Below are 1,153,433 nucleotides of genomic sequence, written 5' to 3' on the forward strand. Positions count from 1 at the left end.
CTTTTTTTCCACAGCCTCTCCAACATTTGCTATTACCTGTCTTGCTAATAATAGCTAATATAACAGGTGTGAGGTGGTATCTCATTGCAGTTTTGATTTGCATTTCTCTAATAGCTAAAGAAGATGAGCATCTTTTCATATATCTGTTGGCCATTTGTATTTCTTCCTGGGAGAACTGTCAGTTCATATCCTCTTCCCATTTTTTTTATTGGATTGTTTGTTTGTTTGTTGTTGAGTTTTATGAGTTCTTTGTAAATTTTGGATATTAGGCCCTTATCTGAGCTGTTGTTTGAAAATATCATTTCTCATTTAGTAGGCTTTCTGTTTATTTTGTTATCAGTTTCTCTTGCTGAGCAAAAACTTCTTAGTCTGATGTAGTCCCATTCATTAATTTTTGCCTTCACTTCTCTTCCTTGTGGAGTCAAATTCATAAAATGCTCTTTAAAACCCAGGTCCATGAGTTGAGTACCTGTGTCTTCTTCTATGTACTTAATTCTCTCAGGTCTTATGTTTAGATCTTTGATCCATTTTGAGTTAATTTTAGTACAGGTGGACAAAATGTAGTCCAGTTTCATTCTTTTGCATGTGGCTTTCCAGTTTTCCTAGCACCATTTCCCAACACACATTTCTCCATTGTGTGTTGTTGGCCCCTTTATAAAAATTATTTGACTATATATATGTGGTTTTATTTCTGGACTTTCTATTCTGTTCCATTGGTCTGAGTGTCTCTTTTTCTGCCAATACCATGCTGTTTTGATTGTCGTGGCCCTATAAATAGAGTTTGAAGTCAGGTATTGTAATGCCCCCAGCTTTATTCTTTTACTTTAGGATTGCTTTGGCTATTAGGGGTTTTTTATAGTTCCATATAAATCTGATGATTTTTTGCTCTATTTCTTTAAAAAATGTCATTGGAAGTTTGATAGGAATTGCATTAAATTTGTATATTGCTTTGGGTAATATAGCCATCTTGATTATATTTATTCTTCCTAACCAAGAACAAGGTATATTCTTCCATCTCATTATATCTTTTTCGATTTCCCTTAACAATGGTTTATAGTTTTCATTATATAAGTCTTATAAATTCTTTGTTATGTTTATTCCTAGGTATTTTATTTTTTTTGTTGCAATTGGGAAGGGGATTATTCTTTTGAGTTCATTCTCAAATGTTTCATTGTTGGCATATAGAAAGGCTATTGACTTCTGTATGTTAATTTTGTATCCTGCGACCTTCTGTATTGGCTTATTGTTTCTAGTAGTCTTTTTGTGGATTCTTTGGGGTTTTCGATGTATAGGATCATATCATCTGCAAAAAGTGATACCTTTACTTCTTTTCCGATATGGATGCCTTTTATTTCTTTGTCTTGTCTGACTGATCTGGCTAGAACCTCTAGTACCATATTAAATAAGAGTGGAGAGAGTGGACAACCCTGTCTTGTTCCTGATTTAAGGGGGAAAGCCTTCAGTTTAGTGCCATTTAATATGATGTTAGCCGATGGTTTATCATATATGGCCTTTATCATGTTGAGATATTTTCCTTCTATACCCATTTTGTTGAGAGTCTTAAACATAACATTGTGTTGTATTTTATCAAAAGCCTTTTCTGCGTCTATTGATAAGATCATGTGGTTTTTGTTCTTTGTTTTGTTGATATGGTGTATTACGTTAACCGTTTTACGTATGTTGAACCATCCTTGAGATTCTGGGATGAATCCCACTTGATCATGATGTATTATTTTTTTAATATGTTGTTTTATTCAATTTGCCAGTACTTTGTTTAGTATTTTAGCATCTGTATTCATTAGAGATATTGGTCTGTAGTTTTCTTTTTTTGTGCCATCCTTGACTGGTTTTGGTATGAGGGTTATGTTGGCCTCCTAAAATGTGTTTGGAAGTATTTCTTCTTCTTCAATTTTTTGGAAGACTTTCAGTAGAATAGGAACCAAGTCTTCTTTGAATGTTTGATAAAATTCACTGGTATAGCCGTCAGGGCCTGGACTTTTATTTTTGGGGAGGTTTTTAATGGTTTTTTCTATTTCTTCTCAACTAATAGGTCTGTTTAGGCTTTCTGCTTCTTCTTGACTCAGTCTAGGAAGGTTGTATTATTCTAGGAATTTATCCATTTCTTCTAGGTTGTTGAATTTAGTGGCATAAAGTTTTTCATAGTATTCTACAATAATTCTTTGTATATCTACGATGTCCGTGCTGATTTCTCCTCTTTCAGTTTGAATTTTGTTTATATGAGTTCTTTCTCTTTTTTCCTTGGTAAGTCTTGCCAAGGGTTTGTCAATTTTGTTGATCTTTTCAAAGAACCAGCTTCTTGTTCTATTAATTTTTTCTATAGTTTTTCTGTTCTCTAATTCATTTATTTCTGCTCTGATTTTTATTATCTCCTTTCTTCAGCTGGTTTTGGGTTGTCTTTGTTCTTCTTTTTCTAGTTCCTTAAGGTGTAAAGTTAAGTGGTTCACTTGGGCTCTCTCTTGTTTGTTCATATATGCCTGAAGTGATATGAACTTCCCTCTTATCACTGCTTTTGCTGCATCCCATAGATTCTGATATGTCGTATTGTCATTTTCATTAGTCTGTATATATCTTTTGATCTCTGCACTTATTTCTTCTTTGACCCATTCATTTTATAAAAGTATGTTGTTTAGTTTCCACATTTTTGTGGGATTTTTTTCCTCTTTTTTGCAGTTGAATTCTAGTTTCAAGGCTTTATGATCAGAAAATATGCTTGGTACAACTTCAATTTTTCTGAATTTGCTGATGTTGTTTTTGTGGCCCAACATATGGTCAATTCTTGAGAATGATCCATGTACACTGGAGAAAAATGTATACTCAGTCACTTTGGGATGAAATGTCCTGTAGATGTCTATCATATCCAGGTGCTCTAGTGTTTTGTTTAAGGCCACTATGTCTTTGTTGATTCTCTGTTTGGATGACCGATCTAGAGCCGTCAGCGGTGTATTGAGGTCTCCAAGTATGATTGTATTTTTGTCAGTTTTTGTTTTAAGATCGATAAGTAGCTGTCTTATATATTTTGGTGCTCCTTGGTTTGATGCATATATATTAAGAATTGTTATGTCTTCTTGATTCAGTGTCCCCTTAGCCATTATGAAATGGCCATTTTTGTCTCTGAGTACTTTTCCTGTCTTGTAGTCAGCATTATCCGATATGAGTATCACTACACCTGCTTTTTTTTGGATGTTATTTGCTTGGAGTATTGTTTTGCAGCCTTTCACTTTGAATTTGTTTTTATCCTTGTTACTTAGATGAGTTTCCTGTAGGCAGCATACAGTTGGATTTTCTTTTTTAATCCATTCTGCTTCTCTGTGCCTTTTTATTGGTGAGTTTAATCCATTTACATTTAGTGTAATTATTGACACTTGTGAGTTCCCTATTGCCATTTTATAGATTGCTTTCTGTTAGTTTTGTGTCTTGTTTGATCCTTCTCTTTCGTTTTTTTTATCTTTTGTTTTTATTTGGTTGTATTCCATACATCTTTCCTCTGTTGCTATCTTTTTTATCTCATGTGCTTCTGTGTTAGTTTTTTCAATGGTGGTTACCTTTGAGTAATGCAAAGGGTCCCTACCCTGTTCATTGTAGCAAACTATTTTGTGAGTACTTTTGCACTCCATCGTCCTTTGCTACGGTTAATCTCCATTTTCTCCCCCTTTCTTTTTGTTGTTCTCAGAGTTTAAGTTTGGTTTTATTGTGTTCTTCTTGGAGCTTTTGCTTGTGGCTCTGTTTTTTTTTGTTCTTTGTATCTGATTGTAGAACCCCCTTTAGTAATTCCTGGAGTGGGGTTTTCTGATGATAAATTCCCTCATCTTTTCTGTATCTGTGAATGTTTTTATTTCTCCTTCATATTTGAAGGATAGCTTTGATGGGTATAATATCCATGGCTGAAAGTTCCTCTCTTTCAGGACTTTAAATATTGGGGTCCACTCTCTTCTAGCTTGTAGAGTTTCTGCTGAGAAATCTGATGATAATCTAATGGGCCTTTTTTTATATGTTGTATTCTTCTTTTCCCTGGATGCCTTGAGAATTTTTTCTTTGCTGTTGGTTTGTGTCAATTTCATTATGATATGCCTTGGAGTAGGTTTGTTGGGGTGAAGAAAACTCGGAGTTCTGTTTGCTTCTTGAATTGAGGCTTTAGTTCTTTCCACAGGCTTGGGAAGTTCTCATCTATTATTTGTTTGTGTATGTTCTCCATTCCATTTTCTCTCTCTTCTCCCTCTGATATACCTATTATTCTTATGTTATTCTTTTTGATGGAGTCAGATAATTCTTGTAGGGCTATCTCATTTTTTTTTATTTTTGAGTCTCTTCTTCTGTCTGTTGTGCCTCAAGTTGCTTGTCTTCTATTTCACTAATCCTCTCTTCTATCTGACCTGTTCTATTAACTAAGCTTGTTACTTCGTTTTTCAGCTCATGATTTGAGTTTTTCATCTCTGTTTGATTTGTTTTTATAGTTTCAATTTTCTTGGACATATATTCTTTGTGTTCATTGAGTTGTTTTCTGAGCTCTCTAAATTGCCTTTCTGTGTTTTCTTGTATATCTCGAAGGATTTTTAGGATTTCTATCTTGAATTCTCTGTCATTTTAGCTCCAAGGTTTCCAATATATTAATTTTTTTTTCCATAGATTTTTCCTCATCTAGCTGTGGTACCTCTCTTTCTTTTGTATCCATGATATTCAATTTTTTCTTCCTTAATGGCATCTGAGGGTGGTTTTGTTGATAGTATTAATGAGATTTAATTAAGAATAAAAAGTTAAAAAAATAAAAAATTGTAGAGTTGTTTTTTTAAAAAAAATTAATAATGAAATAAAGAAAAATAAAATTAAATAAAAATTAAAAAAAAAGAAAATTATTCCCCCCCTCCTTTTTTCCTCTCCTCTCCTCTCCCCTCTTTCTTGAGAAAATCTTGTGGTGAACTGTGAATTATAACAAACAATGCCTGTAATGGAGGGCCTGAATTGGGGAAAAGTAATAAAGGGGCAAAAAAAAAGAAAAAAAAAAAGAAAAATACGGGGGTATGGACCCACAAAAAGCAAATAAGGAAAAAATTGGGGTCAAGAATAAAATGATTTCGTTATAGGTGTTGGTTGTCTAAGAGTTATGATGAGAGGAATAAGAGGAAAACAGAAAAATGGGGGGACAAATTAAAAAATTACTATTGTATTTAGTGGAACAAGAACTAGATAAAAATGGAGAGCCAGGGATGGGAGCACTGCTGGTGAGTTAAAAAGGTGAAGTTAAAAACCCCCAAAATGCCACAAACATAAGTTTGAGTCCCAGATAAGATAATTTGTTTGTTATTGAGGTTTGAATGAGAGGAGATGTAAAGGAGAAAGGAAGAAACTAATATAGAGGGAGAAAAGAAAGATAGAGAGAGAAAAAAAGAGGGAACCACTAAAAGAAGAAAAAAGAAAAAAGAGGAGAGAGAGAGAGAGTTAAGGGTTTTGGAGTGCAACCCTCATACAGAGAAAGGAAGAGGAGAGAAAAGATAATGGGAGATGTAACACTTATGGGTAGTGTAGTTCAAGGAGAGGAGAGAGTAAGACCGGCAGAGAGTTAATCGGCCAAATTGGAGGAGGAAAAAAAATATCAAGAATGAAGATAAGAGAAACAAACGAACAAATATAATAAATTGGGATAGGTTATAAAGTCTGCAGATTATTCTTGATTTTGAGAGGTTATCTTCTTGCTTTTTCTTTTCTCTCCCTCTTCCTGGTCGGTGACTCTGTACCCCGGGTTCTGCCCCTTTGGCACGCTCAGGTAGAGGTTTGCAGTTGATAAGTCTCTATGGCAATGTCATGTATTGTGCTTTATTCTCGTTGGCATTCGAGGCTCATTAGCATTTATAGGCTCCGACAGTGAGAGAGTCCATGTTCCTGGAGCTTTTCTCCTAGTCTTTCCTTCCTCAATTAGTAGCCTGATAATCCAGCTATGGGGTTGCTGCTGCCTCTGCCTGGATAGTAAGAGGCTCAAAGAGCTAGAAACTCCCCACTCTATTTCCACTCAGCACAAGGCTCTGGGTAAGGCTCAGTCAGTCAGAGCTGCTAGCATAATCAGGCGGGGTTTCTGCCCACTCAAAGACCTCTGGCTCTGCCACTCTGTCCGGTAACACAGGCGGGCTCCCACTTCCGGGGTGCTTGGAGGAAACTCTCGCTCATTATCTGTGCGTGCAGACCAGGATATCCGGCCAGCAGTCTAACGCTGTGAGTGAAACCCCCAACTGCATGGAAAAGTTGCAGCGTTGGAATTGGCTCTTGCTCCATCCCCATGCGCGGCTTATGCAAGGTGCTGGGGAAGCCTGAAATTCCGCTTTGGCCCACACAAAGGCCCCTGTCTCTGCCCCTCTGTGCGATAACACGGGCGCGCACTGCCGAGGCACTCGGAGGAATCTCTCACTCACTATCTGCGCGCGCAAACCAGGATATGAGGCCGGCCGTGTTTCCCTCTGAGCGAAACCCCCACCAGCACAGAAAATTTCCGCCATTGGAATTAGTTCTCGCTCCCTCCAGTACGCAGCTTTCCCAGGGCGCTGGGGCTGCCCAGAGATTCTGCTTTCAGCCCACAGAAAGGCCTCTGACTCTTCCTCTCTGTGGGGTAACACGGGCACCCACTCCCGGGGCCTAGGAAGAAATCTCTCGCCCACTAACTGCGCACGCCGACCAGGAGATTGGGTAAAATGGCTGCCCCTCTTGTCTTTCTTTGTCTGGGTTTGGTGTGAGTGGTAGCTTGTATTGCCCGGGTTGCCATAGGATCAGTTTTCCCTCGGCTTGGATCTCCGTGCCACAGCCTGCTTCGTCCGTTTGTGCCGCGGCCTGGATCTATTCACCCCCTTTGCCCGCCTTAGTTTCTATATTCACAGTTCCCAGAGAAAGCCGCCCTGTTTAGGTTAGTGAGGAAGGTGGAGCATTTCTTACTCCCTATTTCCTTCAGGGTTTGGTTATATATTTAGCCAATTTTTCACTCGACCATACCTTCGGGTGTATTGCGAAGGATCTGGAGGCTCCAAGTATAGGTTTTTCTGTTTCTGTTTGAAGATCTTGTTGAGTTTTGGGGGAGATTTATCGGTATAGCTTCCTACCCCACCATTACTCTGACGTCATTGCTCATGGTGCACTTTTTTGGACCGGTCACATGAAAGCAACGAAAGATGTTAGAAATGTGAAATCTTCACCAAATAAAAGGAAAACTCTCCCAGTTTCATACCTATTCAGTATAGTTCAATGTGGGCTCACACACAGATTTTTTAGGGCTCTTTAAGTAGCTATCCTGTATAGCCTCTACAGACTCGTCACTGACTGATGGCCTACCAGAACGGGGTTTCTCTTCCAAACTGCCGGTTTCCTTCAACTGCTTATCCCACCAAGTAATGTTATTCCTATGTGGTTGTGCTTTGTTATAAACGCGCCGATATTCACGTTGCACTTTCATCACAGATTCGAATTTAGCAAGCCACAAAACACACTGAACTTTCCTCTGTACCACCCACATCTCAACTGGCATGGCCGTGGGCTGTTCTGCTATATACACAATGTTACGTCATCATCTGCGCATGCGCACATGCTGCCACATCATCCTACAGAAACTAGGAGGGTTTTCCTTTTATTTTGTGATTTCTTTTGTTGCTTTCCTGTGACCGGTCATGAGTTTACAAACACACTGTGTGTGTGTGTGTGTGTGTGTGTGTGTGTGTGTGTGTGTGTGTATATATATATAGAGAGAGAGAGAGAGAGAGCGGGAGAGGGAATTAAAAAAGAGTATATTATATTATACCTCTATAGTTTGAGATCACATATTCAGGTGGACTTCTTTATATATTGGTCAAATCATACTCTATAGAGGGTTTTGTGTTCTGTCTGATGGAGTACATGTTCTTTCAAGAAAAGGTTCATATACAGGAATCTTTAGCACTTAGAAAAATTACAATAGGACAATTCTTTAGAACCCTAATTGCTTTGCTAACTTTTTTTTTTCCCCTCAGAGACATCATATAATGCTCTCTTCCTAAGATGTGTTTAACAGCACATTGGTAAAAGAAGCTATAATCACTTCTGGTATTATTTGTATTTGATAAATAAGTTTTGGAAAAAAATATCCACTTAATTTGCCAAAATACTGAAAGACTCCTGCTTATGCTATCTTTGAATTTTAATCACTATAAAGGTATCATTTAAATTGGCTTTAGCTGTTGTAATTACAATACATAATTACTGCCTACCAAGTTCTAATCATTTTTAGAAATTGAAAGTGCAGGTACATATGAACAAAAATCAGAAAAGGTTCTCAAGTCTTCTCTTTGCAAATTTATTTACTCATGGTATTTTTTATGTGAGGAATGTTAAGCTATGGAAACTATAATAAAATTGGAAGGAAATTATATCTAAATTTTTCTTTTTAAGAATTACAGCTTCAGTTTCCCTGTCATATACTCCCCGAGCATCCTGAATCCCTTTAAATTATATTTTTATGACATGTTTGGTATCTGACTTTCTTAGTAGAGTTTAAACTACCCTAGTGCACAGATTGAGTCCATTATGTTAACATTTTATCTTTAGTACCCAGGATGTTTTAAGTTATTGATAAATATTTGACAAAAGTTTCAAAAACAAAATGTTATTTTAAAAGTAAAAAGGAACACAAACTTCATAACTAAAATTAAACTTCATGTCCATCGTGTCCTTAATTGACTCTTTGAATGGCATTGATGCTTGAGAGAAAAATGTTTTTCTACCCCAATTTATACATTCCTCCTCACAGATCTTCCTCCAGATCTATTAATAAGAAATGGTATTGAATTCTTTTGAGCTCGGATGATCCTGCTTATAAAAAGTGTGGAAAACAACATTAGTGTATAATTTGAAGAACAGAGAAAGGCCTGTCAGTTCCAAAATAGCTCCCATCTGGTTGCCACAGTATTTGGAGTCCCCATCATTAGAGTGTTTTGTTGTTCTTGTTGTTGGTGAGTGTCCCTGGGAGGCTCATTTTAAACTTATTGATGCTGGTGTTGGAATAACAAAATGCTATACTAACTCCTTTATGGGGCAGAACTTTTAATTAAGGGTTATTACTTGAAAGGTTACTTTTTGACCAGTAAAATGTCGTACATTGTGCTATCATTTTGTTATTAAGGCACAAATTCAGATGTAATTCATCTGAAATTTTGAGGAAAAAAAATCTAAAAAGATATGTTAAGCTTTAGGGAAGGACTAGAAGTTACCCCTCGAAGGAGTGTAAGTGGGTAAGAGGTTAAACAATATCAACCACAAGATTATTTGAGCAAAGTTTAAGAAAAAAAAAGCAAGATGAAATATTTTTAAAGCATAAAAAATCCTTTGGAATGTAGAAATTCCATGTGTGACTTATGTATATTTATTATGGAATAGGTAGGATGACCGGGTCAGAGTCTGAGGAGCACTAATGAGTGGGACTGACATGGGTATGAGAAAAAGGAGTTGCTTAGTGCTCCAAAGGCTATCAAAGCCGTGAGACCTTGTTTGAAGAGATGCTCTGGTTTATGGAATTACCATAAGGAGAGGTAGGTCTCGGGGTGGTACAGAGTTTGGTTTTTTTACTTAAGGGTGATTGTGATATCATGAATATAGTGATAAGAAATATATGCAGTAGAGTCCCTTTACCTGAAGTTTTGCTTTCTGTCATGTAAGTACCATATAATGAAAAATATTGAGAGAGAGAGAGACTACACTTACCTATCTTGTATTATAGTGTATTATTGTAATTGTTCTATTTTATTATTGTTGTTGTTAATCTCTTTCTGTGCCTAAGTTATAAATTGTTATTATATAGCTATCTGTGTATAGAAAAAACATAGTCTATGAAGGGTTCATAGTCTATGTGTGGTTTTAGGAATCCCTGAGGGTCTTGGAACATATGCCCTCAGATAAGGAGGGACTACTGTATTTGGTCTTCATCCTCATTTTTGGCTCAGAGTTCCTAGAACCCTTGGAATTTCCTAAGTGATGAGAGTGACTAGGTGTCTTTGGCACTGTTAATGAGATGATGTTTGAACCTCTTCTAAGGATGGGGGCTGAGTGGAGATGGGGGGAAAACGCTGTGCTTGGGGAGGGCAAGGAAGCTCCCAGCCATTTTCCCATGTCCTCTGCATCTCTTCCATCTGGCTGTTCCTGAGTTTCATCGTTTTATAATAAACCAGTGACCCAGTAAGTAGCATCTTTCACTGTAACCTCTAGTGTGTAGCATTAGATCAGAAGCACAGGTAACAACTTGGACTTAGGACTGGCGTCTGAAATCGAGTAAGGGCACTTTTACAGGACTGAACCTTCCCATGTGGAATCTGATGCAATCACCCAGTAGATGGTGCTGGTATTTTTTTTTTATAAATAATTTATTATTTTAATAGGGTGACATCAATAAATCAGGGTACATACATTCAAAGAAAACATTTCCAGGTTATCTTGTCATTTAGTTCTGTTGCATACCCATCACCCAAAGAGAGATCGTCCTCCGCCACCCTCCATCCAGTTCTCTCTGTACCCCTCCCCCTCCCCCTCTCCCTCCTTCCCTCCCCCACCCCCTGTAACCACCACACTCCTGTCCATGCCTCTTATTTATTTATTTTTTTTCTTTTTGTATTTCTCTGAAGCTGGAAACAGGGAGAGACAGTCAGACAGACTCCCGCATGCGGCCGACCGGGATCCACCCGGCACGCCCACTAGGGGCAACGCTCTGCCCCTCTGGGGCGTTGCTCTGCCACGACCAGAGCCACTCTAGCGCCTGGGTCAGAGGCCAAGGAGCCATCCCCAGTGCCCGGGCCATCCCCGCTCCAATGGAGCCTCGGCCGCAGGAGGGGAAGAGAGAGACAGAGAGGAAGGAGGGGGTGGGGGTGAGGAAGCAAATGGGCGCCTCTCCTATGTGCCCTGGCCAGGAATTGAACCCAGGTCCCCCGCACGCCAGGCCGACGCTCTACCGCTGAGCCAACCGGCCAGCACCTGTCCATGCCTCTTAGTCTCGCTTTTATGTCCCACCAATGTACGGAATCCTGCAGTTCCTGTTTTTTTTTTCTGATTTGCTTATTTCACCCCGCACAATGCTACCAAGACTCCACCATTCCACTATAAGTGATCCGATGTCATCATTTCTCCTAGCTGAATAGTATACCATGGTGTATATGTGCCCCATCTTCTTCATCCAGTCCTCTATTTTTTTTTACAGTGATTAGAAGCCTTTAATCAAACTCTTGGCCAATACAGCAAGAATCCATAAAAGAGTAGTGTCCTTAACATGTTCACCAAGTCCAAGTTGGCCCCATCCCCATGCCAAATCCCTGAAAAATGCAACCCAACCACAGTTCAGTCTGTTAGGAGCTGTCACAGGGAGGAGGAGTCCAGGAAAGTTCCCCGCAGGAAAAGTCCTCATGGCACTGGAATTGTTGTCACCATTCTATACTTTGCAGCTCATGTCCAAGTCCCAATGACCGCTGCTTCTAGCTAGCAATGATTCAGGTAGACTGGAAAAATCCATGTGCAGCATGCGTGGATATGGGGCTTCTGTTCTCCTCTGCCTGGAGAGTTAAGACCAGGGTGATTTTCCCTGGAGCTCTGTGACTGTGGCATGGAAAGAAAACCTTGGGATACACTAAGCTGGGTGGCAAAGGTAAATTCATAATACAAGTTGGCAAAAGGAGGAAAGAGAGCTCTAAGTTAGGAGTCGGTCCCAGCCTGAAATATGAGTGGGGCATTAAGGTAGGAGGGATAAAGGAAACACTATATATTAAGCAAAGCAGCAGAAAATAGGACTATCAACACCCAAAACAGAGATCTTTGAGGGAAGAATAAAAAACTTGACTATTCAGGCAAAATATAGTTAAGTGGCCCTTGTGCAAATGAGATCAGTTTACCTGCTTTTTGGAAGAAATACCCCAGGCTCATCGACAGTGTCGTAGATGAGGCCGACAGCCCTGGGTACCTTCAGCCTTCAGTGGCAAACCCCAGCTTTCTGGGCAAGGTTAGGTCACAGGTGGCTGGAGCAGGGCTGGAAGAGACTGAATCCTCCCTTAGAGGAGCGAGGTGGAAGCCCACCTTCCAGTATCCCTGTTTCCTCACAGCAGAGGCGTGTAAGCCTGGCAGGCTTTAGCTCAATGACCTTCCTTTCCACTATTGAAGCAGGACCCAGATGGCATCCTATGAGACCCCTTTGGGGCGTTGGAGCCTTTAAGGGTGTATCCTAAAAGCTGGGAGTTCCCCTGATCTCTATTGGGCTTTTTCTGCCTCTAGGTATCTTAAAAGCCATTCTCAGAAGATCTCGCTGAGGGGTTTGAGGATCCCCATCTGCCTATATAAATCTTTTCCATATATCTGGAGCTATTTGGAAAAAGACAAAACAGTGTTATTAGCTAGATCTAATAAAGAAGGTAGTAGTTTGCAGGCGAAAAAGATTTGGTGTCTCCTGTTCATAAGCATTCAAAAGAAATGTGAATTTTTTTTTAAGTAAAAAGCATGATATGGTAGACCCGACGGAGTCATTGGCCTGGTGTGCAGGATTCCCGGGTTTGATTCCTGGCCAGAGCATACAGGAGAAGCGCCCATCTACCTCTCCACCCCTCCCCCTCTCCTTCCTCTTCGTCTCCCTCCTCCCGCCCGCAGCCAAGGCTCCACCGGAGCAAAGCCACCCTGGGAACTAAGGATGGCCCCATGGCCTCCGCCCCAGTCACTAGAATGGCTCCGGTTGTAACAAAGCAACAGCCCAGATGGGCAGAGCATTCCTCTGTGGTAGGCATGCCAGGTAGATCCCAGTCAGGTGCATGCAGGAATGTGTCTGACTGCCTCCCCATCTCCGAAAAATACAAAAAATAAATAAATAAAAGAAAAAATACTACAAAAAAAGGGGGAGGGCATTACCTTGTGCTAAATAAAGCTCCAGGGAGCATGGAGTGAGCTTGAGTATGTCCTATGAAACATGGAGCTCTATGTTGACATATAAGTCTTTGAAGAAGGAGGAACTGCTGAAATAGTTTATCAGCATTTGTCCCTGAGTCAGCAGTCTTTTTACTGGAAACACCATACGTAAATATTTGCTGTCTGTCTATAGATTAAGGGGGGGATATGGCAAATGCTGAAAAGCCATGATCTTTGTGCCTCTCCCCTCCCCCAAGCCCCTCCCTCTCCTCCCCCAACCCTGTAACCCCAACACTGTTGTTCATGTCTCTGAGTTTCATCTTTATGTCCCACCTCTGTATGGAATCATATAGTTCTTAGTTTTTTTGAATTTACTTCTTTCACTCAGTATAATGTTATCAAGGCCCATCCATGTTGTTGTAAAAGATTCTATGTCATCATTTCTTATGGCTGAGTAGTATTCCATAGTATATATATACCAAAGCTTTTTAATCCACTCGTCCTCTGATGGACACTTGGGCTGTTTCCAAATCTTTGCTATTGTGAACAATGCTGCCATAAACATGGGGGTGCATTTCTTCTTTTCAAACAGTGCTATGGTGTTCTTGGGGTATATTCCTAACAGTGGTATAGCTGGGTCAAAAGGCAATTCGATTTTTAATTTCTTGAGGAATCTCCATACTGTTTTCCATAGTGGCTGCACCAGTCTGCATTCCCACCAGTAGTGCAGGAGGGTTCCCTTTTCTCCACATCCTCGCCAGCACTTATTCTGTGTTGTTTTGTTGATGAGCGCCATTCTGACTGGTGTGAGGTGATATCTCATTGTGGTTTTAATTTGCATTTCTCTAATCATTAGTGATGTTGAACATTTTTTCATATGCCTGTTGGCCATCTGTGTGTCCTCTTTGGAGAAGTGTCTATTCATTTCTTTTGCCCATTTTTGGATTGGATTGTTTGTCTTCCTGGTATTAAGTTTTACAAGTTCTTTATAAATTTTGGTTATTAACCCCTTATCAGATGCTATGTCAAATATATTCTCCCATTGTGTAGTTTGTCTTTTTATTCTGTTCTTATTGTCTTTAGCTGTGCAGAAGCTTTTTAGTTTGGTAAAGTCCCTTTTGTTTATCCTGTCTTTTATTTCACTTGCCTGTGGAGACAAATCAGCAAATATATTGCTGCGAGAGATGTCAGAGAGCTTACTGCCTATGTTTTTTTCTAAGATGCTTATGGTTTCATGGCTTATATTCAAGTCTTTTATCCATTTTGAGTTTATTTTTGTGAGTGGTGTAAGTTGGTGGTCTAGTTTCATTTTTTTTGCAGGTAGCTGTCCAGTTTTCCCAACACCATTTGTTGAAGAGGCTGTCTTTACTCCATTGTATTTCCTTACCTCCTTTGTCAAATATCAGTTGTCCATAGAGCTGTGGGTTTATTTCTGGGTTCTCTGTCCTGTTCCATTGATCTATGTGCCTGTTCTTATGCCAGTACCATGCTGTTTTGAGTACAATGGCCTTATAATATAACCTGATATCTGGAAGTGTGATACCTCCCGCTTTTTTCTTCCTTTTCAAGATTGCTGAGGCTAGTCATGTTCTTTTTTGGTTCCATATAAATTTTTGGAATATGTGTTCTATGTCTTTGAAGTAAGTTATTGGTATTTTAATTGGTATTGCATTAAATTTATAAATTGCTTTGGGTAATATAGACATTTTAATGATGTTTATTCTTCCTAACCATGAGCATGGTATATGCCTCCACTTATTTGTATCTTCCCTGATTTTTTTAATCAATGTTTTATAATTTTCGGAGTACAAGTCTTTAATCTCCTTGGTTAGATTTATTCCTAGGTACTTTATTTTTTTGGTTGCAATGGTAAAGGGGATTGATTTCTTGATTTCTCTTTCTGACAGTTCATTATTAGTGTATAAAAATGCCTCTGATTTCTGAGTATTGATTTTATATCCTTCCACCTTGCCAAATTCATTTATCAGGTCTAGTAGTTTTTTGACTGAGACTTTAGGGTTTTCTATATACAATATCATGTCATCTGCAAATAATGATAGTTTTACTTCTTCTTTTCCAATTTGGATGCCTTTTATTTCTTTTTCTTGTCTGATTGCTGTGGCTAGGACTTCCAGAACTATGTTGAATAAGAGTGGTGAAAGGGGGCACCCCTGCCTTGTTCCTGATCTTAAGGGGATTGCTTTTAATTTTTGCCCATTAAGTATGATGTTGGCTGTGGGTTTGTCATAGATGGCCTTTATCATGTTGAGGTATGTTCCCTGTATTCCCACTTTGCTGAGAGTTTTGATCATGAATGGGTGCTGGATTTTATCAAATGCTTTTTCTGCATCTATTGAAATTATCATGTGGTTTTTCTCCTTTCTTTTGTTTATGTGATGAATCACATTGATTGATTTGCGAATATTGTACCAGCCTTGCCTCCCAAAAATAAATCCTACTTGATCATGGTGTATGATTTTTTCCATATATTGCTGGATCCGGTTTGTTAATATTTTGTTGAGGATTTTTTCATCTAAGTTCATCAGGGATATTGGCCTATAATTTTCTTTTTTTGTGTTGTCTTTGCCTGGTTTTGAAATCAGAATTATGCTCGCCTCATAAAAGGAGTTTGGAAGTCTTCCTTCCTCTTGAATTTTTTGAAATAGCTTGAGAAGGATAGGAGTTAGTTCTTCTTTGAATATTTGGTAGAATTCACTTGTGAAGCCATCAGGCCCAGGACTTTTCTTTTTTGGGAGTGTTTTGATAGCTGTTTCAATCTCATTTGTTGTAATTGGTCTGTTTAGGTTTTCTGATTCTTCCAGATTGATTTATGGAAGATTATATGATTCAAGGAATTTGTCCATTTTATCTAGTTTGTCTAATTTTTTGGTATACAGTTCTTCATAGTATTTTTTTACAGTATTTTGTATTTTGTTGTGTCAGTTGTTATTTTTCCACTCTCATTTCTAATTTTATTTATTTGAGTCCTGTTTCTTTTTTTCTTGGTGAGTCTGGTTAAAGTTTCATCGATCTCGTTTACCTTTACAAAGAACCAGCTCCTGATTTCATTGATCCTCTGTATTGTTTACTTAGCATTTATGTCATTTATTTTTGCTCTGATCTTTATTATTTCCTTCCTTATACTAGCTCTGGGCTTTACTTGCTGTTCTTTTTCTAGTTCTTTTAGATGCAAACTCAAGTTGTTTATTAGAGCTTTTTCTACCTTCTTGAGGTATGCCTGTAATGCTATGAACTTCCCTCTCAGGACTGCTTTTGCTGTGTCCCATAAAATTTGAGTCGATGTATACTATTATCATTCCTTTCTAAGAATTTTTAAATTTCTTCTTTGATCTCGTTGTTAACCCACTCATTATTTAACAACCTGCTATTTAGTCTCCAAGTGTTTGAGTATTTTTGAGTTTTTCTGTTGTGGTTGATTCCTAGTTTAATGCCATTGTGATCAGAGAAAGTGCTCGATATTATTTCAATCTTTTTAAATTTGTTGAGCCCACTTTTGTGCCCTAACATGTGGTTTATTCTAGAGAATGTACCATGAGCGCTTGAAAAGAATGTATATTGTGCTGTTTTAGGGTGAAAGGTTCTGAAGATATCTATTAAATCGACTTGATCTAATATGTCCTTTAAGTCTGCTGTTTCTTTGTTAATTTTCTTTCTTGAGGACCTATCTAATGATGTTAATGGGGTATTGAAATCCCCTACTATTATAGTATTGCTGTTGATCTCGCCCTTTAAGTCCATCAAAGTCTGCTTTATATATTTAGGTGCTCCTATATTAGGTGCGTAGATATTTATAATGGTTATATCTTCCTTTTGGATTGCTCCTTTTATCATTATGTAGTGACCTTCTTTATCTCTAACTCTGGTCTTTGTTTTAGAGTCCATTTTGTCTGATATAAGTATTGCAACCCCAGCTTTTTTTTCATTTCCATTTGCGTGAAATATTTCTTTCCATCCTTTTATCTTCAGTCTGTGTGCATCTTTTGATTTAAGGTGTGTCTCTTGTAGAAAGCATATGTATGGGTCCTGTTTTCTTATCCACGCAGCTACCCTATGTCTCTTGATCGGATCATTTAATCCATTAACATTTAAGGTTATTACTGATATGTAATTGTTTAATGCCATTTTTTTTTCCTTAAAACTGTATTCCTCTTTTGCTATATTCTTTTTTCCTTTGATCTGTTTACAACAGGTCCCTTAGCATTTCCTGCAGTCTTGGTTTGGTTACAGTGAATTCCTCGAGTTTTTTTTTTGTCTGTAAAGCTTTTTATTTCTCCTTCAATTTTAAATGATAGCCTTGCTGGATAAAGTAGTCTTGGTTGTAGGTTCTTGTTCTGCATTACTTTGAATATTTCTTGCCATTCCCTTCTGGCCTCAAGTGTTTCTGTTGAGAAGTCAGAAGTCATCCTTATGGGGGCTCCTTTGTAGGTGATAGTCTTTTTTTCTCTAGCAGCTTTTAATATTTTCTCTTTATCATTTAATTTTGGTATTTTAATTATGATGTGTCTTGGTGTTGGTTTCTTTGGGTTTCTCCTTAATGCTTCCTGAGTTCTCTGTGCTTCCTGAACATGTGAAATGTTTTCCTGCCTTAATTGGGGGAAGTTTTCTGCTATTATATGTTTGAACAAAGTCTCTACCCCTTGTTCTTTCTCTTCTTCTTCAGGAACCCCTATGATGCGGATGTTATTTCTCTTCATGTTGTCACAGAGCTCTCTTAGAGTTTCCTCAGACTTTTTGAGTCTCTTTTCTTTTTTCTGCTCTGCTTCCGTGCCTTTATTTATTGTGGCCTCTAACTCACTGATTCGATTCTCTGCTTCATCCATCCTGCTTTTAATTCCTTCCATTGTATTCTTTATTTCAGATATTGTACTTGTCATTTCTGACTGATTCTTTTTTATTATTTCAATGTCCTTTTTTATATTTGTTATCTCTTTATTTAGGTTTTTGTAATGGCCATCTATGGTTGTTCTAATATCTTTGAGCATCCTAACAATCGATATTTTAAACTCTGCATCTGGTAATTTGGTTATATCTGGTTCACTTTGGTCCTTTTCTGGGGATTTCTCTTGGTTTATTTATGTTGTATTTCTCTGCCTCCACATTTTCTCTTCATGGGAGTGGCTGTGATCACGTGCTCGGAAGCAGAAGGGTTGGTGGCCTTGGCCTTTGCCCTGCCCCTGTGTGTGACGTTATGCTCGGTCCTGAGGGTACTGGCGAGCACCTTTGCTCAGCTGTGGGTCTCTGCCTGTTTCTGAGCTTTCGCCCTACCCTTGCAGGAGGATCCCACTCAAGGAACAGCTGCTAGCCTTGGCTCTACCACTAGGCAGGGCTGTGTGCCCAAGCTCAGCTCCGTAGCAGAACTCTGCCTCTTCTGGGCTTTTGGCTCCACCCCCGCAGGAGGAGCCGGCTACCAAGTCAGATCGCAAGCCTGGGTTGCACGAGCAGGGCAGGGCTGTGCTCCTCTCCCCTTGCTCCGAGGCTGGTCTCCACCCTTTCCGGGGTTCCTGCCCTTCTCCTGGAGGCTGGATTACAGGCTGCCGGCAGCTGAGCTTGACCGCTTTTGCACGCCCTCTTCTCCCCAGCCGGGCAAGATTGAGCTCACACCTGAGCCCAGTGGTGGCCAATCGGCTTCCGCCCCTGCCAGCAGAACCGCACTTTTTTCTCCCGCTGCTGCCCGCTCTCCAGTGCACCCTCAGCTGCGTGGGTGGGGGCTTTGCATCTCGGACCCTAAGACTCACTACTGTAGACCCGAAAGCTCCCTCCTTCTATGTGACTCTGCTCTGAATGCCGTAGGGGAACTTATTTGGCTGCTCTCCTGCTTCCCTTTGCTGGTATTGCTGTTTCCGGGGGAAATATTCACTTCAGCTTTGGGGAGTGACTCGTCCCAGGGGTTAGGGTGGCTATCTCCCAAAATGTTTCTCCCTATGCCTCCTAGATTACACTCCTTTCCTGTTACTGTGGACCTCTCCTCTCTCCTTCCGTCCCCAGGAGCCCCAGGTGATTGTTTTTGAGAGAGATGTTCTGTGCGGTCCCTTTAAGAAGGATCCTGGGTCTGAGAAATCAGACCCTTTCTCACAAACAGTATCCTGACTTGTTTCCAGCTAAATACTGTCCTTACGCCTCTTCTGGGCTCTGGGGCTGCAGGCTGGGGCTTTGTTCCTGGGGCTCAGGACCCTTTCCCCTCTGCTAAACTCACTTCCTGCCATGTGAGTCTCTCCCTGCTGCCGTTTGCTTGGAGGAGCTGGGCAGCCCTCTCCGTGTTTCCACATTTCCGCTTTTTCTACCAGTCTAGCTGTGGCTTCTTCAGTGTTCCTTGGCTGAAGAGTCCTCTTAGTTTAGTCCAAAGTTGGTTTTTCCAGATGATAGTTCATAAAATTAGTTTGTAATCCACTTTGGTTCTGGGAGGTAGATGCTGGTACGTCTGCCTACTCCAGCTCCATCTTGTCTCTCCCAGATGGTGCCGGTATTGAGTTAAACTCTAGGACACCCAGCTCATGTCTCAAGCATTGCTGGGTGCGATGGGAGACTGCCTCCACCCCATGGGACTTGGGTGCTGTTTGTTGATGTGGGAAAAACCTCCTCCAACTTTCTGACCAGAAGTGCAGTATTCTAGGTGAGTGTGGTACCAGTGCAAGGGTAAAAGAGAAACATAGGAGGAAATGCCCAGCTTCTCTTTACACTGGTAGACTGAACTTGGTTTTTTCAGTTTACCTTGCCTTGTTTTATATTGCCATTCTGTTTTCCGCTTTCTCTTTGGTAAAGGTGATACTGTGTTCTGCAGTAGCATTAACAGATGAGTAATTATGCAAAAATAAAAACCACTGAAGGCTCCAAACTGCACCAGGAGGTATCTGCCTCACTGGCTCAGAATTGGGAGGAGGAACCTTTGATTTCTGACAAAAGCGATATTTTATTGAGCTTGTTTTCCTTCTAGAAAATCTGTAGAATAGGTGGCTTATGTTTCACATGAGGCAATTAATAATGAAGTTATTACAGAAATACTATGAACTGTACTTGCTGAGAATTTTAACTACAATAAGCTAAAGAATTTCCTTAACAACAACAACAAAAAAACAAGTCATGCTGGGCAATTTAATTAATTACCGTATTTCCCCATATATAAGACACTTCCATGTATAAAACACACCTTAATTTTGCGCCCCCCCAAAATGTATTACATAAAGTTATTGAACTCAGATTTTATTTATCATAAAATTCATACAACTCCTCATCACTGTCAAAACTCCCATCCATTAGCTTGTCCTCATCTGTGTCTGATGATGAATCACTGCCTTCGACAATGAGTGCAAAAACAAGCGCAAAAAAGTGAGAAATGCAAGTAAAAAAGTCTACAACTACTGTATAAGACACACCCAGTTTTTACACCTCAAAATTTTCGGAAAAGTGTGCATCTTATACATGAAGAAATACGGTACTCACCTTTTGAACTTCCCTCTTGGACTTTTTCTTTTATGGGGTGGGGGTGTCTAAACTCCATCACTGGTTCAAAATTTTACTTGAGAATCTTCTTCTTTTTTTTTTTAAATAAATTTTTATTAATATTAATGGGATGACATTAATAAATCAGGGTACATATATTCAAAAAAATCATGTCTAGATTATCTTGTCATTAAATTATGTTGCATATCCCTCGCCCAGAGTCAAATTGTCCTCCGTCACCCTCTATCTACTTTTCTCTGTGCCCTCCCCCTCCCCCCAACTCTCTCCCTCCTTCCCTCCCGTGTCCTCCCTCCCCCCACCCCTGGTAACCACCACACTCTTGTCCATGTCTCTTAGTCTCGTTTTTATGTTCCACCAATATATGGAATCATGTAGTTCTTGTTTTTTTCTGATTTACTTATTTCACTCCGTATAATGCTATCAAGGTCCCACCATTTTGGTGTAAATGATCTGATGTCATCATTTCTTATGGCTGATTAGTATTCCATAGTGTATATGTGCCACATCTTCTTTATCCAGTCTTCTATTGAAGGGCTTTTTGGTTGTTTCCATGTCTTGGCCACTGTGAACAGTGCTGCAATGAACATGGGGCTACATGTGTCTTTACGTATCAATGTTTCTGAGGTTTTGGGGTATATACCCAGTAGAGGGATTGCTGGGTCATAAGGTAGTTCTATTTGCAGTTTTTTGAGGAACCACCATACTTTCCTCCATAAAGATTTTACTACTTTACATTCCCACCAACAGTGGATGAGAGTTCCCTTTTCTCCACAGCCTCTCCAACATTTGCTATTACCCGTCTTGTTGATAATAGCTAATCTAACAGGGGTGAGGTGGTATCTCATTGTAGTTTTGATTTGCATTTCTTTAATAACTAATGAAGCTGAGCATCTTTTCATATATCTGTTGGCCATTTGTATTTCTTCCTGGGAGAAGTGTCTGTTCATGTCCTCTTCCCATTTTTTTATTGGATTGTTTGTTTGTTTGTTTGTTGTTGAGTTTTATGAGTTCTTTGTATATTTTGGATATTAGGCCCTTATCTGAGCTGTTGTTTGAAAATATCATTTCCCATTTAGTTGGCTGTCTGTTTATTTTAATATCAGTTTCTCTTGCTGAGCAAAAACTTTTTATTCTGATGAAGTCCCATTCATTTATCTTTGCCTTCACGTCTCTTGCCACTGGAGTCAAGTTCATAAAATGTTCTTTAAAACCCAGGTCCATGATTTTAATACCTATGTCTTCTTCTATGTACTTTATTGTTTCAGGTCTTAAATTTAGGTCTTTGATTTATTTTGAATTAATTTTAGTACACGGGGACAGGCTGTAGTCGAGTTTTATTCTTTTGCATGTGGCTTTCCAGTTTTCCCAACACCATTTGTTGAAGAGGTTTTCTTTTCTCCATTGTGTGTTGTTGGCCCCTTTATCAAAGATTATTTGACCATATATATGTGGTTTTATTTCCGGGCTTTCTATTCTGTTCCATTGGTCTGAGTGTCTATTTTTTTGCCAATACCATGCTGTTTTGATTATCATGGCCCTATAATATAGTTTAAAGTCAAGTATTGTAATGCCCCCAGCTTCATTCTTTTTCCTTAGGATTGCTTTGGCTATTCGGTGTTTTTTATAGTTCCATATAAATCTGATGAATTTTTGTTCCATTTCTTTAAAAAATGTCATAGGAATTTTGATGGGAATTGCATTAAATTTATATATTGCTTTGGGTAGTATCCCATTTTAATTATATTTATTCTTCCTATCCAAGAACAAGGAATATTTTTTCATCTCATTGTGTCTTTTTCTATTTCTCTTAATAATGCTTTGTAGTTTTCATTATATAGGTCCTTTACATTCTTTGTTATGTTTATTCCTAGGTATTTTATTTTTTTTGTTGCAATCGTGAAGGGGATTATTCTTTTGAGTTCATTCTCAAATGTTTCATTGTTGGCATATAGAAAGGCTATGGACTTTTGTATGTTAATTTTGTATCCTGCGATCTTACTGTATTGGTTTATTGTTTCTAGTAATCTTTTTGTGGAGTTCTTTGGGTTTTCGATGTATAGGATCATATCATTAGCAAAAAGTGATAACTTTACTTCTTCTTTTCCGATATGGATACCTTTTATTTCTTTGTCTTGTCTGATTGCTCTGGCCAGAACAATTAAATAGGAGTGGAGAGAGTGGAAAACCCTATCTTGTTCCTGATTTAAGGTGGAAAGTCCTCAGTTTTATGCCATTTAATATGATGTTGGCTGATGGTTTATCATATATGGCCTTTATCATGTTGAGATATTTTCCTTCTATACCCATTTTGTTGAGAGTCTTAAACATAAAATTGTGTTGTATTTTATCAAAAGCCTTTTCTGCGTCTATTGATAAGATCATGTGGTTTTTGTTCTTTGTTTTGTTGATATAGTGTATTCCGTTAACCGTTTTACGTATGTTGAACCATCCTTGAGATTCTGGGATGAATCCCACTTGATCATGATGTATTATTTTTTAATATGTTGTTTTATTCAATTTGCCAGTATTTTGTTTAGTATTTTAGCATCTGTATTCATTAGAGATATTGGTCTGTAGTTTTCTTTCTTTGTGCCATCCTTGCCAGGTTTTGGTATGAGGGTTATGTTGGCCTCATAAAATGTGTTTGGAAGTATTGCTTCTTCTTCAATTTTTTGGAAGACTTTGAGTAGAATAGGAACCAAGTCTTCTTTGAATGTTTGATAGAATTCACTAGTATAACTGTCTGGGCCTGGACTTTTATTTTTGGGGAGGTTTTTAATAGTTTTTTTCTATTTCCTCCCTGCTGATTGGTCTGTTTGGGCTTTCTGCTTCTTCATGACTCAGTCTAGGAAGGTTGTATAGTTGTAAGAATTTATCCATTTCTTCTAGATTGTTGTATTTGGTGGCATAAAGTTTTTCATAGTATTCTACAATAATTCTTTGTATATCTATGATGTCTGTGGTGATTTCTCCTCTTTCATTTTGGATTTTGTTTATTTGAGTCCTGTGCCTTTTTTCCTTGGTGAGTCTTGCCAAGGGTTTGTCAATTTTGTTGATCTTTTCAAAGAACCAGCTCCTTGCTTTATTGATTTTTTCTATAGTTTTTCTGTTCTCTATTTCATTTATTTCTGCTCTGATTTTTATTATCTCCTTTCTTCGGCTGGTTTTGGGTTGTCTTTGTTCTTCTTGAGAATCTTCTGACACTAACTTCTTTTCTTCCTGTTTGCTGTTCAACCTCTATAAGTCTGGCTTCCACCTCATTCACTGGAGTTTTCCCACTGGGGACTAACGCCATTCATAGTGTCAACTCGAAAACCAGTGGATATTATTCAATCCTTATTTGCTACTTTTGAGACTGTTGCCCACATAATCTGTTTTTCAAGTTACTTATTCCTTTAGCTTTTGTGATAATAATCTCTACTTTTTCTTATATACCTGTGACCACTGCTTCCTTGTCTGTTTTGCAGGTTTTTCCTCTCCTGTCATTCCCTTGGTGCATTCTGAGGTTCGATGGTGATCTCTTGCTCTTTTCTCTCTACATATTCTTCTTAGATGAGCTCATTCATTTACTGTGTGTGGCAGTCACTCATAACTTTGAATCTCTAGAGTTGAGATTCTAATTTTCTGACATACGTCTGACCGTATGTCCAAAGGGAACACTCACCTAAAGCAGCTCCACCACAAGTACACACAGTCTCCTAATTTCTGCTTCTGCTTGTGGAATCACCATCTGCCCACTCGCTTACACTAGGAAGCTTAGAAATCATTTTCAACTATGCTCCCATTATTCCCCATATCAAACAAAGTCTAGTAAGATTTACTTCTAGTGTATTTCAGTTTGATCTAGTTACCTGTATCTTTACTGTCATGAGTCATTGTGTCTTTATTATATGTCTATTCTTATCCTTTAATAATGATGATAACAAACCTACATGATTACCTCTAACTCATTTGATTCCCAATGCAAGCCCCAAAATAGGTATTCTTATTATTTGCCTTTTCTAGATGAGAAATAATTAAAGTACAGACAGGTCTAAGATCACAGAGATGATAACAAGATGGGTCAAGATGTAAACCCAGGAAGGTAGGCTCCAGAGCCCATCCTTCTCCCTGTTATCAGAGTAATCTGTGTACAAGGAAATTTAACTGCCCATAGCTCTCAGAATCCCTTCAATGTGTGTGTATAGCTTCAGCTGTCATCTTCTACTTCACACCATATTCTAGCTGCACTCAACTCACGCTCCACTCGAGCAATACGCACAACAGCCACGATCTCTGCATATCTGCCATGCAGCTCGGCATTTGTTTTCTTTGTTCTTGTACTGATAAATTTCTTAAACACACAGTTTATAAATGCTTTAACAGTTTAGGTAGTTTGTTTAAAAGGGTATTTGTATCAGACAGAATTTTAAAGTGCTTCCACCCCAAATTCCTGGCCCTTGGTGTACATACACCTTCTCTCAGCCACTAACACGAATCTAGGTACTGTTATGGAGACATATCGCAGTTGTAATTAAAGCACCAAATCATCTGACTTTGTAAAAAGGAGATTATTTTGGTGGGCATGGCATAATCACATGAGTCTTTTAAAAGCAGAATTTTTTTTTTTTTTTGCAATTGGTCACAGAAGAAGTCAAGAGATACAAGACATGAGAAAGATTTGGTGTGCTGTTACTGGCTTGAAAACAGAAGAGACCTCATGGCAAAGAATAAGAGTGACCTTTTGTCACCTAGGAAGTGAAACCAGCTCCTGACTGAGATCAGTCAGTAAATACCAAGATCCTCAGTCTTACAACTGCAAAAACTGTATGATGTCAATAATCAGAAAGCACCTGGAAGCTGTCTTTTAACATACAGGATCATGTCATCTGTGAATAGAGATAGTTTTACTTCTTTTTCTTTTCAATCTGAGTGCATTTTATTTCTTTTTCTGTCTTATTTCCCTGGCTAGAACCTCTAGCACAATGTTGAGTAGAAGTGGCGAGAGTCATCATCCTCGTCTTATTCCTGAACTTAGTAGGAAAGCCTCTAGTCTTTCACCATTAAAGTCTGATGTTAGCTCTGGGTTTTTGTCAATGCCCCTTATCAGGTTCAGAACATTCTCTTCTACTCTTAGTTTGTTAAGTGTGTGTGTGTATGTTTGAATCATAAAAGGGGGTTAAATTTTGTCAAATGATTTTTCTGCATTGATTGAGATGATCATGTGATTTTGTTGTTTAGTCCATTGTTTTATTATGTTAATTGATTTTGTGTTGTTAAGACTATTTATATCCTGGGATAAATCCTCCTGGATCATGGTATATAAACCTCTTTTTATGTTGTTAAATGTAGTTTGCTAATGTTACAATGAAGATATTTGTTATGTAAGGAACATAGGCCTGTAAGTGTTTTTTTTATGTCTTTGTTTAATTTGTGTATGGTAAAATAAGCACAATAAGATAAAATTAGAAATGAATAACAATAAAATTTAGGAAATTCACAAATTTGTGTAAATTAAACAAAAACAGTCATAAGGAACCAATGGGTCAAAGATTAAGTCACAATCAAGCTTGCATTAAAGACAAATGGAAACAAAAACACATAAGTTTTGTGATTATAACTGAAACAGTGCTTAGAGGGAGATTCAATGCTGTAAACAGCTAGATGAAAAAAATCTCAAATCAATAACCTAAACTTATACCAACAGAAAGTAAAGAACTGTAAACTAAAGCCAAACTAAACAGAAGAAAGAAAATGGTCATGAATAGAAGGAAATGAAATACAGAATAGAAAACTTTGAAGGAAAGCAACAGAACCAAAAATTGTGTTTTTTTTAAAAAAATGTATCAACAGGACGTCAGAGTAATGGCGGGGTAGGAAGTGATACTGATAAATCTCCCCCAAAACTCAACAAGATCTTCAACCAGAAACAGAAAAACCTATACTTGGAGCTTCCAGATGCTTCGCAATACACCCAAAGGTATGATTGAGTGAAAAATTGGCTAAATATATAACCAAACCCCGAAGGAAATAGGGAGTAAGAAATGCTCCACCTTCCTCACTAACCTAAACAGGGCGGCTTTCTCTGGTAACTGTGAATATAGAAACTGAGGCGGGCAAAGGGGGTGAATAGATCCAGGCCGCCGCGGCACAAACGGCCGAACCAGGCTGTGGCACGGAGATCCAAGCCGAGGAAAATCTGATCCTGTGGCAACCCGGGCAATACAAGCTAACACTCGCGCCAAACACAAACAAAGAAAGACAAGCGGAGCGGCCATTTTACCCGGTCTCCTGGTCGGTGCGCAGTTAGTGGGCGAGAATTTCTTCCTAGGCCCCGAGAGTGGGTGTCCGTGTTGCCCCACGGAGAGGCAGGGTCAGAGGCCTTTCTGTGGGCCGAGGGCAGAGTCTCTGGGCAGCCCCAGCGCCCTGGAAAAGCCACGCACGGGAGGGAGTGAGAACTAATTCCAACGGTGGAGATTTTCCGTGCTGGAGGGTATTTCACTCAGAGGGAAACGCGGCCGGCCTCATATCCTGGTTTGCGTGCGCAGATAAGGAGTGAGCGATTCCTCTGAGTGCCTCGGCAGTGCGCGCCCGTGTTATGGCACAGAGGGGCAGAGTCAGGGGCCTTTGTGTGGGCCAAAGCGGAATCTCGGGCTGCCCCAGCGCCTTGCAAAAGCCGCGCACGGGGACAGAGCGAGACTCAATTCCAATGCTGCAACTTTTCCCTGCGGTTGGGGGTTTCACTCAGAGCGTGAGACTGCTGGCCGGATATCCTGGTCGCAGACAGTGAGTGAGAGTTTCCTCCAAGTGCCCCGGAAGTGGGCGCCTGCTTCTGTTACTGGACAGAGAGGCAGAGCCAGAGGTCTTTGAGTGGGCAGAAACCCCGCCTGATTATGCTAGCAGCTCTGACTGACTGAGCCTTACCCAGAGAGCCCTGTGCTGAGTGGAAATAGAGTGGGGAGTTGCCAGCTCTTTGAGCCTCTTACTATCCAGGCAGAGGCAGCAGCAACCCCATAGCTGGATTATCAGGCTAATAATTGAGGAAGGAAAGACTAGGAGAAAGGCTCCAGGAACACGGACTCTCTCACTGTCGGAGCCTATAAATGCTAATGAGCTTCGACTGCCAACGAGACTAAAGCACAATACATGACATTGCCATAGAGACTTATCAACTGCAAACCTCTACCTGAGCGTGCCAAAGGGGCAGAACCCGGGGTACAGAGTCACCGACCAGGAAGAGGGAGAGAAAAGAAAAAGCAAGAAGATAACCTCTCAAAATCAAGAATAATCTGCAGACTTTATAACCTATCCCATTTTATTATATTTGTTCATTTGTTTCTCTTATCTTCATTCTTGATATTTTTTTTCCTCCTCCAATTTGGCCGATTAACTCTCTGCCGGTCTTACTCTCTCCTCTCCTTGAACTACACTACCCATAAGTGTTACATCTCCCATGATCTTTTCTCTTCTCTTCCTTTCTCTCTATGAGGGTTGCACTCTAAAACCCTTAACTCTCTCTCTCTCTCTCTCTCCTTTCTTTTTTCTTCTTTTAGTGGTTACCTCTTTTTTTTTTCTCTCTCTCTCTCTTTCTTGTCTCCCTCTATATTAGTTTCTTCCTTTCTCCTTTACATCTCCTCTCATTCAAACCTCAATAACAAACAAATTATCTTATCTGGGACTCAAACTTATGTTTGTGGCATTTTGGGGAGTTTTTACTTCACCTTTTTAACTCACTAGCAGTGCTCCCATTCCTGGCTCTCCATATTATCTAGTTCTTGTTCCACTAAATACAATAGTAATTTTTTAATTTGTCCCCCCATTTTTCCATTTTCCTCATATTCCTCTCATCATAACTCTTAGAAAACCAACACCTAAAAGCAAATCATTTTATTCTTGACCCCAATTTTTTCCTTATTTGCTTTTTGTGGGTCCATACGCTCTTTTTTTTTCTTTTTCTTTTTTTTTTTGCCCCTTTATTACTTTTCCCCAATTCAGGCCCTCCATCACAGGCATTGTTTGTTATAATTCACAGTCCACCACAAGATTTTCTCAAGAAAGAGGGGAGAGGAGAGGAGAGGAAAGGAAAAAAGGAGGGGGGAAATAATTTCTTTTTTTAAAAAAATTTTTATTTTATTTTATTTTTCTTTATTTCATTATAAATTTTTTTAAAAAAAACAACTCTTTTCGATTTTTTATTTTTTTTATTATTTTTTTAACTTTTTATTCTTTATTAAATCTCATTAATACTATCAACAAAACCACCCTCAGATGCCATTAAGGAAGAGAAAATCAAATATCATGGATACAAAAGAAAGAGAGGTAACACAGCTAGATGAGGAAAAATCTATGGAGAAAAAATTTAATATATTGGAAACCTTGGAGCTAAATGACAGAGAATTCAAGATAGAAATCCTAAAAATCCTCTGAGATATACAAGAAAACACAGAAAGGCAATTTAGGGAGCTCAGAAAAAAACTCAATGAACACAAAGAATATATGTCCAAGGAAATTGAAACTATAAAAACAAATCAAACAGAGATGAAAAACTCAATTCATGAGCTGAAAAACGAAGTAACAAGCTTAGCTAATAGAACAGGTCAGATAGAAGAGAGGATTAGTGAAATAAAAGACAAGCAACTTGAGGCACAACAGAGAGAAGAAGAAAGAGACTCAAAAATAAAAAAAAAAATGAGATAGCCCTACAAGAATTATCTGACTCCATCAAAAAGAATAACATAAGAATAATAGGTATATCAGAGGGAGAAGAGAGAGAAAATGGAATGGAGAACATACTCAAACAAATAATAGATGAGAACTTCCCAAGCCTGTGGAAAGAACTAAAGCCTAAAGTTCAAGAAGCAAACAGAACTCCGAGTTTTCTTCACCCCAACAAACCTACTCCAAGGCATATAATAATGAAATTGACACAAACCAACAGCAAAGAAAAAATTCTCAAGGCAGCCAGGGAAAAGAAGAATACAACATATAAAGGAAGGCCCATTAGATTATCATCAGATTTCTCAGCAGAAACTCTACAAGCTAGAAGAGAGTGGACCCCAATATTTAAAGTCCTGAAAGAGAGGAACTTTCAGCCACGAATACTATACCCATCAAAGCTATCCTTCAAATACGAAGGAGAAATAAAAACATTCACAGATACAGAAAAGATGAGGGAATTTATCATCAGAAAACCCCCACTCCAGGAATCACTAAAGGGGGTTCTCCAATCAGATACAAAGAAAAAAAAAAAACAGAGCCACAAGTAAAAGCTCCAAGAAGAACACAATAAAACCAAATTTAAACTGTGACAACAACAAAAAGAAAGAGGGGGAGAAGACGGAGATTAACAGTAGCAAAGGACGATGGAGTGCAAAAGTACTCACAAAATAGTTTGCTACAATGAACAGGGTAGGGACCCTTTGCATTACTCAAAGGTAACCACCATTGAAAAAACTAACACAGAAGCACATGAGATAAAAAAGATAGCAACAGAGGAAAGATGTATGGAATACAACCAAATAAAAACAAAAGATAGAAAAACAAAAGAGAAGGCTCAAACAAGACACAAAACTAACAGAAAGCGAGATATAAAATGGCAATAGGGAACTCACAAGTATCAATAATTACACTAAATGTTAACGGATTAAACTCACCAATAAAAAGGCACAGAGTAGCAGAATGGATTAAAAAAGAAAATCCAACTGTATGCTGCCTACAGGAAACTCATCTAAGTAACAAGGATAAAAACAAATTCAAAGTGAAAGGCTGAAAAACAATACTCCAAGCAAATAACATTCAAAAAAAAGCAGGTGTAGCAATACTCATATCGGATAATGCTGACTACAAGACAGAAAAAATACTCAGAGACAAAAATGGCCATTTCATAATGGCTAAGGGGACACTGAATCAAGAAGACATAACAATTCTTAATATATATGCACCAAACCAAGGAGCACCAAAATATATAAGACAGCTACTTATTGATCTTAAAACAAAAACTGACAAAAATACAATCATACATGGAGACCTCAATACACCGCTGACGGCTCTAGATCGGTCATCCAAACAGAGAATCAATAAAGACATAGTGGCCTAAAACAAAACACTAGAGCACCTGGATATGATAGACATCTACAGGACATTTCATCCCAAAGTGACTGAGTATACATTTTTCTCCAGTGTACATGGATCATTCTCAAGAATTGACCATATGTTGGGCCACAAAAACAACATCAGCAAATTCAGAAAAATTGAAGTTGTACCAAGCATATTTTCTGATCATAAAGCCTTGAAACTAGAATTCAACTGCAAAAAAGAGGAAAAAAATCCCACAAAAATGTGGAAACTAAACAACATACTTTTAAAAAATGAATGGGTCAAAGAAGAAATAAGTGCAGAGATCAAAAGATATATACAGACTAATGAAAATGACAATACGACATATCAGAATCTATGGGATGCAGCAAAAGCAGTGATAAGAGGGAAGTTCATATCACTTCAGGCATATATGAACAAACAAGAGAGAGCTCAAGTGAACCACTTAACTTCCCACCTTAAGGAACTAGAAAAAGAAGAACAAAGACAACCCAAAACCAGCCGAAGAAAGGAGATAATAAAAATCAGAGCAGAAATAAATGAATTAGAGAACAGAAAAACTATAGAAAAAATTAATAGAACAAAGAGCTGGTTCTTTGAAAAGATCAACAAAATTGACTAACCCTTGGCAAGACTTACCAAGAAAAAAAGAGAAAGAACTCATATAAACAAAATCCAAAATGAAAGAGGAGAAATCACCACGGACACCGTAGATATTCAAAGAATTATTGTAGAATACTATGGAAAACTTTATGCCACTTAGTTCAACAACCTAGAAGAAATGGATAAATTCCTAGAACAATACAACCTTCCTAGCCTGAGTCAAGAAGAAGCAGAAAGCCTAAACAGACCTATCAGTAGAGAAGAAATAGAAAAAACCATTAAAAACCTTCCCAAAAATAAAAGTCCAGGCCCTGACGGCTATACCAGCGAATTTTATCAAACATTCAAAGAAGACTTGGTTCCTATTATACTCAAAGTCTTCCAAAAAATTGAAGAAGAAGTAATGCTTCCAAACACATTTTATGAGGCCAACATAACCCTTATACCAAAACCAGGCAAGGATGGCACAAAAAAAGAAAACTACAGACCAATATCTCTAATAAATACAGATGCTAAAATACTAAACAAAATACTAGCAAATCGAATACAACAACATATGAAAAAAATAATACATCATGATCAAGTGGGATTCATCCCAGAATCTCAAGGATGGTTCAACATACATAAAACGGTTAATGTAATACACCATATCAACAAAACAAAGAACAAAAACCACATGATCTTATCAATAGACGCAGAAAAGGCTTTCGATAAAATACAACACAATTTTATATTTAAGACTCTCAACAAAATGGGTATAGAAGGAAAATATCTCAACATGATAAAGGCCATATATGATAAACCATCAGCTAACATCATATTAAATGGCACTAAACTGAAGGCTTTCCCCCTTAAATCAGGAACAAGACAGGGTTGTCCACTCTCTTCACTCTTATTTAATGTGGTACTAGAGGTTCTAGCCAGAGCAATCAGACAAGACAAAGAAATAAAAGGCATCCATATCGGAAAAGAAGAAGTAAAGGTATCACTTTTTGCAGATGATATGATCCTATACATCGAAAACCCCAAAGAATCCACAAAAAGACTACTAGAAACAATAAGCCAATACAGTAAGGTCGCAGGATACAAAATTAACATACAGAAGTCAATAGCCTTTCTATATGCCAACAATGAAACAACTGAGAAGGAACTCAAAAGAATAATCCCCTTCACGATTGCAACAAAAAAAATAAAATACCTAGGAATAAACATAACAAAGAATGTAAAGGACTTATATAATGAAAACTATAAACCATTGTTAAGGGAAATTGGAAAAGATATAATGAGATGGAAGAATATACCTTGTTCTTGGCTAGGAAGAATAAATATAGTCAAGATGGCTATATTACCCAAAGTAGTATACAAATTTAATGCAATTCCCATCAAACTTCCAATGACATTTTTTAAAGAAATAGAGCAAAAAATCATCAGATTTATATGGAACTATAAAAAACCCCGAATAGCCAAAGCAATCCTAAAGAAAAAGAATGAAGCTGGGGGCATAACAATACCTGACTTCAAACTCTATTATAGGGCCACGACAATCAAAACAGCATGGTATTGGCAGAAAAATAGACACTCAGACCAATGGAACAGAATAGAAAGTCCAGAAATAAAACCACATATATATAGTCAAATAATTTTTGATAAAGGGGCCAACAACACACAATGGAGAAAAGAAAGCCTCTTCAATAAATGGTGCTGGGAAAACTGGAAAGCCACATGCAAAAGAATGAAACTGGACTACAGTTTGTCCCCCTGTACAAAAATTAACTCAAAATGGATCAAAGATCTAAACATAAGACCTGAAACAATTAAGTACATAGAAGAAGACATAGGTACTCAACTCATGGACCTGGGTTTTAAAGAGCATTTTATGAATTTGACTCCAATGGCAAGAGAAGTGAAGGCAAAAATTAATGAATGGGACTACATCAGACTAAGAAGTTTTTGCTCAGCAAGAGAAACTGATAACAAAATAAACAGAAAGCCAACTAAATGGGAAATGATATTTTCAAACAACAGCTCAGATAAGGGCCTAATATCCAAAATATACAAAGAACTCATAAAACTCAACAACAAACAAACAAACAATCCAATAAAAAAATGGGAAGAGGATATGAATAGACACTTCTCCCAGGATGAAATACAAATGGCCAACAGATATATGAAAAGATGCTCATCTTCTTTAGCTATATTAGAGAAATGCAAATCAAAACGGCAATGAGATACCACCTCACACCTGTTCGATTAGCTGTTATTAGCAAGTCAGGTAATAGCAAATGTTGGAGAGGCTGTGGAGAAAAAGGAACCCTCATCCACTGTTGGTGGGAATGTAAAGTAGTACAACCATTATGGAGGAAAGTATGGTGGTTCCTCAAAAAACTGCAAATAGAACTACCTTATGACCTAGCAATCCCTCTACTGGGTATATATCCCCAAAACTCAGAAACATTGATACGTAAAGACACATGCAGCCCCATGTTCATTGCAGCATTGTTCACAGTGGCCAGGACATGGAAACAACCAAAAAGCCCGTCAATAGATGACTGGATAAAGAAGATGTGGCACATATACACTATGGAATACTACTCAGCCATAAGAAATGATGACATCGGAACATTTACAGCAAAATGGTGGGATCTTGATAACATGATACGAAGCGAAATAAGTAAATCAGAATAAAACAGGAACTGTATTATTCCATACGTAGGTGGGACATAATAGTGAAACTAAGAGACATTGATAAGAGTGTGGTGGTTACGGGGGGGAGGGGGGAATGGGATAGGGATAGGGGGTGGGGAGGGGCACAAAGAAAACAAGATAGAAGGTGACAGAGGACAGTCTGACTTTGGGTGGTGGGTATGCAACATAATTGAACGACAAGATAACCTGGACTTGTTATCTTTGAATATATGTATCCTGATTTATTGATGTCACCCCATTAAAAAAATAAAATTATTAAAAAAAAATGTATCAACAGAATTTATAAACCTTTGTTTATAGAATGACAAAAAAATAATGGGAGACAAATAGAGAGAAGATTCAAATTACTGAAATCAGGGTGAAAGAGAGACCATGACTATTTGAGTCTTAGTTTCCTAATTTTTAAAATGAAAAATATGTATCATCAACTTCTTGTAGATATTAAATGAGAAACTACTAACCACAGCACCTGGAGTATAGTAAGCAGTTAAGAAAAGTTGTTTCTCCCCTCCCTCTCTTGTGTTTCTAGTTCATTTTACACCATTTACATTCTTTCAAAGTCTATCTTAAAAACCAGAAGTGATTATTCATACTTATTAAAATTCGCTACTCTGCTTATCTTTCAGTGCCTCCCATATTCTAATCTCAATTTATTTTTCTATTTATGGTCCATCCTGCACTGTGGTATTAATGCTTAGCTTTAGCTAAGCTGTTTCATTCACTTTCCTTGGGTTGCAGATGATGCAGGAATTTGTTTTCACGTATTTACCTCTTTATTATCTGGATTTGCTTTCTCTTTATCTCTGCTCTCTTACTGGTACTCTGCAGACTATTCTTTCTCCTCTCCAAATCAGAACAGAATCAATGAATCAAGGCATTTGTAACCTTAGTGAAAGGCAGAAGTATCCGGGTCCTGCTAGCACAGCTGTTTCTTCTGCCCCTCACCCTCTTTTTAAAACAGCATTCAAACTTCTCTCTGTTACACTGTATACCTTCCAAGACCTCAGGTCCCGTCTCCTTTAACTTTTCATTCATGCCTAGTTTGAAGCTTCTTCTATTTTTGCGTGTGACTGCAACCAGGTTCTGTAACTATTTTATCTTTTGGTCCATTTAACTGGTGTATGACCAAAGGTGTAGGAAGGGGTGTGGGTGTGTACCAGCATACAGTGCAACATTACTTTGGGATGAATTACAAACATCAGAAAAAAAAAACCCAAGTTATAAGGAGTTGAGTATAAAACATATACAATAGTTCAGAGAGGGATTATTAAAAGGAGTTTTTATGCAGTTTGTTCCTGCACAATTTTGCCCACAGCATCTAAAATAACTTTAGACAGTATCTACTAACTATTTGCTGTAAAAAAATTAGGAAATCAATGCACACACATTTTCCCACATCTCATCAAACAACTTTATCTTATTTTTCCAGGCATATTAGTGTTTTTAATATTTTCAAGGTTTATATTATATGCATAATTAAACTGGTCTTCCAAACTGAGGAACAAAATACCTACATTCCTTTAAGATGTAAATATAATTTTGCAACATTTGTTCTATGAATGCACAGTGTATTCCATTGCATGGCTGTACCATAATTCATGTAACCTATGTCCTGTATTGGATATGTCTGATATTTTGCTTTTTTCCTACATAATCAATATTCTGATGATTATTCTTAACCTAAATTTTTGATCAGATACTTGCTTTTTTTTCATTCTTTTTTCCCTATTTATGAAGAAAAAAAATAAAGACAAGTTTCAAAATCTAAGTCTGGATAATCATTGGTTATCATGTTGACCAAGCACAAAGGAATTTTAATTAACATATTAAAGCTCACTTGTAAAATTAAAATGTAATATATTTTTCCCTAGGATTTTGAAAGTGCCCTTAAATAGCATCTGAAAAACATATGCTGTCAAGCAGTGCAGTATACACTGAGGCAGTTCGATGGAACCACTGTCAGTACAGCACAGCTTTTATTCTTTATTACCTTTTGACTAAATAACTACTTACAGAAACTGAAAACACTATGAAAATGTCAGAATAGTCCTGAGTTCTACACATCTTTGGCTTTTCAGGACTCTAGCAGGTTTTAATGTTTCAAAGTATGCTATCATTAAGAATTCCTAGCACACACTGGTTTGTAAAAATGCATAACAACTTTCCAAATATTTCATTTACTGACTATACATTTTACTCTAAATTATATATCTAAAAGTTTAATATGCATATTATTGTTTCTCTAATTATAGTACAATACAACCAATTATATTGATAGCACTTTTGTGTTCTTTAAAAAAATGGTTAGAGGTTCTGCACATGTACTGTAAATATAATGTTAAAATAATCACTGTTAGCTAGTTAGTAACTTTCATAATATTTCCAAATGATATACTGAAACACATGACTTCACAAAATAGATTAAGGTTGGAAGAGTTTATTTTTAAGAATCTTCCTGAATATGTACTTAGGTTAAAGGAGAGGTGGAGTGCATTAGTAATTCAAAATGCTACCATTTAAACTTACCTAATTAAAACAAGGCTCTTCACTGAATCTGTTGAGTGGAGTGGAGTGTCTGTGTGTTACGGAAGTCTTTGCATCATTAGCTTTCCTCTCCTATTTAGAAGTGTTTAACAAAGAAGCAAATGCTATTGTAAATATGCCAATGGCTTTGCAAGGGAGAGAGTTCAACAAACTTTTATTATGATTCTATTATGGAGCAGGCACTATGTTGGTGCTAGAGGCACTAAGATCAACGCGTTGTGGTTTCTGTCTTAGATGAGTTTACAGATTAGAGGAAGAAACAGGCACACAAGCAGGGCATCTCAATATAACAGTTTTAAATTAATATTCAGGAGGAAGCATTCAAGGTATTTGGGGGAGCAGACTATTTTCCCAGTCTGGTAAGGTCAGGCAAGTCGTGTGCTAAAGTCGAGCCCTGAATTGCAACCCCCCCCCCCCCCCCCCCCCCCCGTGCGGGAAGTTAGAAGCGGGGAACCTGTCAGACTTCAGCATGCACACGACGGGGATCCACCCATCATGCCCACCAGGGGGCAATGCTCAGGCCATCTGGGGCTTTACTCTGTTGAGGAGCCATTCTAGTGCCTGAGGTGGAGGCCATGGAGCCATCCTCAGCGCCCAGGCCAACTTTGCTCCAATGGAGCCTTGGCTGAGGGAGGGGAAGAGAGAGATAGAAAGGAGAGAGGGAGGGGTGGAGAAGAAGATGGATGCTACTCCTGTGTGCCCTGGCTGGGAATCGAACCTGGGACATCCACATGCCGGGCTGATGCTCTACCTCTGAGCCAACTGGCTAGGGCTGAATTGCACTCTTAAAGACTTTTTAATGATTCATCTATTCAGAGGGGGCAACTTTTTGTGATTCCTCTATTGAGAGTAGTGCCTTTCTATATTTGTTCACCCAGAAGGGGCACTATTTTGCCATTTTTACAAGGCATTGTACTTTTAGCCTTGTACTGTTAACCTCAGAGGGTAAGGTTTCTCTTCTTATCATCATTAACTCACAAACATCTTTTCTAAGCATCTATAACAGCTTCTTCCCTCTCTTCGGGAAGCTTTCAAGTATCCTGACCTTTCTGTTGTCAATAGCTAGTAGATTGAGAAGTGAATGGAGAGGGTTGGGGTCATTCTGGACTGGTTCTCTGTGGTCTAGATCAAAGTGAATACAGACCAAAAGAATATCGGACAACTGGCCGTTCAGGAAAGGGAAACTCAAAAGGGAACAACTGAACACTGTGTGAGTTTCTAGAAGAGCTAGCTCCCAGGGGCTGGTGATTTCTCCATTGTCTTCCTTCTACCTGGTGCCTCCTCATCATTTCACTGGCTGCCTCTATAGTTTCCATCAGTGGAGAATTTCTTCTCCTGTAAGTCTCTGAATCTCTCTGTCTTGCATTGTTCTCAGGCTTTGTTTATGTTTCTGCAGTAGATGAGCCACAGCTACCTGTCTCTGCAGGTTTGGGAGATAGAAGAGGTCCTTGAGAGAAACAACTGAAAGAGATCCCTAAATTCAGGTGTATGGCCAGGGTAAAACAGAGATTAGAATTTAGAAATATTCTATTACCACATGTGTATATCCTAGAAGTCACTGTCAAAAGAACAATTTAGGAATTCCCAGGATAGTGACCAGCACATATAGTTACTTCGTTTAACTAAATGAGGATTTATATAAAACAAGTCTCTAAGAAATGGGTCAGGTACTGGTAATGAACAATGTCCCAGTCAGATATTAGAACTCCAATAAGCAAAAAGATTAGCTTGAGCTTTGAGTTTGTTAGTTAAATATTAACCGCATTGATAAAGGACTGATAAACATATAGTTAAAATTCCTTTTCAGTTGCACGGGGGAGACATGAAGAGGCCCCTAAGTGTAGTAAGTAGCCTGTACATTTTTGATGTGGTACTTTTAAGGAGCTCCAAGGGAAAGGTTGCAAACTGGGAAGCTGACTTGGAACAGAAGTTGTGTGATCTTCGGGGAAGTACCAGCCCAGCAAAGTCCGCTTTTACTTAGAAGTTGGTCCTGCTTTTACTTAGAAGTTGGAGGCAAAAGTATGATCTTTAACCAGAAAACCAGCAGGAGTTGTGCAGCAGCAATGAACTGGCAAGTAAAATATCCGTTTCAAAGAGGCGAAGTGCTTGGATAGAATTATGCAGACAAACTGGAAGATAAATTAATTGGATTAGGGCTCCTGGAAGTGGTAGGTTGAATATTGAGATGTAAGCATGACCAAAAGTGATTGAACAAGTACTGCTCCTTAGAGTAGTCAGGATCAAAGTAATTTCTGGTGAGGTGACCAAAGCCTGAAGACACTCTGTTACCACCTTACAAAGTGCTTCCTAGATGGAAGCTGTGACCACTTGCAGCATGGTCGCAAGGGGGGGGGGAGGGGCTGTCAAATGTCAGGTCCCTGGGTCCCTGCCTGGATTTACAGTCTTGTTATCGCTGAAAGGTAGGCTCACTGATATATGTTCTTGTAACGACTCTGGCTAATTTTCAGATCCATTACCTTTTAGGAATTATTAATTTATAAAATACTATGCATTCAGCACATGGTATGCATAGATCTCTTCATGGGAGAACTATGATATATTGCTATTTCAAAATAGGAGCTTAGATACCAAGCCAATATGGTTTTCAAATGTTTTTTTTTAAACCCTAAACAAAAAAACCCCACTGTTTTAAAAAGAGAGTTGATGAACTGTAATGAACTATAGGTGGATAAATGAGGAAGAAGAAAAAAAGAATTGGGTGTTCACATGATAGCCTGCTTATAATTAGGGCCTTAAACATGGGTAAATAAATTGTACTGAGTATTATGGTGATATGCTGGTAAATGTTTAATCACTTGCTCTTTGGGAAAAAGTCCTGATTTGTAGATTTTTCTGTTTTTTGTGGTGCAAATACTTTTATATTAGTCAATTTCAGTGTACCATTGATTTAACAACTGGCTAGCAAAGTTCCTAAAATTTTAATAAATCAATTTTTGTGCACCAGTACTAGCCATCTTCACTGATTTTATATTATATTTTTACCTAAAGTTTTCAAAGTTAACTTTGTAACTTATTTATGACATTTCCTCTTCATATCACTATTACCATTCATGTGTTGATATTTTTTTTTCCTTTTTTGCTGATCTTCATGCATTTTTATGATTTTGATATGTTAACATGGGCAGGGCACTTTTCATTCAAATCACTCTTCTAGAACTACATATTTTTAATGTGCTTTGATATGGAAAAAAAGAGACTTTACAATAGTAATAAAAAACTAAAACTATTAGATGAAGTAAGTTAAAGTTATTTTTTTAATTTTTTATTTATTTACTTTTTTTAGATTTTATTTATTCATTTTTATTAGAGAGAGAGAGAGAGAGAGTGGGAGAGATAGAGAGAGAACAGGGGGAGGAGCAGGAAGCATCAACTCCCATATGTGCCTTGACCAGGCAAGCCCAGAGTTTTGAACTGGTGACCTCAGCATTCCAAGTCCACGCTTTATCCACTGTGACACCACAGGTCAGGCAGTTAAAGTTATCTTTTTAAAGTATTTACAAAACTAAATGGTATCAATATATCAGATCCTATCAATTAATTGTTTTTCTCCTTTGCAAAATAATTTGGTTTATAGCCTTGGAAGATAAGGAGATATCTGGCTAAGTTCCTAGGAAACTTAAATAACTGCTTGATTTTCACTGGGAAGTGGAAGCTGATTTGAGCTGGATGCCAATGTGTTTGGCAAGAAAATATCTGTTGTATAATTTTCTGAAAAGAAAAAAATGGCTTGGGAGAAATCCAGGGAGATATCTTAACAGTACACGAAGATATCCACATCCAGTTTTTCAGAGCTGGCAAGATCAGTGAGAAAGACAGGTATGTTTTGAGGCAGCTCCCATGGTACTTCTGACTTAATTATCATGTAATTATTATTCATCTGTGGGCTGTGTTCCCTGTCTCTGCCTGACTCATCCTTCCTTAAGAAGCACTTGGGTAAAATATAGGCAAAAATACTGTATTAGAATTATGATTAATTTGGTTCTACATAAAAATACTCTTTATAGAGGAAGTTAGGAAGTAGAAATTTAATGTCTTAAAGTGCCATTAAAATTGTTCTTCTGGTGAATAATTCAGCTGAAGTAATGTGACTTTATTAGTAGGAAGAAATATTGTGGAGTTTTGGTTAAAAATGCTAACCATCTGGATTGTATATTGTTATGGACTAATTGTGTCCCCTTCAAAATTCATAAGTTGAAGACCTAATGCCCAATGTATTTGGAGATAGGGTCTTTAAAGGAGGTTATTAATATTATATGAGGTCATAACATGGGACTTTAATCCAATAGGACTATTGTCCTTATAAGAAGAGGAGCGATGTCAGAGAAATACTGGAGGTCTCTCTTACCTCCCTCTCCAGCACTTTCTACCCTCTCCAGCTTGTGCACAGAGAAAAGGCCATGTGAGGACAGAGAGAAAGGTCACCATCTACAACTGAAGAGAAAGACCTCTCTAGAACTCAATCTGTCTGCATCTTTGGCTTGTACTTCCTCCAGAACTGTGAGAAAATAAATTTCTGAAGTTTAAGTCACTCAGTCTGTTGTATTTTATTATGGAAGACTGAGCATACAGATATATATCTATATACATATATATTTTATTGTATTTATATTTTATTATATATTTTATTTAATTTATATGCTATATAAATATATCAAAATAAAATTATGTATTTTATTATTAATTTCAAACATATAAAAATTAAAAACAATCCAAGTATTTTTTAAATAACCACTACCATAATAATAATAGCTCAAACTACATGAATTTGTCCACTTATTTACTTATGCAAGACATAATCTCAACTATTTCTGCTAGTATCAATCTATTTAATACTCACAAGGCTACTAAGTTGGTACCCAATTTATTGTTTCTCCATGTTACAAAATGAGGAAATGGAAGCATAAGAGTTTTAAGAATTTGCTCAGTGCTATAGACCAAATAAGCAGTAACATCTTTGAATACATCGTTCTGTCTCAACAGTCCCAGCTCTTATTCACTATGACATAAGAATAAGTCATTGTAAAATAGAATTATTATATGCTCTTATAAAATTTTGTTTTATTACAAGAAAATTGATTACCTAAATTGCTTGTCATCCTCCTCCATGAAGTTAGCATTTGGACACATTATTCTCAAGGGGATGGGAGTGAACAGTAATATAAAAAACCTCACCTAGGTATTTAAAAAATACATCCCTTTGAACCTATACCCTCAGTTTAATTATTGTGATTCCAAACAACTGATAGATATGCATTACATATTCTAAGAGTCCAGGAAAGGAAAATGTTTGAGAACCACTGGTTAATGTCATTAGATTAAAAAAAAATATTATTGATTGATTCTAGAGAGAGAGGAAGGGATAAACAGAAGAACATAGATTTGTTGTTTCACTTATTTATGCATTCATTGGTTGATTCTTGTATGTGCCCTGACTAGGATCAAACCCATAACCTTGGCATATCAGGACAACACTCTAACCAACTGAGGAACCCAGCCAGGGCTAGATTTTTAAATTAATAACATGGGGGCCTGAATGAAATTTGAATCCAGAAGTTCTGCCTACTTGATGACCCCACACTAGAATACACAGAGACATTATTATTTAACAACAATAACATTTTGAACATCCGGCATTACCAGGTGGTGTGAGAATAGTGGGAAAGTAAATCAAAATCTGTCTTTATTGAGTTTCCTTCATAGTTAGTGAGAAAATTCTGATACATCTTTTAAAATTTTTTTTTAATATGAGAAAAATATATCTCAAGATAGAGATGGAAATAATTTAAGGAAGGATTCTATTGGTCAATTATATGTGATATTTTATTTTAAATATATATTTTACTTTTCTAAAACAATTGAAAGTGGATTTTAAAACAAGTGCGTAGATGCCTGTGATGGTTCTTGCATACATGCTTATACCTGGGAGCATCAAGGATAAAAAGTGAAGTTGGAGATCACATGGTAAAGGAAAAGTAGTTGTTCTGCCCACCAGGGATAAGATGGTCTGTAGAAGTGCACATTAAATTGACGGCGAGAGTCTTGGTATTTCAAGGAAAGAATAATCTAATAGCTTGCATAGTTCTCCTTGTTGATATTTTTCATTTTATCACTTTCTAGTATATTTATGTTCCAAACTCTGGTTAGCATTTTCCTCTAAAAATGGAAATAGTTGATTTCTAAGAATGGGTAATGATGGATCTGTAGGGTTGCATTGTTTTACTCTGGTGCAGATTTTCCTTATGGCCCTTGACTTGACCTCATAGCTTGGTGATTGCGGTATCTCACGTTCTAATTTCATGGAAAGGAAGAAAACGCTGGCTATTGCCCTGTGTTTTTTTTTTTTTGTGTGTGTGTGTGTGTTTTTTTACTGGATAAAACAAAGAGTGACTTTGGTGATCATCAAGATCTTTCTGTTTCTGTTTTATTGGTCTCTTCTTCCATTCTTCCCCATGGCTCTTCATGTCCTTCAGATCCTGTCTCACCCATTGGCTTGAACTTTGGACCTTCCATTGGCACTTTCTTGTAATAGTCATGCTCTCGTCCCTGACAGTGTAAGATCTTTAGTATCTTTGAAGATTCTTCTTTTCTTTTTTTTCATAGAAAAAAACTATCTAGAGATTTATTTTTGAATCCAATAATTAAAAATCAATTAATTAGACCCTTACTTTAAACTTACAAATCTTGCTATTGTAATTTTTGAGTCTAGTAACTTTTAACCATTGGTTTTAAGTACTTTGAAATAATGTTTGGTACCATTTAAAACTTAATTAATAAATATGTTTAAATCTACTTAGCTAATTTAACTATGAATATGTTCAATATACTTCTTAAGTATTGTAAGTGTCTCTAAGAAAAGGTGTGTCCATAAGAAGATCATCTTTCATCAGAGTAAATATTCCCAATATGACAAATTTATAAATGCTTTCAATTTTCTTAATATTTATATAAAATAATATAACTTTGAGCTCTGTCTTGTGACACCTTATCCCCAAAGACTGCAACTTTGTGCTTGGATTCTACCTGTTTGCATGTGTTGCTGAAAATTTCCTTTAAGGGAAAAGCCATCTAAATATGAATATCACGGCCCTGGCCGGTTGGCTCAGTGGTAGAGCGTTGGCCTGGCGTGCGGAAGTCCCGGTTTTGATTCCCGGCCAGGGCACACAGGAGAAGCGCCCATCTGCTTCTCCACCCCTCCCCCTCTCCTTCCTCTCTGTCTCTCTCTTCCCCTCCCGCAGCAGAGGCTCCATTGGAGCAGAGATGGCCCGGGTGCTGAGGATGGCTCTGTGGCCTCTGCCTCAGGCACTAGAATGGCTCTGGATGCGACAGAGCGACACCCCAGAGGGGCAGAGCATCGCCCCCTGGTGGGCATGCCGGGTGGATCCCGGTCGGGCGCATGCGGGAGTCTGTCTGACTGCCTCCCTATTTCCAGCTTTGGAAAAATGAAAAAAATAAAAATAAATAAATAAATAAATAAATAAATAAATAAATAAATATGAATATCACTCAGTGCAGTTCCCTTCCTCCATTTTTTCCCTGTTTTGGTTTCCCTCCATTGCTTTCAAATAATTTTTTTAAAAAATAGTTTGTCTTAGGTTTTGTTTTCTGTGAAAGAGTTAGTCTGATATGACTACTTGTCATTACCTGAACTGGACCTCTTGAAACAGAGGCTCTTCATTTGTTAACCTGTCACTGAATATAAGGTAAAGTTTGGGGTATAATAAAATAGCATAGATAATTACCCAACAATAAACAGTATCTTCTTTCATAGGTAATTGAAAATTTTAAATGTAGAATTCACCTGTGTCTTTTCATTTGAGTGAACAGCAGTGCTTTGGAGTTGGCATTGGCCCAAAGTTTGCATTTCAAAACTGTGTTCTAACCCAGTGGTCCCCAACCCCTAGGCCACAGACTGGTACTGGTCCGTGGGGCATTTGGTACCTGTCCACAGAGAAAGAATAAATAACTTACATTATTTCCATTTTATTTATATTTAAGTCTGAATGATGTTTTAGTTTTAAAAAATGACCAGATTCCCTCTGTTACATCTGTTTAAGACTCACTCTTGAGACTTGTCTCGGTCATGTGATACATTTATCCATCCCGCCCTAAAGGCCAGTCCGTGAAAATATTTTCTGACATTAAACCGGTCTGTGGCCCAAAAAAGGTTGGGGACCACTGTTCTAACATATGTTGTGTCTTGTTCTTCCTTAAGTGGCTCAGCTAGCCAACAAATACCAGATTATTGACTTTTAAGCCAGCAAAAATAAATGGATATGTTTTTAGCTTATTGAGATACATATGCAGGCTATAACTGTAAATTCTGAATTTAAACCTATGAGAACATTTGTCATCACAACATTTGAAACTTATATTTTGTTAAAATGCCTTATTAAATGCAATAGATAAAAAGTAGCAAGGAACAAGTACAGAGAAGGATGGTGGAGAAGATAATTTTTAACCAAACATTATACATAAAATGTATCTTGAAAAAGAATTAAGAAAATTAGAGAGATGAGATAACTATCTCAAACAAAAAATAACCCTAATCAAAGCCAATTTGACTGACCAAGAGTGTCGCCTCAAATAAAAAGTGAACAGAGATATATGGGTGTAAGGAACAACCTATCTGATCTTGGAACCTCTATTACTTGGATTAAGGAACTTTAGTTAAAAAGCCCTGAGTGTGAATGGTGATGTGAATGTAACTCTGTGCTGCAAACACTGGGAAACAGGTTTCTTGGATGCAAACACCAAGAAACTGTGTGAGTGAGTGACCTTTGTGCAAACACAAAGGAATGCATGTGAAGGGGCTTTATGAAGTTAGCCTAAAGGTTTATAGAATGTCCCTCCTTTTGTGCTTGTTAATTCCCTTATTACCTGATCTCCCTTTCCTGCAATCCCATTACCTTTGTTCTGCTTCTGATCAATAAAAGCTCAGGGAGCAGGGGACTCAGGAGATTAGTCTCTCTTGACTGCTTCTCCCTTTTCTCTTGACAACAGTTTGTGTCTTGAGCAGTTTTTCCACGCAACACTGGTAGTTTTCAGCGGACTGGAGGAAGCTACTTGTTCTATTCTCGTTTTCATATTACCCATTGATATTTTATGATGAAAGCAAGTCTTAGCATAGACCCTTATTCTGCTTAGTATACAAAGATTTATTAGTGAACAGGAGCAAAGTTACAGGCATATAATCTGGTTTTATAACCTCTGGAACATCCATTTCTCTATCCTCTGATAGCTACTTTGCATGATGAATTCAGACTGAGTGCAACACAATATTTTGATGGCAGGTTCAGCTAACATTAATGGAGGTCAACTAACAGAGTTGTCCTTGAAATGGGGTAGTGTATTGCCTTTGGAACTCTGAATCTCAATTGATTAACCCAATTTGGGTTAATGAATTTTTATGCATACTGCATTTAGTCTCACATATTCTTTCTAGCCAATCATATACAGTGTGTTCGTAAAGTCATGGTGCACTTTTGACCTGTCACAGGAAAGCAACAAAAGACGATAGAAATGTGAAATCTGCACCAAATAAAAGGAAAACTCTCCCAGTTTCATACCTATTCAGTGCAGTTCGATGTGGGCTCATGCACAGATTTTTTAGGGCTCCTTAGGTAGCTATCCTGTATAGCCTCTACAGACTCGTCACTGACTGATGGCCTACCAAAACGGGGTTTCTCCACCAAACTGCCGGTTTCCTTCAACTGCTTATCCCACCGAGTAATGTTATTCCTATGTGGTGGCGCTTCGTTATAAACGCACCGATATTCACATTGCACTTTGGTCACGGATTCAAATTTAGCGAGCCACAGAACACACTGAACTTTCCTCTGTACTGTCCACATCTCGACTGGCATAGCCGTGGGCTGCTCCGCTGTATACATGGTGTCACGTCATCATTTGCGCATGTGCACATGCTGCCACATCATCCTACAGAAACTGGAAGGGTTTTCCTTTTATTTGGTGCAGATTTCACATTTCTATCATCTTTTGTTGCTTTCCTGTGACTGGTCAAAATTGCACCATGACTTTACGGACACACTGTATTTTAGAAACCATTCATTTTAGCAGCAAATTTCTTACTAAAATTTCTTGGAAAGGAACAAAACTTTTTGTAAATCTTTGATAAAATATATGAAGTGATTAAATACACTTCCTGAGCTTGGAGTTCTCGTATTTCATATACAAACTGAATGCCTTACCTTCAGGATTACAGTTAATCTACACCTGTATACATTGCACTGCTTACTGAAGGATTTTAAAAGCCATTTATTACAAAGATAATTTAATAGCCTCAATGACAATCAGATATGTCTAAAATCCTTTAACTTAAATGAATAGATTTGAATCACTATCCTTGCACTGAAGGTAGAAATCGCTAATGAATTATTCACAGTCTTTAGCAGCAAAGACAGCCCCTACCAATTAGAATTTTCAGTTGAGATATCACTTACTACTTTAGCCTTAGACTTTCCTCAGTGTACTAGCAAACATTGATTTTATTTAAACATCTAGATAATAACCAAGGTCTCCATTTCATGTATTGTATGGCAGCGGCTTCAGACAATACACATTTGACATTTACAGTCATTAAGCATTTTTTTTTCCAAGAGAGACAAATAAAATGGGAGAGAGTTCAGTCCTGACTATCACAGGGCTAAGAGAAGTCAACTTTGCAGAGTATTGCTTGTACATTGTAGCAGGGAGAGATCACCTATGAGGAAAATAGTGATAATTACAAACAACAATCACAGCTGTTAACGGCAGCACTCATAACACATCCTGAGCTTGAAAAGATTGCAACTAATGCACCAGAGGTTCAGCCACATGCAGTCGCTGTGATGGACCCAGAGTGGAGACAATCTGTAGATAAACCAACCTTAGTAGCAAGAGAGGTCAGAATTAAAGTCCACAGCTTACCTTGCATGAGAAAATTTTAATCATTTTAGAATTAAGTTCCAAAGGTTTAAATTATTTTACATAAGAAATATATTGTCTGAAGTTTACTTATCAATCAACTCTGCAAGATTTCTTACCATACTTAACATTCCTTATAAGTGGCACTTAAATCATTATGCTTGTTTTTCCCAACTAATAATCAACAACAAAAAACAAAAAACTAAAAACACCTGTCATGTAGACATTGTGCTCTGCATTCTGTGGGTCCAAAGCCATTGAGAACACATTTGATTGCTCCTAAACAGTACATAAAAGTTTCAGTAACCAAGGGCTAAATTATTCTGGACTGCTCTCCATAGAAATAATTATAATTTATTCAAGAATATTCATTTTTTGGAGACACTCATTTCATTTTGTGTGAAGCATACTTAATATTGAGATTATTTAGTAAATGTGTTTTTCCCTCTAATTTCTTTAGCATTCATATTTTACCAACCTCACAAAATAATCAGCAATCACAAGCCAAGTAATAAAATAATGCATAAAATTAATAATAGCATAAGACCAATACATTATTCAAATTCTGATAAAATAATATAAAATTTAAACAAACATGTCATAGTACTTTGAAATAAGCAGCATGATAGACTATATTAAAAGTTATAAGTAAGGTAAATAAGATAATATTGCCAGTTACTTTTATTTCTGTCTCAAATCTGTATAACCTGTTAACATGAATTATATGCATTTAAAATGCTTATTGTCACCCACAGAAAGGATATTTGGTTTTGGCAAAATGTTCATATATAATGTGTTTGCTTAAGGGACACCGAAGTGCAGAAAAAAATTTTAATGAATTTAGTTTTTGTTTGAAGCGAATGATGGGTTAGCTGGTCTATAATGAGTTTTAGCTGGAAGTATTGATTTGAGAGACAAAAGAATACAGATTAGTTGCAGCGTTGGCCAGAAATGAGCTTGCATGAGACTGTATACTGAAGTATTTCCTATCCTCAGTACTTGAGAAAGCAAATCATGATGTGTGTAGATTTAGCTAACTTAAAGAGAAGGAGAGATATTAAGGCCATTTGTGCACCATAGCCTCTATTTTCTCTTAGAAGAAAGGTGAGGTCAGTTTCAAAACCCTTTGTGACAATTTCTTAGAAGTCTAGAAAGTAGCTCCATTTTTTAAAAACTCTTTTCCCCCCCAAATCTGTTTTCCCTCCTGCTGATGGGGATTTTGGACAGAACGGAGTTGGAAAACTTACTTTTGCCGTATACCTGGACCCATGTCAATGTGGAGATGTGGCATAAGTGAAGTGATGACAGGGAAAAAACTGACCTCAGCTCTCTTTCTTCCCCATCTTCCATGTGGGTTAAGTAAGCAAATTTTGAATATATCTAAATGTATTCTTTACATAAAATAAATTAAGTTTTTGCCCTGGTTGGGTAGCTCAGTTATTTAGACTGTTGTCCCCATGCACAAAGTTGTGGGTTTGATCCCTGGTCAGGGCACAGATAAGAATCAACCAATGGATACATAAATAAGTGGAACAACAAATTGATGTTTCTTTCTCTCTCTCTTCCTTCCTTTCTTTCTCTCAAGTCAATGAATCAATCAATAAAAATATTTTAAAAATACATTGTTTTCAATTCATTATTATAAGCAATATTTTACTTGACCTGAATACTAATACTAAAAGTAGAAAGGGAAAATATTCTTATTAATAATGTGACACTAAAAGCATCGCATATTTATAGAGCATTTTATAATATGCAAAGTTTTTTCATATAATTTCCTCATTGCTGCCTCAAGCAAATTATCAGAGTATCAGGACGATTTGCAAGAAAATAAATATGAGTAGTTAGTATTCACAGAAATTGGTCAAGGTAACTTATGACCAATGAAGTACAAATTAAAATGACCAGAAAACCTTTTCATCTGTCAAATAATTGAGGGAATGACATACTCAATTTTGTCATGGGCATGTGTTGGCAAAAATGTTACTGCTATATGCTGTTGGTAAATTCATTTGTTAAACTCTTTCTAAATAACAATTGGCACTATAAATTTATTATGAGGAAGAATAGGAAGTATAAACAAAGGTTTACATGTAAAGAAATTCATTAGAGAGTTATTCACCATATAGAATATTAGAAACCACATTCATTTGGGCAAATGTATTTTGAGGCAGTTTTCTTGAACTATGAGATCTTACAAATGGAGATGCTATAAAGTGAAATAAGAGCTGGAAAAGGCTGAGATCAGAGCTGCCCTAATTATTTGCACTGCACATCTCTAGAGTTTTATAGGAGAAAAATAAAATGCATATTCTTTTGGGATTTATTTAACAACTCAGCCCAATTTTAACTGCATAGGTGTACTTGCTGGCTTATGTATGTATGAATGCATTTATTTAATGTCTAAAAACATGTTTTAGGAAATCTCTCAGCCTTTATTATAAGCAAAGAAACTGTATTATTATGGAAATAGTAGATGTAAACCTACATGGGAATAACCGACTTGGTAACCCATTACAAAGCCAAGAGATATTAAAAACTTAAAATTATTTTAAAAACTATTGAAATGTATGTCTCTGATTAAAATAGCTTAGATAATATCTTTTATTCTGATTCTAAGACTTGATGATCCTGAAATTCCGTTTGACTTTATGAGTGCATGGTTGATTTAGCATTCACATTTATTATTTGAAGAAAGCAAGAAAGATGGTGGTAAATGTTCCTCAAAGTGGAATAAAGGTTTTAATTATTACAGTACATATAGAGGAAAGAGACTGGACAGCTCAATTCCAAGCCAAAGAATTTTTCAAGAATATTTAAAAATACAACAGTGTGCCTATTCAATTACGAAGCTGCTGGTGCTTTATTTGTTTGAACTGAGCAAAAATATGACCATTCAAGTTATTACAGCACTTCTAAATTAATAAAGAGAAAACTTTTTGTGACATACTAATTAATACTCCTTAATTTTCATTTAAATAAAATAAATGGTAAAAAAATATGTAACATGTTTGGTTAGTCCACTATGGATGTATATGTTTCATTAAATTAAATTAAAGGCCACCATAACAATTAATAAAGTCTGAAGAGTTAAATTCAGTGTATTCAGATGTAGGACACTCTTAAATTTCTTTTCTTTCTGACTTATTATAGTGAAGACGGAAGGCTTCTTAGCTGTCGAAGAATACAGTGCTTTTCTTCTTTTCAGACCCTTCTCAGAAGAACTTGTTCTTAATTTTTACAAGGGACATCTTTATATTGTTTAAACTTTATATAGAATCTTGCATTATTTATCATTTTCTCCTTTCTCCCGCTCTCCTTCCCTTCCTTCTTTCTTATCTCTTTTCCTGCTCAGTTATTGAGATCTAAATGTTGGAGCTACCACAGATAATAAAGATAATGGAAAATTGTGGCTTTATGTAGGCAGCCAAATGTATCTAAAATACCCACCTGGACACTGGCATGGGTGAGCCTCAAAGACAGAGTCTGTACTTGCAAGCTCACTGCACAGCAGAGAATACTTGTATGTCCCAGGGACATGTGGCTCTTAGGGTAGAGGTCTGCCCTTTTGAAAACACTGCTAGTCCTTGGTTTCAGTGACAGCTCACTGTCCGGTTCTTCTCTTTCCTCTCTCTACACCTCTCATGCATCTAGCTTCTTTCTTCATTGCTGCCTCCTCTTCCTTTGGCTTGTTATCTTAAGACTTGAATACTCCTCAAATCAGTCTTCTTTCTTAAAACCACCCCCTTCAGGGTCTCTTTTACATGTGTTGTTTCACCTATTAACTCTATGAAGACAGATATTAACTATGTTGTTCCAGTTCTGGCCTCTGGGCTGCTCTCTGTACATCAGTACTAAACTTATTTTGAAAATCAAACTCCTTCCCTTTCCCTCCAGACACAGCTTCTTTTGATGTCCACATTTTGCTACTGTATCACACTTTTCCAGTGACCCAGGTGCAGAAGGCTGATATCCTTTTCTCTAAACAGACATTCCTCTGCAGTATCTCCTGCATTGATTCTTTCCTTTCCATTCCCACTGAAACATGCTGGCTCCATTCGCAGTGAGATCAGTTGCACCGAATATGAAAAGGCCACACAGAGATTAGTTAATGTTCCTTGTGTTTTCAGGCTCTACCTCATCCAGTTCACCCTGCATACGTCAATCTTCTTTAAAGTTAATCTCCCTGGCCCCTGGGATAAATCTCTTTATACTGCGTTGGAGAACTCACACGTAATTTACCTATTATATACCTTTTGAACTAATCTACTTTTCTCACACAAACCTTCCATTCTAATCCAATTTAATTAATCACTGTTTCTTTAAGTTGTTTTCACCCCGTGTCTTTACTCCTTCATTTCTCCCTGCCCAGAGGATTTTCAACCTTTCTCTATCAAAATCTTATCCTTTCTTTAATGTCCAATTAAATTAAGGTTCACCCTCTCTCATGAGTTAGTCTCAACATTAAATTATATATACTGCCTTTGAAACTCAACTTGTTTTTATAACATTTTTAGTTATTTATCAGTTTTAAAATGCTTTGTTGCTTAATATCTTTTAATACGTTTTATTTCTAGTTAAATTATAAGCCTAGCGGGCAAGGAGTTTATTTGTATTTTCCACAATTAATAGGAGGATTCAACATGTTGTTTACTGATTGCTCTCTGAAAATTGAAAATTGCCATCTGCTATAAAAACATTTCTCCTCCCTTCTTTCCATGAGTATTTTTGAAAGTTAATATTCAAAATAGCTACCTACATAAAAGAGACTTAATTTTAATTGATGACATCTGTACTTTCTTATTTTCCTCACTTGGCATGCTGATGTAGGTTTCAGTCTATTATTAATTTTATATCACTCTTGGGGGTTCTTGGGGTCTTTAAAGTTCTAGGGCTCTACTTATCTTTAGTAAATAATATCATCATGCACAAAAAGTCAGTCCCAGGAAATCAGCAAAACAAATGTTCTCATTGTATAACCACATGAAAAATTGCCAGATTTAAACTATTAGAGGACAGAGTCTGTCACATAAGAAGGTTTTTGTTTTTTTTTTAATAATCCGTGAAGCTTTGAAGAATTTTCCAAGACTAACAATAACACATAGTCAAGTTGGGGTCCAACATAACTAATAAAAAGGCTTTTCCCAGCAAACAGTTTGGTCACCTTCATCCTGAGAAATGATCCCTTTCCTCTCCCTTAAAAAAATGATGCTTTGACAAGCTAGTAGTAGATTCCTTTTTGGCTTTTGGAAGCTGGCAGTAAGAAAACCAGTACAATGAAAGCAACTGCTTAAAAAAAAGCCACCTTCCTTAAATTTCAGCATGAAATTCAAATGTTTTAAATACATGAAATTCATGTTTGAAAAAGCAGTTTACATAATTTGCAGTGCTTATACTATTCTTTTTTTTTTTTTTTTCAGAGAGAGAGAGGGATAGACAGGGACAGAAAGACTGCAACGAAGAGAGATGAGAAGCATCAATCATTACTTTTTCATAGCATGTTTCAACACTTTAGTTGTTCATTGATTGCTTTCTCATATGTGCCTTGACCGCGGGCCTTCAGCAGACCGAGTAACCCCTTGCTGGAGCCAGCAACCTTGGGTTCAAGCTGGTGCCTGCGCTCGATCTGGTGACCTCAGGGTCTCTAACCTGGATCCTCTGCATCCCAATCCAATGCTCTATCCACTGCGCAACCATCTGGTCAGGCTATATACTATTCTTTTGCAAAAAAAAAGTATAAGAGAGTATGACCAGAAAATGATGCAATTGATAAAAGAGAATGCCCTTTGTTCTCAATTCTGAAGTGATTTTGGCTACTTTTATATATTGAAAGCAACATTGAATTATAGCCACCCTAGAGTTGTAAAGAGCTATATAATCCTCTCTTTAAAATAATTTCTTGATTCAGCTATAAATAGAAATATAAGAAACCAGTGTCTATGAACTGCTTTCATCAGATATTTGTTACAATATTCCATGTATATTTCCCTTAATCTTTTTTGTTTCCTCTTTTCCACGTAAACTAAGCTACTAAATGTTCATTTAGTTTAATTTCCCACTTCTGAATCTCTGCTTTCATTATCTTTCCATCAGAAATTCCGGGGATTGCAGTACACAGACAACTCAACCTCGTGTCAGTTAAGACCTTAAGAACCACACCCTTCCTGTAGCAAACAAATATGGATTCAAGTGCACCCGTAAAGTATATCAAATCATTTAACACATACTCAATTACAGCTATTTGATAAGCATTATCTTATAATTAGAAAAAGGAGGACATCTAAAGTATATGTATCTGGGTTAATATAGTGCGTGCGCAAACCACCCTTGCAGTTCCAATGGTGACCTAAGGAAAAATATCACCATTTGAAATTTTTGGATCTTAAGATATTTGCTGAAAGAGCAAGAACATATATATAGTTTTTAATATATAGATTTAATTTTCAGAACTCCAAATGGTATTTTTATAGGACACCAAATGTGAAATTTCTATGACTGTTATGGCCCTTGTGTCCACCATGTCAAATGGAGATTGAAGTTGACTGCTTTGATGGAGTTCCCTATTTTGCAGTGGGCAACTTTTTGTTCTTTGGTAGTGTGTGACTTTTAGCACTTCAGTGTATTGCTTGCAATTTGATTTTGATTGCTAAGGTTTTCAGGCTTGTTTTGAAATAAGAACTTTTGATTATTTCTTAGAAAGTTGTAACTTTAACTGGTTGTACTTATCATGTGTTTATAAATTAAAGAAATAGTATCTGATTAGATGTTTGAGAGATTGTTGAGCAAAAGGCAAAATATAACTTCCAAGTAAATAGGTGAATTGTCAGAATTGAAACAGCTTATTAATAAGCTTCTTAAAAACAAAATTTCTAATAGTCAATTGCAAATACTTTGCTGAAATTATCTCACGTATTTGTTATGGTGACTGAAATAATGATGTGTAGACCATTTCATGGGTATCTGCTGAATTGCTTTCATTATTTTCTTTCTGAAACTAGTCCACAATGTAATTCTGGTGGTGCAGAAACTAATTGTGCCTATGTCACCTCCATTTGACATAGATAAATTCTGCCAGTCTGTACCTAATCACCGTAGCCAAAGTGACTGTACCATGGGTGAGAACACAACTCAAGAAAAGACATCAAGAATCCACAGTGGAGATTCATGGGACTCTTACGAGAACTATTTAATCTGACTTTTCTAGTATCAAGTATACTTAGGATAGTAAAGGCCCATTTTTGCTACTCCATGGGAAGGAAATCAGAGCCAATAAATTATGTTAGTCAGTATGTTATTATTATTATTATTTCTGCTTAAGCCTGTAAAAGCTTATGGCATTTACAATAAAACAATTATAACTATTATTTTTCTCAGTTTTACACACAAGGAATCACCTGACTACCCTAAATATCTACAACTAGTAGGTGGCAAGTCCAGAATTTAAATTCAGTCTCTCTGATTCAAGAACCACTGTTGATAACATGCTACAGAGAGTAACTTGGGGAAACTTGTGACTAGTCAGTTATTTAAATATCCTGATGCCTTTGGACTCTAATTCCAAATTGTGTAAGCCATTTTCTTCCCAAGAGGTATCTGTGTGCCTTCAAATGATAAGGGGAATAGTGTTTGAAGGGTGGATGTAGCTCAGTAGATTGTGACATATGTCATCTGTTTTTATTAAGACCATCTGGAAGAAAGCTTGCTTATCTTAACCTTGGCAAATCAGAATGTTTTATAGAAATTGCCTTTTTACCTTTATCAGTGTTGGCTTGCACTGCTATAAACCCTAATGTTTATGTTGTACAAATAATCAATATAATCTAGTACTAGCTGATGGGAGTTGCTGAGGACACCCCTGTGTTCTGTAAGAGGCCTCTGCTTGGATGGAATGGGTAACTGTAACAGGGCAAAGTTGTATCTTTGGTGTTTGCAATTTTTTGAAATCTTAGAGTTTGGTAAGTATTCACGGACCACTAAGTATATACCCTTTGGTTGAGATAAGAACAACTACAGAAATTATTTTCAAACAAGAAGATTCTAAAATATATTCTGAAATTTCCTTATATTAATATGACAAAAAAAGAAGTTAAAATTTTGGATAGAAAGCATAGTTCTTAGTTGTAAGGAGAATTGCCTTCATTTATTTCTAAAATGTAAATCTTTTCATAGTAATTTATTGGGAGAAGGTTGCAAACATTCAATAATTTAAGTGTATTACACCCAGTGAATACAATAAGAACTTGTGAATGGTAGATGTTTTTGTCTCAGATATTCAAGTTATTGTTCTATTTTTTGCACTCTGTTTTGTTCACTCCAAAGCAGAAATAAAATCTTCAGTACACTAATTCCAAAAGTTAGGATTCAAATATTTAATATTTAAACTCAGTTTACTCAAGAGAGAAGCTGAGTCAAGTACCTTATCAAAATTACTTTAACATAGATTTGTCCTACCTGATCTCTATTTATATTTAGTTTAAAACTATTTCAATTCTGTTGTTAGACAATCTAGTGTTTGGCAAATACAGTAAATAAACGAATATGGTTAACTTAACCTCAATTTTTAAAGTCTTTAAAAAATAAATATATATTATAAAATGCAAATTAGGAAGTTCAACACAGTAATTGAACATGTGTTCATCTCTGAACATGCTCTCTTCTGATGAACAAAAATAAACAAACAAATGACAGTTGGGTATTTTTGAAGTTTATAAATAAACAAGGACAGAGAGAATGGAGAGGATATCAATAATGAAACATTGGGAACAGATCAAACGGAAGAGTGATAACTGACTTAACAGATCCCAGAAAGCTGAGTCCTAAACACACAGTGAAGAAAGCAAAGGAGCAAATTGATTGACTCTGTGGCACCTCTGAAAGGCTGGAGAGCCACTTATATATGTAGTGTTAGACGTGGAGATTAAAGTGGGCAGAAAGCAAGTTTTTGTTGAAAGTCTTTTAAAAAGCGTGTCATTGGTTCTCGGCTCTACTCCGGGCAGCTCGTTGCTGTTTCTCCCCAGTGCTGGCGGGTTTGTTCTTTGGAGAAAGGCTCGGTCTGTTTCTGTTCTAATGCACGTTTAGAACAGAATTCTCCACTGTATAAGGGGAATAAAGTGGAGATTTATGTACTCTGAGTTGACTCTCCAAGTCTAGCTCTTAGGATTCCATCCTCACATAGGTATTGAAGAAACTGTCTCTGAGGAATCTGATTGGTTCCACCTAGTAAGACACTGAGTATCCTCAGCGGATTAATTTAGGCTGACATTACCAAAAGGATCCATATTCAACACCCATCTTCCTCCACCACATGTAGACCTCCTAATCAAATTTACAACTGAATCACAAATTTAGGCAGACAATCAAGGCTCACCAAGTGTGTGAGAAACTTCCAATGTGAAAGACAGAAACCAATATAAAGAACAAAATAAGTAAATTGAAACAAAAACATAGTAACCTGGAAGAAAGAGTTAACTATGAAACAAGGAGAAAAACAACAATGACAAAACCCCAACTATTCTCAAAATACACAGAGATAAAAAAAAATTGTCCATAAAATAAAAAAAGAATTCTTATAAAACAAACATTTTTATGGAATATAAAAGATCTCTTGGAAATTAAAAATACCATAAAGAAACATGAAGTGAATAAAATACATAGTTGAAGTGTTGAAAAGGTGTAAAAATTTCTCCCAGAAAATATAGCAAGAAGAAAAAAAAAAAGAAGCAAGAAAGGAACAAAAAATAAAATTAGAGGACCAGTATAGGAAGCTCAATATCAAAGACGTTTGGGGGTTGGAGAAAGTAAGAGATGATAATAGAAGAAATAATTCAATAAAATTCTTAGCAATGAAAATTATGAGTTCCTAAGTTTAAAATCTGTAAGGACTAGACTTGAGGTGGTGAACACACAATACAATACATATAAAAATGATAGATATTTGTATACCTGAAACCTATTTAGTTTCATTAACCAATGTTACCCCAATAAATTCACTAATTTTTTTAAAACTATAGGGTATCTAATACAAGATATAGGGAAAAAATTCTCATATTAAGACACATTATCTTGAAACTTTATAACATTAGATACAAAGAGAAAAGGCTTAAAACTACTTTCCAAAAAACAAACAAACAAAAACTACTTTCCAAAAATACTGATGGAAAATGGTTTCTAATCTAAAAATCTGTTGTTCAGGCAAACTATCATTCAAATTTGAATATAGATTAAATCTATTTTTAAAAATGTAAAGTCTTAAAATATTAGCATCAATGTTTCCTTTCTAGAGGTATTAGTGATGTGCTTAAAATAAAGGAATAAACCAAGAATCAGAAAACATGGGATCCAGAATAGACATCCAACATAATTCAGAAGCAAAAGGAATCTCCTGGAAAAAGTTCAAGGGAATACTTGGTTTTTATTGAAGCATATTAGCAGACTCTAGGGGAAACTTCTTCTGAAAAATAAATTTGAATACATAACATGATTGAATTAATTTGGAGATTTAAATAATGGTGGGAAAATAGTTTAGGAATTGATTAATGAAGTTATTAGGAAGCAATATATACAAAAATAAAATATTTGTTAGCAACAGGAATAATAAAATGTTCTGCAGAAAAGGAAAAATAATCATGGTATACTAAATAGTATACTATAGTTGAAAAATAAATATTGATATAATAAAAATTATGTTTTAATTATCTTGTGAAAATGGAAGATAGTATTATGAAGAGCCTTGTCTTCATAGCAGGAAGTCAACAGTGTCTAAAACTCAAAGGTCAAGAGGAAGCAATTCAAGTAAAATACTCAGAATAATAAAAATTAATAAATTTTTAAAAGTAGTTGCCTCTGAAAATCAGGAAGTAGTGGCATATGGGAGTTCAGAGGCATGCTGTTGTTGTTTCTTTTTATAAAACTAGAGCTATTAACTTTAAACCAAATTAAAAATAAAAATATGACCCTGGCAGGTTGGCTCAGTGGTAGGGCATAGTCCTGGCATGTGGATGTCTTGGGTTCGATTCCCAGTGAAGACACACAGGAAAAGCAACCATCTGCTTCTCAACCCGTCCCCCTTCTCTCTCCCTCTCATCCTCTCCTGCAGCCATGGCTTGACTGATTCAAGTGCATTGGCCTTTGGCACTGAAAATGGTCCCATGGAGCCTCCACTTCAGGTGCTAAAAATAGCTCTGTTGCAAGCATGGCCCCAGATGGGCACATCATCAACCCCAGACAGGATTGCCATTTGGATCCAGGTCGAGGTGCATGCAGGAGTCTGTCTCTCTATCTCCACTCCTCTCACTTGGAAAAGGAGAAGAGAAAAAAAAAAAAAAAAAAAGATATGAAAATGAAGATACAACATGCTGCAAAAAATTTCAAAGGATATATAAGTGTTTGGAATATTATTTTCACAGCTGCCTCACAATTTAATGCTATAATATGTAGTCATTAATGAGCTATGTGTACATATGCACATATATACGTGCAAATGTATATATTTCACATTTCTTTTTACTAATGAAAATAAAGCTTCAGTGAACATTCTTAATCATTGATTTTGTTCATATGATTTTTACGAAGTACACACATACAAACACAGAGAAATACACATAGCTAAATAATTGTCTTGTAATTTGGAAAAGAGAATCTCCAGAAAGAAAAACAGGAAACTTCCAAAATTGCATCAGAGCATCTCCCAGCACACATAAAGCATGAGTGTTCACCTCTTACTCCTGAGCTAGAGCTCAGCTGAACTGACACTTCAATGACTAACTGTTCCTGATCCATCTACCCTGAAAGTCTGCTTGCTCCCTTAGCTCTTTTTGATCTTTCGGCTCTTGTCACAAACAATTGTCTTTCTATTTCTTGCCTCTGACTTCTATTGTCACTGATCGCTTCCTATCTTTACATCTCACAAATTCAGTCTCTTGTAGCTGCTGCTTGATTATTTCATTGGTTCCAAGTCCAGGACTAGCTTGGGTCAGGTACTTGTTTCTTTGACCATGGCTTATGCCTCTATGTTTGTTGAACAAAATGACTCTTCAGATATCCACGTATATGGAGATAAAGGTGGTTTCCATGTGAAGGTGAAGGTACTGAACAGATGCTCCCTCAAGTGTTTCTACACCAGTGTTTATTATTTGCTTTGGGAAAAAGGATGAGTAATTATTAATAAAATGTACTGGGTCAAAACTGTTAGAATAAGAAGGAAAAGGTATCTAGAGATTTGGTAAAGAAACAATCTCCTCATATTCTAGCCCATGCTGCTCTATTGATTAACTTGATCCTTTGTTGGGTTAAATTAATATTGCATATCATTATTTTTTAATAATTTTCATTTATCACATGTAAATATGGTAGTCATGGTAATAACTTGATGAACTATTAATTCTCTTTACTAATAAAATTTATCCAGCACTGGAATCTTCAGTAGCATATTCTAATGTGTTTAATTTGCCTGACCTGTGGTGGCGCAGTGGATAAAGTATCGACCTGGAAATGCTGAGGTCGCTGGTTTGAAACCCTGGGCTTGCCTGGTCAAGGCACATATGGGAGTTGATGCTTCCAGCTCCTCCCCCCCTTTCTCTCTCTCTGTCTCTCCTCTCTCTCTCTCCCTCTGTCTCTCTTTCTCCTTTCTAAAATGAATAAATAAATAAATAAAATTAATGTGTTTAATTCTTAATTCTATAGAAATTCGAGTGGAAAGTTTAAATGAATCATTGTGGAAAAATTAGATTAAACCAGAATCTGTTTAATAGAAAAAGGGATATGACTGTAGGAAACAGAAAACAGCAGGGTAATGTACTTACCAGTTTAATGTAGCAATAAAATTATCCAGCACAAGTCATTGATTCAGGTATTGTCATTGCACATTCTGTAACCGAGCAACGGAGTATGACAAGAGAGCTTTTGGAAAATCCATGTGAGGTTTAGATTATAAATTGAAATATTGAGTCATAAACATCAACTCATTTGAGGGTTACTCAACTCACTATGAAATGTTTCATGTGAATAACCATACTCAGATGTGCTGGGGTTTCATGATTCAGCTGTTCAGAATAAAAACGCCTTGTCCTTTCTTTCCCTAAACCATGTATATTGTTAGTCCTGAGCAGAAAAAGAAAAAAAGACATAAGAAATACTATGACTTAAATATCATAATTTTCTTTAAAGAATGTATTTTTTGGGGGGAGTTGCATTTATGCTTGATTCTTTTTTAATTAATGAATTAATTAAATTTGTCCTGTTACTTCTGTATAAATGGGTGTCTGATTGCTTCTGTACTCAGAATACATATTCTTAATTTAAAACACAGAACCAAATAATCCTATTTCTCTTCCTTTGGGAGCCTTGCTCTCCTGGCTAACCCTTCATCACTGGCCTCTAAGTTGCTGTAAGCAAGCTGAAAAGGACTTTTCTTCTTACATTTTCTTATTATGTTTAACAGAAAAATATGAATAGAAATGTAAAAGACTCCCTGAGAACTTTTGTGGCCACTGCAATTTAGAAATGTAATTAAATTGGTAAAAAGGTATGAAATAAAAGAAACAAAAAATTAAACTAAAGAAACTAATGAAACTTGCAGTTTTGCTTTTAAAATTATCTCTGTGAATAACAGGGAAATATTAAGGTTCAGGCTGTCAACCATAGAGCTTCAAAACCTACATTGAAGCAGGAACTGATTCATTCTCATACATCATCTCACCAACAATATTGTGAGATGATGGTGGCAGATGCAGACACACCCAATCTCAGTCTTAATGAAAGACAAGTACATTACAACTTTAATGAAATACTGCTTCCAGCCTCAGACTGACAATGATAAAAAGGTTTGCTAATATGACTGGGTGTGAGGAAAACAGTTTTCTACATTCACATACTGTTGGTGAAAGTATAAGTTGGTATGACCTTCCTAGAGGGCAATTTGGCAATATTTACCAAATTTAAAAGTGCTCATGGATCTTAGCTTATATTTATATTTTTACTTCTAATAATTTACTCCTCAGCAAATATATCTATAGGTACAAGTATATTTACTGCGACCTTTTTTTTTGCAAATAATAAACATTTATCAATAGACTACTGATTATATAAATTATGGTATATTTATGATAGGGAAAAGTCTGCACCATATTCAGGAGCCTTTATTAAGTGCAGAACAGTCTGTAAAGGTGGAACACTACAACTTGTTTTTTTCTCTTGATTTTTTTTCTAAAGATTTATAGAAGGCTTTAAAAAAGCTCCATAAGAAGCTGGTTACAGAATTTGCTTTGGGAAGAGTGGCTCAAGCAGAATTGGGGTGGTATGTTTCCATATATCTTTTACTATTGTGAAAAAATAATTATGTCAACACTACATTTTTCTACTGAGTTTAAAATTTAAAAGCAAAATGACAAGTCCAGTTTCACAGGCTTGTGTTTTACTGACCACTGCAGCTTTAACTTGTCACAGATACCCCTAAATGTGCATTGCAAGGCTCCAGAACTGAAGGAAAAGTGGAAAACACTTGGATGGAGAAAATACTGTGATGTGAGTAACATTATAAATAATTATATTATCTCATATTTTTTAAGTACGGTATTTACCAAGTGCCAGGTACTGGTCTAAGCATTTTCCATGTGTTAGGGTAACCTGTTAATTCTCACATCTGTCCTAGAAAGTATGTATTGTCATCTTTATGTTACAGATGAGGTAGAACTGACAGAGAGGCTGAGGAACCTACCCAAGATCACATAATGATCTGAGTCCCACAATTTCAATGACTATAGCACTGCACTCAGCAAAGCAAAGAGCTCTCTGCATTCCCACCGGAACTGTCTTGCTCTTTATGGCCAATTGGATCTCCAGTACAATAGAAAAGGTATTTTTCTCTGCTCATTCTCAAAAAGGAAGACCAGTTTTCGTTCACTATTTGAGTTTGCAAATATTTTCAGAGACTGTGTGGACACTATTAAAACCAGGTAGTTTCTTGGAAATTGAATAGCTAAACAAACAAAAGAGTAAGTGGAAGTTGCTCCAGGTGAAAGGCCCGAATGATAGTAGTTATTGACATTAATATTGGAAGGCACCAAGCAAAAGTCATAATATAGAAGGAAGATTTTTACAAAAAATATTGAAAAAATATTAAATTTTGCCTAATCTGTGGTGGCACAGTGGATAAAGCATCGACCTGGAACACTGAGGCTGCTGGTTTGAAACCCTGAACTTGCCTGGTCAAGGCACATGTGGGAGTTAATACTTCTTGCTCCTCCCCACCTTCTATCTCTCTTTCTCTCTTTCCCCTCTCTAAAATGAATAAATAAAATTAAAACAAAAACAAACCCAAAACATTAAATATACACAATGAGTATATCACAGCCATAAATGTTAAATTATTAAATAAGACAAACTATATACAACCAAAGATATTAAAAATTCAAGAAGAAATGGACAACACCACAATCAGAGTGGCAGGTTTTAACATACACCCCACCTGTCTCTGTCACATCACATAAACCAATACAGCGTCACAAAGGGATGATTCACATCCCAGGTGGAACAGAGAGATGTTGTGAGATTTCATAAAAATAATCAGAACAGGTACACAGGTACAATTTCAAACTTATGAATTGATTATTTGTAAAATTTTTTTGGGGGGGACCACAGTTGATTTCTCAGAAACTGAAATGTCAGAAAGCAAATCCATGGATAAGGCAGAACTACTGTGATGATGATGATGATATAAATAATAAAAGAATAAAAGAAGAAAACATAATAAAAATAAAATAAATTTATTGGCTTAATAAAATCTGGATCTCATAATATGAAAAATTTATTTTTTGAAATTTTTAGAAATACTAGGATCTTGGTATTAATGTGACAGGGTGGAATTCCTTCTTGTTGGGCAAATAAGTTTGTAAAATTCGTGTTATTTGGATTTGCTCACTTTTATTGTTAAAAATGGCTGCTGCCCAGATATGTAATCTGTGAAACTGCTAATTGGGAAAGGCAATTGTTATGCTAATGTTGCCAGAGGGGGGGTGCGTTGTGCCAAAAAGTTTTAAGAAGAAGGAGGAAGGAGAGTAAGGAAGAAGGAAGCACTTTTGGCAGAGAAGGAAGCCAAGATGGCCGGTGCTGAAGGAGAAGCCAGTTTGTGTAGAGAGGAGAAGGGAGAATGTTGGCAGATGGAGAATCAGAGGTGACTGAGCTGGTGGGGGCCTTTGATTCTAGGAAAACTCAGATGTGTCGGTAACTTTGTGAGTGCTAAATGACTGGGTTTTGGAGCTCTGAGTGTTTTTACTCACCTGTCACCTGCCAGATGCGAGGCTAGAATAAAGAAATAGCCCACCAGTTTTTGGCTCCAGAGTTCCTTTATCATCTGTCCAAATCTAATGGGAACCTGCACATGTAAAGCAGTGATGGTGGTGGCAATTACTGGCCATACACTTTCCTAAATATTTTTTGATGATAGAATAGGTTATTTTGTAAGGTAAGAAAAAATATATTAACATATCATAGGAATTGTGCTCAGATGCAGGCAATAGTAGTATTCCAATTAAGGTAGAGAAAAAAGACTTTGCTAATAAAGTAACTGGAGTCATGCCATAAGATACTGTTAATGGTGGAAGTAGAAAGATATGCTTATCTTGTAGCTCTTTAACTTTATATTGGGCTAGCAATAGTAGAATTTCTTTAATACCCTCCTCCTAAAAGCAGGGCATGATGAAATCATCAGGGGGATCAAATGACTGACAACCTGGGCCAGAGATAACTTTAAAGAAGCAGCAAGATGCTGCTGGTAGGACAGAAGGGATACAGGACTGTGGAGGAAAAGACCACACTTTTTTATGTTTGTGGAGCAGTAAGATTTCTTCTTTCAATAGTCTAGTCCTTTTCTTAAATTCATTTTTAAATTAGGCTATTTATGTTTTGCTTATTGTTTTACAGAAGCTCTTTATTTATCGATATTAACTCTATTTTATATTTAAATTATAATTAAATATTTTAATATTTTATTTAACAAATTATATAAATTCTATTCAGATATAATATGTATTACACTAAGCTATTAGTTTTTTTATATTTGAATGTATCTATACTATAGTTATATACAGTACAGTATTTTCCAGTGAAATTTTTGCTTATTTTTTGTGTAGTTATCTTTTCTACAAATGTTAGTATTTGATATACAGTAGTGATGTGTGTAACGTATTTTTCCCTACTGAGAAGGAAGGAAGGGGCTGGAGCCACAAAGTGTGGAATAATAAAAGGCTTTATTGAGTACAGAGTGCATCCGGTCCGTCTGATGAGTTTCCCTGGCCCCGGGGACACAGAGGCCAGAGGAGTTGCAGGGGATGACCCGCGTGAAAGATATTTAAAAGATCCCTGGGGGATGACGTCAGAGTAATGGCAGGGTAGGAAGCGATACCGATAAATCTCCTCCAAAACTCAACAAGATCTTCAACCAGAAACAGAAAAACCTATCCTTGGAGCCTCCATATGCTTTGCAATATACCCGAAGGTATGGTCGAGTGAAAAATTGGCTAAATATATAACCAAACCCTGAAGGAAATAGGGAGTAAGAAATGCTCCGCCTTCCTCACTAACCTAAACAGGGCGGCTTTCTCTGGGAACTGTGAATATAGAAACTGAGGCAGGCAAAAGGGATGAATAGATCCAGGCTGTGGCACAAATGGCCGAACCAGGCTGTGGCACGGAGATCTAAGCCGAGGAAAAACTGTTCCTGTGGCAACCCAGGCAATACAAGCTAACGCGCCAAACCCAGACAAAGAAAGACAAGCGGGGCAGCCATTTTACCCGATCTCCTGGTCGGCGCGCGCAGATAGTGGGTGAGAGATTTCTTCCAAAGCCCTGGGAGTGGGTGCCCGTGTTACCCCATGGAGAGGCAAAGTCAGAGGCCTCTGTGTGGGCCAAAAGTGGAATCTCTGGGCAGCCCCAGCACCCTGGGAAAGCTGCGCATGGGAGGGAGCGAGAAAAAATTCCAACGGTGGAACTTTTCCCTGCTGGTGGGGGTTTCACTCAGAGGGAAACGTGGCCGGCCTGATATCCTGGTCTGCGCATGGAGACAGCGAGAGATTCCTCCGAGTGCCTCGGCAGTGCGCGCCTGTGTTATCGCACAGAGGGGCAGAGTCAGGGGCCTTTGTGTGGGCCAAAGCAGAATCTCGGGCCACCCCAGCGCCTTGCAAAAGCTGTGCACGGGGATGGAGCGAGAGCGAATTCCAACGCTGGAACTTTTCCATGTGGTTGGGGGTTTCACTCAGAGCGTGAGACTGCCGGTCGGATATCCTGGTCTGCGTGGGCAGATAGTGAGCGAGAGTTTCCTCCAAGCGCCCCGGAAGTGGGCACCCGCCTGTGTTACTGGACAGAGTGGTAGAGCCAGAGGTCTTTGAGTGGGCAGAAACCCGCCTGATATGCTAGCAGCTCTGACTGACTGAGCCTTACCCAGAGCCCTGTGCTGAGTGGAAATAGAGTGGGGAGTTGCCAGCTCTTTGAGCCTCTTACTATCCAGGCAGAGGCAGCAGCAACCCCATACCTGGATTATCAGGCTACTAATTGAGGAAGGAAAGACTAGGAGAAAGGCCCCAGGAACACAAACTCTCTCACTGTTGGAGCCTAAAATTCTAATGAGCCTCGACTGCCAACGAAACTAAAGCACAATACATGACATCGCCATAGAGACTTATCAACTGCAAACCTCTACCTGAGCGTGCCAAAGGGGCAGAACCCGGGGTACAGAGTCACCGACCAGGAAGAGGGAGAGAAAAGAAAAAGCAAGAAGATAACCTCTCAAAATCAAGAATAATCTGCAGACTTTATAACCTATCCCATTTTATTATATTTGTTCGTTTGTTTCTCTTATCTTCATTCCTGATACTTTTTTTTCCTCCTCCAATTTGGCCGATTAACTCTCTACCGGTCTTACTCTCTCCTCTCCTTGAACTACACTACCCATAAGTGTTACATCTCCCATTATCTTTTCTTTCCTCTTCCTCTCTATGAGGGTTGTACTCCAAAACCCTTAACTCTCTCTCTCTCCTTTTTCTTTTTTCTTCTTTTAGTGGTTCCCTCTTTTTCTCTCTCTCTCTTTCTGTTCTCCCTCTATATTAGTTTCTTCGTTTCTCCTTTACATCTCCTCTCATTCAAACCTCAATAACAAACAAATGATCTTATCTGGGACTCAAACATGTTTGTGGCATTTTGGGGAGTTTTTACATCACATTTTTAACTCACTAGCAGTGCTCCCATCCCTGGCTCTCCATTTTATATAGTTCTTGTTCCACTAAATATAATAGTAATTTTTTAATTTGTCCCCCCATTTTTCTGTTTCCCTCTTTTTCCTATCATCATAACTCTTAGTCAACCAACACCTAAAAGCAAATCATTTTATTCATGACCCCATTTTTTCCTTATTTGCTTTTTGTGGGTCCATACCCCCTTCTTTTTTCTTTCTTTTTTTTTTTTTTTGTCCCTTTATTACATTTCTCCAATTCAGGCCCTCCATTACAGGCATTGTTTGTTATAATTCACAGTTCACCACAAGATTTTCTCAAGAAAGAGGGGAGAGGAGAGGAGAGGAAAAAAGGAGGAGGGGAATAATTTCCTTTTTTAAATTTTTTATTTTATTTTATTTTTCTTTATTTCATTATTAATTTTTTTAAAAAAAAACTCTTCGATTTTTTATTTTTTTAACTTTTTATTCTTTATTCAATCTCATTAATACTATCAAAAAAACCACCCTCAGATGCCATTAAGGAAGAAAAAATTGAATATGATGGATACAAAAGAAAGAGAGGTAACACAGCTAGATGAGGAAAAATCTATGGAGAAAAAATTTAATATATTGGAAACCTTGGAGCTAAATGACAGAGAATTCAAGATAGAAATACTAAAAATCCTCTGAGATATACAAGAAAACACAGAAAGGCAATTTAGGGAGCTCAGAAAACAACTCAATGAACACAAAGAATATATGTCCAAGGAAATTGAAACTATAAAAACAAATCAAACAGAGATGAAAAACTCAATTCATGAGCTGAAAAACAAAGTAACAAGCTTAGCTAATAGAACAGGTCAGATAGAAGAGAGGATTAGTGAAATAGAAGACAAGCAACTTGAGGCACAACAGAGAGAAGAGGAAAGAGACTCAAAAATTAAAAAAAATGAGATAGCCCTACAAGAATTATCTGACTCCATCAAAAAGAATAACATAAGAATAATAGGTATATCAGAGGAAGAAGAGAGAGAAAATGGAATGGAGAACATACTCAAACAAATAATGGATGAGAACTTCCCAAGCCTGTGGAAAGAACTAAAGCCTCAAGTTCAAGAAGCAAACAGAACTCTGAGTTTTCTTAACCCCAACAAACCTACTCCAAGGCATATAATAATGAAATTGACACAAACCAACAGCAAAGAAAAAATTCTCAAGGCAGCCATGGAAAAGAAGAATACAACATATAAAGGAAGGCCCATTAGATTATCATCAGATTTCTCAGCAGAAACTCTACAAGCTAGAAGAGAGTGGACCCCAATATTTAAAGTCCTGAAAGAGAGGAACTTTCAGCCACGAATACTATACCCATCAGAGCTATCCTTCAAATATGAAGGAGAAATAAAAAACATTCACAGATACAGAAAAGATGAGGGAATTTATCATCAGAAAACCCCCACTCCAGGAATTACTAAAGGGGGTTCTCCAATCAAATACAAAGAACAAAAAAAACAAAAACAAAAACCAGAGCCTCAAGTAAAAGCTCCAAGAAGAACACAATAAAACCAAATTTAAACTGTGACAACAACAAAAAGAAAGAGGGGGAGAAGATGGAGATTAACAGTAGCAAAGGACGATGGAGTGCAAAAGTACTCACAAAATAGTTCGCTACAATGAACAGGGTAGGGACCCTTTTCATTACTCAAAAGTAACCACCATTGAAAAAACCACCACAGAAGCACATGAGATAAAAAAGATAGCAACAGAGGAAAGATGTATGGAATACAACCAAATAAAAACAAAAGATAGAAAAACGAAAGAGAAGGATCAAACAAGACACAAAACTAACAGAAAGCAAGATATAAAATGGCAATAGGGAACTCACAAGTATCAATAATTACACTAAATGTAAATGGATTAAACTCACCAATAAAAAGGCACAGAGTAGCAGAATGGATTAAAAAAAAAATCCAACTGTATGCTGCCTACAGGAAACTCATCTAAGTAACAAGGATAAAAAAAAAATTCAAAGTGAAAGGCTGGAAAACAATACTCCAAGCAAATAACATCCAAAAAAAAAGCAGGTGTAGCGATACTCATATCGGATAATGCTGACTACAAGACAGGAAAAGTACTCAGAGACAAAAATGGCCATTTCATAATGGCTAAGGGGACACTGAATCAAGAAGACATAACAATTCTTAATATATATGCACCAAACCAAGGAGCACCAAAATATATAAGACAGCTACTTATTGATCTTAAAACAAAAACTGACAAAAATACAATCATACTTGGAGACCTCAATACACCGCTGACGGCTCTAGATCGGTCATCCAAACAGAGAATCAACAAAGACATAGTGGCCTTAAACAAAACACTAGAGCACCTGGATATGATAGACATCTACAGGACATTTCATCCCAAAGTGACTGAGTATACATTTTTCTCCAGTGTACATGGATCATTCTCAAGAATTGACCATATGTTGGGCCACAGAAACAGCATCAGCAAATTCAGAAAAATCGAAGTTGTACCAAGCATATTTTCTGATCATAAAGCCTTGAAACTAGAATTCAACTGCAAAAAGAGAAAGAAAATCCCACAAAAATGTGGAAACTAAACAACATAGTTTTAAAAAATGAATGGGTCAAAGAAGAAATAAGTGCAGAGATCAAAAGATATATACAGACTATGAAAATGACAATACGACATATCAGAATCTATGGGATGCAACAAAGGCAGTGATAAGAGGGAAGTTCATATCACTTCAGGCATATATGAACAAACATGAGAGATCCCAAGTGAACCACTTAACTTCACACCTTAAGGAACTAGAAAAAGAAGAACAAAGAAAACCCAAAACTAGCCAAAAAAAGGAGATAATAAAAATCAGAGCAGAAAAAAATGAATTAGAGAACAAAAAAACTATAGAAAAAATTAATAAAACAAGGAGCTGGTTCTTTGAAAAGATCAACAAAATTGACAAATTCCCTGGCAAGACTCACCAAGGAAAAAAGAGAAAGAACTCATATAAACAAAATCCAAAATGAAAGAGGAGAAATCACCACGGACACCGTGGATATACAAAGAATTATTGTAGAATACTATGAAAAACTTTATGCCACTAAATTCAACAACCTAGAAGAAATGGATAAATTCCTAGAACAATACAACCTTCCTAGCCTGAGTCAAGAAGCAGCAGAAAGCCTAAACAGACCTATTAGTAGAGAAGAAATAGAAAAAACCATTAAAAACCTCCCCAAAAATAAAAGTCCAGGCCCTGACGGCTATACCAGCGAATTTTATCAAACATTCAAAGAAGTCGGATGACGTCAGAGTAATGGCAGAGTAGGAAGCGATACCGATAAATCTCCCCCAAAACTCAACAAGATCTTCAACCAGAAACAGAAAAACCTATACTTGGAGCTTCCAGATTCTTCGCAATACACCCAAAGGTATGATTGAGTGAAAAATTGGCTAAATATATAACCAAACCCCAAAGGAAATAGGGAGTAAGAAATGCTCCGCCTTCCTCAGTAACCTAAACAGGGTGGCTTTCTCTGGTAACTGTGAATATAGAAACTGAGGCGGGCAAAGGGGGTGAATAGATCCAGGCCGCCGCAGCAAAAACGGCCGAACCAGGCTGTGGCTCAGAGATCCAAGCTGAGGAAAATCTGATCCTGTGGCAACCCGGGCAATACAAGCTAACACTCGCGCCAAACCCAAACAAAGAAAGACAAGCGGAGCGGCCATTTTACCCGGTCTCCTGGTTGGTGTGCAGTTAGTGGAAGAGAGATTTCTTCCTAAGCCGCGGAAGTGGGTGCCCGTGTTGCCCCACGGAGAGGCAGGGTGAGAGGCCTTTCTGTGGGCTGAGGGCAGAGTCTCTGGGCAGCCCCAGCGCCCTGGGAAAGCCACGCACGGGAGGGAGTGAGAATTATCCCAACGGTGGAGATTTTCCGTGCTGGAGGCTGTTTCACTCAGAGGGAACCGCAGCCGGCCTCATATCCTCGTTTGCGCGCGCAGATAAGGAGTGGGCGATTCCTCCGAGTGCCTCGGCAGTGCGTGCCCGTGTTGTCGCGCAGAGGGGCAGAGTCAGGGGCCTTTGTGTGGGCCAGGGCGGAGTCTCGGGCCGCCCCAGCGCCTTGCAAAAGCCGCAAACGGGGACGGAGCGAGACTCAATTCCAACGCTGCAACTTTTCCCTGCGGTTGGGGGTTTCACTCAGAGCGTGAGACTGCTGGCCGGATATCCTGGTTGCAGACAGTGAGTGAGAGTTTCCTCCAAGCGCCCCGGAAGTGGGCGCCCGCTTGTGTTACCGGATAGAGTGGCAGAGCCAGAGGTCTTCGAGTGGGCGGAAAGCCCGCCTGATTATGCTAGCAGCTCTGACTGACTGAGCCTTACCCAGAGCCCTGTGCTGAGTGGAAATAGAGTGGGGAGTTGCCAGCAATTTGAGCCTCTTACTATCCAGGCAGAGGCAGCAGCAACCCCATACCTGGACTATCAGGCTACTAATTGAGGAAGGGAAGACTAGGAGAAAGGCTCCAGGAACACAAACTCTCTCACTGTTGGAGCCTATAAATGCTAATGAGCCTCGACTCCCAACGAGAATAAAGCACAATACATGACATTGCCATAGAGACTTATCAACTGCACACCTCTACCTGAGCGTGCCAAAGGGGCAGAACCCGGGGTACAGAGTCACCAACCAGGAAGATGGAGAGAAAAGAAAAAGCAAGAAGATAACCTCTCAAAATCAAGAATAATCTGCAGACTTTATAACCTATCCCATTTTATTATATTTGTTCGTTTGTTTCTCTTATATTCATTCTTGAGACTTTTTTTTCCTCCTCCAATTTGGCCGATTAACTCTCTACCGGTCTTACTCTCTCCTCTCCCTGAACTACACTACCCATAAGTGTTACATCTCCCATTATCTTTTCTTTCCTCGTCCTCTCTATGAGAGTTGTACTCCAAAACCCTTAACTCTCTCTCTCTCCTTTTTCTTTTTTCTTCTTTTAGTGGTTCCCTCCTTTTCTCTCTCTCTCTTTCTGTTCTCCCTCTATATTAGTTTCTTCGTTTCTCCTTTACATCTCCTCTCATTCAAACCTCAATAACAAACAAATTATCTTATCTGGGACTCAAACCTATGTTTGTGGCATTTTGGGGGGTTTTTACTTCACCTTTTTAACGCACTAGCAGTGCTCCCATCCCTGGCTCTCCATATTATCTAGTTCTTGTTCCACTAAATACAATAGTAAGTTTTTAATTTGTCCCCCCATTTTTCCATTTTCCTCTTATTCCTCTCATCATAACTCTTAGAAAACCAACACCTAAAAGCAAATCATTTTATTCTTGACCCAAATTTTTTCCTTATTTGCTTTTTGTGGGTCCATACGCTCTTTTTTTTTTCTTTTTTCTTTTTTTTTTTTTTTCTTTCTCTCTTTTTTGCCCCTTTATTACTTTTCCCCAATTCAGGCCCTCCATCACAGGCATTGTTTGTTATAACTCACAGTCCACCACAAGATTTTCTCAAGAAAGAGGGGAGAGGAGAGGAGAGGAAAAAAAGAGGGGGGGAATAATTTCCTTTATTAAAAAAAATTTTATTTTATTTTATTTTTCTTTATTTCATTATTAATTTTTTTTAAAAAAACAACTCTTTTTGATTTGTTATTTTTTTATTTTTTTTAACTTTTTATTCTTTATTAAATCTCATTAATACTATCAACAAAACCACCCTCAGATGCCATTAAGGAAGAGACAATCGAATATCATGGATACAAAAGAAAGAGAGGTAACACAGCTAGATGAGGAAAAATCTATGGAGAAAAAATTTAATATATTGGAAACCTTGGAGCGAAATGACAGAGAATTCAAGATAGAAATCCTAAAAATCCTCCGAGATATACAAGAAAACACAGAAAGGCAATATAGGGAGCTCAGAAAACAACTCCATGAACACAAAGAATATATGTCCAAGGAAATTGAAACTCTAAAAACAAATCAAACAGAGATGAAAAACTCAATTCACGAGCTGAAAAACGAAGTAACAAGCTTAGCTAATAGAACAGGTCAGATAGAAGAGAGGATTAGTGAAATAGAAGACAAGCAACTTGAGGCACAACAGAGAGAAGAAGAAAGAGACTCAAAAATTAAAAAAAATGAGATAGCCCTACAAGAATTATCTGACTCCATCAAAAAGAATAACATAAGAATAATAGGTATATCAGAGGGAGAAGAGAGAGAAAATGGAATGGAGAACATACTTAAACAAATAATTGATGAGAACTTCCCAAGCCTGTGGAAAGAACTAAAGCCTCAAGTTCAAGAAGCAAACAGAACTCCAAGTTTTCTTAACCCCAACAAACCTACTCCAAGGCATATCATAATGAAATTGACACAAACCAACAGCAAAGAAAAAATTCTCAAGGCAGCCAGGAAAAAGAAGAATACAACATATAAAGGAAGGCCCATTAGATTATCATCAGATTTCTCAGCAGAAACTCTACAAGCTAGAAGAGAGTGGACCCCAATATTTAAAGTCCTGAAAGAGAGGAACTTTCAGCCACGAATACTATACCCATCAAAGCTATCCTTCAAATACGAAGGAGAAATAAAAACATTCACAGATACAGAAAAGATGAGGGAATTTATCATCAGAAAACCCCCACTCCAGGAATCACTAAAGGGGGTTCTCCAATCAAATACAAAGAACAAAAAAAAACAGAGCCACAAGTAAAAGCTCCAAGAAGAACACAATAAAACCAAATTTAAACTGTGACAACAACAAAAAGAAAGAGGGGGAGAAGACGGAGATTAACAGTAGCAAAGGACGATGGAGTGCAAAAGTACTCACAAAATAGTTCGCTACAATGAACAGGGTAGGGACCCTTTTCATTACTCAAAGGTAACCACCATTGAAAAAACCACCACAGAAGCACATGAGATAAAAAAGATAGCAACAGAGGAAAGATGTATGGAATACAACCAAATAAAAACAAAAGATAGAAAAACGAAAGAGAAGGATCAAACAAGACACAAAACTAACAGAAAGCAAGATATAAAATGGCAATAGGGAATTCACAAGTATCAATAATTACACTAAATGTAAATGGATTAAACTCACCAATAAAAAGGCACAGAGTAGCAGAATGGATTAAAAAAGAAAATCCAACTGTATGCTGCCTACAGGAAACTCATCTAAGTAACAAGGATAAAAACAAATTCAAAGTGAAAGGCTGGAAAACAATACTCCAAGCAAATAACATCCAAAAAAAAGCAGGTGTAGCAATACTCATATCGGATAATGCTGACTACAAGACAGGAAAAGTACTTAGAGACAAAAATGGCCATTTCATAATGGCTAAGGGGACACTGAATCAAGAAGACATAACAATTCTTAATATATATGCACCAAACCAAGGAGCACCAAAATATATAAGACAGCTACTTATTGATCTTAAAACAAAAACTGACAAAAATACAATCATACTTGGAGACCTCAATACACCGCTGACGGCTCTAGATCGGTCATCCAAACAGAGAATCAACAAAGACATAGTGGCCTTAAACAAAACACTAGAGCACCTGGATATGATAGACATCTACAGTACATTTCATCCCAAAGTGACTGAGTATACATTTTTCTCCAGTGTACATGGATCATTCTCAAGAATTGATCATATGTTGGGCCACAAAAACAATATCAGCAAATTCAGAAAAATTGAAATTGTACCAAGCATATTTTCTGATCATAAAGCCTTGAAACTAGAATTCAACTGCAAAAAAGAGGAAAAAAATCCCACAAAAATGTGGAAACTAAACAACATACTTTTAAAAAATGAATGGGTCAAAGAAGAAATAAGTGCAGAGATCAAAAGATATATACAGACTAATGAAAATGACAATACGACATATCAGAATCTATGGGATGCAGCAAAAGCAGTGATAAGAGGGAAGTTCATATCTCTTCAGGCATATATGAACAAACAAGAGAGAGCCCAAGTGAACCACTTAACTTCCCACCTTAAGGAACTAGAAAAAGAAGAACAAAGACAACCCAAAACCAGCCGAAGAAAGGAGATAATAAAAATCAGAGCAGAAATAAATGAATTAGAGAACAGAAAAACTATAGAAAAAATTAATAGAACAAGGAGCTGGTTCTTTGAAAAGATCAACAAAATTGACAAACCCTTGGCAAGACTTACCAAGGAAAAAAGAGAAAGAACTCATATAAACAAAATCCAAAATGAAAGAGGAGAAATCACCACGGACACCGTAGATATACAAAGAATTATTGTAGAATACTATGAAAAACTTTATGCCACTAAATTCAACAACCTAGAAGAAATGGATAAATTCCTAGAAAAATACAACCTTCCTAGCCTGAGTCAAGAAGAAGCAGAAAGCCTAAACAGACCTATCAGTAGAGAAGAAATAGAAAAAACCATTAAAAACCTCCCCAAAAATAAAAGTCCAGGCCCTGACGGCTATACCAGCGAATTTTATCAAATATTCAAAGAAGACTTGGTTCCTATTCTACTCAAAGTCTTCCAAAAAATTGAAGAAGAAGCAATACTTCCAAACACACTTTATGAGGCCAACATAACCCTCATACCAAAACCTGGCAAGGATGGCACAAAAAAAGAAAACTACAGACCAATATCTCTAATGAATACAGATGCTAAAATACTAAACAAAATACTAGCAAATCGAATACAACAACATATTAAAAAAATAATACATCATGATCAAGTGGGATTCATCCCAGTATCTCAAGGATGGTTCAACATACGTAAAACGGTTAATGTAATACACCATATCAACAAAACAAAGAACAAAAACCACATGATCTTATCAATAGACGCAGAAAAGGCTTTCGATAAAATACAACACAATTTTATGTTTAAGACTCTCAACAAAATGGGTATAGAAGGAAAATATCTCAACATGATAAAGGCCATATATGATAAACCATCGGCTAACATCATATTAAATGGCACTAAACTGAAGGCTTTCCCCCTTAAATCAGGAACAAGACAGGGTTGTCCACTCTCTCCACTCTTATTTAATGTGGTACTAGAGGTTCTAGCCAGAGCAATCAGACAAGACAAAGAAATAAAAGGCATCCATATCGGAAAAGAAGAAGTAAAGGTATCACTTTTTGCAGATGATATGATCCTATACATCGAAAACCCCAAAGAATCCACAAAAAGACTACTAGAAACAATAAGCCAATACAGTAAGGTCGCAGGATACAAAATTAACATACAGAAGTCAATAGCCTTTCTATATGCCAACAATGAAACAACTGAGAAGGAACTCAAAAGAATAATCCCCTTCACGATTGCAACAAAAAAAATAAAATACTTAGGAATAAACATAACAAAGAATGTAAAGGACTTATATAATGAAAACTATAAACCATTGTTAAGGGAAATCGAAAAAGATATAATGAGATGGAAGAATATACCTTGTTCTTGGCTAGGAAGAATAAATATAATCAAGATGGCTATATTACCCAAAGCAATATACAAATTTAATGCAATTCCCATCAAAATTCCAATGACATTTTTTAAAGAAATAGAGCAAAAAATCATCAGATTTATATGGAACTATAAAAAACCCCGAATAGCCAAAGCAATCCTAAAGAAAAAGAATGAAGCTGGGGGCATAACAATACCTGACTTCAAACTCTATTATAGGGCCACGACAATCAAAACAGCATGGTATTGGCAGAAAAATAGACACTCAGACCAATGGAACAGAATAGAAAGTCCAGAAATAAAACCACATATATATAGTCAAATAATTTTTGATAAAGGGGCCAACAACACACAATGGAGAAAAGAAAGCCTCTTCAATAAATGGTGCTGGGAAAACTGGAAAGCCACATGCAAAAGAATGAAACTGGACTACAGTCTCTCCCCCTGTACAAAAATTAACTCAGAATGGATCAAAGATCTAAACATAAGACCTGAAACAATTAAGTACATAGAAGAAGACATAGGTACTCAACTCATGGACCTGGGTTTTAAAGAGCATTTTATGAATTTGACTCCACAGGCAAGAGAAGTGAAGGCAAAAATTAATGAATGGGACTACATCAGACTAAGAAGTTTTTGCTCAGCAAGGGAAACTGATAACAAAATAAACAGAAAGCCAACTAAATGGGAAATGATATTTTCAAACAACAGCTCAGATAAGGGCCTAATATCCAAAATATACAAAGAACTCATAAAACTCAACAACAAACAAACAAACAATCCAATAAAAAAATGGGAAGAGGATATGAATAGACACTTCTCCCAGGAAGAAATACAAATGGCCAACAGATATATGAAAAGATGCTCATCTTCTTTAGCTATTAGAGAAATGCAAATCAAAACGGCAATGAGATACCACCTCACACCTGTTCGATTAGCTGTTATTAGCAAGTCAGGTAATAGCAAATGTTGGAGAGGATGTGGAGAAAAAGGAACCCTCATACACTGTTGGTGGGAATGTAAAGTAGTACAACCATTATGGAAGAAAGTATGGTGGTTCCTCAAAAAACTGAAAATAGAACTACCTTATGACCCAGCAATCCCTCTACTGGGTATATATCCCCAAAACTCAGAAACATTGATACGTAAAGACACATGCAGCCCCATGTTCATTGCAGCATTGTTCACAGTGGCCAGGACATGGAAACAACCAAAAAGCCCATCAATAGATGACTGGATAAAGAAGATGTGGCACATATACACTATGGAATACTACTCAGCCATAAGAAATGATGACATCGGAACATTTACAGCAAAATGGTGGGATCTTGATAACATGATACGAAGCGAAATAAGTAAATCAGAAAAAAACAGGAACTGTATTATTCCATACGTAGGTGGGACATAATAGTGAAACTAAGAGACATTGATAAGAGTGTGGTGGTTACGGGGGGGAGGGGGGAATGGGAGAGGGATAGGGGGTGGGAGGGGCACAAAGAAAACAAGATAGAACGTGACAGAGGACAATCTGACTTTGGGTGGTGGGTATGCAACATAATTGAACGACAAGATAACCTGGACTTGTTATCTTTGAATATATGTATCCTGATTTATTGATGTCACCCCATTAAAAAAATAAAATTATAAAAAAAAAAAAAAAATTGCATTTCTCTAAAAAAAAAAAAAAAACATTCAAAGAAGACTTGGTTCCTATTCTACTCAAAGTCTTCCAAAAAATTGAAGAAGAAGCAATACTTCCAAACACATTTTATGAGGCCAACATAACCCTCATACCAAAACCAGGCAAGGATGGCACAAAAAAAGAAAACTACAGACCAATATCTCTAATGAATACAGACGCTAAAATACTAAACAAAATACTAGCAAATCAAATACAACAACATATTAATTAAATAATACATCATGATCAAGTGGGATTCATCCCAGAATCTCAAGGATGGTTGAACATAGGTAAAACGGTTAACGTAATACACCATATCAACAAAACAAAGAACAAAAACCACATGATCTTATCAATAGACGCAGAAAAGGCTTTTGATAAAATACAACACAATTTTATGTTTAAGACTCTCAACAAAATGGGTATAGAAGGAAAATATCTCAACATGATAAAGGCCATATATGATAAACCATCAGCTAACATCATATTAAATGGCACTAAACTGAAGGCTTTCCCCCTCAAATCAGGAACAAGACAGGGTTGTCCACTCTCTCCACTCTTATTTAATGTGGTACTACAGGTTCTAGCCAGAGCAGTCAGACAAGACAAAGAAATAAAAGGCATCCATATCGGAAAAGAAGAAGTAAAGGTATCACTTTTTGCAAGATGATATGATCCTATACATCGAAAACTCCAAAGAATCCACAAAAAGACTACTAGAAACAATAAGCCAATACAGAAGGTCGCAGGATACAAAATTAACATACAGAAGTCAGTAGCCTTTCTATATGCCAACAATGAAACAATTGAGAACGAACTCAAAAGAATAATCCCCTTCACGATTGCAACCAAAAAAAATAAAATATCTAGTAATAAACATAACAAAGAATTTAAAAGACTTATATAATGAAAACTATAAACCATTGTTAAGGGAAATCGAAAAAGATAAAATGAGATGGAAGAATATACTTTGTTCTTGGTTAGGAAGAATAAATATAATCAAGATGGCTATATTACCCAAAGCAATATACAAATTTAATGCAATTCCTATCAAACTTCTAATGACATTTTTTAAAGAAATAGAGCCAAAAATCATTAGATTTATATGGATCTATAAAAAACCCCGAATAGCCAAAGCAATCCTAAGGAAAAAGAATGAAGCTGGGGCATTACAATACCTGACTTCAAACTTTATTTATAGGGCCACGACAATCAAAACAGCATGGTATTGGCAGAAAAATAGACACTCAGACCAATGGAACAGAATAGAAAGTCCAGAAATAAAACCACATATATATAGTCAAATAATTTTTATAAAGGGGCCAACAACACACAATGGAGAAATGTGTGTTGGGAAATGGTGCTAGGAAAACTGGAAAGCCACATGCAAAAGAATGAAACTGGACTACACTTTGTCCACCTTTACTAAAATTAACTCAAAATGGATCAAAGATCTAAACATAAGACCTGAAAGAATTAAGTACATAGAAGAAGACATAGGTACTCAACTCATGGACCTGGGTTTTAAAGAGCATTTTATGAATTTGACTCCACAGGCAAGAGAAGTGAAGGCAAAAATTAATGAATGGGACTACATCAGACTAAGAAGTTTTTGCTCAGCAAGAGAAACTGATAACAAAATAAACAGAAACCCTACTAAATGGGAAATGATATTTTCAAGCAGTAGCTCAGATAAGGGCCTAATATCCAAAATTTACAAAGAACTCGTAAAACTGAACAACAAACAAACAAACAATCCAATAAAAAAATGGGAAGAGGATATGAACAGACAGTTCTCCCAGGAAGAAATACAAATGGCCAACAGATGTATGAAAAGATGCTCATCTTCTTTAGCTATTAGAGAAATGCAAATCAAAACTGCAATGAGATACCACCTCACACCTGTTATATTAGCTATTATTAGCAAGACAGGTAATAGCAAATGTTGGAGAGGCTGTGGAGAAAAAGGAACCCTCATACACTGTTGGTGGGAATGTAAAGTAGTACAACCATTATGGAAGAAAGTATGATGGTTCCTCAAAAAACTGAAAATAGAACTACCTTATGACCCCGCAATCCCTCTACTGGGTATATACCCCAAAACTCAGAAACATTGATACGTAAAGACACATGCAGCCCCATGTTTATTGCAGCATTGTTCACAATGGCCAGGACATGGAAACAACCAAAAAACCCGTCAATAGATGACTGGATAAAGAAGATGTGGCACATATACACTATGGAATACTACTCAGCCATAAGAAATGATGACATCGGAACATTTACAGCAAAATGGTGGGATCTTGATAACATGATACAAAGCGAAATAAGTAAATCAGAAAAAACCAGGAACTGCATTATTCCATACGTAGGTGGGACATAAAAGTGAAACTAAGAGACATTGAGAAGAGTGTGGTGGTTATGGGGGGGAGGGGGCAAAGGGAGAGGGAAATGGGGAGGGGGAGGGGCACAAAGAAAACAAGATAGAAGGTGACAGAGGACAATCTGACTTTGGGTGATGGATATGCAACATAATTGAACGACAAGATAACCTGGACTTGTTATCTTTGAATATATGTATCCTGATTTATTGATGTTGCCCCATTAAAAAAATAAAATTATTTAAAAATAAATAAATAAATAAAGGGTCCCTAAGGTGGTCGAGCTAATATGATGTGGTGAAATCTCACTGGCTGATGGACAGTTGTTCTTTTCCAAAGGGTTCCTCGAAAGTTTCTTTTGGCATGCAGGAATATGGGCGGTCGTAGCCAAAGTTTCCAGGAGGGCCTGAGTTTTCCACATGACCATCCCCCACTATCCACCGACCTTACATTCTGACCTTTTGTGTTAAATAGAATAGGGCCACCGTTTATTCGTCTGGCTACTTCCTGCTAATTAGGGGCATCATGGGGAGGGGGAGATCGGGAGGTGGTGGCTTTGAGGGGTGTCAGGAGCAACATCTGTTTGGCCGTGAGTTAAGAAACTTCGCGGATGTGGTCCTGTAAGGATTTAAAAAAAGGGGAGTAATTGGGGGATTTGTAAGGTCCAGCCTTTTGGTGAGCTGGAGATGGATGGAGTCCAGTGGTTCTGACTGCCAGTGTTCCTGTAAGGAGGCAAGCTGGAGGCAAAACTGCATGTCAGGAGTGGTGTAAAAAGAGGAAAAGAAAGGGTGTCCCATCCGTTCCCATAACCAAGACCCATGAGGGAACTAGAGGTTTAGAATGTGATGGCAAAAAGAGAAGGCAGCTCCCGTGTCCACAAGAAATGAGACGGACTTACCTACTAGTTGCAGCATTCCCTGGGTTCTCCGAGACCAGGCCGTGTCCTAGGAGTTTGAGCAACGTGCCCACCTGGCTGGATTGGCCTCCCATTTAGGCAGCTTGTCCTCCATGTAGAGGCACTGAGGAAAAGCCTGTTGCCCAAAGGGGCAATTGCTTCACCAGTGACCAGGCTACTTGCAGTCAGGGCAGGGCTCAGTGGGCATCTGCAGGCAGGGGCCCTGCCAGGACCAGTGGTCCTGCTTGTCACACTTAAAACAAGCTGCTGGTGGGATTTCTCTTTGTGGCTTGGACTTGGGTTGGGCACTTCCTGTGCCTTGCCTCAGGGTTGCCACAAGAACTGGAGTTTGGAGTGTTACCTTCTGCTGCATTCGGGCCTGGTGAACAGCCTTGGCCTGTTTCTACTAGTTGGGACCATTAAAAACTTTAAATGCCATGTTCACAGGTCCCAGATAGGGGTTTGAGGGTTGAGAATAAGAAGAGGGGGCTCATGGGGAGCCCGGCACCCATTTCTGGCAGGAAATGCTGGAGCCAAAGGCAGGACAGGGCCAGAACTTTCTGCAAGAATATTGGGGTTGGGCCTTCGGGTCCTGCAAACCAGTGTAAGAGCCAATAGTAGGCAGAGACAGAGGAGGGTCTTAAGAACACAGTGGAGAAGGGAGGGGTCCCTGGCCAGCAGGGGAGGAGAAAGAGAGACTGGTATTTGCAGGTGAATAAGAAATGGGATTTTGTGAAGGGAGGGGAGGAAGCTCTCGGAGGGAAGAGACTTGAGCAAAACAGGTCCTCAGAGGAACCAGAGAGAAGTCCCGAGAGAGGGGCACCCCTGGGGGTCAGGCAGGAGTGGGAGAGAGTTGGGAGTCTGCAGAGAAGGAAAGATCAGGAGTGGAGGTTTTAGGTGAGGTTTCTCTGGCCAGAAAAAGGGCCTGCATGGTGGAACAGGCGGCACAGAGGTGAAGGACAGGCACACGAATAATTAGAAGCTGTGAATGTAAGAGATCTCCAATCAGTTCCCAGCTTTTTTGACAATAGTTAAATTGGTGAGGGTGTTAAAACTGAAAGTCCCTTCAGGAGGCTAATTCAGTGGGTTTTGTGGCCTGGCCACAGCGGAGAAGAAGAACAGTTTCTTCTTCTTTAGGGAGGGAGATTCCTGTGCCCCCCAGCTGCCCTCAGTCCTTGGAGTGGTCAGATTTGAGTATCAGCATCCCAAAACTCAAGCTCTGGCCACGAATGGAAAAGGTAAAGTGGATGTGCTCAGGACATCTCCACGGGCACACACACACTCAGATGGAAAGAATTCCCTGATGTAGCTATGGTTTCCGGACAGGGAGTTTTGGTGGAAAGAACTCAAGGGTGGCTGGAGGTAGGGGGCTCACAGCACCATGCACCGAAGTGGGTGGAAGTTCGGAGATCCTGATTCTTTCTTGGAGGGGATGGGGAAGAGGAGCAGTTCTTGCGGACTTCAAATTCCTCCCAGGTTTTCAGCACCAAAATGTAAGGTATTTTTCCCTGCCAAGAAGAAAAGAACGGGCTGGAACCACGAAGTGTGGAATAACAAAAGGCTTTATTGAGTACAGCACATCCTTTCCAATGAGGTCCTCTAGCTCTGGGGACAGAGGCCAGGGGAGTCGCAAGGGGTGACCCACGTAAGAAATATTTAAAGGGTCGCTAGGGTGCTCGAGCTAATATGAAGTGGTGAAATCTCACTGGCTGATGGATGGTCACTTTTTTCCACAGGGTTCCTGGGAAGTTTCTTTTGGCGTGCTTGGCCGTGGGCAGTCCTAGCCAAAGTTTCCAGGAGGGCCTGAGTTCCCCACATGACCATCCCTCATTATTCACTGACCTTACAATGTGTGCTTATTATCCCCTTTATGGCTCCTGGGTCCTTGTTTTATTATGAGATTATTTCATATTTCTTAAATGTAATTTTTTTCTCCAGAATTGAAATTTCTAACCTATATCTTTGTAGCTCAACTTACTACTTCTTAGGTATTTTAATCATAGACCTCTTTTAACCCCTGCATCTGTTACTTGCATTAACTTTAGGGTCAACCCCTCACAAATTCTCTAGGCAATTCTTCCCTTCTTTGGCCCACTACCCAGAGGCTTCTCCACCCTCAGGCTCCCTTTGCTTCACATGTGATGCAGTCTGTGCTATGCTTTGATGCTCGTTTCCTAAAACCTTCCAGCAAGAAAAAGAAAAAGAATCCTAATGGCCTTAATCAATAAGGAGATACAGAATATATTCACTTCTGTCAGATTTTATTTCTATTACAATTTATAATTTCAAAATGTCCACTACCTAACCAACACATTAGCAAAAATACAATCACATCAATTTCCTCCTTCTTTATCCCTCCTGTGAAATGTCCAACCTGCATAGCACCTGTTTCACCAAAGGGGAGGTGAGTGCTGTCTGCTCTCACCTGTTTTGGACCTCAGCACTTTTCAGAGCTCGGTCCTCTCACTCCTCTATGAGGCATGCAGTTCTCTGCTGGTCACACCTCGAATCTTCACAATACCAGAGTTTAAGTGGTTCAGCAGAGTAGTGCAAAAGAGTCTTTTCTCCCTTTGCATTGTACAGGGTTTTTTTTTTTGTTTTTTGGGTTTTTTTTTTGCATTGTACAGTTTTAATGGAGTTGGAAAGCTGAATTATTGCACCCAACAATAAACTAAGTTCAGGGAGTATCTTAAAAGAAGACTTTGGGACAATGACTTGGGAGCAGGTGATTTATTTGTGAATCATTCAGGGAAGTGTGAGTAAAGAAGCGGAGAGAGAGAGAGGGCAGGAAGAAGCACCAATAAAGATGCATCCAGAGCTGGGTGTGTGCAGGGACAGTGAGATGGAGGAATAGTGCTCCATCTCATGAGGGGCTGTCTGAGCTATTGGGTGGAATTCATCTCAGAATTGTTCACTGGGTGTCTGGGAAGCATGGGCATTTATCGCTTACTCCCATTTCTCATCTGTTGAAGAGTGCTTCTGGGGATGTTTAATCTCCAGCATTTCTGGGCTACCCTGTCTTACCAGGCAAGCTCCCAAGGCTCTGGAGAAAGCCCTAAGATTGATAAACAGAGGGATGTAGGCTCTGAGGGGAGCTGGCAGCATGTATGGGAGTGTCCACAGTGTTTGCCAGGGAATGAAGCTGTCTCCACAACACCTGCTGCTGAGAAATTGTACTTTTGTTTTATGCTTAACACCCCTTTGGCCCTTTGCCAGAATGTTTCTAGTCCAGCATGTTTTCTCTGAGCCCAGTTTAGCATGAATGCTGGTGTCCACTTTGGAAGACACTCAGCTGTCTGCACTTTCTCCACTCTTTCCTCTTCTCTCTCTGATCTTCTCTGTTAGCACCTGCATTTTCCAGACAGACCTGAGGATGTCCATAACTGGATATGGGTTTAGTTATTTCCTAGAAGTTCCATCAGACTTTCGTGCAAGTAGGTTTCCCAGTATTTCCCAAGCTATATGCCAGGATATATATAAACTCTCCCTAGCAGACACAGCCATCCTCAAGCTGAGAATCAAACCACACAATCTTAAAATAAAATTATATCTTTTGTCTTTTTCTCTTTCCTGACTTCTGACCAACTGTATTTGAGTTAGTCTATATAATGTAACATAGATTTACTTACAAACATTTAACTGTATTCTTAAAACTTGACTTACAGTGACAGTATTCCTTTAAAAAGGACAAGAAGTTAATGGGTTCTATCCACTTAGAATGCTGTGTAATTGTTGCCTCTTCTTTGTTATATACAGCTTTCTTCATTTACTTATTTACAATGATTTTGGAAGAAATATCTCAAAGAGGTTTAACTTTGGCAAGTAACATTTTGTCAGAACCTTTCCAAGGACAGAAGAGAGAGATGATTAGTGAAATCTTATCTCTTCAGTTGATTTATCTTAAAACTTCAGGCAAGTAGGCCAGCTCTGTGTTACATTTCCCTCAGTCCTAAAGGACTCCGGGGAAGGAGAGCCGGAGGGCAAGCTGCCCATGGCAGAAGGGGAAGGGGGACCACTTGACAGAAGGACAGAGTAGCAGAGTTTATGGACTTTTGTTAGCCATTGACATTAGGTGAGATTAACTTGTGTGGGAAACACCTTTTCAATTAGCCATACATCTAATGTAATATCTTGTAGGGTTTACGCACTTCCTGACTGGGTTGTATGAGTTCTAATATTGTTTCATATGGGTTGAAATCTAATTAATGTCTCTCCAAAGAGCTTAGTTTAGTGCTTTATCCATCGTGTACTTAATAAATCCCGAGTGGTGCACAGTGATACCTCGGTTTTTGTTGATAATCCGTCCAAAAACAATTGGCAAAATCTGAAACCGATGAAAACCGAGGCAATTATTTCCATATGAACCAATGTAAATCCAATTAATTTGTTATAGACACTCCAAAATATATACCAAAAACACATTACACCAAATTTAGTATACACAGTAATCACTTACATGTAATTGTAGTATTAGCACTCACAATAAAAAAAAAGCATGAAAACACTGGAAAGCAATGGAATTGTTTGGCCAGAGTGTGGGGTGATTGATGCTCACACAATGAGAAACAATGCCACACTGAGCAGGAGAACGCATGGGTCGCCCTTTGTTTTCACAAAATTAGCAGTGAGGTCACATGGGCACCCTGACAAAATCTGAGGCAGCTGACAAAAACCGAGACAAATTTTCACAGAATAAATTGATAAAAACTGAAACTGATGATAACTGAACTCAACGAAAACCAAGGTATTACTGTATTGCCAAACTTTGAGACTATATTGACCCTTTGAATTGTGTAAACATTTACGTATATCCTTAGTCAAAGGGTTAAAAAAAACTCGCTACTCAAAGGGTTAAATATCTTCAAACTCTTATTTGACATTTTTCTCCATATTCAAAGGCAAGATATAATTAATTCATGAAGAAATATAGAATTTCTTCTGTAACTTTAGAACTGAGGAAAGATTAAGAAATCAACCCATTTTCATTTCTTTAGTTCACATCTGTGTGTCTGTCTACCTGTCTCATCATTATTTCATACATGTACACACATGATCTATCTTGCCGGCACTGATCTGTCTTGCCCTTTGAGACCCACAAGAGGGGCAGTGTGGTACAGCATAAAGAGGCCAGGTTGTGACAACAAGCAACACAGTTTTGTGTCCTGTCTCTGCCACTCAGCTATGTGGCATGCAAGTTACAGAAACTTTTTTGAACTTCAGTATTCTGAAGATCCAAATATTTGCTACCCTTCATATTGAGAGAATGACAATCCTTTTCCATGCACATGGCTTCTGGTACATCTCCCTGAGAGAGAGTCGGATTCCCAACTATTATATCACATTTGGCCATGTGACTTGCTTTAATCAATATAACGTGACAGAAGTTTTAAAAGCCACATTATAGTGTCACAATTAATCTTTTACTCTATTGTAAGATTGGTGTGTTCTAATAAGGTTTGTCTCTTCAGCTTTAGATCAGAAAACAGAGGACATGGAACACAGACATAGTTAATCCACAGTGGAGACCTATGTGAGCAAGAAATAAACCTCTATTGCTATAAACCACTGACCACACACAGTACAGTACTTTAGCCTACAGTGGTTTATACGTTTCCTCACATAAAGAATGGATATATTAGCCATTTTGTAAAGCTAATGTATATGAGAGCTCAGCAATTGATAGTCAACACAAATCTGGGAGATGACAGTTTAAAAGTTTTGAGGGCTAGAAAGGAGGGCTTTCTGGGGTTTCTCTTCATTATTTTTGTGGTGCCTCTAATGAAAAGAAGGCACTTATTTCCTAAATAACCTCTTTATTTTCTTCTAGGAAAACATCTCCCTTTAATCTGAATCACAGTTCTGATTTCACGTCCTCTCTAAAGTTGTACTCAGCCCTCTGTTCCTACACAAAATCAATGACATATAAATGTTTACATATTGAATTTCCTACTAGGTTGTGTAGGCCTTTAGGGTAGAAACTGAGTTTATATTCAAACATCCAAAAGCAATGAGACAGAAATTATAGTGCAGCCTCATCATGGAAATAATTTTAATTTATGCTAACACACACAACTAAAATTGGCATGATTCTATTATCTTGTACCATATAAACATATTCAGTAATGTGCATTCAAATGATCAGGCTAACATTAGAACAGAATGGAACACACACTGCACATAAATAGGATGCCTTAAAATGTTTCACTCTACACTTCTCTTTATCACTGGGATTAGAAGCTGACTGGTTTGAGTGTTATATTATAAACACTATTCTTTTGTCCTTTTTTACTCTGTCCTCATGACTCTCTCAGTGTACTTTGTATAGCAATGTCTGTGCTGTGTGTATAATATATGTATGTTTACAACATAGGGATAAGTTCATGGGCTTTCAAAGGAAAATTTCAAATAGCTTCATTGAGGTAAAATGGACATGCAATAAGTGGCACAGATTTAAAATGTACTATTTGAAGAGTTTCAATATAGGTATACATCCATGAGAGCATCACCACAATTAAGGTAGTGAACATATGTGTTGTATCCAGAAGGTTTTTTGTGTGTTTTGATCATCTCAATCCCATTTCTTCTCACTGGCCCTTTCTTCCTTAGAGAACCACAAACTGCTTTCTGTACTGTAAATTAGTTTGCTTTTCCTAGAGCTTTATATAAATGGAATCATACAGTCCGCACTCTCTTTTTTTGGTTTCTTTCACTCAGTATGATTATTTTGAGATGAACATTTGGATTGTTCCCAATTTGGGCCTATAGCAAAACAGAGCTTCTTTGAACGTTCATGCACATGTCTTTGAGTGGGCATATGTTTTTATTTATCTTGGGTGAATACCAAGAAGTGGAAGGGCTAGATCATTTTATAAGTTTGTATTTAACTTTTTAAGAATCTGCCCAACCATATTCTAACATGGTTGACCAATATATATTCTACCAGCAGTACACAGAAGTGCCCATTTGTCTATATCCTTGTCAGTACTTGGTATATATGGTCAGTTTTTTTAAGTATAACCATTTTTTGAGGTATATATCTCATTGTAGTTACAATTTGCCTTCTCTGATAACTCACAATATTTAACATCTTTTAATATGCTTATTTGTTTTTTACATATTTTTATTTAGAGAAGTGTTGGTTCAAATGTTTTTTCCCACTTTTTATTGGGTTATTTTCTACTTGTCTCTCTATTTACTTAGTTCTACTCTATTTTCTCTCAGAAACACCTTACAGTTTTTGGTGTATAGATCCTTTACAGTTTGCTAATGTAAGTAATATATTACTTATATATTACTTATATATTACAAACAAAATAAATTTAAAATATATTTAAAAATATATATTTAAAAATTTTAATATCCAATGCTTACTGATAATATATAAAGCAATAAAATTAGCTCTCATTAAATTTATATTTTTTCCACCTGGCTGATCTCATTTATTCATTCTACTAACTTTGGGATAGATTTAATTATGTTTCTTACCTCATGACAATGACTAGAATATCTAGTACAATGTTGAACAGAAGTGGTGGAGATGAACTTCCTTGTCTTGGTCCTACTTTTAGAAGGAAAACAATCAGTTTTTCTTCATTAAGGATAATATTAGCTATATTTGTTTCATACATATCTTTTACCTAGTTGATAAAATTGCCTTCTATCCCCATTTTAACTGAGAAGTGTTTTTTGTTTGTTTGTTTCTTTCATTTTTTTAAAAAATCAGGAATAGATGTGTGGTTTTGTCAAATGCTTTTTATACATTATTTTGGATGTCACATAATTTTTATATATAAAGTACATGAACAGTTATGGTGAATTGCCCTGAATGATTTTTTTTGACTGTTAATCTTACATTTATAGGATAAACTCTACTTTGTAATTTTTTTTTATTTTTTTAATGTATTGTTGGCTTTGATGTCCCCAGATGTTAACTGTTTCTATCTAGAATATCCTTGAGAGATATTAAGCTCTGTTTGCTTTGTTTTGTTTTTGTTTTAGTAATGTCTTTGGTTCTGGTTTCAGAGTATTGCTGCTTCATTGAACCATTTAGGAGGGCCACCATTCTCTCTAGTTTTCTCAGAGTTCATGTAATATCAGGATTATTTCTTTTTTACATGTTTGCTAGACTCCACAGGAGAAGACATCTTGACCTGGAGTTGTCTTTGTACAAAGGTTTTGAGCTACCTTTCAATTTTTTGAATTGATATGTGGTTATTCCCACTTCTATTTTCTTTGTCTTGCATCAGCCTAGGCAGTTTTCATCTCTCAAAGAAACTGTTCATCTAAGTTATCAAATTTATTTGCGTGTTTTACTATTTTCTACATATATGTAGAATCTTTAATGATGTTATCTCTCTAATTTCTAGTAATATTTTCTCCTGATCACTCTGACTAGAGATTTATTGATTTTATTGATTATCTCAAAGAACTGGTCAGTTTCACTGATACCTAATCTGGCTGGTGGGAACAAGCAGTATTCCCCTGTCTTCTAAGAGTTTCAGGAATTGTTCTGTCTTATCTTTATAGTTGATTCTGTCTCTGGTTTGAGTAGTTTCCTCACATGCATGCATTGATATAAAAACTCCTGAATATTTAAGGCAGACCTTCTGCAGATATCCAGAGTTCTTTTTCTATGCAGCTCACTTCTTTCCAGTACTCTGTCTTGAGAACTGTATCCTTTTGGTCTCTTATGATTCATAACTCCATCTTTTCATTCCTCAGGGAATCCATAAGGTTATGCATGGGTTTTCTCTCTATGGTATCTTCTGGAAACTCTCTCTAGGCAATAAGCTGGGCAATCAGAAGAATTACTTCATTGGTTTTAGGATTGTTTCAGGCAGAAGGGTAAGTCTTATCTCTGTTACTCCATCTTGGAAGTCATTTTTCCAAGATGACAGAAGTCCCTTTAAGCTAATTTTAATAATGTGATTGTTTACCTTATTAAATTAAATCTAAAAATGTAAATTGATGACTCATATTGCACTCCTAATAAATAAAATATAGCTAGGAAAATGTAGGCCTAGAACTGACAATTCAGTCTTTATTCTATGCAGCATTCAATCTCCAATAAACTTTAGTTTACAAAATTTATGTTTAGTCATATGTATGTTTTAGCACCTGTCCATTACTATACCAACTTTTGATATTTTGTAATTTAATTTCAAATAATGCACTCATATGCCAGTAGGAAATAGTTAATACAATAATAAGATTTTTGGCAAAGAAGATTTATTTCTGTCTACATACCTACTGTTACTTTAGAGAAAATTTACCATTATCTAGTACGTTATGAAGCTAACAGATCTAATATTATGGAGTTTTTTCCAACCCAGATCATATAAAGCTGTCAGCTGCCAGCTATGAACTGTGTGTTTATGTGCATCAAATATAGCCTAGAAGCCGAAAACTTGCACACATATATACCATGATTTTTATGCAGAGATAATGATTAAATGAACACATAGGGAGATTTTACTTTACTTACATATTTTAACATTATGAGGAATTATAAATGGCATATTTATTGGTAAAAATGATATTATAGATTGATCATTCTAAAAATAGAGTTGGTTTATTTTTGTCATTATTGACAAATACATAATATTAATTTCTTTCATATGGTAAAAGCCTTTAGTGCTGAATGAAGTGCACAATTGTAGGAGAGTTTCAGGCATGTGAAAAAAATATATATATATATATATTTACTGAATGAACAAATGACTACTTGAATGCTCTTTACGCTCATGACTATACTTTTTATTTTTTAATTTTACAAATATTCACTAAGTTTTTGTTAAGTATCACACTCTAAAGAAGTCACAACATGTCAGTTGTTACATTTTAGGAGTTGATGGCATTAGCCAGGAGGCATATATAATGTAATACAGGTGTATGAGCACCATTAATGACATAAAAGTAAAAACCAGTTTCATAGGCACAGGTTACCTCACAATCAGGGAGTAGTCACTCTGCCTGAAAGAAATTGGGAAAATAAACAAGACATTGAACATGGATATGGAAATACAGATTATGTTTTATAGGTGGAAATAAGCATCAAGAAAATTCTCAGTAGGAGAATAACATACAAAGATGAACCTGTTTGGGTAATCAAAATGTTTCACTTATCCAGTGAACCAGAAAACTACACAAAGAGTCAGGGATAAAGGTGGAGTTGTAGTTATGTTGTTAGCAGCAGTGAAAATAAAGAAGATGAGTTTGTATTTAACGACATTAGACAATAAGAAGCCATTCACATATTTTGGTAAGGGTTTGTTGTGCCTGAAACTGTGTACATAAATATAAAAGGAAACTAAATGTGGGAAAGAAATGGGCAGTAATAAGAAGGGTGGAAACCAAGGGCATAAATGAAATAATTCTGGGAATGAAGAGTTGAAATACAAGTTGGGGAAAGTTGTAAAGATATTTCAGAGGTAATAATCTAAGAAATTTGGAAACTAGTTAAATACAGATTATTAAAGTGAAAGGGAATGAAGGGATTTTTCTACAGAGAAGGAATCTTACTCAATTTGTTTTTAGCTAACATTTCTAAACAAGAAACTACTGAATACTGAACATGAAGAAATGTGTCTGAATACATGGTAATTTGAATGTAAGCTGTGTTCTTAAGAGCTGTACACAGAAATTGAGGCCAGAGGAGTTAAACCAACACAACAGATTAAATAAAGTTTTGAAAATTACTCCCTTTAGTAGTTTCTATTTATTTGTTTATTTATTTAAACTAATATTTGAAAGTTCTGAGCTTACATTGCTAGTGGTATAGGTATACTATTAATGGAATCCAGGAATCCAAGAAGCAAGCTTATAAATTGATAATTACCAATCATGTCCTTTGATTCTGAATGTATTTGAACCCCCAAATCAAGGTAAAGAAACATCTGTTTTTTAAAATTCTTTAAGAAAAAAATTGTACTCAAGTTACCAGGTCAAAATATGACAGGGAGCTGCAAATGTTTATAACAAAACTAACATGAAAGCATTTAAAGAACAAATTATGTTTCAAAAGACCATATTTATGTCTATTTATCACAAGGTCCAAATAAAACTAGGCTAATACCCTAAAGTTTTACTGAATTAACATTGAGTATACAGACATCTGATACTGATGCTCAAACATTTTTGAAATTTTTTTTTTAAATGCTTTAGTACTTATTAACCCTTTGTATTTTTTTTTATAAATTTTTATTAATGGTAATGGGATGACATTAATAAATCAGGGTACATATATTCAAAGAAAACATGTCTAGGTTATTTTGTCATTAAATTATGTTGCATATCCCTCGCCCAAAGTCAGATTGTCCTCCGCCACCCTCTATCTAGTTCTCTGTGCCCCTCCCCCTCCCCCTAATTCTCTCCCTCCCTCCCTCCCTCCCTCCCTCCCTCCCATGTTCTCCCTCCCCCCACCCCTGGTAACCACCACACTCTTGTCCATGTCTCTTAGTCTCATTTTTATGTACCACCAATGTATGGAATCATGTAGTTCTTGTTTTTTTCTGATTTACTTATTTCACTCCGTATAATGTTATCAAGATCCCACCATTTTGCTGTAAATGATCTGATGTCATCATTTCTTATGGCTGAGTAGTATTCCATAGTGTATATGTGCCACATCTTCTTTATCCAGTCTTCTATTGAAGGGCTTTTTGGTTGTTTCCATGTCTTGGCCACTGTGAACAGTGCTGCAATGAACATGGGGCTACATGTGTCTTTACGTATCAATGTTTCTGAGGTTTTGGGGTATATACCCAGTAGAGGGATTGCTGGGTCATAAGGTAGTTCTATTTGCAGTTTTTTGAGGAACCACCATACTTTCCTCCATAATGGTTGTACTACTTTACAGTCCCACCAACAGTGAATGAGGGTTCCTTTTTCTCCACAGCCTCTCCAACATTTGCTATTACCCGTCTTGTTGATAATAGCTAATCTAACAGGGGTGAGGTGGTATCTCATTGTAGTTTTGATTTGCATTTCTCTAATAACTAATGAAGCTGAGCATCTTTTCATATATCTGTTGGCCATTTGTATCTCTTCCTGGGAGAAGTGTCTGTTCATGTCCTCTTCCCATTTTTTTATTGGATTGTTTGTTTGTTTGTTGTTGAGTTTTATGAGTTCTTCGTAAATTTTGGATATTAGGCCCTTATCTGAGCTGTTGTTTGAAAATATCATTTCCCATTTAGTTGGCTGTCTGTTTATTTTGATATCAGTTTCTCTTGCTGAGCAAAAACTTTTTATTCTGATGTAGTCCCATTCATTTATCTTTGCCTTCACTTCTCTTGCCATTGGAGTCAAGTTCATAAAATGTTCTTTAAAACCCAGGTCCATGATTTTAGTACCTATGTCTTCTTCTATGTACTTTATTGTTTCAGGTCTTATATTTAGGTCTTTGATCCATTTTGAATTAATTTTAGTACACGGGGACAGGCTGTAGTCGAGTTTCATTCTTTTGCATGTGGCTTTCCAGTTTTCCCAACACCATTTGTTGAAGAGGCTTTCTTTTCTCCATTGTGTGTTGTTGGCCCCCTTTATCAAAGATTATTTGACCATATATATGTGGTTTTATTTCTGGGCTTTCTATTCTGTTCCATTGGTCTGAGTGTCTATTTTTCTGCCAATACCATGCTGTTTTGATTATCGTGGCCCTATAATATAGTTTAAAGTCAGGTATTGTAATGCCCCCAGCTTCATTCATTTTCCTTAGGATTGTTTTGGCTATTCAGGGTTTTTTATAGTTCCATATAAATCTGATGATTTTTTGTTCCATTTCTTTAAAAAATCTCATAGGAATTTTGATGGTAATTGCATTAAATTTGTATATTGCTTTGGGTAATATGGCCATTTTGATTATATTTATTCTTCCTATCCAAGAACAAGGAATATTTTTCAATCTCATTGTATCTTTTTCGATTTCCCTTAACAATGCTTTGTAATTATCATTATAAAGGTCCTTTACACTCTTTGTTATGTTTATTCCTAGGTATTTTATTTTTTTTGTTGCAATCGTGAAGGGGATTATTTTTTTGAGTTCATTTTCTAATATTTCATTGTTGGCATATAGAAAGGCTATGGACTTTTGTATGTTAATTTTGTATCCTGCGACCTTACTGTATTGGTTTATTGTTTCTAATAATCTTTTTGTGGAGTCCTTCGGGTTTTCGATGTATAGGATCATATCATCAGCAAAAAGTGATAGCTTTACTTCTTCTTTTCTGATATGGATGCCTTTTATTTCTTTGTCTTGTCTGATTGCTCTGGCCAGAACTTCTCGCACCACGTTAAATAAGAGTGGAGAGAGTGGACAACCCTGTCTTGTTCCTGATTTAAGGTAGAAAGTCCTCATTTTTATGCCATTTAATATGATGTTGGCTGCTGGTTTATCATATATGGCCTTTATCATGTTGAGATATTTTCCTTCTATACCCATTTTGTTGAGAGTCTTAAACATAAAATTGTGTTGTATTTTATCAAAAGCCTTTTCTGCGTCTATTGATAAGATCATGTGGTTTTTGTTCTTTGTTTTGTTGATATGGTGTATTACGTTAACCGTTTTGCGTATGATGAACCATCCTTGAGATTCTGGGATGAATCCCACTTGATCATGATGTATTATTTTTTTAATATGTTGTTGTATTCGGTTTGCCAGTATTTTGTTTAGTATTTTAGCATCTGTATTCATTAGAGATATTGGTCTGTAGTTTTCTTTTTTTGTGCCATCCTTGCCAGGTTTTGGTATGAGGGTTATGTTGGCCTCCTAAAATGTGTTTGGAAGTATTGCTTCTTCTTCAATTTTTTGGAAGACTTTGAGTAGAATAGGAACCAAGTCTTCTTTGAATGTTTGATAGAATTCACTAGTATAACCGTCTGGGCCTGGACTTTTATTTTTGGGGAGGTTTTTAATAGTTTTTTCTATTTCCTCCCTGCTGATTGGTCTGTTTAGGCTTTCTGCTTCATGACTCAGTCTAGGAAGGTTGTATTGTTCTAGGAATTTATCCATTTCTTCTAGATTGTTGTATTTGGTGGCATATAATTTTTCATAGTATTCTACAATAATTCTTTGTATATCTATGATGTCTGTGGTGATCTCTCCTCTTTCATTTTGGATTTTATTTATTTGAGTCCTGTGCCTTTTTTCCTTGGTGAGTCTTGCCAAGGGTTTGTCAATTTTATTGATCTTTTCAAAGAACCAGCTCCTTGTTTTATTGATTTTTTCTATAGTTTTTCTGTTCTCTAATTCATTTATTTCTGCTCTGATTTTTATTATCTCCTTTCTTCGGCTGGTTTTGGGTTGTCTTTGTTCTTCTTTTTCTAGTTCCTTAAGGTGGGAAGTTAAGTGGTTTACTTCGGCTCTCTCTTGTTTGTTCATATAGGCCTGAAGTGATATGAACTTTCCTCTTATTACTGCTTTTGCTGCATCCCATAGATTCTGATATGTCGTATTTTCATTTTCATTTGTCTGTATATATCTTTTGATCTCTGCGCTTATTTCTTCTTTGACCCATTCATTTTTTAGAAGTATGTTGTTTAGTTTCCATATTTTTGTGGGTTTTTCCCCCTCTTTTTTGCAGTTGAATTCTAGTTTCAAGGCTTTATGATCAGAAAATATGCTTGGTACAATTTCAATTTTTCTAAATTTGCTGATATTGTCTTTGTGGCCCAACATATGGTCAATTCTTGAGAATGTTCCATGTACACTAGAGAAAAATGTGTACTCTGTCGCTTTGGGATGAAGTGTCCTGTAGATGTCTATCATATCCAGGTGTTCTAGTATTTCGTTTAAGGCCACTATATCTTTATTGATTCTCTGTTTGGATGACCGATCTAGAGCCGTCAGCGGTGTATTGAGGTCTCCAAGTACGATTGTATTTTTGTTAGTTTTTGTTTTAAGGTCAATCAGTAGCTGTCTTATATATTTTGGTGCTCCTTGGTTTGGTGCATATATATTAAGGATTGTTATGTCTTCTTGATTCAGCTTCCCCTTAATCATTATGAAATGACCATTTTTGTCTCTGAGTACTTTTTCTGACTTGTAGTCAGCATTATTAGATATGAGTATTGCTACCCCTGCTTTTTTTTGGGTGTTGTTTGCTTGGAGTATTGTTTTCCAACCTTTCACTTTGAATTTGTTTTTATCCTTGTTGCTTAGATGTGTTTCTTGTAGGCAGCATATAGTTGGATTTTCTTTTTTAATCCATTCTGCTACTCTGTTTCTTTTTTATTGGTAAGTTTAATCCATTTACATTTAGTGTAATTATTGACACTTGTGGGTTCCCTACTGCCATTTTATAAATTGCTTTCTGTTAGTTTTGTATCTTGTTTGATTCTTCTCTTTTGTTTTTGTATCATTTGTTTTTGTTTGTTTGTGTTCCCTACTTCTTTCCTCTGTTGCTACCTTTTTTAAGTCAAGTGTTTTTGTGGTGATTTTTTTAAGGGTGGTTACCATTAAGTAATGAAAAGGGTACCTACCATATTCATTGTAGTACCCTATCTTATGAGTATTTCTGCACTTCATCGTCCTTTGCTACTGTTAATCTCCATCCTCTCCCCCCTTTTTTTCCTTTGTTGTCACAGTTTAAGTTTGGTTTTATTGTGTTCTTGGTGGAGCTGTTACTTGTGGTGTTGTTTTCTTTTGTTCTTTGAATCTGGTTGGAAAACCCCATTTAGTATTTCCTGGAGTGGGGGCTTTCTGCTGATAAATTCTCTCATCTTTTCTGTATTTGTGAATGTTTTTATATCTCCTTCGTACTTGAAGGATAGCTTTGATGGGTATAGTATTCTTGGCTGAAAGTTCCTCTCTTTCAGGGCTTTAAATATTGGGGTCCACTCTCTTCTAGCTTGTAGAGTTTCTGCTGAGAAATCTGATGAAAATCTAATAGGCCTTCCTTTATATGTTGTACTCTACATTTTTGAAATTTAATAATCATTTTTGTCTCTTATATTTGAAGATGGCATAGGCACAATATTTTTCTCATACTGGACGCAAACCCACTTTGTCTTTCAGAATTGTTTCTGATTTTAAATGTTACACCCCCTACTGGACCATCATCATGTTTTCACCACTTTCAAAATTTTATCTTTACTTTTATTTTTATTAAAACATATCTCTTCTTACCAGCAAACACTTTTTATATTCCCACTGAATTTTGATATATCAGAATTAATAGGATTTATGTTTATATAAAGTACAACAGCAAATACACTGTAGACTGAGATGTACCGTGACAAACACTAGAATGACTGCACATGATTGCTAAAGTCCTCTGTTGTTTATGTGCAGAAATGAAACAATTTATGTTCTGCCTGTAAAAGTCAGAAGGTTGTGAAGCTCATGAATACAGGAGATCTGTATAATCTGTGGCCTCAGGCCTTCTATCTCCTGGGTGCTTATTAGAATTGAACCTTTCTTTTCTTGTTGGTGAGCCATGACCATATTTGTTTAAGAAATTCAAGACTTTTCTTTGTTAAGACAAGAGGCAGGCTCAGGATGATGAATACTTCATTACCATTTGAACAATACCTGAATTTTTCTATATGAGAAAATCACAAGAAATATTTTTAAAAAGATTCTTACTAAAGAACTTTTCAATAAGAAAATGTGCATGACTCACAGCTCACCAGCTTCTCTTGCACTATTTTATTTGAGGAGATCTCAGGATTTGGGACCTTTCCAGCTCCAATAGATGCCATGTGAGATTGGGGAGGGTACTTGCTTCTCATCTCACCAGGTCTGTGCTGGGATGAACTTGTGCCATCACAACACTTTTTCTACCCAGGAAAAGAAATAGATATCTTAATATTATTCTCCTTGATTGATATTCCTCTTTAAAAATTCCTTTTTCTTTTTCTCCACTACTTAAGCTTTACTTTTCTTTAAATTGCACTGGTCTTGATGTGTGCAGGAAAGGAAAGTATAGTGGCAACTTCTGGGTCTTAAAGGCATCAGTTAGAAACCTGAAAATTAAATGACAACAACAACAACCAGAACAGAAACAAAGAAGGCAAATTGTGAAGCTGGAGATAAAAATCTATAGAGATTAATTTGAATGCAATATAGTATTGATTAATTGTCCTTTGTTCTTGAAAGCAAAAATTTAAAAAGTTAGTTCTGTATTTGGCTCAATGGAAGTTGCGTTTTTCAAGTCCAGTATTATTGATGGTTTCAGAGAATTGGGTGAGGATCAATATTTAATCAGATTTCATTTTCCCTATAAAGTTCAACAGAAAATTAAGAAAATGTTTCTTTACTAAAAGCTCAGATAGTTAATACAGAAAGAAAAAACAGTAGGAAAACCTATTTAAAAATAAAAATTTGTCTAGATAAATATTTCATTTCCTAAATCATATATATATTGAGTAAAATTTGGATGACATATTAACTACTGATAATGGCTAACATCTTGAGGTCAAATAATATGTGTAGTTGTGGCATTGTTTTGGTTAATTACTGTATATATATATTTTAATGTTTACAATTAAGTGACTAGTAAGCATATGTTCAGGATTTTGTAGAACTCTTTTGCTATGAAACAAGGATTTTCAACAGAGGATGATTTGGACACTTCCCGCCCACCGCCCTCACTGTCCTTTTCAAGAAACTGTATGTAGAAACATTTTTGGTCGTCACAATTTGGGCAGGGATGGTAGTGGTGGTGGAGGTGATTGCTATGGGCATCTTGTGGGGAGAGGGAAGAGATTCTGGTAAATGCATTGCAATGCATAAGGCAGTACCCACAACAAAAAATCATCTAGTCCCAAATGTTAGTTAAAATATTTTCTCATCCTTCTGCATGCTTACCAGCATGTATTCTGATAGTCCTAATTTGGAGTTCAATAAGTATTATCCAGTAATATTATTCTGTAGTGGTCTTCATTTAGATCAGGTTTTGCAGTAAGTGTAAAAGTACTTTAAAAAGTTCATCCTTTATATTATATATAAAATGACTGCCTACTCTAAGTCATAAATGTACATTTTGTCTTATTGCAACTCTGAATTAACATTTTAATTAATATTTTGTGTAAGCTTTAATAGGCCAATTTTTCCATAAAAAAAAAATTCTAAATTGACAACAAAACCTTTCTGTAAAGATAAGTTAAATATCAAGTTAATAACTTTTATTACAAGGAAATCTCAAAAATTTAAAACATGACTGTCTTTCATCAACCTTTCATTTGCTCTGGCTTTCACAAATGTATAGAATATGGACTAACATCCTTAAACTTGGACTGAAGGTGAACTTTTTACCCAGTGGTTGCATAATGACTGCACATACTGTCTCTCCCTTCTAGGCTGTCCTGTCTTACAAAGGAGCCCTTTTGGGTACACTCATACCTGATGGTGGGGGTGCAGCTGGGACCTATGAATGGGTGTGAATAATCTTTCTGTGGGCTGAGTTTCACCCAAGAACAAAGTAAGACCTGAGTCTCAGAATGCAGCCTCTGTACTCTTTTTTAAAGAGTTTTATTTATCTTTAGGTTAAATAACATTCTAGAATATGTAAGCAAAGTCCCTGAAGTATATGGTATAGAGGTCAGAACAGATTGTACAAAAACGAATCTTGTGTTAAGCATGTTGTTTGCTTGGTGGTCCATGAACATTCCATTATCATATGCATTTTGAGAAAAAATTAGTATTCCAGGGATACTATAATTTTTTGCGGGGCCATAAAGATTATAATTCTAGAAATATAAATGTAGATTCACATGAAACATTGCTGGTCTGTTAAAAGGTCAACGGAATTATTACCCCCAACTTTTGCCATCTCCTTGTCTTTACGATCAAGGAATACTATATACTGATGTTTAAAAAATAAGTGTGGCAAAAATTTATTTTTCTACTATTCTCTGAGTTTCTATTCTACAGGGAAAACTAGATACCCATGGTTGCTATCTTTTGATTCATGATGCAACATTTTCATTGCAATTGTTTTTTTTTCTATTTATTTAGTCAGTGAGGTGATTGAAATGTTTAACCTCAGAAATATCAGTTTTACTATAAAATGCACTTAATCAAGGCTAAGCCATTTCATTGTTATTTGTAGAGAAATAAGTCACATACAAGTTTCAAAATATGTGTATAAAATTGAAAATATAATGTAAGTTTTTGCTTTTTAATTCTAGATCATTGTATTTTTGAAAATCATTTAAGATATTTTAAGAATTTTACCAAAACCAAGCATGACTTTTTTGCCTGGAATAAGCAGAGATTAAGTTTTATATATGATGAGTTCTCTTATTGTCCTTAAGACCAATAGTTTTTAAATTAAGCTCATTGTCATTATAGGGTGAAAGAAAGAATCCTAAAGAGAGAGGAAGGTGCTGAGGAAATAATGGAGTATTAAAGTAACAGAATTTACAATTTTTTGTGGTCCAATATTTGTCCATTTTTTATTGTCAATACATTATACAGATCTTTTCTTGTTTTTGTCCTCATTTGGGCTCACAACTTTATTCTAGTTTGACACATAATAAAACACATACCTAAAGTAAATGTCTTATATTTTTCTAACTTCATTCAAGTACTTGAATGTAAGACAGTGTATAAGGCCTTGTGGAGACAGAGATATGTGGCCTTTGTACTTGTTTTGAAGAGAACTTGCATATCTGCAATATTGGCCTACTAGCAATTAGAGAGAAGTGCTAAAAGAAAGATCTCTCTTAAAATATCACCTTCACTTGCTTGCTGCCATCCCATTCTTGCCTGACTTTAATTTTCTACCTTGAGAGGCTCACTATCATTCAGAATTGCAAATTTATCTAAGCCAATTCAGCTGTTTAATAAATGTCGTGTTGTTTGGTAAATGTCAGAGTTAAGGGTAGGTACTGGTTTTCTGCCACCATCTCTATGAACTAATGACCAGATAGTTACAATGAAAGCAAGTCTGAGAATAAAATCTGTCAAAGGTATCTGCATTTAGAGGCTGTTCTCTAATTTGGGGAAACAGCATATTCATCCTTCAACCCTCTGAATAGTTCTATGCATGAAAATTTCTTGAGGAAGATGCAATGATAATCTCTTATTTTTACTATTCTAAGACATAATTAAAATATAATTACAACTGTTAGTTTGTTGAGTTTTGATCATTTTATATACTCCTGTAACCACTGTCTCATATAAGATATAGACCATTTTGTCTGGTTTATTTCCAATTAATTCCTGTTCCCAACAACTCTTGGGTTTTCATCCTCATAAATGCCTACATTTATCTCTTCCTTTTATTAAACTTATTAAATTATTAGGATGACACTGATTAATAAAATTATACCAGTTTCAGGTACACAATTCTATAATATATTATCTATACATTATATATTGTATCCACCACCCCAAGTCAAATATCTGTCCATCATGATTTATCCCCTGACACCCTCATTCACCTCTCCCCACTCCCCACCACTCTTCCCCCTGGCAATCACTACAATGTTGTCCATGTCTGTAAGTTTTTTCCTCTGTCTTTTTTTGCTCAATCCCTCTACCACCACCCTCTCCATCTGCCACAACAACTGTCAGTCTTTTCTCTATGAGTCTCTCTCTATTTTGTCTTTAGTACATTTTGTTCACTAGATTTCACATGAGTGAATTCATATGGTACTTATCTTCCTCTGACTGCCTTATTTCACTGAGCTTAATGCTCTTAAGGTCCATCAATGCTGTCACAAAGGTAAGATTTCCTTCTTTTTTTTTTTTTACTGCCGAGTAGTATTTCATTGTGTAAAATGTATCACAACTTTTTTTATCCGCTCATCTACTAATGGGCATTTGGGCTCTTCCAGATCTTGACTATTGTAAACAATGCTACAAGAAACATAGGGGTGCATATATTCTTTTAAATTCATGTTTTAGATTTCTTTCAATAAATTCCCAGAAGTAGAATCATTGATTCATAGAACAGTTCTATTTTTAATTTTTGAATTCCATACTTTTTTCCATAGTGGCTGTACCCATCTGCATTCCTATGAACAATGCATGAAAGTTTCCTTTTCTCCACACCCTTGTCAACACTTGTCGTTTGTAGGTTTATTGATTATAGTCATTCTGACAGGGGTGAGGTTATACCTCATTGTGATTTTAATTTTCATTTCTCTGATGATTAGTGATGTTGAGCATCTTTTCATATGTCTAACTATTGACCATCTATATGTCCTCATTGGAGAAGTATCTATTTAGGTTCTTTGGAAATGGTTTAATTGTGTTGTGTGCATTTTTGGTATTGAGTTTTATAAGTTCTTTACAAATTATGGTCATTAACCTTTTATCAAATGTATTGGCAAATATATTCTACCATTCAGTGGGTTGTCTTTCCATAGAGAATTCTTAAAGATTCCATAAAAAAACCGCACTAGACTTGATAAATGAATTTAGTAAAATGCAGTAGACAAAATAAATATTCAGAATCAGTTGCATTTATATACACCAATAATGAAGTATAAGAAAGGAAAACTAAGAAAATAATCCCATTCAAAATTGCTTCAAAGAGAATCAAATACCTAGGAATAAATTTGACCAAGAAGGTAAAAGACCTGTACTTGAAAAATTATTAGACACTGAAGAACAAAATGGAAGATCCAAATAAGTGGAATCATATACTATGTTCCTAGATAAGAACAATTAATATCATTAAAATGTCCACACTGTCCAAAGCAGTTTACAGATTCAATGCAATTCTTGTCAAGATAGCAATGATGTATTTCACAGAACTGAAACAAATATTCTAAAAATTTATATGGAACCAAAAAAGACCTCAAATAGCAATAGCGATCTTGAGAAAGAAGAACAAAGTTGGAGGAATTATGCTATGTGATACTAAATACTATAAGGCCATAGTAATTATAACAGCATGGTCCTGGCATAAAAACAGATATACAGATCAATGAAGTAGAATAGAGAGCTCAGAAATAAGCCCACACCTTTATGGTCAAGTAATACTTGACATAGGAGGTAAGAACATACAATGAGGTAAACCTAGTCTATTCAATAAATGGTGTTGGGAATATTGGACAGATACATGCAAAAAAAATGAAACTAAAGTACCTACTTACACTGTACACAAGAATACACTCAAAATGGATGAAAGGCTTAAATGTTACACTTGAAACCATAAAAACCTTAGGAGAAAACATAGGCAGTTAAGTCTTGGACATTCATTGTAGCAATATTATTTTTGACACATTTCCTCAGGCAGCAGAAACAAAAGAAAAAGTAAGTAAAGGGAACTCCATCAAACAATGAAACCTTTTCCCATCAAAGGAAAACATCAATAAATTTCCACCTTTAGATTTCATATATGGAATTGATTTCTAAAGTAAGTTTGTTATTGAATCAGGATAGAATCCCTGTGAAGTAGAGGGATGTGCTGGTGGATGGACTGGGCCCTACTCTTTTTAAAAATTTTTTCTATAATTTTAATTCATTTTGCTAACATGGTATCAAGTGTCCCACTCAATATAACATTCTGACCCCACACCCATATATCCCCCATTACACCCTGTTTACCCCCTCCCCCTAATTCCCTAGCCTTTCAGAAGCTTTTAACTTTTGTCATTGACTGCTTTCTCATATGTGCCTTGACTGGGGGATACAGTGGACCAAGTGTCCCCTTGCTCAAGTCAGTGACCTCAGGGTTTCAAACCTGGGTCCTCTGTGTCCCAATCTGATCCACTGTGCCACGTCCTGGTCAGGCTGTATGATCTTTTTGATGTATTGCTGGATCTGGTTTGCTAAAATTTTGTTGAGAATTTTAACATTTATTTTCATCACAGATATTGGCCTATAGTTTTCTTTATTTTTAGTGTCATTATCTCATTGTGGAATGAGGATAATGCTTGACTCATAAAAGGAACTTGGAAGTCATTCTTCCTCTTCAATTTTTTGAAATAGTTTGAGAAGGATAGGTGTTAGTTTTTTTTTGTTTTGTTTTGGTTTTTTTTTGAATGTTTGGTAAAATTCACCTGTGAGGCCATGCTTCCAAGATTTTAGTTTGCTGGGAGTTTTTTGATAACTATTTCAATTTCATTTTTTGAAATCAGTCTGTTTAGGATTTCTGATTCTTCCAGATCGAGTTTTGGAAGATTGTTTGTTTCTAGAAATTTATCCATTTCACCTAGGTTATCCAATTCTTTTTTGGCATATATATCTTCATAGTATTTTCTTATAATCCTTTGTATTTCTCTGGTGTCAATTGTTATATCTTCACTTTTATTTCTAATATTTTATTTGAGTCTTCTCTCTTTTTTATTTTTTTGATGAGTCTGGTTAAAGGTTTATCAATCTTGTTTACCTTTTCAAAGAACCAGCTCTTGTTTTCATTGATCATTTGTATTTTTTTTATTTTAGCCTCTGTGTCATTTATTTTCACTCTGATCTTTATTATTTTCTTCCTTCTACTTCCTCCGGGTTTTATGTGTTGTTCTGTTTCTAGGTTTTTTAGATGCAGGGTTAAGTTGTTTATTTGAGCTTTTTCTTGTTTCTTAAGATATGCCTGTAATGCTATGAACTTTCCTCTCAAGGATGCTTTTTTTATGTCTCATACATTTTGAGTTGTTTTATGTTCATTTTCATTTGTTTCAAGGAAATTTTTTATTTCTTCCTTGATCTCATTGGTAACCAATTGTTATTTAATAACATGCTGTTTAGTCTCCAAGTATTTAAATGCTTTTCAGTTTTTCTACTGTATTTGATTTATAGTTTTATGTCATTATGATCAGAGAAGATGCTTGATATGATTTCAATCTTCTTAACTTTATTGAGACCTGTTATGTGTCCTAACATGTAGTCTATCCTAGAGAATATAACATGAGCACTTAAGAATATATATTCTGCTGCTTTAGGGTGAAAGGTTCTGAAGATCTCAATTAAATCCAGTTCATCTAGTATATTATTTAAGACCACTGTTTCTTTGTTAATTTTCTGTCTGGAGGATCTATTCAGTAATTTTAGTGTGGTATTAAAATCCCCTACTATTATAGTATTGTTATTGATCTTGCCCTTCATATACATCAAAATCTGCTTTATATATTTAGGTGCTTCTATATTAGTTGCATTGATATTTTCAATGGTTATATCCTCCTGTTGGATTGCTCCTTTTATCATTGTGTAGTGACCTTCTTTATCCCTTAATATAGCCTTTGTTTTAAAGGCTATTTTGTCAGATATAAGTATTGCTACCAAAGCTTTTGTTTCATTTCCATTTGCATAAAATACTTTTTTCCATCTCTTCACTTTCAGTCTATGTGTATCTCTTGTTCTGAGGTGATTTTCTTGTAAACTGCATATGTACAGGTCCTGTTTTGCTACCCATGCAGCTACCCTATGTCTTTTGATTGGAGCATTTAATCCATTTTCATTTAAAGTTATTATTGTTATGTACTTATTTGTTGCCATTTTGTTTTTTAAATTTACAATCCGCTTTTTCTTGATTCCTTTCTTCCTTTGCTCTTTTTACAGAGGCCCTTAACTTTTCTTGCAATACTGATTTGGTTTTAATGAATTCCTTGAGATTCTTTTTTTTTTGGTCTGGGAGGCTTTTTATTTCTTCCTCAATTTTAAATGATAACCTTATTGGATAAAGTACAATAGTTTTGGTTGTAGGTTCTTGATTTGTATCACTTTGAATATTTCTTGCCAATCTCTTCAGGCCTCAAGTGTTTCTGTTGAGAAGTTGGATGTGATCCTTATGAGGGTTCCTTTGTAAGTAATTAACTGCTTTTCTCTTGCAGCTTTTAGTATTCTTTCTTTGTCTCTTAACTTTCACACTTTAGTTATGATGTGTCTTGGTGTAGGCCTTTTTGGGTTCATCTTTAATAGGACACTGTACTTCTTGAATTTGTATGACTCTTGCCTTCATCAGTTTAAAGAAATTTTTAGCTATGATTTCTTCAAACAGTCTCAATTCTTTGTTCATTCTCTTCTCCTTCTGAATGCCTATGATGCAGACATTGTTTTTCTTCATATTGTTACAGATATCTCTTAGATTTTTCTCAGACTTTTTGTGCCTCTTTTCATTTTGCTGCTCGGCTTCTGTGCTCATGTTTATCTTGTCTTCTAAATCGCTGATTCAGTTCTCTGCACCGTCCAGCCTACTTCTGATTCCTTCTAGTGCAGTCTTCATTTCTGATATTGCATTTGTCATTTCTGACTTTTTAAAAATAATTTCAATGTCCTTTTTGATGCTTGCTATCTATTTAAGTATTCATTCTGACCATCCATTGTTGTTCTAATATCCTTGAGAATCCTAAAAATCAGTATTTTAAACTCTGTATCTGGTAGTTTAGTTACTTCTATTTCATTTTGTTATTTTTTCTGGAGATTTTCTTGTTGATTCATTTGAGTCACATTTCTTTGTCTGCTGATTTTGAATGTGTATTACGTAGCAGTGTATGACTTTGAAATTTTTGTTTGTTTTTAGGAGAATGATAGGCTCAATGGTACTGGCCTCTAGGCCACCTGTTTTCTTTGTTCTAGGAATACTTCTTAAGGATATTGTTTTCCCTCCTTTTGTTTGTGAGTATTGAATGCAGTTAGTCTTTTCATGGGTATGGTTAGTCTTTCAGGCTGACTGATTCTAAGGGTCAGCCTTGATCATGTGTATTATACATTGTGCAATGTCTGTCCTGTTGGAGGTTTTTATTCTCCATAGTGTCTGGTGCCTGCTAGACTCCTTTTTTGGGTGTGCTGCTTGTGTATCTAGCTGAGTCTAGGGTTGGTGCTGTCTGCCACGCAATACCAGTTGTGTTGGTTCTAGATCTTCTTGGGTTGGTTTCAGCTGTTGTTTGTAATCCACTGTGGGCTACCTGTCTGCAGCTATAGCTCTTTTTGCTGTTTGTGTCTGTGTTTTCTCTGCCTGAGTAGTGTGGGAGGGGCCAACCTGTGTATAAGGATCAGCTTCTTCCTGCTTAGAAATGACGGAAGCTGTATAAAAGCCCTAAGTTCCATAAGATTTGCCTCCACTTTTCAGCTGTTCCATCTCATCTTGCAGCTGCTTGATCTTCCCACATAGTCTACTGTATAAAGACTGTAATGTGGGCTCAGAATGGCCTCAGCCAACCAACCTCTCTACAGGTTGCAAGCTTGTTGGGTTAGAGCAGCTGATGTTGGGAATACAATGTTAGTGAGACCCCCTACTTCAGGGGTCTCTTGGTCAGTAGCTCAGTATGGGGAATGTGGCCCCTACTCCAGAGTCTAGTCCCTCAGTTGCTTCTGGATACTCAAATTTTATTTCTCCCCAACAAGGAGAGCAGTCAGTTCAGATTGAGTGGTGCCAACAGTCCCTCTCTACAGAAGTTCTTACAGCTGGTGAGACTCTGATCTCAGAGAGAAAGACTGAGAGAGTCCTCTCTTGGGACTTGACTGTGCCTCCCCAGAAAGTAGCTAAGCCCCTAGACCAAATCCAACAATAGGCCCAAAGGGACTCACACTTTAAATATCCATGTTCGAAGCCTCTCTCCCTTTTCCCTGTGGAATCTAACCCTGCAGAGAACGATATCCAGCACCCAGGCTGGCTGACTCTGAAGCTCCACCCTATTCAATGTACATAAGCTGCTGTGCCAGTGCTGATCACAGAGTGGAACTTGCCTCAGCTAGGCCTGGTGTGAGGAGCCCTTCCTTTGGATATCACTCTAGCACGGGTTGTTAGGTCCTGAACTGATGCTCTCTGCAGCCTGCCCCTGGATATGCCAGCCTGAGCATCCCTGGATGGAATCCAGCACAAACCAATGGGAGACACTGGCCGTGACTAGCCCTCAGCAACCTTCTTGGAGTTACAAGCAATTTAGAGTTTGTGGCTGCCTCTGTTGGGCCCAGGTGCACATAGAAATACTAGCTGCACACCAAGGCTGGCTTTTCACCACTCAGAGGGAACTGCTCCACCCAAGAAAGATGGGGCCTGCAGTATTGAGAAATGACTCAGCACAGGGTTTCTAGTGGCTGTCCCCCACTTTGTCTTTCCCTGGGCCTCCAACTTTACACTCTCCTCATGCAACTCTAGTTCTCTCAGCTCTCCCTCCACTGGAGCCCTGGGTAAGTGGCTGTGAGCAAGATTTTCTGAGCTGGACGTTTAAGACGGAGCCTGCACCTCCAAGAACTCTGGCACTTTCCTGCAGACAGTAATCTGGCTCTTTTCACTGCAAAATGCTGTGTGGTTGCCTCTTCTAGGCTCTGAGGCTCTATGCTGGGGTTCCAGGTCTGGGGTGAGCACCCACTTCTCTCAGGGCAACCCTCCTTGCAGTGAGAGTCCCTCCAGACCCTCTGCAGCTGCTGGCTTCTGGGAGCAGGGCAGCCCTCTCTGCATCTCTGCCCTTCTTACCAGTCTCGGTGTGGCTTCTTCTGTGATCCTTGGTTATAGACTCCTTTTCCTTTAGTCCAAAGTTGATTTGTCAAGATGATTGTTCTTAAATTAAGTTGTAATCTAATTTGGTCCACGGAGGTGGCAGTTGGAATGTCTGCCTACTCCGTTGCCATCTTGAAATACTGGATTCTACTCTTCCATCACACAGGGAAGTAGTCTGTGAAGTCTTTCTTAGCAATGGTACTATCTTAAATATCACTTATTTTTCAAATTAAAAACAATTTTGCTTACATTCCTTATACCTCTGGCATAGAGTTCAATAACAAATGTGAAGCAGCTATTTGGAAGATTGCATTAAGGTTTCCTCACCCACATCACATACTCAGAGACTGGGGATCAAAAGAGGAAATAGTTCTCTGAAGATGTTCCTGTGGTTGCCTCCCCTTTCTAAATAAATCCCATTCATCCTTAAATGCATAGTTCAAAAGCCCCTTTTCAACTACTATGGCTAGGTTTATTTTATTTTATTTTTTACTTCTCATGGTTCTTTGTTTGAGCAATTATTATATCATATATAAACAGCAATTTTAGCACAGAACATGCTCTATCTTCCTTGGCATATTGATTTTTTTCTTCAGAGATCATCTCTTAGATGTTTCTATGTTTTCTATATTAATCACACTATCCTCTAGGACACAGGACTAAACAAATATTTGTTGCAATGATATATGGATGGATGGCTGAAAGGATAGATGATGGATGAATAGTTAAAATACTAATATATTATCTTGGGGTTTTTCAAAAAGTAGTTTATCAAGAACTCATGACATTGTTTAGATGTTGGGAATAGAATATTTTCATTGGGGAGATTTCAGCCACAACTGCTGTCTGGGTGGGTGGGCCAGAATGATGCTACCCAATCAGGAAATACACCTCCCTGGGACACTAAACAGAGATGGATGATGATGAAGTCTATAAAAATAGATTCATCGTTTTTTTTTCTGACCTTACTTAGGGTTTGCATTACTTCTTTGCTATGACTTCTTCTTTCCTTCTTTAATTTTTATATGAGATTTATTATAAGATCTAAGAGGATAATTGTGTCAGTGAATCAGTTAAAATTCTTTGTGAGATTTGTAAGATTTCTGTCTCCAAAATATTGAGATGACTGGCTTAGAAAGAAAATATTACTGGAAAATAATGATCTGGATACCCCTAACCATGTTCTTTCTCACTATGACTTTTGTTTTCTGAAATTATAAATAAAGCCTTTTTCTGAATAGAAGGGCTGATGTACTGATATATCTTACTGGAAAATAAAACTCAAGTCTGAATTTTATTTGATTCATGATGCATCAGAAAACATTGAAATCCTCAATGTCTATCAAAAGTTATCAAGTGATAGATTTTAAGGTGGAGTAGTCAAAATTAATTTTTTCTTAATTTCACATGTAGGACATGTGCTCCTCTGTAACTAGAGAGAAAATTTGCTATTGCTCAATGTATTATTAGCATTAATTACAGTTATGCAATTTTAATTCAGCAAACTGAACAAGAATGTTACTGAAAAATTAGCATATCAGTTAGGGTTTTAAATAAGAAAAGGAGAAATGCCTTTATTTAAAGAAAACTCTTTTATCTCCCCTTCTAACTCAGGGAAGCACTACATTTCAAGCTACATGCTTCTTCTCTGCCTCATCTTTCAATCTTATGACCCCCATCTGACCTGGTCTCCTTTGATCTATTTTTAATCCTCAGAAGCCAGAGTGATTCTATTAAACTGAAAATTAAATTATGTCGCTCCTTTGCTGAAAATCTCCTAGTGACTTTCCATAAGAAAACCTGCCCTCACTCTGGAACAGGAGACTATACCCTCAAAATCTCTTCATTATATAAACATTTTTGAGAAGATAGCCCAGAACAAGGCAATCAGCATCTACCTCTGATTACAAGACGTGAGGAAATACGGGATACTGTGGAGGATTGCTTCTTAGCCACTGTATTTCATTTGTCCTGTTGGTTGTCATTCTCTCTCATTATATTTGAACGCAGTGAAATAAGGATGTTTCTCTTCCCTGCCCTCCACTGGTGTATCCCCAGCACATAGAAAAGTACCTAATACTAGATAGTTAGCTATACTAATTGTAGACCAAATGAATGAATGGCTAGTCCTTCTTCACCAGAGATTACAAAGGAAGTGGGCTAGAGAACCATTCTCGGTTCAATGTTGTGAGTATATGACTTGCTTTGACTCCATCTAAAGATATTTAACTACCAATTCTATCTCCTACCACTTAGAACACTGTCAGGCTCATAGAAGGAACACAGTATTGTTAAGTGAGTGCATGTCTGTGTTAAATATACACATAAAGACATATGAATATATAAAAATAGAAATCCATAATCACATGAGCCAAAACCTTATTCATATATACATATATATTCTTACACACACATATATTCATGTATACATATATACATTCATATATACCTATGTACAGGTATATATAAATAAGCATTTGGTTTATGTGATTATGAAGGCTGAGAAGCACAAGATCTAGTGTCAGCAAACTGGAGACACAGGAGAACTGATATAACTTCCATTGTAAGTCCAAGGGCCTGAGAACTCATGGCCCAGCTCAAAGACAGCCAGAGAGAAAGAATTCTTTCCTATTTAGACTTTCACTCTATTCAAGCCTTCAGTGGGTTGGATGGAGACTGCTCACATTGAGCACAGCAATCTGTGCTCAGGCTGCTCAGAGAAGAAAGTGGGGCAAAGGTCGGAAGATAGTACTTTGCAGGGTCCTAAGTGTAGCCAGGAAGTAACAGGATAAAAGAGATGGGGTGGGGGTAGGGAAAAATATCCTGGGGTTCCCTACCTGGTCTGAGTGATGTGGAAGCCTACTGTGCCTCCCACGGAAAGTTCTGGGTTCTTTGCTTCTGCTAACCTGGTGAAGGCCCTGAGAGAAAAGAGACTTCCTCTCTCAGTCGGTTCTTAACTCCCACTTGTAGATTTAAGACCTGAGCCCCTTCTCTCCTGCAAGCTACTGCTTTCTTCTTGACACCCATTAGTCCAAGGGTATAATTAAAACTTCTGTATTAAGTACTTGGTCCTAAATATATCACAGAAAGGAACATACCAGAAATGTAATACATATTTAAGGTTGAAAGTTAAAATCTGGTTTGGAAAAAAAATTCTTATATCCAGAAACACCCTCTAGAAACATACCATATTCAGAAATAATGTTTAACCAAACATGTGGTAATTGGACCCAAATTAAGCAATTTCTGATAATTAAGGTGTGAAAGAAGGGAAACTGTCCCCATAGAAGCACTGTAGGGTGTAGATTCAGTTGAGATTGAAGAAGAATGGGCAAAACTATAGGGACCATCCTGGGCTCATTCAAATTAACACATAAAATTAACTGTTATAATTGCTATAGTTCCTGTAATTATTTTTTTATTGATTTAAATTTATTGTGTTTACATAGATTCAAGATCTAGCAATTCTTAATAGGTACTAATAAGTATGTAGAACAGTTTTAATGATCCTCTGATATGTTCAGACCATTGTATTCGGGTTCCTTACCACACACAAAGAAACAGGCTAATTCTCCTTAGCAGATCCAGGGCATAGAGGGTGATGTGGACAACCCTCATGCTAAACTCACTGGAAATAAAGAATTCTGGAATGGTGAACACAAAATACAGTGTACAGGTGGTGTGTTGTAGAATAGTGCACCTGAAATATGTATAATTTTGTTCACCAGTGTCACCACAAAATTCAATAAAAATAAAAAAACAAAAGTTCAGAAATATAATGAAGACAGAACAATTATCTTTAAAATGTAGAAAAGATGCTAAATCTTGACATGTTTGGTCACCCATGGAGTTGGCATAAGTGACAGAAATAGAAGCATTATATACCAAAAAACAAAAATCTTGGTTTGTTTTTATTAGATATTTGAAATATTGTAAAGTTTCTGAAGGTAACAAGACCCAAAACAGGTAAGTGCTGGTCAGTTGGGAGTGTAAAAAGGGAGATTGTCGCCATAGAATTAGAGTACTGTGGAGTGTACCGCTGAACTTAGAGGAAAATGGACAGAGTTCATAGAGACCACCTGTGTGGTTATTAACTCTTTTGGTCATAATCCAGCTCTCTTATTTATCTATTTATATAAAATGCAATGAAATCTGCTTTTTCAACACCTCTTTTTAATTTTTTAATTATGGACAAATTAAATTTTTAACTCCTTAGTTATCTCCAGAACTGAATCTTATTTTATTATTTTTCTTGTACTTACAAACATAGAATATTAGGTTTAAGATTCTTTTAAAAAGTTATTTTGAATGTGATGCTCTTCAACATTTGATTCTTTTTTTCTCACATAATAAAACACTGCCAAAATATAAGTCAGACTGAAGCACAAAGTAAACAAATTATTTGACCTGTTTAATATTTTTAATTAAAATATTTGGCAGATAAATTTACAGCTTCATATGTACAATGCATTTTTTGAAAGAACTTAATAAATTGCAGTCATTTTTCCAGGTTTCTTCTAATAAAAAGTTATAAAAAGTTTTCTCTGTTGCTTTTTATTTTGAAAGAATCAGAATTTCACATGTTGAAAATTACCTGAGGTTTTCTTTGGAAAAAAATGGCTTTGAACTTTTGAAAAAAAATCAAAATCTCACAAGACTTCAATTTATTTAAAGCTTTAACTTCCCTTTTGGTGACTTCTTTACTACTTCTGCAAGTGGAGAGCGATCAATCTCCTAGGTAGAAGTGACTATATTTGTAGAAATGATGCCTCAGAAATTCATCATTTTGGTCTGAAAATCCCATTTCTGGGGGTCCAACCACATGCATAGTGGCATGCCCATTATTAGACCTATGTGAGCAGAACTGAATCATTAATGCATTAAAGAATATTTTCTAAAGGTTTGAATGTAAAATAGAGAACTGTAACTAATTTAGGGAGTCAATCAGTGGCTGTAGTCTTGACTGTTTTACAAACAGGATTACTTAACCGTAAACCAGCAGGACTTCAGGACTTGATTCCCTAGGAAGGGTTGGTCTAGGCCAGGAGGTTAGACCAGAGTTCAGAACTCGCCAAGGCCAGTTACTACGGATCAGAAGTGAAAATCCCAAGAGTCAGATGAGCGGATTACAGAATTAGAATTGTGAATGGGCACTAATAATTGGAAACTCGATGAAGCAAATTAGGTACTCAGGAAGTAAATATAAGATATTCTAATGAAATCTGGCTAATACTGACTTGCTGGCTGAGCTTACTAAAAAAAGTAAAATGGTTTCAGATGGTCTTCATAAAATTCAAATAATACTTGTGTGTATAAATTGAAAAATCAAAGGGATAATTGACATCTTTGCAATATTAAACCTTTGCACCCATAGATAGATCTCTATGTACCCAAGTCTGTTTTTATGCTCTTCTTTATTTATTTCTCCAAAAGTTTTTCTTTGTCTTTTCTTAGGTCTATTCCTGCTTTCATGGTGATTTTGTTGTTGCTGTTGTTTTCTATAATGGACAGAAATTTTTTGTTACATTGTTTAATTCATTACTTTTAGTGTGTAGAAAATTTAATAATCTTGATGTTGAATTTATAACTGCATACCTTATGAAATCTCCTAGTAGTGAATATTCCATAGTAATTACCTATATAGCCAATGCATATAATTTTGTTTCTTCCTTTCCAATACACTGCATGGACTAAGACTTACAATCCAATAGTGGACTACTCTACATTTGTTTCATAAATGTGTTTTTTAAATCATGTGTTGAATTTAGTGAAATTTTTTTATTTCTTCATCTCATTCTTTTTTTCTATATGTTCACTAATGTAATACTTAATAGTTTTCTATTATTGAACTCTTTTAGTTTTCTCAGGATAAACAGAATTAGGTCATAATTATTTTGAACACAACTTTACTTATTTAGATAATATATTTAAATTTTGGCATCTATGTTTATATCAGATTGGTTCCTAAATTAGATTTGGTTTAAACTTAAAAAAATTATTTTAATTGATTTTAGAGAGAGAGAGGAATGGAGAGAGAGAAACATTTATTTGTTGTTTCATTTATTTATGCATTCATTGGTTGATTCTTGTATATCTAGAACTAGGTCATAGAGTTATGGTTTAAAGCAGTGTTTCCCAACCTTTTTTGTGCCATGACCCACCTTAACCTTTCTAAAATTTTTATGTACCCCCCCTATGTAACATACATAACTTTTAACATTAAAAAATTGATTTATTCACTTAATAAACATAAATGATAGGTTCTAGGAAATCTCTATGAAATTGTTAACAAAACACAGTAAGTAAATTTCAAAACATATAATGAAAAACAGAAATTTAAATTCCAAATAATTTTAATACAGATTTTTCTATATTAATTTATTATTTTAATTTAGTGTGATCCTTGCACTTGATGCTTGCTGCACAGAGATTTTATATTAGGTTCCAATTTGGTTAGCTTTAGTCTCAAGTCTCCACATTGTGTTATATCCAGCCAATTTCTTTTTTTTACCAGTAAATCATTTACAGCACTAAATCCACATTCAGCTAAAAATGAAGATGGAAATGGTAGCAATAGTTTTCTTGCATATTTGGTTGAATTTGGATATTTGATTTCTGTTTCCTCACAAAGCCATGCCATCGCTCCTTTGATATTAAATAAAGCTTTAACTGACTCATCATTTTGCAATTCTGCGAGTTCTTCTTGATACTGCATATTGGATATATCAGACAAATCCACTAACATTGGCTACATCATCCATGTTGGGAAATCAAGTTGTTTTAAACCAGAAAATCTTTCTTTTAAATCAGCCGATAAAATATTCAAATGATTGACAATAACAAGTAAAGCGGTATCAGTTACTTCACATTTTTGGAGCCAATGAAACTGTTTAAAGTTTTTGTTGTTAATATGTTTCTGACATAACTCAATATTGGTAATGAAACTAAATATCTTTGCTTTTGCATCGACAAGAGTTTTATTTGTTCCTTGAAGTTGCTTATTTAATATATTTAGTTTTTCAAAGATATAGGCTAAATCACTCACAAATGCTTTACCATGTATTGTTAACAGATACTTCATTTCAGGTTTGTCGCTTAAAAAATCACTAAGAGTATCAAACAGTTCCATAAATCTTTTCAAACAGTTTCCTTTAGATAGCCATCTTACTTCAAAAGTCTCACATGGTCTTCATTTTATTCTTCACAAAATAGCTTGAAAAGACGCTCACATTTGGCACTAGCTTTAATAGCATTAACACACTTTATTACTGTATCTAATACTTCATTCAGAACAGGCGAGATGTTTTTAGCTACCAAGTTTTCCCTATGAATAACACAATGCACAAGAATCATTTCTGGATTCACATCTTTCATCAATTTTAAGCAGCCATTTTTCTTGCCCATCATATTGGGAGCACCATCTGCAGCACAAGATGTTCTATTTTTCCTTGGTATATCATTGACATCTAAGTAGTTTTTTAGCTTATTATATATATCTTTGGAGGTAGTGGTGCTTTCTAATCTTTTACAGAACAACATTTCTTCAGCAAAATGTCCTTTATCAATATATCTTACGTAAGTTATCAATACTGCCTCACTGTCTCTCAAAGTTGATTCATCCATTTGCAAGGAGAATTTTCTTGTTTTCAGCTTTTCAATAAGTTGTTTTTCAATATCCTCACTCATTTCGTCTATTCTTCTGCTAACAGAATTGTTACTGAGTGGCATAGCTTTTACATCTTTGTCATCTTTTTCAAGAACCGTTTTAAGAAATGCTGATATTGACGGTTTTATTAAATTCTCTCCTATAGTGTGATTTTCTCCAGTTTTAGTGATGAATAAAGAACTTTGATAACTAGCCTCAAGAACACGATTATTAGTTGAAGTATGAGCAGTAAATAGAGACTTTAATGTTATTCTTTTTTCAAAATTTTTCTTTAAAGTTTTAAAGTAACTCAAATCTGAATTAATATGAGCACTATGTTTCGCCTTCAAATGCGCCTCAAGACGACCTCATTTCATTGATTTGTTGGTCAAGCATTGCTGGCATAAAAGACAAAAAGAAATCCGCTCATTGTGAACAGCGGGTATGAACCCCAATTTTAAATATTCCTCCGAATATTGACGAGTTTTTTTCCTCCTTGCACCACTCATTTTACTATGGGCTATAATAAAAATAAGATCAATTAAAAACTAATATTAAAATATGTGTTAAAATATATTCAATGTGACATAGAGTAAATGTATACTAAAAATTCATATTTGTTTAAATGTATATAACACATTTACTACACTACCACTGCAAATCAAAAGGTATCTATATTTTTTCCACTTGACAAAATTTTCTGGAAAGTTATGCTTCTAAAATTAAAATTGTCGTGCATGCACTATTATAGCCCCAATAATATTTATAAAATATTATTGCTTTCTAGCCCCGATGCAAGAAGTACTTAATAAAGAGTTTAATATTGATAAAAATAAAATCAAATACTTACCAATTATATCTATGCAATATATATATGTATATTTATTAAATCAACGAGCTTTTACAACAGTTTTGACTGACACTTATTTCAAATTAACACCAACTGAATGATGTGAAACACTACAGAAGTTGCGATGGGCCAATTAGGTGAGAATAACTGCGTTGTTTAGTGAGTTTTTAAAACGTCCGGGGTTCCCCGTGGCAGACGGCACGCTCTGCAGTGAACCCAGGACGAAGTTTACTTGACGACGCCAATCACCCAGTTGATATTTTGGTCTCGTCAAACGAAATTATATTTAATAATTATTTACCGCAATTATTTAAGAATTGCATTTTTTGTTAAATTTGGCACCGATATCTAGCATTGCATTTAAATGGCCCCGGGGCGAAAGAGTTAAAGTCCTGTCGAGTCCATTTTCAAATTGCCCCTCTTAACTATCGAATTGCCCCCCTATGGGGCGTGGGCCCCACGTTGGGAAACACTGGTTTAAAGTGTCTTTCCTGGAGTGATGTTGGAGAATAAGAAAAAATCTGGTGACTAATCCCACAGTTCTCTTGATTTAATATTGAATACTAACTATATCTGTTTTCATTGACCTTTCTAAGTTTGCTGCACCATAGAAACAGTAACCCTAGGGCATGGTTGTGAGTAGTATTTTGTTGTTTTTTGGTGTGTTTCATGGACTCCTTTCTTGTCTATCGCTTTAAGCAGTGATCTCTGACACACCTGGACTAGTTTTTGGCTCCCTGCTCACAGGAGCTGAACTCTTGGCCACTATTTCCTGCTCTTAGACAGAGTTCAGATGCCCAACAGCTTCGGGACTCAAAGCTATTGCCAGAGTGTCTTGCATTTTTTTCTGCTTTTAATTCAAGAGAAATTTTGTTTTACTCTTGATCTTGTTTGGTTTTTCTATATTTTATATCTATGTATTTGGGTCAGAGGAAGTTCATCAATGCATAAACTTTCTGTGCTCTATTGACTTTTATCTTTAAATTTGAAATTATTTTTGTGTACAGTATGAAGTAAATAACTCCTATTTTTCTTTCTTACTCTCTCTTTAAAATGGAATAAAATATTTTATTTACTCAATGATAAATGCTAACTCAGTCCATCCTCTGGGATTTAAAATATCACAAGTTTGTGGCATCTGTTTAAAACTGATTTTTAACTCACTAAGCTTTTTATTTCCCTATTGTCCTATAACCTACTTGACTCATTCACATAACTTGCCAGGCTTTAAAAGCATCTGGTCTGCAAATTCTTATGTAAAATAAAAGTATTTTAAGTTTTAAGCTCATGATGTTATTATTTTTGACTCATGATTAGAAGGGGTTTTGAAAATTTTACTTCACAAATTTTTTTCTTCCCAATTTTGCTTGCACTTAGCATAACTTTTTCAGATTGCAAATGAGGTATCTGCAGAGGAAATGGTTAATGACTAGTCTCAAATTTGGTAGTAAATATTCAGAGCAATAAATGATTTTTTAAAGATCGCTGGACCTTGCTTGGCCTGCATGCGTCCCCAAACTACGGCCCGCGGGCCACATGTGGCCCCCAGAGGCCATTTATCCGGCCCCCTGGAAGGGGCACCTCTTTCATTGGTGGTCAGTAAGAGGAGCACTGAATGTGGAGGCCCTCCAACGGTCTGAGGGACAGTGAACTGGCCCCCTGTGTAAAAAGTTTGGGGACCCCTGGTATCAGTTGAAATAAGAGTAATGGATTATCTGACCTTCAAGATTCATGTAGGAATACATCTATGTCTATATCCAGGGTCTGAATAAATAAAATAATAAGAATAAATGGCATTTGGGAGAACCTACCATATGGTGTGTAACTAGGTGTGATACTATGTCTAATCCTGTTAATTTAATATTCTTTTTTTTTAAAATTATTTATTTATTTATTCATTTTTAGAGAGGACAGAGAGAGGGAGAGAGAGAGACAGAGAGAGAGAGAAGGGGGGAGGAGCTGGAAGCATCAACTCCCATATGTGCCTTGACCAGGCAAGCCCAGGGTTTCGAACCGGTGACCTCAGCATTTCCAGGTCGACGTTTTATCCACTGCGCCACCACAGGTCAGGCTAATTTAATATTCTTAAAAAACCATTAGTGAGTTGGAAGACAGGATAAATAACATTAATAACATAGGTAAATAATGCTATATAAGAAGATGTTACAAATATGAAGGACAAGAGAAATTATAGGTGTCTTTTTTACATATGCACAAGAGAGACCACATGGCTTGCTTACTGATGCACACATTATTGTTTGTTATTCTAACAAGAATCTTTCTTAAGAGCTAGATTTTCCCATTGTTTCAATTGTTCCCTTAATTCTACATGGCTGGAGTACTATGCCCCGGGGGTACAAAACTGCCTTTGATGCTATCCTAATGTCCCAAATGTTATACTTCTCAAAGTGTAGTTCACTTTGAGAATATCTGACTCAATTTAATGTTTAGCTTTAGGTACCAGGAGCTTTTGCATATCTTTTCTCCCTAGAGGGTTATATTAATTGCAACAGGAACACCTAAATTGTAACACACTTAGCATTATTTATCTCTGAATTAGGCACACTAAGGACCTATTTCGCTAATAGGAGCTTCAGAAGTATCATTTTCAGTTTCTAAAGAAATTAATTTTTATTCTCAATCCTTTACATTTCTAAGCAAGCCTCTCTATTGCCTTAATGAGCTATTCACCTTGCCCAAAGGGACCAACATTTTGTTGACTTCTAGTCTTCCTAATTTTTCAGATTCACTGACTTTGGCATAAAGTTGTTTACTTATTCTTTCATAATTTTTGGTGTCATTGTTGCTGCTACTGCTGCTAAACATTAAAGAAATTTTATAACTCTGACTTGACTACTACTTTCTGTTGTCCTGAAATGTTTATTTCCATATATTACAGTATATACTAACAGTAGCTACAGCTCAAGTTCAAGACTAATATACCATAATGTTGTCAAATATTTATATTTTAAGTTTCTACTCTTCCCAAGGTTTTGTTTTGGTTTATGGTTTATTAACATGAACTGAAGTTACCCCTTGAGACTTTTTGGCTAACCTTCTTTCTTTTCCCTTTGAAAGATAAACAGAAAGCCCTGGCCGGTTGGCTCAGCGGTAGAGCGTCGGCCTGGCGTGCGGGGGACCCGGGTTCAATTCCCGGCCAGGGTACACAGGAGAAGCGCCCATTTGCTTTTCCACCCCCCCCTCCTTCCTCTCTGTCTCTCTCTTCCCCTCCCGCAGCCAAGGCTCCATTGGAGCATAGATGGCCTGGGCGCTGGGGATGGCTCCTTGGCCTCTGCCCCAGGCGCTAGAGTGGCTCTGGTCTCGGCAGAGCGACGCCCCGGAGGGGCAGAGCATCGCCCCCTGGTGGGCAGAGCATCGCCCCTGGTGGGCGTGCCGGGTGGATCCCGGTCGGGCGCATGCGGGAGTCTGTCTGACTGTCTCTCCCCATTTCCAGCTTCAGAAAAATACAAAAAAAAAAGAAAAAAGGAAGATAAACCAAAAGATTCTTTTCATTTCAAAGTTTTACAGCTACTCACCATTTATTGGAACCAAAAGGAAACATTGGGAGACAAAAAATGAAAGTACATTTAAATATATTTTCACACATTGTTATCTGTATTCTTCTCTTCAAGGATAGAAGAGAGCAGATCTTTTGCATTGCTATTTTCTTACTTTCGTCTTTGAAAATGGCCATCATCAAACATCCTGGTTTCCATTTTCATACATTAAACCAACATTTATTTCATAAATAATTTTTTCTTTTTTATCTATCTTACTTTTCAGAATACAAGAAATGCATACACCCTGTATATATTATCTATATTCCTAAAGTATATGAATTCCTAAAAGTACAAAAAAATCAAATTAAAAACAATAAAATAATTTTTACTACTTCGATGTACCTATTGCATCATTTTGCAACCTTATATACTGTTTTTTACAAACCATTTTGCATATATACAAAGTTCACAGTGCTTTTGATTGACATTGCTATTTCCTTTGGAGAATAGTGACCATTGTCCACCAGGACAATGAATTTTACTACTACTATGAATTTTAAACACTTGAATTTCATTTAAAAAGCAAAATGATGTTATATATAATTATTTGCTGGAAAAGTGCCACCAAGGCCATTGTCATCAAGATAAGGCTTCTAAGAGCTGAAAGCTGCACCAGACAAGTTTTCCATCATCACTTTTGCCCAAAGGTGGCAGTCAGAGGGCTTACTGCATGTGGACACGGCATGGCTCAGCTGACAATGGAAATTAATAAAACAGCGTTTCATTCTTTTGGCATCAAACAGTGCATTTAACTGATAGTCATGTAATTTATAATTCTAAAAATGATATGATGGCATTAAGTAGTCTCTGGGGAAAAATAATTTTAATTTCTTTCTACTTGTGATTTCTGGAATTAGTGGCTGGCCTCCTGTTACGTCCAGATTATATGTCATTGTACAGATATTTGAACTGCATACAGAATTTCATTAATTTAATCTTTGTCTTCTGCCTCCAATCATGTTTTATATGACTAAGACTCTTGATTTTGGTGTCAACAGTATGTCTACTAACATTCTCCTGGATGAGATCAGAGGACCCCAAAGAGAGAACAATGGGACAGACCTGGCTCATGGCTCTATTCTTTTAGGTCTGATTTTTTTTTAATCAAAAAACTTAAAAAATCAGTTACTGACATTTAAAAATTTGTAGAATGCACATAAAGATGTGGATTCATTGCTTTTTTTAATTACTAAATCGGCAGATCCAGCAGGCAATCCGGGGCCGTATTAAAGTATAGCGACAACTGGTTTGAGCCCAGTAGTTTGCCCTCTGGAGCGTGCGGTGCTGCAGCTGTTCCCAGGCCCTCCCCGCCTGGCTGCTCTCCCCCACCAGTTGCTCTGCATTCACACGTTTGACTTCTTTTTCCTTGTGTTGCTATTGTTCCCCCTCAATATAGAAGCTCTTCATATGCTGATAGTCTAACCACATAACTTAATTATTCATTTTTACTTAGACTGTTTTCTACACCTAGAAGGTTCTATGTCATTGTTGCAGTTTTTTTCAGTAGGTTCATTCCCTGCCTCTTTTAATAGTCACCTCTTGTCATATTTCCACATTCCAGATAAATCATTTGTCATTTTGAAATTTCATATGATTTTACACCTGGCAGAATTCCTTCAGCCTCTTTTGTTTTCTCTTCTCTAAAGGCACTTGTTCTTATTTGCCCTTGGATATCACTTAGTCTTCTTCTGAGAATCAGTATCAATGCTACATTTTTCTAACACAGCCTGTCCTGCTATCAGCAAAGTTAGAGGTATCTTCCTCTGTGTACAACTGAAACCTTGGGTACAGCTCTATTAAAACATTTATCCAATTTATTATCCTAGAGCAGGGATAGTCAACCTTTTTATACCTATCGCCCACTTTTGTATCTTTGTTAGTAGTAAAATTTTCTAACCACCCACCAGTTCCACAGTAATGGTAATTTATAGAGTAGGGAAGTAACTTTACTTTATAAAATTTATAAAGCAGAGTTACAGCAAGTTAAAGCATATAATAATAATTACTTACCAAGTACTTTATGTCAGATTTTCACTAAGTTTGGCAGAATAAATCTTTATAAAACAACTTACTATAGTTAAATCTATCTTTTTATTTATACTTTGGTTGCTCTGCTACCCCCCACCATGAAAGCTGGAATGCCCACTAGTGGGTGGCAGGGACCAGCTTGACTACCACTGCTAGAGTGTATTTGTTTATCTATAGCCCCTCAGTGTCTCCACTTCCCAACTTGTTCTTTGAGGTCTAGGATGGTGTATTATGCAGGCTCAGGTGTTCACACGCAACAATGTGCTTAGCACATAGTAGGAGCTAAACAAAATCTGGTTGAATACATGAATGAAAAGTAAAATATGCATTTATATAGTTCTCTGTTTCATTAAATTGTGCTTTATTTGATAACTTTCAATAAACTAGCACTTTTAATCTTTAATGACATAAAATTTTTTCTATTCTTTTTTCCCTTTTTTCTTTCCTAGTTTCTACTGCTACAAGCATGAGCACACATGCATATACACGTGCACACGCACACACAAACTATGACCACCACCATTTCCATCACATAACAGATGAATAATACTTAATAAATATCCACTAATTTGGAAGGTTCAAGTCTCATAGAAATATAGGTTTAGAAATTGCAATTTAATATCAGACTTGTTATATGTCACTGTGTCTTACATAGTTTATTAAACAGTATTTTTTAGTTGCTCTAAAAATAAATAATAAGAATAATAATAACATTTTGTAGAGATAGAATTAAAAGAAGAGAAAATTCTGAAAGCTTGAAGGACTCTGCTCTTTAGTATGAGTCGTGCAGATGTGGTTGTTTTTAGAAAAGAGGTTAGGAACCTTTGGATAAGCTGTAAAGAACTTGACTACAGAAAACTTCTTCAGATGAGATGCTTCTTCTATAGCATCTTGTCTTTTTGCAAACGCGGGCCATGAATACCCTCATCCCTGTGCCTACTGCTGAGTTGTTTGTCTTGAAGGGACTTGAAAACAGTTAAGAACTAAAGCAGACTTTTAAATGCAAAATTTGGCACTGACGTCCCCCCCCAATGACATTTCAATTCATAAATATATGAATATGGGTAACACTATTCATTTATAAAATAATGCAGCCATCACATAGTAAGGCAATTCAAAATATTTTTCATTTTATTTAGCCATTTCCAGCCCCATTATATGTGACTATGAAAAGAATAAAAATTGATTAGACAAGGAGGGAAAAGTAGACAAAGCATTTCCCTGCATGTTGTCTACCTCGTGGCAAGATGATGGAACCATAGCTTTTTATTTCCAATTGAGGAAATGTTTCTTGTTTAGGTGGCCTCTATCAGATTAGAAGCATCTTTGGAGTCCTGCTTTCACTTCCCTAGAAAGAAATATGCTCAGTGCCAAGAAAGAGTCCAATAATAACTCAAACAAACAAAAAACGCCCAGAAAAGTTGTTACTGTGGCAAGACAGGCTATTTCTGGTTCCAAAGCCTATAGGGTGGTGTGTTCTGAAAATGTAGCAAGTTGTGTCTCTTAGCTTCTAATGTCTCTTTGTGTATCAATGATAAAAAAGAAAACAATGTAACCGCTACTTGCCCTTAATGTAATGGTAACAGCTATAATTTTTTGAGTATTTCCTGAGTACTCTTCCCCTTAAATATATTACCTGTAATTGTCAAGACAACCTGGAAATATAGAATTATTTTTCTATTTTACATATGTGGACTCTGAAACTCAATTGTTAAGTGACTTGTTTGACATTGGCAGTGGGCGCCCCAGTCCTGGATGCTGATGTCAACTCCTTATCTCTCATTGTCCTACCTACATAACTTTGGGTCTGTAGTGCCTCTTCGGGAAAAGATAGGAGGTTCCAATTGACTGTCTTTACTTTTTTTTTTCTTACTATTTAGTGAAAGGAGGGGAAGCAGAGACAGAGTCCCACATATGCTCTGATAAGGATTCACCCATCAAGCCCCCAATGGGGCATTGCTTTGCCCATCTGGGGTCCTTGCTCCATTGCAACCAGAGTCAATTTCTAGTGCCTGAGGTAGAGGCCATGGAGCCATCCTCAGTGCCCGGAGCCAACTCACTCCAATCAAGCCATGTCTGCAGGAGAGGAGGAGAAGAGAGAGATAGAGAGATGGAAAGAAATGAGAGGGGGAGGGGTAGAGAAGCAGATGGGTGCTTCTCCTATGTTCTCTGGCTGGGAATCAAACCTGGGACATCCACACTTCCAGCCAACACTCTACCACTGAGCAAACTGGCCAGGGCCATCGACTATCTTTCTTAATGTAGCTCATGGATCTGTGTGATAGGAACACTCTTTGCTTGCTTTCATAATTTTTATAGAGGTCTAATAAAAATATTTTGCTGTTTAGGATTTTCCTTTTGAATTATGGGATCTGTTCTGGATGCAGATCTGCTCTATTTCCAGAAGGACAGAAAGAATAAATACATCTGTCTTTATGGTGGCACTTGGGGGTGTCATCCTGGTGGGTCATCTACCTTCAGTGAGCTCAGGACACACGTTGCTGTACTCATTTACAGATGCTGACCAAGAAGCAGCTCAAATTAGAGTTCAGTGAATAATAGCTTGTCCAAGGACAAGGGAAACATTTCACATTTACTTTTCTGATATGTCATGTTACGTATGAGGATCTCACATTTTGAGCAGAAGACTCTTAATTTCTCATGTGATTTTTATCAAGTACAAAACCAGTGAGCAGAGTACAGCTAAGAGTAATGATTTTCAACCTTTTAATCTCAAGGCACACATAAACCAATTACTAAAATTCTGTGGCACACTAAAAATATATTTTTTGCTGATTTGACAAAAAAATAAGTATAATTTTGATTCATTTACACCAATGGCTATTGTTGTGTTGGCTGTTATCATTTTTTTTTTTTGACTAAGGGAAAACAAGCCAGTGCTCCAGACTAAATAGTCAAGGATAGCATGTTTTAAAAATTCTTATGGCACACTGGATGAAAAATCGCTGAGCTAGAGGAACAAGTCTCAGGTGGATTGTGAATTATATAGCCAGATGGCCTCACCTCCCCAAGGACTATTTCAAAGCCATATACATTCTTTATTCATCAATTTCAAATTTTGCCTAACATTTTTATAAGCATAAAGCTTTTCTGCAAGAGAAAAAAATTTATTTTAATGAAAAGGAAAAAATAAATTTGGACATTATTTATTTTGCAGGAAAATACAATCCTATACTTACAAAAAAAAACAAAAGCTAAGATAATATAGGTATTTGTGTTCAAAATATATTCACAAAGTGTTTTCAAACCACATTTATCACATCTATTTAAATCTTGCTATTTTTCTCTTACAAAGGTCATATGCCTTATTAGTGGCAAAGGTCTGTAAACTGTATATATGTTCTATTTTAAGTAGTAAAACACAAAAAGCATATGGCATAAAAGTGTTTTCCTTTTTCTCTTTTGGTTTATATCTTTTTCCAAATCCTATATGAGACTAATTTTGTGGTTTTTGTCATCTGGATGCTTTGACAGTTTTATAAGAGAAGAAGAATTAGGTAGTGATCCGAGGTTGAAAATTCAATAGCTGACAATAAAGAAAAGGATTTAAGTGGCCATGATCAACACAAGAAAAGCCTTCTGCTCAATATGGACAAGAAGATTATAAAATAATGAGTTAAATTAGAACATGTTTTTTATCTTCAAAGCACTATCACATGCCTGATGCAAGTAACCATAGTATAATAGCCCAATTTCTGCAACAACTGTCATGGGGACATTATGGAAGGATGAAGCAAATGAATTACATATCTTTTGCAAATATATATATGTATTAACATATTTTTCCTTCTGTTTTGAAAATATTAACAGAGTCCAGATGATCTGCTTTAATCAGCCTGGCCTCTTCACAGTCCATGTGTGTTTCACCTGCAGAAGGGTCATTCTGTTTCTGTCCCTTCACCTGTCCTTGTTCCTGCCTTCCAAGCTCCCTTCTCTTAAGAAATCTCTGAGGAGCCTAGTTTTCTTGCCTTAGAAAAAGTGTAGCACTGAGTTATACATTGTTGAGTCCTCTGCTAGGTCGTTCTTTTGTGTGAGTTTCTTTCCACAACTAGATTGTGTGCCCCTTGAAGATAGGGAACCTGCATTTGCATCCCTCAGCACAAAACCAAGCTTGAGCACTCAGCAGGAACTCCTTGACTGAGAGCCTGCATTCTGCTACTTTATTTTTATTATTGAATTGAGTGAGATTCTACAGGGCATAAACTACGCCCTTGAAACCAAGGCACCCTTGGGAGCTATATTAACTTAGGGCACATGGATTCTATTTATTTACTGTTTCAATATACTGAGTTAGCAGTATTATCAATCACACAATCTGATAGTCTTTTAAAAAATGTAACACTTCTGCATCTTTTGGCCTTGCTCTTTCTCCGATAACCTTTTGGAAGCAGTGGAGTGGGACCAGGGGAAGAGACGGGCTTGTCATGCGCTGTCAACTTCTAGAACCTAAATTGGAAACTCAAGGAGAACAAGAATTTCTTTTGTCATTTTTTCTCCATACAAGTATAGAAAAGCATAGTATTTCTATTCACTCTTAAAATTATAGACAAGAAGTGAGAGGGTGAGTGCTTTCCTTAGGGTGGCATTTGTCAAGGTAGACTTGTGGTTATATCGCTGTATTTTTCTTTTTAGTTTGAGGCCATCTGGTTCCAATGTTTCTGAGATATCATGGATGAGTGTTTGGGTGCCTGTTTAGAGCTAAGCCCCCAGAAGCTCCTGGCCAACAATATATCCAATAAAGTATTTTAAATATGTTTCCCTGATCATCCAGTTTTCTGAGAGTTTAGTTAGGGGGATGGATCTAGTGGTGATGAGCCCAAAGGAAGAATGGGAAGGACAAATTAATCCCTGGACAGAACTACTACCTAAATAGGCAATCTAAAGAAGTATAAAAATTCTAAATGTATGCAGGTTTGAGTTGAAATGCCCATTGTTTAAAGGGTAACTGAGCAATAATAATAATAAAAAAGGTCAAATCTGCCTTGTGCAAGGAATACAGAATGCTGGATCCAGCCCAAGAGAAAGGAATTGCTAAGAACTTTATGAAAAAGCTAGAATTGTGGCCACTTTGGTTGAAGTGGGCCAGACGTTGGTCCCAGCAAAAATTGAGAACCAAAGACTTGGCACGATATTCATAAGGTTGATCAGACGCACATGAAGGGATCTGAAGCTCTCACAAGTATATACCTTTAAAGCTAACTGTATCCTGAAACTGCGGGCCATTTGTCGGTTAGAATTCCTGACGTTCCTTCCTGGAGGTGATAGCTCTCCTGCTATTACCAGACCTGGCTCTCTTGTCTCAGTACTCTGCACTTACACACTTTTGTCACTGGCCTCAGAGCAGGGCAAGTGTTGATGGAAATTCTCATAAAGAATCCTGAGAAATTAGGTCAGTTTTTGGCTCTCCCCTGAAATGGCTCAGGATGGCCCAAGACTATTGGGCCAAACCTAGTCCTTGGGTCTGCCCTAGAATGAACCCAAAACCTTAGTCTCTGAATGACTCAGATGGGCCTTCTGGCTTTTAAGACCACAAGGGCCCTCTCCAGGCAATAGCCAACTTCAGGATTAGCCTCAAGCAAAATGTATTTCTTTGGAATCCATCTAGCATGAAAATAGCCTCCCACCAGTTGGCAGTCTGTGTGTGGTACCACATTGCTCCACACAGAACATTCACTTTCATGTGTGACTTCAAAGGGAAGGTAGGGCTAAGCATGGTGGGCAGAGGTTTCTCAGAAATACCTGCCTCAGAAAGAGCTCTTTTTCTCGGGTGACCAACTTTGAGCCTATTACTTTCTTACTTTTTTTTTGGTCAAACATCTATCAAGGTTTTTTTTAACATAAGAGCAAACAAACTGAAACAAAGCCATTTTTTTAAGGTTAATTTTATATTTGGTGCAGGATTAGAAACTGTGCCCTGTTCACACACCATCGATAGCCCGTAGCAAAGAAAGTGCGAGTGCTATTTGGTTAGATGGGTATTAAGAATAAAAAAAAGAGAAAAGGTCAGTTTCTATTTGTAGGTAATTCCCAATGTCCTCCCACAGAATCTCAGTTACTTCTCCCGTGTTTTCTTTTCCACATGTGTCATGGCCTTAAGGCTTGTTGGAAACACTCAAGGCCTAGTTCTCATCAACAGCCAGGGACCGTCGCGCCACTCAGTGATGTTTTACTGCAGTGTCCTGAGCTGCCCAGGCTCCTCAGCTAAATTTAGACTTAAATAAATAAGGTATTTGAGTTGCAGTGCTACTAGAAAGCAGCTGGAATAAGAAAAAGCAGACCTATATTGCTTTTCTATTGCTGTAAGGTAAAGGATAATTTTGAGAGTTTTTATTACTTTTTAAAACCAAACCTTATATAAAGGCACTGATCCTTTTCTTGAGCAATTTTGACTAAATTAAATGTATATTCACATCTAATTTCCAATCCAAAAGTTTCAAGTCAAAACAGTTGTCAGCCTCTTAGAACTCCAGACTGTTCATTTTTACATTTCAGGTGTCATTCTGTGATGGCTCACATGAATGCGTCTTGCCTCCCTGACAAGTCGCTCCATCTTGAATGGAAGGACCACTGTTAGCCTTCTCAGACTCTCAGAACACCTGCTGTGGACTTGAAAGTACAGGGAAGCTGGCAGAAAACATTTCCTGAAGAGATTTGCCCTTAATATGAATTTAATGTTATAAAATCAAGACTGTGTGTGTGTGTGTGTGTGTGAGAGAGAGAGAGAGAGAGAGAGAGAGAGAGAGAGGGAGAGAGAGACAGAGAGAGAGAGAGAGGGGAAAGGAGAGATATGAGGACAGCAACTTGTTCATTGATTGCTTCACATACGTGCCTCAACCAGGAGGCTCCAGCTCAGCCAGTGAACCTTTGCTCAAGCCAGAGAGTTTTGGGCTCAAGTCAGTGACCATGGCATTATGTCAAATGTCAATGATCTCACACTTAAGCTGGTGACCTTCATTTCTGAACCTGAGACCTCAGTGTCCCAGGTCAGTACTCTATACACTATGCCACCATAGGTCAGGCAAGACAGTTTTTAAAAAAATTTATTTTGAACATGTACAAAATACAAAAGCTGCTACAGGATATAAACTTTAAAAGTTAAGGCTACTCTTACCTTTCTCTCTGTCTCCTAGTTTTTTTTTTTCCTGAGAGACAAACAGAGGCTTCCTGTGTAACTATGCAAGGTGTGCATAGTTTTTGTTTTTTTACCTGAAATATATCCTGTGGGATTTTCTTTTAACATATAGGAAACTAATGCATTTTTTTAAAAGATGCATTAGATATAATCTATGGATGAACATTTTCTTAAACTTTTTGCTATTATAAGTTATATAGCAAGAATATCTCCATCATTTTGTAAACAGATAAGTGTAGCTAAAGAATAATACCTAGAAGTATAATTGCAGTATAAAGGCACTGGCAAATTGCTCTCCACCAACTTTCTCTCTAGCCAATTTATAATGCATGCAATGACTATTTCCTTGGCATGCCCTGGTACGACCAAGTGAAGAAAGTGACATTGTTAATGGCAAACACTTACATAGCATTTAGTCTGCATCAGGCCCTGATCTATCTGTTTTACATATATTATCTCAAGCAATGCTGACAACTACCTTGTAAGAAAAGAGAACTTTCATTATCTCCTATTCACTGATGAGATAAGACATTTGGCTCAGCTCATCCAGCTACTAGTAGATTGACATCAGATCCCAGCCTCTCTGGCTCCAGGAGTCAGTTCTTATAACTATGACCCAAAATTGTGCTAATCATGATATTTTATCTAAAATATACTTTATGGAATATAAGAAAAAATTTCCTAAGACATACATGTTTATCTGTTGAATAAGGAGGATTCATCAAACTTTACCACTGCAATCCTCCCCATCGTTTCTAGTAAGTACTGGCTATGTTCTACTCTTGCTCTGTCATAATTAGGCAAAATATCAGTGTTCATGTAGACCAGGGGTAGTCAACCTTTTTATACCTACTGCCCACTTTTGTATCTGTTAGTAGTAAAATTTTCTAACCGCCCACCGGTTCCACAGTAATGGTGATTTATAAAGTAGGGAAGTAACTACACTTTATAAAGTTTATAAAGCAGAGTTACAGCAAGTTAAAGCATATAATAATAATTACCTACCAAGTATTTTATATTGGATTTTCACTAAGTTTGGCAGAATAAGTCTTTTGAAAACAACTTACTATAGTTAAATCTATCTTTTTATTTATACTTTGGTTGCTCCGCTACCGCCCACCATGAAAGCTGAAACGCCCACTAGTGGGCGGTAGGGACCAGGTTGACTACCACTGCTGTAGATGAACTTTGAATTGCCCTGACCTATCAGTTCCCCAGTCCCCTTTCCCTCAAAGACCTTACTCTCCACCTTATCTCAGCCTTTTCTCTGCTATCAGAACTAAGATCTAAATCTTTCCTACTTACTCCCTCTAATACCCCATTCTACTGATCCTATCACTTTTTTTACTGTTCATCCCCATATGGATGTCCTCCCTGTTTCCTTACCTAATAGCTTAGATTTCATAGTTCATAGCTACAGTCTGTTTTATCTAGATTACTGCCTGATAAATCTCTCTACTCCTTTGCCCCTTTTCAATGTATTCTCAAAACAGCAGGTGAGTCTATTAAAACAAAGTTAGATTAAGTTCATGTCAGTTTAAAACCCTCCAATGTCTTCACATTTCACTCAGGAAAAATCAAAGTATTTTAAATTATTTATAAGACCCTATATATTCTCTCAGACTATTTGATACCATTCCCCTTCTTTCTTATGCTTCTTCAGCCACGTTGGTTTTCTGTGCTTCTTACACCACCACATTTATTTCCACCCTGAAGTATTTGTATTATTTGTTTTGTGCCTTTGCTTGCAGCATTTTTCATCCAGATATCTGCATGGCTCCCTTCTTCACTTCCATGATCCCAAGAAAAATAGAGTTTCAAGTATGATAATTTAAGTCACAAAAGTCAAGTGTGTAAATATTATCTTTACTCCTTGTTACTACTGAACTCAACAGTATATTTTTCTTTATTAACTAAACTTAATTAAACTTTACTCACTTACTGTTAAAACTTTGCATTAACTTAGCATGTCTCATGTTCTTTCTCATGCTCTTCTTCTTATATGTAATGTATATCATTGGTTTTAGAAATGGAGGTTTACTTACAAGATGTGACAGGGGAATAAGGATACATTTGTTCCAAGAATGGTCGGTTCTGTTGACACAGATTTTTACTTGAAATACATACTTTCTATTTAATAGTTTGAAGCTTTGTTTGTAATAACAAAAAAACTGGAAAGAACTTTAATATCTATAAAGAGAAGATAGTGTTTGGCACATTTATACAATGTAATATTATGTAGCTATTCAAAAGGAATAGAATATTATCTGAAAATGTTCACATGGAAAGCTCATGACAAATAAAAAATGGGAAGATCATTTAACTAAGAGAGAAACAAATGTAAGTGAGAAAAAGTTATAGAGAAATATACTCAGTGTGATTCCTATATGTTTTCTCTACATATAGGTGTATGATAGAGTTCTAGTTAGTATGATATCAGTAAATTAAAATATTTCTTTTAAGTATACATAAGGACCCACTAAGAGAGAATACTTTGGGGAAAGGGAGGCTAAGAAAACTTTTAGTTTTCATTTTATTTCTTTTTTTATAGTTTTATTTTAAAAGCATTCACACATTTAAAATGTATGTATTTAAATTTTAAGTTACATTAAAATATTGAACTGAGTCATCTAGCATAAACTTATTTGTAACACTCACAGTAACAGATCCCTGACTTAATGGAACTTAAAATATAAGAGATGAGGGAAATAGAGTCACAGAAATAATAAAAGAAAAGTATAAAACCCAAAATGTAGGCAAATGTACATGAAGTAGGTGATAGATATTATATGAATTGGAGAAGGAGATGATAAGTTGCCATGTATCATCAAATAAAGAAGATATAATCTAAATTTGGTATTAAAGAAATGTAAGAACTAAACTTGGGGGGGGGATAAAGAAGATAGTCCAAGCTGGAGTAACATACATTAGGCAGCTTTGGAAAGGTAAGAAACCAGCAAGGTCAAAATGTTCTAGGAAGGTGACTTGATACCAGCATGAAGAATGATAGAAATAGGGGGAAAAAATGAGGAGGAAATACATTTGAAGACTAACGTAGATAGTAAAGCATGAGTATTTCAAAATTAGTCAAAAGAATAAAATTGGGGTGGGGAGAAAAAGATGAACCCAAAATACGCTGGAAAATGAAAGCATTCCCTTAGAGAGCCTGACTGAATTGTAACACTGATCATATTTAGACAAATGCTTCGGAAAAAAAGTTTTCTCTGTTTTTACTTTGGGCACATATTGCTATAATATATATTGATATAAGAGCATGACTATTTAATGCACAATAGAAGTACAGTTTCATGAAAGGATTGTCATAATTACTGAGAGAGGTAAACATAAGTATAAATCTGTTTAATAAAACTAAATCTAAATTCACAACTCAAAAGATAAGATAAAATGAAGACTTAATCTACTAAGAAAAGTATGAATGCAAAATTTAGATATAACAGAAAATATTGAAAAATTGGGCAGACAAAATGTGAAAAGTAAAATACATGCTAACTCATTGTGTCTAGAAGGACATGATTGGTAATATAGAACTCATAATGTTTCAACATGATTTCAGTCATTGGGAAATAAGGTATTGTCTCCATGCTACTTCCTCGGATTGGCCCTGCCCTCCAGGTTGATGTTAAGAGAAGGGAGTGTAACCCAAGGTCTACTAGACTGACAAGGCCAAGCAGTAGAACCTAAGGCTTAGGCTGACTAGGTTGCCTGAACCCCTACACAGAGCACCGACAGACTAAGCATCTGCTTTTCCTCCGAGAACATTTCCTGATACTAAATAAGGGCCCCTTGAAAGCAGCCATGTCACTAGATGAGACGACTTAGATGTACAGCTACATGATTTGTCACTTCACATCTTACTCTAACTTGAGTCAGAAGGAGTAGCAGCAAGGGTGCAATGCAAAGGTCCCTCATACTTCTTTCTTACAGGTATCATGTTCTTTCACTACATTGACATTGTTTTTGGTCTCCATTAAAAAGACCAAAATTTCTTCAAAACTCAGCACAGATTCTCTTATGTGTGACTCTTTAGGCTGCCTGTGGTCTCATCTCTAATTGTTGTCCATTTCATTTGCATGTGGTTTTATTATTACAGTTTATTCTTATGAGGTAGAATTCTGTTGTCAGGTCAATATAATGAAGCTTTGACCAGAACTCTTAATGGTACCCGATCTGATTTCTAACATGTTCTTGTTAACTCTTTTGTGACAGGCCGTAGAAGGGCTCCTTGAATCATTGAGAAATTTTAAAATCACTTAATATCAAGTTGTTCAGAGTAGAAATGTCACTACAATACAGAAGAACATTTAGAATTCATCAACCATAAGGAAGCTATATAGAATTTGGCCAAGAGACTACTAGAAGAAAAATTTAACATTAATATAAATGTGTAAGATTAAATAAAAAAAATAGAAAACAGCAGCACTGCTAAGGACCATATAATAAGCAAATAAGAAAGAGTGATAGACATGCATGTTTTTCTAGGGAAATACAAGTTACAAAAATTAATAGAAAGAATATATGACTAAGGTAAAAAAGATGAAAGCAATTTTTAACTTATCAGAAACTTACCTCTGTGGAAGTTCTCTTGGCCCCTTCTGAAGACCAGATCTGTTCTGTTAATACAGAGTCACAATGACATTCCACCAAGAGGGTGGGAGAAACATATGTGTATGTGTAGTAGCTGGTTCCCATTGTTATCAGTTCTAGTCAGTACTGAGCAGGCTGTTCTGATAGAAATATGTCTCCCTAAAATGCACAGTATCCCACCATAAGAGAAATGTTTTTCTTTAGAAGCTCAGCCACCCCTAAAATATATAAACCATTAAATCCCCTTAAATCTAGCCGGGTTTGTCAAGTTACTTTGTTGTACAATGACAAGAGAAATGAGTCCAAACGCACCATTGATGTGGTTTCAGGAACATGTGTCTCTGTCGGCTTTCACTCCTTGCATGTCTCAGGTCTTCTGTTTCTGATCCTTCTCCTGGGATCACAGCCCAAGTAATCCACCTGCACTGAAGCCTTTACAGACTCAGCTTTCTGGAGGAGCTGAGCTTAAAACGTGAAAGAAGAAATGGGGATGCCTTAAAAGGAAAGGTGAAATTGTTTTTGACTTAAGTTCTATCTTTTGATGTAGATGCTAAAAATCATTGAAGAGGTAAAATTTAAGGACCTAAAATTCTACCATGTGGAATCTTACCTACTTTTGGTGAATGGAACAAATTGTAGAGTGAAAAGACTACCCTTGCCTCACTTCACTTCTTTGCTTTCAATTGTTGCTTTAAGTAACAAGACTAACTTGAAAACCTTACACATCCATAATAAGCTGTTTCTTGTAAGAAAACACTCCCCTTCAATTTTTGAAGATCTATCATCTCTGATGCTGTCAATGTACATGAATTGAAGCACTATTCAGGTACACTGACAGCATCAGATATGTGTACGAGAGAGAGAGAGAGAGAGAGAGAGAGAGAGAGAGAGAGAAAGAGAGAGAGGGAGAGAGGGAGGGAGGGAGGAGGATGTAGGTTTAGCATAAAAGATTTAAAAAACAAATTTCAGGAAAGTCAGGGAATACAGTGGTAGAATCTTTGCATAAAATCTCTTTGGCACTCTTTCAAATATTTTAAAACATTCAGCAAAAGAAAGTCTATGTTAACACCCTCTGTGCTTTCAGAGAAATTAGCACTTCAGCAGATGTCAATGATGCTTTTTTTTTTCTTTAAGTGATGGCCTTGTTCAAATTCAAGCTTTAGAGCAAATTTTCTAAAATGCACACTCTAGTGACCTATTGAGGAAATGTTTAAATTACACAGTTTGGGTAAAGAAATAAAAAGCAAAAATTAAATGCAAGGGGATGAAAAGATGAAATGCCTGTGGTTCACATTATTGTTCACTGATTTTTTTTATGCCTCAGATTATCACTTTCTTTAGAGCATGACATAAATACATATTTCTGTTTTATAATGTATGTGCTATTGCACCCTGGGTGACCAAAGAGAGTTTTCCTGACAACTGCTCACTGTCCATCTGGCTAGATTAGATTAGATTAGATTTTACTCTGAGCTTCAATTAGATTTTACACGCAGCTTTAACTTGAATGTAAGATCTAATCAGATTTCTTGCCCTTTTCCCATAGCCAAAATGGAGACTTGCAAGTGTATGCTATACAATTAAAATGTCTCTTCACACTCAAAGAAAGAAAATAAAGCAGTTATCAAAGATGTTGTTCAAGGTCAGAGCATACAACTGTTTCTGAGGTCTGAATTTGTCTCCAGCTTCGTGCTTCTTTACCCTCTCCTGGGATCTAGACTTCCCTTTCATGGCTTCCAATTGACCTTCCAATTGTATAGACCCAGACTGATCTCAGAGAAATGGACACCCTCAATTGTGAGCAGGCTACTTTCCCACAATTGATAGCCTGTGTCAGGTCTGCAACCCTGCTCTGCACTGCCAATCAGATGGACAGTGGGCAGTCAACAGGACTAGAAGTACAACCTATTTTAGGGTCCACACTCTATTCAAATTTTGCTTTGTGTGGAGAGAGCAAATTGATGGCATAAATTAAAATTCTTGATTCACAAAGAAAACAATGTCCAAGAACCAAATTTTTTTCTTTGATCACTCAAAATAATCAATCCCAGCTGGTTGATTTTTTTTTTTTAATTTTTATTTTTCGTACTTTTCTGAAGTTGGAAACAGGGAGGCAGTCAGACAGACTCCCGCATGTGCCCAACCGGGATCCACCTGGCATGCCCACCAGGAGGCAATGCTCTGCCCACCTGGGGCTTTGCTCTGCTGCAACCAGAGCCATTCTAGCACCTGAGGCAGAGGCCACAGAGCCATTCTCAGCGCCCGGGCCAACCTTGCTCCATTGGAGCCCCGGCTGTGGGAGGGGAAGAGAGAGACATAGAGGAAGGAGAGGGGGAGGGGTGGAGAAGCAGATGGGCACTTCTCCTGTGTGCCCTGGCCGGGAATCGAACCCAGGACTTCTGCATGCCAGGCCGATGCTCTATCACTGAGCCAACTGGCCAGGATTTTTTTTTTTTGTATTTTTTCTGAAGCTGGAAACGGGGAGAGACAGACAGACTCCCACTGCGCCCGACTGGGATCCACCCGGCACGCCCACCAGGGGCGACGCTCTGCCCACCAGGGGGTGATGCTCTGCCCCTCTGGGGCATCGCTCTGTTGCAACCAGAGCCACTCTAGCGCCTGGGGCAGAGGCCAAGGAGCCATCCCCAGCGCCCAGGCCATCTTTGCTCCAATGGAGCCTCGGCTGCAGGAGGGGAAGAGAGAGACAGAGAGGAAGGAGAGGGGGAGGGGTGGAGAAGCAGATGGGCACTTCTCCTGTGTGCCCTGGCCGGGAATAGAACCCGGGACTTCTACACGCCAGGCCGACGCTCTACCACTGAGCCAACCGGCCAAGGCCTCAGGATTTTTTTTTTTACAGAGACAGAGAGAGAGTCAGAGAGAGGGATAGATAGGGACAGACAGGAATGGAGAGAGATGAAAAGCATCAATTATTAGTTTTTTGTTGCAACACCTTAGTTGTTCATTGGTTGCTTTCTCGTATGTGCCTTGACTGTGGGGCTACAGCAGACCGAGTAACCCCTTGCTCAAGCCAGCAAACTTGGGTCCTAGCTGGTGAGCTTTGCTCAAACCAGATGAGCCCGCGCTCAAGCTGGCGACCTCGGGGTCTTGAACCTGGGTCCTTGGCATCCCAGTCCGATGCTTCATCCACTGTGCCACCGTCTCGTCAGGCTTCAGCTGGATGCTCTTTGTTATAGATTTCTCTCCTAATGCAAAATCTGCCAGAAGGGAAGATTTAAACATAACCTAGGATAGAGGCATCATTACTTTGAAGAACACTGCATCCACAGGACAGCATGTGAATGTTGTTGCGTCTCCTCTACATGGTCAGAGAGTGCTTTATGGCAGCGAGCTGATGGCACTTTTTAATTCCCTACAATATGCAATGTATGGGGCTTGCTTTTCTTACTGCTTTATATTGTAGACCAAAAATCTAAATAGCCTGGCAGTTTTCCAGTTAATCTGATTATTTTGGACAGCCATATTAAATAATTCAGTTTCCAGATGAAATATGATTGACCCATGTGACCTGGTTTGGCAGTATGCAAAATATATAATTATATAATTGAGACACATAATGCCAAATCTCCATTTCATGGCAATATAACAACATCTGGAACCAATGCTTTAAGTATCAGTCCCTTGAGACTGCAGCTGGATTTTGCTGTTAATGAGTTTAGCTACACTCAAATTGCCTGCTCAAAACCTCCTTTACAGAAATAAATAAAAGACAGTGAGATTGTTAAAGACAATGGGGTTAGATGGCATTTCGAAAGGGTTGTGCAAGGTCATGTCTTCCTAGTGCAGAAGAACCAGGAATATTTCAGGAATTAGGAAAAAGTGATAATTTTTGTTCTCTCCTTAGCTTTACTGAGGACTTGAGTTAAAGTAGCCAATAAATTAACGTGGCATCAGCAATGACTGAGAGCACTCTTTTTGTAGAGAACACTGATTGGGTCCAAGGTTTCTCAGGAATCCTAACAGAGTTTTCACTTGCAGAGTTCTGGGGAGACAGCAAGGCTGAGTGAGCGACCCCCTCCTTAGCACATTCTGCTTGGCAAGTGTGCCCAGACTGAAAGCTGCCTTAGCTTGGCTATGGGCACAAACCCAGTCTGAAACTCAGCAAAGCCCTGGTGCCAGGCATATTTAATCATGTAGATTTAATTTCTATTCTAAAAAATATCCCCAAGGCAGCAGTGAGCAATCTATAAGAGTTCTGTATCTTTTTTTCTCTCCTTGTATGTTTTCCACATCTAAATAAGAGGTAGTTTACCCCCATAGTCTTAATTTCAAGTAGAACTCTCATCAGGGAAGTAAAGTTGTGACACAAAATTGTTGTGAAAACTGAATATGACTTGGAGAAAGCAGGTCACAGGATAAGTTTTGACTTCAGGAATTTTTCTCATTGTCACTCGTGGTATTGTGACTACCAAGGACACACCACATCAAGAAAAAGTAGAGTATCACTCTTATTCAAATATTAAAAATGAAATGCGGTTCTAAGTACTTTTAATATCATAACTAAGGTAAAAAAATCCAATATTTTAATTTAACCCTTTGAGTAGTACGAACGTTAATGTACATCCTTGTGCCTTCTGACCATCCAGAGTACGATTGATTTATTTTAAAAATGTGTAAGGCAACATTAAAAAAAGACAAATGTATGTTCTTCTTGTTTCTATAAGTTGCTTATCAAACAAACATGATTTTAAGTTAATAAAATTGTAACTAGAATTAATTTCATTTTTTGAAAATAAACTCACTCTTGGGGATCAGCAAGCATGAAAAACACTTGCTACTCAAAGGGTTAAAATATAACAGAAGATATTCATACATATGTATAAGAAGAAAAGCAATATAAAAATGGCAAAACACCATAGACACAGAGGAATAATCTTAAATTGCAGCCAAACAAAACTTTTTTTTTATAAATAACTTTTTATTTTAATGGGGTGACATCAATAAATCAGGGTACATATATTCAAAGAAAACATTTCCAGGTTATCTTGTCATTTAGTTCTGTTGCATACCCATCACCCAAAGAGAGATCGTCCTCCATCAACCCCAAACAAAACTTATATTACATGTTAGAAAATATCTAATTCTAGCTAGGATATTTTATTGAGGAAAAACTACATGATATGATTGTCAGAAAATTTTTTATTTAATTTCACCAATTTATTTATTACAAATTTTTCAAAATGACTTATGTGGAACAGGGGTGGGAACTAAATGGGCTTCCTTTGTGAACCTGTACTTTTATCGTCTCTGTCTTGATGGTCTACATGCTTTGTACAGCTGAGACACTAAAACACAAAAGGCACATTAGTCTCTTACTACTCTTTCTGCACTCTTTAATATTAGGAAAGCCCTTCCTGGAGCCGTCTAAGAGGGGTAAAGTGCTAAAGTTCAGAGGGATACAAGAATCAATAGTGATGGCCACACTATAGAGGCATATTAAGGATCACAGACCTTGGTCTTCATTATAATTATCTTTCTCTTTTGTCCTCATTTTGCCTTTTCTGCTTAGTCTTATCACAAAATCTCAACCCCATCATAATTAGAATAATAATTCTTAACAGAAGTTTAGACTTCAAAATCTTGAAAGGATTCTTCCACTGTCAAGGTGAAGAAGAATGTTGTTTGGTGCAGGAGACAGGGACTTCTAAGCTCTTGAGAGTCAGAAGGCCAGCAGTCTTTAAGACACACAATTGTGAAGGCCTCTGAGAGTGGGATTCGTCTAGAAAATACCACTCAAGTGAAGGGCTTTTGGAGAGATGACCTAAGTGGTCCCAGACATAAGCTTCTTTCTGACTGAAATATCTATCTCTTCCATCTGGGTCTTAAATAAGGCTTATCGCTCGTGTCAGACAGTTGTCTCTTTCTGGAAGGTCAATAACTACTTAATTTTAAAAAAAATTTCTTGTTTCCGTGTTTCTGCAGACCTCCGGAATGTGGGTCAACATAATATTAATTACACACTCACAAAGATTCAGCAGGTTGTGTGTGTGTGTGTGTGTGTGTGTGACAGAGATAGAGAGAGGGACAGATAGGGACAGAGAGACAGAAAAGGAGAGAGATGAGAAATATCAATTCTTTGTTGCAGCACCTTAGTTGTTCACTGATTGCTTTCTCATATGTGCCTTGACCAGGGAGCTACAGGAGAACAAGTAACCCCTTGCTCAAGCCAGGGACCATGGATTCAAGCTGGTGACCCTTGCTCAAACCAGATGAGCCCACGCTCAAGGCTGTGAACTCAGGGCCTTGTACCTGGGTCCTCCACATCCCAGTCTGATACTCCATCCATTGCACCACCGCCTGGTCAGGCTCAGCAGGTTCTTGAACTTCATTTTCATCTTAAGCTTTCTCAATGATAGTGATAAAAGACAAAGAAAATATAAGTCTCTGAAAAGAGGAAAACACTGGGCTTGAGTGAGGACAGATCTGCTGGGAACTAATACAAGACACAGAACAAGCACTATTATTTAATGTTCAACCTAGAATATACCAGAATACTCAAAATATAGGAACCAATTTTCATTGTATTGTTATTTTATCAAAATCAGACTGAGACTGTCAGAGCTCAGTACCCTCTCAGTAAGTGTACATGCTAACTATACTGTGATCCTTAGCACAGGTTGTTATTGTTAAGTATAAGTTACATGAAGTGTTCAGAGAGTTCCATATTGTATGGGTATTTTTAAAACATGGGCTTTCCATTCTTGCATCAAATAAATAAGCAAAAAATTATATTAAAAAAACATCAAAAACAAGCAAAACCTGTTATATTAACATTCCTGAACTGTCGTTGCTCTTCATGTTTGAAATGCTAGTGTTTCGATAGATTCCATTTGCTATTTTATACTCTTCTAGATGCTGTTCCTAACACTGGGTACCATTGTTCATTTGCGTGAGTGTTCTCTATATGAACTGGGCCCAAGGAACAACCTTATAGACTTATTTTCTCCTGGGGATGGAGGTGAGGTGTAAGCTACCAACACTTGACATGTGCGTAACTGTCCTCTCCTGCTTGATCCCCCAGGTCCAGCTCCAGGCAAAGATGTGAAGCAAGTGACATGTGCTTTTGGTGCTCAGAGCTTTCTCATTTTTATTCTTCCCAATTCACCAGCATTCAGTGCTCTTAGCTTCTTAACCCTGTCAAAGTTTACTTTCAGAAAAAGAGCTCTTTGAAACCTTTTTCAGTCTTAGAATGAAATTCTATATGTCATCTCTCCTAGAGAGATTTGTATTTTAATTTCTAATGCTAATTATAAAATAAAATGCTCTGCCCCTTTTGAGGAATTCTATGCATCATTGGGAAGGTTCAGAGATTCTGGAGGGACACTTCAGAAAACCTTCTTAACACTTAGGAACACACTTTGAGTTCAAACATGCACACACACACACACACATTGGTGAAAGTTAATATGAACACTTATCACCTCTCTAACATCTCTTAGGAGGCACAAAAACCATCATTGTTTGTTTCTCACTAAATTCTGTACTACAAATAAATAAGACTAAAAGAGAGGTCAAATTGTTCCATTAAAGTCACACAACTATTCAATATCAGACCCAAGATAAAAGCTCAGCCAATACCTGCTCTCTTTTCTCTGTACATTGTACTTACTTTGTTAATTTGAGTTTGTAATGAAAGTGTTAATGGAGATTTTCTGGGCTCAAATAAATCCACATGAAAATACCAGTGAAGCCAAGTGAGAAAACTTAAATGTACAATCCTCTCAGAAATCCCAGGAGAAAACCAGACCAATTTTAATGTCTGAAGTCTTCATTTATTTTTTTCCCATTTCTAAAGAGACACTTCATTTATCACTTTTGTGTCATGTCTTGTTTTGGTTAACGGATGGTGTCACTCTTTGATTGCTGACTGATATCTCATAACTTCTATGCTGTGAGGCATGAAACATTTCATATCAAAAAACATGCATTCTTACTAAGGAGTAACTAAATATTTATTTCCCTGGAAGTGTTCAGCAGGTTCTGGGTGCTTGGTTTTTACATTTCCCAACTTTTCCCTTTTTATCAATTTCATCATTACTAAAAATATTTTGTTATAATTTTTTTTGCAGATCATAGGGAAAATAAATATAGTGTCCTTTCACAAATACTACTGCTTTCTCTACCCTCCCCCATCTAAATATCTAAATGAGTGTTCTAACATTGGATAGACTTCCAGGTATTTAGCACAGGTAAGAAGTACCTAATGTTGGTATTTCTCAATATTTGACATTCTTCTGCATTACTGCTTTTTAGCTACCTATGTACATAGTAACAAAGAAAGGCCATAAACATAATTTTATACCTCAATTATTGCTGTATTAAGCAAAGAACAGTTTAAAACAATAGCTGACTCCATTTGCAAGACAAATCATGTGGTTTGAAAATTGTTTGATTTCATTCTTGTACCAAGTATCAGTGACCCCTAGTACATATGCTAGACACTGTTCTTGACTTAAGAAAACAAATCATGAGTTTCTGCTCTCCTACAGACTAGTTGGGGGGGGGGAGGTATTAATCAAATGAGAATGCAAAAAAATGTATAATTGCAAATAAATATATGTGCTCTAAAATAAAGAAAAAAGAAAGAGAAGAAGAAAGTAGGGAAAGAAAGAAAAAAAGAAGAAAAAATGAGGGAAAGAAAAAAGAAGGAAGGAGAGAAGGACAAGAAAAGGAAGGATAAAAAATGAATAAAGAGAAGAAGAAAATAAACCTATAATTGGAGCCTATAAGAAGGGGACCCACCTTCCAATGACAACTTGAGGAAGGAAAAGTGAACTCCCAGAGAGCAGGATCTCAGAGCTGAATCTGAAGAACTATTAGTGTTAACATGAGGGAGCAGGGTGAAGAAGAGCCTTAGAGACAGATGGCCAGATCATCAGCCTGGCATTGGAAAGGGTATGGAGAGAAGATAGTTTGGTGTGAGCTCACAGACAAAGTAAGAGAGGAGTGATTAATGAGACCAGGGAGATAAGCAAGGGTCAGACCAGTGGACATTGAAACAGTGTTGAGGATCTTGTTCTTCACTTTAAGAGCAATGGGAAGCTTCTGCAGCGTTAAGCAAAGGGGTAACATGATTAATTGGCTTTATATTTTGAAAAGATTTCTTTCTGTTCCTGGATGAGTTTGGGCTTGGTGAAAGAGAACTTGTTTATCAGTATTGTTCTTTAATGTCCCATTATTTATAAGATTTGATGGGAGACAAAAATGAGGAACAGCTCTATATAATTATTAGAGAATTTATTTATGTCTTTCCTTTCTTCCTTCCTTCCTTCCTTCCTTCCTTCCTTCCTTCCTTCCTTCCTTCCTTCCTTCCTTCCTTCCTTTCTTCCTTCCTTCCTTCTTCCAACTGATACTATCAAAGCTGGCTTATGCAAATAGAAAAAGTTACTTAGAAAAAAGCATTCACCAACCTTCACTTAAAAAGATGTGTAGAAAAATTTGACTTCCCAAATGGAGTGTTAAGAAAGAGCAAAAAATGATCCAAGTGGCACAATACAGATTTATAAACTAGAAGCAATTTTTTTCTCTATTAAATATAATATTGTGCAAGAAAGACACAATATATTGTACTTCCTTATATACAAAGATATTCAAATCATCTGTGGAGTTTTCTTTTAAGAAATGTGGAATGATTTCATCGAGAGAAATGGTGCCATGAGGAGTGCTTCCAATATCTCTCCATGAAACTTCAACAAATTCAACAACTAGAGACAGAAAAACAATCTCAAGAGCATTTGAAATACACATACATCAAACAAAGGTATGATTGGGTGAAAAAGTGGCTGAATATATAATTCACTCTGAAGGAAATAAGACAGAGAACAGAGTATTCCACTTTCCTCACTGACCTGAGCAAGGGCTGCTTTCACTTGGAACTGAGAGAAAGTGAGGGCTGGGGGCATGGAAAAAGCTGGGTTAGGGCAGAGGTATTCAAGCCGAGGAGAGAGTGTGCCTGTGGCTCAGCCCACATAGAGCTAACTCCAGCAGCAGACCCCAGCAGAGGTGGGCGAGTGGTTGCCTTTTTTATTCCTGGTATCCCTGTCAGCGAGCATGGGCAGTGTGCAAGTGGATCTACCTGGTGTTTCGGGCATGGGTGCTGTGTTCCCGGACGGAGGGGCTGGGTCGGAGACTATCAGTAGTGACCATCTGTGTGGGCTATGACCAGAGTTTCTGAATAATCCCGGCTTCCCAAACAACAGTGCAAGGGAAGTGCATGAAAGCCGGCTTCCCTACACCTGGACCTGTCTGGGCGCAGTACATCCGCCAGCCATACAGGCTAACAGAGCACAATCCTGGGGAAGAGAACTGTGGAAGTGGTGGGGGAAGGGCACACAGGCAGCTTGCAGACAGCCTCTGGAGAGCAGACCTGTGGAGTGCTGAGGCATACTAGACATGCCCGGAGGCTCATAGAAAGACACCTGAAAGGCAATCAGCTCCCAGCCCTGCCTGATTATGCTGGCAGCACAAAGCCTTACATAGACTCTGTATTGAGTGGGGATAGAGGGGGGGATCTGGCAGCTCTTAGAGCCTCTTGCTCTCCAGGCAGTGGCTGGGCAACTTCACAGCTGGGTCCCAGGCTGCTGGTTCAGGAAGAAGAGATTTTGGGAGAGGCTGTGGGAAAACTGACTCTCCCATTGTCGGAGCCTGCAAACGCTAACAAGTCCCACCTACCAACAGGACTGAGGCCTAGTTTATGTCATCACCATAGCGACACAACAGCAAATCTCTGCCTAAGAGAGCCAGAGGGGCAGAGCCTGGGGTACAGTGCCACTGGCCAAAAAGAGAGAGAAGAAAGAAAAAGGAAGAAGATAACTTCTCAAAACCAGAAAAAATCCACAGTTTTTATAACTTTTTCCATTATTTTCTTGTATTTTTATCTTTTTTTTAAATCTTCCACCTTGGTCATTGTATCCTCTTTTATTTTATTCTTTTCTTTTCATTTTGAACTGTATTACCCATAGGTGTTACATTTTCCATTCTTTTATTTTTCTATGAATGTTATGTTCCAAAAAACTTAACTCAATTTTTTTCTCTCCTTTTGTTTTTTCTTTTCTCTTTCACTTTTTCTCTCATTCAAATCTCACCCACAAATTATTTTATTCTGGATTCAAATTTTTTCTTTGTGGCATTTTGTGTGCTTTTTACTTTGCTTTTTATCTCTTTAGCATCTCCCCCAACTTTGGCTGTCCATTCTACAGTTTTTGTACCACTTAATACAATAGACTTTTTATTTTTCACTGTATTGTTTTTTTTTTCTCTTTATCTTTTTCTTTTCTCTTACACTATTTCTCTCATTCGACCATCATTTACAAAAAAATTATTTTATTCTTGATCCAAATTTTTTCCTTGTGGCATTTTGTGGGTTCTTGCCTTGTATTTTGCCTCTGTCACTCCCCCCTAATCCAGGCCCTCAGTTCTACATATTTTTGTTCCACTTAGCACAATAGAATTTTCAGTTTTTCACTGCATTTTCGAAAAGAAAATTTTTTATCAACTCTTATTAGTGTTATTAACAATACCACTCTCAAATGCCATTAAAGAAAAAGAAATCAAATATCACAGATACAAAAGACAATGATGTAGCTCTAGTAGATGAGAAATAATCTATAGAAAAAAATTTCAATAGCTTAGAAACCTTGGAGTTAAATGACATAGAATTTAAAATTAAAGTCCTAAAAATACTCAGGGATATACAAGAAAGCACAGAAAGGCAATTTAGGGAGATCAAAAAATAATTCAATGAACAGAAAGAATACTTCACCAAGGAAATTGAAACTATGAAAATGAATCAGAGATGAAAGCTCAATTCAAGAACTGAAAAATGAGCCTGACCTCTGGTGGCGCAGTGGATAAAGCATCGACCTGGAAATGCTGAGGTTGCCGGTTTCAAAACCCTGGGTTTGCCTGGTCAAGGCACACATGGGAGTTGATGTTTCCAGCTCCTCCCCACCTTCTCTCTCTGTCTCTCTCTCCTCTCTCTCTCCCTCTCTGTCTCTCTCTCTTTCTCTCTCCTCTCTAAAATGAATAAATAAAATTAAAAGAAAAAAATTAAAAGAAGGACTGAAAAATGAGGTAACAAGCTTAGCCAATAAAACAGGCCAGATAGAGGAGAGAATTAGTGACATAGAAGTCAAGCAACTAGAGGTAAATACAGAGAGAAAAGAAGAGAGACCCATAAATTAAAAAAAAGAGATAGCCCTTCATGAATTGTCTGACTCCATCAGAAAGAACAACATAAGAATAATGGGTATAACAGAAGAAGAGAGAGAAAATGGAATGGAGAAAATTTTCAAACAAATAATAGATGAGAACTTCTTAAGCCTGTGGAAAGAACTAAAGCCTAGATTTCAAGAAGCAAACAGAACAGTGAGTTATCTTAACTCCAACAAACCTACTCCAAGCCATATCGTAATGAAATGGGCACAAACCAATGACAAAGAAAAAATTCCCAAGGCAGCCAGGGAAAAGAAGAACACAACATATAAAGGAAGGCCCATTATTATCAACAGATTCTTCAGCAGAAACTCTACAAGCTTAAAGAGAGTGGACCCCAATATTTAAAGTTCTGAAAGAGAAGAACTTCCAACCAAGAATACTATACCCATCAAAGCTATCCTTCAAATACAAAGAAGAAATAAAAACATTCATATATACAGAAAAGATGAGGGAATTTATCACCAGGAAATCCCCATGTCAGGAAATACTAAAGGAGGTTTTCCGACCAGACACAAAGAACAAAACAAAACAAAACTACAAGTAAAAGCTCCATCAAGATCACAATAAAAATAAGATTAATTTGTGACAGAGAAACAAAAAAGAGGAGAGGACAAAAATTAACAGTAGCAAAAGAGAATGGAGTGCAGCAGCACTCATGAGTTAATTTACTCATGATATGTATGCTTTTCATTACTTAATGGTAACTACTTCTGAAAAAGCCAACACAGATGTACATGACTTGAAAAAAGAAGTAACAGAGAAAAGAAGTATGGATTACAACCAAGCAAAAACAAATGATAGAAAAATAAAAGAGAAGAACCAAAGAAGATATAAAACTATCAGAAAGCAATATATAAAATGGCAGTAGGAAACCCTCAAATGTCAATAATTACACTAAACGTAAATGGATTGAACTCACCAATAAAAAGACACAGAGTAGCAAAATGGATTTAAAAAGATAATCCAACTGTATGCTGCCTATAAGAAACACATCTAAACTACAAGGAGAAAAACAAATTCAAAGTGAAAGGTTGGAAAACAATACTCCAAGCAAATAACGTCCAAAAACTTGCAGGTGTAGCAATACTCATATCTAACAATGCTGACTACAAGGCAGCAAAGGTAATCAGAGACAAAAATGGTCATTTCATAATGATAAAGGCGATATTGAATCAAGAAGACATAACACTTCTTAATATATATGCACCAAACCAAGGAGCACCAAAATATATAAGACAGCTACTTATTGACCTAAAAACAAAAATCTACGAAAATACAGTCATACTTAGAGACCTCAATAAACCGCTGGGGCTTTAGATTGTTCATCCAAACAAAAAATCAATAAAGAAATATTGGCCTTAAATGAAAAACTAGAACAATTGGATATGATAGACATCTACAGGACATTTTATCCAAAAGTGCCATAGTATACATTTTTCTCTACTGTACATGCAACATTCTCAAGAATTGACCATATTTTGGGCCACAAAAATAACATCAACAAATTCAGAATGATTGAAATTAAACCAAGCATATTTTTGACCCAAAAACCTTTAAACTAGAATTCAACTGCAAAAAAGAGATAAACAAACCTACAAAAATGTGGAAACTAAACAGCATACTTCTAAAAAATGAGTGGATCAAAGAAGAAATAAGCACGGAGATCAAAAGATACATACAGGCAAATGAAAATAACAATACAATATATCAGAATCTCTGGGATGCAGCAAAAGCAGTTATAAGATGGAAGTTCATATCACTACAGGCTTATATGAACAAAACAAGAGAGAACCCAAGTAAACCACTTAACTTCACATCTTAAGGAACTAGAAAAAGAAGAACAAAAAACCCCAAAACCAGCAGATGAAAGGAAATAATAAAAATCAGAGCAGAAATAAACGAAATAGAATAGAAAAACTATAGAAAAAATTAATGAAGCAAGGAGCTGGTTCTTTGAAAAGATCAACAAAATTGACAAACCCTTGGCAAAACTCACCAAGGAAAAAAAAGAAAGGACTTATATAAACAAAATCCAAAATGAAAGAGGAGAAATCACCACACATATCATAGATATACAAAGAATTATTGTAGAATACTATGAAAAACGATATGCCATCAAATTTAACAATCTAGAAGAGATAGAAAAATTCCTAGAACAACACAATCTTCCTAGACTGAGTCATGAAGAAGCAGAAAGCCTAAACAAACCCATAAGCAGGGAGAAAATAGAAACAACTATTAAAAACCTCCCCCAAAATAAAAGTCCAGGGTCAGATGGCTATCCTGGTGAATTCTATCAAACATTCAAAGAAGACTTCATTCCTATTCTACTCAAAGTCATCTAAAAAATTGAAGAGGGGAAAAAAAATTGAAGAGGAAGCAGTATTGTCAAACACATTTTTATGAGGCCAACATAACCCTCATACCAAAACCTGTCAAGGACAACACAAAAAAAGAAAACTACAGACCAATATCTCTAATGAATTCAGATGCTAAAATACAAAACAAAATACTAGCAAGTCGAATACAACAACACATTAAAAAAATAATTCATCATGATCAAGTGGGATTAATCCCAGAATCACAAGGATGGAAACACACGTAATCACAACACATGTAAAACAGTTAATGAGTTAACGTAATACACCACATCAACAAACAAAGAACAAAAACCATATGATCTTATCAATAGATGCAGAAAAGGCATTTGATAAAATACAACATCATTTTATGTTTAATACACTTAACAAAATGGGAATAGAAGGAAAATATCTCAACATAATAAAGGCCATCTACAATAAACCATTAGCTAACATCAACATCACATTAAATGGCATAAAACTGAGAACTTTTCCCCTAAAATTAGGCACAAGACAAAGTTGCCCACTCTCTCCACTCTTATTTAACATAGTGCTGAAAGTTCTAGCTAGAGCAATCAGACAAGAAAAAGAAATAAAAGGCATTCCTATTGGGAAAGAAGAAGTAAAGGTTTCACTGTTGGCTGATGATATGATCCTGTACATCAAAAACCCCAAAGACTCCACAAAAAGACTACTAGAAACAATAAACCAATACAGTAAGGTCACAGGATACAAAATTAATATACAAAAGTCCATAGCCTTTCTATATGCCAACAATGAAACATTAGAAAAGAAACTCAAAAAAATAATTTTCTGCATGATTGCAACAACAACAACAAAAATACCTAGGAATAAACATAACAAAGAATGTAAAGGACCTGTATAATAAAAACTACAAAGCATTGTTAAGGGAAATCAAAAAAGATATAATGAAATGGAAAAATATTTCTTGTTCTTGGATAGGAAGAATAAAATAATCAAAATGACTAAATTACCCAAAGTGATATACAAATTTAATGCAATTCCCATCAAAATTTCAATGTCATTTTTTAAAGAAATGGAAGAAAAATCATGAAGTTTATATGGAACTATAAAAAAAAACCTCAAATAGCCAGAGCAATCCTAAGGAAAAAGAACAAAGCTGGGGTCATTACAATATATTACTTCAAATTATATTATAGAGCCACGGTAATCAAAACAGCATGGTATTGCCCTGGCCGGTTGGCTCAGTGGTAGAGTGTCGACCTGGCATGCAGGAGTCCTGGGTTTGATTCCCAGCCAGGGCACACAGAAGAGGTGTCCATCTGCTTCTCCACCCCTTTCCCTCTCCTTCCTCTCTCTCTCTCTCTTCCCCTCCCATAGCCAAGGCTCGATTGGAGCAAAGTTGGCCCGGGCACTGAGAATGGCTCTGTGGCCTCTGCCTCAGGTGCTAGAATGGCTCTGGTTACAACAGAGCAATGCCCCAGTTGGGCAGAGCATCACCCCTGGTGGGCATGCCAGGTGAATCCCGGTTGGGTGCATGCGGGAGTCTGTCTGGCTGCCTCCCGTTTCCAACTTCAGAAAAATAGAACAACAACAACAACAACAAAAATACAAGAACAAAAAAAACAGCATGGTATTGGCATAAAAATAGACAGTCAGACCAATGGAACAGAATAGAAAGCCCAGAAATAAAACCATATTTATATGGTCAAATAATTTTCAAGAAAGGGGCCAACAACACACAATGGAGAAAAGAAAGCCTCTTCAACAAATGGTGCTGGGAAAACTGGAAAGCCACATGCAAAAGAATGAAACTCGACTACAGTTTGTCCCCTTGTACTAAAATTAATTCAAAATGGATTAAAGACCTTAATATAAGACCTGAAACAATAGAAGAAAATATAAGTACTAAACTCATGGACCTTGGTTATAAAGAGTACTTTATGAATTTGACTTCAAAGGCAAGGGAAGTGAAGGCAAAGATAAACGAATGGGACTACATCAGACTAAGAAGTTTTTGCACAGCAAAAGAAATTGACAACAAAACAAATAGACAGCCAACTAAATGGGAAATGATATTTTCAAACAACAGCACAGATAAGGGCCTAATATCCAAAATATACAAAGAACTCATAAAACTCCACAACAAACAAACAAACAATCCAATAAAAAAATGGGAAGAAGACATTAACAGACACTTCTCCCAGGAAGAAATACAAATGGCCAACAGATAAATGAAAGGATGCTCATCTTCATTAGCTATTAAAAAATGCAAATTAAAACTACAATGAGATACCACCTCACACCTGTTAGTTTAGCTATTGTCAAAAAGACAGGTAACAAGTATTGGAGAGGCTGTGAAGAATAAGGAACCCTCATCCACTGTTATTGGGAATGTAAAGTAGTACAACCACTATGGAAGAAAATATGGTAGTTCCTCAAAAAACTAAAAATAGAACTATCATATGACCCAGAAATCCCTTTACTGGGAATATATCCCCATAACTCAAAAACACTGGTACATAAAGACACATGCAACCTCATGTTCATTGCAGCATTGTTCACAGTGGCCAAGACATGGAAACAACCAAAAAACCCTTCAATAAGTGATTGGATAAAGAAGATGTGGTACATATATACTATGGAATACTACTCAGTCATAAGAAGTGATGACATCAGATCATTTACAACAGCATGGATGGACCTTGATAACATTATCCTGAGTGAAATAAGTAAATCAGAAAAAACTAAGAACTATATGATTCCATACATAGGTGGGACATAAAAATGAGACTCAGGGACATGGACAAGAGTGTGGTGGTTACCGCAGGATAAGGGGGGAGGTGGGGAAGAGGAAAGACACAAAGAAAACCAGAAAGAAGGTGATGGAAGACTATATGACTTTGGGTGATGGGAATGCAACATAATCAAATGTCAAAATAACCTGGAGATGTTTTCTCTGAACCTATGCACCCTGATTGATTAATGTCACCCCATTAAAATTAATAAAAAAAGAGAAATGTGGATGTTTTGTAGAGGCATGAAATCAAAAGAAGCCTCTATTTACCCAGACAGAATCACTCCAAAACATATTGGAGAGATGTTTATATTTCTCTTAAAGGTAAAAAGGTCACATTTGATTGATTCATTAATTCATTTATTCAACACACTTTTATGGATGTTAAGACTGCATCAGATACTGGTTCTAGTGATGTAACAGGGAAACCAAAGAAATAGTTTCTGTCCTGATAAGGCTTATAGTTTGAGTGTGGTGGATAATAAAGAGATAAGTAAATACATGACATGTTAGATGGTGCAAACAAAGGGGGTGGTATTTCAAGACTGTAATTGGAGGGTGTAATATAAATAAATATATATATATTTATTTATAAAACATAAATATTCATAAATAATTTCTAAAGTTTAGTTATAATTTCACCACCAGTAAGTTTTTCTCTTAATATACGTATACATGCACATACCTATATGTATGTATGTATGTATGTATCTATAGATATACATATTTATGTATACAGACATATATGTGTATGTACATATGTACATTGAGAGAAAACCTTAATGACAAGGTGGCACTTGAGTGGGTCAAAATGGTGACTCCAAAATCAAAGAAAAATCAAAGAAAGCCATTTTAAAATTTTCTCTTCACCCACTGGGGAAAGATACACAGAGTCACCTTAGGGGTTAATTGTTTAAACATTATTATGAAATGTTTTCTTGGTGTTTGATATTGGAAAATCAGGCCAGTGCTACACAACTCCAATCATCATCTCTTCTACTTGTTCTTAATTGTTTGTGGCTGATCTACTTCTGTCTCTGCCTGGAGGGTCTGCTCTTTGATGACTATGGATGCCATGAATAGCATGTTTGGGAGAAGATCCATTTCATTTGCAAACAGTTTAATTATAAAAGAACTTTTGATTCTAATGTTTCCTTGTTAATTTCTTTCTCAAACTTGGTTTCTCTTTTTCGTTTAGCAGATGTGTTTTCATCACATACCTATTTGGCAATTTTGAAACAAGTTCTCAGCAGAGCCCATTTTCTAAACAAATCTGCACCATCATGCAAACTGTGAAGTTGACGTTCGCCTTTACAGTCGCAACAATAAAAGATAAGTAAGGATAAATAAGAATTACCATTATGAGGCTGAATAATTAGATTTATTTTCAGGACAGTATCATCAAACACTATTACTTGTCTTGATATCCAGAAACAAAATGATATCATACTTATTTATATAGCAGTGATTTCAAAGTATTTATTTAGGAATGTACTTTGTCAATGCAGCAGTATGAAAATAAATCAAGTCAAATCTAAGCACATTTTAAAAATTGCTTTTATGTAAATACTTTATGTTGTAAGCCTGTCATTGGCTATAATTTCTCACAGAATTATTTTTACATGGATTGAATTATTTGAAATAAATATATATATACTTTGAAATATAATTATTTGAAGTATATGTATATATGTGTGTGTGTTTGATATGAGCTGTATCTACTTTGTTAATAAATAAATTCATTGATAATAACAATGTGAGTGAAATACAATAATGAAGTTATTTCCATGTAGAGTACCAGAATGAGGAAGCGAAAATACAAGAGAAGAATGTGGCAAGACACATGCACTACTGGCTTTCAAATCCTCTGACTGGATGTTTCTTGAGTAAAACAAGCACTCAACTAGTACTAAGATTGATATCATAGGGCCCCACACCCTTCCTGCTGAAACTTAAGGTTCAAAAACATGTGGAAATAGTCCACCTTCAGGTTTGCCCAGCTTTCAATAATGTTTGCTATGTTAGGCAATATATTCACAACAATCAATAAAATTGACATCTCACTATGGCAGTGATGATTATTTATCACATGAAATTCAACTCTTTTATTTTGAAAGGAGTATATGGAAGTTTTAATGTTTTACTTATTTACTTTTGGTCTATCATAGAATTATCCAAGGGGCAATTCAAGATGTGATTTAAATATGTATTTTTTTATTTTGTGGAATTCTGAGTAGCATAACATAGAAAATTTGATTAAAAGACAATTGTGAAATATGGTATGAGAGTCATAACTAAAATTAAGTTCACTCAAGGATTTATGAAAGATAAATCATGAAAGGTAAATTGCACATACAAAGCTAATCCACACGTACAAGTTTTTTTCCCCATCCTTTTACCACCAATGTCAGAGTGTAAGGTAAAGTCATATTGAAAATATTACTATTATCCCAAGATTAAAAATATGGGAAAGAGGTAAATTTTAGTTCATGAGTTATATTTAAAATTAAGTAAGTGCTTGACTCATGGAGAGTCACTTTCCTTCCTTATCCACAGGGTCTACAAAAATGTTATAACCTACCGTTTAATGTCTATTGAGTTATTAATTATTAAGTTTTCCAACTTAACTATAGGAAACTGTATATACTAACTATAGGAGTTAGTATATACTAACAGCCCCTGGTTATTTTTTTATATTAATTTCCATTACAGTATAATTTTATCTAAGCTGAATGGAATCACTCACTTGGGTATGATATTTTTTAAAATAAGTCTTAAAATAAAACATAACATGCTCACAACTAATTTATTAAATGTGATTGAGAAAAATCTAAAGCAATAATAATTCAGGACACTCTGTAAGTTACTCTTTGTGACTGTGGTCATGTACTTTCAAGTTCCTTTAGGTGATTAATAATGTCGCCCTACCAAATTCTGCTCTGTATATGTGCACTAAGCCTTAACCAACATTCATTAGCAAACAGACACTTAAGTTTATACAATCCCTTCTATGAACTTTCTGTCTTTTTTGGACATCTAATTATCAGTTTGTGTAATTTATCACCCACAGCAAAACCAAGACTCTAGCGTCAGAATTTTCATACTCTCTGGTTGCATTAGGCAACTACAAATCTTTTGAGTTCAAATGCTTAGATTGGTAAAGACAAGATGTGTCTCAGAAACATCACAGCCAAATTATAAATACGCTGAACACTGTAATTAAGCTCATTTCTAAGATTTATGATGGTGACTGAAAAGCCACTGCTTTCACCGATTAAAACCCATTTCTAACCTGAAAGCGCACATATCATATAAGCAGATTTTTGGCTGTTGATATCTTAAAAATACTATGATTTCTTTCTAAGGTCAACAAAAATAGTCATAACCCTTCTACTTATTAATGCAGTTTGTAATTTGTTCTTATATTTGTTTATTTGAAGTTTTGTTTGTAATCTAACATGAAACATTTTTTTATACTTTTTATATCCATGATGAATTTTTATTAGAAAAGCCTCATAGATTTGCAAACTGAAGATATATGTAATGGAATCTCCAGTTCTAGATCTATAGTTCTGAAACTATTTGTTTATAAAAATCCCTCAATAATCTCAAAAGTCACTGAGGACTTAAACACCTTTTGTTTGTATAGGTGACACTCATCAATTTTATCAGATTAAAAATAAAAATGGGGAGGAATTTAAAATTATTTATTAATTTAAAATCATGTTACCATTACCTATTTTAAAATAATATTTTAATAAAATAACTATAGGGGTGGGAAAAAGTAGGTTTATATTCAATAGTTTTTCATCTGAAAAAAGACATACAGGTTATGATTATTATAAAAACTTCATTAATTCTGTTTCACATACTTACAACTATTAACCTATTTTTGCCAACCCCTGTATGTTTTATAAAACAAAAGTTGCCTGACCAGGCAGTGATGCAGTGGATAGAGCATCGGACTGGGATGTAGAGGACCTAGGTTCGAGATCCCGAGGTTGCCAGACCCAAGTTTGCTGGCTCGAGCAAGGGGTTACTCAGTCTGCTGAAGGCCCACGGTCAAGGCACATGTGAGAAAGCAATCAATGAACAACTGAGGTGTCGCAATGAAAAACTGATGATTGATGCTTCTCATCTCTCTTCGTTCCTGTCTGTCCCTATCTCTCCCTCTCTCTGACTGTCTCTGTCTCTGTAAATAAATAAATAAATAAATAAATAAATAAATAAATATAAAAATAAAACAAAAATTAATGAAAAGAAACAGGAAGGGAGAGAGATGAGAAGCATCAATTCTTCGTTGTGGCTCTTTAGTTGTTCAATGACTACTTTCTCATATGTGCCTTGACTGGGGGGCTACAGCAGAGTGAGGGATCTTTTGCTCAAGCCAGAGACCTTGGGCTTAAGCCAACAACCTTGGGCTTCATTGGGCTCCAGCCAGCGACCATGGGGTCAGGTCTATGATCCCACCCTCAAGCCAGCGACCCAGCACTCAAGCTGGTGAGCCTGCACTCAAACTGGTGACCCTTGGAGTTTCAAACCTGGGTTCTCTGTGTCCCAGTCTGATGCTCTATCCACTGTGCCACTGCTTGGTCAGGCACATTTTGCATTCTTGATGCCATATATTGTTTTGGTTGAAGTATGGACAAGAAATCTGACCTCACACAGACATGTATTGGTAAATGAAGGAGTATTATAGTAGTTTTTCCAGAAAATTGTGAATATTTTTTTAATGTATAAATACTGTGCCAACATTTGATATTAATTGGTTTTTTAAAGATCAGTTGCAAGTGTAGAATTTGAAATCATGTCAATAAGTTCTTTTTGTTGTTATGTTAAAATACAGAGGTTTATTTTTTCCTTTAACTGAATCTATTACACATGTTTGATTGATTTATAATATCATACATTAGTCATTTAAAAATATCATTTCATTAAGTTATGTAGATTTCTCAAATGCTGATGTTTTCATTTTAGAATATATAAAAAGAATCACATTTACTAATATACCCACCAATCCCATCAGAAATATCTTGAAGTTTTATGACACTCTCAAGTTCAGAGTGGTGGACACAGTTTTTAAAATCCTTTTTACATTCAGAAATCATATTTTATTACTTGCAACAAATATAGGGAATGTTGCCTGAAATGACGGGTTCAATTATTTCATTTTTGAAAAAGCATATGCCAAAAACTCAAGTCTGTGTAACCATAATTTGTCTTTACGTATTCTTTCAGATAAATAAAGTATAATTCCACAAAAATGTTGCATAAGTTCTTTTCCTAGAGAACATTCTATATGCAGCAGGAATGCTTTATGTGTACTTCATATTCAGGTGCACAAAATATTAAAAATATATGTGTACTTAGGGATAGAACTTCAGTGAAAAAAATTAATTTTATTTATGAATAAACTTAAGTAAAACTGACTTTAAATAAAAACTAAGAGAGTATATATAGATGAAAAATACAATGACTAGTACAGTTCAGTGTTGTTGCCTTGATTTGTGCCATACATACATACTTATATATTTATGCCAAGAAGGTTTACCTTCAGTTGTTTTTTCAACAGCTGTGCAGGTGTCAACACTATGAAATAACATTGTAGTACTACATACAGCAATAGCTTTTACGAACTCTCAGATACTCTGAAATGGTCTCGGGGGGGGGCGTGTTGAGGGCTCAAAAGAAGAACTACTAGTCTGGATCAATGGTTCTTACCTTTCTTTCTTTTTTTACATATAAGTTGTATTTATTTATTTTTTAATTGAATTTATTAGGGTGACATTGGTTAATAAAATTATACAGGTTTCAGGTATACAACTTCATAATGCATCATCTGTACATTGCACCGTGTGTTTACCACTCCAAGTCAAGTCTCCCTCCATCATCACCATATTTGTTTTTAGAGTAAAAACAAATAACATTGTAATATCGAGAAATTGATTTTAAAAATCTATAGTGAAATTAATTGAACTTATTTAGAGCATCTAATGTGACAAGTATATGCTAAATACTTTAGACACATTATCTTATATAACTTGTACCAAAAAACCAAAAAGAGATGTTATCTTGTCCTTATTTTATAAATAAAAAAATGAGTGAATCTGACAAGGTTAAGTAGTTTTCCAAGATCACCTAACTTGTAATTTGTGGAGTTGAGACTAGAACTGGCATTTCTAATATAAAACCTTAACTATTCTCCACCACTAGGTTAACTGATTTTTCAACAAATATATATTTGAATATAAATTTAAAGTGAATCAGAAACCCTGAAAATCAATTTATATAAATAGTTATTGTTCTGGAATCTAGATCACTTATAAATATTACAAGGAAGACTCCCCAGAACGATTGAGCAATACTGTTTTTACTTTTTCCTAGAAAAAACATCAATTTTTGTCTTAATCCATTGACTCCTATTTCTACATCACTTTCCACTCTGAAAATTTTGTATTCTATCTAATGGAAATTTACTTTTAAAATTCTGGTGAAGAATATTGACAATGTTCCTTTTAAAGTCTTGATACATTTTTGAGACTGATGAAATTTCAATGATTCCATTCATATGTATGCTGACTTGAGACCCTTATATCACTCTAATCAGGCATAACTTCCTTTTCCAGAGTGTGTTATTTTCTTTCAGATGGTAAGTCTATGGGAACAGGAACTCACTTCACCCTTAGATTGTCTCTTGCATGACCTCATTGGTGCTAATCCTGATAAGCAAGACATAGAGATGAGGGGGTGTTCCCTGCCAGCGATCGATAACCTAGCAAAGTCTATTCATTTCCTAGTGGAGTTGATTCTTCCTTCTCAGATAACATGGTCTTGAAATCTGTGGAAACTCTATTCCAAGAGTGGTAACCAGGAGTCTAGTGAGTCACTGACCTTTGAGCCAAGGGACTTTGGCGGGCCGTGAGTGCAGCAATGCTAGCTGTGTGTATGCTGCATTTTCTTCATTGTGCTTGCAGCCTGGTTTTGCATGGCTACCACTCACACCCACTCCAGGACTTGAACTTTCAAAAGAGAAGCATATATTGCCACTGAAAACACCCGTAACCCCATACTTTTACATAATTGTTAGTATTCAGACTTTTTTTCAACAACTGATTCCCAGACACTGCAGGCACAGGGTTAGGAGCAGGGTTAACAGTCCACAGCACAGTCGTTTCCAGCCCTCGAAGCTTGCCGTCTCTGATAAAGTCAAATAGTAAATGTTTAACTATACACATGGTTGTTGTCTAGAAGCAAATACTTTAGTGGGTTTTTCTTACTCTTGCTTGGTTACAGAAACTAATTATCTCATCAACCAGGAAGTCTTTTTTTAGGTCGAGGCCTGTGAAAACCCCTGTCTGGTCTGTCTCAGGACTCGGTTGTAGGTTACTGAGTTCCAGCCACACAAAACTTCCTGAATGTACTATGCTTTCCTTGGTTTGGAATGACTTTGCCCCATTCTCTTCCAGGAACCACTCATTCTTTCAATCTCAATTCAACTGTTACCTTCTTTGTGGAGACTTCTTCAACTTTCCATACAGAGCAAGCAGGCCATCTGTGTGACCCTCTGAGTGCTGAGGAAGCCGGAATGCACAGCTTCCCTTCCAGGGAGTCAGAATTCAGGATGCTCGGGTTTGAAGAACAGCCCTGCTACATCTTGCTCTGTGCTTTTGGGCCAGTTATGGAAACTCCTCTGTTTCCTGAACTAAATTATAGGATAGGTTAACAATGTACAATTGTTAAAAAACCTGGTGTACATTAAGCACTCAGAGTTTATTAGCCAATTTATATTAGTGACTGCACTCATTTTTTGATAGTGTAATTACTTGCTGTATATCAGTTTTCTTTATGAATCTGTGAATGAACATTCAAAAACCTTGTTAAGTATTCTCACTTCTGCTTCAACTCTTATAATGGCTTCCCTCTCACTCAGAGTTACTAATGATAAGGTTCTAAGTAATTTATTCCCTCTTTCCTCTGTCCTCACCTCATACTACTCTTTCTCCCTCACTCTCTGCTCCAGCCACTTGGCTTCCTTATTGTTTTTGCACTTCAGGAATCTCCTACCCAAAGCTTTTGCAGCTGCTTTCCCGAGAGTGACCTTCCCTCAGATGCCCCTGGGGTTTCTTGTTTGTCTCCTTCACCATCTTATTGAAGAGTCAGCTGTGCCAGTCACCTACTATCACTATGCTCCTCCTGCCATCACTCATCCTATTTTCTTGCTTTATTTTTCTTCACTGCACTTATTATGACTGTGAATCTTGTTTATTGTCTATCCCTGTACTAGAAATTTCTGTCCCTTTCATCCAGTCCATGCCAAATCCTGAACACCAAGAACAATGCCTGGTATCTAGTAGGCGCTCAAGAATTATTGTTGGAAAAAAAGAAAGAAATGGTTTTTTTTCCTACCTTGGGGTCCCTCTGTAGTTTCATTCACAGGAGGTAATCAGTAAATACTAATTAACCTTAAGCAAATACCTGGCAGTAGGTACTGAACTAATAGGTCAAGCTAATCAAGTTTTATCTTTAAAAGTAACTATGAAAGATGATTTCCTATGTGAACAAGTCCTTTTACTCCATGGAACTATGAATTTTCACTACTCATATCAGAATCATTTTTAGAACCCCCTTATAAAGACATGTATTATTTAATACTCTCCCCACAGCACTCTATATCTAGAAAGTGTGGAAACGTTTGGCATTCATGTATGTATGCTTGTTTGTTTGTTTTCTGAGTCTGGAAGCTTGGAGAAAGGTAAAACTTTTCTGTGCAGTTGTGAAATTTTAATCTGGGCTTCCAACCAGTTTTCACTCTCAAGAAGCAGTGTTGTATCTGCAAGAGCTAAAAGTAAATTATGAATTATAGTGCAGTGTCAGATTGCAGCCAGCATTCATAGGAGTTGGCTTCCCCATCACCCCGTCACTATTAGCATTCAATAATTAAATTTATAGCCAGGTTGCTATGTCATTCTTTTCACTTGCTCCACATTTTAAAATACAAATTATGTAATCTGTTTTAAAAGATTTTCACTTGTATTCTTTCAGAACATATTTTTTACTCTTAAAACATCAATTTTTATCTTAATTATGTTATTGAAAACATTTTTCTCAGAATACAGCTGTACATACATCCTGCACAGAACTCTGAAAATACAAATGCATGATTAGAAAACATGAAATCATGCAGATGTAAGATTTCTTATATTATAACAAGAAAATTGAATTAGAAAAATTTTAGTGCTGTTTAAACTAAAGTTACTCCAAGAGATACATGTCATTATTAAAGTGGACACAAAGGCTAGTGGTAAATTGTGAAGAAACCAGGTTCATTTTCTATTATTTTTTCTTATATTTATGAATTTTTCTTTGATCACTGAAATAGAAATCTTCTTTTACTGATTTAATGGTGTGCCACCAAATAAAAACCAAGTTATAAAGTGTAACTATGTGGGTAGGGCATTGCAAAATTTAAAAGATTATAATCTCAAAGGAAAAAGCAAGAAGTACAGAAATGAGGTTCCCTTTGGTTTGGGAAATTTGCAAATGTGAGTCTGTTCCCACTCACAGCTCTCTACTTTCTACTGTCCCTTTGGTGAAAGAAGTGAGGAGCCACTGAGCCATTTCACCCGCAGGTGTTGTAAAGTACCAAAGGCTACAGAATTAATATTAATATTTTAGGAGGCTTGGAGAACATTTTATTAATTTGGATTAAGGTGTGCAGAGAAATTGTGAGAATAGTCTCAGTACTGTGTGATTGGCATAACCAGGATGGCTCTTGGCATTGTATTGTAAATGCAAAGGGAGGAAAACATGGATTCCCAGACATTCCACCACACCTGTGGGGAAAGGGGTGAATGGCTAGCCAGGTGCAGGAAGAGAAAAGCCAAAATAAACCTTTTCTTATAGCAATGAGTCATTTGCGGGCATTTGTCCCCACCGAAACTACCTCTCCTATGTAAATGTGTGTGTGACTCTGGACAGAGAGATAGCAAATAAACACTAGATAATATAGGAATGCCTTTAATATGTAAAGAGACATCTTTCTACCATTGTGTTGGCTTGTAAACTTTGTTTTCTCCAAAATGATGTATAGCTTGCAAATTGAACGTGGTCCTATCATGTTAAAGGACATATGACTATAACCAATAGTGGTAAGGGGCTCCTAATTGCAATGTTTGCTTCTGTACTTCCCACTTACAAAATTATAAAAACTAAGTAGAACAAAGGGCCGGCGCGCTCTCCCTCAGATTTCTGTTGGAGCTGCCGCCGCATGGCCAAGCTAGACAATAAAGCTTCAATGTGTAAACGACGGACCTTGCTCCTGTCTTCCACATTTCGGGTCCCTCCGAATTTGGATTAACAAGAAGTGCTACTGATTTTCTGAGAAGCAGGTTTTCCAGATAAGGTCTCTGCTTAGCCTGAAAGTGAACCTAGAGGGTGATTTAATAAAGCTGGCTTTCCCACCAGGCTCCGAACTAGTTCAGCATGTCAAGAAAGATTATATGTGTATGATGGTTGTAGTTTTGTTTATCTGGTTTGTTCCATAGGTATTGTCATTAGTGTTACCTAGTTACATGAGTGATTTTATAAAGAATTTTGTTTCATTTTAAAAAAATCAGAGAATGTTACATACATGTTTTATTTTTCCATCCTAATTTTATCATCAGTTGAAGACAAGAAAAGATGTTTCAGGGAAAATAGTCATCCACTTTACTAGCTGTGGAATTGTGTACAAATTACTCTCTGGGATACAGGTTCCTCACTTGTAAAATGGGAAATGTTAAGGTGATGTGAAGAGCGAATGATTCCATAGATGTAAAACACTTAGAACTATGCCTATCTTATGGAATAGATTCAATGAATAATTAGCTATTTGTGTGGGAAAGGGGGTTGTGATTTTCTGTCCAGTGAGCTTGCTCTACAATTCAGCATCACAACTAAGGGCATTGTGATAGGCTAAATGAAGCAAATGAATACTTTTTGGAGATCAAATTAGTGTCCTTGCCACTCTACCCAAATCCAGTCCTCTAACTTGATCTCTGGACAGGACTGTCACATTTTAGTGAGCATATCTAGAGTCTAAAACACATTTCATTATTCATTGGAAGAACTATGGTTAAGTGGTTCTCAGACTTCAATCTGCATCATAATCACCTCAACTGCTTGTTAAAATACTGATCATTGAACCCTGTCCCCAGAGTTTCTGTTTCTAGAGTAACACCTACTAATTTCCCTTCCTAACAATTGACCAGTTGATGATGATACTGCTGGGACACAAACCACACTTTAGAACCAAAATGAAATAAAGAATTTGTTTAAATGACTAATTCCCTTTGCATCCCCGCCCCGCTAATCTGTGTGTTTGTTTTTACTTGTTTATATCTGGAGCTCATGGTAGTAGGCTTCAGTTTGGAAACTGGTGAAGGTTAGGTCCAAGGAGACATTGAAAGAGAAGCAATGACATAAAGAAGAGCACAGAAGACAAAAGAAATATTGACAAAATGGCATTCTTTACACTTTCAATATTGCATTTTTAAGATCAAGTGAAATTTACTTTCCATTTTATAGCTGCCTTGAAAAATCTTACAAAGGTTTCAACTTATATCCATCTTGTGAGTTATAAGGCCACCATTTCTAGCCCTGTGGAGCAGTAGAAAATATTAGCAATAAGAACAATTCACTCTAAGTGTCTCCTTCTAAAAAGATTAAGGAATACTTTGCTTTATTATTAATCTTTCACTTGTTTTCATAGAATTTGAGAATCACATATTGCCTAACAAGTCAGATTTGGAATATAATGTGATGTAGCACATATTAGACCCATTATGTGAATGGCAATTTTATTTTTAATAGCTGTTTTCTAAAGCTGCTTTGTCATATACAAACATTATTAGGAGAAATGGCAGCATCTCAATTGTAAGAGCACTTTTTTAACTTCAGCACTGGATGAGTACTTCTCAGCCTGAATACTACAATCTCAAAATGAATCACAATGTTCTTATTTTTTGAAAATTAAAAGAAGAACCTTTCCAATTGCAGAAATTCAATAAACTTTGAGGCACTTGAAATGAGCAATTGATGGGTGACAGAGGATCTATTCAGCTAATCCTAGGCAGTATCTAGAGACTGTCTCTTATTACAAGTAATTTGCTATTTTGCGATCTTTTAAGATGTAGCCATTAATACAAACTGCAAACAAAGTCCTTTCAAATCCAAGAATAATTTTACTCATTTAACATCAAAAACCTTCCCAATATGGGTATGTACAATTTTCATCACACCTGCAACTAAATTTGACCTTGTGTTGGAAATACTTCACTTTGTTGGTATATGCATTTACAAACTCTCATTTTAATCTAAAATAGCTAAATTATTAAATTTAACCTGACTCTAAGACATAGTGATTCAGGAGATACTCTGCTAAGTACCTCAATCAGGAGGCCATTTGTAAGACATCCAAACACAAGTGACCACAGGCATGAGGCCTGGGAAAGGGTTTTTAAATAGCAGCCAAAGAAAACTGTATCGTGTTAAATGGGCATGTTATTTAGAAACAAAGTTGCCCTTTTGAGAACTGTGCTTTGGGAATATTTCCAATTTTGGGGTGACAGTAAGCAAAATAAGAGTTAAAATGGAGTCCTTCAACCTTATTCTCTAATGATTTTGGAAGCTAGGCACCAGGCTCTCCAATGGAGGTGCCGTTTTAGAACTGGGATGGAGAAACAGCTGAGGAAGAGAAAGGATAGCATTTTGCTAAGACAGAAGGTGCCCACAGCTGCGTCCTCTAGGTGAATAAATGATTAATCAATCAAGAGGGGTCCTACACACAGAAAAAGCTCTAATCAAGTTACTCAGATGTTTTGGTCTTCGTGCACAATCTAATTGCCTGGACATGTGCCTTCAATTCGTAGACTTGGCCTTGGACCTCTCTTGTGAGTCCAGCCAGAATAGCAAGGGCCGGCTCCCAAAATCCTTCTACAGCCAGAGTGTCGGATTCTTTTTTTTTTTTTTTTTTTCTGAAGCTGGAAACGGGGAGGCAGTCAGACAGACTCCCGCACACGCCCGACTGGGATCCACCTGGCACGCCCACCAGGGGGCGATGCTCTGCCCATTTGGGGCGTCGCTCTGTTGCAACCAGAGCCTGTCTAGCGCCTGAGGCAGAGGCTATGGAGCCATCCCCAGCTCACGGGCCAACTTTGCTCCAGTGGAGCCTTGGCTGCAGGAGGGGAAAAGAGAGACAGAGAGGAAGGAGAGGGGGAGGGGTGGAGAAGCAGATGGGTGCTTCTCCTGTGTGCCCTGGCCGGGAATCAAACCTGGGACTTCCGCACGCCAGGCTGATGCTGTACCACTGAGCCAACTGGCCAGGGCCCAGAGTGTCGGAATCTGATGCATTCAGCTATCGCTTACTGAATTTGCCAGAAAGAAAGTGGCTACCAGATTTTAAGTGGCTGGAGAGACAGAACTGGGAATGAAGTGGTGGAATATCCCATCTTTCAGAAGAGTCTTAATTACTTAGTTTGATTTATCTCTCCTCTCTCACTCTCTTTTTACATTACATGTAGATTGCATTTTCGGAGGAGATATGTTAATTTCCACATTGAACAAATGTCAATGAGTGCAAATCAGCTTTCAGCTGAGTTCCTATGAGCCTTAGACAAGAGCTATTTCTAGTTCGAAGTGAGTTATCAGAGAAAGCTGTGCAGTGGGATTCTTCACAGCAAGACTTTATTATTGAAAGACAAACTCAGACAAACTTTGATTTGGTGTGCTGGTGGGGCTTTAGCCTCAGTCTCTGATCTCACTCTTTGCATTCCCTGAGAGTGAACAGGGCTGATGAGGGGCAATGACCTGCAGAGGTAGTACATCCAAGACTAGTTCCTAAAGGTTTGGGCTCTCATTTATAGTGCTTCGGTTTGAAGTGAATATCCAGATCACTCATTTCAAATGTAAGAACCAAAACACACTCTGAAGTAAAGATGAAGGATTTCCCCCAGAACATTTGCTTGCTTTGTCTTTATTAAGAATAGTTAAGTCTTATTTATAATGTATACTTAAAAAAAGGAAAGGGAGATTAAGACAAATGCATATCTATCCTGTAGGTATATGGATAAATAGCATTACTTCAGTAAGACTTTAAACAGAAATTTAGAATACTAATAAATTAGTTATGCTCTGAATTTTATGTCATGGTTAGGCAAGTTGTGAAGAAGATGGGTTTGGTTAGGGACTGAGAAGAGACAAGACTTTATTATTAAAATCGTCTTACCCTCTTGCATGTATGTGCTTCAGTTCAGCTCCCTGCACATGACAAAGGTGTTCTTATATCCTCTATGTCATATAGGCAAGCACCTGAGGTAGGGCTGAATCTCTGTCCTTTGGACAAGGGTTAGCCTCTGAGGAGCCACTGCGCCACCTCACCCGCAGGAGTTGTAAAGTCCCAAAAGCTACAGAATCAATATTCATATTTTAAGAGGCTTAAAGAACATTTTATTAATTTGGGTTAAGGTGTGCAGAGAAATTGTGAGAATAGTCTCTGTACTGTGTAATTGGCATAAAACCAGGATGGCCCTTGGCATTGTATTGTAAATGGAAAGGGAAGGAAAACATGGATTCCCAGACATTCCACCACACCTGTGGGGAAAGAGGTGAATGGCTAGCCAGGTGCAGGAAGAGAAAAGCCAAAATAAACCTTTTCTTATAGTAATGAGCCATTTGCGGGTATTTGTCCCCATGAAACTACCTCTCCTATGTAAATGCATATGGTTAATACATGTGACTCTGGACAGAGAGATGGCAGATAAACACTAACAAATATAGGAATGCCTTTTAATATGTAAAGAGCCATCTTTCTACCATTGTGTTGACTTATAAATTGTTTTCTCCAAAATGATGTATGGCTTGCAGATTGAACATGGTTTTATCATGCTAAAGGACATATGACTATAGCCAATAGTGGTAAAGGACACCTAATTGCAATTTTTACTTCTGTACTTCCCACTTACAAAACTATAAAAACTAGGTAGAACACACACACACACACACACACACACACACACACACAGAATTTGTTAACTTGTTACCATCTTGCAATTGAATTTGGAAGACTTGCTTTCCCCTGGGAAAGGTCTCAGCGTGACAGAAAAGAATGCAGAGTGTACCTCTGCAGATTCTAATGCAAATGAATAGATATTTGACACAATGGAGCAGGATTCAGAAATGTGGTTTGTTTTAGAAGTTTCCATGACTTTTACCTTCTTAGCAATCAAAATTTATAATCTCTATAATTTGAGAAATTACTATATATTGAATGCAGGCTTACTAGTGCCTCAAAGAAACAACAGTATGAACAGCACAACACACATGAATAAGCCCCAAGGCTAGTCGCATCCATAGAGATCAATAGATTGATTGTGGGATGAAGGGGTTGAATGGTTGTCCTCGGCAATTTAGCACCATTCCATCCCACTTTTTAGACCTATCTCTCCTTTGCTGTCAGCCATTCTTGTTTGCAAAGATAGGCTTTTGAGATTTTAGCATCGCTGGTGGTAAAGTTTTGGGACAAAAACTGAGAATGTTAAGTAGTTTGGCAGGAAGCACGAAAGTTCTGGGATGGGCCCGACGAGGGCTGGAATGTACTGTACTATTTAGAAGGGAGAACAGTGAACAGGCTGGCCCGGGCTGGCTCTCTGAAGTACAAGCTTCCTTCACTACCTGAAAGTAGAGTGTTCCTAAGAAACCTGTTATAAACCTCAATAGTATAAAGCGAAGAAGCAATTACCATTAATTTATATGGGTTTTTTTGAGGTTTTCAGACCCAAAATTTAACATATATACAATGTCTGTACTTTGATCACTAAGACTGAAAGTGATCACATCCTGTTTTGTGCTAAGTGTAATACCCTTGGGGGCTCTCTCAGGTTTTTCTGAATCCTTAAGCTATAGATTGCTAAGGGATACACAACTTAAGTTGAGACAAAGCACAGATGCTCACAGACACAGTTCAAAGCTATGCTGGCTTGATGCTGGGATGCTCAGTATGGATCCCAGGGAAGGAGCTTGGGATGTTGCTCTGCTCAGCGTGCATGCTGCTTCTATAAGGGCTCATTGCAAAACAAACACCGAATGATGTTTGCTTTTACCTTTTTTCATAAGAGCAAAATTCTCTTCAGATTTCTTTTGGTTAGCAAAAGCAGGTAGTAATTAATGTAGGTTCTTTTTAAAAGTGCATGGTGCAATGTGAACGTTTGAGAAGTGGAGGAATACCTATACCACTCAACTCAGTAAGTGAGTTTTGGGCCAAACTCTGGGTTTGGGGGAAAAGATTGTCTTTATGAATTCTCATTTTTTTAAATTTTTTAAGACTTTATTTATTCATTTTTAGAGAGAAGAGAAGGAGGAGAGAGAGAGAGAGAGAGAGAGAGAGAGAGAGAAGAGGGGAGGAGCAGGACGCATCAACTCCCATATGTGCCTTGACCAGGTAATTCCAGGGTTTTGAACTGGTGACCTCAGCATTCCAGGTCGACGCTTTATCCACTGCTCCACCACAGGTCAGGCTGAATTCTCATTTTTAATGCATCTTCATGGTCAAATCTTTAATATTAATAACTTCTGACTATATTGAAAATTATAATAGATATTTCTTTTGTTTAAAAATAAATATATGTTCATTGTAAAGTCTTTACTGCCTATTAGTCACATAAATACGTTTTCACAGCCATGTCTGGGGGTACTGATAGGAAAGGCTTTCCAGGGTTCAGGCTATCAGGGATCCGTTGTGTGTGGAGAGTTTAAGAGCAATAATAAAATATTTAGTGGATCTGCTTTTTATTAACACCATTTATTTACATTTCTAAACAATGTCAGTAGTAAAATATTTCTCCTCTCCAAAGAGGCCACGCTCATGTCTTATCGTTGGTATACTACTCTATTTTTGCTTTGACAAGATCAGTTCATTCTGGAAATATTTTTTCAAACTTAAAATAAATTGCTAACATTTTATCAATAATCAATATTATTCTGTATAAAATTTCATATTTGCCTGTCATATCATCATTTATTTAAACAATTCTTTGGTTTTGGTTAATTTAGATAATTTTTAACTTTTCTCTTCTATATTTAATTACTTGTATTTTAAGAGTGAAACTGAATGGAAAAACTTTAGGCTTTTTTTTTTTCCTGAAAACTTTACTGTAGAATTATAACTATTGACAGTCCCACCAGTAGAATGAGAAAGTGACATATCTCAGCAGGTGTGTCCACACTGGAATTTATCTTAGAACAACACAACACAAAAATACAAATAAAACTTTGGTCACTTTGATAGACTAGTTATTGTGCCTTACTATTGTAATTGAAATTACTACTAGAAATGGGTTGATAATTTTTGTGAGTATACTGACTACTTTTATTTCTGTTCCGAAGCTGGAATAGAAATGGGGAGGCAGTCAGACAGACTCCCGCATGTGCCCAACCAGGATCCACCTGGCATGCCCACCAGGGGGCGATGCTCTGTTGCATCCAGAGCCATTCTAGAGCCTGAGGCAGGGGCCACAGAGCCATCCTCAGTGCCCAGGCCATCTTTGCTCCAATGGAGCCTCGGCTGCAGCAGGGAAAGAAAGAGACAGAGAGGAAGGAGAGGGGGAAGGGTGGAGAAACAGTTGGGCGCTTCTCCTGTGTGCTCTGGCTGGGAATCGAACCCGGGACTCCTGCACACCAGGCCGATGCTCTACCACTGAGCCAACTAGCCAGGTCCTATTTCTGTTCTTATAGTCAGCCTGTCAATGTCTTTTAATGATCTCTCTTCTCTTTTTAAGTACTGTATACATATAAAAATATTTTATGTTAAGAGTGTTACCGTCTGTTTGTTGTATATGTTGCAGCTATATCTATAAAGTTCATCATTTGCCTACTATTTTGCTTCTAAAACTTTGGATTTACCTGAAATTGTTAAATTTAATACTGTTCCATTCTATTTTTAATATTTACCAAAATCAACAGTAGAATCATATTCTCTCACATTTTCTTCTAGCATTATTTTCTTTAAATTTAATGTTATGCTGTATTGGGACTATGTTTGGGAATATAAAATAGTAAAATCATTTAAGATGCTTTGTTAAATAATTATTCTCTTTTATTCCTTCTGATATGAAATGACAACATAAATAAATAAATAAATAAATAAATAAATAAGATATACAAAATGGACTTTGCGGCTTTGTTTTATATTCCATCTATTTTATACTTATGCCAGTGTCGTGCTATTTTAATTATTGATCTTCCATAATATAATTCTATGTAAAGTACAGAATGTTCTTTTCATTAATATTCTTATAAAATATTTTCTTGAGTTTTTCCATTATTTAATACTTCAAGATATCCTAGAAAGTTATATCAATACATTCATAATAGAATTACTGTTAATATTTATATTGGAATTATTTTAATTTATAAGTTTATTGCTTCATAATTTTATGAATTGAATGATTTGTATTTTTTTAATTTAATGAGCTTTATGCTATAAATGCTTTGTCATTATTAATTCTCTTTCTCAAATTTTTGTATTTTCCTCTGCTCTCCCCTCCCACTTCTTAGTTTATTATTCATAATCTCTGTTATGTTTGCTGTTTTGATTTCTTTTCATCTCTTTATGAGTTGCAACACTTTATCAAATAATTTTTCTAATTTTTTTAAAAAGCCAGGGAAACATATATAAGCTACATTGACCCTTGTCATAATTGTGTTTTATAAATTTCTTGTATTTCTGGCAGTATAATACCATTATTTTGGTATTTTATTAAGTGATATATGTCAATTATTATTGTATATTTATTGAAAATTATACCTATTAGCAATATAAAATTATAAACATATCTCATAATATTTTTTTCTTGCAATTCTATTTTTTTTCTTTGTAATTTTATTTTTTTAATGGGGTGACATCAATAAATCAGGATACATATATTCAAAGATAACAAGTCCAGGTTATCTTGTCATTCAATTATGTTGCATACCCACCACCCAAAGTCAGATTGTCCTCTGTCACCTTCTATCTTGTTTTCTTTGTGCCCCTCCCCACCCCCTATCCCTTTCCCATTCCCCAGTCCCCCCCGTAACCACCACACTCTTATCAATGTCTCTTAGTTTCACTATTATGTCCCACCTACGTATGGAATAATACAGTTCCTATTTTTTTCTGATTTACTTATTTCGCTTCGTATCATGTTATCAAGATCCCACCATTTTGCTGTAAATGTTCCGATGTCATCATTTCTTATGGCTGAGTAGTATTCCATAGTGTATATGTGCCACATCTTCTTTATCCAGTCATCTATTGATGGGCTTTTTGGTGGTTTCCATGTCCTGGCCACTGTGAACAATGCTGCAATAAACATGGGGCTGCATGTGTCTTTACGTATAAATGTTTCTGAGTTTTTGGGATATATACCCAGTAGAAGGATTGCTGGGTCATAAGGTAGTTCTATTTTCAGGTTTTTGAGGAACCACCATACTTTCTTCCATAATGGTTGTACTACTTTACATTCCCACCAACAGTGGATGAGGGTTCCTTTTTCTCCACAGCCTCTCCAACATTTGCTATTACCTGACTTGCTAATAACAGCTAATCAAACGGGTGTGAGGTGGTATCTCACTGCCGTTTTGATTTGCATTTCTCTAATAGCTAAAGAAGATGAGCATCTTTTCATATATCTGTTGGCCATTTGTATTTCATCCTGGGAGAAGTGTCTATTCATATCCTCTTCCCAATTTTTTATTGGATTGTTTGTTTGTTTGTTGTTGAGTTTTATGAGTTCTTTGTATATTTTGGATATTAGGCCCTTATCTGAGCTGTTGTTTGAAAAAATCATTTCCCATTTAGTTGGCTTTCTGTTTATTTTGTTATCAGTTTCTCTTGCTGAGCAAAAACTTCTTAGTCTGATGTAGTCCCATTCATTAATTTTTGCCTTCACTTCTCTTGCCATTGGAGTCAAATTCATAAAATGCTCTTTAAAACCCAGGTCCATGAGTTGAGTACCTATGTCTTCTTCTATGTACTTAATTGTTTCAGGTCTTATTTTTAGATCTTTGATCCATTTTGAGTTAATTTTTGTACAGGGGGACAAACTGTAGTCCAGTTTCATTCTTTTGCATGTGGCTTTCCAGTTTTCCCAACACCATTTATCGAAGAGGCTTTCTTTTCTCCATTGTGTGTTGTTGGCCCCTTTATCAAAAATTATTTGACTATATATATGTGGTTTTATTTCTGGACTTTCTATTCTGTTCCATTGGTCTGAGTGTCTATTTTTCTGCCAATACCATGCTGTTTTGATTGTCGTGGCCCTATAATAGAGTTTGAAGTCAGGTATTGTTATGCCCCCAGCTTCATTCTTTTTCTTTAGGATTGCTTTGGCTATTCGAGGTTTTTTATAGTTCCATATAAATCTGATGATTTTTTGCTCTATTTCTTTAAAAAATGTCATTGGAAGTTTGATGGGAATTGCATTAAATTTGTATACTGCTTTGGGTAATATAGCCATCTTGATTATATTTATTCTTCTTAGCCAAGAACAAGGTATATTCTTCCATCTCATTATATCTTTTTCAATTTCCCTTAACAATGGTTTATAGTTTTCATTATATAAGTCCTTTACATTCTTTGTTATGTTTATTCCTAAGTATTTTATTTTTTTGTTGCAATCGTGAAGGGGATTATTCCTTTGAGTTCCTTCTCAGTTGTTTCATTGTTGGCATATAGAAAGGCTATTGACTTCTGTATGTTAATTTTGTATCCTGCGACCTTACTGTATTGGCTTATTGTTTCTAGTAGTCTTTTTGTGGATTCTTTGGGGTTTTCGATGTATAGGATCATATCATCTGCAAAAAGTGATACCTTTACTTCTTCTTTTCCGAAATGGATGCCTTTTATTTCTTTGTCTTGTCTGATTGCTCTGGCTAGAACCTCTAGTACCACATTAAATAAGAGTGGAGAGAGTGGACAACCCTGTCTTGTTCCTGATTTAAGGGGGAAAGCCTTCAGTTTAGTGCCATTTAATATGATGTTAGCTGATGGTTTATCATATATGGCCTTTATCATGTTGAGATATTTTCCTTCTATACCCATTTTGTTGAGAGTCTTAAATATAAAATTGTGTTGTATTTTATCGAAAGCCTTTTCCGCGTCTATCGATAAGATCATGTGGTTTTTGTTCTTTGTTTTGTTGATATGATGTATTACATTAACCGTTTTACGTATGTTGAACCATCCTTGAGATTCTGGGATGAATCCCACTTGATCATGATGTATTATTTTTTTAATATGTTGTTGTATTTGATTTGCTAGTATTTTGTTTAGTATTTTAGCATCTGTATTCATTAGAGATATTAGTCTGTAGTTTTCTTTTTTTGTCCCATCCTTGCCTGGTTTTGGTATGAGGGTTATGTTGGCCTCATAAAATGTGTTTGGAAATATTGCTTCTTCTTTAATTATTTGGAAGACTTTGAGTAGAATAGGAACCAAGTCTTCTTTGAATGTTTGATAAAATTCGCTGGTATAGCCGTCAGGGCCTGGACTTTTATTTTTGGGGAGGTTTTTAATGGTTTTTTCTATTTCTTCTCTACTGATAGGTCTGTTTAGGCTTTCTGCTTCTTCTTGACTCAGGCTAGGAAGGTTGTATTGTTCTAGGAATTTATCCATTTCTTCTAAGTTGTTGAATTTAGTGGCATAAAGTTTTTCATAGTATTCTACAATAATTCTTTGTATATCTACGGTGTCCGTGGTGATTTCTCCTCTTTCATTTTGGATTTTGTTTATATGAGTTCTTTCACTTTTTTCCTTGGTAAGTCTTGCCAAGGGTTTGTCAATTTTGTTGATCTTTTCAAAGAACCAGCTCCTTGTCCTATTAATTTTTTCTATAGTTTTTCTGTACTCTAATTCATTTATTTCTGCTCTGATTTTTATTATCTCCTTTCTTCGGCTGCTTTTGAGTTGTCTTTGTTCTTCTTTTTCTAGTTCCTTAAGGTGGGAAGTTAAGTGGTTCACTTGGGCTCTCTCTTGTTTGTTCATATATGCCTGAAGCGATATGAACTTCCCTCTTATCACTGCTTTTGCTGCATCCCATAGATTCTGATATGTCGTATTGTCATTTTCATTAGTCTGTATATATCTTTTGATCTCTGCACTGATTTCTTCTTTGACCCATTCACTTTTTAAAAGTATGTTGTTTAGTTTCCACATTTTTGTGGGATTTTTTTCCTCTTTTTTGCAGTTGAATTCTAGTTTCAAGGCTTTATGATCAGAAAATATGCTTGGTAGAACTTCGATTTTTCTGAATTTGCTGATGTTGTTTTTGTGGCCCAACATATGGTCAATTCTTGAGAATGATCCATGTACACTGGAGAAAAATGTATACTCAGTCACTTTGGGATGAAATGTCCTGTAGATGTCTATCATATCCAGGTGCTCTAGTGTTTTGTTTAAGGCCACTATGTCTTTGTTGATTCTCTGTTTGGATGACCGATCTAGAGCCGTCAGCGGTGTATTGAGGTCTCCAAGTATGATTGTATTTTTGTCAGTTTTTGTTTTAAGATCAATAAGTAGCTGTCTTATATATTTTGGTGCTCCTTGGTTTGGTGCATATATATTAAGAATTGTTATGTCTTCTTGATTCAGTGTCCCCTTAGCCATTATGAAATGGCCATTTTTATCTCTGAGTACTTTTCCTGTCTTGTAGTCAGCATTATCCGATATGAGTATCGCTACACCTGCTTTTTTTTGGATGTTATTTGCTTGGAGTATTGTTTTGCAGCCTTTCACTTTGAATTTGTTTTTATCCTTGTTACTTAGATGAGTTTCCTGTAGGCAGCATACAGTTGGATTTTCTTTTTTCATCCATTCTGCTACTCTGTGCCTTTTTATTGGTGAGTTTAATCCGTTTACATTTAGTGTAATTATTGATACTTGTGAGTTCCCTATTGCCATTTTATATCTTGCTTTCTGTTAGTTTTGTATCTTGTTTGATGCTTTTCTTTTGTTTTTCTATCTTTTGTTTTTATTTGGTTGTATTCCATACATCTTTCCTCTGTTGCTATCTTTTTTATCTCATGTGCTTCTGTGGTGGTTTTCTCAATGATGGTTACCTTTGAGTAATGAAAAGGGTCCCTACCCTGTTCATTGTAGCGAACTATTTTGTGAGTACTTTTGCACTCCATCGTCCTTTGCTACTGTTAATCTCCATCTTCTCCCCCTCTTTCTTTTTGTTGTTGTCACAGTTTAAATTTGGTTTTATTGTGTTCTTCTTGGAGCTTTTACTTGTGGCTCTGTTTTTTTTTGTTCTTTGTATCTGATTGGAGAACCCCCTTTAGTAATTCCTGGAGTGGGGGTTTTCTGATGATAAATTCCTTCTACTTTTCTGTATCTGTGAATGTTTTTATTTCTCTTTCATATTTGAAGGATAGCTTTGATGGGTATAGTATTCATGGCTGAAACTTCCTCTCTTTCAGGACTTTAAATATTGGGGTCCACTCTCTTCTAACTTGTAGAGTTTCTGCTGAGAAATCTGATGATAATCTAATGGGCCTTCCTTTATATGTTGTATTCTTCTTTTCCCTGGCTGCCTTGAGAATTTTTTCTTTGCTGTTGGTTTGTGTCAATTTCATTATGATATGCCTTGGAGTAGGTTTTTTGGGGGTTAAGAAAACTCGGAGTTCTGTTTGCTTCTTGAACTTGAGGCTTTAGTTCTTTCCACAGGCTTGGGAAGTTCTCATCTATTATTTGTTTGAGTATGTTCTCCATTCCATTTTCTCTCTCTTCTCCCTCTGATATACCTATTATTTTTATGTTATTCTTTTTGATGGAGTCAGATAATTCTTGTAGGGCTATCTCATTTTTTTAAATTTTTGAGTCTCTTTCTTCTTCTCTCTGTTGTGCCTCAAGTTGCTTGTCTTCTATTTCACTAATCCTCTCTTCTATCTGTTCTATTAGCTAAGCTTGTTACTTCATTTTTCAGCTCGTGAATTGAGTTTTTCATCTCTGTTTGATTTGTTTTTATAGTTTCAATTTTCTTGGACATATATTCTTTGTGTTCATTGAGTTGTTTTCTGAGCTCCCTAAATTGCCTTTCTGTGTTTTCTTGTATATCTTGGAGGATTTTTAGGATTTCTATCTTGAATTCTCTGTCATTTAGCTCCAAGGTTTCCAATATATTAATTTTTTTCTCCATAGATTTTTCCTCATCTAGCTGTGTTACCTCTCTTTCTTTTGTATCCATGATATTCGATTTTCTCTTCCTTAATGGCATCTGAGGGTGGTTTTGTTGATAGTATTAATGAGATTTAATAAAGAATAAAAAGTTAAAAATAAAAAAAAATAAAAAAATAAAAAATCGAAGAGTTGTTTTTCCAAAAAACAATTAATGATGAAATAAAGAAAAATAAAATAAAATATAAATTAAAAAAATGAAATTATTCCCCCCCTCCTTTTTTCCTCTCCTCTCTTCTCCCCTCTTTCTTGAGAAAATCTTGTGGTGGACTGTGAATTATAACAAACAATGCCTGTGATGGAGAGCCTGAATTGGGGAAAAGTAATAAAGGGGCAAAAAAAGAAAAAAAAAAAAAAGGAAAAAAAAAAAAAGAAAAAAGAAAAAAAAAGAGCGTATGGACCCACAAAAAGCAAATAAGAAAAAAATTTGGGTCAAGAATAAAATGATTTGCTTTTAGGTGTTGGTTGTCTAAGAGTTATGATGAGAGGAATAAGAGGAAAACGGAAAAATGGGGGGACAAATTAAAAAATTACTATTGTATTTAGTGGAACAAGAACTAGATAATATGGAGAGCCAGGGATGGGAGTACTGCTAGTGAGTTAAAAAGGTGAAGTAAAAACCTCCCAAAATGCCACAAACATAGGTTTGAGTCCCAGATAAGATAATTTGTTTGTTATTGAGGTTTGAATGAGAGGAGATGTAAAGGAGAAAGGAAGAAACTAATATAGAGGGAGAAAAGAAAGAGAGAGAGAGAAAAAAAGAGGGAACCACTAAAATAAAAAAGAAAGGAGAGAGAGAGAGAGAGTTAAGGGTTTTGGAGTGCAACCCTCATAGAGAGAAAGGAAGAGAAGAGAAAAGATAATGGGAGATGTAACACTTATGGGTAGTGTAGTTCAAGGAGAGGAGAGAGTAAGACCGGTAGAGAGTTAATCGGCCAAATTGGAGGAGGAAAATAAAGTATCAAGAATGAAGATAATGACGGAAATGGCACTGTGAGAAGCGCGTCCGACAGCTCTCCCCTAAATCACAACAAATTTATCAACTAGAAACAGAAAAATTTATCCTCGGAGCATTCCGGAGTTCCACACAAACTGATAGCGAAAGGACTGTTATCACTTGAATCTGAGAGACAAGGGTGTGGAGGAAGCTACCGCAGCGACGCTCATTCAAGCTGCGAGGGAGTGCGCCTGCAGTGAGTCAGCCCATATACTTGGGAACCGCGAGCCGTCGCAAGCAGCCGCGCGCGCCTGGTCCGGTTGAGCACCGCTGACGTTCCCAGCGGCCCGCACACTGCGAGTGGGGGTCGCCGGCCACCGGTGCCCGGAGCGCCCCATTCGCGCGTGCCTTGGGCATTCCACGCGCCCAGGGCGCCCTGCTGGCCCGCACACCCAGGGGGCTCCATTATCCTGCGCCTGGTGCGGTCCAGCCGCCAGCGGCAGGGCGAGCGGGAGAGGCTTGGGAGATTCTCTCCGTGGGCGGGGCACCTCACCCAGCCATTCAAGCTAACAATCAAGCGTTGGGGGAGGGGCGCGTGCAGGCAGCCTAAAATACCTTCAGAAGCACAGCTGCGACCCAATCACTGAAATTAGCTTAACCCATATAATCTGCGCACCCTCGGTTCTAATTGATAAGATCTCTCTCAGTTCAGCGATCCAAGACAACAGGCGTGATATTTTTTAGTGCCTCTCGCTAAAGGGGCGGGGGCAACTTCTGATTGATAGAGCCTCCATATTCAGGGATAAACGCTAACAAGAAGGACTTGGCAGATAATAAGGTCTATACTACACTAGTCGTAAGCAGAGACTAGTGCCTCTTCTTCCCTACAAAAACAGGCTACAAAGTGTGGAAAGTCTGGGTTGAGAGGTCAAACTAAATGATAGGCGCTGAACAGTCACCTTGACAACAATTGACTCCCACCCCCGCCTGATTACACTGGAGGCCCTGACTGTCAGAGCCTTTCCCAAAGCCTTGCACTGAGTGGGGATAGAGTGGGGATTTCCCAGCTCTTTGAGCCTCTTACTCCCCAGGCAGAAGCAGTTGCAGCCTTATAGCTGGATCACCAGGCTGCTAATTCAGAAAGGGGGGACTAGGAGACAGAATCCAGGAAAGCAAACTCTCTCATCGTTGGACCCTGCAAACGCCAACAAGCCTTTACTTCCAGCAAGACTAAAGCCAATTATATGACATTGCCATAGAATCCCATCAACTGCAAATCCCTACCTAAGAGTGACACAGGTGCAGAGCCTGGGGTACAGAGTCACCGACTAGGAAGAGGGAGAGAAAAGAAAAAGGAAGAAGTTAACCTCTCAAAATCAAGAAAAACCCACAGACTTTACAACTTGATCCACTAATTTTTTTTTTTGTTTGTTTGTTTCTTCTATCTTTTTGCCTTTATTTCTTCCACCTCGGTCTTTCTATTCTCTGCCCATCTCATGCTTCCCCTTTCATGAACTACACTACCCATGAGTGTTGCATTTTATTTTTCTTCTTCATCCTCACCCTCTTTTAAGGTTATACTCCAAAACACTTAACTCTCACTCTCTCCTCTTTTGTTTTTTTTTTGTTTTTTTTTGTCTTGCTTTATTTTTTTTTCTCCTCCTATTTTATTTCTTCCTTCGTTTTTCTCTTTTTCTTATTTTTTCCTTTCTATTCGTTTTTTCTTTTCTCATTTTACTTTCCTCCCATATAGTCCTCAATCACGAACAAATTAGTTAATTTGGGACTCAAAGCTTTTTTTTGGCTTTATTTCTCTTTTTTGCTTTTGTTTTTATTTTTTTTCTCTTGTTTGTTTATTTTTGTGGCATTTTGGGTCCTCCCAACCCAAGGTCTCCATTGTATTTAGTCTTCGCTCCACTTAATACAACAGATTTTTACTTATTATTTTTATTTTTTCTTCTTTATTATTCTTTTTTGGTCCTTTTTTCTGATTCCCTCTTATCCCTCTCATTATATCTCTTAGTTGACCATCACTTACAAGCAAATCATCTTATGCTTGTCTAAGATTTTCTTTTTTTTTTTTTTGCATTTTTTGCCCCTTGAACTCTTCACCCCAAATCAGGCCCTTCATTATAGGCACGATATTTCCCTGAGGAGGGGAGAGGAAGGAAAGAGAAGAGAGAAAAAAAGGGGGAAATAATAAATTATTACTGTTTTTTTTGTGGGGTGTTTTACCCTTTATTTTTTCTTTATTTTTTTTATTTTTACTCTTTATTAATTCTAATTAGTGCTATCAATAAGACCACCCTCAGATGCCGATAAGAAAGAGGAAATCGAATATTATGGATACAAAAGAAAGAAAGGTAACAAATAGATGTGGAAAAATCTATGGAGAAAAGACTTAACATATTGGAAGCCTTGGAGCTAAATGACAGAGAATTTAAAATAGAAATCTTAAAAATACTCAGAGATATACAAGAAAACATAGAAAGGCAATATAAGAAGATCAGAAAACAACTCAATGAAAACAAAGACTATATTACCAAGGAAATTGAAACTATAAAAACAAATCAAACAGAAATGAAAAACTCAATTCACGAGCTGAAAAACAAGGTAACAAGCTTAGCTAACAGAACAGCCCAGATTGAAGATAGGATTAGTGAAATAGAAGACAAACAACTTGAGGCACAACAGAGAGAAGAAGAAAGAGACTCAAAAATAATAAAAAATGAGAAAGCCCTACAGGAATTGCCTGACTCCATCAGAAAGAATAACATAAGAATAATAGGTATATCAGAGGGAGAAGAGAAAGAAAATGGAATGGAGAATATACTCAAACAAATAATAGACGAGAACTTCCCAAGCCTGTGGAAGGAACTAAAGCCTCAAATTCAAGAAGCAAACAGAATACCAAGTTTTCTTAACCCCAACAAACCCACTCCAAGGCACATCATAATAAAGATGACACAAAAAAATGACAAAGAAAAAATTCTCAAGGCAGCCAGGGAAAAGAAGAGTACAACATATAAAGGAAGGCCTATTAGATTATCATCAGATTTCTCAGCAGAAACTCTACAAGCTAGAAGAGAGTGGACCCCAATATTTAAAGCCCTGAAAGAGAGGAACTTTCAGCCAAGAATACTATACCCATCAAAGCTATCCTTCAAGTATGAAGGAGATATAAAAACATTCACAAATACAGAAAAGATGAGAGAATTTATCAACAGAAAGCCCCCACTCCAGGAAATACTAAAGGGGGTTTTCCAACCAGATTCAAAGAACAAAAGAAAACAACACTACAAGTAACAGCTCCACCAAGAACACAATAAAACCAAACTTAAACTGTGACAAGAAAGGAAAAAAAGGGGGGAGAAGATGGAGATAAACAGTAGCAAAGGACGATGAAGTACAGAAATACTCATAAGATAGGGTACTACAATGAATATGGTAGGTACCCTTTTCATTACTTAATGGTAACCACCCTTGAAAAAATCACCACAAAAACACTTGACTTAAAAAAGGTAGCAACAGAGGAAAGAAGTATGGAACACAAACAAACAAAAACAAATGATAGAAAAACAAAAGAGAAGAATCAAACAAGATACAAAACTAACAGAAAGCAATTTATAAAATGGCAGTAGGGAACCCACAAGTGTCAATAATTACACTAAATGTAAATGGATTAAACTTACCAATAAAAAAGACACAGTGTAGCAGAATGGATTAAAAAAGAAAATCCAACTATATGCTGCCTACAAGAAACACATCTAAGCAACAAGGATAAAAACAAATTCAAAGTGAAAGGCTGGAAAACAATACTCCAAGCAAACAACACCCAAAAAAAAGCAGGGGTAGCAATACTCATATCTAATAATACTGACTACAAGTCAGAAAAAGTACTCAGAGACAAAAATGGTCATTTCATAATGATTAAGGGGAAGCTGAATCAAGAAGACATAACAATCCTTAATATATATGCACCAAACCAAGGAGCACCAAAATATATAAGACAGCTACTTATTGACCTTAAAACAAAAACTAACAAAAATACAATCATACTTGGAGACCTCAATACACCGCGATGGCTCTAGATCGGTCATCCAAACAGAGAATCAATAAAGATATAGTGGCCTTAAATGAAATACCAGAACACCTGGATATGATAGACATCTACAGGACACTTCATCCCAAAGCGACAGAGTACACATTTTTCTCTAGTGTACATGGAACATTCTCAAGAATTGACCATATGTTGGGCCACAAAGACAATATCAGCAAATTTAAAAAAATTGAAATTGTACCAAGCATATTTGCTGATCATAAAGCCTTGAAACTAGAATTCAACTGCAAAAAAGAGGGGGAAAAACCCACAAAAATATGGAAAATAAACAACATACTTCTAAAAAATGAATGGGTCAAAGAAGAAATAAGCGCAGAAATCAAAAGATATATACAGACAAATGAAAATGAAAATATGACATATCAGAATCTCTGGGATGCAGCAAAAGCAGTAATAAGAGGAAAGTTCATATCACTTCAGGCCTATATGAACAAATAAGAGAGAGCCGAAGTAAACCACTTAACTTCACACCTTAAGGAACTAGAAAAAGAAGAACAAAGACAACCCAAAACCAGCCGAAGAAAGGAGATAATAAAAATCAGAGCAGAAATAAATGAAATAGAGAACAGAAAAACTATAGAAAAAATCAATAAAACAAGGAGCTGGTTCTTTGAAAAGATCAACAAAATTGACAAACCCTTGGCAAGACTCACCAAGGAAAAAAGACACAGGACTCAAATAAATAAAATCCAAAATGAAAGAGGAGAGATCACCACAGACATCATAGAAATACAAAGAATTATTGTAGAATACTATGAAAAATTATATGCCACCAAATACAACAATCTAGAAAAGATGGATAAATTCCTAGAACAATACAACCTTCCTAGACTGAGTCATGAAGAAGCAGAAAGCCTAAACAGACCAATCAGCAGGGAGGAAATAGAAAAAACTATTAAAAATCTCCCCAAAAATAAAAGTCCAGGCCCTGACGGTTATACTAGTGAATTCTATCAAACATTCAAAGAAGACTTGGTTCCTATTCTACTCAAAGTCTTCCAAAAAATTGAAGAAGAAGCAATACTTCCAAACACATCTTATGAGGCCAACATAACCCTCATACCAAAACCTGGCAAGGATGTCACAAAGAAAGAAAACTACAGACCAATATCTCTAATGAATACAGATGCTAAAATATTAAACAAAATACTGGCAAACCGAATACAACAACATATTAAAAAAATAATACATCATGATCAAGTGGGATTCATCCCAGAATCTCAAGGATGGTTCAACATACGCAAAACGGTTAACGTAATACACCATATCAACAAAACAAAGAACAAAAACCACATGATCTTATCAATAGATGCAGAAAAGGCTTTTGATAAAATACAACACAATTTTATGTTTAAGACTCTCCAAAAAATGGGTATAGAAGAAAAATATCTCAACATGATAAAGGCCATATTTGATAAATCATCAGCCAACATCCTCTTAAACGGCATAAAACTGAGGACTTTCTACCTTAAATCAGGAACAGGACAGGGTTGTCCACTCTCTCCACTCTTATTCAACGTGGTGCTAGAAGTTCTGGCCAGAGCAATCAGACAAGACAAAGAAATAAAATGCATCCATATCGGAAAAGAAGAAGTAAAGCTATCACTTTTTGCTGATGATATGATCCTATACATCGAAAACCCGAAGGACTCCACAAAAAGATTATTAGAAACAATAAACCAATACAGTAAGGTCGCAGGATACAAAATTAACATACAAAAGTCCATAGCCTTTCTATATGCCAACAATGAAATATTAAAAAACGAACTCAAAAAAACAATCCCCTTCACTATTGCAACAAAAAAAATAAAATACTTAGGAATAAACATAACAAAGAACGTAAAGGACCTATATAATGAAAATTACAAAGCATTGTTAAGGGAAATCGAAAAAGATACAATGAGATGGAAAAATATTCCTTGTTCTTGGATAGGAAGAATAAATATAATCAAAATGGCCATATTACCCAAAGCAATATATAAATTTAATGCAATTCCCATCAAAATCCCTATGAGATTTTTTAAAGAAATGGAACAAAAAATCATCAGATTTATATGGAACTATAAAAAACCCCGAATAGCCAAAACAATCCTAAGGAAAAAGAATGAAGCTGGGGGCATTACAATACCTGACTTTAAACTATATTATAGGGCCACGATAATCAAAACAGCATGGTATTGGCAGAAAAATAGACACTCAGACCAATGGAACAGAATAGAAAGCCCAGAAATAAAACCACATATATATGGTCAAATAATCTTTGATAAAGGGGCCAACAACATACAATGGAGAAAAGAAAGCCTCTTCAACAAATGGTGTTGGGAAAACTGGAAAGCCACATGCAAAAGAATGAAACTCGACTACAGCCTGTCCCCGTGTACTAAAATTAATTCAAAATGGATCAAAGACCTAAATATAAGACCTGAAACAATAAAGTACATAGAAGAAGACATAGGTACTAAAATCATGGACCTGGGTTTTAAAGAACATTTTATGAACTTGACTCCAATGGCAAGAGAAGTGAAGGCAAAGATAAATGAATGGGACTACATCAGAATTAAAAGTTTTTGCTCAGCAAGAGAAACTGATATCAAAATAAACAGACAGCCAACTATATGGGAACTGATATTTTCAAACAACAGCTCAGATAAGGGCCTAATATCCTAAATTTACAAAGAACTCATAAAACTCAACAACAAACAAACAAACAATCCAATAAAAAAATGGGAAGAGGACATGAACAGACACTTCTCCCAGGAAGAGATACAAATGGCCAACAGATATATGAAAAGATGCTCATCTTCATTAGTTATTAGAGAAATGCAAATCAAAACTACAATGAGATACCACCTCACTCCTGTTAGATTAGCTATTATCAACAAGACGGGTAATAACAAATGTTGGAGAGGCTGTGGAGAAAAAGGAACCCTCATTCACTGTTGGTGGGACTGTAAAGTAGTACAACCATTATGGAGGAAAGTATGGTGGTTCCTCAAAAAACTGCAAATAGAACTACCTTATGACCCAGCAATCCCTCTACTGGGTATATACCCCAAAACCTCAGAAACATTGATACGTGAAGACACATGTAGCCCCATGTTCATTGTAGCACTGTTCACAGTGGCCAAGACATGGAAACAACCAAAAAGCCCTTCTATAGAGGACTGGATAAAGAAGATGTGGCACATATACACTATGGAATACTACTCAGCCATAAGAAATGATGACATCAGATCATTTACAGCAAAATGGTGGGATCTTGATAACATTATACGGAGTGAAATAAGTAAATCAGAAAAAAACAAGAACTACGTGATTCCATACATTGGTGGAACATAAAAATGAGACTAAGAGACATGGACAAGAGTGTGGTGGTTACCAAGGGTGGGGGGTGAGGGAGGACATGGGAGGGAGGGAGGGAGAGAGTTAGGGGAAGGGGAGGGGCACAGAGAACTAGATAGAGGGTGACGGAGGACAATCTGACTTTGGGCGAGGGGTTTGCAACATAATTTGATGACAAAATAACCTAGACATGTTTTCTTTGAATATATGTACCCTGATTTATTAATGTCATCCCATTACCATTAATAAAAATTTATTAAAAAAAAAAAGAATGAAGATAAGAGAAACAAACGAACAAATATAATAAAATGGGATAAGTTATAAAGTCTGCAGATTATTCTTGATTTTGAGAGGTTATCTTCTTGCTTTTTCTTTTCTCTCCCTCTTCCTGGTCGGTGACTCTGTACCCCGGGTTCTGCCCCTTTGGCACGCTCAGGTAGAGGTTTGCAGTTGATAAGTCTCCATGGCAATGTCATGTATTGTGCTTTAGTCTCGTTGGCAGTTGAAGCTCATTAGCATTTATAGGCTCCGACAGTGAGAGAGTCTGTGTTCCTGGAGCCTTTCTCCTAGTCTTTCCTTCCTCAATTAGTAGCCTGATAATCCAGCTATGGGGTTGCTGCTGCCTCTGCCTGGATAGTAAGAGGCTCAAAGAGCTGGCAACTCCCCACTCTATTTCCACTCAGCACAGGGCTCTGGGTAAGGCTCAGTCAGTCAGAGCTGCTAACATAATTAGGCGGGCTTTCTACCCACTCAAAGACCTCTGGCTCTGCCACTTTGTCCGGTCACACAAGCAGGCGCCCACTTCCGGGGCGCTTGGAGGAATCTCTCACTCACTGTCTGCGACCAGGATATCCGGCCAGCAGTCTCACGCTCTGAGTGAAACCCCCAACCGCAGGGAAAAGTTGCAGCGTTGGAATTGAGTCTCGCTCCGTCCCCGTGCGCAGCTTTTGCAAGGCACTGGGGCGGCTCGAGATTCCGCTTTGGCCCACACAAAGGCCCCTGACTCTGCCCCTCTGTGCGATAACACAGGCGCGCACTGCCGAAGCACTCGGAAGAATTGCTCACTCCTTATGCGCGCGCACACCAGGATATGAGGCCGGCCGCGTTTCCCTCTGAGTTAAATACCCTCCAGCACGGAAAATCTCCACCGTTGGAATTAGTTCTCACTCCCTCCCGTGCGTGGCTTTCCCAGGGCGCTGGGGCTGCCCAGAGACTCTGCCCTCGGCCCACAGAAAGGCCTCTGACCCTGCCTCTCCGTGGGGCAACACAGACACCCACTCTCGGGGCCTAGGAAGAAATTCTCGCCCACTAACTGCGCACCGACCAGGAGACCGGGTAAAATGGCCGCTCCGCTTGTCTTTCTTTGTTTGTGTTTGGCGCGAGTGTTAGCTTGTATTGCCCGGGTTGCCACAGGATCAGATTTTCCTCGGCTTGGATCTTCGTGCCACAGCCTGGTTCGGCTGGTTGTGCCGCGGCGGCCTGGATCTATTCACCCCCTTTGCCCGCCTCAGTTTCTATATTCACAGTTACCAGAGAAAGCCGCCCTGTTTAGGTTAGTGAGGAAGGCGGAGCATTTCTTGCTCCCTATTTCCTTCGGGTTTTGGTTATATATTTAGCCAATTTTTTACTCAATCATACCTTTGCGTGTATTGCGAAGCATCTGGAAGCTCCAAGTATAGGTTTTTCTGTTTCTGGTTGAAGATCTTGTTGAGTTTTGGGGGAGATTTATCGGTATCGCTTCCTACCCCGCCATTACTCTGACGTCATGTCGCAATTCTTTATTGAAGGCCATTTATATCACTTTTTTTTTTGCATTTTCTTGACTCTTTCAACCTAATGTTATTTTACATTCTTCTTAAATAGTATGTTTATGAGAGAGAAAAATAGTTTAATTTAAAAAAGAGACTGAAACAGCACCAGTCTTGAGAAACTGAAAAAGAGTATGGGAGCAGGTGATGGTGCATTTATATTTGTAGGAGTGTAAAATCTCTAGCTCCTTTGCATTTACATAGGCTTATAGAAAGGAAAATTGAATTCTGTTGTAAAATTTCAAAGCTCATTCTCTGGGTTGCTACAAGGTGAGAACCAAAGTAGGAGAGTTGTTTGAGTAGTGCTATTAATAAACTTTGGGAAAACTAAGGCAGGATAGGAGACTATTTGTGGTTCAAAAGCTAAATAAACTGCTCTGCTTAATAAAGGTAAAATTATTGAATTTTCTACCAGCACAATGGTGAGGTATTCTTGAAAATCTCAGAGGCCTGATGATATTCAGGCAGTCTTAAGGATGAAAGAAAAACAGAAATAGGGTGATGAAACACATTCCCATGGTCCCAGAGCATCAGAGATTTCTGCAAACCACAGTGTTGCCTCTCTAGGGAGTTGGGGTTAATGAAGCCCAGGGCAGGAGTAAGAGCAAGAGCTGGAGAGAAAGGAGAGCAGAAGTGAGACTTAGATTTCAGAAGTTAAAAGACCTGGATTACAGCAATGACAGTGGAAATATGCCACCCCAGAGAATTATTCTGTAAAATGTGAGATAACACAGTGAATGTTTGTTTTAATCTCATGGGAAAATATGAATCCGCCTGACATCTGAAGTACATATGTAGGATTTTTTGTTTAACCTAACCTGGAAATCTTTGTCTTTTAATAAAGAGCATCGTCTACGTGTACTAATCATCATTTTGGATGTATCTCAGCTTATTATCCTCACATTATTTTATGTCCCTTTAATCCTTACTTGTTATCCCATCTTTCCTTTCTTTCCTTATACTCAGTGGGCATTTTTTTTAATCTAAAGTGTGTTTTCTTGCTTTCATGTTTTGAAAATTATTGTGTTGTATTTTTTTAACTAGTGGTTGTGCTTAAGAATAAAAAAATATTTGAACTTATTTTTTTCTACAATATTCAATATGAAGAATCAAGCATTAGTTAAACATTTAGTCTTTATTTTCATCTCTCCTGTACCACTTCACAGTTTGTTATTATTAGCAATTATTTTTCTTTTTATTTTTTTAATTTTAGTGAGAGCAGGGGAGTCAGAGAGACTCCCACATGCGATCGTTCCGACAGAGATCCACCCCGGAAGCCCACTAGGGGGTGATGCTCTGCCCATCCGGGACTTGCTTTGTTGCTCAGCAACTGAGCCATGTTTTTAGTACCTGAGGTGAAGGCCACAAAACCATCCTCAGTGTCTGAGGCCAGCTTGCTGGAATCAATCGAGCCATGGCTGTGGAAGAGGGAGAGAGAGAGAGAGAGAGAGAGAGAGAGAGGAGGGAAGAGGGAGGGCGGAGAAGCAGATGGGAGCTTCTCCTGTGTGCCCTGATGGGAATCGAACCCAGGACTTCCCATCCACACTCTGGGCCAATGTTCTACCACTGAGGCAACCAGCCAGGGTTACTTGTCAATCTTGCTTTGTTTAGATTCCTTTTCTTCAATCTGTGAGTTGGAGCACAATAACCAAAAAAAGGGTATGTGGGCGGATATATTTTTTGACCCATGAATGACTGAAAATGCCTCTATAGCATTTCTACATGGACAAAATGAAGAATGGATAAATAATTCTTGGGTTAAGTTTTTGTTGATGTTGCTTTAATTTTGAAACCCCAGTGCTTAATTGTCTTTTGGCATTACTGTTGAGAAGCAGATATCTGAATCTAATTTGAATTTTTTTCTTTTCTAGGTTATCTGCTTTCTATGTTGTAGTTTAATGATTGCCACTCTCTATTTTTTAAAATGTAAGAGTTATAACTATGATACATTTAAAGATAATCTCTTTTTATTATTCACATTTTATATTTGCCAAATCTCTTTGATAAGGATTCAGGCCTTTCTTCAACTGAAATTTAAAAAAAAACAACTCATTATTGATTTTGTGTTTTTTTAAAAAAATATTTCCCTTTTTTTGGGAATGTTTATTATAATTGGAATTCTTGCTTTCCTTTATGTTTAGCATATTTCATTGCATTATTTTCATCTTCTTTCTTTTCTAAATTTTAGATTGATGTCTCAAGTTTGTCTTCCACTATACGAAAATAGCTCTGTAGAATCCAATCTACTGCTCACTCTCATGATCAGGGCTTCAGGAGCCAGTGATTGGGAAGCACATTTTTATCAACAGAGACTTTAAAAACAATATGAAGACAACTAACTTTTAGTTGCTTTTTTATTATTATGATATGCTCAGAACTATAATAATGCTGGCTTAGAGTCTCCAGTTCTGATTAGACTACATATTTTTGCATTAAAACAATGATTATAAAAATTAACAAACAGAGCTGTAATTATTTGAAATCTGTCTTTCTCTGTTGCCACTGGAGTTTTTAATTTGTGTTTAAAATTTAAAGCACTGAAACAAAGAGTGAGCTGCAGATGCAATGATTTTGATTGCTAAGAGCAAATTTAAATTTTTTTTTTTTTGTATTTTTCTGAAGTTAGAAACGGGAAGGCGACCTGTGGTGGCGCAGTGGATAAAGCGTCGACCTGGAAATGCTGAGGTCGCCGGTTCGAAACCCTGGGCTTGCCTGGTCAAGGCACATATGGGAGTTGATGCTTCCAGCTCCTCCCCCCTTCTCTCTCTCTGTCTCTCTCTCCTCTGTCTCTCTCCTCTCTAAAAAATGAATAAATAAAGTAAAAATTAAAAAAAAATTAAAAAAAAAAAAAAAAAGAAAAAAAGAAACGGGAAGGCAGTCAGACTTCCACATGCGCCTGACTGGGATCCACCTGGCATGCCCACCAGGGGTCGATGCTCTGCCCCTCTGGGGCGTTGCTCCGTTGTGGCTGGAGCCACTGTAGTGCCTGAGGCAGAGGCCATAGAGTCATCCTCAGTGCCTGGGCCAACTTTGCTCCAATGGAGCCTTGGCTGTGGGAGGGGAGGAGAGAGACAGAGAGGAAGGAGAGGGGGAGGGATGGAGCAGCAGATGGGTGCTTCTCCTATGTGCCCTGGCCGGGAATCGAATCAGGGACTCCTGCACGCCAGGTCGATGCTCTACCACTGAGCCAACCGGCCAGGGCCGCTAAGAGCAAATTTTAATTTAGACATAAAGTATTATATTGCATTTAAATAATGTTTTAAAAATAAAATTGTTTTAAATTATAATTATTTAAAAATTAAAAATAAATCAATAAAATAATGATTATTACTGATCACTACATGATTGTTGTTTTTGTCATGTAGAGGAGAGTTAAAAAAATGATCTGCTCTGGTTATCAAATATGCTAGTTATGTCATTGCCAACCATGATGACTGTTAGTTTTCTGTAGCAGCTCACTCTATGAGGAAGTTTAATTAATTAGATTTTTTTTTCTGGGGATATCAATCTGGTCTTCACGGAACTCCTTGTTTGCTGATATTTTCTCCTCTGGCTGTCTGCTTGGGGATAACAATCCTGTTTTATTGATATTTAGCTGCTGTGCCCATCTGGTCTGTCATGACCTCCTTTCTCTCCCTGTGCCCCAATCCGGTATAAATGGAACTATTTAAGATATTTTAAATTTTTCCTATCCGTATTTCCTAGACAAACTAAATTTTTGCAGGTCTTCATGCCTCTTTTAGTCTAGTCTTATTCATACTACATCTTCAAGAAATATATCTAAATTTCTAATTTTTGATGTCATCTTTTTTAGTCTCCAAATGGGTAGTTATCCTCTATTTTATTTTTGTATTTCCATGAACATCCATGTGGGTGGTAGGAAGTTATCTATGCTCATATCATTATCTTGACTTAAATTCTCTGCTTCTTATTGATTTAAAATATTGAAACTTTTACTCTCATTAAATACAATTCTGAAGGAAATGTTAATAAGCAAGTGATGCAAGTGTTGTGTGGGTATGTTTGTATGTATGGGCGCAAGTGTGTGCAATGGTGTGCATCTGTAATATGTATGTTTATATTCATTGTAAAGACTTGCAGCTATTAGAAGGAAACTCTGGAATAATCCTATAACTACAGTATACTGAATAATGTTAATTAACTCATGCAGTTTTATTTTACTTTCTTTTAAAAGAAATCACGTAAGAGTTTGAATAAAAGTATAGTTATGACAAATTCTTGAGTTAGAATTTTGAAGTTTATGCACGCTTGCATTCATAAAAGAGGAGGTTTAGAAAAAAAATGCTTTGACCAATTCAAGATATACAGCTTTTATGGTCCCAAAGAGAACATCTATATTAGCTCACAGAGGTAGCAAAACAGGTTAAGAATTATTGTTTTGAAGCTGAAAGTTCAGAATCAGTTCAGGGAATAGTGTTATACCTAGGACTTTAAAACTTTATTTCTACCCTATATATTTCAGAGCTGATGTTTTCTACTTTTATATTTATCCAATGTAATGTAACTTTGATAAAAAACAATCTACAAAATGTGACGGAATCCCTGGCTTCTGAGGGAGTACTAGCAAATCCATAGTACTGGCTGCAGATACAGCAAAGATGGAAAACTCCGGGAAACGTCATAGAAATTTAAACAACTCGGTACTGAGGTGAAAGCCTGAGACTAATGGGTAGAATCATGTTACTAAGATAGTGTAATTTGCCAAGATTAATAGTTGATTTACTTGAAAATTAATATTTATGATATTTAAGAAGTCTATAAAGAAGGGAGATGAAAGGCTATTTCACAATGACCAATTTTGATGAAAACAGGGAACAAAACCAAGTTATTTGTGGTGGAGCACAAAAAGACATTTAAAATTCTGGTCTCTCTGGTTTACCTTCTAAGAGTGAGTCTCCCATTCTACTTTACTACTTCATATGCATACCCTATACTATATCTCCAATTAACTGTGTATCTTTTCCTGAACACACTTTTTTTTTTTTTTTTCAGAGGCAGAGATAGACAGGGACAGACAGACAGGAACGGAGAGAGATGAGAAGCATCAATCATCAGTTTCTCGTTGCGCGTTGCGACTTCTTAGTTGTTCATTGATTGCTTTCTCACATGTGCCTTGACCGTGGGCCTTCAGCAGACCGAGTAACCCCCTGCTGGAGTCAGCGACCTTGGGTTCAAGCTGGTGAGCTCTTTGTTCAAGCCAGATGAGCCCGCGCTCAAGCTGGTGAGCTCGGGGTCTCGAACCTGGGTCCTTCCGCATCCCAGTCCGACGCTCTATCCACTGCGCCACCACCTGGTCAGGCCTGAACACACTTTTTTTTATAGCACTATTTCTTTGTAATGCTAATCCCTCTGGTTGGAATGCCTTTTCCATTCTTGCCTGGAAAAACCTCCTTACACATCAGGGCCCAGTCCACATGTCCCCTCTTCTGTGAGAGGCAGCCAATGAATGCATGGATGGGTGGAACAACAAATCAATATTCTCTCTCTCTCTCTCCCTCTCCCTCTCAAATCAATTTTTAAAAAACCAAGTATAAGTAAACAGTGAAAGTTTTACAGTCCCTGTGCTCCTAACACCCATCACCTTCACCAAGCCTAACAGTTGGTTTCCCAGCACCTATTTCATTGTTTGAATGTTTGATTTTTCATATCTCTTCCCACTGGACTGTAGTTTCCTTGAGGCCTGAAGCATGTCCTATTCCTCTCTGCATTTCCAGCATCTTAAGTAGTGCCTGCTCTCTAGTAGATGCTCCAATAAGTTAAATGGATGAAGGACTAAAACAGAACAAAATAAAACAATTTGTAATGTTATGTTTACATTCTTTACATAGACTTAAGTTAACTAAGAAATAATGGACATATAACTGCATTTATTGAACTCAGAGTTAAAGAAAATGAATGCTATACTTTCTTTGGGAGATAAGCTTTCTAGAACATTGGAATATTGGAAACACATATATTGTTCAAGGGCACCTGGACACTTTACGATACTTCTTTGTGGATTAGAAAGTCTCTGTGTTTGCTAAGTTTGTATCAGGAACAGGTTATTTGTAAATAGTCCCTTCTAAGTAAGTATATAAATTATTGGTGTAGGTTTTTCTGAATTTATGATGAAATACTGAACGCAAAAAGGGTACTGGCATAACTATATTTTGTTTCTTTCTTAACACTCACAAGACCTAAAGGCTAACCTGGATGTCCAGGTGGAGAGACAGAAACCCACACTAAAATCTATTCCCCTCGCAGCATGCTCTATAAAGCCACTTGTTAGTGCCTTATGAATGAACAGTCATAGCAAGTGCACAGATCTGATATTCCTTGCCATCTGTGATCCACCTGCAGTACTGCAAATACTGCAAATTACTTATACTGATTGCATTGATCACTCTTGTCAGCACTGCACTTACCACAGATCGTATACCAATGATTTTCAAACATTTTATATTTGAGGTCTACTGAAAATAGAATATTTTGGGGACTACTAAGGCAGAAATTACCCTGAGCATAAGCAAATTTGACTAACATCATTGGGTCTGTAATCTTCATACAACATTAGGGTGCTTAACTCTTTCACAAACCAGCACTGGTCTGTGGACCAATGGTTGCAAAACATTGCTATACAACGAGGAATTTTTTGATTTCACAGAGAAATCATTCAGGTCCCCAGTTAGGTATTACTGAAAATGAACTGAATATGCATTTAATGGGTATCTGGAAATAGGTGTCTACTCAGAGTTCTCACAAACATGACTGTGGGCTGCTTAAGATGATATTGAGTCAAAATAGGATAGCTGACCCATGACCGAACTGATCTTATCTGTCTGTGAACTCATCCTCTTAGGTTTTTGCCCTTCCTTCTCTATATTATATAAGAAACTCTTATTTCTAAAGTTAGTAGCAATTTAAATGGAATACTTTAGGGTCTGCCTCTACCTTGAAAACTGGTAGCTGGTTATGGAGCTATATTAGAGCCTCTTGACCATTGTGTTAAGGAACATTTGTGTATCTAGAATACCATAGTACTATGTTGAGATACTGATTCCTTCAATCCCTCGGGTAGCCAGAGAAAGCCCTAGGATGGTAGCTTTGGCCACAAGCAGTCTCATACTTTTATTATAGTCTGCTGGTCAAAAGTGATCATTTTGTGTGTGTGCCATGATGTGAAAAATTTCAGGAAGCACTGAGTTGTAGCGTGTGGGTATAAAAACCCAAGAGGTGTATCTGCAGGAGAATGACAAGAACACTGAGAGGGTTGTAGTGTAGTGCTCAGGAGCACGGCCTGGGTGAATAGGAATCCTTATTCTGTCTTTTATCAGTTGTGTGGCATTAGGCAAATAACTAAGTTTCCTTATACCTCATTTCTTTTATCTGCAAAATGGAGATAAAAATAGACTAAAAAATATAAATAAGATTGAAAAATATAAATTAGTATGGCCAGAGTGCTTAGAACATGCCTGATATATAGTAAAGGTGATAAAAATGTTTACTATTATAATTTATTTTCTTGGTGAGGAATAAGTTCAATTATCATATAATTTGTTAAAAAAACTTGTCTCTAGCATTAAGTATGCTATCATTAAGATGCATTCATCTCCAATACAGCACAAGCAAGTACAATATATTTATAGTTGTTCATGTAAAATCAATACTACTAAGGACTTCTCTTAAAATTCTCTTTATCTTGCTAACATCACTCTGCAAGCAGAAATTGCTTATTCTGGATGAGTTTTATAAACATTCAAAATAATTTTTCTTGGGCCTGATTTAATGACTTTAATAACTAGATAAATTGCAGGAAGAAAAATAAACAACATTGGTAAATTATAATAGTTTGTTACCCAGATTATTTAGCTAACCAGAATGTTTCGCTGGGGAATATTTAGGGAATAAACAGGACACTGGAAGCTCCATCGTACCTCTAAGGTAGTCAGGTTGATAGATCAGGGCATGTGTTTGGGGAAAGAACAAGGAAATGAATTCCAGAGCTTTAATACGTTTAATATGTGGGCCTGAAGGTAAACTCTGGTTCTACTTAAAAACTCAGGACATACTCACGAAGTCTGATGTTTTCCTCATCTAATCATTCTCCTACACTAGGGGTAGTCAACCTTTTTATACCTACCTCCCACTTTTGTATCTCTGTTAGTAGTAAAATTTTTTTTTTTTTTGTATTTTTCTGAAGCTGGAAACGGCGGGGAGAGACAGTCAGACTCCCACATGCGCCCAACGGGGATCCACCCGGCACGCCCACCAGGGGTGATGCTCTGCCCACCAGGGGGCGATGCTCTGCCCCTCCGGGGCGTGGCTCTGTTGCGACCAGAGCCACTCTAGCGCCTGGGGCAGAGGCCAAGGAGTCATCCCCAGCGCCCGGGCCATCTTTTTGCTCCAATAGAGCCTCGGCTGCGGGAGGGGAAGAGAGAGACAGAGAGGAAGGAGGGGGGGGTGGAGAAGCAGATGGGCGCCTCTCCTGTGTGCCCTGGCTGGGAATCGAACCTGGGACTTCTGCACACCAGGCTGATGCTCTACCCCTGAACCAACCGGCCAGGGCCAGATTTTTTTTTTTAATTCAGATAGAGGAATAGATAGGGACAGACAGACAGGAATGGAGAGAGATGGGAAGCATCAATCATCAGTTTTTCATTGTGACACCATAGTTGTTCATTGATTGCTTTTTCATATGAGCCATGACTGTGGGCCTTCAGCAGACTGAGTAACTCCCCTCTCGAGCCAGTGACCTTGGGTCCATGCTAGTGAGTTTTTTGCTCAAGCCAGATAAGCCCGCGCTCAAGCTAGCAACCCCAGGGTCTCAAACCTGGGTCCTCCCCATCCCAGTCTGATGCTCTATCCACTGCGCCACTGCCTGGTCAGGCAGTAACAGATTTTTTTTTTCATTTTATACTATCAACTCAATGCTCTAGTTCATTTCAAACCAATACACATCTGATAACTGCTCCCTCCCTGAAAATTAAGTCTACTCCTTAACTAACAGTGCAATCAAGCTGTAAATTAATCATGCAGTTTATTAGCCCCCCTGCTGCAGTCATTCCCTAGTAGCAACTTGGATGCCTCAGAGAATATGTTGACTATGGAAGTGCACAAAATGGCATCTTAATGACCTGAAGGAGCTAATACACTTCTGTAAGTGCCTAGCTAAATGACAAGAGTGACTTGGACACTGGAGAAAGGTTGGCTCATTATTCCACTCTGCTGAGCTAAATCATTTGGGTTCTTTTTATTTGCTGTTGGCCTTTCTCTTTTCCTTTCTTTGCTCATGCATAAAGAATATTGATTTAAATAAAAGATACTGTAAATATGCACTTTGTTAGGGAAATCTGACTGTGCAAGTATAATTTCAAAGGTCAGAGTTCTGGCAATGCTTAATTTACATTAATTTGTGCTTGAGAAAAGTGCTACTTGCCTAACTAAAAAAAAATGATTCATGTATTGCTTTGTGCTCTTCTATCATGTTCTCCTAAAATTCATCATAAAGGAAAATTATATTTACCAGAAAATCTCATACTAGGGATTACCCAATATAGTACAGTACATTCAACCTCTGGGCAAAATATATAACTTGAGTTGAAGTCTCAAAGAATTTGTACCTCCATTCTAAAATGTTTTGCCATGGTGAAATAAACAGTTTTTATTTTTAAAGATTATTTTATAGTTGTTTCTAGGACAACATACTTTTTTTAATTTCATAAAGAAACTTGAATGACATATCTTTATTGACCTGAAACAACTGACAAAATAAAAATAGATGGTCATATGCTCTATATATTACAAAAATGGCAAATAATTTAACTCTTTTGCCTACTCTTTTAGAAAATCTGCCTTTCAATGAGCTTGTTTTTGCACATAAATCCACTTTTCAGTACTGGTTTACTTCTATCAAAAAGTGCTTTTAAGCCCTGGCCGGTTGGCTCAGTGGTAGAGTGTCGGCCTGATGTGCAGGAGTCCCGGGTTTGATTCCCGGCCAGGGCACACAGGAGAAGCGCCTATCTGCTTCTCCACCCCTTCCCCTCTCCTTCCTCTCTGTCTCTCTCTTCCCCTCCCACAGCCAAGGCTCCATTGGAGCAAAGTTTGTCCGGGCGCTGAGGATGGCTCCTTGGCTTCTGCCTCAGGTGCTAGCATGGCTCTGATTGTGGCAGAGTGATGCCCCAAGATGGGCAGAGCATCGCCGCCTGGTGGGCATGCCAGGTGGATCCTGGTCGGGCGCATGCAGGAGTCTGTGTGATTGCCTCCCATTTCCAACTTCAGAAAAATGCAAAAAAAAACAAAAAAACAAAAAACAACAAAAAAAGTGCTTTTAGATTAACAGATATTTTCTTAGGGTGCTGCTACTCCTATGTATTTTCAAAATTGTTTACTTATCATTATATTACTTTAATTTTCCCACAGAGCCAAAGAGGAAAATGAATTAAAGCTTTGTAAGTTAATGACCAAATGCAATTGACAATAGTGTCATAAGCACAAGACTCCCTCAATTATATAATAGCATACATTTTGGTTTTTAACCTTGGCCTTTTTTTTTCTTTTTTGCCAAACAGATTTGGTACTAATTTCCAGATGTACCTCTTACTAACTAAATTGTGAAATGGAGATGGTAATTACTAACCTATAAATTGTTGAGAAAATTACTGATAATAAAAGTGATCACTTAGTAATGATTTTATTGTGTTCACTTTTCCTACAATATTTTGAGAACCATATTAATCCATTTTACTCTTATGACAAACCTTTAGGGTAGGTGGTAATATTATTATAGTTATAGATACAAAAGTGAAGTTAAGAGAGTTATGTAATATTCAAGATCATATATAAAATTGCAGAAACAAGATTAAAATGTTGCCAGTCTGATTAAAAGAAAAACGTACTGCATTATCTTGCTGCTAACTATAAATAATGTTTTAAAGAACATGGACTAAAAGAATTTGATAAGAACTCAGTTATGGTTATTGACTGCTAATTACATATCATCATTGCTTTGTCAATAAATTATATCTGGCCCTGGCCGGTTGGCTCAGCGGTAGAGCGTCGGCCTGGCGTGCGGGGGACCCGGGTTCAATTCCCGGCCAGGGCACATAGGAGAAGCGTCCATTTGCTTCTCCACCCCTGCCCCCCCTCCTTCTTCTCTGTCTCTCTCTTCCCCTCCTGCAGTGAGGCTCCATTGGAGCAAAGATGGCCCGGGCGCTGGGGATGGCTCCTTGGCCTCTGCCCCAGGCGCTAGAGTGGCTCTGGTCGCAGCAGAGCGATGCTCCGGAGGGGCAGAGCATCGCCCCTGGTGGGCGGTCCGGGTGGATCCCGGTCGGGCGCATGCGGGAGTCTGTCTGTCTCTCCCCGTTTCCAGCTTCAGAAAGAAAAAGAAAAAAAAATTATATCTGAATAATCAAAATTCAAAATAATACTGTGCTTAGTAAATTTTTACTTATCTTGGCAGTTGAAATTCAAGATTGCCATTGGCTTAGTTTACTGTTATATTAGTATCTTTGGTGATGTGATTTTTTCATTTAATTTTGACTTTAAGTGCAATACTTCCCTTTACTGTTAAGTCTTCTGGAAGTAGAAATACTTTTGACAGTTTTATCATCTTTCAATAGTCAGATGCTAATACTGTGTACAAAATAAATTCTATTACTATTTTAAGTATATGTGGGTCATTTACCAGTCCAGAACGATACATTTCCTTAGGCTTTCTGTGCCTTGTTTCATGAAACTTTTCATTCATTTCAATTCACATCTTTATACATTTTTGAGGCTTCTTTTCTCTTTGACTTCATTTTCATTTTTCTTCATTAAACTCTTATACTGTAGACTATATCAAACTAAAAAGCTTTTGCACAGCTAAAGACAACAAGAACAGAATAAAAAGACAAACAACACAATGGGAGAACATATTTGACATAGCGTCTGATAAGGGGTTAATAACCAAAATTTATAAAGAACTTGTAAAACTCAATACCAGGAAGACAAAAAATCCAATCAAGAAATGGGCAAAAGAAATGAATAGACACTTCTCCAAAGAGGACATACTGATGGCCAATAGGCATATAAAAAATGCTCAACATCACTAATGATTAGAGAAATGCAAATTAAAACCACAATGAGATATCACCTCACACCAGTCAGAGTGGCGCTCATCAACAAAACAACACAGAATAACTGTTGGCGAGGATGTGGAGAAAAGGGAACCCTTCTGCACTGCTGGTGGGAATGCATACTGGTGCAGCCACTGTGGAAAGCAGTATGGAGATTCCTCAAAAAATTAAAAATCGAACTACCTTTTGACCCAGCTGTACCACTTTTAGGAATACACCCCAAGAACACCATAGCACTGTTTGAAAAGAAGAAATGCACCCCCATGTTTATGGCAGCATTGTTCACAATAGTGAAGATCTGGAAACAGCCCAAGTGTCGTCTGTCAGAGGACGAGTGGATTAAAAAGCTTTGGTACATATATACTATGGAATACTACTGAGCCATAAGAAATGATGACATCGGATCATTTACAACAACATGGATGGACCTTGATAACATTATACTGAGCAAAATAAGTAAATCAGAAAAAACTAAGAACTATATGATTCCATACATAGGTGGGATATAAAAATGAGACTCAGAGACATGGACAAGAGTGTGGGGGTTACAGGGTGGAGCAGAGGAGAGGGAGGGGGTTGGGGGGCGAAGGGCACAAAGAAAACCAGTTAGAAGGTGATGGAAGACAACTGGACTTTGTGTGATAGGAATGCAGCATAATCAAATGTCAAAATAATCTAGAGATGTTTTCTCTGAACATATGTACCCTGATTTATCAATGTCACCCCAATAAAATTAATTAAAAAAACTCTTACACTGCAGAACATAAATAATATAAATTTTATGTTACTTTAGTATTTACCTCTGTCTCCACATATTACTAAAATATAGAACAACATTTCCCAGCAACATTTCTGGGGAGGAGAATCTTAGAGCCCAGATAGTTCATATAAAATGTTTCTTGCATATTCTTAATCATTATTTAGGTAGTATAGCAATTTTGTTCCATGGTGAACATAGCTCTTTATTGTCTTGTGTTATGGGTAATTTTTTTCTTATAGTTGCCCAGAATATTGTACACAGACTTAGAATCATGATGAAGTTTTATAAACTTTAAGTGTACTTGGTGTTTTCACAATAATGAAAGTGATTCTATCCTAGGGATAGTCTTGGTCATTCTTATAAAAGTGCAGTGAATAGTCATCACTTGTTCTGGTGCTCCTTAAATTATTGTGTCTTGATGTTTTATTTTTTTGGAATAGAGGGCTGGGAGAAAAGGTCAAAAGAAAATTTGTTTAATCTCTTTAATGACATTATTCTGTCAGTTCCCACTACACATCAAAGTTTTATTTGTTAAAATACACATGTGCAGCCTGACCGGTGGTGGAGTAGTAGATAGAGCATTGACCTGGGATTTTGAGGTCCCAGGTTCAAAACCTTGAAGTAGCCAACTTGAGCATGGGCTCACCAGAATGAGTGTGAGGTTGCTGGTTTGAATGCGGGATCATCAACATGTTCCCAAGGTCTGTGGCTTGAGCCCAATGTCACTGGCTTGAGCAAGGAGCCACTGGCTCAGCTTGAGCCTTCTGATCAAGGCACATATGAGAAGCAATCAATGAACAACTAAACTGACACAACTATGAGTTGAAGCTTTTCATCTCTCTCCTTTCTTGCCTTTCTTCCTCTTGCTGTCTCTAAAAAAACAAACAAAAATAAAAACAAACAAGAAAAAACACATGCATAAAAAACATAATTATATAAAATAGGTATGTGTAAATACATATCTATTTTGTATCACATATAATTATGTATAAATTGTATATATTTTGTTATTTATATTTGTATATATATGCATCTATGCATACATGTATGTATATATACACAGTCAAATAAAATCTAGAGGAATAAATATTTACTATACATACTATATATGATAGAATATGTTATATATGTCTAATTCAGGTGAAGAGTTTCTTTTGTGGTAGGCAATTAGACAGACATGAGTAGAGCAAGAATGTGGGCCAGGTACAGATGGTCATCAAGGCAGAAAGTCTGGGCATCTAGCAATGGGTAAAACTAGGAAAACAAGGTCCTTATACCCTGGGTAACCTTTTCTCCCCCCAGCATGTCACTGGTCATGTGGTTTGGACTCTCTCCTGACCTTTCAATCTCTGGCATGTCACTAACCATGTGGTAGGTTGTTTTTTTTTTTCTTTTCTTTTTCAAATATTGATTTTAAAGAGAGGAAGGTAGAGAATGAGAGACAGGAACATCAATCTGTTCCTACATGTGCCCTCACCAAGGATTGAACTAGCAATCTCTATGCTCTAAGATAATGCCCCAACCAACCTAGCTATTCAGCAAGGGCGTGGTAAATTTTCTCAGAGTAGGAATAAGGGGCTGAACAGTGGCCTCACGTTACTCCGAAGTGGGCCCTGCATTACCACTCTTTTAAGCATTAACCCTAAAGGATAGCATCTAGGCACAGTTGTGTTTCAGCTCTAGACCCAGAAAATCATCAAAATCAGACAAGTGATGCCATGACCAGCTGTACTGACTAATGACTCCCTGCCGTGGTATCAACCAATCAGCGGAGACCAAAACTCTGAAAGGTACATCTGGAAAACTGAGGAATATTCTGCAGAGATTCTCCTCTAGGATCTCCCCTAAAATCTGCACCCTTTAAAAGCCCTTAGGATGGAGGATCCAGTTCGAGCTCACTACCCTCCCCCCTCCCAGGAGCATGCCTGGGTCTTTCTTCACCCCCTTATCTACTTTACTTTTCTTTTCCCTAAGCTCCAAGGCCCCCCCTTTTTTTTTTGCCTCTGTAACTTGTTTACTAAGACCATTTTTTTCTATAGCTCATTTATTCTACCTCTGAAAAAATTTTTTTAAGTGAGAGGCATTGAGGCAGAGAAACAGACTCCTACAAGTGCCCAACTGGAATCCACCCAGCAAGCCCCCTATAGGGGGTGCTCTGCCCATCTGGGACATTGCTGTGTTGTTCAGCAACTGAGCCACTTAAGCGCCTGAGGTGAGGTCATGGAGCCACCCTCAGCATCCAGGGGCTAACCTGCTTGAACCATTCAAATGATCCCAGCCACGGCTGCAGGAGGAAAAAAGAGAAAGAGAGAGAACAAAGGGGAGGCGGTGGAGAAGCAGATGGTCGCTTCTCCTGTGTGCCCTGACCAGGAATCAAACTTGAGACTTTCACATGGTGGGCCAATACTCTAACTCTGAGCCAACCGACCAGAGCCTCTTTGTAACTTTATAAATTCAGTTGTCCCTTGCCATATCACAGTTCACTTTTTGCGTTCTCACTGTATTGCAGATTTTTAAATTGTATATATCTGATTTTGTATCATGGATTTTTCGCTACATCTTGGAATTTTGCGATATATAGGTATTTTTATATATTTATGACCTTAATTATTTAGAAAGTGTTTATAAGAGTGTGGGAAAAGTTTATAAGGGTGTTTATAAAGGAGGGTTTATAAAGCCTTAAAATATATATAAATAGTAAAATAAATATAAGGTTGCTACTTCACAGATTTTTGCTTATTGCGGGGGGGGGGGGTCCTGAACCCCTGTGATAGACAAGGGTCCACTGTAAGCTTTTTCTTATAGTTTGAGTCTTGTCTCTGAATTTTTTCTTAACCAGAACTCAAGTACCAAAGTTGTAGAACAGAGGTTCAGTCTGATTACACAGGTCTAACATCTGATATTGTTTTCACCACTGCCAACACTATTATTTTACTTTGTAAAAAACTAGATAAGTAACTGTATTTTTATTTAGCTTCAATTATATAGTGAATAGCTCTAGTTTTCACTTTTCCTTTGTGCATTTGTATATGTGTGCATCTCTAGAGTCTTTCACTTTATTTAATGCAATACAACCTTACTATAAAATGTTTTGCTACACCATCTTTTCAACTATATCAATGCAACAGAATATATTTCTAATGTTTATTATGATGCCAAGTAGTTCTTTTGCATTTTAAAAGTGATACCCTGAAGAATGAATCCATGCCTATCAATATCACATATATTTTTTATAATTTTTTTCTTTTAAAATGATTTTAAGAGAGAGGAAGGAGAAGAGGGGGTACAGATCTACGGTTTCTCTTATTAATGCCAGCATTGCTTGACTCTTGCATGTGCCTGACTGAGGGACCAAACCAGCAACCTTGGCGTGTTGCAACAATGCTCTAAGCAACTGAGCTACCTACTCAGGGCTCACATGTATTTCTTAATTATTTATATTGAATCTTTGAGTTTAATTTTATCATTATCCCCATTTTCTTAAGTAAAACAAAGGCTCAAAAGGAATTCCCAAACTGCAGTTTTTCAGTGAATCTGACAGGTCATTAAGCCCAGATTCTTCATGTTATATAATTTTTTTATTGTAAATGATCTTTGTGTGTATTTCTATTTTTTATAAATGAAAAGTTAAAACAAAGTGCCTGACACAAAAGTGTTGGAATTTTTTTAACTTTCAGAATTTTCTATGACATTTCAATGAGAAATAAAAAAATTATCCATTACTTGGTTTTTAGGACTGCCTTTAAAATTTTATCACTGCATCATTTTCTGAGAAAGAATCTCCTAAAATAGCTGAGGTAACCTCTATGAAATATGGTTTATAAATATATTCTAGTTAGTTTAGTGGCAATTAGTAACACATGAGTAAAGAACCATATTTTAAGGTCATGGAGACTGAGCTTAGTGAATGATATTTTGCTTTATAAGAGTCTGTTGGGGGATGTTATGAATAACAATAAGGAAAGAACATGTATTTGCATCTATAGTGAATGCCCCAGGATCATGAGGCCTTGAGAACACTCCGTGCCCAATTTCCACTGCCTGAGTGACACCCCAGACTACCCTCCCCAGCAGAGCAAAGCTGCAAACAGCCTCTCACTGCAAGGATCATTATCTATTTCACACCACTTTCATTGCTCTTTTCATCCTAAATTTCTCAGAATGAGTTTTATTCATTCTATAACTATAATACATCTAGTTTTGACACTTTTTATCAGTAATTACAAAAGAATCAGTAGACTGAAATTTGGAGCAATTCAGATATTGTTGAACTCAACTGTGACTCAATTTTGTAGAACTTTCGATATAAAATATGACAAGCAAACTTTCCTCCTTTGTACAATTAAGACCAGAAAAAGGGCATCTGCTCAAAATCCTCTCAGTGGAGGCAAACTTTAGATACACTTTCTAAACCAAAACCATTCCCATCTTTCTCTATTTTCTTTCCCCAGTTTATGTTCATTCTAGTACACATCACTCCCTGACATTATAATATCTAATTATTAAGTCACTCTCTGTCTTTTCAGTGGAATGTAAGCACTATGAGAATAGGATTTTGTTTATTTATTCACCTTTGTATCTTTAGTACTAAGACAATGCCTGGCACATTTTTATTGGATAAATGAATGATAGGACTATAAGGTCCTTGAAGGTGCATAGCTGTACAAATATATATGAGTGTGTGTGCATGTACATTCACCATTGACAGTTTCAAGGCCTTAGATTTCAGCATTTAATCCATACTGATTAATTTCTGAAAAAAAATCTAAGTGCTAGGTGTTAAGAGAAGTGAATATGAATAAGATAGAATCTCTGCCCACATAGAACTTAGCAACTTACAGAACATTACAATAATCTAATATCTGGGGGTGGATTTTATGATTTTATTTTTTTAATTTATTGACTGGTTTTAGAGAGCGAGTAAGGGAGAAAGAGACAGAAACATTAATCTGTTTCTGTATGTGCTGTGACCAGGGATCAAACCTGCAACCTCTGTTTATCGGGATGACACTCTAGCCCAGGGGTCAGGAACCTTTTTGGCTGAGAGAGCCATGAATGCCACATATTTTAAAGTGTAATTCTGTGAGAGCCATACAACAACACGTTACACATTATCCAATAAAAATTTGGTGTTGTCCTGGAGGACAGCTGTGATTGGTTCCAGCCACCCACAACCATGAACATGAGTGGTAGGAAATGAATGGATTGTAATACATGAGCATGTTTTATATTTTTAATGTTATTATTATTATTTTTATTAAAAATGTCTGCAAGTCAGATGCAGCCATCAAAAGAGCCACATATGGCTCATGAGCCATAGGTTCCTGACCCCTGCCATAGCCAACCAAGCTATCTATCTGTTCAGGGCTGGGTTTTAAGACTGCATAACCAGAAGCGTTGAGTTTTCTTTACTTACAGAGTGTAAGGCTATATTTAAATGTCATAAAAGACAACCAATGCAGATCTCAGGACATAGCCACTCTTATGAGTTAAGCCACTGTTTCTATCAGCAATATTTGAATACAAACATTTTAGCAGGGATTGCTAATTAATTAAAGCAATAGCACTTTTGATAACTTATTGTCATTAAAAATTTTGATTGAACCTCCTATATGCTAGGTTTATCTATATTTATATTTCCAAAGTGCCTAGAAGAGACATGGTAAAAGATCAAATTTGTGGAAAGCCGAGGCTAAGGACCAAGAGAGCAAAGGGTTTTGTCAGGACTCTTGGTCTTTCCAAGGTGAGGACCTGGGGTAAGCAGAGAAGAACATAAGAGGCAGGCATTAAAGGAAAGCAGAAGTCAAGTACAGAAATAAAGGTTTGCCAAAAAATAATAGTTAAGACTTATAACTTTTCATAGAACTTTAAGGTAAATTCAGATATTATACATTATCTAGGTCAATCCTTCATTTTAGAAATGAAGAAAATGAGGCCTAAAAATGTATGATGACTTGCCTATTGCCAGTTGCTAGAACTGTATTTAACTACTATGGTTTCATAACTATTTGTCATCAATTATTTTCTTTTGTTCTTTTGGTAACTAGCTTTGAGTTTTGTTTAGGGATCTGACTCCCTTTCATTCCCAGCTTTTGTGGCATAGTGAACTTCATTCACAGACTTCAGGGGTAGGGAATGAGACCTCAGCCTCACCCAACCAGAAGAAGCCATAACCTTAGACACATTGATGGTCTCAGTGTGACTCCAGCGATGCACTCAAGTGACACATTGCTACTTCCAGTTTTTTTCCCAGTCCCAAAAAGCTGTGTTCTCTACTTCTAGCTTGACTCAAACTTAAAAGGAGGAGAAACTAAAGCTCCTCCAACCATCTTGCTATTCCCAGCAAGAACCTGTCTTGGACTGAAGCCAGGGCAGAGGATTTGGGGCCCAGGATGATGGAGGACTCAGGGTCTGGTGTCATTGTTGAAATCTCTGTATCAAGCAGTGTCTGAAATGCCACAGTGTCTCTTGTATGTCTCAGCTTCCTGAGTCATTGAACTCCTTTGTCCATTTTTCTTTTTCTTTTTTTCTTATACATGTTTGGAATGAAGTTTGCACTTTTATTTGTTGATTTATTTCAATTTAAACGCTCTAACTAGTACACTGGTGGTTCCTGCTTCATTCACTTTTGACTCGTTTGGTGTTTGGATGTGTTTCTTGTGTACTGCCATAAGGATAGTCACACAGGTGAATGTGTCTTCTGGCATGATTTGGTAGAACTAGTGTAGATATGGCTACAAAAATTTAGTATGGGATACAGATAAAAAATATCAGATTTTGGGATAGAAGACCAAGAGCTTAAGTCCCCTTTCTATTTCTAAGACCTTCAGTAATTTCCTTTGACTTTCTTCTCACCAGCTCTTTCAGATACAAAATGGAGACAATAGTTCTACTTGACTTATGGAATCATTCTGAGAATAAAGTGAGATTATTTGCCTTTAGCATTAACAGAGCCCAGCACATGGTTAAACACTCAGAGGTGTATTATGGTGATTACTGTTATGTTGTGTTAACTGGTTAGCATCGGCCCAACATAGAGTCATTGCTAACTAATGGTGGGTTAAACATAGAGTGTTTTAATTTGGAGTCAGAAGAATTTGATCTTACTATTTCCTTCAAAGATGTTATTTTTAGAATATATTCTAGTCCTTTTTCCATATTACCACTTGTATATAGGCAATGATTTACTTAGGACTCTCATTTCTTCATGTTGTTTTCAAAAGACCCTTTGTAGGTTCTGTTTGCATCCCTGATTTCCTCCTGCACAGCCAGGCTACTTAATGATTTAATGGACAACCTGCCTGTTAGTTAAACATGCTAAGAGAAATTGTGACTGATTCATTTATTTTTATTTCTAATTTGTTCTTATGCACTCTCTAAAGATGCTTCTTATATGTTTTATTTTCAGAGACCCCAGTCATTTTTTGGCCTAATATATACAACTTGATGTTTTTGAAATATGTTATAATAGGTAGAAAAATAGATCTTTTACATGTTTTCAATTATAGTGGTACCTTGAGATACAAACAGACCAACATATGAATTTTTTCAAATACACGCTGTTTGGAGTGTGAGACGGCCAGCCTGATATCCTGGTCGGCATGCATGGAGAGGGGGAAGATACTCCTCCTAGTGCCTCAGGAGTGGGCACCCATGTTCCTGGACAGAGGAGCAGAGTCAGGGGCCTTTGTGTGGGCCGAAAGCGGAATCTTGGGCCTCCCCAGCACCCTGAAAAAGCCGCGCACGGGGAGGGAGCGAGAGCTAATTCCAACGCTGGAATTTTCCGTGCGGGCGGGGGTCTCATTTGGAGTAAGAGACGGCCTGCTCCATATCCCAGTCTGTGCACACAGATAGTGAGCAAGAGATTCCTCCGAGCACCCCGGGGAGTGGGCGCCTGCCTGTGTTATGGACAAAGGGGCAGAGTCAGAGGTCTTTGTGTGAGCAGAAGCCTGATTATGCTAGCAGCTCTGACTGATTGAGCCTTACCCAGAGCCCTGTGCTGAGTGGGAATAAAGTGGGAATTTTTCAGCTCTTTGAGCCTCTTACTATCCAGGCAGAGGCAGCAGCAACCGCATAGCTGGATTATCAGGCTACTAATTGAGGAAGGAAAGACTAGGATAGAGGCTCCAGGAACACGGACTCTCTCATTGGCAGAGCCTACAAATGCTAATGAGCCTCGACTGCCAATGAGACTGAAGCCCAATATATGACATCGCCATAGGGACTTATCAACTGCAAACCTCTACCTGAGTGTGCCACAGGGGCAGAACCCGGGGTACAGAGTCACCGACCAGGAAGAGGGAGAGAAAAGAAAAAGCAAGAAGATAACCTCTCAAAATTAAGAATAATCCACAGACTTTATAACCTATCCCATTTTATTATATTTCTTCATTTATTTCTCTTGTCTTCATGTCTTGATTAATTTTTTCCTCTTCCAATTTAGTTGTTTAATTCTCTGCTGGTCTTACTCTCTCCTCTCCTTGAACTACACTACCCATAAGTGTTACATCTCCCATTATCTTTTCTTTCTTATTCCTTTCTCTCTATGAGGGCTGCACTCCAAAACCCTTAACTCTCTCTCTCTCTCCTTTTCTTCTTTTTTCTTCTTTTAATGGTTCCCTCTTTTCTCTTCTCTATCTTTCTTTTCTCCCTCTATATTAGTTTCTTTCTTTCTCCTTTATGTCTCCCCTCATTCAATCCTCAATAATGAACAAATTATCTTATCTGGGACTCAAACTTATGTTTGTGGCACTTTGGGGGTTTTTTACTTCACTTTCTAAACTCACTAGCAGTGCTCCCAACCCTGGCTCAATATTTTATCTAGTTCTTGTTCCACTAAATATAATAGTAATTTTTTAATTTTTACCCCCATTTTCCTGTTTCCTTCTTATTCCTCTCATCATATCTCTTAGTCAACCAACACCTAAAAGCAAATCATTTTATTCTTGATCCAAATTTTTTCCTTATTTGCATTTTGTAGGTACATACCCCCTTCTTTTGCCCCTTTTTTACTTCTCCCCAACTAGGCCCTCCATTATAGGCATTGTTTGTTCTATTTAGCACAATATAATTCACAATTCACCACAAGATTTTCTCAAGAAGGAGAGAAGAGGAGAGGAAAAAAGGAGGGGGGAAATAATTTTTTTTTAATTTTTTAAAAAAATTCTTTTCTATTTTTATTTTTATTTTACTAACTTTTTATTCTTCATTAAATCTCATTAATACTATCAACAAAACCACCCTCAGATGCCATTAAGGAAGAGAAAATCGAATATCATGGATACAAAAGAAAGAGAGGTAACACAGATAGATGAGGAAAAATCTGTGGAGAAAAAATTTAATATATTGGAAACCTTGGAGCTAAATGACAGAGAATTTAAAATAGAAATCCTAAAAATACTCAGAGATATACTTAAGAAAACACTGAAAGGCAATTTAGGGAGCTCAGAAAACAACTCAATGAACACAAAGGATATATGTCCAAGGAAATTGAAACTATAAAAACAAATCAAACAGAAATGAAAAACTCAATTCACGAGCTGAAAAATGAGGTAACAAGCTTAGCTAATAGAACAGGCCAGATAGAAGGTAGGATTAGTGAAATAGAAGACAAGCAACTTGAGGCACAACATAGAAAAGAAGAAAGAGACTCAAAAATTAAAAAAAAAATGAGATAGCGCTACAGAAATTATCTGACTCCATCAAAAAGAATAACATAAGAATAATACGTATATCAGAGGAAGAAGAGAGAAAAAAATGGAATGGAGAACATATTCAAACAAATAATGGATGAGAACTTCCCAAGCCTGTGGAAAGAAAGCCTCAAATTCAAGAAGCAAACAGAACTCCGAGTTTCTTAACGCCAACAACACCAAGGCACTACTCCAAGGCACATCATAATGAAATTGGAACAAACCAATGACAAAGAAAAAATTCTCAAGGCAGCCAAGGAAAAGAAGAATACAACATATAAAGAAAGGCCCATTAGATTATCATCAGATTTCTCAACAGAAACTCTACAATCTAGAAGAGAGTGGACCCCAATATTTAAAGTCCTGAAAGAGAGGAACTTTCAGCCACGAATACTATACCCATCAAAGCTATCTTTCAAATATGAAGGAGAAATAAAAATATTCAAAGATACAGAAAAGATGAGAAAATTTATCATCAGAAAACCCCCACTCCAGGAATTACTAAAGGAGGTTCTCCAATCAGATACAAAGAACAACAAAAAAAAACCCCAAAAACAAAACCACAAGTAAAAGCTCCAAGAAGAACAAAATAAAACCAAATTTAAAATGTGACAACAAAAAAAAAAAAAGGGGGGGAGAGGATGGAGATTAACAGTAGCAAAGGATGATGGAGTACAAAAGTACTCACAAGATAGTGCACTACAATGAACATGGTAGGAACCCTTTTCATTACTTAATGGTAACCACCATTGAAAAACCACCACAGAAGCACATGATTTAAAAAAGATAGCAACAAAGGAAAGATGTATGGAATACAACCAAATAAAAACAAAAGATAGAAAAATGAAAGAAAAGAATCAAACAAGACACAAAACTAACAGAAAGCATCTCTAAAATGCCAATATGGAACTCACAAGTGTCAATAATTACACTAAATGTAAACGGATTAAACTCACCAATAAAAAGGCACAGAGTAGCAGAATGGATTAAAAAAGAAAATCCAACTGTATGCTGCCTACAAGAAACTCATCTAAGCAACAAGGATAAAAACAAATTCAAAGTGAAAGGCTGGAAAACAATACTCCAAGCAAATAACATACAAAAAAAAGCAGGCATAGCAATATTCATATCTGATTATTTTGACTACAAGACAGCAAAACTACTCAGAGACAAAAATGGCCATGTCATAATGGCTAAGGGGACACTGAATTAAGAAGACATAAAAATTCTTAATATATATGCACCAAACCAAGGAGCACCAAAATATGTAAGACAGCTACTTATTGACCTAAAAAAAACAACTGACAAAAATACAATCATACTTGGAGACCTCAATACACCGCTGACGGCTCTAGATCAGTCATCCAAACAGAGAATCAATAAAGATATAATGGCCTTAAACAAAACACTAGAGCACCTGAATACGATAGACATCTACAGGACATTTCATCCCAAAGTGACTGAGTATACATTTTTCTCCAGTGTACATGGATCATTCTCAAGAATTGACCGTATGTTGGGCCACAAAAACAACATCAGCAAATTCAGAAAAATCGAAGTTGTACCAAGCATATTTTCTGATCATAAAGCCTTGAAACTAGAAATCAACTGCAAAAAGGAGGAAAAAATCCCACAAAAATGTGGAAACTAAACAACATACTTTTAAAAAATGAATAGGTCAAAGAAGAAATTAGTGCAGAGATCAAAAAGATATATACAGACTAATGAAAATGACAATATGACATATCAGAATCTATGGGATGCAGCAAAAGCAGTGATAAGAAGGAAGTTCATATCACTTCAGGCATATATGAACAAACAAGAGAGAGCCGAAGTGAACCACTTAACTTCCCACCTTAAGGAACTAGAAAAAGAAGAACAAAGACAACCCAAAACCAGCCGAAGAAAGGAGATAATAAAAATCAGAGCAGAAATAAATGAAATAGAGAACAGAAAAACTATAGAAAAAATCAATAAAACAAGGAGCTGGTTCTTTGTAAAGATCAACAAAATTGACAAACCCTTGGCAAGACTCACCAAGGAAAAAAGGCACAGGACTCAAATAAATAAAATCCAAAATGAAAGAGGAGAGATCACCACAGACATCATAGATATACAAAGAATTATTGTAGAATACTATGAAAAATTATATGCCACCAAATACAACAATCTAGAAGAAATGGATAAATTCCTAGAACAATACAACCTTCCTAGACTGAGTCATGAAGAAGTAGAAAGCTTAAACGGACCAATCAGCAGGGAGGAAATAGAAAAAACTATTAAAAACCTCCCCCAAAATAAAAGTCCAGGCCCAGATGGCTATACTAGCGAATTTTATCAAACATTCAAAGAAGACTTGGTTCCTATTCTACTCAAAGTCTTCCAAAAAATTGAAGAAGAAGCAATACTTCCAAACACATTTTATGAGGCCAACATAACCCTCATACCAAAACCAGTCAAGGATGGCACAGAAAAAGAAAAATACAGACCAATATCTCTAATGAATACAGATGCTAAAATACTAAACAAAATACTAGCAAATCAAATACAACAACATATTAAAAAAATAATACATCATGATTAAGTGGGATTCATCCCAGAATCTCAAGGATGGTTCAGCATACGTAAAACAGTTAACATAATACACCATATCAACAAAACAAAGAACAAAAACCACATGATCTTATCAATAGATGCAGAAAAGGCATTCGACAAAATACAACACAATTTTATGTTTAAGACTCTCAACAAAATGGGTATAGAAGGAAAATATCTCAACATGATAAAGGCCATATATGATAAACCATTAGCTAACATCATATTAAATGGCACAAAACTGAAGGCTTTCCCCCTTAAATCAGGAACAATACAGGGTTGTCCACTCTCTCCACTCTTATTTAATGTGGTACAAGTGGTTCTAGCCAGAGCAATCAGACAAGACAAAGAAATAAAAGACATCCAGATCGGAAAAAAAGAAGGAAAGGTATCATTTTTTGGAGATCATATGATCCTATACATCAAAAACCCTAAAGAATCCACAAAAAGACTACTAGAAACAATAAGCCAATCCAGTAAGGTTGCAGGATACAAAATTAACATACAAAAATCCATAGCCTTTCTATATGCCAACAATGAAACATCTGAGAATGAACTCAAAAAAATAATTCCCTTCACGATTGCAACAAAAAAAATAAAATACCTAGGAATAAACATAACAAAGAATGTAAAGGACTTATATAATGAAAACTACAAACCATTGTTAAGGGAAATCAAAAAAGATATAATGAGATGGAAGAATATTCCTTGTTCTTGGTTAGGAAGAATATATATAATCAAGATGGCCATATTACCCAAAGCAATATACAAATTTAATGCAATTTCCATCAAACTTCCAATGACATTTTTTAAATAAGTGGAACAAAAAATCATCAGATTTATATAGAACTATAAAAAACCCTGAATAGCCAAAGCAATCCTAAAGAAAAAGAATGAAGCTTGGGGCATTATAATACCTGACTTCAAACTATATTATAGGGCCATGACAATCAAAACAGCATGGTACTGACAGAAAAATAGACACTCAGACCAATGGAAGAGAATAGAAAGCCCAGAAATAAAACCACATATATATGGTCAAATAATTTTTGATTAAGGGGCCAACAACACACAATGGAGAAAAGAAAGCCTCTTCAACAAATGGTGCTGGGAAAACTGGAAAGCCACATGCAAAAGAATGAAACTGGACTACAGCTTTTCCCCTTGTACTAAAATTAATTCAAAATGGATCAAAGATCTAAATATAAGGCCTGAAACAATAAAGTACATAGAAGAAGACATAGGTACTCAACTCATGGACCTGGGTTTTAAAAAGCATTTTATGAATTTGACTCCAAAGGCAAGAGAAGACTAGTGACGTCACGGAAATGGCGCCATGAGAAGCGCGTCCGACAGCTCTCCCCTAAATCACAACAAATTTATCAACTAGAAACAGAAAAATTTATCCTCGGAGCATTCCGGAGTTCCACACAAACTGAAAGCAAAAGGACTGTTATCACTTGAATCTGAGAGACGAGGGTGTGGAGGAATCTACCACAGCGACGCTCATTCAAGCCGCCAGGGAGTGCGCCTGCGTGCTATCAATAAGACTACCCTCAGATGCCGATAAGAAAGAGGAAATCGAATATTATGGATACAAAAGAAAGAGAGGTAACACAAATAGATGTGGAAAAATCTATGGAGAAAAGACTTAACATATTGGAAGCCTTGGAGCTAAATGACAGAGAATTTAAAATAGAAATCTTAAAAATACTCAGAGATATACAAGAAAACACAGAAAGGCAATATAGGGAGATCAGAAAACAACTCAATGAACACAAAGAATATATTACCAAGGAAATTGAAACTATAAAAACAAATCAAACAGAAATGAAAAACTCAATTCACGAGCTGAAAAACGAGGTAACAAGCTTAGCTAACAGAACAGCCCAGATTGAAGATAGGATTAGTGAAATAGAAGACAAACAACTTGAGGCACAACAGAGAGAAGAAGAAAGAGACTCAAAAATAATAAAAAACGAGAAAGCCCTACAGGAATTGTCTGACTCCATCAGAAAGAATAACATAAGAATAATAGGTATATCAGAGGGAGAAGAGAAAGAAAATGGAATGGAGAATATACTCAAACAAATAATAGACGAGAACTTCCCAAGCCTGTGGAAGGAACTAAAGCCTCAAATTCAAGAAGCAAACAGAACACCAAGTTTTCTTAACCCCAACAAACCCACTCCAAGGCACATCATAATAAAGATGACACAAACCAATGACAAAGAAAAAATTCTCAAGGCAGCCAGGGAAAAGAAGAGTACAACATATAAAGGAAGGCCTATTAGATTATCATCAGATTTCTCAGCAGAAACTCTACAAGCTAGAAGAGAGTGGACCCCAATATTTAAAGCCCTGAAAGAGAGGAACTTTCAGCCAAGAATACTATACCCATCAAAGCTATCCTTCAAGTATGAAGGAGATATAAAAACATTCACAAATACAGAAAAGATGAGAGAATTTATCAACAGAAAGCCCCCACTCCAGGAAATACTAAGGGGTGTTTTCCAACCAGATTCAAAGAACAAAAGAAAACAACACCACAAGTAACAGCTCCACCAAGAACACAATAAAACCAAACTTAAACTGTGACAACAAAGGAAAAAAAGGGGGGAGAGGATGGAGATTAACAGTAGCAAAGGACGATGAAGTGCAGAAATACTTATAAGATAGGGTACTACAATGAATATGGTAGGTACCCTTTTCATTACTTAATGGTAACCACCCTTAAAAAAACCACCACAAAAACACTTGACTTAAAAAAGGTAGCAACAGAGGAAAGAAGTATGGAACACAAACAAACAAAAACAAATGATAGAAAAACAAAAGAGAAGAATCAAACTAGATACAAAACTAACAGAAAGCAATTTATAAAATGGCAGTAGGGAACCCACAAGTATCAATAATTACACTAAATGTAAATGGATTAAACTTACCAATAAAAAGACACAGAGTAGCAGAATGGATTAAAAAAGAAAATCCAACTATATGCTGCCTACAAGAAACACATCTAAGCAACAAGGATAAAAACAAATTCAAAGTGAAAGGCTGGAAAACAATACTCCAAGCAAACAACACCCAAAAAAAAGCAGGTGTAGCAATACTCATATCTAATAATGCTGACTACAAGACAGAAAAAGTACTCAGAGACAAAAATGGTCATTTCATAATGATTAAGGGGAAGTTGAATCAAGAAGACATAACAATCCTTAATATATATGCACCAAACCAAGGAGCACCAAAATATATAAGACAGCTACTTATTGACCTTAAAACAAAAACTAACAAAAATACAATCATACTTGGAGACCTCAATACACCGCTGACGGCTCTAGATCGGTCATCCAAACAGAGAATCAATAAAGATATAGTGGCCTTAAACGAAATACTAGAACACCTGGATATGATAGACATCTACAGGACACTTCATCCCAAAGCGACAGAGTATACATTTTTCTCTAGTGTACATGAAACATTCTCAAGAATTGACCATATGTTGGGCCACAAAGACAATATCAGCAAATTTAGAAAAATTGAAATTGTACCAAGCATATTTTCTGATCATAAAGCCTTGAAACTAGAATTCAACTGCAAAAAAGAGGGGGAAAAACCCACAAAAATGTGGAAACTAAACAACATACTTCTAAAAAATGAATGGGTCAAAGAAGAAATAAGTGCAGAAATCAAAAGATATATACAGACAAATGAAAATGAAAATACGACATATCAGAATCTCTGGGACGCAGCAAAAGCAGTAATAAGAGGAAAGTTCATATCACTTCAGGCCTATATGAACAAACAAGAGAGAGCCGAAGTAAACCACTTAACTTCACACCTTAAGGAACTAGAAAAAGAAGAACAAAGACAACCCAAAACCAGCCGAAGAAAGGAGATAATAAAAATCAGAGCAGAAATAAATGAAATAGAGAACAGAAAAACTATAGAAAAAATCAATAAAACAAGGAGCTGGTTCTTTGAAAAGATCAACAAAATTGACAAACCCTTGGCAAGACTCACCAAGGAAAAAAGACACAGGACTCAAATAAATAAAATCCAAAATGAAAGAGGAGAGATCACCACAGACATCATAGAAATACAAAGAATTATTGTAGAATACTATGAAAAATTATATGCCACCAAATACAACAATCTAGAAGAAATGGATAAATTCCTAGAACAATACAACCTTCCTAGACTGAGTCATGAAGAAGCAGAAAGCCTAAACAGACCAATCAGCAGGGAGGAAATAGAAAAAACTATTAAAAACCTCCCCCAAAATAAAAGTCCAGGCCCAGACGGTTATACTAGTGAATTCTATCAAACATTCAAAGAAGACTTGGTTCCTATTCTACTCAAAGTCTTGCAAAAAATTGAAGAAGAAGCAATACTTCCAAACACATTTTATGAGGCCAACATAACCCTCATACCAAAACCTGGCAAGGATGGCACAAAGAAAGAAAACTACAGACCAATATCTCTAATGAATACGGATGCTAAAATACTAAACAAAATACTGGCAAACCGAATACAACAACATATTAAAAAAATAATACATCATGATCAAGTGGGATTCATCCCAGAATCTCAAGGATGGTTCAACATACGCAAAACGGTTAATGTAATACACCATATCAACAAAACAAAGAACAAAAACCACATGATCTTATCAATAGATGCAGAAAAGGCTTTTGATAAAATACAACACAATTTTATGTTTAAGACTCTCAACAAAATGGGTATAGAAGGAAAATATCTCAACATGATAAAGGCCATATATGATAAACCATCAGCCAACATCCTATTAAACGGCATAAAACTGAGGACTTTCTATCTTAAATCAGGAACAAGACAGGGTTGTCCACTCTCTCCACTCTTATTCAACGTGGTGCTAGAAGTTCTGGCCAGAGCAATCAGACAAGACAAAGAAATAAAAGGCATCCATATCGGAAAAGAAGAAGTAAAGCTATCACTTTTTGCTGATGATATGATCCTATACATCGAAAACCCGAAGGACTCCACAAAAAGATTATTAGAAACAATAAACCAATACAGTAAGGTCGCAGGATACAAAATTAACATACAAAAGTCCATAGCCTTTCTATATGCCAACAATGAAATATTAGAAAACGAACTCAAAAAAATAATCCCCTTCACGATTGCAACAAAAAAAGTAAAATACCTAGGAATAAACATAACAAAGAACGTAAAGGACCTATATAATGAAAATTACAAAGCATTGTTAAGGGAAATCGAAAAAGATACAATGAGATGGAAAAATATTCCTTGTTCCTGGATAGGAAGAATAAATATAATCAAAATGGCCATATTACCCAAAGCAATATACAAATTTAATGCAATTCCCATCAAAATCCCTATGAGATTTTTTAAAGAAATGGAACAAAAAATCATCAGATTTATATGGAACTATAAAAAACCCCGAATAGCCAAAACAATCCTAAGGAAAAAGAATGAAGCTGGGGGCATTACAATACCTGACTTTAAACTATATTATAGGGCCACGATAATCAAAACAGCATGGTATTGGCAAAAAAATAGACACTCAGACCAATGGAACAGAATAGAAAGCCCAGAAATAAAACCACATATATATGGTCAAATAATCTTTGATAAAGGGGCCAACAACACACAATGGAGAAAAGAAAGCCTCTTCAACAAATGGTGTTGGGAAAACTGGAAAGCCACATGCAAAAGAATGAAACTCGACTACAGCCTGTCCCCGTGTACTAAAATTAATTCAAAATGGATCAAAGACCTAAATATAAGACCTGAAACAATAAAGTACATAGAAGAAGACATAGGTACTAAAATCATGGACCTGGGTTTTAAAGAACATTTTATGAACTTGACTCCAATGGCAAGAGAAGTGAAGGCAAAGATAAATGAATGGGACTACATCAGAATTAAAAGTTTTTGCTCAGCAAGAGAAACTGATATCAAAATAAACAGACAGCCAACTATATGGGAACTGATATTTTCAAACGACAGCTCAGATAAGGGCCTAATATCCAAAATTTACAAAGAACTCATAAAACTCAACAACAAACAAACAAGCAATCCAATAAAAAAATGGGAAGAGGACATGAACAGACACTTCTCCCAGGAAGAGATACAAATGGCCAACAGATATATGAAAAGATGCTCAGCTTCATTAGTTATTAGAGAAATGCAAATCAAAACTACAATGAGATACCACCTCACTCCTGTTAGATTAGCTATTATCAACAAGACGGGTAATAGCAAATGTTGGAGAGGCTGTGGAGAAAAAGGAACCCTCATTCACTGTTGGTGGGACTGTAAAGTAGTACAACCATTATGGAGGAAAGTATGGTGGTTCCTCAAAAAACTGCAAATAGAACTACCTTATGACCCAGCAATCCCTCTACTGGGTATATACCCCAAAACCTCAGAAACATTGATACGTGAAGACACATGTAGCCCCATGTTCATTGCAGCACTGTTCACAGTGGCCAAGACATGGAAACAACCAAAAAGCCCTTCAATAGAAGACTGGATAAAGAAGATGTGGCACATATACACTATGGAATACTACTCAGCCATAAGAAATGATGACATCAGATCATTTACAGCAAAATGGTGGGATCTTGATAACATTATAAGGAGTGAAATAAGCAAATCAGAAAAAAACAAGAACTACATGATTCCATACATTGGTGGAACATAAAAATGAGACTAAGAGACATGGACAAGAGTGTTGTGGTTACCAAGGGTGGGGGGGGAGGGAGGACATGGGAGGGAGGGAGGGAGAGAGTTAGGGGGAGGGGGAGGGGCACAGAGAACTAGATAGAGGGTGACGGAGGACAATCTGACTTTGGGCGAGGGGTGTGCAACATAATTTGATGACAAAATAACCTAGACATGTTTTCTTTGAATATATGTACCCTGATTTATTAATGTCATCCCATTACCATTAATAAAAATTTATTTAAAAAAAAAAAAACAAAAAACAAAAAAAAAAAAACAAAGGCAAGAGAAGTGAAGGCAAAGATAAATGAATGGGACTACATCAGACTAAGAAGTTATTGCTCAGCAAGAGAAACTGATAAGAAAATAAACAGATAGCCAACTAAATGGGAAATGATATTTTCAAACAACTGCTCAGATAAGGGCCTAATATCCAAAATATACAAAGAATTCATAAAACTCAACAACAAACAAACAATCCAATAAAAAAATGGAAAGAGAACATGAACAGACACTTCTCCCAGGAAGAAAACAAATGGCCAACAGATATATGAAAAGATGCTCATCTTCATTAGTTATTAGAGAAATGCAAATTAAATCTGCAATGAGATATCACCTCACACCTGTTAGATTAGGTATTATTAACAAGATAGGTAATAGCAAATGTTGGAGAGGCTGTGAAGTAAAAGGAACCCTCATTCACTGTTGGTGGGAATGTAAAGTAGTACAACCATTATGGAAGAAAGCATGGTGGTTCCTCAAAACCTGAAAATAGAACTACCTTATGACCCAGCAATCCCTCTACTGGGTATATACCCCCAAAACTCAGAAACATTGATATGTAAAGACACATGCCGCCCCATGTTCATTGCAGCATTGTTCACAGTGGCCAGGACATGAAAACAACCAAAAAGCCCTTCAATAGAAGACTGGATAAAGAAGATGTGGCACATATACACTGTAGAATATTACTCAGCCATAAGAAATGATGACATCGGATCATTTACAGCAAAATGGTGAAATCTTGATAACATTATATGAAGTGAAAGAAGTAAATCAGAAAAATCCAGGAACTGCATTATTCCATACGTAGGGGGATATAAAAGCGAGACTAAGAGACATTGATAAGAGTGTGGTGGTTATGGGGGATGAGGGGAGAGGGAGAGGGAAAGGGGGAGGGGGAGGGGCACAAAGAAAACTATTAATAGATAGAAGGTGACAGAGGACAATCTGACTTTGGGTGATGGGTAAGCAACATAATTGATTGACAAGATAACCTGGACGTGTTTTCTTGGAACATATGTACTCTGATTTATTGATGTCACCCTAGTAAAATTTATAAAAAAAAATACAAGCTGTGACTGGATCCGTATTTTTGTTCGAGATCCGAGTGAAATTCTGAGATACGAGTCGTGATTCGGGAATCTGCCACTGGTTGGCGCGTTGGCGCTCGGGTTCAGTATCGGCAGTTTGATATACGAGTTGACTGACTTTCGAGCTCAGTTACAGAACAAATTAAATTTGTATCTCAAGGTTCCACTTTGTATGTTATTTTCTTCACAAGGGAAAACTCCTTTTGCACTGATAGAACAATTTCATATATATATATATATTTTGTGTTTAAAGTTTATCTTTACTTTTGGCAATTACAATATGCAGGGGGTTGAATTTCTCTGATTATAGGTTAACTATTTTTCATTACTTTGTGTGAGCATGTTTTAGTGGCACAGTTTTAAGTTAGAATGGACCACATGCTGAGGAGAATGGGATAAACCAGCAGTGAGAATTTAATAAGTACAGTAACCTTGGACTCTCCTTGTATTCTCCTTACTGGGTGGATAATGAGAATCTGTTTAAACAAGATAATTCCAAGGCAATATTTTCCAATTACTTTCTGTGTTGTTGTTGATCTCTGTAATATAACTTTTTGTGTGTGATGGTTGCCTTTTTATATACCAGCAAAACTTCAATAATGTGGAATCATTTTGAAGAAAATAATGTTCTTTATAATTCTTTTTTTAAAATTATTATTATTATTTTTAATTTATTCATTTTAGAGAGGAGAGAGAGAGAGGGGAGAGACAGAGAGAGAGAAAGGAGGGAGGAGCTGGAAGCATCAACTCCCATATGTGCCTTGACCAGGCAAGCCCAGGGTTTCGAACCAGTGACCTCAGCATTTCCAGGTCGATGCTTTATCCACTGTGCCACCACAGGTCAGGCTATAACTCTTTAAACAGAAAAGCTTCTATTGTACTTTAGGGTCTAAGTTCCCAAGATCTAAACAGGTCTACAACTGACTCAGAATACAAAAAATATTTTTAGAGCATGGGAAAACCAGTGGGCCAGACAGCACATCTAACAACCAATGCCTTGAGTGGCCACTTGGGTAAAAGTCCTTTAAATGTTTTTGTCAATGCTACATAAAAATATAATTTTTCTAAGATCGTAATTTCTCTGAATCAATGTGACCCCGTAGCCTGAATGATAGATTTTTATGAACGTAATGCAATCTAGTTTGGGAATTAAGATGGTGACACCCACAGTTGTATAGATTTATCTGCTAGTAAATTTCTTATTAGCATGAATGGAGTGGCTGTGAGAGAAAAATATACTAAAATAGTCTGGTTGCTTCCCATAGAATCGACTTTTTTCTTTCCCCTTGTTTCTAGGTCCTACTATAAAACAGAGCAAGTTTATCTGTCAGGTTTTCAGCTCAGAAAAATAAATCTATTTTAGTTGTTTTAAACTCAAGGGGTTAGTAGGGCTCATATAATCATTGATAGGCCTGATGAACAGTCACTCGGTGTTTGCAAAAATATTTTCACAAACTGTATAGCAGAGCTGGACTGCAAAGGCAGCAGGTGACTCTTCAAAAATCTGATGAATCATGAAGTTACTGCCACAATGTCGACTTCAGCCGCATGTAACCTTTGCCACTGCCTACACCAGAAAATGTTATGCTACACACTCGTTCCTCTTCTGTCAAATTCAGTTTAGATGCAGAGTCTCCTGGGATTAGATCTGATCGACAGAACCTAAATTGTCTGGAATTTTACCCACAACGGAATGAGGAAAATCTAGTTCTTAGGGTTCAGGCCACTGCAGACAGGAAGGCAGGCTAGAAGAGGGCTGAAATGATTGCTGAATGAACCAGCCAGAGATCTGTCCAGGGGTTCAGCATGTGTGCATGTTTTAATAATTTAAGAATCTGATGTGTGACATCCTTAGGGAAAAACATTCAGATTAAATTCCTTATATGTTTGGGTTATAAATATCTGATGATTTGGCAGGGATGCACAGAGGGAAGGGAGAGAGATAGGAAGGAACAGGAGGTCATTAACCAGAAGCCAGGATCCTAGGATCAGAAAGATGCATGTTGGTGAGACCTCTTTCAGATTCTCAGGGTTCTTCATACCACTATATCTGCCTTGCTTTCTTCATAGTCAGTGGCTTCCATAAATCAGGTCTTTGCCTCACTTCTTTATCTTGCTCATTCAATCTCTTAGCAGAAGACAGAAACCACTTATCTCCCTGGGCAAGGCAGAGGCTTTTGTCTCTGAGGGAGCTATAAATGATTTTCTGTGAGGCCTTTTCACTTTCTATATGACTAACATAAAATATATCATTAAATATACTGGCATCTTCCTATAACGCCACGACATAAGAAGAGGGTTAAACTTGTTCCTTACCAGAGGTGAGCACTTCATGCATTTGAATCTTCCTTTACCATCAGTGTCTGTTTGGGGACTGCTTATAGACGAGTGGGATCTGGCACTGGTACAACTACAGGGGTGGAAATCTGAGATTTCTGCTAACATTGTATGGCCCCACATGAAACACTCAGTTCTCAGCCCTACCGAATTAACTGCTTCTTTCCTCTCTTTAAGTGGCCACATCTGGACAGTCTTCAAGATGAGGAGCATCTGTTCCCACCCTTAAATTTTCAGTTTCTCCCTAAGACTTGGACCTAAAACCTAGTGCATGGCAGAGACAATACCAAGCTGTGTGTTTGCGTGACAAAGCAGAGTGCAAGACCCTCTCTGAGTGACCCTGAGGCCTCTCTTCTAGTTACGCTGCACATCGTGTCTGTTGTCTGGGGCTCTCTCAGGCTGGATCCTGACGGCAGGGCTGCATTTTGAAACAGAGTGAGTTTTTCTAGAACATCATTTTGATGCTCATTTAATTCTAATTGTCTTTAAATATGAGAAACTAAGATATGAGTAAGAATGGAAAGCTCACCCACTTTTCACTCTCTCAATTCAGGCAACTTATTGGGAGATGGCTCCTTAGGCTTCACTGGAGTGGTTGGGACTATTTTCAAAGAATTACCTAGCAGCTCTTAGTAGACAACTTGCATATATTTTTGTTTCTCTCAAAAAGACACGAAATCTATGTCAATTGTTATTTCAAAAATCCAAACTCTTCTGTGAATATTTTTCTAAAAGACTTGGCATTATCAAAGGTCTATGGAAATGGCTATCCCCTCATTCACAGAGATGTCCTTTTCCTTTCAGACAACTCAGCAATCGGCTGGTGAGCCAATCTTATTAATGTCTGTCCTTTGGTAGAAAGTAAATGGTCATTTGAGTCTAGTAAAGAACATTAGTAATATAATAAGGACTGGAAATACTAAATGCTGGATTTAATTGCTGGAAGTGTCAACTGTGTGTCAATTGGATGAGTGCTTTTGAAGTGAAAGAAAAATTCGGATTGTGAGATGTTTTTTTAGATTCATAGTCCTCAAGTTATTAAAATTTAAACTTAAAAAAATATATTGCTACATGAATGTAATGCTCAAACTGCTCACATTTTACTATCAACTCTAAGGGCATTTGTGACAAATATGTATTAATTAAAATGTTTCAAAACAATTTTTTTTGTCTATTAGTAGTAAATGAATTTCCTTTAAAATAGTCTTTGTCAAGGAGAACTGGAAGGTTTATTTGCCATAGTAGAATGCCATTAATATAGTAGAAAACCTACAGATTTAAAAATTTTGAATCCTGTTCACTTGGTATTTGGACAATCATTCTGTATCTGTATTATTTCTCATTGTTAATCTGAGCATAATTACTCTGAAATTAATTTACTCAATAACAATCTATTGGGCACCTGTCTATGCCAGGCACTAAGCTACTATTTTGAAACAAAATCTATCACTGCCATTAAGAAGCTGTAATCCTGGGTATAAAAAAAACATTCTGGAAGCATTAAAGGTGTTTGTAGTTAATATTAAAATATGTAAAGAGGGAGTCTTTCTTTGAAATAAATGTTATTTTTGAAATAAAATATTATCTTATCTTTGAAATAAAATATTCGATGCTCTAGTTTCTAGTATCTCTTAGTATTTTCTTTCCCAAAATCACAGTGGCAAATTTCTAACATACTCTAACTCTCTAACATAAGTTATTTTTAAGTGGATAGGCCACTTTCTGCCATGAGTATACAAATTCCAGAGGTTGTCTCTCTCAGCTCCACATGGCTTTCTAGTTAAATGTTTATAGCCCGGTCCCCTGACAAAGACTGCTGAAGGACAAACATCTTTTAACATTGCCAATCGTCTTGAAATGCTGTCTCATTACTAGATACGTAGGACTATTAAAGCAACTCATTTTCTTGTGTTGTTTTTTATTTCTATAATTCTCCTCTTGGTGAACATATATTCTTTTGTATTTGCTTTCAGTGTGACAGCAGTAATTCTATCTTATTGTATGTGAGTTGGTGGAGCAGAGATGCTGATTGATAATGCCTGTCAAGTATCACTGCATTTCATTTTTGACCACCCATTCCTGTGGAGGGGCTATTTTGATTTTTGTTAAGTTAGTGGTTTGTTTGGAATGGTTATCATGTTATGCATATGGCTTACATTTTCTTTTTCTGAAAGAGGAGTATTGCGGTTAAGAATTACACTATTCACCTGACAAACTAGAAATGTCAGAATGGAAAGAATCCCTCTGCCCCAAGAGCACTGGAGGCCCTGGGTAAACCCATGAGGAACCTGGGATTGTCCATGATTAACTTTTAATTTATTAAAATAGATTAAAAAGGTTATTTTATGTTTAAATAACTTACTAAAACAATTTTTCTAGTTATCAATTCCAGCTGTTAACAATTCTTACTCTGGGGCAGTTGTTTTATTTATAACAAAATGGCCCAATATTGAGTTTTGGAAAGGAATACAGGTAGCTCATAACAAAAACTCTCCACAGGTTGCCTTCAATTAAAGCAATAATCTTGAAGCTGAAAATTTTGAAAACCTCCAATGAGATAAAGGCTCCAGATACGCAAAGGACTCCTATTAAGACGCTGGAATTTCACAAAATTGTAAACATTAATTAAGCCCCTCTTACATCAAATGCAGCCACACCTCCACTTCTCAGTAATGCCTTCGTCCACATTCAAATCTCTCTGCTATCCTTTGGTAAAATATTTTATTCTGTAAGCATTTATTTATTTTTTCTTTAACATACTTTTTCATTGTCCCTAGCAATGTTCAAGTAACACTCAAAGATCCTCAGTCCCTGAACTTAATTTAAGGAACTCAGGCTAGGAAAATCAACATGAAAATATGTGTGAGAATTGTTGTGATGTAATTATGTCCACACAGAGTAGAGCATTATCAAAAGATAGCACTAAATGAATAAATGTAGAGATTTTTCTCATTCTTACAACACTGGCATTTTAAAACAGCTTTTTACTTTAGGAAATAGAACACTTAATATCCCAGGGAAGTCGGTTCCATTAACTTACATATCCCAAGCCTAATTCCAGGAAATGGATAGCTGAACAAGAAGAGTCATGAAAATAATTCTTTCCAGACAAAGTTACTTTCAAAGTCAGATTTCCCTGTTTTACTAATTGACTTATAGGAACTAAATTCTTGGTAATGTTGTAATGGCTAGTTGATCTTTTCTTCCAGTTATTAACACTTAGAAAATATTGAGATCTAGTCTCACAGCTGTATGAATAAAAAACAACTAATAAGTCAAAACATAAAGTTTAGAATCTATTAAAAATTGACATGTGGCCACTATGTGATGAGTGGTAGTACAAATTTCAAGAATGTTTCTTGGGTCTTTGAAAGAGACTGGAACATAATTAGAATTGTATAAAGAGCAGTGATCCTCACTCTTTTTATATTATTGACCTCTTGAGAATTTGATGGAAGCATGGAACCTCTTAGGAAAATGCACATCAACAGTTGTAGAGTTTTCATTGAAACTTGTAAGTGAAATCTGCATCACTTTTGGGGAGCCTTTCAATGTCTGGGACTTGCTTTTTAGCGCTTCTTTCATCAAGAATCCACATTTCTAATAATTACTGTTAGAATATAAGGAACACTTGAGAGTAAAGGAATCACATAGTTAAATATTTCTGAGTTTCATAAACTTTGGGGTTTGTTCTTAAGAAAATCAAATCTTATATTTCGATGCCACTGCCTTCCCATGGCATGGTCATGGCATGGTCCTGATTATCTGAGTAGACTCTTCCTGTTGAATCTGTCACAGTTCCTGCACCTCTCACTCCTCTGCCATATGAGTTGCCAGAGTGATTGACTCAAAACATGTTACATGATTGAAAACCTCATTGGCTCCTCCAGCCCGGTTGTGTGAGCCCTGCATCACGGAGTTGAGTACCATATCCTCTCACCTCTATGTCTCCCCAGCTTCCTGCGCCCAGCTCCATCTCTTACATACTTCTCAGAGGCCTCGTTGTTCCCCTCTCCACAGCGTCATGGTCTATATCACCATACTCTGCCCTTTTGCTTGAAACCTACTTTTACCTCTGCCCTCTTGTGAACCATTTCTCATTCTATAAAATTCAGTGCAGAGGTCAATTCCCATGGGAAACCCACCCTAACACACTAATCATTTTTCCTATGATTTATGACACCTTGAACAGGATTCTACTGATGCTTTTACTATATCATATTTAAATTTTATTTTTCATTTATTTGAATCACCAACTAGATACAAGATTTCTTGTGAGTAAAAAACTTTCTGTCTTTAGAGCCCAGGATCATAGCCAGCACACCGTGCAAGTCAGTTGAATTGAGAAATACAAAGTCAATCTTTTAAAAATCTTATTTTTAATAGTAATTCATTTATATGCAGAAAAAAGACTTGTGGTATTTTAATTAGTTGTCTATTAGGGCATTCAAGTGGTAATTTGGCAAGAGTCTTTTAAAATCATCCAAAAGCCAATGTTATAAAATGAGCCTTAGAGGGAAGATCAGGGATTTACATAACAGTAGAGCCAGCCCTAAAATATGGGCAGAAAGAGCAGGAAAAACACATTTAGATGAGCACTTTGGTACAGTAAGTTGACAAATATTTCTAAATATCATCAGGAGGCTGGCCCCCAATTCTCAAGGTCAATTTAAATTGCAGGAAGTTGGGGAATTAATGCTATGACTTTTATCTCAAAGAATGGCAGACTTGACCTACTAAAGCTGGCAAATATTTCAAAATAACCTTTGAGACACTTTGGAATTTAGTTGCTCTAATTAGCAACAACTACATATAGAACTAGATAAGCATATTACTTTAAATTTAAAGGCTATACTTTGTCTTCTAAGTATTTCCTATTTATTTATTCATCTTGTACCATTTTTTCAAGAGGTCTTTGTTTTTTCTTTGAAATGTAGCCATTGTTAAAAAAAACTTTCCACTATAATAAAAGGCATTCTTGATATTGTTGAGTAAATATCTCTACAATGCTATAATTATAGGATAGATACCATTTTCTTTTGTAGTTAATTGCACTCTTATTTTGACCTTTTCCTCTTTCTTTGGGATATATTTATGCATTGTTATTTTAAGGATAATATATTAAAGAATTAAAAATTTTAAGTTCAAATCAAAAAACAACCAGAGCAGCAGAAGAAATATTATGCACATGCATTAGTGAGGCACTTGTTACTACTTTGTTTTTAATACCCATCTTGTTATATTTTTTCAGTATATATGTTAATTACTTGATTCAAAAACTCCTTAAGTATATCAGTAAGTAGAGAACTAAAATTGACATTCTCTAAAATTTAAATTGCATATATTTAGGAAGTAAGGTTAGTAACAACAAATAAAATATGATTATAAAATAAATATAGGAATAGTAAAAGAATGAAACTTTTAGAGTTTCTACCACTAAGCTAAGGAAAGCAGGTTAGCTTTTGGAATGAGACATCAAATTGAATAACTGACTTTTCATATACATTGTTGCTTAAATGATTTGTATCTGTGTATATATGTTGCTTGTATATATAACTATGTATATATACATGTTATATATATGTATGATTATATAAAATTTTGTATGTATAAGTAATTTTAATATATATTATACATAAATATATTGTTTAGATATGATATATAACATACATAAATGATCCATTTTATGTAATAAAATTTATATTAATATTATCAATATATTATATATATTATCTATTGTGTATAGATATTATGTATATGAATATAACAGTAAAATTTATAAAATATTTAAATTTTTAACATTTTAATTTATTATTATATATAGTTATATTAAAATTATATATTTCCAAGAAAATAATCAATGGAGTCATTAAACTTTATCTGAGTAGAAGCTATTTTTAAAAATTTAAAGAAATTGGCCCTGGCCGGTTGGCTCAGCGGTAGAGCGTCGGCCTAGCGTGCGGAGGACCCGGGGTTCGATTCCGGCCAGGGCACACAGGAGAAGCACCCATTTGCTTCTCCACCCCTCCGCCGCGCTTTCCTCTCTGTCTCTCTCTTCCCCTCCCGCAGCCAGGGCTCCATTGGAGCAAAGATGGCCCGGGCACTGGGGATGGCTCTGTGGCCTCTGCCTCAGGCACTAGAGTGGCTCTGGTCGCAACATGGCGACGCCCAGGATGGGCGGAGCATCGCCCCCTGGTGGGCAGAGCTTTGCCCCATGGTGGGCGTGCCGGGTGGATCCCGGTCGGGCGCATGCGGGAGTCTGTCTGGCTGTCTCTCCCTGTTTCCAGCTTCAGAAAAATGCAAAAAAAAAAAAAAAAATTTAAAGAAATTGAAGTATGCATTTATATCTTAAAGTAATACAATTGAACTATAGTTACTTGATTTATCAATTTAAGTAATCCTTATTGATCTTTTACTATAAATGTGGTCCAGTCAGGGCACTAAAGCTTTGTTCCACCTTCTTCCCACCCTCCATTTCCTGCTTCTTTTTTAGTGACTTAAATTATCTCTACATCTCAGAATTTCTATTGTTAGGATTTGCTTGGTAACATAGCCCGAGTCAAAAGCTGTTTTACTTCCCAGGAGTGCTTTTGTCCTGCTGTAAAACATTGTTTTATTCCAGAGAAGGAGAAAAAATAATCTATGCTTATAGTAAAAACAAGCAAAACTCACGAAACAAGAGAAATGAAAATAAGCACTTCACAGTAACAAAGCATTAAACATGGCAACAGTTTTGTAAAAAGCAATGTTCTTAGAGTCTTCTGGAAACATCAGTGTTGCTGACCTGTAAAGTATTTATTTACTCCCTAAATGGCAGCAGGTCTTTTTCCTTTGAGGATGGGTTGTCAACAATATATCTTTGAATCAATACCATTTGGAAGGAGTCATCAAGTTAATTTATCCCTTTAGTGTCTTCTCTACCTAGATCGACAGCTAGGCAGACAGCAAGAATGAAAACCCATGTTTCTCAAGATGAAATAGTTTGTAGGGAATTCTAGGGCACTCTAATTACTATCACTCTAACTAAAACATAAAGGCAGGTTGCCTTTCAATTCAAAGTCTGATGGTGTAAAGGGATTTGAAAAATGAAACAAGCTTTCAGTCCAGTGTTCGCAGAGGCACACATGGCAGAAACAGGGGCAAGGTTTGCATAAAGCCTATAGAAACAATACGTCTGCATTTTCATTTTCCCATAATTGTGACCATCATGCTGATTAATCATAGGCTATGTCATATTGTATCTCAAGAATTAGGGACAGATGAAATTAGAATAATGCCTATGATCAAGAATTGTGTGCTAATGGTTGTAAATAGAATCTATACTCTTGAATCCTCCCTTGTCGCACAGGATAAAGGTTCCTGCTTGAGTCTATGGAGCCCTGTTTGGTTGGAGCATCTGCTTCCATTGGCTCTGACAGGAGCACTTTCCTAAGGGAATCCCACTCTTCTCTCTTCCCTTCTAATTATTCAGAATACTTCCCTCCTTCCATGGCTACCTTCAGGGGATCAAAACCATGTTCGGTGATTTCTCCAGAGAAATCACTCAGGGGCAACCCACCACAGACAACACAGAGATGACAGGGAGTCATCTAAGAATGTGAAATCATGAAGAACAAAATACAAACCACTTAAGCAAACAGTTTATCCACGTTAATAGCTTTGCAGTGCTTCAAAAGCTTCTAGAAAAGGAGCTTTTATTATGTTGTAAACAGTGGGAGCTTAACCTGCTGAGAATGGCCTGACGGAGGAGGGGATTAAGAACACAGTGGAGAAGGGAGGGGCCCCTGGCCAGTAGGGGAGGAGAGAGACTGGTATTTGCAGGTGAATGAGAAACAGGATTCTACAAAGGGAGGGGAGGGGGCTCTTGAAGGGAAGAGACCCAAGTGAAGAGGTCCGCAGATGGACCAGAGGGGGTCCCGAGAGAGGGGTACCCCCAGAGGTCAGGCAGAAGGGGGAGAGAGTTGGGGGTCGGGCAAAGGAGGAAAGATCAGGAGTGGAGGTTTTAGGTGAGGTTTCTCTGGCTGGAAAAGGGCCTGTGTGGTAAAACAGGAGGCACAGAGATTAGGATGGGAACATAAATAACTAGAAGCTGTGAATGTAAAGGATCTAAATGTAGGGTGGTCAGCAATGGGGGGATGGTGACGTGAGGAACCCAGGCCCGGGAACTTTGGCTAGGACCGCCCACACTCGGGTGCGCCAAAAGAAACTTCCCAGGAGCCCTTTGGAAAAAAGTGACTGTCTGTCAGCCAGTGAGATTTCACCACATCATATTAGCTCGACCACCCTAGAGACCCTTTAAATATCCCCCACGGGGTCACCTTATGCGACTTCCCTGGCCTCTGTGTCCCTGGGACCAGGGAACATCTTAGGCCAGGATGAGCTCTGTACTCAATAAAGCCTTTTATTATTCTACACTTCGTGGCTCTGGCACCTTCCTTCTTCCTGGGGGGGGAGGGGGGAATGCCTTACAGATAATAAAAATGATAACTGTTGTAGCTGTGCTTCTTTAAAAGGAAATACAATACAATAATGAAAGCTATCTACCTGCTGAATTGAAAGTTCTTGAAAATTTCTTAGCTGTTTGCTCAGTGTTTGTAACATGAGCTTCCCGTGGAATAACTTGAGCAGGTTTAAAGTATTGATGCCTGGATTCCATTATCAGAGATTTTAGTTTATGATGGCTAGAGTGTAGCCTGGGTCTTGGGATTTTGAAACCTTCCAGGTGATATGTACATAAGGTTGAAAATCATTTTCTAAATTGCATGAGCTGCATATACTGGGTGCTTATTTTGTTCTGGCCCTACGCTAAATGCATTACATATGAAATCTTGTTTGTTCAGCAAAACAACTCTTTGAAGTTGCAACTGGTACCTCCACTTTACAGATGAGGACACATTACTCAGGCAGGCTAAGTGAATTTCTGAAAGTCACATGGCTGGTGAACAGTAGAGAAAGGATTTGGACCAGATCTGTTCACAATCCTGTAGTGTTGAGCACTCTCTTTGGCAGTTTTGAGGCCAATGCAGAACAAATGGCTGATAACTTGTTAAGTGTGTTACAAGGTTTCTTTGTTGTTGTTTTTTTTTTTTAATTTTTCTTTTAGAGTAGTTTTAAATGTATAGAAGAGTTGCAGAGATAAAACAGGAATTTCTCATTCTCACCTTGGTGGACTGAAAAGATGGCAGCGGAGTAGGCAGATGCACAGATGCCCAGCTCTCACCAACAAACTGGAATACAAATCAATTTAGGAAAAATCAGCATGAAAAACCAACTCTGAACTACAAGAACAGCTCTCAAAAACCAAGGAGCAAAGAAGAAGCCACAACAAACCTTGTAGGGAGCGCCTGAATCTCCCCTGCTTACAGGAATGGAGGAGGGGGTGAGGCTGAGAGCCCAGAGGGGATCTCACACAAGGGAAAAGGGCAGAAACTACTGCTCACAGCCACTTGCCTGGCGACCAGAGAGCGAGGTGTGTTGAAAAGACCAGCTTATCTCCCAAGTGGAAAGGACAGGGAGAGAGACAGACTGTGAGGGGCTAAAAATGCAGGAGACGAACTAAAAAAGCTGACTCATCTGTGCTGGAGGTGGCCATAGCTGGGGGAGGGACTGAACCTTTCACAAAACAGAGCTGAATTGCTTCCGGATCAGAGATCTCCGGACATGTATCCAGCTCCAATCAGCGTAACAAGACACAGCTGAAAACAAGAAGTGGGGAGGAGGGGCAGTAACTCAGGTCTCCATGGAGATCTGAGATACACCTCCCCCTACTGAAGCTGAGAAAACACCCTGCCCCCAGAGAGATTAATTGGCTAAAGAGGCCTTCAGAGTCTCAGGTTACACCCACCGCATTCCTGGACACAGTTTTAAGGAAGCCCCCTGCTGAGATCAGTAAAAAGACTATCACCTGTTAAGAAAACAAACAAATCAAGACTTCAAAGCTGCCCAAATCCAAAAGTGGATTACAGATAACAGCTCATACCAACCCAAGAAGACCTAGAAATAACTGAAAACTGGACGCAGACAACACCAAACCTAGACTCAACCAACTCTACAAATAAAAAACCCCAAAACAGACAATGAGAAAACAAAGAAGTGCAATCCAAATGAAACCACAAGAGACACCTTCAAAAGATGAACTGAGTGATATGGAAATAATCATTCTCACCTTGGTGGGAGATTTTTACAACACAGAGTCAGCAAATGCTAAAACCAGACCTCTAACCCCGCCCCTAGCCCCACCTCCAGCCCATGTTAAACTTTTAGCAGCACACTATTGCTTAAGCATCAACACTGCTTACACGGATTGTGAACATTTCTGACTAGAAAAACAGTTTTCACTTGAGTATTTCCAAATTTTGATAAGATTCTCACTCAAAAATATTTGTATGTATGAGGTGTATTCTCAAGGGTTGAAAGATGGAATGCAATGTTATTTCTTCTGGATAAATTTTAAGTGTTAGTGAACTTAATGAAAAAATAAAAGAAAATGATATCTGTATTTTATATCTCATATATCCAGAGAGACATGCTTGTTAACCTTCTACAAAACTTTTCAGGTTGTATGAGCTTTAAGGTATAAATGTATGGAAATACATTTATTTTTTATAAAGTTTTTATACAGATAGAAGTCTCACGCAAATCATAATAAAAATTAGCTTTATATTTATTTCATTATAGTTTAATATTTTTAAATTTTTATCTTAAAAACTTTATGACCTAATCAAATAATTTTAAAGTTTTAGAAAGTTTTTCTATTTAAATACCAAAATGTATGCCAATTATAAAAGCCATATTACAAAGAACAAATGCCATATTACAATACTACATGTGAAAGCAATGTGAGTTTAGCTAAACCTAATTCCTCAATCAAAGACAAAGCCACTTTTTACTCTATTTTTTAAAATTTATTAATTGGATTTAGAAAGACTGAGAAAGGAAAGGGGAGGGAGAGAGAGAGAGAAGCATTCATTGTTGTTCCATTCAGTGTGCACTCACTGGTCACTTTCCGAATGCATCCTGTTTGGGGACTGAACCTGCAACCTTGTTGTTTCAAAATAACACTCTAACCGATTGAGCCAAATGGCCAGGGCTCACTTATTCTAAAATAACATCTTCCTACTCCAGTTAAGAATAATCCCTCCTCCTTCTGATTTATTCCAACTATTTGTTTGACACTTAACACCAGGAAACCTGCATTTGCAAGGTTGGTTTACAGGTTCTCTCTCTTAAAGGATCCCCTCTTTTGTTATGAATGTTTTGCTTGGATACTCTTCTAACTAGTTCTTTTTATTTCTCTTGTACATATTTCTCAGAAACTCAAATTTCATAGTATCTTGTGGTTTGAAGAGATGTTAAATATCTTTCCAGCACCTTATAGGTGATATCCCTCAGAAAATCTCCTCCTTGTAACGATGTCATCCCTGAGCCAGAGTGACTTGGAGGGAGTGTGACCAATGCAGTTACCCAGGACTCCATGTCAGAAGGACCTCGATTTGGTTTAATTCTCTGCTGCTGTGTATTAAAATTTTTTATTTTTGAAAAATGGGCCCTGAATTTTATTGGCAGTAGGGCAGTAAATTTTGTAGTCAGTTCTACATCCAGCTTTCGATCATTTGTGTGCACTGTCTACATCTTTCCTTTCCTGAGAGTAATCCATTGCTTCGATTGCAGTTGTTGTACAGCAAATATTTGCTGCCTGTATGAAAGACTCCGCCCACCCTGCTGATTCCACCAAACAAGAGCCAGGGTCTGGGTGGGGGGTGTACAAACTCTGTGTAGACTGTTTTCACAGTGGTAATGGCTTTCATTATGTACTAAAGTGGCTGAGGATAGCCTCAAAAAAGAGTCTTTGGGGATAAATAGACATATTACAATATTTCATAAAGTAACTAACATTAAAGACTTTTTTATGACACAAAAATTAATGTTTTAGGCTTTGTGTATAATGTTGGTAATAATAATATATGTTAAAATATAATAACATCAGAAAAAATTCAACTGAGATTTTTTGTCTCATTTTCACTGAAGCCTGAGGTATTTAAAACACCATTTGGCAAATGTAGGTTTTGAATAATCAGTCAGCAAAACCTAAATCATTTCTTAATGTTACATGAAAATTAAAAAAAAAAAAAAGATAAAGAGAAAAGAAAGAAAGATTTTTACCAGAGACTCAAACTGCTCTTGCCCTGCTCAGTGGGAAACCTTATTCAATTCATTATTGTGCTATTTTATTTTCCTTCATTAGGCAAATGAACAACATTGAAAAGTAAAATAATGAATGAGAATGTGATCTTAGGTCTGTACTTTGAAAAACCAACAAAAGATCCACCAGCCATTTAAAAGCTAGCAAACTCTAATAAAACAGGAAATTTTAATTATTGCATTTTAATATTTGTATGTAGAAGTGGCGAGCATGCATGATTTAGAAGATAAATGCTCAGTGTTGTTTAAGGTACTACCTCAGACACTAAGTGGTTTTATTTCTGTCATACATATTAATAAAACATCTCTTATAATTTATAGTTGGGTAAATGAATGGACAGAAAGGCTTCATTATATAGTAATATTGTTGTAATATTGCATTGCCTTCTTAATGTGGGTAATAATACTCTATTATGTTTGGAGAATGAACAAAACTAAAATCTTTGTATCTACTGATTTAATATAGCCTACCCTGAAATCATGTAACTGAAGGAAGCAGCATTGCATTAAATTTTGAAGACTTTTTTTAAGAGAAGAAATATTTATTTTATTTTTTAATTTTTCAATTACAGTTGACTTTCAATATTATTTTATATTAGTTTAGGTGTACAGCATAGTGGTTAAACATTTTTATTGATTATGAAAATGTGTATGAGAAAACTAATTCATGGTTTGCATTCCAGTTATTCTTAAACCAGAAATATTGTCAAAACCTGGCATAGATCACTGGTTTTCAGCTGGGGGCAATTTTGCTCCCAAGGGACATTTGGTAACGTCTGGAGACAGTTTACGGTTGTCACAATAGTAAAGGATGGGGGAGCCCCAATACGATGGGCATCTAGTGGGTAGAGGAAAGGAATACTGATAAACACCTGCAAATGCACAGGATATACCCCCACAGTGAATAATTATATGACCCAAATGGCAGTACTGCCCATGGTGAGAAATGCTGGCATAAATCAACAACTATCTTTCATCTCCGACTCACTTTCCCACTGAAGAACACTCAGCTGCAGGCTTTACAAAATAAGCATTTAAACCAGGAAGTCCAGCATCATTCCAGTGATCCAGATTCACTTAATTCTTCTTGGTAACCTTGCATAGTAAATGGCTTTCATATTACCTCAAATCAAGGGTAATGAAAGGGCTTGCTTTCTTCTGGCTTAAGGACTTCTAGGAGGTCTTAGCTTCATTTTTTTCCTCTTTATTGAATTCACTGGAGTTATATAAGTAAGTAAAATTAAGTAAGTTTCAGGTGTACAATTCTACAACACATCATCTGTGTTTCGTATTGTGTGTTTACCACCCCAAGTCAGTCTCCTCCGTCTCCATTTGTCCCCCTGTGCCCTCTTCTGCCCCTCCTACCTCTCTTCCCCTCTGGTAATCACCATGCCTTGTTTGTGTCTAAGAGATTTTTGTTTGTTTGTTTGTTTGTTTTTACTTAATCATTTTATCATTTTCACCCAGCCCTGCAACTCCCCTTGATGCTATCTATACATAATATTGAATAGTAAACATTGTAAGCACAAATAGGTATTACACTAACAATGACTACTTTAATATTGAAAACTTGACCTTTCTGATTGAACAGGTTGTTTTCTATTAAAAATTCAGTTTACTAAATGGTTGGTCAAATTCTCCCTTTGTCATTTTTATTTATTTAAATTCCATGCTGTGAAATATCACAGGGTAAGTGTTCAACAGTAAGCAAAATAATCGTTTCTATCTAGATGTATACTTTACCTAAAGGAAACCATTTATTTAGCACTGAAAGTAGTAAAATTTTCAGAAGTTAGATTGGCTGTATTGTTCCTGTTACTAAGTGAATTGAAAGGTGCAGCATACTGAATGTTTAAAAGTATGAGAGATTTATTACATAAAAACATGTAAAATGTATTGAAAAATAGTAGCTTTTGAAATGTTAGTTTCTAAATAAGCAAATTTTAATTAAATCAAAATTATTTTATTTTAAATATGCAAAGCTTCTAAATAGACCTTAGAAATAAGCTTCCCAAAGAAATATCACATAGTTTTAAATAATTATGACTCACAAATAACAATTAATTTGGTAGACCCTAACTCCTACTGAGCAGAAATAATATTTGTGCATTTATTTGCATGTATTTGTTAGACATATATTTGTGAAAGGAATTGTTGAATTATTATAGATATAATGAAAATTGTGATAACCTGATGCAGTAACTGCACGAATCAACAGAGAAAAATAAAAACCATTGGCAACGTGTGAGGAAGATGCCTATAGAAATGTTAAAATGTTCATTTTGGTCAATAGACACATCACAGTAGTATATGAAATATAGTAAATGAAACTTTGTTATAGTTCTCTTAAAAATCTTTTTTTCTAGAAAGCCTCTTCAACAAATGGTGTTGGGAAAACTGGAAAGCCACATGCAAAAGAATGAAACTCGACTACAGCCTGTCCCCGTGTACTAAAATTAATTCAAAATGGATCAAAGACCTAAATATAAGACCTGAAACAATAAAGTACATAGAAGAAGACATAGGTACTAAAATCATGGACCTGGGTTTTAAAGAACATTTTATGAACTTGACTCCAATGGCAAGAGAAGTGAAGGCAAAGATAAATGAATGGGACTACATCAGAATAAAAAGTTTTTGCTCAGCAAGAGAAACTGATATCAAAATAAACAGACAGCCAACTATATGGGAACTGATATTTTCAAACGACAGCTCAGATAAGGGCCTAATATCCAAAATTTACAAAGAACTCATAAAACTCAACAACAAACAAACAAACAATCCAATAAAAAAATGGGAAGAGGACATGAACAGACACTTCTCCCAGGAAGAGATACAAATGGCCAACAGATATATGAAAAGATGCTCAGCTTCATTAGTTATTAGAGAAATGCAAATCAAAACTACAATGAGATACCACCTCACTCCTGTTAGATTAGCTATTATCAACAAGACGGGAAATAGCAAATGTTGGAGAGGCTGTGGAGAAAAAGGAACCCTCATTCACTGTTGGTGGGACTGTAAAGTAGTACAACCATTATGGAGGAAAGTATGGTGGTTCCTCAAAAAACTGCAAATAGAACTACCATATGACCCAGCAATCCCTCTACTGGGTATATACCCCAAAACCTCAGAAACATTGATACGTAAAGACACATGTAGCCCCATGTTCATTGCAGCACTGTTCACAGTGGCCAAGACATGGAAACAACCAAAAAGCCCTTCAATAGAAGACTGGATAAAGAAGATGTGGCACATATACACTATGGAATACTACTCAGCCATAAGAAATGATGACATCAGATCATTTACAGCAAAATGGTGGGATCTTGATAACATTATAAGGAGTGAAATAAGTAAATCAGAAAAAAACAAGAACTACATGATTCCATACATTGGTGGAACATAAAAATGAGACTAAGAGACATGGACAAGAGTGTGGTGGTTACCAAGGGTGGGAGGGGGAGGGAGGGAGGGAGAGAGTTAGGGGGAGGGGGAGGGGCACAGAGAACTAGATAGAGGGTGACGGAGGACAATCTGACTTTGGGCGAGGGGTTTGCAACATAATTTGATGACAAAATAACCTAGACATGTTTTCTTTGAATATATGTACCCTGATTTATTAATGTCATCCCATTACCATTAATAAAAATTTATTAAAAAAAAAAATCTTTTTTTCTAAGAATCCTCGGACAAAGTCCTCCATTATAGGAACCTGAGAGACCATAGCGATCTCAGTACATCCAATCCCTGGACCACTCCTAAACTGCCCGTCGAGCATGCCTTCCCATTGTTCCACATCTGTGATATGGATCCCCTGCACAGTGTTGGAAGTGTGTGGGCTGCCAATTATGTCTGTAATGCCCACAGTTAATTTCCAGTAGTCACACATTAAGTTAGGCTCAAAGTACAATGTTGCCCGTTGGCTTGCTGCTTTAGGAATTGACCCACACTGCGGGTCCTTGCTAATTCTCAAGGGAAGTTGACCCACACTGAGGCAGCATGGAGTCCAGACCCAGCCAGCAGGCACCGGGGCGGTACTCTTCTCCCTCTCCTGGCAGGCTCAGGGGCGCGTCATTTCCCCTGCAGAGCAAGGAAGGACAAAACCCGAAGGCAAGATTTTTGGAAATGTTATATGAAATTTGAAAACAGACTTTCCGTGAAATGTAACATTTTCTCATTAAACTAATGACTGAAGAACAGCTGTTGACTTTAGTTCAGTGAGCTTTGGGGCTTTCTCTTATTGCATCTTTTTTTTTTCTTCAGAATGTGCAAGTGTTAGTGTAAGGATAAAGTCTAGGACTTGCAGTTAGGTGACCTGAATTCAATTCCCTTTCCAGTACCAATAAGCTATATGATCTTCATCTAGCCTTTTCTCTGTCATGCTTCATTGCCACTTATGAAATAGAGGTAGTAATATAGTGATTTTAGAGATTTTACAATTTTTGTTTTAGTTACAATGTTGAAAGGGAAACAGATCCACTACTTTTGTTAGATGATTTCTTGTCTTTTTCTTTCTTTCTTTTTTTTTTACAGAGAGAGAGAGAGAGGGAGGGAAAGATAGTGACAGACAGGAATGGAGAGAAATGAGAAGCATCAATCATTAGTTTTTCATTGTGACACCTTAGTTGTTCATTGATTGCTTTCTCATATGTGCTTTGACCGCAGGCCTTTAGCAGACCAAGTGACCCCTTGCTCAAGCCAGTGACCTTGGGTCCAAGCTGATGAGCTTTGCTCAAACCAGATGAGCCCGCGCTCAAGCTGGTGACCTCAGGGTCTCGAACCTGGGTCCTCTGCATACCAGTCTGATGCTCTATCCACTGCGCCACCGCCTGGTCAGGCTCTTGTCTTTTTCTTATATTTCAAATTCTAATAATTTCTTATCTCACGATGTGTACACGTACAAACACACACAAACACACAATCTTTGTGGCTAAATCAGCGGTTCTCAACCTGTGGGTCGCGACCCCGGCAGGGTTGCCTAAAGCCATCGGAAAATACATAATGCATATCGGGTATTTACATTCTGAATCATAACTGTAGCAAAATTACAGTTATGAAGTAGCCACCAAAATTATTTTTTGGTTTGGGGTCACCGCAACATGAGGAACTGTATTGCAGGGTCATGGCATTAGAAAGGTTGAGAACCACTGGGCTAAATGAAAAAATACTGATGGCTAACCTAAGGAAAATTACCTCAGTGTTTAAGAACATCTAAAATGACTTTGTGTAAGTCTCTTCATACAAGTTTTTTTTTCCAGTCACGGTGAGTTTATTTGATTTTTTAGTTCATATTCCCTACTCTGTATTTATAGGCATATACTGCACACACCCTTTGGTTAAATCTCAGTTTACAGATTATTTTTGCTCAAATCAGAGAGTCTATTATTGTGCTTTGCTTCATAAAAGTCTGCATTTAGTTTGTAGAAAATATTTAAAGAATGTGACCTTTAGAATTAAGTTTACTTTGAGCTAAAGGTAGTATGTCAATAGATCCTTTTCCTATGGTTGGTTACATGATGATTTTCTTTTATAAAAAAATTAATCTATTTAATGTAAACACTTCACTGACTTTAAATTGCATATACTCTATTTCTGTTACTCATAAGACAGCCTGTGAAAGATACTCTATGCTCATTGGTTATTATTGATTAACCTCAATTTACATTGGAGTTGATATGGTGAGTTGGAGAAAATTTGGAGAATTTATATTTTAACAGAAGGTAAATTTTGAAGATCTTTAAACAGCCTTGTTACTAGATTTAAAGTCAAGTCTCCTGGATATATTGTGCTGTTTCTATTTAAAAGAGCTCAATGGACTCCATTATTTTAAATACATGGTTTCTTCTTCCTGTATTAATAAAACTGAACTTATTCCATTTTTTTGCTGTCACAAAGCTTAGTGCTGGGTTGAGATAGTAAGTGCACTTACTTAACACTTGAAAGCTGAAAAAAACCCAAAGTTAGAATAATACCTAAATTGCAACAAAAAATTCACTGGTTTTACCGTGCATATTCCTTGTTTTTCTGAAGCAGCTGATTTGGCAGAATGGTAAAATGACCATTTGAAAACTCATTTACATCATCACCTAAGTGGCCATACCTTTCAGAACCGGGGGAAGATTTTTCCAGACCATTGTATATACTCTGAATGAGTATCCAGTGTAGTGTGCTGTTTCTCCTATAGCCAGGAGTTATGGATCCAGAAATAGAAGGGCAAAAATGGGAAATGTAATGCTCACTATACTTAGTAATCCACTAGCAAAATCTTTGCTTCTTATGTCTGGAATCTTATGCCCTGCTAGCCTAGCAACCTTAGTTCCAAAGGGAGGAATGCCTCTACCAGGAGATACAACAAAGATTCCATTGAATTAGAATCTAAGACTGACACCTGGCATTTCTCTGAATTAACAAAGAAAAGGAGTTACTTTTCAGCCTGAGGTGATTGATCCTGACTATCAAGTGGAAATAAGACTACTACTTCAAAAACAAAGTAAGAAAAAATATATCCCATGTGTGTCTCTTAGTATTCAATGTAAATGCAAAACTAAAGCAACTTAATTTAGCAGGACTACCAATGGCATAGACCCTTTAAGAATAAATGTGCATGAAATAAAGGCAGTATCTAATAAATGGTATTGGGAAAATTGGACAGGTACATGCAAAAAAATGAAACTAGACCACCAACTTAAACCATTCACAAAAATAAATTGAAAATGGATAAAAGACTTAAAATGTAAGTCATGAAACCATAAACATCTTGGAAGAAAACATAGGCAGTAAACTCTCCAATGTCTCTCGTAGCAATGTTTTTGCTGATTTATCTCCACGGGCAAGTGAAATAAAGGACAAAATAAACAAACGGGACTATATCAAACTAAAAGGCTTTTGCACACCAAAAGACACTGTTAACAAAATAAAAAGACAACCCACACAATGGGAGAACATAACTCACCAATATGCCTGATAAGGGGATAATAACCAAAATTTATAAGAATTTCTAAAACTCAACACCAGGAAAATAAACAATCCAATTAAAAAATGGGCAAAGGAACTGAATAGACACTTCTCCAAAGAGGACATACAGATGGCCAATAGGCATATAAAAAATGTTCAACATCACTAATCATTAGAGAAATGCAAATTAAAACCACAATGAGATACAACCTCAAGCCTGTCAGAATGGCGCTCATTAACAGATCAACACATAATAAGTGCTAGTGAGGGTGTGGAGAAAGGGGGACCCTCCTGCACTGCTGGTGCGAATGCAGACTGGTGCAGGCACTGTGGAAAACAGTATGAAGATTCCTCAAAAATTAAAGATGGAGCCGCCTTTTGACCCAGCTATCCCACATTTAGGAATATACCCTAAGAATATCAAATCACTGATTCAAAAGAAGATATGTACACCCATGTTTATGGCAGCATTGTTTACAATAGCGAAGATCTGGAAACAGACCAAGTGTCTGTTAGTGGATGAGTGGATTAAAAAGTGGTGGTACATATACACAATGGAATACTACAGGGACGTGAAGAAGAAGGAAATCTTACCTTTTGTGATGGCATGGATGGACCTGGAGATTATTATGCTAAGTGAAATAAGCCAGGCAGAGAAAGAGAAAGATCATATGATCTCACTTATATGTGGAATCTAATGAACAAAGTGAACTGAGGAACGGAATAGAGGCAGAGGCAGGGTCACAGGGACCAGAGGGACAGCTATCAGAGGGAAGGGGGATGAGGTGATGGGACCAGAGAAGGTGAAGGGATTAGTGAAATTATATATACATAACATATAGATACAGATAGCAGGACAGCAAATCCCAGATGGAAGGGGGGAGGGAGTTAGGGGGAGAGGACAAAGGGGGTGTAATGAGGGACACGTGGTGGGGTGAGGGTATTATATTTAGTGGGACACTTGAATCCATGTTAACACAATAAATTAAAATTAATAAAAATAAAAGAATAACAGTGTGGGTCATTTCGCCAGATACAGAATCACCACAGCCAGCTGATGTGTTTGTTAAGGGCAAAGGGAATATGAATGAATCATGAAGAAGGTGGTTGTAAATACCAGTGTTGACCATATGACCAGTTATAGAAGCAAGGGCTCTAATTGTCATGAGGATTTCCTTCTTTTTTGTGTGTGAATATGTTTGAGTGTATATATTTCTTTTTCTTCCCTTTCTCCTGATTATGTAACATAATATGCTTTCACTTTGTCTCAATCTATTGTTAACTTTATGTCATAGTATTTAATTTACAGAATATCAAGAAGAGTAAACATTACCCCAAAACCTTGCATCTTCATCTGGGGAAAGATTTAGTGAATTTTCAGTTGTATTCAGGATGCTTATATCATGTTAGGTGGAAGTATGGCCTTGGTATTGTCTTTACTTGGAGATAAAATGTGGATTAAGGAGATTTGTTTAGGTCAGCGATTCTCAACCTGTGGGTCGTGACCCCGACGGGGATCGAACGACCAAAACACAGGGGTTGCCTAAAGCCATCGGAAATAAAAATGTATATGTATTTTCCGATGGCTTTAGGCGACCCCTGTGTTTTGGTTGTTCTACCCCCGCCAGGGTCACGACCCACAGGTTGAGAACCGCTGGTTTAGGTGCTAGGTTGACAAAGTGTGGACTTGTGGTGGTTAATTTTTATGTGTCTAACTGACTGGATCACAGCATCTAAATATTTGTTCAAATATTTTTCTAGATGTCTCTGTAAAAGTATATTTTACATGAGATTAAAATTTAAGTCAGTATACTTTGAATAAAGAAGACTACTCTTTGTAATATTAATGGGCATCATCCAAGCAGTTGAAGATCTTTTTTTTTTTTTTTTTTTTTTTTAAATTTTTATTAATGGTAATGGGATGACATTAATAAATCAGGGTACATATATTCAAAGAAAACATGTCTAGGTAGAAAAGACTGACTTCTCTGGAAGAAGAGGGAATTCTTCCAAAAGACTGCCTTTGAACTTCAAGCGTAATATTGACTCTTTCTTGGGTCATCAACCTTCCTGCTTAACATGCAGATTTTGGACTTGCCAAGCCTCTAAAATTACATGAGTCAATGCCTTAAAATAATTACAAATATTATATATATATGACATATATAGGACACATATAATATATATAATATATTATTAGAAATAATAATAGCTCATTTATTATATGTTTGGTGTGAGCTAACATGTATTAGCTGCTATAAATATACATATCTATATATATAGATATATATATATATATATAGGTTCTGTTTCTCTGTTAAACCAATACAGATTTTCAAGACAACTTAAAAACCAATAATAACAATATGCTATCATAAGCAATATAATAGGATTTCACTAGAATTAAGCTCAGTGAAAACAGACATTTGTCTCTTGATCACTGTTCTATCATCTAAAACATTGACCAGTAAAAAGTAAGCAGTCAATAAATACTTGTTTAATGAATTAATGAGAAACTTGAAGAGTATTAATCATTTAGCAAATGAAAAAAACTACATACAAAGTTTATTTAGAGATTAATCAAATGTGTTAATTACAGGCTGGATTTGATGATTATTGATAATCATTAATAAAAAAGTGATCAGAGTGAAGTGGTAGACAGATGCCGTTTAACAATAATTTAAGACCCAGTTAAAAAATAAAGAAATAGGTATAAATTTAAATAACCTTTAAAGAGTTTGCTCATAATTCTCTCCCTGTCTCTTTCTTACACACATACATGCATGTATATACATACAATGACAGGTTTATAATGACATAACACTTTAAAAAAGAAGAGGAGATTTAGTGAGAGAAAAACTATAGAGAAGAAGAAAGATTAACATCTTGCAAATAATATTTAATATAAAGGGTTTTTAAAAATCCAGATTTAATTACTAACTAGCTATTTGACCTCAGAGGAGTTCCTTTACCTTGTTCAGCCTCAATTTATTCACCATAGAATAGATATAACAATAGCTACCTCAGAGGGTTTGAGTTGGAGTTCAAAATGTATAAGTTCTCAGAATTTTCTCAGTAACTAGTGGGTGTAGCAGTTTTAAAACTTGGACATTCCTTGAGATGTTCTATCCATTCGAATCTGAAGTTATAACTACTTCAAGCAATCGAATTCATTGAAACTGATGATATATGACTTCTGTCTGACACTAGGTCAAAAAATGCCATGCAGCTTCTGCCTTGTGTTGTTGGAATAGTGAACCATGAGGTAAGGTCAGCTACCCTGAAAACACCCACCATGCTGGAGAAGCCATGTGTATGCAGTCCTGCCAGTGGCTCAGCCAAGGCCTCAGTATGTCCATGACAAAGGCATATTGGTAGAAAATTCTCCAGCCTCAGCTTTTCAAAGCACCAATCCCTCCAATTTCAGTCTTTTTCTTTTTTTTTTTCTTTTTTTTTTTTTTTTTTGTATTTTTCTGAAGTTAGAAGTTGGGAGGCAGTCAGACAGGATCCACCTGGCATGCCGCCTGATGCTCGGCCCCTCTGGGACATTGCTCTGCTGCGGCTGGAGCCATTCTAGCACCTGAGGCAGAGGCAGTGGAGCCATCCTCAGCACCTGGGCCAACCTTGCTCCAATTGAGCCTTGGCTGCTGGAGGTGAAGAGAGAGACAGAGAGAAAGAAGCGGGGGAAGGGTGGACAAGGGCGCTTCTCCCGTGTGCCCTGACCGGGAATCGAACCCGGGACTTCCACATGCCAGGTCGACACTCTACCGCTGAGCCAATCAGCCAGGGCCAATTTTAATCTTTTAAACTACTACCTCTACATCATGAAACAGAGACAATCCCCACTTGCTCTGCTTTATTCACATTACTTATCTACCAAGTAGGTGATCATAATGAAATGATTATTAGTTTACAGCACTAGGTTTGGGGTAGTTTGTTAGGAATAGTAACTGGAAAGCAGGAGTGTTGGTGGTTGCTAACATGCTCAAGAAGGTAATAAGCACATTTACTTCAGCTATTGAATGTTGTCCTCACAGCAAACATTTAATGAATGAGCTACTCTTATTATTTCCAGTTATCATATAGGGATCTCAAAGCACAGGTGTGGTGAAAATTCTTTCTGATGTCACAGAATTAATAAACATAAAATTTGTATTCATACTCAGGTCTTTTCATTGTATAACTAAGAAGTTTAAGATGAGGAAAATAAAAAAAATAGAGAAAAGGAGAGATAGAGGGACAGTGAAGAATGCTGATGAGTGTGGGTCTATCTACTTAGAACAGTGAGGGAGGGGCCAGTTTTGCTTCTGAGAGTGAAGGGCAGGGAGGCTGTAATGATGGGAGCCTTGATGGGGCTGAAGGACCAGGGAAAGTAGCAATGGTTTATATTTAGGCTACCACCACTGTGGTACATAGGTGAGGGAGCTGGCCATGGAGGGGAAAAAAATTCCTGAAAACATTGCATGAGAAATCCATAAGGAATTGGAGATGAGAAATTTTTCATGATAGCATTGTGACTTCCCCATAGGGTGACATCAACCAAATGTAATTCTTGAAGAGGCATCTTTGGAGATTGGTCAAAGGTTAGAAATTTGCAGAATCATTGTGCTGGAGGCAATACAATAAATATAGTTTCTACCTACTCTGTTCTAGGTACTCAATAAATACTGTTTGGGGAGTCAGAGATGCTGGTGAGGTATGGTCTGGATTAGGGAAGATGAGCCTGCTCAGTCTAGGGAGTGAAAGTCTGAATGAGAGGAAAGCAGAATGATACTGAGAGTAAGAAGGTGAGAGAGCATGACAAGTGAGATTGTGGTACAGAGTGGGAGCTTAGAGTTTAAAATGCCAAAGAAGTAATATATTTTGTTGGGACAAGGACTTAAAATGAAGTATTTATCTTTATTAAAGTGAAGGAAAAATTTGAGGAACTTTGAGGCCAGACTTTTAGATTTATCAAATCTTCCCGCACCTTCAATTTGCCTGACATAAAGATAAGGTAACTGTTGCAGACTGAATATTTGTATTTTCTCAAAATTCCTATGTTAAAATTCTAACTTCTAATTATATTAGGTGATGATATTAGGCAGTGAGGCCTGTGGGAGACAGTTAGGTCATGAGAGTGGAACCCACACAAATGCGAATCTGAAACCCGAGAAAGCGTGTTTCTCTCCCTGTTTCAGCTGCAGGAGGATGCAGGAGCGACTTCCATCTGCAGTGTCCCATGAGGAAGAGGGCTTTCACAGACACCAGATCTGCCAGGGCCTTCATCTTGGACTTCCCAGCCTCCAGAACTGTGAAAAATAAATGTTTATTAAGGCACTAGTCTATATTATATTTGTTAAAGCAGTGTGAGCTAAGACAATGACTGTTGCAATAGGTCTTAAGGATGAGTAGGATGTTTCAAGATTAAAAAAAGAAAAGTGAGGATGGTAAAAGTTTCAAGAGAGGATCAGAGATATGTAAACCCTTTGAGCCAAGCCCAGCTATTGCCTTAGAAATAGTGATAACAGGAACTGTTTGCACAAGTGATGAGTGAGTTCAAGCCCTGTCCTAGGTAGAAGTCCTCTATCTCTGAGTGCCAGCTTTTCAGTATAGTTAACAATATTAAATGTTTGAATGGGAACAATCTCTGCTTAAAATAACAAAATAACTTAATTGTGAATTTAAGAATATTGGTTGTAAAAATATACATTAAGATTTTGAGAAGTTATGTGAAAGTATTTAACACTTTTAATATAGTTGTATTTTAAATTCTTATTTTCATGCACATATAGAGGGGAAAAGAAGTGTTGACTTGTAGCCAAATATTATTAGCAGTAAAACATGAATGCATGTGCCTAATTCAGACCCTGGGAATCATTAGACAGCTGGACGAAGGTTCCGCTTTTCCTTTTGTACACTGAAGAACATGAGCAAATGGCTTTATGAGTTCAAAATTCACAGTGTATTGTATCAGCCAGTCTGAAAAATAAAAACATTAGTAATAGTTGGGCTAAAATCACTGGGTAGAGTGAAGTGTTCCAAAGGCAATGATGCATACATCTCCTACTCCTAATCACCACCCCATCCAACATGCTCATCAAGCAAGGCAGAGCCCGTTTGCTGCTCTGGACTCAGGAGGGCACTGTGTTGCTGAGCAAAGGGGGACAGCCACTGAACTCACAGTGACCACAAGAGAGAACAAGTTAATTGTGGATCACGAAAGAGGAGTGAATAAGGGGCTGTTCTCAGGCTGCTGATCAGAGGGTGATTTAATGAAGTCGACAGAAACCATGCTCTGAGCGATGCTTTCCCCAATTCTGGAAATGCCTGGTGCTGCTTCTTTCTGACACATGGCTTCCAGCATTATCTTCTTTTTTGCTACTTCTGTAGCCACTGCTTTAATTCAGCTCATCAGCTTACATCTAGGCTGCTTCATATGCTCCTAACTGATTGCCTCCTTCCCTCCAGATATTTTGCTCACTTTTTAAAGAATATTTCTCAAACACAGTTATGATAATTTCATTTTTTTGTAAGGTAGTGATCAATGTGTAGCTGAGAACACATTTCCCCTCCTTTCCTTAGGAGGTGTGGCCATGTGACTAGATTTTGTCCTGGGGATATGCAAAGAATTAATGGGTTTACGCTCTGGTTTCTGAACTTGAAAAGAAAAAGTCTCTGTCCTCTTCTGCCTCTTTCTTTCCTCCCAACTGACCAGATGCCCAAGTGATGGTAGAGATTGGATCAACCTGTTTAAGAGAGCAGGGCAACAAGATCCAAGAGGTCTGGGCTCCAACAGTGTGCCGCTGCCCTGTCAGCCCTGGACTGCATCAGGCTCAGGTCTTTATGTAGGGGAGGAGAGGAATCAACTTTTGTGTTTCTTAAGACACTGTTATATTTGGTCCTTATGGCAGTAAAACCTGTATTATAAGATACTTTGTTTAAAAAACCTTCACTGGCTCCCCATTGCTTAAAGATATGCTGTAAAGCCAGTAGTCATGGCTACCATCACAGCCGCTTGACCCGTGCAGGTTCTCATTAGATTCAGACAGACGGTAAAGAAACAATAGAGCCAAGAACTGGTGGGCCATTAGCTTTAATCTTAGCTTGCACCCAGCAGGCAAGAAATACACACAGTGGGAAAACACTTCCCTTTCCATTCAGGGCTCCCAAAGCCACTAACTCATCCGAGTTTCCTAGAATCAAAGGTTTCTAGCTCACCAGACTTATTCACCTCTGTTCCCCATCTCCTTCTCTCTGCACAAACTCTGCACTAACTGGCTTCTCCCTCAGCACTCCACCATCTTGGCTGCTTCTCCTGACCTCCTTTATGTGGCTGTTCTCTGCTCTCCTCTAGCATGGGCTCCTCCTAGAACATAATCACTCTTCTCTGGAACAATGTAATCTCTCTTCCTTTTAAAACATTTTGGTGCAAAAGCCCTCCCCCAACACATATTAACATAATCATGCCCATCCCAAGCAAAAAGGGCAACTAATACCATCACCTGGGAGACGGGCTTCCACGTGGGCAGTGCCATCTTTAACAAAGTGAACATAATATATTTTATCTTCCCAACATATGCCCATATCTCCAAGGGCAGAGTACGGCCAGTATACACGGCACTATCACAGCTGCCTGGCCCATGCAGGTTCACATTAGATTCAGAGAGATGGTAATGAAACAACGGAGCCAAGAACTAGTGGGCCATCATCTTTAATCCTAGCTTGCACACAGCGGGCAAGTAAAAACACACACACTGGGCTCCAAAACCCACTCATTCAGTGCTCACAAAGCTACTGACTTATCCGAGTTTCCTAGAATCAAAGGTTTCTAGCTCACCAGACTTATTCACCTCTGTTCCCCATCTCCTTCCTTCTCTCTGCACAAACTGGCTTTTCCTTCAGCACTCCACCATCTTGGCTGCTTCTTCTTGCCTCCTCCACGTGGCCTCTCTCTGCTCTTCTCTCTGCTCTCTCCTCTAATGCTAGTCTCAGGAACTGAGAGAGTAAGCTTCTGGTCTGCCCCACTTTATAGTGCAGAAATCAAAACCTTTAATCCAATATACAAAATAGAGAAGTATCTGATACAAAGTCCACCCCACATCAAAAAGGATGGGAAAGGCTTAGTCTTAAAACCAAGCCCAAGGCTACAAGGATACTGCCTGCCCACAGGCCGCCCCCAACACACATTAATATCACCTGGGTGACAGGCTTCCATATGGGCAGCGCCATCTTTAACAAAGTGAGCATAATATATTTTATCTGTCCAAAAGACAGCATTTAAGGTTCTTTCAATTTAGGTTCAGTTCAGCTTTGCAGGTTAATTCCGTCACTTGCCCTATAAATACACTTCTCTAGCCACATTAGTTCTCCCTTTTCTCCAAACATACCTTCATCTGATACCTTCAAATATGCTGTTTGTTCTCTTTTTTTTTCCATTTAACAAAAAGCTTTGCAGTCACCCTTCTAACTCTGAAGGTTTAGTTCTAATGTCACTGCGCCTTCCTGAATTCTTGAAATAATTTCCCCTGGGTGATTTAACTTTTTCTTCCTCAGGGTTTCCAGAGTACTTTCTGGTGTGTGTATGTGTGCATGTCACATTTCCTTATAATTTCTTGCATTAAAATTTGTGTTAATTCTTTCTCTAAAGATTATTTCATTATGTCATAGTGGCCAGAAGTAGACTATACTCCAGGCCTCCCTCCTCAGTCTTGTCATAGGCAAAGTGAACAGTGAGTAATCAGGATGAACAAAAAACAGAGGAATCTCTTTTTCTGGAGGCATGGAACCCTAAATAAAATTGAAGTTCTATTAGCAAGGAGGAATGGAATGAGGCTTTGGAGTTGCTTTATGTACTTTTCAAACTAAAATGCCTGACAATAGTGGGCAGACCAGGAAATCAAACATCAGATGCCTTTGCTTACTGGATTCAAGCTGGAAAAATAGTCCCTGACAGGATACAGTCTGTGTTGTGTGTCTCTAAAACTTTGAAAGATAAGGAGAAAGTCTGCAGAGTACCTCTCTAGGGATAGGAAGTAATTAGGTCAGTGTAGTCCCTGAGAACAGGCATGTCTTGTCTCACTGGATGTGGAAATGCCCTCCTGTGTATCTGACATCGACAGCTGCCCTTTGACACTGTTTCTGACAGATCTGACTAGAGCAGGCCCACTTGGTCTGAAATGCAAGAAGTCAGAGCCAGGGCATCTGGCTTCATCTGCCTGCATCCCACACCCAGCCTTAACCAAAGAATCACGCCATCTCCTCAGTCTTCAACGTTTGTGAGTGAAGGATCTCTCTGTTTAGTGCTTTAAATTTTCTTTGAAAAACACTCCTTGCTCCTATGTGTACTCTTAACATCCAGCCCGATGAGAGGGTTTTTGGACTATAATTTTATCAACACGAGTTCTGTGAAAACAGGACTGTATGGCCAGTAGCCATTGCCATTACAGCCAAGCATGTGCAGGTTCCCATTAGATTTAGACAGACCGTAAAGAAACAGCAGAACTGAAAAATGGTAGGCCGTTCCTTTACTCTAGCCTTGCAACTGGCCAGCAAGTAAAAACACACTGAGCACCAAAACCCAGTCACACATTCTTCAGTTATAACCAGGAGAATCTTTTCCATTTATTCCTAGAATCAAAGGTCCCCCACCAGCCTCAGTCCCCTCTGGCTCCCCATCTCTTTCCCTCTGCAGAAACTCTGCAAAAACATGGCTTCCTTCCTCTTCTTTCTCCTTCTTCTTAAAACTTTTTTGCACAAAACCCCTCCACAGGCACACATTAGCATAACAAAGCTCCTTCCCAAGCAGGAAGGTAATAGCAGTTTCACCTGGCAATGCCATTCACATGGGAAGTGGCCATTTTTAACAATAAAAGTGAGCAAATGTAAAAATTACATTTTACAAACTGATTTGCCAACAAGGAGATATTAGGGGGAAAATGCACACATCTAAAGTAGTGTTGGGCAGATAAAATATATTATGCTCACTTTGTTAATGATGTTGATGCCTACCCGGGAAGCCCGTCACCCAGGTGATAATATTAATTGCCCTCTTGCTTGGGATGTGCGTGATTATATTAATGTGTGTTGGGGGTGGGCTGAGGGTAGGCAGGATCTTGGTTTTGGACTTGGTTTAGCCTTGGGCTTGGTTTTAGGACTAAGCCTCTCCCACCCTTTTTGATGTACGGTGATGCACTCTCATGAGGAATCCCATTATGCCTCAGATAAGAGACTTACCTTGTATCAGAGACTTCCATGTTTGATGTTGGATTAAAGGTTTTGATTTCTACACTATAAAGTGGGGCAGATTGGTAGTTTGCTTTCTCTCGGTTCCTGAGATTAGCATTCGAGAGGAGAGCAGAGAAGGCCACGTGGAATAGGCCAGGAGAAGCAGCCAAGATGATGGAGAACAGAGGGAGAAGTCAGTTTGTGCAGAGTTTGTGCAGAGAGAAGGAGATAGGTAACAGAAGTGAGTGAGGCTGGTGAGGTAGAAACCTTTGATACTAGGAAACTCGGATAAGTCAGTAGCTTTGTGAGCCCTGAATGAGTGGGTTTTGGAGCCCAGTGTGTGTTATTACTTGCCCGTCGGGTGAAAGCTAGGATTAAAGCTATTGGCCCACCAGTTTTTGGCTCCGTTGTTTTATTACTGTAAGGTATTTTTCCCCGCCGAGAAGGAAGGAAGAGGGCTCGGAGCTGCAAAGTGTGAAATAATAAACGGCTTTATTGAGTACAGAGCGCACACTCCGCCCGGCAAGGTTCCCTGGCCCCGAGGAAAGAAAGATAGAAGAAAAGATGGAGATCAGGGAAGTTGCAAAGATTAAACCACGTGGCAGATATTTAAAGGGTCCCTCTACAGAAGTGGAGCTACTATGACGTAGTAAAATTTCACTGGCTGGCAGACGATAGCTTCTTTCCAAATGGTTCCTGGGAAGCTTCCCTTGGCGGGCTTGATTGTGGGTGGTCCTAGCCAAAGTAGGTGGGTCTGAGTCCCTATGTCACCATGCCCCCATCCACCGACCTTACATTCTGACCTTTTGTGTTAAATAGAAAAAGGGGCGCCGTTTATTCGTCTGGCTACTTCCTGCTGAATAGGGGCATCATGGGGAGGGGGAGATCAGAAGGTGGTGGCTTTGAGGGGTGTTAGGAGGACCATCTGTGTGGCTGTGACTGGAGAAACTTCAGTCCTGTAAGGATTTAAAAAAAAGAGAGGAGTAATTAGGGAATTTGCAGGGTCCAGCCTTTTGGTGAGCTGGAGATGGATGGAGTCCAGTGGTTCCGACTGCCAGAGGTCCTATAAGGAGGCAAGCTTGAGGCAAAACTGCATGTCAGGAGTGGCGTAAAAAGGGGAAAGGAAGAGGGTCCCATCCATTCCCATAACTGAAACCTGTGAGGGAACTAGAGGTCCAGAGTATGAAGGCAAAAACAGAGAAGGCAGCCCCCATGTCCACAAGAAATGAGGTGGACTGACTTACCCACTTGTTGCAGAACCCTGGGTTCTCTGAGTCCAGGACATGTCCTAGGAGTTCGAGCGATGCACCCACCTGGCTGGATTGGCCTTCCATTTGGACGGCTTGTCCTCCACGTAGAGGTGCTGAGGAAAAAACCTGTTGCCCAAAGAGGCAATCTCTCTGCCAGTGACTGGGCTGCTTGCAGTCAGGGCAGGGCTCAGTGGGCAGCCACAGGCAGGGGCCCTGCCGGGACCGGTGGTCCTGCTTGCCACACTTAAAGCAAGCTGCTGGTGGCTCTGCTGGTCTCAGGGTTGCCACAAGAGTCGGGGTTTGGAGTGTTACCTTCTGCTGCATGAGGGCCTGGCAACCAGGCCTGTTTTTACTAGTTGGGACCGTTAAAAACTTTAAATGCCATGTTCACAGGTTCCGGATAGGGGTTTGGACTTCTGGAAAACCGGTGTAAGAGCCAATGCCAGGCTGAGAAATGCCTGACGGAGGAGGGACTAGAGAGCACAGTGAAGGGAGGGGTCCCTGGCCAGCAGGGGAGGAGAAAAAGATGGTAGTTAGTAAATGGCGAATAAAAAACAGGTTTTTTGCGAAGGGAGGGGAGAGAGAGTTTGGAGTTCGTGGAGAAGGAAAGATTAGGAATAGAGGTTTCAGGTGAGGTTTCTCTGGCCAGAAAAAGGCCTGCGCGGTGTGGAACAGGCGGCACAGAGATTAAGGACAGTTGTGCAAATAATTAGGAGCCGTGTATGAAAGAGATCTCCAATGAGTTCCTAGCTTTTTTTGGCGATAGTTAAATTGGTGAGGGTGTTAACACCGAAAGTCCCTTCAGGAGGCTAATTCAGTGGGTTCTGTGGCCTGGCCACAGCGGAGAAGAAGAACAGTTTCTTCTTCCTTAGGGAGGGAAATTCCTGTGCCCCAACAGCTGCACTCAGTTCTCGGAGTGGTCAGACCTGAGCATTAGCTTCCTAAAAACTCAAGGTCCAGCCACGGATGAAAATGGATGTGCTTGGGGAGGTCTCCACAAGCACACGCACTTGGACGGACGGAAAAGACTTTCCCTGACATAGCTACGGTTTCGGACAGGGAGTCTCGGAGGAAAGAACTGAGAGGAAAGCTGGAGGCAGGGGACTTACCGCACGGTGCACCGAAGTGGGTGAAAGTTGGAGATTGGAGATCCTAGTTCTTTCTCCTGGGGGAAAGGAAAGGAGCGGTCCTTGCAGACTTCTAACTCCTCCCGGGTTTCGGCACCAAATATGTAAGGTATTTTTCCCCCACCGAGAAGGAAGGAAGAGGGCTCGGAGCCGCACAGTGTGAAATAATAAACGGCTTTATTGAGTACAGAGCGCACACCCCGCCCGGCAAGGTTCCTTGGCCCCGAGGAAAGAAAGATAGAATAAAAGATGGAGATCAGGGAAGTTGCAAAGATTAAACCACGTGGCAGATATTTAAAGGGTCCCTCTAGGGAAGTGGAGCTACTATGACGTGGTAAAATTTCACTGGCTGGCAGACAATAGCTTCTTTCCAAATGGTTCCTGGGAAGCTTCCCTTGGCGGGCTTGATTGTGGGCGGTCCTAGCCAAAGTAGGCAGGTCTGAGTCCTTATGTCACCATGCCCCCATCCACCGACCTTACAATTACCGACTGTCCAAATCAAATGCGAACCTGCATGGGCCAGGCGGCTGTGATGATGGCCGTGGATACTAGCTTTACAAGTACTAAAATGATTTTGAAAAGAAACTTTGAAATGAAAATTAATGATACAATTTCTGTTCTTGTCTTTTCTTCTTTTCTTTAATGTCTGAATAAGCTTAGGAGAGCAGAGAAAGCAGAATGTTTAAGCAATGAATAGGAGCTTGTCACTTCAGCATAGTGGTTGAGAACATGAGTTCTGGGGTCTGAGTTGTGGGATGATGATCAGGATCCATTCTATGGGAGCAGAGAATTAAAGCTGCCCTACTTTAGATTCCTCAGGTATAACAGAGAGATAATATCACTGTCATCCTGGACACCACTTTTTAGGAATTAAATAAGTATATGGTATATTTAGTGCTGGCACATGGTATGTGCAATAAATATCACAGCTTTCTTTTATTTTTTTTATGTTACATTCATCTGTCAATGAATACTCCTTTTCCTTGACTTTATCAATGCAAGAAATGTCCAAACCTGTAAGAACTTTATGAGTTTGAGCCAAACTGTCTATAATTGTTGGGAACTAAAATCTCAACAAATTGAGAAAATTCTCTGGAAAATTACCATTTTACCACTTTTTTATACATTAAAATCAAAGGGGAAGATGTAAGGCAGGGGTCGGGAACCTATGGCTCATTAGCCAGATGTGGCTTTTTTGATGGCTGCATCTGGCTCACAGACAAATCTTTAATAAAAAAATAATAACGTTAAAAATGTAAAACATTCTCATATATTCTCATCCATTCATTTCCTACTGCTCACGTTCATGGTTGCAGGTGACTGGAGCCAATCACAGCTGTTCTCCAAGACAACACCAAATTTTTATTGGATAATGCATAACATACACAGGTCATTGTGAGGTCAGGAAGTAAACTTTCCTCCTTTTAATTAAGTAGTCAGCTAGCTAACTGCAGAAACCCTTTTGTTTGTTTGTTTGTTTGTTTGTTTTTTATTGAATTTAATGCAGTGACATTGATAAATCACAGTACATATGTTGAGAGAAAACATCTCCAGATTATTTTGATATTTGATTATTCTGTATACCCCTCACCCAAAGTCAAATTGTCTTCTATCACCTTCTATCTGGTTTTCTTAGTGCCCCTCCCCTCCCCCACACCCTCTCTTCTACCTCGCACCATCCCCCCTCCCACTACCCCCCACCCCCGTTACCATCACATTCTTGTTCATGTCTCTGAGTCTTATTTTTATGTCCCATCTATGTATGGATTCATATAGTTCTTAGTTTTTTCTGATTTACTGTTTCACTCCGTATAATGTTACCAAGGTCCATCCACGTTATTGTAAATGATCCGATGTCATCATTTCTTATGGCTGAGTAGTACTCCATAGTATATATGTACCAAAGCTTTTTAATCCACTCGTCCTCTGATGGACACTTGGGCTGTTTCCAGATCTTCGGTATTGTGCACAATGCTGCCACAAACATGGGGGTGCATTTCTCCTTTTGGAGCCATTCTATGGTGTTCTTGGGGTATATTCCTAAAAGTGCGATAGCTGGGTCAAAAGGCAATTCGATTTTCAAATTTTTGAGGAATCTCCATACTGTTTTCCACAGTGGCTGCACCAGTCTGCATTCCCACCAACAGTGCAGGAGGGTTTCCTTTTCTCCACATCCTCGCCAGCACTTATTCTGTGTTGTTTTGTTGATGAGTGTCATTCTGACCGGTGTGAGGTGATATCCCATTGTGGTTTTAATTTGCATTTCTCTAATGATTAGTGATGTTGAGCATTTTTTCATATGCGTATTGGCCATCTGTATGTCCTCTTTGGAGAAGTGTCTATTCATTTCTTTCTCCCATTTTTTGATTGGATTGTCTTCTGGTGTTGAGATTTACAAGTTCTTTATAAATTTTGGTTATTAACCCCTTATCAGACGTATTGTTGAATATGTTCTCCCATTGTGTAGTTTGTCTTTTTATTCTATTCTTATTGCTTTAGCTGTCCAAAACCTTTTTAGTTTGATATAGTCCCATTTGTTTATCCTGTCTTTTATTTCACTTGCCTGTGGAGATAAATCAGCAAATATATTGCTCCAAGAGATGTTGGAGAACTTACTGCCTATGTTTTCTTCTAAGATGTTTATGGTTTCACAGCTTACACTTAAGTCTTTTATCGATTTTGAGTTTATTTTTGTGAGTGGTGTAAGCTGGTGATCTAGTTTCATTTTTTTGCAGGTAGCTGTCCAATTTTCCCAACACCATTTGTTAAAGAGGCTGTCTTTACTCCATTGTATTTCCTTACCTCCTTTGTCAAATATCAATTGTCCATATAGCTGTGGGTTTATTTCTGGGTTCTCTGTTCTGTTCCATTGATCTATATGCCTGTTCTTATGCCAGTACCAGGCTGTTCTGAGTACAATGGCCTTGTAGTATAACTTGATAGCAGGAAGTGTGATACCTCCCACTTTATTCTTCTTTTTTAAGATTGCTGAGGCTATTCGTGTTCTTCTTTGGTTCCATATAAATTTTTGGAATATGTGATCAATATCTTTGAAGTATGTCATTGGTATTTTAATTGGTATTGCATTGAATTTATAGATTGCTTTGGGTAATATAGACATTTTAATGATGCTTATTCTTCCTAACCATGAGCACGGTATATGCTTCCATTTGTTTGTATCTTTCTTGATTTCTTTTATCAATGTTTTATAATTTTTCAAGTACAAGTCTTTAGTCTCCTTGGTTAAGTTTACTCCTAGGTACTTTATTTTTTTGGTTGTAATAGTGAAGGGTATTGTTTCCTTAATTTCTCTTTCTGACTGTTCATTGTTGGCGTATAAAAATGCCTCTGATTTCTGAGTATTGATTTTATATCCTGCCAATTTGCTCAATTCATTTGTCAGGTCCAGTAGTTTTTTGACTGAGACTTTAGGGTTTTCTATATACAATATCATCATCTGCAAATAATGATAGTTTTATTTCTTCTTTTCCAATTTGAGTGCCTTTTATTTCTTCTTCTTGTCTGATTGCTGTGGCTAGGACTTCCAGGACTATGTTGAATAAGAGTGGTGAAAGGGGGCACCCCTGCCTTGTTCCTGATCTTAAGGAGATTGCTTATAATTTTTGCCCATTGAGTATGATGTTGGCTGTGGGTTTCTCATAGATGGCTTTTATCATTTTGAGGTATATTTCCTGTATTCCTACTTTGCTGAGAGTTTTGATCATGAATGGGTGATAGATTTTATCAAATGCTTTTTCTGCATCTATTGAAATTATCATGTGGTTTTTCTCCTTCTTTTTGTTTATGTGATGAATCACATTGATTGATTTATGAATATTGTACCAGCATTGCCTTCCTGGAATAAATCCCACTTGATCATGGTGTATGATTTTTTTAATATATTGTTGGATCCGGTTTGCTAATATTTTGTTGAGGATTTTGGCATCTATATTCATCAGAGATATTGGCCTATAATTTTCTTTCTTTGTGTTGTCTTTGCCTGATTTTGAAATCAGAATTATGCTCGCTTCGTAAAAGGAGCTTGGAAGTCTACTTTCCTCTTGAATTTTTTGAAATAGTTTGAGAAGGATAGGAGTTTATTCCGTAGAATAGAGTTGTGAAGCCATCAGGCCCTAGACTTTTTTTTGTTGGGATTTTTTTGATAACTGTTTCAATCTCATTTGGTGTAATCGGTCTGTTTAGGTTTTCTGATTCTTCCAGATTGATTTTTGGAAGATTGTATGTTTCAAGGAATTTGTCCATTTCATTTAAGGTTGTCTAGTTTTTTGGCATACAGTTCTTCATAATATTTTCTTACAATATTTTGTATTTCTGTTGTGTCTGTTGTTATTTCTGCACTCTCATTTCTAATTTTATTTATTTGAGTCCTCTCTCTCTTTTTCTTGGTGAGTCTTGTTAAAGGTTCATCAATCTTCTTTACCTTTTCAAAGAACCAGCTCCTAGTTTCATTGATCCTCTGTATTGTTTCTTTAGCCTCTATGTCATTTATTTGTGCTCTGATCTTTATTATTTCCTTCCTTCTACTACATTTGGGCTTTACTTACTGTTCTTTTTGTAGTTCTTTTAGATGCAGGGTTAAGTTGTTTATTTGAGCTTTTTCTAGCTTCTTAAAGTGTGCCTGTAGTACTATGAACTTCCCTATAGGTACGTTTTTGCTGTGCCCCATAAATTTTGAGTTGTTTATACTCATTGTCATTTGTTTCTAGGAATTATTTTATTTCTTCTTTGATTTTATTCGTAATCCATTCGTTATTTAACAACCTGCTATTTAGTTTCCATGTTTCTGAGAATTTTTGAGCTTTTCTGTTGTGGTTCATTTCTAGTTCATGCCATTGTGATCAGAGAATGTGCTTGATATGATTTCAATCTTCTTAAATTTGTTGAGGCCACTTTTGTGCCCTAACATGTGGTCTATCCTAGAGAATGTACCATAAGCACATGAAAATAATGTCTATTCTGCTGCTTTAGGGTGAAAGGTTCTGAAGATATCTATTAAATCCAGTTGATCTAGTATGTTCAATAAGTCTGCTGTTTCTTTGTTAATTTTCTTTCTTGAGGATCTATCTAGTGATGTTAGTGGGGTATTGAAATCCCCTACTATTATAGTATTGCTGTTGATCTCGCCCTTTAAATCCATCAAAGTCTGCTTTATATATTTAGGTGCTCCTATATTAGGTGTATAGATATTTATAATAGTTATATCTTCCTGTTGGATTGCTCCCTTTATCATTATGTAGTGGCCTTCTTTATCTCTTACTATATCCTTTGTTTTAAAGTCCATTTTGTCTGATGTAAGTATTGCTACCCCAGCCTTTTTTTCATTTCCATTTGCATGAAATGTTTTTTTCCATCCTTTTACCTTCAATCTATGTGCATCTTTTGTTCTAAGGTGTGTCTCTTGTAGACAGCATATGTACGTGTCCTGTTTTCTTATCCATGCAGCTACCCTATGTCTTTTGATTGGATCGTTTATTCCATTTACATTTATGGTTATTATTGATATGTAGTTGTCTATTGCCATTTTATTCTTTAAAGCTGTATTCCTTTTTTTGCTATATTCTTTTCCCACTTTGATCTTTGTTTACAACAGACCCCTTAATATTTCCTGCAGCATTGGTTTGGTTGTAATGAATTCCTTGAGTTGTTTTTTGTCTGGGAAGCTTTTTATTTCTCCTTCGATTTTAAATGATTGCCTTGCTAGATCAAGTAGTCTTGGTCGTAGGTTCTTGTTCTGCATTACTTTGAATATTTCTTGCCAATCCTTTCTGGCCTCAAGTGTTTCTGTTGAGAATTCAGAAGTCATCCTTATGGGGGCTCCTTTGTAGGTGATAGCCTTTTTTTTTCTCTTGCAGCTTTTAATATTTTCTCTTTATCACTTAGCTTTGGTATTTTAATTATGATGTGTCTTGGTGTAGGTTTCTTTGGGTTTCTCTTTAATGGAGTTCTCTGTGCTTCTTGAACTTGTGAGAGTTTCTCCTGCATTAATTTAGGGAAGTTTTCCACTATGATATAATTGAACAAAGTCTCTATCCCTTTTTCTTTCTCTTCTTCTTCAGGAACCCCTACGATACAGATGTTATTTCTCTTCATGTTGTCACAGAGCTCTCTAAGAATTTCCTCAGACTTTTTGAGTCTCTTTTTTCTTCTCTGCTTTTTTGCCTTCATTCAAGTTGTCCTCCAACTCGCTGATTTGATTCTTAGCACTATCCATCTTGTTTTTAATTCCTTCCATTGTGGTCTTTATTTCTGATATTGTATTTGTCATCTCCCACTGATTCTTTTTTAATATTTCAATATCCTTTTTAATACTTTCTATTTCTTTATTTAGGTGTTCATAATGACCATCCATTGTCGTTCTAAGATCCCTAAGCATCCTCACAATCATTATTTTGAACTCTGCATCTGGAAGTTTGATTATTTCCGTATCACTCAGTTCATCTCCTGAAGGTTTCTCTTGTGATTTCATTTGCATTGCACTTCTTTGTCTTCTGATTGTCTGTGTTTGGGTGTTTTGTTTGTAGAGTTGGTTGAGTCTAGGCTTGGTGTTGTCTACCTCCAGTTTTCAATTGTGTTATTTCTAGGTCTTCTTGAGTTGGTATCAGCTATTATTTGTAATCCACTTTCAGGTTTGGGCAGCTTTGAAGTCTTGATTTGTTTGTTTTCTTAACAGGTGATAGTCTTGTTTACTGATCTCAGCAGCGGGCTTCCTTGAAACTGTATCCAGGAATGTGATGGCTGTAACCTGAGACTCTGAAGGCCTCTTCCTCCAACTAATCTCTCTGGGGACAGGGTTTTTTCTGAGCTTCAGTAGGGGGAGGTGTATCTCAGATCTCCATGGAGACCTGAGTTACTGCCCCTCCTCCCCACTTCTCGTTTTCAGCTGTGTCTTGTGCTGATTGGATCTGGAGAGATGTCTGGAGATCTCTGCTCCGGAAGCAGTTCAGTACTGTTTTGTGGGGAAGGATCAATCCCTCCCCCAGCTATGGCCACCTCCAGCATGGATAAGTCAGCTTTTTTAGGTCGTCTCCTTCATTCCTTAGCCCCTCAGAGTCTGTCTCTCTCTCTCTCTACTTTCCACTTGGGAGATAAGTTGGCCTTTTCAACACATCTTGCTCCCTGGTCACCAGGCAAGTGGCTGTGAGCATTATTTTCTGATCTTTTCTCTGGAGTGAGATCCCCTCTGGGCTCTCAGCCTCACCACCCCTACTCCATTCCTGTAAGCAGGGGAGATTCAGGCGCTCCCTACCAGGTTTGTTGTGGCTTCTTCTTTGCTCCTTGGTTTTTGAGAGCTGTTCTTGTGGTCCAGAGTTGGTTTTTCATGCTGATTTTTTCTAAATTGATATTTATTCCAGTTTGGTGGTGAAAGCTGGGCGTCTGTGCATCTGCCTACTCCGCTGCCATCTTCAAGTCTCTGCAGAACCATTTTGATGAAGAAGATGGCTAAAAGAAAAGAAGATGAGAAGTATTGTACTTTTCAGCAGGAATGGATGGAGGAATTTGCCTTTGTGGAGAGAGCAGGTTCTGCACTGTGTCTAATATGCAATGATAAAATTGCATCGATGAAACGGTCATATATAAAGCAGCACTTCGACACATGCCATAGTACATTTGCATCAAAATATCTAGCAGAAGACAGCAGGAAGAAAGCATGTCAAGAGCTACTGTGCAGAGTGCAAGCTAGTCAGTAGCAACTCTGTGTTTGGACCCAAGTGGAATTCAGCTAGCTTTCCTGGTGCTTTAGCAATTCTGAGAAACAGAAAGCCATTCACAGATGGGGAGCATGCCAAAATATTCATGCTTGATGTTGCCAATGAACTTTTTGGATAAAGACAAGATAATCAAACGAATAAAAGACATGCCTCAGTCAGCAAGAGCTATTCACGATTGTACCATCATGATGGCAAATCAAAATGAGGCAACACAAGTGAAGGACATAAATGCAGCACCATTCTTTTCTCTCACTTTGGATGAGTCAACAGATGTAAGCCATTTATCCTAGTTCAGCGTGATTGCAAGGTATACAGTTGGGGACACACTATGTGAGGAAAGTCTTGCTGTTTTGCCTATGAAAGAGACAACAAGACTTATTCAAGTCTTTCACTGAGTTCGCTAAAAAAAATATCTACCGATGGATAAACTTATTTTGGTGTGTACTGATGGTGCTCTGTGCATGGTGGAGAAAAACAGAGGATTTGTAGTGCTTCTTCATGGACATGAAGAGACCCATCCTAAGTTTTCACTGCATCCTACATCAGGAGGCGCTTTGTGCGCAAATGTGTGGCGAGCAGCTTGGTGAGGTGATGTCACTGGTCATTCGAGTGGTCAACTTTATTGTTTCCTGAGCTTTAAATGATTTCCAGTTTAAAACACTCCTGGATGAAGTTGGGAATAATTATTCTGGTCTGCTTCTGCACAGCAGTGTGCATTGTTTGTCAAGAAGGAAAGTGCTCAGCCGTTTCATGGCTTGTCTGAGCAAAATCCGGACTTTTCTTGAAATGAAAAACGTCGAGTATCCTGATTTAGCTAACACTGAGTGGCTCCTGAAGTTCTACTATCTCATAGACATGACTGAACATCTGAACCAGCTCAATGTGAAAATGCAAGGTGTTGGAAATACAGTCTTATCCCTTCAACAAGCAGTATTTACATTTGAAAACAAGCTGGAACTCTTCATCACTGATATTAAAAAGGTCATTTGCTACACTTTTAATAACTGGGAGAGTTTAAAGATGCATGCACAGCAAGTGACCTTGCTCAACATCTTGATCTCCGAAAGCTAGTGGGCTTCACATCTAATCTCCTGCAGTCATTCAAAGTGCGCTTTGGAGAATTTCATGAGCAGACTCATCTTTTTAAGTTCATCACTCATCCACACGAATGTGCAGTGGATAGCGCCGACCTGAGTTTCATCCCCGGTGTCTCCATCAGAGATTTTGAGCTACAAGCTACTGACCTGAAGGCCTTAGATATGTGAGTGAATAAGTTCAATTCACTGAATGAAGATTTGGAAAGACTTGCACGACAGCAAGCAGATTTGGCGAGCAAACACAAGTGGGGAGAAATGAAAAAACTTCAACTGCAGACCAGCTGATTGTGAACACTTGGAACGTGCTTCCTGTCACATACCACACACTGCGGCATGTGAGTATTGCTGTACTGACAATGTTTGGCTCTATGTATGCATATGAGCAGTCTTTCTCACATTGAAAGAATGTTAAGACCAACCTACAATCACATTTAATGGATGGAAGTCTCAACACCTGCATGAAGCTTAACCTCACCACGTATCAACCAGATTACAAAGCCAACAGCAAAACTATGCAGCACCAGAAGTTGTACTAATGGTAAGAAGTACTTTATTCATCATTGGTTAGCAACAGCATAACAACGTTATTAAAAAGAATTCAGAGACTTATTGTACTTTAAATGTGTTGGTCTTACATAAAATGCACACATTTACTTGTATTTAGTGTTAAACATATTGTATGGCTCTCACGGAATTACATTTTAAAATATGTGGCGTTCATGGCTCTCTCAGCCAAAAAGGTTCCCGACCCCTGATGTAAGGGGAGAGAAAGCAAAGTAGAGAAATCTCTGGGATTGGATAAAAAGTAAGAGTGTATGTGCTGACACTTCTTTTACATAAGCAGGAATAAGAGAGTAAACAGTTAGTTAAGGTGGTAATAACAATGAGCAGTTGTTGCTTCCTGCTCTGGTGGGAGGCCTGCCCTGGGAGGCAGGGAAAGAAGGAAGATTACCTTTACATTTCAAAGGCATGTTCTCAGGTATGTTATTGTAGATACAAAAGTTCTATCAATTTGATTAATGTAAGCATTGACCTCTGTTTAGAGAGAAATACCTCCCTAAGACAAGACTAACCACCATGAACTGCATTTAGTTAGGCAGTTTTTATTTCAGATCATTCTGAGCAGTTAGTTTAGGTCTCTGAGTGTGCCAGGCCATCGTGCAGGGCTCACCTAGGCTTGTCAGATTTAGTCTGTGGCCCAGTCTTTCATTTTTGTGCTCAACCTCCTACACAGCCTAAGAAAACTAACTGTTTAAAAGTCCTATCATATTGCCAGGATTGGCAACCTTATGAAAAGAGAATGTCAAGAACTCAATATATTTTCTTCATGGCATGCTGGAATATTAATTGGGAGACTATAAACCAATGTGTAAGTAATGATTCTGGACTGGATTTAGATTAGATAATGGTTCTTGTTAAAGTGTGGATAGGACTAGCATATGGTGGAATTTTGTAGGTAGGTTTTTATAGGATGTAGTGAAATATCATAAATGTGGTGGAGGAGAAGAAGTCTTAAAATTAACCCACACAGCATTTTTGGCACATATCTATGTCGGCCACCCCTGAGACACTCCAAGGGTTTGAAGTGGATTTATGCCCAAATTCTTTGTGGCATAATTTAAAATATTTTTAAGCAAAATATGCTGCACAGTGAACACACACTGTGTGCATTATAAATGGTCTATGTATTGCTGTGGTTCAGCACAGATAAAACAAACTGGTCTGCCTCAGCCAAATTTATGCAGTCATGAGATTGTGCTTTAAATCTAATCCTGCATTCTAAATCCACTTTCAACCCCATTAATGAGTATGTATCACAATGAAATATACTGGGTTTTGCACCTTTTGGATGACCTACAAGTGTCACCATTTAATGTGGAGTGAGAAGGGATCAATGTGTTCTCCCAGCCTGTGTGGATCTGACTGCAGGAAACTGCAACTCAATCTTTGAAGCAAAGACTTTCCTCTGCCTCTCAGAGTAAATAGCCAGAGAGAGCTTCCTCAATCCGAGGAAGCCTAGATAAGTGTGTGAGAGGAAGGGAGAAGGCTGTTTGTTGTGTCTGTCAGATGGCACCTGAAGGAAGGCAGCTGGTTCCTGCTGAGCGATAACTCCGAGGTTACTGAGGCAAAGATAAAAAGCTCACTCGGTCAAAACACATTACAAACCAAAAGATCCCCAATAGCAGTTTTTAGCAATGCTTCCCAAGCCTTTCTGTGAACAAAAGGGAAGGCTTTTTGAAGGGATATAAGAACTGTACTTTACTAAGTGAAGCAAGTGTAGAACAGGTGCTCAGGCACACACATGGACACACACACACTCCGTAGAAACCAGGTCCATCAGCTGTAGGTGGCTAACTCCTTCCTAGGTAGAACACTTTAAGAGAAGAAATCATTGCAAAGGATCAGAATAATCAGAACAGAGAATTTCAATGCTTGAAGCAGAAACTGTTATGGCTCCGGATACAGACAGTGTTAGTGGTGGTGCTAGTGGTGATGTTAGAAGTCTGTTAGGAAGCATGAGGAATGAAACACCTAAATTTATAGGTCAGTGGAAAACCTCACTAACTCAATGTTGCAGTTTGTGTCTGACAAGCATTTTTAAACTCTGACCTGCTTTTGATAAACATATCCTTCTAGGATATATTCTTCCCATCCTCACTCAGGGGTATTTCCCTTCCCTTTACAGTTTCTTCCTTCCACCCCACATATGCCTTCACCATGAAGATTTTTATGGGGATTTATTTTCTATAGTTTCTATTTCCCCTAAATTAGTTTCCTTTACCCAGAAAACATAAAACCATATTATCATTGTGACCCAACTATTTTTTAATATAGAACTCTCTCCTGTACCCTACTGATGAGGTTACCACCCTGACCTCTCCTCACCTCATGTATTCTCCCAACCACTTTTTAGGTGTTTTGACATAATTTTCCAGGCTAAGGCACTGAAATAAATAGTGAAATGACTAGCCTTATCTAAAAGATATCTGATAAAGTATGTGCCGTAGGATGTGGCTTAAAGTGAGATACTTATTAATTATATCTTTTAAAAAACAAACAGAACTTTTCTCTCTTGCTTGTTTCTTTCACATGCCATTTCAACATCTATATATTTTTTCCAATCATTCCAGCAATAGTCCATTATGTAGCAAGAAGTCTTGAACAAAAGCTTGTCCTTTGTTTACCCATTGATGATTCAGGCCTGTCTTAATGAGCAAGGACATCAGGGGAAGCTCTTTGAGTGAGCTTCTGCAGTTGCTGAGAAAGACAAGGCAAGACCTGAAGAGGGTAGTAGATTTGTTGGACTAAGTCCCTGCATCCAAAAGCCACAAAAGCCACCTTTTCTCTAAGTTTGCTGGGTTGGCAAAGGATTGGCCCAGCAGAAGTAAGAAAATGGTCAAAGTTTCAAAGGGGATCCTGGGAGCAATGCTTGATGGTTGGATGGGAAGATGACTTTTGCGTACACACTAATAGTCACTCCTGTCATCTCTAGGCATACTTTTCAGGAATCTAGACCTGGAAACATGGATTGAGAGGGGTTCCAGCAAGAGACGGTAACCTCAGAGTGGGATTAGCACAAGATGGTGGTATACCATAGGAAGAAGTCATGAAGTTAAGCAAGAAATATTATAAAACATATTTTGGTTGTCCCTAGGACAGGGTTTGTTTGAACAGAGTTGAGAGGCAGCTATAGTGATACTAATGTAAAAGACTAGTTTATTTGTTTCAGAATGATGGAGAAAATATCAGATGCCACAAGCTAGAAGGAAAGAAATGAAGCATATATGATAAATCATTCTATAGATCTCTTTGAGCCAGAAAGGTGGGATTTGAAGAAACCAGAGGTTCCCAAGATTTTGCTCATAGTAGGACAGTTGGATTTATTGGTCTGATGCCCTATTAAAATTCTGTCATGTAAGATGACTTGGGAAAATTGTCTTAAATATTTTGTTTGTACATACATACCATCTGTCACAAAAATATGATATTGATAGTGTCAAATGTGATCACTTTCCATTTCTAAAATGTTCAAGACTTTTTCCTCATCTAAACCATGTTTTCTTTGGTAAAACAAGAGTGAAAAAAAACAAGAGCAAAATATAAGGTGTAGTTTTTTTCTGTTTCAGACTTCCGGGAATTCTGCCATAAAAGCCCATTTACCTGTAGCTGAACTATAGTAAATACTGTCGACAATCTCCCACAAAGATGTTTTCTAGAGAACCTTTGCTTGAAACTAAGTGCTAGCCTTCTGTGTGGTGGAGCAGGCACATCAGTGATGGCTCTGACCGTAAGTTCTGATTGGCACAGCTCTGGAATGGTGAACGTTAGGAAGATACCGCCACAAGGCACACTCCTGCAGCCCCTTGAATGGCTCCTTGAAAACTCAGCTGCTGCCCCTGGAATAAACTGAACTGAAGGAGTTCTGTGTGCAACCGGCTTCTCCAGGCTTGTGGGCTGAAGTAAAAGCTGCATGCACCTTTTATGTTGTTGTTTTTATATATTAAACTTTCCATTTAGATTTTGACACCCTTTTTGAGTACAGTAGGACAGTTGAGCCACATTAATGATTTCTTTCAAAATGTTTTCTATACTAAAAAGGTAATGAATTCAGAGACTTAAATGAGTTAAGCCCTTAAAAGTATTATTTGATTTTTTTTAGCCTAACCAGCTGTTTCTGAACGTACTAATGAAAAAAGTTCTCCTTCCAAGAAGAAGGAGAGGTGAGAAAAGGAGACAGAGAGAGAGGGAGAGAGAGAGAGAGAGAGAGAGAGAGAGAGAAAGGAGAAATAGATAATAAAGGTAGGAAAAGAAAGAGTACAATTAAAGGGAAATTTATGGAAATACTTTAAAGGCAAGTGTTTTTACTTTTTTAGTTTGTCAACTCCCACTGCGTTAAATTAACTATAAAAGTAACAGTAATTTATTTCAGCAATTAGGAATAACTTTTCATATCTTTTCCTTACAAAATATAATTACTAAGAATTTATTTCAAAAAATTGATTTTAGAAAGAGAGGAAGGGAAAGAGAGAAAGAGAAAGAGAGATATGTTGTTCTCCTTATTTGCGTTTATTTGGTTGTATGCGCCCTGACTGGGGATTTAATCTACAACCTTGGTGCATTTGGCCAGGGCAAGAATTCTTACACATATTTTGAACTATTTAATCTTACATATAGTCACTAAATATAGTTTAATACCAGTTTCACTTAAAATTTTCAAATAAAGAAACAAAATGCATATTGTGTATAATTCATTGTGTTTTAACTTAATAAATTTTTCTGAATGCTAGGGCTTTACCTATATGCAAATTACTTAGCCCCTTAATTTTCTTTTTTAATTCAGTGAGAAGAGGGGAGGCAGAGCCTCCTGCATGTGTCCCCATTAGGATTCACCCAGCAAACCCACTAAGGGGCAATACTCTGCCCATCTGGGGCATTGCTCCATTACTCAGCAACCGAGTTCTTTTTAGTGCCTGAGGTGGAGGCCATGGAGCCATCCTCAGCTCCTGGGGCCAACTTGCTCTAATCGAGCCATGGCTGCAGGAGAGAGAGAGAGAGAAAGAGAAAAAGAGAGAGAGAGAGAGAAAGAGAGAGAGAGAGAAGTTGGGGGGAGGAACAGATGGGCATTTCTCCTTTGTACCTTGACCAGGAATCAAACTCGGAACATCCACATGCTGGGCTGATACTCTACAACTGAGCCAAAAGGCCAGGGCTTAGCTACTAAATTAAAAAAAAATTTTTATTAATTCATTTTTAGAGAAAGAGTAGAGAGAAAGAGAGAGAGAGAAAAAGGAAAGGGAAGAGCAGGAAGCATCAACTCCCATATGTACCTTGAACAGGGAAGCACAGTGTTTCGAACAAGCAACCTCAGCATTCCAGGTTGATGCTTTATCCACTGTGCCACCACAGGTCAGGCATTAGTTACTTAATTTAAATGGAAGAAAAACTGAAGATGCTCATACTTTTGCTTATGCAGGTGGCTAAAGATACATGAATTAATAACCCGAACTTTGGAGGGAAGAAATGGTGGAAGGAAGAATGGCTCTCTTTTGTTGGTACATGAGCTACACAGTCTCTATCTTCCCTTGGTGGTGCAGAAGACTACCATCACAAGCAGAAGGGACCTGTGATCCACTGCCAGCCCAGAATTCTGGGAATTGGCAAATGTGCGTATGTTATACTATCTTGGGTGCTGGGAGTGGATGTGGCTGAGTCAGGCTGCAGAGAGTTCTGAGAACAGCTCCATGTCTTCTTCCCTACAGAAAAGCTCAGGAGAAGCTCTGTTTGTTCACATTCATTTGCTTGTTATTCATTCATTACTCAACAAATATCCCAGAGAATCGATGTCTCTATAGGATTAGCAATACACAAAAACTCTAATGGAGCTTGTATTCTAGTGAATCATACCAGTCACCCAAAGAAGTGTCAGTGTCAGCTTGGACAGAGGTCAGTAGCTTGAGGGGTCAGGGTAAAGGGGAGTAGCTTCTGATAGCAAGATGGAGCAACAGTTGTCCCAATGAGGAAAGGCTACCACTGTGGACAGCAGCAGAGATGTCATCTACAAGATAGAGTGATTCTACGCATCCCAACAGATTCAGCTCCCTTAGCTCACTAACTCACATGGCCTTCTATATATCTGAAGCTTAGGCTCAACCCCAGGCTGAAAGATTGGCAGGGGAAAGGTAGTGGATTTGAGGACAAATGAATAATTTTATAAAACAACTTAGCTTAGTTTTCTTAAAAAGGAAATAATTAAATTATATTTGTTTTTGAAGGAGGAGGCTATAAGGGAAATATAAAGTACTATTTTGTATACCTAAGTTTTGACTTGTGAAAAGTATATCTATATAAGTAACAAAAATAAAAATTACACATCAAAACCCTGGAATTTATGAAGTGCCTGTACAGTTGAACTTTGAGAAACATAGGGTTTAAGAGTGCCTATACAGTCAAAAACCCACTTATAACTTTTGTCTTGCCCCAAATTTAATTAATGTCCCTTGGTATCTGATGAATCAGTTCAAACCTGTGTTGTTTAAAGATCAACTGTATACATATTTCCAGAAGAAAAACTATCCAAACAAAAAGCTTCCAGTAAACTTCTCAGAGAGGATTTGGGATTTGAACTTAAGTCTCTTTAAATTTGACATTCCTTTTTTGAGAGTTGGGGAGGGAGAACCCTAGGTTCATTAAGTAATGATACTAAATATTTGCACATATGGATGCCTCGAACATATCAATATAAAGAAGGTATATCCACCAAATGGAAGGAGTTGGCATTTGTCAGCAGATGTTGCAGAATCCTGGATATGACATCTGGCACATGCCTAGGGATGCACTAGGAAATTGAGATTTGCAAATAGAATTTATAATTTAAAACACCAAACTTAGAATGTGCTAATAATATTCAAGTTTACATATTCCTACTCTTTGAATAATGTCAGTGTTTGAACCTATGAATAACTAATTCATTTTTTGGAAACCAAACAGGTAGCAGAGGTAAGAATACAACTTTCAAATGTATTACTATTTTTATTACAAATTAACACATAATACTGAAACCATGCCATTGGAATTAATTTATTCTAATAAATGTTCTCTAAACCATAGTAAATTTCAGTGAGCCATGGTTATTGTTTCAGGACTTGATTTTGTGATGAGGCCAATTACATTTTTGGGGGGCAGCATTACAGAAATGCTGAAAACACCTAAGGATATGGCAAAAGAAAGAAATAGGACATATAAATGCAAAAAATTGCTTTTATTTTTGTGTGATTATGAGGAGTAAAATTACTGAAACTAGAAGCTAACTTAAGAGACATGCATTTAAAAATATTTTAAAAATCATTTTAGACTATAAATCAGTGACTCTCATTAATTTATGGGACTGTTCTAATGAAAGTTTCTGTGGAATCACCTATCAAATTAAAACTTGCAAAAACACAATACTGCTTTCCAATTTATGCTTTTTAGTAATATGAAATATAGACCATAAACTATAACGAATGTACAAACATGTAGTTTTATTTGAATTATTTTAAAATTTTGGAATAAAATTTTCTAATGAACATATTTTGAAGGAAAAAAGAAATCAAATATTTTTTAAATAAAATGAAAAGGTAAATCTTGGGAGATTTAATATTTTACCAACAATGATTTTGTAAAACATTATTTTTGAGTTTGCTCACTTTTATTGTTACAAAATGGCGCTGGGCAGCACCAGGCAAATATATGTGGTCTGTGAAATTGCAAATTACCTTCCTGCTTGGGAAGGGCCATTGTTTTGCTAATGTTTGCTGGGGGACAGATTTTCTTGCCAGAAAGTTTTGAAAAGAGAGAGAAGAAGAAAGAGGAAGAAAGAAGCCATGTTTGCAGAGTAAGAACAGAGAGAATGCAGAGTATTGGAGAAGAAGCCATGTCCAGAGAGAATAAGGTGTGCAGATGGGGAACCAGAGCTGAGGGATTTTTGTTAGCTCTGCTGAGATTGGTGGGGCCTTTGATTCTAGGAGAAACTGGAGAAGATTCTCCTGGTTGAGGAGCTGGATAATGTGTCAGGGCTTTGTGAGTTCTCAATGAAGAGGGAAGTGTTTTTCCTGTGTGTTTGCTCATTGGCCGGTGTGAGTCTTCAATAAAAAAAAATGGCCCACCATTTCTTGGCTCCACTGTTTCTTTACCGTCTGGCAGAATCCAATGAGAACCTATGTGTGCATGGCCACGACACCTGGCCATACAACCAACTAAAAATACTTTTGTTAGAAAGAGTCAGAAATAAGGTCTTAGGCACTTATGCAAAGGTGTCAATGTAATAGAGAGGTTTTTTTTTATATGGTGGGCAGCAGCTTGTATCAGCTTGGTATTCTGTTTTTTTTTATATCTCAATTCCACCATTATTAACAAGCCCTTTGAATTCAGGTTGAATTTTGGCTTAATTATGTTGGACCCAAGTCCAAGCAAGCCACAGTGAGTAGTCACTTAATAGAAACTTATTCAACTCTGGAGAGTGGCTCAGTGGATAGAGCATTGGCCGGCATATAGGTGTCCTGGATTCAGTTCCCAGTTAGGGCACACAGGAGATGCACTATCTCCTTCTCTTTTCCTCCCTCTCCTCTTTATCTCCCTCTTACCCTACCAAAGCCAGTGGTTTGATTGGTTTGAGTGTGGCCCAGAGCTCCATTGGAGGACACCAGACTCAGGTGCTAAAAATAGCTCAGTACTCGAGAATTAGCCCCCGCAGGATTGCTGAATGGATCCCAGTCAGGGTGCACTAGGGAGTCTGCCTCACTCTCCTCTCCTCTCGCACATAAATAAATAAATAAATAAATAAATAAATAAATAAATAAATAAACAAAGAAACAACCTTACTCAGTGAATAACAAAGATTCTAGAATTATTGTTTTTACTTTTTTGGTTGAATATACAACTCACCCAATACATCCTTAGTGTATCTATTCTAGCCTTTTGCAAAGGCAGAAATAAGAAGTAGGAAGGATTTCCATTCTCATTTTAGGTACAACTTTCAGTTCTGAGCACCTTCAGTGGAGGGGAGATGGCAGCAAAAGTTTATGCTTAGGGTTTCTTAGGGTAGAACATTTTCAGAATATACCAAATGTATTGCAACATTCTAAAATATTGATAGTCACTTATACTCAAAGTTTGCCTTTAATAAAAACAGTAGACAGGCACTGGAACTAGTCAAACCTCTGTCCCCAGCTAATAAGATGCTAATTATAATTAGCAAAAGAGGCCTCTCCTAGCAATATGATACCACTTAGTTTGCCAACTGGGAAAGAGGCTGGGTCTAACCTATGCTCACGTGCCCTGGCCTGTCAGCTTCATTCATGGCACAATCTGCTTGACCACACACAGATGCCCTAGAAATCAATTTTGTCCTTGATATTTTCATGAGTTCTTTTGTTTTGCCTTTAGTAGACACTAAATAAATTTCCTAGATGAGAGAGTACTTGGAACACAGATTTCAAATCATTATTTACTGTGAAAATAGTTTTAAAAAAGAAATAGGAATACATATATGGCATTGTGCTTAAGAAGGAAAAGGATATTGGCCTAAACCGACTCAGAATAACGTACTGTGCAGAAATACTGTAGAAATAATTGGGCACTCACAATAGGCTACAAACGGAATGTTCTTCAAGATTACAGGTTCTTCTCTAAAATAAGCCTCCTACAGGATATACAAGATAAAGTTTGTAAATGCGATCACTACATTCCAAGTGTCCTACCAGTCTGATAACTTACATTTCTCAGATTATTTAAAACATTGAATAGGTTTTAAAAAATTAAAGAGTGATAAGAAAATCAAGGATGTTTTTTATTTCTGTAAAGAACAAGAACAGAATAATTGTAAAAAGACCAGTTTTCCGATTTTAGTGAAATAAATGAATTCAGCTTCAGCAAGGATGTAATGCAAATATTAGGGGGAAGATTGGCCATTAAAATTTTAAAGATTTAGGCTAGACTATCCTTTCTTGAACATATTTAGATATTGTATGAATACAACCTGGGGAATTAAACATTTAAACAAATGCATCCCAGAATTGGCAGTCCTTTAATTCCAGTTTTCAGAAACTTCTCTCAGTTTATTTTGGCTCACTGATGAATAATTGACAGGGAATTGACTATTTAAATCAAGTTATAGAAATTTAATTTACTGATTGCATGTGGTTGCATAAGGTTTAAGCCCCTAATTCTACTAATTGAAAATTCATTGGAGGATGATAAAGATAATGCCATTTATTTATTGTTCTTTGCATTGTGTTAGTACCTATACTATAACATAATGTCTAAGATATTATTCACTACTCAACTTCTTTTCTAGTCAAGAGAATGTTGGTTCTTAAGTATTGGAAACCAGCACCCAAGAAGGGGTAATTTTTTGTTTTCTTTACATTATTTGGGATTTAAAATTTTTATTTTTTTATTTATTATACTCACAGTTGTAGCTTATTTATATTTCTCAGCTTTATAAAAATATATTTGACACAAAATATATATATAAACTGATTTGATACAGTTACATTTTGTGAAATGATCATCAAAGTAGGGTTGGTAATACCTTCATCTTTTCATATAATTATCATTGTGGTGTGTGTGTGTGCGAGCGTGCGTGCGTGAGAAAAACATTTAATAGCTACTCTCCCAGCAGCTTTCAAAAATATAACATAATATGGTTAACTATAGTTACTATGTGGCACATTAGATCTGCAGAACTTATTCAGTTCATGACTGAAATTATGTACATTTTGACTGACATCTCTCAATCTCCCCACTCTCCCCCAACTCCTGGCAACCACCATCCTACTTTCTGTTTCTATCAGTTCAGCTTGTTTAGATACCACATATAAGTGATACCATACTTGTATGTGTTTGTTTTTCTATGTCTGACCTCTTTTCATTAGCACCATGCCCTTTAGGTCCATTCATGTTGTCTCAAATGGCAGGATTAGTTTCTTTCTCATGGCTTAATGAAATTCTTTTTTAAAATTGGAAATACATGTGGTTCTTCTTAACAATAGAGGATATTTTCAAAAATTTTTAAATGTAATTTTTTTTATTATTGCATTAACTATCTAAAGCTTTCTACATGAGGATCAGCCATTTATTGTGTCTAAAGATAGCAGATGCATTAACATTTTGGGTTTATTGCTAACTTTTTAAAAAATATTAACACATCAGATTCCTCACAGTAGTCACTTATTTTTCAGTAATTTATGGATCTTTCTTCATATGTTCATAAGATTATCAACACTTTACCCACTGATTAATTCTTTCAACTATATTAATACTGGTGTACTAAATAATTTAAGACAATTTGATAAATTGCAGTTAAGCAATGCATTCTCAGTTGGAGGCAAGTCATTCCTGTTGTTAATGTACTGGGATGCAATGACACACATTTTCAGCACCCTTTGACTTAAAAGAAGTAAAAGAATATGGAACTGGATGGCAGATGTCATAGATCGAGGTGCAAATGATAGCCCTGCAACCTGGGACCATCTAACTGCCTTCAGTTTCTCTTTCTCTTCCTACAAAGAGGACGTGTTAGTCCATTCTTTCTAGAGTTGTCATAATAGTAAATTGGATGCTTCAGGTGTCATGTATATTAAATTGGACAGTTTGATTTCACTTCAGTTGTCCCCTCCCTCAGATCATCTTCCCTTACCTACTTCATTTACTTTGTAGGTGCTTTTATTCTATGTCCTTTTTGTAGCTTGAGCATAATTTTGACATAGCATCCAATATGATTGTTACTTTCTCATCTACTCCCACCACTGCTCTCAGGCAGTGCGCTCCTAAAAGCCAGCCTTATCATGCCTGTATTTTCATAAACTTGCATAGTGCTTAAATTTTTCTAACAGAATAATTTTTAAAAATAAGATTGGTTAATGTTAATATTAATATAGCACAGTTTCTTCAGTGCTATAAAGGAATTGAGCTTTTATTTATATCTCCAGTGAAAATGGAAACTTTTTAATATGTTACAGGACCTGAATTATAGTCTAATGCTCTAATTTAGAATCATAAGTATTATGATTATATTAGGTTTAGTTAAGACTCTCAAGTGAAAATAAATTAGTAGTATGAGTTTATAAAAAAAAAAACAGTTTAGAAGGTTAGAATGAGGGTGTGTAGGGAATCACTATATGAGTTTTTCAACCATAAGTGATATAGAAAAAATCATTAAAAACAATCAAGCATCAGTCTATTAAAAGAAAGAACCAAACAAAACAACACAACACAGGGTTCTGCATTATGTTCAACCCTAAGTGGCCCCATAGGTAGCCAATGCTCATGCTGCAAAACCATCTTGAGGCTGTAATCAATGAAATGGAATAGGGTACAATTTGTTTTTCTACATATTTTATGGTGAGAAGGGAAAAGAGCTGTATTCAACACACACAAAAAAACAAACTCACAATTCTCTATGTAGTATTTTTGTTTTTTAAAAAAGCCTCTCAGGCCTCCAGCACCACATCGCTTTTCTGTCTTCACCAAGCCCATGAAAGCTTCGTATTGACAGGATCCATCTAGTTCTGGCTCTAACTCACATTGGTCACCAGCATACCAGGCAGCTAGGAGTCATTGCCAGTTTAGAAAACTGTTCTAAAAATGACCAAGTAGCAGTGGTGTTTAAAATTTAATATCTGTGTCTCAGAGTAAGAAAAATAATTTACACTGTAATGTAGAACACATATACTCAGGAATATAACTGAAATAATATCTTATGAAAGAATTTTTATAATGGACTGTTGTGGACTGTTAATGGCAAAAAGCCATTATAGATTCGAGGCTTAGCAAAAGGCTAAGTTCTCCCCCCTCCATCTCCATATTTGGCTTTGATGCTGAGTATTTGCACCCAATCCACTTGCTTCCTTGGGTTGCTGGAACCAATATACATGCCCTTTCTCTGACTCTTTGTTTGTTTCAGATGTTTGTAAATTTCACTAATGTATCCTGTTTTTGCCTTGGGAGAGTTCCTGTCTTAGCCTTTGATGTGCAACTTTGTATCAGGGTCCCTGATTTGCATATGTCTATATAATAAAGTGAACTGGGGCTATGAGGCACTCAGATACTGCCAGGCAGTTTGAGGAGTCCTCCCGGTCCCATCGGTTTTGTTCTGACAAAGTGTGTTTCCTCAATTCTGCACTGTTATTAGGAGCTGCGCTGGTCCGCGGCAATGGACCAATTTTTCCCTTCCTCCCCTCTGCTCCTTTCCACCCCTCTTAGTACATTTAATTAAAAAATGAGTACTAGTCCTAACCCACACTAATTTCTCTTCACAGAAAGTATAAAATATTTTTACTATTCTTTAACCCTTTGAGTAGTATGAACATTCATGTATGTCCCTGTACCTCCTCACCATCCAGAGTACGATCGTACATGTACATCTTTGAGCTGGAGCAGTAAAGGTGTGCATGCACGCCTCCCTTTCAGAAGCATTGCAGCACGTGTTGCCGTCTATCCTGGAGGCTGGTGAGCCCAGTTATCACTATAAAGCATCTCTGAAGAGTGCTACCACCTGTTCCATAATGCTAGTAACTACACTCAGCTTTGAGTACGTGCATACCACATGTAGCTGCTGTAGTTCTGCTGACAGAACTTAGAGCACTCACAGCTGGTTTTTGTCACTTTATAAGTTACTATTATTGCTCTAATACCACAATATTCAGGATCTTACATGGTACAACTGTTGTTTTTATAATTTTTTGCTTTTTTCTCAACATATACATCGTTCATTCATCTAAAAATTTTAGCTCTTCCCCAGAAAAGTCGAGACATCATCAGGCAGGAAGGCTAGATCCAGAAGATATTCCTAATATCTTGACAAATGCAGAGTCTGATGATGAATATTCATCTTGCAGTGATAGTGATTTCAATGATGAAATAACCAATTCTTCATCTGATGAAAGTTCTTCTGATCCTGGGCCAGCAACACAAGCAAAAGCCTCATTTGACACCAGATAAACCACCTGTGTTGAGGAAGTGGATGTTTGCAGGAAAATTTCTTCAAGCAATTTCTCCTGTTTTTGATTATTTAAATTCAGGTATTTTCAATAGTTTTTCTCAGAAACTGAATAACACTGATGACAACAATAGACTGGAAATTTCAATTTTCAAAGAGATTGTTGACAAAGGTTTTCTGAGCAAAATTGTGATTGAAATGAATAATTATCACGAATTTATTTTTGAAAATAAAGCCATGAAAGAAAAATCAAAGTTACAGAAGTGGAAAGGAATTACTGTAGAAGACATATGTTTTTCTAGCTCTTGTTATGTTGATGGGACATATAAAAAAGAACAGACTGAAGGACTACTGGTCAAAAAATTCTTTGATTGAAACACCAATCTTTGGAAAAATTATGTCATTGGATAGTTTTCAGCTATGCTACAACTATTGCACTTTTATGATAACAATTTCCAACCCCAAGGTGATTGACTGTATAAAATTAGGGCTGTTGTAGACCATATCAGAAGAAAATATCAATCTATTCTTTATCCATTTAGAAAATTGTGCATTGATAAAAACATAGTGGCTTGGAAAGGGCGCCTTCAATGAAAACAGTTTATTTCATCTAAATGTCATAGATTTGGGATAAAGATGTTCCTTCTTTGTGACTATGAAACAGGATTTGTCCTTGACCACATAGATTATACAAGGAAGGAAACTGAGATTGAGTATGATGAAAAAGTTGCAATCTCAGGTTCTGTGGTGAAGACATTACTTACTCCTTACACAGGAAAAACCATAACGTCTACCTTGACAATTGGTATACAAGTCCTAATTTGTTTGAATATTTACATGAAAATGGAACTGGTGCTTGTGGTACAGTTAGAAAACACCAAAAGGGAATGCCCGAGTTTCTTAAGAATATAAAAAAGGGTGAATGCATCTCAAGACATACTACAATCATGTTAGTTCAAAGATGGCATGATAAAAGAGAGGTCAACATGCTAACTACAATTCACGAGGACTTGATGATTGAAACTGGCAAAAGTGATTATACTACTGGGTAAAGCATTACCAAGCCACTAAGTGTGGTCAGGTAAAATGAGAATATGGGTTTGATTGACAAGGCTGATATGCAAATAAGTTTCACAGGAAATGTAAGAAAAACCATGAAATGGTATATAAAATTATTTTTCCATGATATTGACATTGCTGTTTTGAACTCATACATTGTGTATCAGATAAAGTCTGGAAGAAGACTTCAGACTGAAGCTAATTGATCAGCATTTGGAGGAGTTTGTGAAAGAGAGGAAATCACCCAGAAGAGCTGACCATCATCAGTAGGAGACAGCCTTCCTCTTTCAGGGCATCATTTCTCAAAGCCAGTCCCTGCAACAGCCTCAAAGGATAAACCACAACAAAAATGCTTCGTATGTCAGCACACTACAAGAAGGGACGTAAATGGAGGGACACAAGGCTGATGTGCATTGAATGTAACAAACTACTTTGCTGCATCCATGTTTTGAGGAATACCACAGTTTGAAAATTTTTTAAACATAAGGGACAAATAAAAATACCGATTAATTGTCTTAAGAATATCATTGTATGCAAATACATATTTGAGACTCTGCTAATAACAATACTTCTTTATTTACAGCTGGGAGGTATGCAAAAATTGCATGAGATAACAAAAATTGTATTTTAAAAATGTGTAAGGCAACATTAAAAAAAGGCAAATGTATGTTCTTCTTGTTTCTATAAATTGGTTTTCAAACAAACATGATTTTAAGTTAATAAAACTGGAACTAATTTTATTTTTTGAAAAAATACTCCCAGGGGTCAGTGAGCATGAATAAAACTCACTGCTCAAAGCGTTAAGCATGTCATTTGGAGTCTCAGTCTACAACCCAAGCAGTTTATAAAGTTACTTATAATACTAAAAACAGGTTCCTTTTTGGGATGTATCTTAGTTCATTCAGGACACTATCATAAAATACTACACACTGGGTCACTAATAAACAACAGAAATTAATAAATATCTCACATCTGGAGGCTGAAAAGTCCAAGTTCAATGTGTAAGCATGGCCAAGAAAAGCCTGCTTTCTGGTTCATAGCTAGTGATTTTTGCTGTGTCTTCACATGGTGGAAGGAGCTAGGAACCTTTCTGGGGTCTCTTTTATAAGGGCATTAATCCCTTTGTGAGAGTTTCACCCTCAAGACCTAAGCATGTCTCAAAGGTTCCACTTACTATTCCATCAGTTTTGGGGGTTAGAATTTCAACCTATGAATTTGGTGAGGGCAGTGCACAAACATTCATACCTTAGCAGGATGCTTCTGCTGTTAAAAAAAAAATAGCATTCTTCCTGGGAATGATGTTAGCATAATGTTAGCATGAGAGATACCCTTGATCTCTCCCCTTGAAATTTCAACAAATTGAATAGCTACCCAATGGACTAAAGGTAGAAAGGGTAAAAAAATAAAGGTGGAAGATAAAAAGCACTTTTGGTCTGCTTAGGAAAAGGGAGAAACGTGCAGTGACTAGGTCTTTCCCTGCCTGGAGGAGCAGAGACATTGGGGGAAATTTGGTGTGATATTGAACCACAGCAGAGGTGGAGTCACCACCAGTGTTCCTAGGGTCCGCCTGCAGTCCTCACTCAGAGACACAAAACCCCAAAGTGTGCCCCCTCTACACCTCCAGCCTCCCAGATCCTGCCTCCCTCCCCTTGTGGTATGGAGAATGACAGAGAAATACTGCACAGCTAAAAAAGCAGAGGTGCTCTCTGTCTGGTCCCTTGCTCTGTAGGGATGCAGGGATGAGCAGGAAGTCTGAGATCACCATTGTTAATGCCCCAAACCCCTCAAAATTCCCACCCATCATCACAACTGCAGCCCTGCCTCAATCTTTGCACAGCAGATTATTAGCAGAGTTCAACCTGGGATTTTACAGAGCTAAAACTTATAATCCATCACCACCTACTGGAAAAGATAGAAAAACATCTTGGAAATATTTTTGAACATTGTTTCTTTTTTTAGTTGTTTTATTTGTGCTCGATTATTTATTTATTTATTTATTTATTTATTTATTTAGGGTTTTGTGTTTTTCATTTTTTCTTTAATTTTTAATTTAATTTTTAAATTTATTTTTACTTTTATATAATTTGTTGCTGTTCTTTACTTGATTTTTTTTCTACAAACTACTCTCAAATGCCCTCAAAGCAGAAGAAGGAAGACCATTACTACCCAAGAAAATGACACAGTTCAGAAAAAAATAAAAAATATCTAGAAAGCAATCTTAATCATACAGAAACTTTGGAGTTAGACAACAGAGAATTCAAAATTGAAGTTCTGAAAATACTCAGTGAGATACAAGAAAACAGCAATAGGCAACTTAATGAGCTCAGAAAACAAAATAAATACCTCTCCAAGGAGACTGAAATTTTAAAAACAGAGATGAAGAACTCAATATATGAATTAAAAAATAAGACAGTAAGTATATCAAATAGAACAAACCAGAGAGAGGAGAGAATCAGTGACATCAAAGACAGGCAACTAGATGTGATACAGAGGGAAGAAGAGAGAGATTCATAAATTAAAAAACCAGAGAGAGCTCTATAAGAATTATCTGACTCCATCAGAAAGAGCAATATAAGAATAATTAAGGAGAATTTCTCAAGCTTATGGAAAGTGTTAGGTTCTCAAATCTGAGAAGTAAACAATGCCTAATTACCTCAACCTAAACAAGCCTTCTCCAAGGCATATTGTAAAAAAAAAAAGTAAAAAATCAATGACAAAGAAAGAATCCTCAAGGCAGCTAGGGAAAAAAAATTAACATATAAAGGAAGGCCCATCAGGTTATCATTAGACTTTTCAGCACAAACTCTACAAGCCAGAACAGAGTAGACCCAAATATTCAAAGCAGTGAAAGAGAGAAATTACCAGCCAAGAATACTATTATCAATCAAAGTTATCCTTCAAATATGAAGGAGAAATAAAAACTTTTCCAAATATACAGAAGCCAAGGAAACTTTTCACCAGAAAACCCCACTGTAAGATATACTGAAGTGGGTTATTCCACTAGATACAAAGAACAAAACAACACAAAGCTACAAGTAAAAGCTCCAACAAGATTACAATTTCAACAAGGATAATCTGTTTAATTTAACAAAGGATGTGAAGGACCTAAATACTGAAAAGTACAAAGCATTATTAAAAGAAATTGAAAAAGATACAATGAAATTGAAAAATAGTTCATGTTCATGGATTGGAAGAATTAACATACAGTAAAGTATTTCCCCATGTGTAAGACACACCTTAATTTGGGGGCCCGAAATTTGAAAAAAAATGTATTACATAAAGTTATTGAACTTAAGTTTTATTCATCATAAAATTCAATGAGTGAAAAAACAAGTGCAAAAAGCAGAAAATGCAAGTAAAAAAATCTACAACCACTGTATAAGATGCACCCAGTTTTTAGAACCCAAAGTTTTCAAAGAAGGATGCGTCTTATATATGGGAAAATATTGTAGTTAAAATGCCCATATTTTCCAAAGCAATATACAAATTTAATGCAATCCCCATTAAAATCCCAATGAGGTTTCTTTTTTTTTTCTTTATTCATTTTTAGAGAGGAGAGAGAGAGAGAGACAGAAGGGGGAAGGAGCTGGAAGCATCAACTCCCATATGTGCCTTGACCAGGCAAGCCCAGGGTTTCGAACCGGCGACCTCAGCATTTCCAGGTCAACGCATTATCCACTGCGCCACCACAGGTCAGGCTCAATGAGGTTTCTTAAAGCAATAGACCAAAAAGTCACTAGATTTGTATGGAGCCATAAAAGACCCCAATTAGCCAAAGCAATCCTGAGGTAAAAAGAATGAAGCTGGAGGTATCACACTACCTGACTTCAAATTATACTATATAGCCACAATAATCAAAACAGCATGGTATTGGCAGAAAAACAGACAAACAGACCAATGGAACAGAATTGAGAGCCCAGAAATAAAACCACATATATATAGACAAATCATCTTTGACAAGCAAAAAAACACACAATAAAGAAAAGAAAGCCTTGGCCCTAGCCGATTGGCTCAGTGGTAGAGTGTCTGCCCAATGTGTGGAAGTCCTGGGCTTGATTCCTGGTCAGGACACACAGGAGAAGTGCCCATCTGCTTCTCCACCCTTTCCCATCTTCTTTCTATCTCTCTCTTCCCCTCCTGTAGCCAAGGCTCCATTGGAGCAAAGTTGGCCCGAGCGCTGAGGATGGCTCCATAGCCTCTGCCTCAGGTGGTAGTATGGCTCCAGCTGCAACAAAGCAATGCCCCAGATGGGTAGAGCATCACCTCTTGGTGGGCGTGCTGGGTAGATTGTGGCCGGGCACATACTGAAGTCTGTCTGACTGCCTCCCTGCTTCTAACTTTGAAAAAAATATAAATAAATAAATAAATAAATAAATAAATACCTCTTCAATAAATGGTGCTGGGAAAACTGGAAAGCCATATGTAAAAGAATGAATCCTGATTATACCTTGTCCCCATGCATAAAAATTAATTCAAAATGGATCAAAGACCTAAATATAAGACCTGAAACCATAAATCATGTAGAAGAAAACATAGGCAGTAATTTCTTGAACCAAGGGAAGTAAAGTCTACAATGAATGAATAGGATTATATCAAATTAAGAAACTTCTGCACAGCAAAAGAAACTGACAACAAAACAAACAGGCAGCCAAACAAATGCGAGTTGATATTTTCAAACAACAGCTCCAGTAATGGGTTAATATCCAAAGTATATAAGAAATTCACAAAGCTCAACAACAAACAAGCAAACAATCCAATTAAAAAGTGAGGAGAGGACCTGAAGGGACACTTCTAAGAAGACATATAAATGGCCAATAGATATATGAAAAGAGGTTTATCTTTGCCAGTTATTAGAAAAATGCATATCAAAAGTACAATGGGATACCACCTCACACCTGTTAGACTGCTTGTTATCAACAAGACAAGTTATAACAACTGTTAGAGAGGCTGTGGAGAAAAAGGAACCCTCATCCACTGCTGGTGGGAATGTAAACTGGTACAACCATTATGGAAGACAGTATGGTGGTTCCTCAAACAATTGAGAATAAAGTTACCATATGATCCAGCAATCCCTTTACTATTTCCTCACACAAAAAACTCAAAAACATTGGTATGCAAAGACACATGCAGTCTCATGTTCTTTTCAGCATTATTCATGGTGGCCAGGACATGGAAACAACCAAAGTGTCCCTTGACTGAGGATTGAATAAAGAAGATGTGTTGCATATATACAATGGAATACTACACAGCCATAAGAAATGACACATTGCCATTTATGACAACATGGGTGGACCTTGAGAACATTATACTGAGTGAAATAAGTAAATCAGTAAAAGCTAAGAACTATATGATTTTACACATAGGTAGGATATAAAACTGAGACTCATGGACATAGAGAAAAGTAAAATGGTTACCTGGGGGAGAGGGTGAGAGAGACAGGAGGAAAGAGGGACAAATATATGGTGATGGAAAATGATTTGACTTTGGGTAGTGGGTACACAACACAATGAACATTTTAAATGCTATAGAGATGTTCACTAAAACCCTATGTATTTTTGTTGATCAATGTCATCTCATTAAATTTAATTTTAAGATAAAATAATTAAAAATAACCAAAAAATAACATTCTTCCTATTTATACCTAAGAAACTTGAAAACTGCTAAGTTAAATGGCTTCAGGTTGATTATTTTGTGCTTCCTTTGTGATATGCCATTTAAAACAAAAAAAAAAATTTGATTGATTTCAGAGAGAGGAGACACACATACACAGAAACATCAATATCTTGTTTTATTTATTTATGCATTCATTGGTTGGTTCTTTTATGTACCTTGACCAGGGATTGAACCCACAACCTTGGTGTATCCGGACAATACTCTAACAAACTACACTACCCAGCCAATGCTGTGATATGCCATTTTGAACCTCTCAGTTTAAATCTTCTTTCCTGGAAAATGTCACTGGCCTTGAGAAGAGGCATACTGACCATGTCCGCCAGAGTTGCTGGCCTGCTATCATCGTTTTACTAAAAAGTAAGGCCTTTTTAGTATTTTTTTTTTGTTTAAATTACTGCTAAATTCTAAGAAGTAAAAAAATTATAAATTTTCTGTAAGTCTATGTGTAATTTGTGATTTACGTCAGTTATCACTGAAAACACTCCTTTTCTGTCACAATCCTGTCCTCCAGTCGCAGCTGTCTTCCTGTGAGTTCTCTTCAGTGGTTTGGCCTGTTGCGTATGTAAGTTATCACAAAACTGTTTCCATATTGGCCATGGGGGATGTAGTGTTTGCATGAACCATTAGTCTCTTTGTCACCAGTTCTTTTCCAGGTGGCAGCAGGTTGAGTTTATGTTTCAATTCATCATTATCAATATATTTATCTGTGGGCAAATGAATGGTACTATAGAGATTTTACAAAAATATAAAAGTGTAGTTCATGCCTTTGAGAACATTAAAATAAAATTAAATCAGAGGCGGTCACCATATGCAATGTTTAATATGCTAATATGGTGGCTATCTGCTGATGCCACTATACCATATTTCCACAACATGACTGTTTTCAAATGATTCAATCAACTGCCAAGATGTGCAAAAACAACTAACTTTTTCAAAAATATTTTCCTATTTCTGCTACCAAATTTATCTAATAGAATATCTCTTGGAGTAAGTGGTACTTGCCTAGTGTGGAAAACACTTTATTTGGTAGCAATGTTGAAACATCCAATGTGAATTATAGCCACTTACTGCACAGAATCAAGGAATCCTATTCTCCTCTTCACAATCAATAGAAAATGGTACTCACACTAACTATTTTTTCTTTTTAAAGAAACGTGACAATACAGTTAGTTCCAGGACAGTTCAGACATCTCTCAACTATGGTTTAGTTAAGCCACATCTCTCAAATGTGGTTTAATCCTCCATTTATTGGCTCAGGTGAAAGGGTCCTTTTGCATCTCAAGGGCTAGAAGCAATATTGTTCACAAAAAAATAACTACCTAACTTGGTTGTTAATATTGTTTAAACAATATTTCAGGAAGAGATAGAGAACATTGTATTTCTGATAGTAAAAATTCATGTATCTTTACCAAAATGTTTACTTAAAATCATGTGTGCAAACCTGAAGAGCTAGATTTGTTAAGATTTTAGGTTAGAGAGTATTTTCTATTTATAAAGTTATCTTTACAGATTTTTTTTAAAAAAAAACAAGCTTTAACATGCTCAGACTTTCTTCCTTGAAATTCTAAGTGTTTATTATTTTTACATCTTGAATCAGTGTTGGGCAAACAGGTGTGTTAAGCTTGCTCACCTTGTACTTTGCTTGATTGGTGTAAGAGCACGGGGCAGTGCCATGTGTGTAGTCTATGTAAGGCTGCAGGTGCTTGCCCTCAGGGTGGCAGATTGTAGACTGTGGATTGCTTGCCATCATAGGGAGGGGCCGTTTTTGCTTTGGTTTGCAGGAGAAGGGGTTCCCCTGTCCTCCTGTTTTGCTTGTTAGCCCTGAGAGAGGGAAGCAGTTTGCCCTGCTTGTCAGCCATTGCGAGACTCTAATAAACAAAATGGCCCACCATTTTCTGGCTCCACAGTTCCTTTACAATCTGCCTGAATCCAATGTAAATCTGCATGACCATGGTACCAGCCTTACAATCAGTAATTTTGAATGCTTCATAGTTGAACATTTTCTGTTGAATAATTATTCTGCTATCATAATGTGGTTATTCTGTATACATGTTATCATGATTATTGGTCTTATTGAAAAAAAAGTATATGTATATAATTGGTTTCATTTAGAAAAGGCATATTTCTGTACACTTTTGTGTGTGTAAAAATTAGGCAAGGAATGGAACCCCACGGAACCATTCACATTGAAATGCATGTAAGTAAGAACACGTATGGATACATAAACACATACAGTGACTAAAAACTATGAGAGTTCTACTGAGGCTCAACTAAGGAGTCAATACTTAATATCTTAAGTTGTGAATTCTAAGAAAATATCTAAATAGTGCAGTGACTAAAAACTATGAGAGTTCCACTGAGGCTCAACTAAGGAGTCAACACTTAATATCTTAAGTTGTGAATTCTAAGAAAATATCTAAATAGTGAGAAGCACACAGACTTAATATTTTTACCAGTGACTTTCAGAGAGGCAGAAACATGTTTTGTGAAGAAGCTAAGTGTTATGATTATCTTTAAGCAATAGCTGAAGTTACATGGCTAAATACATACTAATGTTTGAGTTATTGCTTACTTGATTGTATCACTTCATTATATTTCTGAGAATCATATACCTAAAAAAAAAAAGAAATAGAAATAATAGCATCTGGTTAACAATAAGCCCCATCCTGGAACATAATATTTTAATTTATTGTTTTAGGTAAAAATATGACTTTGGATTATTAGAATTACAATAAAAATTCCTCTGCTAAATTGAAAGGGGAGAAATGAACACATTTTAATGCTTTTGGATAGGCTAATTTTGATAATATTAATATATATTTGGAAGTTATTGTAATTTTTTTCTGTATTTTTAACTGTTTTATATAGATAAATAATAAACAAATTAAGCAAAAAAAATTTTTAGGGACAGAGACAGGAAGGGAGAGAGAGGAGAAGCATCAATTCTTCATTGCAGCTCTGTAGTCTCCTCAGTTGTTCATTGATTGCTTTCTCATATTTGCTTTGGCTGAGGGTGGGGTGAATGACCCCTTGCTCAAACCAGCAACCTTGGACTCAAGCCAGCAATCTTGGGCTTCAAGCCAGTGACCATGGAGTCATGTCTATGACCCCAAGCTCAAGATAGTAACCTCATGGTAAAATTAGTGAGCCTGCGCTCAAGTTGGTGACCTCAGGGTTTCGAAACTGGATCCTCTGCATCCCACTCCAATGCTCTATCCACTGCGCCATTGCCTGGTCAGGCCAAACCAAGCAACTTTTAAAAATGGTAGTGTGCTGGCTCAGCAGTAGAGCGTCGGCCTAGAGTGCGGAGGACCCAGGTTCGATTCCCGGCCAGAGCACACAGGAGAAGCGCACATTTGCTTCTCCACCCCTCCGCCGCGCTTTCCTCTCTGTCTCTCTCTTCCCCTCCCACAGCCAAGGCTCCATTGGAGCAAAGATGGCCTGGGCACTGGGGATGGCTCTGTGGCCTCTGCCTCAGGCGCTAGAGTGGCTCTGGTCGCAACATGGCGACGCCCAGGATGGGCAGAGCATCGCCCCCTGGTGGGCAGAGCGTCGCCCCCTGGTGGGCGTGCCGGGTGGATCCCGGTCGGGCGCATGCGGGAGTCTGTCTGACTGTCTCTCCCTGTTTCCAGCTTCAGAAAAATGAAAAAAAAATAAATAAATAAAGCAGATAAAAAAGGTAGTGTGCATTCACATTCAGACAATTTATATATTCTTACAAATGTGTTTAATTACAACTGCTTCAAAATTATCTCAGATTTTCAAAAGTTTTATTTTAAGTTTGAAGACTAGACAAGATCATACTGACTTTACAACATCCTACATGATTTAAGTATATATACAAAAAAAAAAAGACCCAACATTGGAATATTACACAGCTTGATTGTTTGCAAAGGTTATTTGTGTCTTAGTTATTCTGTACTTAATGACACATCAGACACCAGCAGTATTATATTTTATAATTTGTGAATAGCAAAGATACAATCATTAGTACCCTCAGTCTTCAAAATTCATACCAATCCTTATGAAGTCATACAGAAAGAGAAAGTCAACCTTAAAATTAGAATTAGTGACTATGATATATGCTTTTAATAAGACATAGATAAAGTGGAGATGTTTAAAATTTTAATTTTATAGATTATAAAATTAACATAGTTACTCAGTGTGGTGAAGACTAGGAGATTCTTTGTATTCTGCTTATGAGATTTTACTTGTTTTGGTGTGAGTTTAAATAGAGTAAATTTGATTCAATTTAATTTCACTGATACAAGTGACACAAAAGCTACATGCAATAATTAACATTTTGACATGTGGAAATTCCTTTACTGTCATGAATTTTGGGCATCATGGGACAAATAAATATTCTGTTCATCATGGCATGTTGAGCATTTTGAGCAGAGGGAAAACACAAGCAAGAGAAATTTGTTTCATTGTATTTCTAAAAGATAAATAGAGTTTTAACTTTGTTTAAACACTACCAATGGAATAAAATTTAAGTGTCATGATAAGACATGAATAATTTAAAAAAACTAAATCATTACAAAGAATTACTTATAATTTTTAAAACATAGTCTATTAAGAATGAAGAATTATGCATTATCTACAAGGAAAAACAGTGATATGATGGGATGATAAAACTTTAAAGAAGTAAGGGCTACTGGCTAGCAGTAAGTGTGTATGTATTTTTGAACTTAATTATTTTTAACATGACTTTAAAATTTAGCAAGTTAAAAATATTTCAATTTTTTAAAGTTATCTTAAAAAGACAATATTGAGAACAACAGTTTTGTTTATGAAGGAACAACTGATCACCATTTCAGATACTTCAAATCAACAATTTCATATTAGGAATGTGAAGTAGAAAGCATGTGGACATAGGACAAGTTTGTGGCCAGTCCTGATTTTGTTCTTATTAAAAATACCATTATGATTGACTTTCTCTTTAGATTCTTCACTATAATTGAAGACCACTTCATATATATACATCATTAAGAAATGCTAATAACACATGAACAGACAAGACAGTAACAGTCTCGTGGCTTTTGTTATGCAGCACAAATAATAATGGGAAAAACAACTTAGCTGTGTTGCACAGGGCCTCAGCACTTTGTACACATACCGTGCTTTTTATTCCAGAACCTTAATTTAAAACTCCAGTAATTCTGTCTAAGCCTTATGAAATAAATAATTTTAAAGCTTATAAATTAGATGTTGAGGACTTTTATGGAGGCAGTGTAAGCTTTAATTTGAGAAACATATCAAGAAACCTCCATTATCAATAACAAATTGTTATGATAATTGTTTTTTTAAGACCTTTGAAGCAAAATAAGTAGAAATCAATTTTCATCTTTAAAATAGTTTACTACTTTGTCATTAGCGTAAGTACTTTTCTTCCACAAATAACTACACAATGTGCTTAAACCACCACCAGTTTCAAATCTTAATAAAATTCTGGTTTCACAGGAAATGCAATGTTGAACATAGAAATGAGTAAGATTGGCCAAGCTATGCAATGCTATGTTAACATTTGTTTGTTAAAATAGACAAACAAAGCCTTCATTATTCTATTATGTTAAAGTAAAGATAAAGCTATATAAATACCATCAAAATGAAGATAGAAATTTTGATTTAAAGGAACATAATACAATTCTGTTTTTGTTTATTTTGCAAAATGGTAGTATTAGGTTCTTTATAAAGGAAATATTTGGAATTTACATAGTTATAACTTCATTCAAAAAAATAACTTCTGATTCACTCTACTGATATTAATTATTGTCAATCTACTAATTTTCAACCATGTTCCATATATCAACAAACATGATATTTATTTTAGGCAAATAATAGAAAAAACTCAATTGAGAAAATATGAATTCATTCAGGCAATATACAATATAAAAATATAAAACAGAACAAAAGGAAAAAATCACATAATGTCTGATTAGAAATAATAAAAGTAAAATGAGAATTATAACATTAATTAGTACTGCATGTTAGAAATTCTTCAAAATTCTGTTATAAACACTGGCAGTATTTGGTAGGCACAGGGAAACAATTAGGATAATGTAAAGTCACTACAGAAAAAAAAAACTTATTTCTATCATTGTAATATTTCTTTTATAAGATCTGGTTGAGTATTGATTATAAAAGCTCTATCAATTCTTGCTTTTATTTGATAACTGTGAGGGTTTTTTTTTTTACCCTTGCTACTTTCTTTCCCTAATATATTTTAATCAGTGTAAATAATTCAGAAAACCATGTGAACAGTAATTCACAGTTAATGTGATGTTAAGAAATTCAAATGATAAAAATCAAAATAAACTATTGAAAAGGCAGGCTTAGACCTCCTTAAAAATACAATTAGTGGCCTACCACAATTAGAGCACTTTTTTCATGAAAAATCCCTTTCAGTGTCCTACAGATTTCGCATAGTTCATTCCATGGAGTCAGAAAGGGGGGAAATAAAGGGAAGGGTTGTAGGGAGTTGGTCTCCTCACTCCTCCTCTGTGCAGCCCAGCAGCTCCGACCGCAGAGTGATCCTCCCGTACCAGGACCAAGGAAGGATTCTTACCAGCCGTGCATAAATGGGAGGGTCGATGACGTTTTTTCTGTGGGTATCATTGTCAAAATTGCCCTGGAAAACCTGGTAAAGGAGAGTGAAGAATATCAATCATATAGCCTTCTTTTTTTGGGGGGGAGGGATTATTTTAATGTTCTTGTTTCAAGTTATTTTCCCCAAATGTGATATTTGATAATTAATCATGTATGTTTTTAAAAATACATCGTAGCTTCTTATTAATAATTTTTTTTTTTAAGACAGAGAGAGTCAGAGAGAGGGATACATAGGACAGACAGACAGGAAGGGAGAGAGATGAGAAGCATCAATCATCAGTTTTTCATTGCGCATTGCTACACCTTAGTTGTTCATTGATTGCTTTCTCATATGTGCCTTGACCGTGGGCCTTCAGTGGACTGAGTAACTCCTTGCTTGAGCCAGTGGCCTTGGGTCCAAGCTGGTGAGCTTTTTGCTCAAATCGGATGAGCCTGTGCTCAAGCAGGCAACCTTGGGGTCTTGAACCTGGGTCTTCTGCTTCCCAGTCCGATGCTCTATCCACTGCGCCACCATCTGGTCAGGCCTTTTTAATAATCTTTTAAAAATTAGGTTGTTAATTAATGTTTAAATCATAGGAATATTTGTTGCATAATGCATGAATACATAGATCTATCATTTCTATCTGCTAATCAGTGTTTTTTAATGCAACAAATATTTATTTTTTGCTTTTGTCAGAGTGACATTGGTTAGTCAGTTTGCTGACAATGCTGTCTTCTAAAGGTGACTCAGAGATCCAAATTGCTGGCAAATTGTAGCCACATCTGAAATATGTGGCCTTGACATTTACAAGGGACAAAGGGAGAGTCAGTTTTTAGATTGTGTAAGATATTTGAAAGAACAAGGTATGGAAGTAGCTTACATCATTTCTGGATACATTTCATTGACTTTAACCCATTATGTGACCCTGGCCCAACTGAAAAGGAGGCAACAGAGAGCAGCACATAGAGAGCTGGTGAGCATCAACCATCTATCAGTGTTTTCTCTCACTTCTCACATAGAGAACAAGATTAATCCATCTCCAAGAGAGACAACCTAATCAATGCTGTTTTTGAACTACACTTCTTTTGGCTCCTCTATTAATTCCTGGATCCATACAAGTCTGCTGTAATCATTGTGGATTACTCTTAGATACTGCCATTGTATGACTGTTCTACTTTATTATTCTGTTGTTTCAAACTTTTTAAAGCATTTTTCTCCCATGAGACCTTTATAATAATTTTATGAAGTTTCTGCTTCAGAAAAAAATGAAAATCAAAATCCTAACATTGGGATCTTGTCAAGAATGGCATTAAATTACATAGTACTTTTAGAGAAATTCATGTATTCATAATATTTAGTCCTAAAAATTTACTATTTTAAACCCATAGATTCTGAACATTTATTATTAAAGTACTTCTAACTATTTCATATTTACATTTTTGTTTAGTACAATTAGGATAGTAAAAATTGCTCCAAGGTTTTCCTTTTAACTTTATGAAACATATTATAATTGGAAGATAATTTCTTTCTTGTTTGAGATCAAAACTTGACTATATGGCCAAAGGGAGGCCTGAAAATATTTCCTAAAAGCAGGGGAAAAACTCCATCATATGAAAATATTTAGCCCATATTTTGAACATCCTAAAATTAAAGGGAATGTTTTTAAAATGGTCTTCCCGGATTAGTCAGTTCAGTCCCACACAATCACAAAAGGTTCTCTGGAAAGAAAAAAAAGATATTCTTCTTTAAATCATTAAACAGTATGGCACTGATTAATAGAAGCAACAGACAATATGGAGTACTCTTTTTGCTGGTTACATGGAAAGACTATGAGGGGAAACACAAAGTGCTATTCTCATCTGGTGGGGAATAATTTTCAACTTGACCCCAAATATATCTCAAAGGTTATTTTGGAATAAATATTTGCTAAAGAGGAGAATACTGAACTATAGCAAATCTAGAATTCATTTTCCTGTAATGTCTGAATTCACATTCATTTCATAGGAATTTTATCCTCAGCAATGTCCTGGTTTGTACTGGCCAAGGAGGAACTAATTCTGGATTAAAATGTGGTACTAACAGTGTTTCTGTTAGCAAAAGCTCACATGTATAGGACATACCATGCAAACTCTCATCAAAATCTTGGGAGAGGTTGTCATTGCAACAGCAGGAAATAGGAGAATACATGCTAAGGCTTCTTGACATTATATCTGACATATGATATTGGATTCAAATGCTTCACTGCGACTGTGGTGTTACAATTTAATATAGAATCTGAAATCCAATTTCATACTCTTGCTAGAGAATTTAATGTATATATTTGGAATAATAGAGTTTAAATTCATTAACTTTCATCACAAGATCTGTGACAGTCTAAAATATAGTGTTATATTAGTTGTTGGGAAAGGAATAAGGAAAAAACAATTTTAAGCGTCTGGTCTTCAGCACATTTCCATAAGAAACTATCAACCCACAAACCAATAGTTGACTTATTAGTTATCTTTATCTCTGTATAAAAGAGACCTCATATAAAGAGATAACATCAGCTCTGAAACTGCATACAGCTAGGACACTTCTGATTTAATGTGTACAAGTCATAAATATTTGAATGCTCATTAAAAATTAAATAAAGGTTCATAGAACAGGATGATTTTTTAAAAAATGTTACAGGAAAACAGTCAAAATCTACATTAGAATCACCCAAACCATGATCTAAAAGTATTGAAAATATAGTTTTATTTTCAGAGTGCTCTCGGTAATGACACAGCACAGAACACAAAGCACACATTTGCAAATTCTAGCCTAACACCTTGTACATGCAGTGCAAACACGTGGCACACAGGCTGTTTTCTTGCTCTAGCACTAGGAAGATCCTGCTTAAGGAATGCTGTCTCAGTGTTCTCTGGGTGAGAAAATGCACACTCAGTATTTCTAGTTAGCTTTACATAATCAGTAAGAACTGAAGAAGAGTGCTTTCACATACACACTTTAGAGATAATAGGCACCTTGATTGAAATCAAGTCTAAAAAGGCTAATGGAGAACATGAATCTCCATATAGAAGGGAAAACATATATGAAATAGAGACTTTGATTTACAAGTATTTAAAAAGAGTATGCACGAGTTTCAGTTTCAGGAAACTTAATTAGCCAATGACAAGTTAGCTGAGGTACTCAACATGATAATGTTTAGGGGTCTCTTAGGCTTTTCCTAGCATATGAGGTCTCAAGAAAAAGGCACTCAAGGTAGTTTGGAGAGGTTTCCACAACTACAACCAAGAGAAGATAGGAGAAAATGGAGAAAATGCAGCTGCCACAATATGGCTGAGATCTTGGATTTTGTTTCTAATATCAACTCTTCTATGATACTAGTTAAAATTCAAATCAGATTCAAGCGAGAATGCAAATCTCAATGCAGAGAGACTATTAGATAAAATAAAAGTTAGACACTGGTAGCAACATTTAATATTTTTTGTTAATATTTTTTGTAAGGTGACATTTGTCATTCTTTGTGAGAGACAATGTCTATAAGGCCAGAGTGGATGACATCAATAAGAGGTGCCAGGGATCATGGGAAAAGGCAATATTCTTCATGACAGAGCAGGGCATATCTGTTTCCTTTGCCAGTCACGGACTATGACTCTGCCTTCCACAAAGATGAAGAAATCCTTTGGGGATTTCTTACATATACTACTTAAGTAGCAAGTCATCTGATTTGTGAAGATGTAATTCTTATTTGTTTTAAATTTAACTCATGAAAAGTTTTAAAGAGAATCTCATTGTTCTAATCTTTTGGAAGTCATGTTCATATCATCTAAATACTGATTAGTTTTAAGCATGTTTATACGATTTTCCTAAGCTCTGCAAGGCCAAGTTAGTATTTTAGCAAGGTCTCAAGTGACCATCAGTTCCTTCCTTTGGCCTTTTAATCACACCCTTCTAATTTCATGATTTCTCTTCTGATATGTGAATACTGAAACTGTATGTAGGATTTAAGATACTAAGGAAGTAAGTGTTGGCTTTGACTATCCATGTGTACTGATCTTATACCCTTAAGAGAGAGAGAAAGGACAAAGATAAAAAATCCATTTCTCTAGGGTAGCATGTTGTAAGTGTGTGTGTGTTTGTGTGAAGATGGGGTAAAGCAGGGCAAAAGCTATGAATTCTTTATTTAGCAAATATAATTTTAATTATTTATCTTCTTTATCGAGAGTGTTTATAAAGCAGTTAGAACAGTCTTTTCTAGCTCTGATTCCTGAGAAACCCTGTATAGTATTTATTTAATTTACTCAGAAAATGGAAAGAACTGAAACTTAGAAGAGTAGGCACAGCACCAACTCCTCTCTAATATTTTGAACATGGACCATTCCATCTATGGATGGTAATATAACCTGGCAGGTATGAATTTAGACACTTTGAAAGTTGGCCTTTTTATTAGGCTGAAATATATCCTAGTTGATTTATTTTTTTTTATTTTCCTAATGCTTTATTATTTATGTATTTATTTATTAAGTGAAAGGCAGGGAGGTGGAGAGACAGACTCCTGCATGTGCCTTGACAGGGATCCACCCAGCAACCCCCTTCTGGGGCTGATGTTTTGCCCATCTGGGGCTGCTACTCTATTGTTCAGCAACCAAACCTTTCCAGCAACTGAGGCAAGGCCATGCAGCCATCCACAGTGCCTGGGGCCAACTTGCTTATTTGAGCTATAGTGGTGGGAGGAGAAAGTGGGGTAAGGGGTGGAGAAGTTGATGGTCACTTCTCCTGTGTGCCCTGACCAGTATTGAACTGGGACTTCCATACTCTGTGTGATGCTCTACTGCTGAGCCAACTGGCCAGGGCCCTATGTTTTATTCTTAATAAACACAGAAACCTAGCTATCAAAAACAACAAGAACACCACTGTTGACATATGTAATAATAACTAACACTAACCTTCAAACTCAAATTCAATGCTTGGCTAAATATTCATGATTCTTTAAAAAAACTCCTCATGTAAGAGGATTTTCAAACTTATCTTGATTTCATTCCATTGGCATTTGTTTGGACACTGCATATAGTTATTATCTGATTGGCTCAAAAGAGTGCACCTTTGTTGTAGATGTAATATTTCTATTAATGCAGTCAAAGTATTAAAACTATTATACTACATTTGGGTCATGGTTCATTGATTTCTGGTCAAATAAACTCTGAACTTGTTCATAAAATTTCTCTTATGCCAGAATTTTCCTCTTTTTTTTACTGTAAGATGGATTTATAGTAAATGTAGAAATTTATATTTATCCTCATTTCATTTCATTTTATTGAATTCATAACATTCTTAAAATAGCAGTTCCTAGTTAAAATTATGATTGATTTAAAAGGTAGTAGAAATGTAACAGACATTAGAATCTAAGTATCTATTTTATAACATAGCCATTTACGTATTATGTGAGTATATAATAGAATTATTATGGGTGACATAAAGGACTTATTAGTTTATGGTTAAGCATCATAAAACTCATTTTAATGTACTTAGTATCAAAATTACTTAAATTTTTTTAATTGTAAAATATTTTAGGTATAGCTTGAATCAATGTTTTAAGTGACTTAAAGTCATAAAATTTTTCACAGAATGAGTATGTACAAATGGTGTTAAACATAATATTTGTCCATCTGAATAAGGTTTATTAAAGAGGCTTCATTTTTTTCTAAGTCTATCATTAGATTATCAATATATTTTAGACTAAGTTGAAATTTAATTTATATCCTACTTTGCCTTAACTTGACACATTTTAAAAATCAAAACTTTCATTAAAAAATAAAATGTATTATCTTAAAATATATAGGAAATAGTTTTTGAAAAATATTTCAGTTAATTGTATAAATCTACATCACATTAAAATTTTTTTTGGCAGGTTTGCATGTGTGAAACTTCTGTTAGGGATTAGATCTAAAAAGTTTGAAAACAAAGTTTGATTCTTTTAGCTGACATAGACTCTAGCTATTTGCAGTGAATTCAATTTTCTAGGAAAATTTACCAGCATCCTGAAACCATTTCATGATTGAATGGCTGGTATATCAATCTTGATGGTTTTCTCTACAATCAATTCCACTAAACCAATGAAACTCTGTAACAAAATTAGTCTAACTATAAGGACATTCTTTCAGATGTAATAAGGAAACAAAAAACCAGTTTTCAGATAATTTTCAATATTCTAGGAAATGTTCCTTGGAAAATAGTATATATTGAGAATCACATTCTAAGAGGTACAACAAACAAACAAACAAACAAACAAAAAACACAAGGCTTTTGTAGAAGATAGAAGATTGTATTAACAAGGGTCTACACAGATGATTAGTATGCAGAAGAATGAGTTGGGGGCTAGCCATCACTATAGGATATCCTAACAATGCTGCAGCAAAAAGAGTGAGCAGCAGAGAGGAGCAGGGAGTTATCGCAGTGCTTTCCAACCCAAAGCATCTTGAGTAGCACTATTTCCCTCCAATGTTGCTGGTGAAGCAAGCCACACCCACCTGAAACAACTTGCTAGCAGGTGGAAACTTCTGCTTAGTTCCTGCTGTGTTGAATCTAGTTTAGTCATAGTATCTGCAGATACACGTCATTCCAATGAGCAGTGTATAGTTCTTACAACTTTGTGCAGTATGAGTGTGCAGTAAGACTAATCTTACACAAAGGGAGGTTTGTACTTTGTTTTCAGTTCCTGGAAAAGAATCTCTAATCCTTTGGGAAGTCCTGTATGATAAAAATGTATTTGTTGGGAGATGACGTCAGAGTAATGGCGGAGTAGGAAGCAATACCGATAAATCTCCCCCAAAACTCAACAAGATCTTCAACCAGAAACAGAAAAACCTATACTTGGAGCTTCCAGATTCTTCGCAATACACCCAAAGGTATGATTGAGTGAAAAATTGGCTAAATATATAACCAAACCCCGAAGGAAATAGGGAGTAAGAAATGCTCCGCCTTCCTCACTAACCTAAATGGGGCGGCTTTCTCTGGTAACTGTGAATATAGAAACTGAGGCGGGCAAAGGGGGTGAATAGATCCAGGCCGCCGCAGCAAAAACGGCCGAACCAGGCTGTGACTCAGAGATCCAAGCCGAGGAAAATCTGATCCTGTGGCAACCCGGGCAATACAAGCTAACACTCGCACCAAACCCAAACAAAGAAAGACAAGCGGAGCGGCCATTTTACCCGGTCTCCTGGTCGGTGCGCAGTTAGTGGAAGAGAGATTTCTTCCTAAGCCGCGGAAGTGGGTGCCCGTGTTGCCCCACGGAGAGGCAGGGTCAGAGGCCTTTCTGTGGGCTGAGGGCAGAGTCTCTGGGCAGCCCCAGCGCCCTGGGAAAGCCACGCACGGGAGGGAGTGAGAACTAATCCCAACGGTGGAGATTTTCCGTGCTGGAGGCTATTTCACTCAGAGGGAACCGCGGCCGGCCTCATATCCTGGTTTGCGCGCTCAGATAAGGAGTGAGCGATTCCTCCGAGTGCCTCGGCAGTGCGCGCCCGTGTTATCGCACAGAGGGGCAGAGTCAGGGGCCTTTGTGTGGGCCAAAGCGGAATCTCGGGACGCCCCAGCGCCTTGCAAAAGCCGCACACGGGGACGGAGCGAGACTCAATTCCAACGCTGCAACTTTTCCCTGCGGTTGGGGGTTTCACTCAGAGCGTGAGACTGCTGGCCGGATATCCTGGTTGCAGACAGTGAGTGAGAGTTTCCTCCAAGCGCCCCGGAAGTGGGCGCCCGCTTGTGTTACCGGATAGAGTGGCAGAGCCAGAGGTCTTCGAGTGGGCGGAAAGCCCGCCTGATTATGCTAGCAGCTCTGACTGACTGAGCCTTACCCAGAGCCCTGTGCTGAGTGGAAATAGAGTGGGGAGTTGCCAGCAATTTGAGCCTCTTACTATCCAGGCAGAGGCAGCAGCAACCCCATACCTGGACTATCAGGCTACTAATTGAGGAAGGAAAGACTAGGAGAAAGGCTCCAGGAACACGGACTCTCTCACTGTCGGAGCCTATAAATGCTAATGAGCCTCGACTCCCAACGAGAATAAAGCACAATACATGACATTGCCATAGAGACTTATCAACTGCAAACCTCTACCTGAGCGTGCCAAAGGGGCAGAACCCGGGGTACAGAGTCACCGACCAGGAAGAGGGAGAGAAAAGAAAAAGCAAGAAGATAACCTCTCAAAATCAAGAATAATCTGCAGAATTTATAACCTATCTCATTTTATTATATTTGTTCGTTTGTTTCTCTTATCTTCATTCTTGAGACTTTTTTTTCCTCCTCCAATTTGGCCGATTAACTCTCTACCGGTCTTACTCTCTCCTCTCCTGGAACTACACTACCCATAAGTGTTACATCTCCCATTATCTTTTCTCTTCTCTTCCTTTCTCTCTATGAGGGTTGCACTCCAAAACCCTTAACTCTCTCTCTCTCTCTCTCCTTTCTTTTTTCTTCTTTTAGTGGTTCCCTCTTTTTTTCTCTCTCTCTCTTTCTTTTCTCCTTCTATATTAGTTTCTTCCTTTCTCCTTTACATCTCCTCTCATTCAAACCTCAATAACAAACAAATTATCTTATCTGGGACTCAAACCTATGTTTGTGGCATTTTGGGGGGTTTTTACTTCACCTTTTTAACTCACTAGCAGTGCTTCCATCCCTGGCTCTCCATATTATCTAGTTCTTGTTCCACTAAATACAATAGTAAGTTTTTAATTTGTCCCCCCATTTTTCCATTTTCCTCTTATTCCTCTCATCATAACTCTTAGAAAACCAACACCTAAAAGCAAATCATTTTATTCTTGACCCAAATTTTTTCCTTATTTGCTTTTTGTGGGTCCATACGCTCTTTTTTTTTTCTTTTTTCTTTTTTTTTTTTCTTTTTTTTTTCCTTTTTTTTTTTTTTTTCTTTCTCTCTTTTTTGCCCCTTTATTACTTTTCCCCAATTCAGGCCCTCCATCACAGGCATTGTTTGTTATAACTCACAGTCCACCACAAGATTTTCTCAAGAAAGAGGGGAGAGGAGAGGAGAGGAAAAAAAGAGGGGGGGAATAATTTCCTTTTTTAAAAAATTTTTATTTTATTTTATTTTTCTTTATTTCATTATTAATTTTTTTAAAAAAAAAAAACAACTCTTTTCGATTTGTTATTTTTTTATTTTTTTTAACTTTTTATTCTTTATTAAATCTCATTAATACTATCAACAAAACCACCCTCAGATGCCATTAAGGAAGAGAAAATCGAATATCATGGATACAAAAGAAAGAGAGGTAACACAGCTAGATGAGGAAAAATCTATGGAGAAAAAATTTAATATATTGGAAACCTTGGAGCTAAATGACAGAGAATTCAAGATAGAAATCCTAAAAATCCTCCGAGATATACAAGAAAACACAGAAAGGCAATATAGGGAGCTCAGAAAACAACTCCATGAACACAAAGAATATATGTCCAAGGAAATTGAAACTATAAAAACAAATCAAACAGAGATGAAAAACTCAATTCACGAGCTGAAAAACGAAGTAACAAGCTTAGCTAATAGAACAGGTCAGATAGAAGAGAGCATTAGTGAAATAGAAGACAAGCAACTTGAGGCACAACAGAGAGAAGAAGAAAGAGACTCAAAAATTAAAAAAAATGAGATAGCCCTACAAGAATTATCTGACTCCATCAAAAAGAATAACATAAGAATAATAGGTATATCAGAGGGAGAAGAGAGAGAAAATGGAATGGAGAACATACTTAAACAAATAATTGATGAGAACTTCCCAAGCCTGTGGAAAGAACTAAAGCCTCAAGTTCAAGATGCAAACAGAACTCCAAGTTTTCTTAATCCCAACAAACCTACTCCAAGGCATATCATAATGAAATTGACACAAACCAACAGCAAAGAAAAAATTCTCAAGGCAGCCAGGGAAAAGAAGAATACAACATATAAAGGAAGGCCCATTAGATTATCATCAGATTTCTCAGCAGAAACTCTACAAGCTAGAAGAGAGTGGACCCCAATATTTAAAGTCCTGAAAGAGAGGAACTTTCAGCCACGAATACTATACCCATCAAAGCTATCCTTCAAATATGAAGGAGAAATAAAAACATTCACAGATACAGAAAAGATGAGGGAATTTATCATCAGAAAACCCCCACTCCAGGAATTACTAAAGGGGGTTCTCCAATCAGATACAAAGAACAAAAAAAAACAGAGCCACAAGTAAAAGCTCCAAGAAGAACACAATAAAACCAAAATTAAACTGTGACAACAACAAAAAGAAAGAGGGGGAGAAGACGGAGATTAACAGTAGCAAAGGACGATGGAGTGCAAAAGTACTCACAAAATAGTTCGCTACAATGAACAGGGTAGGGACCCTTTTCATTACTCAAAGGTAACCACCATTGAAAAAACCACCACAGAAGCACATGAGATAAAAAAGATAGCAACAGAGGAAAGATGTATGGAATACAACCAAATAAAAACAAAAGATAGAAAAACGAAAGAGAAGGATCAAACAAGACACAAAACTAACAGAAAGCAAGATATAAAATGGCAATAGGGAACTCACAAGTATCAATAATTACACTAAATGTAAATGGATTAAACTCACCAATAAAAAGGCACAGAGTAGCAGAATGGATTAAAAAAGAAAATCCAACTGTATGCTGCCTACAGGAAACTCATCTAAGTAACAAGGATAAAAACAAATTCAAAGTGAAAGGCTGGAAAACAATACTCCAAGCAAATAACATCCAAAAAAAAGCAGGTGTAGCAATACTCATATCGGATAATGCTGACTACAAGACAGGAAAAGTACTTAGAGACAAAAATGGCCATTTCATAATGGCTAAGGGGACACTGAATCAAGAAGACATAACAATTCTTAATATATATGCACCAAACCAAGGAGCACCAAAATATATAAGACAGCTACTTATTGATCTTAAAACAAAAACTGACAAAAATACAATCATACTTGGAGACCTCAATACACCGCTGACGGCTCTAGATCGGTCATCCAAACAGAGAATCAACAAAGACATAGTGGCCTTAAACAAAACACTAAAGCACCTGGATATGATAGACATCTACAGGACATTTCATCCCAAAGTGACTGAGTATACATTTTTCTCCAGTGTACATGGATCATTCTCAAGAATTGACCATATGTTGGGCCACAAAAACAACATCAGCAAATTCAGAAAAATCGAAGTTCTACCAAGCATATTTTCTGATCATAAAGCCTTGAAACTAGAATTCAACTGCAAAAAAGAGGAAAAAAATCCCACAAAAATGTGGAAACTAAACAACATACTTTTAAAAAATGAATGGGTCAAAGAAGAAATCAGTGCAGAGATCAAAAGATATATACAGACTAATGAAAATGACAATACGACATATCAGAATCTATGGGATGCAGCAAAAGCAGTGATAAGAGGGAAGTTCATATCGCTTCAGGCATATATGAACAAACAAGAGAGAGCCCAAGTGAACCACTTAACTTCCCACCTTAAGGAACTAGAAAAAGAAGAACAAAGACAACCCAAAACCAGCCGAAGAAAGGAGATAATAAAAATCAGAGCAGAAATAAGTGAATTAGAGAACAGAAAAACTATAGAAAAAATTAATAGAACAAGGAGCTGGTTCTTTGAAAAGATCAACAAAATTGACAAACCCTTGGCAAGACTTACCAAGGAAAAAAGAGAAAGAACTCATATAAACAAAATCCAAAATGAAAGAGGAGAAATCACCACGGACACCGTAGATATACAAAGAATTATTGTAGAATACTATGAAAAACTTTATGCCACTAAATTCAACAACCTAGAAGAAATGGATAAATTCCTAGAACAATACAACCTTCCTAGACTGAGTCAAGAAGAAGCAGAAAGCCTAAACAGACCTATCAGTAGAGAAGAAATAGAAAAAACCATTAAAAACCTCCCCAAAAATAAAAGTCCAGGCCCTGACGGCTATACCAGCGAATTTTATCAAACATTCAAAGAAGACTTGGTTCCTATTCTACTCAAAGTCTTCCAAAAAATTGAAGAAGAAGCAATACTTCCAAACACATTTTATGAGGCCAACATAACCCTCATACCAAAACCAGGCAAGGATGGCACAAAAAAAGAAAACTACAGACCAATATCTCTAATGAATACAGATGCTAAAATACTAAACAAAATACTAGCAAATCGAATACAACAACATATTAAAAAAATAATACATCATGATCAAGTGGGATTCATCCCAGAATCTCAAGGATGGTTCAACATACGTAAAACGGTTAATGTAATACACCATATCAACAAAACAAAGAACAAAAACCACATGATCTTATCAATAGACGCAGAAAAGGCTTTCGATAAAATACAACGCAATTTTATGTTTAAGACTCTCAACAAAATGGGTATAGAAGGAAAATATCTCAACATGATAAAGGCCATATATGATAAACCATCAGCTAACATCATATTAAATGGCACTAAACTGAAGGCTTTCCCCCTTAAATCAGGAACAAGACAGGGTTGTCCACTCTCTCCACTCTTATTTAATGTGGTACTAGAGGTTCTAGCCAGAGCAATCAGACAAGACAAAGAAATAAAAGGCATCCATATCGGAAAAGAAGAAGTAAAGGTATCACTTTTTGCAGATGATATGATCCTATACATCGAAAACCCCAAAGAATCCACAAAAAGACTACTAGAAACAATAAGCCAATACAGTAAGGTCGCAGGATACAAAATTAACATACAGAAGTCAATAGCCTTTCTATATGCCAACAATGAAACAACTGAGAAGGAACTCAAAAGAATAATCCCCTTCACGATTGCAACAAAAAAAATAAAATACTTAGGAATAAACATAACAAAGAATGTAAAGGACTTATATAATGAAAACTATAAACCATTGTTAAGGGAAATCGAAAAAGATATAATGAGATGGAAGAATATACCTTGTTCTTGGCTAGGAAGAATAAATATAATCAAGATGGCTATATTACCCAAAGCAATATACAAATTTAATGCAATTCCCATCAAAATTCCAATGACATTTTTTAAAGAAATAGAGCAAAAAATCATCAGATTTATATGGAACTATAAAAAACCCCGAATAGCCAAAGCAATCCTAAAGAAAAAGAATGAAGCTGGGGGCATAACAATACCTGACTTCAAACTCTATTATAGGGCCACGACAATCAAAACAGCATGGTATTGGCAGAAAAATAGACACTCAGACCAATGGAACAGAATAGAAAGTCCAGAAATAAAACCACATATATATAGTCAAATAATTTTTGATAAAGGGGCCAACAACACACAATGGAGAAAAGAAAGCCTCTTCAATAAATGGTGCTGGGAAAACTGGAAAGCCACATGCAAAAGAATGAAACTGGACTACAGTCTCTCCCCCTGTACAAAAATTAACTCAAAATGGATCAAAGATCTAAACATAAGACCTGAAACAATTAAGTACATAGAAGAAGACATAGGTACTCAACTCATGGACCTGGGTTTTAAAGAGCATTTTATGAATCTGACTCCAATGGCAAGAGAAGTGAAGGCAAAAATTAATGAATGGGACTACATCAGACTAAGAAGTTTTTGCTCAGCAAGGGAAACTGATAACAAAATAAACAGAAAGCCAACTAAATGGGAAATGATATTTTCAAACAACAGCTCAGATAAGGGCCTAATATCCAAAATATACAAAGAACTCATAAAACTCAACAACAAACAAACAAACAATCCAATAAAAAAATGGGAAGAGGATATGAATAGACACTTCTCCCAGGAAGAAATACAAATGGCCAACAGATATATGAAAAGATGCTCATCTTCTTTAGCTATTAGAGAAATGCAAATCAAAACGGCAATGAGATACCACCTCACACCTGTTCGATTAGCTGTTATTAGCAATTCAGGTAATAGCAAATGTTGGAGAGGCTGTGGAGAAAAAGGAACCCTCATACACTGTTGGTGGGAATGTAAAGTAGTACAACCATTATGGAAGAAAGTATGGTGGTTCCTCAAAAAACTGAAAATAGAACTACCTTATGACCCAGCAATCCCTCTACTGGGTATATATCCCCAAAACTCAGAAACATTGATACGTAAAGACACATGCAGCCCCATGTTTATTGCAGCATTGTTCACAGTGGCCAGGACATGGAAACAACCAAAAAGCCCATCAATAGATGACTGGATAAAGAAGATGTGGCACATATACACTATGGAATACTACTCAGCCATAAGAAATGATGACATCGGAACATTTACAGCAAAATGGTGGGATCTTGATAACATGATACGAAGCGAAATAAGTAAATCAGAAAAAAACAGGAACTGTATTATTCCATACGTAGGTGGGACATAATAGTGAAACTAAGAGACATTGATAAGAGTGTGGTGGTTACGGGGGGGAGGGGGGAATGGGAGAGGGATAGGGGGTGGGAGGGGCACAAAGAAAACAAGATAGAAGGTGACAGAGGACAATCTGACTTTGGGTGGTGGGTATGCAACATAATTGAACGACAAGATAACCTGGACTTGTTATCTTTGAATATATGTATCCTGATTTATTGATGTCACCCCATTAAAAAAATAAAATTATAAAAAAAAAAAAATGTATTTGTTTACATGGAGGCCTTGGGCCATCAGAGAGTACATGACAACAGTGTGAGTTGTTTGGGGACGGTTTCGGGCCAACTTAACTACTAGAGGGGCTGGAGACCAAAGACAGACACACAGACATTCAATCATGTCTACGCGACTGAGCTTTAATAAAACCGCTGAGCATCAAAGCTGAGTTGAGTTTCTCTGGTTGGCAATACTGTACTTGCATATTGTGACACATCATTGCTAAGAGAGGTTAATATTCTCCAAGATGCCACTGAGAGAGAACAGGAAGCTCATGCCTGGAACTCTTCTAGATTCTGCCACATATGCGTGGCTAATTTTTATTTGAATCCTTTAATTGTAATTGTGAGTATAATACTTTTAAATGAGCTGCAAGTCTTTTTAGTGAATCATCAACCCTAATGTGGTCTTAGGGACCTCTGAACTTGGAATTGGTGTCAGAAATAAGGGTGAAATTGTGAACTCCCAAATTTTGCAATGAGCAATTGATGTTGAGGGTTTAGAAGACTTTTTGATATTTGTAATATTGATTAGCCTGAAAGGGATCTCAGTTATCTGGAAAAATTGTCACTTAAACTTCCTCGTATTATGCGTCAGCCTTGTGACAAAATTAATTATTAACTTAATCTTTCCTGATTCTTTGAGTAAATCCTGACATGACAACCTATTGACATTTTTAAAAAATTATAACCCTAGAGTCCTCTTTCTAAGTTCTCTACTCTTGGGCTCTACTCTATTTTACTTACTTGATTGTATGTTTATTTTCTGGATAATATTCATTGTCATGGACAAATTTTTAAATATATCCAACAACTAGCATTACTTGTTCTGTTTCATATTTCAGTAACAAAATAATTCAACAGCTTTAGTCTTCTGTATTTCTTTATTGTCGTTTTTGCAAAGGTTTACACATTCTTTGGGGAATATTACTTTGGCTATCTACTGAGGAGTACCTAATTTAAAATCTCCTAAGAAACTGCAGTCAGGTTTTCTGAAAGCTGTAGAGCATGGTGACACGTATATAAATAATTCTCCACCATATTTTGTATTGTTTGACAATTTTTCTGTGTTCCTTTCAATATGTTGTTTTGTTTCATAAGCCCTTTTAAAAGTCTGGACCCTGGTTGCTTCAGAGATTTCTCTGCTTCCCAAGCTCCCTCAGTGAAATTGCATAAGGTTTCACACTGCCTACCCAAAGATTTCACTTCAAAGGTCCAATTAGGGAACAATTTTGTTTGATGGGGGAGTGCAAAGAAAAACCTGAGGACAAGTTTCCTGTCTTTCTTCCACCAGTGCATGATGATTTTCAACCATTCAAATTAATATATGAATTCTCCGAGAAAATTATTTCCACTCCCATTGTTGCTCTCAGGAGATTTCTTGGGATTCTGAAATTGGCTCTTTTGTTATTATGTTAAAAACTAGGTCTTTGGCTTCAGGGAATGCTACATTTCACTGAACCAATCTGGCTTTGCTTCATGCTCCAACTGTATAGAAATCTCTGATTATATCCCAAGAAATTTTTTTACTAAACTACAAATTTAATGTTCAATTAGAATTCGTGCAGTACTATTTTGCACTGTATTGTTCTTTGTTAGACCTTTTTCCCCCCAAAATGCATCAATAGGAGATTTTCATATAATTGATCCCAAATGCAAAAATGTTTTATTTTTTTCTACCCTGGTAATAAAGGCTACTTATTAGTTTTCAAATTGTCATACATTCTCTGTCATTTTCCTGTACTAGATGTGAAAGCTCATTGGCTGATATATAATTCTTGATTGGGAAAGTCAGCTGTGACCTCTTTCTAAAATTCATTCTTTTCTGGGTACACAGGGTTTGGAGTGTCAGGAAGGAGGAGGAAATGGCACAACTTTGGGAGTGTTTTTGAGAACTTTTAACTCTGGCCTCACACAGAAGGGGTAAACTGACTGGAAAACATAAGATTAAGGGATCCACAGTCATATCAACTTCTCTGTTAGTGGAAAGCTGGCATAGATTAAACTTGTAATTTCCCAGTCCAGTGTGAAAGGGACAAGCTGAACTAAGAATTTTCTAAGATACAACCCAGCCAGATGAGGGTGGAAAGAAACTGGAGATAAAGCAGCCACCTGCATTCCTTCTGTGGTTTTCTTCCATAACCTGGACACCAAGTAGCTGGAGTCCTGCCAGCTTCCTAGAAAGAGCCAGAACAGCCTCACTGAGAAATGCATATGGTGTTTGTTATTAGGTGATGATCTTGAAAGACAACTCAGAGAAAATCAAAGCAAAAGACACTCTGTCAACTGTTATCTTCCTTCTGCTAAACAAGCTGGGATTTAGAACACTTGGTCTAAAAGTCAGTAGGTAGGACACACCACTGTATTTAACTTCTTTTATAATGAAAGTTTCCTTAAGTAACAAGACTATCTTAGAAAATATATCACATAGGATGATTGCCTATAAAGGTTTATGGAACATACTATATGCCATTCTAAACTGTGGTTATATGTTTAAACTACGTGCTTTCTTGCATTAGATTTTAACTGCCATAAGAAATATTCTTCCAGAAACATTAGAACTAGAAAATCATCTTTTCAAAGATTTTTCCAGGAGATATTACCAGGAGTTGTCAGAGACTAAGACCATCAAAGTTTTTTCTTCTTAGTCTAACATCAGAAATGCAGAAATGCCTTTTTTTTTTCTTTTTTTTATAAAAGTACTGAGTGGCCTGCCTCTCCTTTGAAGCTCAATACTCATCTCTCAGAAAATCCTCAATCACACCAGGCATTTGCGTTTTATCAGAACAGTCTATGCTCTGACTCTACCCCTTCATAGCAGATATGTAGACGATGGGGTAGTAGAGAAATTGCTGTCTGCTAATTCACACCCCACTAGGAAACTTTTCATCTCTCAGTGTCTCTGAAGGGTTTCATGATGTCTTGTGCAGAAACGATTTAGTACAGAGATGTATGTATGAGCACAGCAGTGATTTAAGCACTCGACCATGTGTCTAAGCCAAACTAGTGCTGAGGAAAAGAGAGTGTTGGGGAGTGGCAGAAGATAATGCTGGAGATGAGAGCGGAGACGGAGGATGTGGGTGTGTGTGCATTTGTGTGTTTGCCTAGGCTTAAAGGAGGGCAGTATCTTTTATCCTCTCTCCTTCCGTGTATTCTCAGGAGGCCAGCTGGAAGATCGGGGAGATCTTTAATGGAAATACGGTTGTAAAATGTAAGGTATGGCATATACTTGCTCTTAAAAATTATTCAGTGTTAATCTGCACTTTAAATTTAACAGGGTGGCCTGTATTTTATTTGCTATATCTGACAGCTGTATGTAAAGAGCATAGGAGATCTTAGCCCTGAGCTGAGCATGTGCAAACTCTGCTTTGGTCTGAGCTGAACCCAGAGAACCCAGAGTCATTTTGTCTCAATGAATTGAGGGTATATTGGTTAATGAAATATACTTGTTATCAGGAGAGAAAAGTCAACTATGTTATTACTTATAGATATTGGTAAACTACAAAAAACAAACAAAAGTGCTATTTTGCTATATAATAGTAACATTATTTTCACTCTTATGAAAAATGCCTTTCTTTAATTATTATTAACCATTTAACATTTCATTTATCAATACAAATTAATTTTGTCCCTAGCTTTACTGGAAAGCAGGAAATTAATCCTGTGTTCAGTCTTCTGTGTTTTGGTCATCTGCTCACAGTTTCAGAAAAACTAGAAGAAATGTTCCTTCATGCAGGTATAATCACTGGATTCATATTTTACTTACTGTATTTTTTATTTTTTAAATCTTTATTGCTTTTAATTTATTGTGCTTACATAGATTCAAGTGTCCTACAGAATATATCTCCCCCAACCTGAGTGTTCCCTTCACAGCCCCTCTGCCCCTCCTCCAACCTTCTCCCCCCTTCCCTCCAGGGTTTGCTGTCCTGCTCTCTATAATGCTGTGTTATGTGTATATAATTTCACTAATCTTTTTCCCTTCTCTGATCTCATCCTCTCATCCCCTTTCCCTCTGTCTGCTTTCCCTCTGGTCCATTTGATTCCACCTTTACCTCTATTCTGTTACTCAGTTCACATTGTTCATTGGATTCCTCATATGAGTGAGGTGATAGATATTTTTCTTTCTCTGCCTGCTTATTTCACTTAGCATGATAGTTTCCAGGTCCATCCATGTTGTCACAAAAGGTAAGATTTCTTTTTTTTTTTGTGACTGTGTAGTATTCCATTGTGTATATGTACCACAACTTTTCAATCCCTTCGTCTACTGATGGACACTTGGGCTGTTTCCAGATATTGGCTATTGTAAACAATGCTGCAATAAACATGGAAGTGCATACCTTCTTACGAATCAGTGATTTGGTATTTTTAGGATATATTCCTAAAAGTGACATAGCTGGATCAAAAGGCAGTTCTGTTTTTATTTTCAAGGAAACACCATCCTGTTTTAAACAGTGGCTGCACAAGTCTGCATTCCCACCAGCAGTGCAGGAGGGTTCCCTTTTCTCCACACCCTTGCCAGCACTTATTATGTGTTGTTTTTTTAATGAGTGCCATTGTGACAGGTGTGAGGTGGTGTCTCATTCTGGTTTTAATTTGCATTTCTCTAATGATTAGTGATTTTGAGCATTTTTTCATCTGCCTATTGGTCATCTGTATGTCCTCTTTGGAGAAGTTTCTATTCAGTTCTTTTGCCCATTTTTTGATTGCATTGTTGAGCTTCCTGGTGTTGAGTTTTAGAAGTTCTTTATAAATTTTGCTTATTAACCCCTTATCAGATGTATTGTCAAATATGTTCTCCCATTATGTGGTTTCTCTTTTTATTATGTTCATATTCTCTTTAGCTGTGCACAAGCTTTTTAGTTTGATATAGTCCCATGTGTTCATCCTGTTCTTTATTTCACTTGCCTGTGGAGACAAATCAGCAAATATATTGTTGCGAGAGATGTCGGAGAGTTTACTGCCTATGTTTTCTTCCAAAATGATTATGATTTCCTGACTTACATTTAATTCTTCTATGCATTTTGAGTTTATTTTTGTGAATGGTGTAAGTTGATGGTCTAGTTTCATTTTTTTGCAAGTACCTGTCCAATTTTCCCAACACCATTTGTTAAAGAGACTGTCTTTTCTCCATTGTATGCTCTTACCTCCTTTGTCAAATATCAATTGTCCATAAGGTGTGGGTTTATTTCTGGGTTCTCTGTTCTGTTCCACTGATCGGTATGCCTGTTCTTATGCTAGTAGCAAGCTGTTTTGAGTACAATGGCCTTGTAGTATAACTTGATATCAGGAAGTGTGATAACAGCCACTTTATTCTTCTTTTAAAAGATTGCTGCCTGACCTGTGGTGGCGCAGTGGGTAAAGCGTCAACCTGGAAACGCTGAGTTTGCCGGTTCAAAGCCCTGGGCTTGCCTGGTCAAGGCACATATGGGAGTTGATGCTTCCAGCTCCTCCCCCTTCTCTCTGTCTCTCTATCCTCTCTAAAAATAAATAAATAAAAAAAATTAAAAAAAAAAAAAGATTGCTGAGGCTATTCATGTTTTTTGGTTCCATATAAATTTTGGAATATTTGTTTTATATCTTTGAAGTATGCTATTGGTATTTTAATACAAATTGCATTAAATTTATAGATTACTTTGGGTAATATAGACATTTTAATGATGTTTATTCTTCCTATCCATGAACACGGTATATGCTTCCACTTGTTTGTATCATCCTTGGTTTCTTTTATCAATGTTTTATAATTTTCTGAGTACAAGTCTTTAACCTCTGTGGTTTAATTTACTCCTAGGTACTTTTGTTGTTGTTGTTACAATAGTGAAAGAGATTATTTCCTTAATTTCTCTTTCAGACAGTTCATGATTGGTGTATAAAAATGCCACTGATTTCTGAATATTAATTTTATATTCTGTCACCTTGCTGAATTCATTTATCAGGTCCTGTATTTTTTTGACTGAGACTTTATGGTTTTCTACATACAGTATCATGTTATCAGCAAATAATGATAGTTTTACTTTTTCTCTTCTAATTTGGATGCCTTTTATTTCTTCTTTTTATCTGATTGCTGTGGCTAGGACTTCCAGGACTATGTTGAATAAGAGTGGTGAAAGGGGGCACCCCTGGCTTGTTCCTGATCTTAAGGAGATTGCTTTTAATTTTAGCCCATTGAGTATGAATTTGTTAAAATATCTTGATATTTGGCTTTGGGTTTGTCAAAGATGGCTTTTATCATGTTGAGGTATGTTCCCTGTATTCCCACTTTGCTCTGAGTTTTTATCATAAATGGGTGCTGGATTTTATCAAATGCTTTCTCTGCATCTATTGATATTATCATGTGATTTTTCTCCTTTCTTTTGTTTATATGATGAATCACATTGATTGATTTGTGAATATTATACCAGCCTTGCCTCCCCAGGATAAATCTCACTTGATCATGATGTATCATTTTTTTTTTTTTTTTTTTATGTATGGCTGGATTCAGTTTGCTAATATTTTGTTGAGGATTTTAGCATCTAAGCTCATCAGGGATATTGGCCTATAGTTTTCTTTCTTTCTAGTGTCTATGCCTGATTTTAGAATAATGATTATGCTCGCCTCATAAAAGGAGCTTGGAAGTCTTCGCTCATCTTGAATTTGTTAAAATATCTTGATAAGGATAGGGGTTAGTTCTTTTTGGAATATTTGGTAAAATTTGGTTGTGAAGCCATCTGCTTCAGGACTTTAGTTTGTTGGGAGTTTTTTGATACCTGTTTTGATCTCATTTGTTGTAATCAGTCTGTTTAGGTTTTCTGATTCTTCCAGATTGATTTTTGAAAGATATGTTTCAAAGAATTTTTCCATTTCACCTAGGTTGTCTAATTTTTTGGCATACAATTCTGAATAGTATTTTCTTACAATCTTTGTATTTCTGTAGTGTCAGTTGTTACTTCTCCACTCTCATTTCTAATTTTATTTATTTGAGTCCTCTCTTTTTCTTAGTAAGTCTGGTTAAAGGTTCATCAATTCGTTTACCTTTTCAAAGTACCAGCTCTTGGTTTTATTGATCTTCTGTATTTTTTTTTTAGCCTCTGTGTCATTTATTTCTGCACTGATGTTTATTATTTCCTTCCTTCTTCTTCCTCTGAAGGAAAAGAACTTGCTGTTCTTTTTCTAGTCCTTTTAGATGCAGGGTTAAGTTGTTTATTTTAGCTTTTACTTGCTTCTTATGGTATGCCTGTAATGCTATAAACTTCCCTCTCAGAACTGCTTTTGCTGTCCTATAAATTTTGATTTGTTGTATGTTAATATTCATTTGTTTCAAGAAAAATTTTAATTTATTCCTTGATCTCATTGTTAATCCATTTCTTATTTAATAACATGCTATTTAGTCTGTAAGTGTTTGGATGTTTTTCAGTTTTTCTATTGTAGTTTATTTCTAGTTTCATGGCATTGTGATCAGAGAAGATGCTTAATATAATTTCAATCTTCTTAAATTCATTGAGACTCATTTTGTGTCCTAACATGTGGTCTATCATAGAGAATGTACCACATGAGCACTTGAAAAGAATGTAAATTCTGCTGCTTTAGAGTGAAAGGTCCTGAAGATATCTGTTAAATCCAGTTGATCTAGTGTGTCCTTTAAGTCTGCTGTTTCTTTGTTTATTTTCTTTCTTGAAGATCTATCCATTGATGTTAGTGGAGTATTAAAGTCCCCTACTATTATAGTATTGCTGTTGATCTCACCCTTTATGTCCATCAAAATCTGCTTTATACATATATTTAGGGGTCCATATACTAGGTGCATAGATGTTTATAAAGGTTATGTCTTGCTGTTGGATTGTTTCCTTTATCATTATGTAGTGACCTTCTTTATGCCTTACTATAGCTTTGTTTTAAAGTCTATTTTGTCTACTACAAGTATTGCTACCCCAACTTTTTTATTCCTTTCTGTTTGTGTGAAATATTTTTTTCTATCCTTTCCCTTTTAGCCTATGTGTATCTTTTGTTCTGAGGTGGGTCTCTTGTAGGCAGCATATGAATGGGTCCTGTTTTGTTATCCATTCATCTACCCTATGTCTTTTGAATAGAGTATTTAATCCATTTACATTTAAGGTTATTATTAATATGTAGTTGTTTATTGCCATTTTATTCTTTAAATCTACAATCCTCTTTCTCTAGATTTTTTTCCCCTTTTGCCCTGTTACAGCAGACCCCTTAACATTTCTTGCAGCATTGATTTAGTTGTAATGAATTCTTGCAGTGTTTTTTTTCTGTGAATCTTTTTATTTCTTCTTCAATTTTAAATGATAGCCTTCCTAGATAAAGAAGTCTTGGTTGTAGGCTCTTTTTTTCATTACTTTGAATATTTCTTGCCATTCCTTTCTGGCCTCAAGTGTTTCTGTTGAAAAGTCGGATGTCATCCTTATGGGGGATCCTTTGTAAGTTATTGACTGCTTTTCTCTTGTAACTTTCAGTATTCTTTCTTTATCTCTTAGCTTTGGTATTTTAGTTATGATGTGTCTTGGTGTAGGTCTCTTTGGGTTCTTCTTTAATGGGATTCTCTGTGCTTCTTGAATTTGTGTGACTTTTTTCTTTTTTGTATTTTTCTGAAGTTGGAAACAGGGAGGCAGTCAGACAGACTCCCACATGTACCCAACCAGGATCCACCGGCATGCCCACCAGGGGGTGATGCTCTGCCCATCTGGGGTGTTGCTCTGTTGCAACCAGAGCCATTTTAGCACCTGAGGCACAAGCCATAGAGCCATCCTCAGCGCCCGGGCCAACTTTGCTTCCAATAGAGCCTTGGCTGCGGGAGGGAAAGAGAGAGACAGAGGAGAAGGAGAGGGGGAGGGGTGGAGAAGCAGATGGGCGCTTCTCCTGTGTGCCCTGGCTAGGAATCGAACCTGGGACTCCTGCACACCAGGCCGATGCTCTACCACTGAGCCAACCGGCCAGGGCTGAACTTGTGTGACTTTTTTCTTCATCTGTTTAGGGAAGTTTTCAGCTATGGTTTCTTTAATCAGGTTTTCTATCTCTTGTTTTTTCTCTTCTCCTTCAGGAATCCTTTTGATGCAGATGTTGTTTCTCTTCATCCTGTCACAGAGCTCTCTTAGAGTTTCCTTAGACTTTTAATTTATTTTATTTTATTTATTCATTTTTAGAGAGGACAGAGAGAGGGAGAGAGAGAGACAGAGAGGGAGAGAGAGGAGAGAGAGAGAGAGAGAGAGAGAGAGAAGGGGGGAGGAGCTGGAAGCATCAACTCCCATATGTGCCTTGACCAGGCAAGCCCAGGGTTTCGAACCGGCGACCTCAGCATTTGCATGTCGACGCTTTATCCACTGCGCCACCACAGGTCAGGTTCCTTAGACTTTTTGAGCCTGTTTTCTCTTTGCTGCTCTGCTCCTGTGCTTTTGTTTATCCTGTGCTCTCAATTGCTGATTTGATCCTCTGCTTCATCCAGCCTGCTTTTAATTCCTTCTAGTGTAGTCTTCATTTCTGATATTGTATTTGTCATTTTTGACTGGTTCTTCTTTATTATTTCAATGTCCTTTTTGATGCTTGTTACCTCTTTATTTAGGTTCTCATAATGTCCGTCCATTGTTGCTCTAAGATCCTTGAGCATCCTAACAATCATTGTTTTAAACTTTGTATTTGGTAATTTGGTTACTTCCATCTCATTCAGTTCTTTATCTGGGGATTTCTTTGGTTGATTCATTTGGATGGCATTTCTTTGTCTTCCCATTTTTTCTGTGTATAGACTACTCCTTTGGGTTTGCTGTTTGAATAGCTAGCTGGGTCTAGGGTTTAAGTTGTCTGCCTCCAGATATCAGTTGTGTTGGCTCTAGATCTTCTTGGGTTGGCATGATCTGTTGTTTTTAATCTGCTGTGGGCTACTTGTCAGCAGGTACTGCTCTTTTTGCTGTTTGTATTGGTGATTTCTGTACCTGGGTAGTGTGGGAGGGGTCAACCTTTTTATAAGGATCAGCTTCCTCCTGCTTAGGACTGTCAGCAGCTCTGGAAAAGCTGCAAACTCTGAAATATTTGCCTCCACTTTTTGGTTTTTCCACCTTTTCTTGCAGCTGCCTCGTCTTTCCAGAGTCTTTTGTTTAAAGACTGTAGTGTGTGCCCAACTTGCCTTACCTAATCAACCTCTGTACAGATTGCAAGCTTGTTGGGTTAGGGTAGCTGAGGTTGGGAATATGTTAATGGGACCCCCTAATTTAGGGGTCTCTTGGGCAGTAGCTCAGTACAGGAACTGTGGCCCCTACTCCAGGGCCTAATCCCTCAGCCTCTGCTGGAAACTCAAATTTTATTTCTCCCCTTCAAGGTGAGCCATGGAAAAGTCTGAATTTCCTTTAATTACTTTTTCTGATGCCTCTTACTGTTGGCTATTTGCTGGGCCTGGCAGGAATCCAGGGGTTAGGATGAGTACTGGGCATGGCCTGGTTCTTGGTCCTAGTTGTCACTCTATCCAGACTTTTTTTACAAACCTCCATAGGGTGTGGCTACAGTAATGCAGTGGGTGGGCCTCTGAGAATCAGAGGTGGGGTTTGCCTGCGGGCTCTCTGGGGTTGGGTGTGTTTTTAGCATTGGAAGGGGGAGGTGTAGCTCAGGTCTCACTGAAAACCTGAGTCACTGACCTGCCCCCTAATTCCTCGCCTTTCCAAACAACCCTATGCTTTGGCTGGAGCTGGAGAGATTTCCGGGGGTGAGGCAGCTGCCTTTCCCCCAGTGGTGTGGGACTAAGGGAATGCTTCTCCCATGAAAATATCCACCTCAGTATTGGCGAATGACTCAGTACATGTGTTCCAGTCACCATCACAGTGTCTCTCCCTGGCCTCCAACTTTACACTCTCCTCCTGCAACTCCAGTCCTCTCAGCTCTCCCTCCCCAGGAGCCCTGGGTAAGTGGCTGTGAACATGTGTTCTGAGTGGGCCCTTTAAAACTGAATCTGCATCTAAGAGCTCTCTTTCTCGCAGACAGAAACCTGACTTTTTCACAGATAAATGCTGACTGGTTGCCTCTTCTAGGTTCTGAAGCTCTATGCTGGGGCTCTGGGTTTGGGGTTGAGGACCCATATTTCTCAGGGCAACCCACTCCACCATGAGAATCCCTCCAGGCCACCGCTTGCTCCTGGGAGCAGGGTAGCCCTTTTGTGTCTCCGCCCTTCCTACCAGTCTAGGTGTGGCTTTTTCAGTGATCCCTGGTTATAGATTCTTCTTAGTTTAGTACAAAGTTGGTTTTTCACAATGATTGCTCTTAATTTGAGTTGTAATCCAATTTGGTCCTGGAAGGTGGCAGTTGGAACATCTGCCTACTCCGTTGCCATCTTGGAATCTCATCTGTTATTTTTAAAAGTTCTCTTGTAATCAGTTTTATGTCTCAAATTGTACCAGAAGCTTTATAATGATGAGAAGTGTGTTGACTTTTTAATAAGATCCCCAAGGTGCTGAATCCAAATATGTGTCTCAAGAGAGCACCATACATATACATAACAATATTACTTTGAGATTCAGTAAAAAGAAATATATCAGAAGTACTGTCTAATGCAGGGGTCCCCAAACTGTGGCCCCCTGAGGCCATTTATCTGGCCCCCACCGCACTTCTGGAAGGAGCACCTCTTTTACTGGTGGTCAGTGAGATGCATCCTGTGCTCCTGGAGTACTGTATGTGTCGCTCATGTACAGTACTACTTCCAGTGATGCAGGACACACGCGTCACGGCTCCGGAAGTGCATCATATCACTTGTTACAGCTAGCAGTGACAAATATGGAACCGGACATTGACCATCTCATTAGCCAAAAGCAGGCCCATAGTTCCCATTGAAATACTGGTCAGTTTGTTGATTTAAATTTACTTGTTCTTTATTTTAAATATTGTATTTGTTTCAGTTTTGTTTTTTTTACTTTAAAATAAAATATGTGCAGTGTGCATAGGGATTTGTTTATAGTTTTTTTATAGTCTGGCCCTCCAACGGTCTGAGGGACAGTGAGCTGACCCCCTGTGTAAAAAGTTTGGGGACCCCTGGTGTAATGGGTCACTTTAGAGGGTGTGACAAAATCAGAAATCTTACTATATTTTTTCATAAAAATGGAGCTATAATGAGTATCTTGTATTCTTCAGATTCAAAGTATGAAAAAGAAAAAGACGAATATTAATTCTTTTTTGAAAGTGATAGAGACTTTTAATTGCTGAACATACTGCAGCTGATGGTATGATGGTGGATAGTAAAAAATGGCATATGTACTACACATAACTAGTGTTCTTGAATGTTTTTTATCTTCAAAATATATTAAATAGGCCTGACCAGGCAGTGGCACAGTGAATACAGCGTCGGACTGGGATGCAGAGGACCCAGGTTTGAGACTCTGAGGTCACCAGCTTGAGTGCGGGCTCATCTGGTTTGAGCAAAAGCTCACCAGCTTGGACCCAAGGTTGCTGGCTTGAGCAAGGAGTTACTTGGTCTGCTGTAGCCCCACGATCAAGGCACATATGAGAAAGCATTCAATGAACAACTAAGATGTTGCAACAAAAAACTAATGATTGATGCTTCTCATCTCTCTCTGTTCCTGTCTGTCTGTCCCTATCTATCCCTCTCTCTGACTCTCTCTCTGTCTTTGTAAAATATATATATATATTAAATAGTCAAAATATTAGTTTTTTAGAAATTATATAGAAATGAAATGGGTTTGTATTTTTTGCTATATTCTACCCAATAGTCAATGCATTGTTTCAACAACCAAAATAATGACATGGTTTCTGAATTATTTAGACTGATCAAGGACTCATCTCCAAAGTAGGACTAAGACTCTGTAATATTTCCAACAAAAATATTAAAATTTTTTCTTAGCTAACTTTTTAATCTGGTTCATTACTGCTATTTAATAGATAATAAAAAGATACTTAAATTTAAACAAAATTTATTAAAGTTTGATTTCTATGACTATTCTCCTAGGGAACTATTCACAATCAACATATTTTATGTATTAACAGTTTTAATTAGAGGGTTATAGTTGGGCTTAACACCTAAGGGTCCCGCACAGTCGTAATACAAGGGTGATCTAAATAAGATAATGAGTAACTCTTTTCCATTGAGGAATATTGTTATTATACAGTTGTATCTAATAATATATAAGTCAATCATAAATGTGATATATTTATAATATTCAGTGCAGACATTTTTACTACTGTCTAATGACTAATAACTAGGAAGACAAAAATTAAGAAATTTTAAGATTTTCAGTGTTTGAACCTTGGGAAAGTAAGGTATAAAGATGTAATAATAAATGTGTTATTTTTTATTTACAAACATTTTACTTTTATAACTTTGTTATACTACACATTTCTTGTGCTTTTCATACCTATCCTTTTTTATTCACTCAGAATATGTTTACTAGAAAAACTATAAAGTTTCATATTTAAGGTAGTTGTCAAATTTTTGAAATTAATATGTGGGTTTGGGGGACATAAAATAATGAATACAAAGAAACACATATTCATTCCTCATTGTATTTCCCTGCATTGTTTTTTCCTGTGTCCATAACCTTATTGAGAATGATGTATCATAGTACCTGTGGCAGGATGTTATCTGTAACTAAATATAAATCACAAGAACAGAAAGATTATCTCACCCTTTTTGCTCCCAATCCACTACCCAAATTGTTGTATTTGTTGGATTTGGTGCTTGATGTTTACTCATTTACTTTAGTACTTGATGGTGTGTCCTGAGACAAGCACTTTGGTTTTATTTCTTTTTTGTTTTAAATAGAGAAGATTAAAAATTCTAAATATCGAAGAAATATAATGTCTTCTTTGGTCAAAATCAATCATATATTTCACACTGCTAATCTTGAATATTACAGAATGAAAAATAGCATACGAAGAATTTCCTCTGCAACTTTAAAATCCATCCTTGAAGAAAGACAAATAGTTTTTTATTACTTCCTCCAAATAAACCAAATGACTTTTTAAAATTAATGAGCTCCTAAATATGCAATGGCCTCTGATTTTTCTTGTGGCTAGCCTGTCACTCTAGGTTGTCTTATTTCTAGCATGTGGGTAGTTACTGGATTCTTTGGTTGTCTTTATTTAATTTACTAATCCTCTCCCTGTTCAACTTCTTCCCATAAACCCACTTCCTGTTCCTCTCTTTCTTTTGTGCTCTTACATCCTTTCATACACTAGGTTCAGGTACAAATATCTTAAGGTAACTAGGGTATTTGGAGTACATGTTAACATGAAAATAGAAATACAGTCCTGCCTATTTTCTTCGGAAGTTAGGGTGGGTCTTCTGCCTTGTTTCTGATCTCAAGCCTTTACTTCAAAACTGATTCTGTAAGAGAGTCCCGATCATGTTGTTTTCTGTGTATGTAACAACTGCTATTACATTACTCATTGGTGACAGTGTGCTGCTTTCCAAATTTAAACTTGTTCACTGTAGTTATCCTTCTCAATCCAATAGTCAGATCTAGAACTGCAAACAACTTTCACTTTGGTATATCAATTCTACACTGAGATGCTTACCTTCTTGCTCAGAGACTTTGGCAAAATCTACAGAGGTCCCTTCTATTTTTGGCAAGAGCATGAATTATAAATGTTAAATAAGGAATTATAGGATATCTTTGAGTTATGTAGTTGTTATACTATATATATTATGAAAATAACTGAACTTATTTATTTATAGTTTTCACGAAATGTTGTTCACATGTTAGTAGATCCCTGTTCAGTCTTGATTAACACATTAGCTCCTAAGACAGCTACTTTTTTAAAAGTCTTAATTCTATGTAGTTCTTACTGAATTAAAAGTCAAATCATAATATTAACTATTATTATCTCCTTCTCTCCGCTCTTAGACAGGACTATTTATTTTATTTATATTTGTTTGGGCAGACCAATTTAATATAGTTATTTAAAACTAAAAAGGGTGAGTTTGTCATTAAACTTTACATTATGCCTGAATAATAACATTCTCAGATGGTATCCTAAATTTGAAAATAACACCTATATTTATGTAAATATAGGCAATTTTGCATTATTCACACCAACTATATCCTAGTCTGGTCCCATCATATTGAATTACAACTAGGAGGAAAGCAGATAAAATTCTAAAGAACATTTGATACCTGATAGTTTTTATTTAAATAAGACTGTCCTTATTTTTAGAAAACTCTGAACCTATATCATGTTCTCCTTGACTTAATTCTGATTAAGTCAGTCACCAGATACCTAAATTAAGTAATCTACTGTGGCTACATATAAATCTCCATCATGAAAAGGTACAGCTCACCATTTTTGAATTTGAGTGTTTTCTGTAGTCAACTAGTTATTGAAAGTTGCTTTCAGAAAAGAAGCTACTTTTCTTTCCTCCCAAGCCTTATTTGAAGACAGTAGCAGGACTCTTGAGTACTAATGGTCTCCGACTAGGACAGAGAATCTTTCCTTGATCCTGCTGCTCAGAAACTCGTGGCTGCTCCACCTTGAAAGACTAATTTACCCCCTTTCATTTTCTGCCTGCTGATTGCCACTGAAGATTCCATTTATTTACCTCACAAGAGATTCTTCAGGTTTTAAGTTTCTGAGCCAGGTCAAACTTCAAAAGAATAGCATGGCTACTGACTACTGGACTGACATCTCATTCAGTCTGCTCACTGATGAGCTGGACTTTCCAGGCTCTCAGTATTCAAATTCAGTTTCAGCTAATTGGGAGTGCCAGCTTCAGTAGGAATGACAGGATGCCCTGGGGCATGTGGAAGCACTGTTGAATTTGAATATATCCACCAGTACAGATTATGGCAGCTTTATATATGGCAGCTTTATTAATGAGAATTGTTACGTGGCTGCTTCTGTTTTTCACATTAATGTTGAGAAAAGAAAGGAAGTCGAGAAGAACCAGGAATTTTGTTTTTCTATTGGAAAGTCACAGACTTTTATAATTTCTGGTCTACTTCTTTCCTAGAGTTGTCAGATAATACACTGGGTAGGTTATACTTTTATTCTTCAAAATAAGCTGACTAAAAAATAAAGTTCTTCTGTCTATCTTGAGGTCCTCATTAGATTAGAACTGAGATTTTTTTCCCCCATACATCTGGCAGAGTAGACAGTAACTGCTTGCTGAACACATAACTAAACGAACAATCTGTGTTCCTAACTACTTAAATCTATTAGTTAAATTTAAAATTCATTTAAAGCTAATTCATGTCTACCTTCTGGTGTTCATAAGAGAACTGGCAAGCTTATTAAAATCAAAACTTACTTTTGGAGACACTGATTTATATTGACTTCTTCTGGCAAATGAGAGGCTAACGAAAGTCCTAAAGAATTATAATATTTTCTATTTTAACTTAGAAAAATACAAAGTTACAGTTAGTTTCAAAAACTTAATGTTGGTTTTGCTGTCCATTAAAGACATCTTTCCCACACCTATTTATTATTCAAATTAGCTGGGGCCTCTGTAAACATTTAGGTTCTTAGCTCATCTGCAGAGTCTGAGGTGGGGCCCAGAAATCTGTATTTCTTAACAAGCTCTGGCATGAGTGTTATGATCAGACAGTTTTGATAAACATCGAATTAGAGATGCACAAAGGTGTTGTAGATTGTTCTTGATGAACATATGCCATTAATTTTTAGTCCCAAAAAAGCTTTTTGGAAATGGAGTTTTGATTTTCTTTTATAGATAATCTAGAGTAAAGTTGTAATATTTTTGATTTGTGCTTTTAAAAAACCTGGATAATTTTTCAGGGAGCAAGACAAAATAGACTATTAGCAGCTTCTTTTTTTTTTTTTCCAAAGAAGAAAGCTCCCATGGTGTGAATTTATGTTTATTTAAACACTGTGATATTATGACTAATATGCTGGATGAAAAATCCATCTTAATTTCTAATTTTTCCATATAAGCACTTTTCCTAAAATTTATTATTGTTTTTACTTTGGCTTATAACCTTAAAAATTAAATACTGAAAGTGTCTGTCAAATTTTGCAGTTTTCCTGCTAACTGCAGTAAAAAACAGCTCCAAAAGTATAAAACAAATGTTCTTTTCATGAGAGCAAAGGAACATTTGACTTTCAAATTAAAAATGTATCTGAATCCATGTTGTAGAGAAATATAAAAGTTGGTTAAATGTTAGAAAATACATATTGTGGACTAGAAAAAGTAAGAATGCACAGACTGTAATTATGAAAGATTTAATGTGGGATTTTGTAAAAAATATAGAATACTGAAGTAAACTGCAATTCTTCTGAAAGCTCTGTGACGGTAGTGAAAAGCCGACATCTCAAAGAAGAGAACAAAGCATCTATTTTTTTTCAATTGACTTTTGGGGTACAAGTATACACACAGACACATACATACACATTCATGCGTATATTTAGACACTCTTATGCACATGTATAATTTTTTCCTTGGCATTGCTTTCCTGAGGCTTAGTCAGTTATGACTAATAAAAAACAGAAAGGGCATTCATACATTTTTAGAATTTCATTTACACCACTTATAATAAACCTAAAATATTGCTATATTTTGATATTGTTTTGCTGAAGTAATAATCTTGTTTCTGGATTTACATCAGATTCACACCCACACACCCAAAATATATGAGAGTAAGCAGTCAAAAACAAAACAAAACAAAAACCAAAAAACCCATAAAACAAAGAAACAGAAAGGCACAAATAAAGGAATTAGAAAACTTTGTAAATACCTATTTCCTTTTGAAATGTGCACCAGTAAAACATTTTGCAGGCACATGATTTTCCCTGAAACATAATTCACATATTATATTTATTCAGATGAAAGTTTGAAGTTGAATTTGTGCTTGTAAAGAATGAGAATATTTTTCCCTTATGGAAAATAATTATGAAAAATAGAACACAAATAATACTAAGAATCAATAGGAGGTGACTTGTTCAAGTTTAGAAAAATTAATTGCTAAATTGTTTAGGGACTCTCTAAAGAGGAAGGGCATATCGATAAAGGATATATGAAAATGTAGGTAAAATACTTAGTAATAAGAGTAATAATAACATCGAAAGACAACATTTGGATATATAAGATATATGTGTGTGTATAAATGTATATTAGTATATATATAAATATCTATATTCACAAATGTTCAAAAAACTTATGTAATACATTTTCTCATTTATTTATAAAATTGCCTTCTCTTTGGTAATGGAGATGCTTATTGCCCTGCAGTTTCTTCTCATACATAAAGTATTTCTTTATTATAATAACAATTGCTACATTCTAATCTACAGTTTATTGGTGTTAGGTTTTTCAGTAATACATAGTAAATTTATCTAAGGCTTTTAAATTATATCAATTAGTTATAATACAGGTATTATAATAAACTGGCTATATTTGAGTTTAAAACTACCAGTCATGTTTGTTGAGTTTGGGTTGGCAAAAAAGTAATTTCGGTTTTGTAGTGTAAAATAAAACTCATTTTTTTATACAAAGAATAAACTTTTATCAATTATATATTTTTCCATTTTGTTCAATGACCCTTTCCCATCTTTCTTGTAGCTTCATGATTCCACACTCATAGAAATTTTGGTCCTTATTGTCAAAAAACTGAACCAAGTGCGATTTAAGGTCATCATCATTTGTGAAAGTTTACCATTCAAAGAGTTTTGCAAACTTTATAATAATTGGTAATCAGATGGTGCCAAGTCAGGGCTGTATGTGAGGATGCGACATCACTTCCCAACCAAGCTTTAATAATTTCCCACAAGTTACTAAAGATGTATGAGGCTTTACATTATCATGGTGGAGCACGAATTCCTTGGCGATTTGCCAATTCTGGCCATTTTTTTTATTTTTATTACTGCATCCAGTTTCATTAGTTGTTGACAGTTAACATCTGAATTGATCATCTGGTTTCTTGGAAGCAGCTCAAAATACACAAGACCTTTGTAGTCTCACCAAATTGACAGCATGACCTTTTTTTGATGTAATTCAGCTTTAGATGTGGTTTGTGCAGGTTCATCACTCTTGGACCATGATTGTTTTCACATGATGTTATTGTAGATGACCCATTCTTCATCACCAATAATGATTCTTTTCAAAAAAGGGTCGATTTTATTGTGCTTGAGATGCATATTGCAAATATTGATTTGTCGTGTTAAATGGATCTCTTTCAATTCATGCAGAACCCAGATATCGAGCTTCTTAGCGAGTCCAAGACATTTTAAGTGATTTTCAATTGTTATGTGTGATACGCTTAACCTCTCTGCAATCTCTCGAACAGTTATATGACAATTCTCTTCAATTATGGCTTTGATTTGGTCATCATCAACCTCAGTAGGTTGATCAGAATGTTGGTCACCTTTGAGTGAAAAATCTCCAGAATAGAATTTTTAAAACCGATTCTGACCCATGAATTCTGTTATGCAATCCACACCATAAACTTCACGTATCTTTCTGTGAGCCTCAGCAGCTTTCTTTCCTTTACAGAAATAAAAAAGTAAAATATGCCAAAAATGTTTGTTTTTGCACTCCATGTTAAAATTGACCCGAAACTAACAGCTACAAACAAAATTACGCACAACTTGATTCTAAAGTAACCTAAATGTGTGTGATATCAAATGTTAAAAGGAAAAAAAACATAACACTGATAGAGTCCTTCAAAAACAATTACACTGCTATGTGTGAAGATCAAAAATACTTTCTTGCCAACCCAAAGTATAGCCAATAGTCCTGTTTATAAAATTAAAATAGTTTAATTTTTCAGAAATTTTAACATTGAATAGATGATACTGTGACATTGTCTCACATGAGAATTCTAGTTTAGATGCTTTTCACTGACTATGTCAATTTACACTTATAATTTCATGACTTACCTAGTGGGTATTTCTTTTTTTACATTTAGACTTATTTTGGAGATATCAAAATCAAGATTGTACCATAATATATGTAGCTCCTAATTATACAAATGTATAACTATAATCTGTTTTGCTTGTGTTTATGGAAGTAAGTTTTTGGGTTCTAGATTAATGTGAAGGTAGTCTTGATGAGTTTAAAATGCATGCCACAAATCCTAAAGCAATTGGTAAAATTAAAAGAAAATGTTGTATCAAATAAGTCACCATCCCATAACAAATGGAATCATTAAAAATTCAATTAATCCAAAAAAGGCAGAAAAATAGAAATGAAGAAAACACATCACAGCCAAGAAAATAAGTAGCAAGATGATAGATGTAAACTCAATTACATTAACATTCATTTCAAATACAAATACTCCAGTTAAAAGCAGAGATAGTTGGATTTAAAAACAGGAGACTCAAGTATATGTTGTACAGAAGCAATGCATTTCAAATATAAAGTACAATTAGGTTAAAAAGGAAAAGAATGGATATAATGTATACTCACATATCACTAATCAAAAGAAAACTAAAGTACTTTTATCAATACTGGCAAAATAGAATTCAGAGTAAAAAATATTACCAGAAATAAAGAAGGTAATTTTTGAATGATAAAGGAGTTATTTGATCAAGAGGACATTACAATCCTATTTGCTCATGCATCTTTTAACAGAGCTTCAAAATATATCAAGTAAACATGGATATAACTGCAAAGAGAAATGGAGAAATTTCCAGTTGTAGTTGGAGATTTTGACATTGCTCTCTCCACGTATGAGAGTATAAGTAGATAGGAAATCACTAAAGATATGGGAAACCTGAACAACACTGTCAAGTAACTTGGCCAGCTTGTTATAAAAGTTTTATATACAGTTCATCTAAGATAATGAAATAAAATATATTACCATATTTTTTGTTCCATAAGACGCACTTTTTTTTCTCAAAAGTGGAGGGGAAAATGCCCGTGCATCTTATGGAGCAAATGTTCATTTTTTTTTTAGCTGCTGCGGGTTCCGGGACAACTAGAAGAGTATTTGAACATTAAAGTCTCTTCTCATTTGTTAATAACAGTGCTAATGGTTGTTCATACTGTTGTTGAGTTTACATTGTTGAGATATTGTGGTATATTTTATTAAATATTTTAACATACCATTTGGTTCAGAATACTTTTTTTCCTAATTTACTCCTTAATACCCTAGGTGTTTCTGATGTTCAGGTGTGTCTTATGGAGCAAAAAGTATGGTAATATGCAAATTTCTATTAAGGGAAATGTTTAAAGTTATTAATATGTAATCAATAAATTGCATGCTTATTGTAAATAAAAACAAAGAAATATTTCACTGCTACAATGGTTTAACAATATTTTTCTTCACACTTCTTTCCAAATCCATCTACATAAGGAATTCACCATTATAGATGTGCTTTCTTAGTAAATATTATACATGGGTAATGAATAAAAATAATTATCTACTTTAAAATTAATTCCAAGAGTTGTAAAATTTAAAAGTTTAAAATCCCCTTATGGAACTACACTTTTTATGCATCAGAATGCCTACTGTGAAAGGTGATAGACAGGAACTGAAATAATTACTTGCAATACATAATGGCAGATATTTGTTGACAGCTCAAAAATAAATTTGAATACAGTTTTACAAAACACTCAATATTAAGTCAATCTAAGATGCCACTGATTATAATATATGGCATTATTTTATGTTCTTCTGGAAAATAATAAGTGCTGCCAATTAAAATATGACATTGTCAGATGCAGCAGTTTCTGAGATGGTAGAGTGTAAAATGTGTGTATGTTCTGAGATGTTAAATGAATGTATTAAGAAGCTAAATAGTTGTGCTCTAAAATGTTAAAAGGTAAATAGGTGTAGCTTTCATAATCTAAACTTAAAAACATGTCTGCTCTAAAATGAATTTTGTGTGAACTGAATTCAGACTCTGTTGACCTACTTTTAAGCCATTGTAAGCTTTGAATTTCTAAAAATATATATAAATTTTCTGTCTGGATACTTGAAGAAAAAAGATATTGCCAACTCTCTATTGGTTAATAGTACAGTAAGAGTAAGTGAATAAAAGAGCTACATAAAATAGAAAAAATTATTATTAACTCAGAAATACTTAATATGTATAAAATTATGTTATATGATCTCCCAAATCCTTGAACAATGAGATTTTGTTTCTGTTGTTATCTTCAGAAAGATAGAGTTCTTTGCAAAAAGACTTTAAGCAATGACTTAATATCAATTTTATTAGTCCAGTTGAGGACATTTTTTAACGTCTGACCCAACTAATTATTGATATTATCCTGGCTCACTTCCATTCACCAGGGTCTCATAGAAATTTAGACTTGTAGTTACTAGGGAAAGATGTTCAAAACAGTAAGAGTTTTTAGAAAAAGAAGTAGAAATTGTATATTGCATGATTGTATGGTGCATGAATATCTATTATTGTAATATTAAAACAGATTATACAGGTTAGAAAATTAAATGAATCTATGAATTAAACACAATCAAGAAAATTGAGCACACAAATATTTTATATTTAAATTTTGACAAACCAGTACAGTAGTCAAAATTTGTATATTTCTGAAATTTCTAATTGTTAAAATAATCAATGAAATACAAATATTTAAATATCTTTCAGTTAATCTTTGAAATATTTTCCCCCAAAACACATTTTTTCTAATACCAGTAATGTATTTTAGTAATAAAAATATAGTATCACACTTTGAAACAATAACTATTTGTATGTGCTTTATAATAAATTATTGAAGTTTCTATTAGCTTTGTAAAATATAATCTGAATCCTAGTTGGATCTCAGGAAATGATAATATAGAAATTGTTATTAGTAAAGCAATTTGTTTTTCTACAGGTTACACCTTACCTTATTTGACTAAACTTCTTTATAGTGCTATTCTTTGAAATTTTTCATCTAACATACATTTTCCAATGCATGTGGTCCTTGTTTTCATTACGGATGTATAAGCAGTGTATTTAATCAAACTTGTGTACAATTTGATCCTCCACTTCTGCATATAAACCACATGACTTACCTTATCTTTTCTTTGTTTTTCATCTTGGTATACAGTCCAATGTTCTCCATCGTTGCTGTAAGCTAGTTTGTAGGAGCCTACAAACTGTACATGACCAAAATCTTTAGCTCCTTGTGTAATAATGCCAGTCACTTTGGTAGGGACCAGAAGGTCTACCTAAAAAAAAAAGAGAAGACATAATTTATTTATTTATTTAAGTTTTAATATTTTTCTGAAGTTGGAAACGGGGAGACAGTCAGACAGACTCCCACATGCACCCAGCCAGGATCCACCCGGCATGCCCACCAGGGGCAATGCTCTGCCCATCTGGGGCATTGCTCCGTTGTGGCTGGAGCCATTCTAGCACCTGAGGCAGAGGTCATAGAGCCATCCTCAGCGCCGGGGCCAACTTTGCTCCAATGGAACCTTGGCTGCGGGAGGGGAAGAAAGAGACAGAGAGGAAGGAGAGGGGGAGGGGTGGAGAAGCAGATGGGCGTTTCTCCTGTGTGCCCTGGCCAGGAATCGAACCCGGGACTCCTGCATGCCAGTCCAACACTCTACCACTGAGCCAACAGGCCTGGGCCAAGAAGACATAATTTAAATGCCAAAATAGAGTCTATTATAAATTTACAAGTTTCTTCAACTCAAGAAATTAATTAAGAAACATATATGCTAAAAGCTAAATTCCATTGATTATTTATAATATGAAACTATGCCTGAGTCTGTTTATTGACTTGAAATTTTGATTTTGCCATTGGAGTAAACAGTTTAAGACTTGAACAATCATCGTGACCATTTTAACATAAAAATGATGGTCATTTCAGCATACCAGTCAATTTTATATTAAACTGATCATCCAATTGTGCAATTTTGTGTAGCTGAGATAGTACAGAGCTGGCAAGCCTCACCTTCTTGACACTGGTTATTATCCCCCAGAAATTATATTTTAATTTAACTTGCTGGCTTTACTGGTCAATTCATAATAATAAAAATAAAATTATTGCTGTGTATGCATCAGAAACAAAAATGGTAATAGATATTTCATAATTAAATGTTACATAAAATATCAACCCTGTTTTCATGAATTTAATCAGTTCAGTAATGTATTGTAAAGTAAAATAATCATGGTCCAATCAAAATCCTCTTTTGAGCCCTGGCCAGTTGGCTCAGTGGTAGAGCGTCGGCCTGGCGTGCAGAAGTCTCGGGTTTGATTCCCGGCCAGGGCACACAGGAGACGCCCATCTGCTTCTCCACCCCTCCCCCTCTCCTTCCTCTCTGTCTCTCTCTTCCCCTCCCGCAGCCAAGGCTCCATTGGAGCAAAGATGGCCCCAGGCACTGGGGATGGCTCCTTGGCCTCTGCCCCAGGCGCTAGAGTGGCTCTGGTCGCAACAGAGCGACGCCCTGGAGGGGCAGAGCATCACCCCCTGGTGGGCAGAGCATCGCCCCTGGTGGGCGTGCCCGGTGGATCCCAGTAGGGCGCATGCGGGAGTCTGTCTGACTGTCTCTCCCCGTTTCCAGCTTCAGAAAAAAAAAAAAAAAAAATCCTCTTTTGAAAACTAAAAACATTGAGAAGAAAGTCAAATATTCTTAAAAAATGAAGGATGATTAAAATATGCATCCATGACCTGTGGGATCTGTGGTCATAATGTATTCATTCCTGCAAAATATATACTTAAAGGACAAATATATAGTTAAATACCTATGGTGATTTAGTAAGCATTAAATTCATCAAAATGTAATTGAAATACAAAAGATAGGGATGATTTTTATCAAAGAAGAAAACATAATATTGAATAGTTTAGTATTCTTCCTCTTCATTCCCTAATTTATGAATCTTTTCTTATATCTTATAATACTATAAGAAAAAACTATGGAAACATTTTTTTTTTCTGTGGGTACAATTCTTACAAGACTTTATTTTTTGTTTCTTAAAGGTTCTTGATCTATGACTTCCTTTCTTCTCTTAGAATACTGCCTATATTCTTTTACTTCCTATGACCAAGTGCCCTGTTACATCCTTGATTTTATCATCTTTAACTGTCATGATCCCATGTGTGACCTCTGTGGTTTTCAACCACTATATCCTTTTGTTTCTATTTCAGGTTCTCCATCCTGTGACATGTACATAGCCACAAATAGACAGTCATGGGTCAGATTCAGGCCATGAATGAGAATAAGAGAGCTAGGAGGATGCAGTGAATAGAGCATATTTACTGACATAATGCTCAACAAATAAAGATATGAAAGAAAGTCCCAATGTTTCACAACCTAGAAATATTCCTTAGAAAAATAACAAACTTGTTGCTCACTTTCTGAAACAGTTTTAAATAAAAACATTAGCTCAAATTGGACAATGAATTAAGACAGAAAGCCACCTTTAATGCTTTATTAAAATATTTTAGAAAGTTTCACAAAAACTATAAAATGCTGGGCTTCTATTTTTGCTATTTTCCAAACATATATTATCTAAAAGTTTTATGCAGGATGGCAAAATTCTAATATCCTGGAAAAGAAACTGTCGTTGTCTCACACTATACTAAGTACTTTCTTGTATGTCCTTATTTAATATTCCCTCAACAACCTTGTATGATGGGCTATTATTTTCACTTTTGAGATTAGGGAATAGATGCCTAACATAACTTGATGTGTGATCCAAAGATAAATAGTGATTAAAGAAAGAACCTCACATTCAAATCCATGTCTTTTTGATTCAATGTTCTGCATACATATAGATTCTCAGTCAATGAGAGCCCCCACCCCCATTCTCTGTGACTAGTTGAAGAATTTCTGAGGAATTTCAGAGCTTTCTCACCACACTCATCAAATTTACAGCAACTCTAAACCCCAGACAAAAACAATCCTGCTTTTACAATACGGGGAAAGCAGCCTGCTTTTACATAAATTTCCCCTCTGTTATTCAGCTGTCTGGACTTGTCCTAAATCCAAATCTAATTACTCAGTGACATCTAGGCAAAGCCTCTGGTCTTCAAATGCTCTTGATGTTGCTAACACTTAATAAATGGGAAAATAAGAAAGAAAAAATCTCTTAAAAAGAGAGAGAAAGAAAAAAAGTCCTGGTTTGCCATCAAGGCTGTAAACACATAGGAACTCAAAGAATATGAACACCCCCTGGGCTAGATTCTTCATTCCCTAAAGTTCTATACAATTGTTACTAAGATGATGTAATGAGGAATCTTATAGAATCTTTTTTTCTGTGGCAGTTCTTAAAGTCAGCTGGGTTTCCTGCTGGGTGGAGATGTTTTCTCCTTAAGTGTGTGTCTTGGCTCTTCATAACAGATATGTTTTTCTCTTGCTTTAACTACTCCCCTTCTCCAGGTTGATTTTTTTTAAATCTAGAAATGGGGTTTTTTTACAGTTAAGTCAACTTCTTGGCTTAAATAGTCAGCAATCTGTTTCAAGTTGGATTTAGTCCTAAAATTTGTCACATGAAACAGTATATGAGACCCAAGCAAATCTCCATTTTTTTCAGTGTAAAAATAACCAGCATCCTCCACTTAGCGTGAGATAGCTGTGACAGGGCACATACAGATCTCACTCTGAGACACACTTATGGGTGTGGCACTCTCGTTTCAGAACAAAGGTGAGCCCAGAAAAGCCTATTCCTCTGGACCGGTGCTAAACTTAGCCCAGGATCACTCTGAGCTCTTATAGATCTTCTGAGCTCAAGTTGTATTGTAAACATGTTGGACAAAATGACTTCTGCTGTTTTAGGCTGTTACCTCCCAAGGTTTGGCTCAAGCAGAGCATTTTATTTAGGGCAGTGAACTGGCACAGGAGTACTTTTAGCTTGGTGCACTGCGCTTCCTATCCCGATCTGTATTAAATATGCCTACATGTAACGGTCCCTCAATAAAGCTTTTGTTAGATTGAGAGAGAACTATTTCCTAAGCATGTTCTATGGGAAATAATTAACCCATGGCTAAAAACGTTTCAATGTATCATAGCAGAAAATGCTAACTGCTTTTCTTTCATTTCTCTACACAGGATAACATTACTAGTCAAGGAAACACAATGTCATGATGGTAACAACCGATTTTTACTGGGAAAACATCTAGTTAAAATTCTCTCTGATTTTCAGGAAATGTGATTTTGAGAAGCAGCATAGTCTCAGGGAGCTGGATGGTCTGGGTGCCCAATCTGGCTAACTGGGTGCCCAAAGTGGCTAACTGCCCTTGGGCAAGTTATGGTACCTCTCTACATCCCACTTTCTTCATCCAGAAAATGAGGATAATAAATAGCCTTCCTAGGATTTATGAGGATTAGACATGTTAATATCTATTAAGTGTATAAAACAAAATATAATTCGGGCTATATAAGATTTTAACAACAAACAGTAAATAAATCTGGGGGGAAAATCTAATATTGGTCATAGAGCACCTGATTAGAAGCATAACTATAGAAATAGGAAAATCAGTTGGCCAGATTATTCTAGAAACAACTTCTGGATCATAGTATATTTTGGTCACCTTCTAAGTACAGAATATACAGAAAGACAGTCATTTCACTTTTGTTTAAAGTAAAGGAAATTTGAAACAGCTAAAATTCCCATTCATGGATGAACTGCTTAATTAAAACTAATATAATTAATTGTGTGGAATTTTGTGCATCCCCACTTGAATATTAAGATTATTTTACAATAGAGAAATGGTCCTAAAATAATATTAGAAAACCCCATTACAAATTATACTGATATTCCCTTTAATTGCAAGAGTGAGAAAAGAGGGGTACATATAGAGAGAGGTTTAAATGATATGTAAGAAAAAAAAGTATTGCAGGTGGATGATGTAGGAATATAACTTTTTTTGTTGTACAATACCCTGTAATGCCTGACCTAATGGCTCAGTGAATGAAGCGTCGACCTGGAATGCTAAGATTGCCAGTTTGAACCGCAGGCTTGCCTGGTCAAGGCACATACAAAAAGCAACTAATAAAGGTTGATGCTTCCTGCTCTCCCCATCCCCTTTCTCTTTCTCTTCTCTCTAAAATTAATAAATAAAAATATTTAAAAATCTTATCTCTTAGCAAAGCATAAACAGTTTTAGAGTGTCTAACAGAAGAACAGTGTAGAATAACTCAGAGCATTTGTTTGAGAAAGGTCTAGATAAGCTACATTTCAGATATCTGCATACTGCCCTGACAGATGGCTCCCTGGAAGGAGATAGAGAAGAGTAGAGAAGTCATGATTTTCATGGAGATGTTCCTAGAGGAATGAGGAAAATGAAAAGTGATGTAGATAAATACATGTGCAGAACAGTGAGCAAAAAGACCAAAGAGATTTATCACAGATATATGCCACTCCACTGCATCTAAAATGCTCTAGTTTTTGCTTTACCATGCATCAATTATTTTGGATTATTTATTTTATAACTTCATGGAGATCTGTAAAATTAACCATTAAACAGGAATAACTTTGAAGCTAATATAATAATATAGCATTTAAAAATAACTTTATGGATAAACTATTTAGATATTTTTATTTAAAAGAATTTTCACCGTACTATTACCTAATTCAGTAAGTAGTACATAATCCTGTCTACTTCAAGGCACATCATTAATTGTACTTGACATTTGAACAATATTGTTGGTTATTAGATGTTGGTTATACTTGGTGCAACTATTTCCTTGATGGGAAGGACATGCCATTTGAAAGATAGTATACTTTGTTTCATTTGTCATCAGAAAGACTATACATCTCCACTGGCAATATCTGGTAATTTTTTTCTCTTCGTATTCACTACACATTTGTTTTACATTTTTTATAATAGAAAAATGCAATTTTTTACATTTAATATATATATAAATATGGTGATTAGTGAAATTTAAATTTACATATTTCTAATTGTTCAGTCTCTCTAATAATAGATACATATATTCTCTTTAATGTTGTTTATCAAGTACCTATTGGAGATTTTCATTTTGTTTTTATAAGCACTTTTTATAGAGCATAAATACTGGCTTCTATTTGTTGCATTTTTCCCTAATTTGTTGTCATTAATTTTATATTTGACACACAATTTTTGAAATTTCCTATACTCAAATCTATCAATCATCCCCTCTGTGAGTGCATATTTGTTTATGACCAAAAAGACCTTCTATTTAACTAAATCAGTTAAAAATGATTTACAGCCTGACCAGCCAGTGCAACAGTGGATGGAATATTGGACTGGGATGCAGAAGACCCAGGTTCGAAACCCTGAAGTCACCAGGTTGAGCGTGGGCTCATGTGGTTTGAGCAAGGCTTACCAGCTTGAGCCCAAGGTTGCTAGCTTGAGCAAGGAGTCCCTCGGCCTGCTGTAGCCCCCCAGTCAAGGTACATATAAGAAAGCAATCAATGAACAACTAAGGTGCTACAACAAAGAATTGATGCTTCTCATCTCTCTCCCTTCCTGTCTGTCCCTCTCTCTGTCTGTCACACACACACACACACACACAAAATAATTTACATCTTCTCCTATAATTTTCTGTTTTCTAAATTTCCTTCCTTCCTTCCTTCCTTCCACATCTAAATCCTTTTGGCTTTATGTCTATATATCATGGGACATATGTCTATATATCATGGGGCACCTATATATCATGGTACATAGAGTTCATACTTAATTACTTTATAAGAATGTAATTTTCTCAATAATTTTTGTCAAATAAAACATTTCTTCTCCCCCTACCTAGCTAATCATCATTGTCATCATCAACATGTACTAGACTATATCTTAATGAGATTCTCTTTTATTCCTTTTGGATAAAGTGGGCCCATTTAAGCTGTGCACTATTCTGGAAGAGACAGGTGAGCTCAAAATGTTTTCTTGTCTTATATTTTAAAATACTGTTTCTGCTTCTTTTGGTGCCTCTCACTGGAAGTTCAGTTATCCAAAGGCTAGCTCTTCTGATTTTCCTTATTCATAGTGTTTCTCACTGTTTTCATTTTTTTTAATTTTTACTATTCTCTTTTGCATTCTCAGAGTTTCACCATTTTGCTCTCAATATTGCTAATTTTATTTTTGATAATCCAATTTCTATTGCTAAACTTTAAGTTTTCCTTGAAATACATGATTATTTAAGATAAATCCTTCATCATGTCAGCATTTATTTTATTTCTCATGGAGAAACTATCTTTATATAAATTCTAGTAAATTCTTGTTTCCATAAACAAATTTCTATTTTTATAGTTTTTCTTCATACTTTTAAAATACTATTATTTTGTTACCTTGCATGTGTAAGTATAAGCCCCACCTCATCTTGTTTTATTTTCTTTTATTTGCACAGAGACTGGTATTTGCTAGCACACTAGTCATAACGTTTCCTCTTTATGTCCCACTATCAGGCAGTTGTGACCTTTCTGACCTTGAGATAGCCACATTGCTTCCAGCCTTGTTACTAATCCCCCATGGGCGTTTCAACAGTGCAGTTTAGCTGGTCTGAAGAACAAGCTGCTCCTACTCTTGCTGTTTTTCCTTTTAATATAGGAAAGATAACTTATTTTCTTCTATTTTTTTAGATTTTATTTATTCACTTTACATAGGAGAGAGAGAAAGAGAGAGAGAGAAAGAAAGAAGGAGCAGGAAACATCAACTGCCAAACCAGGCAAGCCCAGGGTTTTAAACCAGTGACCTCAGTGTTCCAGGTCATTGCTTTATCCACTGTGCCACCGCAGGCCAGGTGTTATTTTATTAATAATAAAAAATCCAAAGCATTCTCTTGTCAAATGTAAAATCACCGGGCTATGCAATTTGGTTTCCATCATTCACCATCCACCTGGCATATACAAGGTCTCTCAAGAAAAACATATTGGGTGAATTAATGAGCCAACATATAGCCAAAGATATCCTGTTCCTCTTTGCCAGGTTTGTTTCATGGGGCAAGTGGGTGTGATGGGACATTGGGAGGTATAGTACTGGCCATACCATGCTGTTTGTGGTTGGGATAAAGTGACTGTTGGGCCCTCCAGGCCACGGGGCTGGCTCGAGTCTTGGCCACCACTGTTCTGCTTCAGATGTTGGAAGCCCCATACTGAAATTACAGGGGACCCTGCTGAGATAGCCTGGAAAGTTATCATTTGACATATATTTCAATATGGACAATGGGAAGGAATCAAGGGCCGTGCAGTCACGATTTAGAAGTTGAATGTGTTAGAATAAGGTTAAGTGATAGTATCATAAGCTCAACATAGACATACTTAAAATCAAGTCTTATTTCTCAGCTCCAGGGAGACTTTCCAAATGTAGTTCTCAGGAAAATAGTTGAGAAAATCAATCAAGCTTCATTAGAACTTTTTGCATAAAATAGTTCTAAATAAAAATCTGTCAAGATTTTCTCATTAAATCTCAAAGATGTATAAAATCTAAAAACTACTGACATTATAAACACAAGAGGGAAATTTTTGGTTTTCTATTCTTTTCTTAATGAGCATATCTGTAATATTCTATATAATTTTTATTTTTTTAAAAATTATTCTCAAACAATTATAGTTACAAGTAACTAAACTTGACATTAACCTAATGGGTAAACTCTTAATTTCTCCAAGTTGTATGTCAAAAGAGTAGAAAAAAATTCTTAAGATTCTTAAGGAAAAGAATGATACTGTTTCTTTAAATTATTGAAAATGATTTTCTGCTGAGTTCTTCTAAAATAAGATCACCCCAGGAGAGTAGAATTAGTATATTTATGTTCAAGCCTGATTTCGATTTGGCTGAGAACTTTGACAATATTTCATTAATAAGAATTCAGAGCAGTGGCTAATCGAATTATTTTGAAATTGATAGTCATTTTTAATTGGTTAATGGGGACTTCTTGGATCAATGTACATGATGATATTGAATATATAATATTAAAATATTTTAACTGTAAAGCCCAAATGAAGTAGTAAATGATTTGCATGTTCTTTGTTAAGCCAAATTCGGAGGGACCCAAAACATGAAAGACAGGAACAAGGTCCGTCGTTTACACATCAAAGCTTTATTGTCTAGCTTGGCCAAGCGGGGGCGGCTCCAACAGAAATCTGAGGGAGAGCGCGCCAACCCTTTGTTCTACTTAGTTTTTATAGTTTTGTAAGTGGGAAGTACAGAAGCAAAAATTGTATTTAGGAGCCCTTTACCACTATTGGTTATAGTCATATGTCCTTTAACATGATAGGACCATGTTCAATTTTGCAAGCCATACATCATGTTGGAGAAAACAAAATTTACAAATCAACACAATGGTAGAAAGATGTCTCTTTACATATTAAAAGGCCTTCCTGTATTTTCTAGTGTTCATCTGCCATCTCTCTGTCCAGAGTCAGACATATTAACCACATTCATTTACATAGGAGAGGTAGTTTCCATGGGGACAAATGCCCGCAAATGGCTCATCGCTATAAGAAAAGGTTTATTTTGGCTTTTCTCTTCCTGCACCTGGCTAGCCATTCACCCCCTTCCCTACAGGTGTGGTGGAATGTCTGGGAATCCATGTTTTCCTTCCCTTTGCATTTACAATACAATGCCAAGGGCCATCCTGGTTATGCCAATCACACAGTGTAGAGACTATTCTCACAATTTTTCTGCACACTTTAACCCAAATTAATAAAATGTTCTCCAAGCTTCCTAAAATATTAATATTAATTCTGTAGCCTTTGGTACTTTACAACACCTGCGGGTGAAATGGCTCAGTGGCTCCTCATTCTTTAGAAAGGGATAACATAATTTAAGAAGAAATTAAAATAGTTTGTTTTTTAGAACTTTTTATAGCACAGTGAGAGGAGAACCTAGGTAAAAACTGAGGCACAATCTTTTATAAAGCTAAAGAGTCACTGAACTGTGGATTAAACCAGTTTGTATTTCAGTACTCAGAATTTGGTTGAAGGTTCACTTGAAAAGCTGTTTGAATATGTATCTTTGACAGGTACTTTACTTAATATAATTTTCTCAACGGAATTGTATTTTGTGCAACCATTATATATTTTTGAGACTGACATTTACAAACACAAAACATCTATATGCAAATATGTATGTCAATATATATATTTCCATAAATTTTCTTGTTCTGTGAGTAAATGAAAATCACAAAAACTTTGAAAATAAAACATCCATATAGTAAAGTACACTGTAGTGATGGCAAATCACATGGCAATATTTTAAATATTAAGAGGCCCTTGACAGGTAGGAAAGTTGACAGAATGCATAATGTAATTAATTCTATGCACCATGCTTGCTGGAGGACATGTGCATTTTATGTTAATATAAAACATTGCCAGTCTCACAATTTGTAAATCATCTATGGAGTCCTATACATCATTTAGTTTTATTAGACCATGTAAGCCTTAATTCTAGATTTTACAGTCTTAACTAGATATGTACACATTTTATGGTGATTGATTTTAAGCTAAAACAATGCCACCAAAGAGATACAACATGCAAAAAACCTCTATGTAACTTTTTCCTCTTGTCATTACAAAAGGAAGCAGAAAGGGGCATAGACTCCGAGGAACCAGGAAGGAGGTGATTCCTCAAATTGCTTTGGGAAATTGTACCATCACTGTCAACAGCTGAAAAACAGCCCAGGTCAGCATGTTGTTCTGAAGAGATTGCTGGGGAAAGTAGGGACAATGGCCCGGCAGGAAGAGAAATAAATGCCTTTGGATTACAGGGTTAAGAAACACTGACATAGAAAGCGAAATACTCTAGGGAGACTTTACAAAACAAACTTTTGTCCAAAGGACAGAGTATACATATAGTATGAATAAAAAGAATAGAAATTACTTCCATTCAGAAGCATGGTCAGTAACACTGTCAGCATTTTATTAGCATAAGAAGGACAAGTCAGGCTGTGGATCTGGCAGGGCTATCTAGTTCATCAGTGCTCTAGTCACCACAGATTCTAAGTGTCATCTGAGAGAGCCTCATTAAAACCCGTGGTTATAGATTTCCTCATTGAATGCCCATAAAATTAGCATGTTTTATTTATGTGTATTAATTTATTTATGGTATATATATCTTATCTATATTCTTCTGCTGTTCTTGATGCTAATTTCCTCGTGTTTTGTTGCCAAGTAGAAATAAGAAGCAGCTGTTGTACACATGAAACTCCAATCTCATCAAGCTACCCCTTAGGCCTCAATATTTATCTCCCGTTTATTTTCCTTAATATAGTATCCAATGTCTTTTGAGATTAAGTGGTAGAATATAAAACTAGATGTTGGTTATTTATAAAATCTTAATACTATCTAATAAACATATTTTAATTAAGTCCCACAGTACAATATGCCGTGGATATATCTATCATGAAGCTCCAAATAGGAATATGCCTAAAAGTTATAATGTTATGGCTTGCATATAGAGTATATAACTTTTATCACATAACGTTCTTCTTGATTTCATATGAACAATAAGATGCTCATTTTTTACTTCTTTAGAAAAGTGGCACTATATTTAAGGGACTCTTGTATCTATGCTAGTCTCAGAACAAGGACTCATTTCTTTGTGCAAAAAATCTCATATGTTAAAAATCTCATTCTTTAGCTCTAAAACTGTTCATGCACTATATTTTCAACTACTATAAAATAGCTCATAAACCACAGTCTTAAATTAGGTATGGAATTAATAAATCACTTGAAACAAACTCATTATATTAAACTTATTTATTTTTTTGCATATATATTCAAGATTTTAAACACTCTCTGAGTTACAGCTCACTTCACTGAAGGTTCATTTATTGATTTAAAAGAATTTTCTGAGACACCCACCAATTGACCATCTCTGCAGTAACTCTATGATATCCCATCTGGGACTTAAGACACAAAACTTCTGATATTTTAAATATAATTTAAAAAAATATCAGAAGTGAAATAAACAGAAAATAGAAGTATAATTCTTTTCACTTGATTTGATATTATAAGCACTTAACAATCCTGGTATTCAAATATATTTTAATGAAAGTTTAATACTGATTTAAAGAAAAATCATGTAGAAATTATCTAGAATGACACTAAAAGTATAATTTCAGAAAATTATTTATAATGAAACAAATTAGCAAGGAAATATAAAAACAAAAATAAAAAACTAGTCATCCTCATGAACTATACTCACAAGATTTGTCCTTTGATTTTGTGGCTTGTACTGAAAGTGGTTATTTTGGCTTGTCATTCCAATTATAGAGAAATCAGGTACATTTTAAAAATGCTGGAATAACTGCTAATTTTGGAATCAGAATATGAGCTTTGACACATCTCTATGTTGAACAGAATTACTATAAGATCAACACAAATTAGTTTTCAATGTCTCCTTAAGGGGAGAGGGGACATTCAGGACAGGAGTCACACACATTCTTTACTACCTTCTAAATCCTGGTTTTCTGAAAAAATAAAAAACAAACAAACCAACAAAAATGTGACCTGGCAACGCTTTTTCTCTACTCTTTTGTTTTTTTTTTTTGTTTTTTTTTTTTTTTTTATATTTCTGAAGCTGGAAACAGGGAGAGACAGTCAGACAGACTCCCGCATGCGCCCGACCGGGATCCACCCGGCACGCCCACCAGGGGCGATGCTCTGCCCACCAGGGGGCGATGCTCTGCCCATCCTGGGCGTCGCCATGTTGCGACCAGAGCCACTCTAGCGCCTGGGGCTGAGGCCACAGAGCCATCCCCAGCGCCCGGGCCATCTTTGCTCCAATGGAGCCTTGGCTGCGGGAGGGGAAGAGAGAGACAGAGAGGAAGGCGCGGCTGAGGGGTGGAGAAGCAAATGGGCGCTTCTCCTGTGTGCCCTGGCCGGGAATCGAACCCGGGTCCTCCGCACGCTAGGCTGACGCTCTACCGCTGAGCCAACCGGCCAGGGCCCTACTCTTTTGTAAAGTAATACCTTTCTAAAAAAAATAACAGCAACTAACATTAACTGTCATATAGAAACTATGCTTTAGGAACAAGAAATATCACTGTTGTTGGGGACATTGATGGTAAATTGTGATGAATAATTCTGAAATAAAATATTCTTTTTTAAAACTTTCAGGTTATAATAATTAATGTGGTTGTATGTCCAAGACAGAAATAATAATTTAAAATAATCCAACAACAAAAACCCAGACTTTAAAAGAATGTGCTTATCATTTCTGCACTGAAAATGCCTTTATATATAGCTTTTTTATAGATATATTTTATTAGAGTAAATCTTTCCCTTCTATTATTTATTTGCTACATAATTTAAAGCCATAAATAGGTTTTAAATTTTATTAAATTATATGTGTTTATATTGAGATGCTCACACATAATGAACACAACAAATAGCCATAAGTTCAATATACAACACTGACAATACCTACATGCACATATGCCATTGTCTTCCTTCATTTCCCAACCAAGGTTACCCAGTACTACATTTTCATTATTTCCTTCATTGGTTGATTGATTTAATTTAATATGTTTTGGGGGGAGAGAGAGAGAGAGACAGATGAATGGACAGACAGGAAGGGAGAGAAATGAGAAGGATCAATTCATAGTTGAGTCACTTTATTTATTCATTGATTGCTTTCTCGTAGGTGACTTGACCTGGGGGCTCCAGTTTAGCCAATGACTTCATGCTCAAACCAGCAACCTTGGGCTTCAAGCCAGTGACCTTTGAGCTCAAACTACTGACCATGGGGACATGTCTATGATCCCATGCCCAAGTTGATACTCTGTACTCAAGCTGGTGAGCCTGCTCTTAAGCTGGCTATTTTGGGATTTTGAACCTGGGTCCTCAGCATCTCAGGTCAACACTCTATCCACTGCATCACCATCTGGTTAGGCAATTTTCTTGACTTTTAAAACTCAGTTTTATTACATATAAAAGGATCCCTAGATAAATTATATTTATTTTGACCGCTGTGTAATTTTCCATGTGTGCATATGAGAAAATATATTTACTCATTCTATTCTCAGGAGTATTTAAATATTTATAGGTTTTGCTTTCAAAATCAATGCTATAAACTTTTTATACTTGAATCCTGCTATATATATATGCAGATATTTCTTGTGATTATGTATGAGTGCAATTCTTTTGGTTGTAGAGTATGTGAATGTGTAATTTTATAAGGTAAGGCCAAATACAAAACATACATTCTTCATTCTTAATTTTCTATCTTGTTAATTAACATTAGATTTTTTAAATGTGAGCATTTATTCCTGGAATAAATTCTTCTCTATTAGTAAACCTATTTAAACTTTGATGGATTCTATTTAATATTCTATACATAAGACTCTTGCATCTCTCTGTTCACAAGTGAGATTCTAAATCATTTTTCTTTTGCCCAGCTTTGGTACCAGGAAACCAAAGTTTCATAAAAGAATTTAGGAAGCCTTCCTCTCTCTGTTTTCTGTGGAATAGCTTGTATAACACAGAGGGTATATATTTTTTGAAGGCTGTTAAGTATTTAATGATGGTAGGTCTTTTTAGGGGTTTTTTTTTCTCTCTTTTTTGAATGTGATCTTACAGGTTTCTATCTTTCTTTGAGAAAGTACGTTTTGGTAATTGTAGGGCCAGGGGCTGCAGCTGTTGTGGCCATTCACGTGCAGGTTCTCATTGAATTCGAGCAGATGGTAAAGAAACAGTGGAACCAAAAAATGGTGGGCCATTCCTTTAGTAAAGTCTCACATCATCGGATGAGCAAGCACACAGGGAAAACACATCCTTTCATTCAGAGCTCCCAAAGCCCTGACACATTCTCTGGTTCCACAACCAGGAGAATATTCTCTGGTTTCTCCTGGAATCAAAGGCCCCACCAGCCTCAGCAGGGCTCCCAAAGCCCCTCAGCTCCGGTTCTCCATCTGCACACCTTCTCTTTCCCTGCCCCATTGCTTCTCTCCCCTTCTGCAAACCTACTTGGGCCCACAAAATCCCTCCTCCAGCCAACATTAGCAAAACAATGGCCCCTCCCAAGCAGGAATGCAATTGGCAATTTACAATCAACTGCCCTGATCTGAGGGCAAGCACACACATGGCTGCCCAGCGCCATTTCTTGATATATATAAGATATATATAAATATAAAGTAAATAAGGCAAGATGTTAACTTTTGTTAAATTTGGGTATTATATTGTTCTCTACACATGAGTAAAAATAGTTTATAACTTAAAAAAACACACAGTATATTGTGAACCCATGGGAAAGGACTTAGCTAATCTTTGTATTTGATTTTTTAGAAGTATGTGAGTGTGACAGAGGGAGTAGCATCTTTTAAGATATCTAATTTTCTCTATTAATACTTATACTTTATATTTAGTTTTACAATATAACCCCAAAACATATTCTACCTTAGGATGAAAAATAACATAACTAGGTAACTTCTGAATGTTTTTAAAAAAATTCTGCTTGCCCACAATTTTGTAACTCAAGGCCTAAAAGAAGCTAGTATAAATAAGTGTTTAAAACCAAAGCCTATATATCATTTTTTTTGGTATTTCACATGACTTCTTTTTATTATTGCAGCCATAGTACTAACATTGTGCCATTCATTTAAAATAATGACTTTGTTTTGCTAGCTTTGTTTTTCATATTCATGCAATTTTGCAGCCTTTGGCATAAAATAATGATGGCAAAATCCTGTAAGCATAAAACTATAATGAAATCTGTAATATTTCATAAATTATATTACAAAACTAAGTATTCATGATGACAGACAGGTAAAAAACTAAATGTATTCACATTATCTCCTATAAATTTTATCATTTTCTAGCTATAAGTTTTACAAAAAAACACACCTTAAAGATTTTTTAAAACTATGCATAAGAGTAACAAAACTTAATGAAAGTAACTAAAATATATTTATCACCTTCCCAACATGCTGCATCCCCCTCTTCTCCCAGCTTTTCTTGTTACAGATGCCTAATGCAGAACTAAATGCTCAACAAACTTTGTTATCATTTTTCATTACTGCATGAAGCCTAAATTAATATATCAATTAATAAATCAAAATTAATAAGGAATCTATATTTGAGGTTCATCTGCAGCTCATATGTAAAGGGCTCTACGCCTTCTTTCTCAACTGTCAATCTATGCTCTCTTTAATATATCCCTCCATGAGAGTAGGAATCAAATTATGTTCACAGTATCTGTTTATGGATGTCTGAGACTTTGAGTTTTTTCTGTGATTTATCTTTGTTTTAGATCTATGCATCTTTCAAGTTTATTGTAAGATTTGCCTCGATGTGGCCTCCAGGAACATGCTTATTAGACAGGTATACAGTTAAGATGGAAAGTGATTAGGTCAGAAACACAGGTTAGAATCAGTTTCTCAAAAATAGCAGGCTGAACTTTTCTTCATAGGTAAGCAGCAAGGAAAAATAATATGTAAATATTTATGTAATTTTTGAGTAAAAAAATATTTTCCTGAGAAAGTCATTTTAAGGTGATATATAGTATTACGAATTTCATGTTTATACTGCATGGCACTGTGAATTTGGCAGCATTGTACAGTACATATCAACTTTGACTGGAAAAGATTAAAGTTAGAATAACTTTAATGCTTTGTCAGTAATGCAGTCTTTCACCCCAGACTAACTAAAAGGAAGTTACCTAGATTCATAGACTGGTGTTGAGAATGAAAAACCCAGGGATAGTCAGTCTGACAGGTGAAAGGACAGAGACTGTTGCTTTTCTTTTACCCCACTGTTCATTTGATTTCATCAGAGCTTAAATCAAGATAAAGAGTGCCAAACTGACAGCCAATGACAGACCTCAGGAATAAGAGTGGGTTACCACGTTCAGGTCAGAAATTGGTAGATAAGGAGCTAGGGACTAGCAGAAGTTAGTAGAATATCAAGTCCAATGTCATTTTGCCAAGTAAGTTTCAGAATTAGGAGGCCGAGGGAAATGGTATGGTTTGAATTTTCTTGTTAGGGCTGGAAATGTTGTTTATGCAAATCTGAACTCAACACTGGCTAAAGAGGTCAGTCCAGAGGAATGTCAGACACAAGAGCAGAGAAAATAGGCTAAGTTAGGCCCGTTGGTCCAGATGTCTTGAAAGACAGGATGTTAAGGTTGATGGATGGGATTTCAGGGACCCAGGAGTGATGAAAGGAAGAAGAGCTCCTGCAGAAAGCTGCAGATTTCAAGGAAGTCTGGTGAGAAGTGTTGTATAGGAAGCAGAGCATGCGTGAAAGACAGGGGTTCAAACAGGGACTGTGGGCAGTTTTGGAGATGTCTGGCAGACAGCATCAGGTAAAGTACCAAGCACATAGACACTGCATTTCAGAACAGAGACATGTACCGAAGTCTATGTCCTCTCAGTGTTTGGATTCTCTTCTTGGGGAATATTGATTGGGAAGGCTACATTTGGTAACAAATGAAAATATCAGGCAGGGAATGAACTTGGAGGTCAAATAGGGTTGTTGTCTAAAGCAGCAACTGGGAACAGAGAGGAATAGCAGCAATTCTTATGATGCTTGACCCAGAGCTCATGTGACTGGGCTTGTTCACATGCTGATTGTCTTGGCATAATATTAACTCCAAAGTTTGTGACTGTACGATGAACCTGCAAATATGAACAAGGTGCCATCTACTGTGGGGACTGGGGGTAACAGAAGTAAGAAGCCAGAAGGGTCATTATGTTAATGAATTCCAACCAGGTCACTGAAGAGCTGAGTGTCCTGAGAAGCACTGCAGCTGATGTCATCTGCTCTTCCACAGTCCTGTGTAAAATGCAGCCCGTTCAACGCTCAGGCAGCTTCCACCAGTGACAAACTAGTTATGGCAGTGACAGGCCAGCATGAAGCAGGGTTTATATGCATGAGTAACACATCATAGCACTAAGCAAAGATTACACACACACACATGCACACACACGCAATATACAAGCATAGTATGGTTTCTATAATTTCAAAATTTCCTTGATTTGCTCCTCAAACTTTCCCGTGATTGTCTCTTCTTTCATCCCAGACTAACTAAAAGGAAGAATTCAGGGAAATGCAGAAGGCTTTTTCTACTTGATTTCTGTAGATTCTTTTCTGCACTAATATGCTATATTTGCTTACATGCTGATTACTCCTAAGAAAAATAATCAGAAATAAATATAATTAAAATCTTTAATGATCAATATAGGCCATCGCATCAGTTCTCTATTATGGCATAATAATTTCTATAGTTTATTAACTCTTGGTATGACCTATCTACTAGGAAAAGTATAAGATATTCTTCTGGTTAGACAAAATATTCTTTAAGGATTCTCATTTATTTCCTTCATGCTTGGTTGTGAATGTGAAGTGTGGGCTTTTAGAGACTGGATTTAATTGAATTTAATTGTGGTGTCTGAATGTTGGTGCAATGCCCAGAAAGCTTTGTGGAATGGAAAATTTTGTATACCAAAATAATAAATAAGGGCCATACTATGCTCTGCTCTAAAACCTCTTGCGTCTTCTTGTTTCTAAAATCAATTTTTGGTTGAAAAAGAGAAAATCCTACCTTTTAAAAATGACTAAATTGGCCTTGATTATATGTCTTCCTAAACTTCTTACTGATTGTTCAATGTATTTAACCTGTCTAGTGCCAGGTAAATTATTTTAAAATTCAGTAAATTAATTCATGGAATTTTAAATCAGCTTGAACAGGTTTATATGATTATTTTAAATACTACGATTTGACCCATTTTTGTTAACCTTGATTTTGGGACCAATGAATTTTTTAATTTTTTGTGTCAATCAAGGTTTATAGTGAAATATGAAAGTCTGTATTAAAAAGTATATTGTTGTGCTGGATGGTTGGCTAATTGGAGAGCATCAGGCGGGGTATGGATGTGCTGAGTGTGATAATCAGTCAGGGCACAAAAGAGACCATCTGCTTCTCTTCCTCTCCCTCTCCTGGTGGCTCGACTGGTGTGAGCATAGGCCTCAGGTGCTGAGGGGATCTCCACTGATTTGAGCATCAGCTCCAGACAGGGGCTTGCAGGGTAGAGCCCAGTCGGGGTGCATGCGGCAGTCTGTCTCTCTATCTCCCCTCTTCTCACTTTAAAAAAAAGTATATTGTTGCAATGCACATTAAACACATAAATCCTGGAAACAAGATAAATGCCAATGGAAAGCCATGAGGGAGAGGCTAAGTGCCCTGAGTTAAAAACGAGCATGCAAAATATTTACTACTACTTCCTTTGATTTAAAAAGAAAATAATTAGAAAATCATTTCAACAATAAAGAAAAAAAAAACTTGTATAAAAAGGGCAGTCATCAAGTACTCTAAATACTCATGGAAATTTTTATATTTTGATAAAATTCCAAATAAGCAAGAAACATTCTTTATATAACAAAGTTTTTTCCATCAAATGATGTAAATCTAAAACTATGTAGATCTAAATGATGTAGATCTAAAACTAGACAATATGGATTTAAATCTTGAATCTGTTTTGCATGAGCTTGATAACCTTTAAATAAGTTAGTTAATTCCCTGTACCTCACTTGTAAAATGAGAGGCATAGTTTAGAATGTTTTTGAAGTTCCTTTCCATTTGAAAATCTCTGGGATTCCCTATGCTACAGGTTGATCAATGCATCTCTGTTAAATTTTCTCTTATACTCTATTTATTCAAACATCAATCCAACCTTCACTGAGTGTCTATTATGTATTGGGCCCCAGGTTACTAAACTTCCGCTGGAGCTTCGCTGTCATGGGAGAAGCAGACCCGTGTATGTACATTAGGGCACAAAGGTGTGGTCCCCTTGAGATATGGGAACAAAACATCTGCAGGGTGTGGAGAGCCAGCTGGGCTCAGGTGAACCTGAACGTTACAAGATTGGCAAGAGTTAACATGAAGAAAGGAGGGAAGAACATTCCAAATTAGAAGTACACTTGCAAGTGCACAGTATTTCAGAAGAGCTGTATTTGGAAATGGAGGGAAATTTCCTTGTGGGTGGAAGATAGGGCAGAAGAGCTGGAGGGAAAGAAGGCTGGAATGGAACTTTGGAACTGACTTGCTAAGGGCTTTTCTTAGCCACTAGCTGGAGTTATTAAATGGAGAAATTTACAGTCTAAGAAATTAAGATTTTACCTGAAATGTGCTATTTTAAAAGATTTAGTAATTAGGTTTACATCATGTATTCCACTGTGCAAATCCTGACCCTCTTTGGATTTTAGGTTCTTTGTAAAATGTCTATGCCTAGCCTTCAACACCACATTTCTGTTCTAAATTTGGGCAGTCTTTACATGCCAATTTTTATGCAGAACACCCCATTTGCAAAGGGCTTAATCTATTACCAGTACATCAGGTGAGCCCAACTGTGCACTTCCATAGCATTTTTTGCCTTTTTAAAAAGTAGCATTTATTCATATAGTATGACGTCAATTTTTTTTTCCTTAGCCAGACTACCAGATAGTATTCTATATTTAATATCTAGTGGCATTAGTATACTGTCTTTTTAATGTTTACTATTTGTCAAAATATGTAGCCAATTTTTCACCTAGGGAGAAATTTCCTATATCCCCCTTTAGGTGTACTAGAAAAAAAGAAGCTGCTAAAAATCAATTTTTCCATTTCTGAAAAGTGAAGAGCCTTTGTGTATCTGCAGTTTCTATTTCAAAGTGTTTGCTCTTCCAGCTTAATCTTTTAAATGGTCATTGCAACTTTGCCTCATTATCCATATATATGTCCAGTATATGCAAACTCATCACTTGTGCTGAACCTCCAGCATTTTGTTATAAGCTCTGAGGAGAATCATTACATATTCAACAAAGAGTCTGAATATAATGGTGTAATAAATTCTTTTCCATATTTTTTGGCTTAAATTTTTTGTTTCACAGATCATATGCAGAATATATATTTAGCTATTACTAAATATCACATGTAGCTTATTGGATGTAATATAATACTTAACTATATACCATACATATATACATAGTTCATTAAGAAAATCTCAAATAACTTGTGTTGTAATGTAACCAGTGTTGATGAGAAAGAAAATGGAAACTGGGCTGAGGAAGCAAAATGGAACACAGTGAGTATCTCCGGACTCTGAGATACGGTATGGTCTTCTGAGCACACAGGATATCCTGGTCTGCAGCTTGCTTTTCCCCATGGAAAATGACTCTCCTCGTCTAGATGTTACCATTTCACATCTACACTAAAACTGTATGTTGTTCCTCATATTCGCAGAACCTTTATAGGTTTTTTTCTCATATGTGAGGAGAAGAGTAATGATAACAGTAAGTAAGTAGCCAAAATCAACACATTTATATATTGACATTTCAAGTGATTTATGTGCTTATCAGAACGCTCAATAAAATATTTGCATAATGACCAAATTTACTAATGCATTAAACAACTAACCATCTCTTTCTGACTCAGGCAACTTTGTTTTTAAAGCTGAATGGCATTCAGTGAGATTTATATTTATTAAATTTAAATACATTTTCCTTTGAAATGAAAAAATATATAATCAATTAAACTATGCTCCCATAAGAGCAAGAGGAAAACAGCTCTTCTTTAACATTTCCTTTTAGATTTAGTGTCTGTCTCATTTTGCACCAAGCTCATCTGTTCTGTTTGGGAAGGAAGAGGAAGAGCTCTCTCTGGGTAGCTGGCAGCCGGGACTCAGTGGGAATGCAATCCTTTCTTCTTGCCTGTGTATCTCTGGAAACCAGTGCTTTTTCTCTGAGACTATTTCCTCTTCTATACAATGGGGTTCAGAGCAACTGTCCTCAATCTTCTTATATAATTGTTCTCAGGGTCAAATGAGAAATAAAATTATTTCTGTAAATTTCCTATAAAATGTTGTGCTAAAATATATTTTAAATCATATTTATTCTAAAACATGTTTATTCTTAAAGAGCTATATGAGCTAAGTGTCTTAGAACAATGTGATCCAAATTAAAATTCAACATAAAGATGTAATAAGGAGCAATAGCAGCTATCTAATGACAACCAAGGAGGACATTTCACAACCCTACAACAGTCACTGCTTGTAGAAGTGGTCAGCTATTTGGGTTGGTAATCTTTTGATAAGAAGTATTTTTAAGTCGTTGGAAGATGATTTTAAGGAAAAACAAAATCAGTTATTAAGGCTTTTATTCACAAATTGATTTAAGTTTACAAAGTAAATTTCAAATGGCTCACTGTTGCTTTCATGTGGTTTCAGATAATTGAATAAATCCCTAGTACCGGGGTAATGGTTTTTCCTTAGGTACTTAAAATCTTGAAACTGAGCTTGTGGGGAAATATAATTCCTTTTATATTTTAACAAGTGCTAGGCAGAGAGAAGCAGCTCCTCCCCATCCGTTCCTCCAGATATAAGCAAAGATTAGTCCCACTAGAGAAAGCTCTGGACTCTCAGTGACTTTCCTTACACTCCCCCCCAGCTCCCCTTTCCACCATGTGTTTGGGTTCCCTCTGTTCCCACTGTCCAAATGCAAGGCTTACTAACAGTTCTGCAGAATGGAGATGGCTCCCAGGTAGAAGGGCTCCACTGGCCAGAAGAATATTCTGATTTTTTCCTTGTTGATGCTATCTTGAAATATGTATTAGTCCTTAACTTTTGGGAAGGGGAGATGCAGTGTCCCTGATGGCTGCTTTGGAAGTTTCTCGAATGTGCTTTAGTATCACTCCTATGAGTGAAAGTAGACAAAAGACAGAGTAGGATACAGAATGGCTAAAGAGATAAATAGATCTCGTAAGACATACTTGACTAAAATATAGACTTTAGGTGTGACATTTGGATTGCAGTGTAGGCCTGTGATTTCAACCTGCCTGCTCTCATATTCTTGTATATTCCCTTCCCCTGAGTGCAGGCAGGACCTGTGACTTGCTTGTAACCCATCAAATATGGCAAAGTGAGAATTTAGTTTCTTGATCACTTTACATTATATAAGACTTTGTCTTGCCAAACTGAAGCCGAGTTTCTTCCAGCTGGCTCTAGAGACCGTTCTGTGAAATCCATGTGGCAGGAAACTATACGTTGCCTCCAGAGAAAAACTGTGACCTCCAGCCACTGAAGATGTCCTGTAGAACATGAGGGCAGCCTCCAGCTGGCAGCCAATAAAACAGCTGGGCCCTCATACAATAACAAAAAAATGAATTCTTACAACAATAGAAATTGGCTTGGGAACAGATTATTCCCCAATCAAGCTTTTAGATATAAATACAGCGCAACTGATGCCTCAATTGTATCTTTCGGAGACTCTGAGCAGAGGACCTAGCTAAGCCCTGGCTGGATTTATGATCCAAAAAAACTGTAATGTAATAAATATGTATTGTTTTAATTTGTAGTAATTTGTCACACAGCAATAGGAAACTAATATACCAAATAATAGGAGGAAATTAGAAAGATGACTTGGTTAAATGATTAGAAGTCAAGGAATATGTAAAGTGAAGGACACGGCCACATGGGGAACGGCTAGCAGAAGAGTGTTCTGTATTATTTACACAGAGTGAAGCCCTCATTTATAAATGAAATATGAAGCATTCCTGTAGAGTGTATCTTTAAAATGCAAAGTCATTTCAACTTATCTTATATCTTTTGGGTTCTAAAGCTTTTCTTTCTAGCAAACATTTGTGTTGCTTACTTAAGTGTTATCCCTGTATTGCATATTTCATTCTCACAGCTTTGTTTAGAATCTCCATAGCAACAGGCCTACTCCCACTTCCTTTCCTTAACTAGTTGTACTGCAAGAAACTCTATTTTTTATCATAACATAAACAGTGAATTTGACACCTTTTATTAAGGGTAAAGGTACAGTGAAGTAGTTAAATCTTTTTAAATTAGGAATAGCTAGAGTACTTTCTATTAACCAATTACTTTATCCTACTGTATTTTGCTTCATTGATTCACCATCTGCTTCAAATTTCATCCAACATGTTTTCCTTCTTTGATCACATCTCTTATTTTCTCACTTTTACTTAAATTCACATGAATCTTATGAAAGTTAACACATTAATAGTTTCCACATGGCACGGTCTCTAGGTCATTCATTGCCAATTAATCTTGGCCATTATTTAAACAGCACAGGGAATACCTTATATGGACAATGTGATATTGATGGCACTGGGGAGTGAGGGGAAATGGGGCTTATATGTATTCTCACCCACAGTTACAGACAGCATCTCAGGATTTGGCAAGATGCTGACATACTTTGACTATCTGCCACTCTTATCACAGGCAGAATGTAGGTTTTTCTCATCGCTCTCTTTCCCCTTGCTATCTTGCTAAAAGGCCTCTATCTTTCCAAAGTTTTCTATGTAAAAATGTGAGCACATTCACATCTTCTGTTTCATCCAACCTATTTATCATTCACATTTAGAAAATTTGTGGATTCAGATCATTTCCATTTTATGTTCTAGTGTCTATTAGTCTGCATTGGGAGGTTTCAGAAAGTGTAGCGGGTGAACAAGTAAAGATATGATGATGAAAGAATGATGGTAGATAGTAAGAGCTGTTGTCACAGTGCTGCATTTCTAGATGGCAATTCACAACATACACCTATAAAAGCACCTAAACATAGACTTTGTGTATCTCCAAGCCAGTTCAGAACAGCAAACAATAGCAAGGATATAATAACTGTGTATAGAAGTCCACCCTATAAATTCTTTGGATTAAAAATATTTAATTATTCCATAGACACCAGTAAAACAAAATATGACTTGGCCATTATCAAGTTGATTTAGACAATGTGCCCCATGAGCCTTCATAAATAAAGCTAAATGCACTCTTACTTTACAAAAGTATCTTCATAATACAGGCCATTACAGTGATCATTTCAACAAAGATTCAAAGCATTTCTATCTAGAAACTGGTTAAAAAAGTAGCAATAAAGAGATAAAGGCAAGTAAATAAAGAGTTGAAAAGGAAATTTATATAAGCACTCAAGACTTAGAGCAGGGGTCCCCAAACTTTTTACACAGGGGGCAGTTCACTGTCCTTCAGACCGTTGGAGGGCCAGACTATAAAAAAAAACTATGAACAAATTGCTATGCACACTGCACATATCTTATTTTAAAGTAATAAAACAAAACAGGAACAAATACAATATTTAAAATAAAGAACAAGTAAATTTAAATCAACAAACTGACCAGTATTTCAATGGGAACTATGCTCCTCTCACTGACCACCAATGAAAGAGGTGCCCCTTCCGGAAGTGCGGCGGGGGGCGGATAAATGGCCTCAGGGGGCCGCATGTGTCCCGCGGGCCGTAGTTTGGGGACCCCTGACTTAGAGTATGCTTATAATCAAAGTATTAAATTAAGCTCATATCCAATCCAATCAATTTATATTGATAAATTACTTTATCAATACTGTGATTTCTATATGTATTTTAAACAAAGTACAAGCTGAAAAAATAAAAGATGCTTTCCAAAAGTGTTTTTATTTTTTAATTTTATAAAATATTATTGTAGATTAATATATTATCATATATTATATTCTGAAATTTATGACATTAGAGTGTTTTTAAAATGAGATTTTAATTAATTAGGTAATAATTATTTACTTTAGTTTTCATTTCTGGATTAGTAAAGTACATACATCAAGTTTTAAATTTTGGTTTAGATTAAGTGTTTATTCAAATCATCAAATCATCTACTGCTTAATCATGTGTGGAAGCACAAACTGTTATTTCAGAAGATCCCATTTACCTTAAGAAGAGAAAATCTTAAAATATTCACTACTATAAAACATTAGAATAAAAAATTCCAGTAAATAAGAAATAAAAGAGCCCAACTGGTTCTCAACTGCACTGTAAGCAAAATTGTAATTATCGTAAGATAATTTTTTTCTTTTTTTGTGTGACAGAGAGAGATAGAGAGAGGTACAGATAGGAACAGACAGACAGGAAAGGAGAGAGATGAGAAGCATCACTTCTTTTTTATGGCACCTTAGTTGTTCATTGACTGCTTTCTCATATGTGTTTGACCAGGGGCAACAGCAGAGCAAGTGACCTCTTGCTCAAGCCAGAGACCTTTGGATCAAGCCAGTGACCAGTGGGTCATGTCTATGACCCCACGCTCAAGCCAGTGATCCTGCGCTCAAAATGATGAGCCCCGCTCAAGCCAGATGGGTCTGTGTTACAGTTGGTTCCCTTTGGGTTTCAAATCTGGGTCCTCCATGTCCTAGTCCAACACTCTGTCCACTGAGCCACCACCTGGTCGGGCAAATTTCTTAAATTTATAAAAAACGTGCCTTCCTTCATTTAACATAAAGACTTCACAACCTTCTTAATATTATTTAAAATTTTAAATAAACTATGAATAAAACAAAATCAAAGCAACTTAAAAATAATAATGTTTTATTTATAAACCACACATATTTTTCTCCATCATACAATAAAATAAGAAACACACATACATGAACTACTTTTTCTTATCTAAATCCTTACTCTTGCATTCTGTAAATGTCATCCTTTAATCATATTAAGGGAATATTGGACAGAATTTTCAGAGAATAAGTTTTGAATCTCCTAGTCTACCTGCCACAAGACCTTGTTCTTAAATTCTAAACAAGTAGTATTCAAGCATGTCAAATTTTAAGTAATTCTAATGGGAAATTAGTTTCCATGAAAATCAAAATGAGGAATTATTTCTTTGCAGATTATTTAGGTTACACCTTGCTTTTGTAAATGTAATTTTCCATGGACCTTGAGTGTGCAAGATGGTGAAAGTTGGAATATGAAGACTGACAGGAATAGACAGGGCTGACCCAGATGCATTGGTTGAGTCTTCTCCTCTGTGCTTTAGTACTCACTTTACACCCCAAGTCCTCTAAGTTCTGAGTTTCTAAGGAATATAATTAGAAAACTACCAACTTAAAATATTTCTGACATATTATATTATTCAGTACCTACACCCTTTCACTTCTGATTCAATTTTTGGCCATTGTACTACCTAAAGTTTATCCATCACTATGTGTAGTGTGGTTCAGGGGACTGTGGTAAAGGCATATTATAACATGTTTTCTTTAAGTCAGGATATAGTTGGAAGCCTAGCAAACTGTATATCTATCTCCATTATATTTGTATTCAAATATTGTATACATTCTTTGTGCTGCAAACCATTCTTTGGTCATCCCACAGAGCTAGAGGTATTAAATTAATATAGAAAATATTTTCAGATAACTATATTCTTTCTCAATAACTATAGCTGTTATATCATCAGTAGACTAAGTTAAATAGAAGAGATTTTGATTACTATATCAAGTTACTTTTTGGAAGAGTACCTAAAACAAAACTTACAGAAATCTACTGGGAAAAGTTTCACATTTTTTAAATTAATTTATTAAATTTAATGCAGTGACATTGATAAATCAGGGTACATATGTTGAGAGAAAACATCTCTAGATTATTTTGACATTTGATTGTGCTGTATATCCCTCCCCCAAAGTTAAATTGTCTTCTGTCACCTTCTATCTGGTTTTCTTTGTACCCCTCCCCTCCCCCAACCCCTCTCTCCTTCTTCACCCCCTCCCCCCTCCCCCCACCCCAAAAAATCTCAATTATTTTACCATTTCAGGCTATTGTGTGAAGGTTTTTATTAGAAAAAAATATGTTTTAACAGTTCCATTTTATACTCTCTACTCAGGCAACAAATGTAAGTTGTTTTAATAGAACCTATTTAATAACTTTTTTTAAATCTTTTTACTTTTTTTATTTTAATTTTAATTTATTCATTTTTTAGAGAGGAGAGAGAGAGAGGGAGAGAGAGAGACAGAAAGGAGAGAGACATAGAGAGAGAGAAGGGGGGAGGAGCTGGAAGCATCAACTCCCATATGTGCCTTGACCAGGCAAGCCCAGGGTTTTGAACCAGTGACCTCAGCATTTCCAGGTCGACGCTTTATCCACTGCGCCACCACAGGTCAGGCCAATAACTTTTTTTTATTGGATGATTGAAGGAGAGATCTGAATAAAAGTCTTAAATTTGACGTTTGGTAATAGTTATAGATTCTTTTTTTTGGCTGGCATTTTATGAGAGAGAAACACTATTTACCAACACCATATTGCTTAGTTCTTTCCAAATTACTTCTTGCCTGGAGGAAAAAACCTGGATTTACTGGATGTATTTCTACCTAAATTATGTGCAGAAAAATAATTTCTCATTTCGTTTTTCAAAACAACTTGTTTTCCTTTGGAATTACTTAAAATGTAGCCCAATTAGAAAATATAATTATGTGTTCAAAGCTCTTTATTTCACATTTCTTAACTCTTTACTTATTTCCTTTTTAAACTTTTCTATCTTATATGTGTTTGTCTAGGTGGCTGGTACATGAAAGATATCCCTCTTTCATTGCAGGAGCAATTCAGATTAAATATGCACACAGTTTGGATTCCCTTTTCTTTCCCTTATACCAATAGTACTTATAATACCTGTTTATTAACAAAATATGCATGAGCCTGAGCAGGTGGTGGCGCAGTGGATAGAGCATCAGACTGGGATGTGGAGGACCCAGGGTTGAGACTCTGAGGTCGCCAGCTTGAGTGCGGGCTCATCTGGTTTGAGCAAGGCTCACCAGCTTGAGCCCAAGGTCACTGGCTCCAGCAAGGGGTCACTAGGTCTGCTGTAGCCACTCCCACCCCCCCCCGTCAAGGCACATATGAGAAATCAATCAACGAACAACTAGGGAGCCACAGTGAAGAATTGATTTTTTTTATCTGTCTCCCTTCCTGTCTGTCTGTCCCTATCTGTTCCTCTCCCTGACTCTCTCTGTCTCTGCTACAACAAAAATAAATAAAAAAAATACACATGACAAAATAAGTGTTTAAAAATTCAGTGACACTTTTAAATGCATTTTTAATTCCTAACAGCAGTACCTATACAGATTTATTTATTTATTTCCTGGAAACAACGCAGTATGTTAGGAACCTACAATACCCTAGCAAGTCCTCCAGCTCTTCTATCTGCTCTTCTGTTCCAAACATCAGGGGTTTGAAGAAATCTGGTTAGGAGTTACTAGTATGTAAATAAACATGTTTCAGGGAAGAAGAGTGAGGAAGTAAGGAAAGGCATTTATTCCACAAATGTCTCTTTCTATGGTGTTCCTTTCTGTCCTTCCTATTAGAACTAGCATACAATTCATGAACCATTTGCAAAGTTATTTTTATATCAGTCCAAAGAGTAGAGTTATCTGGCAATAATCATTAAAACTACTGAGCTATTACATGCTAAAAATGAATGTGGAATGTACAAAGTTGAAACTTTAGTTCATTTTCATATACAGGTACTCTTAAAATTTTAATAAAATCCAAACTCTATGAGACATCACATAATCACTTTAGAGATTAAAAATATCATAATCTTGCCTAGTGAGTCATTTTAATGGTCAGTGAAATTGGTATGCTATCTGTGATCTTACTTAGTGGATATGTCTCAATTCCTGCTTTATTGCTTTCCATTACCATGTTTTATTCATCTGCCTATTTCTCTCCTGCTCAAAATTTCAAAATGAGAACAGAAAATACCTTAACTTTTATGAAGGCTCATTCTCCCTCCTACTCAATAAGCAAGGCTATGAGTCAGATATATTCTTGACAGACATATTTTTATCTATAATGAGCTAAGACAATATGTACCCTAAATTTACCTGGGTTTCTGTAATTGATCAATTAGGAGGCATAAAGTATAGCCACTGTGTTCACATTTTCCCCTGGCCTATTTATGAGTAATCTTAAGCTTCTTTCATTTCAGTAGTCAAATTTAATGATGCCTGGTAAATCTGAAGATAGTTCCAGATGAAAAGAGAGCAAGGTGTTGCTGATTAACTTTATAGTTGTTCCTACAATCATGTCAGCCAACATATTATGTAAGTGCCATTGGACAACTGCAAACTTTTCTAATAATATTAGACACAGAGTGAAGGAATTGTAAAATCTCACACTACAGTACTGAAAAAGAATTTTCATGATGCCTATATTTCTATATAATTATAGCTATGTTTTCCACTTTGGTATTCAAGCAGAAAGAATCTACTGTGACTAAAAGGAAATTCAAGAACCCCCCTTTCATCTCAATGTGTGCAAGAACACAGAACAGCAGAGAGAGCATGGTAGTCAGCAGCAGAAAACACTGGTGGTTCCAGAATGGGCAGTCACCATAGGAAATATGAGCATTCTCCCACTGAGAGCTGGCCTTGTGGGTGATGAAGGCTTGTTTGTTCTTTGAGAAAGAAACAGAAATAGCAGCAGTGATAGCCAGGAGCACTATCTGTATAAGATGCCAATATCAGTATTGGACACATTACAGAGTCTCCAGGGTGTTTTGGGGGGTAGAGTGATGTAAGATAATGTTAGTACATTCGATTGTGGTAATATTACAATAAACAGGCAATTACAACACAGGGTCATGATGCTTTGATATGGGAAATGTTCCACTTCTTTGTTACAATAAAAGCAGCTTTATAACCTTGGAAGGTCAGGCAAGTCTTCCCAGAATGACTGATATCTGAAATGAGCTCTAGTACTTCTCTATATAGAGAGTAATCCACAGAGCATTGCCATCATTGAGAAGCAATTGTTAGAAATCACAAATCTTGTGCCCTGGCATGAACTTACTGAAATAAATTTGTATTTTAACCAGATATTCAGGTGAACTGAATACACATTAGAGTTTGAGAAGAAGCAGTGTTCTGGAAGATGACTTGCTAGTGGCCAAGTGAACAAGCAGGAAGACAGCCTTCCAGAAGGAAGGAAAAACATGGGCAAAGAGCTAGAGATAGGAAAAACTTTTCCCTTACTGGAAACATAGGGATGTACCAGTTAGCATTGCCAGAAGGCAGAATTTACTGGGAGAGGTCATTGAGAATGAGATAAGAGAAATGTTCTGAGACTGGGTAAAGGCAGGTAGTAAATGCTATGTAGTGGAGTTGAACTTTTTATAAGGTAATGATTGAGAGGGTCAATATTATATTTTAGTAAGTTTTTTTTTAGCTGTTTCATGGAAGAAATTTTTGGCAGACAGCAAGTATTGAAGTAAGGAGATCATTCAGGACCCTATTTTAGTAGCTAAGGGAAAAAAAGATGACTTAAACTAGACAATGGCAATGATGGTGGAAAGAATTGCACTAATTTGAGGAGTAGCAATGTGAACAATTTGAACAGACTTGGTAATTAATTAAATACAGAAGACTGTGATGTATGAGTAAGGGGGAAGAAATCACAGATGTTTCTATATTTCTGGCTTGGGCATTTGGATAGTTGGTGGGACCAATCCCTGAAAATAAGGATTGACTTTTGATAAAAAAGATAAGCAACTTATTAAACATGTTGAATATCTATAGGGTGATAATACATGGTAGTAGTTGGATATGTAGGTCTAGAGCTATACATTTGGGAGTCATCAATATAGAGTTGTTAACAAGGGATGAAGAGTAGATTATACCACCCAGGAAGAGCATATAACTTGAATGGAAAAGAAGGCAGAGGAGTATTGGGCAATAAGAACAATAGCCCTAAAACATATCCATAAAGATTAGTCAAAAGGTTGAAAGAAAAATAATATTACTATTTCCAAAACTAGAGGTAACTTTCTAACAATGTCAAATGTAAAATCTTTATTGCTGATGTGATCTTGCTAAAAGCAGTTTTAGAGAAGTGATAGGGCAGAAGAGTCAGTAGGAGGGTAAGGATGTGAAAAAGTGAAAATAATGAATAGGTCATTGACTCACTTAATGGAAAGGGAGAGTGGAGCTATTTAATGCAGTCCCACATTTAAAAGCTTCTTTAGAGATTTCTAAATTTATATATGTGAACTTTGTGCCTCCCACCCCCACATCACTTGTTTGTTTGTTTTGTTTCACTTTAATTTTTACTTCCCAAAATGGGAAAAAGAGAGTCAGCCATGTTCTTTACAAAATTCTGTTTAATGAAGCTTATTTTTATTGAGTTCATTCATATTGTACAAACATCATAACTGGGAAATTATGAAAGTGATAACCATTAACCTGATGACTGCTTTGCTATAGGGCCAAGAGCAGATGGAGCCAATAGGAACTCCCAACATTCTTTTCTAAATTTGGAAAATCCAGCCTGCAATATAATGAGATGGCATTTTCACTCCCTGGGACTTATTCAAAGCTTTTGTTCTGAATAATAAATATCTCTAACACACTGAAGTCACCATCTATCTGTGATATGATCATCTTCAGAAATATCTTAACATGCTAACATTATTGGTATGCAATTAAGCAAAATTCCAGGTATATTAAGGTATAATAAGACTAACATTTGAATTAGGAAGTTGCTAGATTAATGACACTGAGAAATGTCAAGAGTAAAGAACACTCTTACAAATAAGCTGCTGCACAAACATCAAAGTGAGACTTTATAAAAGTAAAGGGGAATCTGATGGCTGGAAACCTGGAAGGTGTCTAGAAATTGATGAAAACTGTGCCTATAAGCAGACACCTGAAGTACTGTAGGTGGTGGGAAGGAAGAACTTTCCACTGACCAGGCAAGATGGTCATCAAATGGCATAGACAACCCTTTCCTTTATTGCATTTTCCCTGATCTTGGCCCAGATGGCGACCACTACCATCAATTCAGGCACAGGATTGACTTCTTTGCTAAATTCTTTAAATCAAGGACAATAATTTGTTAAGACTGATGTGATTATTCATATTCAACAAAGATAGAAACTGAGCTTAGTGAGGATAAGCAAGTCATACAGCTAACAGGTGTCTTACTCGAGACTCAGAGTCCAGCCTGGCAGATGCCAAGGCTCACACTGACAAGAGCAAGGCACCTGTCTCCAAGAAATCCATTAAATACTTACTTTTCACAATTGTGGTTGAGGTTGTGATGAGACATAACATTTAAAATCCAAACTTCCTGTTTCTACTTCTTTCTTGGTACTTGTGTAATGTTTATATCAAGGTGACATTTTTTCTACAATTATATATAATTTTAATCAGAAGTCTGGGGACATTATAACAATAGCTTTTCTACTCCTTTAATCTCATTCTTTGTAATATTTTGCTTGCATATTTCACTCATATGTCAGGTTGCTAATTTTTTCCATCTTTGTTTTATTTACTGCACCACATTCTCCTCTCCTTCAAAATTATTATTAATTCTTCTAGATTACCTTCTATACAGGTTCCATATTTTCCAAATTTTTATGTTATTTGTCCTTGGTTTTACAAACATAAAGTATGGTTTTATGTATATTTTTGTCTAGTTTCATGGGTGATTTTAATGTTAATAGTGCTGTGTACTGTTTCGTGCTTCTGAGTTTACAAAGCATTATCTCAAATAATTATACTATTCCATATATATAATATCCCCCATTGTATTGCCAATTCCATGTTCTTCATGAACTGAATAAATCTTTGGTCAGCTAGTGATGGGTGTTGTATAAATAACTGTCTAATAGGCTGTTCACATTTACGTTTAATCACATTTTCCCACACAGGAGAGGATTTCAGATAGGTGTCAAGTCTAGGGCAGTTGAGGGTTACTTCTGGGAAACAAACTTGGACTTCATTCATTCAAAAGTCAATCCACTGAGTTAGCAGATAGCATATAGCAAAAGTGTCTTTAAAAGGGTTGCAGGGGGTATCATATGTATGATGGCTCCCTATCACCTCTCCAAAGGGGAGGCATTGTCTATAATACCCCAGTGAGAACTTTGGAGCCCTGTGGCATACTCTGTTACCTACTGCTTTGTGTAACATATCTTTTAGTTTCCATATCCTTTGCCATCAGTAACATTGCATATCATCTATGCCTGTATGCTTCTTTAGTCGCTATGTCACCGTTTTATACAAACCCACAGAACTCTAAACCTGCACTTTCCCTAATAATCTTCCCTATCTCAGTCATCAGCCAAAAAGCTAAAAATTGTACTTGATTTTTCTTTGCCCTCATGCCTTACACTCATTCTATCAAATTTTATAAAATCACCTTCAAAATTTAAACTGACTCTACTTATCTCCTTTGCTATCTCCCATGTTCAAAACCCTGTCTCATTTCTCATTTGAATATTGTACCACTGTCCTAATGTCTAATTGGTCTTAATGCTTCTATTGTTGCCCTTCTATAGTCAATTCTCTTTGTATTTGTCAATGTAATCTTTTAAAAACTTAGACAAATAATCCATCCTTGTTTAAAATCTCTAATGACTTGTGTGTGTGTGTGTGTGTGTGTGTGTGTGCGTGTGTGTGTCAGAGACACAGAGAGAGAGGCAGAGAGTGGGACAAATAGGAACAGACAGGAAGAGAGATGAGAAACATCATTCATTTGTTTTGGTATCTTACTTGTTCATTGATTGCTTTTTTATATGTGCCTTGACCAGGGCACTACAGCAGAGCAAGTGACCCCTTGTTCAAGCCAGCAACCTTGGTTTGAAGCCAGTGACCTTTGGGTTCAAGCCAGCAACCATAGGGTCGTGTCTATGGTCCCACACTCAACCTAGCGACCCTGCACTCAAATTGGTAAGCCCACACTCAAGTTGGTGACATCAGGGTTTTGAACCTGGGTCTTCTGTGTCCCAGTCCAATGCTTTACCCACTGCATCACTGCCTGGTGAGACTCTAATGACTGCTTATTGTCCACAAAGCAAAGCAGATGAACTGGGGTGGCCAGGGCTCAGACCATCTCTTCAAACTCAACTACGGTGTGTCTCTGCCTTGTTCCCACTGCTCTGGCCACAGTGCCCTTCCTTTTTCTCTACTATGCCAAGTTTATCCCTACCTTTGGATCTTGGCTTTGCCTTTGTCCCCCAAAACTTATTTGCATGATTTGCATTCCCACTTCATTCTAGTAACTATTCTAATTTCAAGTCTCCAGAGATGTGGCCCATCTGACTACCTTATTTAAAATAGCAACCTCATTTTCATTAATATACATACACACATTCACACAGTTTTATGTATTTTGCCGTGTTCTGGGTTAACTTTATGGCAATTTCATCACCTGCCATTAGCATTAGATTAAAGTATTTGTTAATTGGTAGCTTCTCTACTAGACTATAATAAGTTCCATGAGGGTGTGGAGGTATCTTGGTCTTCCCTCTACTCCCAGTGCTTAGCATGATGCCTACCTAGAACATGGAATGCACCCAGTAAATGTTGGTTGAATAAACTGTTATTATTCATTTTTATCTTTGCAGGAAGGAATTGAAAAGAGAAAGTGAACAGGGCAGCCCCTCTAAGAGTCAGTATGATAGATAGAAGAAAGAGGGTGTGTTTTGGAGTTATACAAGTGTGGACTCAGACTGGCTGGAATAGCTAACCTGTGTGATCTCAGGCAAATGACTTACCTCACTAACCTGGTGGGTTTTTTTTTCTTTTTTGACACATAAATAACAACTGTAGTGTCTATTTTGCACAGTTTTTTTAAAGTCCAAAGATAACTTCTATGGAATTCCTAGCTTTTTGCCTGCCACTGCAAGTCATACAGGACTAGCACCAGACAGGATATAGTCCTGAGGTTAGGACATTGATCTCACTGTGAGTTCTAGTTATAAGTATCAATTCAGTAACAAAAACTATTTGGATTTAACCAAATGTTCATGCTCACATTGGAAATACAGTCCAGTGGTGTTTGGAATAATGCCTGCTTAATATTGACTGTACAAGGCTTTGTTAAACCTTGCATTTAAAAAAATTTACAAAGATTTTTCAACAGAGTAGACCAACTTACCATTGCATTGAAAATATTTTATTTGTAACTGTAAACGGAGCTTCTCAAATTACTCTTCTTCATGGTTTGAGGCATACTTTTAAATATAATTACTATGCCCTAAACTATTGAAAGGCCTAATAAAGTAATCAAAAAAGTTCCAAATCTTTCCAGATACATTTTAATATTTTTTTCCCTGACTGAAGAAGCCAAACTTATTACCCTCTAAATAGCTTTAATTTTACATGATTCTAACTGAATGCATAAAATCTATTAGGTACATTTCCATTAGCATGAAGATTTTTACTGTGCTTAGATAAAATGTGCTCGTCCAGCCTTACTAGTTTCTTCCTAATTAAATAATATATAGCTAGAAGATTTAAAGAACCTAAAAATGTTTTAAATTGCTATACATATATAATTTTAAATATTAAGAAATCCTTTCCATGCTTTTTGGGAAGAATTTTTTTTTTACTTATTATGTTTATTTTATTTATAAGAAGAGAAGCTAAAAAATGTATACCTTCCATTTTTAGATAATCTCATATACAAGTATAATATACATTAAGTCAACTTTGAAATTAAATCTCAAACCTTTAATCTAAAAACAATAAGGGATAGTGTTCATTTAAAAAGAGCCATTCTATTAGGTAATCTCAGTCTAAGTAGTAGGTGTGATTTACGACTTAGAGCAGTGTGATTAAGAGCTAAATGTCTAGTTTTTTTAAAAAAAATTCTTTAATCATGAAGTCTGAATTTATTTAAAATTAAAAAAAAAGGCTCAGCAATATTATACTACCAAGCAATAATGATTCTTTCTTTGTGGGAGGTGATTGTTAATATGTTAAATGAAGACATTTTGAGAAATATGAGATATAAACATCATTCTCTTATTCATTTATTTAACACATTTATTGAGTGTTAACATTGTGGTAAGCATGTTTATGAAGGTTGGGATGCAGCAGTGAGAACAGAAAAATGAAATATGTGTAAGTACATGTTCCCATTCAAGTTTAAAGTACATGTTCAACCCAAGCTAATGATGCAAATTATACAAATATATCTCTCAGTATATAAACAGTTTGCATATTTTATCTATTTTCTGGGGAATAACCTCTAAAGTAAAAAATTACTTTGTTCGAAAAATTTGTCCATGCAATAATTCATCATATAGACTGCATTATAGATAAATCAAAAGCTATTATTTTATTTTTCTCTTTTGTTTTTATTGGGCCATAGTGCATCTTATAATTAGCCGTACCTATTTAAATTGCATTTGACTTTCCAATCTTTAAGTTCTGAAACACTAAGAATTAAACCAGCACTATCAACTTACAATGTATGATAATAACTTATTTTGTTTGAAAAAATCATGACTCCATTATGTTTCACAGTATTTTTCAATGAGCTTCTTTTACAACTTTTCCCAAGATCATGGACTGGCCATAGCAGTTGTCTGGAACTGGAAAGTCATTTTTAAAAACTCTTTGGTCACATTTGTGATGAAAAGTTGCAGACTATTTAATAAAGTATAATGTGAAATGAAATGTCATTTTAACAAGAAATCCAGGAGAAAAAAAAATAAAAGGATAACTAACTCACTCACTCAGGCAATCATTTTTCTGTGTCTGTGGGTAGTTGGCTGTGAATTTGAATATATAAAGAACCGATAAGTTGCTCTGGATAACCAAATAGTACCAGAAGTTGATGAGATCTACCTTTTGTCTGTATATGGCTTGCAATTAAAAACATTAAAAAGCTAGACAGAGTGCACAGTGATCTCGGTACCTGTAAGCAACTCTGTAGATGTGCTTCTCCTGGTGATTATAATAGAAACTGTTTCATTTTATAAATGAATGAACCAGGACACTTCCATGAGCTGAGGAGTGATTTTAGTATGTGGTTCACTTGGGACCTAACAGGATTTGGCTACTGACTGTTTCGTAACCATGACTCCCTGAGAAGGAGACAATACTGTGAGTGAAGCTGCATGGACTCCGAAGGGTGATATCAAAGCTGCAGCATACAGCAGCTCCATTGTAGTAATATAATGACACCTTTAGAGACGGGTAAGTGGTACAAATCATCTAATCCAAAGGGGGAACAAGAAATATGTATTAAGTAAGAGGTGGCATAGCTTTGACTGAAATTCTTTCAACTCTTGTTCTTAGGCCAGTAGTTTAGGTATAGATTCATACTGTCATTCTAGAATTATTCATAAGTTTCTCTTCTAGGTAACATTCTACCATTTTCTCAAAGATCACACATAAAAACTTGGTATCAAATAAAAAAATATTTGCTTCTTAACATGGAAATTAAAATAAGTAAAAAATTAAGATAGTATTTTTATATAAAAAATGTTTATTTTCCTAACCAAACTCTCAGTATTGGATGAAGAAAATCACTTCACTGGGATGATGCTGATAAGAATGTATAGTATCAATTTATCGTGAGAAATATCACAGGAATACATGGATGGAATATGGCTGTCTGGTATTGAAATAAAGTGAAAAAATAAGGTTTTCATCAGCACTAAAATTGCATAGAAATTCTATCAAAAATGAACTGAGAAGTCTCTAAGAAGTAAAAAGATTCATATAAGTAGCAGAAGCACTCTCGAGAAGTAAATGTTAAAGTTGTGGCAATAACCCTGAGAGTTTTCATTTAGAGTTACAGCTTAGAGGACTGCATTTCTTCTATGTCTTTGTTATCTCATAAATCTGTTTATTACCATGTATGTTACAGCTTGTGGAGTAAATTTGCTCTAAGTGGTGTGTGATGAGATTTCTAACTAAAGGAGAATGTATTGTGTAAGCCAAATTTCAGTATAAGTCTAGTTTATCTTTATGTATACCAAAACCCTGGTTAGCTCTAATAATTATAGTTCATCTTACTTCTTTCTTGTTCTCTGCTGATCCCAGTGTTGTAAAATGCATAAAAATTAATGTTTTGAATTTATATCCTCTTTTGTATTTCATATTTGACAGGTGCTATAATTTATTTAGTTCAAAAGATATTGACGGCCCTGGCCGGTTGGCTCAGCGGTAGAGCGTCGGCCTAGCGTGCGGAGGACCCGGGATCGATTCCCGGCCAGGGCACATAGGAGAAGCGCCCATTTGCTTCTCCACCCCTCCGCCGCGCTTTCCTCTCTGTCTCTCTCTTCCCCTCCCGCAGCCAAGGCTCCATTGGAGCAAAGATGGCCCGGGCGCTGGGCATGGCTCTGTGGCCTCTGCCTCAGGCGCTAGAGTGGCTCTGGTCGCAATATGGCGACGCCCAGGAGGGGCAGAGCATCGCCCCCTGGGGGGCAGAGCACCGCCCCTGGTGGGCGTGCCGGGTGGATCCCAGTCGGGCGCATGCGGGAGTCTGTCTGACTGTCTCTCCCTGTTTCCAGCTTCAAAAAAATGAAAGAAAAAAAAAAAAAAAAGATATTGACAGCAAAGGCTTTGTATTATGAGATATAAGAGATCACAGATGATTTAAAATTCATAATATTATTACAGCTGAAAGGATCTTAGATTATTTGTCCAGTATTTTTATTTAAAAAATAAGGAAACAGAGAACTTGGCTAAGATATTTGTACTTGTTGGTGGGGCTAACACTAAAACTGAGGTCCCTTGGATCTGATCTACTTACCATAACTTAATATTGCAGGTCACTAGGCTGGATCACTGAACTTCTGAAGCTTACTATTTGTAAGAACCATAAACTTCTTTTTAATGGTTTAAAAAAGGTAAATGCAAGATATTATGCTGGAAACAAAGTACAACTCAAACAAACAAACAAAAACAAACAAAGCACTGTAGACTTCATTATGGCAAAGGTGTGATGCCTATAGTCTTTGTTATCTGGACTCATGTAATCTCTTGGTTATAAAATGATCTTTCACTTGGATTGCTAAACTACCCAGTTACTGCTATAGATGTCAAACTGTGAATCAAGATAAGTAGTATTTGTAGAGGGAAACAACAACAGAAGGCTTGATACTATGTTAAACACTTCTCATATAAAAAAAAATCAAATTTAATCCTCTTCAGGGTCCTATGAAAGAGCTAACAGATATATTCTTTTAAAAATTACAAATGAACAGATGAGAAAATGTAATCTCTATGAGATTAATTTGGCTACATGGAGTGAAAACTTCTGTGAAAGAATGCAAATTCAGACCTTGACCTTTCTGTTCAAAAAATCTATGTCCTTTCTCAATAACACCCGGTGGAAGGGAGGTCTATGTTCTTTCCATGGTGTCATCTTGTTATTCAAGCCTACTTAAAGTTATTCAAAAACTTCCTTCCCTTGGAAAGCAGCTGTGTGTGAACCCTGCAGAAATTCAGCGTCCATGTAGGTTGATTATTTTGCTGTCAGTGTGGGAAGGACAACAGAAGGGCACTGGGTTTGAATATTGAAAGACCAACGTTTAATCTTTCTCAGTAGCTCTGTGACTTTGAATCTGGTCCTTAACCATAATTAATCTCACTTTGCTCATTTACAAAATGGTGAAGGCCCTGGTGAGTGGCTCAGTGGATAAAGCACCATCTTGGTGTGCTGAGTTCACAGGTTCCACCCCAATCAGGGCATGTAAGAGAAGCAATCAATAAATATGCAACTAAATGGAACTAAGTGGAACAATGAGTTGATCCTTCTTTCTCTCTTTCTCTCCTTTCCTCTCTCTCTCTCTTTCCTCTTCTCTCTCTTTCTCTTAAATCAATGGAAAAAAATTTAAAAACTGATAAGATGATATGTACCCAATATATTTCACAGTTTTATAACAATCAATTCAGAAAGTGCTCAAAAACCTTCTCTCTATTAATGTTCCTCCTCTCATATTCACCCTCACACTCAACCTAGTTCTACTGAAAGATTTACAGCATTCTTTTTAAAATCAAAATTACTAACAAATATAAGGTATTATATTTTGTATCAAGCTATTTTGGGTAGGATCCATAGAAAGGTTCAGTGAGAATAATTATTATTTTTAAAGGCAGTTTCACTTTATAATGTGTAAACAACACTCTGTACCTTCATAAGAAGCACAGTATTCTGAGTTTTAAAATAAATTTAGAAGATCTTTCATAGGAAGCTATATTTACTCTTGTGAAACTGAGAGAGGATCAAAATAATTTTGAAATTCATGGTTTATTTTTACAGTTTAGGAATAGAAATACTTTGTGGCATACCAGTAAAATTTTTAAGTTTTTTAAAGTTATATTTTTTAAAATAAATGTGGAACACATGTAGAGACTGCATTCATTGGATATGATGAAGCATAACCTGGAAAAATGACAGCATGTAGTCACTGGGTAATATGATATGAATTAAAAATAGAACAATGTGAATTCATTCTGTTGTTTTCTTTCTAATAGCCACTTATTCTGTCATCTGTTAGTATTGATCATAAATTGTGTCAATTCCAAAAAAGGTTCTCTATAAATGCAGAGGAACAAATAACACAGTCCCAGAGAAAGTTTGCTTTATTCCACTCTGAGTCATCATAGATGTCACTTTTCCTTGACCATTATATAAAAAATTGTCCATGAGAGAACAAAATTATTGACTTGTGTATTTATTGGCCCTACTCTGCAATATATTGGCCTTACTTTTCTGTGTCTAACTAAATCTCCTCCTTGCTGAAGTCTAGTTACCCAAGTTCATGGTCAAGTCTCTTTTTTGTGAGCCCTTGTGGCATGGTTGTCTCAAGTAGGCAGTAGGCAATCAGTATAGAGTAGCACACATTGTTTTTCAGGTTTTTAATTATACATTCTGACTCTACATCTAGATGTGAGACTCTTATATATGATATTCCTATGTAACATTTGCCTCAATACAGCATCTGCTTTATTAGACAATCATACACATTCTTGATGAGATTCATGAAGAATGAATGGGTAAGAAATCTTCCTGAAGTTTTAACTTCTGTTTCCACAAGCAGATTTATTCCCTTAATGACTAATAAGAGAGATGTTTGTTTCTTCAAATCTCTCTCTGGGTTTAATATATCGATAGACCAGAAGGGCATGAAAAAAATGTTCAATAAATCTCTCCACAGCTGACCTGACTCTCACGTTTGCTCTCTCACTCAATCTTTGTTCTACTCTGGAGAATCACAAAGTGCTATCAGTCCCTTGCAGACCTTCACTCCTATAACATCCTTAGTTTTCAGTTGGAGCAACCCTGGAAGCATATAAATTTCCCTATTCAAAAGAAAAGCTGAGGTCTTCTGAGAATAGCCTTGCTCTAGTGGTGTTAAAAAGTCATGAATCTGGCCTGACCCATGGTGGCACAGTGGGTAAAGCATCGAGCTGGAATGCTGAGGTCACTGGCCGGAAACGCCAGGCTTGCCCAGTCAAGGCACATACAAAAAGCAAGTATGAGTTGATGCTTCCTGCTCCACCAAACCCCTGCCTTTCTCTCCCTCTCTAAAAATCATTTTAAAAAAATCTTTAAAAAGAAAAGCAAACATAAAAAAACAAAAGTCATTAACTGGAATTACAAAACTTCAACTCTGTGACCCCCATGAAAGGCAAAGAAAAACTGACCCTGAAGCTGGCAGTAATCATACTTTGCAGAAACTCTCATTCTCCTCTTGAAATGTAAAGGACAAAAATAACATAGGGAGAAAAACACACCTTTTTTGGGCTTTTAAGTATTTGTATCTAAAGGGTTGGATATGCAAGATCTATTTTCATCTTACTTCCTAGCAATGTAAGTTTGAACAGAGGACCAAATTGGGCTAATTATGCTGGTTCTAGCTGAGCCCTTGGTTCCACTCCTTAGTTGTTAAAACTTGTCTTCTACACTAGTTTAGTTCTTGCTTTCTGGTAGGACTGCGCTAGGGGACACTGGGGCTGCCCATAGTGCTCTGCAACTGAAGGGCTCCTTGGCCAAATCAGTGTGGGAACAATGCAATTAATGGCCCTTCATGAACATTCAGAATTAGTATTAATGCATTAAAATGTAGATCTAACTTTGTGCAAAAAAATACCTTCCTTTTATAATTTTATGTATTCCCTCCAGTTTTAGTCTTTTAAAATTAACGTTTTGTAAAATGCTGTTTTAGTATACAATATACCCTTTTCTATTATACATAGAAGGCATTTCTTACATGTTTAAAAAGATTTTACCTTCATGTGAGCCTTATACTCAGCTACTAATTTCTTAAATAATTTAGGGTACTTGATGGATTGGGAATGGCTCAAATTTATATTCACCTAAAGGAAATATGGATTAAGAAGATTGCTTTCTTACGGGCCATTTCTCCAGAGATAGTGGCCTGAATTAAGGAATAAAATGTCAAGTCAAACTATTTCTCATTACAATCTAGCGATCTAAATGGCAGCCATTACGATAAGTCCAGAGGGGTTACATTTACAAGGGAACAGGTTTATTGACTACTGAAAATCAATCTTTCTTTGCATCCTTTTAGCTTTCAGAGCAATATTTTTTACCAAATAAAATAGTCACTCTCTTTAAAAAATTTTTTATCTCAATATAGCTAACTAGACAATGGAATATAAATTGATTACATGCGTGCGTGCACACATGCGCGCGCGTGCACACACACACACACACACACACACTCACATACACACCCCCATATATCTGTCCCAGTGACTGAACTATCTATATTACTAGCTGCTTTCCTCAGCAAAAACAGTACTATTTCATGGGAAAGAGTAAATATATAAATAAATTATTTTCTTCATCAGAACATAGTTTTACAGAGAAATACCTTTCTACTTCTCCTTTGCATTTCCTCACAGAAGAAACGGCTACATAAGTACACAGCTAAACACTCTTCCGTCCACAGCTATATATGTGCCAACAGTTTGTACATTTAGGCAGAACAAAGAAAAGATATTGCTTGCACTTTTAAAAGGTATTAAAAGTTAAGGAGAAAAAATGAAAAAGAAGCGCATTAGAACTAAAGATAAAAATATAAGTGAAAATTTTAAATGAGCTAAGAAATGACTAACAAATTAATTTTTTTCTGTTTTAAGACTGAGTAAATTGTGGAAACTATTGATGCTCTTTAAATTGTGCAGCAAAATCTGAAGTAGAATACTATCTTTTGCAAATATTTAAGTTTATTTTAATCATATGAATTTAACAAGAATTAGATATTGTACAGCATAAATTTAGTCTTACCTTAATGTATCATAAAACCTTATCCCTTGGAATAGTGTAGCTTATTAAACAACATTTTGATATTAATATTTCTACTAATTTAACATTTTCAAAATTGTACAGAAGTTAAGTATAGGCTATTTGTCTGCATATTGGCCCACATACTATGTAATAATATGCTTATTGCGAATGCTAAAATGTACTTGACTACTTAAATTTTATTCAAATTTTAAGCTAAATAGATGTGTTTTTTGATAAAAAAAACAAAACAACAATTGGGTGTCGAGGTTACTATTAACCTGTCTCATTAGGCCTTTTTTCTTTATTGTATATTGTGGACCCTACTACTGACTGACACAGAGCAAAATGATAACCATCCTATTATCAACCACCCAAAACTCCCAAAATTATTTCAATATTTAAATAACTTGCAAGATTACAACTCAAATGACACAATAGCACTGCTCCATTTAAACTTACTTTTTCCGTACAGCTGAAAAGATTAAATTTGAATAATTTATTTTAATGTTTTCATTTATATGTGGTGCATTAAAATTTTACTTGTTCTGAGCCATTAATGGTGGACTACAACCCAATTTCCAGGACTTAGAGATTATTTCCACACAAAGTAGCCTTGGTGTTCTTACTATGCAAACCTTCTCAGCAGCATGCAAAACCAGAACTCTTTTTTTTCTCCTAATTGGCCTGACTCAGGCATGCTTTAACTAAACAGACCCCTCATTCTATGCTATTGAAAAAGAGAGTAAAGCTGTTTTCTGGAAAATATCTTTTGTCACCCATGTTAGAGTCCTTTGACATTATTACCAATAGTCTACTTAAAATCAAACATCATTTAAAATGTTTTAGTAAACTGTCTTTAGCATCAGTGTTTTATTTGCTTTTTCCTTCTATCCTGTAATACCTCAAGTTTTCAACCATTTATTCATTCATTTAATGACTATGTTCTGAGCCTGGGTGCTAGGCACTTTTCAGGATATAGATGTCTACATTCAGAACATGGTTACCTTGCAGTTTACTCTATTGCAAGGGTGACAAGTTATTATGCAGCTGTTAAAACCTGTAGTAGAAAGAAAGAAGGCTGAACAGGGTGTTAGGCTCTCCGGGTTCAGATTCAATTATGAATCTTCTACTTTCTAGCTGTGTGATGCTTTGTGCTCTAAGAAGTAGAAAAACTCAATCCATAATGGCTTAAATATTTAGTGAAATTTATTATTTCATAAAACATGAAGTCTTAAATTAGGGAAGCTCCAGGGTTGGTTAACGAAGGGGTTTATTATCTGCCAATACATAAGTTCTTCCCATTTCTTTACTATTTTCAAAATATTGATTTTATCCCTCCATCAACATCCCGAAATGGCTGCCACATTACATACCAATGCAACCACATTTAACATTCAGTATGCAGCAAGAACACGTTTTACTAAATAAGAAAAGTCGTCCCTTCCTTTGTAAGTATTATATATACAAAAGACTGGGGTTTTGTTTCCATGAGTTTACTCTGTCCCTTGCAATTTTGTCACTTTACTCAAACTAGGTTAATCAGATTATCTCAGAAGAATTTGGACTGAGCAATGGCTCATAAACTTGGACTCTACCTGACGATGACATTAATTTGATTCCATGAGAAATCTTAGTACCTTGCTACTTCAAATGGTGCTCCCTGCTCCAGTTACATCATGTGTATTAACTCTGTGATGGTTAGAAACACAGAGTATCTTGTTTTATCCCAATACACCATTGTATTCAGAATCTGCATTTTGACAGGATGCCTAGGTGATTCATATGCATACTAAATTTGGCAAGTCATTACTCTTGTTAAAATGCAAGGTTTCTGTTTTCGCTCCGCAGATGTTTTGAATCCAAATATTTCATCAGTTATGCTAACACTGATGCTTCAGACGAAAGCATTATCTGAGGAAAACTACATTGCCCCAATTTAATTCTTTAATCAATTTCCTTTACAGAAATAACATTTCCTTTTTTTTCTTTAAATTATTTTATTGGATCAATTATTCTCTAAGCAAGTATTACAACAAAAAGTCAATTCACTTTTCTTTTTCATATAAAATTACTGTATAGTGTTTAACCTGCTGTCACTATGTCTTCTTTTTTGAGTGGGGGTACATTTCTACTAAGTCCAATTTCCTGCCTTTAATTGAGCAATTGTAACTTTTGATTACTGCATTAATATTTAGTCAGTACAAATTCTACTCAACTTTGTTTCATCTATAGCCAATTTAATTTCCACTTGATTATTTATAACTGTCTTTTTGAATTAGAAAAAAAACTATAAATGTTACCTTCAAATCAATTAAATATTTGCAGCTATTTTGATGTGTTGCCTACTCAAGTCTTAAGTTAAAAAAAGTCTTGACATTTAGGTTCAAAATGGTTCATGAAAAAACATCCTACTTTAGTTTTGTCTCTTTTGAGCTCAAGGTAGTTTATGTTTGTACACTATAAAGACATTACAGGAGAGAATAGTGTGTGTTGGTTATACTATAAGAATATCCACAAAAAAATAATCAAATAATTCTACTGAAATACAGGCTGGGGAAAAAGTAGGTTTAAAGTTACCCTTATGAAAAATAACTCAAAAATTAATAAATAAGACAATAATAAACTCTGTTTTGCATACTCATAACTGTAAACCTACTTTTGCCCCATTTTGTATAATCTCCTAAAAGATAAAATTTATGTCTCATTCATGTTTATTATCCTGGAAGAATCTGTAGTACCATCACAAGTGTTCAAAATATTTGTTACATTAGAGAGAGAAATAATAAATATACTTATCTTCAAACATATGTTATAAGAATTCAGAGAAGAAAAACTTGCTCCTAGTTATAAGATTATAAGATGTGACCCTGTCATGTAGTAGCTGGTATTCCTTCTGGAGGGTACAGCACAACCAGATATGGAGATGAATACGCCTAGAGCTTTTTTTGGGACATGGTTCATTACAATTAAGAGTAAAATGTTTATGAGCTAGCATTGGAATGTAATTTGGAAACATAGAAAGACTTTGAAGCAGAGTCACTATTCTGATCAGTGAGATAATTAATGTTGGTAGTCAAGAACAAATCAGAAGAGGATAGAGAGTGGGGAGTGGAACGAGGAGAAGAAAATTAGTGCATAGTCTACTGTAGAGGGAGCAGAGCCTGCACCTGGAGAATGGGAACTGGACAGGAACAGAAGGCAGGGATCCTGAAGATGCTTTGTAGCAAAGGTGTCTCCCACCCTTGGACCCTCTTCTCTTCTCATGCTGCACATTCCTCCTGAAGAGATTGTATCTTTTCTCAAGTTATTTGCTAATGCCATTCAAATTTTAGCTTGCTGCCTCCTGAACTACAGATATTTTAATCACTTCAGACTATCAACAGGAAATTTCTTATTCCATGTTTCATTTTTTTTTTCCTGGTGAATGTCCTTTTAATTGCAATCAGAAGGTAAAACTTAGATGTCCTTGCAAAAGAATAAAAAAGGTAAATATTTTAAGTTATTGAAAATACATTTTTATGTACATTTTTGTATGTGTGTATTTATAGTTCTTTGGTTTTATTTATTATTTTTTGTCTGTTAATTTTTTTTAATAATTTTATTTTTTTAATGGGGTGACATCAATAAATCAGGATACATATATTCAAAGATAACAAGTCCAGGTTATCTTGTCATTCAATTATGTTGCATACCCATCACCCAAAGTCAGATTGTCCTCTGTCACCTTCTATCTTGTTTTCTTTGTGCCCCTCCCCCTCCCCCTTTCCCTCTCCCATTCCCCCCTCCCCCACCCCCCCGTAACCACCACACTCTTATTTTCTTAGTTTCAATTTAATGTCCCACCTACGTATGGAATAATGCAGTTTCTGTTTTTTTCTGATTTACTTATTTCGCTTCGTATCATGTTATCAAGATCCCACCATTTTGCTGTAAATGATCCGATGTCATCATTTCTTATGGCTGAGTAGTATTCCATAGTGTATATGTGCCACATCTTCTTTATCCAGTCAGCTATTGATGGGATTTTTGGTTGTTTCCATGTCCTGGCTACTGTGAACAATGCTGCAATGAACATGGGGCTGCATGTGTCTTTACGTATCAATGTTTCTGAGTTTTGGGGGTATATACCCAGTAGAGAGATTGCTGGGTCATAAGGTAGTTCTATTTTCAGTTTTTTGAGGAACCACCATACTTTCTTCCATAATGGTTGTACTACTTTACATTCCCACCAACAGTGTATGAGGGTTCCTTTTTCTCCACAGCCTCTCCAACATTTGCTGTTACCTGTCTTGCTAATAATAGCTAATCGAACAGGTGTGAGGTGGTATCTCATTGCCGTTTTGATTTGCATTTCTCTAATAGCTAAAGAAGATGAGCATCTTTTCATATATCTGTTGGCCATTTGTATTTCTTCCTGGGAGAAGTGTCTGTTCATATCCTCTTCCCATTTTTTTAATTGGATTGTTTGTTTATTTGTTTGTTGTTGAGTTTTATGAGTTCTTTGTATATTTTGGATATTAGGCCCTTATCTGAGCTGTTGTTTGAAAATATCATTTCCCATTTAGTTGGCTTTCTGTTTATTTTGTTATCAGTTTCTCTTGCTGAGCAAAAACTTCTTAGTCTGATGTAGTCCCATTCATTAATTTTTGCCTTCACTTCTCTTGCCTGTGGAGTCAAATTCATAAAGTGTTTTTTAAAACCCAGGTCCATGAGTTGAGTATCTATGTCTTCTTCTATGTACTTAATTGTTTCAGGTCTTATGTTTAGATCTTTGATCCATTTTGAGTTAATTTTTGTACAGGGGGACAAACTGTAGTCCAGTTTCATTCTTTTGCATGTGGCTTTCCAGTTTTCCCAGCACCATTTATTGAAGAGGCTTTCTTTTCTCCATTGTGTGTTGTTGGCCCCTTTATCAAAAATTATTTGACTATATATATGTGGTTTTATTTCTGGACTTTCTATTCTGTTCCATTGGTCTGAGTGTCTATTTTTCTGCCAATACCATGCTGTTTTGATTGTCGTGGCCCTATAATAGAGTTTGAAGTCAGGTATTGTAATGCCCCCAGCTTCATTCTTTTTCTTTAGGATTGCTTTGGCTATTCGGGGTTTTTTATAGTTCCATATAAATCTGATGATTTTTTGCTCTATTTCTTTAAAAGAAGTCATTGGAAGTTTGATGGGAATTGTATTAAATTTGTATATTGCTTTGGGTAATGTAGCCATCTTGATTATATTTATTCTTCCTAGCCAAGAACAAGGTATATTCCTCCATCTCATTATATCTTTTTTGATTTCCCTTAACAATGGTTTATAGTTTTCATTATATAAGTCCTTTACATTCTTTGTTATGTTTATTCCTAAGTATTTTATTTTTCTTGTTGCAATCATGAAGGGGATTATTCTTTTGAGTTCGTTCTCAATTGTTTGATTGTTGGCATATAGAAAGGCTATTGACTTCTGTATGTTAATTTTGTATCCTGCGACCTTACTGTATTGGCTTATTGTTTCTAGTAGTCTTTTTGTGGATTCTTTGGGGTTTTCGATGTATAGGATCATATCATCTGCAAGAAGTGATACCTTTAATTCTTCTTTTCCGATATGGATGCCTTTTATTTCTTTGTCTTGTCTGATTGCTCTGGCTAGAACCTCTAGTACCACATTAAATAAGAGTGGAGAGAGTGGACAACCCTGTCTTCTTCCTGATTTAAGGGGGAAAGCCTTCAGTTTTGTGCCATTTAATATGATGTTAGCTGATGGTTTATCATATATGGCCTTTATCATGTTGAGATATTTTCCTTCTATACCCATTTTGTTGAGAGTCTTAAACATAAAATTGTGTTGTATTTTATCAAAAGCCTTTTCTGCATCTATTGAAAAGATCATGTGGTTTTTGTTCTTTGTTTTGTTGATATGGTGTATCACGTTAACCGTTTTACCTATGTTGAACCATCCTTGAGATTCTGGGATGAATCCCACTTGATCATGATGTATTATTTTTTTAATATGTTGTTGTATTCGATTTGCTAGTATTTTGTTTAGTATTTTAGCATCTGTATTCATTAGAGATATTGGTCTGTAGTTTTTTTTTTGTGTGCCATCCTTGCCAGGTTTTGGTATGAGGGTTATGTTGGCCTCATAAAATGTGTTTGGAAGTATTGCTTCTTCTTCAATTTTTTGGAAGACTTTGAGTAGAATAGGAACCAAGTCTTCTTTGAATGTTTGTTAAAATTCGCTGGTATAGCCGTCAGGGCCTGGACTTTTATTTTTGGGGAGGTTTTTAATGGTTTTTTCTATTTCTTCTCTACTGATAGGTCTGTTTAGGCTTTCTGCTTCTTCTTGACTCAGTCTAGGAAGATTGTATTGTTCTAGGAATTTATCCATTTCTTCTAGGTGTTGAATTTAGTGGCATAAAGTTTTTCATAGTATTCTACAATAATTCTTTGTATATCTACGGTGTCCGTGGTGATTTCTCCTCTTTCATTTTGGATTTTGTTTATATGAGTTCTTTCTCTTTTTTCCTTGGTAAGACTTGCCAGGGGTTTGTCAATTTTGTTGAACTTTTCAAAGAACCAGCTCCTTGTTCTATTAATTTTTTCTACAGTTATTCTGATCTCTATTTCATTTATTTCTGCTCTGATTTTTATTATCTCCTTTCTTCGGCTGGTTTTGGGTTTCTTTGTTCTTCCTTTTTTAGTTCCTTAAGGTGTGAAGTTAAGTGGTTCACTTGGACTCTCTCTTGTCTGTTCATATAGGCCTGAAGTGATATGAACTTCCCTCTTATTACTGTTTTTGCTGCATCCCAGAGATTCTGATATGTCGTATTGTCATTTTCATTTGTCTGTATATATCTTTTGATCTCTGCGCTTATTTCTTCTTTGACCCATTCATATTTAGAAGTATGTTGTTTAGTTTCCACATTTTTGTGGGTGTTTTTTTCCTTTTTTGCAGCTGAATTCTAGTTTCAAAGTTTTATGATCAGGTAATATGCTTGGTACAATTTCGATTTTTTTGAATTTTCTGATGTCATTTTTGTGGCCCAACATATGGTCAATTCTTGAGAATGTTTCATGTGCACTAGAGAAAAATGTATACTCTGTCGCTTTGGGATGAAGTGTCCTGTAGATATCTATCATATTCAGGTGCTCTACTGTTTCATTTAAGGCCAATATATCTTTATTGATTTTCTGTTTGAATGAATGATCTAGAGCCATCAGCTCTATATTGAGGTTTCCAAATATGATTGTATTTTTGTCAGTTTTTGTTTTTAGGTCAGAAGACTATACTTTCAGGGATCATTTCTATAGTTTGTTTGATTTTAGGTCAGTAAGTAGCTGTTTTTTATATTTTGGTGCTCCATGGTTTGGTGCACATATATTAAGAATTGTTATGTCTTCTTGATTCAGTGTCCCCTTAATCATTATGAAATGACCATTTTTGTCTCTGAGTACCTTTGCTGTCTTGTAGTCAGCATTATTGGATATAAGTATTGCTACACCTGCTTTTTTTTGGATATTATTTGCTTGGAGTATTGTTTCTTAGCCTTTCACTTTGAATTTGTTTTTATCCTTGTTGCTTAGATGTGTTTCTTGTAGGCAGCATACAGTTGGATTTTTTCTAATCCATTCTGCTACTCTGTGTCTTTTTATTGGTGAGTTTAATCCATTTACATTTAGTGTAATTATTGACACTTGTGGGTTTCCTATTGCCATTTTATAAATTGCTTTCTGTTAGTTTTGTATCTTGTTTGATTCTTCTCTTTTGTTTTTCTATCACTTGTTTTGGTTTGTTTGTATTCCATACTTCTTTCTTCTGTTGCTACCTTTTTTAAATTATGTGCTTCTATGGTGGTTTTTTCAAGGGTGGTTACCATTAATTAATGAAAAGGGTACCTACTATATTCATTGTGGTACCCTATCTTATCAGTGTTTCTGCACTCCATTGTCCTTTTCTATTGTTAATCTCTGACCTTTCACCTTTTTTTTTTGTTGTTGTTGTCACAGTTTAAATTTGATTTTATTGTGTTCTTGGTGGAGCTTTTACTTGTGGTTTTGTTTTGTTTTGCTCTTTATATGTGATTGGAAAACCCCCTTTAGTATTTCCCGGACTGGGGTTTTCTGATGATAAATTCCCTCATCTTTTCTGTATGTGTGAATGTTTTTAATTCTCCTTCATATTTGAAGGATAGATTTGATGGTATAGTATTCTTGGCTGGAAGTTTTTCTCTTTTAGAACTTTAAATATTGGGGTCCATTCTCTTCTAGCTTGTAAAGTTTCTGCTGAGAAATCTGATGATAATCTAATAGGCCTTCCTTTATATGTTGTATTCTTCTTTTCCTTGGCTGCCTTGAGAATTTTTTCTTTGTTGTTCGTTTGTGCCAATTTCATTATGATGTGCCTTGGAGTAGGTTTCTTGGGGTTAAGAAAACTCACTGTTCTGTTTGCTTCTTGAATTTGAGGCTTTAATTCTTTTCACAGGCTTGGGAAGTTCTCGTCTATTAGTTGTTTGAATATTTTCTCCATTCCATTTTCTCTCTCTTCTTCCTCTGATATACCTATTATTCTTATGTTTTTCTTTTTAATGGAGACAGACAATTTCTGTAGGTCTTTCTCATTTTTTTTTAAATTTTTGAGTCTCTCTCTTTTTTACTCTGTTGTGCCTCAAGTTGCTTGTCTTCTATGTCACTAATCCTATCTCCTATCTGGCCTGTTCTATTACCTAAGCTTGTTACCTCATTTTTAAGTTTATGAATTGAGTTTTTCATCTGTTTGATTTGTTTTTATAGTTCCAATTTCTTTGGTAATATATTCTTTGTGTTTTTTGAGTTGTTTTCTGAGCTCCCTAAATTGCCTTTCTGTGTTTTCTTGTATATCTCTGAGTATTTTTAGGATTTCTATTTTAAATTCTCTGTCATTTAGCTCCAAGATTTCCACTATATTAAATTTTTTCCATAGATTTTTCCACATCTATCTGTGCTACTTCTCTATTTGTTGTATACATGATATTCGATTTCCTTTTTCTTAATGGCATCTGAGGGTTATCTTGTTTATAGCAATAATAAGAATTAATAAAGAATAAAAGGTAAAAAAGGAATGGAAAAAATAATTTATTATTTCCCCTTTTTTTTCTTCTCTTCCCCTCCTCTTCTCTCCTCCTTTGGAAAATATCATGAAGAACTGTGAATTATATTATGCTAAGTGGAACAAAAACTGCCTATAATGGAGTACCTGAGTTGAGGGGAAGTGTTCAAGGGGCAAAAAAGGAGATAGGGACCCACAAAATGCAAAATGTAAAAAAATTGGGTCAAGTATAAAATGATTTGCTTGTAAGTGATGGTCTACTAAGTGATATAATGAGGGGGATAAGAGGGAAACAAGAAAAAGGAAAAGAAAATTACTATTGTATTAAGTGGAGCAAAAACTAGATAGAATGGAGAGCCACGGTTGGGAGGAATGCTAATGAGTTAAAAGGTGAAGTAAAAAGCACCCAAAGTGCCACAAAAAAAATTTTGAGTCCCAAATAAAATAATTTGTTCATGATAGAGGATTGAATGAGAGGAAAAGTAAAAGGAGAAAAGAAGAAACTAATAGAGAGGGAGAAAAATGAAAAAGCGGAAAAGAAAAAGAAGAAAAAAGAAAAAGAGAGAGAGAGAGTTAATGGTTTTGGAGTGTAACCCTCATGGAGAGAAAGGAAGAAGAAAAGAAAAAAAAGGGAAATGTAACACTTATGGGTAGGGTAGTTCAAGAAGAGGAAAGAATAAGATGGGCAGAGAATAAAAGGGCCAGGGTGGAGGAAAAAGAAATAATAATAATAATAAAGGCAAGAAGATGAAAGAAACAAAAAAAAATAGTGGAACAAGTTATAAAGTCTGTGGATTTTTCTTGATTTTGAGAAGTTAACTTCTTCCTTTTTTTTTCCTCTCCCTCTTCCTGGTCGAAGACTCTGTACCCCAGGCTCTGTCCCTGTGGCATGCTTAGGTAGGGATTTGCAGTTGATGAGACTCTACACTGATATCCATTAGGCTTCAGTCTCGTTGGTCGTCAAGACTTGTTAGCGTTTGCAGGCTCTGACAATGAGAGAGTCTGTTTTCCCAGAGCCTCTCTCCTAGACTCTCCTTCCTGAATTAACAGCCTGATGATCAAGCTATGAGGCTGCCACTGCCTCTGCCTGGAGAATAAGAGGCTCAAAGAGCTGGCAAATCCCCACTCTATCCCCACTCAGTGCAGGGCTCTGGGTAAGGGTCTGTCAGTCAGAACCGCCAGCATATTACAGGTGGGGCTGGGAGCCAATTGTTCTCAAGGTGACTTTCTATGAGCCTCCAGGCGTGTCCAGTATGCCTCAGCACTCTGGGACCACTCTCCCCAGGCTTTTTGCACTTTGTAACCTGTTTTGGCTGGGAAGAAGATGCCCTAGCCACTGCCTGCAGAACAGGAGGTCTTAACATCTGCCAAGTCCCTCTTTTTAACATATAGCCCTGAGTATGAAGCTCTGCCAATCAGAAGTTGCCCCCACTCCTATGTGCATAGCAAGAGGCACTAAAAAATATCACGCCTCTTGTCTTAGATTGCTGAACTGAGAGAGATCTTGTCAGTTAGAGCCACGTAGGTCAGTTGGGAGGTGAGCAGACTGTGGGTTAAGCTAATTTCAGTGATTGGATCCGCTGATGTGCTCCAGACAGGACTGCAAGCTGCCCGCATGCCCCTCCTCTGACGATCTGCTCCAGGAAGGACTGCAAGCTGCCCACTCACCCCTCCCCCAATGCTTGATTGTTAGCTTCAATGGCTGGGTGAGGCACCCCACCCACCCAGAGAAACTCAGGTGTAGGAAAGTTCGCTTTGGCACACTCCCCGTGCGCTGCTGGCAGCTGCTGCTTGCCCTTTTTTTCTGGGGTTCGGTGCGGGTATTAGCTCACGTGGGCTGAGTTGCCACAGGCACACCCTTTCCTCGGCTTGAACATCTGTGCCGCAGCCTAGCTTCCTCCACACCCTTAGCGCCCCCTGACTCTCAGTTCCAAGTGAAAGCAGCCTTTGCTCAGGTTAGTGAGGTAGGTGGAGTGTTCCTTTTTCCATCTTATTTTCTTCAGGGTTGATTATATAGTCAATTTTTCACTCGATCATACCTTCATTTTCAGTGTGTGGGACTCCCAGATGCTCCAAGGATAGATTTTTTTTCTCTGGTTGATGAACTTGTTGAAATTTTGGAGAGGTTTGTCAGTCACACTCCTCATGGAGCCATTTCTCTGATGTCACTTTATTATTCCATGTTTTATATGAACAATGTTTTTCCCCAAATTAAGATTTCCCTTCTTGGTGACTACATTATGAAATGTAAAATTCAGATTTATATACTACTAGTCATGGGGGACCACCAATTTTATGTCTAAATTTGCTCCTCTAGTTTTCTCCCTGTAGCAGAGGCCTGTTCTAACTGCCTCTGCTATAATCAGGGGCCTTTTCCGTGTTTCCCTAACTTGTCTTCTTATCCAGTGTCTTTATTCTCCAGGTCTATCATTCACACAGCTACAGAGGAATCATTCCGCTGTGCATATCTAACTACACCATTCCACAACTTAATATGCATCAATGACTACTAACTTCCGCCGTTGAAAAATGTAGTAAGTTGCAATGAAAAGGCCAATGTAAATTTTAATCAGAAACGTAAATGTAAAGTTTGATTCTACAATATATTAGTCATGTGGACTTGAGCAAGTTATTTAATTTAGCTGGCCCTCAGTTTCAAACATTTTCTTTATAAGACTTTTATGAAAATTAAATGGAATTGTTGAGATAAATTGCTCAATACAATATGTAGTAGACATTGAACCAATACATATTAAATAAAAATTACCATTAAAATGACAATAAAAACTGGCCCTGGCCGGTTGGCTCAGCGGTAGAGCGTCGGCCTGGCGTGCGGGGGACCCGGGTTCGATTCCCGGCCAGGGCACACAAGAGAAGTGCCCTTTTGCTTCTCCACCCCTCCCCCTCTCCTTCCTCTCTCTCTCTCTCTTCCCCTCCCGCAGCCGAGGCTCCATTGGAGCAAAGATGGCCCGGGCGCTGGGGATGGCTCCTTGGCCTCTGCCCCAGGCACTAGAATGGCTCTGGTCGCGGCAGAACGATGCCCCGGAGGGGCAGAGCATCGCACCCTGGTGGGCAGAGCATTGCCCCCGGTGGGCATGCCGGGTGGATCCCGGTCGGGCGCATGCGGGAGTCTGTCTGACTGTCTCTCCCCATTTCCAGCTTCGGAAAAATACAAAAAAAAAAATGACAATAAATACTTTAAAAATATTTAGGCAAAACCAAGATTGAATATTCCCTTAGCCTAACATCAATTTTTTAATAATGAGGCAATAAAGTTACTATTAAGATCCATGTTAATTGTTTAGGAAAGTACATTTCAATTTAACTGTGAAATGAATATTTTCAGCAAATCTTGGCTCATGTTATGATAAAGACACATATAAAGAAATTCTCTTGGTATACTGGTCTCTGGACAAAGTGAACTTAAGTAATAAATGCTAAAGAAATCCTGATGTCCCATGCCAGCACATGAGATTGATTTTGCTTTTGGATTAGAATGCGAAGAAGTAACTTTTCTAGCTGAGCCTGCCACTTGATAAATGATGGAGAGTGAAGTCACAAGATATGTAGCCACCATTAGAAGGAAAGAGAATTGGAAATAATAGGAAAGTTAAAGTAAATAAAATGAGATTTATCTTTTGATAGTGGGAGGCAAATAAGCATAGGATTGTGATTTATTTTTTTTCTAGAATTAGGAGAGACCTAGCCTCTTTTATAGACAATGAGTAGGAAGAAGTGAGTGACTCAACCTGTAGTACAGAAGCATATAACTGAAGCATCCAATGAGGTAGGACATTATATAATTAGAGGATTACATGGCAAAAATGATAAAGAGTCCTTGAAAAGTAAGCCTGAATAAAGTTAAATCTTGATAAAAAGGAAGAGTCCTCCTCTATGAAATAGGAAGAAAGGAAGAGAGAATAACTGCAGCTGAGATAAATTTGTGGCCCTTAGTGAGTTCCATACTTGTGTGAATATTAGCATGATCCAGGGGACTCCTATAAAATGATCAATACAAGGTCTGATCAAATACCTCTCAACAGGGAATTCTTTGCAGCCCTCAGGTGATTTCAATGTTTAACCAGGACTGAGGTCCATAGAGTTGCTTTGAGGCAAAGAAAACAAAAATGGAAGATAAATGACCTGAAGGAGTTTATCTCAATATCACTAGCTATGAAAAATGTACAGTATTTTGCAGGATGAGAGAAGTGTTTATGGAATGGGGGCTGTAAAATCACTTAAAGTTGTGTAAATGTCCTCCACTTCTCATCATACTACTTCTGTTTACATTAATACGTGGTAAGTGATAGTTACAGACGTCCACCCTAGCTACTTAGCTCAGTTGGTTAGAGGGTCATCCCAAAACACAAAGGTTGCAGGTTGAATCCCCAGTCAGGAAATAATGCATGTCCAACTAAGTGGAATAACAAATGAATACTTATCTCTCTCTCTCTCTTTCCCTCTCTCTGTTTCTCTAAAATCAATCAAAAATATTTTTAGAAGTTACAGACATCAAGAACACACCATACAAAGCAGCGAAGCTTCATGGAGCTATCTACTGCTGTCAAATTCCCAAGGTGATGGTTAGTGGATGTGAGGGTGACAGATTCAGAAAAAAAGATGACACAAGAAATATAATGTGCCTTAGTGTCATCTACCTTAGAAAAAAAGCACAGAAAAAGAATAACATGTAGCCTTGGCCGATTGGCTCAGTGGTAGGGTGTTGGCTCGGCATGTAGAAGTCCTGGGTTCAACGGGCCAGGGCACACAGGAGAAGCACCCATATGCTTCTCCACACTTCCCCCTCCCCTTTCTCTCTACCTCTCTCTTCCCCTCCCACAGCCAAGGCTCCACTGGAGTAAAGTTGGCCTGGGTGCTGAGGATGGCCCCAAGGCCTCTGCCTCAGGTGCTAGAATGGCTCCAGTTGTAATAATAAAATGCCCCAAATGGGCAGAGAATCGCCCCCTGGTGGGCATGGAAGGTGGATCCTGGCCGGATGCATGCAAGAGTCTGTCTCTCTACCTCCCTGCTTCTCACTTCAGAAAAATTCCAAAAAAAAAAGAACAAGAATGTAAAAGAACAAGAGCACTGTAAAAAATGTATGTGTGTAGCTTATACTTTTGATGTATATTATAAATCTATACTTTTATTCAAAAACTTGTTATTCTGCTATAGAAATCATCTAATAAAGGAGAGCACAATTAGGTAAACATGAATAGAGAAAAATATATAATCTAATAAATAATTTATTGGAATTTTTAAATTTAAATAATCTTTTTTATTCAATTACAGTTGACAAAAGATATTATATTAGATTCAGGTGTACTCCGCAGCCTCTTGACATTATATAATTAACTAACTAATCATCCTGATAAATCTCAAACCCATCTGATTATAGTAAATAATAGATTTAATATATTATATAATACAATATTATTTACTATATTCCTTATGCTGTATTTTACATTCCCTTACTATTCTGTAATTACCAATTTCCTCTTCTTAATCCCTCCACCTTTGTAACCCCCATTTTATATGGCAACTATCAAAATGTTCTGTGTTTGTGAGTCTGTGTCTGTTCTGCTTATTTGTTTTTCTTTTATTTTCTTTTTTAGATTCAATTATTGATAGATATTTTTTGTCATTTTATTGTTCATATTCTTTCTTTCTTTTTTTTTTTTTTTGTCTTTTTCCAAAGTTAGAAGTGGGGAGGCAGAGAGGAAGGAGAGGGGGAAGGGTGGAGAAGCATACGGGCCCTGTGTGCCCTGGCCGGGGATGGAACCCAGGACTTCCACACGTTGGTCCGAAACTCTACCGCTGACCCAACCGGCCAGGGCTTTTTTTTCTCTTTTTAAAGATGTCCCTTTAACATTTTATGTAAACCTGGTTTGCTGATGATGAGCTCCTTTAGCTTCTTCTTGTCTGAGTAGCTCTTTATCTGTCTTTTGATTCTATTGTAGCTTTGCTGAATAAAGTAATCTTGGTTGTAGGCCTTTGCTTTTCATCACTTTGAATATTTCTTGACAATTTCTTATGGCATGCAAAGTTTCTGTTGTGAAATCAGCTGACAGTCTCATGCAAGCTTCCTTGTAGCTAGCTAACTGCTTTTTCTCTTGATGCTTCTAAGACTCTCTCTTTGTCCTTATCCTTTGGCATTAAAATTATGATGTGTCTTGGTGTAGACCTCTTTGGGTTCATCTTGTTTGGGACTCTCTGCACTCCCTAGACTTGTATATCTATTTCCTTCACTGGGTTAGGGAAGTTTTCTGTCATTTTTTCAAATAAGTTTTCAGTTTCTTCTCCTTCCAGCAGCATCCCCAATATGCTAATGTTGGTATGCTTGAAGTTGTTCCTTACACTATCTTTATTTTTTTGGATTCTTTTTTTTTTTTTTTTTGCAATTCTGAATAATAATATTGCTTACATATAATTTTAAATTTGCATAAATAAGTCCCTCTGTTTTGACATTCTGAATATAGACATATATTTATATGAATAAAAAAGTTATTTGAATGTTTTTATCAAAAAAAAGTATTTAAATTTCCTAAGGCTAAAGTGATCTTTTTTAAAATTTATTTTTATTTTTCTTAAGTGAGAAGTGGGAAAGCAGAGAGACAGACTCCCCCTTGTACCCTGCCTGGGATCAACCAGGCAAGCCCCCAATGGGGGATGCTCAGCCCATCTGGGGCCTTTGCTCTGTTGCTTGGCAACCGAGCTATTTTAGTGCCCAAGGCAAGGCTATGGAAGCCATCCTCAGTGCCAGGAGCCAACCTGCTCCAACTGAGCCATGGATGCAGGAGAAGGAAGAGATAGAGGGACAGAAGGAAGGGGTGGAGAAGCAGATGGTCACTTCTGTGTGCCAAGAATCAAACCCAGGACATTGACACAGCAGGCCCGATGTTCTACTGCTGAGCCAACTGGCCAGGGCCTAAAGTGATCTTTATCACAGGTATTTCCTTGGGAATTGCTCTGGTATCCTGCAGTTTGATGAAAGAATAAAAACAAATTTTAAGACTTTATATTGGGGTATTCTAATAGCATGCAATAACTTCTTTCATATGTTTCCTATAATAAACATAATACACTGCACCAATGTGATAATACTAAAAGAACAACAATGATAACACCTTCCCTAGTGCTAGGTTGCATTAATTAAAATCTACAATCTCAGAGGCAGAAACACTCTCACAGGCTACTCCCCCTATTTGACTCTATACTGATTAGAATATTTATGAAGCATTGTGTTCACTTACGGGGACCACTTTTTAAAAGCTACGAAAGACGGCACGTAGAAAAGGACAAAAGAGTTTGCTAGAGGTGTCACTATTAACAATGTAAGGTTAGGAAGTGACTAAAAATTCAGTGAAGCATGTTTAAGAAAGGGAAATTTAATAATCCCGGGATAGAGTTTCCTGTAACTGGAATTATATATATAGGTATAGGCTCAATGATCATACATCTAGGGCTCCATTGAAAGGATTCTAAATATCAAGTCTGGTTTTTGATCTGGATGATCTTCAAGTCCCTTTTTAAATCTGTAACTCAATTATTAGAAAAAACAATGTATACGTATACAAATAGTTGATGCTATTAAGGTATTAGTGTTTTACTTTTTTGTTTATTTAAAAAATCTTATGTGACATACTTTATAATTACACACATATTCTCATATCTAATAGTAAGTAATAATTTTTAAAAAATACTAATTACATATTTTAGAAAGTTCAAACCAATTATCTACATTATTTTTAAACTTTCAATCTTGTAACCTCTAATTCATAAACATCCAAAATAAGGTTAAATGGCTTTCCTTAAGGAACAGATGCATCAGTAGTTCTAAAAATATCTACTAAGCAAAGCAATCTTTTAAGTTATAGCTGGGATAAGATAAATAACACAAGAGCATGTATGTTAGATTTTTGTTTATTCCTAGGTAGTTATATATTTATAATATAGAGTGGCTCAAAAATATTAATTTAAGCATATATCTTGAAGCACCTAACAGATTATTTTACACTGTTGTGATTTTCAACTTCTAGGAACTGATTTTAGCATGAATTATGAAGTATTTTATATCTTCTCCAGGTTATATCCATAAGAAACACTAGAATACCAGTTCTGATCTCTGTAGTAGCAGAATCAGAAGAGGCTTAACGACTAGGGAGCAGCCAGAGTTATGAACTGTGGCAGCCTCCACCTCCTTACGCCTGACTGTACCTTCCTCAGCCAGAGCAACTGCTCTACTTCTCCCAGGTCTGTCCCCTCACTAAACTCCTGTCATAGACTGACTGGATTCAGTAACTACATTTGTTTTCTAGAGTGGCCATGCAGACTAGTTGGCATAAACAACAGAAATTTATTTTTTCATAGTTCTAGAGGCTTTAAGTCCCAGATCAAGATGTCAGCATATGGCTGATTTTTTCCTGTATCTCCAAATGGTCTTTCTGTGCATGCTTGTGCCCTAATCTCCTTGCCTTGCAAGGGCACCAATCGTATTTGATCAGGGCTTGCTCACACATGTGGCCTCATTTCACTTTCTTTGCCTCTGTAGATACTATATCTCCAAACACAGTCACATTCTAAAGTACCAGGGGTTAGAACTTCAACATCTGGATTTGGGGGGCATAAATCAGCCCACAACAGTGACTTCAAAAAGTTATATGTTCCATATGAAGTACTTGTTTGAGACATTATTATTAAGTTTTGATGGACTAGTTTTGGATTAAGAAATTTTGTTAAGTTAAAGAAGATAACTTAAATAACAATTTTTATTTTAGCCTACTGCATTTTCAGGCAAAAGTCTGGAAACTATTGTAGAGTTGTGATTTATTTGCTAATTCTATTCATTTACTACTTATTCCCAGAAAAACTAACTCAGATGACACAAAAGCCTTTTCAAAAACTTAAAATATTACAGAGGAATTTCAGTTATAATTTTAGGTTTGCTGGACTTATTAGCATAAAATCTCATTGAAGTTTGTTAACATAACCCCTGAAATATAATAGAGAAAAGTGCAAAGTAGTATTTGAAAAGCATACTTGTTCTTTACATATGAAGAAATCAGTGCTTTTTCTTATGAAAGAGCTTTTCAGAAAAGAATTCATGTAAGATTTCTAAATGGTTTTCCTATTTAATTAAAAATAAGGTTTTATCTGAAATGGATTAAATTCAAATACTGTTTAATTAAACCAAAATCTTTAAGAGGATCACTCCAATAAGATCAATTAACATTCTGTTCCATATTGAACATAATTAAAAAGGCAATTCTTATAATTCCCTGGCATAACCTTTAAAATGTGCTTGGCCTTTACAACATATCTATATGGCATTTCCTTAAATATATAAACAGTTAAATAGAAAAATTATATACTAAGTTTAATGTTAGTATTTGTTAAAATTAAAATTATTTTTAAAAATAGAATATATCTTATTTGATAATTGATACTTCCAATTTACTTGTGAATTCTACATGAAAAATAAATTCTTATAGAAAAAAAGAATTAAATCTTATATTAGGGAACTGAAATATTGAGCAAATATGAGAGGAATTTGAGGCTACACATTCCTTCTGAAAAACTGAATAGTTTTCATTCAGTGTTTTTGAAATATTTTTTTAAAAATTTTGGAGTCACACAGCTTATGTAGACATAGCAAAATTTTATTAATGCCAATAATAATTTGTAAAGAAAGCTTATATTTTCATGTACTCGTGAACTACTAGCCAGGAAAATTTTTAGAAACAGAAATAAATATATCAAAGTGACCTTTGACCAATGTTGCTTTGTGATTTAGTGATTATTAAAGGGAATTTTCAAGTAAGCTCTACATTTTAATATACATGTATATTACATATATACATATTTGTAATACATACATATATAAAATATACATGACACTGTTTGCTGTCAAAAATATGCGGTTACATTTCTCCCGTCAAACAAAAATAATTTTGAAATGTGCTTTAAGACAAGGTGAATGAATGAGAAGATGTTTAAATGTAACAGTCAACAATGTGCAGGAAGGCTAAGCGAACCTTCAGAGCAGTCTAGTCTTGGGCACGCTCACAGGGGAAAGCCACGCCCCTAGACATGGTAGAGCTTCAGAACCCTCAAGTTAAAAGAACTTCTTTGTTCCGAAGGTCATGTCTTCAGGTTTTGTGGCTGTCTGCCCCCACATAGACTTGCCAGGACTTTAATTGGGCTCTTTTCTCATAATTTGCATCTCTGATTCATTATTCCAGTGTAGGTTGTTCCTCTGGAGAAAGAAGTCCTAACTCCTACACTTTCTTTTACTACCTGCTCACTGCACTGCTTGTTTCTTGCTGCTCTTGTGATTTGTTTTAACTTGATTATTTCCTGACTAAAACCCAATTTTGCATATGAAATAGCTGAGCACTTAACCAATAAGAATTATTGTTTATTTTCTTCATCTTTCCCATACTTTATTTTTTCCTTTGGTATTATTTTAAAATTGATCTACAACAACCTACAAGATACATATAAGTTAAATATATGAAAATACTAGCCAGGTGCTGTGTAACACCAAGAAAAGTAAGTGAGGTTTAGGAAAAATGCAAATAATCTGATGTGTCTAGAGTTCTGGTGGACTTTCCTGTGAACCAGCAGTTATCTCTGGACCACCATACTTTCTGTGGGATACGCTAGCTTAGTGATCTAGACTTTAATTTGTACTGGAACTACATTTTTACTACGGCAGCCAGAAAAAGGGTCTGTTTTCTTACTCACCACAGATACCTTTCTGATACAAAAACAAAAGTTCCCTCTCTTCGCATGTCCTATTAGGTGGGGAAGCTCTTCAGAGAGGGAAGAGAGGTTGCTAGCTGGCTAGTACCCACTTTAACCCAGCAGAATGCAGGGCAAGATTCTGAACCCACCAGAAAGATTCCAGACTGTCTTCTCAGAAACAAACCTGAGTGCAGCCACTGCACTCAGTAGAAGACCAGAAATATTACATAGTTAAAAAGACTTTAGCATTTGAATTTACTCATTTTAAGAGTAATTGGTCATGTATTTTCTAAATAGTTGAATCAATTTTACTAAAATTAGAAGAGCCCCATGTGACAGGTGCATAATTATGCTTGCCATTAAACACAAACACAGATGCATGCGACAAAATTAGAAGCCATTACTTCATTGAGAAAAGAATGAAACTTGTTTTCCATTTCTCTTTTTTTTAATTGTGTAGGAATTTTTGTTGGACATCTTTTTTTAGATTTTATTTATTCATTTTTAGAGAGACAGGATAGAGAGAGAAGGAGGGAGGAGCAGGAAGCATCAACTCCCATATGTGCCTTGACCAGCAAGCCCAGGGTTTCGATCTGGCGACCTCAGTGTTCCAGGTGGATGTGCTATCCACTGCGCCACCCCAGGTCAGGCCCCATTTCTCATTTTTGATTTAAAAATTTCAACTAAGCTTTGGTTTTTCTCAAAGACCAAAGGATATGCTGTTCTCAGTGTTTTAAAAATTTTCCACATTTTAGTGGAAATTAGTGGTCAGGTCATTCTAGAACAGCGGTTCTCAACCTGTGGGTCGAGACCCCGGCGGGGGTAGAACGACCAAAACACAGGGGTCGCCTAAAACCATTGGAAATACATATTTTATTTAAAAATGTATTGTATAATAAATATGTATTTTCTGATTGCTTCAGGTGACCCCTGTGTTTTGGCCGTTCGACCCCTGCTGGGGTCGCGACCCACAGGTTGAGAACCGCTGTTCTAGAAGTAATGGAGAAAAATTTTTTTTTTTTTGTATTTTTCTGAAGCTGGAAACGGGGAGGCAGTCAGACAGACTCCCGCATGCGCCTGGCCGGGATCCACCCGGCACACCCACCAGGGGAAGATGCTTTGCCCATCCAGGGCGTCGCTCTGTTGTGACCAGAGCCACTCTAGCACCTGGGGCAGAGGCCAAGGAGCCATCCCCAGTGCCCGGGCCATCTTTTGCTCCAATGGAGCCTTGCCTGTGGGAGGGGAAGAGAGAGACAGAGAGGAAGGAGAGGGGGAGGGGTGGAGAAGCAGATGGGTGCCTCTCCTGTGTGCTCTGGCCGGGAATCGAACCCGGGACTTCCGCACGCCAGGCCAACGCTCTACCACTGAGCCAACCAGCCAGGGCCTGGAGAAAAATTTTATCAGACCACAGGGTAGATCTCCTTTACTGCAGTCATAATAACCATCACCATGTCATGATCAACTCTACATGAAAGACACCACAAAAAGCAAATTTGCCTTTGACCTACCTAGAATGACCCTGGCTATAATTTTGCTTACTGTACCCACATGGGTGAAAAGACATTGCTTATGTTTCAGGAAGGATGGTAACATCTTTCATGGATGTCCTTTCATTTAATTTTTACAAATATCCTTTGACATAAGTTTGGTGTCATTTTGAAGATGAAAAGTGCTGGATGGTGAATTTATTTGTCCCACTAATAAGTATAGTGATAAGCAGAGCTAGATTTTGAACCACAGTCATTGAAATCTATTCTTGTATTTCATCTCTTCACCATTCAATAAGTGCTCTGAAGATAAAGTCTTTTCCAGCTTCAGTCGGACTGGCCACGTAACTAATATCAAGTCCCACATTGTAAGTCCAGTAGGTGTCAGTGAGCGATGCCTACTTGAACTTTTGGAAGACAGACGTTATAGTGATTTATTTTTTATTTTTTTGTGACTTTGCCTTTTATTATAGATGTCTCTTAAAATGGGCTTATGAAATCGGAATTTCTCAAACCCATACGAACTTAGGAATGATTAAACTGAATTTCACATGAGAATTGTCACTCATATTAGCTATATATAAAAATAGTTCATTTGAGCCTCTGTATAAATAAAGCTTTTTATTCTAGACTTGAAGAAACTTTAGGGCAACAGGGAACAAAGTTCACCCTAATATGTTGGTATAAGTAAATCTCAGCAAAAGTCCAGCTGATTAATTCAACTCTCTCATGCTAGAATTGTAATCTCATTTCCTTTCTCTACAGCTCCTATTACAGAAACTTTTCAGTTTTAATATTAAATATGTTTTCAATTTTTCTTAGCTAGGAATTAAGAAATAAAATCAGTTTCATATTTGAAATGATTTTCTAGAATTTAATTCATTATAAATATTTATGTGAATACATCTTGAAATGAGATCATTCCTCGGTACAACTGTTTCATTAAACATCTTAAATTTCATTTTACTATTATGCCATCACTTTAATTAAAATTTTATGCAAAGAGTATATTGCATAATATACTTAAACATTTAAAGTTTCAATCACATTGTAGGAACTTAACTATTTTCAGTTTCTCAGATATGCTGTGCATGGTTTTTTATTTTTAATATCAAGGACTACACATATGGTTTTTTCTGAAATATTTTTACTCTACCTCCCTACTTCTATTTTCAGACAAAACTAACTGCTGCTTATATTATAGGTCTCTGCTCAGATATCACTTTCATAGGATGTCTTACCTGATCCCCAGAGCAGATTTATACTATATATTCTCATAGTTTCATCTTTCTCTTTTTTATTTCTTGTTTATAGCTCTGTCTTTATGAACTAGAATCCTCATAAGAGCAGAAACCTGTCTTTTTTCTTAACCTCTGAATGTCTTTTTTCTTAACCTCTGAATCCTCAAAGTGTGGACCTAGAATTTATTCAATAAATATTTGCAGACTGTGTGGGCGATAGTGAGTAATATTGCAAAAATGTGCAAATTTTGTTTAAAAATCTCAAAGGATATACCATAATAAAAATTATTTAACTGTGAACCAGTGAACACTCTTTGTTTCATTCCCTCCTGAGTAATCTGAATGGAAGGTTCTGGATGATGATGTTAAATACCCAGGAGACCTATCTCTCTTGGGAATGGCAATGGCAAACACAAAACGTGGCCCTTGTGTGGGAATGTGTAGACACAGTGCAATCATGTCTGTGCTTCTCACTAGAGAGGACCATTCGAGGATCTCTCTGGATAAGCTAGGATTTTAAGATACACTCGTAGGCACTATCCCTTCTCTGGATGCCCAGTAGGTATCAACAAGGAACACAGGCATTTATATTTCCATTTATGTGATGATATCTCATCTACTTTAAAAATATAGAAACAGGACCCCAAAAAGGCAGGTAATCTTCTCAGGGATTTACCATAAATCAGTAGCACAGACAAAAACTCTACTTCTTTGTACATTTTAAAGATAGCCTTTCTAAATACCTCATTTTAACACATTTCTTTGGAGTCTGATACCTTATTGCCCTAGACCAACAAATCTTAGACAGGTAGGGATTTTAATAAGTCCTGTATTGGATATTGATATAGAGGTGATTCTAAAAGCCGCTAAGGAACTTGAATTTTAGTAAAATGCAATTGCAAAGTTGTAAAAACCTGAGTTCTCTGTGAGAACTTTCCTTATTCAGAGCTGCTTGAGAGCTAACAGTTTCTTCACTCATTAAACTGCTTCTTCCTCTTTCTGATTTTTAGTCTCTGCTTGTCAGCAGGTCTTTGACAGAGAAGTTTGCCCTATGCATACTTTCATGATCCTGCTTTCTCCGGTCCCCTAGCTGAACCCCACCTCATTGAAAAAAGGATGAAATCTAACGTGAAGCAGGAGGCCTCACTTCCCATGTGCCTCACGCTTGCCTCAGATCACTCACTGTCCTGTGTGTCCCATACAGTGTCCTCAGCTGAAAGGGTGAGACAGGGCTGAAAAGCTTACTGGGTTCTGCTCACTAAAGGCCTTAGAATCACTGGTTTGTTCAGAGAAGGAACCTCTTTTTTATACAAGCATCTTGGGGACATGCAATGAACCACACTCAATCTTTTTCCTGGCCTGTGATGTTTCTATTTCTCCACACAGGGCTCCCATTGTGTCCCTATATGTCAGCCCCCCGTGTGAGACTAAACTGTGTGTCACTCACTCTTAGCTTAGAATTAGTGCTACTCCTCCAATTGCGGTTCCACAGCTGAGGTCCTACTCAGGATCTCTCTCTCTTAATGAACATTGATTCTTACTAGACTCATGCTACGAAATTGCCACCAATAGTGTTTTACTCACTGGGTCTATTATTTGCTAGTAGCTGAGCTATGGTGTGTGTACATGTGTGTGTGTATATAATCATCACAATTATTTGTCTTGAAGTTTAGTTGAACATTCTTTGCTTTCTCCCTTACCTGAACTGCCTAATCATTTTCCATAGCTGAGCAGACTCTGCAGCAACCCCCAGTCAAAGGCACCCAGCTTTAGCTCTTAGATACCTCTACTTCTCTCTGCCCTATGTTGTAAAATAGGACAGAATGATAGAAGTAAATTATGATTAAAGTGCTTTGTTTTCTCTAAGTCATATCTGGGGGACTATTTCTTCCTTGAGGTTCTTTTTTTTTTTTTTCCTTTTTTTCTTTATTCATTTTTAAAGAGGAGAGAGAGAGGGAGAGAGAGAGAGAGAAGGCGGGAGGAGCTGGAAGCATCAACTCCCATATGTGCCTTGACCAGGCAAGCCCAGGGTTTTGAACCGGCGACCTCAGCATTTCCAGGTCGATGCGTTATCCACTGCGCCACCACAGGTCAGGCTTGAGGTTCTTATTTTAAAATAAACTAAGAAAAAACTTTTTGATTGTCATTAGCAAATTAAACATCTTCACGGGCTGATAGGGAACATAGAAAATAACAATTTTGGATTTAAAAGGTAAAAGGGAGTGGTGCATGCTGGGAAATTAGAGGGCATATGCTTCATTCACTTAGGGCCTTCAAATTATTATTCAAATTAAATTCTTTTTTTTATTATTCATTCAATGAGAAGAGGGGAAGCAAAGAGAGTCCTGATACTCTAACCAGGATCTACCTGATAAGCCCACTAGGGGGTGATGCTCTGCCCATCTGGGGCATTGCTTTATTGCTCAGCAACCAAGTTCTTCTTATCACCTGAGGTGGAGGCCATGAAGCCATCCTCAGTGCCCAGGGCCAACTTGCTCCAACCAAGCCATGTCTGGAGGAGGGGGGGAGAAGAGAGAGAAGCAAAGCAAATGGGGGAGGGGTGGAGAAACAGATGGGTGCTTCTCCTGTGTGCCCTGACAAGGAGTCAAACCCAGGACACTACACGCTGGGCTGATGCTCTACCAGTGAGCTAAATGGCCAGGGCCACTCAAATTAAAAATTTTAAAATCACTCTACTGTCTTAAGAACCCTGGCCTAAATTTGAACCCAGACCACTGCTACTAATCTGCAGTCTTTGTTGAAGTATTCTTTGCAAAGCTAGCCAATTTTGCGCAATTGTTATTGTTAATAATATATAATGTTTGCTTTCTCATCCACTTCCTATCAATTCTACTCAAGGGACACATCTCTCTTTTTGGGTGAGGTCCAGAGTAGCATTGCATTGCTATAATTACCACTATCATTATTCTCCTTATCATTAGCTACCTGTGTTTAATGAAGGCTCACTATGAGCAAGGCATTTTGCTGAGTACTACACCTGCATTATATAATATAAAGCTTAGAACACCCACATCAATCAGTAAGTACTGTTATGCTTATTTTGTATATTCTTTAACCTCTGGCTTCCAGACATTTAAAGAAGTTTCTGGTTGATTTCCTTTTGGCTTCAGGAGACTACTGAAGCTGTCAGATGAATTTCTGTGACAGTGACATGCTCCTGTGTCTAGTTTTATAATGTAAATCAGGATCCACTCTCTGTTTTTTCTATTTCCCAAACCTCCCACTCAAAAGGGGAGCATCACTTTGGTCACATCTTCAGTCAAGCTAAGTCACAGAGCAAAGCACAAGGCCAGCTGGTGAGTGGGTTCATCCTCTTTCAGAAGAGAGCGATAGGGAGGAGCAGCAATGAGTCTTTCAAACAATAACATAATTCTCATACTACAGCTCTTCAATACGTATGATGCATCATATACTCGTGGGCTGGTATCAATACCTTTTCATTGAAAATTTTGTAAGTAAATTCCCATGTAAAAAAACAAACTATAATTTAACATATGTGTGTTTTACATTCTTGACATATTACTATCATAGTATCACAAGATGATTGAAACCTGAAGGTCATAGAGAGAGTTGTCTCTAAATAGCATTAATTGGCCAGTGCTTATTTTTCAATATTCTTTGTGATTTTTTGTGCATTCAGTTGTGTGAAGAAAAATAATAAAACTGATTTGACTTTTACTAGAAAATAACTGTTGCTTCTAGTCTATTTTGTAGATATTGAAAAGTAGGTAAACTTTTAAAAATTAGAAAGAAATACTAAGAAATAAGATAGATTTTTCTAATATGGTTTGCATTTATTTGATCCATTAATAAACCTACCTTAGAAAGGAATATATATGCTCCATATAAACAAATTTTAGTATATTAAAAAATAAGGTGAAAAAAAAACTTCCTGAAGAGATTTCTAGATTTTTTATATTTAAACCTGATAAGCATTTTAATTCATGATATTATCTATAGTTAAAATTTTCAATTACTATATTTTTTACTTGCATTTTTTCCCAAGACCTGAGTTATAGATAGAAAACTGTTTTCTATTATTGTGTTCTCATAATTCTCCAGGGACAAACAAATCAACAAATAAAAACAACCCCCCAAATGATCAGTGGATAGACTTTTTATAAAACTTAACATCTTTTACTACTAATTTTTGTTAAATATTTGGAATTCTGTACCTCTTGTTGGTTAGTCTGGTCTGGAAGGTAGAAAAAATATCCATTAATATGAATAGTAAGTTCAAATAACAGCAAAGCATGTCAGAATTCTCTTTTTTACCTTATACTCTGGGAGAAGTTCTCCCCATGCAGTATGTTGGGGAAATTGTCACCCAGCCTGTTTCCCATATTTCACCTGAGTGATGGGTCTGTCCAAGCAGATGGTGGCTTCAAGGTGGCTAGAAATTTTTGGTTTCTCCTTCTGCTCTCTACAAACCTTTCTAAATAATCATTTGTGATAAGTTATGGTGTACTTTCTCTCCAAGTGTAGCTTAAAGGTGTGTCCCCTACCTCTACCTCTACCTTTTCCATGACAATTCCAACAAGATGCCTTTCTTCTACAAGGAAGTTCTAGACTTTCCCCTAAAAACTTGGCTGTGTTGAGTGAATGCATGACTATATTGGCAGCTCCTATTACAAATACCTGGTTAGATTGGAGTAACTTTCCAAGCGGAATGACTTTCCAGAAGAAGAAAAGCTGAACTGATACAACTGTGGGTATTTCACAGCAGAGGCTTGGGGAGAGGTTTATAGCATTGTCACATAGTTAAATAGAACTTTTCTGAAAAAATCCAGGTGTCTAGGCAACATTTGAAACATATAAAAAAAACCTGACTCAAAGCTAGAAATACAAAGTGGCTTGTGTTGCCTCCTTGTCTTTTGTCTCTTGGTTTAATATAATGTGGCCATAGGATTTGAGATCAACATCAAGTCTAGTACTGCTAATCTGTGGAGTTTATGTTTTAATGCTGAGGAGGAGGCAGGGAAGTGAACTCACATAGGGCATTTACCCTGTTCCAGGTACCTTGAAAAATGTTTATATGCATGACCACATTCAAACTTCTTACAGGCCTGTGGAGTGGGCATTTACTGCATTTCTGAGGTGAAGAAACTGGTGCTCAGAAGGAAAATGCCATTCGCAATGTCATACAGCTACTACATAAGTAGAATTAAGATTTGAATTCAGATCCTAGACTGTGGGTATCTTTTTATAGTTTGAATTCAACTGAGCCAAAACACTTTGAGAATCCTAAATGCTATCCAGTGGCAATGTCTACAAACTGTAGATATGAAATTCTAAATGTCATTAGGAGTCAATAAAGGAAATTCCTGGAAACTTCAACCCATTCCCATGATGGAAAATATTATATTGAGTTCCTATATGTTGAAAAAGACTGACTTCTACAGTTTATCACCCAGCTGCATGTGTTGATTCTAAAGGGTTCACCTTAACTCCAGAAATTCACTATATACAAAAGGTCAAGAAGAAAGATATGCTTGTTTTCCCCAGAATAATTATATTGAAGTAGAGGTCAATTTAAGCATATTTGTTTGAGTTTTAATGAGTTATTGCCTTTCTAATATCTATTTATCTGGAATATAGGTATAGTATAAGACAATTACAGATGACCTTTTTTTTTAAAACCATTATTTATTGACTAAATCATCATTATATTAGCATCATAACCTAGTTCAATTAGAAATTTTGTGGTGGACAGAAATGAGTGAGATGGAGTGAAAATGGGGCTGCTGGATTTAGCAAAATAAATCGCAGGATGCTCAGTAAATTATTAACTTTAGATAAATAACATTATTTTTTTGTACATACATGTATGTACTCTGAAACATTTGGGCCACACTTATACTAAAAAAAAAATCATCATTTATCCAAAATTATTAACTTAGTATTCTGTATTTTTATCTGGCTAACTTAAATAAAAAAATGTGTCTGTAGTTTCACTGGTTACTGGGTTATTCTGATTAATAAAAATAGTAGTAACTAATAATATTATAGTAATAATTTTCAAGCATATTACTTATGTTAATTCATTTCATTCTTAACACAACCCTATATGGTCGATATTATTATTCCTATTTAGAAAATGGTATGTTGAGAAACTGACTGGTAGAGTGGTTTGTCCATAGTCAAACAGCTAGTTAGTGCGGAAAAGGAGTTTAAACCCTGAGAATTTTGTTACAAATTTCACCATTCTAAGTTATGAAAATACTATTTTTTATCAATATATCAGTTAATTTAAAATTACTCTAGACCCTGGCTGGTTATCTCAGTCAGCTAAGAATACTATTCCAAAACAACAAGGTCGTGGGTTCCCTCCCTAGTTAGGGCACACACAGGAAACAACCAAGGGTACACAACTAGTGGAACAGCAAATACTTCCCCGTCCCTCTCTCCTTTCCTCTCTGTTTCTTTAAAAATCATTTCCAATCCAGCTTTAGCTGGACAGCTCATTGGTTGGAGCATTGTCCTGGAGGAAGAAGGTTGCTGGTTTGATTCCTCACTCAGGGCACACACAGGAGCATCTTAATGTTCCTGTCTCTCTCTCTCTCCCTGTCTCTCTCAAAATTAATATATAAAATAAAATAACTCTATAAACTGCTCCCACATTGATACTTTATTTTTTTGGTTACTGAAGCAGTTATATTTTTCTGTCCATTGTTTTTTAATTTTTTTAAATTTAATTTATGGAGTGACACCAGTTAACAAAATTATCCAGGTTTCAAGCGCTCAGTTCCACAGCACATCTCTGTGCACTGTGGTGTGTTCACCCCTCCAGGCCAAGTCTCTGTCCAGCCCCGTTTGTACCTCCTATCCCCTCCTGTCATTTCCTTGCAATTGCTACACTGTTGTCTGATCCATGAGTTTCTTTCTCTCTTTTTGTTGGTTTTTACTCAATTCCTCAAACCCCCTCACCCAGTCCCCCTTACAGCTGTCAGCCTGCTTTCTATCTATGAGTCTGTCTCTATTTTGTTTGATAATTTTTGAAAATATTTTTAGAAGACTTTTAACTTACATCAAGTACCTATTTTAAACAAGGCCTCTTCATCAGACAAAAACAGTAAACTTAATATTCCATCTTCTCTGAACATATTTTACTTTCTTTAATCAGTATTTCACAAACTGATAGTGTCTCATGGTGACTTTTAGAAATATCTGTGATTATGATATACATATCAAAAAACAAATTAACAAAAATGTTGGGTTCATTTATTTAATAAATGATCAAAAATATAAGCCTAAATTTTGAATTATGCATATATGACATTTCTCTAATTCAAACTATCCTAATACTTTACTCCTGAACTGCAATTAGATTCATACTGAAGTGTGTGAATACACTTTGGCAGCACGTGTATTAGATTCGTACTTAAATAATTTTCTATTTGACATGTCTAAGCTAGTCCCATTGGATTGGTTGCCTCTAACTGAATATGCTTGTCAGTTAAGCCATAAATTACCAATTCCCTTTCTCTCAAACTTTACCTTGTGCAAGAATCCTAGGATATCTATACAAAAAATGAAACCCTTCTATGTGTATGGGATTCAGGAACTGCATTTTCAGTCAGCTCATGCCAGCAGATTTTGAGTTGACACCAACATGCAAGGAGGTACAAGCAGCTGGTGGTTTGCTGTTCCGCAGAGGGCTTTAAAGCTGCTTTGTGTTTAGAATTTCCCCTATTTCCCATTGCAGAGCTTTGAGGCAGCTGTAGAAACATACGTATGTATACAGTTAGTGTTACGTTCTAAAGTACTCTTAGATCTATTTTCTTGTATACACCGCTCCACTCACATCATCAGGCATATGCCTAACAGAGAGATGAGTCCTGCAGTACTCATGAAAGGCTATCGAATCCTATAGCTTTGGGGATTAAAAGTCTACAGCACTTGTCATGAAAGAAACAATGGCTGAGCCTCAAATAGGTGGTAGGAGAGGGGAGTAAAGTAACTTGAAATTTAATTAGAACAATAGCTATTCAATTATCCTTGTTTTTATTTTATTCATTTACTATAAACCCTCCTAACCATATTGGTTTTGTTAATTATGTTGCATATAAATGTAATAATAATCATATACTATTTTGCATTAATAATGTAATTGTGAATGCAATCTGAAAAATTTATTCCATTTTTAAAATTTTAAAACTGTAGAATAAAATATATAAATAGATGCTAATTAATAATGGCTATAGGTAAATATTTCTTGATTTTTCTCATATAGATAATACTACATAAAATACTTTTTATATATAATTTAGCAGCATAAATAAAATAATGCAAAAGGACACAAGAACCTATTCTATTGAATATATATACACAGACAACCCTGCCTCTTTTAAAGATTTTTTCTATCAAAAGCCACTGAACATATTGAATAGGAAATGTAGGGAACAACAGGAAATCATATTATCAATAAGACTATAGTCTGACTTCTTAAATAAGAAAAACTTCATTTTTGTAAAATATTTGTAAAGTAATGCTTTTATAGTTCCACGTTTCTGTGGCTCAACAGCAGAGAATGCTACAAAATGTCTATTGTTTATCTTTTGTGTCTCATTTTACTGTAAAACAGTGACTATCTTAATATGAATTCTACATTAAAATTTAATGCGTGTTAGTTATTAAAACCTCTCTCATTAGAATGAAGAGAGAGAACTTTACACCATGAATGCAGAGAAAGTAAAGCCAACATGTATAAACATTCTGACAAAAAACTTTATAATTCATATATTTAAGGATAGAAGTTTCAATGATGATTCTCTGTCATTTTCAGTGAGAGGGAACCATTTTAAAGAAAATTATCAGATGTTCTTTTCAATAAATGAGAAATTTTTCTACCACTTGAGTAATGAATAAGTATTTATGTACTATTGTAAACTTCTCTAGCTAAGCCCTTTATCTCAGAGGAACTGTTTCTTACAGGCAAACTGTCCACACATTCTCTCCTTGCTCAGAGTAGTCACTGTAGAGAGCACATTTGATTCATGTCATGAGTTGACTATTCTTCAGGTACTAAAGTAATTCTGGGCTAACTTTAACTTATGTATGACATTCTTTCTAAAGATGAAATGAAAATAATACTTTGAATTCTTTAGGCAATTTAAATGCTTGGCTTGTACAGATACGGACATAGAATTGATAAAATTGTTGGTGATACTGAGTAGGTCTATTACAAAATAGTAAATGCCCTGAATTGAAAAATCTATTTCCAAATGCATGTATTTTGCATATATTTTGCTGTATTAAAAGAATTATAAAATATTTGATAAAAAAAAGACTGCTAAGGTTAGATTCATTCAACATGATAGCAGATGCAGAGTCGTAAAAGTAGCACTCAACAGAAAATAGAGAAACTAGGTTTTAGGATGAAGTTCTGACATTTATATGATTAAACCTTATAGCCTCTATAAATTGTTTTTTCATGTTTTGAGACAGAATATTTTATACAAATAATTACATGTACCCAGATTATAATGAGAATACAGTGAAAATAACTATAAAAGCCCTTTGAAAACAACAAAGTGCTACAAAATACAATGTAATTAATACATAATATTCAAAAGTGGTTCATAGGGATGTTAAAATATGATAAAATAAGTTTAAAAATTACCAAATAAAATGAATCCCTTTATTATAGGATGCTTAAGAATCCTATGTTAATATCTATCTGAATCATTAAGAACAGAGAAAAGGATACACACTTGACTAAATATATTTTAGCACAAAATATTGGGTATTATGGAAGAAGTGTTCTTCAGGACACACTTTGGAAAGTGGTGATAAATTGATAATTTGAGGAGGAAAGCAACCTAATTTGTTTTAGAAACCTGCCTTTTTAGGATGAAGGAGTGATATACTATGCTCAATTAGGTCATGAGCAGACTTAGAAAAAGAGGGCAGGTAAACTCTGGGTCTATAGTCAGGAGGACTGAATTCTGGTAACAGAAATACCTAAAGAAAAAGAACATCTAAAACAAAAAAGAAATTGTGCGTCTAGATCAGGTACCAAGAAAGCTAAGATTTAGTTCAGCTATGACAGCCAGCTGAACGCAGGTGAACTGAGACGCAGGCCGTCAAAGTGCCATCAGGTGGCTCCGCGAGCAGGGTCAGGGTGAAACTTTGAAACTTCCTCAGGGATGAAAGTGAGCAGATGATAAAGAGGCAATGAACCTTCTGAGGGCAGGCTGAAGCTGGAATGTAAGGCCAAAGAGTGAATAAACCAAACAGCAAAGACCTGAGAAATCTCAGGTGAGAAGAGGGCATGAAAGAGGGACAGTCAAGAACGCACCAGGATTCATAGGAAGTGAGCTCGGTCAAAAGGAGAGAGCAGCATCAGATATCCTGACAGAGCCAAGCAAGGGGCCTACGCGATGAGTTAAGAAGTGAAAACTTTGGTCGGTCTTGATCCTGAGGCCACAGTCTGTCTCACATAAGGAAACTGATAGCTATTTTTTTTCTCCTAAACTACACACTAATTCCAGAAAGCAATTATTTGGAAGCTGTAGGAAGATATGTCCTTAGGCACATCTTAGAGAATCTCAGAGAATATTCTACCCAAATGTTAATACAGAAACTGGTGTGCTTAAGTGGACCTAACATTTCCAGGAGACATACTATGCCAGTGAACTACAATAGCAGCATAAAAGAAAGGCACTAGAGATATAAAATTCGCTTCGTCGAGGCATGTTTTCCATACAGAAATGTTATTTTAATAGTGAAAGAGAAAATAATTGCAATGCTTGCTACAAATAAATTTATTTTATGTTGACATTAGCTGGCAAATAATTGGATGACCTACTCATCATAGCATCACTAGCTTTAAAGAAAAATGACAGGTCTTGGTCTGACCTGTGGTGGCGCAGTGGATAAAGCGTCAACCTGGGAACACTGAGGTCGCTGGTTCAAAACCCTGCACATGCGTGGTCAAGGCACACATGGGAGTTGATGCTTCCTGCTCCTCCCCTTTCTTTCTCTCTCTCTCTCTCTCTCCTCTAAAATGAATAAATAATAAATAAATAAATTTTAAAAAAGAAAAATGACAGGTCTTTAGGATACACCAAAGCCACTGGACCAAGTGAGCTGAACTCATCAGATTACTGGGCAAAGCAGCATTCTCTTAAATGTGGTGTGTACATAAGAGACAATCCATCAAATTGTAGAAAGAAAAAAAAAAGAATTTACATCCTGTTTCTTATTTGTTATAGAAATTACATTTTCTAAATATTTCTTGTATGTTCAATGTTCAGTAACACTGTAAGGGTTATACAATTTTATAGTGTGGGACAGCAGATTTAGAGCAGTGGTCCCCAACCTTTTTTGGGCCATGAACTGGTTTAATGCCAGAAAATATTTTCACGGACCGGCCTTTAGGGTGGGATGAATAAATGTATCACGTGACCAAGACAAGCATCAAGACTGAGTCTTAGACAGATGTAACAGAGGGAATCTATTCATTTCTTAAAAATAAAACATAGTTCAGACTTAAATATAAATAAAATGGAAATAATGTAAGTTATTTATTCTTTCTCTGCGGACCAGTACCAAATGGCCCACGGACCAGTACCGGTCCGCGGCCCGGGGATTGGGGACCACTGATTTAGAGGGCAAGCTGGATCCACAGATATTACAGAAACATTCCATCAAGACAGGCATGGCCAGAACTGTATTGGTCAGCAATACAAGGGCTTCTTCATCTGCAAACATGACCGTGTGAACGAAACCACCTCACTCACTAAATGGTCTTTAAAATAATGTGGTAAAAATCATATGAGCTTTCTGGCAGGTGTTGAGTTCCCCTTCCACTGCTGATTGGCTGTGCAATCTTTAGCAAACCTCTCACACTTTCCAAAGCCTCATAAAACAGACATAATTTAGTCAATGAGGGGGTTACTCAAGAAGACAAATTGAGATCACTGGTTACTGTTGATTCCCTTTTTATCTGAAAGACTTTACCAATGCTCAACTTATTTAAAATAGTATTCCCCAATTCTAAATTTTACCCACTGGCGTATTTTCAGACCATACTTTTTAGAGAATAATGGTTATCATCCTTATAACTATATTTCATTAATACAAAGATAACTAATATGTCAAAAAATAAAATTCCTTTGTACACACAGGTATCAGAAGCTTTTAATTCTCATTATCATAAAAACATGAATGGACCTACTGTGCACATGTAATTCTTATAAGTCCTGCTGTTCAGTTTTTCAATGGTTTCAAATACTGGTTCTGAGAGGAAGCACCCAACTCTGCACATATCTGTTTATTGTTTTTGGATATCAACTCCATGACAATTAGGGCATCAGTAATCATAAACGCAGACACAGACACAGTGTCAAATGTATCTTTCAGTTCCTTGCACCTGGCATTATATTTTGTTATAACAGGTTATCTCAAAAATATTTATTTGAATTTCAAAGGTTATAAAGCCATTTAAATAACCTCCAAACCACAAACCCTCCATCTAATTTTTAAGTACCTTTGCAAAACTGCTCTGTGTACTAAATTTAATATTTATTCCTTCCTATAGCCACTATTGCTTTGTGTATTTTTCATGATTTGTTATATGTAAGTTCTAGTTCATTAATACTTCACAATGGTTAACATGTCTCACTGTTTCATTTTAGAGAATTCTTTTTTAAAAAGTTGTTTATAGAGGAGATGACGTCAGAGTAATGGCGGGGTAGAAAGCGATACCGATAAATCTCCCCCAAACCTCAACAAGATCTTCAATCAGAAACAGAAAAACCTATCCTTGGAGCCTCCAGATGTTTCGCAATACACCCAAAGGTATGATCGAGCGAAAAATTGGCTAAATATATAACCAAACCCCGAAGGAAATAGGGAGTAAGAAATGCTCCGCCTTCCTCACTAACCTAAACAGGGCGATTTTCACTGGAAACTGAGAATATAGAAACTAAGGCGGGCAAAGGGGGTGAATAGATCCAGGCCGCGGTACAAACGGCCGAACCAGTCTGTGGCATGGAGATCCAAGCCAAGGAAAAACGGTTCCTGTGACAACCCGGGCAATATAGCTAACACTCGCGCCAAACCCAAACAAAGAAAGACAAGCGGGGCAACCATTTTACCTGATCCCCTGGTAGGCGCATAGTGGGCGAGAGATTCCTTCCAAAGCCCCCGGAGGGTGCACCCATGTTACTCCACAGAGAGGCAGAGTCAGAGGCCTTTGTGTGGGCCGAAAGCCTCCGGACCGCCCCAGCACCCTGGGAGAGCCGCACACGGGGAGGGAGCGAGAGCTAATTCCAACACTGGAACTTTTCAGTGCGGGCGGGGGGTTTCACTCAGAGGGCGAGACTTCTGGTCTAACATCCTGGTCGGCGCGCGCAGACCCACCCGTGTTACCGGACAGAGTGGCAGAGCCAGAGGTCTTTGAGTGGGCGGAAGCCCCGGCTGATTATGCTAGCGGCTCTGACTGACTGAGCCTTACCCAGAGCCCTGTGCTGAGACGGAATAGAGTGGGGAGGTGCCAGCTCTTTGAGCCTCTTACTATCCAGGCAGAGGCAGCAGCAACCCCATAGCTGGATTCTCAGGCTACTAATTGAGGAAGGAAAGACTAGGAGAGAGGCTCCTGCAACACGGACTCTCACTGTCGGAGCCTATAAATGCTAATGAGCCTCGACTGCCAACGAGACTGAAGCACAATACATGACATCGCCATAGAGACTTATCAACTGCAAACCTCTACCTGAGCGTACCAAAGGGGCAGAACCCGGGTACAGAGTCACCGACCAGGAAGAGGGAGAGAAAAGAAAAAGCAAGAAGATAACATCTCAAAATCAGAATAATCCGCAGACTTTATAACCTATCCCATTTTATTATATTTGTTCGTTTGTTTCTCTTATCTTCATCCTTGATTTTTTTTTTTTTTTCCTCCTCCAATTTGGTCGTTTAACTCCCTACCGGTCTTACTCTCTCTTCTCCTTGAACTACACTACCCATAAGTGTTACATCTCCCATTATCTTTTCTTTCCTCTTTCTTTCTCTCTATGAGGGTTGCACTCCAAAACCCTTAACTCTCTCTCTCTCTCTCTCTCTCCTTTTTTCTTCTTTTAGTGGTTCCCTCTTTTTTTTCTCTCTCTCTCTTTCTTTTCTCCCTCTATATTAGTTTCTTCCTTTCTCCTTTACGTCTCCTCTCATTCAAACCTCAATAATAAACAAATTATTATAGCTGGGACTCAAACTTATGTTTGTGGCATTTTGGGGGGTTTTTACTTCACCTTTTTAACTCACTAGCAGTGCTCCCATCCCTGGCTCTCCATTTTATCAAGCTCTTGTTCCACTAAATACAATAGTAATTTTTTAATTTGTCCCCCCATTTTCCTGTTTCCCTCTTACTCCTCTCATCATAACTCTTAGTCAACCAACACCTAAATGCAAATCATTTTATTCTTGATCCAAATTTTTTCATTATTTGCTTTTTGTGGGTCCATACCCCCCCTTTTTTATTTATTTATTTATTTTTATTATTTCTTTTCTTGCCCCTTTATTACTTTTCCCAATTCAGGCCCTCCATTACAGGAATTGTTTGTTCTATTAAATACAATATAATTCACAGTTCACCACAAGATTTTCTCAAGAAAGAGGAGAGAGGAGAGAAGAGAAAAAAAGGAGGGGAGGAATAATTTCCTTTTTTAAAATTTTTATTTTATTTTATTTTTCTTTATTTCATTATTAGTTTTTTTATAAAAAAAACTTTTTTCAATTTTTTAAACTTTTTATTTTTTATTAAATCTCATTAATACTATCAACAAAACCACCCTCAGATGCCATAAAGGAAGAGAAAATCGCATATCATGGATACAAAAGAAAGAAAGGTAACAAAGATAGATGAGGAAAAATCTATGGAGAAAAAATTTAATATATTGGAAACCTTGGAGTTAAATGACAGAGAATTCAGGATAGAAATCCTAAAAATACTCAGAGATATACAAGAAAACACAGAAAGGCAATTTAGGGAGCTCAGAAAACAACTCAATGAACACAAAGAATATATGTCCAAGGAAATTGAAACTATAAAAACAAATCAAACAGAAATGAAAAACTCAATTCATGAGCTGAAAAACGAGGTAACAAGCTTGGCTAATAGAACAGGCCAGATAGAAGAGAGGATTAGTGAAATAGAAGACAAGCAACTTGAGGCACAACAGAGAGAGGAAGAAAAAGACTCAAAAATTAAAAAAAAATGAGATAGCCCTACAAGAATTATCTGACTCCATCAGAAAGAATAACATAAGAATAATAGGTATATCAGAGGGAGAAGAGAGAGAAAATGGAATGGAGAACATACTCAAACAAATAATAGATGAGAACTTCCCAAGCCTGTGGAAAGAACTAAAGCCTCAAATTCATGAAGCAAACAGAACTCCGAGTTTTCTTAACCCCAACAAACCTACTCCAAGGCACATCATAATGAAATTGGCACAAACCAATGGCAAAGAAAAAATTCTCAAGACAACCAGGGAAAAGAAGAATACAACATATAAAGGAAGGCCCATTAGATTATCATCAGATTTCTCAGCAGAAACTCTACAAGCTAGAAGAGAGTGGACCCCAATATTTAAAGTCCTGAAAGAGAAGAACTTTCAGCCACGAATACTATACCCATCAAAGCTATCCTTCAAATATGAAGGAGAAATAAAAACATTCACAGATACAGAAAAGATGAGGGAATTTATCATCAGAAAACCCCCACTCCAGGAATTACTAAAGGGGGTTCTCCAATCAGATACAAAGAACAAAAAAAAAAATAAAGCCACAAGTAAAAGCTCCAAGAAGAACACAATAAAACCAAATTTAAACTGTGACAACAACAAAAAGAAAGGGGGGAGAAGATGGAGATTAACAGTAGCAAAGGACGATGGAGTGCAAAAGTACTCACAAAATAGTGCGCTACAATGAACAGGGTAGAAACCCTTTTCATTACCTAAAGGTAACCACCATTGAAAAAACCACCACAGAAGCACATGAGATAAAAAAGATAGCAACAGTGGAAAGATGTATGGAATACAACCAAATAAAAACAAATGATAAAAAAACGAAAGAGAAGGATCAAACAGATCCTTCAAAACTAACAGAAAGCAATCTATAAAATGGCAATAGGGAACTCACAAGTGTCAATAATTATACTAAATGTAAATGGATTAAACTCACCAGTAAAAAGACACAGAGTAGCAGAATGGATTAAAAAAGAAAATCCAACTGTATGCTGCCTACAGGAAACTCATCTAAGTAACAAGGATAAAAACAAACTCAAAGTGAAAGGCTGGAAAACAATACTCCAAGCAAATAACATCCAAAAAAAGGCAGGCGTAGCAATACTCATATCTCATAATGCTGACTACAAGACAACAAAAGTACTCAGAGACAAAAATGGCCATTTTATAATGGCTAAGGGGTCACTGAATCAAGAAGACATAACAATTCTTAATATATATGCACCAAACCAAGGAGCACCAAAATATATAAGACAGCTACTTATTGACCTTAAAACAAAAACTGACAAAAATACAATTCACCTCTGATGAGACCTCAATGGAGACTCAATACACCGCTGATGGCTCTAGATCGGTCATCCAAACAGAGAATCAACAAAGATATTGTGGCCTTAAACAAAACACTAGAGCACCTGGATATGATAGACATCTACAGGACATTTCATCCCAAAGTGACTGAGTATACATTTTTCTCCAGTGTACATAAACCATTCTCAAGAATTGACCATATGTTGGGCCACAAAAACAACATTAGCAAATTCAGAAAAATCAAAGTTGTACCAAGCATATTTTCTGATCATAAAGCCTTGAAACTAGAATTCAACTGCAAAAAGGAGGAAAAAAATCCCACAAAAATGTGGAAACTAAACAACATACTTTTAAAAAATGAATGGGTCAAAGAACAAATAAATGCAGAGATCAAAAGATATATACAGACTAATGAAAGTGACAATATGACATATCAGAATCTATGGGATGCAGCAAAAGCAGTGATAAGAGGGAAGTTCATATCACTTCAGGCCTATATGAACAAACAAGAGAGAGCCCAAGTGAACCACTTAACTTCACACCTTAAGGAACTAGAAAAAGAAGAACAAAGACAACCCAAAACCAGCCGAAGAAAGGAGATAATAAAAATCAGAGCAGAAATAAATGAAATAGAGAACAGTAAAACTATAGAAAAAATTAATAGAACAAAGAGCTGGTTCTTTGAAAAGATCAACAAAATTGACAAACCCTTAGCAAGACTTACCAAGGAAAAAAGAAAAAGAACTCATATAAACAAAATCCAAAATGAAAGAGGAGAAATCACCACGGACACCGTAGATATACAAAGAATTATTGTAGAATACTATGAAAAACTTTATGCCACTAAATTCAACAATCTAGAAGAAATGGATAAATTCCTAGAACAATACAACCTTCCTAGACTGAGTCAAGAAGAAGCAGAAAGCCTAAACAGACCTATTAGTAGAGAAGAAATAGAAAAAAACATTAAAAGCCTCCCCAAAAATAAAAGTCCAGGCCCTGACAGCTATACCAGTGAATTTTATCAAACATTCAAAGAAGACTTGGTTCCTATTCTACTCAAAGTCTTCCAAAAAATTGAAGAAGAAGCAATACTTCCAAACACATTTTATGAGGCCAACATAACCCTCATACCAAAACCTGGCAAGGATGGCACAAAGAAAGAAAACTACAGACCAATATCTCTAATGAATACAGATGCTAAAATACTAAACAAAATACTAGCAAATCGAATACAACAACATATTAAAAAAATAATACATCATGATCAAGTGGGATTCATCCCAGAATCTCAAGGATGGTTCAACATACGTAAAACGGTTAACATAATACACCATATCAACAAAACAAAGAACAAAAACCACATGATCTTATCAATAGACTCAGAAAAGGCTTTCGATAAAATACAACACAATTTTATGTTTAAGACTCTCAACAAAATGGGTATAGAAGGAAAATATCTCAGCATGATAAAGGCCATATATGATAAACCATCAGCTAACATCATATTAAATGGCACAAAACTGAAGGCTTTCCCCCTTAAATCAGGAACAAGACAGGGTTGTCCACTCTCTCCACTGTTATTTAATGTGGTACAAGAGGTTCTAGCTGGAGCAATCAGACAAGACAAAGAAATAAAAGGCATCCATATCGGAAAAGAAGAAGTAAAGGTATCACTTTTTTGCAGATGATATGATCCTATACATCGAAAACCCCAAAGAATCCACAAAAAGACTACTAGAAACAATAAGCCAATACAGTAAGGTCGCAGGATACAAAATTAACATACAGAAGTCAATAGCCTTTCTATATGCCAACAATGAAACAACTGAGAAGGAACTCAAAAGAATAATCCCCTTCACGATTGCAACAAAAAAAATAAAATACTTAGGAATAAACATAACAAAGAATGTAAAGGACTTATATAATGAAAACTATAAGCCATTGTTAAGAGAAATTGAGAAAGATATAATGAGATGGAAGAATATTCCTTGTTCTTGGTTAGGAAGAATAAATATAATCAAGATGGCTATATTACCCAAAGCAATATACAAATTTAATGCAATTCCCATCAATATTCCAATGACATTTTTTAAAGAAATAGAGCAAAAAATCATCAGATTTATATGGAACTATAAAAAACACCGAATAGCCAAAGCAATCCTAAAGAAAAAGAATGAAGCTGGGGGCATTACAATACCTGACTTCAAACTCTATTATAGGGCCACGACAATCAAAACAGCATGGTATTGGCAGAAAAATACACACTCAGACCAATGGAACAGAATGGAAAGTCCAGAAATAAAACCACATATATATAGTCAAATAATTTTTGATAAAGGGGCCAAGAACATACAATGGAGAAAAGAAACCCTCTTCAATAAATGGTGCTGGGAAAACTGGAAAGACACATGCAAAAGAATGAAACTGGACTACAGTTTGTCCCCCTGTACTAAAATTAACTCAAAATGGATCAAAGATCTAAACATAAGACCTGATACAATTAAATGCATAGAAGAAGACATAGGTACTAAACTCATGGACCTGGGTTTTAAAGAGCATTTTATGAATTTGACTCCACAGGCAAGAGAAGTGAAGGCAAAAATTAATGAATGGGACTACATCAGACTAAGAAGTTTTTGCTCAGCAAAAGAAACTGATAACAAACTAAACAGAAAACCAACTAAATGGGAAATGATATTTTCAAACAACAGCTCAGATAAGGGCCTAATATCCAAAATATACAAAGAACTCATAAAACTCAACAACAAACAAACAAACAATCCAATAAAAAAATGGGAAGAGGACATGAACAGACACTTCTCCCAGGAGGAAGTACAAATGGCCAACAGATATATGAAAAGATGCTCATCTTCTTTAGTTATTAGAGAAATGCAAATCAAAACTGCAATGAGATACCACCTCACACCTGTTAGATTAGCTATTATCAACAAGACAGGTAATAGTAAATGTTGGAGAGGCTGTGGAGAAAAAGGAACCCTCATCCACTGTTGGTGGGAATGTAAAGTAGTACAACCATTATGGAAGAAAGTATGGTGGTTCCTCAAAAAACTGAAAATAGAACTACCTTATGACCCAGCAATCCCTCTACTGGGTATATACCCCCAAAACTCAGAAACATTGATACGTAAAGACACATGCAGCCCCATGTTCATTGCAGCATTGTTCACAGTGGCCAGGACATGGAAACAACCCAAAAGCCCGTCAATAGACGACTGGATACAGAAGATGTGGCACATATACACTATGGAATACTACTCAGCCATAAGAAATGATGACATCGGATCATTTACAGCTATATGGTGGGATCTTGATAACATTATACGAAGTGAAATAAGTAAATCAGAAAAAAACAGGAACTGCATTATTCCATACGTGGAATAATGTCCCCACCTACGTGGGACATAAAAGTGAAACTAAGAGACATTAATAAGAGTGTGGTGGTTACGGGGGGAGGGGGGAAAGGGAGAGGGAAAGGGGGAGGGGGAGGGGCACAAAGAAAACTGATAGAAGGTGACAGAGGACAATCTTACTTTGGGTGTTGGGTATGCAACATAATTGAAAGACAAGATAACCTAGGCTTGTTGATCTTTGAATATATGTCACCTGATTTATTTTTGTCGCCCCATTAAAAAAATAAAATTATAATTAAAAAAAAAAAGTTGTTTATAGAGAGCACTGACCCAAAAAAAATGAGTCATCATTAGAAAGAAAAGGTAAGAAAAATAATTTGAGTATTAAGGAGATATACTACGAATATATGAGTTAACTTTTTTTAAAGATTATTTTTGAGGTTAAGTGGCCAAATCTGTACTACTCATTAAATTATACAATGTCTTTTTTGTTAACATCAACAGATATTAGCACCCGATAATATTCTGATTACTTTGGATCAGACCAATCATCATTGAGATATTATTAGAATTTTAGTTGTGTGAGAGGCTTTAAAAGAGGAAGGTTCCCTGGGATGTTATCATTTTTGTAATATCCATATTTTAGATAAAAAAGAAAAAGCTGTGTTCCAAAATATTAATGTGATTTCTCAGCCCTCAAACCAGATTTTTGGAGTTCAGCTTACACAGTCAGCATACCACATTGATGCTGGGTGTTTTCTCCTTGCCCTGTGAGCAGTTTCCCTATAAATATCCTACTCAGTTTTGCTTTTTTTATTAGTTTTTGTATCTTGAAAATGCATGTTCCCTTTGATATTGTGAAATTATTTTTTAAAGAAAGATCATTTACATTCCAAGCAAAGTATGGACATCTTTAGACTCATTTCATTCACTCTACAATACATTAACATTATGAAGGATGGAAACTTTCACAATCATCCATAAATTAAATTTTATTATTTGCTCTCTTTTAGATCTTCTTTATAACTGAATCCTTCATGTAGGTTTATTGTTTACTATATTTAAAATTTTGGAAGAGTAACTTGGAAATCAGACTATTCTTTCATATTGACAAGTGCTTCCCAGTGGCCTAGAGGTCCCTTGATCTTTGAAAATTCTTCCTCTAGCTCGAATGTAAGTAAATTGTTCAGAGGGCAAGAGAAGTTAATAGCTCTAAGGAAGTTATATATTTTATGGCTAGAATATGCCCTTTTAAAAATCTGAAACAAACTAAATTAAATATGGCTTATTTAATTAGAAAGCTTAAATTCAATTACTTCCTTACACATTTCTGTAAAATCAGTATTGAAGTAAAGTTGTATAGGGTTAGCTGCAATTTTGACAAAGGTCAACACTAATATGTATAGTTTAATAACTCATTTAATTCTACTGATTTTGATGAAATAACATGCAGACTATTTTAAATTGGCAAATGTTTCATGAAATAGACCAAAAGGTCATTTCCTAGGTGACACTGTGACATTTCCTTCCTGTTAGTCATTTATATTATACTTTCATTTATGAAATCTGAAAGGCTTTTCAATAGACTCAATTATAGATGATGAATTACCACCAATAAGGCAATGAATACACACATAAGTGTATTCACTATAAGAGAATTTATGTCTTTAACTATAATACATTTTAAAAAAAAGTTGGTTAGTTAATCCAAGTTAATTCAAAGAGTACTCATTTTTTATTTGCACCCATTATTCTACAATATTTCTTCATAATTAATGATTATCATCTGTAGTGCTTCTACCTCTGATAGAATGTCATTAAATACAACAATTTTGTGCTGAATTTTAATCAGTGTCTCTGAGTATAAATATAAAGGGAATTTACTCAACGTGCTGTAGCCACTGAAAATGGACATAAAAACACATAACCATTCTAATAAGAATATTATTTCAGTAGAGAACATAGCCAAATAACATAATGTTCATTTTTTAAATTATTAATAATATTATTACTATTCCCAGGTAAAGAGTTGAAAATTCTAATGCTACCTAGGTAAAAAAATAAATTTTTGTTTGCCAATGCAAATTTATATATTTTATCCATAATTTTCAGTTTGCAACTGATCTTACAATATATAACTTTATATATTTCATAGTTTTATTGAAAATTTCCCTTTGAAAGAAGCAAAGAATAAATATGTAGATCTTCACTCTTGGTTAAAATTGGTGGCTGCATAAGCCGCTGGATGGAGAAAGAAGGAAGCGACCAGTTGCTGGGTGCCTAGCCGTGCTTCTTCTGTTCTGTCTTTCGTCTTATTTAATCTGCCTTAAAATCCAACAAAATTTCTGGGTCTTTTGTTTAGAAACTAGCCCAAGAAGATTAATAGTCTTCTTCTAAAATAACTAAAATGTTATCTTATTTTATAACATGGATTAAAATCTTGTCCAACCACATGTAAGAAATGTCCAGCTATTAGTCATAAATGATTGGTTTATGATCATTCACCCTAGATGTAAGATTTTTTTTAAAAGGCAGAAAATGTAATTTAACTTAAAAAAAAAAAATCCCGTGTTTTTGAAAAACACTTTGGGGCCCTGGCCGGTTGGCTCAGTGGTAGAGCGTCGGCCTGGCGTGCAGGAATCCCGGGTTCAATTCCCGGCCAGGGCACACAGGAGAAGCACCCATCTGCTTCTCCACCCCTCCCCCTCTCCTTCCTCTCTGTCTCTCTCTACCCCTCCCACAGCCGAGGCTCCATTGGAGCAAAGATGGCCTGGGCGCTGGAGATGGCTCTGTTGCCTCTGCCTCAGGTGCTAGAAGGCTCTGGTTGCAACAGTGCAATGCCCCAGAGGGGCAGAACATCGCCCCCTGGTGGGCATGCCGGGTGGATCCCGGTCGGGTGCATGCGGGAGTCTGTCTGACTGCCTCCTGGTTTCCAGCTTCGGAAAAATGGAAAAAACAAAGAAACAAAAAAACACTTTGGTAGGGCTTCTTGCTCAAAATATTAGAACATCAAACACATCAAAGCGATGAGATATTTTATCAGAGGTGTAAGAAATGCATGTCATTTAGGGCTGCCTGTGTACTTAACACTTTTTGCCCTGTATATGTAAGAAATAGCATAATGATTTCACGATTAAAAGTAGCACAAGGAAGTTGCTAATCAGTTGGGTAAGATCACTTCTAAAAAATAATGCAAAGACATTGCTTAAGATACTTAAGAAACTTCTGATATTTAGACTGTATAAAAAAGACAGGAAGCATCTTCAGAGTAATAAGAAAAATAAAATGTTAAAGTGATATTTGAATATGTATTTCTTAAAAATATTTTTGGGGTTTCATTGAGAACAATTGTATTTCCAGACATTATCTGTTGAGTAAGTTTTGGAAACACTACATTGAAATAAAACTCACATCTTTAGAGGGTTACTATATAGGTAGTATATAGAAGAAATTTCTTTATTTTGATTTGATTTGATTTGATTGCATGAGAGGCAGGAGGCAGAGACAGACTCGTACATGCACCCTAACTAGGATCCACCCGGCAAGCCCCCTATAGGATGATGCTCTGCCCATCTGGGGCCGCTGCTCTGTTGCTTGGCAGTTGAGCACTTTCAGTGCCTGTGGTGAAGCCATGGAGCCATTCTCAGTGCCTGGGGCCAAATTGTTCGACCCATTCTAGCCATGCCTGGCTATGAGAGGGGAGGAGAGAGAGTGTGGTAGAGAAGTGGGGGGAAGGGTGGGGTGGAGAAGCAGATGGTGGCTTCTCTTGTGTGCCTTGATTGGGAATTGAACTGGGACTTTCACATGCCAGGCTGATGCTCTACTGCTGAGCTAACCAGCCAGGGCCAGAATTTTTTTTAAATCGATAAACAAGAGATTAATAATGAAGTAAGGGAATTTAAATGACAGACATGTTTTCTCTTATGAAGAACTATTTCTCAGAATTGATACATCTTAGTTAAAAACAAAACTAAAATTTATAAATTCAGGAACCTCAAATAAGGATAATAATTAACTCTATATCAACAATTTAAAAATAAAATCACCCCATGCATTATCTATAAAAATGTTAATCTCATTTTCAACAAAGACACTAACAATCATAGCAATGTACAGTTGAACAGATACTTTCTTGACAAGACAACACTAAAAATAGTAACAGTTCTGTAGCACTTATGTGATGTCAAGAGAAAAACATAAGTAAAGATGTCAATTTACCTTGCCTTGGAGATTCTGAATATGTTTTGACAACAAAAAATAGATATATACTGGAGGAACTGGTCCTTGAATTTATAGAAAATCTGTCACCAACAAAATGAGTGAATTTCAGCATGCAAGTGACTTTAAGAAGACGATTGAAAAACCATCTTAAAAAAATGTGATGGGTGGAGGTTTACATTGAAAAGTACACCCTGATTCCTGTAAAAATATTAGTTTGATTCTATCCTTCTAAAGAAATCTGTCATTGATAATTGCTACATGTGGATATGTTTAGAGTCTACCAGTGTGCCTGAGTTACTTACAGAGTGTAAAATATTTTGTATTATTCCACATGACGTTTTGACTCACAGATGATATTTAATCTGAAGTATGACTAGAATTTTTCCAATTAAAAAAATATACAGCAATAAAGAACAAGTTTAACTTTACCATTCAATTATAACAAACAGAAAGGAATGTTCCCATGGCTTCTTCAAACTGTCTCTGGGTGATGGGCACACAACACAATCAACAGTTCAAATGCTATAGAAATATTTACCTGAAACCTATGTACTCTTACTGATTAATGTCACTCTGTTAATTTAATTTTCTAAATAAAAAATTAAACTTAAAAATTTTTAAAAAGATTTTAAAACTTCATAAAGGCTATACATTATAGTAATTCAGTTCCTGTATTATAAAAGCCAGGTCTCTTTTTATTTTTTTCAGTGAGAGGAGGGGAGGCAGAGACAGACTTCTACATGCTTCCCAAACGAGATTCAACTGAAAAGCCAGATCTTTAATATGAGGCTTTGGTTTTGTTCTTAAATATTATTTTAAAATTTGAGGAGATTAGCAGTTGGCCTCTTAAATCAGGCATCAAAATCATGTTGCATAGGCCCAAATTAATAAATTCAATTATACTTTGAACTACATATTTATGTATTCATTAATTCAACAAATATTTATTGAATGTCTGCATGTGTCATGTATGGTGACAGGTATTTAGTTAGGTGCTGGACAACAAGTTAAGAAAGTCAGAAAGACAAATATGATCCCATCCCTCCATGAGCAAATGATGAACCATGAAAACACAATTTCCAACATAGTGTGATAATGCTATGAGGAATAACAGGTGACATGGTGGTATACAGCAGAGAACTTAAGTCAGATCTGGTGTGGGAGGGTGCTGGTAACAAAGCCTAATTAAAATTGTAAGTGTGGCTCACTTCAGATGCACCCAGAGAAACACATAACCAAACTGCCGCTGAAGGATTTCACCAATGAATGGCCAGGATGCTGTGGGCAAAGAAGCTCTTTCCATTTTTTTCTCTAGGGAGGGGCATTTATAAAGAATGGGAAGAGAGTGATACTGTCTGGTTTAAGAGACTGAAGAAAATTTGTAAGAGTGGGGTAAGAGAGAAAACGGGGCCAAGACATGCACACTTTTAGGTTATATTTAAAAATTTGTACTTTATTCTGAGACTCATAAGAAGCAATTGAAAGATTTTCAAAAGAAAGTAAAAAATATATTTGCATTTTGCAAAAAAAAAAATTATACTGTTAGAATTTGGCAAATAGATTATTAAAGAGTAAGATGATAAACCAGAAAGCTGCAATTACCCAGATGAAAGAGGGTGGCAGCCAGGGGTGACAGTGCCATGAGGAGGGGAGAACTGCTCTGGGTTAGAGTGGTTACAATAGCAGTGCTGATTGAATAGTTGATGTGTGTGCAGTTAGTGAAAGTGCGGTTGGCAGAAATATAATAGGCAGAGGAAAGGTGACCTGAAGTCCTATAGGGAGCACTGGCTAGGAGGATGGAAAAAAACCAAGTATAATGTCATACAAATTAAATAAAAGAAATGGTCTACAAAACAGGTAATATTTTAAGGACATGAATAGGGTGTTGCTCCCTTATGTGCCATGGCGATTTTTCATGCTATGTAATGCTTTCCAGATGCATCACAAATAAACATTTGTTAAACGAATGATTTAATTTCATAAGTACAGGGTTCTGGGAGGATAAATATATTTTAAAATAAAAAAGTTTATAGACTAGTAAAAAGAGAAAGACATATATAATTATCTATAAAGCATGGTAGCTAATGAAAGAGCTCAGTAAAGATCTAGATCAATAGACAATGTAAGGGAAAGAAAAGTGAACATTTCTAAATGTGAGAATAAGGAAAAATGAGGCCGTTAGAAGAAAAGACTGCCTCTGCTTTCCTCCTATAATGTAGCTCTCTTATGAGAATGTAATCAAATTGCTCTATTGCCTAGCAACCACAGGAAATGAGCTAGTAAGTCGTGATTCCTGATTCTATGGGAACAATCTGCAGGTCAGTGGCATGATTTCCAGGTGATGTAGATTCCTGCTGTGACGCTTTCAACCCAATATTGACTGGAAGCATTAGAATGGAGAAGAATTAAAATGCAAATGATCTCCTAATCAAATTGATCTATACATAGTATGATCTGGTACAGCCTGCTGCATCAATCTGACAGCAGCATCTACAACAACTCTGGAGAAAAAAGAGCACAGACATGGCTTACTAGGAATTCTTGTTTTGCCAAATTAGTTAAGCCAAACAGGTAGGCTCGTGTAAATTAGTATGAAGGTAATGACTCTGGCATTCACCTAACCAACAGGAAATCTTTGTAAAGAAGAGACTCAGTGGGTAGTGAATTTTGAAATTTGAAAATATTACCTGTAACCATTGCGACTGGTCGTTGTGGCCGGAGGTCCAGGCATTCACTTTGCCCTGCTTGTCCAGCCGCGCTTTCCTTGGCTCCCAAGCGAACATGTCCATGTTCAGAGTCCGGAAGGTGCTGGAGGCAGTGAGCTGATGGTCTTGTATGTGTCCTGACTTCATCCCCAGGGGCTCAGAGCAGCCTAGGGGAAAGGGGAAGGGCTCCATGAGAGACCGTTTATCACCCGGGAAGTTTCCTGTCTTCATTTTAGACAGGCAAGAGAAGAATAAACATGATATTATTCATTCCCCCAAAGAGAGAGCATCTAATTTTTTCTTTAAAGGCTATAATCAGAAACAAGTCTGCAACAAAATTGAGAAACAAAACAGCCAATTTAGGTTATTTTGTCTGAATATATTTTGGAAAAATTGGAAGCAAGACAGACAATTCAATACTTTTCTGTGATAGATGATTTTGCAAAAATGAAAACAATACTGAAATACTTTCTCCTGTCTCATTAATGATAGCCTCATGACTGTTCCTTAGTTGTCAACAGTTTCATAGTCTTTTTAAAAAATGGAACATTTTCTCACAAAATATGTTTCGTTTTCTTTTATTTGTTTCTGTAATACTGCAAATGAAAGTCTCCTTAGTACAAAGTCATTTTCACAAACGATTCCAATGGTATATTCTAAACTGGACAGCATTTTTTTTTTCTAAGAAATATCTGTTAATCTTTATCACTGATTCTTACAGCACCAACATGGCTTCTTCTGGAAGGCAGGATGCTAATATCTATTCCCTGTATACCATGTGCCAGGCATTGTAGAAGTGTAGGATTTAAACAAATACATTAAAGAAGAAAATAAGCTAATTCTAGCAAGCCTTTGTATATATTCTTATATTTCTATTATACTCAATTACTTCTAGTATTAGGTATTTTTGGAAGATTCTCAAATATGCCACATATGTGTTCACATTTGACACACTGCAAATTTTGGGTTATCTGTTCTTGAAAAAGTGTGTTGTGCTTGTGTATGTGTGTATTAATTCCCAATCTTGAATTACAATTGTGACAAAATTTCATCCACAAAGCCTGTAACAGAAAGTATGATCCTGTCATCACATTAGTTAGAGGTTCAGTTTTCCATATGTAAGACTTATATTTTGGCCAAAGAAACACAACGTAAGTTTGATGATCAAGAAAGTCAAGATAAAAGGAAGCTTTCTCCAATCAATCCCATTTCCTCATAGTCATTTACTTTCTGTGTGGATTTGTACCCATTATTTAATCACATTGTACCTGAGTTTGCTCATCTTTAAAATAGTGATAATAATAGAAACTACTTTAAAGGATGTGTTTTAAGAAAATACTTAATAAACAACATATTTAGAAACAATGCCAGTATATAGCTAGCGTTCAGTAAATGTTAGCTATTTTTATTATTTCTGTAAAGCTCATTCCAACAGAAAACACTGGTAAGTCCACATTTCAGCAATCTATGAGTGCTAAGAAATCCTTTAGGACTGGCTGCAGTTTCTAAAACTAGGCCATTTTAGGTCAGGGTTCTAAAAGAAGTGGCTTAGAACTCCTCATTGATAAAAATTCTTAAGTATAATTACTTGTTTTCAGTCGATCTAAATAACTTATTTCTTCTTGAGACTCTTTCATGTCTGCCTTAAACTCCACCTTCTAAGACAGGGGTCCCCAGACTTTTTACACAGGGGGCCAGTTCACTGTCCCTCAGACCGTAGGAGGGCCGGATTATAAAAAAACAACTATGAACAAATCCCTATGCACACTGCACATATCTTATTTTAAAGTAAATAAACAAAACGGGAACAAATACAATATTTAAAATAAAGAACAAGTAAATTTAAATCAACAAACTGACCAGTATTTCAATGGAACTATAGGCCTGCTTTTGGCTAATGAGATGGTCAATGTGCTCCTCTCACTGACCACCAATGAAAGAGGTGCCCCTTCCAGCGGAATTGCAGTGGGAGCCAGATAAATGGCCTCAGGGGGCCGCATGCAGCCCATAGGCCATAGTTTGGGGACCCCTGTTCTAAAAAATGCCCATCCTATGCAAACATAACCAAAACTGTCATGGAGGGTTAGCCAATTATTTCTTAGTACAAGTCCTGTTGGGTTTCAGGATAGGATAAATATACTGTTAAGTCCCATGATAAAAATAGCCTTAAATCCTCAATATAAGTTCTGGAGGAAGAAAGTTTTATAACAAATCTCAAAGACTATAGGAAATTCTAGTCTTCATGACATGCCGTTTATCTTTAGACAGTTCTATGGTAACATACATTGTCTATATTATAGATTTCTGACCTGTTCTTCTATTGATCCTACCATGTCACTAACCCCATCCTGCCCTGTTATTGGAGTTTTTATAAAGCTGCTTGACTTGCAGAAGAGATACAAAGGAAAAGGAAAGGTGGTGATTTTTTCCTTTTGTGATGTAGCACAGTATATATATGGGATAGGATGATTTTCCTTTGACCATTTTTGCTAAGTCATAGAAATCACTTCCCACCCATTTTGTTGTCTAGTGCTTAGCCCAGAGGAAGTTTTGAATTATTTATTCAAAGAATGAATGAATGAGTATTCACTTAATTATGGTCATGATCCATTTTATTCTAAACATCTTAAATCACATCTATTTCAGAGAATTTAGTGGATTTTCTGTTTAAGTATTTGGGAAAGATTACTGATTTTCTAGGCAGGCTTAAAGATCTTGTAACAGTTTGTTGAATACAATAAGGCATTCTTGGGCTTTGTAGTCTTGCATTGGGTTGCAGGAAATAGTTTGGTTCATTATATTACTGTTTATTTCCAAGTGTAATAGTTAAACTCTTCCAATTTGCCTCACAAATTTCCCTTCTTATCCATATGATTTCATTGGTACAAATTAATGAACACATTTACCAGCATGGATAGCACCTGAATAAATTGAAATATTAACAATTAAATTGATTATTTTTTATCATGAGGTGTCCTAGCCTTTAAAAGTATACATCAAGTAATATTATTCTCTGCATGCATGTTCAAAATAAATTTGTGGGGTAGGGAGATGAGTATGGCTTCTTTCTGAAAACATAAAATCTGTGAAGTGTCAGGTGTAACCTCTTGTCAAACTTGAAAGTAAAATACAATCACCTTTTTGGGGTGTAACTGTGCCGTGTATGAGAGACTGACCCTCATGAATCAAATGACTGAAAAAAATGGGGAAGGTGATATTGTGCAACTGAAAACCACAGGACTTGCAGCAAACATCATCATAGTGTGGCTTCTTCTTGATTGCTTTATGATGAATGACTTAGTGTTGACACCAGCCTGTGGTGATAGAGTGACGTGCAATATAAACACTGGGTAGCAATAATTCTGCTGAGATTTACTGGTTGTCAGTAAGCTGGTTTGAATTAGCAAAATAAGGAAAAACACTCCTGTTGGGAAAATTAATAGAACTAAAACCATATGTTGGCTGCTTCATAAAAGGCACCCATATTTAATGTGAAATATGATTCTTAAAAGAGTCACTCTGCTAGTTAAACGTCTCTAATTCCTTTAAATGTAATGTGTTCATCTAACATTTGTTTTTTTTTTAATAGCACCTTTTATTTGCTTAAAAATCATTGCTTTTCTCAGTGTCACAAGTAAACCTAAGATGGAAGGAAATATAAAGTATACAGTTTACCTGATATGCAACCTCTTGAAATGAATAAATAGTTCTCAGTTGTTCTGTTGCAGGGATGTGTCCTTCTCTTTTTGAAACTAAATAGTACAGCATGTCCGTAAAGTCATGGTGCACTTTTGACCAGTCACAGGAAAGCAACAAACGATAGAAATGTGAAATCTGCACCAAATAAAAGGAAAACTCTCCAGTTTCATACCTATTCAATGCAGTTCGATGTGAGCTCACACACAGATTTTTTAGGGCTCCTTAGGTAGCTATCCCGTATAGCCTCTACAGACTCATTACTGACTGATGGCCTACCAGAATGGGGTTTCTCCACCAAACTGCCGGTTTCCTTCAACTGCTTATCCCACCACGTAATGTTATTCCTATGTGGTGGCGCTTTGTTATAAACGCACCGATATTCACATTGCACTTTGGTCACAGATTGGATTTTAGCGAGCCACAGAACACACTGAACTTTTCTCTGTACCATCCACATCTCAACTGGCATGGCCATGGGCTGCTCCGCTGTATGCACGGTGTTACATCATCATCTGCTCATGCGCACAATGCTGCCACATCATCCTACAGAAACTGGGAGGGTTTTCCTTTTATTTGGTGATTTCGCATTTCTATTGTCTTTTGTTGCTTTCCTGTGACCTGTCAAAAGTGCACCATGACTTTACGACACACTGTATTATTGTTAAGTTTGATAAAGCCTTCATATTTGAAGTTTATATTAAAAATTGGGGCAAATTTGAATTATTTTTTCAAAACACAGTTGTTTGAACAAAATACTTTCAGGTCACAGTAGCAAAGATTGTTTATAAATGTTGATGCTAGAATTATAAGAACCACCACCAAAAATATAACTCAGTGAAATGCCTAGACAAGATTTTCCATTTAGGTCAGAGTCTAGCTGTTCTGAAATGGGACCACTGTGAGATCCACACATTAAGTTTTTATCTTTATATCTAACAGTGATGCTCTTGGTAGACAAGGATTATTTAACACTGAGTCCTTTGATAGATTATCTTTGATTTGGTTTATCACTATTTGTACAATAAGCAAGATGGTAGTAGATAAGAATGATTCAAGAATGAATTTATAGTAACAATCCTGTTATTGAAGAATTGTCTCCTTGGGAGAAATGATAAATTTACATGTTTCATTACAAAAAGAAATACTCCAAAAGCCAAGTTGATACAAGTAGTTGGACAATGATAAAGCTTATTTTTCTATTGCATATATTCTAAATGTAACTGCAATTTATGAAATCAGTTTATTAAATTTTTGTAACAAAATATAAATCATAGGTACTATTAAAAATGAGACATTTAAGTAAATAAAAGTTTCTGGGGAGAATTTGTTGTATTTTCATTGACCACTCAAAGAAATGCACTACTTCTTCTGTGTCTGTTCCCTTCTGTTTTAGAACTTTTTTTCTACACACACACACACACACACACACACACACACACACACACACACAGTTTCTCATTGAACCATGCCCTAGACATTTTAGAAGAAATGAGTATCTACGGATGCTGAAAAACTGCAGGTTCATAGTAAACTACATACTATTATATGTTTTATCTTTAAAGAAAATAATGAAATAGCTAATATGAGACTCACCTGTTAGTTCACATCCAAGAAGCTCCATTCTCAAAGTACAGTGTCTTCGACATACTTGGGGATAAAGTCTTACATACTGAGCTTTTATGGGGGGTGTGAAAGAGTTAGCATAGGGTGTGTTGTTATCAACATTTCCACGAAACACCTGTGTAAAGAGATAATACAGAATTATAATTATTAATCATAATAGTTCCTTTACCTATTTTTATATATTGATCTTATATCCTACCCAATATAATCTTTCCAAAAAAATAGATTAAATAATTTGGGGGTCTGGAACATTTAGGAATCACCTAGCCATCAGCTGAATATATAAAACCTAAGATAAACTATTAAAGTTAAAAACTACTATTGTTGACAGTATGAACTATGTTTTACTATGAGTGTATTGCCCATTTTAAGCCCAGTCTTTCAGAGCCAGGGGTATGCTTTTCTTTTTTCTGAGCAATGAGAACTTTAAGCCTTTCAACTTAATCTGGGTCTCCCTATCTTGCTATTAGTATCTATCCCTTTATTTCCTTTAGGAACTCATCTTTCCGAGGACTCTACCTCCTGTTCACTCAGGCTCTCTAATGCTATGAGCAAAAAGAAGTATGATGCTTTAAGGTCTGATTCCTAAGATTACTTCCTTATTATCCAGTCCCAGATCACTGGATAAGAGACTCATAATTCTTTATATCTATATCTCCAGGGGAAAATTATATTCCCCTCTAAAAATTAAAGGTTAAGTATGTTATTTTTAATTTCTTTAAGTCTCATTTTTATTTTGCCTTTTATATAACCTGGTAATCAGTATTTTTATTTAAACTCACTTAAGAAAGTAATTTTTAAAGCCTGTCATTTATAATTTGTTAAGTCTAGTCTAATGAGTTCTTTTTAAATAGCATGAGATACAGGTTGTGATTTTTTTGAATTAAAAAATTTAATAAAAAATTGGGAATATCATAAAAGGTAAAAGAAACATTGAATATTTATTTCCTTTAAAATACATTATTCTGCTAAATGATAATATTTTTCTTCTAATATTAAGTGTATAAAGCAATACATCTTTTCTATCATTTGGTATTTTTCTTTTAAAATAATATTTTTTTCTTTACAAATAATAGTTTTTTTTCTTTTTTTAATTCATTTTTAGAGAGGAGAGAGACATACAGAGAGAGAGAAGGGGGGAGGAGCTGGAAGCATCAACTCCCATATGTGCCTTGACCAGGCAAGCCCAGGGTTTCTAACCAGTGACCTCAGCATTTCCAGGTCATCACGTTATCCACTGCGCCACCACAGGTCAGGCACAAATAATAGTTTTAATGTATAGTTATTTGGTTATGGAAAGTGCTAATCTGTCAAAGCAATAAAGTAAAATTGAAATTGACTATTGTTAAAAGAAAACAAGTGTCACACACACATTGTTAACTATGTGATAAAGTGTGATAAAGTGTTCATAAGATCACTAATGAAAATCAGAATAAGTCTTAAATGGTAGCCAGTGTATATTTTTAATTTGAAAAAACACCTTACCCTTTTTACCTCACTAGTCTAAAAGATCATAAAATTCTTTTCAACAACATAAAGCTTCTGCTGAAGACTCAGTATTCATTTGGTAATCAATGGTTATTAGTGGAATTTGAATTTTAAATTAGCATGTTAAGTCATTCTTACCATGTCTTCATTGGTGCCTTTCATTTTGTACATTGTCCAACTCTTTCCATCATTACTGTAGGCAATTTTGTAGGATTTTATATATTCTGGGCTCCCAATCCTCTTGGCACCTTGGGTAATCACACCAGTAACTCTCATTTTTCTTTGTAAATTTATCTGAGGATACAAGATAATTAATGGTTATCTCATTGCTTTCCGGATAACAATATGGATATTATCCATTTTGAGAATGAAAGATTTTTATTTTTTAAATATATACTGTATATATTAAATATCAGTATATATTAAAAATGATATTAATTTTCTTGTACTTTTTAAAAAGTAAATATTAAATATATATCAAGTTTAGGTTCAAAATCTTTCTCTAATGGAATACTCTTTCCAAGGACAGCAGTATTTGTGAATAAACTTTGAAAAGGGCAATGGGTCCCAAAAATGTTACGTATAGAAACATTGGTTGGTTATGAAATGAAGGTGTGACTTAGTAAACTGAAAAAGGGGAATATCATTTTGTCAAATAACCTCAGTGATATTACAATAAAAATCAAAGGTCAACATAATTGTAAATGTGTCTCAAATGTCTTAGGTTTCAACAAATTCTATTAAAAGTAAAACATGAAGATTTCCCTGAGATCTTTGAGTGCTAGAATCAAAAAAAAAAAGTAAAGGCAAAAATATTGACAAAATTCCCATTCAAAGAGAAATATCTTCAGTTTCTGGATCTTTACAAGGTTGTCTCCACTATAGGTTTTAAAGAGTTTTTCATCAAATACTTGCTCTTCTCATTTCTTCATATGGAGACTTTCTAACTGGTATTTTCTCTTCATATTTTCTCTCCATTTCAATCACCCAACAAGTGTTTCCTACAGGAATAACAGCCATCTAACAAGAATTTTAATATTCTTCTCATATTTAAATAGGAGAAGTTCCTTTTGTCACTTAATATATAATAATAAAATGCTCAATCAGAAGAAAATATATTTTCAAGTATGGAAAATATTGTTTCATTCACTTTAAAATGCCTTTATGCTGTATGCAAAATTTATACTTAGTAGAAAGGTATTGTTTCAATGTTCTTAAAAAATTGTTATACAGTTCCCCTCTCCACTAACTACAAATCCAGAGAAAACCAGAATATCTTCAGATTCATGTAAGTGATTAGAAGTTTTCACTTTCTAATAAAACTCTGAGAGTTAACATTTGAAATGGTACATGATGAGCATGACAAAACCAGCCTCTCTGTAATCAGTTATCTATCATCTATCTATCTATCTATCTATCTATCTATCTATCTATCTATCATCTATCTATCATCTATCTTCTATATATCTACTTACCTACCTAGCTATATATCTATCTTTTTAACTATCTTCATGTCAAATATTCAAAAAGTTAAAAATGAGAACTAAGAAAGTTATCCTTAAAGTTTTCCCATCCCCTACAAATACAGTGACTGATGAAAAGGCCTACAATGTTTTATTTCCCTGGATTTATAGATTTTAAATGTGTTAACGTGTTATGGGAAATCCTAAATCCTGCATGTAAGCAGCACCCTTTTTTCTTTGGCTTTTTAAAGTGTGCCAACATAGCAAGGTCTACATTCCTCTCCATTCTGAGCTTCCTAGTCTCACCTTCTTTCTCTGAATGGTGTGAGCTTCCTCCCTGGCTGCTGCTCACAGAGCAATTTTCAGTTTTACTTAAGAAAACCTGAAATTTTGATGAGTTAAAACCTGAGGTTGGGTCATCCCCATCTCTGACAGGTGAGCATGCCCCCTTTTCCCTCTTGCAGTGCAAATCTTGTAAACAACACTTTCGCTTTTGAGTTTTGTGTCTATGGTTAGTGAATTGAGTCTGAGATCCAATATTGCTTTTCTCACTTCAATATACAGACATCAAAATTACTCACATAAATACATTTTATGACCCATTCTTGTTTGAAGGCTCAAAAAAGACAATGTCTCCCATAAAGAAAACTTTTACTTATAACTTTTTTTTTGACAGAAACAGAGAGAGATTCAGAGAGAGGGACAGATGGACAGGAAGGGAGAGAGATGAGAAACATCAATTCTTCGTTGTGGCACCTTACTTGTTTATTGATTGGTTTGCAGATGTGTTTTGACAGGGAGCTACAGCAGAGTGAGTGACTTCTTGCTCAAGCCAGAGACCTTAGGCTGAAGCCAGCAACCTTGAGCTTCAAGCCAGTGACATTTGGGTTCAAAGCCAGCGACTATGGGTTATGTCTATGACCCCATGCTCAAGCCAGATGAGCCCATGCTCAAGTTGGCGACCTCAGTTTTGAATCTGGGTCCTCTGAGTCCCATTCCAACTCTCTATCCACTGTGCTGCCACCTGGTCAGGCTTACTTATTACTTTTAAAATTGATCTTTGTTAGTTTATTTAAAGATTGATTTTTAGAATTTTAACTGTGGGACTTGGAATAGATAACCGCTGAAAGATGCTTTATTTTATTATGTTAGATAAATAACCACATGGTTACGAAAGAATAACATTATTTTAGTATCTTGTGTGACATTCTTTTTCCTTTTCTTTTTTAATCTGAGACTTTTCATGATCTGAACCTTTCTAAAATATACAACATAAAGAATAGAGTTTGAATTATGTTTCTTCCTAATTTGGAAGTCAAATTCAATACCTGATAGTGCTGAACAATCCTTTTTCAATTTTTTTTATGTCATTTCAATTATCTTGTTTACATATGTTATGGATAGCCAAATTGCTAGAGTTTAGCTGATGAACTATAGACTAATTTTCTAAAGCTTAAATTATAGAATCATAAGAATCAATTTTTAAGAGAATTTTTAAGTGATTTATAGAATAGTGGTCCTGAGATTATTAAGAGTTACTAGCTTTTGAGTTTTCATGTTTCTAGTACTATTAAGCTTGAATGATAAGGAATACAATATAAAATGGCTAAGATTTCACCATCATAGTCATACTCAAATTTAATACCAGAAATCTATATTGCTATAAGAAACAATTTAGTCAGGGAAGAAGGTTATAGAGTGATTTGAGAAACATCTCCACCACAAAACCTGCTACAAGTAAATCCTTTTTATTCCATTTTGACATTATTTTATAATCTCTTGTAAAATAGCATTGGCTAAAAAGTGGTCGGCCTTTTATTTTGTCTATTCTGCCTGTACTAACCACCCCAGACACTATGTTAAAGTTCTACTATATTGAAGTTGCATCAGTATAACAGAAATGAAAATTAATTAGTAAACCCCACTATGTAAAAATGTTTTGTATTTAAAATAAGGAATTTTCAAATCAGTGAAGAAAAGATAGAATATTCAATAACTTGATTGGGACAATTTAGTAGACATATTAAATAAATAAATTTAGCTCAATCTCTGTCCTTTTATTCCAGAGTAAGTTCTAGGTAAATTAAATATTTAAATAAAAAATGAAACCACAAAAAGACTAGAGGAAAATATAGAAATAAATATAATATCAGAGTAGAAATGATTTTGTAATTGTGGCACTAATTTTAAAAATTTTATTTTATTAAACTAAAAATTTCTTTGAGATAAAAGGCAAAATAAAGTCAACATACAAATGACAAAGTGGGGTTAATGTTTTTTTTTAAGTTAAGCAATTTCATTCTAGAAATTTAGTTACAAGTATAATCACACATAGGCAAATTGATATAGATACAAAGTTGCTTCACGTAACGTTATTGTATAATAAAACACAATTTCAAATAGCTTAAAATGTCTATCAATAAAGGTCTAAGTCATTTCATTATGGAAAAGTCCAGAAAATAAAATACTATTCTGTTGTTAAACAAATGAACAAAAATAAGGAGGGAAAAAGGAGAAGAAGAGGGAGAAGGTGAGAGAAAGAGAGAGAGTGTGTGAAAGAAAAATATTTTGGCATAAGATTTTAAAAATTATTGATTATCAAACTTTGGTGTGGTATCAAAGAATTGAGTCTACAATTATCTGGAAATTATGTCAGAATGAGCACTAAGACTGTAGCAACAGAGCAGTATATACTGCATACTTCTGTTTATACTATTGTAAGGGACAAATAATGCATCAATAATGAGATGTTATTCATAATACCAAAAGTAATGATAAAAAATTTAGAAATTAACTTAATAGATAATTCTTATGATCTTATGAGAATTTTTTAACTAAAAGATATAACAGAAAACCAATAATAATTTTAGTGAAGGCAGATTAATAAATTTGTTTCCTCAATTTTATCTGTAAATACTGTATAGTTTTCACCAAAATCAAGAAGAATATACTTTCCTGTGTCATGATAAATATATTCTAAGAATCCATCTTTTTTTAGTTTAAATTAAACATTGAAAAATAGCTAAAGGAATACTGGAAAGAAGTAAACAATGGAAGAAATATTGCCATGTATTAAGCCATTACAAGGCCATTTTAAGGAAAAATGTAAACTAGCAGAGACATGTTATCTATGTAGAATTGGAAGGGGCATTCATTCAGAAAGAGGCTATGTAATAATAATTATTCATACTTGAGACAGCATTACCAGTCAGTGGGAAGAGGATAGATTATTTAGAAAATGGTTGGAAAATTGATTTCTATGTAGAAAGAAATGAAATGGGATTAGAATGTACTAAAGACCAAATGTGAAAAGTAACACTATTCACCTAATCAAAAAAAAAAAAAAAATGTAGAAGCATATCTTTGTGACCTCAGAGATGAAGAAGCTGTTTTTCTAAAAAAATCAGAAAAGCACAAAATGTGAAGGGAAAATCAAATTGGCTTTAAAAAAATTTCAAGATTTATATTTAACCAAGTACAACACAAGGGAAGTTAGCAGAAAGGTGACAGACAGCCTGGGAAAAGATAAGTGTAATGTCAAAACTGACAGGAGCTAAGTGAGTACACTAGTCCTTAAACTTTTAGGTCTCCAGACTCCTTTAATAAAAATTATCAAAGGTCTCAAAAAGCAAATACACTTACACAAGGCTTTATGGGAGTTTATATACATACATACATATATATATATAATATATATAATTATATATGGACTGCTCACAAAAATTAGTGGATATTTGAAAATGAATATGAAGCGATAAAAAAAGCATTTGATTTTTTTAATTGAACAAGAATATCAGAGAAGCAAATGACAAATCAAAGAAAGTTGTTTAATTATGCAAATGAGGTACAAAACCAACTTTTATTTTATTGGTGAAAATAAACTATACGAAAGGCTGAAAGTACTGGGGTGTCTGCATGTTCCCTAGTCCCCTAACTTTTGTGAGCAGTGTGTGTGTGTGTATAAAATTATAAATTAATGCATACATAATTACACATTAATTCTGATACATTTTAGAAATGTTTATTTCATTAAAAATAATAATAAACCAATTAAATGTTAACATAAACACATATTTTATTTCCAAAAATTTAATTTTTACTTGAAATTTAAAATTTTATCACTAGCAATAATTACTACCAGCAATTTTTCTTAATATTGCAAGAGTACTTTATTCATTCTGAAGAAAATATCTGCCATATATCTAGGTATGAATAACCACTTTATCAGCTGTACTTCATACTAAACATTACATACAAAAAGGGAGAAGGTAGATCAAATCTTAACTCACACAATCTCCTAAGTATTTTTCCTTGAAATAACCATTATACTCAGTACTCAGCAGAAATGCTTTATGTGTAATTTTCATTTCATAATGCTGAATATTAAGTATAGACCAACTATTAGCATTTAATAAAAATAATAATCATTAGTGCTTCATTAAAGACATTCTTAAATAAAGTGGATTACTATCTTTTTTTGTACTACAACATGTGTGCGATGAAAATGAATACAATGACTACTGATACAGTTTGGTGCTACTATCTTGATTTGTGTTTAGGCATGCACAGTTTTATTCACCTTTGTTTTGTTGCATTGGTGCTAATGTAAACACAAAAATAGCAAAGAAAGTCTTAGAGTTATTATGGAAATAGTGTTGACTTGTGAAGCTCCTGACTGGTTTTTTGGGACTCCTTGCCTGCACAGCAAATATATGGATTGTGCATTCCGTTGACAACTCCTGATCTGAAATACACACAGAGGGGAGCTTACAGACACACAGGTGTGCGGGTGTGGCACCAAAGACTTAGAAACCAAAGGAAAACAAAGCAAAACGAAAGGAGAGGTCAATAGCTAAACTTCACTAATTATTAGATAAATGTAAATTACATAAGAAGATAGCAATTTACAATCAATAAAATGGCAAAACAAAATAGAAAATAATATTAAGTAATGAATCCTCCAATAATGGTGGGAGTATAAACTGGCATAGTCACTTCAATCTGTTAGTTGTTAGTAAAGCAAAGAAACTTGTTCCTGGATATTTTTCCTTAAAAATTTGCATAATAGTTCAATAAGAAATGTACACATAGCCCTGGCCGGGTGACTCGATGGCAGAAACATTGTCCTGGGGTGTTGGACATACAACCGATGACACACAACTCAGTGGGATGGCAAGTCCATGTTTCTCTCTCTCTCTCTCTCTCAAATCAAGGGAAAAGTTTTTTTAAAATGTACACATATATTTATTGTAGATGTTTTTATGTTGGCAAAGAAGAGCAGCTTAGGTAAATATCCACAGAGAAATAGAGAGTTTAAAATATAAAATGTGCATGTGTGTGTGCTCTTGCGTACATGCAAATAGGCATATTTTTTAAGAGAAGTGATTGACTAGATTTATACATTGCTATCTAAAAACATCAGAATGCGAGAAAGCAAACAGAATTAAATATACACAATGCCACTTATATAAATTTAAAAACACATATGTATAACATAACATCAGGCACTTTTTGTTAATTCATTTGAATATATCAACACGGAGAAGGTAAAATGAAGGTTGCATATCAACTCTAGTAGTTTGGGTGTCTTTATGTGTGAAGACAAATGGGAAGGAAGGTAAGAAATGAATAATAATGCCATGAAATAAGGAAGTTCATCCTCAAATCAGTGCTGGCAGATGATGTCCAAAGTGGAAGAAGGGTTCGTTGGTTCCTCCCAATTACTCCTCTCTTTTCCAGGTCAGGAAAATGATGTAAGTGAGGCCATCTGATACTGTAGTTCTGTTACATACAAAAGCATTTCCTGAGATTTATTCCCTAGTGTAAAATACAGTGCATAAGCACTTTAAACATACTTATTTAATACCATACTTAAAATTATTTATGGTTGTAATTTAGGTAAAAGATAATATTAAGCAGGTAATTAGCTTTAAGAGTGGCTCTACAAATAGCTAATTGTTTTTCTCTACCTCTAGCTTGTTACCAAAACTTGTGAAACGTTTACAAAGGGCATCCAGGCTGGGTCTGAATGGTAGCTGGTCTCAGTCTACATATACCCTCCAAACATAACATGCAAATAAATATTGTCTGCAAAGCTGAGCTATTTTTTATTATATTTAATTGGAAAACAATCATTCAGTTTTTTAAATTTTGTAATACATGGGATGTTGAAGGGGAAGAATTAGTTTGTTAAGAAAATGTAGGAAGCATTTGCCAGTTCAAGATTTTGAAAATAAAAACTGGAGCATATTAAAATTTTTAAGGGTTTATTTTTACAAAAATCTATTTAAAAGAGCCAGTCCAAATCAAAAGTGATTAGGAAGACTCCAGCAACAGGAACTAGGGGAGAAACTTTTATGTAGAAGAGATGGAAGCAAAGAAAAGAAATTAGTTGATTGGCTATGGCTTAAGTGGCTGCATTATTTTGAAAAACCTAGTTGGCTGTTTGTGATTGTCCTTAGGTTTTGACTTTTTAATCTTGAGACATTATAGGCTTAGCTTTTGGTTTGCTGAAGTAGCTTGCTAAGGTATTAAAGCCAACTCAGTCTAATGGTCTCCTTGTTTCATTAATGTAACAAGATCAGTTAGTAAGAAAAATATGTATCTGATTATAATTTAGTCTTAAAAAAATCATGTTAAAATCTAACAAAGTGGTTATTTCTTTAATGATTATTGAGGCAAAAATACAAGCAGTAGTTTGTGAATTGCTATTTAAAAATAAAGATTTGAAGATAGCATATTACATTACACTACCATATAAAAATACAGTACTTAATAATCTATAGCAATAATCATGTATACCAATGTTTTCACTATTTGCACAAACCACAGGAAATTTGTTTAAATTGAATATTAAAATTAGTGAATAGAGGATTTTGATGTATTAATTTTTCTCTTTTAATAAGGATTATGGATTACTATATAAATAATAAAGTACTAGTTAAAAGATTAAATAACAAAAGGAAAAACCTGATAGGCATATGCCATGGATATACAGATATATATATTCCATCACCAGAATTGCTAAAGATATACCTTATGTAATGCTGGTGGCCGAGGCCAGGCAGGTTCACTTTGAATTCGGGCAGATGGTAGAAAAATTGCGGAATAAGAAAGCATTGGGCCATTCCAAGTAATAAAGTCTCACATGGTGGACAAGCACACAGGCAGGGGAAACCCTCTCTCGAGCAAAAAAAATCACAAAATGGCCCCTCACAGTGGTGGGCAGGCAATCTGCCATCTGCAATCCCCCTGAGACAAGCACCCGTAGCCCTTACATAGGCCACACACACGTGGTGCTGCCACACTTTGATAAATTTGCTGTTACTGTATATTAGATAAGCACGTATTCATGCATAAGTTAAAAGAAAAACACATTTCTTAAATAAAGAATGATCAAGCTACAACCACCTTTTAATTTCAGGAAATGAGTATTTCATTTGAACATCAGAACTGTCCTTCTAATGAATTAAAAGCAAAAGCAATAATTTTCATGAGATTATTTGTGGGGCAGCTGTGTTAGGCTTGCTCGCGGGTTTACCGGCTGCAAGCACTTTGCTTGATTAGTGTGTGTGAGCACATGGCGGAGGCACACGAGTGTGGCCTATATGGGTGCCTCCCCTGGGTGGTGATTGCTCTCCTGCCACCGTGAGATGAAGTTTTCCTTGCTCCCTTGCCCTTACAGAGAATAGCAGATTTTCCTTTGTTTATTAGCTCTTTCTCTTTTGTTGTTTATTTGCTTGCCTGTCTTTGCTAGTTTCCAATAAACAGGGATGGCCCAATGCTTTCTGGTTCTGCAGTTAGTTCCTCTACCATCTGCCTGAATTCAGTGGGAACCTGCCTGGCCTCAACCACCAGCATTACATCTGGCATAGTGGGCAGGATTCAGAGCAGACTTTATCAGCTGCCTACATCTGTGAAGGGTGGTGTAGAAAAGTGGTCACTGTTCTCCAGCATATATGATTCCCCATATGGTTCTAGCAGGGGCCAGCCCCATGGCTATACTTATGGGGGCTGTAGGCTGGGTGTTTTTTATAGCCCTGTGAGAGAAAACTGAGAGCTCTCTGTGGGAAGCGGCGAGAGGTCAAGAGCTCCAGGGTGAGCTGTGGACCTAGCTGCAACAATGGCAGGGCATGAGCTGGAGAAAGAGCTGCAGAGAGTCGAGACCAATTTGCCTTCACTTGGGAAGAGCGGACCTTTACAGTATTACCACAGGGCTATTTGCATAGCCCCACCTTGTTCCATGGGCTGGTGGTTGCTGACCTGGCTAAATGGAAATAGCTAGAGGCGGTTCATATGTATCATTATGTTCATATGATTACATTATGCTAACTAGTGACACTCTTCCAGAACTGAAACAAGCAGTCCCTACCTTGCTATCCTATATGAAAGCATGTGGCTGGGTGGTCAAAGAGGGCAAATGACAAGAACCTGGGTTATCTGTTAAGTTCTTGGACGTTGTCTGGTCGGGTAAGACAAGGTTATCCCTGACGCGGTTATAGATAAGATCCAAGCACACCCTGTGCCCACTACGGTAAAACAGTTACAGGTATTTGTAGGTTTGTTGGGGTATTGGTGAGCATTCATACCCTATTTAGATCAGTTACTGAATCCCTTTTATCACCTTATTTGGAAGGGGGTTCACTGGGACTGGACTGAGCAGGCACAAGGTGCATTTGTAGCCGCTAAGAGAGCTGTCAAGGTGAAACAGGCCTTGAATGTGTTTGATCCTGCCAGGCCCTGTGAGCTTGATGTCCATGTAACCTCTGAGGGGTTTGGATGGGGCTTGTGGCAATGGACAGAGCGCCTACAGCAACCTATTGGCTTTTGGTACCAATTGTGAAAAGGCGCTGAAGTTCATTAGTCATTAGTGGAAAAGCAGCTGGCGGTTGTGTATGCTGCCCTCCTGGCCACTGAGAGTATTATGACTACAAGTTCAGTTATAGTCAAGATAACCTACCCTGGCCCTGGCCGGTTGGCTCAGTGGTAGAGCGTCGGCCTAGCGTGTGGAGGACCCGGGGTTCTATTCTCGGCCAGGGCACACAGGAGAAGCGCCCATTTCGCTTTCCTCTCTGTCTCTCTCTTCCCCTCCCGCAGCCAAGGCTCCATTGGAGCAAAGATGGCCTGGGCGCTGGGGATAGCTCTGTGGCCTCTGCCTCAGGCGCTAGAGTGGCTCTGGTCGCAACATGGCGATGCCCAGGATGGGCAGAGCATCGCCCCCTGGTGGGCAGAGCGTAGCCCCTGGTGGGCGTGCTGGGTGGATCCCGGTCGGGTGCATGCGGGAGTCTGTCTGACTGTCTCTCCCTGTTTCCAGCTTCAGAAAAATTAAAAAAAAAAAAAAAAAAAAGATAACCTACCCTATTGCAAGATGGGTGAGAGATTGGGCGACCAAACCACATAGTGGTATGGCCCAAATGTTCACCCTGGCCAGCTGGGGTGCCTACCTGAAACAGTGCTGTGCTCTTAGCACCAGCCTGTTGAGGGCAGAACTGCAGGAAGTCTTGGGTCCAGTCACCTATGTGACCTTCAAGTCAGGTGTAGCTGGGGCTCAGGAGGCAGAACCTGAAGTCAGTCCCTACCAGGAGGGGTGAATACCCATCCTTGAGGATGCCTGGTATACTGATAGTTCCAGCAGGAGCCAACCTGCCAAGTGGACGGCTATAGCCTTCCATCCGGCCACTGAGACTATTTGGATGGACACGGGTACAGGCCAAAGCAGCCAGTGGGAGGAATTAAGAGGTGTATAGTTAGTTGCCTATAATGAATCTTCACCTTTGGTGATCTGTACTAACAGCTGGGCTGTCTATCGTGGACTGACCCTTTGGATTGCTACTTGGCATATTAACCAGTGGATGATAATGCACCGTCCACTATGGGGTCAGGCCATGTGGCAGGACTTATGGGCAATAGGACACCAGAAGCAAATGACAATATACCATGTCACAGAGCATGCCCCTCTAGCCCACCCTGGGAATGATGAGGCAGAAACTTTGGCAAGGGTGTGATGGTTGGAGACTGTGCCTGCAGGTGATGTGGCACAGTGGCTCCACAGGTGTCTGCTTCATGGGGGACAAAAAACTATGTAGGCTACGGTTAAGGTGTGGAACTTGCCTGTGTCCTATGCAGAGATACTTGCAGCCTGCGAACAATGTGCAGTATGTTCCAAGGAGCACCCATGGAGACAACTGGCATCACCTGGACAGATCCAGAGAGGTCGTGTTCCAATGATGCAGTGGCAGACAGACGTCACTGGAGCCTTACCAAAGTCAGACGGGTACCAGTATGCAGTCACATGTGTAGATACTAACACTGGTCTGCTTGCTGCTTACGCTGCCTGTAACCCAGACCAGAGGACAGTCATACAGGCTCTGGACCACCTGAGTGCTGTGTACAGGTGGCTGCTGGTCCTTGTACGTGACAATGGTACCCATTTCATGGGTTCTATGGTGAAGCAATGGGCTCAAGACCTAGGAGTGGAATGGAAGTACCATGTCCCTACCACCCCCAGGCTGCTGGTGTCACTGAGCGGTATAATGGACTCTTAAAGCAAGGCCTGTGACAAGAGGGGGCACTAGCTCCCTTACTGGATGGACATGCCATTTGTGGACAGTACTCCGGATCTTGAATGAGAGACCTCGACGGGGGGGTTGGGGTGGGGGCAGCTCCGGTGGAGGCCCTCCTGCACTGGCAGCTGCCCCCATCCAGTTGCAGATACGAGCCAAGGATGCTTTGCTCAAACTGGACTTTGGACGGCAGGGCAATGTGCTTTTGTCCCAATAGCCCTCCTTAAAGGCCAGCAGCTTCAGTGGACATGGCTCTGGATGGTACAGGCCCCCACCTAAAATGGGCAGCCTTGTTGGCACTGTGGAATAGGGGGCTAGAGGTGGACCTCCAGGTAACTCCTTGGGCAACCAGCCCCTGGCCGCCTAAGGTAGAAGTGTATTATCCCTTGAGTGCTCAGGGGGACAGCATTATGAAGGGCACCTTTGTAATTTCTTTATGGCCCATAATGAGTTGCCCATTTTGCTGCACACAGAACCAGCAGATCCTGGTGTGCAGGCCAGTTAGGTTTGGAATGCCCACCCAGGTGGCCTCTGGTACCAGCTACTGTGCTGTCTGCAGACAGAACTCTGGTCTGTATTCTGCCAGAAAGGAAAGATTTGCCTCTCTTGGTGCCTCTGACCATTCTACATTTCGCCCATAGCTTGTGTTTGTAATTTTGTTACCATCGTCTGCACTGTTTTGTTTTTGTAATATACCTCACTCCTCGCACAGGGACCATCGCAGAAGAGACCTGTCACCCAGATTATGAGGTGAGCAACCCTAAAGGGATGGAATGTGGGGCAGCTGGTAGGCTTGCTCACGGGTTACCGGCTGCAAGCACTGCCTGATTGGTGCATGGATGTGTGGCTGTGCCATGTGTGTACGGCCTGTGTAAGGCTACGGGCGCTTGCTCTCGAGAGGGGTTGGGGACTGTGAATGTGTGGATTGCCTGCCCGCCACTGTGAGGGCCCATTTTGCTGTTTGCCTGAGAGGCAGTTTCCCCTGCTTGTGTCCTTGTCCACCATTGTGAGACTTTATTAAACGGAGTGGCCCAACCCTTTCCGGCTCCACAGTTTCTCTACCATCTGCCCAAATCCAGTGTGAACTTGCCTGACCTTGACCACTGGCATTACATCATATAATTAATATAAACTATTTTGTCAAATGCATCTTTTAACATTTTCTATGGAAATCTGGATGGTGGGAAGGTGTCTCAGGAGGAATCTCTCTTAAGCAACCTCCATATCACCAGCAACCTAATCAATGAGCACGCTTTACTCCCACTGTTAAACACCCTCACTGCTCCCTACACCCTGGTACTTTGAGCTATTCTGTGAGGCCCACTCACTTAAGTTTTGCCAAATGAACTGCACACTAACCGTGAGTCAGTTGTAGTTGCTCCCCAACATGTTTTATTCCCAGTTGTCTTGTCATTTTAATCATGGATATAATTAAACACAATTTCTGAAAGATGACTAGGAAAAGAGACTGTTTTTTACCAACAAAAAAATTAAAAAAACTTTGAAAAACCTTGAACACAATCAATAATATTGGGGAAAATTATTACTGTAGAATCTATGCTTGAATAACTTTACCAGCATGAATTAAGCAAAGAAATAAAAACTAAAGTATCAATAATGCTTCATGGGTGTGGTTCATCCAAGAAACATGAAACAATTTAAATGTTTTTTTTCTTTTAATCGGTTTTTCTCAACTAATTCTCAAACTACTGATAAGAGGGCTTCTAAACTATTTTCACTCTTTGGAATGCTGGTCTGCCTGTGACATGTGTTCAGTTAACTGTCTTCTTGGAAGAAAAGATGGGAAAAGAACACGTGAAAGAACCTAAAAATTGTAATCATTGCATGACTTCTTGTACTTGGTAAAACTTCCAATCAAAGTGAAACACCTCATTCACAAAACAGCATGTAGCAGAAACAATGCATAATCTTGGGTCTAACTTGTTGGTTGTTCTGTCCTGGCCCGCCGTAACAGTTTCTTCTGAATGCCACCTGTTTCTAAAGGGCTTTCACTATTGTGTACTCATCAACCCTACAGGTTCTTGCAGCGATTTGAGTTTCTTCACATGTTTTAACATTCACAGTTTCACATTCAGGAATAAACTGAACTATGGGTAATTTGTTTAAAGACTTCAACCTGTATATTAAGTTATATAGAAAAGTATATATTGGTAGTCTAAAACCCTCATAAATAAGATGTTATGGTCTGAGGTAAAGATTAAAATTCATATGCTCAGAATTTTTTATTTTTCTTGTGTTTTCCTGATTACTTTATATGGCTAGAATCAGAATGAGAGGAGTCAATGTTTGTAAAAAGCCTGGCAATCTGAATGCATTCAGTAAAAAGCTGGAAGGAAGAAGGAATAGAAGAGGGAGGGAAGAAAGGGGGAAAAGAGGGAGGAAGGGAGGAGGGAAGGGAGGAGGGAAGAAGAAAAATGAAGAAACCATGAACAGATAGAAGAAACAAGAGAAATAGAGAAAATGGTGTCAGTACACAACTAGAGATGTTGACCCCAATTAAAATACACTAGATATAACAAAAATATAGCTTGACAAAGCTATATTTTTCAAAGAAGCCTGACATGTTACCTAAAAGAAAAAAAATCCTTGATGTACAAGCATAGGGGCAGTGGGTATGCTAGGAAGGGTGGAGGCTGTGTGGGCCAGGGATACAATTTTCTTGAATTTCTGTAGGTGGCCAATGTTGACAGAGATAGGTTTTATAAGGATATGAGTGGGCAATTGAAATGCACATAGCAAAAGAAGCATCACAAACCTGTTCTTTAAAAAATAGGAGGAAGAAAGGAAGGAAGGAAGGAAGGAAGGAAGAAAGGAAGGAAGGAAGGAAGGAAGGGAGGGAGGAAGGGAGGGAAAGAAAGGAAGAAAGAAAGAAATTCAAGCTCTGTTGGGAAATTTTAAGTATTATCAAACAATTTTAAAGACAGATTTCAGGAGAGGTGCATTATTTCCAATAGCTGGCCCAGGAGCAAGGGGGTGGGTTTACTTCAGGATGCACCTGCAGGCTCTCTTCTGCTTCAATCATCTCACCGAGTGGACTCTAAAGTAAGTGTGGTTGAGGACAGTGCTGAATGCATCAGAGGAGTCAAGTCAGCATGTCTAATTAATGTAATTAAAATTCCCTGATGCCTGTATCTCTAGCCAGGACAGTGAAGGATTAGCTAAAAGAGGAGAATACATTATGCCCCTGTGTTCTCTAATTTTTTCTGTATTATTTGTAGCATGCAAATAACAGATCATTTCCAAGTGTTGCTATAAAAACACTCTATACGTTTCCATTTATGAGAATATTATTGGTAGTGGCAGCAAGCGACCTAAAATTTTAAATGCTGACATGGGATCAATTAAACATCAAGATATAAACAAATACCACATAAGAACTTGAAAGGTACTTCTGGGAAGCAGAATTCTGTGTATATGGGCAATTCTTTGTTTATATGGACTGAAAAAAAAAAGAAGTCTGCAAAGCAAACATGCTTTAGCACTAAAGGTGGCAAATTTTCTAGGATATTATTTCCTAACATTGTGCAACATGAATGAATTAAACAAAAAGACAAATGAGGAATAAATAGAAGGAGCTGAAACCTCTGGGACATATGCAACAGCTATTACTGAGTAATAACTTAGCTTGCTATATTCTTTGTGTTCTTCCGGCTTTATTTTAAAATCTCACATCTGTGATTCAAAAATAAAATAAAATAAATATATTTTAGAAATAAAATAGCCTTGTTAAATTGGAAGTTATCAGCATATGCTCTGATAAATAACAAACAAAGATATTTTATGGCTTTTTTTGAGAACTTCATGATTCACAAATTTTGCATAAATAGACAAACAAAATAGTACTTGGTTATTTCTCCTCTAGACCTAATAGTAGCTGCTAGGAATGTTATTAATTGAGTTAACCAGATTATCTCATTTCAGACTGAATTAAGTTTTCTAATATGACTCCAAAATTGGATACATAGTGGAGATAATTCCATAGTCTCTTAAAATGCTACCTGATATAAAAAATTCATTGCAGTTCATAGTAAATTCTCCCTAGAAAAGCAAGTATATATTTTAATCTTTCTCTCTTCTTACACATTTCTCTTGTAAGGATTAATTTGTAATTTGCCTTATATTTTTATGGAAATTATGGGTACTACACTTAAATAATAAACTATTTTTGAATAACATATGGAAGGTAAAATTCCCTAAGCTGTTTTAACATTTTGGATACATTTACAAGCAAATAAGTCCTGAAAATTGAAGTCAGAGTTTTTCAAAACAAACACCTGGGACTAGGTTTGTTGGGTTTGGGACCCTGAGCAGGAATGAGCAGGCCAGAGCTTGCACAGGACGTCCTGAACTGCGAGTCCGGGGTCTGCAGACAGTCTCTCCTTTCTCGTGCTGCTCAGCCATAAGCACCACTAAGACTTCAAAGTGTCTGCCTCCACCCAGGCAGAGTAGAAATGACAACAGAAGTTCTGTTTTTGTCAGGGTGGGAGTAGATCACTGGACTTAAGAGCAAGATATTTGTTTTCTGAAAACCCAGGCTGGTAACCTTGTTGTGCCACTGTCCTTCTTAACATGGCGTTGGGCAAGTTCCTCAACCTTTGTAAACCAGAATCTCTTCTTTGTATTAACCTTAAGAAATAAATTGAACAATTTTAGTCTTTTGTATAGGCCAACAAGGGAATAGGGTGGGGAAACTTTAGTCATCTCTGCTCCATTAAAAGTAATAAGAAGAATACACAAAGAGCAAAACCAATCACAAAAAAATATTTTACTCCCTACATTACCCTCTTGTACAACATCTACTTCTAAATTAAGTAGAAAAATAATACTTTTACTAGTGTTCAAAGAAACAGTTTAATCATACTAAACAATTTTAATTAGCAAAATTACAATTATTTGAAATTTATAAGGAAGAAAATATATAATTTTGTTGACTAGATGTTGGCAATTAGGAAATTTTAAAATATAACTTACTGATGATATTATTGTAAAATTTATTGCTATTTCCCCTAACTAAACACTATAATACAATTTTATCTAACATTTTCTAAACTTTGAAAAATAAATTGTTTTTAAATAGAAGAATATTATTCCTTTATTTTTGTAATGTCATTACTGTGTTGTTAGGCAGGATAGGCAGTTATCAGAACAAGAGAAGGGGAAAGAGAACAAGGAGGCTTTATCTCACTCACTGAATAAGGGAGTCAGCAGTCCTGAGACCAGACGAAACAAGATAACCGGGTGTCCCGAAGACTACAGGTAAAACTACAAAGAGAAACAAAGCCTAGAAGTTGAGTATATAAATACGAAGACGCCATCAGGCATGGGCACTCAGACTTGGGGAGTTTCTGCTTGTGCCTTGTGACAAATGTATTGCTTTGCTTAATAAACTGATTGCTTTGTTTGAACGCTGCACCCTGTCTCTTGCCTAAATTCTTTCTCATGAGTGTGACAAGAACGAAGGAGAGAGAAACCCCAGGGACTCGGATCTTCTCTTTGGTGTCATGACTGGGATTACAATGAGTTTATTGCTTTCTGAGGACTCTTCTGCTTCTGTTTATTGCTTTTCTGTGAACAACCAGAAAGGTGTAATTACAGTAATTTAATTGGACTTTGATCAGGGTTGTGTGCATTGACAGCAATAATAACAGTTTATAATAAATGCTTGAGTTTGCCTGGGCTCTGAAGATTGAAGAGTCACTTTCTCTCTCTAGTTCAGACCCTGTGAAACATGACCTCCAAAAAGAGAAATTTAAGCCATAAATTGGCTAGTAAATTGCTACAGCTTTCCTGCCCCCTTGGCTTTGACAGCTGCAGCTGTACTTACACCCATCTTGTAGAGTGTGCAAGCAGGGCTCTTGTTGTTTCTGTCCAGCGGCAAAGAGGAGACCTCCACAGGGACTTCATATACTTCTAAGATGTTACCCAAGTTTGGATAAGGAAATTTCCGCTTTAACTTGCCTATATCTTCACTCAGGGCATACATTGGTAGGAGGACCATTAACCAACAACGTTTCTTGGACAGAAGAGCAATAACTCGCAGTAAAGATTAAAAGTTCGTCCCCCTCCCTGAGCAGGGAAAGGTACTAGAAGGTTTTCCCACTTACCCCTCTGTTACTGCTGGTGTGAGTTTTCTGGTTCTTTTTCTACTACTTCAGTTAGTTTCAAATTTAAATCCAGAATCTCTCTCAGCCCCAACTTCAAGCAGCTTTACACTGTTGCCTAGCAACCACCCAACAGCTTCCTCCAGGTGCAGCAGTAAGGGTGGTATGGCTGAGCCTGCAAGACTTGTCTGTGCAGTTCAGCCTCGGAGCAGAAGAGCCAGGGACAGGAAGATTTATATTAAACTAATTGGAAAATAATAATTTTAAAGGAAAGCTCCATAAAATTAAACTAATCTAAAAACGAGCAGGAAACACAGGGGGTTCCCTCCCTACATCTATTGGTGGGAATAGACTGATTACAATTTTTACTTTAACAAGAAATCTGGCAGGAAACAAGAGTTAACTATTAGTGGGGTTATCATTTGCTTAAGACTAGTGTGACACTCGAAGGAGTTAAAATTTCTTTTAAAGGCTCTCCACAGGAAAGCCAGAGGTAGAGGTCAATGAGGTAGATTTCCATTGTTAGAACAGAGACGTAAGGGGAGCATGAGGTGCTGGGCTGGAATTAAGGGTTACAAAGTGTATGGCCAGCAGTTGTGGCCACCATGGCTATTCACCTGTAAGTTCTCATTGAATTCGGGCAGATGGTAAAGAAACAGTGGAGCCAAAAAATGGTGGGCCATTCCTTTATTCAGGTCTGGCACCAGCCAATGAGCAAACACACAGGGCTCTCAAAGCCACTGACACATTCTCCGGTTCCACAACCAGGACATTATTCTCCAGTTTCTCCTAAAATCAAACACCCCACCAGTCTTAGCAGAGCTTGCAAAAGCCCCTCAGCTCTGTTTCCCCATCTGCACACCTTCTCCTCTCTGCACAAACTGTTTTCTTCTTTAGCACTCTGCATTCTCTCTGCTCTCCCTGCAAAACATGGCTTCTCTCTCTCAGCAAACATTATTAGCAAAACAATGGTCCTTCCCAAGCAGGAAGGTAATTTACAGTTTCACAGTTCACATAACTGGTGCTGCCCAGAGCCATTCTATAACACTAAAAGTGAGCAAACTCAAAAAATACAAATTTTACAAACTCATTTGCCCAATACAGTAAGACTAGCTAATTCTAGAAATCTATATCTGAGAGGGTCCACACTCAACAGATGGTCTTAGAGGAGCTGTCCTCTCCAAAGGGTCTGAGAAAGGTTGCCCCCCCCACAAGGTCTGAGAGGGGACGCCCTCTCCAAAGGATCAGAGAGGTGACACTCTTTCCAAATGGTATATAAAACATGGAAATAAAAATAGAGGATGCCCAATGTCTCACATGATCTCCTCCATTCTCATTCAAATGGGAAATCAAGGCTCAATACCACAAAATATGCCTCTAGGATGCATCCTTAAGGACTAGAATAAATTTGACCCACAAACCTTAAAGAAAAAAGGATAAAGATTCATCTGTAATATAGCATGGTCGCAATATAAATTAGGATATAGTGAGGTTTGGCCTAAAATGTTAATTTAATTTATAACACTATCATACAGTTAGATTGGAGACAAAGAAAATGGACAGAGATGCCACATGTACAGGCCTTTATGGCACTAAGAAATAATTTTAGGTTACATAAAAATTGTAAAATAGATTCTACCCTCTTGGCAATTATGAATAAATAGGCACCTGACTCAGGGATATAGGAAAGAGTTCTGTGCCCCCCTCTATGGTACCACAGAAACCAGTGGACCCCTCAGCTTCAGAACCAGCACCACCATATACAGAGTTCACAGACCTTGGAGAAGATGAAGCAACTAAGCCTAAAAATGAAGACAGACCACCACCGCGAGCAGTGCCTCTGGGATCCTTCCCTATGGTAAGCCCAGGATCACTGGGGACAGTAGGGTTCAGGTGCCATTCACCATACGGGGCTCATTAAGCACTAAAGATTAGATAGCTTCACAAATGATCCCAGAAAATTTATAAATGAATAGAAAAAAAAATAACATTAACCTTTTATCTGTCCTGGAAGGATGTTAATTTAGTCCTCCAGGAGGCGTTAACTTTTGAAGGTAAAGACATTAAGCCAAAGGCACTAGCTTACGCCGAGTTACATCTACAAAATTAAAATTAAAATTACCCATCAGGAATGGATGTGGCACCCTATATAAACCCTCATTGGAATTATTACGCAGACAATAGAAAATGATGAAGGAATCACATAATCTGTCTCTTATAAGAAATGAAAAATTTTCAAAAAACCCCAGTTAATTATAGTAAACTAGTATGCACCATGGAGGCTATGCTAAGGGTGGCTTCCTCAGTGTTTTATAATAGAGATCAAGAAGAGAAGGAGATGGCCTTAGAAAAGAAAAAACCCAAGAAGAAGAGGCAGGCTCAGTTAACAGTTGCCCTACAAGGGCAATGGCCTCTAGACCCACACAGGGGAAAGCCCAAGGGCACTCCTGGCAACTGTCATAAGTGCAGAAAGCCTGGACAGTGGAAGTGGGACTACCTGGGACAGGACCTCCCTGAAAACTGTGCCCCTTATGCCAAAAGTTTAGCCATTGGAGGAAGGACTGTCCCGAGGGCCAAAGGGACCAGGCTGGAACCTCTGGGTACCATGGACTTGAACTGAGAGGGTCCTGTGCTCCCAGGAGGCTCCCATTGGATCACCCTCATAGAAGGGACAGAGCCAGGAGTTACTCTTAAAGTGGAAGGAAGGCCTATGAATTTTCTTTTACACATGGCAGCTGCCTTCTCTGTGCTAACTAACGTCTTATCGTAGACTCTCTCTTCTGATAAGACTGTCATACAAGGAGTAGATGGCACACCCTGGGCAACACATTTTTTTTACTCTACTCCCAAAAGGCCTCTGAAGAATGCCACCTTTGCACACCAATTTTCAGTTATGGCAGAGTGCACTAGTCCATTGTTAGGCAGGGATATTTTAAGTAAAATTATAATTTCAAGTAATTTTCTCCCCTATTATGGAATTATTTGTTAAGAGAGGATCAACTAAAACTGATATAGATAAGGAACAAGAACTCAGCTCTCAAGTTTTGGCAACATGAATTCCTAGATGAGCTCACAAAACCAAACCAGTTATAATCAAATTAAAAGATCCAACCAGTTCTCCTAATAGAAGACAGTTCCCCATAAATTTAGAGGCCAGGGAAGGGCTACAGAAAATCAATTACATCCCTTGGGCCATAGATTACTAGTAGCTTGCAATTCTCCCTGTAATACTTACCAAGTTAAGAAAAAGGATGGAACCTATAGACTGGTTCAAGATTTCAGGGCAATCAATGAGGTCATTATCCATATACATTCTATAGTACCAAACCCTTATACAATACTATCTTGGAACAAATTCCTCCTCAAACACAATGATTCTCTGTACTAGATTTAAAGTTTATCTTCTTCCGCATCTCACTAGACCAAGCCTGACAATTTTTATTTGCTTTTGAAGGGAAACTCACAAGGACATGAGCAAAAACTGACTTGGACTGTTCTCCCTCAGGAATTTAGAGATAGTCGACATTTACTTAAGTAGGCATTAGTAGAGGACTTAAGGGACCTATCACTTGAGGGAGGACAGCCAAATAATACAATACCCCAGCATGCTGTCATAGAAGCTCAAGCTTTGCCCCCATGAACCTCAGCACAATTAGCATAACTAATAACTTTTCACAAGAGCCCTATAAGTAGGAAAGGATAAAAGATTAAATATATACATTAATTATAAATATGCATTTTTAATATTACATACTCATACAGCTATTTGTCAAGAAAGAGAATATCGAAACACAAAACAGAAACCAATACAATGTGGACTTTACATCTCTCAACTCCTAGAAGCGATTAAATTGCTCCAAGAAGATTAACAGTAGCAAAGGATGATGAAGTGCAGAAATACTTATAAGATAGGGTACTACAATGAATATGGTAGGTACTCTTTTCATTACTTAATGGTAACCACCCTTGAAAAAACCACCACAAAAACACTTGACTTAAAAAAGGTAGCAACAGAGGAAAGAAGTATGGAACACAAACAAACAAAAACAAATGATAGAAAAACAAAAGAGAAGAATCAAACTAGATACAAAACTAACAGAAAGCAATTTATAAAATGGCAGTAGGGAACCCACAAGTGTCAATAATTACACTAAATGTAAATGGATTAAACTTACCAATAAAAAGACACAGAGTAGCAGAATGGATTAAAAAAGAAAATCCAACTATATGCTGCCTACAAGAAACACATCTAAGCAACAAGGATAAAAACAAATTCAAAGTGAAAGGCTGGAAAACAATACTCCAAGCAAACAACACCCCAAAAAAAGCAGGTGTAGCAATACTCATATCTATTAATGCTGACTAAAAGACAGAAAAAGTACTCAGAGACAAAAATGGTCATTTCATAATGATTAAGGGGAAGTTGAATCAAGAAGACATAACAATCCTTAATATATATGCACCAAACCAAGGAGCACCAAAATATATAAGACAGCTACTTATTGACCTTAAAACAAAAACTAACAAAAATACAATCATACTTGAAGACCTCAATATACTGCTGACGGCTCTAGATCGGTCATCCAAACAGAGAATCAATAAAGATATAGTGGTCTTAAACGAAATACTAGAACACCTGAATATGATAGACATCTACAGGACACTTCATCCCAAAGCGACAGAGTATACATTTTTCTCTAGTGTACATGGAACATTCTCAAAAATTGACCATATGTTGGGCCACAAAGACAATATCAGCAAATTTAGAAAAATTGAAATTGTACCAAGCATATTTTCTGATCATAAAGCCTTGAAACTAGAATTCAACTGCAAAAAAGAGGGGGAAAATCCCACAAAAATGTGGAAACTAAACAACATACTTCTAAAAAATGAATGGGTCAAAGAAGAAATAAGCGCAGAAATCAAAAGATATATACAGACAAATGAAAATGAAAATACGACATATCAGAATCTCTGGGATGCAGCAAAAGCAGTAATAAGAGGAAAGTTCATATCACTTCAGGCCTATATGAACAAACAAGAGAGAGCCGAAGTAAACCACTTAACTTCACACCTTAAGGAAGTAGAAAAAGAAGAACAAAGACAACCCAAAACCAGCCGAAGAAAGGAGATAATAAAAATCAGAGCAGAAATAAATGAAATAGAGAACAGAAAAACTATAAAAAAATCAATAAAATAAGGAGCTGGTTCTTTGAAAAGATCAACAAAATTGACAAACCCTTGGCAAGACTCACCAAGGAAAAAAGACACAGGACTCAAATAAATAAAATCCAAAATGAAAGAGGAGAGATCACCACAGACATCATAGATATACAAAGAATTATTGTAGAATACTATGAAAAATTATATGCCACCAAATACAACAATCTAGAAGAAATGGATAAATTCCTAGAACAATACAACCTTCCTAGACTGAGTCATGAAGAAGCAGAAAGCCTTAACAGACCAATCAGCAGGGAGGAAATAGAAAAAACTATTAAAAACCTCCCCCAAAATAAAAGTCCAGGCCCAGACGGTTATACTAGTGAATTCTATCAAACATTCAAAGAAGACTTGGTTCCTATTCTACTCAAAGTCTTCCAAAAAATTGAAGAAGAAGCAATACTTCCAAACACATTTTATGAGGCCAACATAACCCTCATACCAAAACCTGGCAAGGATGGCACAAAGAAAGAAAACTACAGACCAATATCTCTAATGAATACAGATGCTAAAATACTAAACAAAATACTGGCAAACCGAATACAACAACATATTAAAAAAATAATACATCATGATCAAGTGGGATTCATCCCAGAATCTCAAGGATGGTTCAACATACGCAAAACGGTTAACGTAATACACCATATCAACAAAACAAAGAACAAAAACCACATGATCTTATCAATAGATGCAGAAAAGGCTTTTGATAAAATACAACACAATTTTATGTTTAAGACTCTCAACAAAATGGGTGTAGAAGGAAAATATCTGAACATGATAAAGGCCATATATGATAAACCATCAGCCAACATCCTATTAAACGGCATAAAACTGAGGACTTTCTACCTTAAATCAGGAACAAGACAGGGTTGTCCACTCTCTCCACTCTTATTTAACGTGGTGCTAGAAGTTCTGGCCAGAGCAATCAGACAAGACAAAGAAATAAAAGGCATCCATATCGGAAAAGAAGAAGTAAAGGTATCACTTTTTGCTGATGATATGATCCTATACATCGAAAACCCGAAGGACTCCACAAAAAGATTATTAGAAACAATAAACCAATACAGTAAGGTCGCAGGATACAAAATTAACATACAAAAGTCCATAGCCTTTCTATATGCCAACAATGAAATATTAGAAAACGAACTCAAAAAAATAATCCCCTTCACGATTGCAACAAAAAAAAATAAAATACCTAGGAATAAACATAACAAAGAACGTAAAGGACCTATATAATGAAAATTACAAAGCATTGTTAAGGGAAATCGAAAAAGATACAATGAGATGGGAAAATATTCCTTGTTCTTGGATAGGAAGAATAAATATAATCAAAATGGCCATATTATCCAAAGCAATATACAAATTTAATGCAATTCCCATCAAAATCCCTATGAGATTTTTTAAAGAAATGGAACAAAAAATCATCAGATTTATATGGAACTATAAAAAACCCCGAATAGCCAAAACAATCCTAAGGAAAAAGAATGAAGCTGGGGGCATTACAATACCTGACTTTAAACTATATTATAGGGCCACGATAATCAAAACAGCATGGTATTGGCAAAAAAATAGACACTCAGACCAATGGAACAGAATAGAAAGCCCAGAAATAAAACCACATATATATGGTCAAATAATCTTTGATAAAGGGGCCAACAACACACAATGGAGAAAAGAAAGCCTCTTCAACAAATGGTGTTGGGAAAACTGGAAAGCCACATGCAAAAGAATGAAACTCGACTACAGCCTGTCCCCGTGTACTAAAATTAATTCAAAATGGATCAAAGACCTAAATATAAGACCTGAAACAATAAAGTACATAGAAGAAGACATAGGTACTAAAATCATGGACCTGGATTTTAAAGAACATTTTATGAACTTGACTCCAATGGCAAGAGAAGTGAAGGCAAAGGTAAATGAATGGGACTACATCAGAATTAAAAGTTTTTGCTCAGCAAGAGAAACTGATATCAAAATAAACAGACAGCCAACTATATGGGAACTGATATTTTCAAACGACAGCTCAGATAAGGGCCTAATATGCAAAATTTACAAAGAACTCATAAAACTCAACAACAAACAAACAAACAATCCAATAAAAAAATGGGAAGAGGACATGAACAGACACTTCTCCCAGGAAGAGATACAAATGGCCAACAGATATATGAAAAGATGCTCAGCTTCATTAGTTATTAGAGAAATGCAAATCAAAACTACAATGAGATACCACCTCACTCCTGTTAGATTAGCTATTATCAACAAGACGGGTAATAGCAAATGTTGGAGAGGCTGTGGAGAAAAAGGAACCCTCATTCACTGTTGGTGGGACTGTAAAGTAGTACAACCATCATGGAGGAAAGTATGGTGGTTCCTCAAAAAACTGCAAATAGAACTACCTTATGACCCAGCAATCCCTCTACTGGGTATATACCCCAAAACCTCAGAAACATTGATACGTGAAGACACATGTAGCCCCATGTTCATTGCAGCACTGTTCACAGTGGCCAAGACATGGAAACAACCAAAAAGCCCTTCAATAGAAGACTGGATAAAGAAGATGTGGCACATATACACTATGGAATACTACTCAGCCATAAGAAATGATGACATCAGATCATTTACAGCAAAATGGTGGGATCTTGATAACATTATAAGGAGTGAAATAAGTAAATCAGAAAAAAACAAGAACTACATGATTCCATACATTGGTGGAACATAAAAATGAGACTAAGAGACATGGACAAGAGTGTGGTGGTTACCAAGGGTGGGGGGGGAGGGAGGACATGGGAGGGAGGGAGGGAGAGAGTTAGGGGGAGGGGGAGGGGCACAGAGAACTAGATAGAGGGTGACGGAGGACAATCTGACTTTGGGCGAGGGGTTTGCAAAATAATTTGATGACAAATAACCTAGACATGTTTTCTTTGAATATATGTACCCTGATTTATTAATGTCATCCCATTACCATTAATAAAAATTTATTAAAAAAAAAAAATTGCTCCAAGAAATAGCAGTAATTCATTGTAGGGGCAGTGGTGGGATTTTAACTGGTTCGCTCCAGTTTGGCAGAACCGATACCTAAGTTTTTGTTGAGTTTAGTGAGTCGATTGTTAAAGTGGCACTTGTAATCAGGGTTCTCTCTGAGGTGGGTGCCTGGGCAGTCGCCCAATGTGGAAATCACAAATTTACATTCCTTACTTTTTTTTAATGTTCATCTGCATAACAGTGTATTTGAAGTGCCTGTAGTAATATTTATTCCACCCATAGGTGAAAAAAATTGCAAGTGAGGGTGCCAACCAAGAAGCAATATGAAATATCTTAAATAACAGTTTTATTGGTTTCTTTGTTGAGTATTATTTAATATTTTTCCTTAATATTTTAAAAGTCCTTCTTATAACATAATCTAGTTTTGTGTATTACTTTTATTTATCTTATTTAAGTATTAAATGCATGAAATAATAAACTACCTTTCTGTATATTGTATTTTTATACTTAAAACAGTTATTAGGGCAGAGATCTGGTTGTTAAATTATTTGTATAGCTTTGCTTAATAAACTGCTTATTTGCTTAAATGCTGCTCCCTGTTTCTTGTCTGAATTCTTTCTCACAAGCATGACAAGAACAAGAGAGAAGCCCCAGGGACTCAGGACTTCTCTGGTGACATTGTGATCTGAATTTAGAAAACAAGTTATTTTTAATAAGCAAAAACTACTGCATACTTATCACTAACCATATGTAATCATATAAAAATTTCATTCATAACTTCAGTTTTACCGTTAAATTTATGAAAGGTGAATCTATTTTTAAGATTCATGAGATTATAAAAAAACAGTAACTTTCTGATAACAGAATATTATTACTATTTGATTAGGACATTCAAAATTAAGTAAACTAAATTATCCTTGACTTTTTTTTGTTTGTTGTTGTTAGCTTGAACTATAGATTTTTACCATTGTTAGATCACTTTTTATTTTTCAAACCTTTAGTGGTTTCCCTCTCTTACCGAATTAAAGCATGTGCATTTTCACTCTGGCACGCACAAATTCCTACGAGGTCAGCCAAAACTATTTTTTCAGCTGTGTTTCTGATTATTTCCACACATGCAGTTATGCTTCTACATTATCACTAAATATATTTAATTCATCCAATATTTCTTGCAGGTCTATAAATCTACAAATGTGATGATAGATACAGTGAAAAATGTAAAAACAGAAAGATATTTGCACTTATCCTATGTAATGTAAAGAGGAAAAGACACAAATAACTGCAATATAAAGCAGGATTTTATAAATGGTAAACAGAAGGACAAATGGCTTATCATAGCAATAATGAGTGAATATCAATTATACTGACTGGAAAGACAGACCCAAGACCTATAAAGGTCAAGTGGTGTGCCCAAGCCCACATGCCAGGAATAAATGTTAATCCCAGATCCAGAGGAGAGCAAAAGAGATAGCCCAAAAAGTAGAGTGCTCACTATGCTTGGGCAGTAGGAGGGGTCTGGTAAAGCTGGGAAAAAAAGGTAATTATTTTGCTATGTTTGTTTACCTGAACATCCCTTTTATCTATTGCAATAACTAGAAACTTGCCTGTTCTTTATACCTTATTTTAAATGGCTTCTTTCTCACCTACATGTTCACTTAAAATTACTCTGGCACTAATATATTCTGCTTTAATATACTACTGAACATGTTATCTGCATATTCATATTAGGTATGATTTGGTTCAGCTGTGAGTGATAAAAATCCAAGTTAACAGTGGCTTAAATAAGAAAGAGGTTGGTTTCCCCCTTGTGTAAATATGTGAGTAGGCAGAAGAGGCCAACAGACCCAGGTCCCCACACTTTCTATCTTGTTGCCACTACATGTAACCATGATCTCATGATTCATGATGGCAAAATATAGTTGTAGGATAGAGGAAGAAATGAAGAGAGAGAAGAGACAGGTAGATGCTGCCTCTTAAGAAAGGTTCCCTAAAAGCACCATGTGAACTTTGCTTATATGCCTTTGGCCATTTGTGAGTCATGTGGCCACAGCAAGTGGAATGGGAGGTTGGAAAATATAGCCCAAAGCCTACATTTTTATATAGAACATATAGAATTTTATATAAAATAAGACTATGTCTGAGGTAGAACATGCTCTCACTATTGGAATGGGTGAAACGGATGTTGGGAGACAAATGCTTGGCCACAATTCTCAATATACATTTGATGAACAAGAATGTAAACACTCACTGTATGACCAATTAATGACTAAACATCCATAATATAAACCTCACAACAATCCTAAGAGGTCATTGGTTTTTTGTTGCCACTTTCTACCTAAAGAAGTTATATCTTAGAGTGGTTAGGTAGTTATTCAAAGAGACTGGCCAGCTGAATCCAGAACTACTCATCTTGATCATCATATCACTTCACCATAGAATATAACTGCTTATGCGAATGTGTTTTACTTGTATTAGATTTACAGGTGATGTGGTTTATTTATATCCACACTATTTATCAGTTTACTTAATAGATATTTATTAAGGGAATAAAGAAAATGTTCTACATTCTGGGGATATCAAAAGAATTATGACAGCATATTTGTTCTTAATTATTACCATTTAGTCACTGGGATTGGTAAGAATATAAACCTAGCTAGGAGACAGTGTCCCTACCCTCACACAATTTACATAATAATAAAATAAACTATGAGAAGAGCTAGATAAGAAAAGATGCTATAAGGGGGTGGGGTGAAGTTGGGGAAGGCTTCCTTGAGAACGTAGCACATAGAACAGCAGTTGGCACATGGGAAATACCCAATGAGTATATTTAAAAATTAATTAATTTATTTATCAGCTTAAATGAAGTTGAGTTTCACTTCAGAAGATGTTTTTTTCTAAGCCTGGGAAAGCAGAAGAGAGCAGCAGGTCCTGTGGGGCTAGAACTCAAATAAATCCTCCACCTTCCCCGTAGCACATGGGTGTGGACTCAACTGTTTATTGAATTAAATCAAACAGCTTTTCACCCTCTCAAATGTTCACACAATAAAGTAGAAATATTTCACATAAGATAATTTAAAATTTTATTTGCTTAAATAAGCTCCATAAGAGCACAGGCAACTAGTCTATTGCCCAAAGAGCTCTCTGCAAATAGCAGCTGCTCATTAAATACTAGTTCATCTATGGCAGGCTTGAAATCAAGAAAAATATTCTGAAAAATAATAGAAAATGTACTCTTCTTTCAACGTTTATGTACATTTTACAAACCTGGATTAATTTGCCTAACAAGAGCTAAGATCTGTTGACAATATTAAAATGTTTTACTTGCTTTTTGTTCTTCAAGATATTTAAGTTTAAGAGCTTGAAAGCTGCCTTTATGTAAAAATACTAGTTGACATTAAATTCCTGCTGGGTAAACTAGAAAATCACACCTACTTCTGAAATTCAGCACTCTAACTTTTTAAAAAATATTTTAAAAATTTAAAATTTTTTTATTTTTCTAAAGTGAGAAACGGGGAGGCAGAGAGACAGACTCTTGCATGTGCCTAATTGAGATCCACCCGGCATGTCCACCAGGGGGCGATGCTCTGCCCATCTGGAAAGTTGCTCTGCTGCGATCAGAGCCATTCTAGCACCTCAGGTGCATGAAGCCATCCTCAGTACCTGGATCAACTTTGCTCCAATGGAGCCTTGGCTGCAGGAGGGGAAGAGAGAGACAGAGAGAAAAGAGAGGGGGAAGGGTGGAGAAGCAGATGGGTGCTTCTCCTGTGTGCCCTGGCCAGGAATCAAACCCAGGACTTCCACACTCTGTGCTGACGCTCTACTGCTCAGCCAACTGGCCAGGGCCCAGCACTCTATCTCTTAATAGCACTAATAATAGCAACAAAGGAGACCTGAGTTTAATGTAATTTTTTAAGTCTGAGAAATAATAATATAGCTTATGTATCATGAACTCAGAGAAGTAATTCAAAACTATTGAAGCATTAGATATATAGTAGAAGAAAATAAGTGTGAGTATATTTGTGGAAAAAAAAGAGGCTTTTATCATTTTTCAAGAACCAAATTCAGAACAAAATTAATCAATGTACACTAAGCCAATGTTAGGCTGAAACAGCTACTTTTTAAATTAAATTTATCAATTCTGGGGAAAGTAGCAGCAGTAACAACATTAAAAACAAAGATGTGGAAAAAAGGTAACCAACATATGGTACAATAACAAAGTGTCCTGATGAAGATGTCAGCATAGAATGGACTTCCTCAGAAGTTTAGAGTTCAGTTCTTTTCTTCCTAAGGGTCCTGCACAATGGTGCTCCTAAGAGGCTATTGCATTGTGCACTATTTTGACAGAAATGAAAATGGAAGGAAAAGAAACATTCCACACTATGGGAAGATATTCTATTTTGGAGTTCCCATCTGTCCCCTAAATATTTAGTTCATGTCTAAGTGGATACCACCCGACCTCCATTCCATTAGGTGTGGCCATGTGACTTAAAAAGGGCAAGCATATAGGTGTCACCTGGGGGCAGTGCCCGCTCCATCCACTGCAACTCCCCATGCACGGCAGCAAACTCTCTCTTCCAACTTTGTTCTGGACACTGTTATCAGGATTTTCTCCAAGTAAATCAAACATTAGAAACCAAAATAAATTCATCATTTTCCTTGATTTTTATATTTCTGTTAATGGTACCAAAAACATGCTCAAGCTCAAAACCCTGGAATTTAATTTTTATTGTTTTTCTCCCTCCCCTCTCCTAACACACAATTCAATCAGTTGTCAATGCTTCCCCCTCAGGCTCTCTTAAATTTTCTTTTTTCTATTTTGATTTCAGCAGCTACCAGTCTATTTCAGGTCCCCCTCCAGTCAGTTAGTAATAAACGTCTCCTAACTGGTATGCCTGCTCCTAGACTTACTTCGGCACTCAGCTCAATACTGAGTCAGTGACATTTTACCAAATGCTTTGTAAGCAACTGGGCATTGTGTTGAATACTCACAATGCATACTATGACATGTCATCTTCCTAAACTCTAGTCTGACAGTGTCAATAACCTGCTGAAAACTCTTCAGTAACTATGAAGTGCCACTTTAGTGAGCACTGATGTATTTCATATTCTGGAGTCTCTTTATTCTCACAGACATTTACCCTCTTGTTCCTCCTACCGATACCCAACTTCTCAGTAGAGCAAGACCAGTCCCTGATGTACCCTGAGTTCCCTCCATCTCTCTCTGACTTTCTTTATTCTAGTTCCTCTGTCTGGAAAAATTTCTTCAATGAATGACATTCTCAAAAAATGGTGAATATGTTAAATTATCTTTCAATAATTGAAATGTAAATGGTTTTGCCATGTTTTCATTATATTAAAGTTGTATAGAAAGTAAGTATTTCTTTCTTAAAGATTGCTAAGGCCAGGCTGAGGATTTAACAATAAAATATTTAAAGCCTGGTTTCATAAGGATGTGGATATTTCCATAATTCTTTTGCTATTTAATTTTGAAAATTAGTGAAGGACTCATGTTATAGGCTAATGTCCCTTGTAAACAATTAAACATTACTATATATATCCAGTTCATGGAGGAATGGGGATCCCAGTTAGGGCAGACACTGATGCAGGCAGATTAATACTAAAATGTCACCAAAGCAGCTGTAGTAGTTAGGTATTGGATTTGTGAATAATTAATGCCTTCCATTACTTTAAAATGTTTCACACTGATGTCTCATTTTGAAGAGCAATATGTTCTTCACCAACATCTTAATTTATTTAATGAAGTTGCTTCTAATAATGAAAAGGGCACATCCATGATGAAGTATGTCTCTCTTGCTAGACTGAGCTCTTCATCAGGGTAGCGATTTCTACTCTTTCTCAGGATCAACACTATTACAATCCAACTGTGGTGGCTGCTCATTATATAGTCCTCTGGGTCCCAATTCTGACTTATTAAATCAGAAACTCTAAAGATGGGGACTACATTTAAAAAACTGGCCAGGTAATTTTTAAGTAGCTGCGTCTGAGAACCACTGTCTCAGGCTAGAGGTGAACTGCTTGCTTATGATCAAATATGAAATTTATAAGATACAGTAGTCACTTTATAAAGCCTTATGAAAATCTGAGACTTCACCATACCAAATACCAGTATACCAGTAAAGGAGAATTTCTAAAAGCTGTAAAAGAAGGAATAGTACAGAGGCTACAAATGGTTTAGTGCTTGCTGGACTCTTACACAAGTTGCCTACAATTAAATCTCAACTCTGCAATTTTCCAAGTTACTGAATTTGGACAACTTATCTTTCTATGCCTAGATTTCCCCATCTGAATAAATAGGGTAATAACAATACCAAGTACATGGAATTATGGAATTAATATATGTAAAGCAGTTGAAATAGCATATAGTGCTAGCTTTTAAAATATCTTAAACCCAATACATAATACTATGTATGGATAATGACACTCACTTGTCATATATATACACACACACACACACACACACACACACCCATGAATCCAGTAACTTGTACTAAATACATTCAGTTAATTTAAACAACAGTAACAAACTTTTCTAAATGGAAGTGTTTCAAATTAATTACTGTCTTAAGAAAATAAAGCTTTCAGAATCAGGCTAGGTAGCTTGGTACTCGGTCACATTTTCAATACAAGGAGGTTTTCATTGAGTCATTCGGGCAGAACAAATCCGTTCAGTGTCTGCAGTGGAAATAAGGAATTCCTTCAGCCCAATCCAAATAGGAATCCCACTAGTTACCAGAAGATAAACACAGAGACAATCAAACCTTTAGCCAGACTCACTTATCCCCCTACTTCTCTGCATTTCTCACCTCTAGGGACTCAGGACAGACTGTCAATAGACTCTCTCTGCCTTGAGGAGGTACTTGCAGTCCTATTAGGATGAACTGTTGCATTAGATGGTGTAGCAGACTAATTCATAAGCAGCATCTCTCTATAGGCTGTTCTAATAGGCAGGTTTCACACCTTTGGTGTAGGCTGGGTTCACAGTCACGGGAATACTGTGGAGTGCACTTAACAATATAGAAAAAAGTTACAATAAGAAACTGAAAACTATAGGAAATCAGTGTGTTATCTCCTTTAGTTGTATGTGCTAAATATTGAAATATATGTCCCAGTGGCTATGTAGATGGTCATGTGAAGAGATAAGAAGAGGGAACAATGGATTTAATCAAAATAAGTTATAAAAGCAGAGATTCTGAACTTTGAATGTTTAAATTATTTCATAACAATAGTGACTTATTACTTTCAATCAATTCAGATTATCTTCATTTCACTCCATCAGTATCATAATCTCAAAAAAAATTATGCTGGTAATATTCATGATACAATAAAAATGAAGCACAAGGAATTTAAAGTCTCAATGTTTGTAAATACAAAAGTTGTATAAAAAATGTTTTTCTCATGGCCAAAATATATATCAAGTATAAGAAAATGCCTTTATATAGGGGTTTGACTGAATTATCCACTAAGAGTTTAATAGACATTAAAAATCAGGTTAGCCCTGGCCAGGTGGCTCAGTATATAAAGCAACATCTTGGCACATAGAGGTTCCAGGCTCAACCTCTGGTCAGGGCATGTATGGGAAGCAGCCAGTGAGTGCACAACTAGTGGGACAACTAGATGGAACAGCAAGTTGGTGCTCTTCTCTCTCTCAAGTCAATGAAAATTATTTTAAATTAAAAAATTTTATTAAATGCCTGTAATCTTTACATTCTTTATTTTATGAATAATAGTAACAAAAATCATATTATGGTAGTGTGATGATGATAACAAATTTATGAAAATGTGCAAGGCATTAAAACAAACATTTAATTTTTAACATTTCAGGAACACATCATAAACGGAATAAAGATGAATATTTCAGTGTTTGGCACTCAGGATTTAATTAGCAGACCTCCTGGCAAACACCTTACAGATAATACCCATGCCCATTTGATGTTGCTTGTAAAAGTGGTTTGAAGTGACTACCGAGGGAAATATGAGACATTTGGATTTGCAGAAAGTTTGAATTTCCTGCTGCCCAGATGGATAAGGCATATTCTATACTGTGGAGAAATGTACCACATATGGCACCAATAGTATCGTGCTTAGATAGCACAATCCAAATGTAAGTATGTAACAGTTGAACGTAGACAGGGTACTGAGTTGTTCGGGCATTTTCATATCACTCAGTACAGTATAATAATCATAAAAGATGTTGTGAAAATAAACACCACCTCTCTTTCATCTATTGTGTTCAATATTCTCCCTTCTCCTCCTCCTCCTCCTCCTTCTTCTTCTTCCTCTTCCTCTTCCTCCTCCTAATCTTCCTCCTTTTTCTTTTTTTCTTTTTATTCTTATTCATTTATTTCTTCTGACAGAAAGAGAGACTGGGATGGACAGACAGGAAGGGAAAGAGCCAGTGACCTTAGGTTCAAGTTAGTAATCTTGGCCTTTGAGCCAGCAACCTCTGAGCTCAAACCAGCAACCATGGGGTAATGTCTATGATCCCACAGACAAGCCGGCGACACTGAGCTCAAACTGGTGAGCCAGCGCTCAAGCCAGTACCTTGCGGTTTCGAATCTGGGTCCTCAGTGTCCCAGGTCGATGTTCTCTCCACTGTGCCACTGCATGGTCGGACTCTTCTTCTGATAATCAATAATCTGCATTTATCCAACATACATTTTTTAAAAAAATCAAGCTGCTATAAAAATCAACTTAAATCAAGTGTTATTACTATTTGGTACAGTGTAAGAGAGAGAAAGATAAACGGTGACTATAAAGGTATGTTAGTTGTTATGATTGCAATATATAGTTGGTAGAATGGGGAAAAAAGACCCTGTTGTTGCTTCTATCTTTGGAAATAAAAATCAGAAATTCCAGGAATCACTCTATAGAAGAGGGTCAGGTATATATGCCTAAATTCAGGAGCAAAAAACAGCCAGATGAATTTGAGAATCAGCAGGAATTTCAGACCAATGAGGCCTTGGATGCTGAAGTTGTACAGGAAGTAGCTTAAAAGAAAGAAAAGAGGTTCCCAATACAGTCTTTTAAATTAGGGATCAACTGCAATATGCTTAATCACATGTTCTATAGCTCATAGAATCTGAAGTTAAGATCCAAAACACATCATTTAAAGCTAATAAGTAAGCAGTATACTGTTAGTATAAATGTGGTAAATGACCAAATAGAGACTAAATATATTATTTTCAGTGCAGAGACATCAAATCATTTTTACCTAATGCTAAGTGATATTTTGTTTTTAAAAATAAAGATGGAATTTTTAAAACACACATGCCTATTTCTGAGAGTTCACCTCTAATCAATAACTTAAAAAATAGTAATTTTTCATTCAGGATTACTCTATTTTTTAAAAGAGATATTAGAAGAAATAACATATTAATGTTTAGATATATATACTTAGCTCTATAGAGATGTTTAATATAGATGGGAGTGTACAGGAGAGTGTAGCTTTTTTTCTTTTTCATTTTTTTTTTTTTTTAGGAAAAACCAGGCTAAAATGTTTTTCACTTGAATGAAGAAGCAGTAAAAATCGATTAGATTCTATACATACACATTTGCATATAGAATTCATATACATATGTATTTATAAATAGATACAACCTGAAAATAAAAGTTTCTTAAATTTTGTGTTTTTAAAAATGGTTGTTATGTCTCAAGGAACTCTAGCTATGTATCAGTATCAAAAAAGTTTTCACACATATTATATACAGGCTTTAGAGTGAAATAAATAATTGTTCTCTTTTTCACATCATCTTGAATTCTACTGGTCACAAACTTAAGAACAAAACCTCACCATATATGGAATTTGTACTTCAGAGATGTAAATTTGTAACATTATTTGCAGTCAACTACTTCTTTTTGGGGACCATGTTTTCTGTACTATTATTTTGTTGAAAAATGCTCAAGTCGGGTGTTGTCGCTTTGGGATATTTTAAATTTTCCAACAGTTAAAACTTAATAGCTATTTAGGAACATTAACAGTTAAAAATACTTATAAATGTATAATTAATGAATAATGCTTACTTATGAATTGTTATACCAAGTGAGATGCACATCTGAGCAGGGGACATAATGTGGTTCCACCTCCATATACTTTAGAGATTTACTGGCTTACATACTTTCCACAATCCTTCCTCATTTTTCTTCACTGTTTTTCCCTTCTTTCCAACTATCCACTTATGAAGTGATTACTACCTGCAGATTCAACAATAAAGTGCCTCACATCATCAGAAAAAAAAATGTTTTAAATTTTACATATATATTAAATTTTTATTAATTTTAATTTATTGTATTAAAATGATTCAAGTGTCCCACTCAATATAACACCCTCACCCCCCACCCACGTGCCCCATGTTTCACCCCCTTTGTATCCATCCTCCTAACACCCTCCCACCTTCCCTCTGGGATTTGCTGTCCTGTTATCTATATCTCTGTGTTATGTACATATCATTTTACTAATTCCTTCACCTTCTCTGATTCCATCCCCTATCCCCCTTCCCTCTGACAGCTGTCCCTCTGGTTCCTGTGACCCAGCCTCTGCCTCTATTCCATTCCTCAGTTCACTTTGTTCATTAGATTCCACATATAAGTGAGATCATAGGATGTCTGTTTTTCTCTGCCTGGCTTATTTCACATGACATAATAATCTCCAGGTCTATCCATGTTTTGCAAAAGGTGAGATTTTCCTCATTTTTTATGGCAGTGTAGTATTCCACTGTATATATGTACCACTGCTTTTTTTTTTTGTATTTTTTTTTGTATTTTTCTGAAGCTGGAAACGGGGAGAGACAGTCAGACAGACTCCCGCATGCGCCCGACCGGGATCCACCCGGCACGCCCACCAGGGGGCGATGCTCTGCCTTTCCGGGTGTCACTCTGCCACGACCAGAGCCACTCTAGCGCTTGGGGCAGAGGCCAAGGAGCCATTCCCAGCGCCTGGGCCATCTTTGCTCCAATGGAGCCTTGGCTGCGGGAGGGGAAGAAAGAGACAGAGATGAAGGAGAGGGGGAGGGGTGGAGAAGCAAATGGGCACTTCTCCTGTGTGCCCTGGCTGGGAATCGAACCCGGGACTTCTGCACGCCAGGTCAATGCTCTACCACTGAGCCAACCGGGTCAATGCTCTACCACTGAGCCAACCAGCCAGGGCCTGTACCACTGCTTTTTAATCCACTCATCCAATGACGGACACTTGGGCTATTTCCAGCTCTTGGCTATTGTAAACAATGCTGCCATAAACAGGAGAATACATATCTTCTTTTAAATCAGTAATTTGATATTCTTAGGACATATTCCTAAAAGTGGGATAGCTGGGTCAAAAGGCAGTTCCATTTTTAATTTTTTGAGGATACACCATACTCTTTTCCACAGTGGTTACAGGAGGGTTCCATTGTCAACACACCTCGCCAGCACTTTTTGTGTGTTGATTTGTTAATGAGCGCCATTCTGACAAGTGTGAGGTGGTATCTCATTGTGGTTTTAATTTGTATTTCTCTGATCATTAGTAACATTGAACATTTTTTTATATGCCTATTGGCCATCCGTATTTCCTCTTTGGAGAAGTATCTATTCAGTTCCTTAGCCCATTTTTTTTTTTTTTTGTATTTTTCTGAAGTTGGAAACGGGGAGGCAGTCAGACAGACTCCCACATGTGCCCGACCGGGATCCACCCGGCATGCCCACCAGGGGGCAATGCTCTGCCCATCTGGGGTGTTGCTCTGTTGCAACCAGAGCCATTCTAGCACCTGAGGCAGAGGCCATGGAGCCATCCTCAGCGCCCGGGCCAACTTGGCTCCAATGGAGCCTTGGCTGCGGGAGGGGAAGAGAGAGACAGGAAGGAGAGGGGGAGGGGTGGAGAAGCAGATGGGTAATTCTCCTGTGTGCCCTGGCCGGGAATCGAACCTGGGACTTCTGCACGCCAGGCCGATGCTCTACCACTGAGCCATCCAGTCAGGGCTCCTTAGTCCATTTTTTAATTGGATTGTTGAGCTTCCTGGTGTTGAGTTTTAGAAGTTCTTTATAAATTTGGGTTATTAAGCCCTTAGCAAACACATTGGCAAATATGTACTCCCATTGGATGGGTTATCTTTTTATTTTAATAATGGTTTCTTTTGCTTTGCAAAAACTTTTTAGTTTGATATAATCTCATTTATTTATTTTGTCCTTTATTTCACTTGCCCAAGGAGATAAATCGGCAAAAATATTGCTATGAGAGATATTGGAGAGTTTACTGCCTATGTTTTCTTCCAAGATGTTTATGGTGTCTTGACTTACATTTAAGTCTTTTATCAATTTTGAGTTTATTTTTGTGAATGGTGTAAATTGGTGATCTAGTTTCACATTTTTGCATGTACGTGTCCAATTTTCCCAACACCATTTATTAAAAAGACTGTCTTTACTCCATTACACGCTCTTACCTCCTTTGTCAAATATCAATTGACCAAAAAGGCGTGGGTTTATTTTTGGGTTCTCTGTTCTGTTCCATTGATCTGTATGTCTGTTCTTATGCCAGTACCAAGCTGTTTTGATTATAATGGCCTTGTAGTATACCTTGATATCATGAAGTCTGATACTTCCCACTTTATTCTTCATTTTCAAGATTGCTGAGGTTATTATGGTTCTTTTTGGTTCCATATAAATTTTTGGAATATTTGCTCTTTATCTTTGAAGTATGCCATTAGTATTTTTATAGGAATTGCATTGAATTTATAGATTGCTTTTGGAAATATAGATACTTTAATGATGTTTGTTCTTCCTATCCATGAACACGATATATGCTTCCCTTGTTTGTATCCTATTTGATTTCTTTTTTCAATGTCTTATAATTTCCCCAATATAAATCTTTTACATCTTTGGTTAAATTTACTCTTAGGTACGTTATTTTTTGTTGTTGTTGCAGTAGTGAAAGGGATCATTTCCTTAATTTCTCTTTCAGACAGATTATTGTTGGTGTATAAAAATGCCCCAGATTTCTGAATATTAATTTTATATCCTGCCACTTTGCCGAATTTATTTATCAGGTCCAGTAGTTTTTTGACTGAGACTTTAAGGTTTTCTACGTACAGTAACATGTCATCACCAAATAATGATAGTTTTACTTCTTCTTTTCCAAAATGGATGCCTTTTATTTCTTCTTCTTTTCTGATTGCTGTGGCTAGGACTTCCAGAACTATGTTGAATAAGAGTGGTGAAAGGGGGCACCCCTACCTTGTTCCTGATCTTAAGGGGATTGCTTTTAATTTTTGCCCATTGAGTATGATGTTGTCTGTGGATTTGTCATAGATGGCCTTTATCATGTTGAGATATGTTCTCTGTATTCCCACTTTGCTAAGAGTTTTGATCATAAATAGGTGCTGGATTTTATTGAATGCTTTTTCTGCATCTGATAGACTCATGATTGATAGACTCGTGATTTTTATTCCTTTTGTTTTTGTGATGAATCACATTGATTGAATTGTGAATATTGTACCAGCCTTGCCTCCCCTGGAATAAATCCCACTTGATCATGACGTATGACTTTTTTCATGTATTGCTGGATCTGGTTTGCTAATATTTTGTTAAAAATTTTAGCATCTATGTTCACCAGGGATATTAGTCTATAATTTTCTTTATTTGTAGTGTCTTTACCTGGTTGTGGAATGAGGATAATGCTTGCCTCATAAAAGGATCTGGGGAGTCTTCCCTCTTCTCAAATTTTTTGAAATAGCTTGAAAAGGATAGGTGTTAGTTCTTCTTGGAATGTTTGGTAAAATTCGCCTGTGAAGTCATCAGGTCCAGGGCTTTTGTTTGCTGGCAGTTTTTTGATAACTCTTTCAACTTAATTTGTTGTAATCAGTTTAGGTTTTCTGAATCTTCCAGATTGAGTTTTGCAAGATTTTATGTTGCTAGGAATTTATCTATTTTACCTAGGTTGCCCAATTCTTTTTTGCATATTGATCTTCATAGTAATTTCTTTCAATCCTTTGTATTTCTGCAGTGTCAGTTGTTACTTCTCCACTTTCATTTCTAATTTTATTTATTTGAGTCATCTCTTTCTTTTTCTCGATGAGTCTGGTTAAAGGCTCATCAATCTTATTTTTCTTTACAAGGAACCAGCTCTTAATTTCATTGATCATTTGTATTGTTTTTTTAGCCTCTATGTCATTTATTTCCACTCTGATCTTTATTATTTCCTCCATTCTACCTCTTCTGGGATTTATTTGTTAGTCTTTTTCTAGTTCTTTTATATGCAGGTTTGTTTATTTTAGCTTTTTCTTTGCTTCTGAAGGTATGCCCATAATTCTATGAACTTCCCTTTCATGATGCTTTTGCTGTGTCCCACAAATTTTGAGTTGTTCTATGTTTGTTTTCACTTGTTTTAAGGAAATTTTACATTTCTTTTTTGATGTTATTGTTAACTCGTTTGTTATTTAATAACATGCAATTTAGCCTCCAAGTGTTTGAATGTTTTTCTCTTGTATTTGATTTCTAGTTTCATGGCATTGTGATCAGAGAAGATGCTTGATATTTCAATTTTCTTAAATTTATTAAGACTTCTTTTGTGTCCTAACATATGGCCTATCCTAGAGAATGTACCATGAGCACTTGAGAAGAATGTATATTCTGCTGCTTTGGGTGAAAGGTTCTGAAGCTATCAATTAAATTCAGTTGATCTAGTGTGTCATTGAAGGCTGCTATATCTTTGTTAATTTTTCTCTGGAGAATCTATCCTTTGATGTTAGTGGGTTATTAAAATCTCCTTCTATTTTGATATTGTTGTCAATCTTGCCCTTTAGGTCTATCAAAATCTGCTTTATATATTTAGGTGCTCCTATAATAGGCACATAAATATGTACAATGATTATATCTTCTTCTCGGATTGCTCCCTTTATCATTATGAAGTAGCCTTCTTTATCCCTTACTACAGCCTTTGTTTTGAAGGCTATTTTGTCAGATATAAGTATTGCTGCCCACTTTTTTTTTTCATTTCTATGTGCATAAAATATTTTTTTCCATCCCTTCACTTTCAGTCTATGTGTATCTTTTGTTCTGAGGTGGGTCTCTTGTAGACAGCATATGTTTGTGTCCTGTTTTCTTATCTTGCAACTACCCTATGTCTTTTGATTGGAGCATTTAATCTGTTTACATTTAAGGTTTTTATTGATATGTAGTTGTTTGTTGCCATTTTATTCTTGAAATCTATAATCCTCTTTTACTTGATTTCTTTTTTTTTTTCATTTGCTCTTTTTATAGCAGTCCCTTTAACATTTATTGCAGTATTGGTTTGGTTGTAATGAATTCCTTGAGTTGTTATGTGTGTGTGTGTGTGTGGTTTTTTTGTTTGTTTGTTTGTTTTTTGTCTGGGCTGCTTTTTATTTCTCCTTCAATTTTAAACAATAGCCTTGCTGGATAAAGTAGTCTTAGTTGTAGGTTCCTGTTTTTATCACTTGGAATATTTTTTTCCAATGCCTTCTGACCTCAACTATTTCTTTTGAGAAGTTGAATATTATCCTTATAGGATCTCCTCTGTAAATAATTAACTGCTTTTTTTTTGCAGCTTTTAGTATTCTTTCTCTGTCTCTTAATATTGACATTTTAATTATGATGTGTCTTGGTGTAGGCCTTTTTGGGTTCCTCTTTAATGGGACTCTCTGTGCTTCTTGAATTTGTGTGACTTTTTCCTTCATAAATTTAGGGAAATTTTCAGCTATGATTTCTTCAAACAGGTTCTCTATTCCTTGTTCATTCTCTTCTCCTTCAGGAACCCCTATAATGGGGATGCTGTTTCTTTTCATGTTGTCACAGAGGTCTCTTAGAATTTCCTCAGTCTTTTTGCACCTCTTTTCCTTTTGCTGCTCTATGTCTGTAGTTATGTTTATCTTGTCTTTTAAATCACTGATTTGATCCTATGCATTATCCTCCCTACTGTAGATTTCTTCTAGTGTAGCCCTCATTTCTGATATTGTATTTGTCATTTTCAATTGGTTCTTTTTGATGATTTTAATGTTCTTTTTGATGCTTGCTATCTCTTTATTTAGGTGCTCATTATGTCCATCCATTGTTGCTCTAAGATCCTTGAGCATCCTAAAAATTGTTTTAATGTCTGCATTCAGTAGTTTGGTTACTTCTTAGTTATATTTCTGGGGATTTTTCTTGTTGATTCATTTGGGTCACATTTCTCTGTCTGCCCATTTCATCTTTGTATTAGGTAGTGCTGTCTGACTTTGAAATTTTTGTGGTGTCTTTAGGAGGAAGATGGGCCCGGTGGTACTGACCTCCAGGCTACCTGTATTCTTGTTCTAGGAATGCTTCTTGAGGGTACTATTTTCTTTCCTGTTTTCTGTAAGTATTGAATGCAGTTGGACTTTTTGTGAGTACTATTGTTCCTTTAGAATGGCTAGCTCTAAGAGTCAACCTTGACCGTGTGTATAACACACTGTGCAATGTTCATCTTGCTAGGTGTATTTATTCTCCACAGTGTGTGGTGCCTGCTAGACTCCACCTTTGGGCATGCTGCTTTTGTAGCTAGCTGAGTCTAGGGTTGGTGCTGTCTGTCACCCATTACCAGTTGTGTTGGTTCTTGGTCTTCTTGTGTTGGCATCAGCTGTTGTTTGTAACCCACTGTGGACTACCTGTCTGCAATTACTACTCTTTTTGCTGTTTGTGTCTGTGTTTTCTTTGCCTGGGTAGTGTGGGAGGGGCCAATTTGTGTATAACAATCAGCCTCCTCCTGCTTAGGATGACAGCAGCTCTAGAAAAACCCCAACTCTGTATAATTTGACTCCACTTTTCAGCTGCTCCACTTCCTCTTTCAGCTGCCTGGTCTTCCCACAGAGTCTTCTGTAGAAAGACTGTAGTGTAGGCTCAGATTGGCCTCACCCAACCAACCCCTCTACAAGTTGCAAGACTGTTGAGTTAGGGCAGCTGAAGTTGGGAATACAATGTTAGTGAGATGCCCTACTGTAAAGCTCTCTTGGTCAGGAGCTTAGTACAAGGAATGTGGCCCCTACTCGAGAGCCTAATCCATCAGCCACGCTGGATACTCATATTTTATTTCTCTCCAACAAAGTGAGCAGCTAGTTCAGATTGAATGTGGCTGACAGTCTCCTCTGCAGAAATTCTTACAGCTGATGAAACCCTGGTCTCAGGGAAGAATACTGAGAGAGGCCTCTCCTGGGGCTGACTGTGCCTCCTCAGAAAGAGGCTAAGCCCCTCAACCAAATTCAACAATAGGCTCACAGGGACCCACACTTTAAATGTCCATGCTCTAAGCCTCTCTTCCTTCCCCCTGTGGAATCTAGCCCAGCAGGGCAGGATATCCAGGACCCAGGCCAGCTGACTATGAAGCTCCGCCTGATCCAATGTACATGAACCGCTGTGCTGGTGCTGATCACAGATCAAACTGAGTAAAATTCACTTCAGTTGGGCCAGGTGTGAGGAGCCCTTTCTCAGGATACCACTTTAGCAAGGGTTGTTAGGTCCTGAACAACCCTTGCTAGAGTGGTCGACAGCTGGCCTCTGAATGTTCCAGCCCTGGCCTTCCTGGCAGAAACCTGGTGCAGACCAATGGGAGACACTATCCATGACTGGCCCTCAGCAACCTTCTTGAAGCTACAGGCAATCTAGAGTTTGTAGCTCCCTCTGCTGGGCCCAGGTCCTCATGTAAATACCAAGCTGCACTGCTAGGAGGTTTTAACCCAGAATGGGCCTGGGTGAAGGTCTACTTTAAAGTCCAAGATTCCCTGAGCCCCGCCTCCTTCAGCCTCTGTCTGCTGGCTGCTTATTGGGCTTGGCCGCTGAAAAAACCTCTACTAGAGCCTAGAGCCTACAGCAATTCAGTGCGTAAGAAGGGTGGTGCATGTGGTTCTGCCCTTCAGACCCAGGTGTCAGTCTGTCCAGAATTTTTCATAGACTGAAGTAGGGTGTGGCCCAGGAGTGCAATGGGTGTGACCCCTGAGACCCAGAGGTGTGGTCTGCCTGCAGTCTGGACAGTTTCTATTGAGTCTCTGGAGAGGCAGAATCACCAGTCTTAGACTCAGAAGCATGTATAAGAAAGTGCCAGTCTCAACACCAGAAAACTGAGTCACTGATGCAACCCCTGCCTCCTGGCATCTCAGAACAGCCCAGTCTCCACGACTGGGGCACAGGGACTCCTGAGCACAGAGCAGTTGCTTTTCCTCAGGCTGATGTCTCTCAGAGGGGACTGTTCCACCCAAGAAAGATGGGGACTACTGTATAATGACTCAGCACAGGGCTTTTGCTGGCCAACCCCCAGAGTGTCTCTCCCTGGGCCTACAACTTTACACTCTCCTCATGTAACTCTAGTCCTCTCAGTTTTCCTTCCACCAAGGCCCTGGGTAAGTGGCTGTGAACAAGATATTCTGTGTGGGCCCTTTAAGATAGACCCTGCATCTCCAAGAGCTCTGTCTCTTTCTTGCAGACAGAAACCCAACTCTTTTCACTGCCAAATGCTGTGTGGGTTCCTCTTCTAGGCTCTGGAACTCTAGGCTGCGGCACCCTACCTGGGCCTTAGGACCCACACCTCTCAGGGTGACCCTCCCTGCAGTGAGAATCCCTCCAGACCCTCTGCTGCAGCTTCCTTCTGGGAGTAGAATGGGCCTTTCACATCTCCATCTTTCCTACTGGTCTTGGTATGGGTTCTTCTGTGATCCTTGGTAGGATCTCTTCTTGTAGTTTATAAGTAGTTTATTAAGATGATTGTTCTTAAATTAAGTTGTAATCCAATTTGGTCCTTAGAGTTGGCAGTTGGAATATCCGCCTACTCTGCCGCCATCTTGGAATCTCCCTATTTATATATTTTTTAAAGTAACACAAGCAGTACAAACCCAGGCAAGGAGCTGATGAAACATATTACAGTGCAGTGTGAGGATGACCTACAGCAAAAGCAATCCAGACTTTTTTGTTTTTACCAAATGATCATGTGATTCCCATGCACATTAAAGATTGAGACATTATTATCTCTTCCTCCCAAAAACTCTGTGGCATACAGGAAAGAAACATATTAAGATCACATTAATATTTTTTAAAAAAGAAAATAAACTATTTAAAAGAGAATTCTCAAAACTTATTTTTCTCATTGATAAAATACTAGTACTGAAACTACTGGTAAAATTAACTTTTTTTTTTTTTTTAAATAAATTTTTATTAATGGTAGTGGGATGACATTAATAAATCAGGGTACATATATTCAAAGAAAACATGTCTAGGTTATTATGTCATTAAATTATGTTGCGTACCCCTCGCCCAAAGTCAGATTGTCCTCCGCCACCCTCTATCTAGTTCTCTGTGCCCCTCCCCCTCACCCTAACTCTCTCCCTCCCTCCCTCCCATGTCCTCCCTCCCCCCACCCCTGGTAACCACCACACTCTTGTCCATGTCTCTTAGTCTCATTTTTATGTTCCACCAATGTATGGAATCATGTAGTTCTTGTTTTTTTCTGATTTACTTATTTCACTCCTTATAATGTTATCAAGATCCCACCATTTTGCTGTAAATGATCTGATGTCATCATTTCTTATGGCTGAGTAGTATTCCATAGTGTATATGTGCCACGTCTTCTTTATCCAGTCTTCTATTGAAGGGCTTTTTGGTTGTTTCCATGTCTTGGCCACTGTGAACAGTGCTGCAATGAACATGGGGCTACATGTGTCTTCACGTATCAATGTTTCTGAGGTTTTGGGGTATATACCCAGTAGAGGGATTGCTGGGTCATAAGGTAGTTCTATTTTCAGTTTTTTGAGGAACCACCATACTTTCCTCCATGATGGTTGTACTACTTTACAGTCCCACCAACAGTGAATGAGGGTTCCTTTTTCTCCACAGCCTCTTCAACATTTGCTATTACCCGTCTTGTTGATAATAGCTAATCTAACAGGGGTGAGGTGGTATCTCATTGTAGTTTTGATTTGCATTTCTCTAATAACTAATGAAGCTGAGCATCTTTTCATATATCTGTTGGCCATTTGTATCTCTTCCTGGGAGAAGTGTCTGTTCATGTCCTCTTCCCATTTTTTTATGGGATTGTTTGTTTGTTTGTTGTTGAGTTTTATGAGTTCTTTGTAAATTTTGGATATTAGGCCCTTATCTGAGCTGTTGTTTGAAAATATCATTTCCCATTTAGTTGGCTGTCTGTTTAATTTTATATCAGTTTCTCTTGCTGAGCAAAAACTTTTTATTCTGATGTAGTCCCATTCATTTATCTTTGCCTTCACTTCTCTTGCCATTGGAGTCAAGTTCATAAAATGTTCTTTAAAACCCAGGTCCATGATTTTAGTACCTATGTCTTCTTCTATGTACTTTATTGTTTCAGGTCTTATATTTAGGTCTTTGATCCATTTTGAATTAATTTTAGTACACGGGGACAGGCTGTAGTCGAGTTTCATTCTTTTGCATGTGGCTTTCCAGTTTTCCCAACACCATTTGTTGAAGAGGCTTTCTTTTCTCCATTGTGTGTTGTTGGTCCCTTTATCAAAGATTATTTAACCATATATATGTGGTTTTATTTCTGGGCTTTCTATTCTGTTCCATTGGTCTGAGTGTCTATTTTTCTGCCAAGACCATGCTGTTTTGATTATCTTGTCCCTATAATATACTTTAAAGTCAGGTATTGTAATGCCCCCAGCTTCATTCTTTTTCCTTAGGATTGTTTTGGCTATTCGGGGTTTTTTATAGTTCCATATAAATCTGATGATTTTTTGTTCCATTTCTTTAAAAAATCTCATAGGGATTTTGATGGGAATTGCATTAAATTTGTATATTGCTTTGGGTAATATGGCCATTTTGATTATATTTATTCTTCCTATCCAAGAACAAGGAATATTTTTCCATCTCATTGTATCTTTTTCGATTTCCCTTAACAATGCTTTGTAATTTTCATTATATAGGTCCTTTACATTCTTTGTTATGTTTATTCCTAGGTATTTTATTTTTTTTGTTGCAATCGTGCAGGGGATTATTTTTTTGAGTTCGTTTTCTAATATTTCATTGTTGGCATATAGAAAGGCTATGGACTTTTGTATGTTAATTTTGTATCCTGCGACCTTACTGTATTGGTTTATTGTTTCTAATAATCGTTTTGTGGAGTCCTTCGGGTTTTCGATGTATAGGATCATATCATCAGCAAAAAGTGATACCTTTACTTCTTCTTTTCCAATATGGATGCCTTTTATTTCTTTGTCTTGTCTGATTGCTCTGGCCAGAACTTCTAGCACCACGTTAAATAAGAGTGGAGAGAGTGGACAACCCTGTATTGTTCCTGATTTAAGGTAGAAAGTCCTCAGTTTTATGCCGTTTAATAGGATGTTGGCTGATGGTTTATCATATATGACCTTTATCATGTTCAGATATTTTCCTTCTACACCCATTTTGTTGAGAGTCTTAAACATAAAATTGTGTTGTATTTTATCAAAAGCCTTTTCTGCATCTATTGATAAGATCATGTGGTTTTTGTTCTTTGTTTTGTTGATATGGTGTATTACGTTAACCGTTTTGCGTATGTTGAACCATCCTTGAGATTCTGGGATGAATCCCACTTGATCATGATGTGTTATTTTTTTAATATGTTGTTGTATTCGGTTTGCCAGTATTTTGTTCAGTATTTTAGCATCTGTATTCATTAGAGATATTGGTCTGTAGTTTTCTTTCTTTGTGCCATCCTTGCCAGGTTTTGGTATGAGGGTTATGTTGGCCTCATAAAATGTGTTTGGAAGTATTGCTTCTTCTTCAATTTTTTGGAAGACTTTGAGTAGAATAGGAACCAAGTCTTCTTTGAATGTTTGATAGAATTCACTAGTATAACCGTCTGGGCCTGGACTTTTATTTTGGGGGAGGTTTTTAATAGTTTTTTCTATTTCCTCCCTGCTGATTGGTCTGTTAAGGCTTTCTGCTTCTTCATGACTCAGTCTAGGAAAGTTGTATTGTTCTAGGAATTTATCCATTTCTTCTAGATTGTTGTATTTGGTGGCATATAATTTTTCATAGTATTCTACAATAATTCTTTGTATATCTATGATGTCTGTGGTGATCTCTCCTCTTTCATTTTGGATTTTATTTATTTGAGTCCTGTGCCTTTTTTCCTTGGTGAGTCTTGCCAAGGGTTTGTCAATTTTTTCAAAGAACCAGTTCCTTATTTTATTGATTTTTTTTATAGTTTTTCTGTTCTCTATTTCATTTATTTCTGCTCTGATTTTTATTATCTCCTTTCTTCGGCTGGTTTTGGGTTGTCTTTGTTCTTCTTTTTCTAGTTCCTTATGGTGTGAAGTTAAGTGGTTTACTTCGGCTCTCTCTTGTTTGTTCATATAGGCCTGAAGTGATATGAACTTTCCTTTTATTACTGCTTTTGCTGCATCCCAGAGATTCTGATATGTCGTATTTTCATTTTCATTTGTCTGTATATATCTTTTGATTTCTGCGCTTATTTCTTCTTTGACCCATTCATTTTTTAGAAGTATGTTGTTTAGTTTCCACATTTTTGTGGGTTTTCCCCCCTCTTTTTTGCAGTTGAATTCTAGTTTCAAGGCTTTATGATCAGAAAATATGCTTGGTACAATTTCAATTTTTCTAAATTTGCTGATATTGTCTTTGTGGCCCAACATATGGTCAATTCTTGAGAATGTTCCATGTACACTAGAGAAAAATGTATACTCTGTCGCTTTGGGATGAAGTGTCTTGTAGATGTCTATCATATCCAGGTGTTCTAGTATTTCGTTTAAGGCCACTATATCTTTATTGATTCTCTGTTTGGATGACCGATCTAGAGCCGTCAGCGGTGTATTGAGGTCTCCAAGTATGATTGTATTTTTGTTAGTTTTTGTTTTAAGGTCAATAAGTAGCTGTCTTATATATTTTGGTGCTCTTTGGTTTGGTGCATATATATTAAGGATTGTTATGTCTTCTTGATTCAACTTCCCCTTAATCATTATGAAATGACCATTTTTGTCTCAGTACTTTTTCTGTCTTTTAGTCAGCATTAATAGATATGAGTATTGCTACACCTGCTTTTTTTGGGGTGTTGTTTGCTTGGAGTATTGTTTTCTAGCCTTTCACTTTGAATTTGTTTTTATCCTTGTTGCTTAGATGTGTTTCTTGTAGGCAGCATATAGTTGGATTTTCTTTTTTAATCCATTCTGCTACTCTGTGTCTTTTTATTGGTAAGTTTAATCCATTTACATTTAGTGTAATTATTGACACTTGTGGGTTCCCTACTGCCATTTTATAAATTGCTTTCTGTTAGTTTTGTATCTAGTTTGATTCTTCTCTTTTGTTTTTCTATCATTTGTTTTTGTTTGTTTGTGTTCCATACTTCTTTCCTCTGTTGCTACCTTTTTTAAGTCAAGTGTTTTTGTGGTGGTTTTTTCAAGGGTGGTTACCATTAAGTAATGAAAAGGGTACCTACCATATTCATTGTAGTACCCTATCTTATAAGTATTTCTGCACTTCATCGTCCTTTGCTACTGTTAATCTCCATCCTCTCCCCCCTTTTTTTCCTTTGTTGTCACAGTTTAAGTTTGGTTTTATTGTGTTCTTGGTGGAGCTGTTACTTGTGGTGTTGTTTTCTTTTGTTCTTTGAATCTGGTTGGAAAACCCCATTTAGTATTTCCTGGAGTGGGGGCTTTCTGTTGATAAATTCTCTCATCTTTTCTGTATTTGTGAATGTTTTTATATCTCCTTCATACTTGAAGGATAGCTTTGATGGGTATAGAATTCTTGGCTGAAAGTTCCTCTCTTTCAGGGCTTTAAATATTGGGGTCCACTCTCTTCTAGCTTGTAGAGTTTCTGCTGAGAAATCTGATGATTATCTAATAGGCCTTCCTTTATATGTTGTACTCTTCTTTTCCCTGGCTGCCTTGAGAATTTTTTCTTTGTCATTGGTTTGTGTCATCTTTATTATGATGTGCCTTGGAGTGGGTTTGTTGGGGTTAAGAAAACTCGGTGTTCTGTTTGCTTCTTGAATTTGAGGCTTTAGTTCTTTCCACAGGCTTGGGAAGTTCTCGTCTATTATTTGTTTGAGTATATTCTCCATTCCATTTTCTTTCTCTTCTCCCTCTGATATACCTATTATTCTTATGTTATTCTTTCTGATGGAGTCAGACAATTCCTGTAGGGCTTTCTCATTTTTTATTATTTTTGCGTCTCTTTCTTCTTCTCTCTGTTGTGCCTCAAGTTGTTTGTCTTCTATTTCACTAATCCTATCCTCAATCTGGGTTGTTCTATTAGCTAAGCCTGTTACCTCGTTTTTCAGCTCGTGAATTGAGTTTTTCATTTCTGTTTGATTTGTTTTAATAGTTTCAATTTCCTTGGTAATATATTCTTTGTGTTCATTGAGTTGTTTTCTGATCTCCCTATATTGCCTTTCTGTGTTTTCTTGTATATCTCTGAGTATTTTTAAGATTTCTATTTTAAATTCTCTGTCATTTAGCTCCAAGGCTTCCAATATGTTAAGTCTTTTCTCCATAGATTTTTCCACATCTATTTGTGTTACCTCTCTTTCTTTTGTATCCATAATATTCGATTTCCTCTTTCTTATTGGCATCTTAGGGTGGTCTTGTTGATAGCACTAATTAGAATTAATAAAGAGTAAAAAGTAATAAAAAATAAAAAAAGGTAAAACACCCCACAAAAAAAAAAATAATAATTTATTTTTTCCCCCTTTTTTCTTTCTTCTCTTTCCCTCCTCTCTCCTCCTCAGGGAAATATCGTGCCTATAATGGAGGGCCTGATTTGGGGTGAAGAGTTCAAGGGGCAAAAAAAGGGAGTAGGGACCTACTAAATGCAAAAAAAAAAAAAAAGAAACTTTTAGACAAGCATAAGATGATTTGCTTGTAAGTGATGGTCAACTAAGAGATATAGTGAGAGGGATAAGAGGGAACCAGAAAAAAGGACCAAAAAAAAGAATAATAAAGAAGAAAAAAATAAAAATAATAAGTAAAAAATCTGTTGTATTAAGTGGAGCGAAGACTAAATACAATGGAGACCTTGGGTTGGGAGGACCCAAAATGCCACAAAAATAAACAAACAAGAAAAAAACAAAAACAAAAGCAAAAAAGAAAAATAAAGCCAAAAAAAGCCTTGAGTCCCATATTAACTAATTTGTTCGTGATTGAGGATTAAATGGGAGGAAAGTAAAACGAGAAAAGAAAAAACGAATAGAAAGGAAAAAATAAGAAAAAGAGAAAAACGAAGGAAGAAATAAAAAAGGAAGAGAAAAAATCAAAATAAAGTAAAACAGAAAAATAAAACAAAAGAGGAGAGAGTGAGAGTTAAGTGTTTTGGAGTATAACCTTAAAGGAGGGTGAGGATGAAGAAGAGAAATAAAATGTAACACTCATGGGTAGTGTAGTTCAAGAAAAGGGAAGCATAAGATGGGCAGAGAATAGAAGGACCGAGGTGGAGGAAATAAAGGCAAAAAGATAGAAGAAACAAACAACAACAACAACAACAAAAAAAATTAGTGGATCAAGTTGTAAAGTCTGTGGGTTTTTCTTGATTTTGAGAGGTTAACTTCTTCCTTTTTCTTTTCTCTCCCTCTTCCTAGTCGGTGACTCTGTACCCCAGGTTCTGCCCCTGTGTCACACTTAGGTAGGGATTTGCAGTTGATGGGATTCTATGGCAATGTCATATAATTGGCTTTAGTCTTGCTGGTAGTCAAGGCTTGTTGGCGTTTGCAGGGGTCCAATGATGAGAGAGTTTGCTTTCCTGGATTCTCTCTCCTAGTCCCCCCTTCCTGAATTAGCAGCCTAGTGATCCAGCTATAAGGCTTCAACTGCTTCTGCCTGGGGAGTAAGAGGCTCAAAGAGCTGGGAAATCCCCACTCTATCCCCACTCAGTGCAAGGCTTTGGGAAAGGCTCTGGCAGTCAGGGCCTCCAGTGTAATCAGGCGGGGGTGGGAGTCAATTGTTGTCAAGGTGACTGTTCAGCGCCTAGCATTCAGTTGGACCTCTCAACCCAGGCTTTCCACACTTTGTAGCCTGTTTTTGCAGGGAAGAAGAGGCACTAGTCTCTGCTTGTGACTAGTGTAGTATAGATCTTATTATCTGCCAAGTCCTTCTTGTTAGCGTTTATCCCTGAATATAGAGGCTCTATCAATCAGAAGTTGCCCCCGCCCCTTTAGCGAGAGGCACTAAAAAATATCATGCCTCTTGTCTTGGGTCGCTGAACTGAGAGAGATCTTATCAATTGGAACCGAGGGTGCGCAGATTTCATGGGTTAAGCTAATTTCAGTGATTGGGTCGCAGCTGTGCTCCTGAAGGTATTTTAGGCTGCCTGCGCGCGCCCCTCCCCCAATGCTTGATTGTTAGCTTGAATGGCTGGGTGAGGTGCCCCGCCCATGGAGAGAATCTCCCAAGTAGAAGACCACCCTGGTGCCTCTCCCGCTCTCCCTCCCGCTGGCGGCTGGATCGCACCAGGCGCAGGAAAATGGGGCACCCTGGGTATGCGGGCCAGTAGGGCCCTCTGGGCGCGTGGAATGCCCAGGGCACGTGCAAGAATGGGATGCTCCGGGCACCGGTGTCTGGCGACTCTCACTCACAGTGCGCGGGCCACTGGGAACGTTAGCGGTGCTCGCTCTGCAACCGGACCGGGTGCGCGCCGGCGGCTGCTCGCTGCTCCCGAGTGTGGGCGGTGCTCGCTCTGCAACCATACCAGGCGTGCGCCTGCGGCTGCTCGGGGCTCCCGAGTGTGGGCGGTGCTTGCTCTGCAACCGGACCTGGCACGCCGGTGGCTGCTCGCGGCTCCCGAGTGTGGGCTGACTCACCACAGGTGCACTCCCTTGCGGCTTGAATGAAGGTCCCTGCGGTAGCTTCCTCCACACCCTCATCTCTCAGATTCAAGTGATAACAGTCCTTTCGCTTTCAGTTTGTGTGGAACTCCGGAATGCTCTGAGGATAAATTTTTCTGTTTCTAGTTGATAAATTTGTTGTGATTTAGGGGAGATCTGTTGGACGCGCTGCTCACGGCGCCATTTCCGTGACGTCACTCAAAATTAACTTTCAAAGGCAAATTATAGGTTTGCCATCAAGTAGATCAGCAGGTAATAATACAGCTTTGTAATATATAGTGTAATCAGGATTTCTCTCCTCTCATAGTCTATATATTATGTTCAGCAATGTTTAATTTAACAAGAGTTCAATTAAACATAAACTCTGAATATAGTAAAATGCAATGGTTCAAATATAATAGTTTGTTGATGATTTAAGACCAGGCCACAAAAGTTGTATTATTATGTTTACCCTTCTTCTTTTTTAATATTTTATATTAAGAGAATTTGGAAGGCAAGCTGTTTTTCTTCTAGTGCTTAGTAGAACAAAGAGATGGCATCTGTTCAGTATATGTTTGTTGAATGGATGAAAATAATAAAGCTTGAAATATACCAAAACAAAATCACCTAAGAAATTTTGAAAACTATAATATTTTACTGCATGTAGCTATATAAAACATAACAGAAAGTAATTATCTTTAAAAATAAATAAATAGTTATCCTTACTGACATATCTCCATTAGCCAAGTACCCACACGGAGGGTTTAAATAAGTTTTTGCATTTTTATATGAGATAACGCAAGACATATCTCCATAACTGTGCATAGTTGCTATTTCTGTCAAGTCAGCCAGAAAGAGAAGTTGATATTCCAGGATTCTAATGAGCTAGTGTTTGAAGTGTTGATTTATTAGTTGAAAAAAAGTCTGTTTGAGGAAATAAAGCTCAAAAAAACTTGGGGAAAAAAACCCAACAGGATTTTGTTTAACTGTATTCACTTGATCAATCTTTTAAATCCAGAATCAACTACGAACATTACGGTGCTGTCAATAATTGCATACTGAATGTATACATTTAAAATGGCCAATTTAATTTTAATTTTCTCAAGACAAGGAATAAAGTAAAATTGATACTAGTTAGTTCACGTGTGTCACACACTTGAAAGATGAGGGGAATACTGTGCTCATTTTAAGTGAGTTTAACTGAAGTACTCAGATGTTTCATTTGAAGAACTGATTATAAATTAAATAATTAAATGACAAAGGAAATTAATAATGTTCAGCACAGAAAATTTGGTAAATGATTTTTTTATCAGAGCCTCTTAATATGATTTTCTTTAAGAAAGAGATAACTTTTAATGTTTTAGAAAAATAACTTAAGTAAGTTATTAATGAATACAATAATGTAATTTATACTCTGAACACAATACTATTGAATAACACAGTATTTTTGAATAACAATGGTGTATTGTTGGTTTTCCTCCCATTATCTGCAACATATCTTCATCTAATATGGAACCCTTTTAATTTACTTTTACTGTTTTTCTCTAAGAGCTCATTATCATCGTGACACTAATAGTAAAGTAATAGTAGTAATCATAATAAACTGCCCTTAAAAGTAAAAAGAATATTTAATGTTTCTACATAAGCTTATTAAAGTCATATTTATCTACCTATAATCATGGGATAAACAGAATTTAAAGTTCATTCATATTTTGAAAGGCAAATGATGCATTAGTGTTAAGTGTGCAATACAATGGGACTAAGCAACCTGACATATCAGAACATGAGGCTTTGATGCAGTGTTTCTCAGTATGTTGTTTATAGTCACAGAAACATGGTGGTCACTGAAGTTCACAAACATAATCTGTCAAACAGAATCCATGATGCAAACTAAGACATATTCTCTCAATTGTTCTGTAATTCCTGCTCTAAATCTTAATTTCTAAAGTTTTATCATGACCCCAATTCCACAAATGCCTTTCATAATAGTCAAGTGAAAAAAAATGGTTTCAGGAATAACTTTCAGCAAATAGAATGCAAACACTTTTTTGGGTCTATTTTAAACTGTAAATGGAAATTCATTAGCCTATGATCAAAACTATACAGATGTGCCATTTCCTTGTCTGAAATTCCCATGGCACATGTGGCTATAGATTAGAAAAATCATGTGTAATTTAAGATGCGATTTTTGCATATGCATGTAAACAAATGCATAAAACAAAACAAAAATACCAGGTAACCACATGGAGTTATATAGATCAGTGGCCCCCAAACTTTTTTGGACCACGGACTGGTTTAATGTTAGAAAATATTTTCACGGACCGCCTTTAGGGTGGGATGGATAAATGCACAAAATAAAATTATGTGACCGGCGTAAAAACTGTGGTATTTTTAAATATAATTGTCGAACTTACGAGACAAGCATCTAGAGTGAGTCTTAGATGGATGTAACAGGGGGAATCTGGTCATTTTTTAAAAATAAAACATCATTCAGACTTAAATATAAATAAAGTGGAAATAATGTAAGTTATTTATTCTTTCTCTATGGACCAGTACCAAATGCTCCACGGACTGGTACCGGTCCGCGGCCTGGGGGTTGGGGACCACTGATATAGATGAAAGAAATGTCTGTAGGATATGCAAAACTCCACAAGAAGCCTGAGAACAAGGAAAACCTCTGAAGGAGATTGTGGCCCTTTTCCTAAAATAAGGAAGTCAATATTTTTGGCCATAAATTAATTTTTCTTTCTATTAACTGCATGTAAAGTAGCCCTTATACATTGTACTTAATAATGTCACATCAAAAATTCCTGTGTTAAAAACTACCTTGATACAAAATATGTAGTAAACAGAACAGATCATATACTTAAACAAATCAAAATTCTATGATAGTTCTCTATTCCAAAGGAATAAGACCAAACCTTTTAGTTTGTTTAAATCCTAAGGCACACCAAACTCATACACTGAAAGTGAACCCATTCCTCCAGCAACCATTACACAAGTCCTGATTTTCTATGATGTCCCCCAGATTCCCATTTAGTATCTTTGATCAGGCTATTTCCTTGGCTTCTAATCTCTACTGAAAGCCATCTTTCAAGGACTACTTCAAAATTTACCTTTCCCATGAAGCTTTCTCATGATAATTCATTGCTTCTTCTTCTGACCCCATTGTGGATTGGACTTTCCTTCTCTTTAGCATATACCAGTGACTGGTTAGATGTTATTAATGTGCTCGTCCCTCACTCTAACAGAGGTATAATGTTTTCACAGAGAACTGGTTTGAAAAACTTGTGTTCTCCTACTATATAGTTGACTGTCTCACTTCAGTTAAATTCTCAAAGAACATTTATTTGAATTTAATATACAATACTGGTAGTGCTACCATCCACTCCACCTTTGTGAAATCACTCAATATCTGAGTCTACCATTGTTTTCTCCTGTTTTTAAAAAAATAGGTGACTGATGATAACAAATGAAATTATATATTGAATCATCCTTATTTATTGTAAAATTTTCTTTCTTTGATATGCACCTTATAATAGTGATATTTCTAACCAAGAATTAAACATTTTTTTACCCTCATAACATACTTTCAATGGAATTTATGTTTTCTACAGTTTCAGAGCTGATAGCCTATTTCGACTCACCTAAATTATCCTTTCCTCTGTGATCATGAAAAAAATTCATATTTGGGCTCTCACTCTCTTCTTTCTGAAATGACTCTGGTTATTTTTGGGCAGTAACCTTGTCCCGTCCCGTCTGTTACCTGAATCCATGACCATCTGTCATTTTCTGCAGCTGTCCAGGCATTTATAAGCCCCTTCTTATTAAGACGAGCATAGTAGGGATACCACTTTTGGAGTCCAAAAAGGGCTCGGTGAGTAGATGAAGCTGTGATTTGCTGATTTGATATGATTCCACCTTCAATTCCCAATGGGCCCGAGCATTCTGGGAACAAATCAGAAAAAAATGTGAATGTTATTAAGAATAATCTATATTTAAAATGTGGCTAATAGATTTGATGAGAGTTGATTTTTAAATGATTTTGATTTGTACTGTTATACCACTTAAGCCTCAGGTACTTTATAGATGTTATGAATCATTACATGAAAAAAATAATCCTTGTTCCTTATGACATTCTCTTTTTCTTTCTCTGAGTGCAGCATCTGAACATTTTCTTTCTGCATTGTGATTCTGCATTATGTACAATTATCCTTTGGCTGTGGATCACGTCAACAAAAGCACAATGCCCTTAAAAGGCCTATCTCATGTTTTATATTCCTAGGGATTAGCGTGCCTCATAAATAATAAGTTCTCAATAAATATCTGTTTATATATTATTTCCTTTCTAGCCTTCCTCTGAGGTTGAATCAAAATGATTTTCATGCTGACTTAGCATTTTTCATTAATATAAATTTTTTAACTTAAATTTTTATAACTAGTGTCAGTTATGATTGCACAAAAAAAAGCAATGTGTAAATCTGTCAACATTTAAAAACATTATAATAATAACTGGTGATATGGTATACATAACAGAAAATATGTTGACACTTTATTTATATAAAGTAAGCAAGTAAACTCTGACATTATATACAAGAGTAGGCATAGCATTTAGTAAATAAAAATATTAAAATTTATATTTCCAATATTTTTATTTCAAAATTCACAAGTACATATTGAAATTCTGCACTTGCATTTTAACATTTTTATTTTTCTTTAAATTTGTGACTTGAATATTTAAGAGAAATTTTCTAATAAAAAAACACTATGATTAAAAACATAAAAGTAAAATGCATTCTCAGATAACAATTTGTTTAGGTTTTAAAAGTAGAACTGGGGTGTCAACCCATCCAAAATTTATATATATTTGTATTAAATATATTTGTGTTTCATAATTATTTTATAAAGTTTCGCCAAAGTGTACATTTATTTTAAATTCAATTTGAAAATTTATAAATAATATAAAAACGTAACATCTAGTTTTCTTAATTTTATGAACATGTCATACACTATACTGAACTTTGTGTCAAATTAGATTTGTAAAGAAAATATAATAATCCTACTATAAAATATGCTTCAATAATTTATTTAAAAATTTTAAAATATAAAAGTACCACATTGCCATTATTAAATGCCACTCTATAGATGTCAACTTGATCAGTGATTGTTACCCAGTGCATTTTATAGATTTTAATTACTATTGAAGTCCAACATTTGTCTGTAATTAAATGTTTACATCAGTTTGACGTTAAAAATATGAAAGAAAGAATTCTGCCCCTGGATTATAATATTTTTAAAATTTACAAAGATGTTTCCTATTGATATCCATTTTTTTTTTCATTAAGCATAAACATAACTCTTTTTTTTCTATTCCATGAACAGAGACAAAGTAGCTCTAAGCACATTACTAACATTTCCCCAAATGCTTTAAAACCCTTAAACACTTTTTATAAAAAGAACAAAAATATGTGGATAAGTAATCATCTTAATCAGACTTTATTAGTAAAATGATATTAATAAACCAAAGATTACCTCTGTGTGACTAATGATTAATAAATCTTTCACTTGTCAAGTTAAATTTAAATACTAAGAACTTTTCTAAAACACAATTAGAGCTGTTTAGCACTTTATGAAGGTGCACTGTATCATGTTGAAGTCATTAAATTAAGAAGACATTCATTTTGATGATTGCAGTATTAGGAGTCACAGATAATCTGGTTTTCACATTCCAAAAATATTAACATCGAGAACTCAAATGCTGAGTCTTCTGATTCTTGCTTTACTTCTGTTTTATAGAATTTTTACAGACTTCATAAACGCACAAAGACTTTCACGATGGCACTGATTTAAACAATTTCAGGAGGCTGACATTTTAGGAATATTGCCATGAAAGGAATTTCAAGTATCCTTGTCCTTGATTTGTGCAATGTTTGGTGGGAAGATGCAGCAGGCAGGAAGGCCATATATTGTAGGCCTGTCAGTAGTACGGCAGAGCTAGAGAGCCAGCTTTAATTAATTAAACTCTGTGACAGCCTTAGAAAGAACTCTATACATTTAGTTATGTACTTCTAAAAACCTTATTTTGAATTGAACATCTTCACCAAATCTGTAACTATTTAAAAAATGATTAGTCCTCAAACCACACTATTTAATAAGTCTCCTTCATCAGTACTCTTAACAACCAACCTCCCCTTTTTAGCTAACACTTCAGAGAACACATTGGCCTGGAACTGTTGTATCATTATATAAGTCAAACACCAATTAGAGATTTAAAAAGTAAATATTTTAATATATATTTTTTTACTCTGCCATAAGTCTCATAATCTTTGCCATGTCCTCACTGGTCATTTTTTCAAACAAAATATAATTCAAAACATATATATGTGAGGCTATATATATATATATATATATATATATATATATATATATATATATAATGTGAGGCAAGCCATATATCCATATATATGTGTGAGGCATCATCAGCTTACTTCCTTGCTGGTTAGTGGTCCTCAATTTTTCTCATTTTAAAAATTAGGGGTTATAATAAAACCTAATTTACCAGTTGTGAGGGAATAAAAGATAAAAAGTATTTTGCCATTGTAAGTATAAATTGTTTAAAAAAATAATAAGCTTCATTCTGTAAAGTCACATGCAGACTTCTCTTTAAGTTGAGGAGACTGTGACTTCAGCTCCAACAGAGGAGGCACTGGGTCTTCTCACTGTTACCTCCTTCAATGCACACAGAGGCTCCTACACAGACAGAGTTCACAAATATGTGCTGAACACTGGTATTGGGGCCTTGTTTTTCTAAAAAGTAAACTAATATGCAAACCCAAATCTTATACTTTATTTCACACTGGAAAATTGTCATGACAGCAGCTTTTTCTGTCACTGATCATTTGGACCACAATCAAATGGATGTCATCATAATAAAAGGTTCAAAATCCAATTTCCTTTGCCTGTGCTATCCATCTCCCCAATGTCCTATTAAAATTAACAGTTATAAAAACGAATGAAGGAGATGCAATTCAGAATGCAAATGATTATACACCTAAGATTAAGTGATCTTAAACAGTGAACAACAGATGCTTAAAGGAAAGATAGTATGGAGCTATACATTGCTATCATTATCAAATAAATGAAAGAAGGTTATGAAATACTACTAGTTGAAAAACTTAGTATCACATGAGCATTCTGAAGTTTGAAAAGAGTATCCACTGTATTTTCTTTCATTATCAAAATAATATTTTAGGGATAAAAAGACTATCATGACTATATAATAAATGAGAAGGAAGGAAGTTAAGCTCCGTAAAAAGTGAGTCTGAAATATAAGTGATCTGCTTCAGAAACAATAAGTAGTACCAACTGATAAAGAGTTCAGTAATTCTTCAAAGGTTGATTCTGAATCTCTTTCCTTTGCTGTTATTTTATATGACAGATGTGTACTTACAGATTCCTAGGAAAGAAGGTCAGAGAATTATCATTAAACAAACATGTAGAATATCACTAGTGGCATTCAGGATATGACAGAGCTTTCACAAATTGGTATACTTTTAAATAAGTAGGTGACCATCAATGTCAGTGAGTCACAGAAATAAATAGTGATGAGCATCGTGTACCTTTAAAGGTTTTAAAAAATTAACCTACTACCAATATTAGCTTAGTATTGCTTATCTAATATAAATAAGTTCATTCAATGTTGACTAATGTAATGACCTTTATTATGTGTCCACCTCTCCATCAATCCCCCTTCCACTTATCCTCCATTCATGCATTATATCTCAGTTTTGAAAAATACACACTTATTAAAGATATATTATATATCAAGCACTTTTTAGGCAGTGGAGATACAGGGATTAAAAATTGAGAAACAGTCTCAAATCTTATAACTCATATTCTAGTCAAAAAAGAAACACAGATAAGTAAAAAATACCATAAAGTAGTATGTAAAGAATGAAAGATGCTGAGGGTGTGTCAGGTGATCAGTGATAGCCTTTCTGAGAAGTGACATTAGATGTGATCTCTGGAGAAGCAGGAGTTGGCTGCTGTGCTAGTTTTACTGTACTGTTGCTTTCAGTACAGTGAGAGAGACACACACAGAAATAAAAACATTTATTATAATGTAATATGTGATGGTGTATGCACAGGAGTCAATGAGAACCAAGTGGGAATCATAACCCAGCCTGGGGGTCTGGGAAGGATTAGCTGGAGAAGAGTAGGAGCTAACACAGTGAAGAAGGAAGGGAGGCAGACACAGACAGGAAACAGCTGGCGTGACTGGGGAAGCAGACGCAGGGCAGTATTACGAGACCAGGAGGTGTTGGTGGAGGATGGTCAAGAGGGGGTGAAGAAGTAGAGAAATTTGATTATTTTGCTGAAGAGCTTGCTGAGGGGTCGTGATTCATTTTGTGAAGGAAGCTGTTCAAAGATTCTAACTATGGTTATATTTTCATTTCCTGTTGGTCATTCCTGCTATATCATGGAGAACAGATTTAAGGGGGAAAAAACTAATGCCAAATAGCAAGTGACCACAATTGTCCAGGTGAAAAATTATGTTGGTCAAAAAGAGATTTAAAAAAGAGGAAGAGCACAAAGCTTACTTAAAAAGTAAAACTATTGCCTGACCAGGCGGTGGCTCAGTGGATAGAGCGTCGGACTGGGATGCGGAGGACCTAGGTTTGAGACCCCGAGGTTGTCAGCTTGAGCGTGGGCTCATCTGGTTTGAGCAAAAAGCTCACCAGCTTGGAGCCAAAGTTGATGGCCCGAGCAAGGGGTTACTCAGTCTGCTGAAGGCCCACGGTCAAGGCACATATGAGAAAGCAATCAATGAACAACTAAGGTGTCGCAACGAAAAACTAATAATTGATGCTTCTCATCTCTCTCTGTTCCTGTCTGTCTGTCCCTATCTATCCCTCTCTCTGACTTTCTCTCTCTCTGTTTCTGTAAAAAAAAAAAAAAGTAAGACTATTTTACAGAGCTAGTAATAATTAGACATAATGCAGAGGAGAGACATGGAGTATCATCAAAGGCGATAGAGAGCACAAAGAATGCTCTTTTTATTTGGGATTGTCCATGCCTCACAAATAACACAATTGAACCTAATTTTTCCCTTTAAATTTTATCAAAATTATTCTTGCTGCTGGTTTGCAATTGGGAGGACCTGTTTTGTTCCAGCTGCTAATGCCATGATGACCCTGCTGGGCTACAGTCACACCCACCAGGCTGCAGGGACAGGAAAGGAAAGTAAAAACCTGCTTCTCTACTTAAGCTGCACCCAGAACATTCCTGCCCCACAAGTCACCCACGTGTATCACATGGGTTCATCTATTGTCCCACAGAACGGGGAGCCCCTTTGTGGGCAGGGATTACATGCCTCAGTATCTAGCAGCAAGCATTGATCTTTGCAAATACTTAATAAATACTTATAGAGAAAATTACTTTTGAAATAAATGTGAAAGGTAAATAAACAGTAAAAATTACAGTTAACATTGTAATATTCTATTTGCATAAATTATTTTTTAAGTTAAAAAAATCATTTCACCTACTCTCTCAAGAATATATCAATATAGACGACTTTAGAAATCATTCATATGCTGAGTGAAGAGGAAGAGCACTTCTTTACATGAAAAAAAAAACAACAAACAGTTGAGTGTATTACTTGTCTTTCAACTAGTTGCCACTCAGTCAGCAGATATTTCTGAAATTGTCCATGTTATCCCTACAGTGAGCCCAGTGGCAATTTGATCAATACCAAATATGGCAGGAGAATATGGGAGTCAACATTTCTGATCGTTATATGTGTATGTATGCATCTTTGGCATTGTGCTTGCTTTTGTCAGGTTTACAATATTCCTAAATTAAGGAGTCCAGTCAACACCAATTACCAGAGGCTTTTGGGCATTATTTACACAGTTAGAAAAAAATAACTGCATTGCCTGCATTGTCTGAGTGGCCTGGAAATCCCTCTGACATGAGGCCCCACTGTTCCACTGTTCAGACTGAGTCGGTGAGTGAAGTCACCTGGTAGGTTGAGCAAGAAGAGCAGCTGGGCCGCTAGGGCCAAGCCTCCCGTGTCCTTCCTTGAGCATATATCTCCTTTTGCCAAATCCCTGTGAGTAAAACAGCTTCAAAGCCAAGTGCTTCTCCCTCTGCAAACTTATTCTCTGGAGTATGGCAAAGAATGGCATCTGCATTTTATTGATCTAGCAGCTGACAAATGAGCAGTACCTCAAAATGTCTCACATTTTGTTCCTGAGTGTGCCAATTAAGCCTTTCAAATAAGTGAGATGCATGGCTGAATCCATAGCAGGACCGCACTGCTTTCATTTGCTCTATCTCAATATCCAGACCTTTTTAGAACGAAAGGATTTCAAATTAAAACCATGTAAGAAACAAATCTCCTTTAAACATCTTCAGTCCTCTCTTTTTCCGGTCATCTCATCTTCTTGCCGGAGTGTGAGTCCTCTGCTGTGCATGATAATTGTGCTGAACATGAGTGCTGGCGAATGGATTACTGATGATCTCCAATACTGCAGAAATTAATGCTGATTCAAGCACAAACCTCCCCCAGCGCCACTTGGAAGGCAGCCTTTTCTTTATTCCTAGTGCTTGTTTTATTTTAGGGTTGTCTTGAGATCAGGCTCTAAAATGGTGAGGGAGAGATCTGAGCCACTCACAGTTTCTCACATTGTGGCCTAAGGGTTAAAAGGAGCCCTGAAGATTTCTTTTTCTTGTAAGAATTGTCACCTACACCCCCACATGTGTACTGATCTCTCTTAGGCAATTATTTTGTTGTTGTTGTTGAGTAATATCAGAAGAAAGAGGACAAAGGAGGGAAGGAAGACAAGATGCGTAAGAAAGGCTGATCGCAAGTATAGAGCTTAGTTGTACAGCTTTGTCTTTGGGAGACAGGAGACCGTAATGGAGCCACCTGGACACAGGGAGAATGTGAAGGTGGACACGCATATCCCAGCCTTCCCTTCACACACTCGCTCACTCACAAGTCCCCATAGAGCAACCCCTGGGGTCAGCCTCTTGTCATAGCATGGGAGGGATCACCTTAAAAGGGCTTAGAGTGACAATTCCATTTGGTGATGACTGTTTCTCTCCACACCTAGAGATGACTTTTTTGTATGAGAGCTTGAGCTTCACATACGGCCACAGTAACCTTGCTTAGGGAAATTAGTAATTGCAAAATCATTAAAAACAGTTTTCAATGATTAGTTAAGCTGATTTGGATTGTGCATAAAATGCATGTATACTTTAGAGAAAAAGCTATTTCTTTGTATTCGATGGGCTGCTTAGCCTGGAAAAATGCTAATTTTCTTTACAATTGTGAAGACTGACTGTGATATGTGGCCCCTAAAGAATTTTCTTCATCCTATTAGAAACTGTATTCTGTTATTTTCTATAGTAGAAAGCTTAGACATGTTCAAGATAAATGATGAGAAATAATTATTTGTGTATATATTTTCTCTTAGATAATAAACTTTTTAAAGGTATAAACCATGTCTTTGCATTACTTATGTTTCCAAATCACTTAACTCAGTGACTTTTAAATTTGTTCTCAATATTGTGGGTTAAAGTAAATTGAAATAAATCATTGCTTTTTGTGAATTACTTCTCTCTGTTGAAACTGAATTAAACATTGAATATAGATAAACATACTGGGTGAGGGTAAAATTCAGAAATTCTTTCTTGGTATGCTGAAATGCTGGAACTATATAGAAATTAGCTCTTGGATGTAGGGGAAATGTGTTTGTAATAAAAACCAGCATTCATAAAATTACAAACTCAATTATCAGCTATGTAGCTATTTTCCTGTAAAATGTGGTTATGCTTTTCTTCACACTCTGTTATCTCAAGTCAATTATGATATATTATCAGTTTAAATTAATTGTTTTGATTCAGAAAAAAAATTAAACCCATGAATAAGCTAAATTATAATAGCAAAGTGACCAATAGTATTTCCCAAAGCTAGTTTTTATCACACTGATGCAGAATAATGGTGTTGGCATTATTTACGTAGTAGAGCCTATGGACTCTAGTATTCAAAACCAAAATTCTTACTAAAATAATTCACAAGCCGAACAACTTAATAAGACTATAATCCTATCACAGTGCTCAGTGTTGCTATGGGACAAAAGAAGAGTGCATTTTAATTACTTAAGATGCATTCTTTCTAAAGAGAGAAGCATATCGGTTTGTCAAGTGCCGCTTGCACTTTTGCAGCCAAGCAAGAATTCAGTGACTTATACTTAGGCTTCCACTTAAACTGCACAATTCATCTTCGACCAGCTATAAAGACAACAACATGGTTTGATAGAACATTTGTCTGTGGAGTCAAAAGTCTGCGATTCAAAAACCTGCAGATGCATTCTTGATTCCAACAAAAGATTTACCAGCGCAAGAAAAAGCAAAAAGGGTTTAATGCCAAGGTAAATGCTAAAGGTGAGATTCAGTTGTTTCAGGACACATGAGTTGAATACCAAATGTAAATATTCAAACACTGCTATGCAGAAGACACATTTTATATTTATCAGTTATTTGCAACTTTTAAGCTTTTTTTTTGTAAATGTATATCAGGATAAGTACCACAAGGCACTACTTCTGATATATTTCTTAAGTAATAATATTGGCACATCAAACACTGATTTTACTTGAGAGATAAATCACAGACACAAATCCAATTGTTAAGTATCTACACAATATTTCCGTACAATGTGTTATGCTTTTCTTCACACTAGATGTTATCTCAGGTCAAGTGAGACTCAGTGTTCTAGAGGTCAAAAGGAAGTCAAGAAAATAAATAGGAAGCTATTGCAGATGGCAAGGTGTAATGAGCCCTTGTTAATGCTGGGACACTTCAGAAAGTCAGTGAAAATAAGGTAAGGAGCAAAACAGAACCTGGAAGTACACATCAGATGATTTACTTATTTGAACTTTAGAGAAATTTACATTATGCATTCACTCCTAAAATTATAAAGAAATGATTGTCATATAGAAAATAAATAGGTATACCCATATAGTCAGAGAACTATTGAAGTCAAGGAAGGAAATTAAAAATACCTGCAAATGTGTGTGTGTGTGTGTGTGTGTGTGTGTGTGTGTGTGTGTGTATATATATATATATATATTAATTAAGTGAGGGGTGGGGAGGCAAAGAGGCAGAAAGATTGACTCCTGCATGTGTCCTGATCAGGGTCCATCTGGCAAGCCCCCTACAGAGCAATGCTCTGCCCATTAGGGGCCGCTGCTGTTGCTCAGCAACCAAGCCGTTTCAGTGCCTGAGGGGAGACCATGGAGCCATCCTCAGTGCCTGAGGCCAAACTGCTCAAACCGTTGGAGCCAAGGCTGTGGGAGGGGAGGGGAGAAGAAAGGGATGAGGAGGAGAAGCAGATGATCACTTCTCCTGTGTGCCTTGACCAGGAATTGAACGCAGGATTTCCACACACCAGGCCAACATTCTACTGCTAAGCCAACTAGCTAGGGTGTAAATAATTTTTTGAAAGCTGCTCCCTATGTGATAATCTGAGCTCCATAGTATTTTTCTCTTCTAAAATAAAAAAAAAAACCATGTATTTTGCCAGTGTTTCCAATATAAAGCTGAGACAGATGATGAAGTCTTGATTATAATGCATTTACTAATCAAGCATTCCTAGAGAAGAAAGTATTATAAACACTTTGCATCTAGTACTGTATTTGTGATGGCTTTAGTAGATCTAAAACAGTTCAACATAGAAATTTTAAAACAAAACAAGTGTAAAGCTACTAAAGAAAAGGATGATTTATAAATTTTATAGAAAGGAAATCTAGGAGAGTTTAACATAGTAACAATTTTATTATAAATGTAGAAACTAAGCCAGCTTTCCATACCTTACTGTTCAGTCAGAAGAGAGTCATACAAGGCTTGTTTTATAATATAATGACTACAGGTCAGACTATTAAAATAGAAAATTTAACTTCAGCTTATTTTCAAATTTATTATAGTTACTGATAAACTAGACCCTGATATTATGCACTTTCCAGTTTAAATGTTCATTTTCATTGGAAAATATTTGTAGAAAATAAAAACTTCTAAAGTTTGTATCAGAGCTACTTAATAATGCATACATACATTTTAGAAAAGTGAAACTATTTAAAACTCTTATATCTGGATTTAAATCTTCAGCTGCTGAAATGAGTGTAGAATATTTGCTGTGTTCAATAAAATACCCATAATGGGATAAATTGCTATTTTCTGGTCTGCTGAAAGAGAATATTATTATTATGTGGTTCGGCCTAATGATTAAGTGAATAAATATGCTTTTTATAAACTTATGTTAAAAATATATGATAACTATACAGATAAAAAAATCTTATGACTGTCCATTAGGAATTTGTAAGTTTTGCAAAAGTAGTTAAAACAAGTTCCATGCTTTTCTTTAAGCTTTCTTTATATTTAATTTTTAATTTATTGTGTTAACATGCCCTTAGTGAATGGTAGCTTTTATGTTGTTGTTATTTATTGTTTTTTTTTAATAATTTTATTTTTTTAATGAGGTGACATCAATAAATCAGGATACATATATTCAAAGATAACAAGTCCAGGTTATCTTGTCGTTCAATTATGTTGCATACCCATCACCCAAAGTCAGATTGTCCTCTGTCACCTTCTATCTAGTTTTCTTTGTGCCCCTCCCCCTCCCCCTTTCCCTCTCCTTTTCCCCCCTCCCACCTGTAACCACCACACTCTTATCAATGTCTCTTAGTTTCACTTTTATGTCCCACCTACGTATGGAATAATGCAGTTCCTGGTTTTTTCTGATTTACTTATTTCGCTTCGTATCATGTTATCAAGATCCCACCATTTTGCTGTAAATGTTCCGATGTCATCATTTCTTATGGCTGAGTAGTATTCCATAGTGTATATGTGCCACATCTTCTTTATCCAGTCATCTATTGACGGGCTTTTGGGCTATTTCCATGTACTGGCCACTGTGAACAATGCTGCAATAAACATGGGGCTGCATGTGTCTTTACGTATCAATGTTTCTGAGGTTTTGGGATATATACCCAGTAGAGGGATTGCTGGGTCATAAGATAGTTCTATTTTCAGTTTTTTGAGGAACCACCATACTTTCTTCCATAATGGTTGTACTACTTTACATTCCCACCAACAGTGGATGAGGGTTCCTTTTCCTCCACAGCCTCTCCAACATTTGCTATTACCTGTCTTGTTAATAATAGCTAATCGAACAGGTGTGAGGTGGTATCTCATTGCAGTTTTGATTTGCATTTCTCTAATAGCTAAAGACGATGAGCATCTTTTCATATATCTGTTGGCCATTTGTATTTCTTCCTGGGAGAAGTGTCTGTTCATATCCTCTTCCCATTTTTTTATTGGATTGTTTGTTTATTTGTTTGTTGTTGAGTTTTATGAGTTCTTTGTATATTTTGGATATTAGGCCCTTATCTGAGCTGTTGTTTGAAAATATCATTTCCCATTTAGTTGGCTTTCTGTTTATTTTGTTATCAGTTTCTCTTGCTGAGCAAAAACTTCTTAGTCTGATGTAGTCCCATTCATTAATTTTTGCCCTCACTTCTCTTGCCTGTGGAGTCAAATTCGTAAAATGCTCTTTAAAACCAAGGTCCATGAGTTGAGTACCTATGTCTTCTTCTATGTACTTCATTGTTTCAGGTCTTATGTTTAGATCTTTGATCCATTTTGAGTTAATTTTAGTACAGGGGGACAAACTGTAGTCCAGTTTCATTCTTTTGCATGTGGCTTTCCAGTTTTCCCAGCACCATTTATTGAAGAGGCTTTCTTTTCTCCATTGTGTGTTGTTGGCCCCTTTATCAAAAATTATTTGACTATATATATGTGGTTTTATTTTGGACTTTCTATTCTGTTCCATTGGTCTGAGTGTCTATTTTTCTGCCAATACCATGCTGTTTTGATTGTCGTGGCCCTATAATAGAGTTTGAAGTCAGGTATTATAATGCCTCCAGCTTCATTCTTTTTCTTTAGGATTGCTTTGGCTATTCGGGGTTTTTTATAGTTCCATATAAATCTGATGATTTTTTGCTCTATTTCTTTAAAAAATGTCATTGGAAGTTTGATGGGAATTGCATTAAATTTGTATATTGCTTTGGGTAATATAGCCATTTTGATTATATTTATTCTTCCTAGCCAAGAACAAGGTATATTCTTCCATCTCATTATATCTTTTTTGATTTCCCTCAACAATGGTTTATAGTTTTCATTATATAAGTCCTTTACATTCTTTGTTATGTTTATTCCTAGGTATTTTATTTTTTTTGTTGCAATCGTGAAGGGGATTATTCTTTTGAGTTCGTTCTCAATTGTTTCATTGTTGGCATATAGAAAGGTTATTGACTTCTGTTATTTATTGTTATAAAGCAAAAATCAGTGTTTGTCCCTGGCCGGTTGGCTCAGTGGTAGAGCATCGGCCAGGCGTGCGGAAGTCCAGGATTTGATTCCCGTCCAGGGCACACAGGAGAAGCGCCCATCTGTTTCTCCACCCCTCCCCCTCTCCTTCCTCTCTGTCTCTCTCTTCCCCTCCCACAGCCAAGGCTCCATTGGAGCAAAGATGGCCTTGGCGCTGGGGATGGCTCCATGGCCTTTGCCTCAGGCGCTAGACTGGCTCTGGTCGCAACAGAGCCACGCCCGGGATGGGCAGAGCATCGCCCCCTGGTGGGCGTGCCAGGTGGATCCCGGTCGGGCACATGCGGGAGTCTGTCTGACTGCCTCCCCGTTTCCAGCTTTAGAAAAATACAAAAAAAAAAGAAGAATCATGGGGTGAATGGCTTGCAATGTGACTACCCAGAGACCAAGGTTTAAACATATGTTTAGCCAGTTTTACATGAATCCACTTCTTGTTCAAGAAATAATAGGGAAGTAGAATATTTCTCATTTTCCACACAAAATATTATTTAATAAAAATTAACACACAATAAGCATAATTACTAATCATAGAAAGTTACTGAAAATGAGTCAAAATGTCACGCCACTTGCCATTTCCTTAATATCACATTCATCATCAAATAATTTTGTCACCAAAGCATTCAAATTGTCAGATAAATTTCTGCCTGGCGGAAATATAAGGTATGGCTTCTTGTAATAAAATAAACACTAAATGATTCCTTACAGTAAATTTCCAGACTCACCAGAAATAAAAATTACTAATTAAATAATCTCTTTTAGAATAGGTCTGTGTCTGGCAGGCACTGTCCCTCATTGTGGTATAAAATGGGGATCTCCTATGGAAAAGTCTCATATGAAATATTTTTATTTTCATACGAAATCTTTGATCAACAAGATTAGAACCCCAAGAAGCACCTTTATAATCAAGTTTCTTTCTCAATTTAATATCCGTGTTATCCTATCTTTAGGTTAGATGGAGATGTAGTTTTAGCTGGTGGCAATTTTGTTACAATAATCAAAGAAATCTCATTTCCTCAAGTCTATAACTGAGAGTAAAGTAACAAACCATTTCCCCCCAAACTGAATAATACCTGGTTCCCATATCTTCAGCATGACCTTTTCTGTTTCATCATGACTTATTTTTCCAATCAATCTGAGAAGAATATTAATATTCATTGTCTCAGATTTTCAAGGACATAAAGGGGATGCATGAGAAGAAAATCATGAAATGTCACTTAGCACCTAGCCTACTCTTTTTCTGATCTGATTTTGAGATATAAGAAAACCATGCATAAATACTGGTTTCTTATGAAGTGTCATATAAAGAGAGTAAAACAAAAAAACTCTGCTCTAAAGGTATGAAATCTTTCTTTTCTCTCATAGATATTCCTGAAGAATAAAAATAAAGCCTGTGCATATTTATTGCAAAGAAATATGTCAGGCATTGTATCCTCAAAATAACCCCATAAAGTGTAGGTTCATTCCCAAAATTAATTGAGGTAACTGAGACACACAGAGGTTAAATAACTCCCCTACAGACACAGAGCCAAGATTAATTCCCAGATATATCTATTAGCAAAATGTCATGATAAACATTGTGATATGAAATGCTAGAGGTATTATGTTTGCTATGCATGTCTTAAGTAGTGTAGAAAAGTGATGAAAAATGACAAGAAAGGCACTTGGCCACCCTGTTTATAAAGATAGAGAGTAGTAATGTAAATTAGGTTGTGTTCATCTTCATTGTTGTTTCTGTCATAGATAGTGGACTGAATAAAAAAATAATACAGCCTCTTATTCACTCAACATTTAGCAAGTATATTTTGAATCTCTTCTTTGTGCAAGGCAGAGGCATTACATTTCTTATCTTAGTCTTTTAAGGATCAAAATGATGATCAGCTGGGAGTAGCACAGTAGAAACTAATTTGAAGTTAGAATCAACTTATAACTAGAAATGTATAGAAAAGGACTACGGTGACTTACGTACCTCAATGATTTAGACAGCTTTAATTTTCCTTTCTTTTACTGTTTATTTTTTTATCTACAACCTAAGAACTGTTTTATATCTACACTTTTAAAAATGTCAATATGGCACAGGCCATTCTTCTCTGTTAAATAAAATGCTTCAGCATAAACTGTGCAAGTAATTGTTTCCAATGTTAACATTTTCAAACATAAAATTAGCATCTAGGTATCACATTTGTCTAAATTAGGATACACAAGTAAAAAAAAAGCTTATCTATAATTTCCAAAATTTTTATTATTAATTTATTGAGAACTTTGAGTCCTAATCCAGGGTTGTTTTTGTGGTTGATGTTAATTTTTGTTTCTAATAGCTTTGTATTTTAGATGCACAATAGTCTTTAGAACAATTAAGCAAACACCAGTTGAACATTCTTGTCCACATTAACTTGCATTTCCCTTGTATATTTCTCTTTTCTGTCATCTTTAATTTAATGTAGATTCAAGATCAATTACTTGTTCTAAAAGATTAAAAAGTAAACATAAGAAAATAAGTAAATTGATATGATTACTCCACATACCATGTAATCATTTTAAAATTCAGTTTTATGTTCCACTTCTCAAAAGCACGACTAATTAATAACTTGGAGTTATTAACTCAAAAATGATATTGGCAAGTTTTAACTTGTATTAATACTCTCTGGTTAGCCCTGCCTGGTTTGCTCAGTAGTAAGTGTTGGCCCAGCGTGTGGGTGTCCTGGGTTTGATTCCTGATCAAGGCACACAGGAGAGACATCCATCTACTTCTCTACCACTCCCCCTCTTAATTTTCTCTCTCTCTGCCCCTCCTGCAACCATTGCTCAATTGGAGTGAGCTGGCCACAAGAGCTAAGGCCTCCATCTCAGGTACTAAGAAGAACTTGGTTGCTGAGCAATGGAGCAACACCCCAGATGGGCAGAGCATCACTCCTTAGTGGGCTTTCTGGGTGGATCTTGGGTGGGGCGAATGTGAGACTCTGTCTCCTTGCCTCCCCTCCTTTCACTGAATAATAATAAAAAAAAAGTCTCTGGTAACAGGTGGAACATTAAAATATCTATTTCTACTAGTAATTAAAGTAGCCTTATAGACAATTTACTTGGCTGATTAGCTCCTGAAGTTTTAAATCTGAACTGTGGTGGTGCAGTGTATAGAGTGTGAACCTGCAATGCTGAGGTTGCCTGTTTTAAATCCCCAGTTTAGCTGGTCAAGGTGTATATAAAAAGCAACAACTATGAGTTAATACTTCTCACTCCTAACCTCTTAACCTGCCTTCTCTCTCTTCTCTTCTCTCCGAAAATCAATAAATAAAGTATTTTTTAAAAAGCTAAAATTAAAGGAAAATAAAACTATATGAACTATTCTTGGAAATAAAAAGTCTGGGACTAGAATGTAAAACAGTAACTACCTTTTACTTAAATGCTGTTAACAAATGTAAGGACAATCCTATAAAACCTTTCTGATATATTTGTGTGTGTGTGTGTGTGTGTGCGTGTGTGTGTTTGTGACAGAGACAGAGTGAGATGGAGAGAAGGACAGATAGGGACAGACAGGTAGGAAGGAGAGAGATGAGAAGCATCAATTCTTCATTGCGGTTTCCTAGTTTCCTTAGTTGTTCATTGACTGCTTTCTCTTATGTGCCTTGACCAGGGAGCTGAAGCAGAGTGAGTGACCCCTTGTTCAAGCCAGTGACCTTGGGCTCAAGTCAGCAATCTTGGACTTCAAGACAGTGACCTTTAGGTTCAAGCCAGCTACGATCATGTCATGTCTATGATCCCACACTCAAGCCAGCAACCCTGCACTCAAGCTGGTCAGCCTGTGCTCAAGCCAGATGAGCCCTCACTCAAGGTGGTTTTTGAACCTGGGTTCTTTGTGTCCCAGTTTGATGCTCTATCCACTGTGCCACTGCCTGATCAGGCGGATATTCTTGTTTTTTAAATTCAGTTTAAATTCAAATTAAATATATATATAGTAGTCTATTCATTATATTTAAATAAGTGATACTCTACTTTCCATTTATTATTATTATTTTTTTAAATTAATTTTAATGAGGTGACATTGATAAATCAGGGTACATATGTTCAGAGAAAACATCTCTAGGTTATTTTGACATTTGATTGTGCTGCATTCCCATCACCCAAAGTCCAATTGTCTTCTGTCACCTTCCAACTGGTTTTCTTTGTGCCCCTCCCCTCCCCCAACACCCTTCCTCTCTTCCCCCCACCTCGTAACCATGTCTCTTGTCCATGTCTCTGAGTCTCATTTTTATGTCTCACCTATGTATGGAATCATATAGTTCTTAGTTCTTTCTGATTTACTTATTTCCTCAGTATAATGTTATCAAGGTCTATCCATGTTGTTGTAAATGATCCGATGTCATCATTTCTTATGGCTGAGTAGTATTCCATAGTGTATGTGTATATATATATATATATATATATATACACACACACACACACCAAAGCTTTTTAATACACTTGTCCACTGATGGACACTTGGGTTGTTTCCAGATCTTCGCTATTGTGAACAATGCTGCCATAAACATGGGAGTACATTTCTTCTTTTCAAAAAGTGCTATGGTGTTCTTGGGGTATATTCCTAAAAGTGGGATAGCTGGGTCAAAAGGCAGTTTGATTTTTAATTTCTTGAGGAATCTCCATACTGTTTTCCACAGTGGCTGCACCAGACTGCATTCCCACCAGCAGTGCAGGAAGGTTCTCTTTTTTCCACATCCTCGTCAGCACTTATTCTGTGTTGTTTTGTTGATGAGCACCATTCTGACGGGTGTAAGGTGATATCTCATTGTGGTTTTAATTTGCATTTCTCTAATGATCAGTGATGTTGAGCATTTTTTCATATGCCTATTGGCCATCTGTGTGTCCTCTTTGGAGAAGTGTCTATTCATTTCTTTCACCCATTTTCTGATTGGATTGTTTGTCTTCCTGGTATTGAGTTTTACAAGTTCTTTATAAATTTTGGTTCTTAACCCCTTATCAGATGTATTGTCAAATATATTCTTCCATTGTGTAGTTTGTCTTTTTTATTCTGTTCTTATTGTCTTTAGCTGTGCAGAAGCTTTTTAATTTGATAAAGTCCCATTTGTTTATCCTGTCTTTTATTTCACTTGTCCATGGAGCTATATCTGCAAATATATTGCTGCGAGAGTTGTCAGAGAGCTTACTGCCTATGTTTTCTTCTAAGGTGCTTATGGTTTTACAGCTTACATTTAAGTCTTTTATCCATTTTGAGAGTATTTTTGTGAATGGTGTAAGTTGGTGGTCTAGTTTCATTTTTTTTTTTTTTTTTTTTTTTTTTTTTTGCAGGTAGCTGTCCAATTTTCCCAACACCATTTGTTGAAGAGACTGTCTTTACTCCAATGTATGCTCTTACCTCCTTTGTCAAATATCAGTTGTCCATAGAGCTGTGGGTTTATTTCTGGGTTCTCAGTTCTGTTTCATTGATCGATATGCCTGTTCTTATGCCAGGACCAGGCTGTTTTGAGTAAGTACAATGGCTTTGTAGTATAACTTGATATCTGGAAGTGTGATACCTCCCACTTTGTTCTTCCTTTTCAAGATTGCTGAGGCTATTTGTGTTCTCCTTTGGTTCCATATAAATTTTTGGAATATGTGTTCTGTATCTTTGAAGTAAGTCATTGGTATTTTAATCAGTATTCCATTGAATTTATAAATTGCTTTGGGTAATATAGACGTCTTAATGATGTTTATTCTTCTAAACCATGAGCATGTTATATGCTTCAACTTGTTTGTATCTTCCCTGATATCTTTAATCAATGTTTTATAATTTTCCAAGTACAATTCTTTAATCTCCCTACTTAAATTTATTCCTAGGTACTTTATATTTTGGTTGCACTGGTGAAGGGGATTGCCTCCTTAATTTGTCTTTCTGACAGTTCATTGTTAGTGTATAAAAATGCCTCTGATTTCTGAGTATTAATTTTATATCCTGCCACCTTGCTGAATTCATTTATGAGATCCAGTAGTTTTTCAACTGAGACTTTAGGGTTTTCTATGTACAATCTCATATCATCTGTAAATAATGATAGTTTTACTTCTTTTCCAATTTAGATGCATTTTATTTCTTCTTCTTGTCTGATTGCTGTGGCTAGGAATTCCAGACTATGTTGAATAAGAGTGGTGAAAGAGGACAGCCCTGCCTTGTTTCTAGTCTTAAGGGGATTGCTTTTAATTTTTGCCCATTGAGTATGATGTTGGATGTGGGTTTGTCATAGATGGCCTTTATCATGTTCAGGTATGTTCCCTGTATTCCCACTCTGCTGAGATTTTTAATCATGAATTGAGGCTGGATATTATCAAATGCTTTTTTTTTTCTGCATCTATTGAAATTATCATGTGGCTTTTCTCCTTCCTTTTGTTTATGTGATGAATCACATTGATTGATTTGCGAATATTGTACCAGCCTTGCCTCCCCAAAATAAATCCGACTTGATCATGGTGTATGATTTTTTTCATATATTGCTGTATCCGGTTTGCTAATATTTTGTTGAGGATTTTAGCATCTATATTCATCAGGGATAATGGCCTATAATTTTCTTTCTTTGTGTTGTCTTTGCCTGGCTTTGAAATCAGAATTATACTTGCTTCATAAAAGGAGCTTGGAAGTCTTCCTTCCTCTTGAATTTTTTGAAATAGCTTGAGAAGCATAGGAGTTAGTTCTTCTTTGAATATTTGATAGAATTCACTTGTGAAGCCATCAGGCCCAGGACTTTTCTTTTTTGGGAGTTTTTTGATAACTGTTTCCATCTCATTTGTTGTAATCAGTGTGTTTAGGTTTTCTGCTTCTTCCAGATTGATTTTTGGAAGATTATATGTTTCAAGGAATTTGTCCATTTCATCTAGGTTGTCTAGTTTTTGGTGTTTTTTTTTGTTTTTTGTTTTTTTGCATTTTTCTGAAGCTGGAAACAGGGAGAGACAGTCAGACAGACTCCCGCATGCGCCCGACTGGGATCCACCCGGCACGCCCACCAGGGGTGAACACTCTGCCCACCAGGGGGCGATACTCTGCCCATCCTGGGCATCGCCATGTTGCGACCAGAGCCACTCTAGTGCCTGAGGCAGAGGCCACAGAGCCATCCCCAGCGCTCGGGCCATCTTTGCTCCAATGGAGCCTTGGCTGCAGGAGGGGAAGAGAGAGACAGAGAGGAAGGCACAGCGGAGGGGTGGAGAAGCAAATGGGTGCTTCTCCCATGTGCCCTGGCTGGGAATCAAACCCGGGTCTTCCGCACACTAGGCCGATGCTCTACCGCTGAGTCAACTGGCCAGGGCCGGTTGTCTAGTTTTTTGGCGTACAGTTCTTAATAGTATTTTCTTACAGTATTTTGTATTTTTGTTGTGTCAGTTGTTATTTTTCCACTCTCATTTCTAATTTTATTTATTTGAGTCCTCTCTCTTTTTTTCTTGGTGAGTCTGGTTAAAGGTTCATCGATCTTGTTTACCTTTACAAAGAACCAGCTCCTGATTTCATTGATCCTCTGTATTGTTTACTTAGCATTTATGTCATTTATTTTTGCTCTGATCTTTATTATTTCCTTCCTTATACTAGCTCTGGGCTTTACTTGCTGTTCTTTTTCTAGTTCTTTTAGATGCAAGGTCAAGTTGTTTATTAGAGCTTTTTCTACCTTCTTGAGGTATGCCTGTAATGCTATGAACTTCCCTCTCAGGACTGCTTTTGCTGTGTCCCATAAAATTTGAGTAGATGTATACTATTATCATTCCTTTCTAAGAATTTTTAAATTTCTTCTTTGATCTCGTTTTTAACCCACTCATTATTTAACAACCTGCTATTTAGTCTCCAAGTGTTTGAGTATTTTTGAGTTTTTCTGTTGTGGTTGATTTCTAGTTTTATGCCATTGTGGTCAGAGAAAGTGCTCAATATGATTTCAATCTTCTTAAATTTGTTGAGACTGCTTTTGTGCCCTAACATGTGGTCTATCCTAGAGAATGTACCATGAGCACTTGAACAAAATGTATATTCTGCTGTTTAGGGTGAAAGGTTCTGAAGATATCTATTAAATTGAGTTGATCTAGTATGACCTTTAAGTCTGCTATTTCTTTGTTAATTTTCTTTCTTGAGGATCTATCTAGTGATGTTAGTGGGGTATTGAAATCGTATACTATTACAGTATTGCTGTTGATCTTGCTCTTTAAATCCATCAAAGTCTGCTTTATATATTTAGGTGCTCCTATATTCGGTACTTAGATATTTATAATGGTTATATTTTCCTGTTGGATTGCTCTCTTTATCATTATGTAGTGACCTTCTTTATCTTTTACTATAGCCTTTGTTTTAAAGTCCATTTTGTCTGATATAAGTATTGCTACCCCAGCTTTTTTTTCATTTCCATTGGCATGAAATATTTTTTCCATCCTTTTATCTTTAGTCTATGTGCATCCTTTGTTTTAAGGTGTCTCTTGTAGACAGCATATGTATGGGTCCTGTTTTCTTATCCGTACAGCTAACCTATGTCTTTTGACTGGGTCATTTAATCCATTTACATTTAAGGTTATTATTGATATGTAATTGTTTATTGCCATTTTATTCTTTAAAATTGTATTCCTCTTTTGCTATATTCTTTTTCTCCTTTGATCTGTTTACAATAGGCCCCTTAGCATTTCTTGCAGCCTTTGTTTGGTTGTAGTGAATTTCTTGAGCTTTTTTTTTGTCTGGAAAGCTTTTTATTTCTCCTTCAGTTTTATACGATAGCCTTGCTGGATAAAGTAGTCTTGATTGTAGGCTTTTGTTCTGCATTATTTTGAATATTTCTTGCCATTCCCTCCTGGCCTCAGTGTTTCTGTTGAGAAGTTGAAAGTCATCCTTATGGGGGCTCCATTGTATGTGATAGTCTTTTTTTCTCTAGCAGCTTTTAATATTTTCTCTTTATCACTTAGCTTTTGTATTTTAATTATGATGTGTCTTGATGTAGATTTCTTTGGATTTCTCTTTAATGGAGTTCTCTGTGCTTCTTGAACTTGTGAGATGTTTTCCTGCCTTAATTGAGGGAAGTTTTCAGCTATGATAATTTTGAACAACATTTCTGTCCCTTGTTCTTCAGGAACCCCTATTATGCAGATGTTATTTCTCTTCATGTTGTCACAGAACTCTCTTACTGTTTCCTCAGACTTTTTGAGTATTTTCTTTTTTCTGCTGTGCTTCTGTGCCTTTATTTATCTTGTCCTCTAACTTGTAGATTCAATTCTCAGCTTCATCCATCCTGCTTCTAATTTCTTCCATTGTGTTCTTCATTTCTGATATTGTATTTGTCAATTCTGAATGATTCTTTTTTATTATTTTAATTTCCTTTTTTATATTTGCTATCTATTTAGGTGTTTGTAATGACCATCTATTGTTGTTCTAATATCTTTGAGCATCTTAACAATTGTTATTTTAAACTCTGAATCTGGTACATTGGTTATATCTGACTCATTCATGTCCTTTTCTGGGGATTTCTCTTGATTCATTTGTGTTGCATTTCTCTGCCTTCTCATTTTTTTGTGTAAAAGAAGGTTTTGGCCACTAGAGTCCACTGAGTGTGGCCTCTGTGTTCCCTAGGTGTGGTCTGTCTGCAGGTCTGCCACCCCCTCTGCTGTTGCTGCCTAGGGCATTCGGGTATGGGCATTGCTAGTGTCTGCTCACTGGGGTTTTTGCTGTGGTTTTTGCCTCTCCTTCACGGGAGTGCTTGTGATCACATACTTGGGTGTCCAATCCTTGGTACCCTTGGCCTTCACCCCGCCCCTGTGGGTGGTGTTATGCTCTGCCCTGAGGGCAGGGGTGAGCACCTTTACTCAGCTGTGGGTCTCTGCTTGATTCTGGGCTTTTGCCCTACCCCTGCAGGAGAAGCCTGCTTGTGATACAGCTGCAAGCCTTGGCTCCACAGGCCAGGTGGGACCGCGTGCCCATGCTCAGTAGTGGGACTCTGCCTGTTCTGGGATTTTGGCTCCACCTTCGTGGGAGGAGCTGGTCCCAAGTCAGGCCGCAAGCCTCGGTTCCACTGGCAAGGCAAGGCTCTGCTCCTGCGCCCTTGTTCAAAGGTGGGTCTCTGCCCCTTCCGGGGCTCCTGCCTTTCCCCCGCAGGCTGGATTGCAAGCAGCCTGCAGCTGGGCTTGACCACTTTTGTATGTCCCCTCCTCCCCAGCCAGGTAAGACTGAGCTCACACCTGGGCCTCAGTGGTGGCCAGCCAGCTTCTGCCCTTGCCAATGGAACCGCGCTTTCACATCCGCCCTCCAGGAGCCCTCAGCTATGTGGATGGGGGCACTGTAGCTCAGACCCTAAGACTCACTACTGTAGTCTCGAAAGCTCCCTCCTTCTAAGTCACTCTGCTCTGGGTGTTGTGGGAGAGCCTGCCTGGCTGGGGTCCTGCCTCCCTCCACTGGCACCACTGTCTCCAGGGGAAACATCAACTGCAGACCCAAGGAGTGACTTGTTCCAGAGGTCAGGATGGCCATCTCCCAAAACATTTCTCACTGTGCCTCCCAGACCACACTCTCTCCCTGCTACTCTGGTCCTCCCCTCCCTCCCTGCCCCATGGAGCCTGGGCGAGTGGCCACAAGAGAGGCCCTCCGCATGGTCCTTTCAAGAAGAATCCTAGGTCTGAGAAATCAGTCTCCCCTCCACAAACAATATCCTGTCTTGCCTCCAGCCAAACACTGTCCACACGCCTCCTCAAGGCCCTGGGGGCCGTAGGCTGGGGCCCCGCTCCAGGGACTCAGGACCCTAACCCCTCTGCCAAACCCACCTCCACCCACGTGAGACTCTCTCGGCTTCCACTCGCTCTGGGGAGCTGGGAAGCCCTCTCTCTGCCTCCGCCCCTCCCACCAGTCTCAGCATGCCCCCCTTAGTGCTCCCTGGCCAAAGAGTCCCCCCAGTCAAGTCTAAAGTTGGTTCCTCCAGATGATGGCCCCCAAAGTCAGCCTGCAATCCACCCTGGTTCTGGGAGGTGGAAGTTGGCACATATGCCTACTCCATTGCCATCTCATCTTCCTCTCTCCATTTATTATTTTTTAATATTATTTTTTTCTTCTTCTTTTTCCATGTGAGAGGAGGGGAGATAGAAAGACTGACTCCTGCATGCTCCCTGACTGGGATCCACCAGGAAGCCCCCTTCTAGGGTCAATGTTCTGCCTAGCTAGGGTTATGCTTGCAACCAAACTATTTTTAGTGCCTGAGTCAGAAGCTCCATGGAGACATCCTCAGCACCAAGGACAGTGCACTTGAACTAATTAAGCAATAGCTGAGGGAGGGGAAGAGAGAGAGTGAGAAAGGGGCAGGGTGAAAAATAAATGTTTGCTTCTCCTGTGTGCTTTAACTTGAAATGATACTTGGGACATCCATATGCTGGGCCGATGCAGTACCACTGAGCCAAACAGCCATTGCTGGTTTCCACTTTTTATGTTATTCAAATTGATAAAGGCACATAGTTTCCTCTCTGTCTCTCTAAAGAACTCTTACTAAACTCAAAGAAATTTTAGCCATTTAAACGTCCAGGTTTGTCAAATGTCTGATTTATCCATGCAGAGATTTTAGGTGTTACAGACAGTGGTAGAATTCAGCTGGTTCACACTGGTTCAGCAGAATTAAGATCTAATACTTTGTTAAGTTTAGCAAACTGGTTGTTAAAATGGCACTTGTAATCAGGATTCTCTCCAAGGTGGGTGCCTGGGCACCTGATCAATGTGGAAATCAGAAATTTACATTCCTTACTCTATTTTAATGTTCATCTGTGCAACAGCATACTCTAAGTGCCTGTAGTAATGTTCATTACATCCATAGGTAAAAAAATTGCAAGTGAGGACACCAATCAAGAAACAATATGGAAAAACAAAACAAAAAACAAAAAAAAAACAAATCAACTTTGGGCTAAACCAAGAGGAATCTACTACCAAAGATCACCAAAGAAGCCACACTGAGACTGGTAGGAAAAGCAGAAACACAGAGAGGGCTTCCCAACTCCTGGGAGCAAGTGGTAGCCCAGAGGGACCCACATGGTGGGGTGGATTGCCCAGAGAGGGGAGGGTCCTGGGCCCCTGGGCCAGAGTCCCAGCCTGAAGCCCCAGAGCCTAGAAGAGGTATACAGATAGTACTTAGCTGCAAAACAAGTCAGGATACTTTTTGTGAGAAAGAGACAGATTTCTCAGACTCAGGATTCATCTTAAAGGGACCACGCAGAAAACCTCTTTCACAACCACTTACCTGGGGCTATGGAGAATGGGGAGAGAAGAGAGGACCCGAGTAGCAGGATGAGACTGTAATCTAGGAAGCACAGGAAGAAATACTTTGAGGGACAACCACACCAACCCCTGGGCTGAGTCACTCCCCAAATCTAAAGTGAATATTTTTCCTGGAACCAGCAATACCAGTAAAGGGAAGCAGGTCACCAGTCAAACAAAAACTCTCCTGCTACAGTCAGAGCAAAGAGTCGCTTAGAAGCAGAGAGCCCATCAGGGATACAGTATTGAGTTCTAAGGTATGAGTTGCATTGCCCCCACCCACACTGCTGAGTGCTTGTCTGAGGGAAGGTGGCTATGGGACGCAGGAGTGTGGTCCTGTCTGCAGGGGCAAAGGTCAAGGGCCAGCTGTGGCTGCGGGCCGGGCATGCAAATGTGCTTCTGCCTGCAGTTCTGCCTGCAATCCTGCCTGTAGGGGCAAGAAAAAGCCAAGGAACCAGCCAAGGCTTGTGGCCAGGCAATCACGAATGCAGTCCTGCCTGCATAGGTGGGGCAGAAGCCTGGGAACTGAGGGAGGTTTGTGGCCGGGTACAAAAGTAAACTACCACCTGCAGGGGCCGAGTAGAGGCCAGGGGCTGGCTGTGGTGGTGGCCGGATGTGGATGAGCAGTCCACCTGCGGAGGAAAGACAGAAGCTACAGCGGTGGGCCAGAACTGGCAATGCCCATTCCCATATGCCCAAGGCAGGCAGCATCAGTGGTGGTGAGCCTGTGGACAGACCACACCTCAGGAACACAGAGGCCATATCCATTGGACTCCTGTAACCACACCCTTCTGAGGGCTGAAAAAGAAGAAAAATATAAAATAAAGTAAAAAAAAAAAAAAGAACTCTGGATAGAATGATACCTGAGGCTAACAGGCAAGCCACATTCAATACTCTACCTAACCCTTGATTTATAGTACTGAGCCCAACAAGCAGCCATAAATAAGAGGTGGCAGAAAGTGGATCTCAGGGGAATCTGAACATTGAAATGAACATCCTCCAGACCAAAAGTAGATAAAAGCTAGCCTAAAAGTGCACTTGATATTAACAGTGGCACCTGGGCTCAGCAGAGGCGGCCACAAGATCTGGATCACCTGTTGCTCCAAAAAAGTAGATAAGGAAAAGTTATAGGCAGCAACCCCCAACTGGTCTGAGCTAGGCTTCAGTCAAGAAGGTCCAAGGCACCTGACCAGGTAGTGACACAGTGGATAGAGCAGGGATCCCCAAACTTTTTACACAGGGGCCAGTTCACTGTCCCTCAGACTGTTGGAGAGCCGTACTATAAAAAAAACTATGAACAAATCCCTATGCACACTACACATATCTTATTTTAAAGTAAAAAAACAAAACAGGAACAAATACAATATTTAAAATAAAGAACAAGTACATTTAAATCAACAAACTGACCAGTATTTCAATGGGAACTATGCTCCTCTCACTGACCACCAATGAAAGAGGTGCCCCTTCCAGAAGTGCAGTGGGGGCCGAATAAATGGCCTCAGGGGGCTGCATGTGGCCCGCGGGCTATAGTTTGGGGACCCCTGGGATAGAGTATTGGACTGAGCTGTGGAGGACTCTGATTTGAGACCCTGAGGTCGCCAGTTTGAGCACGGGCTCATGTGGTTTGAACAAAGCTCACCAGCTTGGACCCAAGGTTGCTGGCTCAAGCAAAAGTTTACTTGTTCTGCTGAAGGCCCATGGTCAAGGCACATATGAGAAAGCAATCAATGAACAACTAAGGTGTTGCAACATGCAACGAAAAACTGATGATTGATGCTTCTCATCTCTCTCCATTCCTCTCTGTCTGTCCCTGTCTATCCCTCTCTCTGATTCTCTCTCTGTCTATGAAAAAAAAAAAAAAGGTCCAGGGCTGGTACATCCAGAGACCAGATAAGGAGCATAATTTCCAGATCTAACAACCCTTGTTAAAGTGATATCTTAAGAAAGGGCTCTTCACACCTGACCCAGCTAAGATATAGAAAACACCAGTAAAAATAACAAAAAGAACAGTGACCAGACAAATAGCTCATAGCAGTTTACAAACTGCAGCTGATGCCAACCCAAGAACATCTAGAAACAACACAACTGGAAACTGGAGGCAGACAATACCAACCCTAGACTCAGCTAGCTACACAAACAATACACAACTAATAGAAGAATCTATACACAGACAAAATAGGAAGACAGAAAAATGCAACCCAAATGAATCAACAGGAGAAATATCCAGAAAAAGATCTGAATGAGATGGAAATAATCAAATTACTGGATACAGAGTTTAAAATAATGATTGTTAGGATGCTCAAAGATCTTAGAGCAACAATGGATGGACATAATGATCCATAATGCTAAATAAAGAGATAGCAAGCATCAAAAAGGATATTGAAATCATATAAAAGAACCAGTCAGAAATGACAAATACAATTATCAGAAATGAAGACCATACTAGAAGGAATTAAAAGTAGAATGGATGAAGCTGAGGATTGAATCAGCATTTAGAGGACAAGATAAACAAAAGCAGAGAAGCAGAGTAGCAAAAAGAAAAGAGACTCAAAAAGTCTGAGGAAACTCTAAGATAGGTCTGTGACAACATTAAGAGAAACAATATCCGCATCATAGGAGTTCTTAAAGGAGAAGAGAAAGAACAAGGGATAGAAAACCTGATTAAAAACATCATAGCTGAAAACTTCCCTAAATTGATGAAGCAAAAAGTCAAACAAGTTCAAGAAGCACAGAGTCCCATGAAGAATGAATCCAAAGAGGCCTACACCAAGACACACCATAATTAAAATACAAAAATTAAGGGATAAAGAAAGAATACTAAAAGCTACAAGAGAAAGCAGTCACCTACAGAAGAACCCCCATAAGAATGACATCTGACTTCAACAGTAACATTAGAGGCCAGAAGGGAATGACAAGAAATATTCAAAGTAATACAAAACAAGAGCCTACAACCAAGACATCTCTATCCAGCAAGGCTATCATTTAAAATTGAAGGAGAAATAAAAAGTTTCCTAGACAAAAAAAACCCTCAAGGAATTTACTACAACCAAACCAATGCTACAAGAAATGTTAAGGGGCCTGTTGAAAACAAAACAAATAGAAAAAAAATCAAGAAAAAAAGGAATGTAGAAATAAAGAATAAAATAGCAATAAACAACTTTATATCAATGATAACCTTAAATGTAAATGGATAAATGCTCCAATCAAAAGACATAAGGTAGCTGAGTGAATAAGAAAACAAGACCTGTACATATGCTGTTTACACATACACAGATTGAAAGTGAAGGGATGGAAAAAAATATTTCATGCAAATGGGAATGAAAAAAAAGCTGGGGTAGCAATACCTATATCTGACAAAATAGACTTTAAAACAAAGACTATGGTAAGAAATAAAGAAGGTCACTACATAATGGTAAAGGTAGCAATCCAAAAAGAAGATATTACCACTATAAATATCTATGAACCTAATATAGAAGCACCTAAATTTATAAAGCAGATTTTGATGGACATAAAGGGTGAGATCAACAGCAATGCTATAATAGTAGGGGATTTTAGTACCCCACTAACATCAATAGATAGATCCTCAAGGAAGAAAATGAACAGAAGCAGAAGCCTTAAATGACACACTAGATCAACTGAATCTAAGAAGTGTCTTCAGAATGTTTCACCCTAAAGCAGCAGAATATATATTCTTTTCAAGTGCTCATGGTACATTCTCCAGGATAGACCACATGTTAGGAAACAAAATGAGTATCAATAAATTTATAAAGATTGAAATCATATTCATCTTCTCTGATCACAATGCTATGAAACTAGATATCAATTACAATAGAAAAACAAAGAACATTCAAACACTTAGAAACTAAACAGGATGTTATTAAATAACGAATGGGATAACAATGAGAGCATAGAAGAAATAAAAAATTTTCTTGAAAGAAATGAAAATTAACATAAAACAACTCAAAATTTATGGGTCACAGCAAAAGCAGTCCTGAGAGGGAAGTCATAGCATTACAGGCATACCTTAAGAAGCTAGAAAAAGCCCAGATAAAAAACCTAATCCTATATCTAAAAGAACTAGAAAAAGAACAACAAACAAAACACAGAGGAAGTAGAAGGAAGGAAATAATAAAAATCAGAATGGGAATAAATGACATAGAGGCTAAAAAAACAATACAGAAGATCAATCAAACCAAGAGTTGGTTCTTCGAAAAAGTAAACAAGATTGATGAACCTTTAACCAAACTCACCAAGAAAAAAAGAGAGAACCTCAAATAAATAAAATGAGAAATAAGAGAGGAGAAGTAACAACTGACATAACAGAAATACAAAGGATTGTAAGAAAATATGAAGAACTGTACACCATAAAATTAAGACAACCTAGGCAAAATGGACAAATTCCTCAATATATATGTCTTTCAAAAATTAATATAGAACAATCAGAAAACCTAAACCGACAGATTTCATCATATGAGAGTGAAACAGTTATCAAAAAACTCCGAACAAACAAAAGTCCTGGGCCACATGGCTTCACAGGCAAATTTTACGAAACATTCAAAGAAGAACTAACTTCTATCCTTCTGAAGCTATTTCGACAAATTCAAGAAAAGAGAAGACTTGCAAACTCCTTTTATGAGGCAAGTGTTATTTTCATTTTAAAACCAGGCACGGACACTATAAAGAAAGAAAACTATAGACCAATAGCCCTGATGAACTTAGATACTAAAATTCTCAAAAAAATATTAGCAAACCACATCCAGCAATACATGAAAAAAATCATTCATCATGATCAAGTGGGATTTTTTCTGGGGAGACATATCTGGTACAATATTCACAAATCAATCAATGTGATTCATCACATAAACAAAAGAAAGGGTGAAAATCACATGATAATATTAATAGATGCAGAAAAAGCATTTGATAAAATCCAGCACCCATTTATGATCAAAACTCTCAGCAAAATGAAAATACAGGGAACATACCTCAACATGATAAAGGTCATCTATGACAAACCCACAGCCAACATCATACTCAATAGGCAAAAATTAAAAGCAATCCCTTAAGATTAGGAACAGGGCAGTGGTGCCCCATTTCACCATTCTTATTCAACATGGTTCTGGAAGTCCTAGCCACAGCAATCAGACAAGAAGAAGAGATAAACGGCATCCAAATAGGAAAAGAAGAAGTAAAACTATCATTATTTGCTGATGATATGATACTATACATAGAAAACCCTAAAGTCTCAGTCAGAAAACTACTGGACCTGATAAAGGAACTCAGCAGGTGGCAGGATATAAAATCAATATTCAAATTCAGTGGCATTTTTATACACCAACAATGAACTGTCTGAAAAAGAAATTAATAAAACAATCCCCTTCACTACTGCAACAAAATAAATAAAGTACTAGGAGTAAATTTTACCAAGAAAGTTAAAGATTTGTACTCGAAAAATTATAATATATTGATAAAGAAAATCAAGGAAGATACAAACAATTGGAAGCATATATTGTGTTCATGGATAGATAGAATAAACATCATTAAAATGTCTATATTACCCAAAGCAATCTATAAATTCAAAGCAATTCTTATTAAAATAGCAATGACATACTTCAAAGATATAGAACAAATATTCCAAACATAGATATGGAACCAAAAGAGAACACGAATAGCCTCAGCAATCCTGAAAAGGAAGAATAAAGTGGGGGGTATCACACTTTTTAATATCAAGTTATACTACAAGGCCATTGTACTCAAAACAGGTTGGTACTGGCATAAGAACAGGCATATAAATCAATGGAACAAACAGAGAACCCAGAAATAAATCCACACCTTTATGGACAACTGATATTTGACAAGGGTGGTAAGAGCATACAACGGAGTAGAGACAGTGTCTTTAACAAATGGTGTGGGCAAAACAGGTACTTGCAAAAAAAAAAATGAAACTGGATCACCAACTTACACCATTCACAAAAATAAACTCAAAATGGATAAAAGACTCAAATATAAGTTGTGAAACCATAAACATCTTAGAAGAAAACATAGGCAGTAAACTCTTCCATATCTCTCGCAGCAATATATTTGCTGATTTATCTCCATGGGCAAGTGAAATAAAGGACAGGATGAACAAATGGGACGATATGAAACTAAAAATCTTTTGCACAGAAAAAGACACCATTAAGGAAATAAAAAAAGACAACCCACACAATGGGAGAATATATTCGCCAATAATCTGATAAGGGGTTAATAACCAAAATTTATAAAGAACTTCTAAAACTCAACACCAGGAAGCTCAAAAATCCAATTAAAAAATGGGCAAAGGAACTGAATAGACACTTCTCCAAAGAGGATATACAGATGGCCAATAGGCATATGAAAAAATGCTCAACATCACTAATCATTAGAGAAATGCAAATTAAAACCACAATGAGATACCACCTCACACTTGTCAGAATAGCACTCATTAATAAAACAACACATAATTAATAAGTACTGGTGAGGATGTGGGGAAAAGGGAACCCTCCTGCACTGCTGGTGGGAATGCAGACTGGTTCAGCCACTGTGGAAAACAGTATGGAGATTCTCAAAAAATTAAAAATGGAACTGCCCTTTGACCCAGCTATCTTACTTTTAGGAATATATCCCAAGAATACTAAGTCACTGATTCAAAAGAAGAAATGTATCTCCATGTTTATTGCACCATTGTTTATAATAGCCAAGATCTGGAAACAGGCCAAGTGTCCGTCAGTGGACAAGTGGATAGTATTCCATATGTACAATGGAATACTATGCGGCCATGAGGAAGAAGGAAAGTTACCTTTTGCGACAACATGGATGGACGTGGAAATTATCATGCTAAGTGAAATAAGCCAGGCAGAGAAAGAAAAATATGATATGACCTCACTAATTTGAGGAATCTAATGAACAATGTGAACTGAAGGACATAATAGAGGCAGAGGCAGGATCAAAGGGACCTGAGGGAAAGTGGTCAGAGGGAAAGTGGAAGAGAAGATGGGATCAGAGAAGGGAACGAGATTGGTGAAATTATATATACACAGCACAGCATTATAGAGAGCAGGACAGCAAATCCTGGAGGGAAGGGGGGAAGGTGTTGGGGGGAGGGAGCAAAGGGGGGCCTGAGGGGAACATTGGGGTGGGGGGGAGATATACTTGGTGGGACACTTGAATCTATGTAAACACAATAAATTAAAATCATAAATAAAGAAAAGAAACAATATGGAAGGATCTTAAATAAGAGTTTTATTGTTTTTGTCAGGTATTATTTAATATTTTTCATTAATATTTTAAAACTCTTATAACATAATCTAGTTTTATGTACCTCTTTTGTTGTTCCTACTTAAGTATTAAATGCATAAAATAATAAACTACTTTCAGAATATCACTCTTTTTATACTTAAAATGGTCATTAGGACTAAGAACCAGTTGTTAAATTATTTTAATCCCACCACTGGTTACAGAGACAAGGAAAGATACATTGAGGAAAAGTCTATTCATAAAAAAACTTTAGATCTGAAATGGGATTAGGATAAGTAGACAGATGAAAGGTAGACTCTGGAAAAAATAAAGTAACAATAAATAAATGTTGTAAGCATAGTCTTTGTAGTATACTGCATGTGGTGGATTTTAGAGAAAAAAAATTAGAACGGTAATTTTGTGTTTTCCAAGTGTTCACTTCTAGATACAGATTACTTTTGTAATCAAAAATAATATTTCAAAATTACAAAGGGTCATTCAAAGCAAGAAAAAGGCCAACAGTTCTTGAAGTGGACTTCTGAGATTCTATTGCCTGTTGCTAAGTGGTGCAGAGATCCTCACTGGAAACTGCTTGAGAGGTAATTGTGCCGAGAAAAAGATAAATGAACTACTTTCTAATCAAGGTAGGGATCTATGTGTGAGTGGGTTTGAAACGTTGTGTACTAATCTTATTGCTATTGAATTATTCTAAACACATCTCCACATTTGCGTAAAATAATCTGTGGACAAATACATGGACTTCTACAAATAGAGCCTGACATAAATAATGGTAAAATATTCATACTCACCATGGAAAATACAACCAGACTACCAGAATTTATGCATCATATGCCTTAGTATCAATCCATATTTTTATTCTATAGATTTAAAAATAATTACCTGGATGGCTTAGCCTAGTTATACATGCTTGCTGGCAGTACATTTTTTGAGGATGGTCATGTTACCTAAATTTCTGTGTTATTGTTATAGACTCAGGTGAGATAAACATCTCATTATTGTGTACCATGGTGTATATCATCTTATAAATTTAAGATGCCTTCTGATTCAGAGACATTAATATGTTCAAATAAAGGCATGCATTTTAGAATAGAGGGGATGAGGAAAGATATATGATTTATGTTTATTTTGGGCTTTTTTCCTTTCCCCTAAATAATTTTTTAACTTCATATTTCTGGTATTACCAAATATATTACAATTAGGCAATACCACAACTGGTACAGGTAAACCGTAACAACAAAATTCTTTCTTTTAGGTCATATTAGAAAAGAAAATTTGAGCATTTTATTACCAGATTGAAAGAATGAAATAATGTTTTATTCTGCTAGATTTACTTACCCATATCATTGGACAAAATTTTATGTTTCTTTATAATATTTTCAGGCACCTCCAGAATATTGATTTTTTTTACTGTTTATGATTAGACCAAACACTAGAACACAGTTACTAAACAATTCTTGGAGAACTTTTGCAGTGTTCTACATTATGAGTAATCTCACCTAAGCTCTTACAGTAAAATCCATCTGACTACTCAAAAGGTTAAATGTTTATAAAAAGTTTGTATTTTGCTATGCTTGGCATAAGACTTAAGAGGCACTAAATGAATTGTTTTTCCTTCTCAGGTACAATTATAAGCGGATTATTTTTTGTGTTAGAAGTAATCTCATTCTCTAATCCATAGCTCTACTTATTTTTCTTCAAAGGAAGTCACCCCAAGTAAAATATTGTTATAATGGAGAAATAAGATAAGTTGAAATTCATCATTCATGTAAAGAAGAAAACAGACTAAACACATAGAGAAAAGCAAAAATTCTATGTGTAAACCTAAAAATAGCCCTCTTGAATGATATTAATTATGTGGAACTGCTTTCCTGTAATAAAAAAAAATAAGGAAAAGAAAGTATAAAAGAGCAATATGTCAAATGTCTTGATATCAATGACTATAGTTGTCTCAGCATCTACTATTGTCACTGTTATATTGCAAAAAAGCTAAGTTGTTAAATGACTAGTCATTTTCACTTTTTTATTCCAGTCTGATAACCAGAGATATGTGCAAACTTATCCTCTCTTTAAAAAAGAAGGCAAAGCCCCGGCAGGATAGCTCAGTTGCTTACAGCATCGGCCCAAAGTGCAGAGGTTGCCAGTTCGATCCCCAGTCAGGGCACATACAGGAACAGCTCAAAGTTCCTGTCTCTCTGTCTCCTTCCTCTCTTGCTAAAATCAATAATAATAAATAAATAAGTTTTTTTTTAAAAAGAAGGCCAAGTAAGTGATAAAATTGTACCAGTCAGGGGAGTGTACACTCTTGAAAATAACTCTAGGTACAAGTATATACAGTCATAAGAATTAATTTAAATAAAGACTAAATTATATACTTAGTGACAAAACTTTCATCTTGATATTGATGCTCTGAAACTGATGTGAACACCAACTGAAAATATCATGAAGTTAACAGACTGACTTTTTTGTTTGTTTGTTGTTTTTTAGGTAATGAGCAATCTGCATTTACTTTGTATTTGTTACCATGACTTTGATGATGCTTTATGGTTAATTCATAAACTAGCTGCATTATTCTAAAGTGACTGTGTATATGGCACTGACAACCCAAATAACTAAATTAATTATAAAATTTTATGTAGATAATACAAGCAGTCCCAGGGTTATATATGTAGGTTTGAAAATATGGCCCTGGCCGGTTGGCTCAGTGGTAGAGCGTCGGCCTGGCGTGCGGGGGACTCGGGTTCGATTCCTGGCCAGGGCACATAGGAGAAGTGCCCATTTGCTTCTCAACCCCCTCCCCCTCCTTCCTCTCTGTCTCTCTCTTCCCCTCCCGCAGCCAAGGCTCCATTGGAGCAAAGATGGCCCGGGCGCTGGGGATGGCTCCTTGGCCTCTGCCCCAGGCGCTAGAGTGGCTCTGGTCGTGGCAGAGCGACGTCCCGGAGGGTCAGATCATCACCCCCTGGTGGGCAGAGCGTCGCCCCTGGTGGGCGTGCCGGGTGGATCCCGGTCGGGCGCATGCGGGAGTCTGTCTGACTGTCTCTCCCAGTTTCCAGTTTCAGAAAAATACAAAAAAAAAAAAAAAAAAAAAAGAAAAAGAAAAAAAAAAAAGAAAATGTGTAAGTATTTTTATGCACAGAAAGGTAAAAATAAATACTATGTTTAAGACAAACATCTGACTCCATTGCATTTAATAGGTAAATGTACCTGTTCCAACTTATATACAAATTCAACTTAAGAACAACTCTACAGTCTGACCAGGCGGTGGCACAGTGGATGGAGAGTCAGATTGGGACGCAGAGGACCCAGGTTCGAAACCTCAAGGTTGCTGGCTTGAGAGCAGGATCATAGACATGACCCCATGGTTGCTGGTTTGAAGTCCATGTCGCTGGCTTGAGCAAGGGGTCTCCATCAAGGCACATATTAACTAAGATGCTGCAACAAAGAATTGATGCTTCTCAACTCTCTCCCTTTTTATCTGCCTGTCCCTGTCTTTCTCCCTCTCTTACTAAAACAATAGAAAAAAAAAGTATCATCTGCTATTTTACCTATATTATTATCGCATGGAGCTAGAGTGAAAAAACCGGGGATAGTAGACATTCAATGAAAGAGGCTCATTAATCCCTTTCATTTCTAAAAGCTTCATCCATACTAGACTGAAGGGAAAAAAATCTTTTGAAACAGGTTCTGAACCTTTTCTATACTGTGGATCCTTTCATCAGTCTAGTGACGCTTCAACTCTTTTTTCAGAATAGTGCTTTTACAGAAGCACAATGTAACTATCAAAATATTTAAAAATATGTGATATAGTAATATATTCTTTTGTCTAGTAACATTTTAAATAATAGAGAGAGTGGCAGGTCTATTATAGTTTTTCATGAGTAAAACATGTAAATTATGTTTTCAGATGTGTGTAACACATATAATAACAATTTATATTAATGATTGGTACTGTTAACACAGATTCATTGTTGTCTACATTTGTAATAGAGAGTTTTAATACCTAATACCTAAAAATTCTAATTTGCTAAGATTTTTTTCCCTTCAGTCTAGTATGGATGAAGCTTTTAGAAATGAAAGGGATTAATGAGCCTCTTTCATTGAATGTCTACTATCCCCGGTCTTTTCACTCTAGCTCCATGCGATAATAATATAGGTAAAATAGCAAATGATACTCTTTTTTCTATACCTAAAAATTCTAATTTTTAGGTAGTCATTAGTAAAAATAACATAATTTTTTATAAAAAGATACAGACACCCTAAATTCTTTTTTTTAAAGCTTTTATTATATATATTTTTTATTTATTCATTTTTTAGAGAGGAGAGAGGGAGAGAGAGAAGGTGGGGAGAAGCAGGAAGCATCAACTCCCATGTGTGCCTTGACAAGGCAAGTCCACGATTTCAACCCGGCAACCTCAGCATTTCAGGTCAACATTTTATCCACTGTGCCACCACAGGTCAGGCCAGACACCCTGGATTTTATTCACTTATCCCTTGATGGCCCTGTATACTAGGTTCAAACTTTGCATTAAACATTCAAGGGTGGAACTGAGAATATATTAATTCCTGTTGGAAAGAGTTCGTGTTCTGTTACACTGAAAACAATTAACAATGATAAAATTTAGGAATAATTCTTTTTTAGTCAGAGAGAAATGGAGAGATAGAGGTGGGTGGGGGAACATTGATCTATTCCTGTGTTTGCCCTGACCAGGGATCGAACTGGCAACCTCTGCTTTGGGACGATGCTCCAACCAAGCTATCTGGCCAGAGCGAATTCAGGAATGATTCTAATGGGAAAGAAAATAACATTATTAAGTTAGTTAACATTATTAAGTGGATATAATGTGATATTTTTATGCCAAACAGTCGCTTTATGAATGGTTAAGAAATTGTTAGGTGCATACATAAAATGGAAAACCACTCAACCATAAGAAATGATGAAATATTGCATCTGTGACAACATGGATGGACTTGGAGAACATTATGCTAAGCGAAATAAGTAAATCAGAAAAAGCTAAGAACTAAATGTTTTCCCACGTAGGTGGATATAAAACTAAGACTTGTGGGTATAGACAAAAGTGAAGTGGCTCCAGGAGAGGGGAGTGGAGGGGAACAAACGGACAGATACGAGGTGCTGGACACGGATCTGACTTTGAGTGATGTGCACACAATGCAATGAATAGTTCATGTGCTGTGGAGATGTATAATTGAAACGTGTTCCTACAGACCAATGTCACCCCATTAAATTTAATTTCTAAATAAAAATTTTAAAATAATAAAAAATTAAAAAAGAAATAGTGTGTCAGTTGGAGTGAAGTATACCAGAGAAAATGTAAAGTGAATTGTATTTTGAGCAAAGCACTACAGATCTTTGGATTTCTTGGAGCTATGAGCTGCAGTTACAATATCTTGCTGTTTTGTACTTAGATAATAGTGCTGAGTATTTATAGGCTTCCTTATATAACTGTAGTTCTATCATTTTTCTTGTCAGAATAGTTTATTTTCTGTCCCTGCTCCTGTTTTCCTTGAATTTTAGTATTGGATTTACTGACTTTGCTCTGGCTCTACTTCTTTTTATAAAATCTTATTCCTCAAGTTCAATTTATTTTTAAGTTGGATACTTTATGTGTTTATTCTCTTTGGAGCTCTAAAAAGAATGTGTATTATTGACCAGAGAAAGCTATTAAGGTAACTATTATGAAATTTAGTTTTAGGTCCTTGACCACTTGAATGTCTTGTTGGGGTTTAAGATTGCTCAAAGTAGAGTGCGTAGTAACCTGGGAGGAGCGGTCTGTGGCTATTCTTTCTTATTTAGCACCTGCTCAGTCTGGAAGAGTTGCAAACTAGCATTCTCTTCTACCACCCACTGCAACTATTTAGGGGCCATCAATGATTGGAGACTCCAAATTAAAAAAAGTCTTCTCTTAGATATCCATTTCCTTGACCAGCTTCAGTTTTTGGAAATATATTTTCCCTTATTTCAGTTTTTGTTCTTTATTTCTCGGATTATTCTGTTATATTTTTGCACCTTTGCAGATAACATTCCTTTACCTGCCTTAAATTCTATCGTTAGGAATCTTAACGCTCTTTCCATTTTTTACTCTCTCCCTTAGCACTAACACTCAAATTTGCCACTTCACTCTTCTCATCTGATCCTTAAGTCTAAATCTCTTTATTACCAGTGTTTTCCTGAGCTATCAACTGCCTTTCAATAACTAGCTGTACTACCCTATCAGGAATGTGCCAAATGCACCTGCCATTCAATATGTCTCTGCAGGAAGGACATTTGTTGTGACCCTGTCCTTCAGTGGAAGGAGATTGCTTTGAAGATGAAATTCAGAACATGTGCATGGCTCTCTGTCCTATTGCAGCTGGAAGCCATCACGTCCAAGTCTGCTGCTTTGACTGAAAACTGCAACAAGGGGTGTGCAACTAGGTGTCGCTGACCAACTTATCTCCATGGAGGCCAGTAACATTTTATTGCAACCTTTGGGTTTTCAGAGAATCATAAAAAAACTGTGTACATTTAGTACAAGGTCAGAAACCACCGATATGCTTTCCTTTCTTGTATTTGAGAAACACATTTATCTATGCTGTTCTGTGGAGGTGGATGAGATAAAAGCAGATACTACTGTGGTTTGTGCCTCATATTACTGCATTATAAAACAGCCATTTCAGCCGCAGATGATATTCATATTCAAAATTTCACCTAAATATCCCACAATGCTCTGTATTGTGCAATGTAACAAAGTGCAGAGGGTAACTGCTGGCCCAGAGGTTACTTTCACCATGTTCCCACTACAAAGTCCTAGGGTGACTTATTATCTAGTAGTTTCCTTATGAAGAGAATTTTATTTTTCTTTATTGTTCATATTGTATCTGGGTTATTTCCCCCTCTTTCTTTAAGGTTTAATAATGGAGTGATGATTGAAATGATTGAATTTTCAGTGTGAGAAAATGACAATATTTTTCAATCATTACGCTACAATTCTAAATTTTATGAGGGGAAATCAAGTTGTCCTACGTCGTCCCTGGACTCTCTTACTCTCTTTATCTCTGCATATTTTATCGTTTGTTTTTTTATCTTGAAATAGGAAATAGTAGGATGAGTTTTAGCCTGAAGAATAAATGTAAGACTAAATATTAATCCCTGAGCATTTGCAGTTTAGTGCATAATGGGAATGAGTTCATTTGAAAATCAAGAAGGTCTTACTAGATGTTTCAGTAATTATTTGCAATCAACTACAAAACTGTCAGGTAATGAGAATCTGATTCAATTTATTAGAAGTGTTAAGCAAGTCTTAGGGGATCTATTTGAGCATTTTGCTGATATTTTTTTTCTGTCTTTCCTTTATAAGGTATCACTTTAAAGTCTAGCAGGTGAACTTTTAAAGTGTGATGTGTCTGTACAAAAGCATTGGGCCACATTTGGAATAATATACCTGGAGGCATCTGATTGAAGATGAAATTTCTGTGTCAGACACAGAAAATCCATTTTGGTTTTGTCATTGAGTCAATTTTTTGTGTGTTTATTGTTGCGAAGACTTCATCCTGCAGTAATGTTGGAATCATTTTGTCCCTTGAGGGATATTGATTAAATGGCATACTATTCTGTTTGTTCATTTTTTAAGAACTTATATCTTTTTTTAAAAATGTGAGAAATTAAGTTACAATAATTATCTATCCTCAAATATTTATAGTTATGGTTATTTCCATTTATATCTGTATATATTTATGAGAAAATTTTAAATATTATGAATCTTGAATTTAACATTATACAGTTAATCCTAATTGTAAATCATTCACCAATCTGTAGTCTATTTCTCTATTTTATATTATGTTCACAAAAGGTGAAGAAAGAGGTAAAGAGTTCTTCTCCTATCCTCTTGTGTCCTGGATTAATTCTTATTTCTCATTTAAGGAAAGTAATCTTAAATTTACACTAGACAATGTTCTCAAAGACAAAAATTGTGGAAGCATGTCATTTTAAATTTATAAAACACAGATATTTTTATCTGAAATGAAAATAGAAGGATTAGAGTTAATGATTACTTTTCTTTGTTTCTCCTTGATTTCATGAAATATTTTCAAAAGTTAGAGCCTATTTTGGTGTTTTAAAAGTTGCTGTGGTTGCAGATCAAGAGAACTTATGAAATAGATTTTTAAGATATAAATATTCCTTGCCATTGACTAGTCTTTTTTAAATGTATATTTATATTTATTGTGAAATGATCACCACAATTAGCCTAGTAGCATCCAACACACATTGGTCTTGACTCCACATTGTCAAAACCTAAAAGGTAAATGATTATCCTAAAAACTCTATCACACATGAGAATTATGCAGCAATAAAACTCATCCACTAAATATTAAGATTTCATGGACTAACAATTTGTTTATGCTTGAGCATATCATACTTCTCATAAAATTCTCATCTCTACCACCTTTCCTGTTTTTGTTTGGTACCTACTATACATTCTTCTGGTCTCAGCAGAAATGTCACTTTCTTAAATCTCCCAAACAGAAGAGGTACCTCTGTCATGACTCCCTCTTCTTTTTATTCATGGCACTCATCATGTTTTATAATTAAATATTGAGTCAGTCCTATTTTTCTCTCCCACTCATCTTTATATTCCATACAGCAGGAGCTGAATTTATTTAATAATCAATGTTGCTCCAACTGTAGAAGGTGGCTACTCTTTGACATAATTTTGTGAATGAATTAATTCATTCATATTTGGTCTCAAATCCCCTATGTAATCATGTTAAGAAAAAAATCAATACATATTTGCAGCTAATTTATTTTATCACAAAATTGAATACATTCACAAACTGAACTTATCCAATTTTTATATTAAATTTATGTGTGTAGTAATTCTCAATTTTACTCTCTTATAAATATTTATTTTATTTTTCAAACTTTTTGTTTTATATGAGAATCTCATCATATTTTGCTTTGAATCTATATCATACCTGGATATAGAAGAGTACAAGTTCAATGTCTTGTAATATAGAACTATATATAATCTTTGACCACCTATATAGGGTAAGAAAATACTGAAATTGTTTCACAAGTTAATTTTTCTTCATCATCCACTAAAAGACTCGATCAGATAACAGTGGCAGCTTACAATAATTACAAATACAAAGATATAGATAAAAAAGTTGGTCTTTGTGATTCAGAAGTTATGTTATGATGTCATATTTTTAAAAAGCCAAAACAATTCTTATGTCTTATAATGGTTTTTGGTTGGATTAACAATATTTCTTTTTTGAAAATTATATTAATACCACAGGATTGCCTAAAGTTATGTACTTATAAAACACAGTATACAAGGCATTAGAGCTGATTTCTACACAAGGTGTTTTCAAGTACAGAGTCAGTTGCTAAAGATAGGAAAGTTATTTGAGTATATAATAAAATTCTTTTTTTTGTGGCAGAGAGAAAGAGAGTCAGAGAGAGGGACAGATAGGGACAGAAAGACAGAAAGGGAGAGAGATGAGAAACATCAATTCTTCATTGCAGTTCCTTAGTTGTCCATTGATTGATTTCTCATATGTGCCTTCACCGGGGGGCTACAGCAGACTGAGTGACCCCTTCCTTGAGCCAGCAACCTTGGGCTCAAGCTGATGAGCCTTGCTCAAACCCAATGACCCCTTGCTCAAGCTGGCAACCTTGGGATCTCAAACCGGGTCCTCCACGTTCCAGTCTGATGCTCTATCCACTGCACCACTGCCTGGTTAGGCTATAATAAAATTCTTAAATTACACAAATTTATAACAAAATAAAAGGTTAGATATGTTAACACTGGCTTTTCAAATAACTCTTGTGACTATTTTTTATTTATGCAATTATTTATTAATTTACATTTATTGATCTATGTATTTTCCTAAGTACTTTATATATGTTATTAATTTTAATCTGCCCATCAATGTAAAGCAAATGGTATTATTAATTCCACTTAAAGATAAGCAATCTGAGGCTCAGAAGTGCAACTGATTTGTTCAGACATATAGTTTCAAAGAGAAAATGAGCAGAGTTTACATCCAGTTCTATTTGTACGCCAAGCCTGTGCTCTTTCCTCCTACTGTCAAGTACAAGTGTTCTTACAGTGTAATCAAGTGTTCCTTTCACCCTACAACATCCAGGCTCATCATCCAGCTGCAATGGCTGGACTGCAGGCCAGTTTCTGTAGTTTACTCACCACGTGAAGCTATGCAAATCATTTCATTACTCGGTAGCACAGTTTTCTCTGTTAAATAGAGCCAGTGATAAATGAACCTACTACAAAGAGTGTTAAGAGGATTAAATGAATTAATGTTTAAAATATTTAGGATAATGCTTGGCACATGGTAAGTTAAAAAGTTTAAATTGACATCAACATTATCAATTGATGATTAGTTGGTGGCAAAGTATCAAGGTATAGATGAGTGTTTGTAGTTATTTAAAATTTGTCTTTACAAAAATAGTTATTGTGCGGAACATAGAAAAATACCAATCACATAATTTATTTATCTCTAAAATGCTGTAGCAATTTTCACTCAGCTTGCACTTACACAAGTGTACTTGGCAGGGCACACTGACATCTAAAGAACACATACATTTATACAGCATATGTTGTACATGCTTGTGTATTTGTAAGTATCAGCTCACTTATAATGAAGGCTTAGGAGTTACAGCTCTTCACCTGACCAGGCGGTGGCACAGTGGATAGAGCATCGGACTAGGATGTGGAAGGACCCAGGTTCGAGACCCCGAGGTTGTCAGCTTGAGCACGGGCTCATCTGGTTTGAGCAAAAACTCACCAGCTTGAGCCCAAGGTCACTGGCTCAAGCAAGGGGTTACTCGATCTGCTGAAGGCCCACGGTCAAGGCATATATGAGAAAGCAATCAATGAACAACTAAGGTGTTGCAACTCGCAACGAAAAACTAATGATTGATGCTTCTCCTCTCTCCATTCCTGTCTGTCTCTGACTCTCTCTCTGTCTTTGTAAAAAAAATAAAAAAGAGTTACAGCTCTTCAACAGATGAAGGTAGAAAATTATTTATAGTTTTCAAAATATACTCACATGTATCATCATCTTTTGTCCTTATAACTTTGTAGACAGAATTCTTGAAGAAGGTATAGAAGCATCTAAATAAAACCTCATTTTATTAAAATTTTAAAAATCTGGATAATTTTTGATGTTTAGAAACATAAGTTTTTTCCTTAGCTGGAGATTTAGTTTTTATTTTTTATGAAAACCCATTAAAATCATTCAAGTCATAATACTTTTTGGCATTAATAATTTGGGGATGTTGCATTATGAGAGCTCCCTTAATTTCCATAAGTAACAATAGCAATGGAAATGAATTTGAGTGCCATTTCTGAAATTTAATCATGTCATATTTAAACACCCTGGAGGGAACTGTAGATGGCTACTGTGAGCTAGATAGTCCAATAAATGAAAACAATCTTAGTTATTTTAGATTAGTTAACTAAAGTGCTATCAATTTCCACTCTACTTACTTTGCTTTAAACATCATGTTCTGTTAAATACACATGGCAAAGCATAGCTGTTCTCATGAGAATAAGTTTCCATTCCAGTTCATCATCATTTTCCTTTCAAGCTGTTTATGAAAATAGCTGTCTGAACATTAGAGTGTATATCATTTAAAAGTAAGAAGAAAATATAAATTAAAAACTTAATTAGAAAAATTGCTGTAATACTGTAATAAAGACTGTGGAGCATTTAAATGATTTTTACATTTAATCAAAAGTAACTTTAATAAAAATAAAACTTAACCAAACCTAATTGAATTCCTGATAGCAAACAAATAAAAAATAAAACAAAAAAATAACTGAGATTTGCCAACGACAATGGTAAGTTGTATGAACTTTATCTAGATATCTAAACTGAAATTTTTTAAGTGAAAATATTATTATCTTCACTCACCTATAAACATAATTAGTAAATAATTAGTGCAAAAATTATAGGTATACTTTTAACAAGTATCAAAACATTTTTAATATCTTTTGATATAATCATATTATTGTTAAAAATGTTAAATAAATGATTTACATAATATTATTGCCACATAATTGGGCATCATGTTATAATAGATAGGGTTAGATATAAATTTATTCCTTATGAAGTAAAGTGCTTAATATCTACATTAATTAAAGACATTAATTATACTAAAATTTCACAAAGACTTTTACATAATATTTATTAAAGTAGCATCTCAACATAAACATCTTGTATTCACATATCTATTGATTTAATTGATATGGATGAGAAATAAGTTATCTAAGACCAATTATGAAGATTTTTGCATGCAGAATTGGCATTAAAAAAGAAACAGGATCTCTTCCTGCCTCTCTTATTATAAATCCATCTCTATAACCCCATTGCAAAATAGAATTATAAAAGGTTTTATTAAGTCAAAGGAAAGCAATTCAACTTGCAATACTACTTAGTGAGTACCAACTAAAATAACAGATTACATTTTATTATTCTGGCAAAAGAAGCTTTATAATACTGCTTAAAAATAGAAAAATAACTTGATAATAGTTGAAGACATTGAGAAATCAGACATCAATCCTATACCTAAGAAACTCAAATGCTAGGTTCATTCATTCATTTAGCAAATATTTATTGAGCACTTACTGTTTGTCAGTTCCATTTAGGCAATTGTGATTAAAATAGTCAAATCTCTTCTGCATGGAGTACATACTCCATTGGAGAATTAGTCAATCAATAAACAATATTAAAAGTAAAAATATATGTTCGTGATTCATGTTAGGGAGAAAAACTATAGCAGAGAAGGATGCAGGTGGAGATGTCAGGGAAAACCTCATTGAAGAAGTGTTTTTTATGCAAGGACCTGAAGGAGATTTGGGAGTATTTATAGCAGATACTGTGGATGATAGGAGGGAGAAAAAGAACTGCTCCAGGGCAAGAATGTGCTAGCTATGTGCTAAGTGTGTACTAGGTGTGTGCTAAGTGTGTGCCAGGGCCCAGCAGTGCATGCAAAAGTCAAGAGTCCTAGGAGAGGAGGTCAGAGAGGTCCTGCAGGGCCCCGCAGACAGGACTGTAATTTTCGCTGTCTGAAATCAGGAGCCAATAGAAGATCCCGAGCTGCAAGGTGATGCACTCTGACTTTTGTTTTCACAGGTTCCCTCTGGCACCTGAGCTAAGATCAGCCTGTGGAAGAACCACAGGCAGACAGAGGGAGTGACTTCTCTGAAGTAAAATTGTCTAGCAAAACTTTCAAGCCTGTAAAATATTCTCTCTGGGGTGAGTGAGTGTGTGTGTGTGTGCGCACGCGCGCCCTCATGTTGGAGCTTTGGGGAGCCTTGTGGTTAGTATGGAGCCCTGATTTATCAGCTCTCATCTCCCTCCCATCTCTCTCCTTTGTCTTTTCTATACATAGTCTTACTAAAGATTGCCAGCTAGGCTCTGCTGCTCTGTATGCCTCATCCTTTTCTGTTTATATCTGTTTGTTTCTGCCATTCATCTTCACACTTGTGAAATGAGAGGAGTTAGAGATACAATGTGAGAAGCAGCCCAGAGAGATGTGTGGTCAGTCCATCATTTTCTTCACTTATCCCGTGCTCTCATTAAATTGTCATTTGATATCATTATTCTTTTAGATCATAAAAGTACTATGTCTTTTCTAAAAAAAATAAAATAAAGTATTTCCTGGCCGGGTGGCTCAGTTTTTTAGAGCAGTGGTTCTCAAACTTTTTGAAGTCAGGGAGCATTTAAAATCTTACAAATAATTGTAGGCACGCTGTATACAATGTTCTGAGAAATACGTTATCATAATTAAGTCAAATATTAAAGAAAAAAATATAAAGTCCAAGCATGCTCTTATGGTAATTAAATGAAATAAATACTTCAAAAATTAAATTTATTCTGACATTAAAAAACATTTTATGTTACATTTTTTGATTTATGTTTTTTAGAATTCATAAAAAAGAGGGGTTAAAAATTAAAAAAACGACAAAAAATTATCTTTTTATATATATAGATACATTCTTAGTAAGATTTAGTAAATTCGGCAGGTCCTGGCACAAATGTGTTAAGTTTTTTCATTCTTATGTTTATGAGAAACATGAGCCTGATGTGTCCTAGCAATTTCTTCAATGTATGGGCATATATTTGAAAGGCAAACTCTCTCATTTTCTCATCAATACATTGAAGATTTCCTCTCTTTTTACTCTTAATTGTATTGAGGGTAGAAAATCCTAATTCACATAAATAGGATGTTGAAAATTGTAGTAAAATGTTCAAAGCTTTTTTAGGTATTGCCACATATTCTTCTTTTATAGAAACCCAAAAGGCTTTAAGAGACAATTGCTTATGTTTAATCATCAATCAAAAACCCCCACCATACATATCATCTTAACTTCACACCAAACAAAGGACAGAAGAAACTCGCCTCCAGTCTTTCCGGGGACCATGGAGGGTAGTGTAAACAATCCAACACCAGAGCTTAACATCCTTTTGCAACCTAATCAGGCAAGTTAGGTGGGGGGTTGGGCAGACTGTCAGTTTACAGCCAATTCCCCACACCTCTGTCCCCCAAAAATCTAAACTCCAAAAACTCTGTTGGTTTTTTGGTCTGCAACAGGCACATATTTCTCTGGACTACCATAGGGCACACCTGGAAATCTTCTAGGGTGCACCAGTACACCCTGGCGCACACTTTGAGAACTACTGGGTTAGAGTGTTGTTGGATATACCAATGTTGTCGGTTTGATACCTGGTCAGGGCACATACAAGAATCAACCAATGGCCTGACCAGGCGGTGGCGCAGTGGATAGAGCGTCGGACTGGGATGCAGAGGACACAGGTTCGAGACCCCGAGGTCACCAGCTTGAGCACGGGTTCATCTGGTTTGAGCAAAAAAGCCCACCAGCTTGAACCCAAGGTTGCTGGTTCCAACAACAACAAGGGGTTACTTGGTCTGCTGAAGGCCCGCAGTCAAGGCACATATGAGAAAGCAATCAATGAACAACTAAGGTGTTGCAACGCGCAATGAAAAACTAATGATTGATGCTTCTCATCTCTCTCCATTCCTGTCAGTCTGTCCCTGTCTATCCCTCTCTCTGACTCACTCTCTGTATCTGTAAAAAAAAAAAAAAATCAACCAATGAATGTATAAAGTGGAAAAACAACTTGATCTTTCTCTCTCTCAAATCAATAAATAAAAAATTTAAAAAATCAATTATTTAGAAAAATAATGAAGACCCAATTATAATATAATAAATATTAAACTACTTCCTTTGTGGGAAGGTTTTGTTCATGTTCTTGTTGGTTTTCTTTGCCTGTTGTATTTATTTAATTTTATTGAGCTGAAGCATGTAATAAATTAAGGATAAGTAATATTTGCTTTATATGATCAATGTAACTATTTCCCCAGTTTATTGTTTTATAGTTTACCATTATTACACAGATATTGTAGTGTTCAAGTCATTTGTATCCCTTTGCAATATATGTAATTATCTATTATTTTGGAGGGTGTTGAGAAAGATTCCATCTTAAAATATACCAAAACTTCATTAACCCATCAGTAGAAATAAGAGAGAAGTGGGACAAGTAAAGCAAATGTGAGTGTAGGAGCCGAAGAGTAGACTGAGGCAGTTTGGATCTGAACACAATGATAACAGCATTTCAGTGCAGGCAAGCCCTGACCCACCATGTAGTCAGTCCCTATCATTCTCCCTTCTCTTTCCTTCCTGCAATATCTGCCAAAACAAATGGCTTCCCTACCATTACTACAGGATAAACCCACCCAATGGTGTCCCTGTGAAACATTATCCAAAAATTTATCAATCCTACTAAAGAGTGGAAGCCAGCCCGACCTGTGGTGGTGCAGGTGATAAAGCATTGACCTGTAGTGCTGAGGTTGCCAATTCAAAACCCCAGGCTTGTCTCCTCAAGGCACATGACAGACACAGCTACTAGAAGTTGGTGCTTCCCATTCCTCCTGCCTCTCTCTCTGTCCCTCTCTCTCCTCTCTAAAATCAATAAATAAAATCTTAAATTAAAAAAATAGAATGGAAGGCAGTACACTGAATATAAACTATATGTATAATGCCAACTCTAAAGATTGTACCTTTAATCAGGTTAGGGCCAGCACTACCTGGAGCCCACAGGTGTTGCTATGTGCCCTGTCATGAATGAATGCTCTGAGTATTCAATGTGCAGAAATAAATCATCATTATGGCAGAATATACTTTCTTACTCTCAATTTTTAAAATTCTATAAAGCCGCAGAAAAACGCAGAACCATATCCCCAGAAACCCAGGCAATAGCAAGAATAAGAATCTTAATTTATTAAAAACACTAACCAGCCTGCCATAAGTATTCTCTTTGTTGGAACACAGAGGATGAACAGAGGAAGTGGTAGGGTCAGAGCATATGATAGGGTAAGGGAAATACCTTATTATAACCGTCATTTTCAATGAGAAGTCAGCATTTAGTAAAAAATATTATATAAATACTGCCTGACCTGTAGTGGCGCAATGGATAAAATGCCGACCTAGAATGCTGAGGTCACTGGTTCAAAACCGGGTTCTTTCCTGGTCAAGGAACATATGGGAGTTGATGTTTCCTGCTCCTCTCCCCTTCTCTCTCCCTTCTCTCTCTCTCTTTCCTCTCTAAAGTGAATAACTAAAATCTTAAAATAATATATAATTATAAAACCAAGTCAAAGAAAAACAAAGAATTTCATTAAACACAATATCAAAAACTGATTGAAAGACATTAGGCACAAACTGAGGACAATTAAATTCAAAGTCTATTGCAACATAGCCTTCCATAATCCATCAGGTTTTTTATCTTAAGGCTATTTTCAGATGTGGTGAGTTCAGCAAAAGTCTCTGATGGGAGGATGAACAGGCTTTAGCTATTGGTTTCAATGTCTACTTAACAGCCAGGTCTCCTTTTATTTTTAACATAGAGGCAAGCAACTGGCGGTCTAGTTGCTCCCTGGTCAGTATGGGGAACAAGGACATATAGATATCACCAAGTCCTAGGTCTCCTCTACTATGGCAGAGGATTGTTTACAACCACAGATGTCACTTCTTAGGGTCACTCAAAAGCTAGGGTTTGAGCACCTCAAGAGGCACTCACCCTTAGATAGGATTCTCATGACATGTCCCCTAGACAGTTCTCCTGAAAGTCTCATTCTCTTCTCGCTCCCTGAGCAGGCCCCCTATTGGTCAGAGCTGGCCTTGCCATGTGTAGACATGGTCTTATCCAGACATTGCTTTAAGCTCACCAATGTTCTAGTTCTGCCTGGAAGTCCTTTATTCTGGCACTAGGTCTCTGATTTTGCTGCATGAAAGTCAAGTAGACATTTCCATCAGCTTTTTATTCTTCATCATATTACTTAGGTGTTTCTTTTCAGATACCTTAGAAGGATTATTGACTGGGCAGCCATCTTTAAGACATGAATCAGAGTAAAAAGGGTGCAAGAGCTGTGCCTGGTCAAGAGCCAATTGAACCCAAATTTAATTTAACTTAGTGGGTAGTCAGTTAAATGTTTTGTAGGATGGTTGCTAGGTTACTTGACTGGGTGGCTATTTTTCTGTGGTCAACCTATTTACTCAGCTGCCCTTTCTTTCTATCCCTCAGTGCCTGCAGCTTCTTTTCAATTCATTAGCAATGTCTTTCTCCAATAATTCTTTTTAAAAATATTTTATTTTTATTTATTTATTTTTTTGTGATAGAGACAGAGAGAGTCAGAGAGTGAGACAGACAGGAACAGACAGACAGGAAGGGAGAGAGATTAGAAGCATCAATTCTTCATTACGGCACCTTACTTGTTCATTGATTGCTTTATCATATGTGCCTTGACTGTGAGGCTACAGCAGACTGAGTGACCCCTTGCTCGAGCCAGTGACCTTGGGCTCAAGCTGGTGAGCTTTGCTCAAACCAGATGAGCCCACGCTCAAGCTGGCAACCTTGGGGTCTCGAACCTGGGTCCTCTGCATCCCAGTCTGATGCTCTATCCACTGTGCAATCACCTGGTCAGGCTCCAATAATTCTTAAGGTTAAAAAAATTTTTCCCAACCCAAGGTATCTTTGATATTAATAATTTTATTGTTTTTGGAAATGACTAGGTTAATGAGCATTCCTGGATCATTATTTTGTTTATATATATAACCCAAAGGAACTCTTAATTTTCCCTTTTTATGTTATAAATTACCATTGTCAAAGAGGAGGAAGAGAAGGAAAATGAGAAATAGAGTTGTTACTATGGCTAGAGAGGAAGGAGTGTGTATAAGTGTGTGTGTATGTGTGTAAGTATGTGTGTGGGTGTGAGTATGTATAAGAGAAAGGTGTAGGGTTATTTTGTGTTGATCTTGTTCAACTCTATATGAAGAGATATCTCAATGTAGAGGGAAATAATCTGAACTGAGAATCATAGGACCCAATTCTAGATTTTTTCTAGCCCTGCTTCTGTCACCAACTATTAGAGTTGGGTAAGCCACATAGCCTAGATGTCTCAGTTTCGGCATCTGAATTCTAATCTGCATTTGCCTTCTGAATTTCTATAGTGTTGTGATGCTTTAATAGCATAATGTACATCAAAACAGCAGCATTATCAAGCACATATAATTGCCCAACTATCATTATTATTCTCATTAGTATACATTTGTGCCCAATTCTAACCTCATCCCATGGACTCCAACCCTGTTACTATATTTTCCCAGTATTTTGTTTGTTTTGGAAAGAGAGGTGCTTTGTGCTTCTTTGTTTAATGTGGTAAATAGATTATTGTTCTAACATTTGTTCCATAATCTCAAGACTGCCTTAGGCTAAGAAGAAAAACTGTGTGTCAAATTGCTACTAATGGGTTTGCCAACTCAGCATGAATTCTCCCTTATTTTTACCTTTTATTTTTTGATAGAGGCTATCTGGCTATGTTATGCTGAATGTATTGTCTCTGAATATTTACTCTGGTGAAAATTTAGGTCATACACATACTCAAAAGCCATAATTGCGATTTATGAAAGACATGAACTTGGGGTCTGGGGAGCTGTGGCACTATGTTCAGACCACAAGGTGACCACTCCTGTGCCTGTCATGCACTGAGACCTATCCTGGAGAATCTATGTACATTAGCAACATTAAAACAACAAATGTTAAATGTGCTATTTCAATAAATTTTGAAGTCTGGAAGTAAACTACATTGATGTCAGCTCAAATTCAATTACAAATGCAGGCTATGCAAATTAAACTTTATATGTACATATATATGAATACTTACTGTATTGACAGTTTCTTCCCATGAATTCACCTGGGCACTCACAGGAGTAGTTAGCAACAAGGTCTGTACATATTCCACCATTTTTGCAAGGCTCAGTTTCACATTCATTTATATCTGAGGAAAGCAAAAAGAACATAGGAAATGAATTTTTGGTGAATGGTTTGGGCATTACAAATAAAGTCTAAGTATGCAATTACATTTTGTGTGTCTTAATCTTGAGTCAATAATACAAATGCTGCTTCAATTTATTAACAATTAAATTAAATCAAATACAAATAGAATTGAAACTCTAAATCAGAGATCAACAAACTGAACTACTCTCTGATCAGAAAATATGAATAGTGTGGGGAAATAATCCGTGTATTCTCAGAATCAAATCAAACAACTTAACCGTGATGTATTGGAATCACTTGCAAGATCTAGAAACCTCCCAGCAGCAACAACTGCCAATTAACACTGTTTCATTTTATCTTAATTCATTAAAATTCAAACAGACAGAGATGTTTTAGTTTCTAAGTAGTTTGCCTTTGATAAATGCGATGAGAAGCAAATTAGAGTTAAAAGCGAAAGCTCATTACATGCAAAGTATAATAAATGTAAATGATGATCACTTCCTAATCTCATTCAAGGGTTTCTAAAGTTAGGATGACTAAAGGGACTTACCTTTTGATAAATTATTATTATACCTGATGGAAAATTATTGGTAATATAAAACATTCAGCAAATTATTTTAAGTTCTATGCTAATTTTGGACAACAGAGATAACAAGTATGGTTTTAAGTGAAAAAGAGATAATGTCTAACTTAGTCCAATATCAGTCACTAATATTTACAAATTATTCTAAGCACAGCCCCACAGTGGGTTCCGTGTCAGCTAGTGAAATAGCAGGAGGACACACACTGCTCCCAACGCTTCTCTTCTTATCATTCATTCCAAAGAACTCCTTCTCAGTCTTTCTCCCACAACTCTGTTTTCATTCAACCTTCTTATACAACTAAATGATGTTACTTAGGAATTGTTTTGACACACATCTTTCACCTTTTCACCTGGTCAGCCTGTTCTTTATAGCTCTGCAAATGATACATACTGTCTTCTGGCCATTAGTACCCCAAAAATGCTTCCTGATATTTCTAACATAAAATTAGAAATAGTGGTTCAGACAATATAATATTTTTAGTATTTCAGATGTGTGTCCTGCCTTCTGATACACTACAATGTATCAAATGGTATTTCTGAACTCATGGGTTTTCATAGTTCTTAAAGCAATATATATGGTCATTAAATTACCTCCTCAAGACCAAACAAGGGCAAAATACTACAAAAATCTCTATTTTTCCCTTTCTTTTATCATTTTCTTTCGAACAATATCTCCTCCTGGAAGTAAAGCTGTCCATCTTTCATTCTCAGTTTACAGTACAAATTTTGGTCTAAGTTTTCTTAGGCAGATGATGACTTTCTCTGAAAAAGCTATCCTTTTTGTATCTGGCTGACTGTCACAGCATAAGAATAAAATAATTCATGATATTGTTTAGAAAAAACTGAAATAATTTGAATATGTTATTATATCAAATAATAGAATAAAACCAGAATCTGATAGTCTCTAAAAGTAGCTATGCACTAGAAAATATGACTCCCAAATATTTAACACTAAAACTTTCCAGAAGTAAAGAAAAATAAAAAGTCATTTATTTTCTTATCTGATGTAATATTTAGCTTCCTTTAGTCATATCAAAATTTCCCCTAGCCTTTATATTGAACTAACACAAAATATTTTCATTAGATTTTAAAAGTGGCACAAGACTCGCTGTGCTGTTTACTTTTCTACAACTCTGGAACATGCTTAATATGTCTTTCCCTTTATTATATCTACTAAAATCGGTTTTAGATGAGAATATGTCAAAGGCTGATAAGTTAAACCTTTGTTTCTTAGAGAGTGCATTGCCTTATTTTGTAAGTTAGTCATAAAAAGATATTCTTTTATACACTGATACAGGAGAAACTGAGTATTGATGTCTGAAGATCACAAGGAAATATAATTTGATCTGGGACATGAAGGAAATATTCAATTAGTATTAATAAGGACAGGATGAAAATGGTGGTATATTTCCAAGCAGGAAACCAGAATGAGTCACAACTTTAAAGAGAAGTGTTCATGGTATGAAGGTGCAGGAATAACCCAGCTTTTCCAGAGCAAAGAATGGGAAGAGGAGTGCTAGCACCCACATCTGAGATGTAGATAAGGAACAGATTACGAAGAACCTTTCGAGCCTGCTAAGAGGGCTGCCCTTTATCTTTTAGCATTCAAGTCCTGGACCTTGCCAGGGTTCCAGGGTACTCTCTGCATCCTTGTACTTTAGAAAGATGTAGCAGAACCATATGTGGGATAGGCTTAAAAAAATGAGTAAAGGAAGGACAGAGAGTCACACAAGATTTGATGTTAATAGGTATAACATATATTTTAATTTTTAGGTAAGAGGCTCTAAGCATTTTCCTATTTAAAGATTGAACCTACCTCATGAGTAAAATCAAATCTAGCCTTTGCTACTTTGAAATGTCAATAGTAAGAAGTTTCTACATTCATGATGTAAAAAAATCAAGAGTTAAAACATATCCATTTAGCATATGAGGACATCTTTCTTAGCATTCTTGCGTCTTCCTAGCCTTTACACCAGGGTTAATCAACTGCCCACTTTTGTATCTCTGTTAGTATTAAAATTTTCTAACCACCCACTGGTTCCACAGTAATGGTGATTTATAAAGTAGGGAAGTTTACTTTATAAAATTTATAAAGCAGAGATACAGCAAGTTAAAGCATATAATAATAATTACTTACCAAATACTTTATGTTGGATTTTTGCTTAGTTTGGCAGAATAGATTTTTATGAAACAACTTACTATAGTTAAATCTATCATTTTATTTATCCTTTGGTTGCTCCGCTGAAATGCCCACTAGTGGGCGGTAAGGACCAGGTTGACTACCTCTGCTTTACACAATAAATTGTATTTATATATGTTAATGTGAATCTAATAGAGATTAATCAACCTTTAAACCTTCTGTTTGTTCTTCAAGACAAATCTACAATAGTCAACAAAGGAAGTTGTAATTAAGAATATCTAATTCAGAGTAATGGCGGGGTAGGAAGCGATACCGATAAATCTCCCCCCAAACTCAACAAGATCTTCAACCAGAAACAGAAAAACCTATCCTTGGAGCCTCCAGATGTTTCGCAATACACCCGAAGGTATGGTCGAGCGAAAAATTGGCTAAATATATAACCAAACCCCGAAGGAAATAGGGAGTAAGAAATGATCCGCCTTCCCCACTAACCTAAACAGAACGATTTTCACTGGAAACTGAGACTATAGAAACTAAGGCGGGCAAAGGGGGTGAATAGATCCAGGCCGCAGCACAAACGGCCGAACCAGGCTGTGGCACGGAGATCCAAGCCAAGGAAAAACTGATCCTGTGGCAACCCGGGCAATACAAGCTAACACTCGCGCCAAACCCAAACAAAGAAAGATAAGCGGGGCAGCCATTTTACCCGATCTCCTGGTCAGCGCGCGAAGATAGTGGGCGAGAGATTTCTTCCTAAGCCCCGGAAGTGGATGTCCATGTTACCCCACAGAGAGGCAGAGTCAGAGGCCTTTCTGTGGGCTGAAAGCGGAATCTCTGGGCAGCCCCAGCGCCCTGGGAAAGCTGCGCATGGGAGGGAGTGAGAACTAATTCCAACGGTGGAACTTTTCCATGCTGGTAGGGGATTCACTCAGATAGAAACACGGCCGGCCTCATATTCTGCTCTGTGCACGCAGATAGTGAGCGAGAGATTCCTCCGAGTGCCTCGGCAGTGCGCGCCCATGTTATCGCACAGAGGGGCAGAGTCAGGGGCCTTTGTGTGGGCCAAAGCAGAATCTCGGGCCGCCCCAGCGCCTTGCAAAAGCTGCGCACGGGGACGGAGCAAGAGCCAATTCCAACGCTGCAACTTTTCCATGCGGTTGGGGGTTTCACTCAGAGCATGAGACTGCTGGCCGGATATCCTGGACTGCGCATGCAGATAGTGAGCGAGAGTTTCCTCCAAGCGCCCCGGAAGTGGGCGCCTGCCTGTGTTACCGAACAGAGGGGCAGAGCCAGAGGTCTTTGAGTGGGCGGAAACCCCACCTGATTATGCTAGCAGCTCTGACTGACTGAGCCTTACCCAGAGCCCTGTGCTGACTGGAAATAGAGTGGGGAGTTGCCAGCTCTTTGAGCCTCTTACTATCCAGGCAGAGGCAGCAGCAACCCCATAGCTGGATTATCAGGCTACTAATTGAGGAAGGAAAGACTAGGAGAGAGGCTCCAGGAACACGAACTCTCTCACTGTGAGAGCCTATAAATGCTAATGAGCCTCGACTGCCAACGAGACTAAAGCACAATACATGACATCGCCATAGAGACTTATCAACTGCAAACCTCTACCTGAGCGTGCCAAAGGGGCAGAACCCGGGGTACAGAGTCACCGACCAGGAAGAGGGAGAGAAAAGAAAAAGCAACACAATAACCTCTCAAAATCAAGAATAATCTGCAGACTTTATAACCTATCCCATTTTATTATATCTGTTCGTTTGTTTCTCTTATCTTCATTCTTGATATTTTTTTTCCTCCTCCAAATTGGCCGATTAACTCTCTGCCGATCTTACTCTCGCCTCTCCTTGAACTACACTACCCATAAGTGTTACATCTCCCATTATCTTTTCTCTCCTCTTCCTTTCTCTCTATGAGGGTTGCACTACAAAACACTTAACTCTCTCTCTCTCTCTCCTTTTTCTTTTTTCTTCTTTTAATGGTTCCCTCTTTTTTTCTCTCTCTTTCTTTTCTCCCTCTATATTAGTTTCTTCCTTTCTCCTTTACATTTCCTCTCATTCAAACCTCGATAACAAACAAATTATCTTATCTGGAACTCAAACTTATGTTTGTGGCATTTTGGGGGTGTTTACTTCATCTTTTTAACTCACTAGCAGTGCTCCCATCCCTGGCTCTTCATTTTATCTAGTTCTTGTTCCATTAAATACAATAGTAATTTTTTAATTTGTTCCCCCATTTTTCTGTTTTCCTCTTATTCCTCTCATCATAACTCTTAGTCAACCAACACATAAAAGCAAATCATTTTATTCTTGACCCAAATTTTGTCCTTATTTGCTTTTTGTGGGTCCATACCCTCTTCTTTTTTCTTTTCTTTTTTTTCTTTTTTTTCCCCTTTATTACTTTTCCCCAATTCAGGCCCTCCATTACAGGCATTGTTTGTTATAATTCACAGTTCACCACAAAATTTTCTCAAGAAAGAGGGGAGAGGAGAGGAGAGGAAAAAAGGAGGGGGGGAATAATTTCCTTTTTAAAAAATTTTTATTTTATTTTATTTTTCTTTATTTCATTATTAATTTTTTTAAAAAAACAACTCTTTTCAATTTTTTATTTTTTAACTTTTTATTCTTTATTAAATCTCATTAATACTATCAACAAAACCACCCTCAGATGCCATTAAGGAAGAGAAAATCGAATATCATGGATACAAAAGAAAGAGAGGTAACACAGCTAGATGAGGAAAAATTTATAGAGAAAAATTTAATATATTGGAAACCTTGGAGCTAAATGACAGAGAATTCAAGATAGAAATCTTAAAAATCCTCCAAGATATACAAGAAAACACAGAAATGCAATTTAGGGAGCTCAGAAAAAAACTCAATGAACACAAAGAATATATGTCCAAGGAAATTGAAACTATAAAAACAGGTCAAACAGAGATAAGAAAACTCAATTCACGAGCTGAAAAATGAGATAACAAGCTTAGCTAATAGAACAGGCCAGATAGAAGAGAGGATTAGTGAAATAGAAGAGAAGCAATTTGAGGCACAACAGAGAAAAGAGGAAAGAGACTAAAAATTTAAAAAAATGAGATAGCCCTACAAGAATTATCTGACTCCATCAAAAAGAATAACATAAGAATAATAGGTATATCAGAGGGAGAAGAGAGAGAAAATGGAATGGAGAACATACACAAACAAATAATAGATGAGAACTTCCCAAGCCTGTGGAAAGAACTAAAGCCTCAAGTTCAAGAAGCAAACAGAACTCCAAGTTTTCTTAACCCCAACAAACCTACTCCAAGGCATATCATAATAAAATTGACACAAACCAACAGCAAAGAAAAAATTCTCAAGGCAGCCAGGGAAAAGAAGAATATAACATATAAAGGAAGGCCCATTAGATTATCATCAGATTTCTCAGCAGAAACTCTACAAGCTAGAAGAGAGTGGACCCCAATATTTAAAGTCCTGAAAGAGAGGAACTTTCAGCCATGAATACTATACCCATCAAAGCTATCCTTCAAATACGAAGGAGAAATAAAAACATTTACAGATACAGAAAAGATGAGGGAATTTATCATCAGAAAACCCCCACTCCAGAAATTACTAAAGGGGGTTCTCCAATCAGATACAAAGAACAAAAAAAAACAAAGCCACAAGTAAAAGCTCCAAGAAGAACACAATAAAACCAAATTTAAACTGTTAAAACAACAAAAGAAAGGGGGGGAGAGGATGGAGATTAACAGTAGCAAAGGACGATGGAGTGCAAAAGTACTAACAAGATAGTGCGCTAAAATGAACAGGATAGGAACCCTTTTCATTACTCTAAGGTAACCACCATTGAAAAAACCACCACAGAAGCACATGAGATAAAAAAGATAGCAACAGAAGAAAGATGTATGGAATACAACCAAATAAAAACAAAAGATAGAAAAACGAAAGAGAAGGATCAAACAAGACACAAAACTAACAGAAAGCAATATATAAAATGGCAATAGGGAACTCACAAGTGTCAATAATTACATTAAATGTAAACGAATTAAACTCACCAATAAAAAGGCACAGAGTAGCAGAATGGATTAAAAAAGAAAAGCCACCTGTATGCTGCCTACAGGAAACTCATCTAAGTAACAAGGATAAAAACAAACTCAAAGTGAAAGGCTGGAAAACAATACTCCAAGCAAATAACATCCAAAAAAAAGCAGGCATAGCAATACTCATATCTGATAATGCTGGTTACAAGACAGCAAAAGTACTCAGAGACAAAAATGGCCATTTCATAATGGCTAAGGGGACACTGAATCAGGAAGACATAACAATTCTTAATATATATGCACCAAACCAAGGAGCACCAGAATATATAAGACAGCTACTTATTGACCTTAAAACAAAAACTGACAAAAATACAATCATACTTGGAGACCTCAATACACCGCTGACGGCTCTAGATCGGTCATCCAAACAGAGAATCAACAAAGACATAGTGGCCTTAAACAAAACACTAGAGCACCTGGATATGATAGACATCTACAGGACATTTCATCCCAAAGTGACTGAGTATACATTTTTCTCCAGTGTACATGGATCATTCTCAAGAATTGACCATATGTTGGGCCACAAAAACAACATCAGCAAATTCAGAAAAATCGAAGTTGTACCAAGCATATTTTCTGATCATAAAGCCTTGAAACTAGAATTCAACTGCAAAAAAGAGGAAAAAAATCCCACAAAAATGTGGAAACTAAACAACATACTTTTAAAAAATGAATGGGTCAAAGAAGAAATAAGTGCAGAGATCAAAAGATATATACAGACTAATGAAAATGACAATACGACATATCAGAATCTATGGAATGCAGCAACAGCAGTGATAAGAGGGAAGTTCATATCACTTCAGGCATATATGAACAAACAAGAGAGAGCCCAAGTGAACCACTTAACTTCCCACCTTAAGGAACTAGAAAAAGAAGAACAAAGAAAACCCAAAACCAGCCGAAGAAAGGAGATAATAAAAATCAGAGCGGAAATAAATGAATTAGAGAACAGAAAAACTATAGAAAAAATTAATAGAACAAGGAGCTGGTTCTTTGAAAAGATCAACAAAATTGACAAACCCTTGGCAAGACTTACCAAGGAAAAAAGAGAAAGAACTCATATAAACAAAATTCAAAATGAAAGAGGAGAAATCACCACCGACACTGTAGATAAACAAAGAATTATTGTAGAATACTATGAAAAACTTTATGCCACTAAATTCAACAACCTAGAAGAAATGGATAAATTTCTAGAACAATACAACCTTCCTAGACTGAGTCAAAAAGAAGCAGAAAGCCTAAACAGACCTATTAGTAGAGAAGAAATACAAAAAACCATTAAAAAACCTCCCCAAAAATAAAAGTCCAGGCCCTGACGGCTATACCAGCCAATTTTATCAAACATTCAAAGAAGACTTGGTTCCTATTCTACTGAAAGTCTTCCAAAAAATTGAAGAAGAAGCAGTATTTCCAAACACAGTTTATGAGGCCAACATAACCCTCATACCAAAACCAGGCAAGGATGGCACAAAAAAAGAAAACTACAGGCCCTGGCCAGTTGGCTCAGTGGTAGAGCGTCGGCCTAGCGTGCGGAGGACCCGGGTTCGATTCCCGGCCAGGGCACACAGGAGAAGCGCCCATTTGCTTCTCCACCGCTCCACCGCGCTTTCCTCTCTGTCTCTGTCTTCCCCTCCCACAGCCAAGGCTTTATTGGAGCAAAGATGGCCCGGGCGCTGAGCATGGCTCCTTGGCCTCTGCCCCAGGCGCTAGAGTGGCTCTGGTTGCAATATGGCGATGCCCAGGATGGGCAGAGCATCGCCCCCTGGTGGGCAGAGCATCGCCCCTGGTGGGCGTGCCAGGTGGATCCTGGTTGGGCGCATGCGGGAGTCTGTCTGACTGTCTCTCCCTGTTTCCAGCTTCAGAAAAATGAAAAAAAAAAAAAGAAAACTACAGACCAATATCTCTAATAAATACAGATGCTAAAATACTAAACAAAATACTAGCAAATCGAATACAACAACATATTAAAAAAATAATACATCATGATCCAGTGGGATTCATCCCAGAATCTCAAGGATGGTTCAACATACGTAAAACGGTTAACGTAATACACCATATCAACAAAACAAAGAACAAAAACCACATGATCTTATCAATAGACGCAGAAAAGGCTTTTGATAAAATACAACACAATTTTATGTTTAAGACTCTCAACAAAATGGGTATAGAAGGAAAATATCTCAACATGATAAAGGCCATATATGATAAACCATCAGCTAACATCATATTAAATGGCACAAAACTGAAGGCTTTCCCCCTTAAATCAGGAACAAGACAGGGTTGTCCACTCTCTCCACTCTTATTTAATGTGGTACTAGAGTTCTAGCCAGAGCAATCAGACAAGACAAAGAAATAAAAGACATCCATATCGGAAAAGAAGAAGTAAAGGTATCACTTTTTGCAGATGATATGATCCTATACATCGAAAACCCCAAAGAATCCACAAAAAGACTACTAGAAACAATAAGCCAATACAGTAAGGTCGCAGAATACAAAATTAACATACAGAAGTCAATAGCCTTTCTATATGCCAACAATGAAACAATTGAGAACAAACTCAAAAGAATAATCCCCTTCATGATTGCAACAAAAAAAATAAAATACTTAGGAATAAACATAACAAAGAATGTAAAGGACTTATATAATGAAAACTATAAACCATTGTTAAGGGAAGTCAAAAAAGATATAATGAGATGGAAGAATATACCTTGTTCTTGGCTAGGAAGAATAAATATAATCAAGATGGCTATATTACCCAAAGCAATATACAAATTTAATGCAATTCCTATCTAACTTCCAATGACATTTTTTAAAGAAGTAGAGCAAAAAAATCATCAAATTTATTTGGAACTATAAAAAAACCCCAAATAGCCAAAGCAATCCTAAAGAAAAACAATGAAGCTGGGGGCATTACAATACCTGACTTCAAACTCTATTATAGGACCACGACAATCAAAACAGCATGGTATTGGCAGAAAAATAGACACTCAGACCAATGGAACAGAATAGAAAGTCCAGAAATAAAACCACATATATATAGTCAAATAATTTTTGATAAAGGGGCCAACAACACACAATGGAGAAAAGAAAGCCTCTTCAATAAATGGTGCTGGGAAAACTGGAAAGCCACATGCAAATGAATGAAACTGGACTATAGTTTGTCCCCCTGTACTAAAATTAACTCAAAATGGATCAAAGATCTAAACATAAGACCTGAAACAATTAAGTCCATAGAAGAAGACATAGGTACTCAACTCATGGACCTGGGTTTTAAAGAGCATTTTATGAATTTGACTCTACAGGCAAGAGAAGTGAAAGCAAAAATTAATGAATGGGACTACATCAGACTAAGAAGTTTTTGCTCAGCAAGAGAAACTGATAACAAAATAAACAGAAAGCCAACTAAATGAGAAATGATATTTTCAAACAACAGCTCAGATAAGGGCCTAATATCCAAAATTTACAAAGAACTCATAAAACTTAACAACAACAAAAAAAATCCAATAAAAAAATGGGAAGAGGATATGAACAGACACTTCTCCCAGGAAGAAATACAAATGGTCAACAGATATATGAAAAGATGCTCATTGTCTTTAGCTATTAGAGAAATGCAAATCAAAACTGCAATGAGATACCACCTCACACCTGTTCAATTAGGTATTATTAGCAAGACAGGTAATAGCAAATGTTGGAGAGGCTGTGGTGAAAAAGGAACCCTCATACACTGTTGGTGGGAATGTAAAGTAGTACAACCATTATGGAAGAAAGTATGGTGGTTCCTCAAAAAACTGCAAATAGAACTACCTTATGACCCAGCAATCCCTCTACTGGGTATATACCTCCAAAACTCAGAAACATTGATACGTAAAGACACATGCAGCCCCATGTTTATTGCAGCATTGTTCACAGTGGCCAGGACATGGAAACAACCCAAAAGCCCGTCAATAGATGACTGGATAAAGAAGATGTGGCACATATACACTATGGAATACTACTCAGCCATAAGAAATGATGACATCGGAACATTTACAGCAAAATGGTGGGATCTTGATAACATGATACGAAGCGAAATAAGTAAATCAGAAAAAACCAGGAACTGCATTATTCCATACGTAAGTGGGACATAAAAGTGAAACTAAGAGACATTGATAAGAGTGTGGTGGTTACGGGGGGAGGGGAGAATGGGAGAGGGAAAGGGGGAGGGGAGGGGCACAAAGAAAACAAGATAGAAGGTGACAGAGGACAATCTGACTTTGGGTGATGGGTATGCAACATGATTGAACGACAAGATAACCTGGACTTGTTATCTTTGAATATATGTATCCTGATTTATTGATGTCACCCCATTAAAAAAATAAAACTATTATAAAAAAAAAGAATATCTAATTCTAGCTTGATTAGGCAGTGGCTAAGTATACAGAGCGTGGAACTGGTATGCGGAAGACCCATGTTCAAAACCCCGAGGTTGTCAGCTTGAGCACAGACCCATGTGGTTTGAGCAAGGCTCACCAGCTGAGCCCAAGGTCGCTGGTTTGAGCAAGGGGTGACTTGGTCTGCTATAGCACCCCCCACCCCCGTCAAGGCACATACAAGAAAGTAATCAATGAACAACTAAGGTGATGCAACAAAGAATTGATGCTTCTCATCTCTCTCCCTTCCTGTCTGTCCCTATCTGTCCCTCTCTGTGTGTCTCTCTGTCTTTGCCACAAAAAAAAAGTCTAATTCTAAAAAAGAAGTTAGACCTTTACCCTGACAGGAACATGAAGTAAAATAAACTGGAATTCCATTGCTAAATGAAAATGTTTTATAGCCACACTCAGTTTGTGATAAAGAAGAACATTTTATACTTTGGGCATTTTTCAATATTTTTTTAACTTAAAGAACTATTTTAAATCTTACTCATAAAAATGAAAATGTTATACTGAGTTATTTTTTTAATATAGCACAAAATGAGTAAAACATTTCTACATATGTATGTATCCAGAAATATGTAGGCTCAGAGAACAGATTTAAATAACACGGATGCGGTTATATATTAGTATAATGTAGGGATTCTTTCAGCAGTGAAGGCTATTTGCACTGTGACTAACACAAGTAATCAAAATGGAAACAGATCTCAATTTGAATAAATCATGTTTAATTAAAGACTAGATATAAATGTTCATAGAACAGAATGCAATGAAATGAAAATTAAACATCTTTGTAATAAATCACATACATTTCTCTTTTTCACAGATCAAGGCATTATCACTTCCAGAAAAAAGTTCACATCTAGTGCAAATATACTACTATATTAGATTATTTTTATAACTAAAAAGAATTTGAAACAGCTGTTCCCAAATAAAATAGAAATTCCCATATTTGGTCATATTTATAGTTCATTTATAATAATAATTGCTAATATTGTTTGAGATCTCTATTGTACTTCTATTGCCTAATGAGAACTGTTTTAAAAAACAACCTCACTAGAAATTCGATTTTATAATCAAAACACCCAGCTGAGTCTTGGTTTCTCACTCTTAACACATAAAACTTTGCTGCTTAAGTAGGACCAGGATACAGAAACAAGAGCTCAATCTGGATGTTCAGATGTAAACTCAAAACACACTTTTTTGGAGAGGAGGCAGTGAAGAAAAAGAAAATAAGATAAAGACTGAAAAGGAAGAAATGTAAGAATAGACAGATTGTCACAACAGTATGAATTTCTTAGAAGCAAGGAAGTGCCCTATGAGGAATTCCATGTCCTTTGCTCTGTTGTAAACATACTACACAGAGTCATTCACTGTATATGTAAAAGTTACACTCTTTAACATTGCCACTATGTCACGCTTAGCCCCTTTTACACAGATTTGTAAAGGTGTGTTCCTTGTCTATCTTATTTGTCTTGAGTTTTAGCTAACAAATAATTGGCCAGAAAGTTACCATTTCTTCTTTGTGGTAAGGATATTATATTTAATGCTTGCTTTTTTAGACATATTCAAGTATATGATATAGTATTATTAACTATAATCACCATACTGGACATTAGATTCCTGAATTTGTTAATCATATAACTGGAAGTTTGTACCCTCTGACCAGTATTTTCTCTTTTTTATCTACCCATGGAAACTACTACTCTACTCTCTATTTCTCTGAGTTTGTCTTTTTTAGATTTCACATAGAAGTAAGATCATGCTCACTTTGCCTTTCTCTAACTTAGCATACTGTCCTCAAGATCTACCCAAGTATTACAAATAGCAGAATTTCCTTCTTTCTCATGGGTGAATAATATTCCTCCTCTCCCTCTGTGTGTGTGTGTGTGTGTGTGTATGATGCTTATTCATTCATCTACTTATGGACACTTGATTGTCTTCAAATCTTGGTTATTATGGGTAATGATATAAAAAACAGTATAGACATTTCCCACCAAAATTAAAAATAAAACTACTATATACTCCAGCAATCCAGCTCTAGAGATAAATCCAAAGAAACTGAAATCAGGATCTTATAAAGATATTGGCTTAGACTCAGTGGTGGGATTCAGCCAGTTCACACTGGTTTGGCAGAACCAATACCTAAGGTTTTTGTTGAATTCGGCAAACTGGTTGTTAAAATGGCACCTGTAATTAAAGTTCTTTCCAAGGTGGGTGCCTGGGCAGCTGTCCAAAGTAAAAATCACAAATTTGCATTCTTTACTCTTTTTTAACATTCATCTGCACAACAGTATATTCTAGCACCCGTAGTAATGTTCATTCCATTCATAGGTGAAAACCAATTTGATGAAACTATGCTTGTAGTATTTATTTTATAAATTCACTAGAGTGATGTCAGAGAAATGGTGCTGTGAAAGGTGCTTACAGTCTGTCCCCTTGAAATTTCAACAAATTTAACAACTAAACACAGAAAAATCTTAGGATCACCTGAAATATACACACACCAGACAAAGGTATGATTGGGCAAAAAGGTGGGTGAATATACAATGCACTCTGAAGGAAATAAGACGTAAAATAGGGTATTTCACTTTCCTCACTGATCTGAGGAAGGGGCACTTTTGTCTGGAGCTGAGCGAAGCAGAAGGTGGAAGGCAGAGGGATGGAGCTGAGTTAGGGTGGATCCTCAAGCAAAAGAAAGAATATATCAGCTCTGCCTGGGATCACAGAAGCAGGGCTCGTGCCCAGGCAGCAGTTCCACCTAAGGTTACTGGTACGGGGTGCTTGCATGAGCTGGCACCAGCACCAGCAGCTTTGTGCATCCCCAGCTCTGCGATCACGGGCAGTGTGCAAGTGGCTCTACCTGGCACCACTGATGTGGGCACATGTGCGTGTGCATGGGCTGGAGGGCATAGCCTGAGGTTATCAGTGATACACATCTGTGTTGCCAGAATCCTTGGGCCTGGGACTGCCCAGGCAGGTTGCCTCTGCGGGGCTGATGCAGGTTTTGAGTGCATTTCCAGCTCTGACTGAGACCACAGGCCTGGAGTGCCTGAGTGGGCAGATGCAGGCCTCTTTGTGCATTGCTGCAGTCACAGGTGCTAGGCGTGCACGTGACTTGCTGTGGGCTACCAAAAAGTGAACGAGGGAGAAGCCTGTGGAGATTAGACCTGCAGCTTGCTGAGGCATGCTAGACATGCCTGGGAGCCCTTAAAAAGGTGCTTGATCTGCCATCATCTCCCAGCCCTGCCTGCTCTCGCTGGTGGCTCTGGTTGGCACAGTCTTACTCAGAACTGCACTTTGCGTGGTACTGGAGGAGAGACCTGGCAGCTCTTGGAGCCTCTTGCTCTGCAAATAGTGGCTGGGATGAGCCTCATAGCTGGTCTCCAGGTTGGTAACTTAGGTGGCAGAGATGTTGGAAGAGGCACCTGGAAGGCTGAGACTCCCATCATCAAAACCTAACAAGCCCCACCTACCAACGGGTCTGAGGCCCAACCTATGTCATTGCCACAGCAACAAACCAGCAAACCTCTGTCCAAGAACCCCACAGGGGCAAAATCTGTAGTACAGCACCACCTGCCAAAAAAAAAGGGAAGAAGCTACCACTCAAAAACAAAAAAACCCTACATTTTTACAACTGTTTTTGATTTTTTTCATTTTGGTCATTTTATCTTCTTTTAATTCTTTCCATTTCCTTTTGAACTTCATTATCCACAGTTATTACATTTTTCATTCTTGTTTTTTTATGAGGGTTTAATTTTAGAAAACTTTACTTTTCTTTTCTTTTACTTTTTCTCTCATTTGATCATCATTTACCATCAATTATTATATTTTGGATTCATATTTTCTTTATGGCATTTTGCATGTTTTTTACTTCATTTTTTATCTCTTTTGTCATTTTTCCTCAGTTCCTGCTCCTTGTTCTCTATAGTTTTTGTTCCACTTATCATTATAGAATTTTAATATTTTCACTGTATCTTTTCAATTTTAACTTTATTTTTAATTATCTCTTATTAGTGTTATTAACAATACCACTATCAAATGCTATTAAGGAAAAAGAAATTAAATATCATGGGAAAAAAAGACAGAAATGTAGCTCACATAGATGATGAAAAATTTCTCTAAAAAAATTCAATTACTTGGAAACATGGAGTTATATGATAGAGAATAAAAATTGAAGTCCTAAAATTCCTCAGGAAAATACAAGAAAGCATGAAAAGGCAATTTAAAGAGCTCAAAAAACTATTTAATGAACAAAGAGAATACCTCACCAAGGAAATTGAAACTATAAAAACAAATCAAACAGAGATGAAAAACTCAATACATGACTGAAAAATGAGGTAACAAGCTTAGTTAATAGAACAGGCCAGATAGAGAAAAGTAATAGTGGCATAAAAGACAGGCAACTAGAGATACTACAGAAAGAAGAGGAGAGAGACTCATGAATTAAAAAAAATGAGAAAGCACTAAAGGAATTGTCTGACCCATCAGAAAGAGGAACTTAAGAATAATGGTTATAACAGAAGGAGAAGAGAGAGAAAATGGAATGGAGAACATATTCAAACAAATAATTGATAAAAACTTTGAAAGCCTGTAGAAGGAACTAGAGCCTAAAATCCAAGAACAAAACAGAACACCAAGTTACCTTAACCCAAACAGACCTACTTCATGGCACACTGTAATAAAATTATCACAAAACAATGACCAAAAAAATCATCAAGGCAGCCAAGGAAAACTAGAATACAACATATAAAGACTCATTAGGCTATCATCAGATTTTTCAGCAGAAACTCTACAAGCCAGAAGAGAGTGGACCCCAATATTTAAAGTACTGAAGGAGAGAAACTTCCAGCCAAGAATAATATGTCCATTAAAGCTATCCTTCAAAGATGAAGGGGAAATAAAAACACTCACAAATATACAAAAGATTAGGAAATTTATCACCAGAAAACCCCCACTTAAGGAAATGCTAAAGGGTGTTATCTGACCAGATATAAAGAACAAAACAAAACAAAATCACAAGTAAAAGCTCCAACAAGATCACAGTAAAACCAAGATAAATCTATGACAACAAAAACAAAAAAGGGGAGAGAACAAAGGTTAGCAGTAACAAAGGAGGATAGAGTGCAGAAGCACTAATGAGATAATGTACTACAATATTATATATATCCTTTTTAGTACCTAATGGTAACCACCCCTGAAGAAACCACTACAGAAACACATGACTTAAAAAAAGAAGAAACAGAGGAAAAAAATATGGAATACAACCAAACGAAAACAAATGACAGAAAAACAGAAGAGAAGAACCAAACAAGAAACAGAGCTATCATGCCCTGGCCGGTTGGCTCAGCGGTAGAGCGTCGGCCTAGCGTGCGGAGGACCCGGGTTCGATTCCGGCCAGGGCACACAGGAGAAGCGCCCATTTGCTTCTCCACCCCTCCGCCGCGCTTTCCTCTCTGTCTCTCTCCTCCCCTCCCGCAGCCGAGGCTCCATTGGAGCAAAGATGGCCCGGGCGCTGGGGATGGCTCTGTGGCCTCTGCCTCAGGCGCTAGAGTGGCTCTGGTCGCAACATGGCGACGCCCAGGATGGGCAGAGCATCGCCCCCTGGTGGGCAGAGCGTCGCCCCTGGTGGGCGTGCCGGGTGGATCCCGGTCGGGCGCATGCGGGAGTCTGTCTGACTGTCTCTCCCTGTTTCCAGCTTCAGAAAAATGAAAAAAAAAAAAAAAAAAAAAAAGAAACAGAGCTATCAGAAAGCAATATATAAAATGGCTACAGAAACCCCTCAAGTGTCAATAATTACTTTAAACGTAAATCGATTGAACTCACCAATAAAAAGATACAGAGTAGCAGAGTGGATCAAAAAAGAAAATCCAATTATATGCTTTCTTCAAGAAACATATCTAAGCTACAAGGATAAAAACAAATTTAAACTGAAAGGTTGTAAAGGATTCTCCAAGCAAATAATATCCAAAGAAAAGCAGGTGTAGCCACACCCATATCTAACAATGCTGACTACAGACAGCAAAGGTAATGAGAGACAAAGATGGTCATTTCATAATAATAAAAGGGACATTGAATCAAGAAGATATAACACTTATTAATAGATATACACCAAAACAAGGAGCATCAAAGTATATAAGACATCTACTAACTGATCTAAAAATAAAAACCAACTAAAATACAATAATACTTGGAGACCTCAATACACCACTGACAGCTCTAGATCACTCATCAAAACAGAAAATCAATAAAGATATATTGGCCTGAAACAAAACACTAGAACAATTGGATATGATAGACATCTACAGGACATTTCATTTTGAAACGTCAGAATATACATTTCTCTCCAGTATACATGAAACATTCTAAAGAATTGATCATATGTTGGGCCACAAAACTAATGTCAACAAGTTCAGAAAGATTGAAATTACACCAAGCATATTCTCTGACCATAAGTCTTTGAAACTAGAATTCAACTGCAAAAAAGAAATAAAAAAACCCACAAAAATGTGGAAATTAAACAACATACTTCTAAAAAATGAGTGGGTCAAAGAAGAAATAAAAGCAGAGATCAAAGGATATATACCAACAAACAAAAATGACTACATGACATATCAGAATCTCTGGGATGTAGCAAAAGCAGTAATAAGAGGGAAGTTCTTATCACTACAGGCTTATATGAACAAACAACAGAGAGCCTAACTAAACAACTTAGCATCACATCTTAAGGAACTAGAAAAAGAAGAACAAAGGCAACCAAAAACCAGCAGAAGAAAGAAAATAATAAAAATTAGGGCAGAATAAATGAAATAGAGAACAGAAAAACTATAGAAAAAAATCAATAAAACTAAGAGCTACATCTTTGAAAAGATCAACAAAATTGACAAACCCTTGGCAAAACTCACTAAGGAAAAAAAAGAAAGGACTCATATAAACAAAATTCAAAATGAAAGAGAAGAAATTACCACAGATTTTATAGATATACAAAGAATACAATGATAATCTATATGCCACCAAATTTAACAATCTAGAGAAATGAATAAATTTCTAGAACAATACAATCTTCCTAAACTGATTCACAAAGAAGTAGATAGTCTAAACAGACCCATAAGCAGAGAGAAATAGAAACAGCTATCAAAAACCTTCCCAAAAATAAAAATCCAGGGCCAGACAGCTATCCTAGTTTTAATTATATCAAACATTTAAAGAAGACTTGGTTCCTATTCTACTCAAAGTCTTCCAAAAAATTGAAGAAGAAGCAATATTTACTAACACATTTTATGAGGCCAACATAACCCTCATACCAAAACCTGGCAAGGACAATACAAAAAAAGGAAACTACAGACCAATATTTCTAATGAATACAGATACTAAAATCCTAACCAAAATATTAGCAAATCAAATACAACAACACATTAAAAAATAATTTGTCATGATCAAGTGGGATTTATCCCTGAATCACAAGGATGATTCAACATACATAAAACAATTAAAGTAATACTCCATATCAACAACAAAAAACCATATGATCCTATCAATAGATGCAGAAAAGACATTTGATAAAATACAACATCATTTTATGTTTAAAATGCTCAACAAAATGGGTATAGAAGGAAAATATCTCAACATAATAAAGGCCATTTATAAAAAACCATCAGCTAACATCATTTTAAATGGCATAAAACTGAAAACTTTCCCTGTAAAATCAGGAACAAGACAAGGCTGTCTACTTTCTCTACTCCTATCCAACATAGTGCTGGAAATTCTAGCCAGAGCAATCAGACAAGAGAAAGAAATAAAAGGCATTCATATTGGGAAACAAGAAGTAAAGGTTTCACTTTTTTTCAGATGATATGATCCTGTACATTGAAAACCCCAAAGATTCTATAGAAAGACTATTAGAAACAATAAACCAATATAGTAAGACTGCAGGATACAAAATTAATATAAAGAAGTCTATTGCCTTCCTATATGCCAATAATGAAACTCCAGAAAATGAACTCCAAAAAATAATCCCTTTTATGGTTGCAACAACAATAAAAAAAATATCTAGGAATAAACATATCAAAGAATGTAAGGACCTATATAAAGAAAACTACAAAGCATTGTTAAGGGAAACTAAAAAAGATACAAGGAAATGAAAAAGTATTCCTTGTTCTTGGATAGAAAGAATAAACATAGTTAAAATGACCATATGACCCAAAGCAATATACAAATTTAATGCAATTCCCATCAAATTTCCAATGTCATTTTTTAAAGAAATGAAACAAAAAATCATCAGGTTTATATGGAACTATAAAATCTCCAAATAGCCAAAGTAATTCTAAGGAAAAAGAACGAAGCTGGGGGCATTAAAATATCTGACTTCAAATTATATTACAGAGCCACAGTAATCAAAACAGCATGGTATTGGCAGAAAAATAGACACTCAGACCAATGGAATAGAATAGAGAGCCCAGAAATAAAACCACATAAATGGTCAAATCATCTTTGATAAAGAACACACAATGGAGAAAAGAAAGCCTCTTCAATAAATGTTGCTGAGAAAACTGGAGAGCCACGCGCAAAAGAATGAAACTTGACTACAGTTTGTCACCTTGTACCAAAATTAATTCAAAATGGATCAAAGATCTAAATATAAGATATGAAACAATAAATTACATAAAAGAAAACATATGTACTAAACTCATGGACCGTGGCCATAGAGAACATTTTATGACTTCAAAGGCAAGGGAAGTAAAGGCAAAGATAAATGAATGGGACTACATCAGACTAAGAAGCTTTTGTACAGCAAAAGAAATTGACAACAAAACAGACAGCCAACTAAATGGGAGTTGATATTTTCAAACAACAGTTCAGATAAGGGCCTAATATCCAAAATATACAAGGAACTCACAAAACTCAACAACAAACAAATGAACAATCCAATAAAAAAGTGGGAAGAGGACATGAACAGACACTTCTCCCAGGAAGAAATACAAATGGCCAACAGATATATAAAAAGATGCTCATCTTCACTAGCTATTAGAGAAATGTAAATCAAAACTACAATGAGATACCACCTCATGCCTGTTAGATTAGATATTATCAACAAAAGAGGTAATAACAAGTGTTCAAGAGGCTGTGGAGAAAAAGGAAACCTCATCCACTGTTGGTGGGAATGTAAAGTAGTACAACCATTATAGAAGAAAGTATGGTGTTTCCTCAAAAAATTAAGAATAGAATTACCATATGACCCAGCAATCCCTCTACTGGGAATATAACCCCATAACTCAAAAACATTGGTACATAAAGACACATGCAACCCCATGTTCATTGCAGCATTGTTCACAGTGGCCAAGACATGGAAACAACCAAAAAGCCTTCAATAGATGACTGGATAAAGAAGATGTGGTACATATATACTATGGAATACTACTCAGCCATAAGAAATGATGACATCGGATCATTTACAACAACATGGATGGACCTTGATAATATTATACTGAGTGAAATAAGTAAATCAGAAAAAACTAAGAAGTGTATGATTCCATACATAGGTCATATACAAAATTGAGACTCATGGACATGGATAAGATTGCAGTGGTTACCAGGGGGAGGAAAGGGAGGAGAGGGAGGGGGTGGAGGGAGGGGAGGGGCATAAAGAAAACCAAATAAAAGGGGATGGAGGACAATTTGACTTTGGGTGATGGGTATACAAAATAATCAATGTAAAAATGATCTGGAGATGTTTTCTCTGAATCTATGTACTCTAGTTGATCAATGTTATCCCGTTAAAATTAATTATCTAAATAAAATTTGATAAAATAAATTCACTATACCTTTGATAAAATACTACGTTTTAAATTGCTCCTGTTTGTTACTTCAGTAAATAACCATATAATGTAAAAAAGTGTCAAACAATAAGGAGATGACAAGCTGTCATTTGTTTCAGCTTTGTGTTATGCAATATATATATATATATTTGTATTTTTCTGAAGTTGGAAACAGGGAGGCAGTCAGACTCCCACATGCGCCTGACGAGGATCCACCCGGCACGCCCACCAGGGGGCGATGCTCTGCCCATCTGGGGCATCGCTCAGTTGCAACCAGAGCCATTCTAGCGCCTGAGGCAGAGGCCACAGAGCCATCCTCAGCGCCTGGCCAACTTTGCTCCAATGGAGCCTTGGCTGTGGGAGGGAAAGAGAGAGACAGAGAGGAAGGAGAGGGGGAAGAGTGGTGAAGCAGATGGACGCCTCTCTGTGTGCCCTGGCTGGGAATCGAATCCAGGCCTCCTGCACGCCAGGCTGACGCTCTACCACTGAGCCAACCGGCCATGGCTGCAATATCTTAAATAACAGTTTTATTGTGTTTTTTCAGGTATTTTAATATTTTTTTATTAATATTTTAAAACTCATAACATCTAGTTTTGTGTACCTACCTCTTTTATTGTTTTTATTTAAGTATTAAATGCATGAAATAAATTAACTTTTGGTATATAATTTTTTTATACTTAAAATGGTCATTAGGTCAGAAAACTGGTTGTTAAATTATGTGAACCCACCACTGCTTAGAGTATTTTGAACACTGACAACAATTTATACCTAGACACCTAATCCTTCTTGGAACAAAAATCCACATAATCTCCTTATTAGTGGAGACAAAGGCAAACTAATTCAATCATGAACATACTTCCTTATTTATTTATTTTTTTTCCCGGGGATTGGGTGGGGGAGAGGAAGTGGAGAACCGCCTCGGAGGAGGGGGTTAGGGAGACCAGGCAGAAGAAGCCTGAAGGAGCGCCTTTCCCCAGGGGCTGTGGGGGGTGGTGGTGTGTGTGTGAGAGGCCTGTTTTGTGTTGGTGGGGGGTGAGAATCATGGGAATTGTGGGCCCCAGCCCGGGGTTGGGGGAGGAGGCACGCAAATGTATTTAGGGCTGCTTAGCTGCCTGTTGCTACTTGTGGAACAAGCCTGACCTCATGCTGTTAACTCCAACCCATCTCTCTGCTTTCCCCAAACTCCTGGAAGACACGTCCAACTACCTGCAGCCAGTGCTTGACCCCTAACACTGTGGAGGGGAGGAGAGAAGATCCTTGTCTTGATCAAAAGCTCCCTTGTTCCTCGCTTCCCACATTCACTTAATCCTGTAGATTCTACTTTCTACAAATGAGGTTCCTCTTCAGCGTCTCTGGGGTTTCCTTGGGCAGTTACTTTTACCTCCAGCCTGAATCTGTCCATACTTTCTTTTTATTCCCAAGTACATCCAGGTCCCAGAAACATCAAGAAGGAATGACTAATTCTCAAGTTGAGCAGCCTTATTTTTACATATTAAAAGAACATGATGATAAATTCTTTTTTTTTTTTTTCCTTTGCAAAGAAATAATTTTTTTTACTTCCTTGTTCCTTCCCCTGGGCTGTCTTTTCTCACTGCAATATTGTTATTGACTGTTAATTAGCCAACATGAGTTATTTTCAAGAGCCTGCTCTATTTGATCCTTACAGCACATCTTTCCTGGGCTCCCCATTAGCTATTAAATATTCCTTAGACCTCCTGTGAGGGACTACTTTTAAAATTTGACCTTTTATTTTTGTTTTTATCTAAAACTTATGGTTTTTAAATTTTTCTTTTAAGTATGAACAAATTATAATGAATTTTTTGGAATTCATTTTCCCACTTAGATATTTAATTTAGTTATATCATAAGCAGTATTACCTATAGGTTTGCCTAGTTTTTTTCTGGGACCAGTTCAATAAATTCTTTTTTTTTTTTTTTTTTTTTTATTTTTCCAAAGCTGGAAACAGGGAGGCAGTCAGACAGACTCCTGCATGCGCCCGACTGGGATCCACCCGGCATGCCCCCCAGGGGGCGATGCTCTGCCCATCCGGGGTGTTGCTCTGTCACAATCAGAGTCATTCTAGCGCCTGAGGCAGAGGCCACAGAGCCATCCTCAGTGCCCGGGCCAACTTTGCTCCAATGGAGCCTTGGCTGTGGGAGGGGAAGAGAGAGACAGAGAGGAAGGAGAGGGGGAGGGTTGGAGAAACAGATGGGTGCTTCTCCTGTGTGCCCTGGCCGGGAATCGAACCCGGGACTCCTGCACGCCAGGCCGATGCTCTACCACTGAGCCAACCGGCCAGGGCAGTTCAATAAAATCTTAATCTTGTGTGCTTGAGGTCCCTTTTGACCTGGCATGTTGTTTCATTACTAATAAAATTATGTTAAAGTAGAAAAGTAAAATCAGCATTCTTCAATCAGAATATATCACACACAAACATTTTATTATAGTTTATTGATAACCTTCATTTACCAAGAACAATAATATTTATTCACTGATTTTTAAAATTAACTTTATTGGTGTGACACTGGTTAATAAAATTACATAGGTGTGGCCCTGGCCAGTTGGCTCAGTGGTAGAGCGTTGGCCTGGCGTGCAGGTGTCTTGGGTTCGATTCCTGGCCAGGGCACATAGGAGAAGCGCCATCTGCTTCTCCACCCCTCCCCCTCTCCTTCCTGTCTGTCTCTTTCTTCCCCTCCCACAGCCAAGGCTCCATTGGAGCAAGGTTGGCCCGGGCACTGAGGATGACTCTGTGGCCTCTGCCTCAGGCGCTAGAATGGCTCTGGTTACAACAGAGCAATGCCCCAGATGGGCAGAGCATCGTCCCCTGGTGGGCATGGTGAGTGGATCCCCATCGGGAGCATGCGGGAGTCTGTCTGACTGCCTCCCTGTTTCCAACTTCAGAAAAATACAAAAAAAAAAATTACATAGGTATCAGGTGAACCATTCCATAATACATCATCTGCACAGTGCACTGCACATTAACCATATTAGCATTAAAACAAATCAGAGAGGTATTTATCATCACAACTTTCTAACAGACATCATACTCTCTGCCCATCACTATCTTAGAATATTAACATTTATTTTAATATTTCAATTTAGATGTAAAACCTTTTTGAGACAAAGAATTTTGACAGAGCCCTATTCTCTACAATGTCTCTGTATAAAATTATCCCTATAAGGCTTTATTTGCCTTAATCAGATATTGATCAATAAGATAAGATAGCTATTTCAAGGTACTAATAAAGCCCAAACCAAAAGAGATAGAGAAAGAGTTGAAGAGAAGGTAATAAGGGTGGTACTTTAACTCAAATATTTAAGGCCTTAAAATACATACATAGCCTGACTAGGTGGTTGTTCAGTGGATAGAGCATTGGACTATGACGTGGAAGACCCAGGTTCGAAACCCTAAGGTCACTGGCTTGAGCAAGGGGTCACTTGATCTGCTGTAGCTCCCCGGTCAAGGCACATATGAGAAAGCAATCAATAAACAACTAAGGTACCACAACGAAGAATTGATGCTTCTCATCTCTCTCCCTTTCTCTCTGTCTCTCTCTCTTTCTCTGTCTCTGTCACACACACAAACAAAAAGACATAAATAAAAGGTATAATGAAAAATATATAGTAAAAGCTAAAAAGAATGAATATTTCCGATAAAAAGTTTTACCAAAGAGCAAACCATTTCAAAGGAAATTTCCTTTGCGGCATGTAATATAGTAATTGCAATAAGTATTTGTTTTCAGGAAAGAAAAAACTGGGAATATTGGACACATAGGGAATCATTAACTGTAAAATTAGAGCAAGTCTCTTGATTGGGGCAGTTATAGCAGACTATGCCTCTAAAGGGGCTCTATTAAGGAGAATGGAGTGCAATAATGCTCATTTCAAATGTCAGAACTTTAAAAACATACCAATGATTGGTTTAAAAAAACAACAGCATTGATTTATGTGAAATATGGCATTAAAGTAGATACCCTGAACCACCAGGAAGACAAACACATGTGTCCTAAAATAAATTAAGTCTGAAACATTTCTGGAGGCAAAAATGACAAAACAAAAGCTGTCTTACTTCCAGGCACATCATGAGAAGGCAGCATGCTGGGGAAAATAGAAGTCACAAAGAAACGAGGAAGACCACATAGGAGATTTACTGACTTCATAAAAGAAGTCATAAGTATGAGTTTATAGGAGTTGAGCAGGGCTGTTAAGGTCAAGAAATTGTGGACATCACTCATTCATAGGATCACTAGGAGTTAGAGTTGATTCAGTGGCACATAACAACAACAATGCAAGGGACCCACAACAGAGATTCTGATTTAAATGTACTGGGATGAAATGAAGGTGGTGATATTGTTTATATAGTAGTCCAGCTGATTCTAAGTGCAACCAGGGTTGATAAACACTGAATAGAACCTTATGTGTGAAGCCCATCCATCCATCTGTTCATCCATCCTTAGTTTCTGTAGTAGGTACTAAGAATGTTAAGATTAATATATATATATCATGGCCACTTACTTTCCTTAAGTCTCTTGCAGTATGTAGAAAAGAATATAATCACTTAGAATGCAAAGAGAAAAAATCTCTAATGGGAGAATGAGTGCAAAATTTCTCAAAGGAACTCTGGTTACCAATAACTAAATTAGTCTAGCAGGCTAGAAAGCATTGAGTTTTAGGGGAGGAGTCTAGCAAATTAAGGAAAATACATCTGAGTCATATGGAGTTATAAATAATTAACTCTTTAATGTTTTTTATGAATTAATATTAATCTCTTATTCTGAAGATCTGAGACTGAGTTATATATTTTCTGGTTTCCTACTTTTGCTATGGTATGTTATCATTTATATTTTTTGCATATTTTAATGCTTTATCCAAAATTAACTACCCTATTCTGTAACTACATGTTAAATTAGTTCACTAGTACATCTCTATTGTAAGTGGTGAATATTAATGATCAACTATTTTCAGTTTGTTTCTATATTGAGTTATCAGACCCATAACTGGCTAAGATGGAATTCACATTCATATGGGAAGCAGAGCTGTAATTTATATGGTTGCCTTCGCTCACTCACTCATTAAACTGTTCATGAGCACATTTTATGAATTAAGTTCTAAAATATACGATTGGCTTATCAAAGGTCAGTAAATAGAGATAATCTCTGTTCTGAGAGATCTCACTTTCTGTAATACCATTCAAGAGAGAGATACTGTAGTTTCAATAAAATATAATGAAGTATGTCTTCTATATGAGTGGTCCACAACCTTTTTTGGGCCACGGACCGGTTTAATGTCAGAAAATATTTTCATGGACCGGCCTTTAGCGTGGGACGGATAAATGTATCACGTGACCGAGACAAGCGTCAAGAGTGAGTCTTAGACAGATGAAACAGGGAATCTGGTCATTTTTAAAAAATAAAACATCGAGCCCTGGCCGGTTGGCTCAGTGGTAGAGTGTCGGCCTGGCGTGCAGGAGTCCTGGGTTTGATTCCCGGCCAGGGCACACAGGAGAAGCGCCCATCTGCTTCTCCACCCCTCCCCCTCTCCTTCCTCTCTGTCTCTCTCTTCCCCTCCCGCAGTCGGGGCTCCATTGGAGCAAGGTTGGCCCAGGCGCTGAGAATGGCTCCGTGTCCTCTGCCTCAGGTGCTAGAATGGCTCTGGTTGCGGCAGAGCAACACCCCAGATGGGCAGAGCATCGTCCCCTGGTGGGCATGCCAGGTGGATCCCAGTCAGGCACATGCAGGAGTCTGTCTGACTGCCTCCCCGTTTCCAGCTTTGGAAAAATATAAATAAATAAATAAATAAATAAATAAATAAATAAATAAATAAATAAAACATTGTTCAGACTTAAATATAAGTAAAACGGAAATAATGTAAGTTATTTATTCTTTCTCTATGGACCGGTACCAAATGGCCCACGGACCAGTACCAGTCCACAGCCCAGAGGTTGGGGACCACTGCTCTATACCATTATGTACAAAATGTACTATGATTATAGAAGAGGCCATGGCTTGCCTAGTGGAGATGTGGAAAATTATTTATCAAAAGTAACATTGGATTGATGTTTAAAGAATCAGTAGGTGTTTTTAAGATGTGTGAAAGCGAGAAGGAACATAAAAAACACAATGTTTTCATAGAAACCTGAACATTTTTAAATGTCTGGATATTTATAGGGATTGTATGTGTAGAACTACTAGGGATACTGGTTACTAGTTAGGCTGGAACCAGATTTTTATGGTCTTATAAATAAAGTTAAGGAGTTTGAACTGTAGTCCTTGGGTACTGGCAAGTTAATAGAGAATTCAAGATGTGTGAAGGGAATACAGAATTGAATTTTTAGAAAGCTCATTCATATGTTCTAGAATTTCATTACCAGTAACATTTTGGAAAAAGTAATTCAAAACATCACAAGAAAAAATTATGTTGACTCTGTAACACTCAGGCCACACAACATAATGACTATAACCATGTATCTTAAAACATTTAGCTTTCTTTGAAATGCATACAGACTTCCTAATACTTAGGGTTGCCAATATTTAGCAAATAAAAATACATGATGCCTATGCAATATTTAGAACATACTAATACAAAAATAGTTTACCTAAAATTGAAATGTACCTGGACGCCCTGAATTTTATTTGGGGATCCAACTTCAATTGTCAACTAGAATCTGATTTCTCCATATTTTCTTTCTTGTCCTTTATATAAGCATTTTCATTTTCAGTGTATGGTCAAGCTTTTCATTTTTTATTTTTAGTAGACCCCAAAAAAAATTGCAGTAAAAATCATTACTGACAAATGAGTGTTTCTCAGGCTATTGCTCAAAATAAAATCCATTGCTTGCATTTTGCAAATTGGTTCATAATCTTCAGAGTTTACTTCAATGTAAGCTATAATAATACAAGTATGGACAAACAGTACTTTGGGATGATAACTGATGACAACAGTTAGTATATCCACCCTATTATAGAGTATTTAATATATGCCAAACATTATTCTAAGTGTTTTACACTTAACATCATACTCTCTGAGGTAGTTACTATTATTATATTGTTTTACATACAGGGAACCGAGACATTGAAAATGTAAAAATCTTGCCGAGTCATAGAGGTGGTAAAAATTGAGATATCCTTTCTCAGATATCTTCTCTAAGATATATGTTTTAAGAATCTATGCTATTCACACTTTACCACCAATGTAAATGATTAACATTTCCTCTCACTTTCACTTCCTACTTGCCTTCAGCCTATGTGTTGAGTACAACAGATATGAGAAAATAAATGGTTCTTATGGGAAGAGGACATGAACAGACACTTCTCTCAGGAAGAAATACAAATGGCCAACAGATATATAAAAAGATGTTGATCTTCATTAGTTATTAGAGAAAGGCAAATCAAAACTGCAATGAGATACCACTTCGTACCTATTAGATTAGCTATTATTAACAAGACAGGTAATAGCAAATGTTGGAGAGGCTGTGGAAAAAAAGGAACCCTTATTCACTGTTGGTGGGAATGTAAAGTAGTACAACCATTATGGAAGAAAGTATGTGGTTCCTCAAAAAACTGCAAATAGAACTACCTTATGACCCAGCAATCACTCTACTGGGCATATACCCCAAAAACTCAGAAACAGTGATATGTAAAGACACATGCAGCCCCATGTTCATTGCAGCATTGTTCACAGTGGCCAAGACATGGAAACAACCAAAAAGCCCTTCAATAGAAGACTGGATAAAGAAGATATGGCACATATACACTATGGAATACTACTCAGCCATAAGAAATGATGACATCAGATCATTTACAACAAAATGGTGGGATCTTGATAACACTATACGAGTGAAATAAGTAAATCAGAAAAAACCAAGAACTATATTATTCCATACGTAGGTGGGACATAAAAACGAGACTAAGAAACATTGATAAGTGTGTGGTGGTTACGGGTGGTGGGGGGGGAGGGAGAGGAAAAGGGGGAGGGGGAGGAGCACAAAGAAAACTAGATAGAAGGTGACAGAGGACAATCTGACTTTGGGTGATGGGTATGCAACATAATTGATTGACAAGATAACCTAGACATGTTTTCTTTGAACATATGTACCCTGATTTATTGATGTCACCCTAGTAAAATTAATTTAAAAAAATTTTTAAAAAAAGCAAAAAAAAACCCTTTAGATTAAAATGAAAATAAATAAATGAATGGTTCTTGATCTTAAAATGTTTATAATGTTCTACAAATATTATCAATGCAGCTTTTTTTAAAATAAATTTTTATTAATGGTAATGGGATGACATTAATAAATCAGGGTACATATATTCAAAGAAAACATGTCTAGGTTATTTTGTCATTAAATTATGTTGCATACCCCTCGCCCAAAGTCAGATTGTCCTCTGCCACCCTCTATCTAGTTCTCTGTGCCCCTCCCCCTCCCCCTAACTCTCTCCCTCCCTCCCTCCCATATCCTCCCTCCCCCCACCCCTGGTAACCACCACACTCTTGTCTATGTCTCTTAGTCTCGTTTTTATGTTCCACCAATGTATGGAATCATGTAGTTCTTGTTTTTTTCTGATTTACTTATTTCACTCCTTATAATGTTATCAAGATCCCACCATTTTGCTGTAAATGATCTGATGTCATCATTTCTTATGGCTGATTAGTATTCCATAGTGTATATGTGCCACATCTTCTTTATCCAGTCTTCTATTGAAGGGCTTTTTGGTTGTTTCCATGTCTTGGCCACTGTGAACAGTGCTGCAATGAACATGGGGCTACATGTATCTTTACGTATCAATGTTTCTGAGGTTTTGGGGTATATACCCAGTAGAGGGATTGCTGGGTCATAAGGTAGTTCTATTTGCAGTTTTTTGAGGAACCACCATACTTTCCTCCATAATGGTTGTACTACTTTACAGTCCCACCAACAGTGAATGAGGGTTCCTTTTTCTCCACAGCCTCTCCAACATTTGCTATTACCCGTCTTGTTGATAATAGCTAATCTAACAGGGGTGAGGTGGTATCTCATTGTAGTTTTGATTTATCAATGCAGCTTTGTGACAGACTCTAGTTTTACAGTCTTAGTTTGTAATACTTTTTTCTTTATTCGGCTCAGTATTTTTCTCAAAACCTTAAAAAGTTTGGGCTTCATGAACATCGGTTTTCTTTTATTCCTGAAATCTACAACTGCTGCTCCATTTAGAAATAGATTTGATTGCCTCTTACATTCTTTTATACATGCCTTTTAACTTCACATTCAGATGAATGGCATACATTTGGTTTTGTTTCTTTATATAGGGTATGAATACATTTTACATCTGTACAATTGAGATTTTTATTTTTCAGAGGTGACAATTCATGTTATTGTAAAATTTTTATTTGCAAGCATATACACAAAAAATTACATAAAATAATAAAATTAAGTGAATAATTATTAATATATGAATTAAGTTATATTTGGCAGATTTAGAGAAATTACCTTAAACGTTTTCTGTGGTAGGACCAAAACTAAAATCCATAATTTAAATTTTTCCATGTATAGACACTTTGTCTAGAAAAAATATAGATATACGCTAAACTAACAAATTTTGCATTCAATTTTAGGGTGTTTACGACCCCCTGAACCTTATCTGTGTCCCTTTCTGTTGTCAATGGCATTTGTGTGGTGTCTGAAAATAAAAACAGTGAGTGTGCTTGTACATGCACTGCATAAGAATATCAGTTCTTCTGGGCATACCTGCAAGTGAAATGGCTGAGTCATTCATACATCTGTAGATAATCTGAAAATGATTTCTAAAGTGGCTTTACTAGTTTGCACTCCATCAACAATGTAAATCTTAATATTTTTAAAAATACAAACTGCTTGAAACTTAGAGGTAACCACTTATTTCACTTCATACGCAAGCTGTAAGTAGAAGGGCAGAACACCAATATGTTTTTTAATATATATATATATATTTAAGAGAGGCTTTTAAGGGGATAAATGAAATATTACAATTCATCAGGTTGAATTATTTTTTTCTTAAATGACCATACCTTTACAAAAGTAGACAATTAACTTCTAAAACACTGAAGCACTGAATGCATGTAAGTTGTGGCCCATTTAAACAACAGGCACTGATACAGTTCAATTTGTACACGCCGACGAAGAATTTCACTTAACTCTAGAATTAATTTCTTCAAATGTACTCTCTAAATCAATTATCACCTACAGGTACATGGAGCCCAGATAATAAAATAGAAACACTTTCTGTTCTTATACTTCCATATCTTTGAACTTTTATAAGTATGATTAAAAGCGATGTTGAAAATTAATGGATTTTATTATACTTCTAAAGTTACTGCCAGGATTAAATGGGGTAATTTATAGAAAATTTTTCTTGTAAACTCTCAGATCTGAAAAATTTTTTTCACATTATTATAATATGGGTTAATCCATAGTCATATTGTTCTGTAATATGTTTCATAGTTATGTTACTGAATGAAAATGTAGGTGTAGAAAAATGGTCAGAGATTAGATGCTGTCCTGAAATGGGTCTTTGGTGTGGACCTTGGAAAGCCAAGTCCTCTGGGGGCAGAAGGCTGCCCTGCAAGCACTGATAAGATTGTTTAAAGGAAACAGCTGATTCCTACGGCCTTTTCCCTAAATCCCTGAAAGGTATTAGTTAATCATCCTTCTCTGCACCTGTATCCATTCTAGGCTAATTTGACCCAAGCTCTGCTAATTTGCTTGATGAGTAAAGAAGTGAATGAATGCGATGAGGCTGCAGAGAGCTGGGCTCTCAGTCCTAGAGGCTGGGAGTCCTCTGCACCCATCTTTTCTCTATGTTGTGTCTTGTGGGTTTTTTCTTAAGTCCTGCAGCTCCCTCCTTTTGTGCACACCTATTGCTGAGCTGGTCTCCCTATGTAGGTACTTTTTTAATGAGAATTCTGTATAAAAATACCTCTATTATTGGGTTACCATTGGAGAAAATAAATGGGGATCATTTACATAAATATTCTACAGACAAGCAGCCTTGCCCTGGAGAAGCATAAAATATGGCATATTTATTTCCATAATTGCAAAGCCCATGAAAATTTTGATCTACTGAATGGAATAACTCAGTAGATACTCTCGAATATATTTCATTCTAAAGTGGTATTATTTTTCTTAAAAAACTAGAACATCAACCCTCTATATGTTTTGGCTGATAGATAACTGCGATCCAGGACTGATAGTCATCAACAGCCAGTAAATACAGAGAATGCTCCTTCTTAAATTCTAGGCATTTCAGTTCCCATCAAGGTGAAAAAGTAGTGGTGGCTCCATTCTCAATTCCGGAATCTCATCTACATAATTATACCAGTCTTCATGGATTCCCGGCAGAGCCGGAAGCTATGAAACATCACCAAAGTCAAGGCCACCATGGACAAATTGGCTTTAAGCAATCAATTCACTACTCAGTGCCAAAAAAAGTGTTGCTGACAGTCCACTCCTTTTTATAGTTGTCTCTCATATTTATTGTTAAGTATGCCAAATGGACATATTTTCTTCATTAAAAGTGATAACATTGGCACTGAAGAGAATTTCTGCTTTTGGCCAAGACGTAACACCAGAGACCAGACTTGCCCTCTTGCCTGAAACAACTGAGGAAGTAAAGCAGACAAAACATATGAGACAACAGTTTACAATACACTGAACATTAGGAAAGGAAGAACAATAATTAATGGGATGGGCCCTAATATTGCCCAAGTTTACTGCCTTAAGAGGCATTCCAGACAAGAGCACAGAGAGAAAGAATCCAGGTGGAGTCTGGAAAAATGTCTGAGTTGAAGAGAGCTGAGAGGAGAGAGTTACACAAGACAGCCCACAGCCATCTGCACAGTAGGTCCTGGACATGGGAGAGCTCTTGGGACTCAGCAGAACAAGGATCAATTCAGGCAAGTGATGAAAATACTGAGGAGAGAACCATCTCAATGCACCAGAGGGAGAAACACTTGGAGATCAACTAGGAAAACTCCCTTCAGTTAGACTGGAAAATAAACTAAGTCATGGGGTTCTGAGCAGAGGACTCAGAATGGCCTCCCTTGCACAGTGGGACATAATTGGTCCTGGACTAAAGACCTCATTGGTCCTGCCTGGCAATCTTATCAGCAAGATCCAGAAGGATCAAACTGTTTCCAAGTAACTTAACTCTGTAAGAGAACTAAGCTCAAAAAGATATACAGGGCTACAGAGTATCTAGCACTCAGTAAGGGAAAATTCATGTCTGGAATCCAGTTGAGAATAGTAGACATGAAAAAAAGCAGGAGCAAGCCACATATTGGATTTAGCAGACAAGGATATTAAAATGTTTATCATAACTGTAATCCTTATGGTGTCCCTAATTACAACACAATTGCATTCCTATAGCAGTGACAAAACCCAAATTTTGGTGTAAGTTGAAACACACCCTAGCTGAACACAAATGGAACATTTGCACATTTAACAGTCCAAAATGGTATAGATAAGCACACTGGTATAGGTATAGGACACCAACTCCCTCATATGCCGCATTACTGTGTATTCTTCTAGAATACACTGCCATGTGCAACCAAACTAGTTCACCCACATAATCCATAAATATGATGCTAATGGCATAAGCCAAAACATTCATATCTCAATTTTTTGAAGTTTTTATGAACATTGTAAACATCATATGTTGAGGCTGTCATAACCTGATGACCCCCTACATATTAAAAGTGTTAAGTAGAAACATGGAAAATATTTGAAAAATATACAAATTTAACTTCCAAAGGTGAAAATTATAACGTGAAATAAAAAAATACACTAGACTAAAGCCAAATAGACATTGCAGAAGAAAAGACTAATGAACATTAAAGACATGTAGAAACTATACAGAATAAAACAAAGAAAGTTGGGTAACATTCAATAAGTAGCCTAAAATAGAAGTGATTAGGATCCCTAAAAAGGAGAAGGCAGAAAAATATTTGAATAAGTAATGGCCAAAATTTTTCTAAATATGATAAAAACTATCACCATAAATCCACACAAGTCGACAAATCTCTGACATCAGAAATATGAAGAAAAGTACACAAAAGCATGCTATGATTACAAAAAAAATGTAGAATTAATTCTGCAAATAAATGTAGTCTTTAATAAATGGTTTAGAACAAAGAAATATCTATGTGCAAAAAAAAAAAAAAACACAACCAACTAAACAACTATTACAATAACTCATATAAATTTTTAAATCTTAGCCATTTTAATAGTTGTTTAGTGATATCATTTTTATTTTAATTATCATTTCTCTAAGGACAAATCCTGTCAAACATCCTTTTCTGTTTGTCATATAATTACATATATTCTTTTGTGAGGTGGCTCTTCAAATCTTTTATCTAGATTTTTCTTTATCATTTGTTGTATTCCTGTTGAGTTTTGATAATTCTTTTTTTTATTATTTACAAATTAAATGTAATGGAGTGGCATTAATCAATAAGAGTACATAGGTTTCAGGTAAACATTTCTATAGCAATTAAGCTGTTGAATATGTTGTATACCCATCACCCAAAGTCAAATGATTTTTCATCACTGTAAAGCCAGTAGCCACAGACACCATCACAGTCACCTGGCCCATGCAGGTTCGCATTAGATTTGGACAGACTGTAATAAAACAATGGAGCCAAAAACTGGTGGGCCATTATATTTAATCCTAGCATGCACCCAGTAGGCAAGTAAAAACACACACTGGGCTCCAAAACCCACTCATTCAGTGCTCACAAAGCTACTGACTTATCCAAGTTTCCTAGAACCAAAGGATTCTAGCTCACTAGCCTTATTCACCACTGTTCCACATCTCCTTCTCCTGCACAAACTCTGCACTAACTGGCTTCTCCTTTAGCACTCCACCATCTTGGCTGCCTCTCCTATCCTCCATGTGGCCTCTCTCTGCTCTCCTCTCTGCTCTCTCCTCTAATGCTAATCTCAGGAACCAAGAGAGAGCAAGCTCCTGGTCTGCCCCACTTTATAGTGTAGAAACCAAAACCTTTAATCCAATATTCAAACAAGGAAGTCTCTGATACAAAGTCACTTATCTGAGGCATAATGGGATTCCTCATGAGAGTGCACCTCCCCACATCAAAAAGGGTGGGAAAGGCTTAATCCTAAAACCAAGCCCCAGGCTACAAGGATCCTGCCTGCCCACAGCCCGCCCCCAACACACATTAATATAATCATGCCCATCCCAAGCAAGAAGGGCAATTAATATTATCACCTGGGCGACAGGCTTCCACGTGGGCAGGCCATCTTTAACAAGGTGAGCATAATATATTTTTATCTGCCCAACAATCCACCACTATGCTCACTTTACTACCCACAATCTACACCACCGGCATCCCTATGCAAGGAAATTAGGCACATTACACAAATTACAACATGACAAATCATACAATTTCAACAATTACAAAGATACATTTCACCAGTCTCTGAGCATTTTGCCAAAAGTGCAAAATGTCCTCTGTCTTCTTTCTAGCCATGGGAAAAGCTTCCCGGGGAAGGGGAAGGGCCTCTGACAAAACCGCCCCTAACCCCATCAGAGTATTTCACATTGTCCAAAATCCATAAGTCTATCCAACAAAGGAGCCAGTGCCCACTCAGGTCATAGTTCAGGAATCAGTCCAAGTACATGGGGCCTCAGCCACCCCCCTCATTCCTGCCATCCTGGCAGGTCTTACACTGTCCCAAGGAGGAGCATGTAGCAATGGCAGTCAGCATTTCCATCTCTGCTCCAGAGAGCATGATGGTGTTCACCCTTATGTCCCCAAAATTGCAAACCTACCAGGGGTATAGTAAGTACTCCTTGCTGCTGGGCTTTCACCTTCTGGAGACTGCAGATTGCAACTCCAGCCCGATTCTCCTCATCCTCCAAAGAGGAACTGAAAACACCAGCTCCCACTGCTGGGCTCAAGTCCATGGCCACTGCCACCTTCTGCTCTGCAGGCCTTGCAGCTCCAGCCCTGGCCTCCTGCCGCTGCTGGCCCTCGTCAACATCTAGGGAAAGCTGCAACTCACAAACGTGATCGACCTCCTTCTCTGGTGCTTGCTCCAGCTCCAGGGTTGGTATCTCTTTCTCTCACATTTGCTCCAGCTCCTTCCACTGCTCAGTTTGCAGGTCCCAGGCAGCCTCTTCCACAGAGCTCTGTTTCCTCACACATGGTTGTAAAAGTCAGCCTGTCTACAACCCCCAAAATACAGCCATGGGGAACCATAACAGCAGCCAGTCCTCTACTCCACTATTCAAAGGTGGTGGTGGCTCCATACTGAACTGTATTGAATCCTGCCAGAGACTAAGCCAAATGTAAAGTCAGTAGCCACAGCCACCATCACAGCTGCCTGGCCCATGCAGGTTTGCACTAGATTCAGGTAAACGGTAATGAAACAATGGAGCCAATAACTGGTGGGCCATTACTTTATCCTAGCTTGCACTGGCAGGCAAGTAAAGACACACACTGGGCTCCAAAACCTACTAATTTAGTGTTCATAAAGCTACTGATTTTTCTGAGTTTCCTAGAATTGAAAGTTTCTAGCTCACCAGCCTTATTCACCTCTGTTCCCCATCTCCTTCTCCTCTATGAACTCTGCACAAACTGGCTTCTCCCTCAGCACTCTGCCATCTTGGCTGCTTCTCCTCTCCTTCACATGGCCTTTCTCTGCTCTCCTCTCTAATGTTATTCTCAGAACCCAAGAGAGAGCAAGCTCCCGTTCTGCCCCATATTATAGTATAGAAACCAAAACCTATAATCCAATATACAAGGAAGTCTCTGATACAATGTGATACAATGTCACTTATCTGAGGCATAATGGGATTCCTCATGAGAGTGAACCACCCCATATCAAAAAAGGTGGGAAAGGTTTAGTCTCAAAACCAAGCCCCAGGCTACAAGGATTCTGCCTGCCCATAGCCACCCCCCCTGCCAACACACATTAATGTAATCACACCCATCCCAAGCAAGAAGGGCAACCAATACCATCACCTGGGCGACGGGCTTCCAGGTGAGCTGTGCCATCCTTAACAAAGTGAGCATAATATATTTTATCTGCCCAACAATCACCATGTAAGTTTTGATAATTCATTATAGCAACTGGTGGTGAGGATGTGGATAAATTAATCTCTCATACATTGTTGGTCAAAATGTAAAATAATACCATCATTCAGAAAATAGTTGGACAGTTTCTCAAATATTTAAACATGCATTTACGACATAATCCAGCCATTCAAATCTTAGGTATTTACAAAAGGTAAATAAAGATTATGTCTTTACAAAGACATGTATGACATTTCATAGCAGCTTGATTTGTAATAGCTCCAAACTTCAAACAGCTAAAATATTCATCAATCAGTGAATAGATAATCAAATTGTGATATACTCGTACAATTGACAACTGCTCAGCAATGAAAAAGAATGAACTATTGATACAAGCAACAACATGAAGGATCTCAAAATAATTATGCTGAGTAAAAGAAACCAGACAAAACAGGAGCTATTTTTCTTATTCTATTTATGTCAATTTCTAGCAATGCAAATTAATCTGTAGAGACGGAAAGCAGATCAGTAGTTGTCTGAGATGAAGTGGCAGACAGATGGGAGGGATTATAAGGGGGTAGAAAAAAACATCTATGAGTGATAAAAATGTTCAGTATTTTGATTAAAATGATGGTTTTCTAAGTGCACACAAAATACCAAAATGTGTCACATTGTACATTTTAAATATGTATATTTTATCACATGGTAATTATACCTCAAAAATGATGTTGAAGAAAGTGATCATGTCAGTATCCTTTTATAACTCATTTATCAGCTGTGCATTTACATACACTCACATACACACACATGTCTACATGCACACGCACACTATGCATACAAGTTGCAATACTAATGCAGGCCCACAAAGTTAATCAGGAACATTCACTTTCTCAAATTTACATCAGAGAGGGTTTTTTTGTTTGTTTGTTTTTTATACTTGGTCAAATAAGTTTGTAAATATAATATATGTTTTCTCGCTTATAGTTTGCATTGGGTGTGGGTGACAGGTTGTAAGCAGGCAGGGTGGTTATAGCCTAAGGCTTAATTTTAAGACTAAGCTTTTCCCCACAACCTTGACTGATTACATGATGTGGGGTGGTGCACTCTCATGAGGAATCCCATTATGCCTCAGATAAGTGACTTTGTATCAGAGATTTCTTTGTTTGTATATTGGATTAAAGGTTTTGATTTCTACACTATAAAATGGGGCAGACTGGGAGCTTGCCTCTCTTGGCTTCTGAGATTAGCATTAGAGGAGAGAGCAGAGAAAGGCCATATGGATGAGAGGAGAAGCAGCCAAGATGGTGGAGTGCTGAAGGAGAAGCCAGTTAGTGCAGAGTTTGTGCAGAGAGAAGGAGATGGGGAACAGAGGTGAATAAGGATGATAAGGTAGAAACCTTTGATTCTAAGAAACTCGGATAAGTCAGTGACTTTGTGAGCACTAAATTAGTGGGTTTTGGAGCCCAGTGTATGTGTTTACTTGCCCACTGGGTGCAAGCTAAGATTAAAGGTAATGGCCCACCAGTTCTTGGCTCCATTGTTTCAGTACCATCTGTCTGAATCCAATGTGAACCTGCATGGGCCAGGCTGCTCTGATGGTGGCCGTGGCTACTGGCTTTACAATACTTAGACCAAAAAGTGAAAACCATGCAGGCCAAATGAAATAAGGGAAGTCTTATTGAAAAGATTTAATAGTTTAATAAAACATATTAATAGAAGGCACTGTACTCCTAAAAATGACAAAAATACTAATTTTTTAATGGGAATTCACTTCCTACTAAGTGGGTTACTTTCATCATTCATGAACTGCTTTGCAGGAAGCCTTAAATAAAGACAAATGAAAAAAAAGTACAATAACTGCAAGATTTTCTATTGCTCATATATTTTGTGTTTTGGATTAAATTTATTTCTGGTGTGGCTGACTATAAGAAATCTGAAGGTTATTAAACTATAACTGGAATTACTCATACCTTCCCTAATAGTTCTTATTTCCTCATAATTGTTTTGAAACTCATAAAGTTATTGATGTGTATGTTTCCTCATAGTATCTATTTAAGTGAATGTAATTTTTCTCTAGTTCTCTTTACTCTCATATGAGATATATGGCTTTAAATATATATATTTAAAGGAGAGTTTTATTATTAATTTCTTTTAATATACACTAAGATGAAAATACCAATTACAGTCATTGCTTATCATTGTAATTTCACATTGTAAAAGTAAGCCTGCAGGGCAACAGTTTTCATAATGAACCTGATTAAAATATTTGGTTATTTCCATAACAAGAGCTTTAACAAATGGCCCTAATCTGTCAGAAAGGAATGGGTCTGATTAGAAACTGCATTGCTGTATTGTGCTATTGTAAGATTAATGTAGAAAAATGTTTAGTTCCTTTTAATAAAACCTAATGACTTGTGAATTGACTCAATATCTGTAAATAGTAAGTGTAAGTGTAACCCCATCCACTTAATTGGGTTGTTTAATTCGGTCCTGAGTATAATGATTTGAGTTTATGCAGCAACTTACTTCCCTACTTCATTAAATCTCTTCCTGTGTTTCAGGGATAAAGTAAGGATTATGTGGTCTCAAACAGATGGACTACAGCGTTTCTTCAGAAGTAATATTAATATATTTTTCTAAAGTAGAGCCCATCTACAGATATTGCAAACTTTAAAATATTTTGGTGACAGCAATAGAGTGTCAGCCCAATGTGTGAAAGTTCGGGTTCAATTCCGGGTCAGGGCACACAGGAGAAGCGCCCTTCTGCTTCTCCACCCCTCCCCCTCTCCTTCCTCTCTGTCTCTCTCTTCCCCTCCTGCAGCCAAGGCTCCATTGGAGCAAAGTTGGCCCAGGCACTGAGGATGGCTCCATGGCCTCCACCTCAGGTGCTAGAATGGCTCCAGTTGCAGTGGAGCAGTGCCCCAGAGGAGCTGAGCATCACCCCCTGGTGGGCATGCCAGGTGGATCCCGATCGGGGACATGTGAGAGTCTATCTGTCTGCCTCCCCCTGCTTCTCACTTAGGAAAAATGCAAAAAATAAACATAAAAAAATAAAAATAAAATAAAATATAAGGTCTAACAGAAAGTTCTGTCCATTTTTGGAATAAAACAAATACAAATTTTTCTTACTGTCAATAAACTTTATTAAATAATATAGTTGCCATTATTATTAATGATTTCTTGCCAGCATGAGGGCAATTTGTATATCCCATTTTTGAAAAATGTTTTATCTTTTGATGTGAAAAATTGAACCAGTGTTTGTTTGATATCTTCTTCATTTTTGAATTTTTTGCCCTTCAAAAAATTTGCTAAGTCAGTAATATACATTAAGTGATGAAAATAGAGAGGCATGCATGCGCCAAATAAATATGTGCTTATGTGTCGAAACTTGTTATGATAGAAATGGACAGAACTTTCCGGTAGACCTTATATTTTGGTGAAATCCTGCACAGATAAAGGACCAAGATCTATTGATGATCTATTCTACTAACTATGCAGGTATACTTTTGAAATCCATAGAGTTCTTTATATGAACACCCACCAAACTAAACTAAATTTATATGCTAAAAAATATAGAGGTTATTGTAATTGTTCATAATTAAAATAACTGATACTTTGTTTTTGTTTAACTGCTATATATATATATAATAATTATAGGGGTACAATAATTTAATGCATTGCTTTTATTTCATTATTTGCATTATCAATAGATAACTCATTATAATCTTAAATGAGAATATGACCTCCAAAAACTACAGCCTTTCACTCTGTATTTTTTAATGATTTTTTTATTTATTCATTTTGGAGAAGAGAGAGAGAAGTGGGGGAGGAGCAGGAAGCATCAACTCCCATATGTGCCTTGACTGGGTAAGCCCAGGATTTTGAACTGGCAACCTCAGCATTCCAGGTTGAGGCTTGATCCACTGTGCCACTTTCACTCTTTATGAAGTGGTCGCCTTTCACTCTTTATGTTCTGAATTCTTTAGTTATTTAAGTATTTGAGTTCTTTTTTTGATTATTTTTACAAACTTAAACATATTTAAATCTGCTCTTTGTTCATCAGCTTTAGGCATTCAGGCTCTTTATCACTCATCATATCTCTTTCCTACCACTACAGCCCTGCTTCTTTTAATTCACTTTCAAAATAGTTTTTAGGTTTATATGATACATTCTGCCTCATTGTGGTAAGTATATCAGTCAATGAAAGTTACAGTTAGTCTGTGTAACAATCACCAACCTCCTTGGCACCAATATTCATATGATATTAATTTCTGCATCGTCTGAGTGTCAGTGAGGGGTGGTGGTTTCAGAAGATCTTGGGTGGGCTTCAGTGAGGTGCTCTGCTTTGAACTAAAGATCCTGCCAGGTTTGGCTCTTTGCTGAGGCTTAGGCTCAAGTCTGCTCCCGTTTGATTATTCAGAAATCCTAGCTGAGGATGACAGCAATATTTTGCACCTCTCTGATTGTGACAACAAGTAAAATATGCAAGCCTTCTTAAGGCTTAGTCTTAGAACTGGCTCACCTTCCTTCCACCCCATTCAATTGCCAAACCAAGTAAGATTTCCAAACTCAATGTTGAGGGGTAAGATAAATATATTTCTCCCTTACAGGAAGAATTTCAAAGTCATATGACAAGGGAAAGAATGTAGAGAGGGATAAAAAATTAGGGCAATAATTCCATCTGTATATTAATACTTTAATGTTTTGTATAAAATTGACTGCAAAAATCAGAAATTGAAGAGTATTTATAATATCGTGATTATAAAAACATTATTGACTATAGAACCAAGTAAAATCATGGTTCAGCAAAACTGTGTCACACTATTGAAGCTGTTCTAGCAACACAGTCAAATGGGCTTCCTTTTGATATATTCTATTAATTGTTCAATTATGTTACCTTTAGATGCTTTGTATTTATAAAGGTTTTTTTTCTCTGTCTCTTATTTTTTTCCCCACACTGTCTTACTGTGTTTTTGTTGTTTTTGAAATAAGTATAAATTTATTCAGCCTATGATCATAATCTCCCCAAATTTCCATTGAAATGCATTCTGTTGCTTCTTGAGGATGTCCCCCTGCCCTCTGATTAATTCTGCAGACTTGCACTGATTGTTACCCAGGCCTGCTGCCAGCTGTGTCCTAAGGTTTCTCTCCTTGTCTTCCATGGGCTAGCCTAGTCTTTCTTGGATCCTATTTCTTCTTTTTCAAATCTCCTTTATATTTGCCATAGAATATCTTCAGATGATTTTCATAAAAAGGGTAAGAAAAATATTATTTGGATCCTTTCTCTTAAAAATTATCACATACTTGAATAAAATTTGACTACTAATAGAAGTCTAAGTTCAAATTCATCTATCTGAGAAGTCTGAAGCCAATATCAATGTTGCTTTTTCAGGGTTATTTTTATGGTTAATTTTTGCTTCCTTTGGAGATTTTGGAATTATCTCTATTCCCATATTTTATTAGAAATTGTCTGGATGTATCTATCTTGCTTTTTGTTCAATGAGTTGGTATTCATTAATTTATTTCAGTATTAAGACTCATTTGATATTACCTGTAATTTTTCTATTCTCCCTAGAACTACAAAATTAATCCTATTTTAAATTTGTTAAATTGATTCTCCATGTTTGTTAAACATATATGTCATTCTTTTTAGTTTATTATACTTTAAATTGAGTTTTGGAATATTTCTCTGATTTTATTTTTCTATTGTTCTGATTTTATTTTTCTATTGAAAATTCTTCTAGTCATATTTTTCATAACCATGAACTGTTTTACAAAGTGACATTCTTTTTCATGGATATTATATTTTCTTTATGCTTCTAATTAAGATTATTTTAAAAGGTTTCTCTGTTCCATGAATCATTCTTGCTCCTCTTGTATCAGTTATTCTGTGTCTGTTAGGGATCTTTTGTATTGTACTTTTTACTTCAAAGGACTAGTGATCCTTGATTGTATATTTGCATAAATGAAAAAGTAGACTAATTAATATACTTAAACACTGTGGTTGTCCCATTCTTTTTATAAGCTTATTTTCATCAACAGTCTCCTCTCCTGCATAGAAGGACTGACACAGACTAGATGCATGTGGAGCATAGATAAGAAACAGGCAGCATGGCTACTTCTATCTTGCAAAATAAGAAAGATTTTATCCAGTTATGCCTATTTCCATGTTAGTAACCCGATCCCCCTCCAAGGGAACTGTTAAGGTTTTTAGACCTGTCTTCCAGTTTTAGCCTTGAAAATCATGCTTTGTATGTAGGGGGATAGCAACAGGCATTGCTGTTTAACAAGTCCTTAATTAACTAACCTGATTTCTGTCAACTCACTTCCCTTCACCAGGTGACTCCTAGCTTGGACTCTTCCACTAGAAGAACAGACTTTTCTAGGTCAGGGATGTAGGAGTCTCTTGGTCCCCTTCTCTATCAACATGATTCTTTCCCTATTCCTTCAGCTAGAAATGTAACAACTGGCTGTTAATAGTCCCTTCTCACTATTTGTAGATTATTAAAAATGTATTCTTTTTTCTTTATTTTCTTCTACTTCACTGTCACTTTAATAAAATTTGAGACAAGTTATGATAAAGTTACATATGATCAATGTGCCATCTTGAATGGCTAAATTTAAATTATATAGTATATAATATAAAATTAAGTGAAAATATGAGAACAAGGAGACAGTCTATTAGGGCATCCTTTTTTTCATGTATTTGAACTAAAATTTTTACTCTTTATTCCAAGATTGTTAATAAAGATGCTTTTAAGCAATGGGAAATAAGTCTTTTACCATAGCCCCTTGACTTAAAGATGGCCCCTGGGAACGGTGGCAGCCCCTACACAAAAGCATTTCTTTTGACTGTCAGTGAAGTTCCAGGACAGCATAGTCCCTGAAACAGCAATAAGCTCAGTCCCAGTGACTGTTTAGGAAAGCTTCAGGAGTAGTAATTCTTTTTTTCAAGCCTAGCATTTACTAGATAAAATCTTTCTCCAGTTTATAATCATTTGAGACACCAGACCAGAGTATTATCACCACAGGTCATAAAGACAGAAAGAGAAGTTAAACACAATTGGGCTTGCTCCTTTTCCAGTGCCATCAGTATCAATATTTTTATGCCAAGAATTTACCATAATCAATAAGTTTTTTGAAAACTCTCTAGAAGAAGAAGAGAAGATTTTTAATAAAGCCCTAAGAAAAGCTCTTTTACCATTTTGATTTTACTAAAAGGCTGAAAAGCATTTAACAAGGATGTCTAAATAAACTTTTGGGTTTTTTTTTCTTTAAATGAAGTAAATATACTCATATTATTAATTCCAAAATAATTTTATATACATATACATTCTAAATGTGAAACAAGGTGCCCAATCAGTAACATTCAATTACTAAAAGAAATTAAGATAAAGAAGGGGTTGGTGGTAGGTAAGATGCCCAAACTCTTCAACAGTATATACCACACACACACAAATACTCTCTCACACACACTTTTTTGGCATATCTACTCAAACTTTCTTGAATGTTCATATTCTGCATATATCAGTATAATTTTAAAAATAACTGTGTGGTACTATGTTTTTTCAAATTAATTTCTTGGGCCTTTTCCATTCTGCCCACATTGTATAACTCAATGTTTCTGACAGCGACAGGGCTGCCAATCTGTGTGATCTCTGTAAGGAAGCCAGTGGAGAGAATAATACTGAAGGTGGTGAATTCTTTTTTCTTTTCTTTTCTTTTTTAATTTTTTTTTATTTTTCTGAAGTGAGAAGCGAGGGGGCAGAGAGACAGACACTTACATATGCCTAGCCAGGATCCACCCAGAATACCCACTGGGGTGATGCTCTGTTGCAACCAGGGCCATTCTAGCGCCTGAGGCAGAGGCCACGGAGCCATCCTCAGTGCCTGGGCCAAATCTGCTCCAATGGAGCCTTGGCTGCGGGAGGGGAAGAGACAGACAGAGAGGAAGGAGAGGGGGAGGGGTGGAGAAGTAGATGGGCACTTCTCCTGTGTGCCCTGGCCGGGAATCAAACCTGAAACTCCTGCACGCCAGGCTAATGCTCTACCACTGAGCCAACTGGCAGTGATGAATATTTTTAATTCTTCTGAACTCTTGTTTGCAATTTTTTTTCCATTGAAATTTCTTATAAGGATGTGTTATAAATTAAAAATAATGGCATATACTGTTATAAATTACCAAAAGCTACAGAATTAATATTAATATTTTAGAAAATTTAAAGAACATTTTATTAATTTGGGCTAGGCTGCAGAAAGATTTTGTAAGTGTGATTTCTATGCTTGTGTGATTAGCATCAAAACTAAGATGGCCAATGGCATTGTGTTATAAATGCAGAAGAGGAAGGAGACTTGGACTCCCTGACCTTCTGCCATACCTATGGGAGGAGGGGTGAACAGCTAGCCAGATACAGAAAGAAAAAAAGATTAAATTAAAATCTTTTCTTATACTCATGAACCATTTACAAGTATCTGTCTCTATGGAAACTACTCCTCCCCTCCTGAAAGCATGTGATTAATGTATGTATCTCTAAACAAAAGGTATAAACTTATGCCATGATGTCAGGTTTTCTCCCCTCCCATGTATAATTAGGAGTATATAAACTGCCCCAGAACTGTTTTGGGGGGCTGCACAATCTGGGACTGTTGCCCTGTGTCAGCCATATGTGGCCGGCATATTTAATAAATTTCCTCCTTTAATAAAACTTTTCAAAGACTTATTTGGACTACATGCCTCTGTGAACACCGGCGGATTTGTGGATTTAGATACTTTACAACAATATAAAGCTAAATGCATAAGTTACTAAATGCATAAATATTCAGAAAAGTTAATTAAAATTAAAAATCCTTCAGTTTTAGAATATTGCAATCTTTGATGACAACAAAGAAGGATTGGAAAATTTTCTAGACAATGATACCTAGAATATATTATTGAATAAAGAAATGTTGACATAATGAAGTGGCATGCTGCATACAATTAAAGTGTTAACAGACAGACAGAACTGTTAGGCACAACAAGCTTCATTAAATATGAAGAAATATATTTTAAAAATATTATATTTATAAAACCAGATGTCCTAGTAAGTAAAAATAAAAATAAATTAAAATCTGACTGGTATATAAATCTATCAACTATATTAGACAGTCAAGAAACATTTTGTCATTCTCATTTCTCTATTTTTATACAGCAATTCATAAAAAGAATTGCTTTACCAATTCTTTTTTTTTGGTAAAAAAATTGGTAAAAATTGTTTTACCAATTTCATTCTTAACTCTGAAAGTGAACCCTACTCAGATATTTTAAAGAATAGTATCTGCACTGAAGAAAATTAAAGTGAATACTAGAAAAATAATTTATCCAGTTCCTACTAGCAAAACACAAAAATTCAACTGCATTCATATATATCTAAATATGTCAGCTTTTTCTCAGAAACATTCCCTGAATTATGCTACAAAATAGAATACCTGGGAGATAAAAGAACATTTAAAACATCAACATAGAAACACATCAGTTACTAAAACATAATTTTAAAGTGCTTCTAGCATATACAGGACACATTTACATTTCATTGCTATGTAATGCGTAGAAGTACCTCATTATAGAGAAAGTTTTGCATATATTTGTTATTTATCCCTCAATCACATAGTAAAATTATCAATAGATAGTTACAAAAGAATACATAAATATAAAAATCTTTGGTTTTATGTTCTGAAATCTTTCATCCTAAGACGTATAAAAAAACTATTACTTTAGGAAAAATGTATTTTCAATAAATTTTCTACTTTCTGTAATAGCATGTTTACCTTAATTTTTGTAACCTTCAGGTCAAAGAATTCAATTATGCCATCCCATACTTTTGTGTTTCAATTTCATTTTCATTAGATGGGGTATTGATCTAATAATCATATGTCTACATTCATTTTCCCCCAAATGCATTTATTACAAAACATATCAAATTAGCCTCTCTGGTACCTATAGCAAAGGAACAAACAATAATAAAAAAGAAACAATGTACATTTTTATTATACTTTAATGTTATTTCAGTTGCATACACTTGCACAGTCAAGTGGAAACATTTTAGCCAAGAGCATCTCCAGAGGGCCACTTTCTGCCTCTCTGCAATACAAATTAATGGGTAGAAACTTCCATTAACAAAAAGATTTAAAAGACAACTAACTATCCATTATAAATGAACAGTGCATTTATAAGTAATCTCACCTTAAATCACTGTATGAAAGCTAAGGTGCTGTCATTGTCAAAAGTATTTCTCTTGGGGTGGCATAAATCTCTCTTATTGAGGTTTTATACTGTTTCAATAATCATAAGTAGATTATAAATTTATAGGTAAATATGGTGCCTTTTGGGTAAGCTAGCAGTGGAGAAAATAGGTTAACATAAAAATAATAAAACATTTATTTTTTTTGGTTGCTCTTACAAGTCCAAGCTTATATGAGCTATATATTGTAAATTTATTTTTTCTTTCAAAAATTTCAGTCTTTTTAGTTCTTTCTCACCATGGTCTCAAAACTCTTAAACATATATTTCTAGCAGTAAAATTTTACAAGTGCTATGCACTCCCAATATATGTATAGCTAAGTGTTTTTAAATTATATACAATTATTACTAAATAAATGCATTAACATACATAGTGTAACATGTAAAATATTTCTAAATGAGAAAAAGTTACAATAAATATTTTTAAGCATCTTCCTAATTGTGATGGCTGGCTTCTTATTCTATTAAAATCTCAAAACATGATATGCAGTCTGGATGAGTTTATCAGTCATAATGGTAGATATAAAAATATGTCATATATCATGTTGATAATTTCAATTTGTGGAGCCAATATTCTGTTAGATATAATTAGTTTTGCACTGCTTTATCTCATAATGTTTGTGTTTAGCTCATAATAGGGAAAAAACATTAGCTTCTTCTCTTACTGCATTCCTGGTAATTTATCCAATCCCACATTTCTCTGCAAGTTTCTTTCTAGGTTAATTGTACTTTTGGTGAAAGTTAATTTAATGGAAAATAGATAGTAAGCAGCCCCACTGTGCTGGAATTGTGCTGCCTGTGGAACTCTTACTCTTCCCTCAGTACCTCGGCCACGGTGTCCTTTCTACACACCACCCACTAAGGTGCCTTTGTCAAGCAATGTGGCACACAGAACAATTAATACATGTTCTTGTTAACAAATAAACATACAAGTAAGTTTTCTTATTTTCTCTGCACCTGTCAGAGAACTGTTTCTTGCCCTTTTCTAATGTCTACACACACATCACTGTGTAGGAAGATGGACCTGGGAATTTAACTTATGTCCTACTTGTTTTTAAGTATAAAGCCATGCTCAATTATTTATGACTCCTAGAGAATAACTACTAGTCTATAGAATTAGATTTGTCTTGTTTGGATCTTTTCAAATCGAATGGAGAACTCTCGACTGAACGAAAGGGGAAAAAACCATTTCTTAAGCTAGTTTCAGGACAATTACTTCTTCAGAAGAGGTTAGTATCACACATCTTGTACTCAAGTTTATGTATTTTGGTCAGATGCTAGGACCACAGTGTGATAGGATGATCCAAAGCAAAAAATTAATATTGGGTTCTTAAATAACCAAAAAGCTTCCCAGTATATAAGATATAAACAAGCAAAAACTTTTTTTTACCTAATGTTAGATATTCATTTCTACCTATCATTGAATCAAATCTTGAAGCAACTTCCAGAATTTTCTGCTTACTTTTAGGTAGTAAAAATATCCTTAGTTTACTTTCAGTTAATAAACAACAATAACATACTTTACATACTATAGTAAGTTTAGTCTTGTAGCATCTAAAAACTGAAAGTCAAATCCCATTTGCAAATGTCTTCCCAGCTTTGGTCTGCCTTCTTTAGGCTGGGAAACTGCAGCGGGGGAGAAACAGACATTCTCCTAACATGTGCAGGGTCTGAAAGAAACATTCCAAAGTTATGATAAAGCTAATAAATTGTAAAATCTACATACTCTTCTGTGTTTCTAACAATGTGGAAGCCTGGTTTGAGATGAAACTGCCAGATATGACTGAGCTTCAGGAAACAAGGTGAGGCCCATGGTAGAGAGGGGTTTCAACCCACCCTCTCAGGGGATCCCCAGCCTGAACCCCGGGCTCTGCCTCCCCACCCAGCAAATGGTCACTCCATGGTTTGTCAGTGCGCTGTGAGGTGTGCACACTAGTGACACAGTCCATCAATGGCAGAAGAGATATGGAGAAGAGGCCTACATACATCCTGTAATTAAGTTGGGTGCCGTTAGGACAGAGTACTTGGGGCTTCTAGGTACTTTGAGCACAGTCTGGAAGGGCATCTACCATCAGGTGGACATGCTCCTTCGTTACCATTGACTCCTTGCCTGTTGGAGATGTTGATGCAAGACAAAAGCCAGGCCAGAACAAAGTCTTCAATATGAGAGACATGGGGCAGGGCACCCTCCTGGCAGTGTCCAAGGAAGAGCTGGAAAGAGTTGGGGTCAGAGATACTCTCTCATTCCAATGCATCCTTCACTCTCTAACTGCATTTTGACTTCCTATTATCAGAGTGAATGAGGTGAAAATTTTCATTGATGCTCAGAGTGAAATGTGGCATTGGTAGCCCCTGGAGGGCAGATGTGCAATTGTCGGTTCATTCTCTCCTGGAGTTTTGTAATTTTGTTACTTTTGTTTTTGAAGACATCATGACTGGAATTTCTTGCCTTCTGCTGCCATCTGTGGTAGGTCAGTATGCTTTGCCCCTGGCTCCCCATGGACCACTAGCCAGGTAGGTCAGAGAGCTTTGCTAGGCATTTCCATAGGCTCCATCCCTCTTAAGAAAACACAGCTGCTTAGTTTTGAGTCACAGCTGACTCCCTGGAAATACCACACATGTTCTTTCTCTGACAAGTTCTAGAAGTGCGGTTCGCTCTTCAAACAACCCCTTGCCTTTGTGTATCAGATGGGCACAACTTAATTCACAGCCTCTTGTCTTTGGACCTACCTAGGAAAGATAAATCACCAGTTTGTATGTAATTCATTATACAAAGTCATTACAAATAATAAGAGAAAAAAATTAATGTTTTATTTTTTTCTAATCTCCTGTAGTTTCTTTTTCCTTACTAATGAACTTAATATCAAGGTTTTAAAAGGAAATGTTTAGGGAAAAGAGACAGTCTAATTTTAAAATTCATCAAGGCTCTTGGGTTTTTTTTACTTAGGAATAATTTAAAATTAAAAGTTGGACAAAATTTTTGAACCTCAAAAAGTGACTCTACTTTTGAATGATAAAACCAATTATGTCCAGTCTCTGAAAAAGAAAAAAAATGTCCAGGAGGTCCATTTAAAATATATTTATTGAACCACTTGAGAATGGCAGAGTATAAGCTGCAGCAGAAGAATAACTGGCAATAAATATTTTTCTTCAGTTCAGTTGCTCTGAAGGGGAAAGAAAAATACTATGTTCTCATGTAAAAATGCCATTTACACTTTACTGGACGATACTCAGAGAGAAATGAAATAACTTATTTAACTCTTGACTTTGAAGTATCAATTAAAAACATAGAGCACATTAAGAGTTAAACTATCCTTGAGGAAATAAGACCGTTTCAGGTTTCTTTAGTTTTTGATATATAAGATCATCAACACTATAATACACTAAGTACCTTAGATGACTAAACATTTTTTTAAAATGATAGTCCAAGAAATTAGTTAAGCAAGTTTAAAAGATGAACCAGTGATCTACAAATAATAATCAGCCATCCTGAGTCAATTTATACAGTATATAATTTAGGGTAATGTTGGTAGCAACATATTAACAAGAATATTGTCATCTTTTACAGAAAAATGCACATGGAGGATTTTAGCACACAAACATACATACACACACTCATACACGTGTAGACTTGTAGATATACAATGAATTTCATCCAAAATGAAAACAAGAAAATGATTCTAGAAAAATGTTAGGCACATTGTCACCAAAATAATACCTTAACAACTTCTAAGTGGACTCTGTTGCTCACTCTATTCAAGTGTGGTGAATCATTTACACATAGTTCCATGGAAATCTGGAGTGACTGACTGCCTCTACAAAGGCTGACTTGGACCTCTGGTGACCATAAAGGAGTTCTTTCTACCGCTGTGCATGCTGCACTGTGTTTTGCTGTTCTATTAAAGATGCAGAGCCATTCGGGGAGAATTTGAAATAATTATTTATTTTTAATATATATCTCACTTATTCCACAAAGCTGTTAAACAGCTTGCAGAAAAATCCCTACATCTTAAGATATTGGAAAATAAAAATAGATATTCAAAGCCATACAGGAGAGTGGAAGCAATAGGAAGCTAGAATAGAATAGTTACTGGCATTTGAACATTAAGTTTTTCTATGTCATAGAAGCAAAACAGCTTTTATAGTTCTCAGTACCTGATAACACTGGAGAATCTTTGTGTCTCAGAAAAGAGAAACATGTGCTCCCTGAATCTGTATAAAATGATTGAAGTACACTGATAAGATAATAAACTCATTCAGCAGATATTTATTGTGCACCCTTGCTAGATATAAGGAATACATTGCTATGTAAAACAGACACATAATGCTGCCAAACAAAAAAAGAAACTTCAACAGGTCCAGTGCAGAGACAAAACAACTGGAATTATCTCTGTTGAAATTGACATGGTTTCCTCTAAGTTTCTGTTTTGGTTACCAAACATAAGTAAGTGTTTACTGAGCTCTTGCTGGCCATTCATTTACTCATTCGTCTATCAAATATATTTGAGTACTCACTAAGTGCAAGGGACAATTCCAGGTTATGATCAAGGATGACTCAGGTAGTAACTGTTTTTAAGCTACCTGGGACGATGAGAAATATCCAAATAAATAGAAAGCAAGGTACAAAGAAAGAAGATATAAGTGACATTGAAGGAAGTCCTTTACTTGAGGAAGGAGGGGCTCCCAGACGTGCTCCTGGTGGGTCTGGTCTTGACAGGAGGGCCAGGAGGTAGAAATGGAAAGCACATGAGCAAAGGCAGCAGGATGAACAGTCCAGGAACATAGAGGAGGACGGCAAGCCACTTACTTGGCAAAGCATTTGGTATATAAAGAGGAATATGGAAATAAAGTAAGAAAGTTAGGCCAGGGCCAGGTTTTGGTAAGAGATCAGGTGCAGCTTGCAGAGCTGGTGCCCTTTACTGTGCCTCTTGCTGTGCAGGGTTAGGAAAGCAAGCATACAGGTAGGCTGCTGCCCTGAAGAGCTTCGGAAAGTGATATGCAATATATAATATAATCTAACATAGCAAGGCAAATGCAAGATCCTTGCATTTAATTATTCTCATGTACCTTTCTTCTACCAGATGATGTACAGCTTTCTATAAAGAAAATAGCTATACAGCTAGCATAGTTACAGGAAGATCACTGTAAAGCCAGTAGCCACAGCCACCATCACAGTCACCTGGCCCAAACAGGTTCACATGGAATTCGGACAGACGATAATGAAACAATGGAGCCAAGAACTGGTGGCCATCATCTTTAATCCTAGCTTGCACCCAGCGGGCAAGTAAAAACACACACTGGGCTCCAAAACCCACTCATTCAGTGCTCACAAAGCTACTGACTTATCTGAGTTTCTAGAATCAAAGGTTTCTAGCTCCCCAGCCTTATTCACCTCTGTTCCCCATCTCCTTCCTTCACTCTGCACAAACTCTGCACAAACTGGCTTTTCCTTCAGTACTCCACCATTTTGGCTGCTTCTCCTTGCCTCCTCCACATGGCTTCTCTCTGCTCTCCTCTCTGCTCTCTCCTCTAATGCTAATCTCAGGAACCGAGAGAGAGCAAGCTTCAGGTCTGCCCCACTTTATAGTGCAGAAATCAAAACCTTTAATCCAATATACAAAATAGGGAAGTCTCTAATACAAAGTCACTTATCTGAGGCATGATGGGATTGTACCACCCCACATCAAAAAGGGTGGGAAAGGCTTAGTCCTAAAACCAAGCCCCAGGCTACAAGAATCCTGCCTGCCCACAGCCCGCCCCCAACACACATTAATATAATCACGCCCATCCCAAGCAATCACCTGGGTGACGGGTTTCCACGTGGGCAGCACCATCTTTACAAAAGTGAGCATAATATATTTTATCTGCCCAACAGTCACATATTCAGAGCCTTCAGATCTGTGACAGAATCACCTTCTACTGTGTTTACCATTTATGTGTGACTGTGGGTTCTCAGGATGCAGTTATCCCACAACAGTTAACTCTTGTGCTGTTGTCTTCTCTAAAAGCTACTGCCCCCTACCTTAGAATACTGCTCTTGAAGGATTCACTGCCTAGGCTGTGCGAATGTAGCTCAAAAAGATTCCACTGTAAAACAATGCAGCATTGAAGCACACACAAGTGGGAAAAGGTGGCGGACAATGGGCCATGCTGGCACGAAAGTGTACATAGAAAAGCAACTTAAAGAAAAACAGTGTGCTGCCTGGCAATCGCCAGAAATGGCTCAGTCTAGTAGGAAAAGCTGCAAACGGCTTTTCAGATAATCTTGATGCAAAGCATTGCTTATCACTTCTTTATCTCTCAGACAAAGAGGTCACCACAGGCAGCACCACATTACTATAATCACTATTTCTGGAGAGAATTATAAATGCTCAATCAATCAATGCTTGTAAACCCTGTAAATCAGATGCAGGGCTGGACATTCCTCCTTATGTGCACTTGCATTAGGATGCGCACATGTGCCCGATGCAAAAGATCCCCTAATTACTCTTCAACCTCGCCCTGCCCTTGCCTCCAACATATTCACCATTCATTTGCCAATAATTCCCTCACCTCCCCAGTTCTCTGCTTCACTTTGTTTTCAACTGTCCTCTCACTTTTGCCTCAAGATTAAGCTCTCCATATGATCTTATGAGGTCATTCGCACATGCCTCTCTTCCAGGTAATTGAGTTAAGTATTATGAAACAAGTTTTAAAATTATCTAGCAATTATTCATCTAGCTTTTTCAACTGCAGCATTCCTCAGAGCCTTCAATGGCTAATAAACATTGACAGTCTCCAAAAGGAGGAAGTAATGTACAATGTTCTTAAACTTATTTGGCCACAGGACTCTTGTTAGACGAAGCAGTATTATTCTTCACACTAATTTCATAAGCTATTGAAGGCATACATCATTTCCTAGAGGATTTCTGTTCATTTGTTTGTTTTTTTCTTTCACAAAGCCCAACATCATAAAAGATGCTGTGCTAGTAGATGATACATTAATGGGTTAATTTGTTAAAAGATTAATGGTTGAGTTACTTACTTATTTATTTAACAATTATTTATCAGGCACCTAGTATGAGATTTTTAGGCATAGAGAATAGAACAAAACTAAACAATTCAAGTTCTTGCTCTTAAGAAGCTTACTTTCTTAAGGAAAGAATAATAATAATAAATACATATGTTTAATGGTGAGGAGTACTAAAAATAATAAAGCAAAGAAAGGGAATTGGATAGTAAAGAGATGGTGGAGGAAGGGTCACAGAATGACATTGTACTCGAGGTAGTTGGAGAGGGCACTCTGGAGAATTACCAATTGTTCAAAGATCTAACAAAAAAATAAACGAGTGAGTCTGACCAAGCAGTGCACAGTGTTGGACTGGAATGCAGAAAACCCAGGTTTGAAACCTCGAGGTCACTGGCTTGAGCACGGGCTCATCCAGCTTGAGCTGACTCACCAGCCAGAGTGCAGGATCGCTGGCTTGAGTGTGGGATCATAGACATGACCCCATGGTTGCTGACTTGAGTCCAACAGTCATTGGTTTGAGCCCAAGGTCACTGGCTTGAGCAAGTGGCCATTTACTTTGCTGTAGACCCTGGGTCAAGGCACATATGAGAAAGCAATCAATGAACAACTAAGGAGCCACAATGAACAAATTGATGCTTCTCATCTCTCTCCTTTTCTGTTTATCTGTCCCTATCGTCCTTCTCTTTGTCTCTGTCTCTGTCTCTGTCTCTGTCTCTCTCTCTCTCTCACACACACATACACATACACACACACAAACACACAATGAGTGAGTGAACCTTGCAGTTATCCAAGAGAGGCCAGTAGGGAGAGGCCCCAGACTGGAAGTGAGTTCAATATATTTGAGAACAGTGTAACAAAAATGAAACAAACAGGATGGAGCAGGGTTGGGATGAGGTCAGAGTTGGTGGGAACAGAATGCATCAGGCTCTCTTGGTCAGTATAAAGCTTTAGATTCTACTCTATGTAAACTAGAAAACCGTGAAGGGTTTTGTACACAGAATGACCTAGTATCAGCTGTATTTTAAGAGGATCACTCTGGCTGTTGTTTTGAAAACAGACTGGGGACAAGTGTGAAGACAACACAGCCATTAAGAGTATGTCATCAATAGGGCCCTAGAGGAGAAGTATAAGTAAGAGCACCTCTCTCTCCCTTCCTTCATCTGTGCCTCCTTCTTATCCTACTTATTGATAAGGTGTACACTCTTATTATAGAACTTTGCTTTTTAAGACATCAAGTGTTCCATCCTCCTTGTTGCAAAATTAGCTCAGATACAATGATTATTTTAGTTTTATTTTTAGTACCAATTTCTCCTACCATAATTAAAGAATAAGTAGTTTAAAAACCAATCATAGAAATAATGATAGTTTATAATGTATAGATATTTTAATTATACATAACACCACATATATTAAATTTCCTGAGCATCATCAACCTAAATCTAAAAATAGGCAAAAGTCCTGGTTATTTATATTTTATACTAGAGAAAACTAAGGCTTAGCATAAACATTAGTTCAAGTTCCAATGACTCATTAATAGCACAGAAGGAATTGAGGTTGTTGTTTCCTCTACATTTCTGTTTTCAACCCACTTTATGTCTTCATTTTCCAAATAAACTGTACTTGTTTTATTTAGAAACAGAAGCAAATTATTTAATTACCACTAAAAAAGCCTTTTTCATATGTTTGGGAAGAAGAATTCTCTTTGAAATGCTCTAATTTAAGATATATCTTATAAAACCTCTTGAATATCTAAGGACAATTTATTTCCAAAGGATAAGACCTTAAGTTTCTCTAAACATATAGTTTAAAGCATGATTGCAAAGTCAATTAAGAATCCTGAGCGTAAAATCAATCACATTATATTCTAAAAGCTGCTGTAAGTAAATATCATATATGTACTCAATGTAATTGTGATATGCAGATATCTATTAAAATGTAAATGATGTTCTCTTTTTCATAATTATTATTGTATTTTAATATGTAATTATATTACTCATAATATACATATCATTTCTAAAATAACATTTTCTTTAAAATACATTTTATTGGAGTGACGTCAGAGAAATGGCACTGTGAGGGGTGCTCCCGAAACCTCTCCCTAAAATTTCAACAACTAGAGGCAGTAAAACAATCTCATGAGCATCTGAAATACACATACATCAAACAAAGGTACAATTGGGTGAAATGGTGGCTGAATATAAACCACTCTGAAGGAAATAAGATGGAGAACACAGTAGTACGCTTTCCTCACTGACCCGAGGAAGGGCTGCTTTCACTTGGAACTGAGAGGAAAGGAGGGCTGGGGCCTAGGGCAGAAGCTGGGCTGGGGCAGAGACATTCAAGCCGAGGAGAGAGTGAGCTGGCGGCTCAGCCCACATGGAGCTAACACCAGTGGCAGACCCGGCAGAGGTGGGCAAGCAGTTACCTTGTTTACTCATGGTATCCTGTTTGGTGAGCACGGGCAGTGTGTGAGTGGATCCACCTGGTGCTTCAGGCATGGGTGCCTGTGTTCCTGGACAGAGGGGCTGGGTTGGAGACTGTCAGTAGTGGCTCTCTGCATGGGCTGTGACCAGAGTCTTTGTATAATCCCAGTGCCCCAAACAACAGTGCACAGGAAGTGCACAGAGAACCGGCTTTCCTACAGCTGGACCTGTCCAGAGGTGGTGCCTCTGCCAGCCATATAGGCTAACAAAGTTCATTCCGGAAAAGAGAACTGCGGAAGCACTGTGGGGAGGGCATGCAGGCAGCTTGCTGGAGCAGGCAGCCTCTGGAGAGCAGACCGCCTCTGGAAAGCAGACCCATGGAATGCTGAAAGGAGCCTGGCCTGCAGTCTGCTTACGCTGGTGGCTCTGGCTGACAAAGCCTTCTTTCCCAGGGCTGCAATTTACATGGACCCTGAGGAGGGACTTAATAGATCTTAGAGCCTCTTTCTCTGCAGGCAGTGGCTGGGGCAACTTCCTGACAGCCGATATAGGTTAAAAAGTATAGTCCCATGGAACAGACCTCAGAGAACACTGCGGAAGTTGGACAGGCTGGGTTGTAGGCTTCTCAACAAGGGAGAAGCCTGTGGAGAGCAGACCTGCAGAGCGTTGAGGCAAATTTAACTAGACATATCTGAGGAACCATAGAAAGGAGCCTATCCAGAAGTCAGCTCACTCCCCTGCCTGCTTGAGCTGGTGGCTCCAGTTGGCAGAGCTTTCATACACAGAGCTATGCTTTGAACGAACATGGAGGAGGGACTTGGCAGCTTTTAAGACTTCTTCCTCTGCAGGCAGTGACTGGGGCATCTTCCTGCCAGCCGATACAGATTACACAGTGTAAAAAGCCTGAGGAGAGTAGACCCGAGAAGCACTGAGGCATACTAGACATGCCCAGGGGCTCATAGAAAGACACCTGAAAGGAAATTGGCTCCCAAACCTGCCTGATTATGCTGGCCGCTATTGCTGGCAAAGCCTTACACAAAACCCTACTTTGAGTGGGAATAGAGGGGGGATTTGGTGGCTCTTAGAGCCTCTTGCTCTCCAGGCAGTGGCTGGGGCAACTTCACAGCTGGAGTCCAGGCTGCTGGTTCAGGAAAAGAGATTTAGGAAGAGGCTCAGAAAAAAACAGATTCTCCCATTGTTGGAGCCTGCAAATGCTAACAAGCACCACCTACCAATGGGACTGAGGACTAGTTTATGTCATCACCATAGTGACACAATAACAAATCTCTGCCTAAGAGTACCACAGAGGCAGAACCTGGGGTACAGTGACACTAGCAAAAAGAGAGAGAAGAAAGAAAAAGGAAGAAGATAAATTTTCAAAATCAGGAAAAAACTAGTCTTTATAACTTTTTCCATTTTTTTCCTTGTATTTTTATCATTTTTTCTTAAACCTTGGTCATTTTATCTTCTCTCCATTTTATTCTTTTCTTTTTATTTTGAATGCTATTACCCATAGGTGTTACATTTTCCATTCTTTTTTTTTTCTATAAGTGTTATATTCCAAACAAATTAACTCAATTTTTTTCTCTCTGTCTTTCTTTTTGTTTCTTCTTTTCTCTTTCACTTTTCTCTCATTTGAATCTCACCCACAAGCAAATTATTTTATTCTGGATTTAAATTTTTCTTTGTGGCATTTTTGTCTGCTTTTTACTTCACTTTTATCTCTTTAGCATTTCCTGAACTCCAGCTCTCCATTCTATAGTTTTTGTTCCACTTAATACAATAGAATTGTCATTTTTCACTGTATTTCTTTCTTTTTTCTCTTTTTTTCTTCTCTTCTCATAAACTATTTTTCTCATTTGACCATCATTTACTAACAAAGTATTTTATTGATCCAATTTTTTTTCTTGTGGCATTTTGTGGGTCCTTGCCTTGTTTTTTTTAGCTCTTCATCACTTCCACCCAACTCAGGCCCTCCATTCTATGTATTTTTGTTCCACTTAGAACAATAGAATTTTCAGTTTATCACTGCATTTTCTCAAAAAATATTTTATTTTCTTATTAACTCTTATTAGTATTATTAACAATACCACTCTCAAATTCCACTAAGGAAAAATAAATCAAATATCATGGATACAATAGACAGAGATGTTCAGATCAGTGAGAAAAATCTACAGAAAAAAAATCAATAGCTTGGAAACCTTAGAGTAAAATGACAGAGAATTTAAAATTGAAGTCCTAAAAATGCTCAAGGATATACAAGAAAGCATAAAAAAGGCAATTTAGGGAGATCAAAAAATAATTCAACAAACAGAAAGAATACATCAACAAGGAAGTTGAAACTATGAAAACAAATCAAACAGAGATGAAAAACTCAATTCATGAACTGAAAAATGAGGTAACAAGCTTAGCCAATAGAACAGGCCAGAAAGAGGAGAGAATTAAGGACATAGAAAACAGGCAACTAGAGGCACTAGAGAAAAGATAAGAGAGACTCATGAATTAAAATAAAATGAGAAAGCCCTACATGAATAGTTTGACTCCATCAGAAAAAACAACATAAGAATAATGGGTATATCAGAAGGAGAAGAGAGAGAAAATGGAATGGAGAACATATGCAAACAAATAATAGAAGAGAACTTCATAAGCCTGTGAAAAGAACTAAAGCCTTGAATTCAAAAAGCAAACAGAACACCGAGTTATCTTAACCCTAATACACCTACTCCAAGGCACATCATAATGAAATTGGCACAAACCAATAACAAAGAAAAATTCTCAAGGTATCGAGGGAAAAGAATACGACATAGAAAGGAAGGCCCATTAGATTATCAGCAGATTTCTAAGCAGAAACTCTACAAGCTAAAAAAGAGTGAAGCCCAATATGTAAAGTTCTGAAAGAGAGGAACTTCCAGCCAAGAATACTATACCCATCAAAGCTATCCTTCAAATACAAAAAAAGAAATAAAAACATTCACAGATACAGAAAAGATGAAGAAATTTATTACCAGAAAACACCCCACTACATGAAATACTAAAAGGTGTTTTCTACCAGATACAAAGAACAAAACAAAACTGCAAGTAAAAGCTCCATCAAGATTGCAATAAAAACAACATTAATCTGTGAAAACAAAAACAAAGAAGGGGAGAGGACAAAGATTAACAGTAGCAAAGGAGGATGGAGTGCAGAAGCACTCATGAGATAATGTACCACAATGAACATGATATGTATCCTTTCCATTACTTAATGGTAATCACCCGGGAAAAAAAACACCACAGAAGCACATGGCTTGAAAAAAGAAGTAACAGAGAAAAGAAGTATGGATTACAACCAAATAAAAACAAATGATAGAAAAACAAAAGAGAAGAACCAAATAAGATACAAAACTATCAGAAAGTAATATATAAAATGGCAATAGAAAACCATCAAGTATCAATAATTACACTAAATGTAAATGGATTGAACTCACCAATAAAAAGACACAGAATAGCAGAATGGATTAAAAAAGAAAATCCAACAGTATGCTGCTTAAAAAAAAAACACATCTAAGCTACAAGGATAAAACAAAATTCAGAGTGAAAGGTTGGAAAACAATACTCCAAGCAAATAACATCCAAAAAAAAAAAGCAGATGTAGCAATACTCATATCTAACAATGCTGACTACAAGACGGCAAAGGTAATAAGAAACAAAAATGGTCATTTCATAATGATGAAGGGGACTTTGAAACAAAAAGACATAACACTTTTTAATATATATGCATGAAACCAAGGAGCACCAAAATATATAAGACAGCTACTGCCTGACCTGTGGTGGCACAGTGGAAAAAGCGTCTACCTGGAATGCTGAGGTTGCCAGTTCAAAACCCTGGGCTTGCCTGGTTAAGGCACATATGGGAGTTGATGCTTTCTGCTCCTCCCTCTTCTCTCTCTCTCTCTCTCTCTCTCTCTCTCTCTCTCCTCTCTAAAATGAATATTAAAATCTTAAAAAACAAGACAGCTACTGACTGACCTAAAAACAAAAACTAACAAAAATACAATTATACTTGGAGACCTCAATACACTGCTGATGGCTTTAGATTGTTCATCCAAACAAAAATTCAATAAAGAAATATTGACCTTAAATAAAACACTAAAACAATTAGATATAATGTACATCTACAGGACATTTCATCCCAAAGTGCTAGAGTATACATTTTTCTTCAGTGTACATGAAACATTCTCAAGAATTGACCATACGTTGGGCCACAAAACAAACATCAACAAATTCAGAAAGATTGAAATTATACCAAGCATATTTTCTGATCAGAAAGCCTTGAAACTTGAATTCAACTGCAAAAAAGAGGTAAACAAACACAAAAATGTAAAAACTAAACAACATACCTTTAAAAAATGAGTAGATCAAAGAAGAAATAAAAGCAGAGACCAAACGATACATACAGACAAACGAAAATAACAATATGACATATCAGAATCTATGGGATGCAGCATAAACAGTAATAAAAAGGGAAGTTCATATCACTACAGGCCTATATGAAAAAACAAGAGAGAGCTCAAGTAAACCACTTAACTTTACATTTTGAGAAACTAGAAAAAGAAGAACAAAGACAACCCAAAACTAGCAGGAGAAAGGAAATAAAAATCAGAGTAGAAATAAACAAAATAGAGAACAGACAAACTATAAAAAAATTCATAAAACAAGGATTTGGTTCTTTGAAAAGATCAACAAAATTGACAAACCCTTGGCAAGACTCACCAAGGAAAAAAGAGAAAGAACTCATATAAACAAAGTTCAAAATGAAAGAGGAGAAATTACCACAGATAATATAGATATACAAAGAATTCTTGTAAATACCATGAGAAACTATATGCCACAAAATTTAACAATTGAGAAGAAATGGATAAATTCGTAGAACAATACAATCTTCCTAGACTGAGTCATGAAAAAGCAGAAAGCGTACACAGACCCATAAACAGGAAGGAAATAAAAACAACTATCAAAAACCTCCCAAAAATAAAAGTCTAGGGCCAGATGGCTATACTAGTGAATTCTATCAAACATTCAAAGAAGACTTGGTTCCTATTCTACTCAAAGTCTTCCAAAAAATTGAAGAAGAAGCAATACTGCCAAACACATTTTATAAGGCCAACATAACCCTCATACCAAAACCTGGCAAGGATGACAAAAAGAAAAAAAAGAAAACTACAGACCAATATCTCTAATGAAGACAGATACTAAAATACTAAACAAAATAATAGCAAATCGAATACAACAACACATTAAAAAATAATTCATCATGATCAAGTGAGATTTATTCCAGAATCACAAAGATGTTTCAACATACGTAAAACAGTTAACGTGATACACCATATCAAAAAACAAAGATTAAAAACCATATGATCTTATCAATAGATGTAAAAAAGGCATTCAATAAAGTACAATATCATTTTATGTTTAAAACTCTTAACCAAATGGGTATAGAAGAAAATTATCTCAACATAATAAAGGCCATTTATGATAAACTATCAGGTAACATCATATTAAATGGCATAAAACTGAGGACTTTTCCCCTGAAATCAGGAACAAGACAAGGTTGTGCACTCACTCCACTTATTCCATGTAGTGCTGGAAGTTTTAGCCAGAGCAATCAGACAAGAGAAAGAAATAAAAGGCATTCATATTGGGAAAGAAGAAGTAAAGGTTTCACTTTTTGCAGATGATATGATCCTATACATCAAAAACCCCAAAGACTCTTACAAAAAGACTACTAGAAACAATAAACCAATACAGTAAGGTCACAGGATACAAAATTAACATAAAAAAGTCCATTGCCTTCCTATATGCCAACAATGAAACATTGGAAAAACAGCTCAAAAAAATAATCCCCTTTATGTTTGCAACAAGAAAAAATAAAATACCTAGGAATGAACATAACAAGGAAAGTAAAGGACCTATATAATGAAAACTACAAAGTATTGTTAAGGGAAATGGAAAAAGATGTAATGAAATGGAAAAATATTCCTTCTTCATGGAGAGGAAGAATAAATATAGTCAAGATGACTAAATTACCCAAAGCAACATACAAATTTAATGATATTCCCATCAAAATTCCAATGTCATTTTTTTAAAGAAATGAAACAAAAAATCATCAGATTTATATGGAACTATAAAAAACCCCAAATAGCCAAAGCAATCCCAAGGAAAAAGAATGAAGCTGGGGGCATTACAATACCTGATTTCAAAGTATATTATAGAGCCACGATAATCAAAACAGCATTGTATTGGAAGAAAAATAGACACTCAGACCAATGGAACAGAATAGAAAGCCCAGAAATAAAACCACATGTATATGGTCAAATAATTTTCGATAAAGGGGCCAACAACACAAAATAGAGAAAAGAAAGCCTCTTCAACAACTGGTGCTGGGAAAACTGGAAAGCCAAGTGCTAAAGAATGAAACTCGACTACAGTTTGTGCCCTTTTACTAAAATTAATTCAAAATGGATCAAAGACCTAAATATAAGACTTGAAACAATAAATTACATAGAAGAAAACATAGGTACTAAACTCAAGGACCATGGATATAAAGAGCACTTTATGAATTTGACTCCAAAGGCAAGGGAAGTGAAGGCAAAGATAAATGAATGCGACTACATCAGATTAAGAAGCTTTTGCATAGCAAGAAAAACTGACAGAAATAAAAAAATAAACAGACAGTCAATTAAATGGCAGATGATATTTTCAACAACAGCCTAGATAAGGGCCTAATATCCAAACTATACAAAGAACTCACAAAACTTAACAACAAACAAGCAAATAATTCAATTAAAAAATGGGAAGAGGACATGAACAAACACTTCTCCCAGGAAGAAATACAAATGGTCAACAGATATATGAAAAGATGCTCATCTTCATTAGCTGTTAGAAAAATGCAAATCAAAACTACAAAGAGCACCTCACACATGTTAGCTTTGCTATTATCAAAACAACAGGTAATAGCAAATGTTGGAGAGGTTGTAAAGGAAAAGGAACCCTCATCCACTGTTGGGAATGTAAAGTAGCACAAGCATTATGGAAAAAAGTATGGTGGTTTCTCAAAAAAAATTAAGAATATAACTGCCATATGACCCAGCAATTCCTCTACTGCAGTGGTAGTCAACCTGGTCCCTACCGCCCCCTAAAGGGCATTCCAGATTTCATGGTGGGCGGTAGCGGAGCAACCAAAATATAAATAAAAAGATAGATTTAACTCAAAAGTGAACTTCTCTATGCCCGAACTTTTCTGGGTGGGCAGGGCGCCTCACTCAGCCATACAAGCTAAGAGACCCATGAAGGATTAGCTTAACCCACAGTCTGCTCACCTCCCAACTGACCTATGGTACTGTAACTGACAAGATCTCTCTCAGTTCAGCAATCTAAAAAGAGGCATGATTTTTTAGTGCCTTTTGCTATGCACGTAGGGGTGGGGACAACTTCTGATTGGCAGAGCTTTTATACTCAGGACTACATATTAAAAAGAGAAATTTGGCAGCTTGTAAGACCTCCTGTTTTTGCAAACAGCGACTAGGGCATCTTTTGCCAAGCCAAATCAGGTTACAAAGTGCAAAAAGCCTGGGGAAAGTGATACCACAGAGTGCTGAGGCATATTTAACATGCCTCAAGGTGCATAGAAAAGCACCTTGAAAGCAATTGGCTCCCAGCCCCACCCAATTATGTGAGCGGCTCGGACTGACAGAGCCTTACCCAGAGCCCTGCACTGAGTGGGGATAGAGTGGGAATTTGCCAGCTCTTTGAGTCTATTATTCTCCAGGCAGAGGCAGCAGCAACCCCATAGCTGGACCATCAGGCTGCTAATTCAGGAAGGCAAGACTAGGAGAGAGGCTCCGGGAAAATGGACTCTCTCATTGTCGGAGCCTGCAAATGCTAACAAGCCTTGACTGCCAACAAGACTGAAGCCTAATATATGACATCACCATAGAGACTTATCAACTACAAATCTCTACCTAAGCATGCCACAGAGGCAGAACCCGGGGTACAGAGTCACCGACCAGGATGAAAGAGAAAAGAAAAAGCAAGAAGTTAACCTCTCAAAATCATCAAAACTCCACAGACTTTATAACCTTTTCCATTTTATTTTGTTTGTTTGTTTGTTTCTTTCTTTCTTTCTTCTTCTTGTCTTGATTATTTTCTTCTTCCACTTTGGTCATTTTATTCTCTGCTGGTTTTACTCTCTCCTCTTCTTGAACTACACTACCCATAAGTGTTACATCGCCCATTTTCTTTCCTTTCTTCTTCCTTTCTCTCTATGCGGGTTGCACTCCAAAACCCTTAACTCTCTCTCTCTCTCCTTTGTTCTTTTTTCTTCTTTTTCTTTTTTCCTCTTTCTTTTTTTCTCCCTCTATATTAGTTTCTTCTTTTCTTTTTTACTTTTTCTCTCATTCAATCCTCAATCATGAACAAATTATTTTATTAGGGACTCAAATTATTCTTTGTGTCACTTTGGGTGCTTTTTACTTCACTTTTTAACTAATTAGCAGTGCTCCCAACACTGGCTCTCAATTCTATCTAGTTTTTGCTCCACTTAATACAATAGTAATTTTTAATTTTTCCCTTTTTTCTGTTTTTCTCTTATCCCTCTCATTATATCTCTTAGTCGACCATCACTTACAAGCAACTCATTTTATCCTTGACCAAAATTTTTTCCTTTTTTGCATTTTGTGGGTCCATACCTTCTTTTTTTCCCCTTTATCACTTCTCCCCAACTCAGGCCCTCTGTTATAGGTAGTTTTTGTTCTATTTAGCACAATATAATTCACAGTTCATCACAATGTTTTCTCAAGAAGGAGGGGAGAGGAGAAGTGAGAGAAAAAAGGGAAATAATAATTTTTTTTTTACTTTTTATTCATTAATTCTCATTAGTACTATCAACAAAACCACCTCAGATGCCATTAAAGAAAAGGAAATCAAATATCATGGCTAAAAAAGACAGAGATGTAGCACTGGTAGATGAGAAAAAATCTATGGAGAAAACATTTAATATATTGGAAAACTTGAAGTAAATGACAGAGAATTTAAAATAGAAGTCCTAAAAATACTCAGAGATATACAAGAAAACACAGAAAGGCAATTTAGGGAACTCAGAAAACAACTCAATGAACACAAAGAATATATGTCCAAGGAAATTGAAACTATAAAAACAAATCAAACAGATGAAAAACTTAATTTACAAACTGAAAAATGAAGTAACAAGCTTAGCTAATAGAACAGGCAAGATGGAAGGTAGGATTAGTGAAATAGAAGACAAGCAATTTGAGGCACAACAGAGAGAAGAAGAAAGAGACTCGAAAATTTAAAAAAAATGAGAAATCCCTACAGGAATAATCTGACTCTATCAAAAAGAATAACATAAGAATAATAGATATATCAGAGGGAAAAGAGAGAAAAAATGGAATGGAGAACATATTCAAACAGATAATAGATGAGAACTTCCCAAGCCTGTGGAAAGAACTAAAGCCTCAAATTCAAGAAGCAAACAGAACACCGAATTTTCTTAATCACAACAAACCTACTCCAAGGCACATCATAATGAAATTGGCACAAACCAACGACAAAGAAAAAATTCTCAAGGCAGCCAAGGAAAAGAAGAATACAACATATAAAGGAAGGCCCATTAGATTATCATCAGATTTCTCAGCAGAAACTCTACAAGCTAGAAGAGAGTGGACCCCAATATTTAAAGTTCTGAAAGAGAGGAATTTTCAGCCAAGAATACTATACCATCAAAGTGATCATTCAAATATGAAGGAGAAATAAAAACACTCACAGATACAGAAAAGATGAGAGAATTTATCATCAGAAAACCTCACTCCAGGAATTATTAAAGGGGGTTTTCCAACCAGATACAAAGAATAAAACAAAACAAAACCACAAATAAAAGCTCCACCGAGAACACAATAAAACCAAATGTAAACTTTGACAACAACAACAAAAAAAAAATAAAAGGGGAGAGAACAGAGATTAACAGTAGCAAATGACGATGGAGTGCAGAAGTACTCATAAGATAGTGTACTACAATGAACATGGTAAGAACCCTTTTCATTACTTAATGGTAACCACCCTTGAAAAAACCACCACAGAGATACATGACTTAAAAAAGATAGCACAGAGGAAAGAAGTATGGAATACAACCAAACAAAAACAAAGGATAGAAAAACAAAAGAGAAGAATCAAACAAGATACAAAGCTTACAGAAAGCAATTTATAAAATGACAATAGGGAACTCACAAGTGTCAATAATTACACTAAACTCACCAATAAAAAGACACAGAGTAGCAGAATGGATTAAAAAAGAAAATACAACTGTAAGCTGCCTACAAGAAACACATCTAAGCAACAAGGATAAAAACAAATTCAAAGTGAAAGGCTGGTAGACAATACTCCAAGCAAATAACATCCAAGACAAAGCAGGTGTAGCAATCTAATAATGTTGACTACAAGACAGCAGAAGTACTCAGAGACAAAAATGTTCTTTTCTTAATGATTAAGGGGACACTGAATCAAGAAGACATAACAATTCTTGGCCAGAGACCTGAAGACGGTAGCAGAGTAGGTAGACATACAGACTCCCAGCTCACACCACTGAACTGGATTATAAACTAATTTATGAACAATCAGTGTAAAAAACCAAATCTGGACTATAAGAACAGCTCTCAAAAACCAAGGAGCAAAGAAGAAGCCAAAATAAACCTTGGAGGGAGCACCTGAATCTCTCCTGCTTACAGAAATGGGGGGAGGGGTTGAGGCTGAGAGCCCAGAAGGAATCTCACTCTAAGGAAAGAGCAGTAAATACTGCTCACAGCCACTTGCCTGGTGTCCAGGGAACAAGAGGTGTTGAATGAGCCACCTTGCCTTCCAAAAAGAAAGGGGAGAGAAAGAGACAGATGGTGAAAGGCAGAGGAATGCAGGGGACGACCTTAAAAGCTGACTCATTCAGTGCTGGATGTGGCCATAGCTGGGGAGGGGCTGATCCTTCCACAAAAGAGAATACAAAGTGCTTCCAGGTCACAGATCTCCAGACATCTCTCCAGCTCCAATCAGTGCAACAAGACACAGCTGAAAACAAGAAGAGGGGAGGAGGGGCAGTGACTCAGGTCTCAATGGAGATCTGAGATACACCTCCCACTACTGAAGCTGAGAAAGCAACTCGCCCCAGAGAGATTAACTGGCAGAGCTCAGGTTACACCCACCACATTCCTGGATACAGTTTCAAATGAGCCCCCTGCTGAGATCAGCAGACAAGACAATCACCTGTTAAGAAAACAAACAAATCAAGACTTCAAAGCAGCCCAAATCCTAAAGTGGATTACAAATAATAGCTGATGCTAACCCAAGAAGACATAGAACTAAAACAATTGAAAACTGGAGACAGACAACACCAAGCCTAGACTCAACCAGCTCTACAAACAAAACACCAAAATACATAGATATGAGAAGACAGAGAAGTGCAATCCAAATGAAACCACAAGAGAAACATACAGGAAATAAACTGAGTAATATGGATATAACCAAACTTCCGGATGCAGAGTTCAAAATAATGATTGTAAGGATGCTTAGGAATCTTAGAACAACAATGGATGGTCATTACGAACACCTAAATAAAGAAATAACAAGTAAAAAAAAGGATATTGAAATATTAAGAAAGAATCAGGCGGAGATGACAAATAAAATATCAGAAATGAAGAACACAATGTAAGGAATTGAAAACAGGGTGGATAGAGCTGAGGATCAAATCAGCGAGTTGGAAGACAACTGGAATGAAGGCATAAAAGCAGAGAAGAAAAAAGAAAAGAGACTCAAAATGTCTGAAGAAACTCTTAGAGAGCTCTGTGACAACATAAAGAGAAATAACATTCACATTATAGGGGTTCCTGAAGAAGAAGAGAAAGAACAAGGGATAGAACTTTGTTCATTCATATCATAGCTGAAAACTTCCCTAAATTAATGCAGGAGAAACTCTCACAAGTTCAAGGAGCACAGAGAACTCCATTAAAGAGAAACCCAAAGAACCTACACCAAGGCACATCATAATTAAAATACCAAAGCTAAGTGATAAAGAGAAAATATTAAAATCTGCAAGAGAAAAAAAAGGCTATCACCTACAAAGCAGCCCCTATAAGGATGACATCAGAGTTCTCAACAGAAACACTTGAGGCCAGATGGGAATGGTAAGAAATATTCAAAGTCATGCAGAACAAAAACCTACAACCATGACTACTTTATCCAGCAAGGCTATCATTTAAAATTGAAGGAGAAATAAAAAGCTTCCCAGGCAAAAAAAACCCTCAAAAAATTCATTACAACAAACCAATGCTGCAGGAAATGTTAAGAGGCATGGTATAAACAAATCAAAGTGGGAAAAGAATATAGCAAAAGAGAAATACAGCTTTAAAGAATAAAATGGCAATAAATAACAACATATCAATAATAACCTTAAATATAAATGGATTAATAATCCAATCAAATGACATAGGGAAGCTGCATGGATAAAAAAACAGGACCTGTACATATGCTGTCTACAAGAGACATCCCTTAAAACAAAAGATGCACATAGACTACTGAAGGTAAAAGGATAGAAAAAACATTTCATGCAAATAGAAATGAAAAAAAATCTGGGGTACCAATATTTATATCAGACAAAATGGACTTTAAAACAAAGAATAGAGTAAGAGTTAAAGAAGGCCCCTACATAATGACAAAGGGAGCAATCCAACAGGAAGGTATAACTATTATAAATGGATGGACCTTGATAACATTATACAGAGTGAAATAAGTAAACCAGAAAAAACTAAGAACTGTACGAATCCATAAATAGATGAGACATAAAAATGAGACTCAGAGACATGGTCAAGAATGTGATGGTAACGGATTGGGGGAGAGGGGTTGAGAAGAAGAGAGAAGGAGTGGGGGGAGGAGAGGGACACAAAAAAAAACAGATAAAAGATGATGGAAGACAATTTGACTTTGGTTGAGGGGTATGCAGCATAATCAAATGTCAAAATAATCTGGATATGTTTTCTTGGAACCCTGATTTATCAATGTCACTGCATTAAAATTAATAAAAATAAGATAAAAAAAGAAGACATAACAATTCTTAATATATATGCACCAAACCAAGGAGCACCAAAATATAGAAGACAGCTATTGTACTTATTGACCTTAAAACAAAAACTGACAAAAATACAATCATACTTGGAGACCTCAATACACTGCTGACAGCTCTAGATTGCTCATCCAAACAGAAAATTAATAAAGATATATTGGCCTTAAACAAAACACTAGAATATATGTTTGTTATGATAGACATCTATAGGACGTTTCATCCCAAAGCGACAGAGTATACATTTTTCTCTAGTGTACATGGAACATTCTCAAGAATTGACCATATCTTGGGCAACAAAAATAACATCAGCAAATTCAAAAAAATCGAAATTTTACCAAGCATATTTTCTGACCATAAAGCCTTGAAACTAGAATTCAACTGCAAAAAAGAAAAAAATAAAACCACAAAAATGTGGAAACTAAACAACATACTTTTAAAAAATGAATGGGTCAAAGAAGAAATAAGTGCAGAGATCAAATGATATATACAGACAAATGAAAGTGACAATATGACATAGCAGAATCTATGGAATGCAGCAAAGCAGTGATAAGAGAGAAGTTCATATCACTTCAGGCCTCTATGAACAAACAAGGGAGGGCCCAAGTGAACTACTTAACTTCACACCTTAAGGAACTAGAAAAAGAAGAACAAAGACATCCCAAAGCCAGTTGAAGAAAGGAGATAATAAAAATCAGAGCAGAAATAAATGAAATGTAGAACAGAAAAACTATAGAAAAAATTAATAGAACAAGGAGCTGGTTCTTTGAAAATATCAACAAATTGACAAACCCTTGGCAAGACTCGTCAAGGAAAAAAGAGAAAGGACTCATATAAACAAAATCCAAAATGAAAGAGGAGAAATCATCACAGATATCATAGATATACAAAGAATTATTGTAGAATACTACAAAAAACTATATGCCACTAAATTCAACAATCTAGAAGAAATGTATAAATTCCTAGAACAATACAACCTTCCTAGAGTGAGTCAAGGAGAAGCAGAAAGCATAAACAGACCAATTAGCAGGGAGGAAATAGAAAAAAACTATTAAAAACCTCCCCAAAAATAAAAGTCCAGGCTCAGATGGTTATTACTAGTGAATTCTATCAAACATTCAAAGAAGACTTGGTTCCTATTCTACTCAAAGTCTTCCAAAAAATAGAAGAGGAAGCAATACTTCTAAACACATTTTATGAGGCAAACATAACCCTCATACCGAAACCTGGCAAGGATGGCACAAAAAAAAAGAAAACTACAGACCAATATCTCTAATGAATACAAATGCTAAAATACTAAACAAAATACTAGCAAATCAAATACAACAACATATTAAAAAAATAATACATCATAATCAAATGGGATTCATCCCAGAATCTCAACATACGTAAAACAGTTAATGTAATACATCATATCAACAAAACAATGAACAAAAACCACATGATCTTATCAATAGATGCAGAAAATGTATTCGAAAAATACAACACAATTTTATGTTTAACACCCTCAAAAAAATGGGTATAGAATGTTCCATCTCAACATGATAAAGGCTATATATGATTAACCATCAGCTAACATCATATTAAATGAGTAAAACTGAAGGCTTTCCCCCTTAAATCAGGAACAAGACAGGGTTGTCCACTCTCTCCACTCTTATTTAACGTGGTGCTAGAGGATCTAGCCCGTGTTTCCCAACGTGGGGCTCATGCCCCACAGGGGGTCAATTCGATAGTTAAGGGGGTCAATTTGAAAATGGACTCAACACGACTTTAACTCTTTCACCCCGAGCCATTTAAATGCAATGCTAGATATCAAGGTGCCAAATTTAACAAAAAATGCAATTCTTAAATAATGGCGGTAAATAATTATTAAGTATAATTTCATTTGATGAGACCAAAATATCAACTGGGTGATTGGCGTGGTCAAGTAAACTTCATCCTGGGTTCACCGCTGAGCGTGCCGTCTGCCGCGGGGAACCCCGGACGTTTTAAAAACTCGCTAAACAATGCAGTTATTCTCACCTAATTGGCCCATCGCAACTTCTGTAGTGTTTCACATCATTCAGTTGGTGTTAATTTGAAATGCGTCAGTCAAAACTGTTGTAAAAGCTCGTTGATTTAATAAATATACATATATATATAGTATAGATATAATTGGTAAGTATTTGATTTTATTTTTATCAATATTAAACTCTTTATTAAGTACTTCTTGCATCGGGGCTAGAAAGCAATAATATTTTATAAATATTATTGGGGCTATAATAGTGCATGCACGACAATTTTAATTTTAGAAGCATAACTTTCCAGAAAATTTTGTCAAGTGGAAAAAATATAGATACCTTTTGATTTGCAGTGGTAGTATAGTAAATGTGTTATATACATTTAAATAAATATGAATTTTTAGTATACGTTTACTCTATGTCACATTGAATATATTTTAACACATAGTTTAATATTAGTTTTTAATTGATCTTATTTTTATTATAGCCCATAGTAAAATGAGTGGTGCAAGCAAGAAAAAAACTCATCAATATTCGGAGGAATATTTAAAATTTGGGTTCATACCCGCTGTTCACGATGAGCGGATTCCTTTTTGTCTTTTATGTCAGCAATGCTTGACCAACGAATCAATGAAACGAGTTCGTCTTGAGGCGCATTTGAAGGTGAAACATAGTGCTCATATTAATTCAGATTTGAGTTACTTTAAAACTTTAAAGAAAAATTTTGAAAAAAGAACATTAAAGTCTCTATTTACTGCTCATACTTCAACTAATAATCGTGTTCTTGAGGCTAGTTATCAAATTTCTTTATTCATCGCTAAAACTGGAGAAAATCACACTATAAGAGAGAATTTAATAAAACCGTCAATATCAGCATTTCTTAAAATGGTTCTTGAAAAAGATGTAAAAGCTATGCCACTCAGTAACAATTCTGTTAGCAGAAGAATAGACAAAATGAGTGAGGATATTGAAAAACAATTTATTGAAAAGCTGAAAACAAGAAAATTCTCCTTGCAAATGGATGAATCAACTTTGAGAGACAGTGAGGCAGTATTGGTAACTTGCGTAAGATATATTGATAAAGGACATTTTGCTGAAGAAATGTTGTTCTGTAAAAGATTAGAAAGCACCACTACCTCCAAAGATATATATAATAAGCTAAAAAACTACTTAGATGTCAATGATATACCAATGAAAAATAGAACATCTTGTGCTGCAGATGGTGCTCCCAATATGATGGGCAAGAAAAATGGCTGTTTAAAATTGATGAAAGATGCAAATCCAGAAATGATTCTTGTGCATTGCGTTATTCATAGGGAAAACTTGGTAGCTAAAAACATCTCACCTGTTCTGAATGAAGTATTACATACAATAATAAAGTGTGTTAATGCTATTAAAGCTGGTGCCAAATGTGAGCGTCTTTTCAAGCTATTTTGTGAAGAACAAAATGAAGACCGTGTGAGACTTTTACTTCATACTGAAGTAAGATGGCTATCTAAAGGAAACTGTTTGAAAAGATTTTTGGAACTGTTTGATACTCTTAGTGATTTTTTAAGCGACAAACCTGAAATGAAGTATCTGTTAACAATACATGGTAAAGCATTTGTGAGTTATTTAGCCGATATCTTTGAAAAACTAAATATATTAAATAAGCAACTTCAAGGAACAAATAAAACTCTTGTCAATGCAAAAGCAAAGATATTTGGTTTCATTACCAATGCTGAGTTATGTCAGAAACATATTAACAACAAAAACTTTAAACAGTTTCATTGGCTCAAAAAATGTGAAGTAACTGATACCGCTTTACTTGTTATTGTCAATCATTTGAATATTCTATCGGCTGATTTAAAAGAAAGATTTTCTGATTTAAAACAACTTGATTTCCCAACATGGATGATGTAGCCAATGTTAGTGGATTTGTCTGATATATCAAATATGCAGTATCAAGAAGAACTGGCAGAATTGCAAAATGATGAGTCAGTTAAAGCTTTATTTAATGTCAAAGGAGCGATGGCATGGCTTTGTGAGGAAACAGAAATCAAATACCCAAATTCAACCAAATGTGCAAGAAAACTATTTCTACCGTTTCCATCTTCATTTTTAGCTGAATGTGGATTTAGTGCTGTAAATGATTTACTGGTAAAAAAAAAAGAAATAGGCTGGATATAACACAATGTGGAGACTTGAGACTAAAGCTAACCAAATTGGAACCTAATATAAAATCTCTGTGCAGCAAGCATCAAGAGCAAGGATCACACTAAATTAAAATAATAAATTAATATAGAAAAATCTGTATTAAAATTATTTGGAATTTAAATTTCTGTTTTTCATTATATGATTTGAAATTTTACTTACTGTGTTTTGTTAACAAGTTCATAGTGATTTCTTCCTAGAACCTATCATTTATGTTTATTAAGTGAACAAATCAATTTTTTAATGTTAAAAATTATGTATGTTACATGGGGGGGACATAAAAATTTTAGAAAGGTTAAGGTGGGGCATGGCACAAAAAAGGTTGGGAAACACTGATCTAGCCAGAGCAATCAGACAAGATAAAGAAATAAAAAGCATCTATATCGGAAAAGAAGAAGTAAAGTTATCACTTTTTGCAGATAATGTGATCCTATACGTCGAAAACCCCAAAGACTCTAAAAAAGATTACTAGAAACAATAAACCACTACAGTAAGGTCACAGGATACAAAATTAACATACAAAAGTCCATAGCCTTTGTATATGCCAACAATGAAACATTAGAGAACAAACTCAAAAAATAATCCCCTTCACGATTGCAAAAAAATAACCCACCTAGGAATAAACATAACAAAGAATGTAAAGGACCTATATAATGAAAACTACAAAGCATTGTTAAGGGAAATCAAAAAAGATACAATGAGTTGGAAATATATTCCTTGTTCTTGGATAGGAAGAATAAATATAATCAAGATGGCCATATTACCGAAAGCAATATACAAATTTACTGCGATTCCCATCAAAATTCCAATGACATTTTTTAAAGAAATGGAACAAAAAATCATCAGATTTATATGGAAGTATAAAAAAACCCCAAATAGCCAAAGCAATCCTAAAGAAAAAGAATGAAGCTGGGGGCATTATAATACCTGACTTCAAAGTATATTATAGAGCCATGACAATCAAAACAGCATGGTATTGGCAGACAAATAGACACTCAGACCAATGGAACAGAATAGAAAGCCCAGAAATAAAACCACATATATATTGTCAAATAATTTTTGAAAAAGGGGCCAACAACACACAATGGAGAAAAGAATGCCTCTTCAACAAATGGTGCTGGGAATACTGGAAATCTACATGCAAAATAATGAAACTCGACAATAGTTTGTCCCCTTGTACTAAAATTAATTCAAAATGGATCAAAGACCTAAATATAAGACCTGAAACAATAAAGTACATAGAACAGTGGTTCTCAACCTTTCTAATACCGTGACCCCGCAATACAGTTCCTCAGGTTGTGGTGACCCTTAACCAAAAAATAATTTTGGTGGCTACTTCATAACTGTAATTTTGCTACAGTTATGATTTGGAATGTAAATACCTGATATGCATTATGTATTTTCCGATGGCTTTAGGCGACCCCGCCAGGGTTGCGACCCACAGGTTGAGAACTGCTAACATAGAGGAATACATAGGTTTAAACTCATGGACCTTGGTTTTAAAGAGCATTTTATGAATTTGACTCCAAAGGCAAGGGAAGTGAAGGCAAAGATAAATGAATAGGACTACATCAGACTAAAAAGTTTTTGCTCCACAAGAGAAACTGTCAACAAAATAAACAGACAACCAACTAAATGGGAGATGATATTTTCAAACAACAGCCCAGATAAGGGCCTAATATCCAAAATATACAAAGAACTTATAAAATTCAACAACAAACAAACAAACAACCCAATAAAAAAATGGGAAGAGGACATGAACAGACACTTCTCCCAAGAAGAAATACAAATGGCCAACAGATATATGAAAAGATGCTCATCTTCATTAGTTATTAGAGAAATGCAAATCAAAACTACAATGAGATATCACCTCATACCTGTTAGATTAACTATTATTAACAAGATAGGTAATAGCAAATGTTGGAGAAGCTGTGAAGAAAAAGGAGCCCTCATTCACTGCTGGTAGGAATGTAAAGTAGTATAACCGTTATGGAAGAAAGTATGGTGGTTTCTCAAAAGACTGAAAATAGAACTACCTTATAACCCATCAATCCCTCTACTTTTGGTATATACCCCCAAAACTCAGAAACATTGATACGTAAAGACACATGCAGCCCCATGTTCATTGCAGCATTGTTCACAGTGGCCAAGACATGGAAACAACCAAAAAGCCCTTCAATAGATGACTTGATAAAGAATATGTGGCACATATACACTATGGAATACTACTCAGCCATAAGAAATGATGACATCGGATCATTTACAGCAAAATGATGGGATCTTGATAACATTATACAGAGTGAAATAAGTAAATCAGGAAAAAACAAGAACTGCATTATTCCATATGTAGGTGGGACATAAAAACAAGACTAAGAGACATGGACGAGAGTGTGGTGATTACCAGGAGTGGGGGGAGGGAAGGAGAGGGGAAGGGGGAGGGGGAGAGACACAAAGAAAACTAGATAGAAGGTGACAGAGGACAATCTGACTTTGGGTGATGGGTATGCAACATAAGTGAATGACAAAATAACCTGGACATGTTTTCTTTGAACATGTGTACCCTGGTTTATTGATGCCACCCCATTAAAATTAATAAAAATTTTAAAAAAGATAGATTAACTATAGTAAGTTGTTTTATAAAGATTTATTCTGCCAAACTTAGTGAAAATCTGACATAAAGTACTTGGTAAGTAATAATCATTATATGCTTTAACTCTGCTTTGTAAATTTTATAAAGTAAAGTTACTTCTCTACTTTATAAATCACCATTACTGTGGAACCGGTGGGCAGTTAGATACTTTTACTACTAACAGAGATACAAAAGTGGGAGTTAGGTATAAAAAGGTTGAGTGCCCCTGCTCTACTGTGTACCCCCAAAACTCAAATACACTGGTACGTAAAGACACATGCAGTCCCATGTTCATTGCAGCACTGTTCACAGTGTCCAAACATGGAAACAGAAAGAAGTCCTTTAATAGAGGATTGGATAAAGAAGATGTGGTACATATATATTATGGAATACTACTCAGCCATAAGAAATGATGACATCGGATCATTTACAACAACATGGATGGACCTTGATAAGTAAATCAGAAAAAAACTAAAATATATTTTATTTTACTATTAAGACTCAGCCAATGTACAAATTAAAGTGACAGCATATCAAAAGGCATAGTTTTTTGGGTCCTTTAAAAATACCAGAGTTTAAAAATTAACTTTCTTAAGTAATATATATATTTAAGGTATTAATTATATATGCATATATGTATATATGTGTAAATTATATATTTTTTCTTTAAAACTCTTGATTCTATCCTAATGATGCTGGTAAAATCAGGAAAGAAAAATCAATAACAATGCCTACTGGAAATTATAATACTGCCTAAAACTATGACAAGAAGTAAATAAATATATATATAATGCTACTGAAGTTTATTAGTATGGGCCCAGTATAATTTACTTTAAGTTATTTTCCAAATCTGAACATTGTTCAGCTTCTAACTCTTCATGACCACCTCAGTACAAGTCACCATCATCTCCCAACTGGTCTTAGGTGTTCCACTCTTACCCCTAACAGAGCCCATTCTCCATCTGTGGCCACAGTCATTCTCCAAAAAGAAGTTAGTTCATGTACTCTCCACCCTCCTAGGTGTCCTTCAGTAATTACAATAAAATAAAGTCTTCTCTATGGCTTATGAGTCCATACATCACCTGTCCCTTGACTACTGCTCAGTCCCTTGACTCCTTTTGGCTTCCTTTCCTCATTATTCACCATGTTTCACGCATACCCCTCTTTGGACTTGAAGCTTGCTACTCCATTTGGTTAGTTGGCTGGCCCCTGGACTTCTTTCATGTCTCAGCTCAAAGATTACTTGGTGGGAGAAAGCTTCTTTGGCCATGCTCTAAAATAGCACTCAGATAACTGTTCTATAGTCCCTATCCTTCTAACACATATCAGTACTTGAAATTATATACTATTACTGTTATCTTTGTAAATTTCATTTTCTATTCAGATAATTGTAGATTCATATGTATTGGTAAATAAAAATAACAGATCTCATGTACAATTTACCAAGTTCCCCTCAATGATCACCATTTTGCAAAACTCTGATATGAAGCACAACTAAAATATTAATATTATAACACATCAATCTTATTCAGATTTCTCTAGTTTGAATTTTATTCATTTGTGTGAATCTAAGTAATTCCATAAATTCTATAAAAGGACCACAATGTGTCCTTTTATAACCACACTCACCTTCATACCCTCACTCCCTAACACTTGGAAAACACTAATCTGTCCTCTATTTCTAAAATTTTGTCATTTAAAAAAATGTTATATGATTGGAATTATCTTGGGATTAGCTTTTTTTATTGGCTGAGTTTTTCTGGAGATAGCTCTTTACTTTTCATTGCTGAATAGTGAGTATTCCATATATATTGTATAATATATATATTATATATATGGAATACACACACACACACATATATATATATACACATACACATACATACATACATACATACATATCACTGTTCTTTAAACCATTCACCTGTTGAAATATATCTGGGTTCATTCTAGTTTTGACTATTATCAGTAAAACTTATGAACATCCACAATCAAATTCTTATGTGAACTTCAGTTTTTATTTCTCTGGGGTAAATGCCCAAGAGTGCAATCTCTGGGCTGTATGGTAGATATTTGTATCATAGTTTTATTATCATTTTTCCACATTAGAATGGAATCCCTTTGAAACCAGGGCTTTGTTATTTTGGTTCAGTTCTATATCCATATGTCCAAAACAGTGCTACCATATACTTGTTAAAGTACACTTGTTAGATGAGTTACTTCAGAGGCTCATGGAGATGTACTCTCACATGCACAGGTGGTATTGCTTTTATAACTGATTGCAGTTAAATGAGTCTGCAAAGAATTCCCTGGGAATGATGGTAGATTTGAGAATAAGGGAGCTCTGGACATGGTACCTGTCCCCCAACATGCCTGAGGTAGTAGGTACAGCCCTGAATGCAAGAGCAGTTAGGGCAGGAAGCAGGAAGGCTAAGGAGTAAAAGATGTGAGTAAAAGGTTGTATGAGTGTCTGTGAAAAGCCACAAGACTTCCAATCTCCAGAAACACAATAAAAATCAAAGTCATTATGGCTCAACCTGCATGACCCATGGTGGCACAGTGTTTTTGCCACTGATTTAGCCACATGATACACATCTTATCACCCTTTTCTGGGTCTGAAGCTGCTGTCCCTAAAAGTGCCATCTCATTTGCACTTTGTATCAGTTAGTGCTGGAGAAATCATGAATAGTTGATGTACAAAGCTGTTTTTAAATTTTGTATTATATAGAGCAGCGGTTCTCAACCTGTGGGTCATGACCCCAGACGGGGTCGAACGACCAAAACACAGGGGTCACCTAAAGCCATCGGAAATACATATTTTATTTAAAAATGTATTGTATAATAAATATGTATTTTCTGATGGCTTTAGGCGACCCCTGTGTTTTGGTCGTTCGAACCCCGCCAGGGTCGCGACCCACAGGTTGAGAACTGCTGATGTAGAGGGTCAATCTGGGATGCAGAGTTCTCAGGTTCGAGACCCCAAAATTGCCAGCTGCAGTGTGGGCTCATCTGGCCTGTGCGCAGGCTCACCAGCTTGAGTATGGGATCATCAACATGATCTCAAGGTCATTGACTTAAAACCCATGGCTGCTGGCTTGAACCCAAGGTCGCTGGCTTGAGCAAGGAGTCACTGGCTCAGCTTGAGCCCCCCCCCCCCCAATCAAGGCACCTATGAGAAGCAACCAATAAACAACTAAAGTGATGCAACTATGAGTTGAAACTTCTCATCTCTCTCCCTTCCTCTCTCTCTCTCAATCTTTATCTCTCAAAAAGAAAAGGCTCAACTGCTCTGGTATTTTCTCTGATCATGGTCAGCCTCAGTTGCCTGGTGGCCACCGGGGAGGACTTCAGGGGAGAATGAGGTTCCCCATAGGCAACTGCTATGGAAAGTGGCAGCTAACAGCAATTTGGAAATCAATGTTAACCTCAACACAAGCTGGGAGGCCTGGGAAATCTGAATTACATGCAACCGTTTGTTTAAAGATGGTATTTGTGGTACCAATACTATTCCTGCAGAGATCCTTTAGAAAATCCTAGGTGAATCAGTTCCAGAGAGTCAATCCTATTAGTATAAATACACCATCTTCGTAACTATAACCTTCTGGCAAAATTGTTTAACATATTTCTGTTCAGAGTTTATGTTTTTCTTATCACCACATTTCTTTTAATAAGTAACAGGAAAAAAAACATTTAACTGTTATTTTTTTGTTTGTTTGTTTTTCCTGTATTTTTCCGAAGCCGGAAACGGGGAGAGACAGTCAGCTAGACTCCTGCATGCGCCTGACCTCGATCCACCCGGCACGCCCACCAGGGGGCGACGCTCTGCCCACCAGGGGGCGATGCTCTGCCCCTCCGGGGCGTCGCTCTGTTGCGACCAGAGCCACTCTAGCGCCTGAGGCAGAGGCCGAGGACCATCCCCAGCGCCCAGGCCATCTTTGCTCCAGTGGGGCCTCGGCTGCGGGAGGGGAAGAGAGAGACAGAGAGGAAGGAGAGGGGGAGGGGTGGAGAAGCAAATGGGTGCTTCTCCTGTGTGCCCTGTCCGGGAATCGGACCCGGGACTTCTGCACGCCAGGCCGATGCTCTACCACTGAGCCAACCAGCCAGGGCCAGTTAACTGTTATTTAAATAGCAATTTTCAAATACATATTTTGAGTTTGTAAGTATCTGAGTATTTCATTGCAAAAATCACAAATAGTCTGTACTGTATTTGAATAGTGTCTCCATTTAAATATTCATTACATACATCTGCCAGGACAGTGTTCTTTGTGAGAGTCCTGCAAAGGATGAAAACAAGAAAGTAAAAATGCCTTGGAATTCTAGTTACTGAAGATAGATTGAGGGATAAATAGTTTAAGAACTGACAGTTAAGCCTGGCCAGGCAGTGGTGCAGTGGATAGAGCATCAGACTGAGACACAGAGAACCCAGGTTTGAAACCACAAGGTCGCCAGCTTGAGCATGGGCTCACCATCTTGAGCACAGGGTCACTCGAGGCTTGAGTGTGGGATCATAGACATGACCCCATGGTTGTTGGCTTGAGCAAGGGGTAACTCACTCTGCTGTAGCCCCCTGGTCAAAGGACATAGGAGCAAGCAATCAATCAGCAACTAAGAAGCCACAACAAAGAATTGATGCTTCTCATCTCTCTCCCTTCCTATCTGTCTATCCCTCTCTCTGTCTCTCTCTCTGTCTCTATCACACACACACAAAAGGAACTGGAATTTAATATGTTCCTCTGGCTTGATTGATTGAAATAGTTAAGGGTTCCTGCTATAAGATGATTTCCATTATATTAAACAAAGGTTGAATGGCACAATTCAGTAAGGTTGCCTGATTATATGTTTAGTGTGCAATGACATTTGTATATTCTAAACTTGGTTTCTCTTTGAGTATTTCTCTACTTAGTGTCTTTAAGATATAGCAATTTCTCACAGTGTGGTTCTAGAACACTGACTGCGCATTAGAATCATCCAGGGAGGTTTTAAAGCTCCTCCTAGACCATACAACAGACCAATTAAATCAAAGTCTCACGTGTGGGAGCCAGGCACCAGTGTTTTTTTATAGTTTCCAGATAATTCTAATGTACAGCCAAGACTGAGAACTAATGTTCCAGAATCATTAGTGTCAGATTCAGAGGGTAATCATTAATAGTAAGACCTGGGTCCAAAATTAAATCTATTAAATTGGATTATCTATGAATGAGCAAGAAGAATCTGAATACTTATCAGCACTGCCAGATAATTTATATTTATATAAGTTGAAGAACCTATGGCTTTTATAGTTAAGGGGACTAACACCAACCAGCAAAAACATCAGTGAACAAGAAAATATGAAATCTCAATCCACAGTCAGTAAAGTTTTGGGGTTTGGAGAAGAGTCTATTTTGAAAGTCTTCTTAGAGGTCTTTATATTTAACCTGTGCAAGTTACACAGTTTGCTAATGTCAGTGATAAGTCCAGGTAAAGTTTCCACAGTATTGAAATGCACACTTTATTAGGGAAAATTTATCCTCTAGTAGAAAATCTAAAATAAAGAAGCCATCAATTTAAAATTAGAAAGAGTAGTTAAATGAAATAATAATTACCTATTATAATTAAGGATGTTTAAAAAGGAATTCTTATACACAAGCATAAAGCTCCAAAAGAAGCTTCCCACTCATTTTTTTAAATTACAATTAAAATATGTTTTGAAAATGAGGAAAAATTAAGAACCAATAGATATTCCTAACAATATTTAAAAATATTAGTCTATAAGGAAGAAGGAAATAAGGCAAAGAATTATCACCTTCAATTTTATAAGCCTATTATTTCCCGAATATAACACAAGGTAAAGTTCTCAGGGCTTCTGGAATTGAATTATATTGAATTGAATTATTGTATGAGAACACTGAAGCACAGAACCATTAAGTGCTAACAGACTCTCCATCAGTTGATCAAAACAGAACTGCATAAAAAACCCAGGTCTAGTCCAAAATTATTCCCCTAAAAGCATGCATCCTTCAGTATAATTTGGAAATTAAAGGTATTTCTTTAAGCTAGTAGTCTTCACACTTGGTATACCTAAATATCATATAAATGCTTTAACATATTCAGGATACCAACCAAAGATATTGATTCAATAGGGCTGAGATTCTATATGTTTAACAAGCACCATGAACTGGAAAAAACTTGAATTGCCAAATATGTAATTAATCCAATTATCAGTGATCTTCAAAAAAGCAAATTTTATTGGCTAACTCTGAGAAAAGTGAAATATATGTTACAACACGACTCTAAAAATATTTTGTTGAATGTATAAATCCATTAATCAATAGTATAAAGTTAAGAACAAACTGGTTTACAAGAGTTGACATACTATACAAAGAGGAAAGTTTTAGACTACCAACTTTCTCAGTGGGCAAAAGGACTAGAAAGCATATCATCTTGAGCTAATCTGATAAAATGTGCCATTTCTTTACAGCAGTCCATTTTTTGTTTAGGGATTTGTGGACACCTAAAATACTCTCCTTCCTCAAAGACTAGAAACCTAAGAAAGGTGCTCTGGAAAGGAGTCAAAGGCTGAGAGCTGTGCAGAGGTAGGAAAGAATGAGCAGAATGCCGTCCTTGGTAAGAAAGGCAGAGTTCTGGGAACAAAGTGATGGTCTTTCCCTAAGGCACTGTATTTGCTACTAGGCAACAAATAAAATAGGTTAATTCTAGCCAGTCTCAAATGTGATTCCCAACAGAAAACCAGTTGCTTAAAAATGCCTTTCAAAAGTCTAAACTCTAGGTAATTTTGGTTTTTAACTAATCCTATAATTTATCTTTTATAATTATACTAACCCACATACACACACATATACACATACATGTATATATATGCATATGCGTATATATATATATATTTCGCATTATGGTATAGCATTTTAAGAACATGTATAATTTGGTAATTCCATATAAAACCAATACTGATCATTATTAGTTTTATAAAATTATAAACTTATGCTAATTTCATTACCACAAAAGTGTATGTAATGGCTAAAATCCCAAACGCTGACAAAAACGTTACTGAGAATACAAAACAACAAAAGCTATTGTTTAGTGCTGATCAGTATGCAAAATGGTACAGCCACTGTGAGAGGCATTTGGGCAGTTTTTACAAAACTAAATGTATTCTTACCAAATGATTTAGCAATCACACTCTTAGATACTTATTCAAATGAGTTGAACACTGAGGTCCACACAGAAGCCTGTACTTGAATGTTTATGGTAACTTTACTCATAGTTTCTCCAAAAAGCAGCAACTAAATGTTCTTCAATAGTTGAAAAATAAACAAACTGTGATACATCCATAAAATGAAATATTATATCACAGTTGTTTTTTTTTTTTTTAAAAAGAGCTGTCAAGTCACAACAAGACGTGGAAGAACCTTAAATGCATTTTGCTAAGTGAAAGAAGTTAGTCCGTAAAGTCTACATGCTACATGATTCCAGGTACATGCTGTAGGATTCCAACTGTGTGACATTCTAGAAAAAGGCAAAACTATGGTGATAATAAAAAAAAAAAATCAGTGGTTGCCATGGTGGGGGTGGAGGAGAAAACAGGATGGGTACGTGGAGCATTTAGGTCAGTGAAACTATTTTACATGAAGCTATAGCAGATACCTGATATTATGCATTTTTCAAAAACCAAAGAACTATACACTATAAATAGTGAACCCAATTATTAATTATGGGCTTTTATAATAATTTATTAATACTGTTTTATCAATTATAACAAATATACCATATTAATGCAAGATGTTAATAATAGGGGAAACTATGAAGGAAGAGAGATATACACAGACTCTGTTCAATATTTCTGTAAACTAAAAACTGTTCTGAAAACCAATAGTTACTAATTTATAAAAAAATGTATATGAGTAATATTAATGCTGGCACTAAAAACATTTTTTCTAATTTGTAACATATTGATAAAATAGTTATTAAACCACATCTATTAACTATGTATTTGTCATTCCTGTATCATGAAACTTAAAATTCTTTAACTATTTAGCTATATTCCAAAAGATATTTAATTCATATGCTGTCAATAGAAAAAATTAAATAGCTCCCCCATATAAAGTCTGAAGAATTTTTTTTTTAATATTCTTTTCCCAAAGAAATGTTCATATACTGGTATAGCTCTCATTTTCATTGTAGTTTTGATTTGCAAAAGCCACAGTAAATATTTTGTCTCTAATTATTGTTATATAAATGAATGCAGAAGTTGCTACCTTAATCTACGAAATCATTCCCTTTAGCTATTAAGAGGCCCAGGCAGTATTTGTCAAATTTCCATATGCAATCACTTCAGTTGGTGTGAGGTGCACCTGATCATCTGCGTTTCTAACAAGCATCCAGGCAATGCTGATGCATAGCCACACCATGAATAGCAAGGTTTGTAGAATTTCTAGCCCATGAAACTATTATCATTGATAAAAACAAACCCAAGTACTGAGCAGTTCTTTCAGGGATTAAAAATTCTTTTGTTACTACCTACCTGGAAAAGCTCTCAGTGCTCCCAGCATTTTGAAATCTACTTTCCCAATATATAATCCTTTTCAATTTCATCTATAAAAGGGAAGCCTTGATAATCTTTGTACAGTAAGCAAGCTACCCATGTAATCATAATACTTTCCTAGCTGGTGTGAAACAAAGATAATCTATTTCTAGCCCTAGATTTATATATTTTCAGTTGCAGAAAGGTCAAGTGACTGGCTCAAGGTCATTTATCCAATAACTGGAAAGGTCAGGTGTCAAATCTAGGTCTCTGATGCCAAACCCAGTTCTTTCCCCTCTATTGTCTGTTGCTTCTTATAGTGATACACTTCAGGTTATCAGGACCAGCTTACTTAGACCACAAAAACCCAGTTCTGAATTGAATAGCTCAGCTTCGGGCTTTCCATTACAATCCCTGACATGGGTTTAAGGTTTTGTGGGGCATCAGCTGCTGTATGGGGGAGGGTTTCTTTGTGTTTCGTAATAAGCTTTGAAATTCAGCACAATTATGGGGATTGATGAGCTTATTTGAGTATAGAGTAAGCTATGAGAGAAAAGATTTAGTTGTTCTACTGTGTAGAATGGGGATAAAAATGATTTGTCTATTTCTCCAAACCTAATGTTTCTTTTGAGAGAACTCACAGCCAGCAAATTGTGTGGGAGTCAGAGGCAGGTGGATACCTTCCACCTGTCTAAACCAGTCTCACTTATATTGGGATAAAGACATGGCTTGATGCCTTCAGTGAAACTTCCAGGCTTTTAAAGATAACTGGAATAAATATTTCTTTACAATATGAAGAAAACAAAGCCCAGAGATGTGAAAAAAATTTGTGTTTTTGTACAGATATTATTAGTTAGAATTAAGATTTGGAGTTTCTCAACCTCTGGTTTAAGGGCCAGCCCTAATTTCACCCTGACATCAGCAGCAGTTCAGGGTGAAAGGGATCATAAATATGAAATATAAAGTGACAAAAGGATCTACATTTATCTTCCAGATGCTGTCTTTTGAAGGATTGTGAACAGTAAGACTGTTTCTGTGTACTTTATCCTCTTCCTCCTGATGCCCTGCAGCCTAGAAAGAGGAAGTTAGGATATCATGCATTACCTGGGGTACAGTTCCTGCCTCTGCACACTGGATAACAGCCCATCATGGAGATCCTGTTCTCAGTTCCAAGGAGTTTTCCTCTGTCCCTGTGTGTGCTGTGTGCCAGCAGCTCTGCGCTGAGGCGCTCGGGTTGGACAGCCAGGCTTCTCCCTCTGGGCACTGCTCTGACATACTTTGCAGTGTTGTTAATAAGTTAGATATATTGTTTTCATGAGGTTAAGTGAATGTGAACTAATGAAAGGCAACCAGGAGGCATCTATGCTACCATCTTTGTCTTTCTGCGCATGTGCTAAGGTGTTCCTGTGTGAAGGCTGAGTCGTGAGGGAGAGAATCAGTAGTGAAGGAGAATCAGCCTCAGCAACTCAGGCAAAGAAAAATAGCCTCCCAGTTCCTTCTTGGTGACCTGAGCTCTTAGAGATAATTACAAATGCCAGTTGTGAGGAGTACAAGTGCCCTTTGTCCTCTAACAGGCTTCTACAGGAACTCCACAAACTCCTAGGGATGACAAGTCTTCCGACAAGGATGAAATGCCTCCAAAGTCTCAGAGCAGGGGACATACTGTCTTTTTTACCAGCAGTTGTTAATCTGTCTCTGGCTGACACGCCCAGCTTTGGCTCACTCATTCCTAACACCGTCCTCTTAATTACCACTCTTCAGGGCTCCTATCCCCATGTTTCCGACCACATGCCATTCATTCTACTGATCTCCCTCTAAACAACATCCTCTCCCTCCATCAAGACTCAGCTCACGCACTGCAGCCTCTGTAAGAGCCTTCCCCCACAGTTTACAGTCCAGTGTGGCCTCACTGCTTGTTGACCCCCTACACAGTCAATGGCCCACCCCACTTATTTGGCATTTATGCTGAGTCATACTTCTGAGAAAAAAATCATCACAAGTGGACATATTTTGTTTAACTTACCAGGATAAATAAGAATGGGAATAAAAGAGAGAAATGCAAATACCACACTTATTGAGTTTTCAGAGATTTTCATGCTAAAAATACAAACATGTTAAGAAGGAGGAAACTGGCTTATAGATAGGGTGGGGGTGGGGCGCTGTTTTCTTTCCCGGGTATCCCCTCTGAAACTACTGCACAGAATTGTATCTGGAAAGCTTGAAGAAGGTAGCTTCAGGGCAAGTATAAAAAAAGAGATAAGTTTCAGTTTAATTTAAAGAGTAAAATTTTGCAAGTGTGGCTAAACAATAATGAAAAGGTCAACAAAAGATGGATAGCACCGGTGTCACGGGGAGGACTGAACACAGCCTAGGAGTCCGTGGCCAGAGAGGTGGTCTATTCCTTGAGAGAGAAGCAGTGTTAGCCAACGTCCAATGCTCTTTGTTGCTCAAAGATTCTATTGTTCCACTACAAACAAGAATGATAATGACTTGTATACTCTGCACTCAATAATAATAAAAGCACAAAGATCATGGATAACTTACTGTGCTGACAGTGAATCCCATTAAATCCTCGGGGACATTTACAAACATAGCCTATGAATGTGTCCCCTCGGTACGCTGCACTTATTTCACAGGTTCCTCCATTATGGCATGGGTTGGGAATGCAAGGACCTGAAAGACAGATAACAATTCTTACCGATTTATGCATATACTTTAAAGTAAACATTGGGTCAACATTTTACAATTAACTGCTTTATAGAGAAGTGCTTTGAATATCAGTGGTACAGGAAATGGGCTAGTTGTGTGGGCTCTGGAGACCAACGGGTTTGAATCTTGGTTTAACTGCTTCCTAGCCTAGTGATTGTGAAGGATTTATTTAACCTGTCTGTGCCTCAGTATCACCTTCTGTTAAATGTCAATACTAATAGATCTACCTCAAAATGTAATGATACAGATAAAAAAATTCATACATATAAAATGGATATTTGTGTGACACATACTAACTGTGCAAAACATATTAGCACTATGTAAAGTATTGTTATTAAGGTCTTCAAATTGTAAAATATCTTTTGCATGTTTATAACTTAGTATTGAATGACAATTTCTGCAGTTACAACGACTGAAGAGCTTTATACCCTGCTGGTAAATGAATAAACTTGAAAATGACTGTAACCATATAGGCCAAATGATGTGAATAGCTGGTTGCAATACTTTTATAAACTATTTATTAAGAGTTTGTGATGAGCCACACTTCTGGAGAACCATTCATTTTTGCCTATCAATAAGAAGTAGCTCATAAAAAGTTGCATATATAGTCTGACCAGGCAGTGGCACAGTGGATCGAGCGCTGACCTGGAAACACTGAGGTCGCCGGTTTAAAACCCTGGGTTTGCCTGGTCAAGGTGCATGTGGGAGTTGATGCTTCCTGCTCCTCCTCCCTTCTCTCTCTCTCTCTCTCTCTCTCTCTCTCTCTCTCTTTCTCTCCTCTCTAAAATGAATAAATAAAAAATATTTTTTAAAAAAGTTGCATATATAGAGAGAGCTTATAATCATTTGTAAGCTTTAAGAAAGTAACTTCGCCAGAGTGACTGATGCCTGTGACACCCAAGGTAAGTGTGCTGTCCAATGTCCCTTGGAGCAAACCAGCTGCCAGCATAGTGCAGGTGGGGCACTGGGCTAGTCCCCGACCCAGAACTTTCCTTGTACACATTCTTCATTCTGGGTGCCCCTTTAAGATGGCTGGGCTTTTCACAAAAAGTATAATGATCTAAGGCTTTTTCTATACAATTTTCTTTCCTTCTTTTTCTCCTTTCAGAGGTGACAGCCTTGTGTCACAGCCTGAAGGTTAATTCTGCTTCCTATTGCTCCTTCCCCTCTCCATACAAACATTTTCCAATAAACCTTTTGTACCTTTAATTCTGTCTTATAGTTGGATTTTTGGAAGATGCTAATTGACTCAGGGCAGAATTCAGAATGGAGACTGTGAAGGGAAAAGGCAATCTGAAAAAAGAAAAAGCTCACCTTGAGCAATGAAGAAAGAACACCAGAAAATATAAGGTATGCTCTAATTTTGTCTTTTTTTTATTAGAAAGAGTAAAACAAAATACCTTAATAAGTGAAAGACAAATTACTAAAGAGAAAGTGAAGATCTATATATTAGGGAAAAAAAGTAGAAGTAATTAAATCAAGTTTTTGATTATGTATGAAGGGTTGAATCCCAGAATCCTGGAGGAAGGTTAGTTAAGAAAAAGAATAAATAGTTTCAGCAAAAACTAAAGGGAAGGGAAAAGAATTGGGCACAAGAATAGTGATAACTTGAGGCAAGTGGGTGGAATCCACCAGGCAAGGCTTTTGAAAGAGTGCAATAGGAGATGGTCTTCAAGCATGGGTCATTGCTGGAAAGGAAATTCACCATCATTATTCTGAGCAGTGAAATAGGAGGTCAATAACAAGAACCATTTAGGATTTGGGCAACATTGCCTTGCATTGAGGCAAGACTTTATAACTCTAACATTTTGTAAAATTTAATGATTGAACAACTGAACAAAAAAGATATTCATGAAATAAGAAACAATGTGGCTACTCAACACCATCTGGTTCCTTACTTCCTGATAAGTCTGATTTTAAAAAGTAAAAAGAAATCAATGTATCTGTGTTTTTTTTCCATATTCTTCATACCAGCACACTTACTTAAGTAAGCATTTTTATGCTGTACAATACATGTCAATTATACAAACCAATACATGCCCTGGAAGTGCTATGTTGCCAATGATTGAGACAGGAAGAAAGTCCATTATCAGTGATAAATTTTGTGGTGACTGAATTATTTACTTTTATAATTAAGAGATGCAAATCATGCTACAGAATACATCTCTCCTCTTCTCAGTTTCTACACGTTCTGTCCTTTCAAATGAATTAGCATTTCATGATGGCTTACAATTTACAAATTCTTTTCACATAAACAATCTCATTTAATCCCCACAGTAACTTGATGAGATGGTGGTCATTACTGTTCTCTTACATTTTAAAAAAACTGAAGGTCAGAAAGATAGAATGTTTCTCAAATAAATGTCTGTGAATAATGCATTCAGGTCACAAACTAAGAATCTGTTATTCTAAAACAATAATTCCTTAGAGAATCAACTAATTAAGAAAAAGAGAATAAAGTAAAAGTGATATTAGAGTTCTGGTTCACTTTAAAATCAGAGAAATGCATTCCTTCATCTTTTTTATTAAGTGGAAACTGAAAACTATACATATAACTGCAAAAGAAAAAATAAATCTAAATAATCATGGTCAAAGAATTATATAATTTTGAACAAATAAGAAGTCTTGAAGATACCTACTCTAATCTTTCAATTTTGCCAATAAGAAAACAAAGCCTAATAAGAATTCAGTGACTTCCCTCCCAAAAAGAACAGCTAATGTGAGGAAAATTGGGTTTAAGGAATTATATCTCTTAGGATAAAAGTGATTAAATCTCAAAATGATTAAGCTATTCCTGATCCCTTAAGAGAATAATGCAATTTATATGAGAAAAAAAATAAATCTTTTCCATGCTTCCTTCCACAGAGTTAAGTGAGGGAGAGGTTAAAAAAATAAACAAACAAAACTGAATAAGGCTTCTGTACTTTTTGGAAGCAGTTAAAGCTGTGAAGCCAAGGAAGATGGTTGATAGAGGTATCTTTGAAGAAGAAGAGGCGAATATGACCCTGGGATAGATGATATTGTTTACTCAAGTTTACTACAATTTTGGAGAAGTAGAATTTGGCTAGAAGTTGAGTATGTGTTAATGGGTCTGCATAATAAAGGGAAGAGTTTAGGAATAGATGGGAAAGCCCAGGAAAGGTGCTCCTAAAAGCAGAGATGAAAGCAGAATTCAGGAGGAGAGGGGGTCAGGCTGTGTGTTGAGAGGCTACAATATGTGGATAAAAGTAGCTGGTAAGAAATTGACATGTCCATAGTTTAAATTGACATATTTTTGCACAGCTGTCATGTGAATGGTCTCAGCTGGAGTATTCAGATCTACACTCGCACCTACTAAGTACTGACCCGAGTGTGGTGTTTGGGAAGTCAAGAAATAGGGCTGTGCTGTCCCTCATTTTGGCAGAAGGGAAGGAGTGTTACAGCACATGACACTAAGGGATTCAAGAGTCCGTGAATACAGGAACCTGAAGACAGAGCTGACAGAGGTATCTAAAGTCTTAGATACTCTAGATATTTCCTGAGGGCATAGGTGAAACTTGTCCAGCAATTTTGGTGCAGCCTCTGGGATTCCCAAAAGACATGAGTTAGAGAGTTGGAGCTCATTTTATTTACACCCCAAAGGACATCATGACCTCAGCTTACATCTAGTCTCAGAAAAAGATTACCTATTACAGAGGTTGTGACCACTGTGTCTTACCTCAAGATATTCAGTGATTTTTATTTAAAAGGGTAAGGATAAGGGAAGGCAAATGGAACTAAGATTTAATGTCTGGAGTGCCTTGTATGCTAGGGAATATGAAATATACATAGCATTTTTTTAAATGCTGTGTAAAAATAGGTATTTAAATTTTTTTTTTGTTTTAGAGGAAAGAAAACAGCCTTGCTGGAAGAGGTTTAATAACACATCTAACTGGAAAATCCAAGATTTTTATACAATCTGCCTTACTGCAAATCTATGTACTTTCTATTAAGCCATACTTCCTGCCATGTTGATTTGTGTATTTATTTATATGTTAGTCTTGACAGATGCAAATAGAATCAGCATGGATTCATTAAACAGATTCCTATAAATAATAACGGAATCCAAAGTCTTCCTAAATGGAAATATTTCAGAGTATTCTCAGGAGAAGGTTAGAGTATATTAGATATTATGAATATAGATAGATAAGCTTTGCTATATGCTAACAGTACTCTAGTTCAGCTATGTTTGAAATCAACTGTCAAACATGAATATTTCCCCAATATTATTTTGTAATAATATATTTTGGGTTCATAGAGTGTTTCTTATACTGTGAGAATAAGTAAGACATGGACCCTGCCCAACATACAGATTTTTTTTGTTCACTTTTGTCCCTAATCATTATACTGTGGGATGATATTATATGCCTTGCACAGACTCTTCTGAGTACTCATGATAGAATGTTGAAAGGTGTGGTTGCATGTTGCTCTTCCCCCATTAGCCTGTAAATTCTCTGTGGGAAGAGTCATGATCAGCACATAGTAGGTGGCTGATACATTTTGAATAAGCAAGGGTAAGGCAATAGAGTTACAACCCTTATATCTTTTGCCTAAACCACCTTCAAATTCAGGTTTATAAGATATTAGTATCCATTATTGTTATTATTATTATTATTATTATTCAGTGAGAAGAGGGGAGGCAGAGACAGATTCCCACATGTGCCCCAACAAGGGAATTCACCTGGCAAGTGCACCAGGGGGTGATGCTCTGCCCATCTTGGGCATTGCTCTACTGCTCAGCAACTGAGCTCTTCTTATTGACATGAGCCTAAGGCCATGAAGTCAATCTCAGCAACTGGGGCCAACTCCTTCCAATCAAGCCATGGCTGCAGGATGGGGACAGGAAGAAAGAGAGAGAGAAGCAAGAAAAGGAGGAGTGCTTCTCCTGTGTACCCTGACCAGGACTAAACCCGGGGACATCCACATGCCAGGCCGATCTTTACCACTGTGCAAATGGACCAGGGCCATATCCTTTGTTTATTCACTCAGTAATTAATTAGGACACATTCTGTAAATTTTTTACAGCTTTCAAGATTCAAATTCTTTACATTTATAATTAGGTTCCAATATTTTTGTCCCTAATACAGTTTAAGCTTCAAGAGTATTACATCTGCAATAGTATTACAATTATAAATAACAGATCATTAGAATGTATACTTTTTCATAATGATTACATGTATCTTAACTCTAGCAAATATGATATATAATCAAGAAAAATGTAATATTGTATACTTTCCTTAGTAATGTTTTGATCTTCTAATTTAACAATTCCTGTTTAAATAAAGACATTTACTTAAAGTACCAACAACATGAAATAATCAGAATGCAAGTTAGTACAGAAAAATAACATAATAAATAAAGCCCAATATCTATCTCTCAACTTCCAAATTTACTTGCCAGACAGAAAGTTTTGTTTTTGATGTTAGAAACATTTAAAACCTATAACAGTTTTCAGGTTTCTATCTCCATTGATAAGTGAACTAATCATATGGGAATTAAAGATCCTAGTAAACTCTTGTTTGGGTTTGTGTTTTCCCCACTCCAATAATCTTCTCTCTTTTGATACTGAAAATAGTATTTTAGGGTCTAGGCACACTAATAAATTATAATCATCACCTATAGCAAATACTGTTGCTTATACTGTGAAGATAGTAGCAAACTGACCCTAAACCTGTTTAGCAACAATTTTTTTTTCTTTCAAATTTCAGGTTGAATATAATTTATTCATTTGGTGCCTATTATGTGCTGAACATTCTGCTAGTAATTTGTGATTAATAATTTAAATGAAATTAAGTTGTCAGCAGCTGGAAGAGTAAGTTCACAATACAAGAAAATACTGAGTTATCCAGTTTATGTACCTCATTTTTTAAAGGTAATTTAAATGACTATCCTTTACTGTGAATATACTATACTCAGAATTAATATTTTTTTTGTTTATGTAATGATTTCTGGAAATTTCGTTCTAGAATTTCGTTATTACATAGGATTACATTCTTAACTTTTGTGATCAAAACTTTGGTGTATTTGGGGCAGCTCATGTCTTCTGTAATGTCAGCGTGTGTGTGTGCGCGCGCGTGCGCGCGCGCGCGTGCGCGCGTGCGCACACACACACACATCTCAAACTTATATATAGCTTTGAAAACAATTTAATACCAGAGCACAATTTGAAAACAAGTAGGGATTACTTAACCAGTTAGAGCTTGTAAAAACAAAATTAAGACAAAGGCAATGTGAATTGCTTTCCATTCTAAAAGTCTCTTTTTAAAAGTTTGTTGTTTTTGGTGTTACAGATGTAGGAAAGGAGTCTACTGAGTGGTGATTACGAGTTTCAGTTCTAATTAGTACTCAAAAAAGTCCTTATCTGATTAGACAACAACACTTGGTAATATCACTCTTCACAATGAAAATGTAAGTGGACTTTCAAGATACAAGAGACTTTAAGGAGTTTTAAAATCGATAATGCTGTAATACTTTTGTAGGTAATCTTTAAGTAGCTCGTCACACAATGGGGACAACAGATGATCAATATTAATGAAAAACTGAATTCGAAGCATGCTTTCCAGGCATTTTTATGCAAGTTCTTGTAAGTGTGTCAATAAGATTAACTGCTCACAAAAGCACCAGATCTGTATGGTCTGTTTCTTTTCTGCATCCCTTCTCACAATGCCCACAGTAGAGAACTGATGCTATTCCCATATGTGTAACATGGTTAGCTTTTCACACATTTAGAGACTATACCCTAAATCATAAATTTTTTACAGCATGTAATCAGATTACTAGGAAGTAAATAGGTCAAAGTTCTCCTGTGATTATGTATATACAGCCTTGGTCAATTTTACAAATTAAACTGCTAAAACATTGGTAGTTAGATATTAAAAATGGTTGTACATTATAATGTAATAAGAACATGCCAACAAGGCAAATGCAAGAACTAGTCTAACAAACTGTTCTAACAGTACAATGAAATAGCAATAGTGGTGACCCAGAAGTCCACTCCACATTCTGGTCTGCGAGTTACATTAACATTGTCATGCTATAGTATTGGTTTAACATTTAATAAGTTTTAAACATTTTGGAGGTTGCTATTTTGAACCATTACCACTTTATTTTAAAATCAGTTGAAGAAGAAAACATTATTTGGGGGGAACATGCATATGATTGATGCTTTTTTTTTGTATTTTTCTGAAGTTGGAAACAGGGAGGCAGTCAGACAGACTCCCGCATGCGCTCGACCGGGATCCACCCGGCATGCTCACCAGGTGGTGATGCTCTGCCCATCTGAGGCATTGCTCTGTTGCAACCAGAGCCATTCTAGCACCTGAGGCAGAGGCCATAGAGCCATCCTCAGCTCCCAGGCCAACTTTGCTCCAATGGAGCCCCGGCAGCGGGAGGGGAAGAGAGAAACAGAGAGCAAGGAGAGGGGGAGGGGTGGAGAAGCAGATGGGCACTTCTCCTGTGTGCCCTGGCTGGGAATCAAACCCGGGACTCCTGCATGCCAGGCCGACACTCTACCACTGAGCCAACCGGTGATTGATGCTTTTAAAACCGTTTTTACTTCTCTCTCTTCCTCTTTAAAATATAAAGGAAAAATTCAGCCATTTGAGGAGGAAATTGTGTATTTAGTGTTTATATAGAGGTAGATAAACTACAAATAAGTATAAAACACTTACTTCTAAAAAAGAATCAGAAAATCCAACAAATTCTTTCTTTGGATATAAAAATATTTGAATAGATTATGAAAATTTAAATCTGGGACTAAACACACCAATAAACTTTCCTCTCAAGAATTAAGATCAGACTCTCTCTACACAACTGTCTATAGAATGGCACTGAGATGACTAGTGGCTAATAAGGTGTTTTGGAAACCCTGTATTAGTTTCCCAGAGCTGCTATAATAAATTACCATAAGTTTGGTGGCTTCAAACAACCAAAATTTATTCTCCCACAGTCTGGAAGCCTGAAGTCTGAAATCAAGGTGTTATCTGGGCTACACTCCCTCTGAAGGTTCTTAAGAAAAATCGTCCTTTCCCTTTTCTCTTCCTGCTACTGGTGGTTCCTGACATTCCTTGACTTGTAACAACATAACTCTAATCTCTACATCTCTACCTCTGTGCTTTTGTGTGTGTGTGTGTGTGTGTGTGTGTGTGACAGAGACACACAGAGAGAGAAAGACAGAGGGAAAGAGGGGCAGATAGACAAGGAAGGGAGAGAGATGAGAGGCATCAGTTCTTTGTTGTGGCTTCTTAGTTGTTCATTGGTTGTTTTCTCATATGTTCCTTGACTGGGGTGGTGGGGGGCTACAGCAGAGTAAGTGACCCCTTGCTCAAACCAGCAACCTTAGGCTCAAGCCAGCAACCTTGGGCTTTAAGCCAGTGATCCCACGCTTAAGCTGGTGAGCCCATGTTCAACTCTGATGAGCCCACGCTTAAGCTGGCAACCTCAGGGTTTCGAACCTGGGTCCTCCACATCCCAGTCTGACACTCTATCGCAGGCATGGCCAACAGTTTTTGCCCCCAGGCCAGATTAGAAAGAAAACGTTTTTCACAGGCTGGAAAAAATATTAAAATTAAAAAATGTTAAAAGCAAAACAATTCATTTAAGTAAAAAAAAATTTATTATGTCATTTGTTTATGACTGTGAGTGAAAAAAATTTTAATATACAATATTATTTTAATAAAAATATAATTACATACCGTATAAATATCCAAACTGTATCACAATCGCCTGACCAGGTGGTGGCACAGTGGATGGAGCATCGGACTGGGATGTGGAGGACCCAGGTTGGAGACCCCAAGGTTGCCAGCTTGAGCGTGGGCTCATCTGGTTTGAGCAAAGCTCACCAGCTTGGACCCAAGGTTGCTGGCTTAAGCAAGGGGTTACTCAGTCTGCTGAAGGCCCACGGTCAAGGCACATATGAGAAAGCAATCAATGAACAACTAAGGTGTCGCAACAAAAAACTGATGATTGATGCTTCTCATCTTTCTCCGTTTCTGTCTGTCTGTCCCCATCTGTCTCACTCTCTGACTCTCTCTCTCTGTCTCTGTAAAAAAAAAACAAAAAAACAAAAAAACAAAACCCAAAACTGTATCGCAATCGAAACAATATTTAATTAATAGAATGAGCTTGAAGGGATATATCGCAATCAAAACAATTAATCAAAACAATTATTTCGTTTTATAAACAACCTGGACACGTTTTCAGTTATCAACTGCAGCTATTGTCTATGCTCCAATGCCACTGGATTCAGCACACTTGATCACAAAAATAATGAATTATTTGACCTTGGGTGCACACTGGCAAACTCCGCCTAAAAGAATGTGGGTTTCACATCACCGCTAAATGTTAAATAGCTCATATCGAGTACAGACAAGGACAAAAGTTGTAAATCTTTATAATGGATTTTTTTAAAAAATAAAGAAGTATCATGAATCCATTTGACCAATTGGAAGTTAACCTTAGATTAGTCACACGCGGAGTTCTTTTCCGTGTATCACTATCTTCTTAAATATCTTGATTTCCATTAATCAAAGACACTTTTGCTTCTCAGTAGCTGAGATCTTAAAATAGTGGAGGATATTAAAAATTTAATCGCGGGTGGCATAAACTCATTACGCGGGGCAAATCTGGCCTGCAGGCCATATGTTGGCCATGCCTGCTTATCCACTGCTCCACTGCCTGGTCAAGCTCTGCCTCCATCCTTACATATCTTCTTTTCTGTATTTCTCCTTTTCTTATAAGTAAACCAGCCATTGGATTTAGTGCTCTCCTTGATCCACCATTTCATCTCAAGGTCTCCATTCAGCTCGCTGGAAAGCCATGATGAGCTGAATTCTGCTCCCTCTAGATTCCTATGTTGAAGCCTTATCCCCAAGTACCTCAGAATGTGACTATATTTGTAAACAGGACCTTTAAAGAGGTAATTAAGATAAAGAGGCCATATGAATGGGCCTTAACGTAATCCAATTTCTCTTATAAGAAGAGGAGATTTAGATACAACAAAAAGAGACACCAGTAATGTACACACACAGAAAAGAGTCATGTGAAGACAAAACAATAAGTTGTCTATTGACAACTGAACAAGAAATGCCTCAGGGGAAACGACCTGCCAACATCTTGATCTCACACTTGGAGAACTGTAAGCAACTTACTTTCTATTGTTGAAGGCACCCAGGGTGTGGTATTTTGTTATGGCAGCCCTGGCAAACTAGTGCTTATTTCCAATAGGGTCACATCATGAGATTCCCTGTAGAGAGGAATTTTGGGGAGGTATTCTTCAAACCACTATAGTTCCTGAGTAGTTGTTTTCTTATAGCAATGGAGTTCATGAAAGAAACCAGAGCCCTCATTTATTGTTAGAGTTGGCTGACAAGGCACTCTTATGTATCAACAATTAACACCTTAATTAAAAATATTTTCACTTGGCTCTCATCACAAAGAATGGTAAATATATTTTAATGGTTTCAATGGATCAAAAAGAACAGTCTAAATTTAGAGTAGTGCTTAGAAAGAGTACCAAAATGCCTTCTTAGGTGGCACCCAGGGTTATCAGTCACATCAGGATGGAAGGAAAAATGAAGAAAGAATGTAGATTTTTTTGGAGTTGATCTCTTTTTCACTTAAAACTTTTATTTAAAGTTGGGCTTGCTAAAAGGAGTATGTTTTTTAAGTGGTCAGCCAGCATTCTGAGAAAGTCTTTATGTGAATTATTTCTGTAACATATATAATCATTTTGGATACATTAGTTGGTATTCCCAATAAATAAATATATTATCAAAAATTAGGCCCTGGCTGGTTGGCTCAGTGGTATAACGTCAGCCTGGTGTGTGGAATTCTGGGTTCAATTCCCTGCCAGAGCACACAGGAGAAGCAACCATCTGCTTCTCCACTCTTTCCCCTCTCTTTCCTCTCTATCTCTCTCTTCCCCTCCTGCAGCCAAGGCTCCATTGGAGCAAAGTTGGCCCTGGCACAGAGGATAGCTCCATAGCCTCCACCTCAGGCGCTAGAATGGTTCCAATTGCAGGGGAGCAACACCCCAGAGGGGCAGATTCTTGCCCACTGGTGGGCTTGCTGGGTGTATCCCAGTCAGGCGCATGTGGGAGTCTGTCTGTCTGGTTCCACTTCCCAATCCCCACCAGGCTTCTCACTTCGGAAAAAAAAAATTAGAAGAACTTTAAAATATAGCAAAAGGGTCTATCATTTCACAAAGTGACAAGTATTGCTGTAGCTGTCTTTTGTTATGAAAAAGTTTCCCATTCTCTCCCATGGCTGCTCATCTCACACACCAGGGCCAAAACAAGCTTCCTAGGCAACCACATGCCTAACGGAAGTGTTCAGCTCAGAATGTTTTATTACCCAAATAGTAATCTGTCTCATTACTCTGTAATTGCCATGCATACACATTTCTTTTTTTAAATCCTCTAAAACATTCTTGTCTGTTTTGGGACATCACTTAGCTAACCAATAACATTTGCTGACTGATTGTGGGATATTATTGTTAACAGAGCAATACGTACATGGTAAATACAAGACAAAAGACAATCTTGTCTTCTGATTTTTTTTCTTTTTTATTAGCTTTTTTTTCCTTAAGACAAAGGGAAATCACAGTGACAATGTGACTGTGAACATTAAGGATAGTATTAGAGGCCTTGTGGAAAATAATAAATGTCATATGAAATTGAGTGATTATTTATTGTTGAAGTTAGTAATAGAAGGCCCACAATTTTAATAGGTGCATCTTAAAATTGTGGGTCAGTGAGCTAACCACTTTCAAAATCTAAGAGAAATATGGATATCAAAAATAATCAGTGTCACACTTATATTTTTGCAGATGGCCACTAAAATAAGAATAATGGCTTCTCTGTGAAAATTACTGTGAAACTTCAGAAACCATAAATACAATTCAAGCTAGTGGATAAAACTGACATTCAATATTTTTTTATCAATCTAAAGAGGAAAAAAAATCTCTTTCTACTTCTAGTAATTGCAGAAAATCAGCTCTGGTTGACTATAGTTCAACGATTTCTCTCTAACTCCTTAAAAAGCCCTGTTTAATCAGGGAGCTGTTTGTAAACAGATTTCTGCAAATCACTTGTTTGAGAGGTGCATCTGTCAGAACTCACATGCCATGGGTGGCAAAATACAGTTCAAGCTTGAGAATACACATCAGCAGGAGATACAAAGTGATAAGATATTCAAGTCTGTCATTAGCTAAGGAAGTTTGTTTCCTCTTCTACACGTCAATAGGATAGGCCCTATCCGATGGGCATAGATTAAAGACAGAGCAGAGACCAATATCATCTATGTGTATTATAATAAGCAAATATCTGAGACCAAGTTTCAGGAACATCAAACAATTTTACACAGCATCTTTAAACAGCTACAAAATTTCCACGTTCATCATCAATCTTTCTCTGAGAGCTCTTCACCTTTTTCAGGCTCCTACTGAACTTGCCACCTGCATGACGTGGTTACCATCTTAGCATCTAACTATACACTATTTCCTTTTTTATTTCCCTAATGAGATTAGAAATTGTGTGCACACAAACTCCTACTCCTCATATTTTTTAACCCCAAAGACCCTGATAAAGTGGCTAGATGGTTTGATGTTTCTTCATAAAAGTGTGATGATTAATGGAAAATTATTATTAATTTTAGGAATATTAGCATATAATCCAAACTACTAATAGCCTGTAAAAAAATATGAAGTTTAGTGAAAAGATACATTTTCATCTGTAGCTTTTCTCATCGAAACAGCAGGTTTCAATGACCCCAATTTTAAGCCTGGGACGAAGTCTGAATTTTTTTTTTTTTTTTTTTGCTGATTGCTCTGGCACTTCGTAATCTTGTAATTCCAAGAGATGTTAAAAACAGGAGTGCTGTTTCTACAGAACTAGAGCTCTTTCTCTTGAAGTTTAGCATAGTGGTTTTTGATTGTGAAGGCAGTGACAGAACGTGGGGAAAAGATTGTTATTTTTACTTTTGGAATCTGCCCTCTGTGACTGCCATCTTAATCTTACAGAGCAATATCCCTGCAGGAGATACCCCAGCGGCGCTGAGCTGGGGAGAGCGCCCACGCAGGCTTCCCAGCTGAGAACGTTGGACTCGCAGCGCGGCAGGCAGGTTACTGTTTGGATTGCCTCCTTGGATCTCACATGTGACTTGTTTGTGACAGACTTGAGGAAGCATAAAACAAAGCAGGCATAGATTCTGGCCAGCTGGCCATCTGTTTCCTCACCCACTGTGATAATTTGGTCATGTAGGATTTTGTTAAGTGAGCATTAAGTAATGACCATGTCAAACATAGCACATAATGGATGCTTCTTAATCACTGCTAAAAGCTTTGGGGATGCTTGCCCAAACACAGATTGGGTCACCAAAATAAACCTATATATATATATATATATTTTTTTTTTTTTTTTAAAGGAAGAGCAATGAAATAGATGCAAAACAGCAACCATTGACTTCTTTTTCATTTTTACTTTTCATCATTTTTATTTATGTCAAATAGAAGGTGTAGGGCTCACAAGGAAGATAGGTAATATTACTATCCCATTATGCATGTGTCAATTTATATTGGCAAAGTAAGAAAGAATTATAAAATTAAAGAAATAGTGAGCGACTTTATTATCTTCACCCGAATTGAAACACTTAAGATTATAGCCATTATCATCAAGCTTTTCCAAATAATTCTCCAGAAAAACACCAAGTAGTTACTGATAGGTCAAAATACTTTCTTGCTGTATTTTTAAAGATCAATCAAGTTTTCTATTCTTAGAAAGCAGATTTTCTATTATAAACAATACAAAATTGCTAAACTTTTTTAAGCCCCTAAATGGCTAGGTAATCATGTAGTCAGTACACTATTTTATTTGGACAAGCTCCTACTGCCTAGAATTCCAAAGTCTATAAATTTGAACTAAAATCGTATGGCCAATGTTGCCTTTACTGTTGACAAAATGAAACCAAAATGTTCCACCTAAAACGTTATTGTCCCTTCACCTAAACAAGATCGTTTTTATTCCTAGGATTCTAGTCAAATGGTTCCCCAATTCAGGAAACCTTTCTTCAACCCACTTTCTCTTCCAAATCTCCCCTTTCTTCCAAGACAACCCAAGTTTCATATCCTCTTATCTATCATTTATTCTTATTCTCTTCAACAATTTTCTATCTTCTCTGTTACAGCCCCTGTTTGTTACTCATTAATCTATCCACTTATAGAATCACTCATTTCACATTTAAAGCTCCTATTTCAGACATAGTGCTAAGTATACTGGAGTTTTGATAGTAAGCAAAACAGATAGTCTTTCTGCTGTCAGTTAAATGGAAGGACTTCAGTCAAATAGAAGGACTGAAAGCAATCAAATAATTGCATAAAGTAATGTAATTATTTAATGAATCATGAAGAAAAGGTATAGAAAATGATGCAAAAGCTAGGAGCTAAAAACCAGTAAGAGGTAAGATAAAAAAATGAGTTTATACTCGTAGATCTGTGGAAGAGAGAGCAGAGCGAGAACTAGGATCTTCATGAAGGGCAGTGTAACTGGAGCAGACAGAGCAAAGGCAGAGAGATGGACTGAGACCAGGGCAGGCAGACTGTCAAAGGTCATATATAAAAAAAATTTGGCTTCATGACATACAAGATGAAACAAAAGTAGGTTCATAGTTGTTTATGTAAAATAATACAAATAATAAATAATAATACAAGAATAAACTTGGTGTTTTGCATACTCACAACTGTAAACCTACATTTGCCACACCCTGCATACTGACATGTGATGTACAGACAATACTTTGAAAAGAATTGGTGAAGCTTGATAGGATGACTGCATTAGAAAGGTGACTGGTAGATAGAAAAGAAGTAGACAGAATTGAGAAATAAAGGTCAAGAAAAACGATTAGGTTTCTAGATTTTACACTTCAGTGGATGAATGTTGGTGCCATTCCCTAATACAAAAAGACTGCCAAAGTTTCTAGATTGGAAGTAAATGTCATGATCCAGTTTCGGATCTGTTATGGAAGAGGACATTTCAAGAAGGCCGAAGAATGTGGCCTTAGAGATATACATGTTAGTGTCCTTGGTTAGTGGTAAAAGTTAATGGGTCTAGAGGTAGTTGTCTACTGAAAGACTAGAGGCAGTACAGAGAATCCAAGACCAAGACTGAAGAAATGCCATCATTTAATATTTAATGGCCAGATAGGAAATGTAATGGTTCAGAGAAAGCAGCAGCCAAAGAGGTTAGAAAAAATATTAGCAGGAAAGTGAAATAATTGTAGCACTTAACATTATTGCTTTCTTTTATTAATAAACTATATAAAATATCTGTATTTTTATCATTCTGAATAGATTTTAAGGTCCCAAACCATGGGATTTCTGTTTTATATTAATTTTATAACTCACCCTGTTTTTTATATTCTCTCTAGCACACAATATGTGGTTGCTGAATGGATAAAAAATGCTTACAATTTCATACACTGAATATTTTGGCAATGTACATTATAAAAATGTCCTCATTTAAGTAACATTATTTTGTACCAAAAGGACATTCTAAGTAATTCTTCTGTTTATCTAGGGAGTCACTTTCATGTACCTAAAGGAAAAGCCAAGTTGGAGAAACTGCCAATACTTTTGCTTCCAAAGGAAGGCTTATTTGGCTAATAAGAATAACAAATTTTTCAATAACCTCAATTCCTTTGGAATCTATAGAGGAAAAGGAAAAGCAGAGAGAAGGATGAAAGGAATATGAAAATGAAGAAAGATAGAAAAAGTAAATGTTGAGAAAATAAACAAGTTTTCAGATTTACTTCAAGTCTTTTGGCTGCTTTTGTTTTTGCTTTTTCATGATTGTCTCTGGTGTTACTCTCAATGTTGTACTGTCATTTAACTAACCCTAGAAAGTCCTTTTGTTTAAGTACACATTACAAATGGTTCCTGTATGAACATTCTGACTAGAGAAACTTCCAAGATTTGCCTATTAAAGATAAGCAATATGTTGGTGGGAAAAAAAAGAAAAACATTTAGAAATAATAACATCCTATTTTATGTAAAGTACTTATCTATACTTTCATGTCTGTGCTTCCTCATAGACATGAAAATGTAGCAGGTAGTTAAATATTTGAGAAATCAGGAAATCCACTTAAAAATGTGTATAACAATTTATTATCACTGCAAACCCAATTAAAATTGTTCAGCTATTAAATACAATTCACTTTCTAACCCATTAGAGAAAGTATTTAATGTATGCAGCACAGATTTGCATTGCTATAAAAATCTTTATTTCTACTTTTCCAGAATTATGCATTTAAATTTGTAAATTCCATGTTACATTAATCACATGAATATAGATGGGCAATTTTTAGTTATGAAGCTACGGTAATCACTGTATTCCCTAGAAAGGAAATAACGGTAAAATTTGTGGTAAATTTTGATCAAGAGCGTCTATAGTTCATAAAATGGCAAGGTTTCTTTCACAAAAGTTATTAGATGTTTAAATTCTCCTCAGTTTCATGAAAGTAATAAAAATAAATATTATACTTTAATATTATTGTTTCAGGACTCTGATTGACATTGTCTCTAATACTACACAGAATATGGTCATATAGTCATTAAAAGAAGTGGCAATAATCCAGGTTTGACTGCACTGTGATTTAACATTTACAATGTTTTCATGATCCAAATAAAATATACTGATTAAAATGATCAGGATGAAACCATCTGGACACAGAAAAAAGCTGAGTTTCCCATCCTCAGTACAAAATGCTTCAGGTTATTTCTGCTATTACCCTTTCTTATTTCTTATTCTATAATATTTACATAAAATATTATAGGACAGAGAAATTATATTCAGTAGAGAAGCCTTTAGTTAATAAAAACTTTAAATAATTAACTAGAGAAGTTATTACCAACATGCTATTTAAATATAGTAGGTTTGAAATTTAAATATACTGTTACATTTTATGATCAGTTTATCAAGTATAAAAGATTTTCTTTTTTTAATTTTAATTTATTGTGCTAACGTGGACTCAAGTGTCCCACTGAATATAACACCCTCATCCCCCCACCCTCATGTCTCTAATTACATCCCCTTTCTACTGTCCCTCTAACTTCCTCTCTCCTTCTCTCTGAGATTTGCTATTCTGTTATCTGTATCTATGTGTTATGTTTAAATAATTTCACTAATCCCTTTACTTCTCTGATCTCATCCTTTCATCCCACTTCCCTCTGACTGTTGTCCCTCTGCTCCCTGTGACCCCACCTCCAACTCTATTCCATTACTCAGTTTACTCTGTTCATTAGATTCCAAATAGTATAAGTGAGATCATATGATATTTGTCTTTTTCTGCCTGGCTTATTTCACTTAGCATAATAATCCCCAGATCCATCCAGGCCATCACAAAAGGTAAGATTACCCTCTTTTTCATGGCCACATAATATTTCATTGTGTATATGTACCACTGCTTTTTTTTTAATAGTTTTATTTTTAATGGAGCGACATCAATATATCAGGATACATATATTCAAAGATAACAACTCCAGGTTATCTTGTCGTTCACTTATGTGGCATACCCATCACCCAAAGTCAGATTGTCCTCTGTCACCTTCTATCTAGTTTTCTTTGTGCCCCTCTCCCTCCCCCTTTCCCTCTCCCTCACCCCCTCCCCCCGTAACCACCACACTCTTATTAATGTCTCTTAGTTTCACTTTTATGTCCCACCTATGTATGAAATAATGCAGTTCCTGGTTTTTTCTGATTACTTATTTCACTTTGTATCATGCTATCAAGATCCCACCATTTTGCTGTAAATGATCCGATGTCATCATTTCTTATGGCTGAGTAGTATTCCATAGTGTATATGTGCCACATTTTCTTTATCCAGTCATCTATTGATGGGCTTTTTGGTTGTTTCCATGTCCTAGCCACTGTGAACAATGCTGCAATGAACATGGGGCTGCATGTGTCTTTACATATCAATGTTTCTGAGTTTTTGGGGTATATACCCAGTAGAGGGATTGCTGGGTCATAAGGTAATTCTATTTTCAGTTTTTTGAGGAACCACCATACTTTCTTCCATAATGGTTGTACTACTTTACATTCCCACCAACAGTGGATGAGGGTTCCTTTTTCTCCACAGCCTCTCCAACATTTGTTATTACCTGTCGTGTTAATAATAGCTAATCTAACAGGTGTGAGGTGGTATCTCATTGCAGTTTTGATTTGCATTTCTCTAATAACTAACGAAGCTGAGCATCTTTTCATATATCTGTTGGCCATTTGTACTTCCTCCTGGGAAAAGTGTCTGTTCATGTCTTCTTCCCATTTTTTTATTGGATTGTTTGTTTGTTTGTTCTTGAGTTTTATGAGTTCTTTGTATATTTTGGATATTAGGCCCTTATCTGAGCTGTTGTTTGAAAATATCATTTCCCATTTAGTTGGCTGTCTGTTTATTTTGATATCAGTTTCTCTTGCTAAGCAAAAACTTCTTAGTATGATGTAGTCCCATTCATTAATTTTTGCCTTCACTTCTCTTGTCATTGGAGTCAAATTCATAAAATGCTCTTTAAAAGCCAGGTCCATGAGTTTGGTGCCTATGTCTTCTTCTATGCACTTAATTGTTTCAGGTCTTATGTTTAGATCTTTGATCCATTTTGAGTTAATTTTAGTACAGGGGGACAAACTGTAGTCCAGTTTCATTCTTTTGCATGTGGCTTTCCAGTTTTCCCAGCACCATTTATTGAAGAGGCTTTCTTTTCTCCATTGTGTATTCTTGGCCCCTTTATCAAAAATTATTTGACTATATATATGTGATTTTACTTCTGGACTTTCTATTCTGTTCCATTGGTCTGAGTGTCTATTTTTCTGCCAATACCATGCAGTTTTGATTGTCGTGCCCTATAATATAGTTTGAAGTCAGGTATTGTAATGCCCCCAGCTTCATTCTTTTTCTTTAGGATTGCTTTGGCTATTTGGGGTTTTTTATAGTTCCATATAAATCTGATGATTTTTTGCTTCATTTCTTTAAAAAATGTCATTGGAATTTTGATGGGAATTGCATTAAATTTGTATATTGCTTTGGGTAATATAGCCATCTTGATTATATTTATTCTTCCTAACCAAGAACAAGGTATATTCTTCCATCACATTATATCTTTTTCGATTTCCCTTAACAATGGTTTATAGTTTTCATTATATAAGTCCTTTACATTCTTTGTTATGTTTATTCCTAAGTATTTTATTTTTTTTTTTGCAATCGTGAAGGGGATTGTTCTTTTGAGTTCATTCTCAAATGTTTCATTGTTGGCATACAGAAAGGCTATTGACTTCTGTATGTTAATTTTGTATCCCGTAACCTTACTGTATTGGCTTATTGTTTCTAGTAGTCTTTTTGTGGATTCTTTGGGGTTTTCGATGTATAGGATCATATCATCTGCAAAAAGTGATACCTTTACTTCTTCTTTTCCGATATGGATGCCTTTTATTTCTTTGTCTTGTCTGATTGCTCTGGCTAGAACCTCTAGTACCACATTAAATAAGAGTGGAGAGTAGACAACCCTGTCTTGTTCCTGCTTTAATGGGGAAAGCCTTCAGTTTAGTGCCATTTAATATGATGTTAGCTGATGATTTATCATATATGGCCTTTATCATGTTGAGATATTTTCCTTCTATATCCATTTTGTTGAGAATCTTAAACATAAAATTGTGTTGAATTTTATCAAAAGCCTTTTCTGCGTCTATTGGTAAGATCATGTGGTTTTTGTTCTTTGTTTTGTTGATATGGTGTATTACGTTAACCGTTTTACGTATGTTGAACCATCCTTGAGATTCTGGGATGAATCCCACTTATCATGATATGTTATCTTTTTAATATGTTGTTGTATTCGATTTGCTAGTATTTTGTTTAGTATTTTAGCATCTCTATTCATTAGAGATATTGGTCTATAGTTTTCTTTTTTTGTGCCATCCTTGCCTGGTTTTGGTATGAGGGTTATGTTGGCCTCATAAAATGTGTTTGGAAGTATTGCTTCTTCCTCAATTTTTTGGAAGACTTTCAGTAGAATAGGAACCAATTCTTCTTTAATGTTTGATAAAATTTGCTGGTATAGCCATCAGGGCCTGGACTTTTATTTTTGGGGAGGTTTTTAATGGTTTTTTCTATTTCTTCTCTACTAATAGGCCTGTTTAGGCTTTCTGCTTCTTCTTGACTCAGTCTAGGAAGGTTGTATTGTTCTAGGAATTTATCCATTTCTTCTAGGTTGTTGAATTTAGTGGCATAAAGTTTTTCATAGCATTCTACAATAATTCTTTATATATCTACGGTGTCTGCGGTGATTTCTCCTCTTTCATTTTGGATTTTGTTTATATGAGTTCTTTCTCTTTTTTCCTTGGTAAGTCTTGCCAAGGATTTGTCAATTTTGTTGATCTTTTCAAAGAACCAGCTCCTTGTTCTATTAATTTATTCTATAGTTTTTCTGTTCTCTATTTCATTTATTTCTGCTCTGATTTTTATTATCTCCTTTCTTCGACTGGTTTTGTGTTGTCTTTGTTCTTCTTTTTCTAGTTCCTTAAGGTGGCAAGTTAAGTGGTTCACTTGGGCTCTCTCTTGTTTGTTCATATATGCCTGAAGTGATATGAACTTCCCTCTTATCACTGCTTTTGCTGCATTCCATAGATTCTGATATGTCGTATTGTCATTTTCATTAGTGTGTATATATCTTTTGATTTCTTCACTTATTTCTTCTTTGACCCATTCATTTTTTAAAAGTATGTTGTTTAGTTTCCAAATTTTTGTGGGGGGTTTTCCTCTTTTTTGCAGTTGAATTTTAGTTTCAAGGCTTTATGATCAGAAAATATGCTTGGTACAACTTCGATTTTTCTGAATTTGCTGATGTTGTTTTTGTGGCCCAACATATGGTCAATTCTTGAGAATGATCCATGTACACTGGAGAAAAATGTATACTCAGTCACTTTGGGATGAAATGTCCTGTAGATGTCTATCATATCCAGGTGCTCTAGTGTTTTGTTTAAGGCCACTATGTCTTTGTTGATTCTCTGTTTGGATGACCGATCTAGAGCCGTCAGCGGTGTATTGAGGTCTCCAAGTATGATTGTATTTTTGTCAGTTTTTGTTTTAAGATCAATAAGTAGCTGTCTTATATATTTTGGTGCTCCTTGGTTTGGTGCATATATATTAAGAATTGTTATGTCTTCTTGATTCAGTGTCCCCTTAGCCATTATGAAATGGCCATTTTTGTCTCTGAGTACTTTTGCTGTCTTGTAACCAGCATTATCAGATATGAGTATTGCTATGCCTGCTTTTTTTTGGATGTTATTTGCTTGGAGTATTGTTTTCCAGCCTTTCACTTTGAGTTTGTTTTTATCCTTGTTACTTAGATGAGTTTCCTGTAGGCAGCATACAGGTGGCTTTTCTTTTTTAATCCATTCTGCTACTCTGTGCCTTTTTATTGGTGAGTTTAATTCGTTTACATTTAGTGTAATTATTGACACTTGTGAGTTACCTATTGCCATTTTATATATTGCTTTCTGTTAGTTTTGTGTCTTGTTTGATCCTTCTCTTTCGTTTTTCTATCTTTTGTTTTTATTTGGTTGTATCCATACATCTTTCTTCTGTTGCTATCTTTTTTATCTCATGTGCTTCTGTGGTGGTTTTTTCAATGGTGGTTACCTTAGAGTAATGAAAAGGGTTCCTATCCTGTTCATTGTAGCGCACTATCTTGTTAGTACTTTTGCACTCCATTGTCCTTTGCTACTGTTAATCTCCATCCTCTCCCCCCCTTTCTTTTGTTGTTGTCACAGTTTAAATTTGGTTTTATTGTGTTCTTCTTGGAGCTTTTACTTGTGGCTTTGTTTTTTTTTTGTTCTTTGTATCTGATTGGAGAACCCCCTTTAGTAATTCCTGGAGTGGGTGTTTTTTGATGATAAATTCTCTCATCTTTTCTGTATCTGTGAATGTTTTTATTTCTCCTTCATATTTAAAGGATAGCTTTGATAGGTATAGTATTCGTGGCTGGAAGTTCCTCTCTTTCAGGACTTTAAATATTGGGGTCCACTCTCTTCTAGCTTGTAGAGTTTCTGCTGAGAAATCTGATGATAATCTAATGGGCCTTCCTTTATATGTTGTATTCTTCTTTTCCCTGGCTGCCTTGAGAATTTTTTCTTTGCCTTTGGTTTGTGCCAATTTCATTATGATATGCCTTGGAGTAGGTTTGTTTGGATTAAGAAAACTCAGAGTTCTGTTTGCTTCTTGAATTGGAGGCTTTAGTTTTTTCCACAGGCTTGGGAAGTTTTCATCTTTTATTTGTTTGAGTATGTTCTCCATTCCATTTTTTCTCTCTTCTCCCTCTGATATACCTATTATTCTTATGTTATTCTTTTTGATGGAGTCAGATAATTCTTGTAGAGCTATCTCATTTTTTTTTTAATTTTTGAGTCTCTTTCTTCTTCTCTCTGTTGTGCCTCAAGTTGCTTGTCTTCTATTTCACTAACCCTCTCTTCTATCTGGCCTGTTTTATTAGCTAAGCTTGTTACCTCATTTTTCAGCTCGTGAATTGAGTTTTTCATCTCTGTTTGATTTGTTTTTATAGTTTCAATTTTCTTGGAAATATATTCTTTGTGTTCGTCGAGTTGTTTTCTGAGCTCCCTAAATTGCCTTTCTGTGTTTTCTTGTATATCTCGGAGGATTTTTAGGATTTCTCTCTTAAATTCTCTGTCATTTAGCTCCAAGTTTTCCAATATATTGAATTGTTTCTCCATAGATTTTTCCTCATCTAGCTGCATTACCTCTCTTTCTTTTGTATCCATGACATTCAATTTTCTCTTCCTTAATGGCATCTGAGGGTGGTTTTGTTGATAGTATCAATGAGATTTAGTAAAGAATAAAAAGTTAAAAAAAATCAAAAAGAGTTTTTTTTAAATAATAATGAAATAAAGAAAAATTAAATAAAAATTAAAAAAAAAGGAAATTATCCCCCCTCCCTCCTTTTCTTCTCTCCTCTCCTCTCCTCTCTTTCTTTAGAAAATCTTGAGTGCCATTGTTTTTTAATCCAGTAGTCCACTGATGGACACCTGGCCTTTTTCCAGATCATGACTATGGTAAACAATGCTGCAATAAACATCGGGGTGCACATCTTTTGAATCAGTGTTTTGGTATTCTTATGATATATTCCTAAAAGTAGAATAGCTGGGTCAAAAGGCACTTCCATTTTTAATTTTTTGAGGAAACCCCATACAATTCTCCAAAGTGGCTGCACAATTCTGCATTCCCACCAGCAGTACAGGAAGGTTCCCTTTTTTCTACATTCTTGTCAGCATTTTATTGTGTGTTGATTTGTTAATGAGCACTATTCTGACAGGTGTGAGGTGGTATCACATTGTGGTTTTAATTTGTATTTCTCTACTGATTAGTGATGTTGAGCATTTTTTCATACAAATGCCTATTGGCCATGCATATGTCCTCTTTGGAGAAAAGTCTTTCGCCTTTTTTTGTTTTTGTTTTTGTTTTTTTTTTGTGACAGAGATAGGGAAAGAGACACAGAGAGGGACATATAGGGGCAGACAGACAGGAAGGGAGAAAGATGAGAAGCATCAATTCTTCATTGTGACACCTTAGTTTTTCATTGATTACTTTCTTATATATGCCTTGACTGGGGGGCTACAGCAGACTGAGTGACCCCTTGCTCAAGCCAGCGACCCTGGGCTCAAGCTAGTGAGCATTGCTCAAAACAGATGAGCCCATGCTCAAGCTGGTGATCTTGGGATCTTGAACTGGAGTTCTCCGTGTCCCAGTCTAAAGCTCTATCCATTGTGCTACTGCCTGGTCGGGCTCTTTTGCCAATTTTTTAATTGGTTTGTTTACTTTCCTGGTATTGAGTTTTAGAAGTTCTTAATAAATTTTGGTTATTAACCCCTTATCAGATGTATTGGCAAATATGTTCTCCCATTGTGTGGGTTGTCTTTTCATTTTGTTCATGGTGTCTTTTGCTGTACAAAAGCATTTGAGTTTGATTTGTTTATTTTGTCTTTTATTTCACTTGCTCGTGGAGATAAATCTGCAAAAATATTGATACAAGAGATATCAGATAGTTTGCTGCCTCTGATTTCTTCAAGGATGTTTATGGTTTCATGACTTACATTTAATTAAGTCTTTTCTCTGTTTTGAATTCATTTTTGTGAATGGTATAAGTTGATGGTCTAGTTTCATATCTTTGAATTTACCTACCCAATTTTTCCAACATCATTTATTAAAGAGACTCTTTACTCCACCTCCTTTGTCATAAATCAATGGACCATAAAGGCATGGGTTTTATTTTGGGTTCTTTGTTCTGTTTCATTGATCTGTGTGCCTGTTCTTATGTCAGTATCAAGCTGTTTTGATTACTATGGCCTTATAGTAAACTTGATATCAAGAAGTGTGATACCTCCCACTTTATTCTTTATTTTCAAGATTGCTGAGGCTATTCATGTTCCACATAAATTTTTGGAATATTTGTTCTATATCTTTGGGGTATGCCATTGGTATTTGATAGGAATTGCTTTGAATTTATAGATTGCTTTGGGTAATATAAACATTTTAATGATGTTTATTCTTCCTATCCATGAACATGGTATATGTTTCCTCTTGATTGTATCTTTTTTTATTTCTTTTTTTCAATGTCTTATAATTTTCTGAGTACAAGTCTTTTACCTCCTTGGTTAAATTTTCTTCTAGGTACTTTATTTTGTTGTTGCAATAGTGAAGGGTATTGTTTCCTTAATTTCTCTTTCGAACAGTTTATTTTTGGTGTATAAAAATGCCACTTATTTCTGAACATTAATTTTATATCCTGCCACCTTGCCGAATTCATTTATCAGGTCTATTAGTGGTTTTTTTGTTTTGTTTGTTTGTTTGTTTTTTGAGACAGAGACAGAGAGAGATAGAGGGACAGACAAGCAGAAAGGGAGAGAGAGAAGTATTAATTCTTCATTGAAGCCACTTAGTCTCCTTAGTTGCTCACTGATTCCTTTCTCCCAGGGGGCTACAGCAGAGCAAGTGACCCCTTGCTCAAGCCAATGACCTTGGACTCAAGTCAATGACCTTGGGCATCAAGACAGCAACCTTGAGCTCAAGCCAGCAACCCCACACTCAAGTTGATGAGCCCCACCAAAGCCAGAGCAGTCCACACTCAAGTTGGTGACCTATGGGTTTTGAACCTGGTCTCCGCATCTGAGTCCAATGCTCTATCCCAGGGGTCCCCAAACTACGGCCCGCAGGCCACATGCGAGCCCCTGAGGTCATTTATCCGGCCCCCGCTGCACTTCCAGAAGGGGCACCTCTTTCATTGGTGGTCAGTGAGAGGAGCATAGTTCCCATTGAAATACTGGTCAATTTGTTGATTTAAATTTACTTGTTCTTTATTTTAAATATTGTATTTGTTCCCGTTTTGTTTTTTTACTTTAAAATAAGATATGTGCAGTGTGCATAGGATTTGTTCATAGTTTTTTTTTTTTTATAGTCCGGCCCTCCAATGGTCTGAGGGACAGTGAACTGGCCCCCTGTGTAAAAAGTCTGGGGACCCCTGCTCTATCCATTGCATCATTGCCTAGTCAGGCTCTAGTAGTTTTTTGACTGAGACTTTAGGGTTTTTTATGTACAGTATCATGTCATCAGCGAATAATGATAGTTTTACTTCTTTTCTAATTTGGATGGTTTTTGTTTCTTCTTCTTGTCTGATTGCTGTGGCTAGGACTCCTAGAGCTATGTTGAGTAAGAGTTTTGAGAGGGTGCACCTGTGCCTTGTTCCTGATCTTATAGGGATTGTTTTTAATTTTTTGCCCATTGAGTGTGATGCTGGCTGTGGGTTTGTCATAGATGGCTTTTATTATGTTGAGGTATGTTCTCTGTATTCCCACTTTGCTGAGGGTTTTTGGCATAAATGGGTGCTGAATTTTTATCAAATGCTTTTTTTGCTTCTATTGATATAATCATGTGATTTTTATCCTTCCCTTTTTGTGTGATAAATCACATTACTGATTAGTAAATATTGCGCTAGCCTTGCCTCTTCAAAATAAATCCCACTTGATCATGATGTATGAAATTTTAATGTATTGCTGGATCTTGTTTGTTATTTGTTTAGAATTTTAGCATTTATGTTCATCAGGGATATTGGTCTATAGTTTTCTTTCTTTGTAGTATCTTTTTCCTGGTTCTGAAATGACAATAATGCTTGCCTCATAAAAGGAGCTTGGAAGTCTTTCCTCCTCTTGAATTTTTTGAAATACTTTGAGAAGGAGTGACGTCACGGAAATGGCGCCGTGAGAAGCGCGTCCGACAGCTCTCCCCTAAATCACAACAAATTTATCAACTAGAAACAGAAAAATTTATCCTCGGAGCATTCCGGAGTTCCACACAAACTGAAAGCAAAAGGACTGTTATCACTTGAATCTGAGAGACGAGGGTGTGGAGGAAGCTACCACAGCGACGCTCATTCAAGCCGCCAGGGAGTGCGCCTGCGGTGAGTCAGCCCATATACTTGGGAACCGCAAGCCGCCGCGAGCCGCCGACCGCGAGCTGCCGCGAACCCCCGAGAACCCCCGCGAACCGCCACCGGCACCGCGAGCGGCCGCCACGACCCCGCGCGCGCGCCCGGTCCGGTTGAGCACTGCTGACGTTCCCAGCGGCCTGCACACTGCGAGTGGGGGTCGCCGGCCACCGGTGCCCGGAGCGCCACATTCGCGCGCGTGCCTTGGGCATTCCACGCGCCCAGGGAGCCCTACTGGCCCGCACACCCAGGGGGCTCCATTATCCTGCGCCTGGTGCGGTCCAACCGCCAGCGGCGGGGCGAGCGGGAGAGGCTTGGGAGATTCTCTCCGTGGGCGGGGCACCTCACCCAGCCATTCAAGCTAACAATCAAGCGTTGGGGGAGGGGCGCGCGCAGGCAGCCTAAAACACCTTCAGAAACACAGCTGCGACCCAATCACTGAAATTAGCTTAACCCATAAAATCTGCGCACCCTCGGTTCTAATTGATAAGATCTCTCTCAGTTCAGCGATCCAAGACAAGAGGCGTGATATTTTTTAGTGCCTCTCGCTAAAGGGGCGGGGGCAACTTCTGATTGATAGAGCCTCCATATTCAGGGATAAACGCTAACAAGAAGGACTTGGCAGATAATAAGGTCTATACTACACTAGTCGTAAGCAGAGACTAGTGCCTCTTCTTCCCAGCCAAAACAGGCTACAAAGTGTGGAAAGCCTGGGTTGAGAGGTCCAACTAAATGATAGGCGCTGAACAGTCACCTTGACAACAATTGACTCCCACCCCCGCCTGATTACACTGGAGGCCCTGACTCTCAGAGCCTTTCCCAAAGCCTTGCACTGAGTGGGGATAGAGTGGGGATTTCCCAGCTCTTTGAGCCTATTACTCCCCAGGCAGAAGCAGTTGCAGCCTTATAGCTGGATCACCAGGCTGCTAATTCAGAAAGGGGGGACTAGGAGGGAGAATCCAGGAAAGCAAACTCTCTCATCGTTGGACCCTGCAAACGCCAACAAGCCTTTACTTCCAGCAAGACTAAAGCCAATTATATGACATAGCCATAGAATCCCATCAACTGCAAATCCCTACCTAAGAGTGACACAGGGGCAGAGCCTGGGGTACAGAGTCACTGACTACGAAGAGGGAGAGAAAAGAAAAAGGAAGAAGTTAACCTCTCAAAATCAAGAAAAACCCACAGACTTTACAACTTGATCCACTAATTTTTTTTTTGTTGTTGTTGTTGTTTGTTTCTTCTATCTTTTTGCCTTTATTTCCTCCACCTCGGTCCTTCTATTCTCTTCCCATCTTATGCTTCCCCTTTCTTGAACTACACTACCCATGAGTGTTGCATTTTATTTTTCTTCTTCATCCTCACCCTCCTTTAAGGTTATACTCCAAAACACTTAACTCTCACTCTCTCTTCTTTTGTTTTTTTTTTGTCTTGCTTTATTTTGTTTTTTTCTCCTCCTATTTTATTTCTTCCTTCGTTTTTCTCTTTTTCTTATTTTTTCCTTTCTATTCGTTTTTTCTTTTCTAATTTTACTTTCCTCCCATATAATCCTCAATCACGAACAAATTAGTTAATTTGGGACTCAAGGCTTTTTTTTGGATTTATTTCTCTTTTTTGCTTTTGTTTTTATTTTTTTTCTCTTGTTTGTTTATTTTTGTGGCATTTTGGGTCCTCCCAACCCAAGGTCTCCATTGTATTTAGTCTTCGCTCCACTTAATACAACAGATTTTTACTTATTATTTTTATTTTTCTTCTTTATTATTCCTTTTTGGTCCTTTTTTCTGGTTCCCTCTTATCCCTCTCATTATATCTCTTAGTTGACCATCACTTACAAGCAAATCATCTTATGCTTGTCTAAGATTTTCTTCCTTTTTTTTTTTTTTTTTTTTTTGCATTTAGTAGGTCCCTACTCCCTTTTTTTGCCCTTTGAACTCTTCACCCCAAATCAGGCCCTCCATTATAGGCACGATATTTCCCTGAGGAGGGGAGAGGAGGAAAAGAGAAGAGAGAAAAAAAGGGGGAAATAATAAATTATTACTGTTTTTTTTTGTGGGGTGTATAACCCTTTTTTTTTTTTTTTTTTTTTTTACTCTTTATTAATTCTAATTAGTGCTATCAATAAGACTACCCTCAGATGCCGATAAGAAAGAGGAAATCGAATATTATGGATACAAAAGAAAGAGAGGTAACACAAATAGATGTGGAAAAATCTATGGAGAAAAGACTTAACATATTGGAAGCCTTGGAGCTAAATGACAGAGAATTTAAAATAGAAATGTTAAAAATACTCAGAGATATACAAGAAAACACAGAAAGGCAATATAGGGAGATCAGAAAACAACTCAATGAACACAAAGAATATATTACCAAGGAAATTGAAACTATAAAAACAAATCAAACAGAAATGAAAAACTCAATTCACGAGCTGAAAAACGAGGTAACAAGCTTAGCTAACAGAACAGCCCAGATTGAAGATAGGATTAGTGAAATAGAAGACAAACAACTTGAGGCACAACAGAGAGAAGAAGAAAGAGACTCAAAAATAATAAAAAATGAGAAAGCCCTACAGGAATTGTCTGACTCCATCAGAAAGAATAACATAAGAATAATAGGTATATCAGAGGGAGAAGAGAAAGAAAATGGAATGGAGAATATACTCAAACAAATAATAGATGAGAACTTCCCAAGCCTGTGGAAGGAACTAAAACCTCAAATTCAAGAAGCAAACAGAACACCAAGTTTTCTTAACCCCAACAAACCCACTCCAAGGCACATCATAATAAAGATGACACAAACCAATGACAAAGAAAAAATTCTCAAGGCAGCCTGGGAAAAGAAGAGTACAACATATAAAGGAAGGCCTATTAGATTATCATCAGATTTCTCAGCAGAAACTCTACAAGCTAGAAGAGAGTGGACCCCAATATTTAAAGCCCTGAAAGAGAGGAACTTTCAGCCAAGAATACTATACCCATCAAAGCTATCCTTCAAGTATGAAGGAGATATAAAAACATTCACAAATACAGAAAAGATGAGAGAATTTATCAACAGAAAGCCCCCACTCCAGGAAATACTAAGGGGGGTTTTCCAACCAGATTCAAAGAACAAAAGAAAACAACACCACAAGTAACAGCTCCACCAAGAACACAATAAAACCAAACTTAAACTGTGACAACAAAGGAAAAAAAGGGGGGAGAGGATGGAGATTAACAGTAGCAAAGGACGATGAAATGCAGAAATACTTATAAGATAGGGTACTACAATGAATATGGTAGGTACCCTTTTCATTACTTAATGGTAACCACCCTTAAAAAAACCACCACAAAAACACTTGACTTAAAAAAGGTAGCAACAGAGGAAAGAAGTATGGAACACAAACAAACAAAAACAAATGATAGAAAAACAAAAGAGAAGAATCAAACTAGATACAAAACTAACAGAAAGCAATTTATAAAATGGCAGTAGGGAACCCACAAGTATCAATAATTACACTAAATGTAAATGGATTAAACTTACCAATAAAAAGACACAGAGTAGCAGAATGGATTAAAAAAGAAAATCCAACTATATGCTGCCTACAAGAAACACATCTAAGCAACAAGGATAAAAACAAATTCAAAGTGAAAGGCTGGAAAACAATACTCCAAGCAAACAACACCCAAAAAAAAGCAGGTGTAGCAATACTCATATCTAATAATGCTGACTACAAGACAGAAAAAGTACTCAGAGACAAAAATGGTCATTTCATAATGATTAAGGGGAAGTTGAATCAAGAAGACATAACAATCCTTAATATATATGCACCAAACCAAGGAGCACCAAAATATATAAGACAGCTACTTATTGACCTTAAAACAAAAACTAACAAAAATACAATCATACTTGGAGACCTCAATACACCGCTGACGGCTCTAGATCGGTCATCCAAACAGAGAATCAATAAAGATATAGTGGCCTTAAACGAAATACTAGAACACCTGGATATGATAGACATCTACAGGACACTTCATCCCAAAGCGACAGAGTATACATTTTTCTCTAGTGTACATGGAACATTCTCAAGAATTGACCATATGTTGGGCCACAAAGACAATATCAGCAAATTTAGAAAAATTGAAATTGTACCAAGCATATTTTCTGATCATAAAGCCTTGAAACTAGAATTCAAATGCAAAAAAGAGGGGGAAAAACCCACAAAAATGTGGAAACTAAACAACATACTTCTAAAAAATGAATGGGTCAAAGAAGAAATAAGTGCAGAAATCAAAAGATATATACAGACAAATGAAAATGAAAATACGACATATCAGAATCTCTGGGACGCAGCAAAAGCAGTAATAAGAGGAAAGTTCATATCACTTCAGGCCTATATGAACAAACAAGAGAGAGCCGAAGTAAACCACTTAACTTCACACCTTAAGGAACTAGAAAAAGAAGAACAAAGACAACCCAAAACCAGCCGAAGAAAGGAGATAATAAAAATCAGAGCAGAAATAAATGAAATAGAGAACAGAAAAACTATAGAAAAAAATCAATAAAACAAGGAGCTGGTTCTTTGAAAAGATCAACAAAATTGACAAACCCTTAGCAAGTCTCACCAAGGAAAAAAGACACAGGACTCAAACAAATAAAATCCAAAATGAAAGAGGAGAGATCACCACAGACATCATAGAAATACAAAGAATTATTGTAGAATACTATGAAAAATTATATGCCACCAAATACAACAATCTAGAAGAAATGGATAAATTCCTAGAACAATACAACCTTCCTAGACTGAGTCATGAAGAAGCAGAAAGCCTAAACAGACCAATCAGCAGGGAGGAAATAGAAAAAACTATTAAAAACCTCCCCAAAAATAAAAGTCCAGGCCCAGACGGTTATACTAGTGAATTCTATCAAACATTCAAAGAAGACTTGGTTCCTATTCTACTCAAAGTCTTCCAAAAAATTGAAGAAGAAGCAATACTTCCAAACACATTTTATGAGGCCAACATAACCCTCATACCAAAACCTGGCAAGGATGGCACAAAGAAAGAAAACTACAGACCAATATCTCTAATGAATACAGATGCTAAAATACTAAACAAAATACTGGCAAACCGAATACAACAACATATTAAAAAAATAATACATCATGATCAAGTGGGATTCATCCCAGAATCTCAAGGATGGTTCAACATACGCAAAATGGTTAATGTAATACACCATATCAACAAAACAAAGAACAAAAACCACATGATCTTATCAATAGATGCAGAAAAGGCTTTTGATAAAATACAACACAATTTTATGTTTAAGACTCTCAACAAAATGGGTATAGAAGGAAAATATCTCAACATGATAAAGGCCATATATGATAAACCATCAGCCAACATCCTATTAAACGGCATAAAACTGAGGACTTTCTATCTTAAATCAGGAACAAGACAGGGTTGTCCACTCTCTCCACTCTTATTCAACGTGGTGCTAGAAGTTCTAGCCAGAGCAATCAGACAAGACAAAGAAATAAAAGGCATCCATATCGGAAAAGAAGAAGTAAAGCTATCACTTTTTGCTGATGATATGATCCTATACATCGAAAACCTGAAGGACTCCACAAAAAGATTATTAGAAACAATAAACCAATACAGTAAGGTCGCAGGATACAAAATTAACATACAAAAGTCCATAGCCTTTCTATATGCCAACAATGAAATATTAGAAAACGAACTCAAAAAAATAATCCCCTTCACGATTGCAACAAAAAAAATAAAATACCTAGGAATAAACATAACAAAGAACGTAAAGGACCTATATAATGAAAATTACAAAGCATTGTTAAGGGAAATCGAAAAAGATACAATGAGATGGAAAAATATTCCTTGTTCCTGGATAGGAAGAATAAATATAATCAAAATGGCCATATTACCCAAAGCAATATACAAATTTAATGCAATTCCCATCAAAATCCCTATGAGATTTTTTAAAGAAATGGAACAAAAAATCATCAGATTTATATGGAACTATAAAAAACCCCGAATAGCCAAAACAATCCTAAGGAAAAAGAATGAAGCTGGGGGCATTACAATACCTGACTTTAAACTATATTATAGGGCCACGATAATCAAAACAGCATGGTATTGGCAAAAAAATAGACACTCAGACCAATGGAACAGAATAGAAAGCCCAGAAATAAAACCACATATATATGGTCAAATAATCTTTGATAAAGGGGCCAACAACACACAATGGAGAAAAGAAAGCCTCTTCAACAAATGGTGTTGGGAAAACTGGAAAGCCACATGCAAAAGAATGAAACTCGACTACAGCCTGTCCCCGTGTACTAAAATTAATTCAAAATGGATCAAAGACCTAAATATAAGACCTGAAACAATAAAGTACATAGAAGAAGACATAGGTACTAAAATCATGGACCTGGGTTTTAAAGAACATTTTATGAACTTGACTCCAATGGCAAGAGAAGTGAAGGCAAAGATAAATGAATGGGACTACATCAGAATTAAAAGTTTTTGCTCAGCAAGAGAAACTGATATCAAAATAAACAGACAGCCAACTATATGGGAACTGATATTTTCAAACGACAGCTCAGATAAGGGCCTAATATCCAAAATTTACAAAGAACTCATAAAACTCAACAACAAACAAACAAACAATCCAATAAAAAAATGGGAAGAGGACATGAACAGACACTTCTCCCAGGAAGAGATACAAATGGCCAACAGATATATGAAAAGATGCTCAGCTTCATTAGTTATTAGAGAAATGCAAATCAAAACTACAATGAGATACCACCTCACTCCTGTTAGATTAGCTATTATCAACAAGACGGGTAATAGCAAATGTTGGAGAGGCTGTGGAGAAAAAGGAACCCTCATTCACAGTTGGTGGGACTGTAAAGTAGTACAACCATTATGGAGGAAAGTATGGTGGTTCCTCAAAAAACTGCAAATAGAACTACCTTATGACCCAGCAATCCCTCTACTGGGTATATACCCCAAAACCTCAGAAACATTGATACGTGAAGACACATGTAGCCCCATGTTCATTGCAGCACTGTTCACAGTGGCCAAGACATGGAAACAACCAAAAAGCCCTTCAATAGAAGACTGGATAAAGAAGATGTGGCACATATACACTATGGAATACTACTCAGCCATAAGAAATGATGACATCAGATCATTTACAGCAAAATGGTGGGATCTTGATAACATTATAAGGAGTGAAATAAGCAAATCAGAAAAAAACAAGAACTACATGATTCCATACATTGGTGGAACATAAAAATGAGACTAAGAGACATGGACAAGAGTGTGGTGGTTACCAAGGGTGGGGGGGGAGGGAGGACATGGGAGGGAGGGAGGGAGGGAGAGAGTTAGGGGGAGGGGGAGGGGCACAGAGAACTAGATAGAGGGTGACGGAGGACAATCTGACTTTGGGCGAGGGGTGTGCAACATAATTTGATGACAAAATAACCTAGACATGTTTTCTTTGAATATATGTACCCTGATTTATTAATGTCATCCCATTACCATTAATAAAAATTTATTTAAAAAAAAAAAAAAAAAAAAAAAGAAATACTTTGAGAAGAATAGGTGATAGTTCTTTGAATAGTTGGTAAAATTCACTTGTGAAACCATCCAGTCCAGGACTTTTGTTTGCTGGGAGTTTTTTGACAACTGTTTCAATTTTATTTGTTTTAATCAGTTTATTTAGGTTTTCTGATTCTTCCAGACTGAGTTTTGGAAGATTGTATGTTTCTAGAAATTTATCCATTTCACCTAGGTTGTGCAATTTCTTGGCATATAGATCTTCATAGCATTTTCTTACAATCTTACATAGTATTTCTGCAGTGTCAGTTGTTATTCCTTTAATTTCTTTTCTAATTTTATTTATTTGAGTTCTCTCTCTTTTTTTTTCCATAGTTTGGTTAAAGTTTCATTAATCTTGTTTAGCTTTTCAGAGAACCAGTTCTTGGTTTCATTGATCATTTGTATTGTATTTTTAGCCTTGTGTCATTTTATTTCAATTCTGATCTTTATTATTTCCTTTCTTCTACTTCCTCTGGGCTTTATTTGTTGGTCTTTTCTAGTATTTTTCTAGATGCAGGGTTAACTTGTTTTTTGAGCTTTTTCTTGCTTCTTAAGGTATCTTGTAATGTTATGAACTTCCCCTCAAGACTGCTTTTTCTGTGTCCCATAAATTTTGAGTTGTTATATGTTCATTTTCATTTGTTTCAAGGAAATTTTTTTATTTCTTCCTTGATCTCATTGTTAACCCATTCATTATTAAATAACATGCTATTTAGCCTCCAACTGTTTGAATGTTTTTCAGTTTCTTTATTGTAGCTGATCTCTAGTTTCATGCCATTGTGATCAGACAAGATGCTTGATATGATTTTAATCTTCTTAACTTTAGTGAGACTCATTTTGTGTCCTAACATGTGGTCTTTCCTAGAGAATGTACTGTGAGCACGTGAAAAGAATGTAAATTGTGCTGCTTTGGGGTGAAAGGTTCTGAATTATCTATTAAATTCAATTGATCTAGTGTGTCACTTAAGGCCACTGTTTCTTTGTTAATTTTTTGTCTGGAAGATCTATCCATTGATGTTAGTGGGGTATTAAAATCTCCTACTATTATAGTATTGCTGTTGATCTTGTCCTTTATGTCCATCAAACTCTGCTTTATATATTTAGGTGCTCCTATATTAGGTGCATGAATATTTACAATGGTTATATCCTCCTTTTGGATTGCTCCCTTTATCCTTATGTAGTGACCTTCTTTATTCCATTGGTTTTAAAGTCTATTTTGTCAAATATAAGTATTGCTACCCTAGCTTAATTTCATTTCCATATGTGTGAAATACTTTTTTCCATCCTTTTACTCTCAGTCTATGTGTATCTTTTGTTTTGAGGTGGTTCTATTGTAAACAGCATATGGATGGGATAAGTTTTCTTATCCATTCAGCTACCTTATGCTTTTTGATTGGAGCATTTAATCCATTTACATTTAAGGTTATTATTGATATGTACTTATTTATTGTCATTTTATTTTTTAATCTACAATCCACTTTTCTCAATTTCTTTTTCTCCTTTACTCTTTTTACAGCAGGCCCCTTAACATTTTTTGCAGTACTGGTTTGGTGGTAATGAATATTTTTGGGTTCTTTTTTTGTTTGTTTTTTTGTCTGGGAAGCTTTTTATTTCTTCTATTTTTAATAATATCATTGTTAGATAAAGAAGTCTTGGTTGTAAGTTCTTATTTTGCATCTCTTTGAATATTTCTAGCCAATTCCTTCTGGCCTCAAGTGTTTCTGTTTAGAAGTCAGATGTCATTTTTATGATGGCTCCTGTGTAGGTAATTGACTGTTTTTCTCATGAAGCTTTTAGTATTCTTTCTTTGGCTCTTAACTTTGGCACTTTAATTATGATGTGTCTTGGTGTAGGCCTCCTTGGGTTCCTTTTTAATAGTACTCTGTGCTTATTGAACTTGTGTGATGTTTTTCTTCTTCAATATAAATTTTCAGCTTTGATTTCTTCAAATAGTTTCTCTACCTCTTGTTCATTTTTTTCTCCTTCAGGATGTGGATCTTGTTTCTTTTCATGTTGTTACAGAGGTCTCTTAGAGTTTCCACAGTCTTTTGAGCCTCTTTTTATTTTCCTGCTCTACTTCTGTGCTTTTGTTTATCTTGTCCTCTAAATCCCTGATTTGATCCTCTGCTTCAGCCTGCTGTTAATTCCTTCTACTGCAGTCTTCATTTTTGATATTGTATTTGTCATTTCTGGCTGATTCTTTTTTATGATTTCAATTTCCTTTTTGATGCTTGCTATCTCTTTATTTAGGAGCTCATTATGTCCATCCGTTGTTGCTCTAAGATCCCTGAGCATCTTAAAAATCATTATTATAAATTCTGTGTCTAATTGTTTGATTTCTTATATTTCATTTAGTTCTTTTTCTGGAGATTTCTCGTTTATTCATTTGGGGTATATTTTTCTGTCTGCCTATTTTGGCCGTGTATTAAGTAGCACTGTCTGACTTTGAAATTTTTCTGTATCTTTAGGAGAAAGATGGACTTGGTGGTACTGACCTCCAGGCCATCTGTTTTCCTTGTACTAGGAATGCTTCTTGAGGTTACTATTTTTCCTGCTGTTGTCTGTGAATATTGAATTCAGTTAGTCATTTTGTGGGTACTGGTATCCCTTTAGGCTGGATGGCTCTAAGGATCAACCTTTATGATGTGTATTACACACACTGTGCAATGTCTATCCTATTAGCTGTATTTATTCTCCATAGTGTCTGGTACCTGCTAGACTCCTCTTTTCAGCATGCTTCTTGTTTAGCTTGCTGAGTCTGGGGTTGATGCTGTCTGTCACCCACTACCAGTTGTGTTGGCTCTAGATCTTCTTGGGTTGGCATCAGCTATTGTTTGTCACCCACTGTGGGCCACTTGTGTGGAACTACTGCTTTTTTAGCTGTTTGTGTTTTCTATGCCTGGGTAGTGTAGGAGGGGCCAACCTTTGTAGAAGAATCAGCTTTCTCCTCCTTAGAGATGACAACTCTGTAAAAGCCCCAAGCTTTGTAAGATTTGTCTCCACTTTTCAGCTGCTTCTTCTCTTTTTGTAGCTGCCTGTTCATCTTCCTACAGAGTCTACTTTAGAGAGACTTTAGTGTGGGCTCAGACTGGCCTCACCCAACCAACCCCTCTACAGGTTGCACACTTGGTAGGTTAGGGCAGTTGAGGTTGCTGATACAACATTAGCGTGACCCCCTATTTCAAGGATCTCTTGGTCAAGAGCTCAGTACCAGGATTGTGGCCCCTAATCCAGAGCCTAATCCTTCAGCCACTGCTGGGTAGTCAAATTTTATTTCTCTCCAACAAGGTGAAAAGCAGGTTCAGATTGAGTGTGGCTGACAGTCCCTTCTGCGGAAGTTCTTACAGCTGGTGAGACCCTTGTTTCAGGGAGGAAGACTGAGAGAGTCAACTCCTGGGGCTGACTGTGCCTCCTCGGAAAGTGGCTAAGCCCTTGACCAAATCCAACATTAGGCTTGCAAGGATCCACACTTTAAATGTCCGTACTCCAAACCTCCCTCCCTTCCCCCTGTGGAATCTAGCCCTTCAGGGCAGGATATCCAGCACCCAGGCCAGTTTACTGTGAAGTTTCCACCCTATTCAATGCACATGAGCCGCTGTGTTGGTGCTGATCACAGAGAGTGGAGCTTGCCTTGGCTGGGCCAGGTGTGAAGAGCTCTTCCTTAGGATAATCCACTAGCAAGGGTTGTTAGGTCCTGAATCGATGCTCTCTGCAGCTGGCCCCTGGATGTGCCAGCCCTGGGCTTCCCTGGCAGGAACCCGGTGCAGACCAGTGGAGACACTGCCAGTGACTGGCCCTCAGCAATCTTCTTGGAGCTACAAGCAATCTAGTTTGTGGCTGCCTTTGCTGGGCCCAGGTGCACATAGAAATACCAAGCTGCACACCTAAGCTAGCTTTTACCCATAATGGGCCTGGGGATAATTCACTTAAAAGGTCAAGTTTTCTTGAGTCCTGCCTCCTGAAGCCTCTATCTGCCACTGAAAAAACCTCTGGTAGAGTCTAGAGCCTGTGGCAATTCCAGGTTTAGGAAAGGTGGTGGGGATGGCTCTACCTCTCTGCCCCAAATGTTAGTGTATCCAGACTTTTTTCATGACCTCAGTAGGGTGTGGCCCCAGGAGTCTGATGGGAGGTAACCTCTGAGACACAGAGGTGTGGTCTGCCGCACTTTGGACATTTTCCACTGAGTCTACTATGAGGTGGAATTACCATTCTTAGACTCAGGAACATGTGGGGGAATGTTTCAGCCTCAATAGCAGAAAACTGAGTCACTGACATGCCCCTTGTTTCAGAACAACCCAGTCTCCATAGTTGGGCAGGAGAGTCTCCTGAGGGCAGGGCAGTTGCTTTTCCCCAGTTTGATGTAGCACAAAGCAAATGTTTCACCCAAGAAAGATGGCAACTACAATATTGGAGAATGAGTCAGCACAGGGGTTCTGGTGGCTGTCCCCCACTGTGTCTTTCCCTAGGCCTCCAACTTTACAATCTTCTCATGAAACTCTGTTTCTCTCAGCTCTCCCTCCACTGGAGCCCCAGATAAGTGGCTGGGAACAAGATTTTCTGCACTGGCTCTTGAAGACAGAGCCTGTGTCTCCAAGAGCTCATCTCTTTCTTACAGACAGAAACCTGGCTCTTTTCACCTACAAATGCTGTGTCAGCACCTCTTCTAAGCTCTGGGGCTTTAGGTTGGGGCTCTGCACCTGGGGCTGAGGCCTCATACCTTTCAGGGCTACCCTTCCCATTGTGAGAGTCCCTCCGGACCCTCAGCCGCCACTCGCTCCTGGGAGCAGGCAATTCCCTCTGCGTCTCCACCCTTCCTACCAGTCTCAGTGTGGCTTCTTTGATCCTTGGTTATAGACTCTTCTTTGTTTAGTCTGAAGTTGGTTTTTCAAGGTGATTGTTCTTAGATTAAGTTGTAATCCAATTTGGTTCTGGAACATCCACCTACAGCATCGTCATTTTCTGAAACCATATTTTAACTCAAGTATAAAAGATTTTCATAGTAACCAATAATTTACTAGAAGTGACAGAATGTGTCTGCTACTTGGTCAATATAACACAACTCTGAGTGATTTTTTTTCTGCAAAAAGAGTTTTAAAACAAATTATGCCTCTAATTAAAGAGGTCACAAACAACAAAGAGATTTATGATTAGTTATTTAGTGCTAAGAAAAAGTCAGTTGTAAATGTACAGACATTATAATTCCCAAAGTAGCTGAATAATGTCCATCTACAAAGCAGATGTATAATGTACATCATTGTACAAGACATGGTGGTACTTTGATAAAGAAGATTTTGTTAAATTCTAGTGAAAGATAGTCAAATAGCTAACTTGTCTTTGGCTGTTTAAGGATAACCATAATATTCAACATTAAATATTTTCTTGATATATTTTACCCCCATAACTTTAGGAAGAATTTTATTAAATTTCTTTAATACTTTTTCTGGATAAGTTAATTTGACCATGCTTATGTCATACGACTTGAGCGCTCCAAATTTTTTTCATTTATGTGCCAAAGGGGGACTTAAAATCTCAAGGAGAATCCCAGCTCTTTTCACAGGAGCTACTTTAGTCCACCTCTGTGCTGAAAAGCACAGTCTTTGATTCAGATCATTGTGTTTATCAGGTGTGTCAATTTTCTGAAGACGATGTCATTCCTACCTTTGTCTAGGCTGGCCTTGTAGCACAAGGGTATATATACTTGTACCATAAATCCAAGTCATTAGGAAATGTTAGCTCTACATCCAAAATGCTGAGTGGCTATAAAGCCAGGAAACATAGGAGAATACTCACCAAAAAAAAATGATTTATTTATATTTCCCTGGAAAGCAATGAAAGACTTGGGTCGACACAGCCCCTGTTGCTGTGCTGCCATCAAGCTTTTGTTTCATCGACTTGCACTGGCTGTTCCCTCTACCTAAGAAGTTCTTCTGCTAAATCTTTCACCTCTATCAAACCTTGAATCAAAGTCATCTTATTTATTTGTTTGTTTATTTTATTTGTCAGAGAGATCCCTGATAGAAAGTAAGCGCCATGAGGGCACAGAACTTCATTTTGGTCATTGATAAATCCCAAATGCCTGGCAATAAAGTACTCACTTATCTTTGTAGACAGAATATAATTCTGTATTTGAATGGCTAAGGTTTCCAAGGACTCAGCAGGCAATACAACATTAAACCTACTAAATACTGGGCAAAAGTTGGATTCATCCCTGTATTGTGTCAGAACACCAGTTATCCATGCACATCAGATCATTTTGATAAATACAGAAGTGCTTTTATAGGATTATATTTTACTGTTATACCATTGACTTACATAAAAAGACTTTAGAAAAAACACTTTATTTTATTTACTATTAAAAGTTATGTTATCCAGGACCCTAGAAGCAGTATCTCTGAACTTGAGATCAAAAATTATTTTCTTTTAATGCACAACAGATCTAGTTTATTATTATAGCCATTTGAATTTTTAGCATCATTCTGTCTTCGGAAACTCATTTAGCAGCTACTATATGCCAGGCACCGGGTCCAGTGAATAATATCAAAACAAAATCCATGACTTCAAGAATCTTATATGCCAATGAAGATTGCAGACATGTAAATAAATAAATCAATGTAATAAAATAATGCTAATGCAAGGCAAATAAAGAATGTTCTGAAAGAATGTAGAAAGAACACCTCATCCAATACCTGGGACTCAGTTTCGACACCCTGAAATAAGTACCGTCCAAAACTGAGGTCTATAGGATAAATAGAAGTTGGCTAGCAGGGTGCAGGTTGGTTATCACCCTTCAGGCAGAGGGGGATTATAGCATGTTTAACTATCAAAGAATGGCTAATTTGTACAGCTGAAACAAACAAAATATAATTGCATCCTGAAGTAAAAGGGGAAAAAAATTGGCAAGAATAAAAGACAGATTAGCAGAGACTGATTATGAAAACCCTCACAGCCAGATTAGAGATTTAGACTTTATCTTGAAGGTAACAGGAAATTATTTAGGAGTTTTAAACAAAGAATGACTGGAGGTGTAGGATTAGTTATTTGATGGAGTTACTAAAAGATGGTTTCTATTTCCAAATCATTTATATATCTCATTAGTAGAAAGAATAGTGAGCAGTAGTGTAATAGGAAAAGAAGCAGAAATATTTGAAATATCATCTGGTGGGGCACAGGAGCTGTCTGAGTAAGTCAGTCAAAGGATTTGTAGCTAGTGTTGATGTTCAGCTGCTGTTGAAGACAAGAAAATTGTAATGGTACCACTCTCTTCTGCGTGGTGTGACATTTCTTCTTTGCTTAACAGAAAAGGATGATGATATCATTAATCCAAAGTTAGGAGTTTTCTAGATGCATACAGCTCAGGAAAAGTAATGCAAAGAAAATGACAATGTGCAAGAGAATGTTTTTGATTATAGACCTTGGTGTCCTGGCTTAGTAAAAGGCTTCAAGGAGTGAAAGAAAAGGGAGCAGGACACAGAGATAGGAGGCTTAAGATCAAAGAGCACGTGTAGTTTAAAAAACTAAATGAGCCTGTCCTGCGGTAAGGCAGTGAATGAAGTGTCTACCTGGAACACTGAGGTCGCCGGTTCAAATCCCTGGGCTTGTCCAGTCAAGGCACATACAGGAAGCAACTATTATGAATAGATGCTTGCCGCTTCACCTCTCTCCTTCTCACTCTCCTTTTCCCTCTCTTGCCCCCCCATCTCTCTCTCTCCAAAAATCAATAAATAAAATCTAAAAAAAAAAAACCAAATTAGTTCTGGGTCTGAAAAAAAATGTGAAACCACATATTAAATGCATATATATACAATCTAGATATATATTTATAAAATGTTAGAGAAGTCTTAATGCTTAGCAACATACTGAGCTATTCTTCTTGACATGTTCAGAATGAATAAAGGAGTATTAGCAAGAAAGTAACATTCTGTGTAGGACTACGTCATTCAAGGTTATGTCTGCCCACCGCTTAAAGTCATCCAGCAGGAAATACCATACTTTTAGAAACACTGTGTTAAGACAAAAATAGTTGTCTGGGAAGATGATGAGCACATCATAAAATATGTATGCCACGGATTCGGATCCTTCAATTTCAAGATAAACATGAGCAGCAGAAATTTGTATTTGACCAGATAAGCAGAGATGAATGAGAACATGGACTAAAGAAGAGTGTATCCAGACTGGAGTTCCATTTTAATATTTACCCAAGATATTACAGTTTTTAAGATGGAATGAGATTGCCTGGCTGTAAGATTTCCAGAAAAATTAATTTCCAACAGTGTCCTACTTGATAGAGAGACTCAAACTTCTGTGTAAAGAGCAAATTGCAACAAAAATTAATTTTGTTTCTGAAGATATCTTTGTTCTGGTGGGTAGTGATGAAATGTCAGTGTGTTAGGACCTTTGATAGTTTGAAAACAGTAGAACCCCTTAAGAAAGAGGTTTAAAGTCAAATTTATGGCTCACCTGTATTATGCAGGCCTATGCTACAAGTGTGCAAAAACTTTATACACAGACTTCACCCAAATTTCACCTGAATTTGACTACTTCACTATATTTCTTTTGTCCTTTTCTTCTTTTCCAGTCGCATGTAACCAGAAAAAAAATAATCCTTCCTCACTCTTTCTAACCATTTTTAGAAAGAGATGAAAAATCTTATACTGCATAGATGGAATGTTCAAACATCAGTGAAAGGAACACAATAGCCCCCAAAATGTGTATGCGTGATCCAACCCAAAGTGAAAATGGCTTAGTCAGTAACTTTTTTTTGGCTTGGCAAAGTTTTTGAATAAACTTGATCTCTTATATTTGGATGTCTCTGCCCTTACTTTGCAATGGGATATTTAAACAATGTGATAGATATCAGAGCAAGAAAAAAACCAAAAAAAAAAAAAAAAACCATGGAGACTGAGATAGAGGAGCAAATCTTGGAACAGAGTATACCAATGGAGAGAAAATAAAGGAAAAGGATCAACTTTCTGTTTCTTTTTCCTTAATATGAAGAATAGTCATATTAAACATCAAGTTTATTTTTTATTTGTTGTGTCATTTTTATTTCTTACAGGCAGCTTCAAATCTCCAGTAAAATCTTTAAAATAGGAAGCTTTGTGTCATTGGGATTGAGGTCCTTTATGGTAAGCAGTAAAATGAAATACAAGCATTCTCTTATGACAACTCAGTTGTTCAGTGAAGAGTTTCATTAGCTATAACATGTGGCAGAGCCCTGGAAATGTGTCCTCTGACCAGCTACAAAGTAAGCAAGTGGTGATAGCCAAGCTGAGAGCAACTAAAGCAAATGGTGTGTTATGACTGAGGACAACAAGCTTTTAATTTCTAATAGTATATTAATACAGTTCTCCCAGAAGCCTGAAATATTAGTAAAATCCAGGTGATTGCAATTAGGATTACATTTGGGGTTTAATTTTCTTGAATGAGCTTATTTAGAATATGAATTATAAATGTTGTATGATTTGTATCTGAGTTTGAAGATGCCTCTGTAAAATCACTATGAAAAAAGGCAGAATATTAATTAATCAACCCAACTGAGTTCAAACTTTTTCAGGGATTAATCATGATTATGAAGATCTTTAGTATACATAAGCAATGACACATATTTTTTCAACAAACCAAACTGGACATAGAAATTAATTAATATTAATAAGTAACCAAAAATATGGTATGCTTTCTTTCCAATTGTTAAAAATAATTACGTTTCAAGATAAGAATTATAACATATATAAAAATAACTATAGCACCCTAATTATGTAAATATTTTCATTGATATATGATGAAATTTAAGATTTAGAAGTAGAATTATATTTTTATTGAGACACACAAAATATTAAACTTGTTACATACATTTGTGATATATTATACTTGTCTTAACAAAACCAAAGTGATTAGTTATATAATTATTCCAATAAAACTCAAGCTCATTTTAAAAGAGACAAAAATAAAATTCTCAAGTTCAAATAAGTCTGATGTTAGTAGCAGACAGGCATTACTAATAGCTTAGACATTGATAGTAAGAAAACAACTTCTTTGGAAAGTACTGGCATAATGGAAAAGAAACTGGAAGACATCTACCAGGGAGAAAGGCAGAGCGACAGATCTTCCAGGTCACATGGTTTCCACTAAAGCTCTTCCTCATAGGGTAGCCTAAGTTTACATATCAAGCATAAGGCACCCAGGCATAGAGTGGGGTAAAATTGGATGTTGTATAACATTTTAAAAATATATATTTGTTTGAGTAATACAAATTTTGAGTTGTTTGTACTTTAAATCTCAAAGAAATAATCTGAAATGTGAATACTAATTCCCAAATATACATCATTTGACTCTTGTGTAGAAAGCAGTTTAAAATCCATTTCTGTCCTTTTATCAGGGGTATGATCTAAGAAAAAGAGAGCAAGGTAGATGTTTCAGTGATTTGCAAGCACACTGATAGCTAGATCTGCTAGCAAATATTTTCTTAGGAGGAGAAATCTTATCCATGAATATTTTTAGCAGGATGTCTTTAGTTTATAAATGTTTATGCTAAACAAATCTACAATCTATAAATTGATAAAGCACAGTACTATGGCAAATTTCATATAAACTATACAACTATATAAAGACAACATCATCCAAACACTTTCCATAGACATGGTATCCACGTACCAGACTTAGAAAACTCATTTGTTTTTCCGTCTCAGGGAGCATGTATCCAGTGCACAAAATAGAGACCTGGGGAGCTGTCCACAATGTCCTAAAACTCCCTTCTTTACCTGTGCCGCGTGGCTACTCCTATCCTTGAAATCAATAATAAGGTTTGATATTGGCTAAAGTCTCTGATTTGTGTAAGTCTGATTCCAAAATCCACACTTTAAATTAGCTCAACTATAGTTAGTTACCTTTTCAAAAATTTTGTATAGACTAAAAATAAAATATCTGATGTGGTCCAAATTTCCTCAAGTTGAGTGGTTAAGTGACCTTTAATATAACATAACTATGAAGTGGAGTAGAATATTGTGATTAAGTTTAAAATATAAAAGCAATTTAACTGTATGCAAAAATCTGCAAGGAATTCTATAAATGCAAAATGAAAGCACACAGATTATGTTACAACTAAGTAAAATGTGGTGTACACAAAATGATAGGCACTAAAAAATAAACAGACTTTTTTAATAGCAGTTATGATGGAGAATTTTTTTTGTAAAGAGTGTGGGGAAGGGAGTTGGCAATGTAGGCAAGAGAACTAACTAGTGTGAAAGTCTTTAAAATTGTCAGAGTATGGTCATTAAGATTTCCCAAATGTACCAGTTCTCACAGACACAAAGTAGGATTGCACTTCTCCATTTTTTACTATTTTTTACTTTTCTGAAGTGAGAAGCTGGGAGGGGGAGGTGTTGGCAGACAGAAAGACCCCCACATGTGCCTGACCTGGATCCACCTGGCAAGCCCACCAGAAAGCGATACTCAGCCCATCTGGGGTGTTGCTCCACTGCAACCAGAGCCATTCTAGTGCCTGAGGCAGAGGCCACAGAGCCATCCTTGGCACCGGGGCCAACTTTGCTACCATGGAGCATTGGCTTCGGGAGGGGAAGAGAGAGATAGAGAGAGAGGAGAAGGGGAAGGGTGGAGAAGCAGATGGGTATTTCTCCTGTGTGCTCTGGCCGGGAATCGAACCCGGGACTTCCAAATGCCAGGCCGATGCTCTACCGCTGAGACAACTGGCCAGGGCTTACATTTTTTTCAAGTTAGTATTGGTCATCTGAGTTTGTTTAATAACATAAGAAATGATGTGCATCATTTCTGATACAGGTTTTAAGAACTAATGAGTGATTTATCGTGTTTGTCCCACACTGCTTTGGTGACTATAGAAGCAACTGTTGAGATATAGCCAACGTTAGCCTGGGTTATTGAGTGTTAGTTGGGCATACATAATGGGAGACAGATTTAATAGTATTGCAGAGTAAGAAGGAAATGACTGTAGGAGGTAATGTTGAAGAAGAGAACAGAATTAAAGGTGACTTGGATGTTTTGTGCCTGCCATAGAAATAAGCAATGCTATTGAGAGTAAAACTACATGAAGACAGAGGGGAAAAAGTTAAGAATATCGCTTCTTGCCTGACCAGGCATGGTGCAGTGGGACGTGAAGGACCCAGGTTTGAAACCTCGAGATCTCCAGCTTGAGCATGGGCTCACCAGCTTGAGCGCGGGGTAGCTGGGCTGAGCGTGGGATCATAGACATGACCCCATGGTGGCTGGCTTGAGCCCAAAGGTCTCTGGCTTGAGCAAGGGGTCACTCATTCTGCTGTAGCCTCCAGTCAAGGCACATATGAGGAAGCAATCAGTGGACAACTCAGATGCTGCAACAAAGAATTGATGGTTTTCATCTCTTTTCTTTCCTGTCTGTCTGTCCCTATCTGTCTCTCTCTGTCACACACACACAAAAAAGAATATTGCTGCTTACATGTAGGTCATTAGATGTGTCTCGTTGATGTGTGAAAATAGAAATGAACTTCAGGAGTGAGTCTAGGCTACACAGAAGAGGGAGAAGAGAAATCATCCTCACATATCTTCTAAACTTGTTAGTCCCCTCAGGCCTTTTGCATATAATTTCTCAATAATTATAATGTAACCATTTCAGTATGAGAACTGAATCCTTAAATTTTAGTTATCCAGATTGGGAGTACTATCCATAAAGGAACTAGAAGAAGCTAGGGAAGATTTCAGAAAAGAGAGATGAGGACATAGAAAAGACTACATACAGAAGGAAGACAAAGGAAGCAGGGCACTAAATAGAAACAAACATTTTTAAAGATAATTGAGAATACAGTGTCCCTGAGGTCAAGGGAGGAAATGTTAAGAAGTAATGGATGCTGCAGAGAACACTAGATCCATCATCTTCAAACTCTTGAATTTTACCTCTAATAATTAACTAGTGAGAGGCAAACTGAAAAATACTCTTAATAGCTTTTAATATAGTAATATTCTGAAGAACAATACTCTGAGCAAATCTTAAAGATGGGGTGTTTTATGAGCATCACACTACATGTTTGCCTAAATTAGAATCTATGGAATTATATAAATACTAGTACTAGGAATATTTTTTATTTCTTCAGATAAAAATGCCCAGCAAAGATAACCCAATAGATGTTGAATGAAACCCTTAACAAGCCTAAATCATATATGTAGATTAATTCTACAAATTGCTCTCAAAAGAAATTTGGATCTCAGCCATGAATGGGTGTGCCAACAGCTCATACTGCTGGTGAGTCATAATGCCTGATGAGAGTCATGGGAACCTCTGAAATGGATATATGTTCAAAGGATCTTCAGGGAAATCTTAAATGAGAATGCATTTTAAAAATTTAACTGATAGGTCACAGAGATGTGTGACTATTATAAAATCTACAACATAATGGAAGTTTTATTCTCTCCAGTGTCATTTCAGAACGTTAGGTCATGGGCTCATTACATGTCTAGACATAACAGGTGATATTCGTTAAAAATGTCACTATTTCTTTAAGAAAAAAAGCTCCCCTTTTAATATAACTTAAGAGAAAATACTTGAATTTTTTATATTAACTATCTCAGAAAAAAGGTAAAAATTAAAGAATTGAACATATATATCTATAGATATGTTATTTTTGAAAAAAATTCGATTGTTATATGCTTTTGCCAATTCCCTAGATATAATCAACAATTCTTACAAAATCTGAATTCTGTCATTAGAAAACACCTTTTATTTATCTGTTTTTAATCTAAATTTGTTTTAGCAACTTGGGAGTCAAAGCTTACTGCTAAGGTTTATCTGTTTTATCTACAAAAATTTCCACTTTTGTTGCTTGGCACTTTCATTCTAAAACAGCTAGTGAAAGCAAAACATCAAGTGCAATTTTATCTTAGAGAAGAATATTTACAGCATTTATTGAACAAAGAGTGATTAAACCTAATTACAAATATTATAAAATGTATTTAAAATGCTTCATTAGAAAATAATTGGTTGTCCAAGCAAATACTACGCTTTGGTATAGCCCTTTTAGTCAAATTCACTTTCATATACTTCAGGAAGTAATGCCCTCTGAACATACACCTTGAAATTAACAGTACAGAGAACAATTTTAAAATTAAGATATTTATAACATGTCTATTTTAATTATTTCCATCAAAATATAGGTAAAATAAAACTAAATTTTTCCAATCAAGGTAACATTTTTATAACCCAATTTCATGTTTTCGATGCTCAATCCATTCTTTAATTATTCTGCCCTTTCCTTCAATTTTATTTAAAAATTTGCATGCATCTCTATTAAACACCTAGTTTTATTCATTATTCATTTATTTCCATCTCTGGGTCTACAAGTAACCTGTTCTCCCCTTCTTGTCTGCTTGAATTCCAATTAACTTTGAAATTCAGCAGGCTGCTTATTACTACAGCATTAGTATCCTTCAAAGAGTCTTCTACTCTTCTTTGAAATAACACAGTAGTGACCTCAAAATAGTTCTTTAAATTTTCTTTTTTTATTGTGATCATTTATAAGCATAAGCTAATTGACCTAAGGTCACTTATCAAAACATAGTCCCATGACCTAAAAGAGAAATTTTAATTTTGTATATTTTTTTAAATGTAACACGTTCTGTAAGTTGCCTTGATAATTAAAATGGTAACTTTTTACATAGTCACATATATATGTTGGCCCCATCTGTGTTTCACTTTTTACAAGGAAAATATTTAGATAGCCTCAAAATATGTGAGGAAAAAAAGAAACATTCAAATAACCTACAAAATAAGGATGAGCAGTAATTTGACAAGGAGCAAGAAAAACAATAGTCAGATGTGTTATTGCAAAAGACTGCATTTCTTTCACAAAGGGAATGTGTAACAGCCATAATATTTAAAATCTTTTAAAGTGTGCTTGAAGAACCTGAACTACCTGACTTTTCAATGATAGATGGTGAATAGTAAGGCTGTGCTTAACTTCTATCAATCATGGAGTAGAGAAGTTGGCAGTGTTATAACACTCAACAACAAAAATACATGTATTTATTGAGTATCCAATTCACTAGTAAATAAAGTGGAAGAAATTCCATTAAAATGATTCCTGACACATTTTTCACAGCAATCTACTGGTATTTCTGGCTCTATCCCTTATGTTACTCCACATGATGATTTCCCAGGGTTCTTTCCACATCACAGGGAGACACTTGCCTTCTGTTACCTGAATCTAGAAAGAGCTTAGACCTGTGTCTAAACACATTCCAATTCACTGATTATCACCATCCCCCTCGAAGAACATCTTCCAGGTATAAAAAATAGATAGGTGTACCAAAGAGATTTATATGTAAAAATTATCAGGAAAGTTAAATTTTAAGTAATAGAGATTAAAAATTTCTATGTGCATTTCAGTAAGGTTAAACTTTGACTACTAAGTTGCTAAAACAAATTTGAGTAAAAAATTGTTCTCTTTATCAAGACAATGCTTCTGTTTTATTCAAAACAGATCGCTCATATTCAGCTAATTTTTTTTCTGCCTACAAATGATAAAATTGAAATGAAAATAAGTCCAGGAGGACAAACAATTCCAATTCACATTTGGTACATACTAAAAGGAACACAAATTTCTTGAAGGATAGAAAGAAACTATGGCTCCTCAAGCTCTATTCAATCCTCTTTCATACTAAACATGATTTATTTGAAAGACAATAAGAAAGATCCTGTGATCTCAAGATCTGGATACCTACCTCAAGCATGCTAATATCAACTATCTGCTACAGAGAACATTCCTAACAGATACACAATCAGTATTTGGAAAAAAGATAATTCAATGAGTTACCGATGAGAAATTTAAGACTTGAGATGGATATAAAAAGGATAGATTTTGGAAATAGGGAAAGAAAAGCATCTTTTAGATCAGGGGTCCCCAAACTTTTTACACAGGGGGCCAGTTCACTGTCCCTCAGACCATTGGAGGGCCGGACTATAAAAAAAACTATAAACAAATCCCTATGCACACTGTACATATCTTATTTTAAAGTAAAAAACAAAACGGGAACAAATACAATATTTAAAATAAAGAACGAGTAAATTTAAATCAACAAACTGACCAGTATTTCAATGGGAACTATGCTCCTCTCACTGACCACCAATGAAAGAGGTGCCCCTTGGCCCTGGCCGGTTAGCTCAGTGGTAGAGCATTGGCCTGGTTTGTGGAAGTCACCGGTTCGATTCCCGGCCAGGGCACACAGGAGAAGGGCCCATCTGCTTCTCAACCCCTCCCCCTCTCCTTCCTCTCTGTCTCTCTCTTCCCCTCCCGCAGCCAAGGCTCCATTGGAGCAAAAGATGGCCCGGGCGCTGAGGATGGCTCCGTGGCCTCTGCCTCAGGTGCTAGAATGTCTCCGGTCACGACAGAGCTACGCCCCAGATGGGCAGAGCATCGCCCCCTAATGAGCATGCCGGGTGGATCCAGGTCGGGCACATATGGGAGTCTGTCTGACTGCCTCCTGGTTTCCAGCTTCAGAAAAATGCAGAAAAGGAAAAAAAAAAAAAAAAAAAAAAAAAAAAAAGAGGTGCCCCTTCCGGAAGTGCAGCAGAGGCTGGATAAATGGCCTCAGGGGCCGCATGTGGCCCACGGGCTGTAGTTTGGGGACCCCTGTTTTAGATAGACAAGTGTGAATTAAAGCTTCAAGTAAAAATGAGCAAAATATATAGGCTTGGAATAGAAAAGACTATTATTCTGTTCCTAGGGAGGAAAACATGGGTGTTACGGCTTATACAACCAGGCACAGGCTTCATGGAGTGAAACGAATGAATGCCTTAAGGAACCAGCTTACTGCTTTCTTCATTTCCAGAATAAGGATAAAATTAGTGTGAATCAATAGTTTTATTTCTCAGCTTCCCACTGCCTACCCAAGTATCAACGAGCACAAAGTAACTGGATGATTAAACAACCACAGTCCAAAAACTTAAGTTAACTTAAAAACATGCTAATTTCCCTTTCCTATAGCTCTATAAATCCTCAGAAACCTTCCAAGTTGGACAACTTGCTTGAGCACTCTGTCTAAAGAATATCAGTAGAAATTCAATATAAATCAGAATTCTCAGCAGTTTCTTCATGATCTTACAAATAAAACTTGCTGTAAACTTAATGTGTTTCAGTAGGTAAAATGTAAAATGCTAAAATTCTGGAAAAAATTCTATATGTAGTCAGTTTTTAATTATTTATATTTTAGTTTTATTTATATTGGTAGCTTAGTACTTGCTTGACTTTTCCCAACACATTTAAATACTAAATTATAGGATGAAACTACTTCAGGGTATCAGTCACTTATGAGGATAATAATGTCAGTTGAAGAACATCTAAAGCCTGAGTACAAAGCTGGCTGCTTGTATAGTGGTTTTTATTCTTTTTTGAGAAATGCTGTATTCATTCTTTTTCAAGAGCCGCTAGTCAGCTATCAAAACAATAAAATATACTGTAAAATATTATTTAAATTGGATAAGAAGTAAATACTAGATATTTTATCATTTAGATTTATGTCTAGAGTAGCAGAAAATTAGCTGAATAGTTATGAAACGTACTTTTAAATCTTGGTGAAGTCTAGCAGTTGAAAATGTGTTTTGTGTAACATTTTTAAAAAAATGCATTCCAGGAATACTATACCCAGGTTTATTTTATTTTATTTTAAAATGCATTACTCCAACTTAAAAATATATACTATCCATGCAACTTTGAAAATACAATTTGAAAATGCCTGAGCTTAATAGATATGCATCAATAAGACTGCAATAATGAGGAAGTTATTGTACAAAAAACCACAACAAGAAAAAATGCAGGTCTTTTCTTTTCCTTCTTTCTCCTGCAGTCTGAACTCAGGAAGCCCTGTGGCATGCAGGCCTGTGGGCCCCTGTGGGCAGGGCACTGCACTCTGAGGCCTCCCTGCAGGGAGCCAATCCAATCCTTATCATGGCCTGTGGACAGTGATTGTTGTCGGGTTGGAGTTTCTTAAACCGTTTGCTGTGGTTTCCATTCAGTAATTATGAACAATGGCTATATTATTGATATTGCTAGACTCCCACACAAAAAGAATCACTAAGCAAAACATACTCTTTTTTACTGCAACAAAAGCAGAAAAGCAAAGAACAATGCTATAGCCTTTTCTCTGCTAAGGGATTTAAGTAATCTTAAAGCATCAAGATTTTTATCAAATTATCAGTATTATCTTTTTTATTAGTTAGTTCTTAAATTGGAAAATATATCTGTCATCAGCTCTCTCTTTAGATTATCTCATAAGAAAGAACTATGTATGTTCTTTTGGGTTGATAAAGCTTTAAAATCAGCATAAAGTCATTGTGACTTAATTTATTCATTAATTCAATCATGCAATAAATATTTATTAAGCATGTACCATGTACCTAACATTTGTTCTAACTTCTGGAGATTCAATAGTGTATAAAATAAGCAAAAAAAACAACAACAAAAAACCAGCCTTCAGGGAGTTTATGTTTAGCCTGAGCAGACAGTAAGTAAACTATATAGGCAGAGTGTGCTGACAGTGCTGACATTAAAAGATAAAGCAAAGCAAGGGACCATGACCAGTTGGAGAAGATGTGACCTTTTTAGGAATAAGAGAAGGTTTTCCTGAGAAGGCACCACAGGATCAAACACAGGGATGTGTGGGGTAGTCATGCCGATACCTGCAGGAGAAGCCCTCAGACAATAGGTCTGTTGAGTGCAAAGCTCAGGTAAGACAGTAATGTGTCCAGGATCTGTGTTTGTGTTTGTTTTGAAGAAATGGAAGGACGGCATGGCATTAATAAGAAATGCAGCCAGGGAGGTAATGGAAAAGGATGAAAATAATATCTAGTTTCACTCATAATACTTGAGGATTAGATGAGAGCTATGAGAGGGCTTGGGCCAGAACAGTGATGGGATCCACAGACTTTGTAAGAGAATTGCCCTGGCCTCTCTGTTGAGAAGGAAGTGCAGAAGGTCTGGCCATACAGCAAGAACACCAGTTAGGAGACTAATGCATAATCAACCACACGTAAAAAGATGGTGCCTTGGACTAAGGTGATGGTAGAGGTGATGGCAAGAAGTGATTAAATTTTGTATATATTTTAGAGAAGCTGAAAAGATTTTGTATATATTTTAGAGAGGTGACAATATTGTTCTAGGTATCATCAAAGTTGACCCTGAAGGTTTCAGTTTGAGCTGAGGAGATGGAGAAGATCTAAGAGCAGCTGGACTGTGGTAGAACATTTTTTTAATACAAATGTTCAATGTGGATGAAGGCAGCAGGGGGATTTTCTTTTTCTATCTTTATTCCTTTCAAAATGTCACATGATCTATAAAGTATAACAGTGATCAGATTGTTATTTAAAATAATAGTAAGCTTTTGCACATGTAATTATGTACAGCTTTGTAATACATGCATAACATAAATAATTCTGTAAGTTTTATAATTAAAACATACATATGCTATTTAAAACTCTTTGTAAGTGAAGCAAAGGCAGAGTTTGCTGCAGTAGAAAAGCACAAGGTTTTCCCAGAGAAATCTGAATTTCATCCTGTCTGTTACCTGTTTGTCATATTACCTTTGGGTATATTTCTTCATAATTTAAACTTAGTGTTTTCCTCTTTAAATATACATATATCACTATCTTCATTGTTTTATTGTGGAATTAAATAAAATACTGTACATAGTATATTGCTTTACAGGTAGGAGGTACCTATTTTTTTTTTCTATTAAATTTATTGAGGTGACACTGGTCAGTAAAATCATAGAGGTTTCAGGTGTACAACTCTGTAATGCATCATCTATATATTGTGTTGTGTGTTTAGCACCCTAAGTCAAATCTCCCTCCATCACCATTTAACCGCTCTTTACCCTCTTCTACCTACCCCACCCCCTTTCCCTATTGTAATCCCTGCACTGTTGTCTGTTTCTATGAGTTTTCTTTCTTTGCTTAATCCCTTCACCATTTTCACCAGCCCCAATCTCTTTTCCTCTGACAGCTGCCAGTCTGTTCTCTGAATCTGTCAGTCTGTTTCTATTTTGTTCATTAGATTTGACATATTAGTAAATCATATGGTATTTGTCTTTCTCTGACTGGCTTTTTTTACTTAGTATAATACCATCTAGGTCTATCCATGCTGTTGCAAAGGAGAAGACTTCCTTCTTTTTTATGGCTGAATAGTATTCCATTGTGTAAATGTATCACATCTTAAACATTTCTCATAGCAATATGTTTTTTGATATATTGCCTCAGGCAAGAAAAACAAAAGAAAAATAAACAAATGGGACTACATAAAACTAAAAAATTTTTGCACAGCAAAAAAACCCATCAACAAAATGAAAGACAACCCAAGGAATGGGAAAACACATTGATATATCTGATAAGAACTTAATATCCAGAATTCATAAAGATCTTGCAATACTCAACACCAAAAAAATGCAATTAAGAAATAAATGGGCATAGAACTTGAATAGACACATCTCCAAAGAGAACATACAGATGGCTAATAGACATATGAAAAGATGTTCAATGTCACCTAAGATCAGAGAAATACAAATTAAAACCACAATCAGATATCACCTCACACCTACCAGACTGGCTATCATTAATAAATCAACCAACAACAAAGGTTGGCAAGGGTGTGGAGAAAAGGGCACCCTCCTGCACTGCTGGTGGGAATGCAGACTGGTACAGCCACTGTGGAAAGCAGTATGGAGTTACCTCAAAAAATTAAAAACAGAACTGCCTTATGACATAGCAATTCCACTTCTGCGACTATATCTAAAGAAACCCAGAATACTAATTCGAAAGAATATATGCACCCCTATGTTCACTGCAACATTATTTATGATAGTCAAGATGTGTAAGCAGTACAAGTGCCCTTCAGTAAATGAGTGAATATTGAAGACAGTTATTTATCTGAAGATAAAAGCACCTAAAGTCATAGGTTCAAGGCTTCAAGTCCATGGGGTTTTAGCCTACCCATCATGAAACAGAAAGTTTAATGTTGTCTTTGAATCAACGAATTCCTGGAATATTAAATAAATATCTCAGTGCTCTATTCCTATTAAACTTAGAGTTGAAACTCGAGCAGAAAAAAAAAATCGACCCAGACAATTGGAGATGGCATTTAAAATGAATCTAATCAATGCAGGGAGAGCTAGAACTGAAAGAGGCCTGAAGCTGAAGTGTAGATAGTAGGGCAACATGCTTGGTTATTAAACATTGCAAATTATTTTTTTCTGAAGTAGACTTGCTGAAAATTAACTTAGTTTGTGTTTATATAATTTTTATTAATTCTTTATGATGGCTAAATACAAAAAATTTTAAATTTAATATGTAAAATATAAAATTATATTTATCTATATTGGCTACACTATGGTTTGCCACTCTAGAAGTTGCTGCAATTTCCTAAGAAGAGCTTTGCCTCAAGACTGTACCTCAGAGCTCCTGCTGGAGTTGCCAGCAGTCTGCCCGGCCTGACTGATTTTGGACTTGCCAGCCTTAATAATTGCATGAGTCAGTTCCTTATTATAACCCTTTTAGTTTTATATATTTATACATGTACATGCATCCTTTTGGTTCTGCTTCTCTAAAGAACATTGATTAGTACATTGTCTTTTTCTATTTATATACCTTTCTTACTTTTTTAAAAAACACTGATGCTTTTTCAATACTTGATCTTCTAATGAACCTGGTTTACTATTTGGTTTGTCTCTCAGCATTCTTAAGGTCAACAGCACAAAAACGATTGTTAATTGAAATAATATAAAATTTCTAAAAACATTAAAGTTTGATTTCCACCTCAGGAATTATTTTTTAACATTGTGATGAGGTGACTTTCAATAAGTTGAATTTTTAATGCTCTAGAAACTTATATGAAAGATTAAGTCATTTATTTTTTCCCAAGCTTAATAGACTAAAGTTGAATGGCCATTTTCTAATATTTTAAACATGAAATTATTCTGATTTGGCATAAGTTCATGATAAAAATTATTTTATCTATGATAAGATAATATCAACCTAAAGTAATTTAACCAAAGGTGTTATTTAATACTCTTAGGAATTTTTCTGGACAAAAAAACTTAACATGACTATCACTCTGAAATCTGGGAAAGGAAGATTATAGTTAGCTCTAATAAATAGAGCTGAGTTAGTTTTATTGTTTTTGTAGAAATAGATCAGTTCAGTACAGGTAATGTATATATAAATACATAGTTTTGGCAAACATGGAAAATATGTGTATGCACATGAGAAAAAAATAAAGGATATGGTGAAGTTAGAATTCTAAGAGTCACAAATGTACAATACTGCAAATACAAATCCAGACTTTAGTATTCCTAAAATGTGCCCCAAGTTTATTTTTTCACAGTTTTCTAAGGCCTCATAAGAATTTTTAGGAAATAATATGAAAAACATACCAAACTGAAGGAAAAAATCTAAGAAGATACTAAAAAGTGAATAAAGGGGATGATATTGATTTTTTCCTGTTGGCTTTACTAATCATCCACCTAGAATGCGTTTCACCTTTTCCATTCCTATAGAATATGATGTCCTTCAGCCACACAGCTTCTGATCTTGAGAGAAAGCTAAAATCAGCCTCATGCTTGAGGGGAGGACCTTGGCTGGCTGCCTATTTCATAGCTGGCAGAAGGGATCTGAGCCTGTCCAATTAGAAGGGATCTCAGGACACCTGCTTTGAAGGCTGTGGAACAAATGTCATTTCTTTGTCCTCTCTGGACATGAATAAAGATGCATACAGCCACAGCAGCTGTTGGCAGATATATCACACCACAAGGGAAACCAATTTGAAGATAAAGATAAATTGTATATCACAGAAGACAAAGCAGAAAATCAGGGAAAGAAAAACAAAAACCAGATTTTTAGTGACATCATTGAACACCTCATTCTAAATTCTGTGAGCCAATAAAATCCCTTATTATTTAAGCAACATTAAATTGGCTTATCTGTTACAACTAAAATAATTATGTCACAATACATAACAATTTTGAATGTTTTCATTGCTAGATATGAACATACATTACTGAAGAGGTGACAGCATCAACCTTTATTATGAGGGATTTTAGTTATTTTACATATTTCTTGACAATAAGATCATAAGATTTTTAACTATTTATTTCCAGTCCAGTTGTACACTTTTGAGAAAAGAACATAGTATAACTATCTCTATATTCATAAATATATAAGTAAAGGTATAAAGATATTATTTCTCCCTCTTTTATTTAATTTTTAAACTTACTTAAAAATAAAGATATGAAGTCTATAATATCCTACTGGTATCACTATCTGGGCAATAAAATTTATCTTGGTAAAGATATAAAAAAATACTATCTACATATAACAGAGATTTCAATCACATTTTTTTTCACAGTTCAAAATCAACATCACACACCTATCAATAAGAAAGTTTTGTTTCAAAAAGAAAAGTAAGCACTATTTGGTCTTTTCTCAAATGCCTTTTAACAAACTGACCAAAGTCAGGGCCCACAATCTCAAATATTCTGAAGAAAATTTCAAAAGAGAGCTTTGAAAAATCATTTGAGCAATAGTAGCATCATTGGATTACATCTATCAATTCTATGTGTGATTCATTCAGAGGCATTGTATCTATTTACTAAATATTAATCTCACTTGCTGATAATTATATTTTAGGATATAGCCTAGTTTGAAGAAACTTTTTGTATAGTTCATAGATTTTTACAGTCAATGAAATAAGATGTTTAAGTACCTGAGTATAAGATTGAACTAATATAAAAGAAGCTTCTGATATTACAGAAACAGGTGTCAGGTGAAATTGCCCTAGTAACTCAGTTATTACCTTTAAAGTATGCACCTCATTAGAACATTCAGAGCTGAAAATGATTAACAAGTGGATGTTCCATGTTCAAAAATGGGATATATCTCCATCAGGACATATTTTGTACCTTCTCTACAAATCAACACAAAATATAGCATCTCTTTTTTTGCATGGCAATTTAGACGTTTAAATGAAAAGAATTAGGCATGTTCAGAAAAATAGCTCAAGACAGAATAAAGTGTGAAAATATTCTAAACAGACACATAAGAAGAGAGTGACAAAATAACTTCTTTGTTTTAATGATGGCAGTCATTACAACTCTAAATATAAGACAATTCAAAGAGGCTCTGTCCAAAAGAGAAGCCATATCATTTTGTAGCATTATAACACAAACAAAACAACTATCTAATATCTCATTAATTTTCTCAAGGTTATATTTTGTCTTCTTGATTTTTCCACATTATATGTTATTCAAGATAGAAACCTATTGTTTCATTTAAAAATAGTTCTAAACAGTGAGAATTTGTCATGATTATTGAATTATAATTAATCCAATTCTGTGTACTGTGGGGTTAAAAGCAATCTAGATTTTTTATATCATATTTATACAGGTAGCAGAGTTGAGCAGCAGAAGCTTGCTGGGCTCATAATATCCATATATTGAAAATATATAATAAATCATTCACTCAGTAGTAGTATTCATTAGGACCTACACATTTAGATAAATCTTGTATATATTTGTTTTTAAAATAATTATTTTAATTCATAATTTATACATTAACAAATAGTAATCAGGAACTGGGGAGTATTTGGTAGTAATAATATCCTCATTAATGTTATAATTTCTTCTATTATTGAACTTTAAAGGGTAGCAGATATCCTACTACAAATATAAAAGTCATATAATTTAGAGAAATTAAAATATGAATTTGAAGGAGTTATTGTCCAATTATGTTGTGAATTGATGGAAGAATATGAATTTGATAATGATATCATGTGGGTATATATAAAAGATTAATTTAGGCATAATTTTTGTGATAAGAAAAGATTGTATTTCATTGATCATTTAAATAAAATAGAGAAATAACAAGAAAGAAAGATAAATTTCAGGAGGACCACAGAATGAATCTGAAGTAGGAAAGGATCATTCATTCTAGGTGAATTCTACTGATGGAAGGAGATGAAAATACAAACAGAACATCAATCATGTATTAACTAAATAAATCATAAATAACAATTTAGAATAAGATATATTTTAATATATATTACTAAAAAGATACAAATAAAATAATAGTCAATTAAAAAGAATTGTTGAAAAATTTGGGGTAAGGGGTACTAAAAAGGACTAAAAAAATCATAATCCACTTTCCACAATTATTCATATAACTTATGAAATCAAGTCCTTACAAATCTTGTAATACTTTTCTTTTAAAACTTTTAGTACAACTACATGCTGTAATTCTCTTTATCTACTTTGCTAACATCAAAAAGAAAATAGCTGGCTTCCACTGGCCGTTTTTATATTGAAGATGTCTGCTTTAAATTACAAATTTTCTCAATGTTAATATAATCTCTATGTGAAATTATTTTGTTAAAATATTCCTTAAGAATACATTTGTTCTAAACATTTATGCTAAAATCACAACAAAAACATCTGATTATTTCTGAAACAAAAATATTTTTAAAACAAAATTTAAATCTATATTCAGATCACTCTAACATATTTATTTTTCAAATAAATATTTATTCATTAAATAAATGTATGAAGAAAAAATTCAGTTATATTTATCAAAACACATTTTCAGTGAGCAGAAAAATTATTAAAATAACTTTAGAATAAGAAAATTACACTTGGAGATGACGTCAGAGTAATGGCGTGGTAGGAAGCGATACCGATAAATCTCCCCCAAAACTCAATAAGATCTTCAACCAGAAACAGAAAAACCTATCCTTGGAGCCTTCAGATGTTTCGCAACACACCCAAAGGTATGGTTGAGCAAAAGATTGGCTAGATATATGGTCAAACCCCGGGGGAAATAGGGAGTAAGAAATTCTCCGCCTTCCTTGCTAACCTAAACAGGGCACCTTTCACTGGGAACTGAGAATATAGAAACTAAGGTGGGCAAAGGGAGTGAAGAGATCCAGGCCGTGGTACAAACGGCCGAACCAGGCTGTGGCATGTAGATCCAAGCCAAGGAAAAACCCGGGAAATTCAAGCTAACACGCGTGCCAAACCCAGACAAAGAAACACAAGTGGGGCAGCCATTTTCCCCATCTTCTGGTCGGCGCGCGTGGATAGTGGGAGAGAGATTCCTACGAACACCTCAGGGGTGGGCGCCGCCTGTGCTAACCCACAGAGAGGCAGAGTCAGAGGCCTTTGTGTGGGCCAAAAGCAGAATCTCCGAGGAGCCCCAGTGCCCTGAGGGGGCTGCGCATGGGAAGGGAGCTGGAGCCAATTCCAACGCTGGAACTTTTCTGTGTGGGTGGAGGGCTTTCTCGGAGTGAGAGGTGGCTGGCCTGATATCCTGGTCAGTGCACACGGAGAGTGGGCAGGAGATTCCTCCGATCACCTCAGAGGTAGGTGCCCGTGTTATCCCAAAGAGAGGCAGAGTCAGGGGCCTGTGTGTGGGCCAAAAGCGAAATCTCCAAACCGCCCAGCGCCCTGAAAAAGCTGCACATGGGAACGGAGCTAGAGCCAATTCCAACGCTGGAACTTCTCCGTGCGGGCGGAGGGCTTTCTCAGAGTGAGAGAGATGGCTGGCCTGATATCCAGGTTGGCGCGCACAGAGAGTGGGCAAGAGATTCCTCTGAACACCTCAGGGGTGGGTGCCCATGTTTTCCCACAGAGTGGCACAGTCAGAGGCCTGTGAGCGGGCCAAAAGCGGAATATCCGAACCGCTCCAGCACTCTGAGGGGGCTGCGCACGGGGAGGGAGCGAGAGCCAATTCCAACGCTGAAACTTTTCCATGCGGGCAGGGGTTTCACTCAAAGTGTGATGCAGCTGGTCTGATATCCTGGTCAGCGCACACGGAGATTGGGCAAGAGATTCCTCCAAACACCTCAGGAGTGAGCACCCATGTTATCCCACAGAGGGGCAGAGTTAGAGTATGGGCGGAAGCCCCGCCTGATTATGCTAGCAGCTCTGACTGACTGAGCCTTACCCAGAGCCCTGTGCTGAGTGGGAATAGAGTGGGGAGTTGCCAACTCTTTGAGCCTCTTACTATCCAGGCAGAGGCAGCAGCAACCCCATAGCTGGATTATCAGGCTTCTAATTGTGGAAGGAAAGACTAGGAGAGAGGCTCCAGGAACATGGACCCTCTCACTGTCGGAGCCTATAAGTGCTAATGAGCCTCGACTGCCAATGAGACTGAAGCCCAATACATGACATCGCCATAGAGAATTATCAACTGCAAACCTCTACCAGAGCGTGCCACAGGGGCAGAACCCGGGGTACAAAGTCACCGACCAGGAAGAGAGACAGAAAAGAAAAAGCAAGACAATAACCTCTCAAAATCAAGAATAATCCGCAGACTTTATAACCTATCCCATTTTATTATATTTGTTCATCTGTGTCTCTTATCTTTATTCTTGATTTTATTTTCATTTTTATTTTTATCCTCTTCCAATTTGGTTGTTTAATTCTCTGACAGTCTTACTCCCTCCTCTCTTTGAACTACACTACCCATAAGTGTTACATCTCCCATTATCTTTTCTTTCCTCTTCCTTTCTCTCTATGAGGGTTGCACTCCAAACCCTTAAATCTCTCTCTCTCCTCCTTTTTCTTTTTTCTTCTTTTAGTGGTTCCATCTTTTCTCTCTCTCTCTCTCTCTTTTCTCCCTCTATATTAGTCTTTTCCTTTCTCCTTTACGTCTTCTCTCATTCAAACCTCAAGAACAAACAAATTATCTTATCTGGGACTCAAACTTATGTTTGTGGAATTTTGGGGGGTTTTTACTTCACCTTTTTAACTCACTAGCAGTGCTCCCATCCCTGGCTCTCCATTTTATCTAGTTCTTGTTCCACTAAATACAATAGTAATTTTTTAACCCCCCCCTTTTTCCTCTTTCCCTCTTATTCCTCTCATCATAACTCTTAGTCAGCCAACACCTAAAAGCAAATCATTTTATTCTTGTCCCAAATTTTTTACTTATTTGATTTTTGTAGGTCTATACCGCCCCCCCCTTTTATATATATATATATTTTATTTGTTTATTTTTCTTTTTCTTTTTTTCTTTTTCCTTTACCCTTTATTACTTCTCCCCAATTCAGGCCCTCCATTACAGCTATTCTTTGTTCTATTTAGTACAATATAATTCACAGTTTACCACAAGATTTTCTCAAGAAAGAGGGGAGAGGAGAGGAGAGGAAAGAAGGAGGGGAAGGAATTATTCCCTTTTTTTCCCCCTCAAATTTTTATCTTATTTTATTTTTCTTTATTTAATAATTTTTTTATTTAAAAAAAACCTCAATTTTTTATTTTTATTTTTTTAAACTTTTTATTCTTTATTAAATCTCATTAATACTATCAACAAAACCACCCTCAGATGTCATTAAAGAAGAGAAAATCAAATATCATGGATACAAAAGAAAGAAAGGTAACACAGATAGATGAGAAAAAAATCTATGGAGAAAAATTTTAAGATATTTGACACCTTGAAGTTAAATGACAGAGAATTTAAAATAAAAATCCTAAAAATACCCAGAGATATACAAGAAAACACAGAAAGGCAATTTAGGGAGCTCAGAAAACAACTCGATGAACACAAAGAGTATATCTCCAAGGAAATTGAAACTATAAAAACAAATCAAACAGAGATGAAAAACTCAATTCACGAGCTGAAAAATGAGGTAACAAGCTTAGCTAATAGAACAGGCCAGATAGAAGAGAGGATTAGTGAAATAGAAGACAAGCAACTTGAGGCACAACAGAGAGAAAAAGAAAGAGACTCAAAAATTTAAAAAAATGAGATAGCCCTACAGGAATTATCTGACTCCATCAAAAAGAATAACATAAGAATAATAGGTATATCAGAGGGAGAAGAGAGAGAAAATGGAATCGAGAACATACTGAAATAATAGATGAGAACTTACCAAGCCTGTAGAAAGAACTGAAGCCTCGAATTCTAGAAGCAAACAGAACTCCAAGTTTTCTTAACCCCAACAAACCTACATCAAGGCACATCATAATGAAATTGGCACAAACTGCAAAGAAAAATTCTCAAGGCAGCCAGGGAAAAGAAGAATACAACATATAAAGGAAGGCCCATTAGATTATCATCTGATTTCTCAACAGAAACTCTACAAGCTAGAAGAGAGTGGACCCTAATATTTCAAGTCTTGAAAGAGAGGAACTTTCAGCCACGAATACTATACCCATCAAAGCTATCCTTCAAATATAAAGGAGAAATAAAAAGATTCACAGATACAGAAAAGATGAGGGAATTTATCACCAGAAAACCCCCACTCCAGGAAATACTGAAGGGGGTTCTCCAATCAGATACAAAGAACAACAACAACAACAAAAAAAAAACAAAGCCACAAGTAAAAGCTCCAAGAAGAACACAATAAAACCAAATTTAAACTGTGACAAGAAAAAGAAAGGGGGGGAGAGGCTGGAGATTAACAGTAGCAAAGGACGATGGAGTGCAAAAGTACTCACAAGATAGTGCACTACAATGAACAGGGTAGGAACCCTTGTCATTACTTAATGATAACCACAATTGAAAAAACCACCACAGAAGCACATGATTTAAAAAAGATAACAACAGAGGAAAGATGTATGGAACACAACCAAATAAAAACAAAAGATAGAAAAATGAAAGAGAAGGATCAAACAAGACACAAAACTAACAGAAAGCAATCTATAAAATGGCAATAGGGAACTCACAAGTGTCAATAATTACACTAAATGTAAACGAATTAAACTCACCGATGAAAAGGCACAGAGTAGCAAAATGGATCAAAAAAGAAAATCCAACTGTATGCTGCCTACAAGAAACTAATTTAGGTAACAAGGATAAAAACAAATTCAAAGTGAAAGGCTGGAAAACAATACTCTAAGCAAATAACATCCAAAAAAAGCAGGTGTAGCAAAACTCATATCTGATAATGCTGACTACAAGACAACAAAATTACTCAGAGACAAAAATGGCCATTTCATAATGGCTAAGGGGACACTGAATCAGGAAGACATAACAATTCTTAATATATATGCACCAAACCAAGGAGCACCAAAATATATAAGACAACTACTTATTGACCTAAAAACAAAAACTGACAAAAATACAATCATACTTGGAGACCTCAATACACCACTGATGGCTCTAGATCGGTCATCCAAACAGAGAATCAACAAAGATATAGTGGCCTTAAACAAAACACTAGAGCACCTGAATATGCTAGATATCTACAGGACATTTCATCCCAAAGTGACTGAGTATACATTTTTCTCCAATGTACATGAATCATTCTCACGAATTGACCATATGTTGGGCCACAAAAACAACATCAGCAAATTCAGAAAAATCGAAGTTGTACCAAGCATATTTTCTGATCATAAAGGCTTGAAAGTAGAATTCAACTGCAAAGAGGAAAAAAATCCCACAAAAATGTGGAAACTAAACAACATACTTTTAAAGAATGAATGGGTCAAGGAAGAAATAAGTGGAGAGATCAAAAGATATATACAGACAAATGAAAATGACAATACGACATATCAGAATCTATGGGATGCAGCAAAAGCAGTGAAAAGAGGGAAGTTCATATCACTTCAGGCATATATGAACAAACAAGAGAGAGCCCAAGTGAACCACTTAACTTCACACCTTAAGAAACTAGAGAAAAAAGAACAAAGACAACCCAAAACCAGCCGAAGAAAAGAGATAATAAAAATCAGAGCAGAAATAAATGAAATAGAGAACAGAAAAATTATAGAAAAAATTAATAGAAAAAGAAGCTGGTTCTTTGAAAAGATCAACAAAATTGACAAACCCTTGGCAAGACTTACCAAGGAAAAAAGAGAAAGAACTCATATAAACAAAATCCAAAATGAAAGAGGAGAAATCACCACGGACATCATAGATATATAAAGAATTATTGTAGAATACTATGAAAAAATCTATGTCACTGAATTCAATAATCTAGAAGATATGAATAAATTCCTAGAACAATACAACATTCCTAGACTGAGTCAAGGAGAAGCAGAAAGCCTAAAGAGACCTATTAGTAGAGAAGAAATAGAAAAAACCATTATAAACCTCCCCAAAAATAAAAGTCCAGGCCCAGACGGCTATACCAGTGAATTTTATCAAACCTTCAAAGAAGAGTTGGTTCCTATTCTACTCAAAGTCTTCCAAAAAATTGAAGAAGAAGCAATACTTCCAAACACATTTTATGAGGCAAATATAACCCTTATACCAAAACCAGGCAAGAATGGCAGAAAAAAAGAAAACTACAGACCAATATCTCTAATGAATACAGATGCTAAAATACTAAACAAAATACTAGCAAATCGAATACAACAACATATTAAAAAAATAATATATCATGATCAAGTGGGATTCATCCCAGAATCTCAAGGATGGTTCAACATACGTAAAACGGTTAATGTAATACACCATATCAACAAAACAAAGAACAAGAACCACATGATCTTATCAATAGATACAGAAAAGGCTTTTGATAAAACACAACACAATTTTATGTTTAAGACTCTCAACAAAATGGGTATAGAAGGAAAATCTCAACATGATAAAGGCCATTTATGATAAACCATCAGCTAACATCATACTAAATGGCACAAAACTGAAGGCTTTCCCCCTTAAATCAGGAACAAGACAGGGTTGTCCCCTCTCTCCACTCTTATTTAATGTGGTACTAGAGGTTCTAGCCAGAGCAATCAGACAAGACAAAGAAATAAAAGGCATCCATCTCGGAAAAGAAGAAATAAAGGTATCACTTTTTGCAGATGATATGATCCTATACATCAAAACCCCCAAATAATCCACAAAAAGAGTACTAGAAATAATAAGCCAATACAGTAAGGTCGCAGGATACAAAATTAACATACAGAAGTCAGTAGCCTGTCTATTGATATATGCCAACAATGAAACATTTGAGAATGAACTCAAAAGAATAATCCCCTTCACGATTGCAACAAAAAAAATAAAATACCTAGGAATAAACATAACAAAGAATGTAAAGGACTTATACAATGAAAACTATAAACCATTGTTAAGGGAAATTGAAAAAGATATTATGAGATGGAAGAATATTCCTTGTTCTTGGTTAGGTAGAATAAATATCATCAAGATGGCCATATTACCCAAAGCAATATATAAATTCAATGCAATTCCCATCAAAATTCCAATGACATTTTTTAAAGAAATGAAGCAAAAAATCATCAGATTTATATGGAACTATAAAGAGCCCCAAATAGCCAAAGCAATCCTAAAGATAAAGAATGAAGCTGGGGGCATTACAATATCTGACTTCAAACTATATTATAGGGCCACGACAATCAAAACAGCATGGTATTGGCAGAAAAATGGACACTCAGACCAATGGAACAGAATAGAAAGCCCAGAAATAAAACCACATATATATAGTCAAATAATTTTTGATAAAGGGGCCAAAAACACACAATGGAGAAAAGAAAGCCTCTTTAACAAATGGTGCTGGGAAAACTGGAAAGCCACATGCAAAAGAATGAAACTGGACTACAGTTTGTCCCCCTGTACTAAAATTAACTCAAAATGGATCAAAGATCTAAACATAAGACCTGAAACAATAAAGTACATAGAAGAAGACATAGGTACTAAACTCATGGACCTGGGCTTTAAAGAGCATTTTATGAATTTGACTCCAAGTGCAAGAGAAGCGAAGGCAAAAATTAATGAATGGGACTACATCAGACTAAGAAATTCTTGCTCAGCAAGAGAAACTGATAACAAGATAAACAGACAGCCAACTAAATGGGAAATGATATTTTTATTATAAACACCTGCTCAGATAAGGGCCTAATATCCAAAATATACAAAGAACTCATAAAACTCAACAACAAACAAACAAATAATCCAATAAAAAAAATGGGAAGAGGATATGAACAGACACTTCTCCCAGGAAGAAATACAAATGGCCAACAGATATATGAAAAGATGCTCATCTTCTTTAGTTATTAGAGAAATGCAAATCAAAACTGCAATGAGATACCACCTCACACCTGTTAGATTAGCTATTATTAACAAGACAGGTAATAGCAAATGTTGGAGAGGTTGTGGAGAAAAAGGAACCGTCATCCACTGTTGGTGGGAATGTAAAGTAGTACAACCATTATGGAAGAAAGTATGGTGGTTCCTGAAAAAAACTGAAAATAGAACTACCTTATGACCCAGCAATCCCTCTACTGGGTATATACCCCCAAAACTCAGAAACATTGATACGTAAAGACACATGCAGCCCCATGTTCATTGCAGCATTGTTCACAGTGGCCAGGACATGGAAACAACCAAAAAGCCCATCAATAGATGACTGGATAAAGAAAATGTGGCACATATACACTATGGAATACTACTCAGCCATAAGGAATGTTGACATCGGATCATTTATAGCAAAACGGTGGGATCTTGATAACATTATACGGAGTGAAATAAGTAAATCAGAAAAAACCAGGAACTGCATTATTCCATACGTAGATGGGACATAAAAGTGAGACCAAGAGACATTGATAAGAGTGTGGTGGTTACGGGGGGAGGGGGGAGAAGCGAGGGGAGGGGGGAGTGGGAGGGGCACAAAGAGAACTAGATAGAAGGTGACAGAGGCCAATCTGACTTTGAGTGATGGGTATGCAACATAATTGAATGACAAGATAACCTGGACATGTTATCTTTGAATATATGTATCCTGATTTACTGATGTCACCCCATTAAAAAAAATAATAAATAAATTATTAAAAAAAAAGAAAATTACACTAAGAAATAGTTATATTGTACTTAAATATCACTTACCTTAGGTTAAAATTAATCTTCATCATTCAAAACTAATAGTTATTTTGCAATGGCACCAAAATTGCTTGGCAGACAACACAGCAAGGCGTCGGGTAACAGTATAAGAGAAATGGGATGGGTTAGAAAAGCATTGTTGTTCCCAAGGTTGGATACTCACAGAAAAAGAAAATTCAATTAAGGTTGAGAAATAGTCTTTGACCAACCTTGTAGACACTAAAGCCTCAAACCAGGGCAAGAAAAAAAGTCAGAAATTAGGCAGAGGAGAATAATAACAACAGATGAGTTTGCTATTAAGTCATATTATTAGATTGCTCCTAAAAATAGGCAACAGAAACTGACTAGAGTGGGAGAAAAAAAACAAAACAGTGAATTCTTACAATCTAAATAAGGTTATAAACAATCTAATGATATTATGGAAGTGAGGCTATACCTAATTCTGTGATTCCATTAATAAAGCAGTTATAATTATGATGAGTATACTGCAATATGGCATCTTTACAATCCATCAAGATAGTTGAAAGATATTTCTTTTCTTTTCTTTTATTGAATTTTAGATATTTTGAACTTACTCATAGGTAAAAATCTCTGCTCAGTTCTAGAGGATGGTAGAAATTAAGAAATCTTCTGCCAGTTAAAATAAGTTAAGTCTATGAAATGAATTGATTCTGCCTTGTATCTGAGCTCCAATAACTGGGCTAGATTCCCTCCGGCTTGAAAATTAAGTCCCACTTTTTTCATTAGTTTTAATAACTATTTCCTGCTCTTGTCTCTCAAGCCTAACTCTTTTCTTCAATTACTTGCCTAAGACGGAACCTAGTGCTGAGGTCTAATCTTTTCTCATCAGACCAGCCTCTAATTCCTACGTCTCAGGGCTTGATCCCTTTTTTCTTATATTGCTGCTCTGCTAGCCTGGGACTTTTATTAACTACTAATCAGATTGGCTGAGCTGCCTACTTTATCCTTATAAATGTGTCTGGTCTTTGCACTGCTGGCATCTCTCTTTGACCCATTCCATTGTGCTAGAGCCATGCTGAAAATATCATGCCTTCTCTGCGATTTCCATCCTTCATAATACTTAGTTCTGACTTCACCCTGTGCTTACTAAATGATGATTAGCTAAATGAGGAACAGAACCATGATGCCAAGTTTTAATATTAAGTTACATATAATGGTAAACATTATAGTTTTAAATAAAGTGAGTGGTTGAAGCAACAACATAATTTTTATCCTTAAATATAAATGTTCAATTTTGGTTATATATGTGATAATGCAATAGTCTATCATAGAAGGTCATATTTTTGAAAGGGTGTTTTACCACTTTGTTCTCCCCATTTTATGATTTATTCTGCATTTTAACATTTTAGTATTTTTCTGCTCATTTATTTTTTTTGGCATTTTATTGAATGTTTTAATTTTCCTTATTCTTTAACGTTGATGTGATATTTTGTGTTATGTTTTCCTTTGTTCCTTTCTATTTCTATTTAAAACTCCAACATCATTTAGTCTAGGACAACAGATTCAAGAAATGAAAATATACATAAATAAATAAAACTGTACCAGTTTTCTGGTTGAAACCTTACAATATACACTTCAAAGGGTTGTGTCTCCATTACTAAGGGCATTAAATTAAATAAGAATAATCTTTACAGAATAGGAACTTTACCTGCAGAAGTTGGCTCCTCTTCATCCGATGCTACAGTGGGTGAGGGGGGGGTAAGGAGAGAGAGAGAAAGGGAGAGAGAGAGAGGGAGAAACAGAGATTGAGATTTCGTATTTCTAAACAATGACTATAAGCTTTTGTAATATTGTTTATACATTAGAAATCTGTCACTAGTTAATTAGATAATGACAGATTGAGTATTTACATTAAATTAAGATTTATATATTCATATTTCAAAATATGTACATATATATAAGTAAAGACCATTCAGATGTCCAAATTTGATTTTTCTTTCCTTTTGCTAATAAGAGGAACCTTAATTAGTTTGAAAGTAATTATTATAATTATTATAAATAATACCATTTCAAATATGTTATATATAACATAAAAACATTCCACCATCAATCACTTTGTGGGAATATTTTATTAGGGAAGAGGAATTAAGAGACATTGTTGATAGTCAAAATATTGTTCCCTGAGGTAGAAGTTACAAATAAAATACAAGTTATTAAGTCTTAGAGTGACTCAGAATCACACTGGATGTTAGTTAAGCACAAATATTCTAGTTCTCCCTGCCCCCCAGCACTTTCTCTCTCTCTCTCCCTCTCTCTCTCTCTCTCTCTGACACACACACACACACACACACACACACAAATTCACTCTCACGTGCATCACATATTTCAGGATTCAGTAGTGGTGATCTTGTGGCGAGACTACAGAATCCGCATTTTAAAGTTACCCAAAGTTGTTTTGACACAGGTGTTCCACAGCCCACACATGGATAAACAGGGATATTATGAAAAGAGAGGCCACAATATGAAAGTACAAGTTTATGTTAGACCTGTGGTTCTCAACCCGGAAACTATATTAGAATGCCAAACTCTGGGACTCACCTCACACCAAATAATCAGAATCTCTTTCAGTAGCACAACTTGTAGCCAGGATTAAGACATTGCTTACTGATATTAATATAAGGTAACATGAACTATAACCCAAAGTGTGAATCATTTTGATTCCTGTTTTTAAAGGGAGGATATTTTGAGAGCAGCAAAACTCTAAGGATAAGAACCTACGGCGGGGTGTATGTGGGGGATAGCACATGGTAATTACAACAGTGAAAAAAGAACTTATCTGAAGTAACTTCCCAATTTTTCCTAGAACACACCTCATCACCTTTACATTAATAGACTCTCAATGAGGAATTATTTTTTCTCTGTGCACAAGTATAGCTTACTCAGAATATTACTGCTGAAATGTATGACACAAGCCAGCAGTATTTCATTTGATTCATGGAGGGTGGGTTTTTTTTTTGTATTTTGTATTTTTCCAGAGTTAGAAGCAGGGAGGCAGACAGACAGACTCCCAGATGCATTGACCAGGATCCACCCGGCATACCCACCAGGGGGCGATGATCTTGCCCATCTGGGGCATCACTCTGTTGCAGCCGGAGGTATTCTAGTGCCTGAGGCAGAGGCCATGGAGCTATTCCCAGTGGCAGGGCCAACTTTGCTCCAATAGAGCCTTGGATGCTGGAGGGGAAGAGAGAGATAGAGAGAAAGGAGAGGGAGCAGGGTGGAGAAGCAGATGGTCACTTCTCCTGTGTGCCCTGACCAGGAATTGAACCCGGGACTCCTGCATGCCGGGCTGAAGCTCTACCGATGAGTCAACTGGCCAGGGCTGATTCATTGACTTTTAAAATAGAGGTTTATTCAGCTGAATTGCCTATAAAGGAGCTCTGTTCCCAGGTGATTCGTTGATCAAGGTGTCACTGTGCAACCAGGGAGCAGTTTCCACTCTTTCCATTAAGGTCCAGCTGCACAGAGTTCACTCTGACAGCTGACTTTGTGTCCTCACAGTGCTTTTCTCTCACACTATTTAGTTTATGTCCTTGGCACATAAAGAAGTAGGGAGAGAAAACACAGTTGGCATGGATAGTGTAGGGAACATAAATATTTAAAAAGCTGTAAGCTCCTTTATCATGTCCAAAATATATCGTTATATGTTCATAGAGGAAAAGTATAGCTTACAGGAATTCCCTTTTAGGAAAATACCATAGGGGTTGGTAGAAGTGCTGACTTCGATGGATCATTGTTAGTAAAAGTCTAGAGATTCAAAAGGGAAAATAAAAAAACCCACTTATGACTAGTTATTTTGTGTTTCTGAACTCAATTTATAAAGCAACTGATGAGATGAAAATTACTCTTATTTGATAGATGAAGACAGTGATGTTCAGAGTGACTGAGCAATTTGGCTAAGGTCAGTTGCATTTGAGCTCATGCCACTGTGATTTTTAAAAGACAAAACTCTTTCCATTATTCTTGCTGTCTTATAAAGTGCTGATTCCATATTCACTAAGAGAAAAACTGAAACAGGGAGAAGCTGTCACAGAACCAGGACTGGCTTACAGCTCTGATAACATCAGTCAAAATTAAGCATAAGGGGAGAAAAAACTGGTTGTAGAGGTTGGGAGAGGAAACCCTTTACAAACTCTAAAAAAAAGTTCTTCCACTGAAACTTCAGGTTCCCTACAGTCCAGGGATAGACATAGGCACCTGAGATCCTGACTAGGTCATTAAACAAAGTATCCTAAGTATGTGATGCTTGAGGAAGAAAGATTAAGTCTAAGATTTTATTTGTTAGTTATACAGTTATGAATAAGCAAGGAAATTTAGGAAAGGACAAACAAGCACTGAAATAAACATAATTTCAAATGTATAGGAGTTCTAGCAATTAAAAATGTCTTAAAACTGATAGATGAGTGAATTCCCAACTGCCCTCTTGATGTTCCGCTTATCTGTCAGACCTCACTCTTACTGGACTATCATCCCTGAGAGAGAGGAATTCCAAGAAGCTGGCAAGCCGCTCCAAGGAGGAGCATTCCAGAAAGCTGAAATTCTAAAACCATAAAAGAGAACATACCAGAACTTTTGACGCAGTACCCCCTCAGGCTCTCCCAAGCACTATATAATTCACCCCTAGTCTGTCACCAGCACTCTTCCCCCCTCCCCCAGAAGTGCTCGGCAGGGTTCCTTTCTTCCTTAAAATAAAGCCTGTTACTCTGGTGTTTTCAGACTCCCATGGATTCCAACATTTGGTGCCAAAACCCAGGACAGGGTACTAACTGCCTGGACAATCCCTCTTTGCCGTCCAAACATACAACCAGGAAAGCAATGGGCAGCAGCAGCTCATCCCAGGCTTACTCCCTGATTTTGTTTAGATGTGTAATTGTAGGTTGATTGGCCAGCAGTTTAACCCTGTCCTGAACCCCTGCTGAACCAGAAAGGTAAGGAGTTTCTCCCTTCCCCTTCCCTGGTTGGCCTCCAAATTTCTCTCTACAAACACTCCTTCCTGGTCAGACGGTTTTGACTTTGGACCCCATATCTATGGGTGGTCTTCCTCTACTCCTTTATGGACTTCTACGAAAGTCCAGGAGCGCCTAGCCAGGCCCTTCTCCTACATCCGGGATCTCAGCCTTGGGGTGACGACCTCCTGTCTGAGACTCTCTTTCTACGGAGATTTTCTCCTCTCAGAACTGTGACTGAAGGCGGGGACACCCCCTTCTCTCACCAGTCTCCTCTCAGTCCAAACCGTCCAGACAGACTCCCCTCGGAACATGGGCTCCTCCCAATCTCAGGCCTCAGAGACTATTCCTCTACTCCTTCGGGACTTCTCCTTCGGGACTCATTCTACTCTCTGAGGTTCACAGTTTGGGAGGTTTCTACTCCGAGCGGCCTGCTTCTATGGATATCCTGGAAAGTCTAAGCACCTAGCCAGGTTGCTTTCCACTACCATTACAATATCCTAAGAGATCCTGACAATTTCTGCCACCAGATGGGGAGGGCATCAGAAATTCCTTACGTGCAAGCCTTTCTTTTCACTTTGCTCCTGTCCTTAATTTCTGTGCCACCTGTTCTACATGCAGGTCATTTTTGGCCAAAGAAATCTCACCTAAAACCTCCACTCTTTTTTTTTAAAATAATTTTATTTTTTTAATGGGATGACATCAATAAAACCTCCACTCTTAATCCTTCCTTCTCCATGGACTCCCAACTCTCTCTCCCTCCTGCCTGACCCATAGGGACACTGCTCTCTTGGGACCCCTCTCTGTACCCTATGCACAGCATGCAATCTCAAAACTAGTAGTCTCTTACAATATGTAAATAACCTACTCCTCTGCAGCCCCCCCTGCCTGCCTCAAGGAGACACACCACCACCTTTCTTAACTTCCTCACCATGAAGGGGTATTGTCTCTTCTCTGCTAAGGCTCAACTTCATTCTCAGTCCATAGTTTATCTAGGCATCGCCTTAACCCCCACCACCTGAGGTCTCGCCCTAGATCGAACTCAGACCCTCCACAGTCTCCAAACACCTAAAATCGTAGATCAATCTAATAGGCTTCTTTAAACACTGAATTCCCAATTTTGCTCTCTTAGTCAAGCCCCTCAGTAAGATCTTCTGAGCATGGCTTTTAAGGTCTATAATGGCCAAGGAAGTAACAGAAAAGGCAAATAAGGCCCCAAAGTAGTCAGGAAATACCAGCTTTTGGCATATGCTCTTAAAGGCTCCAGTGCCCTAAAGGGCTTCATAGGATTCCATTAGGGCTCTGCTCCAGAGTGGAAAGAAAGGTCATTTGAACTGATGCCTTCCAGGCTTCCCGGCCTCATCAAGGGACATATCATTGCTGTGGTAAAGGGACACGAGAAGGTAAGCTTCCCCCTTGCTCCATGGAGAGAGGGTTCAGTCTCTTCTAGCCCTGCCCCAGCTACCTGTGACCTGACCTTGACCAGCATACTGGGAATTGCCACTGAAGGCCCAAGGACATCATTCACAAGCCTAAGGTATTTCTTCCAAGTAGCAGATAAACTAATCTCATTTCTTGTAAACACAAGGGCCATCTACTATGCCTTGCCTGAATATTTGAGTTTTATTTATCCCTCAAAGATTTCTACTGTGGGTATTGACAGTCTGATTTTGTTACTTTATTTAATGTATAGCATCTCCCTTATTCCTCTTGTCTCAATGTCCCATGCCTATTGTAGGCTGGGACCTGCTGCTAATTCCAGCTAGAAGCAGTGTTTACTAGGACTTAAACTCTAGCTGAAAATTGTAGAAATGTAACCACCCTTTCCCTAAGCACTTGCAGGATTTACAGGTTACTCAGAAAACTATTCAAAGACTGTTCAAGAGGCACTTCCAGCAGTACATCACCCAAGGACTGATTTTTACATGGACAGGTCCACACACCGTGATCCTGACAACTCCCACTGCTGCTAAGGGCGGTTCTTTCCTCCACTCTGACCATCTGGAGCTCAGAAACAGAGAAACAAACCCGACCCCTTGTCCTTCCATTCTCTATTCATCTCTCAACCTGCTTCACCCAATCAGGGGCTTTCTACTCATGTAGATACACCTATATGTATCTCCCTACTAACTGGACAGAAACCTATACCCTAATCTATCTCATCCCAAATATCAACCTAATCCCACCCCATAAGTCTCTTTCAACTCCTAGTACACTACCCATCAATCTAAGAACCAAACAAGCTATACAGGTAATTTCTCTTCTTTTGCTTTAGGAATTTCTGGTCTAGGGGCAGGGGGACTGACCACCTCCTTGTCTTATTCCTACTGTCTCTCTCTCTGAAGCCCAGTGAATTTGTAAACATAGAATTAGTGGTTTCACAAAACTGGGTGTCTTGACAATTGCCTTTCATTAGTCCACTCACTTTCTTATTTATTTTTCTAACTTTTGGACCCTTCCTCTTATGTTTGTTCACTAGTTTCTTACAGAACCACATGCAGACTTTCGCCAATCAGAAAATTAAAAAAAATCTACCTAACCCTACACACCAACCCTAAAACCTGCCCTCGTGAAACAGAAAAATCTGAAACTCAATATCAGCAAACCTCCTAAATCCTACCTTTCAACTCCTACAGGTTCCCTAACCCTAAAGCTCTCTGGTATCCCTGAAGAACTATGAGAATTAATAGCATTCACCTCTTAACACTTCTCAGTCTTTTTACCCTTCACATAGTAAGGGGACAGGATCACTGAGTCTTCTTGGCTGAAGAAGAGCCTACAAACAGACATGAAACATTTCTTTTAGCTTAAGCTAACTTCTCTCTCCAGGGCTGCCAGAAAAGAATATCTCTAACTTTACCATGGAAGAACTTTCACCCCCACTATACAACCCTCCTTATCTCTGCATTCCTGATCTCCAATTTTTTGCCTCTTTCTTTATCAAGTTCCTACAGGCCCGGATGAGAGAAATCTCTAGAATTACCTACAATCAAATGCTCCTACACTCTTATTCCCAATACCCCAAGGAGAACTTCACGAGGGAAATATCAAATAGGTAGGGATGACAGCAGGAAGAAGCCACCCCTCCATCGAAGAAGTTCTCTCCTGAATGTTCTCCAAACCCCCTTCCTTTTAACCACACATATTCAGTCCTTCTAAAACTTACACCAACAAGTTTCCTGTCTCTAAAAATCTCCACATGTCCTCCCACTTGAGAGGAACCAGACCAGCACATCTTATGAGGCTCATCCAGGAGACCATGTATCACCATGGCACCCTTTTCAAACAGCACTTGTAGCAAGCAACTAACAATTATTACCTCACAAATTTTTTTTTTTTACTTCCTCACTCAGGTTTTCGAAAACATCGCCTGGTTCAGACCTCATAACACGGAAATTGATGACCTCCTTAACTGGATGGGGGAGTTGGCTTGGCAAGGTTCCCTTCCTGAGTTCTCTTCAGAAGAAACAATAATTTTCCATTTTTTTCTCCTTGTCACCACTCACCATATATTATAAAATTAATAACTGCCTTTCTTTTATATGTAACCACAGAGTTGAGAAATGATAGATACATGAATTCCAAACAGCCCTTTTGATGTTTTGCTTATCTGTCAGACCTCACCCTTGCTGGACTATTGCCCCTGAGACAGAGGAATTCCAAGAAGCTGGCAAATCCCCCAAGAAGGAGCATTCCAGAAAGCTGAAATCCTAAAACCATAAAAGGGAACATACCAGAACTTTTGACTCAGTACCCCCTCAGGCTCTCCCAAGCACTACAGTGTGTCTGTAAATCATGATGCACTTTTGACTAGTCACAGAAAAGCAACAAAAGAGAAATGTGAAATCTGCACTAAATAAAAAGAAAACCCTCCCAGTTTCCATAGGATGATGTGGCAGCATGTACGCACGCGCAGATGATGACGTAACACCATGTATAAAGCGGAGCAGCCCACAGCCATGCCAGTCCAGATATGGACGGTACAGAGGAAAGTTCAGTGTATTCTGTAGCTTGCTAAATTCAAATCCGTGACCAAAGTGCAAGGTGAATATCGGCACGTTTATAACAAAGCACCATGACTTTACTTAAAACAGAGAATCACAGATGTTATTCACTCTGTTACACCAGATGTCCTTACCTGTGTGAGGCAAGAACTTCACTATTGTCTGGATGTGTGTAGGGCAACCAATGGAGCCCACATCGAACTGCACTGAATAGGTATGAAACTGGGAGAGTTTTCCTTTTATTTGGTGCAGATTTCACATTTCTATCATCTTTTGTTGCTTTACTGTGACCGGTCAAGAGTGCACCATGACTTTATGGACACACTGTGGATAATTCGCCCCAGTCTGTAACCAGTGCTCTTCTCCCCAGGAGAAGTGTCCGGCAGGGTTCCTTTCTTCCTTTCAATAAAGCCTGTTACTCCTATCTTTTCGGACTCCCATGGATTCCAACAAAAACCAAAGTCTCTGGGGCAAGTAGTGCACTAATCTACACTTGACCTGTAATACCTGAAAGCATCTTTGTTTCAAATTATCAATACTAGAGTCAGCAAGTGCACAAGTTGCATAGAATTCTATTTTTATGCAACATCTCCAAGGTGGTGGTTCTTCATAATACATAGATATCAGTAACCAATATTTATACCATTATAACACACATTTGTACCCACAAACTCACAAAAGCACACATATAAGGTAGCATTGGTATTAATTCACTGTTTCAGTTATCTCTGACAAAGATGGCTTTGTAGGCTAACAGTATTACCAAACAAAGCATTATGAACTGTTACCAGATGGCAGTTTGATCTCCATAAGTACATATAAGCCTCAAAATGGACATTAGCATTATCTCCTTTGCTGATAGTTAAGTGAACTATTCATCACAGAGGGAAGTCTCAAGTTACGCAAATGATTCTTTACTCTTTGTATATGCTTCTTAGAATTATTAAAATCAGCATATCAAATACATACATATGTCTGTGTCATATGCAAGTTCCTCTAATACTAGAGATTAAGAAATATACAAATGGGTCCTGCCCAGGAGGCTCGGTGGATAAAGCATCAACCTGGGCATGCTAGTGGTCGCAGGTTTGACCCCCAGTTAAGGCACATATGAGAAGCAATCAATGACTGCATATCTAAATGGAACAAAGAAGTGAAATAAGTTAATGCTTTTCTCTCTCTCTCCCTCCCTCCCCTGTCCTTTCTTTTTTTCTCTCCTTTTCTTTTCAATGAAAAAAAAGTACATGCCTCATGCAAAATAAAAATAAACAAACTAACAAATGATTTTGTATTGCTCTGTCTGGTCAAAATGCAGAAGGATGTATGGAAATTATGATGACAGAAAAAGAAGCATTAAAATATATACTTATATACAAAATTTAGCTAAGTGTGACCTTGTCATTGCCTATGAGGGAATAACCCTGGGTATTTATTAAAATGCCCCAGATCCACTAAATTTGAATTTGGGGTGTCAGTATGGGTTTCTGCTTTTCTACAAAGCTCAGCAAGAGACTGTTACGGACACTGCATTTTCAGAATTATAGCTTTACCCATTAAAATTTGTGCAAGTGGGAAAGAGCCATGGTCCCAGTTGTTGGAACTTCAGGAGTAAACTAGCTGGCCCTACGGAAACCTTTGCAATGTATACTGCATTTCTTTACCAGTTTTCAATGTTCTTTCTTTTATGTCTTCAGGTTTATTGAGTCTCTATCAATCCTTGGGGGAAGATGACTTCTCTTTTGAATTCAAGAGGAAGTTTGTATCTCTGAACTAAATAAATCTTTTTTCCCTTTCTTGACCACAGTTATTGTTCTAGATAGCTATAGCACCCATTTGGGGACAATAATGTGTAAGAACAGGTTTGTGTGTGTTTAAATGAGGAGAGGCTCTTGGAAAGAGGGCTCCTTATTCTTCTGAAAAAGTGTCTGTAAAGAACCCTCTTTCTTTCTCCTTTAGATATGGACAAGGAAGTTTGTGGCCAGAGGTAAACTGGCAGTCATCTTACAACCATGATGGAAATCACCTTTAGAAAGAAGCCAATCTGACTCAAAGGCAGTGGAAAATTAGGAAGCAATAACATTATTGATGATATTGTTGAGCCTTTGAATCATATTCTGTCTTAACTCTGAACCCTTGTTCTAAGAAAAAGTACTTCTTTATTGTTTATTTAGTTTTAGTAGAGTTTTTTCTTATTTGCCACTAAATAGCATTCTGCTACAACCTCCATTTAAAATCTATTAGAATGTATAAGGAATTAATACTGTCTCTGAGGCAGATGAGACCTGGAATACAGAGTCTTGGGCTGCAATCTCAGAGGGCAGCTGTGATTTTAAGTTCACTATAATATTTTTGGTACAATAAACCTATTTATCTGATTTTGAAGCTGGTCATTGTTTTTCTGGAGTCAGGCAGTGTACATGTTCATGAACTGGATTGTTGCTTGGAAGAAGTAGGAAAAGGCATCCTATAAACTTTCTTCAAGTTTATTTTAGTATAGGCCTTCTTTCCTTCCCCTTCCATCCTTCCTCCCTCCCTCACCCATTTGTTTCACAGGATCAACTGTCAAGTACAATAACTACCCAAACCCAATGGGTTGTATATTACCCTGATATACATATGATATTAAAAAGCACATACTTAATCATGGACAGGCTCTAGTTTCTTTATATGGTCTCAATAATGCTTATACCTCCCGGTTTTGTCTGTACTATCCTTGGTGTTTTAAGTAAACTTCAATAACTGAGAAATTCCATCCATTTACAATAATGCTATACCCAATACGGTTCACCTTCAAATAAGATATAATCATTATGAAATATATGATACATTTTTTAGCATTATTATCTATTTTATATATAGATGCTACTTAATTCATATTGACGGATGGATCATTTTGTTTGCTATATTATAAAACTAGTTAATTATGGCCTGACCAGGTGGTGGCACAGTGGATAGAGCATCGGACTGGGATGCAAAGGACCCAGGTTCGAGACCCCGAGGTCGCCAGCTTGAGCGCGGGCTCATCTGAGTAAAGCTCACCAGCTTGGACCCATGGTCTATGGCTTGAAGGGGTTACTCAGTCTGCTATAGCCCCACGGTCAAAGCACATATGAGAAAGCAATCAATGAACAACTAAGGTATCGCAACAAAAAACTGATGATTGATGCTTCTCATCTCTCTCCATTCCTGTCTGTCTGTCCCTATCTATCCCTCTCTCTCTGTCTCTGTAGAAACAACAACAAATAAACCCCCCCAAATTAGTTAATTATGTACCAAATGTGCTTTTTAAGTATAGAATTATGAATGTGACTCATTATTTCCATAAGCAAAGCAGCAAGAAATATGTAGTTCTGTATTCTGACAATATTTTAGAATATTTTTATTCAACTGCAGTGATGCAAAAATAATAATGATAATATTTATGTATGATTATTCATGCCTGCCCAGATGTTAAAAGCTACAAATGTCTGTGTGGGGGGAATTACTAAAGCAAAGAAGAGTAAATTATCATTTCAAATTTGTGAACTCAGTCATTTAAGTAGGTTGTAGAGTTGTCTCTGGAAGTATTCAATGAAGTATTTAGAGAGAAGTTTTGGATTATATACTCTATGTTTTATTGTTTGTTTCTTTGTTCAATTGTTTGTTCTTGGTCAATGGCCCAATGAAGACATGCCTCAGGTCTTAAAAGTTGCAATTGCCAACTTCTTCCTCCTGAAATCATGAAGAGGAGTATAAGTCTCTCTTGGCCAAAAACTTCAGACAGCATATTATGTGTTCAATTTTTCACTCTCTGAATTGCAGATTATTTGGGTCTCTGTGAGGAGCAGCAGACAATGTTACTTTCATAGAAAATGTTCTGAAGAACAGAAAGTCTTCTTTATTCTATAAGTTTTTATATGCATTTTGATTCCTGTGTTAAATTAGGAGGTGCCATATATTTGAGTACAGTTAATAACAAGCAATACATAAAATATAATTATGTACACATGTAGTTAGTATATAAGTATATTTAGTAGTCTCTCCGTTAGACTAAGAGTTTCCTAAGAGCAAGGATGTGCTGTTTTTGCTTACTATTATAGCTACAGTTTTTAGAATACTGCCTACATAACTGTAGGGATCAACAAATATTTGTTAAAAGAAAGAAAATACATATTCATTTAATGTAGTCCTCAGATTTTGGTAATAGCAACTTTTAATTCCTGTTACTCAGTAAAATTCAGCTGCTTCATTATATTACTATATTACTTTACTTACCAAGAAAAGCCTATATCTTCATTTAGGTTTAAGTTATACAAATCTATATATAATGATTATATATATAATAATTTATATAACTATACAAAGCCATATAAATCAGATTTTCTTTCTGGGCAGGAAAGGAAAGAAATAATGGTTAAAAAGACAATGGTTGCTTTAATGACCATTTGATCATCTCAAGAAAAAATAAACCTGTGATTTTAAACTAACTCAAAATCATCAAATGATAGTTTATTAATTAAATAGATTCATTAAAGTAGAACTGTAAAATGTACTTTCTAGGGTTAGTGGTTATATAGCTCACATGGATTTTACAACCTACTTATATTGTGAATCATGTTAATAGCAATTAGCAATGCCACTGTGATTTTCTCATTATAGAAAGTGGGAAAAATGGGGAAATAATAAAAAACAAATAGGTATTATAGTTTCATTTTTTGCCATTGAGTTAAAAAAATAAATAGTTTATCAAACTAAGCCAGTGTTGGGAAGCTGAGAAATAATAGGACTCAAGTAACTTACATTCATATCTCAGCCTGTATTAAAAAGACTCTGGGGACATGACTAGGTCACATTTGTCTACATAAAGGAAGTACTAAGAATATTTAAGCTAGGTGATTTGACATTACAAAGGCCTTATAATTCACATTTTTATGTAGCTATTCAATTGTTCTCAATACCTTTTGTTTATTCAATGTGCCTTCCCTCCCTATCCAAACTCATCCCATCCTTGTGGACAGAGTTTAAGTCTCAGCACCCCCAATTCCTCAGTATTTACTTTAGCATCCAGCTCTATATACAAGTCCCACTGAATTTTAAACTATAAAAAAGCCAATTTAAAGAAAACTGCACAACTATTTTCCGGTCTTGTTCCCAAACTGGACATTATCCATTTTATATTATTTCAAGGGAAATGAAAATGTATAGTGAATATAACTGGTATTGAGTAAATACTTTTGGAAAGTTATCCAGTTTTACAGACGAGAAAATGAAGTTCAGCAAATGAACTTAATGACTGTTTTTACATTATTGTGAGCCATGTAAAGTGAGAATTAGAAATTAATGTATACAAAAATAAATTCATAGATAATTAGAAAAAAAGAAACTTGTGAGACATAAAGCAGACAATAAGTTATATAAGTGATTGCTTAGATTTATCAATTTCAACAAAATTAATTTGTAATCTATTTGAAAATTTAATATAGGAAAGGGAATAATTCTGCAATGACGGTGTTGTTTAATGTGACTAGAGAAACCATGAGACTGAGGTACTTATCCACCACAAGTGAATTGCAGATGGTCAGAGCACCCATACTATTGTCCTTCACAGCATTTCTACAGAAGGATGCTGACGCCATCAGGCTGATGGGCTATGGATTTCTGTTTATTTATGTGAGAGACTGCTTATTCCAACTTCAATTTATTCCCATAAGTCTGAACAAATGAGCTAATCTAAAAGCAGATCTGCTAAAATAAAAAAAACAAAAATACTAGAAAGTATTGGGTAGATCAGCAATATTGACACAAATCTCAGTGACAGCATCCTCTTAAGGAAACCACAGAAAATATTGTCAGAAGAAATCTTGTGATTAAGGGTGTTGGCAGCAAAATCATTGTTACAATGGGTTAAGGTTTGCAATAGAAAATAAAAGTACTATTTAATAAATCATCTAAATAACAACTCAAAACTTACTTCAAACAGAATTTTGAAATAAAATTATTAAACATCAGACTACATGTAGGGTGGGGCAAATATAGGTTTATAGTTGTCAGTACAAGAAACAGTTTATTCTTGCATTATTATTGCACTATTTTCCATACAAACAATTGTGAACCTACTTTAGCCATATCCTGCATACATACATAGCATACAATTATTGACATTTATAATATAATAAAAATAAAAGGTGATTATATAACATATCATGTTTGATAACTTGCTTTTTTCTTTAATTTCTTGCACATTTTCCTATGTCAACATAATGCTACTAAAGAAAGTAGTGAAAAAATATTTTATGGAAATAACATAACATTTAATTCTCTACTGAGTGATATTTGGATAGACTCAGAGATTTCTTTCCTATAAATAATATTTCAAAGAATAATCATACTTCATTTGAATAGTGGTAGAAACACAAAACAAAACAAAACAAAACAAAATGGCCATATTATTTCATTAAATAAACGGGAGTCCATAACCCTAAACACAGTATTAAATATTTACTCTTTGTAAATAAGGTTTCTAAGTTATCTTTCTTTCTAGGCCATCAACCTATCTTTAGTAATAATTCTTCTTAAATATTTTGGGCTTATATTTCTGTCTTCCTCCTATCAAAGTTACACCCTGCAATAGTTATCAATAATGGAGATCAAGTAAAACTTCTAGTGTCTGAAGTCTAAATAGCACCAAAAACAAAGAAATTGCTGAGATCTGGGCTTGTGCAGATGCGGCCTTGGACTTACAGATTTCCCTGTCCATGACCCCTTACCCCACTATGGATGGACCTTTATTGGTCGAACACTGAATATATTTGTGCCTTTGGCAATTATTATCCACTATTCTTTTTTCAAGAAAAATGGTTATATTTTAATTTTTGTATAATGCATATAACTGGTGATGAGTTAATACTTTTGGAGAGCTATTTAATTTTACAAACAAGAAAATAAAGTCTCATATGTGAACTTAATATTGTTTTTACATTATTATGAGTAAAATTTAATTTTTTAAAAATATATGATGACAGAAATTTACCTTATTACAAAATATAATGCATGTATAATTATGTGTACAGAAGCAAGTATTTAATACGTTCAAGTTATTATAACATGACGTTTTTACTACTTTTGAAATTTGTGAAACCTTTTTCACTGCTTATATTCCAAAGATGAATTCAGAAATTTTATGATGGCTTTGAAATGATGTATTACCAAAATATAGATCCACACACTGGCTTAATTAAAGTATCTTTTGAAACTGAAGAGATGAAGGAAAACAAATACAGTGGGCAGGTCTGACTTGAGGGGAGCTGAGATATCTCTGATGGGTCTGTTTCTCTTTAGTCAGGGTTTTTTTTTGTTTGTTTGTTTTTTCATGTTTTTGAATTCATCCCAAGGACACTAACTCCAAGAGATAGATCACAGTCTCTTGTTGCCTATATGAACTCCACTAATCCAACATGTCACTTACTTAATTCAGCAATGAGTTAATGATTGCTATGGAGGATTTCTTTTACTATCTGTTAAAACAGAAGCTAAAATGAAATGCTTTCTTTTCAAAATTATTAGGACCTTCTTGAAGAGAAAAGAGTCAGTGTACCCACATTTAGGTGTTAATCAAATGACATTGACCATGTAATTTCCCTATCTGCAAAACATGTCTCCCAGGATTAAATTTCTCCTTAACTGGAATGTCTTTAAAGAAGTCAACTGATAAAAATGGGGACAAGTCTAAATTTAAAACAGTGAAATTGAATAAAGTTTCAGGGCTAGTCAAGGAGGGCTCAAGCACCATTCCTCTTATCTTTGAGGTTATTTTCATATTGTGAATGTACAATATTAACTTTTACTCTTCCAAAAAATAAAATGTTAAATCCAATCAAAACTTAAAGAACACTTAGTTCAACCTACAAACCAAAAATCTAAATATTGCTTCAAAACTTGTAGTGACAGAGAATCCATCACCTCAGGAAGAAACATGTCACATCACTCTCCCAGAGATAACCTCTGGAAAACAATGGGATAATGTGGTTCTTTCTTTGATATACCAGCCATTCAAATATTTGAAGACAGCGATCATATTTCCCATAATTCTCTTCTTAATTGAGATGAACATCTTCACATAATTTTATATATCACAGCATATACCCTTTGGTCATCAAATTTGTTAATCTTTTCTTGATAAATTTTGTCAAGTTCTTTTAATATAGCGACAAGAATGAGATCTTATAACAAAAATTAGTTCCCTAGATAAGCTCTAACTAATACAAGAAAACAATGGCATTATTACCTGCCTTCTTTAGGCTACTATATCACAACAATTCAGCATTGTATTATTAGCTACTAAAAGAATAAAGAATTAACTTCTTTCTCCTCGTTCCTCTAGTCCCACATTGTAGACCAATTCCTAGGACAATGAGGACTACTAAATCTTATCTCTCCTTCCTGTCTTAGGGAAAGAATGGGCTGGAATAAAAGGAGGGGCACAAAAAGAGACCACGTTTAAGGTGGGAGGAGTCAAAGGAGACTATGGTTGAATGCAAGCGATGTTAAAAATATTTCAGCAATAGGAAAAAATGCAAAATTTTGAAATCAAGCAAAGCCTTAGAGGTATTCTTCAAATTCTGCACTTTCTAGCAAAGGATATAGTTTGCATGTATTTCATATACAGTTGATTAAGACCATAAGCAGTAAAACCAAACTTCTGTCTTAACTGCAAAACTTTCTTTCCTGTCCAAGACTACATGTCCATTCAGGTGAATATAAATATTTTATGTTTTCTCATGGGAATTTCTACATGTCAACTGACATTTTTAGTCATAGAAAGGTATCCTAGAAACTCTATTTAAACCTTATAATTGTTTCTCCCAAAAATTAAATTCTAGTTAGAAATCCTAGATTAGAGATTAGCAATAATTTCAGTCAATAAACCACACTCAACCTCTTCTCAATCAATTAACCTATTAGATCAAGTCTTATTAAAAACAATCATGGAGAGACGTCACGGAAATGGCGCCGTGAGCAGCGCGTCCGACAGATCTCCCCTGAATCACAACAAATTTATCAACTAGAAACAGAAAAATTTATCCTCGGAGCATTCCGGAGTTCCACACAAACTGAAAGCGAAAGGACTGTTATCACTTGAATCTGAGAGACGAGGGTGTGGAGGAAGCTACCACAGCGACGTTCAATCAAGCCGCGAGGGAGTGCGCCTGTGGTGAGTCAGCCCACACTCAAGAGCCGCGAGCAGCCGCGGGCGCGCGCCCGGTATGAGCAGCCACCGGCGTGCCCGGTCCGGTTGCAGAGCGAGCACCGCCCACACTCAGGAGCCGCGAGCAGCCGGGGCGCATGCCCGGTCTGGTTGCAGAGCGAGCACCGCCCACACACCACACTCCGGAGCAGCGAGCAGCCGCAGGCGCGCGCCTGGTCCGGTTGCAGAGCGAGCACTGCTAACGTTCCCAGCAGCCCGCGCACTGCGAGTGAGAGTCGCCAGCCACCGGTGCCCCGAACACCCCATTCGCGCGCGTGCCCTGGGCATTCCACACGCCAAGAGCGCCTTACTGGCCCGCACACCCAGGGTGCCCCATTATCCTGCGCCTGGTGCGATTCAGCCGCCAGCGGCAGGGCGACCAGGGTGGTCTTCTACTTGGGAGATTCTCTCTGTGGGCGGGGCACCTCACCCAGCCATTCAAGCTAACAATCAAGCGTTGGGGGAGGGGCGCACGCAGGCAGCCTAAAATACCTCCGGGAGCACAGCTGCGACCCAATCACTGAAATTAGCTTAACCCATGAAATCTGCGCACCCTCGGTTCTAATTAATAAGATCTCTCTGAGTTCAGCGACCCAAGACAAGAGGCATGATATTTTTTAGTGCCTCTCGCTAAAGGGGCGGAGGCAACTTCTGATTGATAGAGCCTCCATATTCAGGGATAAACACTAACAAGAGGGACTTGGCAGATAATAAGATCTATACTACACTAGTCGCAAGCAGAGACTAGTGCCTCTTCTTCCCAGCCAAAACAGGCTACAAAGTGTGGAAAGCCTGGGTTGAGAGGTCCAACTGAATGCTAGGCGCTGAACAGTCACCTTGACAACAATTGACTCCCACCCCCGCCTGATTACACTGGAGGCCCTGACTGCCAGAGCCTTTCCCAAAGCCTTGCACTGAGTGGGGATAGAGTGGGGATTTCCCAGCTCTTTGAGCCTCTTACTCCCCAGGCACAAGCAGTTGCAGCCTTATAGCTGGATCACTAGGCTGCTAATTCAGGAAGGGGGGACTAGGAGAGAGAATCCAGGAAAGCAAACTCTCTCATCGTTGGACCCTGCAAATGCCAACAAGCCTTGACTACCAGCAAGACTAAAGCCAATTATATGACATTGCCATAGAATCCCATCAACTGCAAATCCCTACCTAAGTGTGACACAGGGGCAGAACCTGGGGTACAGAGTCACCGACCAGGAAGAGGGAGAGAAAAGAAAGAGGAAGAAGTTAACCTCTCAAAATCAAGAAAAATCCACAGACTTTACAACTTGTTCCACTAATTATTTTTTTGTTGTTGTTTGTTTCTTCTATCTTATTGCCTTTATTTCCTCCACCTCGGTCCTTCTATTCTCTGCCCATCTTATGCTTCCCTTTTCTTGAACTACACTACCCATAACTGTTACATTTTATTTCTCTTCTTCATCCTCACCCTCCTTTAAGGTTATACTCCAAAACACTTAACTCTCTCTCCTCTTTTGTTTTTTTTTTATTTTCTTTATTTTGTTTTTTTCTCTTCCTTTTTTATTTCTTCCTTCATTTTTCTCTTTTTCTTATTTTTTCCTTTCTATTCGTTTTTTCTTTTCTCGTTTTACTTTCCTCCCATTTAATCCTCAATCACGAACAAATTAGTTAATTTGGGACTCCAGGCTTTTTTTGGCTTTATTTTTTTTTTGCTTTTGTTTTTGTTTTTTTCTTGTTTGTTTATTTTTGTGGCATTTTGGGTCCTCCCAACCCAAGGTCTCCATTGTAATTAGTCTTCGCTCCACTTAATACAACAGATTTTTACTTATTATTTTTATTTTTTTCTTCTTTATTATTCTTTTTTTGGTCCTTTTTTCTGGTTCCCTCTTATCCCTCTCATTATATCTCTTAGTTGACCATCACTTACAAGCAAATCATCTTATGCTTGTCTAAAATTTTCTTCCTTTTTTTTTTTTTGCATTTAGTAGGTCCCTACTCCCTTTTTTTGCCCCTTGAACTCTTCACCCCAAATCAGGCCCTCCATTATAGGCATGATATTTCTCTGAGGAGGGGAGAGGAGGGAAAGAGAAGAAAGAAAAAAAGGGGGAAATAATAAATTATTACTGTTTTTTTTTGTGGAGTGTTTTACCTTTTTTTTTTTTTTTTTTTACTCTTTATTAATTCTAATTAGTGCTATCAACAAGACCACCCTCAGATGCCAATAAGAAAGAGGAAATCGAATATTATGGATACAAAAGAAAGAGAGGTAACACAAATAGATGTGGAAAAATCTATGGAGAAAAGACTTAACATATTGGAAGCCTTGGAGCTAAATGACAGAGAATTTAAAATAGAAATCTTAAAAATACTCAGAGATATACAAGAAAACACAGAAAGGCAATATAGGGAGATCAGAAAACAACTCAATGAACACAAAGAATATATTACCAAGGAAATTGAAACTATTAAAACAAATCAAACAGAAATGAAAAACTCAATTCACGAGCTGAAAAACGAGGTCACACGCTTAGCTAACAGAACAGCCCAGATTGAGGATAGGATTAGTGAAATAGAAGACAAACAACTTGAGGCACAACAGAGAGAAGAAGAAAGAGACTCAAAAATAATAAAAAACGAGAAAGCCCTACAGTAATTGTCTGACTCCATCAGAAAGAATAACATAAGAATAATAGGTATATCAGAGGGAGAAGAGAAAGAAAATGGAATGGAGAATATACTCAAACAAATAATAGACGAGAACTTCCCAAGCCTGTGGAAAGAATTAAAGCCTCAAATTCAAGAAGCAAACAGAACACCGAGTTTTCTTAACCCCAACAAACCCACTCCAAGGCACATCATAATAAAGATGAAACAAACCAATGACAAAGAAAAAATTCTCAAGGCAGCCAGGGAAAAGAAGAGTACAACATATAAAGGAAGGCCTACTAGATTATCATCAGATTTCTCAGCAGAAACTCTACAAGCTAGAAGAGAGTGGACCCCAATATTTAAAGCCCTGAAAGAGAGGAACTTTCAGCCAAGAATACTATACCCATCAAAGCTATCCTTCAAGTATGAAGGAGATATAAAAACATTCACAAATACAGAAAAGATGAGAGAATTTATCAACAGAAAGCCCCCACTCCAGGAAATACTAAAGGGGGTTTTCCAACCAGATTCAAAGAACAAAAGAAAACAACACCACAAGTAACAGCTCCACCAAGAACACAATAAAACCAAACTTAAACCGTGACAACAAAGGAAAAAAAGGGGGGAGAGGATGGAGATTAACAGTAGCAAAGGACGATGAAGTGCAGAAATACTTATAAGATAGGGTACTACAATGAATATGGTAGGTACCCTTTTCATTACTTAATGGTAACCACCCTTGAAAAAACTACCACAAAAACACTTGACTTAAAAAAGGTAGCAACAGAGGAAAGAAGTATGAAACACAAACAAACAAAAACAAATGATAGAAAAACAAGAGAAGAATCAAACTAGATACAAAACTAACAGAAAGCAATTTATAAAATGGCAGTAGGGAACCCAAAAGTGTCAATAATTACACTAAATGTAAATGGATTAAACTTACCAATAAAAAGACACAGAGTAGCAGAATGGATTAAAAAAGAAAATCCAACTATATGCTGCCTACAAGAAACACATCTAAGCAAGAAGGATAAAAACAAATTCAAAGTGAAAGGCTGGAAAACAATACTCCAAGCAAACAACACCCAAAAAAAAGCAGGTGTAGCAATACTCATATCTAATAATGCTGACTACAAGACAGAAAAAGTACTCAGAGACAAAAATGGTCATTTCATAATGATTAAGGGGAAGTTGAATCAAGAAGACATAACAATCCTTAATATATATGCACCAAACCAAGGAGCACCAAAATATATAAGACAGCTACTTATTGACCTTAAAACAAAAACTAACAAAAATACAATCATACTTGGAGACCTCAATACACCACTGGCGGCTCTAGATCGGTCATCCAAACAGAGAATCAATAAAGATATAGTGGCCTTAAACGAAATACTACAACACCTGGATGTATAGACATCTACAGGACACTTCATCCCAAAGCGACAGAGTATACATTTTTCTCTAGTGTACATGGAACATTCTCAAGAATTGACCATATGTTGGGCCACAAAGACAATATCAGCAAATTTAGAAAAATTGAAATTGTACCAAGCATATTTTCTGATCATAAAGCCTTGAAACTAGAATTCAACTGCAAAAAAGAGGGGGAAAAACCCACAAAAATGTGGACACTAAACAACATACTTCTAAAAAATGAATGGGTCAAAGAAGAAATAAGCGCAGAGATCAAAAGATATATACAGACAAATGAAAATGAAAATACGACATATCAGAATCTCTGGGATGCAGCAAAAGCAGTAATAAGAGGAAAGTTCATATCACTTCAGGCCTATATGAACAAACAAGAGAGAGCCGAAGTAAACCACTTAACTTCACACCTTAAGGAACTAGAAAAAGAAGAACAAAGACAACCCAAAACCAGCCGAAGAAAGGAGATAATAAAAATCAGAGCAGAAATAAATGAAATAGAGAACAGAAAAACTATAGAAAAAATCAATAAAACAAGGAGCTGGTTCTTTGAAAAGATCAACAAAATTGACAAACCCTTGGCAAGACTCACCAAGGAAAAAAGGCACAGGACTCAAATAAATAAAATCCAAAATGAAAGAGGAGAGATCACCACAGACATCATAGATATACAAAGAATTATTGTAGAATACTATGAAAAATTATATGCCACCAAATACAACAATCTAGAAGAAATGGATAAATTCCTAGAACAATACAACCTTCCTAGACTGAGTCATGAAGAAGCAGAAAGCCTAAACAGACCAATCAGCAGGGAGGAAATAGAAAAAACTATTAAAAACCTCCCCAAAAATAAAAGTCCAGGCCCAGACGGTTATACTAGTGAATTCTATCAAACATTCAAAGAAGACTTGGTTCCTATTCTACTCAAAGTCTTCCAAAAAATTGAAGAAGAAGCAATACTTCCAAACACATTTTATGAGGCCAACATAACCCTCATACCAAAACCTGGCAAGGATGGCACAAAGAAAGAAAACTACAGACCAATATCTCTAATGAATACAGATGCTAAAATACTAAACAAAATACTGGCAAACCGAATACAACAACATATTAAAAAAATAATACATCATGATCAAGTGGGATTCATCCCAGAATCTCAAGGATGGTTCAACATATGCAAAACGGTTAACGTAATACACCATATCAACAAAACAAAGAACAAAAACCACATGATCTTATCAATAGATGCAGAAAAGGCTTTTGATAAAATACAACACAATTTTATGTTTAAGACTCTCAACAAAATGGGTATAGAAGGAAAATATCTCAACATGATAAAGGCCATATATGATAAACCATCAGCGAACATCCTATTAAACGGCATAAAACTGAGGACTTTCTACCTTAAATCAGGAACAAGACAGGGTTGTCCACTCTCTCCACTCTTATTTAACGTGGTGCTAGAAGTTCTGGCCAGAGCAATCAGACAAGACAAAGAAATAAAAGGCATCCATATCGGAAAAGAAGAAGTAAAGCTATCACTTTTTGCTGATGATATGATCCTATACATCGAAAACCCGAAGGACTCCACAAAAAGATTATTAGAAACAATAAACCAATACAGTAAGGTCGCAGGATACAAAATTAACATACAAAAGTCAATAGCTTTTCTATATGCCAACAATGAAATATTAGAAAATGAACTCAAAAAAATAATCCCCTTCACGATTGCAACAAAAAAAATAAAATACCTAGGAATAAACATAACAACGAATGTAAAGGACCTATATAATGAAAATTACAAAGCATTGTTAAGGGAAATCGAAAAAGATACAATGAGATGGAAAAATATTCCTTGTTCTTGGATAGGAAGAATAAATATAATCAAAATGGCCATATTACCCAAAGCAATATACAAATTTAATGCAATTCCCATCAAAATCCCTATGAGATTTTTTAAAGAAATGGAACAAAAAATCATCAGATTTATATGGAACTATAAAAAACCCCGAATAGCCAAAACAATCCTAAGGAAAAAGATTGAAGCTGGGGGCATTACAATACCTGACTTTAAACTATATTATAGGGCCACGATAATCAAAACAGCATGGTATTGGCAGAAAAATAGACACTCAGACCAATGGAACAGAATAGAAAGCCCAGAAATAAAACCACATATATATGGTCAAATAATCTTTGATAAAGGGGCCAACAACACACAATGGAGAAAAGAAAGCCTCTTCAACAAATGGTGTTGGGAAAACTGGAAAGCCACATGCAAAAGAATGAAACTCGACTACAGCCTGTCCCCGTGTACTAAAATTAATTCAAAATGGATCAAAGACCTAAATATAAGACCTGAAACAATAAAGTACATAGAAGAGGACATAGGTACTAAAATCATGGACCTGGGTTTTAAAGAACATTTTATGAACTTGACTCCAATGGCAAGAGAAGTGAAGGCAAAGATAAATGAATGGGACTACATCAGAATTAAAAGTTTTTGCTCAGCAAGAGAAACTGATATCAAAATAAACAGACAGCCAACTATATGGGAACTGATATTTTCAAACGACAGCTCAGATAAGGGCCTAATATCCAAAATTTACAAAGAACTCATAAAACTCAACAACAAACAAACAAACAATCCAATAAAAAAATGGGAAGAGGACATGAACAGACACTTCTCCCAGGAAGAGATACAGATGGCCAACAGATATATGAAAAGATGCTCAGCTTCATTAGTTATTAGAGAAATGCAAATCAAAACTACAATGAGATACCACCTCACTCCTGTTAGATTAGCTATTATCAACAAGACGGGTAATAGCAAATGTTGGAGAGGCTGTGGAGAAAAAGGAACCCTCATTCACTGTTGGTGGAACTGTAAAGTAGTACAACTATTATGGAGGAAAGTATGGTGGTTCCTCAAAAAACTGAAAATAGAACTACCTTATGACCCAGCAATCCCTCTACTGGGTATATACCCCAAAACCTCAGAAACATTGATACGTGAAGACACATGTAGCCCCATGTTCATTGCAGCACTGTTCACAGTGGCCAAGACATGGAAACAACCAAAAAGCCCTTCAATAGAAGACTGGATAAAGAAGATGTGGCACATATACACTATGGAATACTACTCAGCCATAAGAAATGATGACATCAGATCATTTACAGCAAAATGGTGGGATCTTGATAACATTATAAGGAGTGAAATAAGTAAATCAGAAAAAAACAAGAACTACATGATTCCATACATTGGTGGAACATAAAAATGAGACTAAGAGACATGGACAAGAGTGTGGTGGTTACCAGGGGTGGGGGGAGGGAGGACATGGGAGGGAGGGAGGGAGAGAATTAGGGGGAGGGGGAGGGGCACAGAGAACTAGATAGAGGGTGGCGGAGGACAATCTGACTTTGGGCGAGGGGTACGTAACATAATTTAATGACAAAATAACCTAGACATTTTTTCTTTAAATATATGTACCCTGATTTATTAATGTCATCCCATTACCATTAATAAAAATTTATTTTAAAAAATGTAAAAAAAAATAATAATAAAATTGAAAGAGAAATAAAGAGCTCTGTAGACAAGGAAAAAAAAACAATCACAATGATTAATGAATTGAAAAATAAATTTATCTCGGAGGCAGAATAAAAATGTAATAGAAAAAATAATACAACTTAATTCTAAAAATAAAAGAGCATGAGGTAGTACTCAAATATTATTTCAAACATTGTTCTGTTGGGAGTTCCGTGTTGTTTTATTTTTATACTGTTTGCATGCTTCAATTGTGTATTACCAATACAGGTTACAAAATCATGTTCCCGGGACAATTTTAATAACATTGAAAATTATATTATAGAACTAGTTCAAGAAGATGACTAGAGGTCCTATACAATATAGGTTCAGCCCACTCTCCTGATCTGGCCCCGATAAGCACCAATAATCTGGACAACCATTAATGCTAATTCTTCTAAAATGTTCCCAAGTTTCTCATCTTTGTATTTATCATCTGTATTTTGCTTAAAATGTTCTTATCTAATAACTTTACTGGTGAACTAGACTTTCATCCCAGACTATCTCAAAAGCCAACTGAGCCATCAAATCTGAACCCCAGAACTAGAAGTGTCCTTTCTTCTTCTTGATATCTAATAGCACTATGTTTTTCTCTTATGACCACTGTGTTTTTGCATTGTGTGTGTGCAACTATTGATGTGTGTTTTTTATAATCCTTTCCCAAATGTAAGTATCTGAAGGGCAGGCTCTTCACCTTCGGGTCATAGGCAAAGGAGAGATTAGCCTCTGGTGGCCAGAAATAGCTTTCCAGAGACCCTCAAATATATTTGTTACGTGGAAGATCCTATTGTCCTTTTCTACTGTGTGATTCTATTATTATGCAAAACCACAAAGAGTTTATTGTTGATCTATTTCATATAAGAACTCAATATGAATATGTTGTTATGAATTTCAACTTAGTATTTATTAGGCCTTTACAGAATTCTATTTTGCAATCTTATAAAGAAAAAACAATTCATAAGTTATTTGCTATGAGTGTAAGAAAAGTTATATTCATTAAAAGCCAATTTCTAATTATGCAAATGTTACTTAAGTTACTCATAATTTTATATAATAAAACATAGGGTTGATTTGTCAGATTGTATGTTGAAGAAAATAAATTTTTGAAAAATTAAAAGCTGACAGTTAAATTGCCCCCAGTTTGCACATTCAATCACAAGCAGAAAAAAAATCCTGACATTCAGGGCCACAGAAGCTCAATTTCTGTATGTGGTTTTTGAATTGTCTATAGGTTTATTTATATTTACTTATTTTATAACTCCTATATAGCTCAAATTATATGCAAAACAGCATTAAAAGCTTTATACATATTAATTTGTTTAATTTGAAAAAAAAATCCTTGTGAAGTTGGTACTATTATTATGCCAATTTTACAGAGAAGAAATTAAGTAGAAAATTGAGGGGTAAGCAATAGAGACAGTAAGCAAACAGCCAGGATTTGAATTCAGTGTGGCTGAGTTTTCAACCTCTACACCAGGATGAATTCTTTGATAATGTGTTTTTACAGAATAACAAGAAGGCATGTGCTAAATGCTGGAATTAGGTGTATTATTATTATTATTATTATTATTATTCCAAGTTTTCTCACTGTTTCAAACCATCCATCTCCATATGTGTAACCAGCACATTCTAAATTGAACACACAGTCAACTGTAAAAACCATGAAACAGATTTCAAGTCTAACACCTGTTTTTCTTCTTTTAAGCAGGAATCTATGACCTTGTTCTAGTCATTATGTTTTTCACAGAATCACTTTCCTATTTAACATTGAGATTGGTATTAGCTCAACTGTTTATTTCAAGGTTATTACAAGAATAATATATGTATTAGCACTTTAGTAATAGAGTATTCTAAAAATACAAGACACTGTTAAAGGAAAAAAGGTGATGAAAAAATGTCCTTGGCGTTATGGTGATTAGTAAATTGTATGTATACACTAGCTACCCTTTTCAATGTTTATTCCATGATGGCCTGATAACAGCCTGCCTAGTTGTGAAATAAGACTTACCACGGGAGTTTTGAGTCAGAAAATCATCGTGGAGACTAACATAGCTCAACCTCCATAGTTGAATAATTAATAGAGGCTGACCTTATTGGTCAGAACATGCTATGTGATGCATCCTGATTTACCCATTGTCTGTGGAGCCAAAATCATTGATTAAAAGAGAGCTGAGCTGACACAAACAACACCTATCTTCGTGAAAATGTTTGGCTGCTGCTGTGTTAATGAGTAATAGAATTAAGTTCTGCACCAATCTCTCTATGATTTGGATGAAGCCATTAGGGTCTAATTACTCAATTAAAATCTTACCAGATAGGCCCTGGCCGGTTGGCTCAGCGGTAGAGCGTCGGCCTAGCGTGCGGAGGACCCGGGTTCGATTCCTGGCCAGGGCACACAGGAGAAGCGCCCATTTGCTTCTCCACCCCTCCGCCGCGCTTTCCTCTCTGTCTCTCTCGTCCCCTCCCGCAGCCAAGGCTCCATTGGAGCAAAGATGGCCCCGGCGCTGGGGATGGCTCTGTGGCCTCTGCCCCAGGCGCTAGAGTGGCTCTGGTCGCAACATGGCGATGCCCAGGATGGGCAGAGCATCGCCTCCTGGTGGGCAGAGCGTTGCCCATGGTGGGCGTGCCGGGTGGATCCCGGTCGGGCGCATGCGGGAGTCTGTCTGACTGTCTCTCCCTGTTTCCAGCTTCAGAAAAATGAAAAAAAATAAAAATAAAAAAATAAAATAAAATCTTACCAGATAAAGACATTGTAGGATTATCAGTATGTTATGTGAGAAAGGTGTTCATTCTTATTTAAAATATGCTTTATTTTCCAAGGATTAGTATTAAGAAAACAACTTTATCTCAGTTTTATCATTCGCTAAGGACTAAAATTTTGTTCTCCTTATTTATTTCCCAAGTTTTAATTTAAATAAAATCAACATAACAATAAATATTGGTTATTATTCATTTAAATTCATAATTTGGTAAATTTTACACTTTTAAGGGGAAAATTAAATATGTTCTGAAAAGAATTCTGCCCAAATTCTCTCTCATTATTTGACTCATTATGTATTGCCATTGTCCTTTAAATAATATGGATTATAGAACTTGCCCTCACATAAATACTTTGATATATGTTGGACAATAAATTATCTTTTAGAGTACAAAGTTACCTTGAAGTGTCAACCAGTTTTCCTATGACTTCAGGTACTGTGGCCAAAAAAAACCTTCAACACAGTGACATCTCCTTGAGAAAAGATTCAGTTTCTGTTGCATTTTAGCAATGCTTGTACTCTCCTCTAGTAATTGCTCATGACAAATAGCATGATTCTAACACATAGTAAGAGCCAATAGAATTCATCAATTAAATAATCTATTTATTTATATTAAGTTCTACAGTAGTTATTAATAGTTCTAAAAATACATTTTAACTTATCAAAATACTTATTTTCAATAAAATTTTAATGTTTCATCTCTTTCTCTTCATCCTATCATCTGTGTAATTAATGATAGGAGGTAATTCTCTGTCATTCATCCAATAGGCTTTCACTTTCCACTGTAGTGATAGTAATCATTTTCCCACTTCCTACCTTTATCTAACCTTTTTAGGCTTTCTTTATCCAGTTATCTTAAGTCTGCTCCGTACTGTGCTCTAGAGTCAGTGTTTAAGATTTCTTTGATTAAATTCCTACTACCTCTCTTGTTAGTCTTAATTTTAGAAGACAGCCTATTTCTCATATTTTATCAAACTGGACTTTATATATACCTGTTTTAAGTTTTTCCTCTTAAATTGATTTATAGCCTAATATAATAATTAGTAAGTAAAAGTAAAAGAGGTTATAGTCTTCATGTTATTCAAAAAAATTTGATGAGTTACCAGTTTATTTTTTTGCTCTCCAAGTACATATTTTCTCCTCCAACTGTATAAACCAAATAACTATAAACCCAAATTCATTAGACTTAGGCCTACTAAGCTTTTCTTTAATCATAAATTAATCATGATAAACTATTTAGCCATTGTTATTTATATATAAAAATTTAGTCTAAGGATACAGTGGTGAATATACACAAAATAGTTACCAGTGTATATATGTGGAGTCTAAAATAAGAAATGAACTAACAAGCAAAAGAGACTCAGACTTTATTTTGATAGAAAGCAGGCAGACAGTTGTTGGAGGGGAGACAAGGTTAGTGGGCGGAGGGTGGAGGGATTGAACTAAAGAAGAAAAACTACAAGACCACAGACACAAACAGCAGTGTGGTGATTGCCAGAGGTGAGGGGGTGGAGGGAGGTGGAGGAAGGCACAGGAGAATACATGGTGATGGACAGAGACTTGACTTAAGGTGGTGAACACACAGTACAGTGCATAGATGATATGTTGCAGAATTGTGCACCTGAAACCTGTATAATTCTGTTAAACAATGTCACCCTAATAAATTCCATAACAAAGGGAAAAAAAGGTTTATAATAGAGAAAATTTGCATAAAATTTAAATGTCCAAAAAATAGGGGCTGGTTGAAAAAATGATGGTAAATGACAGAATGTTAGCCTGACATTTTAAATAATACCTGAAAGAACTAGTAATGAGTGGAAATATATTAATTTTATAATAAAAATAACATAAGTGGTTATCAAAGGACATACAGTATATACAGTATAAGTTTTATACGCATGTTTACACAAACATGCAAGTACACTATTTTAAATAAAGGGTTCAATTTAAGTTGCTATTATGCTTTATATGACTGTATATGGCTGTAGAAACATACATCATATACAGATAAATGATACAGAAGGATAAAATATATGTAACTTAATATTATAATGTATTTATTTTGCCTTATAATTTCTAAATTTTCTTCTTTATTACTTTTGTAAAGAATAAAACAAATAAATTCTATACAATATATTTACCAATTCTACAACAAAACCAGTGCATACTGTTAACTTCTCTTCCTATTAATGGTATTCAGCAAATCAATCAAAATATAATTATTTTTTATTCTCTTGATCTATTTTAATCATAGGAAGAACATTTTGCTCAATCTCAAGAAACATATCAATTTTCCTAAAATGATAAAATGTTAACACCTTTCACGGTTACCTAAAAATTATGTTATGTTTTAGTAACCTGCTCTGTTTGTGATATCATAGATTTACATGTAATTTATTCAATTAAAAGAAAACAAATAATAGGTTTAGTTGTCAGAATAAAAAACAGATTTATGATAAAAATCAATGAAGAAGATAAAATCAAGTAACTGTATGAAAAGTTTGAAGATCGTTGGTACGTTTTGACTATTTTATGTCATTTGTGAATCACCTGTAGACCCTCTTTTACATAATAGTGCTCAACTTGGAAGAGAATATTTTTCTAGAGATTGATGCTAAATTTGCCACTTAGCCAATCACTTTAAAATAGTAATTTTCCTTTTTATAAATGTGTAAAATTTCACATTTTGGCAGTGGCATAACAAATTTAATGCCATTTTATTGAAAATCTAAATGAAAGGACAATTTAATGTCACTTTCCATTTTCACTTATCTAGTTTTTTAATGTATTTTCCTGACATGAACAGTAAATAATCAAGTTTTTTCATTTTAAAGTTTTTATTTTTTTCCCTTGTTAAAAGTTTTCATTGTATTCATAGCTAATAACCTAAAAGTAAAAATCTACAAATATATATGTATTTTTACCAACTTTTTGTGTTGCCAATAAAAACTGTTAAAAAGTCAAATAAGAGAATTAACTAATATTCCATGGTATATTGTAACACTAGCCACAAATTCTTTACTTTTTGCATAATTCTTTACTTCTTGCATCCTCACCTTTGCAATATGAAGTGACAGATCCACTCATTAAAGTGTTGTTAGTGCCTGACCAGGTGGTGGCGCAGTGAATAGAAAGTTGAACTGGAATGCAGAAGACCTGGGTTGAAACCCCAAGGTCCTGCCTGGAGTGCGGGCTCATCTGGTTTGAGCAAGGTTCACTAGCTTGAGCCCAAGGTTGTTGGCTTGACCAAGGGGTCATTCAGTCTGCTGTAGTTCCCCAGTCAAGGCACATATGAGAAAGCAATCAATGAACAACTAAGATGCCACATGAAGAATTGATACTTCTCATTTCTCTCCCTTCCTGTCTGTCTGTTCCTATCTGTCCCTTTCTCTGTCTCCCTCTGTCTCTGTCACAAAAATAAAATAAAGTAAATAAAGTGTTGTTAGCTAATATGACACAAGTTGAGATTTGAAAAATGTTTGTAATTGGATCTTGATCTTTTTTCTGCTCTTGGGATCTTTCCACCATCACTACATAAGGAAGCTTGATCTAGCAGAGAGACAAGCCATCTTATCTTCTACTGTATGGCACCAGTCAACCAGAATACTTATCTAACTTACAGAATTGTTAAATAAATGTTTATTTAAATATTTTAAATATGTAATGATTTGTTAAGAAAAAAAGCTTAATGATATACATCCATTATCACTTTATTCAGAAGAGTAATCATCCCCTATCAATAAGAAAGGTAAAGACTCAGAAAAAAAGACTGATTAAAATGATAGGCCCTGGCAGACTCGCTCAGTGGTCGAGCATTGGCCTGTTGTGTGGAAGTCCCGGTGTGATTCTCAGTCAAGGCACAGAGGAAAGGCAACCATTTGTTTCTCTCCACCCTTCTCCTTCCCCTTTCTCTATCTTGCCCTATGAAACCATGGATCAAATAGTTTGAGCAAGTTGGCCCCAGGCACTGAGGATGGCACCGTGGTCTCACCTCCGGAGCTAAAACAGCTTGGTTGCTGAACAATGGAGTAACTCTCTCAGATGGACAGAGCATCACATGATAGGGGGCTTGCTGGGTGGAAAATAATTCACTTTTCTATAACAACCTTGCATCCTACAACTGTGCTCAATTTGTTTATCGTTTCAGGAGTTTTTTGGTTGATTCTCAGAATTTCTTGCCACATAGATGATCATGTCATCTGTAAACAGACTGTTTTATTTCTTCCTTCCTAATCTGTGAACCTTTTGTTTCTTTTCTTGTCTATTGCATTAGCTAGTAGTTCTAGTACAATGTTGAAAAGGGGTAGTGAGAGAGAGAATCATCCTTGTCTTGTTTCTGATCCATGTGGGAAAGCTTTGAGTTTCTCACCATTAAATATGACTTTAGCTATAGTTTTTCTTTGTAGATATTCTTTATCCTGTTGAGGAATATCCACTGTATTCCTAGCCATCTTTTAAAATCTTCCTTGAATTCTTTCATGTACCATAATCGAGCTCTTTCTCCAAAACTATAATAAAAATGACCTTAGCAATATCATTTATTAAATCACATGTGATCAACGTGAATGTTATTTCAATTAACTTTTCCACAATGTTTGAAACTGCTGATCACTCATTTATTAAAACACTGTTTTACCCTTATCTATTGGGGTGCCACATTCTCCTGGTTTCTCTTCTATCTCTCTGACCACTCTTTCTCAGACTCCCTATGTATTTAACTTTCTCTACCTACTCCTAAATTATTGAACTTCTTATCAGTTTCCATTTCTTTGTCCTCATATATTTTCTAAGTTTTTGTGCTTCTGAGCAGATCCATATATTCCCTGGGCATTGAAAACTATTTGTATAATTTGACTTACAAATCTATATCTGAATTCTTAACTGACATCTAGCATTTTCCTCAAATTCAATACATGAAATAGTGAACACATTTTCTGCCTTCTGATTCAGTGTACCCTCAATTTGCATTATATCAGTAAATGGCACCCAGTTGCTAAGGTCAGAAACTATTGATGTTTCTTCTTCATTCTTTACTTTCTCTAAACGCATACTCAATTACCCCATAAATATCCAATAATTATCTACTATATCTTTTAAATATTTATTTGCACTCTTCTTTCTATTCCCTTTGTCACCACACTGATCCAGGCCAAGATAATCATGTTTGACCTGGTCTCTTGCAATATCCTTCTAACTGTATCCCTGACAAATCTATTCTATTTTTTTCCCCATATGATAAAGTACACATTCTCCACTGCTCTCTGCATAACTCCAAATTCTTTAAAAATGTTTGCCACACAGCAGAGTCTGCCATCAGCACCGTCTCCAGACTCAGTGCTAGAAACAATGTCTCCATCTTCCAAGCTCTAGGTACACTGAATCTATTCCACACTGAATTATGACTTTTCTTATCTCTTGGCTTTTCTAACAATTATTTTCTCTGCCTTGAATACTTTTAGCTTTCTGTCCGTTAGATTGAAATGATCTTGAAAAGTGCTATCAAGATTCAATTTTTTTCCCAGTAGCCAAGCATTTCCTGACACCTCACTTAAGATAGAATACCTGCTTTATATTCTTATGGCTCCACATGCTTCTCCTATTACAACACTCATCATATTAATATATTTATTAATTCATCTGCTTTCCTTGCTAGACAACAATTTCTGTAGATTTGCTTAGCATTGCATTCTACCGTTTAGGTAACTATTAGTAAGTACTCAATAAATATTTAAGAATTACTGAAAACTAAGATTGCATTTTTTCAAAAGAGCATATCTCTTATTTTTTTCTCATTGGTTGTACAATACACTGTGTTTGTGTAGTAAAAGTTTATATTTATCATTAGTTTACTGAATTAGGCTGATAGCATACAGAGAATTATGCCACGAAACTTAAACAATTTAATAGTTCCCCCAAATTTTATGTGAACTCAAGAATATTCAATAGTAATAGAAATTCCTATATAAAATCAATATGTCAATAATTGGCTCTAAATTACACAGTATTATCCAGGAAGGTGAGGGAGTAATTGGGAAGTAATTTGGGGCTTAACCATATGGGTGTTTGTCCATAAGTGTCCCAGAGGAGTTAGCATCATATGCATACCTGTGCAAACACTGGTTAATCTGGCCAATGTCTTTCAATCTGAAGATGTATAGAGTGGTTTTTTCTTCTTTCTTTTATGCTGAGAGATGTTTTATTTATTGCTTTTTATGAATATTATAAGTGAGTCTTAATAACACTAAGAGGCTGAGAACATTGAATTTGGAGACAGGTCTGTATAAGGGTGTGTGTGTGGTGGAGAAAAAGAGAGAGAGAAAAACAGAGACAGAGAGAGAACTGGGAGTGACAGACAAAAAAGAGGTAGAAGACAGCTAGTCGAATATACAGACAGATTAAGAATTAAGGTAAAGAAAAGCAACGTTGCTAACAAACGAAGTTCTCAAATCTAAGCAAGTCAGTATCTCCAAGCTTCTACACATAATATAGGAATGTAAGGAATGTGAGAATTATTTGCAGATGTGGTGAAGAGTTTTGTACTTATCTGAAACTAGCTACTTTGAGAGAGAAAAATTAAACTGCAAAATTGGATGAGAATCTCTTTGGAAAAAAGTAGCATCTAGAACTTCAAACAAGGCTACCACAAAGTAATGATGTTTGAAGTAAAATCAAAAAGCAATTTTTACCTCTAAAAGTATAGCATGTATTTGAAGTTCTTCTTTCCAGATATACCATGATTGAGCAAGTATATGTTTGATTACAGAATAAACAGAGCAAAACTAATTTTTAATTGAGATCAAAACAACTTTCCTAAGCAAATATAAACAAGATTATTTTCTTGCCTTTGTAAATTAAAAATAAGAAGATTTAGAACTTCACATAATCACAAAATTCATATGGCTCAAAAGGTTAGAAAAAACCTTAGACATATTTCCATCTTTGAGTGATTAATGTAGAAGTAAAGATAGCAACAATATCAGCTCAAACTTTTGTCTTTTAAAATCTTACATAAAAATACGTATAGCTTTTTTTTAAAAAGTAAAATTTTAGTACACTGTGCTTTCTGCATTAGTTCTACCTAACAGCAGGGAAACAACAACAAACAGATCTCAGTAAAGGAGGAGATTTTTTTAATCTAAAAGAAAGGAACGGGAGTCCCAGGTTCAATTCCCGGCCAGGGCACTCAGGAGAAGCACCCATCTGCTTCTCCACCCCTCCCCCTCTCCTTCCTCTCTGTCTCTCTCTTCCCCTTCCGGAGGGAGGCTCCACTGGAGCAAAGATGGCCCGGGCGCTGGGGATGGCTCCTTGGCCTCTGCCCCAGGCGCTAGAGTGGCTCTGGTCGCAACAGAGCAACGCCCCTGGTGGACAGAGCATCGCCCCCTGGTGGGCAGAGCTTTGCCCCCTGGTGGGCATGCTGGGTGGATCCCGGTCAGGCGCATGCGGGAGTCTGTCTGACTCTCTCTCCCTGTTTCCAGCTTCAGAAAAATACAAATAAAATAAAATAAATAAAAGAAAGGAGGTCTTTAAAGGCTTAATATTTTATTTATTTTGTTCCAATAATTAGTTTTTAAAATATATATAAAAAAAATTAAGGTTGGTTAAATATAAGGGCATTGTTACTAAGTGTTTTTATTCTGTAAATATTCAGTATGCCATTATTATATGTAAAAAACACAAAGTTGAGAAAGAGGTAGTAGAAAGGCAAATAAGGTAAATGTCTGTCCTGAAGAGTTATCTAACCTGAAAATTATACTTGGTTTTTCTCTATTCTCTCATTTTTAAAAAATATTATTTTACAATATAGCAAATTGTATTTAAGGAACTATAGACATTTGAAACTGTTAGGACACCTTTTTCCATTATTTTAATTTTATAATACTAATAAATTAAATCAGAAATGGCATAACAAATGTGCTATGCTAAATGGTAAAGCAAATAAAATCTAGAAAATTTTCTTCCAAGAACTCCTAAATATAACTATGAAAGAATGAGACTGCTTGAAACATATCATAAAAATGTCCAGCTTAAGATAATATAGTATAACTACCCCAATTTTGAATATCAAACTTTTTAATAATATATAATAATAAAACTGAGTAAAACTTAATTCTGTAAGCATTTGATCTCCAAAGTCTTACTGAATCACATGAAATATTATAGTGCATTTAGTTTTTAAAATGCTGCTGCTAATTTTATCATCCTTCTGATAAAATGATGACTATGCAGTAAATTTTTAAAAATATGGCTGAGAGTTTAATAAACTTAAACATAAAATTTTTAAGTTTATTAAAAATTATATGAAGATATTATTTTTTAAATTATTTAAATACATTTGATTTTCAATTATAGATTTGGATCTTACAAAGTAGCAAAAAAATGTTATATATTACAAATCTAAGGCACTGCTATGTTTGGGTTTAGTGGGCTTAAAATGTAACACTAAATTTTAATTCTATTCATATATTCCTGTTAGAAATGTTTATGTCTATAATTTTCTTCAGAGCTATAAACTTTCCTAAGAATATAATTCTCATATGAAACTCTGAAACTCACTGTACATATTTGAAGAATGGGTCAAAGTGGTTAGAACAGTGCAATTTTTATGGCATTGTATCAAATCCACTTAAACAGCAGCAAGTTAATAAAAGCCTTAAAAGAGAATTATCTTTGAAATGAATTAATGAACATGGTACTTTCAAGCAATCATATATAATTAACATTTTTAGATATAATAGATTTATATTAATGTAATATAAAAAATACAAGAAAAAGGCACTTAAAAAATAAAGCAAGCCCTAGCTGGTTGGCTCAGTGGTAGAGCATTGGCCAGCATATGGAAGTCCTAGGCTGAATTCCTGGTCAGGGCACACAGGAGAAGTTACCATCTGCTTCTCCACCCTTCCCCATTCTCTTTCTCTCTCTTTTCTCTTTCTCTTCCCCTTCTGCAGCCATGGTTCAAACTGGTTTGAGTGAGTGGGTCTCCGGTGATGAGATGGCTCCATGGCCTCTGTCTCAAGCACTAAAAAAAAAAAAAAAAAAAAAAAAGGCTTCTTGCTGAGTGATGGAGCAATGGCCCTGATGGGCAGGGCATTGCCCCCTAGTGGGCTTGCCTGGTGAATGCCAGTTGGGGCGCATGCCAGAGTCTATCTCTCTTCCTCCCCTCCTCTCACTAAAAGATGATAGATAGATAGATAGATAGATAGATAGATGAATAAAATTAATAAAGCACACAAATCCAATAATTAGTGGCCAAAAATGGCTGTTAATAGTTTTATTTAATCATTTTATCAATCATTCAACCAGTAATGATTGGGCTCCTACTATACATAAAGGTGCTTCCTATAACACACTATTACTTTCCTTCTTCAAAGCTATTTTTCAAGTCATAGAAATTTCCAACTTGCCCAATGTTTGTGCTGGTTGACAGAACTTTAATCAAAATATGTTTGGTTTTCCTACATAAAGCAGATACTTCCTATTCTTCTTGGTACTGATTTGAAAAAATGTAGAAATCTGTTCAAACTTAATTATGCTATTACCTTTAATCAGAGAGAAAAATCTATATACAAGTTTACATAGTGCTAAATTATTTAAAGTACAGCTATTTTTTTAATGGGGAACTATTCGGAAATTATGGAAGTTACTCTGAATCCAAAATTATACATGCCAATAAAGTACTTCACAGATGGTAAAAAACATTGAAATGTAACCAATGAATATTTAGTATCTGCAAAGCAAACTTTTTTGAGAAGACTTTGAGAAACAATGTAACTGGTATACTGTCTGCTTTTATATGTGTCTCAGAAAAGTAAAAATTAGAGCAGTTATGAAATACTGATGAATATCAGTCACTAAAATAAGTTCTATTTTACTTAGAGTGACAATGTAATTTGAATAAATTGACTTACACATTATTTTCCACTGTGAATGAAAATTTGAATAAATGTATATTAATATTAAAGAGATAAGAAATTTATTATATCCTACTAGTACTTGTAGTGCCCTTAAAGTATAGTGTTAATCACTAGAACACTTTCAATTATTTGTTGAGAACACCACTAATAACACATAATTTAAAGTAAAATTGAAATTATAAAATTGAGAGTGACGTCACGGAAATGGCGCCGTGAGCAGCGCGTCCGACAGCTCTCCCCTAAATCACAACAAATTTATCAACTAGAAACAGAAAAATTTATCCTCGGGCATTCCGGAGTTCCACACAAACTGATAGCGAAAGGACTATTATCACTTGAATCTGAGAGACGAGGGTGTGGAGGAATCTACCACAGGGACGTTCTTTCAAACCGCAAGGAAGTGCGCCTGTGGCAGAAGCAGTTGCAGCCTTATAGCTGGATCACCAGGCTGCTAATTCAGAAAGGGGGGACTAGGAGAGAGAATCCAGGAAAGTAAACTCTCTCATCGTTGGACCCTGCAAACGCCAACAAGCCTTTACTTCCAGCAAGACTAAAGCCAATTATATGACATTGCCATAGAATCCCATCAACTGCAAATCCCTACCTAAGAGTGACACAGGGGCAGAGCCTGGGGTACAGAGTCACCGACCAGGAAGAGGGAGAGAAAAGAAAAAGGAAGAAGTTAACCTCTCAAAATCAAGAAAAACCCACAGACTTTACAACTTGATCCACTAATTTTTTGTTGTTGTTGTTGTTGTTTGTTTCTTCTACCTTTTTGCCTTTATTTCCTCCACCTCGGTCCTTCTATTCTCTGCCTATCTCATGCTTCCCCTTTCTTGAACTACACTACCCATGAGTGTTGCATTTTATTTTTCTTCTTCATCCTCACCCTCCTTTAAGGTTATACTCCAAAACACTTGACTCTCACTCTCTCCTCTTTTGTTTTTTTTTTATTTTCTTTATTTTGTTTTTTTCTCTTCCTTTTTTATTTCTTCCTTCGTTGTTCTCTTTTTCTTATTTTTTCCTTTCTATTTGTTTTTTCTTTTCTCATTTTACTTTCATCCCATATAATCCTCAATCACGAACAAATAAGTTAATTTGGGACTCAAGGCTTTTTTTTGGCTTTATTTCTCTTTTTTGCTTTTGTTTTTATTTTTTTTAATTTTTTCTTGTTTGTTTATTTTTGTGGCATTTTGGGTCCTCCCAACCCAAGGTCTCCATTGTATTTAGTCTTTGCTCCACTTAATACAACAGATTTTTACTTATTATTTTTATTTTTTCTTCTTTATTATTCTTTTTTGGTCCTTTTTTCTGGTTCCCTCTTATCCCTCTCATTATATCTCTTAGTTGACTATCACTTACAAGCAAATCATCTTATGCTTGTCTAAGATTTTCTTCCTTTTTTTTTTTTGCATTTAGTAGGCCCTACTTCCTTTTTTTTGCCCCTTGAACTCTTCACCCCAAATCAGGCCCTCCATTATAGGCACGATATTTCCCTGAGGAGGGGAGAGGAGGGAAAGAGAAGAGAGAAAAAAAGGGGGAAATAATAAATTATTACTGGTTTTTTTGTGTGGGGTGTTTTACCTTTTTTTTTTTTTACTCTTTATTAATTCTAATTAGTGCTATCAATAAGACCACCCTCAGATGCCGATAAGAAAGAGGAAATTGAATATTATGGATACAAAAGAAAGAGAGGTAACACAAATAGATGTGGAAAAATCTATGGAGAAAAGACTTAACATATTGGAAGCCTTGGAGCTAAATGACAGAGAATTTAAAATAGAAATCTTAAAAATACTCAGAGATATACAAGAAAACACAGAAAGGCAATATAGGGAGATCAGAAAACAACTCAATGAACACAAAGAATATATTACCAAGGAAATTGAAACTATAAAAACAAATCAAACAGAAATGAAAAACTCAATTCACGAGCTGAAAAACGAGGTAACAAGCTTAGCTAACAGAACAGCCCAGATTGAAGATAGGATTAGTGAAATAGAAGACAAACAACTTGAGGCACAACAGAGAGAAGAAGAAAGAGACTCAAAAATAATAAAAAACGAGAAAGCCCTACAGGAATTGTCTGACTCCATCAGAAAGAATAACATAAGAATAATAGGTATATCAGAGGGAGAAGAGAAAGAAAATGGAATGGAGAATATACTCAAACAAATAATAGACGAGAACTTCCTAAGCCTGTGGAAGGACCTAAAGCCTCAAATTCAAGAAGCAAACAGAACACCAAGTTTTCTTAACCCCAACAAACCCACTCCAAGGCACATCATAATAAAGATGACACAAACCAATGACAAAGAAAAAATTCTCAAGGCAGCCAGGGAAAAGAAGAGTACAACATATAAAGGAAGGCCTATTAGATTATCATCAGATTTCTCAGCAGAAACTCTACAAGCTAGAAGAGAGTGGACCCCAATATTTAAAGCCCTGAAAGAGAGGAACTTTCAGCCAAGAATACTATACCCATCAAAGCTATCCTTCAAGTATGAAGGAGATATAAAAACATTCACAAATACAGAAAAGATGAGAGAATTTATCAACAGAAAGCCCCCACTCCAGGAAATACTAAAGGGGGTTTTCCAACCAGATTCAAAGAACAAAAGAAAACAACACCACAAGTAACAGCTCCACGAAGAACACAATAAAACCAAACTTAAACTGTGACAACAAAGGAAAAAAAGGGGGGAGAGGATGGAGATTAACAGTAGCAAAGGATGATGAAGTGCAGAAATACTTATAAGATAGGGTACTACAATGAATATGGTAGGTACCCTTTTCATTACTTAATGGTAACCACCCTTAAAAAAACCACCACAAAAACAATTGACTTAAAAAAGGTAGCAACAGAGGAAAGAAGTATGGAACACAAACAAACAAAAACAAATGATAGAAAAACAAAAGAGAAGAATCAAACTAGATACAAAACTAACAGAAAGCAATTTATAAAATGGCAGTAGGGAACCCACAACTGTCAATAATTACACTAAATGTAAATGGATTAAACTTACCAATAAAAAGACACAGAGTAGCAGAATGGATTAAAAAAGAAAATCCAACTATATGCTGCCTACAAGAAACACATCTAAGCAACAAGGATAAAAACAAATTCAAAGTGAAAGGCTGGAAAACAATACTCCAAGCAAACAATACCCCAAAAAAAGCAGGCGTAGCAATACTCATATCTAATAATGCTGACTACAAGAAAGAAAAAGTACTCAGAGACAAAAATGGTCATTTCATAATGATTAAGGGGAAGTTGAATCAAGAAGACATAACAATCCTTAATATATATGCACCAAACCAAGGAGCACCAAAATATATAAGACAGCTACTTATTGACCTTAAAACAAAAACTAACAAAAATACAATCATACTTGGAGACCTCAATACACCGCTGACGGCTCTAGATCGGTCATCCAAACAGAGAATCAATAAAGATATAGTGGCCTTAAACGAAATACTAGAACACCTGGATATGATAGACATCTACAAGACACTTCATCCCAAAGCGACAGAGTATACATTTTTCTCTAGTGTACATGGAACATTCTCAAGAATTGACCATATGTTGGGCCACAAAGACAATATCAGCAAATTTAGAAAAATTGAAATTGTACCAAGCATATTTTCTGATCATAAAGCCTTGAAACTAGAATTCAACTGCAAAAAAGAGGAGGAAAAACCCACAAAAATGTGGACACTAAACAACATACTTCTAAAAAATGAATGGGTAAAAGAAGAAATAAGCACAGAAATCAAAAGATATATACAGACAAATGAAAATGAAAATACGACATATCAGAATCTCTGGGATGCCGCAAAAGCAGTAATAAGAGGAAAGTTCATATCACTTCAGGCCTATATGAACAAACAAGAGAGAGCCGAAGTAAACCACTTAACTTCACACCTTAAGGAACTAGAAAAAGAAGAACAAAGACAACCCAAAACCAGCCGAAGAAAGGAGATAATAAAAATCAGAGCAGAAATAAATGAAATAGAGAACAGAAAAACTATAGAAAAAATCAATAAAACAAGGAGCTGGTTCTTTGAAAAGATCAACAAAATTGCCAAACCCTTGGCAAGACTCACCAAGGAAAAAAGACACAGGACTCAAATAAATAAAATCCAAAATGAAAGAGGAGAGATCACCACAGACATCATAGAAATACAAAGAATTATTGTAGAATACTATGAAAAATTATATGCCACCAAATACAACAATCTAGAAGAAATGGATAAATTCCTAGAACAATACAACCTTCCTAGACTGAGTCATGAAGAAGCAGAAAGCCTAAACAGACCAATCAGCAGGGAGGAAATAGAAAAAACTATTAAAAATCTCCCCAAAAATAAAAGTCCAGGCCCAGACGGTTATACTAGTGAATTCTATCAAACATTCAAAGAAGACTTGGTACCTATTCTACTCAAAGTCTTCCAAAAAATTGAAGAAGAAGCAATACTTCCAAACACATTTTATGAGGCCAACATAACCCTCATACCAAAACCTGGCAAGGATGGCACAAAGAAAGAAAACTACAGACCAATATCTCTAATGAATACAGATGCTAAAATACTAAACAAAATACTGGTAAACCGAATACAACAACATATTAAAAAAATAATACATCATGATCAAGTGGGATTCATCCCAGAATCTCAAGGATGGTTCAACATATGCAAAACGGTTAACGTAATACACCATATCAACAAAACAAAGAACAAAAACCACATGATCTTATCAATAGATGCAGAAAAGGCTTTTGATAAAATACAACACAATTTTATGTTTAAGACTCTCAACAAAATGGGTATAGAAGGAAAATATCTCAACATGATAAAGGCCATATATGATAAACCATCAGCCAACATCCTATTAAACGGCATAAAACTGAGGACTTTCTACCTTAAATCAGGAACAAGACAGGGTTGTCCACTCTCTCCACTCTTATTCAACGTGGTGCTAGAAGTTCTGGCCAGAGCAATCAGACAAGACAAAGAAATAAAAGGCATCCATATCGGAAAAGAAGAAGTAAAGCTATCACTTTTTGCTGATGATATGATCCTATACATCGAAAACCCGAAGGACTCCACAAAAAGATTATTAGAAACAATAAACCAATACAGTAAGGTCGCAGGATACAAAATTAATATACAAAAGTCCATAGCCTTTCTATATGCCAACAATGAAATATTAGAAAACGAACTCAAAAAAATAATCCCCTTCACGATTGCAACAAAAAAAATAAAATACCTAGGAATAAACATAACAAAGAACGTAAAGGACCTATATAATGAAAATTACAAAGCATTGTTAAGGGAAATCGAAAAAGATACAATGAGATGGAAAAATATTCCTTGTTCTTGGATAGGAAGAATAAATATAATCAAAATGGCCATATTACCCAAAGCAATATATAAATTTAATGCAATTCCCATCAAAATCCCTATGAGATTTTTTAAAGAAATGGAACAAAAAATCATCAGATTTATATGGAACTATAAAAAACCCCGAATAGCCAAAACAATCCTAAAGAAAAAGAATGAAGCTGGGGGCATTACAATACCTGACTTTAAACTATATTATAGGGCCACGATAATCAAAACAGCATGGTATTGGCAGAAAAATAGACACTCAGACCAATGGAACAGAATAGAAAGCCCAGAAATAAAACCACATATATATGGTCAAATAATCTTTGATAAAGGGGCCAACAACACACAATGGAGAAAAGAAAGCCTCTTCAACAAATGGTGTTGGGAAAACTGGAAAGCCACATGCAAAAGAATGAAACTCGACTACAGCCTGTCCCCGTGTACTAAAATTAATTCAAAATGGATCAAAGACCTAAATATAAGACCTGAAACAATAAAGTACATAGAAGAGGACATAGGTACTAAAATCATGGACCTGGGTTTTAAAGAACATTTTATGAACTTGACTCCAATGGCAAGAGAAGTGAAGGCAAAGATAAATGAATGGGACTACATCAGAATTAAAAGTTTTTGCTCAGCAAGAGAAACTGATATCAAAATAAACAGACAGCCAACTATATGGGAACTGATATTTTCAAACGACAGCTCAGATAAGGGCCTTATATCCAAAATTTACAAAGAACTCATAAAACTCAACAACAAACAAACAAACAATCCAATAAAAAAATGGGAAGAGGACATGAACAGACACTTCTCCCAGGAAGAGATACAGATGGCCAACAGATATATGAAAAGATGCTCAGCTTCATTAGTTATTAGAGAAATGCAAATCAAAACTACAATGAGATACCACCTCACTCCTGTTAGATTAGCTATTATCAACAAGACGGGTAATAGCAAATGTTGGAGAGGCTGTGGAGAAAAAGGAACCCTCATTCACTGTTGGTGGAACTGTAAAGTAGTACAACTATTATGGAGGAAAGTATGGTGGTTCCTCAAAAAACTGAAAATAGAACTACCTTATGACCCAGCAATCCCTCTACTGGGTATATACCCCAAAACCTCAGAAACATTGATACGTGAAGACACATGTAGCCCCATGTTCATTGCAGCACTGTTCACAGTGGCCAAGACATGGAAACAACCAAAAAGCCCTTCAATAGAAGACTGGATAAAGAAGATGTGGCACATATACACTATGGAATACTACTCAGCCATAAGAAATGATGACATCAGATCATTTACAGCAAAATGGTGGGATCTTGATAACATTATAAGGAGTGAAATAAGTAAATCAGAAAAAAACAAGAACTACATGATTCCATACATTGGTGGAACATAAAAATGAGACTAAGAGACATGGACAAGAGTGTGGTGGTTACCAAGGGTGGGGGGGGAGGGAGGACATGGGAGGGAGGGAGGGAGAGAGTTAGGGGGAGGGGCACAGAGAACTAGATAGAGGGTGGCAGAGGACAATCTGACTTTGTGCGAGGGGTTTGCAACATAATTTGATGACAAAATAACCTAGACATGTTTTCTTTGAATATATGTACCCTGATTTATTAATGTCATCCCATTACCATTAATAAAAATTTATAAAAAAAAAAAAAAGAAATTATAAAATTGAGATTTCTACAAAGGAGTAAACTAATTAACAACTTGCAGGAATCTTATACAGAATACTCACAATGCACCACAGTCAAATTTGTCAGTCACTCATCAAAACAAAAAAAGATAACTTAAGATGCTTAAATCTTGCACTTACCAACCTCCACAACACTAGAACAGTTGGGATCTGTGAAGCCGTCTGGACACTCACAGGAAAAGGAATCTTCAGATAATCCTGACAAACAGATACCTCCATTTTCACAGGGATTGGGATCACAAATATCACCTGAAGAATAAAGAAACAGGTCTTGTTTTTTTGTTTCTGTGTTAGCAGTGAAATGTACTATCTCACACACCCCATGTATCTTCCTTTGGTAAAGTCATCATGCAATTTAGATGTACACATAAGGTATGGTAGACCCATTTGAAACCTTGTGCTTTTAAGAGATGGTATGTAACATGGTAAAAATTAAAATTTATAATTCAAACAGTTCATACTGTATTGCATACTAAAAGTTTTTAATGCAGTTTGGGGTTCCTTTATCACATGTAAATCAACTGCTATCTAACTTGTTAAAGATTAACTGAAATATCTATGGAAAACAGGTTTATTAATTACTTCAATAAATAACCTTTCAGTAGCACACACTGTGCTTTTTCACTTTCCAGTTCCTCCCACTTAATTGGTGTGGTTTGCTTCTGGATCCCTAGATTCTGGGCTTGTTCAGATGACTTGCTTTGGCCAGTAGGATGTTAGCGGACTTGAGGAAAGCAGAGATTTGGTAAGCACAAGAGTATTTCTATGTCCTTTTGGAATTCTGCTGTGTCATGAGAATAAATTCAGGCTACCTTATTTAAAAGAGGTAAAATAAAAAGAGGTAAGATAATCTTGTAAGGATAAGAGAGAAACTGCTATCAAGAAATAAGCTGTTCCACAACAAAGATCTAAACTATGTGTCCCTGGCTTTGGTACTGGGTGGCAAGTAAAATATGGGAAGGCACTGAAGGAATGGCTGTGAGCAGCTAGAGAAATAGCTATCTGTGCAATGCACAGAGGTGCAGCCAGTAGAGCTGGCACCTGAGGACACTTCAGTGACCAAAAATGTACCTAATAAACTTCTGTTTCCAAGTCGTGAGATGTCCAGGCAGAATGTGGAAGTGTGAGCTGGCTGGCTCTTCATAGCTTAATTTGATAAGAAAATGACATGCTAAATAAAGAACTGATGAGTTTCAAATTGAAGAGGAGCACGAAGGGACCAATGCTGTAGCAGATAAACAGCTGTTTCTCGACTCCAGCCTCTCAAACAGTGACATGGCCAATCCAGAGCTTGGTCAGAGAGACATGGCCTCAACGTAAATATCAAATCAAGGATGTGGCCATGAGACCCTTTGCAAAAACATTTCAAATAATTTAGGTGCAACCTGAAAGACTCTCTCAGGTAATTCAGAGTGTCTAGAAATCAGAAGGCTATTATCCCTGAGTAGCTTAGCAGACCCCAAATAGCATTTTCCCAAGTGAAAAGCAGGCTTCAGACAGTCCTGGGTGTAGCTTTATTACACAAAGAGGATGTAGATCAGATTCAGAAAAGCTCATACAGGTTTTCTGTTTTTGTTTTTTTCTAAGTGAGAGTAGGGGAGATAGTGAGACACACTATTATATGCACCCCAACCAGTATTCACCTGGCAACCCCTGCCTGGAGCCAATGCTTGAATCAAGTGAGCTATTTTAGCACCTGAGGCCAACACTCAGACCAACCAAGCTATCCTCAGCACCCAGGGCCAACCCTTGAACCACCTGAGCCACTGGCTATGGGAGGGGAAGAGAGAAAGAAAGGGGAGAGGGAAGGGGGAGAGGAGCAGATGGTTGCTTCTCTTGGTGCCCTGACAGGAATCAAACCTGGGATGTTCATACACCGGGCTGACACTCTATCCACTGAGCAAACCAGCAGGGCCCCATACAGTTCTAAAGAGCTTCACAGGTGAAAGTACCACCTCCTAGATTAAGAGAAAGAAGCTTTTCCAAAGTTATAAAAGCATCTGGGCCCCAACTCCCAAATGCTTTGTATTTGTTAAGTAGCTTTATAAAAGTTTTCCCTTGAATTATTATATTTCTTTTCTAGACTACTTTAAAATGTTTGAAAAATAAAACTAGCCCTGGCTGGTTGGCTCAGTGGTAGAGCGTCGGCCTGGCGTGCAGAAGTCCCGGGTTCGATTCCTGGACAGGGCACACAGGAGAAGCGCCCATCTGCTTCTCCACCCTTCCCCCTCTCCTTCCTCTCTGTCTCTCTCTTCTCCTCCTGCAGCCGAGGCTCCACTGGAGCAAAGATGGCCTGGGCGCTGAGGATGGCTCCTGGGCCTCTGCCCCAGGTGCTAGAGTGGCTCTGGTCGCAACAGAGCGACGCCCCGGAGGGGCAGAGCATTGCCCCCTGGTGGGCAGAGCTTTGCCCCCTGGTGGGCGTGCCGGGTGGATCCCGGTAGGGCGCATGCGGGAGTCTGTCTGACTGTCTCTCCCCGTTTCCGGCTTCAGAAAAATACAGGAAAAAAAAAAAAGAAAAAAAAAAGGAAAAAAAAATAAAAAGAAAACTGAAGGTTAAGATTTTTGTAAAATTTATAAAGCAAGCCATTAGCTAGACTAGATGATACATAAAAATACCAAATGAACACTGGAGCAGATATGAGAAAAGAGTCATGAAATAAGTGGATAAATGAGCAAATGAATATGTTCTGAGAATAACACAGATTGCAGTATGGCTGGCTCATGGAGTATTTGATTAGAAACAGCTGAGAAAGTGTAAATAGATCAGATCAGAGAAGATTAAAAAGAGATATTGTAAATTAGCATTTGAAGAGCCGGTGAATGTTTTTGCATGTATTTTAAAGTTATGACATGACTATATCTATATTTTAAGAAGACTATCATGACATCATTTGATAGGGTACATTTGAATGGGGAGGTTGATAACTGGTAAAGATATTTCAATACACCTTTTGTCTACCTCATTATGTATCTAGCTACCTAGCAACAGAGCTATCCCTCCTTTTGTCCATCTCTTTGTCCAGCTACCTTTTTATTCCTGGAGTACCTATTTTATGGTAAGGCACTTAGGTAAGCTCAGCATACAGAACTAAAGAGATACTTTACCATGAAGAAGTACAAAGCCTACTAGGAGAGATTAAAAAAGAAAAGCATTAGCGATTACAGCACAGAGTGATACGAGCTGTGACTAGTGTACATGATCCAAACTGCAGGGTCAGTGGAGACTTGTACCAGGATGCAGTGCTGTCAGGTGATGTAGAAGTGGATCTACGTTCCAGACAAAGAAAATAACATATGCAGAGGGAAATGAGCATGGCTCATTCTAGGACTTCAGTCAGCCCCGAAATTAGAGCATAGATGTGCATGAGTAACAGAGAGAAATCAACTCAGAGAGTGGCACATTGAGCCAAAATTTCAAAGTTTACCTTTAAGCAGTGGAAGATCATAAAAAAACAAAGAAATAAACAAATGAAAAAGAGACTGTCCAGGTGGGGAAGTCTGTGGTCATGTTTGTGTTTTGGAATGATGACTCAGGCAGTACTGTGTTGGATCAAATGAGCAGAAATCCCCTAAATCAGTACCACCCCTTCCTCCAGACAATTCCTCTACAAAGGCAAAATTGTCGACATTTTCCAGAAAGACTCACATACCATTTTAAAAGCGACACCATGCCTCTCTGCCTTTGGTGTAAGCAAAGCAGCACAGCTTTGTACAGCCAGGCCTGCAACACTATCATCTCCTAACTCCTCATATTGCATGAAGATGACTATTAACACCCAAACTTTTTTTGGTGAGGTATCAGTCATAATTGTGTATATTGTCAATATTACAAAAAAAGAGAGAGTTCTATACTGCCCAGATTACACTCTGTTGTGGTGCACTCTCACCAGGTCAAAGCATGCTGTAGATGTCTCTGCTGTTTGATTGACACTGACAGAAGCAATGTCTCCAGGAGAAAGGCAGGGAATGAACAGAATCTTAGAGGTTCTTAAGCATACTACCTGTATGTGTATTTTTATTCAAAATCAAGAACCTCTCATGCTGACCTCTCTTAAACTCCTCCAGCCAAGTTCTTGCACAGTTTAGTAACTGAAGTGGTCTTACAGTCCAGAGATAGCAAAGGCCACAAGAGGCTGCAATGGCTGATTCCTTTGATTAGCCCATCATGATGGAGAGTCCTGATGTCCTAAGAAACCTTTCTTGATACTTTGCTGCCCTTTGTAAGAGAATAAACTTAACCTAATCAGTTTTCTGCCAGGTGTGTATGTCAGTCAAATGATGTTTCTGTGGTCAGAATGAGACAGGGTGATGTGTGCATCTTAAATTATATCTTGTAGATGCCAGCTACTACTTATCTGACTTATTTTTTCCTCTCATTTCTAATACATTACATACTTGTAGAAACTCATATTTTATCCCCATTATTTGATATTTACTTAGTATCTTTTTGAAAAGTAGATAAAATGTAATAGAATTGAACAAAGTGATGTATAAAGTAGTATCATGATGGCATTGTGACCAAATTCATGTGGATATTGAGGGAGAGGAAGAAATCTGGCTTGATGTCTGAAGCTCCTTCCTGGATGATGGAGTAGCCTTTTATAAGGAAATATGCTAGGTTTAGTTTTAGAGGAATTATTGTGTTTGAGAAGTCTATGAGATATTTAAAATAAAAATATTCTATAAAGCTATTAATTAGGCAGATATAAAAATGAAGAGATTTTGATACAATGTGCATTGTTAAGTATGAAAGTGGAAACTGTATCTCACTGAGTCTTTGAAGGGAAGGCAGAACCTGAGAGGGGATGGGAGCAGAGGAAAAAGAGGAGAGGAGAGGTCCTTGGGCACACCAAATAATAACTAAATAAGGAGAAAAGAAGAAAGATTCTTTTTTTTTGTGACAGAGACAGAGAGAGGGACAGACAGGGACAAACAGGCAGGAAGGAAGAGAGATAAGAAGTTTCAGTTCTTTAGTGTGGCACCTTAGCTGTTCATTGATTGAGTTCTTATATGTGCCTTGAATGGGGGGCTGCAGCTGAGCCAGTGACCCCTTGCTCAAGCCAACGACCCTGAGCTCAAGCCAGCGATCCTGGGCTTCAATCCAGTGATCTTTGGGCTCAAGCCAGCGACCATGGGGTCATGTCTATGATCCCACCTCAAGCCAGCGAACCTGCCTCAAACTGGTGAGCCCGCACTCGAACTGGATGAGCAGGCAACCCTGGGGTTTCTTTTTATTATTATTATTATTATTATTTATTATTTATTTGTATTTTTCTGAAGCTAGAAACGGGGAGAGACAGTCAGACAGACTCCCGCATGCACCTGACCGGGATCCACCCAGCATGCCCACCAGGGGGCGACGCTCTGCCCACCAGGAAGTGATGCTCTGCTCCTCCGGGGCATCGCTCTGCCGCAACCAGAGCCACTCTAGCGCCTGGGGCAGAGGCCAAGGAGCCATCCAACCCTGGGGTTTCAACACGGGTTCTCTGCTTCTCAGGCTGACACTCTACGTGTTGTGCCACTGCCTGATCAGGAGAGAAGAAATATTCTTAAAAAAAAAAAAAAAAAAAAAAAAAGAGGAATATTCATATTAGGCCTTTTCCATTCTAGTATAAATATTCAGTCTGTTCACTTAGGGTCTAATGTGTGGAGATCTGCCGGAGGTTAACAAAGGTCCCCGCATGTACCTGTGGTAGATGGACAGTGTCAACAGAAACAAAGTTTGGGCCCTGGATACAGTATAGGCCAGACAACAGAAGCCTACCAAACATAATAGAATTATAGGCTATACTTTAAATCTGTTTGCCTACACCTAATTATTAATAGTCACCCTGTATCAGCTCAGTTCTCCACGAGGTAAATGCTAAAACAAGGTTAAGAGTGCAAGAAGCTTACTGAGGAGCAACGCTTTTGAAAGATAAAATGAGGAGGAATCAGAAGCAGGCAGGAAAGTTTTCATCTGGTGATGCTGATCTGACATCTTTGAAAAGAAATGGGGGTGATGGGTGGTGAGAAAAACATTGAGCAGGTGAGTCTCACTCTGTAAGGCGGACTTGACAAAGTCTTAGCTAATTTACCAGAAGCTGCAGAGCAAAGATGACTCCTTAGAGGAATCCCCTGAAGACAAAAAGGACCAGGTACTAGTGCCCTTACCATGATCCATCACTGGCTTGAGGTGGCTCAGGTGCAAGGAAGCCCTCAAGCTCAAGTGGGATCCTGAAAAAGCTGTAGAAGGGATGCTAGGAGCTAACTGCATTTCCTGTTTTTTCTTAAAGGGAGATTGGAATTCTGCACCACCATGGGTGCTGCGGTCCCCATTCACTCTCACAATTGTCCAGGTTTGGATAAGTTACACACCGACTATTTTCAGTGTACACCCACTATGGTATAGATGAAGGCTGATACCTTAACCAGAAAGAAATCCTCTCTTGCTGGAATTTCAAGTACAGTTAAAATGCACTGTAGGGACTTCTGATTCTCTATTATTTCAATTAATTGGAGAAAGCATTAGTTAACATTCCTGATTAAAATGTAACAGACTTCTAGGCCTGACCAGGTGGTGGCGTAGTGGATAGAGCATCAGACTGGGATGCAGAGGACCCAGGTTTGAGACCCCGAGGTCGCCAGTTTGAGCGCAGGCTCATCTGGTTTGAACAAAGCTCACCAGCTTGGACTCAAACATTGCGGCTTGAGCAAGGGGTTACTCGGTCTGCTGAAGGCCCATGGTCAAGGCACATAGGAGAAAGCAATCAATGAACAACTAAGGTGTTGCAATGAAAAACTGATGATTGATACTTCTCATCTCTCTCTGTTCCTGTCTGTCTGTCCCTATCTATCTCTATCTCTGTCTCTGTCAAAAAAAAAAAAAAAAAAAAAAAGAGAGAACAGACTTCTGGACTTCAAATCAGTGTGTTTTTTTTCCATTTGTTTGTTTCCTGCCCACTAGATGTGCTGGTACAGTCTTTTAAAGCAAAGACGGCAGCCAGTGCAACGAGGCAGGCTCAACCAGGGAAGATAGGGCAGTATGCGATTCTATGATTCTGTACTCCACTGTCAGCAGGCTCCTGAAATAGACCTCTGCATATTATAATCTGTGTGCAGTGTTATATCTTGACACTCCTGGGCTGGCTAGCCTCACCTGCTTTAGATTAGGACAGATGTGTTTAATTTAAACCTAACTATGTTTTATGATTCCATCTGCAGTTTATGGCAGACTCAGGCAAATTAAGCTGATGCCGATTTGCCTTTTGGCAATAGAATGAAGCAATTATTTCTCCCAGGGGCAAGAAATCATTGCAGGCTAAATTTAACTTCCTGTTTGCCTGCTCTTTTCATCCCAACTCCCCAGTTCTGCTTGGACTGGGACCATTTTGTCTGTGTTCAGTGTCCACTTCATTTTTCTCACTTGTTGCCAGTCATCTCCTATTCAAGGTAATTCAGGGTCTCATTTCACTCCACTATCAATTTGCAATCCATTCTGTTCTAGCCTACACAGCAAAATGTATAGGCATCTATAAAATATCCCATGGCACTGCAGAAGACAAGCAAAAAAGTAAAATCCCATAAAACATAAAATTTGTATCTTTATGCTTGAGTTTGTATTTTTTTCTTTGAGCTCAATATACAACTATGCAACTTTGAATGCTAGGGAAAGGAGAGGATTCTACGCTGATACCACTCTGGGAATTCGGTGGACCTAGTGATAAGCAAGACAATAATGAATTCAAGAAATAGGAAGGAGGCTAGTGTACCTGCAACACAGTAACAAAATGTCACTAAATGTTTTTTGTTGGCAACATAATTTTAGTAGGAACCAATTTATAATTTAAAGTTCCACATTGGATTCTCTGTCCTGATATTCAAGGGAATATCTGCTAAGTTTTTTCTCAATATGCATCAAACATCTACTGAAAATTTATTATATTTGCATGTTAATGTAGTTACCTCATTATTTATGAATATCTTTTTACATATGAATATATTTAGATAGTACTGCTCTCATGTATTTACACAGTAATGTAAATAGGTTAATAATTTATTTGGGGGAATGCATTCCTCTTCACTTTCTGCCCTTCCCAGAAGCCACCTAAAATACTCTGCACCTCACACCTGCTCTTCTCCACTTCTTATAAAACTTTATATACAGGTGCAAAGTAAAAACAAAAAAGTGATAAAATATCATTCAAGCACATTATTTCACTAACACAAGGTATTATTTAATTCTTTAATAGCTCTATAAACTAAATGTGAAGGATATTACAATATATAATTATATGTGGAAAAGTCAAACACAGAGACCACCTAAATTTATGTTCCACAACCATGACAGTGCAGGTTTGTGTATTATAACCTCACCTTCAACTTACTGCTCTCCCATTGACTTGGCAGCTATACTCTTATCATTTCATTTAAAACTAAAAGAAAATAAAAGCTTTGTCTTTAGCTGCACAAGTTAGTATTTGAGCCAACCTGTAAACAAAGTAGTTGGCAAAATGAACCAATTCTAGTTCACAAGTGAGCAATAACCCTAGTTAAAATGACATAAATTCATAAGAATTAGCATACTCAACTTGGTACAACTCACAGAAAATGTTAGCACTCCTATGACTTACTGCTGGTGAAATTGTGCAGAACAAAATAAATGTCACTTTTTGAACCAACAATAGGTCCCTTAATTTACTTTGGTGCCTCTTGAGAGTCCATTTGTGCTAAACATTGAGATTTTGTTTGTCATACATTCTAATGAGTTTGATGCATAGATTTTAATTTTAAAACCTTCTTTCACAAATTAAAAGTTAGGACTATAATCAGTTTACATTTCTTTAAAAAGTTAAAAAAGTTTGATTATTAGTTTTATATGTTCTTTATAAATAAATTATAGTTGATATTTTAGAAAATCCTGCTATTTGGATATAGAAATACTGTAAATAAAACAAAATGCTAATAAGTTTATCTGCACTGACAGGACGTATCTTCCACTCTATTGGAAAATTATTAGGCACAATTTTAATACAAGACCATCCCATGCTATGCTTTGTTGTTCAGAGGACCCCCAAATGATCATATTCAGCCTTGAAAGACAGAAAGACAGAAATGAATGAACATAGAAACTTAGACTTACTTAGAGCCACACTAATGCTAATTTAAAGCAAGATGTCTCTCAGCTGTTAGCCAGTGGTTTATCCCACCATTTTAAAATAACTTTTAAAAAATAAATAATTTTTAAATACTAAGGGAATACTGGGCTAAGGAAAGTTAGGAGAAAATCAGCAACAATTGTTGAGTGTTGACTATTTGAGTTTTACATCCCTTAACTCACAGCTTCAATGAAAGCTAGTTAACTGATAAAAATGACAAATTTCTGGGGCTCTATATTTTGAAAGAAAATCTTTTGGCATATTCTGTATTTTAAAACACACTGGAGAATCCCTTAAAATAACAATATCTACAGTTTTTAGAATTGAAAGGGACATTAGAGATGATCTAACCCAGTGGCTCTCAAGCTTTGATGTATATGAGAACCACAGGGGAGCTTTTCAAGTTCCCAATGCCCAATCCAATCAGATCAGAATCACTGGGGCTGGACCCAACCATCACATTTCCTTCAAGTTCATGTGAAGATTTCAATCTATTAAAGAAGAAGGAAAATGAACAGGAGAAAGTAAAGAAGGAAAGAAAGGAAGAATTTGTATTTTCCTTCCTTCAAATGAGAGGAAGGTAAATGAGGAAAGATATTTATTTGACCAGCTTTGTTAGTACACTATAAATTTTGAAAATATAGTTTTCAGGAAACTAGAATAGGCAAATTGAAAATAAAGGCAACTGATGTTAATATAATAGGTAACACTTAACACTAACAACATCTATTGAATTTCTATAAAATAATTAGTTGAATTTTATAAATTACCAGAAAATTCAACCATAGAGTAGAGTTCCCAATAACATTTTGACTATATTATTTCTACTTATAAAGAATATCTATCTAGTCATTCAGTTAATATTTATTTAAGCCCATCTAGGTACCGTTAAAAGTATAATTATTGTACAAATATGGGACCATAATAGACAATGAACCATTCTCTGGAGTCTAACAAAAGAAGCAGATAAATTGGCAGGTACTTATCATTATATTTCAAGTGTAACAGAAAGGAAATGCCTGGTTACAAAGGATCATAAGACTGAGTTACCAAATTAATAACTATGAATTAGAAAGCCACCTCAAAGCAAGTGACTTCTAATGTAAGACTAGAGGATTAGTTGAACCAGATAGACAAGGAGGTGAAACAAGAGATTCAAGACCAAGGGAAAAGCATGTGCAGGTGCAAAGAGCAGAGCCAGAGCATGTATTCAAGAAACAGGTGCCACTCACATTGGCTACAGAGAAGAGGACAAACAGAAATGGCGAAAAGTAGGACTGAAGAGTAGGCAGTGGCCAGGACACGCAGGGCCGTTAAGACACTCATAAAGAGTCTTAGCATCTCTGAGTGTACAGGACAGCCATTTAAGGGTGTTAAGCAAGAGAGTGACATGATTTGGACAACTAGATAATTCACCTTGGATGCATTATGGAGAATGGATTATAAGGGGTCAAAATATAAGTGCAACAGACCAGTCAGGAAGCAGCAAAGGTTATTCTGAAACAGGAAATGCTGGCTTGGATTAGAATACCAACAATGGAAATGGAGAGAAGTGAACTCCAAGAGGAAGAATGAGACACATTTACAGGTCTAATGTGATATTGTGTAGGAAAGAGAAGAACTAAGGATAAATTCACAAATCAAACTTCACAATAGTTCTGCCTTTCATTTTGAAGGAAAATATGATCTCAGGTGCAGTAAAGGGGGTGAGTACTTCCATTTTGGAAATGCTTGGATGACTACCCTATATATAGTCAGTGAGAAGTTGGTTTTATTAATTTGAACTTGAGGAGAAAAATTCAGGTTGGAGATGGAGAAATTAGCACAAAGCTGGTGTTTTTTTAAATCAAGGAACAAAATAAATTCTGAGAAGAGAGTTCGGAAAGGTAATTTATAAGCAGACATGTGTCCCTACATTGTAAACTCTAAAGTTTGGAATCATTTCGATTTACTTTCTCCCCAGTGCCAGAGATAAGTGCCTCGAGCATAGGCATTGTTATCTAAATAAAGTGTTATCCTAATAAACATTGTGTGGGAGACAGGTTGGAAAAGCATTTAAAATGGCAGAAACCTGATAGTGTATTGGTGTTCATGGGAAGGAAGCAGGAACTAAAAGAAGGGGTTAAAGATAAAATACAGAGGGAATTCTCAGAGGGTAAGAGGTGTGAAAACAACATGTCAGAAGACAGAAGGGCTTCAGGATCGATGTTAAAGATTACCTTTGGTGTGAAGAAGACCATCCTAAACAGGGAGAGTGGGCCGGATGCCGGTCTGTGTTAGGGAGTTCCCACCTGATGCTTTCTCTGCGTAGGACACTGCTGCAAACACGATGGTATTAGAGGCCTGAGAAATGGAAAGTAACATGCACCTGCACTAAGTGGAAGGTTGCTGCCTGGAAAAAAATAGAAGAAAGATGGAGAGAAAGAACCTGAGCCCAGCTGGGTTTGAATACAAGAATTAGTAGTGGCAACATGTAACCAACTATGTATCTCATCAAGGTCAACAGCAAGGCTTATGCAGGAAGTAGGAGGCAGGATTCAGGTTTGCTGTTTCACCAGATGGCTCTGGTGAGGGTCACCACAGCAAAGAAGGGACACCTGAAAGCTTCAGACTTCTTAAAAAATGCATAAAATAGCTTACTGAATTTTATGCTCTAAGATTATATGTTTTTATAATTATGAAAAAGATGAAAAAACCTGTGAATTGTCCTTTCAGAAAAGCATGCAGTTCTTTAGTAGACAGGAAAGGACAAACTAAAAGATAGAATTTGGCTGCTGTACATAAATAATGCAAAGATCATCATAGTAACACCTAGTCCATCGATCCTTGTCAAGAACACAAACTCACACTGACTTTATAAAACCAATTAGGTAATACTAAGAAAATAAAGTTCAGTGTCCTGTCCAACGGTGGAGGTTTCCTATTGCCTTCTTATTTAGATTATACATTGGAAATTCTGTCTTTTCTAAATGTGAAGCACTCAGCCACTGATAGATATGTAAATTCCAAACTGCCCTCTTGATGTTCCGCTTATCTGTCAGACCTCACCCTTACTGGACTATCGCCCCTGAGACAGAGGAATCCCAAGAAGCTGACAAGCCCCCCAAGGAGGAGCATTCTGGACATACCAGGACTTTTGATTCAACACTCACTTGCTCGAGATTCTCCTTTACCCTATAAATTCGTCCCCCCAGCTTCTCCCCTGGAGAAGTGCCCGGCAGGGTTCCTTTCTTCCTTAAAATAAAGCCTGTTACTCTGGTCTTTTTGGACTCCCATGGATTCCAACATTTAATGCCGAAACCCAGGAAAAATACTAACTGCCTGGACAATCCCTCTTTGCCATCTAAACTTACAACCAGGAAAGCAATGGGCAGCGGTAGCTCATCCCGGGCTTACTCCCTGATTTTGTTTAGATGTGTAATTGTAGGTTGATTGGCCAGCAGTTTAACCCTGTCCTGAACCCCTGCTGAACCAGAAAGGTAAGGAGTTTCTCCCTTTCCTTTCCCTGGTTGGCCTCCAAATTTCTCTCTACAAACACTCCTTCCTGGTCGGATGGTTTTGACCTCGGACCCTATATCTATGGGTGGTCTGCCTCTACTCCTTTATGGACTTCTACGAAAGTCCAGGCTCGCCTAGCCAGGCCCCTCTCCTACATCCCGGGATCTCAGCCTTGGGGTGATGACCTCCTGTCTGAGACTCTCTTTCTACGGAGATTTTCTCCTCTCGGAACTGTGACTGAAGGCGGGGACACCCCCTTCTCTCACCAGTCTCCTCTCAGTCCAAACCGTCCAGACAGACTCCCCTCAGAACATGGGCTCCTCCCAATCTCAGGCCTCATAGACTATTCCTCTACTCCTTCGGGACTCCTCCTTTGGGACTCACCTTACTCTCTGAGGTTCACAGTTTGGGAGGTTTCTACTCCGAGCGGCCTGCTTCTACGGATATCCTGGAAAGTCTAGGTGCCTAGCCAGGTTGCTTTCTACTACCATTACAATATCCTAAGAGATCCTGACAATTTCTGCCACCAGATGGGGAGGGCATCAGAAATTCCTTATGTGCAGGCTTTTCTTCTCCCTTCGCCCCTGTCCTTAATTTCTGTGCTGCTTGTTCTACACGCAGGCAGTTTTTGGCCAAAGAAACCTCACCTCAAATCTCTGTTCCTATTCTTTCCTTCTCCACAGACTCCCAACTCTCTCCCCTTCTGCCTGACCCCTGGGGGCATCCCTCTCTTGGGACCCCTCTCTGGTCCCTCTGCAAATCTCTTCATTTAAGTCTCTTCCCTCCAGGAAGCCTCCTCTCCTCTCTTTGCTAAATCCTCTTTCTCATTCACCTGCAAATACCAGTCTCTCTTTCTCCTCCCCTGCTGGCCAGGGGCCCCTCCATTCTCCACTGTCTTCTTAAACCCTTCCTTCCTCCTTACAGACTGGCAGCTCTGTCTCTTTTTCTTCTTTGACCCATCCGTCCCCCTCCTCAGAGACTGACTGTGCCTTCCACTACCTCTGGTCCTCTCCCCTCTCTTCAGAGCTCCAAATCTTTTTGACTCCTCTAACCACGTGGCACCACCACTAATACCTCATACTCTCCCTCCTCCTGCAGATTCTGACCCTTCTTTTTTTCCTTCCAGCTGCTCACCTGTCCATCCATCTGCTTTCTTTCTTCCTCCCCTCTATGCTGACAACTCCTTGCCATCTTGAAAAGCTTAAAAAAGCAAAGTTGTCTATTGAGCTGTGTGAGTGAGTAATCCATCTTGTCTTTTGGTTTGTCGAAAAATATCTCTAGTATAATTTGAATTGAAACAAGTAAAGCACACTCATTTAAATTTCTCAATTTATAATTTGTGTGAAGTCTTTGTTTAATGTGTAACTGTGTCTGTTTCTAAGGCTTTAAACCAATAATTTTCCACCTCTTAAACTAGGCTTACTCATCCCCATGGACTCTCCCTACAATATCCCCATCCTTCCTATACAAAAACCTTCAGAGACTTACCACCTCATACAAGGCTTACATCTAATCAATGAGGTGATAATTCTCCTCCATCCAGTAGTCCCTAATCTAACACATTACTGTCACACATTCCCTCAAACACCACTCACTTCAGGGTCCTAGATCTCAAGAATGCCTTCTTTACCATTCCTCTACACCCTGACATTTACTTTCTGTTTGCATTCACCTAGACTGACCTGGGCACTAATGCAGCCAGCAACTTACATAGACTGTCTTACCCCAGGGGATCAAAAACAGCCCACACCTGTTTGGGAAGGCACTAGCTCAGGATTTAACAGCATGCAATCTCAAAACTAGTACTCTCTTACAATATGTGAATAACCTATTCCTCTGCAACCCCTCCCTGCCTGCCTCAAGGAGACACACTGCCACCTTTCTTAACTTCCTCACCATGAAGGGATATTGTATCTTTTCTGCTAAGGTTCAAGTTCATTCTCAGTCCCTAGTCTATCTAGGCATCACCTTAACTCCCACCACCTGAAGTGTCACCCTAGCATGAACTCAGACCCTCCACAGTCTCCAACCACCTACCACCACATACCAGATCCTTTCTCTCCTCAGTCTTTCTTTAAATACTGGATTCCAAAATTTGCTCTCTTAGTCAAGCCCCTCAGTGAGATCTTCTGAGTATGGCTCTTAAAGTCTATAATGGCCAATAAGAAAGAAAAGGCAAATAAGGCCCAAAAGAAGTCAGGAAATACCAGCTTTTGGCATACGCTCTTAAAGGCTCCAGTGCCCTAAAGGACTTCATAGAATTCCCTCAGGGCCCTGCTCCAGAGTGGAAAGAAAGTTCATTGAACTGCAGCCTGCCAGTCTTCCTAGCTCCATCAAGGGACACATCTTTGCTATGGAAAGAGGGACACGAGAAGGTAAGCTGCCCCCTTGCTTCATAGAAGGAGGGTTCAGTCTCTTCTAGCCCTGCCCCAGCTACCTGTGACCTGACCTTGCCCAGCATGGCCACTGAAGGCCCAAGGACATTGTTCATAAGCCTAAGGTATTTCTTCCAAATAGCAGATAAACTGATCTAATTTCTTGTAAACACAAGGACCACCTACTATGCCTTGCCTGAATATTTGAGTATTACTTATAGCTCAATGATCTCTACTGTGGGTATTGACAGTCTGATTTTGTTACTTTATTTCATGTATAATATCTCCTTTATTCCTCTTGTCTCAATGCCCCATGCCTATTGTAGGCTGGGACCCTCTGCTAATTCCAGCTAGAAGCAGTGTCACTAGGACTTAAACTCTAGCTACAAAGTGTATAAATGTAACCACCCTTTCCCTAAGTACTTGCAGGATTTTCAGGTTACTCAGCAAACTGTTCAAATATTGTCCAAGAGGTGCTTCCAGCAGTACATCACCCAAGAACTGACTTTCACGTGGACAGGTCCACACACCGTGATCCTGACAACTCCAGTGCTGCTAAGGGCAACTCTTTCCTCCACCCTGACCATCTGGAGCTCAGAAACAGAGAAATGAAACAGATCCCTTGTCCATCAATTCTCTATCCACCTCTCAACCTGCATCACCCAATCAGGGGCTTTCTACTTGTGTGGGCAGAAAACCTATATGTATCTCTCTACTAATTAGACAGAAACCTGTATCCTAATCTATCTCACCCTAAATATCAACCTAATCCTACCCCATGAGCTTCTTCCAGTTTCTAGTACACTACCCATCAATCTAAGGACCAAAGGAGCTATACAGGTAATTCCTCTTCTTGTTGCTTTAGGAATCTCTACAGAAGTAGGTCTAGGGGCAGGGGGACTGGATACTTCCTTGTCTTATTCTCACTCTCTTTCTCTCTCTCTCTGAAAACCAGCGAATTTGTAAAAAAAACAAACCAAGACATGGAATCAGTGGCTTCACACAAACTGGATGTCTTGACTATTGCCTTTCATTGATCCACTCACTCTTCTATTTATTTTTCTAACTTTTGAACCCTGCCTCTTACATTTGTTCACTAGTTTCTTACAGAACCACATGCAGACCTTCGCTAAGCAGAAAATTGGAAAAATCTACCTATTCCTACACACCAACCCTGAAACCTGCCCTCTCAAAACAAAAAAATCTGAAACCCAATATCAGCAAACCTCTTAAATCCTACCTTTCAACCCCTACAGGTCCCCTAACCCTAAAGCTCTCTTGTATCCCTGAAGAACTAGGAGAATTAATAGCATTCACCTCTTAACGCTTCTCAGTCTTTTTACCCTTCACATAGTAAGGGGACAAGATCACTGGGTCTTCTTGGTGAAAGAAGAGCCTACAAATGGACATGAAACATTTCTTTTAGCTCAAGCTAACTGCTCTCTCCATGGCTTCCAGGAAGGAATATCTTTAACAACAAGAAGAGGAATTACCATGGAAGAACTTTCACCCCCGCTATACAACCCTCCTTATCTCTGCATTCCTGATCTCCAAATTCTTGCCTCCTTCCTTACCAAGTTCTACAGGCCTGGATGAGAGAAATCTCTAGAATTACCTACAATCCAATGCTCCTACACTCCTATTCCCAATACCCCAAGAAGAACTTCACGAGGGAAATATCAAATAGGTAGGGATGACAGCAGGAAGAAGCCGCCCCTCAGCCTGAGAAGTTCCCTCTTGAATGTTCTCCAAACCCACTTCCTTTTAGCCACACATATTCAGTCCTTCTAAAAACTTACACCAACAGGTTTCCTGTCTCTAAAAGTCTCCATATGTCCTCCCATTCAAGACAAACCAGACCAGCATATTTCATGAGGCTCATCCAGGAGACCATCTATCACCATGTCACCCTGTTCAATCAGCACTCGCAGCAAGCAACTAACAATTTTTACCTTGCAAAATTTTTTTACTTCCTCACTCAGGTTTTCAGAGACATCGCCTGGTTTAGACCTCACAGCATGGAAATTGATGACCTCCTTAACTGTATGGAGAACTTGGCTTGGCAAGGTTCCCTTCCTGAGTTCTCTTCAGAAGAAACAATAATTTTCCAATTTTTTCTCCTCTTTCTCCTCTTCACCCCTCACTGTATATATTAAAATTAATAACTGCCTTTCTTTTATATGTAACCACAGAGCTGAGAAATGATAATTACATGAATTCTAAACAGCCTTTTGATGTCCCGCTTATCTGTCAGACCTCACCCTTACTGGACTATCGCCCTTGAGACAGAGGTATTCCAAGAAGCTGGCAAGCCGCCCCAAGGAGGAGCATTCCAGAAAGCTGAAATCCTAAAACCATAAAAGGGAACATACCAGAACTTTTGACTCAGTACCCCCTCAGGCTCTCCCAAGCACTATATAATTCACCCCTAGTCTGTAACTGGTGATCTTCTCCCCAAGAGAAGTGCCTGGCAGGGTTCCTTTCTTCCTTTTAATAAAGTCTGTTACTCTGGTCTTTTCGGACTCCCATGGATTCCAACACCACAATATAAAAATAATCTCCAAAGAAAATTCATCAAAAACAAGTCGCCTAATTTGATTACTTAATAAACATAGTAACGACAAGCAAGTGCATTTTTTAAATCCCTACATAATCCATTTTATCAATTTTTCATGCAGGAAGAATATGTTATGTCAAAATGACAAAAAAATTGTAAAGTCTACTTTTGTGTTTTATTTAGAATCTTGTTTAAAAAGTCATACTTTAAGAGAGTAGTAGAATGACAGTTTCACACTTAAGCATGTAAAAATTAAAAGATTATATTTTACTGATTTAAATTCAGCCTCAATTATTTATTGCTAAGCTGTACTGATATATGCTAATTGATATATACTAAATGACAAATTAGTATATCATTGCATTGAACAATATATTTGCACACTATACCACTGAAGCTGACTGTATATGTTTATCTATTTGGTGGATGGAAAGAAATCACAAAAATTAAAACTAGCTTTTTCTTACAAATGTGTTGTGGAGCTGTGTACCTGAAACCTGTATAATTTTATTAACCAGTGTAAATTTGATAAATTCAATAAAAAAAAGTCCTCTTGCAAGTAGAAATAACCAAGAGACACCTATTTAATTTGTGAAATAAAAGTCATATTTCTAAAATAAGATATAGAATTTGATTACATTTTATTAAAAAATTAATAATTTCTATTTACTTTTTGTAGCAATATTTTCACATAAGAGCAACGCTTCATCAAATAGCTGTTAAACATGCTCTAACTTCAATATTTTTTAATATATTTTTAAAAAGTAGAAACCACTTTGATAGGCCACTTTTTAAAGACAAGGTTACTGATGTGCCAAAAATAAACTCTTTAATTCTTTTAACAAGCATAGAATGTGTTATTCAGATTTAATGGCTACATGGCCAATGTGTTTTCTTAACACAAGGAAATTCCTGACAAGAAAAGACATTTAAGCAATTAACTCAGTGGAAGTTAGAAATTATTTGTGTTCTTCCCATTTTCTTGATTTTCGGCAGGTATTAGGTTATGGCTGTAGGTACCCCAATTTGTATCTTTATAGGGAACAACCTGAATGTAAGTAAGGTAGGAAGCAAAATGTTCTTTCTTTAGTAGTTCAATAGATCTTAATGGAAGTCTATTTAGAATATTAGTGCTTTTATACTAAAAAGACCAGGGAAATATTTAGGTAGTGGGACTATCTTATCCCTGTGGCCGACCAAGTAGAAATGTGACTTGCTAAAGGAAGCCATTAAGCACTAAAAAGGACTTTTTGAGAACTTGAGTATACTAAAACACACATTGCCTCTATTCCATAAATAGTCTTTATTCTGCATTAGGTCACACACTATGAGCTTTAGTTGGTAGTGACCCTCTGTATTTCTCCTGTCTTCATTTTTATGATCATTTGATAGTTCCCAGTCCATTCCCAGTCTCTAAACCAGCCCTTATTTGAAAGGGGAGTGTTTATGCAGCTCCAGCCCAATGCTCAGAACTAAACATGTTTACTCTGCTGTTCTCTTCCCTCATTGGTTGAATTATTGTTCATGTAATCCTGTCAGTGAATCTTAAACAAGGGTGGTATGAGTGCAGTTTAGAATAACCTGGGGTATAGGGCTTCAAACACAACCTTTGGGAAACTCCTTGCTCCAAGCCTTGAATTGCTCTGTTCTGAATAATTGTCTTGGTGACAATATTCCGTTTAGGCCTGAGATCATGTAATCTATTCCTGAAAATCTTTTCTACTACAAATTACCTGCTTGCTCAAATTTCCAAATTTTATATACCCCTTAGATTCTTCTATTCCATTATTTAGTCAGTTAGATAGAACATTTTATTTATTTTGTAGTAATACTAGTTAATTTTTGTGTCTTAAATATGTGCCAAACTTTATACTAAGTACCTTATGAATATTGTCTTATTGTATTTCCTTAATATCCCTATAAGAAACTTTGCTGATATTAATAAGCTTTCATTTATATACAAAAATTAAAATCTACTAAAGTGGCAGAATTTACTCAAAGTCATAAAAGAACAATAGTAAAGTGAGATTCATACATAGGCGACTTTGCTTCAGAAATAAGTAACTGTGTGCATTGGGATGTTTACCCTTGCCCTCATCCTCCTTTACCTTCTTTCTTCATTTCTTCATTTCTTCAATTCTTCAAGTTCTTTTCCTTCTCTGACTAGTGGTCAATTATTCAGCATTGTTGTATGCTGCCCACCTTCTATCCTTTTGATAATAGCACCCTCTTGGGTTTTTTCCTCTATCATTTGCATATCTGATCCTTCCTTTACTTAAAGGGGAACAACTCTGAGTTATACTTGACAATTAACATTGGCTCATTATAAATTTTCTCCTCCTAGTGTGGGCAATGCTTCCTTAACACTTACAAGCAATGACAGACAGTTGATATTAGGTCTAGTACTGGAATAGATCACACTGTAAATATATACTATGTTGATACACTGATTTCTTGATACTATATTTATTCCCTATTACAGAAATTGTTAATAAATAGGTCTCTAGGGTTTGAATATTATAAAACAAGTTTATTTATTACTCTAAATAGTACTTGGAATAGTAGGTGAATCACCACAACATATAAATCATTGTTATACACACACACACACACACACACACACACTTATTTAAAAAATACAATGATGACAAAACATGTGAAAATTTCAAAACAGCTCTAATGTAGCTTTTAGAAGCTTGAGATAGTACATCTCAGAAATACTTTGGCTAGAAATAGTTTGTTGTCGTTCCTATTGAATGGTAGCAGTAGATCAATGAGTCATAAAATAGAATTATTAGTGGAGTAAAGAACAACTTCTGCTCTAAGTGGCTTATGACTACATTTTTCCCCCATTGTTCAGAACACTTTAAGCAACAGAGTCAGTTATGTATTTTCTCTGGGTAAATACCAATCCACTCTAAATCCATGTCAGATTTACAAAGATGAGATTATGGCCAATTTATATGTGAGAGTAAAATGGTTTTTTATTGGAAACAAGTATAAGATCATATAGATTAAAAATAACACAGTGAGCACTTGGGCATTGATTTTAGTAGTATCATCTAATGATGCAATCTACAGTGCACATAAAGCTACTCAGAACCTAGGTTTCCCCTTAGGTTTTAGATAACACATCTGTTTTACTGAGTATCTACTATAACCCAAGCACTTTTATTGTCTTCTTGGAAAAAATTTTGGAGATTTTATACCAAAGCAAAGCCTACAAAAACAAAAATAAACAAGTGAAACTATGTCAAATTTAAAAGCTTCTGCACGCAAAGGAAACCACCTACAAAATAAAGAGGAAAACTATAGAGTAGAAGAAAACACTTTTAAATCTAAGGTGACCAATAGTTCTCCTTTAGGGAGGACAGTCCTTCTTTTGTAAGTTCTGTCCTCCCTCAAAAAGTGTCCTTCTACATGTCCCCCTTTTTGATATTGAAAGACTAATCTGTAAATATCCATATTTGATCGATGCAGAGTGGATCCATTGAGTGTGATGTGACATATTTGTATTTGACATGACGAATTGTCAAGGATCAGTATAGCGTAGCGAGACTTGATTATGAGATGCATGCACTCCGCATGGGAGACCTTGAGAGAGTACGTGATATACCGAGTGTGCAAATGGCTTTGTGTACTTCTTACTGAAACACGACACAGCACATATGACATTGTAGACTCACGATTATTTCTTTCTAAGTGAATATTCAATCATAGACAGGTAAGCACAATTCACATTTTATTAATTCATTATCTATTTAATAATCTCCAAATACATATCATTTTATTTATAAGTATTTCCCAAAATTTGAGTTTTAAAGTGGAAATGTAACCTCACACCATATCTATTAATAATGTATTTTGATTAAATAGTTGCATAAAACAGATGTTTTTTAATTAGAAAATGATAAATACAACTGAATATCACTCCAAATTTGTGATTTTGTTTGATATTTAGTTTTGTTAATTTAGCTTTTTCAATTGCTAATGATTTTTGGACAAGTGAGAAATTGAGGTTGAATGTTGATATTCTAGCTGCAGTACTTGCTATAAAATTCAATAGGAAGGATATTTCTTGTTCAGATATTTCCAGTATTGTGTTACAAGGTGATACATTGACAAAAAATATTTATTCAATGAAAAAGTATTCCTTTAGATAATATTATCTAAAGGAGTACTTTTTTCTTACAATTATTATTAAAATTAATAAGCATGTAAGCATAATTATAATATAAAATATTATAAATATTTTATTATGCATTTATCATATTATAGTATATTATTGTTGCAATGAATAAAATGTTTCTTTTATTTATGATATTGTTTTCATCAATTTATTTTTGTCCTTTTTTTCACTGTAAAAACGTTGGTCACCTTAGTAAATCATATGTCTGATAAAGGGCTAATATCCAAAATATATTAAGAACTCATACAACACAGTAGGAAAAAGCAAATAATCTCAATAAAAATGAGAAGATAAAATAGACATTTAACAAGAGGACATACAAAAGTCAATGAGTACATAAAAATATGTGCCATATCACTAATCATCAAGTAAATGCAAATCAAAACCCAAAATAAGACATCATCTCACATCTTTCAGAATGGCTATCGTAAAAAGACAAAAGAAACACTTGTTGGTTAAGTTGTGGAGCAAAGCTAAGACTTTTGCACTACTGGTATATATGCTATGAAAACAGTATGGCGAGTCCTTGAAAAATTAAAAATAGAACTATCATATGATCCAGCAATGCCACTTCTGAGTATAGGGCCAAAGAAAATGAAAACAGTGTACATCAATCCATCAATAAATGAACAGAGAAAGATGTGGCGAGTGCGCGCACACACACACACACATGCACACACTGCTCACAAAAATTAGGGGATATTTTATCGCTTCCTATTCATTTTGAAATATCCTCTAGTTTTTGTGAGCAGTATATATATGAATATTATTTAACTATGAGAAAAGATATCCTGCTATTTGCAACACCATGGATAAAACTTGAGGGCATTATGCTAAGTGAATTAGTCAGACAAAGAAATACAATATAATGTACAGTATGATGGTTTTTGGCAAATTTCCCAGACCTAGGGGGAGGAAAACTAAGGGAGGTATCAATAGACACTAAAGTGTCTCCAGAGGACCTGCCTGCCCTCTCTTCCCTTTTTCTCTCCCAGCCCTTGAGATTGGAATACCTCTTAAGAGTAGTTCATTAGAATTTGTAAGCCTAGGTTCATATACCAGTGCTGCTACACCTTGATGAAATATATATGCAAGGAGATCAACATAGGCTTTCTCTAGATAGTTTATGAGAGTATTTAATCATTCTTCATGTACTTATTTTGTAATGTTTTCTAGATTTATATACACTTTTTTGTAATAAGAAAAGAAACTTAATTTAAAAAACATTTAAAAATCAAATTAGCAGCTATGTAGGAGCAGAAAGAGATACCAAGGTTAAATGAAAAGAAACAGAGGTTAGTGAACAGTAGAATGGGCGATGAATATTAAAGTATACTTAATACAGGAAATACTAAAAACTTTAGGAACTCAGCCTCTTCTTATTATAGGCATATTAGAAACCCTTAAGGTTTATCATAGCTATTAAACTTATGAACCTATGGATATATAAGTATTAGTCAGTGAATAAGCTGATATTGTTTGCTTCAATTAATGTATAATTCAATTCTAAGTCATTTTTAAATTTTTGATTGATATGTACCCTGACTTGAGAGTTTAAAATTTGTATTTCTGGTTTAGTTAATTTTCAAAATTAATAATACTTATATAAAGCAGTAATGATATACCAAACATTTTTCTAAGCACTTTATAGATATCTCATATAAACTTCACAATAACCATACGACATGAATACTACTATTAGCATCATTATGCAATTTAAAAAGGTTAATAAAAACTAAGTTTAAATAAGTCATTCAAGTTTCCACATCTAATAAGGAATGTCATTTATATTCAACTTCACACAATCAGATTTTTCATTCTCTGATTTAGAACCTGACAGAGGAACAAAGTGAGATCCATAGAGTAGGCAGAAATAAAAATATTATGGAAACATAAGTAATGGTCTAGATCACTTATACAGCCCAATCCTGGAAAAAAGTCATAGTTATTCATCCATCTCTGATTCATTCAAATGTAATTTGTGCTCCTAACTAGATTCAAGGCACAGGGTTAATTTCATATGAGAGTTAAACTGCAAATTTATGAGACTCCTCGTATGCCTAATTTGTCATTCAAATTCTATCTAGATACTTAAAATCCACCTTTTCTGGATTTTTTGAAAAGAAGAGAAATACACAAAATTGACTGTATTCTAAAATATCACATCATTAATGTGAACTTTAATGTGAAATAATAATGCTTGTTTCACTGTTACTTTAAAAGGGGACTTCATTTATTACAGAGGGAAACTATAATGTTGATGTTCAAGTATCTCTCATGAATGATTTATGTGCCTTTGATTTTCCCCGTGAAGCCACTAGTTACTGATGTGTTGAAAGCTTGTAAGCTACTGAGACTTAGTTTACCTCTGGATACAGAATCTATTTCATGTTCATTTCAAATCCTTATCAGGTTTTTCACTTTAATAAAATCATGTCTCTTGCTTTTTAAAGTAATTACTTAATTACTAAATCAACTACATTCTAATACCATGGGGAATAAAATTTAATTTTAGTCACTTTATTGGCAATGATAAAATCTAGATGCATTTCCAGAGTTAAAATGGAAACTCTTAAGGAAGCATGACATAATTCATAGCAGTCAAAGGAATTACACACCATATCCTCAATTGGAAATGATTCATATTTGGATACTCCGCTATCATCTTTTGCTCAGGAGACATTCTGGTAGTTTTTCTTCTTGATTGATTGATTGATTGATTTTTTAGTTAGTCTTGTTCTTTAACAAAAGGAATGAAAATCTAAAACTACTCACAATTCATATTGTGTAAGAGCATGTCGTTAACAGCTCAACAACCTGTGGCTATAACAGCATTTCACAGTGGGGCTGCAGAGGGCCAGTGGCTCTACCTCTCTTTCTCTATGGTTGTCTCGGCTTTGCTTGTCTCTAGTATCTGGTTAGGCATCTGAAGCGTTTCTTGTCTAGTACCCAAAAGACCAAAGTAGTGGTGGGATTTAAAGCTACACACTGTGATAATCAGAAGAAAAGAGTCTCTGAAAAGCACTTTTTATTCAGAGCAAGAGGATTTATTTCCAAGAGGACTTGGGGATTTCCCCCACTACATATTGGTCTTAAATATGTATGTACAGTGCATATTTCTCAGATGCCTTGTGCTGATGACCTTAAGAGTTCCTGAATGAATCAGCTAGAAAGGAGGACTGTTTCTTTAGAACAATCAGGTCCACTTGTTGGCAGGCAGAACAACATGAATATACTAATGGTGAACTCAGTCTGTCTGATTCCTGGGTTCTAATGTAGCTTTTTGCATGCTTGTACAATTCACTTAACCTCTCTGTGCTCTACAGTTTCCATATATAGAGAGTGGGAATGATAATGGTACTTACCTGATAAGGTTGTGGTAAGATTTAAATGAGTTTTTATTCATAAAACACTTAGAAAAATATCTAGCATATAATAAGCAGTACTTAAATGTTAAAATGGCCCATAAAATCTATTTGAATCATGAGAGATACAACATCACTGTAAGGTATTTTTCCCTGCCGAGAAGGAAGAAAGAGGCCAGAGCCACAAAGCGTGGAATAGCAAACGGTTTTATTGAGTACAGAGCACGCATCCTGCCCGGCAAGGTTCCCTGGTCCCAAGGTAAGATGGAGGCTAGGGAAGTTGCACGGATTAAACCTCGTGGGAGATATTTAAAGGGGTCCCTCTAGGGAAGCTAACATGACGTGGTGAAATCCCACTGGCTGGTAGATGGTTGCTTTTTTCCAAAGGGTCCCTGTAAAGCTTCTTTTGGCGAGCTTGGTTGTGGGTGGTCCTAGTCAAAGTTCACTAGTCTGAGTTCCCCATGTGACCATCCCCCATTATCCACCGACCTTACAATTGCCACAGTGCCCGGAAGTTCTCAACCACACGTTTTTATGCGTTAGTTACCTACTGATGCAACTGCAAATTTTGCCTTTTTTTCATTTTTATTTTCATTTCATCAAGGCTTCTACCACAATCTTTACATACAGTGGTTTCCCACAATAGTAGTCCCATGGCACTGCCTTCTGTCATGCCTTTAAATAGTTATACATACACATCCATCTCCGAATATTTCCAGGTCTTTAATATATGAGAAGAGGTTAGGCCACCTCATTTTATACCTGTACAATCATTTTGTTTGATTATAACTTTGATACTAATTACTGTTCATCCTAATATGTATACAAGTATGCTTTATGGTCAAAATAAGGTCGAGAGCTTGATAAAAGGTAGAGAGGAACTGATCTATTTGGCATTGTCTTTGTACCATGACTTCTGTTCTTGGTGCGTGTCTGCTCTTCTCAGAATGCTATATTTCTGATTTTAAAAGTGCTATTTGAACATTCTAAAATATTTTAGTATCATTTTTACACCTCAAAATTTAATTTCATTACATTCACCATTTTTCAAATATTTTATTTTACTCAGCTTTATACAAAATAAATAAGTGTATAAAATATACTTTACAAATATTATTGGTAACTTTAAGTGAAATGTAAGGTAATTTTAAAATATTAATTTTTATATAAAATGATGATTATTTGAAACTTTATACATGAGTGAAAATAAATAACAGCAGCAACAACTACACGTATACACACACACACTCAAAGAGAAAGATCTTAGAGCATAAGAGTCATCAGAGTGGTAATTATAATTTATTGCATTTTATCAAAATTTATTTCTTTTATCATATACTCAAAAATATATTTTATATTCAATCTCACATAACAACCACTTGACTTCATAAAGAATACACCTATCAAATTTTAGAAACAAAAAGGACTCCAAAGATGGTTTAACCGTCCTCCTTTGAACTTTAAATGAGTAAAGAGAGGTCTACAAATACAGTGAAATCCAGCAAGTAGAGCACATGTTGGATTGGAATCTTAGTCTGCTGCTCCCTTACTCAGTGTCTATTTTTTACTGTACTATGCCATCTATTACATTGTTATTATTTTTGGTTGAAGAAAAACTGAGGTTTTAGTGCGAATGAATGACAAGAACTGTTTCAATGAGTCATTTCCATACTACTGCTACTATCTGCCAAGCCACAAAGATGAGAACACAACAAAATCAACTTTCCATTTTGCATTTAGACCTTTCTTTTTATCAAATGTGAAAAATAATTAATTATTACAAACGTCTTTCTTAGATTTTTTTACGGTATTTCTTACTTTAATCATGTATTGATATATAGTCAGTTCATTTAAGAGCACAGAAGTCTGCATGCATGAAGAAATCACAGGGATCGATATAAACTGTATTAAAATACCCTTAGCAATCATTCTCAATTATGTAATAACATAATTTGTTTGATTTTCTTTACAACATTAATTTCTATTGAATATTTTTTCTCTAATTCTCAACTAAATTGATTTAACTAGAATGTTTGTTAGACATGAAAAGAAGACTATGGAAGATTTTAGTTTTATTCCTAAGGCAATCTAAAGAGTAAAAGGGATTATAACCTAGAATATTTGTAGCTAAAATAAGTGATTAAAGAAGCATTATTATTCAAAGACAGTGGATATGAGAGAACTGTAACAACTAGAGAAATATATCAACTAATTCCCCAGAGGTAGGTAGTAAATAATTTTGACAAATGCATGATCACAAAGATCTGATAGGTAAAATGCAAAAGTTAATCTTAAACACCAACATTTTTCTTGTTAAATGAAACTGTTAATACTATCTCAAGGTTTCATTATCAAAAGAGTAAACTATATTTTATTCATTGAAGTTTTTTATTTGCTGCATAGTTTTTTCTAGTTTGCATTTTTCATTCATGTATACTCAGTAAGTTTCCCCCTTGTATTGGTGGGATCTCATTTTCTTCCTGCCCTGAATCTTTAAAGCCAGCTAGGAGTCATCCACTTTTTTCTTTTCAAACACATGTTTAGGCCTTTACAGGCTGTTCCTTTGCTTTCTAATCCTATTGTAAGACATTTCTTTTGTTGGCTGCTCATTCATATGCTTCTATACAAAAAATTTTTAGTTTGCTCAAAGTGATAGTGAGAATTCCAAGATAAAAAAAAAGGTGGCTCTCTACCTCAAATCCAGTTTTAGAAGATTATAGTGTGAAGCAGTGGTGGAATTCACCCAGTTCACATTGGTTGGGCAGAACCGATACATAATTTGTTGTTGAGTTTGGTGAGCTGGTTGTTAAAATGGCACTAGTAATCAGGGTTCTCTCTAAGGAGGGCAGCTGCCCAATATAGAAAACACAAGTTTACATTCCTTACTCTTTTTAAATTTTCATCTGTACAACAGCATATTCTAAGCCCATAGTAATGTTCATTCCATTCATAGGTGAAAAAAAATGGCAAGTGAGGACACCAGTCAAGAAGCAATATGAAAATATCTTAAATAACAGTTTTATTGTTTTTTTGCTAGGTATTATTTAATATTTTTAATAGTTTAAAAGTCTTATCTAGTTTTGTGTACTTTTATTGTTCTGATTTAAGTATTAAATGCGTGAAATAATAAACTACCTCTCAGTATATTGTTATTTTATATTTAAAACAGTCATTAGGGAGAAGTTAAATTATTTGAATCCCACCAATGGTGTGAAGGTATGCCTAAATTAAAGTTATATGAATTTTAGAAAATATTTACATTTTCTTGCTGATGAATTAGCAACACAAATTTAAGATAGATGTTGAGAATTTTCAGCTCTTGTTGTTATTTCTTTCTGTACTTAATCTCAAAGTGTGCTTTTCTGTAATTTTTTAATCTTTCTCTTTATAATTTATAAACACTAATTTGTTCCTTTTTTCATCTGTTTATTTTATTGATGAATGTTTTTATTTCTTCCTTGGCATTATTTTGCTGATATACCTCTTGACTTTACGTCCAAGTTGTTTAATATTGGTTTTACATAGCACATAAGAATAAGTAAACCAAATTAGGCAACTTTCTAAACATTTAGACTTTTAAATATACTATCTTTTTATGATCACAATGTTGTTATTCTCTAACGTTGGTCTATTAATACCAGGAGCCTACAAACTACTACCTGTTATATAAAGTAAAGCTTTTTCTTTAACGAGCTGATGTCTCTTTTGCTTAATTAAAATTTTAATTATTGTTTATTTGTTATTTTATGTTAAAGAATTGCATTTACTTGTAAAAATGATTACCATTCATTTATCTTCATTTTTATATATGTAGTTACTAAAGTTACATTCAGAAATTAAAATATCTCTTTATGTGTACTTCTTAACACTTATTAAACATAGTTCAGTATGACTGTCATAGTTTTAAAATTTATTCATTAAACACATATTTTTTATATTGATTAATCCACAAAGAGTGGATGAGGGAGAGAGAGAGAGAGAGAGAGCACTCATTTGTTGTTCCACTTAGTTATGCACTCACTGGTTGCTTCCTGTATGTGCCTGGACCAGTTGACTGAGCTTACCAGTTAGGGCCTCCACATGCATATTCTATGAATCTACTTGTGCCTTATGTAGTGAAATAGCAATTTATAACATCACAAGTATAGTTTCTATCATTTACAGGGAGGTCTTGTAATATATAATATCATTTAAAAAAATTGCACAAATAAAAGCAAAATGAATTCTTTTAATGTAGAAATCAATTTCAAAGCATGAAATTGAACCTCTTACTTTGAAAGTTAATTCACATTATAATGTAGTTATTGAAAATAATGTATGCCTTTCTGTTAGGGCTATCTTCCTGAAGTAGCATCCCTGAAAACTCAACCTTTTAATGTTTCCATCAGTATGACTAGAATTCTAATAATGCCTATTTATGTATAGCATATTTTCCCTCAAATAATCCATAGCAGTTATAAAACTGTATTTTTCCCAATAGCTCATATTAATCACATGGTTTAGGTTGTCTTCTCAATTTTATAGATAAAAAGCTTTATGCAAATTGACATAAAAGTTTATAAAATAAGAGTAGATGGAAAGGGAGAGGATTTTAAGCAATAATTGCAAATAAATAGAAGCATAATATAACAGGGCATGTGTCCCTCTCATGTGTTCTCACAGTGTATTTCATTTATTTATTTTAATCACTGCCTCTGTTACTAGAGTATATGTACTTGAGCATACCTTGTGATAAAATAGTATCTTAAAAATTATTTGGACTCCACACATAAGTGAACAAAATAAACTAATAAACAAAATAGAAACAGATTCATATATAGTGAGAACACACTGACAGCTCAGAGGGGAGGGGGGTTGAGGGCTGGATGAAAAAGGTGAAGGGATTATGCAAAGAAGAAAATCTCATAGACAAAGACAACGGGGAGAAGGGACATGGAAAGAGGTAGACGAGTATGAAGGAGGAATAAATGGTGATGGAAAGAGACTTGCCTTGGGTAGTGAACACACAATACAATATACAGATGATGTATTATAAAAATTGTACAACTAAAACTATGTAATTTTATTAACCAATGTCACCCCAATAAATTCAATAAAAAACTTAAAAAGATAAACATTAAATAATATTTACCTTGACTTCTACAGAATCAAATGAATGAAAATTACTTCTTGAAAGTCACAACTTACATACTAATGGCTGAAAACACAGATCTTTATATTTTAATTCTTTCCACACAAATCAGCACATTGAGAATGTATGGTGTGCCCCATATTCTGTTAGGCATAGGGGAAAGGAGGTAAGAATGACTGCTCAACTTGAGTCTTGCATTGAGAAAATGAACAAATAAACCATTAACATACTTGTGAGTCCATTGTTACTTCTTAGATTCTAACCTTACCAGAAAGAGAATGAAATTATTTATGGAATGAGAAAGAACAGTGCAGATGTCAGTGTGTAACACATTTGCCATGCTCAAATGCCTTTGCATAAGTAAATGCAGACCTGCTAACTCCTCTCCTGGAGGAGCAGGAATTCCTCATCCTTCTCCCTCCATTTACCTTGACATCTCTTACAGATAGTGGCTAATAATTTTCTACCCAGGTTCCCTGCTCTTTTGGAGAGCACATGGCATGGCTCAAGGGTTGTAGGAGCCAGATCAACCTCTTTCACACCCCAGCTCTACTACTTTTAGCCTTATCACCTTGGGAAAACCCTCTCTACCTCAATTTCTTTTACATTCTTAAACTGGGAGGCTTAAATAGGATAACAAAATAAAGCCTGTATAGCAACTAGCACAGTGCCTAATGCATAATAGATATTCTTCCTTTCTCCTTTTTTTTTTTTTTTTGTGAAATAAGTTATTCAAATCTTGCTCAAGAATAAAGGTTATTAAGTTCAACTCCCTCCAATGGGAAGAAATAATTTAAATTTATGTAAAGTAATCACATTAAAACTTTGTTTAACGATTAGTCAATCCTATGAATAAAAGGAAAAACAAACTCTCTTTAGAAGAGCTCCCCCTGCATTCCACTAACTTGCTAAAACTTGTTTTTCTAGACTTTCCTTAAGAATCTTGCTACAAAGATTAGCATAAAGACTGCAGTCTGCATTCTACTATGCATTCTTTATTTGTATGCAATGGTATTTACTGAGATCACTAAAATTTTCTGCTGCTAAACCTACAATGGCTGCTATATTTTGAACAGATTACAATATATTGTGCATATCTTGAAGTTGTTTCTTTTCTTTTTCCTTTGTAGTCAAAACCACTATTTGCAGAGCACTTTGCTCTCTGTAACACTGCCTCTCCCATTCTAGTTTGGATGCATGCTTTGGTCAGAAAAGAGCTTTACCCTTTCCTACTGCTCTACCTTGTTCTCCTTGCCCACAGCGAAATCACAGCCTGAAGCTTCTGTCAGATATTTTTCCTGTTCTCTCTGGTGACATCTTCTATTTTCCAACTCCCGTTTCAAAATTGAATACTCTACGGCTGTACATTCTCTTGACACTGGGGAATTCTGTGCTAAAATAAGTATTCCTTTATTGGCTGTGGGTGATAGAGGCCAGTACTTAATCCCCAGAGCCTCTTTCCTGCTATTTAATGTATCACTGCGCAAGATTTGATGCTGTCCAGTTTTCCCAGAAGGTGGAAAGCCATACATGTCCATGGGTTATGTTGCTTGACCCTTTGGCCATATTGCTTTTCATTCTTCCCGCATGACTTGTATCACTGAAGGGCAATGACTGAGGGGCGGGAAATGGGGGCAAAATGTAATGTCTTTGTGTCTTCACTCTCTACAAACGCCTAGAAATGCGTTATTTTTTTGTGGTGTCCAGGACTCATAACGCTCTTTGCACTTCCCTCTACGTCATCTTTACTGAGTAGTAAGGGCTGTAAGTGAAAAATGTAATAAAGGATACAAATAGCAATTCACAGTATTTCTACCAGAGACAACAAGTACATGACTGCCCAAATAGTGTGGTGTGATACAAAGACATGGATCTGTGGTACACAGACCTAGGTTCAAATGCCAGCCACACCAAGTATGAGTTGGATAACTTTGCACCAATTCATTAATTTTTTTAGGGTGTAATTACATGTCCTTGAAATAGATATTAAATAAGATAGTGACCATTCAGCAGGCTTTCATTTCATGATAGTTGCTATTTCACTAGTACATTCTAACAGCTCAGCTTTTCTACAGTGTTTGATGTTCATTGTCTATAAGTTTTTCTTACTAGTTGTCTGTATGGGTTTATTTTAGTAAAGTATATTCCTATGGCTACTAAATAATAATATCTTCTCTTTACTTGGAAGGGTATTATTATTTCTATTGCTTTTACAAACCTGACTGTCAGCATTGCTTTGTGGACGGGATTGAAAACCTGGAATTCTGCCCTCATCACAATTTTGTCCTTTTGGAAAAATCACTTAAAATTTGTGTTTTGGCAGCGGTAGAGCGTCGGCCTAGCGTGCGGAGGACCCGGGTTCCATTCCCGGCCAGGGCACACAGGAGAAGCGCCCATTTGCTTCTCCACCCCTCCGCCGCGCCTTCCTCTCTGTCTCTCTCTTCCCCTCCCGCAGCCAAGGCTCCATTGGAGCAAAGATGGCCCGGGCGCTGGGGATGGCTCTGTGGCCTCTGCCTCAGGCGCTAGAGTGGCTCTGGTCGCAACATGGCGATGCCCTGGATGGGCAGAGCATCGCCCCATGGTGGGCGTGCTGGGTGGATCCCGGTTGGGCGCATGCAGGAGTCTGTCTGACTGTCTCTCCCTGTTTCCAGCTTCATAAAAATGCAAAAAAAAAAAATGCAAAAAAAAAAAAATTGTGTTTTGGTCATCTTTTTCATAAAAGAAAAAAAAAATCTAAGTATATTTACCCTAACTCACAGGGTCATTGTGAGAGAAAAATGAGTTAATGTTTATTGATCACTTAGAACAGAAGCTGGCACAGAGAAGCACTCAATAAATGACCACTGGCACTGACTACTGACTGTCCGTGATCTATTTCAGGATTTGTATACTCTCTGAAGTGTTATATATTACTTTTTTTTTTTAAGTGAGAGGCAGGGAGGTAGTGACACAGACTCCCTTATGTGCCCCTGATTGGGACCCACCCAGCAAGCCCCTGACCCCATGATGCTCTGCCCATTTGAATTCACTGCTCCATTACTCAGCAACTGAGCTATTCTAGCACCTTAGGTAAGGCCATGGAGCCATCCTCAGTGCCTGGGGCCAACTTTGTTTGAACCATTCAAGCTATGGCTCCAGAAGGGGAAGAAAGAAAGAGAAGAAGGGACAGAGGGAGGGTGGAGAAGCAGATGATGGCGTCTCCTGTGTGTCCTGACCGGAATTAAACGTGGGACTTCTACATGCAAGGCCGATGCTAGACCTCGACTGCTGAGCCAACTAGCTAGGGCCACTTTATCTTATTAATTAGTCTCATTCAATTCTATTTCTTTCCTTTATTGTGATCAACAGAATTCTAATCTGACTTTTAAAGGTTTAGATATTTTATACATAGGCTACCACCTAAATCACTTTACAGTGGAAAAGAATTTGACTGCAAGTAGAAGAAAATGGCATTTATTTTTCTGATATCATTTTCTCTTAAACATATTATTCATTGGTCTTTTGAAGGCCTTTGCAGCCCATATTTTCATTCAGTAATGTGTAGTCTACCATAAAGTATTTTAGGTCTCATGTAAATATGATTCTTGTTTTCATCTATCAATTTCAAGGAAGTGTTCTAATCCACATTTAAAAATTAGCAAAATATCTAAATTGGTGCTATAAAAAGTTAGCTATTAACACAATTTCTGAGTGACATCTGTGATCACATGTGGAAATGGCAACTGCACACTTGGTTTTCTTCTGCTTGGGCAGTTATGTGCACCTACACACTTGACCCATCTTGTTCTTTTCTGATTATGACAAGTAGACACACCTAACCCTGGCTCTGCTAATAGTAACCTCAGGCACTTCTAGTACTTTTTTTCAAGTTATAAAATATTTCAAATAAACAGGGAAGCATAAGGATGAATATAATGAAACATGTGTACCTACCACATAACTGCACCATATTTTAACATTGTTTTCCGTTTCACTTTTATTTTTAAAGAATCAAAGCATTGAGGACATAGAGGTAAGTCTGTGTTCACCCCTCCTTAATTCCATCCCTCTTTCTTGCTCATTCTGCAGAGGAAACCACTGGTATAATTTTTCTATTTATACTTTTAATACATGATTTATATTTTTTACATCAGTATGGGTCCATACAAATCTAGAGTTTTCTTTAACTCTTTCAAATTTACATATAGTATTATATTCAACGTATGCCTCTACATTTTTTCCTTAAAATTGTATTTGTGCAATTTATTCATGCTTACCCACAAAAACTCCAATTTTCACATTTTAATTATTTTGTAACATTCTATTCTGCATGCGTGTGTGTGTGTGTATACACACACAAACACACATGTTTTTCTATTGATAGATGTTTAGAATATAAGGTTTTCCTTTTTTGTGTGTTCTGTTTATTTGATTGATTTTGCTATTACATTTTAGTATGTGTCTCCTCACATTGAGGTAGAGTTGCTCGGTCAAATGCTATGCATTTACTAAACTATTTTCAAGCCATTCTTCAAAGCAGTAGCATCTACTTATATTCCCTACATCAGTGTGTGAGTCTCTGTGCTCCACATTCTTGTCAGCATTTTGTGCTGTCAGTCTTTTTAGTCTCTGCAAATTGATAGATTTGCAGAGTAAATTGTTTTACTTTTCATTTCCCTGATTACTGTTTTCTTCTACTTAAATGGAGGAAATTGGCATTTACAGTTAATTATTCAATATTGATTTATAATGACTCATTATCTATTAAGTATTTATTAATCTGTTTTATATAACTTTTGAAAACCTAGCAAATATTGATTTTCCTTGATCAATAAATTTCTTTTTGGGATTATCTACTCAAATGTCCTCTAGGAAAAATAGAAGATAAAAGAAATTTTTCTTTCCTTTTTTTTTTTTTTTTTAGCCAACATGTCATTGTGAAAGAAGACAAGCTGGTAAAATTTTATATTGATTTGGTATGTTCAGCAATCATTTATAAGAGCAAATACAGAGTATAAGATACATATTAAAGAACTGACTAAAAATAACTAAGCAAGACTACAGTTTTTCTTCCCATTATGTCATTTCATATGAATATTTAAGAAATGCCTGCTGATGATACAATAATGATAATATTATAGTTATAATTATTTAAAAATTATATGATCAGTTAACTATTCATAATCTAAGAGTTAGAAATTGCTGTAATTATTGTTGACAGGTCTCTTTTTAAATAAACCTTTTTCTTCACTATAACTCAACTTTTATTTTATAAGGACAAACTAAACTTACTTTATTTTGCAGAGCTATCTTTACAGACTCCTTTTTTTTAAAACTAAATATGACCTCAGTTTTCCTTCAAAGACCATAGTAAACTAAACCATATTACAACTTAAAAATCCATCAAAGGTGTGCCATTGACTTTAATAAAGAAATCTCAATTATTTACAATGAAACACAAATTGCTATCCACTTTTTTGACCATATTGAACTACTACTTGAAATTCATAGATCTTCTTTAGTCTCTCATCATCATTCAGCAACATGAGCATTATCTCTTCAGGAAAACCATTTACATACATTCTAAGTTTCCTAGCATATACTTATATTCCTTATTTTTTTTCCTACTTCTGTGGCCATTTGCCAACTGGTGATTTCCATTTATATATGTCTATGGCACCACAAGTTTATTATTAATTGAACATCTCTCTTACCCACTATTGGGCAGATAAAATATATTATGCTCACTTTGTTAATGATGGCACTGCCCTCGTGGAGACCCGTCTCCCAGGTGATGGTATTGGTTGCCCTTCTTGCTTGGGATGGGTGTGATTACATTAATGTGTGTTGGGGGAGGGCTGTGGCAGGCAGGATCCTTGTAGCCTGGGGCTTGGTTTTAGGACTAAGCCTTTCCCACCCTTTTTAATGTGGGATGGTGCAATCCCATCATGCCTCAGATAAGTGACTTTGTATTAGAGACTTCCCTATTTTGTAAATTGGATTAAAGGTTTTGATTAAAGTTTTGATTTCTGCACTATAAAGTGGGGCAGACCGGGAGCTTGCTCTCTTGGTTCCTGAGATTAGCATTAGAGGAGACAGCAGAGAAGAGAGAGCAGAGAGCAGAGCAGAGAAAGGCCATGTGGAGATGGTCAGGAGTAACAGCCAAGATGGTGGAGTGCTGAGTGAGAAGCCAGTTTATGAAGAGTTTGCAGGGAGAAGGAAGGAAATCGAGAACAGAGGTGAATAAGTCTGGTTAGCTAGAAACTTTTGATTCTAGGAAACTCGGATAAGTCAGTAGCTTTGTAAGCACTGAATGTGAGTGGGTTTTGGAGCCCAGTGTGTGTTTTTACTTGCCCGCTGGGTGCAAGCTAGGATTAAAGATGATGGCCCACCAGTTTTTGGCTCCATTGTTTCTTTACCAACTGTGCAAATCCAATACAAACTTGCATGTGAATGGCCACAATGGTGGCTACTGGCCATACACCCACTAATACCTGGTTCTTCAGTGAAGAGCATGACTTCTCATTCAGTTGCACAAAACAAGACCTGGTACCAGTGCTTTTTCCTCCCTCATCCTCAGCATTAAATTAGTGATCACCAAGTATTTATACTTTTCACATTCTACTTCTTATATTACCTAGAAATCTATTCTCTTCTCTTCACCCCCACACTCAATACCATCATCATACCATCTTGACATTTTTTGCCAAGAGTCCTCACCTCCACCATATTCAATCTTCATCTCTAAACTATGACCTCATTTTCCCAAGTCTGAGCTACATGCCCTGCCCTCCTTCCACCCCCATTTCTGGTGAGAGAGCACCTCCCAGAAACACCATAGCACATCTTATGTACCAGTGTCACCAAATTCATGCACTTTTTCTATTTATTAGTTCTTCCCTACCAGGCCATGGGATCTTTAAGGACAAAGGCCCATCCTTCATGATTTTATCACCAACTCCGAGAATGGTATACGGTGCCATCATTATATTCAGGAACTATTTGCTAAAAAAATCTATTAGAAGCCCTGGCTGGTTGGCTCAGTGGTAGAGTATTGGCCCAGCATGTGGAAGTCCCAGGTTCAATTCCCAGTCAGGGCATACAAGAGAAGCAACCATCTGTTTCTCCATCCTTCCCCCTCCTTTGTGTGTGTTTGTGTGTCTCTCTCTCCTCCTCCTGCAGATGTGCTTCGAATAGTTTAAGGAAATTGCCCCTGGGCATTGAGGATGGTTCCATGGCCTTGTCTCAGGCACTGAAATAGCTCATTTGCTGAGCAATGGAGCAGCTGCCCCAGATGAGCAGAGCATCATCCTGTAAAGGGGTTTCCAGGTGTATCCCAGTAGAGCCACATGCAGGAGCCTTTCTCTCTGCCTCCCCATCTCTCACTTAATAAAAGAAAGAAAAGAATCAATTAGAATAAATCTAATGAGATGGACATTATTAAGAAAAATAGCCTGAGGGTTACTTGGTTACTTGTCCTCTTTTGTTGTTTTTAACTAAGAAATGTTTCTGACTGATATGACAATAATTTTAACTTCTAGAAATTTTTAAAGAGTTTTAGTCTAACATTGCAATTAAGGGCAATGCAATAAAAACAAGTCTTTACGAACATTAGACCATAGTACATAATTAGAAATAGATGCTAAAATTTGTTGCTTCAATGCCACCTTTGTTCTAACACAACAAAAAAAAACGCTGTCCCATTCCTTCCTGAAAGATATGTTTTTTATTTGTAGCTAAGTATCAGTTACCATCCAGAAGACAATGGAAAAAAATCTATAAAAACTATTATTTTCAGTGACATTCTGTGTACCAGAGAAAGCACTGTGATGGGTTGAGATTTAATTTAACAAACAAACCAAACAACTGTCACAAGAAGTCGATATCTACAAGAATGTTTCTAAAGGCACACAAAATGAATCTGTGTTAAACAACATTATGGTGAGAAAGTATAAACTATATGCATAAATACATGAATCTGTATAGCAGTGAATGTGAACATTTTTGAATAAGCAGGCTCAATTTAAATGTCAAAAAAATCAGGAACTGATATAATCTGAGTTGCAATTTTAAGTCTCATTAGGAAAAAGCTTAATGACACAATGCTACCAAAAACTAAGTACTGTACCCTAAATTTAAATGTCTTAATCCCAATAGTACCCACATATCTTTCAAAAAAAAATATATATATATATGTATGCGAGTGTGTGAACTACATTTAGTCTTCAAATGCTTTTACTGTGTTTAGTCTTCAAATGCTATTTTATCTACATATAAATTTTCTAATTTGAAGTTAGTTGAGAGCTACTGATGCCTCTTATATAAGAAGCATTACTGGTTAGAAAACAGAGACCATGCTTTGTGGGCTTTGCATCCCTTATGCTAGGTACAATGTCTGGCATATAGTAGGTATGCAATACATGGCCAGTTGAATAAACCAAAACATTTTGTCTTTACAGTATTAAAGAGTTAATGTTGTTGCCTGACCAGGCGGTGGCACAGTGGATAGAGCATCAGCTTGGGATGCTGTAAACACAGGTGCAAAACCACGAGGTTCCCGGCTTGATTGTGGGCTCACCAGCTTGAGTGCGGGGTCATCAGCTTGAGTGACGGATCATAGACATGACCCCATGGTTGCTGGCTTGAGCCCAAAGGATACTGGCTTGAAACCCAAGGTTACTGGCTTGAGCCCAAGATCGCTGACCTGAGCAAGGGGTCACAGGCTCGGCTGCAGCTCCCTGGTCAAGGCACATAAGAGAAAGCAATCAATGAACAACTAAGGTGCTGCAATGAAGAATTGATGCTTTTCTCATCTCTCTCCTGTCTATCTCTCTCTCCTTGCTAAAAAACCAAAAAAAAACAAAAAAAAAAAACAAAAAAAAACCCCACCAAAAAATACAACATTTTTTTTCAGATTTTCAATTAATTCACTTTTTATAGTGAAAGAGAAGGGGTGGGGGAAGGAGCAGGAAGCATCAACTCCTATATGTGCCTTGACCAGGCAAGACCAGGGTTTTGAACCAGCAACCTAAATGTTCCAGATTGAAGCTTTATCCACTGCACCACTACAGGTCAGGCGACAAAATAGAGTTGTAAAAGAACACTAATAAAAAGATCATCATGTTATACTGAGGTTCCCAGGTTGCTGAAAGAAATTCTGCATGTAGCTACCAGGACGTCTGAACCCACTTGGTATGTATGCATTGCCATACTTTCAGTGACAGCTGCTGCTTTCGCCATGGGTTTAATGAAGGGAAGTGATGGACTGTGGAAGATCTCAGATAGAAGACGCCTTTACAGGAAAAGAGTCAGGGTGAATGGTTCTGTCAGTGGCATGAAGGATCCAATGGCACTGATTAATTTCAGTGACAGTACTATATATGGAAATGGGAGACACACAGAGCTCAAAATGGAAAATATGTTATGTATGGAGTTCTTTTTACCTGTTTGAACATAATTGCTGGCAGCTAGAATTTCAGTCTTTATTAATTCCATGAGAATTTTCTCCATGGATTTACCTAAGATGAAACTCTTGGCCTGTATCTTTAAATACTTACTTTAGCTTTAGGCTTACTGTGACTCTAGTCAGACCGAATAAATATTCTTGAGCTTTGCTTTGTGCATCGAGCTCTCCTGAGGATCTCGTAGGCAATAGATTGTAGTGCAAGATACTGAAAATGGCTTTAATTCTGTGATATGATGTATTTTCCCAAAAACTGATGTGTGTTTTAGCTTGTTGAACTCTTCATCTATACATCCAGAGGGAAGTGGTAGTAAGGAATAATAATATGTCCCTGGTTTAAAGAAAAATACATAGATACCCCCATGAACATAGATTTATTAATTAAGTCTAAAAAAAGATGACTTAACAATAAATCTTGCAGGGTAGGCTGATATGCGGTGCTTAAGATCTTACTTATCAAGCCTGTATTGGAAGAACTCAGCAGACAGCCACCGTAAGAGTTAATGCAATGTATTTAGCATCTATTCTTGGTGTACTTGCTTGTTTTGATAAATTAAGCCAGAAATCTACATTATACATTTAGTTGGATTATTACTTATATTAAAGCCTCTTGGTTGCTTTTCTTGTATATTTTATAACAGCTTAAATAAGACAACAGAATATACAAAATAATATAGAATTTATTTGTTCTTATGAAGATTTAAGATTCAATGTTTTCTCCCTTTATGGATTTTTTCTCCTGCCTTCATAAAAGGGCCCTGTGCTACAGGTTGGAATCAGGCTGATCCTCCGCTGTTCAGTTTTCAGGGTTTGCAGCGGAGCATCCTGGACGGCACCAGCTCTCCCCACTGAAGTCTGTGCTGAACTCTGGGAACACTGCCCAACGAGTCTCAGCCTCAGTCACATTAATGCAGAAGGCTAGGGAGAATTATAAGAATCCTACTTTATAGTTTACAGAACATTTTATTGGTGCTCTTCTGAAAACAACCTCCTACCAAAGATGTCTGTGACCAAAGACTGATCCTGGTAATGAGATGAGAAGGTGGCCACTTAATAGAAGACACAGAGACTTTTGGCTTGTGACCATTTAGATAATATTGTTAAATGATGTAATATATGCATATATTTTATAAAATTGTAGAGGTCTATTAATTTAAGCCTGTTAATTAATTTGCCACACACACACACACACACACACACACACATATATTTGGAAGAATGTACATATACTCTCCCAAAAGTGCCAATTGATATAAGAATGAAAGCTTAATGTTGTATGTAATATACTATGTAAGATTATTTTAAGAGGAAAACTTTTTTTTGAGAAATCATGTCACTTTATTTGTAAATATCCATAATATAAAATGAACTTTTAAATTTTTCATTCCATTTTATGTATTTTTATTAAATTTATTGGGGTGGCCTGACCTGTGGTGGCGCAGTGGATAAAGCATCAACCTGGAATGCTGAGGTCGCTGGTTCAAAACCCTGGGCTTGCCTGGTCAAGGCACATATGGGAGCTGGTGCTTCCTGCTCCTCCCTTCTCTCTCTCTCTCTCTCTCTCTCTCTCTCTCTCTCTCTCATTCTCTCTCTCTCTCTCTCTCTTTCTCCTGTCTGAAATGAATAAAGTCTTTAAAAAAATTTAAAAAAATAAATTTATTGGGGTGATATTGGTTAATAAGATGATAGGTTTCAAGTGTACATTTCTATGATACATGTTCTGTATTATTGTACTATGTGCCCGCCACCCAAAGTCAAATTATCTTCTGTCACCATATATCATATTTGGACCACTTAATTTTTTTATTATTTAATTAATTGTGTTACATAGATTCTAGTGTCGCCCCAAATGCATCCTCCCTCCTCCTTATTTCCCTCAACATCTCCCTCCCCCCCCAACAGCGCCCTCCCCTTCAAGTTTATCCCATCATATCACCCCTTTTCCTCTGTCCTCTTTTAAGAGGAAAACTTTTTACTAAGCATGTCAGATGTTGGCATTTGGCTTCCAAGGGTGCTGGCATTTTTTGTGGCATCTCTTTGATCTTTAGCAGAACTGAGTTGAAAAAAAAAGAAAATAATAATAGGTCTTTTTAGATTCTAAATATTTGGTATATTAAATTCGGAGGTCAGATCACCACCTAAATATTTGTCAGAATGATTTCCACTGCTGTTTAGAATTCAGGCTGGATTTTTATAGTAATCAACAAAATTACATAAGCTTAATGAACAGTGAGGGTTAATGTGCAAGAATGTCTGTGTCCTACCACACCGTCACGGGCCTAGTGATTATATGAGAAATATGGGTCACGTTGGAAAATGTAGTGAACCCTTTGACACTGAAAATATTGCTTAACACAATTGTCATTTCTTAGTCTTCATCTTCCCTGCTTGGTCGTCAGCATTTGACACAACCGAGCACCGCCTCCTGTACACTATTTTCTTAGCTTCCAATATGTTTTCCCCCTGGCTTTCCTCCCACTTCTCTAGTCATTCCTTCTTTGCAGGCTCTCCCTGTTCCTCTTGAACTCTTAATTTTACAGCACTCCAGGGCTCAGTTCTTGGACTTCTTCTCTAGCAATACTCCCCCTTTGTGATTTCATCTGGCTTTAAATACCACCTAGACTGATGACTCTTAACATTTTTACCTCCAGCCTGTATTCCCTTAAACTCCAATTTATAATTGCAAACTCACTTGGATGACTAATGGGCATCTTCAATTTAATGTGTCCAAGCTCCTAATCATCTCCCGCAAGCCTACTTTTACTGCTGTCTTTCTCATTTCAGTTAATGTCAATTTCACTCTTCCTATTGCTCAGGCCAAAAGCCTCGCAGGCAGTCCTGACTCGTTACTTTCTCTCATACCCACATCGTCTCTGTCAGCAGCTCCTGTTGGCTCTAACTTCAAACTACATCTAGAATTTGACCACGTCTCACCCCCTACTGCTAACATTTGAGTTCAATCCACAGTCAAATTTGCCAGAATTGTTTTTGCTAACCTCCTAACTGGTTTCTTTACTTTATTTCTTCCTCTTTTCAGTATTTTATCACATGTCAGAAGATTGGTTTTGTCAAAACATGTCAGATCATGTTACCCTTCTGCTCAAAATTTTCACTGTATGGATGATACTCGAAAACTTTAACATGAAGTATAACTTGGCCCTGACAGTTGAAATGAATTCCGGCATCAACCTAATAAGACTGGGTAATCCCTACTAAAATGATTCTAATACTCAATTCCAATATGGGGATGTGTTAAGGGTGACGTGGGATCCCCATACCAACAAGCAATTTTGGAGAGCAGCTGAGTTTTCTATCATTCAATTCAATTCTGATACTATCTACCCTGAGATAGCATCAGATCTTACAGGTTAAGGGTTCATTCCTACCAGAGTGTCACTCCCTGTGACATACATATACTTCAGAGGACACAATTCCAGGTTGTCACCAGTGCTAATGATAAACTGGCTATAGGTATAGGTTCTAGTGACTCTACGGGTTTGATTAATTTACTAGAGGAATTTATAGAACTCAAAGAAACATTTTACTAAATACCTTACAAATTTATTATAAAATGATAAAACTCAGAAACAGCCATATTGAAGACATGCAGAGGGCAAGGTGTGGAGAAAGGACCAGGAGCTTTCTGGCATCATTACATGGCATGACTAAGTCATTGACCACTGAAGATTGATCCAACCTCCTTCTCCTCTTCCCTCCCTGGAGATCTGGGAGTAGGACTAAAAGTTCAGACCCTTTGATCAAATGGTTGATTCCCCTGGCAATGGGTCCATATCTTCTGGTTACCTAGGGACTTCCAAAAGCAATTTCATTAGCCTAACAAAAACACCTTTTCTCTTATCACAGGTAATTCTATTAGTTTTGGCAACTCTGGATCAGAAATAGGGTTAAGAACAAATGCATATTTCTTTTTTTAATTTTTATTAACTTTTAATTTATTGTTTTTACATGGATTCAAGTGTCCCACTGAATATAACTCCCTCACCCCCACCCGTGTCCCTTTTTTATAACCCATTTGCTCCCTTCCCCCTAACTTCCTCCCCCATTCCCTCTAGGATTTGCTGTCCTGTTATCTATATCTCTGTGTTATATATATATATAGTTTCACTTATCCGTTTAACTTCTCAGATCCTGTCCCCTCATCCCTCTTCCTTCTGACTGCTGTCCCCTCTGGTCCCTGTGACTCTGCCTCTATCTCTATTCTGTTCCTCAGTTCATTTTGTTCATTAGATTCCACATATATGTGAGATGACATGATATTGACTTTCTCTGCCTGGCATATTTCACTGAGCAGAATAATCTCCAGGTGCATCCATGCCATCGCAAAAGGTAAAATTTCCTTCCTTTTCACACCTGCATAGTATTCCATTGAATATGTGTACCACTGCTTTTTTAATTAATTAATTAATATTATTATTAAATTTAATGCAGTGATATTGATAAATCAGGGTACATATGTTGAGAAAGAACATCTCCAGATTATTTTGACATTTGATTATGCTGTATACCCATCACCCAAAGTCAAATTGTTCTCTGTCAGCTTCTATCTGGTTTTCTTTATGCCCCTCCCCTCCCCCCACCCACTCTCTCTCCCTCCTTGCCCCATCCCCTCCACCCCCAACCCCCACCCCGTTTCCATAATATTTCTATCCATTTCTCTGAGTCTCATTTTTATGTCCCATCTATGTATGGATTCATATGGTTCTTAGTTTTTTCTGGTTTACTTATTTCACTCCGTATAATGTTATCAAGGTCCATCCATGTTATTATAAATGATCCGATGTCATCATTTCTTATGGCTGAGTAGTATTCCATAGTATATATGTACCAAAGCTTTTTAATCCACTCATCCTCTGACAGACACTTGGGCTGTTTCCAGATCTTGGCCATTGTAAACAATGCTGCAATAAACACAGGCGTGCATTTCTTCTTTTGAATCAGTGATCTGGTATTCTTAGGATATATTTCTAAAAGTGGGATAGCTGGGTCAAAGGGCAGTTCCATTTTTAATTTTTTGAGGAAACCCTATACAGTTCTCCACAGGGTCTGCACAAGTCGGCATTACCACCAGCAGGGCAAGAGGGTTCCCTTTCTCCACACCCTCGCCAGCATTTATTGTGTGTTGTTTTTTTAATGAGCGCCATTCTGACTGATGTGAGGTGATATCTCATTATGGTTTTAATTTGCATTTCTTTAATGATTAGTGATGTTGAACATTTTTTCATATGCCTATTGGCCATATGTGTGTCCTTTTTGGAGAAGTGTCTATTCATTTCTTTTGCCCATTTTTTAATTGGAGTTTACCTTCCTGGTGTTAAGTTTTAGAAGTTCTTTATAAATTTTGGTTATTAAACTTTTATCAGACGTATTGATGAATATGTCCTCCCATTGTGTGGGTTGTCTTTTTATTTTGTTCATGGTGTCTTTTGCTGTGCAAAAGCTTTTCAGTTTGATATAGTCTTATTTGTTCATCCTGTCCTTTATTTATTGCTGTGAGTGATGTCTGAGAGCTTATTGCCTATGTTTTTCTCTAGGATGCTTATGGTTTTATGACTTACATTTAAGTCTTTTATCCATTTTGATTTTATTTTTGTGAATGGTGTAAGTTGGTGGTCTAGTTTCATTTTTTGCATGTACCTGTTTAATTTTCCCAATATCATTTATTAAAGAGACTGTCCTTACTCAATTGTAGCTCTTACCTTCTTTGTCAAATATCAATTGACCATAAAGGCGTGGGTTTATTTCTGGGTTCTCTGTTTCATTTCATTGATCTGTATGCCTGTTCTTATGCCAGTACCAAGCTGTTTTGAGTACAATGGCCTTGTAGTATAACTTGATATCAGGAAGTGTGATACCATCTACTTTATTCTTTATTTTCAAGATTGCTGAGACTATTTGTGTTCTTTTTTGGTTCTATATAAATTAATATTTGTTCTATATCTTTGAAGTATGCCAGTGGTATTTAAATAGGAATTGCATTAAATTTATAGATTGCTTTGGGTAATATAGACATTTTAATGATGTTTATTCTTCCTATCCATGAACATGGTATATGCTTCCACTTGTTTGTATCTTCCGTGATTTCTTTTGTGAACGTTTTATAATATTCAGAGTAAAAGTCTTTTACCTCCTTGGTTAAGTTTACTTCTAGGTTCTTTATTTTTGGTTGTTGTTGCAATGTCTGATTGCTGTGGCTAGGACTTCCAGATCTACGTTGAATAAGAGTAATGAAAGGGGACACCCTTGCCTTGTTCCTGATCTTAAGGGAATTGCTTTTACTTTTTGCCCATTGAGTATGATGTTGGCTGTGTGTTTGTCATAGATGGCTTTTATCGTGTTGAGGTATGTTCCCTGTATTCCGACTCTGCTGAGAGTTTTGATCATAAATGGGTGATGGGTTTTATCAAATGCTTTTTCTGCATCTATTGATATTATCGTGTGATTTTTATCCTTCCGTTTGTTTATGTGGTGAATCACATTGATTGATTTGCAAATATTGTGCCAACCTTGCCTCCCCAGAATAAATCTCACTTGATCATGATGTATCATTTTTTTCATGTATTGCTGGATCCGATTTGCTAATATTTTGTTGAGAATTTTAGCATCTATATTCATCTGGGATATTGGCCTATAGTTTTCTTTCTTTCTAGTGTCTTTGCGTGATTTGGAATGAGGATTATACTTGCTTCACAAAAAGGGCTTGGAAGTCTTCCCTGTTCTTGAATTTTTTGAAATAGCTTGAGATGGATAGTTGTTAGTTCTTTGAATATTTCGTAAAATTCACCTGTGAAGCCTTCTAGTCCAAGACTTTTCTTTGCTGGGGAGTTTTTTTTTAACTGTTTCAATTTCATTTGTTTTAATCAGTTTGTTTAGGTTTTCTGATTCTTCCAGCTTGAGTTTTGGAAGGTTATGTGTATCTAGGAATTTATCCATTTCATCTAGGTTGTCCAATTTTTTGGCATACAAATCTTCATAGTATTTTCTTACAATCCTTTGTATTTCTGTGGCGTCAGTTGTTACTTCGCCACTTTCATTTCTAATTTTATTTGAGGCCTCTCTCTTTTTTTCTTGATGCATCTGGTTAAAGGTTTATCTATCTTATTTACCTTTTCAAAAAAAACAGCCCTTGGTTTGATTGATCTACTGTATTTTCTCTTTTTCTTTAGCCTATAAATCATTTATTTCCGCTCTGATCTTTATTATTTCCTTCCTTCTACTTCCTCTGGGCTTTTACTTGCTGTTTTTTTATAGTTCTTTTAGATGCATGTTTAAGTTGTTTATTTGAGCTTTTTTTTTTAGCTTCTTAAGGTATGCCTGTAGTGCTATGAACTTACCTCTCAGGACTGCTATTGTTATGTCCCATAAATTATGAGTTGTTGTGTGTTCATTTTCATTTGTTTCAAGAAAATTTCTGATTTCTTCCATGATCTTGTTGTTAATCCCTTCATTGTTTAATATTATGCTTGTAAAGCCAGTAGTCATGGCCACCATCACAGCCACCTGGCCCGTACTGGTTTACATTTGATTTGGACAGATGGTAATTGAAACAATGAAGCCAAGAACTGGTGGGCCATTACCTTTAATCCTAGCTTGCACCTGGTGGGTGAGAAATATACACAGTGGAAAAACTCTTCCCTTTCCATTCAGGGCTCCCAAAGCCACTGACTTATTCAAGTTTCCTAGAATCAAAGGTTTCTACCTCACCAGTCTTATTCACCTCTGTTCCCCATCTCCTTCTCTCTGCACAAACTCTGCATGAACTGGCTTCTCCTTAAGCACTCTGTCATTTTGGCTGCTTCTCTTCTACAATGCTAATCCCAGGAACTGAGAGCTAGCTCCCGGTCTGCCCCATTTTATAGTATAGAAATCAAAACCTTTAATTCAATATACAAACAAGGAAGTCTCTGAAACAAAGTCACTTATCTGAGGCATAATGAAATTCCTCATGAGAGTGCACCACCCCACATCAAAAAGGGTGGAAAAGGCTTAGTTCTAAAACCAAGCCCAAGGCTATAAGGATCCTGCCTGCCCACAGCCCTCCCCCAAAACACATTAATATAATCACATGCATCCCAAGCAAGAGGGCAATTAATATTATCACCTGGGTGACGGGCTTCCCCATGGGCAGCAACATCTTTAACAAAGTGAGCATAATATATTTTATCTGCCCAACGGTACTTTAGATGTGTGCATTTTCCCCCTAATATCTCCTTGATGGTCAAATAAGTTTGTAAAATGTAATTTTTACATTTGCTCACTTTTATTGTTAAAAATGGCCACTGCCCATGTGAATGGCGCTGCCAGGTGAAACTGCTATTACCTTCCTGCTTGGGAAGGAGCTTTGTTATGCTAATGTGTGCCTGTGGAGGGGTTTTGTGCAGAAAAGTTTTAAGAAGAAGGAGAAAGAAGAGGAAGGAAGCCATGTTTTTGCAGAGTTTCTGCAGAGGGAAAGAGATGGGGAGCCAGAGAGGACTGAGGCTGGTGGGAGACCTTTGATTCTAGGAATAAACGAAAAAAGATTCTCCTGGTTGTAACCGAAGAATGTGTGACTAGGTTTTGGTGCTCAGTGTGTTTTTACTTGCTGGTCAGTTGCAAGGCTAGAGTAAAGGAACGGCCTACCATTTTTCGATTCTGCTGTTTCTTTACGGTCTGTCTAAATCTAATGGGAACCTGCACATGCTTGGCTGTGATGGCAATGGCTACTGGCCATACAGTCCTGTTTTCACAGAACTCGTATTGATAAAATTATAGTCCAAAAATCCTCTCATCGGGCTAGATGTTAAGAGTACACATAGGAGCAAGGAGTGTTTTTCAAAGAAAATTGAAAGCACTAAACAGAGAGCTCCTTCACTCACAAACGTTGAAGACTGAGGAGATGGCGTGATTCTTTGGTTAAGGCTGGGTGTGGGATGCAGGCAGATGAAGCCAGATGCCCTGGCTCTGACTTCTTGCATTTCAGACCAAGTGGGCCTGCTCTAGTCAGATCTGTCAGAAACAGTGTCAAAGGGCAGCTGTCGATGTCAGATACACAGGAGGGCATTTCCACATCCAGTGAGACAAGACATGCCTGTTCTCAGGGACTACACTGACCTAATTACTTCCTATCCCTAGAGAGGTACTCTGCAGACTTCCTCCTTATCTTTCAAAGTTTTAGAGACACACAACACTGACTGTATCCTGTCAGGGACTATTTTTCCAGCTTGAATCCAGTAAGCAAAGGCATCTACTGTTTGATTTCCTGGTCTGCCCACTATTGTCAGGCATTTTAGTTTGAAAAGTACATAAAGCAACTCCAAAGCCTCATTCCATTCCTCCTTGCTAATAGAACTTCAATTTTATTTAGGGTTCCATGCCTCCAGAAAAACAGATTCCTCTGTTTTTGTTCATCCTGATTACCCACTGTTCACTTTGCCTATGACAAGACTGAGGAGGGAGGCCTGGAGTATAGTCTACTTCTGGCCACTATGACATAATGAAATAATCTTTAGAGAAAGAGGTAAACACAAATTTTAATGCAAGAAATTATAAGGAAATGTGACATGCACACATACACACACCAGAGAGTACTCTGGAAACCCTGAGGAAGAAAAAATTAAATCACCCAGGGAAAATTATTTCAAGAATTCAGGAAGGCACAGTGACATTAGAACTAAACCTTCAGAGTTAGAAGGGTGACTGCAAAGCTTTTTGTTAAATGGAAAAAAAGAGAACAAACAGCATATTTGAAGGTATCAGATGAAGGTATGTTTGGAGAAAAGGGAGAACTAATGTGGCTAGAGAAGTGTATTTATAGGGCAAGTGACAGAATTAACCTGCAAAGCTGAACTGAACCTAAATTGAAAGAGCCTTAAATGCTGTCTGTTGGGCAGATAAAATATATTATGCTCACTTTGTTAAAGATGGCTCTGCCCACCTGGAAGCCGTCACCCAGGTGATATTAATGTGTGTTGGGGGCGGGCTGTGGGCAGGCAGGATCCTTGTAGCCTTGGGCTTGGTTTTAGCACTAAGTCTTTCCCACCCTTTTTGATGTGGGGTGGTGCAATCCAATCATGCCTCAGATAAGTGACTTTGTATTAGAGACTTCCCTATTTTGTATATTGGATTAAAGGTTTTGATTTCTGCACTATAAAGTGGGGCAGACTAGAAGCTTGCTCTCTCGGTTACTGAGATTAGCATTAGAGGAGAGAGCAGAGAGGAGAGCAGAGAGAGGCCACATGGAGGAGGCCAGGAGAAGCAGCCAGGATGGTGGAATGCTGAGTGAGAAGCCAGTTTGTGCAGAGTTTGTGCAGGGAGAAGGAAGGAGGTGGGGAACAGAGGTGAATAAGGCTGGTGAACTAGAAACTGTTTGATTCTAGGAAACTCAGATAAGTCAGTAACTTTGTGAGCACTGAATGAATGGGTTTTGAAGCCCAGTGTGTGTTTTTACTTGCCCGCTGGGTGCAAGCTAAGATTAAAGATGATCCAGTTCTTGGCTCCAATGTTTCATTACCATCTGTCTGAATCTAATGTGAACCTGCATTGGCCGGGCAGCTGTGATGGTGGCCGTGGCCACTGGCTTCACATTTGGCTTGTCTGTGGCAGGATTCTATACAAATGAGTATGGAGCCACCACCACCTTTGAATGGTGGAGTAGAGGACTGGCTACTGTTATGTTTCCCCATGGCTGTATTTTGGGGGTCATAGGCTGGCTGACTTTTACAGCAATGTGTGAGGAAACTGAGAGCTCTGTGAAAGAGGCTGCCCGGGACCTGCAAACCGAGCAGTGGAAGGAGCCGGAGCAAATGTGGGAGAAACAGATGCTGAACCTGGAGCTGGAGGAAGCGCTGGAAGAGGAGTTCTACCAGGTTTGTGAGACTCGCCTAGAAATGGAGCAGCCGGTGGAGGAATCACAGGTTCATGAGTTGCAGATCACTGTGGAGCTCCTTTCTACTTGCAGGATGTACGCTTCCCAATTTATGAATCATTGAGTCATCAATTAGATCTTCAATTTTTCTCAGTTGATTTTTTTTTGTATTTTTCTGAAGTGAGAAGTGAAGAGGCAGAAAGACAGACTCCCGCATGCGCCCAACCAGGATCCACCCGGCGTGCCCACCAGGGGGCAACGCTTTGCCCATCCCAGTTGTTGTTCCATTGTGGCCGGAGCCATTCTATCACCTGAGGGGAGGCCATGGAGCCATCCTCAACACCCGGGCCAACTTTGCTCCAATGGACCCTTGGCTGTGGGAGGGGAAGAGAGAAATAAGAGAAAAGAGAGGGTGGAGGGTGGAGAAGCAGTTGGGTGCTTCTCCTGTTGTCTGTGGCCTGGAATCGAATCCGGACTTCCATGTGTGGGGCCGACGCTCTAGCACTGAGCCAACCAGCCAGGGCCTCAGTTGATTTTTATAATAGTACAAAAGCCATTCCAACTTTAGAGCTGCCGTGATAACTGAGCTTTCTTTCGCAGCCTGCCTCATCATGAGCAACTTTTCCTTTTACCTATTGCTGCTTCCCTTCTTCCTGCAAGTGTTCTTCTTACATGCAATCTCCATTCCAGTGTCTCCTGTAGGGGGAGTCCCAGCTGAATATACATCATCTCTAACACATAAGATATTGAATACCTGTGCTATTTCATGTAGTTGTGTTTTAATCCTTGAAGAGACCTCTCACTAAACACTTGCTTTACTCTGACTATACATTTAAATTAAGTATTATCCAAAATGGAACATTATAACCAGAAGAATTTGCTCATTTTATAACCGGTCTGATAATCCAATTTAAAATTTCAATATGTAGTATCAAAAAAGCAAGGCAATGTATGCCCAAGAGTGAGGATATGTGATAGTTAGAATCATACGCATTACTCCGTAGCTGCTTGTAGAATTGAACGGAACTAAAAAGAGAAAGGGGCTCACAGTTTTATATTCAGCTAAACCAATTAAGGGTTACTATTTTTCTGTACTAAATTGATTTTCATTATCTGCACAGAGAATGTTAACCAAATGGTATTGAGACATTTAATTATATTTTAGTTATATTCATACACCTGCCACACACACACACACACACACACACACGCTCAATTGGCTTGCTCAAATATAGTCAAAGTACTAAAACAAAGGAATAATCTCATCTTTTAAAAAGCAGAAGTTATCAGATTGAATTTTTAAAAATCTAATTATATGCCCTTTTCAAAAGATACATTTAAAAGCAAACAACCTAAAAGAAAATAGTATGATGGAATATAATGTATACCAAAGGCATTCTATTTTTAAAAATGCAATATAAATATCAAACTGAATTTATTTTCAGAGAAAAATCTATACAAAGATTATAACATAAGTGATAATCAGCCAAGAAGTTAGAACATTTATTATCATATATACACATAAATACATACCCTAGAAATATAAAAACAGTAACTGAACAATCATATAGAACAAATTATAGTGAAATTTAATTATATTTTATAGCCCCCTTCCCACACATAAACACATATACCATTGGTGTCTCAGATTTAGTTAAAAAAAATAATAAAACTCAGAAAAAGTACTAAAACCTAACTGTCCTAGGCAGTAGCTGTCACAACAGTGTTTATCTATATTAAAATCAATTAAAGTTAAAAATAAAATTAAAATTTCAAATTCAATTCTTCAATCATACTAGCTACATTTTAAGAGTCCAGTTAACCATGAGTATTGAGTGACCATCTTATTATCCACCTCAAATATGGAACATTTGCATCATCACAGAAAGTTCTATTGTACAGTGCTGTTCCAGAGCAGAGATCAAACTTGTAACAGAGAAGAAAAACAGGTGGAGGACAGTAAGTAAAGACAGAATTGTTTTTTAATGTTCCTTAATTTTTTTAAAGAACTATATTTGTAGATTAATTATATATCTAAAATTACTTTTAAAAAAACCCACCACTCCTCACAAAACAGGTAACTTTAATAATTATTCCATGAATGCAAGTTTCTTAGATATTCATATTTATAAAAATTTCCTCTATATCCTGTCACAGCTGAAAGAAAATTTACACAGAGCAGTCCAGCTAAGTGTCTTACTGAAATCTCAGTGTTACAGGAATACAGAGCCAGAAAGGTTGAATCCCTGACACTGAGGTGTTTGGGGCTGATTTGTGTCCCCCAAATCCACATGTTGAAGTCTTTCCCTTCAGTACCTCAGAATGTGACTGTATTTGGAGGTAGAGTCTTTACAAAGAAAAATAGGTTAAAATACATCATTAAAGTGGGCCCTAATCCATTGATTGAAGTTCTTATAAGAATAGAAAATTAGGGTGTAGAAATGTTCAGAGGAAGGAACATGTGAAGATAATGGGAGAACTGGCCACTTACCACCCTCAGAAAACATTAACCTTGTGGGCACCTTGCTCTTTGATTTGTACCCTCCAGAACTGTGAGAAAATAAATTCCTGTTTTCCACACCCTTCAATCTGTGGTATTATGGCAACCCTAACAAATTCATACAACATGCTTTATATCTTTCTTTGACACAAGACTCTGTCTCACACCTGTCTACTGACAATGATCATAAATTTCAATGTGTTGATCACATTATTAAAAAAAAAACCTCAAAATTATAGCATTCATAATTTAGAGCTTGTTTTCTGAATCAGATATTAAAAGGCACTCAGACTTCAGAATGTGGTTCATGCTGAATAGGATGCACTGTTCTGGAGCCAGGAAAGCATCCACTCTTTATTAGTGTTTTTCGCTTGATTCTCTCAGCTGTGCACAGAGGAAACAAGAAGAGAGCATGGCACAGACCTCTGCAACACACTGTCAAGCCCATGGCGATTATACACACTGTCCATGGCAGACAGGAGGCTGTGTTATATTTAATGGCTGAAGATAAAAAGATCAAGTATGATGCTACAATTGCATCCTCACTATTTAAAAATATTTTTGAAAAATATACTACCATAATAATAATTGGATCTCATAGTGTACACTCTTGGTGATTTCACAAACTGATGGAAGCATTAGACATTAGAAGCTCATGGGTGCATGAGTCAACCAAGGGTTATTGCTAACAACACACTTTACAAATAAATTAACTTAATTGGCCTTGTAACCCTAGAAGCTACAACTATTATTACCCAATTTTACAGTTGGGGGACTTAAGTTACAGGGAGACTGAGCAAAGTTGTCAAGGTCCCGAAAGCTGCCCCTGGTTCGGAAGCCTGGTTCTCTGTGCTCTGAACCATTGTGTTAACAGTTTCGTTGCAAAGATCTCTGCTAACATTTGCTTTCAAGCATAAATTTGCCCACATATAGGGAGAAATGAACCATGTCAGGTTCAATCCACATGCGTCCCAGTTAATACTTTACATAAAGAAAAAAAATATAACTGGCAAATCTATAGCCTTTAGGGATACGTAGATATTCAGGTTGTAGTGTTGTAAAACAATCAAAGAAATGATTACTGTACAAATAAAGATAATGTTTCCTTTGCCAAATGTGGGAAAGAAGGAGGGCGGAGGGGGCGCTGTTCTAAGAAAAGGGAACCAGAAATAACACATCTGGGCTGGAGTTTTTTAGACCTGGTGAAGGTTACATGAGTTTCCTCTTTCAAATAACTCATTCATTCAAATATATATATATTCACTATTCTGTGTGTACATAATTTTTCACAACAAATTCTTAGTATATTTATACAGACATATAAATACATCTTTTTTTATTTCCTGGAAACAGAAAAATGTCATATATCTTATCTACAAGTATTTATATAAAATACACGAAGTATGACAGTGTGAAAAATGTAAGTCAAAATTACATGCTTTAAAAATACCTTTTAAAAATTGCATGTATCATAGTAACCATAAAGTAAGTTGTCATTCAGATGGAAATGCTGTGAAAAGTTTCCACTAACCATCTATAACCCACAAATATTCATGAGAAATAAAAGAATTTGGAACTCTTATCACAGTTTAATTTTTTGGTAGATGTATGTATCCACCCATCTATCTATGTATAGCTCACTCAAATACTACACCAACTAAAGGGATTCCTATATTGTAACACACACACACGTGTGTGTGCAAAAAAGCAAAAACAAAAACAAAAGTACCCTAATACCATAATCCATTAATTAAAAGTATTTTTAAAAGCCATGTAGTTTTTTTACGTAGGAAATTTATTAGCCAGTATTTACTGGCTAGTCTTTATTGGGTGCTTACTTGGTTTCTGATGCTGAACTCCAACAATAAATTAAATTAAGTACCATTACGATCTTCACCTTACAGAATCCAGAGGTTAACACGCTGCCCAGCTACACTGCTGGTACATAGTGACCCCAGGACTTACACCAAAAAAGCCCCGCTTTCAAAGCTTTATGTCACTACACAGAAGCACTGGCAACATTGAGATGGGCCAATAAATTGAATGCAGTGTACATTATGGTACAATATGTTTTAATATTAATACATGTTGATAAAGTATAAGTTTATCTGGAGTAGTTTTTCAGTTCCTATAGATGTTGCACACGGAATTCAATATAAGAATACTGGCAAGAATAGAAAAAGGTAGAAGAATCAACAGTCATGAGAAAATGGAAAATTTTAGTATTTTTTTCTTCCTATGCCATACATAACAACATAAAGGAAATTAAAAGAAAATATTATTGTATATACAACCTTTAAAAATAACAACTCTTATGCGTGAATATATAGATGTGTCGATTTTAGCATACATATTTGGTTAATGTGTCATTTGAAGGAAGGCTGTTACTCCACCCTAAAATAATGTTAGACCTCATTCATGCTTTAAGAACATGAACTACCAATGGAAATCATCTAAAGTATTCAGAAAATGATGTTTATACTTAACAAATTTAGCCATTACTACACAGCAACAGGAAAGTTTGTCATTATAACAGTGGGGTATTAAAGCATGCATATCATAAAAATTAACTAAATTAAATTGTTAGACTTTAAATATTTTTTTGAATATTGAAAAAGATTTTGTGTGTAAAGTGGGAAAAAAGTAGGCTTACTAACTTTTCCTAAATTTAATGACTAATTTCTGAAAGCTATAATTAGAATTAATTGCTTCATTTAAAAAATATCATAAGAGACATGATTTAAGACACAGCCCTTTAAATATATTTCTCTTAAAAGATACAACTACACAATTTTCCTAAATTACCATATTTTCCCATATATAAGACACACTTTTTTTTTTTTTTTGAAAACTTTGGGGTCTAAAGCCTGGATAGGTCTTATACAGTGGTTGTAGATTTTTTTTTACTTACATTTCTAGCTTTTTTGACAGGGATGAGTTGTATGATTTTTATGATGAATAAAACCTGAGTTTAGTTAACTTTATGTAATACATTTTTTTTTCAAATTTCAAGCCCCAATATTAAGGTGTGTCTTATACATGGGAGCATCTCATGCATGGGGAGATACAGCACTTACAACACAATAAGGCAGAGGATATTCACTGTCATTAATTATTACACAAAAACTTGGATTGAATTATTCTTAACTGCTATATAAACACCATTTTCTATATTGTAACAGAAACAGTTTGAATGCCCCAAGACTTTGTTTCCAGGTGACACTGATCCATGATGTTAGCAGCCAGCCACAAGGAGGGAACACTTGCGAATATATACATGAAATAAAAGTTAGTGTATCTTTATTTCAGAGCTGGGTTTTACCACTTTGTGGCTGTGCCACATTCATAGCAATTGTACTTTACCTCTTCTAGTTTTGGCTTTCTCACCTATAAAATTTGCCTCAATTTGCTCTAAGGATAAATTCACACTACACAAAAAGCAACAAACTTTGTATCTGACACATAGTAGGCAATTTATACCTGTCAGTTACTTTCTTTGTTTTCCAACTCTAACAAGCATTAGATAGTTACAGTAAAGATATTGAATTTCCCCCCTTCTTTGCTTCAGGGCATTCATCTTCCTTTCCAGCTCCACATGCTTGGAGCTCCAGGCAGTAAAGTTCAGACTAGCTTAGTAGGTACCTTATTACTCTTGTAACAATGTTCCCCTTTAGTAAGGTATTTTAATGATTTTTATGGATAAAATTTACATTCCAGAATAAGTCTGTTCTATTCTGTATTTCCCATAAGGTCTATGAGAGTGACACATACGCAATGAACATTATATACATATTTTGAAATTAAAATGAAACTATTTCTGTATTGGAAGACCACAGTGTGTTTATTTTTAGTAAGTTAATGTGCTTTTAAAGTGATAAAAGGAACAATAAAATCTAATTTTAATGTCATTCAAATTTGAAACAGAAGTGACATTTAGGTCGATGTTTTAGACACAGGTATTTAAATGAAACTTGTCACCACTATGTGATATCTGCCCTCTCTAACTCACTCATATGGACTGACGGGCTACAGGACTCTACAGAAACTGCTCTTTGCTTTCTGAGTTCATATATAATTTATCATTGTGAAAGCAATGGTCACATACTTGTCTTCCACTCAAACTGAACATAATTGACCTCTCCACTCTGAAACCACTTCCTCTCAAGGTTACTACCATCTACTGGGTCTTTTCTTGTCTCACTGAATATTGATTCTCAGTCTTTTTGTTTAGGGTGCTTCAGGGTTTAACCCTGTGGCTGCTTCACTCATCTACTACATTCTCTCTAGGTCACATCATATAGCCTCATTTGCAAGCTGCCTACTGATGATTATAACATCTAAATCTCCAGCAGAGAGGGGAACCAGTCTGGAAAACCTTTGAGCTGGTGCTGAGAAATTAAATACCAAGAAGGACAACTAGGTTCAAAATATTCTATTGACAAGGTGCCACGTAAGTAAGGAGGATCTGCCTCTGGAATTCACTAACAGGTAGTAAATAGAAAGATAGTCACAATCCTCATCACACATGGTGGGGCTCCAAATCCCAACTTGTTGAACTAAGGGATAGTAGTGAACATCTTTTTCTTTTTAAAGTATGAACAAATAGGAGAAGAAGAAGTTAAAGCCAGTGATACTGAGAGCAGCAGGAGAGGGCTGGGTGGCAGGGAACTGCTGTTTCTTCTGTTACACATTAGTTGCAAAAATATATATCTATATATGTTTGCTTCATATATATGGAAAACCAGTTAATAAAAGTAAAATGCTTCTTGAAGCTGTTGAGATCCCCATAAAAATTTAAATTATTAAGCCTGGCCCAGAGATTTTACTTTCTTAAATTGATTGTTTTTCCTACAGCAGATAATCTTCTATCTTTTGAATCTAACCCTCATTATCCCAAAATAAATTTAATAAAGTTATATGGAATTGTTTCTTTTTTATGACTACAATTACTATTTTCTGCTATTCTAAGTAACCTTTATTGGTATTTCATTTTATGTACAAAAATCAGTTTTTCTTAATTACCATATTTTCATATGTTTAATGAAAGTTGTATACTTCCATTTCAATTACATCTCAGAAGAGATAAGAGGTGAACATGTATGATCAGTAACCACTTTGACCCTACAGCACCTATATTTATGTTTTTCTATAGAGCGTTAATTATTTAATTTTAATTTTTAGTTTTAGTTTCTTTTTGAGAGAGAGGAAGGGGGAGAGACAGAAAAAGAGAGAGGGAGAGAGAGAGAGAGAGAGAGAGAGACCTCTTGTTCCACTTATTCATGTCATCATTGGTTGATTCCCACATGTGTCCTGACCTGGGATTGAACCCACAACCAGCATGCCAGGATGACTCTCCAACCAACTGAGACACCTGGCCAAGTCCTAGAGCAATCATTATTACCACTGAATTTGGAACATGATATATGTCACAACATATTGGAAATTTATGATACCACATATGTACGGCATCTACCTTTTCTGGTCTGAATTTACCAACATTTTATAGTATGTCAGTTTTCTATTGTTGCCACTGGATTATTTTTACTGGATTAAAATCAAGGTGTTAGTGGGTTGCAGTCCCTCTGGATGCTCACAGGAAGAATCTGTTCTGATGCCTTTTTCAGTTTCTACAAGAAGGATACGTGTGTGTGTGTGTGTGTGTGTGTGTGTGTGTGTGTGTGTAATATTATATTGCTTTTGGCCTGATCCTCTATCTTCAAACTCAGCCACATTGCACCTCTCTGGGCATTCCTTTGCAGTCATATCTTCTTCTCTCCTGAACTTAACCAGGAAAGTTTCTCTGATTCAGAGGGCCCATGGATATTCCAGGATAGTTTTCTCATTACAAGGTCCTTAACCTTACTCACATATGCAAACTGCCAAGTGAAGTAACATATTCATATGTGCTGTGATTTAGAAAGGATATAGACATCTTTGGGAGGTCATTATTCAGCCCACCACACCCATTATTATGAATGTAAGCATATCAGTTAAAACTCTTAATAACATTGGATATGTTGTATGATCCAAGGGAATTATTTTATTTCCTGAGATAAATGTGTATAACATATAATGAAGTATAACTATATAGAAAATAAACTTCTATTCTACAAAAGAGTATAGAAAGAAATCTATCTTTAAGAAATATTTTTAATTTAAAATAAATTTAAATAGTAACTCAATTCCACAATGCATCTATTTATAAAATAATTTTATGTGTCACTTCAACCAAAACTACATTCTCAAGTAAATGGTTTTATATCCATTCCTTGTCTATGAGACAAGGAAACAGCATACATAACACACTTAAAATCATATGATTATCAGATGGCGATATTTCGGGGCCATACACAGACATACACACATACAGGGACCTTATAATATTTAAGAAATTTTACAGAGAATCGTATAGAATCAGAAGTAATAAAAAAATCAAATGCAAAAACATGAAGTAAAATGAATCCAACAATATGTGCTACAAATGATAGCTATTATGACAGGACAAATTTTAGACTTGCCAATCTCAAAATAATCCTGTTAAATCAAGTCATATGTAACACATTATACTTTTATTCTTGCAAGCCTTAGCATTTGCTGCTGTAGTGAGCCAAACACAGAAATAGAAAGGTCAGATCCTTTCCTGCTGAAATATGTCAACCTCTATCTTGTCATCTAAATCACAATTATCATTATTTTAACAAAATACTGTCACACTTGCACTAAAGAATAAAACTACAGTTGTAAATCATCAAGTTGCAGGCCATGGTGACTTATGACTTTGTGAAGCAATCATTAATCAAATAAATGATTCTTTAAAAAAATCAACAAGACGAAACTCTTCCTTTCGTGATGGTTTTTACTGATCCTCTCAGGTGTGGCTCAATGATTCCTTAGCACGGATAGGTCCAAAGCAGATAAAGAGGACATGAAGGAGAAGAGGAAAAGGAAAAGGATTTCTAAATGTTTGTTCAGCTGGGTTCCAGATGTGTGTTTTTCTCTTCTATTTTTTTCCTAACTAGAGATTCCATAGTTTTCAGCATATTATCAAAATAGTGAGAGACACAAGGAGCTGTCTTCTGCTGACTGGAAACACAGAAGCAAACGTTACATTAATATTTTTAATTGGCACAAATGTTTCCTCTATATAAACAGTATTGACTCTAGAGAAAATATATTTGTAAAATATCTGTCTCAAAAATCAGTGTTTTAGAGCAACCATAAATCTGGTAACTTCCTGAAAGATTTAGTATCAATTAGAGAATCTCAATTTTATTCTTTTCTCAGTTCCATTTTAATGTTTTATTAGTTTTTTTCCCTGCAGCTTATATTAGCACATTAATAACTTTACATGATTTTTAAAAAACTTGTAATCTCAAGTACTTTATTTTAAATGAATCTTTGCAGCCTGTAGAAGGTTCAAGCTGAATTTATCATCTGTTTTTCAAAAAAAAAATCCATAAAAGGTCATTTTTCAAAGTATTTTCTATTTTATCTATCTTTATTATATGTCTTCTATTCTATGCAATATCATCATCCTACCTGCTGGGGATTTTGAGCCTACAAGGATGATAGTATAAACTAGTTCAATCAGAATAGAAGGTAGCTATTGGGAAGATAAAATATATTATGCTCACTTTGTTAAAGATGGCGCTGCCCACGTGGAGGCCGTCACCCAGGTGATATTAATGGGTGTCTCTGTGGGCTGTGGGCAGGCAGGATCCTTGTAGTCTGGGGCTTCATTTTAGAATTAAGCCTTTCCCACCCATTTTGATGTGGGGTGGTATAATCCCATCATGCCCCAGATAAGTGACTAATTAGAGACTTCCCTATTTTGTATATTGGATTAAAGGTTTTGATTTCTACATTATAAAATGGGGGCAGAACGGGAGCTTGCTCTCTCGGTTCCTGGGATTAATATTAGAGGAGAGAGCAGAGAGGAGAGAAGAAAGAGGCCATGTGGCCAGGAGAGGCAGCCAAGATGGCGGAGTGTTGAGTGAGAAGCCAGTTTGTGCAGAGTTTGTGCAGGGAGAAGGAAGGAGATGGGGAACAGAGGTGAATAAATCTGGTGAGCTAAAAACCTTTGATTCTAGGAAACTCGGATAAGTCGGTAGCTTTGTGAGCACTGAATATGAGTGGGTTTTGGAGCCCAGTGTGTGTTTTTACATGCCCGCCGGGTGCAAGCTAGAATTAAAGCTGATGGCCCACCAGTTCTTGGCTCCATTGTTTCATTACCGATTGTTCAAATCCAATGCGAACCTGCATGGGCTGGGCTGCTGTGATAGTGGCCGTGCCTCCTGGCTTTACAGTAGCCAATCCCCCAAAGTTACAAAAAGGATAGATTGTTGAGCAGAAAACCAATGAACATCATTGTTGGGCAGATAAAATATATTATGCTCACTTTGTTAAAGATGGCGCTGCCCACGTGGAGGCCATTGCCCAGGTGATATTAATGTGTGTTGGGGTCAGGCTGTGGGCAGGCAGAATCCTTGTAGTCTGGGGCTTGGTTTTGGGATTAAGCCTTTCCCACCCTTTTTGATGTGGGGTGGTACAATCCCATCATGCCCCAGATAAGTGACTTTGTATTAGAGACTTCCCTATTTTGTATATTGGATTAAAGGTTTTGAATCTACACTATAAAATGGGGGCAGAACGAGAGCTTGTGCTCAATTCCTGAGATTAGCATTAGAGAGCAGAGAGGAGAGCAGAGAAAGGCCATGTGGAGGAGGCCAGGAGAAGCAGCCAAGATGGCGGAGTGCTGAGTGAGAAGCCAGTTTGTGCAGAGTTTGTGCAGGGAGAAGGAAGGAGATGGGGAACAGAGGTGAATAAGTCTGGTGAGCTAGAAACCTTTGATTCTAGGAAACTCGGATAAGTCAGTAGCTTTGTGAGCACTGAATGTGAGTGGGTTTTGGAGCCCAGTGTGTGTTTTACATGCCCACCGGGTGCAAGCTAGAATTAAAGCTAATGGCCCACCAGTTCTTGGCTCCATTGTTTCTTTACCAACTGTCCGAATCCAATGTGAACCTGCATGGGCCAGGCTGCTGTAATGGTGGCTATGGCTTCTGGCTTTACAATCATTTACTATTACTCAGGGTAATAGTGTTTTGCACTGTGCCATCATGATGCTCACAATATAGTGAACCATCTTTCTGTTGGGCAAATGAGTTTGTAAAATTTGTGTTATTTGAGTTTGCTTATTTTTATTGTTAAAAATGGCACGGGGCAGTGCCAGGTATGTAATCTGTAAAATTGCTAATTACATTCCTGCTTGGGAAGTGCCATTGTTATGCTAATTTGTGCTGGAGGGGAGGTTTTGGCACCAAAAAAAAAAGATTTAAAAGGAAAGGAAAGGAAGGAGGAGATGGAGAAAGAGGTCAAGATAGCAGGGAAAGAGAGAGAAGCCAGTTCTGCAGAATAAGAAGCCATGTTGGCAGATAGAAAACAAGAGGTGAGGGGCTTTGGGACTACTGGGGCCTTTGATTCTAGTTGAAACTGGAAAAGATTCTCCTGGTTGTGGAACTGGATAATGTGTCAGTAGCTTTGTGAGCTCTGAATGAGTGAAAGGGAAGTGTTTTTTCCCTGTGTGTTTCTCGTGTTGGCCAGTTTCAGACTTGAATAAAGGAATGGCCCACCACTTTCTGGCTTCACTGTTTCTTTACTGTCTGCCCGAATTCAATGGGAACCTGCATGTGAATGGTCACAATAGTAGTGGCTAATGGCCAAACAGAGAAAGAAAGGGACTTTTCTTCTCTGTAGAGAATTCCTCCACCTGCATCCTGGATCTCATCTTTTGCCATACCTGCCAGACTTTTATTTCTGCCATCATCACCTCTAACCCTTTAGGTTCTGTATGGCCAAGGGCTGCCATTGAGGAGCCACTGCACCACTTCACCCGCAGGTGTTGTAAAGTACCAAAAACTACAGAATTAATATTAATATTTTAAGAGGCTTGGAGAACATTTTATTAATTTCGGTTAAGGTGTGCAGAGAAATTGTGAGAATAATCTCTGTACTGTGTGATTGGCATAACCAGGATGGCTCTTGGCATTGTATTGTAAATGCAAAGGGGAGGATAACATGGATTCCCAGACATTCCACCACACCTGTGGGGAAAGGGGTGAATGGCTAGCCAGGAACAGGGAGAGAAAAGCCAAAATAAACCTTTTCTTATAGCAATGAGCCATTTGCGGGCATTTGTCCCCACAGAAACTACCTCTCCTATGTAAATGCGTGTGGTTAACACGTGTGACTCTAGACAGAGAGATAGCAGATAAACACTAGATAATATAGGAAAGCTTTTTAATATGTAAAGAGACATCTTTCTACCATTGTATTGACTTGTAAATTTTGTTTTCTCCAAAATGATGTATGGCTTGCAAATTGAACATGGTCCTATCATGTTAAAGGACATATGACTATAACAAATAGTGGTAAAGGGCTCCTAATTACAATTTTTGCTTCTGTACTTCCTACTTACAAAACTATAAAAACTAAGTAGAACAAAGGGCCGACGCACTCTCCCTCAGACCACTATTGGAGTTGTCGCCGCTTGGCCAAGCTAGACAATAAAGCTTTGGTGTGTAATTGTCGGAATTTGTTTGTGTTTTCAATGTTTTGGGTCCCTCCGGATTAGGATTAATACCATCGTGGCCATTCACAAGTAGGTTCTCATTGAATTCGGGAAGACGGTAAAGAAATGGTGGAGTCGAAAGATGGTGAATCATTCTGTTTATTGGTGTCTCACCAAGACAGGCAAGCCACAAGAGAAGCCAAGGGAAAAGCAGAAAACCTGCTTTACCTATAGAGGGCAAGGGATCAGGGAGGCCTCTGCAATGCTGATAGCAGGAACCGAGAGAGTGGGGCCCCGGTTTGCCGCACTTTATAGTGTAGAAAATTAAAGCACTTAAGCCAATATACAAATAAGTCTCTGATACAAAGCCACTTATCTGAGGCATAAATGGGATTCTGTATAAAAGTGCATCACCCCCTACCATGCAACAGTCAAGGGCATGAGGAAAAGCTTTGTTTTGAGAAGACATTAGGGAGAAAAAGGCTTAATCTTAAAACTAAGCCTTAGCCTATAATAACTTTGTCAGTTTACAGCCTGTCTCCCACACACAAAACGAGCAAACATATACATCATATTTACAAACTTATTTGACCAACAGTTTCTTATTGTAAACTTTGTCTTTTGAGCTTTCATTTGTGCCCATGTCTTTCTTAATCATAAAAATGAAGAACTTTACTCAAGCCTCATATCTCATCATTTTCTCTACTGATATCTTCAAAATTGAGGTCTCTGTAGCCTTCAGTACATCTCAGATCTTTTTGTAGTATTCCAGCCCACTGGGAACTATCAATGTCGCGTAGAAAAAACCTACTCAAGATACAAATTTATGTCAAGAGGAAGAGAAGGGGAGACCTGCCAAGGGAAGCAAAGAGAGACCTCCTGAATCTTCTCCCTTAGTTTTTATTATCAGAAGCAGAACAGAGGTAACAGGATTATAAGGGAGAGAGATCATGTGACAAGGGGAAGAATGATTAGTGGTTGTTTTGCTGACACGGAGAAAGGGCTAAATTGATCAGAATATTCTTTTCTTTTGCTAATTAACAACCACAAAGGAAGGGGCAATCCAGAACCTGCAGGCTAATTTTCTAAAGCTTCACATGCATCCCTTTGTGTCTGCATAAAGGTCACCCACTCACATTTTCTTGGTGTTTGTATCCAAGAGACTTTCACTCAGGGCTTTTAACTAAAGTTCCCCAATCCAAGGCTTAGGAGGTTCAAGGTTATATGGGTGATTCCTTACACCTTTTGAATGAAGCAAAATCATTTATCATCTTTTAATTTACTTTTTCAGTAAATACAGTAAAGTTTGTGTTTATTAGAGCTATTTTTTTCATAATTTGTGGTATGTCACAGTGTCTTTAATTTTTCCTAAAAGCAATTCTCAGATCAAAGCATGAAGAGGTCATTCAAGAAAATGTGGACTGCTGTATAGGTTACTTTATTTTCAATGGATGCAAATTCATGTATTCATTGATGTGGACAAACCGTAATTATTTAAATGATCTTTGACCCTAAATGCTATGATAGTAAATGTATGAAGATACACAGGATTAAATGATCCAATAAACAATATAGCTCATTCTTAAGGTTTTCACCATTGAGTAACAAGGATGTTTTCTAGGTAAAACGGAATTGACAACAGAGTATCTGGTTTTAACATAATAAAACAGGCTTTATTACATTTTGTGGTATATGTCAATGAACTGACAAGAATGTCAAACTTAAGGTTTTCAACTCAAAAGCTATCGAGGGTGTGCCACTTGTATTAGTTGAAGTATGGAGCATTTTCAGTAGTAACAGAACATCTGGGCATTGTCTGTCATTTAACTGTCATGAATAACAGACCACAAAATTCTGAATGCCAGCTTGTAGTTGTAAACAAGTAGCTGCTATTACACTCTTCTTGCTTACTAGCATTAATATAAAAATGTAGAAGAGAAATAGATCCTATTTTATGTACCTTTAATGAGAATTTGGAACCAAATCTTAGAGCATACTGTTGTAAAGATCAATTAAGTGTTCGAGGTAAAATTATGTTTTGCATATCATATTGAGGGTCTGATAACTTATATATATTACATTGGAATAAGCTTCACTGAAATTCACTAATAGCATTATATCTTTATTACTAAGTCCTCAAAAAGTTATTTCAATATTAACAAATTTATGCAACTCCAAAATACAACCAATGGATATGAGTCAAGGAATACTAGGAATGATGAAAACATCATCTTTTAAAACACAAAAATAGAGCCTTCACTTTGTATGTGTATGAAGAAATGATCTCTCAAATGAAAAATAAAAAATAGCCTCTCCAGGCAGTGGCGCAGTGGATAGAGCATCGGACTGGGATGCAGAAGGACTCAGATTTGAGACCCCGAGGTCGCCAGCTTGAGCGCGAGCTCATCTGGCTTGAGCAAAAATTTCACCAGCTTGGACCCAAGGTCACTGGCTCGAGCAAGGGGTTACTTGGTCTGCTGAAAGCCTGCGGTCAAGGCACATATGAGAAAGCAATCAATGAACAACTAAGGTGTTGCAACGAAAAACTGATGATTGATGCTTCTCATCTCTCTCTGTTCCTGTCTGTCCATCCCTATCTATCCCTCTCTCTGACTCTCTCTCTGTCCTTGTAAAAGAAAAAAATAAATAAGTACAAAAAAATTTAAAAAAAATTAAAGCAGTATTCATTAATATAATCCAGAGATGGAAAAATTTTTACTATAACTTTAATGTAAATATAAATAAATGTAAAGCTCTTAGGAGTCCAAAACATGATATTAGATAATGACTTCAAATATTTTGGATTAACTAACAAAATAAAACTATTCTTAGTATTTAAGAAGTGAATAATATTAAGCAGTCAAACAAAATAAATTGAGAATTAACAAATCCAGGGTTTAAGGAGTAATTAAATAATCCTGATTTCATCATTCTTTAAGACTATAAAATGTTCATTTAAATGTGTAAAGCCAGAAGCCAGGGCAACCATCACAGCTGCTTGGCCCATGCAGGTTCGCATTGGATTTGAACAGTCAGTAAAGAAACAACGGAGCGAAAAACTGGTGGGCCATTACCTTTAATTCTAGCTTGCACCCAGCGGGCAAGTAAAAACACACACTGGGCTCCAAAACCCACTCACATTCAGTGCTCACAAAGCTACTGACTTATCCGAGTTTCCTAGAATCAAAGGTTTCTAGCTCACCAGACTTTATTCACCTCTGTTCCCCATCTCCTTCCTTCTTCCTGCACAAACACTGCACAAACTGGCTTCTCACTCAACACTCCGCCATCTTGGCTGCTTCTCCTGGCCTCTTCCATGTGGCCTTTCTCTGCTCTCTGCTCTGCTCTCTACTCTAATCTCAGGAACCAAGAGCGTAAGCTCCCGTTCTGCCCCCATTTTATAGTGTAGAAATCAAAACCTTTAATCCAATATACAAAATAGGGGAAGTCTCTGATACAAAGTCACTTATCTGGGGCATGATGGGATTGTACCACCCCACATCAAAAAGGGTGGGAAAGGCTTAATCCCAAAACCAAGCCCCAGACTACAAGGATTCTGCTTGCCCACAGCCCACTACCAACACACATTAATATCACCTGGGTGATGGCCTCCACGTGGACAGCGCCATCTTTAACAAAGTGAGCATAATATATTTTATCTGCCCAACAAAATGCTATTATTAGATATATATTTTTAATTCTAGAAATATCCCAGCGGGTACATATATGAACAATTATATTTACTACCTCCTCTCTTGCATACGGTGAAATGGTTTCCTTGGATCACCTTGCAACTATTTTCTGTGCCTACTTTGTATATAATTTGTTCTACAAAATTTAGCTCTTATCAGTTGTTATGTAATCATTCCCAAAGGCTTATATCAGCTCTGTCGCCCTTGGTCTCAGGAGCCTTTTTAGAAGGAGGCTGTAATCTACCAGCCAAATGAAGCAAGGTCTTCCTTACACTGTCAGCAGTATTTGATTTGGTGCTATGTGTTCAATTCTAAGCTGTGAGTTCTATTACTTATTAGTAAAAAAATAACTTCAAGATACACTGTGTACATATTTTCTTTACATTCATCTTATGTCTTCCAAAACATCTGACCTGTGAATTTAAGCACATTCCTTTTCAGGTTTATTTAAGGAATAGAATTTCCTTCTTATTTGGGATGAGTTGTCATTTTCCAACTTTCTATTTCTTTGGATGAAAGCATCAAAGCAAGCTCAAGAAATTATTCTAGCAATAGTCACCAGGCACAAGTGAGCCCTTTTCTTCTTATATTTCTTTTGCTTTTGGCAGAGCAGTATTAGAATCAACTGCCATGGAAAAATGTCATTGACTTAGGCCGAGCCCTGGCTTCTAATATAGAAAGAAGACCAATCAAACAGCAAATAGCCTGATGAGGCATTTGGAATTGTACTCTTTTAAAGCCATAAAGGTTGGTTAATATTAGGAACCAGAACATGAACTAATTAAAATCTAAAGTTCATAATATATTTATAAAATTAGGCCATACTTTATTGATAACACTATACTGGTAAACATTATTGTTGTAAATAATAATGACTTTATTCTCATCTCCAACCTTCTAAGAACTAAATAGAATATTCCTTGATATATAATATTATGGAAAATAGGTAAATTCTGTTCTATAGTTAAATTATCTCTTGACCAGTATTGCTCAGATGGCATTCAGAAAAATTTTAGAGCTTAGTGAGTAATTTAGCCCTAAATCATGAGTCAAATGCTAGACACATATATATATATATAAAAATATATATATATATATATATATTTTTCCCCCCCTGAAGTGAGAAGTGAGGAGGCAGAGACAAATTTCCACATGTGCCCGACCGGGATCCACCTGGCTAGCACACCAGAGAGCAATGCTCTGTCAATCTGGGGCATTGCTCCATTGCAACCAGAGCCATTCTAGCTCCTGAGCCGGAGGCCATGGAGCTATCCTCAGTGCCCAGTCCAACTTTGCTACAATGGTGCCTTCGCTGCTGCAGGAAGGGAAGAGAGAGATAGAGAGAAAAGAGAGGGGGAAGGGTGGAGAAACAGATGGGCATCTCTCCTGTGTGCCCTGGCTGAGAATTGAACCTAGGACTTCTACACACCGGGCCAACACTCTACCACTTAGCAAACCGGCCAGGGCCCACAAATCTATTTCTAATGAAAATATTTTCCCCAGTGCCTCTGTTTTGTTATTTTGAGTTGTTAACGTTGGTGGCAAAACTTTCAAAGTTGTAAGTCATGCTTCTTGAACACATCATTTTCTGAGCAGATTTAATTAGAAGGATCTTATGTAGCCAGCCTTTTTGAGTCTTGTTTTCCACAATGAGTTAGTGATTACTTGTGTACGCAGCCTTCAAACCCCAGATTTACTACCTACCAGCCATATGACTTTAGACAAATCATTTTACCTCCTTGTTCCTCAGCTTCCTTATCTACATAATGTGAGATATAATAGTACCGATTCAGAGGAGTTTTATAAAAAATATATGAGCTGACTCATGAGCAAAGCTTTATACAATACCTGATACACAGTAACTATTCAATAAGTTAATTATTATTCATATACTCTTCCAGTTAGCATCAACTAAGTATCCCTCTCCCATGTATTATGTGCTAGAGATCTAAAAGGCAAAAATGACATGATCATAACAAATATATAATCTAGTTAGGGTGGTATATTAAAATACAAAAATAAATATCAGAACACATTAAAAAAAAAGATAACAAATCATTCCATAGTAAGTGATGGAAGCAAGGTCAGTCAAGGTAAGTCTTATGAAACAAGTGACTCCAACCTGCATCTTGAGGTAAATGATGTCTGTGAATTACTGCAAAGTTGGTAAGAAAGAGCTAGCCAAACATACCAGTAATAAAATTTAACAGAAAAAAAAAAATAACAAGATATGGTAAGATCAGTGCTGAAGTAGTTTGGATAAAAAAATAAATAAAAAGGTTGCACTAAAACAGAGAGGTCATTTTTAGGAACGTGATAGGCTACAGTTATTAGGAAAAAATAAAAGTGTTTAGATATGTTTTATCCATTACAAAAGTGAGCAATAAAAAAAAATCATTACAGCCTGACCAGGCGGTGGTGCAGTAGATAGAGCATCAGCCTGGGACACTGAGGATCTAGGATCGAAACCCCGAAGTCACTGGTTTGAGTGTGGGCTCACCACCTTGAGTATGGGGTTGCAGACTTGAGCATGGGATCATAGACATAACCCCATGGTGGTTGGCTTGAGCCCAAAGGTTGCTGGCTCTAAGCCCAAGGTCGCTGACTCAGCTGGAGCCCCCCCCCCACATCAAGTCATATATGGGAGTAATCAATGAACTAAGGAGCTGCAACTATGAATTGATGCTTCTCATTTCTCTCCTTTTATACCTGTCTGTCCTGTTTGTCCCTCTCTCCTTATCTCCCTCTCTGTCGCAAAAAAATAAAATAAAAAAAAAAAATAAAATAAATTACTATATGTTCTTGAAGAGTATAATAACATCAAAATTATGCTTTGAAAAAGTTATGCCAGCATCTGTAGGCTGCATGCTCCAGGTTGAAGAAACACCGGAAGCACAGAGTTGGCAGTTGAGGCTTTGAAAACAAATGAACTCTCTCTGAGGGAGTTATTAGAGGGAAAAAAAAGCAGAGGGCAAGGCCAGCTTTGACGAAAGTTCACAATTAGCTAGTGCTTCTATAGGAGAGAGATATAAAAAAGTTTGGTCCTGGGTGCACAAAGCAGTGGAGAGGTGGAGAATATGGATTAGGAGGGGGTTGGGGGAGACAAATTTGGGTTTGAAAGAAGTGGCTGGGGTGAAAAGGTAAACCAGAAAGAGTCAGAGGCTAGAACATGGTGGGATTCTTACATTATTCTTTTACCCACAAAAAGACTGGAAACAATTATGATTAGATCTATATTTTAGAACAATGAGTCTGGCTGAATTGTGTGAAGGAAATACTGGAGGGCAGAGGAGACTAAAGGCAGGGAGACAACAGACGGGTCAACTACAAAAGTCAGTGTGAGAGAGGTGGCCAAATAAATGAGGAAGAAAGGAATTTAAGACAACTGGGATGCACAATCAGTATGCCCTAATGGCTTCCTAGCTTCCTGACCTTTATTATCAATAATGATCCAGTTTGGGCAGACAGAAGAGAGATTGCAAAGTGTATTTTGAAAATGCTGACTGTGAAGGGCTTGTAAGACATGTTGTAGGTGGGCCTGACCTGTGGTGGTGCAGTGGATAAAGCGTCTACCTGGAAAGCTGAGGTTGCAGGTTCAAAACCCTGGGCTTGCCCAGTCAAGGCATATATGAGAGTTGATGCTTCCTGCTCCTCCCCCTTTGTGGCTCCTTCTCTCTCTCTCTCTCTCTCTCTCTCTCTCTCCTCTCTCAAATAAATAAATAAAATAAAATAAAAAAGACATGCTGTAGGCAGTTACAAACTTGTATCTGGAATTTGAAGAGAGCAGTAGTGGCTATTTGTAGGACCACAAGCTTAGGGCGATTTGTCCATAGGAATATTCCTAGTGTTCATATGACAGCTTCCCAAATGAAGTCTACTCCTAATCATCTGCAGAGCAGCCAAGCTAGTGGCACCTTAACTGAAATTGGTTTTTAAGTGATGGGTACATGCCTTCTATTGTACAATATCTTAATTTGATTCAGTTTTATTGGGAGCCATTATTTTCTTGGCCATGTAGAAAGGTAAATTTAGAACTCTTCTGCGTAACAACTTTTAGAAATACTAAAATCAAATACAAAGTAAATCATTAATTTAGAACTGAGATTTTATAAGACAAATATATTTGGCATTCTAACAGGACAAGATGATTCATATTATTAGAAATAAGACTAAAACACATTTTTAAAAATAATATCATTTTCATTAAAAGATCAATTTATTGGTCTGATATATATTTAATAAGATTTTTAAATTTAATATTTTTTAATTTAATATTTAAAAAAATTAAATTGATATATATTTTTCTAGTTATATATCATATTTTTCAAATAAAGATTCCTTGGTATAAATAATACAATCTTTTGATCATACAACTGGGCAACATTCTAGCATCAGTCATTCAGTTGCTTTATTTTGGACCCATGAGAATTAGTTAACAATAACTTATGTAGGCTGAGTGCTTTTATAATTTCTTTTCATAATTTAAATAAAGATTTAAGACTTAATAAAACACACATTTCCTTTCATGAGCTACACAAGTGGGGATACATACTGAGAACACAATTTTCACCTTACTTCAAACTCACATGTCATGATTATGTTCAAGATCAGCATCTCCAACAGATTTTTCCTATTTACCCTCTCCTGTCCATTTATCTAGCACCTTTTTTTCTTAATGTTGCTGGTTTGTCTGTTTTTCATGCTAACAATTTTGTACTAATTCGGTAGTGATAAATTATTTCCACAGTCCCTTAAACCCACACAGTCTCCTCATTGCTTCCCCTCAATTCCAGAGATGCCTTACAAATTTGAAACAGCAAGCCTCTATTAGGGGAGAAATCTTCTTATGGAAAACAAAAAACTGAATTCTAACACTGAGACCACACGCTTTTCAATGATTCTATTGACAAGGAAAATAACTGAAACTTGTAATTGAGGCATTCTTTCAGAAAACACTTCTCAGCTCACAGTGGCACTTAACAAACTGTCACTGTCTGAAGATGCTTATGATGTTGTTGAGGTCATATTAGAAATCTTTGGATTAATGGAAGCAATTGTTTTACCCAAATAAAGTATAAGAAAAAAGTATTTTTTAAAAAAATTTTATTTTAATTATTTTTATTTATTTATTCATTTTAGAGATGAGAGAGAGAGAGAGAGAGAGAGAGAGAGAGAGAGAGAGAAAAGGGGGGGGGAGGAGCAGGAAGCATCAACTCCCATATGTGCCTTAACTGGGCAAGCCCAGGGTTTTGAACCAGCAACCTCAGCATTCCAGGTTGATGCTTGATCCACTGTGCCACCACCAGTCAGGCGAGAAAAAGGTATTTTTAAATACGGGGGAAATTATATTAGTGCAGTGTAAAACTTCAGGCCTTGCTGTAATTATGTAGAAATCACATATTCTAAAAATAGTATGCTCATTTCCTTTATGTCAAGACTACAATTTTAAATTATTTGAAGAATTTAAAGACAACATAATTTTACTGTTCCCCAGAAGACAGACAAATGTTGAAAAATAGATCACTTAAATCTGCAGTAACAATTTTTCTTCATATGAGTATTTGCTGCGTCCTATTTGCTCGCTTAGGACGCAACTTAAAAAAGCAGATTCACAAACACAAGAATTTACACATATACCAAATATACTTTGATGGAGTTACAACTTGCCTACAATAAAGTATACAAATCATGAGTGTACAACTTAGTGTCTACATATATGTGTTATGTGCCATTGAGTCAGCTTCAACTCTCGGTGACTCTATGAATGAGTGATCTCCACAATGTCCTGTCCTCTACAACTCTGCTCAGTTCCTCTGGATTGAATCCTATGGCTTCTTTCATGGAGTCACCCATCTCATATTTGGTCTTTCTCTTTTCCTGCTGTCTGGTATATTTTCCCCAGCATTACTGTCTTTTCCAAAGAACCTTGCTTTTTTATCATGTGCCCAAAGTAGAACAACTTTAGTTTAGCCATTTTTGCATCCAGTGAGATTTTCAGCTTAATTTGCTCTGACACCCACTTTTTTGTCTTTCTGGTGGTCAAGGGGTCTGTGTAAAGCTCTCCTTCAGCACCATACTGCACATGGACCAATTTGATTTTATCAGTCTTTGTCAGTGTCCAACATTTCCATCCATACATAATATTTGGGAATATGCGGTATGGATCTTAGTTTAGTCTCTAATAACACATCTTTGATGTCGGTGATCTTCCCTAATTCTTCCAATGCTGCTCTTCCAAGCCTCAGTCTTCCCTTGATTTCTGGGCTGTACTCTCCATTTGAATTGATGACTGAAGCAAAGTAAGCAAAATCTTTAACAATTTCAAAGTTTTTATTGTCTATGTTAAAGTTGTGTATTTCTTCTGTAGTCATAATTTTCATCTTCTTGATGTTCAATTGCAGCCCTGCTTTGGTACTTTCTTGTTTCACTTTCATCTGAAGTTACAAATTATTGCCACCTTCTGCCAATAAGATGATGTTATCTCCATATAAGTTATGGATTTCTTCTACCAATTTTAACTCTTTCCTCTGAGTCTAGCCCAGTGTTTTTTTGAATGACATGTTCTATGTACAGATTAAACAAATATGGAGATAAAATACACCCTTATCGGAACCCTTTTATTGTAGTAAACTATTCTGTCTCTCCATGTTCCCTGTTGACAGTGACTTCCTGTATACAGTACAGGTTACATGTCAGGACACTCAGGTGTGAAGGCAGAACATTTTCTCTCCGAGCACCCCAAAGCTATTTATGATCCATGTAATCAAAAACTTTATTGTAGTCTATAAAACACAGACTAACTTTCTCTGAAATTTTTCAGTGCACTCCAGTAACCAGTGATTGCATGCAAATAGATTTCAAGTGTCTCTTCCTTATCTAAAACACAGCTTACAGAGGTATGCTTTTTTATAACTTCCCAGATAAAACTGGGTCGTTTTCACACTCCAGCATGCTTCCTTGTGTTCTCATCCACTCAATCATCATTGCAAAGGTAAATATTTTTTACCCACCATGATTATAGTTTAGTTTTTGCCTGCCTCTGAATTTAATATAAATGAAATAAAATGTGTTATGTGTATATAATTTCACCAATCTCTTTCCCTTCTCTGATCTCATCCTCTCATCCCCTTTCCCTCTGTCCACTTTCCCTCTGGTCCCTTTGATCCCTCCTCTGCCTCTATTCCGTTCCTCAGTTCACATTGTTCATTAGATTCCACAAATGAGTGAGATCATATGATATTTTTCTTTTCCTGCCTGGCTTATTTCACTTAGCATAATAGTTTCCAGGTCCATCCATATTGTCGCAAAAGGTAAGATTTCCTTCCTTTTTGTGGCCACATAGTATTCCATTGTGTATATGTATCACCACTTTTTAATCCACTCGTCCACTGACGGACACTTGGGCTGTTTCCAGATCTTGGCTATTGTGAACAATACTGCCATAAACATGGGACTGCATTTCTTCTTTTGAATCAGTGATTTGGTATTCTTAAGATATATTCCTAAAAGTGGGATGGCTGGGTCAAAAGGCAGTTCCACTTTTAATTTTTTGAGGAATCTCCATATTGTTTTTCACAGTGGCTGCACCAGTCTGCATTCCCACCAGCAGTGCAGGAGGGTTCACTTTTCTCAACACCCTCACCAGCACTTATTGTGTGTTGTTTTGTTAATGAGCACCATTCTGACAGGTGTGAGGTGATATCTCATTGTGGTTTTAATTTACATTTTCTAATGATTAGTGATGTTAAACATTTTTTCATATGCCTATTGGCCATCTGTATGTCCTCTTTGGAGAAGTGTCTATTCAGTTCTTTTGCCCATTTTTGATTGGATTTCCTGAAGTTGAGTTTTATAAGTTCTTTATATATTTTGGTTATTAACCCCTTATCAGACTTATTGTCGAATATGTTCTCCCATTGTGTGGTTTGTCTTTTTATTTTGTTCATCTGTATGTAGCTGTGCAAAAGCTTTTTAGTTTGATATAGTCCCTAAATGAAATGAATTCTTTGAAAGCTGGTTTCTTTCATGTAGTATCATAGCTGTGAGATTCATCCATATTTTTATGTGAAGAAGTTTTTCATCATTGCTGTAGAGTATTCCTTGAATGAATATACTAATTTTTGTGTCCTTTCTGCTGTTGGTGGACATTTGTATTTTTTCTATTTTTTTTAATTCATAAATGATGCCACTATAAAATTATTCTTCAAGCCATATACTAAAGTTTGAATTGCTTGGCCTTGGGTTGTGTTTAGTTAGTTAATATATACAAGCTTCCGTAGATAATGACAAGTAGCTTCCAAGAGGTGGTATCTATGTGCCCTCCCACCATTCAGTGTACTTTTTTTTTTTAATCAGTGGGAAGAGGGTAGGCAGAGAGACAGACTCCCACATACATCCTGACCAGGATCCAACCGGCAAACCCACTAAGGGGCTATGCTCTGCCCATCTGAAAGTTGAAAACTGTCACAAACTATCATACCTCCCATCCCTTCTTTTAAGGACCTTTTTATCCTTTCTAAAAATCCTTTACTCCTCCCTAAAAGACCTACATCCTTCACCCCCAGTCCTTCTTTTTTAAGATTGTATTTAATCCTGAATTCTAAATCCACCTGTTTGAGTTTTTTCTCCCCTCTGGGTTTCTCCCGTGCATTCACAAGGTATCGTAGTAGTAGTAAGCTTCTGTTTGTTTATCTGTTGTTACTCTATCTTTTATCACAGTGGTCTTGACTAAGATCTCAGAAGGTAAAGAAAAAATATTTTCCTCTCCTACACCAGCCATTTAACCTTTGTGCTATTTCATTTCCCTATTTTCTACAAAGTACATAATATTTATCTAAAAGGATATTCTAAGCATTAAGTATATGATTATTCCAAAGAAACAAGTAAACTTCCTAATACACTCCAGTAGTTCTCAGATTATACTTCAGTCACCTGAAAAGCTTTTTAAACCCCCACTGTTCCAGCCACACCTCACAATAATTAAATCTAGAGTGTAGGACCTAGGCACCAGTACTTTTTAAACCCCTGGAAAATTCCAAAGCTGTAACCAAATTGCAGATACTTACAAATGACCCACATTCTATAGGTATAATACAGGACAGGTGCCATTTAGTCAGGTCCAGTATTTGAAAAAGAATGGAAGATCCCAGGGGAAACAAGAGGGCGGCTGCATTAGAACAAAGCAAGCTGAGATGCACAGCTCATGGGCAGAGGTTAAGGAGTGACTCCAGTGACAAATCTTCTCCATCACAGCTGTGACGCACTCTGCTAGGTCTTCACAGTGTCTGGGAAACATCTGCTTTACCTTCACGCCCAATTTGCTTCACTCCTTTTCCTTTTTAATTCAGTGTTTGACTTTTATACAATAAATGCATGCTGAGGAAAGTCTACTTTAAGCTACAGGAAGAATTTTTTATTAATAACAGATGTACAGAAATATGTTAAAAGGTTTCTTAGATTTCATAAATTTTAGCATGTTAAAATTATTGAACTAATTTATCTTTGCAGGAAAGAATATCAATTTTCTTCCAAAACATTTTTTGATAAAATGTCATCATTCAATCTTTTCCACTATATTCCTCCTGTTCTACAATGTGAAACATTTAAAACATATAATTTTTTATAATGTCCAAAACAATACATATAGAATATATATTTTGAAAACTCTTCAAGATATTACACTTTAAAATCCACTTCTGATTTAATGGATATGCGTGCTTATTCAGTTTTTTTATTGAATATGTCTCAAAAATCAAAGAAATTTCAAGAAATTTATTATGTTTAATGAGTGGGACACTTGAAACCATGTCAACACAATAATTAAAAAGGAAAAGAAAATTATTATGCCAACCCCATTATTTCAAGTAGTTTGAACAATTTAAAACATAAATACTTTTTTCTATTTATTGTAGTTGTACAAACTGAATAATGAGGAGTGTGATGTGATGTTACCAATGTTCACAATACATGAATACTTTTCTATTGCAATTTTTCACTTTACTCAACTCTGATTTAATAGAATTTATGGCTATAACTACAAAGATAAAAAGTGAACTGGTATATTTCCAGTGAATTTCATCATCAAATACTAATGACCCAACTGAAAATACTCATATGTTTCTCAGTGATTGAAATAATTGTCTGCACTCAAGTCTACATTTTTCTGCTTACCTTACTTATAAATTATTTGAAATTTAATTTGTGAGTTACTGATAAACTTCTGAAATTATGCAAGTTTTATAATCATATCAGTCTTGAGCTTCAGCAATCTAGATAAATCACAAAGTTCATTCAACTTCTAGTTCTTCAGATTAAGAAACTGAGATTTAGATAATTTAAATCACAAGTACAATAGTTGTAGAGCCCAGATTAGCATACAAGTCTCATGATTACCAAATCCAGAGTTTTTCATTTTTTATTTTCTGTTATACTAGAATTTAAAAAAAAAAAAAACATTTTATTGATTTCAGTGTATCTGTGATGTGAACTATACCAAACAGCTGATTAAAGAAATTTAATGTAATATTTCTGAAAATATTGTCTCATTTTCTTGTAATTGAACCCCTTTTTAAGTTCAATGCAGTATACTGTTTGAAAGAATTATCATAAAAATACCCTAAAAATACTTTGCAATCTGAAATGCATTACTTAAAAATGCAACAACATAGGCATCACTAAAAGCTTGTTGAAAAGGCAGAAACTAATGTCTTGCCCGAAATTCAATTAATCAGTATCTGCATTTTAACTAGAGTCCTGGGAACTTATATATCTATTGAATTTGGGAAGAATGGTAGCCCCACCCAGGGAAAAAGACAATACATACAATCTAGTCAATAGTTGGAATTTCAAAGCAGAAATGGAAGTTGAGAGCTCTAGGTTTTATTAAGATCTCATTGCTAATGTGGGGCTGGATTTGAACTGAGGTATTCTAAATCTCTTGCTATTTACATTGTGTTAGTGTTATGTAATATTGACAGCCTCCAAGCAGATCCAGTCTTCCTTACTGATAAGAAGTCTCAGACTGCTTACAAATGCTCTGAATCCAAGCCATCTTACACCAAATGTAAGAAATAGAATAAAAGAACTTCCACCAAAAGTCTTCTACATAAGAATGTCAACAGGAAGAAAGCTAAGGCAGTATATACATACAGTTGCAGCATTTCTTGTGAGCAGACAGTTTTGCTAAAGTTTCTGGGTTTTAATTTTTAATTGAATGTATTGGGGTGACATTGGTTAATAAAATTATACAGGTACAGGTGCACAGTTCTACAGCACCTCATCTGCACACTGCCTGTGCATTCACCCCCCCGGGTCCAGTCTCCTTCCTTCCCCACTTATCCCCTTTGCCCTCTTCTACCTCCCACCAACGTTTTCTTTGGTGATCACCATGCTATTGTATGTGTTTATGAGCTGAATTTTTTTTGTTTTAGTTTTAGTTTTGTTTTGTTTTTTTGCTTAATCCATTCACATTTTTCACTCGATCCCCCTGAAGTTTTTGGTGGGGAAACCTTATCCATTAAAAAATTCTATTTTATTCTAGTTTGTTGAGAATTTTTGTCATGATGTTTATTAACTATTACTTTCTGCAACTATTTAAATATCTTTTTCTTTTTAACATGCTAATATGGCAAACCTATTTTAAAAGTTTGAGCCAGATTATATTCATAGAAAATAAATTCAATTTTGTGTTATGATGCATTATCTTATTCTCTCACTGTATTAAACTTTGCTAAAATTTTGTTTAGGATTTTTGCATTCATTTTTATGAGTGAGACTGACCTGCACTTTTTTTCTCCAATTGTTTTTATCGGGTTTAGTTATCAAAACTTAAAAAGTCTCATTAATTAAGATGAAACTTTTTTTTTTTAGAATAATTTCTCTAAAAGCTATACATTTCCCTCTAGTTATTTTTAACAGCTTAAGAACTGTGAGTTTCTATTTCCCTCCCAGTAAATTTTGGTAAATGTATTTTTCTAGGAATTTGTTCATTTTATTTCTCTAAATATCCTTTTATTGTCTGTAGTATCTGAAATTCTATCCATAATGTGCCTCCAAAAAGCATTTATTAGGACCTTATCTCCTTTAGCTTGATGCATCATGAAAAGTTTTTGGGTTTTTTTTTGGCATTTTTTCTTTTGCATTTTTCTGAAGCTGGAAACAGGGAGAGACAGTCAGACAGACTCCCGCATGCGCCCGACCGGGATCCACCCAGCACGCCCACCATGGGGCGACGCTCTGCCCACCAGGGGGCAATGCTCTGCCCATCCTGGGCGTTGCCATGTTGCGACCAGAGCCACTCTAGCGCCTGAGGCAGAGGCCACAGAGCCATCCCCAGCGCCCGGGCCATCTTTGCTCCAATGGAGCCTTGGCTGCGGGAGAGGAAGAGAGAGACAGAGAGGAAAGTGCGGCGGAGGGGTGGAGAAGCAAATGGGCGCTTCTCCTGTGTGCCCTGGCCAGGAATCAAACCCGGGTCCTCCACACGCTAGGCCGACGCTCTACCGCTGAGCCAACCTACCAGGGCTCATGAAAAGTTTTAACACCTTATTTCTTAAATGTAAGATCTGAAACTATAAATTACATAGAAGGAAACATAAGTACTAATCTCATGAACCTTGGCCATAGAGAACAATTTATGAATTTGACCCCAAAGGCCAGGGAAGTAAAAGCAAAAATGAATGGATTATATCAAACTAAAATGCTTCTGCACAGCAAAAGAAACTGACAACAAAACAAAGAAGCAGCCAACTAAATGGGAGATGATATTTGCAAACAACAGTTCTGATAAAGGATTCATTCAAAATATATAAAGAATTCACAAAACTCAGCAACACACAAGCAAACAATCCAATTAAAAAATGGAGAGAGGACTTGAACAGACACTTTTCCCAAGAAGACATACAAATGGCCAACAGGTATATGAAAAGATGCTCATCTTCACTAGCTATTAGAGAAATGCAAATCAAAACTATAATACAATGAGATACCACCTCACACCTGTTAGATTGGTTATTATCAGCAAGACAGGTGACAAGTGTTGGAGAGGCTATGGAGAAAAAGGAACCCTTATTCACTGCTGGTAGGAATGTAAAATGGTACAGTCATTATGGAAGAAAGTATGGTGGTTCCTCAAAAAATTAAGACTAGAACTACCATATGACCCAGCAATCCCTCTACTGGGTATATACCCCCAAAACTCAAAAACATTGGTACATAAAGACACATGCAGCCCCATGTTCATCTCAGCATTGTTCACAGTGGCCAAGACATGGAAACAACCAAAGTGTCCCTTAATAAAGGATTAAATAAAGAAGATGTATACTATGGAATACTACTCAGCCACAAGAAATGATGACATCGGATCATTTACAACAACATGGATGGACCTTGATAACATTATACTGAGTGAAATAGTAATTCAGGAAAAGCTAAGAGCTGTATGATTTCATCCATAGGTGGGATATAAAACTAAAGCTCATGGACACAAATAAAAGTGAAGTGGTTACAAGGGGTAGAGGGTGGGGGAAGGGTATAAAGAGAGACAAATATAAGGTGATAGGAATTGATTTCACTTTGGGTGATGGGCATACAATTTAATCAACAGTTCAAATGGTATAGAAATGTTTACCTGAAATCTCTTTACTCTTATTGATTCTGCAATAAAAACATAGACCTCAGGGGAAATTTTTTTTTAAAAACCCCAAATATTTACCTTTTTGACACTATTATATATTTTTTAAATTTTATAAATTTTTACTCTTATCTTTATTATATCTTCAGCTTGAATTTGCTTGGATTTATTTTTTAAGCCTAATCTAGTAAGTATTATGTTTACATAAATTTCACATTTTTCTTCCTTCTTAATAACTCTAATGGTTACACATTTCCCTCAAATTCTTGCTTTAATTCATTCCCCAGGTAGACATATATTTTTATTTTTATGCATTGCAAAGTGTTTTACCTTTCACACTATTCTTTTGATGCATGAGGGCTTTTTCATTTGTTTTAAAATAAATTCCAAACCTATGCAGTTTTGTGGTTAACTTATATTACTGATATTTAGCTAAAATTAAGTTCTGAAAATACAACCTCATAATGTCAGTTCTCTAAAATATGTGAGAGTTGCTTTATAATTTAGAATGCTGACAATTTTGAATAATGTTTTATGTATTTCTGAAAATAACATGTATTCTGTGTCTGCTGGTGACAGTTTTCCCTTAATATTTCCTATACACATTAATGATGTTTTTTTGAATGGCTTGGTATATCAATTACTGGAATATAAAGTTTAAAATCTATCTGAAGTTAACTTGTCAATTTATCCTTTTTTTTTTTTTTTTTAGGTGAGAGGAGAGAGATAGTAAGGCAGACTCATGAATACGTCCCAACAGAAATCCACCCGGCAAACCTGTCTGGGGCTGATGCTCGAGTACTGAGCTATTTTTAGCACCTGCCCTCAGACCAATGTAGCTATCTTCATCACATGGACCATGCTGAACCAATCGAGCCATTGGCTGTGGGAGAAGAAGAGGGAGAGAAGGGGGACAAGGAGCAGAAGCGAAGCAGATGGTTATTTCTCTCTTGTGCCCAGGCTGGGAAGCAAAACCAGGACTTCCATATGACAGGCCGACACTCTATCCACTGACCCACCAACCAGGGCCTCAATTTATCCTTTTTAAATTTTGATTTTGCATATTTTGATCTGTTATTAGTTGATAACAAGACCAGAACTCATATGTTACTGAAGACTTAAACATTTATTTATTTATGTTATAGCCCCCAATCTCTAGTAATACTTCTTAAAAGTCTATTTTATCTAATTTTAAAAAATTGCTTCATTTTGATTTTTGTCTACTTTATATTTTTTCTATTCTTTTTTCGACTTTCAACATTATTTTCTTCTTATATTTTAAATGTATCTCCTGTTAATATATTGCTTTATTTATTTACCTTTTATTTAACAGACTTTGTCTTTGTACTAGAAAATCCATATATACTGCTCACAAAAATTAGGGTATATTTTATAGCTTTATATTCATTTTTGAAATATCCCTTAATTTTTGTTAGCAGTATATATTGGCTGAGAACACTGATGTGGTTTTTGTTTTTTGTTTTGGCTTTTCATTTGTCCTGTTTTTGCTAAAAAGTATTTTTTCCTCTCTTTGTATTAACCAAGATTCCCCTCATCAATACCCTCATTCCATCCATTCCCCTATAGTACAGCATATATATTTCTTTCATTTGTTACTATTCAGTTGTTGCTTTACTGTAGTTGACTAAAATCCATATTTTCCCCAATGTGTTTGGCTAACCAATATCTCTGTCCTTTTCCAGAATAATACAGTGATCTTTAAATCTTTATCTATGATCATCCAGTTCAAAAGCAATTGATCTACAAAACATTGCTTGTAACTTGATTTTTCTAACCTGAAGGAGACTGCATATTTTTATTATGATTTTCATACAGTCAACATTTGATTAGATTTTTGTCCAGTTTGTTTAACTTTTTTTTGCTCACAATCCCATCGTGCAGACTGTCCTGACGTAATTACTATGTTCCTTCTTCTGTAAGGTCAAGTGTGCATTGTTAGTGTTAAATTCTCTCAGTTTCTATTTTTCTGAAAATATCTTTCTTTTCCCTTAGTTTTGAATAAGTTTATATGATATAATATAGTTCTAGGTTGGAAGAATTTTTAGGTCTTAAAAAATACAAATCATTTTCTTCTGACTCCAATCATTGCCATCAAAAAGCTAATAATAAATTTAATCTTTATTTTTGTGTTGGGCCTCTGTATTTTCTCTTTGGTTACCTGTAAGATCTCTTTATCTGTAGCATCCTGTGTCACTATACTGTATTTCAGCATGGATTTTTATTCTTATTCTTTTATTTTTTGCTTTTGTTTCCAGTGTATACCGAATCATTCATTTTTACTCTTCACTCTTCTTCTTTTAATATATTTCTTTTTACTCTGTTCTGCAATCTAGATAATTTCTTTAGATATAGCTACCTATTCTGTAAATATCTTTTCTTTTTATATATATATATTTTTCTGAAGCTGGAAACGGGGAGAGACGGTCAGACAGACTCCCGCATGCGCCCGACCGGGATCCACCCAGCACGCCCACCAGGGGGCGATGCTCTGCCCACCAGGGGCGTTGCTCTGTTGCGACCAGAGCCACTCTAGCGCCTGGGGCAGAGGCCAAGGAGCCATCCCCAGCACCCGGGCCATCCTTGCTCCAATGGAGCCTCGGCTGCGTGAGGGGAAGAGAGAGATAGAGAAGAAGGACGGGGGGGGGGGGGGTGGAGAAGCAAATGAGTGCCTCTCCTATGTGCCCTGGCCAGGAATCGATCCTGAGTCCCCCGCACGCCAGGCCGACGCTCTACCGCTGAGCCAACCGGCCAGGGCCTGTAAATATCTTTTCAATTGAATCAATACTTGAGTTTTTCAGTTTAATAAGCTCACTTATTAAAAAGAATTTCAGTAGTTATGTTTTTCATTTCCTTACATTCAATTTAGTTTGTTGCAATGTAACTGGCCGTTTTTTATAGTCACTTGTCACACTTTATATTCATATTCTCTTATAGTTACTTGTCATGTAGCTTTTGTCATACTTCCAACTCCATCTGTTTTGGTTTATTTGTTTAAAGAGATTAAAGTAAAGATGTTTATACTCCTCATATAATAATTTTTGTTGTGTACAGTCATTATAAACTTGGTTCTGCATTTTAAAAATGTTTTTCATACTGACTCACTTCTCTATATATTTTGTTTGTATTTATTGTATATTCTTTGGAACTGTTTCTGTGAGAACACATAGTGTTTGTACTTAATATTTCTTTTTTCTGCAGAGAGATTTTGTATTTGGTTCAGTTATACACCTGAGACACCAATATTTCCCTAGATCAGTTTCTGTTAAAATTTAGGTGTAGAGGTTTGGGAGCCACGCAGTTAGTGTGAATAGCAGTCATAATTCCCTATGAAGGAGCTCCTGCAACTAGGATTTCTCCAGGAGATGCTTTTTTTTTTTTTTTACTATTATCACTTTGCCTCTTTCTAACGACTGGAAAGATTAAGCAAGCTGGGTTTCTTTTTTCTTCTCCCTTTGAGGGTATAGACTTAATTTGTCTCAATTTTCTATGGGGATAGGTGTGGCACCCCATCTAGGAAGTAATCTATAACTATTTGCAAAATGAATGAAAGAATGCTTTTCAAAGAGCATTTATTTCCAATATTAAATTACCACTTAAATAAGGTTTATTACTGTTTTCTACAAGTAATTTTTTTTTGCTTCATTAGAGTGAAAAAGAAGCCAACAATAAACAATATTTTTTTAAAAGAGGGTAACATGGAAAATTTCCTGAATCACAGTTTGTAGAAGTATGTCATGTGCAATTAAACATTTTAGCCTTTCTCAGTAATCCACTGCTACAGAACTGGAAGTTCTATATATAGAATTTGCTTCTTACAGCTGTGTCTTAAAAAAGAATCAGTCCAAGCATATAAGACTTTGTGCACATTTCTGCCATGGTGATATTGGCTATAAAGAAAATCCTTCCCAGGACTACCACCTTCCTGTCCACCATCTCTATACTGCAATTTCTCTAGAAAGATGTGGTGGTTATCATAATGGATAATAACTCTCAAGAGAATAACCCTTTGTATAGCCACAATGAATATGATCTACAATGATGTAATTCATCTAGAAACAAGTGCCTTAAGTGATTTTAGATCTCTGAAACTTGAATCAAACATTTTTGAAATGGATAGATGATTCTTATATACCTAGTCTCCTAATGCATATTACAAATGGCTCTACAGAAAGACAAAGTTCATCCCACTATCTCCTTATCATGCTTCAGTGCAGGAAATAGCACATTTCTTCATTTCAAAGAACACCAGAATTTAGCTGAGATAAATGCCTCCTATCATTCCATCAGTAAAAGAAATGCAGTATCCTGAATGAAGTAAAATTCAAGTAACTGTCAGTGGTTCATATTATCTTTCACTGAGTCTGTAAGATTATCTCAGTTGGGAAAAGGAGAAGACACAGATACTCGTAAAGTTTTCTACAAATACTTAAAATTTTCCTCAGGGAACTTTCCGCTTCAATGTCTGACCTTTCAGAGAGAGACTGTCTTCTAAAAGAACTGCAGCTCTTTGCACAGACCCCTCAGTCACACCAGTTTTACAGAGCAGTCAGCCCTGAGTCTCTCACCACTCAGGAAATTTCACTATCTGCATACTTCATGATTATATGCTAAGTATCCTTATTCTGCATATTTTCTTCCTATAATAAATACAAAAAAGTATATCTGCTTTGAGAACAGAATAATTGCTATTAAGTTTCTTTCTTTCTTTTTTCTTGATAATAAGAGAGAAAGACATGAAAAGGAAAATGACCATTAGTTTTTCTCTTCCATGGCAAGTATACTTCGTTGGAAAACCTGAATGCTGTATTGCTGTTTTTACCAGCTGCATGTTATCAACAGCTTATACTACCAGGAAAACAACAAAAATGAAGTAAAAGTTGGAAAATTTCCATTAAATAAATACTGATGTATTTCTGTGATACTAAGATTTCTCCTGTATATTCAAGATAAAGACAATTATATTTTCCAATGCTGTGAATATAAGAGAGTTGTTCTTTAGATGCCTTACTACAAAGAATACAGCTGGTCCTCCTACACAGTGCTTGCGCTGTGGGCTCCCAGAGTTGTATAGCTTATCTGCTGCATTCTATGACACTGCCACATTATTAGTTTATGTGAGTTTATTAGAAGTTAGCATACCGATACCACTTGTTTGCAATGCTTATCTCTATTCCTCTGTTTCTGTGAGAATACTTAGTGCTGAGCACCTAATATTTCCCTTTCCTACAGTGGGGTTTTATACTACTTTTGATACAGGTTTTGTACATCCTGTTGTTATTTCAAAATTCATATATTATTGTTGCTATTATTTTGCTTCTTTATTCCACTGTTTTAATTATTTGCCAATTTATGTTATGCTTATAACAATTAACAATTTCTAAGGCATTTTCACAGATATTGCTTATAACAATATTGTCAAATAAGAAGAGAGGTTATTATTACCTTGGCATAAAAGAAAAAAATAGAGATTTAGAATTATCAGCTATCCTATCAAAAATTACATAATTTGTAATTTTTTATAAAAGTTACTTATCGATTTTTTAGAAGAAATCCCATTTCAAAGAGTACAAACTTACAGATTGATTTTCAAATATGAAATCAAAATATCTAAATGTCTAAATACAGTACTTAGATATCTAGTTACCTGAAGTTATTTGATAAAAAGTGAGTATATAATTTCCAGAGCTGTATTTATATAAGATTAAATTCTAATATTAACCTGCAAATAACTAACTCATCCCAAACAAATATGAGTATGATGATGAACAGATAGCCTAAGTTCCAAAAAACTACCGGTTTCTCCTAGAGTAACAAGTGCTTTTTTTTCAGTGCCAAAATAAAAGGTTTAGGGCTAAAACTAGTCTGTAATCCTGGAACTGGAAGTGTAGAAGAGTACATTTTGCTTTTATTTTAACGATGATGAAGAAGTAAGAGTAAGACATAACAGGTATAAGCAGGCTACGTGCTCACTGTACTGACTTGCCAATGGAGTGTGAGTACCCAACTACTTTATAGAATAAAGCCTCACAATAGTTAATTTCAACATTTAAATGGGTACAATCTATATTTTCTTACATGTCTTTAATGTCAGGACACTTTATGAAAATGAAAGTGGAATTGTTAGTTTATACAATTGGATTGATAGATTTAGTATATTTATAGCTCTCAATCATATTCTTAACAATTTATTTTTAAATAAATTAAAGATATGTATTTTATATGTTGTCAAGTCAACTCCCAGCAGGATGAACTAAAAGAGATAAATTTTAAAATATTATTCTTAATAGGATGTGTTCTAACATTCAGCTATCTTTTTTGATCTGTGTTTAATGAATAAAGTGAATTGAAATATCATTTAGATCAGGGACAGTCAACCTTTTTATACCTACCTCCCACTTTTGTATCTCTGTTAGTAGTAAAATTTTCTAACCACCCACTGGTTCCACAGTAATGGTGATTTATAAAGTAGGGAAGTAACTTTACTTTATAAAATTTATAAAGCAGAGTTACAACACATTAAAGCATATAATAATAATTACTTACCAAGTACTTTATGTAGGATTTTTGCTTAGTTTGGCAGAATAAATCTTTATAAAACAACTTACTGTAGTTAAATCTATCTTTTTATTTATACTTTGGGTGCTCCGCTACCACCCACCATGAAAGCTGGAATGCCCACTAGGGGGCGGTAGGGACCAGGTTGACTACCACTGATTTAGATGAACATATAGATTAATAGAAAATGTGGTCAACACTTACAATAGAGAGAGCAATCACCAATAAAATTTCTTAGTTCTTTTTATTTAATTTGTAATGCAACCTCCCAGGTCTGCTTATCTTTAAGTGCTTAGTGAGGGCTCTGGAAGGGCTGCACACATGCCTGTGGTCCAGCTCTCCTTCCTAGGTGGCAGCACTGACTGCAGCCAAAACCACCACAGAGCACACTTGGCTCTATGCTCCTGGAATACCGTTAGGTAAAGTAAAATGGATCAGGAAGGGGCTCGCGTTTTAGCCTTTACAGAAACTTTTCTGTTGTTTTAACTTCATTTTGTTTTCTCACATTTATCACCAAAGATTTTTGTGTAAGAACAGTTTAATAAATGTTTCTCTGAATACTTTCTTTAACAGTAGGATGCACGTACAAGGCTTATTCATTTATATATATATAATATATATATATATATATTTATTTATTTATTTTAAGTCCCCTCATTGAAACCTGGAATGATGAATTCTCAGTCAACATTTAATGAATAAAGAAGTAAACTTATATGAGCTCAAAGAAATATCAAATTATTGGCCTCTAGAGTTCAGGACAAAATGGCAACTATGTTATGCAGGTAGATACATTCTTCCATTAGAAAATGCCCCCAAAGCCTCTCCAGCCAAACTTGAATGTGTAGTGTCTGCCTGACTGACTGAAGGGAAAATCTAATATCAGATCAGACTCAGTGTAGGAAAATAACGTGAATAGAGAGTACTGCAATAATTAGTTCCCTAACTTAAGTTAAAGGTGAAAGCCACTGCAGGGTTCAGAATAAAGTACTTTGTATTTATGAAATCTTGCACTGAAATTAACCTTCTATAACAGGGGTCCCCAAACTTTTTACACAGGGGGCCAGTTCACTGTCCCTCAGACCATTGGAGGGCCGGACTATAAAAAATACTATGAACAAATCCCTATGCACACTGCACATATCTTATTTTAAAGTAAAAAAAACAAAACGGGAACAAATATAACATTTAAAATAAAGAACAAGTAAACTTAAATCAACAAACTGACCAGTATTTCAATGGGAATTATACTCCTCTCACTGACCACCAATGAAAGAGGTGCCCCTTCCGGAAGTGCGGTGGGGGCCGGATAAATGGCCTGAGGGGGCTGCATGTGGCCCGCAGGCCGTAGTTTGGGGACCCCTGTTCTATAACCAGTACTTTTCCTCACTGGGATTAACAGGACCCCTCTTTTTGCACTCACATGGAAGAGATGCCAGGACCTCATTGGCAAGACATAATGTCCTGTGATAAGAAGGTCCAAGGACAGTGTTGCTATAATAGTGTTGGTATATGTCATTGATTCAATAAAATGTTTAATGGCAGAGGTACAGATTCCATAAGTAAATCCATGATTTCTCAAAAGGCTAGTATGAACACAAAGAGCTTCTACGGTAAAGATCACCTTGAAACTCACATAAATACATTGCAGAATGGAGGGGAAATTGACCTTGTACTGCTTATTGCACTGAGGAGAGAAATAATCAGGCTATTTTAAATGTGTGTCTACACATTAATAAATAGGTGATATATTGTTAAGTAGGTGATAGATATAAATAGATAGATACATATAGATACATAGACAGATATAGATATACAGTGTGTCCATAAAGTCATGGTGCACTTTTGACTGGTCACAGGAAAGCAACAAAAGACGATAGAAATGTGAAATCTATACCAATAAAAGGAAAACCCTCCCAGTTTCTGTAGGATGATGTGGCAGCATGTGTGCATGCGCTGATGATGACATAACACCATGTATACAGTGGAGTAACCCACGGCCATGCCAGTCCAGATGTGGACGGTACAGAGGAAAGTTCAGTTCTGTGGCTTGCTAAATCAGATCTGTGACCAAAGTGTAATGTGAATATCGGGGCGTTTATAATGAAGTGCCATGATGTTAATCACTTAAAACAGAGAATCACAGATGTTATTCACTCTGTTACACCAGACATCCTTACCTGTGTGTGGCAAGAACCTCACTATCTTTTGGATGTGTGTAGGGCAACAAATGGAGCCCACATCGAACTGCACTGAATAGTATGAGACTGGGAGAGTTTTCCTTTTATTTGGTGCAGATTTCACATTTCTATCATCTTTTTTTGCTTTCCTGTGACCAATCAAAAGTGCACCATGACTTTACGGACACACTGTAGATGAAGAAAATAAGAACAATTGAGAAGTATAGAGGACAAGGAGGGTAAAAAAAAAACAGAAAAATACTAAAATTAAAAAAAAAATACTTGTGAAAGCAGGACCCAGAATTACACTAAAGCTTAGGGCTAACCTCCTGCTAACATATGATTATGTAGTTTGGTACTTCTTACTTCAGATTGTGAATTATTAATAATTATAATCTATTGCTTATATTTAGGTTGCAAACAATATGGCTGATCACCAAGAGCTGAACCTATGATAAGAACTTAGCAGCAACTAAAGCTATGCATTTTCCTTGCTTAATGAATGTAATGTATCCCTACTTGAATTTTAACATAATTTGCCTTTTGAAATTGGAGTTGAGAAGAATTCAGTTTTTAACAGAAAAATTTAAAAATAATAAATGACTTGAGTGAAAATTAATAAAAGTTTTTAACAAATATATGAATTAATACATATTTTGTTTGCTTAATCTCAAAGAACAAGCTAATTATGTAACTACATATAGTAAGAAAAATCTGTGCAATATTCTTAAGATCTCAACCTTTTCTAAAAACAGTTATGAGATAAATGTATTTTTTAATGAGACCAGTAACAATTATTTCTATAGGGACTTTTAAAGATAAATTATTATATGCACTCACAAACCATTAAAATTCAATAGTGAAATAATTTTAAATATGAGAATATCACTAAATAGTATTAATTACTATGTATGTAAATTGAAATTTATGTACAATAAATTAGAAAATAAAAAGAAAATTCATAGCTTCTTAGGGAAAAACAAAAGGAAGGTTTTAATGGATACAAAACTGAAATTTCACTAAGAAACATTTTAGAAAAATAGTCCCAAGAAACTAAAATATTCACAACAAGATGATTACCTGTGATTTCATTAACATTCAAACAACTAGCAAAAATATCAAGGACAGCCTGACCAGGTGGTGACACAGTGGATAGAGCGTCTGACTGGTCTCACGAAGACCCAGATTTGAAGCCCAGAGGTCCCTGGCTTGAGTGTGGGCTCACTAGATTGAGTTCAGGATCACTGGCTTGAGCATAGAATCATAGACATGACCTCATGGTTGCTGGCTTGAGCCCAAAGGTCACTGGCTTGAAGCCCAAGGTCACTGGCTTGAACAGTGGTCACTCACTGTGCTGTAGCCCCTCAGGGCACCTATAAGAAAGCAATCAATAAACTACTAAGGTGTCTCAATGAAGAATTGATGTTGCTCATCTCTCTCCCTTCCTGTCTGTCTGTCCCCATCTCTGTCTCCCTCTCTCTGTCTCTTGTTACAAAAACAAACAAACAAACAAAAAATGATCAAGCACAAGCTTAGTAGAAGAGTTACTTCATATTGAAAGATAAATTTCTGTCAAGAGGTAAATAACAAATTAAAGACTTCAACTTTTTTACTTATGTTTGTTCTACTTTAAAAACAGGACATTTTAATCTGGGACTGTAAGTAGTAGATAGTCATAACGTGACAGCAGACATACCTAGCACCTCCCAAACTCCCCAGTGTTTCTTTTTTAAAAATTAAATTTATTACAGTGACATGAGTTAGCGTGCTTAATGGATTTCAGGTGCCCAATTCTACAACACCTCTCTGTACACCCTGTCGTGTGTTCACCCCCACCCCCAAGCCAAAGAAGACTGCAGACAGAGCATAAAATTCTCTCATGCTAAAATTTTGTTCTTTATCTTGTGTGTTTTTTAATATTTGAAGCATAATAACTCATTAATCAGTAAGACCACAAGGCCTTATGCTATACAAATAATCAAGTATAGTATTAATATATAAATGTTATACCAATATATGCCATTTCCTCCTATAATCTACTCAACAGGAAAATGGTATGGACACAAACTTCTCTTTCAAAAATGAATCAACAAATATCAGTAATTTATTAGATTCAGATTCATACATATAAGAATTTCTGCCTAATGGAAGATAAAGAAAACAAAGATATCAGAGATATAACCGTTCAGGTTCTTGGGAAAATGGAGCAAGGGCCTTAACTTAAAAAGTGCAATAAATCTGCGATGTTTCTTCCTGCCCAGAAGAACAGTAGAGATATCAGTAGTCACTGAATTTCTTTCATTCTCAATCTTTTTATGTTAGAGTGCTGCCCTTGCACAGGGACCATGTGGAAAAAGTGTAACACTTTATTTATCAAATACTGCAACTGAAAAAAAGAGAGAAGAGTTTACTTCAAGTTTTTATTTATTTATTAGAAACCATCTTCTACTACCTTCTTCATTTTACATTTAATCTAAGCATCCCCATTCAGAATTTGTTGCTCATACACCCTGACTCATTGTGCCTTTTTAACCTTTGTTTTTTGTTTTCCTACTTGCCTTTCAGAGATACATACCTATTGATTAATTTGGCACATACTAATTGAATGCATTTTATGAACTGGCAGAAAATGGTGAAAACAAACTTGGATTTACTGACCTGAAAGTGTCATTATCATAAAATACTATTATTTTTAATGATACCTTTAAAGGTTTTTAAATTTATTTATTTTTATGCTTTTCTTTTAAATATCACCTTCTATATGTCTTCCTAAAATCATCTATTCTTTTAAATTCTTTGTTAATAGATACTGTTTGTTTTCCTTTTTTAACATTCTAACTAATGACTGAGGGACATTTGGTTCACATGCCTTAGCCTTTTTGTGCAATAACATTTTTTTTTAATAAATTTTTATTAATGGTAATGGGATGACATTAATAAATCAGGGTACATATATTCAAAGAAAACATGTCTAGGTTATTTTGTCATCAAATTATGTTGCAAACCCCTCGCCCAAAGTCAGATTGTCCTCCGCCACCCTCTATCTAGTTCTCTGTGCCCCTCCCCCTCACCCTAACTCTCTCCCTCCCTCCCTCCCATGTCCTCCCTCCCCCCCCCCACCCTTGGTAACCACCACATTCTTGTCCATGTCTCTTAGTCTCATTTTTATGTTCCACCAATGTATGGAATCATGTAGTTCTTGTTTTTTTCTGATTTACTTATTTCACTCCTTATAATGTTATCAAGATCCCACCATTTTGCTGTAAATGATCTGATGTCATCATTTCTTATGGCTGAGTAGTATTCCATAGTGTATATGTGCCACATCTTCTTTATCCAGTCTTCTATTGAAGGGCTTTTTGGTTGTTTCCATGTCTTGGCCACTGTGAACAGTGCTGCAATGAACATGGGGCTACATGTGTCTTCATGTATCAATGTTTCTGAGGTTTTGGGGTATATACCCAGTAGAGGGATTGCTGGGTCATAAGGTAGTTCTATTTGCAGTTTTTTGAGGAACCACCATACTTTCCTCCATAATAGTTGTACTACTTTACAGTCCCACCAACAGTGAATGAGGGTTCCTTTTTCTCCACAGCCTCTCCAACATTTGCTATTACCCGTCTTGTTGATAATAGCTAATCTAACAGGAGTGAGGTGGTATCTCATTGTAGTTTTGATTTGCATTTCTCTAATAACTAATGAAGCTGAGCATCTTTTCATATATCTGTTGGCCATTTGTATCTCTTCCTGTGTGCAATAACATTTTAAATGAAATTTTCAGCTCTATTCTCCAGGTCAGAGAACATAAAATAACTGGTAGATAAGATATATAAGAATTTTATATAAAGTAATTCTCATTACCTTTCTTGGTAATTCTCACTCATGATTCTTTCACTTATACCAAAACTGAGGAGAAGTTTTCAAATTTCGTAGTAATTTTAGTCCACAATTGGTCCTTCCTAATTGTATCTCAGGATATCAGTCTGTGAGGTGGTCAGAAAAAGAAGTTGTGACTGAGCGGGGGGCCTGTAGTCCGAGTGCTCCAAGAAAAGGCTATTTTGTAGCCACAGCCTGGTCAGCAGTCACTGACTCCATACTCACAATGCAGTCCATCACTCTGAACTTCAGTGTAACAGGGCTTCCCAGGCAATAAGCATCTTTGAGGCCTAATGCAAAATCAAGTAATTATTTCATTCCCTAATGTATGGTTTTCTAGTACAGCATATTGGTTAATTGTTTGGGCTCACCATGAAGATCTGAATGTTGTTCCACAGATACTATATGTTTGGGAATAACATGGTTTGCCTTGTCTAAACTTCAGTTTCTTCTTCAATAAATAGGAACAATAATGTTATCTACCATGGAGAGTTGTTATGGGAATTAATGAGAAGATTCGTGTCAACATCTAAATGCAGCTTCTAACATATAAGTCTCTGGTAACTGTCAAATCTTATCATTGTAACATGACTCCTTTCCAGTCTTCTGAGTGGAAGGTGATTTGTTTGGGGATATTTTTTTCTCCAGAATCTGTTAAACTAGTCATTTTCAGATATATTTATATAACAAATAATAACTATTTTAAATTATACAAAAAAATTAATACATGCAAAATTACTTCACTGAGAGAACAGTAATGATGACCAGCACTCAGATGTTGAACCGCCAGAATCTGAAGATATTAAAAGGAAACTATGACTCCATCCTCCAGCTCAAAGTCTGCAATATCAAACGGAGACCACAAATTGTACATAAGTAATTACAAGGCAGGCGGCATTAATTGCTACAAACAAGAAAGTGGTGTATGCCCTGAGAAGGAACTGAAGAATACAAAGCAGGGTTAGGGAATTTTGAACTGAATATTTGATATAGAAATAAAGTCTTAATGAATAGATAAGAAAACAGAAACTGTGAGTATAGCTTTTGAGATAGTGAGACTAGCGTGTTCAAAGGCACAGAAGTGTAAAAAAAAGCCTCCTGTTTTCAGTCCACAGTTGAAGAACAGGAGTTGGAAGATGAGACTGGAAAAGCAAACGGGATCAGATAATGAATCCTTATGCACTAAGGCAGGGGTCTCAAATTCGCGGCCCACGGGCCGCATGCGGCCCGCCGAACAATTTTGTGCAGCCCGCAGACTAATCCACGAAGTTCAAAATATTTTGGATAAAATTAAGTAAACCTAGGGGCCTACTTGTATTTTTCATTTCTCTAGTATCTTAGCTAGATATTAGCTTAGTTAACAGCAGTTGTGATGTGAACTACAGTTTCTGGACGTTTTGTGACACTGAGTAAACTGCATGTACGATTGTGCTTGTTGTACTGATTTATTTTTGTTTTCAACTGCAGTGAGAAAAGTGTTGTGTAACAGTTGCCTTTTGTAGACCTAGTGCGGCCCGCCGAACGGCTGTGATCTTGCTCTGCGGCCCACAGGCTGAGTTGAGTTTGAGACCCCTGCACTAAGGTCTGTCACTGAAGGATTCAGCAGAGAGACTAGCTCAGTGTAAAGGTCATTATTGCAATGGTACGGAGGATGGACTAGAAGAGGTTGAAACATGACTCAAAATTAATGGGAAGTATTTACAATAATATAGAAAGGTAGAATGAGAGCTGGGATGAAAGCAGTGAGAGTGGTAGAAAAGAAGTAAAATATAAATAATTGTTTAAGAAACAGCACTGGCTCAGTAACTATGACTGGAGGGGAAAGAGGGTGAGGGATGCAGTTCACAAAGAATTGTTGGATTCAGCCTTGGTGCACAGGGTCGATAGCAGTGTTTTATACATGTATATAATTTACAGTACAGTTGAGAGAATGTTAAATATCACTATAAAAATAATATTTTATAACTTTCTCTTACATAATGCAAATAGAGATATGAAACATGATGCCAAGGACATATCTCTCCTATTTTCCTTTGAAGTGAGATTTTTATCTCCCAACTCCAAGATAAATTAAAAATAAAAATCTTTGAAGTTGAAGGGACTTTCTCAACGTCCCTTTTATAGTAAGTAGCACAGCAGCAGAGCCAACTTAATTCTTGCCTAGACTGAGGTAGTTTTTTAATCACAAGGACTCCATAGAGTTGCACAGGTTGATTATGGCATAAGGGTGTCAGAAAAAGTGACTACACTCTGGTGTTCAGAGGGCTGACTTTCAGACATAGCCCTGTACACTGACCCGAGTCAGTACATAAACTAATTCACAGAAAAGTCCTTTTGATAACCAGAGCTGTGCACCCTCAGAGCTTTCTCTTTATAGAGGAAGAAATTGTTTGAATTTACATAAAGGTGCCAAAGTCACCTTGGCCTTGATGCAGCTCTCTTTGCCCATTATATATTAAGAACTTTATCTATTTAAATGTTGATCTGCTTTGGAAAACAGTAACTGGAAGCTACCCCAAAGCTGAAGAAGAGGTGTGCGAGTAACACTGAATATCTGTGTAAGACACTATTTAGTTGGGAATTTCCTGCACTCCATTCCAAATGGTAAGTATAACCTCAAACTATAGAACATGAGCAACTAATAAACACTGTAATTGTTCTAGCATAACTAAAATGAAATACAAGTATATACACGGCAATATAATGTATACAGTGCTGTTTCAGGGAAAAACTGCTCTGAAAGTAGAGAAAAGAAACATCCACATGAGGACATGGATCTAGAGCAAATACACATAGGATATGATTCAGATTGAAAAAAAAAAAAAGAAAACCCTTTCTCTGGTATCATGTAAGTTTCATTTTACATTACCTAAAAATTTATAACTAAATGACTAGAGTCAGGCTGACCTTCAGTATTTTCCATAATGTTTGGTAATGGTAAATAATGAATCACAATCAGAAAAGTGATTTCTTCTACATTCATGCAAATATTTCACTTTTACTATAAAAACATAATCTCTAATTTCATACTGAACAAGAAATCAAATCATATGCAAAACCATGCAAAAGCCATGAAGTTGCCCTTTTTTGTACCATAATAAAATAAGAGGCCATCAATCATCAACTTTATAATACACATTTTCTATTCTCTTTGCATCATGCTTCTGTGATTCTCTTTTGTTAAACACTGACTTACATACATATAATCATTAAAAAATTTGACAAAGAAACATATTTAGAAAACTACCTCTAGTTTTATTAAAATTCTTGTTTTAACATTATTTAGGCTAGTATCTCCATTGCCAACCACCTATACTAGTTCTGGAAAGGATAGGAAGAACTAAGGAGACTATTCCTTAAGAAATCCATTTCTGACTAAATATGGCTGGCCCTGTAATTTGTTTTGACCAACAGAATGCAACCTGATGTGAGGTAAATAGAAACTATACAATCTGTTTATACTGTTTGGTTGGTTTCATAAACTCCTGTCATTTGCCAGAAGAAGACCATGAAAAATAAAAAACACGTGAGTAAATACAAATAGAAATTGTAGCCTCTGGTCAAGCCCAGATAACCTACAGCAGGAAAAGGAGATACTTAGTTAAGTCCAGTATAGATTTGGACACCAGTTGATCTGTAGTCATGTGAGCAAAAAAACTAATGTTTCTTTGTTTAACCTGCTGCATTTGTGTTTGTTATGCACCATGAATTTGGCAATAGCTGACTGTTACAACAGCCATATCACCTTGATCAAAATTTTCAACTTCTCTGAATCTCACTTTCTCCATTTGTACAAAAGAGAAATAGTTGATACATAATGATAATACCTAATTTAATGGTTGTGAAAACCAAATGAGATAAAATATGTAAATCACTAGCATAGTGCCTTAAATATATTACTTCCTATAAGCAATTTAATAGGCAGATTGGTTCTGCTCCATGCTGAAACTACTGAAACATTCATTTTATCCAAATACCTTTCCATCTTTTCTTGGTATGCAGTTATTGAAGGCAGTCAAATTGATTAATTTTTTCCTCAACTGTTGTAGCTTCAGATGCACCTTAGGAAGAACATGCAAGATGGGAGGGCTATTCTCAGATGAACTGACCTGGGAGATTTTTCTTTTCTTCTCTTTTGCTTCCTACCTTCCTAATACTTTTAATAAAGAAAACTGACACGATTCACCATGTGAGGCAGCTATTTCTTCTCATATACTCCCAACCCAACCCTATTGCTAAATTTTTTGTTATTTATTTGATACTCATTTCATACAACACACTGTTACTAACTATATGGATTTAGTCTTATTTTCCATTGCAAGAAGAGCACCTCATACTTCCTATTACCAGCCCTGTCCAGCCAGTGCTCAGAAGTATAGTAGATATTCAATAAAATTTACCTCTAATTTTACCCACATGTTACTTTCAGTAGATTAGTCAACCAGATGATATCACCCACAACTCATTCAGTTTTCAGTTTTTCTCCCTCCATCAACATCACAACTATATATTCATCAGTTATTGTGAAATTCTGTATTAAAAGAAAATCAACCCAAAATTCATTGGCTTAAAATGATGCTTTTTTTCCTGATTTTTTTTTTGGGAGGGAGGGAGCAAGGAGAGGCAGCAGATTGCTCAAGATTAGGCTGAATAAAGTCCTAGACCTTTGGCTTCAAACCGCAGGCTGCCGATTAGGTTCAGGTTGATTTATATGCCTTTAAAGGCTTCCTCAGCCACCTGCTATCAGAACTCTCAGAGCATGGTTCTCTTACTGTGGACCAAGACAGGCCTGTCTCGGGGCTTTCGTTAGGAACCAGCACACTATCCCTTCTACCCTTTGGCTAAATGTTTCATGACAAAACCCAGCATCATTGTGGGGGTGGGGGAGTATAAACTCTTCTCACTCTCAGGCATTTTAAGGTCACGTGAAAGAAGAGAGTGAAGAATTTAGAACAATAATCCAATCTACTAAGACCTTTCTCTAGGAAAGAAAATAACTTTTTTCCAATATTAATGCAGTTCCCCAAGTCTGGCTACATGGACATGTGACCTGTGAAGTCATACAGGGACCCACACTTTAAAGTGCTTCTCTCATGGTTTAATGTTCTCCATTGCTGTGTTAAAACTCTTAATGAGGTGTGAACAATGAGTACCATATATTCATTTTGTACTGGGCTCTGAAAATTATGTGGCTAGAGCTATAGCTCTCTACTCCTCCCATCCCCTCTCTTTTCTCCCTTGCTCTTCTATCTGCTAAGAACTGTGGTAGATGCTGGAGGACAGTAGAAATGACTGACCAGAACCCACTCTCCTGTCCTGTACTGTACAAGAGACTGCTTATAATAATATATAATCATATATGTTTATTTTTTATTTTCCACATAGCTCCATTTTTACACATAGCATACCCAGGACACACTGAACTCCAATTATGTGCAATGTACTAGACAAGTCAACAAAAGACACAAATACTTGCTCTGATGGACTTTATATTCTAGTTGAATGAATAGTTGTTTGGCCACTGTGACTGCTTAAAAAAAAGTTTACAATAATCTAAACAGAGCTGAGCCTCATAGAAACAAAGGAAAAGTAAAATGAAAACAACAAAAAAACAGATTAACATAAAAGATAACTGTTCCTGATATTTCTATAAGGTTTTGTTACAAATCTGTATGCTTTCTTCCAAAGTAAGTCTGGACAGCTTCTATTGTCATGTTATTGTATAGATAAGAAGTGTCACACAACCACCTAAAAGCTTTCTGAGACTAGATACTAAAAAAATTTTGATGACAAGAGCCAACTAATATAAACAGAAATAAGATCAACCAGAAAATCCATCCCTTGTCAATTAATTACTTTTAAAACCATTTTAACTTTTTAATGGAAAAAGACATTTTGAAAATGTACTTTTTGCCATTGGCAGTCACATATAATATAAAAAATACAACTGAGTATCCAAATGTCCTTTCTTTGTATCCATATGTCCCTTTGTTGTAATGAGGACTTTACTGCAAATATTATAACTTATTTTTAGATAGCTTCTTTCTCCCTAAAATCTCAAAATGCATCAAATGCATTATCAATGCATGTTTCTCCTTATGCCACTCGTTCTTCCCATTTTTAAATGAGAAAGGTATACAATCACTATGTGCTTTCATTAGGCCCTAAGCGGTGAATTGATTTCTTTTTCTGAATAAAATTTTATCAAAAAATTTGTGGACCACCATCATTCAGTTTTCTAGAACCAAATAAGCATTTCCTTTTTGAATAACAGAACAGCAAGTGAATCTTTGTATGATGAATTTTCTATCCTTCGTGATTGTTCAGTACTACACTTCAATTTTAAATTCAAATACTGACTTAGAATCAAACTGTTGGCCAGAGTGTTATTCCTCTTTTTTCACTCTTCCCCCCTTATTTCAAACTTCTAGAGCTAGAAGCAAACTTATAAATTCATCTTTCTGTATGCTTGTAATCAAGTTTCCTTCAAATTTTGATAGTTCTTTTTATAACAAAAGAACATTTTCCTTGAACTTCTCAGCAGTTAAGTAGTCATGAGTTCTTTTTATACAGCTTCCCTATTCAAGGAACCTAACTGTTGTAAATCAAGGTGTTGATAGTAAAATCAGGACTAAATCCCTCTCTGAATATGCTGTCCAAACTCTTTCTACTGTCTCGTGCTACTTTAAATCTCCATGGTCCCTAATCTAATCTTTCTACATTTTCAAGACTTAAACTCATTGTAAATATATGTTATGTCTTGAAATTTTCAATGACAAAAATGCACGAAACAAAATATTCTTCTGTTTTCTATTTTCTCTAGAGAGAAAGTAAAAGGAAGAAGTCATTTAAATTTGGCCCACTTAAGATTGTGGTGTGTGCCTTCTCTGTTAGCTAATACATTTTTTTCTCAGTTGAAAACTTTCATCTGACAAAATTCAGCACTTAGAATACTTATTTTTCTTTTATTTAGCATTAGCTGAGTTCTTAGCACATTTAAAACTTAAAAAAAAAAAAAATATGGTTGGCATAACTTCTATTCTTGGCTATGTTCCTGAACTTGCTATACAATGAGTCAGGTCTTTAGGTCTTTTTAATTTGAAGTAAAAATGGTTTCTTGACATTCATGTTATGATGTTAATAAATAGCTTTATTTTCCGTAAAGGAGGGATAAAACTGTCTAGCTTATCTATTTTCAGATGGGCCAGCTCATCTGTACTGTGGTAGAAAGTATACTTGAAATTATTTAATTTGATAAAACTGTGAGAATTACCAAGTGATGTAATATAGTGGTACCTTGAGATACGAATTTAATTTGTTCTGTAACCGAGCTCATAAGTCAGTCAACTCATATATCAAACTGCCAATTCTGAACCTGTGCACCAACGCGCCAAACTAGTGGCAGCTTCCCAAATCACGACTTGTATCTTGGAATTTCGCTCAGATCTGAAACAAAAATACGGACTGAGTCGCAGCTCATATCTTAAAAATTCATATGTTGGTCTGTTCATATCTCAAGGTACCACTGTATTTCCATTAGAACTTGTTCTTACTTAAGGACTTCAGAATGCCAAGCTGAACTAAGCACCTATTAAGGTTTATTCAATATATACAACATGAGTAATTATAAATTTATTTTTACTTGTATGTTAATAAGATAAGCAGAATCAAGATTGCTCTCTGTGGACTATTGTTTCACTCTAACTCATATTCACTAACAGGACCCTTTGACTTGAAAAGGAATCTGGGAAATGAATAGGGTCTTCTCTCCTATGGGAAATGCTCTAGGGTTGGTACCAAAGACCCCAAATTTCAAGGTCTTTTACTGAAGTCAGTCAGTAGCCAAGGCTAGGAAAAAATTTCAGACTAAGATTCCAAAAGGATTCTAAAATGAAACTATTATATCTTTAATATTTGGAAAAAATGAACTATACACTTCAGAGAGGTGCTCCTCCAATAAAATAATTCTATCTTTTGGGGGGAAAAAAGGTAGTCCATCTATCTCTGGAACTTGTGTGGTAACAGAGGCTCTGTAAATGTGGAAGAGAAGCTACTATTTGGGAAAAAAGATAACAAACACAATGTAGATCCAGAGTTAGGAAAAATCCAAGATGCTTACAGAACATGAGCTAACCAATTTTGAGTGTGAAAATTCATTTTCATATATTCTGTTGTAATTGGCATACTGTAGATATTCCTCTACATGTCTCATTATAAGCAAACAAGTTACAAGTATTTGAAAACTCTGGCCTGTGTGACTGAGGACTGCGCTACACTTGCACTGCCCCACAGGAGCCATTAGTTAACAGTAGCTACTGAGCACTTGAATGTGGCTAGTATGGTAGCAAAACTAAATGTTTACTTTTTTGATAATTTTATATATTTTAATTTAAATAAATTCTAATAATGCAGCTATGAGAAAAATTTAAACCTGTTAAGAACTTGAGTATGTGATTCTGCTTTTTCAAAAGTGAATTTTATGAAATCTAAACAGATAAAGTATCTCTGTTAAAAATTTATCTAGATTGAGATATACTATTAATGTAAAACACACACTAGAGTACAAATGCTTAGAATAAAACATAGAATGTTATATCATTAATAATTTTATACTGTTAAGTTTTTCAATGAGAATATTTTTGACATATTGGATAAAATTAAATAAAATATATTTTCACAGCTTTTTTGAGGTATAACTGACAAAACTGTAAGCCATTTAAAGTATAAAATGTGGTGATTTGATATACATATACATTGGAAAGGTCCCCACTGCCACAGAGTTTTCCATCTTGTATATTTACCTTAGGTTTTGTTTTGGTGAGAACATTTCAGTTTCACTCTCTTAACACTACAATGTTAGCAAACACAGTTGCCATTAAAATATATTATTAAAAATAATTTAATGTATTTTTAATATTTTTTAACCTAGCTACTAGAAAATTTTAAATAACACATTTCTATTAAATAGAGCTGCCTAAGACAATGATCATTTACATGTTAAATGCTAGGGCTCTTGATATAAACAGTTTATATTGCTTCAAAATTATAATTCCATTTTCAAAAAATCAGTCAGATATATCACTTACACTTAAAGCAAACTGGTGGTAACATTATAAAAATTCTTGTAATTGTTTACAAAGCAGTTTAAAAGATTATGTATTTTCACATAAACATTTGAATCACTTAGTGGTTATTCTCTTATCTTTTCCTGTGGCTTGTTTTCTTGATTCACACAGATAAAATTTTGCAGGACAGTATAAGTCTCTTTTGTAATATCTCCCATCCACTACAGAGGAAGAACATAACCACATAAATCCTTCTGGAATTATAATACAGGGTAACATTTTCCACATCATTTTGCCATAAAGAGATAAAACCCTACTGATTACAGATCTCTGAAGCACATTCTGCCCAGTGAAGTCCCCTTGAGTTCAACTACTTACAGAAAGAAAGATTACTCAAATATTCTTTTCAAAATATCTATTATTCTTGGAGTAGTTTGCAGGGGGACAAAAGTAAACAGCAATAATAAAATATAAGATCAAAAAAAGTCAGATATGCTTCCAATTTAAAGCTACCAATTAGGTTCAATTCAAGAAGTGGATTAAAGTAGAACTCTGGCTCTCTAATTATAATGTTGTCCCCGAGTCACCGTGTAACAAAATATCTACCATCTGAGCATGTCCTAAAGATGTCCAACTTTAAAATAATATCATAACATTATTAATTGCTCCCTAATTAGGTATGACTCAGGGAAGTACAGAAAAAGATAATGTGTTTATGCTTTAATTTTAATTAATATACATAGATGAATAGAGGCCAGAAAAAAAGCATCTTTGTGCATTATAATAATTTATATACTGCCATATATAAACATAAAAGTAACTGAATATTTTGTAAAACTTTCAATAATGAAATGTAGTCAAATAAAAATACAAAGAAAAAGATATATTTTAAGCTTGTAAAAGCTGGTTCAACCTCTAAAAATAGGTACAGATTGAATAACCTCAATTGTATGGAAGAATCTCACTCAGCAAATCCCTAGGCAACCGCAGCAACGTCCGCACTACAGAGCAGATGATTTCAGAAAGTCCCTACTGGAATAAGTTAAAAAACACAATGTCTGTTTTGTTTTTTAAAAACTGATGCTTGTACAAATTATATTTACACTTAATTCTATCATTTTTCTCTTAAATCTTTAATTCAAGGTCAGCAAATGTTTTGTATAAAAGGCCAGATAATGAATATTTTAGGCTTCTGGGTCATACACTCTCTGTCAATATTATATAATCTTTCCGGTTTAGTATAAATGCAGTCAGAGACAATACATAAACCAATGGTTTGACTGCATTCCAATCAAACTTTATCTACAAAAACAGACTTTGGGGACTGATTTGGCTCAAGGGTCATAGTTGAGCGATCCCTGCACTCTCTTTAAACAATTGAATTTGTTAATTTAATTTTGCTAATCATGGTATTTTCATGAATATGCGCCTTAAGTAGACAGTAAAACTGTGAACTTATTCCAATTGCATGAAATACAAAGCTCTATTTTTATCTATTCTCTTGTTGGAAAAGTTACTAATCTTATATTGCTCTAAAAATTTAAAAATCTTTCATAAGAAGAAAGAATTGTTATGCTCCATTTGGGAATAGCTAATTGACATTTGCAGTAATATTTGTCTTTAATTTTATTATAATTAATTATATCATTAATTACAGCAACTAAAGCTAAGTGTAGGTGACTTCTCTATTGATCTTTACTTAAATATATCAATACATAACTATATTTTGGGGTTTGCCTTATAATCTCAGATATAATTTACTAACTTTTAAAGACAGGGTTGGATTAAGATTAATTTTGGAGGAAAATTCTAGCCACATAATAGAAGTAGTTGTTTAATCTGATTTTACATATCACACTTACAGTCATCTTCATATTCACCTTCTCTCGCAATATTACATTGCAGCTTTCTTAATGGTAGATATGTGTCTCACTAGTTTTAGCCCTTCCAGTTTTACCATAGTTTCTTCCATTTAGAAAGGAGTCAATATCTACTTTCTTGAACTACTTTTCTTTTTGTGATACATTGATACATTTACCCAAATCTGTATCATAAAGACTTGGAAAGCAGGAATGCTCCCTTTGAAGGAATGAGATAAAATCCCCTGGCAGTATGCACTGTCTCCGTCAGGTTCCCCAAGGACAGAACTTGATAGTAGGTTCAAGGCCAGGCACAGGAAGTAGTGGTGAAGGTGTAGGAAAATAATTCATGGAAGAAAGGGCAGGCAGTAAAGAGTGATTACTAAACCACTGCAGAAGTCCATGGGAGAAAACTGGAAAAGGTAGAAAACACACTTCAGAGATTTATACCATATGGAGCACGAGCACTGGAGCTGGTGTATTTATACATCAAATCCCTACAGTCAGTTTGAACTGATCCATAGAGGTGTTAATTATTTGTCATTTCCACTTGAACTGTTTTAGAAAAAGCCTTTAGGTAGAGAAATGGTCCAGTAGCTGGCCATCATCTGAGCACCCCAAATGCAGGGCCTGGGGATACAGGGCGAGGGATTGAGTGTTTGCTATTGTTATATTCATCTTTGTCTCCTGTTCACTCTTCCTGTGCAATATTCTAAAAACAAACAAAAAGAACCCTATTTTATCAAACTTTTTTATTCAATGATTCTCTCTCTTTGGCTTGACAAAATCTAAAATCTCTACCTGATATTCCTTTTTCATTTTCTATGTTCCTGTGTAGCAAAACAAACAAAACCAAAAGGAAAAAAAAATATTCCACACACACAAAATTGTAAATTTGAGATGCATAGCTAGTTGGATTAAGGATGCATAAATTAAAACATATTAATGATTTTCCAATGTGTTAAGTTTTTCTCTTTGGCCTTGATAGTCACAAAACTCACCAATTCATGTAACATCATTCTTTATTTATTATTATTATTTTTTCTGAAGTGAGAAGCTGGGAGGCAGAGAGACAGACTTCTGCACGTGCCTGACTGGGATCCACCCAGGAAACCCACCAGGGGGCGATGCTCTGCCTATCTGGGGCATTGCTCCGTTGCAACCAGAGCTATTCCAGTGCCTGAGGCGGAGGCCATGGAGCCATCCTCAGCGTCCAGGGCCAACTTTGTTCCAATGAAGCCTTGGCTGCGGGAGGGGAAGAGAGACAGATAGAAAGAAGGGGGGGAGGGGAGGAGAAACAGATGGGTACGTCTCCTGTGTGCTCTGGCTGGGAATCAAATCTGGGACTTCCACATGCCGGGCCAACACTCTACTACTGAGCCAACCAGTCAGGGCCCATGTAACATCATTCTTAATGTCTATTGAAGGTATAAGTATCCTAATGTTTTCAAAATATTTAAAGTACTAGCTTAACTCTTTCAAAATTCCAATTTCTAGCTAGTGTTTGTACAGCAACATTACACTAGAAAAAATTTTCATGTACTAATAAATAAAAATCATATTTTATGGCTCTGGCCAGGTGGCTTAGTGAATAGTGTGTCGCTGGCACCCTCATGTCACAGATTTGTTCCCAGTTAGGGCATACATGAGAAACAACCTATGAGTGCACAACTAAGTAGAACAACTAAGTGGAACAACGAGTTGATGCTTCTCATTCTCTCTCCCTTCCCTTCTCCCTCCCACTTCCTTTCTTACTTTTTCTTTTAAATCAATGAAAAATTTTAAAAAATTGTATTTCATTACCTCTTTGATTCTGGCAATTAAAGTATTTTAGACAATGACTTTTAACAAATAAAAATAACATGATTTCAACTTATATGCGTAGCCCTGCCTGTAATTCTAATGACTCTTGCACATTATACCTCAAAATTTTACCTAAAATATAGCTTCTTTTTTTCTTTTTTTTTTTTTCTGTACTATGTCACATACCAGCCTTTTAAGAGCTAAATAATATTCTTGTTAACTTCTGTGGCCAAATTTAGGAATATCTTCTACTATCATTATTTATAAAGAGAAACACACAGCTTGTTTTCCCAAGCATGGGTCTCAATGCAACGATGCACTAGATATTTCTGCAGCCCTGTACTGTGGAAAATTCATGTTCAGAGGAAACTGTCCACCGTGTTCCCTGGACCTGCTCTACCTGCAGTAGCTTGTTTCTTCTTCCTAGAGCTACAGTTTAGGAAGGACTTAACAAAATGATCTACTTTGTAGATCAACCAGCTAACCTTTTTATCCTAAGAGTTAACTTATAGTAGCCATACACTTAACCATTTCCTGACTCAAAATGTACACAATTGATTATTGAAGAAAAGAACTATGGTTTCATGACTTAAACATTTAAATACATTTTTAGTAATAAAAATAATTTGGGGTCATTTTGAAAAATTTGAACATGCAAAATTTTACAAAGCAACATTGCATTTTCAAAGAAATCATGTTCATACATTTCTAGTCATTTTTCATTAATAAACATAAAATAAAATAAAACTACCTATTAAGTTGTTAGGTGATGACCATCAACCCACTTCCATGTCAATAAATATAGCTCACATCATTTTAATAACTGCATATTATATAGCACAGTTATACCAGTCATTTAAATTCCTACTTTCTAATTTTATATTATATGCAATGTTACGATTTTTTTTATGTCCACATATCTTAGCAAATACTGTTAACTAAAAAATATTATTTAATTTACTATGTGTCAGAAACTGTTTCAGAAATTTTAGCAATATTAACATATTTAATCCTCATAACAGCTCTATCAGATAGCTATTTTTATTTCCTCAATGTCCAGATGAGGACCCTAAGGCACAGATAGAGTAAGCACACAGCAATATCACACAGGTGGTAAGTAGAAAATCAAGGTGTCTAATCCAGGTTAGCTCTAGGATTTGTGTTCTTATCCACTGAAATAAGCTATATTACAGTATTTATCTCTCAATATTATGTAATTAGTGCAATTCTTCTTCAATAATATGGTTCACCTTTAGTTAGTATGATATATTAAATTCTTTAAACTTCTGTATCTAATGTCTATTTCTCACCAAAAAATTTGGACCAATTTATATCTCTCTAATAATCCATGACCAGAAGAATAACATTAGATATTATTAAAGTTTAAATTTTTACCTTACTCACTCAAAAGCTGTATCATGCAAGTTGAATTTCTATTTACCTACTAGTGAGGTTGAATATTCTTTAATGTTTCTTCTTCTTTTCTTTCTTTCTTTTCTTTTTTTTTTTTTATTAAGTGAGAGGCAGGGAGGCAGAGAGACAGACTCCTGCATGTGCCCTGACTGGGATCCACCCGGCAAGTTCCCTACAGAGTAATACTCTGCCCATTTGGCAGCCGCTGCTCTGTTGCTCAGCAACTGAGCCACTTCAGCTCCTGAGGCGAGGTCATGGAGCCATCCTCAGCACCGGGGTCAACCTGCTGGAACCACTTGAGCCATGGCTGCAGGGGTGGGGGAGAGAGAGACAGAGAGAGAAAGGAGGGGAGTGGAAGGGGTGGAGAAGCAGATTGTTGCTTCTCCTGTGTGCCCTGACAGGAACTGAACCCTGAGATTTCCACATGCCGGGCTGACAATGCTCTACCATTGAGCCAACTGGCCAGGGACAAATATGTTTCTTAAAGGTATTTGAGATGAATGCCATTTGTAGAAAATGAGCACCTAACCTAAATGAGTTTTTTAGCATTTAATTAAAAGACTTGGATTTGGCCATGGCTGGTTGGCTAAGTGGATAGAGCTTTGGCCCAGTGTATGGATATTTCTGGTTCAATTCTGGTCAGGACACACAAAAGAAGGGACCTCTGCTTCTCTCTCCCTCCCTCTCCCCTTTTCTCCCTCTTCCCCTCACACACCAGTGGCTTGATTGATTCAAGTGAGTGTTGCCCTGGGTGCTGAGGATAGCTCAGTTGATTTGAGCATCATCCCAGACAAAGGTTGCCAGGTGGATCCCTGTTGGGCACATTGCAGAATCAGTCCCACTGTCTCCCTTTTTCTCACTTAAAAAAAGATTTAGTTTTAAGACAACTAAATCTTAAAATTAGTTGTATGTATATTTAAAATTCTCAAACTTGTATATACTTGTATATAAACCATAGGACAACCATTTATCTGACAATTCACAAGAGACTAATAAAATTTAACTCTTGCAATAACAAAATTATTATTAAAATAATAGTATGAGATTAGCTACATTTTATATAATAATGATCCAGAATTGTCTTTAAAGGGTGGCCATACTATATATCATTTAAACTTACAAACAAAAGTACTCCTGGACAGATATTTCATTTCTGTTTTGAATATTCACCTTATTATCGCTTACTCTAGCCCAGCATTGTTCAATAGAAAAATATAAAGTGAGCTAGCACAAGCAATTTAAAATTTTCTCGTAGCCTTGTTAAAAAGAGGAAAAATATGGGAAAATTAATTTTAATAAAATTATTTATCATTTAAACATGTAATCAATATGAAAATTAATGAGATACTTTATGGTTTGTTTTATACTAAATCTTTGAAATCCAGGGTATGTTTTTTATTCCCAGCACATATCAATTCAGACTGGCCACATTTTACATATCCAATTCCTATAAATACACTACTGAATTTGGGCATCATAGCAAATAGCCTTTGTCAATTAGAGCATCTCCCTCCCCTACCCTTTTTATCTTTCAAATCAGCTCTTCCTGGTTTTAAAAATATGTTCATAGGTCAGCAAAGACAAGTGCTTTTAGAAAACTGTATGCTCTTAAGAGTGTTATTACTCATTTTTATCTATTTTGATTCTTTAGGATATTGTTGAAACTATACATTTGCAGCATCATTTCTGTTTTTGCAAGATTATCTGATCCAAAATCTACCTACAACTTTGGCATTATTTGAAGACATCTTGCTGAGAAACACTGTGTTCTAGCTCTGGGCATGTTGCTAATCACTTGTGTAGATTTAAGGAACCCTTCTTTCCATCTCTGTGAAGGCAATCAAGGAACTCTGTTTAGGCTTTTTATCTCTAAATCCTGTCAAGACCCAAAGCCCATTTTCATGATGATGAGTGGGGTGACCTTGAGAAAGTCAATGAAGGTCTTACTTTCTTCTTCCATCAAATGAGGATAATAACACTTACCTAACAAAGGTGTGATTAGGCCTAAATTGTATACTGTTTACTCCACATTAAACACTCAATTACATTTAACACTTAACAATTATTAAATGTAAATATTCTTATCTACAAAATATTGATTTGAACTAAAATGTACTCCAAGATTCTTTCCAATTAAAATATTCAATAATTCAGTGAAATTTATAAAATCATAGCATGTGGATAATAGAGGTAAATTTAAAGGGAATTTACTCACTCACCTCCCCATAGAGGGAGTGAGTAAACCTATTTCTTTCCCTGGTAACTGTGCAAAGACAGCATGAGTACATGGGCACATTGCATCAGGCCTACCTGGATTGAGTACTTCTTAGAGGCAGCAGAGTCAGGGGTGATGTCAACATGTTTAACAACTGGCAAAACATGAACCGAATCCCAGCCTTGGCCAGTTAGCTCAGTGGTAGAGTGTCGGCCTGGCGTATGGAAGTCCCAGGTTTGATTCCTGGCCAGTGCACACAGGAGAAGTGCCCATCAGCTTCTCCACCCTTCCCTCTCTCCCTCTATCTTTCTCTTTCTCTCTCTTCCCCTCCTGCAGCCAAGGCTCCATTGGAACAAAGTTGGCTTGGATGCTGAGGATGGCTCCATGGCCTCCACCTCAGGCACTAGTGTTGCTCCAGTTGCAATGGAGCAATGCACCAGATGGGAAGAGCATCATGCCCTGGTGGGTTCACTGGGTGAATCCTGGTCAGGTGCATGCAGGAGTCTGTCTCTCTGCCTCCCCACTTCTCACTTCAGAAAAATACAAAAAACAAATGAACAAAAAACCCCCACGAACCCCAACAAATCAGACCAGTTGTCACAAATAACCTCAAGGAAAGGTAATTCCATGTAAACCAACTAAAATGGTCATCCTGGTATCTCCCAGCAAGTAGAGGCACTGGCAGGCAGGCAGAGCTTAATATCTGAATACTTATTTAATATATGATCTTGGGTAATTAACTTAAACGCATAGGCTGCACCTTTTTTATCTTTAAAAAGAGGTAAGTTTATAAGAGATCTCTTATCTAAGGATAATTAATTCCAAGATAAAAGACTTTTAAATGAATCTAAGTAAATAGTATTCAAAATATCTTACCATTAATGCAAAAAAAAAAAAAGGTTTGATTGAGACTTATCTTGAACTAAAAACTATGGAAGAAAATTTATTTTCATCTTACATGTAGCAAAACTAAGTTATAATTGATCTAGTACTCAGAACAAAGAATTGATCAAAAACTAATGAGGGAGCCTGACCAGGCAGTGGCACAGAGCATTGGACTGGAATGCAGAGGACCCAGGTTCGAGACCTCGAAGTCGCCAGCTTGAGTGCGAGCTCATCTGCTTTGAGCAAGGCTCACCAGCTTCAGCACAAGGTCGCTGGCTCGAGCAAGGGGTCACTCAGTCTGCTGGAGCCTCCCAGTCAGGCATATGTTAGAAAGCAATCAATGAACAACTAAGGTCCCGCAACGAAGAACTGATGCTTCTCATCTCTCTCCCTTCCTGTCTGTCTCTGTCTGTCCCTCTCTCTGGCTCTCTCTGTCATTGTCACAAAAAAAAAAAAAAAGAACTGATGAGGGAGAAATATGGAGTTATTGTTCCCCCCAAAATTGTCTGATAGTATATTTTTCATTTTATAATGAAACTGACAGCACAACCATAAAGAGGGTCATTTTGAAAAACAAGTTTATAGGTAATCATCAGTTATCCCAAGAACTTCTTAATTTTTTTTAATATCATTTTCATTTGAAGCCATATTGCCATGGGTTAGCATTATATTTATTTCTGGTAGCTGACTACTGGTTAGTAAACAATCCACAATATATAGGTTCAGGCTCTTGTGTTAATCAGAGTGTTTTTAAAATGACTACTTATGATTTTAGTCATCTTTCACTAGTACTTTCTTCTCTTAAAAATGTTTGCTTCCCTGCCAAACTTTATAACTTTGGGCATGTGTGTAATGAATACATATGCAGTAAGAACCTTGTAAATAAATCATGTGTGTTCTAATGAGGGTCAAATAAAATAATGTCAAATAAAGCATGGCAGATGAATAAATAAATGCCAAAGCCTAGTCTAGTTTTCCATTTGACCTCACTGGGCAGGAAGGACAAATGCCAAAGTTTGAATAGAAGCATGCACAGTGACCCTGGGGAGCAAGCCATGTGGGGCCACATCCATTGCTCTTTCTGTGGTGACAATGCTCGGAGACCAAGAAGGGAAGAAAGTATATCTTTTATTGCCAGTGACTCAGCTAAAAATGTCCAACTAATTGTTTACAGTTAAATAAATACCGCATAGAAAAGTATTTTAAAAATCAGTTTTATATTTTCTTAGGTTTACATGTTACAATTCCCCACATATATATAACTTAACTACATTGAAGACATAATTTAGTGTAGAATTCTATTTTATATCTTATATCATTTCTATATTTTAACAATTTTCGTCATTTCCTTATGAGAAATTTTATATCATTGCATTACCTCTAGGTTAAGGTTTGCCTCATATTTTTAAATCACCTCCTTAAAAATTACCTATGAAATTATGTTAAAATAAGACTCTAGATATATACATCTCTGTGTAAAACATAAAAAAAATTTCCAAACCTGAGTAAATAGTCCATTTATCTCTAACAATATTAAACATATTATACTTTAGTTCTGTTAAATTATATATATATAGACAATCTTAACAAGTTATGGAAGTATTAGAAAGTATAATTTTACATTAAAATTAAGAAAAAGAAACACCCTTAGGTGAAAATCATAATACAGTTCACACCATTTTTAAGTGAATTGATAAACTTATTTTTAACACATATTGCTTTCTAAATTAGTATTTAATTCAATTTTAATTGGATTTTTATTTATTTTGATGTTGAGTCTTATAAATTCCTTATAAATTTTATATATTAACCCTTTATATTATGTTCAATTTTTTTTCAATGTCTTATACTTTTCTGAGTACTGGTCTTTTACATCTTTGGTTAAATTTATTCCTAGGTATTAAAACATTTGTAGGCCCTGGCCGGTTGGCTCAGCGGTAGAGCGTCGGCCTAGCGTGCGGAGGACCCGGGTTCGATTCCCGGCCAGGGCACACAGGAGAAGCGCCCATTTGCTTCTCCACCCCTCCACCGCGCTTTCCTTTCTGTCTCTCTCTTCCCCTCCCGCAGCCAAGGCTCCATTGGAGCAAAGATGGCCCGGGCGCTGGGGATGGCTCTGTGGCCTCTGCCTCAGGCGCTAGAGTGGCTCTGGTCGCAATGTGGCGACGCCCAGGATGGGCAGAGCATCGCCCCCTGGTGGGCATAGCGGCGCCCCTGGTGGGCGTGCCGGGTGGATCCCGGTCGGGCGCATGCGGGAGTCTGTCTGACTGTCTCTCCCTGTTTCCAGCTTCAGAAAAATGGAAAAAAAACAAAAAACAAAAACAAGACAAAACATTTGTAAAGGACCCGAATAGACACTGAACCAAGGGCATACAAACGGCCAATAAACATGAAAAGATGCTCAATATAACTAATCATCAGAGAAATGCAAATTAAAACCATAATAAAATATCACCTCGCACCTGTCAGAATCATCATCATCAATAAATTCACAAACAAGTGGGCGAGGATGTGGAGAAAAGGAAACCCTCCCGCACTGCTGGTGGGAATGAGGACTGCTGCAGCCACGTGGAAAGCAGTATACAGTCACCTCAAAAAATTAAAAATGGAACTGCCTTTTGATCCAGGATTCTACTTCTAGAAGTTTATCTGAATAAACCTGAAATGCTTATTTGAAAGAATGTATGCACCCTTATGTTCAGCAGCATTACTTATAATAAGCAAGATTTTGGAAACAGTCCCAATGTCCATCAGTAGATGAGAAGATAAGAAAGCTGTGGTATATTTACAAAATAGAGTAAGATTTTCTTTTTTTACTCTTTGTGACAACAAAGATGGATCTGGAGAGGATTATACTAAGTAACATAAGCCAGTCAGAGTAAAACAAGTACCATATGTAGAATCTAATGAACAAATGAACTAACAACAAAAGAGAGAAAAACTCATAGATAGCAACCTGGACAGCTATAAGGAGGTGGGGGAGTTGAGGGATAGGGGAAGATGAGATTGAGCAAAACAAAAAGAAAAGAAAAAAAGCTTATAACATGGACAACAGTGTGTGATTAAGTAATTGCAGGGGAGAGGAGTATTGTGGGAGGTGGAGTAGGCTAAATGATGATGGATGGAGACTTGACTTGGGGTGGTGAACACAATATAGTGAACAGAGATGTGTTGTAGAATTGTATGCCTGAAATCTTCATAATTTCGTTCAACAGTGTCACCTCAATAAACTCGATAAAAAGAAAAAAATTATGCCTGACCAGACAGTGGCGCAGTGGATATAGCATCGGATTGGGACGGAGAGGACCCATGTTCGTAACCCAAGGTCACCAGCTTGAGCATGGTCTCATCTGATTTGATCAAAGCTCACCAGCTTGAACCCAAGGTCGCTGGCTTGAGCAAAGAGTCACTTGTTCTGCTGTAGCCCCCAGTCAAGGCACATATGAGAAAGCAATCAATGAGCAACAAAGATACTGCAACAAAGAATTGATGTTTCTCATCCTATCTGTCCCTCTCTCTGTCACAAAAATAAATAAATAAATAAGTAAATAATAAATACTTTTTAATTAAGATGAATTCACTCTTTGAGTGTTCTAAAAATCTTAACCAGCTTGACAGGTGGTGGTGCAGTAGATAGAGTGTGTTAACCTGGGATGCTGAAGACTCAGGATTGAAACCCCAAGGTTGCTGGCTTGATTGCAGGCTCTTCCAGTTTGAGTGTGTGGTCTCCAACTTGAGTGTGGGATCATAGGCATGACTCTATATAGGGTTGCTGTCTAGAAGCCAAGGGTTGCTGGCTTAAAGCACAGGGTTGCTGGCTTGGGTATGGGGCCTCTGGCTCAACTACAGTCCCCTGGTCAAGGCACATATGAGAAAGCAATCAATGAACAACTAAAGTGCCACAACTTCAAGTTGATGCTTCTCTCCCTTCCTGTCTGTCCCTCTCTTTGTCTCTCTCTAGCTAAAAACAAAGCAAAGCAAAACAAAACAAAATACAAAAAACCAATTGCATAAAAAAGGATCAGGTAAAAATAAACATTTTCAAAATTTAAGATGTCAAAACAAGAATGCTAATAAGGGGGCGTGTTCTTATATCAGAGTATTAGTCTCCTACTCAGTGATGGCGAATGTTTTTTTTTTTTATAAAAACCGCCCACTTTTGCAGTGCTGGTCAACCTGGTCCCTCCCGCCCACTAGTGGGCGGTAGCAGAGCAACCAACGGTGCCCCGATTGGTCCACCATGAAAGCTGGAATGCCCACTAGTGGGCGGGAAGGACCAGGTTGACGAGCACTGCAAAAGTGGGTGGTTTTTATAAAAAGGTTCACCATCACGGCTCCTACTGCTACTAGAAGACTGAAATATGAGTGGGTCTCCCTGGAGTAAAATCAAGATTTCAGCAGAACGCATTCCTTTCTGGAGGTTCTAGGGTTAAATCTGTTGTCTCGCCTTTTTCAACTGCTAGAGGCTATCTGTGTGTTCCTTTACTCCTGTGGTTTCCTCTTTCATCTTTAAAGTCAGAAATGGCCACTTGAATCTTTTCCACAATCGCCACTGTGACTGCCTCGGTCTTCACATCACCTCTAAATGTCCAGCCACTTTCTTTCACTTTAAGAATCTTTAGAGGTCCTGGCCAGTTGGCTCAGCGGTAGAGCGTCGGCCTGGCGTGCGGGGGACCCTGGTTCGATTCCCGGCCAGGGCACATAGGAGAAGCGCCCATTTGCTTCTCCACCCCCCCCCCACCCCCGTCTCTCTCTTCCCCTCCTGCAGCCAAGGCTTCATTGGAGCAAAGATGGCCTGGGCGCTGGGGATGGCTCCGTGGCCTCTGCCCCAGGCACTAGAGTGGCTCTGGTCACGGCAGAGCGACACCCCAGAGGGCAGAGCATCCCCCGCTGGTGGGCAGAGCGCGCCCCCTGGCGGGTGGATCCTGGTGGGGCACATGCGGGAGTCTGTCTGACTGTCTCTCCCTGTTTCCAGCTTCAGAAAAATACAAAAAAATAAAATAAAATAAAGAAAGAATCCTTAGGCCCACCAGATAATCCAAATCCAAGATAATCTCCCCATTTCAACATTCTTGAATTACATCTGCAAAATTTATTTTTTGGAGGTTCAGGATCTTAAACCTTGGCATATTTGGGGGCCTATTATACTGCCTACCATATCAGATAAATACAGTGCTGCTAGTTCTTCTCCATATAATATTGGATCTAACCAATCATACTCATTTTCTTCTTATGTTCATTTTACCAGTAATTCAGGGGTGGATTCTTCAAGTATCATATGTAAGCTCTTCAGCCCTTGTGAGAACAATCGTTCTGATGTCTGTTCACACTTCTAGTTGCAGCCTCCCATCCCCCTCCCAGGACTCTGATCATGTTCTTATCTTTTGGTGAATAAAATGGAAATATAGGATTGCTAGGGGATACTGATTGAATAATCACCATTTCTTTCTCTCCCAGGTGGCTAAATCAGTGGCAGTAACCACAAGAAAAGCAGAACTCACAAGAAACCTCAGACTAACCATAGGAATCCTCCACACAGCCAAGGGGTTTTCTGCACAAACAATAGTTAGCTCGAATACACTGAAACCTCATAATTTGGGGGTTTAGAAGATAGTCTCTTTGAATGCCTTACAGGAGGATATTGCATTCTGGAAATATACCTGATCTTATCTAATTTTTAATGCATCTTTTATTCTCCTTAGACTCTAAATGGAGTAGTTTTCTATAATCTTATGTAAGCCAAAAGGCCACAGAAAAGTGTTGTTCATAATTGTGAATGTTGACAACAATGTGATGTGAGCAGGCGACACAAGAAGTTGTTCTAAAAGAACAAGAAATTCCCCTTTGAAATTGCTTTCACGTATTGGTCTATAAAACATTTAAAGATGTAAACAGTGGTAGTTGTTTTCCATCTGAGATTATATACAATTTTTATAAGAAGTAACACATCTCTCAATATCAGCCAGTAAACTAATAAAAGATGAAGCTGAGCAAGGAGCTTCGGGGTAGAAGCTAACTGTGGCATAAGGAAGATGGTACCCATTTTTATACAATAACTGCACAAGCAGTTTTAAAAGGAGTTTGAGATACCAACTTAACAATCATGGTGTCATTTTGAAAAAAGGAATAAACCTCTCAGTGTGATTACTTTGAAGAAGAACACTCATGTAGTTATGGGAATTTGGGTTTGTTTATTAAAAACTGCAATTTTAATATTATTGATGTTCTACCTTATATAAATTAAGATTTACATTTTATAGCTGTGATTTCAATCTAAAATGACCTAAATATAAAAAATAAAACATTTTAGGTCAACCTTTTTATTTATTAAAATATTACCAGGCATGTCTGGCTCTATGGCATTATCATAAAATGTGCAAGGCAGCTATACTCAACACAGCAAGTGTTTAGATAAATGTCCTTGCTAATATACAACTTTTGCCCAAAATTTAGTCAGATAAGCATTTAATTAGATAAATAATTTATTATAACAGATTGCTAATCATTAAATATAAAAGTACAAATTGCATTTTTAAAATATTCAATTTTACTTCTGAAATATATAACTAACCCAAGACAAATTCCATCATTATGGCCCTCTAGTTATACAGCTCATCCATATTGATGTTACAATTTTAAACAAGTTGGGAATCCCATAAAAACTTGGCAATATGAAAAATAAAATTGCCAGCTGATGGTTAAATTATAAAATCTCAATGGATATAAAAGATTGACTTTTCAAGACAGCAAGAGTTGACTGGAAATTAAGGAAATATATCATGATACCCAAGGAAAGAATATGTCAATCAGAAGTGCTTCAGTAAGTGAGCAGGATGGGAAAAGAATTTAGTCAGCTGTTTGGATACCCAAACTGAAAAGCTAAGCTTGTCATTGGCTATCCAAGCACCAGACATGGACTAGGAAAATGAAGACTGTGGCTCAGGCTGCGGGACAGATGCGTCCCTGTTGTCAGTACATGTCTGTCTCTGACCATTAAACATTCATTTTGTTCAACTATACCTCTCTTCTAATTCCATGGTCAATAAGGAGTGAATGATATGACTAGAAGTTTTGTTTGTCTTTTGTATCGTCAGTGATAATTACAAAAATTTATGTTCAGATTTAATACTTTTCAAATTATATATCCTTAGGAGTTCACATCTAGGAGATAAATCTGTTTTTATTGTATTGACCAAACCATGTTTGCAGGACTGAGAGACTAAACTATTACTACTCGATGAGCCTCAATGATTACCAAGTAGGAGAAGCTCAGGGCCAAATGGTGAAAGATACTGGAGTCATAAGGCAGTGGGTCATGTAGGGCAAAATGATATAAGCTGAGAAGAAAAGGAAGAGAAGGGTTAATAGAGTGGAAAAGTGGAGATTTTATGAGGTCAAAGAACAGGTGTTGTAAGGATAACTGAGTAATTCAAAATCTAATTACTTTCTAATAGTTTGGACCTTACAGAAATGTGTGAGAAAATATAGGAACAGCTATTTGTACAGCCTTCTCTGAATTCAATTAGTACATTCAGAACCCAGCTAATTCACTTAAAGACTGAAGTTTGACAAATTAAAGGCCAAGATATTTGAAGCCTGAGAATAAATTCACTGCCCCCAGAACATCTCCCAATATAAAATGAGCAGATAAGCTGAATGCCCTTTATCAGTCATTTCCTATTAGTTTTGTAAAGAAGAAATAAATAATGCCATCACTTGTGTAGGTTATAACCTCCAGAATGGTAATTATCTCAATGAGAACCTCAGTAAACACTGAAAGTAAAAGAGACCGAAGCAAATTTCAAAGCAGAGCTTGGTACAGAGCTAAGAAATCTTACCAGATTGCCACGGCAAAAAGTGGTCCCTTACGAGGATTTTGATTTTATTTCACTGTAATCATGTATGGTATATCTAAGTCATGGGAGGAGTGAGTGAGTATAAATATACTGTTAATAATGGCCTCTCATGCAAGAAAAGTGCAATCTATTTTCCAATCACCCAATCTAGTGTTTAATTAAAAAACAGCAAAAATAGTATACATGGGCAGTGGCTTACAGTTGTTTAGCAAGATTCTTCTAAAATATTTTTCCTAAAATGTTGTAGGCACCATATTAACATATTACATATTTTTGTATGTGCTAGAAAAGTGTCAGCAATGAATAGGTCAAACACAGATATCTTGCCTCTCAGTATAGCTTTGGTCCACTTTCCTAAGTCAATTCTCCAACAAAAGTAGTAATAAAAAAAGATAAACAATTGATAGATTTTACTTAACCTGTTCAAAAGAAAATCTCATTAGTCTGAACTTGGTTCAGGTATACAACAGAAAAGATTTAGTCAAAGCAAACGCTTTCTGATGATAACACCTTTCTGGGATATAGTCATCAACACACACACACACACACACACACACACACACACACACATTCTTTAAGCCTTAAAGCAGGATGAAGCCTCTGTACATTATCTTCTTGTCTTGTGAACCTGACTATTCTGTAAAAAAGCTAGAAATAAGTGTAACTACCAATATCCTTAAAACTAGAAGTCACATATCTATTCAAAGTGGCAATCTTTACATCTAGGAGAATTAAGTGAGTATAGGTATTTTAAACTTCTCTGATTCTGTTAACACCTCCATTGTTTTAAAGGTTTTGTTATCTCAGCTTTTAAAGGGTCTGATGTTAATAATCTGTTTATTTTTCTTAAAACTGGCAGATTCACATATTTATTTTAGTTTAAAAAACTTCATTATTTGAAATGCTGATTTTTTAGCAGTACTGTTCATCATGTTATAAAAATATTAATAAGAGGTTATAAAAATATTAATAATTCAAGTAGCTTATCAATTATATCCTATGTGCAAAGAGCTTTTGTAAGCACTGTGAAATATATTAAGGTATTGAATGACCTTACTATTTATATTAATTCTTGTTTTAAAACAAGGTAAAGTCTGAGTAATGAGATAATCTATATAGAAAGGCTTTATATTTTATAAAACCATATAAAGCTAATATTGTTAATATGACCATTCCCTTCAAAGTGACCTATAAATTGAATGCAATTTTAATAAAAATTATAGTAAGCTTTTTTGAAAAAATTGACATTTCTAAAATGTATACAAAATACAAAAGATATAGATTAGAATAAATTCAGAATCACTACACTACCTACATACAAGCTAAAGTAATTAAGACATCTGTTATTGGTATAAAGATAGAGGAACAGACTAAAGATATGGAATAAATACAATCAAGCACCAAGACAATTCAATGGAGAAAACAGTCTTTCCAAAAAGTAGTGCTGAAATAACTGATTCACTTTATAAGAAAACAAATCTCAACCTGTTCCTTGTATACATACAAAAATTAATTGAGAAAGGATGATAAACTTAAGTGTAAAACTTAGAACTATGAGAGTTTTAGAAGAAAAAAAATGACAATATATTTGTGACACTAGATTGACAAAGACCTTTTAGGATATCAAAACAGTATAAAAGAAAAAATCAATAATCTATACTATCAAAATTAGACATTATCAAAAGGCACAATTAATAAAAAATATATCAAGCTATAACTAGTAAGAATATCTGCAATATATATCCAGCAAAATACTCATCCAGGGTATACACAGAACCCCTACAAATCAAATTTAAAATATGCAAACAACAACAAAGAATTAATATTTGTAAAAGATTGAAGGCTTCATAAAAGAATATATATGTATGGTCAATAATCTCATGATAATGTCCTCAACAACCTTAGTCATTAGAAAAAAAGTTAAAATCACAGTGAGAAAGCATTTTATATCAAGTATAATAACTACAATCAAAATGCTAATAGTGACAAATTTTGATGAGGATATGGAATGACTGAGGCCTTCATGCACAGCTGATGGGACCACAGAATTATAAAATCATTTTGAAGTTCTGTTGAGTAGGTTTTCATCAAGTTAACATATATCTTACACAAGAGAAATTAAATTTTATATCTATTAAAATTTTTTATAAGATTTTTCAAATTATATTTATTCATAATAGCTAAACACTGGAAACAATTCAATTTTCTATCAACTAAAGAACAGATAAACCAATTGCAGTATACTTATCTGAAACACTAATCAGGAATCAAAGGAATGCATTTAAGATATGTGCAAAAACAAGGATAAATAGGAAGCCAAACCCATTATGTTGACTGCATGATGCCAGATTATAAAGTATACACACACACTCACACACTATTAGAACGACATGAAGTCCAAAAATAGCCAAAATTAATCTATGCTGATAGAAATCAGAAGCAGATATTGGAGAGAGGAGAGATAGGATGGATTTGACTGAAAATAACGTGGGAAAACTTTCTAGAATTATGAAAATGTTCTACATCTTGTTTAAGGCATGGTTAGATGGGTACATACAATTTTGAAAACTCACTGAAATAAACACTTAAAACTGTGTGTTTTTGTCTATCAATAATGCTTCTAAAAATTTATAGTACTCTTTTGTCATTATAAGTATATCACTAATTTTCATAAACCAAAAGAACTAATATTGACCATCTCAACATAATAGTCTAATAACCTAAATTGGAAGTGATAAATAGACTGGTTACACAAGAGTTTTCTGTATATTATTTCAGAGCTGCAATCTAGGTAACAACACCCTAGAATAACAAGCATATATAGATATATAATAAAATGAACTTAATGTAGAATACATATAAAACAAATTCCCAAATAAGCAGTAATACCAAAGGAACCGAGTTTTAATTATAAACACGTGTAAATAAGTTCACTAAAGTGGTTTTTATTTTAATTTCTGGATTATCAGCTTTGAAAATGCATAACAATATATTTTTTACTACACACCTGTATTATTACTGTAACAAAAGAAACAACAGTGTTTTAAGTTCCTGTGGTGCAGTCAAATTATTCATCAATTCATTTTGTTTTAATTTCCTTTTTTTAGGAGTCAGGGAATCGTTAAACTCTCTGAATAAGCTCTAAATTTTTTAACTCTATCTTCCCCCTAGTCCGTGTCTTTCTATAATTTCTTGGCTCAAAAATATGGTTGATCCAAGCTACACAGCATAAGTATGATTTTATTTTATTAAATGTTATAGCATGATGGTTTGCATTCCTAATATTGCCAAATTACCTAAATATTAAGTTCTCTATAATTCAATTACACAATAAAATTCATACTTTCAGATTGATACAGCAAGGTAAACAAGCCCAAGAAATCACCGTTGAAGTTTGTATGCTCCAATTGCCTGGGCTCGATTCAAGGCTTTGTGCACAGTAATTGCCTTCACAATTAATCCTGGAAAAGTTCTTTATACTTCTCATTATTACAAAGTCAACTGATTTAATTTATTACATATTCCCAATTAAAGTTAAATCAGCAATCTGAAACCTCAAACATTAGATTGGTTTTCTATGTAGCTGTTATCTGCAATAACATTTTAAATATTTCAAGGCACTCTTAAATTATGGGGAATACAGAGCAAAATAAATAACCCCTATAAAAATAAGAGGAGTAAAAACGAACAAATATATGGTGACAGAAAATGATTTGACTTTGGGAGGTGGACACCAAATGCAATCAACAGTTTAAATGCTATAGAAATGTTTACCTGAAACCTATGTACTCTTACTGATCAATGTCACCCCACTTAATTTAATTTCTAAATGAAAATAAATAAATAAAATAAAAAAATAAAAAAATGTTACTTCAAATTGATCTATGCCACTTCCCAAAGATCATGCAGAAATTATTTTTAGCAACAAGTTTGCTTTTCTTTTTGTTTTATTTGTAATTTTGACTTCCCCCAAATTTTTATGTTTAAAGCAATAACCATATGAATTCTATCACTAACTAAATATGTTATTTAATTAAGGTATTTATTCTTCTAATTTATTTAAATAGTTTTCTTTATAATAAATCAGTAGAAATTCATAAAACATATACATTACTATTACCAAGGAGAAAAAAAATCCCAATAATGTGATTGCATTTTGGTGTTGGAATCTAAGCTAATTTTTGTTTTGAGAGGTATAAAGAAATTGCTAGTTCAAAAATAAATTATTGTCCATAAGTAATTTTGAAATTGAGCTTTATAGAAACAAAATAAACATGCTTCTTAGGAATAATTCAGTAATACTAACCAAAATATTTTAAGTATTGAGGAAATTTGTGGACTCACTTTGGGACTAAAAGTTGAAGTTTTGGGCTGCAGGAAATAGCTGAAAAAAAGATGACCCTGATTCCTCTAGAGGTGGCAATTTCTTCAGTGGGGTGTGAAATAAAAACTTTTTAACTTTCTATATTTTCATGAACAAAAAAAAAAATTTCTTAGCCAGTCACTCTAGATCAGGGGTAGTCAACATTTTTATACCTAATGCCCACTTTTGTATCTCTGTTAATAGTAAAATTTTCTAACTGCCCATCGGTTCCACAGTAATGGTGATTTATAAAGTAGGGAAGTAATTTTACTTTATAAAATTTATAAAGCAGAGTTACAGCAAGTTAAAGCATATAATAATAATTACTTACCAAGTTCTTTATTTTCACTAAGTTTGGCAGAATAAATCTTTATAAAACAACTTACTATAGTTAAATTTATCTTTTTATTTATACTTTGGTTGCTCCACTACCACCCACCATGAGAGCTGGAACACCCACTAGTGGGCGGTAGGGACCTGGTTGACTACCACTGCTCTAGATCTTACTTTACGGTTAAAAAAAAGAGTGAAACCATAGACACTTAGGGACATCAGATGTGAATATGCCCATTTTAACACGTGAGAGCTGTCCATAGTTTGATCATCACCAGTTAAGTTCTCACAATGCAGTGACTAACTGTGACTCAGATTTGTCATTATTTATTAACTGTATATGTTTTTTTCCAAATAATTATGAAAAAACATTTTCATGGCATCTGAATGTGTTTAGTAAAACAAACAAATATATATGAATGGAATATTGCATAAAAATTGTAAATTGTCATGACTTCAGTACTATCTGATTTTATAAATATATAAAAAACAAAGCAAGAATTTGTAGCTACTACCAAAACAGGCAGTTTTATATGACAGTTTCAGGTTTCAAAATCATGCCCCATATATTGCATAATTTCCATTCAGATCATTACAATAAGCGAAAAAGACAAATAGTGTAGAGACTATTATTTCTATTTTTGTCAGAAAAGGAAATTAAGGTTCAGTGATTAGAGTCTGCTCATAGTTGCAAGGTGAGTTTTTTATAGAGCCAAGATTAAGTTTTTTGATACCTAAACTTGTGCATGGTGTTAATATGAATGAAAAGTTATAAAAAATCCTATATCCACATGACATTGTGTATATAAATAATAATAGAATTTTGGTCCCATGATCTTTACTCCTTGGTGTTATACACATTAAATATGTTATGCTATATGGTGAAAGGGACTTTGTAGATGCAATTAAAATTGCTAATCAGCTAATCTTAAAATAGGGAGATAATCATGAATCTTCCTGTCACAATTATTCCTTCATGGAGACATTCATATAATACAGAAATTGACATAGTAGTCTTCTACTCTGAATTATTGTCTATTCTTAATTTATCTAGACCATTTGATTCATTCTGTAGGACATCAAATAGTTTTATTATAATCCTTAAAACATGTTTGTGTATCTATATCTTGTGTTTAACCTAAATATCTTGTCTTAATGGAAATATTTTTGTTTTGTTTTGTTTTGTTTTACCTGAAAAAAAGGAAAGGGACAGTGAGCAAGTAGTAATAGTCACTTCTTTAAAATACAAACATAATTCTTTATTTTAAAACCTTTAGCCCAACATCAACTTAATTTATCCACTTTTTAGATAAAATATAGAAACAATTTTGAACTGCTGAAAGGCAAGACTTACAGTTTTCTGAGTATTAAGTATTAACCACATCACTACCAGTCATGAATAAGTAGATGACAAAAGGCTTTCATGCTGTTAGCTTCCTTATATTCAGTCTTTACAATTGAAACTACTAGGCAAAAATGTAATAAAAATAACCTAAAATAGCTTCAAAGTTTCTATTATAGGTTATAAATCAAGACATAACTCACAGTCTATATTCAGAAGAAAGAATAAGTGCGATTAGGTGGGAAGAATATACAGGAAGCTAAGACCTCCTGGTGCATTAGGAGACACTGAGCAATGGTCTATTAAAGACAATGCTATAGATGTATGCTCAATTCCGTCCATATACTGAAACCTAATACCTAATGTGATGTGCTTTGAAGATGGGCCTTGGGGAGGTAATTAGGTCATGAGGCTGGTGGCCTCATGAATGAGATCAGTGCCCTTATAAATGAAGACTTCCTTGCCTTGTTGCCCATGGGAGGACACAGGAAGCAGACTTCTTACCAGACATTGAATCTGCCAGCATATGATCTTGAACTTCCTAGCCTCCAGTACTCAGAAACAAATTTCTATTTTTTATAATTTACCTAGTTTATGGCATTTTTATTATAACCTTAACAGACTAAAGTCCAAATTTAAATAGCCCCAAATTAAGTAATGTAATGCCAGAAACATAATATTTATGTTTATATTATTTACATTTAACATATAACATATGTTATATTTACATATAACATATATTTAACATATATTCAAGGATTGACAAACTTTGTTGGTCAGCCAATTTGTCAAACTGATCCAGGTTCCCATCTTTTCCCTGTAACATTCTCCATTGGAATGTGTCCTAGGGTAACTGTCCTCTTTATGGGAATAACCACAAACACAATTAAGAAGATAATATCTAAGGGTATTGAGGGTTTATATTGTGCCAGGATCTGGAAGCATATTACATGCATTATGTCTGTTCATCATTATAATAGTCCATCTTGAGTCACAGACATTGTTCTAAGCACTTAACCTGTATTAAATCCTCACAGTGACACTAGGAGTCAGGCCCTATTATTATCATCACCGTTTTGTATTTTACATTTTTGAAATCAAGGTTAGTCATCTGTTGAATTTGAAAACTCTTACTCCTGAGCCTGGGAGCTTTATCTTGCTTTATGTTTACTTATTTTACTTTCTAATTATCACATTATCTATATATTACTATAATATGTTTTGTTTTTATATAAATATAAAACTTCACATTTTAATGCTATATGTAATATACACTAATAAATTCAATTCTTAAAGGATCCTATTGCAGGAGTTGAGAACCTATGGCTCGTGAGCCAGATGTGGCTCTTTTGATGGCTCCATCTGGCTCGCAGACAAATCTTTAATAAAAAATAATGTTAAAATATAAAACATTCTCATGTATTTAAATCCATTCATTTCCTACTGCTCATGTTCATGGTTGCGGGTGGCTGGAGCCAATCACAGTTGTCTTCTGGGACAAAGCCAAATTTTTATTGGATAATGTATAACGTACACGGGTCGTTGTATGGTTCTCACAGAATTACATTTTAAAATATGTGGCGTTCAGCCTAACCAGGTGGTGGTGCAGTGGATAGAGCGTTGGACTGGGATGCGGAAGGAACCAGGTTAGAGACCCCGAGGTCGCCAACTTGAGTGTAGGATCATCTGGCTTGAGCAAAAAGCTCACCAGCTTGGACCCAAGGTTGCTGGCTCGAGCAAGGGGTTACTCGGTCTGCTGAAGGCCCACAGTCAAGGCACATATGAGAAAGCAATCAATGAACAACTAAGGTGTTGCAACGAAAAACTGATGATTGATGCTTCTCATCTCTCTGCATTCCTGTCTGTCTGTCCCTATCTATCCCTCTCTCTGACTCTCTCTCTGTCCCTGTAAAAAAAAAATGTGGCGTTCATGACTCTCTCAGCCAAAATGGTTCCTAACCCCTGTCCTATTGTATCTGAAATGATAAATTAACAAAAATGGAAAATAGATAAGTGAGTGCTCTATTAATTAATGAAGGCCCTAGAAGTGGATTCATAAAAGTACCCAACAAAAAAATCAGACTGCTTAGTAGGTACTTAGTTATTTCAAAACTTAGAAAAACAGAAAACTCTAACAATATTTAAAGTGCTCCAAAGAACAGAGCTTCCCAATTATTTCTACAAATCTAGTATTGCTCCAATAACAAGCTTGATAAGGATAGCTCAAAATATAATTTATGAAAATAAATGCAAGTCTCCTACTAAAATATTAGCAAACTACATTCAGATATATTTCTAAATAATTGTGCATGATGGCACAAACATATTACAAAATTAGAAAAATTAAAACTATGTTCTATTGTCACACTAAGGAAAGCACTCCAGTCAGTCTCTGAACTAATGCAAGTATATCATAGAATGTAGTATATAATACAAAGCTCTTTTTCTAACAATTGTTGTAATTTGTGTTGGGACACATAGCTAATGGTTTGGTGGGAAAAAAGAGCAATTCTTAATGCACTTAAATTTGATACCAGAAGCAGGCCATAAAAAATATATGTAAATATATTTTACAAAATGAATTTGCTTTAACATTGTATAACAAACATAAACACAATATAAAGACAAAACTTGAGACAACATACACCTCACTTCTTTGATTTTCTTGAACAGTGAGGCTGTACCCGAGCACCATACATAAAAGTAAAACCCACTTCTGAAATGCCCACCCTCTCTTGGTAACCCACCAATCTCCTGTGTTTATTCTCTCTTCCCTTTCATTAGAATATAAGCTCTCTTTGAACAAGAGACTTGAGTCTGTTTTGTTTACTGTTGTAATTCCAAATTCAGAACAATTTTAGCATCTTTCTCTGCTCAATAAGAGTTGTTGAATAAATAAATTATGCAACTATGAGGTATGGTCCATCTATGGTTAAAAATATTATTTTGAGATATTTACTCATTGTAACAAGTCTCTAAATACAGACACCAAAATGTCACCAGTATAATTTTTCTTCAATGTATGTATACTTAATGGTTCAAAAATAATTAAAATTTTAAAACAAGAGCCTGACCTGAGGTGACACAGTGGATAAAGCCTAGACCTGGAACAATGAGGTCGCTGGTTAGAAAATCTGGACGTCCATGGTCAAGGCACATATGACAAGCAATCAATGAACAACTAAAGTGAAGCAACTATGAGTTGATACTTCTTGCTGCCCCCCTTCAAATCAATAAAAATAAAATCTAAAAAAAACCTTTAAAAAAGAATAAAAAATTAACAGCCCCACAAAATAAATTGCCAAAGGTTCTTTCTTGTCACATAAAAAGAGGAGGAAAGCATTAGGTTTTGCAATTTTTTTACTCTACACAACCCTTTGTTGTATGCACCTTTTTTAGAAAGACACATAGCTCAGAGCTTGCCAGCTAGGAGTAGAAATCATATAATTACTGAGGACACAAGCATACAAGTTGATTTAGAAAATTGATTTTAAAAGGCATTTAAGAAAGGTAGAAGTATAGTCACCTAAAGGGAATAAACAGTAGTTTGCCATGACATAAACATTGTCACTACACCAACAATTCTAAACAGAGCTGCTTTTCAGGCTCCTGAGCAGACACAACTCCCAGGTGCTGTCTTTTTTCTTCTGCCCAGTGCATCTGGGTTCAGCAGGTGTGACTGCATGGTGGCAGGAGGGAAAGAAGTTATGGTTGAAGGAAAGTTATTGCTGATACAGTTTATAGGCTTGATCCCAAGAGCTCTGGGAAAATTAGCTGATCAAAGAGCTAGCTGCAAGTCTTCCACCTGACAATTAAAAATACCAAGTGCTTTGAGTTTCTTGTACATATTTTCTTGTCAACCCTTGATCATAAAGTGACAGTCTAAAGCTTACTGTCAATATTTGATATATAATTACAACTATTTTGTTGAATTTGTTAATTTAAGGTAAAACCTGAATCTTGCTTTTTTAAGCATTTATAAATTAGACAGCTGTGGTGACTAGGAGGTCATTTATTTAACCAGTTCTTAGAATTTGCCACTACTGCTTATTGCTTTTGAAAAGTATATCACTTGTGCCATAAATCACATGTCAATGCATCAGGGCATCAAGTAGATAAGAATGTATTAAGTAGGTTAATGGATCTATAAATGGAATAAGTTTTTTTAACCAGAGAAAGATTTATATATCAGCATAGTTGTTTATATTCATGTTTTTCATTCATTAATGCATGCATAAATTCAGTCAGCAAATACCAACTGAGTATCCACTATGTGTGCAACAGTATGTTTGGAGTTGAATATATATTAGGGAACAAAAGAGATGCCTGTTCTGCCCATGTGGCACTTACAATACATTGGAAACAGATAGAAAACAAATAAACCAATAAAAAAAGTGGTTATATCACTATGATTTTTGAAAAACAATGCTATAATTTTTTAAGAAGTATAGCATGATAGAGAATAAAGGGTATTTGACATGTCTATGTGCATGCATTGAAGCATTGATTACCGAGAGAAAGTGATCAGAGAGACCAGATTATGTGAAGGTGTGCAGTTTCAATTTAGAAAGGAGCTAAGGGCAGAAAATGGCAATGTACAGAAGATAGCTAGAAATAAAGAACTTGAAAAAATAGAAATAGAGATAGATGATAGTTTCAAGAAGAGAATAAACACTTAAAGGCCCAAAAAGAAATAAATGTTTAACAAACCCCCAAAACTCAGAAAAGGAATATGTACATTGCTTTATTATTGAGCAGATATGTACATGATATAAAAACACTAATAAATAGTAGTAACATATTAATATAGTTTGTAGGAAATAAAATTAGGTTATTCTGAGTCTGTGACCAGAGCATACACCATACAATAGTAACAACCATTATACTAAGTACAAAATTAAATTCCCAGGGAAGGCAAATGCAAATAAAATTATGAAAAAAGATGTAGATAAAAATTCTTTGAAAAAAGGTGTTCTTCTAAAAAAACAATTAGCAAGGCAATAGATTAAAAATTAAGAATGTATTTTTAAAATAAAACCATACAGACTAATGGGCATGACATTATTTCAGGAAAACACATACCTAGAATTCTTTGTTGAGATTTTGGCAAGCCTCTTAAATAAATACGTAGGATACTTGGACAGATTCCAAATGAAACAACTAAAATGATGAAAGGAAGGATTTACAAGGACAGATTAAAGCATGTTGGACACTGAAGAAGAAACATCATGGTTTACAAATATTTGAAACATGTAAATTTGAGGGAATTCTTTGTTTAATAGGTTACACAATTATGAGTATGTTAAAATTGCAAAGGAAATATTCCCCTAGTAATAATGTTGTTTTTCAGTCAGAACTATTTATACAGTGATTCAAACATGGCCAAGGGTTTAGGCCACCAAGCAGACATTGAGATTCCCAGTAACCTAAACTATGCAGACCTCAAAATACATAGAGGCCAGTCTGAATAAGGCAAAGTAGGTCAGGACACAACTACAAAAATCTTCCAGTCCCCTAGCTGAGCTTTAACTGTGGAAGGGATTCTCCCATAGATTGGGCTTTTCTCTGCAGCTGTGCTATAGTGAAGCATCTTGAACATGGATCTGTAAGATATAGGGGTTTTATTTTTGAGTGAGAATCATTCTGTTCCTAGTCTATACCTGTCAATGGGGAAAATAATAACCTGAGGTAGTTAATAAGGTTGAAAAGAGCTGTTGTATATGAAAACATATTTTATGTGCTTAAATGTGTTACTCTTAGTGAGACATAGCAATTATTATAATGAAGACTGTATAAAAGCATGAAGCCTGGGACTGGGCTAGTATATGTGTTTCTGCTCTAGAGGAATTCAGCTCTACTCTCTGTCACTGTTTATCCTAGAACACTTTCAAACTGAATACTGTTTTCTCTCCCATAGCTTCTAGACCTGAGATGTGGCACAAGTACCTCTTGCTTCTCTATGAGACTGCCTGAACATTCTCTCTCCCACACAGTTTTAATTTCATATCATATTTATTCCTCAATAATACCCCCTATTATAGTTATATCCTGATTTCTGTACCATATGCCTTTACTCCTTGAAGATTTCTGTTCTTGCTTCAGTGTCATTCTCTCTGACATTCGGGTATTAAGCTGACTAAATTTTTACAATGAAAAGGACAAAAATAAATGGAAGAAAACAATATTGTAAATAAAAGAAACATTTATTCTTTGCAACAATTACACTATCATATAATAAATGCATGATAAAACGCTTGTATATTTTATATTGTAATTATGCTTACATGCATATTAATTTTAATATGCATTCTATTGAATGAATATTTTTGTCCATGTATCATCTTATAACAATATATTAGAAATATCTGAACAAGAAATATCTTTCATATTGAATTTTATGGCAAGTATTGCAGCTAGAGTATCAACATTCAATCTCAATTTCTCACTTGTCCAAAAATCATTAGCAATTAAAAAAACTCTTTCAACTGTTGCATTAGTTCCAGGGCAGCACAATGTGAACTGAACAAGAATAAATAAATTTTCACATGGAATATGCTCATTTTTGAAATGGCTGAATATTTCCACCCATCTTTTATCAATTTTGACATGTTCATTTTCCCATTGTATTAATTTTTCATAATTTAAATATACATTCAGTCTTCCAATTTCTTCAAAGACACAATTGTCATCTATTTTGATGTCTGGCATTTCTTTAGATAAAAACTAAAGATAAGATTCAATATCTGTTCAATATATTTATGATGAAGTAAAAAAACACCATTGAAAACTGTTATGTCCCGTGATGTTTGTTTCAGAACATTCTTCGATATATTGAAAACATGTCTGGTAAAAATTCTGCATTTCTTTGATAAACTTTTCTGTTATGCCTGGATTTGATTCCTCTAAGTCTGACGATTTTCTTTTTATAATTAAAGGTAGAAATATTTCTTCAAAACGAGATTTATATTGAAGGATAAAGTCATTCAAAATAAGACTAACTTCTGTAGCTGAAATGTGTTTACCTTCAATGTTTTGAATCATTTCGTGAAAAATTGATGCTTGATTATGTACAAAATACATTAATATCTCAGATATTTTATTATTGAAAAATGATTCCAGGATTTTAGGACATTTGTCTAAACTTAAATAATATGAATGGAGAGGCTCAAATAATTGTAGAATACTCTCTATAGTAGGTTAGAGCAAGCCATTTAACTTTTGAATATCCTGAAAGCTTTTTGTATTTAATATCTGCTTCTTCACAAAATGGTTTTAAAGTAGCAACACAAATGGTAAAATGACTAAAATGCAAATAAATTTTAGTTATTGTTACTTCTACATCAATTGGCATAACACATGATGCTGTGTTGATTGCATTTGACAAAATATGTGCATTACAACCTATTCCTAGTATTTTCTTTTGGAGAAACTCTTGTAATTTTACATACACATTATTCATCCCTTTGTATCTTTGCACACCAAAATTTGTATTTGTACTATCAGCCGTTAGTACAACAACTTTGGATTTCTAATTGTTTTCATTTATTACTCTCTATAGATGGTTTGACAAAATTTCAGAAGTTTTGCCCTCAATGGATTCTAAATTTAAAATTTTTATCTGAATGCCCTTGGTAACATTAAAATATTATACTATTACTGTATTGAATACAACTTAATTTCATTATGATTTGATTCATTAGATTAAATTGTTACAAATGCTGCAGTTTCCAAGTCCTCTGTAAGTATTTTGTCAAAATAATTTTTAAATACTGATTTCAAAATAGCCTCACATTTTGTCCAGGCACATAAAGATTTTGCATTGTGAAACTTTTTCAATAATTCAGTTGTACAATCCATACTGTGAAAACTTTGTGAATTCTGGTATGAAATACAAATGTTCCCTTCATTGCAGCCAACTGTTTTTCATATTCAGAATAGTTTAAATTTTTTAAAAAACTTGTTATTTTACAAGTGGAAGCTGATGCATCTAATGATTGCTTATGTTTGTTGGTGGTCAAGTGTTTTGTTATCACTGCTCTGCCCCAACTGCAATACAAAATTCTCTGCTGCAAATATTGCAGAAAACAATGGCATCTTTCTTTAATATGAGGAATGAAAAACTAAAAAGTTTATCATTGAACTGGCATTTTCTATTTTGGAATTTTTGCACCCCTTAAATGAAATTTAAAATAAAAAATAAAATATAGAGCTACACAAACAATGAAAGCACATTAGAAACTGAAAACATTACATCATGGTAGGCAAATTTTCTAGAAGCTAAATTAACAAAACTAAATATCAAATAAAACCACTAATTTAGAGTGATATTTAGTTGTATTTATCATTTTCTAATTTAAAAATATCTGTTTTATAAAACTAGTAAATCAAAATAGGTTTGAGGTTAGATTTCCACTTTAAAATTCAAATTTCGGGAAAATACTTGTAAATGAAATTATATGTATTTGGAAGTTATTAAGTAGATAATGAATTAATAAAACGTGAATTGTGCTTACCTGTCTATGATTGAATATTCACTGAGAAAGAAATAATCGAGCGTCTACAATGTCATTTGTGCCATCTTGTGTTACAGTAAGAAGTACACAAAGCCATTTGCATGCTCGGCATATCGCATGCTCTCCCAAAGTCTCCCGTGCGGAGCGCATACATCTCATAATTGCGTCTTGCCACACTGCACTGATTCTTGATGAATCGTCATGTCAAATACAAATACGTCACATCACAAGCAATGGATCGACTCTGCATTGATCAGATATGGACATTTACAGATTAGTCTTCCAATATCAAAAAGGACATGTAAAAGGACACTTTTTGAGGGAGGACGAAACTTACAAAAGAAGGACTATCCTCCCTAAAGGAGGACGATTGGTCACCTTACTGGTATAATTTTTGGGGATTTCAATACCTATATAGATGATTTTTCCAAAACCAAGGCCATTTATGCCTTGACTCTTTACTTCTAATAATCTTGTCTGCTATCCTCCTGCAACCATAACTCTTATGGTCATATTCCCAAATTTACAGTTATCAATAATTGTAACTATAGTGTAGTTACTTCAATGCTGCTATATATACTCTTACTCATACCATCACTTTCTATCTTTATTACTTACTTCCTTTAGGACCCCTACTCAATCCCTCACCTCCACCAGGATCTCCAGTGGATCCTACTACCTTTAGACAGCACTCCACTTTTCTTAGTGCCAGGAATGGAAAAGGAACTTTGGAAACTATCTTAGTTTGGGACTTAATGAAGCAAAAATTATGAAAGAATCATAGCTGAGGAATTCATAAATGGTTAAATCCCTCATGAAATGGATAGGTACAGAGGCCAGGTTTAGAAAAAAAGAAAGAAAAGAAGGATGGAAAATTAGAGCACTAACAAGAATGGGTTCAATGGGAATAAAGAGCAAAGAGAGATAAAAGAAGATTCTATTAAGAGATGGAAAGTCAGAGAAATTTACAGTATTGGTACCTGAGTAAGTCACATGATTAAATCAAGTCTAGTGAATAACATTGCCAGTATGTACTTAAAAATGAATATGCAAATCATTATGTTGGGTACTCTCATGAAGTTTAATGCCAAGATGTTATAAGGGTCACAAGTTCATGTGTTAACTTTTTTCTTTTTCATTTTTTTCTTTTCTTTTCTTTTCTTTTTTTTTAGAGAGAGAAAGAGGAGAAGTATCAACTTGTAGTTGCATCACTTTAGTTGTTCATTGATTATTCCTCATACAAGCCTTGAAGAGTGCTCAAGTCAAGCCAGTGGCCCCTTTCTCAAGCCAGCGATCTTGGGCTCACACAGTGACCATGGGATCATGTCAAAGACCTCATACTCAAGCTGGCTACTCTGTGTCAGATGAGCAAGTGCTCAAGCAGGGGGCTTCAGGATTTTGAACTTGGGATCTCAGCATCTCAGGTAGACACTCTATCCTCTGAGCCACCTCCAGTCAGGCCATGTGTTAATGTTTTTAAGGGAACAAATGTTAGAGGACAAACAAGGTTTTGAAATCATTGAGGAAGTTCAAGGTGTCATGATGGTTACTTAGGCTCCAAGGAGGAAAGGAAGTCATATATGCTGATGATAAGAAAGTGTTAATATTGGGCTGAGAAGCAGTTTGAAATAGTTTTCAAAAAAGCACGCAGGAGCACACCAACTCTTCCTTTTCATTTTGTGAGTCCAAGAACCAAGGAAAATAAACACACACACACACACACACACACACACAACTTTAATTCTCTGAAGCAAAGAGGTGTACAGAAAAGAGTAAAAAAAAAATTGAAATCAGAAAATATAAAGTCAAGCTCCAATTGTCATTCGTTGCTTGAATTACAGGCCATACTGAATTATAGGTCATATGACTTTTTGAACCTCAGATTTCCTTGTTAAATGAGATTAAGAATGACTGCTCTGCCTATGTTTCCTAGTATAGTGGCAGAAAATGCTTAAGAAATTTTAACTATTGTTTTGTTATTATTATTTTAGAGGAATAAATATAATAAAATGTATAGAAGTATATTTTAACTACTATATATTGTAGAGATACACAGAAGATATTAATAAAGTGACCTAATATGAGATGGTGTAATTTTAACTATTCTGTAAAATATTTAAAGTTTATTTAATTCTAGTTTTAAAAAATAAACCATATTTTAGTTAAATAATTGTTCAAATAAACCAGAAAACATAATTTTCTAGCTGATGTGGTTTGAGACACTTTGGTATTTTTGTTTGGCTAAAATTTCTTAATAAATTACACAGAAATAAAATTAAATAAGGATGGGATGCAAGATAAGTTTAAAACCTTCATTAAACTAGCAGAAATAAAACCTCCTTAAATTTTAAGATTACTTTGTCTTATATTTTATATCTGAAAATTATAGAGAAAGCAAGCTCTAGTGCAAGGTATTGAATAGCAATGGAACGACACAGAGGAGAAATGGAATCTTAGATAACCAAAACAAAGCAAAAAATCATGCTGAAAAAAAATTGAATAGCAAGATTTTGAAGATAATGTGTTTTGAATTACTTCCTAACTACTCCTCTTCTCTCTCCCATCTTCACTGTTCTTACTAATGTTACATTATTCTGATAGACACATTAATTCTTTCTGATCAGGATCTAATCCAGCCTTTATTTCTTAATGTAAAAAGAAAAAAAATATGACACTTTACCCACTTAAATTTAAAAAATTTAGGTCTGGCTGGTTGGCTCAGTGGTAGAGTGTCGGCCCAGTGTGTAGATGTCCCGAGTTCGATGCCTGGCCAGGGCACACAGGAGAAGTGCCCGTTTGCTTCTCCAACGTTCCCCCACCCCATTTTCTCTCTCTTTCTCTCGCTTCCCCTCCTGCAGCCAAGGCTCCATTGAAGCAAAGTTGGCCCCAGGCACTAAGGATGGCTCCATGGCCTTCACCTCAGGTGCTAGAATGGTTCCAATTACAATGGAGCAACTCCCCAGATGGGCAGAGCTTCGTCCCCTGGTGGACATGCCAGGTCGATCCCGGTTGGGTACATGCGGGAGTCTGTCTCTCTGCCTCCCCGCTTCTTACTTCAGAAAAATACAAAAAAATATATATATTTTTGAAAAATTTAAAAATATTGTCCCAAGAGAATAAATACAATTTACCTCTTCCAGAATATCAACCAGTTAAATAGTAGAGATAGTGTGTGTTTTACAATAAGAAAATTATTTAACAAAATATGTCCATGACACACAGGTTCTGTCACATAGTATGATTTAGTAGTTAAGAGAACAAGCTTAGATTTAAACTGGATTCTTATTCTAACAAGCTACTCAGTAGTTGTGCTATTTTAGGAAATTATTTAACCTCTCTGTATCTTCACTTTATCACTCATATGTAAATAATAATAATATCTGCCTCAGATTGTTGTGAGAATCAAAGATGGTACTTAGAACAGTAAAACACATCGCATGTACTTTAAATACTGCACTTATTAATAGTACTTATAAAGATATCAGAATGAATGCCCCTTGTTAACTTTTCTAGCAAGATACCTTAAACTGATATGTTGGCAGTCCCCCAAGTAAAAACAAGGAAGGAAAAAAAATGGTATCTAAAAAATTGTTGTTAGGTCAAAATTAAAATTAGCTGAAATATCAGAACCTTGTATCTAACAAGGTTATCTATCACTTAGAAGGTAGCTTTCTTCCCCCCCTTTTTTCTTAATCAAATTAATTGGGGTGACACTGGTTAAGAAAACTATACAGCATTCAGGTGCACAATTCTACTACATCTTCTGTACACTTTAATGTGTGTCCACCCACCTAAGTCAGGTCTCCTTCCTCACCAATAATCCCTCCTCCACCCTCCTCCACGTCCAGCCCGCCCCCAGCAATCACCACGCTGCTATCCGTGTCTAGGAGTTTTTTCCTCCTCTATTTCTGTCCGGTAATTGATGATGCATCACAATCACAAAAAACACTCTCTATCATGCTTGCTCATTAACATTCTATTTCAAACTAAAAGAAGCATTTTCAAAGTAAGTTCATCTACAACACAGATTGTAAAAAGTGAAAAACAAAGTCCTTAAAACTTTTTTGACTTTTTTTTTTTTTTAAATACAGAAGACACAGTGCTGCTTAAATGAGTGGGTGATTCTTCGGGAACACTGATTTGGGGCAAGAGGAATAGCTCCGTTCATTTCAGTATAGAGACTTTCTCTTTTTGGTTTTGTTGTTGCTGTTTAGTAGTGTTGTTTCTTTTGTCTGGTACTAAGCTCTGGCTACGTAGGAAGCACAAAATATGAAGCAAGAACTTGGTATATAAATATTAAAGCATTTTAAGTGGCAATTTGCTTTTTGTTTGTCTATGGAAAACATTTCAAAAAAGCATATGTTTACAATACAAAAGTTAAACTATGGAAAGATAAAAGGTAAATAAACAAGTGGGAAAAATAATGTGGCTAGAACTGAAGTTCCATGCACATTTGGAGAGAAATGGGAGGACAGAGGGCATCAAAGATATGAGAACAGACAGAAGATTCATGCTCATAGGTGGGATTGCCATTACCAGGAGGGATTTGTCAGCTTCCTTCAGATACAAATAGCCTCCAATACTCATTTAAATGTTCTAGTCTTTTTTGCTCAAGAGTCATGTACCCATTTTACCCTGGCTGTCTTCACAATAATCTCCAGTATTAGTAAAATGTAAATATTTATCCTGAACTCAGTACAAGAAAGGATTTTAAAGGATTATTTTGCATTCCCAAAATAAATTACTTTATCAAATAACAAGCATAAACCTTAAAGAATGCAATGGTGGCCTAACCCCATTTAGAGATTACTTTCAAATCAAGCACACTATCGTCTAACAAGATTAAAACCTTGGTCTTCCCATTTATGCACTGTTATAATATATTAAATTATTTTTAAAGACATCAATCAGTTTGCTACAGACCCATTTTAGAAAATAGACAAAGTAAAGCTAAGATATAGAGTCAGTCTTTCTCCATAGTAACAATCACTTTCAAAAATGCTTTAGTACTTTAAAAGCCCTCACTTAAATTCTTGTACATAAATCCACCATTCCACTTCATGCACTATTAAATCTTCTGTTGAACAAATCCTACTCAATTACTACCAATATAATAATGTACATTTTAAAACAAAATAACAGTACTTTTTCTTTTAAAGCATAACCAAATAATTGCAGGACATTTTATATGCATTCTGAGGTCTACTTCTCAATCACAAAAAAGCATATGGGAAAAAATCAACCAAAAATATATAATAACATTTTCTCTGGCATGGTGGGAAAATAAAGTTTTTAAACAAGCAAATTCTTTAGACTTCAATCACTTTCACCATTAGATTCAACATAAAAAATATCTTCAATGATGCATAAACTTCACTAACTTGTACTGCAAAATGTTAAACATATTGCAGTAAGTCTGTGTCTAGAATGAGAGACCAATATTGGCGCCAATTACTATAACATTTTGTCACACAACAATGCCTTTTAGCTTTATATTTAGCCAAACCCACTCTCCAGTAAATGTGCCCAGTTTTTTACCCTGTAAGCTATCACTGATTTTACATGTCCTTTCACTGCTTTTGCATATTACTTTTCCAGTCTCCTCTTTGTCTAGCAGCTGCCATGTTTTATTGCTCTGATTAAGTGTGACCTATTACTTCATATGCTCTTCCTTCTCTGGAACTAGTTTAAAGAGAGACCAGAAACACAAAAACCAAGAGCGATGGATATTTCTATATGATCTAAGGCCTAACTGTTCTATTTATTTTAGGTGATCAGAAGTTTTTGATGTGTCCTTCTAGGTTCTCAGCTGTGTGCTGCAGTCAAAGCAAGAGACTTTGCTCTGAGCAGAGTGGCTATAAATATTTGCCTAGCTAATAGATTTAGGCAGGTCACTGTGATCAAATCCTGAGTTGCTCCAAAATTGAGATTCTAATTTATTTCCATTTATGTTTTAAAGCTCAGGATTTAGTAGTACAGGTTTTACATTGTCATCTTTTTTTTTCCTAACAAGAAAATAAATCACAAATTCCAGTTTTGAAGATTTGCAACCTTTTTAGAATGATGACAGAATTTTACAGTGAAAGCTGTGCCCTAGATGCTATCAAGCAAGAAAATGTTTGGTGTGTGCCAGGGGAGGATGGAAAAAGATGGAAAGAGAAAGAGAGATTTTTATTTGAAGAGGACTCAGAAAGGATGCTGCTAAAGACAGACTTTTTGGCATGATGTCAGCAACTGTATAAAAAAACTAAGAGAACTTATAGAAATAGTGTAATTGTGAATCTGTAGGTTTCTTAAAACAATATCAGCAGAAGGCAGGACTACTTTGCAAGGAAAGGCCATCAGTTAAGGATCACTCTGAAACTCATAAATGATTTTAAGTCACTGACAGCTTGATACACAATAAGCACATAGATAAGGATTAATAACAGGTTGAAGTGGGTAATAAAACTTTATGTCATTTAATCATTTATATAACATAACACAACTTATGTTATTGAGAAACTTGCAAACTCTAGAAAACATATATTTTACCATCATAGAAAAGGATATGTAGTCATCTCTTTCAACTACTATAGATATGCATATATATAGTCAATATATATTTCCATGTAAATATATATATTTCTGTGATCAAATCAAATATATATATTTACATAGATATGTATATCCATGTAAATCAATATAACAGAATTTCCATTTATAAAACATAAAGTTGGTATAAAGAATAAGCTTAAAAGTATGTCAAACATTTCAATAATAATTGTTTTACTGCAAGCACCTCATAGTTCTATATGTATTTCCTTAAAAGGTACTCAGGAGACCCCTGAGAAATAATGGATCAACCTAGCCAGGCGCTTGTTTGTAAGAGCGATACTGTTCCTACATGAAAATCTGTGGTTCAAGCCGTGGGTCCTCTTTTTTTCTGGGGAGCAATGAAAACTAAGTAATAACATGAGTTTCATCCTGAGTAAAAATTCACTTTATGTGGATTTGCAGGTTAGTATTTACTAGTTTACTTCTTTTATTTTTTCCATCTTTCCTTTAAAAGATCTCCACTGACTATCCTGACATCTGCTGGCAAGGGCAAAGTGTTGTTGAGTCTAGTTTCTCCTCAACAACAATTCTCTCAAATCAGACCTTTTACAGGTATTTTAAGTGAGAATTAAATGGTAATTCATTCAGGTTAAATATTTATAATACTTAATTACTAGCACCATCACACAACTGTGAGAAAATTATCAATACAGTAGTAACCACTGGACTACTGTATATGAATACATGCTTGCTTTGATTAAACAACAAGCATTAAAATCATTACATGGGCAATTAAAAACAAATAAAAATAAAACAAAAACATGCCAGGCATCTTCATTAAAACACCACCAGTAAGAATTAAATAATGGGAAAGTCTTGGCTTTGATTTTCTACTGTTTTCTTTATTTTATAATAATGTCAGTTTACAAACTACTTAGGAGATAAGCTCAACTATATAAAGAATACATTTATTAGCTCTGACAGAAGCCATACCATTTTCATATACCTGTAAAACTTGCTATTTTTTTCTCGGTACTTACTCATTCTGATTTACTATGGCTTGAACTGAGTTCCGAAGCCTGCATTGTTTTTGTTGTTGTTTGTTTTGCTTTATTTTGGCAAGGGTATAATAAAGCCACTACATCATAAATCATACTCAATGCTATTGTACCTGGGAGTGTGTTCAGTAAACAAGCATTGGAATTTGTTTTTTAGGCTTTAAGCACTCTCAAATGTAGCAAGTTTTTAAAAGTGAACTGATAACATATACAATCCATCCTATTATTCAAAATCCTGCAAAAGATAAAAAGTTTTAAAAATGAACTCGTTAGTTTATAATTTTCTTAATATCAGTGAAATTAGGAGTTTGGGCTATGAATTTAGACTATCAAAACTGTCAACTTATATTTTATAATTAGTGTGAGTAACCAAGCTATTTTATTTTAGTCATGTATACTTTAACCCTTTAAACTGCTATAATTTGTGAGAAAAAAATCATAATATCTAGCAATGAAAACAAATTTTATTAATAATTTATTAAAACTCTTAGATCCTGAGTTCATGTTTTATATAAATAATGATTTTAAGATATTTGAGAAAAATACAACAGAGTTCTAATTCAGAGAAGAGTATAGAAGTGTTACATTTACCTGGTTTTGAAGATCTTTAATACTTCAAGACCATAGAAGGATAAGAATAGACCATTTTGATTTTTCAACCATTAATTTGTGTTATTATAAATTTTTCTAAAATTATATAAATTTAAAACAATTTTAAGGAAACATTTCAAGAATAATCAGAAAAATAAGATTCATGACTGGGGGGGGGGGATGTATGTTGTACCATGACAGTGTATGTATGATATGGCCAAGATTTTGTATTAATGCCAAATAGTCACCCTTAAGTATTACTTTCAATTCAACATCTTAAAACTATTTTTAAATGTTTCACCAGGTATCTAAAGTTAGCACTTATTTTTTAAAGTATAAAATTAATGTTCATGTAAATTAAGTAATAAAGACACTAATGTACAATAACTTAAAAAAACATAAAAAACCCTGTTACTTCAGCATAAATATTACTATACTAATCACAGAAGTGTAGTGTTATCTTCTGTGAGATTCTTTAGGTAGGTACTAATTTATTTTCACATAGAATTAACTAAAATTGTTATTGATTTAAAAATGCAAATGCCAATGATTCATAGTATTTAGGACATGTCTAGACATTTTTAGACAGTGCCATTTGCTAAAGACCAGGCACAAACTGCAGGCGCAGGGACAGAGTGCATAATATGTCCCGTGCTTGCTGCAACTGTATGCATATTATTGGATTTTTTAGAGTAACCCATAAAGATGAATAATTTAAAGGTTAATTAAATATTCAATCTGACTGATCCATTGGTTTAATTTTAAAATAAAAATGACTAATAAAAGGAATTGTATGTCCTTATCAAATCCCAAGCATTAATGCATGGAAATTGTAACCCATACAGGGAAACTTCAATTTCTAAAAGGCATACACTGGATAATGATGTGGGGGGGGGGGGAGTGCAGGGTACAGGGGATTTCTGAGTGTTGACAGTGGCTACAGTAACTTTGCTCAAAGTTTAATTGTTTGGAGCTGTCACGCAGCTGCGCTCTGCCTTCTGCAGAGCTGTGGAGAACAAAGTGGAAAGGTGTAAGTTTAACATAAATTATTCATGGAAAATATTGTTTCTTCCTGAAGCCCTCTTTCCCTCTCCCCACAAGCTGGCAGAAAAATGAGAAAGCTACTTAAGAATATGAAGTACACAGCTGCTCAAGCACTGTCTAGGAGCCTGAATGGGGAGGCCGGCAACCTCACTGTGGCTGGTCTGTCCAGAGGAGTGAGCTGTGCCTTGAGCGTGGTTATCTTCAGGAGTCAGAGCTTAGGACTGCAGCGAGATGGGACTCACCGCGTCCCAGGGCTCCTGTAATCAGACCAAGCAAGGCTACAGAGGAGGCCACACACACTATAACATCATCTCTTCCACCCTTGATGCCCTCCACCTCGGAGCGGGGACAGATGGTGGCGGTGGCATACTGTACGTGCTGTGAGTGGGTGTGTGTGTGTGTGCTTTCGTGTTTGGGGTGGGAACGGAGGCGGGGAAGGGAGGAGAAAAGGAGGAGTGCCTACAGTTCTCCCTTTCCCTTACCAGCTGACGGGTAAAGTGCAAAAGAAATTCAGAAGGGAAAAAAGAGAACTGAAAAATATCGGTGGTGGGAGCCCTATATTTATCGTATCGCTGGGGGATTCTGCCAAGCAACTCCAGAGCCATTACCATTCTTCCATGACCTCCAGTGGAGAGGCTGCCTCTGCCTGCTCGCTGGAAGGGCACTTTGTAAATGTAGGCGAGGCACACACCTACATACAAGCCTACACGCTGGAGAAAATCGCTTCATTTCGGGGGCAGGGAGAGAGGCCGAAGAAAGGAGAGGTCACAGAACACTACAGGCAGGTCATTGAGGGCCTGTGGCCAAGAACAGCCGGCTTCTTGGGCGAATAGTAGCCCCAGAGTACACAATTTTTTTATGAAACAAATACTAGATGAATGGGTGCATGCATGGATGGTGCAGAATATTCATGCAGTATCTAACCTCAAATGGAGTCTAGGCAACATATTTTTTAATCCAACTACCCATTTTTAGAGGCACAACATTTTACACCCTGTAGTCATTCAGATCTCCCCGTGAAGCAGCACGAGGACCCCTTAGAAGGGGCCGCTGGCATCCGTGAGCGCAGAAGGGGCGCAACCCCCTCTCCCGGCCTCCCCAGAGTCCCTGCTCCTCTTCCTGCCCTCTTTCCGTGCCAACTTCAGCCTCTAGCAGCGCAGAGACCGGTTACAGCACAACTAGGGCTCGTATTGAAAAGCCTCTCCTCGCAAAGGACCGGAAAGTCACCTGAACAATTCAGGAGGAGACTCATCTAAGTCCTCTATTTTTTATTTTATTTATTTTTTTAACAGGGTGGTTTATTTCACACAAGTTATAGAAAACACCGCTAGACCAGCTCTTAACAACTTTTCCGCTTTCGGGCGGGGATGCAAGGGCCGTCAGGCCCCTCACAATGTTCTATTTCCAGAGTTAAGCTTGTATGGAAGGGACTGCAAAGCTGGAGGCCCCTAGGATTAGAGGAGAGGCAGATTCCCGGGTTTTTCCTGAAATCGATGCTGCCTTCGTGGATAGAGAGTCAGAAGAACGCCGAATTAACTCGTCAGACCTTTTTCCATCCCACCCTCGTTCAAAACTCCCAGCGTTAGGTTTGGATTCGCAAACTGCTCAGCCCGGCCCTCATCCAAGCCACCGCACCTCAGGGGCAAGCAGTCCTGCGGCTCTCTAGCCTCCTCTCGTTTCAACTAGGTGACTCCCCGGGCACGGCGCCCAGGAAATGCCTGCCCTGTGTCCGGAGAGGGCTTTGAGAGTACTGCCCAGGGAAGGTTGGAGCGTCCATCCGATGCCCAGTGAGCGGAGAAATCTCTGGTACCCAAGAGCGCCCTTTCCTCCCGCCTCCCTTTCTTTCCCCGTCTTTCTCCAATCTCACCTCGTTATCCCGCACCCTTTTTCCCCGCTCAGCCCCGCGCACTCGCTCTGACTTTGCTAGCACTTTTCCAGGTAACCCAGAGTGTGCGCCTCCTCCACGCAGCCCGCGGTGTTCATCCCCCTACCCGTCCGGAGGACTGCCTCCAGCCCCATGCACAGCGTTTCCCAGAGGACTACGCTCCGTCTCGCACCCAGCGGCGGGACCCCCGCCGTCTCACCTTCGCAGAACTGGGGGACACTGAGGCTGAGCACGACCAAAAGCCAGGCGGCCACCGAGCGCTCCATGGTCCCTTCTCCCGGACTTGACTCTGGCTGGTCTGTGGTGGTAGCTGGGGGCAGTGTGGCCCAGGTGACTCCGCACGGCAGCAGCAACCCCGCCCCTGACAGTGAATTCAGAAAGATGTCTTCTTCCCGCAGCGCTTCCTTAAACAAATTCTTGGAGAAGGCGAGAAAGAGTGGATGGCCAAAAAGAGGAATCTTTCTTCTCCCTTTTCCTGCTCTCTGGCGCAAAAAGGTGGGCGTGCTTTGGGGAGCTGCCGGGCTCAGCCTCCGCTGCGGGTGGGTCCCGGTTGAGGCTCGGCAGGCGGGGCGGGGCGCGGGCTCCGGGCTGGGCTCCGGTCGCCGGCACCGGCAGACCGCAGACGGTGCGCTCAGCTGGCGCTGCTAGCGCCGCTCTCGCTGCTCGCGGCTGCGGGGCTTCTGACTTGGAGAACAATGAAGCGTGAGCAGGCGGGGGAAGCTATCCAGCAGCTGGGAGCAGTGTGTACAAACAGAGGCGGCGTGCGTGCGTGCGAGCCTGGGCCTCCCAGTGCGTTCCCCCGGCGCCACCCACCCCCTGTCCTCCCTTGTATTCCCACCCTCAGTCTCCTCCTCCCTACCCCGTCTCCGTCTCTCTCTCTCTCTCTCTCTCTCTCTCTCTCTCTCTCTCTCTCATTCCCTCCCCCCCCCCCCCATGTGGCTCTTTCTGCTGGAAAAGAAAAGGGAGACAACGGCAGCCACACCCTGGCACCTGCCATCGCCTCCGAAGTTCCTACATTCCTACGTTGTTTGTCCCTTTTCCACACGGGCCAGAAACGCTGGGGTTAAGGGAAGCACCTTTGCTATCTGAGATTCTCCTGATTTCCAGCATTGACTTTATAATTAACCACATTAAGGATTCCCCTGAAGTCCAGTTCTCGGCACAGCCAGGAAAAGAAGTTAAGAGATTTTGAAAAGTGGCCCTTGGGGCACAAAGCTTCAAGAGAGAGAGAATCCTGCAAAGCAAATTGTCCTGGGTTCTCAGGATTGCAGCCTACTCAGCAGCCAGACTGATGAGCTAAGACAGAGCTGCTCTACTGTTCCATGGTTCTGTCTGCACTTTTCTTAGCTTTGGGGCTGGGACAGAGAGTTGTAAGCTCATCTCTTCAAAAGGGCAAAAAAGTGAAGATGAATAAAAGACATGCGACTTGTTAAGCAGGACATCTGTTTCAGATGGGAAATATTGGGGCAAATTTGGGGACCGTGCAAGAAAAGAGAAAGAAGGCAATGACAGATTCTTCAAGCATCACTAACGTGGATCAAATTACCCTGATACCCAACAAAACAATATAAATGGACTGGTTTTTGCAGTGAAAGTGGCTGAAACAAAATATAGCAGATGGCTTACAATACTGTTCTCTTTTTTGGGTTAGAATGATTGCTTAGTGTACATGGATTCAATCTCGGCAGTTTCAGGTACCAGAATGAAACACAGCCTCCCCTCTCCCCTTTTTGTAGAGAGGATAGTAGAAAGACACAGAAACATAGACATAGAAAAACTGAAGGAAACATTCTTAATGACAAGGATTTGAAAGGAGAATGCACTAAGAAAAGTATAATAGGACATTTGACCATGCATCTTCATCTTCTTTTGCCTCCTTGAGTTCTTTAAACTTTAAGTTCCATCTTCCTTTTGGAATTTGAAGTAAGATCAAGGATGTAAGACTGGTGGAAAGTCATACGTGTATATAACTATCAAGGAGTTCAGGTATTGTACCACTGGCAAACAAAAACAATAGCAACAGAAATTATTTCAAAACAAGGTTTGTTCAGATCTCATGTTTGGTGGGAGGATAAAAGAATATTGTTTTCTGTTAATAGATTTCTAAATGTGTTATGTTTTCAATTACAGTTTACATTCAATATTATTTTGTATTAACTTCAGATGCATATCATATTGTTTACACAACTGTATATATGTTACAAAGTGTTCCCTTTGATATTTTCAGTACTTAACTGGCACCATACATAATTACAGTATCATTGACTGTATTTCATATGTTGTACTTTATATCCCCATGACTATTTTGTAACTATCAATCCGTAACCTTTTAGTTGGGAGACTAGGTGAAAGAAATAGTTTCTAAAAAATGACTTTCCTAAGGGAAAAAGAGAGAATAATTTATTTACTGACTATTTTCATCTTTAAAGCCACTGATGTTGAAAAAAAAAGAAAGACACTGTTTAGAGCTGGAGCAAAGAAGTTTTAAACAATCAAATTTCAACTTTCTGGCACATCATTATTACTTAATTTTGAAAATGTTCTTTCAGTCATGCTGTGGCATGTCTACCATAAGGTACCCATTTATTTAGAAAGGAAATGTCTAGTATTAGTGTTAAGGTATTAGTATTTCTAAAAGATAGTAATAAATGTCAAAAATATAAAATAAAAAACCAGTGTCTCTGTGATATATTATTTTCTTATTAAATTCTCTATTTCTACACTTCTGATGATATATGACCTTAATAAGCATGTTAGGAAGCTAAATATTTTTTGACAATAGTATGTGTTACTAAATTTTTTTTTTTAATTTATTTTCTTAAAAACTGTCCTGGCCAGATAGCTTGGTTGTTTAGCATTATCCAGAAGAGCAGAGGTTACCAGTTCATTCCGTGGTCAGAACACATACAGGAACAAATTGATATTCCTGTCTCTCCTCTCTTTTCCTCCTCCCTCTCTAAAATCAATAAACTAAACATTAAAATAAGAAAAGCTCTTAAAAAATCTCCAGATGAGCATAAAACTACATTAAAATGTATATTCTGTGACCAGATACCTGGAGTTGTGACTATAAATGCCATCCTGTATTACCTGGTAGAGAACTTGTAAAATATGTTGCCAGTTTAATACCTCTACTTGCATAAGTCCCATTTATGGTCTAAATCTGATACATAGCCTTAAATCATAGTTCCCTGTGACTAGTTACCCCTTCTATTTTTACCCTCTTATTGATCATGATCATGTACCAATAAGCCTTTAATTTCAAAGGTTCAAGGCAATTTACCCAATTTCCATGTTTAAGACTCATTTTACTCTTGCTAAATTCAGATAGAGCCTGTTCAGAAGTGAAATATAAGAAATGTTAGAAGACCAAAAGAAATAGATTTATTTTAAAAAGAAGAAAAAATAAAAGGATGAAATTCTATTATGAATCCTTTACCTCACATGAAGTGCTAATCATGTATGAGCCAACCCACAGTTTTATAACCTCTCCACATATGTGTCTAAAGTGCCCCAAATGAATCAGTATACCACTTAAAGATAGCACTTCTCAAAATATCTTCTTCAGGCTTACTTTCCCCTAGATGTTAATAGGTTTCTGGAAAAACAAAAAAATTTATATGGTCAAATAATTTAGGTAATATTGCACATCAAAGCAGCATCTTGAAGATTCTTGCTGAATGATAGCATATAAAACTTTGAAAGGTTTTGTGATTAAGAAACTTTTCCAAAGGTGTTTAATCCAGAATATTGTAAAATTTTATTTTATCACTAGGACAAGCTTTTTCTCAGAACACTTGTTAACATACTGTACACTTAGTGATACAAGAAAAAGAATTTGGAAAACATTGTCAGAAAATAAAGCAGAATAAAATATCAGCAAAATGAACAAAAACAGGACTCTGGAAAGATTGCTGATTTTTAAGGATTGTTCCTATTTGCTTAGAGTTTGGACTCTGGAGCAGAATATTTCTGAATTGGAATACTGTCACTACCCCTATAACTTGTAACATAGGCAAGGTAGTTATTGCCAAGCCTTAGTATTCTCCTCTGTTAAATGGAGTTCATAAAAGTACAAAACTCATAGTAATAGGTTATTGTGGTGACCAAAGGGCTTAACCCAGTAGGGGGTTCATAGTGATGAGGATGATAAAGAAAATGAAGAAGTAAGAGGAGGAGAAAATAAATAAGAAAATAATAACCTATGGAATTCCAAAAAATTTTTCTCAATAGTTGGATTATCTCCATTCCCCATCAATCATCCCCATTTAAAACAGAAAATAATACTAAATGCGGCATTTCTTATTATTTCTGTTACTATGTAATGGTATTTACAAATAAACTAGGTATAGGCAGAGTCTTAAATTATTTTATCAAATTGTACTCAGTACTATTTTTTTTTTTTAATTTAGTGAGAGGAAAGGAGGCAGAGACAGACTCCCACATGCTCCCCAACCGGGATGCACCCAACAAGCCCACTGGGATGCGATGCTTGCCTATGTAGGGCCCTTGCTCCCTTGCAACCAGAGCCATTCTAGCACCTGAGGCAGAGGCCATGGAGCCACTTCAGTGGAACCTTGGCTGTGGAGGGGAGGAGGAGGAGGAGGAGGAGGAGGAGGAGGAGGAGGAGGAGAGAGAGAGAGAGAGAGAGAGAAAGAAGCGAGAGGGGGAGGGGTGGCAATGCAGATGGATGCTTCTCCTGTGTGCCCTAGCCAGGAACAGAACCCAGGACATCCACATGTCAGGCTGACGCTCTGCCACTGAGCCAAATGGCCAGGGCTGAACTCAGTACTATATACTTTTATCAATTTGCATTAAAAAATTTTTTTTGTTGTTTTGCATTTCAAGTACTTTACTTTCTTTAATAACCAAAATGCACTGGATTAAAATTTCGATTTCAGCCTTGTGTAATTCAAAGCAGAAAATCCAGTCAAGCCCCCACCTGGACTTCAGGCATACAGAACTGTGAGCTAATAAACTGTTGTTTTGAACTGCTAAATTTGCAGTAAGCTGTTAAGCAGAAAGGGAAAAATAACACAGTTTATCATTATTATTATTCTATTTTATAGAGAGGGAATAGGACATGGATTGCCTAGGGAGAGTGCCCATGGTTTCATCTTAGTGTTAAAGCAAGTAATTTTACTTAAACAATCTGAATTCAGAGTCCACTGCACTCTACTAGCAACAATTATGAAGTGTCAACTGTATACAAAACATTAATGCGTTTTCACCTATATTGCTTCGCTAAATCATCCCAACAAGCTTTATGAGGTAACTATTATTATCTCCATTTAACTGTTCAGGAAACTTACGATCAAAACATTGAAGTAATTTGCCTAAGATTAAGGCACTACAAAGGAATGGAGCGAGGAGCCAGGGTCTGAGCCCTAGTTTAATTCCAGTAGTGATTTTCATAACCATTATGTTGTAGCTTCTATTTTGATACTTACTTTATGTATTTATAACACAGGTAGCTATAATAGTAATTGTCATTTTTTAGTATAGTCTGCATTCTCTCTGATCTTTTTAATTTATCACTTTAAAGTATACTCTGCTTGAATGTAGAGTTCCAAGCACATTTAAAAATTCTCCAATATATTTGCATAACTCAAAACAGTTGTTTCATTGCTCTCCATAAATACCAAGCTGATACTTTCTTCTCCAATCTTTATTCATGCTGATGTGATCACCTGAAATGACCTCTCACAAATTCTACTATCTGAATTTGTGTCTCCCCATAAGACCACAACAGAATCATAATTCCTTATAATTAACACTTTTTATTTTTATCTAGTTGTTTCACTGGTGTTATAAATGTTTCTTGCCAAAATGATAATTATATGCTTTAGACATAATTGAACTTTTAAACTTCTTTAGTCCTCCCACCATGCACACTAAGGAACATCCATTATTAAGACTATACATTTTGGGCCCTGGTCAGTTGGCTCAGTGGTAGAGCATACACCCAGGGTGTGGATGTCCTTGGTTTGATTCCCAGCCAGGGCACACAGGAGAGGAACCCATCTGCTTCTCCATGCCTCCCCTTCTTGCTTTTTTCTCTCTCCCTCCCTCCTGCAGCCATGGCTTGAGAAGAGCAAGTTGGCCCCAGGCTCTGAGGATGGCTTCATGGCCCCCACCTCAGGTGGAAAGAAGAGCTCTGTTGCCAGCCTGGCCCCAGATGGGCAGAGCATTGCCTCCTAGTGGGCTTGCCGGGTGGATCCCAGTTGGGGCACATGCAGGAGTCTGTCTCTACCTCCCCTCCTCTCACTAAATAATAATAATAATAATAATAATAATAATAATAATAATAAAGTACACATTTTATACTAAATTCCCAGTTCCCAGTATATTTCCCTGATTGATTCTCTAATGGATGCTGTTTCCAGAAAATATTCAGGGTCATTACACAAGAGTAAGCCTTTGCCTTCAGAATCCAACCCTGGTAAGAGAAATTTCTAGTACCTCTAATTCATTCCCTTCCAGTGACTTGATTTTTAGCTCCCTAAACTATTTTTGAGTAATTTATACTTTTATACAATAAAAGTTTAAAGGTAAAAACATACAGGAAATAAAAGTGTCTCTCAGTGTCATTTCCTTCTTATACAAAGTTTCCTCCCCAGGAGTCACTGCTAGCAGTGGCTATCGTGGTATAATCTTCTAAAATATGCGTGGACACACACACACACACAGATAAACATACAGATGTGTGTGTATTGTATATGTGCACATATATATACATACATGTTTTCCACAACAATTAATATAAATATGCATCTTTTTTCACAAAATATTAAATTTTTCTGAAATTATATCAAGGGCAGTGTATTATTTCTAGAACATAAATCTCTTTTAATAGACACTTGTTTTCAGGCTTTTGCTGTTGCCAAAAATGTTCAATGAGCACACATTATCTTGCACACAGGTGCAAGATAAACTTGTTGGAAAATATTGCTTAAAACAGCATTGATGATTGAGGGTATGTACATTTAAAGTTGTGGAAGATCTTGCCATATTGCATTCATAAAAGATGTATGAATTCACCCTTCCACCTGTAATGCATCAGAGAGCTTGTCTCCTACATTTAATGCAATGTATTAGCAATTTGGGGCTTGTCAATCTTGTTAATGAAAACTGGCATCACGTGGTTTTGAATATCTCATAAGTAGGTCTTAGTGACTTTCACATATTTAAAAAAATTTATATTTTCTTTATGCTACTTGATGTCATGATATTTCATGTCTTTCACTCTTTGTTTTACTAGATCACTGACTTATTTCTTGACTGGTAGGACTTTTGAATGTACGAAAGAAATTAGTCCATTGTGTGTTATATTTATGTCAAAAAATTTCCCAGCTAGTTTATAGATAACTTGTTTGATTTTATTGGGCTAAAATGTGTTGTGTATGGAGTGATGAAATTTAACCATCTTTGGTTATGATTTTATTGGTTTTTATTTCTGATAAGATAGGTTCTTACTATTCTGCATTTATAAACATTATTTTTTATTTAAATACATTTTTATTAATGTTAATGGGGTGACATTAATAAATCAGGGTACATATATTCAAAGAAAACATGTCTAGGTTATCTTGTCATTCAATTACGTTGCATACCCATCACCCAAAACCAGATTGTCCTCCGTCACCTTCTATTTAGTTTTCTTTGTGCCCCTCCCCCTCCCCCTAACCCTCTCCCTCCTTCCCTCCCGCGTCCTCCCTCCCCCCACCCCTGGTAACCACCACACTCTTGTCCATGTCTCTTAGTCTCGTTTTTATGTCCCACCAATGTATGGAATCATGTAGTTCTTGTTTTTTTCTGATTTACTTATTTTACTCCGTATAATGTTATCAAGATCCCACCATTTTGTTGTAAATGATCTGAAGTCATCATTTCTTATGGCCGAGTAGTATTCCATAGTGTATATGTGCCACATCTTCCTTATCCAGTCTTCTATTGAAGGGCTTTTTGGTTGTTTCCATGTCTTGGCCACTGTGAACAGTGCTGCAATGAACATGGGGTTACATGTGTCTTTGCGTATCCATGTTTCTGAGGTTTTGGGGTATATACCCAGTAGAGAGATTGCTGGGTCATAAGGTAGTTCTATTTTCAGTTGAGCAACCACCATACTTTCCTCCATAATGGTTGTACTACTTTACAGTCCCACCAACAGTGGATGAGAGTTCCCTTTTCTCCGCAGCCTCTCCAACATTTGCTATTACCCGTCTTGTTGATAATAGCTAATCTAACAGGGGTGATGTGGTATCTCATTGTTGTTTTTATTTGCATTTCTCTAATAACTAATGAAGATGAGCATCTTTTCATATATCTGTTGGCCATTTGTATTTCTTCCTGGGAGAAGTGTCTGTTCATGTCCTCTTCCCATTTTTTTATTGGATTGTTTGTTTGTTTGTTGTTGAGTTTTATGAGTTCTTTGTAAATTTTGGATATTAGGCCCTTATTTGAGCTGTTGTTTGAAAATATCATTTCCCATGTAGTTGGCTGTCTGTTTATTTTGATGTCAGTTTCTCTTGCTGAGTAAAAACTTTTTATTCTGATGTAGTCCCATTCATTTATCTTTGCCTTCACTTCTCTTGCCTGTGGAGTCAAGTTCATAAAATGCTCTTTAAAACCCAGGTCCATGAGTTGAGTACCTATGTCTTCTTCTATGTACTTTATTGTTTCAGGTCTTATATTTAGGTCTTTGATCCATTTTGAATTAATTTTAGTACTCGGGGACAAGCTGTAGTCGAGTTTCATTCTTTTGCATGTGGCTTTCCAGTTTTCCCAACACCATTTGTTGAAGAGGCTTTCTTTTCTCCATTGTGTGTTGTTGGCCTCTTTATCAAAAATTATTTGACCATATATATGTGGTTTTATTTCTGGGCTTTCTATTCTGTTCCATTGGTCTGAGTGTCTATTTTTCTGCCAATACCATGCTGTTTTGATTGTCATGGCCCTATAATATAATTTGAAGTCAGGTATTGTAATGCCCCCAGCTTCATTCTTTTTCCTTAGGATTGCTTTGGCTATTCGGGGTTTTTCATAGTTCCATATAAATCTGATGATTTTTTGTTCCATTTCTTTAAAAAATGTCATAGGAATTTTGATGGGAATTGCATTAAATTTATAAATTGCTTTGGGTAATATGGCCATTTTAATTATATTTATTCTTCCTATCCAAGAACAAGGAATATTTTTCCATCTCATTGTGTCTTTTTCTATTTCTCTTAACAATGCTTTGTAGTTTTTGTTATATAGGTCCTTTACATTCTTTGTTATGTTTATTCCTAGGTATTTTATTTTTTTTGTTGCAATCCTGAAGGGGATTATTTTTTTGAGTTTGTTTTCATAATACACCATATGAACAAAACAAAGAACAAAAAACACATGATCTTATCAATAGATGCAGAAAAGGCTTTCGATAAAATACAACACAATTTTATGTCTAAGACTCTCAACAAAATGGGTATAGAAGAAAATATCTCAACATGATAAAGGCCATATATGATAAACCATCAGCCAACATCATATTAAATGGCATAAAACTGAGGACTTTCCACCTTAAATCAGGAACAAGACAGGGTTGTCTACTCTCTCCACTCTTATTTAACGTGGTGCTAGAAGTTCTGGCCAGAGCAATCAGACAAGACAAAGAAATAAAAGGCATCCATATTGGAAAAGAAGAAGTAAAGGTATCACTTTTTTGCAGATGATATGATCCTATTCATCGAAAACCCCAAAGAATCCACAAAAAGACTAGTAGAAACAATAAGCCAATACAGTAAGGTCGCAGGATACAAAATTAACATACAAAAGTCCATAGCCTTTCTATATGCCAACAATAAACATATTCTTTTATATTTTATTTTAGTACTTTTATGGTGTTATGGTTTCATGTATGTATTTACAATTTTTATTGAAGTAAAATTTGTTTTTGTATAATGGTATATAGCATTTACTTGTTTTCCAGAATACTACCAGTTACATTAAAACAACAACAACAACAAAACACTTATTAAATAAAATCCATGTCTGCTTTACTGACATGGCATGCCAACCCAGTCACTTAGTTATTATGTATTTGTCTCCACTGATTATTTTTATGAACTCATCCATTGGGTTATCTATTTATGGGCCAGTACCACACTCTTATTGTTTAAAAATGTTTTTAATAACTTCTAGGATAAAATACCTTTATCTACTTCTCTTAAAAAATATATTCCCACTACTGTTGTACATTTGTTTCTCCCATATGAACTTTAGAATGAGCTTATATAGTTGAAATGGTAATAAACATGTTTATAATATTAGTATTCCTATCTCTATATCCAAGTTTTCCTTTATGTTTCTCTTGTTGGTTTCTATTTAGGTATTTGATTTTTTTAGTACCCATCTAGATGATTTTTCCATTATATTTTGTAACTGATTATTTTATGTTTATATATGTGTGTATGTGTGTGAACTAATGTTATACCTAGTCAATTTATCAGTCTCTTCCTATTTATATTCATTTTTCAGTTCATCCTTTGGAGTTTTCTAGATATACAATTTTATCACTTGAACATATGATAATATTAGTTTTACCTCCTGTGTTCAGATTTCCATATTTACTTATTTTCACCATCAAATTATTTTAACTGCTGCCCAATAAATGCTAATCAAATGCACATCCTTGTATTATTTGTGACTCTAATGTGACCAGTCTAGTGACCTTTTACAGACACAGCCATGTGTCAGGTTCCCTGAGTCCAATAAAAGCGTTACAGTAATTTTCTATATACCAGAATTTGCTTAAAAAATAATGAAAACGTGACTTTAAGAAATCAAGTTACTATTATTAGTGTAGAAAGGGAGTAAGTGCTCATGAATGTACAAGATAGAAAAATGTTTTCTTTACAGGAAACTGAGATGCTTGGGAAGATTCATCAGGATAGGAGGCTATGAACTTTGAGGTTGCATTTGACTGAAAACTGGAAATCAGTGCCTTCTGTCTTAAAAAAAAAAGATAAACACTTTATGCCCACCATAGTCATAGTTATTTAAGTATATGATTAACTGGGGAAAAAATGATATTGTAAATTTCCAGAAAACAATCTTGGACTATTTCCTCTTTTATTTTCACTGACATTTCCCCCTCCATTTAGAGCATGGCTGAAAACTGAGTCAGAGATTTGTTCAATTAAAACATAGAAAACTTCTTGTTTTCCATATCAAGCATAGTAATTGGACCAAACCTAAAGAAACATAAAAAAACCCAAAAACATTTATCTATAAAAAAATGGCAAAGACTGTGAATAAACAACATCTTTTATTTTCCAGGTTCCAAAATGGACTGCAACTTAAAGAGAAAACTCTGTCAATAAAACATTGTTTCCACAATCACTATTTTATTTTTAAAAATTAAATATGCAAATAGAATATATTTCAATATTTGATATTGTGGTAAGTGTAATTTAAAATATGATTTGTTTTTCCAGCCAAGGAAAGAATAACATTTAATTTCATGTGTTTAATGCTTATATTGATTCTGTTACTGCTGTCAATAGATAAAATACTGCTAGAACAATTTTTCTTACAAAGTAATTTAACATACTTCACTAAAATAAAATATCATACATGCCTTATAATGTAGTTGTAATTTGTCTTATTATTATATTAGCATAATATAAGATATTTGATTAAGTGCTTTAAACTCATATATTTCTCATACAAACCAATACAAAACCATAGTGCCTGTACAATGGGAGAATGAAAGAAATATCATTGTCCTTATGAAGAAAATTATAATATCTTTTTTTTGTGTGTGTATGTATTTTTCTGAAGCTAGAAACGGGGAGAGACAGTCAGACAGACTCCCACATGCGCCCCGCCGGGATCCACCCTGCATGCCCACCAGGGGGCGACGCTCTGCCCACCAGGGGGCGATGCTCTGCCCCTCCGGGGCATCGCTCTGTTGCTACCAGAGCCACTCTAGCATCTGGGGCAGAGGCCAAGGAGCCATCCCCAGCGTCTGGGCCATCCTTGCTCCAGTGGAGCCTCAGCTGCGGGAGGGGAAGAGAGAGACAGAGAGGAAGGAGAGGGGGAGGGGTGGAGAAGCAGATGGGCGCTTCTCCTGTGTGCCCTGGCCGGGAATCAAACCCGGGACTTCTGCATGCGAGGCTGACGCTCTACCACTGAGCCAACAAGCCAGGGCCAAATTATAATATCTTTATCTTATACTTTTGAGAGTGAACAAAACAAAATAAATTTTAAAGCAAAAGATTTTCTTTTGTAATTTAAAATTAAATTTTTATTCTGAAAAATACACTGCTTAATAAAATAATAAAACAAACCACAGACTGAACAAACATATTTGAAATAATATATTTAATATAAGGAGTTGTTTTTAGAATATATAAAGAACTCAAAAGTCAATATAAAAATGTGAAATAAGAGGACAATGAATCTGAACAAACACCTCAACAGAAAAGACACAAATGGCACAATGGTGTATAAGATGCTCAACATGATTTATTAGGAAAATGAAAATTCAAACCACATAGTAAAAGCACTGCACAAGTATCAGAATGGTAAAAAATAGAGAACTAAACACACTAACCAAATGTTGATAAGGGCACAGAGCAATAGGAGGCCATCTCTCCCACAAGCCTAAAATATTTACTATCTGATCGCTTACAGAAAAAGTTTAAAGATCTCTGGTATATGATAACATCAGTGTACTATTTTTTGTCAGTCATCCTTAAGTCTAAAATAATTTCAATACAAAATACATTAAAATGCCCTTTGATTTATGTCATCAGTATAAACTTCCAGTTAAGATGGCAGGGTCCGTGAACAGTACTTGCTTCCTCCCACACCACATCAATTCTAGAACTTTCATCATTCAAATTACCTGAGATCTGGCTGAATGGAAGTCCTACAACTAAGAAATTTAAGAAGCCACATCAAGATTGGTAAGAGGGGCAGAGACGTGGAACGAGTTGGTACCACACTCACGTGTGGTGCATAAAAATGAGGAGAAATACCTTGATTACATTGGTCCCCTCTAAGGAGCAAGGGGTCCCAGCCCTACACCAGACCCCCCAGTCCAGGGTTCCAGTGCCAGGAACAGAGGTTCCCATTACTTCTGGCTGTAAAAACCAGCATGGATTGAGGCTCAGTGAAACAGAGGGCTGCTGGAGTCCCAGGCAGTTTCTCTTAAAAGTCTTTACATGTACTTACTTAGACTCACCTCCTCTGAGATTGAGCCTAGGGACAGCAGCTTGAAAGGAATCAGAGGCATATGCGGAAGAAATGAATTGCTCAGCATCAGTGTAAGCACTGCAGGACAGCTTTCTCCTAGAGAGACGTGCTAGCAGAGGCAATTGATTCTTTGAGCCTTTCCTGCACAGAGCCAACAGATGGGCACCATATCTGGAGCTCCATCCACCTGGCTCAGGCTCTCTGCCCTGCACTGGAGAGTCCCTGAGGCTGTGCCCTGCCTAACTTTCAGGCCCACCCAAGCTGTTTCCAGTGGCTTTTCCAAATGAATGGCCTATCTTGGCCCATGTTTCAGATTTTCCTAAAATCTCTCAGATAAGCAGCATCTGGACTCAGCATGCCCAGCACTAGTAGCAGCTGGACTTGGTTTGAAGCTTGGCTTCACCTGGACACCTTCAAACCCAGCATAAGTAGTAGCCATCTGTAGATTGCTTTGTAGCTAATGCCAGGCGGCCCCTGGCAGAACATAGGTGGCAGCTAACCTTGGCTTGTACCTTCCAGAAGGCCCCAGAGCCAGCACTCTCAGTAGACAGCTTTAGGCCATGTTGAAGCATTACCACTCAACCACCTTCACAGGCAACACACTCAAGCGGCAGACTCGGCAAGCGCCAGAGCCCTGCTGAAGTAAGGCCTGCTCTGTGGGGTGGCTCCCTACATAGTTGATCCTCCAAAGAGGTTAGATATCAGTGTTTGGTGGTCACTTTTCTTTTGTAGTTTATTTATCATTTTATTATAAGAAACACATCTCAGAATGCTCACTACAAAATAATGTAATGACAAAAATTAACATGAATTTGAAAATACAGATTAAAAATCAAACAAAATTCAGTTTTTTAAGTAAAATGATGAATTTAGAGGATCTCTTGGACTAGCAAATTGAACATGAGTAAATTAAAAGTTCATCCAAATGTAAGATAGGTAGGTACTCTTGACAAAAATTTTAAAATTGCATTCTTCTGCGGAAGTCCCGGGTTCGATTCCCGGCCAGGGCACACAGGAGAGGCGCCCATCTACTTCTCCACCCCTTCCCCTCTCCTTCCTCTCTGTCTCTCTCTTTCCTTCCTGCAGCCAAGGCTCCATTGGAGCAAAGATGGCCCAGGCGCTGGGGATTGCTCCATGGCCTCTGCCTCAGGCACTAGAGTGGCTCTGTTCGCAACAGAGCGATGCCCCGGAGGGGCAGAGCATCGCCCCCTGGTGGGAGTGCTGGGTGGATCCCTGTCGGGCGCATGCGGGAGTTTGTCTGACTGCCTCCCCGTTTCCAGCTTCAGAAAAATACAAAAAAAAGAAAAAAAAAAGAAAAGAAAATTAACATTGATATTGATATGCAAACTATCCTGTAGTTGTGTTTATGAGAAGACATCATAATTGTGTTTATGGTGAGGAATAGAAGTGTTTCCAGTGTCGCCTAAGATGATCTGACTCAACAGTAGCTGAAAAAACCTTGTACTATTTTAACATTTTCCTTCCCTCTATTAAATAATGTGTCACTCTGGGCTATGACTCAAGCTGGTGACTCATTTCTGCCCAAGACGCTGCCTGTGGATCTTGAGTAATAACTGAAAACACCAGAAAGTTTTCCCCTTAGAATAGACTTGATTTTGATAACAAGTATCATAAATAATTGATCCACAACTTTTAGCTGCTTTACTTTAAATAAAGGAAGTTGCTAGGCCCTTTTTCTACTTTTTACTGCAGCAAAATCTTTTATTGTTTTATCTGCTTTATATTCTACTCTACTTATATTTTTATTACTATATTTATTTCAGCTTTTTAATTTTTAATATTTACTTTTTAAATGCAGAAAATAATTTTTTGAATTCTCTGACTAGCTTACATTCCCAACAAGGGAGATAGACAGCTCTTTTGCTACTAATCAGTTCTGTAAAATACCTATTAATGTTACAAAATAGATCTCCTTTTTCAGTCCCAGATAGCACCTTTGCCCTAAAAGCGGTCTTGTAGGGGAAGTGGTTAGTGCAGAGCTTAAATCATTGTTTCTGGCAGTCAGTGGGACTGCTGGCTGAAGAGTCACTCCCACGAGAGCAATAAGCACCAACTCAGACAGCTCAGGGCAAATGACTAGAGTATTGCTGTTTTCTAAATCCTAGCTCATTCAGTTCTTAATAAATATATCCAGGAACTAAAGGTAACTTTCTGGCAATGACTAAGCCTTCCATTCAATCCATAATATGGGATGAAAAGGAAATTGGAAATCATTATAATATCTTTTGTTTTATTTATTTTTCTAGTTGCATAGTTTAGCACTTCCAAAACTAATGTAGATAACTCTTCAGTGGTTCAAACTTTTGGTGGCATTCTAACCCAATTAAAATGCCAGAGGTGTGCAAATAGGAGCAGCATATAGAAGCATATCTTAAGTTGGTAAGCCACATACAGAAGTGAAGTAGAATACAATAAGAACAAGTAGAATACAATAAGTGATGATGGCAAATTGCAAAATTCATGTCCAGTCTAAAGGTGATAGCAGCTACCCAACTATAGTCAGTTTTTGTCTTGTGGGACTATGAGCCAAGCAGGGCCAGGTTCCAATTTTCAACACCTGAAATTTAGTAGGAAATTCCCAATTTCAACATGCAGGTGTAACTCAACATTTCTGCAAATCAAATAAAGTAAGCATATTTCTTTTTTTTTTCTTTTCTTTTTTTTTTTTTTCTTCTTTCTGAAGCTGGAAACAGGGAGAGACAGTCAGACAGACTCCCGCATGCGCCCGACCGGGATCCACCCGGCACGCCCACCAGGGGTGATGCTCTGCCCCTCTGGGGCGTCGCTTTGCCGCGACCAGAGCCACTCTAGCGCCTGGGGCAGAGGCCAAGGAGCCATCCCCAGCGCCCGGGCCATCTTTGCTCCAATGGAGCCTTGGCTGCGGGAGGGGAAGAGAGAGACAGAGAGGAAGGAGGGGGTGGAGGGTGGAGAAGCAAATGGGCGCTTCTCCTATGTGCCCTGGCCGGGAATCGAACCTGGGTCCCCCGCACGCCAGGCCGACGCTCTACCGCTGAGCCAACCGGCCAGGGCAAGTAAGCATATTTCTAGTTACTAGATTTTTTTTAAAGTAAAATATTTTCTATTTGAATAATTAAATTAAAATAGATTAATAATCAGAGAAATATAAATTAAAATCACAATGAGATATCACCTTACACCTGTCAGAATGACTATCAAGCTCTGGCTGGTTAACTCAGTTGGTTAAAAGTATTGTCCTGGCTCTGGCCGGTTTGCTTAGTGGATAGAGCATCAACTTGGCATATGGATGTCCCAGGTTTGACCCCTGGTCAGGGCACATACAGGAAGCAACCAAAAAAACAAAAACAAACAAAAACACGGCTGAGTGAAACAACAAATGCTTCTCTTCTCCCTCCCTTCTCTCTCCCTTCCTCTCTCTTTCTAAAAATCAATAAAGATTAAGCCCTGGCTGGATAGCTCAATTGGTTGGCATGTCAGTTCAAGTCCCCAGTCAGGACAAATACGGTGGCAGCTCAATGTTCCTGTCTCTCCCTGTCTCTCTCAAAAAAAGAAACAAACAAACGGCTATCAATAAATCCACAAACAACAAGTCTTGGAGGGGATGCAGAGAAAAAGGAATCCTCACACACTGTTGATAGGAATGCAGATTTGTGAAGCCACTGTGAAAAGCAGTGTGGAGTTACACCCTCCCCCCAAAAAACCCCAAAACAATGGAACTGTCTTATGACCCAGAAATCCCACTTCTGGGAATATATCAAAAGAAACATAAACACTAATTTGAAAGAATATATTCACCCCTAGGTTCAGAGCACTGTTATTTATGATAGCCAAGATATGGAAGCAGTGCAAGTACTCATTAGTAGATGAGTGGATAAAAAAACTGTGTTATTTTTACACAATGGAATACTACGGAGCTGGGAAAAGGAAATCTTACACTTTGCTACAGCAGATGGACGTGGACAGCATTATTCTAGTACCATATAATTTTACTCATGTGTGAAATCTAATAAACAAATTAAACTAAAAGACAAAATAGAAATAGACTCATAGAGAACAGACTGACAGCTGTCAGAAGAATAGGGCTGTGGGGCTGGGTGAAAAATATAAAGAGATTAAGAAAAAAAACTCATGGATACAGACAACAGTATGGTGATTACTGAAGAAAAAGAGAGTAAAGGGAGGTAGAAGAGAGAAAAACTGAGATAAACTGTGGTGGAAGGAGTCTTGACTTGGGGTAGTGACCACACATTACAATACACAAATGATGTATTATAGATTTGCACACCTAAAATCAATATAATTTTATTAACCAATGTCACCTCAATAAATTTAATAAAAAATAAATAAAATAAAAAATTTAAATGTTATACTAAGTAAAGAATTCAAAGACAAAAAATCATATACTGTATAGTTCCTTTTATATGAACTTTTAGAAAATGCAAAAGTATAGTAGTAGGAAACACATTAATGGTTATCTAGACTGGAGAAGGGATCTACTGAAAAGAGACTTAAGAATAATACTTAGGGTATTGAAATTATACTAGATCTTGACTACAGTAAAAGATACATAACTATGCAATTGCCAAAATTCATCAAACGGTACATCTAAAATAAAAGAATATTATATGTAAATTGTATCTCAATAAAGTTGTTTTTTAAAATTAAGATTTTTGCCCTGGCTTGTTGGCTCAGCAGTAGTTTTGGCCCAGCATGTAAAAGTCCTGGGTTCAATTCCTGGTCAGGGCACACAGGAGAAGCAATCATCTGCTTCTCCACCCCTCACCCTTCCTTCTCTCTTACTCTCTCTCTCCCTCTCCCACCACCATGGCTCATTCAAGCAAGATGACTCTGGCTGCAGAGGATAGCACCATGGCCTCGCATCAGCTCAGTTGATGAGCAATGGAGCAATAGCCCCAGATGGGCAGATCATTGCTCCACAGGGAGCTTGCCAGGTAGAACCTGGTCAGGGCACATGTGTGAATCTGTCTCTCTGCCTTCTCACTTCTCACTTCATAAAAAAATTTAAAAAAGAAAAAAATTAAGATTTTTTCTTAAATTAGAGAAAAATTTTCTTATCTACATAAAAAAATTCTGTACAGCTTGACCAAGTGGTGGCACAGTGGATAGAACGTGGAACTGGGACGGGGAGGACCCAGGTTCTAAACCCTGAGGTTGCTGCTCGAGTGCGAGCTCATCTGGTTTGAGCAAAGCTCACCAGCTTGAGCCCAAGGTCACTGGCTTGAGCAAGGGGTCACTCGGTCTGCTGTAGTCCCCCCCACCCATCCGAAAGGCACATATGAGAAAGCAATCAATGAACAATGAAGAACTGATGCTTGTCATCTCTTTCCCTGTCTGTAACCATCTGTCTTTCTCTCTGTCTCTGTTACAGAAAAATTCTGTACATCAAAAAATCATAAAATAATTAAAACTTAAATATCAAAGCAGACAGAATACTTCCCAGTGATGACTGACTCTCATGTACACTGATGAGAATGTTCATTGCTTCCAACTTCTAAGAATAATTTGGCAATATAAATGAGGAACCTTAAAAATAAGTATAGACATTGACCAAGTAAAATAATTTCTAAGAATGTGTCCATAATTCATTTAATATAGTTTTATATATTATTATAATTCAGTTACAAGGGTGGTTATTTTATAATATTTATTATATTAAGCATATGTATCATATTACTTACTATATCTAATATTCTATATGTTAAATAGCCATCATTAACTAAAAGGTTAAGTAATCTTAACTAACTAAATAAAAACAGTTTTATGTTCCTCATAACATGAGGTTTTAATTAATTTTTAAGACATTAAGGTGAATTCTTACATTTAATCTAGTTTTTTTGAATGTTAAAAAAATTCACCCATAATCCAATACTACTTCTTAATGACTGCTAACATTTGGAATATACCTTTCCAGAATGTATTCTAAATATATATAAACAGAGTACATAAATATGTATATATTATTTCCTCCCTTCCTTTCTATCTTTATACTCCTCTCTTTCTTCCATTATACATTAATAAATGTATCATTGATTTATTTATATTTATGGTTCATTACATATTTAAAGGTAATTTAAAAATGTTTATATATTATTCTTTGTTGACAAATACAACACAATTATCTGATCCCATATCAATTGGTTTTGAGGTTGTCTGTAGTTTTGGTTGTTGTTGATTATCTTACTATTACAGACAATGCTGTGACAAATATGTTAGTAAATATATCTATATAAACTCCATTAATCACTTCTTTAGGGAAGATTCTTAGTTGAGAGGTTTCTGGATAAAAAAGTGTGCATGTTTTAAATTCTAATCTATACTCCTGAAATATTCCAGAAAATTTGTCCAAGTTAATCTTTCATTAGTATTGTATCAGAATACTCACTCATTTCCTCCAACAATACTACAGTAGATATGAGCAGGCTTTTTGAGTTATGCAAGTCTGATAGTCAAAAATGCCATATTATTTTGTATTACTCTAATAGTAAGGTTAAAGATCTCCATTTGTTTTTTTTTACCTATAACTGTCATCTTCTTTGAATTACCTATTTATATTCTATGCCTATTTCTCATTGTAAGATGTTATTTTTCCCACAAAATTCCATAGAAGTTTTAGGTTAATATAATGGTAATATGTTTTCTTAAATATTTCTCAATATTTTTTCAGGTTGTCTTTTAAATTTGTTAAACAGAAGTTTTAAATATTTTATGTAGTTTATCAGCCTTTTCATTTGCTTGATATTGTACCATTTTTGTGCACAAAATTTAGTGAAAAATACAGAGTACCAAATTTTATTCCTGACTCTATGTATTTTATACAATGATATAGTCATATGTACATAGATTATCAAATATGCATATATAAGAGAAAACAGAATATATGTATATATACTATCTTTTGCATCCATTCTGTATTTAAAACCACTTACAAGAGCCTACATTACATTTTTATTTAGAAGAAACGTATTTTCTTCTTTGGAGGTAAATTGCCAGTTGTTCATACATTACCATTTTGTCATAGGTCCTTGCATCTTTCCAACCAACAAATCTTCTAAAAGCATCTTACTTTCCATGGGAAATTGACAATGTCTGTTTATCTGGAAAGCATGGTAATTCTTTGCTATACTCTTCAGCTGTGCATTTTAGCACTTAATCATAATTCCTTCATTCATGAAATAAGAAAGGAATGGAGAAGGACAAGAGTACTGTGTTGTTATTTTCAGTCAGTATTTTCTTCTTGCTTACACTAGTGGGCAAGTGCTTGCAGTAGATTCAGATTTTGTGAGACTTTTAAAGCTTATGTGATGTAGCTGTCTTTCTCTACAAAACATAATACAAAGCTGTAAATAAAAATTTAGATAAGTGAATATTCATTTAGAGTGACGAAGATTATTTTTAAATCTTAAAAATCTGAGATACATATCAGAGTTTCAACCATCACAAAATAAAACATTTTAATTTATTAATAGCCTGTTGTTCCGTCATTTCTTTTGTATATATACTTTTTTTATAAATAAATTTTTATTTTAATGGAGTGACATCAATAAATCAGGGTACATATATTCAAAGAAAACATTTCCAGGTTATCTTGTCATTTAGTTCTGTTGCATACCCATCACCCACAGAAAGATCGTCCTCCGTCACCCTCTATCCAATTTTCTTTGTACCCCTCCCCCTCTCCCTCTCCTTCCTTCCCTCCCCCCACCCCCAGTAACCACCACACTCCTGTCCATGTCTCTTAGTCTCATTTTTATGTCCCACCAATGTATGGAATCCTGCAGTTCTTGTTTTTTTCTGATTCATTTATTTCACTCCGCATAATGTTATCAAGATTCCACCATTCTGCTGTAAGTGATCCGATGTCATAATTTCTTCTAGCTGAATAGTATACCATGGTGTATATGTGCCCTATCTTCTTTATCCAGTCTTCTATATATTTTTTACAGTGATTAAAAGCCTTTAAGCAAACTCTTGGCCAATACAGCAAGAATCCATAAAAGAGTAGTGTCCTTAACATGTTCACCAAGTCCAAGTTGGCCCCATCACCATGCCAAATCCCTGAAAAATGCAACCCAACCACAGTTCAGTCTGTTAGGAGCTGTCATAGGAAGCAGGAGTCCAGGAAAAGTCCACATCCAGGAAAAGTCCACATGGCACTGGAGTTGTCACCATTCTATACTTTGCAGCTCATGTCCAAGTCCCAATGACTGCTGCTTCTAGCTGGTAATGATTCAGGTAGACTGGAAAAGCCATTTGCAGGATGCGTGGATATGGAGCTTCTGTTCTCCTTTGCCTGGAGAGATGAGACCAGGTTGCTTTTCCCTGGAGCTCTGCGACTATGGCATGGTAAAGAGAACCTTGGGATACACTAAGCTGGGTGGCAAAGGTAGATTCATAATAGAAGTTGGCAAAAGGGGGAAAGAGAGCTCTAAATTAGGAGTAGGTCCCAGCCTGAAATATGAGTGGGGCATTGAGGTAGGAGGAATAAAGGAAACACTATATATTAAGCAAAGCAGCAGAAAATAGGACTATCAACACCCACAACAGAGATCTTTGAGGGAAGAATAAAAAAACCTGACTATTCAGGCAAAACATAGTTAAGTGGCCCTTGTGCAAATGAGATCAGTTTACCTGCTTCTTGGAAGAAATACCCTAGGCTCGTCCACAGTTTCGTAGATGGGGCCGATGGCCCTGGGCACCTTCAGCCTTCAGTGGCAAACCCCAGCTTTCTGGGCAAGGTTAAGTCATAGGTGGCTGGAGCAGGGTTGGAAGAGACTGAACCCTCCCTTAGAGGAGCTAGGGGGAAGCCTAACTTCCAGTGTCCCTGTTTCCTCACAGCAGAGGCATTTAAGCCTGGCAGGCTTTAGCTCAATGACCTTCCTTTCCACTATTGAAGCAGGACCCAGACGGAATCCTATGAGACCCCTTTGGGGTGCTGGAGCCTTTAAGGGTGTATCCTAAAAGCTGGTAGTTCCCCTGATTTCTATTGGGCTTCTTCTGCCTCTAGGTATCTTAAAAGCCATGCTCAGAAGATCTCGCTGAGGGATTTGAGGATCCCCATCCGCCTATATAAATCTTTTCCATATATTTGGAGCTATTTGGAAAAAGACAAAACAGTGTTATTAGCTGGATCTAATAAAGAAGGTAGTAGTTTGCAGGCGAAAAAGATTTGGTGTCTCCTGTTCATCAGCATCCAACAGAAATGTAAATTTTTTTAAGTAAAAAGTATGATATGGTAGACCCGTAGGAGTTCCAGGATATGACTACCCCCTTTAAAAAAAATTTTTTTTAAATTGACCTTAAAATGTTTGCTGAGTACACTTTAATAATACCTTAACTTTAAAGATTGTAAGCATGACAAAATACAGTGAATGCTTTTGCTCCATATGCAGGAGCATTTTCAGTTTAGGAAATCCAATAATAGAACAATGCATACAGACAATGAGCTATAACATGCTTAGCAGCCTCTCCTGTTCTGACAGATTACTATAGATCCGGAATATGTATCCACTGTAATGTGGACATATGGCTGTTTGCCAAATGAAGGTATATGAGTATATGTATATATACTTTTTGATTGCTTCTTTAAGAACATTTTTAAATATAAGTTTCCATGCAGAGAAAGCTAATTTGACCTTTTCTCTAGCATGATTCATCAAAATAAATTTTAATTAATAATTTGTTGTGTTATTTGTCACTACTTCTAGTCAGTAATGTGAAAAAAATTTTAAATCAGTATTAATATTCATAAAACTTTATCCATTTTCTTTTTTAAAAAAAGGTGTAACAATTCAAGGAGTATTTCACAGACTGGATCTCTGGATCTATAGTTGTCAAACTATTTCTCTTCCACAGTCTACAAAGAGTTGGTGCTGGTCACCTCCAGATGATCTAGTCCTACACCTTGCTGTCACAGCCATTGGTCAGTTAAGTTAGTCAGTGGTGGGAACAGTCAGAGCCATTGCTACTGTAGGTAAAAGTGACTGCAAATCATATAAATTATGTGCCACTAAAGCCAAAATAAATGTATCTTTGATTCAACTTGTTATGATCATATCTCCAAAATTCCCATGGTCCCTCCAATGCCACCCCTTATAAAGGACAGAAAGAATGGACAAAAACCTTTTTCAAAATTTTAAAGAGCATATGACCGTATGAACACATGGCCAGGTACTTGGAAGAAACTGGTACAAAGGAGAATCCCTAAAGCTTAACCTTCACTAGCATCAACATGAATCTTCCTCTAGTGAGAACTTCAATCAACCTATAGAACTGCTTTGTTCTTCCCCAGAATAAATTGCTCAGTAATTGGTGGAATAACCTGAAATTTCTGTTATCATTTTGGAAAGGAAAAGTAGAAAAAGGGACAAACTTATTCTAGAAATTCCTGTTCATGGTGGCCACCAGCCAAACTCCTTAACAGAGTTAAATAAATGCAAGCCTTATTAATGAGAGATGAAAACATCATTCTTTCATTCATCAAAGTTCTGTTTTCAGAATAAATAAATGTTTTATTTATTTATTAATCATTAATAAATGTTACCAAAATCTTTCCTATATTTATAGTTGTATAGGAAATATTTTGGAAAGTTTCCATTAAAATATTAGCAAAGTTTATCTCTAAGGGATGTAATTATGGATATTTTGAAATTTAATTTAAAATATTCCATTAAAAATTTTAAGTATTACACATACTGCTTTTTAAAATATGTTGTAAAATTATAAAACTATTTCAAAAGCAATGAAATATATGATGTTCAGTATGTAAGCTACACAATAATATAGAGGTTTCATATAATAGTAATCAATTTTAGTTCATATAAACCTCGTGTTATTCTGGACTTATTTTTATACCAGTTATTTGACTTCAGCATCAGTGATACAGAATTTCTGGATGTCCTGATAAACCCATGGGTTTTACACTTTTTTAAGCTAAATCTTGATGAAACAGATGATAATCTCAGGCTTTCCTGCTACACTGTAAAAATACCTCTGTGTTTGTAATGAAGGCTTCATCTCTCCTCTACCAAAAGTGTGTGTCAAGAATGGATAAATGGAACTCTTTTTAAACACAGACTAACATATTTATTAACTAATTTTTTTTATTGTCAGACATTTAAATTTTTGTTAAATTTTGAGGAACATGGACTACTGCATTGTTCTTTTAATTTGCATTTCCATAACTTTTATGCAGCTAAATCACATTTAATTTCTAGCTGTTTTCCAACTGTAGGCTATAAACTACACAGGAGCAATAATAAAGCTGTAGTTATATTTGAGGATGCGGAGAAGAACCTCCCACACCCACCTAGGAATCATTTTATTGTCCCACTGCCTTAACTGTCACCATTAGGGCTTTTTTTATTATTGTTGTTGAACACCAGAATATTTTTAAAAATTTTTATTACTTTTTAATTTATTGTGTTTACATGGACTCAAGTGTCCCACTGAATATAACTTTCTCACCACCCACCCTTGTGTCCCTTTTTATACCCCCTTAGCCCCCCTTCCCCAACTCCCCTCCCTTTGCTCTAGGATTTGCTGTCCTATTATCCATATCTCTGTTATGTATATATAGTTTCACTAATCTCTTCACCTTCTCTGATCCCATCCCCTCATCCTCCATCCCTCTGACAGCTGTCCCTCTGCTCCCTGTGATCCCTCCTCTGCCTCTATTCGGTTTCTCAGTTCACTTTGTTCATTAGATCCCACATATAAGTGAGATCATATGATATTTTCTTTCTCTGCCAGGCTTATTTCTCTTAGCATAATAATCTCCAGGTCCTTCCTGGTGTCACAAAAGGTAAGATCTACTTCTTTTTCAGGGATGCGTAGTATTCCATTGTGTATATCATTGGTAGTCAATATGGTCCCTACCACTCACTGGTGGGCATTCCAGCTTTCATGGTGGGCAGTAGCGGAGCAACCAAAGTATAAATAAAAAGATAGATTTAACTATAGTAAGTTGTTTTATAAAGATTTATTCTGCCAAACTTAGCAAAAATTTGACATAAAGTACTTGGTAAGTAATTATTATTATATGCTTTAACTTGCTGTAACTCTGCTTTATAAATTTTATAAAGTAAAGTTACTTCCCTACTTTATAAATCACCATTACTGTGGAACCGGTGGGTGGTTAGAAAATTTTACTACTAACAGAGATACAAAAGTGGGCGGCAGGTATAAAAAGGTTGACGACCCTGGTGTATATGTACTACAGCTTTTTAATCCACTCGTCCACTGACAGACACTTGAGATGTTTCCAGATCTTGGCTATTGTAAACAATGCTGCAATAAATATGGGAGTGCATTTCTTCTTTTGAATCAGTGATTTGGTATTTTTAGGATATATTCCTAAAAGTGGGATAGCTGGGTCAAAAGGTACTTTCATTTTTAATTTTTTGAGGAAACCCCATACAGTTCTCCACAGTGGCTGCACCAGTCTGCATTCCCCCCAGCAGTGCAGGAAGGTTTTCTTTTCTCCACACCCTCGCCAGCATTTGTTGTATGTTGTTTTGTTAATGAGCGCCATTCTGACATGTGTGAGGTAGTATCTCATTGTGGTTTTAATTTGCATTTCTCTGAAAGTTAGTGACATTGAATATTTTTTCATATGCCAATTGGCCATCTGTATGTCCTCTTTGGAAAAGTGTCTACTCATTTCTTTTGTCCATTTTTAAATTTTATTTACCTTCCAGGTGTTGAGTTTTAGAAGTTCTTTATAAATTTTGGTAATAAATCCCTTATCAGATGTATTAGTGAATATGTTCTCCCATTGTGTGGGTTGTTTTTTTATTTTTTTCATGGTGTCTTTTGCTGTGCAAACGTTTTTAATTTGATGAAGTCCCATTTGTTCATCCTGTCCTTTATTTCACTTGCTTGTGGAGATAAACCAGCAAAAATATTGCTACGAGAGATATCAAAGAGTTTACTGCCAACGTTTTCTTCCAAGATTTTTATGGTTTTGCGACTTACATTTAAGTCTTTTATCCATTTTGATTTTATTTTTGTGAATGGTGTAAGTTGGTGGTCTAGTTTCATTTTTTGCATGTACCTGTTTAATTTTCCCAACACCATTTATTAAAGAGACTGTCCTTAGTCAGTTGTGTACTCTTACCTCCTTTTTCAAATATCAATTGACCATAAAGACATAGGCTTATTTCTGGATTCCCTGTTCTGTTTCATTGATCTGTATGCTTGTTCTTATGCCAGTACCAAGCTGTTTTGAGTACAATGGTCTTGTAGTATAACTTGATATCAGGAAGTGTGATACCTCCCACTTTATTCTTCATTTTCAAGATTGTTGAGGCTATTCATGTTCTTTTTCAGTTCCATATAAATTTTTGGAATATTTATTCTACATCTTTTAAGTATGCCATTGGTATTTTAATAGAAATTGCATTGAATTTATAGATTGCTTTGGGTAATATAGACATTTTAATGATGTTTATTCTTCCTATCCATGAACACAGTATATGCTTCCACTTGTTTGTATCTTCTTTGATTTTTTTTTATCAATGTTTTATAATTTTTTGATGACAAGTCCTTTACCTCCTTGCTTAAATTTAATCCTAGGTACTTTACTTTTTGTTGTTGTAATAGTGTAGGAGATTGTTTCCTTAATTTCTCTTTCAGACAGTTTATTTTTGTTGTATAAAAATGTTACTGACTTCCAAATATTAATTTTATATCCTGCCATCTTGCTGAATTCATTTATCAGGTCTAGTAGTGTTCTGACTGAGACTTTATGGTTTTCTATGTACAGTATCATGTCATCAGCAAATAATGATAGTTTTACTACTTCTCCAATTTGAATGCCTTTTATTTCTTCTAGTCTGGCTGCTGTAGCTAGGACTTCCAGAACTATGTTGAATAAGAGTGGTGAAAGGGGGGCACCCCTGACTTGTTCCTGATATTATGGGGATTAATTTTAATTTTTGCTCATGGAGTATGATGTTGGCTGTGGATTTGTCATAGATGGTCTTTATCATGTTGAGGTAGTTCTCTGTATTTCCACTTTGCTGAGAATGTTGATCATAAATGGGTGCTGGATTTTATCAAAAGCTTTTTTTGCATCTATTAATATTATCATGTGATTTTTATCCTTCCTTTTGTTTATGTGATAAATCACATTGATTTGCAAACGTTGTACCAGCCTTGCATCCCAATAATAAATCCCACTTGGTTATGATGTATAATTTTTTTTCATGTATTGCTGGATCCAGTTTGCTAATATTTTGTTAAGAATTTTAGCATCTAAGTTCATCAGGTATATTGGCCTACAGTTTTCTTTGTAGTGTTCTTACCTCGTTTTGTAATGAGGATTATGCTTTCCTCATAAATGGAGCTTGGAGTCGTTCCTTCCTTTTGAATTATTTGAAATAGCTTGAGAAGCATAGAAGTTAGTTCTTCTTTGAATGTTTTGTAAAATTCGCCTGCAAAGCCATCTGGTCCAGGATTTTTGTTTACTGGGAGTTTTTTGATAACTGTTTCAATTTCATTTCTTGTATTCAGTCTGCTTAGATTTTCTGATTCTTCCAAATTGAGTTTTGGAAGATTATATGTTTCTAGGAATTTATCTATTTCACCCAGATGGTCTAAATTTTTGGCATACAAATCTTCATAGTATTTTCTTGGACTCCTTTGTATTTCTGCAGTGTCAGTTGTTACTTCTCCAGTTTCATTTCTAATTTTATTTATTTGAGTCCTCCCACTTTTTTTCTTGATGAGTCTAGTTAAAGGTTCACCAATATTGTTTACCTTTTCAGAAAATCAGCTCTTGGTTTCATTGATCTTTTGTATATTTTTTTAGCCTCTCTGTAATTTACTTCCACTCTGATCTTTATTATTTCCTTCCTCTACTTCCTCTGGGTTTTACTTCATGTTCTTTTAGATGTAGGTTTAAGTTGTTTATTTAAGCTTTTTCTTGCTTCTCAAGGTATGACTGTAGTGCTATGAACTTCTCTCTCAGGACTGCTTTTACTGTGTCCCATAAATTTGGAGTTGTTGTATGTTCATTTTCATGTGTTTCAAGGAAATTTTTTATTTCTTTTTTGATTTCATTGTTAACCCATTTGTTATTTAATAACATGCTATTTAGCCTCCAAGTCTTTGAATGTTTTTCAGTTTTTCTATTGTAGTTGATTTTGAGTTTTATGCCATTATGATCAGAGAAGATGCTTCATATGATTTTAATCTTCTTAAATTTATTGAGACTCTTTGTGTTAACATATGGTCTATCCTAGAGAATGTACTGTGAACACTTGAAAAAAAATCTATATTCTGCTGCTTTGGGATGAAAGTTTCTGAAGATATTAATTAAATCCAGTTGATCTAGTGTGTCATTCAAGGCTGCTGTTTCTCTTTTGTTTGTTTTTTGTTTGTTTTTTACAGAGACAGAGAGTCAGAGAGAGATAGATATGGACAAATAGACAGGAAGAGAGAGAGATAAGAAGCATTAATTTTTGTTATGGCACTTTATTTGTTCATTGATTGCTCTCTTATATGTGCCTTTACCGGAGAGGCCACAGCAGACCGAGTAACCTCTTACTCAAGCCAGCAACGTTGGGCTAAAGCTGGTGAGCTGTGCTCAAACCAAATGAGCCCATGCTCAAGCTGGTGATCTCAAGTTTTTGAACCTGGGTCCTCCGCATCTGAGTCCAATGCTCTGTCAACTGTGCCACTGCCTGGTCAGGCTAAGGCTGTTATCTCTTTGATAATTTTCTCTGGAAGATTTATCAATTAATGTTAGTGGAGTATTAAAATTCCCTACTATTATAATATTGCTGTTGATCTTGTCCTTTATGTCCATCAAAATCTGCTTTCTATATTTGGATGCTCCTATATTAGGTGCATAGATATTTACAATAGTTATATTCTCCTGTTGGATTGCTCTCTTTATCATTGTGTAGTGACATTCTTTATCCCTTAATATAGCCTTTGTTTTAAAGTTGATTTTTTCATAAATGAGAATTGCTATCCCAGTTTTTTTTTCATTTTCCTCTGCATGAGATACATTTTTTTCATCACTTCACTTTTAGTCTATATGTATATTTTGTTCTGAAGTGGGTCTCTTGTAGACAGCATATGTACAGGTCCTGTTTTCCTATCCATGCAGCTACCCTATGTCTTTGCATTGGAGCATTTAATCTGTTTACATTTAAGGTTATTATTGATATTTAGTTTTTTATTGCCATTTTATTCTTTAAATCCACAATCCTCTTTTTCTAGATACTTTTTTCCTTTGCTCCTTTTACAGCAGGCACCTTAACATTTCTTGCAGTACTGGTTGGGTTATGACGGGTTCCTTGAGTTTGGTTTTTTTTTTATCTGGGATGCTGTTTATTTCCCCTTCAATTTTTTTTTCATTACTAATTTCAAATTTTTATTTACTTGAACATAATCTTGCTTTCTCTTTCCACCTCCCCTCACTTTTTTTCCCTTAAAAAACATAGTAGCATTATGAGAACATTAACTAACATTCCTCAATGTAGCTTGAGGAAATTTCACATCTGCAGTTATTTTATCAAAGTTATGACTGCAACCAAATATTCAATTATCTCTCCACTATATTTTGCCTTTTTATTTTTTATTATTAATTTTAATGGGGTGACATTGGTAAATCAGGGCGCATATGTTCAGAGAAAACATCTCTAGGTTATTTTGACATTTGATTATGCTGCATTCCCATCACTCAAAGTCCAATTGTCTTCCATCACTTTCTAACTGATTTTCTTTGTGCCCCTCCCCTCCCCCAAACCCCTTCCTCTCTTCACCCACACCCTGTAACCCCCACGCTCTTGTCCATGTCTCTGAGTCTCATTTTTATGTCCCATCTATGTATGGAATCATATAGTTCTTAGTTTTTTCTGATTTACTTATTTCGCTCAGTATAATGTTATCAAGGTCCATCCATGTTGTTGTAAATGATCCGATGTCATCATTTCTTATGGCTGAGTAGTACTCCATAGTGTATATGTACAAAAGCTTTTTAATCCACTTGTCCACTGACGGACACTTGGGATATTTCCAGATCTTCACTATTGTGAACAATGCTGCCATAAACATGAGGGTGCATTTCTTCTTTTCAAACAGTGCTATGGTGTTCTTGGGGTATATTCCTAACAGTGGTATAGCTGGGTCAAAAGGCAGTTCAATTTTTAATTTTTTGAGGAATCTCCATACTGTTTTCAACAGTGGCTGCACCAGTCTGCATTCCAACCAGCAGTGCAGGAAGGTTCCCTTTTTTCCACATCCTCGTCAGCACTTATTCTGTGTTGTTTTGTTGTTGAGCGCCATTCTGACTGGTGTGAGGTGACATCTTATTGTGGTTTTAATTTGCACTTCTCTAATGATTAGTGATATTGAGCATTTTTTCATATACCTATTGGCAATCTGTATGTCCTCTTTGGAGAAGTGTCTATTCATTTCTTTTGCCCATTTTTGGATTGGATTGTTTGTCTTCCTGGTGTTGAGATTTACAAGTCCTTTATAAATTTTGGTTATTAACCCCTTATCAGACGCATTGTCAAATATATTCTCCCATTGTGTAGTTTGTCTTTTTATTCTGTTCTTATTGTCTTTAGCTGTGCAGAAGCTTTTTAGTTTGATAAAGTCCCATTTGTTTATCCTGTCTTTTATTTCACTTGCCTGTGGAGACATATTGGCAAATATTTTGCTGCGAGAGATGTCAGAGACCTTACTGCCTATGTTTTCTTTTAAGATGCTTATGGTTTTACAGCTTACATTCAAGTCTTTTATCCATTTTGAGCTTATTTTTGTGAATGGTGTAAGTTGGTGGTTTACTTTCATTATTTTGCAGGTAGCTGTCCAATTTTCCCAACACCATTTGTTGAAGAGGCTGTCTTTACTCCAATATATGTTCTTACATCATTTGTCAAATATCAGTTGTCCATAAAAGTGTGGGTTTATTTCTGGGTTCTCAGTTCTGTTCCATTGATCTATATGCCTGTTCTTATGCCAGTACCATGCTGTTTTGAATATAATGGCCTTGTAGTATAACTTGATATCCCGAAGTGTGATACCTCCCACTTTATTCTACCATTTCAAGATTGCTGAGGCTATTCTTGTTCTCTTTTGATTCCATATAAATTTTTGGAATATATGTTCTATATCTTTGAAGTAAGTCATTGGTATTTTAATTGATATTGCATTAAATTTATAAATTGCTTTGGGTAATATGGACATTTTAATGACATTTATTCTTCCTAACCATGAGTACAGTATATGCTTCCACTTGTTTGTATCTTCCCTGATTTCTTTTATCAAAGTTTTTTATAATTTTTCAAGTACAAGTCTTTAATCTCCCTGCTTCAATTTATTCCTAGATATTTTCTTCTTTTGGTTGCAATGGTAAAGGGGATTATTAATTAATAATCTTTATTAATTTCTCTTTCTGACAGTTAATTGTTAGTGTATAAAAATGCCTCTGATTTGTGAGTATTAATTTTATATCCTGTCACCTTGCTGAATTCATTTATCAGTTCTAGTATTTTTTGACTGCTACTTTAGGGTTTTTTATATACAATATCATATCATCTACAAATAATGATAGTTTTACTCCTTCTTTTCCAAATTGGATACCTTTTATTTCTTTTTCTTGCCTGATTGCTGTGGCTAGGACTTCCAGAACTATGTTGCATAAGAGTGGTGAAAGGGGGCACCCCTGCCTTGTTCCTGATCTTAAGGGGATTGCTTTTAATTTTTGCCTATTGAGTATGATGTTGGCTGTGGGTTTGTCATAGATGGCCTTTATCATGTTGAGGTATGTTCCCTGTATTCCCACTTTGCTGAGAGTTTTGATCATGAATGGGTGCTGGATTTTATCAAATGCTTTTTCTGCATCTATTGAAATTATCATGTGGTTTTTCTCCTTCCTTTTATTTATGTGTTAAATCACATTGATTGATTTACGAATATTGTACCAGCCTTGCCTCCCCAGAATAAATCCCACTTGATCATGGTGTCTGATTTTTTTCATATATTGTTGGATCCGGTTTGCTAATATATATATATATATTTTTTTTTTTTTCGTATTTTTCCGAAGCTAGAAACAGGGAGAGACAGTCAGACAGACCGGGATCCACCTGGCACACACACCAGGGGGCGATGCTCTGTCCACCAGGGGGCGATGCTCTGCCCCTCTGGGGCATCGCTCTGTTGCTACCAGAGCCACACCAGTGCCTGAGGCAGAGGCCCAGGAGCCATCACCAGCGCCCGGGGCCATCTTTGCTCCAATGGAGCCTCGCTGCAGGAGGGGAAGAGAGAGACAGAAAGGAAGGAGAGGGGGAGGGGTGGAGAAGCAGATGGGCGCTTCTCCTGTGTGCCCCGGCCGGGAATCAAACCCGGGACCCCTGCACGCCAGGCCGACACTCTACCACTGAGCCATCCGGCCAGGGCTGGTTTGATAATATTTTGTTGAGGATTTTAGCATCTAAATTCATCAGGGATATTGGCCTATAATTTTCTTTCTTTGTGTTGTCTTTTCTTGGTTTTGGAATCAGAATTATGCTTTCCTCATAAAAGGAGCTTGGAAGTCTTCCTTCCTCTTGAATTTTTTGAAATAGCTTGAGAAGCATAGGAGTTAGTTTTTCTTTGAATATTTGGTAGAATTCACCTGTGAAGCCATAAGGCCCAGGACTTTCCATTTTTGGGAGTTTTTTGATAACTGTTTTCATCTCATTTGTTGTAATTGGTCTGTTTAGGTTTCCAGATTCTTCCAGATTAATTTTTTGAAGATTATATGTTTTCAGGAATTTGTCAATTTCCTCTAGGTTGTCTAGTTTTTTGGCACACAGTTCTTTATAATATTTTCTTACAATATTTTGTATTTCTGTTGTGTCAGTTATTATTTCTCCACTCTCGTTTCTAATTTTATTTATTTGAGTCCTCCCTCTTTTTTTCTTGGTGAGTCTGTTTAAAGATTCATCAATCTTGTTTGCCTTTTCTAAGAATCAGCTCCTGGTTTCATTGATCCTTTGTATTGTTTCTTTAGCCTCTATTTCATTTATTTCTGCTCTGATCTTTATTATTTCCTTCTTTCTATTAGCTCTGGGCTTTACTTGCTGTTCTTTTTCTAGTTATTTTAGATGTAGGTTCAAGTTGTTTATTTGAGCTTTTTCTAGCTTTTTGAGGTATGCCTGTAATGCTATGAACTTCCCTCTCAGGAATGCTTTTGCTGTGTCCCATAAATTTTGAGTTGATGTATGCTCATTATTGTTCATTTTTAGGAATTTTTTAATTTCTTCTTTGATCTCATTGTTTACTCATTCATTATTTAATAACATACTTTTTAGTTTCCAAGTGTTGTGGTTGATTTCTAGTTTCATGCCATTGTGATTGGAGAAAGTGCTCGAAATGATTTCAATCTTCTTAAATTTGTTGAGACTGTTTTTGTGCCCTAACATGTAGTCTATTCTAGAGAATGAACCATGAGCACTTGAAAAGAATGTATAATCTGCTATTTTAGGGTGAAAGGTTCTGAGGATATCTATTAAATTGAGTTGATCTAGTATGTCCTTTAAGTCTACTGTTTCTTTGTTAATTTTCTTTCTTGAGGATCTATCTAGTGATGTTAGTGGGGTATTAAAATCCCCTACTATATAGTATTGCTGTTGATCTTGCTTTTTAAATGCATCAAAATCTGCTTTATATATTTAGGTGCTCCTATATTAGGTGCGTAGATATTTATAACGGTTATATCTTCCTGTTGGATTGCTCTCTTTATCATTATTTAGTGACCTTCTTTATCTCTAACTATAGTCTTTGTTTTAAAGTTCATTTTGTCTGATATAAGTATTGCTACCTCAAGCATATTTTTCATTTCCATTTGATTGAAATATTTTTTCCATCCTTTTATCTTCAGTCTGTGTGCATCTTTTGTTTTAAGGTGTGTCTCTTGTAGACAGCATATGTGAGTCCTGTTTTCTTATCCATGCTGCTACCCTATGTCTTTTGATTGTATCATTTAATTCTTTTATATTTAAGGTTATTATTGATATGTAATTGTTTATTGCCATTTTATTCTTTAAAACTCTATTCCTCTTTTGCTATATTCTTTTTCTTCTTTGATCTGTTTACAACAGGTCCCTTAGTATTTCTTGCAGCCTTGGTTTGGTTGTAGTGAATTCCTTGAGTTTTTTTTTTGTTTGGAGAGCTTTTTATTTCTCTTTCAATTTTAAATGATAGCCTTGCGTATAAAGTAGTCGTGGTTGTAGGCTCTTGTTCTCCATTACTTTGAATATTTCTTGCTATTCCCTTCTGACCTCAAGTGTTTCTGTTGAGAAGTTGGAAGTCATCCTTAAGGGGGCTCCTTTGTAGATTAGTCTTTTTTTCTCTAGCAGCTTTTAATATTTTCTTCTTTATCGCTTAGCTTTGGTATTATAATTATGATATGTCGTGGTGTTGATTTTTTTGGGTTTCTCTTTAATGAAGTTCTCTGTGCTTCTTGAACATGTGAGTTGTTTTCCTGCCTTAATTGAGGGAAGTTTTCAGCTATGATATGCTTGAACTAAGTCTCTATTCCTTGTTCTTTCTCTTCTTCTTCAGGAACCCCTATCATGTGAATGTTATTTCTCTACATGTTGTCACAGAGCTCTCTTAGAGTTTCCTCAGACTTTTTGTGTCTCTTTTCTTTTTTCTGCTCTGCTTCAGTGCCTTTATTTATTGTGTCCTCTAACTCATTGATTCGATTCTCTGCTTCATCCATCCTGCTTTTAATTCCTTCCATTGTGTTCTTCATTTCTGATATTGTATTTGTCATTTCTGACTGATTTTTAAAATAATTTTAATATCCTTTTTTTATATTTGCTATCTCTTTATTTTAGTGTTCGTAATGACCATCTATTGTTGTTCTAATATTTTTGAGCATCCTAACAATTATTATTTTAATCTCTGCATCTGGTAATTTGGTTATATCTGATTCATTCAGGTCCTTTTCTGGCGATTTCTCTTGGTTCATTTGTGTTGCATTTCTCTGCCTTCTCATTTTCTCTGTGTAAAGGAAGGTTTTGGCCACTGGAGTCCACTGGGCTTGGCCTGTTTCCTAGGTATGGTCTGTCTGCAAGTCCACCACCCCCTCTGCTGTTGCTGCCTAGGGTGTTTGAATATGGGTTTTGCCAGTTTCTGCCAACTCGGGCTGTTGCTGTGGTTTCTGCCTCTCCTTCATGGGAGCAGCTGTGATCACATGCTCTGTTGTACAAGCCTTGGTTGCCTTAGCCATTGCCCCACCCCCATGGGTGGCATTATGCTCAGCCCTGAGAGCAGTGGTGAGCACCTTTGCTCAGCTGCGGGTCTCTACCTGTTTCCGGGCTTGTGCCCTGCCCTTGCAGGAGGAGCCCGCTCATGGGACGGCTGCAAGCCTTGGCTCCACAGGCCAGGCGGGACTGCATGCCCACGCTCAGTAGCAAGACTTTTCCTGTTCTGGGTTTTTGGCTCCACCCCCGTGGGAGGAGCCAGCTCCAAAGTCAAGGCACAAGCTTTGGTTCTGCGGGTGGGGCAAGTCTGTGCTCTTGTGCCCTTACTCAAGGGCTGGTCTCCACCCCTTCTGTGGTTCCCACCTTTCTCCGCAGGCTCAATTACAGGCTGCTGGCAGCTGGGCTTGACTGCTTTTGCACGCCCCTTCTTCCCCAGCCGGGCAAGACTGAGCCCATACCTGGGCCCAGTGGTGGCCAGCTGGCCTCTGCCCTTGCTGACAGAACCGCACTTCCGTGTCCCACTGCCACCCGCCCTCCAGCGAGCCCTCAGCCGTGTGGGTGGGGACGCTGCAGCTCAGACCCTAAGACTCACTACTGTAGTCCCAAAAGCTCCCTCCTTCTAAGCGACTCTGTTTTGAGTGCCACGGGAGAGCTTGTTTGGCTGGTGTCCTGCTTCCCTTTGCTGGTATTGCTGTTTCCAGGGGAAATGTTCACTTCAGATTTGGGGAGTGACTCGTCCCAGGGGTTTAGGGTGGCTGTCTCCCAAAATGTTTCTCCCTGTGCCTCCTAGATTACACTTTTTTCCTACTACTCCAGGACTCTCATCTCTCCCCGTCTCCCTGGAGCCCCGGGTGAGTGGTTGTGAGAAACGTGTTCTGCATGGTCCCTTTAAGAAGAATCCTGGGTCTGAGAAATCAGTCCTTTCTCACAAAGAGTATCTTGACTTGTTTCCATCTAAATACTGTCCATATGCCTCTTCTAGGCTCTGAAGATGCAGGCTGGGGCTTTGTTCCTGGTGCTCAGGACTATCCCCTCTCTGCTAAACTCACTTCCCGCCACGCGAGTCACTCCCAGCTGCTGTTCGCTCCAGGGAGCTGGGCAGCCCTCTCCACGTTTCTGCTTTTCCTACCAGTCTCGGTGTGGCTTTGTCAGTGTTCCTTAGTTGAAGAGTCCTCTTAGTTTAGTCCAAAGTTGGTTTTTCCAGATGATAGTTCTTTCTTTCTTTTTTTTTTTAGGGAGGAGGGGGAGGGAAAGAGAGAGACAGAGAGAAGGGGGAGGAGCAGGGAGAGAGAGAGAGAAAGAGAGAGAGAGAAGGGGGAGGAGCAGGAAGCATCAACTCCCATATGTGCCTTGACCAGACAAGCCAGGGTTTTGAACCGGCAACCTCAGTGTTTCCAGGTTGACGCTTTATCCACTGCACCACCACAGGTCAGGCTCCAGATGATAGTTCTTAAAATTAGTTTGTAATCCACTTTGGTTCTGGGAGGTGGATGTTGGTGTGGCCGCCTACTCCAGTGCCATTTTGTCTCTCTTCCCTTCAATTTTAAATAATAACCTTGCTGGATAAAATAGTCTTGGTTGTAGGTTCTTGTTTTGCATCACTTTTGATATTTTTGCCAATCCTTTCTGGCCTCAAGTGTTTCTGTTGAGAAGTAGGATGTCATTCTTATGCAGGCTTCTCTGTAGGCAATTAACTGTTTTTGTCTTTCAGCTTTTAGTATTCTTTCTTTGTCTCTTAACTTTGACATTTTAATTATGATGTGTTTTGCTGTAGGCCTCCTTGGTTTCCTCCTTAAGGGAACACTCTGTGTTTCTTGAATTTGTGTGACTTATTCCTTCATCAATTTAGGGAAATTTTTAGATATGATTTCTTTAAACAGGTTCTATATTCCTTGTTCATTCTCTTCTTCAGAAACCCCTATGATGCATATGTTGTTTCTCTTCATGTTGTCACAGAGCTCTCTTAGAGTTTTCTTAGACTTTTTGAGCCTCTTTTCTTTTTGCTGCTCTGCTTTTGTGCTTTTGTTTATCTTGTCCTTTAAATCACTGATTAAATCTTCTGCTTCATCCAGCCTGCTATTAATTCCTTCTAGTGCAGTCTTCATTTCTGATATTGTATTTGTCATTTCTGACTGTTTCTATTTTTTTTCTTTCAATGTCTTTTTTGATGCTTGCTACCTCTTTATTTAGGTGCAAATTATGTCAATCCACTGTTATTCTACAATCCCTGAGCATTCTAAATATCATTGTTTTAAACTCTGCATCTGGTATTTTGGTTACTTCCATTTCACTCAGTTATTTTCTGGGGATTTGTGTTGTTGATTCATTTGAGTCACATTTCTCTGTCAGCCTATTTTGTCTGTGTATTAGGTAGCACTGCCTGAGTTTGAAATTTTTGTGTAGACTCTATAACAAAGACGGGCTTGGTGGTACTGCCCTCCAGGCTACTTGATTTCCTCGTTCTAGAAATGTTTCTTGAGGGTATTATTTTCCCTTTTGTTGTATGTGAGTATTAGATGCAGTTGAGTCTTTCATGGGTATAGCTATCCCTTCAGGTTGGCTGGCTCTAAGGTCAACCTTGATCATGTGTATTACACACTGCAATGTCTGTCCTATTGGGTGTATTTATTCTCCACAGTGTCTGTTGCCTGCTAGACTCCACCTTTAGATGCCCTGCTTGTGTAAGTAGTTGAGTCTAGGGTTGGTGCTGTCTTCCACTTACTACTAGTAGTGTTGGCTCTAGTTCTTCTTGGGTTGGTGTCAGCTGTTGTTTGTAACCTGCTGTGGGCTACCAGTCTGAAGCTACTGCACTTTTTACTGTTTGTGTCTGCATTTTCTGTGTCTGGGTACTGTGGGAGAGACCAACTTTTGTATAAGGATCAGGTTTCTCCTGCTTAGAGATTACAGCAGCTCTATACAAGCCCCAAGCTCTGTAAGATTTATCACCACTTTTCAGCTGCTCCTCCTCTTGCAGGTGCCTGGTCTTCCATAAAGTCTTCTGTAGAAAGACTGTAGAGTGGGCTCAGATTGGCCTCATCCAACCAACCCCTCTATAGGTTGCATGTTTGGTAGGTTAGGGCAGCTGAAGTGAATACAATGTTTGTGGGACCCTTATTTCAGAAGTCTCTTGGTTAGAAGATCAGTACATTGAATGTGGCCCCTACTCCAAGAGCTTTATATCTTAGCCATTGCTGGATATACTGAAATTTTATTTCTCTCCAACAAGGTAAGCTGCAGATTCAGACCAAGTTGGCTGACATTCAGCTCTGCAGAAGGTCTTTCAGCTATTGAGACCCCATTCTTATGGAGGAAGACTGAGAATGTCCTCTCCTGGGGTTGACTGTTCCCCTCCTGAAGGTGGCTAAGCCCTTTGACCAGATCCAACAATAGACTCACAGGGACTCACACATTAAATGTCTATGCTCCAAGCCTCTGTCCCTCCCCCCTGTGGAATCTAGCTTAGTAGAACAAAATATCCAGTGCCCAGGCTGGCTGACTGTGAAGCTCCACTCTATCCATTGCACATAAGCTGCTGTGCTGGTGCTGATCACAGAGAGTGGAGCTCCACTCAGCTAGGCCTGGTATAAGGAGTTTTTCCTAAGGATACCACTCTAATAAGGGTTGTTAAGCCCTAAACTGATGTTTTCCACAGCTGGCCCCTGCATGTGCCAACCCTGTGCCTCCCAAGCAGGAACCCAGTGGATACCGGTGGGAGACACTGCCCGTGACTGGCCCTCAGCAACTTTCTTGGAACTACAAGCAATTCAGAGTTTGTGGCTGCCTCTGCTGGGCCCAGGTGCACATGGAAATATCAAGCTGCACTCTTAGGCTGGCTTTTACTCACTCTGGTCTTAGGGGAAAGTCAGCTCTAATGGCTAAATTACCCTGAGTCCCGCCTCCTGTAGCCTGTCTGCTGGCTGCTTGTTGGGCTCAGCGGCTGAAAAAATCTCTGCTAGAGTCTAGAGCTTGCAGCAATTCAGGGATTAGGAAGGGTGGTGGGTGTGGCTCCGCCCCTTGACCCCAGGTGTCAGTCTGTCCAGACTTTTTTTACAGACCTCAATAGGCTGGGTTCCCAGGAGGCTGGTGGGTATGGCCTCTGAGACTCAGAGGTGTGGTTTGCCCCCTCTCAGGACAGTTTCAGCTGAGTCTCTTGTGAAGCACCAGTCATAGACTCCGGAGAGTGTGTGTGTGTGTGGGGGGAGCTCCAGTCTCAACACCAGAAAGCTGAGCCACTGATGCACCCCTTGCTTCCTGGCCTCTCAGAATGACCTGTCTCAATGACTGGGCCTGGAGAGACCCTGAGGGTGGAGCAGCTGCTTTTCCCCAAGCTGATGCCCTCAGATCTGGAGGGGATTGCTCCAGAAAGATTTTGACTGCATTACTAGAGAATGATTCAGCACAGGGGTTCCGTGGCCGTTCCCCATAGTGTCTCTACCTAGGCCTCCAAATTTACACTCTCTTGCCACAACTCCACTCCTGTCAGCTCTCCCCCACCAGAGCCCAGGGTAAGTGGCTATGAACAAGGTTTCCGTGGAGGCCCTTTAAGGCGGAGTCAGTGTCCAATAGCTGTGTCTTTCTTGCTGGCAAAAACCGGGCTCTTTTTATAGCTAACTATTGTCTGGGCACCTCTTCTAGGCTCTGGGGCTCTGGGCCTCAGGCTGAGCACCCACATCTCTCAGGGCAGCCCACCCTGCCGTGAGAGTCCCTCCAGGCTGCTGCTTGCTCCTGGGAGCGGGGCAGCCCTTTCCGCATCTCTGCCCTTCCTACCAGTCTGGGTGTGGCTTCTTCTGTGATCCTTAGATATAGACTTCTCTTAGTTTAGTCCAAAGTTGGTTTTCCAAGATGATTACTCTTAAATTAAATTGTAATCTAATTTAGTCCTGGGAGGTGGCAGTTGGAACATCTGTCTACTCCGTCACCATCCAGATTTATTAACTAATTAATGACATAAATTACTAATTATTTATAGAATTATAAATAATATTATATAATAACATATTAGTGCATTGTTTATATGAATTACTTATTTTAAAGTAAAGACTACACTAAGGTTTCCAGTAAACAGAGTTGGGCTAGGGTAATTCTCTGATTATATGGTGTAATTTTATAGGAACATGATGTTACTAATCTTTGAGATAATGTAGCCAGTGTGGCCTGAAGACTTTTGAAGTTTAATTTATCTTTAATATGGATTTGTGGGCTCTTAGGCCTATCAGCTGTCCAAAAAAAAGACCATCTTTTGCTACTTCCCTTTGTCATTAAATTCCTGTTTCCAATCAATCAGCACACATTTTATTAAAAGCAAGATTCTGAGAAAAAGGCAAAGAAATATAAGGATCACAACTTGTTTTTAAAAGTTCATAATCTATGTGTGCGGGTGGAGAAGCTTTAACATTGAAGATAATTAAAATAATTGTATTAACATAATTCAGTAATAAATATTGAGGATTTTGTTGTCATTCATTGCTGTTTGTTTATGTGTTTTATCAAGAGTAAAATATAACTGTTTCAGTGTCTGTAGATGAGGCAGGAGATAGATCAATAATATACTAATCAATTTCTCATGTCCTTTAGGAATATTGATAAGGTGGTTGTCCTCAGTATTCTACTGTAGATGAACCTTTAAGAATTCTGTCCAGGACATAAGATGCTGACTCTTAATTTGGGTTATGACTCAATTCTGTTCCTACAACAGTGATGTAACCTGAATATTTTGTGTAAGTCGAAACACATCCTACCCTAAGTCACTTACTTTTCCTAACACAGTTCTAAATCATAATCTACAACATAAAAACTCAACTAAGCCATAGAAAAAAGAAAAGGACACAAATACCGTGTGTCCGTATAGTCATGGTGCACTTTTGGCTGGTCACAGGAAAGCAACAAAAGGCAACAGAAGTGTAAAATCTGCACCAAATAAAAGGAAAACCCTCCTAGTTTCTGTAGGATGATGTGGCAGTATGTGCACATGCACAGATGATGACATAACACCATGTATACAGCGGAGCAGCCCACGGCCATGCCAGTCGAGATGTGGACGGTACAGAGGAAAGTTCAGTGTGTTCTGTGGCTCGCTAAATTCGAATCCGTGACCAAAGTGCAACGTGAATATCGGCGCGTTTATAATGAAGTACCACCACATAGGAATAACATTACTTGGTGGGATAAGCAGTTGAAGGAAACCGGCAGTTTGGTGGAAAAACCCAGTTCTGGTAGGCCATCAGTCAGTGACGAGTCTGTAGAGGCTATACGGGATAGCTACCTAAGGAGCCCTAAAATATCTGTGCGTCAGCCCACATCGAACTGCACTGAATAGGTATGAAACTGGGAGAGTTTTCCTTTTATTTGGTGCAGATTTCACATTTCTATCATCTATTGTTGTGACCGGTCAAAAGTGCACCATGACTTTACGTACACACTGTATACTATACTATACACTGTACTGTAGTAACAGAAAAAAATGAAAAAAATGAGTGTAAAAAAAGATTCCTTATCTTTATTCTTGTGCTTGGCTTGCACACTGGAAGGGGCATTGCAAGGTGGTAGAGAGTGACCTGTTGGCAGGAAGAAGCTGGAGAAGCAGGAGAACATGCAGGAGGTACTGAAGATACTGGATCAGGTGAATCAAGATTGCCTAAGGAACATACAGGAGATGCTGGAAATGATTCTGCCTGTACTACAGGTGTTTCATCTTGAGAAGCAGCTAATGTAGAGGGAACAGGATCTGTTGCTGGCCTCAACTACCTTCTTAAAGAATTGTTCCAGACCACCCGTGTAATCTGTAAGTACGATGGTAACAGTATAAGCTGAAACACATCTCAACTTTTTAAAGATTTTTTTGGGAGTGAGTGTCGTAAATTTGAAACATCATATGTTGAGACTGTTGTAACCCAAGGGCCCCCTGTGTTAGTCATTTCCTTTGTTGTATTTAAGAGGATATGATTTTTTAAATTACAATTGTGAATGGAATTTTTATTGGCCAATATAAGAAATGGGATGACAAAGAAGTTCTGTCAACCATGTTTTTGTCTGAATTTCCAGAATGTATACCTGACCTTTTTTATACTAGAAGATGTTCTTATATGAGTATTTTTCATTAGGTTTTATAATCACTTAAATAAGTTTAATTTCTTATGTTTAATTAAATCCAGATGGTTTATCTAAAATAGATATTTCACTGTCACTTAAAATAAACATAAAATATTAACCCTTTATCTTCAGAGGGGATTTTTAAAAATTAGTATAGAGATTATCTACTGATAAACCATTCCTTGAGAAGAAGCTATTTTAAGATATCATCTTGAGCAGTAACAGATTAGCCTATAATTGTGATAATACCTCTTAAGCTCTAATCATCACCTCAGGGGTGTATATATCTCTGTAGAATCAAAGAAATAGGCCAAAACCTAACACAGACCTTAAAAGTATATGGCCAAAGCAAACTGCACATCCAGAAATCCAGGGAACCATAATAAGCTTCCATCATGAGAATTTTCAAACCATTAGAATAAGCACCAGCATCAAGACTAGAAAAGGGAGAAACACCTGACAGAATGAAGAGAGCTGTGGTTCCCATTTGTGGATATTATTCTACAAAGTGTTAGGTGAGAAACACTGAAAAGAAGTTACCAGGAAACATATTTAATTGATAGAATTTATAATTCCACTTTTTGGAGATTCTAGGTCCCTTCTGATTTAGACCAGCAAATGTTGATGCCTACTTATATTTGTTTTCATAGTATCATAGAAACCTATAAATATTTAATCAATGTTTACTAGGTACATTGCCTCTCACAATTTAGTTCTTTCTAAAGTGAATGTTCTCTTCTCATGGATATTAACAGAACATGATAGAATGACTTTCACTTTTAATTTTCTAAACACTTTGAAGGCTACTCCATGGAGGCACTGTTTAGATCTGAATATCTCTAAGGCCTAAGTGCATTCTCATCTAGCACTGTGTTCCTGGGGCTAACATTTTGCAGTTCTATGGCAGAGGTAATTATTCAATAAATGTTGGCCTGCTGAATAAATGATCAGAGGATAATGGTTAAATCTAAATATTTATAATCCAGATTCTTGGTAGTTGTATGATTCTGAACTATATGATCTGCCCTCTTTTATGTCTTTCATATAACACAACAGGAAAAATATTGACATTCACAGTTTTCCCAAATAAAGGAAACTATATTACATAATTGTCTTTGAATAAAAACCAATGAGGGAAAATTTTCAAAACATACTTGCGGTTTTGGTTTATCAAAATATGCTATTGGAAGAAAATCAGAGTAGAAAATGGGAGAAAAGTACTTCTAAATTATAATATACAACAGTGGGAAAAAAATCTCTGTAAAAATGTCTGGAAGGGATTAAAGGAAAACAAAATATTCTTCCACCACTGCAGCTCTCTGCCTTAGGATCACTGGACTATTATTACTCCTCTATTGCACGATCCATGTGCCTACCTTCTTTCTCTTCAGGAAGAGAGAACACAGGGGCATCCTGAATAGAGAAGAAGAAAAAAATTCCATTGCCCATTGTTCACCACTGTGCTTTGACATTGAAAATGATTTCCCTTTGGATAGGTTTTAAATTTTTCTTTCAGAGCATATTGATTCACAAAAGCACTTTATGGTTTACTTGTAGAATATGCACTTAGTACTAATAGCATGCTTATTTCTTGCCCCTGATGTTACAGAAACAGATTGTTTTTCCAGACATAAATGCAGAAATATTTTTATTTTGAAGTAGACTATCTTATTTCTCCTATGTATTTATATTTGGTTTGAGATCTAACATCTTTTAAGATTTATTATTTAAAATAAATCAGCCTGAAAATTTTAAAATGGAAAATAAATAAAATGTACAATATTAATACTAATAAATCTGTCTAAGTACAATTTACTACTGTTACAAAATATATGAAAATTATCTTCAGATGTTTGGACATACACTAATTAAAATATACATTCAAATTATCTTCAATGTTGTATGAACTTTATCAACTTAAACTATTGCCAAATAAGATAATATAAAAACATATAGCAGTCAACATTAGACATGAGTGAGTTATGCTGTTATATAATTAATTTTGCTGTTTGTGAGATGTAGCACTTTTATGTAGAAAATATCAGAGTTGGGTAATTAAATGCATAAAGGCAATAAATAGTATTCTGAATTGCTTTCTTTTTGGAGTAATATTTTTCAAGGTCCTTCCAGATGATGCTAAGAATGAAGACATCCTCTGTACTCATTTACCAAAATGACTAAAAAAGAAATACAGAAATATAATTACAGCTGTTTCTTTCCTTTCCTATCTTGAGTAATTCCGTTCTAAAATGATTAGGTGGACAGACTAATGCTGGCTTTGTGTGGAGGGGAAGGCTGGCGCAGGAGTCAGAGGTCAGCCCAGGTGAAAGTCTGTGCTGGGGACAACATGCATACACTCAAGTCTTTCAGTAAAAGGAAAGTTCTTTGTATTGTATTTGCAACTCTTCTATAAATTTGAAAATGTTTTAAAAGTAATGTAAAGAAATATAATTACAGAAGTTTGTTCTTACTTAAGAGCATGAAAATAAAAATCAATCAGGTTAAAAAGTTTCAAATAATGATCTAAACTGTAGATTGGATATGCCCATAAAACTTCTCATAGAAAAAAAATTTTTTCCAAAGAAGTCTGATTATATTAAGTTCTTGTTTAGAGTCTGCGAACATAGAAGAATCTCTCACTTATCCTGGATTTTTATGTATCATTGAGCAATAAAATAGGTAAACAACTCAATGAATACTGACTGACTGAAAATTACAAACTATTAACTTTCAATATGTAATGAAATCAAGTACCACGACTTAGAAACCCAGCATGGCACAATTTTTTTGGGGGGGGAAACAACTAATCACTACATTAAACTTAGAAATCTACTCCTTTTAGACCGTCTTATTCTCTCTGTCAAATTGTGTTTTGTATGTAAAAATAAAACTGTTAGAATGATTAAGAACTTAAGAAATAGTTTGAACTTACCATTGCATTGTGAATTGATGGATTTCAATGAAATGAACTACGGAAATAAGCACTTAATATAAATAATTGTGTCTTGATTTTGAATATAGAGACACAAGCATCATTCTTCTATCCAAGCTTTTATTTGAGTAAACACAGCTTTAAAAATCTTTGTAAAAATAGAGCGATTTCTTAGGACTCATCACTTAATCATCTGTTTATTAGGAATGTATTTATGATAGATCTTACCTTGTTTTTCAAGGAGTTAAAATGGTTTTTATGTGGCAATTGGTTAGTAGCTTAATTATCTCATTTTAAAAAGTGTATATTTTGTGTTTTGGATTTTGTTTTGCTTTAATTTTTATTTAAATGTATTTAAGCTTAGAGTAAAAAGAAATCACTTAAATTTGTGCTAAAGCATGTAATAGACACTATGGATTTGAATAACATTAATATATGTGAATAGGGGAGTTTTCAGGTATCTAGTTCCATTTTCTATAATTCATTGCTTAGTAAGTATGGTAAATAAGATTATTTTTGTAGCAAATATTCCTAACACTATTTCTTTCTTATGCTGACCTGGGAGAATATCTTTTTCTACCCACAGACGCTGGATTGAATATGACTTATCTTTGGCCTTTGAGGTGTTATTGAATGTGATGTAAGAGCAGGTAAAAACTGAGTTCTGGCTGCCTTTCTTGTACTTCTGCCTTCAGCCCTGAAAGTAATTGATGGTTCAAGAAAGACAAGAGGCTTGCAAAGCTGGTAGGAGTAATTATGTCCTTTCTTTAGAAGTAGTGATAAAACTAATATGCAGATCTTTATCAGGCAAGCACAATAGTGTAGAAAGATCAGAAAGAGAAAGAGAAAAATCTATAATGGCAAAGAGAGCAGAGGTACATTTAAGAACTGTAGATTAGAGATAAATATGAATTTGTGTTTGGGCATATTCATCCATACATCAGTAAACTACATTCCTGTAGAATGAGTCTTTCTATAGGATAGTAAGAATTTAATAAAATTGTGATTAAGATATTTACTGAGTCAAATGAATTCCTGAAGTACCTGGATAGGTCCATTAATATTGATTAAAAGGCAGGGAATAAGAAGATAAACACTATAATAGTGTCCCTTAATTTAACAGACTGCTAACAATAGACTTTAAATTTTATACATTATTATAATGAAAGTGAAAATATTACTAATATTTTTATTTCATTTTAAATTCATTTTGCTTTTATGGTAAAATTTTAAATATATATTAGATTTCTTGCTTTAGAAGACTGAAAGATTAACATAAAAATTTTATTAACTAAATTAAATGCACAAATACATAATTTAATTTTAATACATCATTGATTTTTGTAATGGTTTTAAATTAAATTTATTCATTCACCAAATAGTTATTGACTTCCTTTTATGAAGCAAGCATTGTATTAGGCAGTGGAACAAAATTGTGAGCAAAATCATGCAACATGTTTGCTTTCATGGAACTTAAATCCAAGTAAGGAGAGATAATTAACCTAAAAGTTACACAGATAAATGAACTGTGCCTTTTAATGAGAAAGGAGAAGCACATGGTAAGATGATTTGTATTTTATCTATTCCTAGTGTGTGCTTGCATTTTCATTCTCTTATTGGAGAGTTAATGAGTAGAAATTGTTAATCCTTTTTTTTTTTTTTTTTTTTTGAGGAGAGGAGATAGCGAGACAGACTCCTGTCAACAGTTGAATCAATTAAGCTATTTTTAGCACCTGAGGCTGACACACTCAGACCAACTGAACTCTCCTTAGCATCCGCAGCTGACATTTGAGCCAATGGAGCCACTGGCTGTAGGAGCAGAAAAAGAGGAGAAAAGTTGATGATCATTGTGCGTGTGTGCGTGTGTGTGCATGCGTGTGTGTGCGTGCGTGTGTGTGCGTGCGTGTGTGTGTGTATGTAGAGACAGAAAGGCAATATTGATTATGAATGATATTTTGCAACTGTTTTCCTTAAAAATCAAATTGTCTGACATTCACCATTAGTTTGATGAAGTTTACCAACAAAGAGTTTCCAAACTGTCATGTCTTAAATATCAGTGATGTTTACCTACTCTTAACACCAAAGAAAGTAGTTCATGACCCCAAAATTTCATAGTGTGTTTCAAAATTTCTTTTTCCTTTACTATCATGACATCTCTACAACTGACAAGGGTGACCAGATAAAATATAAAAACATGACTTACTCACTTTCTACATAGCTTCTAATCTTGGTACTCTTTTAGAAATAATGACAGTCTATAGCAACCATACATTTATTTCTTTGCCCTGGTATTCTGTGCTGGCCTTACATTCCTTAATGAAATGGTTCAGTTATTTCCTGAAATAGAGCTTTCTTTTTATTAAGACAGAAATCCTCTATATCTTCTATTTCTTATTATTGTATATTTATTGTATGTAAAAACATTATTCTATCATAACCTATCACTTATTAAATTAAAACAAACAAAGCTTACATTTTATCCTTTAGGAAATTGATCTATTTTTCTTTAAACTCTTATACAAAATTCACTTCACAAATTACCCAATTTCTTATAGTTCATAATTCTTTAAAAATTAGCATTTTTCTTATTATATTTTTAAACTAATCAATGAAAATTTAAAATAAAAATTATGGGCCTTATGTTTAAATTGTAATACATGAGAACTTTCATTATTCCAAGCATATTTCATAGTGAAGCTGCACAATTCAGTTTTTTGAAAATATATTATTGATGACACCTATTTTCTAAGCACTGAAGGAATTAAAGATGAAAAATGAATGGTCTCTGCCCAAGCTTGTTATCTAAATAATGGTATAGACATAGACCACTAATATAAAAACACATTAACAGTTATAAATTATTAAAGGTATAGTTATAATAAAATGAGAATATGAATAATAAGTTTGATAATTTTGGTAGTCAAAGATTTTACATTAATTATGTAGAACTGGTGCTACAATTGTCAGTCATTTTATATTAGCTGAATAGATTGCCTCAGTCTTTATGCTTTTCTTTTTGGAACTTTTTGTAAGGACTACACAGTCATAAAATTTTTTCCCCAATTTTCAGGAGGAAATCTACACATCTATTAAATTTCTAATCCATAAACTGTATTTCCAGTTTCAAAAAATATCAAACAGTTTGTGCTTTTATAGAAATTAGAAATTATCTCTGAACAGCTGCATTTTTACCCATTTCAAATTTGTTTAAATTAAGAGATGATTTTATTTCTCAGCATCTTAAGAAAAAAAATTAAATAATAGTTTTATTTTTTGTTCAAGAAATGTATGTTACTTTTCCAATTGTTCTATTTACAAACAACATGGAAATTCTTGAACTCACCATCAAAGCAATACTAAGCTGTAGTCTATCAGTGTGGGCAACATCATGTGGATCAACTGTGAGCAGCCTTCAATGGTAGCTGTGTCTGCTTGATGTTCTGGAAGCTTCTCCAGGACTTCCACATCTTGGTTATGCAGGAGAATGTTGCTTCCAGCACAAAGATCCAAGAGGAGCTTTAAAAAGTCAGGGAGCTGAACCACCTAGTGTTCTCACCGGAGAAATGGCCTGTGAGTGACAATATCATTATGCTGGTGCCTGGGTGACCTTCCCCCTGGAGATGGTGGAGTGCAATGTGGAAGTCACTCTGTTTTTAAAAACACATCTCAGCACCTTCCTTTAAAACCTTTTTCATTTTCTTCCTCAGAATTTATTATTCTCTTTTCTAGCTTCCTAAAGATTTACTTCTTATACTGTGTTTATGCAGAGCAATTTGGATTATCATAGTTTTACATATTGTATCCCTCCAGGTTATTTTTAACTATGAGACGTTTGGGACCTGTCCTATTTATTTTTGTACTATGTATTAGTAACTTATATATGATAGCTTTCAATATATTTGCTGAACTAAACATGTAGATCTCAACTTTAAATAAACCTAAAATTTAGTAAGCAAAATAACCAGCCTTCATAAATAACATAATGAAAGACTGAAATTAGGAATGGTCTGACAGAGGTTCATATAATGTATGGAGGACATTATCTCTGTGGGTTTGCTTAAAAGTGGACACTAAATATACATATTCCTGATTTTCTTGATCATTTTGAACTTAAATTTATCATTGATATGGCCATTCCTAATTTTATATAGATCTGCTTCCTCAACTATTCTTTTCCCACATTTTCTTCTATCTGCTTCCATTTCTTACCTCTCCATTATTCATAAATATATCGTATGTTCTAAGTACTATGTTCTCTCATAGTAAAATAGCAAATCAGTTTTCTTTTTATCTAAATTGGTTCTTCAGCCATATACATTTTTAAAATTTTATATGAATGTATTATTTCAATTGGTTTCCAAAGCTTCATGTGTTCCCTAGGACATTGTCAAGAGGAAACTAGAGGAAAAAGGAAGAATAAAGTAAAATAATTATTCTTCCAACTGCCTCCCTAAGGTGAGTTTAGGTTGGTATCCCTGGACCGAAAGGCATTGCTCTTTTCAAGACAGTCTGGGATCCTGTGACTATTCTATCCTTCCTATTCCTTAGGGCTTAGGACTGGTAACACTTTACCTCTGGTTACCCTCATACTAATTATTCCATTTATAAATAAATTTTCATTATAAATATTATATAAATATAAATATATTATAAATAAAAATCGATATTTCATTTATAAATCAAGTTTTCAAAACCCTGATAAGAAATTACTCTATTTATTTTTTTCTCCATAATTTCTTCTTTAACTCTGTAGTCTGGATTACATCTTTTCTTCTTAGAAAAGTCATTTATGGCTACTTGAAAGTGAAACAGATAGCTCACTGAAGATTGATTCCAATCCAAGTATTTTCCCTTTAGGGAAATGGTGATCATTATAAGAACACCTGTGAGAGAGAAGTTGGATGAAAGCCATGAACTAGTTGGTCATAAGATATGGCACAAGGTCAGTGAAAACTGTAGCTTATTTATTACATATCAAAGGGAAGCAAGGCAACATGGCCAAGTGATTCAAAACAGTTTAAAGCTTTTGCACTAACAGATTTAGGTTGGGTGCCAAGCATTTTTATATTAGACATACTTTGTTTTATTGTGCTTTGCTTAATTTTATTTTATAGAGGTTGTATTTTTAACAAATCAAATGTTTGTGGTGACCCCGAGTTGAGCACATCTATTGGTACCATTTTTCCAACAGCATTTGCTCACTTTATGTCTCTGAGTTACATTTGGCATTTCTCACTTTCAAGAGTTTCATTATTATTATATTTGTTAAAGTGATCTGAGATCATTGATCTTTGATGTTATTATTTTAATTGTTTGCCAGGGGCATGGATTGTACCCATATAAAATTGTAAACTTAATAAATATTCTCTGTGTTCCGATTGCTCCGCTGACCAGTTATTCCCTTCCATCCCCTTTTTTCCTCAATTTCCCTATTCCCTGAGACAGAACAATATTGAAATTAGGCCAATTAATAACCCTAAAATGGTCTCTAAGTGTTCAAGTGAAAGAATGAGTTACATGTTTCCCCCTTTAAATCAAAAGCTAGAAAATCTTAAAATTACTTGAGGAAAGATAGTTGGAATCTAAGACAGGCAAAAAGCTAGTTATCTTGCACTAAACAGTTAATGAAATTTTGCATGCAAAATGAAATTCTTGAAAAAATTTTAATGTGCTATTCCAGTGTCTGCAGGAATAATAAGAAAGTAAAACAGCCTTATTGCTTCTTATTGCTGATATGGAGAAAGTTGTAATGGTCTATACAGAAGGCTAAGCCAGCCATAACATTTCCTAAAACCAAAGCCTAATCTAGAGCAAAGTCCTAACTCTCCTCAGCTCTATGAAGGCTGAGAGAGGTAAGGAGCCTGTAAAAGAAAAGTTTAAAGCTAGCAAATGTTGGTTCATGAGATTTAAGGAGAGATGTCATTTCTATAACATAAAAGAACAAGGTGAAACAAGTTGCAGCAAGTTGTCCAGAAGATCTAGCTCAGATAACTAATAAAGGCTAATACACTTCACAACAGTTTTTCAGGATAGGCAAAACAGCCTTATATTGGAAGAAGATGTCAGTAGAACCTAATAGCTAGAAAGACAAGTTAATGCCTGGCTTCAAAGGTTGCCTGTTCCGTTATTGGCTAATGTAGCTGATGACTTTAAGTTAAAGTCAGTGCTGACTTTCCATTAAAAAAATTCTAGGCCCCTAAGGATTATATTCAATCAACTCTTTCTGTGTTCTGTAAATGGCACAATAAAGCCTGAGTGATGACACATCTGTTTACAACATGGTTTACCAAATATTTTAAGCTCATTGTTGAGACCTACTGCTCAGAAAATAAAGTTTTCTTTCAAAATACTGCTGCTCATTGACAATGCACCTGGGAAAAGTATGAGATTAATATTAGATGCTGTGGTAGCAACACCTATTCTGCAGCCTATAGATCAAGAAGTAATTTCAAATTTTAACTCTTAGTATTTAAGAATACATTTCCTAAAACCAACTCTTCTGCAGACAGTCATTCCTCTTATTGATCTGGGCAAAATAATCTGAGAACTTCTGAAGAGGATTCACCATTCTATTAATATATGCCATTAAAAATATTTGTGATGCATGGGAAAAGGTCAAAATATTAATGTTAACAGAGTTCAGGAGTTATTTCCAACCCTCATGTGTGATTTTGAGGGCTTCAAGACTTTAGTGGAGAGTTACTGCAAATGTGACGGAAAAAGTGAGAACTAAAATTAGTAGGGGAACAGGGGCTAAAGATGTGAGTAAACTGCTTCACTCTCATGATAAACCTCACAGATGAGGAATAGCTTTTCATGCAGGAGCAAAGACAGTGGTTCCTTGAGGTGGAAACTAATCCTGGTAAGGATGCTGTGGAAATTGTTAAAATGATGACAAATGGGTTTAGAATATTATATAAATTTAGTTGATAAAGCATTTGCAGGGTGTGGGGGGCTTGACTTCGGTAGTTCTACTATGAACTATCAAACAGCATCAGGTGCTACAAAGTAATTCTTTGTGAAAGGAAGAATCAACTGATGCAGCAAACTTCATTGTTGTCTTATTTTAAGAAATTGCCACAGTCACCCCAGCCTCAAGCAACCACCACCTCCCTGATCAGTCAGCAGTCATCAACAAAGCCTTGACTAGCAAAAAAAGATCATGTCTTGCTGAAGACTCAGATAATTTTTAACAATAAATTATTTTTAATTATTTTATGTACAATGTTTTAAGACAATGCTATTGCATACTTAGTAGACTACAGTATAGCATTAAGATATCTTCTACATGATTTGTTTGATTTACTTTGTTGTGGTATTTGCTGCATTGCAGTTGTCTGAAACTGAACCTGCAATATCTTTCAAGTATGCCTCTATTTAATGAGAGCATACTCTTTATTTTTTTTTAATAAATTTTTATTAATGTTAATGGGATGACAATAATTCAGGGTACATATATTCAAAGAAAACATGTCTAGGTTATCTTGTCATTGAATTATGTTGCATACCCCTCACCCAGAGTCAGATTGTCCTCCGTCACCCTCTATCTAGTTTTCTCTGTGCCCCTCCCCCTCCCCCTAACTCTCTCCCTCCCTCCCTCCTGTGTCCTCCCTCCACCCCTGGTAACCACCACTCTCTTGTCCATGTCTCTTAGTCTCGTTTTGATGTTCCACCAATGTATGGAATCATGTAGTTCTTGTTTTTCTCTGGTTTACTTATTTCACTCCATATAATGTTATCAAGATCCCACCATTTTGCTGCAAATGATATGATGTCATCATTTCTTATGACTGAGTAGTATTCCATAGTGTATATGTGCCACATCTTCCTTATCTAGTCTTCTATTGAAGGGCTTTTTGTTGTTTCCATGTCTTGGTCACTGTGAACAGTGCTGCAATGAACATGGGGCTACATGTGTCTTCACGTATCAATGATTCTGAGGTTTTGGGGTATATACCCAGTAGAGGGATTGCTGGGTCATAAGGTAGTTCTATTTGCAGTTTTTTGAGGAACCACCATACTTTCCTCCATAATGGTTGTACTACTTTACATTCCCACCAACAGTGTATGAGGGTTCCTTTTTCTCCACAGCCTCTCCAACATTTGCTATTACCCGTCTTGTTGATAATAGCTAATCTAACAGGGGTGAGGTGGTATCTCATTGTAGTTTTTATTTGCATTTCTCTAATAACTAATGAAGATGAGCATCTTTTCATATATCTGTTGGCCATTTGTATTTCTTCCTGGGAGAAGTGTCTGTTCATGTCCTCTTCCCATTTTTTTATTGGATTGTTTGTTTGTTTGTTGTTGAGTTTTATGAGTACTTTGTATATTTTGGATATTAGGCCCTTATCTGAGCTGTTGTTTGAAAATATCATTTCCCATATAGTTGGCTGTCTGTTTATTTTGATATCAGTTTCTCTTGCTGAGCAAAAACTTTTTATTCTGATGAAGTCCCATTCATTTATCTTTGCCTTCACTTCTCTTGCCATTGGAGTCAAGTTCATAAAATGTTCTTTAAAACCCAGGTCCATGAGTTTAGTACCTATGTCTTCTTCTATGTACTTTATTGTTTCAGATCTTATATTTAGGTCTTTGATCCATTTTGAATTAATTTTAGTACACAGGAACAGGCTGTAGTCGAGTTTCATTCTTTTGCATGTGGCTTTCCAGTTTTCCCAACACCATTTGTTGAAGAGGCTTTCTTTTCTCCATTGTGTGTTGTTGGCCCCCTTATCAAAGATTATTTGACCATATATATGTGGTTTTATTTCTGGGCTTTCTATTCTGTACCATTGGTCTGAGTGTCTATTTTTCTGCCAATACCATACAGTTTTGATTATTGTGGCCCTATAATATAGTTTAAAGTCAGGTATTGTAATGCCCCCAGCTTCATTCTTTTTCCTTAGGATTGCTTTGGCTATTCGGGGTTTTTTATAGTTCCATATAAATCTTATGGTTTTTTTCTTCCATTTCTTTAAAAAATGTTATAGGAATTTTGATGGGAATTGCATTAAATTTATAAATTACTTTGGGTAATATGGCCATTTTGATTATATTTATTCTTCCTATCCAAGAACAAGGAATATTTTTCCATCTCATTGTGTCTTTTTCTATTTCTCTTAGCAATGCCTTATAATTTTCGTTATATAGGCCCTTTACATTCTTTGTTATGTTTATTCCAAGGTATTTTATTTTTTTTGTTGCAATCGTGAAGGGGATTATTTTTTTGAGTTCGTTTTCTAATATTTCATTGTTGGCATATATAAAGGCTATGGACTTTTGTACGTTGATTTTGTATCCTGCGACCTTACTGTATTGGTTTATTGTTTCTAGTAATCTTTTTGTGGAGTCCTTTGGGTTTTCGATGTATAGGATCATATCATCAGCAAAAAGTGATACCTTAACTTCTTCTTTTCTGATATGGATGCCTTTTATTTCTTTGTCTTGTCTGATTGCTCTGGCCAGAACTTCTAGCACCACATTAAATAAGAGTGGAGAGAGTGGACAACCCTGTCTTGTTCCTGATTTAAGGTGGAAAGTCCTCAGTTTTATGACATTTAATATGATGTTGGCTGATGGTTTATCATATATGGCCTTTATCATGTTGAGATATTTTCCTTCTATACCCATTTTGTTGAGAGTCTTAAACATAAAATTGTGTTGTATTTTATCAAAAGCCTTTTCTGTGTCTATTGATAAGATCATGTGGTTTTTGTTCTTTGTTTTGTTGATATGGTGTATTACGTTAAACCGTTTTACGTATGTTGAACCATCCTTGAGATTCTGGGATGAATCCCACTTGATCATGATGTATTATTTTTTTAATATGTTGTTGTATTCGATTTGCCAGTATTTTGTTTAGTATTTTAGCATCTGTATTCATTATAGATATTGGTCTGTAGTTTTCTTTTTTTGTGCCATCCTTGTCTGGTTTTGGTATGAGGGTTATGTTGGCCTCATAAAATGTGTTTGGAAGTATTGCTTCTTCTTTAATTTTTTGAAAGACTTTGAGTAGAATAGGAACCAAGTCTTTGAATGTTTGATAGAATTCACTAGTATAACCATCTGGGCCTGGACTTTTATTTTTGGGGAGGTTTTTAATAGTTTTTTCTATTTCCTCCCTGCTGATTGGTCTGTTTAGGTTTTCTGCTTCTTCATGACTCAGTCTAGGAAGGTTGTATTGTTCTAGGAATTTATCCATTTCTTCTAGATTGTTGTATTTGGTGGCATATAGTTTTTCATAGTATTCTACAATAATTCTTTGTATATCTATGATGTCTGTGGTGATTTCTCCTCTTTCATTTTGGATTTTATTTATTTGAATCCTGTGTCTTTTTTCCTTGGTGAGTCTTGCCAAGGGTTTGTCAATTTTGTTGATCTTTTCAAAGAACCAGCTCCTTGTTTTATTGATTTTTTCTATAGTTTTTCTGTTCTCTATTTCGTTTATTTCTGCTCTGATTTTTATTATGTCCTTTCTTCGGCTGGTTTTGGGTTGTCTTTGTTCTTCTTTTTCTAGCTCCTTAAGGTGTGAAGTTAAGTGGTTTACTTCGGCTCTCTCTTGTTTCTTCATATAGGCCTAAAGTGATATGAACTTTCCTCTTATTACTGCTTTTGCTGCATCCCAGAGATTCTGATATGTTGTATTTTCATTTTCATTTGTCTGTATATATATTTTGATCTCTGTGCTTATTTCTTCTTTGACCCATTCATTTTTTAGAAGTATGTTGTTTAGTTTCCATAATTTTGTGCGTTTTCCCCCCCCTTTTTTACAGTTGAATTCTAGTTTCAAGGCTTTATGATCAGAGAATATGCTTGGTATAATTTCAATTTTGCTAAATTTGCTGATATTGTCTTTGTGGCCCAACATATGGTCAATTCTTGAGAATGTTCCATGTACACTAGAGAAAAATGTATACTCTGTCGCTTTGGGATGAAGTGTCCTGTAGATGTCTATCATATCCAGGTGTTGTAGTATTTCGTTTAAGGCCACTATATCTTTATTGATTCTCTGTTTGGATGACCGATCTAGAGCCATCAGAGGTGTATTGAGGTCTCCAAGTATGATTGTATTTTTGTCAGTTTTTGTTTTAAGGTCAATAAGTAACTGTCTTATATATTTTGGTGCTCCTTGGTTTGATGCATATATATTAAGGATTGTTATGTCTTCTTGATTCAACTTCCCCTTAATCATTATGAAATGACCATTTTTGTCTCTGAGTACTTTTTCTGTCTTGTAGTCAGCATTATCAGATATGAGTATTGCTACACCTGCTTTTTTTTGGGTGTTGTTTGCTTGGACTATTGTTTTCCAGCCTTTCACTTTGAATTTGTTTTTATCCTTGTTGCTTAGATGAGTTTTTTGTAGGCAGCATACAGTTGGATTTTCTTTTTTAATCCATTCTGCTACTCTGTGTCTTTTTATTGGTAAGTTTAATCCATTTACATTTAGTGTAATTATTGACACTTGTGGGTTCCCTATTGCCATTTTATAAATTGCTTTCTGTTAGTTTTGTATCTTGTTTGATTCTTCTCTTTTGTTTTTCTATTGTTTGTTTTTGTTTGTTTGTATTCCATACTTCTTTCTTCTGTTGCTACCTTTTTTAAGTCAAGTGTTTTTGTGGTGGTTTTTTCAAGGGTGGTTACCATTAAGTAATGAAAAGGGTACCTACCATATTCATTGTAGTACCCTTTCTTATGAGTATTTCTGCGCTTCATCGTCCTTTGCTACTTTTAATCTTCATCCTTTCTCCCCCTTTTTTTTTTCTTTTGTTGTCACAGTTTAAGTTTGGTTTTATTGTGTTCTTGGTGGAGCTGTTACTTGTGGTGGTGTTTTCTTTTGTTCTTTGAATCTGGTTGGAAAACCCCCTTTAGTATTTCCTGGAGTGGGGGCTTTCTGATGATAAATTCTCTCATCTTTTCTGTATTTGTGAATATTTTTATATCTCCTTCGTACTTGAAGGATAGCTTTGATGGGTATAGTATTCTTGGCTGAAAGTTTCTCTCTTTCAGGGCTTTGAATATTGGGGTCCACTCTCTTCTAGCTTGTAGAGTTTCTGCTGAGAAGTCTGATGATAATCTAATAGGTCTTCCTTTATATGTTGTATTCTTCTTTTCCCTGACTGCCTTGAGAATTTTTTCTTTGTCATTGGTTTGTGTCATCTTCATTATGATGTGCCTTGGAGTGGGTTTGTTTGGGTTAAGAAAACTCGGTGTTCTGTTTGCTTCTTGAATTTGAGGCTTTAGTTCTTTCCACAGGCTTGGGAAGTTCTCATCTATTATTTGTTTGAGTATATTCTCCATTCCATTTTCTTTCTCTTCGCCCTCTGATATACCTATTATTCTTATGTTATTCTTTCTGATGGAGTCAGACAATTCCTGTAGGGCTTTCTCATTTTTTATTATTTTTGAGTCTCTTTCTTCTTCTCTCTGTTGTGCCTCAAGTTGTTTGTCTTCTATTTCACTAATCCTATCTTCTATCTGGGCTGTTCTATTAGCTAAGCTTGTTATCTCGTTTTTCAGTTCGTGAATTGAGTTTTTCATTTCTGTTTGATTTGTTTTTATAGTTTCAATTTCCTTGGTAATATATTCTTTGTGATCATTGAGTTGTTTTCTGATTTCCCTAAATTGCCTTTCTGTGTTTTCTTGTATATCTCTGAGTATTTTTAAGATTTCTATTTTAAATTCTCTGTCATTTGGCTCCAAGGCTTCCAGTATGTTAAATCTTTTCTCCATAGATTTTTCCACATCTATTTGTGTTACCTCTCTATCTTTTGTATCCATAATATTCGATTTCCTTTTTCTTATTGGCATCTGAAGGTGGTCTTGTTGATATTGTTAATTAGAATTAATAAAGAATAAAAAGGGGGAAAAAAAAGAAAAACACTCCACACACAAAAAAAGTAATAATTTATTAATTCCCCCTTTTTTCTTTCTTCTCCTCCCCTTCTCTCACCTCTTTAGGTAAATATCATGATGACCTGTGAATTGTATTATGCTAAATGGAACAAAAACTGCCTATAATAGAGGGCCTGATTTGGGGTGAAGAGTTCAAGGGGCAAAAAAGGGAGTAGGGACCTACTAAATGAAAAAAAAAAAAAAGGAGGATATCTTAGACAAGCATAAAATGATTTGCTTGTAAGTGATGGTTGACTAAGAGATATAATGAGAGGGATAAGAGGGAAACAGAAAAAAGGGGAGAAAAAATAATATTTAAAGAAGAAAAAAAATAAAAATAATAAGTAAAAATCTGTTGTATTAAGTGGAGCGAAGACTAAATACAATGGAGACTTTGGGTTGGGAGGAATGCTAGTGAGTTAAAAAGCAAAGTACCCAAAATGCCACAAAAACAAAGAAATAAAGGAAAATCAAGAACAAAAGCAGAAAAGAAAAAAAAAATAACAAACAACAACAACAAAAAAAAACTTGAGTCCCAAATTAAATAATTTGTTTGTGATTGAGGATTAAATGAGAGGAAAAGTAAAAGGAGAAAAGAAGGAACGAAAAGAAAGGAAAAAATAAGAGAAAGAGAGAAACGAAGGAAGAAAAAAAGGAAAGGGAAAAAAACCCAAAAAGAAAACAGAAGGGGAGAGAGTGAGAGTTAAGGGTTTTGGAGTGTAACCCTAAGGGAGAGTAAGGATGAAGCAAAGAAATAAAATGTAACACTCATGGGTAGTGTAGTTCAAGAAAAGGGTAGCAGGCCCTGGCTGGTTGGCTCAGCGGTAGAGCGTCGGCCTAGCGTGAGGAGGACCCGGGTTCGATTCCTGGCCAGGGCACACAGGAGAAGCACCCATTTGCTTCTCCACCCCTCTGCCGTGCTTTCCTCTCTGTCTCTCTCTTCCCCTCCCGCAGCCAAGGCTCCATTGGAGCAAAGATGGCCCGGGCACTGGGGATGGCTCTGTGGCCTCTGCCTCAGGCGCTAGAGTGGCTCTGGTCGCAACATGGCGACGCTCAGGATGGGCAGAGCATCGCCCCCTGGTGGGCAGAGCTTCGCCCCATGGTGGGTGTGCCGGGTGGATCCCGGTCGGGCGCATGCGGGAGTCTGTCTGACTGTCTCTCCCTGTTTCCAGCTTCAGAAAAATGAAGAAGAGAAAAAAAAAAAAAAAGAAGAAAAGGGTAGCATAAGATGGGCAGAGAATAAAAGGACTGAGGTGGAGTTAATACAAATAAAGGAAATAAGAAAGAAGAGAGAAACAACAACAACAAAGAATTAGTGGAACAAGTTATAAAGTCTGTGGATTTTTCTTGATTTTGAGAGGTTAACTTCTTCCTTTTTCTTTTCTCTCCCTCTTCCTGGTCGGTGACTCTGTACCCCAGGTTCTGCCCCTGTGTCACGCTTAGGTAGGGATTTGCAGTTGATGGGATTCTATGGCAATGTCATATAATTGGCTTTAGTCTCGCTGGTAGTCAAGGCTTGTTGGCGTTTGTAGAGTCCAACAATGAGAGAGAGTTTGCTTTCCTGGAGTCTCTCCCCTAGTCTCCCCTTCCTGAATTAGCAGCCTGGTGATCCAGCTATGAGGCTGCCACTGCTTCTGTCTGGGGAGTAAGAGGCTCAAAGAGCTGGGAAATCCCCACTCTATCCTCACTCAGCGCAAGGCTCTGGGTAAGGCTCTGGCAGTCAGAGCTTCCAGCGTAATCAGGTGGGGCTGGGAGTCAATTGTTGTCAAGGTGACTGTTCAGTGCCTACCATTCAGTTGGACCATTCAACCCAGGCTTTCCACACTTTGTAGCCTGTTTTGGCTGGAAAGAAGATGCACTATTCGCTGCTTGCTATATAGATCTTAATATCTGCCAAGTCCCTCTTGTTAGGTATATCCCTGAATATGGAGGCTCTGTCAATCAGAAGTTGCCCCCGCCCCTTTAGCGAAAGGCACTGAAAAATATTATGCCTCTTTTCTTGGATCGCTGAACTGGGAGAGATCTTATCAATTAGAGCCCCGTGGGTGCGCAGATTTCGTGGGTTAAGCTAATTTCAGTGATTGGATCCACAGCTGTGCTCCAGAGAGTATTTCAGGCTGCCTGCACGCCCCTCCCCCAACGCTTGATTGTTAGGTCGAATAGCTGGGTGAGGTGCCCTGTCCACGGAGAGAATCTCCTGACTAGGAAAGACAGGTTTGGCGCCCCTCCCGGACTGCGGCACGGGCGCGCGCGGGGCTTCTCAGAGCACGCCAGTGGTGGCCGGCACTCCCCGGGACGCGGCTCGGGGCGCACGCGCGGCTTCTCAGAGCACGCTGGTGGTGGCTGGGACTCCCCGGATCGCGGGGCAGGCAGCTGCACGTGTGGGTTGACTCACCACAGGCGTATTCCCTCCTCGGCAACAGTCCTTTCGCTTTCAGTGTGTGTGTGGAACTCCGGGATGCTCCGAGGATAAATTTTTCTGTTTCTAGTTGATAAATTTGTTGAGATTTTGGGGAGATCTGTCGGACGTGCTGCTCACGGCGCCATTTCCGTGACGTCACTCCAGCATACTCTTTAAAATTAGCCCTTGGCTATACTTTAGATTACCTAGATAGATCAATGGAGAAGTAAGTGGATTTGTTAAAAATATATTATTCAGCTTGACCAGGTGGTGGCACAGTAGATAGAGCGTTGGACTGGAACATGGAAAACCCAGAATCGAAACTCCGAGGTCACTGGCTTGAGCACAGGCTCATCGGCTTGAGCAAGGGGTCGCTGGCTTGAGTGTGGAATAATCGACATGACCCCATGATCACTGACTTAAACCCAAAGGTTGCTAGCTTGAAGCCCAAAGGTCTCTGGCTTGAGCAAGAGGCCACTTCCTCTGCTGTAGCCCCCCCACCCCTGCCCGTCAAGGCACATATGAGAAATTAATCAATGAACAACTAAGGAGCTGCAATGAAGAATTGATGCTTCTCATCTCTCTCTTCCTGTTTGTTCCTATTTGTCCCTCTCTCTGACTCTGTCTCTGTCAAAAAAATATATATATACTGATATATATATATGTATATTATTCAATCTTATTAACTAAGAAGTAATATTTAATACCATAGAGCCCTGACCCAATTTAAAATTATAAGTAAAGAATATACAGTACCTGAAAATGAAAAATAATTAAATATTTAGATAACACTGTATAAATAAATTTCTTAGTTTTAATTCAATTGCATTTTTAATTTCTACTAAATTTTTTTATTTAAATAACATATTACCAAATTTCATTTTAGTTACCAAAATGAAAACTATACAAATCAATCTGTGATTAATTTTATAAAATATTATTTGATAGTATTGGATATTATGACTAAATTAACTAGATAACTTAAATGGAATATTTTAGCCTGATTATTCTATATCTATGACTGGGCTTTTGCAATAACAGAAAAAATAATAAAAAGTAAATGATAACTTTTAGCTGTTCTGTTTTTACTGCCCTTATATGGTCTATGGGAAACAGCAGGGCGTAAGATTAAAAAAAACAAATTAAAATTTTAAAATCCTCTTGTTATACTATCACCCAGATAATAGTTTCAGACTAATTAACAACAGTTTTCCTTTAACTATTTTGACCCAGTCTCATTTCTTTGGTTCTCTCCTTTCAAAACCACATGAGAAAAGTACCTTGGATACAATACCTGGAAAGATACATACTAAATGTTACTAGTAGTTACCCTAGGGCAGTAAGACTTCAGATAGCTTTATTATTTTCTTTTTGCTCATTCATATTTCTAATGTTTATCCATAGTGAAATGTGTTTCTTGTAAAATTAAACAGAAATAATTCCAAATCCCAATATGGTAATTTTAAGGATACTTTCTCAATATAGAACTGTATGTATTTAAACAGTTCAGAACTAGTCCTGAACTATCTCTTATAATTAAATTCAATGTTTCTGTTGCATTGATTTGAGAATGTACTTGAACTTAAGTTGATTCTATTTAAAAAATACTGCTGAATACCTAATACGTGTCATACATTCTCTGCTAAGCCCTGAACAGGAATGAAGAGACGCAATGTCTACCTTAAAGGAATCCACAGAGATATCACAAATTATAGTACAAAGTCAAAGGGAATAATGTCTACTCTAGAGTTGTACCAATTAATGCACAGAAAAGGCTAGTATTATTTTTTGACATTTGAAGGTGAATAGCTATACTATTTGGAATCTTAAAGGATGAGTAAAATCCTAGTATTTAAAGGGCAGAACGGCATAGAAAGGATGGGAAAAATTTTAATTTGGAGCAAAAAGTCTTTGGCAATAGTATATTTGAGTGTCCTTTAAATATGAAAAGTACTATTATGTGGAGGATGATATAGATGCATTTTATGTTGCTTGAGCCAGCAAGATTAGGGCATATCTTTATTTTTTTATCACCCCTTGTTGGTTATGTCTATGATTTTTATCAATACCTTCATAAAATACAAAACGTTTGAGTACAATATTGTTAATAAAAAAATATGAGACAATTTATTTCAATATCACTTTTAAGATGGTTTCTAAAAATTCCTTTTGCCTTTTAAAAAGAAGTTACATTTAGATATATATACATAAATTAAACCAAGCTGCTTTAATTTAATATGTTTATTGAGAGTATATATCTTTGCTTTTAGTTTTATGAGAAAACTAACATGTTGATTATAACATTATGAACTATAAAAGGACGAGGTAAACAAGAAAATTGAAAATTATTATTGGTAAAATCTTCTGAACAATTTATGTTAAGAATGTAAAGATAGTCTTGCAAATTGTTCTTTTTCTGCTATTTTCATCAATGAACCTAATAGAGAATAAAATCAGAGTCAGAAACTTTCAAATGTAGCGATAAGAAAGTTTGCTACAGTGAGAAATTCACCACAAAATATTAATCTTGTGCTATGATATTCATAAGCAGAATGAACTTTAAAGACTATAAAATATCTTTAAGGCCTAGCCTGACCTGTGGTGGTGCAGTGGATAAAGCATCGACCTGGAATGCTGAGGTCACCAGTTGGAAACCCTGGATTGCCTGGTCAAGGCACATAGGGGAGTTGATGCTTCCGGCTCCTCCCCCTTCTCTCTCACTCTCACTGCTCTCTAAAATGAATAAATTAAAGAAATACTGCTTAATACAGAGTTATGCAATAAAATATTGTTTATTTAAAAAAATATATCTTTAAGGCCTGAGTTATGAACCCAAGCTTGAATTCTGGAATCTGGATAAGTTTTGTGATTTGGGAGCTTCCAATTGTGCCTCTTGAAAATGAATAATAAGGTCTACATAGAAGTAAGAAGAACACACAAAGAGAAACTTTACCCTGAGGAACAAAGTGCCTGATTTAAATGAAATTTCTTCAGTCTGCTTTTGTGTTTTGTCTTTTGCCACTAAAATGTCAGTCTATAGTGTATGATATATAAAATAAAATAATATAGCTCTTGGAGAAGGAAGTGTTTTCTTTAAAATCTATTATAAATAAACATAATTATTAAACTTGAATATGATAGAATTCTAATAGAATGTAATGCTTTAAATTTTCTGATTAATTAAATATCTATTTTTATGTCTTACAATTTTCTTAAACTTTGATTGAAAATGCCCTAATAAGACACACAGAGCATCATTAAATTTGGCTGTTAGTTGATGCTATTGGAATAACATGATTAAATATCCTGAATATTCAAACATGTTCAGGTTTCAAAAATTTTATAAAGAAACACCATATATTGGTATTGTTCTTGGTACTAAAAGTTTGAGACAAAGAAAAAATAATAGGTATTGAAAGGCAGTGCCACTGTTGTAGAGGGCATCAGAGATCAGACTGAATTCTTTGAGGAATGCATGGGCTGCTGTATGCCCTTATTGTTTTGGGTGCTGGGGACACAGAAACAAAATGAACAAAAGAAGCAGAACAAACTACTTTCATAAAACTTATGATTGAGGGAAGAAACAGAGGGCATTGCATTAAAAAACTTAATTTGATGGCAAGAGAATGAAAAATGCCTCTTCTAACTACTTATTTCACTCAGCAGTAGATAGTGTGGTAGGAGAAGGCTGTTTACAGGCAACTGGAGCACAAGAAGGAAAGTGTGAAGTATCATCTATGAGACGACAGTAGGATTGATGGAAGCACTAAAGATACACTTAGCTTAAGGTTTGTGATCATAAATAGACTCTGTGCTTGTATATATTTATCTAAGCAGGTGTGGAATATACAGTTAGAGTATACAATGGCAGGATTTTCCTCAGCAAATATATGGGAGGAGAAGAATAAAGGTTTGCAAGGACCATGTTCAAGAGTAATAATAATGATTGGTGTGGAATTGAAGTCAGACAAAGAGAGGATTGAGGAAAAGATGTGGTTGAAGGAAGATAAAACGATGGTAAGATAGATGAATTGGAGTTTCTGATAGTAAAAGAATTATTGGAATCAGAATGCTAGAATGAATGAGCTGAATAATAAAAGCTTATAAATTGAGAGTTGGATGCTTAAAATTGAGAATATAGAGGTGGTGCAATTATTAGTAAAAAGATCTAGAGCCTGATTATGGAAATGAGTTGATTTAAGAAAGGATAAGATCATTGGAAATGCAGATGAGTTACAGAAAGATAGAAATAATCAGAAAGTATTTGTATTGTTCTAGACCATAGTTTGAGAGAACTGATATAATTTAAATCACTAATATCCACAAAATTTTACTCAACTCATAGAAAACCATTCTAATATATGCACATTCACATGTATTAGTATATATGCATATACATGTCTGTATATCCCAAATAATACTAGGTGGTCGTTTTTGTGAGCTAAGTCTAATATCAGCATGAAAACATGCAAAAGAAAAATAATTCTGACTCTGAAAAACTTAAAAATTACAGTGTCTCTTTAATCCATATTTTTTTAAAAAAAATCTAAGTTACTTCTAGTTTACTTCTTATGCTAGTTTATTACTCTCTTTCTCTTTCTTTTTCTTAGATGTCTGGTCACCCTGATGAAAACTGTAAATCAATCTGAATCTCCTGGTACTCCCGCCATTTACATCATCCCACATTAAACAGCATAAATCATACTTCTTTTTTAAAGGCATCAGAGGGAAAATTTTTATAAATTCTTATACTTTCATATATTTAGTACCTGTCATATGTGTTTATGTATATAAAATATGCATAAATATTTGCTCATATGTGTCAGAGAATGAGAGAGAGTTTATTCAAAGACATGGGATGGAGGGATTTGCCTGAACTGCTGAGAATCAGAACTATGGGGAGGAAAGCTTTATTAAATGATAGATGTTCACTGGTTGCATATTCAGGTAACTTTGAGAGCATGACTGTAAATAAATGAATGAGGAATCGAGTTTGACATTTGCATGATGAAATATGAAGCCCATTTTCAATAATTTTAGTGATCCTCTAAATATCATTTAGAATTGTTAGCTGACCTAAATTTCCATTTGGTTAATGACTTTCTTTGCAAAGCTTATGACAAGCTGTCACTGCCATAACTCTAGTAATACATCAATGAATTCCACCTTTTCTGAATTTTTGTATATTTATACCGAAAGCAATAGATAAAATTCCTAGGTAAAATAGAAATTGACACACTCTGTTATAAAACCAAGAGAGAATATTAATGTTTAAAACATTCCTGTTTTTTAATATAATGCAAAACACAGGGCTGAATACATCTGTTAAATAAAAAAACATTTAACTGTATCCTAGGATAAAAATCCTCATTTATCATTTTTGGGTATAAACAAAATAACTTTCAGAAGTCTATAAAAAAGTTTTTTGGGTTTTGTTTTTTTAATAAAAATACTTGCAAAGCCAAGAGGGTTTCAGTAGGCAAGAAATTACTTTTTGTTTTTCTAAACAAAGTTGAATCCCTAGTAAATAATACTAATATGTCTCTCTCATACCTGCTTTTGTTTTTCAATGAGAAATGATAAACAAGAAATAGGCAAAGGGAGAAAAAAATACTGTAGCACATAGTTCAATTTGTAACTCCAATGCTGTGAATTATAATTCTTATTGACTTATTTACTTGAATAGTTATTAGCTCATAATGAGGTGTTCTCATCACTGAATGACATGAGATCATTTTAAATTGATTTATTAAACGGCTTGGCATTTGCGTGGAAAAATCAGTGCTGAATAGGTAAGGGTCTACTGCTGTAGGCAGATTATTTGATTGCAAGAAAAAGAAACAACACAGGGGAGGGCATACGAAAAGGGCAGGTACCTGGCAGGTGCACGCCATATCTATCATCCAGTACTGTGGAAGGAGCTTAATCTGCCCAGGCCCAGAGTTAGGGAGTTGTCGTTCATGGACATTCATTTCTTCACTCATTCATTCTCTCTTTCTCTCTCACCTTTGTAGCCCATGCTAACTAAGCTAAATAGTCTCTCATCTCTGCTAACCACTACACATCTGCTTCTTTTATTCTGTCTTTCTAAACCAACTCTTTTAGCTTTACCTCCAAATGCTCTTCATGTAGCTGTCCTAGTAAAAGATTTATACACAATTCCTAGCTCAAGGGCCCAAGGAAGTCAAACTGTATACTTTGAGTTGCAGCTGGTATCAGGGGAGTACCCGAGAACCAGTCACCTGCAACTTGAAGGTGAGTACAGAGAGAAGGGGCAATACGAGCAGGTCGGTCAGGAAGCACTCTTTCAGAATGGCCTAAGGCACTGATGCAGATGGTTAAAATTCCCAATTATTTACTATTTTTAAAAGGTCTAGAAAGTTTCTTATCTCGTGCACTCTTTCACAGTTGCCTATAGAAGAACTCCCATGAATTACTATTCTTTTTTGGGAAAGTACATTCTCTTAGAAATTCAAAAGACTTAGGGGAATATTGCATGTGATAAAAACAGAATAGGAAATACTTGTTAGTCTGAATGAACCCAGTCATCTACTTATAATAAATTATAACTGCAATGAACTTAAGGTAGCTTCTAATTTCACTGTTTTACAGGGAAAGGAAGGAAGCTGCAGAGGTTTACAGGTTTGTAAAAGTCAAGGCTAGAGTCCAGTTTCATTCATGCTAAGTCCAGTCCTGTTTCACTGTACTGAAGTGTTTTCTTTGTAACAGTTCAGTTTGACCAGTGTACTAAGAAAAACAAAATTTTGTTCTATTGGAATTGTCGGTATTAGTTTTCTATTGCTACTATAACAAATTACAGCACATGTGTGGCTTAAAATACAAGTTTATTTATTATCTTGCAGTTCTGAAGTTCAGAAGTTTGATGTGAGTCTTACTAGGCTAAAATCAAGTTCTCAGCAGTGGGCTGTATTCCTTTCTGGAGGCTCTAAAGGAGAATCCATTTCCTTGCATTTTCCAGCTTCCAGAGGCTGCCCACAAAGTGTCCAGTGTCTCTTTCCATGTTTAAAGCCAGCAATGGCATGTTAAGTCCTTTCACATCAAAATATTCTACTCTACTTCCATCCTCACATCTTTCTCTCACCCTATTTTATTTATTTAAGTGAGGGTAGGGAGAGAGAGAGAGAGAGAGAGAGAGAGAGAGAGAGAGACTCCCATATATGCCCTGACTGGGATCCCCCTGGCAACCCCTGTCTGGTGCCGACGATCAATCAACAAAGCACCTGAGGCTGATGTGCTGGGACCAACCTAGCCATCCACAGCACCCAGGGTCATGCTCGAACCAATTGAGCCACTGGCTGTGAGAGAGGAAGAAGGAGAGAGGGGACAGAAAAAGGGGGAGAGAAGCAGAATTGAACCCAGGATGTCCATATATTGGGCTAATGCTCTATCTACTGAGCCAACTAGCCAGGGCCCTCTTTCAGTTTTGAAGACTGTTGTGATTACACTGAGCTCTCTCAGGTAATTCAGGACAATTTCTCTATTTTAAGGTCAGCTGATTTGTAACCTTAATTCTACCTGCAACATTAATTCCCTTTGCCAAATACCCAAATATATTGACAGGTTTGAAGGTTTGGGGTATTAGGACTTGGAAATTTTTAGGTTTATTATTTACCTTAAAGAAGACAATTCTCGAAATAGGTCACAGAGATGAACATATGCTTATCGGGGATGGGTGGGCTGTCCAGAAGATGGTTTCCTTGGTTTCTGCCACTCTCGCCATTCAGTTCTTTTCCGGCCTCCAGAATGTTCTTTATTACCTCAGGCTTATGTCCTTCTATTATACCTTCTAACTATTGAGGTTTTATAAGACTCAATTTAAGGTTGTATATTAAGCTACACCTTTTCAAAAAAAATTAACTACTTTCAGAAGACCCTCCTATACCCTAAACAGCCAGCTATTATATTCTGTTTATATTACTTCTCATTACTACCAGTTTTTTTTCAACCTCCTGAATTTAATTCTCCATAGTAATTTGTGGGAAAAATTAATATATTTATTTGTACACTTGGAAAAGCAGAGGGATAATTGCTTTGGTGACATCACATGACCTAAAGCAACAAGACGGTGACATAGCTGAGGACAGATTCTAGTTCTTTAGTTTTCGTTTCATGTTTCTACAAAGCATAACTCAATGAAGAAAAGAATCTTATATGAATTAAACATTCTCCTTTGAATAGAAATAAGTGTTTCTTTTTCATTTTAACATCTTCCACAGGACATTCTGTGAACTGGAAAGAAAGGCCCTGTGACGAAGCTGTACTGTGCTAGCACTTCAGCTGGCAGATTACTAACTTCTTGTTCAAGAGCTGTATTTCCCTTAAGAGAACCTGAGCAGTTACAGTTGCAGGAAGATTTTATGTGGTCTTCATTTTTCTGTTAATGAAAGCTCTACTACCTTTAAGAACTGAAAAGCAAGACCTCTGCCATCAAAAAAAAAAAAAAATCACAGTTCTCTGGAAGACATATTCAGGAGCAGTTAGCAAATACTGCACTGGCTTTTACATGTTACCAGGCTTTAGAAGAGGTGCAAAGGTGAGATCAGAGAGTTAACAGACTGTGTAAACTGAATATAATATTGACTGCTAAAGGAATATATGATTAGAATTAAATAGAAAACAACTAAAATAAAAAAGAACAAGTATACACTTTTCTCTTACAGGTTGAAGTTTATCCTAAAGAGAATTTAAATTTTCAATAAAGAATATAAGATTTTAAGAAAATGGTCGATATTTTAACTACAAATAAATGAATATAATTTTCTTGCTCATAAAGATAAAGTTTTAGCGCTTTTTAAACATGAAGCTCATATATAGCTTGCTATTAAATTTTTTTTTTTTTCATTTCTTCTGAAGCTGGAAACAGGGAGAGACAGTCAGACAGACTCCCGCATGCGCCCGACCGGGATCCACCCGGCACGCCCACCATGGGGCTACGCTCTGCCCAACAGGGGGCGATGTTCTGCCCATCCTGGGCGTAGCCATGTTGCTACCAGAGCCACTCTAGCGCCTGAGGCAGAGGCCACGGAGCCATCCCCAGCGCCCAGGCCATCTTTGCTCCAATGGAGCCTTGGCTGCGGGAGGGGAAGAGAGAGACAAAGAGGAAGGCACGGCGGAGGGGTGGAGAAGCAAATGGGCGCTTCTCCTGTGTGCCCTGGCCGGGAATCGAACCCGGGTCGTCCGCACGCTAGGCCAACGCTCTACCGCTGAGCCAACCGGCCAGGGCCGCTTGCTATTAAATTTTAAAGGATCCTAACACTGAATTATTTGTCCACTGAGAAGAGATGAGGATCTTTGTTTTTACTATGAAAGGACTCACAGCAGTTTTTAAGAGTTGCGTTTTAGAGCAAAATAGCATGCTCCTATATGTAAGGCTAAGATCATCCACAAATTACTAAGATCATAAGAATTTCCAGTTACTGTATATGGATGCAGAAGATGGACAGTGAAAAAGGCTAATAAGAAAAAATTAATTCATTAAAACATGGTTTTGGAAGTGAGGTCTACAGATACCCTAAACTGCCCAAAGGATTCACAAATAAATTCAGAGCAAATTTAGCCTAAAACATCGTTGAAGGCAAAAATGACAAAACTGAGGTTGTCCTTCTTTGGGCAGGGTTCTTTGGAAAAGACAATAATGCTGGGAGAAAAAAAAGCAACAGGTAAACAAGAAGACCAAATATGAGATGGACTGATTCCATAAAAGAAGCCATAGGTATGAGTCTATAGGAGCAAAGCAGGGCTGTTAAGGTCAGGACACTGTGGACATCACTCATTCATAGGATCTCCAGTAGTCAGAGAAAACTTAGCATGCTGCATACATGTGTAAGTAGGTAAACTTACAACACCTTCTTAGAGTACATTTCCTTTACCCGGCATAGGGTGTCTACATTTTAAATTACTTTAAATGATTATGATTATTTCTGGGCTCTATTTTGGCATTTCAACAAATGGCTAAGCTCTGGTTGAAATATAAAGATTAAGTTATTATTCACATTTTCTGTTAGCATGGATAAACATTTTGAAATTGACATATTCACTTGAATTCTACGATTCATTCATAACAATATACTGAGTGTATTTATTCTAGTCACAGTTTTAGGTTTCAGAGAGCTAAAGATAGATAAGACACTATGAGGTAGAAAACATATACACAATGATTATCATAAAATGGAAAAGTTAGTGACAGACATATATAACCTAAATCTTTAAAACAAAAACCCTTGTAGGAACTATCCTGGGTAAGAGCATTCCCATCATAGGGAGCTTCATTGGAACACTCATGAAGACACAAAACAACATAATGTAGGTGGAGATGTAGAAGCAGCTTGCATAGTTAGCTAATAGAGCTCAAAAGGAGAAGAGTGAATATATGTCTTCAGAGATAGAATGGGTCAAGGTAAGTTAATTGTGGCATACAAGGTAGTTTGAATTTCCTTCTATAAAAATTAGAGAATGGCTATACACAACACAGTGTTATAGAGAGCAGAAAAGCAAATCCTGGAGGGAAGGGGGGAGGGCGCTGAGGGGAGGGGAGGGGAGCAAGAGGGATGTTGAAGAGAACACTGGGGTAGTGAGGATGTATTCAATGGGACACTGAATCTATGTAAACACAATAAATTAAAATCAATAAAAAAGTCAGAGAAAATTTAGACCAAATACTAAAAGAAAAAAAAATTAGAAAGGCCACTGAAGAATTTTTTTTATAAACTTGTTTCTAATGATATATAATACCTCCTTTCTTTATTTTTTTATTTTTTAAATTTTTATTAATTTTAATGCAGTGACATTGATAAATCAGGGTAAATATGTTCTGAGAAAACATCTCCAGATTATTTTGACATTTGATTATGCTGCCTACCCTCACACTGGAGAATTTTAAGAGCTGCTTTCTGTTTTAAACAGGGAACCTTGGCAGTGGTGTGGAGAACAGATTTGGGAGCACAAGATTAGCAGGATGAGCAGCAAGGAATACAGGTAATTAAGAGAATGTTGAATTATTTCAAGGGAGAGATGTTTCTGAATCTCAAAAAGGATGAAGAACTGAAGAAAAAAATTAAAGAAATATTTAGGAGACAAAACTGCCAAGACAAGCGACAGTTGCCAATACTACCAGGCTGGGGACAGAGGGAGACACAGAAATCAAATAATTATTCTTGGATATTTCACTTGAGTGACTGGATAGATGGTGTGATATCAATTTGATTAGAGAAGAAGAAAAATATCAAGGATGGGTAGGAGGAGAGAGATGAAAGGTAGGAGGGGATATTTACTGTTCATTGCACTTGTAGGCAAACTGGCTCCCTTTACATTAGTGGATGCTGAATGATAGTGTAGTAACATCAGAAGGCATTCATTATCTTCAAAGAATTTAAAAACAGAATGTGTATTCTCAACTATATTAACATTTTTTTATTTTAAAAATATTCTTTGCACATAAAAATAGGTTAAGCTTGTTCATTTACAGAGAAAAGCAATAGCAAATTAGACTGATTTTTGAGGCATTCCATGATTCTGTCCTGGGGTTAACCTTTAAGATGTAATTTTAAAAGTTTAAGGAAATTCATCAAGCATCCCTAGATTTATTAATGAGTTAAGTATTTATCAGACTTAATTCATTTAATCCATGGAATTATGGCTGAAAATAAATAGGTAGCTCAAGCTATCCATTTGGTTCATGTTTACTTTGAGATTAATGTTTATGCTTCTTAGATTTGGTCATTACCTCATCACTAAGATGCAATTTATAAAACTCAATGAAATAAAACCGAACAGAAAATCATCTAACCAAACATGTTACTTCATAATGTAATGAATTCCATGTCATCTTCAACTAGCAATAACTTTATGATATACTGGCTATGAAAAAGATCTAAAAGCCTGACTATACAGAAATAAGTAAGATCTGGTGTTCTATTAACTGACTTTGGAAACATATATTGTTATGAATTCGTCCTTGTTAAAATGAATTTTAAAGAATCAGAAATATTATATTACATAATGTGATAAAAATTTAATGACACCAAATCTCCACCAACACTAAAATAAAATACCTCTAGATCTCTTCTCCTTCTGTGCCCCTCACACTTCGGTGCCTCTGTGCCTCCTTCTACACACACATTTCTAACAGGATAGACTATGGAAACGTAGTGGCAGAACAAATGTGAGAAAGCTGTTCATACCGTGATTTTTTATGTATAGGATGTCAATGACTTGTCTTTGTTATGATATAATTTATTTTAACTAAAAAAAAATATCTATAGGGCTGGCACATAAGTGGCCCATAGGAAGAAAGGTCTTTTAAACTTTCAGGATATTATTTTAACTATTCCTAAATCATTATGACAAAAAAATGTACTAGAATGTGATTCCCAAATGAACTAAGAGTTGATGTGCTTCCCTAAGCACTTAAAAGAGTAGAATGCTTTGGCACTGGGCAAAATCTGACATTTTATGTTTAATCACAACACAGTGTGCTCTATACACTTGTTGCTTATTTTGCTAAATAATTTCAAACTAATAAATTAGATCTCAAAGGAATAAAGAACATCCAAAGAAAATCACTAAACTACTTAATCTTAAAGGATTTAAACATTCAATGAATACTTAAAGATGGTCTATCTATACAATTCCACCTCATCAGGCAGTTCAATGAAAGGTGAGACTATTATATTTAACTTCTTGGTATGCTCCAGATTAGGCAAAGGGGTCATAAATATTAGGTTGATACTTGAAATTTGATCTAGACATAGTTGTGATAATTTCCGATTTTCTTTGTAAAGCAGGTCATATAATTTTTGTCAGACCTTGTTTTGTAATGATTGTCTTTGTAATAATTGTCCGCAGCATTATTTTTTCAAATTGGCTTTATCATGTATGTCACAACTATTTGAGAACAATTGAACTAAGACATTTTTCCTCAGGGAATAGAAAATGATCATTTTAATACCAAAATGAGAAGAAATATTGATTCCAGGGCACCAACCAGAAAGCCAAGCATTGCTATAATCCCACCACAGAGTAAAGTCCATTTAAATGGATATCTTATGGAAAATGTTGTCAGATGACTCTGAAGCACTTTTCACATAAGAAAAAAACACACATTTACTAATTTCCTAGTCACCAAAGAGCCACAATAAAAAGATTTCTTATAAGCCTGACCTGTGGTGGCGCAGTGGATAAAGCGTCAACCTGGAAATGCTGAGGTTGCCGGTTCAAAACCCTGGGCTTGCCTGGTCAAGGCACATATGGGAGTTGATGCTTCCAGCTCCTCCCCCCTTCTCTCTCTCTGTCTCTCTCTCCACTCTGTCTCTCCTCTCTAAAATGAATAAATAAAATAATTAAAAAAAGATTTCTTATAGTTGAGAGATTTTTCAAGGTTATGATATTATCTATTAAATAGCAAAACATGAGATGCACAAGATGAAAAAAATTAGCAACTTTCAATTTTACATTCTGTAGTCAGTCCTGGGAAGTAACTGAATGTTCTTGATACCGTACTATGGTTAGTTTCTGCTATTCTAGGCATTTTGTTGAATACTGATTTTACCTTTATGGGTTTGAAATTATAAACAGTGTCAGGGAATGGGGAAATAAGTACATGGACTTATTTGGTCTTGTTTGCAATAAGAATTCAGATATGTGGATTTTTATGATTAGAATGAATGCTTTTTTTATTAGAATGAATGCTCTTTGTTTTTTTATGTGTTTAATCATTTAATGCAATGGTTTTACAAATAAGAGTGGAATAAATTTAGAGCAAAGACATTTTTTGGTTTAGACTAATAATGATTTACTTGAAACTAAATTATTGGATTTGAAATATAGTGAGTTGTAGAATTATTTTATAAAAGTGTATCTTCATTTTAATTCAAAATATCAATGCCAGTCCTGGCCAGTTTGCTCAGTGGTAGAGCCTAGGTTTGGCATGTGAACGTCCCAGGTTCAATTCCTGTTCAGGGCACACAGGAGAAGTGACCATCTGCTTCTCCATGCCTCCTCCTCCCCTTTTTTCTCTACCTCTCTTTCCCTCCCACAGCCAAGGTTTGAATGGTTTGAGCAATTTGGACCTGGGTGCTGAGGATGGCTCCATGGCTTCACCTCAAGCACAGAAATCACTCAGTTGCTGAACAATGGAGCAATGGCCCCAGACAAACAGAACATTGCCTTGTAGGGGCTTGCCAAGTGAATCGTGGTTGGGGCACATGCAGGAGTCTGTGTCTCTGTTTCCCTGCCTCCCTGCCTTTCCCTTAATAACAATAATTTTAAAAAATTAATGCATTTGACTATTGCAATTTAACACTTTTAAAGCCAAAGATGTGTTACATTTTATTTATTTCTTTATTTTTTAAAATTAATTTTAATGGGGTGACATTGATAAATCAGGGTACATATGTTCAGAGAAAACATCTCTAGGTTATTTTGACATTTGATTATGCTGCATTCCCATTACCCAAAGTCCAATTGTCTTCCATCACCTTCTAACTGGTTTTTGTTGTGCCCAACCCCTCACCCAACCCCCACCCTCTCCTCCCCCCCACATTCTTGTCCATGTCTCTGAGTGTCATTTTTATGTCCCTATGTATGGAATCAAATAGTTCTTAATTTTTTTCTGATTTACTTATTTCGCTCAGTATAATGTTATCAAAGTTTATCCATGTTGTTGTAATTGATCCGATGTCAGCATTTCTTATAGCTGAGTAGTATTCCATAGTGTATATGTATCAAAGCTTTTTAATCCACTCGTCCTCTGACGGACACTTGGGCTGTTTCCAGATCTTTGCTATTGTGAACAATACTGCCATAAACATGGGGGTGCATTTCTTCTTTTCAAATAGTGCTATGGTGTTCTTGGGGTATATTTCTAAAAGTGGTATAGCTGGGTCAAAAGGCAGTTCGATTTTCAATTTTTTGAGTAATTTCCATATTGTTTTCCACAGAGACTGCACCAGTCTGCATTCCCACCAGCAGTGCAGGAGGGTTCCCTTTTCTCCACATCCTCGCCAGCACTTATTCTGTGTTGTTTTGTTGATGAGCGCCATTCTGACTGGTGTGAGGTGATATCTCATTGTGGTTTTAATTTGCATTTCTCTAATGATTAGTGATGTTGAGCATTTTTTCATATGCCTATTGGCCATCAGTATGTCCTCTTTGGAGAAGTGTCTATTCATTTCTTTTGCTCATTTTTGGATTGGATTGGATTGTTTGTCTTCCCGGTATTGAGTTTTACAAGTTCTTTATAAATTTTGGTTATTTACCCCTTATCAGATGTATTGTCAAATATATTCTCGCATTATGTAGTTTGTCTTTTTATACTGTTCTTATTGTCTTTAGCTGTGCAAAAGCTTTTTAGTTTGATATAGTCCCATTTGTTTATCCTGTCTTTTATTTCACTTGCACAAAAAGATAAATAGGCAAATATATTGCTGTGAGAGATGTCAGAGAGCTTACTGCCTATGTTTTCTTCTAAGATGCTTATAGACTTATGGCTTACATTGAAGTCGTTTATCCATTTTGAGTTTATTTTTGTCAATGGTGTAAGTTGGTGGTCTAGTTTCAGTTTTTTGCAGGTAGCTGTTCAATTTCCCCAACACTATTTGTTGAAGAGGCTGTCTTTGCTCCATTGTATGCTCTTACCTCCTTTGTCAAATATAAGTTGACCATAATGGTGTGGGTTTATTTCTGTTTTCTCCGTTCTGTTCCATTGATCTATATGCCTGTTCTTATGCCAGTACCAGGCTGTTTTGAGTACAATGGCTTTGTAGTATAACTTGTTATCAGGAAGTGTGATACCTCCCACTTTATTCTTCCCTTTTAAGATTGTTGAGGCTATTCGTGTTCTCTTTTGGTTCCATATAAATTTTTGGAATATGTGTTCTATATCTTTGAAGTAAGTCTTTGGTATTTTAATCGGTATCGCACTGAATTTGTAAATTGCTTTGTGTAATATAGACATTTTAATAATGTTTATTCTTCCCAACCATGAATACGGTGTATGCTTCCACTTGTTTGTATCTTCTCTGGTTTCTTTGATCAATGTTTTATAATTTTCCGAGTACAAGTCTTTAACCTCCCTGGTTCAATTTATTCCTAGGTACTTTATTTTTTTGGTTGCAATAGTGAAGGGAATTGCTTCCTTAATTTCTCTTTCTGACAGTTCATTGTTAATGTATAAAAATGTCTCTGATTTCTGAGTATTAATTTTATATCCTGTCACCTTGCTGAATTTATTTATCAGGTTCAGTAGTTTTTTGACTGAGACTTTAGGGTTTTCTATATACAATATCATATCATCTGCAAATAATGATAGTTTTATTTCTTCTTTTCCAATTTGGATGCCTTTTATTTCTTTTTCTTGTCTGATTGCTGTGGCTAGGACTTCTAGAACTAAATTGAATAAGAGTGGTGAAAGGGGGCACCCCTGCCTTGTTCCTGATCTTAAGGGGATTGTTTTTAATTTTTGCCCATTGAGTATGATGTTAGCTGTGGGTTTGTCATAGATGGCCTATATCATGTTGAGGTATGTTCCTTGTATTCCCACTTTGCTGAGAGTTTTTATCATGAATGGGTGCTGAATTTTATCAAATGCTTTTTCTGCATCTATTGAAATTATCATGTAGTTTTTCTCCTTCCTTTTGTTTATGTGATGAATCATATTGATTGATTTGCAAATATTGTACCAGCCTTGACTCCCAAGAATATATTCCACTTGATCATGGTATATGATTTTTTTCATACATTGCTGGATCCAGTTCACTAATATTTTTTTTCTTTTTTCTTTTGTATTTTTCTGAAGCTAGAAATTGGGAGAGACAGTCAGACAGACTCCCGCATGCGCCCGACTGGGATCCACCCAGCACGCCCACTGGGGGGCGACGCTCTGTCCCTCCAGGGCATTGCTCTGCTGCGACCAGAGCCACTCTAGCACCTGGGGCAGAGGCCAAGGAGCCATCCCCAGCACCTGGGCCATCTTTTGCTCCAATGGAGCCTTGGCTGCGGGAGGGGAAGAGAGAGACAGAGAGGAAGGAGAGGGGGAGGGGTGGAGAAGCAGGTGGGCACTTCTCCTGTGTGCCCTGGCCAGGAATCGAACCTGGGACTTCTGCACACCAGGCTGACGCTCTACCACTGAGCTAACCAGCCACGGCAATTTGCTAATATTTTGTTGAGGATTTTAGCATCTAAATTTATCAAGGATATTGACTTATAATTTTCTTTCTTTGTGTTGTCTTTGCCTGGTTTTGAAATCAGAATTACTCTCACCTCATAAAAGGAGCTTGAGGAGACAAGATGGCGCTGGAGTAGGCGAACGTACCAGCATCTACCTCCCAGAACCAATGTGTATTACAAACTAATTTTATGAACTATCAACTGGAAAAACCAACTTTGGACTAAACTAAAAGGACTCTTCAACCCAGGAACGCTGAAGAAGCCACCCAGAGACTGGTAGGAAAAGCGGAAACGTGGAGAGGGCTGCCCAGCTTCTCGGAGCGAATGGCAGCAGGGAGAGACTCGCGTGGCGGGAAGTGAGTTTAGCAGAGGGGAAAGGGCCCTGAGCCCCAGGAACAAAGCCCCAGCCTGCAGCCCCAGAGCCCAGAAGAAGCATAAGGACAGTATTTAGCCTGAAACAAGTCAGGATACTGTTTGTGAGAGAGTCTGATTTCTCAGACCCAGGATCCTTCTTAAAGGGACCACGCAGAACATCTCCCTCACAAACACTCACCCGGGGCTCCTGGAGACGGAGGGAGAGGGGAGAGAACCACAGTAACAGGAAGAGAGTGCAATCTAGGAGGCATAGGGAGAAACATTTTTGGGAGATAGCCACTCTAACCTCTGGGACGAGTCACTCCCCAAAGCTGAAGTGAATATTTCCCCCGGAAACAGCAATACCAGCAAAGGGAAGCAGGAGAGCAGCCAAACAACCTCCCCCGCGGCATTCAGAGCAGAGTCGCATAGAAGGAGGGAGCTTTCGGGTCTACGGTAGTGAGTCTTAGGGTCCGAGCTGCAACGCCCCCACCCACACGGCTAAGGGCGCACCGGAGAGCAGGCGGCAGCGGGAGACAAAAGCGCGGTTCTGCTGGCAGGGGCGGAAGCCGGCTGGCCACCAGTGGGCTCAGGTGTGAGCTCAATCTTGCCCGGCTAGGGAGAAGGGGGCGTGCAAAAGCGGCTAAGCTCAGCTGCCGGCAGCCTGTAATCCAGCCTCCGGGAGAAGGGCGGGAAACCCAGAAAGGGTAGAAACCAGCCCCGTAGCAAGGGCAGAGGAGCACATCCCTGCCCCGCCTGTGCAACCCAGGCTTGCGGTCTGACTTGGTAGCAGGCTCCTCCAGCGGGGGTGGAGCCAAAAGCCCAGAAGAGGCGGAGTTCTGCTACGAAGCTGAGCTTGGGCACGCAGCCTTTCCAGGTGGTAGAGCCAAGGCTAGCAGCTGTTCCTTGAGTGGGATCATCCTGCAAAGGCAGGGCGAAAGCTCGGAAACAGGCGGAGACCCGCAGCTGAGCAAAGGTGCTCGCCAGTGCCCTCAGGACCGAGCATAACATCACACACGGGGGCGGGGCAAAGGCCAAGGCCACCAACCCTTGTGCACCCGAGCACGTGATCACAGCCACTCTCGTGAAGAGAAAATGCGGAGGCAGAGAAATACAACACAAATAAACCAAGAGAAATCCCCAGAGAAGGACCAAAGTGAATCAGATATAACCAAATTACCAAATGCAGAGTTTAAAATAACGATTGTTAGGATGCTCAAAGATATTAGAACCACCATAGATGGCCATTATGAAAACCTAAATAAAGAGATAACAAATATAAAAAAGGACATTGAAATAATAAAAAAGAATCAGACAGAAATGACAAATACAATATCTGAAATAAAGAATACAATGGAAGGAATTAAAAGCAGGATGGATGAAGCAGAGAATCGAATCAGTGAGTTAGAGGACACAATAAATAAAGGCATGGAAGCAGAGCAGAAAAAAGAAAAGAGACTCAAAAAGTCTGAGGAAACTCTAAGAGAGCTCTGTGACAACATGAAGAGAAATAACATCCGCATCATAGGGGTTCCTGAAGAAGAAGAGAAAGAACAAGGGATAGAGACTTTGTTCAAACATATTATAGTGGAAAACTTCCCCCAATTAAGGCAGGAAAATATTTCACATGTTCAGGAAGCACAGAGAACTCCATTAAGGAGAAATCCAAAGAAACCAACACCAAGACACATCATAATTAAATTACCAAAGCTAAATGATAAAGAGAAAATATTAAAAGCTGCTAGAGAAAAAAAGACAATCACCTACAAAGGAGCCCCCATAAGGATGACTTCTGACTTCTCAACAGAAACACTTGAGGCCAGAAGGGAATGGCAAGAAATATTCAAAGTAATGCAGAACAAGAACCTACAACCAAGACTACTTTATCCAGCAAGGCTATCATTTAAAATTGAAGGAGAAATAAAAAGCTTTACAGACAAAAAAAAAATAAAGGATTTCACTACAACCAAACCAAGGCTGCAAGAAATGCTAAGGGACCTGTTGTAAACAGATCAAAGGAAAAAAAGAATATAGCAAAAGAGAAAAACAGTTTTAAAGAAAAAAATAGGCAATAAACAATTACATATCAGTAATAACCTTAAATGTTAATGGATTAAATGATCCGATCAAGAGACATAGGGTAGCTGCGTGGATAAGAAAACAGGACCCATACATATGCTGTCTACAAGAGACACACCTTAAATCAAAAGATGCACACAGACTGAAGATAAAAGGATGGAAAAAAATATTTCACGCAAATGGAAATGAAAAAAAAGCTGGGGTAGCAATACTTATATCAGACAAAATGGACTTTAGAACAAAGACCATAGTTAGAGATAAAGAAGGTCACTACATAATGATAAAGGGAGCAATCCAAAAGGAAGATATAACCATTATAATTATCTACGCACCTAATATAGGAGCACCTAAATATATAAAGCAGACTTTGATAGACTTAAAGGGCGAGATCAACAGCAATACTATAATAGTAGGAGATTTCAATACCCCATTAACATCATTAGATAGGTCCTCAAGAAAGAAAATTAACAAAGAAACAGCAGACTTAAAGGACATATTAGATGAACTCGATTTAATAGATATCTTCAGAACCTTTCACCCTAAAAGAGCAGAATATACATTCTTTTCAAGCACTCATGAGACATTCTCTAGAATAGACCACATGTTAGGGCACAAAAGCGGGCTCAACAAATTTAAGAAGATTGAAATCATATCGAACACTTTCTCCGATCACAATGGCATTAAACTAGAAATCAACCACAATAGAAAAATTGAAAAACATTCAAACACTTGGAAACTAAATAGCACGTTATTAAACAATGAATGGGTTAACATTGAGATCAAATAAGAAATTAAAAAATTCCTAGAAACAAATGATAATGAGCATACATCAACTCAAAATTTATGGGACACAGCAAAAGCAGTCCTGAGAGGGAAGTTTATAGCATTACAGGCATACCTCAAGAAGCTAGAAAAAGCTCAAATTAACAACTTAACCCTACATCTAAAAGAACTAGAAAAAGAACAGCAAGTAAAGCCCAGAGCTAGTAGAAGGAAGGAAATAATAAAGATCAGAGCAGAAATAAGTGACATAGAGGCTAAAGAAACAATACAGAGGATCAATGAAACCAGGAGCTGGTTCTTTGAAAAGGTAAACAAGATCGATGAACCTTTAACAAGACTCACCAAGAAAAAAAGAGAGAGGACTCAAATAAATAAAATTAGAAACGAGAGTGGAGAAATAACAACTGACACAACAGAAATACAAAATATTGTAAGAAAATACTATGAAGAACTGTACGCCAAAAAAACTAGACAACTTAGATGAAATGGACAAATTCCTTGAATCATATAATCTTCCAAAAATCAATCTGGAAGAATCAGAAAACCTAAACAGACCAATTACAACAAATGAGATTGAAACAGCTATCAAAAAACTCCCAAAAAAGAAAAGTCCTGGGCCTGATGGCTTCACAAGTGAATTCTACCAAATATTCAAAGAAGAACTAACTCCTATCCTTCTCAAGCTATTTCAAAAAATTCAAGAGGAAGGAAGACTTCCAAACTCCTTTTATGAGGCAAGCATAATTCTGATTCCAAAACCAGGCAAAGACAACACAAAAGAAGAAAATTATAGGCCAATATCCCTGATGAACTTAGATGCAAAAATCCTCAATAAAATATTAGCAAACCGGATCCAGCAACATATGGAAAAAATCATACACCATGATCAAGTAGGATTTATTCTTGGGAGGCAAGGCTGGTACAATATTTGCAAATCAATCAATGTGATTCATCACATAAACAAAAGAAAGGAGAAAAACCACATGATAATTTCAATAGATGCAGAAAAAGCATTTGATAAAGTCCAGCACCCATTCATGATCAAAACTCTCAGCAAAGTGGGAATACAGGGAACATAACTCAACATGATAAAGGCCATCTATGACAAACCCATAGCCAACATAATACTCAATGGGCAAAAATTAAAAGCTATCCCCTTAAGATCAGGAACAAAGCAGGGTTGCCCCCTTTCACCACTCTTATTCAACATAGTTCTGGAAGTCCTAGCCACAGCAATCAGACAAGAAAAAGAAATAAAAGGCATCCAAATTGGAAAAGAAGAAGTAAAACTATCATTATTTGCAGATGACATGATATTGTATATAGAAAACCCTAAAGTTTCAGTCAAAAAACTACTAGACCTGATAAAAGAATTTGGCAAGGTGGAAGGATATAAAATCAATACTCAGAAATCAGAGGCATTTTTATACACTAATAATGAACTGTCAGAAAGAGAAATCAGGGAATCAATCCCCTTTACCATTGCAACCAAAAAAATAAAGTACCTAGGAATAAATCTAACCAAGAGATTAAAGACTTGTACTCAGAAAATTATAAAACATTGATAAAAGAAATCAGGGAAGATACGAATAAGTGGAGGCATATACCGTGCTCATGGTTAGGAAGAATAAACATCATTAAAATGTCTATATTACCCAAAGCAATTTATAAATTCAATGCAATACCAATGAAAATACCAATGACTTACTTCAAAGACATAGAACACATATTCCAAAAATTTATATGGAACCAAAAAAGAACACGAATAGCCTCAGCAATCCTGAAAAGGAAGAAAAAAGCGGGAGGTATCACACTTCCAGATATCAAGTTATATTATAAGGCCATTGTACTCAAAACAGCATGGTACTGGCATAAGAACAGGCACATAGATCAATGGAACAGAACAGAGAACTCAGAAATAAACCCACAGCTCTATGGACAACTGATATTTGACAAAGGAGGTAAGACAATACAATGGAGTAAAGACAGCCACTTCAACAAATGGTGTTGGGAAAACTGGACAACTACCTGCAAAAAAATGAAACTAGACCACCAACTTACACCACTCACAAAAATAAACTCAAAATGGATAAAAGACTTGAATGTAAGCCATGAAACCATAAGCATTTTAGAAGAAAACATAGGCAGTAAGCTCTCTGACATCTCTCGCAGCAATATATTTGCTGATTTGTCTCCACAGGCAAGTGAAATAAAAGACAGGATAAACAAATGGGACTTTATCAAACTAAAAAGCTTCTGCACAGCTAAAGACAATAAGAACAGAATAAAAAGACAAACTACACAATGGGAGAATATATTTGACATAGCGTCTGATAAGGGGTTAATAACCAAAATTTATAAAGAACTTGTAAAACTTAATACCAGGAAGACAAACAATCCAATCCAAAAATGGGCAAAAGAAATGAATAGACATTTCTCCAAAGAGGACACACAGATGGCCAATAGGCATATGAAAAAATGTTCAACATCATTAATGATTAGAGAAATGCAAATTAAAACCACAATGAGATATCACCTCACACCAGTCAGAATGGCGCTCATCAATAAAACAACACAGAATAAGTGCTGGCGAGGATGTGGAGAAAAGGGAACCCTCCTGCACTGCTGGTGGGAATGCAGACTGGTGCAGCCACTGTGGAAAACAGTATGGAGATACCTCAAGAAATTAAAAATCGAACTGCCTTTTGACCCAGCTATACCACTGTTAGGAATATACCCCAAGAACACCATAGCACTGTTTGAAAAGAAGAAATGCACCCCCATGTTTATGGCAGCATTGTTCACAATAGCAAAGATTTGGAAACAGCCCAAGTGTCCATCAGAGGATGAGTGGATTAAAAAGCTTTGGTATATATATACTATGGAATACTACTCAGCCATAAGAAATGATGACATAGGATCTTTTACAACAACATGGATGGGCCTTGATAACATTATACTGAGTGAAAGAAGTAAATCAGAAAAAACTAAGAACTATATGTTTCCACACATAGGTGGGACATAAAGATGAGACTCAGAGACATGAACAACAGTGTTGGGGTTACAGGGTGGGGGGAGGAGAGGGAGGGGTTTGGGGGAGGGGAGGGGCACAAAGATCATGGCTTTTCAGCATTGGCCATATTCCCCCCTTAATCTATAGACAGACAGCAAATATTTACGTATGGTGTTCCCACTATAAAGACTGCTGTCTTAGGGACAAATGCTGACAAACTATTTCAGCAGTTCCTCCTTCTTCAAAGACTTATATGTAAACATAGAGCTCCATGTTTCATAGGACATACTCAAGCTCACTCCATGCTTCCTGGTGCTTTAGCACAAGGGAATGCCCCCCCCCTTTTTTTTTTGTATTTTTTTGTATTTTTTCTTTTATTTATTTATTTTTTGTATATTTCTGAGGATGGGGATGGGGAGGCAAGCAGACAGACTCCTGCATGCGCCTGACTGGGATCCACCTGGCATGCCTACCAGGGGGAATGCTCTGCCCATCTGGGATGTTGCTCTGTTACAACCGGAGTCATTCTAGCAACTAGGGCAGAGGCCACGGGGCCATCCTTAGTGCCCAGGGTGGATTTGCTCCAGTGGAGCCTTGGCTGTGGGCAGGAGGAGAGGGACCGGGAGGGGGGAGAGGGGGAGGGGTGGAGAGGTAGATGGGCGCTTCTCCTGTGTGCTCTGGCCGGGAATCGAACCCGGGAATCCTGCACACCAGGCCAATGACTCCGACGGGTCTACCATATCATGCTTTTTACTTAAAAAAAAAAAATTTACATTTCTTTTGAAAGCTGATGAACAGGAGACACCAAATCTACCTTCTTTATTAGATCTAGCTAATAACACTGTTCTGTCTTTTTTCCAAATAGCTCCAGATATATGGAAAAGATTTATATAGGCGGATGGGGATCCTCAAACCCCTCAGCAAGATCTTCTGAGAATGGCTTTTAAGATACCTAGAGGCAGAAAAAGCCCAACAGAGATCAAGGGGAACTACCAGCTTTTAGGATACACCCTTAAAGGCTCCAGCACCCCAAAGGGGTCTCATAGGATGCCATCTGGGTCCTGCTTCAAAAGTGGAAAGGAAGGTCATTGAGCTAAAGCCTGTCAGGCTTACACACCTCTGCTGTGAGGAAACAGGGACACTGGAAGGTGGGCTTCCCCCTCGCTCCTCTAAGGGAGGGTTCAGTCTCTTCCAGGCCTGCTCCAGCCACCTATGACCTAACCTTGCCCAGAATGCTGGGGTTTGCCACTGAAGGCTGAAGGTGCCCAAGGCCGTCGACCCCATCTACGACACTGTGGACGAGCCTAGGGTATTTCTTCCAAGAAGCAGGTAAACTGATCTCATTTGCACAAGGGCCACTTAACTATGTTTTGCCTGAATAGTCAGGTTCTTTATTCTTCCCTCAAAGATCTCTGTTGTGGGTGTTGATAGTCCTATTTTCTGCTGCTTTGCTTAATATATAGTGTTTCCTTTATTCCTCCTACCTCAATGCCCCACTCATATTTCAGGCTGGGACCTACTCTTAATTTAGAGCTCTCTTTCCTCCTTTTGCCAACTTGTATTATGAATTTACCTTTGCCACCCAGCTTAGTGTATCCCAAGGTTCTCTTTACCAGGCCACAGTCACAGAGCTCCAGGGAAAAGCAACCTGGTCTCAACTCTCCAGGCAGAGGAGAACAGAAGCTCCATATCCACGCATGCTGCAAATGGCTTTTTCCAGTCTACCTGAATCATTACCAGCTAGAAGCAGTGGTCATTGGGACTTGGACATGAGCTGCAAAGTATAGAATGGTGACAACAATTCCAGTGCCATACGGACTTTTCCTGTGGGGAACTTTCCTGGACTCCTGCTCCCTGTGACAGCTCCTAACAGACTGAACTGTGTTTGGGTTGCATTTTTCAGGGATTTGGCATGGTGAGGGGGCCAACTTGGACTTGGGGAACATGTTAGGGACACTACTCATTTATGGATTCTTGCTGTATTGGCCAAGAGTTTGCTTAAAGGCTTTTAATCACTGTAAAAAAAATAGAGGACTAGATGAAGAAGATGGGGCACATATACACCATGGTATATTATTCAGCTAGGAGAAATGGTGACATTGGATCACTTATAGCGGAATGGTGGAATCTTGGTAGCATTGTGCGGAGTGAAATAAGCGAATCAGAAAAAAACAGGAACTGCAGGATTCTATACATTAGTGGGACATAAAAGCGAGACTGAGAGGCATGAACAGGAGTGTGGTGGCTATGGGGGGTGGGGGGAGGGAAGGAGGGAGAGGGGGAGGGGAGGGGGAGGGGTACAGAGAGAACTGGATGGAGGGTGGCAGAGGACGATCTCTCTTTGGGTGATGGGTATGCAACATAACTAAATGACAAGATAACCTGGAAATGTTTTCTTTGAATGTATGTACCCTGATTTATTGATGTCACCCCATTAAAATAAAAATTTATTTATATATATATAAAAAAAAGAATAAATTGCAAATCTTATGAGTTGAAAAAAAAAAAAAGGAGCTTGAAAGTCTTTTTTCCTCTTGAATTTTTTGAAATAGCTTGAGAAGGATAGCAGTTAATTCTTCTTTGAATATTTGGTAGAATTCATTTGTGAAGCCATCAGGCCCAGGACTTTTCTATTTTGGAGTTTTTTGATAAGTGTTTCAATCTCATTTGTTGTAATTGGTCTGTTTATGTTTTCTGATTCTTCCAGATTAATTTTCGGAAGATTATATGTTTTAAGGAATTTCTCCATTTCATCTAGATTTTCTAGTTTTTTGGTGTATAATTTTTCATAGTATCTTTTTACAATATTTTGTATTTCTGTTGTGTCAGTTGTTATTTCTCCACTCTCATTTTTAATTTTATTTATTTGAGTCCTCTCTCTTTTTTTCTTGGTGAGTCTGGTTAAAGGTTCATCATTCTTGTTCATCTTTTCAAAGAACCAGCTCCTGGTTTCATTGATCTGTATTGTTTCTTTGGCCTCTTTGTCATTTATTTCTGCTCTGATCTTTATTATTTCCTTCCTTCTACTACCTCTCGGCTTTACTTGCTGTTCTTTTACTAGTTCTTTTAGATTCACGGTCAAATTGTTTATTTGACCTTTTTCTAGCTTCTTAAGGTATGCCTGTAATGCTATGAACTTCCCTCTCAGGACTGCTTTTGCTGTGTCCCATAAATTTTGAGTTGATATATGCTCATTATCATTAGTTTCTAGAAATTTTTAAATTTCTTCTTTGATCTCATTGTTAACCCATTTGTTATTTAATAACATACTATTTAGTTTCCAAGTATTTGAGTATTTTTCAGTTTTCTGTTGTGATTAATTTCTACTTTCATGCCATTGTGATCAGAGAAAGGGCTTGATATGATTTCAATCTTCTTAAATTTGGGGAGACTGCTTTTGTGCCCTAACATCTGGTCTGTCCTAGAGAATGTACCATAAGCGCTTGAAAAGAATGTATATTCTGCTGCTTTAGGGTGAAAGGTTCTGAAGATATCTATTAAATCGAGTTGATCTAAGTATGTCCTTTAAGTCTGCTGTTTCTTTGTTAATTTTCTTTCTTGAGGATCTATCTAGTGATGTTAGTGGGGTATTGAAATCCCCTACTATTATAGTATTGCTGTTGATCTCACCCTTTAAATCCATCAAAGTCTGCTTTATATATTTAGGTACTCCTATGTTAGGTGCTTATATATTTATAATGGTTATGTCTTCCTGTTGGATTGCTCCCTTTATCATTATGTAGTGACCTTCTTTTTCTCTTACTATAGCCTTTGTTTTAAAGTCCATTTTGTCTGATATAAGTATTGCTCCCAGCTTTTTTTTCATTTCCATTTGCATGAAATATTTTTTTCCATCCTTTTATCTTCAGTGTATGTGCATCTTTTGTTTTAAGGTGTGTTTCTTATAGACAGCATATGTCTATAAGATCGGATCATTTAATCCATTTACATTTAAGGTTATTATTGATATGTAGTTGTTTATTGTCATTTTATTCTTTAAAACTGTATTCCTCTTTTGCTATATTCTTTTTCTCCTTTGATCTGTTTACAACAAGCCCCTTAGCATTTCTTGCAGCATTGGTTTGGTTGTAGTAAATGCCTTGCATTTTTTTTGTCTGGAAAGCTTTTTATTTCTCCTTCAATTTTAATTGATAGCCTTGCTGGATAAAGTAGTCTTGGTTGTAGGCTCTTGTTCTGCATTACTTTGAATATTTCTTGCTATTCCTTCTGGCTTTAAGTGTTTCTGTTTGAAGCCTGAAGTCATCCTTATGGGGGCTCCTTTGTAGGTGATAGTCTTTCTTTTGTCTAGCAGCTTTTAATATTTTCTTTTTATCACTTACCTTTGGTATTTTAATTATGATGTGTCTTGATGTAGATTCTCTTTAATGGAGTTCTCTGTACTTCTTGAACTTGTGAGATGTTTTCCTTAATTGAGGGAAGTTTTCAGCTATATGTTTGAACAAATTCTCTATCCCTTGTTCTTTTTCTTCTTCTTCAGAAACCCCTATGATGTGAATGTTATTTCTCTTCATATTGTCACAGAGCTCTCTTAGAGTTTCCTCAGACTTTTTAAATCTCTTTTCTTTTTTCTGCTCTGCTTCCATGCCTTCATTTATCTTGTCCTCTAACTCACTGATTCGATTTTCAGCTTCACCCATTCTGCTTTTAATTCCTTCCATTGTGTTCTTCATTTTTGATATTGTATTTGTCATTTCTGACTGATTCTTTTTTATTATTTCAATGTCCTTTTTTATACTTGCTATTTCTTTATTTAGGTGTTTGTAATGACCACCCATTGCTGTTCTAATATCTTTGAGCATCCTAACAATCATTATTTTAATCTCTGCATCTGGTAATTTGGTTATATCTGACTCATTCAGGTCCTTTTCTGGGGATGTCTCTTAATTTATTTGTGTTGCATTTTTCTGCCTTCACATTTTTTTGTGTAAAGGAATGTTTTGACCACTGGAGTCCACTAGGTGTGGTCTGTCTGCAGGCCTGTCACCCCCTCTGCTGTTGCTGACTAGGGCGTTCGGGTATGGGCGTTGTTGGTGCCTGCTCACTGGGGCTGTTGCTGTGGTTTCCACCTCTCCTTCATGGGAGTGGTTGTGATCACGTGCTCATGTGTACAAGCCTCGGTGGCCTTGGCCTGCCCCCAGGGGTGGCATTATATTTGGCCCTGAGGGCAGGGGTGAGCATCTTTGCTCAGCAGCGGGTCTCCACCTGATTCTGGGCTGTTGCCCTGCCTCTTCAGGAGGAACCCTCTCATAGGACGGCTGCAAGCCTTGGCTCCATAGGCTGGGCAGGACTGCATGCCCACACTCAGTAGTGGGACTCCGTCTCTTCTGGGCCACAAGCTTTGGTTCCTGCACCCTTGCTCAAGGGTAGGTCTCCTCTCCTTCCAGGGCTCCTGCCCTTCCCCCCACAGGCTGGATTGCAGGCGGCCCGCTGCTGGGTTTGACCACTCTTTGCGCATTCCCTCCACCCCAGCCTGGCAAGGCTGAGTTCAAACCTGGGCCTCAATGGTGGGCAGCCGGCTTCTGCCCTTGCCAACAGAACCGTGCTTCTGCATCCCACCACCACCCACCCTCGAGCAAGCCCTCAGCCGTGTGGGTGGGGGCGCTGCAGTTCAGACTCTAACACTCACTACTATAGTCCCGAAAGCTTTCTCCTCCTAAATGACTCTGCTCTGAGTGCTGCAGGAGAGCTTGTTTGGCTGGTGTCCTGCTTCCCTTTGCTGGTATTGCTGTTTCCAGGGGAAATATTCACTTCAGATTTGGGGAGTGACTCAGCCCAGGGGTTCAGGTGGCTGTTTCTCAAAATGTTTCTCCCTGTGCCTCCTAGATTACACTCTTTTCCTGCTGCTCCGGTCCTCTCCTCTCTCCCTGTCCCCTGGAGCCCTGGGTGAGTGGTTGTGAGAGAGGTTTTCTGCATGGTCCCTTTGAGAAGAATCCTGGGTATGAGAAATCAGTCTCTTTCTCACAAACAGTATCCTATCTTGTTTCCAGCTAAATACTGTCCATATGTCTCTTTTAGGCTCTGGCGCTGCAGGCTGGGGCTTTGTTCCTGGGGCTCAGGACCCTCCCCTCTCTGCTAAACTCACTTTCTGCCATGCAAGTCCTAGCTGCCATTTGCTCCGGGGAGCAGCACAGCCCTCACTGCGTTTCCGCTTTTCCTACCAGTCTCCGTGTGGCTTCTTCAGTGTTCCTTGTTTGAAGAGTCCTCTAGTTTAGTCCAAAGTTGGTTTTTCCAGATGATGGTTTAAAATTAGTTTGTAATCCACTTTGGTTCTAGGAGGTAGAAGTTGGTATGTCTGCCTACTCCATCGCCATCTTGTCTTCCATGTTATATTTTATAATTTAGGGTTTCATATATGAATCTACAGCAATTGCTTAGTATATAAAGTATATACACAGTGACAAAACAAGCTCCTTGTGATGGAAATGTAACTTATCATGATTTATTATTTGGAGACAACAATAATAAAATATGAAAACATCTCATCAAATTTAGTTTTTGATGCATCTATTTTATTATAAAAATACTTTTTAGTATTTTTTGCAATATGCTTTCATAGCCATAAGCTTGATTTTAATAAAGACACAAATTGTCTCATTTGCGGTTTGGAAGTTCACATTTAAAAAAGTGCTGATACAAACTTTACCAGGCTATTCAAATCTTTCCTAAGTCAAATAATCATAAATTGAAATGAACGTTTTACCCTAAATAGGTAATCTCATGCCTCAAAGGGCTATCCTCTAAGTACTTTTTATCTTCACATAGGATCTTTGTACTCACCAAATGCATGTATAAATTCACATATAAGGGTCCTAAAGAATCTACAATTTATAACCCTAGTGTACATTATTATCTCATTAGCTATGCAAAGTGCTTTAGCACGTTATGCATTTCATATAAAACCAGAATTTTGAAAGTTCTTCTATATAATACATTTGGTGATTTTTTTAATCTGTAATTTAGATAACATATAATTTACAAAGCATAATGAATGCTTAATCCCTGCCATGTATGGCTAGTCAGAGGTTTTGATAGTCATGCTGTGTTTCCCACATATTTTTCAGGAGATCATAATTTATGTTAATTGTAGGGTATCACCTATCTAACCTTGAAACATTAATGACTTGGATTGGAGAACTCTAGTTAAAAGCCTGAGTGAATGTCTCTTGGATGCAAACACCAGGAACTTGTGTGATTGAGTGACCTTTGTGGAGACACAAAGAGACACATGTGAACGGGCTTTTGAAAATTAGTGGTTCTAGATTGCTCTTCATTTGTGCTTATTAATTAGCAAAAGAAAAAAATTTTCTGACCAAATTAACCCTTTCTCCATGTCAGCAAAATGGCTATTAGTCATTCTTTAACACCTGTTCTCCTTCCCTTGTAATCCTGTTACCTCTGTTCTGCTTCTGATCAATAATAGCTGAGGGAGAAGGAAATTCAAGAGGTCTTCTTTGCTTCCCTTGGCAGGCCTCCCCCTCTTCCTCTTGACATAAGTTTGTGTCCTGAGTAATGTGACACTGGTAGTTTCCAGCAGGCTGCAGTACTACAGTTACTGACTCATTTTCCTAACAATAACTATCATTTTATATCAAACAAAATAATTCCTAAATAGGCCAGATGCTTACTAAGTAACATAGTAATAGAAATATACACTTAAATTAGTTCAAGGTTTCTACTCCTATCCCTGGCAATAAGAAATCCTCAATACAAACACAAAGTAAAATTCATTAAAAATTAGATATGATATAAACAGAAGTGTTATCATCCTTGATTGGTATTTATGAACATTTTAGTAAGAGTATATTACATTTAGTATTTTGATCATTTTATTACTATTAAATTTTCCATGGTGTTATGTTTATTATAAAAACTATAACATAGAATTTATAAAGAAAGCTGATGAAATGTCAACCTCAAATTCTATGTCAACATGAGAGTAAATTAACTTAAGTTCACTTTTATTACTTGCCAAGAAAAAAGGTTAGAAAAGATGTCTATAGATATTCAAAATATCCCTTGCAGACAATGCTTTTACTATTAACATTATCACTGTTTCCAATATCACTAAGAAATTTAAGTCTTTAAAGGCCCCAGAACTTATTCCAACAGAAGGCATAACTTTATCACTTCTCTGCTGGCCTGATGGATACCACATCATTTAGGAAGACATCCAGTGACTATGGATGATTTTTAATTACAATAAATTTTTTTCTCACTGAATCATAGCACAGAAAAAAAATTTGTACAGTGCATGAAAACTATGAAAATATATTTCCTGCAATAAGTCAGTATACTTTATTTATTGATTAATTTATTTATTTTTGACAGAGAGAGAGAGAGTCAGAGAGAGGGACAGATAGGGACAGACAGGAAGGGAGATGACAAGCATCAATTCTTTGTTGCAGTTCTTTAGTCTCCTTAGTTGTTCATTGATTGCTTTCTCATATGTGCCTTTACCAGGGTGCTCCAGCAGAGCAAGGGACCCCTTGCTTAAGCCATCAACCCTGTGCTTAAGCTGGTGAGCCTGCACTCAAACTGGATGAACCTGTGCTCAAGCCGGTGACCTCGGGGTTTCAAACCTGGGTCCTCCACATTCCAGTCCAATGCTCCATCCACTGCGTCACTACTGGTCATGTAGTCAGTATATTTTGAATTGAATTTTATTGGGGTGACACTGGTATTTTTACTATATATTAGATTTTTTTATAAATTTAAAAATTATGTCTTTATGTTTTAACCTAAGATCTTCATACATATGATTTAACTTATAAATTTCTTGCAAAGATATAAGAACTGACACAATATGATTTATTCTAGATTGTTTAAAAACAGAGTTATTAAGTCCTGAGTAGTATGAGGTAACTGAGATGAGCAAATGTTTATTGAAAATATGCTTATTTTTCATCATTAAATGAATATTTCCCTTCAAATATTTTCAGCAAATAAATATAAATGTTTTACATTAATACTGTACCTAGCCAGATAACATTGTCCTTTATAGAAATTCAAGGTTTAAATTAAGAAGAAATGTTTTTCCATATCCAGTAACTTTGTTAACCTACCACTTTATTATATTGATGTACAATCAGAATCACTAATTATTTTTTCCTTATTAACACTTTACAGTCCTCTAAAGAATTGTTGATTCAAGGCATTTTAGTAAAATAAAGCTTGAGGCACTTGTGCTTTATTATTTTATTTTGGAAATTTTATTTGGACATATTTATGCCTTTATAGCATAACTATGAAACTTTAATTTTCCATGATAGTGTCAGGAAATATATATATATATTCTTTTATAAGCTGGTATCTGGTGGTATATTCTACATGTTAAAATCTGCCATGCTACTAAAATTATTAATTTAAAAGATAATGGGTGAGTATAATTACTCTAAATTTTTTTCTCAAAATTTTATATTTCTAAAAATAATTTGTATACTCTTGAAACAATTTAGAATAATTGTGTTAGATTTTATATAATGAGTAAACAATGGTTCTAAAACATTTAGCAGCAAATTTCTTTAATAAAAATAAAGATAGAATATAATTTTACATAAAAGCATTGTTTTTTAATGCCATGAATGGGTGTATGTTTAAGCATACATTCTGGCAGTTAGTAACCACAAGACTGGGTAATTCAAATCTTAAGACTTAGATTCTTTATTTGCAAATGATGCAAAATTTGCTTACCTTATAGAGGGCTGTGAATATTAAATGAGATAATGTTTGTGTAGTCTATAACATGTATTACTTAGAAAGTAACAGCAATAATCACAAATGAAATAGGTGAGCATCTCTAGTGAAACACAGGCTGAAGTTAAGTCCTGCTTTCCTAGGTCGGCCCACGTTCTCTTCTGGACACAATTGATGGTTCAGAAAATGAACTTCAAATACTTTTTTCTCCACATTCTTACATTAAATTGAGGTTTTTAACTATGATCTAGAAAACAGTGGGTCAGATAGATGACAAGCAGTTTGCTTATTATATGCTCTATTCTTCCCTACTGTCTCATTGAGACATAGAATCAGGATCATTTCCTGCTTACAGGGGTTCACACATTAGAGTAATTTGGAGCTAACATTCAAAATAACTTGCTTCACACATAATGCTGGTAATAGTGGGCAGAATTTTAACTCTAATTCCTAGTAAGTACTGAGGCATGACATTTGCAATGGACTGGATTTCATGGGGTGTTGGAAAGTACAGACTTGTTTGCTGCCATTTTGCAATCTAGGGGGCATCCAAACGTTAAGAGAGCAAGAAAAGCACTGGTTTGGGACAGAGATCAGTCCCTGTGCCTTATTATCTGAATTTATTCCTTCCTATTATATTTACATTTTTCTCATTTATTGATTTTATAGAGAGAGAAAGAGGAGGGAGGGGGAGAGGAGAGAGAGAAAGAGAGAGAGAGATCGATTTGTTGTTTCTTTCACTTATTTATGCATTTATTGGTTGCTTCTGTTGTGTGCCCTGACTAAGGATCAAAGGTGTTAAACCCACAACCTTGGTGTATTGGATGATACTTTATCCAACTGACCTATCCAGCCAGGGCCCCTTTCTATTATCTTATAAGACTCTCAACCAGAATTATTTCCAGGGTTAATGGTCCCACATATTGAATCATGGGGAAGAATTTTTATGCTAACCTTGACATTACACTAGACAAATTCAAAATATTGTGCCTAGTATAATAGATAAGGGTTGTAGGCCAGAAATTTTGGCTGTGGTCTGCTGGAAAGTTCTTCAGGACACAGTTTGCATCTGTGGTCTACAGATTAGCCAGGAAGCTCTTCTTCTGGAGTGACAGGAACAACTGAGCCATGTGCTTCTCATCTTTCATAAAAGCTAATCTGGACTTAATCACACTGTTCCACAGCAATATATGCTACTGCCAGACCAGGATCCTCAAAACTTTTATCTAATTATGACACCAGGCTCAAAGCCCTGAAATTTGTAATCTACGTACTTCTAGATGCAACTATTTTGATGCCTTCTTTTGCTCCAAAGATCTATGAAAATGACTCATCTTTCCCCTAGGTTCCATCAGATAATTGAGAGAAAAACTACACAAGTGCTTTCATATTGGGGGGAAAACAGAAGAATATTTTATTCACTGCTCCATGACAATTCAGAAATCCAGTTAGACCAATGTTGCTCGGTCTACCCAATTTAGGAAAAGAATGCTTTTTGATTAGGACGTGGTCTGTCCTCTGGAAAGCACTCCCCCATCCATCATTATCCTAGGCTTCCCAGATCCAACCATTGGATATCCTGTCATTTCCACTCCCTTTGGCCACTTATGAATATGGTATTGGGAAACTTCTGAGAATTATTTCTAGTTTAGTTCCTACTAGGTAGGGTCTAAGAAATCTTTCCCCCTTTTGAACTGCCTCAATTTCTTTTCAGCCATGTAGACAGTACTTTTGTTAGAATAATTATTTTAAAAACTTGTGGTTTACAATGAATTTTGTTGTATGAATTCTATTCCCAAAGCCATACCTATAATTCTCTCTGCTGTGATTGGGCATGTCAGCCTGTTGTGGAAGACCTTTAAGACTATAGGAAATATCTTTTTTTTGCCCTAGTTGAAACATTCTAATAGACACTATCTGCATACTTTCAGACAGTTATTTTATTATTTTTCAATTATAGTTTACATTTAGTACTATTTTATTAGTGTCAGGTGTAAAGCACAGTGGATAGACATTCATATAGGTATCAAGTATCCTCTCCAATAATTCAAGGGCCAACTGGGCATCATAGTTATTATAATATTGTTTTCCATCTGAGATTCTATAACACTTTACCTAATGACATGTATAATTTATGCTCATTATTGTTGATATTAAGGCATGACAACTTTGCATAATTTTTTGTTCTATGTGATGTTTTGTTTTGTTTCAAAAAATTAGGGGATCAGTAAATGTGCAGCCTTTTGTATAGTGCATTTTCACCAATGAAACAAAAGTTGGTTTTTCATCTCATTTGCATAATTAAACAACTTTCTTTGACTTGTTGTTTGCTTTTCTGATGTTCTTGTTTAATAAAAAAATCAAATGCTTCTTTTTTTATCGCTTCATATTTATTTTGAAATATCTCCTAATTTTTGTGAGCAGTATATATTCTCTATGCTTTATTTATATACCCATGCCTATTTTGTAACTACTGTCACCTTATTTCATCTTGTCCACCAACACTCCTCCCCTCTGGCCTCTCATAGTTTGTTCTCTGTAAGTTTATTTCAATTTTGTTTGTTTGTTTTGTTCTTTAGATTCCACATATAAATGATATCATATAGCATTTATATTTTTCTGTATGGTTTATTTTACTTGGCATAATACCCTCTATGTCCATCCATGCTGTTGTAAATGGTCAGATTTCATTCTTTTTTATGGCCAAATAATATTCCATACCTTAGACCAAGGGTCCCCAAACTACGGCCCACGGGCCGCATGTGGCCCCCTGAGGCTATTTATCTGGCCCCTACCACACTTCTGGAAGGGGCACCTCTTTCATTGGTGGTTAGTGAGAGGAGCATAGTTCCCATTGAAATACTGGTCAGTTTGTTGATTTAAATTTACTTGTTCTTTATTTTAAATATTGTATTTGTTCCCATTTTGTTTTTTTTTACTTTAAAATTAGATATATGCAGTGTGCATAGGAATTTTTCATAGTTTTTTTTATAGTCCGGCCCTCCAACGGTCTGAGGGACAGTGAACTGGCCCCCTGTGTAAAAGGTTTGAGGACCCCTGCCTTAGACTTTTGTCATTGTCCCAGATCTTGTTTATTTTGAGAATATTTTTTTTAATTGGGAAAACTAGATATAAAAAACAGTTTTGTTTTCCAACCCAGCTTCAGCTCAGTTAGGGAGCACAGTATTTTGGGAGTAGGTAGGGAGCTGGAGTTTGGTTAGCTGTGAACTAGAGCAGAGGGGAAACTGCCCATGAGTATCTCATGCTCCAGCAGGCCAACTCTGGTCTTGTTTACATGGCAATGTCATGGCTTTATAATGAAATAGAGGCCCAGGCTATTTGCTTAGTGGATAGAGCATTGGCTTGGTGGGTGGACATTCTGGGTTTGACCCTGGTCAGGACACACAGGAGAAGTGACCCCTCGCTTTCCTTTCTCTCCCTCTTCTGCTCCCACAGCCAGTGACTCAATTGGTTTCAGCACTGGCCTCAAGCATTGAGGGAAGCTTGGTTATTTAAGCATTAGCCCTAGATGGGAGTTGTTGGGTGGATCCTAGTCTGGTTGCATGGGAGAGTCTGTCTCTCTATGCCCCCTCAATTAAAAATAAAATAGAAAGGAGAAAGACCTCAGAACTGGTGCATGATAACTTCCACAACATTCCATTGGCTAGCTCTGAAGGATAAATATATGCTATGTCTTTATGAAAGGAGAAATGAGTGACAAACATTTTTGCAATCTACCATAAGAATGAAAACATGAATAAATGGTTGGATTTAATGTAGTATCAGGCAATCCAAAATTGATTTTTACCATTTTCAGTTCTTTGTAAGCATCCTTTATGTATAGAAATTAGAAATAAACAGCAGTTGGACAAAGAAATGTCTATGTTTCTAGTATCTGTTAACATCTCTTTATACTGTCTCATTTAGTTTGCAAATCAGAATCATTTCCTTGGGACAAGGATCATAGAGCAGAGATTATATACTATACTGGGCATTAGAAATTTTAAATAAAAAATATAATACACACTATAATAGTTAATAAAATAAACCATAAAGATAAACTAATCATTGTGACTTTTAGATTACTGGAATCAAAGAGAAGTTTTCAGAGAAGAAACCAACATCCCCAACAAAGAATCATAACTAGAACAGATTCAAAGCTTTTAATTACTATAGTAGAAATTAGAAAACAGTGGGTCAATGTCTTTAAGATTTTGAAGGAAAATGTTTATAACCTAGAAATCTACCATTGTATAAACTACCAACCAAATGCAAGGACAAGAACTTTAATTATTTGCTTCTGATAATACACTTGCTTAGAAATTTATTCAAGAACATAATCTAACAAATGAGATCAAGAGGAAGGAAGGGAGGGAGGAAGGAAGGAAGGAAGGAAGAAAGGAAGGAAGGAAGGAAGGAAGGAAGGAAGGAAGGAAGGAAGGAAGGAAGGAAGAAAGGAAGGAATTATATATTTGAAAAGGAGACCCACACTGAAAAGAAAAATAAATCCCTTGATGATGGTAAAGGGCATCCAGGATTCCTGCTGCATACCAGATGTATAAAGGTAAAGTAGCTCAGTTAGGAACAGGTTAAGTCATTTGTAGACAAAGAAAGTAAAGAACTCAATATCCATCAACCTATTGAAAGTCAATGGAATTATCACTCTCATGCAAGATAATGTATAACTGAAATTGAACCATAGGACAGTAAACAGGTATTTTCCTTACCTGATGGTTAAGCTAAGGCCTAGTGTCTTTTGGTAATCAACATCTATGCACATCTATGCAAGAAACTTCTATGGTCTCTAGTCTACAGTGCAGAAAAGAACACAAGTTTGCCAAATAAAAAGAATTAGCTTGGTTTGTAGGATACTTAATACCCAGAAAAGTCCACATGCTTCTGGATAGGAAAATTGCATGATGGGTATTAAACCAAAACTTAATTACTGCTGTTTACTTATTTATTTATTTCAGATTTTGGACTGCATGCATATATTTTCTATTCATAATATAAATAGAACAAATATATTTGCTAAGACAGAAATGACTAAAGAAGGTAATTATATTTTGCTATGAGTGTCTTCAAGAAACATTTTTAAGAGATAAAAGAAAGGTGCAGAAGATTATGTATAGTTAACCACTGTTTTGTTCACAAAAATAACATTCATACACATGCACACACACATATATATGTCTTAAGACAAGCATATATTTATACATATACACATACAAATATATGTATTTATATATACACATACATGTATATTTATTATTCCTTTAAGATGCTTAAAATGATTTTTTTTAAAAACTGGTAGGATCAGTTACCTCCGCAGAAGAGAGTGTGTACACATGAACTGAAGATGGAAACAGCACACTTATCAATATAAAACTTTGCATTCCCTTTGCTTTTGTACCACATATCTATATTACTAACTCAAAAATTAATAAAATATAATCATAAATAACTTTCACTAATATGATTACATTATATAAAATTTACTGTTCTACAATAGAAAACAGGTGGTCACTTTTACCTGAGTCCTTGCTCTGTTCTGCAGTTTGTCCCACTGCTTAACTTCAGTTAAATGACATGACTACCTATGGGTCTCAGATGTTTTCATCTATAACATTTTATTTAATAACATGTATAATTTATGCTCATTATTGTTGATATTAAAGCTTGACAACTTTGTATAATTTTTTGTTCTATGTGCCAGCGTTTTGTTTTGTTTCACTATTCAGTAGATAAGGGAGCACCTAGAACAGTCTCTGACATTGGACCCCAAACAGAGGTTTGTAGAATGAATGACTGAATGGAAATCATTTTGAACAAACTGCCAGGAGTCTGCCATTTTCGCCAGAGTTCAATGCTAGTTAAGCTGTTAATAAGCAATTGTGTTCTTGTTGGAACTGCAGCATATATCAAAGTGCTTACCCTGTTTGAGTGGTCTGAGAAGTAAGATTCTCATTCATACAGAAATGTTCATTGTGTGCCTCATCTCCTCTTCCTCATTGGTGCAGCAATGCATGTTTAGTCCCGAACTAATTTGTGATTATGTGCCAGACTTCATTAGTCCAATTAGCATCCTTATCTCCACAGTATTAGGAAACAAGTTTCCTCATATTGTTACAATTTACAACTTAAAATTTTTAGATTCTGTAGAGAAAACCTACATCAATTTGTCAAAAGAAAATCTGATTTGTTTGAATTTGAAATCATTCTTTTCTACATTTATAATAGATGTCTTTTTCTAATTCAATCTGAAAAACATATATTCCCACCAGAATTTGACTGTGTAAAGATTGGAATAACATCAAAAATCTATTTTTACCTGAATAATGAATAAAAAATATTTTGCAAGAAATATATCAAAAAATGAATTAAATGATCATCTGCTCTGTGACTGCTTTTCCATGGGTGACATTTGTGCTAATGATTATTTTTCATTTCATAGGATACATAACTTTGCACAAAGTTCTGAAAGCTACATTAAAAAGTTATGGGTAGAGGGAAAAATAACTTAAAATTGAACAATATAATTAATTCTATGGTTGGAAAAATTTTGTATATTTGATCTTAAATCATTTCAGGATTTCTAGATATTTTAGTAGCAAAAAATACACATAATAAATTTTCCCCAGCTAAACTAAAATAGAGGAAATAAAAATGTATATGTATATTCATTCATTTATTCAACAGTGATTTACAGTTAGATACAGGCACTATAGTGTTTAGAATCCTAAAATATGAATTATACATTAATATTTTTGAGTCTTGATGGCTTCATGTTTACACACCTAAGTGAATACAAGCAATGGTTTTAACTTTAAACTTATTTTTAACCATGCAAATCTAAATTGCATATTTGAGACAGTTTAAGCAAATCTCACTCATGGGGAAAATTCTTGAGTGACACTGTAGTACATTATTCCTATGTAGTTTAATACAATTTAAATTTATTCCCTAATCCACCTATTCTCCAGCAGGTCATTCATTAAATTCTTAATTCCATACATATTTCTTAAATCCTACTATGTGCTAAGAATGCTCTAGGCATTGGAGATACAGCAGTGAACAAACTCAGACCCAAGTCACCATAACTGTATAATCTAGTCTGATAAGAAGCTGCAAAGCACAGAATCAATAAAGGAATTAAATTGAAAATGCAGGGCTTCCCTGGCTGGGTCAGCTCACTCACTGTCAAACACTACGGGGAAAATAAATGACTGGACAATGTGCTTTGCCAATATGGGCTATTAGTAAACTGGAATCTTGGATTAAGACATTGCTATGATTATTAAACCAAAATTCTTCTCACTTTACCTCCTTGCTACATTACTCATTCCCCAACTCTCAAGATTATAATTTATTGCCCTTAACATAGAAAAATATTTTGAACCCAGAACTTTGTTTCTGCATATGTCCTAACCCAATTATATATTCTATACTTAATTTCTGTGAGGTACTGCCTTCTTTTCTGCCCTGTATATATCTCTAGAATAATATCCTTTTCTTCAGCTAAACTGAAAGTCTCAATCAAATAATGTAACCAATCTACTCAAATACCTTATTTGTTTTATGAGTTTTTCCCTTAGAGATTTGTACCACAATATCTGTGATACAGGATAAGTTTAAAATACCCTCTCCTCAGAGAATTGACATATTTTTCTTAACAGTATTAAACCAGTAAGAAATGAAATTATTTTGTTATGAGAAAAGATTTACTCTAGTCTAGTAGTTCAAAATCAATTCAGATTATGTTGATTATCTTGTGTGTGATCTGGAGATATCAGAATATTTCCTGATGGTTATGTATATCACAATCATAAAACCACCATATCTAAGTTGAGTTCCAGTCATCAGCAAGAGGAAGCAATTTAGTGAAATAGAAGGTGCTTTTTGGCTACCCTGAGCTCAACTGAGTTATTCTCATCTGACACTCAGTTCCAGTGATGAGGCTTACACTCTAAGGATTTTGGAGATTTATTAGTTTAGAAATTAACTCTCTTCTTGGTTGCTATAAAATGGCTAGAGATTGCTTTATTTCAGAAATAATAGGTTCTAATTTTTATATTTAGGCACTAGAAATAGAGTATTTTATCAAGTGCTCTCCATTCTAATGGAACTTGGTAGCATTGACTGTATTGAGGGCTAAACATTCCACTCATAAATATTAATGGTAATTTTGGATTTATATGAACTTTAAGAAATTTGTCATGAGTTTATTTCTAATGTACATTTGAAGGATTTGTGAGACCTGTGACTTGTATATAACTTCAGAGCTTAATTTTTATATGTAGTGTAGATAAATGTTTGGCTTAGTATTTTTCTAAGATTTAATCAAACTTTCAAAAATAATTAAAAAGAATGCTTTTGATTGCATAGTTGTATCTCTGGAGATCTGGTGTGATGAAGAGATCTAAAGATGAGCAAGTAATTAGACATTATGATTCCAGTTGGGGACAGAGATGGCAGCTGGAACTTGGTAAAAATGAATCTTCTTTCTCAAATCTGGTCTTGCCAGGGATATTTTCTCCCTTTGGCATAAGAAGAAGCAATGCCGTTATCGTCTCCTGTACAAGACACCAAATTACTTACATTGGTCTTCTTGCTGTCACTATAGCTGGCTCTTACAATACTTATCTTAGGACAAATTTTTTCACTTGGGTTCTAGATCCAATTCACTCTTACCCTCTTAAAAGCATTCATTGCTTCTGTGATAATATTCTCCTCTATGATTTTTTCTTTCTTCTCAAGAACCCCATTCATTGAAGACATATTTTATCTTAACAGAATTAAACCAGTAAGCCTGGGCATTATTCTAGAGATATAAAAAGACTTATTCGCATATAAATAACCAGTAGTATGTTCCATCCTAAAAATAAACGAGATCTCCTCTGGCCCAGTGTTCTGTATAAAGTACATGCCAGTCAATATTAAAAAAGTTTTCTGGGTGTTTGGGTAGGGAAGAAGCCTAGCTTATAGCATTTTTCAAAGGCTATGGTATAGATACTCTTACCCTGACTGATTTCAAGTTATCAGCAGAATGTCATTGAACATGGAGTTTCAGAGAAATGCGCAGTATCACCCATTATCAATAGACTTTCCACCATATGAACATATATGTAAATAACCTGAAGGGTATATGTTACGGAATGAATGATTGTGTACCCCTCAAATTTATATATTCAAGTCCTAACTCCCAGTGGGATGGATTTAGGAGATGGGGACTTCAGGAGGTACCAGTAATTAGTTTTAGGTGAGATCATGATGGGATTACCACCCTTCTTATACAGAAGCTAATTTATTTTTGTTCTTAATCTCACTCTACTTTAGAATCTTTGCACTAGCCCTACCCTCTGCTTAGAAAGATCTCACACAGGAGTTAAAGGCTGGCTACTTCCCCTCCTCTAGATTCCAGATCAAGTTTTGTTCCCTTGGCTGGGCTTCACTTCTCTCCCAGCTGGAAGTAATCACCCTGTCACACCCTCACACCACTTTAAATTCTCTACAAATCATTCACCTTTCTCTGATATATTTATTTGTTAATTTTAATTTGTTCATTTCTATATTTATATATTTTAAAAAAATATCATCCCTTACTCTCAAGAACAAATGTTTAATAAAAGTTATGATCTTATTTATCATGCTTGGTGATGATCCCAGGGCATTCAAATTTTAATTGGTGAATAAATAGTAAATAAGTTACCAAATTTAGTGTCTTATGTGGAAGGGCAGAATTGTGCTTTTCCCATTGGGAATACAGTAACAGCATAATATCCAGATAGTGCATTAACATGGGGTGTAAATCTAATGAGCTTGCTTTCTGATCTCTGAGAAATAGTTTGAAGAATGCTTGTCCTCTGTGACAGTGTAGGCTACTGAAGGAATGATTACCTACTCTCTGCATTAGAGTATGTCCTGATGGAGAGATAAAAATAAAGCTGGGTGTTAGAGATTTTTCCTCCCTCTGGAGAATCAGAAGAACTCAGAAGGGATTTAATGATGAGAGCAGAGAAGGAGAAATGTTCGGGAGTCAGCTAAGTCAGTATATACACTATTATGTATGAATTGTCACTTTTTTCAATGGAAGGTCTCAGAACGCCTCTAATCCTAGAGCTCCTCTCCCACACCCTGCTCTTCCATCCAGTACAGCAACCCTATTTGTTCTAGGGGCAGCTTGCATAGAACTAAGAAGTCAACAGAAGTATATCCTTTCTTCATGGTGATTAGTACAGTACCTTGCACACAGTAAATGACCCTAAAATAATGTGTTCATTGTCCCTAAATAGATGACAAAGGAGATAATTCATAAGCACATATGTCAATGTAAAAAAATTAATCAGTTTTCTGGGAAATCAGTATTCTTATCAGTCCCAAAGAGGTCAGAGTGAGGGTTAAATTAGGGAACAGGTGGAGAGAATTGGTAGGAGCTAATCATTATAACCATTAAAATATATTTTTAAAAGAGTCTTTAAGTTATATAGCTTTTAGGTGCCCATTTTTTTCAACAAATCTTTGTACACAATACTGTGTGTGCACCCCCCAAGTCAAGTCTCTGCCCATCATCATCCATCCCCCATAACCTCATCCACCTCACCTCACAGCAATCACCCAATGTTGTTCATGAGTTCTTTCTTTTATTTATTTTTTTCTTTTTGTCTTTTTTTGCTTATCCTTCCCCTCCATCACCCAGCTACTGTGACTGCTGTCCACCTGCTCTCTGTGTATGACATATCCTGTTTGTTGATTGATTTTGTTCATTTGATTCCACATATGAGTGAATTCATATGGTACTTGTCTTTCTCTGACTGGCTTATTTCACTTAGCATAATGCTCTCTAGGTCCATCCATGCTGTCACAAAGGATAGGATTTCCTTCTTTTTTATGGCCACTTAGTATTCCATTATATAAATATACCATGTTTTTTTTTCCACTCATCTACTGAAGGGCACATGGGCTGCTTTCAGATCTTGGCTGTTGTAAATAGCACTATAATGAACATAGGTTTTTATATAGTCTTTTGTATTAGTTTCCCAGGATTTTTAGGATATAGTCTCAGAAGTGGGATCACTGGATCAAAAGGAGTTCCATTTTTAATGCCATACTGCCTTTCATAGTGGCTATACCCCAACAGTATAAAAGGGTTCCATTTTCTCCACACCTTTGTTATCACTTGTTGTTTGTTGCTTTATTAATGATGGTCATTCTGACAGGTGTGAGGTGATATCTCATTGTAATTTTAATTTGCATTTCTCCAATGATTAGTGATGCTGAGCATCTTTTTATATGTCTATTAGCCATCTGAAACAAGCACTTAGTTACCTACAGCTGTGCTCCCATAAGACTGTCAGCTGAACTTTCAACAGAAACATTTCAGGATAGAAGAGACTGGCACTGAATATTCAAAGTGATAAAAAGCAAGGACTTAAAACCAGGCTACTTTACAAGGCTATCATTTAAAATTTAAGGAAAAATAAAGATCTTCCCAGACAAAAAAAAACTAATGGAGTTTGTTGCCACCAAGCCAGTTTTACAATAAATGTTAAAAAGTTTTCTTTTAAAAAACAAAGGGGGAAAAAACAATAAGAAAAACATAGTTAAAAGAAAAGAATAACAATGCATATAAACCTATCAATAAATTTAAATGTAAATGCCTTAAATGGTCCAATCAAAAGACATATGACTCTGGCCAGTTGGCTCACTGGTAGAGTGTTGGCCTGGTGTGCTGAAGTCCTGGGTTCGATTCCCGGCCAGGGCACACAGGAGAAGTGCCCATCTGCTTCTCCACCCCTCCCCCTCTCCTTCCTCTCTGTCTCTCTCTTCCCCTCCTGCAGCCGAGGTTCCATTGGAGCAAGGATGACCCAGGCGCTGGGGATGGCTCCATGGCCTCTGCCTCAGGCGCTAGAGTGGCTCTGGTGGCAACAGAGCGACGCCCCAGATGGGCAGAGCATCGCCCCCTGGTGGGCGTGCCAGGTGGATCCCGGTCAGGCGCATGCGGGAGTCTGTCTGACTGCCTCCCCATTTCCAGCTTCAGAAAAATACAAAAAAAAAAAAAAAAAAAAAAGACATATGGTAGATGGATGCATAAGAAAGCAAGAACCATATAGTGTATATGCTGTCCACAAGAAACCCACCTCAGAATGAAAGATACACAGAGAATGAAAAGTAAAGGGATGGAAAAAGACATTTAATGCAAATGGAAAGAAAGGAAAGCTGGAGTAGCAATGCTTGTATCTGAAAAAATAGACTTTAAAACTAAGAGACAAAGAAAGATCCCACATAATCATAAAGGGAGCAATTCGACAAGAGGATATAACTCTTGTAAACATTTACACAGCCAATGTAGGAGCACCTAATATGTGGAGTAGATCTACCTTTATCCAAATCCAGGTGTTGGCACTCAGAATAAGGATCAGTTCAAAAAATTCCCAAAATTATTTTCAGTGTAGTAGTACTAGTAGTAGTAATGAACATTTTCTATGTTTCAGGCATTGTTTTAAGTTCTTTTTGTGAATTCAATTTTCTATAAATACAATGAGATAAATACTATTATCACATTACAGAAAAAAGCACTAGGACATACAAAAGAGAGAGACACAATAAATAAAATTGGAAACAAAAGAGGAAACTTTATAACTGATAAGAGACAACAGTAGAAAATTTTATGATGACAAATTGGAAAACCTAAAAAAAAATGAATAAGTGGATATATTTGGATATAAGGATAAATTCCTAAAAACATACAATCTACTAAAATGAAGTCATGAAGAAGTAAAAAATTTGAGCAGACTAATAACAAAAAGACTGAGTTAGTAATTTAAAACTTCCCAAGAAAGTTGAGGATAAGTTGTCTTCACTGGTGAATTCTACCAAATATTTAAAGAAGAATAAATACCAGTTCTTTTTACTTTTTTAAGAAACTCAGTTTATAAGGCCAGCATTAACCTGATACTGAAACAAGACAAGGACACCACAAGAAAATATAATTACAAGCCAATAATTCTGAAAAACATAGATGAAAAAAATCCTCAGCAAAATATTAGCAAACTGAATTAAAAAATACATTTAAAGGAGCATGTACAACAATCAAGTGGGATTTATTGCAGGGATAAAAGTATGGTTCACATACAAAAATCGATCGATATGATTACCAAAATAAAGACTAAAATAATATGATCTTATCCATAATGCAGAAAAAGCATTGGACAAAATTCCACATACATTCATGATGAAAAACTCTCAACAAACTGGGTATAGTAAGAACATTTTCCAACATAATAATGTCCACACAGAATAAGCCCACAGTTAACCTCCTACTCTATGGCAAAAAGGTAAAAGCTTTTCCTTTAAGACCAGAAACAAGATAAGGATACCCACTATCATATCTCTTATTCAGATAGTACTGGAAATCATAGCCAGTGCAATGTGGCAAGAAAAAGAAAAAAAGAAATTAAAATTATAAAGTAAGAGATAAACTAGTTTTCATTTTAAAATGACATATTATATAGAACCCTAACACACCATCAAAAAAACAAACAAAAAAACACTGAATTTAGTAATATGACAGAATATAAAATTATTTTTACAATAATAATTGACTATTAGAAAGATAATTTTTAAAACAATCCACTTTACAGTTGCATAAAAAAAAACAACCCTAAAAGTAAATTTAGGCCCTGGCCAATTGGCTCAGTGGTAGAGCGTCTGCCTGGCATGCAGGACTCCTGGGTTTGATTTCCGGCCAGGGCACACAGGTGAGGCACCCATCTGCTTCTCCACCCCTCCCCCTCTCCTTCCTCTTTGTCTCTCTCTTCTCCGCCTGCAGCCAAGGCTCCATTGGAGCAAAGTTGGCCCGGGCACTGAGGATGGCTCCATGGCCTCTGCCTCAGGCGCTAGAGTGGCCCTGGTTGCAACAGATCAATGCCCCAGATGGGCAGATCATCGCCCCCTGGTAGGCATGCCAGGTGGATCCAGGTCAGGCGCATGCGGGAGTCTGACTGACTGCCTCCCCGTTTCCAACTTCAAAAAAATACAAAAAATAAATAAATAAGTAAATTTAACCAAAAAGTTGAAATATTTTTATTGAAAACTATAAGACACTAGTGAAAAAAAATTAAAGACATAAATAAATGAAAACATATTCGATGTACATGGATTAAAAGAGTTAATATTGTTAAAATGTCCATAATACTTGAAAAAAAATATACCCATTCAATCCAATTCTATAAAAATTCCAAAGGCATTTTTCACAAATAAAACCAAAAATGCTAAAATTTATATGGAACCATAAGACTCCAAACATCCAAAGTAATCTTGAGAAAGAAAAACAATGCTGGAATTATCAGACTTCTGATTTAAAGCTATATTACAAAACCATTATAATCAAAACAGTATGGTCTTGGCATAAAAACAAAAACAGATCAATGGAAGACAATAGAGAGCTCAAAAATAAACTTACGCATATATAATTATTAAGTTATGACAAATGAAACAAGGGTATACAATAGGAAAAGAACAGTCTCTTTAATAAATGGGAAACTAGCCACATATCTTGTACCACACACAAGAATCAACTGAAAGTGTATTAAATAATTAAATATAAGATGTGAAACCATAAACCTACTAAAAGAAAACATAAGGGGTAATCTCTTTGACATTATCTTGGTAATGATTTTTAGATTTCACATCAAAAGCAATGACAACAAAAGAGAAAATCAGGAAGTGGGAATATATCCAACTTAAAAGCTGCTGCACAGCAAAAGAAACTATAAAAAAATTGAAAAGTCAATCTATGGAATGGGAGAATATATTTGTAATCCATATATATGATAAAGAGTGACCACACATGCATACATAAACACACACACATACACAAAGGGGTGGGCTAAAGTAGGTTTACACTTGTGAGTGTGCAAAACACAGAATTTATTCTTGTATTATTATTTATTAAACATTGTATTATTCTTTTTATAAACTGACTGTAAACCTACTTTCCCCCCACTCTGTTATACACTTCTACAACTCAATAGATAAAACCTGAACAAATCTAATTAAAAATGGGAAAAGAAACTGAATAGACATCTTTCCAAAGATAAGATACAAATAGCAAAGAAGTACATGCTCATCATAGCTGATCAGCAGGGAAATGTAAATCAAAACCATGAGGTATCATTTTACATCTGCTGGAATGACTATCACAAAAAAAATAAAAACAAGTATTGGCAATTATGTAGAGAAAAAGGAATTCTTATGTATTTTTTGTGGGAATGTATGTATATTGGTGCGGCCACTATAAAAATAATGTGTAGGTTCCTCAAAAAATAAAAATAGAGTTTACCTGTGAGAAACAGAAGCACTATCCTGAAAAAATATTTTCACCCTCATGTTAATTGCAGCATTATTTATAATAATGAAGAAATGGAAACACCTTAAGTGTCTATCATTGGCAAGTAAGTGGATAAAGATAGTATTATGTTTTTATACACACACACACACACAAACACACACACAAATATTATTTAGGCCTAAAAATAAGGAGATTCTGCCATTTGCAACAAAATAGGTGGAGTTTGAAGGCATAATGCTTAGTGGAATAAGTTAGACAGAGAAGGACATACTGTATGATCTCACTTATATATGGAAAGAAACCGTACACACTCAGAAACATAGATACAGAGAAGAGACTGGTGATTGCAGAGGTGAGGGCTGGGCATGGGCAAAATAGGTGAGGGGGTTCAAAAGATGCAAACTTCCAGTCATAAGATAAGTAAGTACTAGGGATGAAATGTATGGTGACTATTGTCGATAATGCTGTAACTTGTTAAGAAAGTGGAACTTAAAAGTTTTTATTGCAAAGAAAAAAACATTTTTAACTACGTGAAGTGATGGATGTTAACTAAACTTATTGTGGTAATCATTTTGCAAAATACACATACTATATTGAATAATTATGTTGTATAACTAAAACTAATACAGTGGTATTTGTTCATTGGATCTCAACAAAAATTAAGGGAGAATTAAATCATCTGTTTCTAAAAATTTGCCTAAGTTCTATGTATATACTTCACATATATATTTTTATTACAAAATATATAAATATGTAGAATGGAGATGATAGTTATGTTAAAGTAACAGAGTTCTATTAGTAAACATTTATTAAAGAGCAGGTATAATTTTACTACCATTGACAAATGATCTTTTATTAATTCATGATAATAGTTTTTCATCTTTTTTTCTTCATTCTTTCTTTTCTTACTTTCCTTCCAGTTTTTCTTCTTTCCTTCCTCCCTCCATTTTCCCATCCTCCTCTTCTCTCCTTCCTCTTTCTGTCCTTCCCTCTCTCCCTGTTGTGCTCCTTTCTTTTCTCCTTCCCTTCACTTCCCCTTCCTCTCACTTCTATCCCTCTGTCCCCTTCTTGGGTCAGAGTCTTCCCATTAAGTATTTCTTTGGTGCCACACACAGTTTCTGGCCATAAAGGCTATGTGGTAAATAAGACTATAGTCTCTATCCTTGTACACCTCCCAGGTTCGTGGTGAAGGATGGAGGTAAGCATTAGATAGTACTTAAAATACAGTTAGAAAATTATAAAAATAGAGGCAGATGTTTAGGAACTTGAAACAGAGGATCTGACCTAGACTAGGGTCCAGAAAGTTTTTTTTCTCTGGTCAAAATCATTTGATACAGACATGTAATGAAATGCAGCTAAGTTAATTTTACTGATTCTGTCTGAGGTTAAATTTTTATAATAAATAATTTAATATGACTTTGAAATAGTCATTTATGCAGCACATTAGACTCACCTAGGATTATATTAAAGATGCATTTAAATTTTGATTTCTATTAAAATTAAGACTTTTTTTATACAAACAACACTAACTGCATCTTTTAGAGAGTATGATTATTTTATGTTCATTTTCCCTCTCTGCAAATGCATTTAAAATATCAATGAAGAAATAATACTTGATTTATAAAATTCAGCTTTTACAAAAAGATTCTTTTGAGAAATACACTCTGTTTCTTAGCTCAAAAATATTTCAGAAGTTTGCTTGGAACATCAAAATCATTATAAATGCAATAATCCTCATTATACTGTTGAGTGAGTCTTAGATACTATCATAATAGAAAACTGAAGGACAAGTGATATTTCTAAGCACAGCAAGTCATATTTTTATTATATACTTAGTCTTTCTCTATGTAATCAATCCCTGGGACATTTAAATTGGTTGGTCCAGTTAAAATTAAATTGTTTAAGATGGATGTATTGAGAATATTATATTTTAGTTTGAGAAATTTGAGAAATGAAAGTAACCTCAAATTCAATTTTTTAGGAGAAAATTAGAGTGTGACTTAAACCTACTGCATAGAGAACTAAAATATATTTTTAACTTTCTACCACTAATTTTATGGGGTTTATTGTTTTGGGGGTTTTTTTTTGTTAGTGAGAGGAGGGGAGATAGTGAGTCAGACTTCCACATGTGCCTCAACTGGGATCCACCCGGCAACCCCCATTTGGGACCAATGATCGAATCAACCGAGCTATCCTCAGCATCTGAGGCCAACACTCAGACCAACCAAACTATCTTCAGCTCCAGGGGCAGACGCTTGAACCAAATGAGCCACTAGCTGTGGGAGGGGAAGATAGAGAAAAGGTGGAGTGGAAGAGGTAAAGAAGCAGATGATCCCTTCTCTTGTGTACCCTGACTGGGAATTGAACCCAGCATGCCCATACACTGGGCACATCCCTATCCACTAAGCCACCAGTCAGAGCCTTTAATTTTTTAAATATTTCTGTTTTTTGCTTTGGGGATTATTGCAAATTAAAACTTCAATTATTTAATATTTAAAGTTAGGTAGAATAAGTGCCACTGAAGGTGAAGAGTGGTGATTTAATGACAATACAGGAATGTGAACATTTATCTGTGATTATTTTCTCCCTACACTACTTCAAAGAGCACACAATAGATTTTTGTGGTTTTGTACCAGAGAAAGTGGTTGCATATTGGTCTACTAGTTTTCTGTTGCTGCGTAATAAATGACCACAAACTTACTGGTTAAAAACAACACAAATTTATCGCTTTACAGTGTCCCTAGTTTAGAAATCTTATTATAACTATTTGGGTCTTCTGCTCAAGGCTCAGAAAGCTGAAATCTAGCTGTCAGCTGGGGCTGAGATTTCATTTCACACTTTAGGGTTTTGTCCAAGTTTATTGGCAGTTGACAGAATTGAGTTCCTTGAAGCTGTAGGACTGAGGACCTCAGCTCCTAGTGGCCACACACTGTTCTTTGTCTCTTTACAATTTGGCTGTTTCCTTCTTCAAGACCAATAAGAAAAGAACTCTAGTCTTTCAAATCATTTTGGTCCCTGCATGCCAGAGCTTTTGAAGTAGACTCTCTGAATATGTGAGGACCACCAAGATAACCTCTTTTAAATAAAGCCAACTGTTTAAAGATCTTAATTACATCTGCAAAATCCCTTCACCTTCTCCATACACCTTTCCATGGGAAGAATATCCCATCATATTCATTGTGCTGACCCTTAAACTGAGCAGATTAAGCAGAGCATGTACACAGGGAACCAAAATTAGTAGGCCAGTAGAGCATTCTGTCTACCACAAGAGGCTTCCTAAGAATTACTTCCAGGAGTGACGTCACGGAAATGGCGCCGTGAGCAGCGCGTCCGACAGCTCTCCCCTAAATCACAACAAATTTATCAACTAGAAACAGAAAAATTTATCCTCGGAGCATTCCGGAGTTCCACACAAACTGATAGTGAAAGGACTGTTATCACTTGAATCTGAGAGATGAGGGTGTGGAGGAAGCTACCGCAGCGACGCTCATTCAAGCCGCGAGGGAGTGCGCCTGCGGTGAGTCAGCCCATATACTTGGGAACCGCGAGCCGCCGCCGTGAGCCGCTGCGAGCACCCGCTAGCCGCCGCCTCGAACCGCCACCGCGAGCGGCCACCACGAGCGGCCGCCACGAGCAGCCGCCGCAAGCCCCCGCGAGCAGCCGCGCGCCCGGTCCGGTTGAGCACCACTGACGTTCCCAGCGGCCCGCACACTGCGAGTGGGGGTCCCCGGCCACCGGTGCCCGGAGCGCCCTATTCGCGCGCGTGCCTTGGGCATTACACGCACCCAGGGCGCCCTGCTGGCCCGCACACCCAGGGGGTTCCATTATCCTGCGCCTGGTGCGGTCCAGCCGCCAGTGGTGGGGCGAGCGGGAGAGGCTTGGAAGATTCTCTCCGTGGGCGGGGCACCTCACCCAGCCATTCAAGCTAACAATCAAGCTTGGGGGAGGGGCGCGTGCAGGCAGCCTAAAATACCTTCGGAAGCACAGCTGCGACCCAATCACTGAAATTAGCTTAACCCATAAAATCTGTGCACCCTCGGTTCTAATTGATAAGATCAGTTCAGCGATCCAAGACAAGAGGCGTGATATTTTTTAGTGCCTCTCGCTAAAGGGGCGGGGGCAACTTCTGATTGATAGAGCCTCCATATTCAGGGATAAACGCTAACAAGAAGGACTTGGCAGATAATAAGGTCTATACTACACTAGTCGTAAGCAGAGACTAGTGCCTCTTCTTCCCTGCAAAAACAGGCTACAAAGTGTGGAAAGCCTGGGTTGAGAGGTCCAACTAAATGATAGGCGCTGAACAGTCACCTTGACAACAATTGACTCCCACCCCTGCCTGATTACACTGGAGGCACTGACTCTCAGAGCCTTTCCCAAAGCCTTGCACTGAGTGGGGATAGAGTGGGATTTCCCAGCTCTTTGAGCCTCTTACTCCCCAGGCAGAAGCAGTTGCAGCCTTATAGCTGGATCACCAGGCTGCTAATTCAGAAAGGGGGGACTAGGAGAGAGAATCGTTGGACCCTGCAAATGCCAACAAGCCTTTACTTCCAGCAAGACTAAAGCCAATTATATGACATTGCCATAGAATCCCATCAACTGCAAATCCCTACCTAAGAGTGACACAGGGGCAGAGCCTGGGATACAGAGTCACCGACCAGGAAGAGGGAGAGAAAACAAAAAAGAAAGAAGTTAACCTCTCAAAATCAAGAAAAACCCACAGACTTTACAACTTGATCCACTAATTTTTTTTTGTTGTTGTTGTTGTTTGTTTCTTCTATCTTTTTGCCTTTATTTCCTCCACCTCGGTCCTTCTATTCTCTGCCCATCTTATGCTTCCCCTTTCTTGAACTACACTACCCATGAGTGTTGCATTTTATTTTTCTTCTTCATCCTCACTCTCCTTTAAGGTTATACTCCAAAACACTTAACTCTCACTCTCTCCTCTTTTTTTTTTTTTTGTCTTGCTTTATTTTGTTTTATTCTCTTCCTATTTTATTTCTTCCTTCGTTTTTCTCTTTTTCTTATTTTTTCCTTTCTATTCGTTTTTTCTTTTCTCATTTTACTTTCCTCCTATATAATCCTCAATCACGAACAAATTAGTTAATTTGGGACTCAAGGTTTTTTTTTGGCTTTATTTCTCTTTTTTGCTTTTGTTTTTATTTTTTTTCTTGTTTGTTTATTTTTGTGGCATTTTGGGTCCTCCCAACCCAAGGTCTCCATTGTATTTAGTCTTCGTTCCACTTAATACAACAGATTTTTACTTATTATTTTTATTTTTTCTTCTTTATTATTCTTTTTTGGTCCTTTTTCTGGTTCCCTCTTATCCCTCTCATTATATCTCTTAGTTGACCATCACTTACAAGCAAATCAACTTATGCTTGTCTAAGATTTTCTTCCTTTTTTTTTTTTTTTTTGCATTTAGTAGGTCCCTACTCCCTTTTTTTGCCCCTTGAACTCTTCACCCCAAATCAGGCCCTCCATTATAGGCACGATATTTCCCTGAGGAGGGGAGAGGAGGGAAAGAGAAGAGAGAAAAAAAGGGGGAAATAATAAATTATTACTGTTTTTTTTTTTTTTGTGGGGTGTTTTACATTTTTTTTTTTTTACTTTTTACTCTTTATTAATTCTAATTAGTGCTATCAATAAGACCACCCTCAGATGCCGATAAAAAAGAGGAAATCGAATATTATGGATACAAAAGAAAGAGAGGTAACACAAATAGATGTGGAAAATCTATGGAGAAAAGACTTAACATATTGGAAGCCTTGGAGCTAAATGACAGAGAATTTAAAATAGAAATCTTAAAAATACTCAGAGATATACAAGAAAACACAGAAAGGCAATATAGGGAGATCAGAAAACAACTCAATGAACACAAAGAATATATTACCAAGGAAATTGAAACTATAAAAACAAATCAAACAGAAATGAAAAACTCAATTCACGAGCTGAAAAACGAGGTAACAAGCTTAGCTAACAGAACAGCCCAGATTGAAGATAGGATTAGTGAAATAGAAGACAAACAACTTGAGGCACAACAGAGAGAAGAAGAAAGAGACTCAAAAATAATAAAAAACGAGAAAGCCCTACAGGAATTGTCTGACTCCATCAGAAAGAATAACATAAGAATAATAGGTATATCAGAGGGAGAAGAGAAAGAAAATGGAATGGAGAATATACTCAAACAAATAATAGACGAGAACTTCCCAAGCCTGTGGAAGGAACTAAAGCCTCAAATTCAAGAAGCAAACAGAACACCAAGTTTTCTTAACCCCAACAAACCCACTCCAAGGCACATCATAATAAAGATGACACAAACCAATGACAAAGAAAAAATTCTCAAGGCAGCCAGGGAAAAGAAGAGTACAACATATAAAGGAAGGCCTATTAGATTATCATCAGATTTCTCAGCAGAAACTCTACAAGCTAGAAGAGAGTGGACCCCAATATTTAAAGCCCTGAAAGAGAGGAACTTTCAGCCAAGAATACTATACCCATCAAAGCTATCCTTCAAGTATGAAGGATATATAAAAACATTCACAAATACAGAAAAGATGAGAGAATTTATCAACAGAAAGCCCGCACTCCAGGAAATACTAAAGGGGGTTTTCCGACCAGATTCAAAGAACAAAAGAAAACACCACCACAAGTAACAGCTCCACCAAGAACACAATAAAACCAAACTTAAACTGTGACAACAAAGGAAAAAAAGGGGGGAGAGGATGGAGATTAACAGTAGCAAAGGATGATGAAGTGCAGAAATACTTATAAGATAGGGTACTACAATGAATATGGTAGGTACCCTTTTCATTACTTAATGGTAACCACCCTTAAAAAAACCACCACAAAAACACTTGACTTAAAAAAGGTAGCAACAGAGGAAAGAAGTATGGAACACAAACAAACAAAAACAAATGATAGAAAAACAAAAGAGAAGAATCAAACTAGATACAAAACTAACAGAAAGCAATTTATAAAATGGCAGTAGGGAACCCACAAGTGTCAATAATTACACTAAATGTAAATGGATTAAACTTACCAATAAAAAGACACAGAGTAGCAGAATGGATTAAAAAAGAAAATCCAACTATATGCTGCCTACAAGAAACACATCTAAGCAACAAGGATAAAAACAAATTCAAAGTGAAAGGCTGGAAAACAATACTCCAAGCAAACAACACCCAAAAAAAAGCAGGCGTAGCAATACTCATATCTAATAATGCTGACTACAAGACAGAAAAAGTACTCAGAGACAAAAATGGTCATTTCATAATGATTAAGGGGAAGTTGAATCAAGAAGACATAACAATCCTTAATATATATGCACCAAACCAAGGAGCACCAAAATATATAAGACAGCTACTTATTGACCTTAAAACAAAAACTAACAAAAATACAATCATACTTGGAGACCTCAATACACCGCTGACGGCTCTAGATCGGTCATCCAAACAGAGAATCAATAAAGATATAGTGGCCTTAAACGAAATACTAGAACACCTGGATATGATAGACATCTATAGGACACTTCATCCCAAAGCGACAGAGTATACATTTTTCTCTAGTGTACATGGAACATTCTCAAGAATTGACCATATGTTGGGCCACAAAGACAATATCAGCAAATTTAGCAAAATTGAAATTGTACCAAGCATCTTTTCTGATCATAAAGCCTTGAAACTAGAATTCAACTGCAAAAAAGAGGGGGAAAAACCCACAAAAATGTGGAAACTAAACAACATACTTCTAAAAAATGAATGGGTCAAAGAAGAAATAAGCGCAGAAATCAAAAGATATATACAGACAAATGAAAATGAAAATACGACATATCAGAATCTCTGGGATGCAGCAAAAGCAGTAATAAGAGGAAAGTTCATATCACTTCAGGCGTATATGAACAAACAAGAGAGAGCCGAAGTAAACCACTTAACTTCACACCTTAAGGAACTAGAAAAAGAAGAACAAAGACAACCCAAAACCAGCCGAAGAAAGGACATAATAAAAATCAGAGCAGAAATAAATGAATTAGAGAACAGAAAAACTATAGAAAAAATCAATAAAACAAGGAGCTGGTTCTTTGAAAAGATCAACAAAATTGACAAACCCTTGGCAAGACTCACCAAGGAAAAAGACACAGGACTCAAATAAAATCCAAAATGAAAGAGGAGAGATCACCACAGACATCATAGATATACAAAGAATTATTGTAGAATACTTTGAAAAATTATATGCCACCAAATACAACAATCTAGAAGAAATGGATAAATTCCTAGAACAATACAACCTTCCTAGACAGAGTCATGAAGAAGCAGAAAACCTAAACAGACCAATCAGCAGGGAGGAAATAGAAAAAACTATTAAAAATCTCCCCAAAAATAAAAGTCCAGGCCCAGACGGTTATACTAGTGAATTCTATCAAACATTCAAAGAAGACTTGGTTCCTATTCTACTCAAAGTCTTCCAAAAAATTGAAGAAGAAGCAATACTTCCAAACACATTTTATGAGGCCAACATAACCCTCATACCAAAACCTGGCAAGGATGGCACAAAGAAAGAAAACTACAGACCAATATCTCTAATGAATACAGATGCTAAAATACTAAACAAAATACTGGTAAACCGAATACAACAACATATTAAAAAAATAATACATCATGATCAAGTGGGATTTATCCCAGAATCTCAAGGATGGTTCAACATACGCAAAACGGTTAACGTAATACACCATATCAACAAAACAAAGAACAAAAACCACATGATCTTATCAATAGATGCAGAAAAGGCTTTTGATAAAATACAACACAATTTTATGTTTAAGACTCTCAACAAAATGGGTATAGAAGGAAAATATCTCAACATGATAAAGGCCATATATGATAAACCATCAGCCAACATCCTATTAAACGGCATAAAACTGAGGACTTTCTACCTTAAATCAGGAACAAGACAGGCTTGTCCACTCTCTCCACTCTTATTCAACGTGGTGCTAGAAGTTCTGGCCAGAGCAATCAGACAAGACAAAGAAATAAAAGGCATCCATATCGGAAAAGAAGAAGTAAAGCTATCACTTTTTGCTGATGATATGATCCTATACATCGAAAACCTGAAGGACTCCACAAAAAGATTATTAGAAACAATAAACCAATACAGTAAGGTCGCAGGATACAAAATTAACATACAAAAGTCCATAGCCTTTCTATATGCCAACAATGAAATATTAGAAAACGAACTCAAAAAAATAATCCCCTTCACGATTGCAACAAAAAAAATAAAATACCTAGGAATAAACATAACAAAGAACGTAAAGGACCTATATAATGAAAATTACAAAGCATTGTTAAGGGAAATCGAAAAAGATACAATGAGATGGAAAAATATTCCTTGTTCTTGGATAGGAAGAATAAATATAATCAAAATGGCCATATTACCCAAAGCAATATACAAATTTAATGCAATTCCCATCAAAATCCCTATGAGATTTTTTAAAGAAATGGAACAAAAAATCATCAGATTTATATGGAACTATAAAAAACCCCGAATAGCCAAAACAATTTTAAGGAAAAAGAATGAAGCTGGGGGCATTACAATACCTGACTTTAAACTATATTATAGGGCCACGATAATCAAAACAGCATGGTATTGGCAAAAAAATAGACACTCAGACCAATGGAACAGAATAGAAAGCCCAGAAATAAAACCATATATATATGGTCAAATAATCTTTGATAAAGGGGCCAACAACACACAATGGAGAAAAGAATGCCTCTTCAACAAATGGTGTTGGGAAAACTGGAAAGTCACATGCAAAAGAATGAAACTCGACTACAGCCTGTCCCCGTGTACTAAAATTAATTCAAAATGGATCAAAGACCTAAATATAAGACCTGAAACAATAAAGTACATAGAAGAAGACATAGGTACTAAACTCATGGACCTGGGTTTTAAAGAACATTTTATGAACTTGACTCCAATGGCAAGAGAAGTGAAGGCAAAGATAAATGAATGGGACTACATCAGAATTAAAAGTTTTTGCTCAGCAAGAGAAACTGATATCAAAATAAACAGACAGCCAAGTATATGGGAACTGATATTTTCAAACGACGGCTCAGATAAGGGCCTAATATCCAAAATTTACAAAGAACTCATAAAACTCAACAACAAACAAACAAACAATCCAATAAAAAAATGGGAAGAGGACATGAACAGACACTTCTCCCAGGAAGAGATACAAATGGCCAACAGATATATGAAAAGATGCTCAGCTTCATTAGTTATTAGAGAAATGCAAATCAAAACTACAATGAGATACCACCTCACTCCTGTTAGATTAGCTATTATCAACAAGATGGGTAATAGCAAATGTTGGAGAGGCTGTGGAGAAAAAGGAACCCTCATTCACTGTTGGTGGGACTGTAAAGTAGTACAACCATTATGGAGGAAAGTATGGTGGTTCCTCAAAAAACTGCAAATAGAACTACCTTATGACCCAGCAATCCCTCTACTGGGTATATACCCCAAAACCTCAGAAACATTGATACGTGAAGACACATGTAGCCCCATGTTCATTGCAGCACTGTTCACAGTGGCCAAGACATGGAAACAACCAAAAAGCCCTTCAATAGAAGACTGGATAAAGAAGATGTGGCACATATACACTATGGAATACTACTCAGCCATAAGAAATGATGACATCGGATCATTTACAGCAAAATGGTGGGATCTTGATAACATTATAAGGAGTGAAATAAGTAAATCAGAAAAAAACAAGAACTACATGATTCCATACATTGGTGGAACATAAAAATGAGACTAAGAGACATGGACAAGAGTGTGGTGGTTACCAAGGGTGGGAGGGGAGGGAGGACATGGGAGGGAGGGAGGGAGAGAGTTAGGGGGAGGGGGAGGGGCACAGAGAACTAGATAGAGGGTGACGGAGGACAATCTGATTTGGGCGAGGGGTTTGCAAAATAATTTGATGACAAAATAAAAAAAAAAAAAAAAAAAAGAATTACTTCCAATTTATAACACATAGAAGGAATACCATCAGGAGAAAGTAGTACTTTTTAAAATAAATTATGAAGCGAATGGCATGTCTTTAATAAGTTTATTGAAAAACAGATACAACTTTTAGTAGACGGCATAACAGCTAAAATATTATAAATTAAATTAACTCATTTTTATTTAACTAGAAAACAGTTCAAAATGCATTGAAACATGCACTTTATAGTTTTGGTATAAAAATATAAACAATATTTTATAGGATGGTATTTTTGTGTTGTATCATATACCTATTTTAATTTAGGAAGATGATTAGTAAATTGAATTTTCAACTTAGGTATAACAATGCAATTGTTCGTACATTTTGTGTTTATTGTGGCATATCAGGAAAGCATCTTCACATGGGTACACTTTCAGGCTAGGGAGGAGGACAACAAACTGACTTTTCTAATTCTCTCAAGTTAGGCTGCTCCCAAAGTCATTAATTGTTTCATCTTTACTTGCTTACTTCCCATTTGTTGAAAATCAGAAGATATAATTTTACATCATGTATTTGAAATATATATTATGACTTCTATATTTGAACAAAGTTTTAGAATCAAAAGTCTTCAAATTTAAATATCTTAGTGCCTTGGATCACTGAAGAGTATCTTTTTAAGTATAATTGAAAAACAAAAAGCATTAAAGAAAAAATATATAATAAATAAAAATTTCACAAATGTTTCTGTACAAAAAGATGCTCAACACATATTAACAATGATAATTAAGTCAATGATATAAATAGCCTTGAGAACTGGAAAGTTTCCTAGCATCCATACACAAGCAGAGCATCAGGGCTTTCTGTTCACATACTAGATTATACACAACATATAGCTGTGTAGTACTTATTGCTTAAACACTTATTAACAGACAGAGTATCAAAACAAGTTTAACCACTGTTAAAAGTAATCTAATGTTTATTTTAGAGGAAAAATATTTCTGGGTTCTACTCTACTTACGTACTTTTACATCGACTTATGTATGTTTTAGGAACGACTCCTAACATCACTATGGAGTAAATGCAGCAAGCCTGTCCATAAAAAATTATTTTTGGCCTGACCAGGCAGTAGCACAGTGGATGGAACATCATCAGCCTGGGACACCGAGGACCCAAGTTAGAAACCCCAAGGTCACCAGCTTGATTGTAGGGTTGCCAGCTTGAGTGCAATATCATAGATGTGACCCCATGGTGGCTGGCTTGAGTCCAAAAATCAGTGGCTTGGAGTCCAAGGTCGCTGGCTTGAGCCCAATGTCACTGGCTTGAGCAAGGAGTCACAGGCTCAGCTGGAGCCCATCGGTCAAGACACATAAGAGAAAGCAATCAATGAACAATTAACGTGCTGCAACTATGAATTGATGCTTCTCAAGGCTAACCCTGTCTGTCTGTCCCTCTCTGTCTCTCACCAAAATAGATAGATAGATGATAGATAGATAGATAGATAGATAGATAGATAGATAGATGATAGATAGATAGATAAATTCTTTTTGTGCTGCACCAGATAAACAAGATATATTTTGGAAGGTTCTTCACCCTCCCTACTTATGAGAATGTTTTTTGGAATGTATATGGATTTACTAAAGACCATGATACTGTCTGATCAAAGGCATTGGAATCAGATAAAACTTAAAGGCAATCACTATGGCTCAGAAACTTTCCAGCAATTACGTTGGCCTGTTATTTAATCTTTTTGAAGGCCAATTTTTATTCTGATCTCTCAAATCAGTTAATTAAAAAATGATAAATAAATTGATTAGCATATTGTCTAAAATGAATTTTGATCTAAGCAAGTAGCAGTTAATATTGTTGCTATTAGAATATAGGCTTCCTGTATTTTCTGATAATCAAAAGTGAACTTTTGGTTCCAATTTTACTTTTGCTTTAAGAAGTGTTGGAAGAAAATGTAACAACAGTTTAAGGAAAACAACACATCAAACGCTATTAACCAATTCACATTCAATTTATTGGTACCCCAATAAATTTAATTATAAATGACACAAGAGCTCATATTCTTGCATAATATGCAATTGGTTACACAAATGAAAGGTCTATGTTTGTTTGACTATCTGCATATCAGTTCCATACTGAAAATACTTTATTTTAGATTGCTTCTGCAATTAGGGAAACTGGGCATTATTTCAACGCTTCATGTTAAAAACTAAAAAGAAAATTACATTATGTCAACATGACTCACTCCCAGTTTGTGATCATTTTATTTTGGTAGTATTTGGTTTTTCCTCCTAAACTTGAGAAAAAAATGGTACATGGAATTGAGGATTTGAAATGATTTAGAAATCATCACTTAAAAAACAACAACATCAATCCAGGACAGAGATCATTTAAATTTTGCCATTTTTGTTTGTTTTTTTTTTTATCTCTGGGGGGATCTTGTTGACACTCTCAGCGTGCCACAGTTCATCAGAATATACTGTGTCTTCAGCAGAGACAGCTGTTTGCCCGACCTTCTGCACTACATGCTGATCCTTGCTTTGCACATTTTTCTGCCAACCACTTGATGTTCACACAGAAGTCAATGATTACTGTCAATTCTATGCCAAAATTTTCTTTATACAAAAATATAACTAGAGCTTTTGAAATCTGTATACTGGAGCCTAATCACGACAATGGCTAACTATTCTATATTTATTCAATGAAACCAAAAATTTTTATACTGTTCTTTTTAATACTGTGGTAGGAACAATAGGCCAGGTATAGAGGGTTACCAAGACAGAGAGCCTTGGGTGCCTAGCAATGGGCAGAATTGTAAATCCTTGTACACCATGCCCTTAAGCATTAACCCCCGGAAGATGCCATCTAGGCTTCAGCTGCTTTTCAGCTCCAAGCCCGGAGAAGTAGCAAAATCAAATGAAGTGACGCTATGGCTGAATTCAGGACCAGCTGCATTGAGAAATGACTGGGAATGACCAATCAGTGAAAACCACAAGGGAGCACACTTGGAAAACTGATGAATGTTCTATTGGGATTCTTCCCTAAGGTCTCCACATGTGTTCTCTCTCTTTAACCAGAGCATGCCTGCACCTCTATTCCTCTTTTGTTTCTCAAGGCTTGTACCTCTTTCTCTCTCTCTTCTAAGCTCCAAGGGCCCTTTATTTGCTTTTGTAACTCATTTCATGAGCCCATTTCTTCAATGATTCACTTCTTCTACTCTGGTGACTTTTTAAATAAATGTCTCTTATAGTTTGAGTTTTATCTCTGAATTCTTTCTTTTCCAGATCTCAAGTACTGAGGTTGCTAAACCAAGGTCTGGCCTAACTTATCACTAAGGCCTGATGCCATTTTTTTTTCTGCCAGTAACAATACTGCTCTTACCTCACCAAAAGAAACAAATATATCTGAAATAACGCTAAATTCACACAGAAGTCAATGATTACTGTCAATTCTATGCCAAAATTTTCTTTATACAAAAATATAACTAGAGCTTTTGAAATCTGTATACTGGAGCCTAATCACGACAATGGCTAACTATTCTATATTTATTCAATGAAACCAAAAATTTGGTTTCATTGAAACCAAATAAATAAAATAGGCTGTTTGACTTATTGAGTCTGTCAATATAGTTGTATTTTTGAGAGCCTACTATGCTTACAGAAGTTCTGAAGAAAACTGGGATAAGAAACAATTGCAGAAGAAAAACAAAACAAAACAATGAAAGATAATTAGAATTTTTTCCTTAAAATGTGGTAATATAGTCTCATCTTCTAAAAGAATGTCATAATGGTAGCTGTTATTTCTACCTTAGAGATTATATATTCTCTAATGACTTAAAGAAATGTGAAGAGTTGAGGTCCTACCTTGCTAAAACATGAAAAATTTCCTAAAGGAAAGTTCATTCCTTATAATTAAAATTTATTTACTTTTCCTAAGTTAGAAACAAGTATTTCTCGGTTGCTTTTTAAACATTGCAAATCAGACACTTTCTTTTTCTTTTCTTTTTTAAAAATATTTCATGGATACCATGTACACTCTAGGATTCTGTATCCTAAAAGACTGTGAACTATTTTCCCTGCTTTGAGAACTTAACTTAGGTAACTGTCTCCTTACTATCAATAATATTCCTTTAAGTTACTAAACTTCTCTTGTAAATAATATGTATGATTAAGTAGATTTCAAATGTAGGCTTTGGAAATCCAAATTTACCAGTAGTATTCAGAAGCTTACAGAACCATGAGTCCTTTAAAACATTTTATTATATTTTGGGGAAACTATATCATATTACTTTTGAATAATCTGGTGTTCCATGGCTCAAGGGGGAAAAATAGGTATAAATATATATAAAGAAAATAGATAGAAGTGGAGTCTCCATCTCTCTTCCAATATGTGCACACCTTGGAAGTGTGCACTGAAAGACAAGTCTAGGAATAACTGATATCTGCCACCTTTATAGCTAATACTTGAGGAGAGGAATTGTAAAACCCAATTCATCATCATCATTTATTAACCTTCCACTTCACACACACCTGCTTGATTTTTTTGAACTACTCTTTTGATAATCTCTTTAAGTAAAGTACAGCCCTTTTCTTTCTTAGTCCAAGGAAAGTGGGCTGGAGAATGCTGTATTAGCTAAAATGACTTGAATTCTTTCTAAGCAAAGAACTTATTTATCTTCAAACAAAAGCACTCAAAATCTTATTTGTAGCAGTTCCTTCATTACAGTTGCTGCCTTAAGGACAGCAAAACAACACTTTCTGTTGCTTTAATTAAGCTCATTTTGAACAAAATTTAGGAGAAGTGGGGTTTTTTCTCTGTGAGGCTGGTGAAGTATATTCCTCTTTCTTGTCATGTTTCTGTGTGCTAATGATAAGCTTCATAGTTGTAAATCATTTCCCTGTGTTTCTTGCTTGCGATCTTAGCAAACTGTCTTTCTGAACTGATAGGAAGATGTTATATGTTGAAGGATAGTTTATAAAAGTTAGAACTATTTTACTAAACATAAATTATAGCATTCAGAATTAATCCTTTCCATATGGAACTACATTGTAAAATATATTGATCTATATCTCTTGATGTTCATCACTTCATAAACTGACCTGCTCCTTCTGTTCATGTTTTAAAATATTGAGAGGAACATCCTCATCCTTTTATATGTTATAATCCATACTTCATTTTAGATTTTAGTCTTACCTATATCTTAATATATACATATTACATTCATTCTTCCTGTATAATACATATATATACACATACATAGTATATATGAATATACATTTAGTAGGTGGCTGAACAGTGAACATATGCATATATATGCATATATATAAGAAAAATATTTTAAATACATTAAATAAATACAATGTGTGTATTCACTGACTTAAAGCATATCAAATGCAAAACACATCAAAATCCAAACTTCAGAACAAGTCAAAATTCTCAAAAAGCAAAATAAAAGTATTTCTTTTTCTTTTTAACCCACAAAAAATTATAGAACAACTGCTGTGTTCAAAGTACTTTTTGTTCTTTACAAATGAAAAATCTTTATAAAAGCCCAAGAAACAAAGATGGGAATTGTTTGATTCTATTTAAATGATTGTTCTGTGGGGAGCAAAGTCTTCTCCATAGCAAAGCCCCAGAAATCTGTCAGCATTAGAAAACTCATACAGGTCAACTATAGAGGCCCAAAGTTTCTGAGAGATATATCTCCTTGAAGTAGAGGAAATGCTTCTCTTCTGAATCACCTTCTTAAAAATGTTTTGTTCTCGTTTTCTTCTTCAACTTCTATAATTTGGTTCCCTCAGCCACCTTAAGAATATGCTTGCTTATATACATACCACCTGCTTTAGCACTGAAGGAATGACAGAATTAACACATTAGGCCCCTTAAAACTTTTCAATATTACTTTGAAACCACATATGTTAAATTGTTGTCATTTCAAATGCTCTGAGAACCATATACATTGTGAAAGAACTACCAGAAGTCTACTCTAGAATAAGTAGATTAAAAATAAAACAACTGTAGGAAAAAATACAAGAGGTTAATGAATCTTGATTCAAAAATAAATAAATAAATAAAGCAGAATTGAAAAGCCATAAGTGGTTCCTCAAAAAAAATAAAAACACACACACAAAAAACCCACTAATAAAATGGTCAAACCAGTGGATAATATATTTAAGAAACTAAAGATGATAACAAAAAAGGAGAAAGATTAAAGCAAATATAGCAAGAGAAATAGAGAAGATTTAAAAAAGTGATTCTAGTATATTTAGATGTATCCATTTTGTTAGTTTTATATTTACCCTAGGTCAAATGCAACATGTCTGAAATGAGTGGGAGGAAAGAGAATCAGACCTATTGCAGGAGAGTCACTAGCGAAGAAAGTGCAGACCAACAAACAGGCAATGACCTTGCCAAGGGATGATGATGCCAACCTAGAAGATGATGCTCTGTTTGATGTGGCGTATCAGCCAGGACAGAAAGCTGCTTTCATAAGTAAACACTTTGGTTTGGGGCTAGACAATGAACAGGCAATGCAAATGCAGTGTGATAAGCAGTACATTGGTGGTAGCAATGGGGATGAATATGGAAGTTGATTGGGAGCAGGAGGTGGGTACAGAGAGCTGTCAGAATAAATATGCTTAGATGAGGAGGTAGTTGCCCTGTGATGGTCTCAGGGCCAGGGGGAATGAGGGATGAGACTTGAGAAGGTAAGCAGAGACTAGAGAATAAAGTACCATCACAAAAATAGTAGCCTCTATCTTGTTTTTTCTCTGGTTCTCTTGAAGCAATCTTTTTGAGTGTCCCTGATCTTTTATTGTATGGTGTGAACTATTACCATGCTACCCCAGTTACTCAATTGTAGACCTGAGATTTAAATCTAAGCAATCTCACTCCATAGTACACATGCATAATTACTATGATCTGATGTCTGTCTAAAAAAGAGTGAGAAGACTGAGTAAAGATCTAGAAAAATTGATGAGATTGAAACAAACTCGCCAGTATTTTTAATCCCTTCAAAGCATATCTGAATAGTTTAGTATGCCTGAACAATAGCATCTAGAAGAAGGCTTGGCACATATTATTATTAAATATATATTTTGTTGTATGAATAAATATCTTTTAAAAAATATACCTCAATTTATGGCTGTTCAGAAAATTTATCTTTAACACTAAGTTTAGTTTTGATTTTTTACCTGTTGAAGTATAATGAAGAATAAATATACTAGACTATTTATATTAGTCTGACTAGACATAGAATAGAATTAAATTAAAAATATACGAACAAGACCCTGGCCAGTTGGCTCAGTGGTAGAGCATCAGCCTGGCGTGCAAAAGTCCCGGGTTTAATTCCCGGCCAGGGCACACAGGAGAAGCACCCATCTGCTTCTCCACCCCTCCCCCTCTCCTTCCTCTCTGTCTCTCTCTTCCCCTCCCGCAGCCGAGGCTCCATTGGAGCAAAGATGGCCCGGGCGCTGGAGATGGCTCCATGGCCTCTGCCTCAGGCGCTAGAGTGGCTCTGGTCGCAACAGAGCGACGCCCCGGATGGGCAGAATCGCCCCCTGGTGGGCATGCCAGGTGGATCCCAGTCGGGTGCATGCGGGAGTCTGTCTGACTGCCTCCCCGTTTCCAGTTTCGGAAAAATTAAAAAAAAAAAAAAAAAAAGAATATACTAATGAAATAAACGTATAAAAGAATTTCTGTAAGCTGTTCATGTTAACCCCAGTAAATATTAAACTTGGCTTTTCGTAACCATTATTTAATATTATTGATCTAGTAATTAAAGTTATGAATTCTATAACAAATCAAAAGTATACTCAATCCTATGCTTTCACCTCTGCTTGAGTTTTTGTTACAGTTCAATGGCCTGTTCCCCTCTCAGAAGAAGAAATGTTAATGTTGCACTCGCCAGGTAAAACAAACACTGGAGACGTTTGGAGAGTTTTAGACAAAGTTTTATGGCCAAGAGAAAAAGAAAAAGAAAAAAAAAAAAAACCTGCACAGGGGTGAGCTCAGGTGGCAGTCACCAGAGTCATACCGAGCACCTATAGTCTAGGGGTTTTTATAGCGTAGCAAGCAAGTGGTTCATACAGAAGCTGATGTGGCTGTTAGTCATTGGCTAGGGAGGTCGTGCGCAGTTACGGGGGGGGGTATTACTCAGTGGAGAATTTCAAACATAAACTTCTGATAAGGGTCTCTGACTCAATGCAGGATGTTGCTGAACTCTTTGTTCTCAGCGTCACAGGGACCTTGTACACTCTTGGCAGCCCCAGCATGTCAGTACTCCCTGAATCTAACATTCCCCCATCTCTTTTGGGCATAAATCAAATCCTTGATTCTTCATCAGTGGGGAGAATGGTATAAGGCTGGAGCTCATGAGAATTTTCTACTTTAGCTGTAGCTATAAGATAATTAGGTCAGGGGTCCTCCCTAGTATGTGCTGGAACGCTGATAGTGTGCCCTTAGTACTACAAGCTTTACGGACTAATTTCTTTCTGCCTTGCATTTTTCTTCTCTGTACTAACATCTTACAACTTGCACAAACCTTCTGCAACTTACACAAACCTTCTGCAACTTACACAAACTTTCAACTTTTATGCACTTTTTATCCAGGAATAACTGGCCTTCATAACAACTTGCTTTTCCTTTTCTTTTCAAAAGTACCTCTATACCTTATACCTTCTATTATCAAAACCATACAATTCCTTTCTAATTTATCAGAATTCTTAATTCCTAAAAACCTTAACCTTCAGCAAAGACTAAGTTAGTACTAAGTAATCCTCTTTTAAAGATTGCTTTTTGGAGGTGTCCTTTTCATAAGTAGCCTATTGGACACATGACCAATATTCACAGATTATTCTATAGTGGTAGCTATGAGCACATACATAACTTTCATTTACCTTGTAGCTTCTCTCTCAGCCAAGGGACTTACACTCCCTTTCTGTATGACTCATAGCAGTACATGCATCAAACCTTAAGATGACTTACTTGGCTTTCCTTTACCTTAGTTTCCCTCCCTCCCCAAAGTCTAATTAAAAGGAGGTCCTTAGTGAGTTCCTCTAGGCATTAGCCATGCGTGAACCAGTTAACTTCTGGTTTGTGGCTGAAGCAGGGCATGCGGTCCTTCTCAGGGTCAGCTTACAAGGGTTGGCGGGGGTCAGTCTTTGCTGTCCACAAAGGTGTCTTTGCTGGGACCGCAAGTTTCAGCTGGCTGTGGTGGATCCAGGCGGGTATGCCTTCTGCCTTGGCAGTAGTGGGGGTTGTCAGGATCATGGTGTCTGGACCCGTCTACGTGGGAGTCAGTCCTTGGGTGGTGTACTGCTAGAAGTGCCTCTTGGACAGTCTTTGAACAGTTTGCTGAGTAACCTATAAAACCTGTAAGTACTTAGGGAAAGGGTGTTACATTTCTACACTTTGCAGTTAGAGTTTAAGTCCTAGTGACCACTGCTTCTAGCTGGAATTAGCAGCAGGTCCTAGCCTATAATAGGCATGGGGCATTGAGATAAGAGAAATAAAGGAGATACTAAACATAAAGCAATAAAACCAGACTGTCAATACCCACAGTAGAGATCTTTGAGGGATAAATAAAACTTAAATATTCAAGCAAGGCATAGTAGATGGCCCTTGTGTTTACAAGAAATGAGATTAGCTTATCTGCTACTTGGAAGAAATACCTTAGGCTCCTGAACGATGTCCTTAGGCCTTCAGTGGCAATTCCCAGCACGCTGGGCAAGGTCAGGTCACAGGTAGCTGGAGCAGGGCTAGAAGAGACTGAACCCTCCCTCCATGGAGCAAGGGGGCAGCTTACCTTCTCATGTCCCTCTTTCCACAGCACAGGTGTGTCAACCGGTGTGACCAGGAAGCCTGGCAGGCTTCAGTTCAATGACTTTTCTTTCCACTCTGGAGCAGGGCCTTGATGACATGCTATGAAGCAAGCCCCTTAGGACGCTGGAGCCAAAAGTTGGTATTTCCTGACTTCTTTTGGGCCTTATTTGCCTTTTCTGTTATTTCCTTGGTCATTATAGACCTTAAAAGCCATGCTCAGAAGATCTCACTGAGGGGCTTGACTAAGAGAACAAAATTGGGAATACAACAACAGATCCTTGGTACAAAAAGGAAGTCTTTGTACTTGACAGACTATACAATTCTATTATGGCTAAAGCAGTGGGTTTAGAAGGGGCCATAATTCCCTAAATCTTCTCCTCGGGTCTAGCTCCAGATAGGAGGAGGGATTCCCCGGAGCCAAAGCAGAGGAGGGCAGAGGGCTGTAGCAAGGTGATGATAACCTCTAGCTTACAGCGCTGTTATCTTTTGCCTCACTAAGCAGTGGCTCAGCCCTTGAGCTGGTGCCCAAGGAGGAGGGGCAAGTGCCTGAAACTGTGAGAGGAGCCTGCCGCTTCTCCTGCAGCCAGCTGCAGCCTGGCTGCCTTTTCTTTCTCTACCTCTGCTGCTATACTGGCTGAATACTGACCGTGCCACCTGCCTGCAGGTGGGTGCTGGTGATAGTACGCTAAACTCTCTATGTTTTCTATGGGTCTAGCAATCCTTGGTTTGGCCAGTCTGCTCCTAAGTTGGCCATTCTAGGAGCAGACAAACAAACCAAATATGCACACAAAACAAACAAAACTTCTAAACCAAAACCAAAGGCAGAAGGCAGCGTCCTGTGTTCCCTGACCAACTGGGTGAGGAGAAATCAGGTGGCGTCCAGCCTGCTCCACTACACCCTTTTCTAACCAGAGCTCTGTTTCCAAATATTCAAAGAGGAAGCTTATTTACCAAAAGCTTCCTTACCAAACAGTCTCAAGACTCCAAATGTTTCAAATCAGCCAAATTCAGTTTCCAAACGGCAACTGCCGGAGGCCAGCCAGCTGCCAACATCTGCTGCAGCCCACTCCGTGAGGAGGGGTCTTACACGGCCAATCTCGCTGGGGGCCTCCATCTTCCTTAAATACTTTTTCAGCTTCTTGGCCGATGCGGGTTCTTTCTTCTGTTGTGAACAGAGTGTGCAAAAGCTGCTGAAAATCATCCCAAGTTGGTTGATGGGTCCTGAAAACAGTCTCAAGCAAAGAAATTAACCCCTGGGGTTTCTCTGAAAACGACGGGGTCTGCTGTTTCCAATTATAAAGGTCACTAGTAGAGAAAGGAATATAAATCATTCGGGACAGTGCATGTGGTCCTTCATCTAGTGGGGGCAGCACCTCCCTAAGAGGTAACATTGGGGCACTTCCAGCAAAGGGAGGTTGAGCATAAGGGGTTCCCCCCCGAGTGTGGGGAGGACTCTGGACATTCTCGGGCACAGTTGAATCCGGCTCCCTGGGCTTCTGATAAGGAGGAGGATAATTTACAGGGTCTACTATATCCTCAGTAACATCAGGAAGGACCAGATACGATTTGGGAGGCTCTTTTTCAGGTGCAGGTGGAGCGGAGGGAGGGCGAGGCTTAATGTCTGCTGCGCTCACACAAATAGCTCTCTTAACCTTTTGATTAGCTTTTATGCACCTCTTAATGTACCCAGGTTTGTCTGTAGCTATATCTACCCAAATATCTATATACACATATTGATCTGGATGAGGCACCTGATATATAATGGCTCTTACTGCAAAAACTATGGGCAGATCAAAGGTTCCTTCAGATGGCCATCCAACCTTAAGAGATGGCCACTCCACTTGGCTTAAGGTCCGGAGAGTTTCTCGATTGGGTGGAGGTCCCCCATAACCCTGAGCTCTCTTCTGAAAATCAGAGAAGTTACTTAAAATGCAATCAAGAGGGGATTTAAGTGTAGATTCTTGCTGTCCCATCTCGCAGTACTTGTTCTTCTTAGCCAGGTATGCTTCTAGTCCTACAAAGACAACACACAGGATTCCCCACCCTATAAGCAGGGTGATTCAGATAGATGAACGTTGATCACACTATACTGGCAAACAAATTAACACCAAACACAACAGTGCAGCAAATCCCAGCAGGGCAATACACAAAATTTCCCACACAGCCATTCAGGCTAAACAAACAACCAGACAGCAGCGTGGCACAAGTGAGCTCACTACTTCAAAATGATCGATCGATTTCAGACAGAAACAGAAACCTTGGCCGGCAGCGTCCTGCCCTTGGCCCGAGTGTCTGGGCGGGTCACTGACAGCGTCCTGTCTGCCACCACAGACTGCAAATGCTCCGGAGCCAGATTACAGAAACAAGGAATTCCACAACAAAATACTCACCAGCTCGAGCTGTTCCGCCTGTCCCCAGCCAAAATTCCCGTAATGGGAATCCCGGGACGAGCCCCCATAAATGTTGCACTCACCGGGTAAAACAAACACTGGAGATGTTTGGAGAGTTTTAGACAAAGTTTTATGGCCAAGAGAAAAAGAAAAAGAAAGAAAGAAAAAAAAAAAACCTGCGCAGGGGTGAGCTCAGGTGGCAGTCACCAGAGTCACACCGAGTGCCTACAGTCTAGGGGTTTTTATAGCGTAGCAAGCAAGCGGTTCATACAGAAGCTGATGTGGCTGTTAGTCATTGGCTAGGGAGGTCGTGCGCAGTTACGGGGGGGTATTACTCAGTGGAGAATTTCAAACATAAACTTCTGATAAGGGTCTCTGACTCAATGCAGGATGTTGCTGAACTCTTTGTTCTCAGTGTCACAGGGACCTTGTACACTCTTGGCAGCCCCAGCATGTCAGTACTCCCTGAATCTAACAGTTAACACAGGTGATGAATCACAGACACCTGGCTGACACACATGAAGAGTTAACACTAGAGCAAGAAAAATTACCCCTCAGTTCCCCTCCTCTTTCTCCCACCATGCTGAGCCTTGCAGTTTCCATTCTTGGACAAGGCCAAGAGGACACCCTGACCACAGAAATATGTATACACCAATTTCAGAAAAACAATAACTAGTTTATGAGCTACTTGTTAGCTTTAGTTCCAGTCACAAGGCCAAGAGGAACACAGAAGTCCAGCCAGCCATAAAAATAAGAAAGTCCCTTTCCCAAGAGAAACCACACATTTGCCCTTCCCCTATGAGTTTTCCCCAACCTGAGTCACCCTGTTTCCTTATATCATCTGAACAAGGCATCTGAGCTGTTAAGGTGGATTTTTGAGGACAGGAGTACCGCTCCCCTCCCTACTAACTCAGGCTGCTGGTTCTTGAATAAACCTCTTTCCTTTTAACCAGCACCTGTCACATGAATAGTGGCTTTCTGTGTTGTGACTGGCAGCTGAACCTACATTCAGTAACAAAAGAACTCCAGGGAAAATCAAGATAGCAAGAAATTGAAGCTCTAGAATGACCAGTGGTGGCACAGTGAACGAAGCATCAGCCTGAAATGCTGAGGTTAGTGGTTCAAAACCCGGAGGTCACTTGCTCTGAGCATGGGGTCATCAGCACAGGGCCACTGGCTTGAGCAGAGGATCATTCACATGATTCCAAGCTTGAGCTCAAAGGTCACTGGCATGGAAAGACCAAAGTTGCTGGCTTGAATAAGGGAATATTGGCATGGCCTGGTCAAGGTATGTAAAAGAAGCTCAATGTACAACTAAAGTAAAAGCAACTATGCCCAACCAGGTGGTGGCGCAGTGGATAGAGCATCGGACTGGGACGTGGAGGACCCAGGTTCTAAACCCCTAAGTCACTGGCTTGAGCACAGGCTTGTCCGTCTTGAACGTGGGCTCACTAGCTTGAGGGCAGGGTCGTTGACTTCAGCGTAAGGATCATAGACATGACCCCATGGTTGCTAACTTGAGCCCAAGGCCACTGACTTGAGCAAGGGGTCACTGGCTTGGTAGGAGCCCCCAGTCAAGGCACATATGAGAAAGCAATCAATGAATAACTAAAATGCCACAATGAAGAATTGATGTTTCTCGTCTCTTTGTCTGTCTGTCTCTGTCTGTCTCTGACTCTGTCCCTAAGAAAAAAAAAAGCAAGCAAGCAAGCAACTATCAGTTGATGCTTGTCATTCTCTCTTCCTTCTCTTGGAAGCAATCAATGCACAACAAAAATGAAAGCAACTACAAGTTGATGCTTCTCATCTCTCTCTCTCTTTCTCTCTCTCTTTCTCAAAAAAAAAAAAAAAAAAGCAGCTCTATTTTTTTTTTACCTCTACCTCACTCAAGTCTTTTTTTCTACTTAATTAATTTCTCTTAACCATTTAATCTAGATTTTTTTTGTTTTTTCTCTATTGGTTAATTAATACTAAGCACACAAACTATCTTAGATTCTTACTTAATCAGTTTCTTCAGATATCATTTTAGGATAGATAGAATAAGAATGCCTAGGTTTAAACCCCAGCACTACTACAATATTAAGAAGTGGGTGTTAATGTAACTGGTGACATATTGGCATACTCATGGGGGAAATTCACTAGAAGGCAAGATGGCATACTATGAGAAGCAGACAGTTTTTGGAAATAAATTTCAATGGGTCTTTTAATACTACACACCTTGCAAGCAGAGGCTAACTGTCCTTTTATAGTTCAGAGTATCTTTCAATGATGATTATATCATAAATAGCCTTGAAATATAAAGTGAGTGTCTCCCTCAGGAGAAGAGTAAAATAAAATAAAGAGAAAGAAAGTCAGTAAAATAAAAACCAAGGATCTCTCCATACCAAAGGCCAGGCAAGTTATCTTATTGTCCATTGTAAAACATCATGTTCCTTAGGTTAGTGTTTCCTCAGTAGTAACACAGACCTGTTGTGTGCACATCATCCAACTGAATCCATCTGTGTTGCCCATATGGAACTGTGGGTAAAGGAACTGTTACAAACATGAAACCCATGTTGCTTAATGTGCAATAAGTAATAAAGTCTTTTTTCTCTGACCCAAGAGTCTGTGTTTTCTGCCAGCACCTGTAAAACTGTGACAGACTGACTTGTCAACTGGCATGCAGAGTAAAATCTCAGCACCTTTACACTTATTCACAAGTCGCACACTAAAATTCTAAAACCACATTATTCTTCAATATTTTACTTTCTAAAACAAACAAACAAAATATGTAGAAATAGTTACACTTTAAGATTGTTGGGAGACTTTTAACAAAATGGCACTGAAAAAAAAGTGACGGAAGCCCCTGCTCTACCAAAGCCAAAGCTAATACAAAGGCTTTGAAGGTACAAAAACAGTGTTGCATCAAGGTATTCACAGCAACTAATAAAAGAAGAAGGAGAAGGAGAAGGAGAAGGAGGAAGAAGGAGAAGGAGAAGGAGAAGGAAGAAGAAGAGGAGGAGGAAAAGCTGTCTGTCCCTACTTTCCAATGTCCCAAGACACTGTGGCTCCAAAGGCAGTTCAAATATGCTTAGTAGAGTCACCCCAGGACAAACAGTTTTGACCACTGTGCCATCAGTTTCTTCTGACTACCATGAATATGATAGAAGAGAACAGTACACTTGTGTTAATTGTGAATGTCAATGCCAACAAGCACCAAATTATACAGTCTGTGAAAAAGCTCTAGGACATTGACATGGCCAATGTCAGCAGCCTGATTGGACTGGTTGGAGAGAAGAAGGCATATCTTTAACATCCAACTACGATGCTTAGGATGCTGCTAACAAAATTGGGATTATCTAAACTGAGTCCAGATGAGGTGACAAATTTAAATGACCTAATTTAATGCCTACCATAGAGTAACATTCAATAAAGATTACCTAGTATTACATAATTCTAATACATCATAAACCAATTGTGCCTTAATATAATTAGGGTTATATAATTATAGGTTCTTTTTAAGAAAACCCCTTTATTTCCCTGCAATGTTTGGTTTTGGAAAACTGCTAAGTTTCCTAAGTTCCTCTACAGGTACTTTCTTTTTGATGTCTTGAATTTTCCTATTTCTTTCACTTCAGTCTAATAATAAACATTTATTATTTTCACAGGACCAGAGAAGGAAGCCAACATGTGCCACCCAGGACTTTAGGACATGGTACCAGAATAGGTCAGAAGGCAGGAGTAGGAGATAAGGTTATGCTTAGGTCATAGCCTTTATTGAGGTGTCTGTAGACAAATTCAGATAAGGCAGGGTAAAGAGTTTAGAATTGGTTAACTAGAATAACTCCAGCAGGTTTGGGCTACAGATGATTTCCAGGATCCTGGGACCCAGTACTAGATGGTTAAGGCTGAGGAACTTTGCCTTCTGGGTGCACAGCCCAGATGGAAGAGATGTGGCTCCAGACTAATTAGTTTGCGTGTCAAAGATGTGTTCCAAGCTGGACCCTGTGTTATCTCTAAGGATGGGCTGGTCCCAGGAGGAACAGTCTCTCCTCAGTAGAATGCTTTTCAAGATGTCAAATATCATAATACACAGACATAAAAAAATATAATGCAGGGAAGAGGTCACTTTCCAACTCTGGATTCTATGTCAACACATGGGCTCTGAATCATCACTACTTATGTCAAAACTTCAAAATGTCCCTTCTGCAAAGTTTCTCTATTTTTTGTCCTCTCCCTTCTTCCTCTGGTGGGTCAAGCTTAGTCCTTAAAGCCTGGCTGAAAAAGGGCATTCCATTATTTCTTTTTCTTTTTCTGTGACACATTACCCACAGCACAAACTTTTGAAAGTTTTATTCCTAACATCTCTCATCTCTGTGGATAAAAAGGAGGATCCCCATGGAAAGTAATCTCACAGTGTGGTCTGATTATAAATTTCTAAATGGGCAAATCATGATGGGTAGTCATGCCCAGTGGTGGGATTTCAACAATTTAACAACCAATTCTCTGCCTTAATGACCATTATAAGTATAAAAAAAATGATATACCAAAAGATTATTATTTCATGCATTTAATACTTAAATAAGAACAATAAAAGAGGTACACAAAACTAGATTATGTTATAAGAAAAAGTTCTAAAATTTTAAGGGAAAGTATTAAATAATATCTGACAAAAAAACAATAAAACTGTTATTTAAGGTATTTCCATACTGCGTCTTGATTGGCATTCTCACTAGCAATTATTTTCACCTATGGACGGAATGAACATTACTGCGGGTGCTTAGAATATGCTGTTGTGCAGATGAATGTTAAAAAAGAACAAGGAATGTAAATTTGTGATTTCCACATTGGATAGCTGCCCAGGCACCCATCTTAGAGAGAACCCTGATTACTAGTGCCATTTTAACTGGTTTGCCAAACTCAACAAAAAAATTAGGTATTGGTTCTGTCGAATTGTTGCAAACCAGCTGAATCCCACCACTGGTCATGCCCCAGACCTTATCTTTGCCTTAAAGCAGCCCTGTCCATGGTTTCTGTGCATTTAAATTAATGCCACTGAAAAGCCTCTTTTATATCTATATATATCTGTATATATCTATATATATAGTTTTATTTATTTATTCATTTTAGAAAAGAGAGAGAGAGGGAGAGAGAGAGAGAGAGAGAAGGGGGAGGAGCAGGAAGCAACAACTCCCATATGTGCCTTGACCAGGCAAACCCAGGGTTTTGAACCGACGACCTCAGCGTTTCCAGGTTGACACTTTATCGACTGCACCACCAGAGATCAGGCAAGCCTCTTTTTAAACAACTTCTTCAAACGGGTGACCCATTTTATAGAGAGTACCTAATCTCATTAGCCATCTAGTAATCCAGTTCCTGCCTAGTTTTTTCGCACCTTCTTGTGTAATCTTCCTTACATCCCCTCCTTAATTTTAAGTGCATAAAAAGCTGCAAAACTGTTATTCTTCAAAGCATTTGAGATCTTGCTTCCTAGCATATGCTGTCAGTTTAGCTCAGTGTTGGGCAGATAAAATATATTATGCTCACATTGTTAAAGATGGCACTGCCCACATGGAAGCCGGTCGCCCAAGTTATTGTATTGGTTGCCCTTCTTGCTTGAGATGGGCGTGATTATATTAATGTGTGTTGGGGGTGGGCTGTGGGCAGGGAGGATCCTTGTAGCCTGGGGCATGGTTTTAGGACTAAACCTTTTCCACCCTTTTTAATGTGGGGTGGTGCACTCTCATGAGGAATCCCATTATGCCTCAGATAAGTGACTTTGTGTCAGAGACTTCCTTGTTTGTATATTGGATTAAACATTTTGGTTTCTACACTGTAAAGTGGGGCAGACCGGGAGCTTGCTGTCTCTTGATTTCTGAGATTAGCATTAGAGAAAAGAGCAGAGAAAGGCCACATAGAGAGGCCATGAGAAACAGCTAAGATGGTGGAGTGCTGAGGGAGAAGCCAGTTTGTACAGAGTTTGTGCAGGGAGAAGGAGATGGGGAACAGAGGTAAATAAGTCTGGCGAGCTAGGAACCTTTGATTCTAGGAAACTCGGAAAAGTCAGTAGCTTTGTGAGCACTGAATGAGTAGGTTTTAGAGCCTAGTGTGTATTTTTACTTGCCTGCCAGGTGCAAGCTAGGATTAAAGGTGATGGCTCACCAGTTTTTGGCTCCGTTGTTTCATTACTGTCTGTTCTAATCTAATGTGAACCTGCATGGGCCAGGCGGCTGTGATGGTGGCCGTGGCTACTGGCTTTACACTCAGATAATTTTTTTATAAAGATTCTCCACAAATTTTGTATGTCAACATCTCAAAGAATTAGATATAGATTTTTAGAACATAGCAGTTTCTTAGATTAAATTCTCATGGCTATAAATTGGTTGTTAAATTTGAGGCAGAGCAGATTGCCTTTCTTATATTTTCCTAATTCATTAATTAAGAACCTATCAATTCTTTCTTCAGAACCCGTGAACTGTCTTAGTGTCGCAGTGGATAAAGCACCAACCTGGAATGTTCAGGTCGCTAATTCAAAACCCCGAGTTTGCCCAGTCAAGGCACATACAAGAAGCAACCACTACAAGTTGATGATTCCTGCTCTTCCTCTCTCTTTCTCTATCTCTCTTTTCTATAAAGTCAATTAAAAATTTTTATATAAAAATAAAGTAGGCATTTCAGTTTTTCCAGATAAAAAAAGCCTTGAAGTCTAATCAATCCACTCTTGATATTGTTTTGATGCCAAAATATGTTACTCTTGAGCTTTTGGTCTCACATAATTAGATAAGCCCCTAAAGTTGTAGCTCTCAATTCAGAGACATTTTTAGTTCCAATAGACAATCATCTGTAAGGTCATCAACTGGTTCCAGAAACATCCCTTAATCAGAGATCCAGAACATGAATTTACTCCCTAGTTTGTTCAACTCTTCACCCCTCATCCCACTGCCTATCTAGTGGTTTGAAAGATTTTCATGTTCAACCTTGTTGGGCAGATAGAGTATATTATGCTCACTTTGTTAAATATGACGCTGCCCACGAAGAGGCCATTGCCCAGGTGATATTAATGTGTGTTGAGAATCCTTGTAGCCTGGGGCTTGGTTTTGGGATTATGCCTTTCCCGCCCCATTTTGATGTGGGGTGGTACAATCCAATCATGCCTCAGAGAAGTGACTTTGTATTAGAGACTTCCCTACTTTGTATATTGGATTAGAGGTTGTGAAGCTACAGTATAAAGTGGGGGTGGAACTGGAGTTTGCACTCTTGGTTCCTGGGATTATCATTAGTAGAGAGAGTAGAGCCAGCAGCGGAAGGAGGCCTCGTGGAAGAGGCCAGGAGAAGCAGCCAAGATGGCAGAGTGCTGAGTGAGATGCCAGTTTGTGTAGAGTTTGTATCTGGGATAAGGAAGGAGATGGGGAACTGAGGAGAATAAGGCTGGTGAGCTAGAAACCTTTGATTCTAGGAAACTCGGATAAGTCAGTGGCTTTGTGAGCACTGAATGTGAGTGGGTTTTGGAGCCCAGTGTATGTTTTTACTTGCCCGCCGGGTGCAAGCTAGAATTAAAGACTATGGCCCATCTGCTTTTGGCTCCTTTGTTTCTTTACCGACTGTCCAAATCCAATGCGAACCTGCATGGGCTGGGCTGCTCTGATGGTGGCCCTGGCCGTGGCTGCTGGCCTTACAAACCCACAGAATACAAAGGATTTAGCTGTGCCTCTTTTTTCTCAAACATTCCAAAGAGAGGCTAATTTTAATGAGTCCAAGATATTTTTCTGGCAATTCTTTCACTAGAAAAGAGGAAATAAAATACAACTTTAACCTCTGGCAGGATACCCTCTCTAGAGTACCTGTTACACAGCAGGCTCTGAATACTAGGTAAGGTTCAGTCTCAACCCTGACTGAATATTTATTTCTGTTATTAACATAGCATTTGAGATTTCCTACAGAGTCAGAAGTCACAGGATATGTATGAAATTCAATGGGAGGTCCTCTACATAAATGTAAAAATTGTAGACTTATAAGACAAGGAAAAATATATGGAAAGTAAGAGTTCTTGCTAGCTAAATGAGGCAAAATAGTTCAAAATGATTTGAAAAAAAATGACATAAGTGTAGACAAAAAGGAGCCACATGCTGAACCTGACAAGCTCGGGGAAAGCCTGCATGGTGTCCTTACAGACTCTGGGACCTAAAGTAACCACACAGGATGGTCTGAAATGGAAACTTTCTAACTAAAAGCAGTTTATGATGGGTAGTCATATCCTAGGGAGTTAGTCTCTTTCTGAACAAGGTCAATGTTTGCTGTGAAGCCTGTCTGTTGCCTTTTGTATCTACAATAATGTACCTGATAACATGATTTGAAATGTGAGCATAATCTTTTTCCAGCCCCCTCAGGGTAGGCATCCCACCAGAGCAGAAACCAACAAACCCTTTCATTGTTATTATCATCACGTTAACTCACTTAGCCTTTGTTGTGCCTCCCTGGATAGGAGAGGTTTTGGTTATACATTTTCATTTTTATACAATCCCAGAGATTCCACTCCTTTGCTTTCTTCTGCTTCCCTAATCTATCACCAATTTCATGTAACCCCCTTACACCTTTCCCTTTGATTATAATGTATAAAATAAATGGTGAAATGCCACTTTTTGGAGCACTTCCTCAATTCGCTGAGACTTTGCTTCCTGGCAATTGTTGACAGTTTGGCTCAAATAAACTCATAAAAAATTCTTATAGGTTTGGAAGTTGTTTTAAGTTAACATAAACTTGCAAATTTTACAAGGAAAAGGAGTATTTAAAAGGAAAGAAGTCATTAACATGTTCTCAAGGCTAAATAAATGAAAATTAAGTCTAATTAGAAAAAAATGGTAGTTATAATCTGGAAATAAGGTTGAAGTTTCAAATAAAAATTCGAAGAAATGTAAATTAACTCAAAGGGGCAAGAGCAGATAGATCAACCTTTTGGTTATTATACAAAATGGTTGTAGTGAAACTAAACAGGAGTCAGGCTGTTATGACAATAAATAAGAACACAAATTCCTGACAAGCAGCTCTCCTGTTGTACAACCTGTGATGGAGTTGAGTTTATGTGGGATGGTCTTACTGTTTTTTAGTGAGATTTTTAATTCTAAGAAACTTTTAATTCTAGAAATTAGCACAGAAGTAACTGAATATATCTCTGATGCTCAATACAATTTGGCATATTCAAGTATTCCACAGAATTTAATTCGAATTTAAAATAAAAAAATTAGTAATTAACACAGATTTGTGATTTTATTCAAAAAATTAAAGAAAATATTTTAATAGCATAGAAACATTCATGAAGCTTGAAAGAACATATATAATATACACGATACATATATATGTGTGTATATATGTGTGTGTGTGTGTGTATATATATATATATATATATATATATATATATATATATACAGGCTTTGTTAGGTACTGTAAAGCGAGTAGCAGTGGTCGCCATCATAGACGACTGACCCATGCAGGTTCGCATTTGATTCGGACAGACGTTAATGAAACAACGGAGCCAAGAACTGGTGGGCCATTACCTTTCATCCTAGCTGGCACCTGGCAGGCAAGTGAAAACACACACTGGCTTCCAAAACCCACTTATTCAGTGCTCACAAAGCTACTGACTTATCTGAGTTTCCTAGAATCAAAGGTTCCTAGCTTGCCAGACTTATTCACCTCTGTTCCCCATCTCCTTCCTTCTCCCTGCACAAACTCTGCACAAACTGGCTTCTCCCTTAGCACTCCACTATCTTATCTGCTTCTCTGGCCTCCTCCACAAGGCCTTTCTCTGCTTTCCTGTCTAATGCTAATCTCAGGAACCGAGAGAGAGCAAGCTCCCTGTCTGCCCCACTTTATAGTGTAGAAACCAAAACCTTTAGTCCAATATACAAACAAGGAAGTCTCTGATACAAAGTCAGTTATCTGAGGCATGATGGGATTCCTCATGAGTAGGGTTCCAGAACCTTCTTGGCTGAGAGAGCCATGAATGCCACATATTTTAAAATGTAATTCCGTGAGAGCCATATAATATGTTTAACACTAAATACAAGTATATGTGTGCTTTTTATGTAAGACCAACACTTTTAAAATACAATGTCTCTGAATTATTTTTAATAATGTTGTTATGCTGTTGCTAACCAATAATGAATAAAGTACTTCTTACCATTAATGCGATTTCTGGTGCTGCATGGTTTTGCTGATGACTTTGTAGTCTGGTTGATATGTAGTGAGGTTAAGCTTCATTCAGATGTTGAGACTTCCATCCATTAAACGTGACCGTAGGTTGGTCATAACATTCTTTAGATTTGAGAAAGACTGCTCACATGCATACGTAGAGCCAAACATTGTCAGTAAAGCAATACTCACATGCTGCAGTGATTGGTATGTGACGGGAAGCATGTTCCAAGTTTTGACAATCAGCTGGTTCGTGGGTTGAAGATTTTTCATTTCTCCCACTTGTGTTTGCTTGCCAACTCTGCTTGCTGTTGTGAAAGTCTTTCCAAATCTTTATTCAGTGACTTGAACTTATTCACACACATGTCTGAGGCCCTCAGGTCAGAAGCTTTTAGCTCAAAATCTCTGACAGAGACACCAGGAATGTAACTCAGGTCGGCGCTGTCCACTGCACACTCATGTGGATGGGTAATGAACTTAAAAAGACAAGCGTGCTCACAAAATTCTCCAAAGCGCACTTTGAATGAGTGCAGGAGATTAGATGTGAAGCTCGCTAGCTGCTGGAGATCAAGGTGTTGAGCAGGGTCACTTGCTGTGCATGCATCTTTAAACTCTCCCAGTTTTTCAAAGTGTAGTAAACGATCTGTTTCAATGTCAGCGATGAAAAGTTCCAGCTTGTTTTCAAATGCAAACACTGCTTGTTGAAGGGATAAGACTGTATTTCCAATGCCTCACATTTTCACATTGAGCTGGTTGAATGTTCAGTCATGTCCACAAGATAGTAGAACTTCAGAAGCCACTCAGTGTTAACTAACTCAAGATGCTCAACATTTTTCATTTCAAGAAAAGTCCAGATTTCGCTCAGTCAAGCTGCGAAATGGCTGAACACCTTCCCTCTTGACAACCAACGCACACTGCTGTGCAGAAGCAGACCAGGATAATTATTCCCAACTTCATCCAGTAGTGTTTTAAACTGGCGATCATTTAAAGCTCGGGCGACAATAAATTTGACCACCCGAATGACCAGTGACATCACCTCACCAAGCTGCTCGCCACACATCTGAGCACCAAGTGCCTCCTGATGTAGGATGCAGTGAAAACTTAGGATGAGTCTCTTTTCATGTTCACAGAGAAGCGCTACAAATCCTCTGTTTTTTCCCACCATACACGGAGCACCATCAGTATACACCAAAATAAGTTTATCTATGGGTAGATTTTTTTCTTTAGCGAACTCAGTGAAAGACTTGAATAAATCTCCCCCTCTTGTTGTCTCTTTCATAGGCAAAGCAGCAAGACTTTCCTCATGTAGTGTGTCACCAACAGCATACCTTGCAATCACGCTGAACTGGGATAAATGGTTTATGTCTGTTGACTCATCCAAAGTGAGAGAAAAGAATGGTGCTGCATTTATGCCCTTCACTTGTGTTGCCTCAACTTGATTTGCCATCATGATGGTAAGATCGTGAATAGTTCTTGCCGACAGAGGCATGTCTTTTATTTGTTTGATTATTTCGTCTTTATTCAAAAAGTCGTCAAAAAGTTCATTGGCAACATCAAGCATGAATGTATTGGCATACTCACCATCTATGAATGGCTTTCCATTTCTCACAATTGCTAAAGCAGCAGCAAAGCTAGCCGAATTCCAGTCACCTTGCTGGGTCCAAACACAGAGTTGCTGCTGACTAGCTTGTATTCTGCCCAGTAGCTCTTGACATGCTTTCTTCCTGTTATCCCCCACTGGATTTTTCGATTCAAATGTAGCATGGTGTGTGTTGAATTGCCGCTTTATATTTGACCATTTCATCAATGCAATTTTATCATTGCATATTAGACTCACTGCAGAACCTGCTCTATCCAGAAAGGCAAATTCCTCTGTCCATTCCTGCTGAGAAGTACAATACTCCTCATCTGTTTTTCTTTTAGCCATCTTCTTCATCAAAAGGGTTTCTGTAATTAGCTATCTGACTACTTGATTAAAAGGAAGGAATTTTACTTCGTGACCTCACAATGACCCATGTACATTATGCATTATCCAGTAAAAATTCGGTGTTGTCCCAGAGGACAGCTGTGATTGGCTCTAGCCTCCTGCAACCATAAACATGACCGGTAGGCAATGAATGGATTGTAATACATGAGAATGTTTTATATTTTTACCATTATTATTGTTTTTATTAAAGATTAGTCTGTGAGTCAGATGCAGCCATCGAAAGAGCCACATCTGGCTCACGAGCCATTGGTTCCTGACACGTGCTCATGAGAGTGCACCACCCTATATCAAAAAGGGTGGGAAAGGCTTAGTCTTAAAACTAAGCCTTAGGCTATAAGAATCTTGCCTGCTTACAGCCTGTCCCCCCACATCCAATGGAAACTATAAATGAGCAAAATATATATCATTATTTACAAACTTATTTGACCAACAGATACCAACAACTTTTTGGAAAGCTTGGGAAGATTTTGTTTTTTATTTGGAGTATAAAATGCTTTAAAAATTTTGACTATATTTTCTTTAAAAAATTCAGCTAGAAATTAAAGAAATATAATTATCTAAGCTATATTAGCATTATAGATGAAAATTATGAGATTGAAAATTAAAATTAAATTAACTTCATTTATGAATTACACATGATAGTAAATCTAACATGCAGTTTAAAACTAAAGTAAATACAAATGGCTTTTTTACTGTAATTGAACACCAAAACAACTTACTGTAAAATATGTATACTGTATCTGCTAAAATATTTTAATAAAAAAGAGATTAATAACATATAGTTAGGCAAATTCATGAAAAAAACATAATTATTCAAAAAATAATGATCTACATTATTTAAGAGATTTGTTTACATCTAATAGATAATTTTTTAAGTAAATAAAATAGTTTCAAATAATAACTAGGGGATTTTTTGAAAAGTGGATTTGCTTAAATTAACTTGAAGATTTATTTTTGCAGGTTTTGGAATGTTGGTTAAATTGTTTCTATATTGCATGTCAGTATTTTATTCTTTTTTTATTATTATTTATCTACTTTCAGACTTGACTGACATTATAAAATAAAGGATTATTAGATGGTAATGTCTCTGTAAAAACAGCATGGACTTGAGAATAATTTCTACCATAACATTGACTTGTGTTCTTAGACTCAATTATATCTCTGATCCCTTGGGCTACATGTTCTACAGCAAAGTATTTATGTTGACCTTTATTATGTCCATCATTAAGACAAAAAACTAAATGCTCAAAGCACAGCATTAAAGAATTGTTTGCTGAGAACACAGAAAGAATGGCAAACATTCCAAGATAAATATATGCATGACCTGAATTAAGTATACATTTAAAGTATAAAATAGCAGTCTCTGGATGACTGTGGCAATGAGGAGGTGTTTCAAATTATTGTCATAATATAAAATAAGTTGTTCCTCTATTTATTGAACTTATGTTTTCATATTAAACAAATGGATCAAGCTATTTAAATAAATTCTTACTAGTTGCCTGAGATAAAGATTCTTGGATTTTCTTAAAATCACTATAAAGACACAAAACAGAGAAAGCAAAAGCTAGGACATACAATTTATTGGTTGACAGTGTGTGGGGGGGTTAATTAGAAACAGGTTGACCCTAACATGTGGACCTAGAGCAAGAGTATAAATGGTAGCTCAAGACTGTGGTAGACTGATTGCAGAAATGACTCCAAATTTCTACCCTCTCTTGTATTCTCCTCCTATAATCTTAATTTGAGGCTCCTTATATCAAGTGGTAGAGTTTCTTTCCCTACTGCTTGCACTCAGGCTGAATTTAAGACTTGTGTTGGCCAATAGACTTAGTGAAAATAATACAGAGTTCTGAAACTATGTTTCAAGAGACCTTGCATAAACCCCCTTTTCTCTTAGTACTGTTACCACCATGAAACCAACATGGGCTAGCTTCATGGAACAGAGTTTAGTCCTGTCAATTGAGACATTCTAAACAAGCCGGCCTCCAGCCAAGCAACTAGTGATCACCTACAATTCTTCCAAACCTGGCCCTGTATTAAAATAATTGCTTGATGAACCAAATCGACTTTGGATAAGTAGTAATAGAATTTAAAAGTAAGTAAGTAAGTAAATAAATAAATAAATAAATAAATAAAGTCAATTTTTAAGCCACTAAATTGGGGATATTTATTATACTGATAACTAATAAATACATAAACCAGAAATCGAGATTCTAATTTTCTTCTAAAATTATTATTTCTTATTATCTGAAATATATTAATCACAGAACTTTTAAACTTCATGTGTGATACCTTCAATGGGCTAATTTCTATTATCCAGGTTTGTTCTCTTGATTTTGTCATTTAATGTCATTTGTGTTATGTCTGGTAGATTTGCTTTAGCGCAGCAAAATCTGTTTGAAAACTGTAGAGATAATTTGAGGCTCTGGTTACTGATTACTTACTACAGAGAAGAATTATTTGTTTCTTGCAAGCAGCTGCCATATTTTCCCATGTATGAGATGCACTCTTTTTTGAAAATTTTGGGGTCTAAAAGTGGGTGTGTCTTATACAGTGGTTGTAGATTTCTTTACTTGCATTTCCCACTTTTTCACGCTTGTTTTTGTGTTCATTGTTGAAGACAGTGATTCGTCATCAGACAGATAAGGACAAAAATAATTAATGGATGGGAATTTTGGCAATGATGAGGAGTTGTATAAATTTTATGATGAATAAAACTTGAGTTCAATAACTTTATATAATACATTTGTTTTCAAAATTCAGGCCCCAAAATTAAGGTGTGTCTTATTCATGGAGTGTCTTATACATGGGGAGATGCAGTAACTAAAGGAAGATCATCCTAATCCAAATCATGGTTTAGGTAGGTCATTTAAGGCAGAGTTAAAGTTTTTGTGAGGACAAGTCTGTAATTTAGTTTTTCCTATTCCTAAATCTTATTCTAACTGAGAAGTTTCAGTTTTTGGGTGGACTGATGCATATCTATATTCCTTTACTTCTAAGATATAGACCTTCATAGTGCCTGAATAAAAATCTGGAGTATTTTCTAAAGTCCTTTGCTCTTGCCAGGTTACACCTTCTATTTTTTGTTTTCTAACCCCATTTAACTTTCAAAATCTGCTAAACTCCTTAATCTGTTTACCAGAGGTATCAAATTGACAAATGCATCAAGGAGACTGTGGCGTAGTGAGAGACAAGTGCTTGAAATGCTGTTTTTTTTTTTGTTGTACTTTTTCTTGGATCTAGATTCCACAAAAATGGTTGACAGTATCTGTAATATATTCAAATGGAAGTTTCTTACATGTTCCATGAATTTTTTAGCTCTCTGCAGGAAGGTTAGTCTGCTTTAAGCCAATTCACCAAAGCTAAAAACATCATATTTTCATCTAATTGAATCAATGGCTTCAACTTCCTTTTACAAGTTATCTCATTGAACGTTAAAACATATCTACTAAAATGTCATTTATTCTTCAATCATTAGAATTATTTTTTTTTCTAATTATATATTCCAGTGCCACTCCTCTGTGTATCCTTAAAAGCTGTGTATGAGAGAACAATTTCTGTGTTTTTCATGGATAAATGTAAACTGATTTAATGTCTGGCACACGGTCCTTTCCTAAACTGCTCCTAATTTTTGAAAATTCAGTTTCTCTAAGTATAAAATGGTTAAGAGTACCACCTTAGAAATTTCAATCTTTGAGAGTCACATAAGCAAGCTTAATAGACAATATCATATGTCAAAGAAATTAAAAATATATATATATTTAATGCATTTAAAAATTGAATAAATGATTTACAGTAATATGCACATTAGAAAAAAATTTATTTTATGATAATATTGAGTAATAAAGAGAAACTACAAGAGTGGGATTCTCCCCACTAGAATTTCCTAGGGTTATTTACATGTATTGTATATATTTCATAATCTCAATTATTATAGTTCCATTAATTTTTTTAAAAAATTAAAATATTTTTCAATTTTATAGAAAAACAAAGTAGCTAAAATAATTCATGAATATTTTTTATTATGTCATGTTATTTTTCAACTGTTTGCCAGTTTTAAAAGCTGATTTTTAAACATGTGATGACATACATTACACAGCACACTGTTATAGTATTAAGATGACTGAAATAATTTGATTAACATTTTTTATTTAATTCTTTTATTTCTCAGGAAGTAGTTCAGTAATGAAAGTCAACTAAAACAATAGGACTTGATATATTTTTCAGTAGGAAAAAATTTTGTCAAATGAAGTAACACTAGAAAATTTATTGGTTCACAATATGCCATTGACAAATTCTTTTAATAAATTCAAGTTATATAGATTCGTTTAAATTCTCCTTAATTTCTTTTCCTAAGTATATCATTTTAAGCATTTCTGACATTGAACAAAGTGAAATTCAATATGTTCAATGACACTGCAATTTTTTTCAAACAAATTATGAGACAGTGATGGGTAAATTAATTACCCTACCTAAACAGCCTAAATTTATAGTAAAATGTCTATGATAATTAGGAAGATAAATGAGAACATGCTAGCGCAGGCAGAGCTCAGGGATGCGGCAGCTTTGGTTCCAGGTGTGTGTGGCCATGAAGCAAGTGACGGTATTGGTGCTGCTGGAGGGTCGTATCTTCAGTTTGCAGAAAGACACAACAGCTGTGGTGTGCAGTACGGGGAAGCATGATAGAACAGAGTATTCCTGTAAGAAACGATATTTTCATGAAGCGGAACACAAGTCTTTGAAGATTTTACCATTTTAAAGTTAAAGCTATGACTCACTTATTATGCATATTGTACCTTAAACTTTATTCTAATTTTAAAATTGTTTTAAAATGAAATGCAGGGAGCACCATTATATTAAACTCCTCAAAGTAATGTCTTATTTTTTCCCTTTAAAGTAATGCAGTCTGTCAAATCCATTTATATTACTTAAACAGTTACTGACGTGGCTAAGCATATTGTATGTAATTCTGGGAGTCGTTTTTCAGAAGGAGTTTTAGATAATCTAAAACAGCTCACAGAAAGAAAAATAATGGGAGGGAGGAAGAAAATTCAGAATCCATGTTATATCATACTAAAAATCATAAATAGGGCTGCTCACCATCAAAACAAATGTTCAGGACTACCATATGAAATAAAAAACATATCCCTTATGTATGGCCCCATTCAAGAAAACAGAATAAATCAATGTATAACACTGAGAAACAGAATTAATTTTACATAAAAAGTCAAAGTTGTCTAATTTTTCTAAAGAGGAAATGAGTTTATGAGAACTCAAGTACCAGATTAGTGAGGATGATGAGAATAGACATAGGAAGAAAGGGTAATTGTCTTGAATGTACATTGCAACACTTACAATCTGTTATGAACATTGATGAGTTAATCTATGAACTATTAAATATATAGTTTTAATCCCTGTTGAGTTTACACAATAATTTAAATGATTTTAAATACCAATAACAGAGAGTCACAATGTTTTTAATACTAAAAAATGTTAAAGCTTATTTATCCGAACTCTCTCATTTAACAGATGAAAAAACCAAGGCCAACTATACCAAGTAAAACTTGCTACAGATTATTACGTAGTGAGAGTGAGAAAATCTTGTGTCTATAGATAATGTTATGCTAGTAAGTGATTAAGAATGTTAGTATTGGTTTGTTAAGAAGACCCACAATATTACACACAAGTTATAAGAAATAAGGCAAATTACTTAATTTTCCTAAATCTTAGTTTTTACTTATATAAAACTGGAGTTGGAGAAAAGAAACAAAGCTTCATAAAAACATATGAAAGATAAGAAATATAATAGTGGAGAAAAATATTAAAAGAATCATTTCTTTTTTTTTTTTAATTCAGGGAGAGGAGAGGAGAGGAGATAGAGACAGCCACGCACATGGTCCCTACCGGAATTCACCTGGCAAGCCCACTAAGGGGTGATACTCTGCCCATCTGGGGTGCTGCTCTGTTGCTCAACAACTGAGCTCTTCTGGGACCTGAGTCAAAGGCCATGGAGCCATCCTCAGTGTCCAGGGCCAATTTGCTCCAAAAGAGCCATGGCTGCAGAAGGAGAAGAGAGACAGAGAAAAGGGGGAGGGGAGGGGTGAAGAAGCAGATGGGTGCCTCTCCTGTGTATCCTGACTGGGAATTAACTTGGGCCTTCCACACATGGGGCCAATGCTCTACTACTGAGCCAATCGGCCAAGGCAAAAATCATTTCTTAACTTTTCTGTTAACTGCATTCTTTTCTGTAGGTTTTTTAAAATGTCTATAATTTTGTTTCTCTAATATTTCTTTTACAATGACATAAATTAAGACATTGGTACTCAAATCATAGCCTTATTTTCTTATTAATTGTACAACTTCATTGACTATTGTTTTTAGCTGCAATCTTAGAAACAGTTTAAGCTTCTGGATTAACATTTATGTAATTTACTGATTTTATTTACTAAATTTATTTTCTAATTTACTTTTTAAATTATTTTGTATACTTTAAGAAAAATGTTTTTTTTGTTTTGTATTTTAGTTATTTCTCACACATGTATTTAAGGTTTGAACATCATGTGTGTGTAGTCATAGCTGCTAAAGGACAATAAAGTCAAAATACATGTGGCAAATATGCACTACAGACTGCCTGCCACTCAGGCACAAGAAAAGATAAACTCTGCCATTTGAGACAACATGCATGAACCTTGAGAATACTGTGCTAAGCAAAATAAGTCCCTCAGGAAAAGCTAAGAGCCTGACCTGTGGTGGTGCAGTGGATAAAGCGTCGACCTGGAATGCTGAGGTTGTCAGTTCAAAACCCTGGGCTTGCCTGGTCAAGGCACATATGGGAATTGATGCTTCCTGCTCCTCCCCTTCTCTCTCTCTCTCTCTCTCTCTCTCTTTCTCTCTCTTTCTCTCTCTCTCTCCTATAAAATGAATAAATAAATAAAAAATAATTTATAAAAAAGCTAAGAGCCATGTGATTTTACTCATATGTAGGGTATAAAACTGAAACTCACAGACACAGACAATAGTATGGTGGTTACCAGCAGAAAGGGAAAAGGGGAAGGGGAGTAGTGGGCAGGTAAAGGGGGCCAAATATATTGTGACAAAGATGGTTTGACTTTGGGTGGTAAACACACAATGCAATATAGATATAATGTACCTTAGAAATGTACGCTTGAAACCTAGTGATCCTATTAACTAACGTCACCCCAATAAATTTATTTTAAAGACACATTTCAAGACTTAACCATACCAATAGTGACTTTCAATAAATAGTGTGCTTGAAAATACACTATTTATGATTTCTCTAAAACACCAAGAAAAGCTATAAATTAATTGAAACATATTAGATATTGAACTAAAATTATATTTCAGAGAATTTTCTAGACTATACTAATTTCATGTAGCTTGCATCTGTGATAGTAAATCACACATAAATTTTTTTTGTAAATTAAAAATATTATAATACAACTAAGACATGGATTTTGGATCCCTTGCAAATAATAATTTACTTTTAAATATTTAATGGTTCAAACATGCCTGAATACCAGTTCATCCATGATTTCAACTTATTATGAATTGGTTATGTGTTGGTGCTTAGATAAGTTATGATGTTTATGCTTATAGAAGAAACATGAATTGGGCTTCTCTAACACAAACAAGTCCATTGTAACTGCTGAAGTACACCTGACAATACTCTCCATTCTAATCCATTTATTAGAAATATTTATTTATCTAAAATACTTTATCTATTATGATTTTTTTAAAATAAAAATAAAAACTTTGTTGTAATTTTCAAAGCTATTTATAACCTTGAAAAGGATATTTTGCTTGTCTCTAAAAACACTGTTAATTGAATATAATGGACCAATATCAAGAACTTGATATTTCTTTAATTGAGTTCATTGCCTTTACTTTTGATAAGAGAATAAGTAGCTTTGTATTATAGAACATTTTTAACATAAAAAATACAAAAATATCTATCCAAACTTTCTTTACGAAACAAAGGCACATATCTTCTTAACAGTCTTAATAGGTAAAGCTGATCTAGATGAAAATAACTATACCTAAAGAAAGTCATAAACAGCTGAGTTGTATAACCATTTGTTAACCCAACTTGAAATTAAATTTCATATAATCTTTAAATACCTTTGCTTATGGAACTTAAAGTAGAAAATTTCAAATACATAGGCATAGAGAGCTATAATAAGTCACCTGTGTATAATAGTGCATTGTACTCTATTTAGTTCATCTCTGTTGTGTGAACTGGATGACCCCAGACACTTCTCAGCAATCTTTTTGTGGTGTCACAAAGTAGAATCTGATGTCTGACTTTCTTTTTCACTTGCAGTAGGATATTTAGTGCATTCTATTGAATTCGGTATTCATTCTGACATTTAATTTTTTTATTAGTTATTTTATCATTAATACATTTATTCACTTTGTCATTTAATAGCCAATAGTCAATATTAAATCAATCTACATATATTTTGTTAAAATATTAATACATGCAACATATGTAAAAAAACTAAGATAAATATAGAAAGTTAATTATTATTATTTTATAAATAGAAGCTCTTGATTTTGTTTCACTAAGAAACAAAAGATAGAATTGGAGTCACAGAAAATCATAGATCAAATATATAGTAGAGTCTATGGCCAAGGAAGAAAAGAAAAGGACTCATGAATCTTTTAGAAATGAGCACCAGGGAAAAGTTGTGGCTTAGGTAGTTAAGGGATCATATATCCCAATGGGAGAAAGACCAGAAAAAAGAGAGATGATAGATTCCTCAGAGGGTCAACAGAAATCACCAAGTAACCAGCTCAATCCAAGGGATAGAGGAAGAAAGATAGTAAGAGAAAGAGAATACAGTTTTTAGTTTTTACTTATAAAGAAAATTTCAAACATAGACAAAATAAGTGATAATATAATAAAGACATATATTCTTACCACTCAACTTGAATATTGCTACCATTTTACTATTCTTTATTTTAGGGGATTGTTTGTGTGTTTTGATTCAGGGAAATTTAAAAGTAAAGTCACACACCATATCCTTTCCCCTTTAATTGTCTTAATGTGCATCTCTGCTAAGGGGGAAAAACCTATTTATATACCACTGTGGTATGGTTGCAATAAGCACAATTAACAACAGTTTATTAATTTTTTTTCTTGTCATAACCCAATCCATATTTAAGTTTCCTCAGATTGTCTTTTTTGCTGCTGGTTTGTTTAAAGCAGATCCCAAGAGATCTACTCAGTTGCCTGCTGTGGCTATTCTAATTTAATCATTTTTATCTTTAATACCTGAATTCTTCTATATAATTTTTAAACTTTACAATGTCAACTAATTTATTATCTTATTTTGTTTTATTTTATTTTTTTGACAGAGACAGAGAGAAAGTCAGAGAGAGGGACAGATAGGAACAGTCAGGAAGGGAGAGAGATGAGAAGCATCAATTCTTTGTTGTGGCACCTTAGTTGGTCATTGATTTCATTCTCATATGTGCCTTGCCTGGGGGGCTACAGCAAAGCAAGTGATCCCTTTTCAAGCCAGCAACCTTGGGCTCAAGCCAGAGACCTTTGGGCTCAAGCCAGTTACCATGAGGTCATGTCTATGATCCCACGCTCAAGCCAGCGATTCTGTGCACAAGCTGGTAAGCCCCTGCTCAAGCTGGATGAGCCTGCGCTCAAGTTGTCGACCTCAGGGGTTTGTACCTGGGTCCTCTGCGACCCAGTCCAGCACTCTATCCACTGTGTCACTACCTGGTCAAGCTAATTTATTATCTTGAAATAAAATACTTCTAGAAAGGTAAAATAAATTCTTAATTATTTGCCTAAAAATTCAAATGGATCAAGAAATTAATATGTAGATGGCCTTATTTGGTTACTGATTTGATTGATATGCACCCTAGGAAAGAATTAAAATATGTTTATATTAAAGTATATATACACAACTATTTGTTTTCTTTTTTTAAATTGGATTTATTGGGGTGATATCAGTTAATAAAAGTATATGGATTTCAGGTGTACTGTTCCACAAAGCATTATCTGCACATTTCACTGTGTGTTCACCACCTAAATCAACTCTTCTTCCATTACCATTTATCCCCCCTGTACCCTCTTCTACCTTCCCTATCATCTCTTCTTTCTGGTAATCCCCATACTCTTGTCTGTGTCTATGAGCTTTTCTTTAACACACACCTATTTTCAACTAAAAGACTCATCCCGGGGAATCCCTGAGGACATAAATGCCAAGATTTAAAGTTGTGGATGAGATTACTGATATTGTTTTATTGCTCTGCCATTATGAGGATATAGGGAAAACCTGTTTGCTTTTCTACATATTTTTTAGATTCTGCTCTTCATATTGACTGTTCCTCTCTTTTTACACCTCAAGTTTCAAATGTCTCAGAGATGAATATCTGGATAAATTAGTCATCATTCTCAGAGATTTTATGTTGGTTCACTCATTCTGGATAATTAGGTATATGGGGTCAATTTGACAATTTATTTGTAAAAATTCACTTATAAATAGACTGTGTAAATAATAATATGAATCAAAGAAGTGATGAAAGAAGCCAGACACCACAAGCCAGGCTCTCTGGTTGATTGGCTCAGCAATAGAGTGTTGGCCCAGTGTGTGGAAGTCCTGGGTTCAGTTCCTGGTCAGGGCACACAGGAGAAGTGACCATTTGTTTCTACCTCCCTCTCATTCCCCCTCCTTTCTTTCTTTCTCTTTTCCCCTCTCACAGCCATGGCTTGAATGGTTCAAGCAAGTTGGCCCAGGTGCTTAGGATGTCTCCATGGCCTGCCTCAGATGCTGAAATAGCTTGGTTGCCCAGCAACAGAGCAGTGGCCACAAAAGGGCAGAGCATCACCCTGTAGAGGGCTTGCTGTAAGGATGCCGGTCGGGCACATGTGGGAGTCTATCTCTACCTCCCTGACTCTCACCTAATAAAAAAAAAGAAGAAGAAACCACTGAAGAAGCAGCAATAATATCTTTATTTGAAACTATATCCTTCAGTATCAGACAGAAAGCCTTATGAGGTTTCTATTTTGTTTGTATCTACACAGACAAGACATGTCAGCAGTTCATGACTCATTAGGTGTGATAGCTATGGTGAGAGTTTGATCATCGAATTTGATATAGTCTATAAAGAAGACATACAAGTCTAATAGCACGGATTTGGACAGAATGTTGAGTAAGAACTGTTCTTAAGACTAATATTCATTAGCATGGGCTATTTTAACAATAACATTTTTTTAAATTAAATGAGAGGAATAGAGTCGGACAGATTGACTCCTGCATGCTCCCAACAGGGATCTACCCAGAAAGCCCCCATGGGGGGATGCTCTGCTCATCTGGCACCATTGCTCTATTACTTGGCAACCAAGTTATTTTTTTAGTGCCTGAGGTGGAAACCGTGGAGCCATTCTCAGCACCCGGGGCCAACTTGTTAGAACCAATCTGAGCCATGGCTACAAGAAGGGAAGAGATAGATAGAGAGAGAAAGAGAAAGGGGAGGGAGAGAGGGAGAGGGAGAGGAGCAGATGGTCGCTTCTCCTGTGTGCCCTGACCAGAATTGAACTTGGGACAATCACACGCCAGGCAACACTCTACCACTAAGCCAACTGGCCAAAGCCAATATAACATTTTTAATCTAGTACCTTCATGTTGTTGTTGAATAGTGAATATTTACTGAAAAAATTTAAAAATATATTTCTTTCACTATTATCTAAAATTCTTATTTCATGTTACAGATAAATAAACGAGCACAATGGGTATAACTACAACACAATCACATAACTAGTTGTATATTCAGGTTTAAAACTTTTTGTTAGTAATTTTCATTAATACCAGAAACTATGTCCCAATCTTTAGTAGTAGGAGACATGTAAATTAAGAAACACCAGGGGCAGTAACTTCTCTGGCTTTCATGTGTGGTACATTGATTCCAAAATGGTAATATAATATAGGGGCTTTATGGTAGGGATGTATGGTAGTATTTTATAGCTAGATTTCTATTAATTCTTATTGCCTTTTAGCGTTTCTATCAGGAGCACTATATGTACAGAATTTGATAGCCTTTTTCTATCAGGGCACTATATGTACAGAATATGATAGCCACTGAAAACTCGCTCGCCCCAAATAGAAGTTGTCTCTAGAATATAGAGACTAGAGAAAAAGGCTAACACCATGTTTATAAATGTTTTTGCATTCCATTTTTCTTGTCTAAAAGTCAGATCCACATTGTGAAACCAATACATTTTTAGTCCAGGTTAATGCAGAAGCCAAAACAACTCCAACTTTGCTTTCAGTTTTCATCAAAGAAAAACATCACGTTGTCATGATTTACCCTGACACTTGTTCAATCTTTCACCATGTCTAAAGCTAAATTGTTCTTATAAACCTTTATGATGTAGAGTATTTAAAAAGAGTATAAGTGCCCCTGGCCAGTGGCTCAGTGGATAGAGTGTTGACTCAGTGTATGGAGCATATGAATATCCTAGGTTTGATTCCTGATCAAGGCACACAGGAGAAGTGACCATCTGCTTCTCCCATCCTCCCTCTCCCCGTTCTCTCCTTCTTCCCCTCCCACAGCCAGTGGCTCAATTGGTTTGAGCATAACCCCAGGCACTGAGGCTACTTTAGTTGATCTGAGTGCCTCAGCCTCAGGTGCTAAAAATAGCTTGGTGCTTGAGCATTGGCCCCAGACAAGGGTTGCTGGGTGGATCCTGGTTGAGGCTCATGTGAGAGTTTGCCTCACTATCTTCCCGCCACTCACCTAAAAATGAATAAATAAAAATTAAAAAAGCATAAGTGTAAGGTTTACAGTCATATGGCAGTGAATTTCAACAAGTTGTTATACGGCTCTCTGTCCTTACCTTTAGTTTCACTGACAATCATTCTTTTTAGGGTTAATTTATAATATTCATATAAGGTTTCCACTTGATGTCAAGTTGTCTTGAGAATAAAAAGATTTTGTTCTTACAAAAGTATTATTGAACTTGATTTCATTTTTGCTTACATTCAATTTTGACATTATTTGACCTGGGCTTGAATGTACTTAATACTGAGTAGACAAATTCTTATATAAGACAATCTTGATTAACTTGACCTTTCCGCAAAATATTTTGCAAATCAAAACTGCATTTAATGTGTAATACAGTTGGATTTTGAAATGATTATTCTAGTGCTGTTTACTGGCAAAAATAGTTAAAAGACTGTTCTTCCCACTGCTAGAAGAGAAAGTCAGATTTCTCACTTGAACCTTTTTCATTCACTAAATATTTTACCAGTGAAAAACTCAAAATAGCAACAAAACAGGATGAAAAAGAAATATTTATTTTTTTTACTTAGGAAACCATCCTTATTTTTTTTAAGATTTTATTTATTCATTTTAGAGAAGGGGGGAGAAAGAGAGAGAGAGAGAGAAGGGAGAGAGAAGGGGGGAGGAGAAGGAAGCATCAACTCCCATATGTGCCTTGACTGGGCAAGCCCAGGGTTTTGAACCGGCAACCTCAGCATTCCAGGTCAACACTTTATCCACTGTGCCACCACAGGTCAGGTGAAACCATCCTTATTTTTTTTAAATCAACAAAATATTGTATATATGAAGGCTCAAAAAGATCATGTAACTTGGAATAAATATGCTATGTTACTGATTTAATGATATTAGTCTGACTAATCATAAAGTAGAGCTAAATAAGAATGTTCTAACAAAGTAAGTTTATAAAAGGGTTCCTGTAAAATGTTTAATACAGTCTGTTGTTTTTATAACCATGATTCAATATTACTAATTTGGTAATCAAAGTCAGTATTCCGTAACAAATTACTAGTATATAGTCAATCCTGTATTCTCACCTCTGGCCAAGCTCTCATTACTATTGACAGGCCTGTTCCTGTCCAGCTGATGCAAATCAAGGGTTAACATCCAAACAAGAAGAATAAGCATAGGCTCCCACCTTTCCTCTCAATCCCACTATACTGGGGTTTGCAGTTCTGTCTCTTGCTTGCTCAGGGCCAAACAAAGCAGCTTGACTGTGGAAATCTATGGACACTTGTTACCTGAAGCAAAAATCCTAATTTCTTGCTAGCTTCAGTGTCTGTAACAAACAAACAGACTCCAACTTTCACATATGCCAACTCTGGGAGCTGTGTGGGCTTCGATCAGTTATCTAAACAAATTGTGCTGAGTCCTTCAGCAAAAACTCTCAGTGCCCTCCTTTGGATTCCTTTGCTCTATTTTATTCATTTCCTCCTCCTTCTCCCTCCTTATAAAAATCCCTGCCTGCACCAAAAGAGAAAAACAGTTACGTTTTTGTTTTTGTTTGTTTTTAAGCGAGAGGAGGGGAGATAGTGAGACAGACTCCTTCATTTGCCCCAACCAGAATCTACCCAGTAACCTCTGTCTGGGGCCATGCTAGAATCAATTGAGCTATTTTTAGTGCTTGAAGCTGATGTGCTTGGACCAACTCAGCTATTCTCAGTGCCAGGGCTAATACTTGAACCACTTGAGCCATTGGCTGCAGGAGGTGAAGAGGGAAAGAAGGGGAAAAAGGAGGGGAAGAGAAGCAGATGGTCGTTTCTCTTTTGTGCCCTGACTGGGAATCAAACCTGGGACATTTAAGCTGACACTCTACCCACTGAACTAACTGGCCAGGGTGAAAATGGTTTTTTTGAGGAAAGGAATGCACCCTCCTCCACCACCCATCCAGTCTTTTCAGGTGGCCGGCACTTGAATAAACTTCTTTCCTTCTACCTGCCCCTTGTCATGTAATTGGTTTCCACAGCAAAAGGCAGCTGGACCAGAGGCTTATTTTTCCAGTTTCAACCAGACACAATAAAGGGGTAGTTTGGCTTTGCCAGTAAAGGGAGGGGTGGATGCCAGTCTTTTCTCTCACTTTCCTTGGGGCTAAAACTCTCCTTTTCATTATAAATAGAAAAGGAAATTTATTTCTGCTTAAAAACTAGTGCCTTTTCTAAATTCACTTAAGTACCTAGAAATGGAGAACTCCAATTTTTACACTTTGCTTTTTAGTTGTCTTTAATTTATTTGAAGAATTTGTAAGCTAAGGAGATAGGATATTGACTTAAGCACCTGAAAATTTCTGTTTCCCATATAGTAAGATGAATGTGAATTTCACGGTCCTGTAATGTTGCTAGGTGGCTTTATCTATCTCATTTTTTTAAAATAAAGGATGCAAAAATAAGTTATTTATGATAATTTATTACAAAATTTTTGTTGCAGTATGTAAATACTTGGAATATCTTAATATAGAATTTTTTTTTTCTGTCTTAGATGCATTAAAAATTTAAGATCAAGTATTATCAACCCTTAAGATGTTGGAAGTAAATTTTCTGATCAATTTAGGTTGTGGAACTAATAGCCATCAAACTATTTTGAATGAGCAAGGACATAAAATTTTGATTCGAAAAAGAATAAGAAAGAGCATCCCTTTGTAAATGAATGCCGCGTGCTTAAATCTATCAAAAGATGACTATGAAAGACAATATTTTGAAGGTTCAGGAGCAAATGGGTATAAAATTATCGGACTCAAGATATATGTCCACGTAATTATTACCCTGCCTAGCTTTCATTTGAATAAGTAGCCTTAGCTGGCCCATAGACCCATACCAGTTCTTATCCCAGTAGCAGCAGTTAAGGATTGACTTCATCAGAACTCAGCATCTCCCCAATCAGTCACCCAGCAAATGATACACATGTCTCTGCTATACATATCTCTAACACATGTTATCAAAATTATATATGAAAGCCAAAAAAGAGTTTGTAGTAAAATTGTTACAGCAACCACAGGAAACTGAGACAACGGCTTAAAAATATTATGTTGACCCTGGCCGGTTGGCTCAGTGGTAGAGCGTCGGCCTGGCCTGCAGAAGTCCTGGGTTCGATTCCCGGCCAGGGCACACAGGAGAGGCGCCCATCTGCTTCTCCACCCTTCCCTCTCTCCTTCCTCTCTGTCTCTCTCTTCCCCTCCCGCAGCCAAGGCTCCATTGGAGCAAAAGATGGCCAGGGCGCTGTGGATGGTTCCTTGGCATCTGCCCCAAGCGCTAGAGTGGCTCTGGTCGTGACAGTGTGATGCCCCGGATGGGCAGAGCATCGCCCCCTGGTGGGCGTGCTGGGTGGATCCCGGTCTGGCGCATGCGGGAGTCTGTCTGACTGCCTCCCCGTTTCCAGCTTCAGAAAAATACAAAATAAATAAATAAATAGATAGATAAATAAAAAATATTATGTTTCATAAATTCATGGATTAAATAGGAACAGTTTGACAATTTTTTTACAATTAACTGAGAGGTGAGGAGGCAGAGAGACAGATTCCTGCATGGACCCTGACTGGAATCCATCTGGCAAGCCCTCTATGAGGTGATGCTCTATCCATCTGGAGCATTGCTCTGTTACTCAACAACCAAGCTATTCTAGAAGCCATGGAGCCATCCTCAGCACCTGGAGCCAACTTGCTTGAATCATTCGAGCCATGGCTATGGGAGCAGAAGAGAGAGAAAGATAAAGATAATTCAAAAAGAGAGAGAGAGAGAGAGAAGGGGGTTGGAGAAGCAAATGGTTGCTTCTCCTGTGTGCCCTGACTGGGAATCAAACCCAGGTATTCCACACTCCAAGCTGACACTCTACCACTCAGCCAACCAACCAGGGCCTTGACAATTTTTGTTTGGAGTCTTTCATGGGGTTATAGTCAGATTGGCTGAGGCTGTACTGAAGCAAAGTTTGAGTGGGCTAGAATCCCTTATGGCTCACTACATGACTGATCATTAATGCTGGTTATGTATGGCCTGGCAGCTCATCCAGACCAATAGACTGAAGTTTCTCTATGTGGCTTAAGCCTCTGATAGCATGGCAGCTGAATTTCAGGAGGGAGCATCCCAAGAGAATACTAAGAGTGAGAATAAGAGACCTAAGTGACACTGAAATGCTCTCTACGACCTAAACTCAGTAGCTCCAGAAATCATTTCCATTGGATTTTACCTGCCAGGGAAATGAAGAGTAGTCCAAATTCAAATATAAGGAAATTAACTACCTCTTTTTTTTTAAGATGTTTATTTTTTTTATTGATTTTAATTTACTGTGTTTACATAGATTCTAGTGTCCCCTTGGATTCATCCCCCCTCCCATGTTCCCCTCAACATCCCCCTTAACCGCTCCCTCAACGCCTTCCCCCGCTTCCCTCCAGGAAGAAGCAAAGTAGTTGTAGCCAGATGTAATCTATCATACCAGGTTGCACTTTTAATTTTAGACAACCTAGAGTAATTTCCAACATTTGAGTCTGTCAAATTTTGTTTTGTAACACTCTGCGTCATACAACCTGTCACAGAAATGTGGCTCCTGGGTTTTTCTACACCAGCACTATGCTAAAATGTTTTTCCCCCAAGCTTAAAACAGTCTTCATTCCTTCACTTCTGCTAAATTTTTACCTAAATTTTAGGACATAGTCTGTGTTCTGGTTTATCTTAGTTTTTTAATGCTCCACATGACATCTATTTTCTGAATTCCTTTTTGCAAATTTATTCTAGACCTCCTGTATCCTCAATGTGTGTGTGCTGGTGACAGGAGCCCACCTGAGACAGAACTTGTTTAGAGATGGCAGCTGGGTGAGCAGTTGTAATAGTCCATTACAGTGGCTGGCATTAGCCTTCTGTTTGCTTACTCATGATATTTTCTGATTATGTAATTATAGAAACACACTCACTAAGTGTCTGTCCATCTACTTAACCCTTAGGAACATTTTGACTCATTGCAGTAAATGTTTGTGGGTGAGTTCATACTAATTGTCACTTTAATCTTCTTGCTGTTTGATGGAATCACATCTATCTTGTGGTTTTTTGTTATGAATTCCCAACTAGACTCTTCCCACCCATTCTGCTTTACCATTACACTTTGTAATTTGACAGCCAGCTCTGCCATCACTGCCAGCCTTCAGATGATAGCTTCTAATGATCATCTTATACTGCAAGTATCACCATCACTATTGCATTTCTCACCTCCTTAGTGATGGCAGTGTCCTCTAGCAACTCTTAAAGAACATAGTGAAGTAATGGGTTCTCAGGTTGTAGAGAAAATTTCATAATAAAGCTGTAAAGTGAATAAAAATATATAACATGGTATAATTAGATTGGGTGATAAAGTAAGGTCTCTGAAGAAATGATATTTAGGCCCTGGCCAGTTGGCTCAGTGGTAGAGCATCGGCCTGGCATGTGGGAGTCCCAGGTTTGATTCCTGGCCAGGGCACACAGGAAAAGTGCCCATTTGCTTCTCCACCCCTCCCCCTCTCCTTCCTCTCTGTCTCTCTCTTCCCCTCCCGCAGCCAAGGCTCCATTGGAGCAAAGATGGCCCCGGGCGCTGGGGATGGCTCCTTGGCCTCTGCCCCAGGTGCTAGAGTGGCTCTGGTCGCAACAGAGCAATGCCCCGGAGGGGCAGAGCATCACCCCCTGGTGGGCAGAGCGTTGCCCCCTGGTGGGCGTGCTGGGTGGATCCCGGTCGGGCACATGCGGGAGTCTGTCTGACTGTCTATCCCTGTTTCCAGCTTCAGAAAAATACAAAAAAAAATGATATTTAATTTGAAAACAATGCAAAAAATGAGTTAATCATTTAGAGTTAATAGTAGAAAGTTTTTATGAGAAAAATTCCTATCTATATATTCAGATTATATTTTTTTCTTAATATTCAAATTTCATATTTTTAATTCCTTCTGGTTTTTCCACAATGACCTCATATAACCACTACATTATAGTATTTACCCTCTTGCTTCTTGGGCTTTGAACTTGAATTAAAAACTGTTTAACTCTTCATCTTTTGAAGGTAGTTTCTTCACATATCTTTAATCCTGCTGAACACAGATATCAGAAAGATGAGTTTGACTTCCTAGTCTTAATTAGAGATTTTTCTTTGCGCAAACTCCTGTCCCAGCATTTATCAACAACGTAAACTGCAATAGTTCTCCATTTTTGTCTGTTTCAATATGCTATCAGCTCTTTGAAAGAAGAAACCACATTTTATGCTTCTATCCAGCATATGGCCCAGTGTTCTGTGTTCTTAGGATGAATGAAAAAGTGAATAAAAGTGTTTTATTTTTAATATTTCAATTTTTTTTTATTTTAGTGTAGCGTGAGGCAAGGAGGCAGATAGACTCCTGCATGTGCCCCGACTTGGATCCACACCACAAGTCCCTACAAGGTGATGCTCTGCCCATCTCAGGCCACTGCATCATTGCTGGGCAACTGAGCCATCTCAGTTCCTGAGGGGAGGTCATGGAGTCCTCCTCAGCGCCCTGGGCTAACTTGCTTGAAGCATTCAAGAAAGCCATGGCTTCAGGATGGGAAGAGAGAGAGAGAGAAAGAATAAGAGAGAGAGAGAGAGAGAGAGAGAGAGAAGTAGGAGGGGGAAGGGTGGAGAAGCAGGTGGGCACTTCTTCTTTGTGCCCTGACAGGAACTGAACCCAGGAATTCCACACACCGGGGCAACACTCTACTGCTGAGCCAACTAGCCAGAGCCCAAAAAGTGTTTCTTGAGAACAGCTATTTATCAATCCTGGGAATGAGGATAAATATATATATGCTACTTGAATAAAGAAAGCTCTATGGGAGTACTGACATCACCTGAGCTTACTGCTATGTTCTAGTCCTAAAGTAGAGGTTGACATAATAGTGAATGCTGAATAAATACTTGTCGATTGTTGAATGAATAAGATAACAGCCTCATTTAAATTAGCAAAAATTGAAAGCTATATTTCACTCTGCCTCTTACAGTAAGCAAGTGTAATCCAAACCTAGAAAAAGATGCATTGCAATAAACCATATTAAAATATGCATTATGTGAATTTGCTTTACTCCTGACATGACCAGTATTTTTCTCTCCTTCATTTTCCCTGGAACCTTGTTTTCTTCTCTACTTATATGATCTTCATTCATATCTTTTAGAAAACTACTTCAAATGTATTTTTGAGTAGGTAAAAAAATATATAAACTTTATTTTTTCTGGGCAAGCAATAAAAACTAACAAGGAGGCATCTTAACTATCAGCCTAGACATTATGCAAATTTTAAATATCTTAGATATATTTTTCTATGTAGGGCTGATGAGCTATCCATCTGTAAGACAGATTAAAAATACTTAGCAATTTATTATAAAATGGAAAAATATATTTATTCTTTGAAATTAGGTGTTTGAGGCTACTTTATTTTAAATTTTTGGTTTTGGCTATTAACTGAAAAACTTTAAAACTTTCAGTGAAAATAATAGAAATTCTACTATAAAATTCTAAATTTTAAAAATTAAACATTTAAATTGTGAAAATCAGGCTACAAAGAGAGTTATCAAGTCAAAGAAAAGAAAAGTTACACTGAATAAAAATGTGTGTAATTATTCTGAGTCTCACTTTCTCTCTTCCTAGCCTAAAATGGTTGGGAAAAGTTATTGAATTTTATTACATTCTGAAATTTTATGACTTTGCTTATCAGCTTATCCTTCTGACAATATACTGAAAAAGTGAATTTCTTTAACTCATTTTTTATAGCTGGAAGAAGTTCTTCAGTGTGTCTATTAATAGTGCCCTTGAAACAATAAAAAAATAAAAATCAGTAAAAAATGAAACTAAAAGGCATAATTCTACAAAATAATACAATTCCAGTATACATATGTATCTATGCTAAAGACTGTTTTGAATACCTACAGCCAGTAAAAATAATTTCAAAAAGTTCTAGGTTCCAGAATCATGCTTACAAGCTCAGATAGTCTGGCTGAATTGATTTGAAGCAGAACTGCATAAAGTTATGAGAGCCATTATGGGAGCAATTCTATTAGTCTTTTAGCTGAGACAAGCTTTGAGAGAAAAAAAATATGGTGTAGACTAGAAAGGCAATGAAGTTGAAGGCTTGAAGATACGTTTTAGTGAAAAGAGTGACTTAGGGATATTAGGGAAGCAAAGTACGTCAAAAATATATACAGGGATATAACAGAATTCTTTGTTCATGTGAAGGTGAAAAACTGCTTATAGGCTCTTTGCTTCTTGTAGGCAAATCTCAGGGTCAGAAATTACTTATGGGTTCTCCTACAGGCCTTTGAGTGCCTCTTGTCTCAGAGGTTTAATTTATAGTGAATGAATAACTTAAGGTGTTGGATTAACAAAAAGAAGTCATATATGAGGAAAACAATGGGTTTTCCATGGAAAGTAATATAAACATTAGAGTGTGTCTTTTAAAAAAGACCACAAACAACAACCAGCTTTTAAAATGTTTCCCATAATGCCAAATTGACGTATTTGAGGGAAATGGTAGGTAGAACTTTTAAGAGTTTTTTGAAGTATACAACTAAACAATGAAGGGTTCTTGAGTTAGAAATTTGGAGAAAGCATATTTGATCTAATTAACATATTTAAAACTCTGCTAAAATGCCATTTTTTTCAAGAGTATTTTCTTGCTAATGCCATTTGCTCAATCATAACTCCTGACCGAAACATTCATCCTTCAAATGTGATTTTACTCATATTCTCTAGTAGCACTTACTTCTCAGAAATAGAATTATTTTTCACATGGTTATCTCCATCTGTAACAAGATTGTGTGCTATTTGAGATGAAGTGGCAATATCTTATTTATATCTCCGTCTTCATTGCCCAAGCCTTATGCTAGTCACATTATAGGTACTTTGTAGTTAATGAGAAATTATATGATTTGAAATACAAAAAAAACCCCAAAAAACAATTATCCCAAATATGAGTAAGACTTATGCCATTGTATACATCAGAACTTTGTCTCATAGGATATTCTGTCTGATTAATTTTTAATTAAAAATGTATTTGGTTTGAGATACAATTTTAACTTCTAATAACCTTGGATGCTTATCAAAACTCCATGAAATCTTTTGAGATTCACTTATCACCAAATTAATAAATCTCAAATTTTGTCCAACCTGTTTTTTGTTGCTTAATACACACAGAAATAGCTGTATAAATCTCAAAATCTAAAATATTATAGAATTCTGACATGCTTATTTCTAATTGCATACTCTAATTAACTCTATGGGTTACTTATAGAATTAATAAGTACATTTTCAGAATGTCTAGAAAAGACCCATTATACATAATTATCTTATATTAATTATAATAAACTATTTAAATTTTAGATCATCTAATATTAAGGTCTATCAGCTGATGAAAATGTAATTCTCTTCTCCAAAATGACTGGCATATGTTCATGCATGAAAAGGTATGTTGTTTATCAGACTGAAAGTCAAAGAATTTAAAACTAAGCTGTTAGGTAAATGGATAGCCAGGGTTACATAAAAAGGTCAAGCATGCATTAAATTGCCTTGGCAGTTATTCCTAGAAACTATGTGATTCTTTAACCCTGATGAAATTTTATCATAAATAGTATTTACATGAAAGACAAGAAAAGTTTCTTGAGAAAATAAAAAAAAAAACTATAATAGACCAAGAATAGCCAATATATTGTAATTGATGATTGCATTCTAGCACATTAGATCTGATGGCCATATTTGCAGATCCTGGTTTTGCCCCATAGTAGTTATGTTATTTCACCCTCCGAAAATCGATATCTTGATCGGCAAAATTAAAGATGGAGCACTTGCAAGATTGTTTTGAATATTAAATCATTAGGACATAAATAACCCTCAATATTTGGCATGTTATTAGTACCTTAATGCCTAGTTTTCTTTTATTTCATTCCTCCCTTTTACTTGAAAATTCTGCTATTTAATTTTCTTTTATTTTTTAAATGTGTTTTCTTACTTTCTTGGTTTTGATAGATACTGTTTTTCACTGTCATTCCCCTTCAAATAGTACTTTTACTTATTTACTCCAAATAAGATAAAAAACTTTACAAAAAGAGAACTAACCTGTTTCCAGCCTCTACAACACAGATCTCCCTCCTTCTCTTTCTCCCTCTCACTCTCCTTCCCTTCTTCCTCTTTCCCCCCTTTCACTCCTTCCAATTAGAAAACAAGGCTGACATGTGAAGGGAAAAATGTAAAAGTAATGAAGATACCAGAGTATATACCATGTATACCCAAAATGAATAAAGAATTAAAGGATGTATTGAACAAAAGGTTTAAGAAATTGAGATTCTTCTTCAGATTTTAACATGTCTGTATTACAGAAAATAATGGTCAATCCAATGCCAGGAGAACACATGGGTTCAATATGAAAAACAAATTCATAGGTTGATGGTTTCAACATGACAAAAGTTTTTATATGAGAAAAGTAGTATTACAGAAATGAGAATTTAGCCTTGTTATTTTAGTCCTTGTCATTCTAGTCTTTATTTACTCCCACAGGGTTTTAGTCTCTCCTTATCAAAATCACAACTATGTTCAATGTAGAGAGCAATTTATTCTCAGTCATTCCTATCTGTCATTCCATTCAGGTTCTCAGCTTGCATCTAGAGTGAGAGACCATAGAGTAAAAATAAAAACAACAGATTATTTCTAAATTACATAAAATATGTTTGCAAATTACATCTTTATTCTATATTTCTGAAATTATTGGCATAAATTCCCTGCCAGATAAAAGCCATAAGAAGTCAATCAACACTTCATGGGGTGAGGTTATGAAACACCATGCCAACTGAATTTTGAGACATTTCATTAGACTCTTGGGATGGCTGTTCTTAGGAAATCCCAGTGAGATTAGAACACTAATTCTTGCTCATTTAATTTTGGAAAAGTGTTTTTGCTAATCTTCATTATCTGAAATTATAATATAAAACTGTCCCCTGACACAGGATTTTTTTTCTTTTTTTTATCTTATTTTTATTAATTTTAACGCAGTGACATTGGTAAATCAGGGTATATATGTTCCGAGAACACATCTCCAGATTATTTTGACCTTTGATTATGCTGCATGCCCCTCACTCAAAGTCAAATCATCCTCCGTCATCCTCTATCTGGTTTTCTTTGTGCCCCTACCCACTCCCCACTCCCTCGCTCTCCTTCCTCGCCCCCGCCCCACCACTCCACCCCACTCCCTGTTACCATCACATTCTTGTCCATGTCTCTGAGTCTCATTTTTTTTTTTTTGTATTTTTCTGAAGCTGGAAACAGGGAGGCAGTCAGACAGACTACCGCATGCGCCTGACCAGGATCCACCCTGCATGCCCACCAGGGGGAGATGCTCGGGCCACCCCGGGCGTCGCTCTGCCGCGACCAGAGCCACTCTAGCGCCTGGGGCAGAAGCCAAGGAGCCATCTCCAGTACCCTGGCCATCTTTTGCTCCAATAGAGCCTCGGCTGCGGGAGGGGAAAGAGAGACAGAGAGGAAGGAGAGGGGGAGGGGTGGAGAAGTAGATGGGTGCCCCTCCTGTGTGCCCTGGCCGGGAATTGAACCGAGGACTCCCACATGCCAGGCCGATGCTTTACCACTGAGCCAACCGGCCAGAGCCGAGTCTCATTTTTATGTCCCATCTATGCATGAGTTCATATAGTTCTTAGTTTTTTTCTGATTTACTTATTTCACTCCATATAATGTTATCAAGGTCCATCCATGTTATTGTAAATGATCCAATGTCATCATTTCTTATGGCTGAGTAGTATTCTATAGTATATATGTACCAAATCCTTTTAATCCACTCGTCCTCTGACGGACACTTGGGCTGTTTCCAGATCTTCGCAATTGTGAACAATGCTGCCACAAACACGGGGGTGCATTTCTCCTTCTGGAACTGTTCTATGGTGTCCTTGGGGTATATTCCTAAAAGTGGGATTGCTGGGTCAAAAGGCAGTTCGATTTTCAATTTTTTGAGGAATCTCCATACTGTCTTCTACAGAGGCTGCACCAGTCTGTATTCCCACCAGCAATGCAGGAGGGTTCCCTTTTCTCCACATCCTCGCCAGCATTTATTCTGTGTTGTTTTGTTGATGAGTGCCATTCTAACCGGTGTGAGGTGATATCTCATTGTGGTTTTAATTTGCATTTCTCTAATGATTAATGATGTTGAGCATTTTTTCATATGCCTATTGGCCATCTGTATATCCTCTTTGGAGAAGTGTCTATTCATTTCTTTTGCCCATTTTTAGATTGGATTGTTTGTCTTTCTGGTGTTGAGATTTATAAGTCCTTTATATGTTTTGGTTATTAACCCCTCATCAGACATACTGTCAAATATGTTCTCCCATTGTGTAGTTTGTCTTTTTATTCTGTTCTTATTGTCCTTGGCTGTGCAAAAACTTTTTAGTTTGATTTAGTCCCATTTGTTTATCCTATCTTTTATTTCCCTTGCCCATGGAGATAAATCAGCAAATATATCACTACGAGAGATGTCGGAGAGCTTACTGCCTATGTTTTCTTCTAAGATGCTTATGGTTTCACGCCTTACATTTAAGTCTTCTATCCAGTTTGAGTTTATTTTTGTAAATGGTGTAAGTTGGTGGTCTAGTTTCATTTTTTTGCAGGTTGCTGTCCAATTTTCCCAACACCATTTGTTGAAGAGGCTGTCTTTGCTCCATTGTATTTCCTTACCTCCTTTGTCAAATATCAGTTGTCCATAGAGCTGTGGGTTTATTTCTGGGTTCTCTGTTCGGTTGCATTGATCTATGTGCCTGTTCTTATGCCAGTACCAGGCTGTTTTGAGTATAATGGCCTTGTAGTATAGCTTGATATCAGGAAGTGTGATACCTCCCCCTTCATTCTTCTTTAAGATTGCTGAGGTTATTCGTGTTCTCTTTTAGTTCCATATAAATTTTTGAAATATGTGTTCTATATCTTTGAAGTATGTCATTGGTATTTTAATTGGTATTGCATTGAATTTATAGATTGCTTTGGGTAATATAGACATTTTAATGATGTTTATTCTTCCTAACCATGAGCATGGTATATGCTTCCACTTGTTTGTATCTTCCTTGATTTTTTTTATCAATGTTTTATAATTTTCCAAGTACAAGTATTTTTTTTATCAATGTTTTATTATTTTGGTTGTAATAGTGAAGGGGATTGTTTCCTTAATTTCTCTTTCTGCCTGCTCATTCTTGGTGTATAAAAATGCCTCTGATTTCTGGGTATTAATTTTATATCCTGCGACCTTACTGAAATCATTTATCAGGTCCAGTAGTTTTTTGACTGAGACTTTAGGGTTTTCTATATACAATATCATATCATCTGCAAAAATTGATAGCTTTACTTCTTCTTTTCCAACTTGAATGCCTTTTATTTCTTCTTCTTGTCTGATTGTTATGGCTAGGACTTCCAGGACTATGTTGCATAAGAGTGGTGAAAGGGGGCACCCCAGCCTTATTCCTGATCTTAAGGGGATTGCTTTAAATTTTTGCCCATTGAGTATGATGTTGGCTTGGGTTTGTCATAAATGGCTTTTATCATGTTGAGGTATGTTCCCTGTATTCCCACTTTGCTGAAAGTTTTGATCATGACTGGGTGCTGGATTTCATCAAATGCTTTTTCTGCATCTATTGAAATTATCATGTGGTTTTTCTCCTTCCTTTCATTTATGTGATGAATAACATTGATAGATTTGAGAATATTGTACCAGCCTTGCCTCCCCAGAATAAACCCCACTTGATCATGGTGTATGATTTTTCCCATATATTGTTGGATCCAGCTTGTTAATATTTTGTTGAGGATTTTAGCATCTCTATTCATCAGGGATATTGGCCTATAATTTTCTTTCTTTGTGTTGTCTTTGCCTGGTTTTGGAATCAGAATTATACTCGCCCCATAAGAGGAGCTTGGAAGTCTTTCTTCCTCTTGAATTTTTTGAAATAGCTTGAGAAGGATAGGAGTTAGTTCTTCTTTGAATAGTTGGTAGAATTCCATTGTGAAGCCATCTGGCCCAGGACTTTTCTTTGTTGGGAGTTTTTTGATAACTTTTTTGATCTTATTTGTTATCATCGGTCTGTTTTGGTTTTCTGATTCTTCCAGACTGATTTTTGGAAGATTGTATGTTTTAAGGAATTTGTCCTTTTCATCTAGGTTGTCTAGTTTTTTGGCATACAGTTCTTCATAGTATTTTCTTACAATCCTTTGTATTTCTGTTGTGTCAGTTGTTATTTCTCCCCTCTCATTTCTAGTTTTATTTATTTGAGTCCTCTCTCTCTCTTTTTCTTGGTGAGTCTAGTTAAAGGTTCATCAATCTTGTTTACCTTTTCAAAGAACCAGCTCCTAGTTTCATTGATCCTCTGTATTGTTTCTTTAGTCTCTATATCATTTATTTCTGCTATAATCTTTATTATTTCCTTCCTTTTACTACATTTAGGCTTTACTTGCTGTTCTTTTTCTAGTTCTTTTAGATGCAGGGTTAAGTTGTTTATTTGAGCTTTTTCTAGCTTCTTAAAGTGTGCCTGTAGTGCTATGATCTTCCCTCTCAGTAGTACTTTTGTTTTATCCCATAAATTTTGAGTTGTTGTATGCTCGTTATCAGTTGTTTCTAGGAATTTTTTTATTTCTTCTTTGATCTCATTCTTGATCCATTTGTTATTTAACAACCTGCTATTTAGTTTTCATGTGTTTGAGAATTTTTGAGCTTTTCTGTTGTGGTTGATTTATAGTTTCATGCCATTGTGATCAGAGAAAGTGTTTGATATGATTTCAATCTACTTAAATTTGTTGAGACCACTTTTGTGCCCTAATATATGGTCTATCCTAGAGAATGTACCATGAGCACTTGGAAAGAATGTATATTCTGCTGCTTTAGGGTGAAAGGTTCTGTAGATATCTATTATATCTTGTTGATCTAGTGTGTCCATTAAGTCTGCTGTTTGTTAATTTTTTTTCTTGTGGATCTATCTAGTGATGTTAGTGGGGTATTAAAATCCCATACTATTATAGTGTTGCTGTTGATCTTGCTCTTTATATCCATCAAAGTCTGCTTTATATATTTAGGTGCTCCTATGTTAGGTGCTTATATATTTATAATAGTTATATCTTCCTGTTGGATTGTTCCCTTTATCATTATGTAGTGGCCTTCTTTATCTCTTACTATATTCTTTGTTTTAAAGTCCATTTTGTCTGATATAAGTATTGCTACTCAGCTTTTTTTTCATTTCCATTTGCATGAAATGTTTTTTCCATCATTTTACCTTCAACCTATGTGCATCTTTTGTTTTAAGCTGTGTCTCTTGTAGACAGCATATGTACGGGTCCTGTGTTCTTATCCATGCAGCTACCCTATGTCTTTTGATTGGATCATTTAATCCATTTACATTTAAGGTTATTATTGACATATAGTTGGTTATTGCCATTTTCTTCTTTAAAGCTGTATTCCTCTTTTGCTATATTCTTTTCCCACTTTGATCTGTTTACACCATGCCCATTAACATTTCCCGCAGCATTGGTTTGGTTGTAATAAATTCCTTGAGGTTTTTTTTTGTCTAGGAAACTTTTTATTTCTCCTATTTTAATTGATAGCCTTGCTGGATAAAGTAGTCTTGGTTGTAGGTTCTTGTTCTGCATTACTTGGAATATTTCTTGCCATTACTCAAGTGTTTCTGTTGAGAAGTCTGATGTCATTCTTATGGGGGCTCCTTTGTAGGTGATAGCCTTTTTTTCTCTTACAGCTTTTAATATTTTCTCTTTATCACTTAGCTTTGGTATTTTAATCATGATGTGTCTTGTTGTAGGTTTCTTTGGGTTTCTTTTTAGTGGAGTTCTCTGTGCTTCTTGAATATGTGAGAATTTCTCCTGCATTAATTTAGGGAAGTTTTCAGCTATGATATGATTGAATAAAGCCTCTATCCCTTGTTCTTTCTCTTCTTCTTCAGGAACCCCTATGATGCGGATGTTATTTCTCTTTATGTTGTCACAGAGCTCTCTAAAAATTTCCTCAGACGTTTTGAGTCTCTTTTCTTTTCTCTGCTCTGCTTTCATGCCTACATTTCCGTTGTTCTCCAACTCACTGATTCGATCCTCAGCTCCATCCATCCTGTTTTTAATTCCTTCCATGGTGGTCTTCATTTCTGATATTGTATTTGTCATCTCCAACTGATTCCTTTTTAATATTTCAATATCCTTTTTTATACTTGCTATTTCTTTATTTAGGTGTTCATGATGACCATCCATTGTTGTTCTAAGATCCCTAAGTATCCTTACAATCATTATTTTAAACTCCACATCCGGAAGTTTGATTATTTACATATCACTCAGTTCATCTCCTGAAGGTCTCTGTTGTGGTTTCATTTGGATTGCACTTCTTTGTCTTCTCATTGTGCCTGGGTGTCTGGGTGTTTTCTTTGTAGAGCTGGTTGAGTCTAGGCTTGGTGTTATCTGCCTCTAGTTTTTGCTTGTGTTGTTTCTAAGTCTTGTTGGGTTGGCATCAGCTATTATTTGTAATCCACTTTAGGATTCGGGCTGCTTTGAAATCTTGATTTGTTTGTTTTCTTAACAGGTGATTGTCTTGTTGGCTGATCTCAGCAGGAGGCTTATTTGAACTGGTATCCAGGAATGCGTTGGGTGTGACCTAAGGCTCTGAAGTCCTCTTCTGACAGTTAATCTCTCTGGGGGCGGGTTACTTTCTCAGCTTCTGTTGGGGGAGGTGTACCTCAGATCTCCATGAAGACCTGAGTTACTGCCCCTCCTCCCCACTTCTTGTTTTCAGCTGTGTCTTGTTGCGCTGATTGGAGCTGGAGAGATGACTGTATCTCTGTGACCTGGAAGTACTTTTGTATTTTGCTTTGTGGAAGGATCAGCCCCTCCCCCAGTTATGGCCACCTCCAGCACTGAATGAGTCAGCTTTTTATGTCATCACCTATATTCCTCTCCCCCTCACCACCCATTTCTCTCTTTCTCCTTTCTTCTTGGAAGACAAGCAGGCCCTTTCAACACACCTCGCTCCCTGGTCATCAGGCAAGTGGCTGTGAGCAGTATTTACTGCTCTTTTCCTTGGTGTGAGAGCCTAGCCTCACCCCCCCTCCCTGTTCCTGTAAGCAGGGGAGATTCAGGCACTCCCTACCATGTTTGTGTGGCTCCTTCTTTGCTCCTTGATTTTTGAAAGCTGTTCTTGTAGTCCAGATTTGGTTTTTCATGCTGATGGTTCATAAATTAGTTTATAATCCAGTTCGGTGGTGTGAGCTGGGAGTCTGTGCATCTGCCTACTCCACTGCCATTTTCAGGTCCTTCCCTGACATAGGATGTTAACTTCTAGTTGGTTAATGACAGTCTACTTCATTCTTTATGGGATAAATGGTTTTGTTTAACCATCTCATTACCAACTTTATGATGAAATTGGAAACAATTAAAGCATAATCTATAAAAAACTCAAATATTACTATATGACACACTTATGTAAACATATGCTTAAGAGAATTAAAGTGGTGAGAGGAGACTGAGTGCTCTTAAGAGAAGATATAGTTAGCCTTTCAACTAAATATAGTGCTCCAGGTGTTGACTTTGTGAAAACACATCAGAGTAATAATAAACACTTTAACATACTCTTATTTTAAGACACTACAGTTGTTCATCTGGTCAGATATAAGAGGTGGAAAAATAAAAGATCATTGACCTTCTCAATCTTTAACTGTAACCTTGAGATACAAGTAAAGGTCAACAGCAGTTCCTTTACGTTTACAGGTAACTCTTGAAAAGTTCAGAAGATGCTAGTGTAGAAAATATGTGAGAGTTTGTATTGTGTTGAATTTACTGTGATGCAATAAAACATTTATTCCTATAAATTTCAGAAAGAAAGATGTAATTCCTCTTACAAAAAAAGCAATAGAAATTAAAATTTGGTCATTTTGAGGAGAGCATAATCATGATTTACAACTGTATATTTAAAGAAAAAAAAAGATGAAAAAGTTGAGTACTATATGTTTATGACACTGTTTTATCCTGACATTTGTGTGAGATGTTATCCTCATTTTCAGAGGAGGTACTTGAGAAAAGATAAATGAGGTAGGTGATTTGTCCAAAATAACAGAGCCAGAAAACATGCAAAATAGTCTGAAATCAAGATCAAGACAGGGGAGGATAAGGAGGCTGTGAAAGAGAAGCTTATCAAGGTTGTTTAAAGCCATGTGCATTCTCAACAGATAAAACCAAAATGTCTAAAAGAAACTTTTTCATTAAAGGTAGTCAAAAATTTCCAATCTTGATATAGATCATTTTTTCTAAGTATGTTTTGAAATCTAGAACCAAAATGTTTTGGAAGCAAAAATTAGATTTATTTATGGGGGAAGGAGTAAGAAACCAACTCATGTTGATGTCCAGCAGATAGTAGGCACATGGCAGCCTAATACCTCCAGACCTTGGTACCATAGCCCCTGTTTTACTGTTCCTGCTGTACCAGGTCATCAAAAATATGTGACCAAGGAGAATCTCCTGCTTCTAGGGTGAGCTCCCCACTCCCTTTGTCTCCCCAAGTCCCCAGCTAGGGCTAGTCTTCACCCGTAGGAGAATATGCTTAACTCCATACTCAACAGAGGTGGCTGTGACATGAGTTCTGCATTGGTGACAGCAACAAGGACCACTAGACACAGCCAAGGCCTGAAGCACTGGAGCTCATGCTCTTTGACCAGCTTCCCCTGTGACTCTAGCAGATGTAGGTAACACTTGTTTTGGAGCAGCCATGGGACTCCCAGATCCCTCGAGCAGCTGAAGGAGATTTATTTATCACCTCAGATATGTGGTAACTGATTCATTCTTTCATTCAATAGAAAACAATTCTTTACCCTCTTCAGCAGCTCTACAATTTTAAGCAAATTCTCTTGTCAGCAGACTTTCTTTCTCATGTCAAACCAAATTCTATTTCATAAAAATGCAAAGTAAAATCTTTAATGTCTATCTTTTATAAAACAGGGAGTATTTGCTCAGTGAATTTTTCCAGTCCTTTCACATACAGTACATACCAAAGATAATTCAGTTTTTCCTTAATTATACATGTGTATTTACTCTTAAGATTCTGTAGCATTGTATTTTAGTCAATAAAGTTTTTCATATATCCAGTAGTTCACATTACTGTCTTCTCTCCAATAATATAGATTTATAGTATATACTGATTTAGCTTTCAAAATAGTAAGTAATATGTCATTACCTTATTCATTTAATTTGTAATTTACTTTCATTTTGCTGGAAGTGAATAAATAATTCCATTTCTTTAAACATCCTTCTTTAATCTCAAGTGTACTGCCATATTTCACTGTGCAGACAGAACTTGCTCTGGAAAACCATTCACCAAATTCTACTGCTCTGCAGTAGCAGTGCTGAATAGGTACAACAAATACTATAATTCTGTGGAGCCACAAAAAACCTCTGAACAATCTTAAGAAAGAAGAACAAAGCTGGAAATGTCACACTTCTTGTTTCAAACTATAGTATATTACAAAGTTATAGTAAATGAACAGTGTGACATTGCATAAAAACAGTGACATAGATCAATGGTATAAAATAGAAAGCCCAGAAATAAGTTTATGTATAAAAGGTCACATTTATGGCAAAGGAGCTAAGGATACATAATAAGAAAAAGGATAACCTCTTCAAAAAATGGTGCTAAGAAACTGCACAGCCACATGCAAAAAAACAAAACCAGATCCCTCTCATATACCATACACAAAAGACAATTCAATATGGACTTAACTATAAGATCTGAAACCATAAAACTTAGAAAGCTCTTTGACACTGGTCTTGGCAATTTTTTTTATTTGACACTAAAAGCAAAAGCAACAAAAGCAAAAATAAATAAATGAAATTATAATAAAATATAAAGCTTCTGTCCAGGAAAGGAAATAATTAGCAAATCAAATGGCAGTCTATGGAATGAAAAGAAAATCTGTAAATCATATATCTGATAAGGGGTTAATATCCAAGAAATTTAAAGAAGTCATAGAACTCAATAACAAAATCCCAAACAATTTAACAAAAATATTTTCAGAAGAGCTAAATAGACATTTTTCTAAAGAAGACAAATGGCTGACAGACACATGAAAAGATAGATGTTTAACATCATTAAAATTGGGTAACTGGAACCGAAAACCACAAGGAGATCACGCCTGTTAGAACTACTGTCATCAAAAGACAAGAGATAAGAAGTGATGATGACGATGTGAAGAAAAAGGAACCCTTGTTCACCCTTGGTGAAAAATGTAAATTTGTACAGTTACTATGGAGTACAGTACTGAAGTTCCTCAAAAAATTAAGAACAGAACTACCATATGAGAATTCCATTTCTGGATGTATATCTAGAGAAAATAAACATAGGATATCACTGAGAGATCATATGCACTCCTGTGTTCATTACAGCATTATTTATAATAGCCAAGAAATGAAAACAAGTGTCCATCAATGGATGAACATATAAAGAAGATGTGACATTATGTATTACATGCCTATACATACATAGATGACCTTTGAAGGTATTATGTTAAATGAAATCGGCCAGAGAGAAAAAGACAAATACTGGAATATCATCACTAATATATGCAATCTAATAAACAGCTAAACTCATAGAAACAGAGGGTATGAAGGTCGTTTCCTGAGGCTGGGGGGAGAGGGGTGAGGAAAATATGGAGAGGCTGGTAAAAGAGTGTAAATTTTCAACTATAAGAGGAATAAGGTCTGAAGATCGAATGTAATACATGGTGACTATAGTTGTTAGCACTGCATTGTACAACTGAAATTTGCTAAGAGTATAACTTAAATGTTCTCACAAAAAAGAAAATATTTAAAATGTAATTTTGTTTAATTTGATGATACTGGGCATATTAATGGTCTATTGCCACTTAGCAAATTGCTCCACAGGTAGGGCTGACACACGCACAAACTTATTATCTTATAGTTTTGTGCACTGAGTCAGGCATGTGTTAGCAGGGTCTTTTGCTCCTTCTCAGAAGGCTACATCAAGATTTAGACTGGATTGCATTCTATCTAGAAGCTTAAATAGGGAAGAATCTCATTCTGTTTTTAAGCTCATTCATATTGGGGGAAGAATTGATTTCCTAACAGCCATATGACTGAGGTTGCCAACTTCTTGCTGGCTCTGGCATTGGTTCCCTCAGTTCTAGAGGCGCCAGTAGAACCCTGTCATGACATCTTCTTCATAGGGAGTTCCTAATATGGCTGCTTGCTTCTTCAAGGTCAGGAAGAGGCTCTCCTACTCCATTTTAGCTCAAGTCTGCTAAAACAGTGTCCTATATATAAAAATATACATACCTTTTGCCATATTCTATATTGTCTAGAACAAGTTTCCCTCCTAAACTCTAGTTGAAGAGATCATACAAGAATGACTCATTAGGGGTCACCATAGGTGTGTTTGCCATACTGGCCTAATGAACATCTTCCCAATTTCAGGATGAAATAACATGATGCAAGCACCTAAAAATTAAGCGCATATCATTTAATATATTTCCCATATTGCTTATAAGATTTTTTTTGTATGAAAGTATATATGCCCAAATGGCTCCAGACATATTAAAGGACTTTTTTTTTCTTCTTTTCCAAGTGAGAGGAAGAAAGATAGAAAGACCTACTCCCTCAGTGGGAATCCAACCAGCAACCCCTGTCAGGGGCCAATGTTCTGCCCATCTGGGGTCATATTGCAACTGAGCTATTTTTAGCACCTGGGGCAGAGGCTCCACAGAGCCATCCTTAGTACCTAGGGCCAATGTGCTCAAACCAATGGAGCCATGCTGTGGGAAGGGCAAAGATAGAGAGAGAAGGGGGAGAACGAGGGGTAGAGAAGTAGATGGTCACTTCTGTGTGTCCTGTTCAGGAATCGAACCTGAGACATCAATACTCCAGGCTAATGCTCTACCACTGAGCCAACTAGCCAGGACCTTAAAGGACTTTTGGTCTCAATATTTTTTACCTGTTCGAATACAAATACTACTAACTCATTTACTGTATTTTGTAATAATCACATTCCACTTAGTTTACAATTCTTTCTCTTCCTTTCTTTTTCCTTTTTTCAGTATAATAAAATAGCAAAAAATATATAATTTGCTCCATTTTGCATTTATTCATATCCTAAGGTCTTTTCACAACAAAACATATTTTTGATCTTCATAATGGTTTCATCTACAATCTTTCTATCTGTGTTGTCTCACAAAATGGGAAGGGGAGAGAGAGAGAACTCCAGTGCTCTGGCAACTGCAGTATTCAGAATAGCAAAGATGAGCATTGAAAGATTTGGCTGGATTGACATCAGTAGCGAAAACAAAGCATTATTTATAAAGCCTGCCTGGCTACAATTTTCCAATGGTAATTTCTATTCCCTGACTCATTCCTTCTTTAGCATACACATTTAATGAAAACATGGAACAAAACCCCAAAAATATCTAATTCAAAAGCACACTCAAGTATTGCTTAGAATGAAACAAAGTTGTAAGAACAAATCACTGTGACTGGGATTTTAATAGGGGAAGCCATGACTTCAAAGTAGCTGTGGGTGTAGAATTCGGTGCACCAGGTAAACAAAGCGGCTGCTTTTGTCTTTGTGCAACACAGAAATTCACACCCCTGTCTAACTGCCTGGCTTAATCTTCCTCCCTTTTCAGTAAAGCTGTAGGTATGTTTGTATTTGGAAGGAGTTTCCCTGTGGAAATTAGCATGATGGACCAGATAGTTTAGGTAATAATGTAACCAGGGTTACTGAACATTTCAGTGCTGGCTTTAGCAAGAAGATCATACAGTTAATCCACAAGTACTTCCTAAATTCTTATCAAATGCAAGATACACAGTGGCAAACCAGCCTATAATCAAATGAGATAATGCCAAAATGATAGCATGCTGTAAATGATAAATCTGTTAAAATAAGAGTTATGATTATTTGAAATAATAAGTTATTATTTATGCTGGTTTTTGTGCTTTTATTAATTCTGTTGGAAGTATCCCAGAATCATTTGGATTGAAGTATATTACGGTTAAAACCAAGCATACTGGGAGCCAGGTCAAAAAGTTAATTGAAAGCAAATCCTATTCTTAGAACATGCCCCCAAGATTCCACTATGTGTACTTTATAAGTAGCAAGATAAGGAGTCTTTGTCTCTCCAGTGAGTAAATGGACTGATTAGGGAGAGAACAGTGAATTTTTAGATGTCTGATATTCCAGGCAAATCTAATTTATTAAACAGTGATCTAAACTAAAGGTGTTCTTCTGCTATGCAGAGTCCAATTGACCTCAAGATCATCATATTATCATTATATTTACCTCTAATTATAAATGCATAGTTTAGCATAACACTGGTACATTTCATACATAGAGACATTGAGAAATGGCCTTTACACATTTCACTAGTCATGAAAGAAAAGTGATGATTTAGCCTTAAGCCAGCTTCCCTGCTTTGGGCTCTATACTTTTTTCTTATTTTCTATTTCTTTATCATTTACTGAGAAGCTCCTGTTATTCCACATTTCTCTTCCACAAATAGAGCCCTGAACTCAAAGCAGCCTTTTTAAGAGACAGCACTGATCCTGCTTACTTATTAAGTGGGCTTTGAACGCTTATTATTCAATGCTATCTCTTTGACTTGTTACATTTGGTGTTGCCTTCAGCTGGAGGGCATATATAGGGAATCTCTATTTTTTATTTTTTTCTTCTCTTTTCTTTCTTTCTTTGCAATCAGCAGTGGTAATATCAGAACATAGACAACCAACAGCTCCCACACCAGATGGCTTCTGGTGCTGCTTTTGTGTACTTTGGTGAAGGAGGGTGAGACTTTGCAAGCCATTATATCCTTCCAATCTGCACATTACCATTTTAATATTAATGCAGTTTTTCTAAAGAATATTCCCCAAACTGCAAGTTGATAAACAGATGCATTCTCCTGACATTCCTCTTCAATTCAAAGGGAGTTCTGAATTTAAAGGCCCATAAATCGTCTCCTTGCAGTGAAGGCACTTACTTCTGCACTTGTCAGTTAGAACTGCATACATATTGGAAAAGTTAATGTCTTGGTTTTAAATTTAATTTTCACCTTCTCTGTAATGTATTTAAGATAAATAATCATGATACCATTTTATAGCAATTTATTATTATTTTTTAACATAGAAAGCTCTGAGGTCTAATTAATACTTTGTGAATTATAAAGAAACTGAGCATACTCAGTTACATATTACAGTAAGCCCTTAAAATTTAAAGTAGTTTGGGCTTGAGGGACAGCATCATACACATGAGTAATTCTACACTTACTTGACATTTGTCCCAGAGTGTATTGATGTTGTTTGGACAGTTCCTGATCAAGAGTAGTAGATGTTAGGCCTGACCTGTGGTGGTGCAGTGGATAAAGCATCAACCTGGAATGCTGAGGTCAACTATTTGAAACCCTGGGCTTGCCTGGTCAAGGCACATATGGGAGTTGATGCTTCCAGCTCCTCCCCCTTCTCTCTCCCTTTCTCTCTCCTCTAAAGTTAGTAAATAAAATCTTAAAAATAAAAGGAGTAGTAGATGTTAGCTGTTTTAGAAATAAACTCATTAGGAAAGACAAGGCTCGTATCATCAATCACAATCAGTCTATACAAAAATTTAAATTTAGAAAGAAATAAACTTTCAGAGGGTTACTTTATTTAAAAATAAAAATGTAGTTTGAAGGTTTATTTTGTAGAGTTTTTTATACTGTGGTTATATATACATGTATATAACAAAGATATATAATATAATATACTTAATTAAACATACTTGTTTTAAAACAGTTTATTAAATTAAATTGTATGTGACAAACTAAAATATCTAGCATAAAAAATACGTAAACAAGACATTTTCGTCTCTCAATTGAAAGTCAAGTGATCAGTCAAGGGCTTATAGAATGCACTATAGTATCAGTCATTTAGGCACCATTACTATTTCATGGTGTGACCTTAACCTCGGTACAAAGACAATCGAGTCTGCATTTTTAGCAAAAGAGTAAAAGAAACAGAGAAGGCAAGAATATAGGTGTATGCTCATTGTCTCTTGAGAATGGTTTCTGAAAGTCACTGTTTAACACTTTGCTTTCTTTATGACTCATGCTCCTAACCTTAGTAATTGGGTCTATCTAGCTGCAAGGGAGTTAGGAAATGTCATCTTCAAAATAATAATTAAAGGAGTCTATTTCTGTAGAGAAAGAGTAATACATGAAGTGGCTGAGAATAGATGGAAAGATAAATAAAGAGTGACACTTGAAGAATAAGGGACTTAGACATAGAGGAGTCCACCAAAATATTATGAGATATACCTCAGGGAGCTCAACCAAGACCCACAGTAGATATTAAAAAAAAAACCCAAAAACTTTTCAGGCTTCCCTTGAGTGGAGAAAGGGGAAGTATAATTGGGAACATTTTGTAATACTCTAGAGCACTGTTCTTCTTAATAAGGCCTGTACTCAGGGAAGTATTTAAAAAGAGCCTAACCGCTTAAGGTATTTTTGGACCCTAACTGACCTGTAGAAATACCTAATTACAGCCCAATCTGGCCATTTTATCCCCTCTAGGAGGGAAGAAAAATTGAGAAACACTTGGGAAGTTTACAGTCCAGAGGCATAGGGACATAAAAGATGGAGATTTAATTATAAGATTATAGAATGCTTGATCTCACTCCACACCTCACTACCATATTACTAAAGGCTTATTTACAGCAGGTTTCATTTTGAATTTTTTACCACTACATCATGTTGGGCTAAAAAATATATATGGTATACTAAAATGCACAAAACACAATTGGAAGAAATGGAGCTAGCATCAGAACCACATATGGCAGAGATGTTAGAATTATAAGACTGAGTATTTAAAAACAACTATGATTAGGACAAAGGTTAAAGGATGAAGTAGAGAGCATGCAAGAATGAATGGGAAATATAAGCAGAGAAATGGAAAATCAGAAAAGAACCAAAAAATTACTAGAGATAAAATGAAATGTAGTAGCAATAAATAGTACCTTTGAAAGTCTCATTAGTAGACTGGACATAAATGAGGAAAGAATCTCTGAGCTGGAAAAGATATTAATAGAATTCTTGGAAAGCAAAAATAAACAGATTAAAAAATAAAAAAGCAGAATATCTAAAAACTTTGAGACAACTGCAAAAGATATAATGTGCATAATAACATCAATAGAAGAAAAAAAAGAAACAGTAATATTTCAAACAATAATGACTGAGGCCCTGGCTTGTTGGCTCAGTGGTAGAGCATTGGCCAACTGTCTGGAAGTCCTGGGTTTGATTCCCAGACAAGACACACAGGAGAAGCACCCATCTGCTTCTCCACCCTTCCCCCTCTCCTTTCTCTCTATCTCTCTCTTCGCCTCCTGCAGCCAATGCTCCATTGGAGCAAAGTTGGCCTGGGCGATAAGGATGGCTCCATGGCCTCTGTCTCAGGTGTTAGAATGGCTCTGGCCACAAGGGAGCAAAGCCCCCGATGGGCAGAGCATTGCCCCCTGGTGGGCTTGCCAGGTAGATCTCGGTCAGGCGCATTTGGGAGCTTGTCTCTCTGCCTCCCCACTTCTCACTTCAGAGAAAAAAAATACAGAAAAAAAATAATGACTGAAAAACTCCCTAAATTAACTTAGGCACCAGAAAACATACCTAGAAGCTCAGAAAATACCAAATATGATAAATACCCTCCAAAAAAAAACTATACTTGAGTATATGATTTTAAAACTACAGAAAATCAAATTTAAAAAAAAATTCCTGAAAGAAGCTGAGAGTAGAGAGTCTTACCTATAGAGAAACAAAGATAAGCATTACTGCCAACTTCTTAGCAAACTTGCAAGAAAGAAAAGAGTGAAGTGAAATATTTCAAGTGTTAAGAGAATAAAATCATCTACCTTGGAATTCTGTAGCCTGTGAAATTATCTTTCAAAAGTGAAAGAAAAATAAAGCCATTGTCAGACAAACAAAAACTGAGAAAATCTGTTATCAGTAGGACAGTCTTACAAGAGAGAAAGACAAAGAAAATAATATATGTTGAAAATTAGCTCCACATAAAGTAAGGAAGATTATTGTAGAATGAATAGTAGAGATAAAATAAAACTTTTATTTTTCTTATTGTTTAAAATAATACCAATAATACATTTAAATATGTATGCTTATGATACATCTTTATGTATGTTATCTATAATATGCATGCATTCTTAAGTATAAATGAATGAATGATTGCAATGGTACAAGGATGGCAGAGAGTAATTAATATATTTTTATTATTATAAGGTATACATACTATGCATGAAAGGTTATAGTGTTATTTAAAAATGGAATTGAATTAGCTGTAAATATATACTACAAACTCTGGGGCAACTAAAAAAAGAAGAAAAAGTGATATGGTAAGAAAAAAGAAAATTTATATACTGCTCAATTCAAAACACACACACCCCCAAAAAACAGTGAAAGACAAAAACAGCAGAATAAATCTTTATAAAACAACTTACTATAGTTAAATCTATCTTTTTATTTATACTTTGGTTGCTCCGCTACCATCCACCATGAAAGCTGGAACACCCACTAGTGGGAGGTAGGGACCAGGTTTACTACCACTGATTTAAACTCTTTGAAATTGGTTTCTGATTTTGACCTCAAACTCTTTACTCACTGCAATAATGAACTATACCCTTTCTTGCACTTTCTGGGTCTGATGCCTGAAGAGCAAAAGTTGAGGATTGTGAAGTTTACTTAGACATAGAACCATCCCCAGGGCTTACAAAAGATACCTGGAGAGGCTTCCAATCTTGTTTTGGGGAGTGAAAAAGAAGTGCAGAACCAACCAGAACAAAACATCTCTTGGTGGTCTCACAGGAGATCTAGGCCAAAAGATATTAAAAGTATAAAAACAATTTGATCTGATGCTTATATATCTTTTATTGACACAGATGTTAATCTTCCTAATTTATCATCGAGCATTTTGCATGCTTTAGGGTGAGATGATCAAGGAAAGTAATGGGAAAATAATGCAAAACAAGAACAGCAACTAGAAATGAGTAGCAACCATGGTAGATATTACTCCAACTACAGGTATATTAATAATTATTTTGAATGCCAATGGTCTAATTGTACAAATTAGAAAACAGAAATTTTCAGAGTGGCTCATAAACAATACTCAACTAAATAGAGTCTACAAGAAACCCAAATATACAAAAAAAAATTAAAAGTATATAGCAAAAAATATACCACACAAACACTAATCAAAAGAAAGCAGGAGTAGCTATATTAATTTTAGAGCAGATTTCAAAGCAATAAAAGTTATCAGGAATAAAAAGGGCACTGCATAGTAATAAACTTCTCAATTCTCCAAGGAGTCAGTAGATAAGTCTAATAGTAGAATGTCAAACACTCTGAGACAAAACGTGATAGAAATACAAGGAGAAATATGTAAATCTACTATCATAATTAGAGACTTCAACATCCTTGTCTTAGAGAATCAGTAAGAACATCGTTAAACCAAACACCATAAATCAGGTAGATATAATTGACTTCTCTAGACTATATCATCCAACAACAGCAGAATACACATTCTTCTTGAGCTCACATGGAACATTCACCAAGATAAACCACATTCTGGACCATCTAACACACATTAACAAATATTAACAAATTTAAAAAGAATAAAAATCTGGCCCTGGCTGGTTGGCTCAGCTGTAGAGCATCAACCGGGAGTGTAGAAGTCCTGGCTTCTGTTCTAAGTCAGGGCATACAGGAGAAGGGACCATCTGCTTCTCCCACCCTTCCCTCTTTATCTCTATCTTTTTCTTTTCCCCTCCTGCAGCCATGGCTCGAATGGTGCAAGCAAAGTTGGCCATGGGTGCTGAGGATGGCTATATGGCCTTTCCTCAGGTGCTAAAATATCTCAGTTGCCAAGCAACACAGCAGCCGTAGCAGATGAGCAGAACATTTCCTCATAGGGAGTATGCGTGGTGGATCCCAGTCAGGATGTATGCTGGAGTCTGTCTCTGCCTCCCCACCTCTCACTTAATAATAATAATAAAAACTAAAATAAAACAAAACAAAAACATAAAAAGAAATCATATGATGTTTGCCCTCAAACCACAGTGGAATTAAACTAGAAATCAATAACAGAAACAGAACTTAGAAAAACCTAAATTCACAGATCTTAAATAACATGTCTCTAAATAACACACAGATCAAAGTAGAGCTCTAAACAGAAAATTTTAAAATATATTTCTATTTAAACAAAAATGAAAAGACAAAATAAAGGTTTAGATGACGTCAGAGTAATGGTGGGGTAGGAAGTGATACCGATAAATCTCCCCCAAAACTCAACAAGATCTTCAACCAGAAACAGAAAAACCTATCCTTGGAGCCTCCAGATGTTTCGCAATACACCCGAAGGTATGGTCGAGCAAAAAATTGGCTAAATATATAACCAAACCCCGAAGGAAATAGGGAGTAAGAAATGCTCCGCCTTCCTCACTAACCTAAACAGGGCCGCTGTCTCTGGGATCCGTGAATATAGAAACTGAGGCGGGCAAAGGGGGTGAATAGATCCAGGCCGCGGCACAAACGGCCGAACCAGGCTGTGGCACGGAGATCCAAGCCAAGGAAAAACTGATCCTGTGGCAACCCCAGGCAATACAAGCTAACACTCGCGCCAAACCCAAACAAAGAAAGACAAGCGGGGCAGCCATTTTACCCGATCTCCTGGTTGGCCTGCACAGATAGTGGGCGAGAGATTTCTTCCTAAGCCCCAGGAGTGGGTGTCCGTGTTACCCCACAGAGAGGCAGAGTCAGAGGCCTTTCTGTGGGCCGAAAGTGGAATCTCTGGGCAGCTCCAGCACCCTGGGAAAGCTGCGCATGGGAGGGAGCGAGAAGTAATTCCAACAGTGGAACTTTTCCGTGCTGATAGGGGATTCACTCAGAGGGAAATGCGGCCGGCCTCATATCCTGGTCTGCGCGCGCAGATAGTGAGCGAGAGATTCCTCCGAATGCCTCGGCAGTGCACGCCCGTGTTATCGCACAAAGGGGCAGAGTCAAGAGCCTTTGTGTGGGCCAAAGCAGAATCTCAGGCCGCCCCAGCGCTTTGCAAAAGCTGTGCACGGGGACAGAGCGAGAGCCAATTCCAACGCTGCAACTTTTCCATGCGGTTGGGGGTTTCACTCAGAGCGTGAGACTGCTGGCTGGATATCCTGGTCTGCGTGCGCAGATAGTGAGCAAGCTTTCCTTCAAGCGCCCCGGAAGTGGGCGCCTGTCTGTGTTACGGGACAGAGTGGCAGAGCCAGAGGTCTTTGAGTGGGTGGAAACCCCGCCTGATTATGCTAGCAGCTCTGACTGACTGAGTCTTACACAGAGCCCTGTGCTGAGTGGGAATAGAGTGGGGAGTGGCCAGCTCTTTGAGCCTCTTACTATCCAGGCAGAGGCAGCAGCAACCCCATAGCTGGATTATCAGGCTACTAATTGAGAAAGGAAAGACTAGGAGAGAGTCTCCAGGAACACGGACTCTCTCACTGTCAGAACCTATAAATGCTAACGAGCCTCAACTGCCAACGTGATTAAAGCACAATACATGACATCGCCATAGAGACTTATCAACTGCAAACCTCTACCTGAGCGTGCCAAAGGGGCAGAACCCGGGGTACAGAGTCACAGACCAGGAAGAGGGAGAGAAAAGAAAAAGCAAGAAGATAACCTCTCAAAATCAAGAATAATCTGCAGACTTTATAACCTATCCCATTTTATTATATTTGTTCGTTTGTTTCTCTTATCTTCATTATTGATATTTTTTTTTTTCTCCTACAATTTGGCTGATTAACTCTCTGCCGGTCTTACTCTCTCATATCCTTGAATTACACTACCCATAAGTGTTACATCTCCCATTATCTTTTCTCTCCTCTTCCTTTCTCTCTATGAGGGTTGCACTACAAAACACTTAACTCTCTCTCTCTCTCTCTCTCTCTCTCCTCTTTTTTCTTTTTTCTTCTTTTAGTGGTTTCCTCTTTTTTTCTCTCTCTCTCTCTTTTCTCCCTCTATATTAGTTTCTTCCTTTCTCCTTTACATCTCCTCTCATTCAAACCTCAATAACAAACAAATTATCTTATCTGGGACTCAAACTTATGTTTGTGGCATTTTGGGGGGTTTTTACTTCACCTTTTTAACTCATTAGCAGTGCTCCCATCCATTTTATCTAGTTCTTGTTCCACTAAATACAATAGTAACTTTTTAATTTGTCTGCCCATTTTTATGTTTTCCTCTTATTCCTCTCATCATAACTCTTAGTCAAACAACACCTAAAAGCAAATCATTTTATTCTTGACCCAAATTTTTTCCTTATTTGCTTTTTGTGGGTCCATACCCCCTTCTTTTTTCTTTTTTTTTCTTTTTTTTTTGCCCCTTTATTACTTTGCCCCAATTCAGGCCCTCCATTACAGGCATTGTTTGTTATAATTCACAGTACACCACAAGATTTTCTCAAGAAAGAGGGGAGAGGAGAGGAGAGGAAAAAAGGAGAAGGGAATAATTACCTTTTTTTAAATTTTTTATTTTATTTTATTTTTCTTTATTTCATTATTAATTTTTTTAAAAATACAACTCTTTTCAATTTTTTATTCTTTTAACTTTTTATTCTTTATTAAATCTCATTAATACTATAAACAAAACCACCCTCAGATGCCATTAAGGAAGAGAAAATCGAATATCATGGATACAAAAGAAAGAGAGGTAACACAGCTAGATGAGAAAAATCTATGGAGAAAAAATTTAATATATTGGAAACCTTGGAGCTAAATGACAGAGAATTCAATATAGAAATCCTAAAAATTCTCCAAGATATACAAGAAAACACAGAAAGGCAATTTCGGGAGCTCAGAAAACAACTCAATGAACACAAAGAATATATGTCCAAGGAAATTGAAACTATAAAAACAAATCAAACTGAGATGAAAAACTCAATTCACGAGCTGAAAGACGAAGTAACAAGCTTAGCTAATAGAACAGGTCAGATAGAAGAGAGGATTAATGAAATAGAAGACAAGCAACTTGAGGAACAACAGAGAGAAGAATAAAGAGATTCAAAAATTTAAAAAAATGAGATAGCTCTACAAGAATTATCTGACTCCATCAAAAAGAATAACATAAGAATAATAGGTATATCAGAGGGAGAAGAGAGAGAAAATGGAATGGAGAACATACACAAACAAATAATAGATGAGAACTTCCCAAGCCTATGAAAAGAACTAAAGCCTCAAGTTCAAGAAGCAAACAGAACTCCGAGTTTTCTTAACCCCAACAAACCTACTCCAAGGCATATCATAATGAAATTGACACAAACCGACAGCAAAGAAAAAATTCTCAAGGCAGCCAGGGAAAAGAAGAACACAACATATAAAGGAAGGCCCATTAGATTATCATCAGATTTCTCAGCAGAAACTCTACAAGCTAGAAGAGAGTGCACCCCAATATTTAAAGTCCTGCAAGAGAGGAACATTCAGCCATGAATACTATACCCATCAAAGCTATCCTTCAAATATGAAGGAGAAATAAAAACATTCACAGATACAGAAAAGATGAGGAAATTTATTATCAGAAAACCCCCACTCCAGGAATTACTAAAGGGGGTTTTCCAATCAGATACAAAGAACAAAAAAAAAACAGAGCCACAAGTAAAAGCTCCAAGAAGAACACAATAAAACCAAATTTAAACTGTGACAACAACAAAAAGAAAGGGGGGAGAAGATGGAGTTTAACAGTAGCAAAGGACGATGGAGTGCAAAAGTACTCACAAAATAGTGCGCTACAATGAACAGGGTAGGGACCCTTTTCATTGCTCAAAGGTAACCACCATTGAAAAAACCACCACAGAAGCACATGAGATAAACAAGATAGCAACAGAGGAAAGATGTATGGAATACAACCAAATAAAAACAAAAAATAGAAAAACAAAAAAGAAGGATCAAACAAGACACAAAACTAACAGAAAGCAAGATATAAAATGGCACTAGAAAACTCACAAGTGTCAATAATTACACTAAATGTAGGGCCTGACCTGTGGTGGCGCAGTGGATAAAGCGTCGACCTGGAAATGCTGAGGTCGCCGGTTCGAAACCCTGGGCTTGCCTGGTCAAGGCACATATGGGAGTTGATGCTTCCAGCTCCTCCCCCCTCCTCTCTCTCCCCTCTCTAAAAAAAAAAAAAAAAAAAAAAAAAAGAATAAATAATTACACTAAATGTAAACGGATTAAACTCACCAATAAAAAGGCACAGAGTAGCAGAATGGATTAAAAAAGAAAATCCAACTGTATGCTGCCTACAGGAAACTCATCTAAGTAACAAGGATAAAAACAAAGTCAAAGTGAAAGACTGAAAAACAATACTCCAAGAAAATAACATCCAAAAAAAAGCAGGTGTAGCAATATTCATATTGGATAATGCTGACTATAAGACAGCAAAAGTACTCAGAGATAAAAATGACCATTTCATAATGGCTAAGGGGACCCTGAATCAAGAAGACATAACAATTCTTAATATATATGCACCAAACCAAGGAGCACCAAAATATATAAGACAGCTACTTATTGACCTTAAAACAAAAACTGATAAAAATACAATCATACTTGGAGACCTCAATACACCGCTGACGGCTCTATATCGGTCATCCAAACAGAGAATCAACAAAGACATAGTGGCCTTAAACAAAACACTAGAGCACCTGGATATGATAGACATCTACAGGACATCTCATCCCAAAGTGACTGAGTATACATTTTTCTTCAGCGTACATGGATCATTCTCAAGAATTGACCATATGTTGGGTCACAAAAACAACATCAGCAAATTCAGAAAAATCGAAGTTGTACCAAGCATATTTTCTGATCATAAAGCCTTGAAACTAGAATTCAACTGCAAAAAAGAGAAAAAAAATCCCCAAAAAATGTGGAAACTAAACAACATACTTTTAAAAAATGAATGGGTCAAAGAAGAAATAAGTGCAGAGATCAAAAGATATATACAGACAAATGAAAATGACAATGCGACATATCAGAATCTATGGGATGCAGCAAAAGCAGTGATAAAAGGGAAGTTCATATCACTTCAGGCCTATATGAACAAACAAGAGAGAGCCCAAGTGAACCACCTAACTTCCCACCTTAAGGAACTAGAAAAAGAACAAAGAAAACCCAAAACCAACCGAAGAAAGGAGATAATAAAAATCAGAGCAGAAATAAATGAATAAGAGAACAGAAAAACTATAGAAAAAATTAATAGAACAAGGAGCTGGTTCTTTGAAAAGATCAACAAAATTGACAAACCCTTGGCAAGACTTACCAAGGAAAAAAGAGAAAGAACTCATATAAACAAAATCCAAAATGAAAGAGGAGTAATCACCATGGACACCGTAGATATACAAAGAATTATTGTAGAATACTATGAAAAACTATATGCCACTAAATTCAACAACCTAGAAGAAATGGATAAATTCTTAGAACAATACATCTTCCTAGACTGAGTCAAAAAGAAGCAGAAAGCCTAAACAGACCTATTAGTAGAGAAGAAATAGAAAAAAACCATTAAAAACGTCCCCAAAGATAAAAGTCGAGGCCCTGACAGCTATACCAGCGAATTTTATCAAACATTCAAAGAAGATTTGGTTCCTATTCTACTCAAAGTCTTCCAAAAAATTGAAGAAGAAGCAATACTTCCAAACACATTTTATGAGGCCAACAAAACCCTCATACCAAAACCAGGCAAGGATGGCACAAAAAAAAAAAACTACAGACCAATATCTCTAATGAATACAGATGCTAAAATACTAAACAAAATACTAGCAAATCGAATACAACAACATATTAAAAAAATAATACATCATGATCAAGTGGGATTCATCCCAGAATCTCAAGGATGGTTCAACATACGTAAAACGGTTAATGTAATACACCATATCAACAAAACAAAGAACAAAAACCACATGATCTTATCAATAGACGCAGAAAAGGCTTTCAATAAAATACAACACAATTTTATGTTTAAGACTCTCAACAAAATGGGTATAGAAGGAAAATATCTTAACATGGTAAAGGCCATATATGATAAACCATCAGCTAACGTCATATTAAATGGCACTAAACTGAAGGCTTTCCCCCTTAAATCAGGAACAAGACAGGATTGTCCACTCTCTCCACTCTTATTTAATGTCGTACTAGAGGTTCTAGCCAGAGCAATCAGACAAGATAAAGAAATAAAAGGCATCCATATCAAAAAAGAAGTAAAGGTATCACTTTTTGCAGATGATATGATCCTATACATGGAAAACCCTAAAGAATCCACAAAAAGACTACTAGAAACAATAATCCAATACAGTAACGTCGCAGGATACAAAATTAACATACAGAAGTCAATAGCCTTTCTATATGCCAACAATGAAACAATTGAGAACGAACTCAAAAGAATAATCCCCTTCACGATTGCAACAAAAAAAATAAAATACTTAGGAATAAACATAACAAAGAATGTAAAGGACTTATATAATGAAAACTATAAACTATTGTTAAGGGAAATCGAAAAAGATATAATGAGATGGAAGAATATACCTTGTTCTTCGCTAGGAAGAATAAATATAATCAAGATGGCTATATTACCCAAAGCAATATACAAATTTAATGCAATTCCCATCAAAATTCCAATGACATTTTTTAAAGAAATAGAGCAAAAAATCATCAGATTTATATGGAACTATAAAAAACCCCGAATAGCCAAAGCAATCCTAAAGAAAAAGAATGAAGCTGGGGGCATTACAATACCTGACTTCAAACTCTATTATAGGGCCACAACAATCAAAACAGCATGGTATTGGCGGAAAAATAGACACTCAGACCAATGGAACAGAATAGAAAGTCCAGAAATAAAACCACATATATATAGTCAAATAATTTTTGATAAAGGGGCCAACAACACACAATGGAGAAAAGAAAGCCTCTTCAATAAATGGTGCTAGGAAAACTAAAAAGCCACATGCAAAAGAGTGAAACTGGACTACAGTTTGTCCTCCTGTACTAAAATTAACTCAAAATGGATCAAAGATCTAAACATAAGACCTGAAACAATTAAGTACATAGAAGAAGACATAGGTACTCAACTCATGGACCTGGGTTTTAAAGAGCATTTTATGAATTTGACTCCACAGGCAAGAGAAGTGAAGGCAAAAATTAATGAATGGGACTACATCAGACTAAGAAGTTTTTGCTCAGCAAAAGAAACTGATAACAAAATAAACAGAAAGCCAACTAAATGGGAAATGATATTTTCAAACAACAGCTCAGATAAGGGCCTAATATTCAAAATATACAATGAACTCATAAAACTCAACAACAAACAAAGAAACAATCCAATAAAAAAATGGGAAGAGGATATGAACAGACACTTCTCCCAGGAAGAAATACAAATGGCCAACAGATATATGAAAAGATGCTCATCTTCTTTAGCTATTAGAGAAATGCAAATCAAAACGGCAATGAGATACCACCTCACACCTGTTCGATTAGCTATTATTAACAAGACAGGTAATAGCAAATATTGGAGACGCTGTGGAGAAAAATGAACCCTCATCGACTGTTGGTGGGAATGTAAAGTAGTACAACCATTATGGAAGAAAGTATGGTGGTTCCTCAAAAAAAAAAAAAAACCGAAAACTGAAAATAGAACTACCTTATGACCCAGCAATCCCTCTACTGGGTATATACCCCAAAACTCAGAAACATTGATACGTAAAGACACATGCAGCCCCATGTTTATTGCAGCATTGTTCACAGTGGCCAGGACATGGAAACAACCAAAAAGCCCATCAATAGATGACTGGATAAAGAAGATGTGGCACATATACACTATGGAATACTACTCAGCCATAAGAAATGATGACATCAGAACATTTACAGCAAAATGGTGGGATCTTGATAACATGATACGAAGCGAAATAAGTAAATCAGAAAAAAACAGGAACTGCATTATTCCATATGTATGTGGGACATAAAAGTGAAACTAAGAGACATTGATAAGAGTGTGGTGGTTACGGGGGGAGAGGAGGGAATTGGAGAGGGAAAGGGGGAGGGGAGGGGCACAAAGAAAACTAGATAAAAGGTGACAGAGGACAATCTGACTTTGGGTGATGGGTATGCAACATAATTGAACGACAAGATAACCTGGACTTGTTATCTTTGAATATATGTATCCTGATTTATTGATGTCACCCCATTAAAAAAATAAAATTATTATTAAAAAATAAAGTTTTATTGTATGCTGTAAAAACAGTGTTTAGAGAGAAATTTGTAGCACTGAATAAATATAATAAAAATAAATAATGAACTAAAGTTGATAATCTAAGTTTCCACCTTTGGTAAGTAGAAACACAAAAATGAATTAAATTCAAACTGAGCAGAAGGAAATAAATAATAAAAGAGGAGAAATCAGTAAAATTGAAAATGAGAAACTAATAGAGAAATGAAACAAAAAGCTCTTTGAAAAGATCAATACAGTAGAATCAATAAGCCTCTAGGCTAAATAAATAAATAAGACAGAGGACACAATTACTAACATCAGAAATGAGACTGTGTACATTACTACTGATCCCATAGATATTAAAATAATAATAAAGGAATATTAAAAACAATTCCATTGACACAAATTTAATAATCTAGATAAAATGGATCAATTCTTTGAAAGACATAATTTGCCAAAAGTCATACAGGAAAAAATAGATGAGAAGTGATGTCAGAGAAATGGCGCCATGAGGAGAGATACTGATAAATCTCTGCAAAATTTCAACAAGTTCTTCAACCAGAGACAGAAAAATCTATCCTTGGAGTGCCTGGAAGTTCCATACACTGAAAATGAAGGTATGATCGAGCGAAAAATTGACTAAATTTATAATCAACCCTATAGGAAATAAGAAAGAGAAAGGAAAACTCTGCCTTCTTCACTAACTTGAGCGAAGGCTGCTTTCACTTGGAACTGAGAGAGAGAGTGAGGGCTGAGGGTGTGGAGGAAGCCGGGCTGTGGCACAGACGTTCAAGCTAAGGAAAGAGTGTGCCCGCGGCGACTCAGCCGTACTGGCAAAGACGGGTGATCAGAAGCCGCCATTTAGCCCTGATATCCTGGTCGGTGAGCGCAGATAGTGTGTGAGAGGATCCTCCTAGTGCTCTGGAAGTGGGCACCTGTGTTTCTGGACAGAGTGGCAGGGTCAGAGGCCTTTGTGTGGGCTTTACCAGAGTCTCAGTGTGGTCCCTGCACCCTGAACAGCAGTGCAAGGGGAGTGCACAAATGTGAATTTCCCTACACCAGAACTTCTCTGGGAGGGCAGGGCACCTCACCCAACCATTCAAGCTAACATCCCCGGGAAAAAAAAATATGAAAGCATTAGGAGGAGAGGTGTGCAAGCAGCTTGCAGTCTGTCTCTGGAGCAGATCTGTGAATCCAATCTCTGAAATTAGCTTAACCCACAGTCTGCTCACGTCCCAAATGACCTACGTGGGTCTAACTGACAAGATTTCTCTCAGTTCAGTGATCTAAGACAAGAGGCATGATATGTTTGAGTGCCTCTCGCTATGCACATAGGGGTAGGGGAAACTTCTGATTGGCAGAGCTTTCATACTCAAGGCTATATATTAAAAAGAGGGACTTGGCAGCTTCTAAGATCTGTTCTGCAAGCAGCGACTAGGGCATCTTCTTCCCAGCCAAAACAGGTTACAAAGTGCAAAAAGCCTGGGGAGAGTGGTCCCACAGAGTGCTGAGGCATATTGGACATGCCAGAGGCTCATAGAAAGGCACCTTGAGAGCAACTGGCTCCCAGGCCCGCCTGATTACATTGGCGGCTCAGACTGACAAAACCTTACCCAGAGCCCTGCACGGAGTGGGGATACAGTGGGGATTTGTCAGCTCTTTGAGCCTCTTACTCTCCAGGCAGAGGCAGCAGCAACCTCATAATTGCATCATCAGGCTGCTAATTCAGGAAGGAGAGACTAGGAGAGAGGCTCCAGGAAAATGGACTCTCTCATTGTCGGAGCCTGCAAATGCTAATGAGCCTGGACTGTCCACCAGACTGAAGCCTAATATATGACATCGCCATAGAGACTTATCAACTGCAAATCTCTACCTAAGCATGCCACAGGGGCAGAGCTTGGGGTACAGAGTTACCGACCAGGAAGAGGTAGAGGAAAGAAAAAGCAAGAAGATAACGTCTCAAAATCAAGAAAAATCCACAGACTATAACTTTTTCCATTTTTTTTTTGGTTTCTTTCATCTTCTTGTCTTTATTATTTTTTTTCCTCCTCCACTTGGTCAATTTATTCTCTGCCCATCTTATTCTTTCTCCTTCTTGAACTACACTACCCATAAGTGTTACATCTCCCATTTTCTTTCTTTTCTTCTTCCTTTCTCTCTCTGAGGGTTAAACTCCAAAACCTTAACTCTCTCTCTCTCTTTTTGTACTTTTTTCTTTTCCTTTTTCTTTTTTCTCCCTCTCTATTAGTTTCTTCCTTTCTCCATTACTTTTCCTCTCATTCAATCCTCAATCATGAACAAATTATTTTATTTGGAACTCAAAATTTTTTTCTTTGTGGCATTTTGGGTGCTTTTGACTTCGTTTTTTAACTCATTAGCATTCCCCCCAACCCCAGCTCTCTATTCTACCTAGTTTTTGCTCCACTTAATAAAATAGTAATTTTTTTTCCTTTTTACTGTTTCCCTCTTATCCCTCTCATTATATCTCTTAGTCAACCATCACTTACAAGCAAATCATTTTATTCTTGACCGAAGTTTTTTCCTTTTTTGCATTTTGTGGGTCCCTACCTCATTTTTTCCCTTTATCACTTCTCCCCAACTTAGCCCTCCATTATAGGTAGTTTTTGTTCCATTTAGCACAATATAATTTACAGTTCATCATGATATTTTCTCAAGGACAAGGAGATAGGAGAAGAGAAAAAGAGGGAAATAATAAATTTTCTTTCTTTTTCCTATCCATTTATTTTCTTTTTTTCTTTTTATTCTTTATTAATTCTCATTAGTGCTATCAACAAAACAACCCTAAGATGCCATTATGGAAAAGAAATAGAATATCATGGATACAAAAGACAGAGATGGAGCACAGATAGATGAGGAAAAATCTATGAAGAAAAAATTTAATATATTGGAAACCTTAGAGCTAAATGACAGAGAATTTAAAATAGAAATCCTAAAAATACTCAGAGATATATAAGAAAACACAGAAAGGCAATTTAGGGAGCTCAGAAAACAACTCAACGAACACAAAGAATATATTACCAAGGAAATTGAAACTATAAAAACAAATCAAACAGAGATGAAAAACTCAATTCATTAACTGAAAAATAAGTTATCAAGCTTAGCTAATAGAACAGGCCAGATAGAAAGTAGGATTAGTGACATAGAAGACAAGCAACTTGAGGCACAACAGAGAGAATAAAAGAAAGAATTAAAAATTTTTAAAAATGAGAGAGCCCTACAGGAACTGTCTGACTCCATCAAAAGACTAACATAAAAATAGTAGGTATATCAGAGGGAGAAGAGAGAGAAAATGGAATGGAGAACATATTCAAACAAATAATAGACGAGAACTTCCCAAGCCTGCGGAAAAGAACTAAAGCCTTAAAATCAAAAAGCAAACAGAACACCGAGTTTTCTTAACCACAACAGACCTACTCCAAAGCACATCATAATGAAATTGGCACAAACCAACGACACAGAAAAAATTCTCAAGGCAGCCAGGGAAAGAAGAATACAACATATAAAGGAAGGCCTATTAGATTATCATTGGATTTCTCAGCAGAAACTACAACCTAGAAGAGAGTGGACCCCAATATTTAAAATCCTGGAAGAGAGAAACTTTCAGCCAAGAATACTATACCTATCAAAGTAATCCTTCAAATACCAAGGAAAAATAAAAACATTCACAGATAAAGAAAAGATGAAGAAATTTATCATCAGAAAACCCCCACTACAGGAAATACTAACGGGGGTTTTCCAACCAGATACAAAGAACCAAACAAAACAAAACCACAAGTAAAAGCTCCACCAAGAACACAATAAAACCAAATTTAAACTGTGACAACAAATACAAAAAAAAATGCAGGGGATAGAGGATGGAGATTAATAGTAACAAAGGACGATGGAGTACAGAAGCACTCATAAGATAGTGTACTACAATGAACATGGTAGGTACTCTTTTCATTACTTAATGGTAACCACCCTTGAAAAAACCACCACTAAGCACATGACTTAAAAAAGGTAGCAACAGAGGAAAGAAGTATGGAATAGAACCAAACAAAAACAAATGATAGAAAAACAAAAGAGAAGAATCAAACAAGATACAAAACTAACAGAAAGCAATTAATAAAATGGCAATAGGGAACCCACAAGTGTCAATAATTACACTAAATGTACATGAATTAAATTCACCAATAAAAAAAAAACAGAGTAGAAGAATGGATTAAAAAAGAAAACTCAACTTTATGCTGCCTACAAGAAACACATCTAAACAACAAGTATAAAAACAAATTCAAAGTGAAAGGCTGGAAAACAATACTTTAACCAAATAAAATTCCAAAAAAAAGCAGATGTAGCAATACTCATATCTAATAATGCTGACTACAAGACAGCAAAAGTACTCAGAGACAAAAATGGTCATTTCATAATGATTAAGGGGACACTGAATCAAGAAGACATAACAATTCTTAATATATATGCACCAAACCAGGGACCAACAAAATATATGACAGCTACTTATTGACCTAAAAACAAAAACTGACAAAAATACAATCATACTTGGAGACCTCAATACATCGCTGACGGCTTTAGAACATTCATCCAAACAGAAAATCAATAAAGATATATTGGCATTAAACGAAACACTAGAGCACTTGGATATGATAGACATCTACAGGACATTTCATCCCAAAGTGACAGAGTATACATTTTTCTCTAGTGTACATGGAACATTCTCAAGAATTGACCATATGTTGGGCCACAAAAATAACATCAACAAATTCAGAAAAATCAAAATTGTACCAAGCATATTTTTTTATCATAAAGCCTTGAAACTAGAATTCAACTGCAAAAAAAGCAAAAAAATACCCCACAAAAATGTGGAACCTAAACAACATACTTTTAAAAAATGAATGGGTCAAAGAATAAATAAGCACAGAGATCAAAAGATATATACAGACAAATGAAAATGACAATGCGACATATCAGAATCTCTGGGATGCAGCAAAAGCAGTAATAAGAATGAAGATCATATCACTTTAGGCCTATATGAACAAACAAGAGAGAGCCCAAGGAAACGACTTAACTTCACAGCTTAAGGAACTAGAAAAAGAAGAACTAAGACAACCCAAAATCAGCCGAAGTAAGGAGATAATAAAAATGAGAGCAGAAATAAATGAAATAGAGAACAGAAAAAATATAGAAAAAATTAATAAAACAAGGAGCTGGTTTTTTGAAAAGATCAACAAAATTGACAAATCTTTGGCAAAACTCACCAAGGAGAAAAGAAAAAGGACTCATATAAACAAAATACAAAATGAAAGAGGAGAAATCACCACAGATATAAAAGATATACAAGGAATAATTGTATAATACTATGAAAAACTATATGCCACCAGATTCAACAATCTAGAAGAAATGGATAAATTCCTAGAACAACACAACCTTCCTAGACTGAGTCATGAAGAAGCAGAAAGCCTAAACAGACCAATTAGCAGGGAGGAAATAGAAAAAAATATTAAAAACCTCCCCAAAAATAAAAGTCCAGGCCCAGACGGTTATACTAGTGAATTCTATCAAACATTCAAAGAAGACTTGGTTCCTATTCTACTCAAAGTCTTCCAAAAAATTGAAGAAGAAGCAATACTTCCAAACACATTTTATGAGGCCAACATAACCCTCATACCGAAACCTGGCAAGGAAAGCACACAAATAAAAACAACAAAACTCTACAGACCAATATCTCTAATGAATACAGATGCTAAAATACTAAACAAAATACTAGCAAATCAAATACAACAACATATTAAAAAAATAATACATCATGATCAAGTGGAATTCATCCCAGAATTTCAAGGATGGTTCAACATACATAAAACAGTTAACGTAATAAACCATGTCATCAAGCAAAGAAGAGAAACCACATGATCTTATCAATAGATGGAGAAAAGGCATTCGATAAAATACAACACAAGTTTATGTTTAAGATATTCAACTAAATGGATATAGAAGGAAAATATCTCAACATAATAAAGGCCATATATGATAAACCATCAGCTAACATCATATTAAATGGCATAAAACTAAGAACTTTCCCCCTTAAATCAGAAACAAGACAGGATTGTCCACTCTCTCCACTCTTATTTAATGTGGGGGTACAAGTTCTAGCCAGAGCAATCAGACAAGATAAAGAAATAAAAGGCACCTATATCAAAAAAGAAGAAGTAAAGGTGTCACTTTTTGCAAATGATATTATCCTATACATAGAAAACCCCAAGGACTCTACAAAAAGATTACTAGAAACAATAAACCAATACAGTAAGCTCACAGAATACAAAATTAATATACAAAAGTCCATAGCCTTTCTATATGCCAATAATGAAACATTAGAAACTGAACTGAAAAAATAATCCCCTTCACGATTGCAAAAAATAAAAATAAATAAAAATACCTAGAAATAAACATAACAAAGAATATAAAGGACCTATATAATGAAAACTACAAACCATTGTTAAGGGAAATAAAAAAATATACGAGATGGAAAAATATTCCTTGTTCTTGGATAGAAAGAATAAATATAATCAAAATGGCCATATTACCCAAAGCAATATACAAATTTAATACAATTCCCATCAAAATTCCAATGACATTTTTTAAATAAATGGATCAAAAGAAATCATCAGATTTATATGGAACTATGAAAACCCCAAATAGCCAAAGCAATCCTAAGGAAAAAGAATGAAGCTGGGGGCATTACAATACCTGACTTCAAACTATATTATAGAGCCACGACAATCAAAACAGCATGGTATTGGCAGAAAAATAGACACTCAGACCAAAGGAACATAATAGAAAGTCCAGAAATAAAACCACATATATATGGTCAAATAATTTTCAATAAAGGGGCCAAAAACACACAATGGAGAAAGGAAATCCTCTTCAACAAATGGTGCTGGGAAAACTGGAAAGTCACATGCAAAAGAATGACACTCGAGTACAGTTTATTACCTTGTACTAAAATTAATTCAAAATGGATCAAAGACCTAAATATAAGACCTGAAACAATAAATTACATAGAAAAAAAATCATACATACTAAACTCATGGACCTTGGTTATAAACAGGTCTTTGAATTTGACTTTATGAATTTGACTCCAAAGGCAAAGAAAGTGAAGGCAAAGATAAATGAATGGGACTACATCAGACTAAGAAGTTTTTGCTCAGCAAGAGAAACTGACAACAAAATAAACAGACAGCCAACTAAATGGGAAATGATATTTTCAAACAACAGCTCAGATAAGGGCCTAGTATCCAAAATATACAAAGAACTCATAAAATTCAACAAACAAACAAACAAACAACCCAATAAAAAATGGGAAGAAGACAGGAACAGACAGTTCTCCCAGGAAGAAATACAAATGGCCAACAGATAAATGAAAGATGCTCATCTTCATTAGTTATTAGAGAAATGCAAATCAAAACTACAATAAGGCCCTGGCCAGTTGGCTCAGTGGTAGAGTGTTGGCCTGGTGTGCAGAAGTCCTGGGTTCGATTCCCGGCCAGGGCACACAGGAGAAGCACCCATCTGTTTCTCCACCCCTCCTTCTCTCCTTCCTCTCTGTCTCTCTCTTCCCCTCCCGCAGCCAAGGCTCCATTGGAGCAAAAGATGGCCCGGGCACTGGGGATGGCTCCTTGGCCTCTGCCCCAGGCGCTAGAGTGGCTCTGGTCGCGACAGAGCGACACCCCTGGTGGGCATGCTGGGTGGATCCCGGTCGGGCGCATGCGGGAGTCTGTCTGACTGCCTCCCCGTTTCCAGCTTCAGAAAAATACAAACAAAACAAAACAAAACAAAAAAACTACAATAAGATACCACCTCACACCTGTTAGATTAGCTATTATTAACAAGACAGGTAATAGCAAATGTTGGAGAGGCTGTGGAGAAAAAGGAACCCTCATTCACTGTTGGTAGGAATGTTAAGTAGTACAACCATTATGGAAGAAAGTATGGTGGTTCCTCAAAAAAACCCCAAAACCTGAAAATAGAACTATCTTATGACCCAGCAATCCCTCTACTGAGTATATACCCCAAAAACTCAGAGACACTGATACATAAAGACACATGCAGCCCTATGTGCATTGCAGCATTGTTCACAGTGGCCAAGACATGGAAACAACCAAAAAGCCCTTCAATAGATGACTGTATAAAGAAGAGGTGGCACATATACACTATGGAATACTACTCAGCCATAAGAAATGAGGACATCGGATCATTTACAACAAAATGGTTGGATCTTGATAACATTATACAAAGTGAAATAAGTAAATCGGAAAAAAACAAGAACTGCATGATGCCATACATAGGTGGGACATAAAAAACGAGACTAAGAGACATGGACAAGAATGTGGTGGTTACCAGGGGTGGGGGAGGAGAGGGAGGGAGAGGGGAAGGAGGAGGGGGAGGGGCACAAAGAAAACTAGATAGAAGGTGACAGAGAACTATCTGACTTTAGGTGATGGGTATACAACATAATTGAATGACAAGATAACCTGGACATGTTTTCCTTGAACATATGTACCCTGATTTATTGATGTTACCCCATTAAAATTAATAAAAATTTATATAAAAAAAGAAAAAAATAGATGATTTGAATAGGGCTATATCTCTTTAGAATTTAGTCGATGAATAATGATCTAAAACAGAAGCACCAGGCACAGATGGATTCACTAGTGAACTGGACAAATAATAACACCAAATCTCTACAATCTCTTTCAGAGATACAGTCAGTGAGAATATATCCTAATTTATTTCATGAGATTATCACTCCTGTAATACCGAAACAAGAAAAATACATTACAAAATATCAAAACTACAGACTAATATTTTTGATGAATATAGATGAAAAAGTTCTCAACAAAATATTAGCAAAGAAATTATAAGGAAGTCAAAAAGAATTCAGCATCATAACCAAGTGGATTTACCTATGGTATGCAGGGTTGGTCCACTTCTTTTTAATATCATACTGAAAATTATTTTGCTAATACAATAGGCAAAACCAGTAACAAAAGTGTACAGATTGGTGCCTGACCTGTGGTGGCGCAGTGGATAAAGTATCAACCTGGAATCCTGAGGTTGCTGGTTCAAAACCCTGGGCTTGCTGGTTAAGGCACATATGGGAGTTGATGCTTCCTGCTCCTCCCTCTTCTCTCTCTCCCTCTCTCTCACCTCTCTAAAATGAATAAATAAAGTCTTCAAAAAAAAAAAAAAACTTAGTGTGATAACATTGGCTACTAACATTATAAAAAAAAAGTGTACAGATTGGAGAAAAAAAATAAAACTATCTTTGTTTGCAGATAATATGATAGCATATGTAGAAAAACCAAAAAATTAAAAAATTCCCACCTGAAACTAATAAGATAATAGAACAAGGCTGTAGGATATAAGTAATAAAAGATTAATACCTAATCAATTGCTTTCACAGACACCAGCAAAGAACAATTGCAATTTGAAATAAAAAACACAATACTGTTTACATTGGCACCCCACAAAATGAAATGGTTAAACCTAAAAAACATGTAATCAATATATATTAGGACAACTACAAAACTCTGATGAATAAAATTTTAAATAAATAAATAAATAAAGATTTTTTTTTATCCATGTTCTTTGATAGGAAAACTCAACAGTGTCAAAATGTCAGTTCTTCCTAATTTAATCTACAGATTCAATGCATTCCAAGTCAAAACCCCAGAAAGTTATTTTTATGAATTTTAACAAACTGAGTCTAAAGTTTATATGGAGAGGCAAAAGACATGGAATAATCAACTTAATATTGAAGAAGAACAAAGATAAGGACTAACACAACCATACTTTAAGACCTGTTATAATGCTACAGTAATGAAGACAATGTGGTATTTACAAAAAACTAGATAATTATATCAGTGGAAAGAAGAGAAATCTCAGAAATAGATCACCAAATATATAGTCAACTGACATTTAACAAAGGAGGAAAAGAGCAAAGATAGTCTTTTCCACAAATTGTCCTAGAACAATTGGTTATCCACATGCAGAAAAACAAATCTAGATGTGTTCCCTATATGCTTTATAAAAATTAAGTTTGGTTGGATCACAGACCTAAACGTAAAATGAAATTCTATAAAACTTCTAGAAGATAACATAGGAGAAATCCTAGATGACCTTGGTATGGGCAAGACTTTTAAGATACATCACCAAAGGCAGAAGCTATGAAAGAAATAATTGATAAGCTGGGCTTCATTAAAATTAAAAACTTATGCTTTGCAACCGGCAATTTCAATAGGAGAACACAAGCCACAGACTGCATTAAATATTTGCAACAGACACATATGATAAAGAAATATTACTCAAAATATTAAAAGAATTGTTATAATATGATAATAAAAAAACAAAGCCTGAGCCCTGACCAGATAACTCAGTGGTTAGAGTGTCGTCCTGAAGCACAGAGGTTGATTGTTCAATTCCTGGTCAGGGCACATACTGGAACAAATCGATGTTTCTGTCTCTCTCTCTCTCTCTCCCTTGTTCTCTCTCTAAAAAATAATTTTAAAATATTAATTAATTAAAAAATAGGAAAAAAATGTGAACAGACAGCTCACCAGAAAAGTTGTATAGATGGCAAATAAGCATAGACAAAGCATTCAACAGCATATGTTATTAGAGGATTGCAATATATAAATATTTATTTATGACCCTGGCCAGTTGGCTCAGTGGTAGAGTGTCGGCCTGGCGTGCAGGAGTCCCAGGTTCGATTCCCGGCCAGGGCACACGGGAAAGGCGCCTATCTGCTTCTCCACCCCTCCCCCTCTCCTTCCTCTCTGTCTCTCTCTTCCCCTCCTGCAAGGTTCCATTGGAGCAAAGTTTGCCCGGGTGCTGAGGATGGCCTTATGGCCTCTGCCTCAGGCGCTAGAATGGCTCTGATTGAGGCAGAGCGACGCCCCAGATGGGCAGAGCATTGCCCCCTGTTGGGCATGTCAGGTGGATCCTGGTCGGGCACATGCGGGAGTCTGTCTGACTGCCTCCCCGTTTCCAACTTTAGAAAAATACAAAAAAAAAATTTATTTATTTGTTTTTGACAGGGACAGAGAGAGAGTCAGAGAGAGGGATAGATAGGGACAGACAGACAGAAATGAGAGAGATGAGAAGCATCAATTTTTTGTTGAGGCACTTCAGTTGTTCACTGATTGCTTTCTCATATGTACCTTGACTGTGGGGCTACAGCAGACCAAGTGACCCCTTGCTCAAGCCAGAGACCTTGCGTCCAAGCTGGTGAGCTTTGCTCAAACCAGATGAACCCATGCTCAAGTTGGCAACCTTGTGGTCTTGAACCTGGGTTCTTTGCATTTCAGTCCGATGCTCTATTCCCTGCACCACCGCCTGGTCAGGCAAGGCTTGCAAATTAAAGCAAGATACCACTATACAGCTTTTAGAATGAACAAAATCCAGAACACTGACAACACCAAATGGTGGAGAGGGTGTGGAACAAGAACTCTTAGTCGTTGCTGGTCAAAACACAAAGTTACTGCCACATTGGAGACAGTTTAGCACTTTGCTACAAAGTTGAACATACTATTATATACTCCAGCAATCATGTTTCTTGGTATTTTTTTATATTTAAAATTTATCGATTGATTTGAGAGAGAGAGAGAAAAAGAGAGAGAGAGAGAAACATCAATCTGTTTTTCCACTTATCTATGCATTTATTGGTTGATTTTTCTATGTGCCCTGACCTGGGAAAAAGGCATAACCTTAGCATGTTATGACAATGCTCTAAGAAACTGAGCTATCCGTCCAGGGCTACACTTCCTGGTATTTACTCAAAGGAGCTCAAAACTTATAGGTGCACAAAATCCAGCACATAGATTTTTATGGCAGCTTATTCATAATTCCAAAACATGAAAGCAATTGAGATGTCCTTCAGTAGATGAATAATTAACTATATGATGGTACATCCAAACAATAGAATATTATTCAGCACTAAAAAGTATGAGCCTTCAAGAGAGGAAAGAAACATAAATGCATATTAGTAAGTGAAAGATATGAATCTGAAGACATTGCATATTATTATATGACATTCTGGAAAAGGCAGAACTATGAAGACAGTAAAAAGATGAGTATTGCTAATGGTTGGAGGTGAGGGAGGGATAAATAGCTAGAGGTAAGGATTTGGGGGGAGTGAAAATACCCTGTATTAAATTAAATGATGGATACATATCATTATACAATTTTTCAAACTTATAGAATGTACAGCACCAAGTGTTAACCCTATGGTAAACCATGAAGTTTGGGTGATTATGATGCAACAAAATAACTTTTTTAGCCATACTAATGTACCACTCTGGTGAGGATTGTTAATTATTGGAGGCTTTGTATTTGTGGGGGCAAGGGATATATGCTAAAATTTTTGTGCCTTTCACTCAATTTTGTTGTGATATTAAACTACTTAAAAATATGAAGCTTACTAAAGAAAAATTATAACCAAGCAAAATGTAATGTACAGTTTCTGTTCTTACCAAATTTGAGATCTAATTATAGAAGTAGGTGCTAAGCCATGAGAAGTTAATAACAAATATAAGACAATTGCATGATATATCATATTTAATGAGTCTAGAAAGAGCTATGAGTTCAAAACAAGGACAACTCTGAATGAGCTGGAGTTGCCCATGAAGATTTGATGGAAAAGATGAAACTGAACTTCACATAGATTGGTTATAGTGAGAGGAGAATAAGGAACCTATATTAGAGACATAAACAATATTCACCCCTTTATCTAAGTAGTGCCCTAACCTTCCTGTTCTATGATTAGATATGAGTCTGCTGCTCTAGAAACAATGCTAGAGTTGCTTCGTTAAAGGACTGGTTCATCAATTCTTTTTGCTTAATAAATACTAAGCAAAAAGAATTGATGAACCAGTACTGTTTTTAAAAATTATTTTGATGAACTTTTTATTCATATCATGAGAAAATCTCATCCTAAAGGAAGTTTTATATTAGATAAAACATAAAACTTATCTTCTTCCTAGTTCAAATGTAAGGGCAGATCATTGATGCACTATGAACATATCAATATACTATTCTTTAAATTAAAAGTGTTGAATGAGTAAAGGAAATTTAATAAGTAACTATAAAAATACCTGTATATAGATTGAATTCCTCAAGGGTAAGTCCCCAGTTTTACTTATTGATGCTTACATGAAGCCTAGCACATAGATGACACTCAAAAACCTTTTTCTATCTCAATTTAAAATAATTCTAATTTAAATATATGCTCACATTAAATATATTTATTTTTTTACATATTTGATGATGATCCTTAAATAATCAAATCACAACTATTATACTGTATATATTTCACTTAAAAGATAACACATAAATAGACATATGCTCATACATATTTAGCTCTTGAAGGTTCATATGTATGCAGAGTCAAAAATGTGGTCAAAGATAATTGTTATGTATTGTTTATATTTAAGAGTTGGTGGCTTGTGGGCAGAAGAATTAAATTTGGATGCTCTTTTGTGCATATAATTTTATAAGCCTCAACATATTTTGATTATAAAATTGGGCTGTATACTCTTCTGGATTTAATTATCTAAATAACAGATTTTTCTTACATTCTTTCATCTCACCACATTTTTAAACTTTGTAAGTTATTTCTTTTAAATAACCAGTCAAATGCTTTTCTTAAAATGACAAATTAGTACAGTGCTAACAACTTGTTCAGTTTAAAAGGTTGTTTGAAAGATGTTACCAAGATTAATACTAATTTATACTGATTTTGACAGCTTTTCAGTAACATGATATTACACTAAAATTAATAGAAATCATATTTTAAGGTGATTAGAAAATTTCAGAGCCTGTCTCTTGAGTAATAGACATTTCTATAAGTTGTTTGGGTATCACTGAGCATATGGTTGAGCTACAAAAACTGTGTGTTATAAGGGTCATATTACATTCATCCATCCACCCATGCAGTCATGCTTCAGTCTTCTAGTTTCTTTTGCCTTTCATCCTCTCTAAAGTCTCTCAATGAGCTCTGTTCAGTTAATTCAGTTGGTTAGAGCAACCCAAGGTTGCGGGTTCAATCCCCACTCAGGGCATATATAAGAGTCAACCATCAGAAGCATAAAAAAGTGGAATAACACATTAATGTTTCTCTCTCTCTCTCTCTCTCCATATATTTATACCTTCCTCTCTAAAATCAATAAAAATTAAATAAAAATAAAAATCTCTCACTTAAGTATTATACACTATGAGCACATTAGTTTGTCCTTTCAGTTCACTTGCCAAAGAATACCTTTTTCTGTGTTATAATCTTGAGGCAGCCAGTTCACAAATCCACTGCTTCCTGTTTGTTAATTTCCTCCTTCATACTGCCTTTCTCACCTCACCTACGCTTCACGATTTATAATTATCACATTCTTGCAAATGCCTTTTGCTCTCTACTTTTTAAATGCTTAGAACTATGAACTGAATAATTCTGGTAAAAACAGAACAAAACGAATTTGATCCCAAACAAAACAAAACCCCAAGACTAGAAAGGTTGGTTTTAATTTAATGCATATTCACCTAAATATTGGTAAAGTTTTCTTCCATCTTCTCTGCTACTACCATCAACTTTTCTATCTCTAGACTGCTTTCCACTCTTTGTTAGAGTCTTCCCTATTACCTAACCTTTGGCCAACTTTTATAGCAATCTTCATAAAATTAGAAGTCACTGCTATCACTCCCAAGCTTAAAAGCCAGTTGCCCTTAAGTAGCACCCTAAACCCCCTTAAAAAGTTTGCATCCTGTACTCTTCATTACAAAGCCTATTTGTTTTCCTCTCATTCTCTTAGGCTGTCTTTCTCTTCAGCACACTTAATCCACAATGTCTTTCTACTCCCTCAAATATATCAAGTACTTTCTCACCCAGGGCCCTCATTCCTATAGTCAGGCCTCTGAAAAGCCTCTTCTTACTTTCAGATAAGCCTTTTCTTCTCCAAATCTAAAGTTGATTCTCTAGAATTACCTTGCAAAGGACCTTGTTCTATTTTTTTTTTTTTTTTTTTTGTATTTTTCTGAAGCTGGAAACGGGGAGGCAGTCAGACAGACTCTTGCATGTGCCTGACTGGGATCCACCCGGCATGCCCACCAGGGGGCAAAGCTCTGCCCATCCAGGGCATCACTCTGTTGCGACCAGAGCCACTCTAGTGCCTGGGGCAGAGGCCAAGGAGCCATCCCCAGAGCCCAGGCCATCTTTTGCTCCAATGGAGCCTTGGCTGCGGGAGGAGAAGAGAGAGACAGAGAGGAAGGAGAAGGGGAGGGGTGGAGAAGCAGATGGGCACCTCTCCTGTGTGCCCTGGCTGGGAATCGAACCCGGGACTTCCGCACGCTAAGCCGATGCTCTACCACTGAGCCAACCGGCCAGGGCCAGACCTTGTTCTTCTAATCAGTTCTCACCACGTGTAACTGTGTTTTTGTATTTACTTACTCTTTGCTTCTCCCAGTAGACTCTGTGATTCAGGCAGCAGAAAATGTCACCATACATGGCCATGCATAACGCAGTCCCTAGAACATAGACATTGCCTATGTTGGATATTGGATAAACTAACAAATAAAAGAATGAATGAATGAAATGTGCTGTTAGGTGAACATATAGTAATTTGGAAACAGTATATTTTAAATACCTGTACACAAGCTGAAAAAGAAACCATTAAAATTTTTTTAAAGGCTAATAATGAATTAATACAGTTTTTTAAAATAAAATCCTATCAGTTTCTGATTTACTTCTAATATAATGAAATGCATTTAAATTCTCCAAAATAGATTTAATTATGTAATAACTAATTTCTGTGTTTTCAATAGCCAAAAAAAGTGAATATATCATATGGGTCTAATTCAACCTTATAAAGAGCCAGAAACTGCAGGCCATAGAATTTAAATGAATCGCTAAATGCCACCCAACTAGCCAGTGGCAGAACTGCTACTGGAATTTAAGAGTAAATCTAAAATCTTACTTTTTATAAAATGTAATGTAAAAATCTTCCAAAAGTTGTTTAGGTTTTACCTAGCTACTTCTTAAAAATATGATGACGGAGGGCTTTAATACAGCCGTAAGTTACTACTGAGTTATCTTAGTTCATTTGTTCCAGGGTTAGTTTAAAGATACTTTTCAGTGAAATAGAATCCAGTCTCTCTTTTCTGTTTTTGGCTTTCACTGAGCCTGAGACATTTTTATTATTCAGTTCTCTTCCTTAGCACTCCTTACTGTCTTTCTATACAATTGATACTTGTTTAATAACATGCATGCTGATATTTAAGGCCTGTGTAACCTTTAGTTATCACTTTGAACTTAGTTAAATTGCTTTTAGTTCTTGATTGAAGGCTACAGATAGAATCAGATCTGTCACCTTAATTGTTGCCTCAAGACCTCCAGAAAAGAATTTGTAGAGGAACTATACGGAGACAGGCAGCTTTTTAAGATGAATCTCTAGCCACCCAGAATAATAAAATAAGCGGAATTTGTTATAATTGCATTCTTTTCCAAATTGCAGCCCAATCAATAGGTATTAATACATCAGGCAGCATGTTTTTTTTTTGAACTGTTTCTTATCACTACACTTTTCCAAGTCTCCTGTTTTTGTCTCATTGTTTCTTCTTCTAGGACACGTTTTAGTTAACTTACAAGGATATTGTAACTTCAGCGGAATAACTGTCAGAAAAGTGTTCCCAAGGAGGCAGGTTCATTCAATTAACATAAAGTGAGCTGTATTTCACTGGTATAGGTAATGTTCTAGAGTTCCAAGGCAGAGATAATTGCATCCATGGGTCATGCTGCTTTTATTTATTGGTTTATTAAATTGTATTGCTTATTACTATGTACAAGTCTATAACCCAGACCATTCTGTTTTCTTTTTCTTTTTGTTACTAAAGAATAATATATCTTTACATGCATTTTAACTCTCATTCATAGGTTGTTTTGTATGTCTTTTCCCTTTAGTTTATGTTGTGTTTTTTTTCACTTTGCAAAATCTTTTATACAGAGCTCCCTGAAAGCATTAGCAATATCTATTCAAAGCTGTTTCCTCTGAATGTCAAAAGGTGCAAATATAGTTCTTACTAAAATAAACCTGACTCCTCTTATCTACATGCAGATCACATTGCAAATTTCTTGATCTACAAATGGTATGAATTTCAAAATATATGAGCTTTCTGGCCTTGCACAAGTCAAACATTTAAACCTCATTTTCTTTAGGGATAACAGTATTGGTCTTATCTAAGTTATAAGATATTGTGAAGCTAAAATTCCCCATTCATTGCAAAGGAATTTGTAATAGATATAATAAAATGAGCAATCATTATGTCACTATTTACATTGACGTAAGCAATGTTCAAACCTATAGATAAGTTTTACAAGAGTTTATCTGAGCTAAAATGACTACCTTTTTCAGAGAGGAAGATCTCAAATGCTCCAGAGAATAACAGTTTTGTAGCTTCTTTTATGCATTTGAAATGAAGGAGGGAGAATAAGAAAGATGACATGGAGGTGGGAGAAAGCGAGGTGAGATTGGATTACAGGATGGTTAACAAGATTCTGGGCTCTCTTGAGGGTGGCTACACTTATATCAAGGGTCTGTTAACCTAGATGAACAGAAACAATGTACAGGGGAGGCTTAGTTAAGGCAAAAATCAATCTTTTACTTAAAAGTTAAATGACTGGGGTGCGACTACCCACCACCTGCCTACTTAGGAATTTATGATCAGATCACTCTGTGAAGTTACTTTCCTTAGAACCACTTTTTTGCCCACATTTACTGTCATAGGCAGAAGCAGTACAAGCATAGGTTTTTCTACAATGATAAATCTTCAAAGTGTTCTGGTGATTTTGCAAAGTCTTCCTTATGTGGATGAAAAAGTGGCCACATGCTGAACTTGATAAACTCAAAGGAGCCTTGCAAACTCAGAGACATAAAGTAACCACACAGTATGGTTGAAAATTAAAACTTTCCAATGAAAAGCAGTCATGTCCTAGGGAGGTATTTATCTCTAACAAAGATCAATGCTTACTTTAATCAAGCCTGACTTGTCTTTTGCAGCTACAATCATGTACCTGATATGAAATGTAAGAGTGATCTTCTTTTCCTGCCCCACTCAGGGCAGGTATCCTACCAGAGCAGGAACCAACAAACTCCCTCAGTGTTGTTATCATGGTAATTAATTTAACTATCTATGACTGCCTATATAAAAGAAGTTTGAGTACATACATTTTACTTTTTATCCAATCTCAGAGATCCCCCCTTTTGCCTTCTCCCCCTCCCTAATCTATCACCAATCAATTTCATGTAACCCCCTTACATCTTCCCCTTTGATTCTAATGTATAAAGTAAGTGGTAAAACGGCCATTTTCTGGAGCATTTTCTCAATACACTGAGACATTGCTTCCCAGAAATTGCCCACAGTTTAACTCAAATAAACTCATAAAAATACCTACAGCTTTGAAAGTTTCTTATATTAACTCTTAGTTTCTATTCAACTCAAAAAAATGACAATATAGAGCTAACAGATGGTCAATATTTTACTTAAATTTCTAATTTTCAAGTTAAGTAAATATAATATATATTTTTTAAAGTTAGATTACTGCAAACAATATAAAACTTTATTATGTAAGTTTAAAAGATGCAGCATTTTAATTTTCATCTATATATTTTAAAAGTTTGTCTCTAAGCTCTTTTTATGCTGTATGGCCGGTAGTCGCGGCCATCTTGGCCATGCACATGCAGGTTCACATTAGATTCGGGCAGACAGTAAAGAAACAGTGGAGCCAAAGAATGGTGGGCCATTCCTTTATTAGTCTTACACTGGCCAAGGAACAGCTCACAAAACAAACACTTGCCTTCCACTCAGGGCTCCCAAAGCCACTGACATATTCTGCAATTCCACTACCAGGAAAATCTTTTCCAGTTTCTCCTAGAATCAAGGTCCCACAAGTCTTACTGGGGTTCGCAAAGCCCCTCACCTCTGGTTCCCCATCTGCACACTTTCTCTTTCCCTGCCAACATGGCTTCTTCTCCAGCACTCTGCATTCCCTCTGCTCTCACTCTGCCGACATGGCTTCTTTATGCCTCTCCTTCTTCCCTTCTTTTCTCTCTTTCAAAACTTTCTGCGTGAAAACCTGTCCTCCAGTGAACATTAGCAAAACAATGGCCCTTCCTAAGCATGAAGGGCCATTTCATTATCACAGACCACATATAGGTGGCGCTGCCCAGCCCTAATGCAAAGTGTAAGCAAGCAAACATAAAACTTATATTTTATAAACTTATTTGACCAACACATGCATTTATCATTACTGTTGATGGTTTTGATATTGTTAGGGACATAATAATCTCATCTATTTGGAGCCCATTGACTCAAGCATTGGAACTTATATGTTATCATAAAAAGTATTCTTTTTTTTTTTTTTGCATTTTCTTTTGCATTTTTCTGAAGCTGGAAACAGGGAGAGACAGTCAGACAGACTCCCGCATGCGCCCGACCGGGATCCACCCGGCATGCCCACCATGGGGCAACACTCTGCCCACCAGGGGGCAATGCTCTGCCCATCCTGGGCATTGCCATGTTGCGACCAGAGCCACTCTAGTGCCTGAGGCAGAGGCCACAGAGCCATCCCCAGCACCCGGGCCATTTTTGCTCCAATGGAGCCTTGGCTGCTGGAGGGGAAGAGAGAGACAGAGAGGAAAGCGCGGCGGAGGGGTGGAGAAGCAAATGGGCGCTTCTCCTGTGTGCCCTGGCCAGGAATCAAACCCGGGTCCTCCACACGCTAGGCCGACACTCTACCGCTTGAGCCAACCGGCCAGGGCCTAAAAAGTATTCTTTTAAGTTGCTTAAACATTTTTTATATTAAAATGTGTTTTAATTCTCTGGTTGGCTCAGTGGTAGAGCGTCGGCCTGGCGTGCAGGAGTCTTGGTTCGATTCCCGGCCAGGGCACACAGGAGAAGCTCCCATCTGTTTCTCCACTCCTCCCCCTCTCCTTCCTCTCTGTCTCTCTCTTCCCCTCCCACAGCTGAGGCTCCAATGGAGCAAAGTTTGCCCCGGTGCTGAGGATGGCTCTGTGGCCTCTGCCTCAGGCGCTAGAATGGCTCTGGTTGCAACAAAGCAATGCCCCAGATGGGCAGAGCATCGCCCCCTGGTGGGCATGCCGGGTGGATCCCAGTCGGGCACATGCGGGAGTCTGACTGCCTCCTTGTTTCCAGCTTTGGAAAAATGCAAAAAAATAAAAAATAAAAAATAAAATGTGTTTTAATTCTTATAAAATCCAGTTGAAAGTAGCAAGTAAATTTCTTTTCTTTTAGCAAGTGAATGAGGGAGAGAAAGGGACAGACAGAGATAGTCAGACAGCAAGGGAGAGAGATGAGAAGCATCAACTTGTAGTTGTGTTACTTTAGTTGTTCATTGATTGCTTTCTCATACATGTGTTGATGGAAGGTGGGGCAGGCTCCAGCTGAGCCAAGGACCACTGGCTCAAGCCAATGACCTTAGGTTCAAGCCAGCAACCATGGAGTCATCTCTGTGATCCCATGCTCAAGTCAGCAACCCTGCGCTCCAAGCTGGTGAGCCTACTCTCAAGTTGGTGGCATCAGGGTTTTGAACCTGGGTCCTCAGCATTCCAGGTCAATACTCTATCCACTGCACCACCACGTGATCAGGCATAAAGTAAATTTTTTTCAAAAAATTAAATTACATACATGTGTTTAAAGCTTTGTTTTAAATATTCTATTTTAATTTTCCAAATATATTGAGGATTAAGGTATTTAGAGTAAATAAAAAAGAGCCGTTTAAAGCACTAAGGAAGTAGCTGATGAATCACATTGTTTATTGTTTCTGAAATTTCCAACCTAACATTCTATCATCAATTAAATTCAAAAGATATTTATTTTGTTGCAATTGGACAGTGAGAAAACAAACATTTTGCCACACAATTAAGTAGGAAAATTAAAGAGTCTTTAACTTAATGCCGGTGACCACCAGTGGATTCACATCCTAAAGAACTCACAGCCTGAACGAACTCAGGGGTTTGCTTTTAAAGGTATAAAGAAGCGAGTTTGGGGGGGGGGGGAGTGAGCGCCTAGCCAAAGCAGTTTTACAGAAGTGAAACAGGCTTTCGGTTCTCATTGGAACAATCTAGGGAGAGAGTGCTCAGCGAAGCATTTTACAAAAAGCAAGAGAATGTGCTCGGTCACCTTGGCCTTTTACAGAGGTTGTGAAGGCAGCACCCTGAGGGCTTTCCGGAATCTACACATTAGTGAGCATTTATGGCCTTTACAGAACTCTTGTCATTTACTCATTTGCAAATCTTGCAAACCTTGTTCTATGGTCAGGGATATTGTGTTTCTACATTTCAATTTTATCCAAGGTGGCTGGTGAAATTGCCAAGGAAAGATTTGCTGCCCCCATTAGAACCTACTGGCTATTTTTACCATCACTAACTGAAGGGCAGTCCAACATTGTGTGTCACCTGATATGACAGTTGTTCTAAACCTTGAGTGCACATTGGAGTTTCCTGAGGAACTTTGAAAATAAAACAAAACAAACACAATGTCTAGTCCGCATCTCAGGTCATTATGTCAGAGCTCTGTAGGTAGGACTTAAGTTTGGTGCAGGGTGGTGCGGTGGTAGTAGGGTTTAAGTATCCCAGGTGATTTGAGTGTGCAGACAAATTTAAACATAATCCAGCCTATGGAGATAAATACCACTCATAGAAGGGAATTCAGGTGATAGAGAAGAACTTCTCAAACTTAAAGGTGTATACAAATCACCCAAGAACCTTATTGAAATAAAGATGCTATTTGTGGTCTGTGGAATGGCCCAAGATTCTGCTTTTATAATAAGCTCCAGACTCTCAGCTATCGGGAATCTGTGCTGCTGAATCCCATCCATATTTTGATTAGCATTGGGATAGAGGACACTATGAAATAGCATGCAAATCAAAATGGTTTTATATGGGAAGATTCCTTTACATTCATTTATTTTATTTATTTATTTATTTATTTATTTATTTATTTATATAATCTTTTTATTGAATTTATTGGGGTGGTATTATTTAATAAAATTATATAGGTTTCAGGTATACAATTCTATATTATATCATCTGTATATTATATTGTGTTTTCAGCATCCTAAGTCTTCCATCACCATTTATTCTCCATTATCCTCTTCTACCTCCCCTCTATCTCTTTCCTCTTACAAACCCCATACTGCTGTCTGTGGCTATAAGGTTTTTTTTCTTTGCTTATACCCTTATGGAAATAAATGAACTTTTTTATTGTCATGTATTATTGGATAAGCTTTTTATTGTGATAAAAGATCATAATAATAAAATTTAACATTTTAACTATTTTTAAATGTAGAGTTCAATGGCATTAAGTACATGCATTCCCATTTTTGTGCAACCATCACCACCATTCTTCTGTAGAACTTTCTCATCATTCCAAACTGAATTCTGTATGCATTAAACAATAACTCAATTTCCACCTCCCACTAGCCCTTGCTAACCACTGTAAACTTTCTGTCTCTATGAATTTGACTATTCTAGGTGCCTTATGCACATGGAACTATATGACGTTTGTCCTTTTGTGTTTGGCTTATTTAACTGAGCATAATGTCTTCAAGGTTCGTTCATTGCAGCATGTGTCAGAATCATTTCTTTCTAAGGATGAATAATATTCAATTGTTGTGTATATACCACATATTGTCTGTTCATCCACTGATAAACATTTGGGTTGTTTGTACTTTTTGTGTATTGTGAATAATGCTACTATAAACAATGGTTTTAAATCAATCTTTCTGTAAACAACCAAAATATTTGATCATCTGTATTATGATAAAAAGAAATTAATGTTCATCTTGTAAGATATGACAATGGCATTATAATTAATAAATAAAATGGTCTTATTTTTTAAAAATGCATAGGACTAAAATGGCACATCTGGAATTAACTCCTAAAATATTTTAGCAATAAACAACAGAAAAGAAAAAGTAATAAGTAAAGGCAATGTGCAAAACCCTGATAATTGTTGAGTCTGGGTGTTGGGCATATTAGATATATACACTATATTCTTTTTCTGTATGTCTAAATATTTTAACATTTTAAAAGGTAGTTGATTCTCATTATTTGCAGATTCTGTGTTTTTGACTTTGTCCACTTGCAAAAATGTGTTTGTAACATTCAAATCAATGCTCAGGGACATTTCCATGGCCATTTGCAGACCTGCACAGGGTGTTGAAAAATTTGCATCTCCCAATAGCCTACTTTCCTAGTTGAAGTAGACCAAGGTGACACTGTCATCTTGATTCAGCTCTCATCCTATAAACAAATGTCTGTTTCACTATCTATTTACCGCCATGTTTTTCACATATCTGTGCTTTTTGATGATGATTTTGCTGTTTAAAATGACACCCAAGTGTAGTGCTGAAGTGGTGGCTAGTGTTCCCAAGCACAAAAAGGATGTGATACGCCTTACAGAAAAAAGACATGTGTTAGATAAGCTTTGTTCAGGCATGAGTTTTCATGCTCTTATATGTGAATTCAACGTTAAGCAATTCAATGTTTTTCAATATTAAATAAGGTGTTTTTAAACAGAAACACACACAATACTAGGTTATGTACTGGTCTATTAAAGAAACATATAAGAGTCTTGTAAGGCTCTAACCCTGTTTTTCCCATAAGAACAAGCATTCTGTATTTGCAGATTTAGTGTTTGTGGCAAATTTATGGAACATAACTACTACAAATAATGAGAGTGACTGTATTTATTAAGAGTATAGATTATTTTTCCACTGAAAAACTTTGATTCTCTCTGATAAGTCACAATATAATGTAAAACTGCACATGATTGATTTTGATACAGGTGGTATCACTAAAAAGAGTTAATGGTGACAAAAGTTAAATGGCATGGGGTATATGAGGGTCCCAGACTACAAGCCTTGGCACCTAAATTTACTTCTCTATCCCCGTTACTCTCCATACACAATCAATCAATCACTATAATCACTATTTCCTCTGGAAATCATCTGATAAATAATATGACTCTACAACCCATCATTTCTTTTTTTTATTGTTTGTTTTGTTTTTAATTTTTAAATTTTATTTGGGAAATGAACTTTAACAGGGTGATCTTGGTCAATAAGAGTACATAGGTTTCAGGTGAACATTTCTATATTATTTGAATTGTTGATTATGTTGTATACCCATCACCCAAAGTCAAATCATTTTCAATCACCTTGTATTTGTTCCTCTTTACACCCTTCCCTTCACCCCCTTACCACTCCCCATTCACTCAAGTCCCCTTCCTCCTCCATCATGTTCCCTTCCTCCTGGAAACCACTTCATTTTTATCTATGTCCATAGTCTCAGTTTTATACACCGCCTATTTGTGAAATTATACAGTTCTTAGTACATCCATGTTGTCATAAATGTCACTATGTCATTGTTTCTTATGGCTGAGTAGTATTCCATTGTATATATTTACCACATCTTCTTTATCCAGTCATCTATTGAGGGACACTTTGATTCTTTCCATGTCTTGGCCACTGTGAATAATGCTGTGATGAATATGGGGGTGCATGTGTCTTTACCAATGTCTTTGAGTTTTGGTGGTAGATACCCAGTAGAGGGATTGCTGGGTCATAATGGTAATTCTATTCTTAATTTTTGAGGAACCATACTTTCTTCGATATGGTTGTACTAATTTGCATTCTCCCCAGCCGTGAATGTCTTTTTCTTTACAGCCTCTCCAACACTTGTTATTACTTGTCTGGTTGATAATAGCTAATCTAACAGGCGTGAGGTGGTATCTCATTATAGTTTTGATTTGCATTTCTCGAATGGCTAGTGACGATGAGCATCTTTTATATACCCGTTGGCCATTTGTATTTCTTCCTGGGAGAAGTGTTTGTTCAGGTCCTCTCCCATTTTTTAATTGGGTTGTTTATTTATTTCTTACTGAGTTTTATGAGTTCTTTTTATATTTTAGATGTTAATCCCTTATCGGAGCTGTTGTTTGCAAATATAATCTTCCATTTAGTTGGTTATTGTCAGTTTCTTTTTCTGTGGAAAACCTTTTTAGTTTGATATAGTCCATTCATTTATTATTGCTTTTACTTTACTTGTCTTTGGGGTCAAATTCATAAATTATTCTCTATGACCAAGGTCCATGAGTTTAGTACCTATGTTTTATTCTATGTAATTTATTGTTTCAGATCTTATATTTAGGTCTTCCATCCATTTTGAATTAATTTTTGTGCAGGGGGACAAACTACAGTCAATTTTCATTTTCTTGCATGTGGTTTTCCAATTTTCCCAGCACAATCTATTGAAGAAGCATTCTTTTCTCCATTGTGTGTTTTTGGCTCCTTTGTCGAAGATGTTTTTGGCTCCTTTGTCCATATATATGTGGCTTTATTTCTAGGTTCTCAATTCTGTCCTTTCGGTATGTATGTCTGTTTTTCTGCCAATATGATGCTATTTTGATTATTGTGACCCTAAAGTATAATTTGAAGTCAGGTAGTGTGATACCTACAGCTTCATTTTTTTTTTTCCCCTCAGGATTGTTTTGGATATTCAGGTGTTTTTACAGCTTCTTACAAACCTGGAATTTTTAGTTCTATTTCTTTAAAACACGACATTAGGATTTTGATGGAAATTGCATTAAATTTGTATATTGCTTTTGGTAATATGGCCATTTTAACTATGTTGATTCTTCCATTCCATAACATGGAATATTTTTCCCTTTCATTGCATCTTTTTCAATTTCTTTCAATAATGTTTTGTAGTTTTCAGTGTTTAGGTCCTTCAGATCCTTTGTTAAGTTTATTCTTATGTACTTTATTTTTTTATTGTTGCAATTGCAAAAGGAATTGTTGTTTTTTTTTTAGTTCATTTTCCAAAGTTTCATCATTGGTGTATAGAAAAGCAGTAGACTTTTGTATATTGATTTTTATCTTTAAACTTTACTGTATTGATTTATTGTTTCTAATAGTTTTTTGGTAGAGTCTTTGGGGGTTTTATATAATATATAGGATCATGTCATTGGCAAAAAGTGATACCTTTACTTCTTCTTTCCTGATATGAATGACTTTTTTTTTTTTCTCTTGCCTGATTGCTATGGCTAAAACTTCTAGAACTATGTTTAATAAGAATGGAGAATGGACAGCATTGTCTCATTCCTGGTTTTAGAAAAAAAGCCTTCATTTTTTCACCATTCAGTATGATATTAGCTCATGGTTTGTTATATATGGCCTTTATAATGTTGAGGTACTTACCTTCTATTCTGATTTTATTGAGTGTTTTACACATAAAGGCATCTTGTATCTTATTGAATGCCTTCTCTGCATCTATTGATCAGATTATATCTTCTTTGTTTTTTGTCTTGCTGATGTGGTGTATTAAGTTGATTAAAATCCATATAGTGAATCATCTTTGTACTCCTGGAATAAATCCCACTTGATCATGATGTATTATTTTATTAATATATTGCTGTAGTTGATCTGCTTATATTTTGATTAAGATTTTTACATCTGTATTCATTAGAGATATTGGTATGTAGTTTTCTTTTTTTGTGTTGTCCTGCCAGGTTTTCATATAAGGGTTATGTTGGCCTCAAAAATGTATTGGGGCCCTGGCCGGTTGGCTCAGTGGTGGAGCATCTGCCTGGCATGCAGGAGTCCCCGGTTCGATTCCCGGCCAGAGCACACAGTAGAAGCGCCCATCTGCTTCTCCACCCCTCCCCCACTCCTTCTTCTCTGTCTCTCTCTTCTCCCGCAGCCAAGGCTCCACTGGAGCAAAGTTGGCCCGGGTGCTGGGGATGGCTCTATGGCCTCTATCTCGGGCGCTAGAATGGCTCTGGATGCAACAGAGCAACACCCCAAATGGGCAGAGCATCACCCCCTGGTAGGCATGCCAGGTGGATCCTGGTTGGGCACATGTGGGAGTCTGACTGCCTCCCCATTTCCAACTTCAGAAAAATACAAAAAAAACGTATTAGGGACTATTGCTTTTTATATTTTTTGAAAGACTTTGAGAAAGATAAGTACCAAATATTCTTTGAATGTTTGGTAGAATTCACTAGTGTAACCATCTCACCCTGAAATTTTGTTTTGGGGGAGATTATTGATAGTTGTTTCTATTTCTTTCCTGCTTATACGTCTATTTAGGTTTTTCACTTCTTCAAGGCTCAGTTTAGGAATATTGTATAGTTCTAGGAATTTATTCATTTACTCTAGGTTGTTAAATTTGGTGGTATACAATCTTTTATAATATTCTTCTATGATCTTTTGTATATCTATGATGTTTGTGGTAATTTCTCCTCTTTCGTTTTATATTTTGTTTATATGAATCCTTCTTCTTTTTTCCTTAGTGAGTCTAGACAGTGATTTGTCAATTTTACTGATCTTTTCAAAGAACCAGCTCTTTGTTGTATTAATTTATTAATAGTTATTGGTTTTTTGTTCTTTATTTCATTTAATTCTGCTCTAATTTTTACTATTTCTTTTCTTCTGTTGACTTTGGGTTTTCTTTGTTTTTCTTTTCCTAGTTCCTTAGATTGTGATGTTAGGTTGTTTACTTGGGATCTCTCTTGTTCCTTCATATAACCTGTAATGATATAAACTTACCTCTATTACAACTTTTGCTGTATCCCAGGAATTTTGATATGTCATATTGTCATTTTCATTTGTCTGTATATATCTTTTAATCTCTGCTTTTATTTCTTTTTTGACTCAGTCATACTTTTTAGAAGTATGTTGTTTAATTTTCACATTTTTATGAATTTCTTTACTTCCTTTTTGCAGCTAAATTCTAATTTCAAAGCCTTATGATCAGAAAATATGTTTGGTATAATTTCAATCTTCCTGAATTTGTTGATGTTAGTTTCGTATCCCAACATATGGTCTATCCTTGAGAATGTTCCATGTACAAAGGAGAAGAATGTATAATCTGACGTTTTGGGATAAAATGTCCTATAAATGTCTATTATGTCTATTTGGTCCAAAGTGGTGTTTAAGACCAATATTTCTTTATTGATTTTCTGTTTGGATTATCTATCTAAAGTCATCAATGGTGTGTTGAAATCTCCAGTATCATCATGTTTTTGTCTGCTTCTATTTTTAGATCAATCAGTAGATGTCTTATATATTTTGGTGCTCCTTGTTTTGGTGTGTATATATGAAGAAGCATTATGTCTTTTTGATACAATGTCCCCTCCATCATTATGAAATGTCCATCTTAATCTCTGGTTATCTTTGCTGTCTTGAAGTCAATATCATCAGATATGACTATGGCAATACCTACTTTTCTTTGGATATTATTTTCTTGGAGAATTGTTTTCCAACCTTTCACTTTGAATCTACTTTTGTCTTTGCAGCTTACATGTGTCTCTTGAAGGCAGCATAAGGTTGAGTTTTGCTTTTTTATCCAATCCGCTACTCTGTGTCTCTTTATTAGTGATTTCAGCCCATTTATATTTCTACTACTTATTGATACTTGAGGATTTCCTATAACCATTTTATGTTTTGTTTTCTGGTAGCTTTGTATCCTGTTTGGTTCTTCTCCTTTTTGTTTCTGTCAGTTTTGTTTTTGTTCAGTGGTATTCTATACTTTTTTCCCTTGTTTCTTCTTTTTTAAGCTGTGTGTTTCAGTAGTGGCCTTTTCAGGGGTGGTTACCATTAGGTTAAGAAAAAATTCTTCATATGCACAAGAGTTCTTTGTCAAAGGAGCACTTCATCCTCCTTTGCTACTCCACAGATCTTAACCTCTTCCCCTTTATGTCATTGCTGTCACAGATTATCCTTGTTTTTATTATGACTTTTTTGGAGATTTTACTTGTAGTTTTTATTTGTTTTGTTCTTTCTTCCTAGTCAAATAACCCCTTTAAGTATTTTCTGCAATGGGGGTTATCTGATGATTCCTTCAGCTTCTGTATATCTGTAAAAGTTTTTATTTCTTCTGCATATTTGATGGATAACTTTGATGGATATGCTATTCTTGTCTAGGAAATCCTCTCTTTTAATACTTTGAATATTTTGGTCCACTCTCTTCTGTCTTGTAGTTTCTGCTGAGAATTTTGATGGCAACATAATGGGCTTTCCTTTGTCTTCTCTTCCTTAGTTGTCTTGAGAATTTTTTTTTGTCATGATTTTTGACAATTCTATTACAATGTGCCTTAGAGTAGGTCTGTTTGGGTTGAAATAAGTCAGTGTTCTGTTTGCTTCTTGGATTTGAGGCTCTAACTCTGTTCATAGTCAGGCTTGGAAAATTCTCATCAATTATTTGTTTGAATAGGTTGTCCATTCATTTTTCCCTCTTTTCTTCTTCTGATACACCCATTAATCTTGTATTGCTATTTTTGATGGAGTCGGACAATTCTTATAGAGCTAGAACTCTCTTGGGTTTTTTTGTTTTTTGTTGTTGTTTTTTTAATTTGTGAGTCCTCTCCTCTTCTTTGTGTAGCCTTTCTAGCTTCCTGTGTTCAATGTCACAGATTCTTTCCTTTATCTGTCTAGTTCTATTAGCTAAACTTGCTACTTTGTTTCTCAATTCACATATTGGGTTCTTCACCTCTGTTTTTAAAGTTTCAATCTCCTTAGTGAGATATTTGTTTTATTCATGAATTTGTTTTCTGAGCTCATTAAGTAGCCTAATGGTGTCTTCTCACATTCCATTGAGAATTTTTAGAATTTCAATTTAAAACTCTCTATTATTTAACTCCACGATTTCCATATGATTGAGTTTTTTCCCAGAGATTGTTCATTTCTTTTCTGAGAAATGTCTTTGTCTTGTGTACTAATGGTATTCAATTTCTTCTTTCTTGATAGCATTTAAGAGTGGTATTGTTAAGAACACTAGAAAAAAAAACACAAAAAATTGAAATATTAAAATAAAATTTAATAAAAAATATAAAAGTTTAAAAAAATTGACAAATAAAGAAGAAAAACCACCAAAAGCAAAGAAAACAAACCAAAACACCCACAAAATAAGAATAAAAATATTAAAAAATTAAAAATAAAATTTAAAGATGTAAAAAAAGTAGAATGAGAAAGAAAAAAACAGAAAATAGGGGAAAAAAGAAAAAATAAATTTTGGTTTTGAGAGGTTTCTTCCAGTAGGTGTTGCTGTGTTACAACTTTTAGCTCTGTGAAGTTCCCGGGCTGTCTGCTGAGATGTTACTGTCACAATGATATAGGCCAGCCTGCAGTTTTCTTGGAGGGTGGGGCATGTTTTGAGGACTTTTTAGTTTTGGCCTTATGGCTTCAGCTTTACAACTTCAGTTTCTGGCTTTGTAGCTCTAACAATGGAAATCTCAGGCTTCCAGGCCCTCCTTCCACATCTCAACAAGCCCAGGGGAGCAGATGTGGGGCACCTCTGTTCTTCAAAGGAGAGAGTGGCTCTGGAGAGCTAGCTGTGGGGCTTATTTCTGCCACTCTCCATACTGCAAGGTGAGGGAGGCAGTATCTGGGAGGCTGGGGCTGCACTTTAGCTTTCTCTGTCTCTGCCAAGTGTGGACTGCAGGCAAACCATGTAAACACTGGCCATGATCCCACACTCTTGCTGCTTTGGTTTATCTCCTTCTATGCCCCTCTATCTCACCACTCCTCTTGGAAGAAAGAGACCCAGTCACTCCAAGTTTCCCTTTCCATACCCCTCAAACAAAATCTAGATAGCTTGAGTTTCCCTCCTCCCTGTAGTCCAACAGAGAAAAATACCCAGTCACACCAGGTTTATCTCCTTTTCTCTCCAAAACCCACTGTGATTGCATATTATTTTCCACCCCTCTTTTTACCTCATTCCACCTTTAGTCCACTCAGTGTGTAGATCTTTTAGGTGTGCTTGCAAATCCAAATGGGGTAATTCACTGCATTATAGTTGTTCAATTTGTTGACATTTCAAAGGAAGAGATCAAGAGTATCTCTTACACCACCATTACTCTGATGTCATTCTTGATATAAAACTTACAAATCATCATTTCTTCTATCATCATCTCTGGATTTCTTTAATAACTTTTTATCCATACTTCCTGTCTCCTATATTGTTTTCTCTCACATCCATTCTTTTGACAAAGGCCACCATGATACATCACTTAAAACGGTATTTTTAACATCATTCAATGACTTCAAGGATTCTGGCAAGGATTTTTAACTACAGTCCAAGAATGGTGTTCAGTGAATCAGGACCCATGAAATGTGTACAAAATGTTAAAATGTGTCTAATTGATTCACCCTTCTCCAGAAGATATACAGCTTTAATCACATCCTTCAAGGAGTGTTGATGACATACCCTTACCAAAAATATCAAATCTAAGTTACTCAACAAAGTCTAGAACAGTGGTTCTCAACCTGTGGGGCATGACCCCGGCAGAGGTTGAACGACCAAAACACAGGGGTCGCCTAAAGCCATCGGAAAATACATATTTATTATACAATACATTTTTAAATAAAATATGTATTTCCGATGGCTTTAGGTGACCCCTGTGTTTTGGTCATTTGACTCCCACCGGGGTCACTACTCACAGGTTGAGAACCGCTGGTCTAGAAGGTCTTCCATAATCTCACTTCTGCTGCTACCTCTACAGCCTAGTCTCTCAATACTCCCTATTTATCCTGCAGCAACACTAAATGCTTATGATCCCCAGCACACACTATAGTTATACTCACAGAAACCAATGATTGAAATGTTTTTGTTTTTGTTTTTTTAGAGAGAGATAGATAGACAGGAAGCAGAGAGATGAGAAGCATCAACTCATAGTTGTGACACTTTAGTTATCTATTGATTACTTTCTCATATGTGTTTTGACCTGGGGGCCCCAGCCAAGCCAGATAACCCTTGCTCAAGAAAGTGTCCTTTGGCTTCAAGCCAGCAATCTTTAGGTTCAACATAGCAAACATGAGTTCATGTCTGCAATCCCACATTCAAGCCAGTGACCTTGTGCTCAAGCTGGTGAGCCCATGCTCAATGCAGATGAGCCAACACTCAAAGTGCCAATCTCTTGGTTTCAAACCTCAGTCCTCAGCATCACAGGCTGGTGCTCTATTCACTGTGTCACCACCTAGTCAGGCTGAAATGTGTTTCTGATTGCACTCTCCTACACTTTGATTAGTTAACTTTTCATTTTTAAAAAAACCTTTTAAGGCTTTATTTATTATAAAGAAGAGAGAGAGGGTGTGTGAAGAAAGAGGAGAAGAGCAGGAAGCATCAACTCCCATATGTGCTTTGGGTTTAGAACCAGCAACCTCTGCATTCCAAGCTGACATTATATCCACTGTGCCACTACAGGTGAGGCCAAGTTCTCCTCATTCTTTAAGACACTCTAATCAATATTGTGAAATGCACTATATGGGTTGTAATATATAATAAAATAATCAGTGTATCTGAACACAATGTGAAAGAATACAGTGTTGTAAAATGATGTCAGAGTGTCAGAGAGGTAATCAGGAACCAAACTATGTGGAATTTGGTGAACTGAGATAATAAGTTTGCATTTTATCCCTGTGTAATAAAAAAACAATAGACAGTTGTAATAAGGGGATCCAGCATAACTGACTTTCTGGTTTAAAGATATTATTCTGATGTACAGAGAAGAGCCTATGGATAAAGTGACAAGCTGAAGAAAGGAGATAGATTAGGAGGATATTGCAGTAATCTATCCAAGATGATAGTAACTTGACAAGGATGGTAGCAGTAAAGATGGAAAGAAATAGAAATTCTGGAGTTAGACTGTGATATATTTAGAAGGTCAAATTGGCAGGATGAATTAATGAACTGTTTGTGGGAATAACTAGTTTTTTTTTACCCCAGTAATTGGATGAATGATTGTTCCATTTACTAAGGAGACAAAAGAAGAATGGAAGCAAGACATCTAATACTCTTTTTTTTAAATGTTTATTTCATTGATTTTAGAGAGAGAGAAAGAAGAAAAGGGAGAGAGAAAAACAGGAAGAGAGAGAGAGAGTAATATCAATCTGTTTCTGTATGTGCCCTGTCCAGGGATTGAACCAGCAATCTCTGTGCTTTGGGATGTTGCTCTAATCAACTGAGCTTTTTGACCAGGGCAACTTCCAATGTTCTCTAGAATACTGGTAGCAGATATGACATAGATATATAATTGAATGGAAAAACATGTTTTCAATGATGTGAATTATATGTAAACATGTTGCCTTTAAGTACATATGAATATCTAGTTCCAGAAACTTCTATCTAACTCCCAGAAAATTTTGTTTTCAATAAAAAATTAGAAAGAATACCTATAAAAGCAATATTGTTACCTTGATGGTGTTTATAAAATAACTCTGTGGACCTCAAACTACGTGGAGCTGAAGTCTCCTAAGCCCATCTACTGCAAGATTCACATTAAATTAGAATTATGCATACAATGCTTCAGACTTCTTTTTTTGATAAGCTTTTATGAATATTGATGGTAGGGATTTATATATAATCTGACTTGAATCATTACAATTAATCCATTTTTAAACAACTGACCTTCTAATTAAATAATGAATAAACAAATCTTTTACAAAATCCTAGTCAGTAATTTTTAAAGCTTGATAATTGAGGGAGGATTACTGGCTATAATTCTAATCTTGAATAAAGATGACAGAATTTGGCCTTTTGATCTTACTAAAAGTAATATTTCATTTTGTTTGTAAATGTGAAACAAATACTTTGAATTACCTTTAGTTAAACACTATTCTATATGACTCAAATTCAGCTACCTCATAAGGAGATACCTTTTCTTAGTTCTCTTTTTCCTACTCTTTGGGTTAAAATTGGCACACTATGTATCATTCTGACAATACATTGACTCCCTTAAGCAGCCAAGATGAAATCTAGACCTATTGATGATATTCCTTTCTTTTTATTTTTACACCTTACAATAGCTTCATTAGAAAATATTGTAAGGTTTATTTCAAATATATCTGAAATTTGACCAGTGATCTCCATTTTTAGTGTTAATAGGCTGCTCAAATTGCCATAACAAAATATCATAAATTTAGCTGTTAAGCAAAAGATATGTCCTCACAGTTGTGAAGGCTGGAAGTCTGAGATCAAGGTGCTATAAGTTTGGTTTCTTCTGAGGCCTCTCTTCTTGGCGTGCCTCCTTACTGTGTCATCACATGACCTCTTCTCAGTGCATGCACATACTGGTGTCTCTTTGTGTATCCTAATCTCACACTTTGTAAAGACATCAGTCACACTGGTTTAGGGCCCACCCCAAAGGCCTCATTTTAACATAATTGCCTCTTTAAAAGGCCTCTCTCCAACTAGAGTCACATTTTAAGGTACTAGGAGTCAGGTCTTCAACATATAAAATTTGGAGAAACACAGTTTCGCTCAAAACAGTGCCCCACTCTTAATAACTTTAGTTTAGTCCAAGCCATTATCATTTTCCTCCCCCCAAAACAATAGCGTCCAGTCTGCCCCTTTTCTACCATTTTACTTCCTACAATCAATTCTTAATAAAATAGAATTATCCCATTGAAACTGCTTCAATCTCACTAAAGGCTTCCCATCTTTTTTTTTTTTTTTCTTTTGACAAAAGAGAGAGTCAGAAAGAGGGACAGATAGGGACAGACAGACAGGAAGGAGAGAGATTACAGGCATCAATTCTTCCTTGTGGCGTCTTAGTTGTTCATTGATTGCTTGTTTGTTGATTGTTTTCTCATATATGCTCTGACTGGGGGGGGGGCTACAACAGAGCAAGTGACCCGTTGCTCAAGCCAGCAACCTTTGGGGCTCAAGCCAGCAACCATGGGATCATATCTATGATCTCACGCTCAAGCCAGCAATCCCGCGCTCAAGCTTGCAACCTCAGGGTTCTGAACCTAGGTCTTCTATGTCCCAGTTTGATGCTTTATCCACTGTGCCACCACCTGGTCAGGCAAAGGCTTCCCATTTGATTGAGAATAAAACCTTATGACCAATGTAATTTTTATCAGCCCAACTTCTTTCCTTCTTGGTTTCACATTGAATTCCTCTCCTCCTCTGTCACACTCATCTAGCCACATTGATTTTCTTGCTGTTCCTTGAGCAAGTTAGGCCTCTACATGTTGTTCTCTTTACTTAAAATGATATGCCTGGTAAAATCTATATGCCTATCTCTATTCTTCCCTAAAGTCTTTCCTCAAAACTCATCTCAGTAAGGTGTTTCCTAGGAACCCTTTCTAAAATTTTAACTCCATTCTGATGCTTCATTTCCCACTTCCATGCTGTTTCTCCTCTCCTTAGCACTCACCACCTTCTAAATGATGCATATTTTTCATACTCATTTATTTTATTTTCTGTTTTGCTCACTAAAACACGAGCTTCAGGGCTGAAGTTTTTATCTATCTTATTTACTCCTCCTGATACTCCAGCACATAGAATTATGCCCAAATCAGAATAAGTATAAGTATTAAAAAAATATTGTTGATTGAATAAATGGTTCTTCTTAGTATACTAGGAAAATAATTATTGTTGTAAAAATTTGGTCTAAAGAATATATTGCCTTTTGTTCATCTCTGTAATGGCTTTTTTGATAGTTCTTCAATATGTGATAGTGGTAGACAATGTCATTACCAATGACAAAACTGAATTTCATATAATATTTTATATAAATAGATAAAAATATGGGAAAATAATTGAGCAGATTTAAAGGCAGCACATCCAGACTGGTAATTTTAGAAGATTTCCCAGAATGACAAATATAGATTTCTTGTTGAAAATTAAATCTATTGAAGTGACATTGGTTAATAAAATTATATTGGTTTCAGGTGTACAATTCTATAATACATCATCTGTACACTGTATTGTGTCCACTACTCAAAGTAAGATCTCCTCCCATCACCATTTATTTCCTCTATACCCTCTTCTACTTACTATCACCCTATTATCCCTCTGGTAATCACTATACTCTTGTCTGTGTCCACAAGGGGTTTATTTTGTGTGTTTTGTTTTGTTTTGCTTAATCCCATTTTCTTTTCACCTAACCCTCTGAACTCCTTCCCTTCTAATGATTGTCAGTCTTTTCTCTGTGAGTCAATTGTATTTTGTCTTTTAGATTATTTTGTTCATTAGATTCCACATATGTGTAAAATTATATGGTACTTGTATTTCTCTGACTGGCTTATTTTGCTTAGCAAAATGCTTTCCAGGTTTATACATGTTGTCATAAAGGTTTAGATTTCCAACTATTGTGCAAATGTACCACAACATTTTTATCCACTTATTTATTGTTGAACACTTGGGCTGATTCCAAATCTTGGCTAGTGTAAATAATGCTTCAAAAAGCATAATGGTGCATATATTCTTTCAAATTTGAATTTCAGGTTTCTTTGAATATATTCCCAGAAGTGGAATTACTGGGTCATAAGGCAGTTTTATTTTTAATTTTTTTAGGTAACTCTATACTGATTTCCACAGTGGCTGTACCGATCTATATTCTCACCAACAATTCACAAGGGCTCCCTTTTTTTCTACAACCTCGCCAATATTTGTTTGATTTATTGATGAGTGCCATTCTGACAGATGTGAAGTGATAACTCATTGTGATTTTAATTTGCCTTTCTCTGATTGTAAGTGACTTTGAGCATCTTTTCATGTCTATTGGCCATCTGTATATTTTGTATGGAGAAGTGTCAATACAGGTCCTCTGCCCGTGTTTTTTTTTTTTTTTTTTTGTATTTTTCTGAAGCTGGAAACGGGGAGAGACAGTCAGACAGACTCCCGCATGTGCCCGACCGGGATCCACCCGGCACGCCCACCAGGGATGACGCTCTGCCCACCAGGGGGCGATGCTCTGCCCCTCTGGGGCGTCGCGCTCTGCCGCCACCAGAGCCACTCTAGCGCCTGGGGCAGAGGCCAAGGAGCCATCCCCAGCGCCCGGGCCATCTTTGCTCCAATGGAGCCTTGGCTGCGGGAGGGGAATAGAGAGACAGAGAGGAAGGAGGGGGTGGGGGTGGAGAAGCAAATGGGTGCTTCCCTATGTGCCCTGGCCAGGAATCGAACCCGGGTCCTCCTCACGCCAGGCCAACGCTCTACCGCTGAGCCAACCGGCCAGGGCCCTGCCCGTGTTTTAATTGCATTGTTTGTTTCTTTTGGTGTTGAGTTCTACAAGTGTCTTATAAATTTTAAATATTAACCCCTTCATCAGATGTCATTAGCAAATATGTTCTCCCATGCAGTGGGTTGCCTTTTAATTTTGTTGATGGTTTCCTTGGCTATGCAAAAATTTTAAAATTTTATGTATTCCCATTTATTTGTTTAGTTTTTGTTTCTCTTGCTCAAGGCAATATTTCAGGAAAAAAAATATTGTTACAAGAAATGTCCAAGATTTTACCGTTTATGTTATCTTCTAGATTTTTAGGATTTGAGTCTAACATTTAAGTATTTACTCCATTTGAAATTTATTCTTATGTGTGGTGTAAAAAGGTGGTCTAGTTTTATTTTTTGTACATATCTGTCTAATTTTCTCAACACTGTTTATTGAATACTATCTTTCCCTGATTGAATTTTTTACTTCCTTTGCCAAATATTAATTGACTGTAAAGACATGGGTTTATTTCTGGGCTTTCTATTATGTTCCATCAATGTATATGTCTTTTTTATGCCAGTATCATTTTGTTTTGATTACTGTGGCCTTGTAGTATAGTTTTATATCAGGTAGCGTGATTCCTCCAAGTTTGTTGTTCATTCTCAAGATCACTGTTGGGATATTTTCTGACTCCATATACATTTTGAAATATTTCTTCTAGTTCTGTAAAATATGCCATTGGTATCTTGATGGAAATTGTGTTGAATCTATAGGTTGTTTTGAGTAGTACGGACATTTTAATGATGTTAATTCTTTCTATCCATTAACAGGGAATATGCTTCCACTTGTTTGCATCTTCTTCACTTTTTTTTCCCTTCAATGTCTTACAATTTTCTGAGTTCAGGTCTTTCATATCCCTGAATAAATTTGCCTCTAGGTATTTTACAATGCTATTGTAAATGGGGTTATTTCCCTTAGTAACATTTCACTATTGTACAAAAATGCAACTTGATTTCTGAATATTTACTTTGTATTGTTACTTTACTGAATTGATTTATGAGTTCTAGTCTGGTGGAATCTTCAGAGCTCTCTGTATATAGTACCATATCATTTGTAAGTAATGAGTTTTCTTTTATTCTAATTTGGATGCTTTTTATTTCTTCTTATTGTGTTATTGTAGGTAAGACTGCCAATGCTTGTCCATATTATCCAAATTTTTGGCATATAGTTGTTTGTAAAAATATAGGTTTCTTTATACATGTTTTGCCATCCTAGTGGGAAACCCCAACTTGCTTTTCTTCCTGGCCATGTGTGTTTGTGTGTGGGAAGAAAGGGAACTTATTGGAAGAAGTATGATTATTTTAGTATAATGTTTCCTCTATAGGCACATAATAATTGCTGTTAGCAATGTCCATTTACAAAGTTCAAAGTTATAGTATAAGTAAAATAAATGTGTATGGATATCAGGTCTTACAGACAGTAAAATTAAAACACATATTCTTAAGTTGCTCCTTAGAGATGCACACAATTAATTGAAGACAGATAATTGCATGTATAATGGCTTCTTGTAGACTAAGTACCTGTTTACAAATCAAATGATTCAATTTGTGGTCTCAAGTGTGTGCTGTCTATGCTCAATTAACCCATTATGGCTTGCATAAACACCTACTTTGTAAAAATGAGGACTTTAGTATTTTAAGATCCTTTAAATTATAATACAAATTTAACACTAAAGAGTGAAATAAAATCACTATTTTCTAATCTAAGAGATGTGCCTTATTGAGTACTCCTTGGAATCTTTTGCTACTATTGTTTGAGGCTTATAAGTTTGTGAAACCTGTTTAAATAAGTTCTCTATGCAAATGACATATATTCTACAATATTATAAAACATGACTTATAAAAATCTGAAAGGCAATATTTAAAAAACATTTGAGAGTGACAACTAAGCTTATTTAAAGAGCTGTCTCCAAGTGTGAAAAGTAGGTGTATTATTTATTTACTCACTCGTTCATTTAAAAAATTATTAAACAGCATTTGTAAAGTACCATAGAAGGTACACAGAGAAAGAAGATATGAACCCTGCATTTGACACATGATTAAATGGATCTGATCCATAACTTTAGATGCTGTAGGAGCTATAGGCATGATGATACAAGCTCAAATGTTGGAGTCACACAGGTTTACAACCAGCTCCATATCTTAGGAAATGAGCAAATGAGAATATATACATCATCACTTTTAGCCTTAGTTTTCTTATCCATAAATGTGGACCAATATAGAACCATGCTCAGGGAGTAATGAGAAAATAATAAACTGTTTCACATATTTGAAAAACTCACAAAATACAAAACGTTTTATTGTTCTCTAGGTTAAGGAAAAAAATTGTTTCTATTTTGCCATAACTTAATTTCCGTTATCTTTATAGATAAATAAAAAATATTTTTATATCATCTTCACAGATGAATAAAACAAGACTCATAACTAGGTAATGAATGCCACAGGTACAGTAAACTCTTTTGTAGGTAGAACAAGAATAATTAGGGGTAAGATTATCATTCATTTGGTGAAGTTGAACAGCTTCTTTGAAGTTTTGTGAATATATGGCTAAATAAACAACAAAATAATATGCCAAAAAGGCAAATTTTAGAATGTATGCAGTGAATAAAAATGATATTTCTGTTATATAGATCTGAGGCTTAGTTTAAAATCAAAAAGGTCTTTTATATAAAGGAAGAATAAATACCAGGGAAAATAATTTGACGTTCTTCCTTTGTCATTTATTTTCTATTAGACTCTCCAACTCAAATAAATTGAAATAATTTTTCTCTCCAGGTGAAAACAAAGGAAAAATCATCATATAGAATTTGGAATGAAGATAGAAAATATGGCTATTTTATTTTTTATATTGTCCTTTAAGAAGCCTTTGTTTGAAAATAAAATTTAGTTTGCTTTTTAGTGGTAGTAAATGAAAATAAAGATATATCCCTGGCATTGGTAGGGCCAGGTGCAAGTGATTTGATAGATGGTTGTTAATTTCTTGAACATAACTGATTTTAGTATTCATTTTGGTAACTGAATATTGAATGTTTGAATTGGTGAAATTTGCTACTACTCTAAATTCATTTTATTTGACCACTAAAATATAATTGTATTATATGTGAGACTTACAGGCTCAGAAAAAAAATAAGGTTTTTTTTGTTTGTTTCCTCTCTCAATCTCTCTCTTATTCTTTTTCCCTTCCTCCCTCCCTTCTTCCTTTCCTCCCTTCCTTCCTTCCTTCCTTCCTTCCTTCCTTCCTTCCTTCCTTCCTTCCTCCCTCTCTCCCTCCTTTCCTTCCTTCCTTCCTTCCTTCCTTCCTTCCTTCCTTCCTTCCTTCCTTCCTTCCTTCCTTCCTTCCTTCCTTCCTTCCTTCCTTCCCTCACATTTTCTATATGTTTGTGTTTCCAAAGAGAGATAAGAAGTGTCCCCTATTTATTTTCTGTTCTTTTAAAAAGAAAAAAATCTCTTGAAAAAAATTACTGATGATATGTCCATAATGACTCAACTAATGTATTTAATATCTACTATAAATTAAGTTTACATAGAAAAGACTGATTTTTTTATTATAAAATAACCATGAAATTTCAAACTCTACTTGCATATGTCCCTATTTTTTGTGATTAGGTAGTGAATATATATCGAAACATAACCTTACATTCATTGCATGCTTTGCACTACTCTCTTTGAGAATTCTGGTTCCAGTGTTAACTGCACATTGCCAGCAGTGATTTAAACTATTATGTTCTGTGGCCCTTATGCATCACGGCTTTTCATGACATGTAGACAGTCTCTGAGTATACTTCTATTGTAGCCATTTTCTCTGTGTTCAGCTCTATCTTTTTTTCATGAATGCATTGGAGTTGACAGCTGAAGTGTATTTGTTATATAGTCAACACCAGAAAGGGATATGCCTATTAGATGTAAGATTTATAAAAATATTATAAATTGATTAAGTATTAATTAATAAGAAGATAATATTATATTATAATAGTTTTTCAAAATAGTAGGCCATGGCTTTACTTCTGTCTGAAATAGTAGGGAAAAATGAGAAAGACACTCATTTACACCATTTCTTATTTAGTACCCATTCCGTTCTCTTTTATCATAATTTATTTTTTCTTATTGATTTTAGAAGTTAAATGTCACTTAGAACATGGAGATAATTTAGAAAAAAAGATGTATTTGAGAAAACTGAGGAATAAAACCAACTCATACAACTCAATAACCAAAAAATAATAATAATCTACAAAATGTACACAGGATATGAAAAGACATTTCTCCATGAAGGACAAACAGATGGTCAACAGACATAACAAAAGATGCTCTATATTACTAGTCATTAAGGAAATGCAAATCAAAACCACAATGAGATATTACCTGATACCAGTCAGAATGGTTATTATCAAAAAGTCAACAGCCTGACAAGAAAGTGGTGCAGTGGATAGAGTATTGACCGGGGACTCTGAGAACACAGGTTTGAACCTTGAAGTTGAAGGCTTGAGCGTGGGATCTCTGACTTGATCATGGGATCGTAGACATGACACCATGGATGCTGGCTTGAGCCCAAGGTCGCTGGTTTGAGCAAAGAGTCACTACCTTCAGCTGGAGCCTGTTGGTTAAGGCATGTATGAGAAAGCTATCAGTGAACAACTAAAGTGCCACAACAATTTGATGCTTCTCATCTCTCTCCTTTCCTGTCTGTCTGTGTCTGTCTCTCAACAAATAACACGTGTTGGCAAAAATGTTGAGAAAAGGGAACTCTTGTGCAATATTTGTAGGAATACAAACTAGTGCAGGCACTGTGGGAAACAGTATGAAGAGTTTTCAAATTTTAAAAATAGATTTACCTTACTACAAAGCAATTCTACTTCTAGGTATTTAATGAAAATGAAAACACTAATTAGAAAAGAAATATGCATCCTTATGTTCATTACAATAGCCAAAATATAGAAACAACCTAGGTTTCTATTAGATTAATGAATGGATAAATAAAATGTGTAAATACACACACACATGGACATGTGCATGCACAATGGAGTTTTGTGCAACAATAAAAAATAATGAAATCTTGTCATTTGTAACAACATGCATGGATCAAGAAGGTGTTATGTTAAGCCAAATAAATCAGGCAGTAAAAGAACAATACCATATGGTTTCATTTATAGGTGGAATCTAAAAACAAAACAAAACAAACAAAAATAGATTCATAGAAACAAAGACCAAAGGGATGGTTACCAGAAGGAAGGGGTGAGAAAAGGGTGAAAATGAGAAAAAGAATATAGTCAGTAATATTGTAGTAAGTTTACACAATGACAGATAATTATTAGAAGTAGTAGAGCACATTGTAAGGTATAAAAATATCCAATAGGCCCTGGCCGCTTGGCTCAGTGGTAGAGTGTCGGCCTGGCGTGCAGGCATCCCAGGTTCGATTCTCGGCCAGGGCACACAGGAGAGGCGCCCATCTGCTTCTCCACCCCTCCCCCTCTCCTTCCTCTCTGTCTCTCTCTTCCCCTCCCGCAGCTGAGGCTCCACTGGAGCAGAGTTTGCCCGGGCGCTGAAGATGGCTCTGTGGCCTCTGCCTCAGGCGCTAGAATGGCTCTGATTGTGGCAGAGCGATGCCCCAAATGGGCAGAGCATCGCCCCCTGGTGGGCATGCCGGGTGTATCCTGGTCGGGCACATGCGGGAGTCTGTCTGACTGCCTCCCTGTTTCCAGCTTCGGGGAAAAAAAAAATATCCAACTAATGTATTTTACACCTGAAACTAATATAACCAATATATTATAGTTTACCAACTATACTAAAATTAAAAATATTTTAATAAAATATAAATACATTGCAGAATATATTGGTAGAGCCAACATTTCTTTTAAACAGTGGATCAGAAGCAGTTTCCCAGAAAAATGTAACTTGTTTCCAAATGTATCATGGCAACTTCATATTATTAACAAATAGACAAGAAAATTTGCAGAAGCAGCACAGAGTAGTGGTATCTGACTTTTTTTTAAATAACAGGTTGTCACAGAATTTGAATGTCTGATTTTTATTTCTTTAAACAAAATACAATATTCGATTATCCCTCTTTTACCTTTTCTATTTTTTCTGGTACATATATAAAGAAACAATCTTTCATCATTTAAAAAAATATCATGATATCTATCCTATAAATATCAACTTATTTACTAAATGAAATACATATTTTCCATGTTCCCAAAAAGTTAAATAAAATTGGCATTGTTTATGTTAATCTGCCACTTATTATCGTGCATCAGAATTTTTGAGTTCTGTCCTGTATTTGTAATGAGACAATGACAATCTTCTGTGTTTATTGTAACACGGAAGCATGTGCTCTGCATTTCTACAGCCACTGATTCACAGCAGACAGCTATTGTTGTGTTGGCTGTTGTCATTCTTTTATCTGACAGTGTAAGGAAAAAAGAGGTTAGTGCTAATGTCCATGACTAAATAATCAGGTATTGTATGTTTTAAAAATTCTTGTGGCATAGTATTTAAAAATTACTGATCTAACTGCTAACGATTTTCATTGTAAGAAAAGAGTATCTGCCTTCCACCATGTACTTGGTTATTTTGGTCATTTGAATTTTTGTTTGTTTTTTATTTTTAGGTTTTTGTAACAGAAACTTTTAACAGAGACATGGATTATTAGTTGCAAATTTCTTATAAATTCTACTAAATTACAATAATTCAAATAAAGTTTAAATCTACGTATGGAGAATCTCACTTGGACAGTGGAAAGGTAGTAGGTCCAAAGTGACGCAAGTATTTAACAAATACAGTTAAAACCATTTTAAGCCAATTTAAATGGAAAAATCAGAAATAGAGTATTTTGATCTCTCAATTATTTTAGAGTATAAACTTGCTATATATTAATTATTTTTTATGTTAGATAGACAACAGAATACATTTAATACTAAAATTACAGTGTGAAAGGTAAAATTGCCTTGGCATAATTACAATTTAAGCTCCTGGGAGTATGCTTGATGGCGACCATTATAAACATCAATTATCCAGTTATAATTCAAGAAGCCAAAACATTTATTAAGCTTTCATTGTATGACAAACAGCTTGTAAAGGATTTGGAACTATATAGATGATGAGTAATTTACTTTTATTATTATGTCGAGTGAAACACAAAATATTTTTATAGAGGTAATAAATTTTTTGTTTTTTCTATATGTTAGTGTTTACTGCCTTTTTCCAATATTTTTTCTTTTTCTTTTTTTTTTTTTTTGTATTTTTCAGAAGTTGGAAATGGGGAGACAGTCAGACAGACTCCCACATGCACCCAACCGGGATCCACCTGGCATGCCCACCAGGGGGCGATGCTCTGCCCATCTGGGGCATTGGTCTGCTGCAACCAGAGCCATTCTAGCACCTGAGGCAGAAGCCATAGAACCATCCCCAGCGCCCAGGCCAATCTTGCTCCAATGAAGCCTTGGCTGCAGGAGGGGAAGAGAGAGACAGAGAGGAAGGAGAGGGGGAGGGGTGGAGAAGCAGATGGGCGATTCTCCTGTGTGCCCTGGCTGGGAATTGAACCCGGGACTCCTGCATGCCAGGCCGATGCTCCACCACTGAGCCAACCGGCCAGGGCCTTTCCAATATTTCTTAGCAAGTATTACATCTTTCATTTTCATAATAACATTTTTCATTTTTTTCTTGTAAATGATTTTGTTCTCCATATATAGAATTTTAACTTGGAGAAGATTTTATATTAAGATATGTGTCTCATTTTCTAAATCAGATGGATAAGATTCTTGTTACTGACCCTTTTCTCATTGATTTGAATTTTTTCTGAACCTCAAATTAATCATGAGAATAAAAACATTATTCATCAACCAGTGGTTTAGGTAATAATGCTATTTTTTAAAATTTAATTTTATACTGTTTAACCACAAGATTTATAGAACAAACAGTGCTAAAAATGGTCATGAGAGATTATGCTTTATATTTAATAAGGAAAAATTCAGTGAGGTGGGTTCAATAAAATAAAAATATTTTGAAAAAGAAATAATAGTATTTTGTTCCATGGAAGAATCTAATAGGTTTACAATGATCTCAATCTTTTGCATTAGTTTACTTTCTCAAACTTATTATTATCCTGTCCTGATAGTATAAACATGTTATAATTTTTACTTTGTTTCCTTTATAAATGTTGCATATGTATTACTTTATAATATTTAAAAAACAAAACAATTATTTAATAGAGCAATAAATATTTTTTGAAAAAGAATAATTATTGCTTCAATATTTTTCATAGAAAAAGTAGAGGTCATTTATATACAAAAATGTTTCTAGGAGTCATGAGACAACCTGATAACCTTGAAGCTGTAACAGAGATAAATAAAACGAATGTGAATATCGTTAATATGTGACTATCTTCAGTTGTGACTATGTTCATCACCAGGAAGTTCTGAAATTTTTCACTTATAGCTGCATCCTGATCTTCTGTTTCTTATACTTGAAAAATATAGTCATCACTCTTAAAGGCAAAAAATAATAAACTCACAGTATTAACAAATATTTTAACTACAACTGTACTGAAAATTATAGAAAAATTAAACCAGATAGAAGTCCCTTATGCTTATAGCTCTTACAATATCATAAAGCCAAACAATCTTATGAATTAACTATAAACAATAAAAACAATAAAATTTAAATTAAAAATATCAATTTTGTTTGACAAATAATGTTTTGCTGAAATTAAATTGCCTTTCATGAGGTGTATAGTAGTTTCTTAGGCATAGGCTCTTCCAAATTGTAATAAATTTTAATTTCAAATTACGCTGAGATTTTTTATGTGTAAAACAGTGAGACCACTTACTGTTCTCTTGGTATAAATTGTGTTATTCTGTTTACCTTCATTAGCTTGTGACAAAGTAGGACTCTTGCCACCTTAGTCATATAATAAATATAAATGTAGCCACTTAACTAGAGTGATATTTGGTCTTAGGCATCCAGGTGATCCAGTATACACTTAAAATAATCTTTTAGGGTTTTATTATTGACAACTCAGGATTTTTTAAGAATAGACTTGAAAAATCTTCAGAGAGACTCAGAACTTAGTGCAGAAATATTAAATCAGTTGTAAACAAAATTCAGAAATAAAAGTACTTAAAAAAACTATTACCTATCAGGCTAAATACATGTCAATGGACAATGTCACAAAAATAAAATAAAATATAAAAACAAAACAAAATTCTCCAAACATCAAATATCCAAAATATAAGAAAACTTTAGAAAAAAATATATAAAAGAATAAGAAAAACTACATGTATAAAAATGAAAACTATGAAACACTAGTTACAATGCAGGTTCTTTCATTTTTCCTTTAGAAAGAAAAACAAAAACATGCTTATTTCCGAGATAAAGCTGAAAGTAGGATGGTGTCAAGTTGAAGGTGGGATGGAGTTGTAATCAAATGCAGAATTACTAGTCTCCAAAGAAGGGGACTACCTCTAATTAATTCAGAATCTAACACAAATTAAAGTGAGAAGAAAAGGTCAATTATATTCAGAATTCTGTATTAGAGATTTGATTTTGTTTGGCAGCCAAGTCTTTGTCCTTTGATTTGTAGATGGAGCTTTCACAGTATTTAGCAGTACCGTTGCCTCTGCAGTAGCCCACACTGGTGTTTTTCTTATGCAACTATGGGAATGCTAATTTGGTCTTGGTTTAATACAGAATTTTTGTAGTAATATCAGCACTAACTTGAGTTTATTCACATTTTTTTATAAAATTCATTTCTCAAAGTGTGAATATTTGAGATTAATATTACAATTTAAAGCAAACTCAATTTGATATTTGGATTAATATTACAATTGAAAGCAAACTCAATTTTCAAACATTGCACTAGACAAGTCTAGTTTCAAACTGTATTTTAATTGATATTAAAGGTAAAGTAATAATGGAAACTTATGAGATATGTATCTATATGACATTTTATATAAATGTGTTAACTTTTTAAAAAGACTTATTTTATCCCGAGTGGATTAAAAAATGTTGGTACATATATACAATAGAATACTATGGGGCCATGAAAAAGAAGGAAATATTACCTTTTGTGACAACATGGATGGACATGGAAACTATTATGTTAAGTGAAATAAGCCAGGCAGAGAAAAAAATATATTATATGACCTCACTCATTTGAGGAATCCAATGAACAATGTGAACTGAGGAATGAAATAGAGAAAGAGGCAAGATCAAAGGGACCAGAAGAAAAAAGAATAGAGGAAAGGGGAATGATAGGATGGGATAAAGCTGAAGGGAAGGGGGGAGGGCGTTATGGGGAGGTGGGCAAGGGAGATGTTGAGGGGAATACGGGGGAAGGAATGTATTTGTGGCAACACTAGAATCTATGTAAACACAATAAATTAAAAAAAAGTAAAATAATAAAAAAATAAAAAAGATTTATTTACTCATGCAATTAAATTTTCCATTTGTAAAATAAAAATAATAACCATAATAATCCAACGTGACTATAATATTTGATTCCTTCTAGCAGTCTGATGCTCTATCCATTGTGCCACCACCTGGTCAGGCTCATTAACATTTTTTAAAATAATTTTATTTAGACAATTAATTTTAACAAGGTGACAATGGTCAACTAGAGCACATAGATTCAGAGAAAACATCTCCAAATCCTTTTGACATTCAATTATGTTGTATGCCCATCACCCAGTCAAGTTGTCCTCCTTTACCCTTCATTTGGTTTTCTTTATGTCTCTCCCTTTGCAACAACCCCTCCTTTTTTTCCCTTCCCCTCCTCCTGGTAACCACTGCACTATCTATGTTCATGAATCTCAATTTTGTGTTCGACCTATGTATGAATCATACAGTTTATAGTATTTTCTGATTTACTTATTTCACTCAGTATAATGTTATCAAGGCCCATCCACATTGTCGTCAAAGTTCCAATATTATCATTTCTTATGGCTGAGTAGCATTCTATAGTATATATGTACCACATCTTCTTGATCCAATCTTCTATTGAAGGGCTTTTTGGTTGTTTCCATGTCTTGGTCACCGTGAACAATGCTGCGATGAACATGGGGCTGCATGGGTCTTTACGTACCAATGATATCGAGCTTTTGGGGTACATATCCAGTAGAGGGATTGCTGGGTCATATGGTAGTTCTATTCTTAATATTTTGAGGAACCATCATATTTTCTTCCATAATGGCTGAACTACTTTACATTCCTACCAACAGTGAATGAGGGTTCCTTTTTCTCCACAGCCTCTCTAACACTTATTGTTACCTGTCTTTTTGGTAATATCTAATCTAACAGGCATGAGGTGGTATCTCATTGTAGTTTTGATTTGCATTTCTCTAATAGCTAGTGAAGATGAGCACATTTTTATATATCTATTGGCCATTCGTATTTCTTTCTGGGAGAAGTGTCTGTTCATGTCCTCTTCACATTTTTTTATTTAATTGTTTGCTTGTTTGTTGTTGAGTTTTATGAGTTCTTTAATATTTTGGATATTAGCCCTTTATCTGCGCTGTTGTTAAAAAATGTCATCTCTCATTTAGTTGGCTATTTGTTTATTTTTAGATTTTTTTATTTATTCATTTTTATTAGAGAGGGGGGGGAGAGAGAGAGGGAGAGATAGAGAACAGGGGAGGAGGAGGAAGCATCAACTCCCATATGTGCCTTGACCAGGCAAGCCCATGGTTTTGAACCAGAGACCTCAGCATCCCAGGTCGATGCTTTATCCACTGCACCACCATAGGTCAGGCCTGTCTGTTTGTTTTGTTGTCAGTTTCTTTTGCTGTGCAAAAACTTCTTAGTCTGATGTAGTCCCATTCATTTATCTTTGCCTTTACTACCCTTGCATTTGGAGTCAAATTCATAAAATGTTCTCTATGGACAAGGTCCATGAGTTTAGTACCTATGTTTTCTTCAATGTATTTTACTGTTTCAGATTTCATATTTAGGTCTTTGATCTATTTAGAATTAATTTTTGTACAGGAAACAAACCATAGTCAAGTTTCATTCTTTTCCAAGTGGCTTTCCAATTCTCCCAGCATCATCTATTGAAGAGGCTTTCTTTTCTCCATTGTGTGTTTTTGACTCCTTTATCAAAGATGATTAGACCATATGTATGTGGTTTTATTTTGGGGCTTTCTATTTTGCTTCATTGGTCTGAGTATCTATTTTTCTGCCAATACCATGCTGTTTTGATTATCGTGGCTCTATAGTATAATGTGAAGTTGGATACTGTAACGCCCCCAGCTTCATTTTTTTTTTAATCTTAGGATTACTTTGGCTCTTTGGGTTTTTTTATGGTTCCATATAAACCTGATAATTTTTTGTTTTGTTTCTTTAAAAAATGATATTGGAATTTTGATTGGAATTGTATTAAATTTGTATATTACTTTGGGTAATATGGTCATTTTAACTATATTTATTCTTCCTATCCAAGAACAAGGAATATTTTTCCATTTCATTGTGTCTTTTTTGATTTCCCTTAACAATGCTTTGTATTTTTCTTTTCTTTTTTTTTATTTTTATTTTTTTTAATAATTTTATTTTTTTAATGGGGTGACATCAATAAATCAGGATACATATATTCAAAGATAACAAGTCCAGGTTATCTTGTCGTTCAATTATGTTGCATACCCATCACCCAAAGTCAGATTGTCCTCTGTCACCTTCTAACTTGTTTTCTGTGTGCCCCTCCCCACCCCCTTTCCCTCTCCCATTCCCCCCTACCCCCCGTAACCACCACACTCTTATCAATGTCTCTTAGTTTCACTTTTATGTCCCACCTATGTATGGAATAATGCAGTTCCTGTTTTTTTCTGATTTACTTATTTCGCTTCGTATCATGTTATCAAGATCCCACCATTTTGCTGTAAATGTTCCGATGTCATCATTTCTTATGGCTGAGTAGTATTCCATAATGTATATGTGCCACATCTTCTTTATCCAGTCATCTATTGATGGGCTTTTTGGTTGTTTCCATGTCCTGGCCACTGTGAACAATGCTGCAATAAACATGGGGCTGCATGTGTCTTTACGTATCAATGTTTCTGAGTTTTTGGGATATATACCCAGTGGAGGGATTGCTGGGTCATAAGGTAGTTGTATTTTCAGTTTTTTGAGGAACCACCATACTTTCTTCCATAATGGTTGTACTACTTTACATTCCCACCAACAGTGTATGAGGGTTCCTTTTTCTAAACAGCCTCTCCAACATTTGCTATTACCTGTCTTGCTAATAACAGCTAATCGAACAGGTGTGAGGTGGTATCTCATTGCCGTTTTGATTTGCATTTCTCTAATAGCTAAAGAAGATGAGCATCTTTTCATATATCTGTTGGCCATTTGTATTTCTTCCTGGGAGAAGTGTCTATTCATATCCTCTTCCCATTTTTTTATTGGATTGTTTGTTTGTTTGTTGTTGAGTTTTATGAGTTCTTTGTATATTTTGGATATTAGGCCCTTATCTGAGCTGTTGTTTGAAAATATCATTTCCCATTTACTTGGCTTTCTGTTTATTTTGCTATCAGTTTCTCATGCTGAGCAAAAACTTCTTAGTCTGATGTAGTCCCATTCATTAATTTTTGCCTTCACTTCTCTTGCCTGTGGAGTCAAATTCATAAAATGCTCTTTAAAACCCAGGTCCATGAGTTGAGTACCTATGTCTTCTTCTATGTACTTTATTGTTTCAGGTCTTATGTTTAGATCTTTGATCCATTTTGAGTTAATTTTTGTACAGGGGGAGAGACTGTAGTCCAGTTTCATTCTTTTGCATGTGGCTTTCCAGTTTTCCCAGCACCATTTATTGAAGAGGCTTTCTTTTCTCCACTGTGTGTTGTTGGCCCCTTTATCAAAAATTATTTGACTATATATATGTGGTTTTATTTCTGGACTTTCTATTCTGTTCCATTGGTCTGAGTGTCTATTTTTCTGCCAATACCATGCTGTTTTGATTGTCGTGGCCCTATAATAGAGTTTGAAGTCAGGTATTGTAATGCCCCCAGCTTCATTCTTTTTCTTTAGGATTGCTTTGGCTATTCGGGGTTTTTTATAGTTCCATATAAATCTGATGATTTTTTGCTCTATTTCTTTAAAAAACGTCATTGGAAGTTTGATGGGAATTGCATTAAATTTGTATATTGCTTTGGGTAATATAGCCATCTTGATTATATTTATTCTTCCTAGCCAAGAACAAGGTATATTCTTCCATCTCATTATATCTTTTTCGATTTCCCTTAACAATGGTTTATAGTTTTCATTATATAAGTTCTTTACATTCTTTGTTATGTTTATTCCTAAGTATTTTATTTTTTTTTGTTGCAATTGTGAAGGGAATTATTCTTTCGAGTTCGTTCTCAATTGTTTTATTGTTGGCATATAGAAAGGCTATTGACTTCTGTATGTTAATTTTGTATCCTGCAACGTTACTGTATTGGCTTATTGTTTCTAGTAGTCTTTTTGTGGATTCTTTGGGGTTTTCGATGTATAGGATCTATCATCTGCAAAAAGTGATACCTTTACTTCTTCTTTTCCGATATGGATGCCTTTTATTTCTTTGTCTTGTCTGATTGCTCTGGCTAGAACCTCTAGTACCACATTAAATAAGAGTGGAGAGAGTGGACAACCCTGTCTTGTTCCTGATTTAAGGGGGAAAGCCTTCAGTTTTGTGTCATTTAATATGATGTTAGCTGATGGTTTATCATATATGGCCTTTATCATGTTGAGATATTTTCCTTCTATACCCATTTTGTTGAGAGTCTTAAACATAAAATTGTGTTGTATTTTATCGAAAGCCTTTTCTGTGTCTATTGATAACATCATGTGGTTTTTGTTCTTTGTTTTGTTGATATGGTGTATTACGTTAACCATTTTACGTATGTTGAACCATCCTTGAGATTCTGGGATGAATCCCACTTGATCATGATGTATTATTTTTTTAAAATGTTGTTGTATTCGATTTGCTAGTATTTTGTTTAGTATTTTAGCATCTGTATTCATTAGAGATATTGGTCTGTAGTTTTCTTTTTTTGTGCCATCCTTGCCTGGTTTTGGTATGAGGGTTATGTTGGCCTCATAAAATGTGTTTGGAAGTATTGCTTCTTCTTCAATTTTTTGGAAGACTTTGAGTAGAATATGAACCAAGTCTTCTTTGAATGTTTGATAAAATTCACTGGTATAGCCATCAGGGCCTGGACTTTTATTTTTGGGGAGGTTTTTAATGGTTTTTTCTATTTCTTCTCTACTGATAGGTCTGTTTAAGCTTTCTGCTTCTTCTTGACTCAGTCTAGGAAGGTTGTATTGTTCTAGGAATTTATCCATTTCTTCTAGGTTGTTGAATTTAGTGGCATAAAGTTTTTCATAGTATTCTACAATAATTCTTTGTATATCGACAGTGTCCGTGGTGATTTCTCCTCTTTCATTTTGGATTTTGTTTATATGAGTTCTTTCTCCTTTTTCCTTGGTAAGTCTTGCCAAGGGTTTGTCAATTTTGTTGATCTTTTTAAAGAACCAGCTCCTTGTTCTATTAATTTTTTCTATAGTTTTTCTGTTCTCTAATTCAATTATTTCTGCTCTGATTTTTATTATCTCCTTTCTTCGGCTGGTTTTGGGTTTTCTTTGTTCTTCTTTTTCTAGTTCCTTAAGGTGGGAAGTTAAGTGGTTCACTTGGGCTCTCTCTTGTTTGTTCATATATGCCTGAAGTGATATGAACTTCCCTTTTATCACTGCTTTTGCTGCATCCCATAGATTCTGATATGTCGTATTGTCATTTTCATTAGTCTGTATATATCTTTTGATCTCTGCACTTATTTCTTCTTTGACCCATTCATTTTTTTAAAGTATGTTGTTTAGTTTCCACATTTTTGTGGGATTTTTTTCCTCTTTTTTGCAGTTGAATTCTAGTTTCAAGGCTTTATGATCAGAAAATATGCTTGGTACAACTTCAATTTTTTTGAATTTGCTGATGTTGTTTTTGTGGCCCAACATATGGTCAATTCTTGAGAATGATCCATGTACACTGGAGAAAAATGTATACTCAGTCACTTTGGGATGAAATGTCCTGTAGATGTCTATCATATCCAGGTGCTCTAGTGTTTTGTTTAAGGCCACTATGTCTTTGTTGATTCTCTGTTTGGATGACTGATCTAGAGCCGTCAGCAGTGTATTGAGGTCTCCAAGTATGATTGTATTTTTATCAGTTTTTGTTTTAAGATCAATAAGTAGCTGTCTTATATATTTTGGTGCTCCTTGGTTTGGTGCATATATATTAAGAATTGTTATGTCTTCTTGATTCAGTGTCCCCTTAGCCATTATGAAATGGCCATTTTTGTCTCTGAGTACTTTTCCTGTCTTGTAGTCAGCATTATTCGATATGAGTATTGCTACACCTGCTTTTTTTTGGATGTTATTTGCTTGGAGTATTGTTTTCCAGCCTTTCACTTTGAATTTGTTTTTATCCTTGGTACTTAGATGAGTTTCCTGTAGGCAGCATACCGTTGGATTTTCTTTTTTAATCCATTCTGCTACTCTGTGCCTTTTTATTGGTGAGTTTAATCCGTTTACATTTCGTGTAGTTATTGATACTTGTGAGTTCCCTATTGCCATTTTGTATCTTGCTTTCTGTTAGTTTTGTGTCTTGTTTGATCCTTCTCTTTCGTTTTTCTATCTTTTGTTTTTATTTGGTTGTATTCTATACATCTTTCCTCTGTTGCTATCTTTTTTATCTCATGTGCTTCTGTGGTGGTTTTTTCAATGGTGGTTACCTTTGAGTAATGAAAAGGGTCCCTACCCTGTTCATTGTAGCGAACTATTTTGTGAGTACTTTTGCATTCCATCGTCCTCTGCTACTGTTAATCTCCATCTTCTCCCCCCTTTCTTTTTGTTGTTGTCACAGTTTAAATTTGGTTTTATTGTGTTCTTCTTGGAGCTTTTACTTGTGGCTCTGTTTTTTTTTTGTTCTTTATATCTGATTGGAGAACCTCCTTTAGTAATTCTTGGAGTGAGGGTTTTCTGATGATAAATTCCCTCATCTTTCCTGTATCTGTGAATGTTTTTATTTCTCCTTCATATTTGAAGGATAGCTTTGATGGGTATAGTATTCGTGGCTGAAAGTTCCTCTCTTTCAGGACTTTAAATATTGGGGTCCACTCTCTTCTAGCTTGTAGAGTTTCTGCTGAGAAATCTGATGATAATCTAATGGGCCTTCCTTTATATGTTGTATTCTTCTTTTCCCTGGCTGCCTTGAGAATTTTTTCTTTGCTGTTGGTTTGTGTCAATTCCATTATGATATGCCTTGGAGTAGGTTTGTTCGGGTTAAGAAATCTCGGAGTTCTGTTTGCTTCTTGAACTTGAGGCTTTAGTTCTTTCCACAGGCTTGGGAAGTTCTCATCTATTATTTGTTTGAGTATGTTCTCCCATTCCATTTTCTCTCTTTTCTCCCTCTGATATACCTATTATTCTTATGTTATTCTTTTTGATGGAGTCAGATAATTCTTGTAGGGCTATCTCATTTTTTTTTAATTTTTGAGTCTCTTTCTTCTTCTCTCTGTTGTGCCTCAAGTTGCTTGTCTTCTATTTCACTAATCCTCTCTTCTATCTGACCTGTTCTATTAGCTAAGCTTGTTACTTCGTTTTTCAGCTCGTGAATTGAGTTTTTCATCTCTGTTTGATTTGTTTTTATAGTTGCAATTTCCTTGGACATATATTCTTTGTGTTCATTGAGTTGTTTTCTGAGCTCCCTAAATTGCCTTTCTGTGTTTTCTTGTATATCTCGGAGTATTTTTAGGATTTCTATCTTGAATTCTCTGTCATTTAGCTCCAAGGTTTCCAATATATTAAATTTTTTCTCCATAGATTTTTCCTCATCTAGCTGTGTTACCTCTCTTTCTTTTTTATCCATGACATTTGACTTTCTCTTCCTTAATGGCATCTGAGGATGGTTTTGTTGATATTATTAATAAGATTTAATAAAGAATAAAAAGTTAAAAAATTAAAAAAATAATAAAAAAAGAAAAAATCGAAAAGAGTTGTTTTTTTTAAAAAATTAATAATGAAATAAAGAAAAATAAAATAAAATAAAATAAAAATTAAAAAAAAGGAAATTATTCTCCCCCTCCTTTTTTCCTCTCCTCTCCTCTCCCCTCTTTCTTGAGAAAATCTTGTGGTGAACTGTGAATTATAACAAACAATGCCTGTGATGGAGGGCCTGAATTGGGGAAAAGTAATAAAGGGGCAAAGAAAAAGAAAAAAAAAAAGAAAAAAGAAAAAAGAGGGTATGGACCCACAAAAAGAAAATAAGGAAAAAATTTGGGTCAAGAATAAAATGATTTGCCTGTCCTGTGGTGGCGCAGTGGATAAAGCGTCGACCTGGAAATGCTGAGCTTGCCGGTTTGAGGCCCTGGGCTTGCCCGGTCAAGGCACACATGGGAGTCGATGCTTCCAGCTTCTCTCTCCCTCTCTCTCTCCTTCTCTCTCTCTCCTCTCTTTGAGTGTATTGCGAAGCATCTGGAGGCTCCAAGTATAGGTTTTTCTGTTTTTGGTTGAAGATCTTGTTGAGTTTTGGGGTAGATTTATCGGTATCGCTTCCTACCCCGCCATTACTCTGACGTCATCTCTGTATTTTTCATTATATAGGTCCTTTACATTCTTTGTTATGTTTATTCCTAGGTATTTTATTTTTTTTTGTTGCAACCATAAAAAGGATTATTTTTTTAGTTCATTTTCTGAAGCTTCATTGTTGGCATATAAGAAAGCAGTTGACTTCAGTATATTAATTTTGTATCCCGACACCTTGGTTTATTGTTTCTAATAGTCTTTCTGTGGAGTCTTTGGGGTTTTCTATATACAGAATCATATCATCTGCAAAAAGTGAAACCTTTACTTCTTCTTTTCCAATATGAATGCCATTTATTTTTTTTCTCTTGTCTGATTGCTCTGGCTAGAACTTCCAGCACTGCATGGAATAGGAGTGGATAAAGTGGGCAATCTTGTCTTGTTCCTGATTTTAGAGGAAAAGTTTTCAGTTATTTGCCATTTAATATGATGTTAGCTAATGGTTTGTCATAAATGGGTTTTATTATGTTGAGACATTTTTCTTCTATACCCATTTTGTTTAGTGTTTTAAACATAAAATGATGTTGTATTTTATCGAATGCCTTTTCTGCATCTATTGATAGGACCATATGGTTTTTGTTCTTTGGTTTGTTGATATGGTGTATTACATTAAGTGTTTTATGTATGTTGAACCATCCTTGTGATTCTGGGATGATCCCATTTGATTATGATCAGTTATTTTTTTAATGTGTTGTTGTATATGGTTTGCTAGTACTTTGTTTAGGATTTTTGCATCTGTATTCATCAGAGATATTGGTTTGTAGTTTTCTCTTTTTGTGTTGTCCTTGCCAGGTTTTGGTATGAGGGTTATGTTGGCCTCATAAAATGTATTTGGAAGTATTTCTCCTTCTTCAATTTTTTGGAAGACTTTGAGTAGAATATGAACCAAGTCTTCTTTGAATGTTTGATAGGATTCATTAGCATAGCCATCTGGACCTGGAGTTATATTTTGGGGGAGGGTTTTGATAGTTGTTTCTATTTCATTTTTGCTTATGGGTCTGTTTAGGCTTTCTACTTCTTCATGATCTAGTCTAAGAAGATTATATTGTTCTAGCTATCCATTTCTTCTAGATTGTTAAGTTTGGTAGCATATGGTTTTTCATAGTATTCTACAATAGTACTTTTTATATCTATAATACCTGTGGTAATTTCTCCTCTTTCATTTTGAATTTTGTTTATATGAGTCCTTCCTCTTCTTTCCTTAGTGAGTCTTGCCAAGGGTTTGTCAATTTTGTTGTTCTCTTCAAAGAACCAGCTACTTGTTTTATTGATTCTTTTTATAGTATTTCTGTTCTCTATTTCATTTATTTCTGCTCTAATTTTATTATTTCTTTACTTCCGCTGGTTTTGGGTTGCCTTTGTTCTTCTTTTTCTAGTTCCTTAAGATGTGATGTTAAGTTCTTTACTTGGGCTCTCTCTTGTTTGTTCATATAACCCTGTAATGATATCAATTTTCCTCTTATTACTGCTTTTTCTGCATCCCAGAGATTCTGATATGTCATGTTGTCATTTTTATTTGTCTGTATATATCCTTTGATTTCTGCTTTTATTCCTTCTTTAATCTAGTCATTTTTTAAAGTATATTGTTTAATTTTCACATTTTTGTGGGTTTGTTTACTTCTTTTTTGAAGTTGAATCCTAGTTTCAAAGCTTTATGGTCAGAGAATATTCTTGGTATAATTTCAAGCTTTCTGAATTTGTTGATGTTAGTTTTGTGTCCCAACATATGGTCAATTCTTGAGAATATACCATGTACACTGGAGAAAAATGTATACTCTGATATTTGGGATGAAATGTCCCATAGATGTCTATCATATTCAATTGATCTAGTGTTTCATTTAAGGCTAATATTTCTTTATTACTTTTCTGTTTAGATGAATGATCTAGAGCAGCGGTTCTCAACCTGTGAGTCACAATCCCGGCGGGGGTCGAATGACCAAAACACAGGGGTTGCCTAAAGCCATTGCAAAATACATATTTATTATACAATACATTTTTAAATAAAATATGTATTTCCAATGGCTTTAGACGACCCCTGTGTTTTGGTCATTCAACCCCGCCGGGTCGCGACCCACAGGTTAAGAATTGCTGATCTAGAGCAGTCAATGGAATATTGAGGCCTCCAAGTATGATTATATTTTTGTCGGCTTTTATTTTTAGATCAGTTAGTAGATGTCATATACTTTGGTGCTCCTTGTTTTGGTGCATACATATTAAGAAGTGTTATGACTTCTTGATTTAATGTCTCCTTTATCTTTATAAAATGACCATTTTTGTCTCTTATTACCGTTGTTGTCTTGTAGTCAGCATTGTTAGATATGAATATGGCTACACCTGTTTTTCTTTGGATGTTATTTACTTGGAAAATTGTTTTCCAGCCTAACACTTTGAGTCTCTTTTTATTCTTGTAGCTTAGATGTTTCTTGAAGGCAGCATACAGTTAGATTTTCTCTTTTGATCCATTCTGCTACTCTGTATTTTTTTCTTGGTGAGTTTAATCCATTTATGTTTAGTGTAATTACTGACACTTGAGGGATTTTGTTTGACATTTTATATATTGCTTTCTAAAGCTGTATTTCTTGTTTTGTTCTTCTCTTGTTTTTCTGTCATTTGTTTTTATTTGGTTGTATTTCATACTTCTTTCCTCTATTTCTTCTTTTTCTAAGTGATGTGTTTAGTAGTATTCTCAGGGGTGGTTACCATTAGGTAATTAAAAGAATATATATCACATTCATTGTAGTTCATTATCTCATGAGTGCTTCTGCACTCCATCCTCCTTTGTTACTGCTAATTTTTGTCTTCTTTCCTTTTTTTTGTATTTGTTGTCACAGATTATTCTTGTTTTTATTGTGCTCTTTTTGGAGCTTTTATTTGTGGTTTTCTTTTGTTTTGTTCCTTGTATCTGGTAGTATAACCTCCTTTAGAATTTCCTGAAGTGGAAATTTTCTGGTGATAAAATCTCTCATCTTCTCTATATCTATGAATATTTTTATTTCCCCTTCATATTTGAAGGAAAACTTTGATGGGTATAGTATTCTTGGCTGAAAGTTTCTCTCTTTCTGTACTTTAAATATTGGGGTCCACTCTATTCTGGCTTTAAAGTTTCTTCTGAGAAATCTGTTGATAACCCAGTGGGCCTTCCTTTATATGTTGTAGTCTTCTTTTCCCTGGCTGCTTTGAGGATTTCTTTTTTGTCATCGATTTGTGATAATTTCATTATGATGTGCCTTAGAGTAGGTCTGTTTGGGTTAAGGTAACTCGGTGTTCTGTTTGCTTCTTGGATTTGAGGCTCTAATTCTTTCCACAGGCTTGGTAAATTCTCATCAATTATTTGTTTGAATATGCTCTCCATTCCTTTTTCTCTTCTCCTTCTGATATACCCATTATTCTTCTATTGCTCTTTCTGATGGAGTCTGACAATTCTTGTAGGGCTAATTTTTTTTGTAAGTTCATGAGTTTCTCTCTTCTTCTCTCTGTAGTATCTCTAGTTGCCTGTCTTCTATGTCACTAACTCTTCTATCTGGCCTGTTTATTAGTTAAACTTGTAACCTCATTTTTCAGTTCATGTATTGAGGGTTTTTTTTATCTCTGTTTAGTTCCTTTTTATAATTGCAATTTCCTTGATAAAGTATTTCTTTGTTCATTAAATTGTTTTTTGAGCTCACTAAATTGCCTTTTAGAGCTTTCTTGTATTTCACTGAGTATATTTTGGAGTTCAATTTTGAATTCCCTGTCATTTAACTCCAAGGTTTCCATGTAATTGAATTTTTTTCTAGAGATTTTTTATCATCTATCTGAGCGATGTCTCTGTCTTTTCTATCCATGATATTTTATTTCTTTTTTCTTAATGTCATTTGAAAGTGGTATTGTTAATAACAGTAATGAGATAATTAAGAAAGTAAAATAAAACTTGAAACAAAAATTTTATAATGATAAGTGGAACAAAAACTACAGAGAACGAGGAGTAGGAACTGAGGAGAGATGACAAAATAGAAAAAATATGTAGTCAAAAACAAGCAAAATGTCATAAAAATATGAGTCTGAAATATAATAATTTGATGATGTGAGGATCAGATGAGAGCAAAAAAAGAAGAAAAAAGATAATGGAGTAGAAAGGAGAAGGGAGAATAAAGAGAAAGAAAGGACAAAAAATAGAATACAAAACAAATAGAAAGGAAAAGAAAAAATAATGCAAAAAAAAAAAAAACAGAAGTAAATTTTTCTGAAATGAAACCCTCACAAAAAACCAGAATGAATAATGTAACAACTGGATAATGTAGTTCAAAAGAAAAATAATAATAAGAGAAAAAAGAAAAAAGAAAAAGGAAAGAAGTAAAAATGACAAAAATGAGGCCCTGGCTGGTTTGCTCAGTGGTAGAGAGTCAGCCTGGTGTGCAGACGTCCCAGGTTCAATTCCCGGCCAGGGCACACAGGAGAAGCATCCATCTGCTTCTCCACTCTTTCCCCTCTCCTTCCTCTCTGTTTCTCTCTTCCCCTCCCACAGCCAAGGCTCCATTGGAGCAAAGTTGGCCCGGGCACTGAGGATGGCTCCATGGCCTCTGCCTCAGGCGCTAGAATGGCCCTGATTGCAATAAAGCAATGCCCCAGATGGGCAGAGCATTGCCCCCTGGTGGGCATGCTGGATGGATCCCTGTCGGGTGCATGTGGGAGTCTGTCTGATTGCCTTACCATTTCCAACTTCAGAAAAATACAAAAAAAAATACAAAAAAATGATAAATCGATTTAAAAACTGTAATTTTTTCTTGGTTTTGAGAGATAGCTTCTTCCCTTTTTTATGGCAGGTGGCACTGTACTATGAGTTTTGCTTCTGCATGGCTCGTGGACAGAGTTCTGCTGGTGTGTCGCTGTGGCAGTGACATAGGCAGGGCCTCAGTCACCTTGGCAGGTGGGGCTTGTTAGGGCTTTGCAATTATCTGGCTCTAGTAATGGGAGTCTCAGTTTTCCAGACACCTCTCTGAACATCCCTCCCACTGGAGATAGCAGCCTGGAGACTTACCTGTGGGGTCTGTGTCAGCTACTGTCCTCACAGCAAGAAAATCTATGTAAAGCTAGGTCTCCCCTCCTACTGCTCAAAGCACAGTTCTGGGGAAGGCAGTGGGAACCAGAGCTACCAGCGTGAGCAGGCAGGGCACAGACCAAGAGCCAAGTTCCCCTCTGTTACACACAGGCAAAATTCTATGGGCTGCAGGCTTGTTTGGCATGCCTTAGCATGCTGCAGTTTTAATCTCTATGGGCTTTTCCCACTTGTTCTGCTTGGTAGCCTGGGACAGGCCACATGTGTGTCCAGCTCCCACGACTACACACAGATGATTGCAGCTGCTGTTCAGGTGCCCAGCCCCGGCATTCTCAGGCTGAGGATCTTTGCCCACGTATGTGCCTGGTGCAGGAGATTGTGGAGCCAGTAATGCCCAAAGATGCTGGTGCCCAGTGCTGGGGATAGTGGAACCGGGAGTGCCCAAAAATGCTGGTTTCACGCAGGTGCCCAGCATTGTTAATCTCTGGCAAAGCACCTAGGTGCTTTTTTTCCACATACACACCCACTCGCTCCCCGTGCTGGTGATGCTAGGTGGAGTCGCTAGTGCTGCTGGGAATACACAAAGATGCTGGTGCCAGCCCACGCGAGCACCGTGTGCTGGTAATTTTAGGTGGAACCCACCACCTGTGTGTGCGCCCAGTGTCTACGATCTCAGGCAGAGCCGGTGTGATCTTTCCTTTGTGCGCCCGCCCTAGCTCCGCTCCATCCCTATTAGTTCAGTCTCTCCTCTTCGCCGGCCTCCAAATGTGTCCCTACCTCAGATCAGCATGGAAAGCAAATTCCCCGTCCTCCATCTTACATATTCAGCCACTTTTTCACCCAATCATACCTTTGTCTGGTGTGTGTAAATTTCGAGTGCTCCTAAGGGTTTTTTTGTTTTTTGTTTTTTTGTTTTTTTCCTCTGTGTTCAGTTGTTAAGTTTGTTGAAATTTCAAGGGGAGAGGTTGGGAGAATCTCTCACACTACCATTTCTACTTAAATATTCTTACATACATATATCTGTCCTTTGCATTCTCCTGGTTCCTATGAACAATATATCATAAGTAGTTTCCATTTTGCTATATAGCATTATAATGAGAATTTAAACTAACTTCTCTTTGTAAATTTTTCTATAAAATATTACATTATCACAGAAGCCAAAACCTACTGAAAAGCTAAACAGAAGCCCTAAATTTGAACCAGCCAGATATAATTTTCAATATTTTTTTATACATAATTTAGAATTTATTTTTTTCCTAAAAATGTATGTGAATATATGCATATTTATAAGAAATTCTATGGGTTCCCCAATAGAACTTTTCTCCCCACGGTGCTTTGTCCAATAATGATGGTAATTAAAAGATGAGTTTAGACTCCCTGAAATACAGGTAGAATGAATGATTCTTAAGACATTGTGGTAGTCCACTCCTATAAAGTATGGAAGCCCACTGGGTCTTTTCTTACCAATTCTCTTGCTTTTCATAGACCTGTACTGTGGTCTGAAGATAATTCCTTCTAATTATTCTTCCCCTTTATCTTTTATAGGTGTCTGCCTAATAAATCTGTTTTATATATAATACTTTCTTGATTGCTTTTTAAAAAATCCAAAAAAACTAAAGTAGTGCTAGGAATAGTTAGAGAAAACAAGAGGTAAGATGAAGTTTTGGGATTGGCCAACTGATCATCAAATGGGCCAAGAGCATGCTTTTGGCATAGCAAGAAATCCATTAAACCATAGACTACAGCTGCCAACAGAGCTCTTTGGAGTCCAGTGAAAAAGGCAGTCACTATCTTGGCCAGAGTGATTGACACTCACAAACGGAGCAGGTAGAAGTATAGATGGTACCTGAGTGGTCTACATATGTGCTCCTTAATGCCCTCATACCTATTGTAATTGTGAATGGACAGCTGTGACAATTATAGTCCAAGAACTGTCATGATTGCCAAAAGTCTAGGCTCTCAGGAATGAAGGTTGGGCTACATCACAAGATTAGTCATGAAAACCCAACAAGGTGATAGCTGATAGTAAGGGAATTTTAGCATGGGTAATAGAGGTGAGGATAAGTATGACTTATAACCAGAGGCAGGTTTAACAGCAGGTGCACCCAGTGCGGGCCCTGGGCTCTGACTTCTGAAGGGCCCTACAAAACCTCCACTTTGCACTTTTTTCTAATGACACTAAGTTTTGTTTCATATGTGCAATTTTAACATCAATAGTACATAATATTTTTATTTATTTAAAAATATGGTTAACATGTATTTTTATTTTCCTTGTCTCTGTCTTTTTTTTAAAGGGCCAATATTTTCTTCTGTGCCTGGGACCCCAACTGATCTTAATCTACCTCTGCTTATGACCCAGAGAAAAACTGAGCAGTGAGTGTGGTTGCTGGTGTCAAGCAATTTCTCTTCTAAGTTTCCTCTCAAGAAGAGACAACCATGGCCAACGTGATGGCACTATTCTTCGAACCTGCATTGGGAATTATATCTGTGCGGTATCTAGTACTCTCAGTTGGCCTAACACTAGACTGCTACTTGAGACTCTTCCTGGTGCATCCTCCTTCCTTTCCCCTCTCCTTCCACTGGTGTCATACCTGCATTGTATTCCTAATGATCTCCCCACCTACACTTTCTTCCTTCTTTCATCCTCATAAAATTTCTCCAATGCATTTATTATTCATCTAACCTCAACTTAGTGTTTTCCATTCAGAGTGCTCAAATGAACACAGGCATGTTCTACATTTTCTCCCAGAGGTTTCCTGGAGGAGCTGAGCTCAGGTGTCCACAGTAATTATTAACCTGCCGATTAATATACCTTGTTTTGAATACTTTCTATTCCATGTTTCATATCCCTATTCCTCTACCTAATCCCTCTGAGATTAAATTTGAAAATAAATTAATCAGTTTGAAAATAAATTCACCCTGTCTTGATACGAATTTCAAAGGGTGGAGCCTAATTCTTCTTTCCTTCAGTGTGAGTTGGAATCAGTTGCCCAGATCTAATGATAGAAGAAATAAAGATACATTCTGCTAACAGCCCACAGGAAACAAAGCCTCCAGCCCATAGCCATGTGATCCCTTTAAATGAGATCCTCTGACTTACTTAAATCCTTAGATGATCGCTAAATACCTTGACTGCAAGCTCAGGTGATACCCTACATCAGAAGCGCTCAATTAAAGCTATTTTAAAGATGGTATGTTTTTAGTAATTTGTTATACAACAGATAAATAATACACCCTTAAATTTATCACATACACTCAAGTTCTTTTCTCAGAATTAGCTTCTGGAGAAACACACACACATACTCACATATATATATATATATATATATATATATATATATACACACACATAATATAGAGAATATTCTGGGTATATGTATATTTCTCATATTATATGCACAAATAATTTAGTAATAGGATTTATTTTTTACCATTAACACATTTTAAATAATTTTCAAAAATATCTATATATATAGCATTCTTATTAGTTACTCATAGTATTCTATTATGTGAATGTCTCATAATGTGTTTAAGCATCTCTTCTTTTTGATGAGAAATTGAAAGTGCTTCTCATTTGTAGGCTCTTATTGTCTACTATAAAAAATAAAACAATATATTAGTTGATAATCATTGATTAAAAATGTAAAACATTTAAATCACTTGTGCCTCATTCTATAACATAATTCATAATTATACTCATCTTGCAACTGTAATTAGAGCAAAGGACAGATGGTAAAAGTTTAAAATGATGTATTTATTAAAATCATGTAGGCTGCCAAATAATTTCTTACCATTAGCGTCTGTTCATTAACTGATCCATTGAGAGAGGGTGGATGAAATTTGAAGGTGGCTAGACAGAATATTAAGTAACTCTAGTGTCTAAATAGAAAGGGTATATTTACAATCAAAGGGGCAGCAAACAACATCAAAGAAAATGGTAACATAGTTTTAGTTTTATTCTACTTAAATATGATAAAAATTTCTGAAGAGTACAGAATATTCATTAATTTTATTGAAAATTAATGAGATGAATTAATAATATAGATAATATTCTGGGTATGTGTAAATTTCTCAAATCAGGTATGGCATTTATGCTTGAAAGTAGATATGTTGCAAATAGTCTTAAACACAAAAAAATTTTAGAATGGGATTAGAGGAACAACTCATAGAAACTGAAGAAAAGAATTCACTAGACATTAGAAGACAAGTGAGGACAAGAATTCCAGTGTCAACAGCTTATTTATTGATTGATTGATTAATTTTAGTTATATGCAGGTAGACTTGCTTTAATTTTTGGTCTATAATATTTCTAAGCAACCGTGAAACAAAAATAACAACAGTTATTGAGTATGTACTAAGTATTTTCAGGTGCTATATGTATGTTTTATCTTATGCAATCCTCACAGGAATTCAAAGAGATAAGTACTTATATTATCATCCATTTACACATGTGAAAACTGATACACAGAGGTTCATACCTAACCTGTGGTTGTTACACATCCATTATGTGATAAAGAAAAAAAACAAATATGTTCAACTTTATTTAAGAGGCTCTAGTTATTGCTCCTTTCCACACTGCAGTCCTGAAACTATAAAACTAACTTGACTTTCTGAATACCAAGTTTTAAGTTCATATAAAATGCCCTCCTCGCCCTGAGGTGGATCATATCCTCATTCCTAATTCAGTCAACTATGACTAGGGAATTGAACAACACTGTGTCCAAATGACATTTGCCCTTGAAACAATGGGAATAATGGGATCAGTAGAGGGCTTTTCTAGCAATAAACATGTATGGTGGAATACAGAGGAGAGAATAAAACAAATGAGAAAGTATAAACAAATACCAAATTTTTGCTAAAGAGTAAATAAGAACATTTTTTTTTTTTTTGGTATTTTTCTGAAGTGAGAAGTGGGGAGGCAGAGAGATAGACTATCGCATGTGCCAGACTGGGATCCACCCACCCAGCAAGCCCAGCAGGGGTGATGCTCTGCTCATCTGGGGTCCTTGTTTTGTTGCAACTGAAGCCATTTTAGTGTCTGAGGCAGGGGTCATGGAGCCATCCTCAGTGCCAGGGCCAACTTTGCTCCCATGGAGCCTTGGCTGCAGGAGGGGAAGAGAGAGATAGAGAGAAAGGAGAGAGGGAAGGGTAGAGAAGCAGATGGGCACTTCTGGGTGCCCTGACTGGGAGTCAAACCTGGGATATCAACATGCCTGGCTGATGCTCTACCACTGAGCAAACCGGCCAGGGCAAAAACATTTTTTTAATATATAAATAATACACAAAAAGAGTGCATTATGATTATAGAATGAGGTGTGATTTCTTATCTAAGAAGTACAATAAAAGCAGATTCAAATTTAGAAGAAGCTTAGTATTTTATTTTATTTTATTTATTTATATAAAAAATTGTTATGTATTTTTTTAAAGAGAGAAAGGGAGATAATGAGAGACAGAGAAAGAGACAGGAACATTAATCTGTTCCTATATGTGGCCTGAATGGGGATTGAACCAGCAGCTTCTGTGCTTCAGGAAAATACTTTAACCAATTTAGCTCTCCAACCAGGGCAAAGCTTAGTATTTTAAACACATACCTTTTATTTTATTTTATTTTATTTTATTTTATTTTATTTTATTTTATTTTATTATTTTTTTTATTCAGTGAGAGGTGGGATAGGGAGGCAGAGAGACAGATTCCCACTTGTGCCCCAGCTCCCACCGGGACCACCCAGCAAGCCCACTAGGAGGTGATGCTCTGCCCATGCTTCTCAGTTGCTTGGGAACAAAGTAATTTCAGTGCTTGAGAAGGCCATAGAGCCATCCTCAGAGCTCAGGACCAACTTGCTCCAACCATTTGAGCTTTGGCTATGGGAGCGGGGTGAAGGTGGGATCTGGGGGATGAAGAAGCAGATGGTTGCTTTTCCTGAGTGACCTGACCGGAAGTTGAACCCGGGACTTCTATAAACCCGGCCTAAGCCAAATGGCCAGGGCAATACATCTCTTAAAATCAGAAGGTAGTCTTTGCTATGGCTCAGTTTTAAAGAACATTTTAGGGTTGGTTAAAGGGCAAAATTCTGTATAGCGTTAAATATCCCTGAGAGTTATTACATTTCATGCTGAGTAGAGTGTCTGATAGAGGATTTGAGGTGAATTTATGACATGTAATATGTTTTCAGGACAAATTACAGTGAAAGGTAAATAAAACATATATTTTATGTATCCACAGCCAGGGCACATATCTTCAATACCTATCCTCAATGAAAATTTAAATGGTGAGTTTCATGCATGTATAGCCCATCTGCTCTCCCATTGTTTCTTTAGCATCACAGAAATGAATGTTGTATACATATACAGATACACACACACATATATCTGTTATACAGTTCTTAACTCAGGTTAGGATTACATTTTGACCAGAAATGGAGAATAAACAGTGATCAGCAAAGTTGGATATTACATTATAAATTAAAAGTTGGTCTAGATCAGCGGTTCTCAACCTGTGGGTCGCGACCCCGGTGGGGGTCAAATGACCAAAACACAGGGGTCGCCTAAAGCCATAGTAAAATGTATTGTAATAATGATAAATATGTATTTTCTGATAGCGTTAGGCGACCCCTGTGTTTTGGTCATTCGACCCCCGCCGGGGTCGCGACCCACAGGTTGAGAACCGCTGGTCTAGATTATCTATTTATTTTCATTTGACATTTTATTAATGGCTTAATTTTCCTTTTCTTTTTTTTTGTTTTTTTGTAGTTTTCTGAAGTGAGAAGAAGCGGGGTGGGGGTGGGTGGGGGGAGAGGCAAACAGATTCCCGCATGCTCTGGACTGGGATCCACTGGGCATGCCCACCAGGGTGTGATGCTTGGCCCCTCTGGGGTATTGCTTTGCTGCAGTAGGAGACATTCTAGCGCCTGAGGCGGAAGCCATGAAGCCATCCTCAGTGCCCCGAGCCAACTGTGCTCCAGTGGAACCTTGGCTGCAGGAAGGAAAAAAAGAGATAGAGAGAAAGGACAGAGGGAAGAGTGGAGAAGCAGATGGGCATTTCTCCTGTGTGCCCTGGCCAGGAATCAAACCTGGGACTTCCACATGCTGGGTCATCGCTCTACTGCAGAGCCAACTGGCCAGGGCCTTAGTTTTTCTTGATGATGGCTAAGTTTATCCATTATTTAATGAAATTTAATAGCAATGTACATAGAATCTACACATGTAATGTAGAGATATGATTAAGCTGGCACAGGTTATTGTTTTTTAAATTAGAAGAAGAATCCTATCAATCTAGATATATTAGAGAAAGTTGAAAATATAATAAAGAAATTTAATTTTTAAAAATAAAGAGAAATTGAATTTAATAACAAGATTTAAGAAAAAAAAAGTTCTTTGTTCCTGGCCAGTTGTCTCAGTGGTAGAGGGCTGCCTGATGTATGGAAGTTCTAGGTTCAAATCCTGGTCAGGGCACACAGGAGAAGCAACCATCTGCTTCTCCACCCCTTCTCCTTCTCTCTCTCTCTCTCTCTCTCTCTCTCTCTTTCTCTCCACTCTCCTGAAGCCATGGCTAGAATGGTTTGAGCAGTTTGGCCTCAGGAATTGAAGATGGCTCCATGGTCTCCACCACAGGTGCTGAAATAGCCTGGCTGCCAAGCAGAAGAGCAGCAGCCTCATATGGGCAGAACATCACCGTGAAGGGGCTTACTGGGTAGATCCTCATCCAGGTGCATGTGGGAGTCTGCCTCTCTGCCTTACTATCTCCCCCCTCTCACTTAAAAAAAAAGGTTCTTTTTTTCTATCCTTTTAGTTTGTTTTGGGGATCAAATTGAAAAATATATACTATAGAAATAGTGTTCAAATTTAAGCCTGTGACTCCAAAATGATTTTTTAATTTACAGTAAAAACAAAAAATGACTTGCACTCAAAATGATTTTTTAAGTACCAAAGTGTACATTACATGCAGTAATTTATTTGAAGTCTGGTTGAGTTAATTTTAAATTTTGGGTGGGTGAAGAGACTAGAAATTTGTATTCTTAGAGTTTCTTTAGTTATTCCTGAAGTAGCACCCACAGTAACACTATTTTTTTTATGTGTCTTTTATTGATTTTCATTCTTAAATACAAATTCTTTACATTTGCGTTCTAGTCTTCAGAATCTTATTTTGTTCCTTTAGTTCTTACTGTATTAATGATCTATTGCTGCATAACAAATTATACAAAAATTTAGCACCTTAATACACATTTATAATCTTGTACTTTCTATTGGTCAGTTATCAGGTATGACTCCTCTGATTCAGAGTCTCAGGAGGCTGTAATTAAGGTTTTGCCTAGGGCGGCATTAATCCCATGTTTAACTGACCAGGATTCCCTTTTCAAGCTCACTCAGTGCATTGTTGGTAGGATTTTATGCTTTGCATACTGTTGACTGAAATTCTCAGTTCTTTGTGAGCTTTTGGTTCATTGCTATTTGCCTTCTCCATCAAAACAAGCATGTGAGGAGAAAAAATAGCAGGGAGATGAAAGTCCAAGATTTTAATAACTGAAAATTAGAGATGACATCCATCACTTTTGCTGTATTCTATTTAGCAGAAGCAAATCACTAGGCCCAGCACATATTAAGGAGTGGGGGAAGGGGAAACTCCACAAAAGTGTGTTGTCAGAGGAAGAACCGTTGGGAGTCATTGTAGAAGGCTGCCTAATGTATCTATTCTGCACCAGTATCAACCTGGCACTATCATGATTATCTGAGGAGCTTTTACTTATTTATTTACTTTCTATTTTTATTATGGATTAATTTTAGACTTAAAGTTGTTGAGAGTAAAATACCTAGGAATAAATTTAACCAGGAAAGTAAAATACCTGTCCTTTGAAAACTATAGATACTAATATAAGGAATTGAAGAAGACACAAATAAATGAAAAAGTATTCAAAGCTCATGGATTAGAAAAATTAATATTGTTAAAATGTCCATACTAACCAAAGCAATCTACAGATTCAATGTAATCTCTATCAAAACTCCAATGACATTATTCATAAAAATAGAAAAAACAGTTCTAAGATTTGTATAAAACCACAAATGACCCTGAATAACCAAAGAAGTCTTGACAAAGAAGAACAGAGCTGAAGGTCTTATACTTCTTAATTTCAACCTTTATTACAAAACTATACTAATACAAGCAATATGATATTGGCATAAAAACAGACATAAATCAGTGGAACAGAAAAGAAAGCCCCAAAATAATCCCATGCTTAAATGGTCTATTTTTGAGAAAGGAGCCAAGAATATACAATGAAGAAAAAATAATCTTTTCAATAAACAGTGTTGGGAAAACTGGACAGCCCCACTCAAGGGAGTGAAACTGGACCTCTTTCTTACATATAACACAAAAATTGATTCAAAATGGATTAAATACTAAGATGTAAAAGCTGAATTTATAAAACTTCTAGGAGAAAATACAGGTGCTAAGCTCTTTGACATTGATCTTAGCAATTTTTTCTATTTGATACGAAAGACAAAGGCAACTAAAAAGAAACAAAAAGAACCTAAGTTGGACTGCATCAAAGTAGAAAAAAATGTATGGCCAAGGAAAGAGTCAACAGAGTGAAAAAGCAATTTATGGAATGAGAGAAAATATGTGCCAATTAAATATTTAATAAAAAAATTATTTCTAAAATATATGAAGAACTCATAATTTAATAGAAAAAAACCCAAACCAATGTTAAAAATGAACAAAAGATCTGATTACAGATTTTGCCAAAGAAGACATACAAATGGCCAATGGGTATATGAAAATATGCTTAACAGCAATAATCATCACAGAAATGCAAATTAATACCACGATGAAATGTCACTTCAACACCTTTGAGAATGGCTAGTATTAAAGATAAGGCATAAGTGTTGGTGAGGAAATGGAGAAAAGGGAACCCTTGTGCAGTGTCGGTAGGAGTATAAATTACTCATTCACTATGTAAAATAGTAGAAAGCTTTCTCAAAAAAATAAAAATAAACCTATCATATCATCCACCTCTTCTAATTCTGGGTATTTGCCCCCCTCCAAAAAAATGAAATTACCAGCTTGAAGAAATATCTTCATCCCCATATACACTGCAGCCTTATTCACAAAAACCAAGATATTGAAATGTCCTAAGTGTTCATCAACAAATAGATAAAGAAATGTGGTATATACATACAACAGAGTATTATTCAGCCATTAAAAAGAAGAAAATTCTGCCATTTTCGATGACATGGATGGGCATTGGTGGACATTAGACTTAGTCAAAGAAAAATACCGTGTGATACCATTTATATGTAGAATATAAAAACAACAACAAGAGAATTTAAAAGAACAGAATATAAAAAAACAGATTGATGGTTGCTAGAGATGAGGGAGGCGGTAGGGAAAGTGTATGAAATTGATCAAATGGTATAAACTAGCTCTCAGATAGATATATCCCGGGAAAGTGATGTACACCATAATTATTATAGTGAATAATATTGTATTGTATATTTGAAAATTGCCAAGAGAACAGATCTTAAATGTCCTCATCACTCACATACACACAAAATTTGTAAATCTGTATGGTGATGGATGTCAACTAAACTTATTGTAGTAATCATTCAGCAATATATACATATACTAAATCATATTGTACACCTAAAACAAATGTAATGTTATATGTCAATTATACCTTAATTTTTTAAAAACTGCTTTAATATTTTAAAGAGTTCATTTGTATTCCTCACCTTGTTTAAACTAACATTAATTACTTATATGACTAGAATACAATGAACAAGAATAAAAAATTAACACTGGTATAATATTATTAAATAAACTAAGTACCTTAATCAAATATCACTAATTTTTCACCTAACATCATTTTTGTGTCCCAAGATTTTACAACAGATCCTGCATTGCAGTTAATTGTTATTTCTCAAATCTTATGATCAAATGCTGTGAGGAGACCCAGGCCACATAGTGAGACCCACGTGAGAAAAACTGGTAACACCTCTTCCCTATCGCTCAGTACAAGTTGAGTTCTCATCCACATCTTACACCAACTTGGCAACAATGCTAGTGAATCATCTTGGAAGTACATCTTTCAGTCCTCATTGAGCAATCCTCGCTAATGCTGAATAGAGCAGAAATGAGTTTTTTCCACTGAGCTCTGCCCAAGTTGCAGATTTCCTGAGAAAAATAAATGATTATAGTTGTTTTAAGCCACTAAGTTTTAGGGTAACTTGTTGCACAATCAATGACCAGAGCAGTCATTTGATACTGTTCTAATAAAATAACTTACTACCTGTATTTTATTTCATCTGTTTTATGCCATGGCTGACTAATCATATGATTCCAGTAAGCATTAGGTCTTTTTGACCTTCAACAAAAAATACAGTGTGTCCGTAAAGTCATGGTGCACTTTGACCGGTCACAGGGAAGCAACAAAAGACAATGGAAATGTGAAATCTGCACCAAATAAAAGGAAAACTCTCCCAGTTTCATACCTATTCAGTGCAGTTCGATGTGGGCTCATGCACAGACTTTTTAGGGCTCCTTAGGTAGCTATCCGGTATAACCTCTACAGACTCATCACTGACTGATAGCCTACCAGAATGGGGTTTCTCTACCAAACTGCAGGTTTCCTTCAACTGCTTATCCCACCAAGTAATGTTATTCCTATGTGATGGCACTTTGTTATAAATGCGCTGATATTCACGTTGCACTTTGGTCATGGATTCGAATTTAGCGAGCCACAGAACACACTGAACTTTCTGCGCATGCGCACATGCTGCCGCATTATCCTACAGGGTTTTCCTTTTATTTGGTGTAGATTTTACATTTCTATCATCATTTGTTGCTTTCCTATGATCAGTCAAAAGTGCACCATGACTTTACGGACACACTGTATATTAATAGAAAAAAAAATCTAAAATCTAAAATGCTCAGTATCAACAGATACTGTGGTTTGGCAGCAAGGCACGCTAATCATACCTTCTCTCTTCCTACCATATTATTACCCCTTGTACTACACCAAGGAGGCTGAGAGGGATTTGATCATTTTAGCTTTCACTCTATGAAATCACCTTGCATTCAGGAAATGTCAGGCAACACTTGATCCTTCTGATAGATGCAGTGTTAATCTCTTAAGTGAGATGTAAATATTTTCATCAGCATTGTAGGAATTAGAAGCCTTTTTCTGAGAACCAATTTATCAACTAAAGATACCAGCATTTCTACTCAGAAGTCATAGGGAATAAGATAAGGAAATATTTCATAATTTATATGTTGATTGAAGACTATAGTGCTAAGTAGACAAATGGTTCAGTGATCAAAATCACTGTATTATTTTACAATCTGTTTCTATCAGCACTGTTTCTATCAGTTAGATAACATAAACAAGGAAAATAAAGAAAATACAGAACACAGTCACATCAGAATTACTTTCAATAAAACTTAAGAATCACCATGATCGATTGTTCAGTTAGATCATCTTAATTTTGAAGATTGCAAGGACAAGAATTGGCACCATTCTATGTTTTTTATTCTCTTTCCATAGTTTATTTTCTAAAATCTATTTGAACTTCCTTAATGAAATCCCTACTGGCATATTAACATTTTTGGTCTTAAAGAGTATCAAATTAACAATAATATTTTCTGAACCAAGACTCATTAGTTAGACCATTTTTATTTTTTTATGCTAAGTCACTAAAAAAAATTTAGGTTCTATAAATAGAATTTGGGACTCTCAGAAATCTTGCTTGGAGTATTATAAGGTTAGTCAATATTTTATTCATCTCAACTCACAAGACTTTAATTTAAAATTTTTTTCTTTTTCTTTTTTCCTTTCAGTAAGGAATTAGAATTTCTGAGAAGTCTTTCTACACAGATTTTGAAAAATTATTTTAGTAGTACTGTACTGAGTTGATGCACTGTTCATTCAAAGTAGGTCCTGGGCATGTTGCCTTGAGTCATTGGTTGTGGTTAGAAATCACACCACAAATATTTTCTAAATGGTTTCACTGTATATTATATAACATATTCAGAATTTTTGTGGAGGCTGAGGTCAAGAGGCAAAAGACACAGTGACACCAACTTCAGACTCTTAACTACCCATTTGTCTCTCTTTACATTTATACATGACAGTTAATTATGATAACAATTTTTATAGGCTGTCTCTCTGGAAGGTAAAGGTTCCCAACTTTCTCCTCTTATGGAGGAAAGGAACATAATTATTGGATTTTTTAGTGTCAGACTTTGTGTAGCTGGTAGAGAAAAGAATGAAATGTAAAATAAAAATAGGGCAGGCACTAGCTCTTGAGAAATTCATAACCAAATTAGGGAGGAAAGTACATACATGGGATCCTAGGAGAGGTGTTCAAATACAGATTAGAACATGCTCCCATGGAATAGAAGAAAAACTATGAAAATTTAGAAATAAATTTCAGAGAAGAAATGCAATTTTAACTTTAAGAGGAAAATGCTGAAATATAAAATAAACTCATGAAACGTGTTATATAAGGGTATGCAGCTGAAGTTATGGGATAGCATATGAATATATACCTGTAACATAAACTGACCTTATATTCACTTTGGCATTTAAGTAAGTTCAATTATTTTCATGATTAATGTCTTGTGCATTAAATTTTTAAGATCTTGTTAAAAATAGGTCTTTAAGTTTATTTCTTTAGCTTCATAGGCTTCTTTATTTTTCTATTGTTTAGTTCTGAGTTTCTCTGTACTTCAAATTTAGGTCTGTAGAGTTTTATTTTTCTACCTATAAAGCTTTATCATGTACCTTTAACTGACATGTTTTATAGTTGTAAGAATAAACCAGTTATGTTTCCTTTCCAGATTCTTAAATATACTCTTTTTCACACTGAACACACCTTTATCTTGTCAACAACTCCCATGTCTGCATCGTCTGGAGAAAGAATAGACCGGGCAGTGAACCTAACCTCAGTGCTAGTAAATCAGAATATAGAATCTAGGGACCATCCCTTGAAGGAACTAAGCATTAATATTCTGACACAGAATTAGAAATTAACCTTTTCACCTGTCATCCTGTTAAATCTAATTGTCTAAATTAAAAAAAAGAAAAAACCTCAAACAGAAAAAGTGATTTCCATAATAAATATTATCAAAGAGCAATTTTGCTAATAGTTGGCAGAAGGTAAATTGACAAATGTTCATCAATAAGTAACAGCACATTATTGTGAATTAGCTTTCCCAATGGCTCTATGAATCTTTATTTATTATGTTTGTACACACTACAAAACTCTAATGGTAGGAATGTATTTCAGGATTAGGATCTATTGAAATAAGTTAAAATAGTGCCACAAGTGATCTGACATATTCACATGATTGGCTTTGTCAGAAATGTATCTGGAAACTTACCAGACCAATTGCCTCATTGTCATTTGCAATAATCCAGATGACAGAGTAAGTCAGAAAAATATTTTTCCCAGAATGTGGCATCATCATCAGCTGCTCCACTGTGGACTATTTGTAGGGAATGGAAATGTTTATCTTTCTTTTTACGTACAGAAAAGTACATAATGTCATACAATATGTATGATTATAAGATATACTTCCAGTAACCAAGAATTTTGATACTACAAGAAAAGAATGAAATATAGGATGTTAATATGAATATTTATGAAAAAAAATAGCAGGGATAAATCAGAGCTGAATCATCAAATTATGAAAATAAACAAGAAAATTATAGGTAATAAAGATCATAAATACAACAGGTATAGTATAAAGAATATGGTGCTCCATGTTCTGAAAGAATTGATTTAACAAGTAAATTACAATTATTATTATTTTTTGTCTTTTCTTTTTTCCATGTGAAAGGAGAGGAGAGAGTGAGACAGACTCCCATGTGCATCCCAACTGGGATCCACCTGGCAAGTCCTGTCTGGGGCCAATGCTTAACTCAATTGAGCTATTTTTAGAATCTGAGGCCTATGCTCAGACCAACAGAGCTATCCTCAGTTCCCAGGGCTGATGTTCAAACCAACTGAGCCACTGGCTCCAGTAGGGGAAGAGGGAAAGAGAGGGGAGAAGGAGGAGGGGAGAAGTAGATGGTCATTTCTCCTGCCTGCCCTGATCAGGAATCAAACCTGGGACGTCCATATGTCAGATTGATGCTCTAATCCATTGAGTCATCTGGCCAGGGCTTAAATGACAATTATTGATTACAATAAATTTATGCACATTTTGGATTTAATAATCTCAATTATGTAAATATTTCAATTGCCCTTTTATATTTGAATACAACTTTAAACATCCTTCAATATCTTTATAAGCTTCTTGGCTTCTCATTGCTCTAGTACAAAAACTACATTGTTTGTCTAACATTTTAGAACAGAGAAAGACATAGACTTCTTCAAGACTGCTAACTGGAAGATGGGACATTTTTAATCAACGTTTTCAGCTTTCTCTACCATTCTTCTGCATACTTTTATTTCTGTAGACACTAACTTCACTCTAGATTTTACTGGATCCTTTTTATGGGTGCTTAGTTACTTAGCATAGATAATATATAACAATTGTAAATTCAGTTAACCTCAAATGTTGCGTGAAACATTCTAAATATATTATTTTTTTCTGTAGTTAGTAAATCAGCATGTAAGCAGGGTAATGCTAAATGAGACTAGCTGATGAATAATTGTTAAAGTGTTAGTGTATAATGAAGAAATGTTCCTATTAAATATACATATATGCTAAAACACTGATAATAATCAGTAATTTCTGCTAGTATATTGTGAGATTTTAAAATCAAAGGTATTAAAACTCTTTGATTTTATTTTTATCCTTAGGCTGCCCTAATCTTATACATTAACCCCTAAAATGTAGCATGTAGGCAGCTTAATGAACACGTTGCAAATTCCTTATGTCATCATATGCAATAGGAGGTGACGATCAACACTAGTTTGCTCCTAAGGATATAAACCTGGCATTTTAGAGTAATGGCTTCTACAGGTGTCTGAAGGTGAATATTTTTGAGGCTATATTTTTTAGAAATAGCCTGATTTGCTTATTTTCTAACTGCTGATTTCATTTACAGTAGATACAATCATGAGCTAATGCATAGCTATTTTGCTGCTCAGCAGTCTGGCTTTACAAAATTTAGCTGTCTTCTTCCTACATCCTTGAACAAATAGAATGATCATGACTTGTGAACTGAGTTTTAGTAATCCATGTGTGAGGGTAATGGCATTTCAAACAAAAGCTCATGATTTTCGAAATGTAAGTCACTCTCTTAAAGGAAAATAAATAATTTACAAGATACATTTAGCACATAGGATTAAGAATTGAAAACTCATTTGAAAAGTTTCAACTTTACTTTCTAATGCATTAAAATTTAAACTTTATTTAGATTCAGGATAGTCTGCTTTCATATA

The 1,153,433-nt window shown here is 36.5% G+C and overlaps 1 protein-coding gene and 2 non-coding genes across 4 annotated transcripts; 1 reads left to right on the forward strand and 2 right to left on the reverse strand.

Annotated features, from left to right (window-relative positions):
• Positions 1–195,808: 195,808 nt before the first annotated feature.
• Positions 195,809–195,884, forward strand: TRNAI-GAU (transfer RNA isoleucine (anticodon GAU)). Its single transcript has one exon. It is a non-coding gene; the product is annotated as a tRNA-Ile (tRNA).
• Positions 195,885–287,022: 91,138 nt separating this feature from the next.
• Positions 287,023–882,397, reverse strand: EDIL3 (EGF like repeats and discoidin domains 3). Of its 2 annotated transcripts, XM_066273736.1 has the most exons (11): positions 881,785–882,397; positions 737,374–737,502; positions 693,318–693,347; positions 623,533–623,661; positions 535,582–535,695; positions 484,142–484,323; positions 427,395–427,550; positions 425,739–425,883; positions 420,429–420,613; positions 327,370–327,525; positions 287,023–289,903 (listed from the first exon to the last, which is right to left on the reverse strand). In XM_066273736.1, the coding sequence occupies exons 1-11, from the start codon at positions 881,849–881,851 to the stop codon at positions 289,754–289,756; spliced, it is 1,443 nt and encodes a 480-aa protein (XP_066129833.1). In that variant the 5' UTR covers positions 881,852–882,397; the 3' UTR covers positions 287,023–289,753. The 2 variants fall into 2 exon arrangements, with proteins under 2 accessions (XP_066129833.1, XP_066129834.1); XM_066273737.1 differs by lacking the exon at positions 693,318–693,347.
• Positions 882,398–893,702: 11,305 nt separating this feature from the next.
• Positions 893,703–893,778, reverse strand: TRNAA-CGC (transfer RNA alanine (anticodon CGC)). The gene has a single exon. It is a non-coding gene; the product is annotated as a tRNA-Ala (tRNA).
• Between the last annotated feature and the right edge of the window lie 259,655 nt (positions 893,779–1,153,433).

The sequence above is a fragment of the Saccopteryx bilineata genome, chromosome 4, assembly GCF_036850765.1.
Source record: "Saccopteryx bilineata isolate mSacBil1 chromosome 4, mSacBil1_pri_phased_curated, whole genome shotgun sequence".
NCBI lineage: Eukaryota > Metazoa > Chordata > Mammalia > Chiroptera > Emballonuridae > Saccopteryx > Saccopteryx bilineata.

Excerpts from the sequence above, each read along its gene's own strand:
- EDIL3 (XM_066273736.1), bottom strand. The coding sequence starts at position 881,851 with ATGGAGCGCTCGGTGGCCGCCTGGCTTTTGGTCGTGCTCAGCCTCAGT. Across the intron at positions 737,503-881,784 it reads TGTCCCCCAGTTCTGCGAAG|GTGATATTTGTGATCCCAAT; the intron begins GTGAGACGGCGG and ends TTTATTCTTCAG. Across the intron at positions 535,696-623,532 it reads TGGGATTCACTGTCAGCACA|ATATAAATGAATGTGAAACT; the intron begins GTAAGTTATCCA and ends TGCTTTCCTCAG.